Source organism: Felis catus, chromosome A2, assembly GCF_018350175.1.
Source record: "Felis catus isolate Fca126 chromosome A2, F.catus_Fca126_mat1.0, whole genome shotgun sequence".
Taxonomy (NCBI): Eukaryota; Metazoa; Chordata; class Mammalia; order Carnivora; family Felidae; genus Felis; species Felis catus.
In genome coordinates, this window is record NC_058369.1 from 22506682 (window position 1) to 23502170 (window position 995489).

General features: G+C 43.6%; 2 protein-coding genes and 1 long non-coding RNA gene across 5 annotated transcripts; 1 reads left to right on the forward strand and 2 right to left on the reverse strand.

Moving 5' to 3' along the window:
- Positions 1-44758: 44758 nt before the first annotated feature.
- CACNA2D3 (calcium voltage-gated channel auxiliary subunit alpha2delta 3) lies at positions 44759-942379 on the forward strand. Of its 3 annotated transcripts, XM_023249840.2 has the most exons (38): positions 44760-45011; positions 45676-45757; positions 223155-223271; positions 295626-295685; positions 374621-374783; positions 431694-431825; positions 440052-440112; positions 440205-440355; positions 452213-452287; positions 502044-502133; positions 510867-510980; positions 607565-607643; positions 618200-618333; positions 665422-665439; positions 684801-684872; positions 686115-686195; positions 695586-695660; positions 720255-720338; positions 728607-728678; positions 728936-728997; positions 730359-730426; positions 734673-734718; positions 734877-734974; positions 737067-737160; positions 740101-740196; positions 746217-746338; positions 748945-749025; positions 814453-814514; positions 815734-815778; positions 823320-823382; positions 826554-826624; positions 840034-840109; positions 842741-842793; positions 844333-844388; positions 853361-853472; positions 901389-901501; positions 901721-901803; positions 904041-904456. In XM_023249840.2, the coding sequence occupies exons 1-38, from the start codon at positions 44890-44892 to the stop codon at positions 904131-904133; spliced, it is 3276 nt and encodes a 1091-aa protein (XP_023105608.1). In that variant the 5' UTR covers positions 44760-44889; the 3' UTR covers positions 904134-904456. The 3 variants fall into 3 exon arrangements, with proteins under 3 accessions (XP_044907523.1, XP_023105608.1, XP_023105609.1); XM_045051588.1 differs by lacking the exons at positions 665422-665439; positions 904041-904456 and adding an exon at positions 940641-942379 and having other exon boundaries at positions 44759-45011; XM_023249841.2 differs by lacking the exon at positions 665422-665439 and having other exon boundaries at positions 44761-45011.
- Positions 684508-685199, reverse strand: LOC111559378. Its single transcript, XR_002740258.2, has 2 exons — positions 684999-685199; positions 684508-684846 (listed from the first exon to the last, which is right to left on the reverse strand). It is a non-coding gene; the product is annotated as an uncharacterized LOC111559378 (long non-coding RNA).
- LRTM1 (leucine rich repeats and transmembrane domains 1) lies at positions 765371-777731 on the reverse strand. The gene is made up of 3 exons (XM_019823025.2): positions 776846-777731; positions 773446-774042; positions 765371-767815 (listed from the first exon to the last, which is right to left on the reverse strand). The coding sequence occupies exons 1-3, from the start codon at positions 776850-776852 to the stop codon at positions 767382-767384; spliced, it is 1038 nt and encodes a 345-aa protein (XP_019678584.1). The 5' UTR covers positions 776853-777731; the 3' UTR covers positions 765371-767381.
- Positions 942380-995489: the final 53110 nt, after the last annotated feature.

The following is a 995489-nucleotide window of genomic DNA, read 5'->3' on the forward strand; positions in this document are numbered from 1 at the left end:
GAGAATTACCCAACTTCTCTGAACCTGTTTCCCATCAGTCAAATGAGAAAGATAATCATACACGTTGTATAGTTTAAATGAGAGAGTGTGTGAGAAGGGCCCAGCAGAGGACTTGGTAGACAGGAAGTTCTCAATCAATGCTTTTGTTGTCATTATTTAGCGCCCTCTACTTTCTCTCTACACTCGTAGCTGGTGAGATAGAAAATATTAAGATTAAAGGACCTGGATTATTACTTGGTTCTACACTTACTTGCTATGTGATTTGGGAAAGTCTCCAGATCGCTTTTGGCCTCAATTTTCTTATCTCTGGAAGAGCACAGATGAAAAAGTTGAAATGAATGAGGTCTGTCCTTGACAGGGTCTTGTAATTTATATTCCCACAGAAATACTCTCGGAAAGTCAGAGTTAGTTCTTCCCTTCTGCACAGGTGGAGGTGGTCTTCATCTTGGGCTCTGCACCGAGCTAGTGTGACTCTACAAATCATTCCACCAGGCCTTCTTTGTGCCAGACACGGGGTCAGATGCTGAGGGTAGGAGTGGGCAAGCCAAGTCACTGCCCTTGACGTACTCACATCTAGTGGAAGAAGTAGGAAGAAATACAAGGCTGATTCCAACCCACGGTGGCGTGGGCAATGATGGCCGATGCACAACATAGAGACTGCAGAAGATGGATAGATGTGCTTGTTGCAGGGGTGGGAGAGGGCTTCTCGGAGAACATGAGAAAGAGCCCTTTCACTGTTTGTAACACTAATAAATGTTCAGTAGGAAAAATATAGAACAAATAGAAAAGCAAACAGAGGGGGAAAAAATCCCGTTTGGGCACATGTATGTGCTTCCTGTTCGATGTATGGTGTGTGGGGGGACATATCCAAACCTGAGATTGAAGTTCACATAGTATGTTGTCACTTGCTCCTCAATTTTAGAAAAATGCCCTAAAAATGAATAGGAGTTGGTTTAAAGGCAAGCAGGAAAGGGAGGAAAGGGGGCGGTAGTCTTCCAAGCAGCAGGGACAGCATGGGAGGTAGTAGCAGCAGCTTTGTACTTGAAAGTTGGTGCATTTCTTTCCCACATACCGCACAGTAGTGATGGGAAAGGACACATTTATCTCCATGTGTCTGAGTTTCTGGGTATAGGGCATCGAGGACCAGGAACTGGTTCTCTATGTACTCAGCACTAGAGAAGAACTCAGTGCAGAAACCAAATAAGCCAGAACCTTCAAGTGGCTCCGTAGCCCTTTCCAAGCAGGATGAGATGAAAGAGTTCAGCGGAGCAAAGGATGCGTGGCACTCCAAGGCCTGCCATGGCCACATCATGTTGTGAGGAAAGAGGGCCCAAGAGGCTCCCTCTGCTTCAGGTCATTAGACTCAGGCTATGGGTGTCCCTGGGAACTCTGCAATTTCAGGCACAACCATTTGGACAGGGGGTATGGCCTGAGCTGTGGCCATCCAGATGTGGGCTGGGCCTAAGGGAGACCAGCTCAGCCCCGATGTGTCTTGATGCAAAACTCTCCAAAAGACGTGTTCCAAAATGTTAGGTGTTCAGCGTTGGGTCACAAGGGCTTGGGCTGTCTCCACAACCATGACAAGCTGATCATTCCAGTTCTCCAAAGGGCTGAATATCCATTCTGCTCCTAAAAACCCCAGTGAGCCTGTGGCTGATGAGCGAATGTCTGGGGCTACCTCACGTCCTATCGCATCATTACTCTGAATCCCTGCTCCTAGGATAATCCATGTCTGATTCTTCCTTGAAATCTGAACGACTCGATTACAGTTGCCTTTCCTGACCTGTTAGTGATGGGCTGGGCTGGCTCATGCCAGCTTGTAAGATCTGATTATTAGATTTTTGGAAACTCTATGAGGAAGTCACTAAGCACAGCCATTATTAAACATTAAATTATATATATTTGCAATTACATAATACGAAAAAGAAAGGTAATAAATATCAAACCTCGTTTCTACCCAGGTATTTTATACATTTTACTCTTATCTATGCCCTTGAGTCTGTTTATATCTATTTATATTTATATTTTACCTATATAATGGTGCGCTGTGGCACGCCTCTTTCCGATTTCACGTTCAGTGACCTCATGTTGGTAGCTTGAAATCAGGCATGGGCGGGAGTATTCACACCTCAGAAATCAGCAAATGTTACAAATCATGGCTTTCCCCCTTGAGAGCTGGTAGTTAAACATTTACCAGCACACCACTGCCCATGGGCACAGGAGGAAAGTGGGCTTCCTGAAGTTACATTATCAGAGAACACATAAGCCGTGCTCAGTTCCACTGGCAAGACAGCATGGCCTGCGGGCTGGAAGCTGTTCTGTATTTGTCCCCCATTTATTAATACAATTTGCTCACAGCAAAGGTTTCCCAGCCTCTTTCTAAGAGGCAGATATACTTGATTCACCCACAGGACTGTTATCATTACTGCATTCCTGTTTGGCTCTTTACAATTTAATTAGCACGGAGCAGCCAGGATACGTAAGTCTTCTCTATCTCCTCGCTCGCCTGAGGCACTATCTAAGCAGAAACTAGAGAAGTCCTCAGTGCTTGGGCCACTTGCTGCTACACACAGATGGCTTGTGGACCAAAGCGGGCTTCGTGGGGGAAACAATTCCACGCTCCTCTCCCCCCTACTGAGATGACAGTGCCCAGACCCCTCCTCTGTCTTGCCAGCTGTGAACTGGAGGGGTGCCAGCCATTCTGCCTGCTGGCCTCCTCTTCCCAGAGGGGTAGGATGCAATTACTTGGGATGTCATGGAGAATATTAACTAACTGGACTGTTGCAATCTCCCATATCCACATCTGGGCTGTCAGAGTGTGTAGAAATAGTAATGGGCAGCCTTAAAGTAAGACCCCCGGTTATCACTGCAGACCGGTATGTTCCCCTGAGCAACAAACGGGGAAGCCTCACAATGCTGCGGTGTGTCCAGTCACCCTGGAGCTGGTTGATGTTGGCCGAGGAAGGGCACAGACATGGCTTGGAGTAAGGCAACAGACACGTGGCAGATGTGCAGGGATTGTTCAGGTGCAGTGGGAAGCAATTTGCTTTTATTTCTGAAATAAACCCACAGAAGCCAAGTGACCTTGAGGCTTGGGAGCACTTTTTGCAAACAGAATCTGCAGTGAAAAAGTCCTGGCCCGAGGGGGAGGAGTCTCAGTATGCAGATGAGGTCCAGGGGATGGGTGTAGAGGCCAGCAGTTAGGGTTCCCCTCCCAGCTCTGTCCTCACCATCTCAATCAGGCTCAACTTCATCATCTCAACCAGGGATGAGTACTAATGTGTGCCCGCATAGGGCTGTTCTGTGGATTAAATGCAGAATGTAAAAAGCTTAGCAGGGGACCTGGTACCTTGGGGCCAGGGGCAGGGATGGGAGAAGGACATTTCACACTAAATTCTTTTGTATTGGCTGACGTTTTTAGATTCTTTGTTTATATCACCTATTTTTTTAAGGTGAAAAAAAATAATGCTACACAAGCAAAGTTGTAACGAATTGGAAACAGGATGAGAAAGGTCCACAAATCTCCCTCCTCTCAAAGGGTCATTTTACCTCATCTGTAAAATGAGTAATAATAGCACCAACATCACAGGGTGTTTGTGAAGAAGAGGGCTCAGCCCAGTGCCTGGCATGGGGTTGTTGCTCTGTAAATTTGCCTGCCCTCATTTGCGGAAAGCCCGTGAACCAAGACCCTACATATAGCCTGCTGTTCTAGCCTTAGGTCCTCTTTCCTCATAGCCAGTATTAGGGGGATCTGTAGGGAGGGGGGCCCAGTCTTCAGCAGGGGAATCTCTGCAACTGGTCTTGGCAGGAACCTCAGGGCTCAGTGAGCCTCAGCCTCCTTGGCAGGATGGCTGGTCCCCAGGTCACCAGTTTCTGGAAGGTGGTCACTGGCAGGGTCCAGAGGTGCTGCTGGCTTGACCTGACTCTGGTTACCTGCAGGCATGGATGCAGGATTTAGGAAGACAAAGGGATCTCTGGGATCCTTTTTGTTTGGCAAGGATGAGAAGTCTGGCAGGAAAGTTAGGAGACACAGACTAAATGTGGGAGGGAAGGCTTGGGTAGTTGAAAAGCTTTCCATTGCAAGTTAGATCAAACTCACTGCAGCCTCCTTGAGGTAACTGAGAAATCCAGGGGCATGTGGGTTTCAGGCTCAGTTGGATCCGGGTGTTCAAACAATGTTTCTGTTTCTCAGTTCTGTTCTCCTTGCTGGCTTCCTTCTCAGAAAAGATGACTGCCCAGGGCTCTCGGTCTGTACCCTGGAAGGTTCAAGCCCAGTGGGGAAGGAGAGACCACTTCTCTGTCAGCCACCATGGAAGTCCCACCACATCTCTTTGACTTGACCAGCACCCAAGCCCATTCCTGAACCAGTCATCCTTGCCAGGGAATTTGATCAGAAGTTAACTGAACTCTATGAAAAACAGGGGCTGTGGTGGGAGAGAGTTCACCAGAGGGAAATTGAAGCACCATGAGCAAGAGGATAAAGAAGGGGAAACACAGCAGCATCCACTGCACAGGGCACCCCAGGAAGTCAGGTGTTAGTGGTTCAGTATCAAGTCCCAGAGCCTCCTGATCTTTCCATCTGTGGGGCTCTTTGACCAGCAGTTTTGGACTGGCTTCTGGCTGCAGGGTCGTCTCCGGGTCGTATAAGCCCCACCCTCCTCCACCCTGCCAAGGCAGTTAGGAACATCACCCTCCTGCAGATTTCTCAGGAATAGCCTCACTATTCCCCTTCATGTGTCAGTGGGGGCTGTGCCAGTTTCCCTGAGGAACACATGGAGATGACAGAGCCTCAGAGGGGAATTGCTGCATGGTGGTCCTGGAAGACTGGACCCCTCCCAGGCACTGTGTCTCCCCTCCTCAGTTAAGATCCCTGTGCCCAGACTAGACAGAGGAACAGAGGAGCCTCTGCCTTCCATGGGCCATGCTGGCTTGGCCCTGAGTAGCAGTGGTGATGAGAGGTGGCTGAAGGCCAGAAGGCCCTCCCCGAATGTTCCAGACCAAATATGATCAGAACCTTCAAATGGTGTTGGTGGAGGGAGAGCGGTGCTGAGAGGAAGCCTCTGGGATGGCAAAGATTGAATTTACCACATTTCTCACCATCTTGGTGAGTGGGAACTTGGAGTTAGATTTAATTTGATTGAACAAAACAAAGGCATATGATATTTACTTCAGAGCATTTGAGGGGAATGAAAACCAAAACAACCTGAGCAGTATTTATGGAGCACCTCTGTGAGGCATGACACTGGGTCGGGTTGCTTTTAGATAACAGGTCCTAAAGGATCTTTAGAGATGGTGATGCCATTTCTTTTGTGAACATTTTCCCTTGTGTCTCAAACCTTGTGGAAAGGGGGTTGTCCTGACTTCTAGCTGAAATCTTCCCCTTTTCTCTTAGCCTGTCCCCAGTGGGGATGGAGATCAACTCTTCACTCTTGTTCATCCTGTCTGTATGCCTCTGTCCTTCTCTTCCAGGCTAATAGAAGCAGGGTCCTATTATGGGTTGGATGGTATTCCTTATATCACACCTTCCTACCAATAAAAAAAAGATACGTAGCAGTCCTAACCCCCAGTACTTCAGAATGTGGCCTTATTTGGAGATAGGGTCTTTCCAGAGGTAACAAGTTAAAATGAGGCCATTGGGGGGGCCCTAGTCCAATATGACTGATGTCTTTATAACAAGGGAAATTTGGGGGCGCCTGGGTGGCTCAGTCAGTTAAGCATCCGACTTCGGCTCAGGTCATGATCTTGTAGTTCGTGAGTTCGAGCCCCGCGTCGGGCTCTGTGCTGACAGCTCAGAGCCTGGAGCCTGCTTCAGATTCTGTGTCTCCCTTTCTCTGCCCCTTCCCTGCTCATGCTCTGTCTCTCTCTGTCTCTCAATGAATAAAGTTAAAAAAAATTTTTTTTAATTTTTTAATTAAAAAAGGAAATTTGGATACAGAGACAGACATGCCCTCAGGGAACACCTTGTGAAGAGACAGGGTGAAGATGGCCATTTACAAGCCAAGGAAAGAGGCCTGGAACAATCCCTTCCCCCACAGCCCTGTCAACCCTTTGATCTTGGACTTCTAGGCTCCAGAATCGTGAGACAATGTTTGTTGTTTAAAGTTTTTTTTTTTAATGTTTATTTATTTTTCAGACAGAGAGAAACAGAGCATGAACGGGGGGAGGGTCAGAGAGAGGGAGACACAGAATCTGAAACAGGCTCCAGGCGGTCAGCACAGAGCCTGATGTGGGGCTCGAACTCGCGACCACAAGATCATGACCTGAGCCGAAGTCGGACGCCCAACCAACTGAGCCACCCAGGCGCCCCGACAACGTTTGTTGTTTAACTTATAGGTACTTCGGTGTGCAGGGCTTTGTTAGATTCATAGTACTTTGTTGTGGCAGCACTAGCAGACTGATATAGATTCCCGTGTCCTTTCAAATCTTTACTCAAAGAGCACCTTTCTGACTCTGATCTCCGCTGGTTGTGAGAGATGAAAGCCTAAATCAAATTAACATAAGCAGAAAGGGAATCAAGCGATGCCTGTAATTGAAAAGCTCAATTACTCCCAGGGTTTCCAGCTTCAGGCATGGTTGGATCAAGTGATGCTACTCCAGCTGTCTCCCTTTACATCCCTTGGATAGGCTGTTTTCATGATGGCTGCTGGCAGCGCAAGTCTTCAACGTTTATTTATTTTTGGGACAGAGAGAGACAGAGCATGAACGGGGGAGGGGCAGAGAGAGAGGGAGACACAGAATCGGAAGCAGGCTCCAGGCTCTGAGCCATCAGCCCAGAGCCCGACGCGGGGCTCGAACTCACAGACTGCGAGATCGTGACCTGGCTGAAGTCGGACGCTTAACCGACTGCGCCACCCAGGCGCCCCTGGCAGCGCAAGTCTTGTATCCTATTAACTTAGTAATGACAGTGGAAAATGCTGGTAGGAGAATCCAGAGGAGAGAAGTTGATTGGCCCTGCTTGGGCCAGGTGCCCATATTGGGACATTCTGGTTAGCTCCATATGGAGCGGGTTCTCTCAGGAAGAGAAGTTCTATTACCTGATGAAGGGGGATGATTTACTGGCCAGGGAAAACCAGCACATGTCCCACTACAGTGCTCTGCGATGGTGTTCTAGCTAACCATGTGGGCCCTGGAACCAGGTGGTCTGGGCACAAACTTTGGTGCCACCACTTACCAGCTGGGCAAAGTTCCTTGGCCTTAAACAAAAATGAGAGCAGTAGCTGCCTTGGAGGGTACGGGGAACATTGGCTCTGCAGGTCCAAGTAGAGCCCTCAACAGCATGTGGCACACAGAAAGCTCTCCTCAAACCTGAGTTTTCTTCTCCAGTTTCTCTAGAACGTCTTGTGGGGCCCAGTGTTAGTCTGGGTTCTCCAAGAAACAGATGCCACGGTAGGATTAAGTGTGCAGGGATTCTATTAGGGGAAACGTCTGTGGCAGAAAACAGCAAGGGGGCTCCTGGGTGGCCCAGTCGGGTGAGCGTCGGACTTTGGCTCAGGTCATGATCTCATGGTTTGTGAGTTCGAGCCCCACGTTGGGCTCTGTGCTGATGGCTCGGAGCCTCGGAGCCTGCTTCGGATTCTGTGTCTCCCTCTCTCTCTGCCCCTCCCCCACTCACACTCTGTCTCTCTCCTTCAAAAATAAATAAACATTTTTTTTTAAATTAAAAACAAGAAAAGAAAATAGGAAGCGAGAGGGGGGAGCCTAGGGAGCCCTCAGACCATGAGCCAGTCTGACCCAGAGACCGAGAGGAAGAGGAGGGTGTAGTGGCCACCTTCTAAACCAGGAAGGTCTGGCCAGGCCACCTCCATGCTGTAGCCCAGTCCTCCAGATAAAGCAGGCCGTCAAGGGAGTCCCCAGTGTTTCCCTGGCGAGGTCTGCCTGCCAGGCTGAGTGAGGCTGGGAGCAGCCTGCGGGAGGCATGAGGCTTATGCTCACAACCCCATAGACCCCTCTGGGTCTTGAGTTCTCTCACCCCTGCCTCCTCGCCTGCTGTAACCCGGGGACCCACACAGACATTCATCGGTGTTTGTGACGAGCAAGCGGGTGCGGGTTGTAGCCCTGATGTGGTGGCCGTCAGAGCTTTTAAGCTGGTTTCCTTACAGGGAGGAGGGCTCCAAAGTATTCTTCTCAAAGTCCTTTCTTTGGAGAAATTAATGACATGGCTACAAGTAAGCATCTGCACTTCCTCTTTGAGCAGAAACTCCTTTCATGTGTAAACTGCCCCCCGTGCCTTTCCTACTTGGTCAGCCCCACCATCTGAGAATCAGTCCCCTGCCATTGCTCCCTTGCCAATAACACCACCAAAGCTACAAGTGAGAAATCAAAGAACATTTTTAATGAGGAAAGCCCTTTACATCCCTTTTTTCTGCAAATCCACTACAATAATTGTGAGACAGTTAGTGACATTTTAAGCCCTTCTAGATATTCTGATGTTAGAGGGAGGCTGTTCTTGCAACAGGTCTCAAATCGTAAAATCTCTTTACATTTCACCTGTGACCTTTCCTTTCATATAATGTCAACAATATATAAAACAAATGTTTGAAGTTTCCAAGACAGATTTTGGTGCTTGGGTAACCAGTGTTCTTGCCATTATTCACGTTCATTATTCAGTAAGTGTCTTTGGAGTACCTTTTTTATAAGGTTAATTTGCATATGCATGTCTCTTTTGTACTTCATGCTATCCCAGCATGGCACACTCACTTTAAAAACAAAATCCTTTCACATTATGATAATATTAAGAGGGATTTCGTGTTTTTTTTAATTTTTTTTAATGTTTATTTTTGATAGCGCGTGAATGCGCGCACGCGAGCAGGAGCGGGGGAGGGGCAGAGAGCGAGGGAGACACAGAATCCTAGGCGGTCTCCAGGCTCTGAGCTGTCAGCACAGAGCCCCATGCGGGTCTCTAACGCACAGAGGGTTAAAACTCACAGCCTGCAAGATCTTGACCTGAGCTGAAGCCAGACGCTTAAGCGACTGAGCCACCCAGGCGCCCCAAGAGGGATTTCTTAAATTAAGTATCCTGACTTCCTTGGGGGAGCATAGAAAGGGTGGCTGACATTTGAAAAACAAGTTAGTCCGGAACAAAGCAAGGTTTGCTTCTGCATGGATGAGTATTAGATGCCTCTTGGCAGTCTCCTTTGGAACCTACATCTAAGCATTTCTAAGCACCTACTAGTGCCAGAATTGTGTCTGCCTTATCTTGTTTAATCCTCACAGCATCCCTGCCAATTAGGGGTTGTCATTCCCATTTTACAGTTGAGGAAAGTAAGGCTCAGAGAGATGGGTTCCCTTGCCCACTGTCGTTGTTAGTAAGGGGGCAGGGCAGGGTACAGTCCTGCTCTCAGCAAGGTCCGAATGCTGAAAACAGAGGCTCTCTCTTCTTCACTGCTCTATGCTTCACAGCTGAGGTGGTGAGGGAGACGAGGAGTCCTGGCCAGACCACCTGAACCAGAATGGGAGAGGGCACGGGGAGGCATCTGTTTTTAAAAAGCCCTCCTCATCCCAGATGATCCCCATGTGCAGCTGGGGTTGCTGGAGAATGACTGCTTTGGGAGATGCAAACCCCACACCACGGGCAGCCCTTGGCTGGAGCGAGGAGGTTTAGTTTGAAACGGTTGTGTCTTCCCCACATGGACTTGGATACAGTTGTGCGCTCAGGCAGGGAGAGAAAACAGAGGCTTATGGTTGAAAAGGAGTAAGTTGAGTTTGGGCTCAAGAAACAAGCAAGATGTGCTTGCTGCCAGGAAGGGAGGGTTAGTAGACATTGTTTCATTCCCCAAATCCACCCACCCTTTTGGTAAGGGCACACAGATTGGGTTTGGGGGAGCCAGCCACCACCAGCCCCCATTACACCAAACACACAGTCACGTGACCCAGGCCCAGCCAGTCAGGACACCGTATCCCCCAGCTCAGTGATTGGTTCAGGATGGACACACGACCCAAACTAACCAGTCAGGTCCCCCTCAGCCAAGCTGGAGACTTTTGCCTGGACTTTGAAAGCAATGCGCTCTTTCTTTTTTTCCCCCGAGACTTGGATCTGTAAGAGCTTAGAGCCGTTGGGAAGCATCTTTGTTTCATATGGGAAGAGCTTATCTGAGAATGGAGTCAGCACATAGGAGACAGGGCTAAGAGATAGAGGGAGGCCAAATCCTGCATTGTTGGAGATTTGGACCCATTTGAAGCCATGCTTATACACTTCGTAGTTATGGGAAAAAAATAATCTCCCTTTGTGCTTAAGACGGTTCTGATTGCTTTTTTTTTTTTTTTTGTCACTTACATCTGAAGAGTTCCAACTCACCCGGGATATCAGACATGAGGCTCACATAAATCTAAATAAAGGAAATGTGCTTCTCTGGTAGCAATTACATCTAGTCCTTCATTCCATAAATATTTACTGACCTTCTGCCATGTGTCATTCACTGTCCTACATGCTGCAGGAGATTGAGGGGCGGCTTGCAAGGGACAGATGGCTTGATTGAAAGAGGATTTGAAGCAGAAGACAAGGGTAAAACAAGGTGGGAAGGGAAGGTGCCCCAGGAGATGCAGATCATACGCTAGAAGGATCCAGTGGGGGAACACTCACACCAAGGGAAGACTTCTCTCTTGTAATCGCAGGGCCATATCTTCCTGCCCTGTGAATCCCAGATGCTCAGCTCAGCACCTGACACAGTATGAGTGCTCAGTAAATCCCAAAAAGATGCATGGCTTTGTGGAGGGTGTAACGTTAAGAGATAGGATAGCTGAACCCTTGAGCGAGGCCTCAAGGCAGAAAGGCCAGAAATCACAGAACCCCCTCAGCACCCCCAATTCTTGTTGACTCAATGCTCTGGGGGCAGAGAGGATGCTTTACTGTTTAAAGGGTAGAGGAACAAGCTCTGTTCCAAATGTATCTTCAACAGTCAACTGATTTCTGTCTTCAGGCTGTATGGGGACCTCCTAGGATTAGTCTTTGTCCTTGAGTTTCATGACAAATAGTCCTTTTTAAAGAAACAGAAATGTCATTATTGATTCTTTTTTTGATTATAATTTCTCTGGGCTTACAAAATTTTCACGGAGTACATAAAAGTATAAAGAAGAAACAAAGTCATGATTCCGCCGGTAAGAAACAAGCACTGCTAACACACGCACACACACACAGAGATGGAAACGTACTGATTTAATCCACTTTCACATTATGTCACATCTTTTCTTGTCAACAAACAGAGCTGTATGTTACTGTTTTAATGGCCACTGAGTATGCCATTATAGGAATGAACCAAAATTAATTGAACCAATTTTCTGCTGTTGGACATTTAGGTTGATTCCAGTCATATGCTATTATAAAAACACTGAGTGAATGAACATCCTCATAGCTAAAATATTGTACATTTTAAATCATTTCCTTTGGATAAATTCCTAGAAGTGGAATTGCTAGGTCAAATGAAACGCACGCTTTTAAAGCTCTGTGACCCACACAGCTCTGTGCCAGTCTGACTTCTGGAATTTAATCTCAAAAAGGCCGACTCCTCTACACTCCCTCCAATACTGGGTGTTACCATTTTTCTTTCTCTTTTGCACACCCGAAGGACAGGAGGGTGTAGCCTTGCCAACAGTGTTGCGCAAGGGGGCGTGCCGGTCCCTCCTGTCCCATCCCATAAAGCTCCCTGACAAGGAAACCTTTCTACTAGACATGGGTCTGATGAGAAGAGCAGGTGTCCCGTATAGGAACCCAGACGCTAGGAGAGGCCAGGAACCTCATTTGCCTGGTATCAGGTTCCAAGAGAATTACCTCCTTCTTCCATTAGTACCAAGACAGTGTTCTCCTGAGAGCTTACGGTGCTAAGTTCCTGACACAGCATGGAAACAGAAGAGTAAGAGTGCAGGTCCTGGTAGCTGATGGGAGAGAACTGGGATTTCCACGTCACACGGTGACAGCAGGATCTTTCATCATGCCACAATCCGACCTGTTTTAAAGAGAGCCAAGCAAATCAGACATTATTATGGCATGAGTTTTGTTAGAAAAAAAAAAAAAGCCTAGTTTATTCTCTCCCCAATTACAGTGTTTCCCTCTTTCTCCCCATGAAAATTTAATGCTGCACTTTCAGCAAGGAGGCATCTTCTTAATTGATGGGTACTCCGTTAACTGAACCATCTCAGGGGATGACACTGATAGCCATGAAAAACCCCATTGTGAATAAGCCCCTTTAACCAAGAGATGTGCTCCTGGGAGTCCGCAGACTGAATCCAGAACCAGTATCCCTTAATCGTTTGACTAATTACTGAAGGCCTGCTTTGAGGCATGCCATGAGCTATCTCAGAGCTAGTTCGAGAAGATCATTGCCCATGTTCTTTTAAAAGAATGTTCTCTAAATTCCTGGAGCTCAGTCATACTGAAGCCTTATGGTGTAGGGAAAAATCCCAGTCCTTGGAGTTATGGGGACCTGGGCTCCATTCTTATTTGATTCTTGCTAACACCCATCATTTCTCTTCATTAAATCTCAGTCTCCTCATCTGTGAAATGGGGATGGTAATGATCCCAACTTTGTAGAGTTGTGAGGATTCAGCAAGGTGATTCATGCAAGTTGCTTAGCATAGACCTTCATGCATAGTAAGCAGTCAATAAATCTTAGCTCTATTATGATTATGATCTGTAAAATGGAGAGAATGGTGCTAATCATGTAGAGCCATTATAAAGATGAAATGAAATAAAACTTGTTAAGCACCTGGTATCTAGAAAGTTCTTATAAAATGCAGTTTTAAGGTTACTTCTCTGTGTTAGAAATATCATTGTCAAGGGGTGGAAGACATGGAGGGGCAGGAAGCTGTTGAAGTTTTGAAACAGAATTTGTAGATTTTAACGTTTAAAGGTAGGCTCCTCTTCTTCAAGAGTTTCCAGTAAATGTGAAACTGGGCGGAAATGATTTCTATTTGAGAACACAAAATGTCTCTAGTTGCTTTTTGAATGATAGGGTAAGAGTGGAATTCATCTGGAGAAAAAGAGAGGGAAAAGCTTTTGGAGATGAGAGAAAAAGGACCAGTGACCCAAGGGCCCAAAGAGATGACAACCGGTAAGAGAGTCTTGGTCAGGGCATTTTCTATTATGGATTTCAGTAACTGTCCATACCCAGTGTTCAGTTGATATCCCTCTCCCACCTCCATCCTGTGCTGTAATTACCTTCCATTGACTCCAGAATTGATACAGGTCTCTTATACACAGAACCTTGATTGGTGACATCTGGAAATTGAAAGCGAGGTGGCTTTGCTCATGCTTGAGAAGGAGGGGCTGGAGGCATGAGCTCTGAGCAGGAACTCAGAGCAAGACAGGACAAGAACCTGTGTCCTGGAACTTTTGGGGAAGCCTTTGGACCTGTCACCAACAGTGGAATGACAATGTAGGCCATCTTAGTTGGATGTTGAAGCAAAGGGTGACTGTCCCAGAAGGCTGAGGAATTCAAATAAACAAATTCAAATAAACCTTCAGGATGAGTTGCTTATTAGGTAGCTTTCTGGGAAGGTCTCCTGGAATCCAAAGGGCTTGAAAACAAAACAAAATAAAATGCAACATATGTATGAGTGTCTGGGGAGTCCCTGGTGCCAGTTTTTTTGAGAAGCCAAAGCTATTGGTGATTTCTGCCACAATAGAGAGATGAGCTTTGATGACTCAAAACTGTGTGTACATCAGCCTTGAAAATGGTTTCCAAAATGCTCTTCTAGTCCCAGAGGGATCAATTTGGCACTCAGGGCATACAACATTTCCTGTGTGCCACCTCAAGCTTTGGAATCGTAATCAATGAAGAGGAGCTTAATGATGAATTAGAGCATTCCCTTTGGGTATAAATGACCTGTCACTTAAAGCACAAACTAGAAAGTCCTCCTTATTTTGCCAGTTGGTTGTGTCAAATCCACCAGCCTTGCCCAGATTTGAGCCAGCCTGGAATGAATAGACTTTTGTTGAAGAGACAAGAGTGGCCGGGACTTTGTTCCCCTTAGTACTCTAGCTGGATGATTTCCCCCTTCTGCTTGGCACTGTAAGGAATGGTTAAATACATTAGATGGCAAAATGGGAAGGAAGAAGAGGGAAGAATATGGGAAGTAGAGAGAAACTTCGTGACTCTGTGACCTTCAAGTCAGGAAGAGAAAAACAGGAAAAACAGGAGCAACATTTCATTTCAAGCAGGGAAGGAAAGAAGAAAAAGGTTATTATGCATGAAGATTTGTGACAACGGTGTAGAAATGGCTGCCGTTTTGCTGGAACCTACTATCTAGCACTGGGCTAGCAAGTCTGCGAAGTACGGCCAGAGAAAGCAGGGTTGCTCTCTTTTCTCATGGAGCTTACTCCTCTTGGCTCTACACCATGGGGGAGGTTCCCGTGGCAAAGGTCAGGTCCACTGCTAGGCTGGGACCTCTCCAGCCTCACCTGGCACCACTCTCTTCCCTATCTTTCCCCTTGGGTCATTCTGGAATCTCCTCAGTTCTTCCATCCTGCCAGGCTCTCCTCCTGCTTTCTGGTCTTCATACAGACTCTCCATGGCATGGGGTGCTCTTTGCTTGGCTCTGTTCTTTTCAACTCACCTGAGACTTTCCCTTTTCTGGGGAAGCTTCCCTGACCCCAGACTGGGTTTGATCTTCCTGCTAGATGTTCTCATATTTCCCCGTATCATTTAATTCACAATTAGTAACTCTTGACCTGTGGTCTGTCTTCCTCACTACTCTGTGAGTCTCCATGAAGACTGGAACGGAGTCTGTTTTCTTCTTTAGTGCCTTGCCCTGGGTCTGGCTCATAATAGACTCGATAAACATGGGAAAGCAAAAGAGCCTAGAAGTTACAAGTCTTGATTGAATTTCATTTTTAACCTTAGATTATCCGTCCTTTTTTTTTTTCCTGCTTCCATGACATCTAGGTTTTCTTTATTAGTACATCTCACTTTTACCCACATCATTAAAACAAAACAAAGGAGAAAGGCAGCTAAAGAAAAGCAAATTTTCTTCTGACATAATGGAAAATTTTCTTCAAGGAGAAAACTGGAGAATTGGTAAAGATGTTGCTCTAAATCTCAGACTTGGACAGACACTCCATTTGAAACCCTGTAGTATTAATCTGATTATGGCTTTTCTCATTTCTCACATTTGAAAAGGAAATGCACATTGTCACTGTGACTTTAGATTACAATGCTTTATGAGGGCTTTAAGCCTAAGGACACTGAAAAAGAGAAATTCTGCAGCAGAAAATGCAAGCAAGGAGCTATGCTTTCATGATGTTAAACTTTCTGCGGTGCTGATTTCAGTGCGGACAGATGGTTTCTATGTAAAGTGCACATACTCGAGTGCCAGGCAGCACCTAGATTTACTAGCTCGTGGGAAAATTGACCAGTGCCAGTCTCTACCACAGGGAGTCAACAGAATGAAATACAGTCTTCTTTAACATGGCCTTCCAGAAACTACACCTGCCTGCAAATGGCCTACAGAGGGTGAATGGTTAACACAGCCACTGACCAGAAATGATAGTCCCTTTGTTTGTAGCCAATTTCATTAAATTAGGCAGTGCCCAAAATTTCTGATAACCCAGTGAGAATCTTATTGGGCACGGGAAGAAGTTCAAGAGCGTTTGAAGACCCACAGACCAGGATTCCAGACCTAACTGCATAGCTTACAAGGGAGGGGACCTTGGGTAAGTCACTCGTCCCCAGACTTCACTTTGCTCTCTACAAAATGGGTTTAATAATATCGCCACACACAGGGTTGCTCTGTAGAACACTCAGAGAGACCTGGCCCTAGTAAATGCTCAACAGGGGTGACTGGTATGCCCATTTGTTCCCTCAGCTCCCTGTTGTTGGGGTCCACAGGTCCCCAGCCTGGAGGCACGTAGCGACTCACCACAAAGTCTGAGTTGGGCTCTCCGGTGGAGTCTCAATTTTAAAGCTAGTGGGCAGAGTTAGACAACTGTTTTCTTCTATTTTCCAGGTTTGGTTTATTAGGAGCAAGGCCCTTAGGGGATTCCTAGGGCCATTAGGAAGTTCAAATACTGTCTTGAGTACAATGCAGAGACTTCTGTGGGTCAATTTTTCCTCCAACTAAATGCACCTAAGAGAGCATTGGGACAGGCCTAAAGGAGACTACTATGAGAAAAGCGTTGAAAAGTTAAGTGGGGGGAAAGCTGTGCACCAGACTGACCAGCTATTACTTCAAAAAACAATTTTTTTTTAAGCCATATTACCAGCCGCTTTGCCCGCAGATGCTGGGCAGCTCAGAGGGGAAAAGTGTTTCTGTGGCCTGGAGTCATGGTGGCCACACCCATGGCTGTGAGTCTCTCTGGGATGTGGGGGAGGGGCATGGTGGCCCCAGGGCCTGGGTGTATACTCAGGGGCTTTACGGGGAAACTTTGTATAAATGTGTTTTGTATAGAATTTATACATTTTTGGTGCTCAAAAGTAAAATGAGCAAAAAAGAGAATGTATGTTTGCATAAAGACCAATCATACTGGTGTTTTAGGTGAATGGACCCATAATTCTACCATGCTTATTTGGTGGATATGGGAAGAGAGAAAAGAGGGGGTACATAATCTTCCTAGGATCTCTCAGCCAGCTGACTATAGAGGGGACTTGGGGGGGTCTCAGTGTTAAGGGCCCTAGTCTGTTCCCCTGGCTGGGTCAGGGGAGGTGGAGGGAGGAGAGAGTCATGGATAGGGACATGTGTGACCTAGAACAGGTTATGTTTCTCGTAGGGTTTCTGTTCTTTCCTTCAAAGACAAGATGTTTGAAGGACAGTTTGTGTTTCTGAAATGCAGTTGGCCAAAGGGATCTGTGTACAGGCTAAGAACACACAGTCTTGAATCCTGCTGATTTCTCTGCCACTTGCTATGGCAAAAGGAATTAACCCCTGGGGGCTTCTGTTTCCTCTTGTTGTAGTACTTTCTCCCCGCAGCAGAGTTGTCTGCAGGACTCCGTGAGGTCATCCAAGGGAAGCAGGCAGCACAGTGCTTGGCGTGTGCTAAGGGCTCAGTAGACATTAGCTATTACCAGTGCCATTATTTCTAAATCCGTTTTCTCTTGAATAAAAGTAGACTTACGCATGATACTTTTGAGGCTGGAAGTATGGGTTCTTCAGGACATCTGCCTGATAGGTGCAAAAGGACACTGTAACCTGTAAAGCGCTGTACTGTACTCTGTACTCTGAGCAACTGGTTGCCGTTGAGTAAATCCTCCCTCGGGCTTTCCTTTTGGTCTTGGCCTTCTAATTGTGGATGGTGATCACACGGTGATTGTGTGGGATGAACTGAGCTCGGTCTAACCTGCTTTGCTGCAGCTAAGGACCACTGAGGTTTCACAGGGTTCCCTACACAAGCTGGTAGAGATCACCCTCGGTTGGTCTTTGAGATAAGAATTCTTACTGGCTCCCTGGGGAGCTTGACTGGATCGCTCCCACCCCTAGCTAGGTTAGCCAAGGCACAGCTGAAGAGTCCAGCCTGGCTTCCACCCTGCCTTCCCCCAGCGTATCAGAAGAGAGGGCTGGCTTTGGAGCACACAGCAGACTCCTTTGGCCTCCTGAGTAAAGGGCTGTGTGGGTGAGGAATAGGGGAGCACTCAGAACATGCACCTTGCTGTAAATGTAGCTTGGTTATAACTTTTAAATATAGAAAGAAACGTTTAGCATATGGGCTTGGTCCGTACCCATACATTTAGGAGCAGGCTTATTTACCATGACTCTCTAATGCTCCCCCCGACTGCCCTGGCAAAATCTAGGAAGCCTTTTGGACTGGTGGGGGTGGAGTGGGTACAATTTTAAAGTAGAAGAGACAAGAGGTGGCACTTTTGTCATGTATCTATCGTGACCTCTGCCATGGGCTCCCTCCCTACCAGCTCCTGGTACTGACTGCCTAGACTGTTGACTGGTTAGCATAGATTTTAGCATGGAGGCCATGTCATCTGAAATAATTCTGAGGTGTCTGCTAGGTAGAGCCCAGACATTAACATATGAATGTATCCCTGGGAGAGATACTCTGCCCTGAATGAATTGATTGGTTAGTGTATTAGTCATATATTGCTGTGTAACAAATTACCCCAAAATTAGTGGTTTGAAAAATGTTTATCATAGTTTCTGCAGAACAGAAATCTCGGCACAGCTCAGGATGCTCCCAGGCTGTAGTCAAGGGGTTGGCTGAGGCTGTGGCTGCGGTCATCACAGGGTGTGGCAGTGGAAGGACACACTTCCCAAACACACTCACCCAGTGGGTGGGAAGACTTAGTTTCTTGCGGGCTACGGTACTGAGTCTCAGTTGTTCACTGGGTGTTGGGTGTCGCTCCTTGCATGTAGACTTCTCCATAGGACAGCTCAAAACAGCTTGCTTTATCAGAGCAAGTGAGGGAGAAGAAGAGAGAAGTATCGAGATGGAAGTTACGGTCTTTTGTGAGTCTCAAAAGTGGCATTCCATCACTCTTGCCACACTCTGTGTCTTAGAAGCAAGTCCCTAGGTCCAGCCCATATCCAAGGGGAGGGGCTTATAGAAGAGTATGAATATCAGGAGGCAGAGATCACTGGAGGCAATAGAAGAAGGCTGCCTACCACATTTAGTTCATTCATTCATTCATTCATTCATTCAGTTGAGAGCTCTCTGCATACTGGGCATTGGCCTTTTTCAACTCATAATGCTAAACTAGTTTATCTCAGTGATTCAGATCAAAACTTTATGTTCGTGGGAAATTTTGTAGGATTAGAAATTCAGGTTAGTATTATTGCTACTTTCCTAATTCATAAATTCTCACCCTGAGGAAAATTGCATTAAGTTTTATTTGCATTTTATTTTATTTTTTATTGTATTTTATATTTTATTTTATTTTATTTTATTTTATTTTATTTTATTTTAATATAAAAAACACTTTTCCTGATTGAAAGCAAAAAATGTTCCTTTGATTTACTCTGTGTAGCCAAGACATTTACTGGAGGAATAAAAACACAACTACATATATGAAACCTGAATAAAGAGAGAAATCTGTTTAAATAAATAAGATGATGTAGGTTGATTCACCTAACTAAATTATGGTTATTTCATTAACTCTTCAATTGAATTCCAAGTCCTCATTCTATTTGCTGAGGTAAATTTGTTTAACATGAAGCCTTGACATCCTTTAAAATAATTATGCTTCTAAATGAAAGTTTAATTTTTAATCATTTGCTTTGCTAAAATAGGAGCAAATGAAAGGATAATATGGCAATTTAAAGGATTTGCAATAGATCCCCTAGAGCTGGAAGAGGCATGAATTTTTCCTGAATGCTGCTGACTAGTGGAGGAATTTTAAATATGGTTAATAGAACTACTTCTCCCAATGTTTGCTTCTTTGATGGAAATAAAACCAGAGGGAATAGAAACCAACAGGGGTGAGGCAGGTCAGTGCTCCCTGATCAATTGCTGACCCTAATGGGGACTGCCATGTCCCCTCCAGCAGGCCCTCTCCTTAGATTCAGGTACCACAGTGCCAGTCCTGGGATGAAAAAGAGACAATTCCCAGCAAAACAGAATGAAAACAAATTTCATCTTTGAAGGGAAGAGGTAGGCGTCACTGTGTCTTTGCAAGCAATGAAATCTACATAATAGGAGAGACAGGTTAGTTTGTTTCGACTTTCAGCTAAAAAGCAAGATTTTTGGTTTGTGTGCCTTTGAAATCACTTTGCAAATGTATCATTTGCCCAATTTAAGTTAGGAATGTGAATTTTTTTAATAGATGTTTTCAAGAATTACCAATGGTCAGTGGAAGATAAAGCCTCTCTTAATGACTCTCTAGATAGATGATGGGTCTCATTAAGGAGGCTTGACTCCCTCTTTATTATAATAAAATCTTGCAGATAACCAAATTTTTTTCTCTCTCCAACAATTGTGAATTGTATTGATTCTTTTCACCTCCTCACATTCCTCATTGCTTCATGTGGCAGAGGATACAATTTTCAGTACCATATGTGCTTATTTCCTTTAATGAAAAAAGGCATAGGTAAGTGTACTTGCAATTCTGTTTTATTGGGCTGCTTCAAGGCATTGAGCTCAGACATGAGGGCTTCTTTTGCAATGGCCCTGACTTGTACTCTATATTTTGTTTGTTTGATTAACTGTCTATGGTCCTTTTAAAACCAGTGAGGGTGCAGTGGCATTCATGGTAGTCAGAGTCTTTGGGAGTTCATATATTACTTTTTTTTTTAAAGCTTACCATCATTATTATTTATTGTACAAACAAGTTGATAGCACTGTTAATATAAATCAAAGTTCATTCACCATCCTACTCGATTTTTTTTTTCATTTTTCAAGTTCCCTCTTAAATCTTGGTAATGTACAGAAGCATTTTTCACATAGTTGCAATAGAAGGATAGATAAGGTTTTGCATTTTCCTTTAAAAAAATTTTTTTTAAGTTTATTTATTTTGAGAGAGAGACAGGGAGTGAGCAGGAGAGGGACAGAAAGAGGAGGAGAGAGAGAATTCCAAGCAGGCTCCCCACTGTCAGCACAGAACCCAACATGGGGCTTGAACTCACAAACCATGAGTTCATGACCTGAGCCGAAACCAGTAGTCTGATGCTTAACAGACTGAGCCACCCAGGTGCCCTGCATTTTACTTTTAAATGTAAAGTATCATACACATTTTTCAGTATTTCATTTTACTCTTCATAATTAAAATGCTAATATCTGAATTAAAATGCTAATAATAATATTCCTTTGAATGGTGAAACCATAATTGAACTAATCATTTTTCAATTATGAATATTTAGATGAAGTATATTGTAGTATATAAATATTGCTACAAAGTGTATTTTTATTGCATAATTTAGAAAAGTTCTTTTGGACTATTTTCTTGGTTTAAAGTCCCCAAAGTCAAAGGATCTGAATAGTTTTACCCTTTTTAGAAGAGTGCAAATTTATACCCTTAATGAGCTGTATTCATTTACATTGCAATTTTTGATGCTATCAGTTTTACCAGTTAGCATTGGGAATTCTCATTAAGAGTTTTTTCTTCTTGAATGGCTGGAAACTGGGTGCCTTTTGATGTCATTATATCATTCTTTGTCAATAGACAAGTGGATATTATTTCCAAGTCTTCACTCTTGCTCTCTGGGGAAATGATGTGATGACGGTTCCTTCAATTCTTAACTCATCATTTTTTTAAACTAATAATTGGAAAACAACCCAGGGAGATATTATTTAGCTATATTAGCATGACTTTAGCTTTTCAGGTTCCCTTACTTTCTTTTGTCTGTTTTTAGCTGGGACATTAGAAATAGAAGGAGGCCATAGCTGGGACTGAAGGGGGTGGCAATTTGTTGTTTCCTAAGGTGTTCACCTGGTGCTCTGTCATTTCCCTGTGTTTTCCTTGTGTTCTTCGTTTAGCCTGGAAAGTTCTTTCCTTCTGTCTCTGTTTTAATGACTGTGGCGGGTGGAATGCTAAAAATGGCTCTCAAGATTCCATAGCGCTAATCCCCAGAACCCCCTGATAAGATGAATTATCACTCCTGTGACTGTGCTTTGTCTCATGGCACAGTTAACTCTGGTAGGTTTATCTGGGTGGGCCTGACCTAATCACATGAGCCCGTTTTAAAAGCAGAGTTTTCTCTTCTGGTAGCAGAAGGGGAAGTCATGGATTTGAAGGAGGGGAATGTTATAAATCCTTGCTGGCTTGGAGATGGAGAAGGCCACATGCCAAGGAATGTGGACGGCCTTTGGGAGCTGAAAGTAATCCCAGGAGAGGAAATGGGGCCTCAGACCTACCACTGCAAGGCACTGCATTTGGCCAACAATGCAGTTCCTTGAAGAAGCATAGACGCAGTTTCTTCCCTAGAACTTCTGGATAAGAGCCCAGCTTGCTAACCTCGTGATTTTGGTGAGACCCTTTGTGAGACCCTAAGGGGAGAACCCAGTTGAGCCCACCTAAGACTTCTGATCTACTAATCTGTGAGATAAATGTGGATGTTGTTTTAAGCTGCTCAGTTGTGGTTCCAGTAACAATAGAGAATAAATACAATGACAAAGAAAGAGGGCTGTCAGACGTAGTAGAAATTACTTTTAACCAACCTGCTGAACTTGGTAGATTCCATGTGTAAGACTTGCTTACTGAAGCCCTTGCAGCCTGAACACCTTCACTGCTGGCGACTCGAAGATACTCCTGTCCTCTTCTAATGCTGCTGGGTGAGCCGTTTGCTCCCAAACCTGCTGACAGGTAGTTTTATTGGCTATCATAATTACACATTTATCTGTGTGTAAGTATTTTGTCAACTGGGGATGTAAGAGTGGACATGAAGAGGTTGTTTCTTTCTACAAGATGAAGTTGAATGCTTTGGGATGACTGGATAGGTAGGGAGTCCCTAGAAAATGTTCTGGAATTAGGTAGGGTGAAGTAACTGGAAGACCAGAAAAGCATGGTAAAGTTCTAGAAGGTTTCTCTAACTTGTTTGTTTCTGATAAAGAGTTTGAAACTAGGAATTACCCATGATGCATTAGGACGATGGCTTATGCAAGAATGCTGACGTAGCACTCTCACAGCAATGTCACGTGCAGAGGAAAGGCCTGGGCCTTACACCAGAAGAGTGGCAAGTGAAGGCACATGACTAAGTTAAAATAAGGATTTTAAGCATTGGTTTTTGTTATATTTGGTGATTCCTCCCTTTGACTGATTTTTTTTTTTTTTTTTTTTTTTTTTGCTGACTAGCTAATACTTCTGATTATATCAGGTAAGACAGCCTCTGCTGTAATAGCGGGTGTGTATATGCACACACACATGCATATACGGTGCAGTAAGCAGCCTATAAGTCAAATCAGGAAGTATGATCACTTCAGGTTTTTGTATGTTTTTTGGGGTGTGTGTGGAAAACACACACTCCTAGAAAAAAATGGTACCACCAGTGATAGTTATATTTGAGTTATAGAATTATAGGGATTTTGCTTGTGTATATTTTTGATAATACAAACATATAAAGGCAATAAAAGAAAATAATGATAATATAGTAAAAGCTCCTAGGGATCCTTCAAAGTCAGGATTCAAAAAAATCCGCTCCTTGAAGTTTTCCTGGATTCACAGGAAGGTCTTTTTTTTTTTTTTTTTTTTTTTTTTGTAACATTTAGTTTTGAGAGAGAGAGAGAGAGAGAGAGAGAGAGAGAGAGAACACACAAGCAGGGGAGGGGCAGAGAGAGAGGGAGACACAGAATCCAAAGCAGACTACAGGCTCTGAGCCTGTAGCACAGAGCCGGACATGGGGCTTGAACTCATAAACTGTGAGCTCATGACCTGAGCTGGAGTCGGATGCTTAACTGACTGAGCCAGCCAGGCGTCCTGGAAGCTCATTTTTTTTATGCTCCTGTAGACCCTTACTTGTACTTTTGGTTTCACACTTAATTAGTTCTGATATTTAGCATGGTCAATTGTATTTTTCCCTCTCATTTGAGAGCAGGAATCATGATGTATAAATATCCATATTCCATAACACCAAGCCCATTTCCCACCACGTAGGAGATAGTCATCAAATGAGCAAGTGAAGCGTGTTCTAGTATAGTCACAAAACATGAGAAAGTTAAAAACAAAAATGAAACAAAGTGCTCTCTTACTGTCCATTGGTAAGCAGCTTTAAAATCATACTTGGTTGGACCTGTATAATCCAGATTGTGTGTTTTAGCATCTTATATAATCAAAAAGCAAAGGCCACACACCCAGGCCTTGAGCAGAGCCTTTCTGGGCAAAATGAGAACAGCTTTATGAACAACAAAGGCACACTTAGTACCAGGTGTGCAGGCGCCACACCAGATGTTTGCCAGGCTCTGGAAGAATCTATGTGTGGGATGTTCCCTTGACATCCCCCTCCTGTTCTACATCTAGACTCCCTGTGCGCAAGCCCCCTGGGTGTAGAGGGCAGCATTTGTGAAGCGTTTTCTGGTTTGTGTCTCCTGAAAGCCGAGCGGGCTGTGTCCTGATTTTGTTAGTGTGATTGCTGAGAATGGAGTGGTCTATTAACAGGCAGTGGTCACTGCTGCCTGACGGATCTGCTTCTTGCCACATTAGTGTCATGGTGATGGATTAGCAGAATCTCCAAAGTGAAAAGGCATGTTTCCACAAACATCTTGTATAAACATAAATTCACATGCAAACATTACTCATTTTCCTTTTAATTTTTTATCTATCATCCTTTAGTTTCCCATGCATCTTTCAGCACACATGTGGCTCTCACTGGAGGGCTTTGATAAGTGAGTCGGGGACGGCCAGGGGAACCCTGGTGCTGTCTTTAGGCCCCTGTTTACAGACTTTTCCCTCTGCTTCTGTGTTGCTTGCAGGAGGGGAGGAAAAGGGCAAAAACCCCAAGGACAAACAACCTCATTGAACGGCTTGGAAAGCTCTGGGAGGGATTTCTTTTTACTAGAAAGGCAAGTCTGTGTAGTGATTTGAAAACTCCCTGCCATGGAGGGTTCAGGGAAGGGGAGATGATGGAGATGAACAGGCAGAGCACAGAGACTTTTTAGGGCAATGAAAATGCTGTCTATGATACAATTGTAGATTTATGTCACTACACTTCTGTCCAGACCCATGGAATGTACACCACCAAGAAGATGGGAACAGCACTTGTCATGGTAAGCATTGTGTAATGTATAGAATTGTTAAATCACTATGTTGCACATCTGAAACTAGCATAAACTGTGTTAACTATATACTTAAGTTTCTAAAAAAGTTGAAACAGAGGGGGACCTGGGTGGCTCATTCGGTTGAGTGTCCGACTCGGCCTAGGTCATGATCTCACGGTTTGTGAGTTCAAGCCCCACATTGGGCTCTCTGCTGTCAGCACAGAGCCCGCTTCAGATCCTCTGTCCCCGTCTCTCTGCCCTCCCCCCCTTCTCTCTTTCTCTCTTTAAAAAATAAATAAACTTAGAAACAAAGTTGAAATAGAAAAAAAAAAAGAGTGAACCTTAAGGTAAACTATGGACTTTGGGTGATTGTGGTGGGTCCATATAGGTTCATTCTTGGCAAAAAATATCCTATTTTGGTGGGGGTGTAGATAATGGAGGTGGCTATGTGTGTGGTGGGGCAGGGGGCATAGGAGAACTCTCTGTACCTTCCTCTCAATTTTGTTGTAAACCTAAAACTGCTCTTTAAAAAAAAAAAAAAGTCTCCTTTCTTGATAAAAACCCTCAAGAAAGTAGGGATAGAAGGATCATACCTTGAGATCATAAAAGCCATATATGGAAGACCCAACGCTAGTATCATCCTCAATGGGGAAAAACTGAAAGCTTTCCCCCTAAGGTCAGAACAAGACAGGGATGTCCACTCTTGCTGCTGTTAGTCAAGACAGTATTGGAAGTCTTAGCCTCAGCAATCAGACAACACAACGAAATCAAAGGCATCTAAATCAGCCAGGAGGAGGTCAAACTTGCACTCTTCGCAGATGACATAATACTCAATGTGGAAAACCCACAAGATTCCACCAAAAAACTGCTAGAACTGATTCATGAATTCAGCAAAGTTGCAGAATATAAAATCAATGCACGGAAATCGGTTGCATTCCTATACACCAGCAAAGAAACAACAGAAAGAGAAATCAAGGAATTGATCCAGTTTGCAATTGCGCCAAAACCCATAAAATACCTAGGAATAAATCTAACGAAAGCGGTGAAAAAGCTACACACTGAAAACTATAGAAAGCTTATGAAAGAAACTGCAGAGGACACAAAAAGATGTTGAAATATGTCATGCTCCTGGATAGGAAGAACAAATATTGTTAAAATGCCAATACTACCCAAAGCAATCTACATATTCACTTTAATCCCTATTAAAATAACACCAGTATTCTTCACAGAGTTAGAATAAACAATCCTAAATTTTTTTTTAATTTTTTTTTTCAATGTTTATTTATTTTTGGGACAGAGAGAGACAGAGCATGAATGGGGGAGGGGCAGAGAGAGAGAGGGAGACAAAGAATCGGAAACAGGCTCCAGGCTCTGAGCCATCAGCCCAGAGCCTGACGTGGGGCTCGAACTCACGCACCGTGAGATCGTGACCTGGCTGAAGTCGGACGCTTAACCGATTGCGCCACCCAGGCGCCCCTAAATTTTTTTTTTAATGTTTATTTATTTCTGAGACAGAGAGAGAGAGACAGAGCATGAGTGGGGGAGGGGCAGAGAGAGAGGGAGACACAGAATCCAAAGCAGGCTCCAGGCTCTGAGCTGTCAGCACAAAGCCCGACGCGGGGCTTGAACCCACAAATCATGAGGTCATGACCTGAGCTGAAGTCGGTCACTCAACCGACTGAGCCACCCAGGCGCCCCAACAATCCTAAAATTTATATGGAACCAGAAAAGACCCCGAATAACTAAAGCAATCTTGAAAAAGAAAACCAAAGCTGGAGGTATCACAATCCTGGACTTCAAGATGTGCTACAAAGCTGTAATCATCAAGACAGTATGGTACTGGCACAAGAACAGACACTCAGATCAATGGAACAGAATAGAGAATCCAGAAATGGACCCACAAACGTATAGCCAACTAATCTTTGACAAAGCAGGAAAGAACATCCAATGGAATAAAGACAGTCTCTTCAGCAAGGGGTGCTGGGAAAACTGGACAGTGACATGCAGAAAAATAAACCTGGACCACTTTCTTACACCACGAGAAAAATAAACTCCAAATGGATGAAAGACCTCAATGTAAGACAGGAAGCCATCAAAATCCTCGAGGAGAAAGCAGGAAAAAACCTCTTTGATCTTGGCCGCAGCAACTTCTTACTCAACACGAGGGAAGGCAAGGGAAACAATAGCAAAAATGAGCTACTGGGACCTCATCAAAATAAAAAGCTTTTGCACAGCGAAGGAAACAATCAGCAAAACAAAAAGGCAACCAACTGAATGGGAGAAGATATTTGCAAATGACATATCAGATAAAGGGGTAGTATCCAAAATCTATAAAGAACTTATCAAACTCAACACCCAAAAAACAATACAGTGAAGAAATGGGCAAACGACCTGAATAGAAGACATCCAGATGGCCAACCGATGCATGAAAAAATGCCCAACATCAGTCATCATCCGGGAAATACAAATCAAAACCACCATGAGATACCAGCTCACACCTGTCAGAATGGCTAACATTAACAACTCCGGCAACAACAGATGTTGGCGAGGATGCGGAGAAAGAGGATCTCTTTTGCACTGCTGGTGGGAATGCAAACTGGTGCAGCCACTCTGGAAAACAGTGTGGAGGTTCCTCAAAAAGTTAAAAATAGAACTACCCTATGGCCCAGCAATTGCACTACCAGGCATTTATCCAAGGGATACAGGTGTGCTGTTTTGAAGGGACACATGCACCCCAATGTTTACAGCAGCACTATCAACAATAGCCAAAGTATGGAAAGAGCCCAAATGTCCATCGCTGGATGAATGGATAAAGAAGATGTGGTATATATATACAACGGAGTATTACCCAGAAATCAAAAAGAATGAAATCTTGCCGTTTGCAACTACGTGGATGGAACTGGAGGGTATTATGCTAAGTGAAATTAGTCAGTCAGAGAAAGACAAAAATCATATGACTTCACTCTTATGAGGACTTTAAGAGACCAAAGAGATGAACATAAGGGAAGGGAAACAAAAATAATATAAAAACAGGGAGGGGGACAAAACAGAAGAGACTCATAAATATGGAGAACAAACTGAGGGTTGCTGGCGGGGTTGTGGGAGGGGGTATGGGCTAAATGGGTAAGGGGCATTAAGGAATTTACTCCTGAAATCATTGTTGCACCATATGCTAATTTGGATGTAAATTAAAAAAATAAAATTAAAAAAATTTTAATGAAGTCTTTTTTATTTTGAAAAAAATTTTTTAATGTTTATTTTTAAGAGAGAGAGAGAGAGAGAGAGTGAGCAAGCAGGGGAGGGGCAGAGAGAGAGGGAGACACAGAATCTGAAGCAGGCTCCAGGCTCTGAGCTGTCAGCACAGAGCCCATGCGGGGCTTGAACCCACAAGCTATGAGATCATGACCTGAGCCGAAGTCGGACACTTAACCGACTGAGCCACCCAGGCGCCCCAAAAATGAAGGTTTTTTTGAAAAATTTTTATTTTATTTTGGTATTGAGGTAGAATCGACATATTATATTAGTTTCTGGTATACAATATCATGATTCACTATCTGTATGTACTGCTAAATGATCACTACAGTAAATCCAGTTACTATCCATCACTGTACATAATGACAACATTTTTTCTTGTGATAAGAACTTTTAAAATTTAGTGTCTCAGCAACTTGCACATATGCAATATTGTATTATTAACTATAGTCACCATGCCGTACAGATACCCACATTTATTCTGTAACGGGGATTCTGTACCTTTTGACCTCCTTTACCATTTTGCACACTCCACTCCCCCCTCAAAATAAAGTCTTTGAAAACACTTCCCTGCTGTCTTTTCCTTTTTTGCTGAAAAATTAAATGGCTGCTCCTTATGTTGCCTCCCAACATCTAGAAAAACCAAATCAAGAATGAACGCTTTCTCCCACCGAAGCTAGACTCAACATCCTAGATAGCTGAACGATGATGTGTTGCCAGGGATTGGAACCAAAACATTCTTTCCATGACAACATTCCATTAAGAATTTTATAAAATGCACTTTGCTGGAGATAATTTTATAAGATGCACTTTGTCTCCCTGTGACCTGCCCAATAGGCCAACAAACCTGATAGACTCAGAGTCCTAAAGAATGGATGCTATTGGGAGAAGGGCCGAGGCTAGTCACTTACGAAATATTAGGGGCCTGGCCAGTTGACTGGAAAGAGGGGACACACACCAATGATGACCCCTTATCTATGTCTGTGGAGTCCTGTTTTCATTTACTACTTGGTCTATAGATGCCCATCTGTTGGTTTTGCCTGCCCCATATCCCTTCTTTCTGGCGGCTGCTCTCTGATTTTCCTTGGGAAGGCTCTGTTTACCACTCTTAGCTTTAGGTTTGGATGAAGTTGACTTCACCTCTGACCTCCGGGGTGGGCGTGTGAGCCAGGCCTGGCAAGGAGGACCACACTCTCTTCCAGGCTAGTATAGAGATGGGTGTCTGACTCCATCAGCGGATGTTCAATTATTATGCATTGGATGACTTAAGGTTTCTTCCTTCTATACAGGGAGGACTTTCTTGGTTGCATCATATAAAAATCTCCCTAGCAACCTTCCTTTCATTACACTTAATATTTGTCTCTTTTGTTGTGGTGGTTGTTCAATATTAGAGAATTTGTAATGCAGTTGAGTTAACACACACAATACTGTAGCAGCCTGCGGGGGGGTTAAAGATAGTTAACCAGCTGGGAGAAGAATTCATTGTCTAGCTTAATATTCAGAGAAATGTAAAGGCAGGGTATTTCTGGTAGTTGAGCATTCTAAGATAAATGGACCTTATAAGAAATGAGACTTGCAAACTCAAGTCCAGCGGATTTCTTCAACCAGATCTGGTTAGCTGTAAACATCATTAGCTTAAAATGTTTTCTCCTACCCCTGTTGCCTGTGATAAGATAGGCCTCTTAAAAGGAAAAGTGCTGTTCTTTCACATTTTAACTCCTTCTGGGGGTGTGAAAGCCAGCTGAAATCAGGCTTCCTGCAAGCTACATTAAGCTTATGTTCCTCTGGGCCAGAAGGGAAATTGTGATGTCTCTTCCAGGTTTAGAGGTTCTAAAGGCGAGGCAACTTTCTTCCCCATATCAGGTCTTCTAGAACAAAAGATGAGCAGATCTAAATCAGTCTATTTGTATGCCAGTTTGAAGACATTTTTTTGCTATCTCCCCGACTCTCTCTCCCCACCCACATTACCTTCTTGATGTCCAAGATCAAGATTTGCGAAATTTGGATGTTAAATACGAATCTGATGTTATGTTCAGAGATGATGATTATTGCAGTGAGTTCTTTGGTGGTTTTCTCAAACCATTGTTTAAATTGCCAGAAAACACTTTTGGAACAGCTGACCAAGTGTTTTTAAGTCAATACATTATGAAAAAAAAATGTTTTTAAAGGAAAATAGTGGTGGCGATGATGCAAACTCTTGTTGATTTTAAAAAGACTACAGTTTAGAAGTTTAATGGTCAGTTGGACCTTATGTGGATCTCGGTTTTAACAAATAACTGCAAAATACATTTTGGGGACACATGGGGAAATTCTGAATATGGTCTAAGTATTCCATGATATTAAGAAATTATATTTAATTTTGTTAAGTGTGAAAATAGTTTTGTGGTTATGTAAGAAGGTGTCCTCATTTTCTTAGAAATGCATGCTGAAGGAAAGGGGGCACCTGGGTGGCTCAATCAGTTGAGATCTGACTCTTGTTTTCAGCTCAGGTCATGATCCCAGGGTCCCTAGGATTGGGCCCCACATTGGGCTCCACACTGAGCACGGAGCCTGCTTGAGAGTCTCTCTCTCCCTCCCTCTGCTCCTCTCCCCTACTCACACTCCCTCTTACTAAAAAAAAAAAAAAAAAAAAATGCATGCTGAAGTATTTGGGGATAAAATCTCACAATGTTTAATTTCTTTTTTAAAAGATGAAGCAAATATGGCAAAATGTTTGTTAAATCTAGGTTATGGTTATACAAGGTTCACTAAAGAATTCTCTATTTTTATGTGTGTTTGAAATATAATACAAAGGCTTTTTTTAAAGGACAAATAAATTTTCTGTGGGTTCCTTTTCTACATGTATTTTAAGAAACCAATATGAGCACCATCTCTGATGGAAACTGTAGAATAAAACTCCAAATATAAGTTAGGTAAATTTAAATGACTTTAAAAGATATTCTCTGCTGTTGGAATATAAAATTATGCAGCATTTATAAGTAAAAGTTCATGAAGCTCTCTTAATTCATCCGTATTCTGTGGGTGGGTGGGGATAAATGAATAATAAAAGCATTGCCTGTTGAAGGAATAAAATTTCAACTCATAAATTGAACTTCATGAAAATTATTTAAAGTACTTGTAAGTATAATAGGTTCACCAGAAATAGTTCTCATTTGCATGATAACATTTCCTATAAATGAGCAGAAAGTAATATACCGTCATTGTAAAAAACACAGATAATCCATAAAAAGGAAAAAAATCTCCCATAATATCACACCCTGTTATAAATATGTTGACATATTTTTATCCAGCACTTTTTCAGAGCATAGATTTGTATCCATTTTTTTCTTTACTTTCTTCCCTCCCTTTCTTACTGATCTTTTTCCCTCTCCCTCCCTCCATTTGTCCAGACCACCATTAGACATGGAAACAACACCAGAAACAGGACAAGTGGCTACACCCAAGAGTGGAAAACCCACTGTGACAAGAGCACTCCACTCCTAGAGTAAAGTTGTCTTCACTTTGGTAACTTAGGGTATTTTAAAGATCAGTTTTTAAGAATTCTTACACCTAAGAGTGATTAGTCCTTTGTCTGAAAGATAGTTACAAATATTTCCCGCCCGCATCTTCTGGTTGTCATTTTTAAATGTTTCACAACTCTATTATTGCAGTGGATCACATTTATGAAGATTTCATAAGGTTACAAACAGTCATAGTACAAAAAGACAGTTACTACAATGCAAGGTAGTCCATCAGTGTCTCTTGAAAATTGGGCAACAATAGTATACAGAGAAATCTAATAATCATGATTTTTTTTCACTGAGGCATAATTTACACACAATAAAATGCACAGATTTTAAGTGTTTAGTTTTATGAGTTTTGGTAGTAGTATTGTGCAGACAACACCCAAAACAAAATGTGGCATATTTGCTTCACCCCTCAAAGTATCTTTGTGCCCTTTCCGGAAAATTATCCAATGCCTTCCAACTGGGCAAGTGTTTATGGGTTTGTCACCATTGACTGGTTTTTATTTGCTTTTGGACTTCACAGAGAGTATATACACTCTTTTGTACCCAGCTTTTTTCACTCAAGTATATTTTTGAGGTTCACTCATGTTGCTTGTAGCATGTATTAGTAATTTGCTTTCAGCGCTGAGTAGTATTTCAGTATTTTGAATATAGTACTACTTGTGTATCAAATAACCTATTAACACACTTGGGCTTTTTCAGTTCCAGGCTAGGAGCATTCGTGTATAACTTGTAGGCATGTGTTTCCATTTTTCGTGATTGAGTACCTAGGAATTTCTAGGTTTATAGGGAAGGCTTGTGTGAATAAGAAATTGTTCAGGCATTTTCCAAAATCATTGTACTCTTTTGCAGTCCCATCGGTAATATAGGAGAGCTCCAGCTGCACCATGTGCTCACCAACACTTGGTACTGTCTGGATTTTCAATTTTAACTATTCTAGTGGGTGTGTGGTGTTCTCATTGTGGGTTCAAATTTGCATTTCCCTTTGGATAATGATGATGAGCATTAGTTCATATGTTTTCTTTGCCATCCATAAGTCATCATTTGTAAAATGTCTGCTCAAATCTTTTGTCCATTTGTAAATAGTGTATCTTCTTAATAATGAGTGGTAGAAATTCTTTGCATATTCTAGATGTTTTTGTTAGATATTGTCTTCTCTTGTCTTGTCTTGCAAACAGTAGGTGTTTTTAATTTTGATGAAGTCTAGACCATCATCTTTTTCTTTTTTGGTTAGTGTTCATTGTGTGCATAATCTTTGCCTATACCAGTGTAATAAAGCTTTTTGTTATATTCTAGAAATTTTAGTTTTAGCCTTTAGGCTTGTATCTGTAAACCACTTGAGTTGGTCTTGTATACAATGGGATGCAAGGGCTGAGGCTCATTTTTTTACATATGGATTCCAGTTGTGCAAGGGACTCTTCTTTTCCCCGTTGAATTACCTTGGAATCTTTGTTGAAAGTCAATTGACCTTGTAACTATAGGTCTATTTCCAGACTCTCTATTTATTCTACTTATCTTTATGTCTACACCTATACCAATATAGCATTGTCTTGATACTGTACCTTTATAATAAATTTTAAAGTTGGATCATAAAAGTCCTCTATCTTTGTTCTTCTTTTTCACATTTTATCTAGTATAGGTTCTTTTTGTTTGCATTTTTAAAATCAGCTTTTCAACTTCTGTTAAAATGTCTTCTGGGATTTTGGTTGGGCCTAGAGATCAGTTTTGGGAAAATGGACATTTAGTTACATTTATTAAGCTTTCCTTAATTTCTTGCAAGAATTTTTTGTTGTTCTTAGTATAGAGACTTTACACATCTTAGATTTATTATTAGTTGTTTGTGTTATTTTTTTTTAATGTTTATTTATTTTTGAGGGAGAGAGAGAATAAGAGGTGGAGGGGCAGAGAGAGAAGGAGACACAGAATCCAAAGCAGGCTCCAGGCTCTGAGCTGTCAGCACAGAGCCTGACGTGGGGCTCTAACTCACAGAGTGAGAGATCATGACCTGAGCCGAAGTCAGACGCTTAACTGACTGAGCCACCCAGGCGCCCCTGTTGTTTGTGTTATTTTTAAAAATTTTATTCTTAATTGTTTGCTACTAATATACAGAAATGCAGTTTATTCTTATATATTGATTTTGTATTTGTGACCTTGCTAAGTTCACTTATTAGTTTTGGAATTTTTTATTATATACATATATATATTATCTATAATATATCTATATTATCTATAGATAGACATATCTGTAACATATCTATATTATCTATAGATACATATCTATAATAGATACATATCTATAATATATCTATATTATCTATATATTATATATATTAGATTCTATAGGGTTTTATATGTATATAACCAATTTATATGCAAATCATGAAAATTTTACTTCTTTATTTCCAATATTTTTCTTGCCTTATTGCATTGGTTAAGAATTCCAGTACAGTGTTAAATAGAAATGATGATAGTGAACATCCTTGCCTATTCCCATTTGGAAGGGGAAAGCATTCAATGTTTCACCATTAATATGTTATCTGTAGTTGGTGGTTTTTTAATTTTTTTTAATGTTTCAAGTTTTAATTTCAATTCTAGTTAGTCAACATATAGTATAATATTAGCTTTATGAATATAATTTAGTTATTCATCACATATAACACCCAATGTTCATCATAACAAGTGCCCTCTGTAATACCCATCACCCATTTAGCCCATCCCCCTGCCCACCTTACCTACCTATAGTTGTTTTTGGTGAATGACCTTTATCATGCCTATATATATGTCATATATAAATGCCATATACATATGCCCATATGATGCCCTATAAACATCTGCAGTGTTTCTGCTCCTTTGGCCTTTACTTGTATTTTATAGGCTCCAGACTACATCTGTCTTTAAATTTTGATGAAAATGAAGTTTGTGGATTTTAAAAAATCTTTGTTGCTTTTTATATGATTTCTCTGAGAAAGTAAAAAAGGCTGAATTGATATAGCCATGTTCCTACCCAAAGTCTGTTTTCTCTGTGGGTCCAAACACCCTGCATGGTTTCACAGAAACTGATTATAATAAAGTACATAACCATCTGTTATTGTAAATGTGACTTTTGGGTCTCAGTTTTTACAATGAGTCTGTAAATAAGCCCTGGAAGAATGACTTATAAGATAAGATGTAAACATAATAAACCTTGACAATGTAAAAATTGTTATATATATATATATATATATATATATATGTTTCTCAAATATTCGTATTTGAAGAGGAGAAAGTGTATAAGGGAGGGTGAATACGTGAACTTGAAAGTCGTCTCTCATTGTGGTGAGTCCAAGGATACTGGGTAAAGCAGCATTGGAGGGTCAAGTTAATAAACTCATCAGACAGTAAACTACGCCAGGACACAGACTGCTTCATACGCCCTCAAATCCTTGGCATTTAAAGTCTCAGCTGCATGTTAAGGGCGCTGTAAAAATGGCTAAGCTGATGACTAAACAGATAAAAAAGTTGAAATACAGATATACTATTTAAAGTTCCAATGATAGGGGCGCCTGGGTGGCTCGGTCTGTTAAGTGTCCGACTTCAGCTCGGGTCATGATTTCACAGCTCATGAGTTCGAGCCCGCATCGGGCTCTGTGCTGACAGCTTGGAGCCTGGAGCCAGCTTTGGATTCTGTGACTCCCTCTCTCTCTCTCTGCCCCTCCCCTGCTCATGCTCTGTCTCTCAAAAAATAAATGTTAAAAAATTAAAATAAAGTATATGTATATATATATATTTAAATGTTTCTGTACTGGTTGAAATATTTTAAAAACTATGTTTGCACATTGCTTCTATCATTTAAAAGAAACGATTAAAGAAAAAAGGGAGAGAAAAATGCCAAAGCAGTTTCACTGCTAATAAATACTTTCAAGAGCTTTTTTTTGTTGTTTATGTTTTCATTGGTAGTTAATATTCTAAGGCATTGGATTGTTACACAAATGTTTATGAGTTATTCTTTTTGATCATGGGATTTTTTTTTGGTAATTAAGATTGTCTTCAGCATCATTTTTTTAAATGTTTATTTTGAGAGGAAAGAAAGAGAGCGAGCGAGAGCGAGAGCGAGAGCACACACACAAGTGGGGGAGGGGCAGAGACTGAGGGAGCTAGAGAATCCCAAGCAGGCTCCACACAGAGTGTTGGGCTCAATCTCACCAACCCTGAGATGGCCTGAGCAGAAATAAGAGTAGGACGCTTAACTGACTGAGCCACCAGGTCCCCCCTTCAGCATCATTTTCAAAATCAGCATAATATTACAGGAATCAACCATGATTTATTTAATCAATACCCAATTTTTAGACATTCCAGTGATTTCCTATTTTTTCTATCAGATAATATTCTGACACATATTCTTATAGCTAAATATTTTTGTGTTCGTGAATTATTTCTCTAAGATAAATTCTTAAGATTAAAATGTGCAAAGGTTCACAAAATTTTGACTAATTGATATTGTTGCTTTAATTTATGTCAAAAATGCTTTAATTTATGCTTCAATTTATGACAAACAATTTTGTCAGATGAGTTTTAATTATACAAGTTAGTTTTAGATTAGGCCCCATGGTCCTTAACTTAAAACATTTCTCCTTAACTATGTGAGTACTGAGATCTACTATGGAAATGACTCTGTTTATTTGACAACTTAGAATATTTGAATTAATTGGGCTATTTTCATGGGATGATCAACCCCTCCCCAACTCATGTTATAGAAAATGTTTAGATGCAAAATCATGATTGAATGAAATTGTTATCCAATGAAGGGACCTTGAAACTGTCTAAATGGGCGGAGGATTTAGAGTTCTATGTTCACAACAGGAAGTTACTGCCAGCTCTAGTCCGTGAGAGAGACAGAACTATAGACACTGAGCACTCAAAAACAGTGGCTAATTTCATCCACACTTACATTTGCCTTCAGAATATGTGAGTGTGTTTTTTAATTTTTCTTAAGCTTATTTATTTTGAGAAAGAGAAAGAGAGAGGGCCTGCGTATGTGAGCAGTGGAGGGGCAGAGAGAGAGGGAGAGAATCTCAAGCAGGCTCTGTGCAGAGCCCTACATGGGGCTCTAACCTAAGAACCATAAGATCATGACCTGAGCCAAAACCAAGAGTTGGCTGCTCAACTGATTGAGCCACCCAGGTGCCCCTGTGTGTGTGTTTAAATAGATCACTTACCAACCTAAATGCATTTTATTTATCCTATTTAAAAACCATTTTATTTTCCAAAGTGTAGCCTTACTGAATAGTGGGAGGAGTTATGGGCAGTGGGGAGGCTCACCTGGGCTGAGAAGTTGAGGGTGGATCATCCCCAAATTGGCTTCATGCACAGGTTTTTACAACATATATTTGAAACCTATTTCATGCAAACTTTCAAATATTATATTTATCTTTACTATAAAAGTTATGTAGCAGAAAACAATGCCCTTTTCTGATTATTGATATTCCTGGAATTTAAATACCTTATGTCCCCAAAACATGATCAGTAAAATAAATGTTATCACATGTAATAGAGATTTGCATAATTGCAATTCAGCATTTCAAAACCAGTTGTTATCAGTGAAAACAACTCACTGAGGGGAAAGCACAAATGTACGTGCTGCCTTAGAGGTGGTGGGGTGGGGGTGGCACTGCCCATGCCACTCTACGGGCGGCACCTGCTGACGTGGTCATGTCCAGAGGACACGGATCACTTCCTCCACACAGGACTCAGCCCTGAGGATGGACCTTTCCTCCCCCTGATCGTTCATTAGCATTGATGGGTCTTCTTTTGCTGCCTTATCATGATGTTGAAAATAGGTGATCACGCACAAGGTGTCTTGGAATACCTGTGTTGTTCATATGCTTCCTGTATTAATACCTCCAGACATACTGGCTTCTACCCTCCATGCTTTTTGTAAAGATTCAAACAATACCGAATTGTTGAAATTAGAAAGTGAAATTTTCACAGCTTCCCCATCCTGTTTTCTAGAGGTAACCAGCATTAACAGTTCAGCGTGTGACTTCCCAGTGTGTTCCATGCTTACACACTCAGAAGGTTTATAATGCTATATTTATACCCATACTTATATCTATACCTATATTTATGTTTTTAAAAAAAAACAGAAATGGGTTTATACTACACACATTGTTCTATGACCTGGTTTTTTTCCCCTTTAATTTTTTTTAATGTTTATTTTGAGGGAGAGAGAGACAGAGTGCAAGAGGGGGAGGGGCAGAGAGAGAGAGGGAGATACAGAATCTGAAGCAGGCTCCTCCAGGCTCTCAGCTGTCAGCATAGAGCCCGACGTGGGGCTTGAACTTACAGACTGTGAGAGCATGAGGTGAGCCGAAGTTGGACACCTAACAAACAGCCACCCAGGTGCCGCTTTGTTCCCATTTAATACTGCCAATTATCATGGACAGCTTGCCATGTGGGCATGTCAGTTCACAGAAGTCACCTTGTCCTTTCTAACGGCGTTATGAAATTCCATTATATGATGATTAATTTAACCAGTTCCTATTTGATGGACACTTAGAAACCTTGTAATTTCTTAAGGTATTCTCAAAGAAATGGATCCAATCCTGGAAGGACATTTTCTTATATCCCTAACCTCAAAAAGTCAGTCTATGCCCTCTCTGAAAACAGGCAACTTTAGATTCAGATAATTAGAAGTGTGTCACGTGTGAACACTTCCCTTTTTTTCCTCCATTTTGCTCGAGGTTTGGGATGTAAAACAAAAGTAGAAGAGTAGCCACGGCATGTGTTGCAACTGTTCCTTTAAGCGCTCCTTTTTCCACAGTAACATTCTTCTTTTGCCCAGAGAATGGTTGCTGAAAATCTGTGTCACTGCGTGTGCAAGCGTGGCTGTGTGAGTGTGAGGCCACCATTCCTGGGGATGAAGGTAGAAGTTGGTTTAAAGGGATCTGCTCAGGGGTGCCTGGGTGGCTCAGTCAGCTGAGCGGCCGACTTTGGCTCAGGTCATGATCTTGCGGTCCGTGAGTTTGAGCCCTGCGTTGGGCTCTGTGCTGACAGCTCAGAGCCTGGAGCCTGTTTCAGATTCTGTGTCTCCCTCTCTCTGACCCTCCCCTGTTCATGCTCTGTCTCTCCCGGTCTCAAAAATAAATAAAACGTTAAAAAAAGGGATCCGCTCAATTGAATGCTAGAACTGCCTTACCTTAGACTGCTTTTTGCAAAGAAGACAACTGCAAGGTTAGGGTTATTGCATTCACACGCACACTTACACATGCAGTCACATACACGGACAAAAAAATCGCAATTATGAGCTCACACAGGGGCGCCTGGGTGGCCCAGTCGGGTAATTGTCTGACTCTGGCTCAGGTCATGACCTTGCGGTTTGGGAGTTTGAGCCCTGTGTCAGGCTCTGTGCTGACAGCTAGGAGCCTGGAACCCCGCTTCAGGTTCTGTGTCTCCCTCTCTCTGCCCCTCCCCAGCTCACACTCTGTCTCTCCCTCTCTCTCTCTTTCTCACAAAAATAAAACAAAAACAAACACAAAAACTCACACATACAATCACATACACATACAGGTACTGACACACAGTCACATAGATGACCCCCCCACATTCATATTTATACATTATATACTCATACCAAGACATATTCTGTATGAACAGGCACGTGTATATATACATTATTTACATACACATTCTGTGTGTATATACATTATATGTAAAAACTATGGTATATATTGTACATGTTATATATAATGCATATATAATATATGCTATATATCATATAGTATAAACACACAGAATGTATATTTAATGTGTGTGTGTGTGTGTGTGTGTGTGTGTGTATAGTATGTACATACATACACAGAATCACTTTAATCAATAAAAAGCTATGAGGGTTCGCAGTGTACTAGGGGGTGGGGTTGGGATGGGCAGGGAGGAGAGAGCTGGAGGAGCACCCAGCCTTGCAAGCTGAGTTCATGCCCCTGAGTTGGAGGAGTGGACTCGCTGCCTCTAACATCTGTGGGCTGACAGATCATGAGGTTCAGGGGAGCTGTTGCATGGCCCGCTGATCTTTCTGGGTCCTTCCCTTCTCAGAGTTGGGAATGGCTCTTAAATTGGGGGGGTTCCCACATCTTGATGCAAAGTCCCCCCCCGCCCATCCTTTGCCTTTTTCTTTGCTGTGGACTCGAGAGCCCTCCTTCTTTAGTGGGAGACTTAGAGATGTCTGAAAGGATCATCTAGTTTGGTTGAAGTCAGATGAAGTGGCCTTCACAGTCTACTCCATGGAAGGAACCTTGGCATAGTAAATGGACAGTATGTGAACAGACACTACCTTTCCCAAGGGCTGCATTTTAGACATATCCAAACTGCTCCTAAGAGCCGAGCACTCCTCTGTGCTCCCAGCGGTCCCCTTTGCACACATCCACACCCTGAGCAGCACTGTGGGGCTAGAAGTTAGGTCACTGTTGTATGGTAAATAGAATTTTGAAGGCAACAAATAAGTTTCTTTCCTGTGATTGTTTAAAATACAGCATTCTGTATGGTGTTTTCCCAGTGTCTTTAAACTTTTGAGAAATCTTCCTTATCTCCCCTCTTCTTTGTCCAACCAGCATCCTCCCACAGAGATGTGACTGAGGAATTCTAAGAAAACAGTTTCCTTGATTCTCTCTTTCGTAGCAAATCTAGTGTTTATTAAAAGACTCTGTGTCTTCGGTGAGGTGGATGCTAGAGCCTGAGGAAGAAGGAAACAGGTGGGACCCAAGGAGAAAGGAATTTCAAGCTGACATCCATTCTAGCCATTCAGCTGATGTTTATGGAGCCCTCATAATATCAAAGGCCTTGCTGAAGCCATTCCAGTCACAATGATGAAAAGTTGGACATGACCCACCCAATGGGCAGGCACAATGTAAACAAATAAATCACTCTATGGGTTAGTGATAACTGCTAGGAAGAAAAATGGAGAAAGGTAAAAGCACAGAGTCATACGGGTGTGTGTGCGAGTGTGCCTGTATATGTTTCTCTTTACCTGGAGGGTCAGGAAAGTTCTCCCCACAGAGGGGATGTTCGAACCGAAAGCTGAGTACAGTACAAAACAGCCCTGGGGCCATCTGGGGAAGAGTGGTCCAGGCAGAGGGCATAGCACATGCAGAGACTCAAAGTGGGATCAAGCTCAGCGTTTTCTAGGAATTCCAAGGAGATAGGCGGGAGCACAGTAAGCAGTGGGGAGAGGGAGGGAAAATGAGGCTTATGGAGACAGAAGTCAAGGGCCTTGGGGTCTTGGTTAAGAGTCTGCATGTTAATTTAAAACAGAAACCACTGGAGGATCTTGAGCAGGGAAATGCTTATGGTCTGATTTTTGTTTTTAAAAAGAGGGCTCTGGCTACTGTAGAAAGAAGGAATGTGTTTGAAGGGGGGCGAGAGGAGAAGGGATGTCTTATTAGGGGTCAGTCACAGGAGTTTAGGGAGGAGATGATAGAGGTCTGGGCCAGGCAGTGTGGTGGAATGGAGAGATGTGTTCTGTGTGTGCGTGTGTGTGTGTGTGTGTGTGTGTGTGTGTCGGGGGGGGGGGTGATGGTGAGCTGGAAGCTGGTCTTCAGCCAAGCGCTGAAGGAGTATAGTTGCATAATACTCCATTGTGTAGATGTATGTTTAACTAATTGTGTACTAATAGCCAGTTGGGTTGTTTCTAGTCTTCTGCTCTTGGAGATAATACAGTAATGAAGAACTGTATATGGATGCAACTGACTAACTGTAAGATAAATTCCTACAAAAGGAATTGCTAGGTCAAAGGCTAAAGCATTTGTCATTCTGCACCTTCAGGGTGAAGCATTTTGTGTCCCTACCAGCAACATTACAACCTTTCAGCAGGTGTCTGTTTCTGATCTAGAGCAATAGATCTTTACCCAGTTAGATCCAGCACCCTCTTTACCATCCTGATACGAAATTCTGAGACAATATCTCCTACTCAGTCGGAATTAAAAAAAATCAATATGATGATTTATCTGATAATATCGAAGAGAAATAAAAGTAATTTATAATAAAACAAGAGATGTTTCACTGTGTGAAACACGCATGATTACACTGCAAGATGTTATAAAGTCATTAGAAGCCTGCACCTATATGCAGACTAACTGTGAATGCCACACTCAAGTGTTGACTGGTACAGATGTGCTCTGTTGGTGATTCAGGACCTGTGAGCACAGTTACCATTGGAGAAATGATTTTCCAAAATGGTAAAGCAAATACACACACACACGCACACACCTCTGGCTAAGGTTCTAAACAAGACTGATGACAGTCTTCCCTTTATTTACACATCAGTTACATTTCTGGAAAATTTGGTGCTTGTTAAAACCACGCAAAAACTCCTTTGTATTTTTATATAAAATGAGTTTAGGTTCTAGATTCAGATAATGATGAGCAGGTTTTTTTCTTACCTGAATGTCCAGTGGGTCATTTCAAAGTCCTGTGGGACACAGGACAATTCTTCCTTGTGTGGGACTGTCTGCCCTCCATCTACTAAATGCCAACAGGATTCCAAGTCATTGTGACAAATGGAAAACTCCCAAATGTTCAGTATGCCCCTAGGGGCAATGTTCCTTCCCCCACCCAGAACTGCTGCTTTGGGGTCTCTTCTGGAGTCCATTCCATAGACCAGGACCAGGTGAACATTTCTAAAATTTTTCACCGTGTTTCATTTCTGTTCAAAGCCCTACAGCAGCTTGTTGTCATAGGACAAATACAGCATCCTCAGTCGAGGGGACAGAGTATGCAAGTCTGCCAGTGAAAAGTTTCATTTGGCTGGATTTAGTGCCTCAACTGAGAGCCGAGTGTTGAAATACAGGCTTTTGGGTGAAAATGGCAGGTGGGACCCAGTGCCTAATGCTGCACATGGTGCGTTGCAAGGTGCTCCTGGTTCCTTACTCTGATGTGGCACACAAACCCCAAATCTTTGTGACACTTCGAGCTCTGAATTTATTGGTAGCAGATAGTTTAAATATTTTTATTTTTGACAGAGTAAGAAATGTTTAGTGGGATTCATCTTAAACATATTGTGCATCATGCCGTTTAAGGTGGTCCATGTTATAATAAATAAAGTGATCCAAGGTTATAAATGTCAAGATGCCACCCTCCTGGGACTGTGATGCCCTGTGTGAGGGCTCCTCTCCTGGTTGCTCTCTAGTTGCCCAGAATGCGTGTGAAGTTTGCCCAGGTCAGGGTGACAGAGCATAAGGACTTAATAAAATGTCATTGTGACCTTGGTGCCCAAGTGGCCCTTAATATAGTCCAGCAGTCCAGGGGTTGCTTACATATGACTAAGTTGTATTATTTTGCTGTGCCTCAATTTTCCCATCAGTTAATAGGGATAACAATACTATAGATGCTGTGGGTACTTTTTCTTCATATGCGCTGTAGTTGACCTCTTGTTAAAGCTTATAGTTATGCATTTATGATTTAAATGCATAAGGAGGAAAGCCTGTCTCCCTCGCTAGGGCATCCACTCTGTGAGGCAGGTGTCATTTGTTCTCTACTGGATCTCCAGCACATATCCCACCACATAGATGCTTGACGGTTCACTAGTTGAGTGAGGGAATGCGTGAAGGGCTATTATCATATAGATACCATATACTTAACGGACTGGTGCTTTACTGTTGAGGGCTAATATGCTTCCCTCCTACCCTCATTCACTCATTCATTTAGAAAGAAGGCTTCTGGGGTCTGGCAGGGAAATGATTTTCTTCCAGGCCTCCATTTGAGCAGCAAAGCCATCCGGACCACTTGCCCCGGGGTCAGGCCACGCTTGGCTCAGTTTGGAACTGCTAGCACGCTTCCAATGACGGGAGGTGTGCACAGAAGCGGAGAATTCATTATAACCGGTTAGTCATCCATGGAGTTTGTAGACGCTGCCCGTGGGCGGGACGCACCTGCCGTTTCCCAGGTGGGGCCTGTTCCCGGCGCCAAGCCACGGTTGGGAGCGCAACCGGCCCACAGGAGCCCTGGGTCTTCCCTCCCCACGCAGCCAACTCAGATCAAGCCCAGCATCTGCTGGGGTAACTCTCTCCAGGGGCCGCTGGGCCGGAGCACCGGCCTGGGTCCTCGCAGGGCACCCCAGGGCGGCAGCCGCAGCCCACACTCACTCGCTCCCCCGCCGCCCGAGGGCGCGGAGGCTGGAGGCGACCGGCGCGCAGGAGCGCACGGCCCGGGTTGCGGAGGCACGCAAACTAGGCGCGCCCGGGCGGTGGACGCACCGGAGACCCCGCGGCGTCGGGAGCGCGCGGCTCGCCAGGGGCCACTCGAGGTGCGCTCGGCGGGTCGAGGATGACTCAGCCTCCCTCGGGTCGGTGTTCCCTGGTGGTCGGCGCGAGGGCCCCCCAAAGTTCCCAGTCACAGCCCAAATGTCGCGCGCGGGCCGGGGGCTCCGACAGCTGGGTCCCGGTGGGAGCGGCCAGAGAGGCCGCGGGGGAAGCGGGGGGGTCCTCCCGGCGCCCAGGGCTTCCCCGACTTCCTTTCGCCTCGCCCCTTCTTCGGCGCGCGGCCCGAAAGCACCTCCGGCCCAAGGGGTGGGGGTCGGCGTGGGGGAGCGGGTGGCCTCCCGGCCTCAGGAGAGTCTCGCCTTCCCGAAATCTAGGGGGTCCGCCGGTCACGAGGGACAGAGCGCCGCGGTGGCTTCCCCTCCCGGCCCTGAGAGTCCGGCCCCGCCGCCCGCCGCATTCGCGCGGACCCCGCGCTGCAGCGCGCTGGAGCGCCAGCGGCTCGGAAGCCCCGGCCCGGGCTCCGGGAGCCTCGGGGGCGGCCCCGCTGCGGCCGGAGCCCGAGCCCGCGCTCGCGCGCCAGCGCCGCCCTCCGCGCCCTCCCCTCTCAGGCTCCGCGGCCGGGGGAGCTGCCGCGGGCGGCCACGCAGCAGTGCCCTCGCCGGGACCCGCGGAGCCCCCAGTCCCATCCCCACTCCACTCCGCCGCGGGCGACCCCGGCCGCCGCCGCGAGCCCCGGCGCCTTCCTCACTTTTGCCTCTGCGCCCGCCCCTACCCTCCGGAGAATCCTCTGAGGCGTCGCGGCACGAGACCCCGCCGCCCGGGACCCGGCCGCCCTCGAGCGTCCCCGACCCCCACCCCTCCCCCCCGCTGCTCGGGCCGCCGGGGTCGGGGGACGGCCCCGGGGCCAGCCCGAGAGTCGCGCCCGCGGCGGCGGACTGCGGAGTTGTAAAGAACTCGGCGGCCGCAGTGGCCGGGCGGGGCAGGGCGCGCTCCGCCGCCGCCAAGGACACTGGAGTTTGCGAGTCCCCGCCCGCGCGGCGCCTCCCGCCCTCCCGCCGGGGCCCGCCGGACTCCCCGGGGCCGCCGAGGCGGGGCCGGGCGGCCGCCGAGCGAGAGGCGCGGCTCTCTCCCTCCTCCCCCCGCCTGCCTGCCTCTCCCCTCCCTTCCCTCCCTCCTCCCCGCCCTCCCCCACCCCCTGCTCCTTTTTCTGCTCCCCAAGTGAGCCCGGCGCGCGAGAGGCAGGCGGGGCGGCGCGGAGCAGGCAGCCCAGCGCGCTCGCCCACCGCCCGCTCGGCGCAGCTCCCCGCGGCCGCTCCTGTCGCCGCCGCCGGCGCGTCGGAGGGAGCCCAGCATGGCCGGGCCGGGCTCGCAGCGGCGCGCGTCCCGGGGGGCCTCGGCGCTCCTCGCCGCCGCGCTTCTCTACGCAGCGCTGGGGGCCGTGGTGCGCTCGGAGCAGCAGATCCCGCTCTCCGTGTAAGTGCCGGGTCGTGCGCCGCCCGGGGAGGGGACCCGGCCGCCCGCGACCCGCCGTGTCCAAGTTTGGGCGCCTGCAGGTGCGGCCGGGCAGGACCTGCCGCCGGCGTCGGCCTCGCCTTTCGCACCTGCCTTTCAGGACGGGCGTGGGGCGGCGAGGCTGGGGTGGGATGCTCTTGCCCCCTCGCTCGGGTCGGCGAGGGAGACCTGGAGAGGCTCACCTCAAGTGACACCTCCAACTTTGAAGCCTGTTTACCGAATCCAACTTCCACGGGCCGTTTATTTACTCCCTCTTTGCTATCTTGCCATCTCACTTCTTTTGGGGTGGGGGGATGGGTGGGTTTCTTCCGACTAGTACTTGCCAGGTGATCCCAGTTTGCGTGGTCCAGTTTTCGGGCAATTATTCACATAACCCCCAGTGATCTTTTGAGAGAGCTTGGGAGACTTTGCGCATTCTGAACTATGTGACCCCCCTCGGGCCCCCTCCTGCGTTGCGCTCTGCAGTTTGGTGCTGGCAGTTTCTACCCAGGCGCTTTTTCTATCTTTTTTTTTTTTTTTTCCTCCCCCTCCAATGTTATATCGCCCGGCTCCTTCAGCCACAGCTCCGTGTGTGCGTGCGTGTTGACTGTGACACGGGTGTTACATTTGCCCTTTCTCCCTGTAGGGTGAAGCTCTGGGCCTCGGCTTTTGGTGGGGAGATAAAATCCATTGCTGCTAAGTACTCTGGTTCCCAGCTTCTGCAAAAGGTAAGGTTTCTGTGGTGGCAGGAAGCGATGATTTTTCCAGCACAGAAAATGGAGGCAGATTTAGTTTTCCAAACAAACGTGAACCCCGAGGAGCAGCATCAGTTATCAGAGGTGTCTCTGATCCCCTCGTTTCTTGGCAATGAAGTGTGCAATGACTTCTCCCCACCAACTGGTTATTTTTAGATGACACTCGATTCTAAACACAAAGAAAAGCGGGATACTCACTGGCACTGTCCTGGCTAGGGCTCAGAAACTGAGTGTTTTTGCATGGCTCTCCTTCCAGTGCCGGTATTGCTGTTACAGTGTGAGGGCAGATGCTTCTCTGGCCAAAAAATGCTAACTTCATCCAAGGGGCAGCGTCAGCGCCTGTTTTACGATGTCTTTCACCTTGCCTGCGTTGGAGACTGGGGTTCGGCGTGTCTGAGAAAGACGCTGCACTATTGTTTGTCATCCCTGCGGTTGTACAATCCCATTATTCCCCAATCATCTAGACCCACGGCTGGGATGCATTACATCATTACAGATAAGGAGAATGAATGTGGTTATCTTTCCACTCAGCTGCACTGCCGGGTAATAACCTATGAGAGTAGTCCACAAACTTAAGAAATTGGTCTGCGTCCATATAATTCTGGAGAGTAATGAGAACGGAGAATTGATTATTAGGCTTTTATCAGAAGCTGCATCAATTTTAATTCAAACAGGCAGTCTTATGCTTAAAATTACCTTGTGAAATGTATGGTCCTTTGCCCTCCTCTCCAAGGAAGAAAAAGGAAAAATATAGGCTGGGAAGGAGAGATTACAGGGGTTAAAAGAATTTCAAGTTAACAAATCAACAGGATTAACCCAAGTATTCTCTCAAAGATAGAAAATAAAAATTGGCCTTTAGGGGATAATTCTCTGAAAATGGGTACAAACAGCTTAAATTGTCAAGTTAACTTTTAAGCATTTTTAAATGTGCTTTTTGGGCCAATGTAACATATGTGTTATGCATGCTGCCTGGTAACCAAGTACGTATTTTATTTATGGCATTCCGCTTCAGAGAGTAGCGTTTTTGGGGACATTATATGAAACAGTTTGTCACATGAAATCCGAATATCGTAATAAGGCATCAGCCCACAATGGAATGAGGGAAGTTATTCTTAAAAATTGCCAATAGTCATATTCTTTGAAACCGTGAAAAAATTGTTTGCTCAACTCCGCTATTTGGGGAAGGAATCCATTGAATTATAGGCAGTTGATAAAAACTTGAGGCTACGATGTGCCTTTCTGGAAGATGATCATTTACATTCCTGTGACCCACCTCTCCGTTTATAGGAATTGCGTCTTTGCTAGCATTCTTTTAACCTGGACCAGTCTGTATTCTGCTTTGGCATTTTGCCTGCGTGTCAGATGTTTTATGTGGAAAGTTTTGGACTGTTGCACTGCGTGTGTTGCATTGCTTGTGTATTTTCCTTATGCTTTTAAAGAAGAGAACGTTTTGTATAACTTTAAAGAAACATTTTTCATCTGCATGTTGTAGTGCGGTTGTACCAACTCTGAAAGTGTCCCTTCAGAGCGTGTGAATGTTTTGTGTGTGTGTGTGTGTGTGTGTGTGTGTGTGTGCTTACATATCTTTTATCTCACGTTTTGTAGAAGCCCATGAGATACGCTTTTTCCTTCTCTCTGAAGTTAGCACAGGCACGCGCACTCACATACGTGCTGCACAAAAGCCCATCAGCCATATTATTGGCCACTCTATAATAGCAAATTGGAAACAGCCAAAATGCTTCTCTTACCTTCTCATCAGCATCCTTTCTGATATTGAATTCACAAGCCTAGCTCTGCTTTTGTCATGTTTGCAGCTTGACAATTGTGTAATTATATCCAGCTGTTTATGGCTTTGTTGTCATTTCTTGCTGTTGCCTGGCTTTTTGTAATCTGATGCGAGGGGAAGGTGGGGTGTTGCTTGCCATTGGGTTCCAGGGTGCGTACCTGCTCTTGCATTTGGAATGCAGGCATCTGCTGAGGAGTCCTGAGATACCTATGGCTTTGGCTTGATAGGCAAGGACTTTCATGAACGATGGGCAGGCATGCCGGACAACTTGGGGGGCACTTTTGTAGGTACCTTTTGGTCATCTTGGCCCGTTACCTCCAAATATGACAGTGTTTTTTAAATTAGCAGAGAACATTGAATTTTGACAGTTCAGAGTATAGGAAGGTATAAGAAAGGTCTCAGGTGCTCAGAGTGTGGGAGGCATCAAATCGTTTGGAAAAGCAAGGAGACAGTTGCCTTTCTCTTGCTTATTTTCGAGTTTCTGCCCATGTGCGTGAAGAAACACTCTTCCAGTCAGAACTCTATGCATCCTCCCATCACGTCACTTCATCCTTAATAATGAAGATACTTTCAAAATGAGTTTAAAAAAAAAAACTTGGCTGAAAAATGTGCGAACACTGTATTAAGGGTCTTCAAAGGTGACAATACCATGTTGCATAATGGACACTTTTGCATAATTACACTTTTAAGGCATGGACATTTGAACTTGGTTTTCAGTTAAGTGGGTATACTGTATACCAGTGTATAATTTTACATGCTCTGTGTAGTTTCTCTAGTTGACGCTTCTTGTTGTGAATTAATGTAGTGTGTTCATTTTTAGAATGGGAGCTTAGTAATTTTTGCACTAGGGCAAAAACTTTACAAAACAGCTATTGTGAGTATAAGTTAAATAACAATTGGCCACTTATTTTAAGGTGTTTGGAGACTGGGAAAACTGCCATTTTGGTAAGGTTTTTATTAGATAATATAATTTGAGCTGGTAGTATTATCACTGACTTCATCAGCATAAATACAAGTATTTAACAATGTACTTCATTGTCACGGCTTCAAGAAAGAGAGTATGTCCTCAGTTGTTTCTATGTTTAATACCACGGCTTTTGCTACTTTAGCTTATGATAATATGGTAGGTATTCTCTGCCAGAATTTTCCTTTTTTTTCCCCCCCTGCTTTTTGTCTTTGCTGAGCACAGGAATAGCAGCCTATTAGTTTCTTAAGAAGAGGATATTTTTGAGTTTATAAGATGCAGTCATCGTGTTTTAGCAAAGTCGCGTGTTTTCAGTACGGAATGGAAGAACATGAGACTTGTATGTTGGGCCCAGAGTTAAGCTTGAGGGGTTTTACAGTTGTTACAGAACCATGGGCCCCTGCAAGGGAAGTCGTGTCGTGCTGCTGCAGGTCCGTATCCCGCTGTCCTAAGCTGGCAGGTGCTGTAGACGTTTCGATTCACTTCAACTTTTAATTAACTTTCCTATTTGACGTATTCATGCCGGTATTCAGCTGCCTCTATCTTGCTTCATTTTCCTCAAAGAATGCACATTGTTTGTGTTCTTTTGGAGAGGTATAGTTTTATTACCTCTCTATTTGGGGATTCAGTGCGCAGCATTCCGGTGGGTCTGGTAACCTAGGCTGTTAAACTCGTGGGCTCCACGCTCCGAACATCCACAATACAAGGTTTTAAAGTGGTGTGATTCTCATTTCAACCTCCTTAGGAAGAATGTGGTCGAGGCTGGGTTTTTCCTTCTATTTAGTACCGCATTCAGACAATGCTATGTTTATGGGAATGAAGGGTTCCAATTACACTTTCTAGAATTGTGATGATAAGTACACAGCGGAAATACAGGTACGGTATGTCTCTGTCTTTAATGCGAGGAAAATAATTGACATTTACCTTGGATGCCTCATGCAGCGCTTACCAAACCTGCACTTCTTGGAATGCGTGGCAAGGCTTTTGCGTCATCAACTATTTATTGAGAGGACGGCTTTAATACATAAACGTGATGTCTCTTTGCGCAAGATGGAGTCAGCAAAGTGAAAGGTTGGTTCTTTCACCCATTTTGATAATTATGACTTTTCATCAGCGTGGAGATCGATGGACTTTTAAATAATTGAAAAGGAGGATTCACTTGTCAGGAATTGGGTAGGAAGCCTGACGCGTGTACAGATTGCTTTTTAGGTTGGGGGGGGGTGCTACTTTGCTGAACATTTTTGTTGAGAAAACACAGTTGTTTGTCATTCTGCAAGATGAATGCATTCAGCCTCCACCGCCAGTGCTTTAATTCCCAACGCCACTTCAGCTACTGGACTTTTCTCTGGCAGATTATTTTTAAAAGCCTTGAAATCTCAGAAATGACAGATTTCAGTCTTTCAGGACACTTTACTGGTTTCATTATCCCAGTCACCAGAACATTAGTGGAACAGGGTGAACCAGTTGCAAGTCAGTGATATCTTACCCACGCATGTATCTAACTGCATTTGTGAACTCACACGCTGTCCTTTGCCCACCAGAGAAACTTCTTTTTGTATGGCTTTGCTAAATTTTTGTCTGAACTTCTTTTGTTCATGTCTTTTTCTTCTTTTACTTTCTCTCAAAATTTCTTTGCTGCCAGATAGATTTGTGCTTTGCCTTTTCTTTCATTAGGAGCCGCTGCAGCCCCTGTGGCTGGATTTGCAGATGCTGGTCAAAATTAAGGGAAACGAAAATATAGGCATTATTTTCTTGTCGGAGGCAAACTCAGATTTTTATTTCAGTGTGGTTATAATTTTGATCAATTACTATGGCGATCTCATGCTGGCTCTTTATTTCATTTTATGTTTTATCTTATTCTAATACCAGGGTGCTTTTAGGCAAGCACGCGAGTACCAAATCACCTAACAATTATGAAATCTGTGGGGCACGTGCAAGCACAGTTGGTGTGTCCATTTTGTGGTGAAGACCTAGCCATGTATGAGGACGAACAAAAGTAAAAGAGACGTGGAATCATTACCCCAAGCACCTGCGGGCCCACCAGGTGTTTAGCTGTCCTGCAGCCTGGAGCACATGGTCCCAGGAGTGCAAGTTTGAGATTTGAGCCCTTTTCAGTCTTTGATTGATCCTCAGTTGGTGGTAGTGCTCACACTTAGGTTGATCAATATGTGACTTGGTGCGTTGGGCTTACTTAAAGAAGCGTATATTCTCACCAAGATCTTTTGTGTCCTGTCTGCTATTCATCCAGATTTACCATCATAGATGGCAACAAATGGACTTCTTCTTTGTCCGTGTTCATGTCGGTCAGGGGTCCTCCATGTTTCGCAGTCACAGTGCTAATTGAAATGGTCCTCCTCGGCGGAGACCCACAGCATCTTCTAGACAGAGGCTTTGAACAGATTCTGTGCTCCCTGGGACGCTCTGCTCTGACTGGGATGTTTGCTGTGGCTGAGACAGAGAAAAGATGAAATAAATGCTGTAAATGCCAGCCTGTGAATTAGCATCTGAGATCCTTTTAATGCAACTTTTATACAAGAGACATAATGGCCTATGTTTTATCTCGAGTGATTGCAGTCATGCTATTGCGTATCATTCGGAAAGAGACAGAGTTCCCCACGTCAGGCTTCTGGAAACACTGGTGGAGTCTTTATCAGCCTTCTTTGGTCCATTAAACAAAAGTTAGCGTCTCCTTCGAGAGAAGGAAATGATATAGAGGAAGAGGAGGGCTGCTTGATTTCCTGTGATTTTCCTGAGTATTTAGTGACCAGCAGACTGAGGTGGTTGTTCCTGAAATGTAAAGCCAGTCTCAGAGACCCCTCTGTGACACAGTCCTCTGTCTGGACCACAACCCCCCGCCTTGACAGATTAGGCATCTGCATCGCTGATTTTTTTTAGGGGATTTCTGTGTGTGCAGCCAGCATGTCTGCTTTTCAGAAGAAAGTTATTTTACGGATACAAACTATGAGAAGAGTCCAGTGTGTTACCAATAAATGGTAAACATTTCAGTGTCCATTTGCTTTGGACATCCACCACTCATTAGGTGCTCATTCCAAGGCTGTTTAAATAAGGCATTAAATGTATAATGTGTATCAAATTTGTATGTTGCATACCTTCCTGGTTACCCTAAATCAAGATTATGGAAATAAACAGCTCAGAAGCCAGACTATTAATGGGCATTTCAAGGACGTATCGGAAAGGAGAGCATTATCGTTTGACAAGAAATAGACGGCCATTTCTTTGTGCACTTCAGAGTGTTTATCTTGGCACCTAATATTGGAGAACAGTAGCCTCCGAAGGTTAAAAGAGCTGTTATCCATGTAAATGATCTGGACAGGCAAGCTGGGCAGGGCCGTAAGTGACTGTGGGTTCACAGAGCAGACCTCTGGTTATCCGTTGTAGGTGAAGCCAGTTGATATTCAGGGCTCGCACATGTCATTACCATTACACTTATTAGCTTCGTGCATGCGTGCATATGCCCGTGAAAATGGATGCTGCTTATCACAGATTGTGCCAGATGCCGCCTGCTGATGGAGAAGACCACTCTCGGGCTGCCAGAGAGTGTGGCTTGAGGGACCCCACCAGGGTGCTGGGACAGAGCCAGTCCAGCTGGCACCTGAGATCTTGTAGGCAGCTGGAAGCTGAGGATCTTCTGAGACCAGGACCAGCTACATAATTTGCAGGGCTCAATGTGCAAGGGAAATATGGGGCTCCTCCTTCAAACACTAAGAAGAATTTAAAGATGATGACAGCAGAGCATTAAAGCACAGGGCCTGTTGGGTGCTGGGTGAAGTCCTCTACGGGGCAGGCCGTCCTCATTTCGGCTTTTTCTTTTCCCTGCTGGGTAGTTCGTCCTCTCAGCCTACTTGAACGTTCGCTCCCGCCACAGGCTAGAAGGTGTCCTTTGCCCGTCTTTGTTCATCCTCATAATAGGTGGAGAGCATGGAGCATTTTCAGAGATGCACTCCTTTGGAGATGCAGTGTTGGTAAAGGAAAGGTCACTAGCCTCGGAGCCCTGGCATTTGTCTTTTTATCTTTTCTGTAGGCGTTTCCTGAGTGGATTTGGGCAAATTGCTTAATCTCCTAGTAAAGACAGGTAGCGTCCACTCTGCAGGTCCCGCATTCCAGGTATTGTGATAAGTACTTCACACGTGCCATCCGCCATCCCTAAGTTCTCCCAGCGACCGAATGAGTCAGGGACTACCATTCACCCCATTTTACAGATCTGGAGCTTGAGGTTTGCTGAAGTTAAGCAGCCTTTCCAAGGTGATGGAGTGTGCTTACCTGGCTGCTGTGCTGGAGTTTCCCTTTGACCCTGTGTGACCTTTTTCAACCTCAGTTCTTGTTTGAAACAACTGTGGCTAATCCCTGCGCTTCTCCACCTCCTGGGTGTCTGGGAGGATTAAATGAGGTAACAGCTGAGAAGTTACTTCAGGAACTGAAAGCCTCGATAACAGCAGAGAAGACAGGTGTAGAGTCAGAGGGACTGGGATTGGAGTCCCAAATCTGCCGTTTCCTAGCTGGGTTGCCTCGTAGTTTAACATTTCTGAACCTGTACCCTCAAACGTGAAAGGAGACCAGCACCTTCTACGTTGTAGGCTGTAGTGAGGATTAAATGGAATAAAGTGCAAAAAACACTTAGCATGGTGCCTGGTATGCGAAAGCCTCCCGGCAGGGATTGGTTGAGGTCATGATTGGTTGCATGATATGAATAGAGGGTCTTCAGGTAACCTTCCCTGAGCATCCGTGGGGCCTGGCTCACAGATATGTGTGACTAAATGAGCAAGTGCACGAATGGGTGGGTGAGTGCTGGGTGCCAGCGTGTTGGCAGGTGATCCCACCTCCCACCTGACGGGGAGGAGCTTGTGGACCCCAGCGGGAGGAGGCGGGAGGAGGCGGGAGGAGGCTATGTGGAGGCAGCCTCCCCCCAGACATGCCCTCCTCTCCTTGAGGTCAGCTCTCTTCTCCCTGAGGGTCATGAGCGGAACCCCTCACACATCGGGCTTGAAGAACTGCCTCAGGGTCTCCCTGTTACCTTCTTCCTGGCTCACCCTGCTGTGGGGGCAGTGGGTCAGGCTGAGGAGTGGCTGCCTGTGCCCCAGTGTTCAGGGTGCGGCTAAAGCCATAGGAGAGCCCAGGAGAGCCATAGGAGAGCCGCCTCGCTGGGGCGCGGGGGGGGGGGGCACATCCAGGAGCCAGCCATGGACACTCATTGATCCGAATGCCCTCTCGGAGAGCATTCCAGGTATTTCCTCCCACCTGCTAGACTTCTCCCAACAGCTTCCTAGGTGGTGGCCCTGGAGACCAGCAGGGGACAGGGCACCTCACTGGGCAGGGGGTCTTTTCTCCTGTCGGGACAGGGAGGTGCAGTGATGCATGGGGACTGCCATCTGCCACCAAGTCGCAGGAGGCACTGAAAGGCATTCTGTGTCCCTTGGCCCTTCCCACTGGCCCTGCCTGTGTTTCAGAGCTTGCTTGGTACATCCTGTTGTTGTGTTTGGCCTGTGAGCCTCTGCAGTTCTCTGCTGGTCTCCTTGAAGATGTTGAAGGAGTGACGCGGGCCACCCCGGTTTGTACAGACATAGGCACCAACACTTGGAAGTCATGGTGGGGGGTGCTATTGTAGATGCATAACTTTAGAAAATTGTTTATGCACGCAGCCCTTGTAACCAGCAGTGAAAATCAGTAAGAAGTCGGGCATGAAGGTGAACATGCAGAAGCTGTGGTAGTTCCCCTTGGGCCAGGTAGTTCAGAAAAGTGCCCAAGCACCATTCGTGCCCAGAAATGTTACAGAGCATCAGAGTCTGACAGCACCAGCAGCTTCTTGAAATCCACCAAGGTCATAACCAGCTTAGGTAAACAGATGGTTGATGGGGGCTGGATAGGAAGGAGATGGACTTTTTTTTTTCTTCTGAGTGTTCACGAGCCAAGTGTTCTTTGTATGAAAGCAGATCATGTAAGGCATCTGATGTGGTCGTTAGTTCTCCTGGAGGCGGCCCACCTTACCGCCTCTCCCAGGTGAGGCTTGTAGCTCAGCTGGCCACGCGGTGAGGCTGGGACTCACATGAGTTCATGTTGACCCCCCCAAGCCTTTGACTTTCCTTTACAGCACATGCCGGCTGTGTGGTCTGATCCCACCTGAGCACACGCTTCGGCGGGGTCTGCAGGGCCACAGCAGGATGAGAAGGGCTGGGTAGGTGGGGATGCCAGAGGCCTTGTGTGTGCTTGGGTGGGGTTTCGAGATATTTGCTCTTTGGGCAGTGAGGCCAGGAAGGGCTCTCTGACCTCCAGCGTGGGCTGTGCCTTTCGTGGGACAGAAATGGTTCCTAGGGGAGCGTGGGCAGGGTTGGCTGGTCTGGCCCTGGCTGGCAGGGGGGAGGTGGCAGTGTCGGACACCTTAAGGCCTCTTCTCAGCCTGGAGGGCACAGCTGCCAAGGAAGAGAGTGACCTTGTGGGATCCCCAAGCAGGATGCAGTCTCAGCTAAGACAAGAGGACTGAGCAGTTCTGCCAAAACCGGGGAGCATTTACCTCCATGTTTTCCCTGAAAAGTCAAACCTGCTCTTCATCTCTTGGCTCAGGTCTCTAAATATGGCAAATGTGGTATCATACACTTACTGATTTGACATATTTTTCTGAGACTTTGGTGTTTTGCATTAAAATGGAGTGAAAGGTGTAATTGGCCTGTGGAATTGCCCTGAGTCTAGACCTTCCCCTGATGTAAACTTGACCCTGCATTTCCTTCTTGACAGCTGCTCACTCTTGGCTCCCAGGAGGGAGCCAAGTGTCTGGTTTTAGAAAAATCTAGATTTCTATTACGATGAGCTTGAGCAGCTGAAAAGAGATTTTTAAAAAGAGCACGGGCTTTGGAGCTGAATTCTGCTCTCCCAGTCACTAGTTTTACCTCCCTGGGCCTTTGGTTTGCTCACTGGCAATACAGAACTAATAATAAAAGCACCTGTGTCATAGGCGTTGGGGAGGATTGGATGCTATAACCCACACGAAGTGTTTGGAACAATATGTGGCACATGGGAAGCCTCACTGCCCTGGCTTCTCTTGTTTGTAGTGTCCCACCTCATTTTTAATGAAGAGCAGGAGAGACTTCAGGAATTTTAGTCACTTTGACCCCATGATGAGTTCATAAAATTAAGACAGCATATGGCGTACGCATTTAATGCAACAAAGGCACCATTGCAAACAAAAGCATTTATTATGTCCCCAGGGAGGTGGATTGCTTTTGCTTTCTTTCCCGAATTCTTCTAATCTAGTCCCTTGTACAGTAAAGGTGGGAAGTTTTGGGACACAAGTTTGTTCTTGCTATAACATTGTACTGTAATTTGCAAAGCAAGGGGAGACTCAGAAACACCGGGCAGGGCTTTGGCTCTTTGTACCTGCACCATCCGTAATGCCTTTTCTATTGTGTTGTTGAGGCAGAGGCAGAAAAACAGTGTAAAAAGAACAATAGGTGTGGGAGGCAATAAATCCATTGGAAGTAGGTAGTCTTTGGCCACGAGTCATAACATACAGCTTTACTCTTAGCCTCCTACCACTTTCCATTATCGGTGAAATTTCTATTAACACAATATGATTACATTATGTGCAAACAGCTCAGTGGGCATAGGTTTTTGCCCCACTGACAGTCATGTGGCTTCTTGGATGGTAATGCTAAAGTTGGAATATTCTTTTTTCTCAATTTTGGCCTGCGCCCCTGTCAGAATGCTGTGCTTTTGTACACCAGCACAGAGGACACTGTTTAAGGGACTCACTGTCAGGCAACCAGTCAAATGCACGCGTGTGTGTGTGTGTGTGTGTGTGTGTGTGTTTTAATATACACGGGCTATTTCCCTGTGTAGATTAAAACTGGTGTCTACTTTAAAATCTCAAGATCTGTGGCCAAGTGTGAGTATTTCTGAATATTAGGAGTCACTTGGTCACCCTGAAATAAGCTGTAATCCTCTCAGGAAAGGGCTCACAGCTCACTAATCTTTTGAAAAAAGCCAGCGATATACATTTGCCAGAACAGGAATTTCAAAATTATGGAGCCACAGCTGGATTTTCTACTTAAATTGCAAGATTTTCAGTTTTTGTGTGAAACAAATACCCTATGAATGTTAAAAATATATAGACTTGGAAAGAAATCAAGGGATTATTGATTGAAAACTTTTTTTTAAAAAATGTTTATTTATTTATTTTGAGAGAGCGAGTGAGAGAGAGAGCACGAGAGAGCACAAGTAGGGGAGAGGTAGAGAGAGAATCCCAAGCAGGCTCCACACGGTCAGTGCGGAGCTCCATGTGGGGCTTGAACTCAAGAACTGTAAGATCATGACCTGAGCTGAAGTTGGACGCTTAACCGACTTACAAGGGAGGCGGTTGGTCTTGGGAAGGCAGAAATGTGTTGGTGAAAGTCTGGATCTGAGTCAGGCTAATCCAGATTTGAATCCACTGCTACCACTGACTAATCGTATGACCCTGACGAGTCAGTCATCGAACCTCACTGTTCTTATCTGTCAAATGGGCACAATGATACTAACGTCTAGGGTGGAGTTGGGAAGTCCAAATGAGAAGATGTACATAAGATGCTTAGCAATAGTGGCTCACAGGAAGCGTTTGGAAAAGGTGGGCTGTTGTCACCATTCCCCAGGAGCTGCTCCCGCATACCTGGGCCTGCTGGCTGCTGGAGATAGTGGTTTGTCCACTTGGGGGAGTGCTGATATCGGGACACTGGAGGCCTTATTCGGAGACCTCCATTGAAGCTGCTCACCGCTGAGCTCCACAAGGGCGTCTTAGAAAGTGATCATAATACTGATACAGGTGATTTGTATGTTGTGCCATGTGCTTCATTTGCATTATTTAATGCCTCACAACCACTCCTGAGGTCGGTTCCGTCACCACCTCCATTTTAGAGATGCAGAAGCCAAAACAGAGAGTGTAACTTTGCCCCAGGTTCCCCAGCTCCAAGTGGCAAAAGCAGGCTTAGAACTTGGGTCTTGTGAGTCCTGTTCAGGTGCATGGGCTGGGGCATCTGGGTATTTCTAGGACCAGCATGTTTTGGTCCTAGCCTGGTATTGGCTCATTTGGACAGTTGGTGGAAGCTTCTTCCTCATCCTTAATGTTTCCCCTTTGGAATTTTTAGTGGATGCATTGTCGTTTGCTTTCATAATACAGAATTTAAAAAGGAGCAACAAGGGCGCCTGAGTGCCTCAGTCGGTTAAGCGTCCGACTTCGGCTCAGGTCATGATCTCACGGTCCGTGAGTTCGAGCCCCGTGTCGGGCTCTCTGCTGACAGCTCAGAGCCTGGAGCCCGTTTCAGATTCTGTGTCTCCCTCTCTCTCTGCCCCTCCCCTGTTCATGGTCTGTCTCTCTCTGTCTCAAAAATAAATAAACGTTAAAAAAAATAAAAAAAAAATAACATAAAAAGGAGCAACAATGAGGGAAGGGCCCAGTAAGCCTTCTAGCTTTCTACAGTTTCCTTTTTTATTATAATAACATGATGCTGCTTGTCTTTTGATTTCCTTTGAGGGTCAGCCAGCCCTCTCCACATCAGGTCTGACTCTTAAGAAGCCTTTCTGAGAATCTTCATTGAATTTGGCTCAGTTTCCCTTTTTGTGTTCCCCATTATGGAAACGGATGATCCTGTGGAAGAGCCTGCTTGGGCTCCAGGACCCTGGTACGAGATGCATCTGGCTTGGAGCCCCAGTGTAGCCCTTCTTTGCTTCACTTCTGGCCCTTGGGTTCCTTACCTATAAATTGGGGTCATGGTGAGAATCACCTGTGGTGGCATGTTCGCAGTTTTAGTGCCCAATAGATTTCACCTCCTAGGTTTTTGACGTGCTCATTCTCTGTCTATCTTTCCTGGGTGTTTGTTGGTGCTCCCCTCCCCCCACCCCGCCTCGGGGAAGGAACAGTTCTGTTTTTCTGCTTGATTGACGACCAGCTTGAAGGCCACAGCCCTTAGACCCACTAGGGTCAGTTTTATTTTGCATAGAATGAGTCCGGAAGATCTGTTCATGCCCCTGGCAGCCCTGGGGATATGCAATATCCTGAGGATCCCTTATCTCTTCCTGTGGGGAGTGTCAAGAAGGAGGCAGGTAACTAGACCTTAAATTCTCCAAGGGCAGACTTGCTCTTTTTGATGGGAGAGGCACTTAGCACAGAGCTATCTTTAGGGTGGGGTTCAGGGGTTGTTGGTGGAATGTACAGATTAAACAAAGGAAGAACCTTGCCGGGCCTTTTTTTCTGGTGCTCACATGCTGGTGATCAGAATAAGAACACTGTTGAGCACAGGCCAAGAACTAGGTCCTTCACATCTCTTTCCCCATTTACTCTCTCGTACTGGGTTTTATGAATCCTCAGCATCAGGCGTGGATGCCGCAAAAAGTCGGGGGCTGCCTCCTGGCTGCAGCAAGCCAGCTCGGAAGCCCTGCAAGCAGGTCCCTCGCCCACAGCCCTCTTGGTGCCAGCAGGCACTGCCAGACATCCGAGCCAGCTGGTCCTCACTTCTTCCAGCCTGCGACCCCCTCGCCCCTGGGGAGCATCCCTGCCGCATCCTGAACACACGGCCGTGTCTCGCCCAGAAGCCTCCTTACCAGGCTGAGGGGTCCCGGCCCCTCCGCAGCGCCAAGCCGAGCAGCTGCGGCGGGAGGACCGCAGTGCCGGGCGGGAGCACCGCAGTGCCGGGCGGGTGCACGAAGAGCACCAAGCGAGACTGATGGGGCCTCCGCCGCAGCCGCCACCGTCAACCTGGGGGAGGCAACTCGGCGAAGGCAATTAGGAAGCTGCTGCAGCTAATTCCATGAAGTGCTCAAATGCCACATTCCCAGTGACATTAGGGACAAATGTGAATTGTAATTTCTATCCCTTTCACCTTCTCCGAGGCCCTGCCGGTGTCAGGATGCTGCACAGTGTTTGCTGGGCTTGGTTTCTCCTTCTCTTTGCAGGTTTCTTTTATTTTGCATGTGTTTGTTTATTTGTTTGCCTATTCTTTACATCACCGGGACTGGGTTTCTGAGTGTGCGTCGTGGGCGATCGGGAGCTTATTGTCCGCTGCATGCAACCGCAGCGTCCACAGGGCAGCATTACCCGCTCTCGGACGGCGTCCTGGCTGCAGCCTGCATGGCTGGTCCCCCCACCTCCCTGTACGAAGGCAAGGCACGGTGGGAGAGGCCAGACAGCCAGGCGGGGTTATTTGCATTTGCTTTTGAGTCCTGAAGGTGCCGTTGTCTATTCTCGTCCCCAGGCCTGGCCCGCGGATATGCTGAAAGCTTGCACCAAGCACAGCCCCTCTGAGATTAGGGGAGCAGCTGGTTGGGAAGTGGGAATTAAATTACGTGGATTTAATGGAGGGGCAGTTTTGTCAGAAGATGTTAAGCTCCAGCCCACTTCCCCTAGTATCAGGTCCGACACTATTGCATTTCTCAGGCTTACGGAGGAGTTCCCGTCCAGCTCCTCGTGGGACATCACTCTGCGGGGAGGCTAGGAGGCTGCCTTGGGTGGTCTTTGCTCCTGTGTCACATCACACCTGGGATTTGCCGCGTGGCACGCATTGACCGTGATCTGACGCCTACCTCCTACCTTCATGCTGATTTGGACTACTCAGAAGGGCATGAGCTTCAAGCTGTGGGGGGGTGGGGGGGGTCGGTTCCAAGCTTGGGGCACATCTTGGGGACCAGTCCCTCCAGCCCTGGGTGCTTGAGCCTGGTGGCATGGCCCATGTCACAGTGAATCCAGAATGGGCCAGGCCTGGAGCACTGGCGTTTTTACTGCCAGTTCGTATATTGATCAGAGCGCCGAGACCACAGAGGGAAGGAAGGCTCCACGTCCCACAGTGGGCTCCTTGGAGGATGGAGAGAGACAGCCTCTAGCCTCAGCCTGGCCCATGCCTGTCCAAGCCCCACCGCTGGACCCCGCAGGAAGCCTGTTCTTTTGCGGCCTCTCCTCTGATCCAGCCACGTGTAGGCCTGAATTTCACGTAGAGGAAATGTTCCCTTAGTGTGTCTGTTTTTAACTGCCCAAATATTTTGTCCCAGTGTATCATGGGGAACATTCCCCTTATGAGTACAATCTACGTTAAATGAAGGGAGTAGGAGACAGACAGTCAACAAAAGCGTTTATTCAGCATTGATAAACCCATCTGGAAACCCGAGACGTCAGCCTTCTCCTTTTCCACAATAGAGGTTCAACTGACCAAGTGCTTCGTTTTGGGTAGAATATCTTGGTTTGGGAAAATCTTTAGCTGTCTTAACAGACTTACAAGAACACATTTGCTTTTGACCCAATGTTGGAAATATTTTCTTCCTTCCCTCACTCCCTTCCTGCTTCGATAAACACCCATTGAATACGCAGTGAGGCGTGTGGAGTTGTGTTTGGTGCCACAATCCCTTTGCCACTGTGGCCACCTTTGCATCCTTTGGCCATGCGTGCTTCGGTGACAGCACACTGCTTGCGGTCCCGAAACGCATCAGGCTGTGTCACGCCTCTGTGCCTCGGCCCATGCAACTCCCGCCATCCACACTGCTGACCCCGTTGCCCTTGTCTGACTGCTGAGCCCTGCCTCTCGAGGAGGTCAGACTTCACGCTGAAATATCACCTGGGGAACTTATTAAAATGCATTATTCCAGTGTCCTACCCCAGAGATTTGGACTCAGTAAGCTCGACCCAGGGCCTTGGAATCTGCATTCTAGCAAACATCTTCGGTAATTCTGTTGTTGGTGGTCCAGAGACCGTGCTTTGAGAAATGCCCTTTGAATCCCACCCCTGGGAAGTCTTCTGGATTCCCCTAAAGAGACTGAATCATTCCCTCTCTTTCCTGCTGAGGGGAAATGTGCACATCGTCCTACCGTGGTTTGCTTAAGTGTCCGTGTGTGTGAAGTCTGTGCTCGGTCCCTGAACCCAGGCTTCCTCAGCGGGCATGGCATGAATGGAGATTTTCTCTGCAGTGGAGAAGGGGGCTTTAGAACAAGTCAGGCATTTTATCTTTTAAGTCAGAAGGTACCCAGGAGCACATCTGATTGTTGAAGCAGTTTGTTTAGAAATCACTGAGCAGAGTTGAAATGGCCATTCTCCAATTTGTAAGATGGAGAGAAATTTGTTGACCTGTCACCGATGGCTTTTCTTCCTACCAAATAGGTTACCAGGACCTTTAACAGAAAATTGGTGAACATCAATATGAAAGATGCCGTCTGCTTTCCATAAAAGGCTGCTTCTCATCTCCCTGGTACGAGAATTGCTCTCCCAGGGTCCTCTTGGGCACAAAACTGCATTTTTCCTAAGTCTGCAGCTTTCAGAGTTTTTTGACCGTGACCCAAAGTAAGAGATACATGGTTCAGTGCAACCATTGCACATGACTTAACATGTGCAACGTAAGTTTCATGCAACATTACTTAGCCTTCCTTGCTGTGCAATCTGGTCTATTGGACTGGACTCTGATTCTATTTTTCTCTTTTCTTTTCTCTTTTCTTTTCTTTTCTTTTCTTTTCTTTTCTTTTCTTTTCTTTTCTTTTCTTTTCTTTTCTTTTCTTTCGTATTCATTTGTAACCTACTATGTTCTTTCTATTCTATTCATTTTGGAAGGCTGGCTGTGACCAATACATTGATTTTACAGCCTAATAAATATGTTAAGAGAATAACAGTGCCCTCAGTGTTACTAGGGTAAATTACAGGCGGGTTCGTTTTCATACTGGGAGGTGCAGCATTGAGTCTGGGACTAACGCTGCGTTTTCCAATAGTGGTAGATAAGGTTTATCAGCTATGCTAAGCTCTCTGTATAAATTTCATTTTACCTTCTCAACAATCCCACGAGACAGGTACTTTGATAGCCTCATTTTCTACATGAGGACACTTAGGTTCAGGGAGGTGAAGGGACTTGCCCAAGGTCACAGAGTTAGTAAGTGGTGGCATTGGTTCTTGAACTCAGGGCTGTCTGACTGTGACGCCTGTTCTTACCTGTTTGCATTTGCCTCTTCCTATTGCCAGCAGCCAGCTCAGTTGGTCACAGGTGTTACCATGTGGGCAGCCCAGCTAGAGGCGATATGTGGGTGGCATGATGGGGAGCGACGGGGAGGAAATGTGAGAGACAGGGAGGAGAGTGGAAGAGGCGGGTTTGGGAAGCATACGGTGAGCCAAGTGGCCTTCAGAACACCTGATATTTTACTTAGCACTCACAGAATTTACAAAGAGTTTGTCCATCTATGTTAGATGGGCCTCCTGCTCTTAGAGCATCCACTACATCTGGTATTTGTTATTGCACCTGCTGGCAGTTACTTGCTTTCTCATCTCCTTCTCTGACCAGGTGTTGTCTTTCTGAGGCTGGGGATGATGCCTTGTCCTTGGCAAGGCCAGGACCTGGTCCTGGCGGATGCTCCATGAGTGTTTGGTGAATGGACAAGTGCATAGGGAGCTCTTGTGATTTAATCTTCACAATAGCCCATGAGTAGTATCCCATCCTCATACTGTATTTGAGAAAACAGAGCCCAAGATCATGAAGCTAGTGACAGAGAAGCAGGTAGAGGACCACCCCGTCCCCCAGATGCAGATGTGACTATTGTACTCATATTTGTTTGTGGAAGGTTGGTTTGGTTATTCTACCTCCTTCCAAGAATTTATCTTCCTACCATTTGGATCTGAGTTTTCTGAGCTGGGTTTCCTGTTTGTTCTTTTTTTTTTTTTTTTTTTTTTTTTTTAAAGTTTTTCCCTTTTGGTTATTTGGGTGTGATGTGGCTGGACTAGAGGGTCCCAGGGCCCTGCCTGGAAGTCTGAGTTCCAGATTCTAGCCCTGGCTCTGACACTGCTGAACTTACAGACTTGGGGCAGCTTGTTGCTTTTCTCTGGGCCTGTATGCGACAGAGCTGGAGAGTCCCTCTGTGCTGAGACTCAGCCTGCTTCTAGGGGAGGGCAGACCTCACCTCGTCTCCCAGGATGCTCCACCATGAGCTGGGTGGCACTCAGTCCATGCTGTGCCAGGGTCTGTACATCCTACCGCCATCTGTCGCCCTCCCTCTGTCTGCAGCAGGTGCCTGTGGGAGGGGAGGGTGTGGAGGTACTCCTGGCCCCACCAGGGTACGCAGAGTCTAGCAGGGTCACCAGTTCACACCAGTGCAAAAATGATGTATTAGGTGTAGACGATGAGGCGGACTTGGCCCAGTGGCCGAGGGAAGACAGAGCAGCATCAATGTCAGAGGAGGCTAAGATGACATCCCATCCTGGTAAATTCTCCTGTCCACTTTTGCTAACGTATCTCCCAAGGGTTCTTGTACCACAGACTTGTTTTGAGAGTTGTATCAGGGAATGGAGTCATCTTTGAATATAAAAGGCAAAAATAAAAGGGACTAAAATATTTGACATATGATGAAATTCTGTGATATTTTAGACAGTGAGTAAATTGGCATTTATATAACCTGGTATACTCATTTCCCCTGATCCAGCCTCCCCTGAATGTTGACTTAATAACACGCCTGACTAGATGACGTTAATTGCTTTAAACTGACAAATTAAAGAAAAAAGAAAAAGCCAGCATTCATTCAACAAGTGTGCCGTGTTCTTTTCGGGCTGGAACCAGTAAAGAAGAGCTGAGGTCCCTTGGGGGAGGGAAGGCTGAGAAGTAACCTGAGTAGCACAGGAAGGTGAACTTGCACATCCCAGAAACGCCGGCTGTTTGGGCCAGACATAAGCAGTGGAGCTGAGTGTGAAGTTCATGGTGCCAGAAGCTACCTGTGGATAGTATATGGCCTTGAACAGCTTTACATTTTCCTCCTTCTGTAAGTGATCTCTATCTCACTGGACTGTTGTACGGATTTTTAAATTAGACCATGACTGTAAAATTTAGCTCAGTGTCTGGCAGCTGTAGGAATTCAGTGAAGGGCAGCCGCCATTGTTGTGATTCTTGCCTTCTTTGATTCGTACACCCACCTCCGAGGTTAGAGGTGCTGCTTCATTTAGAGGACGTTCATTCTCCAGAGCAAGACCTTTGGCTCCTTCATTGCTCTATTTTTGGTTCCTGTGATAGTCTGTATCAGTAAACATTTGTGGAATAAACGAATGAGTACAGGGGCTGAGAACTCTAAGGCTCAGAGAGATCAGCCAGATCATAAGAGACAGAACACAGATTCACACCTGGTCTGTTCTGTCCTCAGCCATGACCCTCAGCTAATGGGGGCTGTTGTTTCCTCATTTTAGTGTTACCTAAATTCCCAGGCAAAACACCATTTGTCCCCCGCTATCTGAAGGTGAGGTATGTGTGTGTGCGCACGTGTGTGTGTGCGCACATGAACTTTCCAGGGTGGCATCTCAAGAAGAGAGGTCATATTAGATGTAGCCTCATGGTTGTGTTGAAACTAATTATTTGGTTAGTTTTCATTCTAGGATAAAATGACAGGCTGGGTACCCTTTATCTCTTTTGGAAAAAAGCTCTTTAAAAGCTCTCGTGTTCTGAATTAGCTGCAAAGTCCCACTAGGATGTTGAAATAGCCTCTACCCATCAAGACCCCATTCAAAGTGCTTTTTCTAGGACTTGGGGAGAGAAAGCTTTCCCTGCTGATCTACCTGTGTGTGTGTCATCTTTTTCATGTGTATTGCAGTGGTGATTTAGACCTCTCAGCTCACCCGCCAAACCCTGCACACTCCTATTGCCATGGGCTATGAATCTTCACTGTGCACTGTCTTTCTTAGATCTGTTTTGTGGGCAAGATTGCTGGGTTGAGAGTGGAGGAGAAGGTGCAGCAGAAGGGCTGAAGAGTGAAGAGAGTCACTTTCTATTCTTTTTTGACAAGTCCTTGAATTCAGCCCTTGAATAGCGCAGTATAACTTTGAGAGATGACGGCTAGTAATACTTTGCTTCTTGTGTGCCAGCTTTTAGTCCCGGATGTCAGAATACATCAATTACACGTTTTTTTTTTTTCCATTTCTCCATTTCTCCATTTCACATGTAGGGAGGCGGTGGGGAGCATCTCCAGATAGCACACATGCCTGCTTCAGGCCGTGGCTGGTCCCTGGCAGGAGCACGAGGAAACAGTCATTCATTCATCAGTCATTTGTTCATTCATCATTCAACAGAACAGATATCTTGATACTCTGTTCTGAGTATGGTGCTGGCTTTGGGGATGTAGGGCAAGAAAAATCAGATAGGCTGCACCTTGGAGATTACAGTCTAGTGCAGAAATTGGGTATTTCTCAAAGAATTAGACTACCACATGCAAGTCTCCCTGCGGTGCCATGGAGGTGTGCTGACAGCATGTGACTTAAAGACCTGCTTTGGCTCAGGGTCCGAGGAGGCTTTGCAAAGGGAGGGGCTTCAGCTGAGACTTGAGGGCTGGCAGGAATTCATAATCGAGGGCTGGCTGGATCCTTTGTGATGCTTCCTCACCTGTCCTGGCCCAGCCATATCCTCACCACCCAAATACATGCACCCATGAGCTCCTTAAATGTGAGTTCTGGGTCTCAGAAACCCATCCCATGCTTTCTTCTTGGCCTTTGCTTTACTTGTTCCCACTGCCATAAACTCCTATTCTTGTCCCTCCAGCTGCTTGTTGAATTCTCAGTCTTCACAGCCTAGTTTCTTAATCCAGCAACCAACCTTTGAGCTTCTGCTATGCCAGGGGCTCTGTGCTGGACCCTCAGTTGCTACTGCCTTCGGGGCAGCCTTTCCCAATCTCTGTCCTCGTTTGCCGTTTGTATGTCACTTGTGGTTATCAGAGTTGAGTTGGTTTCTAATTACTGCTTTGCCATCACTATAAGCTCTTCTGCCCAGCTCCACGGGCTTTATGAGGGCCTCCTGTCTTTCTCATCCTTGTTTTCCTTGTGGCTTCCCAAGGCAAAGCCTTGTGATGGTGGTGGTGATGGTGACAACTCACTGATGCTCTTGAACATTCACCACAAGCCAGACAGCATTCAGAACACCTAATACATCCCGACGTTATCTAGTCCTCGCAATAACCCTGTATGCAAGCTACTCCATTATTATCTCTGTTTAACCAATGAAGAAAACTGAGACACAGAGACTATTAAGTAACCTTCCCAAAGTTACTTGGCTAGGAAGTGATAGGGCCCCACTGCTCTGCACCTCCTTCCTGGCATGGCCTGCACCTGGCAGGTTGCACAGTGAGCTGACTGTGCTAGTTAGTGACAGGTACAATGTGCCCTTCTCCTAGAGTGTTTGTACGAGGATAGCGACCCTGAGTGATAAAGAACCAGCTGGCTAATACTGGTATCCTGGGTACCATGGGAAGCCGGTCATGACTAGATTTCTGTGCTCCAGAATTTGTTCCCGTCATAGGAAGTAGGGAGCAAAGCTGATACATGTGCCTGTCATGCCTGCAGTCCTGCCGGGCTCTGGCCAGATTCTTTTCCCCCAGGTGCTTTTCTTCCCAGGATTGAAGAAGTCCCTAGACCAGACCCAGCTGTTGGGTGGGTGACTGCTCCTCAACAGAAGTGCCCTCAACAGTTCACTATTACAGGTGCAGATCCTTTGCACAACCACACAGGCTTCAAAAGGTGCCAGAGACAGGAGTTTCCTTCCACTGCAACGTTCAAGCCTTGATCCTGGATGACTACCTAGGAAGAAATAATATCTATGACAAGCTGTCACTTTTTAAATTACAAAGCGTTGTTGAGGTGCCCGGATGGCTCAGTCGGTTAGGCGTCCGACTTCGGCTCAGGTCATGATCTCGTGATTCATGAGTTCAAGCCCCACGTCAGGCTCTGTGCTGACAGCTTGGAGCTTGGAGCCTGCTTTGGAGTCTGTGTCTCACTCTTGCTGTGTCCCTCCCCTGCTTGTGCTCTGTCTCTCTCTCAAAAAATAAATAAATAAAACATTAACAAATTGTTTAAATTACAAAATGTTGTCTATTTACTGTGGACATTTTTTGAAATACAGATAAAGAACAATTATAAACAACTGCTATTCCAGTGTGATCAGTGTTAATATTTGGGTGCATTTATTCTAACCTGTCTTCCTTTGAATATGTGTGTATGTGCCTGTATGCATATATACTTTATGTAAATGGTATCATATTATATGAACTATTAAAAAAAATTTTTTTTTCAACGTTTTTTATTTATTTTTGGGACAGAGAGAGACAGAGCATGAACGGGGGAGGGGCAGAGAGAGAGGGAGACACAGAATTGGAAACAGGCTCCAGGCTCCGAGCCATCAGCCCAGAGCCTGATGCGGGGCTCGAACTCACGGACCGTGAGATCGTGACCTGGCTGAAGTCGGACGCTTAACCGACTGCGCCACCCAGGCGCCCCAATATATGAACTATTTTATAATGGCAAGACATTTCCAAGCGGATTCAGGCAGGGTAGGGCCACTTACAATGATTCTCTCCCTATGAAAAATCAAATCCATTCTCTTCTTTGAAAAATTGGAAAGTACCGAATGACATAATAGATACAAGAATAACCACATTAAAAATTTTTTAGCATTTCTTTTGGGCTGCTTGAAATTAGAATTAAACTGTAGCTATGAAGTTACTTATTTTTCTTCTAACTTTAAGGCAGGAACATGTCCTCTTATAATTTAGCATTCTTCAAAGTGATTTGTTTTCCCTCTACAAAACATTTTGTCATGTGAATGTGGGGTGACTTATGTTACCTTCCCCTTATTCCAACGTGGAGGCTTTCCAACACAGGTTTTACCCCAGCATAAACAGTGCTTTGATGAACATCCCTGTCTGTCCATCTGTCCCACTCCTAGTTATGCCCTTGGAGCCATCCTTTTGGGGCGGGGGGGGGGCAGTCACTGTACCAGAGAGCATGAGCTTTGTTAGCACCGTCTCTTGCTGATGCTGTGTGTGTGTGTGCGCGCGCGCGTGCTTGCTTGCTTGCTTGTGTGTATTCGCGTGTGTATGTGTGCCTGTGCTCATTTGCCCTCTTGTTTTCCCATAGCATCCAGCTCTGTCCTATGCTCAGGCTTGCCTGGGAGATCAGATGGCATCAGTTGGACTAAATGACCTTTGTTTTTCCCTCCATGTGCAGGACAGTCGACATGGGGCTCAAAGCAAGGCTCTGCGGTCAGGCATACTTGGGTTCAAATTGAGCTCTGCCACTTACTGGGTGTGTGAGCTTGAGCAAGTTACCCAGCCACCCTGAGTTTCAGTTTACTAAGAGAAAAATAATATCCACTTATTAGAGTTACCACGTGGATTAAGTAAAATAATATGTGTCAGGTGCTCAGCACATAGAAAGGACTCTGTAATGGCAAATGTCATTTTTATTTTTACTATTTATTCTAATCATCACACTTTGACTACAGGAATTTGATTCATTTTAGAAACTGTTATTCTTACAAGTAGAGCTTTAAAACGTCCCGGAGTCGTACGCGTGTTTTAGCTACTCTCTGTGTGGTGTAGGGGGAGGACTCAGGGTGTTGGGTGTCACTTTAAATAAGTGTTTGGGGTCCCCCAAATAATTTGAGATTTTGGATTGGCGTCTACCCTAAAAGACTGGCTTTAAAAAGATGGACCAGGATCTGAGTGTCGGCTGGGGGAGCTCAAGCTGCCTCCGTAATCTCCCAAATGCAATTGCTTTAGCAGTCAAATAAATTAAGGGTAACAGTAATAATAGGAATTAACAATGACTAATTATAAAATGAGTTATGTTGCCAATTACATAGTGGTATCTAAACCCCAGAGTAAATGGAGGTATTTACAGATGCGCGCTTGCACTGCACCCATGTCAGGAGGCCAGGGGTTTGTGTTTTGATAATGAAAGCGGCGGGTGTGCTTATGTATGGACTTTTGGTGTCTGGATGCTACTCGAGAAGCTGTGCACTGCTAGCTTGAAAACCGGGACTCTAGACACTTGTAAAGAGCTGCATTTTTTCTTTCAGGGAAGTGTGCTCTTTTTCATTTCCTATCACTAAGAAAGGAGAGAAACCATCCAGATGCCGTCTGAAGGCTAGTGGTCACAGATAGCGGAGCCTAGTTCTGCCACTGAATGTCCCTGTACCCTGGGGGCTCTCCAGAGAAGAGTTTGACCGAGCAGAGCAGCAGAACACTGGTGGGAAGAGGGACCCCTCGGTGCGGCAGGGAGGGTGAGGCTGGAGAATCTGGTGGTGGGTGCTCTTTCCTGATCTTTGGGCCGATGTGTGGCTGTGGGGAGAGGGAGAGTGGCCTGGTGTGGTCAGGTGACGCTAGTCCCTTTTCATGAGTGAGCTCCGTGAACCATAGCACCTCCACACATCTAGCAGGGCCCGAGGGGGCATTCTGTCCTCAGAGGAGTCACTGAGCCTCGTTTCCTTTATCTCAAGAAATAAGATGCAGGTTGCACCTGCCTGGAAGGTGGTTGTCATGAGGATGAAGCAACTCAGTGGTGCCTTGTGAGCTGTCCTTGGGGGCCAAGACCTCGGTGGTGGTCATCCACGTCTGCAGCCCTTCGGGACTTGTGTGGCCACTTGGCCCAGTGGGAAGGCTCGTGGGTGGTCACCAGACACCTCAGAACATGTCAGAGCCCTTGCTTTTGCCACCGTTCAGAGCGCTCGGCCACTTCGCAAACCATTGCCACGGATCAAACAGCAGAAATCCAGGGAGCAGGGGACGGATGGTATAAAGCCTCGCTTTTGATTTCCACCCTTTGGTCCCCTCCAGGTGCCTGATGCCTTTTGCTGCTTGGATCAGCCTTTGACTAGTCTCTGTTTCCGCTGTTCTGTTATGTAAATCTCTTCTCTCTTTTCAAAGGAGACTACCAGGGAGATAGTTTGTAGCCTGGCAGGAGATGGTTTTCTGTTCTCCTGCTGAGGACAAATCCAGGACCTCCGTGGTTAGCTTGGCATAAGCCCCTTTGGAGCAGACCTGAAGCCGGAACCCCACTTTCCCTGCAGAGGGATTCCTGTGAGGCACGTCTGAGGATGCCTGGCCTGAGGCTCTCTCCCAGCTGCAGCCCTCTCCCTGCACCCTGCATTTCTGAGAGGGCAGCATTCTCCATCAGAGTGAACGTTTATTGGTTAAGTTTTCTCTGAGCAGGACGGTGTGCTCTGCCCTGAACTTCCATTGTTTAATTTAATCTTCACCACATCCCCCTGAGAGAGCTGCCCTATTCCTATCCTGCCTGTCTTACAGATGGGGAAACTGAGCCACGAGCCTTCGAGTCACTTGCTCAATGTCCTGCAGTCAGTAAGTGACTCTGGAGAGGGGGAGGCAAGAGGGCAACTTAATCAGCCTGGAGTTGGAGCACGTGGGGGTGGTGGGAGACACGGCACTTAGGATAACAGCCAGTGATCTGGGTCACTGAGCCTGGTCTGTAGTCACTTACTGCTGTGCGAGGGGCACTCACACTCTTCTCACCGAATCCTCCTGATGACCCCTGGAGCAGGTGTGGTAATCCCCAGCATACAGGCCTGGAGCTCTGCTTAGGGAGGGCAGCTGGCTGGCCTGGGTCACCCAGGGAAGGATCCCCAGGGTGAGTTTATACTCGCATCTGTCCAGCTCCATGCTGTTCTGTGCTCTGTCTACATCCAAGATGTTTTCCTGATCTTGAGGGCTCTGGGTTTCCCCTCTGCCTCCAAAGTAAATAATGTCTAATTCCTCACACTGTGAAAAATAAGTCTGCATCACAGAGTGCATTTAGGAGAGTGTGGCAGGAGAAGGGAGGTGTGGGCCCAGTTATAGGTGCATCCTCTATGCCCACATCTTCTGTGAGGGTGATGGGGGCCTTCTCACTCCCCTGTAGGACAGGCGGGAACGGGGACATGGGGTCTCCAAGGTCCGGGTGATGGTGTCTGGCTTTGCAACCAGGAGCCTGCCTGGGAGCCTTGGGATGTTACCCTTCAGAGGGCTTGAGCTCAGGTGCCCCCGAAAGAGCCTAGGGCTTCCTTGGGGGCCTGGCCCCCTCTTGTCTTATTCTGTTCCCACAGCCGGCTTGGCCACGCGGTTTTCCCAACCACAGCTGGGCTCTGCAGGGGGGAGATGCTGAGGGCTTCTGCGGGGGAGTCAGTGCCAGGGTGCCCCCTCTGTCCCTGACCCATCTGGTCCGCCGTGCGCCCCGCCTGTGATTGCTGCTGTTGGTCACAGGGTGGCAGCAAGAGTCAGACACCAAGGCTGCAGCTGGGCTCTGGGTAGCCCTGGACCCAGCCGGCTCCTCCTGGCTCTGGGGACCCACCGTCCCAGGCACGGCCTCAGGCCAGGCTCAGCGTCACTCGTGGCCTTTTCTTACCTGCGTTGCAGGTTGAGGAAAGAATGAAAATTCACCCTTTTTAGTGAATAATACTAACAATAGACTTTGACTTCCATACTTTCCCGAGAGAACCAGGGTACAGCTACCAAAAAAGGTGGGAAGCAAAATGTATGAGTAAGAGGGAAGAGCTGCGAGTATCCCCTGCATCGTTTGCTGGCCCTGTCCCTTGGGCATGTGGCTTTCCTCTTCAGGGCCTCCATCTGTAAAATGGGGAAGTACCCTCAGCACCATGAGATCATTGTGAGGAGCAAAAAACGTGAGTTTAAGGCAATCACCGTAGTGCTTGGTGTGGAGGAACCATTAGCTCCTCTCATTCTTTAAGAACTAATGTGGAACTTGGTGGACATAACATTAGCAGGGGAACGACATCACGGGAGCCCTTGCTTGGAGAATTTCCCAATAAGCTCTGGTAAAAACAAGAACCACAACAGACCCTTCCTTCTCTCTTCTTCTCTGCTACTATCGGTGATATCCTGTAGAAGAAAACACAACAGAATTTGGAGCCAAACTACCTGGGTCCGATCCTGACTCTTCCATCCCTTGTGTGGTCATGTGCTCAGTGCCTCTGTTTCCTCATGTGTGAAATGGGAATAATGGTAAGACTTTTGTGAGGATTACAGAGTTGATATAGGTAATCTGGCAAATGGTGAGCATTGTATTACCGTATGCTTTTATTGTCCAGCTTGGCTGTCTGCTTGAGGGCCAAGGTGAGCTTTTTCAAAAGTTCCGGGAATAGTTATGATGGGAATGCTTTTATACCCCTAGCTTCCACAGTGTGCCAGGTATGATCCTTGAAGTGCCCAGCCTCAAATATCCCCTCCATTCTTGCTGTCCCTCCGTGTGCCCCACACAGAGCTGGGACGCAGAGCCCAAACTGGGGCTCACAGTGCAGAGGGATGCATAGACACAGAATCAGACTTCAGAATAGCCAGAAATGCCTCCCAGTACAGATGGATCCTCAGAGAGAAAAGCCACCTGGATATATTTTCCTGGGAGACCCTGGGGCGCAAGATACCCAAAAAGGAGGTGATGGTTGAACCAACAAGCATTTGGCAGCTGGAATGGGCCTGCCAAATGGAAGTTGGGGCCCAGGCTGAGGGGCACCTAGGCTCTGCCATGTTTGCAGGGCCGGGGGTGGGGCTGGTGATAAGGAGTCTGCTATGGTCTAAGCCCTACATGGGGGTGCAGAGAAAGGGGGATGGAGCTAGAGAGGTGGGCAGGAGCCAAGGAGTGGGTGGACTTGTTTCTATGCTAAGTGAGAGGCTTTAACCATGGGTCTGGTACAGGATGAGAGCAGGATGTGATCCATTTTACACTTTAAGAAACTCTCGCACCAACCAGTAGAGGTCGTAAGAAGACACGGGGAGGCCTGGGGAGAGGCAAGAAGTCTGGTGATGAATGCTTTGTACCAGGGCAATGAGGACTGGGAGAATGGGCACCAGGGGAGACATTTCAGAGGCAGAATCGAGACCCGTGTCTAGTATTTGTAGACTCAGGGAAGGAGCACAAACTGAGGCCCCCAGCCTGTGGTCTGACTCCTTGCTCTCTCCGCCCACTCCTGACTCTAATTGGCAGCGTGAGGGGCCTCACGCCAATGTGTGAACACCCTAGCTACCTCCACACCCCCTTTCTGCAACCAGCATCTCTTGGCAGCCTGGAGCTGTACACTAGGGTAGTGTTTGCCCGTAGGAGGACCACTTGGGGAAGAGGCCCACACAGATCCTGGAAGCAGGCCCAGGGAAGGCTTTTGGGCAGAGAATTTCAGGATCCCAGGTACCTGGAGCTGAGTGTAAAAGGGGAAGAATGTCGGTTTGGATCTGGGTGAGCATATTCCCTTGGACCTGTAGACCCCTCTCTGTTTTGGGGGGACATGGTTTTGGGAAGGCTAGAGGGAGACCCTCTGACGCTTGGGGCCCAGGGCAGGGCCTTCCCTGATTAGATGGTCTCATGAGCCAACCAAGGAGCACAGGAAGAGGAACAGGTTATAGGGGGAGGATGACAAGCTTGGTTCCAGACGTGATGAGTTTTGGTTGCTCAGAGGACATCCTTGTATGCTTGGTGGTCCTCTGGGGTTTGTCAGAAGTTTGGCTAAGAGGTAGATGAACTTGTGTCAGGCTCTTGAATGGGTGCTGTACTTCATATTATTTTATTAACATATCATTTAGTAAAAGTTCCTGAAAGAACTTCCCTCCATCCTCCTCCTCCCTTCTCCCCTTCTTCTCCCCCCACCCTCTCTGTGTGTATGTCATCTGGAGATACAGAAAAACATACACAAAGAAGAGAAGCAGATTTGACCTTCTCTGGGGAACTTCAGTTTTGAGGGTCTGCTTCCCTCCATAGGAATAAAAAAGATTTCAAAGGTTCTTGGAGAGAAAAAAACAAAAACAATCTGAAAAATCCCTAAAACTCCAGTGCGTTAAGATGTAGCCCGTCTGCTGACAACTGAATTTGTGATTGTCTAGTGTCTAGTTTCTCCCTTTCAGTTTTTACTGAAAGGCCTAAGCTTTCTGGGAAATCCTTTGAGAAATTTAAAGGAAAAATATAGTGGGAAAAAAAAGGCAGATGGGATAGCCTTATTCCAGGGGCCGAGGAGATGGGAATGAATGAGAGCCAGGCATAATTGCCTGGACCCCTTCCCTCTCCTGAGAATATGGGCAGAGGCTGGACAGGCCTGGGCACTCCATTCTGGCCTTGATTCTTCAACACAGCATGCCCATTGGGGTCTAAGCTGGGGATGAATCTGGTGTCTCTGGGAGCCATTGTGAGGGTTCACCAAATAATCTGGGACAAGGTAAATTCTCAGCAAATGGTAACATCATTATTATTTCTACTGTTGTAATTACTGTAACTTAGGTCCCTTATGTGGTAGAGTTTACTGTCACATTACCCTGGGAGAAGCATGAGTCATGTATTAAAACAAAAATATTTCAGAGGAATAAATAAAGTGATAATTATAATTCAGCCAGGATTGGGGAGTATTCTAAGATGAGATAGTTCTTGAAATAGCTGCATAATTGATGCTTAATATATGATGGATTAGTGGATGGAGGGAGGGAGAGATAGAAGGTTGAGTGAATAGATTGATGACTAGATGGGTTGGATGGATGGATGTGTGAGTGAGTGGATGGAAGGAGGGAGGGATGACAGAATGAAGTTTTCAACACAAATAGCCTCTTCAAACAACTTTGTGTTCTGGTATTCTCAGGGGCTTTGGAATTCTTGGCCCTTCTCCTGGGCAGTTGTTCTGTTCCCCTATCCAGGTTGATATATCCACTTACTTTGCCACTGCTGAGCAAAGTCATGAGGGGCAGTGTAACCCCATTAAGAGGCATGTTTTGCTGAGGCAATGCTAATAGAATGACCAGTCCATGGACCGGGAACATGCTTGGCCTCAGCACTTGGCATGTGTATTCTTCTGGGATCTTCCCTGTGTAGTCAAGGTGCCACACACAGTGCCACAGACAGCCTTCTTTTGTGGCCTCCACCTCCATCCCTCTGCCTTTACCTCCTTACCCCCAATTCTATCCCCAGGAAGAAATCATTTTCCCCTAAAAGGTTATATATGTTCCCCTCTGCTTGTTGTCACCTATCCTGTTTCCTGGCAAACTCTCTCAGAGTTATTATTCCTGGCATCTTTGCAGGCTCTGCTCGAATGTTACCTTTTCTATGAAACCTTCGCTAGATTCCTTGAAGGGGTTAGAATTAGAAATGTGCTTATATCACTGTGCTTCTGCAGGACTCCTGTAAACCGTTGTCACAGGCACTTTGGAGCATTGATTCAAGTTTGACTTATGTTTGGTTATTTCTGCCCTTGGTGTCTTAGGACACTGAGCTTCTAGGGGGCAGGGACCCTCTGGTTCGTCTCTGTCCCCCACATGGCCTGGCACCAACATGTTGTGGTTAGTATTCCGTCCTTGAATCAAATGACATTAAAAGAAACCTTCTCCTCTCAGGAGAAGGGATGCTGTTCTGAGTCTGAGTTTCTACTAAATGCCACACCTGGGATGTTTTGGCCATTGAGTTTGGGTCTGTTTCTTTAAAAGCATTTCTGTCGATGGATCCTCTTATTTGGTGGGACTTTTAAGTGATGCTCACTTAAAGAAAGTCCATTAGAGAGAGTTCGACTCCTTTTCAAAACCTTCATCAATTAAATGCATATGAACCTAAATGTCACACAATGTAGCACATACCGGTGCGCCTCAGATATTTTTCAAGGACTATATCGGTGTTTCTCAGAAGTTGGTTATTTGTCTATGCCTGGGCCAGGGAACCACGGGTTGGGAGATGGATAAACTGAGAGAGAAATGACTCCCTCAAGGCCCAAGAGAGGGGAGAGACAAGGGCAAAATGAAACCCCAGAATGTAACTGTCCTGTTTTCCCTTCTTAATTTTTAATCATGTTTATAGAACAGAAACACATGGGAAAATATTTTAAAGAGACGTTTATAGATACTTTTAACTGTAACCTATGATTGATTTTTTTAATCCTTGAAGAATTTTTATCTCAGTATGAGAACAAAATGTATGGTTGTGTGAGTTGGTGCTTGTTTATTGTGAGCAGATTGTTGAGGCAGCTCCTGTTTCCTGAGCTGCTGGTAAAGCAAAGATGTCCCACGGGGAGGAGATTTTCTCTAAGTTGGACTCATACAAGTGACACTGGGGAGGTAGCCAGGAATCCAGGGTTTTGGAAGAGATTCATCACACTCAGTTTCCTCATAAGTTCATTATGTTGTATAAACGAACCGCACTGAGACCCCAGTCTCTTTCTGGAGGAGAACACAGGGAGGGTCCTCTGTGTTGAATACCCATAACCGTGTGGGTATAGCATGTTGGGTTATAGAGACACGCGGTAGCTCTGTGACCTTGAGCAGGTTAAGTCACTACTCTGGGCCTCATCACGTGTAGAAAGAGGGCAGTGTTCTTTTGGGGGGAAGGTTAGGATCACATATGTAAATACTGATTCTGCACTTGATAGAGCAACAGATCAATGTCAGCAGCCTACCCGAATCCCTTAGTTGGAGACACTGAAAGGACACAACAAAGGAGAAATACACACATATTTACTTCGGAGTCCAAATAAATATGCTAACTGAGAAATGGATGGACTCTAGGGCTGTGGGGCTTGTGAAATAAGTTGAATCTCATTTATTTAATCAACATTATTGAGTATGTATCGTGTATCAGACACCATGCTTGTCCTGTTATTTATGAATGGTGAACGAGGCAGTTGTGACCTCAGGATATCTGGTTGGCGGAGGGTGGCTGGGTGGATAGATGCTAAATAAAGGAATACATATATAATGACTAATGAAGAGAAACCTTAAAAGGGCCATAGTACATCTTTAGAACTTTTAACGTGACCCACAGTAAGAAATATATTTACATCGTAAATGTGTGTGTGTGTGTGTGTGTGTGTGTATGTATGTAGCAATTACTTTTCATTATATGTGCATTACGTTGATATTTTTATTCTCCTTATTTAAAAACTGGTAGTTCCAGCCCACTAAATTAATTTTACTACCTGCTATTGGATTGCCACTTGCAGCCTGCAAAACTTCTGTGGAAAAATCCTTAACCTTTTTTTGCTGGGACTTGGCTGGTGCATGTCTAACCATAAAATGAAATGCAGTCTAAAATCCTTTCAGGGCCTCTATGGTGGGTAGCATGGACATCATACAGTGAAGAATGAGCAGCTAAGTAACGTGGTAGACTACAAATACTGAATTTTAGATCTAGTCCCAGCTTTTTAACTACAAAATACGGGGATTTGTGTCAGTGTCATATTGTTACGAGATATGTGTATATATGTGTATATATGTGCATACAAATATGATATATAATATATATTAATATTAATTGTATATATAGTATATATATATAAAGAGCTATTTTGTACATCCATTCTAGAAATTTTAGAGATTAAATATGTATGTGTGTATATATAAATATATGTAAATATATGTGTATATAAATATATATATAGCTATTCTTAATGCTACTTTCATTCAAATCATTTTTTCTTCATTCAGATTTTACTAAGGTCCTACTATGTACCAGGTTTTGTAAAAAAAGAAAAAATATATAGCTAGTACTTCCTAGCATCTGTTACGTGCCGTGCAAGGCACTAATGTAAGCACTTGTATGAAATCACTCATTTGATGCTCTGGGTAACCTGATTAGGGAGGTACTCTTATTCCTCCCATTTTTACAAGTGAGAACCAAGCTCAAGGAGGTAAAATAATGTGCCCACCATCAAATGATGGAGTTAGATTTGAATCCAGAGCTCCTGGGCTTAGGATTGTATTTTTAACCATTGTACTATTTGCTAGTGTATTTGTTAAAGCAGCACATGTACCCGCTATGCCTTGAATGCCTTGCACTATTTTTTTTTTTCCCTCGAAATGATTATCATTTCCTCTGCCATGGTGTCAAATGCCTGTTCAGTTTTTTTCTCTTCCAGGTTACCTGTCCCCAGGACAGCCATCAACCTCCAGTCACCTCTGCCTTAATGCTGCACCCTGGGCTTATTTACTTAGTTTGTCTTGTAATGCCCGGCCCACTGAGGTTTTGTCCAACCTGATTTTAGCTGTGGATGTGTAGTTCAGAGCTGTCCACAAAAGAGTGTGCTTCTGTGATTTGCTCTCCGACTCTGCGAGGTCGATGCCATGTTCCCTACATTTCAGTCACTTGGTTTTTTACCTTCTTGCCTTTTCCTTATATTTACTGTTTTTTCCATAAATTGACTTAGTATTTTTTTTTTTTAACTTCAGTAAAATTAGTTAAAGGGAAGCCTGGCATTGGTGCTATAAATAAATAACAAACTATTATCACCTACAGTAGTGGAAATAGCTGCTATGAAAACAAAATAATCGTATTCCATTCTAACTGGCTATTTTTTGCCTGCTGAGGGCTCTTTGCTTGAGGCCCGTTCTCTCCTTTAGAAAGGGACTTTGGAGAGTGGTTTTATTGGTCAGGCTAAGCTGTGTTGCAGTAATAAATACACTTTGGAATCCCATGGCTCACTCCAACAATGCTTTACCTGTGATGCACACGAAGCCTGCTGAGGGCAGCTGACCCTCCAGGACCACTGTCCGTTGTGAATGTTACTCAGGCCTGCGGGCCACTTCCATGCGGGTTCTACCAGCACCTGTCATGGCCTATCAGGATGCTAGGGAAGGGGGAGAGAGAGTGAGGATGCACCTTGGCTCTGCCTGCCTTGGTTTGCCTTGGGATACACATAACTTCTGTTCGTCTCCATTGCCCAGAACCAATTACATGGCCTCAGTCTAGTGCAGGGGACATGGATGTTTCGTTAAAGGTAACCTTGAATACAACGTTGAGGTTTCTGGTTTTTCTTAACATGAGCAAAAGAATGAAAAGCAAGTCATAAAGAGGAAAACTCCCTCCCTCATGGTGTGGATGAATGCTAGTCATTGTTGGGTCATCCCTCATGCCCAGCATGCAGGAAGACTGTGTTAGCAGGTCCCAGCACCAGAGCTCTGGCTATGGGGCAACGGAGGAAGGTCATTCAGGTATAGGGCTGTTTTCCAGAGCAAAGATTCAACCTGAACGGATTTTTATTCAAACGAATTGTTTGTTTTAGAAATGGGTACATTCCACGAGTTTTATTTATTGTAGTTTAAAACACATAGAATGTCATTTTTATTGTTACCCCACTGAAAATCCTCTGCTTTTCATGTTATCTTGCCCAACATAGTATTCACTTTCGGAACATAATTGGTAATATTAGTTTCTAGCTTGTCCTTTCAGGCTTTGCAGCCTGATTAATGGGTTTATGTTATGTCTCCCCAACTAAAAGAAAGCTCCACGAATACAGAAAACTTTCTAGTTCCCTCATTGCCTTAGGTTGGGTTCCAGTGGCAGACCCTGAGTTAGTGATAGGAGAGCAAATAGTTTATTTATAAGATGCACCCAGGAGACTCCATTAGGGGGCTGTGGAAGTGAGGAAGGGATGCGAAGGCAGACAGTAAAAGGTGCTTTATCAAGCCAGTCGCCATGTGGGCCATCGGAGCATAGTGTGCTGGGGGAACTCTGGGAGCCAGTGTGGTGCACTCACTATGGAATTATCCATCTCAGTGGGTGAGCGAGCTGAGGCATTTGGGTACCAGTGCCTGCCAGCCATTGGTGGAGGGCTGCTCCTGGAAGGTGGTCAGTCCTCAGAGCTTCCCATCCAGTTGAAATTTGGGGGGATTGTGGGTGGGACATCAATTATATCTGCTACACTCGTAGTGCCTAATGGTCAGTCTCTTTGACTCCCTGGGAACCAGACTCCAACATGGCCCCCCATTGCTTCCTGATCTTCATGTTCTTAAATGGTCCTCTCCCACACTGAATCTGGGCTGGTCTTTCCTGGCAGAGGTGATGACATGTGACTTCCAAGGCTTAGTCTCTACTGTGGTATCTTGGATCTCTTGCTCTGGAAGAGCCAGCCACCATGCCATGTGGGGCCCAAGTGGAAGGGAGCTAAAGCCCTTGGCCGACAGCCAGCACTGACTTGCAGGCCAGGTGAACAAGCTGCATTGAAAGTTACAGAGAGGGAGGGAGGCAAACCATAAGAGACTCTTGGATACTGAGAACAAACTGAGGGTTCATGGGGGGTGGGGGAGAGGGGAAAGTGGGTGTTGGGCATTGAGGAGGGCACTTGTCTGGGTGTTGTATGGAAACCAATTTGTCATAAATTATATTTTTTAAAAAAGTGGAGCCTTCCCAACGATCTTGGGTACCCTTCCAAGCGAGGGCGTCCCCAGCTGAGATCTGATGGCACCACTTGAGAGACCCCACATGAGAAGTGCTCAGCTGAGCCTTTCCTCTGTTCCTGACCCACAGAAACCATGAGAGATAAGAAATTATCATTTCTGTTTTAATCCACTAAGTTTTGGGCTGACTTGTTATGCAGCAATAGATAACTTACATGCTCACCAGTCTTTGAGTGCTTTTCAATGCCCCTGTGCTCAGGTGTTTTCTTCTTTTTCTTTTTTTAATTTTTTAAAATTTATTTTGAGAGAAGGGGGAGAGGGGCAGAGAGAGAGGGTGAGAGAGAAAATCCCAAGCAGGCTCCACGCTATCAGCACAGAGCCCGACTCGAGGCTTGATCTCCTGAACCTGAGCCGAAATCAAGAGTGACCTGAGCCAAAATCAAGAGTTAGACACTCAACTGACTGAGCCACTCACGTGCCCCTAGGGTGATTTCTTCTTTGAGTGAGGGTTGATGGACCTGTTGAACAAAGCTGGTGACTTGGGTGGCAAAGAAAGAAGAAAGAAGAAAGGAGAAAATCTCTGCGCAGAGGCCGTTTTCAGTTGCAACTTCTTAGTAACCATTACATTCAGAAGTTTTTTGGGGGGAGAAGGGAGGAGCAGCAAATAATTTCAAAAGGAGCTACACTGTTTCGGAAGGAAATCGCCACCCAGGGTGAGAAGTATAGCAGCTCTGGGTTGCTGGAAGCACCAAAGATTGTCCCTTCTGCTGTTCTGTCTGTAATCTCTGCTGTAATCTCTGGTTCCCGCAGTGGGCTACTTAGAGCTTTGTGATTCTCTGGCAGGGGCTGGGAGCGGATTAGGAGCCCCCTACCTCACTATTTCTGTGGACTTTTATTTGGCCTCTCTAGGGGGTGTATTTTCCGGTGGCAGCTCTGAGGTCACCCTGGTTGCAGCACGAAGATCCCATACTTGCTAATTTAGCTCCCTTTGTGAGCTGTTTTATTTCAGATGCCTTCTGTGGAAATTTTGTTCCAGACAAACTTGAAAATGTTTTCAGTATTGATTCTTTGAACAATATACCCAAGTCCACCACTTGCCAGGAAAAAAGGAGCTCATCTGAGCTTTCAGAACAGTGTGGAGGGGGAAGTGGGGAGAGAGGGAGGGAGGAGAGGACCGGAGGACCTCTGCATCCAGCCCTTCCTAGGCAGAATCATGTGATGTATCTTCTTTCCAGGATAAACCGACATTTCCTTTTTTGCATAAAATCTAATCTCTTGAATAACAGGAGTGTGGAAGCTCTGTTGGTTTCTTGGAATCAGACAGCTATGCTCAGTTTTCCATGGTTGGGGGTGGGTTTCCCCTTATTCCTTTCAAGGGCTTGACAGAGGTCCCACCTGCTGTGCCTGCTTCTGTGTTATTGGAGATAGTGGAGAGAGAGAGCGTCCTCTTGTGGGAATGGTTTTCCTGTGTTAACTTAGCAAAAACTTCGGGAATTTGTGCCCCTTGAAGCTTCGGCCAAGAAATTAGCTGTCTGGGTCCTTGCGCTGTGCTGGTCATTAGTGCTCTTCACAGATATTCCATTTGTCCTTCCTCAGGACACATGGCGAATCACTCTTCCCATCCCATTGAAGTTAAGTGTAGCCATATAACTTGCTGTTTGGCCAGTGGACTATGAGTAGAGGCGATGTGTGTTCCTTCCAGGGAGAAACCTGTAGGAATCACGCGTCTGATCAGCCAGTATAGCAACTGCAATGTTTCAGACAGTTTTAGAGTCTCTGTCAACCTGTCATCTTTCAAATTATCCCTCCGAACCAAATCCTCTTCAAACTATCCCATCTACCTGTGTCGTTTATTTCCTGTTAGGATCCCTGCTGGTTCAGTCATTATTAAACTAGTACATGATTGCTCATGAAAATTTGGAAAATGGAGAAATGGAGAACGAAGAGAAAAAATAATCCATAATTTTATACCCAAACATCACTACTATTAACATGACCTTCCTTTTTTTCCCCCCTGACTTTTTTCCTTGCCCAGTGCAGATTTTTTTTTTTTTTTTTGACTTGGGTATAGCCATTTGGTATGTATAGTCTTATCTCCTTTCTCACGAACATTTTATCATTCTGAGTGTTCTTATACACCCTCCCTTTTAATGGCTGTGGAATAAGGGATACAGTTTTTTTTTTAATTAATTAATTTTAGAGAGAGAGCATAAGTGGGAACGAGGGGCGGGGGTGGGGGGAGAGGGAGAGGGAGGGAGGGAGAGAGAAAGAGAGAAGCCCAGTCAGGCTCCATGCTCAGCACCAAGCCTGATGCAGGGCTCGATCCCGTGATCCTGGGATCATGACCTGAGCTGAACTCAAGAGTCAGATGCTCAACCAACTGAGCCACCCAGGCACCCCCAGGGATGCAATTTAAATAAAAAGATTTTTAAATTTCAAAATCATAAAAATTATATTCTGTATACTTGTAATATATCCAGTAGTAGAGGAGGGTGTATGAAAAAATAATTAAATAAAACAGAGTTAACACATTTCTCACCCATGCCTCTCGTGTACCAGGCTTGTGCTGGGTCTGGAGGCAAATACGACAGAATCCTCACATTCTCACGGGCCTGATGCTGATAAATGTTGATTCTATTTCTAATCCTTTTGGGACTAGTTTGGGTTTGTTGTCCACTTGAATTCTTTGTCTAACTTGGCTAATGGAATCTACCTATTTTGAAAAACAACACACACAAAAATTGCCCCTTTCCCCGGGGGAGGACTCAAGCTTATCCAATTTGGGGAGTACACTTTATGAAAGAGAACACCAAGTTGTGAATAGAAGTCACAGCATGGGGGCGCCTGGGTGGCGCAGTCGGTTAAGCATCCGACTTCAGCCGGGTTACGATCTCGCGGTCCGGGAGTTCGAGCCCCGCGTCGGGCTCTGGGCTGATGGCTCAGAGCCTGGAGCCTGTTTCCGATTCTGTGTCTCCCTCTCTTTCTGCCCCTCCCCCGTTCATGCTCTGTCTCTCTCTGTCCCAAAAATAAATAAACGTTGGAAAAAAAAATTTTTTAAAAAAAAGAAGTCACAGCATGGTATTTAATTTAAAAGTTAAAAGTGTAGAACAAACATACCGCAAACACAGTGAAATCCAGAAGATAATACAGAATTGTTCTGATTCTTCTTACTGTTTTAATTAACTGCCTGGCATACTCCGTAATCTCCTTACAGTTTTGGCTGAATGTTCGTTGCTCTGTCCTTCATGTGATGATGGCTTTGTAATATCGTTTTATTTGGAGAGAATAGAAAGATGATCCATTCTTTTTTTTTTTTTTTTTTTTTTTTTTGGCAGTGGTTCTTTACATGGGATGCCTGGTAGAATAATTTGGGAACTAGTAAGAATCCTGAAGCCCAGGGTGCTCCTTAGACCAATTAAATCAGAATCGCTGGGGCACAGGTATTGGTTTTCTGTAGAAGCATGGGTGAGAGCACCAGAATAGATGGTAGAAATTTGGTGGTTTTATTATTGATGGTTTAGAACACCATCTTTCAGCTTAACTACCTGCTACCGGTATTGTCACGTATATTTTTAGGCCTGTTGTCAAATTTGGGAAAACCCCTGTCAAATCTCTTTCATACAGGGGCTGTGAGGCTGTGGGGCATTTCAGATTTTGTGTGCAGCGGCTAATCTTAAATGTTCTTTGAATTCAAGACACTCATTAAACCGTTTGTCACTGGTGTCCTCGTTTCATCTAGGCATTTTATGAAATTTATGCTGTTTTTCAATGAGATCAGTAGTTTGTGTCAAAGGAATTAGAAATTAAATGGCCTGAAGAAATGTGATTGGATGAGACCATTGGAAGGAAGAATGTGTGCAAAGGACAGGCCGGTCCTGTGGGCAAGTGCAGTGTAGATAGATAGTGGGCAATAGGCGGGTGGGGTAGCTGGGGGCCATGTGGCTAGGCCAGGGAACCTGGGCATACAGGGAGCCTGGGCACCGGTGGGAAAGTGCCACATGCTGGTAAGTGCTGGAGGATGGACACTCTGCTTTTTGGTTTAAGGGATCAATAAGCATATGGAAGATAGTACCATGGAGTGTTAAGGTTATTCCTTTCAGGGGCGCCTGGGTGGCCCAGTCGGTTAAGTGTCCAACTTTGGCTCAGGTCATGATCTTGCAGTTCATGAGTTCAAAGCCCCACGTCGGGCTCTGTGCTGACAGCTCAGATCCTGGAGCCTGCTTCGGATCCTGTGTCTCCTTCTCTCTCTGCCCCGCTCCCACTTGTGCTCTGTCTGTCTCTGTCTCTGTCTCTGTCTCTCTCTCTCAAAAATCAAATAAATATTAAAAAAAAGATTATTCCTTTCAGAGGCACCACAAAGCTTTGGGTGAATTCCACATTACTAATGACTATCCACAGAAACTGGACATACATATAGCCCTCTACACCCAATCTGAACGGATCTCCAACCCCACTTGCCTTTTAGTGCATCCCTGCAAGCCCCTGGCCACACCAGTGCCCCCTGCCAGGAAGAGAAGCATTGCAGAGGGCAAGGTGGTGGAAAGGAGACAGTGGTCTTAACCAGTTCAGGTTAAAACATCTTTTTTGTTAACCCACCAAAAACACATGCATGTGAACACAGTGCTGGGTCTTCTGGGAGGGACCCCTGCCAGTGAAGGTCCCTGGAGGCTGAGTCTCTAGCTTCACAGTTCACCCACCTGTGTTCTGGCATGTGAATTAGTGACTGAATGTCACGTATGTGGGCTAGATTGAAGCTTGTGGGGCTGAAAGAGGTACTGATGACAAATTTTCAGCCCTAGGACCTTCAAAAACAGTTCAGACTTTGTGTCTTTCCTTCCGCTTTCATTGTATGAGAAATGATTGTTGCTTTTTGAGGCAGCAGCCTTACAGTCTGTGGAATATCATGATATGAAAATCATCACTCTTAGGCTGCCACCCTGTTTCCATTGTGTACCTTGACGAGACGCTCCTTGAGGAGATACAGCAAAGACTGAACAAAAAAGCCAACCTGGTTAAAGGTTCTGAGTCTTGTTATTCCCTGACATTAAGACAGTGAAGATCATTCCTTGGGGAGTAGCCAATGTGTATTTTTATACCTTACCAGCCACAGGTGCAGAGGTTCACTGGCTCATAATCTGGGTTCACATCCATGGTCCTGGTCATTTCTGAGGTGTGTGGAGCCCCAGGAATCCTGGAGGGGCCCAGATCACAGATAGCACTCTTTTCCACCACTTGTTGGAGACAGGCAGAGGATGGAATGTAGCCTTAATCTGAAGACAAGGACCCTGAGCCAGAGCTCACTCTTTCACTCAGGGATGTTTATTGTGTGCCTACTGTATGTTGGTTTTGGGTCACGTGCTGGGCATGGAGATGTTTCAGTTACTATTGCTGAGTGACAGCGTACTCCAAAACTTGGTGGTGAAAAACACCATTGGCGTACTCATGGATTCTGGGGTGAGGAATTTGAACACAGCAGAGTGGCTTATTTTTTGCTGGGACCTCATCTGGGAAGACTTAAAGACTGGGGATGACTTGGAAGCGGAGATTGGAGTTTTCTGGAGTCAGTTTCACTCATGTGTATATACTGGGATCTCCATTGGCCTATAAAAGCCCTACATGTGGCCTGTCCATATGGTCTCTCTGTGTGGGATGGTTTGGACTTCCTTATAATGTCAGTGGAGTTCCAAGAGAACTGAAGTGAATGGCACTTTAGGACCTTGTTTGAAAAGTCTTGGCATCACTTGGCTTCTCTTCTGCCACATTGGCTGACTCAGTAAAGGTTTACTTAGACATTCAAGGTGAAGGACTGGTAAGAATTTTTTTATTTTTTATTTTTTAGAGCAAGAGAGCGCATAGGTGCACATGAACAGGGGCTGGGGAGGGGCAGAGAGAGAGAGAGAGAGAGAGAGAGAGAGAGAGAGACAGACAGACATTGAGAATTCCAAGCAGTCTTCATGCTCAGTGCAGAACCCAGCATGGGGCTCGATCCCATGACCCTGGGATCATGACCTAAGCCACATTCAACAGTTCGATGCTTAACTGACTGAGCCACCCAGGTGCCCCAGGAGTCATAAGATTTTGAAAAGAACATGTGGGATGGAAAATGCTGTCATGGCCATCTTTGGAAAATACAGTCTGTCTTAAAGGGTGCTGAGACATGGAGGTCACCCTCACCTCTAGGTGCTGCCCTCATGGAGTTTACAACCTAGTGGGTAAAGCAGCCAGGCATTGAATTATTCAATAAATACCTATTGAGCACCTATAGTTTGCCAGGTTTTGTCCTAAGTGATGGGGATTTAGAGATAAATAAGATGGATGTTGGGGTGCCTGGATGGCTCAGTTGGTTAAGCATTGACTTTGTCTCAGGTCATGATCTTGCAGTTCATGAGTTTGAGCCCCTCGTCAGGCTCTGTGCTGACAGCTCGGAGCTTGGAGCCTGCTTTGGATGGTGTATCTCCCTCTCTCTCTGCCCCTCCCCTGCTCAGTCTCTCTTTCTCTCTCTCTCAAAAATAAATAAACATTAAAAAAAAAAAAGATGGATATACTCTCTGATGATGAAGCTTAACTGCTGATGGTAAAAACTGGTAAGAAATAAAGTTAACATATAAGGTATTGTCATATAGCAATAGGTGAAATAAAGCAAATTAAATAGCGTAAAGGGACAGGTTTTAGTTAGGGCTATTAGAGAAGGCCGTATTGATTAGGTATTTTCTAGGCTAAGGGAAGGATAAGTTCAAGGTCCAGAGGCAGAAATACTATTGACATGTTTGGAAAATGATCAGAAGGGTGGTACAGCTAGAGCGGAGTGAGCAAGGAAAAGAGTGCTTGAAAATGAAGTTGGAGAAACAGTCACAGGTCAGGTGTTGTGGGTCCGAGCTACAGTGATGACTTTGGATTTGTCACTGATTGCATTGGGAGTTTGTAAGAGTCAGCTTTATGCTGCAGTAACAACCAAATCTCAGTGACCTGTGACAACAACTAATGGTGATAAGTTCTGTGAAGGAAAATCGTAGGAAAGCCTTAGGGAGTGGCTTATAGTTCACCTTTCAAACATTTAACCAAGACCATTATGGTTACTTACCTTCATGGGTTGACTGTGGCTCTGCTCCACATCCCCTTCATCCCTGGATCCAAGCTGAGAGAGTCCTCTTTCTCTGGGAGAGTGCTGTCCTGGTGGAAGAAGGAAAGGGTAATGGCGGAATCTGTGATAGCTCATAAAGCTATTGCTTTAAGGTGAGCATGTCACTTCCATTCATGTTTCATTGGCCAAAGGAAGTCTTACAGTCAAGCCTGATGTCAGTGGGATGGGGGTGACAGTCCTCCCAGAGGGGTAGAAGACAGTTATGAAAAAGCAACGTGTTCTACGTTAGAGTCTTTGGAATTTTTGAGTGGATAGTGACATCTTGCTGTTTCACAAGATCCTCTGGAGAAACAAATGGAACACTGCTGTTGAAATGAGAGCTAAGTAGGAGAGAGTGTGGCACTGTAGCCCCTAGAGTGACAGGTGAGCAGAGGCCTGCAGCAGAGGAGGTGTCAATGCCCAGCATGTTGGGCACAATGTCAGATGCTGTAGGAGGTGCTTTCCACATGATATGGGGAAAAGACTAGTGAAAAGGCGATTTCAGTATAGTGGGGTTGGTTTCTGGATAGAGGTCAGCCCAGAGGGCTATGGCAGCATCCAGTGTTGTACCCAATCCCGTCAGGATGTCAGGACAGGAGAAGACCCCTCAACGGAGGCTCCACATTATGTAGGACTTAACCAAGTGAGGAGGAGATGCTGTGGAGACGGGAATAGGGGATAAGTAGAGGGACCAGCATCAGCAATGTTTCCTAGGTGAGAAGCGTGGCTTCGTGTTATCTTCTCTCTGTATTAGGGGAATTAGCCAAGGTCTGGGTGCCCTCTGCCTTTCCTGTGGGACCTTCTACCCTGTCTTTCCTCTTTCTTCCTCCCTCCAGGAGAGCTCCACATGTCTGTCTGGTAGACATCCTAGTTCCACTTGCAGCAAATGTGCAAGTCTCAACCTTAGGAATACCCCCACACTACTGAAGTGTGGAACAAACAGTTCCCCGCCACGGCAAAGGACTAACACACTGTGAAAGCCATCAGAGCTCATCCCGAGACTGGGCTTTCTACCACATTCTCCTCCTCCTGGAGATTCAATTGAAATTTTGTCATTTTGCTTTCTTGGATCTGAAGTTTCCTTTTAGATTCATCTATCTGATCTTTGTCCAGTCAGCTGCTGAGCATCAGAAGGAACTTTTTTCCTCTCCTGGATTCAGTTTTCAAATCATTTGAAAGTTCAGGAAGGGACGACATGGTAACCTTCTAGGCCATGCTGCATTTGCCGAAGGCCTTAGGAGGTGGGCGCTGTGTGACAAGGGGAGGGATGACCGGGTGTTTCCTCAGCTCCTACCCATCATTCCTCTGTGTGCCCAGCTCTTGAACAGGACAGTGTTCTCAGTGAGAGCCTCACCTGGGTTTGCCACTTCCAGGCCGTGTGGCCACTAACAAGTTAGTTACCCTCTCTGTGACTTAGATTCCCCTCTCAGGAACCTTGCACAGATTCAATGAAATACAATGAGATACAAAGCACTTAATCCACAGCCATGGCAAAAGCTCAGCAAATAATACCTATTGCCTCTATTACTGCTATTTCCACCTTTCCCAGTGGTGGAATAGGAAGAAGCAGCCAATAAACCTGGGTTTTAGTCCCAATGCTGCCTCTTAGCTGGCTGGCTGAGCTAGGACAAGGTGCTTCTCTGAATCTTTTTCTTCTGTGTCAAACAAGATGGATGAAGGAGATCAGCCTTTTTTAATGGAAACTTTAGTGGCATTTGAGGAGGGACAATTACTAGTTCTGTGTCTACACTAAATGCCACTTGCTTCCCTACACTGTTACACCCCAAAATAGCACCTGTCACCAAATATTTCTATATGTCCCCTGGGGTGGGTGATGGTACTTCTAAGGAACTGCTGAACAAGCTCATCCTGAACTTTGATTCTGTCTGACATCCTGTGTGGGTGGCAAAGTGGGGATCTAGCAGGGCAGTAAGACAAGGAATAGTTCACGGGGGCCCTCTACTCTTGAGATTCTGAGACAGCTTAATTTCCTCTGACTTAGAAGCTTCTTGGCCGCCACATATGGAGGAAGGAAGGAGTTTCCAACAAATGAAAACAGAAACGTGGTTCTGTTCTAAGGATGACTCTTTGTCCCCTAGTCACATTCTTGGAAGTTGATATATGATGTTCTCCTAGGACAATGGAGAGGTGACCATATGATCACTGGAAATACATTTGACCTCTATTCGTATAACCTGAAGTATGCGGCTCAAAACAGGGAACCACAGAGAGAGGTGTCTTGAGTGCTCTGTTAAGAGAGGAGCCCAGGCACACAGACTGTAGCCTAGTTCCTGAAATCCTTGTTGCCCTGTTTGCCAAGAGCCATCCAGATGGGGAGGGGCTTTGTGCAAAACCCTTGGAATTTGCAGTGTGGATCCCTGTGGAGTTGGCTTTGTTTCCTTTCAGACTGTCTCAACATTTCAAACAGGCAGTCCAAGGCTGGAAATTTGACCATGGTGGACTTTTCTTTTCCAACTGGTGCTTTGTGGTCGTGAGGATCACTGGCAGCTTGAGTCCGTCATGTCCCTTTGCCCATTTATTCTCCTGAGCTTGACAGCCCTAAATTATAATGCCCCTTGCTGAATACCATTAATCTTAAGCAAGCAACTTACTGCAAGTTATTAGCTGCTCACCTTGAAATCCTGTGAATAGAGAAGAAAATTACCCTACTGTCCAGAGCCCTTTATTAATTGAATATGTGGTGGAAGAATACAGAGAGTGTCGTTAATTTTGAGAGATGAGAGTTTGTTGCCCCTTTTTATTTTTATTTTATCCCTGCATGTTCATCTAATTAAATTATTTAAATTTGGTAATCTGGGGGAAGGTTTTCCTTTCTTCCCTGGCACCTTTCATTACAAGCATCCTCAGTGATGCCTCTGCCTCTGTGGTGCTTAATTTATAAAAGATGAATTTTGAAGAGTTTGTTGCATTTATCAGATAATTTTATGAACCTTTTGGAACATTTTTAATGAGTTTTTATGAGACTTTCTTTGACAATATTCTCAACATCTCTTTAGTGCAGAGAGATGAAGATTGCTAACTTAATGGTCTGAAAAATTCTGACATTTTTATTTACATTTGACTGATGATAGATTTTTGGTCCTTTCTCCTATCAAAGATATCCTGATGAAAGTTAACATTTGGCAGAAGATTTTATGAGTTATTGCCTGCATTACTACTTATCTAGTAAGTTAGGTTTGGGGAAAAAAGTTGTGATTCAGTCTTTGGTCGAGAGGGAACGTTCTCATTCCCTTTATAGAATGAGCATTTCTACTTACACAGTGTGTCCTGTCTTTATGCTTAATTCTCTTGTGTTCTCATTGAGTTACTTCATCCCTTTAGTTATTGAGACAACTATGTTCACACTAGGTGGTAAGTTCTCTGACGGTGTTTAGGTGTTCCCAGACCAGGCACATAGTTGGTCCGCAGCAGAATGTTTTCAGTGAAGGTTTGTCAAATGAAAAAATGTATGATTTCCTTAACCCTGCCAAGGCACTGGTGTGTACCAGCTATCTGATTTGACCTGATACCTTCCACTTCTGACTATTCATCCCCAACTTTCTGCCCTTGTCTCATTAAGAAATGGCATCTTCCAGTGGATTCCTTACAGCCATGTAGCATTTGTTGTTGTTGTACATAGTGGAGTCTACGGAGATGTTCAGTGACAGCTCACATTTGGAAGAGAGTGTGTTCAAGATAATGGTAGAGCCTTGGTGAAGTTAAAGGAGGACTTGGTTCACGTCTGTGGGTTTTGATTAAATGCAGAGCCAACCTTTAGAAGCAGAGAGTATGGGAGGCAAGGGATAGACCCTTGAGCTCATGTTGTTGTTCACTTTCCTTTGGTGGTGGGAATGGGTGCCCAGTGGAGTTAAAGTGGGACAGAGCTGCCCGGTGGTAGAGGGAAGGTCTCTCACTGGAGAGGCTCAGGCAGAAACTGGGATGGGAAGCCCATTTGGTTGTACCTGTTGTAAGAGGCTTCCGGTGTTGCCGTGAGGCAGTGTGGGGAGAGGGACTGGAGCAGAGGACCTTAAAGGATTCTCTTTTGCTTCTGAACAATTTGCTCAAGTTTTGCCTGATGAGAGGATGAGTACTGGGTTTGCTGATGCTTCTTGGCCTTCACTGTTTACCTCTGTAAGTGGCAGCCTCTTTTTTGTGTTCTTCAATTCACTCTCTTCTCATTTACCCCAACCCCTTTCGTTCACTTCTTCCTTCTTTTTTTTAATCTTCGTTTCTCTCTCTTTCTCTCCTTTACTGTATTTTGCTTGTTAGTGAGCCCTTTAACAGAGCAAATGTGAGACTGTTCTGTTTGACTCCTGGTGATTGAAGGAAGAGGTCTTGAGAAGGGGAAGGATTAAAGCAAGTGGGGAAAATGAGGTCAGTGGGAGCCTCCTGTACAGAATCTGGGACGCTGTAGGTTCTCTGTAAAGCCTTGTGCAATGAATGAATTTGTAGGTTTTATTCACTTGTAATGACATTATTTCACATTTGCATCATGGCAAGTACATTTTGTTTTGTTAATTCATGCGAACATACCCTATGAATCTTCTTCCGGATGGGGGGTGCTTTTCTTATAAAATGGGAAGATCAGTGAATACTCTAGAGGTGATGCTGAACAAGTTGGGATGATTTGGGGTGGAAGTTGTTTGTGGTTTTAAGTGGAGAGCCCAGATTTGGAATGCAGGGATGCTCACCTCCCACGATGCTGTGGGTGCTGAGAAGCCACTTTATGAAGGCTGGCTTAATTCCGTTTACAATCAAAATGAAATTCCAGGCCTGTTTGCCAAGGTCTGCGGCCTTCTCAGCATTCCTGCCCGCGTTGCTGTGGTTGGCCCGGGAGCACCTGGCCAAGGCCATACTTCTAGCGCATGATTGTTGACTCTCTGGAGTTTGCTTATGCAAATGAATTCACAAATTGATGCAAAGGAGAAATGAAGGAAAGACCCCATCTGGTGGCCTGGGCCAGCACTCTGTAGAGTCCAGGGGCTCAGCAGAGCAGACTTTGGGGGCCTTACCTACTTTAATGTTCAGCGTCAGGAAGTCTGATGTTACAAGCACTGCTTCCCTGCGGCTTGATTCTGAATAGTCACCGCCTTGCCGGCATGTTCTTCTGTGCATTGGCCTGAAATTCCCTCTTAATTTTGTATACATAGTGTCATGTCCAAGACTGAGATTGAAATAGACGTTTCAGGACCGTCAGGAACATGGTCAGCAATAAGCTTCAAAACCATCAGAGGGCAAGTTGCCTGTTATGGGAGATTGTAAGCTGGTGGTACACAATAGTTGTAAGCTGTTGGTGTGCTCTCACAACACACTAAGTGTTACTGGTCTTAAAAATACAAAACTGAAAGGCTAAAAGACAAAACAAACAAAAAGAGTTCTTCAGATTTCAGCAGAAGTATCAAGACTGAAAAATAGTCAGTGTCTGATCCTCAACCTGTAAAGACAGTAGCAGCCTATGTGAGAGGGTGGTGCTCTCTGGGTGGCAGGGCCAGAGACACGCCCAGCTCAAGTAAAGGGGGTTTATTTTTAGGATATAGAGCTGTTTCCTAGATGCTAAAAGCTGAAAATGATGCCTCATGGTCTGTGGAAATGGATTAGGACCCAAGTTACACTTTGCTCAGCAGGCCACGGTCTCTCGTTTCTGATTCTCTTTCGTGCGTTCATCTTATTTTATGGTTAATTATTACACTTTTGCTACATGCTGGACACTTGCCTACTAGGAGCGTCTAGTCTATTAAAAAAAAACAAAATAAATACATAAAATTTTGAAATTAAATTGTGACTGATGCAATAAAGGAAGTGGAACAGTGACAGAGAGTGAGCGTGTGTGTGCGTGTGCATGTGTGGTGGTGTATTGTGAGGAGATGTGTTTCTTATATAAGGTGGTGAAGGAAGACCTCTCTCTGAGGAGGGGACAGCTCAGCCAAGATTGGAATGATGAGAATGAGCTCTCCTAGTCAAAGCCAGGGAGAAGGTGGTCTGGGAATAGCCACAGGTTTTGCTTAGAGACCCGGTGAGAAGGGGATCTGGACAGTCTGCCCTTCACACAGAGGTTTTCATGTTGTATTCATTAGGAGCAGAAGCTTTCGGATTCCTAGTAAAAAATAGATTATGAATAAAATGCAAAGCACAATTAAAATTTAAACAACACGATGAACGACATGATAAAAAATAGTCCTTATACAGATAAATCTTAATGACCGGATTTGAGGGCACCCTGAGGCACCGTTTGGAACTTAAGAATATTGTTGCTGTGAACTTCCTCTGTACTGATACTTTTGCTCTAAGAGAGTCAAGAAGTGTTCCTCTCTCTTCCCTCTTCCTTGCTGTTCACCAATATTGCCCAAGGGCAGATCAGTGAGTAAACCTTTCTTGCATTGGAATCAATTTTGTTCAGTAAAAGCTTTTTATATGAAGTCTGGCAAGTGTACATTTTAAAGCTTCTATTCAACTTAAGAAACCAAATTTTTGTCAAACTTCAACTCAGCTGGAAAGAGGAGTAGATTTTATTTTTGCCGTCAATGGATTTCAGAATTTCTCTTGGCTTTGTCATATATTTTAAATTAAAAGAAAAAAGGATAGATGGAGTAATTTTATCAAAGCCTTAGACCAAATAATCAGAGACTTTATATATTGACGGAAAGACTTTGGACAGGTGATCTGACAGAGTGGTTGGAGTGAGAGCCAAAATTCCTAAAGGACCTTACAGTTGTGGAGCTTTGATGATTCTCTATTTTAGGCATGTTTGTGCAACTGTTTCAGAAGCCTTTTGTTTACTTTTTAAGGAATATAGCCATTTCTTAGTGATGTGGTTTCAAGTGTTGGGGCTTGGAACTGATGGCCAAGAAAGAATACTTGAGTCATCTTTGGTACAAAGAGGTGGTTTTATTAAAGCACAGGGACAGGACCCGTGGGCAGAAAGAGCTGCCCTGAGCTCGTGATGGCTGGCTGATTATATACCTTCAAGTTGGAAGGGAGTTAGGGATAGTGTAAGTCTCTAAGGTATTTTGGAAACAAGGTTTCCAGGACCTTGAGGAGCTAGCTACTGTTAGGAAAAGGTCATTTCTTACTGTTTAGTGAGTAAAAACTCAGTCATAAGACCCTTCAAATGTATATCAGGGGGCCATAAACTTGGAGTGTGATTGCCAGCATCTACCTTGGGGGAATTGAGATAAAGGAAGTTTCCAAGGGAATTTTTATATGTTAAAGTAGACTTACAGGATCCTGGAGGTTGGGATAATGTTAAGCTAAGATCACCTTTTGCCCTTAGCAAAGTGTCATCATTGAGGCAGCAGAGTTTCCAGAGGAAGGTCACTCTGCCTGTCTCAAGGACTTGTCAGTGGGCTGTAGGCAGTAAGGAAATTTAATTTTTTCTATTGCCTTTGTTTCCCACATCATTAGAAACAGCTAAATGTTGAATGAAGTTACTTTGGGAGACTTCTGTGAATTCTGTAATTGTAACATACACTTTGATGTTTGTCAGGAGATACCAATTAGTTTGCTGTGTGTGAGTGATGTTGAGTTACTGTGAAAGAAGTCCCAGAAAGATCTTTAGTCATTCTTAAACTGAGGCCTTACTCATTCTTACTCTGGGGCTCTAGGGTATATTCCGGAAGCCCTGTAGTCTTTGTGGTTGTAATTTCTTGGGGGCAAGGCTAATTCCTGGTAGTGGGACAGTTCATGCCAGGATGTATTTCCTCTGGCAGAGGTCATTCTGACATGTACGCACATTGTTATCAGAGAGGAAGGGCAGGTTGTTTACAAATTTATGTTGGGAAGGAACATTTTTCTATTGCTCTTCAATATTCTTTTTTTTAAATATAATTTATTGTCAAACTGGTTTCCATACGGCACCCAGTGCTCATCCTGACAAGGCCCTCCTCTCTACCCATCACCTACTTTCCCCTCTCCCCCACCCCCCGTCTACCCTTAGTTTGTTCTCAGTCCTTAAGAGTCTCTTATGGTTTGCCTCCCTCCGTCTCTGTAGCTTTGTATTGGAAGAATAAATATTGTTAAAATGTCAATACTACCCAAAGCAATCTACCGATTCAACGCGACGCCAATCAAAATTGCACCAGCATTCTTCTCAAAGCTAGACCAAACAATCCTAAAACTTGTATGGAACCATAAAAGACACTGAATAGCCAAATTAATATTGAAGAAGAAAACCAGAATGAGAGGCATCACAATCCCAGACTTTAGCCTCTACTACAAGGCTGTAATTATCAAGACAGTATGGTATTGACACAAAAACAGACACATATACCAATGGAATAGAATAGAGACCCCAGAATTGGACCCACGAATGTATAGCCAGCTAATCTTTGACAAAGCAGGAAAGAGTATCCAGTGGAAAAAGAACAGTCTCTTTAACAAATGGTGCTGGGAGAACTGGACAGCAACAGACAGAAGAATGAAACTAGACCACTTTCTTACATCTTCAATATTCTTTTAGCTGGTTTAAGAATCAAACTGACATGAGACATATTAACAGGAGAGAATCAAACGAAAGTTTAATAACATACATGGGAGAGACCCAGGAAAACTGAGGAACTCCCAAATAGCTGAGGCCATCACCTTAAATACCATCCTCAGCTAAAGACAAAAAAAGATGTTGTGAGTACAGAGTCAGAAACAGGAGGTTACCAGGAAAAGCACAGTAAACAAGGATAAGGTTGTTACTCAGATTTAAGTCCTTGCCTATTCCACTGATAAGAGTTTCTCGAGATTTAGAATCATCCCCCTCTTCCTAGTGCAAGAGAGAGATATCCTTACAAATGGAGATTTCCTTTATACATGTAAATGTGTCTTACAAAAGGTAACTTCTATACCCAGTTTTCTGAGTTTCTCTTGTATTGATAGTTTCTTAAAAATAACCAGCTTAACATAACCAATATGCCAAGTAGGCCTATTTTGGGGTGGCAACATTTGCTCCCCAACACCACATTCTAGATGTGAGGTGTTTTATGTCCAAAACTATTGAAGAAATGGTCAGCTAAATTGAAGGTTAATTAAAGACACTCAGAAGTCTCTTGGCACTTAGAAGCACAAATGGTTAGGTAGGATGGACTCACAAACAGCTCGAAGGCTTAAAACATGCAGGCTGCCAGCCAGAGTTTGAGGAGAGAGCTCTTTCTCTGCACTTCTGAATGTTTAGCCAGTGTGGTCAACGACTGTTGGTTGTTGAAGAAATGGCATGTTACTTCCACGAGTCTTTGCATTGAAATTTGAATTATTCTAGAGGTGCCCAGCTGGCTTAGTTGGAAGAGCATGTGACTCTTGATCTTGAGATTGTTTGAGCCCTTTGTTGGGTATAGAGATTACATAAAAATAAAATCTTTAAAAAATTTTGAATTATTCTAGGCTGAAATCCTGGCTTGTATCTCTCCCTATGCATCTGTCTGTCTATTCCTCCTTCTCTCTTTCTGTCCATCTGCCTCTCTCTTCTGTTCTCATCTGTTTGCCTCTCTAACACTCATTTCTGTCTGTTGTTGGCTGTCCTTCCTCAACCAGAGTCCAGAGAGGATCCTTCCTCCTCTCCCATATCCTTTGTGTGGTCAATGAGAAAGCTCCCTCTTGCTTCCACTAACGACTTACTTTTTTGAGAAAGCATCATTGGTCCATCAGACATTCCCACTGCTCCCATGCCTTTGCACAGCAAAGCGATCCTGCAGTTCTGCCCCCCAGTGCCTCTCTTCAGGCATTCTCTGCCTCCACTCTTCCTTTCCAAATGCAGTCGATGCCTTTACACTCCTTGGGCTGCCAATGTAAATCCACGTTGAAAGGTGTTTATTTACTTTGGCAGAAAACCTGTTATTTATGTCAGGCCCCTGTGCTTGTTTTCCATTGAGCCTTTGACACGTAGTCTTTGGCAAACCCTGGTCCTACACATAGTACAGCTTGTGTGTTGAAATATTATGGGGTTTTCCTCTTTGGACCCTAGATGTTGACCTCCTCTCCATACTTTGTACAATAAAGGGTGGTCTCATTGTTAGTATGGTCCTTCATAAATATCGGTGAAGGTGATGTAAACCCAGCCGGGCAAAGCTTTTGGTACCTAATTGTGGGCTTAATACCTAATGGTATTAGGTACATGGAGAAAGTGGCTACGAATTCTATATTTTTTGCACATGAAAACCTCATTTCTAGAATGAAATGAGAATAAAAACCTTTATTTCTAGAATACAAGTTTGTACATTAGGTTGAAACTTGCAATTGCCAATATTTTTGACCCATAAAAATGGTAATTTCATACAGATCAACCTAGTAGTATTGAATGAATAGGGAGAATGAGCCTCGTTTAAAAGGATTCCCTATTTTCTATTTTCATGAATTCGTTTATTCGGGACACACCCATGGAGCGCATTTCTTATTCTAAACATTTTGGTAGGTGTTGTGGTTACAAAAAGAGATGGAGTCTGTCCCCTGCCCTCTACCCAGGAGGACCACGTTCAACTCACTCTGGTCCAGCTGTCAGGGGTGCTGAGGAAAGTCTCTGTGTGCTGAGGGCACGGTGGGGTGACTGTCTCCATTTGCCACAGACTGTCCCAGTTTTAATTGAAAGTCCTGGGGAAATGGATCATATTCCTGTAGGGCGTGAGGGCGGGGTTGTGGAGTGGCAGTTATATTTCTGTGCAAAAAAAGGACAACTCTGTGATTAAAGAAGTTTAGGAGTAGAAACGAAGCCCACCCCCTCCAACCAGGGAGAGTTCAAAAGCATATTAGGAAAATAAAGGCTCTGTGAAGTCTCAGTGGGGAAAGCTGTTTAATTTGTTTAACCGAGATTTCTAACTTATTTGACTTGGGAACTCTTTTTATATTTAACATCCTGTGAACATCTTTGTGTTCTCCCCTCTTTGTCCTTTGGGGGAAAATGGCATCATTCTCTGTCCTAAAGTGCACATTATTGCCTTATATTATTAGTCTTATCCATGATTCGGGCAACAATTAGTATTTAAATAGCCCATCACAAGAAAATGTAATAATAATGCAGTCTTGGGATTAAAAGGTTTTTCAGAAGGGTTGCTAATGTGCTGTGGAGGGTCGTGAGTTACCGCAAGGCTATTTTTTCTGGCTGACACACACAGAGTCTGGCTGGCTGCTCACCTCTTTCTGCAAGTGGGTTTTTTGCACTGAAGGCTGAACCAAGTTGTTATGGAAACAGAAATGGTCTCCCCTGCCTGAGAACAGCGCCTTGCTAATAATTAGAGAGCATGGCTGAGCAAACTTTAGTGGAAATGATTAATCTTTGCAAAGAGCAGGTAAGCCTCAAAGATTGAACAGGTGTTTTTTGGCCTTTGCACTTGACAGCCCTAGAAAATTTTAATTTGGAAATACCCGATCAAGTTCAGGCTTTGAGTCTTTCCTTACTTCAAAAAGGAAAGTCATTCTTTAATATTATGGTAATTGGCTTTTAAAATTAAACATTTTAAAGGCATCTCTTAAGCCTATAGAGTTTCTCAGAAGGTTTGCAACCTTCTTCCAGCTTGTGAAAATGCAGATTCCAGCTCCTCTCCAGACCCGCCGAGTCAGACGTCTTGGGGAAGTCTCAGAATTCAATTCTGTAACAAGCCCTCTAGCCAAGTTCAGCGCTTGCTCACTAGAGTTAGCTTTGTTCCAGGCTAGGGCAGACTTTCTCTAGAAAGGGCCGGGTAGTAAATGGTTTAGGCTTTGCAACTCTATCATTGTAGCATGACAGCAGCCCTTAACAGTCCATAGAGTAATGGGCGTGGCTGTGTTTCGGTTCACTCTACGTCAGGCGCTGGCGGATTTGGCCCTTAGCTGTCATTTGTTTTTTTTTTTTTTTTTTTTTTTTTTTTTTTTTTTTTTTAAATTTTTTTTTTTCAACGTTTATTTATTTTTGGGACAGAGAGAGACAGAGCATGAACGGGCGAGGGGCAGAGAGAGAGAGAGGGAGACACAGAATCGGAAACAGGCTCCAGGCTCTGAGCCATCAGCCCAGAGCCTGACGCGGGGCTCGAACTCACGGACCGTGAGATCGTGACCTGGCTGAAGTCGGACGCTTAACCGACTGCGCCACCCAGGCGCCCCCCTTAGCTGTCATTTGTACCGACCCTTGCTCCAGGATCTGTGGAGTGCTGCACCCGTAAGGGGACTCCTGCTTTCGACGGTGTCTGTGCTGAGAGTTAACCACTCGTCCCGATACCCACTTCAGTCCGGCCTGGAGATGGGCAAAAGGAGAATGTGCCTTTGGTGGGGTTTGTGGGGAGGGAATGATAAATGATTTGCTGGTTGGGTTCTGATGACCACATTTGCCGAGATGAGTTTTGAAGTGGGTCAGGAGTCTCCTTGCCACTCATCCTAACTGTGGATAAGGTGATTTCCTGGTTGCGGGGCTAGAATGGAAGTGAACAGATGAACTTGAATCTGTTTTGAAGAAAAGCCTCAGGTTTTTCTTAAAGGAGCAGACAGATGTTTGGCGTTGGCAGGGGGGCTAGTTTGAGAGGTACCGTTTCCCTTCTTGTTCTCTGCCCCACTGGCTGCTTCTGTCCCTTCTGAGGGATTTCCTGCTCTGTCTCTTGGACCTGGCCTTCGGAGCCAGGCAGACCCTCTCCACCCTCAGAACTGGATTTGTGTCTGTGCCCCTATTTCAGAGAACATTGAACTCTTCTTCGGGGGTGCACATAAGTCCAGCAGTGTGAGTTTTCCTTGCTGTTTTCACATACTGCCATGGTACGCTCTGTGTTATGTCTGTCGCAGCTAAGTTTTCATTGTGTTTAGAAGGCTTTTGATGTGACGGGGTCCTGTTCTCTTGGTGTTAGTCCTGAGCACTAGAGAATGTACTGTTGCGTGCTTCCTTGTGTTATGCTGGGTGTGGGGTTTGACTGTCCCAGCCGCATACATCCAACCAGACTCTGAGCTTTCCTGCTTCCAGGAAACAGTATTCTGTTTTTCCAAATAGTTTGCTTCAAGTTTTCTTTTTATGCCTTTAAGGAAGAAATTGCTCCTTTGGACCACAGCCATGAATGCATGGGCTAATGCGGCTTTCAGAGTGTGTTTCTGTTCACATCCCTGAAGCCCCGCTCCTTTGTGTTGTAGCAATCCCTTGCTATTATCTTATTTTCTGATTTCCTTTGAAGGGGTAATGATGGTGGCCAATTTGTGCATTTTATGAGGTTTTAATTCCGTTACGCTCCCACGGCAGCTGGAAACATAATGGCACACACACCTGAGTTATTCTGTTTGATTCAGCCTTAAAATCTGTTTCCCACATGATTTCAGTCTGTATATTATGGTGTCATTAGCTTGTGTAGCTTTGCGATGTCATTGTCATCTCGTGTTATCAAATACAAGAACATTTTCTTTTGATATATTTATACCCACTTCCAAAACTAGTTTGCATTCATGTATCACAAAGCGATTTAAAGACTTCTCTAGTTCATTGTTTATTTTTTCAAAAACTTTGCCTTTTATATATTTTTAAAATAGGAACGTTTATGCTATGCATCTGTTATATGTCATTTTCTCTCTTGATGAAAAATTTTTTTCTTTCCACTATATTTTTACGTTTCATCCAGAAAATATTTACACATTTCTTTGGGCAACAAATGTCCCTCCGCTCATTTACATAGACTTTTGTTTAACCTGTTCTGTAGAGGTAGTGTTTTCTCCTGTGGTTGGAAGCCTTTGGGGTGAGCATTGCCACAACCTGGTGAGGGCTTAGGAGGCTGGTAGTCAGGAGTCAGAAGGGTCTGGGTTCTCAGGGTAGCCCGGACTCCCTGCCTGAGTTACCTGTAGCCCAAGGCCCCATCTCTGCAACAGCACAGGTGATAGTACCTTTCTGGGAGGGGGTTGTATCGCATGCATGTAAAACGTTAGCATGTGCCTGCCAGAGAGCCAGTGTCCTAGAAGCAGGAGCTGTTACCATGATAACGAGGAGATGTGGATGAATCTGTTCTCTCTGCTCCACAACCGAATCCCTTCCCATCTACTGAAGAAGAAACGCCATCTCTCTTGACTATGCCAGTTCCTGTGAGCCCTGCCTATTTCCGACCTGGAATGCTGTGATTCGTTATGTTTTCAGCTTGCAAATTGAGGTTCTTTCTCTGTGGCTCGCTATTTTGGGTATTGGACCCACAGTTATTTCACAGGGAGGATTTGGCAGGATGTCTTGTCTCCTCAGTCTCAGTCCCTGTAACAAAAATGGTAGGTGCAATAGTCACATTTCATGGCCAGGTTGCTGCCCGTCCGAGGGGTGCTTTCCCAATCCTGTTGATAATGGCGGCTCCTTGGGCTCTTCTACGAGATGGTTAGCTTTGGGGAGTGCCTGCTATCGGAAGATGGTCCTGCCCTTGCACTTGATCCTTCCTGTTGTAAAGCTTCCATGAGAGCATAGTTTTTAGGAAGCACCTTTACTTTCTTTAGTGCAAACCATACAGCATGGTGGTGACACCATGGTAAAGTCGATGAAGGGCCAAGACCACGCTGTGTGGCAGGCATAGAATAATATCCTACCTACTTTGGGCTCTTGTGATCGCCGCCAGGGTGGCCTTTTCTTAATTTCATGGGTCTCCTGAGGGGCTGGATTCTTGTTTCTTTGTCCCAACGTTTGTCTTTAACCTCAAGAGCACGTTGCTGCTTCTGTGGCTTATGAGCAACATATACTCTCAAATTTCAACTCAGTGGAAGTGGTGGAGAATTAGATGAGAAGATGTTTTTTTTTAAAGGATTACCTTATTTAAAAATATTACCTTAGTTCTACTGATCTGTCATCTGTTTCCATGGAAATAGAATTAGGAGATAGTTTCTGACGATCGTTTTCAGGGCTGGCTCCTGATTCCCACTTCAGTTTCCATAGAGATGGAAGCAAACGGGTGAAGACAAGGTAGAAAAGATTCCATCAAGTGACGAGCTGCCCTGGGACTGTGGCCCAGACCCTTCTATGCGGGTTGCTGTGTGCACAGTTTGGTCATGAACTCTCTGTGATGCTGGTATCTGTTGGGAGCTCAGGAAATGCCCAGAAAATGGCCTTCACCCTGACATGAGAGGCTCTGATGTTTTCCATACTTCCCATTATCTTCTAGAAGCTTTAGAGGCAGCTTTGCCTCTCCTGGGTACTTACAACTGCCTTCTTTTTAGAATTGTCTCTAAAGCGGTTGAGACAATCAGGTCTTGATTGCCCGGCAATTTTGGTATCTCTGGTCTGTCAAGGTGATCAGGAGGAAAAAAAACCAGTTTTTGTCTGCCAGGAGTGTGGCCTCCCTGAGTCCACAGACTGGCAGAAGCTTTCAGATTGTCTGACTGCTTTTGTAAGCAGATACAGGAACAAAAAGGCAAAGTTGAGTGGCACTGTCACGGACTGCATTTTGCAATTTCTGAGGGCTGTTTTGGTTGTCTACCTGGAAATTATGGAATTACCTTTATGCTTTTACTTAAGTCCAGTTGGTCCGCACTTTTAGCAGAACAGTTGGTCAGGAGCCCCTAACTGATACCATTGACAGAAATTATCTGTCAAAAAAAAAATGATGTCCTTTGAAGAAAACAATTTTAAAATAAATAAGGACAAAATGGGATGTCTGAATGGACTTCTCCTCTATTGGATCTGGGGCATTTGGGTCTGGGCTACAAAAGGTCAGAGTGTGGGACCTTAACCCATGAGGCTACCTGGTGAGGGGTTGGTTTCCAGAATCTCTTGATTCCTCTGTTTGGATGGCAGTTCAGGTGCTGGTCTTGAAGAATTGTTTGCACAGCAAGCTTGTTTCCTAAACGTTAGCATGCAGATTGGTTTGACTTGGTGGCTGATGGTACTTGTACTGTGTCCACCTGCACGGTCAGCCCTTTTTGGGAGAGGAGGGGAGAGTAATGGCTTGAAGCTCTCCCCTGAGAGGCTGTGCGTAGCTCATCCTGGGAGGGGAGTGAGAAACAGTCATGAATCCACTGAGGATTAAATGGGCCCAAAGTGGGAATGCTAACACTTGCATCTTCTGTCAGCACCTAGTAGTTGTGTGCGCGTTACTGGTGTGTAGAAAAACTGAGGAAGCAGGCCTTCCGGCAGCCTTGTTCTCTTCTTGCTCCCCAAGGAAGCCCCTTCTGTGGGAACCGTGCTGCTCTTGGGGCGTGTGTTCCCCATTCTTCAACTCGGGCCCAAGTGGATGTTGACTCTCCAGGATGCTTGGTCGAGCGGTCTGCACTTCCACTGTCCTGCCTGATGGTGCAGGAACCTCACCTTGGTGGAGTTTTGCTGAGATCCTTTATGGTTCTTCAGCTGGGTCTGCAGGTTGGGCCTCTTTCTGACCAGGGCCGTCTTTACGTGTGCCTTGGATTTTCTTAGCTTTAGTTTCTCAGAGGTTCTTTTTCTTTTCTTTATTTTCCCATTCTATGTTTCAACTACTTTCTCTTTTTTGCCTTTTTGTTAAATTTTGATTGGGAAAGGAAAGGAAAATCATCTAGAAATGTGAGTATAACATCAAGAACAGCCTTACCTTGGCATAGTGACTACCTTTCTGAGACCCTTGGTTGACAGTGTTGGGAGCTGGGTGGGGAGTGTGGAGACTCTTAGGTTCTCGGGTGGGGCCATGCATAGCTCTATGTGCTGGACACCTGCTCCGTGCCAGGTGGGATACTGAGCGTGATCTTGCTCAGTGCTCACAGCCCTGAGTGGACATGCGACAAAGACCTGTCCCGTGACTGAATGAATGTTACCATTTACATTTCACAGATAGAGAAACTTAAGCCTCTGACTGGCATCAGCCCAGATGTATAAACCCCAGAGCCCCATAGTCCCTGAGATATGTGACCTCACTGCTGAAGTCCCACCTAGGCCTCCCTCAGTCCAGGGAGGTCCTGGCTCCAGAGCTGAGACTGGGACCCAGGCCTTCTGTCTACCAGCTGCTGCTGCCACCCCCAGTCATCATTAGCAGCTCTCTCTGAAGCTATAGTCCTTTGAGGCCCAGGTCATGTGTTGCTTCCTCTTTGGAGTCTTCCAGGAACCATGTCTGACTCCTGCCTCGGCAGGCCTGTCTGCTCTCTTGCTGATGTCCTGGAGTGTGTGTGGTCAGTGACTATGGGGGTGGGGGGTATGGTGTGCACTAAGTCTGTATTTGTCTGTCCAACCTCCCAGCCTGAGGGGCCCTTGAGGGCTAGGGCTGTGTCTTCTACCCTCACATCCAGCAGGTGCTCAGTAAATGTTTGTGGCCCCCTTAGATGTTAACTCTGAGTAGATTCTGTGAAGTAGCAAACCATCCAGTTGACCCCATAGTGATGAATAACATAGGCTTCCTAGTGTCCCTGCCCCTATGTTTTATAGCTGGAATTGTCCCTCTTCTCTGTGACCAGTGGATGGTTCTAGCCTGAGTGGAAACAGCAGAACAGCTGACACTTACAATATTCACCCTCCACTTACTGTGTAAAAGGGTTTGATTGTAGGGTCGTTAATCAAGCTGTCAGGTAGAACATGAAGGTCTTATTTATTGTATAAGGAGGTACTTCATAAAGAAATTGAGCTGTAGTGATGAATAGATATTGGACACCAATTATGTTGTTGCTATTAATCAAGATATTCATATTTAGCAGTAACAGCTACTGTGAGGGATTGTAAAAGTAAATAAACTTCCCCAAGGATGAATTATACCATTTAATGATTAGCATCCCATTAAGAACACTGGCTGTTTACAGTTAGACTTTTAAAAAAGTAATAGCTCTGCATTTAAACAATAGTTTATGGTTAGGCACACCAACAGACATTGCTAATTATTTTCAGTTAATTATAAATAAATTATTGGCTTTAAATGTATGCTCCTTTAAAATCTGTCCTAATCTAGAAAGTCATGTGACTTGCTCTGGTGTCACAGCTGATGGGTTAGGATATGAACCCATCACCTCTAATTCAGAATGTTTTTTGAGTGCTTTGCCATAAACTATCTTATTTACTCTTAAAACAATCCTTGAGAGTTGGCCCAGGTTTCACATGCATTTTATTTATGTCACGTGTCCCTGTGTTCTTGTGATAGGGGCCCTTCGTGGCAGGATTGTGAGGGAAAATGAAACTCTGGATGTCCTGGGCACAGAGCCTGGCACATAGTAAACTGTCAGAACACGCGAGCTACTTTTAACATGATATTTTTGGTGGTTTGATGCACATATCTGAATTTGGAAGCTGGTTTTGATACCTTGAATAATCTGGAGGGCTTGAAATGGTCGATAAATAAACCCTTCTGGAAATGTGTTTACAGGCAACAAAATTTATCAAAGTTAGGCTTTTTTTTGCCCAAAAACTGAAGTTATAAAGTAATTTTAATGCAAATACTTGTGTTTTCTATGCCAGGGACTGATGAAAAATGAGGGTGTTTTGGGTAAGCCACTTAGCGGGTACAACCTTTTCCAGCGCTCACCGAGAAGAGCTCATCAGCATTCAATAACCCCGTCAGAGTGGAAAAGTCTATTTGCTTTAAATGAGATTTTGCTTGATTGCTATTTTTATTTTGAAAATCCAATTTTAACTTTTTGTCTCACATAATAATGAGTTTTTTTGATACATATTGTCACCTTTATTATAAGTGTAAAGGAGAGGTAACACACAGCTTTCTGCAGTGAGATCGTGTAATAAATAAAAATCTGATGCTGGCATAAATAAATGCAATCCTTCTTAATGGGCAGAGGGGAAGAACATGTTGGTGTAACTCTGGAGGAATTTGATGCTGCCTTTGAAAATCCAGAGGCTGGAGTCTGAAATGAATGCCACCACTTTATTTGAGTTAGAGTGGCTACAATTAGATAACTTTCACAATTAATTCTGGTTGGGTTTCTTGTTGCTATAGCTGAATGCTCTTTGCATGCTGGGGATGATTACTGGGAAGTGGGCCCTTGGCGATCTCTTCCCCACTGCAGATTTCCTTTGGGATGACAGAAACTGCTTATCGTGGCACAGGACAGAAAATAAATCCTGGAAGCGCCATAGAGCTCAAGTGACAATTTGAAAATAACAATCAGAGCAGCGAATAGAAGCCGAGACACAAATTCAGTTAACAAACAGAGGAACTAATCTGTCAGGCATTGGTTGGAAAGCCTATTTCTGACTTTATTTCACAGCACATTATGACAACATTTCTTTAAATCACCATTCATCTCCATTTCAAAGATATAATCTACATGTTCTCATGGGAAATAATCAGAGACAAAGCTTTCCTATTTTTTTCCCCCCTGAAGTTGACCTCCTCCTCCCAAAGAACGTTTTTCACACTGTGAAATGTAATTTATTTATACCCAGCAAAATTGGAATAAAAACCACCACAGTTACCAGTGAGCGAGAAAGTGAAATTGGGTTTGGGAGAATTGGGGATTAAAAAATGAATAAATTTTTTGCTGTTGGAAAATTATTTTTTTGCTGAAGGAGATGCAGAGAGACCCCATTTTTCCATAGTAGTTTGTACCCATTTCTGGTTTATAGTTTGTACCCATTTCTGGTATATGTGAAAGGTGGTGGGTAGTTGTGGAGTTTATGGTGGTCTCTCTCTCTCTCTCTCTCTTGGTTCAGCTGAGGGGAGCCAGGAACCGGGAGAGGCAGCCTGCTGAGAGTCACATGGGTGGTCGAGGGCAGGACTGGGTCTGCATCGTGGTCCGTGTACTCGGAAGGCTATTTGCCAAGGTGCCCTTTGCCTCTCTAAAACTTTTCTTTTTCAGAAGCCTGTAGACTTCTTTTAATACCTCAGTGCACGGTATTCTCTCACTTTCTAGGTTCACATTTGCCTGAGTTTAGCAGGAGCCACAAAATAACTAACTCTTCAGCAGAGACTTTGGCAGTGACTGATGGGAACACTTCTCTTGTCTTGGACTTACTTCCTTTCAATTTAGGCAACATGGGATTGCCTCAACTGTAGAATCACCTGCGTTTTCCAGGGCATCTGTCCCTGTGCATTTGTGGTGGTCATCTTAGAGGACACTCAGCTGTCCAAGGTCAAGTTCAAAGGTGGCGTAGCTGTCCTGAGCACAAGAATAGGTACTTGGCAATCTCTTTGAGTGTAGGAAACAAGTGTTCTCACGGAGTTGGGGAAATAGAGTGACCAGAGGTTCTGGCTAGTTGAGGAAAGACAGAACCCTAAAAAGGTCCTTCTGAACATTTGTCGTATGCATCAAACCCTTGAGGACAAATGCTGGGGCTTTGGTGTTTACCCCATCCCTAGGATATGCTAGGCATTCATTCCCTATTCGAGTGCATACTGTCCACTCCTGTGGTTGTTCACTGTGTGCCAGGCTCTGTACTAAAGCCTTATGATCCCTCCCCTCTCCTCTTCTCCAATTTTATTTTATTAAAAATTTATTTATTTATTTATTTTGAGAGAGAAACAGAGCGAGAGAGAGGGTGGAGGAGGGGCAGAGAGATAGGGAGAGAGAGAATCCCAAGCAGGCTCCACACTGTCAGTGCGGAGCCCGAAGTGGGGCTTGAACTCACAAACTGTGAGATCATGAGCCCAAACCAAGAGTCAGATGCTTAACCGACTAAGCCACCCAGGCGCCTGTCTTCTTTCTCCAGTTTTAGAGGCATGAAGACACATCTAAGAGTCTGTGTCACCAGCCCCAAGTCTATATGTCTGGATTAGAACCAAGGCTGTGCCCAGTGCCAGCAATAGGAGAATAGGACATTCGTGCCCCCTAGAGCAATCCCTTCCTCTCCCTGCCTCATTTTTCCCTTGCCTTCATGGTCGATTCCTATGTGAAATGAACTATCACATGTGGAAGCTCTTGATGGTTTATATGGGTTATTATTACACCAGATGGAATCGAATCCATTTTGGGAGATGAATGCCTCTCCTAACCATGTTTCATGTTCTCATCCCTTCTTGGCTTGCATTTCTATTTTTCCTTTGATGAGAGTAGTGAATGCGGGCGAAAATGGGGAGAGGTTTTCTCTGGAACTGGGATTCCGGAGTTTTCTAGAGCTAATAGCAGCATGCTGTGGTGTTTGTTTCTCAGCAACATTCTGTGTGAGGCAAGAATCCTAGCCATTACCAGTTCTAGTGAGGAGAATGACTCCTAAGTTGTAGATGACTTAACCAGAGAAATTCTAAATAGAGACCATTCATCTGGCATTGCATTATTAATACCCCAAGGGCCTGAGCCAGAGGAAGGAGGAGGGGGTTTTGTATATTTCCAGTAGATTCTATTCATGGATGTTGGACTTCTTCTGTCCACAAGGCTGTAATGAACCCATTGGTTTGGAAGGTGAAGTAATGGAAAAACCTGTCTCAGTACCACAAAGTTGTGATTCTTGTGCTTTTAGGGTTATAGTTCTTCCAAATGGCTCACTGAATCCAGAGGTTTCCAAGCTATGCTGTGTCCTGACACTAAGGCTGTTTTGGATACAAAAAGAAACACTTACATTAGAATTAAAGGATTCTCTTGCAGAAGAGAGGATCTTCACAAAAGGAGTCTTTCGAACAAATAACTTTGGGAAATTCTACTTTCTCAATTTTTTTTTCTTGGCAGTTGCACATTTGCATATTAAAGGCTCTGAAAAGTCCTGCAAAAGTAATCTATTTAATTTTACCACCTGGCTTTTCTCAACCTTATTTACTACCCCAAATTTTAATTTGCCTGAAGCACACTTCTAGAAATGGAATTTTAAATACTTAGAAGTCAGTCACACAACATCTAAAGGTTAAATTAGATTTATTCACGAGCACATTAATCTACGGGTTCAAAGTCAAATCTTTTAGACTAAGGATCCACAGACTTTTTCTTTAAAGGGCCAGATAGTAAATATCTTAGACTTTATGGCTGTAGGGTCTCTGTTGCCGCTCTGCCATTATAGTGTGAAAGCAGACAGAGAGAGTACATAAATGAACTGACATGGTTGTGTTCCAATAAAAATTTATTTACAAAAACACAGCTGCCAGCCTGGATTTGGCCTGTGGGTCATAGTTTGCCCATCTGTGGTAGATCCCTGCTCTCCAGAATACTCTGGCATATTCCATGCTGACTCTCTGGCTGTAATGCATATCTTGATTCAACACAGCAACTCCTACTCACTCTTCCCCTAGAGGCCTTCTTGGACACCCAGAACAGCTTAAGACCCATCCTCCTGAAGCTCTTTGTGGCCTTCTCTATCATAGCCCTAAGCAATGTGCTGTCATCACTTGTTTCCTTCCCGGCCTCTGGCCCAACTGTGAGCTCTTGGGTAAAGACCTTATTACTAGTGTGTATCTGGCCCAACTGTGAGCTCTTGGGGCAAAGACCTTATTACTAGTGTGTATCCTCAGCTTGGACCATGAGGACAGTGTACCAGACACACTGTAGGCACTGACTGGGAGCTTGTTGGATGAATATGATCTTATAATAACTTGATACAGTGTTTTGTTTCATTTGGGGGAACTCTTAGAGTTAATAGCAAGTATAACAGGAGGAAATGCTCTTTCCAAACAAAAATTTCAAGTATCCCCAAGGACATGGATCATTTGGACGAAGCTGGGATGAATTCCACATCCTCCTGGGATATATGCTTCTTGAGCAAAGAAAGGAAGAAATGAGGCTGCTGTGCACTATGGTAAATTATGCATGTGGAACAGAAAAGCCAAGTGAAAATGATAATTTAGGGGGCAACGGGGAAGTATTTGAAAGATCTGAAGGCGTATTTTTCTCCTTCTTTCTCCATGTATTAGAGATTAAATGATATAGACCTTTTTCTCTTTTCACCCAGGCCCTTAAAATATTTTTTTGTGGTAATTTCTCTTCATATTACATGACTGCTCTAATTACATCTCTAGTTTTAAGATAATAGAACTGCATTTTTAATGTGCTCTCTGCCGTATCTGGATTTATGATACCTCTCCTTCCTTACGCCTTCTGGAAAAAAATTTAACTGAGTTAATATTAAAATAAAGTAGGTGAATTAAAAGGGAATGAGCCTTTAAAATCTCAGATCCAGCCCAAGTGCTCATTCAGTGACTGGCTTCTCCATCTCTGAAGTCAAGATAACCCTGCTCTCATCTGCCTCCTTGATGGAAAGCTCTACTGACCTCTCGGCATGTCTGTGACCCTGAGCTGGCCTGAAGAGAAGTGGAAAGGAAGGCTGGCCTGACATCCCCTAGAGTCTGAATTGCATTCATCCAGAAGAGACATTATGACTGTCTCAGAGTCCACTGCTGGGAGTCCAGTAATCTTTCAGCAGTTTGGCCCCCTTCTGCTGCTGTCCCTAGGAACACTGCAGGGTGTAGTGACTTTCAGAGTCCTGGCAAGCAGGGCAGGTCCTATCTGGATGCCAGTGCTGATGAATGGGGTGACCTTGGGAGAGTCACTTGACATCTTGGCCTTCAGCCTCTGGATCACTCCATCTGTGTCTGCAGTGATTGATTGTCCTCCTGGGTTGTTTTCGATGTTAGCAAATAAAACTCTGTGTACCCAGTTGAATATTAAATACCACCATGTCCGTGTCTCACTTTGATCTTACAGGAAGTGGGTAGAATGCAACTACAGAGATTTTACCCTTGACAGTTGAAATATTTGGATACCACATTTGTGTTCTTATAGGTCCTTTCTTCAAGGAGCTCATATTTGAATAAAGGAAGTGGACACACAAACTAAGAACTGCAGGGCTAGGGGATAATAGAATGTATAAAGCACTGTGGGGGTGTGGGCAGACTGGTTGTCTGTTTGGAATGGCAACTAGGCAGTCAGGAAGAGCTTTGCAGGTGAGGTCACAATTGACTTGAGTGTTTAAGGATGACCTGATGTTCACAATATAGAGGGGCCAGGTGTCATACTTTCCTCACAAAGAAAGTTGAATTCCCAAATAACTGTAAGGTCCCCAGATACAGCATTGGGGTTATAACAGGTGGTCCTGCTTCCCCAACCAGCCACTCAAGAAGAACATTTATAGCTGTGGAGCATATGTACTGGGAACTCATTATACAGATTTCTAAACACAGGTCATGGTTGTGCTTTTTACACCTTTTTCATTGTTACACTTACTTTTATCAAGTGTGAAAGATGAACTGAGAAAAACCGGAGTAGCCGTAGAAGCTGCGCAGGGATTACCCCTAAGGGACAAGACTGTTGGGGAGAAGAGTGATGATTCAGCACCGAGGACAGCGACACACAGCCTGGCCAGCTCCAGGAAGTGGTAAATCGTGTTGTTGATACCATGGGTGTTGAATGTAGTAAGGAATGGCATTCTTTGCAGAGTCTATGTTCACCATGCCCTCAGGCCTGTACTCAAGCCACATTTGACTGTCTGTCATCGGTAAGGCTGTGATACCCCTCTTTTGGAGGCCAAGTGCCTGAGTCTGCATTCCCTTGGTAAGACCACGTAGAGTTGGAATGTGACCATAAGGGTTCTCCTGCTCCTGAAACAAATGAAGTTCATGCTTGCTGTTTTCTACCAGACAGTTGGCCCAATGTAGTAGTTACAGTCTCAATTCCTTAACGTATGAGGAATTTCCATGCCTTTTCCAGGTCATGGATAATAGACACAAGGGCCTCTTTTATAAGACACACAGATCCCAAATTTCCAAAATGGCTAGTTTTTCTATTTATCAGTTAAGTGACATTAGTAGTGATATTAGCTGCCAGATTGTGTAGACTGTAGAGCGTCACTCATTTAGCACTTGGCAGGCTATTCCAACGTCATTTGTGGTGTTTGTCCCCTCAGCAACTCAAGATAATGGATTTGGCCTTTGACTGACTTTGATAAGTCAATAGAATTTTCTCTACCCCTCCTCCAATATATTTAGCCTCAGCCAGAAGTGAAACCGAAGTGTCTGTGCCTCCAGCACCACTCTGCACATTTTGTTGGAAACTTTAGCTAAAGTAACCCCTTTACATTGCTTTGGAAATGAAGGCTCAAACTTGTTGAAAGGATTCTTAGATCTTGGGATCATAAATTTTGATTTTTCCTTTCCTGTCAGGCCAGGTCGTTGACTAGGAAGCCTTTGTGTATGTACTTGGTTCCCTAAAGAGATCCAGTGGAGGGGCCCCTGGGTGGCTCAGTCAGTTGAGTGTCCGACTCCTTCTCAGGCCATGATCTCATAGTTCGTGAGTTTGAGCCCCATGTCGGGCTCTGTGCTGACAGCTCAGAGCCTGGAGTCTGCGTCGGAATCTGTGACTCCCTCTCCCTCTGCATCTCCCCTGCTCATGCTCTGTCTCTCTCTGTTTCTAAAAAATAGTGAAATATTAAAAAAAAAAGACCCAGTGGATATTTATATTTGGATAGTCATAGCTAGAAGGATTAAAAAGAGGCTTTCCTTGAAACCAGCCCACTGATCCTATGTGTGGTATCTGTGGTCTGAAAGGGTTTGTCTTTAAAATAAAATTTCATATGAATATTTCAAAATGAACTCACAAGAGTTCATTGTGCTTATGGACGTTATGACTAGTGGTGTGGCAAAATCAGGGAGAGCTTCATGAGCATGTGTCCTGTGCAGTCACACAGAACCCCTACACTGAGAAGGACCCACCTTTGCTTTCATGCTGTGCGGTCGCCTTCTTGAAATTCTTAATAATTTTTGAATATGGGGCCCTACATTTTTATTTCTCATGCAGTTCCACAAGTTTGTCATCAGTCCTGGGCATAACAGAATAACAGCAAGAGAATAACAACTAGAGTACCAGGGCCTTGTAGAGACTTGATGAGTTCTGAGTCCATAGAGGTACAAGGGGTTTTAATAGGTGTTCTGTCCATAATAAAGATTGCATAACTGTCCTCTGTGGTAGATAGCTTTAGCATAAGGCCAGTGGAGGGCAGAACCAGATTGGAAGACAAAGGCAGTTAGTGGCCTTATTCCTCACTCCCCCACACATCTATTCATCCTTTGAGATCTAGAGCCCAGGAGGCAAGAAGGAGGGGTCATGGCCCTGCCAGGTGGCACTCACTAGATGAATGTGCTGTGTGAGGTAGAATGCAGGCTGACCATTACCCAGCTTTAGGAGGAAGTTGTATGGAGCTGTGAGAGTTTGAGGGGACCTGCTGGAAGCCCTTCCCATCCCATTGGGCATGAAGGAAAGGCAGGAAAGTCAGAGGCCCGACCCAGCAGCTGGATTCCACGGGCAGGCTTTCTTCCCTATTAAGCTGAATTCAGGACCTCTGTGCCTTCTTCCCCTTAGATGGTTTACAAAGAGAGTTTTTTATTCTTGTGTCGTGAAGGTTAATGTACACACATAATTTTCTACTTTTTAGTCTTCACGTGTAACAATCCATCCTCATAAATGCTCTTTCCCCAGTATTCCTCACTGGAGGTGGGTTATTACACGAAGTGTTAGTGGCAGGTAGGGTGAAGTACCCAGAAAGAAAGGGCAAGTGTGTCTGAAAAACCTCTTCCCTGTATAGAAGGCAGAGAGGTAATGGGCGGACACAAGGCTTAAGACCTACTGTCAGTGGTTAAAAGGCTATGTTCTCGGTGAGTGTTGTCTCTCCTAGCCCTGCCACTGATGCACATGCCACTTTCCTCCTTCCTGAAATCCAGGGATCTAAAACCCCGAATCCTTGTAACTTTGATGTTAGGTCCAGCTTAAATCTCCAAGCATGTCACTATCAGAGTTCCTGTCTATAGAAAGCTTTGAATGTGAACCTCAAAGTGGTCCTCCTGGTGTGTTTTCTCATCTTCTTTTTCCCAATGACACCATTGGCGGTAAGCCATTTTGCTTCCAGGGAAAGCAAATTCTTTCTTCTTATCCTCCTTGTAAGATCGTATGGGATTGTAAGTAAAATATTCTAGAGACATTTTATCAGCGTCTGTTGTAACCTCAGTATTACGGTCCAGTAGACAGAACACAGGGTTGGAATCTGTAGAACTTGGATTCGCATTCTGACCCTGGCATTTGGTAGACATGTGATCTTGGGCAAAGCATTTAACCCCCCTGGGCCTCAGTTTTCCCATCTGTTAAATGGGGACCACTGTCGAAAAAAGAAAAGAAAAGCCCTTCAAGGACTGTCCGTGGGACCAAGGCAGAGAATATCAGAGTCTGGTGTGGTGTTTGGTGTTTGGTATGGATTGCTGCTTGACCAAGGTTGGTGGAAGCTGAAGAAAATGTTCCTTTATTGAGTTGGATTTGTCTTAGTTACAGTGAACCAACTCAGAGATAGTTGTGAAGGACTCACAGGGAGCCCAAACACATCCTACTCTGGGGAAACTGAGCAGAACTCCAAAGCTTTAGACACAGCAGCCATTTCCATTCCTTGAATGAGAAGCAGAACTCAGGCAGCTTCAACAAGCAGGGGCTGGGTTAGGGGACAAACATGTAATCTTCAATGTCTTTTTGTAATGAGAGATCCCATCAGATTAATGATTTTAAAATGAGTATTGTTCTGCCTTCTGGCCATATTTAATGTTCTAACGCCTTTTTTTTAAAAAACATCATCAACAGCGATATTATCATAATACTACCTCATTTAGTATTTTTGGTTTTATAATCATGCTGAGCCATCCAAACCGTTCAATGGACTTCGCAATCTGGTATCCAGGGAGCTCCTTGGAAAGACATGTACTGTTTTTTGTCTGTTTTCACATTGAACTGACCGAGTACACAGAACTAGGTGACACGTTCCCTGATTGTGGGGTGTCCGTGTGTCTGTGTGTGTCTGTGTGTGTCTGTGTATTTAGCCTGACTCTGGCCAGTTTGGCTTTGAAGAGCTAGGTTTGGGTGGCAGGGCTTTGCGGTTGGGACAAGTTTTGTAATTTCTCTGGGCCTCTGTTTCCTGATACTTGGGGATGGTGATAGATTATGGCGCTGACCTCCATAGGGCTGTGGTGAAGACGAGGAGGGAATGTATGTAGAACACAGAGCTGGTGGGCAGGCGATGAAGGGCCCCACAGACATTAGCTGCTGCAGTTGCCGATATTATTATGCAGCTATACCTCATCTGCTGTCTCTTCCCTGAATGTGGAAGTGTAGGGTTCCAGGATGCATTGGCATTGAGGGGGTTTGTTTGGAGAAGATTTGGATTTATTTGGGACCTGTCAGCTGTCTTCAAGTGCATTCATGTTCTCCCTGCAAGTTGTCTTTAGAATGTTGAATGCCATCGATAATGACAAAACCTGGTATGCAGTGTTTTTTTCCCCCCCTTGTCAGTCAGCAGTGCCAAGTGATTCAAGAGTGGGTGGCCCTTCATCCTCCCACTTCCAGAAAGTTCTTTTAAAGCCTGCTTGGGGGTGGAGGGGAAGGCTTTTCTTTTTAACATACATGATGTGTTTTGACAAAAATATATTACTGTGGTGAGTTTATGCTTAAACGGGAAATGCTTGCTGTTACAAACAGTGTTTATTTTTTCTTCTGCAAACAGGGCTTGACACTTGAGTTTTCCCCATGCAACATGTGGGTGAGGAGTTCTGACTGAGGTAGGGCTAGTGTGATCTGCACATTAATCTTTGATAAAAACATGGAAACCACAGCAATGCCCAAACAGACTCCTGGGGTATTTAAAAACAAGAGACGTAAAGACATGTGCAGGAGTCAGTCCACAGTGGACACGTGCTTTTGAGTGTTGGAGTCCCAGGTCCCAGCACCGCTGCCACTGTGGGCTCTCTGGCTATGTGGCCATGGGGAAGATATTACTTTACTGTGCCCTGGTTTCTTCTTATCTAAGATGGGAGAAGGGTATCTACTTCACTGGGATGCTGACAGCTCAGGGTCTGACCTATAGCTCACGATATACAGGAACTATCACTAAATTCACAACTGAGAAGCAAAGGCCTGATGGTGGGAATATCTCCCAGTGGCCAAAGCGAGAAACGCACACCAGTTTTCTTTCCTGCCTCTCTTCCACTTCATCTTTCCAACATTTGTCTGGAATATTCCTCCTGGCTTTTTACCACATGGATGGGGCCTTTACCAGTGAAGTCTCGTGTGGAAGGTCTGCCTCCTGCTCAGCCTCCCTGTCTCAGGTTGTGTCTCCTTTGATCCATTTCCCGCATGATCACCAGGTTGCTCTGCCAGCAAAGCACATCTGACCTGGTCACTTACAGCCAGTTGTTGTTGAACCTCACAGGACTTCAGAATCATTTAGGAAGTCAACTAATATGCGCATCCTATGGCCCCACACCCCAGACTTCTAGTTCAGCAAGTCTGAGTTGGGCTGTCCAGCTGTTATCCCAGGTGGTTCTGATGTGCGAGATCTGGGCTGGAACACTGACCCGTGAAGATCAAGTCCAAGCTCCTTAACGCACTTCCTCAGCCTGGCTTATTTCTGCACATGTGTCTTTGCTCAGCCATCCACTCTGTTCCCTGCCTCTGCTTCCCCTCCCATCTGGCTTCTGTGTTTTAGGATTTAACTTTGAGAGAGACTGATACAAGGATGTAATGACAGAGATAATCATTATATTATCTAGTATTCATGGAAGGTTTATCCTATGCCTATGGAAGTTTGTATCAGTAGTAAGCCTTTTGGTCCTCATAGCCCTCAGAGCTCAATGCTGTTGAGCTGTCCGCACTTACGTAGATGTAGAAAGGTGAAGTGTCAGAAGGATGAGTAACTTATTCCAGGGCCTGCCTGTGGCCAGTGAGCGAGGGAGGAGCCCAGGCGGTCCAGGCCTCAGCTGGGTGGGTGGGCGGAGGCACCTTCTCTTGGGCTTCTGTGGCGCTGGCTCAGATCGTCACAGTGTCACATTGATTGGAGGACACTGGTGGCCTTCAGCGTGTACAGCTTAGGGATGCCAGACATCTTGCAGGGAGCATGGCAACCCCGTTTATGAAGACATTGTCCCACGCCCTTCATGAATAGCAGACATTCTGCTTGATGTTCGTGCAGATGATAAACCTGCTCATAATGATCTGAGCCTAATCTAAACACACTTTTTAAGCATTTCACAGTTTTAATAAGCACTGAATTTTCCTGGAGCATGACCACTGTAAACCATCAGCAATTATTCAGTGTTTTGGAGGCGTCCCATCACTGAGGGCAATATGAATAGCCATTAAGACATACCTGTGTCCACCTGCATCTGTAGCTGTGGAATTTTCCGTGATTCTGTGTAGAGGTCCAAGTATCTGACTGTTTTATGTTTTTTAAAAAAACTTTTTTTTTTTCAACGTTTATTTATTTTTGGGACAGTGAGAGACAGAGCATGAATGGGGGAGGGGCAGAGAGAGAGGGAGACACAGAATCGGAAACAGGCTCCAGGCTCCGAGCCATCAGCCCAGAGCCTGACGCGGGGCTCGAACTCACGGACCGCAAGATCGTGACCTGGCTGAAGTCGGACGCTTAACCGACTGCGCCACCCAGGCGCCCCTGTTTTATGTTTTTTAGTGTAGTTGTGCCTAAGTGTTTACCTACTGAAATACATAGTACTTTATTATGAACCACTTGCCTTTGATTCTCTTTTATGTGATAGGTCAGGAATATTAGTGATTTTAAAAAATGTTATATGTTGGTATTATCTGAATTTCATTTCATGGTAGTAGAGGAGGCATCACAAAATGATTGTTTGAAAAGGAGGTCTTTCAGAGTGCCTGGGTGGCTCAGTCGGTTAAGCGTCTGACTCTTGGTTTCGGCTCAGGTCATGATCTCACGGTTCTTGAGTTCCAGCCCCATATCCGCATCTGTGCTGACAGCCTGGAGCCTGCTTGGGATTCTTCCTCTCTCTCTGCCCCTCCCCTACTTGTGCTCTCTCTGTCTCTCAAAATAAAAAAATAAAAACTTTAATAAATAATCAGGAGGTCTTTTGTCTCATCAGATTAAGAATATATAATGTGGCCTCTTAAGGGTAGGGAGGCAGTGAGTTCCCAGGACAGACACAAGGACACTAAATGGGTGGATCCTTGTAGGAAAGTTGTTAAAATAAAACTCAAGCCTGGAATGCCTTCACTAGACCTCAGCTTGCCTCCTGCCTACACATCATTGCCCTCCCAGTTCTCTTTGAGATGTTAATTTGTTGCTATGAAAATTATCTTGTCACTGACAAACGGAATCTGGAAGAATCAGCCCTTCTTATAAAGTGGTTCCTATGGTATCTGCAGGGCTTTGTCAGTTTGCGAGTTATGAATATTTATGTCTCAGAAAAAAACTCCTCATTTAAATTGCATTTTCAGTAATTTCCCACTTAATTTCACATAGAAAATAATGACATTTCCAGCCTGTGCCTAGGTGAATGTCCTCAGAGATGGCAAGTTTTGCACATGGGCTCCAGGGACATCGGAATTTACCAAATTCCAAACACAGATGAGGTGCTGTTGCCTTGCAATAGAGAATAACACAAGTGCCCGATACATTATCGACGAAAGATAAATGCCAGACGTGGATTATGGTAAATTAGACCTTTTGCATTATTTATGAGATCCAATGTAAAATGTGTTTCACTTTTCCCCACTAATGTTTATATAAAACCCATTGTGGGACATATTAGTAAACAGGTTTAAAATTTATTATACAAAGGACCAAGTTTGAAAAACAATTCTAGCTCAGGTTGTCCTAGTCTCCATTCATGAGCTCATAAGGCAGAAGAGGGGATCTGTTAACGGTGTTAGTGAAGTCCTGGAGAGACTGAATGTGGGCCTGGTGGGAAACATGCTCACTGTGGCCCAAGTCCCCTGGCCCCGGTGGTGGTTCCTTGAGCATCTACAGGATGCTGATGCCATCTGCCGCATGTCCTCATCCTTCCTCAATTCCCAGAAAATACGGTATGCCAGACTCCAGTGTGGATCTACCTTTGGCATTTTTTCCAGTTCAAAACTTATCAGAAGTTCTTTTCGTTCATTCATTCAGGTACCATCTTCCACCCCCTGGTTGTACATTGATGTCTTGGGGGAAGTGAGGAGGATGAGCTTGAGGATAAAATTCCTTCCTTGAGCTCTGTGTCAGTTTTTTGTGGGAAGTGGTCATGATACCGTCTTACACTTGTTGAGGATCTCGCAGTTTCAGCATTGCTTCTATGTGTGAGGGTCTTTGATCCACAGACTGTTGGAAGGAACTGTCACATGAGTGTGTGTGGGCCATCGAGGGAATGGGGCTGAACAGGAGCATCACTGAGCCCATCCTTTCCGTATTCGTTCCTCCATTCCTTGGTTTCTTTGATGGGCCATGTCTGGAACACCTCCTTTCCCATTTCCTCACTGTCTCCAACCTGAAGTTAAAAGTGTCTAGCCTTTGGGGTGTTAGACACTCTCTTGAGAACCACTTTCTTTATGAGATGAGAATCTTGGGTTTGGGCTTTGATTAGTGAAGTGATATTGTGTGTATCTTTGGACACATTCAGGATGAAAGTCAGAGCAGCATGTGTGAAGTTCCAAGGAAAGAGAGACAGGAGAAACTAAATTGGGGCCTCTTTCTTATCAGACTTTTCTTTTTTTAACCTAAAAGATCTGAAAGGCTGGTTCTGTTCTTTACCTGTGCATAACAAAGAGGGTGAATCACTGTCTTTGTGCTTCTTTGTGTGTCTTTGTCTTTGTAATAGCTGAAAGAGCCCCCATCCTAATAGGCTCCTTGTGGCTCTAGCAGTCGGACCACATGAGGTCTGATGCCCTGAACCCACTGTTGTCGGAAAGGCAAGACTCTCTTTGCCGGCGGTGTAGCCTTTCCAAGAGCATATTAATGTGTGTTGAACCCTCTTCATGTGAACCAAGTAGGGCCTGCTGGCCTGGTGTGAGGCCAGAGCCTCTAGCTTCCTGTGGCCCCGGGTATTTCTGTAAACCAGCTGGAGGCTGCTGGCCAGGCTTCCTCAATAGAGTATTGATGGGCCAGCCGCTCTGTGGGGCTCTTCTTGCTAATTTATACCATTTGCTCACTTTTTATGCTTCAGTTCCAGTACGTTTGGACAATGAAATTAAACTGGCCCATTTCTAGCGCATTAAATGGCTTTGTTCTCCTGCTGTGGCACTGAGCCTCATGTGGCATTGTTTAAAAGGAAGGCTCTCTGCTTGGGAGCACAGTGGAATTCAGCGTTTCATATCTGTCAGTTCAAGGCTGTGGTTTTGCCTTTCGGGCCCAGGTGCTGCCTGGCTCTGGGTTTGCCTGGTGGCCTCAGGTGCAGCCCAGACTTAGAGAGGCCTCCCTGCAGGTAGACCCTGAGTGCATAGGTCTGGTTGATGCCATTCACCAAAGCCTTTGTTCTTCCACTGATTTTCCTGTACTAAGTGATAGCTAGGGGCTCCTCAGTGCTTGGTTCCATACATTTGTTGTGGAATAGAAGGCCGTTGGCTTTAATGAAATTTATTGCTTTTCTCTCATTCCTATCTCCCTACCTTTTGTTTTCCCCTCTCTTCTCTCTTTTAAGCCTTTCTGTTCCTTCTTTACCTTATCCTTGACCTCCTCCTCAGGCTAATGATTATATTCCCTATTTTGGTCTACTCTTGAATTTTTCTTGTTTTTTTTTTGTTTTTGTTTTTTTTTTAGATTATAGACATCTTTAAATACACACAGAATCATCCAGGTATAACAGTTATCAACTCTTGGCCAAGTCTGGTTTCATCTGTACCCTAGTGTTCCCCTTCTCTGCCCCCTGTAATATTTTGAAGCAATTTTCATGTAGAACATCATTTTATGTCTCAGTATTTCAGTGCACATCTCTAAAAGAGGAAGACTTTCTTACTTTCTCTCAAAAACGTCTATCTTATTTATTTTGAGAGAGAGAGAGAGAGAGAGAGAGAGAGAGAGAGAGAGAGAGAAAGAAACAGAGGAGGGGAGAGAGAGAGTGGGGAGGACAGAATCCCAAGCAGGGTCCATGCTGTCAGCATGGAGCCCGATGTAGGGCTTGATCTCATTAACCGTGAGATCATGACCTGAGCCAAAATCAATACTCGATCACTTAACCAACTGAGCCACTCAGGTGCCCCTACTTTCTTTCTTTTTTTGGATGAAAGAATCTTAAAGGAGAACATCAAAGAAGCTTGGCTCTTAAGAGGCTCTTAACTGTCATTAAAAGCAGCATTTCTCAAAGTGCAGTATCTCAAAGTGCAGTGATTGAGGTGGCATGTAATAGTTAAAAAAATTTAACTATTTAGTTGTTTTCCTGAATATGCTCTATTTTATGGTACATGATACTGCTATTCCACTTGTGATATTGACATCAATAAAGTGAATCAATCTTAAAATAAAAATATTAGGTAAATACTAGTAGAGGACAGAGGGTCAGAAAACTATGACCTGAGGACAGAATCTAGCCTGCTGCCTGTTTTTTATAAAGTTTTATCGGAACACAGTCTCTCTTACTGTTTATATTTTGTTTATGGCTGCTTTCATTCAGTGAAGACAGAGTTGAGTTGTAACAGAAATTGTCCTACAAAGTTGAAAACATTTACTATGTAGCTCTTCACAGGAAAATGCTGACCCATGGTATAGGAAGTCCGTGGATGGAGCATATATCATGACCTTGGCACATAAATAGCTGAAGTGTGGGAAATGCCAGTCAGATCAGATAGCTTGCTTTGTAGCTGATGTAGTTGAGACTCAGGCAGGGGATTTGTTGTGAGTCACAGGATTGGGGATGGGGTGGGAAGTTCATCCTGCACCCCTACTCTCTCAGCTCCCATGCCTGGGCTTTTCCCACCATAACATCCTGCCACAGGCTTTGTGCTAACATCTCTAAGCATTTCACATTGGTCTCATGTTGGGCAGTTCATTATGGAGCAGACATAATTTCTAGTTTTGAGTAATTTAGGACAAAATGCTTTGTATTAAGTCTGTGTTGCTGTAGCCCCTCAAATTATTATACTGACTAGGAGAAAACTAATTGCAAAGACATAAGGAGAGTATTTGTGAAGTTGAATAATTTACCACCAAATAGAATACACTGAGGGTTTCTGAACATAGAATACTGAGCTGATTTTACTCTGTGATATCAATTTCATCTCTTAGCTTTTGTGGCAGATATCCAGCTGGGAGGAAAGCACCAGGTAAAATAAAATGTAAAAGATCTCTAGCATGTACTTGTGATTTTCTCATTCCTGCCATAATTGTTAGAGCAGGCATAATGCTGTAGGGAGAACAGTTCCCGGGTGTTACATTTCACATCATTGTGTTACTTAGGGTCCAGTAGCCATGAGATTATATTGCCCCGTAGACATTGCTGATTTTTTCCCATTTTAGGCAAGTGCTTAGGAAAATAGGAATATTTTCTGGTTGAGATTCCAAGATTTTGAAAATCTTTTTCTTCATTGATAGTTCAAAATTATTATTGTATTGTGGGAGACACAACTTGCTAAAATGATTCTGTGGTTTACTTAGAACAGCACAGTCTGATATGATAGCCACTGGGCCACCTTTAGCTACAGAGAACTTGAAATATGGCTGGTGTCCATTGAGAAACTGTATAAATGTGAAATAAATCTTGGATTTTGAAAAGGTAACGCAACAAAAAGAATGTGATATACCTCATAATTTAAAAGTATTGATTATATATTGATAATATTTGGGATGTGTTGGGTTAAACCAGGTATGTTATTGAAAATTAATCACACTTAAAAATTTTTTTTAATATGGCTAATAGAAAATTTAAAATCACACATGTAATTATCATATATTTATTTTGGGAAGTGCTGAGTATTAAGGTGAGAATGCATAAATTTTGAACAATTCAGGCAATGATGAGGAAGCTTGACTTATTTGATGCTGAAGAATATTGCTGAAGTATTTGAAACTAACCAAAGGGGTGTATTATTGGCTCAAGAATCATAGATTGATAGCACGAAGCATTTGGCTTAGAAACCAACGCTCATATTTGTGTTCAGTAAATGTAAAGGTGGCCTGTGATCACTAGGAAAATGTAAGATTATTTAATAAATAGTCTATAGCTGGTTAACTATTTGGTAAAAGATTTGAGTTTGAACCTCATGTTATAATTGAACTCCAGATAAGCTCTAGATAGATTAAGGAAGTAAATGTAAGAAATGAAACTATTGAGAGAAGCCAGAACATCATCTAGTGAAATGTATATTTGATTTCAGAATAAACGCAGTAGAAGAAATCGTAAAAGGAAAAATGGAGTCGACAACAGAGAAACTGGGTTCCATTCTTTAAAAGAAATCAGATAGAATTAAAAAGGTGACCGAGTCAGGTATAAAAACACAGAACTTGTCTCAGCTTCTCCTGACCCCCTGAAGATACAAGGTTCAGAAGACCACACTGAATGGACATCAGAACGCTGTGAATTCCAGGCCTTGTTCCTGCCAGTCATCTGGTCATTAGTATGGTTGTCAGATTTAACAAATAAAAATATGGTACTCTCAGTTAAATTTGAATTTCGATAAAAAACAATTTTTTGGTATACGCATGTCTCACACAGAATTTGGGACATCGTTTCACTAAAACCTTTTTGTTGTTTATCTGAAATTCAAATTTAACTAGACATCCTGTGTCTTTTTTGGCAACCCTAGGCCTGAGACTTTCAACCCCTAGGATGCAGAAGGAGAAAGGAGGGTCACATGGTTGGGCATGGGGGAGAAAGGACCTGGGGTCCAACTGCCCTGCAGCTAGGCTTTCAACCAATTGTCCTTTTGCACTCTGCACTTTATCTCTGGCTCCTAGAAAACAGGGCACCCCTGTGTCTTAAATCTGCCCGAGGTTCTGCAGGATCAGCTGGCCCCATCATGCTGCAGCCAGTTAACAGAGTGGAGGAATCCAGCCCTAATCCCAAGTTACCATGCCATCTTCTAAAATACATGAATGTTGTTTGCTCTAGTCCCCTCCCCATTCCTTATGCTGTGAGTTTATATACCCACTTTATTCCTTTAGTGTCTTTTAATGTGGTTTCAGGAAGAGGAGAAAAGTGCAGGTGGTCTGTTAATCAGAACACTTAATCTGAACACATATTTTAATTATCCAGCGAGCACATGGATTCACTTCTGTTGAAAAAAATATGTACAAGGTGAGAGTTCTGTTGATTCCTCAGTTCCTAGCAGGCAACTGGAAATGGGAAGAGAGATACAGATAAGAAGACCAGGTGTCCCAGGACAGTCCCAGTCTATGCCTGATGTCACAGTAGTTATGAATAGTTATCAATTGTAGTTATTAATAGTATCCCTTCTCTTGCCCCAAAGTTTATTCTCTGAGGAGTCTCTGTTTGGATAGGAAATTATGCCATTAAGCCAGGCCTAGGAGAGAGTATATGTTAAGTGCAGAGAATGAGCTCACCAGGTAGAAGGTGGGAAAATTGTTTTCTGGTGAAAAGACTGACCCTAAAGAAATCCAGCAGCTGACACACACACAGAGCTTCTAGTCAACTTTGGGGGCCCAGTTCTTTATGGATAGACATCCAAGGATAACCAGAGTTAAAGAAAGCCACTGACATGAAAGAGAGAGGACACACAACCAGAAAAAAAGAAATACTGGAGAAATGCAGAGATGGAAGACAAGAAAACATTTAAAAAAATTATCAAGGATAGAAGAATATATTGAGGATAACAAAGAGTGGGAAGCTATAAAAGAATATGAAGAAAAAGGAAAAAATACTTGGAAATGAAAAGTGATAGCCAAAATAAAAAATTCAATAGATGGTTTGGAAGATAAAATTAGGAACATTGCCTTTAAGTAGACAAAAATGGCAAAGATATAGAAACAGGTAAGAAAAGAAAAGAAAGTCAAGAGACTGATCTAGGTGATATAACATCTGACTAACCATAGCCCCACAGTGAAGAGAGGGGAGGGGGCTGCCTGGGTGGCTGTTGGTTGAGCATCTGACTTAGGCTTGGGTCATGATCTCATGGTTCATGGGCCGTTCAAACCCCACATTGGGCTTGCTGCTGTCAGCACAGAGCACCCCCCCCCCCCACCTCTGCCCCTCCCTGGCTCACACTCTCTCTCGCACAAAAAAAAAAAAAAAAAAAAAAGAAGGGAAGAAATTATCACAGATATAAAAGAGTTTTCCAGAACTGAAGACAGGAATCTCAAGATGGGAAAAAATCTCACCTAGCATAATAGGGGAAAATAATAGTTAGGGAGCTATACGAAGGCATGTTGGAGTGAGGGTTGAAACACCAGGGATAGAAAGACAGTTCTAAAGTTTCCGGGGAAAGAATCCAGAATCTGATTGGCATCCAAACTTCTCAACAGTAACAGTGGCAGCTAGTAGATAATCTACCAGAAATATAACTTCCAATCTAGGTTTCTGTGCTCTAATAAACTCTTATCAAGAACAAGGGTAGAGTAATAATACTCAGAAATGACTGGAGCATAAGCTTATCCTTTTTCTTCTTTATCAACTGGAAGATGGCAATCTAGTGGACATTCAATCCATTGTAGGGCCCAGGAAGCTTCAGCATGATGAGCTGGAGACTCCATTTTGGCTGGAGTAGAAAGAATGAGGGAACCAGAGTGGAGTCTCCAAAAGAAAAAGGAGGTGAGGCTGGTAGATCATGTGATGTGATAGGAGCAAAAGAATCAGCAAATGAAAATATAAGACAGCTATTAACACTAGGAGAAACAAAGGTCCACGAGAGAGGAAATGTGATAATGGCATATTCCTTGGTTTAGCAGTGAATAGTTGTTCATGGTCAGTGTTTGCAAGGAGTGACTTGGGGACCTAGGCTCCTCTCATCTGGTGGCTCCACTGCTTCCTACTGGAACCCTCAGCAGGACTCACTCTATAGGCCAGCTGTGGACAAACAGGGCTAGACACAGGGTAGAAGAGTATGTTTTCGGGGCCAGGCCAGAACATGATGTATATCACTTGTGCTTCCATTCAGTGGCCCAGAATCTGGTCACACGGCACTGACTTCGCCGCAGAAGAGGCTGGGAAATGTAGTTCTCTTGATTTTGTAGGAAGAACAGGTTTAACTAAGCCTCTAGGCGCTGTCTGCCATTGAGAGCTGTTATGTGCTGAGCTCTCACTATAACACTTTAACGATGTATTAAACCATGTACATGCACTATCTCACTAATCCTGGGAGATGTGTTCTAAGATCTCTCTTCCTCACCAGGAAAGTGAAGTTCAGAAGCATTGCCATTTGCCAAAGTCACATACCCAGCAAGTGAGAGAGCAGGGCTTGCTCATCATCTGGCAGTCCTCTGATCAGTCCTCTCCTTGCATTTTAATCATTTATTTAAAAAGAAACAGCACCGTGAACAAATTTAGGCCGTGTTTAAAAATTTCTTTTGGATGAATTCTTACATTCGTTTCCATACTGTGTCTGAAGCTTGGAACAATGCATTTCTCTCCCGTGCACAAACCCACTGCCAGCCTTTCTGGATGAATGGAAGTTGGTATAAGATTCCTGGTGGCAGTCTTCCAGGCCAGCAGAGAGGAGAAACTTGCATTTGTCTGAGTTACCTCAGGAATGTCAGGGACGAGGCTCTGCACGTTGCACCGTATGGGGAGTGGGCCATGGAGCGTGGTCACTAGAGAGCGAGGGAAAGTGCTGATGGCATGAAGGGAAAGTGACAGATCTCCCCTCTGTAGCCTCGTCATGAGAGCTGTGAGATGGAGCCCCCTGACAGAAAGCATTTCCACAAGATTACTTTGGATTAACTTTCCTGGGTTACAGCTGTACCCGTGACACTTACCTAGTATCCAGAAAAGTGATCTATAGTCCAGCTGGCTGAGTGACTGCCTTAGTATGAATCCTGCTTCTCGTGTCCCCTGTCCCTCCAGCCCAGTGATTCACAGCCCCTTTTGAAGTTGGGGTAGCTCAGTGTTATTGACTTGATTTGGTGATGCATTTCCTCTACTTTTTTTCTAAAAAAGTCTGAGTGCTGACTGTGTTCTGGAACTTCTTTAGTTGGTTGGTCTTGTTGACCAACTGCCTTTCAAGGTGTTGGTCTGCCTCAAGGGTCCTCCGGGGAACTCTTGCTCCCCGACAAGCTTACTTAAATGGCTCAGGAAGGAAGGGTCAGCTTTGTTGGTCCCTGAATGGCCCCCACCTGGCCCTGTTAGCCTGCAGTGCCGACCGGGAACTTGGGTGGCCCCTCCCCCTCCCCCCATGCCCACTGTCACCAGGGAGGGAGTATCTGGTCCTGGTCCTAGAGTGGGCTTGCTGGTGTTCCTCCCCTGTCACTCCACCAGCATCTCTGCTTTTGATAGCGAGTAGCATTTGGGGCTCCTCCAGTGGGCTCCTCCCTTCTTTCATTTTGGAGAGGCATATCCAATTATGGTCTATACAGATTTCCCTTCCTTGTTTAAGAGCATCACTGCGTGGGTGGTAATTACTATAAGCCCCCCCCCCCCAAATATCCCAGTATATTTGGTGTAGAGAATGAAGTGGGGAGGGAAGTTTCCATGTATATTGGGCTTACCATCTTGGACTGAGGGCTCACACACTTTTTAGAGAATTTCAAGATATGCATTGAAATAATTGGCAACCCCTGAGGCTGCAGCAAGAGAAGACTGGAGATAATTTTGGCCCTTTACAAGCCCTTTAATAAGGTCAGTTGTCCATCACGCCTCACCCGCCCGTCCCTTTGTTTGTACCTGGTGATCTCACTGCAGACTAAAGCTCAGACTGGGGCTGCATCTCAGGGGATGTGAGAGAACTTTCCACAGAACTTTTAACTAATGAAAATAGAGGTCAGAAGTAATTATTCCTGTATCCATTCTGTACCGAGTGAGGCTGAAGGGAGTTCACCCATTAAATTACATTTCCAGCGTTCAGTTCCAATGTATGCTCCTTTACAACTTTATTTAAAGAAAGCGTAATGTGAAAGGCTTTTAACTCTGATGGAAGGAAGACAGGAGCTTTAGTTAGTAATGGTAGACTCTCTCATCGGATCGTCTGTTCTGAGAACAAAGATCTTTTTAAAACCTGGACTCAGGCAGTCCCATGGATTATATTAATGGAATGTACCTTAATAGACCCCTCCAGAGGATAATCTAAAGTATGAGTTCACTTTCTCTAAGCACTTCTGATCTTAAACTTTTTATTATTTTGTTGTGTAAGTTTTCCGTGGTCTTCTTGCCTCCATTACGCTATCAGATATCTACGTCTGTTTGAAAAATCAGGGACCCTTTCGAGGTAAATGATGCACGTGTGTATCTTTTACCCAGTGGGGACTTTTGATCATTGATTTTGTGATATAGTTAGCAAGTATTTATTGAGCACCTACTATACACCATGTACTATTCTAGGCCCTTAGGATCCATCAGTGAATAGGAAAGAATATCCATGCCCTGGTAGGGCTTATACCCTAGTGAGGGGAAGATGGACAATAAATAAGAAAAACATAAAGTTTGTTAACAGGTGATAAGTGATCTGGAAAAAGTAGAGAGGTAAGGAAGATTAGGGGTCCCTTATACAGGGAAGGCTGGAGGTGACACTTGTGACCCAGCTTCTCAGCCCCTGACTTTTCCATCATGTAAGATTAGGATGTTGAGAAATAACTTCTAGTTTTTTTTTTCTTAACAATGAGGTAACTTTAAAAAAAAATAGTCTGTAAGGTTAACTAAACACCTGTTGTTTCCTAGGTAATAAAAGGACCTAGTGTATTTCTTTATAGGAAAACTCACAAATATAGTTTAAAAATCTGTTTATCTACCATGCAAAAATATGTAGCTCATGATGTAAGATAGCTTAAATTTGCCTAAGAAAAAAGATCTGTGTTTTTTATATGGGTTTGTCAACTTGATAAGGACAGGACTTCTGTAGACCCTGTTTCCTCATCATTCAGATATGAATTGGGTTTTGGGAGAGTAGATGAGATAATGGACATGAAAAGACGGTGAAATGTACCTCATCATGTCCTGGAATGATACCATGTGGGACTCACAGCCAATTCATGAAAGCCTCTGGGGGAGGATATAGTAAACCCACCAGGTTTCTGTTGTCAAGGCCTTCTGTTGTCCATTGTTTCCTTATGTACCCTTCTCCCAAGTTGGCCTGCTCCCTGAAGCTTTCCCTTCCAAGTTTACCCTCATATCTTCTAACCTTTGCTGAGGCTATAAGTCAGGCATAAGAGAGAGGTAGTGAATTCCAGTAGTTCTTGATAGTGTGTAAATGACTGATAGGCTGTATCCTGAGAAGGGGGACTGATGATTTAAAGAAGGGATATGTTAATAGAAATGGATATATAATGATGGGAAGGGATTATTGAGTATCACTCAATATATTTTTTAAAAAAGTTTATTTATCTCAAGAGAGATAGAGTGAGCATGAGCAGGGGAGAGGCAGAGAGAGAGCGAAAATCCCAAGCAGGCTCCACACCAGCGCAGAGCCTGATGTGGGGCTCGAACCCCTGGGCTGTGAGATCATGACCAGAGCTGAAGCCAGACGTGTAACCAACTGAGCCACCCAGGCACCCCTCATTCAGGGTTTAAAATAGGCAATACATTTGATTAAAGCATCAACAAAGAACACAGAAAAAGAACACAGAAAAAGTTTATTTCTCACCTGTTTTCCATGTGCCCTGTTCTTACTCCCTAGCCAAACAGGTAATAACTAATATTAATTTATTCTTCTAGATCTATGTTTATGCATATACAAGCCACTGCAAGTATCTATCTATTCTTGTTTCCCTCTCCTTTACATAAATTATGGCACATTATATATATTGCTCTCAGCTCTGTTTTTTTTTCCATTTAAGAATGCATTTTGAAGGTCTTCCCATATTAGAGCACAAATACTTCCTCGGTTCTTTTTACAGCTGCACAGTAGGACATTGCACGAGTGGGTCATTATAGTTTTAACCAGGTGTCTTTGAGAGACCTGCCTTCTGCTGTCACCCACACATGCTACTGTGAATACCTTGCACAAGCATAATTTCACGTGTGGCACCTTTATTTTAGGTTAGAAGTGGTTGTGTAGGGAAGAAGGCTCTATGCATTGGTAATGTTGATAAAGTCTTGCAAATTTAACCCTGAGAGAGGTGGTGTCAGTTTGTGCCCCAGCAACCACGAATGATACCATGTTTCCCTATAGTCTTGCCAGGATTGTGTGCTAGCAAGCTTCTGCCCACCTAATGTGCAAAACAGGATGCCGTTTTTAGAAGGAGAGGTTTTCTGAATGCCCTTGTGCCCTCTGGACGGCCAGTTCCTCTCTGTTCTGCATCCTCCCAGAAGAGCAGGTGACCAGCACTTCAGAACCATACCCCTGAACCCCATAACCTGCTCTATGCTACACATATTCCTACAATTTCTATGCAAAACTCAGACCCCTTTGTTTTTCACAAATGGAGTACTTTCCTCCTATTGTCTAGGTGTTCTTAATTGCTGTCTTAGTTGACAGTGACTCAATTCTTTAGTTTTAACTTTCCCTGCCATTAGCTTCTCTACTGCAGCAGATAAGTCATCTATGAATTAAAGCCTAATTAACGGAAGGGAACCTGTTATTTAAAAAAAGATACTCACAAATCGTTTAATGAAAATGTATTTATAAGATGTAAATTACTTCACTTTTTTCTATTTTTTTTTTTTTTTACATTGTAGGTTTTTAGGCATTGTATTTGTTAAAAAATGGAGGTGAGGTGCACAATGAAGCAAAGGCACATTGAAGCCAGATGAACTTATTTAGCTAGGAGGACCGCAGTGAACACTACAGAAATCTTGGGGTCACTCACCTCTGTCTTGCCAAGGTGTCCCTCAGACTCTTTGAGGAGTCTTTCATTAAAGAAATTTTTTAAAGCTTATTTATTTATTATTTTGGGGAGAGACAGAGTGAGTGGGGGAGGGGCAGAGAGAGAGGAGAGAGAGAGACTCCCAAGCAGGCCCACACTGTCAGCACAGAGCCCTACGCGGGGCTCAAACTGACAAACTGTGAGATCATGACTTGAGCCAAAACCAAGAGTTGGACGCTTAACTGACTGAGCCACCCAGGTGCCCCATGGAGGAGTCTTACATTTTTAAGGCTCAGGGAGTGGGAAAACCCCCTTACAAATAGTGCCCAGACAGGCCAGTTTATAGCTCCGAGTCTGTTCTGTGCTCAGGTAGGTGTGGGTGGTGGGAGGGGTCAGTATCTGGCCCCAGGCTCAGTGTCCTCATCTGTGAAGTGAGGATGATGACAGTGCCCTCCTCAGGGGAGGTTCTACTTGGGTTAATGAGATGATGTGCGATGCCATTAGAGCAGGTGCTGGGATCGGGAAGCCCTCCAGGGTTTGTCCTTACCCCTTCTTGCAGCTTCACCACTCATGTCTCCACGCTTCCTCACAAACAGCCTGTAACCTGTGCATGTACTGGGGATGTTGTTGATCTAAGGTGAGACTATCCACTTGTCAGTCGTTCCTTGTGGAGCTTCCAGATGACCTGCTTTCTTGGCCGGGAAGAGGGCCGAGGACTAACACATTCATCTACGTGTGGCCCTTGGTCTCTGAAACCGGGTCACATTTCCTTCCTTTAGGAAAATGCTCAAGCCATTTGCTTCCTAAAAACCTTATTTTTCACCCTTTTGAAAGGTTGTTAATGGGATTGTTTCAATAGAAATGATAAAACCTCTTGGGGCGCCTGGGTGGCGCAGTCCGTTAAGCGTCCGACTTCAGCCAGGTCACGATCTCGCGGTCTGTGAGTTCGAGCCCTGCGTCGGGCTCTGGGCTGATGGCTCAGAGCCTGAAGCCTGTTTCTGATTCTGTGTCTCCCTCTCTCTCTGCCCTTCCGCCGTTCATGCTCTGTCTCTCTCTGTCCCAAAAATAAATAAACGTTGAAAAAAAAAAATTAAAAAAAAAAAGAAATAAAACCTCTTGTCTTCAGGCCCTCTCTGACTGTATTAATTAGTGTATTTCTATAATGTTAGTGTGGCTATTTACGTGGATTTGGGCCATTAAAGCCCCACCCCCAGCCCAAGCCCCAGGGAACATCAATAATACAGGAACAATTGCTCCCTTGGTCTTTTTCCTGGGTCACAGTTTATTGTTCCATAAATGGATGTCTCCATCAGAGTCTGCTTGTGGAAGATAACAGCGTTCCTCTCTCCTCTGTGGCCCTTGCCTTAAGGATAGTTCCTGTCCTCCTTGCACTGCTCAGGCGATGTAGGCTGAATTAAGGAATTCCTAGAGATATGATGCTAATTCTAGGGGGTGGCTGCTTCTATCATGTGGCCAAGTGCAGGGATTGGATACGGAATCACCAGTCTTGATTTACACCACTAGCTACAGAGTCAAATGGCATACAGTTGTCAGGTTTTCCTCTAATGATGGGGAAAGATAGAAATGAGGACTGTATATTAATGGCAGAAGACATTAGGATAGAAGTAAAAATGAAATCACGTGTGGGGATATTTATTTATCTTGGTGTCTGAGAGGGAGAGGGGTGGGGGGAACCTTAAGCCTTTGATGCCTCTGACTTTGGGTCCCTCTGTGGCACCTGCTGTTGACAGAGTCCATTCAGTAGCAAAATGCCAGAAGAAGTGGGGCCCCAAGAATCAGATGAGTGGCTGGACTGCCCACTGGGTCAACCCTTCCTTGCTGGGAATGCTCTGAGCCTTGGGATTTTAAATGGAAATGCTGAGATAAAGGTATTTACTGAGATCCCTTGGACCCTGGAGTTCAAGCTTATTGGAATGGTGCCTTGGAGCATCTTGTAATGCCTCATAAAAACGTGAGGTGCCTCTGGCAGGAAGGAAACTGGAATTTAACAATTCTTGTGGGGAAATTCTCATATTCCAGAAGACTCTGGCTGATTTAATCAATTCGTTAGACCCATCATTTACCATGCCTCAAGCATCCAACATTAACATTTTGTCTTTTGCAAGTATTTCCAAGTGCCACTCTGTTAATATTTTCTATACCTTTGTTTTGATTAGTAAACACGCAGAAGAGCTCTAAACTTCTTTAGGTCACAACATCGAGAGACAATTGGGTGGCACATCCTCTCTGGTCTCTAATTGGCACAGTCTGTAGCCAAAGGGCAGGACCTGGTTTGTACCTAGTGGGCTGTCACTAAAGGTGAATTGGAGAAGTGAATGGGTTTTTTTCTGCTGTGTGCCTTGTCATTGATGAGCCAGTGCTTTCTGCTGGTCTTTTTTTTTTTTTTAAGTTTATTTTTTTTTTTAATACACTTTTTTTTTTTCACCGTTTATTTATTTTTGGGACAGAGAGAGACAGGGCATGAACGGGGGAGGGGCAGAGAGAGGGAGACACAGAATCGGAAACAGGCTCCAGGCTCTGAGCCATCAGCCCAGAGCCCGACGCGGGGCTCGAACTCATGGACTGCGAGATCGTGACCTGGCTGAAGTCAGACACTTAACCGACTGCGCCACCCAGGCGCCTCATAAGTTTATTTCTTTATTTTGAGAGAGAGAGAGAGAGAGAGAGAGAGAGAGCGAGCACAAGCAGGGGAGGGGCAGAGAGAGGGAGAGACAGAATCCCAAGCAAGCTCTGCACTATGAGTGCAGAGCCCCATCCGGGGCTTGAACCCATGAACCGTGAGATCATGACCTGGGCTGAGATCAGGAGTTGGATGCTTAACCAGCTGTGCCACCCAGGTACCCCTCTACTGTAGGTCTTATGTGGAACCTCACAAGGTGCCTGTGTTAGAGCTTTAAGGAGGTGTGGTTGGCGCTTCTGTTCTAAACAGCTCACAGTTAGGTAGCCATGTAACGTCCCAGGGCGTGCAAAGGCCACCCCACCATAGTTAGGAAGAAGCAGCTCTCATCTGTGTCCCCATGCCAGTGTCTAGAGTTGACAGTAGCAGACCAAAATGGCAACACTAGTGTTTTTATGTCTTGTAATACCTAAATACTCATATTGATGACTGAGTGAGATTGGTCACCATGGTTTTTATCATTTGGTGCTCAGATGCTGACACCAACAGGGGCTGGAGGGCAGGACCCAGGCTGTCTGTTCTTTGGCTGGAGTCTTTCCAACAAGCCCAATGAGAGCAGATAGTCCTACATGAAGCACGGTGTCCTGGAAGAGGGATCCACAGATGTGACATCTGCCAAGCGTCCATCACCTGAAATGTGACCGGGACCTCATTCTGTCCCCTTCGGCCCCCTCCCACGCATGCTGTACCCTCCCTGTCCTCTCTCTTAGCTGATGTCAACCCCCAGTAGCTACAGGGATTCAATCCCGCTGGATTGAAGTGGGAGCCAAAGTTTCCGCCCCGCTTCATCTCCCTTCAGATACTCTTGTGTATGTGTAGACTTGACCTTTTTGATTTTAGAAGGCAAGATTGATCTTGTATTCATTTGCTGGGTGTTGCCATGCCTTCCTGGGTGTGTGTGTGGGGTGGGGGGGGGACTTACCTCTTTTCCAAATGAGTAAAGCTAGTGAGGGTGGGAGGTGGAATAACGCGTTCTTTACTTTTTCCTCTGCCACTCGGCCTGTCACAAGTAATTTCCAAACTCAACATAGCCCAGCGCCAGTGGGTGTAAATTTGCTTCCTCCATTCTCAATTAACCAAAAAGAACTAAGAAGAATGCAGGGGGCATTCATGCATGCAAACATATCCCATTCAGGGGCTAAGCTTATTTATCCTCAGCTTACTCTTCTTTTTGTGTTTAAAGTATCCTTAAAGAGGGATGCCTGGGTGGCTCAGTTGGTTAAACGTCCAGCTTCGGTTCAGGTCATGATCTCACGGTCTGTGAGTTCGAGCCCTGCATCGGGCTCTGTGCTGACAGCTCAGGGCCTGGATCCTGCTTCTGATTCTGTCTCTCCCTCTCTCTCTGCCCCTCCCCCACTCACGCTCTGTCTCTCACTCCCTCAAAAATAAATAAACATCAAAAAAATTTAAAATATCCTTAAAGAAGTGATTGTAATAATAAGTGGTAGGGGTGTGTGTGTGTGTTCATGTGTGTGTTCATTCCCTCTTTAATTTCCTTACTTTGTTAAATATAATCTCAATAGGCCTGTTGCTGGTCCCTCAAATTAGGTTTTCCTCACCTTTTTGGGTTGTGGATGCCATTTGAGAGCTGTGCTTCTGTTTCTCTCTGTTTTATATTCATTTTCCCGTTTTCAGTTTTTGGGAGATGGGAGAGGGGCTGCACAATTTAAGAAGCCTGACATCCACCCTTTGCAGAAGATGCTTTACAACTGAGGAAGCAGCGGCTTTGAAAGATGGGATCTTTGTATTCCCAACTTTTAGGCTTTTTAGTATTGATCGTGCAATAAAACATTTCTTCACATTTAGTGATTTTTAAAAATTTATGTTTTTACGATGTTTAAATGTTCCAAATATATATGTATTTCATATAATAATAAACAAAAGCTAATATTTGTTTAATTGTTGAAATGCCCTGCTTTCCTTTGAAGTTGGCACTGATAGGTTTTTACCCAGTTGTCCCCCCACTCGCCCAAGTTGTATGGGGTCAGTTGTGAGTACCAAAGGGCCACACCTACTAATGAACTTCTGGATTAATATCAACATGTGAAACTAATTAGGTAGGTAAAATGCATTTCAAAGAAAACATAATGGCTTCTTGTACTCCAGCTGGAAGGCAGCACCATTAATTGTCTGGTTAGAAAAGCTTTTTAACATGAGTGATTTAACTGAGCACATTTGAAGGAAACCCAGGAATAACGTATTAACTATTTTATTTTTGTCAAAAATAAGCCCAGGTGGAAGACAGCAGTACCCAGGCAGGACTTGAAATCATCATAGTGGTGTGAACTGCGGAAGCCATTTATTTAGCTTTGATTATTTGGAGCACCTGCTCTGTGGGCTTGGAGGATGCTGCAAGATCTAGCTGGGCAAGGTTCCCTGGTTTCCTGGAGCTTCTGTTTGGTGGAGGGAGACAAACAAGAACAAAGTAGAACAAGACGAGCAATTCCAGGTAGTGACAAGTGCCATAAAGAAGGGCAGATCAGACAGCCATGATGCTGAGGAGGGGGTTGGGGACGGCCTTTCTAGGGAGGTCCTGGCTGGGTTTGAGAGGAGGGGGAGCCCACCCTGCTGGGGAGTAAGAGGAGACAGACTGGCTGGAGTGGGTGGGTGAGGCAAGGGGAGGGGGGCAGCCCTGGGGTCTGAGAGGGAGGCAGGGTTTTATTTCTGGTGCCATGGGAAAGCAGCCAGAGGATTTTCCAGCAGGGCGGTGACTAAGAGGGAGGCGGGGTCTCCTAGCTCCTGAGTCTCCCCCACTCCTCATATTGGCAGCCTCTGTCAGTGGCAGACTTCCTTCCCCTGGCTCTGTCTTTGCTGCCCCCTACCCTGCCCTGGGCTCCTGGGCTAGGGAGCTGATGGACACTGAAGCAGGTTGAATAATGGCCACCGAAGACACCAAGTCTTAACTGCTGGAATGTGTATGCTTTTTATTTAGAAAAAAGGGTCTTGGCAGGTGTAGTTAAGGATTTTGACATGAGGAGATTACCCTGGATTATTCGAGTGGGCTCTAAATGCCATTTTACAAAAGAGAGACAAAGGAAGGTATAGACTCCCCAAGGAGGGGAGGAGGTGAAGACAGAGCCAAGAAATACCAGCAGCCACCAGAAGCTGGAGGAGGCAAGGAATGGATTCTCCTCGAGAGCCTTTGGAGGGAATGTGGCCCTACTGACATTTTGATTTCAGGCTTCTGGCCTCCAGAACTCTGAGAGAATCGATGTCTTGTTTTGAGCCACTGGTTTGTGGTAATTTGTCACAGCAGTCCCAGGAAACCAACCTAGGCTCCAGGGAGAAATGGGGGGATGGAGATGTGAGTCATCTCCTCTCTTCTTTGGAATTCCAACCCACGCAGGGTGGGCGGGCATGGAAAGAGTCGAAAGGTTGAGGGCGATGAGAGACCACCCTCCCGTTGTGTGGGGCTGTCGCCTCATATCTGCCCTCTTTACGCTCCAGCCAAGCTCAGTTTAGAGCAGGGGCTTCCCACTTTCATACACCAGGGATCAGACCAGCCATGCCTTGTTGAGGAGGGCAGTGTGCAGGGAGCTTGGCACATGCCCCGGGCAGCTGCACCTCCCCTCGGCTGATGTGTGGGGCCAGTGGGGTCAGATGCCCTGGTTTTCTCAGACAAGCCTGAAAAAAAAATCAGATTTTTTTAAAACATGAAATTTCCTGCTATTGAAAGCTGGTTTTTAGTTGCACGTCTGATTTGACCCGGGGTGAGGTGAAAGGCTCTATTTTGTGACTTCTGTCTTATAGTTTTTATTTGTCCCTAATGTTAGCGTATTATTTTCCACCTCCATTTTTATGAGCCTGGGGTTTAATCAGTGTATTAGTTTCTTAATGCTGCTGTAACAAGGAATCACAAACCTAGTTGCTTTAAACAATACACATTTTGTATTTTACAGTTCTAGAGCTCAGAAATCAATGAGAGATGTTATAGGGTACCTGGGTGGCTGAGTCCGTTAAGCATCTGACTCTTGATTTTGGCTCACGCCATGGTCTCATGATTCGGGGGATCGAGCCCCATGTTGGGCTCTGTGCTGACAGTGTGGAGCCTGCTTGGGATTCTCTGTCTCTCTCTGTCTCTGCCCCTCCCCTGCATGCACGTGCTCTCTCTCTAAAAATAAATAAATGTTAAAGAAATGGATGTTATAGGGCTCAAATCAAGGTGTTTGCAGAGCTATGTTCCTGTTGAAGGATCTGGGGAGTATCTGTTCCTTGCCTTTTTTAGCTCCCAGAGGTTATCCTTGGCTCATGGCTCCCTTCCACGGCACAATCCAACCTCTGTCATATCTCCTTCTCTATCATTTCTCTTTCTCCCCTTAAGGACCCTGTGACTACATAATTTTCCCACCTCAGGATCATTAATTTAATCATGTCTGCAGAATCTCTTTTGCCATGTAAGGTAATTACATGGTTCTGGAATTAGAATATGGATATTTCTTCGGGCCATTATAATGCCTTCCATAGTCAGTCAGTAACCAGTACTTACCTGTAGATCTCTATGCCCTGCATATGAAAGACCCCTGTGACTGCCTTGTCTCCCTCTTACCCATTCTAATTTGTGCTGATACCAGTTCTCAAGGGCCCATTGTATGCATCAGTTCCCAATTTTATGTTCAGTGACTTCATGTTGGTAGCTTGAAGTTGGCCAGGGTAGAATATTTACACCATAGATATTGGCCAATGTTATAATTCAGGGCTTTCCACCCCACCTCTTTCCATTCTTTGTCCCAGAGAGCTGGATATCAAACATTTATCAGCATGCCGTTGACTTCCACCTACTCCGTTTGGTCTAAGATTCCTGTTTTCTGGGACACCTTGCCCACTTTTCTATGGATTATTGTCTCACGTTTGGGGAGGTGGATATGGATGCCTCAGAAGCATTATGGAGATCTTGGTGTGGAGACCGTTATTTATACCTGTTTGAACTCTATAGGTTTGAAAAGTAAACCATGTGCCCTTTGGGTTTTCCTTTCTTCAAAGGAATCTGGAGGATATATGCTCATTCCTAGCTGGCATTACAGTCCCCTTTTTTTTATGTAAAGGAAACATTCAATATTTGCTGTCTTTAAATAAATGACTTCCTCCCTTCATATTGGACCTATTTCTTGTAGTGTCCCAATGTTAAGGGACTGTCAGTGTCCCTCCCAGTGTTTTGATTTCCATAGATGTGTACAGTCCTGCTAAAAACTTGGTGATTATAAGATCCTTAGTAATCACCAGAACCTGATAGAATAGGGCACATCTTGAAGCATCCTGATAAGGTGGGGTAATTAATTAATGATTCTTTTTCAATAAAACTCTCTCTCCTTACTGAAAGATTCTTGTAAACATTCTAACAAAACCTGAAGCTTGTTTTTGTACTTGGCATTTTATCATGCTAACTGTGCCTTTTGAATCTCTAAAATTGTACTTGTTATTCTCTTTTCTAATGGGATTTCAAGCAACTTTTTGATCAAGGAGTTTCATACAATGGTCTTTCTAAAATACTATAGAATTACAGTTTTCCCCTTTTATGTCAACATTTGGTTACTTGTTTCTTGGTGACTGCTCTGAATATTTCTTCCATCTTTGTTTTCAGTCAGTGCTCTGATAGAGCCAGTATTTTTGTTGCACAGATTGCTACCATGTTTGGGGCACAATTACTGTTATCAGTTAGGTTCTCAGGAAAGCCTCATTAATTAGGTGTGTGATTATTTTCTAATATTCCCTTTATAGATAAGTTTCTTAAGAATGTCTTTAAAAATGAAGGTTGCCCAAAATATTACAAATTTACAAAAGGTCTGATACTCAGGCAGCCTTAAAAAATGGCAGATGATTAGCTTAGAAAATCAAGCCACTCTAAGATGGGACAACTGAGTCCAAAAGGGCTCTTTCGTTGGAGGACAAGGCTGAGGGCCCAGGTGTGTGGGCGTCCACTTCTTGTCTTTCCTGTCGTACCCTGACCCCTTCCTGGCTGAGAGGCCCAGCTAGCCCACACATGCTGGCCCTGTGGACGAGAGGCTTTAGGTACGAGTGGAGACAGGAGAAGATGGAGGTGAGGAAGAGTTTGCCTTTCAGCCAGCCAACATTATCCACCCACTCTATGCTAGGCACCAGGTGGAGTGCTTTAAGTACACTTATGCGTTTCATTCTGCACCCTTCCAAAAAGTGTTCTTCAATTCATCCTGCCAATATTAGTAGTGCGATCAAGACAACGAGGCTGTAAAGCAACTAAAGATTTTATGTGAGGTCTTGGGGATTGTAGTTGGGGAGACACAGAGCTGACCTGCTCCAAGTGAGGGTGGGGGGTGCAGATTTATAAAGGCAAAAACGGCACAGATACAGAAGTTGTTCTGAAAGGATTATGGTTGGTGCTGGCAGAGTTTAAAGTGATTAAGACACAGTTGGTTCTTTAGCTACCAAGTGTTCCTTCATCCCTATGCTAGTGCGAAGTGGAAGGATGTCTTCCAGGTGGTGGTTGAGTTGCAACCAATAGGCTGCAGTTGACCGAAGTCACAAGTTTACTGTCCTGAGAAATTACTTCCTCAGTGTCCTTTGGACTCTATTTTGATTGATTCTTAGCAATGTTTACTTCATTCTGAATGCTCTTTTGCAGTACCTACCACGTGGCAGGCATTTTGCTGGGTGCTGGGGATATACAGACAGAAATCAGTGAATCCCTGCCTTCCTGGGGCACACAGTCTAGAATATTAAAATGTTAGGATGTTAGATTAAATATTAAAATATTAAATATTAAATATTAAAATGTTAGAATATTAAGATGTTAGGATCTTGAGAATGGTACAGTGGTGAATAAAAATTCCATTAATGATTTAGTTTCCAGTTTGGGTAAGGAGAACTTTTTATGACTGTAGTTTATTCTCCTGTATGTGTTTAAAGTTGATAGTTTCAACCTCTCTCACAATTGAGTATTTTTGTATGGTACCGTTGTACTTTTGAGCTTCTAACTTGGTAGTCTAGTTTCATTGAGAGTTATATTTGGGGTTGTTTGAAACATATACACCTGTATGAGAGTTAATCTAAATTGAAATCCACTAGAATATGGTTAATTGTTAAATGGACATATTATAGGCTAGTTTTTATGAGTTTTTTCCCAGCAACGTATTTTGTAAAGCTATGCTACTGGCATATGAAACAGTTTATAATTCTAGAAGAAAACTTTTTCTTATTAATTGATTCATTTATTCTCTCCTTCTTGCATTTTCTAATTCCCAAAGCAACCACGTCACCTTTCATAGTCCACTTAGTGTGACTGTTGTATCATTTCATGTAAAATGTAGAAAGCTTGCAATTGTATCAGCCTCTTTCTTCCTGATCTTTGTAGTTGTCATGTGTAGTACACTTACATGCATTGAAAACCCCAACAGGCAATGTTACCATTTTTGCTTCAGTCAAATGTATTTTAGAGTATTTAAAACTAGGAAAGGCAATCTGTTGCATTTGATCAGTTTTTTTTTTTTAACCATTTCTCTTGCTCTTCCCTTTTGCCTGAAGACACAGGTTTTTCTCTATTAACATTTAACCTTTGGCTTGAAGAACTTTCTTTGGCTCTTCCTGTAGAGAAGATCTACTGGTGACAAATTCATTTCTCCTTCATTTGCCAATGTCTTATTTTTGCCTTTATCCTTGAAGGTGTTTCAGTGGATATAAAATTCTGGGGTGACCGTTCTTTTCTTTTTTTATTTTAGAGGGAGAGAGAGCGAGAGCGAGTGAGAGCATGACCTGCGGAGAGGGGCAGAGGGAGAGAGAGAGAATCTCAAACAGGCTCCACACTCAGCACAGAGCTTGACATGAGGCTTGATCCCACGACCCTGGGATCATGACCTGAGCCAAAATGAGGAGCTGGACTCTCAACCGACTGAGCCACCCGGGCACCTTGGCAGTTCTTATCTTTCAGCATTTAAAAGATGTTGTTCTGCTGTTTTCTGGTCGCCATAATTTCTAATGAGAGTCATTGGATATGATGAGAAATTTGTGGTGATTCACATCATTTCTTTCTTTATGTAATGTGTCATTTTTCTTCTGTTGCTTTTGAGAGTGTTTTCTTTTTGTTTTCTGCCATCTGATTATGCTGTGTCCAGGTGTGGTCTTCTTTGAGTTTATCCTGTTTCTAAATCTCTGGACTTCTTGAATCTGTAAACTTATGTCTCTGAACAAATTTGACAGTTATTTTTTTCGCCATATTTTCCTGTCCAGATCTCTTTCTCCTACCTTTTTGGCACTCCAGTGACCTTTGGATATCGTCCTCATGGTTCCTGAAGCTTTGTTTATTTTTTCCCAATCTTTCTATTTCATAGTAGGTAATTTTTCTCTTTTCACGTTTACTTATTCTTTCCTCTGTCGTCTCCATTCTGTCATGAAGCCCATCCAGTGAGTTTTCATTTAAGATGTTGTTTTTGTAAGTGTCTAAATTTTCATTTGGTTTTTTATTGTTCTCTTGAGTGTTCTCTGAATGTTCTCATTCTATTTATTTCAACTGTCTTTTCCTTCACTTCATGAACGGTAGTTCTTTAAAAAAATTTTTTTTTTCCAACGTTTATTTATTTTTGGGACAGAGAGAGGCAGAGCGTGAACGGGGGAGGGGCAGAGAGAGAGGGAGACACAGAATCGGAAACAGGCTCCAGGCTCTGAGCCATCAGCCCAGAGCCTGACGCGGGGCTCGAACTCCTGGACCGCGAGATCGTGACCTGGCTGAAGTCGGACGCTTAACCGACTGCACCACCCAGGCGCCCCTAAAAAAATTTTTTTTGAGAGAGAGAGAGTGTGCGTGCGTGTGCTCACAAGTGGGGGAGGGGCAGAGAGAGAGGCAGACAAAGGATCCAAAGCAGGCTCTGCATGGTCAGCCTGATGCAAAGCTTGAATCCATGAATTGTGATATCATGACCTGAGCCAAAGTCAGATGCTTAACTGACTGAGTCACCCAGGTGCTCATGAACTGTAGTTTTGTTTTGTTTTGTTTTGTTTTGTTTTAAGCTTATTTATTTTTTTGAAAGAGAACACAAGCAGGGAAGGGGCAGAGACAGAGAGGGAGACACAGAATCCAAAATAGGCTCCAGGCTCTGAGCTGTCCGAGCAGAGCCTGATGCGGGGCTCGAACCCATGAGCCATGAGATCCATGAACTGTGAATCCATGAACTGTGAGATCATGACCTGAGCCAAAGTCAGACACTTAACCGACTGAGCCATCCAAGTGCCCCCGAACTGTAGTTTTAATGGCTCTTTTAAAGTCTCTGCTTGATAGTTCTCATGTCTGAAGCATCTTGGGGTTGGCATCTGTTGATTATACTTTTCCTCAAGGAATTTCAGATTGTATCTTGGATGTTCAGAATGTTATGTTGTATAAGCACTGGGTCTAGTTAGAATCCTATGGAAATGTTGACTTTTTTAGTTGTTTCATCAGGCAGTCAATCTAATTAGGTTCAGACTGTCAGTTCTGCCTCAGCTCTGGCAGATGGTGGTCCAGATCTCAGTCCAGCCTTCTGAGCTATGGTATGCTGATTTTGATCTGTCCTTTACACGCAAATCTCTGTTAAGTTCTCTCAGCCTTTGCTACACAGAGTTTTTCAAGAGGAAGAAACAAAAAGCCAAACAGTTCCACTACTGCCCTTCTACTTACATTCTCTGATCTTTTTTTTTTTTTTAATGTTTGTTTGTTTGTTTTTTTGAGGGAGCAAGCTTGCATGAGCTGGGGTGGAGCAGTGAGAGAGGGAGAGAGAGAATCCCAAGCAGGTTCCGTGCTGTCAGTGCAGAGCTGGATGTGGGGCTCAATCGCATGAACCATGAGATCATGACCTGAGCCAAAATCAAGAGTCAGGTGCCCTGCCGTCACCAGTCTTAAAAGAAGTTGTTTTTCATGCGATTTGGAGGATATCATGCGACGTTTGTTGAGACTGTGTTTCTACCTTGTAGCTCAGACACCAGGGACAGTAGAATAGTGCACTTTCAGAACTTCCAGGGCACAAAGAGTTTAGGTCCGTTCTCCTGATTTTATAGATTAAAAAATGGAGACCTGTTCAAAGTTCTACATTTTGAGCTTTAACGGATCTCCCGTTTGGTTTCCTTGGCAGGATGGGGCTACAGAAGCCTTGGGTTTAAAACCTAGCCCTGCCATTTAACTGGGTGTGATGTTATGGAGAGATCTGATTTCTGTGGGTTTTTATGTCATCATCTGTACCGTGGGATAATACTTGCCTTGAGAATTAGGCATCATGTACGTCGATCACCTAGCCCAGGGCACCACTAGATGGTGTTAAAGAGATTGAACTAATATTTATTGACTCTGACCAGATGCCTTGGTGAGAACCCGGGCCCTGTCTTGAGGAGGTGGCCACAGTGTAGCAGTGATCTCTTTAGCAAGTTCATAAGGATTTGAGACTTAGTTCAAGTCCTTTTATTTCACACATGGAATTCAGACCTTGAAGTTGGAACCCTGAGGACCTGTGATCTATTTGACCTGCAATTTTATCCTGCCCCCACTGTTGCTCTCAGCAGGTCCCTACCAATTTTTACTAAGGTGTTCACTGTGGTGACCAGACGGTATCCTCATCATCTGGATTGAGAGATGGCAGAATCACTGTTTCGCAGCCGGGGAGCAGAGGTGTGGCATTGCGCGTATGCTGTCGTGAGCGGAATCTGGGTTTTCAGTTTGAGTTTTCACATATGGGTTTCGGATATGCCAGGAGTGTATTGATACAGCAATATGGGGCTTAGCTGCTCTTCTTTCTACAAGGAGCTCACTTTATTTTATTTTTTTGAATACCTTGAGATCTTTTTAGAGGCCACGTGCACCTGAAGATTTGTGTGTCTCAGGCACCCCCAGGGCTGTGTGCTGCTCCCAACACGCCAGACCTTTCTTCGTGCTGTGTTGAAACATCAGGAGTGAATCAGACATTTCTTGGGCTAACACTGCTGCCAGAGGCCGGTCTGGGGAGACTTGATCCTCTTTCTCTCTCTTTTTTTGTGGGCCTTTTGCTCCATAACATGATTCTGTTTTACCGGGTGTTTGTAAGGCCTGAAGGGCTAGTGATTTTCAGAATTTGAAAGTTATCGATAAGTTAAGGAAATCTGCAGGCTATGGAGTTGGCTGGATTCGTTTCTGTTTTTTTCTTCTTCTTCTTCTTATGCTTTGTTGTGTTCATATGGCAGGAACCCAGTTATAAAAAAGCCAGTTTTCCTCCTGAGTACCAGCTGCCTTGGCAAGCTTTTCCTATAATGCACCAAATTTACTGTTCTGGGATTCATTTTGTTCTACCTTGTTCAAAGTGCTTGTTTCGGTGGAGAGGGAAATTTTAATCATTTGGATGGCCGAAGATTACAGGTACCTCCCTTCCCTTTTTATCCTGATGTAACTTCTTGTCATCCATTCTTTGCCACTTCAACATATGACGCTTCTATAAGTGCCTTGTAGAAGGCACTCCAATCATGGTGAAATATTACGCAAGCTGGAAGCTTTGTCAAAGGTAAGTTTAATTTTAAGCAAAAAAACATTTTTTTATGTTTATTTTCTTTTTCTTTTTTTTTTTAATCTATTTTTGAGACAGAGAGAGACAAAGCATGAGTAGGGGAGGGGCAGAGAGAAAGGGAGACAAGAATGTGAAGCAGGCTCCAGGCTCTGAGCTGTCAGCACAGAGCCCAATGCAGGGCTTGAACCCACAAACCATGAGATCATGACCTGAGCTGAAGTCGGATTCTTTTTTTAAATTTTTTTTTTCCAACGTTTATTTATTTTGGGACAGAGAGAGACAGAGCATGAACGGGGGAGGGGCAGAGAGAGAGGGAGACAAGAATGTGAAGCAAGCTCCAGGCTCTGAGCTGTCAGCACAGAGCCCAACGCGGGGCTTAAACTCACAGACTGTGGACCTGAGCTGAAGTCATACGCTCAACCAACTGAGCCAAACAGGTGCCCCATTTCATTTTTCTTTTTGAGAGAGAGAGACAGAGTATGAGTGGGGGAGGCACAGAGAGACAGAGGGAGATACAGAATCTGAAGCAGGCTCCAGGCTCTGAGCTGTCAGCACAGAGCCCAACGCAGGGCTTGAACCCACAAACCATGAGATCATGACCTCAGCTGAAGTCGGATTCTTTTTTAAAATTTTTTTTTCAACGTTTATTTATTTTGGGACAGAGAGAGACAGAGCATGAACGGGGGAGGGGCAGAGAGAGAGGGAGACACAGAATCGGAAACAGGCTCCAGGCTCCGAGCCATCAGCCCAGAGCCTGACGCGGGGCTCGAACTCACGGACCGCGAGATCGTGACCTGGCTGAAGTCGGACGCTTAACCGACTGCGCCACCCAGGCGCCCCTGACGTCGGATTCTTAACCGACTGAGCCACTCAGGTGCCCCATAAAAAAAAATTATTTTAAATGTGATCAAATAAAGAAGAAAAAATCAGGCCTACTCACAGGGCTGACTGTAAGATGGTTTAATTGTTTCCTTTGCCTTGTGGTTTAAAGTATTTTTAACCTATTAGTGTTCCCAGTTTCTGCTCCTAAAAACAAACATGAGTTTAAAAGATAGTATAGTTATATTGTAAGGAAATTATGCCAGATTTAATTTTTTTTCCTCCGTTCTTGCCAGTGTAGTATTTATTGGTCCCTTCTTTGGGCTCCCCAAAAGATGAAGATCCAAGAGTCTGTGAAATCCTCCTTTCTGACTGCTGTGGATTTAATTTGTTTTAAATGCTTGTTTTTTGAGAGAGAGACAGACAGAGCATGAATGGGGAAGGGGCAGACAAAGAGGGAGACACAGAACCCGAAGCAGACTCTAGGCTCTGAGCTGTCAGCACAGAGCCTGACATGGGACTTGAACTCATGAACTGCAAGATCATGACCTGAGCCGAAGTTGGACACTTAACCGACTGAGCCACCCAGGTGCCCCTGGACTTAATTTTGTGTCCTCTTTTCCAAATTCATGTGTTGAAGCCCTAACTCCCAGTGTGATAGTATTTGGGGCCTCTGGGAGGTGATTAGGTTTAGTTGAGGGTCGTGAGGGTGGAATCCTTGTAGAAAGGAACCAGGAAGCCAGCTCATCCTCTCTCTGCAGTGTGAGGATATGACAGGATGGTAGCCTTTGCAAATTAGGATGAAGGCTCTTGCCAGACACTGAACATGCTGGCACCTTGATGTTGGCCAAACTGTGAGAAAAAATAAGCAGTCTATGGTTTCTGCCACCCAATTTATAGTGGATTTCTGACTGAGACACTGATGTACCTTACTTATATTCAAGAAGATGTTTCTCAGTTCTCGTAAGAATTAACTAAGCTGATACATGTTTCAATTGGTAAATTGTGAGGGTCGTTAATTTCTGAAAAGGCATAATAATTTTTGCAGGTAATTTTTGAAGAGTATATCCTATGATCTATGAATGAAAAACTCATCTTAGCATGTAAACAGTTTCTGAGCCACAGCTAGACACAGGAGATTCTAAAGGCAAAGTCTGCCGGACTCTGTGGGAGACAGGTTGAAAATGTGGGGCTTCATTAAGCATGTTACACTTACAGCTCAAGAAAGGCAATAAATTTGTATGAGAGATTATTCAGGCCACATGTCACCTCCACAGTCTTATAAAATTCCTTCTATCTTGCCAGAGAATCCAGATTTGACATTTTTATTTCAACAATATTTTATACAGATAGATGTAGATACATCTCTTGGCAAGAGGAGGAATTATAAATGCTAATTCATTCCATTGAGCGGTAAACATTTTCTCTACTGCTTAATAGGACAAAATACATAAAGATTAATTAAATGATCTAAAATTTCCAAGCTTCTTTTTAATTGCATAAATTGAATCTCTTGCCAAAAGATACCCAGCGCTGGTAAACATGATAGATGGTGATGGGGACACATGGTGACTTGGATAGACTCCACTTCTGGATTCTGCCTGAGTGTGTTGGCCACAGGTTGCGGTCTACAAACAATATCCACTCCACCAATGCATAAACCAGGGCTCGGTGGTCAGTGGTTTCATGTGATGTCTTTAGGGTGCTACCACACTGACGTGACAAGGGGGAATGTTCGCTGGTCAGGGGCGTAGGTCTCTAATGTGGCTGGAATGTCATAGCTGCCCAAATATCTGCGTGTTTGTAAGGGTGTTAACCATTTGTTGAAATGCAGCATCTTGGTTGAGCGGAAGAAGTTCTTACATCAGGTTAAAAAGCCTGCCTCTGGTCCTCCCTCTGATAGCTAACCACGTGGAACCATAGATCCACCATTTGTGAGACAGGGGCTGTGTTACTTGTTTCAACCCTTTTCAGGGTAAAGATAGGGAGCCCTCTGAAGTGGGGACTGTCAGCGCTCCTTGAGAAATCTAAAGCAGTTTGTTAGTGTGTTGGTAAGCATCTGCGAGAGAAGCAGGCCTTGTACTGGGCTAGCCTTTTTGCGCATATATGTAACTAGTATGTAGCTGTGTTGTAAGAATTCTTTTAGATGCTACTAGAATGCTGTCTTGGAGCTGAAAGGGATTTCTGTCCAGTTTGTTCACCCATATATTTCCAGTGTGTAATGAAGTGCCTGGCATGTACTAATGGTTCCATAACATTTGTTGAATGAATGAATGAATGAATGAATGAAAAAATGTTTTTCACAGGTATTACAGTGAATAGTAGTACATGATTTTGTCAAGCACAAGGTTATAGGTTTCATAGTTATGGAGATATATTTGTTACATTTCTTTCCATGGAGACAGACAGCTGCCTCATGTCAAGAAGCTGTATGATGAATGGAAAGAGTGGTCCTAGGGTGGGGTGGGAGGGGACTTCACATGAAGTCAGGTAGCAGTGCCAAAGCTGTTGCCCTGGATGTGACCCCTTGGCACACCTGGGGTTCCTTGTTCCTACATGGCATGACAGCGCCCGTCTCTTGGGTCCACTGCCTTGGTACTCGAGCATAGCATCGGATGTTATAGACTCATGTGAAGCATAGACGTGTTTCACAGGAGTGACCTCCTCTGTGCTGTGGTGGGGGTGGCCTCAGCTTTGTAAATATGTGTATGTGTGTGTATATATAACACATAACGTCTATATCAATATTGATATTGATATTAATATAGATATGTATATGTATTGACACACACACACACACACACACACACACACAGACACGATGCATGTGTTTGTTCTGACATGAAGAGCTCAGCTACAGAGTCAGTTAGAAGGTTCCAATTCTGGGTCAGCCATTTGCTTATTTCATGCTCTTGGAAAAGTTACCAAATCACTTGGAGCTTGGGGTTTTCAGCTATAGGGAGATGGTGATAGCACCTGGTTCATAGGGTTACTTTGAGCTTTAAATGCATTAGTGCGTAAGAGGGTTTAGCAAATTGAGTGGTAGTACATGTGAGAGTGTGCTGGTTATAACTGTTCTTGTATCAGTACCACTTAGTGCAGGATTACTAGGAGCTGCGTCCTGGGCTTAGAGTCATACACACATAATCTTTCTTAATTTTTCTAGCAATACTATGAGGTGAATTTTTAAGCCCAGGAGGAAACATGTCACAAGTGATGAATTGCATGAGGATTTTTATTCTTTGTTTTGGCCAAAAGAGCTTCCTTTCTAGAAATATCATATTCAGGCAATCTCTGACCGCCACTCCCGCACCGAACATATTCCCCACCCTGCCTTGCGCTCAAGGTCTGTTCTTTTCACATCAGTTTTTTTTTTTTTTTATTTTTCCCTGTGTGGCTCTACATAAATCTTTTCTTAATACTGAATAGCTTATTTTTTGGAATGCAGATGTAGAACACATGGGCATTTTGATTTACGATAGCACAAGATGCAGACTTCAAGTTATGTAATTAGGGTACAGAGCCGTGTTGCAGTCCATGCCCTCGTTGTTTGCAGTCTCATGCCAATCAGTTTGCCTTGGAGTCAGTCTGATCCTCTCTGGATGCTGGCTCTCCGCACAATGCTGGACTGATGAGATAAAACTAACCACCATCTCTGCTCCCCAGGAGCTGTCAGTCAAACAGTTCCACTCAACATCATGACACTCAACCTAGTGAATGATTGGATAGTGCTAGAAAGACAAAAGCAGTAGGTTAAGGCGAGGGAGAGTGGTGGGGGTGTGTTCAGGAAGGTTCTCTGATGAGGCATTGGAATGGAGATTGCTCCTTTCATTTGCTCCAGTTTTCTCCTTAACACTTAAGACCACCTGCCATTTTTCTGTTGCCCCACACATCCCCATGGAATGTCAACTCTGAGAACAGGGCCTTAGTCTGTGAACATTTTACTCTTTGTTTTAAATATATTCAAAATTTATCTATCTATCTATCTATCTATCTATCTATCTATCTATCTATCTATCTATTTAGATAGCACAAATCAGGGAAGGGCAGAGGGAGAGAGAGAGAGAGGGAGAGAGAATCCATGTCAATGTGGAGCCAGATGTGGGGCTCAAACTCATGAACCGTGAGATCATGACCTGAGCTGGTCAGAGGCTTAACCAACTGAGCCACCCAGGTGCCCTGTTAGCATTTGCTCTTACATATCCCAGGTCCCAGGTCCTAGACCAGCCCAATCCAGTGTGGAATGGGTGATTGATAAAGGGAGCCAGTAACTAGGAGGCACAGAACGATCATTTAAAGGCTGTGGACAGTATATAAGAGGTTACCCATTAGACAAGGGTGAGCTCTACACAGAGGGTAGGGAAAGGCATTGTTGGCCACAGGATCAGCTTATCCAAAGGCACAGAGCCTGGAGACACCATAGGTGGATGTGTCCCGGGTGCATATTTTTCAAGAGGCTGCCTTGCCATTTTGGCCTCCGTGGCCTTCTGCATCTTTGGAAACATGAAATGATACAGCACTGATTAAGGGCAGTAGCTCTTTGTGCTCTGTTTCTGAAAGAGTGTGGGAATGTTTATTCTTTGGGACAAAATTCTCATAGCATTGAGAAAATGAGCAATTTGGACCTGGCGGGCTACTTGACAATCTAATCTAAGGAGGAGATCTGGATCCCTTCTCAGCTCAAAGAAAAGTTGGTAATCATTAGGTGTGGAGGATTTAAATTCTCTGATTATCATACAGTTTGTTTTCCGTTGTCTTGTATAGCTGTGTAGACAGGGATTGGTTCTATTTAGAAGATTAAGGATGGGTTGACCATTGGGAAAAATAAAACTGAGCAGGTTTCTTTGAACATAAAAAAAAAAAAATCTATTCTACCAGGTCTTGGCTTCTAATACTGTTTCCCAATAAAAGGAACCGGGGCTTCTCGGAGAAATAGAAGATTCTTGGACTGTGGCAGGGAATTCATAAGATGAGCCTGGAGAATTTGTACCGTCAGAAAGTAATAAGCAAGTGCTCAAAACACAAACATAAAAACACAGTGGTGAGTATATGCCAAAGACACACAGGAGTCAACTGAAAGAGCTCCCAGTGGCCACACTGGAATAGTTTGAGTAACAAAATAAAGCAGTACTGGATTGCAATCTAAAAGATAAGATAAAGTAAAAGTAAAGTAAATAAATGGTATGTATGAATGGCGGGAGAGACCAGTCTCCCATGTAGAAGAATTCAGAGTAATGTATGTAGCTGCTCTGCCCTCAGGGAGGTGGAGCATAACTTCATTCCTCACATGTGAGCTATACATAGTGACTTCCTTCCAAGAGTACAGTGTAGACAGGGAGGAAAGAAAGAATAACTTTTCAGTGGAGAAACTTGGTCACCACCACCTCAGCCAGATAATCAAGGTGGGCATCAACAGTGATAAGTCATGTGAAACGATAGCAACGACTCTTCCTCTTCAAAAACCCGTAACACCAGCCTGACCATGAGGTAGACATCAGAAAAATCCCATCAGAATAACATCTACAAAATAGCTGACCAGTACTCTATAAAACTGCCACGGTCATCAAAACAACGAAAGTCTAAGAGAGACTGCCACAGCCAAGAGGAACCCAAGGAGACATGATGAGTACATGTGATGTGATATCCTAGATGAGATCCTGGACCAGAAAAAGGACATTAGGTAAAAACTAAGGAAATCCGAATCAAGTGTGGATTTTAGTTAATAATAATATATGTATATTGGTTCATGAGTTGTGACACATATGTCATGGTTGTATAAGTGAATAGCAATAGGAGAAACTGGGCAGGGAACATATAGGAACTCTACTATCTTAGCATTCTATAATCCAAAACTATTCTAAGATAAAAAGTTTATTGAAAAATACCCATTGAGCTAAACCCTGGTTTATTGTCACTTCTGATTGAAGATCAGATGCCAAGTCAACAGGCCACTATATGTTCTTTAGATGAAGGTTGAGGGATGGCTTAAAAAACCTAGCTCGACTCTGCATGGAAATTGTCAGGGATGTAGAAACTTCTTGCCGGGACCAACTGGGTGACACTTAAAATAATTCAAACCTCATGTGAAAGACCATTGTTCCAAGTGGGCCAAACCAAGCAGGCTATGCAACATAGTGGCTGAGCCACACTGTTGCTGGATTCAAATCCAGCCCTGAAGTATACTAGCCAAGGGATTTTTACACAAGCGGTTCTGAACCTTGGTTTCCTCCTCAATGGAATGAATATCATGGTAACACCATAGCATTGACGTTCAAGGATGAAATGAAGGGGGGATGGTGTCTGTAAGGCACTTAGCACAGTTCTCAGTACTCATTAGCTGTCCTATAAATGGCAGCTACTCTTGTTGCTGATAACTTTCTCTCTCTTTTTTTTAATGTGCAAAAAATATTCCATTAACACAGTCTGAGTGATTCTGCTTAATGGCAGTAGATGCTGCCAGTGGCTACTTTGATCTGATTTCAAGGGTAAGAGGAACTTCTTTCCTTGCAAAAATCTGTTATCAACGCCTCTGTTTCCCCCTGGAAGAATTAATTATGTTAAATAACTTGTATTAAACATCACCGTACCTCTTTCAAGCTGCTCATGTCCCTTGAAGGGATAACACATCTGGCATGAAAGGGCTTACAAGATTTGCTGTGTGAGAGAAACCGAGCTCACCGGGACGTTGGAACATCTGGAGAGGAGAAAAGGTTCAGAGAAGAGAGTGAAGGTGCCCCATTGACTTCCTAAATCCACCTACATCTGCCCAGGGATGGCCCCGTTGCTGTTTATCTACAATATTTTATATTTCCTGCTAATCAAGGTATACAAGAAGTTTGGATTTATCCAAGTTATACAAATGAAATGTAGGTCAAAAGCATTTTTATAGATTTTCATGGTAAAGATTAATCTTTACCCAAGCAGCTGGATCTCTGGAACTTGACTCTTAAAGAGGAAAACCAGCTGACCCACCAAGACTTCATTTAATGGATTCAACTTTCTAATTGCCTTTTTTTTTTTTTTTTTTTTTTGCCTCTCAGGAATTATTACATTAACATCTTTTACTCTGATTGAAAACCCGGGTGTTTCTGCTGTTGGCTGCAGCAAAGCATGCTGCAGCAAAGCATGCTGGCTTTGGTTCACTCCCCCCTTGGCTGCATTTCCCAGCGTTTTTCCCTTTCTACTGCAGGATTTCTGCAAAGCCATAAGAGTTCAACACATTTAAAATTTTTTTTTTTCAACGTTTATTTATTTTTGGGACAGAGAGAGACAGAGCATGAACGGGGGAGGGGCAGAGAGAGAGGGAGACACAGAATCGGAAACAGGCTCCAGGCTCTGAGCTGGCAGCACAGAGCCCGACGCGGGGCTCGAACCCATGGACCGCGAGATCATGACCTGAGCCGAAGTCGGCCGCCCAACCGACTGAGCCACCCAGGCGCCCCATCAACACATTTTAATATATACTCTGTAGAAAAATAAAAATGGCTTCATGTGTAAATAGGGTTAGGAAATACAGAGTTAAGCCACATTAAGCAGGTTTCTTTACTTGCACACCTTTTCAGAGCCTTGACTTTCCTGATATACACCTTGGGAGTCTTTCAGAATGTGTGTGGTATGGCTCATCTCCAAACTCTCATGAAACCTACCTTCTTGCAGTGTCTGTTGAGCCTGATGCTGAGAGATCAGTGCTTTTAGGTGTATACTCAAAAAACACCATTCCACACTCTTTTTCAATTTATTTGCACTCATCAGAGTTGTCTCTTTTTTTTTGAAGGACAACTAGTCACATGTAGCAAAATTTACATGCTATTAAATTTTCCTCATCATTTTCTCCATATATATATACATATATATATATGTGTATATATATATATATATAATTTTTAAAATAGCATACTTGAACTTCTGTAGAACTTTGGGGGGTTTATTTTAGTCACATAATCGCCTGTATTGGCATTAGTGAGTTGTCAGTCATCCGTGCATATTAAGGAGGTGGAAGCAAATTGCTGCTGAACCCGGAGGTGGAGCAAATCACCTCGAATGATTATGCAAAAAATCCAAATTGTTTTCTTATGGCAGCCCCACATTGTGGACTTACTTTAGTAGAAAAAAAGCTGAAAGCATTGATGCATTTGCTAAGGTATTTTCATTTGTCTTCATAGACCTTCTTATTATTGGGGAGAAAACAGTAAATATCAAGACATCTAGTTTTTGTGGTGTCAGTTTTTATATGTGGCAGTACCTGGTGGAGAAGTGGATACAATTAAGCAAACATATCCTGCTTTTCTTTCTCATTCTTAAGTCTAAATGAATAAAAAAAAAAAACAAAAAAACCCCAACTATTTCAAGAGCTGTTGGGAAGACTGACACCCAAACATGAGGCTGTTACCTCCTTGTTGCAATCTGAACTGCCCACGATGGGTCCGACTGGGACCTGGTACAGTGATTCACATCAACTATCTTTCTTCCTGTGGCCCAAGGAAATTAATTTTCTTGTGCCTCCATAGTGTTGTTTACCAAAAATGTAAGCGACAGCACTCATAAGCCCATTTAAGGTCTTTAGATCATTTTGAATATTTTATTTCTCAGCAACTTCTAAACCAAAAGATGTGTTTATTGTTGTGAACCATAAACATATTGGGGCTGTGACGCTTATAAATTCATTATCAGTCCTTATTCCTAATGCTTGTCAAAATATTATTATTTGATATGTAAAAAGGAGTGGGTGTCTGGCTCCGAGACCAAAATATAGGACCCAAGGCAGTATTGGACAGTAATCATTGAGTCAGCTGAGTCCTAGCTCTGGGGCAGGGCGTGGCTTGGAGAGTGGTCAACACCTTTCAAAGGTTCTTGAAAAACAGGAAGGGGTTGAATTTTTTTTAGATGCTTTGCTTTCAACTCTATAAGAAAGAATGCAGTTACTGCATGAGTTAAGTGGGGAAATAAGTCAGTTAGTAGGTATTTATGGAGTAACCACTGTGCAAAAGGAAGGGTGTGCAGCAAGAAACCTAATGTCTCTAGCCTTTAGATATTTTGTAATTCAGACAGACAGATGAGATATAAACTCACTGACAAAGTCCATTGACAATATAAGATTCTCGAAGGATGCTGAAGCAGCCCCGGGTTTTCAGTAGCTGCACTAGAAAAGCATTTGTAGCAACGTGGATGGAACTGGAAGGTATTATGCTGAGTGAAATAAGTCAGTCAGAGAAGGACAGATACCGTGTGTTTTCACTCATGTGGATCTTGAGAAACTTAACAGAAGACCATGGGGGAAGGGAAGGGGAAAAAATAGTCACAAGCAGAAAGGGAGGGGAGGCAAACCCTAAGAGACTCTTAGATACAGAGAACAGACTGAGGGTGGATGAGGGGTGGGGGAGAGGGAAAATGGTGATAGGTATTGAGGGCACTTGTTGGGATGAGCACTGGGTGTTGTATGGAAGCGATGAACCATGGGAATCTACCCCCCCAAACCAAGAGCACTCTGTACACACTAGCCAATTTGACAATAAATTATTTTAAAAATAACAACCAAAAAACCCCAAAACCAAAACCAAAAAGCTTTAGGATATGTGTGTTGTGGTTCTCGTTGCTGAACGTGGAGTCCAAGTCCAAAGGGCTGGGTCGGGAGAAGGAAAATCACTGTATGCTGAAGAGGTGTGGGAAGGACAGGCGTGGCTCCACTGCCTGCCGTGGTTCAGAATGTAGAACATCTGCCTGGAAAGCAGAAAATCTGAGCCTTGCTCAGAATAATGGCAAGGAGGTAATAGAGTATAGTGAGTAAAAACGAGGGCTTCAAGAAGGCAAACTTTTGTGGCATTTGGGGCAGGTTATCTGAATCTCCAGTCCTCCCTTCATTCAGTATTAAAGTAGGGATAGGGAAAATTCAATACCAGGGTAATAACTACCGACATAGTTTCTATGAAATAGAATCAGATAATGCTTGTAGAAGAAAACAGTTTTACATTATGCTAGGCCTTGGGAAGGTCCCGCTAAACATCAGCTGCTATAAGAATCACTGTAAATGACACCTGTGGACTAGTATTTGGGGCCAGGAATAACGTTTATAGGATAGGGAATAGAACACATAGTTAAGGAACTTAATTTCTAATTTTTAAATCTAAAATATCCTTTTGGCATTTATGCCAGAGCTATCTGGAGCAGTCCAAGATGTTAAAGGGGCTCTTTATGTAAGAGGGAATCTGGGATGTTCAGTCCACCAAGATATGAGAAAAGAATTGACTAGTGATGATCGTATTGGGTGGATTTTTTTTTCTTTTGCGTGAAAAAAAAATCTAGACACGGGCCAGAAAGGGTGTTAGCAGATCCTGTAGGTTGGTTGTTGCAGGTCAGAACCTCAGCAGCTTAGGTTAAAAGATCAGCCACGATAAGCTAGTCTGTTTTGTTCCAGCCTACCCAAGAGAACAGTAATTACCAGATATAATAATGCTTGTCAAAGGCGGTTACTGAAAACCCTCTGCTGCTTCAGCATAATCAGAACGACAGAAGTTGCAGGATGATTTTCCTTGCGAGAAGCATCCACTCAGAATGCTAATTAGGTGAAGTACAAGGACTATGGATCAGCAGCTGAGCAATGCATTTCCCTCCAGTCAGTAAAGATGAGATAGGAAGTAGCAGAGGAAGAATTTGACTTACCTGATTTATGGTTCGTGATGGGATTCTATACATTGATTTCAGCCTCTTAATTCTTCTCATCTGTTGGCTCTGTAAAGAGATGCTTGGAGGAAGCACAGCACAGAGTAGACTGGCTTTTCCCTTGGAAACTTCGGAGGTGCTGTTCTGCTTGGAAATACCTTGGTACAAAGAGAAAAAATACATAAGGACCTGGTGCCAGTTGTTATCATCCAAGTCCCTGGAGAAAAGCTTTCTAAAAATAACGTTGGGAGTCTTTATTCTTTTATCCAGGTCTGCTTCCTGTAGGTGGCCTCATAAAGGCACTTGAATCTAGTGCCAAATGGGTCCAATAGCTGAGAGACAGCCCCTTGGGTCACTCTGTATCTTTGCTTTTATTTGCTGCCCAACATTCAGTTTCTAAGAAGAAGCTAAACATTTATCCAGAAACCTCAGTGCTGACTTGCACACGGCTATTGTCCAGGTGACCATGGCTGAGGGCCTCCTCCTTGCTAGGCACTAGCATAAGCACTTGAGAAGTAGAACTTCAGATAAAACTCCTAGTATACTGAGCGGTGGGTCCTATGCTGGCATGAGTACCTGTGTTAGAGATGAGAAGAAGAAGCACAGTGCAGCCAAATGTGCTGCCCAAGCCCACATAGCTCCTGAGTTGTGGAACAGAGATTCAAACCCCGGCCACCTGGCTCCAGAGTCCACAGTCTGAGAAAGGCTGTTGATCACCAAGGAGCTTTTGGGAAACTTCAAGATGAAGACATGGCCTGCAGAGCAGAGCCTGACCAAATTGGGCCTCACAGAGACCAAGCTGGGCACACCTGACTCAAACTTCACACAGGGCCGTGGGCTGGTGTGTGACCTGTATGCTGGTCCCATGGCTGTTTTGGAAGTGGGAGGTGGACAAAGTGGATGGCAGGCTGGCAATTTCTAGCAAGTTCCTGTGGCAGAAGGTGCCAGTGTGGGGCAGTGATTAAGGGTTTGGCTTCTGGGGACACATGCACCCAGCTCCAAATATGGAGGGTACTGGTACCTGGTTAGCAGTTCCAAGACTTGCTTCCTGTGTGATCTTGGGCAAGTTATGTTAACTTCCTAGGCCTCAGTTTCTCCATCCAAAATATGATAAGAGTACCTATGAAATAGAGTTGCTTTGAGGATTAAGTGAGAGAAAACATGGGAAAGCTGTTATGCAGGACCTGGAACATGGTAAGTGTGTGGTCAGTGGTGGCTGGCTTTGGTTGCTTTGAGGGCAAGGAGGAAGTTTTGAAGACAATGGACAGTGAAGCAACTTCTACCTGTTGTCAAAATGCATAAGTGCTCTGTAGAAAATATGCTTGCTGGGCCATCTGGGCGGCTCAGTCAGGCGTCCAACTCTTGATCTCAGCTCAGGCCTCTGTGTCAGGGACATGAATTCAAGCCCAGTGTTGGGACTCATGTTGGGTTCCTCGCTGGGGGTAAAGTCTACTTAAAAAACAAACCAAACAAAACTCTTCCTACCAACAGAGAGGCCGGAAGAGATTGGGGTACAGGAGAATCGCCATCAGCTTCAACAGTTAGCCTGAGTCCCAATTTCTCATCATAAACCAGGTGCCCTCTGATTCCAGACATCCTTCAAGACTGTGCCTTCTGCCTCCGGTTCATTGATTCTCTAGCTCAGCAGTGCTTGCCCCTCTATCCCACATTCTTGTGGAGTTCTGGAAACCCAAGCCTGCAGAGACCTTGGGTTCACTACCTAGGGAGACGGGATGGTGTGGGAAGACTCAAGACCAAGGGAGCCATTAGATGCTTGAAAAACGCCGGTTGATGCCAGACAAATCTGGCCAAAAATGGAATGGGTGCTCTTGATCATATTCAGTATTTAGTCTGTTGTACGTTCACATGGGTTCATTATTTTCAGCGCTCACAAACTTTAGGGTTGGTGACTGTTCATATTGCATGAGGAACTGCGTGTCTTTTACGTTTCTGCATAAATGATAGCATTTTTTTTTTCATTACACTTATTCTTCAGGTCAGTGAAGCATTTGATACTTTTAACAAAAAAAGATTACTTAGAATCAAAAGGGAGAACCAGTCAAACAGAAACAAAACATCCCCTCCTGCACACACATAAAACAATCCTGGGGGGGGGTTGGGGCCCAAAGTCGGCCACCTATTATCTGGCTCCAGACTCCAGACTTAAAACATCCAAGCAGAGGGGCACCTAGGTGGCTCAGTCACTTAAACGTCTGACCCTTAATTTCAGCTCAGGTCATGATCTCATGGTTCATGAGATCGAGCCCCACGTCAGGCTCTGTGCTGACACTGTGGGGCCTGCTTGGGATTCTCTCTCTCCTTTGCTCTCTGCCCCTCCTCCACTTGCTTGTGCTCTTTCTCACTCTCAAAATAAACAAAACTTAAAAAAAAAAAAAACAAACCAAAAAAACAGCCAAACAGAAAGTTCTTGAGTTCTGACTCAGCTTGGCCACTTTTTACCAGCATGAGTTTGGACAAGCCACAGATCCTTCCAAACCTCATTTTCCTTAGCTGTTGAGTTTGGATAACAATACCTGCCTTGCCTTCCTTACTGGATTTGTAGATACTGAAATTAGAATGTTTCTGGAGGTCCTTTCCAAATTGTGCAATACTAGTTTTGGTTTCTTCTGTTCTTTTCCCCCAAGGTCACAGAGGTTAGCACATCCATGATGTATACCTGTGTGGCACGTATAACGTATAGTCAGCCCACAATAGTGTGTGGAAAAGATACTGGTAATGTTTGACATTTGTGTCTTAGATATACCACATGAGTAAATCTGCTTCCTTTGTGTAGGGGGTACAGATTCAGGTGACAGTGCTTCCCCATCTTCTGCTGGAGAACAACCTAATTCTATAGCACATGCTGCCCAGAGCCCAATAATGCCTCCTCAGTCCTTTTCAACCTAGGCGGCACTGGGGAGGAACTGAGAAATCATGGCATCCGAGCACCACTACTGGGTGTCCTTTGCGTAAGCTTAGCTCAGCTGTTGAGTCAAGTGGCCCCACCTGCTATAGATGAGCAAGACTAATTTAGTCAGGGAGTAGGGAAAAGCACTGAATCTTGACCTGGGGAGAGCAGCTGGTGAACCAGAAGCAGCCGAGACATTGGAGGTGATCGTGAAAAAAGAACATTTCCTCTTGGGCTTTAAACTAAACTGACTGGTAAATATTAGTTGAATAAAACTATGTTAAAATTGTTAACTGTAAAACAGAGTCAATCAAACTATCAAATGCCTCATTAGCTTTAAACATAACATCAATTGTTGCAAAGACTCAGTGGCTGATAAGTTCCCTGAGGAGAGACCAGAGTCACCACTGTGGCCCCAGGATCTGGGATAATGCCCTACTCATAGTAAGGGTTCAGCAAAGACTTGTTGACTGATTGGCTGAAGGAAGAAAAAAAGCATGCAGAGGCATTTACTAGTCATTCTTAATTTAAATCAGTGGACATTTTGAAAGACTTTAGTTTCATTGTAAGCAATAAAATATTTGAAATCATGTGTTTAAGATGCTATCTATACATTATTCAATTCACATTGAAATATTTGACTAATAAGATAAACAGTATATATTTGTCCAAGTACCTCTTAAAATGATCTTCCTACCTTTGGGGATCCATTGATAGTCTGGTAATTACATACTTTTACCTTTTGTATGAAGGCTGAAACTAGAATTCTGGAAGGATTTAGGTGACATATGAGCACTTTAAAATTTGTTGGGTGGGTCATACCTAAGGTAATCTTTTTGTCCTGATTTGTCCAGGACAATGCCAGTTTATACCAGTTGTCTGGCATAATTATTAATGTCACTCCCTATCAAGCTTAATGGTATCCTCATTTGAACAATAAATTCTATGGTCATAGCCTGCAGGTAGCTGGATTGTCAAAGAACACAGGATTTTTGTTTGTATGTTTGTTTGTTTTAATGATTGAGAATGAGTGTGTGTGTGTGCATGCGCACGTGCGTGTGTGTGTGTGAGTGAGTGAGTGAATGATCCTTCCTTTGGGGACTTAAAAGGTAGCTTGTGCTGAACCAGAGAGAAAATAGATTTTTGGTTCTAAGGTTGGCTTCTGTTTGAAGGCTAGGGCCTTTGACCTTAGGCCAGGCCTTCCCTCCCATCCTTCATCTAGAGCCTGGCGTGTTGGATTGCTTCCCACTCTGGTGATGTGGCAATTGGCCTGGGGCATGGATTTCATCGGCCAACTTTTGATACTCTATATAATGGAATTGTTACTCAGCATAATACAGAGTTTAAGAAACAGCATCTATTCAGAAAGCCTTCTTCTGTGGGTTTACACTGTTTTCTCTCATTCCCTCACCACTGTTAACCAGGAGTGAATGCTGATTTTGGAAAATGGAAGCCGTCACAAATGCTCCCACCTGTTGTCAGTGCTCCAAATGGAAATGGAACACAAGAATGGATACTTTTTAAAGAGTATAGTGGTCATGATGAGTTTAGGGTTTGCTTCTCTATTGTCATTGTCACCTGGTAGGGAATTTTTTTATAAATAAACCTGATTGCTTTGGGAATTTATGTATTTTTTAATTTATTTTTGTCTTCCTCTCCATACCTTAAGGGCAGAGATATTCTCTCATTTTGTTGCCTTCTTGTGTTTCTTTGCAGTTTGGCCACTCAAGTGTGCATCTCAGACACACTAGAGTTTCACTCGTTTCCTCTCTGTTTGCTATCTCCTCCTCCATCCCTTTTTTTTTTTTCCTCCCTTACAATTTATTAGTTAAAAATCAGGCCATTTAACTGTATTTTGCTGATTGCTCAGTCATAATGGAGTTCATCCTGTTCTTCTGTCCTTGGAATTTCCTGTAAATTAATTGGCAGCTGCTGTTGACAGGTTTGACCAGACTCAGGTCTAATTCCTTGGCAGGACTCTGGGCAGTGGCAGAGTGTTGTTTCGCTGGGAGGCACATGGCACCTACCGCTCTCTCTGTGTCATTCACTGCTATTGGTGTCTGATGCCTAGATCCGTCACTTCCTAGGATTGCAAAGCAGTGATATTCTGGGTGTATCATTTATTTTTCATTTGTTAGCTGGAATATTTCTATAAAGAAGTGTTTCCTTGCCTCTGTTGACTTCTGGTTCAGTATAATTTGTAAAGATAGGCAGGAGGAATCCTTGATTGTTTGCTTTTGTTCACCAGGTTCAAGGTAGGGAATCTCTCCCCTATTGTATTTGGAAGGGAACCAATGGGTTGTGTGCTTTTTTGTTAGTATTATTATGAACAGATGGATCTAAACATATTTTCTGAGTTTCACTTAGTTACAGTTATCATCTTTTTGAAGCTCAGATCTTTGCCTTGGGAGAGCCTCTTCACGAGGGCATCATTTGACATGGCCCTAACAGTCTTTGCTTCCCTGCTACAAAAGATTTTCTAGGCTTTTCATGTATATTTCCTACTCCACACCTGGAATCGGCCATTTCTGCAAGATATTCTGATTTCTGTTAGTGAGAAATAAGTATATCAAGGCCACGTCTGAGCGCTAGAAGTGCTCAGTGTTACTTGGTTAGTCTTTGTTTCTAGCTCCACTTAGGGGACAAAGCTCAAAGCTGGCAAGGATAAAGATGTATAAATATAACTCTGTGTGTGTGTGTGTGTGTGTGTGTGTGTGTGTGTGTGTGTGTATGTGTAAAATACTTTAGGGGCGTCTGGGTGGCTCAGTCAGTTGAGTATCTGACTCTTGATTTCAGCTCAGGTCATGATCTCACAGTTGGTGAGTTTGAGCCCCACATCAATCCCTATGCTGACAGGATGGAGCCTGCTTGGGATTCTCTCTCTCCCTCTCTCTCCAAATAAATAAAAATAAATAAAAAAATTAAAAAAATTATAATTTCATATTGATACTTCCAATTCAAAGATAGGGCCATAGAGTTTTTGACCTTATATATACTATGTCTGTATCTTCTGTCTTTCCATCAAGAAACTAGGTTCTAAGGACAAAGGGATGATAGAATGTCTCATAACTCTTAATAATTCACTTGTTTGGCTTTATTTATAAAACATTTCAGAATAAGATCGCATGAATATGACTTCTCAATACTTAAAACATTTTAAAATTTGTTTTTCTCTTCTCTTTATTAAAAAATTATTGTACTGTGTCTACATTTTGAGGGCATGTAGCCATTTCATACTATACCTTCCCTTGTAGCACTCACTTAGTTTTAATTTTTCATTTATGTATCTTTCATTTATATATTTATTCCACATATATATTTTATGTGAATTTATACATTTCATCTTTACCACCAGTCCTCATCTCCTCTCTTTAGCCATTTCAATTTTCTGAATCTTATTTTCTAGTGTATTCCTCAGAAATGGCTCAAGGGGACTGTATTCCCTCAGGCTTTACATGTAACCTATGCCCCTTATACTTGAAAATAATTTTGCTGAATATAAAATCCTTGGCACATATTTTCTTTCCTTGAGTGTTTTAAATGTTACTTTCAAAGTCTGATTATAACAATTTTCCCTTGTAAGTCGCTTGTTCTTTTACCCAGATGCTTGCAGAAATTTTTTTCTCTCTTTCTAAAAGTAATAAAAATGAACGTGAAGGTAGAAATAGAGCTAGGGTATCTCAGAAAGCAACCAGCATACATTTTTTTAACACTCTATGAAAACAACAGGAGAGGGAACTCTGAAGTTAGAAAAGCCACTCTGAGCCATGCTCCTTCCTGAAAGTTCAGGAAAATTAATTTCACATAAATACAGGCCATAGAAAACTATGGAGGTAAAATCTTATATAAAGACAAAGCGAGATAAAAAGAATAAAGAGCAGAGTAACATCTCCACCTATAAGACGCTACATAGATGAACCCATAAAACAGGTTAACACTATAATTTACTGTTGTCAGAATGAAAATTCATTAACACAGTGATAAAAGATATCAGAGCAACATAAATCGAAATAGGAAAAAATCTAAGAAATGAAGTAACAAGTGAGGAAGGCCACTGGAAACGGAAGAAAAAATCCTGTAGAAATAAAGATTAAACTAGAAGCAACACAAGAGCAAATAAACACAACAGAAAATGCCTTCAAAGAGAAGGTGAAAATTAGGAACATTTTAAGTAGAAAAAATATAATTCAAGAGACAGGGACAAATATTGAAGACAGACAAAGGAGATCTAACATGTAACTAATAGGAGCCCCTGAAAAAGAAAAGTAAAGCAAGAAACAGAACTGACACTGAATCTATAATTCAAGAAAAATTATCTGCAATGAAAGGATTTAATTCCATACTGGGACCTCATATCTGAGAGGAGCGGGCCACAATGACCAACAGCCAAGACACCAAGACGTACTCTGGTGCCTCATTTGATTACTGCCTGTAGCTGCTGTGCCTAGAACAGTGTACATAGTACATAGTTTCTGCCCATTTGCACTCACTACAATGCCACGGTCTACAGATTCTAAATAAACAGTGGCAGATGGCAGTAACGATGCTTCCATGAAGAATCCCGCATTTGTCACCTTATTCCATCCTAAATAATCTATGGTTTCAAATTAAGTTGGTTATGCAGATATACTTGTCATCTCTTAGCTTCAAAAAAAGTGTTCAAACTGTTGGCCAAACGTATTAAATTTGGGTGAATAAATAGAATATTCTCTAAAATGTCTAGAAAATGTAATAGTTTTATTTCCCGTAACTATTACTTGTTGCATGACCCTGGGTGAGACTGGGAATATTATTGCAAGCTGTCAGGCACTAAATTATGTTTTTTCCCTCATCCAAATTCATGTGTTGAAGCCCTAACCTCCAACGTGATTATATTTGGAGATTTGGCCTTAATGGAGGGGTAATCAAGGTTAAATGGAAGCATTAGGACTGGTGTCTTTATAAGAAGAGGAAGAGATGCCAGGAGTGTGCACACACAAAGAAGAGGCCATGTGAGGACACAGCACGAAGGTGGCCCCTGCAAATGAAGAAGAAAGTCCTCACTAGAAACCAGCCCTGCCTGTACCTTCATCTGGGTCTTCTAGCCTCCAGAACTGTTGGCAAGCAAAGTCCTATTGTTTAAGCTACTCAGTCTATGGCATTTTGTTATGGCTGCCTTAGTTTTAAGACCGTAAGCTTTGGTCATTCCATCAGGTAAAGAGCCACAGTATGAGGTGCTTGCTAAAGGCAAAGGGAATACAGAATGGATGGTGGAAAGAGGGTGGATATAAAGAGGGAAGGTATAATTTACTCCGCAATGAAGATAACATTCAATCTGAGACCTGATGACAAGAGGGAATGGAGATTGGAGCAAAGAGCATTCTAGGTAAAAGCAGAAGCAGGTGCAAATGCCCCAAGGCAGCACAACTATGACCACTTAACTGGTCACAGAAATGAGGACTGTAACTGTCATGAGTATTTCCTCCTTATTTTGTTATGAATGTGTGTATGTGTGTAGCAAATATCTTTGTTTTCTTCCCTGTGTTACCCTTCTAATATAAGATGTGTTGACTTTATATCATAGTATTTAAGTATTACTAACTTTACATTGTGGAATTTAAATTACTGGATATTAAAGAGAAGAGTAAGCATCATCCAGGGATTTCACACCCTCTTCTGGGGAAAGGGTTAGTGCATTTTGGTTGTACACAGAGTAGTTCTATCATATTAGGTGGAATATGACCTTGTCATTGCCTTTATTCAGAGGTTAGGTACGGTTTAAGGAAATGCATGTGGATGCCAAGTTGGCAAGGGGTGGACTTGTGATGGTTAATTTTCTGTATCAACTTGGAGAGGTTTTTTTTTGGATGAGAGTAACATTTAAATCGGTGACCTTTGAGTAAGCAGATTGTTTTCCATGATGTGGTGGGCCTCATCTAATCAGTTGATGGCCTAAATAGAACAAAAAGACTGGCCTCCTTTATCAAGAGGGAATTTTCCAGCAGACTACCTTTACACTTCATCTGTACCATTGGCTCTCCTGGGTCTCCACCTGCTGGCCTTGGGACTGGAACTGCACCACTGGCTTTCCTAGGTCTATAGGCTGCCAGTCCACACTGCAGATTTGGACTTGCTGTTCTCAATACTTGCGTGAGCCAATTTCTTATAATAGATCTTCTACTTTCTATATATATGCATCCTTTTGGTTCTGTGCCTCTGGACAACCCTGATGAATATATAAGCATTCAACATTGTATACCAAAACTGTGGATTTTTTTGGGTGGGTGAGTAGGACCATTCTTTTTCTTGTCTCTTAATAATATAAAGGTGGTCCACAGCAACTCCAAATAGCTACTGATGACTCTTTAATTGCCTTTTTGGTGTTTGAAAAGATCATCAGATGCTTTTCATATCACAGCGTCAGTGCCCTGTGTTACCAGTTAGTGGTGAACTGGTCAGGACTTCTCTGAAATGCATTGGGCATGTACATCTTGTGAAGGTCCTCAGAGAACCCTGCTTTTCTACAAATCATTATGTGCTCTTGGAATACAATATTTGTGAAGTCTGAAGTTTGATAGAAAGCAGCCATGATCAGCAAGAGTCTTACTAGCCCAGTGAATATTACTTACCACTTTTCTTATTTGATTTTCATGACTGGTTATTTTGTTCTGATATATGTACTAGGATCATGCAGAGTCCTGTTTTGTGGTCAGTGGTGAACATGTGGTTACATGGAACTATACATCCATTTTATTTACAAAGGTTATCAAGGTGCTGCTTCTAGGAAGCTTACTGTCTTGTGGGGGAAGGAAATAAGAAACAAATGAGCAAGAAAGTGTCCTCAGATGTAAGTAAGAACTAGGCAGAGCAACAGGCCATCTGCTAGTGTGCTGCTAGGTAGTGGTTCCATCTCTGTGTCCGGGGAAGGGATCATTTATTCTGCAATGAAGATAACGTTCAATCTGAGACCTGATGACAAGGAGGAATGGAGATAGGAACAGAGAGCATTCTAGGTAGAAGCAGAAGCAGGCGCACGTGCTCCAGGGCAGCACGGCTTGCAGATTGTGAGGTATGGACAGTCTCAGCCGAAGAATGTAGAGGGGAGAATGGTGAGGGGGATGAGTAGACGCAGTCAGGGCCAGATCAAGTGGAGAGGTTGGGAAATGGATACCCAGTGGGAAATCAATCCAGGTTTGGCTCCTGCATGGCATAGATCCTGCTACAGGGTTTTGAAAAGGGGGGGGGGGGCACGGATAGGCTTGGGGCACAGGAGGGAAGAGGATTCCTCAAAAGATGAGAGTGATAGACTCAAGTCACTGCAAGAGGTGGGGAAGTAGAGTCAGCCTCTGAAGCATAATTGCTGAGCATCTCCAACTCTGCTGTGAGAATCAGTGTCTTTTTGTTTTGAAGCTAAGAGATGACAAGTATATCTGCATAACCAACTTAATTTGAAACCATAGATTATTTAGAATGGAATAAGGTGACAAATGCGGGATTCTTCATGGAAACATCGTTACTGCCATCTGCCACTGTTTATTTAGAATCTGTAGACCGTGGCATTGTAGTGAGTGCAAATGGGTGGAAATTTCAACTGTCAACCTATTTTGGTCAAAAAAGGGCTCTTGCAGCCTTCCCCTCCACACTGATCCCACACCATCTAGTTTTTAGGGCAATTTCAGAAATGGAGTAGCTTTATTGCCTCCCTAAACAATGTTTGCCTTGTGTCTGCTCTGGCTCTTGAAATCTGTATCCTTTCTCTTGAATCTAAACACATATTGTTCCTTTGGAGCTTAAGTGTGGCACTGATAAGGAGCAGAAGTACTATTAGGTGACCTGGCTCCAAGGGGCTAGTTAGATAAATATCAAAATGATATTGTCATAAAATGATTCCGTTGATAAGACAGAACAGTAGTGTGAAATTTGAGGACGTGCTGGGTTATAGCGAGGCCCTGGTGTTTTACTGTTCAAGCTCTCCTGTTGAACTCTGCTTGGTTCCAGTGTTTATGTACTGTCTATTAGCAGCTTTTGAAAGATTTTATTCCTGTAGTAATGTCTCTAGAAATACTCCTTAATTGGGACCTCAAGATACATGTATGTAAAGTGCCTGGATCCCAGTGGGTCCAATTTCTGTTTTTGCAGAGCTGCCTTGTTAGTACGATAATATTGTTCAAAAAAATAAAAATTCCCTTTATACAATTTTGCTCAAGGACAAGCAGATCCTTACAGGAAAAACCTCTGCTTTCTCCAAGGATGGTCTGATAATGTGATTGTCAGGAAAATAGCGCTAGATTTAGGTTGAGCTCCGTGTACTGGATTGCACACCAAACTTTATTTGAGAATACCTCAATTATACTATGTGTATATATAGATTTACTAGTAGATAACATCAGCCCTACCTATTAAGGGAAATGTTTGTCTCAGGGTCAAGCATGAACAGGGAGCTGTCTCATTTCTGTGGTCAAGGGCAGTGGGCCGGTGTCTTGGCTCTCTCCTGTCTTCTAGGATTTATTTTTACTTTTTCTTTGTTTTAGAAGTCTTTGAGGGGGTGGATTCTGTAAAGACTTACCTGGCCAGGGATTTTGTAATTAGGACTTGGCTTCAGGTCTTTAAAAGCAGACTTTTTTGTCTCCAGGAGTTCCTGCACATTCCACACCAAGGCTTCCATGGTCTTGCTCTTCACTCTGGTATCTTCGTGCAGGCTGCCCACCCAGGGACGCCGAACTGAATTTCTCTGCTCTCTATTCTGTTGTCTATTCTATTCTGTGTTTGCCATCTGTGCCCTGCTGTCTGGCTGTGGTCGCCCAGCTCGTTTGTGCCAGGGATCTGAGTGACACTTCCCGTGTTCCTACTATTCCAGAGCCTGCTGTTGACCGAGGGTTCCGCGAGAGGGTGGAGAGGTCTTGGGGTGGCCAGAAGAGTGTGGCCAGTAGGAGGAATAGGCCCCAAGGAAGCACAGTGGATCTCAGCTTCCACACAGCATGGTTCTCACCTGAAATCATTCCCTGGCCTCAGCAACTGTCCGTACTCTCTGAGACTTTGCTGGCCATCCTAGAGTCACCTAACTTTTGCCTTTTGAATGATCCTGTGGTTTTGGCTGGTCTTTAAAGATTAGGATTTGATTCATTTTCTCACTGAATCATCCTGTGGCCTTCTTTTTTACTGGTGGGTCTGAAATTAGACCTTTACTATAATAGCAAAGATTCAAAACTGCCCTGGGTTTGACCCAACTGCTTCAGGCAATGTTGCCTAGAGCATCTTCTTGTTGGTGTGACATATTTCAAAATACTATAGCAAGCGTGTGTTTTTAAGGTGTTTCTTTGTTCAGCATAAGGAGCTTTGCGGCATTAATTCCTTTGCGAATAAGAGGTTGTGGTCGGGTCTCTTTATTCCTGTTACACATGTTTGATAGGGAGGAAGGTATTTGCATATTCGTGTATGTGTGCTTGCAATTTGGAGGAGTCCACGGTAGCAAGATCGGGATGACTTCAGTTTCTAATCCAGGACTCTCCATAAAATCACGCAGGGATCTTGTTTAAGATGCAGTTCCTTGTGTTTCCTCACAGTGAGTCACGGGGCTGGGGCTGGGCTCCGACATACGGATTTTTTCCATTTTCCTAGGCGATGTTGATGCAGTTGGAGACCACTTGAGAAGCACTTCTCTGAGGAGCGATGCTCTCCCATCAAATGACAGGTTTGGGTTTGTCAGGGATGTGTCCGATCTCTCGAGGGTCATTTTCCATTTCCAGATAGGAGCTGGGTTAAGTGGTGGTTCTTTATCTCCCAATCGGCTTCCATCCCACACTTCCGTTTCCCCTTTGTCGGGTGGCTTAGGAGCCAGTTAAAACCTTTAAGTAGCTTAGAATAATCCACTGTTGTTTTGGGGAACAACACAATGTATTCACTCTGAAGGAGTGTGACGAGGTATCCACCAAATGCAACCTTCTGGTAGCTTCCAGGTGGTTACGTATGTATGCCTGGGTGTTAATGGGAGAAGACAAGGATTTGGGCAAATTCCTGAACTTCGCTGAGCTTCAGTTCCCCTGCATGAAAATGGAGGTAATAATAGTACCTAATGCACGGGGTTGTTGTAAAGATTACATGTTCAATGTTGAGAATACAGCCTGGCATGTAATAAGTGCTGCATCAGTGTCAGTTGCTATTACTATTATTGTTGTTACTGTTGTTACTAACTTATTTGAATTGTTGTGAAACTCTTCCCTATCAGAAATTCATAGGAAGCAACAAGAAAGATATGGGAGAACCCTATACCCAGTGGCTTGCATGCTCTAAGGGAGTCCGTGGATTTCTAGGACGAGCACAGTCCTTATCTGCAATGTGGAGGCTTTATCAACCTATCTGCTGTGCAGAGCATTAATAGGACATTTTCCCATCCTCCAGCCCCAGCTTCAGGGTGCTGCCAATTGCAGATAAAAGCACTGGCGTAATCTCAGTTGAGTATTGTCTGCCTCCTTAATCTCGCCATCAGTGAAATTAATATTTGGTTGCTGAGGGAAAGACAAACATCTGTAACTTTTCCCTGGTGGAGTGGCTGCCTGGTTTCTATTGCACACATTTTTCTCTCAGGTTAAAACCTGCCTTAACCTGATTTCCCCCTTTTAAGATGGAATCATGTTTGACTTAATGGTAATGTTTGCAGTGCTAAGCAGAGTTAAGAGTCATTCTGGCGTTAAAACCGTCTAAGCCTCTGAATAAATATATTGTTATCTTGAAACTTTCCAAACTAAACTCAGAATCCACTCAGGCGTCTTATAGGGCTTTGATAAATAGGAGGGCGGCTAATGATCCTGTAAATTCCTAATAATGTTGTGGCCACTCTCGCAGCCACATGCAGGGTGATGAAATGCAGGGTGACGCTGTGCACTGGGAAATGTCCACGTGAGTATTAATCCGCTTGCTATTTGAAATAGTATCCCAATTACAGATTTATTTTGTAAGAATTTGGTGTTTTAGCATCATCTCTCCTCCTGACTGGTCTTCCCACTCCTTTTCCTTTTCTCAGTTCATCTTGCACAACGATTCTGGGTTCCCTTTTGTACAATAATATTTCCATCAGCTGGCTCCCTGATACCTCTAAGGAAGTATAATGCTTGGAGCTCTGTATGGCAGGCCCTTCCCTGTGTGCGTCCCACCCTACGTGGGTTGTCTCTGCCACAATACTGTTGTGCTGTAGACGACACTAGCTGACGCCCCGTTCTCCTCTCTGGCCTCTGCTGATGTTATTTTTATTTATTCTGCCTGAAAACCTCTCCCCTATCTCCACTGCTAGGTACTTTGGTACTTGGGGAATCCCTCAAGTCACATCCGATGTCTTTAAGCCTTTTCTAAACACTGTACCCTCAGAATTAATCATTTCCTCCCCCTTTACAGGAGTAGACATAGATGTCTGGAAGCACAGAGAGGTTAAGGGTCAGAGCTGGACAAGCAATGAAATAATGAGAAAATGAAAACGCAAAAGCCGTAGCTGGAAAGGGAATGTCAATGTCAAATTTAGGGGCAAGAAGTAAGGCTTTGCGAGGATGAATCACTGGCCTGCACCCTGAAAGAAGGTTGGGTATGCTGAGAACCTGAAAGGGAAGCCTCTAAACCTGAGACAGCAACACCTTTTCTGTTAGATCTGTAATCTTGTTAGTAGAGATGTGCAGTCTGTGCTGGGTACCAGGTCTTGCTAGGACCAGAGAAGGAAGTCCTCAAGATTGAACAGCTACCCTCTCTCCAGCTGTGCGGGTCAAGAGACCACCTGGTGAGGAGCGTAGCAGCTTCAGGCCTCTTCCTGTTCCATGTAGGGGCTGCCCTGGGTACAGCAGAACCTGATTGTAAATCAAAAAGGCTTTTGAGTGAGAGAAAAAGAAAGGAGGTTTATTAGGCTTATGTGCTAATATGGGTTTCCCCAAGTTCATGCTGCTTCCCAGATTTTCCCACATGATCTAGGAAATGGTGAATGGCACCTGCAGGCCAATTTCACATTAATGATAATGTGTTACTCTGTTACTGATGCCATCACCATTGAAATGCAGAATTTTCTTCTTCTGCCCGGGACCTCTCTAAGAGCAGCATCTATGAGATACAGTTTTCTTCCCAGTATACTTTCTCACCCAGAAACTCTGTAAAAAAACAAAAACAAAAAAACTTCTCTGATTAACAGGAAGGTAGTTTTCCACGTTATTTGTTCTACATTTTTTTCTTTTTTTTTTTTTTTTTTTTTGGTCAATGCCAGCACTTTATACATCTGCATTTGGCCCTTCCTTCCCCCACTTGGACCGACTTTCAGGCTACAGTAAGCAGGGTCTAGTTAGGAGCACTGAAGCAGAAATGCAGATTCAATGAGTAATTATTAAGAACTTTCCAGAATATTAGCTGTTTCAGTTGCTGCAGTGACTAGTGATGGAATAGTCCATTAGACATTTCTGTTCCCAGCAACTCCTGAGAATTGATTCCAATCTGAGGCAGGCAACCGCTTTGATCAATACCATAATTACTCTTATTGATGGATTGTTTTACAATGGTAGCCATCAAGGCAGTCCGTCAGCTCAGGAGGCACCAGAACTGTCCCCTGCAAGCCGTAATGTACCGCAAATATTTGATTCAAATCAACTTACTATTGAGGCCAGGATGACAAGCGTGAAATTAATTGTTCCACTTCATGTAAGACCTGCATTCTTCTTTTGAGAGAGTAATTGGTTGCCGCATGTAGCACAAGAGCTGAGGAGCCTCGCCTCTCTGCAATGTTTATGGACTTGGTGTTTTCCCCCACCAGCTATTTTTCCCCTGACTCTTTTAGGTGTCAGCGGTATCATGCAGCTGCTGTTCCCGCCGTGGTTGTTTTGTAGTGGCTCTTGTCATGTCAGAGAGACTGTTGCCTTCTAGAAAGGTTGATTGCCGCCAGAGTAAATTTCTTCTCTGAAAAGCTTGTTTATAAAAAGAGGGGGTTTTGTTGGCCAACACAAAAGCAAGAAGACCTCAAAGCGTTTCTGGAAGGTATAGAACTAACTAGGCAAATGGCAGTGAGTCTAATGTTCTTTCATGGTTGCAGTAGGCGAATTCAAGATGTGTGATCAATTTGCTGAGAATCTTCTGAATACAGTTGGCATCAGACGCCCACAGCTGGAGAAATGATGAGGCCACTAGAGATGACAAGTCAAGGACAACTGAGGAAGTTGGAAAGTGGGGATAGTCCCCACGGTGGCTTGTCATTCAGTCCTCATCAGCCGACCAACTTGTGTTGGATAATTCAAGACCCCAGTACAATTTAAGGAAAGTATTATAAAATATTTTTATAAGAAAATCAAGTATGCAAGTTCATAGTGGTGCCAGGAAGGGTGAAAGGGCTATAGAAACAGAGGGGCATCAAAGCACAGTAACCTTCATGGCTTAAGGGCTTTCTGGAACCCTGGTTACCTGGATATCCTACTGAAGATGAGGATGGCTTAGATTCTAGGGATAAGTCAGAAGTTAGTTCTGCTGGGTTGGCAATGCCTTTTAATTTAATCATTGTTTATTGTAGCATTTCCAAATTGGTTACTATGGGAATTTATGGAAGAAAAAGGGATTCTGTGACAACTTATCCTAAAGCCAAACGGTAATTCCTGAGTGCTGGCCATGTGTAAGTACTGTTCAGGCCCTGGGGCTACCCTAGTACATGAGGCCCTGGACCCCTGAAGCTTACATTCTTGTGGGATAGACAATAACTGTACACTCAAATATGGCAGGTCATGTCAGATAGCGTCTGGGATGGCAGATGATGGAAGGTGGCCACTCTGCCTGATGTTGGAGAACGAAGGCCAAGAAAGAATAAGTAACGTAGGTTTGATTCCACTGTAGCTCATGAGCTTGAAACCACCTTTACCATTAAACTTGATTTGTCTTTGAGACATTCTAGTGTCAGAGCTTTCCTTTTACACCTTGGAAGGAAGAGATTTTATGCTATCGGTGGTCAGGGGAAAGAGCCGATATAAAATACCCAATTGAGAATGTTGGGGATGGCTCTAGAGGTAAGTAGTTCTATTTCTGCTCAGTCATGTAAGTGTTTGAAAGTATTGATTGAACGCTTTCACAACACCTGAAGGGATCAGGACTGATTAATAATAAATAGCCTAGAAAAGCAGAACTCAGAGAATTATAAAACTCCAGATGATGCTGGCTAGGAAGGAGGATTCCACATTATTCAGTTGCATATGGTGAGATGCAACACGTAACCTCATTAACTCACACCTCTGCTGGAGTGGACTGATGTGGCTGAAGTACCAACCTGGTCACCACGCTTTCCCATTGCCCAGTTTGGGGTGTCTTTGAGGATCATCTCCTCCTTCGTGTTGTTGCTGGAACCCTATAAGCTCCAGCCACAAGGTGGAATGAATGCCCAGTGTTGGCCCGCCAAGGTCCTAGGACACATGAGTTGCTCCAGTAAAGGGCTTGTGACTTAACACTAGGCCAATGAGAGCTTTCTCCAGGAACCAGTGAGAAAGACATTCTTTCTACCAGGGTGGCTAAACTGAGGGAATGAGTCTGGCATGGTGATGTGAACCTGACAGAACACTTAGGAAGTAGTTATCTGGAAGCAAGTCAGTTGGGCCGAGAGCCGTAATGCAGGGAGAAACAAACATAGCCGATGTAGATATAATCCACACTTGTGAGTTCTTGATTCTTCAGGTTGCCTAGCTTAAACCAACATGCATATTTAATGGGGGAAAAAAAGTCCTCCAAAACCTAACAAAAAATTGAAATATGCCTCCACTTAGTTAAGCTGCACTGGTGAGATTTCATTTCTGTTACATGGAGAGCCAGGCAGTAGGATTGAAAGACCTTCTCCAGGAGGGAATGGCCAAGCTGACACCTGGCGGCTGTTTTTCAGGACTCACAAGGCCATGTGGTCACCTCTGGAAGCATTTACTATGATGCCAAGAGTCCTCCTAAGTAACTTTTATGAGGACAGCATCATAAATATATATCATCGGGGCTTTCTGTGAAGGAAACATACACAATTAAAAGTCAGTTTGGTTAAAACAGAAGCCTGCCAATACATTTATGTAGCTGCACAATAGGGGCTTCTGAGAAGAGACAGAATTTTCGGTTGCTTACGCAAAGTGCTGGGTTCTAGCTGCTCAGCTTTTGCGGTGCTAAGGGATTTTCAGTTGTGTTTACGGACCAGCTGTTCTGTGGAGATTCAGTAATATATGGGTGGAAGGAAGATGTTTCCTCCTCCTCCTCCTTGGGAATCCAGGGTCTTTAATCCTAACATCTTCCAACAAGTGAACCCAGTAATGTTTGATGCTTGTAAACGATGTCAGCTGTTTGCTTAGTTACGTGAGCCATTCCTTCTATGGACCTGGCCACAGGACAAATTTGTCTGCTTTCTAATGGAATTGTACTTATTGTATACATGCTGAGCTGTCACTCCCTGGAGCCATACATTGTGCTTTTTCTCTGGGGAGCAGACTCCTAGAATTGAGTGCCTCAAATTCCCACCTTGGCTTACAAAGCCACCAAGATGTGTCTCCTTCCCCACTGGGTCCCCCACCTTTTCTCCCCAGCGTTTAACAAGGCTTCGACCATACTGGCTTTCTTTATCCTCTTTAACCATGCCAACCTCTTTCTGCTCAGGACTTTTCCTCTCGTGTTCCCTCTGACTTGAATACTCCTCCCTCCCTTTTCTTTATGTACCTGGCTTGTCACTCAGGTCTCAGCTCATATGTCATCTTTGTAGAGGAGCTTGCACTTGACTGGGTGATCTAAGACCTTTGCCCAGTTACTAACTCTGTCATGCATAACCCTGCCTCCTTTTCTCCTTAATAGCTTTCTCTGAGATCCGAACTCATTTCCTCCTTGTTTTGTCTTCCCGCTAGAATATAAGCACCATGGCAGTGAGGGGATAGTCTGACCTATTCCCTGCCGTATTTTTGGCACCTGTGTCCTGGCACACAGTAATGGTCACTTATATTTCCAGAAAGAATAAATGGCCGAGTAGTTTACTCATTCCTCTGAGCAGTGAGCTCATTCAAGTAAGTTAAGCAATTTGTTTTAGCATCTCTCTCCAGCTTCTCTGATACAGAGAGGGAGGTAGAATGGGATACTCAAGTTTGCGACTCCACATTAAGCTGGATGCTGTAATTAAATGATCTCATTGAATCCTTACAAAGATCTTCAGAACCAGAAGTACTACTCAAGCCCATTTTCTTTCCATGTCTGCAGTCTGGTTTCAGTTTTTGGCACCTAGATTTTTTTTCTGACACTTGCTACTGTGTGGATTAACTGAATTTGTGATCATATATGTCCCTCTTCTTTCTGCTGGACCCTTAAGTGTGGTCCTAGGATTGCCGTGTCCACTGTTGGACCCTCTGATCCTTATGGTGGACTTGGCACAGAGTGGGTGTTCTAGGCCTTGGTGCTAATAATCAGGGTGGAGGGCAGTTCCTGGTTGAAATTCTTACTCTGCCTGGTCTGGACACGGGATTTTGTGACCACAGAACTCCTTCTGAACATTTTGTGATTTCTCATGGCTAGAAGAAAAAAATTCCTCATTCACCCATTCTTCTGCAGAGGGTGAAAGAAGTATAAACTCCGTCTCCCCAGCACAGACAGTTCAAGTTCAGAAACGTGCACGGTCTTGTGTGTTTAGTGATACCGGATCGTAGGTTTACAGAGGGGAATGTTTGAAGTGTCCCGTACTCCCCCTAGGAATTCATAACTGCCTCCACGGTGCTTTAATATGACCCACCAATAAGCCACTTAAAGTAGGTGGCTCTTTGCAGCTCTCATGGTTTTTCTTCTGAGGGGAGGGAGGGTGGTGACATCAGTCTAGAAAGAGAGGGGGTTGGAGTGGAGGAGCAGCAGTTTCGATTTTTTTGCTGCTACTCTCTAAGGAGTTCTTCTATATTTCACTTTAGCGTGTTCCCAGAACCCGTGACAGCCTGTATAATTGCTGGACCGACATAAATCTATAGCAACGATGGGTAGATTTTGCTGACGTGTTTGTTTCGGCCCACAAGACTTGGTAGACCATGTCTGCATAGTGTATCGCAACATCAGGCCGTGTGGGACCCACCTACGAAATCTCTTTGTTGTGCCTCCAAGGTCGTGACATGAGATGGGGGTGGGGGGACAATAAAAACAGCACCATTTTGGCAAGGAGAGTTCCCCAAATATCTGTGATTTAAACATGCTTCTTAAACCCTTGGCTGACCAGAAGTCTTTTCTCCTAGTTTGAAAGTTAAATAATTAAATGTGCTTCGAATTTCAAGGAAGATACTGAAAAATGAAAGACCTTATCCAGTTGCTTAAAGGCTTTTGGAATTCTTTTTTTTCCTAAAGGCTTCCATTTGGTCTACAGATACAGGCTGAACACCCACCGTGTGCCTAGTGCTGTGATCAGTGCTGGGGACACAAGTGGAATGATAAGGCAAGTGGGTTTCTTGCCAGGCAGAGCCTGCGATCTAGCCAAGAAGCCATTATTTAAGTAATTACAGTTCCCTCCTCCAGCAACCACATGGAGAGCTCCCTCCTGGTGCTGCCAGAGGAGATGAGTTTTTGTGTGTGTGCACGCGCGCGTGTGTGTGTTTCATTTTTGTTTTTATTTTTGGTGTACATTTTAAACGTGTGTTTTAAAATTTTAATGATAACTTAAGAAAATGATTCCGGAATCCACTTGCTTTATAATTAGAACATTACAAAGAAAACTTAAGCTCCTTTAGACTCCCCACCCCCCCTCCAGGTGAGCACTATGGTAGACTTGGCCTTGTTGAGAACTTTTGTTGTATTTCCACACGTGTGTGTGTTCACTCACCTTGAAAGCTACTGCCATTGTTCTAACACAAATGCAGCACTTGCTGTGCGCTTCTATGTGCAGTTTGCTTCTTTTATTCTGTTGTATGATTTTTACATTAATTTATGTTGATTCCTGGAAATACAGTCTGTTAATTTTAATGACGGTTACTTTGAATTTAAGAGTTCTGTTTGTGAGAAGCTTGTACGTTGGTGACTGTTTACTGACCCACAATACTGAAAGTAAAGAACTAGTTGGCATGTATTGAGTGCTTCATGTTTCCTAGACTAAGTCTCTCACGTGGATTATCTCATTTAATCACGAGAGCATCTCAGTGGGCAAAGTGTTGTTTCTCTTGTCAGTTTACAGGAGAGGGAATTTGAGGCAAGGAGAGATGAGGTAATTTGCACACAGCTAAAAAGGGATGCCAAGATTTGCAGTCAGGTACTGCAACGGCAGAGCCTGGGGTTTCTCAGTTCTCTTGAGCACCCGTGGTCTCCGGGAAGTTAGATACTAAATGCCACCAAGGAAGCAGTGTGTGGCGGGATGGTGCGCTATTCACCAGGGACTCACTGAGGGGCCTACTGGCTGGTTTGTGCCTTTGTCAACGTGCAGACAAATTGATTCGGCAAATACCTGTTGCGCACCTTTGGCATGCCAGGTGCTTTGTGAGTACCCTGCAGAGAGCACAGAGAAAACGCACAGCCCTGCCTCACAAGGCTCACAGAGATCTAGGATAATGTTGAGGCCACCTACGGAAAGCCAGGCATGACGTCTGTCCATTGTAGAGTGGGGATCTCGGCCCCTTTGGGGTTTTATGGTCTGGATGCTGGGTTTTGTTTTGTTTCACTTTCTTGCATGTTAAAATGGCATTTGTTAAACTGCATCATGAATGTGGGTCGGTTGACATATTTGGAAGGAGACTAGCCTTTCTGTAGTGACATGGTTGCCTTCTATGCTATGCAGCAGCACATCCTGGATGCTGGTGTTTTATTCCCACTTGCTGCCCAGCCACAATATGACAGATTTGCTATTCATCCAGCTCAATCATAGTTAGCATAATAGGCTCTGGTGCCCACCCAGATGTGGTGGGTGGTGTCCTCGGCTGATTACAAAGATTGTAGCCCAGGCATTTCAGGAAACGGCTCTTACTTCCTGTCCTCATATCACTTCTGGGGGTTGATTTTGCTGCTCTAGTGTTGAAAAATGAAGGGAAAGGTTCTCTTATATTTAATGTGTCTTGTATAATGATGAAAGATAATCACAGGGCCTAGGATTTTTTTCTTTGAAAATCAGAACAACGAAGGACAGAAGGAAGTGTAAGCCACTTGGCTTTGAACTCTGAGATGCATTAATTGTCCCGAAGGCTCAGATGAAGGGGGCGTGTTCATCTTTTTCTCTTCATTTGGACCTACAGTCATCTTTCAGTTTAGGAGTGGAAAAAGTTTAAAGTCTTCACTCTTTTCCTTTTCTTGATTTTTTTTTTTCTACCAACAATGAAGTGGAAAGGCAGCCCATAGGTGATGGTGACCAGACTTTTTATCTAGCACTTTAGTTTATAATGGGCTCGATGCACTAGTGAATTTATACCAGCTGCTGTCAGAGGTACGTGACTCTTATTTGGTTACACTTTCTTATTTATTTGGGTACACTTGGCTACATTAAATTATAGTCTTCTACTTTTTAGTCCATTGAACCAAAAACTGTCAAGCTGTCAAACTGCTTCAAGACCACATTTTTTTGAGAGATACAGCCTCCTCCTGAGTAACACCTTTCTCATTTTGGTAGACATGTGAAGGGGAAAATGGGAAAAAATATATATATTTAAGATAAGAAAGCATAATTTTTATTTTGGGTTACAACCCACTTGTACTTTGAGGAGGTTTAAATCTCAGACTGACCTAAAACCTTTTGAGGTTCAAATTTAGTTTGCTCTTAGCAAAAAAAATGCATCTTCCCAAGTTCAAAGAGGGGAGGAATTTTAAAGACTTATAAGATATTCAAAAGCCTTCTTGGATACCAAATAGCTTTCAGAGAAAACATTTGATGAGTGAAGGACACAGCAATTAGAAAAGTATGGGCCAATTTTTCTTTACATATAATCATATTTAAAAGCAGTGGAAAAAGTTCTTAGCTCTTAGAGGACAGGGACTTAACTCAGTGACTCTTGGAAAATTCTGGTTGTTGCCAAACCCAGAAAATGGTTCAGTTTGGTTTGAGCCTTTTGGAAGTGAAAAGTCCTTTAGCCGTCTCTATGATGTATGAGATTAACACAAGAGATGTTGGAATATGAGGTCGAGGTAATGCTGCTTACCCTGGAATTGGATCTCCTGCTAGCTGCTGTCCGTAACAAATGCGCCCATGTCTCTCTGGCTGTCATTCTAGATAAATGAAAGGGAAAATAAGGTTGAGAGAGACGCAGTGAGGGATCAAGGAGTCCTCCAGACTTTCCTAAGAGTGCATTTCCTGAATTCACTTATTTTGGATTTGGGAGTTTCACGTTGCCTGATGCTCCTCTGCCTTCTGGCTAAAGGTGGTGGATTATGGCTGCGGAGAACAGAGGGCCCTGTTGTTGCACGGCCGGCCCAGAGTGCGCTGTCTCTTCAGGAACATAAGCGTGGGTGTGCCCGGTGAAACAGCTTATTCTTGCACATCGCAGGGCATTATGGCCGGTTTGTTGGCCGCCTAGGTGTCCGTTCTCACACAAAGGCTTTTCGTGGGGTAATGGTACCTGCTGAATGAGTGAGTGCATGATGGAGGGTGGCAGCAGCTGACGGAACAGAATTCAAGGCTGCAGGGAGTGACGATGGCAGAACCAGACCATGTCCTTTAGGTTCCAATTTGGCAAGGCACAATGGATAATAGGGCAAGGTGATGACATGGGATGACACCCAGCCTGACCAGACCTCCTGCTCACCTTCAGTTAACCATGAGTCTGTGACTGCCTTACTCCACTGTCATTTCAGTGGCCCTTGGAACCAAGTGACCCCATCAGCAGAAACTTGGGCACATGAAGATGGTTTACGAGAGCAGGCAGGGCAGGTCCTTGTAAAAAGAGCATGGAGACAGTCCAGAGGCTTCTTTTTAAGCAACACTGCTTGATCCTTTACACACTTCATCTTAACTTTGCTCTGAGCTTGGACCACAGATGGTTTACATTTCAGTAGTTTGTATTTATTTATTTTTTTTTTAAGTTTATTTTGAGAGGGGGAGAGAGAGAGAGAGAGAGAGAGAGAGAGAGCACTAGTGAGCAGGGGAAGGGCAGCGAGAGAGGGAGAAGAGAATCCTAAATCCCAAGCAGGCTCCACACTGTCAGCACAGAGCCAGATGTAGGGCTTGAACTCATGAGCTATGAGATCGTGACCTGAGCCACCAGGCCAAACCAAGAGTTGGATGCTTAACTGACTGAGCCACCCGGTCACCCGTAGTTTGTATTTATCTTAATGTGAAATCGGGGAAGCATAACCAGCACAACCATGAGGTCATTGTCATTTTGGCTTAAGGATGAGGCTAAAGTGAGCGGTAAGAAGAAAATGTGAGTTTATTGAAAAACAAATATTGCAGGTGGTGTTCAGACATTACAGTTGTGACCATACAACTCTAATAGTTTGGAAACAGTATCTTTGCATACTGGCTCATACTCAATGGTGTGTGTTTACCTTCCATGGCTAGGGTCTTGTGATGTGATGTTTTCAGCGAGGAGTATATATATTCAGCCTCCTTGAATAACCCTCCATGAATACTCTTTAATGACAGTGGCTTGTTGGAGTTGCAAAGGAGGCTCAGACAAACTGGAACCCCCTGTTCTGGGTTGCTCAGTCCAGAAGTAGATGGTTTTAGGGACTTTGTGAGTGTCCATTGGAGGTGCGTGGTGGCCCCTCTCCTCCAGTCACTGGGACGAGCACTTGTCAAGTTTCAGGTAGCACTCCATACTTTACTTTTTAAAAAAAGAATTAAGGGTATCCCTTCTGAACCAGAAAGGAGTTAGCCACTGTTCCTCAGTTGTCAAAAGTTGGATGTGCGTTTGAGATCAGTTGATGCTTTTTATACTCAGGGCACATGTTGGAGGTGAAGAACACCTCATCCCAGACTGCCTTAAGCTTTTCGTAGGCCTTCAAAAGTATATCCTAAATGACATTTGGAAGACGGGTACCTATAATATTTTGGTAGCAATGGGGCAGGGTATTCTCAGTGATTATTCCAGAGTCCACTGCTCTTGAATTATTTTTTCTATTCTAAACATATGTGGTTTTCAGGGGGCTGCAAATTCCTTCATATACCAATTTTGGGGCTAAAGCTAATGGCACAAAAAGGTTTCAGCTTGGGAGCAAGGGAACTTTTTTTTTTAAATGAGGTTTAAAATATGAATCTCTTTGGCTGCTCTAAGTTAGGAATGATAAAATGAAAGAAAGAAAAGGAAAGAAGTTAATGATCTGAAACCCGGGGTTGGTATGTGTTTATATTCAGAATTGGAACAGTGAGCTGACTTTGGCAATTGGGGAATATTAATATTCTGTGTTGTGGCATGGGAATTTGGAAAAGAGGTTTAAAGAAAAAGCTCATATGACAGATTTTTAATAGGAAGGAAGTTGCTGCTCATGTATAAGAAATACTGCTTGTCTGTTGCAGATGGGACAGTCTTCATGGAGCGGCCATACAGGGCGTTGTTCCATCTCTGCTGATACGGTGGCCAGCGGCTGCCATTACTGACCTGTGACCACTTGCTTGCCACTAAGCGGAGATGTGTGCCTGATTTCACTTTGCCCTCACAGTGGCCCTGTGAATTAGGGACAATTATTGTCAGCCTTTTGGAGATGAGAAAACTGAGGTTTGGAGAAGGGAAAAAGAACTTGTCCAAGGTCTCTGAGCTTGGCAAAACTGGGACTTGAAGCTGGGCTAGTCTTTGTATTCTAACAATTATGAAATAGGTAAAGGAAGTAGAGTATTTGGGAACTGTAACCTTGGAGGCAGTGGCTCTGGAAACATTTATTTTTTCTTTCATGAATTTGATTGATGAAGGAAATTTAAAACTATGTCAGATACTTTGGAAAGTGCCTGGCACATGAGGAAAGACGTCAGTATATGGTATCTGTTGGGTTGCCATTGTTTAGTAGTAATAATATTAGCATCGGTCAAATATTGGCTCAGAGAACAGACAAATAAAAGCTTTTCTTGGCTTGGCACACCAGAAGTGGAAGCAGCTAGTCTGAGTTTGAGGTTGGGCAAGGTCATATGTGGATACCGTTTAATTCAGACCTTGTGATCTTAAGCTTGAAAGTGTTCTTGAAATTGCCTTATTCTCTCTGCATTTAGCATTCCCCTCAAGTGTACTGCAGATTTAATTGTTAGAGCAGCCTTTAGCAAACGTTCTTATGTGCTGAATTTGCAAATGTGAGTGAAAAAAAGAGTTCCTTCTTTCCTTCCTTCCTTCCTTCCTTCCTTCCTTCCTTCCTTCCTTCCTTCCTTCCTTCCTTCCGTCTGTCCATCTTGTTTACCCTCCTCTTCGGAGATTTTTTAGAATTGGTTGTTGTTGTTACCATACAAATCTTGCTTTATTTAAATATAAAATATAGAAATACTGTATGTTGAGTGTCATAGGAATTAATTGACCTGGTCAAGCCATTACCTCAATGCTTCTCTTGAGTTTACCACATGAGTTGCTCAACAAGATGTTGACAATCTTCATTTCTCAAATGTGGCTTTGCCAGCCATCCACAGGAGGCCCATTTCAGCTGCCAACTGTATTGGCTTTCTCTTCTTGCACAATTTAGCAGAAACCTAGCGGCCTAAGAGAGCTGCCATTTCTTATCTCATAGTCCTGCAGGTCAGCCGTCCAGGTGAGCTCTGGGGAGGTCTATGTTCAGTGTATCATAGGTGCTGAAATCAAGGTGCCACCTAGGTTGGGTTATGATCTGGAGACTCTGAGGAAGAATGCGCTTCCAAGCTCATTTAGATTGTTGACTGGACACAGTTCCTTGCAGTAGTAACACTGAGGTCTCTATTTCTTGGCTGGCTCTCAGTTGAGGACATTTCTCAGCTCCCTACGGCCACCCCCAGTACTTCTCCTGTGGTCCCTGCGTCTTCAGAGACAGCAGTAATGCATAGAAGCCTTCCCAAGCTTCAAGTCTCTCTGGCTTTCCCCTTTGTTGCCAGTCAGAGGAAGCTCTCTGCTTTTAAGAGATTATTTAGTTTAATGCATGGTTTTCATATAAAATCAGGAACAGTGTTGCTACCAAGAGACACTGGAGAAAAGCAAAAGAGCTGTATCTCATTTGCATTTTTAGAAGTAATTATTTTTAAGCCACAGCTGGTGGTAATAGAACTACAATAAACGGGAACTGAGAGATGAGAGTTCAAGTCTTGGTTCTGGGACCATGAGTCTAGAGAGCTTGGGGCACAGTTTCTGAGACTTGATCTCATCATATGTAAAATGAGATAGCTGGGCTCTTAGGGTCAGTTTTTTTCTTCTTCCTTTTTTCTCTTCACTCTCATTTTGCCTTCCCCTGGCAGACCTCATTAATCAACCATCTCAGTCTTCCCTGCTGAGCTTGGACGCTGTCCTAGAATCCTTTTGACATGGCCCTCTGGGGAGAAACCAGCAAGCTACTGGAGTTGGCACTGGAGATGAAACCTGTGTGTCATCCTAGCACTTGGAGGTCCCATTTCATCTGAAATTCGATGATTCTCTGAAATGAGAAATTATCAATTTCCTTGGCCAAATTGCAGACAGCCAGAGAAGAGCCAGTTGGCCTTGGCTTTGCTTGTCATACGGACATCTGGGGAGTGGGTTTAGTTTTCTAGCCACAAATTGAGGTGTGCATAAAAAGTCACTTTCTTTCCTTCTAATTGAACTTCATTTCTAGTTTGAGCCCCTCTTCTGCCAAGTCGTAGAAATGAAATTGCAGTTAATTCACCATAGTCCCTTTGGCTCTCTTTGGGGTTGTTCTAAGTCCTGTGGACTCACATAGAGCCCAGCCATAGAGGTAGAGGGGCAGCTGGTGCTTTGCTGTCACCTGCCTGTAGAGACATTCTTGCTCCCAGTTGTCTTTGATTTTATTCAGGAGAGTCTAATTAACCCCCCAAACCCAGTAATACATAAGTTGTTTTCTTATTCAGGAAGAATCCTCCATGTTTTGGACAATTATCCAAGGCATTGTTCATCTACCTAGTGATCAAGGACTAAGCTATTTCTGTCTTGTTTCAGCATGAAGCCTCTAGTCCCTCAGGCAGATAGGACAGAGCTGGAAGGTCATTGGGTAGCTCTTAACTATGTTGGTTTGGATGTGACCCATGCCTTCCCATATCCATTGGCTGTGGCTGGACACATGGCCCCGCCCATCCCTGGATGGGGCTGGAAAATGTGTGTGTGGGGGACGGGGTGTGACACATGGATCTCAAGCAATCGTTGCGGCCATGTACCACAGTTGTTGACTCATTTTGAGTTGCTTTACATTTTCTGGTCCTGCCTGCGAGTCTTGAGCAGGTGGCCAGCTCCCTGTGCTCAAGCCGCTTTCCCCCAGTGAGGGAAGCTGTCTATTCTTCTATGCCTCCAGGCTTGGGGAAGTGCTGGGGTCGTTTGTGCTCTTCAGCCCACCTGTACCACACATGTATGTCTTTTGCCCACTTTCTTGACAGTGGGGTTACTTAGTACTTTATGTCAAACTGATTTTGAGGCCCATAACATTGTCTGGGAGTTTGGATATGATAGAAAAGCCAGTCAGATGCTGGTGATTTTGACACCACTACATTTTGATAGAGACCCACCTCAGGAGCAGCCTTCATACCACAGATCAGTGGTATTCCAGCCTTTGTTATGGGGGCTTCCTGACTGGTTTTCCTGTACTACCTGGCAATAAAACCACTGTAGAGGTGGTGTTAACGATGGCCACTGAGATTAAGAAGATTTCTGCTGCTTCTTGAATTATGTATGATGACATCAAGGCCCCTAGGAACTACTGAGCTGGAATAGTAAACATCTTGTTCTATTATAAAAAGTGATAGTTGTGAAATCACTGTGGGACCAGAAGACGCAGGTGTTTCCAGGTTCCCTAAAACTTTCTTGGGCTTCTTCCTGTCCTCTGACTCGGCCAACGTGGGGTGGTGGGGACTCAGGGCTCCTTCCCACAGACCCTTCCCAGGGACACCCCTTGGTTTCCTCTGAGAACTCACCAGCATTTCCAGCCTGCATAGACTGGCTCTCGCCATGGGCACTTCGGAGCACAGGTGAGCAGGGGGAGTGGGCAGAAGTGGCTCCTGCTGCCTCCGACCCCATTCTTCCCAGGCTTAGTTTACCCCTGAGGTCTTTGTTGGAGGAAGTTCAAGCCCAAGCCTTAAACTCCGTTGTTCTGGGTCCTGCTGTGGGCTGCGAGGAGAACCAGTCTCTCCTGCTGGTTAATCCGTTAAAAGATTACTCTGCTTCTTCATATTCTTACTCTGTCTCGCTCGCTGTAAACATGTCACTTGAGAAGGGAGGGCAGATTTTTGTGGTTCCACATGCCCAACACAAGGATATCTTTTGGTGAGGAAACTTGCTGTGGGATTTGTGAAGGTCTCAGGTTTGTTCTTTCCTCTTGTCCAGCTGTGCTTATTGGCTGGAGGAGGGTTTGGGTTTGTCTCATTACTCTTGGCTGCTGTTCCTTTCCTAACTGTTCATAAGTTCAAAGAGATTTTTCTCTCCATTTCTCTGTTTTCCCCTCTCTGTTTATCTCCATTTCCTTCTCTTTCTGTCTCTATCTGTATTTCTCCCACACACTTCCCCCTCTCCAACCCCCACACCCACCACCAATCCCATTCTAGCTTCCCTGATTTATTTGCCACAGCTTTCTTTAACCTGCCAATCATCTGGATAAATTAAATCACTGTCTGTCCCTTCATTCCTCTTCGGGTTATCCAGTCTATTGGAAATGACCTTCTCATGGCATTTAAGTATAAATTTGCCCCCATTAAAAATATTTATATTTGAAAAAATATTTTTATGTTTTATTTTATATTTTGAGAAACAGACAGAACATGAACAGGGGAGGGTCAAAGAGATGGAGACAGATTCTGAAGCAGGCTCCAGGCTCTGAGCTGTCTGCACAGAGCCCAGCATGGGGCTTGAACTCATGAACAGCGAGGTCATGACCTGAGCTGAAGTTGGATACTTAACTGACTGAGCCACCCAGGCACCCATTATTTATTTTTGAGAGAGAGAGAGAGAGAGAGAGGCAGAGAGGCAGAGAGAACGCACATGAATGGGAGAGGGGCAGAGAGAGAGATGTGAGAGAATCCTAAGCAGAGCCCGATGTGGGGTTTAATCTCATGAACTGTAAGATCATGACCTGAGCTGAAATCAAGAGTTGGATGCTCAACCGACTGAGCCACCCAGCTGCCCCAATCTTGCCCATTAAAAATAAAAAAAAAATCTTGTATGAAGCAGTATGTGTAAAGTGTAGAAAATCTGGGAAATGTACAAATATATATTTCTATATTTATAGAATTATTTCTATCTATGCAGAGATATTTAGGAAATATAGAGAATTGTAAGGTAGAAAGCAAAACCCCATAACTTTATCACTTAGTTATAAGCATTTTGATTTCTTCTTTTCTTTTCTTTTTTTTTCTTTTCCTTTCTTTTCTTTTTTTTTTGGAAAGTCTGATAAATTTGTCTGAGGGATACCTTTGATTTTGAAGTCCACCTCAAGTGCAGGACTCTTCAGATTCCTTTGTGTACAGTCACTCCCAGCTAAGAGGGATGGCATCTTCCTCAGCATCCCTAAAATGATGGTGTTCCTGCTCATCACTGTGTGCTCTGGGTCGTTGTGTAATAGATGACCCTAAAATACAATAGCTTAAAACAACAGCAACAGCAAAATTTGTTATTCTGCGGTATTCTCTGTAGGTCAGGAATCAGAGCAGAGCCTGAGTCCTCTGCATCTGTTACAAGCTACAATCAAAGCATCAGTCAGCTGTTGTCTGCTCTGAAGGCTCGCCTGGGGGCGGGTCTGCTTCCAGGCTCACCTTCATGCATGGTTGTCGGACTGAAGGCCTCAGTTCCTTGCTGGCTGTTGGCTGGAAGCTTCCCTCAGGTGTTTGACCTGTGAGCCTCTCTGTAGAGCAGCTCGTAACATGGTGGCAGGCTTGTATCAGATGGAATGTGTGAGAGAGCAAGAAGAGGCAAGAAGAGAGGAGCCAGAGTCCTTTTATGGTCTAATTCTGGAAGTGGCGTCACATTACTTTTGTCATACCTTGTTCAGTAGAAGGAAGTCACCAAGTCCAACCACGTTCTTTGGAGGGGGGTTCTGCAAAGGCACCAACACCAGAAAGCAGGATGGGACCGTGGGGGCCACCCTGGGAGCTGCCTGCTGCAGACAGGGTTAGTTATGAGCAGCTGTCTCTCCCACACTGGACTTTCTGGCATCTTGGGCAGAGCCCTGCCTGATCTCGTTCGTATCTCTACCCATCACAGTTGAGTCAGATAATGCATCTTGCCCCTGAGGTAGGCTCTCAGAATCCTGCCCCTTTGGGCTCTCAGAGCATGTGCTTGCCTCTTAGTGGCCTCTGCCCCATCTACCGCTGTGCCTTGCAGGGAAATGCTTCTAAGGTTTGCAGGTCTCAGCTCATGTACCCCTCTCCCAGGTGGGTGGTTCTAACTTCTGTCATGCCATCAACCACTTGGACAGTCTGACACTCTTTCTTGGAAAAATACATTTTCAAGTTCATGAAGTAAACTGAACAGGATATATGAAAGCCCAATTATAATGAAATACAGTTACCAAAATAGAATCCCCTGGATATATGGTATAGTGATTTATGGGCTTATTTATGAACATCTCAAATAGCAAGATCCAGTAGTGGGTTTAATTTCAAAATAGTGATGACAGTAAGTGCAGTTTTGAGATACCAGCGGCAACTAAGATTTGGTAGGAAACTGTCTGATTTCTGTTGGTGAGAAAGTCTCAGGTTCTTCTCATGTGACTTGTTTACATTCAAAATTCAAGGGGATGGTAAATTTCACTGAGACATTAGTTAAAATCATGATACGATTGTTTTTTGGACATCCTGAACCCCTGATTAAGAACCCCCACCTGGAGGAATGGGTTTGCTGCCTCCATGGACGTCCCACTCTTCCCCATGGCTCCACCCCTGTCGCCCCCCAGATTAAGGGGAACTCGTTTGACCTGTTGCCACAGAGTGGCGTGGCCAGCCAGGTTTCCACTGGGAACATGAGGCTGGCGTGAAGAGAAGGGGAAGGGCAGTTTGATCAGAAAATGCAAGCTCTGCTGCAGGGAAAGCGGAGACTGGGTGAGCTGGAGCAGAGCTGCCTGCTGGGCTCCTGTGTGACACAGTGTGGGGGCGGGGGAATGGGATGGGGAAAGTATGGCCCTACCTATTTCTGTGAGATTGAGGTAAAGATTCAAATTGTGTTTTCTGGTTGCCCGACCATTGCACCTGCAAGCTTGTCTCCAGGCTAGAGCTAGACCGTGAGGTGGCATTCTTGGATTGGGTTGCTCATGCACGACCCTGTCCTGCGATTATTTATGGAGACCAGGGTTGCCGCACCACGTCCCGAGGGCCAAAGCTGGCCTGCCGCCTGTTCCTGTACAGCTCCAGTTTTCAAAGGTGGGGCATAATTCTTTCCCAAATACCATATTGCCTGGGCGCTGCTCCCTGGCTTGCAGGTGGCGCTTGCAGAGAGAGACCCAGTGGGGAACTCCCTGTGTCGCCCTGGCCTTCTGATCGTGCCCCTGCACTAAGCCATCCTAGGGACTGGGCCACCGCTGTTTAAAAAAAGTTCTGCACTTTTGTTACCTCTTTAAAACACGCTAGTATCGACAGCCCAGCGACAAAGCTGACAGAATCAAATTAGCATTCTTTAATGTACACGGATTCTGTGAAGATATCTAATTCACTGCTATAAATGGACTTGTTTCCTCATTCCCCAAAGCTTCGCCCCTCCCCTGTGAGGCTCCAGCGATGAAGAGATTGGCTGTGTCACTTTGATGACTCATTTAATTTCTAGTTACACGAGTGGAATGCACAAGTCCAAGGCAAGGGTGAGGTGCGAATTCTGACTAAGGAATTGAAACATCGCAAGTGATTTCGGTGGCACCTCTCCGCCCTGGCTGCAGGCAGGTAGTCGTGACTTCCGCTGTGTGCGCACGAGGGTGAACCGAACAGGATGACCCTGCTATTCTGCATACCCAAGTAGAGCTAAGTAATTTCCCCAGGGACAGCGGATTTATGAAATATTGGAATCCTGACAAGCTCTGTTGCTCTCTGGCTCTCTGGTAATGTGCCCTGCCCAGAGACGACCTTGACTATGTTGAGACTGCACTTGGCTTGCACCTTGCAGGTGCGGCTTTTACAGAGAGGCCTTGTCTGCTTATTGCAGGAGGAGGTTTGATTTTCTAGAACTTTTCTGCTCCATCCTGCTATCTGCACTATGTCATGTGAGCACCACTACACCCGGAGGTGTGAGCAGAACTCTGGGCTACTCCTAACGATTGAAACTCTTTTTTGAGCCATAGAGTCTTGGGCATGGAGCTCTCTCTGCCTTCTGACTGAGGACTGGGGACCCCGGCGGGGGAGCTTGTGTTTTGTGTAACACAAGTACTCAAGGTGGTAGGAGGTGTGATCAGGGTATGACCCAAGTGTTCTGTTTTGGTGAAGCCTGAAGTGGAGTCTCCCTAAGTTACATTGTATGCCCTGAGTTTTCAGTAGTAGAGGCAATCCGAGGTTGGCTCCACTTAAAGAGCGTTTTGACGGTGGTTTGTTTAATACGACAAGTAGGCCTAAAGGGAAACCAGCAAGGATGATTTGTTTGTTCATTTAACACGTATTTCTTGCACACCAGTGCCTCTTGGAACTCAGGCGTGGTGCTGGTGTGCAGTGGGGAGAAACACACAAATAATTCTTGTTTGCGAAAGTTCTAATCTAGTGGAGGGGACAAAAGTAAATGGGTAAATATGAAGTGTGAGGTCCTTTGAAGTCCATGAACAGCTGTACTGAGAGAAAGAAGAGGGGGTAATCAGGGCAGGCCTCTGAGAGGAGGTGACATGGAGGGCGAGAGGTGACTGACATGTGGACCAGGCCTGCCTCAGTGCTTCTCACTGACAGTTTCCCCCTGAGCTCAGCGAGAATGGCCTCCCAGCCTGCTTTCCCTCGGGTGCCCCTCAGTCTCTTGCCTTTTTTGTTTGCCTTTGCACTGCTGAGCCCTCTGCATGATCCTCTGACGCCTTCTCTTTCTTGCCCGAGTGTGGCTCATCCTTTGGGCCAAAGCATAGGCAACGCTTCCTCTGGACAGTCCTTTGTGATTCTCGAGTGTGGAAGGGGTACCACTCCTGGAAATGGCATGCGTATTTCAAGCTTCTCTTTTCATGGTGTTGAGCATGCTGCTGTCTTGCTTTCCTCCGTTGTGAGGCTATAACCTCCCAGAGGGCACGGACCATGACCGTCTCCTTCATCCCTCCCTCTCTGGCCTCCACGCTCGTCACCAGCACACTCAGGCACGTGTGAGAGGGTGCTGGCTGAGGCTGGGCCGGTCTTGGAGCTGAGGGCAGGAAGGCAGCACACAGGGCATAGTGGGAGGTCTGAAAGCACATGCAGATAGTTCACCAGGTCTCAATCAGGTATGGGAAGAACAGTGTAGACTCAAACAGAGTTAAGAGCCGTGCCCCCTCTTCCTGGCTTTGAGCTAACGGGAATGTTTCGTGATTTCTGAAACAGGAAGGCATCACTATTTTTGCATAGATTCTTAATATATTTTGTGACCCCTAATCTCTTCCATGGTTCATCCAAGTAGCCAAAAAGCATGTGGCTACTTAACTGTGTTTGAAAGACCAGGTGGCTGAAGTGTGGGGAGTTCTGGTAAACCTACTCCTGTTCCTCCCTGCGTCATGATGGACCATGAGGCGAGGGAATGGCTAGGCTCTGAGAAGAGGAGGTGGACCCCAGACCCCAGAGCTCACTCAAACATCGCAGCTCTATAATGAGGTAATTCTTCACTCCTTAAACTACTGAGCACACATTGTCACGTGCAGCCTCACACTCCTCCGAGAACCCATGGAACGTCCAGATGGTGTGGTTATATTTTATTGGTGTCTTCCGTTCTCTGCAGATTCTGCTGGGAAGAGATGAGTTTGTTGTATAGAATTAAGCCTCAAATAAGGAGCTTAAACACTGTGTTAGTGCAACATGTTAGGAGGTGAGGCCTGTCTGGATCAATAGAATTTCCTGGCAGTTAGGAATAGATATTTGCCTCTGGAGGCTGTGCATTCCCAGTGGGTCTTATGTGGCCATAAGATGGGGGGTTTCTACCGTGTTGTCCAGACCCAACACTGCTCACTGAATTGCACAGGGTGGAGGCCTGCTTCCATGTGTTAAGGAAAACCATTCATTGCTCTCTCTGTCTCTCTCTCAACATTTATGATATTAAACAGAAAGTGTTTATTCCTTAGGTGGTCTCAGCAAATCGAAGTTTGACTAACAGTGGTGACAACAAACGTATTCATTGACATAGAAAACTCTTCATCACATGATATGTAGAAATACTTCATAAAGTGGCATAGATGGTATAGTTCCAGTCAGTTAAAATATATGTTCAACATAGAGGAAAAAAATGGAAGACACACAACCAAAATATTAGTTTTTATTTTTTTGGTGGTGGAAGGGGGTAGGGTTGGTGGCATTATCACATGATTTCCTATTTTGGTTATCTGTGATTTTTTTTCAATGAACATTTACTAAAGTTTTTAATTAACAAAGATATGGAGAATTAAACTTTGAAACCGAGCAAACATAAGCCCTTTATGCCGCCTTGTGAGACTGGGTTGACATGCTAATAGCCCTTCTGGATAGTAGCCATTAGTTAAGTAACAGATCATTAGGTATGAAGAATAGATATGTCACTGTAGAGACAGAGGGGTGCTGTGTGTATGGTTCTGGGGCATGCACACCCTTGTGGAAAGTGGTCATATGTGCTTGTGGAGCTGAAGAATGGGAGCGTGGGAGATCTCGTGTCAATATCATGTGCCTTTCTAGACCTCTAAAGGGATCTAGGAAAAGAAGTGACCGTGCCAAGGGGTATACTCTCCTCTCAGTTCTGAAGTCACCAACCTGTGTGCTGGTGTCTGAGGATGCAGCGATCATTTATACCTTCATGAGCTACAGTGTAATGAGGGAGAATACACTAGACAGGTAAATATGTAAACATAGCACAAACTGTGATAGGTATTATGAAACAAAACAGGTTGCAAAATGAGAGATTAAGAGCCATCCCTTTCCCTGGGAATCAGCCCACTAAGATGAGCACAGACTTTCAGTTTTGGCTTCTTTGCAACTGAATGCAGTCATTATTAACTGAATCACAAACCATATCATGGTAGTTAGCATTGTTTGTGCTTGTAGATTAAAGTCTGTTATCAAATAGGGAGCCATGTATGTGAGAAATAGGTCTTTATTTCTGAAGGCAAGTTTACTTTGCGTTGAAGCAGTTGTGTGCTGAAGGATGTGACTTTACGTGACACTGATGTAATTTTTACCTTAAAAAAAAAAAAAAGAAAAGGATTGATTTATGCTTTGAGCAAGCAGGACTTAGAAATGTGATTATAATTGTAGGATGCAAATTGCAGACTTTCAGCGAGAAGAAATCTTGTCCAAAGAGAGTTAATAGGAAAGGTGGAGTCAAGTAGTGGAAAAGATGCCAGTCCAGCTGTCCCAGGTTCTTGGTTTTCATCCAGTTAGGAATACCATCTGTCAACTGTTCTGGAGTAAATCCTTCCTGTCTCTGGGGTCAGAATCCTTCCTCTGAATAGTTAGAGGTAGGCTTTAAGGTAGCCCATGGTGTTAGGTGGTATTTATGGTCACAGAATATAATGTGAAGATTGGATTTCTGGGTTATTTTATCCGAAACATTAAACATGAGAACGAGATTCTTAATGGGTAAGTGTCTTGAGTTTAGATACTTATTAACTGTAAGGGCAGGTAAATTCTTTAAGGGAGTGTTCCTGGCAAGGGAAGGAAATTGCTTTAGTGGCTTATTATATGGACCCGGCTTTCATTGTCCAGAGTGATGTTTTGAAGATAGGATTTAATCAGTGTTCTCAGAAAGCAAGTGTTGTGTGTGTGCATAGTTCCATGAGTTGGGATAATCACTGGTGAATCATGTTTCCTTCGTATCTTGTGGTAGTTGATAATGGCAGTGTTCTTGATCTTCCAACCAGAGGGGTTTCTGTGTATAGATATATCTGCAGGGAGAGAGACTACTGATTTCCTCACTCCAGCTCTGAGATGTGAATGTACATAGATAGCTGCTATATGAAAACTTGTCTTCTTGTTTCCTTTTAAATTCTTAAAAGCTTAATTAAATTTTGTACCAATGTTAATTTTTTCGCTTTGACAAATAACACAGTTTTGTATAATGTTATATTAGAGGAAGTTGGGTGAGGCTATATGGTGACTCTACTTCCTTTACAACTTTTCTGTAAATCTAGAATTATTTCAAAATAAATCTATTTAAGGAATAGATTTTATTAAAATATCTTTTAATCGTAAGGATGATATCTAATATATTCTGAGCAGCACCCATCTCTGTCTTAATGAGCAACTTAAGTGTGAGCATAAGGCGTAAAAAATAAATTTGGTGGGAAGAAAGCTCCTTTGACGTTAGAGCATCTTAATGAAAACAGTCATCAGATTGCCTGCCTCAGTAATTTTTCTAAAATAGGAATCAGAAGAGGATGTTCATTGTTGTATTGTTTATAAGAGTAAAAGATGTTCCCAGATAAGGGATTAGTTAAATAAATAATGGGCTTTCAATATGCTTTGAATGCTATGCAGCAACAACAATGATGGTATTGAATATGTTTGACATTAATAACGTTATTGCTATGTGGAAAAAGTAGGTCACGAAGGAGTATGTGAATACAATATGTAACTACATATAAATGACGATAGAAAACATTCTGGCAGGCTGTGTACCAAAATATAAATTGTTGTTTATAACTAGCATGTGGGTTATGAATGATTCTTATTTATATGTTGCTTATGTCCATTTCCTACTTTACCTGCCATGAACATGTATTAGTTGTTTAATAAAGAAAAAAATTAATTGTCCCACCATCAGTACATGAATTTAAAAAGCAGTTGTAGGTATGATTAATATCCTTTACCTTAGGCAATAAAACTGACATGCCCATACATAAACACTGTCCAAATTTTGTCCCTTAAATATTACCCTTAAGGTTCCTTTTTCCTGAAACATCATCTTTTTTCCTTTGGCTTGTATTCTTATTCCTGAAAGCTCAAACCACTGTTCATCAAAACCTCCTGTCATTTTAGCCAGTGATGTTTTATGTCACTAAATGATCTGAATCTGTAATCTTTTTTTTTAATGTATAGACTTGTCAAATCACTATGTTGTACCCTTGAAACTAATATAACATTGTATGCCAAGAATGCTTCAATGAATCTGTAATCTTAAAAAAAAAAGAGGTAAACATTGTACATAACAGAATCTGGCTGAAGCAGTTGGTTTTCTGTAACTTTTATTGATAGTGCACCCTATTTACCTGATACAGCTTGTTGGTGGGTGTCTAACATTTCCTAAAACCTAAATTATGATCTGTCCTTGGAGCAGGGGCTGTTTGGTGGACATGGTTAATCCCAAGGGGTATGTTGGACAGATTCATCATAATGTCTGGGGGAAAGAGCATTCATTCATTCATTCATTCACTCACTCAACTATTGAGTGAGTTCATGTTACGTGCAGGATACTGTGCTAGAAATTGTGGAATGTAACACATTCCAGGAAGGGAAATAAGCATGCAGATAACTAATAGAGTGATTATTGACCAGAAAATATTTAAAAAATTAATACAGAGGCCAGAGAAGCAACCCTCATGTATATGGTCAGTTTACTTTTAATAAGGGTGCCACATCTTTCAATGGGGAAGGAATAGTCTTTTCAAGAAACTGTGCTGGGATAACTGGATACCCCCATTCGGAAGGATGGAGTTGGAACCTTGCCTCACACCAAATTCAAAAACTGACTCAAAATGGATCAAAGACCTAAATGTAAGAGCTAAAACTTTGACAGTCTTAGAAGAAAGCAGAGAGCTAAATACTCATAACCTCAGGTTTGGCAATGGGCTCTTAGAAATGACACCAAAAGTATGAGCAACAAAATAAAAAATAGGTAGATTGGACTTCATTGAAATTAAAACCTTTTGTGCTTCCAAGAACATCATCAAGAAAGTGAAAAGACAACCCATAGAATGAGAGTATGTATTTGCAAATCATGTATCATATAAAGGATTGTATCTAGAATACATAACTCTTACAACTCAGGGTATCTGGGTGGCTCAGTCAGTTAAGCATCTGACTTTGGCTCAGGTCATGATCTCATTGTTCATGGGTTCGAGCCCCGCATCAGGCTCTGTGCTGATAGTTCAGAGCCTAGAGCCTGCTTCAGATGCTATGTCTCCCTCTCTCTCTCCTCCTCTCCTGCTCATGCTCTGTCTGTCTCTCAAAAATAAATGTTAAAAAAACAAACCTAAAGAACTCTTATAACGCAATAACATAAAGACAAATAACCCAATTAAAAATGGACAAAGGATCTGAATAGACATCTATCCAAAGAAGATATACAAAATTGCCAATAAACACATGAAAATGTTACATTAAAAGATGCTTGAAATCATTAGTCATCAGGGAAATGAAAATCAAAGACCCAGCGAGACACAGCTTCACACCCATGAGGATGACTGTGACCAAAATATCGGGTAATAAGTGATAGCAAGTTTGTGGAGATATCAGAACCCTCTCACATTGCTGGTAGGAATGGAAAATGGTGCAAATGCTGTGGGAAACAGCTTGGTGGTTCTTTAAAAAGGTGAGCGTAGAGTTACCACATGACCCATTGACTCCACTCCCTTGGTATGGACCCAAAAGAATTGAAATAAGGGACTTAAACAGATATTTGTACACCAATGTTTGTAAAAGGATTGTTCACAACAGCCAAAAGGTGGCAATAACACAAATGTTCATCAATGGATGAATGGATAAAATCTGGTAAATGCACACAATGGAATATTACTTAGCCATAAAAAGGAATGAAGTTCTGGTACCCACTACAACATGGGTGAACCTTGAAAACATCATACTGAGTCAAATAAGCCAGACCTAGAAGGACAAATACTGCATGATTTCACTTGCATGAAGTACCTGGAATAAGCAAAGTCATAGAGACGGAAAATAGAAAAGAGGTTTGCGGGGGTTGGGGATGGGAGGTGGGAGTGGGGTTTATTGTTTAATGGGTACAGAGTTTCAGTTTGGGATGATAAAAAAGTTCTGGAAATGAATAGTGATGATGGTTGCACAGCATTGTGAATGTTCTTAATGCCACTGAATGGTACACTCAAAAATGGCTACAGTGATAAATTTTATGTTGTGTATATTTTACTGCATACACAAAAAATAACCTATAAAATGAGAAGAATCTTGAGTTTTCCAAGACAGATTTTTGTCCCAAAGTCTCTCACTTAATATGGTTAACTTATTGGTAATTACAAGAACTTTTGTTAATTCTATTTTCTAACAAAAAGTGAGCTCCTGATATTATTAATGTGCTAACATTAAATTTTGTAATGCACTAAATGCATTAGTTTATAACAAATGAGGCTTGGAATAATCCGAATCCATATATAAAATAAATGAATCTCAACCATCACATCTTTTACAAAAATTAAATAAAAATGGATCATAGATCTAAGTGTAAAATGTCAAAGTATAAAACTTTTAGAAGAAAATAGAGGAGGAAAACTATGTAGCTGTGGATTAGGCACAAAAGTGTTAGGACACCAAAGCGTGATCCATTAAAAAAAAAAAAAAAAAGATGGGCTACCTGGGTGGCTCAGTTGGTTAAGCATCCGACTCTTGGTTTTGACTCAGGTCATGATCTCATAGTTCATGGGCTCGAGGCCTGTGTTGGGCTCTGCACTGAGAGTGTGGAGGCTGATCGAGATTCTCTCTCTCCCTGTCTCTCTGCTTCTCTCCTGCTCACCTATGCGTGCTCTCTCTCTCTCTCTCAAAAATAAATAAGCAAACAAACAGGTCATGATCAGGTCATGATCTTGTGGTTCGTGAGTTTGAGCCCCACATCAGACTCAGTGCTGACAGCTCGGAGCCTGTAGCCTTCTTTGGATTCTGTGTCTCCCTCTCTCTGCCCCTCCCCTGCTCACACTGTGTCTCTCCCTCAAAATAAATAAGCATTAAAAAAATTTTTTTTAAATAAACATTAAAAAAAAGAAATTGGAATTCATCACAATTTAAAACTTTTTCTCTGTGAAAGATACCATTAAAAAGGTGAAAAGAAAACCATGCATTGGGAGAAAATATTTGCAATTCATGTGTATGACAAAAACTTGTATCTATAATATATAAAGAACTCTCAAAACTCAAGAATGAGAACAACAACCCCTGTAAAATTGGGCAAGATTTGAACAGACATTACACCAGAGAATTATATAGGTGACAAATAAGCATATGACAAGGTGCTTGACATCATTAGTCATTGGAGAAATGCAAGTTAATAACACAGATATTACCACACACCTATGGGAAGGACTGATATTCTGTCCCCGCTCCCCTGCCCCCCCCCCCCTCGCCAAAGCCAAAACAACAAACCCTGACAATACAAACGTTGGAGAGGATGCAGAGTAAATGGGACTAACAAACATTTCTGATGGGACTGTGAAATGGTGCGGTCACTTTAGAAATAGTGTGACAGTTTCTTATAAGTCAGGCATACACCCACCCGATGACCTAGCCATTCTACTCCTAAGCATTTACTCAAGAGAAATGAAAACTTATGCTCACATAAATACCTGTACCTGAGTGGTCATAGCAGCTTTATTATTATTTATTATTCACAATAGTCCAAACCCTGGATGGGTGGCAAGGGCTGTGATGAGTTGAAAGAGTTGGGGTCCACAAAGGTGCATGGTCACGGTGCGGGATTTATCTAGTTGGGGGCAAGGAATTTTGTGTGGAGGGAGTGGTGCCCCAAGATAGACTTGACAAGTAGGTGTTGGGGAGTGTGGAGCATGGAGAACATTCCAGTAGTAGTGAACTCTGGGGTTGCCCTCCCCACGTTTGAGGAATTCCTAGGCTTTGACAGAAGAGGAAGGTGTTGAGTGTGGCTGGAGTACAAGTGCAAGATGGTGGGATGATGGATGGAGGAGAGGTTGGCAGAGTTCAGGTGGAGGACACCCCTTGGGCTGTCTCTGTCTCTGCCCAGCCCTGGAGGAGCATGTGTTCTCAGGTGTGCATTCCAAGGGCCCGAAGGAGGGAGGACTGGGCACGGCGAGGCTGGGGGGATGTTGGGAAGGTGCCTGAGGCATTGAGGTAGAGAGGTAGGTGGGTATGAATTGGACTTGGCTTGGTTGGCATGGTTAAAAGTGAACATTTTTCAGCAGAATCATGGGGGAAGATCAATCAAGCCTTTTCCAGAAGATTGCTTTGTTGTTTTCCCTTCCCTCCCTTTCTTTCTTGGTGTTTCTCAGGAAAGTTGCTTTTCTCTTTTCTTGCCCTCAACCCCCATCTCACAGACTCAGGTCTGTTAGAGAGGGAGCCTTACTAACATAAGATGGATGGGTTTGGCCATGGGGCATTCTGCATTTCCCAGGATAACATTTGTCTTTATTTTAAATCATCAAAACAGCGTTTAAGGGAGAACAGGGATCTGTGCATGCTTTTATTCACCGTGTTTTCCAATTGCTGGCATTATTCTCTAATAACAGGATGTGTACATGATATGATGTAGAGGCCACTGGGCTGCAGAGGAGCCATTAGCTTTCCCTCAAAAATAAAAAGAGAGGCTGCCGTTTGAATAATGATCCCTGGCTGTTTTCTTTGTACATGGGCCATTTCCTTAATTAGGTTTCAAGCTTCATCTCTCTTGTTTTTAACTAAAAAGCCAAGTGAGAGAGAGACAAATTGCGTTGTGGGGGAAAGGGACAGGAATGCGTTTCATGCAAAGTAAGGGGAGAAGGAGTAAAACGGGAGATCAGCGGACACCCCAGTGGTCAGGCTGACTTGGGCAGAGCTGGGCTTGGTTCTGGACCGAATTTAGCATTTTTCGAGGTCGGGGGACGTTTGTGCACATGCCAGGGAATACGTCCCCTGCTTCCTATCCAGAGTTGTGATCCAGGTCTCAGAATTTGTTTTTAGGGTCACCTTTTCCTTCACTCTGCCTTGAAAAGATCTGACAGCCTGTCTCAAAGATGCACACCTTAAGAGTCAGACAGCCTGGATTCAAATCCTGCCTTGCTGGGAACCAGGTCTGTGACCTTGAACAAGCCATAGCATTTTGTAGCTCCAGGTAAAATGGGGTGGTAATAGCAGTCACTTCACAGAGTTGTCCTGGGATTAAACTATTGACTTTTTATGTGAAGCATTTAGAAGGTGCATGGACAGTCTCAGTGAAGCTCAGGGCTGCTGCCACTGCCTAGTTATTACTGCTCTTCATATCAGCCTCCGAGAGAGTCCTCGTGGAGGCTTTAGGACAGATGCAGTGTTGCTATTTCATAACCCCGTCTGCATTCAGGGGAAGGGAGTCGGCATGTTGGAGCCACAAATTACAGAGAACGTTGACAACCTCATTTATTTTCCCCCAGAGTGTTGTGTTTTCTCACCTGTTGTTTTTAACTTCTGAGCTCCCCGAACTGCCCAAGATGCTGTCATATTTTGAGTCTGTTGAATGTGGTAGGAAATAACTTCGAAGTTAGTCTGGGGCCTTGATTCAGAAGTTCTATCTTCTCAAATCAGAGTACTTTGTGTGTTAATGTAGAATTTTTCCTTTTTAAAGCCAGACAAATGGTGGCACCGCTGAACAGCTTTCCTGATCTACATGGGCAGGAATTCCTTATTCCCTCAAAGAACTTCCCCTTCTCACCCTCTCTCCTGCTGCTCCACTGCATGGAGAATATGGGGATGAAATCCAGTCTCTTTCTTTAGAACTCAGATTGTGGTCCATGGACCCACAGCATAGCATCAGCTGGGGACTTGTTAGGAATGCAGAATCTTCAGCCTCACCCTAGATCTGAATCAGAACCTCCGTTTTAACAAAACCCCTGGTGAGATTCATGTGCATATCTTGCTCTCAGTGGGAAGATGTCCCAGTAAGTCAAAGTATAAATACCAGCAGGGGGGACCAAAGTCTGGCCCTGGGCGACGAGGGGACTTCCTACAGGTAGGTTGACTGAGGAGCAGGAGTTGGCTGGGAGAGGGTGGGGTGACGGCAAGTAAAGGAGGGAGGGGCCTCTAAAAAAAATGGATGTACAAAGCCAGTGACGTCAAGATCATTTGACCTGACAGTACTTTTCTCGATTTGGTATTTATCATTTCTTGGATCCTTTTTAGCACTCATACAGGGGCATGTGGTTGGGTCATGGGAAATAATTTTTGAATGATGCAGAAGTACTTACATTCCCTGGGAATAAGAAGGGGAGGTTATGGGTGGGCTTTGGAGTCCTCCATCTGGGTCTGGATCCAGACTCTGCCATTTGTGGGAAGAAACTTGGGTCAGTTAGTACCTCTGCAAATCTTGGAGTCTTTATTTGTGACGTGTAGCTTCGGATACTTTACTGGCCTGTTGGGAAAACTTAGTTTGTAATGAGAGTCATGAAATTCATGCTTCTTGACCTTCAGATATGTGGTTTCCTATTTTTTTTTTAAGTCAGTGCTTTATAGCCTATCTGAAACATAATAAAGGTGGTGAGGGGGGGAATAGAGTCATGTACTGCACTCCTGGATCTGGGGCCACGGAGAGTTACCCTCCATTTCATTCGTAAGAAGAGTGTTTGCCCAAGTAAGTGCCTTACATTGGGTGCTTCTTCAACAAATGTGTACATCACGTTTTCAGAGCTACTTTTCCCTTTGCGTTTTCGGTTGATGTGCCAGTTTTTCCCTTTTGCTTTCCTTTTTCTGGTTAACCTTATGTAGCCCACCACTGTATTTAATGAAAGATGAATGGGTTAAAGAGAACTTTTTCAGTAAAGGGTAAGTGACAAGATTTGAAGAGTCCCCCAGGGAAAGAGGATTAACAAAAGGAGACATTATCCAATGAAATACAAGTGAATTAACAAATTGATTTTTTGTAAGGGTTAGAAGACACAAGATTTAGTTGGAAGATAAATATTTGGTAACTGAAACCTGTAAGTGTTTTGTTGCTGGTTTTTACCCAGGGAAGCTTTGCCCACAGTGAAAATCCTATGGTTAAAATCCTACAGCACGGAGTGATGTAGACCCTATAAAAAGAATGCCAGCCTCTTTCTCTCTTGGTATTTGTCTCTGTGCATTTCAGATAATTTCTTTTTCAGTTTTAGTAATTCAGAGGATTTCCCCTCTGATCAGAGAAGCTAGTTTAAAACTTACTGAGAATAATGTGGAACCAGAAACTTAAATCGTATCTTTAACAGAGGAAATTCTTTTAATAAGAGCTTTCTATTACCTTTTTGTTCATTTCTCCCTGCACGTCACCTGAATTCCATGAAAGCATTTCCATGGGTTTCAGAGGAGTGTCCTGAGACCCATCTTGCCTGTTGACGGCAGAACATGGCAGTTTACCTGATGGAGGTTTTATAAGATGTGATGCCCTGTCGTCAGGTGATGAACTGAATGTAGGAAATGCCGCGGGCAATCTCTGCCATATGGCCCATTCTCTGAAATGGCCCTCGCGTGCCTTCCTGTCTCTGACCCTTCCAGAGAATGTTGGGTTGGATTGTTTGACTCATTAATTCACAAAGGATTATTGATTTTCTGATGATCTATAGCTTCTTCGCCTTCAGGATATAGGCTGTGCTGCAGACAGAGAGGGGGTGGAGGTTGTTTGGAGGTTGTTAGAAGAAAAAAGTGACTGTGTGCATCAGCCCCTGACTTAATTCCAATCCCCTACCATTATTCTTTATTCATGCCTCTTTCCCCCTCTGTCTGTTAGTGGAAGAAATGGATATCTGATTGCATATTTGGCTTTTGATTATGCTGCTTTTTGGGTACCAGTGTTACCAACAATGTCATTTGTTACCAGTTCTTTTAAATTTTTTTTTTTTAACGTTTATTTATTTTTGAGACAGAGAGAGACAGAGCATGAACAGGGGAGGGTCAGAGAGAGAGGGAGACACAGAATCTGAAACGGGCTCCAGGCTCTGAGCTGTCAGCACAGAGCCCGACGTGGGGCTCGAACTCACGGACCGTGAGATCATGACCTGAGCCGAAGTCAGACGTTTAACCGACTGAGCCACCCAGGCGCCCCCCAGTTCTTATTTTTGATGGCCCATTGGGTGAATTGGTATCTTAAAGTATGTTGTAATTATTAATGTTCAGAGATAGGAAAAAAGGAAAAGAAAACATATTTTAAAAATATACAGATCATATTTACAGATCTAATAATTGATACAGATCTTGTACAGATATAATAATTTTCATGTGAAATTATTATATGTTACAGTAGCCCCCCTGATATCAGTTTTACTTTCTGTGGTTTCAGTTACCTGTGGTCAGCCACAGTCTAGAAGCACATGCTTCTCCTTCTGACATTTTGTCAGAAGGTCAGCCGTAGCCCAAGGCTATGTCACAGTGCCTACATCCTTCACCTCACTGCACGTCATCATGTAGGTGTTTTATCATCTCACAGCATCATGAGAAGGGTGAATACAGTACAGTAAGAGACTTTGAGAGAGACCATACTCATATAACTTTTATTTCAGTATGTTATTGTAATTGTTCTACTTTGTTATTATTTTGTCAATTGCTTAAGGTGCCTAACTTATAAATTAGAGTTTATCGTAAGTATGTATGTGTAGGGAGAAACATAGTGTATGGTGTATATGTAGTGTTTGGTACCCTCTGTGGTTTCAGGCATCTCCTGTGGATATTGGGAGACTGACTGCTATGTTAAAATTGCCAATGTACTGCATTCATTAGTTAGGGTTTTTTCAAACAAAGCTTGGTCATCCTGCCAATTGAAAGAGTCCTTAATTTCCTTTCCTTGTTCTAGTTTTCTTTGTTCCCCACATTTATCTCTGTATAGCCAACAAAACACAGCACACACACATCCACAGATGGACACACGCAGACATACGTTCCACGAAACACGGCATGCACACCTACACAGGGGGACCCATATACATCTCATGAAACACAGCGTGCACATGTATACACACACACACACACACACACACACACACACACACACACACACTCTAGGTTTTGGGGAGAAGGGGAGAGAAGGATGATTCCCTTGCAGCCATACCCTTGGATGAGCCCGTGTTTGGAAAAGATGAGTCCTATGACTCAAGCGGACATATGTTTCCCACCCGACCATTGTTTAAGATTCCTTATGCAGATTTAATATACATTAAAGAATATGTAATTTAAGGGAAGAAAAGAAAATACCTTCCTGAAATTGAATACGAAAGCCTGTGGAACAGATAATGCACGCAACTTTAACAGTTCCTGTCTCACTTTGTCATTGTTTTGATTTCTGATTGATCACATACAGGTTGGCATTGACGTCTGACTGCACCAAGCTCAGATTCACTGAGAGCTCTTAATATTGTATTCGGTTTTATACCAAACCTGTGGACTTGAACAGCACATTCTCCTTTCACTGGTAAAAATCTTTCAGCCAAGGCTTCTAGTCTTATAATTTCTCTGCTGAGAACAGTTCCAGCATCTCCCAGCTACAGTAAAATTGATGAGCGGCCCCCAGAAAGTTGAATCTCTATGTGAGGGCTCAGGGATGGAGATATGGGAGTGGTTGGCATGGTTCTAGGAGCCTGTTTGCAAAGCAACTTTTGCTTGTGGAGAGGATTCTCTACCATGACTTTCCGATATTGACAAGATGGCCTTTTCAGTGGAATGTGTTTCTCAGAACATGACTAAACTTCCATGGAAAAATTCTGAAGGGGCTCAAGTACAGAATGGAAACAGCACTCATTGGATCTTCTAATTCTCCATCTTGGGTTTAGTGTTTCCAGGCTGTTCGCCAAGAACTCCAGCTGAGTATGCATTCTTCATCCACATACGTATTCTCCCACCCACCAGGACCCCCTAATAATTGCAAAAGCTCAAAATGGAACTGGCTTTCACAAAGTCTAATGAGCTATGAGGAGACAATGTCCATGTACCAATGGGTATCAGGGTGGATGGCCTTTTATGATTGATCTCCATGACCTCACCCTATCCTGTTTGTCCACTCTTCCTTCATCTGTTTCCTTCCTCCTCCTCCTCATCCAGTTGTATGTAGAAGCATGTGCTTAGGCTTGGTCCTGGGATCCCTCTCCTGCTCTTCTCTCCTTTGCCTTCTGCCTTCTGTTACTGTGAGTGAGGTCATTCGTTCCCAGTGCTGTCTTTGTTCCTTGGCTCCCTCGCTTAGGGTGTGGGCTCATGCCATTCTCTTCACCTGCTAGTTTCTCCCTTTCAGTAGCACTCCGCCCCCCCCCCCGCGCGCCCCAACTCATTCTTTACCTCTCTGTTGTAACAGTAGTAGTTCCTTGGAGAGGTCTTTTCTCTATCTCATTTGGGTCTCCCTTGTTGGGTGCACTTGGTGCTAGTTGTCGCAGTAGATAATGACATGTGTGTTCTGTGCTTTTATTTGACCAATATCTCCCCAGTAAACTCTTAGCTCTGTGAGGGGGGAGAGTTTATTGTTTCCACTCTTTAGAATAGTCCCACCATTTAGCACAGTATCTGGCACATAGTATTTCGTAAATATTTAAGACAGTCAGTCGTTGACTTGATTCGATAGTCTTTCCTGACACTCTCTTGATCTTGTTGAAAGCATTGGTTTTCTTCTAATTATACTTGATTTCCTAATGGACGCTGCTTTGTTTCCTAAGAATAAATTAATTCAGAGTCCCATATTCTCCTAAAGAATTACCTGTAGGGCCGTCTTCAAAACTCTAATTGTCATGGCAGAGTGTGTTCACATGTATGTACTGTGCTATGAAATGTGTTGCTGAGTCTGCCGTTTGGTGGCCCTTCTGAAGGTTCACATTATGACGCCCACACCTGGGGTCTTGGCTCCTGGACCCTCAGTTTTCTTACCCACCCAGTGTAGCAGCTCTTTCAAGAGTTGTTCTGAGAAGGCAATGGGGCATGAAAACACTTGGCAGGAGGCCTAGCTCAGAGGCCGAGCTCAGCCATTGTTAGCTGCTAGCATGATTGAGTAGGTGGTTGACTTGGGGCAAAAAGTCAGCTCATCTGCTGTCAGCCTCGTCAGTGACTTCAGGTTCTCTGCTCCAGGAATCCAGGTGCTCTCCGTCTTTTTTCTGCCATTCACGGTCCTTATCATAAGAGCCTATCTGAAGGCCAGTCGCTTCCAAGAAGCCTTGACTTAGTAGCTTACAGGTCTCTGAAGATTCCTTGCAGCTCACCTGTTTTGTGGTGTGCCTGCTCTGTGCCCACATGGGGCTATAAAATGTGGTGAGGCCAGCGGCTGCCCCAGAACTAGTGCTGTCCAAGGTGCCCTGATGGTGCTAAAATGGGGTAGAGCAGAGAAGACAGCATTGCACTGGGCCCTGACCAGACCCAAGACGTGCAGTCAGAAGATGCAGGCTCCAGGTTTGAAGAGGGACAGGGACAAACAGGATGGCAAGAGGAGTCTAGAGTCCACTGTCCCCTGACAGATCATGGGGACTGTATTTACCGTGAAAAAACAGGTGACCCAGGCAGCAGATGGTGCCAAGTAATGTTATGAACACTGTATATAGGGAAACTCATGTCATGTCCATAACAACCCCATGAGATCATTGTTATTATTACCCCCATTTTTCAGATGAGGAAACTGAGGCAGAGGATAGCCATGACATCTTTTCCGAGGGCCCATGGAGAGTGAGTGGAGAGTAAGTGGTAGAGTTGGGATTCTCCTCCAGTTAGTCTGTGCTCTTACCCTTATGCCATACGACCTCCTCATCTCTCTTCTAGAATATTTCAAGGCAGGATGAGACTTGGTTTGTGTAACCAGTTAGCATAACTGGGTTCTAAAGGCAGCTATTACAGCAGGGGCAGAGAGAGTTCAAGTTGAGAACATTTTCTGTTGCTTGTGCTCAGCGCTGTCCAGAAGTGGGCTGCAAGAGGCTCCTTGGAAGAGTCCAGGGGTCACTTGTCCAGGATGCATTGGATGGAAATTCAGCATTTGGAGGGAGATTGGGCTTGGTGATGGTCATTAGGATTTGCATTACATGCATTCATATTGAAAACAATTCTCTAATCCAGGCTTTTACAACCTCTTCGTGTGGACGTATTTGTCTGGATAATTCTTTGTTGTGGGGATTACCCTGTGTTTTGTAGGATGTTTAGCAGCATTTTAGGCTATACCCACTGGATACCAGTAGCAGCATCTTCCTACAACCCTCTTTCAGTTGTGAAAACACACAGTGTTTCCGGATACTGCTAGGTGTTCCTGGGGGACAAAATGGCCTCTAGTTTAGAGCCACTGCTCTAAATGTAACCCTCCTCTTTTGTGAGAGGCCCATATTTCACTATCTTGACCCCAAGGGCCCGAGGGTCCCAATGTATTCCAGTGAGAGCTGGGGTTGTCGGACCCCTGAACACTCCCCTTCTTTATTTTGGTGGTTCAAAGGATGAACTACTTTATACTTAAGATTTCTGGGGGAATAATTAGAAAATATATCCTGTTGTCATCTACAGGATGCTCTCACTTTGATTGTAAAGAAACAATTATACTTCTGCATTAAAAGAGTCTGTAAGGGGGCATCTGGGTGGCCCAGTCAGTTAAGCATCAAGCTCTTGATTTCTGCTTAGGTCATGAGCTCACTGTTGTGAGATGGAGTCCTGCATCAGGCTCTGCTTTGAGTGTGGAGCCTGCTTAAGATTCTCTATCTCCCTCTCCCTCTGCCTCTCCCCTTCTTGTGCATGCTCATGCTCTTTTTCTCTCTCTCTCTCTCCCTCAAACAAAAGAAAGAAAAAAAAAAAAGAAAGAATCTGTAAGGATATAAACCACAGGATACACTGTGGAACCGTGGTATTTTGGGATAGTGGGATTAAGGGTTTGTTTTGTCTGTTTATTTGTTTCCTATTTGCTTATATCTACCTTCTGATAGTTCTTCCTACAGTGAGAACATTTTGCTTTTATAATAAGAAAAAGTCTCATTTTACCTTCAACTATGTTAGGAGAGTGATTTGGGGAGGTCAGAACATGAGTTCTGGAGCCAGCCTGCCTGGACTGGAATCCACCCTTACCTGTCTATTTTTTCACCATCTTAGACTTTGCTTCTTCCCATTTGAAAAGGAGTATCATGTAACAAATTTAGAAAACTGGAAAAATTGAACCAAAACTCTGCCACTTACCCCAGCCATGGTTAAAATTTCGTTGTGGCCTCTCTGACTGTCTTTTGCTTTGGGTTTTTACATGGCTGTAGTTATAAACATCATTCACCTCACTTAGCATTAGTTCATGAGCAGATTTCTATGATAGTACACATTGGGTGAAATTAGTTTTTGACATAGGCATCTTGTAGCTGTGGACAAAGGCCAGCTTTTCCAGTGGGTTGTTTAATTCATGTCTTGCATGCAGCCTTCTGAGTTAGTCCTATTCCCTTGTGCATGTTATGAGGCATTTATTATACTTTTATGTCAGTGATTACTAAATTTCTTTGAACTTGACACTTTATATATTTTTAATCACACAAATAATACATGAATATATGGTCTTTGTGAAGAATTCTAATAACCCAGTAGTATATAGGGAAGAAAATTATCATTCTCATCAATTCTGCTCTAACACCATGGCCTGAGATAAATATTGCTTCCAGTTTAGTGTTTACCCTTCCCTGATCCATTTGAGAAATCATCATTTATTGACAGAGCACCCAGAGAAACTCATAAACCATGATCTTCACTTACAGAGACAGCAGAGCCATCTGCTAGAATTAATCATTACAGGAAATGCCCGCAATTTGATGTATATGTTTAATATAGAGAAATCTTAAATCGGATTGTAAATATATGCTAATGACCAGGCGGTACATGCACGTGACAGAGACTAGCAGTCAACAGGGATTGTACGTTCTGATGCTGCATGTGAATTGGGGCAGATGCCCTGTCACCAGTTGCACATCAGCTGACCTTGCCTGGGACCTCTTGCTACTCTTGGGTAGTGTGTACAGGTGCTAACCTGTGTTCACGCCTTAGAGAGAGTGCAGGGGGCTCTGAACTTAGGTGGGAAAAGGAGACGTCTTTTATTTTCACTAGCCTCCAACTGAAATGTACTGCTTTATCTTACAAGTGTAGGTAGCAAGCCACAGTGGTGCCTGTGACTTAGTCATTGACAGAAATCATAGATATTTTCATTTTATATCATAGTCCATGCAGATATCTCTTTGCTGTTGGCACTCATTCTTGACACTGATGATATGACAGCTACAGACTCACCACTAGATCTTGTTATTTAAGGCAGCGATGAGGAAACACGGGCATTACTGCCTCACAAATTTATGTTGTAAACATTTCGAAAACTGAAAATCCATATAATTGGCTTCCTCCCTGTGTGTTTTCTTTTTCTCATCTAAATGCATCATTCTGAGAAGGGGGTCAGTGGGATTCACCAAATGCTAGCGCAGCACTCCCTGCCCCCCCCCCAACAAACCACTACAAGTCTCCATCTTAAAGGCACATCATATGATGGTAATAAGGTGGGTGAGGTGGATGTATTGATTGATTTCCTTATATTTTCCTAAATACATCTTAGGAGAGAAAATACTGGTAGCATAGTGGTTGTGTGTGTGTGTGTGTGTGTGTGTGAGAGAGAGAGAGAGAGAGAGAGAGAGAGAGAGAGAGAGAGAGAGAGAGAGGGAAAGGGAGAGGAGAGGAAACATTAGTTAACATTCTCTAGGACTCTTCAAACCACCACAGGAAAAAAACCCTATTTCGGGAGGAAACGTGTGGGCTTCCTTCATCCTGTCTAGATTCCTCAGTTTCAGGGCCTCATTTCCGTGCCTAGCAACCCTGAGGAATCCAGTGCTTTCGGTCATAAATGGGGATCTCTAAGGTAAGCCAGCCTCAGGTTCTGAGCCCCAGGGGACCCAAATGGTGAGGAGGAGGACCCCTAGCTCTGTCCCCCCTGGCTGGGATGCTGGTAAGACAGGAGGTGGACATCTGTCCCTTATGAGCCTGGGCTGGCTGCTGCCATGTCCGTGCGTCACACTCATATTACAGTAGAGATCATATCAGCGCCTGCTTCAAGGGTTAATGATAGATGCCAGGAAATAGTCTGCACACTCTAGCACATCACTGCCTGTAGGAGATGCACGCCCTTGTTATTCTGTCTCGGTCTCCTCACGTGAAGATGTCTGGGGAGGAAGATAGAGACGTTTTCTCTGGGTCTCAGAGTGTTCAAAGAAACAGAGTCAGGGGCAGATTTCACATAAAAACATAGATTTCTGGGGCGCCTGGGTGGCGCAGTCGATTAAGCGTCCGACTTCAGCCAGGTCACGATCTCGCGGTCCGTGAGTTTGAGCCCCGCGTTGGGCTCTGGGCTGATGGCTCAGAGCCTGGAGCCTGTTTCCGATTCTGTGTCTCCCTCTCTCTCTGCCCCTCCCCCGTTCATGCTCTGTCTCTCTCTGTCCCAAAAATAAATAAATGTTGAAAAAAAAATTAAAAAAAAACAAAATAAACAAAAAAAACACATAGATTTCTGGCATCTCTTAACAAATACAGGATCGGGTAACCACAGGGTGCCCCTCTCCCCACAAAGATCAGCAGAAGCTAAAACGTAACCACGGGTGGGACAGAAACTCTGCCCTTTGCCGCAGACCCCAGCCTACCTTCCTTCCCTCACCTGATACGACCCGTTCCTCTGGGAACGTTTGAGTTAGTGGCTTCTGAAACGGATTATTTCTCAGTTTCTGTCAGATTCTAACACTGTGAGTTTAAAAATATTGGGGAGATGTTTATAGCAGCACTATCAACAATAGCCAAAGTATGGAAGGAGCCCAAATGTCCATCGATGGATGAATGGATAAAGAAGATGTGGTATATATATACAATGGAGTATTACTCAGCAATCAAAAAGAAAGAAATCTTGCCATTTGCAACTACGTGGATGGAACTGGAGGGCATTAGGATAAGCGAAATTAGAGAAAGACAAGTATCATATGACTTCACTCATATGAGGACTTTAAGAGAGAAAACAGATGAACATAAGGGAAAGGAAACAAAAATAATATAAAAACAGGGAGGGGGCAAAACATAAGAGACTCATAAATATGGAGAACAAACTGAGGGTTGCTGGAGGGGTTGTGGGAGGGGGTATGGGCTAAATGGGTAAGGGGCACTAAGGAATCTACTCCTGAAATCATTGTTGCACTGTATGCTAATTTGGATGTAAATTTTAAAAAATAAAAAATAAGAATTTTGGAGAGAAGTGCTATGTGCCGGGCTTGGTGAAGTATGTAAAAAAAAAAAAAATCACTGGTGGTGAAGTTAGGGACAGCTAAACTCCTCAAAGGCTCTGATTATGTCTTGCATTTCAGCATAGGGGTGGTTCTGCTGTGACGCCTTCAATTTTTGAAACTGTTTATGGTGGATAAAATGGGGTGTCACCTGCTGCAAACTCGTAGAGCATCTGTGGGCAAATGTGAGGCAAAGAGATGTTTCCACGGAGAATGCTGATGCTCTGGACCGTTTTCTCTTAGCGTCTGACCTCAGCAGTAGGGAACAGAATCTCCCCAACCTTTCTACAGGGGAAGCTTTCCACCAAGAAGAGGGAGACTGAGTTCTTAGCTCTTCCTTTCAGCAGGACAGAGGGCTGGTTCAAACTGTTAAGCACGATCCCACCATGGTTCTCTAAATTCCCCAATGAAGAGCTAGGGTCTAGCTGTGCCATAAACCAGAGCCTGTGTTCAGTTTGGAGTTGATGGAGTTAAAGGTTCATTCAGATGCAGCGTCCTAACCCTCATTCCAGCTTCTGGCTCTGTTAAGTACAGAAACCACTTGAGCAGCTGCAAATAGTATTAGCTCTAAGCTTGTTACAGATCTTGCAGACTCATTCATTGATTGCCTTCGATTTCCAGGACATCTTGGATATAGAATTAAAGAGACTTTAGTTAAGCCAATTAACTTTTGTGGTGCCTGGACAACTAATATCATATGCTAGAGAAGGTCACTGGTGTTATTCAAATAGCAGTTTTATTTGAGCTGGGATTAAGGAAATCGGACAGAAGGTCTAAGAATTGTTTATAGTGTGTTCCTTTCTGTGTTGCAATATCTTGGCCTTTAACATCTGAGCCTGACCGTAATTACACATACAAGTGGTTGGGTCATATTATCCTTTCTGTAGATTGTGACTTGATTGTGCCAGCTCCAAATTATCCATCTTGTAGATGGTTCCCAGCCAAGTTTTAATCGGAGGTTTCATCTATTTCTAGTTTATCAAGCTCTTAAACTGAAGTGTGGTGGTTGAGAGTATAGACTCTGGGGCTATGCTGCCTGGGTTCGAATCCTGGTTCCGTGACAGCAGCACAGAGAGCTCACAGATCCTGGAAGATTTAAGCGTCCATTTCCACAGTTCGACTTAAAAGCCTGAATATGGCTCCGAAGCCACCAGTTCCGTTTCCCGGGCTCTGGTACATCGGGGTGGGCCGTATGGCCTGTTAAGTGCCAGTGGAAGGTGAGCAGGGCTGATGCATGTCGCTTCCAGGCTTCGGAGTGAGGAAGCAGGCGTGTCCTTCTCCACACCCTCTCTTCCCATCTGCTGGCTGAATGCAGGAGACTCCAAGGTCTGAGGGGAGAGCTGAGACGCACAATGGGAGGGTCCTGGGTCCTTAAATCACTACGTGGAAAACTGAAGACAAGGAACGGTTGGTTACATGAACAAGAAATAAATGTCTATTGCGTTAAGCCCCTGAGATTTTGAGATATTTTTGTTATAGTAACTCCTGTCCCTCTAATTCATCCAACCACTTACCGGTAGTATAACCTTGGTAACTTGGCTAATGTCTCTGTAGAATGGGAGAGAACAATACCAATCTGACTGAAAGGTAAGTGCTCAATAAATGCTGGTTGTTATTATTAAAAATAAATTATTATTATTGTCACTGTTGTTGCTATTCCCTCTGATCCTTGGGGAGCAGGAAGGATGAATTCTTTTAACTTGGAACATTAGAACACTGTGTTTGAAAAGAGTAGGCTGGAGAAAATAATCTATCTCAAGTAGTCCGGCTTTGTAAAGTAATGTATTCTTTGTGGCTTGGCTGTATTTAAATTCGTTGGCATGAATGGATACAATGAGATTTTTCTCTCTAACACACATGGACCTGTAGTCATCATTTTGGCATTTAGTGTTGTGAGGATGTAGGCGCAGCATAATGTTTGCATTTCGGAGCCTCAGATCCCCATGCAATAATCCAGAAAATACCCAGGAACTGGATTTTTTAAAAATAAGCACTGAGTCCATTTGATTTTGTTCAGTAGACAGGTGAATTTCCCATTTTTCAAGCCGTATGTTATGCCACCATGCTAGGGCAAGGACAGTCATAGCAACAGCTGGTTTAGTAGCTTGCCTCTGACTTAATTTCCCTCATATAAAACAGGAATCTAATGCAGCATTTCACACTCAGTTTTATCACCACAGAGCTAAAATTTATCAGTGGCATTTGTCCAGTTGACTGTGTTGAACAGTAAAAGCTTATGAGACTTATCAAGGTTAAAAAAAAAAGGAGCATAGACGGTAAAACAGGGAGAGGAGAGATATCCATCTTTTAATTCGGGAGCTGACAGTCTGGAAGTACGAGAAATCTGTCAGAGACCACCCACTGCAGAGCCGCTGTTCTAAGGAGCAGTGTCCCCAGAACTCTGTGATTTAATGGAGGGCGCTCCAAACAGCTAGCTGGGAACAGGGACTCCAGTGACACTCAGGTGGGGGGCCCTGGTAGTTCTTGTGGCAGTGCTTCTTTGAGGTGAGTACCAGAAGGCACCTTGAGAAGTAATTTAGACCAGACCACAACCTCCATCCCCCAGCTGGAGGTTCTTAATAACATATTGAGAAAACTCTGCTGCCTTCAGTGGCAGTCCGTAGCCATGCTTTTCTCCCCAGAGAGCAAGAACTACGTGCAGGTGATCGTTCGATCCCACAGGTGGTCTCCGTTTTCTGCAGCCCTGCAGACGTTGGAGGCCAGCTGCTCCCTGCCTGCTCTCTATTTTGTTCTTTGGGTAGTAATTTAGTGCCCTGTCTTCCCCTCCTTCTGTCAGTTCCTAAACAGGATCTCTTCTTATGCAAGTTGTCTCTTGTTCTGATGGCTTCGACAGCAAAAAATTGTATCCTGTAAGCATTTTCCTCACTTACCTAGGTCTGGAAGAGCACTGCATTTATCGTGGGTATTTTTTGGACCTTGGAGACACTGATTGGAATACCTGTGTGAAACAGAGTTATTTGTACAAAACGGCACTTTTCACTTTCAAATAGAAAAATATCCTTTTGCGACCTAGAGCTCCATGAATTCAGTTGGGTTCGTTGTTACGGTGAAGAAGAAGCGTTCCTAACATCAGCTTAAAGGCTTTGGAGATATATTTACTTGGAAGCATAATTACTTTGGAGTGTTGTATTTTGAAGTGACACTTCTGTATGCAATAATTGAGTCGAGAGAAATAGTAAGTACATTTATGTCATAATAAGAAAATGACACTGCCTATAAGGAGAGAATCCAAAAATTGTAGATAATTAGTTTTTATTGCAACACCTTTAGTAACATATCTGAAACTGTCATTTCCACTATGCAAATAGACTTCAAGCATCTAGTTCCTGCCAGCAGGGAGCCATTCCCCAAAGAGTTACTGTTGAAGACCCCTCAGTGCCTTGGGAAGGTGTTTGAAAAATGCCACTGCCCGGATCAGCCTTCAGGGCTAGTTCATCGGTTAGACTGTGAGTGTCAGTCCAGAGTTTCTTCTTGTTGTTGACGCAAGAGAATGATCATTTGCAGAAGTTATAGAGCAAATGTCAGAATTTACTCCCACCTCTGCCAACACCATCACCATTTTTTGAGTACATTCCTCTGTGGCCAGCATCCTGCTGGGTGCTTTACACACTTGACCCAACTTGATCACCCTAAGCACACTATGAGGTCTGGTATCATCCCCTTTACCGATGAAGGAATGGAGCTGATGGAGACTCAGCAGCTCGTCACATAGCCAGTGAGTGGTAACATTAGCACAGAGCCTAGTGCACCTGGCTGGAAAATCCCCGATCCTAGCCCCGTGTCAAACTATCTAGCAAGTGGTGTTCGTGTTGTTGATCTTCCTGAGTCTTAAACCCCAGCCAGCGATTCTAAGCCAAGCAGGATGCTGCTACCAGGTTCCAAAAATCAAGAGTAGTCCAGCAAAATCCACGTAGATTTTTCTTACCCATCCCATCGTGGTTCTCCATCTTTGCTGCGAGTAAGACTGAGGAGACAGCGGGAGCTGAATCAGTTTCTCCCGTTGGAGGGATATCTGATGAGTTTGCATACAGTCTACAGAGACTTTTCCTTCCCTTCCCCCCCGCCCCAACCTACCATTGTTTCCACTATGCATCATAGGGTCACAGATGTCCTGCCTCTGTTTATCAGCCATCTTGTGACAGCTCATGACTGTCTCAGTACATTAATAGCATACTTCATAGACTTCTTTTCTCAAGAGGCAAGGAATTATACATGCTGGACAGTCATCCCTTGCCTGTGACCCTGGGCGAATGCATTGTTTTATATCCTTCCCTGGGACCTCTTTCCTCCCTGATGACTGTGATGTCCTTCCTATTCCTGGCCAAGCTTTCATTGTTTGTAGGACTTGTGGTTTGTGCATACTTCCTGGTACTCACCCTCCCTCCTCAAGGAGAAATATATGTTTGTGCTTTATAGACTGTTATGGGCTCAGTAGGAGACACACAACACCCTCCCACATACAGCAGACATGATGTAGCTGCAGTGCAGACAGTGTGACCTCGGATGGAGACCTGCACAGAATGACCAGGTGGGCTATCGGGGCTCTAGTTTAGATTGAAATGACCCATGCAGTTCAGTTCCAACTTGTTTTTTCTGTATTTTTAGGAAAATGAACCAAAAGTTGGCTTCTTTATACCCCAAGGGAACACATGCATTTGTCAATAGTCCCCCACTCTCTCCACCCGCCTGGCACATGGTAGGCTATTTCCAAATATTTGTTGAATGAATGAAAATAGCAGTGAGTTCAGTTGAGGTTCTTTTTTTGTGTTGGTGTGATCCTTATTTAAATGATTGGTTTAATGAGTTTAGCTCCTGTACTGTGGCTGTTTCAGAGCTGGAAGGAATGAGAATAAGATTGAGAATTGAACCTTACGGTAGGAACACAGAGTATCTTCTGCTCTTATGTTAACAAGTCACCTTGAAGGGTTCTGGGCTTAGCCTCTCTCCAGGGTGCTTTCCCAGTAACAGGGTTTACCGGGGGATCTGGGTCAGGGGATTTCAAGGGAAGTGCTGGAGGCTGAGGGGAGGGTTGGAGAAGCAGGCCAGTTTCTCAGAATTTCTCTCAAGTCATGAGCTTGAGTAAGCTCCCCAGATTTTCTTGCCATCCCCTCCCCTGGACATTCTGCCCGTCTTCATCCAGTGGTTGAATTATGTTGAACTAGAGATGGAATCTCAGTGTCTGGTGAGAAAATTTGGCCGAGAGACCATGTTCGGATGCACCAGCTCTTTGGCCCAGGGCAATCCCTTACATCCGTCTTCTGTGTGAGCCATTTTGTTGCTGGTGTTACAGAGGTACTCAGAGCCCCTCTTCATGTTTGGCTCTTATCCCAATTAACGTGACTGGCCAGAGGTCTCCTAACCGGAGCCCCCTCTTTGGGTGCTGTTCCAGGTGACTCACTTCTAGATATGCAGTTGTCACGTAGGAAAAAAATGACCCAAATGTATGAGCAACATTAAGCGCTCTGACAGTGAAGCAGTGCTTTTCTCTTCCTGGTGTTTGTGTGAAATGATCTGGCAAAATAGATGCTGCAGAAATAATGCATTTCTGTGTCTCCCTTCTCAAATGATGAATGTTCTTGGCTCATCACAAGATTTCTTGCCAAATGCTGATTCTGCTAACAGAAGGAATGGAAGCTTCAGATGTTCTCTTGTGACAGAGGGAATAAAAAGTCTCAGGCTTGCTCTCCTTCTGTGACATTAATGCAGAGAGGTGTTCTTGGGGGAGGGCTGTGTTCTGCCTCCACCCTGGTCTTGGCTAAAGCTACAGGCTGTGTTGTTCAGGCATCTCTGGCTACCGCCTCAAGCCAGGAGGAGACCCAGAGGCTGGAGGTGGCCCAGCAAAGAGTCGTGATACCATCAACTAACCTGTTGAAATTTGTTTCTTACGTTAAGAACTTCAGTTCCAGAAAGCGCTCGTGTGAAAGTACAACACACGCTACTATGTTCCGTAGCAGAAATGCCAAGAGGGAAAACCAGGGGAGCATTAGGATTTGGAGGGGGTATTATGTGCAGTCACTGTGCCGGGGGCTTTCACAGACTTCCTCCCAGTAGCCCCCTCCAGCGGCCCTGGAAGAAGGGCATGAGGATCCCGGGCTCTCTGACTGAGGAGACTCGGAGGAGACTCGAAGCCCAGGAGGTTCGGCAATTTCCTGGAAGTGACGTGGCCAGCCAGCCTAGGCTGCTGCTGCATCCGGCCGTCAGCCCTCTTGATACCTTCCAGGAAGCACGTCTCTCCATCCCTCAGATTCTTGTGGCCTCTTTGCAGCCCCGTCTCCCATATCCCAACCATTCAAGCCCCTCAACTCCCTTTCTGCATCCAGTTTTACCTCCTTCCTCCCCTTTTTGCACACTAAAGTTTTTCAAAAGCACACATCCAGTTGCTGAGTCCCTCCCACCCTTGAATCCTTCCAGGGCGTGGGCTCTAGCCTGTCTCCATACCCTACCTACCTTCATGTCCCTTCCACCTCCCCAAATGAGAATAAGGTCCAAACTCTTAATCCTAGCACACTCCCTTAATGGCCCGGCCGTGCTTACTTCTTTGGCCTCATCTCTCAGCAGAGCCCTTTCTTTGTCCACCCATGCGCCAGTGAAGTGGAAATAGGGGGCAGGGGGTGGGTGGTTCCTTGAGCTCCAGGCAGCCTCTTGTCCCTGGACCTCCATCCCTGCTACTCCCTCTTCCTGGCATGCCCATCGCCTGTTTTGTCTCTGACCTTCCCAGCCTTGCTATCCATTAAAGGCCCAGCAAGAAGGGAGTCACTGCCTTGACCTCCCCATCCGGGTACTTACCATGATGTGTCTTATTAACCTTTTTACTCAGCAGAACACTCCTGACCAAAGCTGCCAGCTTTCTGCAACTTGGCTTTACTCATCATTGTGCTTGGTGTCTAGTACCCTGCCTGACATACCAGAGACACAAAAGAGAAGCTTGCAGAACAAATGAAATGTGCTGGAGACAAGATTCAAATCCAGCCTGGCCTGAGTTTTTAATGAGGTGGCATGGTATCTCTTCTGTGTCCTGTGTTTTCCTCTGCCTTCCTTTGGGTGTTTACAGGGAACTGCTGACCCTTCCCTGACTCCTTTTCCCAGCTGAAGGGCTGCTGCTTTCATATGAAACAGATATAATTGCTGGTGCAGTCCTTGAAGCTATAGGAAATAAAGTGCCACTGCCTACACAGCTGTGGGGGGAGGCAGACCCTGGAGGAAAAGGAGTTTGGGGGTGATTTGCCTCCAGGTCTTTCTTGGTACCTTGGAGGACAAAAGACGTTTTGTAACCCAAACACAGCCAAGGAGTAATTCATAATTAAGGCTCCAGGGCTCATTTCAGAGTGGGCGTGCTTCTCTCTCTCCAGATATTTTCATTATCAAGAGCTGTGTCTGCTCCTTTGAGGCCGGGCTCCAAGCTCACCCCCTGAGGGGCCCTGGGAGGGACAGAGCCCCCTGCTGTGGTGTCCAGGGTACCCTGGCTGCATGGCTTTTGCTCCCCTGGGGGAGCCTGGGAAGAGCTGCAGCCGTCATTGGACAGGGCAGGTCGTCGGGGTTTGGTATTTGACTCTCTTGGTGAGTCCAAGCCACCTTTGGCTACAATAGCACTGAGACAGGGGGTTAGCACAACAGTCAAATGGGCCCTCTGAAATGAGTTTGCGAATATTTAGACTGCCTGTCCTTTACCCCTATCCCCAAGTTCAAAAGACCAAGTGATTAGAAGTCAGACCTCAATAGGTTTAAAATTCACTCTGACCATTTGGCTTCCAACTCCTGACTAAACCTCTCCGTGCCTCAGTTCTCCATCTGCAATCTGGGGATAATACCTACCTCTCAGGGTGGCTGTGAGGATTAGACAAATTAATATGTGAAAAGCTTCCGGCACCGTGCTGAGCCTGTGGTACACAGAGGACTCATTTTACCGACTTCCTTAGGCTCTGCTAATGAAGACACGCCGCTTAATTACACAGATTCTAATTGGGACCACATTTCCCTAAAGAAATCTGTTTATTAGGTGCCCATATGCTGTTCGCACATAACTACAACTTTTATATTTTCTAATTTCCAAAATAGTATGTTCATTGTAAAAATTAGAAAATACAGGTAAGCAAGAAAAGGAAGAAAAAAAATCCTGGGTAATCATATAGCCAGCTGTGAATACATGGCATATGTCTGTATCCTTGTAGCAGGGTGTTCCTGTGTATGGGTGTATACAGGAGATTAGTAGTTTAAAACAAAAAGGTACTGGTTATCGTCTGGAACATATTGTAATATACTGGGTGCACGGTTCCTACGTTGCTTTACACAATTTGGGATGGCTCTGTGGAATTCTCTTGTACTGTTGTAGCTTCCTCTTTCTAGTTGCTGGAGGTCAAATTGCTTGGTTTTATACAGTAGGCACATTCTTTTTTTTTTTTTTTTATTGTTTTTAATATTAATTTGTTTTGGACAGAGAGACAGAGCATGAGCAGGGGAGGGGCAGAGAGACAGGGAGACACAGAATTCGAAGCAGGCTCCAGGCTCTGAGCTGTCAGCACAGAGCCTGACACAGTTCTCGAACTCACAGACCGCGAGATCATGACCTGAGCCGAAGTCGGATGCTCAACTGACTGAGCCACCCAGGCGCCCTACACTAGGCACATTCTTAAAGGTTCTGATACATATGACCATCCCAAGCTACTAAGTGCTTATTACAACTGGTTAATGGCTGTCACTGTGTTACTCTCTCTGTTCTTCAGAATCCTTTGATTCCAGCAAAGTGTAACGTTTCCTGGTAAGAGTAAGGCATTACGTTGTTTGACCCAATTCCAACAGGCATTAACACATCTTGAAAAGTAGGATTTTTCTTTCTTTCTTTTTTTTTTTTTTTTTTTGCTTATGGGAGAACTTCCCCAGGGTGGGGAGAAAGTAGTACAGGCTTGGCTCATTGGCAGGGAGGACCCATCGTCACATGTCCTGAAGGGAGAGGACTTGGGCTGGCAGAGGGATGGAACCAGTGAGTGGTTGCGTTTGTCCCAGATCTGGCGTCCTGAGCTCGGCAGAGAGTTTTGTGTTGAGATTGTTTAGCTAGGTCACCAGGCACAAGTGGCCCTGGGAGACTGACAGCCCTCCGTAATGCGACTGGCTCCTTTTCACAGAGCAGACTCAGAGGGAGAGAGGATGTAGGAGGATCTCATGAAAACTTGGGGGCTGGTGGAGTTAAATCCATTCCCTTCTAGAGGACTCTTGAGAGAAAACACATGCAAGGAACAGATATGGCCAGAATAATGAAGCCCTATGTAAAAAAAGATTCAGGTAAAGGCTCCTTGTGAAATCTGTGTTATTTTTCTTTAGCCTCTAGATCACCTTCGGTTACAGAGTTACAGGAGACAGAGATTTATTTCACTGACTCTGTAAATAATAGATTGACAATTTTGTTTCATTTTACTCGCTTCTTGAACTTTGCACTTTTGGTAGTGAATCAGCCTTGGGTATAGGCTGGCCTCAGCTGTTGGCTTTTGGAACACATCTGGCAGGCAGCAGAGAACCCCCAGGACTTTTGGCTCCAAAAGCATTGGCTTACATTTGAACTTAGGGAATGTTTCCAGTGATTGTCATTGAAGTTTTATTCATACACCAGAGGACGCTGTTAGCTTGAGCTGGAGTTGGGCTGCTGGCTGGAGCCCCACATCTCACGCCAATCCAGTTAGACTCTCAAGGGGTGGAGAGGTCACATTTATGGGACTAGAGCACAATGCAGCTGTACCCTTGCGTGTATCTTCCTCGTACTGTAACTTTGAAATTGTTTCGCATTAAGCTTCCTTCGGAGAAGTCCTGTGAGTGTCTGCTGTGGGTGATCACAAGGGCCTGTCCTTGCCCCGCAGGCTACATGAGCTATATAGTGCCAGGAGACATGAGCACAGAGTGCTCTGGAGCTCAAAGGAAGGGTACAGCCCCCTCATCTTGGATAACCAATACAGCCTTGTCGAAGAGGAAGGGAAAGCTAGAAGGAGGAGTTGTTTTCCAGGTGAGCTGCAAGAGAGACTCTCAAGACAAACATGTAAGATGCTTATGGATATCTTCAGGCAGCAAGGAGAAGTGTGTTACTTACAACCCATGGTCCATTATAGGACAGTGCGGAGCAGCAGTGAGCATCTTACAAATAACGTAGCAGATGTCTGTCTTGGTCCAGACTCAGGCGGTCTAAATAGCATTTTGTATATTTCCTTAGGCTCACCTTAATTCTCAGAAATACCAGGCCCTTAGGCCTGACATTTAGGTTAGAGTTCCCAATGCCCAGTCTGGGGGTCCCTTCCTGCCCTCCTCACCTCTGCTCTGTCAGTGTTCAGTGCTGGGCTCTGGGGACACTAGCCAGATGCCCTCAGACTCCAGGGACTTCATTTTAGTCTGAGGGATCAGAAGAATTCTCTTTTATGTTCGTTCCCATAGGGTCATTCCCTCTGTCCTCAAACTCTGCTCTTGTCGTTTCACGGCACCCAGTATTCTTGCCTCAGTCGACTTGGAAATCTAAGCTAGGAAGGGAAGTGCTTTGTGTCACACACACACACACACACACACACACACACACACACACACACACTCCCTTTCTCTGGGCAAGGAACAACAGCCTCCTCTCAGTGTACATTTTTTAAAGTAAAAGAGAGGAAATGGGGAGGAAATCTTAACTTTTATTTAAAAAATTATCCTTCTGTTAAAAATGTCAGTCTATCTTCCTCTTCAGAAATGACTCTCAAGGTCTTTAAAGCTGAGCTAAGATGTGGAGCCCCTTGTTTTTTCTAAGTAGGAGTTTGGCGCGAGGGGCTAGTAAGTGGTTCAGGTTCTCCTAACAAATACAAGTGAATGTAGGGCTCCCAGTATTTTTAGTTTCCCAGTCTTTTGTAAGCTGTGTAAATGTGAGAAATTCCTGCTGACACGGAAGTTATTTCAAACCCCATTTGGGAGGTATTTATTAATAAACAATATTTCTTTCCAGTGGGAATGAAATTAAATCTTTAGTTAAACCAAACTTTCTGGTCCCAGGACCCCTTTACATTCTTACAAAATACTAAGGACCCCTAAGAGCTTCTGCTAATGTGGGTTGTATCTATGGATATTTGGTGTATTAGAAATTAAAACTGAGACATTTAAAAATTAATGAATTCAAGCATAAAAACTCATTACATATTAACATAAGTAACATATTTTATGAAAAACAATTGTGTTTTCCCCAAAAAAAAGAAAGAGGAGTGGCACTTCTTTTTTTTTTTTTTTTTTTTTTTTCATTTTTGCAGATCTTTTTAATGGTTTACGAGAAGACAGGTAGATCCTCATGTCAGTTTCTGTGTTCAGTCTGTTGTGATTTTTTTAAATCTATGAAGAAAATCTGGCTTCACATAGATATGCTGTTGGGAAAAAGGAAAATTTGAGGGACCCCTGAAAGGGTCTCAGAGAATCCTCAGGGGTCATGGATCACTTTGAGAACTGCTGCTTTCAACAGATAAATCACTAGAGTATGTGATAGGCTTTAAGTGAAAAATTGTCTTTGAGAGTTTCAGTAAATTATGGGTTAAATCAGTCTTTTATGAACAGATGAACACATTATGAAATCTTATATAAAGTATTTTTATGGTTTTTGTACTTATTATGCATTCTCCTTTCTGTGAGCTCATTGAGGATAACATAAGAAGTCCACGATGGACATTTAGTAGAGGGAATTGAAATGCTAAAATCCATGGCAAGGACTCTCTCATTATAAAATGTTTATAAGATGCTCTGCCATGTGACCTTCTTCAGTTCCCATTCCAGTTTAGGAGTTGGCATACTTTTTCTATAAAAAAGAGTAAATATTTTAGTCTTTGTGGGTCATCTGGTCTCTGTTGTTAGTATTAAACTTGATTGAATACATAAACATATGGGTGTGGTTTTGTCCCAATAAAGCTTTATTTATAAAAATAGGTGATGGATTAGATTTGGCCCAAGGATTATATTTTGCCGACTCCTGCAGGAGTTATACATTACAGTCATAGCCTTGAAACTCTCTTTCCCTAAATCCCTGGTCTTTGGCCATGAAAAAATTAAGTTTGTGATTTTCAAAGGAAAAAGCACACACACACACACACACACACACACAAACACACACGAGTTGAATTTCTTCATTTTTATTTTATGGCACATTTGGAACAGTCAGTTTCTAGTGGCGTTGGCTGTGTGATAGCTAGCAAATCTGGGCAGTCCTCCAGGACGACTGAGTGCGGTCAAGTCCGAAGTGTAGAGTGTTGATTTCAGGAACTGAAGAGGACGGATGATAAAGAGTTTGATTGCTTTAGGGTTTTATTTCATTTCTTTCCTGGGTGCTAGTTAAGTTTCTAAGACAGCCAGAGCCAATTTTCACATTTTTCCTTAGTTGATTTAATAATTTCGAAATACAGTCCAATCTCCCCAAACCCAAGAGAGATGGTCCTATTTATGCCTTGTAAGTAGGTATGCTCCAGAATCATAGGTGTGCTGTTTTATGCCTTTCTTGTTGCCTTCCCTCCTTACAGAAATACAAAGAGTATGAGAAAGACGTAGCCATAGAAGAAATCGATGGCCTCCAACTGGTGAAAAAGCTGGCAAAGAACATGGAAGAGATGTTTCACAAAAAGTCTGAAGCAGTGCGGGTAAGTGCCTCTGGTATCTTCTCTGTATTGCCCAAAGACACGGAGGCACCTTCAGGGGACTGGCATTGATGACTCCAGCTCTCAAAGATCAAAGTTGACTCAGCTATTACGTAAACATTTTACTTTCTTTAGTTAACCAGCAAAAGCAGTTAGTAGGGGCACGATAGGGTTCAGGTGACAGTTTTCATCTTAGAATTTTATGTCTTCAGTGTAAGTGCCACTGATTGTACAGTCTCAGAGGATGGCTTATGACTGTGCAATACATTCACTAATTACCAAAAATCATTGAAAGGCACATTGTAGTTCAACTAAGCAACTATAAAAAATTTAAGCCATGCTTGCCGAAATGTGGAGTTGAAAATCTCAATGGAGTAATGGAGTCTAGATGAACTTGGAGGCTTCCCTTACCTCTACTGGAATATTACTATAATTATAATGTTTCTCTCCACCAGTTAGAGCTCCCTGAGGTTTCATACTGTCATCAGGATGAATGGAAAAGTATCATTTTGGATTTCCAAGGTGGCTTCCAACTTTATTCCTTGTTGCCAGCTCAGCAGTGAATCGTACCTTCTTGCTTTAGAACACATCCCACATCTGTGCTCTGTTGGCACGGAGGTATGGAAAGGAATGGCAGTCTGAAGAGTTCTTTATCTCTAACCTATAGTTTGCTTACCTTTTGGTTTCGATAATTATCTCCAGAATCACTTTGCTCTAAAAGGCCTCTTCCTACTTTCACTTCTCCCGCAATTCATTGGCCCAACAAAATTTCCACACATTATTCCTGCTTTAGACCTGACAGTGCCACTCCAGTGCTTGTCTCTAAAACATTGTTGTGCTACTTGGATTGCGGGGAGGAGGGTTGTAGCCAAGTAGGGAAGAACGTGAGTTTGGCCTGGCTTCTGCGCCTGCCTTGGTCACTTACTGAGCTTTTACCTTTAGTAAAACTGCCCTTGGGAGCCTCAATGTTCTCATCTGTAGATGGCAAAAACACACAGGCTGAACGAGGATTATACAAAGTCATGATTTTGAGCGACTGAGCACACACCCTGGCTTGTGTAAGCCATGCTCATTGAATGGCCGCTTTATACCGCCACTATGGTCGTTCATGACATAAGTAGAGACTTTTAGGGAGGAAGTCTGAAGTATCTTAGAAGAAAAAACCTTACTTTTAGTTGCTACAGAAGTATTGCCCTGACAGCCAGCCCTGGGAGCTTCGTGGTGATCCCTGCGTGTCCTTATGTCTCTACCTCGAAGCAAGTGCTGTTCTTTACAGACATGGTAGCCATCCGCATCTCACACTCAGAACCTGAAATACAAATGCAAAACAAAACAAAAGCCCGCAGTAATTACTGTTTTCTGCTTATAAAATGAACACCCCTTTGGTGGCACTTGAAGAATATATTGAAAAGTATCAAACAGAGAACAAAAATCACCTGAAAGTCAGGCTTGTGTTCTTGGTGGCACTTGAAGAATATATTGAAAAGTATCAAACAGAGAACAAAAATCACCTGAAAGTCAGGCTTGTGTTCTTGGGTTTCCTTCCTTCTAGTCTTTTAAATTTGCATTTCTGTGCATGTACTTGTGTGTTTTTCTTCTTCAGTTGGCAGGTGTACTGCCTGTTTGCTTTGGTGTCCAACTTCTCTACGCTTGTTTGCACCAGTGCTCTGTGTGCTTTTCCTGGCATCAGTACCTTACGTGATTTTCTTAAATGGCTGCATCACATTTGAGTTTAACGACGTGTCTACATGATTTGACTATTCCTCCAAATCTGGATATTTAAGTTGTTTGCAAGTTTTGGTATACATAATGCTGCAGTGAACCTTCTTGTATATTAATAACAGATCAGACGACTCGGCACCTACTATATGTTTGGTGTTCCTCTTAGGGTTTTACAGGTACTCGCTTGTCCTTAGAGCAGCCCCCAGAGGAAGGTATTATTACTATCCCACTTTTACAGAATAGAAGACAGAGGCAGAGGTTAAGTCACTTCTCCAGGGTCACATAGGGGGTGGGGGATGGGCCTACGGACCCAAGTCCACGTTCTTCATCACATCCGTGCCCTCAGCATCAGTCCTTTACTTTGATTTCCTTCAGATGAATACCTGAACACAGAAGACAGTGCAGAGACGCTAACCCCATCTTCAAAGGTTTCTGCTTGCGGCGACATTCGTGTTCAGATAAGGTTGTGCCAGTTCACGGTTCCTCCAGCAGGAGTGGCACGTGAATGCTCATTTGCCTGAATCCTCACAGAAAAATGACGATGTTTTATTTTGTTTTAAATACTAATAACAACGGTTGTCAGTTTGAGAGAAGGAAATGCTATTTTTAGAGAATTTTTTTTAATGTTTATTTATTTTTGAGAGAGAGAGCGAGCGAGCATGAGTTGGGGAGGGGCAGAGAGAGAGAGGAGACACAGAATCTGAATTAGGCTCCAGGCTCTGAGCTGTCAGCCCGATGGCCGATGTGGGGATTGAACTCATGAACTCTGAGATCATGACCTGAGCTGAAGTCGGACACTGAACCGACTGAGCCACCCAGGCCCCAGGAAGTGCTATTTTTGTTTCAATTTGGGTTTCTTTGTGAATCACAGAATTTTAGAGCAGAAGAGGACTTACATCTCTTTAGCTTCTACCTCTGCGATCGACAGACAAGGAAGCCCGGAATGGGAACCTGATCCTTGGGGGGCTTGTGCAACATAGCAGGGTGATGCAGAGGTCCAGCCAGCTCCAGAACCTGGACTCATCGCTCAGAGGCAGGGGCCCACGTGGCAAATGAGAGGTTGGTGAGAAAAACTAAAGAACCAAAGGACCTCTTTTCCTCACTCACCTCTGTGAAGATGCCAGGAGGAGTAGGTGACTTACTAATCTGTGCTCATGTTTATCGAGTCTCTATGCACCAAGCCCCATGTGAAGCACTTTATATAGGTCATCTAATTTCAACCTGCCATCAGCCCTGGGAGTGAGACACCGTTCCTACATCACTGGCTCAGAGGATGAGCACACAGACTTGGCAGGGTGGAGTCACAGGCCCAGGTCACATGGACGGGCTCAGTGGGGTTCCTTTTGCACCAGAAGGTAGGATTGCAGTGCCTCTGGGTGTAGCTGACCAAGTGCAAAGTGTTTTGCACAGTGACTGGCGAACAGGAAGCATTCAGTAAATGTTTGCTGTAATTGCTGGCAAGGGGACCTTTCAGTGTGTAAGTATTTAATAACTGAGAGAGTCGTGAAGCTTTAAAAAGCTTCAAGGATATTGACAGCAGGGAACTTAATTTTGAAACCTTTTGTTTTAAATTAATGACTTAAAAAAAAAGAACTGATATGGTTGGTGTGGTTCCTTTGAGAAGGAAAAAAAAGGGTGCTTTATTTAAATTGAAATGTACCCAGACTAAAGGCATCCAGTATTCTCTGAACTGTGTATTTTAAAATAGATGTAGGAGACCCTTTGTAAACACACTTGATACCATAAAATCTAGGTTAGCTGGTCCAGTGATACGTGGCAGCCCCTGCTTCCCATCTTTAAACAGAAAAGAGGGCTTGTATGTCAAGTTGGGGTTTGGTTTGGAGGCAGTTTTGCTATTGAAATGGGCCTGGTCCTGTTGTGAGCCAGGCAGCACTACTGACAACAGTCATGAGCCATGTGGCATTTGGGATGAGAGCAGGTGGCCACTGAGAGGGCCCCTGGATGTTGCCTTATGTGGAGGCCAAGGAGCAGTGGGTGTGACTGTTTTTCATATTATAATGACACCTCACTTCTCAACTAGGAAAGGTTGCTGTTTGTCCCTGGGATTGGTAAGCTTTTGAAGTGCAGACACCTCAAATGCAAATTTGCCTGTCGGTTTGCAGGTAGAGTCCTTATTTGCCAGGTGGCCCTAGAATGAACCACCGTGCAACAGGGCCCTTCTCGTCCCATTCCGCGTCACCCACTGAGCAGCGACCCCTTTCTCTAATGGCCCAAGAAAAGTGGATTTTAGAATCTGCTCCATCCTTCTGAGGTACCATGCCTGGAAATCCTGTTTCCAAGCTTCCATCCCCACCCCCAGCAACCTGAGTCGGGTCAGAGGTCCTAGTGCCTTCCTGCCAGTAACTGATCCAGTACCGAGTGCTCATGGATGGTCGGATGGTGGATGGCCGGGAGGATTCAGGAACATACATAAGAAATAACTGACTCACAAACGACACAGATTGTTAAAATTTCCATTGATGTCTATAAAATCTTTGTGAGATGGGTGCTGGCAATTTCGAAAGGGGCATAACCCCTCCGGTCTGTGAAAGTAGGTGCAGTGAGTCAGTCTGGGCCAGGAAACAAAGGAGCACTTACAATCCCGCCCCACCCGCCTGTCATGTCTTGGCTGTTAAACAATGTTGATCTTTTCTCTGTCTCTTCTGGCTTGATTTCATCATTCCCCCATCACTTTTCCCAGTGATTAGTTGAATCAGAGTGATTTTATCATACTTGTCCCCTATTTGAATTACTCTCCACTATGCAATTATCCTATCACAGAAAGTCCTATTTTCTCCCCGTCAGATGTCTGGAGTAAATGTGAAACCCAGAGTGGCCTGCCCATTACATAACCTCTGTCCTCTGCTTGGTAATGGATTATACGTAACTTTCCCCCCCGGCCTAGCAAATTACAAATAACCTTAGCTTCGGTAATTGCCATTAACATAATGGTGCCATCATTATGGTAGCATTTCTTAACTAATATTTTCTAGCACCTTTCTAATGCCGTCGGTGGTTTAAATAATTTTTTTTAATTCACTCAGTGGGTTGATGTGTAGGTTATTTTAACTTAAGAGCCAGATTGGGTTTGATGCAGTGATGCTGCTACTCGCTCGTGTACAAGATCATTGTGCCCAAAGCATTATCTCCCACCTTCTTTGTTCAAACGTATTCAAGCTACCAAGCTCTCAATTGATGTTACTGAGCAATTTATCAAGTTTTAAGTCCCTATAAATGGACAAGAAATGGAAACAATTTGTTTTTAGTTCATTAACATTTCAAGGAAGATATTCCACATGCTGGACGCGGGGGAAGTGATATACATCAATCCTCTGCCAGTAGTGGACCCCTGTTGGGCCATGCCTAAGTGACACCTGGAAATGCTCAACTGTGTCACAAGAGAGAGCTCATCCGAAGCACTTTTGACCTAGCTCCCCTTTATCCTGAGTTGCTGATGACTTCAGGGAAGAAGGCAAAAGAATTGTGTTCAGTGGCTTTGTTATACAGATGGGCTGCCCCAGCATTTCCTTTGTCTTCAAAATCCAAGCCTCCACTGGGAGTAATACAAGCTATTACACAGCGGGGAGGATCATCTGAGGCCCCGGGGAGCTCTGAGCAGGCACAGACAAACCTACAGTTGGAGGGGAATCGGTAGGAAGTAAATCTGAGTAACTGTGGGCATCTCTGATTATAGGCATATGCTTTTAGGACAGATTCCAACACAGCCAGGAGATGTAATGATGCTGTGATTTTGGAATGGTCCATATAATTGAGATGAGCAGCACAACCTGGAAAAAGTACATACACCAGGAAATAATAAACAGAAGGACTTTGGAGAGTTTGCACATATATACTAGTATTCTCTAGAATGGCTTTCTAAGGGGGAGTTCTCCAGAATAAGTATTGCCTTTGATCTTGTGGAACAGCTCTGGGGCAGCCAATGCCTTCATCACACTGATCTTGGCTAAAATTGTAACCTCCAAAGGACCCGGAAGGCTTTGAGGTTGTACCTGCTTCCAGGGCCAGGTACTGATCCATCCATTGCAACTTTCACTGCTCTACCGGACAGACTTCAGGTCTCCAATAGCTTAAACACGTTTCTTTCTCTCTCTCTCACTTACATACACACACACACACACACACACACACAGGATTATAGGATGTTATCTAGTTTGGTAGCATATCAGGCAGAACATTAAGTATTTTATCTGCTGTTCAAATTCATCTTCTCCCCCAAGCAATTAATTAGAAATGTCTAAAAGAACCAACTTCCTTGGGGACTATGAAAAGGCACAGGAAGCAAGTTGTACCTAAACTTTCTAAGTGAAGAGTCTCTTGTTTTCCAACCTTGGATAAGATAGTTAATAATTTTGATAGCACTCTGAAGCTCAGACCTGTAAATAAACTTAATCTTGTTTTACTTAGTTTCTGATTTACATTGATAAAATGATAAATCGGGCACTTGAAAAAGAGTGTATTGCTTAAAAATAAACATCCTTGCTTCTTGGGAAAAGCTAAAAGAGACTAGATTATATATTAAGTTTCTCTCCCCTCCTATAGCTACCTGCTGTTCGCTGCAGAACTGATTCCCATTATAGCTGTACTGTGGGAAGTAATTGCTGTTGTACAGTAATTCAATTTCAGTGCATTCACGCATCAGTTCACCGATAGGGGTTTATCTGGAGAAACCTGGGACTTGAAAGCTTTTTATCGAGAAATTCCACATGCAGCAAGACGTTTTTCCTAGGTAACGAATATCAGTATTTGCATTTAATAAACATTTACCTTCTCAGAAAAATGGATTTTTTCCCTCTGCAGAAGAGATTTACGCCAATCTTCCAAAAAGCTAGAGGGTACTATTAAAGCAACTTCCTCTAGCTGTTTTTTGACTGGTGTCTACATATGTATGACTATAAAACGCATCTATGTCTTTATGTAAATATATATATATACACATATATATGTGTGTGTGTGTGTGTGTGTATATATGTGTATATATACATATATATATATATATATACACACACACACACACATACATACATACACACACACGCTGAGGCATGGAGAGTAGGAGGCACTTAAGGAAAGCATGATCTGTACCACACATATACATGATATAAGGGATTAATATCTACAGAAACTATATGAATACTTCTGGTTTAAAGACTCATCTATATCTGTAGGCATTGTGAAAATTGTTGGTGAGGAATATTTTCAAAAGAATACCCATTAAGTTGGAAAGGAAGTCAACCACTTGATTTATGAATTTTTTTTTTTTAATTTTTTTTTCAACGTTTATTTATTTTTGGGACAGAGAGAGACAGAGCATGAACGGGGGAGGGGCAGAGAGAGAGGGAGACACAGAATCGGAAACAGGCTCCAGGCTCCGAGCCATCAGCCCAGAGCCTGACGCGGGGCTCGAACTCACGGACCGCGAGATCGTGACCTGGCTGAAGTCGGACGCTCAACCGACTGCGCCACCCAGGCGCCCCAAATTTATGAATTTCTAAATGAAGGGCAGGTTCATAGGACAGACTGTTTCTTCCTATATACAAAAGCTCTTAGATCGTAAGGACTCTTTACATATTAAGTGCAAAATGAGCTGTAGAAGTCTTAGGAGCTGAATATACCTAACATTGCTAAAAGGCCCTTTAGTTCTTGCCCAAAAGAAGAAGAAACTGGACACATTCAAAAGATTTTTCTGCCTTTGTTCATTTCTCATCTGATCTCAAGAGTTTCAAAATGTGTTTCTTAGAAGAGGAGTAAATTTATTTCAGGCAAAAATATCGTGTTTTGAGTCACAAATGAAAAGACTACTGTTTGTTACATTATTGTATCTTGTAGCCTATTTGCTTCTTTGCTCACTCCTCCCTCCCTCCCTCTCTCCCTTCCTTCCTCCCTCCCTCCCTCCCTCCCTTTTTCCCTCCCTCCCTCCCTCCCTCCCTCCCTTTTTCCCTTCCTTCTGCAAACTGGGTTGTAAAACCCCATGCTATGTGTAAGAAAATTTACAGCAGAAACCTCACACCAGAAAAAGCTTAAAAAGTAACAATGGGGTGCCTGGGTGGCTCAGTCGGTTAAGCATCCAGCTCTTGATTTCAGTTTAGGTCATGATCTCACAGTTTGTGGGATCAAGCCCCACGTTAGGCTCTGCGCTGACCATGTAGAGCCTGCTTGGGATTCTCTTTCTCATTCTCTGTCTGCCCCTCCCCCTGCTCACTCACGATCTCTCCTTCTCTCAAAATAAATAAGTAAACATTAAAAAAAATAGCAACAAACTGGATTCACCAGTTTTGATGAGGTCAGTGAACCATTCTTGGTTGATGGTTGAGGTGAAAACCACAAGTCTTCTTGGGTTTATTCCAAAAGGGGTTGGGTCTCCTCTACCATACTTCAGATTGTATCCACCTGAGCCTCACAGAGAGGCCCGGAAGGCTGTTCTCCAACCTACGTTGAGCAGCTCACCTGCCTCCTGGGGGAGATAAGTTTCCTGCTAAGAGAAGAAATGTAGGTGACATTTCATCTCCGGTCTCCATCACCCTCCTCATGCGGGAAGGTGGGTTGGCTTAGTGAACTGTATCCTGACTCTCCTGCTTATTCTGGAGCTGTTGGCCCTTAGGCGTTCTTCTTTGTGCGTAGAATCACCGCTTGAAGCTCTTGCCAACTTCAAAGTTATTAGGTACATTCCTAAACGTTTCTCTAAAATCTCTCCATTTTTAAAGCTTTATGGAAGACTTAGTTTTGGAATTTCTCTGTAACTCACCTCACCCATATTTGCTCTATTTCTATTTTTGTTTTGTTTTCATTGATTATACACATTCGTGGTAAAAAAATAACACAAGGTGCAGAAAAGGATAAAGGAGAAAGTAAAGATCACAACACCAGGGGATTAAGAGGCACTTGGTGTCTTTCAATACCTTTTGTTTTTAAACATCTTAATTTCTTTTCTTCCTGATGTTTTTCTATTTGTGCATTTGTATATGCGTTTACACGCATTGAATCATTCTTTCCTGTAACCAGGTTTTTTACAAAATTAATTTTACATGTTGTGGACATCAATCCATGTCAACGAATATATATATTCCTGTTATTTGTTCTAATCAAGAAATTCTCTTTTGGTGAATAATTGATGTTATTGGTGAAATACTACTTGTGAAATAGCGTGTCCCTATGATAAGCCATGATATGAAAAACTTTCTTGCAGAGAAATTGTGTCCATTCATTTGATGCATTTATTAGGACCTATTCTTGGAAACAAAATGAAGGCTTTTGGTCTCCCTTGCCAGCTTGTCTTCCAGACAGCATCCGCCTGCTCGTGTTCCCACCTGTGAGGCTGGAGAGGCTCTCCTTCTCCGTTGTCCTCTCTCACATTTGGCTGCTGTTACTTTTGATCTTTGTTAGTCTTACAGGCACAAAGTAGTATCTCATTTTACTTTGTTTTATTTAATTGCTCAGCATTTAGCATGGGGGAATCTTCTCTGGCTCCTCACTTGCCCTGCACCAAGGTTTGTGGCAAATTACACAATGTCTCAGAGCATGGGCATCAGTGTTACAGCATAGAGAACGTCCGTGCTGGTCCTTTATCATCTCTCAAAGAAGTGTGTAGGCCCAGGAACTTTCTTGGACACACTTGGAGGGCCCTCCCTACCCCTTTCCTCTTCCTTCCTGGACTGTATCATAATAACAGCCTGGTTGTAGGGGTGGGGATGTGGGGCACTGACTGCCAGTTTGGAGTGCCAGTTTGGAAGAGTTTTCTGGGAATCCCAGTGGTTCAACACCTGAGGACCATGGTGCTGGGTGTTTTAGACCCTCTTACTGCAGGAAAAAGTCACTACTCCCAAGAGAAGTTGAGCCTGGTATAGCCCTTCTCACTGAGAAAGGACTCCATTTCCAGCTGGCTTGTTGCTGGGTGCCAGTGGTCACTTTGGGTCATTTTTCCTTAGGGTACCATCTTTCTATATGTTCATTGGTCAGTTGTTTTTCCTTTTTTTCTTATAAACTGCCTGTTAATGTCCTTTTCCATTGTGTGTATTATACTTGCTTCCTTTCCTTGTCCCCACTTGTCCCTACTCAAGCCCTGGTATCTGTCACAGTATCTTGAGTCTGCAGTTAAGTGTTCATTAAACATTTGTTGACTGACTTACAGACCTTCCCTCTTGGCATCAGGTAACTTAAAGTCAGAGTGATCATAGTTACAACTCTTCCCTTTGACCAAAGATGTCCTGAATGATGAAGGGGAAAGAAGAATATCAGGGTTTAATTGCAGAGAAACCACAGGGCTCATGTGCCTTCCAGAAATTCACTGTGTGTTCTGAGTGAATGAGTCCTATGTATGCTGTCCCAAATCAGACTGTGGCCTGCTTAGACTCTAATCCTCAGCTTTGGCCCAGTCCCTCCCCACGTGGCCCTTCTCCCAGAAGTAGGTGAATAGGGGACTTGAAATGGACAGAAACCAGGCCAGCTGCTCAGAGTGGAAATAAAAGTTAACAATTTCTATCGAGGGAATCAAAGAACTGCCCCCCTGCCTTCCTTCCATCTTCCTTCCTTTTTCCCCTCCCTCCCTCACTCCCTGCCTTCCTTCTTCCTTCCTTTTTCCCCTCTCTCCCTTCATCCCTTCCTTCCTCCCTCCCTCCCATTTGGTTGGAACCAATGAAGGAAGACGCTTCCTGGACAGGGGAGGAGAATGTCAGTGTTCTGAGGCTATGACTTAGCAGAATAACTATAATTTCCCTGATGTTCTCTGAGCCTGGCTGGGTGATCTTCTGGTCATAATGCAAAGCTGGGTGCTAGAGCTAGGGTGTGTGCCCCCGGGCGTGGCAGATGTTTCTCTTCATGTGGCAGGTGGTAAAATGGGCAGCTCACTACCCACAAGAAATGGAACACACTGATGTATGAGCAGATTCAAGGGGCTTTTCGTAAATTTGAGTATGATGTCATGAAGGAGAGTTTTGGAGTGATGCTGAGAGTAGTTGCCAGGCTCCCCACTTCTGGGCTTATTGCTCTCTCAACTGTAGCATGGCTGGGTCAGGGTACCTGTCTAGAGCCCCGCCCCATCCCGCCAGCATGGGCCATCTTGGCATCCTCTTTACTCCTTTTATTCAACTTTTGAAAGCTGTACTGAACTCTGTTTTGCTTAGTGTTGACTTGAGAATTGCTGTCTGTCCTCTAGAACCCCAGTGTCATGAGGGTGGGGACCGCGATGGTCACGCCTCCCCTTGTAGCCCCGGGACCCAGACTGGGCACTCGGCAAGTATCTGTGAATGAATGAACTTGCTACCCCGGTGATGATGCTGTCATGGGGGTAAGCCCCCCATGCCTGGAAGACCATCTGGTCATCAGGGCATGGTGCCAGGTAAGGTTTCCTGGGTGTTTCCTGTGTGTTTGTGCCTGCCCTGGCCCCTGCTCCCCACCAGAGGATCCATTTCTCCTCTGTCTCAGAAGCTTGGATTTGCTTTATGTTGTACGATGATAAAGAAAAAGAAAGAGAAAAATTTCTTTCCCATCCAAAGTGAAACATCATTTAAAATCATATTTCCCATTTTCATTGCCTATTTTTATTCTCCATTTATGAAATCCGGTTTTGAAAGATTTCCTGTCGCTTTGGTCAAGACCAAGTAGACCAAACAGCCTGGGGAAGAGAGGCTCGTGGCCATGGAGACCTGCGTGAAATTACAGTGCTGATCCCTGCCTTTAGCCTAAGTAGCAATTATGCCCCATCAGGGCGCCCACATGGAGGCTTTGAGCTCGCCTCACTGCGCTCTCTGACTGCCTCTCCACTAGAACTAAAAGAGGGAGGCGTCGTCCGCAGGTGGAAGTTGTGCAAGACACTATCTGAGCCCGAGTGGCTGGGTGGGGACAGCTCAACACAGCAGTGTTATACCAAGGTGCCGGTTCCTCTGCTGATTTTTCAAAGATTGGTATCGTTTCTACACCAGACCAGGTAGCAAATAATGCCACTTAATTTATACTCAGGCGAGGCAAAAGAAATCTTAAGAGGTTCGTGGGTGGGAGGAAATTATGGTGAATCACTGAAGTGTCACCATCAAGAGATCAAAATGACAGAATAAAGCCGTAATAATAATAATAAAAGACCATTGGCTTTAATTGTATAAATTACTGGCAACAAATTAAGGGTTTTCAGTAATATTTTGAATGCATAGTTAGTATGTTTAACCAGGGATGAGTTGGTGACATCAGTTGTCTGTTTCTGGTCTCTGCTCAGTTTCCCATATGGAGGTAAGGAGCAGCTGGTCCTACAAACACAGCGAGATTATTTACGTTTTGTAAATTAGGTTAGGAGGGGAAAATGAAAAGGTAGTTGGGGATTCATTGGCATTTCATTTACACTGCATTCAGCGGAGGTTTGACAGCCCTTTTGAGTAATCAGAGTCTTTGTTGAAAATCAGCTGGGATATCATTGACTGCGCATCTCGAGCCATACTGGCTGCTTGAACAGACAACATATAATGCTTTTGCACGATCAGGGGCAAATGGGATTTTTTCTCTTTTTTTTTCTGGTGTGCCTTTTAGCTGATTCTGTGTGTCAGTTGGGGAGGAAAATCATATCCTCGGGAATATACTTAGCTTCTCTCACTGTGTGCGTTCAGTGATTCTGGAGCATCTCATCAGGTTGTTTGATGGGCTTCGTAGAGCGGTCCTTCCCGGGGTCTCTAGAAGGCTGCGGTGGCCGTCGGAAAGCAGACCCTCATCCCAGTCACAGGGGGAGTTGCTTGTAAACACTCCAATACCAACCAGTGAGGAGGAGTCTCCTCCCCTCAAGCAGGTATCTCTGGAAGAACTTCAGGCCAGGCAAAGGTGCTGGCCCTCAGCACTTTTACCAAGAGGTGAGCTGGTGGGTACCAGCTGCAGAGGGGCAGTGGAAGGAGCTCAAGGCAAGAGCAGGGCCAGACTTGAGGGGGGGGCAAGGCCCATGGGCAGCTGTTTGGACCGTTAAATGGTGGCCTCTCTTAGAGGAGTGTTGGCCTCTCTTAGACAGCCTATCTCCAAGAGGACTTCCCCCAAAAGCTCGGTGGACCTCTTCCTTTGCCGTGCTGGGAGTCTGTCCTTGTAGTCTGTGTATCATCTGGGGACAGTGTAGTCCACAACAGGAAATCAGAGGTAGCCTCTGAAGGCAGACATGGTGGAGATGAGTTTACTCCAAGGAAGTGTGTTCTGCCTTCTTTTAATTTTTTTCTAATGTTTTTATTTATTTTTAAGACAGAGGAGAGAGAGCATGAGTGGGGAGGGGCAGAGAGAGAGGGAGACACACAGAATCCGAAGCAGGCTCCAGGCTCTGAGCTGTCAGCACAGAGCCCAAAGTGGGGCTTGAACTCATGAGCTGTGAGATCATGACCGGAGCCAAAGTTGGATGCTCAACCAACTGAGCCACCCAGGCGCCCCTGTTCTGCCTTGTTTATTTGGCAAAAATGAACACAGGGTGGACCGAGTGGGTGTTCTTCTAAAGCTGAGTGTGTGTGTGTGTGTGTGTGTGTGGGCGCGCACATATGTACACACCTAAGTGCATCTAACGGTGTCAGGAATGGGAGCTGGGGAGTGGAGGGTGACGCATGAATGTTTGCTCTCACAGGAATTGCTTCAGTGGAGAGACGGAGGTCAAAAACAAGCAGCGGTGTCACAGTTATAAAGCAGTGGTCCCCGGCCAGTCCTGGCCGCAGACAGGTTTTGCTTGATCTGTGTGGGCTTTGAGAAAGAAAGTGAAATCACGTATAAAAATAGGAAGTGATATAAAAATATCCAGATTTAAAATAAATAAATGTTAAAAAAAATTAAAAAAAAAAAGAACTCTTTCTCTGACCCTCCCCTGCTCATGCTGTGTCTCTCTCTGTCTCAAAAATAAATAAATGTTAAAAAAAATGTAAAAAAAAAATCCAGATTTAAAGCTTTACAAATTGAGAGGTGTACTCCCCTCTCCCTTGTCCCCCATCCCCACATGGCAACAGTCTGCATGAATGTTCATTTTGTTGATTTCCATGCTGCTCCCTGCTCATGTATGTGGCTGCTCTGGCTCCAAAGAGGGCTGAGTTTGCAGCCTCTGGAGTAGTCCGATGAGGGCCACAACCTCTTTAGGGGACACGGAGGAGTGTTTGAGTGTGTGAAGCTTGAAAGCTCCTAGGCAAGTACTCGGAGCTTTCACAAATCATGCTGGACATTGTCCCTGTTATGGTCACCAGCATCAGCACATTATGGAGTGCTTCTCCTCCGCCACACTGCTCTGCTGTGCTCTCTGTGTTTGGTCTCATTTAAATGTTCCATCCCTGTGAAGTCGGATTGAACAATTCTTGGCTGGGGAGAGGGGATGTTCACAGGATAAGAAAGCTTTGTACGGGGACATGGGATTTCTGTGTGTGTGTGTGTGTGTGTGTGTGTGTGTGTGTCTTTAAGTTTGTGAACCACTGGATGGGACTCTTTCTGAGATTTTCTTCACCTTTAACATTTTAGAATTGCAGCCCTTGTTTTAGGCTTTTATGCATAAGAAGTCCTATTACTTTTGTTGTGTATTTTCTCCCATCTCAAAGAAGACTTAGATCTATGTAAATAACTCTCAATCTGGTCTCATTCATAGAATCAGGCAACAAAAAAGAGAAGTTACCCCCTCCCTCCAACACCCCTCCCTACAGCGCACACTTTCCTACTAGAATGATGGCGGAGACAATATCTCTCACGGGGAGAAGGGAATGAAAAATGCTCAAAGTGGTTACATTTGAATATGTGGCACTTATCTCTCTGTGCAGGCACCTTATAGAAAAATAATTTATCAAGCTTCGTTCAAGAAAAAAGAACATTACATCTTCGTCAACAACAACATCAAGGGCTCACCATGGTAGGAACGGGACAATAAAGGAGTTATTTTAGCAGAATTAACAGGAAGAAATTAGCCCCCTGTATCCTTCCTTTTTATCATGGTGTGGTGCATTTGCATATTTTCAAATTTCACATTTGCATAGTCAATGATTTTAAATTAGATTCTCACATCTCCTCTCTGATGTTTGTCATGTGTGTAACTCGTCTTAATAACTGAGTTGTTAGCATTTAAAAAAACAGTTATCTAATCATTGGCCCAACCTGGAACCACACCAGCACTGAGTTACTTTGCAGTCTTTTAACAGCTTAGTAAGATACTATTCATGCACAATACTATTCACTCGTTTAAAGTGTACAAGTCAGGGGCACCTGGGTGGCTCAGTGGGTTAAGCGTCCGACTTCGGCCCAGGTCATGAGCTCATGGTTTGTGGGTTTGAGCCCCATATCGTGTTCCGTGCTGGCAGCTCAGAGCCTGGAGCCTGCTTTGGATTCTGTGTCTCCCTCTCTCTCTGCCCCTCCCCTGCTTGTGCTCGGTCTCTGTCCCTCAAAAATAAAGAAATGTTAAAAAAAAATTAAAAATAAAAGTATATGGGATGCCTGAGTGGCTTAGTTGGTTAAACGTCCGACTTTGGCTCAGGTCACGATCTCATGGTTCGTGAGTTCGAGCCCCACGTCAGGTTCCGTGCTGACAGCTCAGAGCCTGGAGCCTGCTTCAGATTCTATGTCTCCCTTTCTCTCTGCCCCTCCCCTGCTCATGCTCTGTCTCACTCTGTCTCTCAAAAATAAATAAATGTTAAAGAAATAAAAAAATAAAGTATATGGGGTGCCTGAGTGGCTCAGTCGGTTAAGCGTCCCACTTCTGCTCAGGTCATGATCTCATGGTTTGTGAGTTTGAGCCCCATGATAGGCTTTGTGCTGACAGCTCAGAGCCTGGAGCCTGCTTTGGATTCTGTGTCTCCTTCTCTCTCTCCCCCTCCCCTGCTCATGTTCTCTTTCTCTCTCAAAAAGACAAACATTAAAAAAAATAACAAAGTATACAAGTCAGTGTTTTTTAGTATACCCATAGGACTGTAGAATCATCACCCCAGTCAACTGCAGAGGCTTTTCATCAACCCAAAGAGAAGATCCTATACCTGCCAGTCACTCTCCATTTACCCCAAAACCTCCTTCCTCCAAGGAGAATAGGCAAACACTATTCTACTTTCTGTTTTAAAGATTTACCTCTTCCGGATATTTCATATAAATGGAAGCATACAGTGTATGGTCTTTTGTGATTACCTTCACTGAGCATAATGTTTTCAGAGTTTATCTGTATTATAACATGTATCAATACTTCATTCTTTGTTATGGTCAAATCGTGTTCTCTTGCATGGATTACCACATTTTTGTTTATCTGTTCATCAGTTGGTGGTTACTTGTGTTGTTTCTACTTTTTGCCTGTATTGACTAATGCTGCTGTGAGTATTTGCAGACATATTTTTGCATGGACATATATTTGTATTTCTCTTGGGTATATATAGGAGTGGAATTGCTAATCATGTGTTAATTCTAGGATTGACCTTTTGAGGGACTGCCAGACTGTTTCTAACATGGTTGTGCATTTTACATTCCCATCAGCAATGTTTGAGCGCTCCGATTTCTCCGTATCCTTGTCAACACTTGTTATTATCTGTTACACACATTACTGAGTGCAAAGTCATATCTCATTGTGGTTTGACTTGCATTTCCCTAACAAGCAATAATGTTGAGCATCTTTTTATGTGCTTATTGGCCATTTGTATATCTTCCTTGGAGAAATGCCTATTCAGATCCTTTGCCCATTAAATTTTGTTTTATGTTTATTTTTGAGAGACAGTGAGACAGAGCAGAGGAGGGGCAGAGAGAGGAGGAGACACATAATCTGAAGCAGGCTCCAGGCTCTGAGCAAGTGTTCAGCACAGATCCCAATGTGGGTCTCGAACCCACGAACCGTGAGACCATGGCCTGAGCACAAGTCAGACACTTAACTGACTGAGCCATCCAGGCGCCGCTCCTTTGCCCATTTAAAAATGTTGTTATTTGTCTTCTTATTATTGAGCTGGATGTATTCTTTATATGTTCTAGCTACTAGTTCCTTATCAAATATATGATTTGGAAATATTCTCCCCCATCCTGTGGGTTGTCGTTTTGCTATCTTGATGATGTTCTTTGTAGCCAAAAGTTTTAATTTTGACAAAATCCAATGTATCTATTTGTCCCTTTTTTGTGCCTGTGCTTTTGGCATCATATCTAGGAAGTCATTGCCTAATCCAAGGTCACAGAGATTTGTGCCTGTTTTCTAAGAGAGTTAGAGTGTTACCTCTTAAATTTAGGTCTTTGATCCATTTTGAGTTAGTTTTTGTATATGGTGTGAGGTGGGGGTCCAACTTTGTTCTTTGCATGTGCAGATCACTTGTCTCAGCACCACCTGTTGAAAAGGACCCTTGCCACTCAAGGTGAGTTCCTTTCAACTTTGACATGTAATCAACTAAATGCTGCCATCGGAATATCTGATCACTACTATAGCTGTGATCACAATGGCACTCTTATACTGATTCTGATAAGCATATATCAAGCACTCTTCATATGTTATCTGGTTTAGTGCTTACGACCCTCCTCTGAGTTGGGTAGCGTTACTACCAGTTATGAACCCATGTTACAGGTAAAGCAGCTGAGGCCGTTTCTCACTGTAGATAGCTGAGATTTCAACCCAGGCCATCTTCCCTCTCAACCTGTGTGTTGTACTATCTCTTCTCGGGTTTACATTAACATCTCAAAAACAGTGGCTGTGAGTGATCAGGAACCTAGCTAAGCACTTCAGGTGAAACATGTTAGCGCTTTTCAGAGTACAGGGTTCACCAGAATAGCCCAGGAATATTGTTAGAATGAAGACTCCATTTCCGGAGGCTGAGAGTCTGCGTTTCCAGCGAGCTGAGAGAAGCGAATGCTGCTGGTCAGGGGATCACATTCCAAGTAGAAGGAGATTAATTAGTTCACTGGTTCTCAGACTCAGGGGCACGTTGGAATTGCCTGGAAGCTTAGAAAATAGGGATGCCCAGCTTCTCCCCCAGGGATTCTAGTTGACTTGGTCTGGGGTGTGGACTGGGCACAGGGATTTCCAGAAACTCCTCAGCATGTTCTAATGTGCAACCAGGTCTGAGCAGCACTGATTTATCTCGTTCCACCCCTCAGGGAGCCCCACAGGTAGGCACTTGAGTCTGCTTTGAGAGGCGAGGCTCCCAGCTTGCGGAGGCTACCTGACTGGCCTAAGGTCACACAGCTGCTAGGCTGTGGACTCCCAGGGGAGCTGGGAGTCCAGTCCAGGCATGATTGCAAGGGCCGCTCCCAGCTCTCTCATCATGGTCTATGATTGCCTCCCCATCACAGTCAATTTGAAAAGGAGTGAGTGAAATGGGTGACTGACCCTGGCCTGAGCCAGCTCTTACACAGGGTTGTCTGACTCCTTCCCCCACTTTCCCACACAGGGATCTCCCATCTCTCCTAGGGATATGCATGCGTTTTCACTCCCTGCTGCTCTGAACTGACCCAGATGTGAGGTCCCAGTCCCTATGAATCAAGTTCAGGTTCTCTCATTTATCTGGTTACTTCCTCACAGAATTGGACAGGATGAGCAGTGCTTCAAACTGATGCTTGTTGGGAGTGGGCAAAGTGCTCCTTTCTTTGAGAATTCCTGCCATTTTAAGGAGAAGATAAAAGTTGAGAGTAGCCGTGCACTTGATTGGTTGGCTGTTCCTGCCCTAAGGTGCCTTTATCCCTACAAGGCTGAGTGGCCTTGAGGGCTCACTGCACCTGCCCTGACTGCGCTTGGCCACAGGGGCTTTTACCATCCTATCCACGTTGTGGACTGTGAGCCGTGTCTTCTAAATTGGACAGCCTGGGTCTCTGAGTTGGCTGCTCTGGGGACTAGATTGCAGCCATGAGGAAGAAGTCGGTTCCCAATCCACATGGAGTTTACCGGTCACTGGGGGAGATGGATGCTGAGTCCAAAGTTAGAAGAGTGGGCAGGCCTGGAGGCAGGAAGTCCCGGAGGCAGGGGGCCACGAGGGCAGCCGAGGACTGATGAGGAGCATAGCCTGGGACCCAGAGATGGCAGAGGATGGGCTCCAGGCATGAGGAGATTCACGGCTGAAGCTGGAGAGGGAGCTGGGAACGGGGCAAGTTCACAGAGCTGAAAGGAGAACAGAGCAGGGGTCGGCTTGGAGTGGGGAGAGCAAGATGAGGGGCCCTGAGGTCCACGAGGTGAGCTGGCGCTGGGGGTGGGGCAGAGGCTGGTGCGGTGGGGTAGAAGCGGTGGATTTGTGCGGTTATTTGAATGCCTCTCTTGCCACCCACCAGGGCGGCGGTTGGGTCCATTGTGCCCCTGTGTTACCCTCAGCACCTTGCACACTTGGCTCCGTGGGCAGAAGGTGCTTACTGAAGAATTTGGGTGTCAGCTAAAGATGCAGGAGGCAATGGGAGGGTTTGCATTTCTGTCTCTGCACTGCTCTCAGGCTGTCTCCCTCTCTCATTGTCCCTAGGGCAATGCTGCCAGGTTCCCCACTTTTCTCTGTGCATCTGACTTATATCCACCCACCCCTTTCCTCAAAAATGTCTTTTCTCCTCTCAGTAATGGGAAGCAGCTCCTCCAGATCACAGCGGGAGGCTCAGTTCCTTGGTCGCCCGCCCCTCTCTTCTAGCTGAGTGTACTTTGAGGAGTGGAGAGAACAGATCCTTTGTACAGCCCCAGGAGCCAGAAGCCCCCAGGAAACGCTCAGGAGGAAGGGGCTGAAAAGTCCCTGCAGCCTCTCTTGTGCTGGGAGAAACCCTGAGGTCTGTTCTCAGTGGAACAGAGCTTTAGAAAAATTTCAGCTACATTTAGCAGATGGATCCGTTCTGGATTGTTCTATTTTCATGAGTCTGACCCACCACTCAGGCAGTAAGTGGGTGCGGGCACCTTCTATGGGTCAGCCCAGGAGGGGAACTCACCCATTAATTCTTCAAGCTTGTCTCCTCTGGGGGGCTCACCTCTTTGAAGGCAGTTTTGTGGAGACAGTATGTAATTGCGTGCCTTCATCAGTGGCTTCTGGAAGCATGCCCCCTTTGTCTCAGTGACCGTAGCAATTGAAGAAGGCCTGCTTTGGGAATGGTCGCCTCTTGTAGAAGTAGGAGCACGGGGCCTTTGCCAACACCGTTTGTTTTGCCTGCGGAGTTTTGATGCACTAGCTACTCAGTTGACCCTGGTTCATTTCTTCTTTGGGAGGTAGCACGTCTGCCTGGGCTTTGGAGCCTTGGAGACCTGGGGTTAGCCATCATTTACTGAGTGTGACACCTTTACCTCTCTAAGCCTCTGTTTTCTCATCTGTGAAATGGACATGATAGCATGTCGGGCATTGTGACTCTCAGGGTAGGGGCAGGGCTAGCTAGGTTTGTAGCTGGTTCCATCAAACTCTGAGCCCAGATCGCTCCCTTCTTGAAACGGAGACACTGATGCAGAAGTCACCACCGGAAGTTACATGAAGGTCCAAGGGGAAGCATGAGTGCAGCATTAGCCTGGTGTCTGCGAGGAGGAAGCGCTGCAGATTGAACAGAACAGTTTAAACAAGAAAACTAGATTGATAACCTGAGCTCATCAGTCCCTGCCTTTCAGCCAAGGGTAGGATGGTTGTCCGGTGTGGGCAGCATTAGGCCAGCCTTTAATGGGGTGATGCACGTAGGGGAGCCCAGGGGTCACAGACAATTTTAACAGTTATGTGTGTATTTTATTCTATATTAGAGGAAATATAGCCACATTTTAAAGCAAAATTACATAAGGTATGTGAGTTGTTTTAAAGAAATGTAATAAGGAAAGGTGAGTTGAGGCCAGGCGTAACATGTTTTTTTGGGGGGAGGCATTTGGACACTCCCTGGGGCCTCACCATTAGAGAAGAGGACAGGCCAGATGTGCTCGTTGTGGCCATGGCAAGTGATGAAATAGTTGTATGCAAAACAACTGGGGTTGATCTTGAGTGAAGCAATGTATTAGAGATAGAATCAGATTTCTAACATCAAGGCATCTATATAAATTAAAAGCACATAAGACAGCACAGTTAACGCTGTTTATCAAACCGGATTAGAGCGGGTGCCAGTGGGGGCGGGGGCTAAGAGTGTAGGTCAGGGTGGGAAGGGAACATGTAGGTGAAGAGGGCGGGCTTGCACGGACAAGTGCCGATCATACGCTGAGTGTGAACAACTCAGTCTTGTGTGTGCTTGGTAGCTGTACACTCACGCGTCGGGTGAGCCGCAGATGGACGTGTCGGTCCCCGTCGGCATGCGGGACGGTGGGCTGAACTGGCAGGTAGCCCTGGCAGCAAGCAAATGTAGGAAGCGGGAGCCATGGCGCAAAGGTAGAATGATAACACTTAGAGTGGACTTCTCTTAAACTTTCTTTGTATGTGGCCCACCAGTTGTACTTCACACACACGACGGCACTCCTTTTTCTCAACAACCTTGTGAGGTAGGTAATATTATTTACCCTTTCTTTGTGGAGTACACTGAGGCAGGTCCAAGGTCATGGAGGGAAAGCATGGGAGAGCGGGTGCTGACCCAGTGCATCTGACCCCAAAGTCCAGGCCCCCCATTCACGTTACGCACAAACTCCTTCAGCCAAAGATGCTTTTAAAATGGGTGCACCTTGGGGCACCTGGGTGGCTCAGTCGGTTGAGCAACTGCGGCTCAGGTCATGATCTCACGGTTTGTGAGTTCGAGCCCCGCGTTGGGCTCTGTGCTGACAGCTCAGAGCCTGGAGCCTGCTTCAGATTTCAGATTCTGTGTCTCCCTCTCTCTCTGCCCCTCCCCTGCTCATGCTCTGTCTCTCTCTCTCTCTCTGTCAAAAATAAATAAACATTAAAAAAAATAAAATGGGTGCACCTTTACACCCCCACCCTGGTTAATACTTGCATGGCTTGAGTTCTTTTGTCTGTACATTATTTAAAACAGTCCTTCTAACAGTAGTTAAAGGCCCCGTGAGCGGTATTAGGTTGGACCCTTTCAGGTGGAGGAAGATTCGTTGTTGCAGCCCTTTTGCTCCTCCTGATTCTTGATTTTGTGCCTCTGAAGTCCAGGGTCTTACCACCTTATTTCTTCCTTTCTTGTTCATTTGCATTATTGCAACAATAATGCTGTCTCCTCCTCCATCCACGAGCCAGCCAGGCAAATGGCTTCATTCCAAATAGCATCTTCATGCTTGCTGTCTATAGCAGGTGAGTGTATAACATGGGCTTCCATGTGTGTATCTTCAAAATGATTTACCAGGAAGATGCATGACTTCTACGGTCGACAGCTGAATCACCCAGAACGCTTTATGGTTTACTTCACCATCCACACAAGTACATGAAGCCGTGGAGCCCTTCCTGGTCATTAAGATGTAGTCTGGCTCTTGCATGCAAAGCATTTGGGTACCTTAAGTGAGCGCCTGGTCTGGCCTGATGGCTGCTGGGAGGGCTCTGTGAGTGCTCCCAGGGGCAGACAACGCCCATAAATCGTAATCACAATGGAGCACAATGGAAGAGGTAAACAGTTCTGAAACTGTGCTATAAATTGTCATCCGGGGATGATTCTGTTTTATTATGGAGGTTAAATTACAGCAATCATCGGCGCACAAAGGCGCTGCAGTAAGAAAACATTTGGGAACAATGTTTTTCTCCTATGGCTTGGGTGATGGGTGCACAGGAATAAAACACCATTACTTGTTTACCACAGGCCAGAAAAGAAAATATGAGCTGTAGCCACTGCAAGGTGGGCGCTCTCTTTTTTTTCTTTTATGAACCAAGGGGGTTGTGAGCGCATTCCTGTTGCCACAGGAAAAGAAGTTAAACTTGACTGGAAGACAACTTCCAGCTATGTTTGACTTCTTTCCTTATCCTCTATTCCCCTCCACTATTGTGTGTATGTGTGTGTGCGTGTGTGTGTGTGTGTATGTGTATATGTATGTATGAGTGTAAGTGTGTGTGTAAGCATGTTATGTATGCGTGTGTGTATGTGTGTGTGTATGTGTGTATGTATGTATATGGATATGTGTGTATATGTATGTATGTATGACTCTGTGTGTGTGTGTGTGTGTGTGTGTGTGTGTGTGTGTGTCTACTCAGGCTCTGGTAGGCTAAGAGAAAGTGAACCAGAGAACAATGCCTGTCCCAGTGATCACCAGCATACAGATGCTATCTTTCTGAAGTTACCCAGCATGCCATCCTGAAGGGCCTGTATATTTTGGGCCACTTGGTTCAGTGGTGAAGAAGATGGGCTTTAGAAAAGCTCCCTGAATCCAAGCTCAAATCCTGGGTCGGCCTCTTGAACGCTGTGTGACACAGGGCAGATCATTTCTCTCTCTGAGCCTCAGAATGAGCAGATATAAAACGAGAGCAGTGACTTACCTCACTCGAGGTGGGGTCGGGGGCTGTAAAAGATGTGTTGCAATTCTGGACACACAGTAGGTGCCCAATAACTGCTCCCTCACATTATTATGGTCACGCAGCAGTAGCGATGAGCACATCACTGCATGTATTCCCGTAGCCCTGTTATTTTCACTAATCTTGGGATTATATTGCAGTCTTTAGAATTTATATGTAAAAGCAACCCAGTTAACTCCTGAGAGTTCATCTTGTTGTTGCAGAGAGATTATCACCCTCCATCCCGTTTATGTGAAATGGAAGCTCATTGGCAAGGCCATGGCATGATCCTGGCCCTGCCTGCCTCTGCCAGGTCCTCTCCCCCTGTTCCTTCACAATGCCCATCCTGTTCTCTCTTCACTGCCCCTGTGTGAGGTGTTCTCTTCTGAGTGGGATCCTCTTTGCCAAGATCTGGTTCCTCCTCGTTGCTCAGGGTTAAGCCCCGATTCCCCTTCTTAAGGCAGCCTTTCTTGGCTACCTCACCCAAGACAGAACCCTCCCTCCCACTCCAAATGCCACCCTCATTCCTGTGACACAGATGAGCAAAAGGTATTCGTCAAATTAGGGAATGAACAGATGTTTTCCTGGTGTGCAGGAGATCAGATTGGAATATTTTGCCTATGAAAATATTGGAAACTCAGAACATTTAAATAAATCGCTATTAATGAATAGCCTTTTAGTGTATTAGGCAGCAACACTGTTCTTCGGGAGAGGGTTGTTAAGATGCACTCTAGTGGGTGGAACTAAAACTGTAATGACACCTCCAGCTCCTGGTAATTACAGGGTGGAGAGGAATATGAGATTTAATCGTCAAACCCTAATCTTCTCATGGCTTTAAATAGTATAATTTGTGACGACCTGTAAATATTTATTGAATAATTCATTATGAATTTTATATGCACTTATTTGATGATACCACAAGGTTATTTTTTGAAAGAAAGATTTCTCCCAAGGTGTGGAGTCACATGGTTATCTTACTCTCAAGGGTGACAGAGGACAAAGGAAAGTGATGATATCGAGAGAGAAATTATTTTAGAAAACTTAGGTGATGGGCAAGTTAATGCTCCCGATATTTTATTTTATTTTCCCTCTATCTGTCCACTAATACATGTTATTTTTTATGCATCTCAAAGGACATTGCAGACTTGTTGATAGTATTTTCAGTGCTCCATTTGTCATTGAAAAAGAAACAGATGTGTTGTAGAAGTTGGGCTGATACATATGTCTAATATAGTTAATGCAAAAACTTGAAGTAGAGTTAGTAAAATATTTAGCTTCATTAGACAGAACCCAAGTCTTTCCTGGGCTTTAACCTTAGGTTTGACATGACCAGTTATTATCACATGCACTATTTTAGACAAATACACTATTGACAAATTTTGAAGTTTTTGTAGTATGAGGAAGGGCTTTCAAACAGGTATTTAAAATGAGAAGAGCTTTAACACGGAGAATTCAAGGCTTGCAGTGGAAGGGCTGAGGGAACAGACATCAGGAAAAGCTTACTGAAGCTTTTAGGAAACCAGGAAGTGCGGGGAGGGGGGATCCCAGGGGACACTCCACCCATGATTTCAACTGTCTGCAACACTAAAGTTGGCAGTTTGCTGGAGTATCCCAGAAGCTGCTGGCAAAGCCTCCTGTGACCCTGAGCTGAAGCCCGTGTGCCTGCTCCTGACTGCCCTGGAGGCAATACACGCGCTCCATTTCTCTAGCTCTTCCTTATCTCCCCAGAAGACCTCTCACTGGCTGAATCTAACCTGGACCTGCCTGGAGGATTCTGGGAAATGTAGTTCCTGGGCTTCCAGCCTCTGCAATACAGAGGCAAGCACATGACCAACAATCTACACAAGCATGTTTACCAAATCTTTTATCAGAAACCAAGAAATTTTATACCTAGAACTCTATACCCAGAATATTTATGTATAGGATTTTATGCATTATGTTTATATATTATGTTTTTAGGTACTATGTACAGTATCCTAGTGTCATTTGGAGATACAAGTAATAGTATTTTGCTTTTATAAACGTTTGGGATTAAAATTCATGTCTTGTATTCTGTCATATGGAACTTTAATAAATTCACCCTGACCAAAGCAAATGTGTTTGGACAGATGGATGAGTGACTAGTGAAAGAAGAACTTATATAATGATGGCTCTCCAAAGTATATGTGTTTTCAAATGGTCTGCTAAGGGCCCAGGGGTGGGGATCCTTCCAAAATGCAAAGGAATGAAGTGGAAATGATGTACTGACAACATGGAGTTATGCTTACTGGGCAGGAGTGTCTGGCCTGGAGCCCCGTGAAATCATTTACGTGGCTTTGGATTTAAGTCCCCTAGCACTACCCCCAAGAGTTCTTCAGGATTCTGTGTTAGAGCTGCACAATCAAGTTAATACATGTTTTGAGTGGATTTTAGCTCAAAGGACACCTGGCCCTTCTGGCGTGGATGTCTGCTGTATTCTGCCTTCCACGAGGCCATTCCCCTTACTCAGGTGGCCACACCTTGACTTTCTCTCCTTCTAGACTGTAGGTAGGAGCAGGAATGGGGACGATGTGTGACACATGACCCAGGCCTGGACAGTCTTCCTCTGTCATTTGTCTCAGGATGGGTGCTTAACCTGGGTCAGCCCAAAGAAAACTCCCACCAGGTACTTGTTTTGGAAAGATGAAGACAAAGGCACTCTCTTTTCACCGAGAGGCTGAGCTGCTAGGATATAATTTGGACTTACCACTGTTCTGTTCCCTTGCGGGGGGTTGGGGGTGGGGGGTGTTCTGCCCCAGAACATACCGCAGCACTGATACAGGCCATGTGTGCTGTCTCACACGTGCTGATGTGGGGGTACACCATGACACGGTCTGATGCTCTGAATCCCGCTGTGGCTGAAGCTACCATTAGCCTGGACATTTTACTTTTGTCAGCCAATTACTCTTCTCTCCCCCTTTTTTTAGGTGAGCCAGTTTTCTGTATCTGTCACTTGCACCTAAATATGTCCTATGCACCACTCATAAAACAAAACAAAAAGCAAAACAAGACAAGACAAAACTAAAGCCTGAGACTATCCTGTGATGTTACATTAGGGCACCTCTTACTGACTTGGATAGATGTTTCGGCGTTGACACTCTGCTTCCTCCCTCTTTGGTGTCCACTTGGGTTATAATCCCCTGAGAACAGGCCTGGTACCTTTCTCTTCCATACCTGATAAAACAGTAAGCTCCACATGGCAGGAATTGAATCTGCTCTGAATGAATGAATAGCCCTCTGCCTCTTTTCTACTCCCCCAGCTTTCAGGATTTATCGTTGAGATGTGACTGCGTGAAGGCCAGTAAAGGTTAGGGGCCCCATCGACTGACCCTTGCCTGCCTGGGGGTCTGCTACCCAGGCCACCTCAGCCTTAGAACTTGTTTAAGGTTCGTATACCTCCTGGTTACATCGTGAACACCAAGCTAACAGGACTCTTGGCCAACCTTTTGCTGTTTGATATCTCTGGCTTAGATCACACACGCACAAAATCACTTTATTTCTAATCTCTAGTGTTAAACCTTGCCATGATCATATCATGTACTAAACAGTGCCCAAATTGAAACAGACATAAATATATGTTGCTTCTAGGCCTTTATAACAGGGTTGCAGAGTAATTACAAGCATGCAAGAATCACTGTGTACTTCTATTAGTCTCTTTCACCAATTTATTTTTGTCAGACTGTGTGTGTGTGTGTGTGTGTGTGTGTGTGCGCGCGCGTGCCCGTGCTATTTGGGGCAATGGAGTTGGTTCATTCAGATTTGTGTTACATAGAAGGAGATCTCTGTTTGTGCTATGATTCCAAGTCCCTCAAATCATCGCCAGGCTGTGCAGTTACTGTAAAATGTAATGTCATTGGGAAAGTGGGGCTTGTATTAACTGAAGTTGGCTTTTGGATTTCAGTGTATTTCTGGTAATGGATTCCATGGTTTTTTTTTCCCCTAATGTTTTTTTTTATATATATAACATCCATTATTCTATTTCCTGGTACCTTATTTCTGGTTTTCTGCTGGAATCTGCCCTTTCCTGACCCCCATCCCACAGGGTTTGAGGGGCAGGTGTGGGCACGAGGCTAAGGCTTGTGCAGTCGATAGGTTGCCACAGTCCTTACCGTGGTGCGTGGGGTCCAAGCTGCTCTGGCCTCGTCACCTTCCTGATCTTACTTCTTGCCGTTTTCTCCTTTCCTCACTGTGGGTCATCTCCTCCCTCTGAGCCTTTGTGCCTGCAGCCCCCTTGCCCAGAGCCTTCTTCCCCCGGAGAGCCAGCCAGCTTGCCCTGCACTTCATTTCGGTCTCTGTTCAAATGTCAATTCCTAGAGGCACTTTTCCTGTTCATTCTCACTAAAAGCACCTCTGGCTAATACTGTGTTGTGTAAGCACCTTTGAGTCAGGCTCTGTTCCTTCCTACTGAAGAGGTCCAGGTGATGATGCCGCCTTCTTTCAGGCTCCTTCAGTGTGTGTTCTCACTGTCCTCCAAGATTCCCAGCGCTTGGACCCCGGCAGCGTGTGCTCTCACTGTTCTCCAGGACTCCCAGAGCTCGGACTCTGGCAATGGTAGATCCCACATCCCCACGGTGGAGCCCCGGGTAGATCCCTGACCTTCTGGTGCCTGAGTCAGAGCAGCGGTGTCTGTTCACCCCCAGTGAGGTAAGTCAGTGGAGATTAGTTGGAGGTTGTGTGGAGAGAGGAGGAGACTCAGAGGTGTGGTATAGACACAAAATCAGTCCCGGTGCCCAGCGTCTCCTCTGACCTGAAGGGACCATGAAGGTTGGTTCATCCTGTCATCTGGTACACATGCATGGGATGACAGCACATAGCGGAAGCTGGGAAAGGAGCTCACCGTTATTGCCACTAGCACCCCCTTCTCCAAGAGCTCAAAGCCCTGAGGGGCTGAAGGTGCTGGGGCATCTCCAGCAATATGTAACCACTAGGTACTGAGAACGTCTTTTCATTTATCCACCTGCTGATTCTTACAACAGATTCAAAATCTCTTTGTTGTCTTAGTTCCTGGTGTGGCACTTGTAGAGTGTACATAATTAACTGCACTTCCCCTGCCTTCCAAGCTACAGTGAGGTCTTTTTTGTTCTGTTCTTTTTTTCTGTGTGTGTGTTTTGTTTTGTTTTTTCTTTTTGTAGTCTAAGTACATAGCATAGTGCCTAAGTCAATAATAGTACTCAATAATTGTCAAATTAATAGAATAAGAAATAACATTTATTGAGTGTTTACAGTGCCCTTTGTTCTAGTCCCATTACATGTATAAACTTATTTAATGTTTGCAGCAGTATTAAGGGGTCAGGGAGTACTATTTCCCTGTCTTATAGATGAGGAAACTGCTCACTGAGGCGTTGTTAAGTTACTTGACAAAGATCACACAGCCGGCACGTGGATGAGCTCAGACGTGAGCCCATCAATATCTAAATAATGTTTATTTTAATAATGTGCAGAAATAATATATAATAATAATATGGTAGTCATATAATGTTACTTTGTCATCTAAACATACATGAGAATGCTTATGACAGAGTATCATAGGCTGCTTATCCACTGAACATTTATGGAACCGTGCTTATGTGTAAATAGTAGGCTTTAGAGAGATTTAAAATGAGTAAGTCAGTTTTAGGATCTTTGGAAGCTTGCAGTCTCGAGTTAGTGATAGGAAGGTATGCACAAAGCTATCTTGTGAGGTGATGGGACTGTTATGATAAAGACGGAACACTGTGTTGAAATACACAGGAGATGGTGATTGGTGCTGGTGTGTGCACCAGGAGAGGGCTCTGAGAAGAGGTGTGGGTGGGCTGGCTGGGAGCATCCTGGGTGGTGGAAATGGCGGGAGTGGGGCGGAGGCAGGGAGGAGGAACCATGGTCAGTGATTTAGAAGCAGGATGTCTTCCTGTGTGAAGCTGAGGCTTCAGAACTTGGAGCCTTGTGTTTTCTGCAGGACCAGAGATTAGATGACAAATCAGTGCTAAGAGCTGCATTGAACAAATGACTGACCAGTTTATACTTTAAAAACACTCTTGGGTCCCAGGAGGTGAAACTGACATCAGTAGAGTGTCTGGGGTGGCCCAGCCGGACTGGTTTGAAGTTGACAGGGTGGCTGATTGGCTGCTGGTGAAGGTGGAGAGGTGCCCACAGAAGCCTGATCTGGCTGGAGCTGCCTGGAAGGGGAGGCACCACACCCAGGCTCTCTGGTTGTCTGGGGCTTGGCAGAGAGCCTGCTCCAGCCAGAGGAGAATGGGGGGTCGGGGGTGGCGCTTCCCGTGTGGCTGCCCGTGGACAGACACTGCCACACATCAGAACAACTTATTATCCCTGATGTTTGGGTGGTGGTTCTTGCGTAGTGAGTCCTTGAAACAGATTTATTGCATTAAAGAAGTTTTTAAACATTTGTTTTCTTCTTGGGAAAATGTAGTTAAGTGAATTTAAGACTCACCTGAGAAGCTCGTTGACTACAGATCCATGGGCCCCACGCACAGGATTGGCTCTGTAAGCTGGGAGGAGTACTGGGAGGGTGGGCTTTGAATACCATCCTCACTGCCAGCCCCGATGCCAACCCCCTGGCACGTTCCAGCCTGGAGGTCTTGGGCTCTCATTTCAGGAAGACTTGAGCCAAATCAGTAATTTCTGAAGGAAGATTTACAAAATGCTCCTCTGTGGTGCAGGAAGAAAATGTTAGAATGTCTCTTCTAAAATACGTATTTTTGTATATCTTTTATAATGCACTTAGTAGACTAATAGTACATTAAGATGATGTACACAATAGTAATATTTATATAATGTGTATATTTTTTTTCTTTTTTTAAAAAATACAATTTATTGGGGCACCTGGGTGGCTCAGTCGGTTGGGCGACCGACTTCGGCTCAGGTCATGATCTCACAGTCCGGGAGTTCGAGCCCCGCATCGGGCTCTGTGCTGACAGCTCAGAGCCTGGAGCCTGTTTCAGATTCTGTGTCTCCCTCTCTCTCTGACCCTCCCCCATTCATGCTCTGTCTCTCTCTGTCTCAAAAATAAATAAATGTTTTAAAAAAATAAAAAATATATAATTTATTGTCAAATTGGTTTCCATACAACACCCAGTGCTCATCCCAACAGGTGCCCTCCTCAATGCCCATCACCCCCTTCCCCTCCCTCCCACCCCACATCAGCCCTCCGTTTGTTCTCAGTATTTAAGAGACTCTTATGGTTTGCCTCCTTCCCTATCTGTAACTTTTTTAATGTGTATAATATAAATGTACCTGTTAGCAGGCATATGCTCACTTTTTTTTTTAGCTGAGACGAAATGCATTTTTAAAAATTCAGACAGTTTGAAGGAAGGTTTTAGGATTTGTTTTGCTGAAACAGACCAGGCATACTGTGTCAGAGATAATTAGAAGAAGTAGTAATAAAGTATTACATTTCACTTACAATCAGTGAATAATAACAAGTAAGGCGTGCTGCTACCTTATGCTGGCCAGGCCTCTCTCTTGCCTGTGTGTTTCCAGGAGTTCGCAGTTACAGCGGGGAGTGCTTTCTTACCTGATAGCCAGACCCCTTCTTAGCTTATGAATTCCTCCAGGGCAGAGCTGGTGTGTCTTTTTTTCTAGTCTGTGTCTTTGCCCCTACCACAGTGCCTGGCTTCCTGAATGGTGGTGACTGAATGTGGGAGGGAAGGAGGGAGGGATGGAGGGGGGAAGTGGGGAAGGAGTGGGGGAAGGTTAGGAAGGCCCCTATTCATTGTACTCAGCATGCTGGGAACCATAACAAAAGCAAATTGGTAATAATAAATCATTTATCCCTCTTTTCTGCCCAGTATGCCATCTGACCAGAAGGCATCTATTCCTTAGAGAATGTCTCTTTGACTGGATACATAGGCTCATAGGACCTGGTTTGGGTCCCACTTGGCTGCTTATTATCTCTATGGCCTTTATATAAGTTCCCCCTCCTTTGGTGGCGGGGGGGGGGGGGGGTTGGGTCTCAGTTTCCCCAAATAAGTGAAAAATGGGAGCTGTATTGACCCAAACTTCAGCTCTTCCAATTTTGCCTTCATGATGTTTTGCCTTATTTGAGTCACACCTGTAGAAATGTTTAACAGGATGTTTTCCTTCGCCTTGATTTCCTTTTTCCTTAAATTTATTTAAAAAGTAGCTTTTAAATCACTACTGTTGAAAGAAAACCAGCTGGCCATACAAAAAGGTAGTTGAAGAGGTAGAGTGAAACCCAAACAGCCTTGCTCGGCTCTTCACCGGGGCCTGCAGGGCTTTGAGCCCGAGGCCTGTGGTGAGAGGAGACACAAGTGTGGATCAGAAAGGCATTTGGGGCCCAGAACACCCTGCAGAGACTTTCCTTCTCCTTGTCTCAGTCATGAGGCTTGCAGGAGAACTAGAAAAGAAATACCTTTCTTCCTGGGAAGTTCAGTGTGCTTAGTAGGGTGACCAGTGACTACCCACTGTCACTCCCCATAGTGTCTTTTTTTTTTTTAATTTTTTTTATTTGACGTTTATTTATTTTTGAGACAGAGAGAGACAGAGCATGAACGGGGGAGGGTCAGAGAGAGAGGGAGACACAGAATCTGAAACAGGCTCCAGGCTCCAAGCTGTCAGCACAGAGCCCGATGCAGGGCTCGAACTCCCGGACTGTGAGATCATGACCTGAGCCGAAGTCGGTCGCCCAACCGACTGAGCCACCCAGACGCCCCTTTTTTTTTTTAAATTTTTTTTTTTATTTGACGTTTATTTATTTTTGAGACATAGAGCATGAATGGGGGAGGGTCAGAGAGAGAGGGAGACACAGAATCTGAAACAGATAGTGTCTTAAACCTTATGCATCCCCACTGGCCTCTACCTTTGGCCGTGGAGGATTCCAGGTTAGTTACTGGGTCTCTCTTGTTACCATGATTAATCTATTTATCTGGCAAAACTGCAAGTGCCGTGTTTGAATCATAGTTTCCTGGGAAACCAGGTGTCTCTTATAGCTGTTTTCACTTTAAATAAACATAGGGGCTGGGAAGACCCCACTTGCATCGTGAATCTGTCCACCCATGCCAGTAGTTACAGAGCGCTGGCCCATATCTATGGGCTGGGCTTACTTCCTGCCTTCAACCCCTGCTAGGTGCTGGGAGTAAGCAAGAGGGTTTAAAAAAAAAAGGTTCCTGTCCTTGAGGAGGGGGAAGCCAAATCCTGGCTCCAGAGGTTTGATGACCCTGCTTTGAAGCTGGGGTATTGGTTGTTCAGGCCCGATTTATAGTGACCTCTTTGTAAGTGTCACTTCCTGAGATGACCGTGCAATGCGTGGCAGTGTAGAGAGATGGTGAAGACCCAGAAGGCTCCTCCTGGGTGACACGTACCTCCACTGTCTGGTCCAGCTCAACAGCAGGGGCGGCAGCTGTCTGAAGAGATCCTTTAGGGCTGTCACACTGACCTGCATCAGGGAACCTGGCGTGGGATCTGTTTCTCCTTTAGAATACTCAATAGCCCTTGCCAGAGTTTTCTGTTTTCTGTTCATAATCTTTAATGTTAATTGTACTGGGGATCTCTGTGAATTTGTTGACATAGCATAATTGTTACCTGTTATTCTTCTCATGCATCTTTTTAAAATTGACGAACAAACAATAATAATAAATAGAAAAGCCGTTTTAGGTTTACAGAAAAGTTGAGCAGAAAGCACAGAGTGTTCCCATATACCTCTTTTCTCCCCCTGCCCCATACCATTTCGCACTGTTTCTCCTATTATTAACATCTTGTGTTATTGTGGTACATTTATTAAAATTGGCAAATGAATATGGTTACATTGTTATTAACTAAAGTCAGTCGTTTATGTTAGGGTTCACCTTGAGTTATAAAGTATCATAGTCAGTTCAGGGTGCTATAACAAAGTAGCGTAGAGTAGGAGGCTTATGAACAGCAGAAATTTATTCTTCGTAGCTCTGAAGGCAGGATGTCCCAAATGAGGGTGCGAGCATGGTCGGGTTCTAGTGAGGACTCTCTTCTGGGTTGTATACTGCAGACTTTTTGCTGAATCTTCATGTGGTGGACGGAGAGCAAGCTGGCTCTCTGGCCTCTTCTTATAAAGGCACTAAATCCCATTAGTTGTTACACCCACTCACACTTAGGAATAAGGAAGAAGAGGCTGGGAGGCCAGTAGCTGATCCCATAAATGGCAGAGTTGGGATTAAATCTCTGTTTGCCCAATTCCAAAGCTCCCACTTTCATGAGTGCACTTTCCTGCTGGCGTGGGAACTTGAGGAAGAGGCCATTTAGATGCTGTATTAGGATTGTGATACCTACTCCTTCATTGGAGACCAACTGAGATGGAGATCTTTGTTTTGCTTTAGTAATAGGTCCTTTAGATGATGATGTAAGATGATCCTTGTCTTTCTCCTGCTTGTTTTTCTATCAGATTTGATATATGCCTTATAATAAACATTCTTAATACAGAACCTGCTCATTTCTATATTAAACATCAGAAGGTTGTGGGCACACAGAGGAAAGAATGAGATTATGCTAGGTCAGGATCTGAAATAACTTGTTTTGGCTGAATTTTGTTTTTTTAAATCTCTGCTCCTTCTTCATAAAAGCTCTTTTTGGGGTCTGTTTGTCAGGTGATCCTATGGATCTGGTAAAATGACTCCAGGCTCCCCTCTGCCCATCCCAGGTAGAACTGGGAGGTGCTCCTTGCCTGGGGTCCACTACGCATGCACAGATAGCCTCAGGGCCCTTGCGTGTGCTGACTGGTCTGTGGGCCCACCTTCCTATCCCAGACTGCGGCCCCTAGAAGACAGGAGCCTCTCATGACAACTGGTACCCTGTCGGGACTTGTAAATGTTTATTTAATGAATGTAATTAATTATGTAACGTCTTATGCATTTCAAAGCAGGCCCACGTACAGAAAATCACAGCTTACATGTATTTGACTGAATGTAAAGAAGTTAGTGTCTCTTGAAAGAAAATTCCTGGGCTGTTCTGCTCTTGGGTTTGTTGGAGTGTTGAGCTGATTGCAGCACATGGCTTGACCAAGAACACCCAGTGTGTCAGCCACAGGGATTAAGCTGCATCTTGACTATAATCCAGCTCTATGGTCTATAAACCATAGACCCCTTTGCTGCCTTGTGAATGGGTTCAGCATAACCAGCTATTGTTCCTTTTGAAGCGCGGCCCTCGTTCTCAGCCTGAGCAAATATTGATGCATTTTGATGGGGTTCTTTTTTATTTCATTGGCTGGCACTGCTGCTGAAAGCACTGTGACCCATCATTCACTGAAACGTTTTCACTGCAAGATAAAATATGTTTTAATTGAGAAAATCTCCACGTGCAAGTCAAAATGGATAATTTTCTGGTAATTTTATTGCTAATCCTCTGATATCTGCAATATTATGTCTCCGTTAGAAAATGTTCCATACAGTGAACTCACAGAGACATCTACTTCCGTTAGAATGGAAATTCAGAGCACATTCTCAGGAGTCTCTTGTTCTCTGAAGAAACACTGCTGTTTCTTTACCCATTACTCAACTTTTTCCTCATCCTGTGGATTATTGCGCATGGCATGAAAATTACTTGCTCATCTTTCTTTTCTGTTAAGATAGAGAGGTTCTCCCCTCAGAAACACACCTAATTGTGACTGCGGTTTTCTCGATTAGCGTCCTGCAGCCCGAATACGAGGCTCCAGGCTCTGTCCCAGGGAGGGAGGGGCAGAGTGGGTCTCGGGGTGTTTGTGGTGGGGGCCGGGAAAGGAAGGCATTTCAGAGAGTGGGGTGCTGAGTTTCCGAGCTGTTCTCACCGTCAAAGCTCTCACCTCCACAACCACACTGCAGGACTCAAGGAGAGAGACTCAGGAGGATGGCATGACGTGAAGTGGGGCGTGCCCACACACCCTGAGCACACCGAGCCTGTGCATGGAGTCTGTCCCGGCCTGGCTTTCTGCAGCCATTCGTTCTGAACATTGCACTTTCTCATTAGGAATCTCTCATTAGGAGACATTCCTAAGAGGCAGCTCCTTTGAGGAATTTTGAAGCAAAGACTTCACGGAGCCCATCAGCAGTACCAGCCCCATCTGCCACTCCTCCTCGCCACAGCCCTTAATGGCTCCCCTGACTCCATGCCAAGCTGTTTCCTCCTTATCTTTCCAGAGCATTGCTGTGTTTATCTTTATTTCACTATGCTCCTGTAATTTTTGTCTGTCTAACTTTTCATTATTCGCTTCCTTATCTTTAAAATCACCAATAAGCTTCCTTTTTTCTTTTTAATTAGCTTTAAGCCTCTTTTGTCCACAAAGCTGCTTGAAACATCACACGACCCCAGGCAGGGCATCCACCCACCAAGTACAGCCCATAGCGTGGCTTTGTTAGGGGACGGTCCGCCCTGTTTCAGCATCTCTTCTTTGTTAGGACGAATGTCCTGGTCTGTCCAATCATGACTTCTTTAAATCCTAACCTCAGTTTCCAACCTCCTTTCTGTGTCTGAGCATCATCCAGAACCTTCTGTTCTTTACCCCATTGTTCAGAGCAGTTGCTTGCCTTCTGTGATGTGTCTGTAAATGCGGGCTGCCAGGATGTAAATTCTTTTTAACGCATTCCTTGGACAGAGAGCCCTTTGGTTCATACGTTGCCTGTGCAGCTGTCTTACGTTTTGTCTATTGGTGCATCTTTTGACATTTAACAACCAGAGTAGCTGAATTCAGTTATGCCTCCAGCTCTGGCTTCTTGGTAGGGTAGACTGGGCTTCTCACTGGGCAGTGCTTCCTTCCCCCTTCCCTTTAGAATCTGTCTCTGCACGGCTTGTATTGGGAGGGGTAGAGAGAATGACCTTTCAAGGGGAAATGGACTGCCTTCCTCCCGTTGTCGTTGTCGTCGTTGTTGTTGTTGTTTTAAGATGTTCAATACCCGCACTCTTGCTAGAAACTTCAAATGGGTTTCTAGACGCACAGTTTAACTCCAGTTGTCATTTTATGTATTTAAATGGACATTTCAGGTAGGTGTAGTATTTTCCTGATTGAGGTAACCCCTTTTTTATTTATTTTTAATTAATGCGCTCTTTATTAAGCATCTGTTACACTCCAGGTGTTGTGCCAGACAGGCCCTGAGGTGGAGAAGTGAGCAAGATGGACATGGCCTTTCTCTCACTGAGTTTAAGGTCTGGGTGTTGGCAGGGTCAGTGACTTCATTAGGGTCAGTGCACGGAGGCTCTGTCCCAAAGGTGTGGAGTATATAGTAGATTCTTCTAAAATAATTCACAGTTTCGCATTTTCTGCATGCTTTACTGGAGCGCGGTCAGAAGCATCTAGAAGTTTCCGGATGATCGGCTCAACACTTCAGTTATCAAGCGAGCCACATTGTGCCCTCTTGCTCACGTCCCAGCTGAACACTGTGCAGGAGAGAGCTCTCCAGATACGTGAAGCATCAAGCCTTGTAAAATACTGGGAGTTTTGTGGGACCTGTGTTTTGAATGTGTTCCCTACCTGTCTGCCTACCTGAATGGTATCATCATTTAATGCTTCCTTTGCGGTCTCATCAGTCACGTTTAATGTTTGTTAATTGTGACACAGTTCCAGGGCTTGTTTACGTGTTTGCTTTTGGGTCAAATGTTCCCAGGCTGCTATGGGTTTTGGGTTTTTGAGTTTAATTTTTAAACGTCTTCTGTCTCCTTTTCTTCTTGTCTGATAGCCAATGATGGCTTATTGCTGATTTTCTATTTTGCTCAGTGCCATTTTCTATTTTGCTGGAATGGTGTTTAAGCTAAGAGTCCAAAAACCTTCATATGTTCATGTCCCCTGCTTTGGACAGCTCTTTAGTCCTGAGCTTCGTCTCCGTGTTTGAGCATTCTAGGTATTCAAGGGTTGTTGGGATGTAATATCTTTAAAGAGTGATTCATTTCAACAGTTCATGTGATTCCACCTTATGGGGAGAAGCTCTTTCAACACGCCAATTGGCAGCCTCCTTTTTAGACTCACTGTCCTCACCAAGCACATTGCTTTTAGTGGAGACTGTTCTTGGGAAGGGAGCACTGGTCTCCCTGCCTACTGCCCCGTATTCAAGGCTCTTTTCCCGCTACCAGGTGACTTTTCTAAAGTGCCTCCCAGTTATATCAAGCCTGCCTCAGCTCCCTCTTGGCGTCCCACAGAGTGTTCCCAAGCTACTCATCTGATTCACCTTAACTCATATTGAACCCCTCCTTTTCTAGAGTCTGACTCTGCCTTTGCTGAACTTTCAGAGCCTGCAGCTAAGTCTCCTTCCTCGAAGTTCTTGTGGCTTTTGGTGCTTTGGGGTTGATGACCTGTACTGCACTGATACATGGGTACATATGCTGGTCTTATGTCCCCAGTGGATGATGGGCCCTATATGAGCCAGGCCATTCTTCTAATCCCCTTGCAGTTGGCATAATGGAAGGTCATACAGCACGGGCGTCAGAACACAGCAGGTGTACCCGACTTATAGTTTTGGCTCTGCCTCTTTGCCCCCGCACGCAGGCTACTTAAAATTTCCATGAACCGCTGTTGAGCCATTTACAAAATGGAAGTGACAGTAGCACCTACCTCATAGAACCACTGTAAAGATGGAGTCCCAGGGTTCCATACAATTAAAGATAGCGGTGTGGTGTTGGTGGTTGTGTTATTGTTACTACTCCTAGTAGTACTGTTACTCCTATTCATACAAGATATTCAATAAATACTTGTTCAGGTGACTTGAAATTGAACAAATGGATCTGTACCAATCAGAGACATAAACCTGGGGAAAGTTGATTATAACTCATGGGGGCACCAACACACAATCCATGTGTAGAAAGGTCACAAACAAAAATCAGCAATTACTAAGGTTTTTAAAGGTCATTCCTAACCCAAATCAGGCATCTCCTGGTCCCTGGGGCAACAGGGGAGCCCATCCCAGATGGCACACAGCTCCAGCAATTTGAGGTTATTCTGAATATGTCAATTTCAAATATGAGTGTGTAGAAAGGCAGTGGTACTCTATTCTGAGGACATATTCATAAATGTTAGAAATAGTCACTTCCAGAACTTTGGGGCATACAGCTGTGGTTGTAAATCCTGAAAAATTCTGGCCAATAAATCTGGCAGTTTTCTGGTCTCATTTAAGTCATGTGGCTAACTTACTGATATAGCTGCTTCCTCAGAGTCAGAGACAGCAGGACAATTAGGGCAGCAGAATTTCTGGGTAGCTCTTGAAAGAAACGCAGATATTGGAATTTGAAATTATTGGGAAACACAGCCATCCCCTCATGATCCACGACCAGTAGCTAAGTGCAGAGTGTCAGAGCCGGACTGATGCTGACGTGAATCGCACTTCTGCCCCATACCCGCCCTGTAGCCCTGGTTCAGCAGGTATGGGTGTGGGGAGGTCTAGGAATGGTATTTTTGTAAAGCCAACACGCTACTCCTGCTTCCCAGGTGGTTTTGATTATCAGCTGAGACTGGGAACCACAGCTCTAAACAAAGGTGGCATCAATGGCCGGACATTTTGATGAGTAATCCAACGTGACCTCGCCCTCAGCAATGCAGCAGACAGTGTAATGTACAAAGATGCCAGCCTCAACTCTGGGACCTGAAGTGACCCCTTGGAAACACATTCCTCTTTCCTGGCGCACTTCAGGGAGGGCAGTGGAGTGGGGTGACAAGAGCTGCTGGAGCAACTAGCCAAGCCAGCGTCCCCACGGACTTGGGCTCCTTGCCACCCCGTCCTGATTTGAAAGTCAGGCCAACCAGCCTTGCTGCAGGCGGGGTCGGGGAGCCGCAGGACAGGCCCTTCTGGGGAATGCTCCGTCCTGGACTAAACAGAACTATTTTTCCACTTAGAAGGTCTCTCACCAGGACATTTTTTAATCCAGTTTGCCCAAGATTCCTGTTACCCCTAATTACCTCCTTTGTCTAGCTTTGGCCGTTATTTTCTTTCCCGTTTGGTGTTTACTCTGTCAGACACTTAAGGGCAGTTATCATGTCTCTTTAGCCAAGCTACACACATTCAGAGCCTTCTCATTTTTGCACATAAATCTCCGCCTTCCAGCCCCTCAACACCTACCCATACGTGCTGTGCAGTGTTTGCTTTGGATTAGATCTTGGAAGTGGAAGAATTTTTCTCCTTAGAATTATTGGCACTGGTGTGCACTTTCTAAGTCTGCCGCAAACACACTCACACAGGGAATTGAGGAGACACGATCCAGTATACTGTTGTTTTAAGCGCGGCACAGGGCCTTTTAGCCCCCCCGATGGTATCTCTTTAAATTGAATTTCAGGCATGGGCAAAAGTCAACAATGACTAGTGTTTCCATTACTTTAAAGCTGATAAAGTATGAAGGATTTTTTTTAAAAGGCCTAAAACCAAAAAAGAAAAAAAAAAAAGCAAGTGTAATAAAAAATGACGAACGGTGCTGTGGTGAGCTGCAAGTTTAATGGGGTTCCAGTGGTTTCCATCCGTGGGCCCCTCCTGAGTGTCTTTGAGTCCCTTTACTGTGCATTCAGGGTTTTCTGTCAGTGCTTTTGCTTCTCAACAAAGCCGATTTAAATCATGCAAAATCAGCCAAAAGGAACAACAACAAAAAAGGGGGAAACTATTTAAATATTAAATTTAATTCTACTTGTCATTCTACTCAGTGGCTGGAATGTGAGATCTAAGACCTGTGTCTGCTGGACCCCTCAGGCTACTTGGTTCTCACGTGTCTCTCCTCGGGCTGGGGTGGGATTCCAGCATTTAATGATACGTATCTTTCGTGCAACACGGTCCGTAAGTGTAAGCCAATTACTTCATCTTTTACTCAGCAGCAGTAACAAAAACTAAACTCATTTACAATAGCTGAGAGGAAAATGACTATGTTGGACTTAGTGAATGATGGCTTATCAGTTTCCATTCCTTCAAGAAAATATTTATGGAGGACATTCTCCGTTTTGGGCAGTGGAGATACTGTTGTAAACAGACTTTATAGTTGTGTGTGCGTGTGTGTGTGTGTATGAAAAATGGTGAGTATGCTCCAGAGAATGGAAATAAGAGGCTATGAGAGAGTGAGTGGTGTTCTTTTTAGAGTGGGGATTAGGGACAGTCTCTGCAGAAGTTATAGTGTGACTCTGGGATCTGTATGAAGGATGAGGTTGAGGAGAGGGCTAGGGTTCAGGTTATATACAGGTTGGCAGGCTAGGGATGGGAGTAGGGATTTTATTTGAAGTACAGCTCAAGGCCATTGAGGGATTTCAAGCAGTAAGAGATAGAATCTGATTTATGCTCTGCTTCCTCCAGCTGCTGCAGGGAGACTAGCCTGTAGCCAGTGAGAGTAGAGACGAGGTTAGCGAGGGGGCTCTTAACGTTTGTCAGTTTCCAGTGAGTTGACAACTAAGGTCTACACTCATTAGAGAAAGAGATCAGGAAATGGGGTTGTATCACAAAAATGGAGAGAGGTAGAGTCAGGGTACATTTGAAGTTAGAGTCATCAGGAATTGCACACAGATTGGCCACAGGGGAGTGAGCGTTTGTGGGAAGGTTGAGGGAAGAAGAGAAACAAATGATAACTTCTAGATTTTGCTTTATAGCCTTTAGTTCCACTGTGGCCACCTTGAGTTTGAGATGTCTGTTAGACATGTGAGTGGAGATATAAAAGATGTCATTGGCTCCATGAGACTAAAGCCCAGGGCAGGAGTCCAAGCTGGAGATGGAAGCTTTGGGGGACCGGCCTATAGATGGTATGTTATAGTAGCATAGTCATGTCAATAGGAAGAGTCTACAAATGGTGAGGGAGCCCGCTTGGGCTGCATTCACTTTTTACTTTGCTGTCTCTCGTTAGACTGGAAAGTCCGTGTGCAAGTGCACACATTGCCACATTGTTTACTGCTCTGTTGTTGTTGACTGCTCTGAAACCTGGGGCCAGTGACCGTGGAACTGCTCAGTTATTTGTCAACAGGATATTTGGAGATCTGCAAGGGCTGGCTGGGTCATTCTGGTCTGGTTTCCTTACAGACTGATGTGTTCTGTGATGACTATCCCCCAACGTCCAGACCTGGAGGGGGGCTCTCAGAATGAAATCTGGACAACTCTTTACAAGACGGGTCAGTGTAGGTTAGTTGCCATTCCTCAGAGAGAGAGAGAGAGAGAGAGACAGAGAGAGAGAGCTCATGGACAGAACCGGAGCTGAATTAATGGGGTGATGTTTCATAAATCATTTTAATCTTTTTTGGTCATCCATGTTTGTGTGGCCTACTGCTCCCCATCTTTGTCGTGTGGTACACACATTAAAAGCTGTCTTTTCAGCTTACTTTTTCTTTGTGCTGAAAACTTCCAGAGCTGTGTGCCAACCTGAACGTTCAGGTCACTGCAAAGACACTGCTGATTCAGTTTTTTGAACCTAATGAATCTTTATTGGCACCGAGGTCTAACCTTGACACAGTGTGGTGAGTTATGCCTTGGCAGCTGCCGTCAGGCACTGTGTTCCCGTCTCTGTGAAACCCTTTGTAAATAATGTGGCTGGCTCAGAGATGCCACCAGCACAGCAGAGTCTACAAGTAGCCCTAAAGAAAAGAGGATAGATAGAAAGGCAGCCTGGAAATATAAGAGGCACTCAGTATTAAATGTTAATGAGTATCCCCCCAAAAATACTGAATAATTTTTGTTCGTGCAGTTTATTGAAAAAGGGACCGTATGGATCTAAAACATCTATTAACAGTGGTGTTAGTTAAAAAAACAACAACGTTCCTTAAAGCATTAGTGTTTGTGCAAACACTTTCAGGGATGATATGCACTCTCAATTCGGAAACCTCCAGCAGCTCTTCCTTAATTTTAGCTTTTGTGTCACCTTTGTCCCTGGGTTTTCTGGCAGAGCAAATTCTTCCTGGCAGCTTTGCAAAAACGCAGTTGCGGGAGGTTTAGGCCCTTTGTTCTGTGATCCTAGAGATGAATGTAGGACCCCTTCCTTGTGGGCTGTCGTGACTGAGGGCTCACCACGAGTGAAGGCCACATTCAGCTCCTCCCTTACCTTCTGTTTGTCTTGATGTGACATGACCGTGAGTGTCAACTCCCTGGTCTGTGCCACACCATGAGCTCTGTGAGCGTAGGAGCCATATGTCTCGTTAGTCACTCTGTCCTTAGTGCCACCACATCGCCCGGTATGGAGGAGGGCCTTAATGAATATTTATCAACGTGAGTGCAGTGTGGTCAAGGAATACGATTAGCCCTGCAGAAACCTGGAATAGACAAAGGGGCTTAGGTATTCCAAATATCAAAATCATGTCCCTTGGAGCGCAACGGATATATTCCATAAAAGCTGTTGTAAGTTGAGGCTGTCCCATTTACATCTTTTATAAAAATGTAACCTGCTCAACACCAAGCGATAAAGATGACATGGAACAATGGCATCTCTCATTCATTGCCGGTGGGGATGGACAATAGTATAGTCACTTCGGGAGACAGTTTGGCTGTTTCTTACAAAATGAAACATACTCTTACTATATGATCCAGAAATCGTGCTGCTTAGTATTGAGTCAGATGAGTTAAAAACTTATGTGTATGTGAAAATCTGCACATGAATATTTATAACAGCTTTATTCATAATTGCCCAAACTTGGAAGCAACCAAGATGTTGCTCAATAGTGAGTGGATAAACTGGGGTATATTCAGACGATGGGATATTATTTCATGACTTAAAAATGAGCTGTCCAGCCATGTGAAGGCACGGAGGAACTTTACCTGTGTAATGTAAAGTAGAAGAAGCCAATATGAAAGAACTCCATGCTGCATGATTCCAGCCATGTGACATTTTAGAAAAATCAAAACTGTAGAGACAGTAAAATGATCATTGGTTGCTAGGGGTTTGGAGAAGTGAGGATGAACAGGTGGAGTACAGGACATTTTTGGAGCAGTGAAACTACTCTGTATGATGCTATAATAGTGGATGGATGTCATTATATATTTGCCCAAACCCATCAAATGTACAGCACAAAGCATAAACCCTAATGTAAACTATGAACATTAGTTAATGATGTACTGCCTCATCAATTGTAACATACGCAGCACACTAATGCAAGATGTTAATAAGAGGGGAAGTTGGGTGTGTGTCTGTATGGTGGGGGTTGAGGTGCCAGGTGGAAGTTCTTGGTGCTTTCCCCTCAGTTTTTCTATAAACCTAAAACTGCTCTCAGAAATAAAATCTATTTTTAGAAAAGTAATGTGCTGTAGAAACATAAGGGGTTGCAAGGAGAGGGTTGATCACGTCTTTTTGTCATTGGTGTCATCAAAGAAAAGTATTACTTGTATCTGAATACAGAATTCATTAATGTGTCTCTTTGTGAAAAGGAACACGTGGTTTCATGTCAGTGAAGGAAACGTCCTCTCTCTGAGGCCATGATGGCAAGAAGCCCCGATGGTGGCATCTTGGCATTAACATTCAGTGTTCAAGTGGTTCGCTTGGGCAGGCCGTTCAATTTCTCCTGGCTCTGGTTTCGTCATCTGTAAAATTAGGACAGTGATGCCTGACGATACTTAAAATCAGAGGCCTGTGGAAGGACAGGAGGGGTGCCTCATGGCCCTTGAAGAATCTCCTGAAACGTGAGGCATCCCCAGGAGAGCTGCTGGGGCAAGGCGCCTCCCTGCTGGCTCATGGCTCTCTTATCTGAAAAACGATCGTGTTGTTCTCTCCAGTCCTGGCTGTTCAGCCATTCCTATCTGCTACTTAGCGTGTGAAATTGCCTATGAATCAACAACACGGTGAATTGGATATCAACCAGAAGCAAGCTAGAGGACCAATATTCAGTTATTGAAAGTCAAAAGGTAGAGGGAAAGGTTGGAGAATCAAATAAGAGAATTAATTTCAATAGTTTACACTTGGTGTTTGTTGGGTGTGTTTTAGGATAGTTTCCTTCTCTCCTGCCCTCCTTTGCTTCCTCCCATAAACATTCCATCTCCTCCCACTCCGTCATCTCTTTGTGCTGTCTGAGGAGTCCCAAGTACATAACATGGGATGGAGAGAGAGATGAGGGAGTGTATTTAATATATTCATGACATATGCATTAGGGGAGAAATCACCTCTTTTAAAACTGAATGCACTGTACCCGATTACAGAAACCAGTAGACAAGGATTTGAGGTCTTTCCTCAAGTTAGTCATCCACTGTCATAAGTTCAAACGGGACGTATCTCTTCCTCCAGGGTTATGTTGCTCCCCATCAGGTTAGGAGTACATCGCACCATACGGCATAATTGAGTTACTACTTCCAGTATTCTGTGGGCATTAAGACCTGGGAGATAAACGTAATGGGAGAGGCTATAAACATTGTACTGGTCCCTGGAATACAGAATTTGGTAGGCAAGGATTGTGGTGTGTGCTACAGCATAGGGATGTAAAAACTCTGGCATGTTGGGGACGTGGTGCACAGCTCCCGGGAGAGGGGTAGAAGAGTTTGTTGAGAGGGTCCTGGCAGGTGCAGTTGGGAGGGTCCTGGCAGGTGCCGAATGGAGACTCTGTGTAGCTTCGGGCCAGATTATGAATTTCTTTTTTAACATTTATTTATTTTTGAGAGACAGAGACAGAGCAGGAGTGGGGAAGGAGCAGCAAGAGAGGGAGACACAGAATCTGAAGCAGGCTCCAGACTCTGAGCTGTCAGCACAGAGCCCACCGTGGGGCTTGAACTCACAAACTGCGAGATCATGACCTGAGCCGGAGCTGGCACTTAATTGACAGAGCCATCCAGGCGCCCCTTCTTAAAAAAAAAAAAAATTAACGTTTATTTATTTTTGAGAGACAGAGACAGAGCAGGAGTGGGCTTCAGGCCAGATTATAAAGGGTAATTTATGCCACACTAAGGAATGTATCATGTGGGAATGTTTCCCAGGGTGTATCCCCTGGAATGCAAGTTCCTAGTGATACTTCAGGAATGAAGGGTTCCATAGTTACACACGTTTGAGAAAAGATTGTAGCTCCAGTATACCTGTATGATGCCGTTAGTGCAGAGTCCTCAGATGTTCTGTAGTAAAGGAATCTTTAACTTTGCTAAAGTTGAAACTGGCATTTTTCAAACACATGGTATTGAAGATAGTATCCTTTTGTGTGTAACTTACCCATGATTATTTGGGTAATCACAGTATCCCTGGCATAGATTTGGGGTGCTGCTCTAGGCCATGGGGAGCACGTAAGGATTGAGAGAAGAGGGACATGCTCCTATCTGTGCTATAGAAATTTGGTGGCAGGTAGAGGATGGAGTGGAAGGAATGACATGTATCAGAATACCATTACGTGAGCTGAAGGGTGTACCAGTGCAGAAATTAGGAGGGCCCTGGACATGTTTTTAGAGACCTAGGTCAGGAGTCGGCAAATGATGGCCCATGGGCCAAATCTGGTTGATCCACCATTTACAACAATGGTTGCTCCATATTTGTAAGTAAAGATTTATTGGAACGCAGATCCAACTACACTTGTTCCTTTACATGTTGTCTTTGCATTATAACAACAGCATTGAGCAGTTGCGACAGAGATCACCACATGGCTTATAAAGCCAAAAATATTGACCATCTGGCCCTTTATAGAAACATTTGTTGAGTCCTGGTATGGGTGGTTGGTTGGATTGGTTTCGTTTTTGCAAGGGTAAGAGACTTATTTTGATTTTTCAGTTCCATTTTCTTCAAACAGATGAATGGAAAAAAAAATAGATACAAACAGAATCCCAAAAATCAAATTCTAGAAGCCCTAACTTGAATGTTGAATGGAAGCCTTTTCAGCTCTGAAGATCCAAGAGAACTGAAGACCTGCCTTCCTCTCTGGTGGAGTTTCGTTATCGCTTGTCTGGTGGGGCCGAAGCTGTTGTAAGAGGCCACTTGTATCCTCGAAGGTCGAGCCCTGTAAGCTATCAGTCATTACCTTTGGCACTATCTCAGGCTATGTTACGACCCTGAAGGAATCTAACTGCTGTTTCTGGTTCCTCTGAGCCCGGTTGCCTCTATATAATGTTGATACTGGCAGATGTTGTCTGCTCTCCCTTGGAGAGCAACTTTCTACACATATTTCTTGGGGCACATATATTTATACTCATTCCATTTATAATGTAAAGTCTTGTGATGATAAAGTATGTGTTGTTCCATAAAGGTAGACTGGTGCCATTCAACTCCATCACTCCCGCAAGACAGATTTATGCGCTCCATTCAAGGCCTGGGATGCCCAACACCCAGTATATATTTTATTTTATCTTGTCTCATTCCTACAGCTATCCAGAAGTTTGAAAATGTATTTTTTTCAGTGGCACTTGAGAGTCTACGAAAGTTAGTGAAAGAAGAAGAAGGAGGACGAGAAGAAGATCTGCAAGAATTGCTAATATTTGTCACTTTATTTGTGGTAGCAAGTACTTTAAAAAAAATCCCATATTTTCAGATAGCTGCACACAAAACATAAAATACATGTTTCTCAGCTGTGAAACATGCCAGTAAAAATGTTCACCATCTAATCATGATTTGAATATTTGTTTTTACAGCAAGTTAAGTACCAACAAAGAATTCCACAGCTTATAAAATGGGTGGTCATAAATGAAATGCAAAAGTTGATGCAGAACCTGTGAAGTGAATTGAAAACGTCGCGTACCTGGCCAGAAGCTCTGAAATCACACGCAGGTCAGACAGAGCAGCTTTGGTCTGTGCACCCTGTGTCTTCACATGCCCAACATGATTGGGCTGGTTTTTAATTCTCATTGCAAAAGGCAGTATTCTAAGAATAATGAATTTTCAGCCCCGTTCAACTTGTGGGATTTTGCTTATGGGAATATCCACTTTAGTTTTTTTGCATTTGAGAACCAGAAAATATAGTTTACTCTGTGATTTCAGGATGGACAGAGACCTATAGTATAATTGATGGCATCCATGACGTTTGCAAAATTTGTTTTGAAAAGCTGTATGAGGCCCCTTATTGTATCTAAGGAAATCTTTTCATTTAACGCTAAGGTTGTCATAGATTCTTTTGAAAAGACTAGGCTTGTGGTCCGATTCTGCCGTAAGCCAGCTGGCTATGTGAGGTTGGGTGGAGCTGAGTCTCAGAGTTTTCTCTGGTATAATGGAAATGGTAGTATTTGTCTTACCAACCTCCCAGGCTTATGACAACTATCAGAAGACAGAGACTCAAGAGGGAGACAAGCTAGTTTTTGAAAATGCGAGGCAGATTGTTCTCTGTGGGAAGGCTTATGAAGCATGTTAGAATTTTATGTATGCGAACGTGTGTGTTTGTACATACATATACTTCAGTCACGGTATAAGTAGGCTTACTTATGGCTGATGAAAACCAAACATCAATATGGCATAACTGCTGCTGTGGCCTGAACAATTAGGACGCGCTCAACACCATCGTCCATAGGGGATTTCTAACCCATGAGATAACCCTATGGTTAGTAGATCTGGCACTCTGTATTAGTTTTCTATTGCTGCATAACAAAGCAGCACCCATTTATTATTATTATTATCTGTAGGTCAGAGATCTGGGCACAGCATGGCCGGGCTCTCTGCTCAGGGTCTCAACAGGCTGCAACCAAAGTGTTGGCAGGGGCTGCAGTGTCATCGGAGACTCATGGTTCTCTTCCAGGCTCATTCAGGTTGTGGACGGAACTCAGTCCCTTGAGGTAACAGGACTGAAGTCCTCATTTCTTGCTGGCTGTTAGCCAGGGTCGCACTCAGCTTCTGGAGACCACCCTCAGGTCCTAGCCCCCTGACCTTGTCACGGTATGACAGCTTACTTCTTCAAAGCCGGCAGGGAATCAATCTCTTCCATTTCTGCTTACAAAACATCTTTAACCTCATGAAGAGAGTGGTGATCACATCACACTCACCAGCGTTGCTCATGCTCAAGGGAAGGGGATAAGATGTATTGACCGGAGAAGGGGCATCTTGGGGGACCATCTTAGAATTCTGCCTCCTGTACACCCCCATTTTGGGGATGGAGAGAAATTCTCAGAGAGGTTACATTCCTCGCCCAGAGTCACAAAGCCAGCAGTTACCAAGCAGGGACTTGATTACTAATAGCCTTCCAGGCAGGATGCACCTTCATGTTATATAATGTGGGCTGGCACGGTGCCTTCAAGAAAGCACTGGGTGAGGACACTTGAACAGCTATGCATATTGAGCCTTGAGACAACTGCATTGTAGACCACAGCTCCTCAAAGTGTGGACCATGGGCTGGTGTTGGTTCAGGAACTGTTTGTTACTGCAGCGAGTTAAGAAATTGACAGCAAGTGTTTAGAAACATTTATAACAATAGGATATTGCTGGCACATTGAGCACGTTATGCTTTTGTGCTTTACAGAAGTGCTGGACGCCAACAGATTGGCAAATGCATACACACCAGAATAAAAACAAAACAACCCCCCTCCCCAATAAACCCCCATTGATAGTGTGAGGAATCTTGGTGTCAAGAACACAGCTTGTTGGTCCGGTTGTCATCAAATGGGGCCCCGATGCCCCTCGTTCTAGAGCTGAAAATTGAATGCACCTGGGAATAAGACCACCTCGATCTCCTGGGTTAAAATAGTAGCTAAGCTCTTTGAAGCTTTTCTGGCCCGTGCTCTTGCACATTGTTTCTTGCTAAGCCGAGCCTAAAAATAACTCCAACCAAATTTCCAACATTTTTGGGTGCCTTCTGAATTGGAATATTCAGAAGCCCCTGATGGTCATTGCTGTGTCATTGTTTTTGGAGTTTATAGAAAAGCTGCCCTGCCAAATGCTCAAGCTTGGTTGACAAGATTGTCTCAAGCTTGTTTTCGTGACAGGTCACCGGAGCCCACAGGAAACAGTGCGGGTGAAAATGAGGATTTGACGGAGCCTGCAGAGTGAGGTTGCGGCCAGGCGGTGACCAGGAGCTGAGGCAGCTGCTCTTGGTCTCTGACTTCTGCCGCTCTGCCTCCCGCTTTGCTGTCCTTTCCGAACCCTGGCTTTCTTTGGGTCTCTGTGCATTGTTGACGATGACAGCTATGACCCCTTTCCCAAGTTCACATGCTTACTTCTAATGTGCCATAGAGGCTGATGAGTATCACCAACCGTTAAGTCCCAGTTCGCAGGGAGAAGCATCTGAGGAGCCCAGTTTGGTCAGATGTCCACTCTTGAGACAGATTGATTAGTACGGTATGGCATCTGTGTCCCCTCAGTGTGAGGGTTTTTGACCAGCTCTCGGAGGGGAAGCATGGGCAGAGCAGACACTGCAGAATGCCTTTTACACCGGCCCGTGTGTTGACTTCAAGAGGACATATTAACATTCTCTCCATGGAGGGTATGTTGATTAACTTCCTAAAAAAAATAATTAGTGAAGACCTTTTTGACCCTTTGTAGCTCAATCATTGTCTGAAACATGGTCCTGTTTTCATTAAGACCAAATACCAAAACAACAGGGACACACAATTTTATCTTCCTGAAAAATCTCTCCCTTCAGAATAGAAAGACCTTGGGCAACATCTAATTATTCCTGTGCCTGTTAATTTGATAGCTTGAAAAATGTTTGTAGTCTTTAAGAATGTCTATGGAAATTTCCTGCCCCTGCCACAGATCAAATTGTTTAAATGATGGACGGCAATTTTATATTGAACTGTGATAATAGTATCTCATTTGCTCCTACTTAAGTGATTTCTTTTCCTCTTAACACATGTAGGTCAAGTTACTCCTTCAGTCTAAAAAAATTGTGAATAAAAAAGGATGACAAATGGAAGAAAGCCAATTATATAACAATTTTAGATGTTTGAAGTAAGACCATTGCATTTCTCAATATTGATTATTTTTTCGCTTGATTACAGTGACTCTTCTCAGCTATTTATTACAATATAGATCATAATTCACAGACTGCATTTGTTCTAAACTAAAAATAAGTGCAAGGAAGTGGAATGAGGAAGGTGCTGAATGAAAAGTAGCATTTTTGACATCAATGAATAACCATTGAGTAAATAATCATATTTAGCTTCTCCAAGCATTGTATCTGACTAATAACATATTGAACTCCCTTGTCAGAGAAACCTGAGTTTAATGTGTCCCATCTCATGCATTACCCTTTATTTTATATAGTAGATTGAAGACAAATTTTATGTTATTTCTGTCTGATAAAGAATTGGAGAAAGCAGAGAGCTGGCAGCAGTCACCGAGTTTTGTGATCTGTAATTAGATAGTGAAACTTGTGTTTCACAAACCCGAGCTCAACTTACCAACTCATGTTGTTGGACCTTCTTTGAGTGAAGGGGGCTACCCCAAGTATCCTACAGTGTTATGTACTCTTTGCTAAATAGTCAACAGTCGCTTGAGTGGTTTCTGGGTTCAGTATGCTTCACTAAGTGCACTGATCAATCAAGCAAGTTCTAGACCCTAGGGGGCCCCTATTCCAGGAGATAAGATACAAGGTATAAAATGTGGAGTGACAGGAGGTCTAGGCAGATAAAGAAGTCCAGAGTAGGGAGCCATTAATTCAATACCTGTGTTAAATGCCTGGTGGCGCCTGGGCACTGTATGCTTTTATATTTTTTCATTCATTCATTTGCTCATATAGTCAGCCCATACTTACTGAGTGATCACTGTGTGCCAGAGGTTAGCAAAAACCTGAGTAACAAGATAGTCTACCATCCCAGAGATCAGCCTGCTAGGAGGGGGGGTGGGCTAGAGAAAGATGGGAAGAATCGTTCATTGATGGACGGACACTGATGGAGCATCACCATGCGGGGGGTACTCACCTAAACCCTGAGCATACTATTGTGGACAAGCCCAAGGTATCCAGGGATAGAAGGAGGGGTGGGTCAGTTCTGTGGCTAATGCTTACAGCACAATACAGATGAAGCATACTTCTCCGCTCAGTATAGATTTGTGAAATATTCTATTGAAAGGGGTCTGGGGCCTTAGAGTGAGGAGCTCTTCATTCTGCTTTGGAGGGTTTAACAAAAGTTTCACGGAGCAGAGGGTATTCAATGAGGGTGTTGAAGGAGGAATAGGAGCCTTGCTGTGCGGGGTGAGATGAGTGTAGCCAGAGACACCACCTGTGGAGAAGACACCTGCTTGTTACTGGTTTGGATAGCACGTGGTGTTCAATGATTATGACATGGGACTTACTTTTTCCACTACTCTGTACTTTGTTTAGAAAATCTACCAAAATGAAAGAGGAGTTAGGCTTTCCTTTTGAAAATTTGTAACCCTAGGACTCGAAAATAGTTTGCTCTGAAACTTGGAAAGCAAATGTAAACACATTTTTCCCCTTGTCAGAAAATGTTTAAACCCATTAGGATGCAAAGATTAGGGGCTTAGATTGGATTCACAGGAGCTACGCCAGCCCCACATATGTATTAGATTATTATTTTTTTTTCTGAAATGATACAGGCTTTTTGCCCATAGAGTAAGTCTTCTTGATACAACTGAAAAACCAGGAGAAGAAACTCAGAAGGGCCTGTGCATTTCACCCTGGAAACCACGAGCTTAAACATTTAGTAGACACGGATCTTGGATTTTGGGCTCAGTTTTCCTTAACCTTCCTTCCTTTTCCTTCTTTTCCCAGATGCCTCTTGATGAGAAAAAGGCAGCTGTTTAACCTCATGTATATTTGCATTATTCCAAATGATCTCGCAATTATGGTTAAGGTTCTTGGAAGAGGCTACCAGGCTTATAAAGAGGAAAGTGGCCTCCAAATGGAAGGGTGCTGCACATTCAAAACAGACAGCAGAGAAAATGGGGAGACAAGGCAAATGCATTTTGCCAGTAAATGTTGTGGCGGGAATCCAGGCACCTGCCAGGTGGAAGTCCTCGGGAATGATGAAGCGGTTATTGACGTAGAATTCATGCATCCTCCCCCGTTTGCACTTGATAAATTGCCAGGTCCAGTTCTCCTGGTAGCAGCTCACCTTTTCCAATAATTTGTCCTCCAACAGCTGTCCAGTAATGTTGCTTACAGTCGTTTGTTGTTGTTTTTAACTACCAGACTAACCAATATTTCTGTGCCCTAAATTTTATTCAGTGAACTCACTTCCTTGATCCTTCATCAAGGAAGAGATTTCTTTAAAATCAATGAAATTACCAAAGAGCAGGCCACTCCTGTGAGCGTCAGCTCTGCCCCAGCCTGCTGTGAGTACTGGGGGTTCTCTGCTCGTCGGCACTCACGTGCCCCTAACCTTGTACAAGGTGCCTCCCACCTTATTGTCTCCAGAGACGTTTCCAGCCCTGAGTGGCCTCCCTGAGGGTCAGCATCCAGAGAGAGGGAAGCCCCAGAGTCTAGTTCTGACCCCCCCAACCACCATCTAATCACAAGAAGTAGCTGTCAAAGTCCCTGGTACAGAGGGAGCGGAGGCATCATGGGAAACACTGCCCCTCTGAGTGCTTTAAAACATCATCCCAGGGGATTAAGGCAAGAGAGACATGCAGGCTTACAGGGTCTGGAAACAGCCCTGATGGCAAACCCTGCCCCCTAACTTGGTACCTAGAAGAGCTCATTCTAGTCTCTTAGTCCCTTTTTAAACCTTTAAAGCTTGCCTTTCTGTATAAATCTACCTTAATCATTAATCAGGCCAGGATCTTGCCTCAGCATCATGTCTTCCCAGGATGTCCTGGGTTATGTTCCCACCAGCCCTTTTGGACTTTGTAACACTGTTTTTGCCCTTTCCTTGCCCCTGACCTTGTAAAGTGTTACCTGCCATCTGCATGCTTTAGATGCCTGCCCACCTTGACCTCTGGTACTGGTCTGTCCCATGACTCCCCATCCATTGCTGTATGTTGGTTATGTATTAGGTTACTAGCAAAGTGAGATGTACCATTGATGGTATGCGTTGAGTTAGCATGTTAAAAGCTATGATTTACTAAACAGGATAAATTAAGTGGTTTGCCTTCATGAAGTATTGGCAAATATGGGAAATTATATGAGGAACAAGATTTTATTAGAATACATACGCACATGTTAGTATTCTTGTTTTGACTTGTTTTATTAATAGTTATGATTGTTTTAGTGTTTATTTAAAATTACCATGTCTGAGTTATCTTTAACATTCATCATATCCAATAGTAGTTGTTTGATTAGATATTTGTCTCCTTTATAATTTTGTTCAATGGGGGATCTTCAAGAAGAGGGACTGTGTCTTACTAGTTTTTGCTTAATAAATAATAGTTGAACTTCTTTTGAGAGTCAGAGAGAGAGAAGAAAGAAAGAAAGAAAGAAAGAAAGAAAGAAAGAAAGAAAGAAAGAAAGAAAGAAAGAAAGAAAGAAAAGGAAAGAAAAGAAAGGGACAGAACCCAGCAAAGTCACTGGTCTCTTCTGGTTTGTATAAATAATTTTCAGCATATAACCAGCTTGTATGATGTCATCAGTTTAATCAGTGTATGTGTCCAGAAGCAAGCTAATATTTGGGGGTGTGGTTTTCTTATAACCTTTCTTGCTATGTTTTTTCAGCCTGCTTACACTTCCCCAAGTAAGGACAGTTTAATTAACAGCATAGAAATAATCACAGATATGTATACCTATAACATCAATATCTCCGGGCTATGATAGGTCACTGAAAGTGTTGTCTCTCCTCCCCCAATGCCCCCAGGCCTGAAACTTTATGAAAAAACATTGTTCTTTTATTAAAAAAAAATCTGTAAAATACTGTAATGACACAAACTTTGTTGTTTTTTTTTAAATTTTTTTTTTAACATTTATTTTTGAGACAGAGAGAGACAGAGCATGAAAGGGGCAGGGGCAGAGAGAGAGGGAGACACAGAATCGGAAGTAGGCTCCAGGCTCTGAGCCATCAGCCCAGAGCCCGATGCGGGGCTCGAACTCACGGACCGTGAGATCGTGACCTGAGCCAAAGCCGAAGCCGACTGAGCCACCCAGGCGCCCCCAAACTTTGTTTTAAATAGCGGTTTAGAGTAAGACTAAGTTCATTTTGTTGGTGGAATGCAGTTAGACTTGGCTGTGCTGGAGAGCCGCGGCTGCACTGGGGAGCTGTCTGCATGGTTGTGGGACAAGCCAAGGCCTTGTGCTTTTTCCTCTTAATCTCCTTCCCTGTGTCCATCCGCCATGGGCCTCTCACCACCCTGAGTCACTGCTCCTCTGGCACCTCCTTGGACTCAGGTAGTATGAAGTTCAGCCTTGCACTGATGGTCCAGGTGTTGCCCCAAGCTGGCTCCTGATCTGCTGTCTGGCCATACTTAGCTCTGTGCCCAGATTGTTCTGTCCTTTGTTCCTGAAGCTTATCTTTTCTCTGAATCTGTGTACGTCCTAAACACCTTCTAACGTTAGAAGAAAACCTGTCTGCTCTGTCTTCCTGGCTTCAGTAGTGGAAGTCATCGTTTCTTCCTTCAACTCCTCCACCTCGTGAGTTGGAAATCTGGCAAATAGCATCAGGGGTAATTATTAAATATTGCCAGATATGGCTATAAATTCCTAGGGGACAGAAACAGGGTTATTTTAGCTCCCTTCAGTGCCTGGCACTGCCTGGTTCTTTATATACAGTAGATGCTTAATAAATATTTGTTGACTAATAGGTTTCGTGTCCCTTAAGATGAGCTGCTCTTAATTAGTTTAATAATAGAGCCCCCCCCCCCCCCCTTTTTTGTAGCATACAAACAGTGGGAAAATCTTTTGGGGATGAGGTGGGATATAAATAAACACTAATAAATTATTATAAGCATTCCAAAATGTTATTGTTAACCGATGATCTTTTCCTCCATTTGGTGTTCACTTTCCCCAAAAGTGAGAAAATCTTTAATTAGTGCTGTTTGTATATGAGCTGTGAGTCGACCTTAGAATTCTGCTAGATGCCATTGAAGCCTAATTCTTAGACTCCAGTGGTTGAATGTTCACAATAGAACACACTTCTAAGGATCATTTTAATGTATTTAACTTACTATTATCTGAATAATATTTATTTAGTGTTTCTTGTCACAGTTATTGCAAATGATAGTAATTTAGCTAGTTTATCTAAAATGGGTTGTTGTGCTAAAGATGCATAAAAGATCCCAATTAAGAACCAAGTAAATAAGTAAGTCTTTAAAGGAGATTTAAATCTCTCCACAGACTTGCTCGGGATGAGAACTTTCCCTGTGTTGATGGTGATTGGCAGGTTGTATTCACTAACATGGCAGGTGCCGAGGAGTCATTGTATGCTTTGAAGGAAATCAGACAACAAAACGTATTGAATTTCACCCTAGTATACTAAAAACACCTCTTTGTTATTTTGGTGACAGTGTTATTGAAATATAATTCACATATCATATAATTTTCCCCCTTATAAGGTGTACAATTGAGTAGATTTTAGTCTATTTATAGCTGTACAACCATCACCACTATCAATTTTAGAACATTTTCATTACCCCATAAAGAAGCCACAATACCTTTAGCCATACACTGCATGGTCTTTTGTGACTGACTCCCTTTATTTAGTTTAATGTTTACAGGGTTCATCCGTGTAGTGGTGTGAATCAGTTCTTCGTTCTTTTATATGGCCAAATAATATTCCATTATATGGATGTACCACATTTTATCCAATTCATTGCTTGGTGGACATTTGGGTGTGTCCACTTTTTGGCTGTTAACAAATAGCACAGCTATGAACATTTGTGTGTAAGTTTTTGTGTACACAGCACTTTTTGTTTTCCTTGAGTATATACATAGGAATGGAATTAACTGGTCCTATAGTAAGTCTGTGTTTAACCTTTCAGGGTACTTCCAGATTGTTTTCCAAAGTGACTGTATTGTTTTACCTTACTAGGAATACTTTTACTGTGAGAAACTAGGATCATGCAATATATAAGAGGGTTTCTACATTTGCAAACTAGTACATTAGTTCACACTTCAGAGTTTTTCCCATTGATGGTTTTTTTCTAACAACTTTATTGAGGTATAATGGACATCCAGTACAATTCACCCAATTTAAGTGTACAATTCAGTGATTTTAATAGATTTGCCAAGTTGTGTGCATATCACTATAATGTGGTAATTGATGCACATCACATTGTCTGGACATCTTCATCACTGCAATATGACCTCTCTTCCCATTCCCATTTATTTGATCTGTCCTTACTCATTTAATGTTGTCATTTGCTGGCCCAGGTGGTAGCTGGGTCAAAGGGCTGAGAAAACTTCATGGCTAACAACATAAAACTGAGATACTTATATCAACTTAATTTTTTATTTCTTTTCTTTTCCTTTGAGGCGGGGGAGAGAGAGAGAGAGAGAGCAAGCAAGTGAGAGCACAAGTTGGGGAGAGGGGCAGAGGAAGAGAGAGAAAGAATCCCAAGCGGGCTCTGTGCTCAGCACGGAGCCTGATACGGGGGTCGATCCCATGACCCTGGGATCATGACCTGAGCCAAAATCAAGAGTCAGACACTTAATCAACTGAGCCACCCAGGTGCCCCTCAACTTAATTTTTTTCAAGTTCACAATTTCATACTGCAATTTTGAAATCCAGAACTCTCTGAAAATTGAGAATTTTTCATAACTCATTTGGTGGAAAAGCTTGATCTGAAATGACATGTGGGTATGTATAATATTTATTTGTTCTATTTAATGTGAATAATCATGTCTTACTACACAAATATTAATATTTGATTATGGGGTGCTGCCCTAGCTCTCGCTGGGGATATGTAATAAATACAGATACGTGTATTCTTTCATCTTTTAAAATCCAGATGAACTAGCATAGCATACTGGCCCCAATGATTTTTTTTTTATGTTTATCATTTTTGAGAGAGAGAGGGACACACAGAGTGTGAGCGGGGATGGGGCAGAGAGAGAGGGAGACACAGAAACCAAGGCTGGCTCCAGGCTCTGAGCTGTCAGCAAAGAGCCCAACGTAGGTCTTGAACCCACGAACTGTGAGATCATGACCTGAGCCGAAGTCTGATGCTTAACCGACTGAGCCATGCAGGCGCACCCCGCCCCACCACAGTGTTTTGGTTTGTTTTTTTAAGTTTATTTGTTGAGAGAGAGAGGAGAGAGAGAACACGAATGGGGAAGGGGCAGAGAGAGAGAGAGAGGGAGAAAGAGAATCTCAAGCAGTTTCTGTGCTGTCAATGTGGAACTCAGCACAGGGCTCAATCTCAGGAACTGTGAGATCACGACTTGAGCCAAAATCAAGAGTCGGATGCTTAACCAACTGAGCCACCCAGGTGTTTCCTGGCCCCAATGGTTTTATTTTTTAAAAAAAAATTTTTTTTTCAACGTTTATTTATTTTTGGGACAGAGAGAGACAGAGCATGAACGGCGGAGGGGCAGAGAGAGAGGGAGGCACAGAATCAGAAACAGGCTCCAGGCTCTGAGCCATCAGCCCAGAGCCTGACGCAGGGCTCGAACTCACGGACCGCGAGATCGTGACCTGGCTGAAGTCGGACGCTTAACCGACTGCGCCACCCAGGCGCCCCGGCCCCAACGGTTTTAGATGGTCTTATGGACCTATTTTTGCTTTCAGCAACCAGCACCTCAGGGCCTTTGCACTTGCTGTTTGGCTGTTCTTCCTGGAAGGTTATTCCTCCAGATATCCTCTGGGGTCCTTTTTGTTATTCAGGTATCAACTTTGCAGGGATCCCCTTGCTGACCACCCCAAATATTTGTGCTGCTGTCATTCTCTACTGTGTTGCCTTGTTTTATAATTTTCAGGACACTTATCCTCACCTACTGTGATCTAACATATTTGTCCCCTTGCTTCCTATCTATGTCTCATCCAACATAAGTCCCCTAAAATCAGAGGTCCTAGCTGTTGATTTGCGGGGACGCTGCTGAAAGGCACTGAGCGGTACAGCGTGAAACCCCCCCCCCCCCCTCCCCGCCGGCTGTTGCAGCCTGTCCCTGCTGGAGTGTCTGCTGCTACTGAGCCAATTCTGCTTGGCTCACCCACGGGGAGGGAGCTGGACTTGACCTAACAGTCAGTGCTTTGGAGCTGCTCTCAGACTACCTAAGGCTGCTGCCTCTCCCAGAGCATCAAAAACTAAACGTCTGGTCTTCACTCTTGTGCCAGCCTGTCACCATGGAGATGGAAACAGCAAGTTCTCAGAGTGGTCTCCAGGCCCCAAAGGGAGGACCCCTCAGCAGTGAGAGATATTAGACAATCACCGGCCTTCAGATTATCTTCTTTTTTCTTCAAATCTAGATTTTCATCCATGTTTTTGGGACAGGAAGAAAGTTGTAACCAAAATCGGTCTGCTCATTCACTTGTCTCTCGTCAGATAACTAGGTGATGGGCATGCTTTCTGATACAACACACAAGGTAACAGAATGTGTAACTTCTTCTGTTCTAGCTCTTTCGCCCCTCAATTTACACCTGGTTTTACAGCAAAATACTCGTGAAAGTCAAGGTCTAGGCAAGAATCCTGGCCTCAGTTTATTTGCTTGTTAGATTTAAGTGTCTTTGCTGAAGGACCACTTGAGACAGCTGCTTGTGGCCATGGTTCCGAGGGCCCTTGTCACTCCAGAGTGCCTCCATGTTGGCATCGACGGTTTGAGTCTTCCTAAAGTTTAACCAAGTGAGAGTGTTGTGAGTTCCACTCCTAATCTCATACCTCACCTGCTGCGTCACTTTGGGGTGGTCTCTCCATCCCTGTGAGACTGTTTCTGGTTGGTGCAGTGGGGATGTGATAGCCCCCTGAGGGTTTATGGTAAGGCTTAAATGGACAACCATTTGTAAAGTTGGGCACAGAGGAGGGCCTTGATCATGTCCGTTCCCTTCTTTAGCATCTGCCTAGGATTGCTTGATTTGCTCAAAACGATTTCACTCCTTTGGAACACTTGTGGGAATTTGAAAACCACGGAAGTTCAAATATGTTTTATGAATTTGCCTAAACTACGTAGAATGGCTGATACTCAACTCCTTTTGATTCACAAAATGGAAATTTGGCATGGTTGAACTTACTACTTCTGTGTGCGTCTATTTCACAGTAAACGCAGGCGGGGAGGGCAGCAGAGGGGTAAACACAGGGGGGTCAGTGCCTTCAGTGCTTTGTGCTGAACCTAAGGCTCCATTCTGTTTGGTCCTTAAGAGCACTGGAGAGCTACAAGAGCCCGAACTGCAAGGCGTGCGGGGCTGTGGAGGGGCTTGTGTGTGAGCAAGGCATGATGAATGTCAGGAGCAAGCACGGTCTATAAATGAGGCATTGCATAGACGTCGAGAGAATGTAAGGCTTTGGTCCTAGTTTACTTTTATGGAAAATGGATTGAGTCCTTCATGGGCTCCGTCTTTTCTTCATTAAAAAGGAAATCCTCAAATCTTGTACCACTATCATGTGTTTCTCTATCTGCGTATTTCCTTGCCATTTTGAAATAAAGTTATAATTAAGGGTTGACAGAGGAGAGAGTTGAAACCGAGAGAATAAAACATAAAAATAACTTCCCATAAAAATTCAAACTTTAGATGCAATTTCAGTTCATTACCTGGGCATTAAAAAGGGGAGAGTCAGCTTATCTTTTAAGCTAGCATCTCATCCTCGGAAATGTAAAAATGTGAAGTTTGGTTCTGGAGGGTGAAAATGTCATTTCTTGAACACAGAGGAACATACGAGAATTAGAAGGGACAAATAACAGAAAATGAGCTGAAAGACACACTTCGTTCAGAGCCTATCCCCCTTGGTTTACTCAGCTCCCCACGGGCACCCCAGGATTGGTTCCCTCGCCACCCTGTGTTTTGAGTTGGAGCCATCATCTTCTTGAAAGTATCGGACAAGGTTCAGAGTTTTGGCGTCAGGATTTTATTTCTACATTGTGGGAGGAGGGCCTTTCCTGAGGACATTGAAGCAGGGGGCTTGTGTAAAACATTTGGGGACCAGGGTCATGGGAATAGTCTTATTTTTCATTATTCATTCTTGATTTCATTTGGAATAAGCTTCACACATAAGTACATGTGTTTTACTTTACCTTAGAGGAGTAAAAAGCAGCTTGGGCCTATTTACCCAAGGTCCTTCAAAAGTCAAGGGTGACCCAGGCCATTTGGACGTTTTTTCCTCTAAAGCTCCCAGTATGTTATGATGTGAAGAAATGACAAAGCATATTTCAAGTTGTGACATATTTTAAATATTTACGTTGAACAAATTACTGCTTTTTAACAAACGTATACAATATAGTTGAGCTCTTCCCAAGAAAATAAAAGATAGTAAAAAGAAGTAGTAATGTATCATAGACTATGTGGTCCAGGCACTGAATGAAACAGCTTCTCCCTCCAGTGCAGTGGCTTCTCTTTGACTGCATCTGGAATCTCCTTAGGAGATAAAGTGGAAAGTCTAAGTTTAAGGGCCTTGGAATTGGAGGCCTGGGTCCAATGGCTGGGCCTGGAAAGGATTGTAGAGCTTCCCTGAGCTGGGTCATCAGGGAGCTTCCCAGGACAGTTTTTATTACTGCCTTTGTTACTGTAAGCATGTTTTCATCCTCAAACCTTCCTTCTCTCTGAATTCCCTTCCTGCCAGGGCCTAAATCTCTCCTCCCTCCCTCCTTCCTTTTTTTCTTTCCTTCCTTCCTCCCCCCGCCCCCACCAACCAACCTCCCTCCCTCCCTCCCTCCCTCCCTCCCTCCCTCCCTCCCTCCCTCCCTCCCTCCCTTCCTTCCTTCCTTCCTTCCTTCCTTCCTTCCTTCCTTCCTTCCTTCCTAATATTTTCATACAGGAATCTGGATTACTCTCCCAAACTTCAGTTCCTCCCAGTTTTCTGTTCCCTGCACATTGGACCCTGCTCCTACCTCTGCTCTAAAATGGTTCTTGCGTACTTAACCCTCCAGTTCACTCAGGTTTGGCCAGAAAAGCCAAAAAGCCTTTAGGTATTCTAAGTAGGTAGGGATTAACATAAGGAGCTTAAAGCTCACTTGATAGTTGGCAGAACCAGGGGCACGAGGTTCAGGGAAGCTGCTGCCCAAGTGCATAGATTTGGGAAGTGCCATGGTCACGGGGAACCACCACCAGCGGCCTGAGCCTCTGTACACTCAGTGGGTAATTCTCAGGAGGGCATCTGGATGACACCAGCAAAAGACCTGTGCCATCTTCAGATGCCCACACACTTGCCCATAGCTTCAGTTGGAGAACATTGGCATCTGCCATTTTTGCCTTTGTCTCTCCAAATCTAATCTGAATCCCTGCTGGTAAGGGATTCTAGAACAGGTAGTTTTCAGGCTTCTAGCCCTTGCCATAGAAGGGGTTGCTTCAGTGATGCTGAGAATCCACAGGCAGCATCCAGCATATGCCCTTCTTCAGCAGATCTTCCATCATTACGTTACTTGGTGTCACTCTGAGCTTTCGCAACATCTGCCAACCTTCTTTTCTCAAGTGTTCCTTCTGAGCTCCATCTGCCTCTCTGACCATTCCTTGGTGTCTCCTGGGGGTGGTACTGGCTAGTGGTTAACAGCACCAAGCCAGTTACCATTACTCTGTCCCCTCATTCTCTCTGGCCTGTTGGCCTCCGAGTCTTGCAGATTCACTCTTCTGAATAGCTTTAACGTGCTTTTTCTGTAGTCTTTCTCTTTATTGCCTCGGATCACCTTCTGAAAAATTTTTAAAAATCTATATAACTTCAATAATACTTAGCTGCTTAAAACTCTCCAGCGTCCTTTTGTGCTACCTCACTCCATGCAACCCCACCTCTACATGTGTCCATATACTGAACTTTTTGTGATTGCCTGAGTGTGTCTGTCATGTTGTCTTTTGCCTTGGGGTCTTTGCACATGCAGTTTCCTGATCCTGAAAGGACCTTCCTGTTTCCTGGGCTATCGCTTGTCCTTCTGGTGTCAACATAGATGAGAAGCCTCCTTGCACCTGTAAGCCTGGTCTAGTTGATCGCTCAGTGGGCTTCCTCCTCTTGGAACCTCTATCACATTGGGTTCTGGTTGTCTGGTTTTCTTTTTCCCTCCCTAGACTACAGTGTCCTCAAGGGAAGGAGGTATATCTTATAAACTTTATAGTCCCAGCCAAACACAGTACCTGGTGCATAGTAGGGTAAATAACGGATCTTCGTTAAGTTGTGCAACAGCTGCATTTTGAGCGTTGGCCATGCGCTCAGTGCTGTTTTAAGAACACAGCATGTCACTGTTTTGTGCGAGGTGGGATGGCGATGGTATCTCTGAGGAGGGGTCATGGGAGCTACAGCATGGATGACGAGGAGGGGGCAAACATCTGAGGATCCTTAGCCACGAGAACAGGAAGGGTGACAGAGACAAGTCTGTGGTGATCTGGAGCCAGTGCAGAAGGAGGCCGCTGAGGGTGCAGGGCATATCATAAAGAGCCTGTGAGTCATGGTCATGAGTAATGGGAAGTCATCAGAGGGTTTCAACGGGGGAGGGATGCCATCAGAATTACTCTTAAAAGGTCCTTCTGGCAGTGTAGATGGCTTGGAGCAGAAGCTGGGGTCTTGTTAGGCTGGTGTCTAGGAACAGATGGTTCTGGCTTTGACTAGGTTCTAATGGGGAGATGATAACAATGGTGGTAAACATAAGGTGTATTTTAGAGGGATAGTCCAGAGGACTCGCTGATGGGTTGAAATATTTGTGTAATCAGTGGCATTAAATTGAGCAGTTTCCCTGCATCAGTATCTTCTTGTTTCAGGTTTATCTGCTTATAATTTGTTTTTTCAGCAGTGCTCCCGGATTAGTATAAAGATGACTTAATGTCCAGAGGTCGTCATGTCACTCTTCTGCCCAGTTGGACCTCTTCAGTGCCCTGTCCCCGCCGTGCACGGGACACAGGATCCCTTCACCTAGCTCATTGTCCTTGCTCACCTGAGCCATACCTGCCTGCCTTTTGGCACCCTCCTCCCCTTTTCCTCCCCCATTCCAGACCACCTGCAGCTCTGCAGACACACGGGTCTCCTACTGTGGAGCCTTTGCTGTTCCCTCCCCGTCATTTCTCTTGGCCATGTGGCTGACTTTCACTCATCCTTTAAGCCAGGCTCACAGTCACATCACTGATGAAACCTTCCCCACAGTGTCCCATGCCCTGGCAGGGTTATCTGTTTCCTGCTTTTGAGTTTTCTTTGCACGTTACTCTCTCTGCCCTTTGTTTTCCCCACGTGTAGACTTGGGATACTCTCTGTGCTTTCTTTTATGGGATGGTTGTGAGGATTAACTGGATTGATTGACTCGAACGCTTAGAGCAGCTTCACATGGGGACAGGAGGTGTGAAACCCAACAGCTATTTGCTGTTGTCACCCATGTGGTCCTCCCATTGTGGCCCACACCACACTGTCTAATGATTTGCTTCTCCTCCCAACTAGACAACAAAGGTGCCAGTTGTCTTCATGGCCCAAGCCCTGGCATAATTCTTCTGATACGTGTCATCATCCTCATCACGGCCATTGGTGTCATCATCAACAATGAGAAGACCTAACACCAATGGGTGTTTACTGTGTTCCAGGACTTTGGCCCAGAGTACTCTCTCTCATGAAGTAGCTGGAGCCAGGATTCAAAGTCAGGTTGTCTGACCCCAGAGCCTGCTCTCTGGACCAAAATATGTTGCCCCCTGACCCCCAGCTGAAGTTGCCTGGTAAATACTTGCATGGACAGATAGAAGGAAAGAATAAAAAGAGAACTGGGATAGGTTTTCTATGCATCAAATTTATGTAAAACTCCATCTTGAGTAGGTAAAGTCTGAATGGACGTGAAGGTTGCTCTGTGTTTTTCCACTTTCAAGTTGAAAGAACCTTTTCTTTCCCTGGCCATTGTTTGGGGCCAGGGGCTAGGAACTGCCTGCCACACTTATTGGCCTGCTCCACGTCTCAAGTGCCATCCGTCAAAGGAGCTTGCTTTGGCAAACAGCTTAATTTCTGTGTTTGTGCCATTCTGAGGACATCAGTCAAACCTTTCAATAAAGGCCCTGGCCTCATTCCATTTTCAGCCTCACCGATCACGGATTTTGCTGCAGAAGCTGGAAAAGACTGGTGGGTTCTGAAAACCAGTCCTTAATGAGCAGGTGCACAGCCCTGTGTTTGTGAACACAAGGTTTGGAGTCCTCTCCTTGGCAGCAGAATCGACGTTCTCATAACCTCCATGTAACTGTGAACTTGAGGCGTTGTTCCAAGTTCTCCCCATATGAGAGCCAACCGTGGGAGGCATAGACTCTGTGAGCTTTCCTTGCTACAGTCAAGCTGTGTTATGCCTGAACATCTTGTCTCTTCTCCTGCCCCATCATAATAATTTCTTGCACTTGCGCGGAATCCTTAGGAAATGTTTTGTGTCTACATTCTCACCAAGTTCACACACCGAAGTAAGAGGAAAGATGGTATTATTTCAGGGCCTCAGATAAGAAAATCAGGGCTCAGACAAGTTAAGGTTTTTCCCGGAAGAAGCAGCTGATGAGTAGGGTGATCTGGATTTAAACCCTTGTCCTTGGGCTCTGAGACCTGTTCTCATTCTGCTGGACCAAAAGCTTCTTGTGGGTCAGGACTAAGTTATTTATTGCTTGATGTCCCACTCAGTTCTTGGTACCATTCTGGTTACTTGATAGGTTCTCATCAAACACTTGTTAAAGTAAGTTGAACAGAAGGGAACTACAACTCAGAATAGAAACTCCGTAGGGCAGATTTTCCCACTGGCAATAACACCTTGTTAACTTAGCTGTACCTTGTCTTATGTAGATGTTCCCATCATCCTTAGCTATCTGGATGGTACCTTCCATACTCTGCCATTGTGGGTTTCACACCTCCGAGTAAGTCCTGGAAAAGATGTAATTAAGGGCTGGAACAGGATTTTTTTTACTGTTAAGAGTCCTCTGGGATAGGTGATTTCCTTTCGTTGTGGAAAACAAATGTTTATCCTCAAACTTCTATAATCCCGTTCATCTTGGTCTTTCCCTTCCATCCTGGACTGCCCCCTTAGGAAGTGAATGATAATTTCATTGCCCACAAAGGAAATAGCCCAGTTATCCCACAACTGAAGAGTTCTGAGGGAACTTTTCAAGGTTTGTGGTTAAGTTGACTTGATTTTGGTAATAAAGTAAGCCATTCCCAAGAAGGCTATGTAAACGGAGGGCCATTCCATAAGATCCCGGATCATCTGAAAACATTGCTTGTCTTTTCTTCCTAACTCCTCCCAGCTGCCATGGTCCTTGGGCAGCCCCTTGAGCAAAGTTTGGCTGTTTCTATCTGTAGAGGCTTCGCACTTGTTGCACTTGGGCAAACGCAGCCTTATCTGTAGAATGAGGTGGCTTTGGTTTGGAAATTGGCTATACTTGTTGATAACAGGCATTAATTTAATCAGCCTCAAATTGATGACAGCTATCTCCTGTGGATACAAAGGTAGTTTGCTTTGATTGTGATCCTGTCTTCTGATGAAAGGTCTAGGCTTATTTTGTCTTGTAAAAGTCTGATGTAGGCTTATGTAATCTGATGGAGCTGGGAAGGGGGAGGAGTGGAGGAAGGGAGGCGAGAGCCCCAGGTACATGCTCGATGTGTTTGCTCTTTTGTTCCGTTACCTGCTTTCTCTGGAAACTTTATAGATTAGCTTTTATAATCTACTTTGAAATGTTTGCTGTTTTTAAAGCAGAAGCAATCTTTGCAGTTTTCAGGCAGAAGGTCATTTTATACAAAATGTTCATTCGTGTGCAACAAAGCTTATTTCTTCTACAGGAACAAAGAAATAATGAAGGCTCCTTAAAAGCTGTTTTTCTCTAAAGAAATGATCATCTTGATAGTTGGTGATTTATATGTGTCATTTCTATTAGAATTGAAAAGTAAAAACATTTGTATCAATAAGGATTACTGAATATTGTGAAGCTCTCAGATATGACTCTAACTGTGGATTTCAGCATTTCTCACTGGGAGGGAAAGCAGTCTTCTTTAATTGTGTCCATCTTTCCAGGTAATTTCCTTTGGCCCTGGTTTATTGCCTGAAGATCTTTCGTAGATGTGGCCTCTGTGTAGGTCTCTGAGATCTGACTGCTACCAGCACATTTTCTTGCCTCCAGAACTTTGTGCGCAATGTTCCCATGGGCTGGAACACTGGTTCAGCACCTTCCCTTCTTCTGTTTTCCTTTAGAGCACAGCTTGATGTCACTTCTTCTGGGAAGCTTCCTAGCCTACTGGCAGTATTCTTTGTCACTTGTCCCTTTATGTGCACTTGCTGTTTTCCTCATGTGTGGCCCTCACCCTTCTGTAAAGCACCTCATGTTTCATGGCTCACTGGTGGTACAACCCCACACTTTGGGAAGTAGTGATCTGACTATTCTAGTGCAAAAGCAGCAAAGATGAATCAACACTGTGACAGAGTAGTAAAAACTCCATCCCAAGAACAAAGGGGAAGGGATTTCCATTCCAGAAGGAATGAAAATGTAAGTTTGAACATCTTACACCCCCCCCAACTTAATAGGTCTTAAACTATTGATTTCTGACCCCCCCTTTTTTTTTTAAGTTTACTATTTACTTTGAGAGAGCAAGAGCATGAGCTGGGGAGGGGCAGAGAGAGAAGGAGGGAGAGAGAGAGGGAGAGGGAGAGAGAGAGAGAGAGAGAGAGAGAGAGAGAGAGAGAGAGAGAATATCTCAATAAGGCTCCATGCTGTCAGTGTAGAGCTCAGTGCAGGGCTCGAACTCATGAACCATGAGATCATGACCTGAACTGAAACCAAGAGTCACACACTTAACTGACTGAGCCATCCAGGCACCCTGATTTCTGACCCTTCATACAAGAAAGGAGTGTTTGAAATTAGCCCTGGGAACAAATCAATCCCATTTTGTCCAGATTCTCAGAGACACATTTTCATGTGCTGACAGCATTTTAATGAGGGTAGAGATTTTTCATTTTATTTCTGGGATCAATTGAATTTGAAATCTGGGATGCAGATAGGACCAGGGTCTCCTCTGTCTTCGCTGCTGTAGACCGTCAACATGCTGAGTTCAAGCCCTGCCCTAAATGGTGCCAGGGTAGCATTACCCCTAGGTGCACACTGATGGGCAAAAGGTATAACTCTTCCTGCATCAAACTAGCTCTTCAAGCAAAAGCCGCTGAATCTAGTATAAGGAAAACACGAACCATGCGACACTGGGTATGGTCGTGATGGCAGTGATACTTTCTTCTGGTCATTCTGTATGGTTATTCTTCTACACCAAGTTTAGTGCTTGTTGGATTTGAAGGAAGTCTCATGTGATCTCTAACCCTGGTATTCTTGACAATTCAATCATTAGCTTCAAGTGAGTCATCAGTATAGCCCAAAGCCATGTTAGGGATTACAGGTTTTCCTTAGAATCCCCTCAGTCGAATGTAACCTCCCCCCTTTTTTTTTTGGAAAAATAATTATGTATTCATTCCAGAAAAAAAGGCAATAAAAATGTAGGTACGATTATTAAATGTACTGTTGCAAAATGAAGCACATTAAGTGCTTTGAAATCTTTGTTAAATTCCAATATCCCATTATAACAGCATTTACAAGCCAAAGCTTTTTAGTTTTAACATGAGAAATAAAAATATCATTTTTCTTTGCTTCTCCATATGGTTTTTATATTTCTGTTTTGCTTTAAGGATTTCTGTCTGTAATGGTTCCCTCCTCCGCCTTTCCCCCTTCTTATTAAAATTTTTTTCTTTTCATTTGTACATAATTTGTTCATTCTGATAGACTCAGTAGGAGTCCAGTAGTAAGTTACTATCACATTTTTCTCTTACCTTTCCCACCTCTCACTGTACTGTCTTTTCCCCTATTAAGCCAAAATGATCAGGAACAACAAAAACAAGAAATAAAAGATAAAATACAAGTAGAACAACAAAAAAATCATTTTCTTCTTCTGATCCAGTTTTTACGGTGACTTGGTGTCCTGTTCTCCCCCCTCCTCAACCATGACAGGAAGTTTGACCTCCATAGCTGTCATCTTGATTTAAGTGTTTTGGAGGAGGAGACTGGAGACTGTGTGTCCTGTAGCATCGTACTGATTATACGTGGGGTCACTGTAAGAAGAAATAAGATGTGATTTAAAATGAAACGCTTTAATATCCCACTGTTTCCCTTGGCAGTTTTGCCTTCACCGTAGCTGTAAATAGTGTCCATGGTCCATGGCTTCTAGCATTTCTTATTTATAAAGATGGCTTTTGTTTGTATTTATTTCACTAAAAGGGAAGCGTTCTTTGGAAATATAAAGTCGCTGAAACATACATCACATCCTGAATGGCAACTTTTTGGCTTGTAGATGCTTTGTTCCAAGGCCAGCATGTATATTCTAGTACATTGTTATCATTTTTGTTGAGCGAGGGAATGCTTTGGCGTTAAAGTGGGGAGGATCCGCGGGCGGACAACACTGCTGTTTCCTTGCCTCAGAGCCCGGTTTTGAATACGAGTCTTCAAAGCCATTTTTATTTCCAGTGTTCAGTTTTAATTAAAAACCACATTCACAATTCTGTAATCCCATCTGCAGATCCAAAAGGGGAATTCATACAAGAGAAAATTAACTCATTATTATTAAAAGCACACTGCCTTTCCAATAGGTATAATAGAGTAACAGTTTCCCTCGGGCTCAGTGGTTCCTTATATAATAACTAAAATATTAGCAAATTTTAATTGATTTTTCTTACCTGCAAGCAGTGATCAAACTTATTTTTAAAACATACTTAATTTGATTTAGGTGATAAAGGGATTTGCTTAGGAAAGAGACACTAGAAGCTGCTCTTTTCTACTGGCAAGCATGAGTTGGAAGTTGAATGGTCTTGACTTTTTTGAAATGGTGATTCAATTTATTTTTATAATAGGAACTTTTGTCCCCAGGACTCTGTTTTAGGTAAATTTATGGCACATGATATCCTTCTTTTAAAATTTTTTTCCAGTGTTTATTTTTGAGAGACAGAGACAGAGCATGAGCAGGGAAGGGCAGAGAGTGAGGGAGACACAGAATCCGAAGCAGGCTCTGGGCTCCGAGCTGTTAGCACAGAGCCCGATGTGGGGCTTGAATCCATGAACTATGAGATCATGACCTGAGCTGAAGTCAGACGCTTAACTGACTGAGCCACCCAGGCACCCCGGCACATGATATCCTTCTTAAATAACATTTCTTTTAATTTGTGTGTCTTTATAAGAGTATTGCAGAAGGAAGATCAACTACCCTTTATTCTTTCCAAAAGCTACAAGTTCTTGGTGTGCTGTTTGTCATTACCATTGTGCATAACCGATGAGCTTGTTCTTGAGGATCTTCCCCTGAATTCTCCCATAAAATGTAGGCCTCTCTTCCAGTAGCCCCATACTGCATGAAGTATGTATCCTTTGAAAAAGAGCCCTGTTCGAAAGTACTTAACTTGCTTTCCATGGGATAACTATTATGTGTAGCTGCCAGTGGACCATCTGTTTTTGAATCTTATTTCTTAAGGTCTTGTAGTGAGCTTGATGGTAAAATATCTTCATGGAAACAAAAAATATGTGAGATAAATTAAGTTAAAAAAAAAAAAAGCACGTGGCAAATTTAACTTGAGAATGAACGTAAAAACTGGCCAGCAGGGTACTCGCTGCACCACAGAGAACAGTGCTTTGCCTTATCTTAGTAGTCAGTACAATAGTATTGAATTGTTTCCAGTTTGTTACCTCCTCGTGCCCTATGACTTGTATTGCAGTGTTTGTGGTTGAACTGTATTACATTTCATGTTATGTTATATATGAATATGTTAAATGGTATTATGATATACATATATACACAAAGGTAAATGAAATGCTTTTTACTAAATATGTGAAATACATATCATGCTGTGTTCTTTCGTGATAATTTCAACTACCTATTATTTCCATCTTGTTCTCTTATTTGTTGGTATTATGCTGCTTTATTGTTTTTTTCATTTCCAGTTGTTCACTTCTTTCAATATTTTGTCTTGGTCATCATGAAATTTTATTTGTTCTTTTTGTCATTTGTACATGTCATTAGCATTTCTTCTCTGGATTCTCGGAGTATTTAGATATCATGAAACAACCACTTCTGTGTGTTTAAGTAAATACATAATCAAAATGCATGAGTTTGTTTTTTTTTTATAATGTAAGTGCTCAGACATGTATATTTATGTGTAAATATATATTCATACATGTTCTATAAACCTCAATATGAAACTGATTTCATGACACATACACAGAAAATCTAAATCTGTTACAAAGATTAAAAAAAATTTTTTTAAGGTTTATTTATTTTTGAAGGAGAGAGAGACAGAGCGTGAGCAGGGGATGGGCAGAGGGAGAGGGAGACAGAGAATCCGAGGCAGGCTCCAGGCTCTGAGCTGTCAGCATAGAGTGCAACACGGGGCTCAAACTCAAAGGCATGAGATCATGACCTGAGCAGAAGTCAGAAGCTTAACCGACTGAACCACCAGGTGCCCCAATCTGTTACAGAGATTAAGAGAATAAGCTCTCTAGGGGTGCCTGGGTGGCTCAGTCGGTTAAGCCTCCGACTTCAGCTCAGGTCATGATCTTGCGGTCTGTGAGTTCGAGCCCTGAGTCGGGCTCTGTGCTGACCGCTCAGAGCCTGGAGCCTGTTTCAGATTCTGTGTCTCACTCTCGCTCTGACCCTCCCCCATTCATGCTCTGTCTCTCTCTGTCTCAAAAATAAATAAACGTTAAAAAAAAAGAATAAGCTCTCACAAATACATCAATTTCTTGTATCACTGTCTGTCACTCATCTGTCGAAGTGCCTTTGCAGACTGGGTCATGTGATTCCCGGTGGCTGACATACTTCATTGTCTAGGATGATTGTAGGAAGACTGTGATGCAGTGAAAGGTTGGGGCCAATGGATCCAATCTACGTAAATAGTGTCTCTTCTTAATTTTTCTTTTCTTCTGTTTCTCATCCTCTCAACTGTATGCTTCTCCTCTAGAAAGCATATACTGTCTTATAGTGAAAATACATATGTACACAGATTTTAAAAAGACGAATGAAAGTTGAGAAAACTTGGAGAGCTGGTGCATATCATTAATCAAGGCAGCAGGGATGTATGCAGCTCTAAGATGAATGCTGGTTTTTTGCCAGTGGTTCTCAAACTTTAGCGGCTTCCAAATCCCCTGGAGGGCTTGTTAAAACGGATTTCTAGGCCCACCCTCAGGGCCTCTGATTCTGTAAGATGGGATGGGGCATGAGAACGTGCATTTTTAACACGTTCTGGTAAAACTGATGCTCGGGTGGGGGACTGCCCTTGGAGTAGCCCTGTTCTAGGGTCACCGTTTCAGGTGTTTCCAATGAGGAAACCAAGGCCTGACAGGGGAAGGGGCTTGAGTAAGATGTAGTGGGTTGTACCTAGGCTAGGGTGAGAACTGGGTCTTCTGGCTGTGGCTCTGTAGTGTTCTCCTGGGATCTGTTCTTTGATTCTCCAGAGAAGGTGAAGCCCCTTCCTGACTAAAGAAAGTGTGGGAAGCCAGATTTGCTGCCCTCCCAGATGCCTGTCTGTGGGCAGCACTGTCTCTGGCTGACCTATCTCTTTGCATGTTCTATGGAGAGAGCTTAGTGGTCTGTATTGGCACCTAATGTTACCCACATATATTTCAACCTCTTCATTTCCATATCCAATTGAATAATTATTCATGGAACATTTGTCTGTTGATTTGTAATCATTTAGAGATTAATACCCGTGTCACCATGTTTCAAACGTGGCCTATTAAACTCAGGTCTGTGTTATGCCAAGAAAAAACAAGTTAAAGACAGCACAGGTTACAAGAGTAACCAGAAGGAAAACAGAAATGGCTGGATTTTTACTTGGATCTAAAGGTTTTGCTTTTAGTTCGATGAAATTTTAGTGAAATATTATCTCACTAAGTGAGTTTTCTGCAACATCCTCTAACCTATGTTTTCAACTTAATGTTGGCAAATTCAAATTAAAGTAAACATGATTTTGATAGTTGACTAATTGCCTTCGAATGGAATTTCATGAAATTGTTTTCATAAGAATATGGATTGGTTGAATTTAATTGGCTAAGAAGAGTAACAAGAGTTGTATATTTAAAGGTTCTGGTTATTGATCTAATTTCAGCGATTTTCTTACTGGGATGCAGATGGTCACAGTGGCATTGATGTCCCATAAATCCAAATAATTGTCACCTGATAATTACATACTAGAACTGGGTGCAGAAATAATTGCTTTGAATGAGTGAGGGAATTAAAATCAGTAGTATTTCCCAAACTGAAGGGGCAGAAAGTTAGCCCACGTAGTGTTGGACTCAATTCAGTTCAATAAATCTTGTGATGAAGAGACATCTATATCTAAGGAATCACTCTTTTAGGTAGGTTTTGTCATTCTTATTGGGCCTCAAGGACCAGTGTCTTTGAGTTGTTACAAATTGCTATGAAAATGGATGCAGAGCACGTGTGCATTTATGCACACATAACAGTAAATGTTTGCTGGAAAAATTTGATTTAATGATGAAGGCAAAACCCAGATTTTGACACTGATGTTACTGTCTCCAGTTTCATGGGAGCAAAGGGACCAAGTCACAGTGTACATGCCATGATGCAGTCTGTCATCTGGGGGCAATGGAGAAGCATTTGCCTTTTTACATTGTTGGAATGGGGTCTGGGCCACATTTCTGATCCTTCACGTTGCCTTCTCTCTTTTCAGCGTCTTGTGGAGGCTGCAGAAGAGGCACATCTGAAACATGAATTTGATGCAGACTTGCAGGTAACTGATTACAGTTGAGTTAAATTTTTTGTGTGTTGGCTGCAGAACGAGAAACACTAGGTATAGCAAAACACCAGCTTTCAGTGAGAGAGACTTTCAGGAGGATGCTATGCAGTTAAAAATATGCCTGTCCATTTCTTGACAGGGCAGGGTGGTGGTCCTTGACAGTTTTCTACCCTGACAGTTACAGTGAATGATAACACACACTCACATACATGCACGTAACCAGATTTTGACAAACCCCTCCCCAGTTCTGGAGGACTTAACCAGTCAACTAACAATAATAAGCAGAACTCCTAATGGTTTATTGATAAGATGGACAGCTTTGGACAGCAGAATATTAGCAAATCCCACTTCCCCGGCTGACTGAACGCAAAATTGTGACGGATGTAATCTTGAATTGGCTGTTATATTATATCTAAAAATTAAATCATTCATTGACATGGCATTTGAACATCTAATTAATAAATTTCTTTCAGCGGCTTTTATATCCAACTATGACACACTTGCATTTGGCAGAGAAGGATTTTGATGTTGCCATATATATATAAAGCATATTAAAAGGCATCAAGGGAATTGAATAATACCTGGAGGTTCCTTTTGGTCCCTCTTGAAGGAAATTTTATCTGTATTGTCAAAATGAGTTCAGTGGTGTTTACCCCCTGCTAAGCAGACAGAAGGAATGAATCTTAATCCTTAAATCTGTACTTTGCTAGAGTGCATCACCTTTAGTGGCATGTGGTCACAATTAGAAAGTAGTGTTTATTTTGGTATGTTTTCATTTGTTGGAAATGACAAAGGCAGATCTAAGTATTCAAGCACAAAAGAGGTGGTGATACCAAAGGTAGCCTTTAGCTGTATCTCTGTTCCATGGATGTCCCTCTTCATCACTCCCCATCTATGGGTAAAAAAATGCACACTCAAATGGGGGTAATGGAGGAAAGCTTAATAAAGGAAGTATTTACAAAGGTATGGTTCTATTTCTATGGGATTATTTACAAAGGTATGGTTACAGAGAAACCAACAAGCAGTGATGTTCTACCCCAGGGTAAGCCACCCTCCTAGCCTGAGGAACATGAGTGGGGAGTGGTTTCCAAAACCCAGGAAGAGTAGCTGTATGGAAAGGTTATTTGATAGAGGGGTGCGGCCAGTCGTGGTGAGCTAGAAGGGTGGAATTTGGGGGGATAATACCCCAATAACAGTATCTAGCCTTCTGATATCTTTCTGGTACCCACCATTGACTGAATCCAGCTATTGAAGTGGTTGATGTTGTTCTGTCTTCTGAAGCATTTGAGCTAGGTGCATAAGGGTGAAGAATTGGTCTGCAGGGGAAAGAGAAACTATCAACCCCCACCACTTGGTAGTCATTTTCAGGCATAATACCAACATATGAAGCAAATAGAGCCAGGACGGTAGCCAAACAAAAGAGATTCCAGGGAGAGGTGGAGAAGTGCTGGGGACGATCAGTAACAGTAGGATAGAGGTGGAGAGGCCAGCCCAGCTCTTTGGGCTAAGTTGCAGGAGAAGGGGCAGAGGAGTCAGCTGAATGGGGCAAGAAGCACCTTGTTTCCTACAGTCACACCTCCATGGCAGCCGTAGGAAAGTCCAGAGGCTATTTACTGGCCACATTTATCTTCAGCGTGCCTCCTCTTCACACAGTTTGGAGTTCCTAGAGTGGGCCAGAGGGACTGAATGGAAGCATCAGGAAACAACTTTGCAACTGTGAGGATTGTAAGGACCTCTTGAATGTGTTGTCAAGAGAAACTGTCTCCTTCTCCTGGGGAATGTTCTGGTTGTAAATTACAGAAACTCATATCAACTCAAAAGAGATTACCGTGTTGAATAAGAGTCCCTGAATCCACTCTAATAAGATGTAAATAAACAAGAAGATATAAATAGATAGGTAGATACATAAATAAATGATAAGGGAAAGCTTTTACAGTAGAATACCAACTAATAAATATAGAAGAAATAGTGGAGATAGAAGATTATTCAGGCAGGAATCTTTAATGGATGCTAAACCTAGTATGGAAGAGTTTGATGAAGAACAGAATATTGACAATTTCAAAGTATCTGCCCACAAATTACTTACTAATTACAAAGAGGAATATAGCAACTTTACATGGAGAAACCTGGCAGACACTTCCTTAAACAGGTAATCAAAATTAATATCACTGATGACAAGACAAAGGGACATCAAGTGCCTCCAGATGTGTGTTGAGCCTTAGGACAGCATCCCTATGTAGAATTCTTGCCCAGAATGTATAACCTGAATCTAATTATAATAAAACATAAGACAAATCTAGATTGGGGAATATTCTACAAAGCAACTGGCTAGACTATTCAAAAATTCCAAGGTCAAGAAAGACAAAGAGGGGCGCCTGGGTGGCTCAGTAGTTTTAAGTGTCTGACTCTTGATTTTGGCTCGGGTCATGATCTCATGGTTCATGGGTTCGAGCCCTGCATTGGGCTCTGCACTGATGGTATGGAGACTGCTTGGGATTCTCTCTCTCCCTCTTGCTCTGCCCCACCCCTGCTCGCTCTCTCTCTTGCTCTCTCTCTCTCTCTCTCAAAATAAATAAACATGAGAAAAAAAAAGACAAACATTGAGGACTTGTTCCAGACTAAAGGACACGAAAGACACATGACAATGAAATGCAATGCTTGATCCTAAATTAGATTCAGAACCCAGAAGCAAAGATTTGAAAATGGACCCTGCATTAGGTGATAATAATGTATCAATTTTCTGTTGAATTTTCTGATTTCTGTGTATTGTGCTTATGTAAGAGAATGTCCTTTTCTTGAGTTTTTCTGGAGCAAACATTTGCACCCACTGGTCCAAGAAATGAGTTTGTAGGAGAGTGAAAAAGATTATTGGAAGTCAGGACTAGTTTGGAAAATCTGGTGTTGATGGCTCATACAGTCAATTTTATTCTGAGATCAGTTGTCTACAAGACACGAGTGGGCAAGAGAGGGAATAATTTAATGACTTGAGAGGGTTATTTATCCTTCAGCAGAGAACAAATGTTGTGTGGTTTAGGTCAACTAACCTAGAGACACTCTTTTTTGTCCCTTGAAAGCTAGTGTTCCCTTCAAGAGTGCTCTGACTTCCTATTAGGAAGCTTTATAGTGGAATTCTGGTGTAGCAAACAGATTCCCTTGTCAAATGTGGTGCTGTAAGGATAAATGCAGCATTGGCATCTCTTTTCAAAAAAAAAAAAAAAAAAAAAAAAAAAGAGCGACCGAGAAAAGAGCCTTTAGAGTGTTACAGTTTTTGTTCTCTTGGGAACAAAGAAGGGGAGCCCAGTTTTTCCTCCCTTGGTCATATGTTTTGTATAAGGTACAACAGAAATATTAGGGGCTACATTTGTGGTCTGAACTAGAGTAGAGGTTAAAAAAAATCTGTCAGTATTACAGAGTATCATTTACTACCTGGACCTCAGACCTTGGTGAAATCTCTGGCTCAGAGTAAACCATGTGTGCTTTTGCGAGAACCTATAAGAGAGAGGCCTTTGAGAAAATGGATGTGCATGGAAGAATGTGTGTCTTCTGAGATGAAGGTTTTGAAGCCGGGAAGCTTCAGTGCTACTAAGTGCAGGTCTTAACAGCTTGGATGTCAGCCTTGTTGCTATCACCGAGGTAGCAGGTCCGTGTACGGGCTCTGGGTTTATAGCTACGACAGTCCATTAGAGCTGATCAATTGTTAATCTGGGTTCCACTGACCTCTTGGCAACCCCTGCCAGTGGATTGTTTTTATCAAAAAAATTTCAGACTATTATCTGCTCACAGTGAGATAATGCTAAGGACGTCCCTGTGCTATTAGCTCAGGAAGAGCAGAGGGAGCTGGGGGGTCTGTTTTCCTACGGAAAAAATAAAAGTGCTTTTGTGAAATTTCCTCAACTTTGTAGCTTCAAGTTGTAGCTCCCTCCTCTTTGTTCCCTACATAGAAAAGAAGTGATAAGGTCTGCCTCTTATTTCAGGTTAAATTGGAGCCTTTGCCTCGTTGCACCATTCAGGAGCTTTGGAAGTGAAGAGTTTGTTTTCCATTGGTAGAATCATCAAAAATTACCACAAGAAAGTCATGTGTCTTTTATTGTCAGGATTTTATTTTTCATTTAAATTTTGTCTTACAGTTTCTCTAGAAGTTTAACATTTTTCTCATGGGCTTATGGCCTTCACATCATCAGTGTTCTTTGTAAGGTCTGTAAACATAGAGTTAACCGTTCTTGACAAAAACTGTACTGGGGCAACAGGTAAAATACAATGTTGGAAGGGTAGCATGTGTGAACAGCCCACAATGCAGTGCCCTCCATGGAAACCAGACCTGCCTGGTCGTCTTAAGTGGCTGGAAAACTTGACTGTTGACACTGGGGTCAGTTCAGCCCTCTGGCTTGTCCCTCTCTATGGGAGGCCTGTGGGTTCTAGATGGGTCTTATCTTGGTTTTGTCCTTTATTCTCTGGTATCTCTCCCTTTGGGCAACTTATAATTGATATGAACAGAGGCTGTGTTAAAATGGCATCTTTGCTTTTTTATTTTGTGCTTTGAATTAACATAGGTTTTTTTTTTTAAATATAAAGCTTACATGAGGTTGATAATTATAATGTGAAGAGTTGAAGAAAAGAACCTGTGTCTTAATTATCACATGTGATTATTGTAGTGTTTCATTATTTTGATGCCAAACCCAACTGGAGTTGGGGAGAGAGTGGTGGGAGCAGACCCTAGGCCGGGTTATCCTAGCTACTAATGAATTTCCAGAAAACTAGGTCTACATATATAGTAGAACTTGGAGAGAATGCTTCTCCCCAACCTTGCTTACTCTTTCTTTTTGGGTTTTTCCATTGGCAGCGAAGAAGATGGAAAAAAAAAGTCCTTTTGACAGTTTACTAAAAACCTGCTTATCTTTGAACCGCAAACATATTTTCTTTGAAAGCTGTCTCCAATAAGTGCCAATTGCACAGAGCTGGTGCACAGCAGAAAAAAAAAAATGTGGTTTTGAATTGTGTATCCTGCAGAAGCCTTTTCCATTGCAAAGTTTTCTATAATAATTTTTCTTTGTTATTTTGTAAGTAATAGGAAAATAAAAAGCCTGGTGATATGCAGAAGGATAACAAAAGTGTAAGTGGGAAGGAACTGGGGAACGGAGTGTCTTGAACGTCCCTCCTTATCATCCTCAAGCCTCAGACACCTACCTTGCAAACACCGTGGACTGACTTCAACGTTGGGGTGAGGGATTTGGAGTGGGAAGGATGCAAAGACCATGAGGGGAAATCTCCCAGCGGTTGGGCTGGTGGGACGCCAGCCTCCATACTTGTGGGGCCGCTTCCCACGGCCACCTCCTGGCCACCCCTGGTGCAGCATGCGGTCCCTGCTGAGGGAGACCCAGGTGAAGGACGGGGGCCCCTTTGGGAGCCCCAACATCCTCTGCTGTAGGCCACCTGTGTCACCATTCACTGGGAGGAGGAAGCCGTTCCTGGAAAGGATTAGGAAGGGCAGTGGAGCAGCAGGGCAGACCTGTCCTTTTCCCTGACAGTCTTTCCCTGCTGGCCAGTGAGGCATTGCCCTGGGGAAACCTGCACGTTGTGGACGCAAGCCAAGGATGGCTTTAGTGGAAGTTCTTCCCGAGCGGAGGAAATCACAGTCCTCACGGGCTTTTACAGTTATTCCTGACAAGCCCCAGTCTATCCTCATCCTTTTTGCCTGAGCAAGGGGTTGGCTCCTTGCAGAGGGAGGAGGTGGAGCACAGAAGCCCAGGCCCTGGAATTAGAAAATGGTGCTTTTCATAGAGGTAGCGAATTGACTTTCTGTGCATAAGCAAGAAGGAGAGGGGTCACATCTATAGGAAAATAAATGAAAACAGAAGGAGATTTTCACACTTCCTATTAAAATAAGTGTTCCCCCCCACCTCCGCCACTTTTTTCTGATCTAACTTCTGAGAACATGCCTATTGTTTTTTTTTTCTTTCTTTTTATCAGCTTGGCAGGGGGTCACAGTCTGCATTTTAAGATATTACATTGGGATGTTTCTTAGGGGCCACATGTCATTTATGCACAAGACTGATGTGTAAATAGTTTCCCAAGAATCCTTAAATGTGAACATTCTAAAATCAAAGTCACTCTGTGTACACAATTGTATTTGTTCATTTGGTTAGAACGTTATGACTTTACATAAGGTCAGGGCATGATTGAGCTTTGTGTTAATCAGTTGTCTGGTAGTCACATGTTATGCACAGGACCCCGCCTGTTGGTCATGTGGAAGTGGAAGAAGAGGTGGCAGGTGGAGCCTCAGCTTGACCCAACACAGAGATCCTTGGCTTAGAGATCTTGAAACGTAGGTTCTAGTAGTTCTTGTCTACCCAGACCATTTACATGCTCAAAGATCTGCTACTGTGGTCTCTTTGCTCATCCATGAAATGATGTACTTGTAAGGTCTAGATGATTTCTAAGATTTCATCCATCTCTCGTGGGCTGTGATAATTCAATAAGTAATTGTCCATAACCTCCTCTGTGTCAGGCACTGTGCTATGCATATGGCCACAAGTGCTAAGCCGATGCTGTCCCTGTTCTCACATAACTCACCATCTAACAGCAGTGACTGATATTAAAACTGTGGTGACATAAATAATTATTACATTTGAATCTGATAAATGACATGAAAGAGAAGTACAGGGCATTATCGCAGTGTACAGCTAGCAGACCTCCCCAAATCTGTGCACCTAGTTCAAGGGACCTTGGAGCAAAGACTCATCCAAGAGTGGGCCTTGATTGAGTGGAGATTCAAGGTTTGCCTCCATCACAGCTAGAAGAAATGTCTCCAGACACAGAGAACCCATAATATCTTTATTTTCCATAAGTGCAAAATTAAAATTATTTGATCTGTTTTCCATATAATAATTTTTCTCACTTCTGAACTCTGATGATACTTTATTTTTGCCTCTTTTTTGATGCTTACCATTTTCTGTTCTGTTAATTTTATTCACATATGTCTATTTTTTGCTTAATTTAACATTTAGGACTGAGTACAGGACTGGGTACATGTTAGACCCTGTTCTAGGTTGCGGGACTTCCACAAACTGAGATGTGACCCTTAGAACCCAGGAAAATTCTAATTTATCTTTTTAAATGTATGCATGTGTATGTATGCATAGTGCGTGTGTGTGTGTGTGTGTGTGTGTGTGTGTATGTATGGTTGCTATAAGGATTACAGTGAACATCCTTAAGTGTACAGTGTATCTAGACTTAGTGTATGAAGTACCACTTTACCTGGAAAAAGAACTTTTCACCAGTGTAATTCTACTTAACTACCATTCTTTATGGTATTATCATGTATTGTACTTCTATGTGTTATAAATACCATAATAAATGTTATTTTTGTTTTGCTTTATTTTTGGTTTAATCAGCTATTTCCAAAAAAAAATTAAATAAGAAGAAAGATAGCAATATATTTACCCACACATTTTCCATTTCTGGCACTCTTCATTCCTTCCAATGGATTTGAGTTTCCATCTGTTATCATCTTCAGGCTGAAGAACCTCTTTTAGCTTTTTTTAATTAAAAAAAATTTCTTTTTTTGCATTGCAGGTCTGGGAGCCACAACTTCTCTCAGCTTTTGTTCATCTGAAAATATCTTTATTTCACCTTCAGTTTTGAAGGGCAATTTTGCTGGTTATAGAATTTTTATTTACATTTTTTTTAGCACTTTGAAGATATAATCCCATTTTATTCTGATCTTTAATGTTTTAATGATATGTCAGCCATCATTTTTATCTTTATTTTTTATCTTTTTTATCTATTTTTATCTTTATTCCTCTATACAGTAAGTCATTTTTCTTTGCTACTTTCATGACTTTTCTCCTTATCTTTGATTTTCAGTATACTGTATAGTATGATAAGTTAATGATGTTTCTAGATGTGATTTTCTTTGTATTTATTCTCCTTGGAGTTTCCTGAGACTGTTAAATATTGTCACCATGTTTGAAAAATTTTTAACAATGTTTTCTTCAAAATTTTACTTACCCCATTCTCTTTACATTTCCTCCTAGAACTTAAGTCACATCTATATTGGATTGCTTAATATTGTCCACAGGTCATGATAGCTTTTTTTATCATTTGTTTCCAACCCATGTTCTATTAATTAGTCTCCAGGTTCACTAACCCTTTCTTCTGTATTCTCTAATCTGCTGTCAAACTCTTTCATCGATTTTATATGTTGTATGTTTAGTTCAAGAATTATCTTTTTTTTTAATTTTTAAGTTTATTTTGAGAGAGAAAGAGAGAGCATACAAGTGGAGGATGAACAGAGAGAGAGGGAGAGAGAATCCCAAGCAGCTCCACACTTTCAGTGCTAAAATCAAGAGTTGGATGCTTAACCAACTGAGCCACCCAGGTGCCCCAGTTTGAGGATTTTCACGAAATCTTTTTTATAATTTCTCTTTCCTGCTGAAATTCCTAATCTATGCATTGATTATAGTCATGTTGTTGTTTTATTTAAGTCCTTAAACATACCTAAGAGCTGTTTTAAATTTCTTTGGTAATTCCAGCACCTGAGTCATTTCTGTTGACTCCTTTTTTCTTTTGAAGTGAGGGTTTTTTCCTCCCTTATTCATGTGTCTGGTGATTTTTCATTGTATGCTGGACATCATAATTATATCTTTGATTTTTATAAATTTTCTCATCATAACTTAATTCGATCCATGTGGTAGGTGTTCTAAAAATAGCAAATTTATTGATTTTGATTAAATTAGTAGGAAACACTTATTGAAGAGATGAAGAGACAAAATTATATATCATTATATAGCAGGAAAGCCTCCAGTGATTTGATATTCTGTATTCTAACATCACCTAAACAGTGAGTACAACGACTTCTTTGTTCCAAAAGTACCACACAAGATCATTTTCTAGCTGAAAGAATAAGTGCATTTTTGTTGATAAAATTAAACTGTAAATTTTGTTTCTCAAAACCTTATCATTTTTATAGCTTAATTATCTTAGTACAATTATGTGTTGTAAATCCAAATAAAGGTGTTAATATTAATAAATTTAAAGACAAAAAAATGCAACTCAGTAGCAAAAATAATTGGTTTTGTTTGACCAGTCATCTTACTTTATAGATCAGAGGGGGAAAATTGCATTATTTGCTCCTTTCAAAGTTATTTTTTATTTGCATGTACATTTCCATATTAGTGACCTTCTTTTTTCTTTGCTAGTTATGTGTTTAGAAACTCTGGGTCTTTAATTTAATTTCATTAACAATCTAGTAAAATGCCTGTGTGTTTTCCTCATTGTCCTAGTTTTCCTTGTTACAACATTCTTTTTTTCTATCATGACCATCTATATCTCAAATTGTAGGTAATAATGGTTATAGAAATGTGAATTATTGCTTTTGAGAGCACTTTCTTTCATACCGAAGTCATTGGTTCTTTTGTGATTCTTTCAACTTTTGGATTTTCTCAACTGGCATTTCTCAAAGCTGGGAATATTTACTTAAGATAAATATTTGTTTAAGACACATTTGTTTTAAATAATATATTTTAAACACATGAAACACCACCAGTTTAAATTTTATTGACCATTCCAATTTACGAATACTTTTAAAATTTAGTTAATTATTTTCACATGCACAATCTGATTGTGGTGTTTCAGACATCAGCCAGTTTGGCTAAAGGGGACATTTTGGGACACTAGGGCCACCTTGGTATATCCACAATAATGTTAGGTAGACACTTGGTGGTTCTGTTAATCATAATATTCAGAGTCCCACAGAACATTTACAGAAACCTTAGTGTCTTTCATTAAGATAGCTAACTGCAGAGGTCATTGGCAGAACCCAGAAATTATTTTGGATCTTTCTCCAGAAAATTCTTTGGCAGCAGTGGCAGTGTCCTTAGGTTGCTGATTTTTCACCAAGGATCTTTGTGGTCTAGGCATTTGGCAACTGCTATCGATTTTTTAAAGTAAAACTTGAACTTGGTGGCAATCCAGAAAGTAGGCAACTCAACAGAAATTTTCTAATCTCACTTAAGCCTGTTGATTAAGCACCTAATGTATACACAGGTGAATTAATTCTCACCTTTTATACTTTCAGGTTAGTTTGTGATGTGGTTTTCATAATGCATACAACATGGATGGATTTCCCTTATGTATATGTTTCTAACAATATCAGTAAAGTTATGTTTAATGGTTTCTATTAAATCCTTATATCTTATTAAGAGATTTTTTTTTTCATTTCATAAGTTTCTGGGTCAGAATTTACCAGAATTTATCAAAGGATATGGTAATCCAAATTCTTCAAATTGAAATTTCTTACATGACTGACAACTTTAGGACATTTCTCCTTGCTGGTTAATAAACATGAGTAGAATATATTAACTATGATAAGAATAATAGACACAAGTATGTATTAAGTGCAGGCACTGGCTTAAGTGCTTAACAGGCATTATTTCATTTATTTTCCTTTCCATGATTCTGTGAGTTAGATACTGTTATGATCTCTGTTTAATATATGGAGAACCAAGATTGAGAGATGACGTGATGTGTCCATGGTTTTACAACAGTGAGTGAGTGAGCCAGAATTCATACCCAAGTCTGATGGCTCTAAAGACCAGTAAGTTATGTGGGGTTATGGAGCCACAGGTTTTAATATTGACCTTAATTTTCACTGGACAAAATCTTGTAAGACAACAAATTTAAGATGAAAGTTATCATGGGTTATTGAAAAGGTCTGTCAAATTCTTCAAAAAGAAATACTTTAGAGTGGTAAATTCTGACCCAGAAACTTATGAAATGAAAAAAAATCTCTTAATAAGATATAAGGATTTAATAAAAATGATCAAACATAACTTTACTGATATTGTTAGAAACATATACATAAGGGAAATCCTTCCTCACCTGGAAATTAGATCTATCCTCTGCACAGTAACCACTGTGACCTTTTAAGATGTAAATAGGGTCAATACATATTAGCTTAGTACGCTTACACTGTTCTCATACTTAGAATACAAAATGAGCTCTCCATGTACCTACAGAGTACTACACACTCTACTCGAGATGTGCATTAACAGGCACCTCCAGAAAAACATGAGCTCCATGAGGGCAGGCACCTGACTTGTGGTTGATGTCCACAAGTACTGATTAGAATTAATTGAAATTTCTAATGGTAATATAATTACTAAAATCCACAGCTGACTGGTGATCACTAGGCTTGTGCATTCTTAGTAATTCTTGAAGCTGTCATCTGTTTATTTTCATTGGAAAGAAATTTGGTCCTTTCTTCAAATAAATACTAATGGCTTGACCAGAAGTGATTTAATTATTGCTGTAATATTCAAAGATGTTTTCATATATTAATGGCAGCCATTTATTGAAAGAGTTGGCTTTTGATATCACTTGTAATAAATTCATGAATTTGCTAATTTTCCTCATGCAAATAATAGTTTTCTGCCATTCAATATGTGGTTACAAATATATGAATATGCTAATGAAGTATAAACTAGACAATTCTATTTATTGAATATTGTATTAAATGAATACTTACCAAGTTATTTTATTAAACAGGTATGTACTTGTAGAAAAACATGTTTAAAATTGGAAACGAGAAAATTTAGAAGGGAAACATGCTCTTAAAACTTGGGTTTCCTCTTTGAAAAGGAAATCATCTGAATCTTTGTGTCTACCAGAAAGTGAACTTCTAACATTATCATCTCCTTGGAATACCTGTAATAGCTGTAACAGTCAGCCAGCCCCTCATGAAAAATCCTAGATCTCGTTGCACTTGTCCATAGCAAATAAAATAGCAATGAAATAAATAAATAAAATTGAAAACAAAACAACCTTTCTCATGCTGGGGTAGTCATTAATGGTGGGAAAAAAATATTCTTCCTTTAAGTATTTCATTAGGTAGCCAGCAGCCTGGAAGTTTTGCTCATCAGCTGTGTGACCTTGGGAAAGTCATGTGTCCTGCCAGACCTCATGTTACTCCGTGTCACTGGGGACAGGGGTATTGCTGGCTTGATTTTCCTTCCTGATCTAGAACTACCTAGGTCAATAAGGTTGTGACATTTGACATGAGAAGGATAGCAATCATTTGTCCTTAGGTTGCATGCTCATTCTTTTAGGGAATCCAGCAACTTCTAAGCATAACCATTGTTGTAAGGGAAACATCTCTGAGATTAAAATTCTTTTTCTTGTTTTTCCTCCTTCTAAATAGATACAAACTTTGTACTTTAAACTTGAAAAAGGGAGAAATTTCAAGAAAAGATAGCTTGATTGGATTATTTCCAGATGCCCCCATAAATAATTTAATTATGTTAGATTTAAAGAGGTTCTTATGAGTGATATCCTTTGTGTGTGTGTATATGTGTGTGTATGTATGAGCACGTGTGTGCAAGTGTATGTGTGTATGCATGTATGTATGCATGTGCGATTGCATGTATGTATGTGTGGTATGCGTGTGCATTTGTGTGTGTGTATTTGTATATATGTTTGTATACTGGGTATGCATGTGTGTATGTATATGTGCACATGTGCATGTATGCATGTGTATGTGTGTGTGTGTGGGGGGGGGGATTTTAGGAACCTAACTGTGGAACCGAAATGACTTGCTTCACTCCACCTTAGTTTTCTGTAGAGTTAAAGAAATTCAGAACCAAATCAAACTCTGACATATTTGGAAGTGATTATGTTGTGCATATGAATGTGTTCATAATTTATGCTTCTTCCGAAAAGGTTTCAGGTGGCTGAGAACATACAACCACCACGAAGAAAACTTTTTTCTAGGTTTTAGAAGCTTTTGTCATCATTCTACATCATGAGATTGGCTGACATGTAGTGGTAGTTCTGATTCAAGGAAGCAAGAATGGAGAGGAGGAGAAGGATTTACATTTTCATAGTAATATTCTCTGAAACTCAGGTCAAGAGCACAATGAGCCACAGCCTACTTTCATCTGGTCAAAATGCTTTTTTGATTATGAGGAAATAAAAGAAGGTTCATATTATCTGACGATTAAGAATCTGGATGAGCTGTCCAGAGAATGTCTTCTAAAGGCTGAAAGACACTGGTTTGAGTCTTGGCTTTTTTCCCTTACTAGTGATGAGACCAAGGGCAAATTCCTTAGCCTGTTGGACTCTTAGTTTCTTCTTCTGCATAATTCGGTTGGTGATACTCTCCTTAAGGGCGTCAAACTTCCATAGGGGTTTAGACCACACGAGGTATTTAGCACCTGTCTAGTACAGAAGATGATCCCAGTTTGGGGTAACTGTTGGCATCGTTGTGATTATTATTTTGACCAATACTCTTGAAATGCAGAGAAATTAATCCCACTTGTAATTGCATATGTAGCCTCTGCCTCCTTTGAGGACCATGAGCTCTGTGAGGCAGATACCACATCTGTTTTCCAGCATTATGATTGGGCTAAGGCACACAGCTGGCACTCAGTAAATATCTGAAGAGTGACTGACTGGGGGAGAAAAATGAAGGATCATCTCAAGAGTTAGATACCCATTAGGAAGGAGGTTAAAAGCATCACTTGGCAAAGAGAAAAAATGCAGTGCTGCTGGAATTGGTAGTAACTTTGCAGCAGGAAGGCTGCCCAGGCTTAGAATCTGAGCCATTTCCAGCCTCTTTGGGAGGCTGGTGAGTCACAGGATTGGGTGTTTTGTGTCCACCCAGGGGCTGAACTCAGATCACCTTTGGCCATACCTGTGCCCTCCTGGGTATGCATGGCGGATAGTCAGAAGCAGGGAGAGCAAAAGACGTGGAACAATATCCCTTTGTAATCATCAGCCGGTTTTGGAGCACGAGGCTAACTAATTGCGCAGTTTGGTTTCATTGTTGTCTAAACAAGTTTCTTTACATGTCAGATGAGAAACAAACAGGAGACTGCTGCTAGGACATATTTTATATTCCTGTTCTAGTTTCATTAATAGCTCTAAAGGAAATCTCTCTTGTAATTACCTTGAGTATTCTGTCTTCATTATTAAATACCAGCCATTTTTTATATCCTACACCTCTTTTTGACTCTCTGTGCCAAATTTTTCTGTGACCTTCTAAATAAAAAAACGACATTGAACTATAGAGCAGGTGGTTTTCTGGGAGCATGCCTTTCTCATTTAAATTTCCAGAAGCACCACCATGCTCTTAAAAATGTCTCTAGCAGGGACAGATGTCTGGAATCTATGGCTTTATTTATTTCACTTCAGAGACAACATTAACTATCAGGTTAATAAACTCAGCAAAATTCTCTTTAGTTGGGAGCCACCTAAATGGACTTTGTGTGTCTCTTATGTCATAACCTCAACTGCAGGTTTTAACCTTGAATCTCAATCACACCCCCTGCCAGGTCCACATCCTGCCTCAGGATATCATTCCAGAGGAGTCACAGGATCTTGACTCAGAGTAAGAGGTGTGCCTTAAACTTTAGCCTGTTGGGTGAGGTAACGTTTGGGGGAGGTTGGTGTTATTATTGCTTCCACTTCATGAATGATAGAACTGACGGTTAGAAAAGTTAAATAAATTACCCGGTTACATGGGACGATGTGGTGGACCTAGGGTCGGAAATTAACTGGTTTTGATTCCATGAACAGAGCTTAAATATTAACACTTTCTAGAAAGCATCCTTTGTTTATGGATATTTATTTCCCTGGTCTTTCTTAGAGCTGGTGTTGAGTGATTGGAAGTTGTAATGACTTTGGAAAGCAGACTATCAAAGGCATAGGTTGAATTCAGTTGCGTCAGGTAGGTGTTGTTTTTATTTCCTTGCTCCACTGGGCTATGTACAACATCTTCTGCAGTGTTTGATGCTATTGTTGCTATTGTTCCTACATTTTCTGAGGTCACCCTTTACAATCCACGGGATGCTCTCCCCAGGGGGTACGGAGCTCTGCTCTCAGATGAAGCCAGAGGCACCTCTGGAGAGATGTTGCTGCAGTGAGCTTGTCGATGGTGTGTGGGGACATCTGTAATCGACAGCATTTCTGTACCAAGGGCCCTGAGTATTTACTCACTCATTCATTCATTCATTCATTCATTCTTTTCTTGGATCCACCTGCCAAGGAAAAGATTTCAGAATATTTCCTCTGAGCTTTGTGAGAGCAGACAGGAAGCCGGCAGCAATCGGAGGTGCCTGGTGCAGTCTGTCAGACACGCTGTGCTCTCTTTGTTTCTTTCCCTTGCCTTTTTTCTCTCATCTTTAAGTCTAATAGACTAAAGATGGGGAAGAGGCGGAGCAGGTGACTCCTGCTCTTGAGCAAGGAAGTCCTTCGGCGTCCCTTGGGAGTGTCTGCTGCTAGGATTCAGGTTACTGATGTACGTTCTTCCAACGTGGCAGCATCTAGCTCCAATTTGAAAAGTTCACCTGGACTCCATGAGGGGAGAGCTGTTGTTGTCGTATTTGCTTTTCTGAGAGAGGGAACCATTTTCTGCTGCATGGTTATCATGTTGAGGGTTGAGAACCCAGGCACGTTGGCGATAAGGATTTAATGAATACATATGAGAAGAGGAGATTCAGGCCACTGAGCAGCACATTGCCCTAGGCCACTTCCCATTTCAGGCTGGTGAGATATTTAGGGGAGTAAATTTCAGATGATCATGGAAGGAAAAATATTCAGGGGGCATTGGGGTGAGAGATACATTCTCATCTGTGTTTTCAACAGCAGGTAGGTGGTGCATGTCACTGACAACCTTGTGCATCACCTCTCAGTTTTGTCCGTTGTCTTTGTTTTTATAATTCACTTATAGCTTTAAAAAATGTCATTAGGCCTGCCCTTGTGTTCATTATTCCACATGGCAGAGAAGATGTGCTTTTAATTTATTCTTTGCTTCTAATTGTAGTGTGTGCATGTCAGGGTTCACTGGCTAGAGAGAGAATGAGCCCTGCTTTTGTCAAGCAGATAATTGAACCTGGTAACGATTACTGTCAGAAATCCCCTGGGGTTGCGTTCATCCCTGTCCATCGTCCCTCATGGTGGTTTCCAGCATCTCATGTGCTGGGACCCTGAGGACTTTCCCATGGGAAACAGCAAATCGGAGTCTGTGTGCTGCAGACCCCGAGTGCACTAATGTCGGTACCTTTTTTTTCTGGGTTTGTACCGGGCTCTGGTGCTAGGGACTTCTGAAGACAACGTTTTTCAGTTTTGAAATGTTTAAAGAAATGTTTGCAGTACAGGCAACAAAGGACTAGTATCAAGGATAGAGACAGAGCTTCTCATACCGATAACAAAGATATAGTAAAAACTCTGTCATAATAAAAACTCCTTCATATCAATTCATTGTAAAGAAGGAGCAGAAAAATGGGCAAAAGACGTGAACAGTCAGTTGACAGGAGTGGAATCACATGGACCAAGAAAAGGTGCTCAGTTTCACTGATAATCAAGCAAAAGTAAATTAAAGCAGTGAAATACCATTTTGACTGATCAGTTGGCAAAGTAATGGAGATGAGGATGATGATGATGGTGGTGGTGATGGTGATGATATCAGAGTGGGTAAGGCCGGGAACAGCGGGGCTGTGCTGGTACAGCCACCCAACAGGTCGGGTTTGCAGAAGTTTATAAAACTGAAAACGCACAGACCCTATGAGCCATCGACCCCACATCTTGCGTCTGCTTATAGAAACACTGCCGTGTCTACTTGTGTGGGAAAGGCTGAGACAGTGGCATATCCGTGCAATGGGATTCTAGGGGGTAGCTAAAAGAAATCAAGCAGATATATACAGGTAATTGCAAGGACGATGTCCAGAACATAGGTTAACTTTAAAAATCAAAGGCAGGGGCGCCTGGGTGGCTCAGTCGGTTAAGCGGCCGACTTCGGCTCAGGTCATGATCTCGCGGCCCGTGAGTTCGAGCCCCACGTCAGGCTCTGTGCTGACCGCTCAGAGCCTGGAGCCTGTTTCGGATTCTGTGTCTCCCTCTCTCTCTGACCCTCCCCTGTTCATGCTCGCTCTCTCTCTGTCTCAAGAATAAATAAACGTTAAAAAAAATTTTAAAAAAATAAAAAATAAATAAATAAAAATCAAAGGCAGGGTTAAGAGCTATGTGTACAATATGATATAATTTAGGTTAAAAAGAAAACGATCATACAGATAGTGAGTATTAATATATGTCTGTCATTATAGAGGAAAGGTCTGTTGGTAGCACCTGGGGAGGGGCCTGGTATTAGCACCGGAGTCAAAGGGGATGTGATTGTTATCTGGGATGCTTCTTATTTTATTACAAAAAAAAATTGGGATAATCAAAATTGAATTGTAAAGTTTTCTTTCAAGAGAGAAAGAAGAGATGGGTTGGTGGGCAAAGACCCATTAGTTGTGCTGCGTGCCTTGCAGTAGCTCCCATTGAAACCACTCCTTTTCATTCTCTTTATAAGGCCTCAGGATCCCACCGCCCTGGAGGGTTCTGGCAAAGATCAAACGGGATCTGTGTGCATCTTGCCCTCCCCTGCATCCTGGGCCCTGAGCATGGTGCCTGGCACAAGGCTGGCCCTGAATCATTATGTATCGGGTTGGCAGCGAATGTGGAGATCTGCTGTGGAGGGCTTTGTTGACCACGGCTGCAGGCATGTAACCGGTGATAGATTATTGTCATCTGCCTTGCTGTCAGAGGTGTCCTGGCTTTTGATTCTGGAGAGCCCACTCTGTATGTAGGTCTGGGTTTACCTAAGCCTCCATTCGCTTCCTGAGCAGGGTGTCTCTTAGTCTGTGTAATAGAGGGGCCTCCTGTCCCTTTGTTTGAGGCCTCTCTGTGACCTGCCGGGGAGTGTTAGAGCCAGAGCTGAATTCTTGGGCACATAGGGCCCCAAGCTTGGTTTAATGCTCTGCTGTTGCCATATTGCAATTATTTTTTAGAATTAATTTGTTTATTTGTTTTTGAGCCCACAGCACATTCTTTCTGTTAACTGTACATTTGGGCCTGACTTACTGTGTATAAATTATACATCAACCTACATAAAAGACAAAAGGAAATAGGATATGGTGACTTAAATAGAAATATACTGAAAATATTAAATTATGTACTTTGGCAAAATGTTACAATTTTCATTCTTCTTCCATTTCATTGAGAAATAATTTACATACTTGACTGTATAAGTTTGAGGCGTATAGCATGATGGTTTGACCTACGTGTATTGTAAAATGGTTAGCACAATAGGTTCAGCTAACATCCATCTGATTTTTTGTCATCCTTGCATCCTTACACTGGTATCTGCAATCTGCTTGTTTGAGTAATGGGCCTCCTCTTCCAGGTTTGCCTTGGCAGACTCAGTTCTTCAGCAGTCAGCCCAATGGGGGTTTCTGGGTGTGACTGCTGGGAACGTGTTTGGGCAGGTGGGACCTGCTATTATGGTCTCTTTTCAGGAAAGGCAACTGCGAGAGCCCTGAGGACAGGGGTGGGGGTGTGCCTGGGTGGCATTGTTGGCCCGGTCCCCCACCCGAGTGACTCTGTAGGAAGGGCGCTGTGCCGGCCTGGATTCTCTGGTCAGGCTTCCGAGACGGGTGGGCCTGGGCGCTATGTTCAATGTTAGGTGGGGCTATGAATTAGCTTCCCTGCCCTGGCAGGGTCTCAGGCCACGGCCCAGGGTTTGGACAGCTCATTGTTTGGGGGCCCGAGTCAGGCCCGAGTGTGCACCGATTTCCCTGGTCAGGGGAGGCCACCGGTTTTGCTCTGCAGACGGGGGAAGCCGTGGCCTATGCTCTGTGTTCAGAGTGCCACTGTCTGTAGGGCCGCTGAATGGGCTCTGCAGCAACCCCTGTGCTCTGTTAGGTTCCCGGGTCAGACAGGCTGAAGGCTCATTTCAGGGAAGGTCACGGCCACAGAGTAGACTCCCTGCCTGCCAGAGGCCGGGGGAGGAGCAGCTCTTAACCCAGCAAAGGGCTTGTTGTCCTAGCTCGGGTCAGCTCGCAGCCCAGTTCCCTGGCTGAACGGGGCCACGGGCCTTGCTCCGTCTGCTCTTCCCTCAGCCTGAGTGCCCCTGGGCCACACAGCTTCCAGGCGTGGTGCCAGCCCTCTAGTCAGGAGGGGCCTCCACGGTGGGCGCGGCTATGTCTCAGCCCCCTTGCCTGGGTGGGAGGTGGGGCACAATCCAGCCTCCTCTCAACTTCCCAACAGGCTCTCAAGATAGGAGGGGCCAGGAGCTCAACCTCAGCCTTGGCTATGCATCAGCCTTCTTGCCTGTGCACAGCACGGAAGCCCGCATGCCCAGTGCTGGCTGTGCCCTGGGGGCGAGGGGGGTCAGCTCTGCCATCCTGCCTCTTGCACACGGCTGCCAGGAGTTGTGGCCAGCCCTTCTGGTCACATGGGACCGCAGCAGCTGGGGCTGTGACTCAGCACCTTGCACGAGTGGGAGCAAACTGGTCTCTGGACCACCCCAGAGCCCACCCCACCAAGATCTCTGGTCAGAGTCCGCCCCTGACTTGATTGTGCAGAGGAGGAGAGCCGCCGGCTGGGGTCACCGCTTGGGCACTGCGGGCGGGAACTGGGTCCACCGAGACCCGCGTGCTGGTTGTTGCCAGCCCCTCCCCCTTCTTCATCACAGTCTGATCCCCAGCGTCTGGGCCCCGAAGATTCCCCTGCAGTCCCCGTAGTGTGAGATCAGGGTAGGGGCTCCCCCAAAGTGACCCACGATGCTGGGGAAGGTTGGTTGTCACCCCTGGGCTTTCCTTTCCAACCGGTAGGAACGGAGGCTCTGGGGGATCTTCCTTGGGGTGGTCCTGCACTGGCCCGGGGGAGGGGAACGGGGTGCACGTGGAACTGCTCCTCTTACCCCCTAACGCTGTCTGTCTTGGTCTCTGTGGTGCGGGGGTGCTTCCGCTTCACCCCCGCGTTCTGGGTTTCTCTCAGTGGTGTCTTGTTGGTGAGTAGATGTTGGCCGTTCTCACGAGGGGAGCAAAGTCAGGAACAAGCCATGTCACCATCTTAGTGATGTCACTACCCTTGAAAGTCTTAATAAATTTTGAATGAGAGGCCTGTGTTTTCCTTTTGCATTGTGCCCTCCCGATGATGTAGCCAGTTGTGGTTAGAGCTACTTCTGGTGCCTGCCCCTGGCCAGGCAGGGAGTACACCTGATGAGAACCCTGGACCCTGGTTGGAAGAGAAGCTTTTGGCTCATGGCCCCAGAAAAAGCAGACAGCTCTGATGTTGAAGCAACAAAAGGAGCTCTTTATGACAGCCCAGACTTTCATGTTTCTCAAAGGAGACCATGGAATCTGTTTGTGTTTTCACCCGGAGGGCAACAACCACTTTCTCCTTTTGTGCCTGAACGCATGTTAAATGAGGACAGTTCCTGATGGGCCTGCCCCTCTCTGAAGGCAGGCTCTACTCCATGGCTGATGACGATGATGAGGCTTTCATCCAGCCAGTGGAGGTCTCTGGTTTGCATTTCAGTCAGGTCCTGAGCTGCAGACGGAGCCAGGACCTCCGGCGGGCTCTGCACGCTGTGCGACGGGGCCAGCGGCCAGGAGGCAGCCTCTGCCGCATGCCCAGCAGCTTCTGGACTGCCATGGTCCACGCACTTGGATTTCTCCGCACGGCCACTGTTTACCATTTCCATCATCTCCCCACATTCCTGCATCTCTACATCCCTGCGTCTCCCATATCTTTGCACCTCTGCATCCTGGCATCCCTGCCTCCCTCACATCCTTTGCATCCCTGGACCCCCACCCCACATCTCTGCATCTCCATACTTCTGTGTGTCTCCATCCCCTCATCCCTGCATCTCTGCACCCCACACCCCTGCATTTCCTGCATCTCTGTATCCCACCTATCTTATTCATGCAGCTGGACAAGGGGACGCAGGAGGAGGAGATGGGACGTACCCATGGTTGTTCCTCCTGCTTGAGGAGGCAAGCCCCAGTGTTCTGTAGTTTTAGTGAACAAATCCCGAGCTGCAAGCGACACTGAGATCCCAAGCCCCAGGTCATCCCATAGCTCTGCTTTGTTACCCAGCATAGAGTCCAGCCTTTGGGAGATGTGATTCATTGAGTGATCCTCACTGCTCTTCCATGGACCTAGATTGGAGATGGACACATGGTCTCTTTGGGAACCCAGGTTTCAATGGAGAAGTTAAAATCAGCATATTCTTAACCTTGGAGACATTAGCCACCCCAGGGCACATTGGAGGTTGGTTGGTTGAAGTGAGAGTTAAGTTGGTCCTCTTGGTCAGACAGTTGAATTTAGTAACTATAACCCGAGTATATATATCCTGGACGACTCTCCAGGCACATGTTGATCTCTGGCGTATAGTGGGCAAGAGGTATGTCTCTGTCATCGATTTGCTAGTTGGAGAGAGCTGGTAGACACATTTTTATTTGTATTCTAAAGATGGAGGATGTTTGCAAACTTTACTTCAGACACCAAAGTCTCATTTAAAATACACTTATTTTTCAAGAATGCCATAAAATAGCAATAATTTTATAGCTCCAAATTATTTTGATCTTTTTCAGCCTTCCGTCTTTGTTATAAACTGTACTTTACGTGTCTGTCATAATGTTTGCCTTTCCATTCCTTTTAACGGGTTGCGGTATTTTGGAATCAATTATGCAATGCTTTTGTTTCTCACATTAAATAACCACCAATTCTTTCCTTAAATATTTTGAATATTGAAAATAATTTCTTAGGTGACATTAATTATGATGCACATCCCTGCTGAGTTATTCTTCCCTGGTGATATTAACGATAGTGTTTTGGCATTCCTGACTGGCTCTGTCATTAACCCATCATAAATACCAGCCCCAATTAATGTGCAGAAGTGAAATCAGTTGAGGAGTGAAATGTATGTGCAGCAAATAGAGAGTAGATGGTGTGTCTTTCCCTGGGGAACAACTGAATTTGTCAAGTGTCACATCTGAATTCTTAATGGTTTTTATTGTGAAAAAATGCATTCTTTGATTTTTTTTTTCATTTTACAAAATAATCTGTAACCACAGTTGGCAGTGATGTCTGTTTGCAAAATCTTACCCTTTGATTTCTTTCCATTCCGTTAAGTCAGAAAATCCTTTTTTGATTCAAAGATATGCCGTGTAGCTCCTTATTTATGTGTCTGCTCGTATTCTCTCTACCTCTGTGTCTTCTTTTTACTCTTGATTTTTTTTTTTTGCCTTTTCTGTCCTCTCTCTCATCCCTCCTCAATCTTTATCATTCACTCCCTCTTTTCCCTCCATCCTTCTTCCCTCCCTTTCTCCCTCCCTCCCTCCTCCCTATCTCTCCTCTTGTTCTCTTACCCTCTTTATTTGTTTCAGAGCGTTGTCAGTCCCCAAATAGTTGGGGACTCTTTGTTTATTTGTATACTGTACTCAGCTCAGGATGAACTTGAGATGTTTACTGCCTTGTCACTTGGCATTGTAGAATGTCCCCAAGTCCTGTGCTTGTGGGTCATCAGTACATATCTGTTGATGAGTAAAATTTCTTGTAAAACAGATGTTCCAAAGTGTATAACAGAGGGCGGTTTTTAAATTAGCAACCATCTCAGACACGTGTGCTTCCCTTGGGTCTCACATCCAACAATCAGCCGTTCGTTTGGTTGTGTAAGATGCACAGTGGAGGGCCTCTTCCATTATTGCCATGTGCTTGTGTGGGCTTGGATTTCGGGATCCAAAAGTAGTTACTATATCTCCAAGTCAAGATACTTTTGAAAGTGAAAGAGGAGCTTTTGATAATTACTGTTGGACTACCCTGGGCAAAAATGGTAGGATTGCCAGGTAAAATATAGGGCACCTGGTCAAATTTGAAATTTAAATTCAACTGGGCATGCTTTGTTTTTATTTGTTCTCCTGGCAGCCCTATTTGTACTCATAAATACATGAGACATGCTCCCTGCCAGCACAGAGTTTACAGTCTAGTGATCCTAACTCCAGACTTGACCTTGGGCACTGTACTGATGACTCCACCTGTCAGGACAATGCTGGTAGGTCGACGGTGCTTTCCAAATTAGCAGTGGGGATTTGGTAGGTTAATACCACCCCCCCCCCCAAGGTCAGACATTAGGACCTGGGCAGGCAAGGTGGGAATTGGGGACCAGGACATCAGATCCAGCTACCTGCCAAGGCTTTGTCCTTCCCCCACCACACCCTCCTGCCTTCTGACCAGCATGTGACAGCAGTGAGCTCCTTTTGCAGGGTTTTAAGAGGTCTTGCAGAGAAGTGAAGAGCCTTCAACATTACTTCCCCACTGTTGGATTTTTTAGGCAGCAGGAGGCAACCAGCTGTTTTCACTGTATCAAACCCAAAACATGTCACACAGAAAAAATGTCAAGTCATTTTGAAAAATGTCTGAAGCATAATATGCTTGACAGGGGTGAAATAGCATTGGCCATAGTCACGTAATTACTACCTCAGTGTTTGTTTATGGTGCAGTCCTTTCTTCTTCCACTTGAATTATTTAAATCAATCTGAGCAACAGTACAGCTTTCTAAAACCCAGGTCTCGGCATGAACATCAGTTAGATAGTCTCAGGTTCTTCCCACCCTTGTTCCTTGCCAGGTTGACTAAGCAACTTAACAGTTTATTCCGTGTTCATATCTTCAGACTAAATCCAGACAGACTTATTGAATTAAAGTAAATCAAGGTCACCTATTTTTTTCTTTTTTTTCTTTTCTTCCTGCAAACAGAAAATGTTAAGATAGGGTGAGGCACTCTGGTCCAAGATCTGATTTGAATTGAAGTTGCAGGAGACACCATAACATTACGATCCACTAGATGTCGCTGCTGACTCACACCAGCGCCCCTGCAAGCCCATTTATGGATGTTTTAAAAAGTCCTTAAAACTGGCAAGCCAGAGTTAAAAATTTGGAATTTCCAAGTATTTCTTTTCTTTCTTTCTTTCTTTTTTACCTTTGACTTTTTAATATCTTCTTTGTGTTCATCCAAATGAGCTGCCTTTCTCTTTTCAGTGATCTCTACCTTTCTAAATTTAGCAAAAAGCAAGTTGAGGAGGATAAGAAAGGCTGTCTTATTGAAACCATCTTACTGTTTGTGTATGTTGTTTTCCAGGATTTTGTGAAGCTCTTCAGTTTGGTTAGTGTGTATTCACTTAATGTATGTAGTTAATGCAGATTTCTTAAATCCAGTGAAGGTGATTTTCCTTTCATGGATCTTTGCTTGATTTACTTTGAGAAAGGAAAAATATGTCTTTGCCATTGGGCAAATGCCCCTGATAACAGGTCAAATACCTCTTGCAGTCCAGAGAGGCTGAATCTTTGGTCAGCCATTCTGGCTTGAAGACTCAGGATGGAGGGGTGCATGCTCCCGGAGGAAGACGAGATGATTGGCCATAGGGGTTATGAAGCCAGTCCCTCTAGTACACAGAGCAAGTTCTAGACTGTGCAACAACAACAAAAACAGAAAGACTAGCAGATGCTATAGATTTCCACTCCTAATGAATGACATTTTTCCCCCAGAGCATGGCTAATATGGAATGGAATCCTCAGATTTAAAAAAGGAATGTTGAAAGTGAGTAAGGTTAGCTTTAATCAACCAAAAAAAAAAAAAATCATAAAACTAATTTTCGGAAAAGCTGGAGACCCATGGAAAGTTCTTTTGTAACTATTATAATGACAAGCAGTTTTTTCCTTTTTATTCTTTTTGTTGTTAAAGAGTAGTCTCCTCTCTTTTAAATAGCAAACCGCCTGCTTGGAGGGGGATGTTAGAACCCTATATTCGACTGGGAATTTGGTCTAGATCCTGTCTTTACGGGAGAGCCCTGTTATTGTAATACCTTCTATAAGAGAGTCTTATGCTTTTCAGCTGTTGCTGGGATTTAATAAAGGGACTAGGAGATCTTCTGGGGATTATACCCGTGATGCTTCATGGACAACTGTGTAGTGAATGGTACTTTGCTAACCTCTACTGTCCATCTCCCCTGTCTACCTTGGTACTCAGCAATACAGAGTCCTCTAAAACGTGAAGTAGTTGTCTTTTTCCATGGAGGTTATTGGAATGGTGGAATGGAGTATTTGCTTGAGTTAATTTTTACATAGTCTTCTATGCATTTCATTATATTGCAGAAAATTTAACATCCATGAAATAAGAATAATGTAATCATAAGAGGGTTTGATCTCCCAGTCATTGGAAGAGAAAGGCCCATGTTCCCTGATTATAATCTGACATTCTGTTTAGAATTTCAGGGAACGAATGCCCTATAAATGTCTACTTTACTGTGGATGGAGATTGGGGAAAAAGAAGCCGCAATGCAGTATCAAAACACAAAATACTTCCTGAGTTTCCCCACAGTATGAATTAATCATATTTAATACTAATTATGTCCTTGCTACACAACAACTTCCTGTGTAAATTGTGGGAAAATGTGAAAACATTTCCAAGCCCCAAGCAAGTTTTAAAATGAGCTTGTACATGTGAATTTGTTCTTTGCTACATGTCCCTTTCGCTACAAATTGTTCTCTGCAGAATTACCAAGATGCGGTGTCGCTATTTTTCACTTTCAGAAAAATGACTGATATTTTCCCTCCCCTTCAATCAAAGTGCTAAAAGTAGTGGGGTTGGGTCAATAATACAGCTTTGATCGAGTTGTTGGGCTCACTTAGAATTATTTGTGCATATATTACAAAGATCCCTAGTGAATCGTTTGACTTTTGTAATTTATAACTCTTTGTCCCCAGAGGCAACATTTGGAATTTAAACTACCAAGTAACCATTTTTTATGTCTTTGATTAAAGCTCCTCTTCCTATTCAACATACTCGGAAGTTGACCTAGTCCTAAATATGGTTTGGTTTCTTGATGGGTCTTAGGTATTCTGGGTCCCTCAGATGTTTGCAAGGTCCATGCTGCAGGAAGTTCCCAAACCAGCCTGACCCTTGGGTGTGTTCCAGATCTGTGATAACCTTGGTAAGACCAGCACTTTCAAACTAGAGTGAATACCTTAAATCTACGAAGACTCGGTCAATGGAGGATTTCTCTACACTTTTTGAGTGTAGAGAAATTTGTTTGAGAACTCATTCTTTCATACAATAATATATATTTATTATATACATATGTATAAATGCAGATGCATTTCTGTCGCAAAGTAAATTCTAGAATACCGTGTCATTGTGTAAAATATTATAAATTAAATTTATGTCCTTGAAATAAACCTAACCTTGTAGCTTTATCAAAATATGTGCTTATAAAATGGATTGATAAATTTGGTTGTTCAAACCTCATGTCCATCCATAAGGGACTCAGATAAATTACAGCCATAAAAAGTATGATGAAGGCCAGTGTTTATTAATGTGGAAAGTTGGCCATGCACATTCTCGGGCAAAACAAAATGAAATAGAAAGTGCAATGCCTTGTGCTTTTATAGTCCCGTTTTTGTAAATGTGTGTATTTATTGATGCATGTGTAAAAATCTCTATATACCACTAGACTAGTAGAAATACACCTATTTAAATATTTTTAATTCTCTTGTGCCTTCTAATTTTTCAGATGAAATTATATTCTATTGTCAGAAAATAAATAAGGAAAAACTCTATAGGGGATAAACGAAGGTCGTATTTATTTTAGATCTTTCAGTTCACTGGGTGTTTTCAGTTGCCGATATCAAAACATAACTAGAGCAGAAAATGCAGATGCATTTCAGTAACAAAGTGAATTCTAGACTACGGTGTCATTCTCCAAGATATTGTAATTCATTTCAAAGAAGGAGGAACATGCTCTTTTCCTTACTATCTGTGAGTTTTCCCCTGGAAACAAAAGCACTGAAATCGTTTTCCTGAAGTGTCCCGTGCCAGTAGACCCATTTCATGTGTTTCTTTCCATCCAGTCTTGGTTAGGATTCTGCTAAGGCTTTATCGAAACATTACACATTTATTAGGAATGTGAGGCTTTTGGCATACGGAATTCTGTTGCTGTTTATTACTTTTTTTTTTCCTAAATCACTTCAGGCATTAATTTTAAGAAAGCCTTCCTGGATTCAATTTATTTTAATTAAAATATAAAATGAGAAAGAAGTAAAGGTTGACACTTTGGGAGGTTCTCCTAACAGGCTGTCTGCATTGTATCTTCTGCGCTCCAATTACAAATGAAGAACCAAGGATTACTGGGTCTTGCTTGATGATGTAGCCTTTTGCTTGGGCTAAAATAATTAAGTGGAGGAATTCTTAAAAAAAAAAAACTCAAAAGGTTTTAATTAGGGTAGACTAACACATTCTAATCAGAGTATCGTGGAGCTGACATTTTGATTCAAAGCAAAAAAAATGCACACAAATCCACTTATGAAATGGATAATAAAATAACTCTGTGTTGAGCTTAATTTGGCATTGGGGGTTGGGGAAAGCAGGAAGGAATATAGATTAGTGGGCTAGTTATCAGGGTTGTAAGTAGCCAGGGATTCATGTACTTGTTCAATGTCTATCTCTCTTTCCAGTTACATAAGCTCTGTGAGAATGGAGACATTGTCTGTTATGTTCTCTGTTGTTGTAACTCCAGGAACTAGCCAGTGCCTGCAACTTAGAAGATGTTCAGTAAATAAATACTAGATGAACATATTCTGGAAATGGCGAAGTTGTCCTCTTCAAGTATTTTTGCCAGGAGTTGATTTTCCTTTGATAAAATGTTCCTCAGCCTTTGACAAATTAAAATTTGAATTCTGCAGAGTAATCCCTCCTCCTTGAGAAATTTTAGAATGTTAATGACCCATCGATTTGCAGCAAAGATGGAAGAGCCTCGTTACACCCAGGTCCTCCCTCTTACAAATAAAAGACTCTAGAAATCACATAAAAAACGAACATAGGAAGACTTTGAAGGGTAGAAAGAAGAAGACAGATGGCTTAAGGACCTTCACACATGAGGAACCACATGGTTGTAGGTCCCCTGGGTTTCCTTATTTCTTGTCATACGTCATGTACAGAGCACTCCAGAATCTTCCCGCCTGGACCTCCAACAAGCACAGACTGTAAGGAAAGTCACTTTCCCTTAGACGGAGGACCAATAAAAGGACGGCCTAATAGCAGAAAGCCACTTTGGCAATATTCACCCTACACCAGCCAAATACCAATGGCAAAAATCATCCTTCACCTCCCTATAGTTTTAACAGGGCCAAAGAGAGCGGATCTCCCACATACCTGCCTCTCCCCACCGCCCCTCCTCCCCGTCCCGTGCTCCCCGCCAGCAGCATCACGCAGCAGTGCTTGAAGTGCTTCAGCCCCCCTACCCAGTGGTGTCAGCAGACCTGAGCAAGGAGCTAATCGCCCATTCCCTGCCTAACCGAAGGAGGCAGTGTAGGCTTGTCTCAATGGTCAGAATTGAGCAGGGACCTGGTCTCCCATCTCCTGCTTGGCGCAGTTCAGAGTGAGCTGAGCCTCCACCCCTGCCTGGCATCAACAAGACTAAGTGAGGCAATACAAATTGAGGGTTGTTTGCATTCTCCTTTCTGCCACCCCAGGGTGGCACTAGCCTCCCCCCTCCACGCCCACACAACAGCAACGAGGCTGAATGAGATGGTGTGAAGCAGAGCTACTTGGCACTCTGGTTCGGCCCACCTCCGTCGGTGCTGGTTGGGTCCCCTCTGACTTCAGTGAGACCGGCCAAGATGGCGTGAGGTGGGGCTGTCAGTTCCCCAGTGCCTCCAGTCTCAGTGTGAGTGGGTCCCAGTGGGGAGCTGAGTGTCCATGTCTGTTCTGCAGCAAAAGAGCGGTGTTCCACTCCTCTCTCCAATCCTTCCCTCCTCCAGTGGCGGTAGAGTCCAACAGGGAGTCAGGCTGACGTGCCTACTCAGAGGCAACGGCATGACGTGACCTGAGTCCCACTTTCACCAGAAAGATGTCAGCAGGGCTGAGAGGACAGCTGAACTGCCACCCTACTTGAAGGCAATAAAATCATATGGCTCGGTGTGTCACTTTTGCTGAGGTAGTGTGGATGGGGTCCAATGGGAAGCCAACATGCACCCACTCAGTCCCCTGCTATACCTCAGTAGGGGACGGCTGCTAAAAGGGAAGATTTAAGAAGAGCCAGAGTCTCATAATATAAAATCCAGAACGTCCAGTACATAGTGGAAATCACGCATTATACCAAGAACAATGAAAAATTACAACTTGATTGAGAAAAGACAGTTAACATCAATCAAGAATGAATTGAATGTTGGAATGATCTAACAAGGGTTTTAAAGAAGCCATCATAAAAATACTAAAAAAGCGATTACAAATTCTCTTAAAACAAATGAAAATTAGAAAATCCCACCCAACAAATAGAAGTTATAAGAACCAAATGAAAATCGTAGAACTGAAAAATAGTCTGTCTCCCTCTCTCTTTCTCTCTGTCACACGCGTGCGCGTGCGCACACACACACACACACACACACACACACACACGCTTGCTAGATAGGCTCAATAGTTGAGTAGAAATGACAGAGGATAGAGTCAGGGAGCTTGAGAACAGATCAGTAGAACTCATCCAGGAATTTACCCAGTTTGAAAAGCAGAAAGAAATAGATTGGGGAAAAGAGAAAGAATAGAGCCTGGGGGATGGGGGGTGTCTGGGAACAACAACAGAAGAACATAATATAATACAGAATATTGTGAATATAGTAGCATCTGTATTAGCAGAGACAGTGAAGGAGAGGGGAGAGTGACACTGAAAAAGTATTCAGAGAAATAATGGCTGAAAACTTCTTAAGTTTGGTAAAAGACATAACCTATAGATCCAATGAGCTAAAGTTGAGTAAACTCCAGATAGGATAAACAAAAAGAAATTCACATGAAGACTCATCAAAATTAAATTTCTAAACACTAAAGTCAAAGAAAAAAATGAATTCATTACTTATAGGGGAAATTACCTGTTTGACTTACTGTGGTCTCTCCGGAAGCCAAGGAGGCCAGAAATGGTATGATATATTTTTTTTATACCGAGACAAAGAGACTATCAAGTTTAGCAAGAATATCTTTCAGGAATGAGGCAAAGTAGAGGAATTCTTAGAGTAGGGAATACTGAAAGATTTTGTTGTCATCAGGTCTACCTGAAAAGATTGGCTGAAGGAAATTCTCTAAATGAAAGGGCTTGAATTCAGAAAGGAAAGAACAGAACATTGGGATGGGTAAAAACAGGTGTGAATGTAATAGACTATCCTTTCTTAAATCGTGTTTTATGGTTGAAGTGAAAGTTATAAACCCTAATGTGCTGCTTAGTCTATATGGAAGTACATAGAAGACAATTAAATGGAAAAGGTGGGGAGGGTAGAGGGCCCTCAAGTTTTCCACATGTCACCAGAAGCTTCTCTACCAGTAGACTCTCATAAGTCATGTGTCCATATTGTAATACCTGCAACGACCGCTATTCCAAATTGGTCATTCTCCTTCCTGAGGTTTTTCAAAACATGATTACACACCTGTGTATGTACCTTACAAAATGCACAGTGTTGGCTTAGGAGCATTTTACAGAATTGGTTCCATAGTCTACATGGTATTCTGCAATTTGCTTTTTTATTTTTTATTCAGTATACTTTTTACAATGATTCCTCGTAACTACTGTGCTAGCTATGAATGCACCACTTTATTTTTCTGTTCTTTTATTGAGAGATGATTTTCAAGACATTTTTTCAGGTTAGCCATTACAGGCAATGCATAATGGACATGCTTGTTGAAGCTCTTTGCTGTGTGTGTGTTTGTTTTTGAATTTTTCTAATTGAAATAAACCCCCTTGGGTATTTTCTCATGTATTGTTTCCTTGGCTCACTCTGGCCCATATGCTGAGTTAGATTCTTGCAGATCCCATTGCTTTCCTGGAAATGCAAGCCCTAAGGAAATCAGACAATGTATGCCTGCATCACAGTAGGCCTTGAGCCTAGGGGTTCAGACATTGCTTGTTGCTCCTCCCAAATCACAAGGATGTTCAAGAAATCTTTTCATTATGTCCACAGACCCCGGATTGCTCATAGATCCATTTCCTTGAGGATTCCTAGGGGAACTAGGAAACTTGTTCTCTTCTTGATTCCTTAAGGTATGGAGGGACATGACCCCTTGTACCTCTCTGGTCAGCCAAGATGGCTAAACTAGTCAGTAAGCCAAGTAAATGGCAGCCAGAGAGGCCAGTGCTGCACTCAGGTGGCAAGGGAAACAGACACTCTGTGGCTAAGAGTGTTTTCAGGTTGGTACTCTAGCACTCACTGGCCGGAAGTGGACAGACAGTACGGATGGCCCACAGATCATTGGTGGAGTGGGGACAGGATACATTGGTGTCAATTGTACACAGTGTTTACATCAGTTGCAGAGTGTGTATGTCAGTTTTGTAGTGGTTGTGTTCAGGAAAATATTAGAGACAAAAAGAATTATAATAAATTAGTGATGATTGAATGACTAAAGATTTTCTGAGGACAAGAAGGGCTTTGTTAACTCCATGAGAAGGGGATAGGAAGCTGGATGGAGCCACTGCTTTGTTATCATGATGCCCTTTGCATGAGGAAAAATCTGTTGGTTTCTAAGTGATTTTTTCTTTTTCAATTTCTTGTGGGTTACTTCTTAAATATGACTGTAAAATAATTCGAAAGCTGACATGTAGAGAATTTTAGTTCCTAATTTATGTTTCATGATATGCCTTAGGATGGGTGATGTACCTTTATCAGCTCCCACATAAGGGCATGAAGACTTTTACAAATAATTTTAAGTTCTGAAAATTCTCCTAAGAAAACATTGCCTTGGGAAGTGAGGATGACCTCTTATTCCAGATTTTCAGAGCAACTCTCTGGGGGGAGGGAAAACTCTTTGAGAAATCTGTGTGTAATTAATGCATATTTCTTTGTTTAAAGGAAAAACTGAATTGGATTATTATTAAAAGCATTTAAGATGACCTGTCTTCTGTAGTAAGGGCATGTAGATGGCTAAATTATGATAAAGGGGATATTGTATTTGTCAGCTATTATTAGTCAAATTTGCATAAAAGTAATCATTATAGTGAGACATTAAATGCATTAATTATCTATTAAAGGGGTAATTTAACAGTCATTAAGGGAGGCACTAGTAGATTGGTGATCATTTTTGCAAATGATGTACTTGATCTAAGCTTTATATAACACCAAAAAGATTAATCTGCCATTTTTACTTTGGTCAAATATACAGTTTGTTTCTGTTTTCTGGTAGCTTCTTTCAAGAATTGAATATTGGAATTAATGAGGAAACAAATTTTGTGCCTGTGCCGTAACTTTGTACAAGATTCATGGGAATACCAGTACCAAATTTTTGACCAGGTATGGGTTGGTGACATTGATTGGCTCCATATTTCCACCTTCCATGGGTGAGAAACCTTGCCATCGTCTCAAGATCAACAGCTACAAAAGTAGGTTCATCACTCTCCCCAGTGCCTCCATCACGTTGGTCTAATGGCAGTTGGAGGTGCCCACTTCCCATCTTCTGGACACCACAGCTAGCAGCCTGGAGTCACCTTTGTCCAGCCCTTCTCATGTCTTATTTTGAAATGTCTTTGTCTCCATTGGGGTTACTGTGCTTGCAAATGAAATAAACCCACTCACGCTAACCTCCACAGATGAGATTAATTTTTAAAAAACATCAGGATAGAGAGTCAGCTTTTGAAACCTTGGGCAGCAGAATAACAAGGTCTCCTGAGGGCCTGGGGCAGGACAAGGGAAGTTCTTAGAAACCAAGGTACTCTCTTTCCCACCCACTAGCATCTGCCACTCTCCTTTCAGCCTCTTTCAGCACCGGTTTCTTGGCTTTGCCAGGAGCATGGACCCCAGCCCTGAACTTACGTGCCTTTCTGAGGCCAGTGCTGGCAGCGAAGGTTTGAGTACCAACCCCACATTCCCAGTAGGGAGAAACTGTGGCTCTGTTGTCAGCATGCTGTGGTTCAGTAAGCCCCGGTTCAGTAAGCTGTGGCCAGAGGACAGGTTCTGTCACAAAACACGCCTCAAGGGAGGTAGTTGCAGAGAAGGCTGGTGGCTGGCAAACCACCCAAGGTAAGTCTGCGCTTGACCCCTGAGATGTACACTTTCCTTGCCACAGGAGACCAAATTCTCACCCTCTTGCATTAGGAAGGGTGGAGCTAGCCCTCACTGTTTTCCTCCCCTCCCATCTGTCCCTCCTCTCTCCCCTCCTCACAGCTGCGTGATATGCTTTTCCAAGGTAACAATGATGTCACACCACTGTCACACTTGGGTCTTTCTGATACTGTGATACTCACAAGTCCAGACCTCCTCTTGCATTCAGATGGCTCTCTGACCTTGTGTGGCCAGGTTCATCTTCACTGCCCTGTAGATCATTCCAGCACCTAGCAGGCTTGTGACCCACTGTCCTCTTACTCACACTGCAGACCCATGTTCCTGCTTTGCTTCTTCTCTGGGGTGTTCCCCAACCTGTCTTCTCTCCATTTCCGGAGATCCAGCTCAGCCCAGGCAGACTTGGGTTTAAGCATCTGGAGTTTGTGTGTGTGGAGGGGTCATACTAACTTGAGGGATTGGTATGCAAAGCAGCCAGCATTGAGCCTTTGTCCCTGGGGGCTGACGGTGGTGTTAGGAGTGATGCCAGCAGTGGTAGGTGTTTCTCTGTCAGGTCCAGGTCAAACCCCACTCTGAGCATGCTTCTCTTTCCTACCTTACCATGGTTTAGCAAGTGACTGTTCTGTAGTACATGCTTGTGTTCCTGAACACTCTTGCTGGATTATAAAGTCTTTAAGGTAGTTCTGTGCCTTCTCTTTGTTTTAAATCATTGCACTCAGCACTCAGGAAATGCTTTCTTCTTCATTGTTAGACAAATGTGATGTAGTTCAACTCAATAAATGTTTTTAAGTGCCTTTTAATGTACCAGATATCATTCACTGAAAAAAAAAATTATCCTTGACCCAACAAGGGCTTATGGGGTGAGTAAATTACGAAGGATGGTATATTTGATTGGCATGGTAATGGCACAAAAACTTTTACTTTCAAGTCTCTAATTATGCATTGTTTTATATTGACTCTTGAACAAAGAAAACCACAAAGAACTATTCCCTTTGCTTGAATTTGCTTGAATTATCGATACAGACTTAAGTAATGAACCCATCGTGGTAGACTCTACAGGATGTCTCACAGAGCCTGTTTCAGCCCCCTTCTCCCTTGCCTTCTCTGTGACCTCTCAGCCTGTTGTACAACTACGGATGTCCAGTGACCTGGCTCTGACTGATGGGGTATTGACAAGTGCTCCTGTAGCAGGGGTCTCCCGTCATTTAACAACATAAAGGTTTGTAAAGAGAAGGCGTTTCCTCTTTCCTCTCCCTGCTACCTGGAACACATGTGCTATCTATGCCTGGAGGTGCAGCAGCCATTCTACTACCATGAAGATGAAAGCCATCGGCTAAGGATGGCAGGCTAGGAAGATGGCAGAAGCTGGTACCTCGATGCTATTCTTGAACTGCACCTGCCCTTAGCTGCCCACTCTGGACATTGTTACTCATGAAAAGAAAGCAAAGCTCGTGCTTATTCAAGCTGTTGTTGGGTGGCTTTTCCATTCCTTGTGGTTAAATATACTGTCAACGAATTAAAATCCACACAGCTTCATCAAATCTTTAGCTGAAGAGTTAGAAGAACCATTTTGCTTGGTTGATCTAGCTCAATTCAGTTGCTGTTTAATCATCATGTATTCATCCATTAATCCAATCATCTGCATGTCCATTCAATATATATGAACAGAACAAGGGGCTACTTACTGTATGTGCAGCATTGGGCCAGGTTCTCTGAGAAACAGGGTTCACATCTTACTTGTGGCCAGCCACAGATGAAGGAAGGTCAGAGACCTAGTGGAGAAAGACCTTGGGCTTTGGATGCATTGTGGAACTAGCTGCTTGGGAACGTGAACATGATCTACATCTCCCTGAGCCTGCCTTCCTGTAGAAATGGCCATCCGTAGCTGCTTATAGAGAAGGGCCGTGTGCAACATTTAATGATATAATGTATGTCCTGGCACACCACACAGGTACTGAATGAAAGTCTGTGGGGAAGAAGGCAAAGGGGAGCTGTCGATGAAGAAAAGCACCGTGAATCAACTTACTTTATTGGTGAAAGAGACTACGTGCAGGCAGAGGTTTTAGGGACAGCTTTATATGCCAGAACCAGCCTCCAGGGAATTCAGGCTAGACCAGGAATTCTTCCATACCACCAGCTGTCTGCCTTTTCCTGGGTTGTTTAGTTTTGTTGTCTAAGTATATGCGTGTCTGTGTGTGGTGGGGAGGCGGGCAGGCGGGCAGTCATGATAATGAGGCACAGTTCATGTTAGGCAGTGTCTTAGGTTGTGGTAAATTTGTTGCAAAACTCATGACTGGCAGGCTCCGGTTTCTGTATACTGGATCACCATATAAGGTATCCCCGTCTGTGATTGTTAATTCTTTAAGGCTTCTTTGCTAGGAGGAATTAGGAAGATGGGCGGGGGGGAAGGACCTCTTGCACTGGGATGCTCTCCTGCCCTCACCTGACAGGTCTGCTCAGTGTTTACTGGGAAGAGAGAGACAGAGCTTCCACGGACCCCCTGGCACAGGGCTCTGTTCTCCATCTGCGGCCGGCCGGCAGGGGTTTGGCCTCCTTTCCTCACAGGGTTGGTCGTGTCGTGTTCAGCCTTCGTGTTTGTCTCTTGCCGTGTCTTGTTTTTAATCCAGGCAGATAGAAGAGATTGGGAAGGAAAACAACTTTCACGGTTTCTTCTTTTGATCTGCATCATGGGTCACAGATCAAAGTGGCCACAAAGTCATCTTTGCTTTATAGAGTTCTCAAACATGCTGCTGTTTTATTTTGTTGGGGAGAGCAGACTGAGGATTTCGGTTTTATGTACTCTAGTTCTCTTTGCTTCCGGACTTCACTGTGCTGTTCAATGTTGATGGTGGATGCAAAACCACCAGGTGATGCCCCGTTTCTTCCACCAAAGCAAGGAAAGAGTGGAGACCTGTCCACGTGTGGCGTAACAGACAGTGAGTGTGACGCCCTGTTTCCCCCTTATCATCTGTTTCCGTCTTCTTTTGGATGCTTCCTTAGTGAATGCCCTTGGTTGAAGATAGTAACCAGCTTCCCAGCTTTCCCTTAGCCAGAGGGAAGCTAGACCCAGACCTGGCCTGTCAGACTGTTTCAGGACTTCAGTTTGAACAGAATGTCCCCCTCTTTCTCTGTCATTTTCCTGACTATAAGGTGAATACTTCTTGCCACTTGGAAATCCATGGAGGCCCTCATGCCTTCTTTCTCAAGTTTGATTCTCCAGTCTTCCTGTTGATTCTGTGACCCGTATGCTTTCAAAACATTCTCTCTTGGTTTGAATTGCTACAGTGAGTATCTTTTGCTTGCAACTAAAGAACGCTGCCTGATGCAGTGGGCCTTTTCATAAACTAGCCTATTCCTTTTTTTCTTGTTAATGTTTATTTTTGAGAGAGAGAGAGAGAGAGAGAGAGAGAGAGAGCAAGCGGTGTGGGGGGGGGGCAGAGAAAGGGAGACAGAGGATCTGGAACAGGCTCTGTGCTCACAGCACAGAGCCTGATGGGGCTCAGATCCATGAACTGTGAGATCATGACGGGCGCTGAAGTCAGACGTATAACTGACTGAGCCACCCAGGTGCCCCTAGCCTATTCCTTTTCTTGCACATTCCCACTTCCTATTGTCCACAGACGACTGCCTCCTGAGATGGTAAACAAATCAAGGGGACCAAGTAACATGAGTTGGAGCCCCATAATGCTGAACCTCTCCTCCCCAGGGGGCGCTTAGAGCTGCCAGCAGCATGTAGCTGTCACTTTGGTTGGCTTTAAGTTAGTGGTTGGCCTGAATTTTGAGACCCTCAGAGCTATATGTTTCTGAATAACATGGCTGTAGGGGCTAACGATTCCTTACTCAGAACTTGGCTCATTGCTCAGGACTGCTTTTAGGGTTTTGTCTCTTATTAAAAATAGCAATCCTGTTTGCTATTACTTTAAAGATAGATATCCTCTTTTTTGGAGAAGAGTCTACCTCTCCAACTGCAGCTAAGATCCTACATCCTCCATGATATCCTCCTCTCTTCACTCCTACCCCTGTCCCTGCGCAGCGGGCCTCCGCCTGCCGTAAATAAGTCAGAACTTCATGTGCCATAGGATACAAACCCCAGAATCCACCTGAGCCAGACAGGTGTTGGATGGTAAACAGTGGTGATTCTCAGCCTCACATGAGGAATATGATGGCAGGGGAAGGGGCTGGGACTAGCACAACCCGTGTCCTCTCTGAGGGGAGGGTCACCACTGGTCAGCTCCTACCACTGCTGCCGTGTGCAAAGGTAGGTCCACTGTTGTCAGAGCTGGAAATCCATAGTTTGAAGTGAACCACCTCACTGAAAAAAGTGTTGGCAATGAATTGAAATTTGAAACACTGTGCAGACCTTACTACTTTGGCCCAACAGAACAGACCTGCAGACTGATCCTAGCCTCTGGTCTCTAGAACTCTTGACCTGCATACTATTAGGTAACAAGGCCTGAACTATATTAATTCATAGAAAAAAAAAGCAACTTCCTAAGCAAAACACAGAAGAATATGTATAGGCTGTATGTATATGCATTTGTATATTTATATAGATATGTGTGTATGGAATGTATAGATAAAGGGACAGATACCTATATATATATATATATATATATATATATATATATATATATGTGTTACATGTATATAAATACACATGCACACACACGTTTGTATATGAATGGGGAGAAAATAGAGAATGTACATCAGTGATTATTATTGTCAGTAACGATCATCTCTTGGAGGAAAGGGGTGGTGGTGAGCGTTGGGATGCTTACAGCTTCTGGGTCTCATTTCTGTTATGTGTAAGCTTTTAGTTTCAAACCTGTCTTACTTTGGTAGTCAGAAAAGCCAAAAAGGATGCATCTGGCATGGTAGGAGGGGATGGGAGCCTGATGGTGCTGTATTTGTGTGGTGACTGCAGCCACTCCCTTGTTCCAAAGGCTGAGTGTTCCCAGGGCCTCTGCCTGCTTGTCCAGAGCTGGCTGAGAGCAGGAGCTGCCTCATTTTTGTTGACCTGCAGTGCCCATCATAGAAGCTGTCCCAGCATGTGGGTGACCACTGGTGTTCTCTGAGCGGACTGAGTGAGTGGATGCAGTGGAGTCATAGAAACAGCTCTAGTAATGAAGAAGGTCGAGGGCAAGTTTGGGCTGCCAGCATTCACTGTATAGTTGCCTCAATGCTAGGTTTCATCCACCTGTGTTCATAGAAGAGGAGACATTTTCACGTCTTGCTCCACATGTCTTTGCCAGTCTGTAGTTTTACAAGATGCTTTGAGTTTGACACCCTCTGTGTCTCCTGATTGACCTGATGTCTTCCTCTCGTACCTGCACACGATCAGAATCAATGCCCTTACCTGTTCAGGTTCTCCGTTCCCAAACTTTGGCGAATTTGGTCAAGAATTGTCATGGAGGAAAATCTGTGCAGCATAGAGAGAAGAAAGACTCCCTGCACAGAAGGGAACAAGGAAGTCTCCAGAGAGACCTGAATCAGGGGAGGCCCCACAGGTGGTAAGGAGGAGGGAAGAGGCCAGAGGCCAGGTGTTTAGGCCTACAAGTCAGGCCTCTTCCACACTGCACTGTTGTTTTTCTTTAAACACGTTTAAGGGTGCCTGGGTGGCTCAGTGGGTTAGGCATCTGACTTTGGCTCAGGTCATGATCTCACTGTTTGTGAGTTCGAGCCCCACATCGGGCTGTATGCTGACAGCTCAGAGCCTGGAGCCTGCTTAGGATTCTGTGTCTCCCTCTCTCTCTCTGCCCCTCCCCTACTCATGCTCTGTTTTTTTCTGTCTCAAAAATAAATAAACATTAAAAAAAGATTAAAAACGTTCAGAAAAGGACAATAAGCAATATAACAAATATCCAGATTACCACCCAGAATTAATGGGTATTTTCCCTCTGTTCGTTGTTCTTTTGTTTCCTTTCCTTGAGGAGTATGGCGCCTTCTTGATCCAATCCCATTTGTGGTATAGTCAAAACGACTGGATTCCTAAATGGTGATATTTAAGGAGGCATCAGACGGTGGGTCTAAGCCATCCTGGAATCCAGGCTGAGGATGACGTTCTCATCCCTCCCGCAGTGCTGGGCCGCCTGCCATGAGTGGTCTGGTGTGACTGCCCGTGCCAGCCCCGCACAGTATTCTCCGCACCTCTGACTCCCCCGGAACGGAATGTGTCTGAACCGTGTGCTCCAGAGATGAGGCTGTTTCTACATTCCAGATTCTTTAAGGTGGGATCTGGGACAAGGACACCTCGGGAGGAGCATTTTTTTAAGCTGAGCACTGACATCTCAGTTAGTTACACAATAGGCGCTTTTTCCAGCCAACAGGACCATCCTTGTTTGCAAATGTTGTGAACCAGGCGTTCCAAGCTCATTTTTCCTTTGATCCGCATTACACAACTTTTCTGAATGCTCATCTGTTCCAATTCAAAATAGATTAAAACCGCCACATGAATGGCAGCTGCAGGTTTTTGTTTTTCTTAAAAGTCCTCTATCTGAGGGGGGAAAAATCTGAGAGATTGTATTATGCCGGGTGAGAGTATTAATGCTGAATTCCTTGCCAAGATGATGAGCATGGGGAAAGTATGGAAGGAAAATAAAAGGGGAATCCTGGAAAAGCAACTTGTCTGAGGAGAACATTGGGGGCTTCAAAGGCTGTTTCAGGAGGGGTACTGAGACTGGTTCAAATCTCAGAACCTCAAGTGGCTGTCAGAGGAAGTTTCCAGAAAGTGAACTATTTCCGGTGTTTTGTTTTCATGTCTGTCAAATGTAGAATACACAAGGCTGGTAAACCAGACCACAGAAGTGAAGACTCTATATCTCATGTGATGTGGTGGGGCCTCTGTGGCCTGGGAGCCATACAGTGCTTTTGTTTGTTTAGAGTCTTCTTGGCCTTGAATGATGACAGGAGGGCACCCATCTGTTGCTTCTGCTGACACTCAGGCAAGACATCGCTTGATTCTTACTAAGTCACAGTTATATATCAGAGCAAATATGGGCCTGAGAGTCCAGTTTCCCTATTCTCTTGACAATGATGCTTTGGCAGTGGTGGAAGAAAGCCATGAGGATTAGTCTGTCTGTCTGTCTATCTGTCTATCTATCTATTTATATTTGTATTGTATTTTTTTAAATTTACATCCAAATTAGTTAGCATATAGTGCAACAGCAATCTCAGGAGTAGATTCCTTAGTGCCCCTTACCCATTTAGCCCAGTCCCCCTCCCACACACCCTCCAGTAACCCTCTGTTTGTTCTCCATATTTATGAGTCTCTTCTGTTTTGTCCCTTCCCTGTTTTTATATTATTTTTGTTTCCCTTCCCTGTTCTGTCTCTTAAAATCCTCATATGAGTGAAATCATGTGATAATTGTCTTTCTCCGACTGACAAATTTCACTTAGCATAATACCCTCTAGTTCCATCCACGTAATTGAAACTGGCAAGATTTCATTCTTTTTGATTGCAGAGTAATACTCCATTGTATATATATACCACATCTTCTTTATCCATTCATCCATTGATGGACATTTGGGCTCTTTCCATACTTTGGCTATTGTTGATAGTGCTGCTATAAACATGGGGGTGCATGTGTCCCTTCGAAACAGCACACCTGTATCCCTTGGATGAATACCTAGTAATGCAATTTCTGGGTATAGAGTAGTTCTGTTTTTAATTTTCTGAGGAACCTCCACACTGTTTTCCAGAGTGGCTGCACCAGTTTGCATTCCCACCAACAATGCAAAAGAGATCTTCTCTCTCCACATCCTTGCCAGCATCTGTTGTTGCCTGAGTTGTTAGTGTTAGCCATTCTGACAGGTGTGAGGTGGTATCTCATTGTGGTTTTGATTTGTATTTCCCTGATGAGTGATATGGAGCATTTTTTCATGTGTCGGTTGGCCATCTGGATGTCTTCTTTGGAGAAGTGTCTATTCATGTCTTTTGCCCATTTCTTCACTGGATTATTTGTTTTTTGGGTGTTGAGTTTGACAAGTTGTTTATAGATTTTGGAGACTAACCCTTTATCTGATATGTTGTTTGCAAATATCTTCTCCCATTCTGTCGGTTGCCTTTTAGTTTTGCTGATTGTTTCCTTCGCTGTGCAGAAGCTTTTATTTTGATGAGGTCCTAGTAGTTCATTTTTGCTTTTGTTTCCCTTGCCTCTGGAGATGTGTTGAGTAAGAAGTTGCTGTGGCCAGGATCAAAGAGGTTTTTGCCTGCTTTCTCCTCGAGGATTTTGATGGCTTTCTGTCTTACATTTAGGTCTTTCAACCATTTTGAGTTTATTTTTGTGTATGGTGTAAGAAAGTGGTCCAGGTTCATTTTTCTTCATGTTGCTGTCCAGTTTTCCCAGCACCACTTGCTGAAGAGACTGTCTTTATTCCATTGCATATTCCTTCCTGCTTTGTCAAAGATTAGTTGGTCATACGTTTGTGGGTCCATTTCTGGGTTCTCTATTCTGATCCATTGATTTCAGTGTCTGTTTTTGTACCAGGATTAGTCTTTCTTATAGTGACATATTACTGAGAACTAATCTTTGAGCTATTTCAAATGACACTTCTGATTATTCCAAGAAGGAGCGTTCTACTATTGGCCTTGGAGCCCTTGGTAATGGATTCAGGTCATTCAATAAGACCTTTGGGAGAAGGTTCCAGAAACAAGCAGCTCACACTGAGTTTAACAATAGAAAATGCCTTTTAGTGGATTAGATAGAACAGAAAAATAAACTCAAAATAGCATAGAAGTTTATGAATGAGACCATGAATACAGGGTCTCTGATGAGGTTATAAGAACACCTGAATCCTGTGTTCATGATTCAGCCCCATATTCCTGGGCTAGTCCATTCTCAGGCAGGCTGAGGTACCACAGCACTAGCTTTATTTTCCAGGCCCAAAGCTGAGTGGAAAAGAAGAATCTTCTTCCCTGGGAGTTCAACCTAAGCATCTCAGAACTGAGGCTCATTACCTCTGATTGGCCTGATAAATTTAGCCTAAGTCACATGTCCAGCTCTAAGATGGCCACTGAGCACTGGTTGCTAAGGCCTGGGTCAGAAGCCTCTCTCCTGGAACAGGAGGAGCCATCTCCTCTAGACTCAGAGTCTAGACCATGTTCCATCCAGGGATTCAAACAATTGCCATCAGGACATGGACACATTTGAACAGTGCCATCAGGAACTTCTCTCAGTTTCTTTTCCCCGTGGGTTGTTTTCACTCTCAGATAAGTTATGTCCTCCCTAGGTCAAAAGGAGAGAAGAGGTCTGGTTCTATGAAAAAAAAACTGGAGGGTTGAAACAAGAGGTAAAATAGGGCTGCTGAAAGGCCCACACCTTGCAGAAAGTGCCAGTGAGCTAACAAGAGGGAAGATGAATGAGCAGACCTCATGTTCTTACCAGTGTGGCCTGTCTGCACCTCGTTGGTCACCACCGAACCGTGTGTCAAACCACCCCAGACTTCCAGGGTGTTTGCGAACCAGATGGATTCAGCTGTCTCTGTTGTCCAGAACTCAGGTCTTAGTGACAGGTGCTTCACTTCTGCATTATTTCATAATTAGAGCATCTTAGTTTTCCAGCTGCAAGGTGAGCTATGTTCTTCTATTTGTCTGGGGGGGGGGTCATATGTCATCTCTGAAGAGATTTGTTCATCTTTAGGTATTTTGTGCCTCTTCATGTCTCAGTTTGACTGAGGATGAATTTAATAATGGAGCCATATGAGACTTTGTCTTATATATTTTAGAGTGGTCAGTATCACTCAATCAGCCTTTCAGTGAAAAACAAGAAAAAGCAAACTACTTTTAATGTGATAGTTGAACCGTAGTTTTGAATTCTTCAGTTATGCATGCTACCTTGGAATAACATGGAACAGAGGAGTTGGATCCAAGAATCAGTACATGTTCTGTTATTAATCACACTCAGCTAATACTTGTTAGGGAGTGGATAGTACAAAACACAGGAGAGAGAGTGCTCTGGCTTCTGATATAAGCAGTATGAAGGAAAAGAATTGCTCTCATTGGCTACTATTGAAGAATTGGTTAAATACAGGAGTTTGTCTCTACATGTAGCTGAATATATAGGGCAAGTGAACTTTATTCCACTCAATGAACATAGTATGTTCATGTTTTCAATGAAAAAGATTTGCTAATTTGGCATTTTAATTTTGTTTCAAGTTTGCTTTTCCGTATATCAAGGAAAGAAATAAACTCAGTGCCAATTTTATGTCACTCTGTATCTAAATAAATATACATCCACAAGCTCTTGTACTATTTGTTTCCTTTTTGGGCATTCTATCTGTAAATGCAATAATTGTAACAACTAGTTGTTTATGGAAGAAACTGTTCTGAAGGTATTTACTTATGTAATTCTGGGGTTTTTTTTTCTTTGTAAGCTAAATCAATCTACAAATCAGGTTCACAGTTCACAGGTTTGCCATTGATTGGCTCTGGGGAGCTGAGTGAGTCTTTGTATTAGTTTCTTTGGGCTGTCATAACAAAGTACCACACACTGGCTTAATATAGCGGAGATTTATTATCTCATGATTCTGGAGGACAGAAGCCCATTCACAAGTACCTGTTGTTAGGACTTCAACATATCTTTTCAGAGGGCACAATTCAACCCGTAACAGTCTGCCCAAAATTCACATCCTCCCTACATACAAAATATTTTCAACTCCATCCCAACATCCCCCAAATCTTAACCCATTCCAGCATTGACTGTAAATCAAAAATCTCCCCTAAACATATAATGAATCCAAAAGGCCCCAACTCTCATCTTCTGAATCATCTAAACCAGGTATGGGTGAGACTCTAGATACAACTCATCCTGGAACGAAATTCCCTTTCCATCTATGGACCTGTGGAACAAGGTATCTACCTCCAAAAATATAATGGTGGGACCAGCATGGGATAGATATCCCCATTCCAAATGGGAGAAATTGGAAGGAGTAAAGGAATCAGGAATCCTAAGCAAGTTTTTAACCCAGCAGGGCAAGTTTCATTAGGTTTGAAGCCCTGAGAATAATCTGTAGCTCCAGGCTTCACCCTGGGACCAGGTGGCAACCCCACTCTTTGAGTCCCACTTTCTTTGGCCTCTGAATCTGTGGCTCTTCCCTTTGAGTCACTCTTCCTTCCCTTTGTCTCATCTCTCGTCTCTTCCGATCCAGACTGACAGTATTTCTACTGATGTAACAGTCTTCCATGAATGTCAGGGGGGGTCCGTGACAGTAAACCAGAGGGCTCTGCACAGATTCTCCCTGGATGATCCCATCTCTATTCCTTGCTCCTGTTGAGGTGGTTGATTGGATACATGACTCACACCCATAATCTCTGTAGCCAAAAGTTGGCTCACCCACACTCTTGGTATTCTTTCCAGAATTCGCATTCTCATTTTTTTGTTATTTGGATAGGTGAAAATTTTTCTGAATCACCAAGTGCTGGTTCTCTTTGGTTTCACAATTCCTTTCTCAATGTATCTCTTTCCTCTCAAATTTGACTCTAAGAAGCAAGGAGAAATCAGGCCACAACTTCCATGCTTTCCTTTGAAGTCTCTTCAGTGAAATATCCAAGTTCATCATTTACAAATTCTGCTGTCCAGTCCACAGAAGAACATAACTCAGCCAAGTTTTCTGCCACTTTCTAAACAAGGATCGCCTTTCCTCCACTGTCCATCACACGTTCGTAATTTCCTTTTAAGGCCTCACCAGAAGAACCTTACAACGTTCCTATTTCTAGCAACATTCTGTTCCTACTGGCATATTTATTGTCTAAGATGCAAGGAGCTTTCCTGTAGCTCTCTCTTCCTTCTGAGCCCTTCCCAGAATTGCTTGCGATGTCCTTACTTCTACTGACGGTCTCCTCAAGGCAATCCGGGCTTTTTCTACCCTGCGCCTCAAAATCCTTCCAGCCTCAACCCATGACCCATTCCAAAACCGCTTCTACATTTTTAGGTGTTTGTCACAGCAACCTGCTATTTCCCGGTACCAGAACCAGTGTCCATGTCCAAGGGCTCTGCCATAACAAAGTACCGCACACAGGTAGCTTAAAACATAGGAATTTATTATCTCATGGTTCTGGGGGCTACAGGTCTGAAATCAAGTTGTTGGCAGAGCTGACCTCCCTCTGAAGGCTCTAGGGAACGCTCCTTCCTTGCCCCTTCTAGCGTCTGGTGGTTCACTAGCAATCCTTGTCATGTTTTCGGTTTGCAGCTGTGGCATTCCCATCCCTGCCTCTGTCTTCACGTAGCCATTTTCCCTCTGTGTGGGTCCACATCTCTGTGTCTCTTCTTACATGGACACAAGTCATATCGGATTTAGGGCCACCCTAATCCAGTATGATCTCATCATAATTTACTACATCTGCAGAGATCCTCTTTCCAAATAAGGCCATCTTCACAGTTTCCTGGGGTTAGACCTTCAACATATCTTTTAGAGGAACATAATTCAACTCACAACGCTATCCTTCTGAGGGTTTTCACTTTCCACATTTACACAAACAGGACGTTTTCGGGTGCACGTGACAGAGCGCACCAATCAAACTGGCTTAGTCTGAAAGAGCCTGTTTGGCTCTCATAACTGCTATATTCACGGGTAGTTCAGATGTCATCAGGGCTTGGGCACTCTTTCTCTTTCTCCGTTCCCTGTTCCTCTGTGCTATCTTCATTCTCAGGTAATTCGTGCTGGGTTTTTCTCCTTTCTGCTTCTTTTTCAGAGAAAAGGCTGCTCTTATCACAGAATTTTCCACAAAAGTCCTAGGCCTTCCTGTCATTAGCTTCACTCTGCAAAGTGCCTGCCGTGCATGTTGGGGACATGCGCTTTGCTGCATCGTTTGTGCACTGGTTCTCTCCTGCATCCGGAGGTGTGGTCAGCCACATGGGCTGAGATCACAGAAATTAAGCTGCCATTACCAAAGGGAGAGGGAGAGCCCGCCAGGTAGGCCGGCACAGATGGATGACCATCTCAGTCAGTATGGGAAGGGGCTGAACCAACAGGTCTCTGAGGGCCCTTCAGCTCTCACCGCCCCCACTCCCCCCCCCTCCCACCGCCGATTCTTGACCAGATCGTTATATATGGTAGCTTTAGTTTCTTTGCCAATAGAACACTACTGCATAAGGTGGGTTTTTTAAATTTAATTTTTTGGAGGGTCAGCTTTGATAAAGTATAATTTACATATAATAAAATCTACCAATTATAAGTGTTCAGTTTGGGGGCACCTGGGTGGCTCATTCGGTTGAGCGTCCAGCTCTTGATTTCAGTTCAGGTCATGATCTCATGGTTCGTGAGTTCGAGCCCTGCATCAGGCTCTGTGCTGACAGTGCAGAGCCTGCTTGGGATTCTCTCTCTCCCCTCTCTGTCTGCCCCTCTCCTGCTCACGTTCTCCCTCTCTCTAAAAATAAATAAATAAACTTAAAAAAATTGTTTGATGAGTGTAGACAAATGCATTCAGTTGTGTAACCACCACTTATAGTAATTGTATTCACTGCATAAAATATTTCCTTTACCCCCAAAAGTTCTCCTGTACCCCTTGATAGTCTCCTTAACTCATCCTTCATCCCTGATAATTTATGATCTGCTTTCTAATATTACAGCTTTGCATAGTTACTTTTTTTTTTTTTTAAGATAGTCCACTGAAGTACTTGGTTTTTAACTTTTATGGCTAGAGTTAAAGCCCTGGTACAGTTTTACATGAATAGTAGCTTATTTATTAATGAGCTTGGAGAAATTAAAGAGAATCCATTCATCATTTGAGGATGAACCAGATGCCACTGATGATATTGAATAATTTTAACCTATGAAAAATGGCAGTTTTGTGGGGTTCAGTCTGATAAGAGTAGGATAAAGAAGCCACTCAAACTACTTCTAATGGTTGCTGCATAGGGAATATGGTGTCAGCCATCTTTGTCCCTTGTCTTTGACTCATTTGATAAGTGTGGCTTTGTGCTTGGTGATGGAATTTGGGTTGTCATCTAGGCTGGTGTAATATGATAAAGAATGTGTTATCATTTTTTTTTTAATTTTTTTAATGTTTGTTTATTTTTGAGAGAGAGAGACAGAGTGTGAGTGGGGGAGGGACAGAGAGAGAGAGGGAGACAGAATCCCAAGCAGGCTCCAGGCTCTGAGCTGTCAGCACAGAGCCTGATGTGGGGCTCAAACTCACAAACCGTGAGATCGTGACCTGAGCCGAAGTCAGACGCTTAACCGACTGAGCCACCCAGGCGCCCCCAAGAATGTGTTATGATTGTAAGAAGGGAGCTTTATTATTGAAAGTGATTTGCCTGCTGAGTGACCATTCTTCCTCTTTTAGTAATATCCCCTGATTTTCCTTGGGGATCCATCAGCCCACAGGGTTTATGCCTTGCCCCATGTCTGGCCAAAGAGTGATATTTTACTGGTCACAGTGATTGGTTCACAGATGAACACATGACCCTGCTAGAGCCAATCAGAACCCAACACTAGGACTTTGTTGGAGCTACTGAGGAAGACATACTCTTTTCTACTACAAAGATTTCAGCCCAGGGCTATGAAAGCCATCCTGCCACTCTGTGGAGAAAGCCTGATTGAGAGCAAAACTTATATAGAAGAAAGTAGAGCTGAGAGTCAAAGAGTGAGACAGAATCTAGATGACATTATTTGAGGCTTTGTCATATCCAGCTGTGCCTTAGAGTCATATTCCCAGATATCTCAGTTACATAAGCCAGTGCTGTTCTTTGCTTATATCAGTTGGACTTGTATTTTTTTCTGTCACTTGCAACTGCAGAGTCCTGTCTGTTATAGCATGCCATCCCAAAGAGATAAGTGCATAATCCTGTCCCTGGAAATTATTTAAAATAAGTACTTAATGGACATCAAAACCAAAATCATTTTAAGAATGCATCCCTTTTAATACCAACAAAAAAAGGAAGTCTTCTATCTTGGTTGAACCTGACAACAAAGGGAAAATCTAACACTTTCTGTCCTTTTCTCTCTTTCTCTCTAAGATGAGACACAAACATTTTAGAGAGAAAAAAATATCATTTTGCTTCAATCTATAGTTTAAGCTATAATATGCTTTGGAGAAACATTGGAACATCAGTGGTAGAAGAAAAATATTTGGTAGTATGGATCATCACATCTCCTATTTTTCCAGGGCAAGATAGGATCAAGGAAGCAGTCTAAGAAAGCCCCCAGGGTTCCACTTGGGAGTGACTTAGGCTAATAAAAATTGTATTTTCCCTTTTCAGTTTCTTCCAGTGTTCTCTTCTCTTGATGAGCCTGGGTGTGTGGCATTGGTTCTCACCAGTGACCTGTCCCCACTTCCTAGTCCTAATTCTCAACCAGATTTGTGTCAGTCACCCAGCCTGGTTGAAAGAGGCTAGAAAAATCTACACTAGACTCTTCAGGCTATAGTTTTCCAGCAGAAACAATTTCTGGATCAATTAGTATCAACCGGATCCTGGTCTGAATTCTTGTTCTGCTCCGTATTAGGGCGGTTTCCTTGAAGATGGATAATTGCATCTCATTGAAAGTTGGTTTATTTAACTATAATAAATGAAAATAACAACAGCAACAATTCTCCTTTAGGATCACTATGAGGATTAAATGATAGAAGGCACAAATAATGAACATTACAGCCAACATTTGAGTGTGTATTTTGTGCCAGCCCTGTGCTCAGAACTTCTACACTAGATTCTATTGGTTGCCCACCCAGCATCTTTACCCCTCTTTTCCATCCTACTAGAACCCTGATTTGGTTTAGGAATCTACTTCTCTGGAAATCCTGTATGTTTTTCCAGGGGTCTCTTCCCTTTGGGGAAAGCTTATCCTTCCTTTATTTCCTTTGCACATGATTGGTTTAGGTTTGGGCATGAGACCAAACTCTGGACAATGAAACTTGAGGGGAAATCTGTTCGTGGCGCCTCTGGGAAAATGTTCCCTTGATCCTAACCTTCTGCTTCTGGACAGCATCGTTTCTGAATGCAAAGACCAAAGCAGCTATACCCATCTTCCACGCACAAGGAAACAAAATAATCACAGATTGGCAAAGGATAGAAGTGGAAAGAACTTGGGTGTTCCAAGTCATTGTCGACTGAACCAGCCATGCTCTGCCCTAACATGGGACTTCCTGTTATGTCCCATAATACAATTCTCCATTGTTTATGTCAGGTAGAATCTAATTACTGACGCAGATTTATTTTATTTTATTTTATTTTATTTTATTTTATTTTATTTTATTTTATTTTATCCTCAAATGGCTCTCTAAGGAACCTGGTTGGTTGTTCAGTGCACAGTTACTCTTCCAGGATGCTCTGCCATCCTCCAATCTGCTGAGTGCTAGGCTGTTTTCAGCCTGCTATTTGTTATTTGATTGCACCCCTTCCTGTTGTTCATTTGCTTCTGACTTTTCACAAAAGAACTTGATGCCACACAACTCTGTGGATTTGTAGAAGGAAGAGATACTCTTTGCTCATGTTTTGGGAGGAAGACTGCTCAGTAATTGACCGTATAAAAGTGAGTATATTTCCTCTTGGAATCCCCTAGGACAGAGCTACGCACATAGTAGGTGTGTTGCTGTTTTATTGCTGCATAACAAGTTGCTGCAAATCTAGCTGCTCAAAAGAATACCGATTTAATTTTTTTCCCATGTTTATTTTTGAGAGACAGAGAGAGGCAGGGTGTGATCAGAGGAGAGGCAGAGAGAGAGGGAGACACAGGATCTGAAGCAGGCTCCAGGCTTTGAGCTGTCAGCACAGAGACCAATGCGGGGCTCGAATCCACGAACCATGAGATCATGACTTGAGCATAAGTTGAATGCTTAACTGACTGAACCACCCAGGCGCCCCAAAATAATACCAATTTATTATCCCATAGTTCCTGTAGGTCACATATTTGGGTAGGCTTGCCTTGGTTTCTGGGTCTCACAGTTCTGAAATCAAGATGTTAGCTGGGCTGGGTTCTCATCTAGAGGCTCTGGAAAAAATCCACCATCCAGTTCACTCAAATTATTGGTAGAATTCAGTTCCATGTGGTTGTAAGACTATAGTCCCTACCCGCTAGCTGTTGGCTGGGGGCTGCTTTCAGCCCCTAGAAGCTGCCTTCTGGCCCTAACATGTGGCCCTTTCATCTTCAAAGCCATCAAGGGCAGGTTGAAACCTTCTTGTGCTTCAGATATGGCTGACTTGCCCTTTGGCCAACAGCAGGGGGAAAAAGAAAACTGTCTGCTTTTAAAGAGCTTATCTGACTGGATCAGCCCCAAATCTCCTATTTTTAGGTCAACTGACTTGAGACTTCAATTCCATCAGCAGAATAGCCCCAGATTAATGTTTAATTGAATAATTAGAGGGCAGGAATTTTGGATAGGGCCATCTTTAGAACTCTGATTACCATAGCAGTGTCATGTAAAATTATTATTATTATTATCATTATTGTCATCATTTTGGTATTGAATTAAGTAGAGAACAGACAGAAATTTTAAGTAAAGTATCAAATTAATTGAGTTTTACCTCTGCTAATTTCAGGACTCCTTTAATAATGATATTAGTGTTACTCTGGTTATATTGCCCATTGTTGTAACCAAGAAAACCACAACCTAACAGAAAAAAAACCCAAACAAACCAGTAATTATGCTGATGTTGTTGCCTTTTTTATTTTTGGAAGGAAGAGAATTGCTGATCTGGGCCAACATTTTCCCCTCAATGGCTGGCACCGCTTAGTAACATTACAAGTGTTATTCATATATAGTGTTTATTTATTTTGGGGTCTTGGGAAAAAACAAAAGTTACTTATTTTTTTTTAAATAAAAATGGATTTAAACATGTGGAAAAGTTTAAAAGAAGAAGGTTAGTACAATCAATATAAAATAGTTGTAAAAAGGGACCCACTTCATTATAATGTTGTGATTTCTGAGCCGTGTTGAGTTTCGATAGTTGCTCAACGCTATAATTATGAGTAGAGCTAGGAAAGTGGGTGCCCTTCAAAAGTTTGGGACAGTTGGTTGGGATTTTGCAGACAATCCAGTGTCGAAAGGTTTGCTTCATCATTTTGTGGTGTTATCTTTGGGTTGAGAAACAAGGATCATATAAAAAGAAAAGTTCAGAGATTCCTGGTGGATTTTGCCACACTGTGGCTTATAGCCTATTTGCTAGAAACCCCATAAAGTCCTCCATACTAAAAATCAACTTTAATTAACTTTTTAAAAGAAAAACAGCTATTTTCTTTCTTTCTTTCTTTCTTTCTTTCTTTCTTTCTTTCTTTCTTTCTTTCTTTCTTTCTTTCTTTCTTTCTTTCTTTCTTTCTTTCTTTCTTTCTTTCTTTCTTTCTTTCTTTCTTTCTTTCTTTCTTTCTTTCTTTCTTTCTTTCTTTCTGTTGTCTTCAAGTGAGCAGTCGGGGCAGCATTTTCCTCCCCATACAAATAAACAACAATAGGAGTCCTCGCTGACAAAAGGTTATAGACCACTGCCTCAGTTGATCTGTCTCCAGGAAAATAAGTTCAAAGCAAAGCACCAAATGGCATCTGAATGGGGGTGTAACTCTGTGGGCTGCCCTTGACAACCAATGTGGGCTCCCTTCTGTGCTGTGAACTATAAACCTGGGAAGAGTCTTGGAAATACATCAGTGCTGCCTGAACCCACTTGGGATCGTGGAAAAGGAGGAGGAGGTGATGGAGAGAGAAGCTCAGTGGTTGAGGAGTAATTGTTATGGAATTAGCCAGACTGGGCTTCAAGTCTTAGCTTGAAGGAGAGTTGGGCAAGTTGTAAGATTCTGGGCAAGTTGCCTAATTTTTCAAACTCTAGGGTCCTCATTTGTGAAATAGAGATTAATAATAATGTAATACCTGATATGGACTGAATATTTGTGTCCTTCCTTTCAAATCCATATTTTGAAATCCTAACCCCAATGTGATCGTGTTTGGAGGTGAGGCCTTTGGGAGGTGATCAGGTCATGAGGGGGAAGGCTTATGACTGTGATTAGTTCCCTTATAAAAGAGACCCTAGAGAGCTCCCTCAACTCTTCTGCCATATGAGGTTACAGCAGAAAGAGGTTTAGTCACATAGGAAGCAGGTTCTCACCAGACACTGAATATGCTGGCACCTTGACCTTGGAATTCTGTCTCTAGAACTGTAAGAAATAAATTTCTATTGTTCATAAGCCTTCTAGTCTCGTAAAAGATACTTTGCTATAGCAGTCCAAATGAACTAAGGCAATACCTCTTATTTTTGGGTGATTATTACAAGCGATGCATAAAAGCATTTAGCAGGGGACCTGGCATGCAATACTTAGCAAATGTTGGCTGTAATTGAAGGAGATTCATGAAAGAAGGAAGCAGAAAAGATTGAGAGAAAGAGAGAAATAAGAGAAGGAAGAAAGGGAATATGCTAAAATGAAACTATTCAGGGCAAACAGAAGAGGGAAGGTAGTCTAGGTCACCAGAATTCAATGCATGCAGAAGAATACGTTTAAATTGAATATTTCATTGCCCAAGTGAGATTGAGTTCCAGGGATGAACACTGTTTACTGTGTGCATCCCTTTGAGATGCTGAGTTTCTCTATTCTTTGATTGAAACTTTAAGGGACTGGCCAACATAGCCCACAGGATGCCTCTGTAATCCAGTGGTAATATTAGTGGAGCTCCGGAAATATTTTATAACCATAAGCCTTTATTTGTAAACTTATTCTACACTGAAAATGTTGGCATCAAAACTTTTCACTGTGACTTCGAGCACAGAATCTCAGGAGAACTGTAATCTAAGTAAAATGTTACCTTGAATAGTGGAGCCAGTTGGGAATGAATGAAGGAGCTCAGGGGAGAGATTGTCCCCATGGAGCTTTAGGCTGAAGGGTTGAACTATGTTCCTCTCCCAGTGCTTAGCTTTGTTCTGGGTTCACTGCCACTGTAGCTGTCTGTTTGTGAGTTGCAAAGGAAGGAATGCACTTTTCATGACCACCAGAGTCCTCATTTAATCTGGGGCAGAATATCTCGAAGGCCTGCCAGTGATTCTGCTCTTTGGAGAATAAGATAATTGAATCACTTCCTTCAGCAAAGTTGCAAATGATGTGGAAAGTCTCAGTTGCAGCAAGGGGAGAGACAGGAATAAAGGGCTTTTTGCTTTGGTTTGCTTTGAGATTTTGGTACTGAAATCCATTCACTTAGAATAAGTGAAGAAATCTCCTTTGAAAAAAGTTAGCCAGCATACTTGGGAGGTACCATCAGTTTCCTTGGGCTCTTCTTGGGGTCACCGGGGAGCCACCAAGATCAACTATTATTCTCTACGGCTAACTTTGTCTCTCTTTCAACCCTGTTTTGAGAATCAAACCAAATATAAAGTGGGCCTCTTCGTTTATAACTAATGCCTTTGCCTAGATTTTAAGGCAGTTTCACAGCTTGTAAAGGTTTCAATCAATAATTCCTTTCTCTTTATTGATAAAGATGTAGGCGGGTGGTAACATGAGCATCTCTAACTCTGGCTGTCAAGAAGCAGTAGATAGGATGGCAGTTTAGTGGCTGGATGTCCCCATCAGGGACAACATGGGGGTGGCTTGGGCCTGTCAGGGAAGGTCAGCAGAGACTAGCTCAGGGCCATGGCTCATATTGGTCACTCTGAGGATGTTCATTGGTCAGCAAATATATCTGGCTAAATTGGTCTTCTAGGAATGATACTGATAGCTAATACTCAGAGCATACTGATTCATATGTAAAGGGATTAGATAGGTACCTGACATGGAGTACTTCACTCTGTGGGGAAACAACTGTCCTCAATTTTTTGAGTTGGGGAAACTGAGGCACAGTTATGTAGGTTAGCAGCTTGACCAAGGTCATCACAGTAATACCTAGTAAGTGTAAGTGGCAGAACAGGATTTGACACCATGCAGCTCAACTCCAGGGTCTGTGGGATTATCCACCCTGCCAGGCTCTCTGTCTCTCATGATTACTTATTTAAAACTGTACGGCCGTCTTCCCCCGACCTACTTCTCTTGTTGCAATTCCTCTCTCTAAGAATAGTTCCACCATTCATTCATTTGCACCAGCCAGCCATCTGAGGAATACCCTTGACTTGCTACCTCCTGTGTGCCCACCTCAATCAATCACCACGTTTTGTCAAACTCTACATCTCCACTATCTCACCTGATCCTTTGGCCCTATGCACCCATAGCCCTATCCTGCTCTAAGGTGCCCTGGTCTCTTGCATGGGTGTCTGGCTTAGTCTGCTAGCTTGTCTTCTGGTCGTCTCTCCTCTGGTCTGATCCCTATGGTTCCTAGAGATTTCTGGACTTCAAATTGGACCCTCTTCTGAGGTTGAAAGTCCTTGGTTGGACCCTCCATCCCATGACATGGAGCCATCTTCCCCACACGTGCCCTCTTCTGCATGATCACTTGATGGATGCTACTCAAGAAGAGTTTGAGGGCACTTTCACAGGGAGGGACCTTGGATCAGCATTGATAGACTTACTCCTTTTCAGTTAATGCCTCTGACAACCTTAGGAAGAAAGTCTCAATTTAGTATTAATACATCTTCAAGATCTTTTAAATTCTTGATTATTTTCATTTTTTAACCGAGAGAGAAAGCAGCTGTAGTTAGTTAGAATTTAATACCACTGCTTTTTTTTAATTGTAATTTTATGGTTACTTTCTACTTTATGGCTCACAATACAACTTTTTCCAGTTATAGTAGTGATACAAACTTATCTTTTATTTTTTTTAAGTTTGTTTATTTATTTTGAGAGAGAGAGAGAGCATGAGTATGTACCTGGTAGTGGGGCAGAGAGAGAGGGAAAGAGAGAATCCCAAGCAGGCTCCATGCTGTCTGCGCACAGAGCCTGATGTGGGGCCCAAACTCAGGAACTGTGAGATCATGACCTGAGCTGAAATCAAGAGTCAGAGGGGCGCCTGGGTGGCACAGTCGGTTAAGCGTCCGACTTCAGCCAGGTCACGATCTCGCGGTCCGTGAGTTCGAGCCCCGCGTCAGGCTCTGGGCTGATGGCTCAGAGCCTGGAGCCTGTTTCCGATTCTGTGCCTCCCTCTCTCTCTGCCCCTCCCCTGTTCATGCTCTGTCTCTCTCTGTCCCAAAAATAAATAAACATTTAAAAAAAAATTAAAAAAACAAAAAGAGTCAGATGCCCAACCGACAGAGCCACCCAGGTGCCCCCAAACTTACCTTTTAAAGAGTATATTTAAATTTTAAAATAACAGCATGATATAAAAACTATTAATTAAGGAACAGAAAAGGTGATACAGTACAGCAAAAATTGATCATGGCTTAAGAAAGCCTGGAGTTCAGGGAACCTTAGTTATAGCACTTTCTGGAAACTGCTCCCCGCCTGTATTCCTTGGACTCAGCTCTCCCATATTTCCATCATTTGGTTTGTTTCTTGAAAGTGGGGTCCTGTGCATCAGCTGTCACCTTTCTGCCCTTGCCTACTCAGAGACGTGAGAGCTCAGTAGGCTAGACGGCCCCACATTAATCCTTGTGCCCTGCAGCCACAGGACTGTCATTGACACACATTATTTTACTAAAATTTTTCATTAAAGGAAGATGTTGTATGAGCCATGTTTTTAAACATGGTCAAATATTTGAAAGCACAGGATTGAATAATGTATTTTCAGATCTTGGAGGAATAAATGCTCTAGGATGCTCAGTGGGCAGCTATTATTCAAGCTTTTTATAGGTACTTACTCAGTCCGACATCGTATCATCTTCAGAAGCTGGGAAATCCAGCTCTGCCTCAGCAGGCTGTCTTCTCTCTTTTAGGGTTAATTCTGTAACAATCCAGGAGAATTTCTTCTCCCCTTAATTGTTCATCAGAATGTAAGACTCGCAGGAAGCTGCTCATCCCTAAATCTCACGTGTCTGCACAGGCTCACAGAAGTCAAGTCTATGATAGGACTTAACACTTCCTCCTCACCTCTCAGCTGATACTACATGCACTCCTGAAGCAATTGCACTCAGTTTGCTGACCCTGAGAATGCATTTCTTTGATTTCTCATCATGCCTTCTCTTGGGGTTTTGAAGATAAAGTGCTTTTGCTGAGATTGTCACTTGGTACAGAACCATGGGGATTTGCAGCCACTGAGCCCGCATCCCATAATCAAAAAAGTTTTTCTGCATCTCAGATCACTTCATTATGCTCTCTTATCCTCGTTTACTGCCTTTTCCCGTCGCCAGTGTTGTTTCAGTTCCTGGGTAGTAGAAAATACAGGTTTCAGTTGGTGAAATGGAGGTCTTATAATAAGAAAAATCATAAAAGCAGGGATGCAAACAAATAAGTCATAGAATAAAATGTGTGTGAAAATTGTAAGCTTAAACATGGAACTTTCAGGAATTGCATGCTTGTGGCTAGTCACCTTGGGCTGCCTCCTGATTTCCAAGGACACTTTAATTCTTTCTCCTGTTGGGGCACTTTTGATGGAAAATGTGGACTTTTGCTTCCACATACCCGTGTGATGGCTGGTGTTAAAAGCCTCAAAATCCTGGGAACAAACTCCAGAATCTGAAGTGTATGGAAGCAGGGAGGTAAACTCTCAGGTCACCCGATGGAAATGCCTGGTTGACAGATGCAGAGACAGAGGCTCCAAAAGTTGAAGACTCACCCAGGTGCAGAAACAACCCTGAGCAGAACATCTAAGCCCTCTGACTCAGGCCTGAGATTGTTCCTGTCTGTGATGACCACAGGAATCCCTGGGCCCTGGGACGCTTTCGGATCATGGGTGTGGCTTTGCCTCTGTCGGGGAGAACCAGTGAGGTCTGGAGATGCTTGCTTCTTGATGGCTTCCTGGAATTTGAGATCCCTGGAGATGGCTAGCACTTCTGCTGTTGCTTCTGAGAAGGGGAATGTAGAGGTCAAACATGAAAGAATGGCCTCTGGCTAGGCCACCCTTGGGTAATGAAACAGGAAAGACATTTGATGAGAAGTCACACATGTATTTTGTCTTCCAAGGCTTTGGGACAATCCCTGGCTTCTTCCAAAACTTCTCTTCCCTTTGGTGTCTCACTTGCACAGCCAAAGTAGAGTTGTGTTTTCAGTGTGTTCCTGGGTTGCCTGCAGGATTTCTCGGAAACCTCAAGCAGTTGGATACGTTGTGTGATCTCCATTACCACCTTCTGGAGAACCGGTGGCTAACACTCCACAATGGCCCTGGAATCTAGGGTAGCTTCTCAGTGACCTGGCTTCTGTGGCGTCTCTGGGGCAGATCAAAGACTTCAGAACAGCTCAAGCATGTGAAATGATTGTTAACTGTTCTCAGTTCTTCCACAGCTATTTGTTCTCGAAAGCCCAGCTTTTACATCTTTTTCCAAAAATCGTACGTGGCATTCATCCTCCAGAGCAGTTGAAAGCTAATAGACATTCTCATTTTATCCCACCCCCGACTACAGGCAACTCTGTTGCTAGATGAGTGTATCTGAATTCCATTTGCTTAGACCTTATGAAGTGAATAAATTTGAATTAATGTGTCGCTTTCTGAGGAGAAGGAAGTGATGCTTGGAGGGGTTAAGCAATGTCTGTGTTAGTTTATATAAATGGATCTTTATGAGTGCAAACGTCCTCATACCACGTTACCATATCAGGTCTATTGGTTTATACAAAATTTTCATTAAGTGATGCTAAAATATACACATGGGGATTTCGAAAATGAGTTTTTCCTTTTGAACAGCCGTATATTTACGTCTTTTTGGGTTGCGTTGGCGGATTAAATATATTCTCCTTTTTAGAGCGAACACTTGGGAGAAATATGCATCAATAAGTATGTAAGTTAAACTCCAATTCCCAACAAACTGCATTTGCTGTATTTGGTAACTCTCCAATGCTGTTTCTTTCCATAATAATTAGAGCAGAATTGAGATGCCATAAAAGAAACTCCAGACTTCGTTGTCATTTGTTGGAGGGGGTGGGGGAATAAGAAGCATTTGGCTTCTTTGTAAGTAGAAATTTTTATTATTGTATTTGTATTTCTAAATGACTATGAATAGGACAGTGGTGGGTAAACTCATGAATGTTAATCTGGCTATAGCTTCTGCTTTGATAACATTTAGTTATTCCATCCTTTATTACACTCTTATAGATGTTGATAGTTCAACAATTGGAGCTTTTAAACTAATAGAAGGCTTTCAACCAAATAGAATGCCTTCATTACTAGTGAGCGGGGAGATCTGAATGTGAATTGAGGTGGTTTAAACCAATCTCATATTTTTATAAAAGACTGATACCCATAGAAATTATGGGTTTATTTTCAGTTTTCTTTGATTTGAATAAACGAGGGCAGGAATTTATGTTATTTCTCATCATTTCACATGCCTAGCCCGAGGCCCAACTGCATTTGTCAGTATAACAAACCTGAAATACTGGGGTTAGTTTATTTTTTTGCTTATGTAAATGCCACTGTGTGTCCATGAGCTTCCAGGGCATTTCTCTTCCTGAGGGAGACTCAGGGACCCAGGCACCTTCCATTATGTTATCTGGAATATGAAGCTACTGGAATTGCTATAGGGGGAAAAGACAGTGTGTGATACTGAGCTCTCTCTCAAGTACTTTAGATATTGAGTGACACTTGGTCACATCTATTCACCACCCATTGGCCAAACTACTTACATGGCCTACACAGACTATAAAGGATGCTAGAGAATGTAGGAGATTACATGGGGGTACTCAGCACTACTGTTTCAAACAGGTGCCTAGCAAAGGTTAACTGAGAGAGCAAATGAATGAATCATGAGTCCCGTTAAACTGCCTGGCAGTTGGAGAATGCTGTTGCTATTTTAAATTGATAGAGAAGGGGAAAAACACTGGGCAAATGTTAACCTTAAGGGGAGTTTTGTGTATATTTGCATCATCACAACCGCTGTAAGATTTGGTTGCCAATTTGAAGTCTAGATAGCTCGACTATGCCCCACCATGATTTTTTTTTCAAGGTACCCACAGAGGCAGCCTGAAAAAACTCCCATTTTTTGATCCTAGAGGCCTCTAAAGCAAATAGCATCTTGTAGTGTATTAGGTAGAAGTGTTTTAGAGCCTTGGTAGCGTGCCTGGTAGGAATGGACCTTGTTAAGGTTACAGAGAAGGTTAACCTCCATTGACAAGATGAAATTGAAGTCACTTTCTCCTGCCACAGAGCCGTTCCCGATCTGTATTGTCAGCACGGAAGAGTTTATCCATTTTCTCTAAAACATTATCTCAAATGAAGTGTCAGAGCACTAAATTGATTTACCGCCTTCCCTTATTTGTTATTTTGATGTTCAGTTTTTTTATTCCATTTATTTATTGTCATATGAAGTTAAAACAATAACAGAAATAAACAGGGAAGGCTGGGTGAGGAAAAGATCACAACCTCACAATCATCCATCTTATTCCTGAGTAATTGTTGCAGAATCCTTAAGGAATGTCCTTTTATTTAATTTCTTGTTTTCCCTTTTTTGACTCAAGACCTCTCATTTCCTCAACTACTATAATTCAAATAGGTCAGTTCACTCAAACATATTCAGAGCACTCATTAAATACAAGAAAACGTGTGATATAGGTATGTTGTGAGAACTGCATCCTCTTCCATGATACCTTGTTAAGCTGGAATTCTGGGAAGTAGCCCAGAGCAACCAAAAATGGCGTAGGTGTTGGACTTGGTCACATCAGGTTTCCTAAGTAGCTTTTGCCGCCTCTTCGCTGTGGGTAGCTGTGGGACCTTCAAGCAATTACTTAATTGTGCTGAGTTGCAGTTTCCTCATGGGGTAAGATGGTACAGGAGAGTGTGAGAAAGACCTTAAGAGACCCAAAGCAAGTATCGTACCTGGGCACATCACCCTCCAGGTAGCTTCACTTAACACTGGTATTTTATGAAATGACACAGAACTTACTGTGTGTTGAAAATATAACATTGTTTTCTAGATTTTGCAAAATTCTATATACCCTCGATGTGCCTAGAAAAGCTCATGGTTTCTCTTCATTCCATTCTTTACCCTGGTCCTCCAAATATCCCCACCCCAAGCATACACTAAGTCAGCCTTTGGGAACCCAGCACTACATGTTAGGCACACCAGTGCTAACTACACTTGTTGAGTTATAACTTATTTTTTTCTTTCTCTGAGAAGCAGTTTGTAAATGGCTAGGTAGTAATGGGAAAGCCATTGTTATAATTCGTTACCTTGGAAACTGGCAGTGGATGTCACCTCCTTTTGCAGTGTGTATGCTGTGGCCTTGGATATCTCATCCCCTAATTAACATCCTGTGAGAAATGCAGAAGTAAATCATCGGAGCAACTGGACCACTGTGATATTAAGTGCTGGAACATTCTAAATTGCAGTACTAATCTTCATAATGAGGCCACATATTCTGTGTTTCTCTTTTCATTACTTCTTAACTCTTCTGAGTAAGAAGAGCAAAGTTATCATGATATGTAGAGATTAGGGAGTGATCATTCCGTACTTAAATTGAACTATATGATGAAACTTTTTTTAGTTTATTGGGAATTGTGAGAGTTCCTTTGAAGAAGAACAACTTAGGTAGAGAATTTTAAATATAGTTTAATACTACAAATAGGCAGCCCCCCAAATATGGATTTGTCTTAGAGGCAGGACATATTGTCGTGCATAAAGCACATGATCTAAGACCCAAGTACCCTGGTTGAGTCTTGTTATTCCATATTTTACTACTCAGTTATGTATTCAAATTCGTAGGTGATTTTTTTTTTTTTTTTACTTTAACCAAGAAGTCTGCTTATTGGACACTGAAGGAGCTCATTATAGGATGATTAGTCTTGTAAGCTGTTTTGCTCATTTGGACCTAGAGGTCACATGTTCTTATTGAACCATCAGTTCTTGAGTGTGAGCTATAAAATGATCAATTTTTTTAATATTTATTTTTGAGAGAGAGAGAGACAGAAACACAAGCAGGGGAGGGTCAGAGAGAAAGGGAAACACAGAATCTGAAGCAGGCTCCAGGCTCTGAGCTGTCAGCACAGAGCCCAATGCAGGGCTCGAACCCACGAACCGTGAGATCATGACTGACCGGAGCCAAAGTCGGGTGTTTAACTGACTGAGCCACCCACATGTCCCCAGTCAACGATATCTTACGGATGATTTCATGTACAGTATGTTAGCTCAGTAAGTCCTTGTAAAGCCTCTATAGCGTAGTATAGTATACAAGTTTTGAGGTCTCTGCCAGACCAACAATGACCACTCCCCCTAATAGCCCCTTCATTCATGCGGGTGAGCCCCAAGAACCATGTCTGTATAGCTTGACCTCATCACCCTTTCACCCATCCCAGGACCACCGTACACATGGTGACCCAATTACATTCCCTCACCTTGGATTTGGGAATTCAATCAAAAATTTCAGTTTATCCTGAGCTCATGTCTGAGTAGAAAGATGGAAACATGAAGAATCTATGGGTCTTACTCTGCTCTGTGAGCCAGTGGCCAAGAAAGCCAGTCTGTAGAAAGAAGACTGGAAAGGAACAGAGAGGAGAAATGAAAGACCTTGGCCCAGGAGTCTGGAGGCTTTCTTGATTCTGGTTCTAGACTTTTCCTGAGGCCTGGCTGCTTTCAGTCCCTTGAATTCCATCAAGCACTTTTATATCATAGGATAAATTTTGTTACTTCTTAAAAAAAAAATAAACTAACACGAGTAGATGTTTTTTGTTCCTCACTGAGACTCAGGGAAGTCAATCTTATGGAGAGTTAATATCAGTGTTTCTGAACTCTTGGTCAGGGCTCCAGCAATCCAAGTCAAATTAGAATCAAAAACCAAAAGGGGATCTTTGATTCACTTATTTGGAAATCCCAAGATGTGACGCTGCCTCTAGGCATGACTAGAGTCAAGGATTTGACCAGAATCATTTGATCAAACTTCACTCTTCCTTTGCTCTATTTCTCTGTGGCTTTATTCCCAGAAGACTGATCTCTATATGGGGCTGTGGATGGCCACTGGCAGCCTGAAGCAGCAACACTGTGACCTGTGGCCCTTGCTAAAGGGTGTGGGGATGTCAGTCTCCCAGTGACCATTGCACTGCCTGAGAAAGGACTCTGATGGGTCAGCCTGGGTCATATGCTGGAGTGTGACAACCCCCTTGATTGACATCTCCCTCTATGTCCGAGATCTGGGGTTCCATTACTGAAATAAGGGAGAAGAGATGCTGAACAGACCAAAGCATTCTTGTTCATCACATTTGCTGTTTTTTTTCCTACCTGAAAGATGATGTTCATCTGTGTGACAGACTCCCATATGCAGTTTTTCTCCTCCAGCTGTTGGTCACCTCCCCTCCCTCCCACTCAAGAAAATCAATCTAGATACAGATAATTGCAGCTTATTATTCAGATAACCTTAAATCTACTCTAACTAATTAGAAAAGTCAGTACTTTGCAAATGTGAGTTCTCCCATCATTAGTAGTAACAAATGTGACACATCTCACAATTGCTGGGGGCACACATCCTGGGGTGGAAACCCCTGCTTTCAGATGGATGTTATCTGGACCCATCTGAGATTGATGGTGAAGATAACACCATCAGTACCTTTTTTGTATCAGTTGATACCTTTGTATCAATACCTTATTTGACACAAGCCTATGTATTCAAAACACTTTTGAGTGCCTGCCAACAGCCAGACATTTTTGCAGGCATGGGGCTTCCAGCTATGAACAAGATAGAAAAAGTCACTATATTCATCTGGTGCTCAAGTTTTTAATGGGGGAAGATGTACATAAACTTAGGAACAAATAAAAAGAACCTCAGATATTGAGTGCAATAAAGAAAATAAAACGGGGGTATTGGGCCTGTTGTTGTCCAATATGGTAGCTACTACCCATGTATGGCAATTTAAAATTTAGTGAAGTGAAATGAAATTTTAAAAATCAGTTCTGTGGTCACACCAGTGACATTTCATGTGCTCAGTAACCACAAGTAGCTGGTGGCTATTATATAGACAGTGCAGATATAGAATATGTCCATCATTGCACAGGGTTCTGTTTCACTGGGCTTGATGGTGACTGGAAAGCTATAGCTGGGGGGTTGCTTAGGAAGGCTTGCTTCAAAGCTGGCATTTATGCTTGGAACTAAAGCCACCCAAGCAAAGGTCTTAGGGAATAACATTCCAGCCATAGAGGACAGTAAATGCAAAGGCCCTGAGATGGAAGTGGTCTTGATCTTGGCTATTTCAAGATCCAGTGATGGCCAGTGTGTCTGATTGAGTTAGGGAGGCAGGGAAGAGTTAGATCAAGTAGCATCTTGGGTTTTATCCTGCACCAATGGAAGCCATTGCTTAAGCATTGACAGATTTGTTTAATTTCTGAAGGATCATTCTGGCTGCTGATGGGAGAGGGGAATGGCAAGGTTGGAGGCAACACATAGAAGGCCTCCAGAAATCATTTGATGAATGAAAAGAATGATGGAAGGGCCCAGCCACACTGAGGTGTCCATTAGTCTGACATCTTGCAAGGGCTTAGGCCCTGATGGAGCTCATGGAGGTGTTTCCAGCATGGTGTCAGACCGAGTGGTCAGCCAGATAAGCCCTAGAGGGTCCTGGGTCCTTAGAGCATTGAGTTCCTCCAACAGTACCCCCTGTCTCTCAAGGCCAGTGCTTGGCTCACTGGTGGCTGCTCTCAGCTCTTCAAAGCTCCTGTCCTGTCTTGGGGACCAGTGTAGGGCATTGCTTCCATGGGCCATTCATCCCTTCTTGTTCCTTCATTTATCTTTACTGAGTACCTGTTGTGGGCCAGGCCTTGTATTTGGTGCTGGGATTAAAATGGCACAGGATAAAAACACAATGGTCCCTGCAGACACAATTCTCACACTGTAGATGGAGGCTGTCTCAACCAGATAATTATGTGGGTAATTGTGTGATGACCCTGGGATAAGTGCTATACCTAAGTGGTTCAAGAACACCCATCAGGGGGTCCCCAGTCAGAGAGGTCGGAAAAGGCTGCACTGAGGATGAGATAATTGGGCTGGATTTCAGGAGGAATGAGGATTCTCTAAGTGGCAGCTGGATGGAGGGAACAGCATGGGCAGAGGCCACATGGACCATGGAGCAGCGGATTGACTAACAAACCCGTGAGGCTGGGTGGAGGGATCAGAGGTGAGGGGGTGCTAAGTTGGGGGGCTGGGCAGAGTGGGTAAGGGAGGACCAGCTGGGAAGCCCACCACTGGGGGGTGAGAGATGATGGTGTTCTCTCCTTGCCTTTTCAAATGCTTCCCTCTGCCCTCTGTCTGCCAGTCAGCTCCACCTGGTAGTGGCTTCTACCATCTGTCAAAATCCTGTTAGCTGGAACTATGAAATTACCAATAAACAGCGGTGTTTGACCTACAAAAGAAGGCAGCTTTATACAGCACAGTCCTTTACTGTGAGTCAAGCTCTGAACTGAGTGCTGTTTCTTTTTTGCCCCTCTATTTATTTATTTCTCACAACGACTCCACTGTAATGTGGGTGGTTGTGATCCCGTTTTACGGATGAAGTAACTGAGAGATTGTGACTAAGCAGCAGAGCTGGGACTCGAACCCAGCATGCTGGAGTGAAATGCTCCACTCCAAGTCTCTTGAAACTAAATGCCAAGTGGCCAACGAGCTTGCAGGAAGAAGCCGCAGTCCAAGGCCTGCATAAGTAGCTTGTGAAGCAGGCTGTTAATGCTCGTTCGTATTGGAGTATTCTCAAGAGGCCAGAGATTCCAGATGGCTGGGAGACGCATATTCATTATCTGTTTTTTTTCAAACAACTGTGACACTTGGGGAATTATAAATGAGTTAACGTAACATTAATACCTAGAAATATTCTGGAACAGATCATTAAAAAATCAATTTTCACACATGAGGAGAAGATGAGATTATTGAGTAGTAACCAGACAGCACTAGACCTTTGGAGAGGGGCACGCATGAGTAGCGATAGATGTCACTTCCCCACAGGATACACATGCACTGGGAGTTTGGTATTTGCTTGGCTCATTTGGAACTAATATTCCTAGTAATTTTTATTTTTTAATCTAAGTTGTAAAAATCTGGCCATCATCCCAGATCAGAGAAGGGGGAAAAAAATGAGGAAAAGATGAGAGAACCAAAACATATTAAGAGCCTGCTCTGGGCACTGTGCCCATTGCTTTTGTACATTTTATCCCATTCAATCTGCAGAAAGTCCTAAAGAGGTAGGTATCACCATTGCCTTTTCACAGACAAGGAAACTGAGTGGTAGAGACGTTAGAGTGCCCCTAGGAAGCAAACATGGTTTCAACCCGGGCATCAGGCTCCAAAGCCCCTCCTCTCCTTGCTGTACCCGGCTGGTTTCCTGATTCTAGAACAGAGCACAGGGTGAAATCCAGACAAGAGGGATCCCTGGGACAGGAATCAGGAGGCCCACCCAGATTGCTTCCCTAGCTGGGAACTAAATTCCAGGCAGGAAGTGGGAAGGCTCTTCCCAGGGGCTGGTGAAACGTGAAAATGTTTCCCTAATTAGTACAGACGAGGAGTGTTGTAGCCATTCACTCATCCTACCACCTGACCTAGGACCTCCAGGCAGTGTGTTTGTCGGGGATGTGGGGGGTGATAAAAGTGCTGTGTCTCTGAGAAGGACAGAAGCTTCTGAAATCCTGGGATGCATGGGTGTTGCCTGCCTTAGGGGGGTTACCACCCCAAACAGACCCTCTAAGGCCTTCCAGAGGAGCAAATACGATGAAGAGCCAAAACTGCCACTGATTTCCTGACTGGGGAGAGGAGATTAGAGGACGCAGGGTGACTGGGGAGGAGAAAGGTGTCACGGGAATGGGAGAGCCCTGGATCTTGCCGGTGAGGTTCAGTCCTTAACAATAGCTGCCCTTGACTGAGCTCTCTTGCCTGTGAGAGGAGCTTGACATGTAGCTGGTAGGAATTCACGGTCGCCTCACTTTACAGGTGAGGAAGTTGAAGCACATAAAGATCAGGTAGGGAGAGACGGTGATGATTGGGTGGATGGGACTGGGGCTGGGTAGAGACTGAAACCAGTGACCGGGCCAAGTGGGGAATGTGCACAGAACAGGAACCCAACCGGGCTGGAGGCGCACATCCATGTGGAGCCTGGGTACTGAGGCAAGTCTTCCTCGTAGATTCTTAGAGGTAGGTCCTTGATCATCAGGATGTGATGAGTGTACCATTTAGGACGCAGTGCTTGCAAGTAACAGAAGCCCACTCAAGTGAGCTTAGGCCAGCCTCAGAGTTTATTATAATGACTGAGGAGAGAGTGCCTTAGGGAATCCCAGGGCACTGCTGCTACCTGCCCGGAAGAGTTGGGGACTGGGGCTAAAGCCCAGAGGGCTGTGTGGCAGGAGTGGGATGACAGGCCATTCGGTGCAGGAGACCAGGTGCACCAGGCGGGCGGCTGCCTTTCAAAGAACAGAGTCTTTCAAAGCCCAGGGAAGGGCTTATTCTGAGGGTGGCAGGAAACCACTGGAGAGTGACACAGTCTGATTCACATTTCTAAACGATCACTGGCTGCTGCCTGGATGGATGGTAGGGGATAAGAAGCTGGCTGGGAGCCCAGCTGATAGGCAATTGCCGCAGTCCATTGTGAGGGGACAGACACTGTGACGGTTAATTTTATATGTCCATGTGACTAGGCCATGGTGCCCAGTTGTTGTTTGGTCAAACGTCAGTTCCGATGTTGCCGTGAAGGTATTTTTCAGATGCAGTTACCATTTACAGTCAGTAGACTTTGAGAAAAACAGCTCACCCTCCATAATGAGGGGCACCTCACCCAACCAACTGAAAACCTCAGGAGCAAAGACAGATTCCCTGAGAAAGAAGCAATTGTGCCTCAAGATTGCAACATGAAAACCCTGCCTGAGTTTCCAGCCTGCCCAGCCTGCCCTGCGGAACCTAGACTCAAGACTGTAGTAGCTTAACCTACAGATTTTGGATTTGCTAGTCAAGTGAGCCAATTTCTTTAATAAATCCATATCTCCCTCTTTCTCCCAAGTTCTTCTTTCGAATGGTTCTGTTTCTCTGGGGAACCCAGACGAATCCATTCACTTACTCATTGGGTACTTACTTTTGCTTGACCATGTGGTCTGGGCCTAGGGCTGGATCGTACCAGTTGGAATTGTCCTCAGGATCATTGGCAAGTAGGTGAGAGGGACACAGGCCCAGCTTCCAGGGCGTTCACAGTCGGTTGGCTTGACAGGACACACGCATAGGAGACAACTGGAGAACTTTATAGGCAGGATTTAATTTAAGCCAAAATGTGTGGAGCAGATACTTCCCGCCCATGAAGCAAGCCCTCTGTGGTGGGGCCTTGTAGTTCTGTTATGCAACTTACCCCTCAGGAAGGGGAAACGGAAGTCACCCTTGGAAAGAGTGTGTCTCAGCCTGGGCTGCACATTGCGATCGCTCGGGACAGGCTGAAAAAATACCGCCTTGGGACTCAAATGTAATTTCCCTGAGGTGTGGCTTGGACATCTGGATGTCAAAAAGCTCCCCAGCTGGAGTTGAGAAGCACTGCCTTAGGACATCTTGACTAGAAGATTAGGTCCCTCTCACCTGGAAGGAGTAAAGAGCGAACCAGGGCAGGGTTCAGGAAACTACATGTCCTACCAGCTGCCTGTTTTTGTAAATAAAGTTTTATTGGAACCCAGCCACACCCATTTGTTTATGGATCGCCGTTGGCTACTTTTGCTAAAACAGCAGAATTGAATGTTGTGACAGAGACTGTCTGGCCTGCAAAGCCTGAAATATTTACTATCTGGCTCTTTACAGAAACAGTTTGCCAACCCCTAAACTAGGAAGGGATGCATTTTCAAGGATGTGGGTGGTGTGGGAGAGGCTGGGCCACCCTTACCAGAAAAGCATACGGTCTTTGCGTTGAGATACAGCCTCAGAAGCCTTCGCAATGTATACAGGCAGTCACCACCAACCAGTTGGAGCGCTCACACCAACCGAAACCTTTTTGTCTTCTAGTGATATTTCCTGTTGAATCTGAAACTTGACTCTGCATGGTGACAGGAATCTAGTTGAAATCAATGAGAAGGCCTGAGCTGTTGGATGCTATAGCTGACAGAGCGGTAGAGCAATGAATTCTTTTCCCTGGCAGGGGTGATGTCAGAACTGAAGTGGACATGTTCTGTAACAGTGTATTGAAGGAGAGGGACTCTGCCAGAAGGGGGATGCCCAGACCGCCCCCTGGGAAGCTGCAGGCATGGTTGTGGAGGTATCACAGAGCTCCTGCCTTGTCCTCCTCATCTTACGGTGATCAGCACAGACCAGCAATTCCAGCCCCTTCTGGAATCACCTTTACCCCATTACTCTGGATACCCTTTCCTGTTTGAATCTGTGACACGGGTTGTGCAACGATACGACGTGCGGCTCCTATAGCTCCCTGCTGAGAACATTCCATAGATCCACAGGGCCTGGAAGAGCCAACTGCAAAGATGTGTCTTAGGAAGGTAGCTCCAGGGAGAGGCCTGGTGACCACATGGATTCTGACGTTGGTCATTCGATCAGTTATTCTGCCAACAGGTGCTAGGCTCTGGGGATACAACAGTGAGTAAACACAGGTTCCTGCCGATGCAGAACAAGTCCCATGGGGGAACCGCGTTAGTGAAACATCGCACAGGTACTTGTAAAGGGGTAAATCACCCTGGTAAATGCTGAGGAGGACACTTACATGATCGGCTGTGTTTGAGGAGTGCTGTAAAGGACAGCTCTCAGCCCAGATATTCAAAGTGCACATAGTATACTTTCAGAATGAGTTAAAGGCCCTGAGAAGTCCTGAAATGAAGAAACCCCAGTTCTTCCTGTGTTTCCCAAACTTTGCTCACCATGGCGCACATTAAAATAACATTCCTTATGAATAATCCACGGAGTGGCTTTCTGTGGCACAGGTCATCATTTGGAAATGCTGCTTTGGAGCACTGCTGAGAAATTCTACACCCAGGGGTGCACAAAGTGAGCCACTGAGATGCCCGAGAAGAATATGTCACTTTTTTTCCTATTCATTCACTTTTATTTTTATTTGTGCAGTTTGTCTTATAACATTCATATGTTAGTATAATAGGTGGTAGGTAGTACCCATGAATTATGAATGAATATAGAGGCAGATCGTACTCAAAACTTTTTTGAAAAAGACTGCATTTTTAGAGCAGTTGGAGGTTTACAACAAAATTGATAGGAAGGTGCAGAGATTTCCCCTACACATCTGTTGGTGCATAGCATCCCCCGTTATCAACATCACTCACCAGGATGGTACATTTTACCAAGGATGAACCTGCGTGGACACCTAATCACCCAAAGTCCATGGTTTACTTTGGGATTCACTCTTGGTGTCTTACATTTTCTGCATTTTGACAAATGTTTAATGGCATGCATCTTTCATTAAAATATCATGCAGACTATTTTCAATGTCCTGAAAAACCTCGATGCTCTGTTTATTTATCCCTTTCCACCCCCTTTCTTGGCAACCACTTATCTTTTTACCACCTCCAGAATTTTGCCTTTTCCAGAATGTCATATGGTTGGAATTACATAGTACTTCTCAGATTGGCTTCTTTCAATTTGTAATGTGCATTTAGGTTCCTCCTTGTCTTTTCATGGCTTGACAGCTCCTTTCTCTTTAGTGCTGAATAATATTCCATTGTCTGGATGTATCACGGTTTATTCTTCTCCTGAAGGACATCTTGGTTGCTTCAAAGTTGTGGCAATTATGAATAAAGCTGCTATACACATCCGTGTGTAGGTTTTTGTGTGGACGTAAATTTGCATTTCTATTGGATCCATGCCAAGGAGCATGATTGCTGGATCATATTGTATGAGTATGTTTAGTTTAAAAACAAAACAAAACAAAACACAACGCCAAACTGTCTTCCAAAGTGGCTGTAGCATTTTGCATTCCCACCAGTAATGTAAGAGAGCGCCTGCTGCACCACATCCTTGCCAGCATTTGGTGTTGTCAGCGTTCTGGATTTTGGCCATTCCAATAGGCAAGTAGTGGTGTCTCGTTGTTTTAATTTGCATTTCCCTGATGACATATGACGTGGAGCATCTTTCTACATGCTTTCTTGCCATCTGCTTATATCCTGTGTGGAGCTCTTTGTTAAGGTCTTTAGTCCATCTTTTAATCCAGTTGTTAGTTTCGTTATTATTGACTTTTAAAAATGTTTGGTATATGTTGGGTGACAGTCCAAATCACATGTGTCTTTTGCAATTGTTTCTTCCCAGTCCGTGGCTAGTCTTCTCATACTGTTGACAGTGTCATTCACAGAACAGAAGGGAGTTTTTCATTTTAATGAAGTACAGTTTATCGATTACTTTTTTCATGGATCACGTCTTTGGCGTTTTACCTAGAAAAGCATCACCATAGGCAAGGTCATCTAGGTTTTCCCCTGTGTTCTCATCTAGGAGTTTTATAGTTTTGCATTTTATATTTAGGTCTCTGATCCATTTTGAGTTAATTTTTACGAAGGGTCTGTGTTTATTTTTATGTTATTATTTTTTAATGTTTTATTTATTTTTGAAAGAGAGAGAGAGACAGAGTATGAGCAGGGGAGGGGCAGAGAGAGAGGGAGACACAGAATCCGAAGCAGGCTCCAGGCTCTGAGCTGTCAGCACAGAGCCCAAAGCAGGGTTTGAACTAATGAACCAGATCATGACCTGAGCCTAACTGGGACACTTAACCGACTAAGCCACCCAGGCACCCCTGAAGGATGTGTTTAGATTCATTTGTTTGCATGTGGATGTCCCGTTGTTGCTGCACCATTTGTTGAAGGGACTGTCTTTCCTTTTTTGTCAAAGATCGGTTGACTTCATCTGTGTGGATCTATTTCTGGGCTCTCTTCTGTTCTGTTGATCTTTGGCCAATACTGATGTCTTGAGTACTGTCGTATTGTAGAAAGTCTTGAAGTTGGGTAAGTGTCAGTCCTCCAACTTTGTTCTTGTTCAGCATGGTGCTCAAAATTTTTATTGAAAGAAATACTTGATTTAGTCAAGCTGGAAATTTTTTATTTCAATAATTTTATTTTTTCCTTTGAAGAGTTGGCAAACTACAGCCTGCAGGCCAAACCTTTTTTTTTTTTTAATTTTGTAAATTTCTGGTAAATAAAGTGTGAATGGAACACAGACAGGCCCATTCTTTTATATATTGTCTGTGGCTGCTGTCACGTTACAATAGCACAGTTGAGGAGTTGCAGTAAAGACTCCATAGCTGACAAAGCCTAAAATAATTACTATCTGACCTTTTACAGAAAAAAGTATGCTTACCCCTGCCTTATTGAATCACTTTTAGACACCACTGCTTTCTGAGCTGGTGCTGTGCTGGGTTCTGGGGAACAGCACACCCACCGTTTTGCCCCTGGTATATTTTACTACATTTTGTCCCCTGAGTTAGTGTCCTTTTTGCCCCCTCACACTTAGTAGGCTATCAGATTTACTCACAAAAGAACTAATTTACTTTGACCCCATGGGTGACAGGGATTCAGAAATACTGAAATGGATTAAACATTATCTTTTCCTTGATCAATATGGACAAAGCCACTGAGCCCCATAATTATAGCGATGAATTCGTAGGGCCAAGAAATGATTCTTGTTTGCACTGAGTCAGGCTTTTCAAAATCAATATGGAAGGACAAATGGATTTGGGGAGGAGGCACGGAACCCCCAGTCATCGGTGGTGAATGATGAGCAACATTGAGTGAAATCCTGCCTGTGCATCCATTCTTTCTTCGTTTGCATTCTGGGCTGTGTGAATTATTCATTTAAATGGCAGTTTAGAAGCTGCCTGCAGAGAGCCTTGTGCAGGAACCATGATTGCACTGGCCTTCACCAAGCAGCCTGAGACTTTGTGTGTTAATTTAGCATTCAGTTATAATGAAACAATGGCATTGAAAGCTTGAGTTTTTAAAACCATTGTAATATTATGTGAAGAACTTGGGTCTGCGGAAGGTTAAGATCTCAATTAACATGGAGCTGTGGGAGGAATCTCCACTGAAAAGTTTCCTACAAAGCAGAGCCTTTCAGAAGAAGGGGCCTCCCCTTGGTGCAGGCAATTCATGGGCTAGACAAGGTGTTTCTGCTTGGTAAGGCATTCCCTGGATTTATGTTTAGCAGAAAGGTATGATTTCTTTTGTTTCTGGGTGTTATATCATAGTAAATTATGTTTCAAAAAAATCGTCGTGGGTGGAACTTATTAAACTGAGTTTTGTTTCTGTAAAGCTTTTTTCTTTTTAATGTTTCATTCATTTTTTGAGAAAGAGAGAGACAGAACGTGAGCGGGGGAGAGACAGAGAGATAGAGACAGAATCTGGAGCAGGCTCCAGGCTCTGAGCTGTTAGCACAGAGCCTGATGGAGGGCTCAGACTCTTGAACCACAAGATCGTGACCTGAGTTGAAGTTGGACACTTAACTGACTGAGCTACCACCCCCCCGCCTTAATGTTAATGTTTTTGTAAGTTTTGTATTTAATAATTTAAAAAATTGAAGTCTTTGTGACTTAATTTTTTTATTGAAACATAAATTCTATACAGTAAAATACATAGTTCTTTGGCATACAATTCAATGAGTACTGACAGATGAATGAATACACCTGAGTTACCCATACCTCATCAAGATATAGAACATTTCCAGCAATCCACAATGTTTTCTTATGTCTCTTTGAAGTGGTTCCCCACCTTCCTGCCCAGAAGCAACCCATGATTGCTCTTACTATTGAGTAATAATTTTACCTGTTTAGAACTTCATATAAATGGGATTGTACATATGTTCACTTTTGTTTCTGGCTTCTTTCACTCAAAACGTTTATGAAATGCACCCATATTTTGAGTATATCAGTAGTTGGTTCCTGAGTAACAATCCACTATATGAATGTATCACAGATTTGTTTATCTTTTCATCTGTTGATGGGCACTTGACTTCTAGTTTTGGGCTATTGTGAATGGCGCTTCCATGAACATTCACACAATATTTTCGTGGCTGTGTTTCCATTGGATAGATACCTAGGGGTGGAATTATTGGATCATAGGGTAGATACATGTTTAACTTTACAAGCAATGGCAAAATGTTTTTCCAAAGTTTTTGATATATCCGTGAGCAATGTATAGGATTTCAGCTTACTCCACATTCTTGTGAACATGTAGTATTTTCAGAAAACTTAATGTTAGCTCTTCTAGTGGATGCAAAATTGCATCTGGTTGGTGTTTTATTTTGCATTTCCCTGTTGACTAATCACGTTGAACACACTTAGGCTTGCATATTGGCCATTCAAATACCTTCCTTTGGAAGGTGTTCACCTCTTTGGCCTTCTATTTTCACTGATGTTTAAATTATAGGAGTTCTTTACATATTCTGGGTATAAGTCATTTGTCAGATGTGTATTATGAATTGTTTTTCCTCAATAATGGTTTTTCTATTTGTTTTATATTGATAGTGGATTTAATGATCAAAAGTTTTGAAATTTTTAAAATCTAAATTCTCAATTTTTTAAAATGTTTATTTATTTTTGAAGGAAAGAGAGACAGAGCATGAGCAGGGGAGGGACAGAGACACACACACACACACACACAGAATCCAAAACGGGCTCCAGGCTCTGCACTGTCAGCACAGAGCCCGACACGGGGCCCGAACCCCGAACCGTGAGATCATGACTCAAGCCGAAGTTGGTCGTCCAGTCAACTGAGCCACCCAGGCGCCCCTAAATTCTCAATTTTTAAAATTATAAGTGCTTTGTATGTCCTAAGAAACCATTGCCTACCCGAAGGCTACAAAGATATTTATCATTTTTTTGTTTTTAAGAAATATTATAGGTTTAGCTTTTCCATCAAAGTCTATCATCCATCTTGAATTAATAATGTGTGTGTTGTGAATTAGGGGTGAGGATGTTTTCCTATGGTTAAGTCACTTGTTCCAGCACAATTTGTTGAAAATATTTTCCCCATTTAATAATGTAGGTACCGTTATTGAAACTCAGTTGACTGTATGTGTACAGCTTTATTTCTGGACTGTGTTCCATTGATCTGTTTGTCTATTCTAATGCCAATACCACACTGTTTTGATTAATTAGGTTTATAGTAAGACTTAACATCAGGAAATGTGACTCTTTGGATTTTTTCTTCTTTTTCAAAATTGTTTTTGATATTCTAGATCCCTTTCATTTCTCTATAAAATTTAGAATTAACCTGGAAACTCCTAGAAAAAGACCACTGAGATTTTGATTGTGATTTCATTGAATTTTTAGATCAATTTGGAAAGAATTAACATCTTAATACCAAGTTTTCTAATCCTTAAGTAAGGCATCTCTTTTCATCTATTTAAACCTTTTAAAATTTCTCACAGCAATATTTTGTAACTTTTAGTATACAGGTATTGCACATAATTTAAAAGATTTATATTTAATTTTTAAATCCTTTTTATGCTATTGTAAATGTTATTGTTCTTTGAATTTCAATTTCCATTTGTTCTTTGTTAGTATATTGAAATACAATTGATTTTGGTCTGTTAATTTCCTATCCTGGCCTTGCTAAAACTCACTAGTTGTAGTAGATTATGTGGATTCCTTAGGGTTTTCTACATAGACAGTCATGTCCACAAATAAAGACAGTTTTTTCCTTTCCAATTCCTATGGCATTCATTCATTCAAACATTCATTCATTCATTCATTCATTCATTCATTCATTCATTCATTCATCTTACTGCAATTGCCAGGACCACCAGTACACTGTTACATAGATGTAGTAACCCATCCTTGCCTTGTTCCTGATCTTGGGGGGAAAATATTCAGTGTTTCATCATAAACATAATGTTAGCTGTAGGTTTTTTTTTAAGATGCTCTTTATTAGGTTGAGGACATTTTATGCTATTTCAAATTTCCTAAGAGTTTTTAGGATGAGCAAAAGTTGAATTCTTTCAAATGCTTTTTCTGCATTTATGTGGTCATGCAATTTTTTCTTCTTTATTCTGTTCATGTGGTGAACTGTGTTGATTGATTTTTCAAATAAACCAACCATAAATTCCTGGGATAAATATAATTTAGTCATGATGTATTATCCTTTTAATTGTAGTTGGATTTGATTCAATATTGTGTTAGAATTTTTACATCTAGGTTAATAAGAAATATTGGTGTGTAATACAGTTTTTCAAATATTCATGTCTGATTTGGTATCAGGGTTATGCTGCCCTCATTAAATAAGTTGGGAAGTATTCCCTCCTCTAATTTTCTGAGTGTATATCAGATAGTTTCTATTTTTTCCCTACATATTTGGTAGAATTCATCATTTAAGACATCTGAACCTGGAGCTGTTTATATTAGCTTGGCTAGTAATTGTGAATTTACATTTTTGTGTATATATAGAGCCAGTTATATTTTATATTTCTTCTTGTGTCAGTTTTGGTAGTTTCTGTTTTTCAAGGAATTGACATTTAACTCAAGTTACCAAATATTTGCATACATTGGTTTGTAATATTTCCTTATTTCATTATCTGTAGGATCTATTATAGTGTTTCCTCTTTTATTCCTGCTACTGGTATTTTGTACTTTCTTACATTTTTCTTCATCAATATAGCTAGGGTTTAAAATTTTCATTAATCATTTTAAAAAACCAACTGTTGATATCATTGGTGTTTTTTCGTTATTTTTTTTTCCATTTTATGGTTTCTCCTTTTATCTCTTATTTTATTCCTTCTTTCAACATTGAGTTTCATTTCTTCTTCTTTTTCTTTTTACAGGAGTATCTTAGACTATGCATCTTAAAGTTTTCTTCTATTCTACTATAATCTTTCAAATCTGTAAATTTTTCTCTAAACTGTGTTTTAGCTATATCTCACAAATATTGATATTTTTCATTGTTTGTTTTAAACTATTTTCCAGTTTCCCATGTCATTTTCTTACTCAACACCTGTATTATGAAGTAGTGTGCTGTTTAATTCCCAAATCTTTGGGGTTTCTCTAGACACCATCTTTTCTTAGATATCATTGATATTTTTCATATCACTATCATATATCGTCTTCTAAAATTAGCCCATTATTACCAGAGAACATAATATGTGGATTTCATTCATTTTAAATTTACTGGGACTTGTTTGGTAGCCCAGTGTGTGATCTGGTAAAAAAATATGTGCTCTGCAGTTATTAGGTGTAGAGTTCTATAAATTCAGTGAAGTTATGTTGGTAAATAGTGTTGCTACATGACCACCCCGCAATAAATGTCCTTAGCACTGAGTCTTACCAAGCCTCCCCGGTGAGCAGCATTTCAGATGTTTGTCACAGCTCAGCACTGGGAGAATTAGTGCATCTTATGTGATTGCACCAGGAGAGAACTCTTGAAAACCTGAATGTGGATTCCTCTGGACTTTGCCCCCTGTAGTTAGTCTCTTCTGTTGGCTGATTTTGCTTTATATCTTTTCACTGTAAGGAATCTTTTCAAAGAAGCAACCTTTGATTTTATTCATTTTCTCTATTGATTTCCTGTTTTCAATTTCATTGACTTCTGTTCTGCAAATAAAACAAAATTATTTCTTTTCTTTTGGTTGTTTTGGATTTAATTTGCTCGCCTTTTTCTAGTTTCCTGAAGTAAAAGGTTAGATGACTATTTTTCTTTTCTAACACGTGTTCAATGCTGTGAATATTCTTTTAAGCTCTTACTGCATTTCACAAATTTAGTGAGTTGTATTTTAATTTTTATTCAGTTTAAAATTTCTTGAAACTCTTTTTTTTGACCTGTGTATTACTTAGAATTATGTTCCATAATCTCCAAATATTTTGGGATTTGTCCAGCTATCCTTCTGTTATTGATGTCTGGTTTAATTCCAGTATAATATAGAAGCAGACATTGTGTGATTCCAGTACTTTTAAATTTGTTAAAGTGTGTTTTATGGCCCAGATTGGGATCTATCTTGGTGGTTGTTCCCTGTGAGCTTGAGAAGAATGTGTAATCTATTGTTGCTGGATGAAGTATTCTATACATGTCAATTAGATCTCCTTGATGGGTCTGTTCAGTTTAACTATATCCTTACCAATTTCCTGCTTGATGTGTTTGTCAGTTACTGATAAGAGGGGTGTTGAAGTATTCAATATCATTGTGAATTCATTTATTTCTTTTTGTGGTTCTGTCAGTTTTTACCTCACATATTTTAACACACTGTTGTTAGGCCTATACTATTGAGAATTGTTATGTTTTCTTGGAGAATTGATCCCTTTATCATTATGTAGTGCCCATCTTTTTCCCTGGTAATATCCTTGCTTTGAAGTCTGCTTTGTCTGAAATTAATATGTCTACTCTGGCTTTCTTTTGATTAGTGTTAGCATGGTGTATCTTTCTCTGTCTCTTTACTTCTACTCGGTCTGTTCTTTATGTATAGGGTGGGTTTTTTGTAGATAGCATATAGTTGGGTCTTGTGTTTTCATCTACTCTTAGCAGTCTCTGCATCTTAATTAGTGCATTTAGACCATTCATATTTAAAGTGATAATCAATATAGTTGGATTAATATGTACCATATTTGTAACTGTTTTCTATTTGTTCGTCTGCTTCTCTCTTATTTTCTGTCTTCTACTTTTTTTTTTGCCTCCTTTGATTGTTTGCCTATTGATTTCCTGTTTTCAATTTAATTGAGCATCTTATATGAATTAGTATTTCTTCTCTCTTAACATACAAATTATACTTCCTTTGAATATTATTTTAGTGGTTGCCTGATATTTTGCAATATACATTTACAGCTAATTCAAGTCCACTTTTAAATAATCTTATATTACTTCATGGGTACTATAGGTAGCTTTTAACTACCAGTATTCCCAGCTTCTTGCTCCTGTTCCTATAACACTGCTGTCATTCATTTCACTTATCCATAAATCCTATTCACTTATCTTAGAATATCCATCTCTGTACTTAGATTATCCATCTGTTCTTACCTATTTTCTATGTTTTCCATTAGTGCCTTTAGCATATTAATCATAGTTGTTTTTTTTAAATGTTTATTTATTTTTGAGAGAGAGAGAGAGAGAGAGAGAGAGAGAGAGAGAACAAGTGGGGGAGGGGCAGAGAGAGAGGGAGACACACAATTCGAAGCAGGCTCCAGGCTCTGAGCTGTCAGCACAGTGCCCAACACGGGGCTCGAACCCACGAACTATGAGATCATGACCTGAGCCGAAGTCAGACACTTAACTGACTGAGCCACTCAGGTGCCCCATTAATCATAGTTGTTTCAAATTCTCTGTCATAATTCCAGCCATACCTACCATCTTGGAATACTGCTCAGTAGATAAGAGCACAGACTCTGGAAGTAGAGTGCCTGTGTTTGAATTCTGGCTCTGCTCATCAGGTGTGTAATCTTTGACAGGATATGTCAGTTCTTTCTACTTTAGTTTCTTCATTGGTGAAGTGGAAATACTCACAAAACCTACTTCATAGAGTTGTTAGGAGAATTGAATGAGTTAGCATGTGAAAAGCACTTAGAATAATGTCTGACACAAAGTAAGCGTTCTGTATACGTTAGATGATGCTGATAGTGACGGTGACTATGTTGATGATGAGACAGCCGTGTATACGACATACTAGCACACTCCCATCCAAGGGCCATTCATTGCCTGGGATCTCTCCTCTGCCTGGGGTGCTTCCCTCCAGGTGCCCACACAACCTGTTCCTCCTGTCTGTCAGTCTTTGCGTGAGTGTCACCACAGCACTGAGACCTTTCCTGAACACCGTATATAAACACACAGCCCTTCTGCTACTGCTCTCCCCCTTGCCCAGTTTTGCTATTTTCTGTAGCAAGTCTGGTTACCTGACAAACTATAGGTTTACTTACTTTTTGTTGACTTCACGTCTCCTTCAACTTAAATGTAGGCTGCGTAAGGGCAGGGTCTATCTTCGAACTTTAAATAATTAAAATATTTTTAGGGCAGTTTTCTCTATAGTCATATAAAAAAGTCCTGTGCAGCTCCTTGCAGTAAGGTTTTCTAAGAATATTTTATGACATCGGGAATATTTATATGGCGCTATCATATCTGTGCAAAAGCAGCCACAGACAGTAGAGAAGACTAAGAGAGATAGTGTGACCAGAACAGGATCCATGCATGTAGGGACCGCCCGCAACCTGTGCCCACATCTGTCTGAGTTCACAGCCTTATGCCCTAAGCCACAAGTAATGCCTTTTGACTTTCTCTTTCAGTATGAATACTTCAATGCTGTGCTGATAAACGAAAGGGACAAAGATGGGAATTTTTTGGAGCTGGGGAAGGAATTCATCTTAGCCCCAAATGACCATTTTAATAATTTGCCTGTGAACATCAGTCTGAGTGACGTCCAGGTGCCAACGAACATGTACAACAAAGGTAAGGCTCACCGCTGCGGCTCCTTTTAGAGGGTGAAGGGCAGGGCTTGTGAGGGACAACCCCGGCTGGTTTGGGTATTGGGTTTTATGAAAAACACAACTACAAGCTGGCCGTGTCAGCAGGAGCTGGATAGGTGAGGTGTGCATGCCTGTTGTGCCTGGAGATGGCTCACTGTTTCCCCAGCTGGTGTGTGCATCGAGCAGTCTAACGTGGAATCCAGGGGCTGGCAAACCTTTCCTGTAAAGGGCCAGATAGTAACTAACTTAGGCTTTGTGAGCCATAGAGTCTCTGTTGCAACTACCCAGCTCTGCAGTTCTGGCACCAAAGCGGCTGTAGACACGACATAAATCGGCGGATATGGCCGTGTTCCAGTCAGACTTTTTATCTACAAAAACAGATGGCTGGGTTTGACCTGCAGGCTGTAGTTCACTGACCCCAGGTGGAGTCTTTCTCTCTTCTCTTCCATTTCTTATAATGCTTTAGTGGATCAGAAGCCCCTGGGGTTGCGACAGGATCAGCTGTGGTCTTTGCCTAGAATACAAAGTAGAATGGACTTTGTTTTCAAGTTTGAATATAGAATCTGCTCAAATCCAGCCTTCACATAGACTCTAGAGTTCTTTCCCCCAAATTCCCATCTGCCTGTGGAACCTGAGATTATAATGTCCAAAGACAGGGTTCTGGCCTCAGACTGCCTCTGGTTGGTCCTGCATCCATCGCTTACTGACTGTGACCTTGGGTGCACCATCTTGTCTTTTTATTTGTTTTTTTTTTTTTTAATTTTTTTTTTTCAACGTTTATTTATTTTTGGGACAGAGAGAGACAGAGCATGAACGGGGGAGGGGCAGAGAGAGAGGGAGACACAGAATCGGAAACAGGCTCCAGGCTCTGAGCCATCAGCCCAGAGCCTGACGCGGGGCTCGAACTCACGGACCGTGAGATCGTGACCTGGCTGAAGTCGGACGCTTAACCGACTGCGCCACCCAGGCGCCCCATTGTCTTTTTAGATCTTAGTTTCCACATATCTAGGATGTGGATAATAATTGTGTCCATCTCATAATAATACGGTTAAGTTCAGGATGTTGCCTTCCTCATCCTCACCTTTAGTGAGTAGGATTTTGCTCTGCGTTCTCAGGCCTGGGAGGCTCCTACAAAAAGAGCCATCCTCCTGGAAAAGTAAGTCAGAGAGCCATGGCATCTTCAAAGTAAAAATCTGCCCCATTGTCTGCCGCCGAGCTTTCTAAAACATTGGGGGCCGGATTCCACCACCCACCCAGTTTCAGTGTCATATCCAGAGGGCAGCGGTCAAGAGAAGGGCTCTGGGTTTGAGTCCCACTCTTCCTCTTGTCAGCTCTGTGATCCTAAGCAGGTAATTGTGCCTTCCCAAGCCTTGGTTTCCCTTTCTGTAAAATAGGGACAAGGATACCACCTCCCTTCCGGGGGTTGTTGTGAGGATATGGAATGATGTGTCTACAGCCTTCGCGATGAGACGCTCATGGAAAGTGCTCAGTGCATCTGAGCTGCTCTTGTTGTTGTCGGGAAGTACCGTGAATATAAATCGCATTTCTAAATTATTCTAGATCATTATTTGAAAAGCTTGGTCAATGATTAAAGAATTTCTAACTCAATGCCTGAAACATTCTTCTCGTGCTTGTCTTTTGTGGCCGTGCTACTAATGGCTCCCTTCCCGGTTTACCTACTGCCCATCCTTAAAATTCAGAGGAGGCGGTATCCCATCTATTAACTGCTCTGACACTTATTGGGGACCCCATGGTGAACCAGACAGAGCCCCTCCCTCTAGGGGGTCACAGTTTATTTGGGGGAAATGGATAGGTAATGAGATCATTAGAACGCTGTGTGTGTCACCTGCTGGCTACAGTTACAGACATCTGGGGGCAGTGGGAGCTCCAAGACGGAACCTGACCACGTGCTCGTGTGGGCAGCCACATGTTTGTCTTTCTCTGTCTCTCTTAGAGACAGTGATGCTGGGCTGAACTGTCCCTAGTGGGCTCTGGGCTGGACTATATCCTGTGACCTAATCTTTACTTTGGACTCTTCCCTAGGACAGATCCCTTAGAGTCTAAGCCTCCTTAGAGGGCTGAGCTCAACCTTGTCCAGTGGTTGAGGACCTCGTCCTAGTCCTCCAGGGTGATCCCATTAGCTGAGGAAGGAAACCCCCTTCTGTGCAGTGTGGCTGGAAGAAAGCCATCCTCTCAGCATTAAATACATTCTCAACTGAAGATGAAAAATTAACAAGATTTTACAGAGCAATTTCAGGCATAAAACAATTCAGAATGATCTTTTAAAATATGGCAGCTGCTTCAAGGTTGCTCGAGCCATTAGCACCATTATAGAGGTTTAATTGCACCTTGAGCTTTAAAGGCATAATTGTACCTTTCGATGGCAGCAACACATAAGGGACCAGCACTGCCATTGATCACACAGGCTGCAGAATCAGGGCTACGAGACTTGCTAGGCAGAATCTTAATAGATCACTTGAACCATGGAAGTAGGTAATAATATTTAAAGTCAACCTCAGCAGCCCTTGTAGGGCCTGCCTACCACCCCTACCCAGACTCACTGGTCCCCCAGCTAGGTCGTGGGGTCACGGGCTGAGGTCAGCCAGGCACTGGATCTTGTCTCTGCCAAGCAGTGAGTAGCTAGTGGCCCAAGGGGGAGAGGAAGGGACTTTAGGAAAATTCCTGTCTCCATTCCACCTAATTCAAACCAGCCTCAAACAGTCTTTTTTTCTTTTCAAGCTGCAGAAATGTATTTCATGTTAAGAGGGCTTGCCAGCTCAGATCTAGTTATTGATGACATGTACGTGGGACACGTGCTCAGAGCTTGGTCGCTGACTGCTGTGACATTCCTAGGTTAGAAATCTTGCCCTGACAGAGGAAACCGGTACAGGGTCCGCTTTCTAGGCAGCTTGGACATAACCGAGTGGGCTCGTAGCAGGGTGGTTTGATACTTGCCTACGAGCTGCTGTGTGCTGTGCTCTTGCCATAACTTCTTGTCACAGCTGAACACAGCTGGTAAACACTACCTGCTTGTCGCAGTCTGCTCTTCGCCTCCTTGGCTGGGCCTTGCAACCAGGCCGTTCACCCAGGTCAGCATATGCCCCTGCTCCAGGTGCCTTTCTTACAGGCACTGCGAGAGACTGGGGCATCAGAGTGCATGGCACGTGGGCAAGCCATGAGAATTCAAAGAGCCACATTCCACGTCTTTAGAAATGTGTCTTAGGATCCTTGTGGCGCCCTATGCAGCAGCTTCTTCACGAACCTTCTTCAGTAGAGGTTTGCTCAGTGGCTACTCTGGCACCCCCAGCCTGTGCATCTTGCTGCCCGTGACACTTCTTTGAAGAATGGCTGCCCATGCCTCTGGAGCCGTGGAAACTCCACTGCCTGGACGAGTAAAGCATGGGGCAGGATGCTTGTTTGAGGACCACTGATGGTCTGACAGTAGATTCAGATAAAACTGAATTCTTTTTTAAGTCCTCTTTGGGCTGAAATGGTGTAAAATTCACATGCACACACATGCACACATGTGCATGTACGCATGCCTACATATGTGCATGTGGGCATGTGTATAGTTTGTGTATGTGTGTTTATATATGTGTGTATGAAAGAAAAACTCTGCTCTCAACCTGCCCTTTTATTCCCACTTGCACCTCTGTGCACCCAGGTGAGAGTTCATGGAGTATACCTTTGTCTTTCTTCCATGATGCCCTGTTTCACTCCATTTGTCATCCCTGCCTCCTCTTTCCTCCTTACGCGAGTGTTCTTCTCAAAACCAGTTCAGTAAACCTTTCCTTTGCTCTTTTATTACGTGACTTGGGTTTATTCCTTGGTTTTAGCATTGTTTTGTCCCAGGAGTGCATTGCATACTTTTTTTCCTTTTCCACTTGGAGTTCTCTGAGGGCGGGGCACCCTGCTGGCTCAGCCTGGTGCCCCACTTTGCCCTAAACAGCATGCTTCTTGCTTATTGGGTTTTCTAGAGATGTGGGATCAGCTGGGAGATACCAGTGCCCATGCCTCCTGGGCTGTGAGAAGTCAACCCTGGTTGTAGTGTTCCCATGGTGTTCACAAGCAGCAGAAACATATCCTGGCTGATTTAAATGGAAAAGAAACCTTTTGAAAGGACATTGGGTCACTCACAGATTCTCCAAGAGAGATAGAGAATAAGACTTGGAAAATGGTGGGGAAGGAGGGTGGCCAGGGGTCAGTCACACCCAGAGCCAGCCTGGTGAGGCTCCTGCACTGATTTGCCCCACCAGTGCCCCTGTGACTGCATAAAGTGTCTGTGCGTCATTTTCCTCAAACTTAAATTGGAGATGATAATCCCAGTGACCTGCTTCAGGGGGTTGCGGTGCGAGTTAAACATTTAGAAGGATGCTTGGTGCATGGTGACTGCCTGGTACACAAGCTTGGGCTAGTTTCTCTTCTCCTCGATCCTCAGCATCCTTAGCTATACAGCAAGTGGAATAACAATCCTAACCTTATGGAAGTACTGGGAGCATGGCAGCAGCGATGCCCATGTGGGTTGGGAAGGAGTGGCTCACCCACTGATGTTGGCTCCTGTCACCTGCTGGCTGGAAAGTACAACCCATGTCATGGGGCTGCAGTCAGATAGCACAGACAGGTAAAGCATGTGGCCTGTCAGGGAGCCTGGTACTTGACGAAGGCCAATGCACTCCGCTATTATTGTGACCATATGAGTTTGTTCAATTCTCACCACAATTATGGTTAAGAGAGGAGGACCTTCAGGCGGAGGCAGGGTTAGAACCAGGCATTTTCATTGTGTCCTGTCTGGACCCCCCACCACCTCGGTGCCTGGGTTGGTAGACTGGGAGTCATTTTTCTCAAGGGCTTGGAACCCAAGACCTGGATATAGACCAGAATTTGGACTGTAAGCCTCTGCTTACATCTTGTCATGGCTGCGGAAGAACACAAATGGGCAGTTCCATGATGCTGGGTTGTTTTGGGGTTTTGGCTGCCAGTCTGAGAGTTTTCACCTTCCTTGTCCCATTCTGCTCCCACACTTCCCTCCTTCCTTCCATCACTGTGAAACAGTGGCGCTGCCTCTGAGACGGAGGAAAGCCAGAAGATAACCGTGGAATAGAAAAGGTGACGGGTTCAATATGTGCCCCTAGATAACATTAAACACACATGACTCTATGATTCGGCTGGGGGGTCAGCAGGGAGGGAACGAAGCCTATAGCTTCTGAGTATTTTTAGACCAAGCAACAGAGAGGCAGAGGTCACAGCTTCTTTCTTGGCAGTTTTAGCCTGGATAAAAAATGCAAATCTTAGAAGTTAATGTGTTTAAACTTTTGCATCATTTTAGCACCTTGGCCTTGTTTTCTTCCCTCTTCAGCCCCATGAGGGCACTGAGGCGGTGTTCTCGTGTCTGTGTTTCAGATGAAGAAACGAAGGGTCAGAGAAGCCCCATGACTTGCTCCAGGTCACACAGGTAGGAAGGCTCATGCCAGGGTGGACCTCGACATCCTGATGAGGGGTCTAGCTTCCTCTGATGCCTCTCTGGGCATGAGCTCTGAGAAAGTAAGGACCTGGTCCCCCAGGGTCCCCTGTCTGGGGCTCAGTCACTTCCTGTCCACTTTAGGATATAGGAATTTTTGCTCAGGCTGAGAACCTCAGCCCTAGGCCTATCACCAGCCTTCCTCTGAAGCTCTAACTCTCCCTGGGCACTGCCAGGGCACAAGTCCCCACGGTAGTGATACCCCAGACGCTTCTCCTGAGTCTTGTCTCTGGCCACTCTCTGGCCAGCCCTCCTCCCCCTTCCATGACACACAGCCTAATGATTTCAATGACTTGAGTTCCCACTTGAGCTGGGGTGAGCTGCTGACCCAGGTAGCTTTTGCATATCAGCCCTGCACACATTTTTGGCCTAAGAAGTACAAAGGCTCCAACTGTTGGCTTAGGATACAAAGGGGGAGATAGCAGAGAGAGGTGGTCTGCCTGGCAGAGGTGGGAGAGGGGCATGACCTAGGCTACCTTTTCTTCTTCTTGTTTTCCCCGGCAGGGTGTCTGGTCAAGTGGACTGGGTTGCACAGCTCTCCTCTGTGTGTGTGTGTGTGTGTGTGTGTGTGTGTGTGTGTGTGTACGCGTGCGCGCGCGTATTGGGTCGGGGGAGAGTGTCCAACCCCTGAAAATGAAACAGGCCTAAGGAAAGTGAGACCCGTAGCCAACGTGGCAGAACCCAAGGATTCAGTCTGTCTGCTACAACCCAGTAGGTTCTTCTAAAAAGCCCAGGGAAGGACAGAGGTCTGGTGAGGGGGACTTGGGTCCCTGGCTTGGAAGCAGAGTATGCTTGCTGCTGTACGGATGAGCAGGACTGCTGGGTTTGGATTTGTCAGATGTCACAACCTGTCTTTCACATGTTGGGTTTGATAAATCGCAAAACACGCTTTGCCAAGCACTTCTCCCCTTAATTACATGTGTATATTTTAAGGGAGATTTAATCCATATGTTTCTGATTTGTTTACACGGAAATCATTTAAATGTTTTCTAAGAGCCATTTGATGTGCAGGAAGGCTCATGAACCTTTTAAAGAGCTGTGTTAAAAGTGACATCACCAAGACAGCGATATAGGTTGTTCCTGACTTTGCTCCCCTCGTGAGAACGGCCAACATCTACTCACCAACAAGACACCACTGAGAGAAACCCAGAACGCGGGGGTGAAGCGGAAGCACCCCCGCACCACAGAGACCAAGACAGACAGTGTTAGGGGGTAAGAGGAGCAGTTCCACGTGCACCCCGTTCCCCTCCCCCGGGCCAGTGCAGGACCACCCCAAGGAAGATCCCCCAGAGCCTCCGTTCCTACCGGTTGGAAAGGAAAGCCCAGGGGTGACAACCAACCTTCCCCAGCATCGTGGGTCACTTTGGGGGAGCCCCTACCCTGATCTCACACTATGGGGACTGCAGGGGAATCTTCGGGGCCCAGACGCTGGCGATCAGACTGTGATGAAGAAGGGGGAGGGGCTGGCAACAACCAGCACGCGGGTCTCGGTGGACCCAGTTCCCGCCCGCAGTGCCCAAGCGGTGACCCCAGCCGGCGGCTCTCCTCCTCTGCACAACCGAGTCAGGGGCGGACTCTGACCAGAGATCTTGGTGGGGTGGGCTCTGGGGTGGTCCAGAGACCAGTTTGCCCCCACTCGTGCAAGGTGCTGAGTCACAGCCCCAGCTGCTGCGGTCCCATGTGACCAGAAGGGCTGGCCACAACTCCTGGCAGCCGTGTGCAAGAGGCAGGATGGCAGAGCTGACCCCCCTCGCCCCCAGGGCACAGCCAGCACTGGGCATGCGGGCTTCCGTGCTGTGCACAGGCAAGAAGGCTGATGCATAGCCAAGGCTGAGGTTGAGCTCCTGGCCCCTCCTATCTTGAGAGCCTGTTGGGAAGTTGAGAGGAGGCTGGATTGTGCCCCACCTCCCACCCAGGCAAGGGGGCTGAGACATAGCCGCGCCCACCGTGGAGGCCCCTCCTGACTAGAGGGCTGGCACCACGCCTGGAAGCTGTGTGGCCCAGGGGCACTCAGGCTGAGGGAAGAGCAGACGGAGCAAGGCCCGTGGCCCCGTTCAGCCAGGGAACTGGGCTGCGAGCTGACCCGAGCTAGGACAACAAGCCCTTTGCTGGGTTAAGAGCTGCTCCTCCCCCGGCCTCTGGCAGGCAGGGAGTCTACTCTGTGGCCGTGACCTTCCCTGAAATGAGCCTTCAGCCTGTCTGACCCGGGAACCTAACAGAGCACAGGGGTTGCTGCAGAGCCCATTCAGCGGCCCTACAGACAGTGGCACTCTGAACACAGAGCATAGGCCACGGCTTGCCCTGTCTGCAGAACAAAACCGGTGGCCTCCCCTGACCAGGGAAATCGGTGCACACTCGGGCCTGACTCGGGCCCCCAAACAATGAGCTGTCCAAGCCCTGGGCCGTGGCCTGAGACCCTGCCAGGGCAGGGAAGCTAATTCATAGCCCCACCTAACATTGAACATAGCGCCCAGGCCCACCCGTCTCGGAAGCCTGACCAGAGAATCCAGGCCGGCACAGCGCCCTTCCTACAGAGTCGCTCGGGTGGGGGACCGGGCCAACAATGCCACCCAGGCACACCCCCACCCCCTGTCCTCAGGGCTCTCGCAGTTGCCTTTCCTGAAAAGAGACCATAATAGCAGGTCCCACCTGCCCAAACACGTTCCCAGCAGTCACACCCAGAAACCCCCATTGGGCTGACTGCTGAAGAACTGAGTCTGCCAAGGCAAACCTGGAAGAGGAGGCCCATTACTCAAATGTGCAAATACTAGTGTAAGGAATCAAGGCTCACGAAAAGTCAGATGTTAGCTAAACTTACTGTGGTAATCATCTCACAGTATGTGTAAACCATCTTGCTCTATGCCTTAAACGTATATAATGGAGTATGTGAATTATTTCTCAATAAAACTGGGGAAAGAAGAAAAAAAGAGAGCGCCAAACAAGAAAAAAAGATGGATTTAAAATTTTTTACTTTTGTTTTTGCATGTGTATGTGTGTGTGAGAGACAGAGATAGACAGATTCCAGGATATCAGAAACAAATTTAGACTCTACGCGGTTTGTTTTCTCCTAGGAATTCTGAACTGAAGCTTCTGGAATAGGCTTGAATCTTGCTTTCATGTTGTCTCCCTACACTAAGTGAATGTGCTGGTGCTGTGGCCAGAAATTTGAATCAGGCGTCAAGATCAGAGGTCAGGCCTGAACACATTGTTTTGGTCCTAGGGAGGGAACCTCCCCGCCACATGGCCCTCTGGCACCTGCATCCTCACCAAGACCAGGTGAACTTTCCCGACCCCTGTTTCGTCAGTTCGAGAGCAGCAGGACCCAAGTGTTTGGCAAGATGCACGCAAGATAATGGTGCTGGAGTGACTCCACAGTTGTCACCCTGAAGTACTCACATTTCTTCTCTCCTAGTTTAGGTGTCATATTTTCATGTCACAGAATAACTCTGTCTTGACATTCATGGTTTGAGTGGCTGAGTACAAGTTCTTTTAGAAGTTCCTTCACACTTGTGTGTGTGTGCGTGCATTACACCAACATAGGTCTGCATAGATGTGTGCATGTGTGTGTGACGGGTTTGTGTCTCAGAAGTGGTGTTAATGGAAGGAGGGTGTCCTGTGCCCACAATGCCCTTTAATGCTTAGGCTTAGGCTCAGGTTTAGGCTTAACCCAGAAGTTGTGCTTGTTGAATACGTGGCTGAGTGAATGGATGAACAAACAGATGAGTTGATTACCCTGTACTGAGCACCTTAGCTGTATCATCTCGTCTGCCACCAGCCCTGTGTGGTAGGCAGCACACCTACACCATCCTTCACCACCTACTATGACAGCATTCCAGGGCGTGCCTTCCATGGCCTCTGTGCTACAGTTGGGTCTGGCACACAAAAACGGGGTAAAACTCAACACACGACTTTGGGTGCTAGTGGGCCATATCCTAAAAAGCAAGTGGGAAGGGCCCCTGCCTGAGGCTCTCTGAAACATTTTGATATTCCTTCGGTCTCCTTCGCCCTGGGGACTGACCCAGGCAGAGGCCGCTGTCTCCATTCTGGTCCACTTCCAGGCTCTTCCCAGAGCCATCAGGGCGTCTTTGGAGCACGGCAGGCCCAGGCTTGCATCACAGTCTAGAGGTGCCAGTTTGGTGGACTAGGGAAAGGCAGTGACTTCCCTGAGCCTCAGTTTCCCCATCTGTGAGGTGTGGAGTGTCATTTGAAGATTACAGGAGATAAGCGTGCAACGCCCAGCATAGCATCTGCATGTGCAGACACTTGACTGATACACTTTGGCTTCTCACACCGAAGCAGTTTCTAGCCCCGTGTTCCCTAGGGGAGTTCCTAAAGTGGCCCTGCCCCCAAACCCGGGCACAGCCTTGTGCTTCCCTTCGGCTTAGTTTGTAGGGTGAAGTGCAAATAGGCTGATAAGCATGCCCATTTATTGTCTCCCTCCTCTTCCTGGTCATGGACTTAGGACTCCATTCTCCTAACAGCCTCCCCTTAGGCTCTGTCCTCCCCCACCCCCCGCCAGCATGCTTTCACCCTGCGCCCCCTCTCCCCGCCCCCCCCCCGCCCCCACCCCCTGCCCCTGCCCAAGCCAGGCTTGTCCTTTCCTGTGAGCTTCACTAGTGACTTGTCTTTTCTTCTGGCCTCAACCCTGCTCTCCAGAATAGCCCCCTGTCCTTATATCCCCAGTGTAGTGGTTCCTTTTTCATTTGACTCTCTCCCCTTGAACTTGAAGGCAGAGGCTGGTTTGTTTTCTTCCATCCCCTTAGGAACCTAGCAGAAGGAATGGAATAGGAAAGATTGTCCACTGAACTGAACTGAGTCCTATATTATTACATAACTACCTGAATCCTGCATTACTACAGTACTACCTGGTTCCCACATCACCACATTCCCACATTACTACCTGATTCCCACATTCCCACAGGTCGTCATAAATGGATTGGTATTTTTTGTTTTCTGTTTTTTGTTTTATTTCCTGCTTGTTGATCTGTACATTCTACTTCTATTTGAATTTGATTTCTGAGGGGAATGTTGCTTTTGAAGACAATAGTTTTAGATGTATGTCTAATGAGGTAATACTTTCAGGGTCTTTTACTTTGGTTGTATTTTGTAATCTCTCTCTTTTTTTCTGAATAATAGAAATTGAGATGCAGGCTTGAAATGGGATAGGAGCTGAATCTGGGCTAAGAGGAAGTCTACAAGCCGGTGCCCAGGCAGTAAAGGACATTGTAAGAACAGGAGTGATTGCTAATTGTGTGTTTTTTGTTTTTGTTTTTTTTTTTCACCTGGTGTCTCCACATTTATGAAATGTCACAGTAATCATAGAGTTGGAAGCTGACTTTTTTTAAAAAATTTTAATGACTTGGAATTCAAAGTCATTCCTATGATAACACCACTCATAGGAGCTTGCTTTCTGATCTGTCTTTGGTTGGGACGGGGAGCCACCTTCCACACTCCGAAAGTGATAGCAGTGAGTGTTGGAGCCTTGCTGACAGTCAGGTGTGTTCCAGGAAGGAAAACGGTAGGACCACTGTCCCCGGACTGACGCAGCCAACCACGATATGCCGCAGGTCCCCAAGAGCGAGAAGGGGACCGCTCTACTGGAAATGCATGCAGAGCCTCCAGGATTTGGGGAAGAGCAGGGGAAACATGTGGGTAGGCCTCCTCAACAGTCCTCCCTGCAAGGCGCTGGCTCAGGGTGGGGCTTGTTCAGGGGCGTGCTGTTGGTCTTAGTGTGAAGGTGACACATGTTTGTTGCCGCAGTGAAGACCTGGCCCCCCCCACGAAGGCTCAGGCTGTACTGCTTGCTCACCCGTAAAGTGGGCATTCTGGCAGCACCTATCTCCCAGGGCGTGGGGAGGGTTAAACCAAGCCCTGTGAAACCGGCACTGTGGCTGGTACCTTGTAAAAGCTTAAGAGTCACTTTTGTTAGTATTGCTATAAGAAAGGTATTGAAAAGCCCACGATGGTGAGGCTTATTCCTGGGAATATCTCTGACACCCAACAAGGTAATATTCTCTTTTCTCCTGCACTTTGCAAGGCCTTTTATTACTGGAGTTTACATCAAGAAAATTCAGTGAACAGCAGACTGTGTGGACCCAGAGTTGCTTGTGGGTATCAGAAGCCCAGGAGCACCTTCCGTATGCGGTGGGGTCCCTCGGGTCCCCGGCCCTCACCCCTGCCCTCCTCTGCCTCATCGTGTTCAGATTTGGACACGGGCAGCCTCTGTGAGTCCAGGCCCTACTGCTCAGGCCACGTGGCTGTCGGGAACCTTGATGTCAATGTCAATTAGATATCAATTATAAGGCTTCAAATAATGCTCTTTGCTTTCCTTTTGGGGACCCTCAGCTGTTTGGTGGCACTACCCTTAGAAAGGACATGAAGCAAGATTTCTTCCTTTTCACATCTCGCACTCGTTCCCCTCTTTGTAGCTCCCAGTTAATGGAATCTTCTGTCCAGGATGCCCTACCCATTGTCCTTGGAGACACTCACCTGCCCGTGAGTCCACTGATGTCTCCCTCTGTCAGTATGTCCCCTCTGGATAACATGCTACGTGCAGGCACATGCATGACCGGATACAATACAGTCCTACCCACAACCCAGTGAGGTAGGAGCCCTTATTGTTTCCATTTTACAGGTGAGAATACTGAAGCTTTGAGACCTGCTGAGGATGAGTCAGTGAGGGAAATGGGCAAGTCAGCATGTAACCCTGGCCCTGTCTTCAGAACCACTGGGACACCTGCCTCTCCATACTGTGTCCTGTGTACTGCCAGTGCACCCACTGGCTGTGCCCCAGTGTTCAGTTAGCCGTGTCATGCCTGCTTACAGGCACACTTCACATGTGCAGCACATGCAAGGCCCTGTTTTGTCAAAGTGTGCGATTTTCTTCTCAGCGTGCAAAAACGCTCCATAAATGAAAACCAGTCTTATTTTACATAAACACTCCCCATCTCTTCCCCTGATCAAAATAAATGTTGCGGCAGAGAGCCTTTTTAAAAATGTAAAGCAAATTCTGCACCGGAATGTCAGTGGGTACCAACTGCTCACACGTTAGGGATATTTCTGTCGGGGGATGAGACAGTTCCACATTTAATCCTGCAAACCTGCCATGCCAGAATGCATACAAGTGGGTGAGGAGATAATGATTCGCAATGCAGAAAGGCTCTTCACCTCACCAGAAAGATCCCCACAGCATGTTCAGGAGAAGCAAATTCCTCCAGTGTAATGGCTGGAGTGACATTTGCAGAGCTGGGACCCAGGGACCCTGCCACCATATATTGATTTAATGGATACTCACAGAGAACCTCTTGGGTGCAGATCTCAGGCGTGAGAGGTGAGGTGAGGTCTGGTGAAGAATGGGGAGACGCTGCCCGTGCTCTCGTGAAGCTCAGAGGCCGGCCGGGAGGCAGGTGGGAAGTAAGCCCTCCACTCAACATTTGGTGAGACCAGAGGGCTGCTGTGAGAAGGGGGCTGTGGCCCAGGGACGCTGTGGCCCAGGGACAGTGTGGCCTAAGGTGAGGGACACACTGGGCCCATGGTGATATAGTGGTGAGGGATGACCACGATCAGAAGGCATTTTCCTGGGGAAGGGTGAGGGGGATGGTTTGATGGTGGGCTGGGGTGGGAGGGGTAGAACAGGGGGTGTTGCAGGAAGAGGGATCAGGTTGCACAATATATCGCTAAGGGGCCCTTGAGAAAATGTTTTGGGGTGAAACAAGGAAGGAGATGCTGTGTAACATTAGTCACACTTGGTGGTCCGCTGTGTACATGAGGTATTCAAGGAGCATGTGTTTCTACCACAGAGAAGGCCGTTCGGTTGTATGAGTCTGCTTTCTCCAAATTTAGTTGATTTGAGTATCACGTTACCATGGAATAGCCACCAGTTTCTCAGAAGGCATGGGATTCTCTGGGATCAGGAGACGCTGGTGAGCTGGAGCTCTGTGTGCCCAGGTAGAAGGCCCAGTGGTGCAGCAGAGGAAAAGATGTAGAAGAAAATGCATTGTACAGTGTGTGTGTGTGTGTGTGTGTGTGTGTGTGTGTGTGTGTGTGTGTGTGAAGGATATACATAAATGGTTGCGTATAGAGAACATTACTGGAGGGATGTACAGGAAATTAAAGTACTTACTTTCCACTTTTCACCCTTTTGTTCATATTGAATGTTTTATCATGAACATGTGTTTTTGGGGGCCAATTAAAAGCGAAAGAACAAAAGAACTTGATTTACAAAAGCTACTCATCTACAAGTAGTTTTCAGGTATGTGGGAAAACACCTGCATGTCGCTTGTTACCGGCTTTCCAGCTGATAGTTCTTTTGGCTTCGTGGTGGCCATGGTTGACAATGGTTTTGTTTGAGGCAGGACAACCATTGAGTAAGTTGTTTGTGCGTGGACGCTGCCTTCGTTGAAGGTTGTATTTAGTGTCATATTGTGTCCTTATGGTGGAAGTGGTTATTTTCATACAAACGATGTTGGCCTCGGAAAAGAGAAATGTGCTCCCTCTAAAGTGATTCCATAATACCCCAGTCACCCGCTGGCGAGTGTTGCAGACATGGGGATGCCCTGCCTCAAATATGAAGAACATTCTGCACTTGGGGAAAAAATGTATCAGTGCTTCCAAGGGTCAGATGGAAAACCAGGATTAGAAGTGAGGGTTTTTGGTTTCCAGGCAGAGGCAGGCAGCGTGCAGTCTGGTTTTGTGCTCCCTCGTGGGCATTATCTCGGATAACTCGCAGAAGGGCCATGAGGTCCGCTGTCCCTGGGCTTCAGTGTACCTTTCAGAGGTGAGAAAGTCCCTGGTGGAGGCCCAGGGCTAAGGGGGCCAATGGTGTGTCCCAGCCAGCCCCTGCTGTGTCAGGTCCCCTCATCAAGCCTGGCCAGCATTGGTGACATGTGTCATGGGGATTGGGATCAGAGATGGCATCTTCACTACCTGAAGGATGCCTGATGGCACAGGTAGGCATTGGGGACAGGACACCCACTCGCAGGTGTGTTCTCTGCTCTGTGCCACCAGGTCCTCAAAATGCCTGCTAGTGAAATTGTGATGTCCAAAAATGTGCCTCAGATATTTGAGGCGGGCCTCTAGTAAAAATGGCTTTGGTTGCTTTACTTATTTTTCAACACATGATTCTCTGTGTGATGGGGAAAGCTCCCTTTCATAATCTCCAAAGGCCACTGTCTCATATTCTTCTTGCACTTTGAAGTGGGAGAGCCTCTCTGCTGATCTTACTCTCTTCTTTCCCCTCTTGCTTCACCACAGTACAATTCCTGAGTGTCCTCTGCCTCATCAGCTGCCACTGCCCTGTTTCGCGTCCACATGTAGATGTTTGTCTATCTCCATATGCAGACCGGCACAACACACTGTGACTTTACCTTTTGGCAGGTGGGTTAATCCACATCCCAGAGAGATTGAAGCCATGAGACGCTTACGTGGCAAAACTTGGACTGGAGTTAAAAAGTCTTCCAGCTCTCAATCTGCGCTTTCCTCCCTAGAGCTTGAAGCAGAGCCTCTACAGTTGAATCTGTGTGGACACATCTTCCCTCAGGTCTACTTTATTCAAGGCACGGTGCTGGGTCCAAGGAAGCTGGATCATTCTCATTCTTCAGAGACTCTTCTGGGGTGGGTTTTCATATCCTCCATTCACTGCCATCGAAGGCAGCAGAGAGGATGGTAAATAGCAGGACACAGGGCCTCGGGAACCCAGATGAGGTGATGAGGGCCTGGCTGTTGGGGCACAGGCTCAGGACCAGTCAGGTGCCCATGACAGGCCAGCATTAGGGAGGTGGCGGGCAGCTTTCCTTGGCGGGAGCAGGAGCCCTGAGGAAAGGGAGAATTTGGTTGAGCCCTCCTGTGGTACGCATAGAATGGGGTGGTGGTCGTTTGTTTTTCCACAAACCAGACTTTAGAGAATGCTTAGAAGCTGTTTGCTCAGTGAGGCCTGACAGTGTTCCTGGAATGATCTCTCGGATTTCAAGAACAGGGTGTCACAGGATGTCGCACTCTCTGTTCTCGTCTCTCTACTTTCCCCCGCATCCCTTGGCAGCACCTGCCTCGGGATCCTTCCCCATCCTTCACTCATTAGCCATGTCTCCCTTCACAGGATGTCTGCCTGGCTCAAATAGATGAGCTTATATAAGGGTTTATCCTTTTTTTTTTTTTCTTTTTTTTTTTATTGCCAGTTTACTCTCCTCCCAAAGATTTTCAGTAAAAAAAAAAAAAGAAAAAAAAAGTGGCCAAATCACCTTTTCGCCCTGAGCCCAAATGGTCTTTCTCCTTTGCTCTTCTTGCTCTGCCCTTTCCTTTGTGAACAGAGTCTCGCAAATGGCTGAGTGAGCCTCACAGGCTGCCAAAGGCACTAGTTTTTAAAGTATTGTTTGGGGCCGTGGTGATGAATGAAAAGAAGGGCACTAAAGAACAGAACTGTCAGCTTTGCATGCAAGAAACACAGAACTCACAGAGAAGTGTCATTCTTTTTACTCCTTTTGAGGGAAACAAGTTGATACCGAGAAAGTGTCAACACAAGCTCCATCAAGGTGCTCGTGTTTCCTGAGGGGGTAACGATGGGTAAGGAGGACAGCAGTCGCCATGTCTGTGTGCTGACTGTGGGCACCTGCTGCCTGGAGTGCTCTGTCTACACTGTCTCCCCAGACACGCACAGCCACCCCCATGAGGAGGAGATAATCAAGTCTGGTGGCTCAGTGGATGGGCTGTGAGGCCAAACAGCGTTGGATCAAGGCTCCATCACTCAGCTGCTGTGTGATTTGAGGCAACATCTTTGAGCACTTTGTGCCTCAGGGGAGAATAACTATGCGCAACTCAACACGTGGAGTTTTTGTGGGGACGAGATGAGAGAAAGACAGATACTCTAGCATATCAGAAGGCTCAGAGAGGATTAGCCACCGTTACGGCCACTCTTCACCCATGTTACAGATGAGAAGACCGAGGCTCAGGGAGGTGCAGTTACTTGTCCAGGTCTGAATTCAGATCCAGTTCTGCTAGACTCCAAAGCCTGTCATCTTATCTGCCATGGTTTAATGAGTACTGGGAGTCTCCCAAGGGAGGGGTCAGGGGGAAGCCCAGCACGCAGGCTGTTCCTCACTGACATTCAGCCTGGTCACAGCCCGATCATGATGGCTCCATGGCTTTTGTTCTCAGTGACAGTTTGTTCTCAGTGATGGCTCCATGGCTTTTGTTCTCAGTGACAGGCCAACCTGTAGCCGAGAAGCATCAGTGTGGCTGAGTTGGTGGTTTGAATGTTGAAACAGCGTGTGGAGTTGGTGACTAGCCTTCAGGGCTGAGGCTTATGCCCATCGTTCCTGGTCAGCACCTGCCAGGTAGACACCGAGTATTACCCAGGTGTGGTGGCTCTGCATTCTTTTGGCTGCAGTTTAACATGGCTCATTGGCAGTGACCTCAGCAATGGGTAGATGTATGTCTTCTCTTGGATGCCTAGGGGCTCTAACTCTCCTCTGAGAGATCTACGCCTTTGCCTCATCTCTCCTGATGTACCCCTTGGCTACCTGGCTTTGGTCCCAGATTCTAGCTGCTCTGACTCCCTACTTGGTTCACACACCTAGAGGTGGCTAAGGACCTCTGGGGCTTTCCCATAGCCCGGGGACCAGAACCCCGCTCAGCTAAGGAGTGAGCCTAGGGTTTCCCTGGGTATCCCAGCAGAGACGATGAGGGTGGCAGCCTACACCCCAGCTCATAGCCCTCAGAATCCCTGGGGTTCTTATTCTCGGGTGAATCTTCCTTCTAATGAAACATAGTGGCTTCCATAATTATTCTTGATGGAATCTTTTCAGGGTCTGCAGAGATTTTTTTTTTTTTTTTTGGTTTTAAACTGGGGTGAGTTGGATGGGGTAGAATCTTTCACTGGCAGGTGTAGTGCCAGCACCATAGCTGCTGTGTGTCTGGGTGGTTATGAGTGCAGGCTTGGGGTCCAATCCTTGCTCTGCCAGACTGGACCAGCTGGTAACCTCTGTGAGAGTTAGTCAATTACACAGGGCCCAGGATCCCCATAGTCTGATGGTCAGAAGCCACATGAGAGACTGGAAAAGAGCAGTCGAGAGAGGGTTGAGGGAAGAAAGCAGCGGAGGGATGGCGGAGGAGAGGAAAGGGGAGGGATGGGGAGGGGGAAGGAAGAAGGAGTGAGAAGGAGAAGGATGAAAGGAGGGGAGAGGGAGAGAGGAGGGGAGGAGCGGGGGGAGGGGGAAGGAAGGAAGAGAGAGAGAGAGTCCATGCCAGGGTCCCCTTGGCCTCAGCCACCTGGCTGGTTATTTTAGTGGCTGGTATTATTGAGACTCTGACTCCAGAAATGTTCTGTGCTTATGCTGACACATTTCATTCTAGAATTGAGATTTCTTTGCCCCTGTAGCTCATTCTAAAGAGTTTGAAGAAGAAGATACGACCAGAAGTTGTTTCAACTGTCAAGATATGAAATACCTTTTGACACTTTTCACCCGTTTTTCCCCTCCCAAGTCTCACTCAAGTTAATAAAAAAGGAGACAGGACTGGGGGTTTGATGGTTATTTTTTACTTATACAGGAAAAGCCACCTTCATCCTTCAAATTCAGAGTTGCATAAAGTATTTGGAAATGACATTTATTAGCTAATATTAGGAATTGACAAGTACATTATCACTTGAGCAAACACAGGACTCAGAGGAGGAGGGTGGAAAACTAATAGATCGTCCTGGATGCAGGAGCCCAATGTGCTGTCTGCACAAGCAAGGCACACTCACACAGCTCCGAGCCAGCCTGTCTGCGGGGATGGGCTTCCACCTGCTGGCTTCCATCGGGTGACAGGTGAGAAATGAAATGGCACCACACATGTGCGGTGTGGGTGTTATGAAGGTCCATTGTTCCCCACTTGCCAAGAAGTTATCCCTAAGGAAGGGCACTCCTCACGGGCCATTTATAAATTAGAGGTTCATCCCTAGGTGTTAACAGAGGTGACTCTGCTAAGCAAGGGGGCTTCACAGATGGGGACTGAGCCTGGACCGCAGTCAGCCCAGAGGCCACGGGGTGGACACTCCCATCCATCCTCCAGAGTCTTAATGTGCTCTTGGTCATACATACTAGTATGTGACAGGCAGGGATGGCTCTTTTCATGGAATCAGAATCTGGAGACCAGCAGACCCACACCAGCGTGAATCTGAGATGAAGTCAGACCTCCAAACAGTGGTGTGGAGCCTCTGCTGAGCTCTGTCCCCTTTTCAGAGAACGCGTTAACAAAGGTAATATGTTTTTCCCATTTTAAGAAGTCTCTCTTCTTAATAAATAGCTTAGTCATAGGAGACACGTAATACACTTTCAGGTTGTGCCAAAAAGAGCTTTATCTTCCATTTCCGGGCCTGTGGCATATATTTCTGGATAATGGATGGCCAACTTAGGAAGAACGGTTTCAGAGATACTCTGCGTCTGGAGAGATGTGGTTTACGTTAGCTCAACTGACAGAAATCTAAGTCAGACGTTCTGTTGACAAAGGATGGAGATCAAAGTCTGATTTTAAATGGGTAGTGATGATTAACTTATTTGCTGAGAAGTACAACTGTGTGCTGGTGCTGAGTAGCTTAAGCAGAGGCCACTGGGGGGCTTGTCCAGTGTCAGATGGTAGAGGGGAGATTGCTGGGGCCAAGGCAGTCCTGGCCAGGAAGAGAAGCAAGGAGTCTGAACACATCCCTTAGGGGTTGGTGTGTCTGAGTTAAAAATACCAAGATGAGAGATCTCAATACCGTGGAAGTGGCAATGGCTGGCAGTGAGGAGGCTGGTCCACAAAAGGACAAGTGAAATTCCTAATGGCTAATGTTTACAGTGTAAACACTGTATAGGTGTTTACATGTGCAACAGCTGATAATTCAAAAATGGCTCATGCAGTCTCCCCCCCCCCCCCACAGCCTTTCTCACATGGTAACACGCTGGGCTACCAAGAAGAGGCCACTTACATCCATCAGAGGTGCTGGGCTGGCACTTCTCCCAGCCTGAGAGCTGAGGGGTCCGTGTCTTGGCCCAGCAGCCGGAGGACTGGCCTTAGTGTTTGATCTTAGAGGCAGATGAACCTGGGGCTTCACGTAGCTGTTTTGTCAGTGTACTTGGCTCTAATGCATGAGCAGTTTACAAAGCCCAGAAGTGACTGAGTCCAGAGCCAGCATCATGAAGGTGTCAAAGAGCCAGAAGTAATTTTCAGTACTAAACAGAGACCCTGGGGACACCGGGCAGCAGAGGGTGGGGCAGTGGTTCTCACCTCACGCCATTTACTCCTTAAAAATCAGTCAGAGAGCTCCTTTTAAAACAACAACAGGGGTACCTGGGTGGCTCAGTCAGTTGAGCGTTCGGCTTTGGCTCGGGTCATGATCTCATGGTTCATGAGGTCGAGCCCGTGTTGGAATCTGTGCTGACAGCTCAGAGCTGGGATCCTGCTTTGGATCCCGTCTCTCTCTCTCTCTCTCTCTCTCTCTCTCTCTCTCTCTCTCTCTCTCTCTGCCCCACCCCCCTCTCAAAAATAAATAAACATTAAAAAAGATTTTTAAATAAAAACAACAACAAACAACAGCTTTATCGAGATCTAGTTTGCTTATTCAGAGTGTACGCCTCTGTGTTTTTAGTGTATTCACAGAGCTGTACGATCATCACCTCAGTCAATTTGAGAACGTTTTCATCATCTCAGATGTATCCTTTAGGGATCAACCACCTAACCCCCTCCCCATGCCTCCCAGCCGTAAGCAACCACTAGCTTATTTCCCATCTCTGTGGGTTTGCCTTTTCTGGACATTTCATATAAATGTAATTGTATATATGTAATCTTTTGTGACTGGCTTATGCCACTTAGCATGTTTTCAGGACCCATCCATGTTGTAACATCATTCAATATTCACTCCTTTTTTGTGGCTGAATAATATTCATCTGTAGCATATACTACAGTTTGTTGTATATCATCTATCCATTCATCGGTTGATAGGATTTAGGTTCTTGCCTTTTGACTCTTACGAGTAATACTGCTATAAATATTCAACTACAAGGTGTTGTGTGGACATGTTTTGATTTCCCTTGGGTATATACTCAGCAGTGGAGTTGCTAGATCTTATGGTTACTCTGTGTTCAGCCATTTGAGGAAGTGCCAGACTGTTTTCCACAGTGGCTGCACCATTTTCCATTCCCACCAGCATTGTTCTTATTTCTCTGCATTCTTGCTAACATTTCCTATTGTCAGGGTTTTTGTTTGTTTGTTTGTTTATAACCATAGATGTGTGAGAAATCTCATTGTGGTTTTGTTTTTAATTTTGTTTTTATTTTAGAGAGTGTTCAAGGGGGGAGAGGGGTAGAAGGAGAGAGAGAATCTCAAGCAGGCCCCATGCTCAGTGAAGAGCCCAACACAGGGCTTGATCCCACAACCCTGGGAACATGACCTGAGCTGAAATCAAGAGTCAGAAACTCAACCAACTGAGCCATCCAGGCTCCCCCTCATTGTAGTTTTGATCTGTAGTTCCCTGATGACTAATGATTTTAAACATCTTTTCATATGCTTGTTGGCCATTTGTGTATCTTCTTTAGAGAGATGTTTATTTAGATCCTTTGTTTTTAATTGAGTGTCTTTTTATTATTGAGTTGTAAGAGTTGTTAATTTGTTCTGGATATAAGATATGATTTGTGTATAATATATCAGTTATAATTTGTAATATTTTCTCCTATGGGTTGGCTTTTCACTTTTTTGATGGTGTTCTTTGAAACACAAAAGTTTTTAATTGTGATCAAGTATAATTTGTGTATTTTTAAAATTGTGTTGCCATGCTTTTGGTATCATAGCTAAGAATTCATTGCTCAACTAAGGTTATGAAACTTTAGTCCTATGTTTTCTCCTAAGAGCTGTATAGTTTTAGCCCTCAAATTTAGGTCTTTGATCTATTTTTAGTTCATTTTTTGTGGCATAAGATAAGGGTCCAACTTCATTCTTTTGCTTGTGCTATCCAGTTGTCGTAGCACTATTTGTTGAAAAGACTATTCTTTCTTACATTGAATGGTCATGCCTCTCTGTGGAAAATCAATTCACCATAGACAAACAGGTTTATTTCTGGATCTTCAATTTTGTTCAATTTATCTGTATGCCTATCCTTATGTCAGTCTTGATTACTATTGCTTTGTAATAAGTTTTGAAATAAGCAAGTGTGAATCTACCAACTTTTTTCTTCTTTCTCAAGATTGTTTTGGTTATTCTGGATTTCTTGCAACTCTATCTGAAAGTCAGCCAGGATGCTGATAGAGATTGTACTGAATTTGTAGGTTGCTTTGGAGTGTATTACCATCTTAACAATATTAAATCTTCCAGTCCATGAACATGAGATATTTTCCATTTATTTGGATTTTTAATTTCTTCCAACATAGTTTTGTAGTTTTAAGAATATAGGTTTTGCATTTATTTGTTAAATAAATTTCAAAGTATTTTGTTTTTGATGCTATTGTGAATGAAGTTATTTTAATTCATTTTTGGGTTGTTTATTGCACATTTATAGAAATGTAATTTATTTTAATATATTTGATCTTGTATTCTTCAACTTGCTCAACTTGTTTATTCTAATAGTTTTTTTAACTGATTTTTTAGGATTTTCTGTGTGAAGAGATGATTTGCCATCAGTGAAGAGATGATTTTACTTTGTGCTTTCCAATCTGGATTCCTTCCTTCCTTCCTTTCTTCCTTCCTTCCTTCCTTTCTTTCTTTCTTTCTTTCTTTCTTTCTTTCTTTCTTTCTTTCTTTCTTTCTTTCTTTCTTTCTTTCTTTCTTTCTAATGGATTTACTTATTTATCTTCCTAATCACCCTGATTAGAACTTTCAATACAACATTGGATAAAAATGGTGAGAGCAGACATGTTTGTCTTGTCCCTGATCTTAAGAGAAAGCATCCAGTGTTTCACCATTAAGTGTGATGTTAGCTGTAGGTTTTATGTCGATGCAGTTTATCAGGTTGAGGAAGTTCTTTTTTTATTCCTAGTTTATTTAGTGTTTTTTAATCACAAAAGGATGTTGGATTTTTTTCAATTTTTTTTCCTGCATCAGTTGAGATGATCATGTGACTTTTGTTTTTTGTAATGGTGCATTACATTGTTTTTCAGATATTAAACTGACCTTGCATTCCTGGGATAAATTTCCCTTGATCATGGTGTATGATTCTTTTTAAGAGTTGCTGGATTTGTTTTGCTAGTATTTTTTTTAAATCCATAGTCATAAGAGATAATGGTCTGTAGTGTTCTTGTGATGTCTTTGACAGGTTATTATTGGTCTCAAAGGATGTGTGGGGAATAGTTCCCTCCTCTTCTATTATTTTAAAAGAGTTTTTGAAAAATTGGTATTCTTCTTTAAATGTTTCACCAATGAGACCATCTTGGCCATGGCTTTTCCTTCTGAAGTATACTTTTGATTAATAATTCAATCTCTTTACTTGCTACAGATCTGTTCAGATTGTTTCCTTTTGAGTAGTTTTAGGTGTATATGTCCTTTTAAGAGTTTGTCCGTTTCATCTAAGTTATCCATTTTATTGGTATATAATTATTCATAGTATTTTTTCTTATTCTTCTTATTTCTATAAGAATGGTAGTACTGTCCCCTCTTTCATTTATATTTCTAATACTTTGACTTTCCCTCTCTCTTTTTCTTATTCAATCTAGCTAAAGATTTGTCAGCTTTATTGATCTCTTCAAAGAATATTCTTTTGGTTTTATTGATTTTGTCAATTGTTTTTCTGTTCACCATTTTATTTTATTTTTTAAATTTTTAAACGTTTATTCATTTTTGAGAGAGAGAGAGACAGAGCATGAGTTCAGGAGGAGCAGACAGAGAGAGAGAGAGAGAGAGAGAGGGAGACACAGAATTCAAACCAGGCTCAAGGATGTGAGCTTTCAGCACAGAGCTTGGTGCAGGGCTTGAATTCACTAACTGCGAGATCATGACCTAAGCCCAAGTCAGATGCTCAACCAACTGAGCCACCCAGGCGCCCTTCTATTCTCCATTTTATTAATTCCCGTTCTTTTTTCCCTCCTACTGCTTGCTTTAGGTTTAGTTTGCTTTTCTTTTTGCATTGTGTTAGGGTAGGGATTTAGATTTACGATTGATCTTTCTTTCATAAGCATTTACAGCTATAAATTTCCCTCTGGTGCTTATTTAGCTGCATCCCATGAGTTTTGGTCCATTGTATATTTACTTTCCTTCATCTCAAAGTATTCTTGTTTAATTTCTTTTTTGATCCATTGGTTATTTAGGAATGTATTATTTAGTTTCCACCTATCTGTGAATTTCCTGAGTTTCTTCCTGTAACTGTTTGTAATTTCATTTCATTATGGTAATAAAATATATTCTTGATTATTTATACTTCTTTAAATTTATTATTTGTTTTATTGTCTAGCCTATGATATATTCTGGATAATGTTCCATGTGTACTTGAGAAGAATATGCGTGCAACTAGTGTTGGTTGGAGTGTTCTGTAGGTGTCTGTTGGGTTTAATTATTTTATAGTGGTGTTTAAATCTTTTATTTACCTTTTGATCTTTTGCCTACTTGTCCTATGCTTTATTCAAAGTAGATATTGAAGTTCCCAACTATTATTGTTGAGGTATCTATTTTTCCCTTCATTTCTATCAGTTTTTGCTTCATAAAATTTGGTGCTCTATTGTTCAGTGTGTATACGTGTACATTGTTATATCTTCCTAATGGATTTACTCTTTTATCATCATGAATTGTTCCTCTTTATCTCTAATAACATTTTTTACTCTAAAGTCTATTTTGTCTGATAATACTATAACCACTCCAGCTTTTTGTGGTTGCTGTTTGCGTGAAATAGCTTTTCTCATCATTTTACTTTTAATCTGTTTGCACCTTTAAAGTGTGCCTCCTGTGAACAGCAGGTCAGTGTTTGAGATTGTTCTCTCCCAGTTGTTTCTTCCTCAGATTCTCTCCAGCAAACTTACCAGCCTACAGTTTAGTTTCTATCTCCAATGTGTCTGTCAGTCTCCTACCAACTGTCTCCACTATAAGCTCTGCTGTTGGTGAGAATTCCTTAGGCTTGGACTTCCCCACACTTTGTTGTAAATGAAGTCAATTCCTTTGGGAGGAGATTTCAAAAATTTTTTGTGACCTGCTTTTCGTCACTTTTCAACCCTGAGTCATGGCTTTGGGGCTGGTGGTGGGACAATGGTGTGATTCTTTCTAAGTGACACCTATGCTTTAGGAGCTAAATGCTCACTGGAAAGGGAAGCAGTACCCTCAAGTGTTTTCAGCTGGCCTCTCTTGGCATAGAACCTTCACCTTAGAAGTCCAGTAAAGGAGGGGCGCCTGGGTGGCGCAGTCAGTTAAGTGTCCGACTTCAGCCAGGTCACGATCTCGCGGTCCGTGAGTTCGAGCCCTGCGTCAGGCTCTGGGCTGATGGCTCGGAGCCTGGAGCCTGTTTCCGATTCTGTGTCTCCCTCTCTCTCTGTCCCTCCCCCGTTCATGCTCTGTCTCTCTGTCCCAAAATAAATAAACGTTGAAAAAAAAAATTAAAAAAAAAAAAAAAAGAAGTCCAGTAAAGGAAAGTGAGAGCCCCAGTTTTTTCTGTGTGCTGAGCCCAAGGTAAGCCTTTATCCTATGGGTACAGGCAGTGTGGAAGAAGGGCCCCCTTACCTATCATCTGTGCATGCTCAGAACTTAGCCTTAGCAACAAGTACGCTGATACTGTGCCCCTTTAAGGATTAATGCCTTACAACTGCCAGTTTGGGAGAGAGAGAGAACCCTGTATCTTGGCTGTACCAGTCTGCAGTGGAATTTGTGTTTTGCTGAGCTGGGAAGAGAGAGAGAGAAAGTGTATCTTGGTTCAAACAGAGTAGACTTTAGGGTTTCTGACTTTTAGTGGATTTTCTTTAACAAATTGTTTCTTAATGCACTGTATGCCATTAGTACAATTTCTAGAAACTTTAAATTATTATTAAAAATAATTTATACCAGTTTTACTGGGGAGCATGTCTGAGAAGCTCCACATGGTTTTGTGCCAAAAGTGGAACCTCTCAGGGTCCTTTTTTTTTTTTAATATTTGTTTATTTTTGAGAGAGTGAGAGAGCGTGAGTGGGGAAGGGTCAGGGAGAGAGGGGGACAGGGGATCTGAAGCAGGCTCTGCACTGACAGCAAAGAGCCTGATGCAGGGCTCAAACTCACCAATGGTGAGATGGTGACCTGAGCCGAAGTGAGATGTTTAACTGACTGCGCCACCCAGGCACCCATCAGGGTACTTCTTAAATAACCAGGTGCCTATTCTCCCTCTGGAAAATTAGAAAGTCTGAGATGTGGATAGGGCTTGGGAAACCCCAGGAAATTTGGGTGAATCCAGGGTTAGGGTTACTAGTATAGTATGAATGAATGGGAGCATGGGCTTTTGATCTGAGTTATAGCCCTGGCATTTAATGGTTTGTGATCTTAGGTACCATGTCATTTAAAGATCAGTTTCTTGATCTATAAAATAGGGGTGAGAATGGTTCCCACCCCAGAAGGTTGTTGTAGTAAATGAGTAACATGGTAAAACATGTAAATAAAAAAAAAATAAAAATACAATATAATAATGTATTATATAATAATAACCAAACTATTATTTCTTTGAATTAGTAAGCTTTGAGCTTAAAGAAAGGTTTGTATCCTTCTAGTTGATTATCTTACTTTATTTGTAACTCTGATTTTTGTTTTTTCTTTTTTTTCAAGTTTCTTTATTGTGTGTGTGTGTGTGTGTGTGTGAGAGAGAGAGAGAGAGAGAGAGAGAGAGAGAGAGAGAGAGAGAGAGAGCGTGTGAGCAGAGGAGGGGCAGAGAGAGAGAGAGGGAGAGAGAGAATCCCAAGTGGGCTCTGCACTGTAAACACAGAGCCCGATGTGGGGCTCGATGCCACAAACCATGAGATCATGACCTGAGCCAAAATCAAGGGTGGATGCTCAATGGACTGAGCCACCCAGGCACCCCTGATTTTTGTTTTTTTCTTATCTGGTTTGGGATGTTTACTAATAATTTTTTAAATTGCTTTACTTTGGATATTTTAGATTTCACAGGTGGTCATCAGGAATACAGGTCTGTGCATTTGGGTATGTGGGGTAGACTGGTGGGCAGGGCACAGCTCCTGTGCCTGTAAGAATTTCAGGGTTGGAAACAGAGTTAGCTGACTGCCAGGCCTCCTCAATGCTGGGTATAGACACTTGCCCTTGGCCTTGGGCAGGGTCCTGAATTCTTACCATGCTTTCAGGGAAGGCATGACAGTGCCCAGGACAAAGACTTGAGAATGATAGGACCTTAGGCTGAGGTTCCTTTAGGAAGGCTTCATTTCTGAGAGGGCCTCAGCATCACTCAGTTCCTTGGTCACTTGCTTCAGAAAGACCCTTCTGATTGCACAGATGAGACCAGGTGTCCCTCCTGCGCTACCCCCAGTGCTCTGGTCTTGCAGGCACCGTGCATTGTGTTATCACCTCGGGGCTACTCTGCCACCCTGTCGGCGGTGAGGTCTCCAGCCCAGCACTTGGTGGGCGCTCTACAGCTGTGGGCTGAAGGATACAGATAGACTTGATGAGCCCCTAGAAGCAGGAAATGGCACATATTCCATGCATGTGATTAAGTTGGAAGGGAGTAAGAAAGGAGTATTTTTCTCTATTCTGAAAGGCTCTAGACACACCTGTGGATAGTGTAAAACAGAAGCAACCCCGGGGAAATTCTTCCTTCCCTTCTTTAGCACCTCGTAAGAATAGCCCAGACCAAGCCTGTGTGTCTTCAGAGTAAGATAGGAAATCTGGACTCAACTGATAATACCATTAACATTTTTGAAGTATGTACTCTGTACCAGGAATGGGGGTTTTGAACATAATTCCTTCAGTCTTCACAGCACGTCTCTGAAGATCAGCTGTGGTTTTATCTGCATTTTATAGATAAAGAATGGAGCTCAGAGATAGCCAGCAACTCTCCTGGGGTCGCACAGCTTATGAATATACTCAACCATATACAATATTGCCTGCCTATGAAATCTTTTGTAGGACATGGACACCTGGCAAATTGTGTTGCGTTGTCCCAGCTGAATAAAAGAATAGATATGCCTTGTTGTGGCCCCTGCCCCAGACACACACTCCACTATCACCCAGATTGGCCAAATGGGCCAAGCAGGCCAGAGAATACTTTCCTTCTGTGCTATAGTCCTAAGAAGATGGGTCCTCTTTGGTTTAAACAACAGAGTTCAGGACACCAGAACCAAAGCCCATGAAGAGCCTGTAGAGACATAGTCTGGCAGCTGCCATGGCCTTCAAGATGTTCTTACTCTGCCTTGTGTTCTGGTCAAGGATAGATTATCAGAAGCTGTGGGAGTGGAGGACATGCTCTAACAGTTGGTCTGATTCATATTTTTGCATTCTGTACTTTTCAGAGGAGGATTTTTACATATCTGCTGTTTATAGATTATCATCACTCCACACCGGTTGGGGATAAACTTGGGTTGGGAGTTCTCGTGCTTCAGGAACACAGGTATTCTTGGCCCAGTTGCCTTTTGGATGAAGTTGATAGGGGTGTATGATGGAAGCATATTCATAGCTCCCTTTGAGTGGCAAATTGAAAAACCCTGCTTAATGGAAAAAAAATGGCAGTGGTTCATCACATTTCCATCTCATTTGAGCTGCCTCTATACCCTCAGAAGATTTTCCCCCTGTACAAGCAGAACTTTTGATTACTACCTGCATTTATCAAGTTGGAATGAATACGCTCGTCTTTGAGCATGGCAGTGAGAGCCAGGCTCAGGAAATGTCACTGGGGGGAGGACCCCATTGCTTGCTGAGCTGCAGAGTTTGAGTGGCCAAGTTCAGTGTGTTTCTGTGGGAATGTCAGATGTCACTGTTCAAAGGCAGAAGGATTGGCTGGCCACTGAGAAACCTGAATTGCTTGGGTGGGACACTGACCAATAGGAGTCCATAGGAGATAATATTAGGAATTTGCAAGGGTGCCTGGGTGGCTCAGTGGTGAAGCATCTGACTTCTCAGGACTCAGGGTCTGGAGCCTGCTTCAGATTCTGTGTCTCCTTTCTCTATGCCCCTCCCCTGCTTGCACTCTGTCTCTGTCTCTGAAAAATGAATACACGTTAAAAACAAATTAAAAAAAAAAAAGAAATTTGGAACATGGGAAAATGTAGGGAAGGGAATTGTGGTCAGCTTGTTTGCCCTATTGCCACTGTCCTTGTCATGCTAATTTTCCTCTTGGAAATGTAAATGTAAAATCCTTCCACCAGTGATTGGAGTTCCTGGAACTAGCAGACCCAGAGCTATTGTCTGTTTTGGTTCATCCTTGGGCTGCCTGTCAGTGTCTTTTCTCTCTGATGCGCCCATCCTGCGTCTCTGACCCCATTTCCTACCTCAGTCGTCAAGTTCCTGCCAGCACACGGTGGCCTTCTGTCTATCACTTGTGTGTGCAATGCCTATTTTCTCCTCACGGTCTGTGCAGACTGCCCTCCCCGCTGCTGGGCATTTCTTCCCTTCTTTCTCCTGTGTGTCTAAAATCCTGTGCATGGACCCTCATTTCGAGCTCTGCTGTGTTTCTGAAATCCTCCTGCATCCTGTTGACCTTCTTCTCAGAGCTCTGGCACAACGTGTTGGTGGAATCGTGCTATCTGGGGCTTACCGACTTTCTCATGTTGTCCCAGCTGTGCTGGTTCCTAGCTGGGTTGTATCATGGGCTGATACTGTGTTTTCTGTTGAGCCCAGTGTCATGACCACCCCAACCAGCCACATGTGTAAAACTGGACATAACACGCTGGGAACATTGTGGTTCTGAGGTATTTAGGGAGGAAAGGCCACAATGTGTGTGGCTTGTTCTTCAGTGGTTTGGAAAGGAAAGGGGTGTGTGTGTGTGTGTGTGTGTGTGTGTGTGTGTGTGTGTGTGTCTGTCTGTCTGTCTATGGGGAGAGTGTGCAAATGTTGAAGCAAATGGAATAAAGTGTTAAGGGTGGGAGCATCTAGAAGGGTTTACAGGTGTTCTTCATGCTATTTTTTTTAAGTTTTTATTTATTTTTGAGAGAGTGCAAGCGGGGGATGGGCAGAGGGAGTTACAGAGGATCCAAAGCAGCCTCTGCACCAACAGCAATGAGCCTGATGTGGGGTTTGAACTCACAAACCCCGAGTTCATGACCTGAGCCGAAGTCAGACACTCTACCGACTGAGCCTCCCAGGCACCCCTCTCTATGCTATTTTTATTCTTGCAATTTTTCTGTAGGCTTGAGAATGTTTCCAAATAAATGTTTTCTTTCCATCTGCCATCCCCCAGCCCCAGTAAAAACAAGACAAGACACTGTGGTCATCCTTAAGCCTTCTCTTCCTCTCACCTCACGTCCCACAGGAAGTCTCTCAGCGCCCCCTGCAGGATATCTTCCTTTCCAACCAGAACTGCGAGTAACCACCTGGTCCAAGCAACAGCATCTCTAAGTGCCTCCCAGCTGGTCTTCTCCAGACAGCCTTCTTTCCACATCTCAGAATAGCCAAGGGTTTTCTGGTTGTTTTGTTTTGTTTTGATTTGTTTTGTTTTAATCAGCAATCATGTCACATCATTTTTCCACCCATCCCCTCCAGTAAATCTTGCCTATCTACTCTGCCCTTCTGCCTGCATGTAACTCCTCTCCTGCATGTCTCTGCTCAGACTGGTCTTGCTGTTCTGGACGTTTGAAGCTTGCTACCACACAGGGCTCCTCCCACGAGATGCTTCCTTTGCCTGTAGTGCTTTCCCCTCCGATTTTGCAAGGCCTCTGTCTTCATTCACTTCATTTGTTTGAAGGTTACCCCCTCCGAGATGCCTTCTCTAACCATCTTCTTTTAAAACTGCTTGATCATCCTCGGTTCTTTTCTGGCTTTACTGTTCACGGTGGAGATAAGTTTGTCACTAATGAAATTACATTATGCTTCATTGTTATCATACTAATAGAATGTAGGCTTCTTGGGAGAAGGGCTTTGATTTGTTTTCTGCTGTATTTTTATAGCCTGGAACGGTGGTTCTCATACTGTGGTCCCAGAACAGCAGCATCAAGACCATCTGGGGACTTGTTAGAAGTGCCAGTTCCTGGGTCCTTCCCAGATCTATTGAATCAGGTACTCTGGTGCAGAGGGGGAAGCAGCAGTCTGTGTTCTACAAGCCCCTCAATTGATTCTGATGCATTTTAAAATATGAGAATCACTACTTTCAAATAATGCCTCACATCCATTAAATTCTAAGAAATATTTACTGTAATGTTTTTTAGTATTTATTTATTTTTGAGACAGAGTGTGAGCAGGGAAGAGGCATAGAGAGAAAGGGAGACACAGAATCTGAGCTGTTAGCACATAGCCCGAGGTGGGGCTTGAACCCACGAACCGCAAGGTGGTGACCTGAGCCGAAGTCAGACGCTCAGCCGACTGAGCCACATTGGTGCCTCAAATTCTAAGAAATATTTAAATGAATAAACAAACATCTGGTGCCTGTCTGTGTTATAATGTCCACTTTCTGTTACCTTCTTGATTCAGAACCTTAAAATTCTAGTCTATAAAGACATAAGTTTTTCATTATAACAGTGTTTCAACCTTGGACTTTATAAGGACCCACGGCTAAAATATGACTTCTGTTTTTATTCTCTCTGTCCTTACTTCTTCCTTGGTTTTATGCTGATGCTAAGCTCTTATTCCTTGATTTACATTTTTGATAATGGCTGCTATTGGGGAAACAATATCAAATTATGAATGATCATAGAGATATCACTTTATGCTGCCGAGTGTTTGTTGAAAGAATATGTGATGGCAAGCTGTGTCCTGAGCTGGTGAGCTGGCCCAAGTTGGGATTCATATCAGGCCTCGCTGCTCAGTTAAAAGTAGAAGTTTCGAGGTGGACAGGTCACCTGTCAGGATGCTGACTAATGTCTGGCATGACCAGAACTTCTGCTGGTCAATTTGTCAGTGTCAGTTCTGAATTCATTCTTGTCTGGAGAACAGATGAAGTGGCCACCAGGTAGAATGGCCAAAATAAAAGGTACCAAAAGGTTATTTGTTAGAAAATTAGAAGTTTCAACCTGGAGAGAATCTTTTGGAGGTTTTTAGTGCTAAGAGCTATTTATATATGAGTATTTGTGGTTATACTTAAGTAATCCATCTAAAAATGTGGGCTTTCCATTTGAATTACCCTAGAGCAGAAATAAAATTATTAAAAACATCCAGTTTTCAGCCTCTACCTCTAACCCTATGGTATAGAGCTAATAAAAAATTGCCAAGCTGATGTTGGCATGTTTCATGCGCTAATTGCCCTGTTCTACGTAGCGGGGCTGGGCAGGTGGTAATATAGATAGGCGTTTCCCAGTGTTACAGGTGATAATCTTGTGGGTAACTCAGATTGTGGGTTGCTGGTTTTTTTTTTATTCTCTCTTTCTGTGCTTTCTGGATTTTCTACAGTGAACATAAAAAAAATTAATTCCAGTTAGTTAACATACAGTGTTGTATTAGTTTCAGGTATACAATATAGTGATTCAACACTTCCATATAACACCCAGTGCTCATCACAGCAAGTGTACCCCTTAATCCCCATCACCTATTTCACCCATCTCCCCACCCACCTCCCCTCTAGTAGCCATCAGTTTGTTCTCTATAGTTAAGGGTCTGTTTCTTGGTTTCTCTCTCTCTCTCTCTCTCTCTCTCTCTCTCTCTCTTCTCCTATGCTTGTTTCTTAAATTCCACATATGAGTGAAATCATACAGTGAACGTTTTTAAAAGATCTTGTGTGTTTGGAAAATTATTTGGGTAGGCTGGGCCACTTTCCGTTTGTGTGTAAACTAAGGTATTCAGAGAGGGAGCCGGGCAATCTCAAAGACAGTTTGGACCCACCCCACCAGGGATCATCCAAGATCCCCTGACGAAACCACTCCAGAAACCATCCATGCCTGCCGGCCAGTAGTAATGTGTTTTCTGCAGGGTGACCATGTGTCCCGATATCACTCTTGTTTCCCTGGCTCACGTTGCCTGCTGCTCTGTGACCCAGTTTAGGGTAGGTGGTCAGGGCACAGGCTGTCCCTCGGCAGCACAGAGCACCATGTGCTGGGGAGAGATCCTGGCCGAGAACAGGACAAGATGAGGACGCTGGGAGTTTCTGAGAAGGATCTTTCCTAACTCTTTTTGTCTCATTCTCTTTTCTCTTACTTGATAGAATAGCTAAAAGCTATTCCATTATTATCATTATTATTTTTGCTATCATTAATATTATAAGCAGCTGCCACGCACTGAGTGTTCACAGCTGCACAGCACCACGCTAACTCTGGAGAAGCACGTAAGCGCTCTCATCTGTGAAATGGGGCTGTCGCGGCCACGCCTCAGTGAGAGAGAGGTAGTGCTGGCTCCCGAAAGACTGGCATGTGTTAATAAATGCTCAACAAATGGGTATGACTCCTATTAATAATAATCTCCCTCCAATCCTATCAGCTGAGTATTATCCTTATTTACAGATGAGGAAAGTGAGGCAGAGAGAAAGAGAGACAGATGGAAGGAGGAAGAGATAGATGGGCACAGAGAGGTGGACAGGCAGGGATGCTAGCATGTGGATGAGCACGTGTGAAGAGTTCCTGGAGTGGCCGTGTGAGTGGCGAGGGTCACCCTGCCCTGGCACGCCCATGCTCTCAAGCCCTGGCTCTGAGAGACGTACCGTGTCGTCGGGAAGGAAGTGGGCGCTGGTACTTCACCGGGGCGTGGGTCAGCTTTTATTCTCCGTTCTCCTGCTGCGTGACCTTGGGAGAGTACTTCCCTGGCACTCTGACCTGCCCCTCTGAAAAACGGGGGTGTTAATAGTACCACCTCGTAGGAATCACTTAGTTAACAAATGTTTCTTGAACATTTACACTTTTAGGGGACTAGCCCTACCAGGGTGCCCTGGCGTCTTTGCTTGTTACTTAAATAGACCACAATAGCAAAGGCTTGAACCACAGTGAATCTGAGTCTTGGCTGGATGCCTTGGGATCCTCCTGGAACAGGAGAGAATGGGAGGGGTGCGCATGTGAGGAGCTGCTGTCTCCCTGGGAGGCTGTCATGAGACACTTGCCATCTTGCCATCTCCCCTGGGTTCTGATGAGGAGTGGGGCTTTCTGTCCCCTCCCCCAATAGAGCTGCAGAATATAAAGCCACCGGGCTGTAGCCTACATCGGGCCCCTCAGCAACGACTTGCGCTGCAGTCATCTGGCCCTTTTATCTCATGTCATTCCTGTTGTTGCGTGGGGACGAGAACCACAGGGACCTGGCTGGTGCTGTGGCTTCCTTTTTCTGTCTAGGTAAGCGACACACTGCCCAGATCTAAAAGTGGCTCTTTGTATCTCCCCCTGTTGGATCAGACAGGCCCTGGCTTTGACTTGCTTTGTCTGTTTGTGCAGTTTGACAGCACTGAGCGAGCCACAGTCTCTGTGCACGCTGGAAAAGATAATGACCTTGGTTCTCTGCTCTCATGGAATTTCCAGCCTCACAGGGGGATGAAAAACAAACACACGCACACATAAATGAATAAATCCAAATGAGGCAGATGCTGGCAAGGTAATGTGTTAAAGCACATACCATTGTCCACTGTGTGCAAGCACTTAGCAAAGGGATCCTTTGACACCCCTCCCCTGCTCCCCCGACCCTGCTGCCAGCCTTGGTTCTGGAATTTCAAAACGCCATCTAGAGCGCACACACCATCATGTGAAGTGACTTTCCAAAGAGGCTTCTTGAGGATTTGCACTGGCCCCTGAGCGCGTGGACTGGGAGAGCCTGACACCACGCTGGCCTGGCTCCTGGGCTCACTTTCTAAGAGTGTGTGCAAACAGCACATCCTGGCGATGATGGTTACAACTCCCAGGTGGCCAGATCCCTGCAGGTGGGCCGGCCCGCCCGAAGGCCAGGGTCAGGCCTTCCCCACAGCCTGAACAAGAGCTCCTCGCATCAGGCCTTTATTGATTTGTCATGGGGACGAGTATAGCCCAGGCCATGCAGCAAAACTTACTCCGTCACTTTTAGCTTCAAGTCTCCTCCACAAGCCTGGCCCTGAGCAGTCAGCTCAGCCCTCAGATTGCACTGCCCCCTTGGAACACCAGCGCATGGCAGTTATTCCCACATGGAGTGTAGACTGCTCCTTAAGGGCACCTCAGAAGCTAGACGTTAATCGCAGCAATAACGTTTTGAGCGCCTGCCATAGACCAGGCGCTGTGCTAGTGCTTTTCCCCGAGGCGTCCCTAACTTCACGATCACAGCGAGAACAAGACACGGTGTGCTCTGTTTTGCAGAGATCCAGGGGCTTCGTACCTGAATCGAGTGGGGACTTGATTTTGGTACGTGAGGTCCCTGCTTCTTGGGGGCAGGCAGCACCTATAGACAGGCAGTGACAGAGCATGTGGGGAGGGTGCCACCGCAGTGGCGGCAGACCTGAGCTGGCGCCCAGGGCCCTGGGAGAGCGGCGCCTCTGCCTTGGCTTCTGGCCTGGATCAATAGCTGCTGTGGCATCGCTTTGGTGAGAAGCAGCGTGGCGCCCCGCCCCCCCCCGCCCCGGTTCTGGTCCCGCCACACAGGGGGGTAGAGCGGTGCAGTGGGCAGCACTGGTTCCTCTCTGTGACCCGCGCCCCCGATCGTGGTCATGCTCTCCTTGCTCACCATCATCCACACCCACACGTGTCCCATCCAGTCTGTGTCCACTTGCGGAGTAGAATCCAGGAGGCAGTCTGGGCTCTGGTCTCCGAGTTGCTGAGAATTGGCTCTGCACAGGTCACATCACCTCCCTGGGCCTTTCAGGTAATTAAGGACCTGCCTGTGCTGCTGCCTCTGTCCTCAGCGTGGGCTGCCCTCCAGCATTCCGAGGGGCTTGACATAGAGCAACATTGGGCAAGTTAGGTGATGTGAACACTAATCTCAACTCATCCCTTGATGAATCGAGCACCACCGTGCTGCATATACATTCCCAGGATACACAACGATCTTCCTTTTCCTTTTTCCCCTCAGCCCTTCTTCCCTCCCCTTCCTCTCTGCTCCCCTGGAGGACTCCTCTGTCATCAGGACACCCTGTCAGGGCCATAATCCCCCTCTGACCATGCGGAGGGGATTTGAGGATTCGGGGGAGCAGGGAGAGAGGTTGCCAAGTTTCTGGGCATTCATCACTGCTTCCTCCAGGGAAGACCGGCTTTACCCTGACACACTTAGCCAGTGTTCTGAGGAATTTGCTGTCATCCTGCGCTGCTTTGTTCTCATTCCCCTTGGCCGTGGTACAGAGATGCACAGAGCTCGCAGGGTCCTCTATCTGCTTCTTCTCAAGGCTCGCCCATATGCGAGTGAGACCCCAGGCCCACCTCTCTTGAGGCTGCCACTTTATTTGTGCAGCAGGAGCAGAGGGGTCCACGTTCTGTATGCATGGATTGTTTTGAGCTTTTGGAAATGTGACCCCTGTAATTATTCTCTTTGCATTGGTTTCTGCCAATAAAATGTGGTCCAGAAGACCTACCTAAGGGGCTCTGCTCCTAACTCTGTGACCTTAGGCGTGTTACTCAGCCACTTGAGCTCAGTTTCCACATCTGTAAAATGGGGAGTACATGAGTGCCCACCCGGCCATTGTTTTGAGAATCAAATGTTAGATGTCTTAGAACAAACTAAGGTGTTCAGTCCTTGCTGATGGCATTCATGTTCCACAGCTTTTTAAAGGTACTGCCTTGGGTAAATGACTAAAGTTGTCTATTGCCCCAGGCTCCTCCTTTCTAAATGTGCGTGGGGGACCTATAATAGGAAAAAGTGGACCAAAGGATGAAAAGAGCTTAAGCAAATGCCAAGTACGCATACAAGGCTGTTGTCATTATTTTTAGTGTGATACATTTTTGAAATTGAACCCATTCTCCCTTTTCCTGTGTTAATTCTTACTCAGATAATGCCTGGTGAACAGTTCATGGTACCCTTTCCAGGACCACCAAGATCGCGTATATTCTGTTGTTTTTTGAGTGTGTGTATGTGTGACGTAAGTGCATATTAAGTGGTTTTTTCCCACATGGGCATGTGTGTGGCGCGCATCCAGTTGCCATGGGAAGACTTGCATCTCTTTGTCTTCCCTGATCAAAGACATCTCAGCCAGAATAAACCTCCATGTGGACACATGCATGACGGTGCTTGTGTGAGTTAAGTGTGTGTGTGTGTGTGTGTGTGTGTGTGTGTGCATGTGCGCTGTGACTATTCATTTTTCTTTTTCTTTTTTTGTAAGTTTATTTTTGAGAAAGAGACAGAGAGAGAGTGGGCAGGGGAGGAGCAGAGAGAGAGAATGTCAAGCAGGCTCTGCGCTGTCAGCACAGAGCCTGATGCAGGGCTCAAACTCACAAACCATGAGATCATGACCTGAGCCGAAACCAAGAGTCTGATGCTTAATCGACTGAGCCACCCAGGTGCTCCTCATCTCTCTTTACAAAGCTTTATCTTTTTGAAATTGGTAAACTCGGCGCTGGGACAGTGGCTCACAGACTGAGAGCCTGAGGGGTCTCCTCTGCTTGAATACTGAAATTGCCAAGAAATGTGTCAGACTCTTCGTCTGTTGAGATGTGCTGGAGAGTATTCTTTGGGTCAGCCAGCTTGTGACCGGGCATCTCGGCCATGGAGCGGGCTCTGCTGCTGTGCTGGAAAAGAAGACCATGGTCTGTTTTACTCAGAAGGAGAAAAAGAAGTGAGCCTGGAAACCCTACGAGTCGTAGCAAAATTACCGTCAACTCAATTTGCAGACATCTTGAAAAAGACAAGCTGCTGTCTCTCCCCTAGTGAGTCTCTGCCGGGAATAAATCCTGCCAAGCCAACCTCATCTCCTTCCCTAATCAAGTGGCGGCCGGGCTATTGAACATGGTGATTGTCCCAATTGTCCTTTTCACGGGGCCTGTGAGGCCGAGAACTAGAGTCTTGGCAGTTCTTGGAAATAATGACCTCTTACAAGAACATCCAATTCAGAAGCAGCTTCAAACTCTGGCTTCCTTCTAGACAAAAGTGTTTACATTTCTCCTCTCATCAACGGACTGATTGCGGGTATGTTTTCAGCTAGAGTAAGAGACAGTAGTGAGCTGTGAAGCCGCTGCTGAGTTGTATCTATAATTGAAATGCCAAATGTAAAACTAAATATAATTTGCCATTATTTTCCCCAAGATCCTATGGGTGTTTTGAGCTTGTTTGAAACTAGTCTAAGAAATAGAATAATCCTTTCACCTGCTCCTGCTGTCTTATAATAAGGTGATGTGAGAAATTGTTGAACAGGGCTCAACCTAGTCATTGTCCCGAATATATATTTTGAAACAACCAAATTGAAGGACATTGCAGTGGATTGAATAATATTCCCTTCAAAAATTTGTATCCACGTGGAACCTCAAACTGTGACCTTATGTGGAAATAGGGTCTTTGCAGATGCAACTTTTTAAGGATCTGGAGATGAGATCGTACTGGATTTTAGGGTGGGCTCTAAATCCAATGGCAGGTGTCCCTGTAAGAAGAGAGGAGGACACACAGAGGCACACAGAGAGGAAGGCCATGTGAAGAGAGATGTGGAGATTTGGAGTATGTGTAGAAATACCAGGGATTGCCAGGAACCACCAGAAGGTAAAGAGGGGCATGGGACAGTTTCTCCCCCAGAGTCTTCCCAAGGAACCAGCCCTCCGATGCTTGACTTCAGACTTCTGACTTCCGGAAGTGTGAGAGGCAGCACTGGGAAAGTAACATACCTGCCAGGGTCCTTCTGAGTCCTTTTCTACAGTCTCTCAAGTCACCTCCACATGGGGCTGCGTGGGCGGGTGGAAGGCATCAAGGTCAGGAGACGAAGAAAGGCTGAGGACCTTTGCTGAGAGGTGGAAGAGACAGGACAGCTAACGTCGTGTGTGATCCTGGGTCGGTTTCAGGCCCAGACAGAGGACAGCGGCAGGGCTGTTGATGCAATTTAAATCGGATCTGTAAAGAGTGTTGGTATTGTGTCTGTGTGAGTGTTGTGGTTTTGATTATTGGACTGTGGTTAAGTAAGAGGTTAACATTTGGGGAAGCTGGATATAGGGTATTTTGGATTCCCCCCCCCCCCTTTTTGCAACTGTTTTAGAGTCTGAAAGTATTTCATAATGAAAATTTAAAACAGTGATACCATGTATAGGTGTATAGGAGCAAGAGGGTGAGCAAGAGGTGTGGGGGATGATTTGGGATATGGTGAGGACTGTGAACTGGCTCCTGTCCACATTACTGCAGTGAAGACACAGGCATTGCTTCTCAGCACACCAGCAATTTTCTTCCCATACTTGTGAGGAAGGTTTGTTTGTTTTTGTTCATTCATTCATTCATTCCTATATAGAGAGACAGTGTGAGTGTGGGAGAGGGGCAGAGGGGTAGAGAGGGAGGTGGGGGGGGAGAATCTTAAGCAGGCTCCACACTCAGCGTGGAGCCTGATGCGGGCCTGGATCTCATGACTCTGAGATCATGACCTGGCCCAAAATCAAGAGTTGGATGCTCAACCGATTGACTCACCCAGGTGCCCAGTATATTTATTTTAAAAAAAAAAATTTTTTTTTTCAACGTTTATTTATTTTTGGGACAGAGAAAGACAGAGCATGAACGGGGGAGGGGCAGAGAGAGAGGGAGACACAGAATCGGAAACAGGCTCCAGGCTCTGAGCCATCAGCCCAGAGCCTGACACGGGGCTCGAAACCACGGACCGCGAGATCGTGACCTGGCTGAAGTCAGACGCTTAACCGACTGCGCCACCCAGGCGCCCCTATTTATTTTAAATCAAATCCCTGCAAATTCTCTGGGTGCTAAGAACGTCACTCATGAAAACAGCCTCCTTTCCTTCTCCCCACTTGAAATGGAATGCTATACTGCTATTACTGAGGACAGCAATGTGTGTGGTCTGGGAAGCTAATAAATGGAACAGAGAGGGAGGGTTTAGTTGGAAAGGAGTGCATATAGCCCACTCCCATTTTATACAAATAAAACATACAGAGAAGGGAGTAGATGGCCTTAAGTCAGGATGCTAACAGTGATTATTTACAGGATGGGGGTGAATTTCTTTTTTTTTTTTTCTTTTTCTTTCTTTTTCTTTTTTTTTTTCTTTTTGGTCATTTGGTTTTTGGTTAATTGAGAAGTTATTTTTTAAGGGAAAGAATAAAATTATTTTTAGAGGGTGATTCCCACTCTCTTCCCCCTACAAAAGAGCTCTATGTTTGGTCTAAGATAAAAAGCCCCGAGTGGAAACTTCTTGCAGAATTCATTTATCATTCCACTCTCTCCTCAGGTAAGACTGAGGCTGGAGCTCTATCGCTATTCTCAAAGTGGCCAACGTGACAGCAAAGTCTGTTTTGGTGGTCTAGTTAGAGTCTGAAATATCCAGCTGAGGAATAGTCTTGGCTCAAGACCTCAAGATTTTTTTTTGAAACACTGTCTGCATTTTGTTTATCGAAAGGTCTTTCTTTTTTGGCACAATTAAATAGATTTTAGAATTTGCAGTTGTGGGTCCTTAATATATTCATCCCAAGATGCCTTTGTGCATCTGGTATATATTTCCATATTGTTTTTGCTAATAGTTTTGGAGAGATTTTAAACATTTGAACCTTTCTTTTTTCTTGCTTTAAAGACAATGTCTGGAGAAAGTTAAGTACCCAGAAAGTTATTAATTTTTTTGTACCCTTCAGTGCGCTGTAGTCAGCTACTTCAAGACGAAAGGGCCCATTTGTTCTTGCCCTTCTTCCCTTTTCTCCTTAAATAGACTTCAGGATTGGATTGACCTTCTGGTATGAATTTTTACTGATTCCATATGCTAATTAACTATGTCTTATCCCTAATTCAATTGTAAGAGATAAGATCTCCATATATGTATATGTGGTAAATACATAATATGTCTTAGAGAACGAATTTTGAACAACTTAAAATTAAATTAAATATCTGTTTTAAGTAACATGTTTTCTTTTAAATATTTCTACCTTTTATGATGGGCTATTATTTTGAAACAAGCTTTATCATCCTCTCTTCACATCTTTTGTTGTTCTTGTTGTTGCTGATTCCACCCATCCCCTGACCATGCAGCAACCAAGCTAGACTTTATTTTGACCTTGTAAACGTTGACTGGGTATCACAGATACCCTTGCTTTGGGATATTCCATGAGTAACACAGCTTTCAGTTCTTACACTTTGTTGTATTCTAATAATGTAAATGGTATTGGAATAGCAACACCTTTAATTTTACATGTCCTTTAACTCACATACAAAAGAGAAACAAGCCATTTAAAGATAATCAAACAGACCAAAGGGTGAAATCAGGGTGGATTAAATGAGAACGTGGAATTGGATACTAGCAGCAGAGATGGCCTGTCTTATTTCTAGTGAACTGCTGTAATAAAATTAGTCATCAAATGTGTTAGGACTCCAAAATGTTATTGGAGTTTTGATTTACTCTGTACTTCTGGCAGTTTAAAATATGTTCCAAGCTATTTAATCAAATTGGTTACATAGATCAGCATCAGTATATTAAAAGTTTTAGCATCCTTTTTTTTTTTTTTTAAGTTTTAGCATCTTTATTACTAGGAGATCTTTCCAAACAAGTATTTCTACAAATATGAAAATAACAAAGTTTGGGCTACTAAAATTTTTAAGAAAAGATTTTTCAAACCTTGACTTATAAGCACACTTTTATGAAAACACTTTCAGCTGAAAATCTGTAAGTAGTCCTGTCCTTGAAGGTTTTGGAGGTCAATCTCCATTTCTGCAGGCTTGCCCCGTCATACATCATTTTCTTACATATAATTTATTGTCAGATTGGTTTCCATACAACACCCAGTGCTCATCCCAACGGGTGCCCTCCTCCATGCCCATCACCCACTTTCCCCTCTCCCCCACTCCCCATCAACCCTCAGTTTGCTCTCAGTCCTTAAGAGTCTCTTGTGGTTTGCCTCCCTCCCTTTCTGTAACTTTTTTCCCCCTTCCACTCCCCCATGGTCTTCTGTTAAGTTTCTCAAGATCCACATGAGTGAAAACATGGTATCTGTCTTTCTCTGCCTGACTTATTTCACTTAGCCTAATACCCAATGGCCAAAGGCCAGATTTCATTCTTTCTCACTGCCAAGTAGTATTCCATTGTATATATAAACCACATCATTTTTTTTTAATCCATTAGTCAGTTGATGGACATTTAGGCTCTTTCCATAATTTGGCTGTTGTTGAAAGTGCTGCTGTAAACATTGGGGTACATGTGCCCCTATGCATCAGCACTCCTGTACCCCTTGGGTAAATTCCTAGCAGTGCTATTGCTGGGTCATAGGGTAGGTCTATTTTTAATTTTTTGAGGAGCCTCCACACTGTTTTCCAGAGTGGCTGTACCAGTTTGCATTCCCACCGGCAGTACAAGAGGGTTCCCGTTTCTCCACATCCTCTCCAGCATCTATAGTCTCCTGATTTGTTCATTTTAGCCACTCTGACTGGCGTGAGGTGGTATCTCAGTGTGATTTTTATTTGTATTTCCCTGATGAGGAGTGACGTTGAGCATCTATCTTTTCATGTGCCTGTTGGCCATCTGGATGTCTTCTTTAGAAAAGTGTCTATTCATGTCTTCTGCCCATTTCTTCACTGGATTATTTGTTTTTTGGGTGTGGAGTTTGGTGAGTTCTTTATAGATTTTGGATACTAGCCCTTTGTCTGATATGTCATTTGCAAATATCTTTTCCCATTCCGTTGGTTGCCTTTTAGTTTTGTTGATGTTTCCTTTGCAGTGCAGAAGCTTTTTTTCTTGATGAGGTCCCAATAGTTCATTTTTGCTTTTAATTCCCTTGCCTTTGGAGAAGTGTTGAGTAAGAAATTGCTGCAGCTGAGGTCAAAGAGATTTTTTCCTGCTTTCTCCTGTAGGGTTCTGATGGTTTCCTGTCTCATGCTCAGGTCCTTCATCCATTTTGAGTTTATTATTGTGAGTGATGTAAGAAAGTGGTCTAATTTCATTCTTCTGCATGTTGCTGTCCAGTTCTCCCAGTACCACTCGTTAAAGAGACTGTCTTTTTTCCATTGGATACTCTTTCCTGCTTTGCCAAACATTAGTTGGCCATACATCTGTGGGTCCAATTCTGGGGTCTCTGTTCTATTCCGTTGATCTATGTGTCTGTTTTTGTGCCAATACCATGATGTCTTGATGATTACAGCTTTGTAGTAGAGGCTAACGTCTGGGATTGTGATGCTTCCCACTTTGGTTTTCTTCTTCAATATTACTTTGGCTATTCAGGGTCTTTTGTGTTGTGGTTCCATACAGATTTTAGGATTGTTTGTTCTAGCTTCGAGAAGAATGCTGGTGCAATTTTGATTGGTATTGCATTGAATGGGTAGATTGCATTGCATAGTATTGACATTTTAACAATATTTATTCTTCCAATCCATGAGCATGGAATGTTTTTCCATTTCTTTGTAGCTTCTTCAATTTCCTTCATAAGCTTTCTGTAGGTTTCAGCATACAGATCTTTTACATCAAGAACCATAAAATACCTAGGAATAAACCTAACCAAAGATCATACATCATTTTTGTAGCAACTGACTTCTTCCTCTTTGGGTGCAGTTCCTGTTAAATATGTCTAGTCTTGTTGGTTTTATGTTAGTAGGAATATATTCTTCTTTTTCATTGTTTTTTGTAGCATGTAATCTGCTGGACTTGTAGCATTATTTCCCATGAAATACTTCTTTTTCTCTTCTTTGATTTTTTTTCTTTGCATCCCAAGAGATCTATCTTTTTGCATTAAACTTCCCTTGATAAAGTTCCTTCTGTCTGCCATGTAGTTTTAGAATGCTCAACATACCTCTTGTATACTATTATGGTATAGAAATGCTTCACTTGGGAAATGGTCCCTCCAAATTTAAATTCTTTACGTGAATTAGTAGTTGGGGAAATACTGAGTCACATGGGTTTTGTGGCCTCTGAGTTGATTTTTTGGGTGTTTGTGACCATATCAGAACCTTAGAGGAGATGTTTATGGCTTGGCACTTTTACCTTCCTCTTGTTGCCAGTGGCACCCTGATTTTCTTTTCGGGACCCATCCTTTATGGATGTTGGACTTGAAATCAGACCCAGGACTTAACAGGTTCAAGCAGGTGGATCAGCATGCCCCATCCCCATCCCGTGCTGACTTGTTCAGGGATGGATTTACAGTATTCAAAGTCAATAAATGTAAGGAGACATTTGGAGATTTCACGTTCTACCCCTGAGTAGAGTGGGGAAAAGATTGATGGCTCTAAGTGCTGCAGCAGTTTTGTGACCCTATGAAAGGAACGGCCAGAGATGCTGGGGCAAAGGCTGTAGGGAGAAGGGCCAGTTGTGTGAGAGGAAGGGTCTGAGGATGCAGCCAACTTAGTGGGATTCAGGACAGAAAGAAAGTAACTGGGTCCTTGGTGAAATAATTGGCCATCTTGGGATAAGTCTACCCCTTAACCATTCCTACCCGTCATCTTCTTAGTTCTAGAAGCCAATATCTTTTAAGGTATTTTGAGTAGGATGTTTGGTTCTTTAAATTGAAAAGATTCCCAACTTGAAGAAGTAGAGGGTGCATTGATTTAATTACAGTAGAACACTCTTGAGTAACCTCCAGTTAAGCAATGTAGTGGGTTAATGAATGTTCTTCAGCTCTTCTGCCATCAGTTAAACAGTTTGGCTGTGTCTAAAGCATGCTGAATGCCCACCGCTAGCAAACTGCCTCAGTGCTCAAAAGGCCATGATCCTACATGCAATGATTGGCCAAGTATTAAAAGTAAGCGTTTGATGTATTATTTCAGGAATGATTTCTTGCTTCTATCCCTTTTTGCTTAAGCAATCATGATCACATCAGAGATCAAAGTGCACGCACGCACGCACACACACACACACACACAGTCACTCAGTTCCATTCTCTGTGGAATGGGGTGAGTTCTCAATGGGGTGCTTGTCTGTTTTGGCTTGCCAAGGATAGACCTACTTGATGCTGCTTATCTCTCTATATTAATAAAAAGGGGCCCCCTTATCAAAAGGGATTTGGTTTGGATGATAAACAGTATGGTTGTTCTAGTGATAAATCACGTAACAGAATTAAACCTATTCCCTGCGATGTTTCATGACAAGAGGAGGGGCCACTTGGGAGTCAGTGAGCACTGCTACTAAGGTCCATAAAGTCAATCATTTGGTCTCAATTAATTGAGCCCAAATGCTATTGTTCAGCAAGACAAGAAATAACCAATGAAAGTGTTCGCAGGACGACCGGGTGGAAAGACAGCTGGAACCTTATTGTTAATAGTACTTGGTCAACATTATTGGCAGCTGGCATTTTTCTCAGTGTGTATCATGCTCTTGGGGAGTAGTCTGAACTTCCAGTGGTAGAGTCCAGGGGAGTTTACGACCTGCGATCTTCACATGAAATTGGGCATCAAAAGCAAACTCCTATAATGTTCTAGCCATGTGAACCCAGCCCCCTGGTGCCATATCCATCAAAACCACCTTGGCATGAAATTGGCTTCCTCCCAGGAGCTCGGGGGGTGGGGTGTGGGGGGGCGGGGGGCGGATCTTCCCTGCAGTTTACGAGCAGAGAACACGATCTGCTTCTTGGGGCTTCTTTCTGCACTTTCTCAGATGATTTCTGACTTCTGCTTACACGCTCTCAGGGTGTAGAACTTGGAATGCCCTTCATGATGCGACCACATCTACATTTTTATATTCTTGGGTCTGAATGCCTTCAGGAGTTTGTCAGGTTGAGAGAAGGGATACATAAAGAATGTATTTATATTTTATTGAAGAAAAAAACACAACTTTTTAAAATGAGGAATGGGGGCCTATGTCCCCTGTCATCCCACACACTGTTAAGGCTTTGAGGTGAGTTTCCTACATGGGGAGATGTGGGAGGAGATGGTGGGCATTGCTCTTCGGAGCCACTGGAGCTGCATTTTCCCAGCCCCGGTCATTCCCAGGCCACGCTCATGATTTCACCTGTTTCTACCCAGCACCTGTATGATTCCTTAATGCTTTCCTTTAAATCAACTCTTTGTTTCTAACTAAGTAAAAATAACCCCATTCTGAGTAATGATCTGAGTATCTGTGGTTCCATGTGTTGGTTAAAACTTCTCTAACATTGTGAAATATGTTTTTTTTTCATTTCTAATGTTTATTTATTTTTGAGAGAGAGAGAGAGACAGAGCACAAGTGGGAGAGGGGTAGAAAGAGAGGGAGACACAGAATCTGATGCAGGCTCCAGACTCTGAGCTGTCAGCACAGAGCCCGATGCAGGGCTCAAACTCACAAACTGCAAGACCATGACTTGAGCCGAAGTCAGGTGTTTAACTGGCTGAGCCACTCAGGCACCCCAAGAAATATGTTAACTACTAAAGTCTTTACAAGTTCCTTAGTGTTCGACTCAAAAGCGCTTGTCTAGGGCGGGTTGTAGGGTGTGTGTGTGCGTGCACGTGTTGCTCATATGTGTGCGTGTATGTTGGGAAGGGGTAAGGGCAGGGCATAAACCCCTCTCCATCCATGGTTAAAGAAGGAGGAGATTAAGATTCCTTTATTCTACTACCCCATTGGCTATTTGCAGCCCAGATCTCTGGCAGCAGCATTCCATTTGAAAAGGTGCTCCTCTCCTAGGAATTCAAGAGCAAATTATGACAAATGGTTCTGTTACTAAACCTGGTTCTTCTGATCCCCGAACCCAAGCCATTCATTAAGTACCACTCCCTTTCTCACCCCATGTTTTTCAGTCACGAAAGCCAAAGCTCCAGGGCCCCTCAAAGGATGACTAGAGATCCTGGCACGGGGTGGAGATCGTGTCTGCACCTCCATCCCCGTGACCGTCCCCATCCCCATCCCCACCACCGCTGGGTTCCCTGTGAAGTCAGTACTAGCCACAGGTGTGGGCAGGGCTTTTGCAACCAGAACTGGCAAAAAGCACTCCTTGGTCCTCCTCAAGGCTGTGCTCAGATTCCTCTTCTGTTAGCCCTGGCCCTCCAACTGGCCTGTCTTTCCTTCTTCCTCACTCAGAACTCCCCTTTCATCTCCATGCACCCCATCTTTCTTAGCCACAGCCAGTTTTTCAGCCTTCTGCCACTATGACAACTCTTAAAAGCCGTGCAGAAAACAAATTCCTTCCTATGCCCTGTCCTGGGATCCCCCACCCAAGCCAGACTCAAGACTGGCTGCATGTTGTCTCTGCAGTATAAAACTCAGAGCAGAGGCAGGAGAGCTGGCTCTTGGTCTTTGTGTGTTGAAAACAAACACCAAGTGAAACCCAGCTTCATTTCCCTTTTTGAATGTCCATAATCCCCTTATCTCCCTGTGTGGGATTTCTGGGCCTGCTGCAGGACAGATGTGCGAGTCTCCCACCCATTTCCTTCCCACAGCCCTCTGCTCTGTCTGCCTCCCTGCTTGCATACATCCCTCCTTCATCCAGCCCGCAGCTCTGTGTCCACACCAGCAATATCCCTGACAGTTCTTTAATTGCTACACGCATTTGTATGGTTCCTTGGCAATTATATTTCAGACCCTGTCAGGGTACCTGCTAGCCTCGGGGTTCTGTTTATATTAAATATCAATAAAAAGCTGATAGCATCAGTACAGATGGCAGGCTCCACAAAATCATATTTTACTGGGAGCCAGGCCTGTCCAGAAGATGGAAAGAAGGAACGTTTAAATTTCTTTCTCTCTTCCCAAAGGTTGAAATTAGAGGAGACTTTCTGTGTGAATATCAGGAATGGGTTCTTACTAAAGGATGACAGCTATATATTCTCCCACTGGGGTTGTCTTTTATTGCGTGTGACTTGTCATAACATCAGTTTTCTCCAGAATTGTTTCTTTATGTCCCCCTACCCAGCCCCAGAACATAGGACAAGGTTTCAAATACCCTAGATTTTTTTAAGTGTTTATTGACTGATGGGTAAGATTTTATTTGGCTTTACTTTGAAGGGGAGTGATTTTGGGGCAGAGGCCCAGGGCTGAGCGTCATAAATCCCACTGCCAAGGAACACTTTAGGGGAAGGGACAGCCTAGTTCCTCCCTGGCTGCGTGGCCTCCCCTCACCGGACTCAGTTGCCTCATCTTTCAGAAACAGTACGGGCCTTCCCAGGAGCCATGAGCATGATGGAGAAAGAGGGTGAGGGCAGCTGGGGCTGTGTGGATGCATAGCTGCACCCAGAAGGAGAGCCTCACTGAAGGTTTGCAATACCCGGATGTGGGTGGTCGAGGATTTCCCACTCTTATTGGTTCCCATTCTTTCATGCTGCTTATGAATAACGTCTGTCAGTGAGAGGCGTGCTGCAAGAATGGCAGGCAGGGACGTACATTCCGAGGACTGTGACAACAGAGCAGTCGGTGGTAGCAAATCTGGGACAGTCTAGCTGTCTGGGGACATAGTTTTCCCGGTTGCCGTCAATAGATTTTCCCATTTGTGTGCGATGTGAGGAGCATGCCAGCTCCCCTTGGGCTAACTCCCCCTCGGTGCGGTGCTCAGGAGGGTGTTGTCCAGGCTCCCTGCTGCTGGGGACTCCCCGTTTAGATACTGGGACTGTGATGAAGAGGGCTTCTACCTTGGCTTTCAGAGTGCAAAACCTGGACCCTCACATGTTTGCTGAGCTCCTTCTTTCTACATACCACTGACTTTCTCACACTCTGTCATTCTAGTGCAGGCACCGTTATGTCCCCCTTGAACGACAGCAGGAGCCTCTATACACACTCCCTCCACCCTCGACCACCTGCCTCTCCAAATGGCAGGGGTGTTACTGCCCTGTCTTTGGGCCCTCCAGGGCCTCCATGGCTCTTGAGATGGACAGCAGACTGCAGACCAGGGTCTTCAAGGCCCTGCCTGGTCCCCTGGCCCTGACTCCTCCCACCTACCCCAGCCTCCTTTCTGTCCTCTGCACTGTGGGTATTTAAACTTAGAGTTGGCAACGCCAGCAGTGCCTTGCCCCTCCCCTCTGAATGACTATTCATTCTGAAGATTCCAGCTCCATCAAATCTGGGCTAGCAGGACCTCCCCTAAGAGCATGTTTCCTAACATTGTGTTTTGCCCTTCTTATACTAATCATGACTGTAAATTTATACACAATTAGGTAATTACTGGGTTGTCTGCCTCCCCTACTGGTCTGTACGCTTCGTTGGGTTAAAGGCCATGTCTGGTTTTGCCCACTATTTTATCCCCAAATCCTAGCATGGTTCCTGGCATTCAGCAAATGTTTTCTGAATGAATGAATAAACAATCCATACTATAATAAGTACATGATGTACACCTTTTAACCAGGTTGTCCAGTGGTAGTAGAACTAGTTGCTGTAAATGGAATAATTAAACTACAAGAACGGAGAAGCCTTAGTGAGCTTGGCCAGGGGCAGATGTGGGTGGATGCTGGAAGCTGGAAGGGAAGTGGATTTGAAAAGCGATCCTGGGCCAGACCAGAGCATCTTGGGGCACCACCCAGTGGGGTACAATCTCCGTGTGATGGGTTAGCAGGAACGACTGATGCTTCTGGAGCAAGCTGAGTGGTCTAGCTGTGTTACGTAGCACAGATTTTCAAGCAGGATGCTGAGCTCCAGGGAACCGCTAGGAGGGATTTGCAAGGCTGTTGTTCTGGTACTGTGGTAGGAAAATGGTGCCTCCGTGCTCACCCCATCTCCGAACCTGTGCAAGATGAGGTTTGTTCCCTTTCCAACCAGAGTAAATCCCCGAGAAGGAATGAGGCTCTGGTTCTTCAGCTTTTCATTACAGACCTGAAGGGAGACTTGGTTAGTAAGAAAATGATCTCTGAAGACAGAGGTGTTTTAAATTAGCTAGTGAATACTGGCTTAATTACAATTTATCATAAATGCCATTTTAGAATCAGAAGCCTCTTGAGATGTGCTTATCTTCACTCTAGAGTGTGTTATTCAAGATTTTATGCCTTGTAAATGTCCCCTCTGTAAGCAGACCCCAAATCCAAATGCAGGTGGTGACAGAAGACCTTCCCTGGTGGCTCTGGCTCGGCAGCAGAGAACCCAAGGTGGATGCATAAGGGGACTCTCGCAGAGAGCTCTGAATTGGTTCCCAGCACTACCCTCTCTTCGTTCACCGTGCCCTCCTGAGCTCATGCACACATCCTGAGCATTATTAGGTACAAAGATGCCGTGTCCAGCCCTGCCCGAAGACATCCTGATCCCAGCCCCTTTCTCCAGGGACCACCCACTCCATTCATTTGCTGACAGCTGGGGACAGGCAGCCTGCTGTGAGCCACCTGTTACCTGGTGTCTAGACTACACGTCCTGTGCCTTCCCTTTTTCCCTCCCTCTACTTACTGTCTTGTAGGCAGTAAATAGAGTTCAAGGCCTCCACGCAAGTCATCTTTCATCTAATAGTTTAGATGAGGAACGTATCTAATCTCTCCCGTGGGTAAGGTGATGATGTCCTGGGGAAATGAACTTCAGTGCTCCAAGGGTCAATTTCCTCATGTGGAAAATGGGGTAGGAAGAGGAGTTGGTAGCCATCTTGCATAGGACGTGGCCCGTTGGCAAGTGTTCCAGAAATGGCAGCCTCTGCTGCTGTCATCATCATCGTTATACTTTGATTTCTGTCATATCATTCTCTTCTTCTTAATATCTCCAACAAAGACTTGAAAATGATTTATTCCAGGGTAATAAGAATGATGAGGAGGGAGAAATGGGAATTTCTCCACAAAATTTAAAATATGTTAAGGGAGGAGGGCCATTTAAAGTTGATATATTTAAGGCAAAACAAACAAACAAAAAATCACACAAACAAGTGGAGTCATTGATGTGAAATCTCACTGGGCAATTAATCCTGACATCTATCGTGCTGAGGCAGTAGTCTGAGACGGTGTCCAGCACCTTCTGGGATTTGCCAAACTGGTAAGTGTGTTTCCCGTTCATTTTGCGTTCCAGATCCATGCAGAGTGGTTCAGCATTGGACCATGAATCCTCCTCATCCCTTTGGTTTCAGGACTGCCAGAAATTGACTCCAGCTTTGTGGAAAGCAACCTGCATTTAATATGTAGCGCGTCACTAAGTTTAGAGGAAGGGGAAATGTTTGGCAAATAAGTCTATTTTATAATTCAACACACATTAGTGGCTATTTTCCAATATATATAAGTGCTTGATAATTAGCATCAACACTACTCATTATTTAATCTATGACCTATTTAGAATGAATTAGAGATAGCGTTTACTTGCTGAAATGGGAGACACAAAGACTCTCCAGCCATTCTCCCTCTGCGTGTGGTTCAATGTGCGACACTGTAGAAGAGCTCTTGTGTGGACTCAGTCCCCTGTGCCTGCTGTGATTTCACATCCAGGAGTCACACCTCTTCAAAGACCTTTAGGCAAACCTAAGACCCTTCCTCTAGCTTGTTCAGGCAGGAAATAACCTTCTTTACAAGGGCCACGCTTCAGAAACCCAGTTGAACGTGAATTCAGACCGTTCCCTTCAATGGTTTTTGGGTTAACAGTGGTTTGTAATTCTAGATTAGCCTGTAATTCTTCATGGACACTCAGATTCGCTAGAAATGGACCCATATTTTGTGGTAGAAAATGTCAAGTTTAAATTAACACAGTGATGCTGCTAATTCACTGGAGAATAAATGATATTGAGAAAAAAGATGGTGAGCGTATCAGGTGACTTTGAGGTCTGGAGAGGAAACCCAAGTGCTAAGGCATCCGTAAAGATCCTGATTGCTTGAAGGAAGTAGGCTATGCCGGCTATAGATTTCATAAGACAAGAAATTTGATTTTGGAACCATGAATAAAAGCGTAGTGAGCCTTGGCACTGGTGGAGCACAGATTATGTCTGTGAGAAAATGTATGCTTGGCAGGAAACTTTGTCCATCTGCTAAGACCTTCACCGTGGCCTGCCCATCTTGCCAGCCCAATTTCAAACCTCTTCCCCTTTGCTTACGGGGCCTCAACGACACTCGTTGTTTTGCTGTTTCCCAGGACACAGGTTTCTTCCTGGCTCAGGGCCTTTGCCCTTGCTACTCGCTCTGCCTCAAAGCTTTTGCTGGCCAAGGTGTTTTTAAACTGACACCTTCTCAGCATTCAGCTCTCTCCTCAAAGAGGTCATCTTGGACCACCCAGCTAGAGTAACTCCCCTTTCCCCTTTCCACACCTGGTAACTCTCAAGCCTACCATCCCTTTTTATTTTCTTTGTCACACCCACTTCTGTTTGAAACCTTCTTTTATGTGCCCATTGTCACCCCTCCTCAGACCGAAATGTCCACTTCATGGTCTGCCTGGGTCACTGCTGAATGCCCAATGTAGTTGGTACTCAGTGAATATTCATTGGATGAACAAATGAATGTAAGAGTTGTCAAGAGTACCTTGCCCTGATAATTGGAGGAAGGGAGGAAGAGACTTAGGTGAAGTTTCATTTGGATAGCTATGGGAGAGCGGAACTGCCCGGGATGGGGAGCAGGGGACCCACCCCAGAGCTGTGACTAGTGATGTACCCCCTGATGGTAACAGAGCCCTCCCTCTGCTGAGCACCCTACGTGCCTTTTCTCAGAAACCTTTGAGTGAAAACCACTCTGGTCAAAGAAGACAATGGGGCTCAGGGAAGCTAAGTCACAAGCCCAAGGCCACTAACTGACAAGGGCCAAGTGAGGTCTCATATCGAAGACTCCCAACTCCAAAGCCTACATTTCACACTGACATGCTGTAGTATTAAGATGCTGTGCAGGGACTCTTGCTGCAGAGAACAGGGATAGAAGAAGTGGGGTGATCTTCTTGGGACCTTATTTATTTCCTCACACCTGGCATAAATAATGGCCAATGTGTATGGACCATTTTGTGTGTGCCAGTTGCTGTGCTGAGTGCTTTATGTGCATTAATTTGCTTGAACCCAAAGGGCTGATTGACTGAGGATGACAAGAGGGGCTACCCACTCAAAGATACAGAACAGAAATGGAAAAGTGTGTGAGTGTGTAGGGGAGCATGCAGAGAGAACATTGGCCATCCGTAACATCAGAAAACCCCCATGTAGCGAAGTGCAAACTTGTTGAGGGATAGGGAAGCACAGGTGAGAGCAGTTATTTGGGTGGAAATAAAAGAAGGAAACTACAAATTCTTTATGGGTTATATGGTACATTATAAAGACAGAGCAGGGACGTGTGAGCTGCTTTTCAGGTACAAATTACAAATAGATCACAAAGGTGGTGTGGGACTCTTACTCTCCAAACATCTGCTTGTAGTCTGTTCTACTAAAAAGCTGAACATCTGATAAATTTCTGACTGGCATTGGAGGTGATTTAATCTCTCAGAAGGTAGAGGAAGCAGGAAGCAGAACTGCTATTGCTGGACTTCACGTTGACCACTGTGAATAATAAGTTGACACTGAATGGACAGGGACATTGGAGAAAATGACCATGTGACATGGAGCTCACTGTATTGAGCAGAAAACTGGGCATTGACACATACATGAGGCATTAAGGGAAATGAGTTTAGTCCGAGTGAGAGCCTCGTAGGTAGGACCTATCAACAGAGATTGAGAAGAATGGTAAGCTCGTAAAATTATAATGCAGACGTGAAAATCTGAACTGTTTCCATTAAAAGGATCCTTCACTAGGAAAAAGGCCTACCCATATGAAACTCAGATTTTAAAAAGAACATATACAAACCATGAAATATGGGTATATTGTGTAGCATAATTAAGGGAGTCTGAATACATGCAGGGGGTTGAGTGGTGGCCTCCGGAAGATATGCCCCAGTCCTGACCTCTAGTACATCCTGCAAATGTGACTTTATATGAAAACAGGGTCTTTGCAAATGTAACTAAGTGAAAGATTTGAGATGAGCTCATCTGGAGTTTAGGGTGGACCCTAAATCCAGTGACTGGTTTCCTTAAAGAAAGAGATGACACAGAGGTACACAAAGGGAAGGCCGCGGGTAGATGGAGGAAGACATTGGAGCGATTGTGTCTATAAAGCAGGAAGCACTAAGGGTTGCTGGTGACCACCAGAGGCCAGGAGAGCAGTGTGGAACAGAGTCTCCCTGAGAGCCCCTGGTAGGAACCCAATCTGCCAATTCTTTGATTTTGGACTTCTGGCCTCCTGAATACTTTTCTTCTGTTTTAAGTCACTCGGTTTGTGGTAATTTGTTATAGCAGCCACAGGAAACTAATACAATACATTAACCTCCTAAGAAGACTAGGGGTGGAAGTGAAACCCACGCTCAGATTAGTCTGAGACTCCTGAAGAATGCTAAATGAGGCAGAGGGGGAGGGCTTTTCAACAAAGTTAGAAACAAAGCACACACAAGTAGAAGGGAAACCTACTGCTTAGGAAAATGCTGTTATTTTTGCAAGTGACCTTAAAAAAGCACACCTGCTCAGCACCCATAGAGGGAACATCTGGCTGGGATGTGGCCCACAGTGTCATGTTCACCTCCTCCTCAGTAGACAGTGGAAGGATCTGAGGACCTGGGTAAGCAGGATGTGATGGGTGGCACTGACCCTTTGGGCTCTTTCATTTCTGCTCTCTGCCAGTGATGTTGGGAAAACCATTTTTAACTTAAGTTTTAGTGTCTGTTTTAACCCAGATATTTAGATGCAGGCCCCATTTTATAACGTTAGCATTTTCCTGTTTCTTTTCATCTCTTAGATGATGAATAATGGACAGCAGTTCGAGATTTTCCCTTCTATTAAAATTGCTTGCTAAGCAAGATTGTGAAATCAATATACTGTGATTGTTTTACAAGCCAGAGGACATGTTATCTCAAATATTTGATCAAATAGGTGTGTGTAACACAGCCCTCATTTTAACTAGACCATATTCTTTAGTGATTCTCCTGCCCTTGTTCACCGTGCCCTGGGAAAATCAAAGCCCCCTTTTCTTAAAGAGGCATAATTTCAGAGCGACATTTAGTGTCAAAATGATTGTTGAAATAACCTCTGACCATCACAATTCTTTTTGCATTTCTGAAGGTGCTCACAGGTCCCCAAGGGGCAACCCTAAGTTTCTAGGACCACCTTGGGGTATGAGTGGCCTTTTACTACCCCCAAAGAAACCACAGTCAAGAAAAAAGAATCTCTAACTGGAAACTGTTTGACTGCTTAACATGTTGAGACAGTGAGTGAGGGAAATGGAATTTTTGCTTCTAATTGTGGAAAGTTTTTATATGATGGCAACATAATTGAGGCCATTGATGGGGGAGGCAAGAACCATGGAGTTTTCAGTGTCATTATTGTATTTACATCTTTGTGGATTAATTTCAGTGGCTTTTGTAACAAGGAGTGAGTCACAGTAATTATTGTCAAGCTTGTACAGGAGCAAAAAAGGGTTCCATTTTCCAGGATTGTGAGGATAAAGTCTTTCTCAAAATTACTTTGTGGTAAAAGGTTGAATTGGTCATTTTCACTCTCCGAGCCTATGATGTGGTTTACTATAGTTTATAAGAGTTTGAGCACTTACGTTGAGGTGAGATTCAGAATCCCACTTGTCTATGGAATCTGGGTAAGCAATCTCAAAGAATAAGACAGGCTGGAGGTAAGACAATACAAGACACCATGTCTGCCTGCTGGGTTAGGCGCCATTTTGTGGGCTCTTTCTCAGACCTCTTCAGATGGGCATCTTGGGGGCAGCAGTCTGGCAATGGGCAGGCCACTGTGGAGGAGGGATGGGGTGCACTGTGCCAACAGTGAGTTTCCTTGTCACTGTACCTAATTCACATGACCATTTCTAGCATTATTTTGCTAATTGGCTTACTACGCAACTTGAGGACTAGAGTGACCAAATCTGTCTTTATCCCCCTGGTGTAGAATGCAGGAATCTTTGGAATAAAGATGCCATGGTGGGATTTCTGTGACTTGGGGTCCCACAGGAAGTTCTGTTGAGGGTGTTGGAATCCAGGTGAATGGAATTGCTCCATTGATGACTTTCTGAAGGCCTTTTGCTGTTTGTTGTCTTCTGTAGATTTGTTTAGCCTTTCAAATAGCCCTTTAAGATGTGTATTATTATCCCATTTATAAATCACAGATCAGAAGCTTTGTCACTGATGAGTTGGATGCTTTTAGGAAAGAACCTAACTTCTTGGTACTCTGTTTCTACTTGTGGAGCATGGAGGTTACTAATGGCGCCTGTCTTGGAGGGCTGTGGTAGAGGCAATGGGAGATGAGCTAAGTACGTGCTTGCACCACGGGAGAGACTCAGTAAAGATTTCTGCTCCTTCCCCTCCTCTTCCTCATCATTAACATGCTCACCCTGTTGTCATTCTTACGCTCATCATGCTGGGACTGGATGGTGATCTCCCCTCTTAACGGAATTATGCTTTATGTGGCATCATTTTGAAACAGGATCTTAAGAAGTTTAAGAAAAAGTGGATGGTCACCAAGCATCCTTAGTGATCCATCTTTCTTCAACCACTATGCCAAAAAAAAAAAATACTTATTGTCCTTCTTTGCCTTTGCCCTTAATTTTTATCTGTGGACAGAAGGCAAAGAGTTAGCTTTGGGCTGCCAAGGGTGAAGAAAAGAGATTTATTCATGGGATCACAAGGGAAGAAGAGTAGACGGTTGTGATGAGCAACCTTTGTTTTATTCATCTATCCATCCATTCATCTCTTTAAAGAATTTTTTTTAATGTTTATTTATTTTGGAGAGAGAGAACAGGACAGAGCACAAGCAGGGGAGGGGCAGAAAGAGAAGGAGACACAGAATCTGAAGCAGGCTTCAGGCCCTGAGCTGTCAGCACAGAGCCTGACGCGGGGTTCGAACTCACGAACCGTTGAGATCATGACCTGAGCCGAAGTCCAATGCTTAACCAACTGAGCCATCCAGACACCCCCATCCATTCATCTCTTCATGTGTCCATAAATGTCTGGAATTTCTGCCATGTGCTGGTCAAAGGGGCACAGCAGAAGACCACATGAAATGGTTCCTGCCCTCCTGGAGTTCACCATTTGCTGAACAAAAGAGGTAGAGAGATGTAGTTATGTAATTGCAATTTATTTATTTATTTTTTAAAAAAGCAAACTTCTAAGTCAGAGGTGAAGAGAATTGGAACAGGACCGTGTTGGCTGAGGTCATTTCAGTGAGAGAAAACACATTTTTCCTGTTTTTATTGCTGGGTTCTGACCCAGGAGAGGCAAAAGGTGGAAAATAATGCTGAGAAGGTCTCTCTCTGCTTTCTCAAGAACTCTGTGCTGTACAAGGTTGAAAGTTACAAATAAAGGGATATATTTTTCAAGTAAGGAGTCATCAATAAAGGCTCCTGGGTGGCTCTGGGGGCTTGGGCAGGATGAGGAATCCCTGATGTATGGAGTTCCCAGGAGCTAAATGTTTGGGAAGCTATAACTTTCTTCACAGCTTCCTGTAAGATGAGTCTCATGCTGCTGCTATCTACCGGCTCCAAGGGACGCCAGCCGGGGTTCTCTCTCACTTTGGTTTGTAACTTTCTCTTCTCTCTGTTTCTTTTCAGACCCAGCAATCGTCAATGGGGTTTATTGGTCCGAATCCCTAAACAAAGTTTTCGTAGATAACTTTGATCGTGACCCGTCTCTCATATGGCAGTACTTTGGAAGTGCAAAGGGCTTTTTTAGGCAGTATCCAGGTGAGTATCCCTGCCTTGAGAATTATGATTGAGATTAATGACCCTGTGATATTTTTCTTTCATGTTCAGGGTTAAATTTTTCCCCCTCCCATTAGGAGAAAATGAAAGATTAAATTCAAATCTGTTATATCTATTGTCATGGTCCAGATAGGCGTGGTAGCATGGCGTCCGTACACACACACAGGCATTTAGATCTGCACGTGGTTTCCATGTCTTTCTCAATAGAGCAGTTCATCGAGCTGCACCAAAAGTGACGAGTTGGGGTGTGAGACACAGCATATTTGATCTTTCTGGACAAGAGTTTGCTTTATTACTATTACTACTACTATAGTTACTATCATCATTGTTATTACCGTGGAAAGGAACAAGTCATAATTGGGCTGAATTTTAAATTCTGACCAAAGGGGTAAGAAATGGAACATGTGAGGGGTGCCTGGGTGGCTCAGTCGGTTCAGCGTCCGACTTCGGCTTAGGTCATGATCTCGCGGTTTGCGGGTTTGAGCCCCGCTTCGGGCTCTGTGTGGACAGCTCAGAGCCTGGAGCCTGCTTCGGATTCTGTGTCTCCCTCTCTCTCCACCCCTCCCCTGCTTGCACCCTGTCTCTCAAAAATGAATAAATGCTAAAAAAAAGTTAGAAAAAAAGAGAGAGAAATGGAAACTATGAACTGAGGTTTCCCCACTCCAGAGCTGACCGCCTCGGAGGAAGAGCTCGGACTGGCCCGAGCACCGCTGATGGCACCAGCTCATCTTCAGGGCCGCCAAAAGCACCCTCAGATGGTGTGTTCATCAGAGTTTGTCCATCATACCTTTGGAACAGGTGTTCCTGAGGCCTCCCCAGACCTCCACTTTGCAATAAGAATTTAATTCTGGCTTGGTTTGAATTTTAATTAAGAAGGGAAGTTTTAATTTTGCTCACAAGTTGTGAAAACAGGACTCGAGGCTGCAATTGTGCCAACATCACAGCTGCAGAAATTAACAAGCTCAACCTAAAAGAAGGAAAAAACTCCCGGCATAATCTTGGAGCAATTAAGTGGAGACTTTTATGTTTTCATTAAGTAAGACTAGGCACCTGATGTCTTCCCACTTTGAGGCACAGAGACCGCCAGCCTCCGCCTCGAGGAGCCGTTTGCCCTGCACACAGCATCTGTCCCCTGAGACTTGCCTGCCAAGTGTCTGCTTTGCCAGATTATTCGACATTTCCCAAGAGTTGTGTTCAGCGGGGCACACGTGGTTCCTCCTGGAGCTCACAGAAATTTAAACAATAAGCATCCTAGTAAAGATAATGTTATAATAAACAGTGGTCTATTAAAGTTCCAGTGTCACCAAATTGCAATCTGTTTTGATACACTCAACAGAGAGCAAATTTAACGCAGATGTTGCTGAAAATAAAGCGTGGGTGAGGGCTGATCCATAGACGAAGCTACATGGACCTCTTACCATCTTACCACGTGGTGTTTGGATGAGGGTGGAGCCGATAAGAAGAAACCATAGATCATCTTTTGTCTCCGCCAGCAGGAAGTCCTTAAACTATGGTCGTGAGGAAATTTGAAAAAAAAAATGGGGGGGGGGTGCAGTAGACATCTCAGGCTGCCATAACAAAATACCACACACTGGGTGGTTTAAGCAGCAGTGTTCATTTCTCATAGTTCTGGAGTCTGGGGAGTCTAAGATCAAGGTGCTGGCAGACTTAGTTCTTGGTAAGAGCCCTCTTTCTGGCTTGCAGATGGCTACCTTCTCCTTGTAGCTGCACATGGTAGGGAGCCAAAGCTCAGGTATTTCTTACTCTTCCTAGAAGGGCACTAATCCCACTGTGGGAGCTCCATCCTTCTGACCTCATCTAAACCTAAGTACCTCCGGAAGGCCTCACCTCTGCATACTGTCACACAGGGTCATGTTAGTTTTCAGCCTATGAATTTGGTGGCAGGGACAAACATCCAGTTCATAACAAAAGGACATCCTCGTGAAGGGTGTATCTAACAGGGGAGATGAATTTATGTACAAGGTTTTTAATCAGTCAGAGCCATCGACTCAGAAATACTTACATTTTTGTGACATTTGTGGCAGAATTTTAACTTTGTAAAATTCCTGCATCTCTTCTGTGCTGGTAAAGACATGAGTCATGGTCCTGTGGTGTTTCACTGCCCTATTAATGTCTTGTGGTCACTCAGTGCTTGGTTCTGAACAGAAAACACACCTCTTGTCTCTTGGACACAAAATGATTGTTAGAAGAATGACTCATGGACATTTTTTTGCTAGGATTTTTTATCTTCAGGAAACTTTGTTCCATGTTTAGAGTGGTATAATAGTATGAATCAGTGGTAAGTCTGTGTGTTCTTAAAGAGAAGGGATATTTCTTCATTCTTTATTCAGTGTGTGCTGAGTTCTTGTTTTGTTCCAAGCACTATGAGAGGCTGAAATGGTGAACTTAATAGAAAAGGTCTCTGCCCTCATGAAGTTCCCTCTTGTGGGAAAATGCATTCCTCAGGATTTTGGTTGCAAGTGACAGAAACTGCATTCTAGCTAGCTCCAGCAAGGAATACATTTATTGGCTCAGGTAACTTGAATTCTAGGGAATGTGCTGTTTTGAGACATGGCTGGATCCAGTATTCAGCATTGTCATTTGGATTTTGAATCTTTCCTTCCCTCTTTCCTCTCCACCTTCCTCTATTCTGACCATGTTTCACTGGCAGGTGATCTCCTAGTGATGGAGAATATGGCTGTGTGCTTCCAGGATTATTTCTCACTATGGTCCCAGAGGAAGAGAGAGCATCTGTCCTAGTGGCTTAGATGTAAGTCCAAAGATTATTCTGGTCTGGGTCACATGTCCACAGCCTCAAGTGAGGGAGACTGGACAGTGGTAGGGCTAGCCATCTGAAACCATGGGGATTGATCAGGATTACATTACTGTGGCCTCACTTGGTGGGGATCCCCAAAGGAAGGAACAGGGAACATGAGGGAGGGAGACAGGTGAACAGGTCATGATGGTACAGTGTGTTTAATGCTAACATGGGGGAAATAGAAGGTGCTAGAGGATCACTAAGAAGGAGGGCAATCTCAACTTCTGTAGGTGGGAGCATGGAGTTCTCAGAAGGGGGATTTTAGTCAACATCACCCTAATAAAGTACCTGGGATGATGTTGTCTCTTTCTGAATAGATTTACACAGGCCTTTACAAGTTCAGTGTAGGGCCTTTAACCATGTGGCAACACTTCCATGCGCTGTCTTTTGGATGATGTAAGTGTTCTATATCTATAGCACCTGTTATGGTAACCAACGGCCACATGTGGCTATTGAGCATGTGAGATGTGCCTAGCGAAGACAGGGGAACTAAAATATGAGTTTTATTTAACTTCAATTAACTTAAATCTAAAATTAAACAGCCACATGTGGCTAGTAGCTGGCACGTTCAGCTGTGTAACTCTATGGGTAAAGACTTTTGTAGTCTGATACCCAGTTTCCAAGGTACCGGCCTACCTTTTAGTTCCTGTATTATAAAAAGGTCTCACTGAGCAGAGAGAGAACTCTGGTTAGGCTCTTCTGAACAGCAACAGCCACAACAGCAACAAAATATAGATGACGGGTCTTTGAGCTCTGCAGGATTTGTTACTCAGGCCAAAGCTCTGCTTATTTCATTGTCATCCTTGGGCGTCTTTGGGAGTATGGTTAATATTAATATAATATTAATATTAATGCTGATCATAGTGATAGTGACCATCATTTATTGAGCACTGTCCTAGGCGTCTATACAAGCATTGTCTGGTTTAATCCTCAATAATTCTATGGGCTGGAGCTACTATAAAACGCATTTTACCAATGAGAAAGCAGACCAAGGAGTTAACTGACCAAACCACACCAGCAGGATAGGAGGGAGTTGGTAATGGTGTTAATATTTTCACCACCTCTTTCATGCTTTGTTCTTATGGCAGTTCTTAGTCTATAAAATATGAATTCTGGCCTGTAATCCTGAGCCATCGGGCTTTCAATCCCCATCTCCTTTGCTAAGATATCTGCCCCAGGAGGACAGAGACATTTGGCTATCACTGTGGTACCATCATCAACAATAACATATTGTATAGGTGTTCAGTACATATTTTTGAATGAATGAATCACTCAGTGGACCAAAATCTACCAGACATATTGGTCTCATCACACGGTTAGTAGCAGCCCTGCCTCCTCAGATACAGTAGAGTTACTGCCTCTCTGAGAAGCTGGTCACTGGCTATAGTCAGTGGGACACAGTGACTAAGTAGGGAACTGGCATAAATACATTACAAAGCCATGCTCCCTTTCTTTTCTCTATTGCTTCCCTCCTCAAAGTCTTCCTGAGCCAATGACTACATAATTCCTTTTATCTTGAGGTTCATTCCCCAACCAACCTGGGTGGGATCCCAAAAGGCATAGTGGCAATTCCAGAAATTATATAGCTCATGGGGTGCTTCTTGGCTACGTATCAATTTCCTGGTTCTCAAAGATTTAAGATGAGCCAACTGTTATTTCTCGGTGATTTAAAGTTCTTTGAACAGTTTCAAAATATCTGTGTGTACAAAAAATTATATACTGAAAAGTTGATTTATCCTAGGGGAGATAGTACCAGCTGAGACAGGGTTGCCTGGTGTTTGCCTCCAAAAACACATTTTGTTTTGAGATTGGGAAAGGAAGGGCTCAGTGGTCCAATTAGTTTGGTAAATGCTGCCTCTGCTGAGCCGGTTATGGAGATTCAAGATGCTATAAACAGATTAAAGGCCCACGGTATCCATCCCATGGCATAGTTTTACTTTTATTCATTCAACTCATGCTGACATCCCGGAGGACTTCTCATAGGACATCTTCATGTAACGCCTGTGTAAGGAAGAGCATGGTGACGTGGCATTTGGGAAATAAGTCCTATGGTCATAACTGGCAATCTCAGGAAAATCTTTTGAACTCTGAGAGACTGGAGTCCCTGCTATGAGTTGAAAATTTTGACCCAAGTGCCAGGTTTGGGCAAGATGTCTCCTCGGTGCTCATCCAGTCCTGACTTGAGTCAAGTTATGACCTTTATTGTTCTACCTTAGGCCACTATGCCTAGAACTGTCTCAAGGTACTGTCTTAATCCCCACTCAATGTATGCCTCACATCCTGACCGGGAAAGGCCTGGGTCCCATGGTTCCTGCTGCCACCCAGGCTCCTTTCCTTTGTCAGAGACATTCTCTATGCACAGCCATACCAGAATTCCTCCGGTTCCTTGAACTTGACGTGCTCTTTTCAATCTCAGGACCTTTGCACATTTCATTCTTTATGCCTGGGATATTCTTGTTCACCCTGTGGCCACCACTTTTGTTTTATGAGTCCTACCCATATGTAGTGGGTTAAATAATATCTCCCTCCAAATTTATGTCCTCCTGGAGCCTCAGAATGTGACCTTACTTGGAATTAAGGTCTTTGCAGATGTAAATAAGTAAGTTGGGATGAGATCACACTAAATTAGAGTAGACCCTAAATCCAGTATGACTGATACCTTTATAAGAGGAGAGGACTGACACAGAGGGAAGACAGGGGCAGAGATTGGGGTGATGAAGCAACAAGTCAAGGATCACCAAAGATTGCTGGGAGCCAGCAGAAACTGAGAAGACACAAGGGAGGGGTCTTCCCTAGGCCCTGTCGACACCTTGATTTTAGACCTCTATCCTCCAGAACTGAGAGTTCTTTTCTGTTGAGCCACCCAATCTGTAGGACTTTTGTTATATCAGCTCTAGAAAACTAATATACCATCATTCTGCTCTCAATTTGAAGAAGATCCTTCTTCCCATTAGAGATCGGAATCCCCTTTTGTACACTAATGTAGCCTCAGGCACTTCTCCTTTGTGACATCTCGGTTCCTGGGATTTCTTATCCTTTGCCAGCTTCCCTGCCCAGCATGAGGCTTCCTGAGGGCAGGCAGGGGCCAGGCCTGTCCTTCCCAGTCAAGGCTCTGGGGTTGTCCCATCTGTTCCACTTTCCTTGGAATTATATCCTTTATAAGGTTTTCCCAACAGACTCATTTCATGTCAACTTTTTCAAAAAGCACCTAGTAGGGCAGTGCTTGGAATTGGAAGCAGTTACAAGCCCACGTGCAGGTGCAGGGGAATGATCTCAGTCCAAAAGGAGAGCACTGAGTGTCATTAATCCCTTCCCCCCAGGTCCTAGCCTAAATGCTGGAACTGTAAAAAGAATTGCACATTTTCTTGTCCCAGTGGGGCACACAGAGATGGGGCTGAGATGGGGAGGAAGGACAGCAAAGTGGGGAGGAGTGAAGCAGGATCAGACACAGTCCTTGTCTAAGAACAGTCACCACAATTTAATTTGAGAAATGAACATCCGCTGAAGGTCTACCATGGGTCAACACGTTATAAAATAATTATCTTTATTTGGGCTAAAACCAACTCTTTGTGAAATTATTAAATTGGAACATTACCTGGCCTCATCATGGGTAGAATTTCAGTGTGTGTTAAGACCATTCTATCCTAACTATACTTGGCTTTACACAAAGCAGTGCATCCGTTTTATTTTATTTTATTTTATTTTATTTTATTTTATTTTATTTTATTTTATTTTATTTTATTTTATTTTATTTTATTTTAAACGTTTATTTATTTATTTTGAGAGAGAGAGAGAGAGAGAGAGAGAGCATGTGCAAGCAGGAGAAAGGCACAGAGAGAGGGAGAGAGAACCCCAAGCAGGTTCTGCTCTGTCAGTGCAGAGCCCAATTCGGGGCTTGATCTCAGGAACCGTGAGATCATGACCTGTGCCAAAATCAAGAATCAAACACCCAACTTACTGAGCCACCCAGGTGCCCTTCCATTATATTTTAAATAAATTGTGTTCTGTCTCTTGGTGTGCAATATCATGTCAGTTTTACTTTACCTTCATTGCCTAATGACCTTCAATTGGCAGGGGCTTCTCATACTTCTGTTTTCTGATTTGGTACAGGAAACTCTTTACATTAGGTCCATTTGTAGGTGGGACATGTAGGTACAGGAGAACAGAATAAAATGATTTTTGGGTAACAAACCATCTCATGGTTTTCTGAGTAATAATTTGGGAGTGTTATCTCAGACACATATTATTATTTCAGTGTGGTCCAGAAAGTTGGCCATCAGTAACTGGAAAGGAGACTCCCACTGCTACCATTTGAGTCAGGATTTCCTCCTGTGAAAATCAGTTTTCTCTTTTTATTTTCGTAACTCTAATGTCTGTATTTCAAATCCATTCCTGAGCAGCATTAATGGTTGAAAACAATGATTTGCTATCTTATTTTTAGGGAGCACTTTTCTTTTTAAATGAAATTTTATTCTTAAAAACCAAGTTGTAAATAGAGAATGTTAACCTTGGATGTGTCCCGACCAGTCTGCAAACCACAAGATGAAGGATATGGGATCCTATCTTACACATGGGGAAAACTCCCCAGGCTTCAAAGCCTGAAATTCAAACTTTGTAATGCAGCATAATTAGGACCATTTTTTTCCCATTTCAGTTGTAGAAAACCAGGCCAGTATTCCTGATGGTAAATACAAGAGTGAGGGGAAGACAGGCCTGTGTATATTCTTTTTTTTTTTTTTAATGTTTATTTATTATTTTTGAGAGACAGAGCTTGAGCAGGGGAGGGGAGGGGTAGAGAGAGAGAGGGAAACACAGAATCTGAAGAGCTGTCAGCACAGAGCCCGACTGGGGGCTTGAACTCACAAACCATGAGATCATGACCTGAGCCAAAGTTGAATGCTTAACCAACTGAGCAACCCAAGCGCCCCAGGCCTGTGTAAATTCTAAGATGGAAATGTATCGAGCTCCTACCTGCCATGCTACACACATTGCGTTACCTGGACCCAGAGACATGGCCTGACTCTGCCCCGAAGTCTATGAGTGATGCTGCCAGGTTCAACAACTTGCTGGACAGTGAGAAATGACCTTGGCTAATTTCATCATTAGCCACGGGAAGGGGCTGGAGTCCTGTCCTTCCCTGAGAGACAAACGTTACTGAAGATGTCCCCACTCTCCAGCAGGCCTTAAAGCAACTGAGCTAAGGCCATGTTTGCTATAGTGTTCTAGCCCTGAAGCACCTTCCCTGAGCCGGTGATGGAGCATGTGATGAGCTGGTCATTGCATGTGATTTTTCACCCTGTCTGTTCAATCAGCAAAGCAGAGCAGCCTTGAAATGCTATGAATAAATATTTGGAGTTCCTGGGTTTCTCATAACTCTATTTTTCTTCTAGGGATTAAATGGGAACCAGATGAGAATGGAGTCATTGCCTTTGACTGCAGGAACCGAAAATGGTAGGAAATGGTCAAACCTCTTAGTTACTTTTTAAAGAGAACTTGTGGAGAGGTTCATAATTCATTTTTTGCTTAATTTTCCCCTGACCTAGGTACATCCAAGCAGCGACTTCTCCGAAAGACGTGGTCATTTTAGTGGACGTCAGTGGCAGCATGAAAGGGCTCCGTCTGACTATTGCAAAGCAAACCGTCTCATCTATTCTGGATACGCTGGGGGATGATGACTTTTTCAACATAATTGCTGTGAGTGCAGCTGTTTTGTGCTTTCTCTGCGCTTTGGGTTCATTTGATCTTTTAGCAGCAACCGGTTCACATTCTCATTGCTTTTGTACACACAACATTAGAAGTCCTTCCCGAGATGAGGACCAGTTAGCCCCATGTGAGCTCCCTGAATCACAATGTTGGAATGGCTTTCAGAGTCTGGGAAAGCAGTCGAGCACATTTCCTCTCCTCACCTCGCACTCAGGCACTGCCATCTGGAAGAGTAGCACCAGATTTGGTTTTCCTGGGGAGCCAACCTTTTCAGAACCTTGGGGAATTAAGTCTTGCAAGATATTCCTCAGACGGCTAGTGGAGATTAACTTTAAGCTGGTTTGGTCTGAAGACCATGATAGGAATACTAATCATGATGACAAAACAACTATGCTGTAGAGAGCTGTTTAAGGCTCACAGAACCCTTTGACTCAGCTTCATAAACAAAAGTGCGTTTATTAAGTGCATACTGAATGCCGTTCGCTTACCCTTCATATTTGCATGGTCTTTTGTTCCTCACGGCAATTTTAGCACGGTTTTTGCGTTTTCTCCGATGAGGCTGCTGGGGTTGCGAAGGTCAGTGACTTGCCCAAGGTTATAGAATGGGGAGGTGGGAGACCCGGGACCCAAACAGGATAGTAATAACATGCTTCCTGGAAAGGGGCAATGGCTTCTGAATTCCATCTCCAGCTCTTTTTCCTCTTCTCCCCAGTTCTCTGGTGTGAGTCTCATCACGCACCTTATGTCCCTCCTACTCTTTTTCCAAAAACTATAGCCACAACAAGCCTGCTTCTTTTCCCTGAGTACTTTACCAGGAGCTCCTGCCTGGTAGTCACCTGTGCTTTGCCGCACCACCTCTGCCTAGGACACTGAGTGGCTGCAAAAGGCAGTCAAGGCAGCGTGGTGTGGTGAACAGAGTGTGTGCTTTGGGGTTGGGGCTTAGTTTTGAATAGTTCTGTCCCATACAGCAAGCTGCACATCTTGAGGCAAACTGTCAGCTGAAGCTTGAGTAATCATATTACCTGCAGAGTTGCTGCCAGGACTACCTGAGCTGGGGCACAGGAGCCCCCCCCCCAATGGCAGGACATGAAAGAAGGGGTGTTGTTTGAAGAGTAGTGCAGACAGGCTCCAAGCATGCCCTTGCTGTGGTCTGTGTGGCTTCCCCAGGCTCCTGAGCAGATGTGTCATCATGGGATCCTGTATCTAGGCAGCCTTCTGCATGGGCACAGAGCCTACTTTTATTGGCGAGGCAGAGGGCACGGGTGTTTAAATGGCACTTAAATGGCTCGAATTAGTGTCCTGCCCGCATGCTTCTGATGAGACTGAGCAGGAAGGCACAACTGTGGGCCACCATGATTTGTAGCTTCAGATTTTTAAAAGCCCTAAAGAAGAAAAGGAAGAGAAGGAGAACAATAGATTCCATGGGAGCAGGGGTTAGGCTTGTTTATTTATTCAACTATACCCAGTGCCCGAGACAGTGCCTGGCAAATAGTGAGAGTGTAAATACTGCTGAAAGGATAATCCCTGCAGCTGCCTCGCCCACCTTATGCCAGCCCTCATGAGTGTCTCATGTGGGGGATCTCATGGGATCTTCGCCCCAGCTCTGGGCACAGAGGAACCGACAGGTAGAAGCTACCATCTAGGGGTGCCTGGGCAGCTCGGTCGGTTAATGTTCAACTCTTGATTTTGGCTCAGGTCATGATCTCATGGTTCATGAGTTTGAGCCCCATGTTGGGCTCTGTGCTGTCAGCATGGAGCCCGCTTAGGATTCTCTGTTTCCCTCTCTCTCTGCCCCTCGCCCCCCCCCCCTCTCTCTCTCTCTCTCTTTCTCTCTCTCTGCCCATCCCCCACTGCCCGCAGGCTCTCTCTTTCTTAAAATAAGTTAATAATAAGAATAATAAAAAGAAGATACCAGCTAGAGGTCACACAGCCAGAAAAAGTGGCCCAGTAAAAACTCAGAAACTGTCTGGCTTTACCTCATCCTGCTTCCTGAGCAGAAGTGAAGAGATCATAGTTGAGTGACTCAAACATCTTGCTGTGAAATTCTATGGCCCCAGGGCACAGTTCTTTAAGGAAACTTTCAGACAGAACTTCGGGTTTCTAAATTCAGAAAAGCTACTCTAGTTACCAGTCTCATTGTGAATATGCAAATGTAGCCTGATCCCCACACATCCTGAAGCATTTACAGATAAGAAGCAGCTAATTTGGGACTATCTTTCTTATTAATCTTTAATTACTCATTACAGAAGTATCAGAAATTAGCATAATAAGAAGTGCTAACTAATTACATTGTGGATCCTTTATCAGTCAGGATTTATTGTTCTGTTAACAAAACCAATCGATTGAAATAATCTCTGTAAGTTCATTAAGATATACAAACAGTGTCAACCCAATAATGAAGACGGAGTGATTAAGATAATTAAAAGCAGACATGCTAGTTATTATAGAATAGTTAAGGAAGAAAATTAATTAATTTTTTTTTACCCCAAATTGTCCCCTTATATAAAGAAACCCGTTAGAGGTCCCATTAACCCTCACTGTACATCTGCTTGTAAGTTTTCAACATAAATGATCAACTTCAAGACCATTTACATAATTATTTGGACGATTAGGAAGATACTCTGAACTTTTTTATTTGAAGCCTCGATAGTAAAATTGTGAAGGCTGTCCCCCTAAGGGGTAAGAGAATGGATCAAATTCTTTAGTGAATTTATGTTAAAAGCCCCAGGGTGAGAAAAGGAACCACTAATTAACAGTGACTTTTACATGTTGATTGTTTTATTACAGGCAACTTATGTAAAAATTTTAAACAATCAGAAAAGTTGCTATTCTCTTGCTGTTTGCCACATATTTCAAGTTTTTCCAAGTATATGAACATATGTAATTTTTCCCCAGCAGTAGAATCCTGTTTTCCAGAGTACTCAGCAACTTGCTTCTATGCTTTTATTGCAAGCAAGTGTATTTGAAGAGCAGAGCATTTCATCACCCTGTAGTTGACATTAATTATTTAACCAGTCCCCCTTTGCTGGACATCATGCTGTTCTGGGTCTCTTTTCTGCTCGAGAGTGCTGCAGAGAACGGACTTGGGCATGTATTCTTGCAGGGTTGGGTGTGCTTCTATCGAATAATATCTGGAGGTGGAATTGCTGCACCAAGATGCATGCATATACTTAGGTATTACGAGAATGTCCACTAAGTAGGGTCTTATAATGGTTACACACTTAGAAACTGCACAGGCATACCTTGGAGATATGACGGGTTTGGGTCCAGACCACTGTGGTAAAGTGAATATCGCGATAAAACGAGGCAAATTTTTGGTTCCCCAGTGCATATAAAAGTTATGTTTACATGACAGTGTAGTCTGTAAGTATGCAATAGCATTGGGTCTAAAAAACAATGTATGTGCCTTAATTTAAAAATACTTCATTGCTAAAAAAATGCTAACCATCATCTGAGCTTTCATTGATGATCCCAGATCACCATAACAAATATAATAATAATAAAGTTTGAAATAGTGCGAGAATTACCAAAATGTGACAGACAGATACAAAGTTAGCAAATGCTATTGGAAAAATGGTGCCCACAGATTTGCCCTGCAGAAAGTTGCTACAAACCTTCAGAAAGTAACCTTGTGAAAAAAACGCAGACTCTGGGAAGCACAATAAAACAAGGTATGCCTTTAGTACTCAGCTCCATCCGCTGTAACAAAATACCATAATGTGGGTAGCTTACACAACAGAAATTTATTTTCTCACGGTTGTACAGGCTGGAAAGTCAAATATCAAGGTCCAGTAGGGTTTGGTTTCTGTGAGGCTTCCCTTCCTGGCTCGTTGACAGCCATTCACCTTCTCACGGTGTATGTTCCCGGAGAGAGAGAGAAAGAGGGAGCCAGCTCTATCCTGTCTCCTCTCACGCAGGTGCCAGTTACGAAGCCCCATCCTCATGACCTCACCTAGCCCTAATCCCCTCCCAAGGCCCCATCTCCACATTGTGGGTTAAGGCTTCAACATGAAACTGTGGGGAGGGCGCACAAACATTCAGTCCATGACGCCAACATTTTGAGAGTTCTAAATAGTGGATTTGTAATTGGCAAACGTCCATGTTCATTCCCTTGAATTGTCTCTCTCAATCCTAAATATGTTTCACCAATGTTGCCTTGCCACATCATGGTGGTGTTCTTTTCCTCCATTACCTTCGGTTTCTACGCTGGTAAAATTGCTCGAGTAAGATGGTGTATGTAGGTTTTTCAGTCCGTTGAGAATGGTTACTTGCCTCCGCCTAGAGGGAGACCCTACTGCAGATTCTTGTACGTGCAGGACGATGGGAGGTTTGAAACTCCATCCAGAATGCCCCGCAAATCTGTTTGAGTGCCCTGTTCTTGTCGGCTGGAGTCCATTTATGGGAGAGGACATGATCATTTCACCTTTCATTACACTGTCCACTTTCTCCTGCTCGTTGGGTAGATGTTTGAGGAGACATTTCAGAGTTTCAGAGAGAAGTAAAGAATACACTCTTGTTTTACAGTGTTGGAAGCCCATGTGCACCCTAGGTATTTGTTTATACAGATCTACTTCATCGTTGCCCCTTGGTTTTCAGTGCCTTAATAAGGGAAGGGGGGAGAAGATGTAAATAGTAAGAGTCTTTCCTTGGCTGTTTCAGTCCTGTGTGCACGTGTGCATGTTTGTATTAAGCTCATTGGCTAAATGCATCTTATATATTATACTGAAAAGCTTCCAATTCAGGTCTTTCCAGAGAGTAAATGTGAAACGATAATGTTAGAAACTGTTTTAGCTTTCACGGACAGGGTATTGCAAAATCTAAGACTGATGAACTAAATGGGTAAATTATAAAAGAATAGAAGAAATAAGAGAGTGATTTTGTGCAGCCAAAGTTAAAATTTAAGGTCAAACCACTGGTGCATGAAGAGAGATGTCACTGACAAGAGAAAAGGCATATTTTTCTGATTTGCTTTGAAGTCTAACTACAAGCCATGCATTAAATTAACAATATTATCATAAAAATGAGGGTGCTAATTCTGTCCGATGCTGAAATTTGAAAAATGGTTTTACAGAAGCCTAAGCCATGCATTAAACGAACACAGTATTAACTGGACTGATATTGTTAAATCAATTTAAATGCTTCCTGCAGCCTGTGTTTGTGCCGAGTTGAATAGAGAAGAGCACCATTTGTTAGTTCAACCCAGAACTTTCTGGTGCCCTGGTTTTAATTTGCAGAATTTTCTTTAGAACCGTTCCTCCAGCGCTTTGTCTGCTACGGATTTACTCTTTAAAGTAATCGATTCCGTATTAAAAGTATGAGGCTGGTATTTTCTTTCAGTGCTCATTTGTTCTGTACTACTAATTACGTCCAGTTGTGTTTCAAATTACACAGGAAGCTCCTCTAATGCAGAAGATCCCTGGGATGGCTGTACTGCTGAAAATACTGTGGGCTCATCTGCTTCATCACATAAACCCTACACATTTTCATTCGAAAGGTTATTTAATCAAAAGCGCGCCCAATAAAACCGTATAAATATTTAATGGAGTTCCAGCAATTCTGCATCAGTTTCTTGCCCTGCATGAGCATGCCAGCCTTGTAATTCTGTGGTTTGGTGTGTGTGTGTGTGTGTGTGTGTGTGTGTGTGTGTGTAACTTAGGATTCTCTAAAATGTACCCACTTACTTCATTTAATTTTTATCTGTTTTTTGAAAGGGATAGAGATTCTCTTTTTTTGTTGTTTTTTGTTGTTTCTTCTGTGTCAGTTCCGCCCCCCCCCCCCCCCAGGTTTGTGCCTCTCCTTTTCCCTCCGTAATCTTCTCTATATCTTTGCCTTTCATCTCTTTGTTCTGATTATTTATTCTTTCAACAAATACTATTGAGTGCTAAGAGTGAAGTGTTAAGTACTAAGGCTGCCTTTGCAACTAAAGAAGACAGGCTGTGGACCTTGAGGTTTTGTGTGTGTGAGTGTTGGGTATGGAGAGAGACATCCAGGAAGCAGGTGCTCAGGGCAGAGTCGGGGCAGTGTGATCTTTGAGGGTGCAGTGAGGGGCTCTAGGAGCGCACAGAGCTGGGCAGGCTGGGGACTCAGTGATGGTGTCTTAGAAAAAGTGATGACTAAGGGAACAATAAGGTAAGGGGCTTCTGCAGGAGATGGGATAGGCGGGGAGAATGCACAGGTGAGGAGGAAGTTGCTCTTTGCAGGAGGTAGGTAGTCACTCCTCTCCAACCCCCAGGAAGTACGGGCCTGAAGGGCTGGGCCTGGTGGGAACACCTGAAAGGAGCTTATTTTCTGGACGCATTGGAAGGGGGGTGGGGAATGTGGGAGGTGGAGTTGGTGGCTGGGGTGAGGGCTGGGGGGCGGTTGATGATAAAAAGAACGGGGCTGGATTGAGAGAGGCAGGCCAGACCAACCCACACAAAGAACTGGAACTCTACCTGGAGGCAGCGGAGGACGTGGAGGGTCAGCTGCAGAGTGATGTATAGGGACATCCCCCTAAAGTTTCCCCCTTCTTGATTAGGTCTCCCCTCATCCTCTTTTTTAGGCAGTTAATGGTCTTCTTCTGTTAGGCCTGGAAGCTCCATTGCTTTCATCCTCCAGCCCAGCTTCCGGCACGAAGTAGGGTTGAGCTCTCAATATCATCCAGAGCCCAGAGTCAGCTGGTTTTCACTCCTGGGCTCTAGGCTTCGATTTCCGTGAGCCAACATGTGGCACGATCCTACACCAGTGCCAAAACTTGTGTGAGCCTTGGTGGGCGAGCCCGGCCCACTTAACTCTTTATTTTTAGATCCTTCTCCAGCACATTCCGGCCATTCATTTAATGAAACCTAAACCTCGCCTTTCCTATTTCAGATCATTAAACTTCCCATTGAGGATTTTGCTGTGTCTTTAAAATGACAGAGGTGACGAATGCCTACAGGGATTGTGCAGAAGGAAGGAAAAGGCAGGTGGTGACGTGTCCTCACTGTCAGAGCCCAGAGTTGTGTGGTTGGCCTGGGAGGAAGGGAGGAACAGTTCCCGAGAGGAGAGAAGAGTGGGTGGTAGTCTAATCCCTGAAGAAGACCACGGGTTTACATCAAGCCTGGTTTTGTTTTTTGGATGGACCATGGCAGCATCATAGATATGCACTTTTTATCATGAAAGGAGAAACAGTATCTTCCAAAGCAATATCTTTGGATGTAATGAGCATATTCTTTAATGGATACAAGTAGGAAAAAGTGGCTCATGAGAACTCTGCAATGATGTTCACGTGCAAGTTTAGTCAGTGTTTTATGTTTTATGGCACCTAGCAGGTTAGTTACTATTCAGTGAACAAACAAAGGAACAAAGGGCCCGGTGGCAGATGCCTTCCTGGGAGGGGATTTGGCAGTAAGCCGGCTGCACTGTCTTGACTCCATGTCTGCCACAGACCCCCGTCACTGAGAGGGTTCAGAGTGTGGCATGGAGTGGGACAGTGTGCAGCCGTGCACCGTGGTGGTTTCCATCTTGAGTATTTAGACAGTCACGTGGGCCTATGGCCGCAGCACTTCTGTCCAACGAACGCAGCGCCTCACTCTCCAGGGGAGGTCGGGGCCTGTGACCCCTGTCCTCAACACCCCCTTCCTACTCAGCAAATGTCAGCTCCAGTTGGAGGCCACATCTATTGGTCTTTCTCTCTCGTAGCACACATGACACTCACGTATATATTTTCTTGGTTCCTTGTGCTTGTGCATCCAGATGCTGTCTTCCTCTTTCTTATATGCTGAGTTCTGTGTTGACTCTTCACCCACTTACCTCTTTTCATCCTCACAGTGAGTTCACGGAGGGAAATCCAGTTACAATTCCCATTTCCCCAACACAAATACTGAGACTCAGAGAGCTGAGAAGCCTTGGCCAAGGTCACCCGGCTGGTGTGTGGCAGAGCCAGGATTTGAACTCGGGGCTGTCTGCCTCTGTTGCTTTGGCTCTCCTGCTCTACCCGTGTGTGAATCAGACGAGGAGAGCCAACAAGGAAGGAGAAGGGGAGAAAGAAACAGATGTGACCATGTGTCGGTCCTAGCTCTGTAAGGGGTGAAAATTCTTTGTCTACCTTCTTAGTACGTAGTTGGTGGAATGGCTTGACCATCTCCGGGGCTGCCTCAGCTCTCTCCCACCGTGCTAAGAGACTCTTCCCATTTCCCCAAGATTTACAGGAAGGACTACCCACTTTGGGGGGAGAGAAAGAGATGGCTGAGCGCCTCTCTAGGGTTCATTCCTAGCAGTGGGAGGGTGCAAAAGCAAATGGCAGAAGAGAATTCTACCTGGCCAGTGACGACGGTGCACACTGCATCCGTCTCTTTTTTAGACTAATGATGTCTGATTGTTTAAGTAGAGACGAAGGAGAGCTGTTTATCAGGCCGTTGGATCTTAGGGCTGGAGTTGACCAGATCTTCAGTTGTGAATTGATCTGGCCATCCCACGTCATCGTTTCACAAAGTAGAAATCCAGAGAACATCCATTAAACTGTAGGAACTGGAAGGTTTCCAAACGGCGAGCTGCTGGGAGCGTGGAAGCAGTTTCACATACAGGGTGCCCTTGGCGTTCCCCTAGGGAGGAGCAGTGGGTAGTGCGGCGAGCATGGTGAGCACGCACGGCCCATGGGCCTCCTCGGCACAGCTGCCTGGTGTGCACCGTTCCCTCACACAGACGGCTGAGCCCAGCTCCCTTTGGTGATACACACCAGATTGCTCAGCATAGCTTTATCCTGATGCAGTCAAGGGAAATTAGTCAACTGCAAGCTTGGATGATGCCACTAACAAGCTGGCGGGGGTTCAGAAGAGCAGATTCCTCCACTGTGGCCACGGCTCACACAGCGATGGCGAGCATGGTTTTGATTACTGCACATGTTCCTCCCTGATGAGGGCAAGAACATCTTGGTCTTCTTTACTTTCCAGCCCCCTCTGCAGCCCCCCACATGTACGGACCTTTACACTAGCCAAGCTGTTTCAGGTCTGTTGCCTCACTGGATCCTCACAGGAACCCCTGGAGGGTAAACAGAAGATGAATTAGCACCTTCTTATGCATACGAATCTGGGACCCAAGGTTCAGTGACTTTCCCAAGGCCACACAGGGAGTATATGGCAGGGCAGGATGTGGACCCAAGTGTCCTGACTCCTGCCTCAGAGTACACAACCCCAGGAATCAATATTGATGATATATATTAGGCAGAATGTAGATGAAGTTTAAAATTTACGTGGAAAATGGAACTGGGAAGTTTGGGACTGCAAGGTATAGGACACCTGAATAAAGGCTGCTTTAGCCTATAGGCATCTCATAATCTCACGGAAGAGATGTGGAGCAGGGCGGCTGCAGGTTTGGTATGATGCTTCAACAGTGTCCTCAAGGACCCACATTGGCTCCATCTTCCTGACCTTTGCTCTCCATTCTTAATCTTGTCACCCCCATTGTTGCACAATGACTGCTACAACCCCACAATGGCATCCCAAGTGGGAAGGAAGGAGAGAAGGAAGGCATTGGGTAGAGGAGAGTTTTCCCATAATGGCAAGAAAAAAACTCATTAAACTTTCCAGAAAATGAACCCTTACGTTTAGTTGGCTGGGAATGAATCAAGGGACCATCTCTAGCTTCAAGACAAGCTAGGAAAGCATGCTTTCAGCAGAGGAGGATGGGATAGATGTGATGGGCTAAGTCTGGTTTTGCTTCAGGCTTTAGGAATGGGCATCTTGTCACTCTCAACCAATTCAGTCAGCAAAGGAGACAGAGGACAGGGAAATAGCTGCTTTTTTTCAACAACTGCCCACCTCAGTCCAATATGGACTGAGAACGTTGGAGAGACTCTTCTTCAGGTTGGACTATGAATTGCTTCCTGGATCCTCAGATGATGTTTCCATTTGTGGACTGAAAGTCATGGTCCATTTGTCAAGGGCTAATTTCAGAATTGTGTAAATGTGTTTTTGTTTTGTTTTTTTTTTTTTTTTAGTCCATGCCTCCTCAGAGGAGATCTAAGCTCTATGACCATTGAGCGACAATTTTTCAAGTGCTTTTCTGTGACTAAGAACCAAGATTAAAGAGGAAGCAAAAGTCAGACTGATGGAAAGCATAGAATCTTGGGGGCCAGAGAAGAGAAATTGGGGGCTTTGAGGTCCTCAGATCAGTAGCTATAAAGTCAAACTACCTGGGTTTGAATTCGGACTGCACCCCTTGTATACTCCCCAGGGACTTTGGGCAAGTTGGCTATCCTTGGTTTGCCCCAGTTTCTCCATCTGTGAAGGGGGAGTAATTGGAAGGGCTTACCGCATGAGGTTGAGGTGTCCCGTGAATGAAGTCTAGTCTGTGCCCAGGTGGAGTCAGGGCTCAGTAACAGTGAGTTGCATATATCAGTATTCTCACTGCTCCTACTTGCTTATTAGCAAGCACCTCGGCACTGAAACAGGATAATCTCTGTCACTGTTGTAGGAGCTGTAGTTCTGGCCCTCTTCAGTCTGTCCCTGTAGTGTGTCCAAAAGCGGTGGGCCCAAGCTCATCTCTTTATTTCCCCCACTTCCCTGTGCATAGCCCTCCATGGTCCTCACTCCACACACTTAAAGTCCAAACCCCTTAGCCAGACTTTGCTTGAGAGCTGGGCCTGTGAGAGGTGGTTCTGGTTCCCTTCCTCTGGAGCTCTGGGCTGGGTTTTTGGTTGCTGCAGTGGAAACATGATGACACTCATTTGAACACGTTGTACTTGGGCACCTACTGTGGGCCCACCCCTGTCGTTGTCACTAGGGGACATACTGAGGAACCAGATATGGACCCTTACAGTGTGGCCCCACCTGTGGTGAGGGATCCAGGCACCAGGCTGTTAGGATTTGGGAGTTTACAGGAGAGGAGCCTCACCTACACCACAGGCTGCTTCCCAGAGGAGGCAGGAATGAGCTGATCCAGAGGATGAATGGGAATCAGCTGGGAGATGCCAGAGCAAGGCTCCAGGCAGAGGGCCCTGTGTGGGAGGACAAGATGGGATATATCAGAGGACAGGAAGGGAGTTAGGGCTGCCAGTGCCAAGTCTCTAGGGAGGGATAATGAATGAGTGAAGTTGGGAAGGTCAACAGGGCCAAGTGTCCAGAGCCCTACCGTACCTTGGGAAGGCTGATTTGCAGAGCAGTGGAAAGTGTGAATGGGATTGGCGGGATGCGGCATGATCCAATTTGTGTTTTAGAAGGACCCAGCCTCGCCATAGTGCAGAGAATCATGCTTGATGAGAGAAGTGAAGATAAGAGCACTCAAATTTCCACTCCCTAGTTGTGAGTTTGGACAAAAACAAATGGTCATATTTTGGGTATTCTGGGATAAGAAATAATGGGAAGGTCGGCCTTGGCCTGTGTGGAAGGTGGTGTCACTGCTCATGAGTAGTGCTCTGACCCATACCCGCAGAGCCTCCCAGAGTGACCGGGGAATATCAAGGTCCTCTCCTTTCCTCGATTCTGTTGTCACTCACGTGTGACCCATACACGGGTCCTTTGGCTCCGTAAAACCAAAGACAGGAGCTGGAACTATATCTGCCCGAGTGTGGGATGCTCTTTAGATCCCACCTGGATCATGCACTGTCAGCCATGGCCACGGAGCCACTCCTGAAGGACTGTCAGTTAACTGTATACACCCTAAACACTGCCATATATCAGCACATGCTCTAGAACTTCCTTCCTCAAACAAGGAAAGAATATTGGGCACTTAAGCACAATTTTATATGGGGCACCAATTGAGAAAGTCACCTATGTGAACAAATCGAACCCCTAGTTATGTTGCTTTTCTGTTTGTTGGCATGTATCCTTAAGTTATTTAGTACCACTAAAATGGTTAATTGTGTTCTCTTGGCTATTTCATCTCTTTGCAGTATAATGAGGAGCTTCACTATGTGGAACCTTGCCTGAACGGGACATTGGTGCAAGCTGACAGGACAAACAAGGAGGTAGGGTCTGTGGCCGGGCAGGTGCATCAGGGGTCATGGCATGGCCTACTCTCCCTCACGGTAGTGGCTGATGCTAATTCTATTCTACTTTTTAGGAACTCATCAAATGTATTGCCTTTAATCATGGCAGTAAAATAATTACATTGAGTTCAGAAGCTCAGTAGTTCTGAAATAATTGCATTGATTTACTTTTTCTTGCTTTATGTACGTCCTGTGTCATGCTTGATACCTATGTTGAAACCATTGAAAGAAAATAGCTTTTGCTGAGATTTCAAAGAAAATTGAACCCACTTGTTAAATCTGTTGTTGCTCTTCCTACAGTTGATTAAATAATCATTGGGGTATCTATGGGGGTAACTTGTCTCCCAGGTTAGAAGGTAAGCTTTATGAGCACAGGGATGATGTCTGCTCACTGCTGTGTGTTCAGTGCTCTGAGCATTGGAACAAATGAAGGATGTGTTAAAGGAGGACCTTGGGAAATGAGGTAAAAGTTTCTCTTCCTATTGGAGCATTCTGGGAAAATGCCCAGAATAGGTTTCTATAAAATGAATCCTTTTTCCCCCCTTACCCATCTTTAAACTTATGAGTACAGACCACTATAGCTACCACCATAGCACCCCCTACAGGGCCGGGTGACAATTTAGGTCGAATTAGCTGTGTAGCAACAATATCACACCTCCTAGGACACACAGCTGCCATTACTCGTGTTGTTTCGTTGTATTTGCCATGAAGGGCTGCTCCTCTCCTGGAGAGCAGATTCCCACGAGGTAGCTCAGGGCACTGCCAGGGTAGGTTTCTGTGAGGCACTGTGCCTGTGCTGGGGAGACCCCTCGTGGCTCAAGTGGGCAGGGAGTGGCATTGGTGCCATCTTAGGTGCAGGTGGCATTTCTGAGGGAGTGAACAACAGAGGATTAGGAGAAATTCATTCCAGCTAGAACACAGAGTGAGAAGGAAAAATTATACCAGAGTTAATATCCAAGCTTCAATTTGAGGGGCAGGAAACACTGTAGTAGGCTTTATGTTAGGAGGGTAGAAGAAGTGCATTGTAGCTCAAAGAGCAGGTGTATCTAGGGAATGTTTGTTCATGGTCACTTCGTAGGGAATGAATGACTTAAACCTATAGCCAAACTTTCCTAGGGACCTTCCCCTTGTTTGACCATTGCCTGGGTCTGGATTCTGCCCCATTCCCAATATTATAGCTTTGGAATATCCTCCAGAGCCTCAGATAGGTGTCCAGTGATGGTGCCTGCAACATTAAATAGAAAAGATGCTTGGGGTGCGTGGGTGGCTCCGTCGGTTGTGTGTCCGACTTCTGATTTCAGCTCGGGTCATAATCCCAGAGTTGTGGGATCAAGCCTGCACGGGGCTCCGTGCTGAGTGTGGAGCCTGCTTAAGATTCTTTCTCTCTCACTCTGCCCCCCGCCCTGTCTAAAATAAATAGATAAAAATTTAGAAAAGATGCTTAAAATGGTCAAGGCCTCCCTTCAGATTGCTTCCCAAATAAACAAGGAGCAGTGTGATATTTGGATGTATGAAGTCTTATGAAAGGCAAAGAAGATGGTTAGATAAAGCAGGCTAAGCATTTATTTAAAACTGTCTTTGGAAATGTGTGAATATTTCCACACATTGGACTGGAGCAGTTTTGAATATAAAAATGTATCTAGACATCTAATTCTGCCAATGAGGAACAGCCACATTCCAATCAGATTCTTCCCCTTACAACTAAAAAACCCTGGAGGTAACCCAGTAAACAAGAATAGGAAGACTCTGGAAGGTGAAAAAGGAAGATGAGCTTCCTGGACTTAAATGCATGAGCTGAGTTCCCTGGGTTTTCTTGTTGATTCCCACCATCTGTCTGAATGGAGCACTCCAGGACCCTCCCTCTCATACCTACAATAGGCAGAGACCAAAAATAATAATTAAAAAAAAATAATTCAAGAAAAGCCTGTTCCTTCTAGCCTAACAGCCAGGAAGGGGGTAGCCTCAAACAGAAAACCTTCTTGACAATACCTTTACTACTGCACACAAACACCAGTGGGATGACCGTAGTGGGCAGCCCTCCACCCCTTCAGGGCCCAACGAGGAATCGACCTTCCACCTCACCCGCATCCACTGGGCCCTTGTGCTATACCTCAACACAGAGACTGGCTGCTAGGAAAAAGATTATATAGGATCCAGAGTCTTGTAACATAAAACCTAACGTGCCCAGAAAGCAGTCGAAAACCCCTAGTCATTCCCCAAACCAGGCAAATCACAACATGAATGAGAAAAGACCATCAACAGAAGCCAATGTTGACATGAATCAGATGTTGAAATTATAAAATTGCTTCAACAAGCAATTAGGAATTCTCTTGAAACAAGCGAAAAAAAAACTCAGCAAAGAAATAGAAGTTATTAAACAGAACCAAATGGAAATTATAGAACTGAAAAATACAGTCACCAAAATAGAAAGCTCACTGGACCAGCTCAGTAGTAGAGTGGAGATGACAGAAGACAAAATCAGTAAACTTCAGGACAAATCGATAGAAATTACCCAATTTGAACAGCCGAGAGAAAATAAACTGGAAGAAAATGAACAGAGTCTCAGGGACACGTGGAGTGATAACAGAAGAGCTAACATTCATAGCACAAAAGTCCTAGCAGAGGAGAGGCAGAGCAAGACTAGATATGTTGGCTGCAAACTTCCTAAAATTAGTGAAAGGCATAAACAGACATATTCAAGAGGCTGAGTAGACTCCATATAGCATAAACCCAAGTCACTCCATGGAAGGGCACATCATAAATATAATTAGAAAAGGGGAAAAGAAATAACTTGATAGCCACAGAGAGAAGGGGCACATTGCTTAGATTACCTATTTGTATGACAGCAGACTTCTCATATGAAATCTTGGAGGCCAGAAGGAAGTGGCATAGCATCTTTTAAGTATTCAGGGAAAACAGCCATCAATCCGGGACTCTGTATTCAGTGAAAATGTGTTTAATGAATGAAGAGGAAATAAAGACATATGCAGATGAAAGAAAACTATGAAAATTTTTTACCAGCAAACCTACCCAGAAAAAAAATGGCTAGAGAAGTTACCTAAATAGAAGGGAAATAACAGAAAGAGGCTTGAATCTTCAAAAAGGACAGATATTGGAATGGGTAAAAATAGGAATAAGTGTACTAGAGTATCCTAATTATCAAGAGATTATTAGGTCATACTTGATAATTGAAGCAGAAATTATAGCATCATCTGATGTAGAGGCCACTGTTGCTGAGGAAACACTTAAGCCGATTATATTTTTAAAGTATGGAGGGTAAAAGGACCTAATTAGAAATAAGATTTCTACATCGTTCTGAAAGTGGTAAGTGCTGATATCAGTCGACAGTGATACATTACATATTCATATTACAACACCCAGAGCAATTAAGAAAACAATGAAAAGAGGTATACAGGTATCCTCCACTTTTGAAGTTCACTTTACACTGTTTTGCTTTTATAAAAGACCTACATTAACACCTGTTTTTGCTAACCGAAAGATATCTGAAGAGGATTTTCACTTTTTTTTTTTTTAATTTTTTTTTCAACGTTTATTTATTTTTGGGACAGAGAGAGACAGAGCATGAACGGGGGAGGGGCAGAGAGAGAGAGAAGGAGACACAGAATCGGAAACAGGCTCCAGGCTCTGAGCCATCAGCCCAGAGCCTGACGCGGGGCTCGAACTCACAGACCGCGAGATCGTGACCTGGCTGAAGTCGGACGCTTAACCGACTGCGCCACCCAGACGCCCCATGGATTTTCACTTTTATAAAGAAAGACAAAAAGCAAAAATAGCATCCAGCGTTTGTTTTGCTGTGAGTTATTATAGAGGCAGGGTGCACCCTGAGCAGTGAGAGCAGTCCTGCCAAGCTCTTTCCCCAGGAATCACACTTCGCAACTTTGCATGAAGCCTCCAGAGCTTTGAACCTTGTCTGTGAGCATCTGTGCTTTATCTCCGTTTATTTTGTGTGTCCCTTAGCAAGATGTGTCCTAAGGTGTCCGAAAAGCCTAGGAGATTATTTTTGGGTCTGGGAACACTCAAAAAAGTTTCCATATAAATTATTGGTAATTGCTTCTTTTCTTTACACCATTTTAGCTTATGACAAGTTTCATACGAATGTTCTACTTGCGGATAGAGGGGGGAATGTACTTAAAAAGTAACTGATAGGAATGTAAAAAATAAGACACAACAGGAAAAAGGATAAATTGACAGACTTAAGCCCTGCCGTATCACTAATGATCTTAAATGTAAATGGTCTGAGCACACAGATTAAAAGACAGAGGTTGGCAAGTGGATTTAAAAAAAAGTCTAATCATATGCCAACTACTAGAGTTTCACTTGAAATGCAATGACATAGATATGTTGAAAGTAAAAGGATGGAAAAGATATACCATGCAAATATTAATTTAAAAAAAAGCAGGAGTGGTTCTGTCAATATCAGATAAAGCCACCTTCAAAGCAAAGAAAATTACTATTACTAGAGACAAAGAAGGACAATACATAATAATAAAAGAATCAATCCACCAGGAAGACATGACAATGCTAGATGTGTTTGGACCAGAGTTTCAAATATGGAGTTTCAAAATACATGAAGCAAAAACTAATAGAACTGAGAGTAGAAATAGATAAACCTACAATTATAGCTGGGGACTTGTACACTTCACAGTCAATAACTAATAGACTACTGAAAAGAAAGTCGGCAAGGATATAGAAGAACTGACCGACCGATAAGATCTAAATAACATCTATAGAACACTCTACCCAACAGCAGCAGAATACACATTCTTTTCAGGCACTCATGGAACATTCACCAAGATAAAACATACTCAGGGTCGAAATACAAACCTTAATAACTTTAGCAGAGTTGAAATCATATAGAGCATGCTTTCTGTTGATAATGGAATCAAACTAGAAATCAATAACAGAAAGACGACAGAAAAATCTCCAAACACTTAGAAATTAAGTATACCACTAAGTAATCCATGGGCCAAATGGAAGTCTTGAAGGAAATTTTAAAAATATAAAACCAAATGAAAATGAAAAGACAATATATCAAAAGATGTGGCACAAAGCAATCAAGTGATGAGATGGAAAGTTATAGCACTATTTCCTTATATTAAAAAGAGGAAAGCCTCAAATTAATAATCTAACTGGGGTGCCTGGGTGGCTTGGTCGGTTAAGCGTCCGACTTCGGCTCAGGTCATGATCTCACGGTCCGTGAGTTCGAGCCCCACGTTGGGCTCTGTGCTGACTGCTCAGAACCTGCAGCCTATTTCAGATTCTGTGTTTCCCTCTCTCTCTGCCCCTCCCCTGTTCATGCTCTGTCTCTCTCTGTCTCAAAAATAAATAAACGTTAAAAAAAATTAAAAAAAATTAATAATCTAACTTCACACCACAAGAAATTAGAAGAAGGAGACCAAACTAAACCCAGAGCAAACAGAAGGAAGGAAATAATAAAGAGCAAAAATCAGTTAAATTGAAACAGGAAAACCACAGAGAAAAATCAATGACACCAAAATCCGGTTCTTCAAAAAAAATTTTTTTAAACTAATAAATCTCTAGAAAGACTGACATAAATGAAAGGAGAGACATCACAAATCACCAACATGAGGCATGAAATGGGGAATATCACTACAGAACTGCAGTGATTAAAAATTATTAATAAGGGAATATTACAAACAACTTTACACTCATGAATTTGACAACTTAGGAGAAATGAACCAAATCCTTAAAACTACAAGCTACTAAGATCCAACCAAGGTGTAATAGATAACCTGAATAATCCTATAAACAATTAAAGAAATTTAATTCATAATTTAAAACTTCCAAAGAGAAATCTCAAGTCCCAGATGGTTTCACTGGACAATTCTAAATATTTTAAAGAATTACTATGAATTTTACCGAATCTCTTCCAGAAAATAGAAGAGGAGGTAAATCCCTCCAACTGATTTTATGAGTCTAGTGGTTCCCTGAGAATCCAGACAAAAATGGTGCAGAAAAAGAAACCTATAGTTACCTTCCAGGGGAGACTCCATGATGAGAAAAAGAAACCTACCAACCATAACCCTCATGAACTTACAGCGAGAGTCCTCAGCAACATTTTAGCACATCAAATCTAACTATGTATGTATCTATATCTATAGAATAATATATCACCACCAAGTAGGATTTATTCCAGATATGCAAGGCTGGCTTGATATCAGTGTCAATCAATGTAATTCACCATATAAACAGGCCAGAGATGGAAAATCATATGATCATAGCAATTAACTCAGAGAAAGCATTTGATAAAATCCAACACACATTCATGATTAAAAAACAAAACAAAACAAAAACCTCTCATCAAAATAGGAACAGAGGTAACTTCCTCAAATTGGTATCGACTATCTACAAAAACCTACAGCTCATATCAAACTTAACAGTAAAGGTTTGAAAGCCTTTTCTCTTACAATTGGGAACATGTAAACATGTCCACACTTACCACTCTTATTCAACATAGGGTTGTAGGTTCTAGCAAGTACAATAAAACTAGGAAAACAACTAAACAGCATACAGTTCTGAAAAGAAAAAATTAAACTCTCCCTATTTTCAGGTGACATGATTATATATGTAGAAAATTCCCTAGACTTTTCCAAAAAGGCAAAACCTGAACTAATAAATGAGTTAGACAAAGTTACATATACAAGATCAACACCCCAAAACCAATCCTATTTCTATATACTAACAATAAACATATGGAAACTGAAATTTAAAAACCAATACCATTTACAATTGTTCCAAAGAAATAAAGTTTAAAAAAAACATGTGCAGGTTCTGTGTGATGAAAATTACAAAATGATCCTGAAAGAAATCAAAGGCCTAATTAAATAATGGAAAGACTTACCATGTTCATAGATAGAAAGACTCAATGTAGTAAAGATGTTAGTTCTTTTCTAATTGATCTGTAAGTTGAATGCAATTGCTATCAATTCCAGCAAGGTTTTTGTAGACATAGACAAGGGTATTTTAAATTTTACATATGCACAGGACCTAGAATAGTAAAACCATCATGGAAAGAATAAAAGTAGGAAGAATCAATTTACCCTACACTGAAGCCTATTATATGGTTACAGTAATCATGACAGTGTTGTGTTGATGAAGGAGTAAGCATATAAATCAGTGGAATAGAAGAAAGAACACAGAAATACACCCACACAAATATGCCCAACTGATTTTTGACAATGGTGCAAAAACAATCCAATGGAGAAAAACTACCCTTTTCAATAAGTGATGCTGGAGCAATTGAACATCCATAAACAAAAAATGTACAAATAAAAAAAAAACAGTTAAAAACACTTAACCTCGATCCAAACCTCCCCACTTAAACAAAATTTAATTTTAATGGATCAAAGACTTCACTGTAAAGTGGACAACTTTAACACTTTAAAAAAACATAGGAGAACATCTTCAGATCTATTGATAGCAAAAGCACAATCCATAAAAGGAAAATTTGATACAATAGATCTCTCTCATTAAAATTAGAAAAAAAACCTTTTGCTGTGTGAAAGACCCTGATGAAAGGCTGAATGTGGCTTGCAAATATCCTCTCCAGTTATATTTGCAGGCCACATATCTGATAAAGAATGAGTATATAGAGAATACATAAATAACCCAAAGTCAACAGTAAGAACAAACAATCTGATTAGAAAATGGTCAAAAGACATGAAGAGACATTTTACTGAAGAGGGTAGATAGATGGCAAGTAAGTACATGCAAAGATATTCAACATGATTAGCTGGGGAAATGCAGATTAAAACCCCAATGAGATATCACTACACTCTTATCAGAATGGCTAGAACAAAATTTTTTTTTTAAATTAAAAAAAATAAAGCCCCAAAATGCTAGTCAGGATGTGGAGAAACGGGGTTGTTAGAAATGTAAAATAGTATAGCCATTCTCAGGGCACCTGGGTGGCCCAGTTGGGTGAGCATCCAACTCTTGATTATGGCTCAGGTTATTATCTGATGGTTTCTGAGTTCGAGCCCTGTGTCAGGCTCTGCACTGATAGCAGGGAGCCTGCTTGGGATTCTCTGTCTCCCTCTCCCTCTCTCTCTGTCTCTGTCTCTCTCTCAAAATAAATAAATAAACATTTAAAAAGTAAAATGGTATAGCCATTCTGGAAAACATTTGGCAGATTCTCATAAAAACGGTACATGCAGTTATTTTGTGTTCCAGCAATCACACCCTTGGGCATTTATCTCAGACAAATGAAAACTTACATTCACTCAAAAATCTGTGTGCAGATATTCATAGCAGCCTTTATTCATAATAGCTTCAAACTTGAAACAACCCAGATATCCTTCAGGAGGTGAATGGTTAAACAAACTAATATATCCATGCCACAGAACAGTATTTAGCAATTAAAAAAAAAAAAAAAAAAAGAACCAGTAATGCACGCAGTAGCTTGGATGAGTCTTTGAATCTTTGGGAATTACCTTGAGTTATAAAAAAAAAAAAAAGCCAATCCCCAAATAATATATCTTGCATGACTCCATTCATATGCCATTCTTGAAATAACAAAAGTATAGAAATGGAGAGTAGATTAGTGGTGGCCTGGGGTTAGGGGTGGAAGCAGGGGCGAGGTGAGGGATTATAAAAGGGCAGCTGGAGGGATCTTTGTCGTAGCATAAGAGTTCTATAGCCAGACTGCATCAGTGTCGATATCCTGGTCGTGATATTGTTCTGTAGTTTTGCAGCATGTAATTGGAGAACACTGGGTGAAGGGTGTATGGTGTCTCTCTGTGTTATTTCTGACAACATTTGGATCTATAATTACCTTAAAATGAAAGTGTAATTAAAAATAATCTACAGTATATGAGGAGATATTAAAAGGGGCTTTATCAAATCAGTGTGAATCCAATGTGTTAGGTTGCTTTATTTATCTTTTAAAAAGTACTAGTCGTAATTCAGTTTCTCATAGCAAGAGGTTATAATGTTTTTACCTTACAGGCTTTTTTATTTGGAGAAAATCTCAGAAGACAAATCGTTTATTTCATTGAAATATTGGGATATTTCAAAATAAAGGTGTGTTCCTTTGGTGAATTTGAACCAATTTCCATTTTTACCATCAAATTGATGTTAGGCCATTGTGCGTTCAGGACTCAGTGTCATGTGACAAAGACTGACAAATTCATGTAAAGCAAAATGAGAATTTATGTCAGTTCACCTAACCGCAGAGTCCTGGGGTGGAAAGAGTATATACCCATTGCACCTTAAACGTGATGTCAGGAGTCACCCCCCTCTCCCCGGCTGCCTCCCCTGTGTCTTCTGTGGACTCTGATGGATTCTGTTAGGCCAGATGCCCATCCTGGATGCATAATGCCATCTGCAGTGTGTGGGGCAGCCCAGTCAGCAGCATGATCCAGGCCTGTGTAACTGTGGCTAGAAGGCAGGCCTTTGTTGGACAGACCTGCTTAGTGTTCCAGAACGAAAAGACTGTGGGTGACCAGGCCAGTACCTATGAGGTACATGCTCTGTAGAAGCATACATGCATACATGAATGAATGAATGAATGAATGAATGAATGATGAGCCACTGGGAGAGGATTCTCACTGAAAATCAGATTTTCTTTTTGTTTCAATAGAAGATCCATGAAACATTAAAAACAAAAGCGTGAAGCTCATTCCCTTTTAAGATAACTAGAACAATCTGAATTAGATTGCGGTTGAAATTACCGGATACCAGGTCGACAGTGCTCATTTGTTTAGACGAAATCCCCTGAATGGCAGCTTGGAAGACATTCTCTCAGGTTGTGTGTGAAATGGGGGTGGGGGATTGTGACCTTCTGTCTAAACCTGTGTGGAATTTGCAGTGCGCACAGTGATGCTAGCCTTCCATCCTCTGAGCTCAGTAATTCTGACTGCAGCGTGCCAGGTCCTTTGCGATGCTTCATCTTTCACTCAAAATGTCCATGTGCCTCCTGACGAGTTCTCATGACAGCAAATAATTGAGATCCTTTCCTACCCGTACCTTTTCATCTCATGGCTGTTTCCCTGGTGGCCACTGTAGTGTGACTTCCAGCTAATGAAAGGGCTTCTGGACGGTGACATCTGGGATTATTATGTCATGTACCTTTAGTTCAGTGATATCAAGCTCTGGTCTTACCATATAATATGCTGGTGACATCCTGAGAAGCCAGAGCTAGATGATTTTAAGTAAAACAGTATTTGATGAAATTCATTTAACATTTTTGAAAGAGGAGAGCATCTTAGTGAGTCTTGAAATGGAAGAGAGGTTAGGGTAAAAATGCCGGCCTTGGTCAAACTAAATTCACAGACTTCCTGTGATTTTGCTTGAAGTAGCCTATGGCACATCTTTCCTGAACAAGTGATCTCCAGGTTCTAAGTTTTTGGTTTTGTCTTTTAAAGGTATTGTTTGCTGTGTGGAGAGAATTTTGCTTTGCTGCTTTATGTACCGATTACTGACTTTTTTTTTCTTTAAGGAGAAAGGAACCATGACAAATTGGATGAGCCTGGAGCTCAAATATAGAATTCAAATGAGTAAACTCTCATCCTAATCTACTTCAGACCTTCTGAACCATTCATCAGACCCAAAAATGAACCTCCTGTGGTCTCTCTGCAGGGGGAGGGAGGAAGGAGAGTGGTATGGTCTTTCTCTGGTTTTACAATGAAGATGTTCTGAAATCCACTGAATTTCATGGCTCTGTTTAAGATCCTCGTGTGAATATTTGTTGCAAAATCAACCCATCGTAGAATCCCATGTCACTCTCATCTTTGGCAGTTTTGACCTTTTCCTGTGGGATCAACAGACATTGAACTTCTGTGCATTGATGAAAGTACACATCAGAATCACTGAATTTTACCCAGTACCATTGTTTTCTAGCCTGTGGTCTGTCAAAAGAGGCACCCGAGATTTTAAAACTTGCCCCCATGGCTTTATGGGCCTCCAGTGCACTTGCCAGTGATATGGGAGTGAGAGGTATGTCATGAGCTGTAAGCAGAAAGTAGCCCTCTGCATGTCACTGAGTGGTGGCTGCCCCCACACCAAGAGAGAGCAAGTTTGCAGAGGGAACAAATACCAACCCACTTTCATTCAACGCAGAACTAATAAAAGGTAGTGTGAATTGTGTCATGAGTACGTTAAAAATAACTTACACAGAGAAAGATTGGGAACAACTGAAATGTAAAGAAATTCTTCTAGACCCAATATAACTTAACACAATGCAGCTTTAAACAAGAATAAGGTATGTTTATGCATATTAGCATGAAAGAGTAATGGGGTGTGTGATTAGATTAACTGTAGGTATGAAGTTCTGAGCAGATTTATAGAACGTACTCATCTGGCATAACTAAGACTTCATACCCACTCAATAGCAAATGTCCACACTGAGCCCCTTTTGCAATCAGAAATAAAATATTTTTTAATAATTAATTCCCTATCCTTGAAATTAATGCAAATGTTTTACCAAAAAAAGTATTTCTGTAGGTCTATAAATACGAGTCCAATTATCTTCCTATGGTTGTGAGAATGTCCTTTTTGCTAATTTCTTGGTAGATCTTTCCGTTTGAAAATGGACTGATTTCTGCTTATCAAGGTCAAGAGATAATAGCCATATTTTAAATCCGTATCTCCCTATGAGTTTACATGAATTAGAATATTGCTACTAGTTGTCCAAATTCCTTGTGTAGTAGCTCTGTAGAGTTAAACATATGAAAATGGTGATCCAAGGCCTGTTTCTATAGGAGATGCATCCTAGAAATAATGCTCGGTTATTTATTTCCACCTTTATACTTTGTTATATATTTATATTTATTCGATAAAATTCACTTGTTTGAAAATAGCCAAACTACTGCTACATAGTTTGAGTTAAAACCATTAATTTAGCACAATTTTTTTTTTTTGCTAATCTCCACTGCAGTATAGCATGCTGATTATGAGTTCCGTAAGAGTCTAGATCAGGGGTCAGCAAATGTTTTTGTTAAGGGCCAGATAATAAATACTTTAGGCTTTGTGGGCCATGTGGGCTCTGCTGTAATGACTCAACATTGACATTGTGGCATGAAAGCAGCTATAGGCAATACATAAACAGATGGACAAGGCTGTGTTCCAATAAAACTTTATTTACAAAAATTGGCACAGGTTCATATGGTCCATGGGCCGTAGTTTGCTGATCGCTGGTCTAGATTGTAGACAACACTGGAAGAGGTCTGTTATTGAATAAAGAACATACATTACATCAGGTTAAAATCTTTCAGAAAGGGCCACATGGAAATTGGTGGTTGAGAGCTTGAATAGACTGTGTCATATTCATTTGCTCTTCTCATTTAACTGTTGTGGTAAACGAGGGGTTGAGTCAACCTGAACCTTTGACTGAATTTTTACTTTGAATAGACTGGACAGCCCACTGATTTCTATTGCTTGGTTCTGTGTGAGCTGAGAACTGTTTGACTTAAGGGCAAGAAAACATGGATATATGTTGTGAGTAGTGGTGAATATAAAAAATAATACCACCAATAATACAGTATTTTACAATTCAGAAATACTTCTCTTTTGATTCTCGTGGTTATTACCTTTCTTATTCCCAACATATACATCTGGAGCCCTGGGCTGAGATGCATATGGTCAGCGGAGCTGGCAGAGGAATGGTAGAGGGGGATGCAGAGAGTGTGTGAATGTCTCTCACAGGTACATGCAATCAGTACATACAGAATCCCATCACCAGTACCAATCTTATGTTCCAGATCCTTCCACCACCCTCACTACCTGAGCAGGTAGGGTTATCTTTCTCACATGGTTCAACGGTACTTCATTCTACTACAGTCTTGCTGTGTGGAGAAAGCCCAATTTAGATTTAGGTTTTAAAAGAATGCCATTGAATACGATGTGTTGAGGGTGTCTGTGTGATAAGCTGTCTTTATGCAGCTGTGGTGTCCGCCCTACTAGAAAGGGCTGAACCACATGTCTGCATGAAGTGTAAAGCAAGTGATAATCCAGAAGTTTGTTCATCATTTTTCTCTCCCCATGTGGGAGTTCATTGAGTTCTTTATCTTGACCTTCTGTGTGGCTGCACATGGCAGGTCTGCTGCAAGCTGTGTGTGTGCCTGTGCGTGTGCGTGTGCATGTGTGTGTGTGTGTGTGTGTGTGCTGCTCCCATCTCTTGGTTCTACCACTCAGCTAAGGAGTTGACTATTGAAGTAAAATGGTGTCCTGTGGTTGCTTGGGGGTGGCCTGGTGGTTGTGCTCCTGCCATTTTCCCCAGTCCCCAGCCAGAAAACACTATGGAGACCACCTTTTATAAACTCCGTCCTCTACTCCCCATGCTTTCACTGGCCGTGCCTTGATTTGCCCGGTGACAGCTGTTTGGGCCCCAGTGGCCTTGTCTGTGTTTCATTTCAGCATCCCATTAAACACATAGATGGCCCTCTTCCCGAGGCTTCTTCTCTGGTGCCCTGTCTTGATGTCTCAAGTTGTGTGGGGCTTTGGGGTGGCATAAATAAAAACTATCAAACCCTGAGACCCCAGGGGTAGTTTCCCAGATACACTCAGATATCTTATCATAAACGTGCACACCTCATTTACTCAAAGAACACAGATCTGTTCACTACTTAGACTACAGTGGGGGACCAAAGCTACTTACCCTATATGGGACCCCTTCAACCCTCAGAGACCGTTGACTCTCACTTGACACACAGTTTTAACCAATTTGAGTGTTAGCTGACATTGAAGGGAAAGCAGTTGGGTGGGCAGGGCAGGGCCAGCAGAACTATCTGGAGACACTGTTCTCTTTCAGCATTCCCCATCCCAGGCATGGTTCCTGCTTTTATCCAGATGCCCAAAATGTAAACGTACAAGGTCCCCACTGGGTCCCTTCCTCAGTCTCCAAACCCCATACTGACATTTCTTCCTCAAGTCTCTGCTCTCTCCCACACCTCTGCTCCAGATGCCTGTCTCCTGGTCCTGGCCCCCATGATCGCTGTCTTCCTCTGCATCCCAGAAGTGGCCTCCATACAGAGTTCCTTGCCTGAGGTCCTCCCTACAGCACACCTGCTTCTGCACCAGAGGCAGAGGGGCCTGGTGATGCAGCAAAACTGCTCTGTGCCTTCTCTGCTTACCTCCCTTCATGGCCCCCCTGTTATTTTGGGATAAGGGCAAACTCCCTGCTCATAACCACGGGGGATACATCCCCTAGTATTAAGGGCCAGATAGTAAGTATCTGTATGGCCCTCCTGTCAAGGTCTAAGTGGTAAGAAGCATCCCAACTTGGATGATTGCATTATTAGGCCCCTCCTTATCCAGTCTTCCATTATAAGCCTACTGTTTAATCCCTGTGTTTTTATCTCTTGCTTTTATGGCATTTTCCCACCCCCTGTTCTCCATTAGCTCTCTGTCTCTCTCTTCTCCTCCCTTCTTCCCTCTTTCTTTCCTGACCCAGCCATGTTGAAGTCCCTTTATTCTCAAGGTCATCGTGCACCTTCTTAAAACCAGGCCTTTATATAACATTCTGTTTCCCCTCCCTGGGACATACTATCTCTCTCCTCCCCTGCACCCCCTGTGCCTGGTGAACTGTTTTTCATCCTCTGATCTCAGATAAAATACCATTCTCTTTAGGATACCTTCCTTCCCACCCACGACAGGGCTCTGCACCCCTGTAGTTTCCTCATGAGGCTGTGTGCTGACCTGGCTTCTCTCTGCCCTCCCCACCGGTTGGGGCCTCCTGGATGATGTCATGCTCTTCCTATTTCCAGCCCATCCAGTGTTGGAACAGGCTGCCCCTAAAGAGCACTGAAGGAAGAAAGGAGCAAACCAGATCCAGTCTTTGGGCCAAAACCCTGTCAAGGTCTCCTACAGCACTAGAATGAAATCTAGCTTCCTTTCTAGGTGAGTGCAGCCTCGGGGGATGCCACCCTGCTGGCCTGTCTGCACTCTCCCCGTGCTCTGGGTGCACAAGGCCTCCTGCCCCTTTCTTTGCCTCCAGCTTTCTCCTGGAAGAAAGAGACACGCCCCTTCATTTTGTTACATCTTAGACCAAAGGTCACCTTCCCTGACCCCCTCCTCCTTGCCACTCTGCTCCCATTCTTGAAGCTCTTGTGACAGAGATTTCTTTCTTTTTTACTTATTTGTCCACTTGCCTGCCTCTTACCCGCCTTTACCCCAACCTGAAGTCTACTCTGCAAACTCTCACGCTCTGCATTTTATTACTGCTGCATCTCTTAGAAGGATCGTGGGCCCAAGAGAGCTGCTCTGTAGGTGAGTGAAGGGATGAAGGGATATTAGTTTCCTCATCCTGCTCTAGCTAAAAATGGAGCGTCAAGTCTTTAGTAGAAGGAGAAGTTAGAAGTGGGCAAAGCGACGGTTGAAAAATGGGAGATGACAGTCTGATGTTTGCGAGCGGGGGTTGGAGAGGGGTAACAAAAGCTGTTCAGGTACAACAGGCAGGAAGACGCAGGCAGCCACTTGGCGTGTCTGGTATTTGGGGGAAAGTTACAGTAATATACGTATATCCATCAGCATTAATGTTCAGCCTGGCAGTTTGAGCCACTGGGGTGAATTTAAACTATCCTCAGTTGTCTGTATTTTATTTTATTTTATTAAAAAAATTTTTTTTTACATTTATTTATTTTTGAGACAGAGAGAGACAGAGCATGAGCCGGGGAGGGTCAGAGAGAGAGGGAGACACAGAATCTGAAACAGGCTCCAGGCTCTGAGCTGTCAGCACAGAGCCCGACGCGGGGCTTACTCACGGACCGCGAGATCACGACCTGAGCCGAAGTCGGCCGCTTAACCGACTGAGCCACCCAGGCGCCCCCAGTTGTCTGTATTTTAGAGAGAGGAGGTGACTTTAGAGGTGGAAATGCCTGGTGGTTGAGAACAAGGTGAACGTAGCTGCACGTCTTGGCCACAGGACTGGCTGTGGGGCAGTGGGCCACCTTACCTCTGAAGGCTGCCCTTTCCATCCACAGAATCAGTGGTACCCTTCCTTCCTATACCTCTCACCCCAAAAGGTTGACATACAGAAAGACAGTGTATGAAAGATAAACTGCACTCTCCAGGATGAGCCACTTTCCAGATTATTCTCCCAGAGGAACGAGCCTTCTGCATCAGGTTCTCAAGTGCATAAATGACCTCCCAGCCACCCACCCTTTGACATTTTTTTAAACTTTTTTTTTTAATGTTTATTTTTTTGAGAGAGAGAGACAGAGCTTCAGCAGGGGAAGGGCAGAGAGAGAGGAGACACAGAATCTGAAGCAAACTCTAGGCTACGAGCTGTCAGCACAGAGCCCAGCGTGGGGCTCAAATTCATGGACCGCAAGGTCATGACCTGAGCCAAAGTCGGACGCTTAACCGACTGAGCCACCCAGGCTCCCCTTTGCCTTTTTTAGTGGCAACACCCACTAAGCTAGAATGTGCCATCCATGATTTCACAAATGTTAAGTTGATGACGATGGGAATTTTACCTTAGAACGTGCCACAGAAATAGGCCAACGCTTGGATGCACACATGTTTTTGGCCATCAGTAAACAGAACGGTCTTTGAGTCAAATGTGACTAAGCAACCCACAGCATGTAGCCCACTTTACAGGCCATGCCAGAGATGTGTTTGAATAACACTGTTTGTGACTGTAGTCGAGAGGCTGGAGTTTTGGCCAGCATCACATGTCTGAGAAACCCTCGCTTTGTGCTGAAATCCATGTGATTCTTATGGCAGGTGCCATGGGTAGGAAGATACACAAGAAAGTGCAGCTGGCAAGAGGTCCCACCGCGCATTTTAAAATCCTGTCCTGTTGAGTGGCTCGCAGGGGTAGGCAGCTTGGCTCCTCTCTTTGTAACTGGCTAGAACGTCACAAGTCTGATCAAGATAATGGGGACACAAGTCATGCCTCCCTCAAGCTTGCGTGTCGACTCCTTACTTTCTAAGCCCTCGTCTTATCTCTCCTTTCATTTGGTCATCACTGACTCCATGGCAGAGGAAATCACACCGTGCAGTCTCATCCGGGGACTTGTTCAGAATAAAAAGCTATTAGGAGGGACCGTCTTACACTGCTCTTTTTGTAGATCAAAAAATGCGCGAATGTTAGCCATTTCCTGTGAGTGCACCCTGATACTTCAGAGTTTCTCTTAGACCTTGCTCTGGCCAGTCCTTGTTAATTGGAGGTGACCTCAGATATAACCTATTAGCTCATGTGCTCCCAATTTTGTTGTATTGCAGATTCAATTGATATCGCTATTAATTGCATTAATTAAGTGTGCAGGAGCCTGCAAGCAAGTAAAGTAATAATTTAAAAAAACCAACATGGCAGGGAACACGATGGGCTTTCCTGTGAAGGTTACCCTGCCAGTGTGGGAAAGGAGCCTTGTAGTCTGCCCTCTATCTTCAGTCATTTCTGGGGGGATCAAGCCTGTTGCTTTTGCCCAAGCTGGTTAAAATGAGCTATGAGAGATCACCCAGGGTTTTGATGCCGCGTGACTTCACCTTGCGCTTGTTTCTCTGCTCTGGGTCTGGATGCAATCTGAGCATTAACTGGCCCCCTGGCCGCACAGGCAGAGCCTGGGGAGGGGCTGGCTGCCAGGCTCCCTGGCTCAGCCTCGAGCATGACCTCTGAGCCTGGGGAGGAACCGTCCAGACGCCAGGCCGGGACCCTCCGCTCTGCCCGTCAAGGGCTCTGGAGGTGTGGGCCAGCTGGCAGGAGCCCTGCGCAGTCCCCCAACTTTGAAGTCCAGGACCAGAGGGAGCTGAGTGCAGTTCCCAGGCAGAAGCTGCCGTCTCACCTGAACCTGGCCAGCTCTGCATCCTTGAGCTTTTGTGGATGCGGCCTGTCGCCTCCCAGGAGAGCAGGGGTGATGAGATAAAATGGCCCGTTTGGGTAGAAGGCCCAACAATAATGGAAGGAACCTCCTGCAGCCTTCTCCCTCCTCCCTAAGCCCACTGAGCTTCTGTCCTCGGGTCCCGTTGCCGTCTCCTCTTCAGGAGCCGTCTCTTCTCCCATGAAACACACCCACTGCACAAAGCAGAAACTGTTTCCACTTGTGTCTCTGCCTCTTCCTTGTCTTTACAGAGAGATGTCCTTCTATTGATAATACTTAAAATAGTCACCTTAAATCCAGCAGCTTTCTTGTGTATTTGCCGCAAGCTCTTTCCGAGTTGAGCTGGACTGAGCTCAGTTAACAGCTAGCTGGGTCTTCAACGAGAGCATCCAGCGCAGATCGGCGTGCCCTGGTTGGAACTGATTTTTCATGATCATTCCACGGGGCCGGGGGTGGGAGGGAGGGGCTCAGAAGCCACGTGCCTGGCTTTTCCTCAAGGACAGGTTTGTGGAAGTGCAGACTGCGGGGTAACCAAGATAATGTAGTGTGCTGCGAGGCACAGAGGGAGCCGCCTCGTAAATGGAGCCCTCGAGGGAGCCGCCTCGTAAATGGAGCCCTCCCGCTGCACTTGTTGTTGGCTTGCTTTTCACCAGCTATGTGAGCCTCCCACATGATGGCTTCATTGTGTGTACGTCTAATGAGCCGTGCTTGGAAGCTGCAGGTCTTAGAAGGAGCAGCTCATCAAATACAGCCCACCCCCCACATCTGGAGTCTTCCCTTCATTACATTCTGGGATGCTGCCCTTCATCTTCCTGCCCATAGGTTTTATTACTTCTGATTCATTTTCACTGAGGATCCAATGGATGTTTGTTTGTTTGTTTGTTTTGGTGACACCCAGGTCACATGCACTTGGAATTGTGTGATCGGAGTAGCTAACCAAGACCACACGCTCACCAGATTTGCATCATAGATGCATCATACTGCATGAGATTGGTTACATTTGGCTAAGAGCATTTTGACTTAAATATTTTCTAATTTCCGTCCTGGTCTTTGAGATAGGGGATAATCATAACTTGGCAGCTGGGCCTAAGAATCTCATGCATCACATTAAAAAAAAAATGTATAGATTCCCAAGCCACCCATGCAAAATCTAGGTCAGAACCTTTCAGCCTAGAGCCTCAGGATGTTTTTAAAACAAGTTTTCAGAGAATTCTGTTATAGTCAGCCCATGAACCTACCATTAGACATCACTGGGATATAGTATGACCCCCAAAACATTTGCTCTGGCCACTCTATAGAAACTAGCAACTCTGCTTGGATTTGTCTGAATATAGGAGCTTTCTGAGCACACACCTTCTGATCTCTCATTGCCATCGCCGGTCCAAGTTTTGGAGCCTGATTTAAATGTATGACTCCTTCTTGGAGTTAAAATATTAAATATTTTCATGATCAGGAGCTGCCTTCTAAATCTCTTTTTTCTGATGTTCGACATCCGTTAATCTTAGTGGCTAGCACATCAAACTTACAGTTGTGAAGGACTCTGTGAGCAATTACTGGTTAAGGAAAAAATTCTGTGTTCTTATTTTAGCCTTTCAGGACACTGGGAAGTAAAACCAGGCATTGGTGAACACGGGTTGACTTTACATAGGGCAGAAATGCCATGAATGGATACAGTCTTCTAACACAGTGTCAGATTTTTGTCCTTATGTCTGCCCTAAGCCATGGCTGTCATCAGGACTGGCTACATAATTTGCAGCCTTGGTAAAAAGAAAATGTGGGGCCTCTTGTTCAAACATTAAAAATTTCAAGATGGTGACAACAGAGTATTAAGCTGAGAGCCAGGCTCTTCTACAGATGAGTTCTGCTGTAAGACCAACCCAGGGATTGATCTCAAATGTATTAGTCCTGAGAATAAATATTTCCTTTTTTCTACCTGTTCATAAGATGCCTTCAAAAGAGCGTTATTTGTGGGGCTCCTGGGTGGCTCAGCCAGTTAAACATCTGACTTCAGTTCGGGTCACGATCTCCTGGTTTGCAAGTTCAAGCCCCATGTTAGGCTCCCTGCTGTCGTTAGCATGGAGCCCACTTGGGCTCCGTTCCCCTCTCTCTGCCACTTCCCTGCTTGTGTGCATGTGCGCTCTCTCAAAAAATAAATAAATAAATAATACACATTTAAAAAGAGCATTTACATAGTAAATAAGAGAGTCTTGAGTTTTTGTAGAAATTTCTGAGGTAGGTACACTGAGTTTTAGGGCTCTGTCAGTATTATTTTAGCCAATACGATATTCGTTTCCACTTCACTTGTGGTGGTAGGAAAGCTTATCTGACCACTAGAGGAGGCAAGTCTACTACCCACACCCAGGAAAGGGCCCCGTATCGGGACCCTTTCAAACACACCAGCCACATAGTCTCGGATTTGAAGTAGTGCAGTGTCTGTGGCTGTTTAGACATTGTTGTTGTCTGAAGTTGAAGGTTTTTGTGGGTGGTCTCCCTCTGTTCGGTGTCACTATCAACAAACGTGTGTAAGGAAGAAATAACCGGAGATGCGGGCAGGCTTCAATCAGCCCTGCCTTAATTGGCGCGTCGGCTGCATTGCAGTGCAGGCAGAATGAATTAGGGAGCAGGCCCCCAGAGCGCCTGTGGGTGGCTTCTCCCAGGAGGAGGCTCTGTCCCCGCCCCCTCCTACATAGGGCCCCAGGGCTCAGCTGGGTTCAAGACTGTCTTCAGTTCTTTTATCTTCCGAGAATTCCTTCTACCTGCCAGCCTTTCTCCACCCCTCCATCCTCTCTTCCTCTCAAGGGCCTGCCCCTCCAATGATCACAGGAGGTCTTTCTGGCTCCCTCGGAGGCAGGTGCCATCTTCCCTTCCACCGTCCCCACTGCCCAGGCCCAGGGTCAGGCACCCCATGGGCGCTTGATAACATGTCCGTCATCCCGCGGAGCAGGCGGGTGTTGCTGGCAACTTGGAAGGTGGCTTTGAGGCCAAGATTCCAAAATATAGAATTGTTCCACAAATACAGACAGGCTGAGAGGCTCCTTCGCATCGGTGAGGCTTTGTCTGTATAATGATGCTTTCATATTATTTAAAAATTTTTTTTCTTATTTATTAGTGCACAGAGTAATCAAGAACATGGATAAACAGAACAAAGGAGAATTTTAACAGCTGCACTGTAGTCCTATTATCAAAACAAAAACAAAACAACTGTTATATTTTTGTGTTTATCCTGAAGGCCATCATATCAAGTATATGTGCTTCAGGTAAAAAGGTAGATTGTAAGTTCTTTAAGTGCTTTTTAAAATTAACAATAAATTATGATAACCCTTCAGACCTTGAAGTATTCTACAGTATTTAGGTGGCTACATAGCATTCTAACCTCCTCATTGTTGAAAACTATAACTTGCTTTCCATTTTTATCTATTTTTTAAAATATTTATTTTTGAGAGAGAGGAGAGAGAATGGGTGGGGGAGGGGCAGAGAGAGAGGGAGACACAGAATCCAAAGCAGGCTTCAGGCTCCAAACTGTCAGCACAGAGCCCCACGCAGGGCTCAAACCCACGAACCATGAGATCATGACCTGAGCCAAAGTTGGACGCTTAACCGACTGAGCCACCCAGGTGCCCCCCTTGTTTTTTTCTATTTTAAACAATGCTGTGCTGTAAATATTTGGTATTTAAATCTATGTATAAGCATTTGAGTACTAATTCCTTAGAATAAATTAATAGAATTGAAATTGGGTCAAATAATATTTAACTTTTACATAACACGTAAAGGCTTTTTATATGTATTAGCTTGCTCACTAATTCAACAAATATTTGAGTGTCTGCCTTGGGCTAGGCACCATTAGGGCATTGAGGCATAATGTGAGTGAGACTCATGAAGTCCCTTCTCCTGTGGAGATGGTAACTTCTGGTGTGAGGAGAAAGAAGGATAATAACCAAAGTGATTATTAGACCAGAACTGTTGACACCGGTAATACCAACACTCACACCTCCAGCCGTGATCTCAGCCCTGCCTTTGGAATATCCACCAGGAGTCTCAGGTTTCTTGCATCCAAACCCCACCCCCATCATCTTCCTCATCTCAGCAAATGGCGGTCCAGACTCTCAAGATTCAGTCCCCCAAACCTGCCATCGTCCTTGTTTTTCTGGTTCCTCCCACCCCCAGCAAGTTCTGTCACCTCTGTCTTCCTCAGAACCGGAATCTGCCCTCACTTCGTGTCTTCCTCCACTGAACCCCGGGCTGAGCCACCACCCTTTTCCCTGAAATTGTGGCAACAGGTCTCCTGACTGGTCTCCCTGCCTTCGTGCTTCCCCACCTGCAGCTTCTCCTTGAGTATAGTCCATTCTTCACTCAGTGGGCAGAGTGGTGCTTTATCTTTTTAAAACAAAGGTCAGATCACGCCCCCTGTGTGTGTAACATTCCACAGTGGCTCAGGGTCTTAGACTCCTGCCAACGAGGATCTCATTACTGGTCACCCCTCCTCTCTCAGACTTCATCTCTCCGTCACCTCCCGCTCACCCAGCTCCAGCCACGCTGGCCTCCGTGCTGTTCCTGGGACCCACAGAACTGGCTGCCACCCTAGGGTCTTGGCACTTGTGTTCCTTGCTTGCAGAGACCTGCCCAGACAGCCGTGTGAAAGATCCCTGGCTGCCTCAGGTCTCTGCTCAAGATCTGCCTCCTCAGAGACACCTTCCCAGCCTCTCTGAAACTGTAGCCTTGTTATCCTCTTCCCCTACATCACAGTCATGCAGAGAACTTACCCCATGAATTCTGTCTTGTATTTGGTCGTTGATTGTCTCCCTCACACATCCGAGTACAAACTCCGTGAGGGCCTGGCTCATAACAGGTGCTGATACATGTCTGTTGAAGCGATCAAACACACACAGAAATAAAGAGCTAAGTGTTGTAAAAGAATACAGCAGAATAAGGTGGCAGAGAGCAAGCAGGTGGGGACAGGGCCACAGTCAGGGAGGGCGTCTGGGAGGAGCTGCCGACTGAAAGGGGACCAGCATGAGAGAAGGCTGCCTCTAGCTGCCCTGTCAGAGGCCGGCCACAGCCATGTTGGGGTTCTGAGGAGGTCACATTCCACATATAAAGCTTCTGGGATGCATCATGTGGGGGAGTGGCCTGGTGCAATGTACATTTTAAAAAATCTCTGAGTGCTATGAGGAGAATGGTCCTATCAGGTCAGAATAGAAGCAAATGACCTTAAAGAAGCGTTTTTCTCAGTGCAGAAGAGGGGTGCCTTGGGCCTTGGAGGGGGCAGATTCAGCTCCATGCTGAAAATGGAGTTGGCAGGATTTGCTAGTGCTTTGAAAATGGACAACGATAGAACGAAATTACGAAACTGTGTACTCTTCGGGGGAACTCTGTTAATTTCAGCGGCCATATATGGGGGTGCCCATGACCAGTGAGGTTGACTGTTCATGTATATACTGTATCAATATATACCATGCAGTACCCATGTACTCTATGAACGTACTGTACCTACAGTGCTCTATCTGAAGACATACAAAGGAACGTCAAAGTAGATTAGCGTGCTTATAAAATTTGATGGACTGTGTGGGGTCCTCCTGTTTCTTCCCCACAAGGATTTAAATTGTTCTGAAGTGTCCGTGTTGGCACAGTTCCAAGGAGAAGAGAAGCAATCCAGATAGATCGTAACACCCCCAAAATTCTCTGGGAAGGGGAAAGACGAGAGCTGGCTTTCGTAAGTAACATGACTCTCTCTCTGTGTAAATAGAACATGAAAGAAGGAGGATAGTGTTGAAGGAGAAGAATACAGCAATGAGTTAGTAAACATGAGGGTCTGGTTCTTGGAGGGCCAGAAAAGGTCACAGAGGCATCCTGAAGGCACCAGATATGTGAAAGGGTGCTCTAAATTGTGAAGAACGACACCAATGCAGATCACTGCTTCTGCAGTTTTTGTGGGGGGCACATCTTGTTATAAATAAATAAACAATGGTGGTGATTTCACTATTTCCTGGGTCTCTGTGAGAGACAGCTTCCCACAGGAAAATGTCTGGTGCCACGATTATAACTAAATTTGGGTTTCAGAAGGGATTTCGGAAATAGGTATGACACATTTAGCACTTACATTTTACCCTGCTAAGTCAGAAGAAGGTTCATTTTTATCTACTAAAACAGCCTTTAAAAAGATCTCTCAATTTGTTAAATGTGTGAACACTGTAGTACTATTAATTAGACCAACTGTGTTCATTTGCAAAGAGCTAGTGATGACTTCCGAAAATCTCTGTAAGTTTATAGAAAAGCGATCACCAGTGTTGTGGAAGAAAGGTCCCCGGCTCGAAGATCTGAAAAATGGTTCTGGCCGCTTATTAAAGATCCATATATGGGAAGAGATGAGAGGCTCACTAGCCAGAGGCTGGGGCCACCCCACCTCAGCTCTTGACATACCAATGTACAGGTTCTCCCGTATACGCGGAGATGACCCCAGATGCCCACTGCTCCTTACAATGTGCAGGGAAGTGCTTACAATATGCAGGGAAGCAAGGGTCTTATAGTCACAGGGAAACGGGGTTCAAGGAGTTACCGTGCTTGAAAAGAAATTCAGGGAACCATTAAAAACAAACAAACAAGGGGAGGTCCTGCAAAGGAGGACCCATAATATTTTTACAGAAGAACAGAAGAGACGATGTTGCCAGTTTGTCATGGAGTCGTGGTGTTCGTTCAAGAGAGGAAAATATTAAGGATTCCTTTTACTTAGTTGAGTTTTTAACTTGATGAGTAAGTGTCATCAAGGTCTGTTGGGTATAGAGCCACCAGCTGCGGGACACTGTGTCCCATGGCCTGTGCTCCTTTACAAGTCGGATGCGGGGTTATCTGTGGGGTTGGGCTGCCCTGCATGCAGCCTCCTCTTTTAGAGTGCCTTGGCAGGAGAAATTGTTACGTCAAGGTCTGCGCCGCCGCCTCCCCCCCCCCCCCCCCCCCATAGAGGTTGATGAGACTTTCTGTTCAGGAGTCTGGGAAGTGAAGACAGGAAAGAACTGTTGGAGGCAGCTGACTGCAGCCAGCACCTGACTCTTCCCATGGATTCTGAAAGCTATCTGACAGCCGGCTGGACCAAGTTAGTTTCCGTTGCTTGCAACCAAAGCATGCTGGTGCCTCAGCACGTGAGCATTTTAGTGAGTTTGAGCGTGTGCACGGTTATCACTTGAAGGGTGTCACGGCCATAGCATCTCTGGAGGGAGAGGGATGGGCTCCGACTCCTTGCATCTATGCCTCAGTGTGTGCACCAGAGTGTGGCTTCTGAGCACGTGTGACATGGGCCTCTCGTATGTAAAACCTCTAAGACTACGGCTGAAGAAGGCAGAATACAACCAGATGCCTCAAGCTGTATGCTTTTCAAGCCCTCAGAGAATTGTAAGCCAGTGGATTTGTTGGTAGAGTTCACTGATCTTGGAGACCTTGAAAATCATACAGCTTGCTGTATGCAGTGGTTTGCTAGGGCTGCTAAGAAAGCAGCACACGCTGGGTGGCTTGGGAGAGCAGGACTGATGGTCTCGCAGTGATGGAGGCCAGAAGTCTGAAAATCAGAGTGTCGGCAGGGCCATGCTCCCCCTGAAGCCTGTAGGGGGTTCTGTCCTAGTGTCTGGTGGCTTTGCCAGCAATAATTACAGCTACATCACTTCCTTCCTGTCCTTACATGGTACTCTCCCTGTGTTTCTGTCTTCTTGTGGCCCTCTTCTTGTAAGGCGTCTTCCTCTGGGCTGCTGTGACAAAAATACCATAGACTGGATGGCTTATGCAGCAAACGTTCATTTCTCACAGTTCTGGAGGCTCGGAAGTCCTAGATCAGGGTGCCACAGATTCAGTGTCTGGTCGAGATCCCATTTCCTGTTTCACAGATGGTGGAAGGACTAAGGGATCTCTCTGGACCCTCTTTTTTAAATGTTTATTTATTTTTGAGAGAGAGAGAGAGAGAGAGAGAGCAAGCAGGGGAGGGGCAGAGAGAGAGGGAGACACAGAATCCGAAGCAGGCTCCAGGCTCTGAGCTGTCAGCACAGAGCCCTATACGAGGCTCAAACTCAGGAGCCATGAGATCATGACCAGAGCCGAAGTCAGATGCTCAAATGACTGAGCCACCCAGGTGCCCCTGGGGCTGCATTTATAAGGCTCCTAAACAACTTCCAAAGGCCCCACCTCCAGATGTCACCACACTGGGGATTGTTTCAACATGTCAATTTTGGGGAGATGCATTCAGTCTATAGCATAAGGATGTCAGTTATATCAGATTCGGGGGCCACCCTACTCCACTATGACCTTATCTTACTAATTACCCCTGCGGTGACCTTTGTACATAAGACTCTGAGGTATTGGGGGTATCTCTCTCTTTTGAGGGACACAGTGCAACCCATAACCCTGGTTGAAACCCATGATGGTTACAAGAAGTTTCAAGCTCTTTGCCATGTATTTGTCCCAGTGTGGACTCACCTTCTAAGCTCATTTGGTCCCAGTCTCTGTCGTTCATACTAGAAGGACACGGCTGCCTGCCCTGGTGGTGGTGTGGCCCTGTAGACACAGTCCCACACGGCACAAACAGGGGAGCTGGACCCCTGGGCGTGGGACCTGAAGGAGACATGGCTTGATCCCTTCTTTGTACCTTGTCTCCGGTCCTTCTTTACATCAACTCAGAGCACGAAAGGCGAAAACGAAAATGCTTACATGGTGTCTGCATCCTTTAAAACAAAAAGCACCTGCCTGCAGTTCCTTGCTATGGATGCCTACTTCATGCCTGGCTTAGTGTCGCTCGAATACCTTCAGACCTTCTTCACTCCCTTGCATGAGTTCTTGGAAAGTGTAGTTTGAGTTTGCCTTAGAAATGAACTTAACAGTCTTTCCCACGTGTGGTCCTTGGAGCCGGAAGAGAAAAACAGACAAAGACCCCAATCTTAAGGTTTTTACTAAAATGGTATTTTCTTGCTGCCACTGAGATTAAGCCACACTGGAGAAATTCCTGGGCAGGGTTATCGGGGCTGTGCAGCCTGAGGGCACACCTTCTGTACCTTCGGTGGCATGTGTGTTTCCCCAGAGATCTGTTTCTCCCTGACTCCTGCTGAGCACCCCTAAATCTGTCAGTGTGCAAAGCAGCCATTTCTGAGTGTTTAGCACAGCAGGTCTTTATTGCAGAGGGGCTCCTGGCTCGAGGCTGTTTTTATTCACACTCTGCATCACGGTGGTCCCCTTGTGAGTCTCCCAGCACCACACCCCGAGGGCTTAATACTCCCACAATAGCACAGCATATCTATCAGCGTGGCCCAAATTAGAAGAAGGAGGAGGAGGAGGAGGAGGAGGAGGAGGAGGAGGAGGAGGAGGAGAAGAATACAGCTAATATCAAATGTTCATCAGGATGCCAAGCAACTAGGTCATTGGTGGTGATATAAAATGGAACAGCCACTCTAAAAAACAGTGGCAATTTTTCCTAAGTTGAAACACACACTTTACCTTATGACCCAGAAATTCCACTCATGGATATGAACCCCAGCAAAATGAAAACTCATTTCCAGAAAAACCTGTTCGTAACAGCTTTCATGGTAATTGCCCAAACTGGGAACAACCCAAATACCCTTCAGCAGGTGAGCCAGTAAACAAGTGCTAATCCCTCCATATAGTGGAATAAAAAGAAAGACCTGTGGATGCTGTGACAACTCAGAAAGATGGATGGTATGGGTAACTATGTTGGTGAAAAGAAACAATCTTAAAAGGTTACATACTGTAAGATTGCATTTGTGTGACATTCTCAAAGTAAAATTACAGTGATCGAGAACCATCGATCTCTGAGAGATCGGTGATCTCAGTGATCTCTGAGGGTTCGGAGAGCGGGAAGGGTATCAAGATAAAGGGCCAGTACCAGGGACTTTGTTCCTCGTGCTGGGGCAGCTGTGTCCTCACTGTGGTGGTAGTTACAAGAGTGTATTCATGTGATCAAGTTCCATAAAAGTATACACTCAATAAAAATAAGGCACTTTGTAAAAATGGATGAATTCCACATAAAGCCTGTAGTTTTAGTTGAATAGTATTATCTCTCTCTTGTCCATTTCTTAGTTTCAGTGATTGTGCGGTGGGACCGATGTTATCAGTGGAGGAAGCTGGGTGAAGGCTTCCATAGCTGAGTTTCCATAACTCTGTTACTATTTTCGCAACTTCCTTGCAAGTCTGCAATCATTTAAGAGTAAAAAGGTTTTAAAATTTTCCTTACTAGCAGCTAACAATTTCTGAATATTTACTAGTTTCAGGCCTTTTGCTCAGGACCCGATGTCTATTATCTCGTTTGACTTTCCCAAACAGCCCTGGCTGGTATGTTCTGTTTTCCCCGTTTATTGGTGAAAAGACTTTACCAACATCATATGCAAACACGGTTTCGAACACCTGTGGCCTGGCTCCAGAGTCTGTGCATTTAACTCGGTTCTTCCTCCCTTACCAAGCTTTGAGATACAAACACCAGTGTAGACCACACTGTGAATAGACCACGTTGCTGAGAATCCCGATGGTATTGCTGAAAGATGTGGGTTTTGATTTGCTGGGATGAACTGGCTCTTGCAGATTTAAAAGTGTCTTTTTCAAATTTCTTTTCACAAGAAAGCAATAAGAATGCATAAAAGAGAATGCTTAATCTATCACACGTTATTAGAGTCTCCCTTACCACAGAAGCAGCTTGCTGGGAGTAGGGGGCAGAGCAGTGTGGGGAAAGAAAAGGAACCCTTGGCTTTGAGGCTGTTGAGTTGTGATCTAGGCTCTGATATTTACTGGTGACCATGAGCAACTTACTTAACCTCTCTGGTCTGTTTTTTTGGTTTTTGGTTTTTTTTGTTTTTGTTTTTGTTTTTGTTTTTACCTGCAAAACAGAGACCTATGCCCCCTGACTGAACAGCTGGAAGAGTGTAACAGACTGAATTGTGTTTCCCTAAAATCCTTATGTTGAAGCCCTAACTCCCAGTGTAACTATATTTTCAGTTGGGGCTTTTAAAGGGGTAATTAAAGTAATGAAATGAAGTCATGAGAGTGGGGCCATAATCTGATATGAGGGCTGTCCTTCTAAGAAGAGGAGGAGACACCAGGGATGCACGCACAGAGAAAAGGCCATGTGAGGACACAGCAAGAAGGTGCCGGCAGCAAGCCAAGGAGAGTGGCCCCAGGAGAAACCAGCCCTGCTCACACCTTGATCTAGGACTCGCGACCTCCACAACTGTGTGAAAATACACTTTTGTTACTGAAGCTGCCCAGTCTGTGGCGCTTTGTCATGGCGGCCCCTCCACCACCAAGCAGTTCTCCGGTTCTCACTGGGCACTGACCGGGTGTCCCACAGATGCAGCTCCGTTCTCACACTGTCTACCCAGGGATAGCATCAGAACCTCCCATTGAAGGCTCATTCCCATGAGACTGCCCCCACCCAGCCCCGTTCAGACACCAGTTTGCAAGTTCAGGTTGCCACTTGTGCTTCTGACCCGATGGCTGTAAATCAGAGGTTCCCATCACACCCTCCTTGGGTTCAGTTAATTTGATGGCAGGTCACAGAACTCCCGAGAAACAGTTTACTCACTAGATTACTGGTTATTACAAAGGACCCAACTCAGGAACAGCCAGGTAGAAGAGATCTACAGGGCAGGGTATGTGGGAAGGGGCCATGCTCTCCCTGCCCCCCCACTTTCTCAGAACCTCTCCCTCTTTCTCTCTCTCTCCCCCTCCCTCCCTCCCTTCCGGCACTTCCACATGTTCACCAACTCAGAAGCTCTCCAAATTCCAAATCTTGTCCTTTTGTGCTTTTATGGAGGATTCATTATATACATATATGACTGATTATGTCATTTTCCCTTGGTGACTGAACTGGAGGTCTTGGGTGTGGGAGGGCTCCAGTTCCAACCCTCTAATTCCGGTTGGTTTCCCTGACAACCAGCCCCCATCTTTTGGGGCTTTCCAAAAGTCACCTCATTAACATAAAGTTGGGTGTAGCTTAAAGGGGCTTACAATGAATAACAAAAGAAACTCTTTTTACCTTGTAGCTCTTATCACATAGGAAATGCCAATGGCTTTAGGAGACCTGTGCCAACAATAGTGATGAATGAATATCTATTTCTTACTTGAAGTCACAATATCACACAGCCCTAGCACACACATACAGAGAATAACTCCTATAGGATCTGAAGGTGTTAGAAAAGTCTTCAGTGCTGATTGCATATCAGGTGAGGAGGTTGGCATGGAAATCTAGCACCCAATCTTGTTTGTCACAAGTCTGCACCATACTTCCCGTGTTTTTAATTGTCCAAGCCAATGTGTCTTAAAAATATATTTGAGGAAAGAGTAGTTCCGTGACAAGATGTGAATAGAGGTGCTTATGGGGAACAGGGAGGTGGAGGTTTTGTGATCAAATAAAACTTAGAAAAGACAGATTAAACAAATTTAAATAAGCTTCTTTGCTGCAAGACTGCCCAGAGCCTTTTGAAATACGTGGGTTGTGACTCTTTAGAAGCGTTAGATAATTCATTTTATAGCATTTCCAAATTTTTTCTAGGAACACCATTTAATCAAGTAAGGTTTGTGGGTGACAGCTTGGGAAAAGGTGCTGTGTTCCTTCCCCGAGGGCTGCTGTAACAAAGTATCACAGACTGGGTGCCTTGACACAACAGAACTTTATTGCCTCACCTGTCTAGAGGTTGAAGTCCAAAATCAAGGCATCAGCAGGGCCATGGGCCTTTTAAAGCCAGTTAGGGAGACTCCTTCCTTGTCTCTTCTAGCTTGTGATGGTGGCCAGCCAGCCTTGGCACCCTTGGCTTGTAGATGTGTGAGTCACTCCAGTCCCTGCCCCGCTCGTCACAAGGCTGTCTTTTTTTCTCCCTGTGTGTGTCTGTGTCTCTTATAAGGACACTGGCCAGGCTGTATTAGGGGCCCATCCTAATGACTTCATCTTCACTATTATGTCTGCAGTAGATCTCTTTCCATATAAGGTCACATTCTAAGGAACTAGAGGTTAGGACTTAAACGTATCTTTTTGGGAACACAATTTAACCCCTGGTAGCTCTTAGAAGTATTTTACAACTATGGTAATAAATATCCTAAATTTTACTTTGTTGATTTTGTCTGTCTGTTTTTCGGTATAAGCTGCTCATTTAAATTTTACGTTCTTTAAAGCAACAGATTTTAATCAAAAGTGCATAGAACAACCACATGTAATACTTTTTAAAAAATCTGTTTCCATCCCCTGCCCAACTCAAGATTCTGATCCAGTGGGGGCTTGTGTGATAGACTTTAATGCAGGCTTGTTTGAAAACTGCTGCATTTGAGACACTAGATGTGACTGTCTGTCTTCTATGTTCCAGAGTTTTTCAGGGCCTACATGTGGGTCTTCTTTTCAAACACTTCTGATACCTACTTTTCACGGTTTCTCCTTCCCCTGAAAGTGCGTTGCTATACTTTGCAAGTATGTGGTCATGATGCGTGGGATGGCCCAGTCTCATCCCAGAGCACAGGGAAGAATGTGTAGGTGAGGGATGCATCTGGGAGTCTGATCCCGTGGCTCGGCCAAGCCTCCTGCGGCAATAACTTTGAAAGCTTTCTCTCCAAGGCACTATGGGCCAGGGCAAAGTATGGACACGGCCAGACTGGATTAAATACATTAAAATTGTGCTCTGGGCATGGCATTTCATGTGTGGGAGTTACGTGGAGCTGAGCTGGGATTTTGAGTCACATGACATTTCTTTCTTTTTTTTTTTTTTTAAGTTTATTTATTTTGAGAGGGAGAGAAAGAGAGTACACGAGCAGGGGAGGAGCAGAGAGAGAGGGAGAGAGAGAATCCCAGGCAGGCTCTGCGTTGTCATTGCAGAGACCCAACTTGGGACTTGATCTCATGAACCCTTGAGATCGCAACCTGAGCCAAAACCGAGAGTCAGTCACTTATCCCACTGAGCCACCCAGGCACCCTAGAGTCACATGAATTTTTTTAAAAATTTTAAATCCAAGTTAGTAAACACATAGTATAATAATGATTTCAGGAATAGAATTTAGTGATTCATCACTTATATGTAACACCCAGTGCTCATTCCAGCAAGTGTCCCTTAATGCCCATCACCCATTTAGCCCTTCCCCCCACCCAACACCCTGCCAGTAACCCTCCATTTGTTTGTTCTCTGTATTTAAGTCTCTTATGGTTTGTCTTCCTCTCTGTTTTTATATTATTTTTGCTTCCCTTCCCTTATGTTCATCTGTTTTGTATCTTAAATTCCACCTGAGGGAAATGATATGGTACTTGACTTTCTCTGACTAATTTCTGTTAGCATAATACCCTCTAGTTCTATCCCTGTTGTTGCAAATGGCAAGATTTCATTCTCTGATCTCCGAGTAATACTTCATTGTATATATAAACCACATCTTCTTTATCCTTTCATCAGTCGATGCACATTTGGGCTCTTTCCATACTTTGGCTATTGTTGATAGTGCTGCTATAAACATGGGGGTGAATGTATCCCTTCATAACAGCATGCCTGTATCTCTTAGACAGATACCTAGTAGTGCAATTGCTGGGTCATAAGGGAGTTCTATTTTTAATTTTTTGAGGAACCTCCATACTGTTTTCCAGAGTGATTGAACCAGTTTGCATTCCCAACAGCAGTGTAAAAGGGTTCCTGTTTCTCTGCATCCTTGCCAACACCCGTTGTTGGCCTGAGTTGTTAATTTTAACCATTCTGACAGGTGTGAGGTGGTATCTCATTGTGGTTTTGATTTGTATTTCCCTGATGATGAGTGATGTTGAGCATTTTTTCATGTGTCTATTAGCCATCTGGGTTTCTTCTTTGGAAAAGTGTCTATTCATGTCTTTTGTCCATTTCTTCATTTGATTGTCTGTTTTTTGGGTGTTGAGTTTGTTAAGTTCTTACAGAGTTTGGACACTAACCCTTTATGTAGTATGTTATTTGCAGATACCTTCTCCCATTCCATAGCTTGCCCTTTAGTTTTGCTGATTGTTTCTTTTGCTGTGCAGAAGCTTTTTATCTTGAGGAGGTCCCAGTAGTTCATTTTTGGTTTTGTTTCCCTTGCCTCTGGAGACATGTCAGGTAAGAAGTTGCTGCGGCCAAGGTCAAAGAGGTTGTTGCCTGTTTTCTCCTCTAGGATTAAAAATCTTTTTTTTTTTTTTTAATGTTTATTTATTCTTGAGGGAGAGAGAGACAGAGTGTGAGTGGGGGAGGGGCAGAGAGAGAGGGAGACACAGAATTGGAAGCAGGCTCCAGGCTTTGAGCCATCAGCACAGAGCTGACGTCATGATGAACGTCAGGGCTGAACTCAAGAGCCGCGAGATCATGACCTGAGTTGAAGTGGAACGGAGCCACCCAGGCGCCCCTCTCCTCTAGGATTTTGATGGCTTTCTGTTACATTTAGGTCTTTCATCCATTTTGAGTTTATTTTTGTGTGTGGTGTAAGAAAGTGGCCCAGGTTCATTCTTCTGCATGTCGCTGTCCAGTTTTCCCAAGACCATTGGCTGAAGAGACTGTCTTTTTTCCAATGGATATTCTTTCCTGCTTTGTCAAAGATTAATTGGTCATATGTTTGTGGGTCAATTTCTGGGTTCTCTATTCTGTTTCATTGATCTATGTGTCCGTTTCTATGCCAGCACCTTACTGTCTTGATGCTTACAGCTTTGCAATATAGCTTGAAGTCTGGGATTGTGATGCCTCCTGCTTTGGTTTTCTTTTTCAAGATTGCTTTCGCTATTCAGTGTCTTTTCTGGTTCCATACAAATTTTAGGATTGTTTGTTCTAGCTCTGTGAAGAATGCTCATGTTATTTTGATAGGGATTGCGTTGAATATGTAGATTGCTTTGGGTAGTATTGACATTTTAACAATATTTGTTCTTCCTATCCAGGAGCATGGAATGTTTTTCCATTTTTTTGTGTGTGTCTTCGTCAATTTCTTTCATAAGCTTTCTATAGTTTTCAGTGTATAGATTTTTCACCTCTTTGGTTAGGTTTACTTCTAGGTATTTTATGGTTTTTGGTACAATTGTAAATGGGATCGATTCCTTGATTTCTCTTTCTGCTGCTTCATTATTGGTGTATAGCAATGCAACTGATTTCTGTGCGTTGATTTTATATCCTGAGACTCTTCTGAATTCATGTATCAGTTCTAAAAGTTTTTATGTGAAGCCTTTTGGGTTTTCCACATAAAGTATCATGTCACCTGTGAAGATTAATTGTTGACCACTTCTCAGACTGTATTTCTGTTTCAGGAAGTTATTTGAAAGATCATTGCTAAGCAGCTCTTAAATGACTCTCTCTAAATTCTTGGCACCACCTTAGCTGGGTGGTCTTTTGTCTCTGTCCTCAAGATCCTTAGGATGCCCCTTTGAGTCAAATCATTCAGCAATGAAGTCATATTTCATCTACCGTGCTGACCAGAGAGGCCAGCTTGTTAATTTAGTATGCCTGCTCTTGTGCTCAAAGAAGTTTCCATAAATCTACAAACATGGAAGGATGAGGCCCGAGGCATGTGGCCATCCATTCTTTTCTCTAAAAGGGTTGGAATACTCAGAAGAATCTTTGTAGACTTGGACCAGAATTACCGTCTCAGGGAAGGTTGTATGTAATAAATGGTGCTACCCTGAAGAGGACATTCGGATTTTGACAGGGTGCAGAGGGAGAAGAGTCAAAAATCAAATCAAATCAAATCAGTCAGTGCCTATTGCAGAATTCCTTATTTGAGTCATGTGGCATTTTCTTTTTGAAATAAACGAATTCAGCACACATAATGTTAGAGGGGTGCTTGTGTTTTATCTTGTTTAGAAGATTAGGCATCGTATTAACTTGCTCTTAGTGTGTAGCACGTTCTCTGAAGGCCCACATTAAAAGGACAGGTTTAAAGAAAGCATGCTGGTATCCCCATCGTCTTGTCCTGTTGTCGAGATCGTGCCAGCCTGATCCCTCTCCCAGCGGGCCTCCTTCCCCTTCCTCTGCTCTCCTCGGGGAGTGAAGCAGGGCTCACACCCTGACAACCTGCAGAGCTGATAAGGTGGCTTGTGTTAAAGAGCTCCCAATTGGAAGAGAATTTCTTCTTTTCTTTAATGGCCAAACCTTTCTTGGCCAGGACACCTTTGACCTTGGTGGACTACAGGGGCCCTCTCTAGATTGATCCAGGAGACCCTCTCCTACATTGCCATCACATTAATCACTAGTGCTGGAGACTTGTAATTATAGCTCACCTGGAATCAGAGGCGGCCGAAGAACCCGATGCAACAGAGGAAAGTGGCAAATAGACTTTGTGCAGGTAAAGTCAGGGGTGGTCCAGAGAGGGCCTGAACCCCAAATAATGGACCTCCTCTCCTGCCTTGATTATATTTGTGAAGCGCAGTATCCAGATGTCAGGTGATTAGCATACTTTGCTTTTCTCACTACCTGATGGGAATAATGATTTTCTTCGTAGAGTCCCTTTAATTTCAATTAGAGGTGAGTAGAGATTAAATTAAACTCATCAAACCTACTGCCTACCAGGAGGAGAAGCACGTAACCTCCAGGGCACCAAGAAAATGCTCTGACAACCAGGGAGGACAACCAGCTGCAGGAAGGGGTGAGGCCAGCTAATTAGGTTGAGGCCACCCAGTTGGCTGATTACCATGAGAGAACCTTTTCGTTTTTCTTAATTTTTAATTAATTACTTTTTAAAAATTTAAATCCAAGTTAGTTGACATATAGTATAATAATAATTTCAGGGATAGAATTTAGTGATTCATCACTGACATATAACACCCGGTGCTCATCCCAACAAGTGCCCTCCTTAGTACCCATTACCCATTTAGCCCATACCTACCCCCCTAACCCCCCTCCAGCAACCCTCAGTTTGGGGAACCCGTTTTTTTTTTAATTATTAATTTTTTTTAACATTTATTTATTTTTGAGAGACAGAGAGAGACAGAGCACAAGTGAGGGAGGGTCAGAGAGAGAGGGAGACACAGAATCCAAAGCAGGCTCCAGGCTCTGAGCTGTCAGCACAGAGCCCGATGCGGGGATCTCACAGACCGTGAGATCATGACCTGAACTGAAGTCGGACGCCCAACTGACTGAGCCACCCAGGCGCCCCCAGAGAAACTTGTTTTTGAGCCAGCTGAAGTGACTGGCATGCCAGCAGCAGATAGGACATGATTCAACCCTGCCTTCTTCAGACCAGCCGTCTGTGTGCTGAGGATGGGCCCCCGCATCCTCGGTGGCTGGTGGACATGGGCAGTGGCCTCAGTGCCTCCGTGGCTGGACGTGAAGATGAGCAGCATGGGTGACCTGCACAGGTGGATACAGATAAGGAACCTTATGAGACTGTCCCCAGGAAAGAGACCAAAGTAGTAGAATTTAGCACAGTTGATAATTCTGTTGATCTGTCACTTTGAGCCACAAGGTTTCTTATAATATACGTGTTTATTAATTTGCATTTTTACCTGTCAGGTAGACTGCACATTTGTAAAAGAGGCATTTTCTTTGGGAAAAAGAACTTGGATATTTAAACAACAACTTGGATATTTAATCTTACAATGACAGTGAATCTAAAAAGTTCCTTTATTCACATGTCTTAAAATTCTTTGCTGGAGAGATTTCTTCTGCTATTTTGTTCACCTGGCCAGTGACTGAATCTTAAATTTCCTGGAATATGAAGATGCATGTTATCTATAAAGCTCTGTGTTGACCTCACGTCCTGTGATGAGGATCCGTGTGTCCATTTCCTGTGGATTACTGCAGTTTGTTTTTCAGTGTGTGAATGACCCTGGGCCTCTGTCACCTCTTCTTTGAGGTCTGTGTTTTGGTTTACTCTCATGGCCCCCCTGCCGCTGATCTCGGAGTCCTTGGGAAAGGCTTCTTGTTCCATATTATGTCATTCTATCTTAGCTCTGAGTTCTGATCCTTAACAGCCTCTAATTAATAATTCATTGAAAACAGTCCTGGATGTTGCCTACAAGTTCCTACCATGTCTGGCTCCTTCCTGGCTCTCCAGGCCCAAGCTTCTTTTCCCTCTCTGTGCTCAGTGAGTTTATTACAATCATTTAAGTGTGCGCTGTTTCGTCCTGCCACAGGATCTTGGCACATGCTGTTTCTCTACCTGTGACTCTCATGTCCTAGTCAACTTGTCTCTGGGCTCTCCCTCAGTGCTCCTGCTGTGTAGCATCAAACTACTGTAAGCCTTTCCTTGATGGCTTTTGTTACTCTTGCATATACTGGTGTTACTTACTGATTGCTGTCTATACACCAGATCTGCTCTTGCTTATTAATTGATCTAGTATGTGACATTTCAAGAGTTCTTAATCATGGGCTGTCCATGTTATTGGAGTGAGATTCATCCCACATTTTATGCCCTTCATGAGCTTCTCACATGACTGCTCCTTCTCTGACTCTTCAGTCAGCCCATTTTTGCTTTTTCTTCTGTCCCTCCATCCCTCTCATTACCCGGATGTTACCCAAGGAAAACACAGATGCTGTGGAGTGTGAGTGGTTACAAAGGGGGTTTTATTGGGCTCCTTGAAGAAATGGCCGATTCTAGCTCAGGGCAGAAAATGAACAAGACTAACCTGGCACATATTGCCCGTTGTGAGAGCAGGAAGCTGTCGACTCTTGTGAAAGGACTTGGTTGCAACCCTAAAGGGAAGAGGCTTCCACTGACCAGAGATGGATTTACTGGGAGTCTCTCCTTAAAAAATTAGCAACAGATCAAAACACATGATGTATGTTACAATCCATGCTGATAATAAAAATAAGAGGCAGCAAAACCACAAGTTCAAAATAGTACCCAAAAAAAGAGGGTCACCATTGGTCCAATATTTATTTTGGAAACCAATAAAAAATGAAGAGTAGCAAGCATTTATCCAACATTCCTCTACAAATGGTTCCTCTGTCAGCTAAATGGTACAAGAAGTGGGGCGCCTGGTGGCTCCTTCAGTTGAGTGTCCAAATCTTGATTTGGGCTCAGGTCATGATCCCAGGGTCGTGGGATCGAGCTCCACATCAAGCTCTGCACTGAGCATGGAGCCTGCTTGAGATTCTCTCTCTGTCCCTATGCCCCTCTCCCTCTCCCTCTCCCCAGCTTGCTCTCTCTCTCTCTCTCTCTCTGTCTCTCTCTGTCTCTCTCTGTCTCTCAAAATAAAAATAAAGTGCAGGAAGGGAACCTTTTCTTTCTAGAAATTTCTGGAAATTTTTAATAAACGATGAGGGTTGATAGAATTGAAATGTGACCCCTAGTGAACTAATCTAGGCATTGAGCATCAATGACTGTCAACATCACAAGAAGACTACCAGACATTTGTCTGAGGGAAGTAACAGTAGCATAAATGAAGTAAATATATCCATCCATCCATAAGTAGTCAGCCCTGAATCTGATCAAGCCTCTAAATGTAACCACCAGTTCACATATAGGGGACAGAAGAACATGTCAAATGATACCTGAGAATTGTTATCAGTGAAATGTGGATTCTGAGACACTCTTCATGACAAACAACTTGGTTCCTTTAACGAAAAACTGTGAGAGAAATAAGGAAGGGAGTTAGCATGAGAGACTTAAGAAATCCCTCAACAAGGCACAATGTGGGGGCTTTATTTGGATCCTAATTCAAACAGTGGCTGTGATTGGCACAATGTGGGATGACTATTAAGCTTTTGTCTTTAAAAGTCCTTTTCTTTCAGAGACCTATATTGACATGTTCACAGATGAGATAATGTGATGTCTGGGATGTTTCACAATAATCTGGATGATCTGTTGTTGTAGAACAAATCACCCCAAAATTTAGCGGCTTAAAACAAGAAGCATTTATTGTCTCACACAGTTTCTGAGGGTCAGGGATGCAGGAGGATGGATGGTTGTGGCTCAGGGTCTCTCACAAGGTTGCGTGCAGGGTGTCGGCTGAGGGCTGTGATCATCTGAAGGCTTGACTAGGATGGAAGATCTACTTCTAAACTCATTTATGTGGCTGTTGGGAAGAGATCTCAGTTCTTTTATAGCTGTTGGTTGGAAGCTTCAGTTTCAGTGGGCAATCTATAGGCCTCTTTCCATCAAAGCAGTTGGCCTCCCTAGAGTGAATTATCCAACAGAGATTGGGAAAGCAACCATGACAGAAGCCATGGTGTCATTTACAGCCTAATCTTGCAGGTGGCATATCATCACTGCTGTATTCTCTTGATCACAGAGCCCAACTCTGGATCCCAGAGCAGCAACCCTGGAGGCCCCCCCCCCCCCCCCGTGAGGCTGTGAATATCAGGAGGGGAGGATCATTGGAGGCCATCTTGGAGACCATACGGGAGTTAGAGGAAAGTGGTGGTGGGATGCTGATAAAATAATATTCACCATGAGTTGACAATTAAAAATTTCTGTAATAAAAAGTTTTGGGGGGGATGGGAGGAAATATATTTTAAAGACAGAATGCTTAGATTTCAATTTCAGCCCTTGTATTAGCTGTGAGATCTTGTCAAGTGATGTGAACCATCTGAATCTGTTTCTCCATTTATAAAAAGGGAGTGATGAGAATGCAGTATCTCGTGGGGGTTGCCATGAGGCTTGAAGGACACACTACTCGTGTGTGCTCAAGCCAAGGCTGGTGTGTGGAAAGCATGCAATAAATACTAGTTATCAGCAGTAATATCTTTTCTTCTATCTCAGACATTCTTTCTGCTGAGATATTCGCAGGACCATTCGCAGGACCACCTTTTTTCTAGAAACCCTTTAACATTTTAGAGGCATATTGTGATTTTCTCTGGAAAAGCTACCATTTGTTTCTTATCTCCTCTTTACATGTGTTTCCTGTCAATATGCTGCAGAGTAAAGACCTTGCTCACCGTGGAAACTGTGTGTGTGTGTGCGCACGCGTGCACGCGTGTGCGTGTGTGGACACGTCTTTGCTTTCCTGGCTGTGTCAGTACGTTGAGAATGTGGCCTAAGCCAGTGAAGGGCTGCACCTCTCCCACAGCTGATTATACATTCACTGTGCTGCAGTTCTTATCTGTCCAGCACCCCCTCCTCCCTCCTATCAGTGAAATCCCTCCGTCTTTACCAAACCCATTTGGTGAAGTTTAAGTAGGACTTTCCCCAGCTCTTGCTACTACAACCTCAAGTTCAGAAATGGGAGCATGATCCAGACCTGGGTAAGTCAATGGTCCCATTCTCTGGCCACCTGATTGGCTCAGCCCCAGACACATTACCTAAGCTGGGCTAATCAGTGTGTTTCCGGGGACTTTTCTGCTAAAAAATATTGTGGAAATCGGTCTGGTGTCATGGTACCAGATTTAGCAAAACAGGTAAACAGGGAACCCACTTAACTTTGAATTGCAGATAAACATTAGGTACATTTCTAGCATATTATTTGTTGCTTCTCTGAAATTCCAAGTTGATTGGGCATTCTGTTTTTATCTGGCACCCTTAGCTCTGGCCACTGGGCAGACTGAGCCAGGAAAGTGTGACACCAGTGATGTAGACAGCTGTGTGGTTGAGAGCCACCTGGCAGAACGAAGCCCAGTGGTTCCGGGAGATAGACACAGAGGAACCCAGCCTGGAGTGCATCATTGAGTCCTTACTCCTGGTCCTCCCCTGATAGGAGCCAATGACTTTCCTTTTGCACACTTGTAGGCACACTTGTAGGGGGGCTTTGTTTTTGTTTTTAGAATTTGATTTAAATACTTTCATAGCCTCAAAATACAATGCCATCGGTGCCCTACTAGGAAAACCTAACCTTTACTGACTGCTGAGTATATATGCTGGACTGGATTAAGCACTCTGTCTGATTATCTCATTAAATTCTCGTTGTAACCCTGCATGGTATAAATGAAGAAATTATTGACCTAATAACTTCCTTTCTGTGAGTTGTTACACTGCTATTACTGTATACGTACGCATTGTGTCACTATGGTATGTGTACTGGATATTTACTATAGTAACATCTGAAACAGTAAGACCCTGAAAAACTAAATTTTCATCAGCAGGGGACTGACTGGTCAAATGTTGATACATCCCTAAAAAATATGTCACAATGCTATACAGGGTATTTGCTTATTCACAGATTTCCATCAGACAAGTTTGATATCCATATGTAATTAATTTGGCAGAGATCATTGAAACAAATACACTTTAATTGAGTATAAGTTTTACAAAACTATGGAAATCTTCCAAGTGATTCTACAGAAAAAGTTCTCATGTAGTTGTCTCATGGGGTCACACTGTCGTTGCCAGGCTCTTCCAGAAATGAATGTTGCTATCGCTGAACGGGCGAGCTTGGGGTGGGTCAGGGCACATCCATCACCACCCCCTGCACGGTGACCCCAGATGTGTGTTCTCGGCATCTACCGGCTTCCACTCTGGGCTGTGACTTTGCATCCGTGTGCACGGGACTGTCAGCCTGACAGGGAGGGGACGGTTTGGTGAAGATGAGCCCTCGGCATCCCCGGGGCCACATCTGCATTCCATTCTCCCTAAATGCTGACTATAAATACACATCTCTTCAGAGTCAAAGCTTCCACGGAGCTTGGCACCATGTTTGGAATTAACTGGCACTGTGACTTCTGTCTGCTCTCGCACACTGAAACTGATGCAAGCATTCTTCCCCCAAGAAGCAAAGCTGAATCAAATCAAAGTTTTCATAAAGTTTATAGAGGATGAACTTGGACCTTCAGAAATGTCAGAAAGATGCGAAGAGTGAGGCCTGCTGTTTATACACACACCATGGTACTGCATGGAGACACAAAGCAGATATTTCTGTCCAAGTAGCATTTGGGCTGTGGCTCTCTTCAGTCTCTCAGGGATGCCCTGAGCAGGTTCCCTCGAACCCTAACAAAGAGGACAGTGAACTGACACAGTACAGCAGTGAGTGGTCCTGGACACAGCCTTGCCTCCGATGGCTTTGCTCCAGGCCCCTGTTCCATCTCAGGTGTTTTCTGATTGTAGAGAGTCACCAATTCTGGGCTCGTCACCACCATCTCACCTGGCACACATACTGCTGTTGCCCTCAAAATGATGTTGAAATGCTGTTCATTGTTCACGTCCAGGAGATCTCTCGTCTCCAATTCGGCATTAGCATCGAACAGCTGCTATCTTCAGACACTTCAATTTGTTATAGACAGCGTTAAGGAGAAACCGGGACCAGCTCAGACAAGGTTCTCTCGGTATCTGTACTTTCTCCCCCAAATTGCAAACATCTGGGCCTGCTCTTTAATACCACGAGCCTCTTGGGCCATTCTGTTTTCATGTTTGAGAAACACCATGTCACTGTCTACTTTCCCTGCTGGAATCAAATGACAGTCTGATTCACTGGAGCCTGGGCTTTGGGGTAGCAGTGCCACGGGACGTGTGCCTTTCCTGTAAACTGTATTGTGTGGGCACTGCCCTAGGTCCCTGATGTGTGGGTGCCCAAAAGATGCAGTCGTAATTCAGCCACGGGATTTCTCAGCCTCAGCTGGAGCCTGGGAAGATCATCTCAGGGATGGAGTTGAAAGGGTGTGTCAGGAGGAATTATATTAGGATGAAGAGTCCATATTTATACTAAATCATCATGTGGTCTAGTATCCTAGTCAGGTCAGAAGTCAGGTGTCTCTGGGTCTCTGACCAACAGGCTTCTGTGGTTTGCGCTCAGAGCTCAGTGGCAGTGGACCACAGAGATGTCAATGAGGAGTCTGACATCAGAATGCAACAGTCTTGGGGTGCCTGGGTGGCTCAGTCGGTTGGGCATCCGACTTCGGCTCAGGTCATGATCTTGCGGTCTGTGATTTCGAGCCCCGCATCGGGCTCTGGGCTGACAGCTCAGAGCCTGGAGCCTGTTTCGGATTCTGTGTCTCCCTCTCTCTCTGACCCTCCCCTGCTCATGCTCTGTCTCTCTCTCTGTCTCAAAAATAAATAAATGTTAAAAAAAAAAAAAAAGAATGTAACAGTCTTTGCTTGTCTGTTCAGGCTGACTTGACTGACGTGAGCTACGCCCCTATTTTAGAAGGCAAGGGGTACCGTGTCTATTACTGCTAAAACGGACAGTGGAAGACCCTGTACAGGGTACCTTCACTTTTAGCTTCTTAATTTTAGTTTGTCAATAAACATGTACCCTAAGCTACCTGACAGCACTGTGCTAAGTGACCTAATAAAGTCAAGCATGTTTGATAAAGGCCTGCACTATAGCTGTCCCCCAGGATTCTGGACCCCCGGTCATTATGGATGCTAGATGTGAATGGTCAGCGAGGAACAGCGGACACGCACATGCTTCCTATACCTGCTCTGTTCACATGCATGCTCTTAGTCCACGGGATTTCATTTACAAGTCGCAAATTCAAAAGTAAAATTATTAAGAATTTCAAGACAGTGATGGCAAAGCATTAAACCAAGCAGGGGGCCCTGTGTGGCTGCCTAGGTCACATGCCCATGAAGCCAGCCCTGAATGGGATCGTGGCTTTGCACATGACCCTATAGACTCTGTCCACCCCTGAGGACTGTACTTTGTCAGGGATGTAGGGAGCTGAGCTCTCAGTGTTGGGAGGGGTTGTGTTGCACAGGGTTTCGGGTATGGGGCTTCACATTTTGAGGCTCCCTTTCCTCATACTTGCTCTGCTATCCTGGGCAAACATTTCACTTTTTGGGACTCCATTTGCTGATATGTACAACAGGAACCTGATAGTACCGTTTAGAGTCATTAGGGGGATCAGGCGAAATAATGCATGCAAAACACCTGGTGCCCAGCATACGGTTGTTATTGGGCCAATGTTGGCTGCCATTGGAGGACTTGGGTGAGGCAATTTCAAAGCCATGGCGGGGGTGCTGCAGTGACCTCCTCCACACCTAGTGGGTGTATAATTCAGGTCTGCTGAATGCCAGTGACTTTGATGGGCATCGTGGATTGGTGGCTGTTAGCCTTCCCCCTAAGTCCCCCTAGCCCGGACCCCCAGCTCTGTGGATGGGAGATGGTTTTGTCTCCTCATGTCCATTTGTCATATCAGTCCCCTGCTTTTAATTGGGAGGACTCAAGCATTCGTTATAATTATGTAGACAGGAAAAACGTGATTGCTGTATCACAGAGAGCACTATAGTATTGATTCAACTAAATCAAATGCTGGTGGAGGGAGAGGATTATTGCTCCAGGACCCTCCGCTGGCCTGGATGTTGTGACTGTTTCACGGAGATAAGCAGCCCTGCTGGGCCTGCTGGCACTCAGGCGCGGGAGGCTGTGGGGCTCTTGGTTATCTCCCCAGGCATAAAGCTGTACTAATTGCTTTGGAAGCGAGGCCTTTTCCCGGGCAGCAGCAGCATATGCTGCCTGAGCGCGTGGAGCAAAGATAAAGAGCCACCCTCCTCCTCCTTCACTGAAGTTTAATAATAAAGTGGAACTGTCACCATTTCCAATAAATTGTTTATTTTAATTTAGAAAAATAACGAAAACTGGCCACCTTCTGGCACGCCGTTGTGGCATGTCTTCCTGGCTCGGGCACTCTTGAACCTTCTGTTCTCCGTAGCTGGCTCTGGAAGGCGTTCGGATCTCGGTGTTGGTGAAATCAACCACATGTCTTTCTCCATGTAATCAAACCTGGCCCTCACAGGGAAAAAGAAGTCGTTTTCCAAGGCCCATTAGATGGTAGCGCTGCAAACCAGGAAGTTGGCATCGAAGGCATTTGGAGTATAAAGCTTTGTAGGATTTTTTTTTCCATGTATTTATTTTAGTGAATGTGAAATTGAGATAGTCTCACATTTTTCTGTCATCACTGTTCTTTCAGATGACTTTTTTCCTGTATTATCAGGGGGAGGTCAGCCCAATACCCCTTGCGTGAGAGGTGAGCTGAAGGGGGCGCCGGGGTGGCTCAGTGGGTTAAGTGTCTGACTTCGGCTCAGGTCATGATCTCATGGTTCATGAGTTCGAGCCCCACACTGGCCTCTCTTCTGTCAAGATAGAGACCACTTCAGAGCCTCTGTATCACACCCCCCCCCCTTCTCTGCCCCTCCCCCACTCACACACTCCCTCTCTCTCAAAAATAAGTAAACATTAAAAAGAAAAAAAAAGAGTGAGTCGAAGGCCCAGATAAAGGTGATGTCTTCCTCAGGTGTTCAGGGAGGGTGAGTGGCAGTGTAGGACTTGGAATTCAGGCCACCTGCTTCTGCCTGCCACTCGGAGGCACCAATGCGAGCTCACTCTTCCACCCACCATGGAGCAGCTTTTCTCATCCCCATTTCACAGGGAGCAAAACTGAGACCTGAGAGCCAAAGCTACTTGCCTCAGGGCCTTGTAGCTGGTAAATAGTACAACCAGAACTAGGACTCAGTCTCCTGAATTTCAGTTCAGTTTTTTTTTCTTCCGGAGTCCATGGGTTCTATATACCAATTGCTTATATACAGTGATTATAATGTGATTGCATTAAATATGACACATTTTGAATCTTAGAGCAACCACAGCTGAGGACAGAGAAAAGAAAATCTGAATTGATGAAGACGCTTCAGAGCAGTCGGCCAGGCCCCTTCCTTCCCTTCCAGACACTGCCCTTGGAGTGCACGTGGGTAGGATTCCTCCTTAGCAAATTCCTCCAGGTTTTGAGTAGTGAAAGCAGTGGCCATTAAATCCACGTGCACCAGGAGAGCTCTGTGAAGTGCCTGACTCTGTCTGGCAGGAGTACTCACAGGACATAGGTAAATCGTGTAGTGTAATGCCAGTGATTAAAAACGGGAGGCCGGGGACAGGAAATGAAGGGGATCATTGTAATCCAAGGGCAGGGCTTTGGAAGCATTGTCCCAGCCAGAGTCATTGTGATGGTTGTGGTCATTAAGGTCCTTTCCTTTCAGTTAAGCGGCCCAAATCCAGCTAGATCTGGTCAGGCAAAGAACCAAATTTATTGGCTCACTTACCTGAAAAAGCTAGGCGTGCCTGGTTCTAGGAACCCAAGCCACATGATTCTGCCTTGTTTCCTCCATTATGGGCTCTTTTCTCATTGGCTTTACCTTTATTCAGGTGAGCTCTTCCTCCCCAGAGGCTTGATGGCTGCTGGCAACCCAGCCTTCTTCCCAGTAGTCTCAGTGGAGAGAGTTTTCTTCCCCACATTTCAGTAGAGGCCCAGGGATTGGGTCATATGCCCATGCCTGATGGTGCCTCATGGAATTCAGGATGGAATTCACAAATTGGTCAGGCCTGATAAATGGGTTTACCCTTTGATCTGGAAAGGAGGAAGAGAGATGTTAACCTCACCCAAATGATACGAGGCACTAGTGGAGAAGGAAAATCGGAAGAAGGGGAATGGATGTTGAACAGGCAAAAACCACCCATATCCAGTGGGTATAAGCCTTAGTTTCCTCTGACTCACTCTTCATCAGTCGCTTGGTGAGGAGAAAGGACCAGTCTTGCCCAAATGTCTCCAGATGAGTGCTGTCCAGTAGAACTTTATGCAGTGATGGAAATGTTCTTTGATCATCACTATCCAATGCAGTAGCCACTAGCCACATGGGGCTGTTGAGCACTTGAAATGAGACTGGTGGGACTGAGCAATGGAGTTTTGTTTGTTTTTTTGTTTGTTTTTATGGGGGGGAGAGAGAGAGAGCAGGGGAGGGGCAGAAGGAGAGAAAGAATCTTAAGCAGGCTCCATGCTCAGTGAGGAGCCCCACCACAGGACTTGATCTTACAATGGTGAGATCATGACGTGAGCTAAAATCAAGAGTCAGACGCTTAACCGTCTGAGCCACCTAGGTACCCCAAGCAACTGAGTTTTTATTTTTAGGTAATTTGATTTAAATTTAATGTAGATGGCTACCTATAGCTCTTGACTGCCATAGTAGCTCTTAGTGGAGCCATATCACTGGAGATAGTTCCCTGGAAGGCAAGGCCTCAGTTTTGTGTAGAATGACAGGTGGGCCAAGGATTAAATGAAGATTGGAAGACCAGGATGATGAAGCAGATTTGGTCCAGGTATACAACAGGAGAAAACAGAGTCCAGACATGAGGGACATGAGAGGGAAAGACACAAGAGAGAGTCCTTCATCTGTGATGTCGTTTGGAAACCCTTAACCTGGGGAAATATTTTTTCCATGTAATACAAGGACCAGATTTGTACCAAAAAGAAAGAAAATCAGAATGGACCTTGTTATAAAGTTGGGTTGAGGGGAATTCCGTGACACGTTATTGCATTTTACTCCTAAGTGTCCGACAATAAAAGCAACCATTGTCTGAAGCAATCTTCCTGCACATGACATTCAGTTGCACATGGATTAAAGAAAAATTAAACGGGGTTGCTATGTTATTAAAAAATAACAACAATGCTGCGTAAACTTGTGTGGCCGAGCACAATGAAATGCAGTTGACAGAAATGACATCAGATGAATAGAATGAACTTGTGAAGGCAAGGTCTAGCCACAGCAATGTGAACCCAGGGCAGGTTAAAGCCCAGCCTCTCTACAAGCTGCGTGATGGGCATGTGTCATGATCTCTGCGTCCTGTAGGGTGTGTGGGGACCACCCTGAGGTGATGCCTGCTGAGCCTAAGTCGTTCCTGGTGGACATTAGTCGCCTATGAGTCAGGTTTCCATAGGCGGCCATTCTTGGAGAAGGCAGACTGATCTGTTTTGATCCCTTCCTGCTCACCTATAGCCAGGGACACCTGGGCTTCCTCAGATTCAGTTAACTGTCTGGATTTGTACAGTCAGTGCTTGTGAAGGACATGCCATGTGCTTGGCATCCTGCTGGGCGTTGGGCATCCAGCAGGAAGAACAGAGAAGCACAAGTCTTGGTTCCTGGCCCTGTGGTTTGTCTGGGTCCATGGCCCTCAGCATTCCTCTCCCCCAACACCCAAGCCACTTGATGGTTACCTGTAGACTCACCTGTAGTGCAGGTGTAGAGATTAAGAGCTCATGGCCAGTACCTGGCATATATACATATGTATATGTGTATATATATAAAAGTAGCAAATGTATAGCAGAGAGAAGGAGGCATTAGAATGGGTGAAGCAGACCTGGGTAGAACCTGAGCCAGGCAGCTAGGAGGTGTGTGAATTTGGGTACAGTGCTGACCCTCACTCTTCCCATCTGCAAAGTGGGTTGATGGAAACTTACAGGGTTGTTGTGAGGATGCAGTTACATGTTATTTGCTAAGGACCTATTATGAAGCAGGTTTCCATGACTCCATGCTCTGGTGAGCATGAGAGTATGATTGCTGTGAGGAAAGGATGGACCTGGGAAGGGGTCTTATGGGTTATGTGAATATATCTAGGGTGAGCAGCCAACTTCAAATCCAGCCTTGATTTGTGTTAGGTCTGGGTGCCATTAAAGCTGAACCACCGTGAGGATCCCACCAAAACTTCCCAGTCCAGTTTTCCAGCAAATCTGCAGCCACGCCCATGACCAGTGGCCCCTGATGCTTCCTGTGGGGGCCTAGGGAGAATAGCATCTTAGACCATCAGCATGTCCTAAGATCTGTCTCTATGATCTATTCTTATTCTGTGATCAGTTTTTGGGTTCTCGGGCAGACACATCATGAGCTGGTGTCACTATCTGAATGCTGATGGAATTCTTGGGGCATTGAAGGGTCCCAGGGCATGGAAGAGAAAGAAAGCCATTCCTCAGCCAGGAAATCACCAGCAAACATTTTCCGTGAGCACACCCTTCCTGCCCCTCTCCCTCCCGGGTGACTCTTCCATCCAGTTTCTTTAGCAGACGAGGGTGTGGATGCCTTTGGGGAGAGCCCAATTCATTTCGGTAGAACAGAAGTGGTTTTGGAATAGGCCAACTGGAAAATAATGCCAGGCAGCTATGGCACTGTGGACATGGGCTTTGGGTCAGCGGACATGCCACAAGCTCACGTGGCCCTGAGCACGTGCCTGGACCTGCTCTTGCCTCTTTGTTGAGAAGCAGAAACATAATGGGCTCCAGGCTTGCTTCCTTCTGCCCCCTTTCCTCTCCAGCTGATGCTGGGTTTCTGTCGATCCAACATAGCCAGATAGGCCTTAGGGATGTTTCTGAAGAGGCTTGGTCCCTTTTTGTGAATTCCTTGAATCTCTTCTGATTTCTAGCCTGTGTCTCTCTTGCCGTAATCACAATTCTTACCCCATGACCCAGTCTTTATCCTTGCTCTTTAAAGATGGTTTGAGCACCTTTTGTGTATCAGATATGTGGTCGTCATGGGAGATAGAGTAGGCCACAAGACATGCCTGGTCTCAGAACATCATTGTCTCGAGTGGGGGCAGAATCTAACTAGGCAGTTACATACCTGGAGTGCTAAGTGAAAGGTATATCTGAGCATGGGGTGCAGCATGGGGTCCTAAGGAAGCATTCTCTTTTTACATTTTTTTGATGTTTATTTATTTTTTGAGAAAGAGTACAAGCGGGGGAGGTACAGAGAGAGAGGGAGACACAGAATCTGAAGCAGGCTCCAGGCTCTGTGTTGTTAGCGCAGAGCCTGGTGTGGGGCTCAAACCCACGAGCCATGAGATCATGACCTGAGCCGAAGTCAGACGCTTAACCAACTGAGCCACCCAGCCCCCCCCCCACTAAGGAAGCATTATAAGTCACTGTCAGAGATGGGGGGTCTAGGAAATTTTCCAAGGCAGGAAGGCGATGAGGTCTCCAAAGTCGATGGGACCAGGTGTGGCAGGGGAGCCAGGAAATGGATGGAGAGTGGATTCCCAGTGAGGAGAGCATGTACACAGTCTCAGCAGTGATCAGAAGTGGAAAAATTGAGGGTAGAAGAGGATAAAGTAAGTTTTGAGAGATGAAACTGGAAAGAAAGAAGGAATTTTAGATAAATTAAGTACTTTTCACCAGAATTAAATGAATTCTCTCCCTAGAATGTGCTCACAGCTAAAAATGCATATGGCAGGTAAATTTTATATTGAATAAGTTCTTATGTTTTGAATTCTGAAGGGAAGAAGAACACACTATGGTCATTTGGGCCTGCGATGCACTGGTCCTGGTGTACACCCAAGGTTGGCATCACATAACCATATGGACGCTAATGAATTTTCTACTTTGTCGTTTCAGCACTTCAGGGAGCATCTGGACAAGCTGTTTGCCAAAGGAATTGGAATGCTGGATATAGCTCTGAATGAGGCCTTCAACATTCTCAGTGATGTAAGCTCCTCTTTGACTTGCCTTTCTTCTGTCCAGGAGAATAGATGGATTTTTTTTAAATTGTTCCATCGTGGACCAGCAAATAATGCTAACAGTAGTTAGCTCCTGCTGTCATTGAGTGGCATCCATAGGTATCAGATGGGAGGGTGAGGCTGGCTATTCGGGTCCTCTGGGGACCCAGGTCCAGCCAGTGAGGCTGAGCGGAGTGTAAAATGCCCTCTGATCAGGGCACTCACCCGCCATGCTTGTTGGCTCTGGGACCACCAACACTTAAGTACCTTCCAGTGCGGATTTTGCCTCAGAAACTTCCAGTTTCTTCATAGAGTAGACTCATCCCTCATTGTGTTTCATACTGAATCCCTGCTTGTGGTGATGGTTAGCAGAAGAAAAACTTTCTCTGTGCAGTATGCTTAGGGAGTGCCGTACCCATCCCTGACTTTCTTCCAGCCCCTTGGAGATTCCTAATACACAGTCACATAATCAAAGTTCCAGTAGGTACTACAGGAAAGAATGCCACTGAACCAACTGTTTCCCACACTTCTTGGAACAAGAATCAGTTTTCCAGGTAGCACCTGTTAACATTCCATGAAAAACTTTGGGGAGTGCTGGGCTGGGGGTTCTGCCCCTCCAATCCAATTGTGTTAAGCTAGAAGAACATGTGACTTTTGTGTTCTTATTACTCTGGGAGAGTAGTAGGAAAATAATGGCAATCTTTATCAATGCAGGTTCTGTATCATTTATGTAACTAGTATGTGTTGTGTATTTTTTAATATCAGACACTGGGAATGCACCAGAGAACAGACTACACAAAGGGTTTGCCTTAATGGACTAGTGTAAAGGTTGGGTAATTATGGCCCGTGAGCCAAATCCAGCCTGCATCTTCTTTTGGTAAATATTGTTTCATTGGAATGCATTCATGCTCACCTGACTACGTACCTTCTATGGCTATTTTTGCATTACAGTGGCAGAGTTGATTAGCCATAGAGACCATATGGTCTGTAAAACCTAAAATATTTACTGTGTGGACTTTGCAGAAGAAGTTTGCTGACCTCAGGTCTAATGGGAAAAGACAGATGAAGTGCCTATGGAGAGCCCCATTGTGCCAGCGTAGTAAGGACTTGCTGCTTTATACAGTGAGGTCAGGAAAGATCTCTCTGATTAGGTGACCTTGGTTGGAGTAGAGACCTTAAGGAAGTGAGGGAACAGTCACTTCAGAAGTTGCCAGCAAGAGGACAGAGTACAAAAGACCTGAGGCAGTGATGCTTGGCATAGTTACCATGAGAGACCAGTGTGAGGAGCAGAGCGGGGGAGAAAGAGAGTGCAAGGGAATGAGATCATGGAGGTAGCAGGGGCCAGACCCCATGGAGCCCTCCAGACTCTGGCGGGGGGAGGTGGACTTTTGGCTCTTGCTCTGTGTGGGATGGAAAGTCACTGGAGTCTGAGCAGAGAATGACATGACCTGCTTGAGTTTTAGCAGTATTTCTCTGGCTGCTGTATTGAAAAACAAAGACAATAGCTGGGAGCCATTAAGTTATCTGGGTGATGCATAACTGGTGGCTTGGACCAGGGAGGTAGGTTAAGATGTTAAGAAGCAGAAAAAGAGCAATCACTCTAGGTGTTTCAAACAGCAGGGATTTACTTCAGGGAATTGGTTGCATAGGGGATGGAAAAGCTCAGAAACCAGAGAGTGAAACCATCCTCAGATGGGCAGCAGCAGGAAGCAGCTCCTCTCTAGGGTAGGGGGGAAAACAGGAGCAAGGGATGCCATTGGAGCCTCCTCCTAGTGGCCATCTAGATGGGAATGGGGCCACGGAGGGCTGCCTGGGAAAAGCTGGAGTCACAGGGGGAGGCCTGTCCTGTGGCAGCTGGTACCTTGGAAGAGGTGCAGCTGTTGCCGGAAAGCACCCAGGCCCCCAGATCAGAAGAAAGGGAGAGATGGCTTAGAAAAGCGTTAGCTTATCTTCTAGTGTTCTCCTTTGGATGAGCTTTGTCCAAACTCTTGGGGAGCTGGGAAAGAGTGGAATACAGGGAAAGTCACGGGGCGGAACTGAGGGCAAACAAGCCCTAAACGGAGCAGCAGTTACGTTAAGCTGTTGCAGGAGCTGGGAGACCAGCCAGGGGCCCAGAAGCCCCTCTGCACCTAGTCTTCAGGCTGCTCAGTGGGGCCCCGGGTGTGGGTTTGCACAGGATCACCCACCCAACATCACACGGCTCATCCTGGTGCTCAGTTGTGCCCAGCTCAAAAACTGGAATCTATCTCACTCAGCTACACTAGCCTTTCAAGCCCTAATTCTAGACTTTCTTTTACCAGTAATATCCACTGGCACACAGAAGGCCATTGAGATTTTGGTCCTGAGCTATGCTGGGACTGCAGAGGAGGGAGAGATAAGGAGGGAAGGTGCCACATAATCGCCCTCGGCTCTTCCCTCCCACCTGGCTGCACGAGACTGCTGACTGCAGATAATTCACATTTGTGTAAGGCTCAGTGTTTGGGACAGCACAGCCCTCTTCACAGCTTACTATTAATTTGCGAACGTAGCTGGTCAGAGCAGGGGGCCAAGCTACATCTTTAAATTCTGATTTGAACCCTGGATAGGCACCGTCTCAGGGCTTGGAGATGCCAAGCTCTGCATATTTGGCAGGCTCTTTCTAGAAAGTCATATTGAAAGGATTTGTCACAATTATAAAATTTGTTCTCTTTTTATCTCAAAAGCCTAGTGTCTAGAGCAGGGGGAGGCACTCCGAACTCGTGAATCCCTTGTTTGGAAATGTGTCCTGCCGTGAATTTCTGTTTTCTGGCTCTTTGGCAGAAGTGGTGAAGGAGCAAGAGTTAGGGAATGCTTGTCATGTGAAGTTTGTGGCCTCTGGAGTCAGGCAGGTTGGGCTGAGAAGCCTGACTTGGTCAGAGCTTGCTGTGAAGCCTTGAGAAAACTCTGCTTTGCCTCACCTTTATTATCCTCATCTGTAAAATGGGGGTAGGAATAGACCCATAACTTGTGAAGCCCAGTGCAAAATGAAAATACTCAGAAAAGGGGCATCTGGGTGGCTCAGTCAGTTAAGCATTGGACTTCGACTCAGGTCATGATCTCACAGTTCGTGGGTTCAAGGCCCGCGTCTGGCTCTGTGCTGACAGCTCAGAGCCTGGAGCCTGCTTCAGGTTCTGTGTGTATCTCTCTCTCTGCCCCTCCCCCACTCACTCTCTGTCTTTCTCTCAAAAATAAATAAACATTTTTAAGAAATTAAAAATACTCAGAAAAAATGAAAATGAAAATGTTCAGAAGCATTAAGAATCTTAAGAGAGTGACAGCAGAGGGTTGCCCCGAGTGCGGGCCCTGTGCACATGATATACCCATGAAGCTGGCCCTGGTGGACCAGGGTTGAGGATTCAGCACAATGAAGCAGTACCTGCCTCCCTTCCAGCAGGGCTGGGGTGGCTGGGAAGTGTCATGTCTATGACCATGGAGTCACTGGGCAGCCTCAACTCTTGCCAGGCTGCCTGTGGCTTCTAGAGGCAGCCGGAGCTCTTGATGCTTTGGTCTTACTTCCTGCCCACGTCCTTGGGAATGTCCACTTCCCTTTATCTTCCCTTCTTTCCTTTCTCTTGCCCTGGTAACTTCTCTCTCCCCACCCTGTCCACTTACCAGTTTTGTTCCCAAACACTTCCAAGCCAGTGTTTCCCACTGCATGCCCAGCCGATGCTGGCCTGCCAGGATACTCTACCCCAGGTGTTGTCGAGGTGGGGAGATGCCATCCTCCTGTCCCAGAGACCCACAACACACCTGTGCATATTCAAGGTCTTCAAAGTCCTCCAGGGAACAGACCTTTTAAAAATGTATTTATACCAGTTCTCAAACTTATTGACTCAAGAACTCTTTATATCATATCAGAACCTCAGGGTTAGAATCTTAGAGAAGTCACAGCTCACCAAGCACACCTTCAGGCATAATGTGTCTTATACTCCAGCAGGGTCTATTAACCTCCCAGCACCTCTCAGGTCCAGAAAAATCACCAACACACGGTGGATTTCTTTCCTTCATTCACATAAGTATTTGTGAACCAGGGAAATCTTCCGCACATCTCTGTTCTGCCTTCACCTGTAAAAACCCTCTGGGGTCTGGCCAGTTAGAAAACCTAATGGGTCCAGGGTAAATTCTGGATAGCAAGAAATGGAAGGACCAGAAATGTTACAAAATGTCCCTGATAAGAGATTGGTTGACGGTTGGCACCATATTTTGAGTGCACATTTATCTCAGAGAGAGAAACATTTCCATCCTGTCTCTAGCTGCTAGGCTTTTAAAGAGCCAAACATTTTGAAAAACACAGAGCTGGTTAATCTCCCATGAAAGTGAAGCTTTCCTTCTCTGTTTTCCACTTCATCAGTATGACCTTTAAGTGATGTAATTCTCTCCTGTGCATGATGCCTGCCCTTGCAAGCCAATAGGAACAAAGAGTTATTTCTCAGTTACACAGACACACATTCTGTGTGTGTTTGTCTTTGTGTCCGTTTCTCTCCCTCACACATGCACGCACGCGCGCGCACACACACACACACACACACACACACACACACACACACACACACTTGAAATTGTGATTGTGACCGGGGCTCAGAGTGGTTCAGGGGTTACTAGATGAAGTTAATTCTGTTTTGCAATTACCTGCATTTCAGTGTCAGTATTTGCTCGGGTGACTTATAAAGGCTTGCAGTTGTTGCACAAAGGACTTTGAAAGGAGCATTCAAATAAACTTCTAAGACTCTTCCAGCTATTGATCTCTGCTGCATTCATTAGTTTCTGTAAGAACACAGAGCCAGTTTGCTACAGTAGTTAGCATCTACCTTGTCATGTGACACCCGCAATTATCGTTTTTGGCGATGAATATGATCTTTGCAGTGATTACCTTTTAAAAATTTTTCTTAGCCAATTAAATAAAATTCGGTGACATTTCAAAGGCTGTTAATCACAACCAAATGCTCTAAATGTCAGGATGCATTGAAATTTTCGCTGCTAACTGATGAATCACTGAGCTAATTGTAGTTCCTCATCAGGCCCTTGTCATTGTTATTATTATGGAAAACACTTTCATCACTCCCGCTATTCAAAAAAAAAGTTCTAGACAAATATGCAGAGAAGAGATATTACTCATCAAAGCGTTTGAAGTTAATTGCATTCTTCAAAATTCTCCAACTGCAGATTGCTGCAGAGAATACCAGGGGCTCAGCCAGAGAGGAAAGTGATGTTTTTAAATAAACAGCTCAGGGCAGCCCTGTCTTCCAGTCTGCATCATTCAGATATCTTCATTTCCCACTCTTTTTTGCCTTTTGTTTGGGAGAGTTTTTTTCCAGGATGTTTTCGAATGAGTTGCATGAACAACAGGCCCAGGGTGAACTCCAGCCCTCTTTGAACTGAAGCATAGATCATCTTTATTCAGTGGTCTGCTGCCGGCTTTATTCAGTGATTTGAAGACAATGTTGAATGCAGGCTCCCCAAAACATTTCCAGAACAACTTGTTGATAGGGCAAGACTGCAGAGATGTTTCTTCTTACTGCAGTAAGGAAGAAAATGCACTATGACCATAGAATGTTAGTAATGTGCCAAAGTGGAAGGGACAAAGTCATGTACTGGAGACTATGAAGTCTGGTTGAATGTGGGTCTTTCAGAGTAGAGGGGAAGGAAGAGGCTTGGTTAAGACTGGGTGAGAATCCTAATATTCTAGTTTAGACTTGGTGGATGCAGCAGAGAGAAGATTTTGAGGTTCGTGTTTTCCCCAAGAGTCTTAGGGTACAAATTGTCCTGTGACAGTTTCTACTGAGGAGTTGATGGGCCTTTCAAGACGTTCCTGGAATAAGCAAATAAGTTATTTGCAATTTTTATCTTCCTGAGCAAGAGAGCTCTGGAATAGTTAGTTATATTGATAAAGACAGTAGAACCATAGCTATGTGTGATGGCTTTAGTTCCCAAGTATTAGTACCTACCTGAGAATTTCTATGATATTCTATCATGGGCCATGTATGCTCATTAATTCAAGGGCATTCGTCTGGTCTGAGTTGCAGGAGTGGCTGCCAGGGCCAGGACTAAAGTGAACCTAAGGCACAAAATTTGAGGAGCACTCATTCACTCTCAGAGTGGAGGACCTGATGATTGTCATGTGGCCCTAGAATTCTGGAAGGAATGGAGGGAGGAAGAAGCAGGTGAAGGAGATGAGTGCTTATGGAGCCTTGCCATGTATCTCCATCTCCTCAAGGACCTTCATCTCTTTACTGGGAGGCCATAGAGTACGCTGAATCTGGGAGTAGCTTCTGGAGCTGGAGTGCCTGGATTTATATCCTGGCCACTACAGAGGGTAGCTGTGTGACCTTGGGAAAGTTAACTCATCTCTCTGTGCCTCAATTTCCCTACCTGTAAAGTGGTGATAATGATAGTACCTACCTCAGAGGCTAGTCAAGATTAAGTAAGTTAATACTTGTTGCCTGCCATATAATGAACATTTAACCTGCGTTGTAACAACGCATGGTAGTCTCATTTTATAAATGAAGAAAAGGATACTCTGACATGAGCACTTACTGCAGGCACATGGCTTGTGGTGCTGGGATGGAATTAAGTGCTTTTCACTATACTATGGCAGTCCATGTATGTTTTAGGTGGCTTTGCTCTATCCCAATATGGCCCCAAGAAATTCTTTCTGTCCATCTTTCCTTCCTTCCTTCCTTTCTTCCTTCCTTCCTTCTCTTCCCTCCTTCCTTCCCTCCTTCCTCCCCTCCTTCCTCCCCTCCCATTTCCCTCGCTCCTTTCCTTCCTTTGATCCTTCCATCCATCCCTCTCCATCCATCCATCCTTCCCTCCATCCTTCTATCCATCCATCTATCCATCTCAAACCCTCCCTCCATCTCTCCATCCATCCATCCATCCATCCATCCCTTCCTCCCTCCATCCATCCATCTATCCATCTATCCATTCATTCATCCCTCCCTACATCCATTCTTCTATCCATCCATCATCCTTCTATCCATCCCTCCTTTCATTCATCTTTCTATCCATTTATTCATCCAGCTAGTTATAGTTTTCTCTAGTCACAACTTCAGTCTCCACATGAGAATTCTAAGTGCACAGAGACTAGACATTAAACATTCAACTTGAGTGTTTTATTAGCTCTCTGGCTCACCAGGAACCAGCAGCAAATCTAAGACCAGTCTCCATCCTTCCCCAGTGCCATGGTCAACAGATCAAACATGCCCACTCAGTGCCTTTGCACATGCTCTTTGCCCTCTTTGAGACGCCCCCCCCACAGGTACTCCCCCCTCCAGGTGCTACTCATACATCACCTTCTTGGTGAGGTCTTCCCTATTTTTTCTAAAGCTGCCCCCTCCCCATTTACTGTCCCCCCACTTAGCTTTCTTTTCTCTTTTTTTGTTTCTTAGCATTGCTGTTATCACACAACATACAACAAAATTTACTTTTTACTTTGTTTTTATATGTCTCCCCACATAGAATACAAACTACACAAGGGAGGGGATTTTTATATGTTTCAGCCCCAGCTTTGTGTGGGCACTAGTAAATAATTTAGAATTAATGAATACATTTCACCAACTATAATGGTGGGAGTTTTCACTACTGAAAATTGAAGACTTTTTGTATATTTTCATGCCTCGGCATTGTCATGGAATTATAGGGTATTTAACGGACATGGTGTTGCTTTGAATTGTAGCATTGATAGCAATCATGAAGGGAGTTCTTCAACCCTGATTCAAGGAAAGGACACTAAGCTCTGGTAACCAGTCTGGTCACCCTGTCTACCACTCACAAAGACTGGGAGCTTTTATAATGCCATGTAAAACTGAAAGTTGAAGAAATTTAGGGTCTTACACACCAGTGGGCATAATCTTGGAATTTCAGCCTGCTATACATAATATGTTAATAAACTAATATGTGACAAAATAAATATGTAATAAACTAACATGTAATGTTACCTGCTAACAAATACATATTTAAAGTTTTTTTAAGTTTATTTATTTATTTTTGAGAAAGTGAGAGAGAAAGTGTGAGCAGGGGAGGGGCAGAGAGAGAGGGAGATACAGAATCTGAAGCAGGCTCCAGGCTCCGAGCTGTAAGCACACAGCCTGACGTGGGGCTTGAACCCATAAACCGTGAGATCATGGCCTGAGCTGAAGTCGGATGCTCAACCAACTGAGCCACCCAGGCACCCCTAACAAATATGTATTTAAAACGAACCCTAACAAAAGGATGCCTAGGCTTCTAGTTTGAATTGGCCTGTTTCTGACTTTATGTGTCCAAAACCTCCTTGATTTTACTATATAGTGCAGTCTGTACCCATCAAGCCACACTCATTCAGGTTTTAAAAGAGATGTTGCCGGCCACGTATGCTCTGCCCATGTCAAGTGTTGCTAAAGAGTGACTGTGCCAGTGCCTTTGGGGCTTGTATCATGAGGCAGTATCTGTGCTTGAAGGTAAGAGAGGTTATGTGTCTTCGAACCTCACTTCCCACCCTGCGTGTGTTTTTCAGAAATCCTCTCTGCCGTCTGGATTTAGTTCCAGTTTGTCAAAGCAAATATGGTGAATGCGTGGGGAGAAGCTTATGGTGTAGGTTGTGTTTTGGTGAAGTAGAACGAGCTCTTGTTTTGAGAGGCTTCCCAAGCCCAAGCCCTCATGCCTCTGAAGTCTCACGGATGTACAGAACTCTGGTGTGTTTTTTAGTCTGAACTTCTTTCTTCCGCAGTTCAACCATACTGGGCAAGGCAGCGTCTGCAGCCAGGCCATCATGCTCATCACCGATGGGGCAGTGGACACCTATGACACTATCTTTGCGAAGTACAACTGGCCAGATCGGAAGGTGAGTTGGTGCCGATGCCATGCAGCGTGGTCCATGGAGAATCTGTGTTGTGCTGTAACCCTCAGGTTGTCCAGGGGTAGGTGCCCCATCTGGACTGAATCTCATAAAAACTACTGTTTCTCCGGCTTGTAGTTTTTGGTTGACCAAGCCAAATACTATAGCTTTCCTTGTTTTCAAAATGACACTTTTTTGGAGGAGAGAAGAAACCTGTAAAGACACATTCAGCGTGTTCAGTGAAAAGACTCACTGTGAAGCGTGCTTTGTCCATAGTGGGCAGCACCATTGTTTTCCGTGGACCCAGAGCTGCTTGGTGAGTCCTGCATCTATAGATGGTGAAGTTGGCCATGGCGGCCACCCAGTCCTCTCTTGTGTGTTTCTGTATTTCTCTAGCTCCTCGTTCACCACCCTCATTACCCTCATTACCGCCCAGAAGCTTCTCTCCATCTCCCAGGGCTGTTCCCCATCCTTGTCAAAGCTTGTACACTGTTCTAATTCCTTCTTTGCTTTCCAAGTTGACGTTTATTTATCTGCTGAACCCATATGTTAGGGTGTCCATGATGGATGTTAATGTTTTTGGTGTGTCTGAGTGCCAAAACCCAGAGATTCCTCAAGCTGTTAGCCAGTTTGAATTCCCTGGGGAGATCTTTTAAATTCTGGATACTTGTACTCTATCCCATGCCTACAGAATCAAGATTTCTAAGGATGTGGTGTGGTAATCCATGTTTTTAATAAGTTCCTCTAGTGGGCACCAATCAGCAGATTAGCACTTGGTGATCTCTATCTCACCTGAATGGTGGGATTTTCACAGGAAAAAGGCCAGTCAGAGAAGGTGCTATCCCAGGGGTATCACAGAGGCACTGTCCTGTCCCATGAGCCAGTGGCATTACTCTGACTGTCTCTATAAGTGCGTAAGACCATTCAGACCAAGTCTGTCCTACTTTACCTATTTTGTGTATTTAATTTCCTGGAACCGAACTAACCACACACACTTGGCAAAAAGAAAGAGAAGACAAATGACCGCTGTGTCTTCAGCTGTATCCAGAGAGTGTGTGCCATTGAGGGAGCGTGACATGTCAAGGTGTCATCCCATGTTCCCTTAGTCATTCTTGGTCCCCACATTGCTCTGATAACACTGACATCTCACCTCACTGAGTGTGCATCTGCATTTTAAAGATACATACGTTTTGAACAACATGGTCCCTAAATGGATGCCAACTGCTTCTCCTGGTGCTCAAACTTAGAAAGAGCCATCACTTCTGAAGCTGGAGGAAACGTTTGCTGTGCTGGGCTTTCTCAGGGGATGTGGGACTGTGATACGGCTTAAGGGACGCCCAGGGAGAGATGTGGCTGATTGCAGCTCCCGCAACAAGCACTACCTTAGAACCTAGCCCTCGTATAAGATGGCAGTTCAGTGTTGGACAAGGAGATTTTAGATGTAGGATTTCAGGTGAGGGTTTTCAGGGATAGGTGGAGGCCACAGGGTAATTCCTTGATAGATGTAGTCATGTGAAGGGAAGAACGTGCTGGATACATGTGCACCCCTGGAGCATACAGCACGATGCTGGGCATGTGGCCGGTACCTAATGCACAGTCCTAAGGTGTGGCTGAGTGACCGAGGGGCCCGGCGGGGTGGGAGGCCACAGTGCTAGTAAACATGGGTAGGGCCACAGACATTTTGCAGGCATGTGGAATGTTTGCTGGTGCCATGACGTTTCATAACATGTTGAAGGGTATTTTGACTTATTTGGGACCATCGTACATAAGAAAGTGAGAGGGTCTTTTCATAAGCAGCTTCATTAAGACCAAATGTGTTATCAGACAAGTCTCACATACTGAATTCTCTGAATCTGTCCCATTTGGTGATACTTGGTGGATAGCAGTTGCTCAATAATATTGGTATTTGAATATCCTTACTTGTAAGGAGAGGCATAGAATGAGGGCTTCAAAGTCACAGTTCTTCAGACAAAACACAAATGTCAACATATCTTGCCAAAGATACAATACTGACTTTCAATCAGGTGCTTTTTTGGATATATTGGAACCAGGATTCTGGAAGTTTCAACATTACATAAAGGAGCTTCATTGACTTATAAAGTATTATCAAGCAGAAGCAGATTTGACTTTTGTAACAAGAGAGTCTTCTTTTTATTTATTTTTTTTATTTTTATTTTTTTAATTTTTTTAATGTTTATTTTTGAGACAGAGAGAGACAGAGCATGAACCGGGGAGGGTCAGAGAGAGAGGGAGACACAGAATCTGAAACAGGCTCCAGGCTCCGAGCCATCAGCCCAGAGCCTGACGCGGGGCTCGAACTCATGGACCGCGAGATCATGACCTGAGCCGAAGTCGGACGCTTAACCGACTGAGCCACCCAGGCGCCCTGAGAGTCTTCTTTTTAAAAAAAATATTTTATTTATGCATTAGAGTGGACATATGAGCACATGTGAGTGGAGGAGGGGCAGAGAGAGAGAGAGGGAGAGAGAGACTCCCAAGCAGGCTCAGCACTGTTAGCGCAGAGCCTGACTCGGGGCTCAGTCTCACAAACCGTGAGATCATGACCTGAGCCCAAATCGAGAGTTAGATTCTTAACCAACTGACCCACTCAGGTACCTCCAAACAGTCTTTTTCTGTGATTAGAAGTTCATAGCAGGGTTCCATCCCTCCTGCTGCATTTTGGAGAGTTTTATGGTGTTCACATATATACACGTACACATTCTCTTCTTGATGATTTGTCTGTGAAGTTGAGCGCAGTAAGTTTGCATGGATCCCAGTGTGATTTAGCATTGTGTTAAAGTGAGGAGATGTGCAGTGTCTAAGCAGTCCTCTTTCTCTGTTATTCTGAACATTAGATATTTAGCAGAGGACTCTGTCATGCCATAGTGGGCAGTCTTCAAGATCGTAGATACAGGAAATGGGTTCAGGAGAGAGGAAAATGATCTTTTTTTTTTCAACATATGAAATTTATTGTCAGATTGGTTTCCGTACAACACCCAGTGCTCATCCCAAAAGGTGCCCTTCTCAATACCCATCACCCACCCTCCCCTCCCTCTCACCCCCCATCAACCCTGTTTGTTCTCAGTTTTTAAGAGTCTCTTATGCTTTGGCTCTCTCCCACTCTAACCTCTTTTTTTTCTTCCCCTCCCCCATGGTCTTCTGTTAAGTTTCTCAGGATCCACATAAAAGTGAAAACATATGGTATCTGTCTTTCTCTGTATGGCTTATTTCACTTAGCATAACACTCTCTAGCTCCATCCACGTTGCTACAAAGGGCCAGATTTCATTCTTTCTCATTGCCATGTAGTACTCCATTGTGTATATAAACCACAATTTCTTTATCCATTCATCAATTGAAGGACATTTAGGCTCTTTCCATAATTTGGCTATTGTTGAGAGTGCTGCTATAAACATTGGGGTACAAGTGCCCCTATGCATCAGCACTCCTGTATCCCCTGGGTAAATTCCTAGCAGTGCTATTGCTGGGTCATAGGGTAGGTCTATTTTTAATTTTTTGAGGAACCTCCACATTGTTTTCCAGAGTGGCTGCACTAGTTTGCATTCCCACCAACAGTGCAAGAGGGTTCCCGTTTCTCCACATCCTCTCCGGCATCTATAGTCTCCTGATTTGTTCATTTTGGCCACTCTGACTGGCATGAGGTGATATCTGAGTGTGGTTTTGATTTGTATTTCCCTGATGAGGAGCGACGTTGAGCATCTTTTCATGTGCCTGTTGGCCATATGGATGTCTTCTTTAGAAAAGTGTCTATTCATGGGGCGCCTGGGTGGCGCAGTCGGTTAAGCGTCCGACTTCAGCCAGGTCACGATCTCATGGTCCGTGAGTTCGAGCCCCATGTCAGGCTCTGGGCTGATGGCTCAGAGCCTGGAGCCTGTTTCTGATTCTGTGTCTCCCTCTCTCTCTGCCCCTCCCCTGTTCATGCTCTGTCTCTCTCTGTCCCAAAAATAAATAAATGTTGAAAAAAAATTAAAAAAAAAGTGTCTATTCATGTTTTCTGCCCATTTCTTCACTGGATTATTTGTTTTTCGGGTGTGGAGTTTGGTGAGCTCTTTATAGATTTTGGATACTAGCCCTTTGTCTGATATGTCATTTGCAAATATCTTTTCCCATTCCGTTGGTTGCCTTTTAGTTTTGTTGGTTGTTTCCCTTGCCGTGAAGAAGCTTTTTATCTTCATGAGGTCCCAGTAGTTCATTTTTGCTTTTAATTCCCTTGCCTTTGGGGATGTGTCAAGTAAGAAATTGCTACGACTGAGGTCAGAGAGGTTTTTTCCTGCTTTTTCCTCTAGGGTTTTGATGGTTTCCTGTCTCACATTCAGGTCCTTAATCCATTTTGAGTTTATTTTTGTGAGTGGTGTAAGAAAGTGGTCTAGTTTCAACCTTCTGCATGTTGCTGTCCAGTTCTCCCAGCACCATTTGTTAAAGAGACTGTCTTTTTTCCATTGGATGTTCTTTCCTGCTTTGTCAAAGATGAGTTGGCCATACGTTTGTGGGTCTAGTTCTGGGGTTTCTATTCTATTCCATTGGTCTCTGTGTCTGTTTTTGTGCCAATACCATGCTGTCGATGATTACAGCTTTGTAGTTGAGGATAAAGTCTGGGATTGTGATGCCTCCTGCTTTGGTCTTCTTCAAAATTACTTTGGCTATTCGGGGCCTTTTGTGGTTCCATATGAATTTTAGGATTGCTTGTTCTAGCTTCGAGAAGAATGCTGGTGCAATTTTGATTGGGATTGCATTGAATGTGTAGATAGCTTTGGGTAAGTATTGACATTTTGACAATATTTATTCTTCCAATACATGAGCACGGCATGTTTTTCCATTTCTTTATATCTTCTTCAATTTCCTTCATAAGCTTTCTATAGTTTTTAGCATACAAATCTTTTACATCTTTGGTTAGATTTATCCCTAGGTATTTTATGCTTCTTGGTGCAGTTGTGAATGGGATCAGTTTCTTTGTCTTTCTGTTGCTTCAATATTAGTGTGTAAGAATGCAACTGATTTCTGTACATTGATTTTGTATCCTGCAACTTTGCTGAATTCCTGTATCAGTTCTAGCAGACTTTTGGTGGAGTCTATCAGATTTTCCATGTATAATATCATGTCATCTGCAAAAAGTGAAAGCTTAACTTCATTTTTGCCAATTTTGATGCCTTTGATTTCCTTTTGTTGTCTGATTGTTGATGCTAGAACTTCCAACACTATGTTAAACAACAGCGGTGAGAGTGGACATCCCTGTCATGTTCCTGATCTCAGGGAAAAAGCTCTCAGTTTTTCCCCATTGAGGATGATGTTAGCTGTGGGCTTTTCATAAATGGCTTTTATGATGTTTAAGTATGTTCCTTCTATCCCAACTTTCTCGAGGGTTTCTATTAAGAAGCGTTGCTGAATTTTGTCAAATGCCTTTTCTGCATTGATTGACAGGATCATATGGTTCTTTTCTTTTATTAATGTGATGTATCACGTTGATTGATTTGCGAATGTTGAGCCAGCCCTGCATCCCAGGAATGAATCCCACTTGATCATGGTGAATAATTCTTTTTATATGCTGTTGAATTTGATTTGCTAGTATCTTATTGAGAATTTTTGCATCCATATTCATCAGGGATATTGGCCTGTAGTTCTCTTTTTTTACTGGGTCTCTCTCTGGTTTAGGAACCAAAGTAATTCTGGCTTGATAGAATGAGTCTGGAAGTTTTCCTTCCCTTTCTATTTTTTGGAATAGCTTGAGAAGGATAGGTATTATTTCTGCTTTAAATGTCCGGTAGAATTCCCCTGGGAAGCCATCTGGTCCTGGACTCTTATTTGTTGGGAGATTTTTGATAACCGATTCAATTTCTTCACTGGTTATGGGTCTGTTCAAGCTGTCTATTTCCTCCTGATTGAGTTTTGGGAGTGTGTGGGTGTTTAGGAATTTGTCCATTTCTTCCAGGTTGTCCAGTTTGTTGGCATATAATTTCTCATAGTATTCCCTGATAATTGCTTGTATCTCTGAGGGATTGGTGGTAATAATTCCATTTTCATTCATGATTTTATCTATTTGGGTCATCTCCCTTTTCTTTTTGAGAAGCCTGGCTAGAGGTTTATCAATTTTGTTTATTTTTTCAAAAAACCGACTCTTGATTTTGTTGATCTGCTCTACAGTTTTTTTAGATTCTGTATTGTTTATTTCTGCTCTGATCTTTATTATTTCTCTTCTTCTGCTGGGTTTAGGCTGTCTTTGCTGTTCGGCTTCTATTTCCTTTAGGTGTGCTGTTAGATTTTGTATTTGGGATTTTTCTTGTTTCTTGAGATAGGCCTGAATTGCAATGTATTTTCCTCTTAGGACTGCCTTCGCTGCATCCCAAAGCGTTTGGATTGTTGTATTTTCATTTTCGTTTGTTTCCATATATTTTTTAATTTCTTCTCTAATTGCCTGGTTGACCCATTCATTCTTTAGTAGGGTGTTCTTTAACCTCCATGCTTTTGGAGGTTTTCCAGACTTTTTCTTGTGGTTGATTTGAAGCTTCATAGCATTGTGGTCTGAAAGTATGCATGGTATGATCTCAATTCTTGTATACTTATGAAGGGCTGTTTTGTGACCCAATATGTGATCTATCTTGGAGAATGTTCCATGTGTACTCGAGAAGAAAGTATATTCTGTTGCTTTGGGATGCAGAGTTCTAAATATATCTGTCAAGTCCATCTGATCCAATGTATCATTCAGGGTCCTTGTTTCTTTATTGACCGTGTATCTAGATGATCTATCCATTTCTGTAAGTGGAGTGTTAAAGTCCCCTGCAATTACCACATTGTTATCAATAAGGTTGCTTATGTTTGTGAGTAATTGCTTTATATATTTGGGGGCTCCCGTATTCGGTGCATAGACATTTATAATTGTTAGCTCTTCCTGATGAATAGACCCTGTAATTATTATATAATGCCCTTCTTCATCTCTTGTTACAGCCTTTAATTTAAAGTCTAGTTTGTCTGATATAAGTATGGCTACTCCAGCTTTCTTTTGACTTCCAGTAGCATGATAAATAGGTCTCCATCCCCTCACTTTCAACCTGAAGGTGTCCTCAGGTCTAAAATGAGTCTCTTGTAGACAGCAAACAGATGGGTCTTATTTTTTTTATCCATTCTGATACCCAATGTCTTTTGCTTGGCACATTTAGTCCATTTACACTCAGTGTTATTATAGAAAGATACGGGTTTAGAGTCATTGTGATGTCCGTAGGTTTCATGCTTGTAGCGATGTCTCTGGTACTTTGTCTCACAGGATCCCCCTTGTAGGATCTCTTGTAGGGCTGGTTTAGTGGTGACGAATTCCTTCAGTTTTTGTTTGTTTGGGAAGACCTTTATCTCTCCTTCTATTCTAAATGACAGACTTGCTGGATAAAGGATTCTCGGCTGCATATTTTTTCTGTTCATCACATTGAAGATCTCCTGCCATTCCTTTCTGGCCTGCCAAGTTTCAGTAGAGAGATCGGTCACGAGTCTTATAGGCCTCCCTTTATATGTTAGAGCATGTTTATCTCTAGCTGCTTTCAGAATTTTCTCTTTATCCTTGTATTTTGCCAGTTTCACTATGATATGTCGTGCAGAAGATCGATTCAAGTTACGTCTGAAGGGAGTTCTCTGTGCCTGTTGGATTTCAGTGCCTTTTTCCTTCCCCAGATCAGGGAAGTTCTCAGCTATTATTTCTTCAAGTACACCTTCAGCACCTTTCCCTCTCTCTTCCTCCTCTGGAATACCAATTATGCGTATATTATTTCTCTTTAGTGCATCACTTATTTCTCTAATTTTCCCCTCATACTCCTGGATTTTTTTTATCTCTCTTTTTCTCAGCTTCCTCTTTTTCCATAATTTTATCTTCTAGTTCACCTATTCTCTCCTCTGCCTCTTCAATCTGAGCTGTGGTCATCTCCATTTTATTTTGCAGCTCATTAATAGCTCCTCCTGGCTGTTCCTTAGTCCCTTGATCTCTATAGCAATAGATTCTCTGCTATCCTTTATACTGTTTTCAAGCCCAGTGATTAATTTTATGACTATTATCCTAAATTCATTTTCTATTATATTGTTTAAATCATTTTTGATCAGTTTGTTAGCTGTCGTTATTTCCTGGAGGTTTTTTTGAGGGGAATTCTTCCATTTCATCATTTTGGATAGTCCCTGGAGTGGTGCAGAACTGCAGGGCACTTCCCCTGTGCTGTCTTGAATAACTTGCATTGGTGGGCGGGTCCGCAGTCAGACCTGATGTCTGCCCCTAGCCCACCGCTGGGGCCACAGTCAGACTGGTGTGTGCCTTCTCTTCACCTCTCCTAGGGGCAGGATTCACTGTGGGGTGGTGTGGCCCGTCTGGGCTACTTGCACACTGCCAGGCTTGTGGTGCTGGGGATCTGGCATATTAGCTGGGATGGATCGGCAAGGTCCACAGGGGCGGGAGGGGCAGGCTCAGCTCGCTTATCCTTAGGTGATCGGCTTCGGGAGGGGCCCCTCTTCCGTGGGCCTCTCGTCTGCACTTGGCTCCGGAGAATCCATTCTGCTAGTCTTCTGGTGGTTTTCTGGGTTATTTAGGCAGGTGTAGGTGGAGTCTAAGTGACCAGCTAGACGCGGTGAGCCCAGCATCCTCCTACGCCGCCATCTTCTGATCCAGTCTAGGGGAAAATGATCTTAAGGCTGGAAGGTGTTTCCCATAAGACAGTGGTTCTCAAACTTGAGCAAACATCAGAATTATCTGGACTTATTCCAATATGCATTGCTTACCTCCTTCCAGGAGTTTCTGATCCAGTAGGGCTGGCTGGGGCCTGGGAATGAGCATTCCTCACACATTGCCAGGTGACGTGGATGCTGCACACTTGGGGAGCAGCTACCATAGGAGACAGCCTGAGGAACAGTGTTTGCTTCTGCTGTGGGCTGGGATACTTTTGTTCTCTCTGCTTATTTTATGAGCACCTGCTCCTTTGGGCAAATCCAGTGCACAGGTATGTGTTTCTTGACTCATACTTTGTTTAAAAAATTGCCAACTCCTGATCATCATTTAAAAATCTGAAGGGGGCTCTGGGTGGCTCATTTGGCTAAGCATCCAACTTCAGCTCAGGTCATGATCTCACAGTTTATGAGTTCAAGTCCTGCGTTGGGCTCTGTGCTGAACAGCTCAGAGCCTGGAGTCTTTGGGGTTCTGTGTCTCCCTCTCTCTCTGTCCCTCCTCTGCTCATGCTCTGTCTCTCTCTCTCTCTCTCAAAAACAAGTAAATAAAAATAAAAATCAATCAATCAGTCAATCAGTGTGGAGAGAGTTGGGGCGGCTGGTTGGCTCATTTAAGCACCAGACTCTTGATTTCGGCTCAGGTCATGATCTCGCAGTTTGTGAGTTTGAGCCCCATGTCAATAGTGTGGAGCCTGCTTGGAGTTTTCTCTTCCTCTCTCTCTGCCCCTCCTCTACTCATTCTCTCTGTCTCTGTCTCTCTCTCTCTCTCAATAAATAAATAAACAAACAAACTTTAAAATGTTTACTCCTTTAGAGAGTATGTAAAATTTTAAAGTTTTAGTTTCTCTCATAAAGGGGTATACCTGGCACTTTGGATCCAACATTCTCATATAGCAAAAAAAAAAAAAATGGCTGGAGCTGAGAAATGGCTGCCCCCTCAGATGCGTGCTGCTTTTGACTATGACCTCTCCATTCTGTCATCTCCACTCAGCCCACTTCACTCCTGTGTGTTACATGCCCACAGGTGTGGAGTTCTGGATTAACAGGTAGTTGCTGTTTCCCAGCCTTGGTTTGTATTCCCCAGCTTCTGGGGCTTTGTTCTTTTGTCTTGGGTTTGCCCCGAGCTTTCCCTCTTCTCTTCTCCTCAGAGGTCATCTTGTCTTTGCTTGAGTCCTAAACTTCAGACTCCCTCAGGATTGTTGTTAGGGAAGCGTAGACTCATGTCCAGCATGATAATTACCTCTAGGCCTACCTTTCATCTTCATTGGTTTGGTGAGTCCTTGGGGACACATTCTGTATCTCCTAACAGTGCCACCACCATGTGCCATGTCCCAGCCCTGATGAGAAGTGTGACATAGAGACCCTAGGGTGGTCTCATGATTCCTGCCTCCAGGTGTTTACCCCCTGTATAATCTCCTCACCTTGAATATGAGTGAGCCTTGTGACTGCATTCGAACCAATAGAATATAAGGTGAGGGAATTTTGTAGATGTAATTAAGGTCTCAAGTCAGTTGGTTTGAGTTAATCAAAAAGGATATCCTGGGTAAGCCTTACTTAACAGAAAATCTTTAAAGAGTGACTGGATACTTCCTGAAGGCAGAGACTCTTCGTGGCAGTTTGATAAAGCAAGTAGCTTTTGGAGAAGCCCATTGGCAAGGAGCTGAGGACACCCTCTAGGACCTGAGAACATCTTCCAACCAACAGCCGGCAAAAAACCGTGCCTTCAGTCTTATGGCCACAAGGAAATAATTCCTGCTAACAGTTTGAATGAGCTTAGAGCCAGATTCTTCCCCAGGTGAGCCTCCAGATGAAAACACTGCCCAATCAGTACCTTAATTGAAGCCTTGTGAAACCATGAACGGAAGACCCAGATAAGCTGTGCTTAGCTGACCCAAAGAAACTGTGGGGTTGCAAATGTGGAGTTAAGCAACTAAGTTTGTGGTAATATGTTATGTAGCAATAGAGAATTAACAGAAGAGGTGAGGAGAAGGGGAAAAGGAAAGGAAATAATTTATCATAGCAATACTGTAAAATATCCCCAAACCTAATGGCTTAAAATAACAATTTATTATTTCTTGCAATTCTCTGGGTTAACCGGATGGTGATTCTGCTCTCCATGGTGTCAGGTAGAGTCACTGCTGAAGCTGCATGAAGCTGGGAGCTTGGCGGGGCTGTCTCGGTTCTTCTCCAGAAGGCTTCTCTCTCCATGTGGGGCTAGTCCTCCAGGGCCACACTGTGAGGCCACTCCCCTCAGTGCAGTAGCCTGGACTTGACTACAATATGGCAGTTGGGTTCCCAGAAGGGGAAAGCAGAAGGAAGTGGGGAGCAGTCTAGGAGGGCACTTGTGGGTGTCATTTTTTAAAAAAAATTTTAAACGTTTATTTATTACTGAGAGACAGAGAGACACAGAGTGTGAGCAGGGGAGGGGTAGAGAGAGGGGGAGACACAGAATCTGAAGTAGGTTCCAGGCTCTGTCAGCACAGAGCCCGACGTGGGGCTTGAACTCATAAACTGCGAGATCATGACCTGAGCCGAAGCTGGTTGCTTAACCAACTGAGCCACCCAGGCACCGTAATGGGTGTCATTTTTTAAAACTACTGCCTAACCAGGGCCTTGCTCAAGGCAACTGCTTAATAAAACATTTTAGAATGAGTTGGAAGAAGGAATGTGTTATTGGTGATTTAACTATGAGTCTGAAGACAGCATCATGATTGTCCATGCAATGTGTCCCTTGCCAGCATTTTATTTCTGAGAGCGGAAATGAGGAGCTATTTATTCATTTATTGAGTGCCATTTACTTTTGCCTAATATCCATTGGTTAGCAGCTTAACAGCAGCTCTTACATACTTGGAATAAAATATGAACTCTTCAACGTGGAAGGGACTCATTGCAGGACCTGCTCAAGAAATAAAGCTGCCTACATTTAAATTAGAAAAATGGTCATACTTGCCACCTATATAGTTCCAAGTGAACCAAAAACAAAAACAAAAAAAAGGTCATCGAATGATTTATCATTACCTTCCCTGATGCATAAGACAGAGTGAATGGGTAAGAAAATGGCAGGTAAGTGATTTAAAGAATCTAATCTTATCAGAAGACCTGTCGAGCCCTTTAAGAGTATAGTATGTTTGCCAACCCCTGATCTAAGGAAATTATTAAGTGTGTTGTTCAGTCATTGAGATGCCTCTGGAAATCCGTGCATTGGCTAGCCAACAGAAGATGGTCGTGGTGGCTTTCCCCTTCCTTTCCACTGCTTTTTTCCACTTGAATAACTGCACTAATCAATGGCAGAGGGGTGGAAACCTTGATTGCAAATACCGCTGTCTGTGCTGTGGGGTGTCTCCTCTGCTCGGAGCCATGCTTTCTACTTTTCTGTCCTGAACAGTTTCTGGTTTTCCCCTTTTATATCAGTGCTGCACCAGGGCTGGAGTATAGGACGCAATGATGGGCCCATTCAGAAGGGGGCTGAGCTGCAGGCACGCAGCCTGGGGCCGGACTCAGTGCCCAGCATGTGGGATCTCCATACATGTCAGACTTAACCTCCCCTTGAACCCTGTTTTGCTGGTGACAGGGGCACATGGCAGTGTCACAGCTTTCATGTCACTTGAGTAACAATGGCAACACCCTGGAGAGAATCACGTTCCCTCTTTGCTGAGACCCAGCAAGCCAGAGACTCCCAGAATCCAAATAAAATGGGATCCTTGGAATCCCTGTCAAAATCAACCTGCTTAGAGGCTAATCGCTCTATTTGCTTGGTGTTATACCCCCGGAAGGATGTTTGGCTGCAGCTGCCACATAACAGACCACGTTTCAACTCACTTCTTCTGTAGGTGAAGTGGTCGTGCACGGAACTCCTGGGGGTGCACGGAGGGCCAGTGACCCTTCTGTGCCTGTTAGACATCCCTGCACGACCTGTCCTTCACTTGGGTCTGTGATGAGAAGCGCAGGCAGCATTAGGATGCTCCATCTGCTTCCCTGGGCCTGAATCGCCCTCAATAAGAGCGTGCCCTCAGCTGGTTTCCTGTGCCGAAATGTGTAAACAAAGCTAATGAGAGCGAATTCTCACCGAATGCGAAGCATCAGACACCATTCTAAATGCTGTACATGTATTTAATTCACACAGAAACCCAAGAGGCGAGTACTGTTGTATCCCCTTTATACAAAGGAGGAAACTGAGGCTACCCAATGATTCAGGGTTCCATGACTAGCATTTGGTGGAATGTCAACCCAGCATCGAGCGCTGAGGCTGTACCCTGAACCAGGATGCAGACATTTTGAGGGGGAAAGCAAAACAAAGTAACCATAGGTCCCAGAAGTAGCTGTCCATACCACACACATTGTCACCCAGAAAATAAGTCCATTTCCTTGGCCTTCCCACCCCCAAGTATAGGGGGCGTGGTCTGCAGAATGTTAGAGATTTAGGGATCACAGAACCACCCATTGAGGTTACAGGCAGAGGAGAAGCGGATGGCAAATGTGTGGCCTCAGGACAAAGCTCTCTGGGTGAAACTAAATGATTTTCCTCTTTATAAAAAATTTCAAAGGTGAACGCTATTTCAGTTATGTGTGCTATGTGTTCTATTATCGGTTACGTCCAGAACAAAAGCGAGGACAGTGGCACTGAGGCCCTTAGAGAGACGACCAGGGCTCAGGGTCCGTGGAGAATCCTTGGTGGCCTGGTGGGGATGGCATGGAGGAGTGGGGCAAACGTGGCTCCTGGTTTGGGGTCCAAGGGAAGCTCTTGATCACAGAACAGTTTGGGGGTCTGGCTTTGGAACTCTTTTGGAAACACTGTTAGAAGTCACTGTCCTTTGATTTGGGGTCACAAAGATCCCCAAGAAGGAGATCTTTTGGGGGTTTTGCCCCAGGCCTCCCTCCCTTGGCATAATTTGGAAGCTGAAGCCTCAACCCAGCCATATCCTAGTGGCCTCGAGGAGATGCTGGAAGGCTTAGCTCTGTCTTAGTGGCTCTGAGGGGGTTTTGGAAAACTCCAGCACCCCTCTCTCCTCATCTTTCCACGGGGCATGTGCCACTCTGGGGAGCAGAGTTTCTGAGCTGAGTCAGGCCTTATCCTTTTAAGAACCCAGCCCTTAAATAGTCTCAAGCAACTTGGAAGGAATTTTTTGTTCTTTCTTTTTTTTCCCTAAACTACATTGTTTCCGTTTCTGACTTTCCAGTGATTTTACAAAGCTCTTTCTTTGTCTTCCTTTGAGCTGGTCAGGAGGAGAAGGGGTTTACCCAAAACATAGCAACTGGGGAAGGAGTTTGGGCCATCCTGCTGGTAGAGGAGGTCTCAAGGTGCTCCTCCTGTCCCCGCCCCACCTGCACTCCAGCTCTGTTCCTCATACCACAGAACCAGATTACTGTGGGAGCTTAAGGGTGGCAAGGGCAGTAAAGGGAAAGGAGTAGCCATGTGGTGGGGGTGGGGTGGAGATTCATTCATTCCACAGATGTGTACTGAGAGCCCCCCATGTCCCAGGCCATTGTACCAGAGCCCAGGAGCAAGGGGCTGACGTGACAGCTCCAGGCAGATCCTAGAGAGTAGATAACAGATCACAGATAACAAACAAGTAAAAAGACCAGTTGTTAGAATCCATGATGCATTTTCTGAAGGAGACAAACAATAGCCTGCAACAGAGAATGTGGTGACCAAGGGAGGTCTCCCTACAGAGAGCACCTGTGAGTAAAAGGAGCTGGGCAGGGAAGGGTGGAGGGAACAGTATTTCCAACGGCCCTGCAAAGGAAAAGCTGGGCGTGCATGAGGAACTGGATAAGGAGCAGGTGGCTGAAGCCTGGTGGGCATGGGGGCAGTGCCATGGGGGAGGCAGGCGGGACAGCAGCAGGTGTTAGCGCCTCCAGGCTTCGATGGGCACAGTACAGAGTTTTGATTGTGATCCAAGGGTAGTGGGGAGCCACGGAAGGCTCTTGAACAGGGACAGACGTGAGCTGTTTTCCAAAGTGCTGACTACCATATGGGGAACTGGTGCACGAGGTACGGACCTGGCTAGGTATACAGTTTTGGGATTGACTGCTCATCATAACTGATGTCATTGTGGGGGGGAGGCAGTAGGTAATAGGCAGGTAGTAGACTTTTTTTTTTAACTTCTTTCGAATGTTCCAAGATTCCCCTGTGTCCCTCAGCTGTTCTATTTCAAGGCTCAGTTGGGGGGGTTACATTTCTCTGTCTCCTCCCTTCCTCCTTCCATCTCTCGCTCCTTCCCTGTCTGAAGTCGCATTTTGGTCTGAAAGTTTTGGGTCAGTGTGTGTCATTGCTGTATTTTTTCAAGGGTGATAAATCCTAAAGCTGTCTTGGGAAAATAGCAGGAACATTCATTTCTCGTGGGCAGTCAACGGTATGACAGGAAAAGGCATTTTCAGTCTCTGCGGGAAGAGCTCACGCGGGCCCTCCTTGCCGCTGAACGAAGGGTTGAAATGGTTCGCTGTCTCCCGGTTTATTTTTAATTACTTCTGCTGGTATTAGACATCGTGTGACTCCAGCAAGAAGAACATGACGAGACAAGTTGGGAACGAGGCCCACTGATGCATGGCTGGTGCCAGCCATTGAAAAATCACTTCATGTCAGGGACTCAGACAGCCTCATGGGCACCGTCCCTGCAGCTACGAGTGCTGTTCCTTTTCCTGGGCTTGGCACTGGGGTCTTGGCCTCCACCCGGACACCGCTGTCTTCACGAGGCAGGTAGGGGACGGTGTGCATTCCTTCCTGTCCCTCCCCCCCGTCCCCACCCATCCCCACGCAAGGCCCAGAGTCAAATACTTTTCTGCTCATTTCATTCTTATCTCTGCCCTATGGGTGGATACTCCTAGTGCCACTCATATCTTATGTGTGAGGGAGCTCAGGCTCAGAGAGATTGAGTCACTTGCTCAGAGTGCACAGCTATGAACCCGGGAGTCTCTGATCCTGACTCATGTCAGACTATCTCCACACCTGTGTGTCCAAACGGAGGGGTTGGCAGTTGGAAGCACTTGCAAAAAAAAAAGTTTCCTGGTCCCACTCTCTGTAGGGCAGCCCTGGAATTGACATTTTGATAGGCAGCTCACAGACCACACTCGGTGAGTTAGGAGGGTCTTAGAACCCCTCTGTGGCTCAACGGGTGAAGACTGTCCAGACTGGAGCATAGTGAGAAATGCCACTCAACACGGTTGTGTTCCCAGTGGACCAGGCAGGGTCCAGTCAGGGACAGAAGCCTGCCAGTCATTTTAACAGAGGGAACTTCATGTTAAGAATTGTTGACCACAAAGGGCAAAAAGAGAAGTGTAGGATGTCGTGGAAGTAGCAATGTCAGGCAACAGATGCTATCCCACAGCTGGTGGTGGCAAGCAGGAGAGGGGAAGGGAAGAGGAGAGGTTTTTAGGTAAGACTTAGAAGTCGAGAGGAGAGGACCTGGGGGGCTCGCACAGAGACCCCTGGGAAGGGCACCCTGCTTGGAGGGGGGTAAGGGTTTTGAGGAGCGGGTGCTGGGGTCTCTGACGTGAATGGACCTGATTTAGTGAGTGTTAGGAAAACTGTAAACTAGCTTTGTTCACTGCTACTGGAATGAGCTGTCCCTGCCCAGGGCAAGGAGCCTTGCTGGAGCCATGGCGCTGGGAACCAGAAGCCAACAGGAACCAAACAGGAGGGAACGAGTCCCACATCCTTCCTGCGTCCTTACAGCCTCCCCCTGCTGGCCCTTCTGGCAGAGCCTGGCCAGAAACAGCTGGCAAAGCAGAAGCGTGGTTTGCGGAGCCCCAGCCCCAGCCCCAGCCCCAGCCTCACTAAGCCCGGCGGATTTGGTGCTGAGGCACACCCAGCAATAACTGGAAACTTGCTGAATGAGTTCAGTATTGTTTGCAGCCTAATGACACATCAAATTCTTATTTCCTGGGTGTCATTCCTCTTGCTCTGTTGAGTAGGGCTCTTGGGGAGTGGGCAAGCGTAGGGAAGCCGTGCTACCTGATGGAAAGAGGATGGCGTCTGGGTGCCGGCAGATCTGTCCCTCTCATCTGTATATCGGGGTTAATTATGCACACCTTGCCGTGTTGTTCAGAACGTAACGAGATGATGTGCCAGCAAGATCAGGGCTGGGCACAGAGTCGGCGGGGGACACGATGCTATATCCTCATCCCTGTTACCATGACTGACAACTACTCGTACGGTGAAAATCCTCTGCTGTAGTTAAAATGTAGTTGTACTGGGTGAATTCAAGACGGTGTAGCAATAGGTTTTCACATGTGGAAAATAGAAAGTACTTTTTCATCCCTGAATATGAATTAATCTTATGTAGTGTCTTGGTTGACTTATAAGAAGATTAAAGTATTCAGATGCATTAAAAAAAAGTTTTTAAGCCTTTCCTTTTACCTGTTTCATGAATAAACATATACACAGAAGTAAACTTCTGGCACGCAGCAAAATACACTGAGATTTATTTGGTCATTCACAATCATTAATGAACTAGTCTATGTTAATAGCTAATGTTCCTCAATTCAGATGAGCAGCCTGTCTGTATTGGCAAAACGTAAAAAGGAGATTTGAAAAGTAGTGTTGCTTTTGTATTAGTTCTCTCTTTTCTAGAGTGGTGGCTAAGGCTTTACTGTTTCTGAGTGGGGCGACTTTGGGCAAGTGACTGAATCTCATGCTTAGCATCCTCATCTAGGAAAGGGAAGGGGGTGGTGCAGAAATCACGCTGCCCGGGCAGGGTTGTCCAGCAGGCGGGAGGTGCTTGGCGAATGCCAGTGATGGAGAAGAGACTGGGGTCTGCAGGAGTCTGGGCCAGGCTCTGCAGGTGTGTCCTCGGAACAAACGTCCTCAGGCAGCCGGCCCTGCTGTGAGGGAGTAGGATCCGAACCTGGCACGGCAGGTTCTGGAATATGTGTGGAGTGGGTTTGGAAGTACTTAGTTCTCTTAAGCAGCCTTGTATCCGCTTCCCAACCTCATTGGCCAAAACACTCCCCCGTGGACTGTTTGGCGGGAAGCCTCACAACAACCTGCTTGTGGGAGTCCTTGGATTGTGAGCTGATCTGTCTGAGTCCACAGAGGGGTCCTCTGGCAGAGGCTCTGTGCCTCTGCTAGCGGGAGCTGCCCGGCGGCCGTCTGGGAGAGCCTTGCTCACACCGAGCCCATCTTGTATGTTCGCCATCTCACCAGTGTTGCCCACTTTCCTGGGTTTCCTTCCTAGGATGGGCTGGGGCGGGGGTGCTTTGCAGGACTGAGCGGAGGGCAGAGCAGCCCTCCCCCCACTATCTAGAAAGGTGCCCCGGTGTGCTGGGGGTCAGGAGCCTGCAGGTCTAGAAGACAACTGTGCTTTTGCAGCTCCTGTTGCTCTGATACCTGCACTTAAATTTTGATCAAATCACATTTCATCCCAAGCTTCAGATAGATTGGCTTCATAGAAGGCACTCCACCGCCTGTTCTCTACACAGCAGCCAGAACTTCGAAAACGGAGGCTGGTTTTGCCAAAAATCGGGGCAAAATTTACCCCCCAAACCTGACTGGCTCCCCAGGCTGCGCTGAGTTTCAGCTGATGTCCCAAGAGAGAGACCGGTGCCCATTCATCTCAGCCTCCTCCCGACTGCTGTCCCCTTATGCCCTCTGCACAATCCACTGCTCTCAGTGGCTCTGGGCATACGGTCACTTTAGGACATCAGCACTTGCTGCCCTCTCTGCCCGGGACACTTTGCCCTTTGATTTCCAGTTGGCTCCCTCCTCACTTTCTTCATGTCCTTGCCCAGACACCACCTTTTCAATGAGACCTACCCTGACTCTCTGATCTAATGTTATCCCCAGCCCTGACCACCAGTAATCTTGGTTGGTTATTGCTTTCCTTTTAATGGCAGCACTTTGGGTCCGTAGCGTACCACATAAATATCCCAAGGAGGCAAATTGTGCCTGGTGCCCCATCCATTAGAAACATGACTCTACGAGAACAGGGTGCTGTGTCTGTTTTGTCCCTCTGTGTGCCGCAAGTGGCCAGACCAGTGCCCAGCACACACGTGTGCTCAGGAAGCCTTCCCAGAAGGAGGGAGCCGGTGCTGGAGCAGCACTTGGCTGAGTGCTTTGCAAGTATCATCTCCTTTGATCCTGGCAGCACCTTTACGGTGTAGATGCTTATAGTATGTCCCTTTTATTGGTGACAAAACTGACTCAGAGCAGGTTAAGCAACTCTGCTCCAAAGCCCTACCTTTAGCCTGCTTGCCAGCAACCCCCTTCTGGTCTGAGGCCCTGGGGTGGACCGAGAGAGCACGGAAGCCACCTGAGGACTTCCAGCTGAGCTTCTCTGGGAAGGCAGAGGGTGCCCAGGGACCTGTTGAAAGGCTTCCAGGTAAGGGAATTTCCAGCACCTCAAACGTTTTGGTGGCACTAAATGCAGTGCTAATTGACAGTTGGTGTCATTATTTCTGCAATAAGTATCTTTCCAGTAGACACAAGATTGGCTCCTGTTTCCTTCCCCATCCCTGAAAGCTTAGTACTAGACATGGTGCTGGATGCGTAGTAGGAACTCCATAACCATTTGTGGAAGGGAGGGAAGAGCAAGAAGATTTAGGTCAAGATGAGGTTTCTGGGGGGCACCTGGGTGGCTCTGTTGGTTCAGCATCTGACTTCGGCTCAGGGCATGATCTCGCGGTTCCTGGGTTCGAGTCCCGTGTCAGGCTCTGTGCTGACAGTTTGGAGCCTGAAGCCTGCTTCAGATTCTTGTCTCCTCTGCCTCTGTTCCTCCCCCGCTCACACTCTGTCTTGTTCTTTCTCAAAATAAATAAAACAAAAGAAAAAAGACAAGGTTTCTGCATCCCCCTTGTGAATCCTCAACTGCTTTGAGTTTTAAATGCCATGTGCACAGAGGTCTGACTCAACCTTCAAACTCGATCCCAACAGCCCAACAGGAAGGGTCCCCAACTCCAGCCTGACTCTGAGCCCTGCACCCCTTGGTAGCTCATACTTGTTTTCATTTTGCTGGGTCTTTATCATAGAGAAGCCCTTTGCTTTTCAGCTAACTTTGTTGGTAGAGAAATCACCCTCATTCCTCATAAATGAAATTCCTTTTTCCAGTAGATTTTGGGAAATCCACTATCTTCCATAGGGTGATCTCTTCAATCAACTGGGGACAAAACTTGAGGCTCCCAATGCCATATGGTTTTGGCCATCGACCTGGTATCTCCCTGGCTACCCTTGGCTTAATCCTGTCCGTAAAAAAACACTAAGGGAGGAGATTTATAGGGCTTACTGAATATGTTCCATCACTGCGGCCTGCACCGTGGGCCCTGCTCTCAGCTCCGAGCCGCCCAAAGGGCCCTTCCCCTCCCTCTCCACATCATAGCAAAGTTGACTTTTGTCCATTGTTCACTGTTTCATAATCTCATCGTAGATTCTGTGCTATACCCTTCACTCCTCTGGGATTCCTACCTAGATTAAAACAGCTGATGGTGCTGACCGGTGGGGCCTCTTCGGGGGAGGCTGGTCTGAGCTGCATGCTAACTGCCTGGTGGGAAGACTGCTGCCTTGCACACTTTATTATAAAGCAAGAGGCCCATGTGGAGATCATGCTGGAATAACCAAATGAAGGTGAGGTGTAGAGGGAGGATTAGCCAACTAGCCATGCAGCCTCTGGGGCCACATCAGGCCCTGGAACAGATTTCCACAGGGCCCTCTGATTTGGAGAGGGTTAACCTACCTGGGGGCAAGAGTCTGGCACCTTTTGGGTCAGAAGCCTGAATTTTTGGCACTCCCTGATCCTTGGTTCCATGAATCTGATCCTTAGAATGCATAGAAACTTTAAGGCTTTTAATATTTGGATCATTTTAATTTTGCTCTCACCTGATTTGTGTCTGTGCCTCAGTGGGCCAGAGGCAAAAATGATGGTTTCAGAATTTTTAAGAAGCGTGTTCCAGTTCAGAGTCCAAACGAAAGGATCTCTGTGTGAGCCAAAGAGATACTTACTGAAATGTGTTTTCTCTCCGTAGAATAATTATCTCAACCCTCCTAAAAATATGGATCCTTTCTCTTCCTCTGGACTTTAGAAATTGCCTATTATGAGCTCTTCTCATTAAAAACAGTACAGTCCCCCTTTCAAAGACAATATCCAGTGAGAGTTGTCTAAAGCTAGGGATGGAGAGTGGGCCCCCCGACATCAGGGGAAAGGGGTGAAACCCTCCAAGCTTCTGATTTGTAAAATGGCCTTGCTAATAGGAGCTTCTTTCCAGTTTTCTTGCAAAAACCATGAGAAAGGGCACCTAGCAGGTGCTTCCGGTCCACAGATCCAGCGAGGGAAGTGGGACAAAACTCTTGATGAAAAGGAACAAAGTAAATGAGCCAGGAGCCTTGAAGAGACCTAGATGGAACTTGAGATATTGAGAATGCAAAAACACTTAGGAGGAGTCCTTTAGACCTTTCTGGAAGAATCCCTCTCTACTGTTGCTATGGCCAGTTTTCATTGACTGAATTCTACACTTTGCAGCTGTGACTGACCACCGGCTGTTAGGTTACCTCTATGACCTTGCCTAGCTAATTGAGAGCAGGTTGGGGGCGGGGGGAGCTCTCTGCAGGCCTCAGTGTCCATGAGCTCGAGACAGGTTGGCTTGCATTTAGGGACAGTGCAGGAGCCATGTTGTCCTTAGCTCCATCTGGGCCCGAGGGGCGAGTGTGAACTAAGGGTCCGCCCCTCACATCATCGGGCCTCATGGAGTTATCTGTGCGGTGACTTGGTCTTTAGGGCCCACAGACTTTGATCAACCTGTGGCAGAAGGATTGTGTGAAACCCTTCCTGGCTTTCTTTTTCTTTTTCTTTTCTTTCTTTTTTTTTTTTTTTAAACACAAATGGGATCTGGAATTGATCCCAGATAATACATCTGCCTCTTAATTTCACTTCAGAGGGGCAGGATAACAAGAAAGGCGATGAAGACAAGTAAATGCATTTATGATTTATGCCCCTGTGATAAATCAATGGATGATTTCTCCCCAAAATGTGGTCACTGCCCTGCTAACTCATACCAGCTGACACATCTGTGAGGTGCACAAGGGAATGGGGGCTGAGCCCTCTCCACACCATGTGCACGCCAGGCCTGGAACCCGCACCCCACGGGTGGGATTTGGACATATGAGCGAGCTGGCTATACACAGTTAGGAAGATGGCTGCTTCATCGCCACCTTTTTCTCCCCCTCTAGTCTGTATTTTCCTTCCTTGCGTCCTGCTGGTGCAGTTACATGCAGCCTGTTCTTGGTTCATCTCCAGCATTCCTGCGCTTGCCTTCATGTGTGGGGAGTTAGATTTTTCCATTCCCTAAAGGTGATTCGATCAGGCCAGTTCCCACCAGAGTCCCCAAAGCAAGCAGGGAGAGTGGAAAATCACATTAACTCTTTCATTAACTCCAGCTGTTTCGCGCCGAGTCTGAGATGGCAAAGGGATTTCTTCTGGAGGGCCGGCTCCTGGCCTGGGGAGGGGCTCACCAGAGTGCTCACTTGGGAAGGGGTGGAGGCTGGCGTCTGGCTGGGCGGAGACAGGGCTATGGCCAGGAAGCAGTGTCCCCGTGCACGAGAAGGCCAGCAGTGGCCCTGGTGCCACACGTCTGCCATCCCTCTCCTCGTGGTCTCTCCACATCCTGAAGGCCCAGCCGCCTTGCCTTTCTGAACCTGGGAAGTTAAATGTACATGTTCCAAAAAATTGTCATTAGAAATTTTCAAAAATCTCTTGAACCATTTCTTTGGCTGCTTGCTTACTTCCCCAACGTTGTTTTTTTTTTTTTTTTTTTTTTTTTTTTTTCCCCAAGCATCATCTGAAGTTAATTTATCCAGGAGTAACTTGGGCTTTGGGGGAAAAAAAAGTCACCTTCTTTTTATAAGTTACCTGTAAATGAAACTGCCTAGTTTTGCCTCTCATTTTCTTCTTGTTGAAAAATGTCTTAGTTACTCCGTTTTTGCCTTTTATTACACAAACTTGAGAAACGCTCAGGAATGCAGTTTAAAGGGATGCAACATTATTTCCTTCACCTTTATTTCCTGGAGGAAAAAAAAAAAAGTGCCAAAGCCATTTCCTGGGCCTAGACTGGGAGGCGAGACCCCCGGAGATGGGCAGAGGTGGAGTAGGAGGGTCCAGAGACTGGTCCTTTCTCCCCGAGGCCAGCGAGATGGCTGGCGTTCCTCATCACAGTGGACAGCTGGAGACGGAGACGCTGGCTATGGGGTAGGGCATCAGGCTTCAGTTGGACCCCTGAAGCTGGGGGCCGGATCGCCCTGCTCCATACAGGCTAAGTATAGAAAGGAAAAACGAGCCAGCTAGTAAGGGTTGTTCATTTGATGTCTCTGCTGATACTTCACATTACCATTTTCCCAGCCAGAAATAATATACCTGCAGCTGTGTTTCTGTAGGACAACGGGGACATCTAATAATATATCGGGCTGATCTAAGCTGCCTTTTCTCCAGCGATGACCCAAGGGGAAGATACATACTCTACCTTTATGTTATCCGATGGTACTAATCAGAAACCATTGCTGTGGAAACACCTTGCCCTGTTTGGTCCCCTTCTAATAGGAAATCATAAATTAAAACAGATTTTGATAGATTCTGCTTAATGCCAAAATGAAATCCTCACATATTTTGTTGGATATTACATAATTAGTTGACTTCTCAAAGGAGTTCTAATTATGCCTATGGAATCAGCTCACGATAATGAAATACATTCATCTCTCTGGCAAGCTGTCTGTTGCTTAGCACTGAGCTCCGAGTCAGTCCTCTGGGGTTCGCCTTCTAGCTCCGGGAGCAAAGCTTTATTTACAGCCACAGAAATGAAACACAAAGTTATTTTATTACGTACTTCTTTTTTATTCCTTCTAAGAACATCAGTTTTTCTTAGCTTTCTGTACTGTGTGAATGGCCATGTGTAAAGTAGCTGTACTAATCCCCAAACATAAAGATCTCCCCCACCACCCCCAAATGCATCACTAAGTCTCATAATACCAGAAAAACTGCCAGAGATAGGAAGAGAATAATGACAAGGCCAAAGGGAATGAGTTCTTTGACTCCGAATTGCATTATCTGTAACATAAGTATTTGGGAAAAGAGTTAAATAGATGGGTGGATGGGTGGGTGGTTAAGTGAGTGGATGGTGAGATGAGAGGGCAGATGTGTATTTGAACAGATGGATGAATATTTAATCAGGAAGGGATATAGATGGAACAGAGCTAATGCACGAAACTCTACCTTTGCATATATTATCCTGCACTTGACTGTCGGAGAAAATTATGAAGAAAAAGAGGGACTTTTTTTCTAATAATTTCTTATTTGTAAAAGGGAAGCTCAAAATTCTTTTAATTGCTCAATAGATAGCTTTGAAAGGTAACAGCAAAGATGCAGGGAAAGTTGACTCGGGAGGAAAATTAGAAGAAATGTCTCTGAGACAAACCAGGTAAGAGAAAGTATTATGTTCCAATAGCATAAAATATAAGATAAAAATGTATTCTCTATAAATAAGTCACTCGTAACCAAAATTAGAACAAAGCTCTGCTTAAATTTCACTGAAAAGTAGACTGTTCCAAATCACATTAGTGAATGAAACCCAAGCCAAGAAGGAGCCATTCAGAGTGACATTTATGGAGTGTTTCTGCCTCGATTTTTACATTTAATAATGAAGATGCCCTGTCCAACCCTATGTTGGCACAGGCATAGAGAAGATGCAGGGATGTCTACTGGTTTTCCTCTCCCAATTTAAGCAGTCATGAATCTCTTCTGATGGGCGCAGACACCAAAGGCGTTTTTGCTGTTTGTTATGAAGTCACCTCCTTTCCAGATGCCCCTTGAAATACATGTAGAAAGAAAAGCCCTGGAAAGATAGTAAACCAAGTTTTCCTAAGACAGAAGATGTCTTGTTTTATGACACGTGATGCAGGGAGACTGGGAACTACCTGTGAGGGCAGCCTAGGCTTGCATTATCCCCAGCACACTAGGAAATACTTTGCCCCATCAAACACCTTCCGTCTGGCCTAACACCCGGGGCGGAAGAATCCTTACAAGAATCCGCCCGTGTGGTTAGTGGTTGAACTGCAGTGGAGCACCTGTGAGCACTTCTTTGGCTGTAGGGTTGGATTCTCCTCCCATCAAAAAAGCCATTCGTGAACTGTGTTGACCAAAGGGTTTGTTATGCCGTGTCTTTAGCAGAAGCAGCTCAGTCCGGCTTAAATTCCCAAAGATCAAGTTCCCTTGTGTTACTCATCTCCGTTCTGGCAGGCACTGTGTAATTGCTGTGTGAACACTGTTTTAAAAACCCCTGAGCTGGGTCCGTTCATGAGACGCTCACATGATAGGACCTTTCCTTGAACTATTCTTTCCAATAGAATGTTGGAATCCCTGAACTTCACGTAATAGAGTGAAAGACATGAATTGGTCTTGAAGACTAAGTTATGACATCTGCAGGGCAGTTTTGCTTTGTGCTAATTGGATATACATTCAGTAAGCATGATCAATCATCATAACTAAGGCAGAGGCTGAAAGGAAGCAATAGTAGTAAAGTCAGATGGCATTTGTAGTAGATGCGTGTGCTTGTGATGATTACATGAACATGTTTCCATTTTATTTCTGTTCCTTCAGAGACAACAAGCTCACTTTCGCTCAAGCCAGGGTGTTGAACCCTGATAATGGACACACTGCTGGTGTACTTTCTGCTGAGTTACAAGAACAGAAACAGTCTAGCTTTCTTGAAAAATTGTGATAAATATTTGGACCATATATTAAGAGTCAAAATAGGCATTTTAATTTTGACTTTTGGAATCAATTGAGATGGCAAAAACAAGTAGATTTGGCATGAAGAAAGAATTTTTTATTCAAAAATGCAAAAGGCTATGATTTATTATAACTATCTTATTATGTGGTGTTTAAGGATAACTTCTAGTTTTTAATTTTTTTATTGTTTTGTTTTTAAGAGAGAGAGAGAGAGAGACAGAGTATGAGTGGGGGAGGGGCAGAGAAAGAGGGAGACACAGAAACCCAAGCAGGGTCCAGGCTCTGAGCTGTCAGCACAGAGCCCGACGTGGGACTCAAACCCACAAGCCGTGAGATCATGACCTGAGCCGAAGTCGGACGCTTAACTGACTGAGCCACACAGGCGCCCCAAGGATAACTCTGTTTTAAATTTTTTTTTTCAACATTTATTTATTTTTGGGACAGAGAGAGACAGAGCATGAACGGGGGAGGGGCAGAGAGAGAGGGAGACACAGAATCGGAAACAGGCTCCAGGCTCTGAGCCATCAGCCCAGAGCCCGACGCGGGGCTCGAACTCACGGATCGCGAGATCGTGACCTGGCTGAAGTCGGACGCTTAACCGACTGCGCCACCCAGGCGCCCCGATAACTCTGTTTTAAGAACAGATGTCAGTAGGCCTCCAAAAAGCAAATCTTCTGAGTGTGGGAGAGAATGCTTTACATATTAGCAATAAATTAGGTCTAACAAAAAAATAGTGGATCAATCAAACGTACGGTGCCTGGAATCCCTACTCTTTTTCCATGCTGAGTCAGTCATTAGTATGTGTCTGGGAGGCAGAAGACCCTAGCCTTTGTTCTTCCTTCTCATAATAATGGGAGTGTGAACAGCCTGGCAGAGGCCAGGAGGCCAGGATCTGCCAACGGGTGCTACTGCGACAACCGGCCCATCACTCTGGGGACGGAAAATGATGAAGTTAATGTGTGGGCAGGACACCGCCATTGTTCAGGGAGGCATCCTTGGCCTTTTGCTGTGTTCAATAACAGTGACAAAATCTCGGTCGCTGTTGACACAGGCTTATTCCTCAGGTGTAGAAATGCACTCTGAGCTTACTCTTGGCATTTGCTCTACAACAAAGGGAGCTCTTCATCTTTTAAATTAAAACCAAAATCATTCTCTTCCTTCCGGGGTTATGAAAGTAAATATCTTTGCCAAGCCTGCCCAGATTGCTCCAGTGGTGAGTGGTTTGTTACTCCATTCACTGGGTATAGGGAACAGGACCCTGGAAGAGGACCCATACGAATGACAGAGAACCACTCGACTGTGTGCTGGCAATCAATGTTCCTTAGAGACCACACTCCTCATGTGGCCTGTAAGGCCCTGCAGAGGTCTGGCATCTAGTCGGCCTCAGGCTTCACCTCAAACCCAGGCCTTTTCCTGTACCAGGGCACCACGTTCTCCCCCAGAGGGCATTTGCATTTGCTGCTCCGGTCCCCTTGCCATGCTCCTGTTTGTTGCTCAACAACACACACAACTTTCAAATGTCAACTCAGACCTGCCTCTCCTGTCTCCTGTGTCCCAGCCTGGGCCGTATTCTGTTGTCCCGCTTTCACATGGGAAGTATTCCCTTCCCTCTGAGCGTTAGTGTCTACTTCCATCCTCCCAGTGGTCTTGTCTCACCGGTTAGCTCCTTCATTAAACTGTATTGTCTCCACGGGAGTCAGGGCCACCCTCCTGGGCGTGCTACCGCATGGTTGCTCCGGGCTCCACATTCAGAAGGACCCTTTGCTTGTCTCGATGCTCTGCTGTTGCTCTCCTGAAATCCTTCATACTTTTTGAACAAGGGCCCCCACAGTTTCATTTTGCATGAGGCCCCGCAAATCGTGTCCCGGGTTGGGGCCATGTGTGTCTCTGTCAGATCTCCAGCACGTGGTGTCCGTTCAAGAAGCATTTTGAAAATGACTGTTTCGGTGACAAGGGTTGCCCTCGTTTCATCAGTGCACAAGGTATAAAATGCCTAATACCTAATTTCAAGTCAGGATGGTCTCTATTTTCCTGGCAGCTCACTACCTAATCTTACTCTTTTCGTAAAGTTTGGCAAATGCAACCAAAATTGAATTAAAGAGACATGTGTGTTATGATCTAAGAACAAAAATTGGTTGCAAACCCTAGGAAGTATAAAAATGGGCCGGTCTGTTGTTCATTTTTGTTCTAAATTTAGAACCGAAAGGGTGACGTTTAGAAAGCAAAAATGCTAATTGTCTTGCAAAGGGTGCCGTGATAAGCCGGGGCCAATACCACGTGGGAGACAGTATATCCTTGACATGATAGAGGAAGTTGAGACAGTGGCTGGGCTCCTCTGAAGCAGGTATAAACACGTTCCCCTGTGTCCATTCAGGACCACGGAAACGCTGAAATAACCAAATGTCCAGTGTGATCTTCCCATCATACAGTCGGGGAAACGTTGCTCTCTTGCCAGGTAAGCTTGGCCAAATGTCTGCTGAGGAGTCGTGGAGAAAATGCAAAGCCTTCACCATTTTCTGCAGAGTGCCCACACGTTCCCTGTCAGCTATCTGCCCTGGACACCTTTTCCTCTCCACCCCCCTTGCCCACCCCAAAGGTGACTCCCACAGACTGTGGGGTTGGCAGGATTTTCCAGGCTGTGCCAGCACACGCTGTTAATAAATTAGGTGCACAGAAGTGTGATGGCAAGGCGTTTCCTCCTGGAGTTCATAGGCCTTCCAGAACATTTATGTCTCATTACAGCCCGTACAGCAGTTTATGCCCTAATAAATCAGAGACGCTTTGCAGAGATGGACTGGACCGTAATGAATCTTTCTGTTGGCATTTTCCCTTTACAGGCACAAATAATGGAGCAAAACTGCCCCATCTGGCCACTCTGTAAGAGAGAACTCACAGTGGGAGCTGTTTTCTCGAGCATGACAAAGGTCACTGCCGGTAGCAGGAGTGGGGGGTGTGCAGTGAGGGCTGGGAGTGGAATGTAGCCATTTACAAGCCTTTATCACTGTGATTATAGGCATTAGCTGGACTGTCAGGGTCCTGTTCTCCCTTCCCGTGATGGGCCTCAGGTCTCCGCTGATTTTTCACGTTTAATTTCCAGACCTGGTTGCTGTCTTGCAAGCCACATGAGAGGACACACACCCTCAGCATGGCGTGCAGACCTATTCGCGTTGATTTACTTTGCATTATCTTAACAAGGTGTGCTCCCAGCTAACTGGAAATGGTTGCCAAGCAGAGAGAGGGGGGATCACCTTCCCCCTCCGCCTTCCCTCACCAGTGCAAAGAGATGTGCGTTGGGAGCCAAGTAAATATGGAAATTATTATTAATTACGTGGCGATGGATAGAAATGCGTTATTCTGGCTAGGAAACCAACTCGTCTCTGGTGGAGGTTTACCAGGTGTAAAATAATAATAATAATAATAATAATAATAATAATAATAAGGGTATGAATCATGTTAAAAACAGTGCCTAGAAATAAGTGAGGAATTTATTTTTGATGCTTATGTATTGTCACAATGGAACCCATCATCCATTTTGGAAGTAAACAAATATTGATCATTCCCTTTGTACCCAGTAACTGTGGTCTCATGTCCTTGGAGAAAAATTTGCATCTAGTTAAGTGAAAGAAGCTCTTCTGTTTTTCCTGCCTTTTCACCCTACCTGGTCTGTGCTCCTGCCCTTCGCGGGGCTGTAGAAGAGCTTTGGAGGTGCCTGGGCCGCTTGTTTGTGTTTATAGAGCGGCTTCTGGGGGCCCTCAGAGAGGGGAATGTATCCGCCTCACCGATTTCTATTCCATAAAGGCTTGCCTGGTGCCTCTGGGAAGGCAGAGGAGAAGCAAGCAAGGGAGTGCGCGATTTATCAAAAGTGACAAGGAGAACAGAGCTCCTCCATCAGCCTCGGCTACCCTCATATTTACATAACACCTTCCTTCCAGTGTTTTCCCCAGCAGATGGCCAGGTAAGGTTCATGGACTCTGCACGGAAATACAGCTGGTCCGGAGCAGGCACAGGGGATACTTTGAGCTCTCTCTGAGCAGAATTATGCAATGGTCCACACGGAGGGAGGGAGGAGACAAAGTCACTCTCTAGCTGAAGAAGCCCTGGAAATATAGACTCAAAGCCAAGTGCTGCTTGCAAATTGGGAGGTTGCCAAAGCCCAACCCCCAAGACTGGGGGAAAGAGTCAAATCCTGGAGGAGTTAGCAATTGCCCACAAGTGGGTCTGCCTGTCTGCCCTGCTGTAATGGGAAAGTTGGTAAGACTTGATGGGGTCACAGAGGGACATTAATATATAGACCGAGAGGATCACGCTGTGTCAAGGGGGAAAACAGTCTACCCTTCAAAGGGATTCTCCAGGTGAAATAAAAGCGTCCTCATCATCCTGCTTCATCAAGATTCCAGCACCCAGTGAGGCACCGGCTTTGGCCGGGGCTTTGCTCTGAGACTGAGTGTGTGTCAGGAGACCGCATGGGCTACAGGATGCTGAACACACACAGCTGCTTTGATTTAAGGTTTGCATTTGAAACTGGCTGAGCCGTAGCAGGTAATTAGCACCTTTGCTGTTGGAGCAGGCGGTACCAATACTAGTTGACTGCTTTGCAGTTCTTGGTAAGAGAGTCGAGGTGGGGTTTGGGGTGGGGGAGAGCTCCAGAATGAGCAGGGCATGCTGTGTGTCCCAGGGGATGAGGCCAAGCTGAGAAAGCAGCCAAAGGGTCTTGATTCAGTGCCCTACCCCTCAGTGCCATGTTCTAACCGCACTTAGGCCATTCCTTCCTCTGAGATCTGGGCAGACCCCAGAACTTGTTCATATGTCACATTTCTCTTCGCTAAAATCCGCTGTTGGAGACTCTGGCCTCATTTTAGGTACTTGTTTCCAGAATAAAAGTGAAAGGTAAAAAGTGTTTGTTGGGAATAGTTTGCTGACCCAGGCCCGAACATGGTGGTTGTTTAACTCAGTATCACACTTATGGCTTGGTCAGGACCGAGGATGTATCCTGGGGGTGACACGCTTGGCATAGCTACAATGCCAGCAAAGACACTTCCAAACTGGGTGACCTTGGGCAAGATGTATAAGGCATCTGTGCCTCGACTCTCCCGTGTGTGATTTGAGATTGTTGTGTTAACTCTCTCAAGGCTGTTGTGAGGGTTGAAACAGATAGGCATGTCAACCCATATCACGGTGGCTAGTGCAAAGTAAATACTCCATAAGGAAGAGCTGTGATGACAGTGACGGGAGAGTGACGCAGATGATGACATCATTACCCTGGGAACCCAGAGCCCAAAGACCTGGAAGCTAGTTTACGGATGAGCAATAGATTTATTTTCACGTGCCAGCTTCTACTGATGGGATGGCTGTGTTGAGCAAGATTCTGAGCCTGCATATGGGCTCAGTGAGAAATCAGTTAGGGATATTTGCCTTTAGAGGTAGAACCAGGGTGATGCCACACACAGTGAATTTGCTATCTCATTAACGCTTCGCTACTGCCCTGAATATGTAATCTGGGGTAGATCCACTTCTCTTGGAATCTGCTTGTCTTTTAACCCATACGTAGAATGGGGGTGGTTGGGCCAGATCAGGTTTCTTCAAAGTGTTCAGCTGAGTATCAGAAGATGTTGGGGGCAGGGGTAGGGAATGTTCTTTGGGTAGGTTTTGGAAATGTGATGTATAATTTATCAAGTTAAGGTGGGTCTTTTATTGCAGGACTTCTCAGAACCTTGATGTGCCAAAAATTCCAAGAGAAGACATTCTTTCCAACCTTACCTGATCATGAACACGTTTGTTTTCACAACAGTAGCAACTGGAGAGGCTTGTGTTGCACACCAGTGAAATGAGATAATCCCTGAGGTCCATTCTTTCTCTCCAAAGTCTGGAAAGCTGTTAAGTCTCAAAAACTCAGATAATTTAATGACTGCCTCTCCCCACCATGAGCTTTTCCTATCTTATCAAAAGTGCAGCTCTTTCTTAAAAGCCACATTTGAATGATGGTTCTCCACTGACTTAGAACACCTTTGAAAAATACCAAAGGTGATATTTAGTAAAACACTAATCTTTGACGTTTAGAAACACTTCATCCTGGATCTCAGCTTCAGTTGCAAAGTCATCCTGAAGGGTTGGCCCACTCTTTGCCTTCTTTCTCAATAGTTGACCTTCCTTTCTGGGCTGGTGTGCACTGAGGACCTGTGGGGTCAGAAACGCTGCACTCTCTCTCTCCACCTTAGACTCCTGTCACTTCGTCCGCCGGTCTAAGCTGCTGACAGGCAAAGGGAAGCCTCAGTCTGCCTTTTACACTTGTTCCGGTTAGTGTGTTTTCCATGGTGGGTGAGGAATAACAAGGAAACACCCTTATGGCACTGACAGTTTCTCACTTGTAATCAATAAATAGCTTCCTCTTGTATTGTCTCTGAAGGTTGTTGCAATCATTTTTTGGTATCAGTAATGCCGTACAGCAACTTTGGGTAATTGGTCTCTGTTAGCAAGCAAAATCCGAGAATGTGCTTGGAATGTAGATATGGTCCCCAGCGTTCCTTTCTTCTGCTGGGCGACACAGAGCATTACTTCCCCCCAAGCGGTCCCACCGAGCACAAGCCCCTTCCGCTCGTTCACTCATTCATTCCTGAGTGAGTGAGAGGGGGAGGGGAGTGTTGGAGATCAAGAGTGAGAAGGGGAAGGAGGATGGAGGTTGGGGGAAGGGACAGGTGCAATAGCTGTCTCAAGAGGCTTGGGCAGAGAAGGGACCAGGATAACACAGAAGGATGCCCTGCTATGGGAGGACCCACTTGGGATTTTTAATTATCAGTTTAAAGTCAACACAGTGATGTGTTCTTCTCCCAATGTATTTAGCTGCTTCAGTACAGGCCAGAGGAGGTGGAAAGTTGGATCTAATCAGGGGTGGGGTGCAAGCTAGATGGAAGGAGAGTTGATGGCATTGAGAGCACAAAGAGAATGAAACGTGCCTCAGAATCTGAGGTGCATAAGGAGGGAGGCGAGGATAAAAGGCAAATGACAGGCAATGATCTACTCCGGATCTACTACGTTGAGATCCTAGTGGAGGGAAGTGAGCTGGTGGTCTGATAATTGAGTACATAAAATTGAGATTTTGGAGGTAACACAGTATTGACAGTAATAAAGTGTCGACAGTGATAACAACCTTCCATCAGCCCGGACCATCCAGGTGCCCTCTTGTTGCTCCCGTGATCCCCTGATCACTTACGAATACCTCAGCAGTGGGCTCACTGCCTTTGTCCCCACCATCTACCTGTTGTCACTCTTAGTGACATTAACATCCACACAGATGGGTCATCAGACATCCTGGCTTCTGAATTTCTTAACACACCATCCCTTCCAAAGATGGTGGCCTCTACCCACTTCAACCACCTGCTTCATGGTTATGTCCTGGACTTTGGATCGTTTTTCCTTTCTTCCATAGAGCCCCTGTTGGTATTCTGCGGAGGTGGCCTTCTCTGGACCATGCTTCTGGAAGTGCTGGCTTTGAATCTCTTACTTTCCTAAGTTTCCACTGTCTCACCTTTGGCAACATGGACCACACGCAGGGTATAGGAATTATGAGTAAACACATGTAAAAGCCCTGACCCTAGGGGTCTGGGAGAATCCTAGGACAGCATGGCTTGGCTTATAGCCACTCCTCAGGAAATGAGAGTCCCCTTCCTCACTGCTCCCCAGCAGCTTCTGTGGTATCTTGATAGCAGAACTTAGATCACAGATTCTATCTGCTGAAGGAGTCATGCTCTTCACACATAACAGAGCTGATTGAGGGAATGGTAAATGGAGGTTTGGAATGGGTGCACTGGTTTCATCGGCAGCTTGTACCTGAGTCTCGCTAGGACCTTGATAGATGCTGACTCCGTCCTGGGCACTGTGGGGCTGCTCCGTCCCTCCTGCGATAGGGTATATGTCGTGGGGTGGTGAACGAGAGTGTACGCTGGGTCCTACATGCTGGGCCATTCGCAGGCTAGAAGGGTGCAGATAAATGAGCTAGGTGGACGGAATCTGGGGAAATGACCTTCTGCTTTATCTTGATATCTGGGTCATTAGGACTGTCCTTCCCACGGCTGGCAAGAATTCCCAGGAGCGGAGACCCAACCCACCTTCTCCAAGGAGTCCCCCTGACGCTCTGTTAGTTGGAGGAGGTCAGAGGGGTGCTGCCAGCCATGTGCCACAGTGAGGACCGAGTGGATTAATTAAAACTAAAAATAAACCTTGACTGGAATTGCTGTTGCAGGTGGAGGGAAGATAGATTAGCCAGACCTAAGAATTTTGAAGCCATCTCCCTTGCATTTAAATTTGACCCCTTAAAAGGACTGAGGAAGAGGAATTGTGTTTGGCACCAGGTAGGTAATGTGACGTCCACACCGTGTTAGTTCTGCTTCAGCACATTTAGGGAGCTCCTAGTTACAATATTTTTTTTTTCGTTTTAAACTCAAATGTGTGGTATTTGAGAATCAGAAAGGAGCTGATATATTTGGGCCCTTGAGCACAGCCCCCTCAGTTACAAAAATAGATGTCCCTGGGAGAAAACTTATCCAGTCTACTTTAGAAGCCTTGTGTTTTCTTCTTAGCACCCCACAATATATAACTTTACGTACCAAACTTTAAACTGTTGTAATATTGCTTAATCTTGAATGTAAAATAGTAAAAGTATTTGGTACCATGAGCCTTATAGCCAGTTTGTTAGAAGGCAAACTCACCTGGCTTATTTGATACAAAGAAGCCTAGTTTTGGTAGTTCTCCAGGAGGGTGAAAAATAAAAAGGGAAGGCGGACCTCAGCATATGCGCTATCTTTCAGGTTTTCCTTATTTTGTGGCCAAGAGCTGTAAATGGCAAGATTGATAGGATATTTGAACTCAGGAAAAAAAAATTAACTCTCATCACCTGAGCTAACAAATGATAATCTTTTAGTAAGAAGAATTGGCCTCACTGGCTTATTTCAAGACAAATAGATCTGAATTCACTTCACATACACATCAAGGTTTAACATACCTTCCGAAGCAAGGCATTGATTATGAACCATACAGAATGACTAGATGAAAATTCAATGAACAGTTTGAGACAACTTAGTGGTATTTAAAGAATCGCCTTTTGTAGCCAAAGTACTTTCTCTTTTACTACTCTGTCCCGGGGATCTGTTATAAACCATGTTTTAGGATTATGAAATACTATCATTTCCATCCCAGTTGATTCATTACTTGGGTGGGAAAAACGTCAAATCTCTGAACCAAAGAGAATGTTGGATTCATATCACGGTGGCCATAGGAGCAGAGTTTACTTGTTAAGCTAGAGGGATGCGGGGCGGGGGAAGGAACTTTGGTCTTAAGAAACAGATCTTCATCAGAGATAGGCCCACGATATTTAGAAGGGAAAGTTAGGTTATCTTTAGAATCTTGAGTGATGCATTTGTGACAAGACAGAGAAATGAAGCAAGAGGAGGGAAATTCGTAGAACAGAAATACACAGAATTCTGAAAAGATGCAAGGGGTAGATGGAGGTAGCTGTAGGTGAACCTTGTTTTTGAAGACTTCTGCATATAATGATCTGAATCTGAGGAATCTGAGACATGTGTGAGGGTCTTAGATCAGTGGGGATGGTGGGGTCTGAGAGAATCCTAGGACAGTAGTCCTGCCTTCCATTTTAGACAGGTCTTTGTAAGTTGGCTACATGTCTCCAAGAGTGACATGGTCTGGCCGTGGCAGGAGTTGAAGTCTTTCTGCTCTAAGATTCAGTGTCTGTAAGTTTTAAGTTTGCTGCCCATGCAGAATAAGGTGGCAAGAAGGGAGACTTCCAGTTGAGGAATTCAAGAGAGAGAGAGAGAGAATTTAGTAGGAAAGGAGGGACATATAGGAAATCCCAGAAACCAAATCACACATGAGGGAAAAGAGCAAAATAAAAAGTAAATGAACAAGCCCATTAACTGCATAAACATTTCTGTGTTCAGGAAACTGCTTCTTTCTTAAGTTTAAAAATGTAAATGATGGTGTTTCCTGCAGTTGGCAGAGAATTACAGGCAAAAACGCTGGCTTTAAGATCAGATGGGAAAAATAGGCAGTGGCAGCTCACATGAGGGGCTGTATTAGGATCTCAGGGAAACTGGTTCTTTGAAACACAAGTATGTAAAATCCATTGCATGGTGGTATAGGTAATGATCGAAGACCCTTACCTTTGGCTAGCCAAATACACAGAGTCCAGAAGATGGATAAAAAGGGCTCAAGACTTAGCTGTTGGCCATGCTCTGTAGAGAATATCTTCCTGCTCACACATGAACCAATCCCTCTCTCTCTGGGGTCTCTTTCCCCTAGAGTACCTTAAGTCCTTTTCCTGAGCTTGCCTAAGCCTCTTGGGCTCCACACTGGAAGGGAAGGGGCTCTGGGGCTCCAATCCTGAGGTTGTAGCAACTACAAATGAATCAGATTTCCAAGGCTCCCGCTCTCAGTGTATTCCTGGGTATTATTATATCCAAAGGCTCTCCACTCTTCTTAGGTCTTCTCAAAATACACTTTTAATACCCTGCCTTAGATAGTAGGCCAGGGAGAGAGGTTTAAGGAGTAGGAAGAAGTTCAGGGACTGTTGAGGCAGAGACCAAGAACTCCAAATCCAGACTTGGGAGCTTCTCTCTATGCATTAACCCCCTAGGGAGCTGGAACAGCCAGGGGTCCGAGCCTTGCTCAGGTGCCTTGTGGTTTCCCCACATGTGGTGTACCTCTGTGTGTTTGCTCAGTGGTGTTCCCTCTGCCTAGGCCGGCCCCTTATCGCTCTGTCAAATTCCTACTCATCCTTCAAGTCTCCACTCAGAAATGCCCTCGTTGTTGGCAATTGCTGATTTAAATGGATTCAGGAGTCCAGGCAGACCATTCCGTCAAAATGTGCTTCACAGTGGATTCACGGTCAACAAAATGAGACCCAGCCAGCATTAAGAGGGTGAATTAGAGTCAAAGGAAAGGCCATTTCTTATTTTGAAATAAAATGGCAAATCACAGCTAAATATTTCCTATAGTGAATAAAATTACCTTTTTGCCAATTGCCAATTCTTTTAATTAATTCAAATGTTGAAACTTCTGAAATGCAGAATCATTTTATTGCCTCTCTGACCCTGAACCAGTGTGATAGATCTTCTGTTGCTATCAATTTAAATTCTAAAACCTGTACTCTATGAACACTGATAGCAGTAGAAAGAGATACTTTAGTTCATCTTTCATGTAAAAAGAAAAGATAATTTTCTCATGCAAATCACTTTTGCAAGGGTGGGTGTAGGGCACGACTGAGAAGGCTGGGATTGTAAAATAGCCTCCAAATTCATTCAAGGCTAAAAGCATCGCTTACCAGGGGGAAAAAAAATCACCAGCTACGCCCCACGATCAAATGCGTAGTGTGTAGATACTTCTAAAGATATGCCCTCACATAATTGTGGAAAAGGAGAAGCTGATAATCTTACCCAAGCTCAACAACGTTTCCTTTTTATTTGAAGGTTTTGTTCTGTTGGCTGCACACATGTTTTTAATTTTTCTGGGTGTGTTTATATGTTTGCAAGTTTCTGAGGCCGTGCTGATGAATGGAGTTTTTATTGAATTTATATGTAGCTTTCAGATAGTAAAAATGTGCTCAAGCTTCTTCAGAATTTGAATCCATGTTGGCATGATTGCCACGTGTTATGTTGCTATTGTGTTGTGCTGCCTCCTTGTTGTGTCTCATTTGTACAAAGCAAAGCAAAGCAAAGACACCACACACACACATACACACACACACACACACACACACACACACCTGAAAACCCAAGTAATGTAATAATAACAAAGGTAAGTATTTCAGTATAAAGATGAGAAGAAAATGGAGAAGTGGAATTAAGTGTCTGGACCAAAATTTCCTCTGTTTTATATTGTTAGCACATGGAGAATGAAATCAATCAGGAGTAGAATTAAAGAATTTTAAGTTCAGAAGGCAAATGTTAATGCTCGTAGAATGTTCTTTAAATATATCTTTTTTCATAAACATGTCTGGAAACCTGAAAATGCAGATGTATCTTCTCACAAGGTCATCAATACTGATGCCAAAGCAGCAGGCGTGGGGAGCAGCCAGAGGTATCGGGCTGGGTCATGCACTGCTTGGGGAGACCACCTGGAGACTTACGACCCCAGGATGCACTGTCTGCCTCACTGCTGGGTCGGCCCTGATGACATCTCTGAGGCTGAGTTATTAATTTTAACTTCTGGGTTGATTAAATTGTATGACAACACAGTGCAGTGAAAATATGAAAAACGAAAATTGAATCCTGGTTATCTCGCAAAGGCAACTAGATAAAGGTCCCCATAAACAAACCCATATAGATCATATCCTCTTCATTTGCACTCTCTACGAAGTTTCTCGCTGACAGGAATAAAGAGGAAAGAGAGAACTGGACGTTCATTTCTGAGATGAAACACTCAGCATGGGATTTCTCCATGAGTTTCAGGGGGCCACCTGCCTTCACCAGCTTCATTCCTGGGAATTAATGCATGAGGTGGAAGACTTTGGGAGCCAGCTTCTCTGTGTGTAGCGGCCTGCTAGGTCCCAAAATAAAATCACAGAAACAGACGCACGGACAAAAACCTTCCGTGTGGTTATGGGCAACACTATGAAGTAGTTGCTCCAGGCATGGATTTGGAGTCCAGCGACCAGCATTCAAATCCAGACCTTGTTATTCACTAGCCCTGAGACCGTGGATCAACTTTCTGGGAGTTTCTTCAGCTGTAACATGGGGATAACCAATACTTATCTCAAAAATGGTAAAGATTAAATGTACACAACACACCTAGCATGGTACTTGGGGCATGGAAATCTCTCCCTCTGTGTTCACTGCCGTTCTCCCTCTTCCATTTTTTGACCGCCACCATCAACATGTATAGTTTCTTAGGCTACTGTCACAGAATACCACCGAATACCATGCTCTGAGACAACAAAAATGTATGCTCTCACAGTTCTGGAGGCTGAGAGTCTGCAATCAAAATGTCGGCAGGACTATGCTATCTCTGGAAGTTCTAGAGAAGAATCTGTTCCATGCCTCCCTACTAGCTTCTGGTGGTTGCCAGTCGTCTTTGGTGTTATTTGGCCTCCAATCTCCACCTCTGTCTTTACTGCATTGTCTTTCCTCAGTGCCCAAATTTCTGTCTTCTTACAAGGACACCAGTCATTGAATTAGGTGTATGACTTTATCTTAACTTGATTACAACTGCAAAGACCCTGTTTCCAGCAAAGGCCGCAACCACAGGTACCAGGGGTTAGGACTTTGACATACTTTTGGGGGATAGAATTCAGCCTGCAACAAACGCCATTTTTATTTTAGGCCTGAGGAAGCATTGACTCCATCCTAGGTCAGGCACATCCTCTAAAGTCACCTGCTTTGCCAACTGCTGTATCTTCTCTTCGCCCACAAGTGGACCTTGCTGACGGCATTGTTATTTGTTTAGCGATTTCTTCGTGGGACTTGTTGTGTCTTGTTTTCCCTTGATGCATTTTGTGGTTTGAGTATGTATTGTAGATGTTAGATAAAATGGCAGGAGATACTCTTACCTTCCTCATTTCCTGTGAGGCCCAGGAGACAGCATACAAAATTGAAAACCATTATTAAATGTTTGTCATGTTCAAAAAAAAAAATCTCGCAATTGAGAAGCTCTTAGCTGATCACAGAACGGTGAGAGCAGCCCAGTGGGTGCTGTCTGATAAGGGTGAGTATTGGCTGAACAGTATGAAACTCAGCCAGATAAGGGAAGGGTCTGCAAAGTCACCTCAGCCTTCAATCCCTTCTGTTTGCTTGATGCATGCATCCCACCTGCCTGGAGCATAGGAATCAGCAGAGACATCTGTTTACCTTCAAATATAGCAAGATTGGAAAGCCCTGACTTTGTTTAAATGTCACCTTATGATCTATCAACTCCTGCATGTGCATCTTGGAAGCTGGGCCAGATGTGGAAGATGACAGTGTTCCAGAGGACAGAGGCCTGTGAGGTGTATCTCAGAGGCCCGCTCAGCAGCAGAAAGTACAGAGGGACAGACGCCACGAGGCCGAGAGCTTATGTGCTGGCTCTGAAAAATGAGAAAGAACAAAAACAACTAAAGCAAACGAGCAAACAAAAACCCTGAGTTGTGTGAATGAATCAGGAGTCCTCAAAGTTTTTATGCAAAGTACCAGATAGTAAATGTTCTAGACAGTTTCTGTTGTAGCTACTTAACTCTACTACTATACATGAGAGCAGCCACAGACAATATATAAATAAATGGACATGGCAGTTTTCCAATAAAACTTTATTTGCAAAAACAGCTAGGGGGGGGGGGCAGATTTGGCTCATAGGCCATAGTTTGCCAAACCCTGGGATGAATCAGCCCATCTTATTATTTTCCTTCTGATTTCCAGAAATTATTTCCTAAATTCTATGTTGTAGAAGCTCATTTCCTTCCTTTTTTTAGAAGCTGTACACAGCAGTGGTTAAGAGCCAGATTCTAGAGAAACAACACCCGAGTTCAAATCCTGCAATTGCCATTCACTTACAGTGTAAGCTTTACCTATGTTTATTCTTCTGGGAAAATAATACATATAAAGTGCTTAGTATGGTAGCTGATTCATAATAACTCCTTAATAATTGTTGGTGTTTAGCTATTTACTACAAACAAGTGTAGAAAGACTTCTTGTTCATAAAGACCACCCCTAGATGAGTCATTTTGTGTTTTGTGAGGTTTTTTTTTTCTTCAGTTGCTTCCTCTATGTCATCAGGTCTTGGGTGCTTTTATGCTGTAATTATTAACTTGTACATTCTTGTAGTCTGTGGAAAGCTAGAGGGGAAGGAAGGCCCTCATGTCCCTCGATCCTACTCTGGGGCCTGCCCCAAATAGTGATCATCAAATGCTTGCTGAATTACCTGGCTATTACAGAAATGCTTTTTTATATGACGTTTTCAATTGTCCTGTTTTTCATACAGCACCACGGCGTTAATTCAAATCAGGAGATAGAGCAATCTCCCTATCTAGCTAGACCAGGGTTTGCAAATACAAATACAACCCATGGGCCAAATCTGGCCTGCCACTTTTACTTTATAAGTAGAGTTTTATTGGAACACAGCGATACTCATTCATTTACATATTGTCCTATGGCTGCTTTTTCACTGAGTGGCAGAGTTGAGCAGTTGCAACAGAGACCATATGGCTCACAAAGCCTAATATATTTACAGACGTTTGTTGACCCCGGGCTAACTCTTCATTAGTATCCTAACCCTTGTCATTAAACTGCAGGTGGTTCAGACCTAGTACTTCAGACTACACAGAGATACAAAGTTGTTTGCCTTTCTCAAGACTCATGGTCAAGTGTTAAAGTATTAAGATTGAATCTACAGGGGCTCCTGTGGCTGGGTTGGTTAAGCATCTGACTCTTGATCTTGGCTCAGGTCATGATCTCACCTTTCAGGAGTCTGAGCCTCACGTCAAGCTTTGAGCTAACAGAGCAGAGGCTGCTTGGGATTCTCTCTCTCTGCCTCTCCCCCACTAGCACTTTCTCTCTCTGTCTCTCTCTCTCTCTCTCTCTCAATAATTTTTAAAAAAGATTGAATCTACAAACTAACAGAAGAAAGTTTCAATTACCAGATTTAAGTTTATGTCTTCCCAATTTACATTGTGTTGGATTTCAGACATACTAAAATTTGTATAGTACATGGCTGCAGTTCCCAAGTTGTGTGCCAAGGCACCCCAGGGCGTGGCAGCAAAATCCTAAGAGGTCTGCAGGATATTTTAAATTTCCAAGGGAAGTGTGGTAAGCCTCAGCACTGATGTAGTGCGTGGACTAATAGCTTCAGTGGGTCATGCAACCTCCTCTCAGTAGTGTCACATGTTTGTGAGGATGGGTTTGGGCAGTTGCTGTGATTGAAAAAGCAAGTACCACGTGAAAATCAGTGCAGACCAGGAAACGAGAGTGTTTCTATCCAGCCTGATGGCTTCAAGGCTTGAGATGTGTGCCTGGTCCATCAGGTATAAATATCCTTGCTTAAGAATGATATAAAACATTCTTTTTCCAAATTCCCATTAAGTTGTTAGGACACAGCTACTTAATAAACAGGAAGGACTCTTAGATATTTTGGCCCGGAGTTGCTGGAAATCACGGAAGTTTCAACACTCTTACTGTGGCCTTTACAAATGCATATCTGAGTGTCGAGGAGAAACACTCAATATATTCTGATATTCAATTGGGACTTTTCTTTTTCTTGGGAAAACAGTGTCCAAGTTTTTTTTTAAAGGATATAAAAAGTGCTGGTGGAAGGGAAAACAGGAAATCGATCATCTCAAAACTCGCTGGTTAATATATCCGAAAGTGTAATATGTCCAAAAATATCTAAACCAAAAGGAATCACTTGGATTCAGCTTCTTCAATAAGTAATAATCTAATGCTTATTATATGTTGGAGACATGACGTTGAACAGAAAGGCTTGTGCTTGCAGGAGTCATTGTAGGAATCATTTTGACAAAGCAGTCTGGCTTTCTAAACATTGTGAGTCTCTTCCACACCCAGCTGAGTTTGATTTTCAAAGGGGATATTGGGTACAGTGCTTTTGAACACTGCTCCTCCAGAGAAATCACACTGGTGTTAGATATATGCAATCATGAGAAAAACTTTATTACTGAGAGTGATTCTTCTATATACAGACCCCCACAGGCACCCTTTGTCTCAACACCTTGCCCAACAGATTATTTTTTTTTTGACCCATGAGATACACTGTGAATCTTTTGTTTTGCACTGCCATTAACCAGAATGTTCTCCCTCAGTGACATGCATTGATTTCCCTCTTAATTTTATTTATCTTTTGTATTGTATAGGCAACTTATGTTTCATATTTTCTTGTTGTTTGTAAGAATCACACTGGCCTTTAACAAAAGAAGAAAAGGATTAACAGATAAATCTTTAATTAATGGCAAACATGGCTCTTTGTCCCCAAGAGCACGAAGCTCTCATTCCTTATTTCCCATTAACTGGACAGATATTCATTATAAATATCCTGCATCTTGCAAATTACCTGCTGATGTTAGCCCAAATAGAAGCCATTTGTATCCATAAAGAGCCCTTGATTTATTTTCTTCTTTCCTCCCTCTTCTCCATACTCAGTTTTTATTTGTTACCTGTTTTTCTTTCTCCTTTCCTTCCTCCCTTCTGTCTCCTTTCATCTGAATGTCGAGGAAGAACAGGGAGGAGGGAAGCAGGAGGGAGGAAGGAGAAAGGCAGGTCGCACAGCTGCTAAGAGCACCAATGTTGGATTGGTTGGGGTTTGCATTTATATCTATTTTCTCCCCCCTTGGCTGCTCACACTTTACTTCTCCGGACCTCAGTCTTCAGCCTGTGTCATGGTGACAGTAAAGTGGGCTCTGTGGATGGCTGTAAGGATTGAAGGAGGTGATATGCATAAAGCACTTGACCTACATTCTGATGTAGAGAACAGTCAGTCAGTCGGACAGTCAGAGCTGCTCTTATGAATTCTACTAATTCTAGTGATAGTTGCTAAATCTTGCAGTTTGTAGCCTTCCCTTGCTTCTTTAGCAGCAGCATTTGACACAGTTGGTCTGTCTCCTCCTTGGCCATTTTCTTTGCTTGGCTTCCAAGGAGCTCAAGTGTCTTGCTTTCCCCCCTCTCACCAGCCTCTCCGTCTCCATGTCCTTTCTGGTTCATCTCACTCCTCTGACCTTGAATGCCCCAGGTGCATGTTTGGTGTTGCTCCTTCCTCTATCCACACTTGGTCCTTGGGTGGTGATCTCATGTTCGGTTCCACGTACATGTTGACAGCTCCCAAATGTGTATCTCCAGGTTCTGCACCTCTTCTGATGTCCAGACCTATTCTTCCAACTGCTGACCCACCTCCACATCTGGATGTCTCCTGGGCATGGGAGATCTTTCCTGCCAGAAGCTTAGCTCCTCACCTGCCTCCCAGCCTGCTGCCCCCTCAGTCACTATCCTCATGTTAGATGGCAACCCTGTCCGTCTGGTTGCACAGACCAGAATCTTGGAGTCACCATTGATGCCTTTCTTTCTCTCCCACCTCTCATCCAGTCAGCCTGGTAATCCTGTTGGCTCTGCTTCAGTTAAACCCAGGCTCCAACACACACACACACACACACACACACACACACACACACACACCACCCCCACGACTGCCTCCCCAGTCCAGCCAGCTGGACTACAACAGCAGCCACCTAACCAGTCTCCTTGCCTCCTTGGCACCCCTTCCCCTGTAATCTGTTCTTAACACAGCAGCCAGAGTGATTCTTGAAAATGTATGTCAGCTCATGTTTCTTCTCCACTCAAATCCTCTGGTGGTTCCCATTCTCAAGGACAGGAAGCCAACTCCTTATAAATAATCCTATCTCTACTTGCCCTGCTCTACCTGCCCACCTGGTAGCTTTCTGACTTCTTCCATTTTCCTTTTCATTCCTGTGCCTCCAGCCCAGCTGGCCTTCTGTCTCTGCTGCCTCAGGACCTTTGCATTGGCTGTTCCCTCTGCCTGGGACACTTTTCCTCCAGATCTGTGCACAGCTGACTTTCTTACCTCCTTTAAGTCTTTGCCCAGACATTCCTGTCTCCATATAGCCTATTTAAAGTTATATCTCCCCACTGACTCTGCTTCAGTAACTCCTAATACTTTGTAATTTGCTGTAGGTTTTTTTTCTCCATAGCATCTCACATATTACCTTCTCACATACTAAACTTTTGATAAAATTTATTGTTTATTCCTCTCCAGTGGAATATTGGCTCACCTGGCTGGGAAGAAGGTCTTTGTAGCTTAGTCACTGATGATTCCAAGCGCTCCAAACAGGGCCCAACACATAATAAACATTCAATACATCCTTGTTGAATAAATCATCACCATCATCGCCACCATAACTTTTATCATTGCATTCATGTTACCCAGCTCATTTTTGGGCACACACTCCATGGAGTAGGTCACCTGGCCAGTGGTATTAGAATTGAATAGGCATTGTTTTATGGACAGGTAGTTAGACCAAGTATACTTTTCCCCAGGCAGCTTGTGATTGGAAAGCAGATTTAGACCTGATTGAGGAACAAATATGAATGATGAGAAATCATATGGAAAATTAGGAAAATGTGACTTCACCGATATAATTTGTTAGGGCACGAATAGATTTGGTGTTGATTTCTTTGTCTTCCTTTTGCATTTCTGTTGGGTCTAGAATAACAAGGGAAACCCTTAAGCTGGTTCTGGAGGGATGCAGTCTAGTCTCCTGGAGAAAGTTACCTTTTAGGGGTAATGCAGCAAAGCCCCACTTGATTGAGGAGCTGCTCTTCCTGTTCACCCGGCCACTGATTATATTTTATGGTGTGTGGCCCACGAATGGCGAGAAAGGAGAGTTTGTCGGTTAAGCTTTTTTCTATTGCGTTTGTTTGTTTAGTGTGTTTAAGGATGACTTTATAAATATTGTAGCCCTCGACCCTAATGGGCTGGGCTCTGTCACTTCTTGGAAAAGAGAGACCTCGGTCCCAACCATCCAGCGCCCTCTCCAGTCCTGTATGGCTGGCCCCTGAATGAAAGAAAATGAAGCTGCACCCTGACAGAGCTAATTGTACATGTCTTTGAAATATCCATTGCAGGCCACAGAAATAGCCTCCCTGGCAGCCAAAATGTGATCCCACCCTGGACTGACTCTCCTACCCCCTCCCCAGGGTATCCTGTCCAGATTTTGGTAGCAGCTGGTCACTTTGCTACCAGGTGACTCCCACTGGCTCCAGGACACCATATAAATAGCCTGATGTGTATAATCAGCAAAGGAACATATTGTGGGGAGTTCACTTGGTTAGCTTCTAGTCAAACGGGGCGGCAGCATTCAGTTCGGCGAGAAAGGGGCCGGGGGGCCGTGGGATTGAAGCCTGGCCATATTAGCTCGCCTGGCTGAGAAGAGGTTATCAGAATGCCAAGGGAAGGTGCTGAAAGTGTATTCCCAGCAGACAGCTTAGAAAGAAAAGTAATTATAGTAATCTCTAGCTCAAAGTCCTTAGTTTATTAACATGAAAATGAGCAAATGCTGAATTCCTTCAGACTTCAGCAGCGTGGCGAAGGGCCAGCTCTAGGGTCTATGGGGCTGCCGGTGCGGTGCCTTTGCCTGAAGGATGTAGTTTCAATTTGTTTACAATGTGCTTAGCAAGGTGTTCATGTTGGCAGTTTCTTGTCTTTTGTTGTTTTTTGGCTTCAAGATCTGCTTTTTAAAAAAAATTAATGTTTATTTACTTTTGAGAGAGAGAGAGAGAGAGAGAGAGCGAACAGGGTAGAGGCCAAGAGAGAGGGAGACACAGAATCTGAAGCAGGGTCCAGGCTCCAAGCTGTCAGCACAGAGCCCGACGTGGGGCTCAGACTCATGAACTCTGAGATCATGACCTGAGCCGAAGTCAGATGCTTAACCGACTGAGCCACCCAGGCACCCCAAGAGCTGCTTTTTAAATAAGAATGCAGTGGAGGCCTCCAGCAGTCTCTCTGTATCTTTTAATTTTGACTCTGTGAACATCCCACATGGTACCATGATGCCGTCCATCACAAACAGCTGATAGCTGGTTAAGTTAGTAGTATTAATTGCTATTGATACTGTTTACAGATTTGTTTTTCCCTCCCCCGCCCTCCATAAGAATCCCTTTTAGGCCAAAGCAGTGAGGACCATTTTTCAGGAGAATGCCAGCTCCCACATCCCTTTTCCCTCCCGCCCCTGCCCCCCCGCACTGCCGCACTGAACCCATGATGCGAGCAGGTGAGCTGGGTGCAGGTGTGGGTGCCCGGACTCACAGGCTCCCTGCCTTGTTTCTCCCCTGGTCAGTCAGGCAACCAGTCAGTGGTTAGAAGTAAGCTTCCGTCACCACACTGGAACCTCTCAGAATTTCTTAGAAAATACTAGGCCTCAGCTCTGTAAACACAGCCCATCAATTAAGCAGACCCCAGCCCAGTTACCCGCCTCAACTCACCAACAGCCAGGACAGGCTGCGGCCGAGTTACCACTTTCGATCATTCTGCAGGCAGATTTGTGGGTCTGTAGCAGCCTTTTTAGAAAGAGTTACTCTTATTTCACAGATGTCTCTGCCCGGCCAAACCGTTCAACTCTAATGTGGTTATCTATCATCCTCTGCTGAGGATTTACCCAGCAAGGGCCTGAAGAAAAAAGCCATTTAGGTTTTGTTCCCACAAATGAAATTGCTGGTTCTTTTTAATTAGGGCTTATAGGTTGGGGAGTTGGCTGCCAGATATCTGGATTTCATGGACCAATAAAATGTCAGAAGGGAAAAATATACAGGAGCATGGGGTTGGCCCATTTTTATTGTGCTTGGTCAGGATGTGAAGAAAAACAAAACAGAATGACCATTATCTGTTATCTGTCATCTCATAGAAGAATGCACATCTTAACACTCAAGTATAGGCAAGACGTTATCTCAGAGTGAAAGACAGTCCTCTGAATAGAACACATTTAACTTCATGGGAAACTGGACACTCTTGTTATTTCCCCCATTTCCCTGGGACTGGCGATGATGGGTTCTCAGAGACTGCTGCACCTGCCAGCATTTGATGACGACAGGACCCGTTAACCAAGGGAGTCAGTCGGTCCCCTACTCAGATCCTGTGACAAGACAGCTAGGGGATGCTTTGTAGTCCGCACACTCAAAATGCCAAAATTCACAGATTCAAGGAGCTACTTTGAGAAAGAATCCGAGATTCTGCTAGCCGAGTCCCTTCCCTTTGAGAGGATCGATTCTGCCCACCCTGTACTCGGCTGCTGTGTGCTGATTCCACTTCCTTCCTTTCTGGGTGTATACCTTTGCCATATTATTTTTGTTCTAAGAGATGGCAGAAAAATATTAAAGAAAAATAAACTTTTTCTAGTAATGTATCTCCTAGGGAACCCATGGCTAACATTCCTCTTGTAGTTTTCCTAGCCTTTTTCCTCTACATGTTTCCCCACAAAATGAGGATCCTACCATCTTTGCAATAATTTTGCATTTTGATCGCTCTTTCCTTTCTATTACATTGTTACCGCTTTGTCATATCATGCAGTAGTTTATAGGAGCATAATTTCAATGATAGAGTAGTATTCAAGTTCAGATTTTTCCTTTTTCTCTCTGCCTTTTTAAAAAGGATAATCTAGGGGCGCCTGGGTGGCTCAGTCGGTTGAGCGTCCGACTTCAGCTCGGGTCATGATCTCACAGTCTGTGGGTTCGAGCCCCGCGTCCGGCTCTGTGCTGACAGCTCAGAGCCTGGGGCCTGTTTCGGATTCTGTGTCTCCCTCTCTCTCTGACCCTCCCCCGTTCATGCTCTGTCTCTCTCTGTCTCAAAAATAAATAAAACGTTAAAAAAAATTTTTTTAAAGGATAATCTTGGTGCATATCACAAGCTGTTTTTAGGATATGTCAAAGTGCAGGACTGGATCCAAAGTTAAGAACATTTTACTTTTTTATTATTATTTTTAAATATGGGGGCGGGAGGGGCGGAGGGAGAGGAGAGACAGAATCCCAACCACACTCTGAACTCAGTGCAGAGCCCGATGTGGGGCTGAAACTCACGAACCGTGAGATTGTGACCTGAGCCAAAGTCGGATGTTTAACCAACTGGGCCACCCAGGTGCCCCACATTAAGAGCATATTAAAGCTGTAGCTACCTGCTTCCAGATGGCTCTCAAGGAAAGCCGACCAATGCACATGTCCGTCTGCACACTTACCGTGACATCTTCCCACCACCCACCAGCTGTGACTAAGATGAGACTTGAAAAAAACCTCAGCTATTGGATTTGTCTATTACCTTGATTATGATGATCGCATCACAGGTGTTTGTAAATGTCCAAACTCATCAAATATAGGCTTTTATCAAATATAGCGCTTTGAATATCAGCTATACGTCAGTAAAGCTGTTAAAAATAAAATACCTTAACCAATTGCAGAATAAGTGAGACTTCCACTTATTTTCTTTCCTTACTAATAAGATTTTGTATAGTCATTTGTGTTTTCTTCTCTGGATTTACCAGGGCCTTTGCTTCCTTCTGTTTTAAATCAAGGAATTCATCTTTTTCCTTACTGGTTTATAAGACGTCTTTTTATATAACGTTATTAACTTTAGTCCTCATCCGCACATACTTTTCTCACTTCTTTATTTGCCCTCTGATCTTCATGGTGGCTTTTGCCATGTCAACATTTAAAGCTTTCGTTAAGTTCCTTTATGGCTTCTTCTTTGGCTAATGTTCCTGAAAAGGACAACTTTGCCTTCCTGTTTCCTTTTATTTCTGCCTCTCTTTCTCTTGTCTCTCTTCACTTCTGTCCCTGCATGGCCCAAGGGGCTGGGGACAGAAGTGGGAGGCACGGCCAAGGTTGAGGAGTGGATGTGTTCCTGCTTGTTATTTTTCCCTCTGGTTTGACTCCTCTACCACTCCGGGATTTGCTTCTTCTCAAATCTCTGTGCTTCTGGCTTCTAGTAACTCCATCATTATACTCAGATAAAATCTTCTTAGTAGCTTCAATTACAGCTGCTGACAGCTGCAGCTTTATAAATAATTACCAGTGGTATCCCTGCTTTGAGCCCGTCCCTCCCCAAGTCAACAGACGGGGGGGGGGGGGGGGGCTACTGCCGCCTTCACATTTCATCCCGAGATGGTTGGTGAGAAGGTCCCCATTCCTGGAGAAGTGACTTTCTGCTTTTGGAGAAGAGGAGTCTGCTTTTGCTGTACTGACATTAAGGAACTCTTTTCAAATGCCTATGAGGCTCGATGCTATCTGCAAAGCATAGAAATGCATTTGTCTTCCTTCATCAGCGGATTTTATAACTCACATTGTTTGCTTTCCTTTGTCGTAGGTTGTTTCCTTGGGAGAGTGTTTTGTTTCTCTGCTAGGATTCATCCAACTGATGGCAGGACATGCACTAACCATCACCCCATCGTTGGGCAGACCTGGTCTTCCTAGTCCTGCACTTCACAGAGGATCCCAGTTCTCTGCCCATGACTAATCTCTCCAGATAACATTTTAAAGGATGCTAAAATGAGTGTGGTCTCTTAAATAAGTGGGCAATATTATGTTAAAAACCATCCTTTCTGACTTTGAGTGTCTCTCGGCCTGTGTGTCTGCAGAGTTCTGCTTGTGGGACCTGCTGATGAGAAGCAGTGTCCCTGAACCTGTGACTTGAGGGCTCCCAGCTTGGGAGGATCCTGGAGTCTCTTTTCAAAAGTCAGATTCCAGGGCCGCATCCCCTAAGTTTGTAACTCTGAGTCTGGGGTCAGTCCCAGGTTATCTGCATTTTAATGGGCGCCAGTGATGATAATTATCCACAAGGAAGTGTGAGACCCCCTGCTTTAGAGAAGCCCCTTCATCTGCATATAGAGCCCAGTGGCCACCCCCTCCCCAGGCTTCTACTGTGCAGTCAGCTAAGCCTGGAGAGGGTGGTTTTCTTCACTGTCATTTCACACGTAAGGTGCATGTGGGCAAGAACAGGACCACACGGCCCAGTCACCCTGCTGGCCCCTTCAGACTCAGGTCCTTGTCCCTGTGAAGCTTGCGTGTGATGTAACTGCCTTCCCAACAGAGTCCTCTCTGGAAGGCGGGCGGGCAGGCGATGAGGACTTGGGGAGGGTAGGAGTGCACTCTGGGAGGGCAGTTGGGCATCTTGGCGCTTCTCAGGACACGTGGCTCTTCTCATGCTTCCTTTCTGCATTTCACAAGTATGTGGAACCATAGATGGACATCAGGGGACCACTTCTTAGCATGGTGACTCAGCAATTAAGTTTCACTGGCCCGTGCAGCCCCTTTCTCACACCCTCCAACAGGACAGGGCTTAGGCCATGGACTTGGGGCAAGAGACAGCCTCATGGGAGAGAGAGACTCCAATTTGGAAGGGGGGGGTGGAGGTGCCTCCTGAGAGAGCCTGATCCCATGGCATCCTCCATGAATCCCCCCTGAGACTCAGAAGAGAAGTAGGAATCTCTGGGCTCCCAGGAGGTTCTTAGCAACCTCCCCCGAAATTTCCTCAAAGCAGGCCTGAGAACAGCTTGCAGTCCAGGGTGGGCTCTTGATGGCAGTAGCAGCTACTGTCTCCAGTTTCGGGGGACAAGTAAAGGTTCTGAGTTTGTGGACTCAAGTCTCTCTCCATCGATTGCATGGAAACACTGCTCAAGGTCCTGCACGTGTGTTACGCTTTCTCAGCCTCTTCTCTTTCCTGCTCCTCCCGTCCGGGCTGCAAGGTGCCCCCTCTCCTATGGCCTGGGAAGGAGTGGAGCAGTGCGCACACTTAACTTATTTTTCATGCATTCCAGAGAGAGGGAGTCAGAGCAAGAGTGCTGTAGGCAAGATACTTCTGGTCCTTTCGTAACTACCTTCTGTGAATTCAAATCACCCATTTTAACAAATGCCAAAGCCACTGCTGAGAAGGGAATGGGGGAGGAGACGAGGGAAGGGTATTTGCTAAATATCGTTAAGATGGAGAGCAGCTAATTCCTTTTTTCCTTAGCCACACTGAGTCTTGTTTGTTTGTTTGTTTGTTTGTTTTTTCCTTCCAGAGTCTCATTTCTCTGATGGGCACGGTGATCTGCATCGTTGGCCTGTTGTTCATTCTTATTTTCTAAATTACGCCCAATATGTTATCTTAGCAACACTTTCCACAAACAGAAAATCATGTTTATTGCCCCTTTTGAACTCTGCTGTCGCTGTTTCTGCTCCCTCCTTACCTTTGTTTAAAACGACCAACTGCAGACAATCCAAATAACAATGTTTTCAAGCTATTGTCAGATCATAGTGACAATTGATTCCTTGTGGTGCTTCCCAGGAGACTACCCGTGGATGTAGAATTAAATGCCAACAATAGCGGATTTGTAACCAAGGAGCAGTCTCAGGAATGCTGGTGGCAAATCGCGGCGGAGGGGGGTTGCAGGGGGGATAGGTTTGGACATCAGGAGCCAGGAGCCAGAGGAAAGGTTAACTTATTGACATCCAGGGATGATGTTATTTGTTTAGAAGATGAGTCACGATCCTGTTTTCCTTTGAACTCCTTTAGAAGAACCGGCTTCCAGACAATGGGAGATAGAATACAGCAGGCGTTGTCTGTTTTCATAAACTTTCAGCTTGCTCTGTTGCCCGTCCTGTGCTTAAAAGTTGATGTAGAAAAACATTAAGAAACATGTAATATTCCACTCTGCACGATCTGATATTCATTTTGATATGTTTTTGGCCGCTGTTGGTTTTGAAAATGCTGAACACAAATGCTTCACATTGGGGAGGGCAAGTAAAGGATTAAAACAGAGTCTCTGCCTCTTGCTCGCTGTTGTCTTTGAAGAGATGAAAACGTTCAAGTGAGCAGAATTCTGACAGAATGAAACACGATTAGAACGTTTGGGGAAGGAGATGTGATGTGACTGGGGAAAATGTTAACAGCATAGAGATAATAAATACATTTGCCTAAGACTTTCATCTCTTATGATGCATTTTGTAAAGTGATACACGGGCAGTGTTCTGCACATATTCTTATCCCGCCCTGAGGGTCCCCTCCCCCAAGTATAACCGTTTATGCAAGTGCAAAGAAGTATGGGGGACAGAGTGAGAGCTTGTACAGATCACTAACAACCATGTAAATGCAGGCAGCTCACCAGGGGTTTCAGACTGATAATGAAGATCATTGAAACCATAGGAAGCATTTGGGTAAGAGGAGTGTACTTACTGTTATTATTTAACAGTTACTGAATACTGACAGTGTGCTTCATTGGAAACAACAGAAGACCCTGAACTTGCCCAAAAGACTCAAGGTAAAAATTAAACAAAGGCACCAAGGAATGACAAAACCCAAGGGTGTAAAAAGGTAACTGGAACAACACATAAGTAGTTGGTGGTACCTCGTTTGCAATTGTTAAATTTTTGTTCCTTCCTTTTGACCCCACACCAGCCGATCTCTGATAGAGCCAGACAGCGATGGGGTGACGGGGAGAAGCTAGAAAACGACTTGTTTGCTCCCTTAGCTATTTGCTCCACATCCACATTGCCCAGAAGCCAGCATTTCCTTGTGGCCTCTTCTCCTCTCCCCTGTGACAGTATATGTACCACTTTTTACCTGGTCTTATATCTGCCTTACCTTCCCTACTAGGCTAGTAGCATTCTTTTTTTTTTTAATGTTTTATTTATTCCTGAGAGAGAGAGAGAGAGAGAGAGAGAGAGTGCACACGGACAGAGGAGGGGCAGAGAGAGAGAGGGAGACACAGAATCCGGAGCAGGCTCCAGGCTCTGAGCTGTCAACACAGAGCCCAACACAGGGCCCGAACTCATGGACCACAAGATCATGACCTGAGCTGAAGTCTGACGCTTAACTGACTGAGCCACCCAGGCACCCTGTAGCATTCTAAGTGGTACTCCATGTGTGGATGTGGTTCTTAGCAGCACTTCTTTTGAATGGAGACTTTATCAAGCTGGATATGAGCCCCTTTCATGCCATGTGCCTTTTGGGTGAGCTGTTTAACCAACCACTGGTGCTTTGGTTTATAGTCTACATAAAATGCAGATTACAATACTGACTTCATCCTGGGCTGCCAGTAGATTGAATGAGATGTATGCAAAGCACTCTAGCATGCGCTAAGTCATGTTAATTTGGCTATTTCTCTTGCCCACCACACACTCTCACCACACAGCAAGGGTGCTTTATAAAGACACTTGAAGCCCTCCTTGAATGAATGACCAAAAAGGTGCCAACTCAAAGTATCGTATCAACCATGATGTTAAATTGTGTGTTTATGAGGATGCTTGTGTATTTGTCACCTGTGCGTGGTGATGCAGGCACACTCTTTAATGGACAGAACCCTTTCCTAGTCTTTATGATCTCCCTGTAGCAGCTAACCACAGCCAGGGGCCACCCAGGCTCAGGGAAGCTCACAGATTTGCCCAGACTCACACAACTTGTAAGTGGGGGATTTAGTATTTGAACTCCCCCCTCAGCTGCCTAACCCCGTGTGATCCCCAGATGTTTGCTGAGCGAGTGTTAAGTAATCATTCTCATCCCAAAGTGACTGTTCCCACTGAAGCTTCTTTGTTTGTTGATTTGTGCTCTTTAGCCTGTTTTCCCTTACTCCCGGGCTGACTGTGCCCTCCAGTTTGGCGGCTGTGAGCCAGATAGGGCTACTTAAATTCACATTCAAGTTAATTAAAATTAAATAAAATTCAAAATTTAGTTCCTCGATCACACTGGCCACATTGCAAGTGTTCAACAGTTCCATTTCATTCGTGGCAATCACAGATATATAATATTTTCATCATTGCAGAAAGTTCTACTCCTGAGAATTGCCTCAAATAAATAACAGGCAAGATGCTGGGCTTTATTTATTTATTTTTTCTGATGCACAGGGTTTTATACCCTTAGTGTTTTATACTTTATGAGACACCGGCTAACCAGCTGGTAGAGAATGGCAAATAGTTATAAGAAGATTACATTTTGATTTAATGGTCTTTACACTATGTGTTGGGTTTTATGAAAAGTGCTTTCTGTGAGCTGTCTCATGTAATTGTTGTAGCAGCCCATTGAGGTAGGCGCTATCACCAGTCCCTTTGTACAGGGTTGGGAAGTCACTGGTCTGAAGTCTCAGAACTGGTCGGTGGAAGAACATGAAGCTGACCGCAGAGCTCTGGCCCTTAGCCACTGCATCGCCTCCTGCCAGTCACGGCAAATTCTCATAAGTACGAGCTGTCGATTTTAAAGACAGTGGCAGCAGGATTCTCTGTTCTGAATTTAAATGGAACTGGGCCATGGTGGGTGAAAGAAGTCGGAATCTTTTCATCATTCCTACGGACCTCTGATTCCTTAAAGAAACCAGCTTGGCAACTGAATTGAAAATTTTTTTTCTAGACCTTGAAAATCATCTCTACTCCTATATATTGTCTTCATTTCTACCAATGAAAACATGTGCAGCCCATCAAAATAGATCATCTGATATTCAAAAGTGGATCAGAGATAAAGGGGATTAGGAGGTACAAACTTCCAGTTACAAATAACTCACGAGGATGAAAAGGACAGCATAGGGAATATAGTCAATAGTATTGTAATAATGTTGTATGGTGATTACACTTACCACGTCGATCACTGAGCCAGGTACAGAATTGTCAAATCAAGATGTTGTACACCTGAAACTAATATAACAGTGTATGTTAATTCTACTTCAGTGGTAATTTTTTTCAAATCAAAAATCACAAAAGCAATGTAGCAATGTTAAAAGCTAAAAAAAAAAAAATTAAGCATTCAACGTATAGATGAACAGAGACAAATTGATTAAGAACATATTTTGAGAGTCAAACAGTCTTTAAATACTGTCTCCACCACTTTGCTAGCTCTGTAACCTTGGGCAAATTAACCTCTCTAGCCTTCATGTTCTTCATCTGTAAAATGGGATTAGCTATAACATAGACCCTATAGATCATTTTGAGTATTGAGTAAAATAATTCATGCCAATCACCCATAAAAATATTCAATAAATGTTAGCTACGGCTTAAAAAAAAGGGTCAGAAACAAATTATATGGGAAACTGATTATGTCATCAAGGTTTTGAAAACTAGTGATTTCTTTTAATGTTTATTTATTCTTGAGAGAGAGAGACAGAGTATGAGCAGGGAGGGACAGAGAGAGAGGGAGACACAGAATCGGAAGTAGACTGAAGCAGAATCTGAGCTGTTAGCTCAGAGCCCGACTTGGGGCTCAAACTCATAAATCGTGAGATCATGACCTGAGCTGAAGTTGGACGCTCAACCGACGGAGCCATCCGTGCGCCCCTGAAAACTAGCAATCGTAATGAAAATAAAATGAGCGCTACTGACTGCAAGAAGCCAAGAGCTGTTTGCAAGAAATTGTAAGAATTCTACTGGACTTCCTTGCCCATTCTCTCTCTACCCAGCATACCTAGCTCCTATTCAGAGGATGTGCTTGAAAGATGTGAATGGTGTGAAAGTTTATTCCCTGTACAAGGTCATTTAAAAGTTTTAGGTTGGACCAGGCACCATGAAGTTTGCCTTGTTCCAGGTAACCTACATAAGATTCATTTTAGCCATTTGGGACCAGAATTTACCTTGAAGAATCTTCCAGGACTAATTCTCTTCCAACAAAAAAAAAAATACAAGAGTAGTTTCCAGATTCTCAGATAGTATTAAATTTTCTTGAAGATAACTAGTGTTCCCACAGTTGGAATGGTGGTGGCCTGTTACTCAGATTTAAAAAAAGAAATTTGGACAAAACGACTCCTGGGCTGGGCATGTAGCAGAGATCTCATCAATACTTGTTATTCTTCTACCAAGTTTTGCTTAGAATTGCCCAGAATCCCTGCACAGTGTTCCCATCTCTGCAAGGGTACCCTTTTCCTGTCAATATTTCAGAAGAAGATGTCAACAAAAGGTGGTAGGCTTCACACAGTGTACATATCTCTGCCCTGAAGTTTCGTCAAGGGTGTCACTCATGTCCCAGGTTGGAAGACGTTCCAGTTGGTGGCTCAAAATAGAGCCCAAAGGGAAGTGATGGTTAGAGATAAAGAAACATGGGCTTTGGGGGTGTAGACAGAGTTATTAACAGAGAGCCATGTTTGCTTACAGCACTTTTAACTACTCCAGGAATCTTGAAGTGACTTAATTCGTTGTCCAAATCCCTACCTCAGCCCCCAGGTAATCACTGGAGTGATGAAAAATACTACATTCTCTCTTTCTTTTCCTAAGCTCAATTTAATCTTGATCTTTGAAAAGTAAATGGTTTTTCTTGTGCAAACAGCTTCATAGAAATGTCAAATCTGGCCTCCACAGTCTATGCTGAGGGGGGAGACCTGGTACAAAAGGCTCAGTGCTCAGGGCCTGGGCTTTGAAATGACTCCAGCTGTATTGCCAATGCAAATGCAGGAGGGGAAAAAATTACTGGAACAAATTGAAAGGTTATTCAGACTGGAATTTAGAATCTCAATAAAAAAGGCTTTTATAAGCCAAAGCCCTCGGAGTAACCGGATCATTTAAAAATACATCTTTTCTGCATTAAATGTAGTGTGACAGCCGCATTAGAAATGCTGCAGTCCAAGTACGTTCCTTAAACATTTTTAACTGACTTGTAAGGACAGCTAAAATCTTCTCTTGGAAGGGGTGGAGGTGGATGCTGGATCTCCTGTCTGTAAATCGTTTCCATGCCTTTATTTTTGCCTAATTTTTGATACCTGGCAAATGGATTTTCACCTTTCCCCCTGTTGCTTCCTGCAGGCTCAGTGATCTCCGTGGGCTCTGTGTCTTGATGAAAATTTGTTGAGCTAGTCTTTTCCCTTTTTGACTTAGTAGAAACAGTCTTTCTGATCACCCAGATGTTGGTGAAATAGCACATAGTTGTACTGGGGAGGAATTCTTTTAACAAGGGGTATTTAGGCCAAGAGACACAGACATAACTCACCTAATGCAAGGCAGTGACCCAAGTGAGGGACTCCCTTCTCATTGTTTAAGATCTGGAAATAAACGATCCAGATCTACTCATTGAAGTGCATGGCAGTCCTCTCCATCAACCCCACCCCAGCAACTTCTATTTCTTTGAACCAAGTGGAAGATAATTTCAAGGGAAAAGATCCCTGTTGAGTGAGTTGAAGTCAAAGCAACGGACATTCCCAGTGGGCTTCCGCTGCACTCCCCACCCATCTGGGCACAGGGCTACCGTGGACCCTCTGTGTGTTGCTGACACAGCTCCTGAACTGTCACCCTCACAGGTACTTCTTCCTATTTATTTCTAAAAATGGCTCAGTCACCAAAAGATTGTGCTCACTGTTTTTAGTTGGTGATGTATTTCAAATGTACTGAATGCTCACTGTCTGGAAGCAGCAAATATTCACATTTTACCATTTTTTATTTCAACCCTTTGGCCTTATTTTAAGTCCTTCCTTTTCTCCTTCTCCAGGGGTCAAGTCATTTCCTTTCCTGAGGGAGAGGTAGCTCTTAGTGCGGCCAAATTTTATCGTTTGTATCAGTGTCCTGGGAATTCTGCTACGAATGAGAGTTACAAGGTAGCTTCTCTGTATCCCCACTAGATTGCGTGTTCCCTGAGTACAATAACTTAGCCTTTTTCAACGGCTTGTTGTCCCTCAGCCCCTGGTGACATACTTAGCCCTGCAGTGAGTTCTCACAAGAGTTTTGTTGTCAGAGTGTGTGTGTGTGTGTGTGTGTGTGTGTGTGTGTGTGTGTTGAGGGAGTGGATGACTCTAGCTAAAATCAGTGAACTCAAGAGTTGCAGAGAACATGCTAACACTATCCCTTCTCACTGATGACCAGTATCTATAATGGGTGTTTTAGAGCAGTATTGTTATTTCATTCAACAGTCTGAGCCTCCCCTCAAAATGTTTCTATAACTAAAACCTTTGCATTAACCTTGTTGGGGTTATCTGATATAATTATAAAATAATAAGGTATCTTCCTGGTTAGAGGACTGTAAGTTGCTTCATATAAAGTGCTGCTCCTAACTTTATGAGTTTACAATTTGGTGTGAGGATTTGTGCCTGAAGACCACTGCTTCCGTTCATACCTGAAAATGGATGTCGTCCTGAACAATCACTTCAGTGATACTGAAGTTCCTCCTCAACGATGAACCACGGTCTCTTTTCTCATCAGGCAGCCCTCATGCAAGAATACGTTGATCTGCTCTGGTTTCTCTGCCTTTTTCAAGATCGCAACAGTAGCTCTTCCATATGTTTTAGGCATCTTCCCGTTCGCATACTGTACAGCCAGATAAACTGGATCCTCATTCCTACATTTGCGCCCTATTCCTTCACGTTCCAGCATTTCTTTGACAAGTAGCATGCCCATGAAGACCCAGCCATGCCTTATTTCCTTGTATCCAATAAAGCCAACTTTTGACACAGGGAGAGAGCATTCTCCATTTTTTCCCCAGTTGAAATGGAGTTTGGGTAAAGCCAAGCACTGGTCCTCTTCCTGAGACTGACAATTCAGTAGATGGTTGGCATAGGATGCCTCGCTCCCTAAAATGACATTTTCTTCTCAAAGTAGTGGCAGACCTCAACAGTGTTCATCATGGAGTAAGTGACACATGACGTTGCCATGTTTGACACACATACATACCAATACTTGCCTGGCATTACGCATCTACCTCTTTCCCTCCCGTTCAGGAACATGCCTTAGAATGTAAGTGGGTGCAGTGACATTATTAGTAGCATGATTGGAATCTGTATTTATTTAAAATATTATGTATTCTCAGACTTAGGTTCTTGGACTGTCATTAGTTACTAACCACCCATGACCCACAGCACGTTGCCATTGAGACCCAACTGCCCTTGAGCGGCGATGCCTCTGGAGACTGTACTTTTACCTGAAGCACTGTGTGACTGCCTGCCTTTAAAAATGATCTTGTAACTGATTGTCAGGGGCACTGTGAGAACTGAAGCTCTCCAGCTTTAGACCCTCATTCTCAAGGTGAAGAGCAGCGGGAGGCTTTGATAACTTTTACAGTGCACAGAGGGAAACGTTTTTCGCTGACTGTGCCAGAATCCCATGCTCTGTGGGCAACATAATGGATTTCATTCAGAACCCTGCACAGGCCAACTGTCATGATATGGTTGGGAAGCTTTCCATCAGCTACTGTGAGCTCCATCACTCTGTTCCCTACCTCCGTTTTTGGCTTCTCCATTCTTGGTCACATTTTACGAAGCAGCCAACCATCCAGATTGGGATTTCATGCTCTGCTGCACTGTTGCCTGAGTTATTTCTCTTACAAAGGCCTCCTTTACAAAGTCCTTAATCTGAGTAATGCATAGAAGGTGTATTAAGGGGTAACAAGTGAAAGAAGGCAAGAACCAGCAACTTCCTGAAAATTGTTGTCGTTAGAGCATTTCCATGAAGGCCCAACGATTCATTAGAGTGAGTCCAGACAAAAACCCTATCCCCCGAAACATATGTAGTGCATTCAGACCTAATTGGCCATGGTCCAGTCCAGTTCTAAGGGGGATATTCTTGGCATTTTGGAGGTCAGAGGAGAGATCTGATTTGAAGCTTGTCATGTGTGTTTCCCACATGTTATATTTAAGTTTGTTTGTTATATTCATTGGATGTGCCCCTTGCCTTTAAATTTCTGGACAAAGTTCATATACATTGGTCAATTCTGGCTTTTTATGCTATCAATCTAATGCCTCATTGCAAAAGATATCTACACCTTTGTACCAGCACATGAAAAGCCTTCATAGAGCAACCTAGAGTTTGAGTAGGAAAGAGACTCTAAGTTACGGTTTAAGATTGACATTGGTTGTGTTGGCTGGAAAAGAATCCTGACTCTGTCTTTCATCTGCAGAATTTTCTTTGCAGTCCCAGTACTAGGAATGGCTAATGTTTCCAAAGCTTAGGAAACCGTACTATGAAAAAGCCTGTGAGTGAGGGCAACTTTCCATAGGATTCTTGCTTACCTCTTGAATTTCCTTGGTCTGCTTATCTAAGAATTTCACTGTGTGGGGCAGATAGAATGAGGCGGGAAATTCTGAGGCATACCACTGCATGAGTTTTTGTTTGCTTGTTTGACTTCAGCAGGGAGGTGAGGTGAGAACAGTAAGTAGTATGTTCTGTTTGTCTATCCAAGGAAACAATTATCTGATGGAAAGGCACCTTCAAATCCTATTTTCACTACCTTTTTCTGATTAGAATCATATTCCGGCTATAATAATCAAAGCTTGAGTGTGTGACTTCAGGTCTACCTGTATCCACACAAAAGCTTTATTGTTTAAAGCTTTGAAGTACTACCCGTGTTGAGCAATGGATAAGGGTTAAGGCCTGAAAAGGTAATTACTTATATGAAGCCAAAAGTCAGGGATGTGCGAGACAATTTAAAGAGCCCAAGGGATCTTATATTGCTTGCCTTGATTTGATTGAAGGGCATGTGAAACCATCGAGTGAAACTTTTCTAAGTAATTAATTTCAATTCACTGATTACTATCTCTGAGCATGAGAAGTTGCTGGATAGTATCATCTCATATATACAAAGGGGTTATCTAATTTGATAGCAGGCTACCACTGTTCAGCCTGCAGATTCTAATAAAAAATAGAAATTTCGATTCAATGAGACAAGTTTTAAGGTTTAGATTATTAGCTATTTGGCCTACTCTGTAGAGCTACCGAAGACAAAGTGACAGAAAAACAACCCAAATAAATAAATACTTTTTCGAAAGGATGGAATTGAATAAGATCCTTTGATTAGAGGCCTTGGGATAACTGCCAAACTGGACTTTGAGTTGTTTATAATGGTACATGTTGACTGAGCAGAGATGTATGAAATCTGGGATCCTAGCACTGAATACCGTAGCCTTGGCCCAAGTATGCGGGAGGCAGAGGGCAGGGACTATTTGGAAAAGAGACAGATAGCCTACTCTTTTAAAGAAGAATGCTTTTAAATGCAAATGTGTAAGTTAAGCTGTAATTTAAGTGCCCACATCCCAAGAGACTCCACAATTTCCTCCAACACCTCAGTTCCTGGTGGAGGAGTGAGATCCTAACAAGCTTACCTTGGCTTTTAGTTACACATTGACTTCCCACCAGCCCAATTTGGTTTTGACTTAAATATTGGATCTTAAGTTTTCCTCTTTTTCTGCAACTTCATCAATTGAAGAAACATGGTTTTATTTTCCTAATAATTCTGTTATGATGAAATGAGACCAGTCTTCACTATTGTTTACATTTATTCATCAACCCTAAAGTCTCATTCCACCCTGTCCTCATTTTTAAACTCTAGTTGCAGACTGCTTAAACTTGTATCCTTAAAAAAAAAGTCCAATACTTAACACCTGGTAGAGGTGCTGTCTTCCATAAAGAATATATGCCTTTTGTTTTCACAAACAAAACCAGGTAGAGATGTGAGAGACAAAAATAATAGAATAGATTGATTCATTAGCTAAACATCCATTTATTCATGCATTGAACGAGTATTTGTTGAGCATCTATTGTGTACCAGACACTGAACTAGCATCTGGTCAATTATAACACAGATGAACAGTGGTTACTGAGGAGTCAGGAAATAAACAAGCGAACTCCAAGTGATATATTTCATAACAAATATGGTAAGCATGATAAAGGAAAAGCAAATCTCTTCATAAGAGATTTGTGTTAATCAAGTTAGGCTGGACTATGTTACAGTAACTATGCATAATATAATTAAATGGCTTCACAAAAACAAAGTTGTGGGTTTTGTTTTTTGTTCTTTTTTTTTTTTTTTTGTATCCCCATATGGTGAGATTGGTTAGTTCTTTTGGGAGGTATCTATCCAGCCTCCTTCCATCATTGGTACCACTGACTTCAACATGTGGTTTCCACCGTTGTGCTGAGAGAAAGAAAGATTGAAGCGTATTAAATAGGTATGGTTTGGGCCAGCTAGGAAATGGGTATATCATTTCTGCTTGTATTACATTGGCCAGAATCTAGCCTAATAGTGAGTGAGACTAGGAAACAGTCTCCCGGAGTGCCCAGAAGGAGGAAATGGGAATGGTGATCATCTTTATTCTAATGGAAGACTTCATTTAAACTAGAGGTTTCAGACGATCTCCATACATATGACTTTTCACCAGTAATTAGAATATTAAATATAGCCACATTAGCAGAACATACATTTTTCTCAAGTGCATGTGGAACATTATCCAGGATAGATCACATGGCAGGTCACAGAAAAAGTCTTAACAAATTTGAGAAGATGGAAATCATAAGTATCTTTTCCAACCACAATGGAATAAAAGTAGAAATCAATAGCTGAAGGACAAACTGGAAAATTCACAAATGTGTGGAAACTAAACACACTTTGAACAACCAGTGGAGCAAAAAAGAAATCAAAAAGGAAATTGGAAAATATCTTGAGACAAATGAAAATGAAAATACAGCATACCGAAACTTACGAGATGCAGCAAGAGCAGTACTAAGAGGGAATTTTATAGTGATAGATACTTATATTAGAAAAGAAGAAAGATCTCACCCTAAGTTAACACCTCAAGGAACTAGAAAAAAAGAACAAACTAAGCCCAAATTAGCAAAAGGGAAGAAATAATAAAGATTGAAGCAGAAATGAAGGAAACAGATAAAGGAAAAAAAATCAATGAGAGTAAGAGTTGATTTTTGGAAAAGATAAATGCAATTAAATTTTGGGTAGACTAAGGAAAAAGAGAGAAGACTTAAGATTGGAATGAAAGAGGAGACATGTGGTGTGATGTCACAAGGAGGAAAAGGGTCCTAAGACATTACTCTGAACAGTTATCCTCTATCAAAGTGGATAACCTAGAAGAAATGAATGAATTCTGAGAAACATACAACCTATCAAGACTGAATCATGACTAAAAAGTCTGAACACACCAATAACTGGTAAGGGGACTGAATCAATCATCCAAAATTTCCCAACAAAGAAACATCCAAGGTCTCATGGCTTCACTAGCCAATTCTGCCAAACATTTAAAGAAGAATTACTGTCAATTTTTCAGTAATAAGGAACAAAGAAAGGATGCACATTCTCGCCAGTTCTATTCAGCATAGTACTAGAAGTCCTAGCCAGAGCAATTAGGTGAGAAAAAGAAATAAAAGTCATTCAAATCAGAAAGGAAGAAGTAAAATTATCTGTGTGTAGATGACATGACCTCACATGTAGAAAACCCTAAAGACAAAAAAAAAAAAAAATCCTGTTAGAACTAATAAGTGAGGGATACCTGGGTAGCTCAGTTGGTTAAGCGACCAACTTCAGCTCAGGTCAAGATCTCGTGGTTTGTGAGTTCGAGCCCCGCATCGGGTTCTGTGCTGACAGCTCAGAGCCTGGAGTCTGCTGTGGAGTCTGTGTCTCCCTCTTTTTCTCTGCCCCTCCCCGCTTGCTCTCTGTTTCTCTCTCTCTCAAAAATAAATAAACAGTAAAAAAAATGGAATAAGTGAGTTCAACAAGGTTGCAGGATACAGAATCAATTTACAAAAATGAGTTGTGTTTTTATACATTGAAACAAGTTATATGAAAAGGAAATAAAGAAAAACAATCCCATTTATAATGGCATAGAAAAGAATAACGTACTTAGGAGTAAACTTAACTAAGGCGATGAAAGACTTGCATGCTGAAAACTGTAAAGATTGTTTCCTTCTCCCTCCTTTCCTTTCAGTTTAACACAATAAATATTAACCTTGTTGAACAAAACCTCTGTTCTAATGAAACAAATGATAGGAATGATTTTGATAGTAGGAGGAATGGCCTTGGGAAGAAGATAAAATGTAGTAAGAGTGTGGGCTCGCGACAGCCTGGTTCAGATTCTTACTCTGTTACTTACCAGTTGGGTTACCATAGGCAAGCCTCTAAAATGCTCAGTGGCTCAGTTTCTTCATCTGTAAAATCGAGATCATCATCATAATAAAACCTACCTGTATTTGTTTTATATTTCTGTGGTAACAGATGACCACATATGTAGTGGCCCAGACATCTCAAATTTCTGTAGGTCAGAAATCTGACATGGGTCTCAGTGGGCTAAATTCAAAGGGTCAGCAAGCTTGTATTCCTTTTTGGAGACCCTAAAAGATAATTTATTCTCTTGCCTTTTTCAATATCTAGAGGTTGTCCCCATTTCTTGACTCATGGCCTCCTTCCATCTGCAAAGCCGGAGTGGCCAGTTGAGTCTTCCTTTCCTCACATTATAGTACTGACTCTGATGCCTTCTTCCACTTTAAAGGACCATTGGGGTGGTATTGGTCCAGCAGGATAATTCATAATGATTTTACTATTTTAAGGTCATCAGATTAACAATCTCAATTCCGTATGCAACTTTAATTCCCCTTTGTCATGTAACATAACATCATCACAAAGTCTGGGGAATAGGATATAGATACCAAATTTGGGATGGGGGGAGGGGGCAACATTACTTTGCCTATCCCACTACCAGATAGGAATGTTGTAACAATTAAATGGTTCTTACAATATAATTATTATATGTAATGGCTCCTATATAATGATTTAAAGAGATGGCTCCTGTAATGGCTTTGAACAGTGCCAGTCACATAAGCACATGCTCAGTAAATGTCAGACATGACCCCATTATGTCGTACCATTTCATGAAGTTGTTTTGAAGAGGGGCAGGCTGCCAGCAGTTTGGTTTCCAGGAGGAATCCATGCTTCCTCCCTCACTGGTAGAAGTGATGATAAAAGTGTGTAGATAAGACAGCCAGTTCCTCCTCGAGACCTACACTTTGCTTTCCAAGGCCAAAGCTCAAGGCCTGAGATCCCTTTGGAATTGTGTGATTCTCCAAAGAAAACGTGTGGTTTGGACAAAGCCAATTTTATGAGTAGCAAGAATGAAACAAATTGGGTGAGATCCAAGCAGATAACATTATCCTCACAGAAAAATAGCCAATAGGAAGGTAAGGAGCCACCCACCCCAGGATGTTATTAAGTCCGTGTAGGAGCTGGAGTCCAAGGTGTACTTAAGACAATAGACTCTGGAATTGAAATCTCTTCTTGTCTCGCAAGCCTTAGTTTCCCCCACTTGTTTTATGTGAATAAAAATAATACCTACCTTAGCATGAGATGAGGGCTGGATGAGCTAATATAGCCAAAGTGCTTGGCACAGGGAAGGCCTGGCACTAAGTGCTAGATCAGGGATAGGTCTGGGATGTTTTGTATGTACTCAGAATCCTGTTGAAAATAATTAGAGTTGAAAGAGCCATTCTCCTGCTAGTCTGGGGCAAAGCTAGCAGGATTCTGAGCATTATTTCCAAAATCCTATTCTCATGTAGTTAAATCTCAGAGTGAATGTTTATTCCATTAAACATTCTTCCCCAGATTGCATCATATGTAATTATGAGATGAAAATGTTGTCTGGAGAATGAAAGTAGCCATTGTTCAAGTTTTATATAGGTGATGATAGTTTTTGAATCTTCTTTGTGGGAGGAGGAAGGATTTGTTGGTTGAGATGGATTATGACAATTGGGCCAGGGACAGAGAGCAGAAAGCCCCAATTTCTTGGTTGGAAAGAAATGTGTTGTAGGACCTGGACTCGGCAGGAGTAGTATCTTGGGCGGTTTTCATCCCACAACAAGGATAACTGAAGATAAAGACAAAGATGATGAAAGACAAGATGATATTTTAATGTCAACAGGCTAAGAAACAACAGTGCTGTTGTTTGCAGACAGCCTTTGTTCATCCGTGTGAGATTAGCCGTGGCATTAATTTATTCAGGATTATAGTTCAGAAGGAAAGTCAAAGCTGGAGTGCTTTCATTTAAGGAGCACATTATACTAACTCCAGGGTGGAGAGGCATTGGTGCCCTGCTCTGTGGCCAAAGATCCTTCTGAGTGATTTGTCTTTACAGGATGGCTTACCCAGAGCACAAACCTTAGAGGCCACCTTTGCCTGCCTCGTAGCCACTGTCAGGATTCCTTATAGCCTTGTCGTACCCCGAGATTCTTTCGATTTCAAATGGTAAGAGCAATGGCCATACTTGGAAAGTGGAAACTGGTCAGGTCAGTGAGTCTCACCTAGAGCTACTGTGGTTCAGCCCCACTTGTCCAGGTTCCAGATATGTCTACACTTTGGGTAAAAATATTGCAACCATAGATTCTTTCCTCACCAGGCCAGCTTCTTAGCTCTGGAACATTTATACTTATTGTCATGAGGATGATGGGAGCACGGTATTATCACCAATATTGTTAATATAAAACAAAGCAAAACAAAAACAACTTAATTTTGTTTTTATTATTTTATTATTTATTTATTTATTTATTTATTTATTTTTATTTTTTTAATATGAAATTTATTGTCAAATTGGTTTCCATACAATACCCAGTGCTCATCCCAACAGGTGCCCTCCTCAATGCCCATCACCCACTTTCCCCTCCCACCCACCCCCATCAACCCTCAGTTTATTCTCAGTATTTAAGAGTCTCTTATGGTTTGCCTCCTTCCCTCTCTATAACTTTTTTTTTCCCCTTCTGCTCCCCCCTGGTCTTCTGTTGAGTTTCTCAGGATCCACATATGAGTGAAAACATATGGTATCTGTCTTTCTCTGACTGACTTATTTCACTTAGCATAGTACCCTCCAGTTCCATCCATGTTGCTACAAATGGCAAAATTTCATTCTTTCTCATTGCCAAATAGTATTCCATTGTGTATATAAACCACAATTTCTTTATCCATTCATCAGTTGATGGGCATTTAGGCTGTTTCCATAATTTGACTATTGTTAGAAGTGCTGCTATAAACATTGGGGTACAAGTGCCCCTATGCATCAGCACTTCTGTATTCCCCGGGTAAATTCCTAGCAGTGCTATTGCTGGGTCATAGGGTAGATCTATTTTTAATTTTTTGAGGAATCTCCACACTGTTTTCCAGGGCGGCTGCACCAGTTTACATTCCCACCAGCAGTGCAAGAGGGTTTCCATTTCTCCACATCCTCGCCAGCATCTATAGTCTCCTGATTTGTTCATTTTGGCCACTCTGACTGGTGTGAGGTGATATCTGAGTGTGGTTTTGATTTGTACTTCCCTGATGAGGAGAGACGTTGAGCATCTTTTCACGTGCCTGTTGGCCATCTGGATGTCTTCTTTAGAGAAGTGTCTATTCACGTCTTCTGCCCGTTTCTTCACTGGGTTATTTGTTTTTCGGGTGTGGAGTTAAAAACAACTTAATTCTGAAAAAAAAATTAGACTCATAATGAGTGCAGAATAGCTCAGTGTGAACCCATGCACTCTTCCCCTAACTTCCTCTGGTAATAGAATCTTATATAAACAGAGTTGATTAACTTTTTAATGACTTTATATATTGAAAATTTCAAAAATACATGGGATAAGGTACAAAAAGCTTAAGTGTACAACTCTATGATTTTTTATATTTTTACCTAGTGACCACTCTCACATAAACATCACAGACATCAAGATAACCTTCCAGCGCCTCCCGAGCCTTTCTCATCACACACTCTTCCAATCATTATGTCCCCCAAACATCATTACTTTAATGGATTCTATCACCATGGATTAGTTTTACCTATTATTGATGTCTACTGCTGTATACCCTTTTGTATTTGGCTGATATATACTCTTCTGTATTTGACCTCTTTTGGTCAATATTTTGTCTGTGAGATTCATCCAGGTTGTTGTGGTTGCCAGTGGTTTGTTCTTATCATTGTCATATCGTACTCTGTGATATGGATATATCATCATTTATTTATCTCTTCTACTATAGACGGATATGTAGATTATTTCCAGTTTGGGCTCTTTCAAATTATGCTGCTATAAAAATTATTCCACATGTCTTTTATGGCACACTTAGGTGTACATTTATGTTGGGGATATATGTGACAGTAGAATTGCTGGATCATCAGGTATGCGTATGTTAGGCATTAGTAGATACTGCCAAAGAGTTTTCCAAAGTGACTACAACCATGCGAGTCCTAGCTCCTCTCTGCCAACACCTAATATCTTCAGTGTTTTTAATTTTAGCCATTCTGATGTGTGTGTGTGTGTGTGTGTGTGTGTGTGTGTGTGGGTGTGTGTGTGTGTGTGTGTATTAGTATCTAAGTGTCATTTAATTTTGCATTTCTGTGATGACGCCTATGTATCAGCTTTTCATATGTTCATTAGCTACTTGGAAGCCTTTGTGAAGCTTTTTTCTCATTTAAAAATTTACTATCTTTTTATTGATTTATGATAGTTTATATATTCTAGGTGTTGGCTATTTATTGGATATGCATAATGCAAATATCTTCTCCCACTCTGTGGCTTCTTCTGTCTCTCTTATAATGCTATATTTTGATAAATGAATTTTTTAATTTTGATAAAGTTCAATGCACCAGTCTTTTCTTTTGTAGATACTTTTGTGCATATACTTTTTGTGAGCAATTTAAGACCTATGTCCCTACTCCAATGGTAGATGATATTCCCCATATTATCTTTTAGAAGCTTTATTATTAAGCTTCATTATTAAACTTTGTTATTAAGATCCATCTGGAATTAATTAAGGTTTATTTTTCTCCACATGGATAGGATCCATTTCCATACAAATTTTGTAATCGGCCTATTAAGTTCCACAAAATATCCTGCTGGGACTTTGACTGAGATTGAGATGACTATGAAAATAAATTGAAGAACAGACACATCTTTAGAATAGTGAGTCTTCCAGTCTGTGAACTGGGTCCATCCCTTTATTTTCTTTCTGTAACATTTTGTAGTTTGTGTGTGTGTGTGTGTTGAAAGTCTTATGCTTCTTTTCCTTTTTTTAAAAAATTTATTACCAGGTATTTGATGGATTTTTCCATCAAATGGGGTAGCCTTTGATTTTGTGTGCTAATATATGAAGACACAATATTTTATGTTGACCTTTTGTCCCATGACTTTATTAAATTCATTTACTAACTATAATTGTTATCATCTATGTATCCTTTCTGATTTTCAGCATACATAGCCGTTTTGTGTTTGAATAATGGCTGTTTAATTTCCTTCTTTTCAGTCAGTATTCCTTTGTTTCTTTTCTTACCTCCTTGCCTGACTAGAACCACCAGTACAATGTTGCAAAGGTAGGGATTAGGGTGGTCTTCTCTCATCCATGATCTCAGGGTGAACATTAATGGTAATGTTTTCATCATTAAATATTATATTGCTATTTATTTTTGTATATATTCTTTTTGAGGTTGGGACGTGCTATCCTATTCCTAGCTTGGTAAGAATTTAGTTGAATGGATGTTGAATTTTATCTAGTACTTTAGCATCTTTTGAAATTCTCATATTATTTTTTTCTTCTTAATTTTTTAATGCCATGGATTACATTGTTTGATTTTCAAATGTTAAACTAACTTTTCATTTAAAAATGAAATGTCGCAGTTAAAACCAACTTTGTCACAATATATTAAGCTTTTATTTTTCACTGAATTTGATTTGCTATGATTTTAAGATTTTTGTGTCTGTGTTCAGGAAAGATACGGGTCTGAAAATTTTCTTTTTTGAAAAGCTTTTTTCAGATTTTTGAATATCCTGGCCTCAAATTGAGTTTGAGTTGGGCAGTGTTTCTTCTTTTTTCTATTCTCTGGAAGGATTTGTGTAAGATTGTTCTTTCTTCCTTAATTGTATGGAAGAATTCAATGTTGAGACCACAAGGAACTGTAGTTTACTTTGAGGGAAGATTTTTCATTATAAATTCAATCACTTTAATAGATGTAAGGCTAGTCCAATTTTTTAAATTTCTTCTTTAATCGGTTTTGGTAAGTTGTACTCTTCAAGGAATGTGTCCATTTTTCTCAAATTCTCATTATTTATTGGCCTACAGCTGTTTATACAGTCCCCTCATTTAAAAAAAATATATAAAAGATCTATAGGACTTTCCCTTTTCCATTCTTAATGTGGTTAACTTGTGTTTTCATTTATTTTTTCTTAATCTGTCTTTTTAAGGATTCATCAATTGTATTGAATTTTCAAAAAGCAACTTGTGTATTGTACGTCTGTTTTCTATGTCATTGACTTGATTCTTATTTTTTGTTTCCTTCCTTCTACTTTCTTTGGGTTAAATTTGACATTTTTGATAGCTTGTTAAAATGGAATCTTAAATCATTGATTTTCAGCTTTCTGTCTTTTTTATTATATGTATGTAGAGCTGTTTTTTTCCTAGTAGTTTAGAAATATCCTGCATGTTTTTATTTTTATTATCTTTTGTTTTTGTTTTTGTTTTAGAGAGAGAGCATGCACATGAGAGGGGAGAGGCGCAGGGGGAGAGAGAGAGAGAGAGAGAGAGAGAGAGAGAGAGAGAGAGAGAGAGAAATCTTAAGCAGGCTCCATATTCAGTGTAGAACCTGATGTGGGGCTCAATCCCAGGATCCCAAAATCAAAATCAAGAGCCTGACCAACCCAGGCACCCCTCCTGCATGTTGTTAAATATTATATTTTCATTATCATTGAATTAAAACTATTTTCTAATTTTCATTGTGGACTCTTTTTTTTTTTTTTTGTCCCATGGGTCAAAGTGTATTATTTAATTTTGAAGCAATTTGGATTCCAGATTTTCTAGTTAATATTTTATGATTTATAGCTTATTCCACTGAAATATTAAATAGCTTCTGTATGATTTTAGTCCTTTCAGATACATTTAGAATTGCTTTATAGGCATGTGTTTTGGTTAACGATCTTGAGAACTTGTAAAATAATGCATTCTGTAGTTTATGGATATACTGTTCTATAAATGTCAGTTAGGTCAGATTGGCTAACTATGATATTCAGAAGTATTTCTCTTCTGATTCCTTTGGTTGTCTGTTCTGTCAGTTATAAATAGGTGTTTTTAAAGTCCCCCACTGTGATATATTTCTCTATTTCTCACTTTTGTTCAGTCAGTTTTTGTTTAACACATTGCTATGTCTTCATTATTCTCAGTATGTAAATATAGGATCGTCACATTTTCCTGTTGAATCAACCTTTTTATTACATCTATTAAAAAATTACATCTATTAAAAGATAGTGTTATTTATAATTACACTGGATTACAAGATGTGAAAGTAAAAACGTGACACATGATAAACTAAAAATAGTCAATATTCAGTGTAACTATTGACAGATTTGAGCTAACCACCCTCCTGCTTATGTGTCCCATCTATGCTTCTTTGTTTCTTTTTTCCTCTTTAGTTGGTTAATCTGAAAGAAGGCAAAAACGTTTTATTTTCAGTTTTTTTCTCTACTAGCTTGCTAGTAATGCATTACCGTGTATTTATTTTGGTGGCTATCCTAGACATTATAACACTTACTCTTCAATTATTACTCCTACCATTTTCCAGATATTGTACCTAAGGGCAGTTTAACTCTATTTTACCCCTTTTGCCCTTAATGCTATTTAACACCCAACCATGATTATTATCATTTTTAAACAGATGATAATTACTTAGATTTACTCATATAGCTTTCCCCCCCTTTCTATGTTATTAATTGCCTCCTACTTTGCCATGCTAGCTACTGGGGTCATGTTTCTTTCTGCCTGAAGTATTTGAATTCTGCTGATAACAAAGCTGTCTGAAAATGTTAAAAGTTTGCTTTCATTAAAAAAATTTTTTGTAATGTTTCTTCATTTTTGAAAGACAGAACATGAGTGGGGGAGGGGCAGAGACAGAGACACACACACACACACACACAGAATCCGAAGCAGACTCCAGTCTCTGAGCTGTCAGCCCAGAGCCCAATGTGGAGCTCGAACCCACGAACCTGAAATCATGACCTGAGTCGAAGTTGGATGCCTGACTGACTGAGCCACCCAGGCGCCCCAAATTTTTGCTTTCATTTTAAAGGATTCTTTTCCTGACTATAAAATTCTAGTTGGAGACTTAGGCTCATTTAGTCCTTAAAATATGTGTTCTGTTGTCTCTGCCCTTCATGGTTTCCATTGGGAAGACAGTTCTCAGTCTTACTATTGATCTCTAGAGAGTTCTGTCTTCTTTTCTTTAGCTGGCTTGCAGATTTTCTTCTTCAGTTTCTAGAATTTTTTTTATGTATAAATGTGTTTTTATTTTGTATTTATTCTATTTGGAGTATGTATATCTTCTTGAATCTGTAACTGGATGTTTATCATCAGTTCTGTAAAGTTTTTGGCTCATTTTCTTCAAATATTTCCTTTGTCTCATTCTTTCCCTTACTTCCTTTGGAATCTCAGTTACATTTATCAGAACTTTTGACCAGATCACATACTTGTTTTTTTTTTCCTTTTTTTTCTTCTCTGCCATTTAATCTGGATATTTTTTACTGATTTATTCTTCAGTTCATTTACCTTCTTTTGTACAGTGTCTAATCTTCTATTAAACCCCTATGTGGAATTCCTAATTTCAGTCACTTTCAGTTCTAGAAATTCCATTTTTTTCTTTCTTATACTTCATCTTTTCATCTGTTTTCTTTAATATTTTAATTGTAGGTATTTTAGAGCCCGTGCCTGATAACTAATATCTGTATCACTTTTAAGTCTATTTTTTTCTTTCTTTTAATTTTCAATTATTTGTTTCTTGGCATGCCTGGCAGTTGTTGAGGCTTTCAACATCTTTATATTCCTCTTGAAAGGAATAAATGCTATGGTAGGCAGATAGAATACAGGCAAAGTACCTTGAACCAATTATGGCTGGCTTATTTATGATTTGTCCTTACTTCCAAGGTGTAGCCCTTTTAGGGGTTCCACAGGAAAGCCTGTTGTTTCTACCTGTGCCCACTCCTTGGTGAGCACTTAACTTCAGGTTTTGATTTCCCATGCTTAATGTTTCAGTCTCTTATCAGCTGCTCTTTGCTTGGTTTCATGGAGTCTTGCCCAATTTAGGGGTTAGCAAATGACTTAAGGAGAAATTGCCTACAAAATATAGAATTACCTCTCCAGCGTTCCATTTTATTTGGGATCTTTTCCCTCATGTTATGGCTTCCTCTGTAGCACGGAACCCAGTTTTGTCTCCCTATCCTAGTGAGACTGCCACTAACCCCAGGTTACTGTTTTCTGTTTGGCTTCTGTGTCCTTCTCCATGAATTGGCAAATTCCACAGTCAGGGAAGGGACAGTAAATGTAGGGCTTCACTCCATGCAGTTCTCCTCCCTCTAGGATCTAGTACCTTCAAGTTCTGGTTATCATGTTCTCTGATGCCTCCATGCAGCTGTTTGTGTTTATACCTTATCCAGTCTCATTGGATGTTCTCAGTGTTAGGGTGCGTTCATCTGACAGCATCTAGTCTATCATAGCCACAAGTAGAATTTCTCCAGTTAACGCTTTTTAATTTGGCTATAAAGGTTGCTTCATTCAAGAAGCTGGACTCCATGTGTTGTTGCTATTTGATTGTGTACAGAGTCACCAGGTACTGGTGGGCGTCCAGACACAGCTTTGTGGAGGAAATGCTGAGCCCAGAAATACCAGCTTTTTCCACTCAGGGGTTGTTGAGAGGAGTATTGCCTTTATCTCAGTATGGTTATGAAGTAGTTCTTTCTAGCATATAAAATTCTATGAACTCCAATTTTTAAAGGTGCTCTACACTTTAGAAATTGATCTTTATAGAAGCTTTTTTTTTTTTTTTTTTTTACTATGTGCGGGCCGCTTAGAAAAGCTTAAAAAGTCTTAGTTCTCACTTGAAAAAATATACATCCTATAGTATTAGCATATTAAAGACATAGACCAGCATTTTTCACACTAATGCATATAATTTTGCTACTCTAGATGTTGAGACTATAGTAATGAACAAGGCAGAAAAGAATCCTTAGAGGGGACTGAAATTTCCTGTGCAATCCACATTGGGGGCACCAGGACCATGTACAGAAGACATGTTTATGAAACACTGAATTGGATTAATCTCTATGGACAACTGCTGTGCCTTATTTCTGCTTCCAGTGGTCACTGACTCTATTTTTAAAAGGCTAGCTAGAGCATGTCAATATGAAAGAATGTCTAATGGAAGTGGTCATTTTGGAGTGTTTTGCTTCCTCTAGGGACTGTATCAGATTGAAACAGAATTTTTAATTTACCACAGTGAGTCTGACTCTTGGCTATGCATTGTCACACTTTTCAACAACCATTGCTGCATTACTGAAACAAAATTAATTTAAATTCTCTTTAAACCCATCTTTCGGTTTGATTTTCTAAATTAAAACTGTCAAGAGATCAAATAATAGTGTCATTACATTGAAAGATAGGGAACTGTGCTTTAAAAACTACCAGCCCATTTGATCTACCATACAGAACTAGGTTGGCAATTATCCTAAAAGAGTCAACTTGGCAAGAAATCAGAGAATCTGAAGAGTCAGTCAATGATCACATGTAAACCTGTCTTGTGATTTTATGTAGTTATGTATTTAAATGACTGCATATACAGACATATACATACACCTGTATATACATACTTTTTTCAGATTCCTAGGCTGATATTCCTCTTAGATAATTAGGAAAGGCATATCTTCATGCAAAGTTGTGCCGCCTTATGAAAGGAACACTTAGAACCTATGATGGTTTATATTACCCATGGCACTGTTTCTGTTACCAGCGAGAATAGCTGACGCTTGATTCTGTCTTTCGTTTACCTGACGTCATTCATCAGAAGGATTTTGGAGAATTCTGTATTATTTAGGAGGAGTTTCCCATACTAGGAAAATAACTGCAAAGCCTGTATCTCCAAAATTTTTGGTTTTCAGCAGGACCCAGGACTCTGTGACTATGAGTTAAAATATTTGTGCCTTCAGATTCCAAATGAGGCAGGGCTGTTTAATGGCAGATTATGTCTCCTTTGGAGACACTCAGGTATTTAGGCAAACATTTCAGTACCAGAAAAAGTATATATGGCAATGGCATAGATCAAAAGCATCACCATGTAATTGAAACTGACTTTGTATTGGGTTCCTTCAGTGTCAAGACTCTCTTTATTTCTCTCTGAGAGCAACATTTTCCTTTTTATCTTTATTTATGTCAGTTTTTCCTTAATCGTCTTCGAATGTTTGTGAGTTGGTGCTCACATGTCCCCATTCTGTTTTTTAAATCCATTTGTTGCCGTTTTCCTTTTACAGAGAGAGGAAGCGTTCTGTTTAGGCTACATGTTTAAGGGCGAAAAGTGTTTATAGAATCTTCATCTGCTTCCCCTGAGCCTGATCTATTTGATGACATCACTCTATAATTTTACATGATTTGGACAATACAAAGTGTACAGGGTAGAATATTTGGGACAGCAAACAGGACATGTTTTTATAATTACCCAGAAAACCCAGGCTATAGCTTGTGGTTCTTTTTTTTTTTAATATGAAATTTATTGTCAAATTGGTTTCCATATAACACCCAGTGCTCATCCCAACAGGTGCCCTCCTCAGTACCCCTCATCTACCTTCCCTTCCCTCCCACCCCCCCATCAACCCTCAGTTTGTTCTCAATTTTTATGAGTCTCTTATGTTTTGGCTCCCTCCCTCTCTAACCTTTCTTTTTTTCCTTCCCCTCCCCCATGGTCTTCTGTTAAGTTTCTCAGGATCCACATAAGAGTGAAAACATATGGTGTCTGTCTTTCTCTGTATGACTTATTTCGCTTAGCATAACACTCTCCAGTTCCATCCACGTTGCTACAAAAGGCCATATTTCATTCTTTCTCATTGCCATGTAGTATTCCATTGTGTGTATGAACCACAGTTTCATTATCCATTCATCAGTTGATGGACATTTAGGCTCTTTCCAAATTTGGCTATTGTTGAAAGTGCTGCTATAAACATTGGGGTACAAGTGCCCCTATGCATCAGCACTTCTGTATTCCCCGGGTAAATTCCTAGCAGTGCTATTGCTGGGTCATAGGGTAGATCTATTTTTAATTTTTTGAGGAACCTCCACACTGTTTTCCAGAGCGGCTGCACCAGTTTGCATTCCCACCAGCAGTGCAAGAGGGTTCTCGTTTCTCCGCATCCTTGCCAGCATTTGTAGTCTCCTGATTTGTTCATTTTAGCCACTCTGACTGGCGTGAGGTGGTATCTCAGTGCGGTTTTGATTTGTACTTCCCTGATGAGGAGAGACGTTGAGCATCTTTTCATGTGCCTGTTGGCCATCTGGATGTCTTCTTTAGAGAAGTGTCTATTCATGTCTTCTGCCCGTTTCTTCACTGGATTATTTGTTTTTTGGGTGTGGAGTTTGGTGAGCTCTTTATAGATTTTGGATACTAGCCCTTTGTCCGATATGTCATTTGCAAATATCTTTTCCCATTCCGTTGGTTGCCTTTTAGTTTTGTTGATTGTTTCCTTTGCAGTGCAGAAGCTTTTTATCTTCATGAGGTCCCAATAGTTCATTTTTGCTTTTAATTCCCTTGCCTTTGGGGATGTGTCAAGTAAGAAATTGCTGCAGCTGAGGTCAGAGAGGTTTTTTTTCCTGCTTTCTCCTCTAGGGTTTTGATGGTTTCCTGTCTCATATTTAAGTCCTTTATCCATTTTGAGTTTATTTTTGTGAATGGTGTGAGAAAGTGGTCTAGTTTCAACCTTCTGCATGTTGCTGTCCAGTTCTCCCAGCACCATTTGTTAAAGAGACTGTCTTTTTTCCATTGGATATTCTTTCCTGCTTTGTCAAAGATTAGTTGGCCATACTTTGTGGGTCCAATTCTGGAGTCTCTATTCTATTCCATTGGTCTCTGTGTCTGTTTTTGTGCCAATACCATGCTGTCTTGATGATTACAGCTTTGTAGTAGAGGCTAAAGTCTGGGATTGTGATGCCTCCCGCTTTGGTCTTCTTCTTCAGTATTATTTTGGCTATTCGGAGTCTTTTGTGGTTTCATACAAGTTTTAGGATTGCTTGTTCTAGCTTTAAGAAGAATGCTGGTGCAATGCTGATTGGGATTGCATTGAATGTGTAGATAGCTTTGGGTAGTATTGACATTTTAACAATATTTATTCTTCCAATCCATGAGCACGGAATGTTTTTCCATTTCTTTATATCTTCTTCAATTTCCTTCATAAGCTTTCTATAGTTTTCAGCATACAGATCTCTTACGCTTGTGATTCTTTAAAAAAAAATCCACTTACAAATCCTATGAGAAAATATGGTCCTCACTGATACATCCTTTGGTGGCCCAAGACTGACTTTGAAGGGTTGCCTAAATGCTGTGTGTGGTTGGGATGTGGATCTGGATGGAGGTTGAGCCTTTGAACTGTGGGGTAAAATTTTTTATCTGGACTAGGTCACTGATGATATCAGCGATCAAAGATTTTGGAGACAATCAAATCCCTTAACATCTGTGATTTTGAGACAGAAATGGAAGAAGTCGCACACTGTCTCATTCTTTTTGTCTGAATTGGTTATTCAGGGGTCTCTTTAGGAACTCTCACCAAATGGCTGAGAAGTTCCATTTGAGATGCAGTTCATTGACTGCTGACTATTGGAACGTCATTTCTGAAGACCTCCATGTCTTGGTCATCTGAAATTGGACCCTTTAAATAATTCAGAGGTCAGAGCACAGAAGAGACAATCTTGTTGAAGATTTATGAAATGTCAAAATTTAACAAATGTAAGGTCTATACTTAATTTTGACTGGCTCGTATGAAGACACCAAAAGAAGTAAAACTCTTTAGAACTTTCCAAAGTGGGGATGCACTAAGGATCACCCTCCCTTGTCCTCCCTCTGTAATGCTTAGGGATGTGTCCTGGGGAGGGGAGAGTCATTTGGTAAAAACTTTGTGTTTCTGTCCCACTATGTGGGACGCTTTCACCTTGGAACAATAAAAGGGTTAACCCAAGTATTGAACACTGTTTAGCTGTCTTGGGACATTTGTTCTGTGTTCATGGATTTAGTAAATTTAATGTAAATAGGCACCCCAGCAGCTGTGTCCCCTTAAGCACATTTTATTTAGCAGCTGAGTTATCCACATCACTTGGCAGCCTTAGATTTTCAATTTTTTCTTGTGCCAAGAGGGCAGCTGGAATAATTTGAGTACTCATTAATTTGGGAGAAATATGAGCTGTGTATGGCAGACAACACGAGTCTTCTGTATGGTGTTGTACCAGGATAAGCAGATCAGAATAGAAGCAATTTGCCCTATCCCAAAGGGGCCCTAGGATTTTAATAAGCTGGTTATGAAAATTCTATTTCTTTGCAATTTGAAGCATCTAATTAGAGCCTGTAATTTCTCTCCTATAACGAGAGTGGATGAAGGTTAACGTTAGGCCTCACGGGCCCTTTCACATTCATTTACAGAGAGAAATCAGGTAACAGTTGTAGTTAATTAGTACAGGGTATTAAATATTTAGTCCATCTTGATTTAACTTGGAGAACACATGCATGTTGTTGGAGTATGGAAAATGATAAAGGGAAGTTAAATTTAATTTTTAATCAAAGATAAACTTAAAGGCAGTATAATAATTTTAGCCCTGACTCTCCTTTCCCGACAGCCAGTGCAGCAATTGCCTCCAGTCGCCTGAGCTGTCAAGATAAAGGAAGATGATGTCGATTTAATTTCATCACCGAACACATTTCCCAAGTTCAAACAGCTGGGATTTATGCAATCTGCGTAGAGTACAAAGAACCCGATGATTTTTATCATAGCAGTGACATAAAAAACCACCTTCTTGATGTTTCAGAGTTGGGATTTTGAGTTTGGATATGAGTGCGTTTGGGGGAACTGCCTTAAGGAGATGTATCATTCACAGGCATTTCTTTCAAGAGAGGACTCGTGTCTAACAAAATTACTCTCTGAAAGAAAATCTTCCTCCAAGAGGCAGGGCCTACTCGGTAACAAGCAGCCTTGTGTTGAATCAAGTCTGACTTTGCCGTAGACTGATACCCAAACTCCTGTGTGCTGAAGACAATAAGTCATTCTCATGACTTGTCATGACCCAACCCAAATTACCTTCCTAAAGTGAGATTCAGTTAAGTTAGGACATGCATATCAGGAAGAAACCCCTCAGGACTGATGGGGCCCATGATTGGACTTCCCTCCGGGGCCCAGCACAGAGTAAAACATCTTCGGAGTGAAATCAGTTCCTGGGAAAGCTCTCAGGACTTCTGTAACTTACCCGGAAGCAGGCTTCTGGGGCACGAGAATATTATAAAAGGGCAAAGATAGGGGGAAAGATAGAAAGTCTTATAAGAATAGAAAGGTTTAAAAGAGTAACTTTAGGGCCTGTGTCCCTCTAGGTGTTCTGGTGAGGGGGTTTATCTTGGCCTATGAAACCTATCACTACTCCAGTGGTTTCATTTGGGGAATGCTTGAAGCATCTTTGTAGATTTGTACAAAAAAAAAAAAAAAGGTGACTCCCAAAAACCATCTTACTTTGCTACATTGGCTTCCAGTTGCCAGTTGTCATAAAATGGTTTCTGACGGCAATAATCCTTTGAAAATCGCCTGTTATTGGGGATAATAGCTGGTTGTCAGAGCATTAACCACCCTCGACTTCACTTTGGGCTATTACATAACAAAAGAATGAACTGATGGTGAGTCTGCCAGGTGTATTAAATTATATCATGCATTATAGAAGTTCCATGATGGGGATTAGCATCCAGAAAAGACTATCAGAGATTGCCAAACTCATTATCTGCTGAGACAGGAGGCTGGCCTCAGGCCTGAGGATGCAAGGCTGTAGTTGTCTGTAACTATTAAGCCACTAGCTCAGGTCCATCCTTGCCCTAGCATGGAGACAGAGAAGTATCACACCAGTGTTTTCTCTGTTCTTCCGCCTCTAAAGAGAATCGAATTACGGTGTATTGATTATAGTTAGGTATAAAGCTGCCTTGAAATGGATTTATTCATTTTCTGATTTCTTGATGACAGACCTACGTCTTTGGGATCCTCCCAGCACTTTTGGGGAGTCTACATTTTGTTCTCTAGCTTACCTTAGACAATAAATGTGGATGGTGGACTTCAGAGGGTACGGCCTCCGAGAGGATCTGCCACAATGTTGCAGGCACCCACATTCACACTTAGTGTTGATATGTCACATTGAGCTGAAGACATCTTTCAGGTCAGATGTTTTCCAAAGGGGAGAAGCATGAAATGAAACGACGATTTAATACCCATGGAAATCAGATTTCTGCTGCAAACACACAGACAAAGCATGACTTCTTGTGTGTTCTCGACAGGTCTGAGTGATCCTTCACACAGGTCTTGGCCTAGTCCATTTTTGATGACCTGGCAAATGGTGCTGCTTCTAATTTTCAGTAGAACATCCTTGTAAGACCTGTTTAATCATGTCCATAATCCTTAAACAATAATCTGAATTTTCCTACCTGGATCTTTTCTTCATGGAGTTGGGTATTGGATCAATATTGCACCTCTCCTACCGTGCCCAGACCCTGACACTCAGTAGGTGCTCTGGAAATATCAGCTGAATGGAATTGAGTGGAAATTTCTTACCGCCTCTTTCTAAAAAATATTTTCTTATTACAAAAGTGTTTCATGTTCACTGTAGAAAATTAAAAAACAACAGATAGCAAGCAAGAAAGAAGTATCATCTGCTCTCCAACCACCAGAGATTATAGCATTAGGCACCCTTTGCATATATCTTTCCATTATTTTTCTGTGAAAATATATTTTTATTTTTTTTATAGATTGGCTAAGACTGTACATGGCGTTTTGGAGCCTATTTTGTTCTTTTAGTGATGTCTTTCCAAGTCATTACGCGATCAACCTGACCATTATTTGTAATGGCTTTATGAAAGTTCATTGAATGAATGTACTATAATTTAATCCCCTTTCTGTGGGTACATTTAGGTGGTTGTAATTTTTCTCTAATATGAACAGCGCTTCAACATATATCCTTTATGTTAAATCGTTTCGCTGCATGATGGTTTCCTTGGGCAATGTGGAGAGTCAAACAAAGAAAATATCCATCAAGACTTTTGAAAAGACAGATTGCTTTGGTGGGTAGAAAGAAAGGCAAAATATCAGACATCTGAACTTGGTCTGAGCAATGAAGGGCAACAGCATCTTATGGACATCATCAATGGATAAATGTTTAGAAACTGTAGAATGTGGACTGTTACATTCTATTTGTACATTTTAACAAAATGAAAAATTTCAACTTGGTGGGAAAAAAAAAATTGGAGGTGATTTCCTATAAGTGGATTGCTGTGTTGGATATTACGTACATTTTAAATATTTGAAAGATATGGTCAAGTTATTGTCAGAAAGCTTATGCCCATTTATATTCCCACCAGCAGGAAGGCTATTTCCCAATACTCTCATTGTCATTAACAAAACATTTTCAATTCCATAGCAAAAAAAAAAAAAAAAAAAAAAGAAAGGAAAGGAAAAAAAAACCAAAAACACCTCCCAAAAAACAGAAATACCCCCAAACTCTTAATTTGTATTTGTATTTTTCCTTTAAAGTGAGTTTAGTCATGTCCTGTGACCCATTATTTTGCTCTCATGTCAAAGTGTTGCAATTAAAGAAATGAACTTTGGAGTCCCGTATGCCTTAAAAGGGTTTGATAGCTGCCACTTACCTACTGTGTGACAACACCCAGTACTCATCCCAACAGGTGCCCTCCTCAATGACCATCACCCACTTTCCCCTCTCCCCCAGCCCCCATCAACCCTCAGATTGTTCTCAGTATTTAAGAATCTCTTATGGTTTGGCTCCCTCCCTCTCTGTAACTTTTTTTTCTCCCTTCTCCTCCCCCATGGTCTTTTGCTAAGTTTCTCAGGATCCACATATGAGTGAAAACATATGGTATCTGTCTTTCTCTGCCTGACTTATTTCACTCAGCATAATACCCTCCAGTTCCATCCATGTTGCTGCAGATGGCAAGATTTCATTCTTTCTCATTGCCACATAGTATTCCATTGTATATATAAACCAAAACTTCTTTATCCATTCGTCAGCTGATGGACATTTAGGCTGTTTCCATAATTTGGCTATTGTTGAAAGTGCTGCTATAAACATTGGGGTACAAGTGCCCCTATGCATCAGCACTCCTGTATCCCTTGGGTAAACTCCTAGAAGTGCTATTGCTGGGTCATAGGGTAGATCTGTTTTTAATTTTTTGAGGAACCTCCACACTGTTTTCCAGGGCGGCTGCACCAGTTTGCATTCCCACCAGCAGGGGCAAGAGGGTTCCTGTTTCTACACATCCTCGCCAGCGTCTATAGTATCCTGATTTGTTCATTTTAGCCACCCTGACTGGCGTGAGGTTGTATCTCGGTGTGGTTTTGATTTGTATTTCCTTGATGAGGAGTGACATTGAGCATCAGGGATGTCCACTCTCACCACTGTTGTTTAACATAATATTGGAAGTCCTAGCATCAGCAATCAGACAACAAAATGAAATCAAAGGCATCAGAATTGGCAAAGATGAAGTCAAACTTTCACTTTTTGGAGATGACATGATATTCTATATGGAAAACCCAACAGACTCCACCAAAAGTCTTCTAGAACTGATACATGAATTCAGCAAAGTTGCAGGGTACAAAATTAATGTACAGGAATCGGTTGCACTTTTATACACCAATAATGAAGCAACAGAAAGAGAAATAAAGAAACTGATCCCATTCACAGTTGCACCAAGAAACATAAAATACCTAGGAATAAACCTAACCAAAGGTGTAAAAGATCTGTATACTGAAAACTATAGAAAGCTTATGAAGGAAATTGAAGAATATACAAAGAAATGGAAAAACATTCCATGCTCATGGATTGGAAGAATAAATATTGTTAAAATGCCAATACTACCCAAAGCAATCTACACATTCAATGCAATCCCAATCAAAATTGCACCAGTATTCTTCTCAAAGCTAGAATAAGGAATCCTACAATTTGTATGGAACCACAAAAGACCCCAAATTTGCTCATCTGTTAAATGAGAATAATGATAGTGCCCACCTCATTGCAATCCTGCCATGTATGATATGTGACAATGGGCGGGTGCTCAACATGATTTTAATGCTGTAGTCGTACTCTATTTCTCTTACCATGTTCCTACTGCAGACATTATGATGGATTATCCCTACTTAGCCTGTGCTTATACCTTATAATTTCTTGCAATAACCGCATTAATTCATTTATTTGAAAGTTATTTGGGGGCATCTGCTGTAGGTCAGGTTCTAGATTAGGAGTTAAACAATAGTGAACAAAACTGACATTGTATCTCCATCATGAAGCTTACACTTGTGTGTGTGTGTGTGTGTGTGTGTGAAGTAGAACATAGCCAAGTGGCAAATAAAATAACTGTAAATAGCACTGAATGCTGTGCAGAAAAGCAATAGGGGCTGAGGCCAAGCATAAAATGGAGACTTATTTTAGATGACAAGAGGAGGGAGGGACTTTGGGACATGGGGAGTTTTATGATAAGACCAAAAGGATAGAAAGGAAACAGCAATGCTAAAATGTTTTAGTGTTGAGAGGGGAGCATGTGCAAAGGGTCTATGGCATGAAAAAGACTTGAGGTGTTGGGGGAATTGGAAAAAAGTTAATGTGGGAGGAAGGGCGTGGCTGGGAATTTGGCAATAGTGAGGGGCAACCTGAGGTGGGATTGTGGAACAAGGCAGAGGCCAGAGCATGGGTCAGGGGTGGCTTTTGATTCTTATTATATATGAAAGCAATGCCCCTGCAGAACTTCTAGCAAAGGAGGCACATTTTCTGATTTTTACTGCAGGAAGCTTTCTCTGGGACTGGATAGCAATGGAAAAGCTCAGGTAAGAGGCCTGGCTGTTTATCCAAATGAGAGGTGTTGGTAGCCTGGACTAAGTATTGGCAGAGGAGATGAAAATCACAAGAATTGTATTTAGCAAGAAACTTCCAAAGAAATTATTTATTTCCCTATTCCATGTCATTAATTAGGATCATTTTTAACACTGAAGTCATTAGAAGTCACCCAGTGCTCTGAAAGAGAGGGTTTCCAGGCTGCAGCAGATGCTGTGGACCCTTCCTCCCATGCAGCCTCATATCCTCAAGCTTACTCCTCCAGGAAAAGCCCTCATCTCCTGAAGGTGGTGTTTAAGATGGAAAACTGGAGAACTTTGTTGCTCATATTAGAGCCAGCAGCTTTGACCAATCTTGAGGCTCTCCAGTTGGAGAAACATATTTTGGAAAAACAAACAGCTCAGTTCCAGGACACAGTATCTATCTTTCTCTTCCCTCAATCCTCATGAAAAATCCTGACCCCAGAAAAACACAAACCAACAAATAAATAAAGCCATAATGGTGAGGAAAGAAAATAGGTTCTAGCTCTCAGGAATACCAACTTTGCGTTTATGTATTTTTTCTTTTTAAAAAAAATTTTTTTTAATGTTTATTTATTTTTGAGAGAGACAGACTATGAGCAGGGGAGGGGCAGAAAGAGAGGGAGACACAGAATCTGAAGCAGGCTCCAGGTACCAAGCTGCCGGCACAGAGCCCGACACGGGGCTCAAACTCACAGACCGTGAGATCATGACCTGAGCCGAAGTTGGCTGCTTAACCAGCTGAGCCACCCAGGTGCCCCATAGTTTATGTATTTTCTTCTATTAAAACCCATTGCTCTTCATGGCCTGCATTTCACTGATCTGTGTGCTGCCTCCCAGGCTATCTTTCCCCACCATCCCGTGCATTCCATGTGGGTTCTACTGGGTTTGTAGCTTCTCTCCACTGCAAGAATGCTCCTGCAGGACAGAGATGATCTGTTGCCCTGCATGACCTCCCCTTCCTCAGTGTTTTTTGGTCACCACGCCTTTTTTACCAACTTACTGGCATGACTGATACTACTTAATTTCCTGTTGTTTTCTCTTACATGTAAAATGTGGTGGGGAAAATGTGAGAAATGCTGGAGGGTTCATTTCCAGGAGCAAAGAGCCGAGGGGAAGATCAGGAAGGATTCTTTTGACCTAAGCTATCCCTCCAAAGGGACACAAAGCTAAGAGAAGAAATACAGGGACTTTACAGTTAAAAGTTTTTAACAAAATTTAACCCTCTTTCATGATAAGAGCATTGAACAAATATATGACCAGAACATAATAAAAGTAGGGCCAAACAAAACACTTAATCTCTGTTAGAGATGAGGACAGCCAACACCAGTGAGGAAACCTGGATAACTTTAAGGCTTACAGTCTGTAAGATAACAATTCTTAGGATAAATACAACTCTAACTGATTGAAGGCAAGAAATACATTTTCTTCTGGGGTTTCTCAGAAAGAAGATATGTTTCCCCCCAGATGCCCCCTGGAACTTTCTCTCACTTTCCTGCCTCATCCACCTATGCTACTCGTTGATGTCAAAACAGTGGCTCTTGATAGTACGGTCTTCAGCTGGGTGCATGCTCCCATAGTGGATGTTCAGGGTCATGGGAGCACTGGAATCCCTGGAGGGGGCAGAGGTCGGGGTACTGATAATGAGCATGTATCGATTGCCGAAACCCCAGAGGTGATTCTGATAAGTCCTTCCCTCCCAACCCTGAGCCATGTTCCTACCTGTCTGCCTCTTGGAGAGTCACAGGTAAAATGAAATGAACGCTGTCCTCAACAATATCCTTGCAGTTGTCTGATGAGTCCTTGACTTTTCTTTCTGACAGTAAGCCCCAGAAGGTGGCAGGTGATTTGACAGCAGAAACTGCTATTTTAGACTAATTCTTAGTGACAGGGAGGATTGGTGGGGAAGATAGAAGTGACAAGAACCGTGCTAGCTTAGAGTTCACAACAGCTGTTGGTTTTAATAAGTTTGAGAATGATTTGGGCAGAATTCCAAACCCCTAAATCCTCGACCTATAACCTGCAGTGTGCTGATTCACTCGGGTGGTCTGTGGAGGGACTGCTTTATCCAAACGCATGCTGCTTCTTACTGAGTGGCGAGGGGGTGGGGACGGGCTTTGGCCCACATCCCACACAAGGGCTGCATTTGTGCCCAAGGTCGTGTGAGTCTTGGTCCTGTACCCTCATCTGGTTAGTGAACACAAACTCGGCGGGGGGTGGGGGGGGTACCATTAAGGGAAAAGGAGCTTTTCACTAAGGTCCAGACTGACAGGCCAACTCACGCCTTCAGGCTTCACACCTTTGGGCCTTTTCCTACATGTTTTCTCTTTAGGGTCCAGGCAAGATGCCCCATTGGAGACCTCCTCTTAGGACCCCCCCACGCACTCTTTAGTAGCACAAACCCTGCCCTCACCCTACCATTTAACAGCAATCCTGCCATATGGGTATTCTGTTAACCATGGTGCCTTGCAGGTAAGGAAAATGAGACTCAGAAAGATCACATAACTCCCCCCAGGTTGCCTGGCTCACTTGGGGAAGACCCAGCTGCTAAAACTGGGTGTGTCCAGTTCTCAACCCTGTCTTGTATCCACTGTATTCTGCTCACCTGTCCACCCAGTCATTCCTGTTTTCCATGAAATCTTGCTGCCTGTTCAAACTGTGCCAAGGGGCGGGAGGAAGAAGGGACTTGCACTGAAAGTTGCTTGGAAGAACAAGTGTCCCATCATCGCTGTAAAGTGTTGTCTTTTCCCTGCTAGGTTATCCTTGAAGCAGGCCGTTATTTAAAATACAATTGACTTCAGTCTACAGCTTGTATGCCTTCCATCTAGAATCAAGGGGCAGCACCTAGGAAGAAATATGCTATAAAACTGATGATCCACCCATGTGAGGCCTCAACTAAGACACCATTTTCTGGCTCCTGAAGATGAGATGGCAGTAACAAAGACGGGAACTTTTCCGTCCTCCATTTCTTGCTATTTATCACCGAACTGCAGTGTGAAAAGAAATCAAGGGAACTTATTGTAGGGGAAAGTGAAATTTCCAGCTGATTGATAGCATATCAATTTGGAAAAATAGGAAAGCATTTAAAATGAAGTTGGTAGTGAAGGAAAGAGCTCTAACTCTGACAAATTCATGAGCATCCCATGCCAACTTATTTTGACTTACAAAATTTGTGAAAAGAAATGGAGAGAAAGTGAATGACTGATATTCATTGAGAATCTACCACATCCTGGGCACTGAGCTGGGTGTAGTGGCCTCATTCTGCTCCCACATCTGCATTTCTGTTTGGAGGACGAAATCGATGTAATTCAAGGAAATAAGTCATTAAGATACCTACAAAACGTACCAGGTATCATGAAGGAGACACATGGGATGAGAGGGAGTTAGCCATAGAAAGTGAGGGAATAAAGAACATTCTAGGCAGTGGGACAGGACCCTAAAGACAGGGTCTTTAGACAAAGACCCTAAAGCCAAAAAAGAGTTTTTCATGTCTCTGGGTCTTCCAGGACATCGTAGCTGTGATCAGGAGTTGGGAATATATTCCAAGTGCAATGGGAAGACATCGGAAGGCTCTAAGCTAGGGAGGGACATGATTCCAAGATGTTTCACAAGTGTAAGTATGAGCATCCCCATTTGTAGAACAATTAATTTCCCTTTTACGTAAGTAGACCTTCTGACCTGTTCCGCTGAATTTAACAGCTTTACACACATGAGTTTGTGTTTTTGTTCATGGTGTTGAATCTGTGAGCCTTCTTGGAAGAAAGGGCATACCTGTTACCACTTGATCTCCACTTGATCCACTTGATCTCTGTAGGCCCTGTGGTGGCCAGCAATCTCAATCTCGGTGATGAATTTGTTTCAAGAGCCCTCATATCAGCAGAAAAGGATTTTTATGTATTACCAGTCAACACGTTTGGGTGCTAGCTTCATGTCAACCATGACACTGGATTCTCTGGATTTAAAAATGAATGATGGGGGTCCTATCTGTCTGTCCATTCCATCCCTGTTCCTTTAGGTGTGGTCATTCAAAGGCTCCATGTTGTAATGTGCAAATTCAAGGTCTGTAGTTGTCCCTATTCTGTCTCAGGGCTCCTGGTGTGTCCACCTTGCTCCTACATATTGAGGACTCATTCCCAATGTGAAGTCTGGATCTGGTCATGGATGGCTGATATCTGGGACTCACCAAATCATTGGATAATGGACATATAAATGAACAAATGAACTTCTCTCTCAATTTGGCAAGCATTTAAGAACCCACTATTATTGTCCAAAGAATACAATTTGTTTTTGAGGAATTTAGAGTACAGAATACAAGAAGTCTATAAAACAGAGGTTCTTTACCTGGGATCCAGAGATTCCTAGGGAATCTGGGTCTTTGGTGAGGAGGTGCACCAAATCTCATAAATCTTATCTGAAATTGTGAACGTACAGCTTTGGGTTTTTGTTTTTGTTTTTTTTTTGTTTTTGTTTTTTTTTTTTTTTGGTAGGGGGAAGGTCCATAGCCTTTGCCAATGTCTTAAATGATCTTATGACTCTGCAGAGATTAACAGAAGTTGTCATTGCTGTACCTCTAGTGTTAGGGACTTCAATCCCATCATCCTTGGTAATGACACATATCAGTGATGGCTGCTCAAAACCCTCCCCTAGGAAGAATCTCTTATTCACCCACAACCATCAATTTCCTCTTTAACCAGACCTCTGGGCAGGGTTGGGGGGGGGTGTGTCTATGGATAAGAGAGTTGGCTTTCCTCAACTCACTTTGTTTAGTTTTACTGCAGCAAATTGTATGAAACACACATGGCTGCAACTCTGACAGATTCACTGCCTCTGACCTGTCCTTGCATCCATTATCCCATTCCCCATTGATCACAGGGAGTGGGGCAGGTGATCCACATGTTGCCCACACATAAGGAAAGTACAGTCTGAGGGTTTAATTTGCTCAATGCCACCAAGCCAGTAAGTGTGGAGCTGGGCGCACCTGGAGCCCAGGTCTCCTGATTCCCAGATTTTTTGAGGGTACTTAGTATTTATTTGAATCAGATATGGTAAGGTGCACAGGCATAGAAGTGGCTGGTGTGAAGGAAGTTTATTATACTTGTTGTCCTCTAGAAGCAAGAGGCACACCATACCACATGGAGCTTCACCAAGGGAAACACCGAGGCAAGGCGAGTGTGAAGAAAGAGAGAGAGAGAGAGAGAGAGAGAGAGAGAGAGAGAGAGAGAGAGAGAGGAGCTAGAGGGCTGAAGCCTTTTTGTGGTTTCATGTAAGAAAGAGGCAAAGTAGGGTAAGCAGGGTTGGGATTGGATAATTTCAGTGGACTTTGGGGCATAAGAACTGTCCCTAGTTGTCTGGTAGCAGCCATGGAGTGGTTAGGACAGGTGGAGAATGGTCCAGAGTGTGAACATCTGATAAAAAGAGGAGGTCGGATTGGTTTATTTGCATTCAGAGGTGCACCTGCAGGCAAGTTATTTGCTACCTCCAGGAATTAGCTAACCCGGGGAGGGGTAGTTCCTCCAAGGCAGCAACGCCCCAGAGCATCAAAAGTACAGAACATAAAAAGACAGTTTATACACTGGCTTTGCCTCCTGAATGAAGTCCATGGGGCTGGATAGTCTAATGAATTGTGTCACCCACCTTTGAGGATGTTTGTAGCTTGACTACTTGTTGTTCTGTGATTAGTGTGTCGTCGCACCTGTGCTCTGCTGTGCTAACTCAGTTCAGCCTCTGGGCGACTCAGACACACCTTCTCCACCTTGAAAAAACACATGCCCATAAAACCAGACTTGCATCCTCCTTCTCAGAAGATTCCCAAACTGCACTTTTTCTGAATTGTGGTATTTCAGTACCACACATGAGGTATCAGGCACTGTGCTTGAGAGGAAAGAGATTATACAGACTCTTACAGCTCAGGACAGTGTTACCTTATGTGCCTCTCTCAGCCTTTGGATAAGGATGTTTCTCCTTTTATTATGAGCATGATGGCTTCTCAATTAAAGCGACCTGCTCAGTATAACTGTGTCCATTGGCATCAGCCTTCTCCAGGGCTGCCTCTACTCTTGCAGTGCTTCCGTGAAGACAGTATTGGCAGTCATTTATGAAGCATTTGGGGAATAATCAAGCTCCAGCCCTCATCTTCTGCTTACAGGTTAAAGATTTTATTCAGAGGTGCTTCTCTGCACCATAATTCATAGGAATGAGCAAATAAGAGAAGCTGGTTAGGAATATATCTTGTGAAGATACAGAGCAAGAACATACTCAGTAATAGTAAGTTGACTTTAAGACATAAAGACATCAGGAGTCTTCTTTCTAAAGTTGAAGTCATATACTATTTTTGAGAAATCCTGAAGATATTTTAGGGAATAAGTGAGTGGGGCAGTGAGTCTGAAGGGGCATGAGCAGGTGCAAAGACATAAAAGTAAGTGCACATATTCATTTGCAGAGGCTGCCACTTAGTTGAATTAAAATTTGGAACCCATGGATGTGGGCCCCTAGAGGTACTTGATGATTCTTTTAGCAAATGCCATTTATACATATAATCCATGTAGATTGCATGTTTTTTTTTAATGTGAAATTTATTGTCACATTGGTTTCTATACAACACCCAGTGCTCATCCCAACAGGTGCCCTCTTCAGTGCCCATCACCCACCCTCCCACCCCCCATCAACCTTCAGTTTATTCTCAATTTTTAAGAGTCTCTTATGGTTTGGCTCCCTCCCTCTCTTTTTTTTTTTTTTCCTTCCCCACCCCCATGGTCTTCTGTTAAGTTTCTCAGGATCCATGTTTTACAAGTTTCTTATAAGTACTAGATTTGTAGTTAAATGTTATTTTAAAATAAAACATAGTCTTTTTAAAAAATAAATGTGAAGACTATGTATTTGGAGGTTTCTAAATGTGCTGCCCTCAGCTCTTTCCTCTGTACATGGGAGCAAGAATGGGGTTATTGTAATTCTGAGGAGCAATGCTTTGGGTAGAAAGACTCAGCTCTCGCTACAGACATGTGGGCACAGATCTGCCCTTTCTGGGGAAAAAAGGAACTGCATATGGCTGGTCCTGTTTGCCCAGTCTGGTTGGTGTCTGGTGTTCCTGCCTTGTTGGATTGACACAAACTTAAAAAAAAGTCTTCTTGATCCATCTCCTCTATCTTTTTTAAACCACATACAGATTATAAACTAGAAGTTTAGCCTCAATCCTTAGCAATGTATGGAAATACCTTTGTTGGAAATGGCTCCACTGATTTATTAATTCCTGCTTCCACTTCCCTTTGCTCAAGGCTCATCTTCTCTGTGTTATTTTAAAACATTGGCAATAAATAAATAAATAAATAAATAAATAAATAAATAAATAAATAAATAAATAAAGTTGGCATTGGTCTACCTATGTCAGACCTACCACGGGTGCTGTTTTAAAAATGTAGATCTGTGGCTTACTTAATTTGAATCTCTGGAGGGTGGGTGTTGGGGTAAGATGTGATCCAAGGCCCCTGGTGATCCTGATGTTCGGTGAAGTCTAAGAACTCTCCCCACCCTGGCCAGAGCCACTGTCATCTCTCACCTGGACCACTTTGGTGGCCTCCTACTTTTGTGTCTCGGCTCTACCCTGTCTCCCTGTGGCTGTGGTTCTCAAACTTGGTTGCACATTGGAACCAAGAGAGATTAAAAGACTCTCTGCTCCAGAGGGTTTTATTTAATTGTGCTTGGATGGTACCTGGGTCTTCAGACTTGTAAGAACATCACAGGAAAATCAAATGAGCAGCCAAGTTGAGCATGACTTCTCATGGCTTATTCTCCATTCTCTACACTATAAACACACTTACCCTTTTACAAGATTATATGTGGCTCATATCAGGCTCCGAGTCAGTCCCTTCTGTGGTTCTGTTCTCTAACAGTGGTTGCAAGGGCCCTGTTGTCTGTCCAAGTTCATTCTCTACAACCTCTGCTAATTGACTCCACTCCATTTCCACTGGTGCCTTCAAAGTCCCAGTGGCTGGGACTTTCTGTTCCCTTCTGTTCCCTTCACCTGGAGCATTCTTCCTCAATAGCCATGTTTCTTGTTCTGCCTCTCCCACCCCATTTTGTCCAGATCCCTGATGACATGTCACATTATCGGGGGGGGGCTTCCCTTCCTCTCTTGCAGCTTTCATCACTCTCCATTGCCTTACTGTGCTTTATTTTCTTCATAAGCATTTAATCCAACAAATAAATGTTAGATATGAATTTGCCATTAATTATCTGTTTTACTTTCATGAAAATGTAAACTCCCTAAAGACAGAGTTTGTTTTAACTGTTTATCCATTTTATCCCCAACACCAGGAAAGGTCCCTGGTACACAGTAGGTGCTCAGAAGTTACTTATGACAGATGGAGGATGACCTGTTACGTTCAGACTGTTTCAAAAGCATGGTCATTGACAATGTCCCATTCATTACCAAAGGGACTTGTGGGGGAGTTGGCGGCCACCTGTTTTCTGGCTGTAAAACGTGTCCACGATAGGTGTACTGGCAGACACTCTTCGTCCCCTATTTTGATGGCTATAGAAAGAAGAGATTTGGTTCATTATTATTAAACTCAAACTACCTATATTCGCCATGAGAGGAATGGTGCCTCTCACATTTTCTGGTGGGAATTGCATCTACATGAGTAAGCATGATTTGTTTTTTGGAAAAACTGGATTGAGATTTTTGTTTGTTTCACTTGGGAAATTTTATACTAAGCAGATTAAATTAAGTGACTTTGAACTTAGAAATGTCCACATTCTAAATTTTATTAAGCTTAATTGGGTTTATAGAATACTTAAAGACCATACAAACTTAAATGGGAGATCAAAATGAACTAATAGGTTGATGCAGACTTTCCCCCGCTGCCTTTGTGCTGCATTAATGAGAGTGGTGCCTTCATGCCTGCAAATGATGAACACAAAGGCCTGGCTTTCTGGGGAGCCTCAGTGTGTCCTTCCTGCTGTGGTCTGAACTGTGTGGTGCCTCTGTCCCTCGATATTCTGTGCTGTGAACCTGGCTTTCAAGACCACCTCTGATCTGAAAAGTAGTTGGCCTCAAGGCAGACTTGTGAACATTTCTTTAAAGGTGCTTCTTGGGGGAAGAAATCTCTAATTGTTGGAAATAATATCTATCAGATTACAGAATCTGCTAATGATGGAAATGAGCGATTTGATTGTGTTATTTCTCCAGCTTTTGCACTCAGTTAATTGAGCGGTGGACTATGGCAGCCCCCCATGGAAAATGCGGGGCTGGGTCTTAATGGCCACATTTCATCTCTTGTGTTGAATTTTCAGTGCTACATTGATTCTTCCTAGGTCCTTGTAGAATGGTTCAAGAAGTTGCCGTCTGATTACTTTCTGCTCATTTAGAATGATCTTCAATTATTAAAGCAATACTTGTTCATTTGTAAAAACGTTCAAATGATAGAGACATTTGTGAAATAAAAAGTATAAGTCCCCTTTAAGAAAAATAGGATTCTGTGCTATACCATATCCTACAACTTGCCGTTGCTCCCCTCACCAGTTTATACCGGATGTCTTTCTACATGAGTACATATCTACAGGGTATTCGGCTCTGTGAATGGACTGTAATTTTTTTTTTTTTTTTTTTTTAGCCATTCAGCTATCAAGAGACACTTAAGCTCTAACAGTTATTGACTATTACAAATAATGAAGGTGAACATTCTTGTAGCTTTACCATTTTTGTGTATTGGTGAAAATGTATAAAATGAAATTACAAGGCTTTATGAAGACGTTCAACTCTATAGTTTTTCCATATGCCTATCACTTCCTGTCATCTTTGATACCTGCTCAGCTCCTACGGGTATTTTTTTGTTGTTGTTATCTTGGCTATAAGATAAATGCCTACAGATAGAATTACTGGGCCTGAAAAAATTACAAATAAAAAATGCTGTGGATATTGTTAAATTGCTCTCCAAAATGTTTATTTTGGAGTAAAAATCCCTTCTCTTTTGTTGCCAGTTGAAAGGCATCATTGTGAGAAATCCAGGGTGTGGACCTAGTATTGTTTGATGATGTTTATTTTATAGGCAGAGATGTGACAAGTCCTTTCCATGCCGTTTCTACTCAGATAAGGAGGCCAGTCCCCCAGGGAGCCAAGGGCGCCACATAAATGGAAATATTGAACATGATTCTGATCCTCTTTCATAAACAGTAAAATAAAATACAAACTAACAAAATAAATATGATGCCTCTAAATCCTTTAGCATGTACCTGACCCAGGGCCAGGTAGGGGTCACAGCAGTGGTATAGGAGCCATGGTGGGGGTGTGGGGGCTGCAATGCTGGATTCCATTATTGTGGTTATTGTTAGCACAGTTCTTTGAGCAGTCATGTCTGGCCTGAAGTTTGGCACGATCCTGCTGGTTTTCCAAATGGGTTGCCATCTTTTTAAGTGAGGGATTATAGAAGTCTTGCTAGTGGTTCACAGCCTTGTGCTGGAGCTTTAACCATGCCGCTGAGAGAGAACTCAGTTTATCCTGAGGTTCTTAATCTGCATGGCAGAGGAGGTTTGGTGCATGCGAACATACGGGCTGCTCTGTGCCACATCTTTTCCTATTTGCCTGCAAAGATAGACCCCTGGCTTCATTTACTAAGAGCTATCTTTTAAGCTTTCTGATTCATTAAAAGCCAGTGGGTATGCAAGTTTTTATCAATCTAGGGTTTTCCCTTAAAACAGCTTAAATTTGAAATGAAAGGTGAGGACTTATTAAAAAAAAAAAAAAGCATGGGTCTGGGTCTCAAAACACTGTATTCCAGTGTTGACTCCTCTGGGTGCTGGCTCTGGGCCATGGGGCTAGTTGGGGTTTTCTATGTGGACAGACCCAGCATCTTGAAGAGATTGAGAGGAGGCCCCAGTGTTATCCCAAGGCAGGACTAGATGAATTTTTTTAAGTTTATTTGTTTATTTTTGAGAGAGAGAGAGAGAGAGTGCAAGCAGAGGAGGGACAGAAAGAGAGAGAGAGAGAGAGAGGGAGAGAGACTCTCAAGCAGACTCCACACGGTCAGCGCAGAGCCTGACATGGGGCTTGAACTCAGATGACCCAGGACTAGATGAAATTAAGCAAATCATTTTAATTAACTGGACCTCAGCTACCGCCTACATCAGACATCTTCAGCTAAATGCCCACAGTGGCCAGGCAGGAAAAGTGAACAAGAAAGTGACTTTGTGTAGGGCTTGGTCAGTGATAATCACTTTTGGCCACGTGAAACTGACTCTTTTTTCCTCCAAGAGAAGCCAGAATCTCCCAATTTAAGTAATAATAATAATAATAAAAATAAGTGACATATCCTTTCTCTCTCAATGTGACTCCATTGGGAATAGTGTGGGAGAGAGTGAGGGGAATGAAGAGAGGCAAATCTCTCTCTGCCTGCTCACGCACTCAGGAAGCACCCTTGGAGGAGTTGTGATGGATGAAATGACTGCCTTCGTGCACACAAGTGAGGACAGGCTGAGGTTATGTAATGATAACGTGTGTTTAAACATTTCTTTAGGAGCATCTGGGTGGCTCAGTCCATTAAGCATCTGACTCTTGATTTCGGCTCAGGTCATGATCTTGCAGTTTGAGCTTGAGCCCCACATTGGGCTCTGCACTGACAGCACAGAGCCTGCTTGGGATTTTCTTTCTTCCTCTCTCTCTCTCTCTCTCTCTCTCTCTGCCCCTCCCCTTCCCTCTCTTTCCAAATAAATACATAAAAACTTAAATACACACACACACACACACACACACACACACACACACACAGTCTCTTTAAACTAGCTTTCAAGCTATAGTGCCCAGAGAAGAGGATATTTATAATTAAAACAAAATCTAGAGCGCCTGACTGGCTCAGTTGGTAGAGTACATGATTCTTGGTCTTGGGGTTGTGAGTTCAAACCTCATGTTGGTCATGGAGCCTACTTAAAAAGATAATAATTAAATAAATAAAAGAAAGCACAATCTGCATTTTTTTTCACTCAGCTGGGAGCATTCGTGTATTTTTACCCATTCATATATTGAGCTATGCTCCATCAGGACATAGCCAGGGGAAAGAGGCACACCTCTTCCTTCCCTGCATCAGGTGGACAGGCTAGCGGGAATCAACCTCACAGACATAACCACACAAGATACTAGTTATCTACACTATCATAAAGGCACTGAAGGGGCAGTAGGGGTGCCTGAGCCAGTTTCAGCGGGCTGGGGGGACACCAGCTGGTAAAGCCTCTCGTACCACATATCCAGTGTCTTCATCCGATAGTATGTCTTCATTAACTGAGCCACAAAGAGGTAGCCACAGCACCATCCTTGGCCCGCCAGAAGACTTTTATTTGGACTGTGTAGTCTTCAGCCATGTACCATTTTAAATTTGAATTCAAGAGTTGTATCCCTTTTAGTTCCTCTTCTTCCATCTTACCCTCAAGTACTACTTTGGGGGATGGATTGCACTCTATTTCAGAGAATTCTAGCCTCATGGGAGAGAGTTGAGAAAGCAGTAGAAAATGAGAGAGACAGGGTTTTACATGTGTTTTCTACTCTTTGGGAACCAAATGCTTAAGAAGGCAAGAAAGAGTCCCCATTGGTCTCCTGGCTACAGGCCGTGCCTCTGGTCCCACTTAATTACCTCCTAAAATCACGCCAGACACCACAGATGGTAAGACTCTCTGCAGCCTGTCCTCACCATTGGGGGAGAGGGATGTTGAGGGTCTTTTGGTGGCGTTTGTATTCTCAGGAAGAGCATACCCTGCATTTCCTGTGTGGATGAGGAAAATGGTTGCGGATTTGGTCCAGACCTGGACGATCCTTGTCCATATGTTTGTAGCAAGCCCAGACCCGTGATGTTGCCATTTCCCATTTCAAGTTGCTCTCCTCTGTCGTGTGTTGCACACCGAAAAACAACCACCACCAGTGCCATATGGTTTAAAAGATCAAAGGCCTGAGTTTTGAATATATTTCTAGCTGACTGTACTTCAAATGTCTTAAATATGTTCCTACAGATGGGAAGCCTGGGGCATTAAAGAGGTAAAGCACATGTGTGTGTGTGTGCCACGCATGTGATCTGGGGCAGCAGAGTGAAAGGTGAACACCACTGATGCCTGTGTTCCTCTTCCTCTCAGGTCCGCATCTTCACCTACCTCATTGGACGGGAGGCTGCTTTTGCAGACAATCTCAAGTGGATGGCTTGTGCCAACAAAGGTAGGTTCCCCCCGTGTGCTTGGCTCTGAGTAACTTCCCCTCGGATGTGCCAAAATTGGGGTAGTCCTGAGCAAGTAGAAAGTTCTAAGAGAAGGCTATGAGTTCTAAGACAACATTTGGGTGTTTCTAGATGTTTTGATAACTTATAATAGCATCTCCGGAAATACATTTACAAATTTTGAGGACATTGTCATGTGGAATGGTTAACCCTCTACACTCTGCCGCTTAGTTGCTGGGTGACCTTGGGATGATTACGATGGCATAGCACTTTACTGATCACCAGATACCCGTGTGTTCACTCCACCTTCCTAGTCCCCTTGCAGTTAGCTGGGGCCTCAAGACAGGTTCAGTAGGCCGTGAGCAAAACCAACCTGCATCATTCCTAGGCTAAAGCGCGTTAGAGCTAGTATGATAGTGTCCATACAATGTTCTCCTGCTCTTGTGAACTCTGAAACTCCATGCTCTGGATGGAATAGTCATGAGATGACTTCATCAGCCCGGTTTCCTGAGTGACCACTAGGGACGGAGGCCTTTCTACTCCCCCTGCCCCCGGCTGTGTGCCGGCCCATGCTGCCAGTATAATCAATAACCCCTTGTGTTAAGCTACTGAGATTTCCAGTTTGATATGTTCCCATAGCATAACTTAGCCTACTTAACTAATTGAATTAGTTTTTAACCTGCCTCAATGTTCTAATCTCCAAAATCAGGATGTGGATAATAGTTCTTCCTTTGATTCCTATTAAATGTAAGGATTAATGAAATGGTGTATATTAGGTACCTGGTTCAATGCTGAGGCATGGTACATGCTCAGTAATTGTTGCCTTTTCGATATTCCGAGGTTTATTATTTAATAATCTCCTGTTGTGTGTCAGAAACAATGCTTTGGGGAAGACAGAAGGAGGGAGGTAACTGGCCCACTAGTCAGTAAAGGGCTTCTTTTCATGCTACACACAACCAAAAAGGCAAAACAGAGGAGGCAAATAGCTGGTCAAGTCCAACCCCTGGAGTCTTAACCCAGACTCCTTGAGTTCAAATCTAGCCTCCACCATCCACCACCCATGGACAAGTTACCAGACCTATCTGGGTCTGAGTTGTGTCACCTACAGAGCAGGGGTAATGATGACACGTGCCCGACACTGTTGTGAGCCTGAAATGGGGTTCTGCAGGTAAAACTGGTAGTGCAGTGCCTCACAAATACGTGTCCTGTATTATTTCCTGGTGCCATTTTGATCTGTAGGCGTGTCTTATTTCCCCTCGGAGGCTACATGTTCTATGAGAACAGGCTTTTACTCTGATTTCATCATGAGCACTTGGAGAGAGCCCAGACTCCTATCTCACTCAAAGTGAGTGCCCCTTTAACGTTTGAAAAATGAGTAAATTGGCTATTACACACACTTACAAAGGAAGGCATGTCCTATCACATAGTAAACTAGTCTTGATAGATTTAGGTGGTCTTTTTTAATATTGTCTCTTAAGCCATGCTTTATTAAAAAAAAAAGTTCCAATGTTTGTACGTTAGTGGAGGAAGGAGGACTCCATGCAGAGTTTGCACACCCCAGCTCTTAAGACAAAGTTATTTTAGTTGCAAGCAGCTGAAGTTGCTCTCTGAAATTAAAAAGAGGAGTGTTTTGGAGAGGAAAAGGAGTGACTCAGAGCCCAGAGCGGGAAGAGAAGCTCATGTTTCATGAGGGACCAGGAGGCTGGTTTCAGTTCCTTTCTTCCTTGGTTTCTTTCTGCACCCCATGACATTCTTCCTCTTTGTAGACAGACCACCCCCCTCTGCCCGCTGTGGTGTGTGCACATCTAGAAATGACCACACCATGCTGTTCACACTCCTCTGTCCACACAACACATTGTGGGCAAGACATGATATTCAAAAGAAGAGTTTGTATCTTCTCCACTTGAGACTGGTCAGCATTCTAAATTCTGATTTCAAGTCCCTTCATTCCTCCAGAAAAGATTATGACCCCAAGCTTGGATCAGGTCTCCCCAAGGTGAATTGGGCATGGGTGGAGGTAATCCCATAGAGAAAAATATATGTGTTCTGCGGGGGCTTAGCACTGTGAATGGGCGGGTGTGGGACATGAGTGGTGAAAAGGTGCATGGACAACCAAATAAAGCTTTCTCGCCTTTCCCTTTGCTTGACATTGTCTTGAATTCTCTGCTTCTACTTGGAACAGTCTTTTAAGCCCGTGTCAATCCCCTCATCTTAAAAGGAGAGAACAGCGTGGAAGGTTTTTAACATTTCCTTGAAGCACTAACATAACACATTTTACAATTAGTTTAGTTTAGTGGCTGGCTGGCCTCACTAAAAGGTATCAACAATTCTGATTGTCTCAGGATAATGCATCTGGCTTCACTTGGGGGCAAGGTATAGGAGAAACATAGGCAATGAAGATATGGGGGTTCAGTGGATCCCAGATTTCCTCTGAGTGAAGAGGCCATTCTTGAAATAAGTTTTGGAACTTTGTTGACATTTGAAAACCTTGAGCGAACTACACTTTTCCCATTTTTTCCTTTATTTTGTGGTCTTGAAAAGAAAGGGTTCCTTTCCATTTTCAAGTTTTTAAAAAATGTTGCTGTTATTCCTGCCACATTGGATTGTAGTTGTTCCCATCAGCTAGGATGCATTTAGTCATGGGTTCTTGTTTGTATCTGTCTGTGTCCAGCTGATGAAAATTACTCAAATTGAAGTCTTGTCTTAATCAACTAATATTACACCATAATTCAGTTTTAGCCATTGTTTATAAGAATCTTTGAGGCATCCTTTTGAAGACAATTTAGTCAACTCAGAGTATTCCAGGGCCTGGCTATAGAATATAGGCCTTTAGATTTATAAGTTCTGAGTACAGCAACTTGGAAAACCCAAGGAGGTAACAGTAGCTGCCTTGCTGGCCGGGCCATCGGATTCCACAGTGATTCTCCTTCTCTTCCTGAACAAATCCAGTCATTTCCTTCCCTGCCAAAGCAAGTCTGTCTCAAGACGTCTGCCTTCCTCACTCTGCTTCTTTTCTAAAGGGCCTTGGGAATAAAATGTCATCGTTTGCCACCCTTCAAAGTAACAGTCACCACCAAAATGTTAGCTTCCAGTCATCTGTGCCCATATAAACATTGGCTTCACGTTGCGTCAGTTATGGGGTTTCAGACCATGTAACATCGGTGAGCAAGTATTCTTCTCTGGTCATTAATTAAATCATTGTTTATAGTCTCAGATTGTTATAGTATGGAGACAGCATAACATTTTTCATCTCAAGTGACATGAGGTCCAGAGGGGGCCCCCCTTACATATTTTCTCCCTGAGTCAGCCAAGTTCTTCAGTGAAATGGAGCATTAGCATTCGGGGACCAAAACAGACACAGGGGGAGCCCAGGGGAGCCCAAGGAGAAGTCTGCTGGCTGACTGGCCAGAGTGACTCAGGAGTCCTAGGGCCAGCACCTCTTCCCCGGGTCAGTAGTCAGGGACCCACTATCTGCACCAACAGAGTCTGGTAACCATGGAGACAGTTCTCAGTCAGTGCACCTCAGACACTGTCCCCTGGAAACGGATTCCTGGGGACATTCATGCCCCTTGCAGGGGTTCTCTGTCTTGTCCAATCTACTAGCAAAATCCAGAGAGGCCTGGATCTCATTGGTTTGTTTCATTTTATGCATAACTAGGTCCTATCTTGAGGGAACCAGCCCTAATGAGGCAAAGAGGCAAATCATTTTAAATGCATGAAAATAATCATTGCCACTGTAGGGTGGCTTGTGGAACTTAAAGCTCTGTATTCACACTATTGGAGGAACAAGTGAGCTGGGAAAACTGGAAAGAGGGGCCGACTAGCCCAGATACTCCATAAAGCCGTGATGACCTTCTCTAATGTTCAGTGTGCCAAGATTTTAAATAAGCAATGCCTGATTCTCCTTCAGAAATCGTGGTGGAGGGAGTGTTTTCCAGCTGTGCAAATAAAGAAGGGGCTCTGTGTTTGGGTTCTCAACCCATCAGTCATCGTTAGGTCGAATGGAAATGCCCCATGAGTCTCTCTTGGTTGTCCCTCTGGTCAGCTTGTCCCTTTTTGATGGGTTAATGGCCATTTTCTCCTGATTTGAGAGAGAACTGGTGGCCTAAGACCTCCTCGAGCACTCAGACCCACAGTCTTTTTCCATCCCCAAATCCTTAACTTTGCCATACCTTTCCAAGTGTCTTGTCCCCTAAAAGATAGTTAAATTTATGAGCCCAGAATGGTTGTAGGTGGGATTGAGGGGAAAATGAAAATTATAACTTTTTGCCATTTTGGAGCAGGTGGGAGAAGGCAAAAATGTCATTCAGATACATTTATGTAATTTTTTAAAATTTTATACCTGTTGACCAATATCTCCCAATTCCTCCAACCCCTTCCAACCCCTGGTAACCACTATTCTACTCTGCTTCTACAAGTTTGGCTTTTTTTAGACTCCACATAGATTTCACGCATAAGTGGTATCATATAGTATTAGTCCTTCTTTGTCTGACTTACTCACTTAGCATGGTGCCCTCAAGGGCCATCCATGTTGTCTCAGTGGTAGGATTTCCTTCTTTCTCATGGCTGAATAATATTCCATTGTGCACGTTCTATAAACATGAGGAATGGAGGGGAGAGGGTAATGGTGATGAAGAGGAAGACAGGGCTACTGTTGTTAAACCACAGCTAAGCACACCAAACTGCTTACTCAATGCCAGGTAGAATGCAGAGCACTTTGGTGTGTTATCTCTGACCTCGTAAAGCTTTGGGAGGTGCGTGAGCAGGAAGCAGATTTGGAGAGACTGGCACCTTGCTCTGGGTTAGCAACCAGCAGGTGGCCGAGCCAGGATCCAGGCCCAGCTGATCCAAAGCCCAAGCTTGACTCTTCACCAGGCTGTAGGGTTGCCTCTCTTTGGGGGGATGATAGTCCTGTTTCACAGAAGACTTGTGCTTGTTTCCCATCATATGGGAGAATCTAGAAAACAGAATTTAGAGTTTGAAGAAGGACTTTAACATGCCACGGCGCATAAAGGCTAGACCAGGATTTATACTCAGCCTCTGCGTCCCAGAAGTGATCCTGCCTCAGCCTGTGCAGGCGTGTGGTCCAGTTCCTGACATTTTACAAATGGGGACATTAAGGCTCTGAGAGGAGATGAGGTGGGAAGAGTTGGCTCAGCAGTAGAGCTGCAGACAAGCCAGCATTCCTAGCTCTACCGCATCATCCTTCAAATTAGTTTTTTCTAACATGAGATTTGAAATTAAAAATGTAATTTTATTCACAAAGGAAAAGGCTTGCTCCTAAATCTGAGGTTTGGGGCTCATTCCGATAGCTTCACGCTTGACAACGATGCCCACCAGGGCCACTGGGCTCCCTGTCCAGGGGGGCATTCTCTCCCAATGGGTTCTTCCCAACTCCTTGAAGAGCCCTCATCTCTCAGGGCTCATTAGACCTCTTGCTTGGTCTTTGTGAAAGTCCAAAGAACTGTGGAGACAGAAAGCACTTTGTAAACTACATTTTTCTGCAGAAATAAGTGGGTTTTTTTCAGCAGTGTGTGCTGTTGACAGGGAGGAGGGAGATAGAACACTGCGAGGGTCTTCTGAGAACACTGCTGTTTCCTTAGGAGATGTACACAAGGTCACACCATCGACCTTGCTGCCCACCTTATTGCTCTGACAAGAGTGGAATCTTGGCTTTCTAGTTTTCAGCTTGTCTTATTTAAGAGGCGGGCCGAGGGGAAGCCTCTGAAAAGACTCACTAGGAGCAGTGTCCATCACACCAAAGATGGAACAGGGACCCCGGCATGCGAGGTGCACAGAAAGAGTCTCCCACTGAGGACTGACTTACAGGGCCCTCGCCTCTGGCATCACCACAAAGCTGAGTATCGAGTGATGTGCCGATGGAGCATCTCACACAGAGGCATCTTTTCGACAAGGACCCTTAAGAAATCTCAAAGTAAGGGTGGTAAAATCTCAGAAACACAAAGCACCAGGCTGCCTGTGGTTTATCGCACTGAGCAGTTGTAACCCAGAGTTCACAGAAGGCTCTGCAAGGGAATAAGGTAAATAAATTGATGTTATGTAGAAAAATGAGCAGACCACTTGTAATAGATGGCTAATTTCAGCATTAATTAGTCCTTGGTAATTACCAAATGATTGCTGATTCTGTTTTCTTACATGATCTATGAAGTCCAAAAAGGCACATTAAAGAAGAGAATAAACATTCACGAGCTAGAATTTAAAAGAAATGAAAGTGAGGGGAGGGAGGAGGGCAGGTGGCCAGTCCAGAGAATGAGGAGGGAAAACAAGGGAAGCACCTATAGTTACAGCCAAAGCGGCCAGCCCTCAGTGACTTCCTGTTATCCATCAAAAGGTACATTTGTTAACTAAAACTTATATGAAAACATTTTAAAACAAAAAAGAGCCTTTCAGAAAGTTTTTAGGTTTTAATGAATTGGGGCTAGATGATAAATTTGGATTAAGCTTTGCCATATACATTATTAATAGTATTTTTATAATTTCAGCTTTTCTTACATTTTATACATCTGCATCCCTGGTCTATGTTTTCAGATAGAACTGTGACATGTGACCTTTTCAGTAGATCTTCGGTGCTAATCATTGAGCAGTTCCCAGGAACTTCAGGGGAGAGCTATACATTTCCCATCCCCATCCTCAAATTCTCAGCCACTGAGACACAAACAGCCCATGAGGGTCACCCTCTTGGGGCAGGACCTCTGAGCAGCTGTGCCTGACCCTTCCCAATATGGGGAGAGGCAGTGTCTTCTGTGGTGAAGAGCAAAGGTTTTGGAATCTGATGAACCTAGATTCAAATTGATCCAGGACAAGTTACTGAGCTCAAGTTCCTCTGTATACAATGAGCACACGAGTTAGGCTGTTGTGTGGCCCAGGTGCAGGGAGACACTCGGGCCTCATGAATGTCCCTACATTACTCTTGGTTCCCCCAGACCCCTGTGCCTGGTTTGGGGAATGCTGCTCTGGACAAGATAGGCACCAGCTTTTTGTCACATGTCATGGAGTTTATATTCCAGTGAAAGAGAACAGAGTAAAACAAATAAAGGGAAGGTGGAGTGAATCGAAAGAAATAAGTTCAGGCAGCTCACCTCCAAATGATAACAGAAGCCAGTCATGGCAAAAGAGGATAAAAGGTATGTTGGGCAGAAGGGGCAGCAAGTGAAAGGCCCCGGAGGTGGGGGTGGTGATGAACATGCTCTGTGAGAGGAAGCAAAAGGCCAGTGAGGTGAAACAGTGGGCAAGGATGGGAGTACAGAAGGGGATTCCATCACCCAGGTGGGAAGGGGCCAGTTGATGGGGAGTCTTGGTGGTCAGAGTAAGAATTTGAATTTTATTGTAACTCTAAACAGAATCTATTTTAGGACCTTAAGAAGGGAGATGGTGATCTGCTTTATACCTACAGACATTCCACACAACTGCCATGAGGAGTATAGATAACAAGGAGGGAGAGGCGTGAGAGGCTCTGGGGGAGAGATGATGGAGTCTTGGGAGCAATGGAGATGGGAAACAGAATTTTAAATATATTTTAGAGGCAGGGCCAGAGGAACATGCCATAGATTAGCTATGGGGTGTGGTGAGGAAATGATGGCTATCAAAGATAATTCTTACGTTTTTGGCCTAATTGGGCAGTGGCGCCATTTGCTAAGATGGGGAAGACCCACCAGGGGAGGAATGGGTTTGGACAGGGAAATTGGGAGTTGGCTTTGGACAAGTTGAGCTTGAGAATCCTGTTACTCATCCCCATGGAGGTGTCAGGTATACAGTTGGCTATGGGTCTGTAGCTCTGGGGAGAAGCCAGCTTTTCAGAACTCTGAGTATGATAAGCAAGGCCAAGTGAGTATGGTGTCCCAGCTCAATATCCTTCCAAATGTGTGATTGTGTTTCCTTCCTACTCCCTCCTATGCTAATGATCTCTCTCCCATCCTCCTCCTTACATTCATTCGCTTTCTTCTCTTGGCCCTATTTCGGAAAACCCAAATCAGGGTTTTTTACTGTTGGCTTTGAGCATTCGAATGAAAATACAGACAACTAAAAAAAATTCCTCCTAAGAGATGCTGTCTTCAGTGCACATTTGGCACAGGATCCCCAATTGGAATTGCTCTACACTGTGAATTGTTTGCCCATGTGCCCTGATGGTCCAGAACTTTCAGCTCTCTCCTTCTCCTCTCAACGTGGCAACACTTCTCTTAGCTTGTCCCCTGTGCCTTGTTTTTGGACCTAACACCCTTCCTTCAGAGCCCAAATTTTGCCTGCTAGAGGAGAGATGAAATGCTTTCTGCTCAGTCACACTGTGATTGCAGTTGCCGTGCATAAAGGGATGATAGCATGAATGCTCTGTCACCCAGCAGCCCTCTTTAATCTTGCCTTTCCCACCTTGCCTCCGAGAAAGGGCCACCTGGAAGCCTTGTGGGAGCACCATCCCAGATAGATGTCCCTAACTGTAGTGCCTGACCTCAGAGGGAGCGCCAAGGTGCACATGGGCCCCCTCCCAGGCCACAAGCTGGAACAGGCACTCACGGTCTGTGCCTTTGGGGCCCTGTTTCCCCTGGGGTGGGAGAGGCCCCAGCCCTGGACAGGAGTGACAATGCATGTTAATTAGCACTGTGCAGAGCTGTCATCAGGAAGCCAGAAGCCACATGGTCCCAACCTGGTTTGGGGTTGGCACAGCAAATTCAAACCAGCTGGCTGTTGTTTGGAAATGCCCTGGGAGTGTTCTAGCCCATTCTGGACAACAGAGGGGCAGGCATTTCCTTACCCGGGGCACTGTTTTAGACGAGAGGTTCCATAAACACTGTAGCAAGTGCTGTGATGGATCTGGTTCAGGGGCGTACATACCCTTCTCTGATTTGCTAGCAAGTAGGACATGGCGTGAGCTTAGTTGTAAGGGTCCTTATTGAAAGGCATGGGGAGGAAACATAAATTTTGTCCGTCAGTGTCCCCTTTATTAAAATTCTCTCGTGACTACCTGCCTGGAAGATAAAGTCTAAACTCCTTTCCAAGGTCCTATGTAACTGTCCCCCCCACTCATCTCTGATCTTACAGCATCTGACTTCCAGCCCCCCTCCCCTAGCTCCTTACTCCACCCATTCGGAGTGATTTTCAGTTCCTAGAAGGGGCCTGACTCTCCACTTAGGTCTTCACTCACACCCCTTGCTGTGCTGGATACAGTCTCCCTCTAGCTAACTGGGCCCTCACCCTCCAGGGGCCAGCTGCACTGACCATTCCTTGGGGTAGCTGGGTTTGGTGGACTGTCCCTGGTGTGGGTTTCAGCATAATATTGACCGTGCTACTTTGCAGCTGTCTGTTTACTCAGACCTGCCAGGCCCCAGGAGGTCATGCTGATCTTGTTAATCCCTGCTTCTCCAGTGCCGGGCACCACAAAAGCCTTTCAGAAATGTTTGAATGAAAGCCCCCCACTCCGGCGACCCAGACCTTGCTCAGCTCATGCCTCCTCTGCTAACATCTCCTAGCCCATGGCGAAGCCAACAGGACTCCTCACCGCAGAGGAGCTCAAAATCAAAACAGTGTCCCCATCACGAGATGATAGCACATTGAAGACTCTTTTTGGTACTTAGAAACCATGTCAAGCCAGCCTATTCAAAACGCAGGTCTGGTGACCACATGAGGCATGTGAGCTGGAGTTTCCGCCTCAAATACACAAAGGGCCAAATTCTGTTGGAACAGAAGGAGCGGATGAAGAGACTCCTAACCCTGGGTGCACCTTCGGTGGTTGCCTGATACCTGTGAGAACTTGGGCGAAGCACATCTCTTTCGTCTGCCTCAGTCATCTTGTCTTGAAAGTGGGCACAGTTATACCCACTTCCTCATGTTGCGAGAACAAACAAGACAGAGTTTGTTTACCGAGTGCTCAGTAGATTTTATGCCCCTTCACATTCGGCATAGCTATTGTTACAGTTATAAAAATGAGATGGCCTTTAAATTTTGTGGTTCATAGTTTTCCCATTGGAAATAAAGTCACTAAAGTTAAAAAAAAAAAAAAAAAAACTCCAGAATGGCATGTAGAGAGGACTCCCATTTCTTACGGAGAAGGTATATGTGGATGTGTTGGGAAAAAGTCCAGGTGAACTTTCTTTATTGGGTTAGCAGGGGCTTCCTCTGAGACGTGGGTTTATGGTTGATCTTCATTTTACTCCTTTTGCTTGATTATATTTTCAATATCACATGAACATATTACTCATGAAGTGGGTGATGGTAGAGATGAGATACGATGTTTAAAAAGGAAAGGGAAAAGGGGTGCCTGGGTGGCTCAGTCGGTTGAGCATCTGACTCTGGGTTTTGGCTCAGGTCACGTTCTGTTGCTGATAATGTGGAACCTGCTCGGGATTCTCTCTCTCCCTCTCTCTCTCCCCCTGCCCCACTTATGCTTTCTCTCTCAAAGTAAACAAATACACATTTAAAAAATAAAAAGATAAAAAGGAAAGGAAAAGAAATGAAAGAAGTTAACTAGAGGCCAAGAAGGAATGGCCTATGCTTGCTCTGCAGTGTACTTCTTCCTGCTATTAAGCTTGTTTCTCTCTCTCGGCAGGATTTTTCACCCAGATCTCCACCTTGGCTGATGTGCAGGAAAATGTCATGGAATACCTGCATGTACTCAGCCGGCCCAAAGTCATCGATCAGGAGCACGACGTGGTATGGACTGAAGCTTACATCGACAGCACTGTGAGTCCCTGGGGCCCTTGGGGGAGAGCCTGAGGGTTTTCCTCTGTGAATTCCAGAAGATGGTGTTAACCTTAAAAATAAAACTGTCAGTTATTTGACCAGCAAAAATGCGTTTATTCAGGAATAGTAGACAATTGCAATCCAGGACAAGCAAGCTACAGCAAAACCATAGGCAAGTCCAACGTTATTTTATGGAGAAAAAGGAGAAAGTTGGGAGGGGTTGTTTTGAACTAAAATCCACTGGAGAGAAGCAAGAGTTCAAGGTGATGATGGTTTCCCATTGGCTGGGTTGCAAAGGTGCTTGATTTCTTGTAGAAGATGCAATGTACATCTTTTCCTGTTGGGGCCTGTAACTGGTGATCCTTTCCTGTTGAGCAGTCTTCTGTTGGGTCTGTGATTGACAGTTCTTCTGACCGGTCTCCCTTTCTAGCAACCAAGTCCACTTGAGTGAGGTTTTCTTTCATTAATTTTTACAATGGCTGTTCTATCACTGTTCCTCAATAATGGAGTTTGATGACATTTTCCTTTGTGGTACAGTTGTGTTGGTCCTCTGGGCAAGCAAGGTTGGTGAAAAATCATAATATCAGAATGTAACCAGCACTTTTGGCAGGTGTCTGCTCAGCACTTTGTTTTCCTTCCCATATGTGTACAGATTCTATCAGTAGCAGTTATTATGGGCTTGTTAGATTCAGTGCTAACCATCTGAGAGGCCCGGTCCTGATGATGAATCTTGAGGTCTCAGCTTGGGAAGGTGACCAACGTTTAGCTCCAACAGTGAATTGGAGCCGCCGTAGAGGCCACAGCTGCATTCTCTTCCCAGAGACAAGTGAGAATATGCTTCAATGGTGGTTACACAGGCACTGGATTGATGTTGGAACTCTGGCCATGAGCTCGTTCTAAAGCAAATTCCAAGCAAAAAAAAAAAAAAATCTGATGCAGAATTAGTGTAAAAGGAGGAGCTTTGCCAATCATCTAGTAATGGCTCAATGGCCAGGTTTCTTGTGTAATTTCAGGGTGATTTTTCAGAGTGATAATGAGTCTGATGGGAGTGGCATTTTTCATTTATTGATTGTAAATGTTCTCACAGGGCCTCTCTCCCATCGTTTTTGTTGGGATTAACATCACATTAATCACTGTAACCCAGGCACAGCTGTCCTCCGGAGTGATCTCAATGGCTGCGGTGGGCCGGCTTTTCTCTCCATGAGCTCTCTCATTCTTGCTGCATTTCTGGCAGCTGTAGGTGAATGCAGGGCAGAAACAGCATATGGGGACCCAACTTGGGGGACACCGTGGTGGCCTACCCCTTCCCCGGGAGAAATCACCCTGCATAGAGATGGACGCTAAGGTGAAAAACCCTCTCTGGTTGCCAGGGAGACCTGGGGCATTCATTATTTCCGTAGTCTGACCCCAGTTTGGTTTAGAATCATGGCAATGAAATAACTAAGCTGCCCCATCTATGTGGGCACCATACTAACAACAATAGCCACAGCAACAGCACTGATGGTTTCATCTCTTATGTGTGGTTGAGTATGGCAGGAAAAAGCCTTAAAGAAAAGGAGCCATGTGACTATTGCCAAGAATGAAGTGAGCCAGTCACCCAGTGGTTTGAACAGGGTTTGATCAGCCAGTTTGATCAGGCATTTTATTTGTTTCATCAATTTAAGACCTATAAAACAGAGCCTCTATGATTACAACATAGTGGTACCAGCAACCAAGAGATAGGTCAGTAGAATAGGAGGTCCAAAAAAAAAAAAAAACACAAGGGATCCAACTACATATGGAAATTCAGTATAGATAAAGGTGTCATCTCAGATCACTGGGGTCAGGATGGTCTTCATAATAAACGCTTTTGAGAAAACTAGATGCCATTTAGAAAAAGATGAAACTAGTTCTATTTGTCACATCCTACCCAAGAAAGAAATCCAAGTGGATCAGTGGTCCAAACTGTAAAAAATGAAATGATGCAAGCACTTGAACGAAACCTGGGTGAATCCCTCTATAACCTGGATTCAGAGAAAATCTTTCTGGCAATGACTCTAAAATCCAGATGCAATGAAAAGAAACATGAATAAGTTTAACTCTTAAAGACAAAACCAAACGAAAACCAACTTTAATAAGTCAAAAACCACGATAAGCAAAGTCAAAGGCACAAGGTAACATGAGAGAAAATATTTGCAACATAGAGCACACTTAAGTCATTAATAACCTAATATATAAAGAACTTTTCAAAATTGAGGGTAATACCTTAATATTCCTATTTTTAAAAGGTGAACAAAAGACAGTAGACAATTTACAAAAATAGTAACAATGCTTTTCCACATATGAAAGATGTACAGTTTCACTCGTAGAAAGACAAGAAAAATGAAAAGCACACCCTAGTGAAATACAATTTGGCATCTATCAGAGTGGCAAAAATTAAAAGCCTAACCGTACCCTCTGTTGATGAGGCTGTGGGAAAAGGAACACTCCTAGATTGTGTGTGGGAAGGGAATGGGGACATCTCTATGAAGGGACATTTGCATTTATCGTTGGACCCAGCAATTCCACGTCTAGGAATGCACTCTGAAGACGAACCTGCAGCAATATGAAAATACATGTCACAGGTTTGCCCATTACAGAAATGCATGTCATTTCAAAATACTGAAAGTTACCTAAATACACAAGCATAAGAGAGAGATTATGATAAACCATCGTACATACACATCATGGGTCTTAATATGAAAAACAGGAATGAGGATGATTTGGTTTTCCTGGTAGATATAGAAGGATTTCCAGGATATATTGCCAAGTAAGAAGAATAAAATGTAAGAGTATAAATAGAGTGCCACCTTTTGTATCAGAAAGAAGAGGAAGTAGAAGGTATAGGTATATATGCTTAATTTTACGAAAAGAAACACAGAAAGGATATCGCATAGAATCAGTTACCTACGACAAGCGGAAGTGCAGAGGAGGAGATAGTGAACGGAGTGAGACTCCTCTGGGTACACCGTTTTGCATAGCTTGGATTTTTGAAAGCAGGTTGATGTCCTTTGCATTCAAAAATTACCGTCAACAAGAATGGGGGGAAAACTAATAGTGAATGCAAACAGAACCAAATGAATCCAACTGCATTTCGTATGAACTAAAAATATTACCAAAAAAGGGGAGAAAAAGCAGTACACTTTTGAATATAGAACTTAGGCACCATGTTAAATCTTGAACAGACTACCCTCAGTCTAGGCGGGAGAGAGAACTGACACCAAACTCCTTTGGTGTCATGTGGTGTCATGTGGGCCTAGCAAATCTGAATCTGGTTTGTGAGTATGGTAGGAGTGAGCAAACGTGTAGATGAGGAACATAAAACAGATGCCTGCAGGATAAGACGGGATGGGAGGTCTCAGAATGAAACCCCAACTCTGTCCCTTGAAAGGGCCTAGACTAAGCAGTGGCACCCCAGTAGCAGTGAGCACATCTAGAACCCGGATCCCAGCTTCCTAAAACCATTCCCCACTAAAACAAACCAGCGTTCTTAGAGAAATTGCTAATTTCAGGGCTTGGGCGGGGAAGGTACCCCTTGCCCCCCTCCCTCCCCCCCCCCCACCAAAGAGCCTAGAATATTTTATGCCAGAAACTAAGAAGTGCTCAAAACAACAGTAAGGTCATCTCACAAGGACACAGGAGTCAGTATGAAGGGGCCCTCACTGGTCAGCTCTGGGACAGTTTGAGCCTCAAAATAAAAGGGACAGTAGTGGAGTATAACCTGTGGAGTAAAACGGAAATCCATGTGTTCTTACCAATAGTGAACAGATGAACAAATGTCAATGAGATGAACTGAACAGATGAAGTAGGTGGGCAGGGGCGTGGTGCACAGTGCCCCGCTGACTGATAAATGTCACGGCAGCCATGGAGACAGAAGATCACCACTTTCCTGCCATTGTATTGAAGACTGGGTGAGGGAAAAGGTCCTCAGTGCAAGTTAAACCAAGGGGGAGATTTGGAGCAGGATATTTTCATCATCTCAAAGATCTTCCCCAGAGATTTTTGACTAGGTGTGAGGGGAAAAAATAGTCTCTACACAGTGGGAGAATCCAAATAAAATCTGGCGTAGGTCATCAAAATTAGTGTCACTAGGGGCACCTGGGGGGCTCAGTCAGTTAAGCGTCTGACTCTTGGTTTCGTCTCAGGTCATGATCTCACGATTTGTGGGTTCCAGCCCCATGCTGGGCTGTGAGCTGACAGCATGGAGCCTGCTTGCGATTCTCTCTCCGCCCCCCTCTCTCCCCCTCCCTTGCTCTCTTACTCTATTCATTTTTTATTGCTTTCTCACTCACTTTATTTCTCAAAATAAATAAACTTTAAAAATACTGGTGTCACTAATGAGAAGCAAATAGGCACGGCGTGCCTTTGGAAAAGACACACCACACTCATAGAGTATGCCGGCTGAGGATACATAACCTGAAGGTCATGGTGGTGGAAGGTCAGGGAAGAGGGCAAAGATTTTTATTAATATGATGTCTTGCTTTAGATAATGTTAATCACTTAAATCAATTGTTCTAGAGTTACTAAATTACATACACATATGTATATGCACATACATATATACGTTTACATATGAAAGGCAATGAAAAGATCAGGAGAACCCATCGCTACTCCAACTTTTCCACGAAAGAATTCTGGATAGCAGAAGCAAAAATAAATGGTCTGGGAGCAGCTCTGGACATGCAGTTTTCAGAGGAAATGTCTTTGAAGTCTTGTGCTTTATCTCCAACATTCTATGAAATTTGCATTTCTGCTCCATAATCATCTTTACTTACTTTAAAAATAAAATAATGCTTTAAGTCGCTCATAATTGAGTAAAATGGTATGCCAAGATAACAGAGCTCATTTATTCTACCTCCTCAAGAATCCTTTGATAGACATAAAACTAGCGCCCCCCCACCCCCGCCGTAATGAATGATAGCTCAGCACCACCTCTGTGCTTTCCAAGCTTCTGTTGTGTCTTTGCAAATAGCCCTGAGAAATAATTCCCCCAGTAGAACATTCTGAGAGTCTCTTCTCGTCTTGGTGGGGCTGAGAAACCGGCTGGGTCAGGGGGGACACTGGGGTTTCCATCTTCCTTCTTTCTACCGCTGTTCAGTGAGGACAAGCGGCTGTTGCTCCCATGGCTGCATCTTTGGCCAGGAAGCAACAATCTCTTCAAACTCTGTCTGGGCCTGGATTCTGCCAGGACAAGAACAAAAACCCCCTGTTGTTTGTGTGTGGGCTCAAAAGAGGATTTGCATGCTGAACTTATCTGTAGAGTGGAAATTCTGAGATGAGTCCAACTTGGGAACCACCCACAAGATAAATGGCAGGGAGGCAGCATAAGCAAGACAAGTTTGTGACCATCCTGACACATTCAGGACAGTCTCAAGCCAGCAGTGCCCTAATATGTCCCACCATGGAATAATGAAAGACATCAAATTCAGAAGCACTTGACATTGGAACTGGTGACCCCATTTTCATAATGTTCTGGTAGCATTGGCAGCTCTGGACTATATATATATACATATATGTATATGTATATATGTATATATATGTATATGTATATACATATATGTATATATGTACATATATGTATATATATATGTGTGTGTGTATATATATATATATGTTTAAGCATTTACAATCTACCTTAGTTTATTAACTGATAGCATTGAATTTATCATTAAAAGAGACCCAGTCTGAATTCCATGTCTATACCATACTAGCTATGTGACCATAAGTCAGTCCCTTAGCTTCTTCAAGTATTGTTTTCTTCCTTTACCATATAGGGATAAAACCTGACTTCCAGGGTTGACATTAAGGATTAAACATCTGTGCATGGTGAGAATGCAGTAAATGATACCTATCATCCTTTCCCAAACTCAGGAAGCCCAGTGGGAATTTTTCTCCTTGGCTATAGGAAGTTTTGGAAATGTTCTCCTTTTTTGGGCTGGTAACTGCAATACGGCTTATTCCCTTCTGATAATAGAATCTGGCATTTAGGTATAATGAGTCCCTTGGAAGCACTGTTCGTCTAGAGATGCACTTTAATCCCTTGGAAGTCATTTCACTGTAATTACCTACTGTGGGTGGGGCATTAATATCTGGGGTTGATGTCTAGGGTCACTGTCCCCAAGAAGGACTAGCAGCCGTGCTGCACCATCCAGACCAGTCCCCACAGCCTCATGGAAGTAAGTACTGGCCGATTTCCCAAGGCAAGGGAAACACGGTAGGAGCTCTCTCAATTGGCTACCAAATAATGGGCTCAGTGAAACAGTTCGTGCCTCTTGCCCAGAGTACACTGGACACTGGATCTGGAGGCCATACTGGTACAAGAAGTTTATACACAACTGTTCCAAGTTGAGTTGCGAGCTTACTCAAAGTTAGTTGTCTTCATATTCAGACTTCCCAAACCTGTTGATGCTAGTTGTTATTTTATCGTAATTGTATACATTAATTATTATTGAAACCCATAACTTAATGAGTGTTAAAAGAAAAATGTTACTTCTGTGGATATGTAAATGAATGCATTGGGAAGACTCTACAGATTATTGCTGAAAATAACAATGTGTCAACTGTGGGCCATGTATCTGTAAGACTGGGGAGAAATAGCCTTCCATATATTCAGAGGAAATTGGTACTTAGCTATTTTCCCTCCCTCCCTCCCTCCCTCCCTCCCTTCTTTTCTTTTCTTTTCTTTTCTTTTCTTTTCTTTTCTTTTCTTTTCTTTTTTTCTTTCTTTTCTTTTCTTTTCTTTCTTTCTTTCTTTCTTTCTTTCTTTCTTTCTTTCTTTCTTTCTTCTTTCTTTCTTTTTCTTTCTATTTCTCCCTTCCTCCCTTCCTCCCCTTCTTCTCCTTCCTCCCTTGCTTCCTCCCTTCCTTCTTTTCTTCCTTCCCTCCTTCCTTTTCATTAAGGGTAAGTTTACCTTGATTTGTTTGTTCTCTCTCAGGTTGATGTGGTAGGTTTGGTGGCCAGGTTAGTATCTGCTTCCTATCTTATTGCCTCTTGGTAGCCTCTGGGAACTGTGAGCTCTGTGGACAGTGACCTTACCAAATACAGAGAGGAGGGTCAGCAGTTGGTATGTGCAGAGTTTTGATTTCCAGCTAGAATGACCCACATGCTCTTGTGACATGGATCAGCATCATGGGGATAGCTGTGTTCGTTTTTATTGCTATGTAACAAATGAGCACAAACAGCAGCTTAATGTAACACAAATGTATTATCTCAGGGTTCCCATTGGTCAGGAGTCTGGGCACAAGGTAGCTAAGTCCCTTGGCTCAGGGTCTCCCAAGGCTGTAGTTCTCATCTGCAGCTCAGGGCCTCTTCCAGGCTCATTCGGATTGTTGGTAGAATTGGTCCCTTGCAGTTATAGGACTGAGGTCCCTGTTTTCTTGCTTGCTGTCATCTGGGAATTGCTCTCAGCTCCTAGAACCCAAAGTTCCTGCCACATGGTCAATGAGAGGCAGTTCTCACGATGCTGTTTGCTCTTTTCCAGACCAGCAAGAGTGCATCCCTCTAAATAGAAGCTTCTTTGATTATGTCAGTCCCACCCACGATAATCTTTTAATTAACTTCAAGTCCATTGATAGCAACCTAATCATGCTAATGATATCCCATCATACTTATACTCAAGGAGAGGGAATTGTAAGGGTCATGTACCTACCATGGCAGAAATCCTGGGAGCTGTCTTAGAATCCTGCCTATTGCAACAGACTGCTCACATGCTGTGGTCTGAGAGGGAAAGATCATGCTGGAAGGAAATACAACCAACACCTCCTCCTTCCTGCAAACTCTCTATTAAGAGCAAGTCTCAAGGCAGCCATGTCTGCTCTTCATCATAAGACTGCTGCTTACCACTAATGCCTCTAAGAGCCTTGAGTCTCTTTGTGACATTGTAGTCTGAAAGTGGCTTTGATTTGTTTCGGACTCAGATAAGATTAACCAGACCTGCTGATTAATATCATTTCTACCAAATACTGAAGGAGTAGGTATTTGTTGATTATCTAGTAAACATAGACACTTGATTCCACCAGTTGGCTTAACATGGTCTTAAAAGTCTTCTTTCTCTTTAATTATCTGGAAGTTAAGGCAAAAGGAGTTCCTGTTGGTTGACTCATCAGTCATTATGGCTGAAGACCCAGCAGCAACAAATATAATCATGTAATTGACTTAATACTTAAATGAATAGCTTAAAATGACCCATGAGTGTGGTACTTTCCCTTTTTATTAATTATGTATTGATTCATACATTTCGGGGTCTGGACAAGCTAAAGATAAAAGTCTATATAGCCTAAATATAGATTCTTGCACATGAGTCAAGGATTGTATTTAACTAAGCCTGATCTAGAATCGGGACTGACAGAATTTTCCTTTCAGGGCCTGTCTTCTCTGCTGATTACTACCCGTCTGATTAAATATTCTGTTTCCTGCCTGGCTGTTCTATTCAATTTGCTTTCCCGGTGAAGCCCAAATAAATGAATTAATGTTAACAACATTAATTATGTTTAATCTAATAAGATCTCATGTATTAATTGACAAAACAGCAAACACCAGAATTCTGAAATTCATGGGCTTCTTATCAGAATACAAGTCATGCACAGTCATTATCTCTTAGGTGCAGAGCAAAAAATCATTAACAATGGAATTTGTTCCATTTTGTAAGCAAATGACTTGTGCTTTCCAGTTGGGACTTAATCATCTTGGGAATGCTACCCAACTTGCTGTGCAGGGTAGACGCTGCATTAAACTGAGGAAGCATCAGCATCCCTGATCAACCCCTCCAGGGGAGTTTCCACAGACCATGGTGACAAGCAGAAGGGAAGCAAAGAAGTCTTTTAGAAACAGTGGGAATGTGACTATTTAAAATAATGAGAATTCATTACCAAGCCCTCCTGCCCCTCCCTGTTGCTGGTAATGCAATTCAGTATGCAATTTGTAGGAACTTTCAAACCAATTTAGTTGCATTTGCAAATTGGACGTGTATCTTTCCTCCTCACCCCCTACTAAGTCCAACTTGGGAGAAAATGCTTCGCATTTGATAGATTGCACATTTGTTTCAGTTTCTCATCTAGGAATGGTACCTAGGCCATTTAGGAGTCGTTTGGGTGATTGCCTTAAGCTACATCGCACTGCCTAGAAGCAATTACTCAGGGGGTCGAAGCCATCATAAAGAAGTTGTTGGGGCTTGGAAACTGAATTTACAGTATTTTCCCAAGACACCGCTGCATATCAAAGGAGTTCAAATCGTCAAAACAAAAAGACACACGTATAGAGAAACATAAACCATCCTGCTGGGTCGTGGAACAGAGAATGCCATCTGCATTACATGGCATGGAGAAAACTGATTACGTTGGGACCTCTATTTCATAGCAGATGGGTTCATTAAATTTAATAGCCTCCAGAGCCTTTAGAAACCGTGTTAAAAACATGTGGAGCATGCTGTGACACTTCACTTCTGCCCCTGCAGTCATTATAACTCTGGCACAGACTATAAATATTATAGTACTTTATTTCCATTGAAACAGATTACTATTATAATTATTTTTTTTGCCAGGAGATGGTGATGTTAAAAAGAGTGCATTCTGATTTCTAGTGCCATTTATATTTATCCAAATATTTTTCTTTTCCATTTGATTCTAGATTTCTCTATTAAATAGTGGGTTGTTGTTGTTTTTTTGTTTGTTTTTTTAGCTCAACCTTGTTTTTTCTTTGAGTTCATGTTGTGAAACTATGAATTCAAAGTATAAAAGTACTATCTTCAGGAAAGATATTCTGATACATTATGGATGACTGTCAACTAATAGAAATGCTTAGAGCTGAAAATGAAAAAAATTAGCTTTTAAGAGGTTTTTTTTTTATTTTTAGATTTATGGTTGTTTCTGCTATTATGGTATAATAATTTGTAACTGTCCCTAAAGAAAGGACAGTGTCTAGAAATAAATAAGATCTTATAGAAATGGATAAGACCATTAAGCCCGAATAATCATTTAGCATAATAGATTATTCAGTATTCTTTGTTTACAAGTGAGAGCACTCAACTCAAAGTAGCAAAGGTCAAAAAGGGAATTCGTGAGCTCCTGGAACCAAGATACCTGTGTACTTCTGTCCTGAGGCATGACTAGCTTCAGGAATCACTCCTGTGTTTTCAACTTCCAATGAATCTCATGAATTGCTTGATTTCTTGGCTTAGTTCTTGGGAAGGCAGTTTCTCACTCTTTAGGATGACAAACACGACCTTTCCCATCCACTAGCTTTCATTGTTTGATACCCTTGATTTCTCCCTTTCTCTTCCAGCATCTATATCAAATCCATAATAGGTCTGTTTGGGTCACAACCCCATTCTGAGGGGTGAGGTGGAGCTAACTGATGGCTGGAATCTCACAGAGTGGGGAAGAAACCAGTCCCAAAGGTAGTTGATACTGGGAGGGCTGCAAGGTACAGAGTCCTGCATGGACTTTGTCTGTAGACTCCCAAACTAATCTATGCCTGAGATCATGTATTCCATCAGTATGATATTCATTATGGTACCATGTTTTCATTTCTAAGTTTATTTACTTATGTATTTTGAGAGTGGGTGGTGGGGGAGAGAGGGAGAGAGAATCCCAAGCAGGCTCCATGCTGTTAGCTCAGAGCCTGATGCAGGGCTCAGTCTCATGAACCACGAGTTCGTGACCTGAGCCAAAATCAAGAGTCAGACACTTAACCAACTGAGCCACCCAGGTGCCCTATGGTGCCATGTTTTTAAGCAGTAGAGCTCTTTGTCTAGTGAAATGTTTCCATGGACACTTGGTGCATAATACATATAGAAGCTAAGCTGCTCTGGTGGATGTGGGGAGTAGGGCCATGGAGCCCTGGTTGCTTGGCCACCTCCTGAATGCTTAGGGAAGCTCCAAAGCACTGTTTTGCTTCTCTTTGGCACTGAAGAACCTAAGTAGTATTCTGAGTAATAAGTGAATCAGTCTCTGAAAATGGCAAAATGGAATTCGCTGCTGTGGATTATCTGCTGTGACGCTAAGCTTATATCAAGGCACCGGGTTGGGTCCAGTTAGGAGAGATGGTTATGGGGATTGGAAGGTTGTGCCCATGGTTGTATTAGAAAACCAAATTGCCTGTGCTTTTTCCCTCAAATATCTGTATTTTTTATATTCTCTGGAGACCAGTTCCTTGGCCACCCTTATTCACAGGTGAAACATGGTCTTCTCTAAGTCCTGCTTAACATGATATCCCAATTCAAAGCTGACACAGATGGGCTCAGTGTTTGTGATATGAGTTCATTTCTGAGCAAATTGCATAACTTACTCTAACCCACCATCCCACCATCCCATTGAGGTCAGATGTCTACCACTTATCCAATCAGCTGTGGCTAGGGAAAGGTCATATGATGGAAACAGATCAGCCAGAGCTGTGGATCACAGATTCTGTAGGAAAGATTTTTAAGCAAGAGGAAATGACCAGAGTCTGGAGGAGGTAACATTTCTAGACCTCTGTCTTTCTATCCACAGTTTCCATAAGCTGCATCCCCAACTAGGTTCTAATACTAACTCTCAGTACCATATCTTCATTCCTCTTCTCTGAGCCCCAGGCTTATGGCTTCCTTTTAGTTCCAGCTGCTCCAACAAATATCTCCCAGTCCTTTCCCTGCCTCCCACATCTTGACATCGCCCTTCCTCCATCCACCTGTCTGCTACATGGGGGATAGGAATCCCTCTCCCTTTGTGTCTTTTGAGAGCTGAGGGAGGTATTTTGGCCACCACAACTAAACCTGTACTGCTTTTTTCCCCCTTAATGGCCCAAATACTTGGGCAACTTCGATTCTCAGAGCTGATTCTCACGCACCGACCTGGTTTAAACTAAAATGAATGCATTCCTCTTATTACCAGCATGAAGAATAATTAAAATAATCCCAGAGAATCAACCTGTGGTTTGATATCAGCTGCCAGTTTCTCTTCTCTTGCTGCACACAGGGTTTTCTCCATGTAAAAGATATAATTCTTTTGCTTTCATTCCGTAAGCATTGCTGTGCCAAATGCAGATGTACTGTCTGTGACCGTGGCTCACAGATACCATAGATGAGAGTATTTAACCTAGCTGGGCTCTTCAGCTACTTTTATTGAAACATGGCAGAGGACCATTCTTTGCCGCTTGACTTTAAAAGATTATTCCTTCCTGGCTGTTCACAACTGCCTGTGGGTGATATAGCAACTGGGGGCTCCTTCGGCATTATTCTGCCGATGATACACACTACTGTTAAATGTCCGGACCAAGCAGGAAGCTCAGTGCCTCGGGGGAAATTCTCTCTAGTTCTGAACAAAGAAAGGAAAAACAAAGACATGGTTTATTCAGGCAAAAGGAACGTGTTTTCAAATCAATTTCCATTATGTTTACTCAAAAAATCTGGAACATCAACATCTTTGCTGGTTGATGGAAACAACCGTTCAACACTCTTGTAATTGATTTCTCTTCCAAAGCAATCACACTGACGGTGACCCGAGATGAAGCAAAAGCAAGTATTCATCCCAGTCTCTTTCTCTCTCACTTAGCACCGTGTAATGAGCATTTGTTTCCATGTCAAGGATCCTCCTTTGAGGACAGATTCAAATGCACTGCTTGTTCATCAGTTCACCTCCCATGGTTTTCCAAGAAGGGACCCTTGGGAAGGACTGTCCTCACACATTCGAGGACCATCCTGAGGCTAAATTAGATGACTTTTCCTGTCTGCCTCAGAAAAGTATTTCAAGGCCCAGCTGCAAAGTGCTTCACAAATGGTTGAGCTATGTTAGCTATCAACCAGTAAGTTAGAGGATATAAAGTGTGGATTGACTCACCACTGGCTCAGAACCCTCAAGGGGGACCTAAATTTGAATCATTTGATAACCTGACCCCTGTTCACCCGTCATTCTTCTGTTTCAACCTGGCTTTTCTCCATTCTGTGCAGCCTCACCCTACCCACAGATTCATAGTCTTAAGATTTTCTTCTACCTAACTGCAAGAAGCAGCCTCTTCCTCCCACCCCAGCTGGGAGCCTTTTGGGCTTATCCCTCACTTTCAGTTCCATCACTCTCTCCTCTGGGAAGCATGTCCTGATCTCCTTGGATCCACCCCTAGTCTCAAATGGGGCTTTTGTGATATGCTCTTTTTTTTTAAAAACAAATGTTTATTTATTTATTTTGAGAGAGAGAGATAAAGAGAGCAGGGGAGGGGCAGAGAGAGGGAGAGAGAATCCCAAGCAAGCCCCGTGCTGTCAGCACAGAGCCGGACACAGGGCTTGATCCCCGTGAACCGTGAGATCATGACCTGAACTGAAATCAAGAGTCCTATGCTTAACTGACTGAGCCACCCAGGTGCTCTGGTCTTGTGATGTGCTCTTAAATCATCTGGCACCATCCCAGAATCTTGTACTATATCAGAAATTCCACATATGTACATTTTTTATCTCATCGAACTGTAAACTCTTTGAGGAAGTGGATGAAAGTGAAATAAAGTAGCATGTTGTTTGTCATATACCACCAGCCTCTTTTTACTACTCACTAGAGCTTGTTTCTCTCACTCTACACTATATTTCTCCTAAAAACATCCAATGAGACACCAAGAAGTAGCAAAGAAATAGTATAGAATATTGGCTACAAAGAGGATGGCTGTACCAAGTAGAGTTTAAAATACTGTCCCCAAAATATGGCTGTCATATTTGTCAAGTTCAGGTCTCAAACAGCTGGTTTAAATGAATGCCAGCCTCATCTACTCAGTGGAAATCACTGATTTTAGATGGAAGAACAGGGAACTTTCAGGAGTGAACCAGATTTCTGCAATGTTCCCTTTCTATGCATATTGTTAAGAGCAATATGTTGGGGAAAGGGTTGATTGCTTAAGGCACATTGTTTATACTACATTACTTAGGTCTGATGGAAAAGTTCCTAACAGTGGTTTTTTTGCTAAAGATACGGTCTATGGATGAAGAGTGGAATGTGATTTTTCTTGGTAGGGCATCATCATAATTTAGGTGGACTCCAAAGACATTTGATATTGGGAGAGGCTGGGAAAAATATTCAGGTCCATGGAGCTTCTTTAGTATTAGCATTCAATTCTCCATCAAAATATAAATGCTGTCTGCTTTTAATTACCATCTTTATTCAGGCCAAGTTAATTACTCTGGGCCGGACTGGAAAGGAAAATTCCCAGAAAGTCTGATATGATAGAATCACAGTGTGTTTTCTGAAGAAGATGCTGAGAAATCCTTAATGAATTACGGTTTCAATATAACTTTTGCAACAGAATACTAACGGAATGAGGGGGAAAAAAACAGAGATTTTTGGCAGCTGTTCACCATCATAGCACTTGACAATCTGCTTCTTATTTAGTTTTCTGTTATGTGAAAGCATGGAATTCTCAAGAAATATCGATCACTGCATGACAATACGTTTGTAGCAAACCGTATTGTGTTGCAAAAGCTCTCCTTTTAAAGTGAGATTTCTGACTCTGTTTTGTTATTAAAATGTGTGGGTCTTTTTACTTAGAAAATAGTGTGGTTTTGTTAAACATAAGTTATTTAGAGGTTAAAATAATCTTAATTTTAACTATTAATATTATTAAGAACAGATTTTCGACCAAGTTGAACTGAATGCAAACAAGGATAAACTTGGAAAAGAAAACTGGTGGCTGGGAATGCAGGGATGCCTTGAGAGCTGTGTCTTGGCCGCAGCCAATAGGTTCACAGCAGCCCTTTGCCGTGTTGGCAGAACCACACATTTTTGTAAGGTCTGTTGATTTCCCCAGACTTCATGGAATCTAGATCAAGTTTGTCAGTTTCCCATTTCTCTTGTGATGATAATCCAACCTAGGGCTGAATTAGGAGCACTGAGGGTGTCTGGACTTCATGGCCCTTGTATCCAGCTGAACTGCTCCTTTTCTGTAGTGTCAGTAGATAGGAGAGTCTACTCTTTGGCCATCGTTTGGGGAAGCCTATGAAACCAGATGTAGGTTACCTAGTTTATTAGGCAAACGCCTACGTAGCTGAGGGTCAGGCCCTATGCTAGACAGCAGGGTGTCATTTCTAGGAAATACAGTTTAAGTCTCTGAAGTGAATAATACAAGCCAATCAGGTAATTTAAAATTATTAGATGTTTTTTTAAAGCTATCGGTAGCTTCCAACATGTAGTGGCAAGGCCGTACTTTGTCTTTCTCGCAATCCTGTTACCACGTTGTGGTGAAAACAAGTCTCAGGCAAATTCTGCCATCCCTGCAAACATTTATTAACATCCTGAACAAGTCAACTAAATGTTCTGAAAGCTCCAGGAAGTCCCAGATCTCTATCCTTTCAGATGTTCTGATGGCATCTTGCATCAGAACAAACGTGTTATTTGCAGGTGTCAGTTAACCTTCTGTTTGGAGTCAGGTGACTGAGAAGAGAAGCCTGAGTCAGCAGCTGAAGTCTGTCTGTTTAGCAAGAAGACCTGACATGCTGTTTCTCAAGATGGAATCTGCTGAGCTCCCAAAACCCTTTGTGGGCTCCTGCAGAGGAAGGCAGGGTTTCTGCAATCTGTTAACCAATCCATATAGAGTGGAAATCTCCAATTTACCAATGAAAAATCCTTTCTAATGTCCATTGTTATGGTAATTGACAAAACCTCTGCTGCTGATCAGAGATAAATGGTAGGGCATGTTGCCTTTTGCTTAACTACTAGCCAGAATATGTATTTCTGGTTAAGGCAGTTGACTTTCTCTAAGACATAGATTAAAATCCAGGGCACCTGGGTGACTCAGTAAGCTAAGTGTCCAACTCTTGGTTTCAGCTCAGGTCATCGTCTCAGGGTCATGAGTTCAAGCCCCACCTCAGGCTCTGCACTGACAGCATGGAGTCTGCTTGAGATTCTCTCTCTCCATCTGTCTCTGCCCTTCCCCTGCTCTCTCTCAATAAACATTTTTTAGAAATCAGCATATGCACTCACATCATCTATGCTAAAGTATTTCACAGTAAGTTACCTACCACATAATAGTGTTGTACACAGTTGACCCTTAAACAATGCAGGGTTAGAGGCACCAACCCCTTCCTTTGTAGTCAAAAATCCATGTATAAATTGTGACTCCTTAAAACCTTTACTATTAGCCTACTGTTGATCAGAAGCCTTACTGATAACTTACATAGTCAAGTAACATGTATTTTGTATGTTATATGTATTATATACCATATTCTTACCTTAAAGTAAGCTAGAGAAAAGAAAATGTTATTAAGAAAATCATAAAGAAGAGAAGATACATTTACAGTACTCTAATATTTATCAAAAGTTTCCATGTTGAAGTGGCCCGTGTAGCTCAAACCCATGTAGTTCAAGGGTCAACTGTACAATCAAGGTTTCTTCTTTGTGAAATGAGAATAGTAATGGTGCCGATCTCCTAGATTGTGAAGATTAAAAAAGATAACGTTGCTTAGCACCATGCCAGGTGCATAGCAAGTGCTCCATATAAATGCTAATCATTTTTATCTAGAAACTCAGAGTAGCATTATTTATTGTTCTGTACACAGAGTCTTATGGAATGAATTCTACCTTCTTTTCATTTTAGACTTCCCAAATTTTGACATTCTAAAAAAAGGGGGGTAAAGAGGGTCATGTATATGTGTCCCTTCCCAACAGAGAGGAATCCCTGGATGCTCCCATTCTTTGAAGCCACTCTCTCTACTCTAAGGGGTATATCCATGTGTCTTGCCTGGAAGCTCCATTCCATTCTTGGGAATGAGAAAGGAAACGAAAAAATTCTACTGATGCCCTTGGCCGTCACTGTCTCAGAAATTTCTATGGCAGCGTCCTAGAGCAACAACCAGCGTTGGCATAATTATAGTAACGGAATCTGCCATGGTCCTGTTCTTGTGCTGTGGCCAGCAGGAGTGAACCAGAAAGCCCGGGAGGAATGGTTGAACTGTAAAAGCTAGTGGTGATCTTCAGAAGCATCCTTTTTGATGCTTCTACAGTGCAGTAGGCCAGGCCTCCCATGCAGCACGGTAAGAATAAATGGGTGCAAGAGCCACCGGTATGGGGGCAGTTAACATGCACCCCAGATCCTGCTAAGTGTGCTTTGGCATCCTTGGTCAGTGGGTCCTACTGTCTCCATTCTCCAGATGAGGAAGCCAAGACTTAGGGAGATTGAGGAATTTGCCCAAAGAGTTGGGATAATTAATGGAACAAATGGGCTTCATTCAGCCCTCTTTCGCCTGCATGGATGTGAGGCCTCTGCTCTCCCATGGGATGTTGGCAGATATCTCATATATATGTGCTGTGAGGAGGCACAAGCCCAACGGACTGCATTACAGAGTGCCAGAGTCTTTAAAATGCTTGATGTGAGATTAGAAATGGCCTTTCCATTCCCACCAGCCTGAGTTACATTGCTTCTCGTGAATTTTGAAAAGCTCACAGTGCCTGCTTTTAAGATATGAAGACACCAGAGCCTGATTTGTCCTGAATCATGTTTCATAGTGTTGGCAGCACAAGATAGGAAACTTGAAATTTGCAGCATGTATGTCTCACATGGAGAGTTCTCTGTGCTGTATTAAGTGACAGAAAGAAAACTCAGCTCATCCTCCTTGTAAAAGAAACCCAGCATTCCCGGGTTTAAAAGGAGTCGTAACAATTCTATTTGATGGGCTTATAAATATCCTGGAATTTGCATTTTGAATGTTATGCATCACAAAAGGATTTCGATGGTGTTATCACAGCAATGCTGTAATCACATCCTATAATTTATATAACTCCAACTGCCTGCCATCACTATGTCAAAAATCATGATATGCTGTTGCTGATACGCACACAGCTTCTCCCCTGAAGGAAATTAAGGGTCCTGAATCAAACTCCTTGGGGGCAATTTTAATGACTTTGTCTGGAAGGTCTGGCCACCTTGATAGGTAGTCAGGTGAGTCAGGCAGTGGGTTAATAAGTAGATCTAAACTTCAAGTATGAAATTGAACAAGCCAAGGTGTCCCAAAGGCAAGCCATAACAGAGCGTTTTATGCTTGGAACTCTAGGAAGTTGAGCAGTCTGGGAGCCCCCTGCATTGCATGAGCAACAGGACGTGAGGCTCGTGCTGGAGACCTTCCAAGAGGGGGTCCGATTAACCTTGGGGCTGAGTCTTTAGCTGTGTCTGAACCTTTGCTCACATGCAACTTTGGATGGGGCCAGGAGGGGAAGCAGTGACGTGGTCAGGCATTTCATTCCTGAACTGTGCTTTTTCTTCCCCCCAAATAATAAACAAACTTAAGTTGTTTTTACTTTTTAAGAATAGACAGTCAGATTTAACCTCTTCCCTTGACCTTCAATCACTGTCAGATGTGCACCTCCAAATCAGAATTCCTCAGGAAAGGTTTGAAGCCTAGAGGATGTGGAAGAGCAGCCCCAGGTCGGTGCCTGGAATGAAGGAGGGGCAGAACAAAATTGCTCTGTATAGGAAAATAAGACAAATGCAAAAACAGCAGTGTTGCCTCCTACAAGAAGACAGGGACCAGCAAGCTTATTAGCAAGAGGGCATGGGCCTGACCCCAGAGACACAAAACAACTTAAGACCTTTTCAATGGCAAGGATAGCTCTTATTTAATTTAAGTTATTTTCTATGCTGCAGCCCATCACATTTTCTCAAAGGCCTCAGGGGAGTAGTTTTGGAGGGGAAACCGTGGGAAAGTTCTAGTTTTTTACATGTGTACACTCTTGGGAAGGGGTGGAGGGGGTGTAGGATGGTGAGGTCGTCTGTAATGGAATGAATCCAACAGGAGCAGATCAGAATCAGTGGTGGCTGGAGACCTGGAAGCCCCCTCCTTCCCCAAGATTCCAGCAGCCACCAGCAGAACCATGGTGCTTCCCCATGGATCATGTAAATCTAAACCCCGCTGTTAGAATACCTTGGCTGAAATGTATGTTTCTGCCAGAAGCTCCATAGGTTACACAATTCAGCGAAAGAGTCAGGAGGTAACACTTCTGGTCTTCCCTCTTTGTCTATGTTATAGAACATTTACTCCTCAGTTTCTCCACCTGAACAATGGGAAGATTGGTCTAGAACAGGGGACCTCAAAATCTGCATCTAGCCATGTATGAATTTCAGGCAGTCTGTGATCCCTCCCATCAAAATGTGTACATGAACAGGTATAATTTTCCATCATTCCCCACAAATGTTAAGAACCGCTGGACTAGATGTCTGAGGTCTAGTCTAGCCTTACGAGCCTTTTCTAGTTTTCTCTTGTTGTGCATTGCCTCTCTCTACCTAAATGGCAAACAAAATACTTAATCATTGTTGTGGGGACATTCAGAAGCCAATAAACCCAAACACAGATCCTGCTTTGCATGTCATATTATACAAAGATGCCATTGACTTAGGAGAGGGATGGGCCTACTGGAGACAGTCATGATTGATACAAAGAATAGTGGCCCGAATACCCAGTGAATGCCACTGGGTTTGAGATACAAGTCTTATTGATTCTACTCCCCAAATACATCTCAGATTTCCCCTCATCATTTGCAATGTGAATTCCACCCTCTCTCCTGTTTAGACCATGCCTGTAGACTCCCAGTTGGTCCCCTGGCTCCACTTGTACACCGCGAGGCTCTCTCCCTGACTTTGTCTCAGTTCCTTGGAGGTGATCACCCACTACCACTCGCCATCAGGGCCCTTGCTTGTTTCCTGGCTGGCTCTCACTTAATCTTTGGGTCTCAGGGGCATCTGGGTGGCTCAGTCAGTTGAGCATCCGACTTCGGCTCAGGTCATGATCTCACAGTTCGTGGGTTCAAGCCCCACGTGGGCTCTGTGCTGACAGTGCGGGCCTGCTTAGGATTCTCTCCTCCCCACCCACCCACCCCCGCTCCACCCCCTCTCTTACTGTCTCTGTCTCACTCAAAATAAATAAATAAACTTGAAAAAAAATCTTTGGGTCTTAAATTACAGATTCCTTCCCTGACCTAACTGCCAAATTATTACTCTCTCATTGAATCAGTTCTTGTTCCTCTATAGTATTTCACACAACTTATTATTACACATTGCTTGGGCTATTTTTAAAATTATGTCTCTCTGGCTTACACTGAATTATGCATGGTAGTGACTGACATTTTCTGAGTTGGGGGGGACATTTTATTCCCGCTATCCATCACAATATCATACAAATAGTAGGAGGAATACACTAATGGTATATAGGGGAGGAAAAATACTTTTTACTCTACCCTCTTAGGTTTAATGATATGGACCCTGCAAATTAAACTGACTAAAGGTAAGTCAGTAGGAAGAAAGGTTTACTATGTGTGCACGTGGAGGCTTTCAGAGAAAAGAGGTAAAGACTCAAACAGGCAGTTAGGCCTGGGGGTAGGAAGATGGAAATGGGGCTTACACACCATTTTAACAATGAGTGATATGTTTGTGGAGAAGTGACAAGACAAAGGAAAATGACTTTGGGCTTCTATGGGCGATAAATGGTGGGAAGGTGAAATATACCGGAAGGAATGGAAGTTTGGGTTATTTTGGTAAAGTTTGTTTTGCAGTCGCAATCTGATGTGGCCTCTGGGGTGATGAGAGTGTCTCCCATGATTAAGAGCCATTTCCCTGCTCCTGGTATGGGAGAGGAGAAGGGGGACACCTTCACAGAGGGAAATTTGTACCCCCTACCTTTAGGCAGAAAGGGGGGAAGGTGGAGAGCTTTTCCCGCACCTGCTGTTTCTCAGTTGCCTTTGGCCCAAAATAATCCTGATGCCAAAGGAGCGTATTTGGGGATGGTGTACTCTGATGCCCTTTAAGTAAAATAATCTCCACTTCGGACAACATGATTTGATTCTCGTTATAGTTGAATCTGTTTGCCTAACACTTACTCATTTGATAAGTCTCTTTTTAAGTAGCTCATCTTCCAGGGACCCATCCATCCCTGCTCTGGCTTCATGGCCCGCTTACACAGTATGGCTATCTTCAGTTTACCACCATGTCTTCCCAATTTGTACCATCCAAGCCCAGAGTAATAACCAAGTCACCATGCCTAGTACTCTTCCCTGGCTCAGGGGCTGATGCTTAGTAGATATTTAGTAAGTAAATAAAAAGCAAAGGACTGCATTATTAGTTCTGATAGGCTTAAAACTGCAAAAAAAAAAAAAGATGTGAATGTGATGAGTTTATCAGTAAGTTACAACACTGTGGATAAACCATTTGCAGTTTTGCATTCATATGATCCATGCGTGATTAAACATTCACACCCGCAACTGATTTTACATATGAATATTAAAACTAGGGACCCATACGGTGGGTGATCTCTCAGAGAGCTTGTATCGTACTTATTTTTGCACGTGGCCTGCATGTCCAATACTCATATAAATGTTCATATGAATATATGACTTCAACTTGTGATCTTTTAGTATACATGATTTGTTTTTCAGATTTCCATATATTGAGATGCAGAAGGCATTGTTATTTGAAAGAACCATAGTTTTTATTCATTAATTTCAGTTAATAGAAAGAAAGATAAAAACAACCAAATCTCACTATTCCCACATGTTTCAGAGCTCTTTTGGGTGTTTCCTGCACACACGTGTTTGAGGAAGTATACAAAACTCACAACACATGTCATGACGATTGCCTTGAATTTCAGAGTAATTGACTTCTGAAATAGCTCATCTGAGTTAGTTATGGGTAACACAGTATCAAGGTAACAATACGACCTGAATCTCTGGGTTAATCTAATTTAATAGCTCAAATTCATTGCTTCATAAAATCTTTCAAACCCCTACCATTAATTAGGGCACCTTTAGGATTTTTTTTAAGAAATCTAAATCACCCACCAATCTTTTGTTCTCTCTTAAAAATTTGCGCCAAAAGCACAATTGATTTCTATCTCTGAAACCAGAAGGGAGCTATTTACCATCTTCTTTTTCTTTAGCAACTCTCTGCTCTCTACCGTAGAACTTCAGATCACGACCACTTTAGACTGGTCTGTCCCCAGCGCCGTTACTGCAGTTGCCGTGAACTTCCTTATTAATGGGCATTCTGCTGGATTCTCTGGCTCCATATTTTCTTTAATCCTTTAACCATCTGATCTGATGTGTCAATCATGACATAGCTGTGGGTCATAAGAGCTTTGAGGATCCTACCAGCATTGGGCTTTTATGATCTTAAAGAAGGCTGCTACTCAACAATGAGTCATCATGAACCACTTCTCAATCTGCTGAGGTGACTACGGTTGGCTGAATCTCCATATGGGCTTTAAACCCAGATACTCCTTCCCTGATTGCTTAGGAAGGTCCCACGTCCTCAAGTACTCAGTGTCTACATGTGGGGGAACATCTGTCACAGTGCCCAGACACTGTAGTGCCCTCAAGACTCCTAATGTCTCTGTAGTGACTGCCTTATTCTTAGTATCCATCAGGGGAACCAGTCAGTGGTGTCTCAAAAAATCACTTTTGAAATTCCCCAAGTCAGAAGGAATGGGAAGTGTAGGGATACTGAGGAACTGACCTTTGTCCTTCTCAACACTGTGTCACCCCCCCCCCCCCCAGAATTTCTGAAGCTCTCGACAACTGAAAGGCTATTGGGAAAGAGATCACTGAATTAGAGTTTAAAGACTAACATTTAGGGGCACCTGGGTGGCGCAGTCGGTTAAGCGTCCGACTTCAGCCAGGTCACGATCTCGCGATCTCGCGGTCCGTGAGTTTGAGCCCCGCGTTGGGCTCTGGGCTGATGGCTCAGAGCCTGGAGCCTGTTTCCGATTCTGTGTCTCCCTCTCTCTCTGCCCCTCCCCCGTTCATGCTCTGTCTCTCTCTGTCCCAAAAATAAACGTTGAAAAAAAAAATTTTTAAAGACTAACATCTAATCTTCGCTCTGCCCTTCGTTGGCCATGTGCCCAATGTGAATCACTTCCTTCTCCTAGACCTCAGTTTCCCTATATTGTAGGCCCAGATGCTATATAAACTATAATATGTAATACAAAATTAAGGCAGTGATACTATGGATATTAAAAATATTTACGTTACAATAGCCATTGCACTACTGACTCAGTACAGTGAATTTACCCCCAGCAAGTATTTCCAGATATTTAGTGCTAAAAGACTTCTCAATCAGTTCTTAGTATCTGGTATGTAGAAGACATTTAATAAGCTTTGTTGTTGTTGTTGTTTTAATGTTTATTTATTCTTGAGAGAGAGGGAGACAGAGCACGAGCAGAGGAGGTTCAGAGAGAGAGGCAGACACAGAATCCAAAGTAGGCTCCAGGCTCTGAGCTGTCAGCACAGAGCCCAACGTGGGGCTCGAACTCATGAACTGTGAGATCATGACCTGAGTCGAAGTCAGATGCCTAACTGACTGAGCCACCCAGGCACCCCAGTAAACTTTGTTAAATGAAGAAAAACATGCCTAGGTGCATGCAGTACTGATTGAGCAACCCAAAATAATGATAATAAATACATCCACATTTATTGAATGCTCACCATTGGCCAGGCACACTTCAAAAAGCTTGACACATAACTCTATGTCACATTATCTCTAAATAATGTAACATTAATAATGTATTTAAATATAAAATTAAATCTATCATTACATAGGATCATATAACCGTCTTACAAGATAGGTGTTATTGTTATCTCCATTTGCAGATGATGAGACAGAGGCATTGAAACCATGAATAATTTTCCAAATATCCCTTAGCAGTATTTATTTAAAAAACAAAAACAAAACCAACAAAGCAAAAAACAACTGTCCTTTCTGTGGTAGAATGTGAATGTTTTAAGGTAAAACCAGTGAGTTCTGTGAGCATGAAGACACTTACCTTGTGCCTAAAGACCCTTGGGTTGCTCTCTATGTACAATTAATAGTGGTGAGATATTGAGGCGCCTGGGTGGCTCAGTCAGTTAAGCGTCCGACTTTGGCTCAAGTCATGATCTCACAGTTTGTGAGTTCAAGCCCTGCATTGGGATCCGGGCTGACAGCTTGGAGCCCGGAGCCTGCTTAAGATTTTGTGTGTCTGTCTGTCTGTCTCTCTCTCTCTCTGTCTCTCTGTCTCTCTAACTTTCTCTGTCTCTCTCTCTCTCTCTGCCCCTCCCCAGCTTGCTCTCTGTCTCTGTCTCAAAAAAGAAATACAAAACAATTAAAAAAAAAAAAGAGTGGTGTGATATTGGAATTCCTTTCTGATAACCATGTGGTGATTCCTGACACTGTAAAGTTATCCTATGCTTGGTTTTGAAGGAGGTTTGTGAGCACATCCGAGGTCCATGTTCTCCCACATCTGTATGCACTACCATATTCAGCAAGCAGACTGTGAAAATCCACATGGCCATGGCCAAAGTCAAACTGTTTTGCCAAGCATGCTTTCTCCCCTTAACTGAGAAACCTATGGTTATTTGGATGGAAATTTAATCTGTGCCTCTGATTCATTTACTCATTACTCATTAAATTGCTATTTAGTTCTAGCTATACGAGCTGTTAGAGCTTTCTCTAAAGCTCCTCTAAACCAAAAGTGGATTATGGCCACATTCACTGAAGCCAATTTGAGTCCCATCTAAAGTGAATGGAGCTAGGGCTCAAGAGTTCTGTCCGGCTGAGAAGTGAAGGCATGCAGACCATGTGTCTATCCCTCTGCATTTTGACATCGACCCACTATGTTCTCCCCCCAAAATTGCAATATGGAGTTTTTGGGGAAGGAGTCCAACTTCTTTGAGAGTGAGGAATGTTTTCACTTCCCTTCCTAATAAGGTATTTGTACCACTTACAGAGGCCGGAGGGGTGTCTCATGCCGGTTAAGAACAGAGCGCTGGAGCTAGCGGGTCTGGGTTCGAATGCCCTCTGTCGCTTAGATGTGTCATCTGGGGCCGTTTGCTTAACCCTTCCTTCTGTGTTTCCAGTTTCATCACATACAAAAGGGATAAAGATAGGTTCTGCCCTGCTGGGGTATTGTAGGGATGACTGATGTAGCATCCTTCCTTGGGAAACGGCCTCCTCCCACCACCCCCCACCGGCTGGTTTTGTGGCAGCCGAAGCAGGATTGCCTTCTGCTACTGTGGGCTGACAATGGAACATCCACATGTTGTTTATCATCCAGGGGCACAGTGTAAATATTTAGAGGGACCTGGCTGGTGAAATACGCATGGAGAACTCTGGGTATAAAAAAGGAGTGGTTGGGGTGGGGGTGGGGGGACTACAGTGGCCCATAGCGTGCACATACCACCTAGAGGTTTGCATTTCAATACTGTAAACGTAGCTGATGGCCAAATGAAATTAAGGGAATATTCTGCTAGAGGCTGGAAATGCCTTTTACCTAACTGTGCCATTCACAATTTTGCTTTGCCCCCTTCACCTCCTGCCCTCCAGGATCCACTTCCATCTTCTTCAAATTATGGAAACCTCTGGCACCTTCTTTCCTGTGCACAAGAACTCCTGCAGCTAGAATAGCAGAACCCATCTCAGTCTCTCTGCACTTAGGTAGGGCTCACCCTTCATGTCCCCCAGGCTTGCACCTATAGAGCCTGCCACTGTGTGCTCATTGCCACAGAGAGCTGGCAGTGCTCTCTGTGTCCTGCAGTCCTGTGGCCACAGCCCATCATCTGGACAGGGCTTCTCTTTCTTGGCTGTGCTCAGAGGTGTCTGTTGCTGTCACAAGGTGAAAGGGATTATGGAATCTCAGACTGTCTGATCTGAAAACCTTCACCTGAAGCCCAAGGTCCTAGTTTCTGTGGTATTTCTCTCTGTGCACTGTTAACTGGTCACTGCCCCTGGGCATTTGAAGATTTTACTGTCTGGTCTTTATCCTTTATTTAGCCTTTATTTCACTTTCTGTTACGGATAGTCTATGGAGTTCCTCAAAGAGGAGTTTACTCCTCTGTGCTCTACTCAGCAGAATTCCTGCACACGATAGATGCTCAGGAAACACGTCCAGATCACTTGATACAGTTTTCCCTCCATCACCACGAATTTACTAATGTTCATGTGCATGTGGCATTATCTGGGCCATGACACAAAGCTATTCTCACCCATTTCTTGATCTCACTCAGTGTTTAAAAGGAATATGAAGAACTGGCAGAAGGTATGAGAACCACCCTGGACCATGGTGAGTGAGGACAGACATTGTTTCTATTTAGAGCAGGTGGGAAGACAGAATCATAGTGACGAAGTGGCAAAGAAGAGAAATACAAGTGCAATTCACATGTGATTAGACACTTTCCATTTATAGCCTCATGGCTTAAATTTACATAATTCTTTTAAAAAGAAAAATTAATTATTTATGACTGTAGCTTTTAACCAAACTGTGCATTTAAAGTAATCACTCTGGGTAATTTAAATAAAATCTTTTCTGTAAGCAGTTTATGCTCATTAGAATGAGAAAAGTGTTGGTTTATTCAATTAAAAGGACATTATTGCCAGTTTGGATCCTCTCTCTTTCTTTCCACTTCAAAATAGAGGGCAGCCACATTGTGACAGATGGGACTTAATTAATTTGTCTCAAAAGTGACCAGATTTTGCTTTTTTTTTTTTAATTTTAAAGATGATAGATTCCAAAAGCCTTTTCAAAAACCAAACCACTATTTTAGAACACTGAAAAGAAGTTCTGCCCTTTACTCTGACAGGCAGTGGGTACAAAAATAAGTTTGTTCCCTGGCAAACGGGCAGGACTTCCTCACGAGCTCAGCAGAAGTCAAAGAAGATGGTTCTGATCAAAGCTGTCCCATACTGTGATCTTTAAAACTACAAAAACACTGCACCTGCTTGGTGCTTTTGGAGGTGACACCATTCACTGTACTTAAAGAGGCTCTTCCACCATAGTGACAGAAGCCTACCAAGATTTCAGGATGGGACTCTCTTTCCTTTACTGGTTAGTTCCCTGAGAATCTGTGATCCATGATACACTCTGACAAGCGTGGCACCTGGGTATGGCCAGTATGGAGCGCTGCATTCAGGGTTGTGCAGGTAACCCGATGCCAGAAGTCCGTGTGAGGCCCTCCTACATGCCCGGGTGAAGTACCTGAAAGCCACAGATAGGCTTCCACCCCAGAAGCAAGACCCAAAGCTGATACAAGTGGTGTCTTGTATTAGGGGATAATGCGAGGTGAGCTGAGTGGATCAATAGAGACCAGGCATGCTTCTGTCACGAACTGCTTTGTCAAAGCCACTCAGGTCTTTCAGACTGCTAAAATAAGGTGGTTGAACTTGAATAGCTGTCTTTTTTTTTTTTTAACTCTTAATTAGCAAAACTCTTTTGTTTAAATGAAATCAGCACATCCATCACATGTAAAAAAACAGCAGCTCTCACAAAACTGGGGTCAAAAGCCCCTGTTGATCACTCTCTGGTTCACAGAATTTGGGGGCTCCACAGAGCTGACTTCATGAAACGCTGGTGTAGATAATTGATAATATGCTGTCATAGCGAAACAGGTCTCTTTGGCTGTGACAGAAATCCAGCTCAGCCAGACTTGTATGATTAAGGAGGGTCTACTCTGTCATAAAACTGAAGAGTCAGTGTGTAATCTCTTCAGACATCACTGGCTCTTAGGTGCCCAAATGTTCTTAGAAATCTGCCTCTTGCCGTCTCTTGGCTGTTTTCCTCTGTGTGGCTTTATTCTCAGGTGAGATCCCTTCACCTTGTGATATCAAGACGGTCACCAGTAGCTCCTTCACATCCTACTAGTGGAGCCCCTTGTCCCCAGAAGAAAATCATCTCTTTCTTCTGAGTTCTAGCTAAGGCTCAGGTGCTGACTCTTTGCGGCTTCAACCACATGCCTGAACCAGTCACAGTGGGCATCAGGATGGAGCATTCTGATTAGACAGGCGTGAGTCACATGTCTACCCTTGGATTGCAAGAAGCAGGGAGTCAGCCCCAGTCTCACCACCAGGCCTGAGAATAGGGGATGGTCTGTCTCATAGGCCAATCAAAGTGCTATTACCAAAGAAGGGATGGATTTTGTTCAGGCAAAAGGCAGCGATTTGGTCCAGCTCCCTTCTAGATCTAACAGCCTTATGAATCTAAGCAGATCCTGATACTTTTCTGCAATGTGGAGATTTTGTTCAGATCTGGGCTAGAGGACTTGTATCTCTGTGGATAATAGACTGATGTTTGTATAAAGGGGAAAAAGACTCCCCGGGTGGGGGAGGAACAGAGGAGAGGGCAACAGAAAATAGAAAATGCCAACCCATCTCAACCGTCCTGAGTTCAGTCATCTTTCTAGGAAGGAAATGAATCAATTATATTTGCCCTGTTATCATGAATATTTGCTGGTTCACCCCCTGATATCTCCTGTGCTGCTCTGCAGTGCGAGCCAAGACTGTAACAGGTTTTATTCCTCTACTTCCTGTACTCTTTGCAGCTGTTTGGCAAGAGTTCCTTAAGCTCGTGTTTCAACCAACTCTTGTATAAATGCCCAGAATTCATGGCTGATTGAGCTACTTGAGCTTTGAAAATGTAGACACTGGGGATATATCTTTGCTAAAGGTTTAATAGTGAGTTGGTTTTCGCTGCATGACCCATGCATGCCAAACCCTGACCTCAGATGTCTTCCTGAGAGAAGAGGAGTTACTGGGGACAGATCGTGGTTTTGTGAAGATGGCACCAAAGCCTCTTCTAGCCCTGTTCTACAACCCTGGTAAATGAGGTGGTACCACACTCAGACCTCCTTTTGTCTAGATCAGTTGCATGCAGTGTCTTTGGGTTGCTTTGCCACTTACCACCCACATTAGCTTGTTCAGGTCACTCTCATGAGGTGAAGTTTCGTCTTTTGTAAAACAGGGATTGTGGTACTTACTTTCTATTACTCCTGTTGCTTAGTTAACACCCTGGAACATAATGGTGTGGCAGGAATCTGGCCAGGGAACATCAAGGCTGACTCACCACGACTCCACAATATCTGGGGTCCTCACACTACGAAGACTCAACCACAAGGGTAACTCAGTGGCTGGGAACTAGATCACATGGAAGCATCTTTATTTACATGTCAGGTGGCTAATACTGGCTATTAACTAGGACCTTAGATGAGCTGTCTGCCAGATACTTCTACTAGCCACATCTACATTGTCTTTCCATGTGATCGCTTTGTGTGGGCTACTTTGAGCTTCCACACAACATGGTGCCTGGATTTCCAGAGCACAGCAGAAGTGCATATTTATAATCTAACCATGGAAGTCACATGGTACCATTTCCCCCGTACTCTCTATTGAGGCAATCACAAAGGGGTGGGGACATAGACTTTATAGGAGTGCCAACATTATACTGTTTGGAAAACAGTATGGATGTTCCTCAAAAAATTAAAAATAGAACTACCCTATGACCCAGCTATGACCTAGCAACCACCACTAGGTATTTATCCAAAGGATACAAAAAAAAAATGCTTATTCAATGGGCCCCATGCACTCCAATATTTATAGGAACACTATTGACAATAGCCAAAGTATGGAAAGAGCCCAAATGTGCATTGACTGATGAATGAATAAAGAAGATGTGTTATATACACAACAATGGAGTATTACTCAGCAGTGAAAAAATTGAAATCATACCATTTACAACAACATGGATGGAACTAGAGTGAATTATGCTAAGTGAAATAAGTCAGTTGGGGAAAGACAAATATATGATTTCACTCGTATGTGGAATTTTAGAAACAAAACCGATGAACATGGGGGAAGGGAAACAAAAATAAGATAAAAATAGAGACGGAGACAAACCATAAGAGACTTTTAAACACAGAGAACAAACTGAGGGTTAGTGGTGCGGTGTTGGGTGGGAGATGGGCTGGATGGGCGATGGGCATTAAGGAGGATACTTGGGATGAGCCTGGGTGTTATATGTAAGTGATGAATCACTAAATTCTGTTCCTGAAATCATTATTATACTATATGTTAACTAACTTGGATTTAAATTTTTAAAAATTTACCGTAAGTAGAGTATGGCTTGGGAGATATTTATTATGGTCTGCTTTGGCAAATGCAATCTTCTATATGTGGCAAATTATACCGATTGATATCGTTGTAAGAATATCATAATAACTTTGCCTTCCTGAGAGAAGCACTTTCAGTCATGATTTTTTTCTTCTTTTTATATATTGCTAGATTTTTGCTTTTATGTTCACAAAGGATATCAGTTTGTAGTGTGGTGGTGGTGGTGGTGGTGATTTTTATTTTTGTAATTTGTCAAGTTTTGACAATGACCACCTAAAAAATGATTTGAGAAGTATTTCTTTATCGTACAAAAAAGCTTGTGTAAGATTGCTCTGTTTTTCCTTGAATATTGTTACAGGCACTAATGAAACCATTTGGGCCTGGAGCTCTCTTTGTGGGGAATGTCTTAATTCCGAATTCATTTTCTTTTATAGATTTAGCGATTTTTAGATTTCTTATATCAGTTTTGCTCATTTGTTTTCATGTAAGTTGTTGAATTTATTACCATAAGGATGTTCGTAATACTCTCTTGTACCTTTAATGTATTTAGGATCTATGGTGACAGCACCTCTTTCATTCCTGATATTGGAAATTTGTGCAGTCTAGTTATATATTTTTCAATTTTGGGGGTTATTTTCAAAGAACCAGCCTTTGGTTTCACCAATTTTACTCTTTTTGTTTACCCATTTTCTGTTGCATTGTTTTTTGTTCTTATTGTTTATTTCTTTATTTTCCTCTGATTGTGTGGTGTTCAATTTGGTTTTTGTCTAGTTTCTTAAGGTAAAGCTTTGACTATTGATATTAAACTTTTCTCCTTTTCTATTGTAAGCATTTGAAGCCATTTATTTCTTTCTAAGAGTTACTTTAGCCACATCTCACAGCTTTTGATAGTTGCATTTCTGTTTTTATTCAGTTCAAAATATTTTCTAATATTTCTTGTGATGAAAGGATTTTGTGACTCATGGGTTATTTAGAAGTGTATTATTTTCCAAATACCTCCAGATTTTACGGGATGCATTATTGTTACTGATTTCTATTTTGATTCTCTTGTGTTCAGGGAATGTATCCTATTATTTCAATAATTTTGTTTCCTGACACTTGTTTTATAGCCCAGCATATGGACTTTCTCAGTGGATATTTCATATTTGTACCTGAAAAGAACATGTATGTTACAATTGTTGTGCATCTTGTTCTAGAAATAATAATTGGGTGAAATTGGTTGATAATGTTGTTCATGTCTTTTATATCTTCACGGACTTTCTGACTGTTTTATGAATTGCTGAGAGGATTGTTGAAATCACTAGTGAAAATTCTAAATTCATATGTTTCAGTTTTTGATTCTGTCAATTGTTGCATCATGTATTTTGAAGCTCTGTTATGAGGAGAACACATTATGTCTTCTTGATGAATTGACCAATTTATTATTATGAATATTTTTATTATCTCTTATAGTATTCCTCATCTTAAAGACTATTTTGTTTGATATTAATATAGCCATTCAACTTTCTGTGATTATTGCTTTATATTGTTTTATTTATATATTGTGGTATATATATTTCCATTTATTTTTTACCTTTAATCTACATTTTTTTTACTTACAAGGCATATTTTTGTAGGCAAAATATAGTTCGATCTCTTTTTCTTTCTATCCAGTCTAACAATCTTTACTTTTTAAATGGTGTATTTGATCCATTTACATTTAAAGTAATTATTTCTATTGTTTAGTTTCAAGTCTACCTATATTGTTACAAATAGGTATCTAATCTGTTCTCTTATTTTTATTTTCATTTAAATCTACCATATTGTCATAAATAAGTGTATGTATTATATGTATTTATAGGTGTACATATGTGTACACATAAATATAGATAATATGTATATACTTAACCCTTGAACAACATGGGTTTGAACTGTATAGGTCTACTTATATGCAGATTTTTTCCAATAAATACAGTATAGTACAGTACTATAAATGTATTTTCTCTTCCTGATGATTTTCTTAATAACATTTTCTTTTTTCTAGCTTGCTTTATTATAAGAATAAAGAACATTATATATATATGTATATATATATAATACATATTATAGGTATATATATGTATATATATATATATAATACAAAATATGTGTCAATCAACTGTTTATGTTATTGGTAAGGCTTTCAGCCAACAGTAGCCTATTTATATTTAAGATTCTGGGTAGTCAAAAGTTATATGTGGACTTCTGATTATATGGGAGGTTGGTTGCCCCTGACTACTTTATCTCCATTATCTGCCTGTTAGCTAAGCTGTACCTCTTAGTTGTGTCTTTTGAGTGGTTGCTCTAATGTAACAATTTGCATCTTCAACTTTTCACAGTCTCCCTTTCTCATAATGGAAGCAACTTACAACAGTATATTCCCATGCCCTTCCATTCTATGTGCTTTTATTATCATACTTTTTACTCCCACATATATTATAAACCCCACACAATACATTGTTTTTATTTTGCTTAAAATAGTTAATTTAAAAGTGAGGAAAAGAATCTCATGTTTATCCACATATTTTCCATTTCTGGTCCTATTTATTCTTTTGCATAGAATCAAGCTTCCATCTGGAATCATTTTCCTTCAGCCTGAAGAACTTTTTAAAAAATCTTTTCTAAAGTGCAAGTCTGCTGACAGTGAATTTTCTCCTTTTTTTTTTTTTTTTGTCTGAAATGTTTTACTTCACCTTATTTTGGAGGGATATTTTCACTGGATATAGAATTTTAAATGTACTTTTTTTTTATTACAGTAGTTTAAACCAGTGGATCTATTATTATCTGACTTTTGTTGTTTCTGGTGAGAAGCCAGTGATAATTCTTATCTTTGTACTATACATATGTAAATTTATTTTTGGGTTAATTTTAAGATTTTGTTGTTCTGATTGGTTTCAACAAATTTATTATACTGTGCCTTGGTATCGGTTTTTTGTGTGTGTTTCTCTTGCTTGAGGTTTTTTATTTATGTTTATTTATTTTTTTTAGAGAGAGAAAGAGAACAGAGGAGAGGCAGAGAGAGAGAGGGACACAGAAAATCTGAGGCAGGCTCCAACTGTCAGTGCAGAGCCTGACATGGGGTTCAAACCCATGAACTGTGAAATCATGACCTGACCAACTGAGCCACCCAGGCACCCCTTGCTTGATTACTAAGCTTCTTGCAGTGGCATGTTTATACATTTTACTCAATTTGAGATATTTAGCCACTTTTTTTAAATTTGTTTTTGGTCTGTCCTCCACTGTACATGATTCTGAATTTCAATGGCACATATATTCATCTGCTTGATATTTTCCTACTGGTTACTAAAATTCTCTTTTAAACTGCCCCCCCCCCTTTATCTCTCTGTTTCAATTTCAGTTACTTCTGTTGCTGTGTCTTTAGATTCACTGATATTTCCTTCTGAAATATCTAAATAGCACTTAAGCCTATCCAGTGGACTTTTTTTTTTTAAGTACTATGTTTCTCCAGTCTAGGGGTTTTATTTCATTTTGATTTTTACTGAGTTTTAGAATTTGTTTTTACTATTTAGTTCTCTCTTCATAATGTTCAAGTTTTCCTTTAAATCCTTGATTATATCCTTAATAACTTATTTAAAGTGATGTTCCCAATTGCATCATTTCTGGGTATATTTCTATTGGTTGATTATTTTCCTTGATAAGAGTCACATTTTCCTGTTTCTGTATTTAGTAGGGTTTTTTTTTTTTCTTTTTATTAACTGTTGGGCATAATGACATCATGATTGTGGGCATGTGGTATTAAGGGTCTGGATTTTGTTGCCTTCCTTTAAAGAGTGTTGAGTTCTGTTCTAATGGCCAGTTAATTTACTTATGTCTGAGCTTGGCCTTTTAAATGCTTTCTTTTAAGCTTTGATTAGGCAGGTATGATGTATCTTTCAGTCTAAAGCTAGTTTATATGTAATCCTAGGAACAACTTCCCTGGAGTTCCTACCAAATGTTCCAGGTATTTAACAGAGAATTCTCTTCTGACTAGCTGGAACTTGTAAATTTCTAACCATGGTTGAAGACCAACAGATTTATTTTTAACTTCAAATTTATTGAAGTTCCCCTCCTTACCCTACCCTTACCCAATAATTGTGTTTTGCCCAGTCCTGTGGAGTTTCACACTATACATACTTATTTTAGCATTAAATCAAAGACTCAAGAAGACCTCCCTGTCAGTTTTTGGAGCTCTTTCTCTGTATAGCTTTCTCTCTCCAGTTCTCTACCTTGAAAAATTCCGCCACCTCAGCCTTAATAAACTCTGATTAATTCTTCCTCAATTCAGCACAACTACTAGGCTTTACATGGGCTCAATCACCCTACCCTAGGGTCTTATAACTGCCACCAGGAAGAATATTGGAGTGATCATGAGTCTCACCTCACCTTTTTGCCTTCTTGGAAGCAAAGTGACCAATTGCTGATCAATACCGAAGGACTTTTTTGTGTATGTATTCTTTCCACCTATTTGTTTGTGTCAAGAGGGCTAATCCAATACTAGTTATTCTATTGTGACCACAGTAGAAGTTTAGAAATAAAAGATGATAATGATTAGTTGATTAGTTTTTTTTTATCTTCAAGATCCCTTAATTAAATTGTTTCACTTGTTTATTTGTATTCACAGTTAACAAACATATTGGGTTTAGATTACTGTTACCAGAGAATAATGCTCATATCTTTTCTGAACTTCTTAAGACAGTAACAATTTACTGGATATGACATTGAGATCATTTTTATTTAAATGTAATACTGTACTAAGTTTAATTGTGATGGTCCCTTTTATTTTAATTTTTTTAATGTTTATTTTTTGAGAGAGAGAGAGACTATGAGTGGGGAAGGGGCAGAGAGAGAGGGAGACACAGAACCCAAAGCAGGCTCCAGGCTCTGAGCTGTCAGTGCAGAGTCTGACACGGGGCTGAGCTCATGGACCATAAGATCATGACCAGAGCTGAAGTCAGGTGCTGAACTGACTGAGCCACCCAGGCACCCTGATAGTCCTCTTGATTTTATTTATGCTGCTTTTTTTGTTCCTTAATCACGTTACCTAACTTATGAGTTCAATATAAATGACAGCATCGTAGCTCAGCTTTTAACATTTGGATTCCTCTTGCTTTTAAATACTAACTTCAGGGGCACCTGGGTGGCTCAGTTGATTAAGTGTCTCTGGCTCAGGTCACCACCTCACAATTCATGTGTTCGAGCCCTGCACTGGGCTCTGCACTGACAGTGCGGAGCCTGCTTGGGATTCTCTGTCTCCCTCTCTTTCTGCCCCTTTCCCACTCTCTCTCTTTCTCTCTCTCTCAAAATAAATAAATAAACTTAAAAAAATGTGAAATTTAGAAGTACATTATTAGCCTCTTTGAGATTTGGGCCCAAGTGTCAGTGGTAAGACCTGACTTTCTTAACTAAGAGAAAGAAAATCCTATAATAACAAAAAAGGCACTAGGAAGTAAAGATATTTGATAAGAGTTACTCTGTTTTATGATTTAATTATAAGCTAATAAAGACCATGAGAAAAATTCCACTGTAAATACACACGGACTTCAAAATTGTAGGAACATGTGTTTGGCAAAAAGTACTTAAAGATCGCCAAACACCAGATTTGGGGGGTGAGGAGCAAAATGTATTTTGAGAGGTCAGCAGTTGCAGCATATTAATAGGTCTCCTTCTTCCTAGACATAACCAATATCAGCCTGAAGTACTATGGGAGTCAGTGTGTCAGCAGGCGTGAGTGGAAGACAAAGCTCCCTTCTGTTCTACTGCCAAGCAGACCACTTAATTTTTATTTTTATATTGTATTCCTTTCATTATCCATCAATAGATTATTCTAAGCTTTTAGAAGAAGACTAATTGGATTATGTGACTTGTTTATCCTATTGGGTCAAAAAACAAGGTTTGGAGTCAGTCTTCCTGTCTTTGGAATGTAAATGGCTATATCTAGCCCCTAGAGTTGTGGGAGAATTTCTCATGAGGATGCATTCAGAGACCTTAACTCCTGGCCTGGCTTAGAGTAAGCACCCACTCAGCATGTGCAAGTTCTCATTGTTAGTAAATCGTATCCAGTCTTGACTTGCAAAGTGCCCAGATGCACAAAGAGAACTAGTATCATTCAACACATGGCTTTGGCAGTTCTTCCTCTTTCCAGGTGAACATAAATACATTCACTAATGGGCCAAGGTGAAAACAATATGTAAGAGAAGGAAATGCTTGTAGATGTTTTCACAGAAAAGAACTCATAAACTAGAATCACAGACTTTTCACAGGCTGGAATCACCGAGTGGGGAGTTTCCTGAAGGATCCCCTAACTGAGAACACCAACAGAGGATTATCTGTCACCCACAGCTCACACCTTTACTCTTTCTTAAATGTTTATTTAATGTGTTCACATCTGTGAGATGCAAACTTGATAGAGAAACTATATAGTCTCTTGCTTTTGCTTGATAGGTAATAATGTTTTTCATAGGCAGCAGGAAATGGAAGGACCTTTGAGTTATAGCTAGAGTTAGAGATCATCTATCAGTGAAATGTATTGCTTATCACGTTGGCCACTAAAGACTATAGTACTGACACGGTGGCCCATTCTTTGTAAGTGTGCAGAATACATGTGTACTTTCATTTCTGTCCCCTTTGATTTTTTCTGTGTTAAATTCTGTATATGTATATATATTTTTTTCCACAGTAGACATGGAGAGTGACTGGAGAGTCATTCACTTTATAATTAACAAAGGATGTGTATTGAGGGGAGGGTCTTTCTGGTCATCTTTCTTGGAGGCCTAATATATCTAGTTAAGTTGCTCTACAGATTTCTTTGTGGTTCAACAGTTTGGCAGATCCCTGCAAATTCTCTCTTGGAAGACATCTGTTGAGTGAAGTAATGGCTTCACTGCAGACTCTTGAGTTTTCGTTACTTTTCCTCTGTGGGTTTTCAGTGTCTCCTTTTGTGGAGAGGGTGGAAACCCATTCGTCTCTTTTGGAGGGTTTCAAGTTCTTTGGCTCATCATCTCCCCTGGTAAGACCTTCCTTGGAGGACCGTTCTGGCCACTGCTGACCCTTCAGATTCTCTAAGTCTATGACCTGCCAAATGGGCTCTCTGCTTCCAGACGTCAAGACCCATGTCTCTCCCAGGTGGCTGCAGATCCAGGTGATGGGAAGCTGAAAGAAAGTATCAGTACCTTCCTCTGTTGCACCCCTGTTGGTACTTCTCCTCCTACATCCCTTTCCTCCCACAACCTTCTCAGTACAACGTCTCCTTATATGGCCCTGAGTTGGCTCCAAGTTCATAGTCTCAGAGGAGTTATATGACATGCATAAATTATGAAACATTTTTGCAAATTAAGTTTTAATTAAAACCAGCAGCTTAGAGCATCCAACTGGAAGCAGTCACAATGTTGAAAAGTGACACTGGTAGGGTGGGAGTTCAGGAGAAGGTCTGAGTTGGTTTGCATCCTGTTCAGATATTTCCAAAGTGAATGCTGCAGAAACGAGCTTCCTTCCCTATCAGATCCTCCTTAATCTACATGGATCCCTGGACTGCCATGTGAACCAATGTGGTTTTCAAACAGGAAATACAAATGCATCATGGTGGTGGTTTTATCTGTACTTTGCCAAATTTCCTTTTGATTCTACCAACCCATGTTCTCACAGGAAACCAGCAGGACCTTGGGCTCCCCCACACTGCCAGAACTCCAGATAATTTTTCAGCAAGATGACCACACAAAATAAGGCTGAGGAATGACAATTTTAATTGGAAACTTATTTTTCCGATACAATGCAGAGTTCAAGTCTGATGAGAAATGACTTCTTATTGTGAGAATTTTTAGAACATTATAACAAGCAAAATGTCTGGGGCTTTCCCCCAGCTGATAGTCCTTAGCTATATGTAATGTGAGAATTGTTCTGGTCTGCCCATTAATAATCCACATTTTCCAGCGTCCCCCAAAAATGTCTGCCATCAAGTGAATAATTTATGCAGTCTTGCCTTTCATGTAGGCAAGGGTCTACTGCTGCAACAAAAACACCAGATTTTTTTGATCCAAAATTAAGTTTGAAAAATCTGACCTTTAGTTATCAATCCACTTCTTTTCTACTAAATAACCTGAAGGTGCTAGTCTGCAGTAAGCAGTGCCGTGTTCTCTGGAGACCCGCAACCGAGCTAGCCCTTTGGCCATTCAGGAATTTTAAAGTTGAATATCCTCTCTGTCTTTAACTCATTTGGGCTATGGAAAAAGTTCATCCCTATAATCTAACCTTTAAAAACTACTGGAAGATTTTTTTAAGATGATAACACCTAGAATTGGCTTAGGGGTGGTGAAGTGGATATTGGAAAGAGAGAATCCTGCTCCGAGTGTAAATTAGAACAACATTCTTGAAAGTACATGGACTGAAATACGCAATGCCCTTTAACTAATAATTCAACTCCTTTAAAAGTTGATAGTGTGTGTAACAGTTTTACTACAAGGATGTTTATTGCAGTCATTTGCATTAGTGACAAAGAGAATACAGCCTAGGTAGCCAATATTAAGGAAACCAATCAGTAATTTATCATCTGTTCAAATAATGGAATACCGTGTAGTCATTTAAAATAATGTTGACTAAGAATAACAACGGATGCAAGGGAAATAATGGATGTTAGCGTCATAAGCGGCCTTAAATGTCTCCTTTTACCTCTCTTTTGATATCTGATTTTCTACAAGGAACATGCATTGCTTATATGACTTTTGTTCTAACGAAACACTTTAAAAAAGCAAATGTGTTGTATAGAAAGGTCTTTCTGTCCATGTTTGTCTTGCTTTTAAACACACTGTTTGAAAAATAAGTTCAAGTTCCATCTATACCCCAAACTAGATCTTAAGAAATCATTAAGTTGTAGATGGTCAGATAACACTCAAACTGATAAAAGCAAGAAAATTTGGAATACACAGAGAACCATTCTTCCAAATGAGTCTTTCTAACAGGTCTTAAAGGACTTGTAGAATATGAAGCAAAAATTCCAATAGGGACTTAAATGATTTTAAGGTGGAAAAAGCAGTTATATTTATTTTCTTTTATTAGCCCTCTTTTTAGTCTTGCCCTCCACTCTGCAGGGTTGTCTACTTCCATCACTGCTCTCCTTCTTCTCTCCTCCTCCTCCCCTATCATCACCACCTTGAGGAGGGATTAGTCAAAGCCATGAGGCTGGAGGGGTGGCCTCAATAAGGGATTGTAGACGAGTAACGGGGTGCCAAGCGGGGAGGAGATTCTGTGGAGCAGGACGAGGACACAAAAAGCCACCTTTTGTCTTCTGACTTAATTGATATTTTCATAAGACCAAAATATGATGCCCTGTAATTTTGAAAGGAAATTTCACATATGTCATTGGAAATCTTTTGAGGAAATTGCTCCCGAGTATTTTTGAAGTTGAACAAACAATCCAGAAATATTTTGATGACTCCCTTGATTTGTATAAGTAAAATCTAGTTGTGGGCAGCTATGGTGTATACTAGAAGTGACCAGCTGCAAGTATCTATGGGAATAATGAGAACTCAGTTCACTCAGGATGTCCCCATACCTCCTACTAAGCTGGGAGCCACTAGAAAACTAACTCCCATGGATGGGCATGGGCTCAAGTGACACCGGTGGCACTAAGTTCTGTCCCTATAACTTCACACCTTCCATAGACTACTCTTCAGCCCCATTTGGTGCACTGGTCCCAGAGGTGTGTCCTCTCACACTCTAGTGAAGAGAGGAAAGGAAAGACGAGAGAAATAGGGAGCAGGATGTAATTATTGATTACTTCTATAAAAGTCCTCACTAGATTAGTTTAGATCACATGTCCACTCCGAGCCAGTTGCTATGGCCAGCGTAGAGTGATTAATTGGTTGGTACTGTCCACATGACAGGGCTTCGTGCAAAGCCTTACCCAGAGAATGGGGACTACTACAAAAGGAAGGTGCTCCTACTGAGAACAAAGAGACATACGTCCATTGTTAAGAGTCACACACCTAAGACACCTTATCCAGGCCTTATCACTTCTTCATATAACTTCATATAACCCTTCATATAAAGCACTGAGGGAGATTGTGATTTCAGGTCTGTGGGCTCATTTGTGGACCATGAGGTACTTGGTTATTGGTATAATCTCTCACACATTGTAAGGTTGGGCCAACTCTGAAAACTCCAGAGGTTACAAGGTCAAGGGGTAAAAATGACAACTATTGTGGGCCAGTGGCTGTTGTAGGTTCTCAGCATTTTTCTTACCTAATCCTCACGTTAATCCCTTGCAATGATGTTATTATTACAGTATTATAGGTGAGAAATCTGGAACTCAGAGATAATATATTTCTGTCCATGTCCTTGTGGCTACTAAGTAGTAGAGGTAGGATTTGAAACCTGGCCTATCAGACTCTAATGCTCTCCCTCCTTCTTCCTTCATTCCTGCTTCCTTTATTCAGCTCTCTTTTCTTCCTGTCCCCCTACCCTTTCTTTCCTTCTTTCCTTTCTTTCCTTCCTCCTTCCCTCTCTTCCTCCTTCCTTTCCTTTCCTTTCCTTTCCTTTCCTTTCCTTTCCTTTCCTTTCCTTTCATCACCTTCCCTTCTCTGCCCTTCCCTTCCCTTCCATTCCCTTCCATTAAATTTCCTTTCCTTGTCTTCCTTCCTTCCTTCCTTCCTTCCTTCCTTCCTTTTCTCCTTCTTCTACCCCTCCAACAAACATGTACTGAATTAGTAGCAAGGGCCACATACAGTACAGGTGTAGTCCCTGGTGACAAAACAATGAATATGGCCCCTGAATGGATCTTAAATTCTCATGTGGAGAGGTAATTAAAAAGTAAACAAGAAGATTACAGAAGGTGATACATGCTAAGACAGGAATCAACAATATGATGTCATAGTAAGACACTTGGTTAAGATAGGGACTTCAGTCAGAGGAGGTGCCACCAGAGCTGAAATCTGACAGATGGGGAGGAACTGGTGAGGCCAGGTTTGTTGGGGGGTGGTCAGGGAACTGACATGGACAGGGGACAAGAGCATCAGCCATTCAGAGAAAATAGCTACACAAAGGCTTTGAGGCAAGTGAGGTGTGGACAACAGGGCTGGCAAAGTACCAGGTTTATATTTTTAGACTATTTTCGATGCAGTATAGACACGGGGCTGGGGAGGAGTCAAAGTGAAGAGATGGATGAGAACAGTGGTGACTCGGTGTGGGGTGGCAGAGTGGATGGATGTGGGACAGGAACTACACCACCAGATCTTACTTAGCTCATCAGAGACCTTCCCTCCTTGGTATGTGGGTTTTGGAGTTTGAGCCAATTAGCGGAGCTTCCTCTGATATATAAGAGGAATAGGGATCTTTATCCACATTGCTTAATGAAGAAGAATGGAAGATTTTAAATGCAAACACGCACAAGAGAAATAAACGAACACAAGGAACCTTTGCAGCTAGCAGGGATTTATCGTTCATTCATAAGCCTGAGGCAAAAGGCCAGTTTTACAAATGGAAGAAACATATGTAAGCCAGGCTTTTTTTGTTTTACACAGTTGGCAGGAAAATACTTTGTTTCTCATTTGGTCTTTACATATTTCATAGTGAAATGTGTTGTTTTGATCAATAGATCTTTAATTGGAGTTTTATTTTTAAAAGGGAGTCCATTCAACGCTGGAACTTCGTTGAGTGGGAGTGATGGATGCACATCCCCTCCGTTGCCCCATGACTCTGTGCAGACTCTGAGATAGAAATGAAGGGAATGAGGAAAGTTAAAACAAAAACACTCCATTGCCATGGTGGAGGAACTGTCTCGCTTTGAAGCACCTTTATGTAGCTTCAGGGACTCCCAGTCCTCTCCAATCTCCTGCCTGCCCCCTGGCTCCTTACCCCTCACTCTTTTCACTGGCTCCCTTTGGCTCCCAGACCTCTACCTGGTGGGATGCTCCTGATTCTGTCTCCAACACAAGCTCTCTTTTATCTGCAGCCACTCTGTCAGTGACCTCATCAGCATACTGTCAATGACCATGCTGCCCAGCCTCTACCTCTGCCTGCAAATCTAGGAGACACCCTAAAATTGTTAATCTGGAAAGCTTCCCTCATATATGCTCCTCCTTTTGTCTTTTTCCTTTCAGTAAATGGATCTTCCATTTTTGCATTTCCCTGAACCAAAAACCCTTGGATGCACCCTTGATGTCCCTCCTTTTTTAAAAAAAAATTAAGTTTATTTATTTTGAGAGAGAGAGAGCGAGCAGGGGATGGGAGAGAGAGAGAAAGAGAGAGAGAATCCCAAGCAGGCTCTGCACTGTCAGCACAGAGTCCAGTGTGGGGCTCGATCCCACAAACCTCAAGATATGACCTGAACTGAGATCAAGAGTCAGACGCTTAACTGACTGAGCCACCCAGGTGCCCCTCTTCTTTTATATTCTCATTTCTGTCTCCATCATTTCTACTTTCAGATAGATCTAGGGTCAGACAACTGCCACCTCCACCACTAGCACTCTGATTCAGTTCTCCATTATTTTTTTTTTTACCTGGATTGTCCGCTGTCCTTTGAACTGGTCTCCCTTCTCAAATCCTGTCTTTGCTGCTCTCTGGCCATGTGACCTTGTAGTTTCATCATCTACAAAACTGGGGAAATAATAGAACCCACCCAAAAAGGTTCCTGTGAGTTTTCAATAAATTAATATAGCTGAAGCACTTAGAATGGTGGATAGCTTGCTATAGCTGTTATAATTGCCTGTCATTACTGCTGTCCGCACCATCCTAATGGGTGGTTTCCATCCTCAAGATAACCTCATAGTCCAGAATAACTGCTAGAGTACCAGCCATCACATCTGTCTTACTGGCAGCAGGATGGAAGGAGTCGTTTTAAGGACACTATCTGGAAAAGTCATATCCATGGATATCTCATTGACCATGACTGAATCACTTAGCCACACCAAGCTCTTACAGGGTCATTTAGCTGACTCTGGCTAAATGTTTGGTTGCTGTTACCAAAACAGAAGGGCAGAGCGGCAGTTATTGTAAGTAACTGTACTGCAAATGGGAGGCATGTGGTATTATGTGTGACGAGGACATATGATGCAAGAGGTCAGACGGAGCTTCTTTGAGGTAATGACAACTGACCAGAGAAGTAGGCAAGCAGGTAGGGGTATGAGGGAGAGTCCCAGGATGAAGCAAGAACAAGCATAAATGTCTGCGACAGGAGAGGGTATGGTAAGTATCTATGCTCATGGTATATCATGCACCACATGCTGAGAAATATGGTAAGCTGGATTCTCTGTCTCCATCCAGGCTCTCCCATAAGGGTGGTGCTGGAATTTCTCATCCCGCTTTCCAGTATGGGAGATGCCCAGAAGGAATGGCCTGAGAAGTCCCTAAATCCTTCAAGAGCTTGGGTTAGTGCTGATACCCTTTGTCTACATGAGAAGAAGCACTTTGAGCCTGATGGCTAAAGCAGAGGCAGGGCTGCAGAGAAACTTGACTTTGACCACCAGCTCAAGGCATTTCCTGGTTGGGTGACCTTGGCAAGGTACTTAGCCCTTCTAAATATTATCTGTTTTCTCATCTCTAAACCGAAGATGATACTACTATCTAACCCGGAGGTCCGCTGTGAGGACCAACATTGCTCAAGATAAAAAGCACTTAAGCAAGTACCTGGTCCACTGAGAGTATCCACTAAAGAGTGGCTTATTCTATTATTACTGCCACCTTCATCGTCATCACCTTCCCTCTCCTTCATTCTCTTTTGAATGACACTTTCTCAGTTTTTCCACATTCAAATGCCAAGTGTCCCATGGATGCATCCTGCACCAAGCTTTTCTCTAGGAATGTGTGAGCCCAGAGCATACTTCTTTCTCTGCCCTTCTTTTTAAAAAGTGGCTTGAGGGTGTGTGTGGTTAGATACAGAATCGTACAACTTGGGGTTGTTTAGCCTGGAGGGAACCTGAAGCTGCCCATGCAAACCCTTATGTACTAAGTGAAGAAACAGATCCAGAGACACAGAGCCTGGTTGACAATGCCTAACAAGGTGGCTTTTGCAAAAGAGAGATTGCCTCACCTCAGGCCACATGATGATGAGAAATTCCCAGCCTGGTTTTACGTGTATCGTGGACCAGGAAGACAGCCCGCACGTATACAGACATCCATGTCAGGCATATGGGAATCCGAGTGTTCACGTCTACCCTTCTGGCAGAGATATCTCTTTTTCTATTGAAAGCTGTCAACTTTGATTATCAACTTGGTGTGTTTGTGGGGCTCGTGTGGATCCAAGGCAGTTACCCCAATTCTCTCTCCCTAGCATCTGCCTTCGGTATACCCTAGTAACACGTTACCTTCTTTAACAAGGCGAACACCGGTTACAGGCACAGCATAGAAAACATAATAAGGACTTACATATAGGATCAATACCCTCATGCCTTCATGGTGTTTGTGACCCAGCGGGGAGAGACATTAAACAAATAGATTCTGTACAAATAAATCATAGATGTGTTCAGAATTACAAAGAAAAAAGTGCTGTGGGACCTTGAGAGATCATCGTGTCCGGGGATATGGTTTGCCATTCCTTAATTTTTAGCCCACAAAGGACATTGCCATTTGGCTCTTACATTCTTTCCAACAAAACTCAGACATAACTTCAGAATCCTTCTCAACACGGCTCTCCAGACAGCCATTACTAATCAGTCAGTCTTGGCTCTCAAGACAGAACCTATTGGCCATCCAAGATTTGGCCCACTTCCCAGCCCTCCTTCCACCATCCCTTTTAACAGACAAGCATCTGGCCAAAGGCTGGAAGGCACGTGCTTCAAGACTCCAGCCAGAGGCCCCAGTGTCCAGCTGGTCAGGCTCCCAGCTCAGGGTTGTGTATACCGTTTGTGACTGTTGGGTGCATGATGTGCCGTCAGGAGAGCCGGCTCCCAAGTAGTAGCATCTGTGACTGTTGCTAATCTGATCTGAATTTGTTGTGTTCTGTTCTGAAGCTCCTTCTCAGAGGTGCAACCTGTTGAGGGCACTGCAAGCTGTAATTTCTGTTCCTTTAAGGCTCCGATAGGAAAGTGGCTCTTTGTTTTCATGAGTTATTTCTTGAGGAAAATATATGTTTTGTGGAGAGTTTGAGGACAGTCTTAAACTGAGGACATCACCACAAAGGCCTAGTCTCTCATTTTCCTTCCCATGTGCTTAAATGGGTGAGTCAAAAAGAGGTGTTTCCTGCTTGACTGGGACAAAGCTTCCCGAAAGAGAGAGAGAAAGGGTAGCTCTGCTTTCAGAGGCCTGTCAAGTCCGGCAGTTTGTGCAGGACTGAACCTTGGTATTTATTTTTCAGTTCATCAAACATTTGTAATCCTCAGGGCCCCCCGTGCATTTCATATGACAAGCTGTGATTCAACACAAATGCTTTCCTAAGGAAACATGCATTTATCATTCCCTTAATGTTCACGTCTCCAAGGTTTCTTTTCCGTCATATGAAAAAATGTTTAATATTTCAGAGACTTTACTTGAAGTGATTCCTCATTTTCAGCTTAATTTCTCACCACTTGATACCTATTTTCTGAACCCCTAAGAAACACTGGAGGAACTCACGAGCTTCCTTTCTCAATAGCGGTCACCATAACCAGGAGGAAAGAATCAAAAAAGCATGCTTATGCTATTCCTGTTTTCTTAAATTGGGAGACCTTTGGGGATAAAATTACTGGAAAAATGAGTGTTGGAGAGTTATGGACATTTTCCAAGTCACTCTGGAGATGTCTCTGAGACACAAGGCATCTTGTTGGCATGGGTCTATCCCTCTGTCCTTTGCTGGGTTCCATCCGCTGGCACAGGGCCGTAGGAAGCCCTCGTCTTAGTGCATATGAAGAGAAAGCATTCTTTCCAGGGCAGAATGAATGGGAAGGACAAAAGGTTCAAATGGGACCCTAGGATGTGTGGTTTAGTTATCTTGAATCTTCTAGCACTTCCAATGTTATAAACTCTGTAGAGACAGAGAGAAAAGTTGGCCATCTCATTTCCTAGCGAGTGTGGCCTTTACTGTGTGCGTTGGGTTACACATTCTAAAGTTAGCACAGCTCTACAATTTATTATCTGTGGGACAGTGTATTATGACTTACCCTCTATTTTCCATTTTGTTTTTATCTGTAAAATGGGGATAATAAGGGTACCTAGTATTGGGACACTTTGATTCGTGGGATAATGCAAATAAAATGTTTAACACAGTGCCTGGTGACAAGTTCACACACAATAAATGTTAGGCTCTATGATGAGAAGGAAGTCTTGAAAACAATGTAACTCCTAGATTCAATATTTAATACATGGATAATGTTATTTCCATTTCAGATTAGAAAAATGCTTTTCAAAACACTCATACTCTAATGGCAGTCACAAATCTGGTGGCATTAAACCACAGCCTAATGGTCTCAATGTTGAAAAGTAGACAAGTATGTCTTGTAAATGTTCATCTTTTTCCACATATCTATAATTTCAGTTTCTTGCCTGTACCATTGGGAAAGCTATTATGTCTTATTTTATGGGTTGACTGACTGCCTTTTCGTTGTTCTTAGAATATTAGCTTTACTTCAAATGCACAAATCCTTGTGCCTGCTTCCTTAACCACCAATAAAGGGAACAGTTAATGTGTTACAAAGCAAGAAAAATTGACTTTAAAAACAGAACATGCTTCTAGCTGTCTTACCTTTACATGGGGAAGGGTTTCTCAACTTTGGCACAATTGACATGCGGGCTGGATAATTCTTTGTTGTGGGGACTGCCCTGTGCATTGTAAGATGTTTAACAGCATCCCTGGTCTCTACCCACTAGAGGCCAATAGCTCTGGCTCCCTCCCCTCTCCCTGGCTTTGACAATCACAAATGTCTCCAAACAGTCCTTCACCACTAAGGAACCACTGGTGCACAGGAAGAAGGAGCTGGGTCTTAGAAATGTGTGTTTGGGGCCACTGAACAGAAGAACCTCAGTTCTAGCGTTGCAGGAAGTTGCCAAACTCACTTCCTGAGTATGACGACTCCCAAAGCTTGTGCTCACCGATTATCTGTTGATACTACAGATTCAGATAGCAGGTCAAATAATCAGCACCGTAGCTTAATTTGGGAAAATGACTTGGTTTTAGTTTTATTTCCCTAGTTTTCTCCCAATATTCGTTTTTCCATTTTCCAATGGCAACCAAATGAAGTTTTACAGTTAATCTTGACTTTGTATGTAATGATTGCTTTTTTCTTGTTTTTCTTTTTGTTTTGTTCTCCCGTTATTTTTCAGCTCCCTCAGGCACAAAAGGTAAACTCTTTTCCATCACATTGCAATCATCCCCAGAACTCGCGAACTGTGCATGTCTTCATGATTTTGTGCATTCGGTTCTGTTCATGACCAGTGAAATGGTTTTCCTCTTCCAACTTCAAAAGCCTGAAGCTGGGCAGGAGCAGAAAGGCCGACAGACTCATCGGTCCACTGTCTCCCTGCCAAGTTAGTCCCATCAGAGAACCCTCTCGTGGCCAGTGGTTTGGGGGCAACTCTATGCCCAACCATTTTGCTAAGAATTCTCAAACAATAGGTCAAGAGTAAGTTTAGCACACTCCTCCAAACATAGTATTCCAGTTCTTCCCTGAGATACTTTCCTAGGGATACAGCTAATGTGAAAATTTGTAAGGCCCAGTAACTAAGTTTAGATTCTGGGCTCTTAAGGCAAATCTCTGAAAACTCCTCTTGGGTTTCATTAATTGCAAAATCAGTAGCTCCTTTGCTTGTGTCATTGCCTGTACCACATGTAGAGCATTAGAACAAAGTTCTTGCCAATGTCAGACCCTTTCACTGGTCCTCATTGTCTGTCTGAGATGATCTGGTTCCACCATCTAGAATATTCTCCGTCTACTAAGATTCCATGTGATTGCCATGCTGGCTTGGCTATGTTGTCCCCATGGTATGTCATCATATCCTAAGGACAGTTGTGGAAGAGAACATGACACATGATGCCTGCTGCATTGTTTTGGGACATTTCACAAACACAAGCAGGATTTCCAGAAGACACAGTGATTTCTGGGGGCCAGATGTGGGTTGGTTTTGTTTCAAGAGTTGAGGTAAGACGCCTCCCTGAACTGTAAGCAGTACCTCCCAAGCTTTCCAGTTTGGAGCAAAGATGATCTGATTCCTTCCTGTTGAGAGAGATAGCACAACTGCTCTACAAAAGGCAGTCTGTTCAGACCATATGGACAACCAGAGGCCTAGAAATCATTACACAATTACTCAAATATATTTGAGATATTTAAACAAGGCGAGACATGCTAGTGTGTGACTTGGCTTGTGGTAATGTTTGATTACACTTCAGTGCCATCACAAAAAGACTGAACACTTCATTAAAAGTTAAAGTATTTGAGTAGAACAACAGCTTCCAGGGTAAATATATGGTCAGAATTCCACATTATCTGGACGGATTGGCATCTTTAATAGGTCATGCTTTCTTAATTGCCCACATTTGAAATTTCTTTGTAAAGAGACTTACCAAATTCAGTGCCTAAAGCTGGACTGGCCTCAATTTACTGGCATTTATTCATCAAATTTAATCTGATCTATGTACAGAAGCATTTTGTTGTAGAAGATTCCTCATGAATATGAGGTGCCATCAGCCATGGAATTTTAAAACAAGGTTCAAAACAAACCAACACAGAATATGGTAAGAATAAAGGTTGTTGGGACATATGGTTCTTCAATAGCACTTAGCTCCCTGACCTCTTTCCTTCTGTCACTCACGTCACATGCCCTGCAAATAGAAACTTCGAATTGAGGAGGATGCCCCAGTGCCTTTCCAAAAGATGCTGGACTTGCCCAAGAACTTGCTCTGCAGCCCTGTGTCACAAGGAATAGCTCTTCCTCCCCCTGTTCCTCACCATTGCTACAAATTGCCTTTTTATTAAAGTTAAGAAAGGTACTTACCTTAAAATTTATTAAGAGCCCTGTGTGAAATGGTTTCAGAACTCCTTGGAGTCATTTTGGGCAATTCAGCTCTTTGGAGAAGGAGTTTCAATGTAAACCTCTGGTATCTGGGCTGGAAGGTGAGGGCAGTTGAGGAAACTGCAGATGGAAGGCATCCTCCCTCAGGGCTTCTAGTCTCAGTTGCTGATATAGAAGTATCCGTGCCCCTCATGTTCTTCCTCTCCCTTCCCCAGTGTTACTTCAGTGACATGTACAGAGGACTTTGCGAGAAGGATGGGGTTCTTTTGAGCACCAGCAACCCCCCCTTCAAAATATTGTCTTGCTGCTTGAGCAGCAAAGGAATATGGTGGGTTCCATTCCAGCCTTCATCCATTTGTGACCATGGGCAAGTTAATTAACTTATCTAAGCTTAGGTTTCTTTTATTTAGCAAGAATGATAGACTGGCTTTCCAGTTTTGTTATGAGAGTTATTTCTCTTACTTGTGCCTAGTATAGAACTTGACATATGCTAGACACTCACAAACTTAGAATTTCTATTACCATTTGCATGTCTTGGCCTTCAACAACTTAGAATTTCTATTACCATTTTGTATGATTTGGAGCAGCAGATCATGTGTGATGTGGTGGTCTTGGGCCTCTGCAGTGATTTGTGGTTCTGATTCAAGCCTGATGAATAATCAGGAGGTGACAAAAGAGCCCGGGAGATATGTGACATTCTTCTTATTTCATTAAAATCTCTGCATTACCTGACTTCACCTTTTACATGGAGTCAGCAGGAAATGCGGATAGGGCTTGAAACCTCAACAAAGCAAAGGCTTCCAGGGACAATTGTTTTGAGAGATTCCTTCCCAAAGTCTTTGACATTATCCATAGATTTCACCCATCCATGGCCATGATTATAATGAGCCTCTTCCAAACCCAAGAGTTTGTTGTTCTGGGGGTAAAGGGGAGACATCTCCAGCTGTTACGTCTTTGGTCTGCTTTTCACATGAGGTCATGGGTGCATACGTTGGACCATATGGTGTCTGCATTTGTGCTGTGTTTTTGTTGGAATCTCTCGGTATCATCTGCAACTGTTTTCTCCATAAATATTTTAAATGATTATGTCTCTGTAAACATGCTTACTTTAATCTCTTAGCTGATCTATCACTAAAAATGTCCTGTTTGGGTGTCCCTCATATGTGTAGTAGTCATTAATGATTGTTGTCTGTATGTTAGGGTTTTCATAATTCTGATATTTGGAGGACCTTTCAAGACTTATCTTCTAGTTTATGACTATTTTCTAGAAGAGTGGCTTGCAAAAAAGAATTTTTTTTGTTTTTCCTGTGATTCTTAAGCACCTCTGAGATGATTTCTAGACTCTATCCATAAATTTCAATCCCTGATACCACATTGGGATAGTAGTAACTGGTGAAATGCCTGATCAATATTAAATATTTTCACCAAATGCAGTGAAGTGTCCTGAAGTCTTGGTTAAAAACGATGTAGCAATACAGACCTGACACCCTCAAGCCATCACAAATCTGTTCTTTTTAGTGGAAGTTGAACCACTTTCTAAACCAGTTGATTGATTGTTCTTGAACAATGAAGAAAGGTCCATATGTAAGAAAGCTTTGCCTTTTTTTTTTTCTTTACGTGGTACTTCTTGACTTCTACCGAAATACCTGGGATTTCCTATTTTATAATAATAGCATAGCAGAATTACCCAAAACCATTTGCAAGTGTACATTCAATAGTCATTCATAGCAAAAATAGTCCATTTTTCAAGCTGCATATTCATTCAGGTAGGTTCTATCTATAGGAACGAAACATCGGTTGTTCACTGCATGATTCATCACTGTAGACTGAGACCTTCAATACTTAAAGGCAAAAATACTCTTTGGGCAATTCCAAATGTGGCTGTTTACGTGTGTTAACTTTTCCATACATCGGTACCTGCTTCCCTTCATTTTGTGCTACTTTCACACCACTTTGGAGTTTGCCAGAGACAGTTTCTTGAAGGTTTCCAAAGTGCTCTGTCTTGCCCGGCACTATATTAGTTAATATCCGTCTGAGAATTCTGAGCAGGCATAAGCATTTTTCTCAAAACCATAGTTAAAGAAAACCACATCTCTAATCCTGTTTGGAACAGCAATTGATGCATTCAGGGCTGCACAGTATGGCAAAACGATCCCTGTTTAATAGCCCGACTGCATATTTTGTTTCCTGTTAGGAATAGCTTAACTTGCCTTCTTGAACAAACACAGCAGGGTTCAAGATCTGTTGTTCTAGGCCTGCTGTGATATTCTGTGCTGCTTAACTTGTATGAGGACTCAGGAGTGCATAAATTAGCTTCTTAAATGGAGGTCGATTTTTGGGTTTTCTTTCAGGATGGAACTGGTTTATTAATATCCCCCTCTGAGTGTCAATGGGATCCTGAATCCATTTGCATTTTCTTTGTGTCCTTGTTTATATTCTATTTAGGAGGGATAAATGGAAGCATTCATTTCTGCCAAGTTTTTCTTCCCCTTTTACTTCTTTCCCTTCTTCCTCTCATTTGTCTCGTTCTTTAGGTACAAACTTGTGCAAGTAGAATCTGGCCTGTTCTTATCTCTGTGTAATCAGATTTCAGCAATCGGGGGCATCATTTATCATTCTTCGCCTCATTTAACTTCTGTACTTTGAAATGTTGAATTAACTGTCATTGAAAATAGAAAATTGAAAGTTTGCAAGGCTGCTGTTTTCATAGATCTGTAGGTCTAGTGATTTTAGTGTTTCATTATAGTTATATAACCGGCAAAATCCATGCAAATGAAGTGCAAAACTGAGAGGTGGTAACAGTTTACGGTTGGTTCTGGTTTATGACTCATTTGCTTTTACCTTTACTTGCTTTGTGTGTAAATTATTATATCTTGTTTTGATAACCCTATTTTCCCCCCTTATCATTTACTGTTTTAGAGGAACATGTACAGGCATCTTTTATATGTATTCCCAAGCTGGGGCTGGCAAGATTGACAACGCTGAGTCTGAAAGATGTAGCACGGTGGGCTACCACTCACATTGGTAGATCCATTCTGTGACTAAGGAAAGGGAAGGAGAAACCACAGTAAGTCTTGCCACTTCCCGTATCCAGTGTGATGGAACTCTGTGGAGATCAGAGTCACAGCATATTGCTGAACCAGAAGGGTGATCACAGAACCCAGTAGTTTGTTCCCCACTGTAGTTCTGTGTGGGTTTATCTGTGGCAGTCCAGACCAGCTGAGGAAGGAGATGTACTCTGCCAGTTTCATACCCATGGGAGTCTTGGCCAACCACTCTCCCGTGGTCCTCTCCAACTCTGTGTTTGCGACTATAAATACAGGAATCCAAGATGCTCAGATTCAAAGTGCATGGCTTCCCAATGGTTGGGATGGCCAGCAGAGCAGCATACAAGAGCTCCTCCAATTGAAGTCCCATGTGGGCCAATGGGGGACCATGGGGTCCCCCATTCAGAAGCAAGGGGCTTATTTGCATTTCTTGTTTTAAAAAGCTAATTGGCTCATTTTAAACAACCTCATAATGTGTTTAGTTATGTATCTGGAAAAAATATTCAGGTTTCATCCCATGTTCATGTATATTAGAACTTTCATGGGAAAGTTATAGTTTATAATGAGGATAAAAGCAAGGTAAGAACCAGAATTCAGTATGAAAAAATAGTTTTTTTAGTTTTTAACTTTTACACTGTTAGGCATAAAAATTGGTTAGAAACAAAAAAGCAAAACAGAACAAAAAACCTCCAAGAATACATTGCTAGTACATATAAAGAACTTTCACACTTGCAGGCTTGGACCCAGTAATCCTCTTCTGTAGAAAGAATCTAACCTAAATTAGTCAGTGACTTGCAATTTTATCTATATTGAGGCAAAGAAGAGCCAAAATACCCAGCAATAGGAAAGTGGTGACAAAAGTTACCAAGGTTCCAAAGGATAGGTAGCCATTATAAAATTGTGCTCAAAGTGAAATTTAACAATGTAAGAAACAAATTAATTTTAAAATCAGAATATAACATTTTATGTACATTATGCTGTGTGTGTGTGTGTGTGTGTGTGTGTGTATATGTGTGTGTGTGTGTGTAAACATACAGATGTACAAAACATCCTTGGAAGGGTGCCTGGGTGGTTCAGTCAGTTAAGTGTCTGACTTCAGCTCAGGTCATGATCTCATGGTTTGTGAGTTTGAGTCCCGTGTCGGGCTCTGTGCTGACAGCTCAGAACCTGGAGCCTGCTTCAGATTCTGTGTCTCCATCTCTCTCTCTGCCCCTCCCCTGCTCTCTCTCTCTCTCTCTCTCTCTCTCTCTCTCTGTGTCAAAAATAAATAAACATTAACAAAATAAAAAAAAACATAATTGGAAAGTAATGCATAGGCATGTCTAATAGGGGATATTCTCTCTTGGGAGAAGAACAAGTATTTATTTTGCCTTATTCTTGATACATTTCTGAACTTTTCAAACTCTGTGCAGTGAGCATGTATTTTTATAAGTAATTAGCTATATTTATAATAACAGTGAACTAAATGCATTACTCATAAATACATTAAATGGACGAATAAGGCTTAGCCTAATAATTGTTTGGTAAACCTAACTCACTCCAGAAACATATAAAAAACTGGGAAATCCAAACTCGGTTTTAAAAACACACATACAATTACATTGATTCTTGGTACAAACAGCTCTAAACAGAAGACGGACAGTTTATCAATGATGTGTTGTCTTACATGGGACAATCTAAAAAGTGCCTTTGTTTATCAAAAACCTTCATTTTCTAACAGAAAGAAGTCATTTTTGATCTTTAGTCAAAGGCCCAGTCCATATCAGATACTTAGAGCAACACTGATCTGAGTCTGGGCAATCCAAGGAAATGCAGGTGCATGGTTGAACCCTGGGGGTTACCTACCCTCTACAAACCTCATTTGGAGGTGTTGCCTGTTCTACTCATGCTTCAGTCAGGGCTGATTCAAAGGAAAGACTCCCTTGGCTTTCAAAAGCGAAAAATGGAGCAGGTAAAGGTAACTTCTGCCCCGGTTGCTATTTGGAGAGTGCTGTTACTGCACAGTGCAGGCCTTAGTGGTGTGTGTGCATGACAGAATGGGGCCATTGCACGCTTATGGCAGAGGGAAGAGAGCCCAATTGTCCAAAGACCAGCTTCAGTGTCAGCTGAAGATGGAGGGGAGGCCCAGCCCTGTCAGTTCTGCCTGGGAACCTTGGGACCAGGACACCATCATCCTGAGCCTTGGTTTTCTCCTTGTCATGATGGGGTGAAAACATCCCCTTTGCAGGACTCTCCTGAGAAGCACATGAACGGTGCTTGCCAGGGGTATCCACGCTGACTACCCAACCAGAGGGCGGGCTGGCCATGGCAGAAGCAATACTATCCATTATGCTAGTAGTATACGTTGTTTAAGAGAGACAAATTTGACAAATAAAGCAGAAATGGCTTTGAAACCCCGATGTAATCTGATGTTCTAAAAACGAGCAAAAAAGTAGATATTTTTGTAAAGCCAAGAACCAAGAGATGATTCAAAAATCCCTACTATCTCAATGTTTTCTAGCCCCAGACTTCATGTTTAGTGTCTTAGGAATTCAAATTCTTCTTTAAAAAAATTATCATGTATTTAAGGTATGTGAATGTTTTCTACTATTTATTTAAATCAAGCACAACTATAAAATAGGGCTGTCTTGAGATGCGGGTGGAAAAATACAAACTCTACTGACAGCATTGCTAAGATGAAACAGCCTTTTCTTTTGAAAATTGAAGAAACATCTGAGTAAAAACAATGTAATTTAAAAAATTGTTTTCATTAGAGTTGTTCTCACCTCCTCAAGTATAGACACTCTTTTTCCTTCTACATAGAAAGGAAGGCAGATGATTGAGAAGAGCTATTTAAAAAAGCCAATGAAGTGGGCTATGGTGGCATTAATGTCACCATAACTGACATTATGCTTCCTCTTCAAGAGAGGATATCACAGGACACCTGATGTTCTGATTTCCTTGCTTCTAGATGCCATTCCACAGGGCATACTTATTGACCCAAAGGTGATAATGAGCTCAAAGAATTGCTGTTGTGAGGTCTCCTCTGTACTTACTGGTAGATTTAGGACAACTGTATCTATCACTTGACACACTAGATGTGTTTCTTGAAAGCAGCATATGAATGTACACTTTATAGGTCAAGGCCCTGGAAGAGAGAGTATCATTTAGGGGGCAGCTTCATGGAATACCTGAATGAAGGAAAGAATCAGCAGCCCAGAGAGTATGGACTAGATCAGAAAATCATTTATTTTCTGGTTGTGTTACTATGTTTCCATTAGTTCTGTAGGAAAGAGGAAGTGAGAGAGAAGGCCCAGTAAAGAACACCATTGCAACACAGGGTTAATGAAAGTCAATACAATTCAATTATTCATCTGGAAACCAAATCTATGTCAAAATGTAAATCTAAGCCAAGTCTATATGAAATCAATGCCAAGCCACTGATGCTAACTTTCCTTGGTGGGTCCTCACAGGTAAGGATTTCCTGTGTGGCAGGTGTGGTACAAAAATGCCCTGTATCACTCAAGAGAAAAGACACACACACACATACACACTATACACTCATAGGCATAGCCTTCACTTTCTTTACTTTTTAGGGGCATAATGTTTTGATACCAACCATTACAATTTTTGCCTGCGGAATTTATCTACCTGTATTGTTTCTGCCCATAAAAATTGATTTTAATTTTAATTTTAATTTTAATGAAACAACTGTCTTTTCAGTTTGTCTTTCTAAACTGAGTCACTTAGTTGGTCTGGTCATAGTTCAACTGCCTGATCCCTTTTCCACATTATTGGCCGGTCAGACCCCAGATTAGTGGATGTATATTCATTACAAACCCAAATGTAGCCCGGTTCCCTGAGAACTGCAGGGATGGCTCTATGCGAGCTTTCAGACAACTCATGCCAAAGGAGTCGACTGAAATGCCCTCTGGGGTAAACTGGAGCAGTTGTGCAATCCTGCACAGCAACACGACTAGCAAGTTCACAAACAGAAAGTTAGATGTTTATCCCTTCAAATTAACTGGAAGGATTTTGGAAAACCCAACCTAGTTTCATAAAGTAGAAAAATGTCAGGCAAAGGACTAATGCCATGGTATGGATTTTCTTTTTCCAGAAATGACTCACAGAATTGAACCACTTGCTGAATCATGAACCCTTGTGCTTGGATTGGCCCCATCCATGTTTGCCCAGGCCTGGGACGCAATAGATCATTTGGAGGCTGGGTGCTTCTGAAGCATCTGTCTCCTTCTTCCCCAGCCCCTTCCTCCTGACAGTTTCCTTCCCAGTATGCTTCCTTCCTAACCTCCTTCAATGTTTACAATTACAATAACCGCCATCCCCAACAGCGTTCTGAGGCATTTTGTTTAGCTCTGAAAGTCGTGATGTTCTGTCATGGGACAAAGGAGTAATGTTTTTCTATTGTGCTTATGCAATTGAAATGGAGAGATGGATGGAGTTCTAATTTAGTAGAGCAGTGGCTGAATTCTGAAGAAGCTAATGAACTTCTCTCTCCCCTAGCCAAGAATGGTCCTTAGGAGAGCATTTGTTGGATGTGCCAGGCACTGTACTGGGTGCTTTAAATCTATAATTGCACTTATTCCTCCCAAGAACTATGGAGGGTATTCCTGCTTTAGTGATGATTAGTGTGGTTGCCTCTTTTATCGCACTCCAGTCTCCTTACGGCAAAACACAACCTTTGTCCTTTACAGAAAGGAAGTGGAGGGCACAGTGATTGGGACAGGGCCTCTAGCATCACCTGGGCCACAGCCTGAATCCCCATCCTGTTGCTCTCTGTGAACTGGTGCAAGGTACTTTGTGCCTTTATTTCTTCAGCTACAAAATGGGCATGGACACTTTGCAAGGTCTATGTCAGGGTTAAATTTAAGGCTATGTAAATATAAAAACATTTAAAGCAATGTTTGGTAATAGCAATCTGTGCTTGGCTATAGATATTGATGGATGGATGGATGAATGGATGGATGGATGGATGGTTGGATGGAAGGATGTATAAATAAAAATGACTCCATAAGTTTAGGTAACCTGCTCTGGGATTTAATTCCAGGTGCATCTATAGCTCATTACTCCTCTCTGTGCTGCTTTCCAAGGAAGTCATAGTGTTCAACTAAGCTGTTACCAAAAAAAAAAGAAAACAAAAAAATATTTTCTTTTATCTCTGTGGCATTGGCTGGACATCACGAACATTCCGTCCCTACCAGTAGCAGCAGCAGCATGTAAGCAGCAGCTTCTCAGAACCTTCTCATAGTCTGTCACCACACTAGCACAGGCACAGTGCACAAGGATACTGAGCGAAGGAGCCATGAGCGAGCAGTGGCCACAGAATATAAAAGGACTGTCTTGTCCACATTCTGGTACCAATTCTCTGTGACTTCTTTTCCCCCTTGGACCTCGCTTATAAAATAAATAAAAGGGCAGGGTTGAAATAAATTCATTCTGGGATCATGTATGGAGCGCTTCTTATATACCATATCTGTGCTGAATGCTGTGGATAAAAAGAGGAATCATTCCCAACTTCTGCCCTTGGAGTTTACAAGCTCTACCGAATTTTCAGTTTTTCTTCTAGCTACAGTGTTCAGTAACTGCTGTATTAACAGTTTGCACAAATTTGGTCCTAGATGGTATCTTAGGTTGTAGAATAAATATGATTATCTTTGTAGTGAAGTTTGAGAACATCTGGTTCCCATTTCCACTTCGTTAGGGAGGGTTTTATGGAGGAAGCGACGTTTCAGGGGGTCTTTAAACAAGAGGAAGGTTTTATCCCAGGGGCCCAAAGCTCCAAGAGTTGACTGTATTTTCAGGCATCTATTTGGGAGGTGTCTAAACCACGTTTGTGAAAATATAAATGCTCAGCTATGGGGGGGCGGGGTCAGATATGTGTCAAAGCTTATCATGAATATTAGCCAAAACCCAGTGCCCTATGGTAATATTTATTGTCATTATTCTGGAGCATTCTTGAAATAAACGTGTTGTACCCTAATAAACAAAGCGGTTTCATAAAATAGCTTTCAGATACGTTGATGTGTAATATTCTCTTGCCCATGGGTTTACTTATATATGTGTCCCTGGCCAAAGACCACATCTTCCCTCTGTTTAGATATTTACTCATAAAACATATTCCTTGCTTAATTCCATATCTCAGAAATGTTGGGAAAAGAAGAAACAACATAAAAATTTTCCCAAATAATAACAACTTTATTAGAAGACCATTATTTTGAGATTATCATACAGATGTTCCATCATTATCCAGCACTATCTCTCACAAAGTTGTCTTCAGGTTGTTAAAACAAGAAAGAGAGGACAAACAAATTCAACAATTGAGTTCATACAAGATGCAAAGTTTAAAGAGGGAAATCTGTTGACTTTTGTATTGAGACAACTTAAAGTGCAATAAATCTCATAAGAACTCAGGGTCTCCAAATCTCAGATGCAAGGAATAATGATTCAGTAAGAAGCAGAAATGTCTCGGCTAAAAGGAAAATGTCATTGGTGGAGCATTCTTGAGGACTGAGTGACTGCACTTTACCAAGACAATCGAATGCAAAGCGAGGGGAAATGTGACTTGGAAGATTGACTTATTTCTTTTTATTTTCCACTGCTACTTTTTTAATGCCTTATGTTATTTAGGATTCAGGCATCTTACAAAAATGTTGAAAGATGCCAGTGCAAAATGAGAATCTAAACAATGATTGGTGTTCTTAAAATTGTCTAGATTTTGGGGCGCCTGGGTGGCGCAGTCAGTTAAGCGTCCGACTTCAGCCAGGTCACGATCTCGCGGTCCGGGAGTTCGAGCCCCGCGTCGGGCTCTGGGCTGATGATGGCTCAGAGCCTGGAGCCTGTTTCCGATTCTGTGTCTCCCTCTCTCTCTCTGCCCCTCCCCCATTCATGCTCTGTCTCTCTCTGTCCCAAAAATAAATAAACGTTGAAAAAAAAATTGTCTAGATTTTAAAAAGGAAGCAGTTCATAAGCATAGTATCATAAAAGGCAGACAGTTCATATCACTTACATTGAAAGAACCATTCCTTCAATTAAAAATAGTAATGCCTGCTTTTTGTAAACCTTTTACTATATATAAAGAACATCTAAAATACTTATAATCAAGCATAATATGTTTAACCCAGAATATAAAAACTTTATTCTCATAGGATTTTCATGTCAGAGTGTTACCATGGTTTGTTTAATGGAGTATTTTGATCTTTATAAAAAAGATTTGTTTGAATATGATTATTACTATTGTTACTATTATTTTAAGGCACTAATGTTCATTGCAAACATGCTGTTGAGTGATTTTATTTATAAAATGCTTTATGTATATGAAAATTCATGGGAATGTTCCTTTTATTAAAATTTTCAACCATACAAAGAAGATATTTACAGAAAAAAAGATCAAAGATACATAGGTACAGCAAGGTGATTTAGAAATCTTGGCTTTATCACAGAAACAAGCTATTCTTTCTCTCTCTTCTCATTTCAAAATGGCATTTTAGATTATTGAGCAATTGTAGTTTTAAATATGTATACATGTGTAAAGCCTCTCATTTAAAACTGGTCACTATTGAAACAGCCAGTAAATTTAATGACTATCACTAACAGCTGTGGAAATCTAAATAAGAGTAACATTCACGGAGTCAGATGATGTTAACATCAGCCAAACAGGTAATGCTGATACTGTGCACCCTTTTCAGGCATAATATGCACCAATAGGGTTTAGTTTTCATGTTTCAGTGGGTTTCACTCATTCTTCCTCTGTAAAGTGTCTGCATCTCCAGCAGGAGGTGTGTATCCAGGACAGTAGTTAAGACCCATCATTGAGTGTGGCTCATACTAGATTTTTTCCCCCAATCTTAGTTCAATATTAGAGATAAGGGATGCTGGGATGAGGGAAGGAATGGGAGAATTGGGGGAGGGGCCATAGGCAGGCATTGAAAGGGTAGGTATAGAGGACTTTTTGGTCTTGGAATAAAAAGGAAGGCCCAAGGATTTGTTTCTGTGGAGGGTCTCTACATGGCCACATATTCTGCTCACACATCCTTTTCTGGATCTGCGTTTCCCCGATTTCCTCCCTGGTGCTCTCACTAATTTGTACAAAGTGTTTTTCTGGTGGTTTTCTACTATCTACCCTCCCCTTGCTATGGAGTGTAAAAACTGAGGACATAGCTGCCGTCTGTTCCCATCTTGTTCCCATTGCCACCCATCATGTGCTACTGAAAGAGTGGCCCTTGGGGATTCCTAGGTCATTGGTAAACTTAAGCTCATGGAGAGAGGAGAGAGAAGACCTCCCCCTTCCTTCACTCCCTTGGCACATTATCAGATCCTATACACCTTAAAGAATCAATAGTTTGTCTTTTAAAATGTTTCATCTTCTATTTAAAGATGTACAAAGCTTTGTTTTTCCACCTTGGTACTATTTTTTTCCCTGTCAAGGTGGAGGTTATTAACAGAACCATGAGTTGAGACAGGCTATCTTTGCTTCCACTGGGTGGGGAACTAAGTGACATTGCCTGCCTTTTAAATACATTTTTATTGAAAGACTACACTCTGGAAATGGCTCATCTCCCAGGACGTTGTGCCTGTAATTCACCCTGACTGCCACTAGATGGTGGCAGTGTCCCTTCATGGAGTGCAAGTTGGTGTTCATCCCAGGTGTTGGAAGGAAGACACAGCAGAAATGCAGCTGTGTACTCACAAATTATGTACACATATATAAAATGTCTATTATTAGGGTATACGTTTATATCAGGTACTCCATTAACATAGTCAATATGTTGATTGGCTTTAATGAAAAAGAAAAACACAAACATAAGAAGGGCAAAGTATAGAAGAAATATAGTCTTTGAGAAGAGTTGGTGAGTTGGCCTTTGTTCTTGGCTTAGAGCCATTCTTTTCCTGAGCTGAGCTCCCCATTTCTGCATCACCTTCTGTTTGAGCCCAAGCCTCCAGGGCTGAGCAGCTATGTTAGGAGGCTGTGCTTGAAAACCACCTGGCAGCCCATTTGAGGACTGCCCTTCACTTGTTCAAATGCCTTATATGGCCCAATGTCCAGGTCTCCTCCTTCCTCTAGGGCTTGGCACTCACCCTCAGGGATCTCTAGCTGCAGGGGACTCAGAGTCCTGCCACTGATCCTGGCAAGCTTCCTGTGAGTGGAGACATAAAGAAGACAGCATAACAGGTGTCTTTCAAATGGATGCCCAGACATTCCTGGAGCCACAACTTGTCCCAATGGAAAGGGCCCTGCCAGGGCCCGGCAGTGCCTGCAACCTGCCTCCCTTCCTGTCCACTTTCTCAGTGGGTTCTTGCAACTCTGTCAAAGCAGACTCTGGTTCTGCAACTTCTCACGCAGGCTCTTTTCTCAAAGCAGGCAAACGTCTATTTGTTATGAAAGTTTTACACAAAATCCCAATGACAATAGTTTTTATACCATCATAAAGAGTCATCATTTCCCCAGATGGCTACCCATTACTGCCTATTGCCATTCAGTATTTGGGTACTTTAGGGATACCTACATTTCCTCCCTTGTGGAAAGGACACACAGCCACTCATCATATTGGGACTATCGTTCCTTTGGCCATTTCGGCCTCTGCAGTGTCTCCCTGTATGGGTTGTACAAGGTGCTTGGGACCACTTCACTGAGTATCTGTAGCTACCTAGGTTTTTCTCTAGTCAATATTGGCACTTGTGCAAGTCAGGATTCTTCTGTTATTAGAGTTACAAATCCAATCCATACTCACTTGGGCAAAAACAAAACATTGCCCCAGGGACCCCAGTAATGGAAAATAGCATGAATGGGGTTGAGCTTAGGGATGAAGGCATCCAGGGACTGGTTCCCTCTCTCCTTGTCCCTCTTCCTTGCTCCCTCTCCCTCTCTGCCTCTCCTTCTCCCCCATCACACACACACACACACACACACACACACACACACACACCTCTCCTCCTGTCTCTAGGTTGACTTTATTTCTTTATTTTCTCAGTCCCTTCTCTATGGGGAAAGGACATGGTTGTCAGTCTTACATTCCTATAACTATCCACGAAGGGAAGTAGAGAGTTTCTCCTATTAGCTCCATGTTGGAGGAAAAAAAAAAAACCAGGTGGCCTGGGCGGTGTGTGTGTGTGTGTGTGTGTGTGTGTGTGTGTGTGTGTGTGTTGTGTGTGTGTAGTATCGTGGTTGGCTCAGCCTCGGTTCCATGCCCAGTGGCATGTAGGATGGGAGACATTAGTTGCCAAGAGAACCTTGTTGATGAAAGGGATGTAGAGGACTTCTCTAAAGAAAGGGAGTAGTATTTGAGGGGAGAAAAAGAAAAAAAAAAGTACTGGGCAGTTTTGAAAAATGTCTCCCCCTTCATTTTTCCACTGATACATATTCTTACAAAGCATCTGGATGAAACTGCTATGTAGCAGAGATTTGTGCCTGGTTTTGTTAAACTGAATTTCAGGAAGCATTCTGAATCTGTCACATAAACCCTGACAGACATCAGTAAATGCTGGACATTTTTACTTCAGTCCAGGCTAGTCCTGAAGAAGATAGCTTCTCTGCTCACGCAATGAGACCCAGTGTGGCCACCTCAGCCAGCTCTTCTCCCACTGTCCCATTGCTTTTCTGTCTCTTCTGGAAGACTTAGGGTCCCTGGAGAGTAAGACCTCTATCTCATGCCTAGGTATCTTCCAGCACATGGCATGGAACTTGGCCCATAAGCCAATGCTCAAGGAATGTTTATCAAGGGAATCAATGAGTAGACCAGCAGCGACAGCAATAGACCAGAACTCTGGTGGTTATTCTATCTGGGGCCACACCCAAGACTTGTCTGCACTGCCAGCTAGTGCCACTGGTAGGAAACTAATCAAGCATTAGTCGTAGAAGACTGGCATCACTACATGTACCTCACACATGAATCCAAATGCATATTCATACGAGCCCACATGTATGATTAACTTGGGAAGCTGACAGGAAGCAGTCAATCTGTTGAGCAAGTTTGTGTTTTATAAACCAGATGTTCGGTATTATTATTCATCATTTCCTTTGATACCAGAACGGTCCCCATTATGTAGCATAGGAAATGAAGGATATGGAATAATATACACTTATTATACAACAGAGCACCAAAACCAAGCATTTCAGAGGCCTGTTCAAAGCCTGGGCAAATGTAATTGAATGGGAGTTCATTTTAGGATTCCCACTTGGACTTGAGTTAATGGGATTTTTCCCAGATGGACCATGGTGACCTCTCTCTCCCGTTCCTACCCTTTGGAAAATGAATGTTGACTCTACATCTGCATTTTTCTTGGAAGCCATGTGTATGAATCATAAGCAGCTCTTGCCTCAGCAGCCACTACAGGTTACGGGGCCACAGAAAAGCAAGGACCCCCTAGTGTGTGGGGACAGAGGGTGTCTGGCTGTGGCTGGCTGCATAACTCCTGCTTGGTGGTCTGGACAAAAAGCGTTTGCCAATGGCTGCTATTTCCTATGGCAGGACTATAGAATACCTTTCAATCATAAAGTGCTCACAGCACAAATTAACTTTCTTCTCCATGACAGTTTAAGATTCGCAGACCCCAGATCTGTGGAGACTGGAGAGATGGAGCTGGTGGGTGCAGAGGAACATCTTAGTGTCATGCATGTGATATTTTCAGGCCCCGCCAGCCTTTGTGGCCACACTGGTGACCTATATACATCAAGTAGACTACAGTTTAGGGTTCTGGCTAAGCCAGTCCAAATCTGGGCCATAACTACACCGGGGAGAGAGTACATATGCTCACAGATAGTGGCTAGACTGAGATCACTGCATTTCCTTTGTTTGCCAGGGTTTGGTTAAAAAATGAATGGTTTTTCACATGCAACATTATGGGGATTTTTTTTAAGGTAATGACAGGCCGTCATTACTTTTAGAATTAGCCTCTGAGTGACGCTGATACTGTATTCTGACTTAATATTTTGAAGTTAGTTTCCCACGATCTTGTATTTGTGCCAGAACAATTACCAGTGATTTATAACTGATTTTTACTGGTTGCAGGAAAAAGCTTCATTTCTCATTATTGTCAGTGGTGTGTTTTGATTTCATCCATGATACATGTTGGCATCATTTGAAATTTTGATTTGAATTGCAAAGTGGAAGTGGCCCAGGGTTATGGATCAGCTCAAATCAGTTTTCTGTATAGCATTAAGGATTAATCAAGGAGGAGGAATATGGGAGATCTCTGATTCTAAGAGAGATGTTTATAGTGTGTTGGTTCTGCCTTTGAAAATGGCCTTCCATACCCCCAGTGGTGGCCATAGATACTTTAAGTATTTTTAGCAAGATGTTGGAACCATGTTTTCACAAACTGTCATTACCATCTCATGGTCAATATTATTTAGTTAATAATATTATGATATAGTAGTAAGTTTGTTTTCTTATTCTCACACCCAAATTAGGCTGCCCCAAATAATAGATTACATGATTACCATGTGTATCAGTCAGGGGTTTCCAGAGAAATAGAACCATAGGAGATAGATAGATAGATAGATAGATAGATAGATAGATAGATAGATAGTTATTTTTTCTATATGTAGGATATATATCATCTGTATGGGGGGGGGAGAGATTTATTGTAAGGAATTTCCTTGCACAATAGTGGGGGCTGGCATATCTGAAATCTGTAGGATGGTTGGCAGGCTGGAGATTCTGGCAGGAGGGGCTGGGGCAGTCTTGCATCCGAAGGTAGTAGGCAAGCAGAATTCTTCCTTACATGAGGGACTTGTTTTTTCTCCTAAGATCTTGACCTGATGGATGAGACATACCCACAGGATGAAGGGTAATCTGCTTTATCAGAGTTTGCTTAATCGCATCTAAAAAATGTATTCATGGCAACATTTAGACTGGTGTTTGACCAAAATAATGGGCACTGTGGACTAGCCAAGTTGACACATAAAATTAACCATCACACCAGGAATTCCTAGTCCTTGAGCGAACATGAGATTCTTGCCTCATCTCGCAATGGAGGAATACAGGTCCCACCTTGGAGATGTAAACCCAGAACATGGCCCCATATGTCTCTGTTAGGAGCTCTTCTCTACTCCTACAGGCTTCTCTTTGGCTATCATGAGTATTGATGGTAAAAAGGATTGCCCTATAATAATGCTCCTTGAATTTTCATGTGGATACCAATTATCAAAATAAGGATTCAGATTCAGAGGGTCTGGAGTGGGGCTCAGGATTATTCATTTCTAAGACACTAATTCTGCTGATATTCTGTGAACCACACTGCAAATACTGAGACCCTATAGCTCAAGGAATCTATTGGAAGAACAAGACTGGTGGAAGATGGACTGAGTTTAATGACCTTTTCTCCAAAGGCCAGCCAGTCCATGGAGACCTCAGTCCATGGGAACCCCTAGATTTTAGAATCTTCTCCATAAATGCCTCTTCCCAAGAAGATTGAGGGAATAATACCTGATTTTTCTATGGAACTAAGCTGTGGAGAAGTACACATCAGAAAGCACCGTAAACTGAAGATAGTGGATTCTCGTTCACAGATTGCTTCATTTGAGGCTAGAATGGACTGCGAAACCAGAAGGGATCTTTCTCCCACCAGACTTTTCCATCCTAATTTTGGTCCCTGTCAGAAGTGTCACATGCCTTGATCTCACTTTGGACTCTGCTACTTACTAGCCATGTGACCTTCAGACAGGGAAAAGAAACCAGCATCCTTCGAGCATGTCCTTATGCCAGGTACAATGCTGGGAAGTTTCATATTTTATCATCATGGCAACAATGCTGGGGAATAATTGGCATTATTTCATATGAGGACATGGAGGCTTAACAAATACAGTTAATAAAGGTTCAAAGCTGAGAATTAAAACCAGGGTTGTTTTGGACCAATGCCTACTGTGTTCCAGGACTCTGTTTCCCCATCTGTTATTAAGGCAGGGTAAGGGTTTCTGCCTGCCTCCCAACATGATGTGAAAAGCAGATGTGACGGTGGGTCTCAATCATTTGTATGCACTTCAGATGGTCACAGAAGTGTATTGTTTGCCGTATTTCAAGGGTTGTTATTTCAGGAGAAATGTTAGCCTCTTAGCAGTGATTTGAGAGATCAGATGATCAAGTTATGTTTGTGTTTTGGTTTTGTTTTGTTTTCTGTCTGGGACTGGCACACAGAGATGTGTAGAGCTACCAAAAGGCCTTGACTTGGCTACCTTGGGGGGAATAAATGATTCCAGATTCCATTGTTTCCAGCAGGGGCAACTCATAAAACCCTTATGCTCGTGTTTTCTGATCCTCAATTTTCAGATTAAGGAGAAGCATTCATATTGCACATATTGCACATAAACGTCTGCAGTATAAAAGAATAAAATCAATCTGTGGTAATAAAATGAAATGAATCACTATGATCCAAACAAGGCTTTATTTGAACCCAAATGGCTGAATACGGTAATAGATATCTGGACTGATCGATGGCAACTGACTTTGTTTCTGCAGCCATGGACTGGGATCCTTATCTCTGAGTCAGAGTAGAGAGATGTTACATTCTCTTCTAGGCTACTGGCTTGAGTGGGCACTGGTCCATTCCCAGTGGCCCCTGGTCAGGAAAGGATGAGACGGTCGAGGGCCATGGCCTCCAGCCATCTGTGGTTTCCAGATCATTCCCAGGTAACTGGCTTTTCTCTCCACCTAGCTTGCCGATGATCAGGGCCTCGTCCTGATGACCACGGTCGCCATGCCTGTGTTTAGTAAGCAGAACGAAACTGTGAGTACAGCGGCTGTGCTCCTGCTTGATGCTAAGAGGGTTGCTATCTCAGATACCCTCTGACTCAAGCCCTGGTGACCTTTCTTTATTTGTGTTAAGGATAGGGGATATATCATTTGTCCTCACTTTTAATCAAGAATAGATGAGAGGAATTCCAGCAGGTGTCATGTTACAGGATGCAACACTTTTCCCAAAGTTAAGTGAACAATGACCAGAGGAAGGAAAAACCCGGAGAGAATCGAATGACCCCTCCCCGATTTATAGTGACCAGCCTTGTGTTGGTTTCCTTGGGCTGTGGTAACAGAGGGCCACAAACCGGTGGCTTATAACAATAGAAATTTATTCTCATCATTCTGGATTCTAGAAGCCCCAAATCAAGGCGTCGCTAGGACAACGTTTCCTTGGAAGGCTCTAAAGGAAGATCCTTCCAGCGCCTGGATATTCCTTTGTTTGTGGAAGCTCTGCCTACATCTCCATGTGACCTCCTCCTCTCGTGGGTCTCTCCGTCCTCTTATAAGGACACCAGTCACTGGATACAGGGCTCATCCTAAATCCAGGATGATTTCACCTCAGAGCAATGACACCCTATTTCTAAAAGGGTCAAATTCTGAGGTTCCAGGTGGACTTGAACTGGGGAGAAAGAATAGACAGTAGCAATGTGTCTCTTCTTCCAGAAGGTCTTTCTGACCTGGACAGTTTCAATGCATCACACTGACTTTGGAAACGAGGACCCGTCCTGGGGGCCTGTTCCTTCATCTTGGTCCTTGGTGCCAATACACAGCTACAAATGTGAGGGTTATTATCTCTTTCCTCTGGGCACCAGATGGCAGTGTAAATTGAGAAAGCGGTTAACATGCTAAGTCTTTCCTGTAGGAAGCTCCCCTAAAATAAACTGGTTAATGGTCACAGTCCTTAGTTGCTGAAACTTTTGTGCTACTTCACATTAATTTTGAATTTTCAGGAGCGAGAAGAGATGGCTATTAGGGCATCCTGGTATAGGCGTGTATTGAGAAGTATGGTAATGAGTGTTTGGCCTGAGAAGCTACCATTCTTGTCTAGCAATATGGGGGGGGGGCGGGTAGAAGAGGGGCCTTGTAGAGATCTGGGTTAATCCTTGATTTCTAGAAGCTTACAGAAGGTACTAGACAGTGATCTATGGTGTGTGGCTTGTCACTAGGTTCTTTTCCTTCTACCAAAGTAACTTACTATTGTTGTTATTGCTTAATGTTTGCTTTCCAACAGAGATCAAAGGGCATTCTTCTGGGTGTGGTTGGCACAGATGTCCCAGTGAAAGAGCTTCTGAAGACCATCCCCAAATACAAGGTAATGCATCACCTAATTCATAGTCAAGGGCCAAGTGTCCAAGATAATTTCACAACCTGCCATAGTGGTAATGAAACATCAAATAAGAGGCCCCTCTACTCTCTTTCTGGTAGGCTTTTTTTTTTTTTTTTTTTTTTTGGTAAGAACATTAACAGCTCACGCAGATCTGATTAGGCCTACACATGCTACCCAGGTTTGTGTGGGTCCATGGAAGTCTATATGTTTATATGGGTCTACACGGGTCCTACATCTCTGATGGTCCTCTAAACCAGTTCTAACTCACCCTAATCTGAGACCCCTCTAAAATATGTTACTTCTTAGCAGGAACCCAATGGGGCACAAAGGAAAATGGTCTCTGATGCTTTTGCGTACGCATACCCTCTATCCTGGAAGGCGATGGTGTACGTGCAAATTAATGCTCTTAATGCTAAATTAAAATCCATGGCACTAAGAAAATTATAAGTTTCTTTTTCTTGACTCTGGGGGTAACTAAGGGAGTGGAGTAGGTAATTTTGGAGCAAAGAGGACACAGCAAACCTTGGTGAGCCACTGCTTTGGGAGTGCAGACCAGCATAAGAGCATTGTAAGGCATGGGCAGTGGAGAAGGAGCTCAGATGGAAGGGACTCAGGATTGGGGTGGAAATGCCAGAACTCCACTCCACATGAGAGGCCAGCCCTGCATTGGGATGAGGGTACGGGCCATGCTTGCCCCTTTGTCCGGCCCACACTGCACTTCCCAGCACTCTATTACAGGCACTATTTCTTCAGTTTACTTAGTGCTTCTACATTTGGGAACAGAGGGCCTCTCATGGACCGTCACAGTGCCACCCTCAGCTAGACCTACCCCTGTCTCCATGACAGGCCTCCCAGCTCCGTCCAGAGTGACCTCCCAGCCATCTGCAAACCAGAGTCTGCTGTGTCTGGGGCAGGCCAGCACGGCACAAGCACCCATCCAAAGCTGGTGGACGGCGCTGCCACCTGGCTGATTGCAGAGGACGGGCAGTCACCAAGAAGGTGACTAGTGGCAGTAGCCATCTCGGGGTCCCTGAGGATGACGCCAACTGTTGCTTATGTTCCCTGGCTGCTCCAGGTATATTGCTGTGGTTAAATCAGCACGTTAGTGAAATCAGAGCAATAGACCTACCAGGGGCCTGGTTTCCAATACAGCCAGGCTCCACACCCCACTTCCTGTACAACAGTGTTTTCCTAATTCAGCCTTTGCTTGCCACTATCAAGTGGCATTGCCCTGTCCTTAAACCTCCTGCACGGGTACTGAGCAACACGGGTACTTTTTCATTAAGTGGACTTGCTGATTTTCTTAATGAGTTCCTCTGACCCCAGCCTGAACAATCACGTGTGAAGTCGTAAGTTGAGATGTGATCATTATATTTTTCTGATACACAAGTGAGCCAGGGACTGACATGACCTTTGAAAAACATGGCCGAGACAGTCCTTGAACCCCATATAGAAAATTCTCACTTGTTCTCTGGCAGCAGTTCTACAGAGAAGCAAATGCAAAGGTGCTGAGACGAAAGTCCCCTCAAGCCCCACCACAGCCATGCGTTTGGAACTGCCCAAGAGCTATCTCAGTGTGTGCACAGGCGTGGGAGTGCAGGAGGGAACAGAGAACGGCCCCACTCCCAGTCCTGAGAAACGTCCCTTGGACCGACACAGTTCCCCTAACTGCACGAGGATGAAAACCACACCCGTCCCCTCTTCCCCAGCACCAAGCAGACTGGCTTGCCTGTCTCTACTTTGGCCCACTCGTAGATTGACAAGAGTTCCCTTTGCCCCAGTATGGAGGGAGGCAAGCTCCTTTGGGCCAGGAGTCTGAGATTGCTAACTGGCTAACAGTCCCCCTTCCTTACCACCTTCATCTGACATGCTGAGCTTCTCACTAGGGTCCATTCCTAGCCTAGCCACACTTGTGAGGGGCCCAGAGATCTTCTTGGACCTCAGTAGGAGGAATGCAATGGTTAGTGCTCTGGAGGCAGATACACTGGGGTCCCAGCACCATCCCTGAGGAGTTCTGGGTGGACATGTCTCTCAAATCCTTAGTTCTTCTGTCCAGTGATAACAATACAACCTGTTCATAGACTTGCGTGAAGCATTGACCATTATTGTTAACTAGGAACAATGGTAACACAGTGGTCAAGGTGATGGGAATGACTCCTGGCCTCCTGGCCCTGTTTCATGTGGGATGCTGCCAGCATAGTGCTGTTCATATCTTTCCCATGCCAGGTTCAGGCAACTATGGGCCTCACATCCATTGGACCTTTGCTAAAATGGAATGCCAACAAAACGATGGTTTAACTGAATGACGAGCTGAGCATACTCTGGGATCCTCTGCCACTTTTAACAGTGGGGTTTTCCAAGAATTTTAAAAGACCTGAGGAAAAGTTTATGATACAAGGTCATGTGCTGTAGGCAGTTGACAACAAGGACAGCCTTACCTTTTGACAGAGGGTCAGGATAAGAGCAAGCCAATGGTTCAGCCAGTCACCAGGCATCGCAGTAAACTCTTGTCCCAAAAAATCAGCTGAGCAGATGACTGCAGCCGAAATGATCATGTCATCTCTCAGAGGGTTGGATGCAAAGTGAGATATGCATAAAATGGCCGTTTAAAACACCATTTGTGGTACCAGGCAGGGAGTCTCATGGTATAATATTAGCAGATAACATTTGCCAAGTACTCAGCACTGTCCAAAGTGCATTGCCCACATCGTGACACCAAATGCCCCTCAGATGAGTGCAGTGCTGTTGTATCCATTCTTCTCATAAGGAAACTCGGGTTCATAGGGCTTCTGTTCACAGAGCTCGGGCCACCTGAGCAGGAAGTGGTGAATGTGATTTGAACCAGGTCTGTGTCACTCCTAGACCCATGTGCTTCGGGCAGATCTAAGCCATTCATGTAATACTTCATGATTTGTTGCCTTGTTCATATACCATCTACACCATTATTTACATAACAGTCCATTTGTACATCAACTCAAAACTTTCCTCACTTAAGTAAATTGTAAAGGGAAATACCATTTGCAAAGAACAAAGTGTCATTGGCCAATATTAAAGAATTGGAAAAAAAAAAAAAAGAAAATAGGAGCGCCTGGGTGGTCTCGTTGAGTGTCTGACTTTGGCTCAGGTCATGATCTCATGGTTCTTGGGCTCGAGCCCCACACTGGGCTCTGTGCTGACAGCTCAGAGCCTGGAACCTCCTTCGGATTCTGTGTCTCCTCTCTCTACCCCTCCTCTGCCTGTGCTCTGTCTCTCTCTGTCCCTCAAAAATGAATAAATGTTACAAAAAAATTTTTAATTAAAAAATAGTATTAAATTATTGCTTGATAATATAGGGTTCTGAACTTGAGATCTGTTCTTTCTCTTTTAAGGTAGTATGAAAGGCAAGTGTTAAAGATATACTAAGTGGCAACTCTCTTTGATAAATTGGAATGATGGAAGAAATTTTGAAAGGGCTGGCTCTCACTAGTGATCCTGGCCTAGTAAGTTCCATACCAGCTCTGCATGCCACATAAAATAAATAACCCACACTCTGGGTTTGGTTTTGTTTTTAAGAAAGCAAAGTCATGCATGGGAAGATGACAGGCAGCTGAGGAGTGAGGACCATGGGTATTGTTCAGCCTGGGACGATGGATGCCCCTGCCTCACTCCTGCCTTCTGGGTTCCTCTCAGCATGGACACCAGCACCATGGCCACCATGCATAAGCCCATGTCCCGTGCTCCCCCAGACTGGAGGGTCTGACTCTTTCCAGCACTTTCTGTCTTGTCCTTGGCACCTGCTCCATTCCTAGAAGAGGAAACTTCTTTGAACAAGGAAGTCATGTCTGTTCCCATATGCTGATGCCATTTAGCTCATAAAATTAGAAAGTCACCTTCATAACAAGAGGAAATGAACTCTGAGCTAAAATCAGGTGTTCAGGCTCACAAAAGGGGGCCTCCTTAGCAAAAGAACACTCCTGCTTGGCTTTACTGAGATGACAAAGGCCCTTTGTCCTCCTGCCACCCTGGGCCACTGACGACCAGCTTCATCCACCACCAAAGTTTTTATGGTTGGAGTTAGGTTTCCAGAGGCATGATAGGACAGCTGGTTGATCGAAACCCACATAATCAAGTGTTGAAAACTGTGTAGCTCCCCCAGAGACAGAAAGCCACAGGAATGAGGGAGGGATTTGAGGCGCTGAAAGATAGTGGACCTTACTTTTATTGAAACCCCAAAACCCAGATGCCCAGAATTTATGGCTCAGTGTTTAAGGAAGGGCATCCCACCTTTACAGAATGTTTGCAAACATTTCTTACACCTCTTTTTTTTTTATTTTTTAAGGTTTATGTATTTACTTTGAGACAGACAGAAAAAGCACGAGTGGGAGAGGGGCAGAGAAAGGGACAGAGAGAGGATCCCAAGCAGGCTTCATGCTGCCAGTGCAGAGCCTAACACAGCACTCAAACTCACAAAACCGCGAGATCGTGACCTGAGCCGAAGTCAGATGCTTAACTGACTAAGCCACCCAGGTGCCCCCTGACATCTCTTATTTCATATGAGAAGATGTAGAAACTCAAGTACAGGGCCACTGCTTGATAGATGCCCAACAATCAAGACAGTATGAACATAATAGGTAATAATGATGACCCTGTGCCTCAATTTCTCCTCACAGTTTCCTCTACCAGGCAATGTGCTGAGCTCTTTATAGCATCATCTCCCTTCTAATAGGTAGACCTTGCCATTACCCCCCTTTTATAGCTAAAGAAACTGAGGCACATAAAGCTTAAGTAGCTTGCCAAGTCTCACAGCTAGCAAGCCATGATTTTAGCCACATTGCCCTAAAACCATTAGGAACAATAAAGGGCAGTAATAATAGCAGTAGTTGAAATGATAGTTAAAATACTAAAAATAATATAATAGTTGGAATAAAATAAGACAATAAAACATTCATTGAGCCTTTTACTGTGTGTTTGGTATGGTAAAAGGGCTTTATGTGCACTATTCCCATTGAATCCTTACTATCGTTCCCTGAAGTGGGTACCACTTGGCCCCATTATTAGTTGAGGATACTTACAATAACTTTCTCAACATAACTCAGCTAATTAAAGATAAATGAAATGAAATAGAACAATAGATTAGAGGAAGATGAGCTACGGAACATTAACCACAGGGCCTGAAATACAGGTACTTCTATTTCACTCCTATTTCCCAGCCTGACCCCTGGGAACGGGAGACACAGGTACGACATGCCTTAACCTAGGTTGTCCCTTCTCTGGTTCCCACAGAGAGCCTTGGGAAAAGGAGGTACGTCAGCCAGGGACAGCCACAGCCGAACAGGCTTCTCTCATCCAAGAGAGGAGAGCTCCAGGGAGCAGAGTGTGGCTCACACCTTTTCCTCCTGATTAACACCTTGTAAAGATGAGTCAGCTCTTGGCTCTTGGGGTTTTCCCAGAAGATAGAATTCTTTCTTTTCCCTTAGCTTCATAGATTTTCCCACAAGCAATCAGACTTCCTGTAATTTTTATTAAGAATTCCAGACACCCCAGCAATAACTTCCAGACACCACAGCCTCTGTTAACATAATGAGCCATTTTATAATTGGGTTCACTTCATTAGCCCAAAGTCTGTGCACTTGGAAGGGAAGCACCTCGCTCCCTGGGGTGCTGAACCACGAGGCTCCTGGCCTCCAGGAGAGCATGTTTCAGGACGAGGGCCCTTTGGCAGCCCCACGTACTGGAAGGCCTTGTGTCTGATTTGTTCCTACCACTCTCTGGGACTGCACATGAGAACGGACAGGAAGACTAGTTCTATTTCAGAGGAGACAAAAACTAGAGATTTCATCGGGATACTGATGCGTGGCCAGCAACAAAGCTTGGACATTGTCTTAACTATAAGCTTTTGGTTTTTTGAGAAGTTTATCCACAGAATGTGTTTTGAGGCTTACCTAGGATTTCTTTTCTTACATCTCCATTAGGTTATAGCTACATGCCACCCACCTGAGAAGGATTTTCACCAGATAGTTTCTGAATGTCAGGAAGACTTTCTCAGGTACAGCCTTGCAAAGGACTGAACTGCACCTGCCATGGCACATCAGCTTCCCCTTTTCGGCTCATCTTTATTATCTACTTTAGTTCAAACTTTAAAGATGAACTAGACGTTTCGGTAAAGCGCTAAATGTCTTAAATACATGTGAACCTCAACTCGAGCACCTGCCATGTGCCAGATGTTATGCTAGGGGCTGTAGAAGTCCAGGATGAGTGAGATGGTCCATCCCCACAAAGGGCCCATCATAATGGGGGTCGGGGGACTGCCTTTAGAACAAGGCAGAGGAGAGAAAGAACCAGCTAGGGGCTGAGAGGCAGAAAAAGCGGGTGTCCCATATTCATGCATTAGGATGAAGGGAATAATGGGAAGATTCTCAGGATTTATGGAAACATGGTATGGAAAGGAGGGTACAATGGGGAGAGTCAGGAGAGACTTCTTATAGGACATGATCCTGATGCTGGGCTTGCAGCGTGGGTGAGCATTAGCTGGGGGAGATGGGAAGGACAGGTGCTCTGGACAGCTGGCATGTACGAGCAAAGGTGTGGGTGAAAGAGAAAACTGTCAGTGCCATGCGCCCTAAGAGGCAATGAGTAGAAGGAGGTAGAGATGGGTACTTAGGTAGGGGCCCGGCCCCAAGAGGTCCTTAGTGGGTTTTACACAGGGGAGCTACAGGGTCGGCGTTACTTTTGACTTTGAGCAGTCTGGAGCATGGCTTTGTTGGGGCCTCTGTTTGAGGCAGGAAGAACAGTTAGGACCATTGTGGAAGTCTGTCACATTAAACCTACATGGATGGTGGGGTAGGGAAGCATCCCTGAATATGAGTAATTTCTACAAGAAAAATTAGTGATTACTTGGATCAAGAAGTTGGGGATGAAAGAAATAAAGAAGTCTAAGGCTGATGCTCCAGTTTCTAACTTAGGAGTCCAGGTGGATGGGTGGTGCCCCCACAGAGAGGAGCAGAAAAGAACACCGTGTTGGGCTGGGTGACTCTGAGGTACTTGGGGGCTGTCCAGGTAGAGATGCCCAACACACAGTTGGACACTTGGATCTGCCAGTGGGGAGAGAGCTAAAGCAGACAAGGGGCCCTGGGGTTGGAAACTTGTGGGGAAAAGAGTGCTTGAGGGTGGACAGAGGATGAGGATCCTATGAAAAGGAGGATAGCTGGGTATATGGGGCGAGGAATACGGAGTGTCGGGAGGGAGTGTGGTCAGGTCCTACAACTGGGAAGATTCAAGAGAGCTTTCTCTACGGCATGGCCAGCAGTCGGGAGGCCACCGGCTACGGTAGAGTAGGGAGTTCTGTTCTGGTGGCATCTCGGTGGGAGGCATGGGCACCGCAAAGGCAGATTCCGGTAAGTGGGCACCCACGGGCAAGGAGGAGGCAGAGGGAGCAGCTGGTTGATGGGGGAGGGCCCTGGGTAAGAAGGTCAGCTCTGTGTGATCTGTGCTCCAGTCAGTTCCCTTCATTGTTTCCTGCTTTCTCCTTTTCCTCTTTCTCCTTTCCCTGCTCCTCATCCCTCCATCCCAACCACCAGTTTGGCCACATGGTTTGACCTTGGCCGTCATGGAACCTGTATTCAGGTAGGGAGGCAGGCGTTAAATAATCAAAGGTCTTGCTTGACGGATGTCTTGATTCCTTACGATCAGCCTCACAAATAATTATTGTAATTTTGATTAATACTATCCAAGAAAAGTAAAGAGCGTTAAGAGAGCACATACAAGGAGTCCTACCTTCTTCTGAGTATCACCTCTTACAAGCAAACCGAGAACTAAAGTAATGTACGTTAGAAGGCACTGAATGTATTAGTGGACTATAAAATACCACTTGTTTGGTCGAATTTTGAATTTGAATTTCCCATCAAATACCACTCTTGACTTTAAATGGAAAAAGCCAAACTCTGAGTCCTTTTTGACCCCTTCAGTCTGTATTACACTGAGACATAATAATGGTAATTAATGCAGTGTTGACTGTGTCTGACATTTTTCCAAGAGACAAGATGAAAGGGACAATATACATCTCAAAGGGTAGGAAATCTCTGGTTTATCTTTCACAGCATAATGAAATATACTTTATCATTAAAGTCTTGTAGAATCTTATTAAGACTTGCTGTGCAAGGTAACTCCAGGAGAAAATGTCTGTTGCCCTTGACTACCACGTGCATATTTGCTTTATGTAATGCAAGGGAAACTTTTAATTGTCGGTGTTAAATTCTCTGAAGTTAATTCCACATCACCTTGACGTTAAGCTAACAAGCAGACAGGGTCATTCCTGGTTTGTAAACTGTGTTGTCTGGATCGTTTAATAGTATCATATTCAAGAATGTGAGCGGCAGAGAATTTGAAAGAAAGGTAACAATGAGTGCTCAGAACTATGAAATAACTTGTCGGAAAAAAAATAGAGGGTATTTTTTCCTCTCTCCTTTCACTGCTCTGGCAAAAGTGGGCTACGTTTTCTTTCTTCAGAGAGAGAGATCAGTATGGGTTTTATGCCAGGGGCCATTTTAATACATGAATGATTTGTAGGTAAATTTATTGTAGCCAATGGGTGCAGTCAACTGTGTAATAGAAATATTGTCAAAAAGCCGGGATTATTATTTAAATAAGTGCAGTGTTAAATTTGATTACATACTTTTTAAAGCTAATAAAACATTTCATTGCTCTCAAACTATTTCTCATAGTCCCATTTGGTCAGAAAACATAAATTAAGTGAGGCTCTGCATAGAAAATTACCCAGGCTTTGTGTCGATGGAAGCATGCATGGAAAAGCTTGGCAGCCTCGAAACTTAAAGACGAAAGGATGTAAAAGGAGTTGGCAGGCTCCTGGACAGGCTGGTGGGGACACTTTCTCCCTGAAGATTTATGGAAGAGGACTCCCTCGGGGCATGCTTGAGGTGGCCCCATGGGTGTTGACTTGTAGCAAGTCGAGATGTGCATCAGATGGGGCCTCCTCTTTCCTTTCCTTATCAAGAGGTGGAAGACACCCAGGCTGATAAAACTCTGTTTGCTTCGACAGAGGGTCCTACCAGAAACGTCAGCTACTTTCTGTACAAAAAAAAAAAAAAAAAAAAAAAGGAGTTATTTTTGTTTTAAATAAATCAAAGTAAGGCCTTTGGATGCCAACATGAGGATATGACATTTTAAATTGTGCTATTTGCTGAGCTTATCCTGTGACAGGTCTTCATTTCTACCAAATGTCAAGGATCAGCGCCTTGCATTCATTTTAATGAAATATTGTGCTGATAAGGGTTATGAATGCCAAGTTTAAGCTGTAAATTACTAAATGCCGGGCTGCTTTATGCTTTGTGAATTCACCAGGGAGCCAGCTAATGAAGGTTTCTTTCTCACTTCTTACAGTTAGGGATTCACGGTTATGCCTTTGCGATCACAAATAATGGATATATCCTGACGCATCCAGAACTCAGACCACTGGTAAGAGAAGTACCTATTTCTGTGTTTCTCCTCTTATGATTTTAAAAGATTTTCTTCAGTTCTACAGTGATGACACTTTGCAGTGGTGTTTACCTTAAAAGTTCAATTTATAGCACGGTCTCCTAAAGGTTGTTTTAATAGGTTATAACTAGGTTTTTTTTGACGCATAATACATTAGTAATGTAGGATAAATATATTTATGATCATTCTTTTATAAATAAATAAATAAATAAATAAATAAATGCATTTATTTATTTATTTATTTCACGCCTGCCAACACATGGAAAAAGTTTTAACTCTGGACAGCCCAAACCCCATCATAATGGATCCCTTTATATAACAAACGTTCCCTCTCACTCCAACCAGATGCCCTTACTGCATGTTACATTGGACACAACAAATTAGACCCAGGATCCCTAGAAATTCATTACGGTGGGATTTGCCCCCAAATCACGTGGCCTAAGCTCAGTGCCTCCTGTGTTGAAGGTATTCAACAATACCTTTTTTGTTTAATTGGAGCAGTTGAGATTTTCTCCCATTCCCCGCCTAAGCCATATCCAGTAGCATTGTTTGGTGACCTGATGTGTGAACCGTTTTCTTTCTGAAGTGAGTGAGGTCCGACCTCATCCAGCACAGCCCATGGTGTCGTTGTCCACCCTAATCCCCGGGGAGAGGCTGCCTGGAGCGTTGTGTTGAGGAGGAGTCCGAAGGGCAGCCAGGCTTATCTGGTGGGAGGCCCCAGTCCATTGGCAGTAGCCCCTGTGGACTCTGGAGGGGCAGTGGCAAAGAGTGTGTTCGTTGTCCCTGGACCAGATGCAACGTGATGAAAGGGCAACCCTTTGGGTTTGAGTGTATTTAGCTAATTTTACGAAAGATGTAAAATCATAAAAGGCAATATTGTAAACTCTGCTTTTGAAAGATAAGAAGGTGTAGGTGGTTTTCTCCAGCAACATACACATGCATTTGCTCGCACCCAGCCACTGCACACGTCCTTTTTTTCTTTCATCGTGCTCAGCAGATAGCGGCACTGCCTGCCATGCAAATGTTTGTCAGTGCAGCATCACGGGGATCGGTTTGTTTCTCGCGTGGATCATTGTCTGGAAAGAACTCATATTTGAACGGCATCATCATCCAACTTTGCTCTAATCTCCCTGGTATTAATGGAGTTCTGGCCATATCATGTGGATCCCATATGCATGCTTTAAGATGGGATTTATGGTAATAAGTTCAGTAATTAAATATGATTTCAACAAACTTTTTATCAGGAAAGGATTAACTGGTCAGCTAATTCCAAATGGAACTCAGAATTACTGAAAAGTCTGATTGGGAAACTTACTAATTTAAGGATATTTAAAATATAGCTAAGTCTAAAATGCTTTGCCTGTTACCCATTTCCAAGCCACTCGGGGCTGTCTGTTGGGGTGGTAGGAGTTACGTGTTTGTGGTTGAGTATGGGCTCCTCGTGCTTATTTATTCCAATTGGAGTGGGGCAGAGTCAATAAAACAATCAAACCTGGATCCTCTGCCAGTGAATGAATTGGCTTCCTATTTATCAGCTTTCTAAAAAGGGATGAAATGGAACCAGACGTCAGAAGTCACCAAGGTAACTTCTCTCTCTCTGCAGCAATGGCAATGAGCAGCTCCCATAAGCACAGTTGACTCACAATGCCTTCCTGGTCTTTTATATCCCCTGGTCATGCAGCAAACAGTTTGCCTGCAAATAGTACATCTGATGCACTTTCCAGAGCTGTGGCCACTGAGAAGGCAGCCAAAACGCTCTTAGAAACGCAGGGCAACCAGTCAGCACTGATCAGCCCGTGACAGTGCAAATGCTCACAGATACAAATCATTTCTGTTCTTGTCACTGCTGAGACACTGTATTGAATGGTTTCACCAGAAGTGATAGCCAAGGTCAAGTTCCCATAAGCAGGATGGCCCAAGCACATGCCCCAGCATCTCACTTGTGAAAATCCAAACCAGATGAATGGTTTTGCAACTGATCCATGATGAGAACATAAGGAATGGCCAAGCCATTTATCTATCTCTGACCCTGAGGCCCTGGGATACTTAGAAGAGGTTTGGAGTAATGCCAGCCGTTGAGGATTATCTGAACTCATCCATCTGAATGTGATCGATCAGTGGATGTTGACTCTGCCTCGAGTTTTGCATTTTCTTCCTGGGCAAAAGACGGCAGTGAAGTGGGAGGAACTCAAATTTAGCAACTCTCAGGTTCCCCTTGACTCTTGTCCTGCTACATCCTAGCTGTGTGGTTTGGACTAAGTCACACAGCCTCTCTGAGCTTCATCTTCTCTTGTAATCCTGCCATAACCATAATGTATGTGTCGCAGCTTTGTTGTCAGAGTAAATGGGATAATGCATGCAAAAGCCTTGGGTGACAAAGCTGGCCCTGGGACATGGTGGGGACAGTGATGGTTATACCCACATCCTATTTACATTATATGGGCTCTATCGATCTGTGCTCAGCTCCTAGAAAGATTGGGAGAATGTGGTGGTGGTGGATGCTTAGGAGGATCTAAAGGACCCTTTTTGTTTATTCAGTTGCTTCAGACTGTCATGAGAAACATTGGCGAGGGATTGCGTGCGCGCACACACACACACACACACACTCACACACACACACACACACTCTGTTTTCAAGGCCAGCTCCAGAAGGCAGGTAGACAACAATCTTACTATGAGGTTCTCTGTGAGCCCTACCAGGTGAGGAGACTAAAGTTCGTGGTTGTTGTTTGTTTTTAAAGTAGCAGTAAAAATAATACCAGGAGCTGTGGTAAGTGCAGAATGAGAGCTAAGCTAGCTGGGCATCCGTCTGCATGGATGGGATGCCACTGGCTCTGGCATGAACAAGTGACCTGTCCGTCTCAGTTTTGTTTACCCCAACAAAGGAAGCAGAAAGCTTTCTCCCACCTTCTCTCTAAGCACCAGCCCACTCAGCACAGAGTAGGGACTCTGGACAGAGCCACTGTTCGTTGCCACTTATTTTGGGTCCTTCTGAAAAACGTAACTTGTGAGCTTGCCTTGGAAGCCTGCTCTCTGCACCAGGCCATACATCTGCCCTGCTCAGACTGCTCCCGCATGGCCAAGGACAGCCAGCTGCCAGCAGCCACCCTGGCTAGCTGGGGCAGGGAACAGACTCGTCTCTCCCCAGCCCAGCCACATAATCGAATCCTTATTCATTCTCCGTGATTCTGGCCAAGGCTGCCAGATTAGCACGGTGGGTGTGAGCGTGGGGTTGTGGCCAGCACAGGAGGATGGCGCAAGCTCACTTAAAATAACTCCGATTCCCTCTCCATCTGCCACGGGGGCTGTTTCTGCCCCTGTAGCCAGAGGAAAGAAGTGGGTTTCTCTGAAGCACAATACCAATATTTTTCTAATTTGTCCAATAAAATCTTCCCCTTGAACTTAATGCTCGGCTTGATTTTATCCAGTATTTTCTTTAATCTTGTGTGAGTTGGGTGTGAATCATGAAGCGTCTCCAAAAACAGCTCAGATATAGGAGCCTTCACTCAGCAGACTTGCTTTGGTTTAATTGGCAAAACTGCTAAAATAATACTTTCCTGTTGATAACTGGGCTCTCCCTGGTCTTTCTCCAAGTGTTTCTCAGCCGCTCTATCCTTGCTACCACCTTGTGATTTCTGATAGCCTGGCATTCACGCAACAGACGTTACCTGCTGCTAGGTGTGCTGGGTCCCGTGTGGGAGTGGGGGCTGCTGTGTCTGTCTTCAGGTCCCTCTGGGTGGGGAGTGGGCCAACACCACAGCAAGACGGACTCAAGTTAGACCTTGGGGAATGCTGTTTGAGTAGTTCTTAGACATCTGGAAGTTTTTTTCTGGATCTTTACCACTCTTTAACATTCAGGTTAAAAATATTTTCAAAGCAGAGTTGCTGTTAGATTTAGTTTTCGTGGGGCACCTGGGTGGGCTCAAATCGGTTGAGCATCGGACTTCGGCGCAGGTCATGATCTCATGGTTTGTGGGTTTATGCCCCTTGTTGGGCTCTGTGCTAACAGCTCAGAGCCTGGAGCCTGCTTCATATTCTGTGTCTCCCTCTCTCTCTGCCCCTCTCCTGCTCTCTCTCTCTCTCCGTCTCTCTCTTTCAAAAATAAATAAACATTAGATTTAGTTTTCTTGTGCTTTATTTTCCAAATATTTGTGGATTTTTTTTAATGTGGAACCCTGACTATATCTCTTTTTCTCTTGCCCAACAGGGCATTGAGGGGAATAAAACTGAGAAGGTGCCGCCTTTGACATGACCTGATTTTTGTTGAGATTTTAGCGATCCATCTGCCCCTACATTTTAGACGAAAGGGTCAACTGAGTTGATTTCCTGCCCCAAGGAGGCCTGGAATGTGGACCTGGTCAAACCACCAAAAGAACACAAATAAGGCTCCTTTCCAGCACCCACAGCACAGGAAGGGCTCCACAGAGAAGCATGGGGCACGCAAAATTTAGGACTCCTTTCCACGGAGACCATGTTGACATCTGCCAAAAGCTGTTTGCTCTGGATCTGTGAGCCCAGGAGAAGGGGAAGGATGCTAGAGCGTTTCTATTCTGTAAGAAAATTTGCCAATCGCATCAGCCACTAGGTGTTGTGGTGGGTGGGACGGGAGGTAGGAATGACAGAGAGAAACCCTCAGCCGTTCCTTCGGTGTTTGCAGGCATCCACTAAGTTCTAGGCCCGAGCAAGCTGCTTGGGGTGGTTACAAAGACATGTCCCGCCTCCAGGAACTCAAAAATCTAAAAGGATGGATAAGATTGTATACTCTGGGTGGGTGAGTAACTATAGACACTCCTAGGAAAAAGTGCATTCTTGTGTGTTTGTTACCGTTGTTGTTGGGTTTTAGTGGGTTTTTCTAACATTCGTTGATGTCTATTATTGTTCTAGTAAGTGTTCTATATGTGTTAAAGCTTTCAATCATTAATTAATTTGATAGGAAACTGAGGAGTAGGTGCTGTGGAAAGGCCCAGAGGCTCACAGGGAGGGTGTCTGTGGGGACGATCCTGGGCAGGTGTATAGAGAAGGTAGCCTGGAGTCAGACTGCAGATAACTGTACGTGCCAGGCTGAGGAGCTCCAGTTCTCTGTGGGGAAGGCAGATATCCCCATGTGACAGACAGGAAGCTGAGGCCCCAATGATAAAGTGGTAAGGTGACTAGAAAGTTCCAGAACCAGGAGCCCTAGCCCAGATCAAGTCACATGTGCCGAATTCTCCATTGGTTGGATCTTTAGAAAATGGGAGACAGAGCGGTTGGAAGCTGGCAGTGACCAGGAGGCCACATGGATGAATAACATGTTCATCTTCGGACGATTATAGTTAGAATCTGTCTAGACTAGAACTGTCTAGCAAAAATATAACGCAAGCCACAAACAGAAGCTTCTTATGGAATTTGAAATTTTCCAGTGGCCACATCTAAAAAAAGCAAAAGAGAAACAGGTGAAATTAAGTTTAAGAACATGTTTTAGTCAACCCGGTATATCTGAAATCTTATAGTTTCCATAGATAATCCATAAAAAATTATTAAGGCATTATTGTCCATTGTTTTTCATGCTAGTGTTTGAAATCTGATGTGTATTGTACACTCTCAGAGCGTCTCATGTAGACGAGCCACATTTCAGGTGCTCCAGAGCCACGTGTGACTCGAAGCTACCGTATGGGACAGCACAGGTCTGGAGTATGACCAGACATTTTGGTCCCTTCTACACATAATGGATGGTAGATCCTCCCCTTTCCTGCAGGTGGGTTGGAACAAACTCACTACCACCACCATCTCCTATGGCTCTTCCATCCTGGGGGTCTGTGCAAACGGTGGACGGCCAGTTAGCCCCCTCCCCTGTGGCCTCAGCCCCTCCCTCGCAAGCTGCAGAGTGGAAGCAGGGAGCTGTTCAGAACTCAGGAGCGTGAGGTTGGTGGCCAGGGCAGATGGGCTCCTGGCTTTGGCCATGCCGCTCTGGCAGTTGCAGCCGCGTGAGTTCACTCCTAAGCCACGCAGACTTCCTAAACCGAACTGTGAAGCACAGGCCAGTGGGCGGGGGGGTGCGAGCCGCATTGGCTGAGCCTGAGCTGCCAGATTTTCTAAATCAGAATACTCAGATGCCCCAACCATTTCTGTTGTTCTGTCACCTTGAAGGAGCCCAAATTGTGCAGATAGCCCTGTCATCTTCCCAACCGATGACAGAAGCTTTCCATGCTCTCTGGGATTCAGTGCTGCTGTCCTAGGCACCGGCTGTCCACAGCCCGAGGTCTGTCTGATCTCACCAGCCTTTCCCTTGGGTCACCCCTTGACTGTCCCACTCTCGATGTCGATCCTGCTGCTTTGTTCTTGTGGCCACCTGGGCAGTTCGTTTTTCGTTGTCCTTTTGCCATTGCACAAATAGATGGGCCCTTGCAGAAGGTCATTGAATCCGTGGATCAACATGTGGATGTGCTAATAAATAGAAACATTCTTGTACTGCAGCCCTTTCCTAAAGAATCAAGGGGACATTCCTACAGGCACATGTAAATATATGTGGAATGCTAAGGAGACGGTGCATATTAAACACCAGTTTAAATAGGAGCTTAAAAGTTAGGGGTAATATTAGAACCCCTGTCCAGATCCACCTGATCTAGCGTGAGCAGTGGACCATGTGAAGAGATTCTGTATCATTCCAAAAAACGTTCATGCGGAGTTCAAATGTGATCTCTCTATCTTTGTGTAGATCTTCGGTTATGCAAGGGCTGACTCCCATCCCACACATCTCCTGGTTTTATTCTTGTGGATAATCCTTATACCAGAACACCTCAGTGCATTTTCCTTCATTTCTTCTGCCCAGCCACACCTACTCAGTGCAAATACTCAGGGTTCTTTTTAGTTCAACGGGTGTGGGTGTGGCCTCCCCACACCATCCCCGCCTCGCATGCTGTCGGATCTGGCTCCAAAATGTGCTCCAAGCCCTCCCCCTTCTCTCTGTCTGTACCCCCTGGTCAGGCCACCGTTCGTTCTGTCTCTCCCAGAGGGCTTCTGTCCCCTTTCTGCTCCACTCTGGGCACCTGGTTTTGCCCGTCCCTACTGCCTGCTCACTGTGGCATTGTTCACTCTGCACGTCAGGGGCTGCTTTCAGAGACATCAGTCATGGGAGGGCTTCAGATTGGCATGCGGTGTAAAACCCTAACTCCTGGCTGTGACCGCGGCACCCTGCCAGATCTCACTCCACCTCCCCATCCTGCCTGAGCTTGTGTGGCTTCCCACGGTGCTCACCTGTGTTCTGGCCACACTCTGGCCCTTTTGTCCGTTCCTCCAGCAACCCAAGCTCCTTCCTGCTCTGAACCCTTCTTGTTCCCGCTCTTCTCTCTACCTGGAATCTCATCCCAAATACACTCGTGGCTGTTCGGGCTTGTTCTCACCTTCCAGGCCTCATCTAGATGTCACCCCTGCTCCTGGACCAGAGGAGCCACACCCTTCCTTCATCACCTTTCCATCGTGTCTCTTGCTATAGTTTCTTTAGATCGCTAATCACTTGTGGGAAAGGTTGATGTGTTCAGCTTTTCCCCTACTGTCCCTGTGGGTTCCTGGGATTTTTCTGCTGCATGGAAAAGATGGTCAGTAACTATTTGTTGAGTCACTTTGATGGTGTTTGAACGATGTTGGTGATTACATGTGTGGGTACCAGTTTCCCACGGTCAACGAAAAGTGCAGATACCACCTACTCACCCATCAGACATTTCTCGAGTCCTTCCTGCATCAGGCACAGAAATTGAATTACACGTGATTGGTCAGGCCCTCTGCTCTTTCTGTCCGTCCTTCTGCCCTCCTGCTTGCCCGCAAGCTTTCATCAGATGTTCCTAGAGTCAAGCACCGTGCTAGCTAGTAGGGGCCTAGAAATAGGTAAAAGGGTGTCTCTGCCCACAGAAGCTCACTGCACAAAGCAAGAGTTCCCCGACAGTGAGGAAGCCAAGAAGAGCTATGAGCTCACAGTGGGAGTGTCTGCTTTTCTCAAGGAAAGGTGCCCTGAAATGCAGGAGGGCTTCCCGGAGGAGGTGGCATGCACATCAACTGTATCCACAGTCCACCCGAGGGGACATTTTTACCCCACTCAGCCGGGGACCCCACACCCTCCCCAGGACCGCTGTCCTCAGGCCTGGCCAGACACACGACTTCTCTGGTCTCAGAACCATGCAGTCGCCCGTGAGGGTGTTTGAAGTGGGGGCCTAGCCTAACAAACCTTTCTCCCAAGTGCCGGAATTCCTTCTCAGCCTCCTCGCCCTCCGCTCAGGCAGCAGATGAACTGAAGGAGACTCCCCAGTAGGTGGCGCCCGGGCACCGCCTTGTGCCGGGTCCCCTCGTGGATGGCGTCCCTGCCAGCGGCACATTCTCAGAGCGCAGCCCAGGGACTCCGGCTTCCTGGTCTGAATCTATCCCGTTTAGTTTAAAAGAAAGAATTAGGGTTGCCTAGTGAGTGTATCTGCTCAGAGGAGTGTGTTCTCTGAGAAAAAACGAACAAGGCTGTGTGACCCCCGTGTAGCAAGCCTGTTCGTTTTGAGATACATCATTTGGCCAAAGAGAAAACAGAGCCCTGCATGGCTTTCCTCTTGATGAAATTGTTGAGGGCACTGTTTGAACCGCCCTGGTCTGGACACTTGAGTGGAAGAAGTGCCGCGAGTGGGGGATGCTTCTACCTGGAGAGAACCTGGGGGTTATCCCAGGTCGTGGGGTGTCAGAATTTCTGTGGGCTGGGAGCTGCCCTCTGCTGTGCAGACCTCAAGGACTCGGGCTCTGGGGCCCCAAGTTCTGTGCTGGGTGTGTGTTTGGACACTCAGGGCGTAGATGGGGTTGAGCAGACAGGGACCTGGTGGTAACAATGCAGCTGTTACTTAGTGGGTCAGGACCCAGGCTCTGGGCCGAGCACCTCCGTGTGTTTTGCCTTCTTAAGTCCTCGTACTGCCCCGCATGACGGTGGTACCCATCTCAAAGGGAATAACTGATGCCTAGGTCAAGGACCGTCGGTCAGACAGCAAATTTGGGTCAGTCTTCAGGGGAAAACCAAAGGATGACTATGGACAATGACATGTGCCTGGTCATTTTTCGTAAACTTAATTGTGAAGCAGCGTTATAAGGTTCCCTCACAGAATGCAAGTTGGGCTGGAGAGCCTCCCGGCACTCCTGCAGATGCTTTCCCCCTTTGCCTCTGCCCTCCGGCCGGCCCCGTACACTGCCCTGAACTGAACTCAGCGGGGCTCTTTTGCGCTGGGCAGCGGCTGGGGTTTGGCTCCTGGGGGGCACCCACTAGAGGTAGAGACAGGCGGGTGGGGTCGGAGTGCACATTCAGCCCTGTGGCCCCGGGACTGGCCGCACCCAATCTAAAGTCACATTTGCCTCCCTGTCTCTGTGGCTTTCTCTCTCAGGACGTGAACAGTGCCCTTTCCTCTGTCCCTTCAGGAAGAGTGGGAGAAGGGTCCCCGCTACTGCTGGCTTCGGGGGACTGCATCATTTCTTCTAGTTTCCCACACCCTGCCCACACCGTTACAATAGCCTCTTTATTAAACCTTCCTTAATTAGCCAGCGTGACTATGCCATGTGCTTCCTGCTGGGGCCCCACTGATACAAAGGTAAGGGTAGACTGAAGGTTTGTTTTTCTTAAGTCTTTACTCTGCCAAAGAAGGAAGAGAGAAGGAAGAAGGAAGGTTGGAAGGAGAAGGAAAAAGAAGAACAAGAGACTCTGTCAGTTCCTTGTTTATTCATTCATTCATATTCATTTATGTATTTATCTCTCAATGCAGTGGGAACAAAGAGCTTCCCTATACCTTCTGGTAAATTTCCCTTTTACCCAAGTGATTAAGAATTGGTATCTGGTGGGGCTCCTGGGTGCCTCAGTCGGTGAAGCATCTGACTTTGGCTCAGGTCATGATCTCACGATCCGTGAGTTCGAGCCCCGCATTGGGCTCTGTGCTGACAGCTCAGAGCCTGGAGCCTGCTTTAGAATCTGTGTCTCTCTCCCTCTCTGCCCCTCCCCCACTCTCTCTCTGTCTCTCTCTCTCTCTCAAAAATAAATGTTAAAAAAAAATCAGAAAAAAGAAAAAGAATGGATATCTGTTGCTTACAGCAACAGCAGCCTAGCTGCTACAGCAGTGAAATCCCCAAGTCTGGGAGCCTCTGCTGGGTGTGGCCTGGCCTCAGCTCTCAGGGAACCCACAGTGTGCACCCCTGCCCCCCGCCCCCCTCCCCAAAGAGGTCTCTCCCTGTCCAACCAGGCTTCTTGCATAGGCCTTTGAGTTTGGTCTCAGCACTACATTATAGAAATATCTGGACACATCTGCCCCTCGCTGCATCTGCACGGCCAGCAACCTGAATGCTGGTCACATTGTGTTTTGTTCATCCTTGTATATGCACGGCCCCGTGAGGTACCTCACAGAAGAGATGCAATGGTAAATAAGTGGGGAGAGAAGACTCACATCTAGGAAACTGATGACACACTATATTATTAGGCACCAGGGTGAAAATACTGATAAGAAGTGGAATTTATAAAAGGACTTGGTGTCTAGCTGTGGAAGGGAAGGGGTGGCTGGAAAAGGCTGCGGGGAGCCGGTTTGCAGCCTATAAGCCCGAGGTCACAGTCTGTGATCCAGGCCAGCACAGCTGGGAGCAGCAAAGGGCCCTTAGACACCAGATGCATAACAAGCCCATTCTTGCACTGCTGGAGTGGTGAATCTTTCCTCCCGCCCTCCCCCGCTCTCCCCACCCTCCTCCTCCCTCCTCCTTTCCTCTCTCTCTGGGTCCTTCCCTTCCTTCCTTTCTTCTCTCTTTTCTTTTCCTCCCTCCCTCCCTGCCCTCTCTTCTTCCCTCACCTCCTTTCCCTCTCTCCCCCCTCCCTCCCATTCCTCCCTCATCTGGCCTGTATTCATTGGACGCACTCTATTAGAGGCTGGGGATCTAGTGATAAAATGAGACGGACGTAATTCCCCTTCGCTACCCATTTACAATCTCATGGGCATTTTTTAAAGTTCATAAGTAAACAAATAAATAAAAAGTACTATGCATTTCGGATAAACTCTCCGAAAGAAACAAGGCTCTGAGAAAACAGAAAGTAGGGAGAGGCACCTCCCTTGGTTGGATGGTCGGGGAGAGCCCTTCCTGGGAATGGCTTGTTACACTGAGCCCCTGAGGGAGGAAAGAGAATCACTGTGCAGAGATGTTGGAGGCTCTTTCAGGCTGAGGGAAGAGGGTCAGCAAAGACGCTGAGGTGTGGCGTGTTGAGTGTGTCGGAGTCTGGAATCTTTGGGTGGATTTAGGACAGACTTCCAAAGCACAAGGAGGAGTGACTGGGTCACTGGGGAGTGATAGGGTCCTACTTGGGAAGAAGCTCAGTGAAGCACTTGCCTTTAATACTCTGCTCGTGTCCCCTCAGTTACTGCCATGTCCACACATGCCAGCCTGGCTTCCTGCTGCCAGCACCTGGCTGAAGACTTCCTCTGGCTTTCAGAGTGCACTCCTCTGAGGCAGCAAGCCAGATGTGCCAGGGAGTTAGCATACCCCCCACCAGAGACTGGTTAGCACCCCCCTCCCCCCGCCCCTCACAGGTGGGCTCTCTCGAGAAGGCTCCTCAACAGCAGCTCCCAGAGCCTGGCCATGGGATTCGGCTCTGGGTGCCCACAGTGCTCATGTGCTCGATGATGTGCCTTGTGTTGGCCACCTGCCCGTCTCTGTCTCTGGGTCACTTTGCCGCATCCCTACAGGTATTTCCTGAGAACCCCTCCCAAGTGAAAAACCTTGCCCTTGAATCCAGGGCTCTGGGACCGCTTCAGAGAGAACTCAAGCCAGGATACCAGTGGACTGCTATTTCTTGGGAAAAATTGATTTGCTGTAGACTAGAGCTTCGAATGCAGTTTTGCGTGTGCCCCCATGGCCTTTTGCATTAACACGATGCCATCAGACACATTTTCCATTATATTTCGGGCTCCTGCACATGAATTCACATCACACCAGCTTACTTGGAGAATCCACGTTTGTGCTTAGAAGTACCAGGGAGCCTTGGCTTTGTGCTATTACTAATCAAGGGTAGGCGGAAGGAATTTGGTTTAGAGATAACATTCTCAGCTGCTTTATTGTTTGGCAAAAGGATTTGATGAGGACAAAGCCTTTCTTTACACTGGACACACTCTGACCTTTGTTTTACTAGATTAATTTCATATCTAGAGTGCCCCATCTTGGATGATGAATTAGCAATAAAAAGCTCATCAAAATGTAATTACATGCAATGTGTTGAATAATGATCTCTTAAAAATTCCTATAGATTTGTCTGCACCTCCTTCCCCTCGTGGGGGAAATGAGCCTCAGCTGCTAGCTACTAGCCCTCTGCTCAGGAATGCAAACCCTAGCCATATTGTGAGTCTGAGATGGGAGAGCTGGCTTCTATCATTACCCAGTGTCATCAATTGATCAATTGCTTTTCTGCATGTGATGCACATCTTTATATAATTTAAAGGACCATCTCAACGGGGGTAGGAATACACAGGAAGTGGAAGCTCAAGGCAGAGTGAAGCCCTCACCTCCTCCGTCTGCAGCAGCCTGTTGCCGGGAGGGAGTTATTAATTAAAATGTTAACTGCCCAGACAATAGCAGGCAGACCAGCATGGAGAGCGCCTGCGAAGCAAGCATTAAAGCTTTCATAACTGTAAATTCCCGGAAAGTTTGCTCCTCCTTAAAATAGGAAAACAGAACCATCTGTATCTCAGAGGAGCCTTAACTGAGCTGTTTGAGTATTGTTAGGCTTTTCCCAAGGAGCCCGGCTGGTTTCTCTCCAGAGGGCTGGACTTGGACGGGGAGAAAGCCTAGCCTTATTCCCTGCTCTTCGAGGAGTCCCTTAAACCCTACAGCTGGGCCGACAGCAGAATATTCAAATGATTCCAACAGTGAAAATACCCACACTCATTTGAATAACTGAAGAATTCAATCATTTGAATGCCAATGATTATTCCTCCCGAAGTTTACATTTTAGAAAGACAGTGCATCTGAATCCCCATGAGAGCATTAAATTGCTATCTAATTAGCAGTCCCAAATTATATATATTTAAAAGATAATTAAAGGTTTGAAGGCTGTTGGAATAACTGGTTATACATTTAAATGAATCACAAGAAATTTGTTAGTAATGTGCGGAGTTTTCTTTTATTTCTTACTTCCCTCTTTGAAGTTCAGTAGACCCAACCTCTCGGGGTTAAGTTTGGTAGCGGTAAGATAAAGGCAGATGGTTTTAATTATTGCAGCTCCAACCCCCAAATAATTATAAGCAGCTGTCATTTTTACATGATCTTAAATGATAAGACCCAAAGAATGCAAATAAAACAGTTGACACCATGGGCTTTTGGACACCATAATTTAATAATGCCCACCACCGCTGGACTGACCATCTCACATCATTGTATCTCTGAACACACTTCCGGGGTGCCACTTCCACATCCTTTGTGGGTGTTTGCAGGATGAGGGGGAACACTAATACAGTTGGGCAAGAAAGTAGTTTGGCCAAGCCAGGTGGGGCTCTTGCTTCAAACCCTTCTCAACCTCACTGCCCCTTTCTCCTTGGGATGGGATCTACCCCTGTTGTTGCCCCAGTGAGCCCCCCAGTAGATGATGGCATAATAGAATGGCACCCAATAGTTGGAATTTCTTTAGCCCATAGCTGGGACTTTGACAAGGTTGGGTACTCACGCAACTTGCCATAGCCAGAAATCCCAAATGAGTGGCTAGCCTGCCAGCCTCAACCCAGGAAGCTCTGGGTTCAAGTTTGAAATGTGAGGCTTTCTGTGCCTGTCTCTCCTCTCAGAAGGGCAGAGACCCCCTGAGGAGCAAGTCAAGGAGACACTGGCCATTTCCACTTACCGTAGCCACAGAGGCTTCTCCCATTTGGACCCCGTGACTAGAAAACCAAAGTCTGAGTGACAGAGGCACACAGTTCACCCTAGGCAGACCTGCGGATGTACTTTGCCAGAGTCAAGTCTAGAACATCATCTAGAGGGAAGACACACACACTGAGTACTCCAAATCAAATCAAAAACCCAAGGAGCCAAATGCTTGATTCTCACCAAAAGTCTCACCTGGAGTTTCTAAGTTTCTATCTGCATTCCAAGAGGAGGGTTTGGGAGTAAGTGGGGCAGGTGCAAGCATTTACCTGACTCCCTAGTACTGGGGCAGGCTTGAGAGTCATACGGCTGGGATGCTCCTTCCATGGAGCCCATTGCATCCAGGTTCAAATACAAATATGAACAGTACATTCATATATATTTAATGGAAAGATTCCTTTGAGTGTTAATAATTTGTTTGAAGCTCAGCTCTGCTCCGTGTAGAATGGCAGGGAGCTGGTTGATTGTGATCCCAGGTCACCTTGCCATCATCGTCCTTCTGTTGTGCCATCACAGGACACATCTCAGGCAGGCACCAGACAGCAGCCTCAGGTACATGTTTGTCCGTGGGGCAGAGCCGTCTCTGAGGCGAGGGTCAGCCTCAGCCTCATCTGCCAGCTGTGTGGCCTTGGACAAGTTGCTCAACCTCCCTGGCCTCCGTTTTCCTGTGCCACAAAATGAGTACAAAAATAGTGCCTACTATCTGAGAGTGTTTTGAGGATTAAATGAGTTCATGTTCACAAAAGGTCTAGAACTGGCCAGACACGTACTGTGGGTTCTACATGTGTTCATTAAGTATATTCGCTTATATTCACATCCTAATTTGTTCATTGACTCTCTTCACTCATTCAAATATTCAAATATTCATGGTGAATCTCTTCTGCCAGGCACTCTCCTGGGCATTGCAGGTTCAATCTTGAATGAGAAATAGCCTCTTTCCTGGAGATCTTGGGACCTAGTTGGGGAGATGTGATGGGTGTGGACAGAGAGACCACAGGAGGCTCAGGAGAACACAGGAAGGACCTGAACCAACTCTGCACTAGACTTCCCAGATGAGCTGATGTCTCTGTCAAGTCCTGAGGAGCCACTGGATGTTGAGCTGGGGTGAAGGCTGTTGGAAACAGAGTGGTTGATACAGAGCCTGGAGGCAAGGATGATAATGACACAGTTAGCAGCCAGCTCAGTCTAGCTGGGGAGTCATAGAGAGACAGGCAGGAAGTACAGAGAGAGAGAGGTCAGAGCAGCAAACAGAGACAGAGTGATGGGGACTGTGGCATTCCCAAACATTGAGCATCATCCTAGAGGGCATGGGGAGCCATGAGGTTTCTGGGCCAAGTGGTGATTTGGGTTGCAGAAGAATCTTCCCTTCTGGCATCTGGACCCTGGAGCATGGACTAGAAAGGTAAATTCCATGCAGAAAGGCTTAGAAGACACTCACCTTCATCAAGGTGGGTGGGTATCATGGTGGTTGAAACTAAGTTGATGGCAAGAGGGATGGAGAGACATGACTGTATTTCAAAAGACAAGGAAAAGATAGAAGCAATGCATATGGCAGTTTGATGAGCCCTGGTTGCTTTGCCTGGCCCACTGGCCTCTTTCTCTGATTCTACTTGCCTTTTTAGCTTCTGCCCACATCTCCATGATCACAGACAAGTGTAAGACTCAGAGGACTGAGTCAGCCTTGCGGGGGACCTTTGGTTTTCCTATGAGTCACGAGTGACATCAGAAGTCCCTTGGGCTTATTCAGACCAGCATGCATCCAGAATTAAAAGAAAAAAAAAAAAAGACTGTATATCAGAATCGTCTGCAAAGAAAAAATCAAGCCTAAACATTTTGCTGGGTCACCAATCTAGTGGGATATGGATGGATCCGTGATGGATGAGAACCTGTTCAGTCTGGTGATGAGAATGTGGCTAGGGGCAGAGAGCAGATGGGTTGAAAAGACGGCCATGTGCATGTTTATACCACAAAAACTCTTGTGTCCTCAGGGAGGCGCAAACAAGGGCCACCCCAGGGGAAAAGGGAGACAGACTCTAGCTGAAGGATCAGAGAAACTTCCATGGAAGATGTGGGCACAGAGGTGGATCCCTTTATGTCTTCTCCTCCTTCACAAGTATCTTTAAAACTTTTAGCAGAAAAAGAGAAAACTATGACGCCACTCAGCCCTCTAATAAAATCATACACACACACACGTTTGGTGAAGGCTCAGCTATCTGATGTAGGTTGATATCATCACAGGCATAAACCAGAGTCAAGGGTAATGGTAGCTGGCTTGCAAGAAAGGACTCCTTTCCCTAGTTTCTTCCTCCCTCCATTTCCTTCACTTGCAAATCATTGCCAGCTTCCTGCACTTCATGCCAGTTAGCACAGAAACCTTAACATTGAGAGAGGCCTCTCTGTTCCAAACATCATCCCTCCAAGTGGAGCCAATGGGACTGGAATATTTCTGCCAGGGACTGAGCCAGGAGAGGTGATGGGAACAGGGGTGACAGGCAAGGAAGGCCCATGTCCCTGACCACAGGCAGAAACCCCGCAGCAGAGAGCTCTCTCTGTGTGAATGGGCAGCTGCAGCACCTCTGGAAGGCAAATGTGCCACAGTTTTGTGGCACTGTTGGTTGAGGCTGGTTTTTTATTTCACTTGGGTGAATAAGAAAATGCATCGTCTCTGCAGTTTTTGGTGCCCAGTTTTGGTACATGTTCAAAACAGTCTGACACATTTCAATACCCAAGGGTATTTTGATGCAGTTAAGTGCTCAGGGGAATAATGCCAAATAAAGTTCTGTAAATGCATAAAAAATTGTTTGCTTGTCAACTGTCACAGACATACTTTCAAATTATAGAGGTCCTCTTGTCATCCTAGATAGTATTTCCTAACGACCCAGCTATTTGAAAGCTTTGTATGAAATCAGCTTTGGAATATGGCGCTGTCTGTGCCCGAGAACTCAGAGCAACTCTGTTTGGAACTTGGGCATTCGTTCTGAAGGTTGTCCTGCATCTAACCTTTGCCCAGAAGACTGTAGTGTCGGTTTTTGTCCAGAGTGTTCTAACCAATCGGTGGGGCGGTCTTCCAGGTACCCACACTCACCTTTCCTCTGCAGGTAGCATCGTGGTCTCTCTTCTGTGCTCAAGGCTGGTATTTTCTTAGCAAGAGCCCTTCACCTGACTGAGACGCCTGCAGACAGCTCCCCTCTCTCTGGGTCAGAGTCCCCGCTTCCTTGCTATTACAAGGCAGACTGGCTTTCTGAGAATGGGAATTTAGATCCAGCCGCCATGTATCAGCCACACCGAAGCCTACAAAACCGCTGGTGGAGTGAGGCCACTTCCTCCCCACACACCATGGGGGTGACTCACCACGACTCAGAGGACACTGATTAAGATAAAGGTCATTGGGGTTTTCAAAGCAGCCTGTTAATTGTTGTTTTTTAAAAAAATACCAAGGCTGTTTTAGTTTTACAGCGATCAAAAGGATTTTGTAATCACACTAGGAGAGCACGTAGAACTTTTCATCTTTGAGACACTTAAAAACATTAATTAATAAGAGCAGGGTACCTGGTAGAAAAAGGAAAAGGCTTGTTGTCTCGACATGCCCTGCTGCCTCTCTCCCACCTTCCGGCTGCTTTTGGACACGCCCTCCCTGCTTCCCTCCAGCGTATCTGGGCTTCTCATCTACCCATGAACACGGAGGATTTCATCCCTACGTACAAACTCCTTGGTATTTGTCCCCTGGCATGTCTATGTCATCCGGTCATCAAACTTATCTAGAAAAGTCTGAGCCACATGGGGTGGTGCAACCAAAGGGCCAGCACCATTTTGAGGGAAATCCTAGATACCATGGTACCATCAGATGCTACAAGGCTTCTCTGAGGCTCTGAGTCAGTGTTGGCTATTGGGCCTTGTATTGTGTGCACCGGGCATGTGCCATGATCCTGATTCCATGCAGTCAGTATATCGTAGTTGTTCTCAATCTAAAACTGAATCGGTGTACCCCTGGCCGCGAAGGCCAGTTTCAGGGTAGCCTGAATGAGTTGGCGTCCAGTGATGGCACAAGGGACTTGTGGAATTTGGCTTCCGGCATGGTTCTGCACCCATTAATATGCCTACTGCGTCCTGTGGGTGGTCGCCATCTGAGCTGAGACACCCTCAAGGGAGGCCTAGTGCAAAATGTGGTGAAGACCCGAGGCTGGGCAACCAGGCAAAGATGGGGTGGAATCCCAGTTCCACTGCCAGTTAGCCATGCCACCACGTGGCCTGCATCCCTGGGCTCTGCGTTTGCGCGTCTGTGAAGTGGTTATCCTTCCATGGAGATAGGCACACCATTTAGCATGGCTCCTGGAAGAAAGGCATTCACTCTTCCTGAGGAATGCTAGGAGGTGAGGGGGAAGGTAGCCATCAGAAAACATTTGCTTTTTTTTTTTTCTTTTTTGCTAAAGGCAGTCACTTGGAAAGCAGAACAGATTGGTTGCTGCATTTTATGAATTCCTTGTTGGAGAAACAATGAACTTAGAAGACTGAAAGCTGTAACTACTTCAAAGTACTTTCCCTTTGGAACAGATAGCAGAATGGTGGGTGGGGATCCCTGCATGGCCTGTATCGTGATAGTGAACACAATATTTTTTTTTTTCAATTCCTTCACTTTTCAGTATTTTCCAAATTTTCTACAGTGAGCAGTTGTTACATGGATAATCAAGGGAGAGAGAGAAAAAAACAAAACAAAACACCTTAAAAAACAGCCAAAGCTTAAACCATTTGGATTGTAGACAGGAGTCACTGATACTCTGTTTCCACTGAGACTCCCATTCCCTTGGGCCACCTCCTCTAAGGCTATGTGCCATGGCAACCGGAGACCTTGTGTTTGAGACCCTTGCTTTGACCTTGAGAAGAATGGACCACGATGTCATTGAACTGCCTCTTTTTGAAAGGACCATACTATTAAGAAACCTTTGATCCCATGAGCATACTTTCCAGGGCTGAGGCAGGTGCTGCCACATCTCAGGTGTCAGTAATGACCTTGGCAGTTATTGGTGTTTGCCGAGTAGGCATTTCTTGAGACTGTTTGTCAAGACATACCCCTACTCAACCATGTGTGTACCCATTTGCTTCTCATCCCAGCCCTGTGAGCTGAATGCTATTACCTGCATCCTACAGATGAGCAACGTGGGCTCAGAGAAATGCACACCAGCCCTGGAGCACACAGTGTGTGTGTGACTAGAACCGGAGTCTGACTCTAGGGCCCTGCTCTCTACTGCTCTTCTGACCACCCTGATTGATGAGCAGTGAACCACCGTCTACAACCTGAGTGCAGGAAATGACCGTTCTCAGACAGCTTCTCCATGCTTTCCCCAGGCTCACCTGGGCCTGGCTCAGGACCTGATAAATGTTCAGTATCCAACAGTATTTTGGGGTATGTGGGTGTGTAAATGAGCAAATAAGGGAACGAATGGCTGAGGGAGTGAAGGAATGACATGCCTGGTGGCCATCAGGCCCTGCTGTCTTGTGCATGGAGGAGAGAAGATGTGTCTCCTTTCCTTCTCCTTGAAAGGACCACTTCGGCCTCTCAGACAAGAGGAGACGCGGGCCTCGGAGGAGATGGCGAAGGTGTTCACCAGCTGAGGACCGTGCTTTCCTTGGGAGAGAACATCTGCCCAGACAATGGCTGGCTCCCTGCCCTTGGCCACACCCCTGCACCAGATGGCATTAGCTTTGGGCAAGGTTTCTTCCTCTCCAGTTGTGGGCCTCCCACCCCATCTCCTTCCTTCCTGTTGGCAGTGTGGAGCAGCACGTACAATTTATCAATTATTAGCATACACAATATTTGTTTCGCAGAGGCTGTGTGGATGTGTGTAGCTGATCTCCTCTGGCCCTTCCCACCCCCCCCCCCCCAACACACACACACAGAAAAAAAAGCAAAGGCATTTTTTTTTCAAACTCACATGAACATGGCCATCACCTCAGCCCGTCCCATTATGCTTCCAAAGTCCATCTCTAGATAACCCATGAGAACACTCAGGAGCACCCAGTTAACCCCCACCTGGCAGGTTCAGGCACATAAGGCAGCTCCTGTATGGCTCCAGCTTGCCCCTCAGATGGGTGCCCATCTTGTCCCATCCTCCTAGGCCACGGGCTGGTTTGTGTGTTCACCACATCTGGCCTTTATTTGAAACTCCACCTCAAAGTATTTCATAGCACAGAATATCTTTCCTTATTAAATTCTCCCCCACATATTTTTTTCATAAAACAGGCACCAAAAACTACAAACCTACCCGTGGCTCTCAAAGTATCTGTTTATAAACCTTTGGAAACCGTTCGCAATTCGTTAATCACATTTTCAAAGGAAGTTACAGTTTATAGATACACTAACAAATGCCATATCCGATGCCTCAGCCCCAGTAACAAGATCCTCACGCAGGGAAGCAGGGAGTGGGGCTGGTGGATCCGGGATGTGTCACAGGCTGAATCCCACGGGATAGGGGAGATCTGGCCTGGGAGTCAGATTTACTTCTCGTTCTGTCACTCTTACACTGTGGCCTCCCGTGTGTCCTCTCGGGGAGAAAGTAGGGGATCAGCTGTGCTCAAACATAGTAGTCTATCTTGATTAACAGTGAGGTATTTTGCAAATCACATGTTCCTAAAGAACCGTTAGGAACACTTCACTTAAAATGTACTTTAAAAGTGGTTCATTTACAAGGAAAATAATAAAGGCATTAAATATATACAAATCACAACTCCAGTGACTACTTACGTTTGAAACCCAAACCAGCTTTAAAACAACATCTTTAGAAAGGGAAGGGGGTAATGTGGAGAGAATGTGTTGGTACCTGAAACATCTAAGGGCATAAAGATTTCAGTCACAGCTTGATCCAGGCACACACGCCATGTTTTCAGGACTCTCTTCCTGTCTCTTCTCTGCTTTCTCTGCGCTGGCTTCATTCTCAGGAAGGCTCTCTCCAAGCAGAAGCAGAGATGTTTATGAGGAGCTCAAGTTCACGTCCTGCCACCTTAATGATGCTAGTGGATGCACAGCTCTTTTATCCGGATAAATCCAAGAAAGCATCCCAGATTGGGTCTAATCTGGGTTGGCATGAGTTATATACCCAGCTCTGAACCAATCTCTGTGTCCTGGAGAGATGTGGGTCTCCTTACATGCTCAGGTCACTTGCCCACCTCTGAACCAGGATGGTCTTGCTTTCCCAAGAACTATATTTATGGAGCATAGGGCCCAAGGTCTTCCCCTGGAAGAAAGCAAGGTGATTGCCCTGGAAAACGTGAGGGATGGGTGGGGGCAGTGCACAGCACAGATGTCTTCCTCTTGGAAGTCTAATCTCTAGCCTTCCAATGTGCTTTCTAAATGGGAGAAAAAATAAAGGTGGATCTAGGGTCATTATGCTTGAGTTTACTTACCACCCTCAATCTGTTTTGTCTTATGCAACAGCCACTGACTTTTCCTTCTCTCGCTCAGAGTAATCACTCTGCTACATTACTGCTTGATCTCTAATGGGAGACCATTAACAAAGACCCAAATGGGAAGTCTTTCAGACTGGTTTCACATACCTGGTTAAGCAGACATTGTGGTGGGGCATTCCTTTTTTTTTTTTTTTTTTTTTTTTCCTTCTTTTTTTTTCTTTTATTTTTTCCTTCTTTTTTCCTTTTTTAGTGTTTATTGATTTTTGAGAGACGAGAGAGAGAGTCATTCCTAAAATGGAGTTCCAGAGCAAGTATCCCCAGTCCTGCCTGTTTCCTTCAATGAAACTAACTTATTTAGGCTCACTGGCTTGTGGACCAATACACTGGGAGTGCTTCTTCACCTCACGCTCTAAACTCTCCAGGTTCTCTGAGTATCAAAAGTGCAATGTACTGAATTTCTTGAGTGTTTGACAGCTGGGAGTGGTCAGAAGGCCAGGCTTCTCTAAGCATTAGAAAATTGCCAAATACCATCTAAAAGGACTTGGGTGCTTTAGCACAGGTATGGATTTTTCTGCTGCGAGAGTCTCAAGTCCCAGATGAGGTATATAGTATGCAAGTCTTGGTGCTTAAGATACACACCAGGAGGAGGTGCATGACTGTGACTCTCTGACACAACCATCTTCAACAAACACCTCCTTCCTGCCTATGGTTTGCAGAGCAGAATCACTGACTGCGTCTCCTTCATTTTAAGGAAATGACGTAGAAGCCAACTGTATACAAGACCCATGATCTTGTTGGCCAAGATGATGGGTCTCAGGAATCATGCTAGCATATTAAGGATTTATTCTGTGCCAGAAATGTGTTTGTCAATTTATACACACTATCTAGTTCATTCTCTCAATCTACCATTGCCACAGAGGCACTATTGTTTCTCTTATTTTGCAAGTGAGAAAAGGGGAACATGAAGCCACTGGGCCCCTTGTGTAAGATCATGTGCCCAGTAAGTGGCAGAAACACTTTGTCTAACAAAAGACAAGTGGATACTTTTGGTGCTCAGGACCTCGGCAGTCTTCCTGAGTTTCTTTAGGAGTGGCTGAAATAGCATGATGCTCAGACACGAAAATTTGGTCGGGGGCTGGTGGTGAGTGGGGATGTCCTGCACACTCTGGTTATATCATGTTATCTAATGTGTCATGGAATTTGTTATTGAACTTATGATGGGCTCTTTTCCAATACGCATGGTGGGCAATACATTGACCTTCGGGGGGGTGGAGCAGAATTAAGAGTGATGAACTGCAAGCGAGTCCTTGGAAAAGAAAGAAAGGCTATTTAGCTGGCTTTATTTATATCCTTAGTACCTGGTCCTTACTAGGGGTCCAATAAATGTATTTGAGTAAATAAATAAAGGAGAATTTTGTAATGACCAAAGGAAGTGCTTCTCACAAAAATGTGGTGTAGACCTAGTGTTACATGGCCCAAGAAACTGTAAAGGCTTTGCCCTTAGTGGCCAGAGGCTGGGCTGCATGAGCTTCTGGCGTTCCTCCTGGCTCTTAGGAGTAGGGTTCTTACTGAAATGGAACATGGGGGCCGTTAGACAGTTAACAGAGGCCCAAGAGTGTCTGACTCTTGCTGCTCGAAGGGACGTGTGGAGTCTTACTTAGCATCATGTGCCCCCTTCCCCATCACACCTCCTCACTGAAAGCTGTGGGTGACAACCCCATGGACCTCGTTCCTGTTCCTCCCACTTGGCCCCAGCCTGGCACTTGCCAGGGCCAGAGCTTCTGTGAGCACACGAACTTTCCGTAACAGGATCCAGCCATGAATCTGCTGTCATTTACAGCAGCTTTGCAGGGAACCACTTCCCTCCCTCTTCAACTGCAGTGGATCCGATGTCCTAAAACTGGCCATGAACAGCTGCTCATTGGAAAGCCTGAGAGCCGGGAGAGGAAGGGTGGTTGACCTGGGTGATCTGAGCCCACTGCCCCTTGGAGCCAATGCAGCCTTCCTGAGTGGTGCAGTGGGCACTTTCCAGAGAGGTCTCAGCACTCCTGAAATACACTTGACAGGGAAAACAAGAGAGGAGGAGAGCCACTGGGCCCTGTTTGGCTCTACAGTGACTACCCTGTCTGGCCTCTGTTCCCTGGGTTCCACTGGGGGCCCATTTAGACCTGTTTGGTTCAGCACACTGGCAGTGAGTCTCTCCTTCACACCCATGTGCCTTCAGCACCTTCTCTCAGCAGTAGCCAAGCAGTGTCCAAAATGGTAACCTGTGGTTTTATGGTCTTAACACACTTACAGTGACACTGCATCTCATTTAAAATCTTACCAATTCAATCCAAAGATGACCAGTTTAGAGATAAAATCAAAAAAGAAAAAGGCTATACATACATACATACTTTTTTCTAGTATGCCATCAGCCACATCTTATGAACTTGTAAAGGGGCTGCTTATCTTTAGCCTGCAGTAGAGGGCAGACTTTCCTACATTATAAACATCCCCACAACCAGCATTAAAGGCCCTGAGGCACAGGACCATCCAGACACAGGAACATCCAGTTGGTAAAATGGTAGGCTTGCAGGGTGACTAACACCAGTGATCTAGGGAGAAAAAATGAAAACCACTTCCCCAGTTATTAATGCACTCATCAGCTTTTCCAGAGAAATGCCCGAATGGCCGTTAAATCTGACAGGGACTCCCAGTACCCACATCTACTCCAGGTGAAGGAGCTGCGCTTAGCTCAGTACTGCTATAGACAGCATGATAGCAAGTAGAAGGTTCTGTGTGTCTACAAAATGGTACCAGGATGTTGAGCCCAACTGTGGAGATCAGTACTTTTGTTTCCTAGCCAAGGAATTAGGGGGTAGCTTTGGGACAGGAGGTAGGGGTGGGAGAACTATAAAACAAAGGGTTATGACTAGATGTTTGGTAAACTGTCTACAAAGCCCTTTCCTATGTCATGAAGGGGTGGTCTTTGAAACTTAGGAGTAGAGAAGGATCTCCCCCATTCCACACACATACCATCCAGGCAGAGGGGAAATTTTGCTTGGTTTCTGGCGTGTTTGGAGCCAATGAGTCCAGTAGGTAAATTCATATCAAGTAGAGTTGGCTTGTTATTCCCCAGCTCAGAGCGACTGGCCTCGGCTTCCCTGCTATTAAAACCCCTAGGACTGTGCCCTGCCGGGCTTCTCACCAATATCTCTCTACTCATGGTTCCTGTCAGAGAAACGGGGCTTGGGGAGATAAAGGCTGCCCTGGCTGCTGATCTCATGGAAATATTTTGTTTTCTTTTCCTTTTCTCCCTGCCAGTACGAGGAAGGAAAAAAGCGAAGGAAACCTAACTACAGTAGCGTTGACCTCTCGGAGGTAGAGTGGGAAGACCGGGATGATGTGGTAAGTGACTGATGAGGAGGGAGCTCCACTGTACCCACTTCTGTACCGGGAGGCCATCCTAGGAGGTGGCCACCGCAGGGACATGGAGACAATGGGCCCTTTTGATGGCATTTGGGGTTTATAACTCTCCTGCTGGTTGGAAAAACTGCAGATAGGCCTGCTTTGTGCATTTGGCCAAAACCAGCTCCTGTCTGGTCCCTTCTGCTGTGGATTAATCCAGACCCTTCCTCAGTGCCGTTTATGGGGCGTTGCTGCCCTCAGGGGAGCCTGGCCAGACAGCAGAAGGCTCTGCCCACCACAAAGTCAGGGCCACAGTGCACTTGTAGGGACACCATGGGCCAGCCCTTATTTTTAAAGAGCGGCTTAGCAGGCCCTTATTTTAAAGAGCTTAGCAGGCCCACCTCCCATTTGCACGGCTGGCAGTGTATTTCCTGGGCCGTCTCAGCCTTCCCCATCCTGGCCACACTGCCAGCAGCACACACGCTTCTTTCCCGCGCGGATTCAGCCTTCGGCACTGTATCAAAAGCTTTCCTTATGCCCAAGACTTAACCCCGTCTGTCTTCTTGTTACTTCCTCAATAAATCAGATTTGTTCGACATGGCTGCCTTTGCATGAATGTAGGCAGACTGTCCTTAATTAAATTGTCACTTCCCATGAGTTCCTGCCTTGATCCTTGTTCTTTCCTTTCTCTGTGGTATCTCTGTGCAGGGCCATGGTTCTCTGCCCTCACCCTCCCTGATTTGTCCAGGGTTCTTTCTGCAGTTTCACCATTGAGACACAAATGTTTCTGTCCCTCAGTCTGTCCTATTTCCCAAAGGGTTGTTGAGGGGAACCACCTGGACTCCCCAGCTGGGTTACCGGGCCTTTCAGAAACATGGCCAGCATCACTGTTCTCTGGCTGTCATTTTTCTTCTCATCAAGTCCTCTACTCCCTGGACATCTCAGCTAGCATAAATCTTGGATTCTCTTCCTTGCCTATAAATTGCAAGAGGTGTATCTGTTTTAGAAATTTAGCCGATTTCCTTCTTCATCTGTACTAAGACTCTTTAAACTCAAGTTAAAACAAAATAATGGCTGGTTGGTTAAAAGCTACTTCCTAACCTGCCCTCTTTTCCCAGGGGCTGGTGGCCTGATGTCAAGTCAGCTCAACGACCTGATACGGTTTACATCTCCTTGTTCTTTTAAACGTGGTCATTGGGGTCTTTACATTGTACTGTGCCTGATGCCCATGCCCTCCCTTTTCAACCTGCTCTTCCCAAGAAGCAGGCTAGCGCAGTTGTGAGGGGCACCCCTCCAGGCATTAGCCTACCTGGGTTCAGATCCCACGTTAGTTATTTGCTGGCTATTGATCCCAAGCATGCAATTATCCTCTCCGTGCCTCAATTTTGTTGTTTTGTTCTTTTTTCCCAATAAAATGAGTATGATGATAATACTCATCATATGACATCAGTTGTGAATCTTAAATGTGTAAATATGCCAAGGGATGAAAAGGTATTTATACCACTGTGCAGACATGGTGAGGCCCGTGAGTGGTGGCTGTTCTTCATACCATTCTCATCATCATTAATCCTCAGGGAACCTTCTCGTTAATGAAGGTCCCGTGGACTTACAGCTGCTAAATTGTCTCGTGAGTGTCTGAAGGGTGCATTCCATTGTTTTCCTTCCTCTTCCATCTTTACTTTATCGGTTGCTTTATTTTGACCTCCCTGGACCTTTTTGTTTCCTTTCCCAGAAGGCTGGAACCTTGTTGTCAACATGCTTCTCCATCAATTTCCTCTCATCCATTTTGATTAACGTGGGAGGCAAACTGGAGTATGCTTGCTCTTACTTCAGAGTCCTGCCATCCAGGGAGCAGGTCCTCTGCTCCTAAGCACAGAGCTGATGATGCTCTCACTTCTCCTTTGTGTGGAAGCGATTTATTACTTGGCTCACTTTATCTATCACCTATGCTCCAGTTAATTTTCAATGAGCTAATATCTCCTCTTATTAATAGTGGTTTCCCTGCCCTATCATCTTTTTCCCAGATTCCCAGACTCCTGAGCATGTTCTTCACCTCCATCTGACTCATAGGACTGGGCAAGGGGGGGGGGGGGGTCCACCTTCAGAATTCCCACATCTCCTACACGTTCAGTGTTCTTACTCTGCTTACAGTGGTCTCTCGTCTCTCTGACTCGGGTCCCTTGCCTCGTCTCTTTGAGGAACATGGCATACTCAAAGTGTCAATTCCTTCATCACCAGCATGTCTGGGGAAACCCAGGTCACCGTTTGTCTCCTAGAGATTTGCACTTCATTGATTGGAGAATGCTGGAACCCATACAAAGCATCTTTGTGAAGTCTACACAGGATCCACCCTGCCCATATGTCCACCTCTGGGGTTTGCGTGTGAGTAGCAGAGGGCAGGCTTTTGGTCAAGATCTGGGAAAGCACCTTGCAAGCAGGGCCAACTGAGGAAGAAGCAGCTTGAGTCTGCCCAGCTGCAGAGAACGTCTTGGAAGGTGCATCCTACTTCTCTTGGCAGCTCGGCTCTAGTTGAATAAAATAACGGTATTTATAACATAGACCCTGTATCCTTCCAAAAAAAGATGTGAGGTCACATAAACTATTAAAACACGTGCAAAATAGATTGGCTAAATTTAAAATTTTTTAAAGAGAAAGAAATTAGAAACCATTTAGAGGAGGATGAGCAGAACCGCTGGCCCAGGCTCCAGGTGACTTAGGCATCACATCAACAACACAGTGAGTAGAACAGATCTTCAGGGACCCATGAGCCAAGAAGCGAGGCTGAGCCACCCATAGCCCAGCCTGAATCCCTGGTGTTGATCACCTCTGGGAAGGAAAAAATAGCTTTTAAAATGGTATTTATTCTTTGGTTATGAATTCCCAGAGAAGGTTGAAGGAAGTGAGGATATTTTTCTTACTTCTGTTGCCTGTTAGTCATTCCCAAACTCTCCACAGGGAACATGATTATTCCTATAAAGAGGAAAAAAAACTAATATAAATAATAGTAACTGACATATATTTGAACTCTTCCTACAAGCCAGCTCTCCTATAAGTGCTCTATGTGGATGACCTGGTTTATTCTACACAATCGTCCTTTGAAGTAGGTGTTATTGCCATCCTCATTTTGCAGGTGAGGAAACTGAGACAGAGAACTGATTGGTCCACGGGCTCACAGTATGGATTCCAGCCCAGGCAGTCTGGCCCCAAAGCTCTTGACCACATCGGTATGCCTTAGAGAGAGCCTTTGCGTCCAAGAGTCCTTGAAGACTGTATCAGTGCCTCAGTATTCTCATAGTATCCTCCCCGGAGTGGTGCAGCAAAGATGGGGGTCCTTGCACCCAGATGCTAAACAAAAGCTTGCCATGGGGTGTTGTTGCAATTACCAGCCTGTCAGATCCTGCCTCTGGTCCAACTGACATCCCTTTGTTGCCGTGTGAGCCTTGTCTACAGCCCTGCAATTAACTCATGTTTCTCCTTACCTAGGATGATTCTGGAGGAAATGTCCTTTGTGTCTTCTTTCTAAAGCCCCATGAACCTCTTCTCCCGGGGTAAATTTCTGAGAACTGTGCCCATTTAGGTTGTTCTTTTTTATACCTACTCCAGTGTCTCTGCAGTTCATGCTTGAGCCCAGGACCCCAAACCAAGCACAGCCCACCTGAAAGAGAGAGAGAGAGAGAGAGAGAGAGAGAGAGAGAGAGAGAGAGAGAGGATTTTGATTTTGTTGTACAGATGCTCTGTGCCCGAGTCTGTTTTCATATTCTGGGTAAATGCTTACTGGAAATGATAGACCTGTTTATCTCCTGCTTCTCCTTTCCCCTTTAATCTGTTGGAGTGGCCCAGATTGCATGTCTTTGGGGGCCTGGATGTGCGTGCCACTTGTGCACCAGGAAAGGTGAGGCTCGTGTTCTGATGTGGATAACAAACCACCATTAGCAGGATAAGGTATCATTATATACTTACGCATAAAACCTAAGGTGATCAACAAATATCTGAGGGAAACTTCCTTGTTTTTAAATATAATTTATTGTCAAACTGACTTCCATATACTACCCAGTGCTCATCCCAACAAGTGCCCTCCTCAGTGCCCATTACCTACTTTCCCCTCTCCCCCACACCCCGACAACCCTTAGTTTGTGTTCTGTATTTAAGAGTCTCTTATGGTTTGCCTCCCTCCCTTTCCATTTGTAATTTTTGTCCCCCTCCCCCATAGTCTTCTGTTAAGTTTCTCAAGATCCACATAGGAGTGAAAACATACAATATCTGTCCTTCTCTGACTGATTTACTTCACTGGACATTACTCCAGTTCCGTCCACGTTGCTGCAAATGGCCCGATTTCATTCTTTCTCGTTACCAAGTAGTATTCCATTGTATATATAAACCACATCTTCTTTATCCATCCATCAATCGTTGGACATTTAGGCTCTTCCCATAATTTGGCTCTTGAAAGTGCTGCTGTAAACATTGGGGTACAAATGCCCCTATGCATCAGCACTCCTGTATCCCTTGGGTAAATTCCTAGTAGCGCTATTGCTGGGTCATAGGGTAGATCTATTTTTAATTTTTTGAGGAAACTCCACACTGTTTTCCAGAGCGTCTACGTGAGGGAAACTTCTTTAGTAAGCTTTAACACAGGAGGAAGAGCTGTAGGCTCCCAATGGGACCAGAAGCATGACCACTAGCTTGAGCATGGGTGCTTTGAATGGTCAGCAAAGCTGCCTCAGCTTCAGGGTGCAGGCGAGAGACAGACTCACTGGGGGCTCTGGGAAGCACGTGTGACCTGGATAACGCAGGGGCCAGGGGAAGGAGGATGGCTTTTATCGACCGGGGAGCCTGATCACCATCACCAGAAAACTATTTTCAGCTCGGAGAGGTTTGACCTTTATTTTATCAGCTACACTATGATGAAAGCTGCTTTCATGTGCACCGCATTATCACACTTGCATCAGATAGGAAAAAAGAGAGGTATATCATTGATGCTTTAATTTGCTCTTCTTTGACACCATTAAGTGGAACATCTGCACGGGTGATTTTTTTAATGACTACATAATATGCTAACATATGGGCACACCCAGACTTGTTGGGGAACTTTCCTCCACCAGGCCATGTTCATTTCTCCAGTTGCTCATCGCTGTCGTCCAGGTAGTGGCAAATTCAAGGGCTATTTGGACAGCTCTGAGCAGCACCGTCGATCACGCCCTTCCTGGCCTGGTTGGGGTGTATAGCTTCCTTACCGCCCCACCGCTCTGGTCTCTGCTCCGCGTATGCCTCTGCCATCCTGTCTTGTGCGCTAGCTGTACTTACTGTAAGATGTGTGGGGTCAAACCTCCGTCTCCTCAGATGGAAAAGTGACATTTCTAGACCGTTTCAGTCTTCCAGTGCTGTTTCCATCACTCAGTCCATTGAAAAAGTACAAAACCCCCTTTCCTCTTGTGGCAACAAGGACAGAAACCACCTTCCTGTCAGCCCTAGTTCACAGTACCAGACGGGAGAGCCTACTGGAAAATTAAAACCTCAGACTGGTGGGGCACCTGAATGGCTTGTTTAGTTAAGCATCTGACTCTTGATTTCAGCTCAGGTCATGATCATGATCTCACTATTTGTGGGATCAAGCCCCACTGTCATCGGAGAGCCCATTTGGGATTCTCTCTCTCCTTCTCTCTGCCCTTCCCTGACTCACGTGCGCTCTCTCTGTCTCTCTCTAAATAATAATCTTTTAAAAAGCCACCTCAGACATTTCATGGTCAAGTTTAAATTAAAACTTTTCTTTGATTTAAAAAAAAAATCCAGAAATAACATACATTATTTTTATATTCATGCTCTACAGTTGTATATGAATGCTTTACATTTGTCCAAATGCTTTCTCTCCTGATTTGAGAAACAAAAATAATGACGTGGGTTTAAGGGGCAGAGAGCCTGTGTGACCGTAGACAAGTTTTTTTTCATTTTGTGCCTCAGTTTCCCCACCTGTAAAACAGGGATAATAATTGTGCCTTATTTTGAGGGTTTTAAAACCTGAACCTGACACATAGTAAGAGCTTAGCAGACAGTGTCTGTAAGTATTGTCTGGGCTTTATACGACTGATCAACACCGTTATGCAGCACCTGATGGGATCCTGGGGTCTGGGAGGCCTCACTTAGAACACTTTTGATGGGATGAATGAAAGAGGAGTAAAGGTAGCCACAGAGAGGTCACAGAACAGTGGTCTGTGTCACCAGTAAGACTTGAGTCTTGATATCCTGGGTTATTTCTCTTTACCATGGGCTGACCCTTTTTCATTCTGGGCTGACCTGCAGGTTGTAAAGAGCCACGATTTTAACACAGGAACTGGGGAGGGGGGCGCGGTGCAGGGGGGTTCCCATAATCCGTTATTTGTTCATGAGCAGCACTTCCAAGCAATGAAACCTATTAAGAGACATCAGAGTGCATCACAGAGTAAGGTGTATTTCTTATGTGGCTCACAGTCAAAGTTGGAAAGACATCGGTTTGGAGCATGGGCATCTGTGGTCAAGCAAACTCAAGCTTGAATTCTGATTCCTTAAGCTCTTGACCGGGGTCTGACATCAAAGGGAAGGGGGAGGATGGTAATGACAGTGATTGGAGGTGATGACGGTGGACAACAAACATGTGCTCGGTGCTTAGGGTGGACGAGGCTGTCTTCTAAATATCAGTGCATCTGCTTCCCATGACAACTCCGTGAGTTGGGTGCTGTCTTTAGTTCCATTTTGTAGGAAAGGAAACTGAGACACAGAGAGGGTAAGCGAGTTGTCCAAGATCGTAAGCTCTGGCTCTGGAGTCCACTTCCTAACTATAGTGCTATTCTGCATACAAGTAGGTGTTCAATAAGTGTAATCTGTTTTTGTTAAAATTGAAGAAAAGAGAAAGACCAGACTAATCATCCAACCATTTGCCTCCAGAGAGTATCAGTGACCTTGGCCTTGGAGCCGCCTGGGGATGATGCTGATTGTTCAGTGCTACTGGGGGTTGGGGGCGGGGTGGTAGGGACTCATGGAGAAGCTTACCTAATCTCCGACTTGCCTGGGGAATGTGAGAGGGGAGGGTCCCAAATGGCTTTAGGCAGGCACCAGAAAGAGGAAAAATGAAAACCATGTTAAAGATAAATCGAGCCGTTCTTAAAAGTTAGAAAGTAGACTTAATTAGGACCAGCTCTCCCCATCCAAAACCACAAAAGTTAAAATGGGAAAATATTTCCAGAAATGCCCATTATGTGTTGTTAAAAAATATCTAGAGTAAAATATATGTTTTATTTTATACATGCCTCCAGCTAAAAATTATGCTTTTGACTCTCTCTCACAGAAGACGGGAATGTGAACCCAAATCTAGACAGCCCCGAATCAAATTTAGGTTGCTTGCAAACATTACAGTTTTCTATCGGCCAGATCTTAGTCAAGCTCCTCAGAGGAGAGAAGAGGGGAGAGAATTAAAAAAAAAAAAAAAAAAAAAAAAAAAAAAACAAGCACAAGGCCAGGAAAGAGTCTCTCCTGACAGGCTGTGGCATGTTAGCATCTGCTCCTGTTCCATTAAATGGCATACCCTTCGTCTCCCATTGGTGCCCATGTCTTTCATCACTGCGTCTGCTGTCCTTCTGTGAACCCACAGAAGGGCCACACATAATTAGAAGAGGTCAGCCAGGGGCGGGAGGAGAGCATGAGGCTCACTGTCCCTAGATGGGACCTCCAGAACTCAGATACCGGGTTGCCCTGTCACTGCCCGTGAACCATAAGCGAGACCATTAACTGGCTCAGATTTCTCCGAGAGCATTTGAAGATGCTTCGTGCCATAGAAAGCGAATCCCTGTCTTCCAAATGGTTGGCTTAAAAAAATACCATGTAGGAAAATATCTTTAACTTGATTATGTTTTGAAAAACGATTTCTTCATGACAAACTAGTACCCTTTTTGAAAACGCAACTTGTCCCCAGAGACATTCTTGCCCTCATGAGTGTTTTCGCGGTCGTTGGGGCTTCGTTCTCTGACTCTCAGGCGTCGTCCACATAGCCCAGGCTTTTTCATCGGGGCTGCCCCGAGGTTTACACGAGCACCCCAAACTGAAGTCGAAAGTCATTTGTCGCTGTTAGCCTCTCTCCCCGGGTATAGCGGCTGTTGGATGTGTACTCTGGAGAAGCCCTGTTCTAGAGCGCCGGTGCTTGGCATGCACCACCAAATGTGCTCCCTAGCTGCAGGACGCAAGCTGCCCAGAGGGCACGCAACCTAGGAAAGGACTAATACCAGCTTCCTTCTGTCGTTTCAGTTAAGAAACGCCATGGTGAACCGAAAGACTGGGAAGTTCTCTATGGAGGTGAAGAAGACAGTGGACAAAGGGGTACATTTTTCTCAAACATTCTAGCCGCTTTACTTTAAAACAAACCACTGTGAAAAATTAGCTTTGAAAGCTCTATCTGGAATAAATATCTTTCGCTGAGATCATTTTTCTCTTGTCTTTACTTATCTCAAACAAGATTCATGTAGTACTGTTAACGTGATCATAGCGTGTCCATTTATTTTTATTTATTTCTGAAAACGTCACCTAGCAGACTAACCATGTTTTCTTCTCTCTACGACTTTTTTTTTTCAATCTAGAAACGGGTTTTGGTGATGACAAATGACTACTATTATACAGACATCAAGGGTACCCCTTTCAGGTAGAGCTGACCATAATACATGGACATTCCATCAGATCCATCACTTGTGTTTGTACAAAACCTGCTGACGCTCTCAGAGCTCGTCATCTGAAGATAACCAAACACCCTGCCGAAAGGCTGGAAAGAGTGAGGAAGGGGCTTTTCCCAGGCTGCTTTTGTTTCTGTTTTCCAGAAGGGGGAAGATGGTTCAGGCTCACCTAGGAAGACTCACTCAATTTGTCATGGCTTTGCATCTCATTATCGAGCAAATAAGCTTTGGGGGTTCCAACTAAGGGTGGAGAGACCAGTTCAGAGGGTTACCAGGTTCCTTAACCATCTATCTAACTTGCTGCCCAGTGAGTTCCATTTCACCTTTTATTTCCATGATCAAAAAACAGGCCTTCAAACTAGGAAATAGCATATCCATCCTTACGTGTTGTGCTTCCATTTTAATTTCTCTGAAGTGTACTTCTGTGCTTGTCTACCTTTGAATCCTGTTATTTCTCTGTAAGAGTCCTGAAAAATGGCTTTGCCCCATTGCCTGCTCTCAGACATGCATGTGGCATTCTATAGTCTCCTGCTCCTGTGACCTTACTGCTGTAACACTTTTGTAGGAAGTGATTTCAGTGGGGCTGCTTCACATTCCCGAGCTGGTGCCTCACAGAGCTAAGGAGAGAAAGAATTTACTGACTATAGGTTAACCTGAAAAATAAATGATGGCATCGCTGTCATAGACTGCCAGGGATCCCGAGTTTAATTGCAGTTGGAAGCAGAGCAATCGAGGGAACATGGGACCGCTAAGTGGGTTTGCCAAATGAAGAGACTGTGTTTTCAAAATAGATTCTCTTATTTTAGAAAGGAGCTTAAATCAAGCTCGTGAGAGTGGGAAAAATCTACTAGACCAGGGATAGGGTTGGGCACAGATGCCCACAATGCAATAATGTGGCTACATGCTAGTGGTAGTGGAAATTTTTATGTTCACCCTTGGAAGGTTCCCTAGTCCTAAGCTCTAGGGTCTGGAAAGACCCATCTGTGGCTGAATGTAGGGCAGGAGTATGTAAGGTAGTGGTGAGGACCAGGGCGCATGGCTCTCGAGAGGGCATCCGAAAGAAGGGCTAGCAGTTTGCCACGCCTCTTTCAAGATGCACAAGAGCAGCCAATGGCTGCTGGCACTTCCAATCAGAAATTGCTTTGAAGCGGCTGATTGAACCTAAGAAAAATGAACACCAACTATAATCAGTGGGGTTTTGAAAGTAAACTGTTGGAAAAATTGTTTACAGAACATGAAGTGGAAATGTGAAAATGGAAAATAAAAAGTTAACCCACAAGTCTATTCCAGTCAATGCCATGGATTTCAAGGTCTGCTTTGTTTCTCTGCACAGCTTAGGTGTGGCGCTCTCCAGAGGCCATGGGAAATATTTCTTCCGAGGGAATGTAACCATTGAAGAAGGTAAGATGATGCTTTGACCCGTTTTATCTTTTAGGATGGGGGAAAGACCCCAGACCCAGCCATTGGGTTCATGAAAGATCTTGCTCATCTGTTCAACCCTCTCTCCAATCCCTGGGCATTTGACTCAACTGATTGCTCACTTGACAAGAGCTTGCTTTCTGAACGGTGGGAATCCCCCCACTAGGGGTGGCTTTCTTTATGGTTTTATTTGTTTATATTCTGCTTTAATCCAGAATTTAATTTGTTTAATTCTGCTTTAAACCTGTTGAGCCAACTCATAGGATCATCCACCAACTATCTTCTTCCCATGCAAAAAAAATCACGACCAAGAAAAATACAAAGTAGTGTAAAAATTCAAGCCCAGGAGGAATAAAATGAAAACAACGGTATGCAAGCCTTAGTCTTCTACAGTTGAGCCACAGATTTCATTTGTGCTTCAAGGCAGCCCAGGGGGAAAATATGATCATTTAAATGATATAGCTAGGTCAGAAAGAATAAGGAGCACCTTGAGATTCCCAGGTCCTCTTGTCTTCATAAAGCATAGGTGTACTCAAACTCCCAATGAACAGTAGCAGTTGTTACAGCCCTTGAAACTTTTAAACCACTGCCACACCCGTACTGCCCTTTACAACAACCCGGTAGCTCAGAGAAGTTGCCTTCCCCAGTATCACCAGTTCACAGGGAGGGGTGAGGCTGAGCTCTGAAAGTCTCCACTCCCCAAGTGGCCCTGAGTAAGTCACTCACCCAATCTGGGTGTTAGATTTTGCATCTCCACAGAGAAGGAGCAGGACCAGACCAGTGCTCTTTCTGGGTGTCCCCAGAAAGTATGGCGAAGAGCAGGAAGGTTGATTACAAGCCAGTTCTAATTGGTTCGAGCTGCTTACAAGTGCATGTAGTGAACTTCCAGAAGCTGGACCACTTTGGGGCTCTCTCCAATTTTGTAGTGGAGAGTGAAGAGATTGGTGGTCCCGAGATGCCAAGTTCCATAGCCAGCCTCTGGTCTACTGACAACTAGCGTGCATTGTTTTACAGGTGTGAGTCTTTGTCTCACAAGTCATTGTGAGAGCTTAAGGACTAGAAAGAAGATCGAAAGCTTCCGTTGTGCCCATTTCAGAGCTAATCAATCATATGGCCTCTTTTCCCAGAGACACATAAGACAGAGCAGGCAACTCTGTTACTTGGGCTAGATACTTAAAAGGATGTGTTCTCAGAAATTGCTTTTTTTTAACTTCTAGAATTTTCTGGTTGTATGAGCCCTGTGTGGCTCTGTGGATATCACTGTCCATGAAGCCAGAAAATACATGTCTAAACTATCTGAGGTGAAGCTGAGGGAACAGCTCATGGTCAGAACAATAGAGAGAGAGATTATTAATGGGTTATTTGCATCTCATGTGTCCATTTCCTTAGCCAATCCTCAGTACATGGGCTTACCTCTTTCTCTGTCTGTCTTTCTGTCTCTCTCTCTCTGTCTCTCTCTGTCTCCCTCTGTCTCTGTCTCTCTCTCTCTCTCTCTCTCTCTCTCTCTCTCACACACACACACACACACACACACAGTTGTTTTGCATTGTCTTTTGGGTCATTTCTTTAGCCATCACCTCTCCCTGTATGTTCCACAGCTGTGAGGCTGAGAAGTCATAGAATTTCAGAGCTAACTATAATCACCATGCAAGAAATTAGTTTGAACCCAAGCAAGGGGGAGACTATCTGGTTATCCACACAAATGAGGTCAGATCTTGCTTTCTCTGTTGGTTCTCTATAAATAAGAGGGCTTGCAATCCTGCCAACTTGGAGTACCTGAGCCTGAGAAAGCTACTTCCACTTGGGCCAAGTAGTAGAGGGTCCTGATCATAAGGGCCATGGCACAATTATTGTTCTGTTCTGTTCTTGGAGAAGGTAGGAGTTTCTTGGGGATGGCAACCACACTTCTGTGGGATCTTCCATAAGGAATGCTGCCCCACAGAATGTGGGAATTTTCAATATTGGGAATTTCCCATTGTCATATGTTACAAAGGTGGTCAACAGGTAGACATTGTTCAAAATGTAAGGAGTTGCTACTGAGGCTGAAGGTATGGGTTATAGTTCCACTTGCTGAAATTGTTTCTCTTCTGAATCTCCTTGGCATGCATATATATACATATATGCCATTATATACATACACAGAGAAAGAGAACATAGTAGTTGTTCAATAAATTAGAGCTTATGTCATTATTGTCCATGTTATCAGTCACCAGTAGATGTGGTTGTGTCAGAAGGACCCAAATCAGAGATGAGCAACTTAGAGAACAATTCAATTTCCTTGGTGGCCTGGGAACTCATAGAGGAAACCATCAGAACAATCTTCCCATCAGAGACTTATCTATAGGTCCTATGAAACAGAGGCAGAGTGGGCTTTGTGGATGAAGGTTGATGAGAACAGAAACTATAAAAATAGACTTGACATCATTAACCCAATATTCCAGGAAGGTGAGAGCCCATCCCAGGGCTGTTGTACTGGTTATTCCTTCTGCCAGAGCACACGCTCCATTATCTACAGGCTCGGTCCCTCACCTCCTTCAGGTCTTTGCTTAAAAGTCACTTTCTCAGTGAAGCCTTCCCTGCCTATCCTACTCAAAATTGGAAGTCTTTCTTTTTTACTTCTCATCTCTTGGTGCTGCCTATCCTATTCCAGTCTCTCTCATAGCCCTTATCACTAACTGATATGTTATGTCTTTTAATTTTATTCTCTTTCCACCACTAGAAAACAAATACTGTGAGGGCAGTGATTTTGTTTTGTTCACTGCTATAGTCTCAGGGCCTAGAATAGTATCTGGCACAGAGTTGATGCTCAGTACATATATGGAAAGAAGGAAGGAAGGGAGCAGGGGAGGGAGAAAGGGAAGACAGGATGGATAGATGCATGCATGGCTGCATGGATTGTCCTAGGGATTCATCCCTGCCCCACTTAACCCTCTCCTGGAGTCTATGAGGTAGACTCTGTCATATACATCTTCTGACTAATAGAACTCAAAGAGTTGAAGTGACATCCCCAAGGTCATTCAACCAGTTGGTGTTGGAGCCAGGAAATGACACTTTAGTTCTGTCTGATGATATTTTGTCCAATGTATTCCCTACTTCCTGTAAAATCAAGCAGGGTGGGCAATAGTTAGATCTAGTGTTTGGCTATTTACGTTCTACATTTGTATTTGAGGAAGAAGCTGGAATCCTGAGTGCAGTTAGATACTGCTGGCCATTTGGGAAACTCTAACATCCTCAAACAGACTATAAGCATCATCTGAGTTCCTGAGGTCATCACTCACAAGTGTGTGTCTGCTGATGAGCCTTCAAAATGAACTCACATGAAGATACAATGAAAGAGTTATTTCACAGAGCTAGAGTGATCTGGAGCATTCTGTAAAAACTCCCCAATTCCCTGCAAGCCCCGGTTGTCCCAGCTACCTTTCTGGACTGATGGCACATTTTTACTTAGGATCCTGTAACAACTAGCAACTTTTGCTGGTCAAAAACAGTTGCGTATTGGGGCACCTGGGTGGCTCAGTCAGTTGAATGTACGATGACTCAGGTCATGATCTCGTGGTTCGTGAGTTCGAGCCTTGCGTCAGGCTCTGTGCTAACAGCTCAGAGCCTGGAGCCTGCTTTGGATTCTGTGTCTCCCTCTCTCTCTGCCCCTCCCCCGCTCATTCTGTCTCTCTCTCTCTCAAAAATAAACATTAAAAAAATAATAAAAAAACAGTTGAGTATTGACAATTGCATATCATTCAACCTATCATCTCACCCTCACAACCAACCATCAGTTAGAGACTATTATTATTCCTGGTTTGCACAGGAAGAAACCGTCATTTGGAAAAGTAAAGTAACCTGCTAATGTCATGCACGAATTAAGTGGTCCAGCCCAGCTCCCTGCTCAGGCTGTGCAGGGCTCCAATGCCAGTGTTTCCACTGTAATACTAAACCTGTCCCCTGAAACTCACTGGTGTGTCATTTATCTTCATGGAGTTCAGGCTTTCCTGGGGCACTCAGCCTGGGAAGGCGGCAGTGGTGGCCTAGGGAGATGGAAGTGGGGAGAGAGTTCTGCCTGGTTTCCTTTGTCCAGTGTCCCTTTTTGTGGGCAGATATCTTTGGCATTGGTGCCTACCCATCACCACTCAATGGCCCTGTCCTCAAGCATTTAGAGCACGTGAAAGCTGAGGGGTGTCCGTGCCCCACGCAGGTGATCCTTACTCATTAACTCCTTCTCCTTGATCTCCAGGCCTGCATGACTTAGAGCACCCTGATGTATCCCTGGCAGATGAATGGTAAGAATTAAACCATCCTTCATCAGCATGGGTATTTGTTGCGATCTTTGATTTCAAATCCTCTATACTCCCTCCCTACCTCTCCTGGTTCAAAGGCAAAGGAAGGCGATGCCACAAATACTCACATGTTCCTGTTTTGGCCCATGTCATGTTCTTAGGTCCTACTGCAACACTGACCTACACCCGGAGCACCGTCATCTATCTCAGCTAGAAGCCATCAAGCTCTACCTCAAAGGCAAAGAACCTCTGCTCCAATGTGAGTGTGCTGTGTGTGCGTGTCACCAGAATACACAATGAACCGAAAACCGTACTTTCCCTCAGCTTTCAAGGGAAGTTTTGCTCCAGTAGAGATGATCAGTCAAATGTCTGCTTCCTAGAGGAGCAGGAGGAAGAATGTGGGCCACTGGAAACCCTGCAGAAACCCCAGTCTCATTCTAGCCTTTTGCACTGGATTTGCCCCCCTACCGGACCATTTAAGTCAAGCACCTGAGTAAGATGGAAACTACCACTAGGAGGGGACTGTGAATATCTGTTCCCTTATTTTACATGAGAAACAAGGGCAGGAAACAGAACTGGTGGCATCTCAGGGCCTACTCGAGGTCTGCTTCCCTCCAGAGTGGAATCATCATGGACACATGTTGCCTCATGAGGTATATGTGCTGTTGCCCCTCCTCTTACCACGGGGCCTCTGAGGGAGCTCAGTGAGTCAGAAATGGCCCGTGGCCAGTGCAGAGGGGACAGGGAGAGAGCAGCAGGCCTCATGCTCACCAAGTGCAAGAGCAGCCCCTGGACTGGCATCTAAGTTAGTTACAGCGACTAGTTTGGGCGAGGAGAGATATCAGCAGTGAGCACAGCACCTGCCCCTACCCCCAACAGGTAGCACTTGTTCATTGATGTGAACGGTTCTTTACCTATATTATTTCCTAGACTAACCACAGCAGCCCTGTGAGAGCTGGAAGGACGTTTATCTAGCTTCTAAAGTGCATCCTCATGGAATGGATTTACTTTTGGGGACATGCTCTAGTAGAGAAAAGATCAGATGGACATCATATAAGCCTATCTTGTTTCATTTTCTTTGATTTTCTGAAGGACATATTTAAAAAACAAAGGGATAGAGATATGTTTTAAAATTTACATCTACCATCCAGCTTAATCAAATCTTAATATTTTGCCCTATTTCCTTCAGGTGCTTCCTAAGGAATGAAACATTACAGATAATGTTGAAGCCCCTGAGTCCCCTGTGTGGTCCCATTTCCCTCCCAGAAAAAGCTACCCTCCTGTATTTGTCACTCCTAGGCAATTATACTATCATATTATCTATATTATTATTACATTATTATATTATACTATTACTATATATAGTAATATATACAGATGTATATACGTGTGCATATATATGTATATACGTATATATAGGTATCCATGAATAGTATGTGCCATTATTTTCATTATTCTGTATATTAAAATTTATATATGGTATATTATATTATCTACGATATAACATATGTATTGTTCTATAACTTGTGTTTCACTCGTTGCATTGTTGAGATTTACTTATGTTGATCATTTACCTGTGATGCATTTGTTTGAATTACTATATGGTATCCCAAGACGTAACTATATCTCACTGTGTCCATTGTCTTTTTGATGATGAGTTATTTTTAGTTTTTGCTTTTAGAGCAAAGTGCCATTGTCTTGTTGGCCAGCATCAGGGTGAGGACTGGCCGGCTGTAGGTGACAGTTAGCCCCTCTGCAGAGTGATTGGAGGGCTCTGGGTTGCCTCTGCTGCGCTCATGATATCCCCCTGACTCCTTAGCCTCTTCCACAGAGCCCCAGCAAGATTCCCTCTTTGGATAGGGGCAGGTTTCCTGCTTTAAATCGGAAAAAACAAACAGTCCTACCAGATGGAAGGTGTCACAAAATAGAGGAGTCCCAGGAGTGTTTAGTTATCACATCCCTCTCTCTTCTTACAAACGACTGGGAGCAGGGCCCTGAAGAACCACAGGTAGAGGACAGAAGTGCGGATGGACCGAGCAAACTTTCTAAGACATGCCGGTCCATGGCATCAACTCCTAGATGGGAAGAGAAAGCGGAAAACCGAACTGTGACACACCCGAGACTCTCTGTTTACTATCGTTTCATCCAGATGCTCTGGGGGGCCCTGTATTGCGGGCATATCAGTTGTCAGAACTGACCCATATTTTCAGCCGGTGGGAGGTTAATGCCTAACGCGACACATCACAGGAGAGAGTGGCCTGCAGACACTGCAAATGAGCGCGGCGAGACCTCTCGTGCCCCCGTTTGGGGCCCGGCCACAGCCATCTTCTCAAGTCTGTCCCTCCCAATAGGTGATAAAGAATTGATACAAGAAGTCCTTTTTGATGCCGTGGTGAGCGCTCCCATTGAAGCATATTGGACCAGTCTTGCCCTCAACAAATCTGAGTAAGTGGTTGCACGTGTCCCCCTTTCCTGGCCATTTCCCCACAAGCCGTCCGAAATATGGTTATGGTTTAAAGAACTAAAGTGTTTGGGGAGCTTGGTGTTAAAGTGCTTTAATTTTTCCCAAAGCTCCAAACCACAAGAGCTAGAGCAGATTAGCGGCTCGGGCTTGGGTGGCAAGCTCCCGGGTTTGACATATAATTTGAGCGTTAGCGTTACATGAAATTTGGTGTGCCGGGGTGGGGGGCACTGGCGAGGGAGAGGGAGGCAGAAGGAGCGCCTAGCTTCTTGCCCTGCATGGCCCCCTGTACTTCACAGTCTGGAGGGGACTTGGGATCTGGGCCAGGCCGGGTTATAAGTCGGACGGGGAAGTGAGAGCTCTGTTTCATGAGGGTGTCAGGATATAACCCTGTGGTTTTCTTTCTGTGGCAGAGGACGCAGGGAGAGGGGGCTGGGCAGTGGTAGCTGTGGTCAAAGTCTTCAGCAGCTTATCAATGTTATTATTATTTTACTAATTGAAGTGGGTTATTAAAGATTGAAAATAGGAAGAAAAAGCATTCCTTTTTCCTTATACCTTCAGGTCAGACATTATTTAGTTCTCTCTCCTTTTTTGTTCTTCGTTAGCTCCATTCATTCATTTACCTTGCCTTTTGTATATCCTCTTCTCTATCCTATCATTCATTCTGTTCTCATTGTCATTCCTTTATCATTCGTTCATCCATGCATCACCGATTGCATATCTGTTGTGTGCCAGGCGCTGGACTAGGTGTTGGTGAAATGGAGTAACTCAATCAAACACAGTCCTTGCCATCATGGTACCTGTGGTGTGTAGCATCCCAGATTATTACGAATTTGGTAACTGCTTTGAAAGAAGTGTAAGGACGTGCAGACTGTGACAAGACCTAGAGTGGAGATGAAAGACAGAAGGCCTTTCTGAGCAGAAACTAGTTCAAGGGTTAGGGAGCAGTCTAAGGAAAATGGAACAACGTGTGCAAACGTCCTGAGGTACAATAGTATTTGACACATTTGAGGAATTTAAAGAAGGCCAGTGGAACTGAAATATAGAAGGTAGGCTCGAAGATGTTGGCAGATGAGGGTGCAGAGGGGCTAGATGGCTCAGGACCTTGGGAGTCAGGTGAAGGATTTTGGCTACTATACTACAAGTGTTGGAAAGCCACTGAACGATTTTAAGAACATTTTAAGATGTTAAGAAGGACATGATCGTATTTGCATTTTTAAAGAATATCCTCCTCCTGCTATGTGAAGAATAGTTTAATGGGATAAGAGCAATAAGAAAGGCTTCTACAGCATCCCAAGGGATTTGCCACTCAGACCAAGGCAGTGGCTGTGGCACAGAGAGGAAAGATCCACTTGTGGCATGCTTCAGAACCACCACCACCGCCGCCGCCGAGGATTTGATGGTCCACTGAGTGAAGGGAGGGAGACTGAGCTCTCAAGGGTCATTCTCAGATTTACAACACGAATGCCTGTATAGATAGTGGTACCATTTCCTAGGACAGAAGACAATGAAAGAAGAATTGGTTTGGAACTGAACGTGTCCATAGTGCTTTTCTAGATGTTTTAAGCTTAAGTCTCCCAAGTAGACAGTTTAATACAGGAGTCTGGAGCCCCAAAGAGAGATCACCATTCTCATTATACTTGGAAGTGTCCTTAGACTGCTTACTAACATGGTTCCTATTCCCTGGGAGGTTGGGAAACAGTCAAAACCTTTCCAGCGATTGCTTTCTCTGGTGGATGTGGAAATGTTTCTTTTAAGCTCTCATGAAACTCAAAATCCCGTGCAAAGATTGCTGGTTCACTCCTAACACATGCTAAAGATTTCCAAAATGGTAGCTTTGCTTTGTAGTCCACATCTGTAACTGATTGGGCAGCCTGGCTTTCCAATTTGGGTAGGCTGCAAGCAGAAACAAATGCATAGTGTTGGTTTTTATTCACCCCTTAAATACTTAAAGGTAGTACCAGCCACTTTGACTACCATCAAAGATCAAGTAACCAAATTATCTTATATTGAAGATGACATGGATAGTGCTTCGCATCAAATGGCTACTAGCATTTAGGGAAGGGAAGCAAACTCAAGAAACAGTACTCTCTTCATACTTTTATCACAGAATTAAATTATGTATCTGTGGAGAAAGACCACTCGCTTTTTGTGAAGAGGTAGGCATTGCGAAAATCCTCAGCACGCTCAAACGTCTACAATATTTGCCTTGAAAGTTGAAAAAAAATTCCTTCAGTGGATTTTAAAATAAGTTTCCTTTGCCAAGGCCATTCTTAGGGGTCCTATGTGTGGTATCCTGCAGGGATTTGAAGAAGCCATTTCTTTACTCCTCTCTTTGGGGATGGTGGTAAGAAGAAGGCCTGTGCTCTGGAAGAAGTTACAAGTCAGTGACTTCAAACAGCATAGAATTCAGGTCCTAGACATTTCCAGGCTGCAGGTCGCTGCCGACTTGACCCAGTGGCCCAGCTGGTACTTTCACTGATGGCAGATTCCACTAATGGTTTCAGGACCAAGAATGGACTTGGTAGATCAATGCAAAGTTCCCTGTGATGATTTTCTTCCTCTCCATAAAGCCGTTCCCATTCCGGTCTGCTCTTCTGACTTTGCACTCAGAACCCTGAGATAAAGATGTACCTATTTAGTGTGGGGGTGCATTTGTTCATGGTGCTTTGGAGTTCTCAGAACTCAATGGAGTTCTTAGTTTTTCTTGCGAGAATTACCAAAAATGCTTTTGTAAGGGGTGAGTTTGCATTCCATGCTTGGTGCGGGTGTGCATACGTGTGTGTGTGTTTCTATAATTTCTTTTAAAATTTCAGGTTTCAAAACTGCTTTTTCATAAAGCGGTCTATGAGTCTTAAAATGCAAAAGCCATTCTCTCCTTACTGTCTGGACACAACCCCCTGTTGTCTGCTGCTGTGTTTCAGGAACTCTGACAAGGGCGTGGAGGTCGCCTTCCTCGGCACTCGTACGGGCCTCTCGAGGATCAACCTGTTTGTTGGGGCTGAGCAGCTCACCAATCAGTAAGTAGGAAGGCTCCCCTGCAGGGGCCCAGGGAGCTCCTGAAATGGGAAATTCAAGGGATGCTTAAGCTTCTCGGTTCCACCAGCAGTAGAAACAAAATTCAGGCCACCCCAGGCCTGCTGACATGGTTCCTCTCTGTTCTACCGCGGAGGCCCCGGCGTGTATGCTCGCCTGCCTGTTGGCCTTTCTGCAACCCTTACTTCTTCATGCTTGCTGGCTTCCGCCCACTGTCCTGGAGTCCTCTCCCGCGCTGGTGAGTCACCGCAGAATCTGGCGACCCAGGGGTTGCTGGGGGAGCGGCCAGAAGGAGGACTCCTGATGGATGGCTCCAGGGCATTCAGCTGCTCCGCAGCTCTGCGGAGGGATTCCTGCCTGTCCAAGAATCAGGGTTTCAAGTCTGTTGTTTATTTGTTTGTGTGCGCTTTAATAAACCTCGGTGCCTCTGCACTGTGCCTGAGGGCCTGCAGAGCCCCACACCCAGGAGTGGGCAGTCCAGTGGGACACGGGTTGGACAGTGTTTCCTTGTGTTGCCAAACAGACCCAGATGGACAATGGGGAGAGCTTCCAGTACCCAGATGTCCTTGAAATCACTGCGCAGCCTCTGTATCTTCAGAGAGCAACAGGGTCTTAACTCTTCAAACTGTGTTGGACCAGAGCTAGTGTGGGCCTGGGAAGTCCTTTCTGGCCCGATTACTGTTTCTCAGTTTGTTTGTTTGCTTGCTTGTTTTTTTCTCTGAAGTAAGAGGCATTATTAGGCGAGGGACAAATGGAGTCCGAGATTCAGACAGTTTGCCAAGTGCGTGTGAGGAGGGTTCAGACGTTACTGTGGGCCCTCAGACACCCTGATGTACGGATACCTGGGGGTGAATGACAAGGCCACAGGCTGGCCACCAGTCTGAAAGGGGGTGGCCCCACAGAGACCCGAGGAGGGGACACTCCTGTCCCAGCAAGCCCCAGTCAGCAGCGTTCTTGCCTCTTAGGTGAGGCCCTGACCCAACCATATGATCTTATAACACCAAGTCTGGTAAGTGGGAAATCAATAGATTTTTAGATGGTTCATGAACTGGCTTTTACGGCCCATTTGAGGACTCTTTCTCAGCATCTCAAATTTGTCATTTAGGAAGTTGACTACATTTGTTTGTATTTGTCATTTGTCATTTAGGAAGTTGACTACAGTTGTGACTTGATTGTTCCAAGCCCTCTTCAGCCCTTTAGCCCTGCTCAATTGTCTTTCCGGAGGGCAAGTTCCTAGAAGGACTAGAAATTACAAGATACACATCACCTTCTCCTTCTGGAACCTAGAGAGAGGCAGAAGGAGATGTGGGCACTGACTTTCTCCTGCTCAAGAGGAAGGCTGTTGTTTGTATTGAGATAAAACAGACAAACCAGAAGAACAATCACAACGACAAGACAATGCACCTTGCTAGTCTGTCCTGTAGGTCATGCTCAGGATTGCTGGGATGAGCGTCCGGCCCATCCCACTGGTTGCCTTTGCTCTGTGCCCCTGGAAAGTGGCAGTGATGATCTCCCTGGGTTCTTGTGAGGATCAAAAAAACTGTGGATGTAAAACCAGTTTGAGAAGCTAAAAATATCTGCAAGTAAGGGTTAGCTCTGCTCCCTGTGACACTACTGTGACCCAGAGTGAGTAGACACTGGCTATCCGGATGATTCTTCGGTTTTCAAGAAACTCATCCCATTGACTCATATAGAACTCAGAACCTTGAGTTCTATTTTTTTAACATTTTTAATTTATTTTTGAGAGAGAGAGCATGTGGGGGATGGGCAGAGAGAGAGAGAGAGAGAGAGAGAGAGAGAGAGGGAGAGGGAGACAGAGGATCCAAAGCAGGCTCTGTGCTGACAGCAGAGAGTCTGATGAACCTGTGAGATCATGACCTAAGCCAAAGTCAGACACTTGACTGATAAAGCCACCTAGGCACTCCAAAAGTTCCATTGTCTTAGGGTCTTGTACCTGCCTACCCTGTCCAAGAAGATGGCATTTGTTAAGGTCCAACTGTCCAGATATACTCTTGGATAGGGCTAGAAAGCTTTTCGAATTTCTGTTTTTAAATAAGGCATACAGAGAAAAGTGCCAAGCTGTGGGGAGAGTGCTAGAGAATATAAAGTCCCTGCCGCAGAACTAACTGGTACTAGCATCAGCCTGCTACACTGAGGTGCCACCTCCTGTCACCACCATCTGCTTTGGAAGCACGTGGATTCTAGTCCGAGGACTCTGTCCCTGCCTCTACACCCGTCAATGTCAGCAGTGAATCTTGTGCATTCCATGTGGCCTCTTGGAACACCCGTAGCACACAAAGGCAGTCTAAGCGATGACTGCTTCACAGCTTCCATGTGACCCACAGAGAACAAAAGAAGCTCCCGAGATTTAAAAATCCCATATACTTGATGGAGCCATTTTCAGTTTACATACTGTATACATAACTCTGATAGAATCGCGGTGAGTATAAGTTTATAGATGAGTAAATGGGGCTCAGAGATTCAGTGATTGACCCAAGTAATTCACCCAAGGTCATTCGTCTGCGCCTAAAACCTAAACTGGTCTCACACAACACCACAACAGCCCCTAGTATCTACAGGTAGGCTTTCATCTTACCTAGAAAGATCTATCTTCCTGAAGAACATTTTCAGAGATTCTGTAGAACCAACTCTCTCCTTCTACTTCCTTCTGAATCACTACTTGGTAGTTATTAGGGACCTACAGGGTTTCCTGGCAACCAGACCCTCTCATGTGAACACCAAAGCCAATGGAGATCATGCCCTGCAGGCTCCTGCTCGCTGCCCTGGTGCCAGCGTGGTCTGGTCCTGGGCAGCAGCCACTGGGCACTCAGTAATGCCGTGTTCCAAGCCTGTCGCCTGCCTTCCTCAAATGTCTCCATCAGTCTAAGTGAAACCACCTCACACCTCCTAACCAAGCTATTAGCCTCACCTTCCAGGACTGGAAAGGGGCCCCCGGTACCATTAACTGCTGCATGAGAAGGGCACCTTCCTCCCCGTAGTTATATGCATCCCACCACCAAATAGGACTGCCACAAGTGAAAATGCTTGGTTATGCCATGGCCCAGTGTGGAATACAGCTGTTCATCCCACCGAGGACTAGATAGCAGAATCTCCTTCACACACCTATCGCAGTCAGGTTTATGAAAAATCTCGTGTCTGATGGGGAAAAAAAAAAGCAAAAGGTCACATTTCAATGTTTGTGAGTCCTATTGATTTTAGGATCAGGAAGCATTACCACTGAATATATCGGTGCCAGGAGGAGCTTGTCTGTGACCTCAAGCCTGGAACTCCTTACGCCCAGCACTGAATAACTCAGAGGTCCATGCATCATCAGTTGGCCTTTTGAATGACAGCAGAGAGCCTTTACGTAGGAACGTGACCATACTGATGTGGCAATTTGAAAGAATTGAGAAATACTGTTTAGAAAAGTTTCAGCAAATTGCTTTTAATACTTGAGGAGCTCTTATCTGAATATGAGATTTGATTTATCATGTGATCATTAAGCACACGCTGAGTGCCTGATGAGTGCCAGGCCCTGGAAATGTCAAGAAAAATAATGTCTCTGCCCTTAGAGAGGAATTAGAACATACTAGTGTAAGTTAGAAGGAGGTGTATTTCTATGCTGAGAACTTCAAGGGTGGCCTCCAATGGCACGGGCTTCCTCTAGGAGGGAGCTTTGCATCTTAGAAAGAGATCAAGAGATCAGTGCCTGGCCATACCCTAAAACTACAGAATGCTTTCCTGAGTTAGAAGACAATTTAAGTAGTTTCTAATAACCCAACTTGTTACAACTTGGCATATAAATTCAACCCTGCTATAACAATGGAGAATATTTGAGTATTTCTCTCCATGGTCTGTGTGATCCAACTTCACACTGCAAACTGATGGATAGAACATGGTGCCATTTCTGGTTCAATCAGTGGCCTTTTCCCTGCATACACATTGTCCCCTGATTCCTGTCCTTTCCATCCCTTGATTGCTCTCCCTTCCTGCAAGATCTCTGAAGACTGTGGACTAGCCAGGCAGTCATTTCCTCCCCCGAGTTATACTGTCTCAGCCAAGATGAGGCACTTGGGAGAGTAAACATGAGTCTTTGGAGATAAGTGAAGCAAACAAACATTAGCTGGAACTTGGGGATGTGTAAGTCTCTGTGAAGGGAGCCAAAATGGGAACCAAAGCTTCTTTCCTCAGAGACTTCAGGAGGTTTGGGATGGGGACATGACAGAGCAGGTAAGACCAAGGAAGGAGAAGGCCATGTGAGAGACCAAGGCTGTGGAGCAGGAACTTGCTAATGTCTCTGTGGATTTGTGTGGTGGGTGGGATTTGAGGCACACTGTGAAGGGAATATGATTTTGAAAGGAAGAAACGGGGAAGAGAGTGCAGGTAGGCCTCAGGAGAGAGAGAAGCACTGTGGGCAGTGGGCGCAGGAGGCTGGGCAAGGTAAGGAATTTACAGACAGCTAGAGCAGTCCTGTTGGCTGGAGAGCAGGTGGTGGAGGGAGGGAGGGAGCAAGGATATCCACAGGGCCCACTTCTACCTCTGTTATACTTTTTCTCAGAAGAGTGAAATCTACTTAATTTGATCTTTCCAAGGATATGTGATCATGTATGGATTGTAAGGCAAGACAGCTTTCCGACTACCCTTTCTTTGGTCTTATGATACGATTTCTGGAGGCTTTGCTTGCTTGCGTTAGATGCTAAGATGATTCGTTCACTGGATATACTAGGAAAAATTATTTCACCCACGGACAGTCTGACTGCTGGAGTTCTACAGGGTAATTCTGAGCCATCTGGGGTGCTTGATGCTACACAGATTCTCTCTGCACTGAGAAAGCCAACACTGTTTTCACCTGACAAAGGTGGTTGGGACATACCCACATCCGGCTTTTCCTTGCTGAGTGGTGCCATGATCCTTCTCCTCCCCTTCTCCTCCCCCACGTCCTCCCTCCTCCTCCCCGTCCCCCTCTTTCTTCTTCCTTTCCAGTTTTATTGAGAAATAATTGGCGTATAACTGTATGCGTTTCAGACATCCAGCGTGATGATTTGGTTTACATATATTGTGAAATGATTACTGCAGTAGGTTTACTTCACATCTCTCATCTCATATAGACACAATAAAAAGAAAAGAATAAAAATTCTCCTGGTGATGAGAACCCTTAGGAAATATTCTCTTCACAGCTTGATTGTAGGTCATACGGCAGTGTTAGCTGTAGTCCCCAGGTTGTCTTATAACCTTCTTGTCATTCCCCATCCCCCAACCCCTGCCCCTTATAACCACAAATCTGATCTCTTTTTTTGAGTTTGGTGGTTTTTTGGTTTTTGCTTGTTTGTCTTTGTTTCTTTGTTTGTTTTTAGCTTCTACATGTGAGATCCTACAGTGTTTGTCTTTTTCTGACTTATTTCCCTTAGCTTAATGCTTTCAAGTTCCATCCATGTTGTGGCCATTGGTAGGATTTTCTCATTTTTGTGGCTGAATAATATTCCATTGTGTGGAATGTGTGGTATATATGCCACCACTTCTTTATCCGTTCATCCTTTGATAGACACTCAGGTTGTTTCCCTATCTCGGCTGTTGTAAATAATGTTGCAGTGAATGGAAAATATCTTTTTGAGTTAGGGTTTTTGTTTCCATTGTATATATTCCCAGTAGAATTGCTGGATCAGATGGTAGTCTTATTTTTAATTTTTTGAGGAACCGCCATATTGTTTTCCATGGTGGTTGGCTGTACCAATTTACGAAGTGCACCAGCGTTCTCTTTTTTCCATACCCTCACCAACATTTGTTATCTCTGGTCTTCTTGGTGATAGCCATCCTAACGTGTGAAGTGATATCTCATTTTGGTTTTGATTTGCATTTCCCTAATGACGAGTGATGCTGAGCATCTTTTCATGTTCCTGTTGGCCATTTGTATATCTTCTTTGGAAAAGTGAAAAGGTACGTTGCTCACTTTTTAATTGGATTATTTGTGGTTTTTTGACATGTTCTTATTCCTTTCCATTTCCAGGGATTTCCTGAAAGCTGGAGACAAGGAGAACATTTTTAACGCAGACCATTTCCCTCTCTGGTACCGAAGAGCTGCGGAGCAGATTCCAGGGAGCTTCGTCTACTCCATCCCGTTCAGCACAGGTGGGGGTCCTTGTTAGAGTTGGGACTCTGTCTGTCTGGTCCTGCTGGCCCGGGCATTGCATTCGGAGTGTAGTGGGGGCCATCTGAATGCTGGAGGGAGCCAAGTTCTGTCTTGAGGACCAATGCTGAATATTGGCCCAGCACTGAACCATTGACCTGTTTCATAAATACAATGGCCCCAAGTAAAATGAAGCTTTTGCTTAACTGAAGTGTGAAAAGAGCATTTCACAAAGCAGGACTGTTACTTTTTACTGTGTGGAATTTGAATACAAACATCTCAGTAGATTTTTTTTTTTAATGTTATCATGGCCCCGCTTGGAGAAAATTCATGCAGACATAACATCCTTTGCCAGAACTTTCAGTGAATCACATCACTTTGAAGGCCCACAGTCCCCCCATCAGAAACTAAATTGATTCAAATCAACATGCAGGAGTGAGCGCTGAGATTTTTGTGTAGACTTGTGATCTCCAGGAAAAGCGCATAACCTGTGATTTTTCTAGTCCTAAGATTTTATATTATAAAAAAAACTAAGGTTGCCTCCCTCCAAAAAAGAACTGAACACCATCTTATTTCAACCATGTTTAGAAGCAAAACACACTGAACATACTTTTCGATTGTCCTTGGCTTTTTCTTGTCTCACGCAGCTGATAGTTTTTGGTGCTCATTTTGTGAAAGGCTCTGGCTGTGCCTTGTAGCAACTTCAGAGATGAATAAGACCTAGTTTTATAAACTTGGATTGCTTTAGACAGTTCAGTCTATACTTATGTTTTATATTAGAGCCACCGTATTAGTCTTTTTCAAGCATTCCGAAATCAGCCCTAGTGGCGGTTTTCTGGTGCTTAGTGTCAAAGCCCCTTCCTTGGTTCTTAGCACTTGCTCATTTCCATGAATGAAAACGTCTTCAGAAAGAGTGCTTTCAAAATTTGCAGAAGACACGTTGGCAAGAGTTATCTAATAACTAGTTGCATGGACTCGTTAGGAAGAGAGTCTCTCATTCATGAAGATATTCAAGGAAAGGCCAAATGTTACTGTAGAAATTCCCTGAGCAGGTAGAATTTTACAGGAGATTATCAATTAGTTTCCTTCCAGGAAAAACTGAAATTCTTGGAGTCTGTACTCCTTTGTACCCATGGCCACACACACGTGTGTTCTCAGATACAAATGTCCGGGTGACTAAGACTCTTTCTTTATGTTTGTTTGGATGACACTTTATTGCCGAAAATACCAACCGAGAGAACAGTGAACTTTCTCATTCTGCTGCAAACCTGTCAACGTCTTCTCTTATCATGCAATCTCATGCTCCTTTCTTTGTCTTGGGATTCTAAGAAAAAAAAAGAAAATAAAGAACTTAGCTTGCTAGATTTGGACTGGAAGCAAGCATGAAGTTCTTCTTTTCCGGCAGGGTGGATTTTGCTCAAAACTGGACAAAGAAAAGGAGCAGTCAGAAAAAAGAGCAATCCCCGAAGTGTTCTGTGTGTGTGTGCTTATGAATGATGGCCCCTTGTATGGGTTTCTTCTTTTACTCTTCACCATTTTCCCTACAGAGACTTATGTCTGGGAAAAACAAATTCTGGCTAATTGAGGCTGTTGTAGAATTGGTTTTTGGCAAGTGGGGTTGTCAAAGGAATTTACCTTGTTCGTGATAAAGTTAAGGATGACTTCACATCTTAGGAGATTTCATTCTTCCTTTTGGTTGGGAGAATGTAACATCACCAAGTACAAGTGTTATGATGAAGCTGTCTTATTGTTTCTACCATGTGTTGATTACCTGCACACATTGGAAAACAAGCTGGTTTTTATTACTGCTTAGGCTTGAGCCAGGAGAAGGTTCTCAGTTGCTTCAGTCATAAGCATATTCAAATTCAGGTCTGCCCTCTCCATTTCCCAGTTCATATTGGATTCCATTCATGGAACACCTTTTATAAGGCAAGCATTGTGCTAACAATTATCAACCAAGGTGGGGGGGGGGGTTGAAACCTGTGCTCAGGGTCTTTTAATTTATGGATATGGGAGCCATTGTTAGTAATTGAAAATGTCTTCATACTAATGCCTTATTGTTACCACATTAATAAGAGTTTGGAGTAAGGATTGAATTCCAAGTCTATCCCTGATTGGAATGGTTTTGCTAAGAAAAGCTGGTCTTGAAATTAGAATTTTATAAATCAATAAAGTTGTAACGAACAAGCCAAAACTAAAGTTCCCAACTTGTAAAACAGTTTCAAAACTTTATCTCCTGTAGCTCTCCACAGCCATATTTAGAGAGGCAGTGTAAATACGATCACTAACACAAGTAAACACTGTAATTAGTAACCACAAATCACAAGAGAAATGTGGTCCCTCCAGCGGTGCTTAATAATTTTGATGTGAAGAGGCTGGACACCCCCCCGCCCCCAGTGTGGCAGTCATAACTCAGTGCACTGATTCCTTCAGCTGACAGGACTGTCTACACAGCACCTGTGGCCTAACAGAATTGTCCAACTCTGAGTCTGGGAACCACGCACTAACACAATCTGCAGAATTGGTGGCCATGGGCCAGTATGATTACTCTCTTAACCTGGGCACACAACCATCTCCATTTTTGTTGTGATGGCTTTTCTTCTTTCAGGAATAGTCAACAAAAGCAATGTGGTGACAGCGAGTACCTCCATCCAGCTCCTCGATGAACGGAAATCTCCTGTGGTAGCAGGTAAAGGATGGATTTCAGTCAATTAATAGAAATAAGCATGGCATCCATTTATCTGGCCAATGAACTGCTTCTATGCAGCGTGTTTATTCTTCATAAAATAAGTTTTGAAAGGAACCAAAAGCTAACACGTACTTCTTCCTTAGCTTGGTGTTATCTTCACCAATTCAGGATTCTGACTGGTTGTGTTTGTTGTGACAACAAAAATGTTTCCCAGTACTCTTATTCTCAAACCAGTAAGAAATTGTTGGTGCGTGCAGAGGAGAATTTCTTGAAAGTTGGCAGTGTGCTCATTGAAAGTAAGCTCCATATCTCCCACTGCTACATCATTAGGATAACAGTGGGCATACTAGGCAATTGTGGGTTTGTTTTAGGCACACACGAGCCGAAATGTGCCTTCTCTGAAGAGCCTGAGATTTTTACCTCTCTCATCCTGCTGAGGAATTGAAGTTAGATGTATCTGTAGGTGCCGGGCTTGGGACCAGGCGAACGCCAAACCATTTCATGATGGAGGGTCTTAAATTGTCAAAGAAACCCTGGCTCTGGCTTTTGCCATCTCTCTCACTCTCAAGAATGTCAGTAGACATCTGTGGCCGGCGATGGGCTTTCATTGGTGGTGTTTGGCCTAAAGGGCTGGAAACTGCCACAGGTGCTCCTTTGGGGACAGCTGCTGACAAAAATGGAGTCTACGGGCTTGTCTGGCATGTGGTCTATTTCTGACATTGTCGTATCCATTGGCGGAGGGTGGATGAGACCCTCCAAATTCCATCCTGATATTGGCTAGGTTTACCAAAGGGAGTTGTTCTGCTTCCAGACAACCTCTCTCAGTAAGTTGTACTGTAGGGGGCTTTGAACATCAACTGCTGTGTCTGCACACCATGAATATTTGTGGGAAGGATTGCAAATGGAGCAGATAGTTTTGAGTGTGGTTGTCTCTGGCTGGAAAACACCAGGCTTCTTTCCCCACTTTATTTCTGACTTAGTCTATGTGTCATCATTGTATTAGCAGGGATCGAAAGACCTGGGGGCAATTTCCCTGGTTATTCCTGGCTTTTTGGATACGGCAAGGAAGACTGTCTTATGTGTCTGACCTGTAGATCATCTTGAACTAGGCAGACCTGTAACTAATCAGCCAGGAGATCAGGGCTCTGAGGATTCACAGCTTCTGTCTTTAAATTTTGTCACTTAGCATCTCATGTTCCTTGAAGAAAGTAGGAGACAGGATCATGTAACTTAGCAGGGTTTATTTTTGCTCAAAGGAAGTCAGCCTTCCTTACCTCTAGGGTGACCCAGCCAGCTAGTTCTGGAGGCATGTTATCTCCCTGGAACAGGGCCACGTGCAGCAGCTGTCAAAGATGTGGCCTGACCAAAGCGACTGTCCAACTGTTTGGAAGTTTCTTAAAACCTTTTCATGGGGTGCCTGGGTGGCTCAGTTGGTTAAGCATCTGACTTTGGCTCGGGTCATGATCGTGGTCTGTGAGTTTGAGCCTCGCATCGGGCTCCGTGCTGTCAGCTCAGAGCCTGGAGCCTGCTTCGGATTCTGTGTCTCCCTCTCTCTCTGCCTTTCCCCCACTCATACTCTGTTTCTCTCTGTCTCTCAAAAATGAATAAATGTTAAAAAAAATTAAAAAAATAAAAAACCTTTTCCTTAGTTTTCTCATTCAGTCATCATGAAGGATGCTCTGTGTCAGCCCTAAGGTGGCGGTGCCCATCCCAGCCACTTTTGTCTAAGCTTGCAAACTAAGCTCAAATGTTTCCAAATGCCTATTGTTTTGTAAATGTCTGTTTGGCTCAGTATGGATGAAATGTGGACTCAGCCTGGGTACCGTGTATCGAGTCTGGAGAAGAACGTGAGTTTTCCAGAATGGTTCATTTGTCTATGCTGGTCTACTGTTGAGTTACACAGATGGCCAGAGAACACAGGCAGCTCACAAGACACGGTTTGTCCAGCTGTGAGTGGGTGGAAGAGACGTCCTCCTGTTTACTGCTACTCAGTGTGTGTCAACTGGTCCCTGTCTTCACAAGATAATTACAGAGCAAGACGAAGAAGCAAGGTTATCGAAGAAGCTGTATTTACTACTTACCTTTTAAAACTGGTAGTTATTAACCTTCTTTTTAAAAGTGTGTTTGGTAGGTGTAAGATAAAACAGATTTGCTCAGTTTGATCTTGAAGGCTGCCATGGAGGAGGCACCATGAAGGCAATGACCTCAAGAGGACCTTTCTGTCGCCAAAAGCAGAGTGGCCTCCTCAGCACTTCCCACAGATTGCATTGACTCTGACTCACCCATCCTGTCACTGTGTGATTAGTTTCGGTAACTTTCTTGTGTGTTTTCCTCAAATTAAGTAGACATGGTTTACTACTCTAAAGTAAAAAAGGTCATTTTAATTGGGGAAGAAGCCTTGTTTTGGCAAGTGAGGATGAATATGTGAGCAGGCCTGCTTCCCCACCAGTGTGCCTCCAACTGCAGATGGAATACGGCCAACTGGCAGTAATTTGGGGTCTCAATGAAATCCTTGTGTTCAATTGAAAAGTATGTGGAAGGAAAGGTGTACAACTTTGCAAATCATTATCAAGGATACCTTTGAAAGGCCAGCTCTCAAGCCTGTTCGGGTGTTCTCATGTTCACTGGCTCTCAGTGTCTGTTTGGGACAGAAAGAGTTTCTTGTTTTGTTTTGTTTTTGCTTTATCCTCTTTCTTTCTTTCTTTTGTCTTGTTTTCTTTTTTAAACAAAACATTTAGATACTCATCTGTCAATGACATCTTTGCAGAAAGGGCAGTCAAACTGGGAAGGATTCCATTTATGCGTCAGCCTGGTGCATAAATGGGCCCCATCCATCTTTTTGGCCCATGACATTGCTTACAGTCCTTCTCTGGAGGGACCTGCCAGCTTTCCAGCTGCCACTAGTGTGCTGAATTTTCTCACTTGCTTTCCCACTGCAAAGGAAGAAATGGTAGGACTTTCTCTTTGGCTTACCAAGTCTCTCCAGAGCCCTGGAGCCTCCCGTGTATGACAAACCTCTCCTCCAGTTTTCTGTTCTTATTAGCAATGCAGACCTTGGACTGTAAAGTCCACATAGGTTTGTCACTCACTCTGTAACTTACTAAATATGTGGTCTTGGCTCTCTGAAGGTCTATCTCAAATAACATTGGGATCATTACCTCTTTCACCTTACTCTGGCTTGATTTGGGGGTAAAATGAGAAAACAAAATACTGGACTATGAAGAAGTATAAAAATGCTAGAATTCAGGGGAACCTATTTTTACCTTCAAGCTTATTCATTCATTCACTCACTTATTCACTGAATATTTCCTGACCTCCTTCCTTTACCAAGCACTCTAGATATACATGAATAAGATCCAGGCTCCATAATGACATTCCCTTCTTCCCTCCAAACACATGTAAAATAGCAGTTATTTTTAAAGCCATGTCCACACAGGACAGGTGAAGAGAAAAGCTGAATAATTACCTAGAAGGTCCTGGAGGTAAAAAAAAAAACTTTGTTCTTTTCACCTCCTGTTCCTCAGAACAGAACCCCTGTTCTGAAGTATAGTAGATTAATCCTCAATAAGAATTCTATAAATTGAGTTGAACTTGTAGAAACCTGTTTTGCCCTCATTTTGTTATTACTGACTTGAGTTCCATAAATTTCTTAGATCATGGTGTTAATTCCCTACGCTGTTCTTCGTGGGACACTGGGCCATATCGGCCAACAGTCACAGGCACCGATTCTGCCATTAGAGGATGGAAATGACATAGAGAAAGAAACGCACAGAGGGAAGAATTGAGCCATCAGGGAAGGTGTAACTATGCAGGGAACTTCTTCCCTCCTTGGACAGTTTGTCTGAGCCCCCCCACCCCCCATTGTCCTTCTGGACTCTGACAATACACAGTACATAATCTCAGTTTTTCTAAATAAGTTCAGGATTGGGGATTTTTTAAATAACAGAAAATAAATTCTGATTTTTTTTTTGCATTTGCTTTAAAATGTAAATTTTAGCACATCAAAATCTAAAACCTCTTCTACAAATGTGCCAGTTTGATTTCTTACATGAAATGAAAAACCTCTCCAAAGGCAAGGACTGTCCCAATTACCTTTTTATCCCCAGCGCTGAGCACAAAGGAGGTTGACATGTGGTAAATGTGTCAAAACAGTAGATGAATCAAGGAAAATGGGCTTCATTTTCATCTGCTCTGCGTAGGTCCATAAGTTTACAAGTTTTACCATCCACATGATGGGAACACAGTATTTGACTCTAAGAGAGTCAAACTCTAAGAGAAGTAGGCAGCAGCTAAAACTCCAATCCATGCCCTGGTGATATGATGCAGACCATGATGGATATTTTAAGAAATAGAAAAACTGTGTAGTACTCCATCCTAATGGCAGCTGTGCTGGCCCAGTAGTTAATCTCTATGTCAGTAAATGTCTTTTCTGAGGTCCGAGCATTAAAGTGATATTTATAATAGCCAATCTGATCATCAACATAAAGAAAACTAGATTAGAGACCATAGAGGCATTGTTTTCCTACAGAAACAGTTTTTAAAAAGATTTTAAGTATAAAATTTGATTATTTTTAGTAAATAAATAATTGAGTGGGAGCAGGGCTCTGACCTCCTGGTCTGCTTCTCTGCAAGAAACACAGGTCATGTTAAATTCATTCATTGGGGGAAATTTGAAAATGTGGGTTATGTGATCTAATTTGCATAATTCTAGACAGTATAATAAGGGGAATGCTTGATATTAGGACAGATGATCTCATTTTAACCAGCTAATTAGGAAAGAGATGAAATTCCCATTGACCACTAGCTATTGTCAGGTATATGATATTTAAACTGCACGGACTATTTCATATGTACTCTTCATTAGAACTGGATGAATAATGTTGGCAAAATATTATAGGCAGATACTTAGTTTAACAACATTCCTTTGATGGGATTTCACATATTTGATATAAATGAGTTATCTAGTGTGGCAGGAATTGAGTCACGTCTGCGTAGATAAGCCTCTAGTTTGTCAGATCTGAGCAAAGGGAGTGTTTTATCTCCGCAGACATTTAGTACTTACTGATTAAACCAGTAGTTCTCAACCAGGGTCACTTCCCTCACACCCATGGGGCAGTTGATTGCATGCAGAGACGTTTTTGTCACAACTGGCTAAAGGGGGGTGCTACCAGCCTCTAGTGGGTCCAGGTCAGGAATGCTGCTATGTATCCTCTGAGGCTCATGACAGCCCCTCCAAACAACAAGGAATTATCTGGTCCAAAATGTCAGGAGGGGAGAGATTGAGAAATGACAGGCAAATGTCAACTTTTAGTGCTTTCAAATTCACTGCTTTCCCTTCTTGGGCTCCTTTATAAATGATTTTGTTTTATTTTTTTATTGTGTAATTAAATTATTCAGTAAATGTGTATCTAGCATCTACCGTGTATGTTGTGCTGGGGATACAGCTGTGAACAGCCACCCTAGACATCACTGTGGAGTGTATTGAGGGATTGTTGGTTGATACGATAGGAGGGCACCGTCAGCATGCCGTACCCGGAGGCCGGGGGACAGCTGCCCGAGGAAGAATCCTTCCACCCAGATGCCACGGCACTCCCTGAAGATACTGAGACAAACCAAGTTGCTGCCAATGGAGAGCTTCCATATGTGTAGGAGATATAGACCACAGACAAGTATTGCATGAATGGAGGGAGGGAGGGGGGAAGGAGCCAGGCAGACTGATAGTGGTAAATGCTCTATAGAGAATAGACCAGGATAAAGAGATGAGATGAGGCTGGCAGTGGCAAAGGCAGGGATGTGTGCCCATCTTCACACATGTACGTTTGGCTGTGTGGTAGGGGCAGTGCTTCTCCAGATCAGGGGATAGGGTGGGTCAGGGAAGGCCCGACGTGAGCAGAGTCCTAAATGGTGAGATGCAGCCATCTGCAAAGATCTGTGGGCAGGGCGTTCCAGGCAGACAGAATAAACTTGTCCAGGAATCTTGAATGAGATCCCTCACACGTGTTGTAGCCACGTTCCAGGTGGGTACTCTGAGACACGGACAAGCCTCTCGGGTTTCAGGGGTATTTTCTGGGATCTTAAAGCAGGACTGATGGGCAGGTGGGAAGATGACCCAGGGAGAGGTGGGGAACCCAAGGCAGGTCTTCATTCTAAATATTAGCTATAAGATAGGGCTTTTCTATGTGTTTGGCAGTTGGTTCTCTCTCTCTCTTTCTCTCTCTCTCTCTCTCTCTCTCTCTCTCTTTCCTTTTTTAAGCTGACAAACAGGAGTAATGCAGGGGCAAAAAGAGGTCTAAGCCAGTATGACTGACAACAGCAAACCTCATAGAAATGGATTAATGATGTAGCTACTAATTATGCCATAGATCAAGTCTGCCACAGAGAACAGCTGCCCCGCATGCCACGGTAGCCAGGGATGGGGGCGCGGTAAGGACTTCTGCTCCAGGAATAAAAATAGCCCAGAAATTTGAGAAACTGGATCCCATGTGCTAACTCTCCAGGACACTCACTGCCAAGAGTCACCGTCCTTTTATAAACCTTATCAAAAGCTCCAACATGTCCTCCACCCAAAAATCAGCAGCAGAACTTTCGGATAACAGGTCCTCACCCCTGCTTGTGTGTGTTCTGAATCAGCAAGCAAAGACCCTTCTTTTTGAGGTCATAGTGTGATTTGGGCATTAAAGCCAATGTGAACCGAGGGTTTGGCAGTGAGCCCAGGGCCGTTTCGCCCCTCTTGTAAAATGAGGTTGACTGGTGCTTCAGCCGGATTTCTAACAGCCTAGTTTTTAAAGATGGGGATTTGTTTCATCATCACAGAAAAGGAAAGAACTGACTGATAATGGAGAATTACTTACACCCAGATGCTGTCTTGGGGGACCTCTGGGGTTCTTGTTGAGAGAAATAAATTTGCTTATAAATAAATACACGTACAGTGTTTGGCAAATGCCTCCAGTGAGTGCTCAATCATGAGTAGCTGCTAAACTGTCATTACTATTGCTTCTGTTGTTAGAATGATGGTTGGCTACACCCGCCACTACTCACTAGCCAGTGCTTATTGTCATGTGCTGTTCTCTGTGAGAACTTGCACAGGAAATACCATTACAGTATCTTGACATGTTTCACAAAACTTTGAAACTCACACTTTCATGTCCCCATGTACCCAGAGGTTGGCCAGCTGCAGCCCATGGGACCAAATCTAGGCTGCAGTCTATTTTGTTTGGTTTTCTTATAGCTTCATTGAGATATATTTCACATACTGTAAAAACTCACCCACATAAAGTATACAGTCTATTGGATTTTAGTGTATTGACAGAGTTGTGCAACCATCGCCACAATCTAATTTTAGAACAATTTCAACATCCCACAAAGAACCCCTTGTACACACACAGTCTCATTCTTGATATCTTATTCCCTACCCCAGCCACAGGATACCACAAATCTACTTTATGTCTCTATGGATTTGCCTTTTCTGGACTTTGCAGATAAATGGAATCACAACAGTATGTGGCCTTGTGTGATCAGCTTCTTTTACTTAGCTTAATGTTTTCAAGGTCAATCCATATTGTAGCATGTGTCAATACTTTGGGGTTTTTTTTTTTGTATTGCCAAATGATATTCTATTGTTTGTACATACACCATTTTATTTATCCATTCATCAGTTTATGGACATTTGGGCTCCCACCTTTTAGCTATTCATAATGTTGATATGAACACTCATGGACAGTGGACATGGACAAGTTTTTGTGTTGACACATATTTCCGTTTGCCTTGTGTAGACACCTAAGAGTGGAATTTTGGCATCATATGGTAATTCTATGTTTGATATTTTGAAGAGCTATCAAGCTGTTTTCCAGAGTGGCTCCACCATTTTACGGTCTCACCAGCAACGTATGAGGGTTCCAATTTTTCCACATCTTGATCAACACTTGCTATTGTCTGTCTTCTTTATTTTAGCCATCCTGGTGGGTGTGAAACGATTTGCATTTCCGTAATAACTAATTATGCTGAGCATCTTTTCATGTGCTACTTGAATTTGCTCATAAGAGAACTTTATTTTCAGATCCTTTGCCCATATTTAAGTTACATTATGTGTCTTTTTATTATTGAGATATGAGTTCCTTACATATTCTGGATATAAGTACTTTGTCTGATGTCTACCAGCTGTTTTTGTAAATGACATTTTATTGAAATACAGCCATGCCCTTATTGTCTATGGGTGCCTTTCTGCTAAAATGGCAGACCTCAGTAGTTGGATAGAGACCATATGGACTATAAAGCCAAGAATATTTAAAAAATTTTTAATGTGTATTTACTCATTTTTTGAGAGACAGAGTGTGAGTGGGAAGGGGCAGAGAGAGGGAAACAGAGAATCCGAAACAGGCGCCAGGCTCTGAGCTGTCAGAACAGAGCCAGACGCGGGGCTCGAACTCACAAACCATGAGATCATGACCTGAGCCGAAGTCAGACGCTTAACCAACCGAGCCACCCTTTTTTTTTTTTTTAATGTGTATTTTAAAGCCAAGAATATTTAATACCTGGCTCTTTATAGACAAAAGTTGCCAACTCTTGCTTTGGAAAAAAATATGTCACAATCTATTTTTTTTAAAAAAAAACACAAAACACTGATTTGTTCCTTCATTTATTTAACATCTTTTTATTTTATAAAAATGAAGTGGATATTTAAATCAGAGGCTATGTAAGTAAATGTTGAAGACCGAGCTTCATGTATCAGAAGGTGCCCATCAGTTGTGCCTAATGTTTTTGTATATGTGGTTACACAGAAATCCCAATCAAAGATCCTAAGCGTTCTAAAAATATATGCTCTCATTGTCAGTCAAGACAGTGATTTACTTAATCTTCGCTCTAGTTTATAAACCTCCAACAGTGTAATCAGCATAATGCTTGGTAGAGCATTGGAAATGCCCTCACATGCTTTGGTGGAAAACAGTTTATGGGATTTTTCCCCCCCCAGCATGGATCATGAGAGATTTGGGGATTTATTTAGTTGCCTTTATCCAGGCAAATCTCCTAGTGACCTTGTTGGGATCTTGATCTTATTTAAGACTAGAATATGTGACTCATGCTAAGTCAAGTGCCCACAGAGGAAAAGTGAGCTGACCTCAATCTCCCCTCCTGGAGGAGAAGGATGGACATCAGCAGAGTCTGCAGTAGGAGCATAAATGCTCTGCCAGTCAGTCCAAGGACTCTCTTACTCATGGAAAATGCTTTGGCTGGTTGGTGGTGGGAAAGGGGGACAGTGCGGATCAGAGACTTGCACCCACCAAGAGTTCTTGGGTTCTATTCTGGATGAAAATTTCTACATGAGACCAGGATAAGTGTCTAATTGTCATTCCTACTTTAAGAACAAATTATATGTGAACAGGGTGAGGCCGATGGGAGTGTATGATTGTCTTTAAACAAAAAAAGAAAATTTTGGAATGAAACCATAGTTTATGGTCATTTTCCATGCTTTTGCTTCACTAGCCTACTCCTACCAACTTCCAGATTTGTGCTGGTATAGTCAGGTTTTTAAGCCAAAATTATTTTTGTTATTGAATTATTTTGTGTCATGCATTTCTCGGTCTCTTATGCCATAGGATTTTTCCACATGTCCCCTCCTTCATTCTCTCCAGAACCCACCCCAGACAAGTTTCATCCGCAGTGAAGCACTTCTCAAGGTCACCTATAACCTCCACATTATGGAATCCAGCTACAAACATTTATTATCTAATAGTTTCCACGAGTCAGGGATCTGGGTGAAGCTTAACTGGGTCATCAGGCTCAGGGTCTCTCACAAAGGCTGCAGTCAAGGTACTGGCCCAGGGTCTTTCATGAGGGTGCAGCGAAAATGTTGTTGGGGCTGTGGTCTTATCTGAAGGCTCAGCAAACAGAGGAAATGCTTCCGCAGTCACTCATGAGAAGCTTAGCAGCTGGTTGTTGGTCAGCCACCGTCCTGACATCCTCACCATGTGACTGTCTCCACAGGTGTTGACTTTCCTCAGAACAAGCAGGAGAGAATGAACACAATGGGAGCCAGAGTTTTTTTGTTACTTAGTCCTGGAAGTGATATTCTATGATGTGTACCTCATGTTCTTTTTGCTAGAACAAGTCACTGGTTCCAGCCCAGCCTCAAGGGGAGGCAGTTCAAAAAGGGCATGAGTACCTTCAAGAATCATCTGAAAAGCTGCCACAACCCACAGGGTCCTACATGATTGGACTCCTCGTTACCCTCTAACCTCAGCTCCTTCTGCCTCTACTTTTGTTCACTCGGCCACGTTACCTTTACATTGTTCTTCAAACACATTAAATGTGCTCGTATGTCAGGGCCTTTGGACCTGCTGTGCCTTCTCCCTGGGACAGTTTCCCTCCAGATATCTTCACCACTGGTTCTATCTTCTCCTTCCGGCTTCTGCTCAACTATTTTCTGAGGGGATTTCGTGATCACCAAGTATAAAACAGAAACTCTTCCTCTCCCATATCCCCAGTACTCTGTGCCCGTCATACCTACTTCTCCACCACTTGATGTACATAGATTTTATGTCATTATCTTCTCCTTCTGGGAGATGTTAAGTTCCATGGGGCATATGCTTTATATCTCTTATTCCCTCCTTCATCTCTGATACTTAGAAAATTGCCTGGCATGCAGAAGGTGCTTAGAAATTTATCAGATTATTTGACTTTGCATTGTTTTGTAACCATATTAACTAAACCAGACATACCCCTGACTTTAACTGATTTGGTGCTTATTGCTCGCACTTGAATGGCAGGACTCCACATTTTTCAGTTCTTCTCACATTTCTCCTCCCCCTTCCCCTTCCCCTTCCCCTTGTTTTTATAATTCATCCCTTGATCAGTTAAAGTAGGTCTTGAGTCATTTTTCTTCAAAAACAATGCATGGATGGCATGCTCCCTAAACAGTTGCGTATCTGAGAATTGCAAGCTCAGTCTGGTTCCTTGTTAAGTGTCATTTTTTTGTTTGGTTTCTAGACTTTGGAATATTTAATTTTTTCTTTAAAGTTTGAAAATTTTACCAGAATCCATTTGTTTCGTTTATGTGTTTTTTCTCTAATTTATACTGATTGAGACTTTCATGTACCAGGCAATAAGCTAGACTAACTTTTAATATTTTTTCCATTGATCTCTCTTATAGGAAGCCCTTCTCAATCTATATAATTGGAGTTTTTCTTTAGCTCAGGAAAGATGTCTTCTCAGATTTTCTTTCCTTCTGTTTGGCAGGTTCGAATCTGTTTATTGGGAAAACCAAGTATCCATATTTTAGTTCTTTACCATTTCTCCTTCATTTCTATCATCTTCTGGTGCTCTCATCTCTATTTTTTCTTTTGAATTCCAGGAGTGAATATGCCTGTAATAGTGTTCTATATCACTGATTCAGTATGTCCTAATGTTTCTTCTGTACCTCTGATGGTGACTATGGAAGATTTTATTCATTTATTATTTACTATTATTAGCCATTATTATTTTATTATTTGTCATTATTTTATGATTGTTTGCAATTATTTACTCCTTTTTTTTTAAAGCTTATTTATTTTGAGAGAGAGTACATATGCGCACACAGACAGGGGAGGGGCAGAGAGAGAGGGGGAGAGAAAGAATCCCAAGCAGGCTTCTGTCAGCAAGGAACCCGACATGGAGCTTGAACCCACAAACTGTGAAATCATGACCTGAGCTGAAATGAAGAGTCAGACGCTTAACCGACAGAGCCACCCAAGAGCCCCTCCTTCTTTTCTTATAAGGGGACTGAATATCCTTGCCTATTGCTAGGTCACTCCCTGTGCCATCCTACTGGACACTGTATGATTCTGTGCTCCTTAAGTCTGAACTTAGCCATATGACATCTTGTTGCCAATGGAATGTGAGTGGGTATAATGTACACCAAATCCAACCAGAAACTTTAAAAATTGTGCTAGGATATTTTTTGAAATAGATCTTTCGTGCTTCTTCTGCATCTTGTGGGCAATGCTGCCTTTGTTCCTTTTTAAAAATATCCTTCAGGAGGTTCTGTTTAGGTTTCTTTCTTAGTTTTAATCGCCATTAAAATATGGGATGTTTGCAGGATGCCTGGTTGGCTCAGTCAGTTGAGCATCCAACTTTGGCTCAGGTCATGATCTCACGGTTTGTGAGTTCAAGCCCTGCATCGGGCTCTATGCTGACAGCTTGGAGCCTGGAGTCTGCTTCAGATTCTGTGTCTCCCTCTCTCTCTTCCCCTTCTAGGCTCACACTCTGTCTCTCTCTCTCCCAAGAATGAATAAACATTTAAAAAAAATTTTTTTTAAATATGGGATGTTTGCTGATGGACAGAGTGAATGACTTCCCCTCAGGGGTCACTTATTGTTGACTTCAAATCACACCTTGGAGACTAAGATAGAAGGCTAGTTGATAGGCACAGCCCCTAAACAAATGTCCAGTGTCTAGGTGTCCTCCATCTAGAGTGGCATTGCAGGACCAGTGAGAGACGCCATGTCCTACTGCCTGGTGATCTGACTACTTAGGTAAACCAAAGTCATCTGTAGTTTTCATTCCTTGTAAGAAACAATAGATAAAAGCTATAGCCCCTACATTGTGCTTATCTTATTGTACTCTCTTCATTTTATCATCCTATTATATGCTACACTGTTGAGATTCTTCATCTCTAGTGGAGGAAGACAGCAAGGTCTTAATGGCAGGTGTTGTAGGACTTAAACGTTCTCAGACATCTTATATGGGAGGAAGTGGTTTCTGTCTGGTTTGTGAAGTCCATGTCTCAGAGGAAAGATACCAGAATAAGGATAGGTCGTACATAGACTGTCTTCCTTTGCATCCCACTCATCTATCTGATTGGCCATATCTCTGCTTTGGATGTTGGGCATCCCTCCTGGAGGCTTGGATCTCATTGACCTGTATTCTCAGTTTCTGGATCCTCATAACTTTTCTTCATCTTTGTATTCATGAGCATTTCAATGGGCAACACTTCTTATTAGGCAGCGTCTAATTTCATCATTTTCTCAAGTAGCTGCGAGAGAGTGTGGCTGAGTTTCTACATTCCCATTCTAAGAACATCTTTTCCAGCTCAGCAGAGTCATGGGTGATATAAGGACCTTCATTTTCCTCGGCCTTTTCATCTGATTTACTGGGTCTTGGTGAGACCAGAGTTCTGGCAGTGACACACTGGCTGGTGGATTGGTTTCTTTTCTCTGCCATATTTTAAGGTCAGTGCTAGCAGTGCCAGGAAAGCATCTCAACTGTGACTTCTTCAAACCAGTCACATCCCAGAAAGTGTCCAGATCCTGCATCCAACTTCCTGCTCCACTACTTACTAATGGTGTGAACTTGAACAAATAATCCAAATCCAGTGATTTTGTTTCTTTATCTGTAATGTGGCAGTAAAATGTCCACATTTTTTAAGTTTATTTATTTTTGAGAGAGAGAGAGAGAGAGAGAGAGAGAGAGAGAGAGAGAGAGAGAGAGAAGTTACAGAGAGAAGGGGAAACAGAGGCTCCAAAGTAGGCTCTGCACTGAGAGAGAGCAGAGATCTCAATGCAGGGCTCAAACTCACGAACCATGAGATCATGACCTGAACCTAAGTCAGGCTCAACTGACTGAGCCACCCAGGCGCCCCAAATGCCTACATGTTTTGGTCAATACGAGGCTTAGAGAAAATGAAGGCATTACACTTGGGAAACAACTGGCACAAATTGGGTGCTCAATAAAGGTTGAGTGCAGGACTATAATTAATATCATAATGCCATAGTCTGTTATTGTGGTTCACACTGATATTTGATATCAGTTCATATTGATATTGTGGTTCACACAGAATGCATGAAGAATAATGGGGGTTTGGTTGTATAATCCATGTTAATCCCATGCTCCTGCACCTGCATTTGTCAAGCCAATAATTAATTATCTGTGTGACTTTGGAAAAGTCCCATTCCTTTTCCATGCTTCTAGTTCCCATTTGTAAACTAAGGACACAGAACTATATCAGGGTAGAAAACAGGTTTAATCTTCATTGTTAACTCTAGGTAATCAGTACTGGGGACTGAAAATACAGATTTAAAAGGATTCTGAGGCAGTGGCTGGGCTCAGGAGATAAATTTTCCGTGATCTATTCTCAATGCCTAACATGGGTAGGGAGGCTGGTCACAGCTATCCCAAATTTGTCAGGTCTAAACTAAATGTTCTCTAGGGATTGTCTCAACTCCCAATCTTCTAGTTCCTTTTCTGGGTCTTCTTGATGGGCCTTTGTAATTCGTGACATCCTGATAATAAATGGATATTTACTACCAGTGGAGTGAGAAGTTAAGAATCTGAAAGGAGAGTGGTAGACAATGAAGCCGCTTCTCCAAATGGAAATAGAGTTTCTTTGAGACTTCATTGCAATTAGAGCAATAAGAAAGAAAGAAAGAAAGAAAGAAAGAAAGAAAGAAAGAAAGAAAGAAAGAAAGAAAGAAAGAAAGCAAGCAAGCAAGCAAGCAAGCTTGCCTGGGATTCTCACTCTCCCTCTTCCTCTGCCCCTTCCCTGCTCGTGAGCATGCACCCTCTCTTGATAGTTCCCTAAAGTTATGCATATAAACCACATCCCAGTGATGCCATGTAGGGTTTGGAACATCATTTGCTGGTAGGTTTCTGTCCATTAACATTTAGTAATGGATACACTAGTGGGTTTAACCAAACCAGAAAGAGTTATTTCCTGATTTCCAGTTAAAAGTTATAGGTTTCTAGCAGTCATATAGTTATATTAATGTGTACTACACATAGATTATTTTAGAAATTGATTTATCTACTTCCTTTGATATTTAGGATCTAAGACAAGAGTGTCTTATTTCTGGGGTAACTTGGTTAACTCGGGTAATGGGACTGGACTTTTATGAATCTTCAGGAGGAAATCATGTGAATCACTTTTCAGTCTTGGAATTTTGTGAGGAAGAATAAAACACCCAGTTGTCCACTGGGCAGTTTATCCATCGTAAGCACAACATTCTCCCTGCAAGTCAGGGGTATTTGCCTTAATTGTAAAAGCTTTTCAGGTATCAGTTTCCCGCGAGGTCTTCTCTCTCTACAGTTTCTATTTGCAGGCAGGGTCTATTCTTTATACTTCCTTTTTATATGCCTCACTTCAGACAGCTGTAGCATCCGTTGGGTCCTGCCATTATAAATTTGTGATCTCAGGCAAGACCAAACTCACCAGTCTGTAGTCATACGGTTCCACTCAGTATGATGAGAAACAATATTTTAGACGGTTTTCTCAGAATCCATCCATACCATGCATGAATTTTGTCCACAACGTGCCTTTATCAAGGCTCTATGATAGAAGGGCATTTGTATAGGGGGATTTATGAATATGACAGCAGCAATAAGCAGCTGAAAATAATCTATGAGGCGTTTTCAAATTACCCCTCATGAGCTGTAGTCATCGTGAAAGATAATTTGTGGTTCTCACAGAATACCCTGCAAATTGGGTCTTTCATCTGCGATGTTTTTTGTAGTTGAAACATTTCATTTCTCATATTAGCAAGTGATAACTCTGCATTTGTTAATCTAAACAATTTGATTTATATTTTTCTGTGCTGAGAGGCTGTTGACATTTCAGGGTAAGTAATTATTTTCATTGCCAACTGCTGTTTGTGGTGACTGTAGGCAAAAGATCGAAATCTGAATATACATAGGCATTGTTTTAATCATTTGCCTTAAAGACTATTCATAAAACAGGAATCTGTTTGCCTGAGTTATCGTCTGTACTTAGAAATCTAGTAGGACATGGGTGTTGATGAGTGAGGATTCTAGCCACATTCAGGGTTTTCTGCGGCGTATTGGAAGCTCTCTCATGTAACCACTGTGGGTGGGGGATCGGGGTTGACCTGCAGTGTCACCAAACCTCCGGCAGAACACTGTGCACTCGCGATCTTAAGTCACAGTGGTGAGAGGAAGCACGTGTTATTGGCCTGGGTACCACCCAGCTTTTGTAACACTTGTTCAAGTATCTCGGAGCTGGTTGCCAGGATTACATGACCGATGCTCACAAAAACACCTCTCACCGTGCCTGGTACCTAGTGCAAGCTCTGGAAAGGTTTGGTGAAATTGGGACGACATATGAAAAGATCTTCTAAATTTCCTTTCTTGTGTTGCCTTCTTGGCCAAGGACTTACAGCCCAGGACAAGGAAGGGCAAGAATGAGTTTTTTCACCTGGAAATAACCACTGTGTCCTTAGACTGGATGCTTAGCCTTGCCCACTGAAGTGCCTCCCAAGGCAGAGCAGAAAAGAGGCCCCAGGGCTTGGGATGGAGTTGTTGGAACAGCCAGCTTTCTCTGGGGTCTGTTTTTGATCTTAAAATCCATGATGAGTTTTCAATCTACTTTCAACATATCGAGGTTTATTTTAACATTCAGAAAAAAATTAACATCAAAGTTGATACGTGCCCCCACCCCGCTGCCCCCAGAAAATCATTTAGCAAAATTGCTGCTCTAAGAAGATGGTCCATCTTTAGCTTGTGGTATGTGGGGCCCACACTAGTTGTGAGTCTCTGTGGGCAGGTGTAGATGGCCTCTGTGATGATTAGGGGTGCATAGGTGTGTGTCCTGCAAGGTGGGCTGTGGTAGGTTCATCCGTATTTCCCTTGGCCTCTTTATACTATTGGCCAATGCTCTGGCTGCATCAGACAGGGAGAAAATAACTCCTGCCTGTGTGGACCTCCCATTCATTCCAGGTTAGGGAATGGACTACTAATTTAGGATCCAAACTGAGTTTTACATGGCCTGAAGGAGTGAATGTAGAGCCAGTGCCCTGAATGGCAAATGTGTTTTATCCTTTGAACCAATTCCAATTGATTAGTTCTGGTTGCCTACAGTGCTGTCTTAAGAAGGCATCTGTGTTGCATCAAGGCTCAGCTGGGAGGAGTGCTGGGATTGATTAGCGATGTCTGTCAAGGCCTCTGGAGGGACAGCTGACCCTATATTTGCCATTCTCTGCTTTTGACATGTCCTTAACTCCTCTCTGTAAAATGATTTTAATACTAACAGGTGACTCTAAGTGTGAGATACGGATTCATGAGAGAGAGCAGGTAGATGACATTTTAAGAAAACCTGACATGAGAAAATGCAAATTTACAAAATACATAAATCTGGAGCCAATTATTGCCATTACAGAAAGATTCCATGAAAGGTTCCTTTAAATAGCGAGCTCCCCTACTGCACTAAAATGATGATTTAATTTACAAAAATTCACTTTGCATGCAACTCTTCAGGACTGTGTCCATGGAGTAAAGCAGGCCACACCTGATTTTTTTAAACCTCGGCCCAAACAATATTCAGGATGGCTGCTGCCACCTAACTTGAGTCTCTTGATGATTTCCACTCTCCCCAGACTTCCTTCCTACTTCCTACCCCAGAGTGTTGAGTAGACAATCTGGGTGGTGGTCAACAGCTGCTGGCTTCCACCCTGCCACGGCTGCATTTCATTAGTGGGTAAACTGATTGCTCCGAGTATGTTTATGTGTGGGTGTGGTTGTACAAGTCTGTGCACTCGGTGCACTATGTATGTAGATACAGATACACACAAGCCATTATCTTGCTCTCAGCCCACCCTAAATTTGTTCCTGCTGTAAGAGTTATAAATGGAAGGTTCCAATCGCCTGGTGGATACAGCCTTCTGGTAACATGTGCCCTGGATTCCAGCTCCCCATCCTCTTAGTGTTTGTTTATATGTTATTTACCCTTGCATCAGAAAACTTCCCCAGACCCTGAGCCTGAGTCCCATTATCCAGACATGGAACCCTCCTCTTCCTCTGTGGCCTCGAAAGCCCCAAATGGTTTTCTGATTTAGAAAATTAAATATAATCTGACTCTTGTGGCAAGCTATGCAATTCCCAACCAACAGACTCTCCCATTAAATATATAACATGCAGAACATCTAAAAGTATCACTGATCTCACATGAATTTGAATTATAGAGGCATTCAGTGCCCCTCGGGTAAGATAGCCAGCTTCTTCCCAGGCACTCAAAATTGGGCAGTTTTCCAGTGGACCATAAAGCTCCCGGGAATGCTGACTAGTGCGTGTGTTTGAATTTCTGATGCTCTTTAAAGCCACGTAAGTCAGGGAAGAGTACCTAAGAGGTAGATCTTCCCTTTCGCGGGGTATGGCCTTCCCCCACACAGAGTAACTGCAGTAACTTCTCAGACGCAGAGCACAAGTATTGTCTCTGTTTCAACATGGTATTTTTAAAATCTCAACATAATTTTTCCCTGGGGATGTTTTTTGTTTTCCTTTTGAAAAAAGCAAAATGAGACAGTCACAGTGAACGCATCAGCCCGACTCCACACTTTCTTCTGGCCTAACGTGATTCTTCCTCTTTGAGGTGGAGGCTTTCAGGCTTGTGTGAGGTCATGTGGCCCTTTCCCTTCCATCTTCACAGGCTCGTCCGTCTGAGCCAAGCGCCCCCCATTGTACTGCGCTGTGACAGCCGCATAGGTACAGCCGTAGATGGCGGCCGCCAGCATCATGAGACACACGATCCCACACACAACCCCGGTGATGACGACGGTGGCCACCGCGTGACGCAGGTTAACCGGCCTCGGCTTGGGTTTGAGCTCACATTCCGAGTGGTCTCGCTGCCCCGTGCTGGGGCTCTCAGGAGACCCGGGGCCCGGCCGGTGGGCAGAACCCAGCTGCTGCACCCCCCATGTCCCCACACCCAGAGAAGGGAAAGGGCAGGGCTGGTACAGCTCATGAGGGATCTTCAGGAGGTCCTTCCCCTTCCAGGTGTCGGGTGACGCACAGGTGACACTGTCTGTTATTCCCCCTTTAAAAAACAAAAGCAAAGGCTGACAACAGAGCCTGGTAGGACTGAATTCCAAAATCCTCAGCCTGCAAAAGCTTAGGTAGATATGATTTATAAAGCACCTTTTTCCCCATCTTTGGAGTCAAAGGACTTTATAATTTTAGGATTTCTAAGTTGGCTAAATGCTAGAAACGTTACACACTAAATGGGCAATTATGTATGACCAAGAATTCGTTAGAATCCAAGTCACTGCTACCTGATAAATGATGAGGGAAAAGCCCTGTAGAAGCTGACAAGAAGGGGAACTGGAGGCCAACCTGAGGCACAACATGCCTGCCACTCATCACCACCACCCCCCAAAGAACCCCGCCCCACGAGACAGGTACTGTACCAAATTCCCACCAGAAACCTGAAACAACAGGTAAATGAAATAAATGTCCTTTGCTGTGATGTTATGTGTTAATTACAAAGACCCCATGTGTCTACCACCTGTCTTCAGTGATGCCAAAAGGGAAGGTCAATGGCCTTTTGAGTGTTTGTGTGTCTTTGACAGTAATATTAGTTTAATTCATGGGATTAAGTACAATTAATGTGTCTCCTCGGGCCTTGGAACATTCAGTAATTTGAGTACCGAACTTTCCAGCGTGTTATTAGAGCCAGTTTCCATTCTCTGTAAGGTGATTGATTTCCTCAGGTATATAGACTAGTGTTGTTCAGGGGTGGGGGGTGGATTTGGGTGCCCAGTAATTGTTTTCTAGAAAGAGCACTGAGCTAACAGATTTCATTCTGGCCACATATGACCACTGATTTACTGTTTGACCTCTGCAAATTGATTTCTCTGGTTAGATCTTTTGCCATTAAAACACCGTATTTGTATCTGATTTGACAGTTTACAAAGTGCTGCTAGAGAAGTCCTCACAACTGTGCTCTAATGGGTAATTCTTGTCCAAGGTCACCCAGGCCATAAGTGGGTGGATCAGCACTCAAACCCTGCCCTTCCTCTTGATCCCAGTTTTCCCACTGCACTCACAGCCTCTCTCCACCTCCTCCTCCCTTTTCTCCCTCTCCTCTGGAGCCTCTTGAGGTCAGTGGAGTAAACACAATGACCTTCAGTTAGGCCCTTTGACCAGTCAGAACTTGGCTTGCATGACCTCAGCTCCCCCAGCTTAGCTCCCCCAGCTGCTATGAACTCCTCCCCCAGGATGGCTGTGAAGCCTGGCACCACTCTTGGCCAAGTTAGGTTCTTTGTACACACCACAGGTGGATTATGGAATTATGCGAGAAAAATCACATGCAGGAGATGGTCACTTCAATGTAATTATAACCTGTTGCACAGCTTCCATCCATTGTCTGAGTCTCATAAGCAGAGTCCTACAAGGCCCTGTGAGTAGATGGGGCCATTTTGTAGTGCAAGCATTATCATGGCCCAGGTCACACTGGGATTAGTGGCTATGGCAAAATTCAACCCATACTTTTTGGTCACCTCTGCTTGAAACTGAATGGCCTATGACTAGTGTCTCTTAGGTCCCTCCTGGCTTCTTCAGTAATCCCCTGAGGCAAAAGCCCCAACTCTAAAGCAAAAAGGTATCAGAAGTATTTCTTCCTTTCCTGAGCTCATATGCAGGAGGCCAGAGGTACAGGGTGGTTGCTCCTGATGAGCCCTAGGTGCCCTTAGGCTATGCTGAGACTATAGATCCCTGCCTCATGGACCATTTCATGCCTCTGCCCAGCAACTTGTTATAAGACAGAAGGCCACAGAGACTGAAATGAAGTCTGAGAAGAAGTAATGACATTTAAACTGGCCAAAGAACACTGAGACACCCCCCAGGGAAAGAAAGGCTGCCAGCCATGGGACCAACAATTCTACCAGCTGACCCATTCTTAGACTGGGGTGGTCCACCCCATCACTCCAGGCTTACACAGTATCTTCTCCAGTTTAAAGCTTCCTTATGATCAGTATTAGGGTGGGACTCATGGCCTTGGGACCCAGAGTGCTGAGGAAATACACAGGCTGGAGCCAGGGACATCCTGGAAGTCAGAGGCTATGGCCACCAAGAGCTCCCTGGCCACCTGTGCAGCTGTGTCCTTGGGATTCACCTCCCAGCCTTCCACTACCATCTCCTCAGCCATGACCCCAAAAGGCAAATCTACTGATGACAGCTTGAGCGTCATCAAGGGAAAGGCCCCCTCCCTTCTAGATTCACAGCAGCTGACAATGCAAGAAGCTGCAGCTTGCCGAGCCCTCATTATCCCCTATCTGGCCACCGGTAGCTCTTAACCAGTGTCTTGGAAGAAATTGGATTCAGATTTTGAGTCTGTGACTTAGCTGTGCCACCGTAAGCAAGTACTTGGTCATTCTTTGCCTCTGCTTGCTCATCTGGAAAGTGGGAGGGGAGGGTAATGGTGAAATTCATCTCACAAGATCACTCTGAGGTTCAGTTGGGTGAAGTATGTCAAGTATTTAACACAATACCTAACTGTAAATGTTACAGTTAGCTATTGACAAGAAGATGATTTGAATACTCTTGAATGGAGAGAGAGGAATACAGATTACAAAATCTATGTGCCTCCTTTTGTGAAGGAGATGTTTAGTAGGTTTTCATGAAAGCACATTTTTTGGCTCTTGAGCCCACAGGAAGGCAAAATTTCCCCGCCCATTGTAGTCAGGTTGGGGACTTAGTTCTGGCCCATGGAAATAATGAATGCCACTTTCAGGCCACAAAACCACCTGCTTAATCCTCCATGTGATCTATTCCCACTTGATGGTGACCTTAGAGGCCACGTGGTAAAGTGGCACCATCAGAAGCTGGAAGGGGCTTATGTCCATGAACGACTGCATGGGACCCAGCCCCACCTCGCCCCTTGGTTCTAACGAGAGTAAGCAACAGACTTTAATTGTGCTCATCACTGACACGGGTGTCATATCCACCAGCCTGTCCTGACTAATACTGTTAGTGTTTGTATTTATTTATGTAGCCTTTAAAAAATAAGGTCTTGACCAATATCTGTTTTGCTTTATTCAGTATCTATTGTTCATGATGCAATCTGAGAATCAGAATGTGCTCCAGGAACTTTCTGGCTTAACTCTGTCAGCTTCCACCTGGTGATGCTGAGAGGTTGGGAGGGACATTAATGTGCCCAGAGGTCAAAGTTTGTGAGTTTGTGGCAGAGTAGGGGAGCTTTCTTCTAGCCCATGCTGCTTGTAGTATCCTGGACCTGGCAACTATCTTTTGTCAAGAAATGTTCTTTGATGAAAACTTTCTTTCTGTGATGGTTTAGTGTATGCTTAGAATTTAGTCAGAACACAATTGCTAAAGCCACTTTGCCTCTAGGTGTGAAGAGTTTTAATTGCAGCCTTTTATTAGAACGACTTTTGCCACATTGCATGCCCCCTGTTGTAGGTCAACTTGAAGATTATTTGGCTAGTGATAGGCTATTTGCTGTTATATTGTTGAGAGGGATTCTTAGTTCAGTATTGTATGTCTGAACTCACATTGTGTTCTATCCGCCTTCCCTCTATATGCCAGCTACAACCATCCAGACTTTTCTGATCCCCTAATTCATGTCTATAGCTCTGATAGCTTCCTGAGTTAGAGGCTCAAACATACAGCCACCAACTCAACAGCACCCATAATATATATGGGTATATATTGGATATATAATGGGCATCCTGAACTTGACTTGCCCCAAATTCAACTCTCGATTTATGGTCTCCCCCATATACTAGCCCACTTGCCAAAGAAGGCAGCATCAAGACCTGCACTGCAACCTGTTCTAACTCAATGCTAGCCTATAATCAATGGGAAGTGGAGGTCTGTCCCTTATCAGCCCCTGGCGTCACTGTTTATGTGGTTAATCTTACAGGACAATACAAATTGAATTTCCCATAATAAACTCTCTTTTCTTCATTTCCCATCCCCGTCCATTTGCAATTTCTATCTGTTCAGTATTCCAAGTATCTCCCAAAGTTGGTCATTTCTCGTAACACTGGTCTGAGCTACCATCTTCTTTTCCCTGGGTGACTGAAATCAGTTTCTCCCCTAATCCCCTTGCTGCTGCTTCTGCAGCCTGTTGTCTGTTCTCCCTAGAGTCACCAGAGTCACCTTTTGACATGTAATTAGATATTGTTCCCTTGACTAGAATTCTTTAAGGGATTTCCATTTCATCTAAAATAAAATCCAAATGACTCAGCCCGCTCTGCACATTCCTACCTGACCTGGCCCCTGAGTACTTGTGTTGCCTCATCTCTCTGCTCTCTCAGCCCCTTCCTCTGTTCTAGCCACTTTTCGTCCCTCTTTTGTCTCTCACTCAAGCCAAGCTTACTCCCCTGTCAGACCTTTTGCACTTTCTATCCTTTTTCCCAATTATCTCATGGCTCATTTCTCCTCCTTGTTCAGGTTCTGCTCACCCATGTCACCTCCTTGGAGAGGTCTTTCCTGTCCTTCTTGTCTGCAGTGGGACCCCCATCCTATCACTGTCTCTCCCCTCACCCTTCCTCATTGTTTTCCCGGTGCCAAGTGCTGTCTGAACTTAGATATTTATTGGCCATCTTATTTAACATCTGTTTCTGTTATCAGCTTATAACCTCCATGATAGTAGAGATTTTCTTGTTCACATTTTCTCATTGCCTGGAAAAGTGCCTGGCACATAAGTGGCACTCAAGTATAGGAATGAATGAATGAATGAATGAATGAATGATGCTTGAAAATTAAGAGGAAAGAAGCATTGTGCTATAGAGGAAAGAATGTACGGCCAAGACCCAACAGTCATTCATGCTATTCTTATCTGTGCTTCTACTCTGTCATTTTGGAGAAGTCACTGATCATCTCTGGGCTTCCATTTCCCATTGATTATAGGCTAGCATTGAGTTAGAAGGGATTGGAAAACTTTTCTATAAAGAGCCAAATAGTTAATATTTTAAGCTTTGCCAAATAGTCTCTGTCACAACTACTCAGCTTTGCCTTTATAGTGCAAAACAGCTAAGGACATGATAAATCAGCCTGGATGTCTCCCAATAAATATTTACAAAAACAGGAGTGGGGCTGGATTTTGCCCTTGGGCTGTAGTTTGGTGACCCTCTGGGTGATTTCCAGAGCCCCCATCTTTAATATTCTAGATTCTTTTTCTTTGATTTTATCATCTGGTGAAGAAATAGTAAACAACTTTAGAGAGGGGTCCCTGTTGCATCCAATTTCAATAACAGTGGTATTTGCTAAAGCAGAAGGGATAATCTTAGGGAAGATTTGTAGCTATCAAATTGGTAGATGCATACACAGGGGGAAACTCCCAAGGAGAGATACCGGGCTGGATCACACTTGAAAATTAGAGTTTGGTGCCACTTTGGAGCTGAGCAGTTATTGAGGGGGTGACTGAATTTCCCTCCTTCTTAGGGGCCTGCAGCTCTCAGATAAGTAATGTTGTTAGTCAAAAAGTGGAAAGTTGTCTCCGTGAATCATGTTTGTAGATGCATTTAAATCCTGAATTTAAACAGTCTCTAATGACTCACTGCCTCTCTTGCCATACCATGAAATGACATCAGTGTGAAAAAGCTTACACACACTCCTCGATGTTCCTTCTAATGCAGACAACAGATGAGGTTCATCCTAGGCCGGTAACACACAGATGAGAGGTTCCAGATAGACGTTACTGACCTTTATAGATAAATTTCTCCAGCCAGAGTTTAAGACTGAGCAGGTGGCAATTGCATTTCCAGAGGTTGTCCTTGAGAAATAAAAGCCTCACGTTGGGCATGGATTCTAGGAGCTCTCGATCAAGCTGCTGAAGCTGGTTTTGTTGAATTGCAAATACCGTCAGGTTCTCCCAAGGCTTACCCAGGGATATGGGAAGGTGGCTTATGTTGTTTGATGACAAATCAAGCTCCCGCAGCTGTGGGAGGGAATGGAAAAGTCTGCTTTCCAGAGAATGCAGGGAGTTCTGGGTGAGGTTTAAGACCTGCAAGTGCTGAAGTCCATGGAAGACTCCAGGGGCCAGATCTGAAAGGGAATTGTTGTACAAGTTCAGGGTCCTGAGGTGTGGCACCGACCTGAATGCAAAAGCAGGGAGCTGGTGTATCTGGTTATCTTGCAAGTGCAGCGTTAGGGTCTGAGGAGGCAAATCGGGAGGGATTTCAGCCAGACCCTGCCGGCTGCAGTCTACAGACCGTGAGGGTGAGTGACAGCGGCACCTCGTGGGGCAGCCACACACCACCCGGAGCAGGAAGATCACACTGGAAAGCAGAAGCAGTTCACCTGCAAGCAACGAAAAGAAATTGAGATCAGAACCAATCTGTAAGTGATGTCAGCGTTTGTCCCCCCTTTGAAATCACAAGTACGGTGACTCGGAGCCAGCTAACCTCTACATCTACCTGTACGAGACATTCTGTCACTCCCCATACTTAGGAAAGTCAGGCTGGGCTGGGTTCCTCCCCAGCGTGGTCAGCTGTTGCACACTCTGTGCTAACTATGGTCAGAGGCCTCAGGAAAAACACTTTCTTGATGGCTCAGTAATAGGGAGATGGAAGACTGTCAAATAGAAAGGTGAAAAAAATCGTGGGGGGCACATGCCTGTTGTAGGGTGCAGCAGAATTATATGAGGACAGAAGTTTAGAAAAATAGCAGGTCAGTCAGATATTCATATTTCCAAAAGGTATGCTCCAGATCGGTGCCGTCCAATGGAACTTTCTGTGGTGATGGAAATGCTCTGTATTTGCTGTCTAGTATGGTAGTTGTTAGCTGCATGTGGCTACTGAGCTCTTGAAACACGACTACTGCAACCAAGGAACTGAATTTTTATTTGTATTTGATTTTAACTAATTTAAATTTATTAAAAAAAATTTTTTTACATTTATTCATTTTTGAGAAAAAGAGACAGAGCATGAACAGGGGAGGGTCAGAGAGAGAGAGAGAGAGAGAGAGAGAGAGAGAGAGAGAGAGAATGAATCAATCCAAAGCAGGCTCCAGGCTCCAAGCTGTGAGCACAGAGCCCGGCACAGGGCTGGAACTTAGAAACCGTGAGATCATGACCTGAGCCAAAGTTGGACGCTTAACCAACTGAGCCACCCAGGCGCCCCATTAGTTAATTTAAATTTAAATAGCCACATGGTAGCAGTGGTTACCATATTGGATAGGGTATGTTTACAGTATTCCTATATATTGATGTCGTGTTTGCAGGTATAATTCCATGAATGATTATCATCTCTACTTTTTATTCAAGAGATTTTAAAAATGCAGAAAAGCATGTAACAAACACCCATATTCCTATAACAAAGTTCTGTCAATCATTCATAGTTTGTCATATTTTTCACCTCTTTTTTCCTTTAACTTAAAGAAACAAAGCATTACTGAAATCCCTTTGATTAGCACCCAAGTGATGTTTTCCAGCATGAACCCTCCTCACCCCTACCATCACCAATATATCACTCTAGGCCTTTAACAAACAATACTTCATAACAACAACAATAGCAAACAGTCATGTATCCCATGTTTTGAGCCAGGCACCATTATAAGTGCATTATGTATATAATCTTATACATTTAATCCTCATGACCTTGTAAATCTGGTTTCATTATTATCCCCATTATAAAGGTGAGGAAACTGAGGCACAGAGAAGCTAAATCATTTGTCCAAGGTCACATAGACAATGAGTAGCAGAATCGTGATTTGAACCCAGTCTGCTTCCAGAGTCTGCCAGGATCCTTATCTGCTATGTTTTACCGCCTGTAAAACTTTTATACCCCCCACCCACACGCTACATGATGTTTTATATAGTGTGTTTTAAGACTACATAAATATAGTCCTTGGCACATCTCATTCTGCAATTTACTCTGTTCACTCAAAGCTGACCTATCCATGCAGATATCTAGAGGGTTTGTTCATTCCTTTTAAGTGCTATAGGCAATTCCGCGGTGACACCATGCCAGATTTAATATTTAGCCATTCCCTTACTGGTGGGCATTTGAGTTGCTGCTGCTTGCCTTCACTACAGATGATGCTGCAGAGAGCGGCCTTGCACGGGACAACCTGACCATGCAGAAATTACGAAGAGGGTCTCTGGAATCAACAGGAGCTTCCTCACAAAGTTCAGAGAGGATGCTGGGTTGACATTTTTTTAGATACTGCTAGATCATTGTCCAGAGTAGCTATAATTCTTCCTGTTTTGTTCCAGAGATTTGAATTTCAAAATAGGGCAAGGACATTTTGTTAAATTGGCAGTGGAATTCACAAGGCCACACAATAATAATTAAAACTCAAGATGTTGTCTACGTATAGAGAGAGCTCTTAGAAGAGGTCGTTTGTTTGTTTGCTTTGGGCCTTGAGTAGGGAAATAGACAATGTGTCTGTCCAATGCACTGGGCCTCTGAATTCTCTACTGATATGAACAGTGCCTAGGGCAACAGGGAAGATATGTGGAGAGTCTTCTGAAAATTCTGCTTCATTTAGTTTAGCTCAAGGGATATAGAACATCAGAGTCCCCTTCCCTGTTCCAAAATATAAAAGAGCAAAATCCTTGTTTCCCTTTCTGTAATTTTGCAAATAATCTAAATGACTCTTTTCAAAGCCAACACATCTTCCTGGGAGAGAAGAGTCAATGCCTCCACTTTAACTATGGGGCTCAGGCATCAATTAGTTGCACAAAATCTAATCTGAAGCCAGAGAACAGGTTTTCCACAGAGTCTACTAATCTATTAATGAAAGCCTTGTCCTTCTGAACTTGTATCCAGCTTGTTCCTTCTTCCTTAGGTCCCACTCCCCCACCTGCCCAAGGGGACGATATATGAACTCCAACTTGAAGCGCTGTATTTTCTATGAAATGGCCTGCAGCAGGCCGACCGCATATCCAACGATAGCTGAGCACATTTGTCCCCACACCCTTCTTTGGACCCAACGTGGCACAAATATACATTCCCCACTAGAGACATTTTCTCAATCTGTTTGGTCTTTAGAGAGATACAACCTGGAAGTAGGCTTCCCACAGATACCTTGCAGAAGGGACCCCTTTCCTCTCACGGACAGAGAACTTTTCTAAAGCAGGAGGGGATTCATCATGGCTCACCTTTCATGACTGAATCTCCGCAAGCTTCCTTGCTGAACCCGTGGCCCACCTCTATTAATCTGCAGATCAACAAACCGAGGGCATGGCAAACCCAGAGCCCAGCTTGTCATTCACTTTTTCTGAATCCCGCTTGTGCTTTTTCTTCAATGCAGCAAAGGGTTGTGGCTTCCAGGAGACTGCTTATTGAAGCAATGCTTCCACCGTCTCCATCTGGCTGGGATTGTTTTCCATAAGAGGATCTTTTGATTGGGCCCCTCTTCTTTCTTAAAGTGTCGGCCTCCCCAAGATCACCCTTGCTTTTCCCATTCAGATGGCGAGCCCCAGAGAGAATGTTTGTCAAACCTCAGTGAACAGCTGTAGCATTCAAACATGACCTCGATGGCTCAGCCTTTTTGATTATTTAATCTGCTTGAAGTCCAGGGCACCGAAATAAAACTGCCTTCTTAATCCGGTGGTGGCTTCTGAGTTCTGTTGACTTATTAACCATGCTGTGTCAACCCCCGTCGGGTTGGGGGACGCTCGCCGTGGCTCCTCGATCTGGGGGTCTAGCAACAGAGCCAGCAGAGTGTGTAATATGAGGACAAATTGGCCTGCTGGAGGCTGACACGGTCTCCACAGTGCACTCGTTTCGTCTTATTCAGCCAACGTCCGTAGGGATTAGCTTGTGTTGACAGGGTCTTGATGCTCTGAAATTCATAGTCATGGCTTCCTTTAGTGGACATCACAGTCTCTTCTCACTGGTGCCACAAATACTTCTCAGCTGCTCCTTTGCTTTCTCCCCCCGAACTGACCTTTCGGTTCGCCTGACTTTGGAAATACTTCTCAGTCTTTCATCATTTCCCTGATGCTGAGGTTCTGGCCCTTCCCTCATTTTTCACGTCTGAAACAATAAAGCTGCCCCATGAGCACCAGGTGTCCATGAACTGTGGCTATTCCCTAGTTGAAGCTGCTGGGAGCTTTCCCACTGGGGACTGGAACATTCTTTGAATGTGCAAATCCCCCCGTCATTTGCTGAGGTGGGGTTTCAGTGTCTGAGGCTTCTCCTCAGCGAGGCCAAAATGCTCCCATGCCCAAGGCGACTGCAAGGAAGGTGAAAACCGTGCTTTTACTGATGTAGCATGAAGTGGCAGTGTAATAGAGCAGTTGAGTGTGGGACTTGGAATTAGATGGGTCTGGATTTGGATTCAGCTTCACCATTCACCAGCCCGATGTCTCTGGGCGAGTGAGTCTCCCTCTGGGATCCTAATAGCCTCATCTTTAACACAGGGATAGTGATATTTTTGGCTTCACAAGATTGCTCCAAGGATTCAATTAAAGCAAGCAATGCGTGTCATGGCCCTGAATGCTTTAGTAAATGTTCACGGTTACCCATGAGAATGCCTGGCAGGACCTCTATGCTGCTAGCGTCCAAAGCACAGCCTTGACTCGACAGGGAGGAGGAAGACGCTGGCCAAAGACCAGGATCCCTGGGCCCTCATGCCACTCTGGTGGGACCGAGGGAGGCGGACCCTTGTGAATGAAGTTGAAAAACCGGATTGTGACCATCCTTAAGAGCCTGCACTTTGGGATCCCTTGCCTCCTTTGGCCATGCCCCTTCCAGTTTCACAGAACCCAATATAACAATCCTGCCCCCTCCCTGAAAAGTCCACTTTACCCAGCCTGCTATCTTTTGTCCTTTTCTGCAACGTTCTTGGAACACCGGTGATACCATGGAGGAAAGTCAGGTGTAGGTAACAGAGAGCCATTTAAATCTTAATAAGGGCTAAATCCTTCCTTCCTCCCTCCTTCCCCTCCTTCCTATGTATTTTCAGGTGCACAGAATTTAGTAATAATCATTCCTAGATGATCTGTGACCAGTGTAGCATTCAGTCATTGATGCATCCTCATATAACACACACCTATGAACCTAACTCTCACTCTAAGAACTAGAAAGTTACCAGTAATTTGCATCAACCTGTGTGTCTCTGTCTTTCCCTGGAGTCAGCAAACATTTTTGTGTAAAGGGCCAGATAGTAAACATTTTAGACATTGAGGGCCATACAGTCTCCATACAGTCTCTGTCACAACTACTCAACCCTGATGTAGTGCAGAGCCAGCCATGGACAGTCTGTAAAAAAAAAAAAAAAAAAAAAAAAAAAAAAAAAAAGATGTGCCTGTGCTCCAATAAAACTTTATTTACAAAACCAGGTGGAGCACTGGATTGGCACACAGGTCATAGTTTGCAAGCCCTGCTCGAACCCATCCCCTAGCCACTGCCATCACTCTCCTCCACCACCAAGGTTACCCACTCAGCTGCACATACCCGCCAGCCTGTCTCCTCATCTACAAACTGAGAGGGCTGGAAAGGATGATCTTTAGGGCACTCTCATGTCTGAAACCTTGTCATTCTCATCAGAATGCTTGAGTGGACTTGAAAGAGTCTGTACTTAAAGACATTAGGGGTCCTGGACAGACAAAGAATTTGACTGACTCTTTGGGTTACAGCAGAGCTGTTTAGCTGTGTCTTACAGGGTCCAACTAGGGTCCCAGTCTCGTGGACTCCAGGGGCCTGGGAAAGATGAATCCACTGCCAGCACAGCTGAGCATAGGGGGCCAGGACATCTGCAGAGAAACTGGAGACAGTCCTGAAACCTGCAGGTAAAGCCAGGGTGTGTGGCTAAGTGAGGAAGCACAGTTTCATGCTGCTTCTACTCTGGAGCTGGGTGACCTTGGGCAAACCACAGGTTCTCTCTGAGCCTGAGCTTCCTCATCTGTAGAAGGCAGATAGTGGCTACCTCATATGACACAAGAAGGATCGAGTGATACATGTTAAGTGCACAGCACGGGTCTGGCAGAGCAAAATGAGCAAAAGTGGCATCTCCTACTAGCCCCACAGAGTCTGGACTGGCTGCTCTCACCTAAAATGTCAATACCCTGGGAACACACAGAGAACCCACACAGCTGATGGGTTCTTAGGAGCAGAGGCTGACCGCCCAAAGGGGCTCCTTGGTTCTTTTTTGCTCCTGCTGACTCTAACAGGCGGTTAAAAGATGGGCAGGGCACACTTCGAGGGGAAGCCTCTCGGACATTGAAGGACTTGGATGCGGAGTCTGATTGATTTATTCCGTCTGACCTCAGCCCAGAGAACAAAGGGAGGGAGGGTGACTGGCATGCTAATGCCTGCAGCGCCTTCTCTCCCTTGGGGAGCCAGATCTGAGAGGTGGCAAGACAACTGTGCGTGCAGAAGACTAACAGAGATGCCAGATGTCAGGTCAGGCCAGGCTGCTCTGCAGAGGGGAGGGCTCCCAGCAGGGTTCCTGGTACCAAGACCCAGTCGAGAGCCCAGTTTCCTACGCAGGAACTTGCTTCAGACACACCCTGGGAATAATATTCTCATTACTGCTGCACTGAGATGTCAAGAATTTCTTAGCTTTATATAAATAAAAATATATAAATATAAATGTAAATATAAATTTTTACATTTATTATACATTATATATAAGTTTATACATTTACATTTATATAAAGCTAAGATATACATATATTTATATTTATATGCTTAGCCCATTGTAAGTCAGAACATTTCCTAATATAGTTAGGAATTTAATGATTTAAAGACCATATGATACAAATTGGTCTTTTTAACATTTCACCTTCCTCCAAAAAAAAAAAACAACAACAATTATTAACATTTGGAATCAGTGATGTCTTGAAATCCAGCAAATGGGTAACAGCTCTTTCTCCCAGGTAATATACAACTATTTGTTAGAAATAAGTTAAAGCTTGGGGCGCCTGGGTGGCTCAGTCAGTTAAGCGGCTGACTTCAGCTCAGGTCATGATCTCACGGTCCGTGAGTTCGAGCCCCGCGTCAGGCTCTGTGCTGACAGCTCAGAGCCTGGAGCCTGTTTCGGATTCTGTGTCTCCCTCTCTCTCTGACCCTCCCCCGTTCATGCTCTGGCTCTCTCTGTCTCAAAAATAAATAAACGTTAAAAAAAAATAATAAAATAAAATAAAATAAGAAATAAGTTAAAGCTAAATATACTCACCCAGGAGGGTATTTGTAATAAATTGTTAGGTTAAATAAAGCAATTTGAATAGGAATATACATTATGTAATGCTATTTATGTTGCAAAAAAAAGAAAAAAAAAGTCAGAGGTGCAGAGGTGGAAAGATTAACCCTAAAGATGTGTATTGATTGTCTGAAGAAAGAGTAAGTGGGGAAGGACAGACACCAAACTAATAATATGAATTGCCCAGAAGGTGGGGATAATTAAGAGAGGAGAATTAACTTTTTCTGTTTCTACCTCTGCGTATTCAACTTGCTACAACAAACATGTGTTATATCTGTGATTTTAAAAATACAAAGGAGAAGAGCTGACTTTTGTTAAGCAGAAAGTACAGGGGCATCTTGTTTCCTGGAATATTTGAGATGGCTCTTCTCAGTGACCAGCTGAGTTCTGTGTGCTAGTGAGGTGTCCCTAGATCTCCCTTTGCCTCACTCCATGAGAATTAGCCCCAAAAGTGATACGTGTCTTTCTCTGCTAAGTGATTGCCACAAGTGAACAGACCTTATAACACAAGGAATATTTCTTGCAGTTTTAATGTCTGCTTTGGTAAAAGTTGTGGCAAATTACTCCCCCGTCCCCATCAGTGGGCCCCCATCCAAAGCAGGTGCTGCAGTGATCTGGCGCGGGGGAGGCCCCCGGGCCAGTGACAGCTGCTTCCCAGTATAGCTCAGAGAAAGACCTTGGCACCGTAAATTCACACAGAAATTTCATTTGGTTGTGGAAGAAATTTGGCACTTGGAAATATTTCCCTAGGGTTGTAGATGACCAAATGGCACCCATGTATAAAATTTATACAGACCTATATAAAAGACCTCAGTATTATTTCCTTCCTTCCTTGTTTCTTTCTTTTTTTTTTCTTTTTCTCTTTGGTCTTATAAAACACTTAGCAAGTGAACTAGGAATATATTTTTAAACGGCTATCATATTATTTATTTAGTGCTTACAATGGGCCAGATGTTGCTGAAGATTTGCACTGATTAAATACAAATCCTTAATGTAACGTAGCTACTATAATGAGTAAACTTCTAGATCTCAGTGGCTTAACACGACTCATTTATTGCTCTTATCACAGTCTAGTGCTGAGGTTACCAGGGGGCCAGGCTTTATGCAGTTATGCAGCCTCCTTCTGTCTTGGTCTTGTCACTGTGCTTTCCTTTTCGTTGTCAGTACCCTCTCCATCAGCTGGCTGACCATGGAAAAAGAAAAGAATCAGGCATGGGCCCTGCCTAGAAACGGTACTGCTCACCAGGCTTGCCCTCCATTGGCCAGAATGAAATCACATGACCATATCTAACAGCAAGGGAGACTGGGAAATGTAGTCTCACTGTGTGCCTTGGAAGAAGAGGCATCCTAGAGCATTAGCAATCTCTGCCTCTACACTTTATTTGCAATATCTCACTTAAAGGTGACAACAACTCCCTAGCCTGTAAGCTTAAGATGGTTTCTTTTATTTCTTCCCATAGTTTCTACAATACCATTCATTAAATATAATGAATTCATTAAATAAATGTTGAATGTTGAAGGAACAAATGATAAAACTAGGGCACAGAAAAGCAGGGGCACCTGAGTGGCTCAGTCAGTTAAGCGTCCAGCTTTGGTTCAGGTCATGATCTCATGGTTTGTGGGTTTGAACCCTACATCGGGCTCCGCACTAACATTGCAGAGCCTGCGTGGAATTCGCTCTCTCCCTCTCTCTGCCCTTCCCCGACTAGCACTTTCACTCTCAATCAAAGTAAATAAATAAAAGAAAAAAAACAACGAAGGCTCATAAAAGTAACTTGCTCAAGGTGTCCAACATATTTATTGCAAATATGCAGATTGTGAGTGGCTGTGTTAAGTAAAATAATCAGGGAACTTACACTTTTATGTATTTAGTGCCTTGAGTTAATTTTCATACAGTCCATTTTTTCTGACAGTAAGCTACAAATTTAATTATCTGGAAGCCCTACCTAACTCAGAAAATAAGAACAAAATCAAGGCTGTTACATGGTTTCTCTAGTGTAAAGGTGGGAAGGATACGTATACCTCTTCATTCTGTCTTGCCTTTTGATAAAGTAAAAATTCCTACATAGGGCTACCTAGGGTCATTCAGCACATATGAGTTTAAACTCTCTTTACCTGGCCTTGACATATTTGATAAAATTGGTGGAGTAGTAGACATGAAATGTGTACCTTCAACCTCTCTAAAACTAAGGAAGACAACGGCCAAGTGTACGAGACTGCTTTCCAGTGTCCACTTGTCCACAGAACCCAGGTCTGAGCTAAGGTGCCATGGGAACTAGAAAAGACATAGCACATTGACCCTTGGCCTTCAAAGAACTTACCTGTTTGTGGGGTGCTATTGAGCAATCTTTATTTATTATATCAGAGTCAACGCTAATCATCTCATCACCTTGAATCTGTTACCCTTGAGAAGACTGCACATGACTTTATTGGACCCTAACACCGTCCAGGTCTCCAGGAACCACATCTCAGAAGTCCTTTGGCTAGTAGCAGAGGCAGACCTAGATGGTGTTTTGGTTTAGTTTGGTTTGGCTTGATTTGGTTTTGGCCCATCAACTCTGCATTGCGAAGGTTAGAAGAAGATCAGACTTCACATTTCAGTGTCTTGCAAACCTCAGCCTTCCAGCACTCAGTTTGCCTGCATTTGGGACGTATGCGAAGATAAAGATGCATCTGAGATAAGTATGATTAAAGGTAATTAGTGAGCTCATGCGGCTGGTGGAATAAACACAGACAGATGCTGGTTGATAGAAAGCTAACAAAGAAACAAAAAGACCAAGAAACATGGCAGCTTAGGAAGCTTGGCCAAAGCCTCGCACTGACACACTGTTTTACTTAGATCTTTTGATGGGCCGCTTTTGTCTCTGCCCCAGGAATATAAATTGGAATCAAATTTATGTTCATGTTAGATTGTTTACTCACGTTATACACATAAAATGAGTGTTCTGTGCAGTTCTTCTTGGTGAATTTATATTTGCTTTTGTACTTCTATGATAACATGATAGTCCAGGTTCTGAAATAGATGGCAATGTGTTTTCATATTTTCAAGTTACAGTTTAGTGTGTGTACATTATGATACAATAATGAATCTGTGTTTTGCCTTTTTCTAAGATTCGCTCTATGTTAACTGTTGGATACCTGTTGCTTGGAAATGTTCTAGAAAACACAATTGTCTTAGGCAGGACTTACATCGTAACCTGCTAGTTCTAGATCTGGGACTGTTCAGAACTCCTTTTCCTTATTCCAGACTTCACCTGCCCCATTATTTCATTTTAGAACAGTGTCCCTATTAAAAGCATGGACTATGGAATGAAACCATCCAGGTTCAAAGGCTGCCTCCAACATTTACTGGCTCTGAAAACTTAAAGAAGTCATATAACCTCTCTGATCTTCAATTTCATCATCTGTACAAAGGAACCCAACTGGCAGGTTCGCAGGGAAGGTTAAATAATATTTTTATGTAAGAATGTGAGGAAAAAAAAGGCTTTCACATAGCAATAGACATTAACTATTATCTTCTCTATTATTCTGTCTGTATGGCATGTACCAACTAGACACTCAGGCTGCAAGCACTTAACACTAATCTATTTGGAAGAAAAATGAGGAAGTTAAGGCAAAGGAGCATTTTGTTTGTGTGACAGAGTTCACCATCTTCTTGGATTATGAAGCACACATATGTATGTATTATCTGACTAGAATCAGTTCAATCTAAATGAGTTTGTGCTGGACGTATCTCATTGTCCTCAATATAGCCCCACAGACAAAAGGAAGTTGGTTCTTGATGTCACGTGACCGCACCTTCAGGACGGACGTTCGTTTGCAAAATAAAGGTCCTGTGTTGACATCCCTGCAGCTTCCAACCACATTTATAATGGGCAGGGCAACTCCCCATTCTGGTGCAGGAGTGATGTTCTTCTCCTTTCACTTCATCCAAGAAGCCCACTTGGGCCACCTGCTATTTGCTTGTGCTGTTGCTTTTTCAGGGGTTTGTCCACTGATCTTTCCTCTAGCCAGCGCCCCTCCACCCCGCCCTGTAGGAGGCCCCTTACCCCATCCCTGCATAATTAGAGAAAGCATGCAGTCAGCTCCCCAGAGCCTCTTAGCTTTCATCAGGAAGCAGGACTATGGGAGTTTCGAGGTTGATAGGAGTGGAAACATTTGTGTTCAACAAGCAGGCTCCTTCATGTGTTGTCAACATTTCATTTGTGATTCTAATGAGGGCGGAGGAGAAAATAAACTCCGCATACCGCTCTCCACTGCTACAGCTGATGTTTGTAAGTTTCTAGCCATGGCCTTGAGTTGCGTCTATCAGGAAGGCATTTGGAAAAGCAGCTGTGTGCCACTGCTGAGTGTGAGTGAGAGCTAAGATGGTTAAATCGACTGAGGCAGTCCTGAGAATGGGAAGTGTACACGTTTACTTCTCAGAGACTGGAATTTCTATTCCTATTGGTGCTTTAAATGTCTCCAAAAGGTGAAAGCACTCTTACGTTAAAAGCAGGGTGTATTAGAGGTACTCTCATTCTTGACCCCTGGCTCCTCTCATCTCTGAAAGTCTGACACCGATTTCGTGTCCAGCGTATCTGCTGAGTGCTCCTTACCTATTAAATTCTGCATTGAGGGATTTTCTAGGCCTGAAAATAAGACACAAGAAAATAAGTGGACCTGCAACCCAATGCCCCTCTGGTCCAGCGAGGAGACAGACATCCGTGACACAGCCACACAAATATCCGAGAAACCACAGCCCTGCAAAGGGCCGGGAAGAGGAGATACATGGTGCTGTCATAGAGCAGAGTCAGGGGATCTGATTGGGGATCGGGGGGCACCACCCTTTGTATGTTATAACCCGGCTGCAATCTGTAGGGTGGAGAAGGGAGGGGACCAGGGCCGTTCTGGGTAAAGACGCGGCCTCAGGCCGACAGACCAGAGAGAAGGCCCAGAGCCTGAGGAGATCCTGGAAGCCAGTGTGGCCACAGCAGAGAGGGGGAGGGGAGGGCCTCCGGCGAACAAACGCTGGAGGAGGGGTGAAGAACTGGTGTTGAGCTCCTCGCCTCACCTTCCACTGGGTTTTTAATAAGACTGAAAAGCTGTGCCTCAGACACACGTGCCTCTGTGGGAACGCTGCTGCCCGGGGTCGGGGGCGAGATTAGGGCCCTGCACTACACACTGTGATGACTTGGGGAGGCGCTGTCCCCTCCCACGCAGGGGTCCTTTGACAGCTGTACCACTTTACCGAAACTCCAAACTCGACAGACGCATCCCGCCGTCCTCAGAACGCTTCTTGGAGGAGTCTGAGAGGGCCTGGGTTTTGTAAGCATTACGAAATCTCAGTACAAGTTCATCAAATCCTGAGCCGTTACTTACAGTTTGGGATCGTGGCAAGTCTGTTCCACATGTGCCAGAGAGGCGGCAGAATGGAACTGCCATCCCCCACCCAGGTGCGTGAGTCCAGGGTGATCGAGGACGAGCCAGCCCTGCTGACACTCACAGGCTACATTTGGTGCAACAGAACTTTCTCTCCTGAGCTTCGTGTGTATGTCACTGTGGATGTAATACCCAACAGACCAGGGGTGGCAAATAAGTGCCACAGTTACCTGCTTTGTAGGCCCCAGTGGCCCCACCAGCAGCCCCATGGGGCCCAGCATCGCCCCAGGGTCAAAGGCGGACAGCAGCAGGCAGTGGGTGGCATCATGCTAACATAATCCTAGCTGCCGTTCCTGAGGTAGAGCCTTGCCCTCTGCAAACTTGGCTAATAAGTCTGGCACACAATGCCAAGGGCCACTTTGCTGAGGAGAACACTTAAAGTGTGTCCTAGGAAGCTACGGACCCAGCCCACTACCCCCAGACTTCTACATCCTGTGTAAACTTGCTGCTTTCTCCTTGTCCTTGTGAACATGGTAATTTTTCTACAGTGATAAAAATAAGTGTTTTATTATTTTTTTTTTAATGGCCTTGCAAAAACAGAAACACAATTTTAGGAAGTATTGGGAAGGAGTTAAGTTGTGGCCTGTGCATTTGCACAGGAAAACGATGGTGTGCACTAGAAATGGGATTTCAGAAAAGTCGGGGGCCAGGGTGGCGGGGTGGCACAGGCCTTTTGTGTTCCTGCATTTGGACACGAGTAACCCCCGGGTAAAGCTCCCTGTGACTGCAGGGCGGGGGCGGGGGGTGGGTTGTGGGAGCGGCAGGCCAGCAGTGGTCTCATACAGGGTGTCTCATGAAACGCTCTAGCAGAGCATGCCCACAGGCTCAAGAAGACGATACCTGGTCCAGAGGAAGTCCATCAGAAAGAGTAACAAATGTGGACAGCAGTCTGGGATTAGCAGGAAGCTGACTCTGCCTCCCCATTTTGTCCTTCCGCTTCTGTCACGTGGGCGGTGACGGGCACTGTTACTTAGCAGCTTATTCTTTGGTTAGTTCTTTCTCTGTCTAGAAGTTGCTCGCTCTGACAGACATAGAAAGTCCCTAAAAAGAAAGAGTCTCCAACTCAGGGTGCTTACCTGGAGACGATCATGAGTTCCTCCACCAATCCAGGAGTGGAACTGTGATCTTCTACATCTGACTGTGGAAAAACTCAAGTCTTAGGAGGGGTGAGTCACTTGCCAGAGATGAGTTTATGTGTTGTAGAGCTGGGACTTGAACCCCCAACATGCCCACTTTCAAAGCCTTTCAACTCCTGTGCCCTTTGATCTGGACTTATTTTTCCCAGACCCCTCCCTTCACCAGGGGACAAGCCAAGGAAAAGCCCTAAAAGAGACAGCCCATGCAAAACAGACTGGGTAGAAAGAATGCATCCACCCTGCCAGGGAAGATGGCCTCCCTTGTAGTTCCCCACTGCCCCATGCTTCTCAAGGCCGCTGAAAGAAAGGGCGAGCCTGCCGCCTCTCTGCCGTGACCATGGGTTGGGGAAAGCATTCTGGGGCAGAGGTGAGGAAAGCAGGCTACTTTGTGCATGGAGTTAGCACTAATCTGGTCCATCCCCAGAACACTGCTATCAGTCAGATCTCGGGCATATTCGTCATGGCTGCTCCCCTGTTCAGAAGCCGCCCCCACAGGCCCACCCTCTGTTCATCCTGGGCAGGAAGGGGAGAGTTTCCTTTGATCTGTAGACCGGTAGCAGGAGAAGCATGGCAGTTCATGGACCCCCCTTGCCCCTCCACCCAGGCGAGTGTTTGGACAGCCATGCGAACAAAGCCCCTTGGCCATGCTTGCTTTAGAACAGCTAGACTGAAGACAGAGCATGGAACAAAGTGGAAGGTGGAATAGCAGCCCCCTTCATACTGAGGACTTGTAGGTCACAGTGCAGAGGAGAGGATGCTGGGACTCAGATAAACAGCTCAGAAAGAGGGCAGAAGACAGATGGGAGGGACCCAACCAACCCACTGGGCGGCTGGACTCCTGTGATCGGGAAGGAAACACACACTCACCATGCTGGTTTCTGGTCTGTCTGAAACCGCATGCCCTGAATAAAAGGCATCAGCCTGGAAACAGATCAGCTAGCTTTGGAGATATATCCATAGTTTAAAAAGTAAGACAGGTAGCTCTTGGGAGACCGTAACTGTTTTCTACTTATCCTCCTTTAGAAAGCAAAGTTTTTGAGTCAAGTAATTCTGAGTAGGGAATGTATGTCTTTTAAAAATATATTCAGCTTCCCTATAGTATGGTATACTTTGATGTATTGAAATAGAGCTTGCCCCACTCAAATTACTGCCTCGGTGCCTAATGCTGTAAAATTAAACTATTCCTTGCTGATATTTTATTAAGCTTCACCAGCATTTCAGACTCAGACATCTCATGGAGCTTCGGGCCATATGTTTTATATGCTGTCAGGGTGAACTCTGACTTCGGTCCACAAAGCTCCCTTCCCCCATGTCTTTATATAGTACAGGATTTCCAAAAACTTTCATACAGGCCATTTCCAAATTGTGGACTGTTGGAAGTAAATGTCTCTGGTCATATGGGTGTCAATGTCTAAAAAGACAAGAAAAAAGAAAGAAGGGAAGAAAAATAAGTTGTATTATGAAAAGTTCTTGCTTCCTGGACATTATTTTTGCATTTCTTCTGTGCGTGATACTCTTATTTTTCTCACCATTGTGGGTGTGGGGGGCGGGGTGGGGGAGGATTCGGGGAGTGTAGAATGTTTCTGAAATCCATATGCAGAAAAGGGTATGCGTTCATACACAATGAGTTCACCTCTCTAGCAGGGAGCCAAAGGTACCTGTATGTTTGCATTTGGGGAAATAAATGGATATCGCCATAAATGGCGATCCTCTTAACAAGACTAACTTTGTCACTTAATAAGGGAGATTATTTCATAGATTTAAAACCAGTTAACACATTTAAAACTTGATAAGACAAGGCAATCCTGGTATGTTTCCTGTTCTCCAGTGATTAAAGCAAATCGAACGCTGGACCAGAAGAGGTTTTCCATGGTACAAGTAATGCTGTGAATGTTTCTCCTGGTAATGCAATTAGGAAATATTGGCCCCAGTTAATGAAACTTAAACAAAACATGTTGCCCTCGTCAAACTTGTTCAAGTTGTTAAACAGGCAAAGCCTTGTCCAAAAAGTTAAAAAACAGGGGCATATAGTGTTTCCATGGAAACTCTGTTAAAATACTGATTTGTGGATATGATCATAATCAGCCCCATAATCTAATATGACTGAATTAAATGAAAAAGAATCTCAGTTATGAAGTAAGCCCCCTGTGTAAGAGTATTCTTACACATGCAGAAAACATATGGATCCTGACGGACACTATTTTCAAACTACTTATTGGCACAGAGATGGAGCTTTAAGACTTGGGTTCTGTCTGTCTGTTTTTTCCCCCCTCCATTCATTGTTCATCGGTTTTATAATGCTGGGATTATGTGGGTGAGCAGTAAATAAAGTCTCGATGACATTTGGATTTTTCAATATGTATCATTGCTCCCCACACAACACCCCATATTGTTCTCATTGTCTTTTGTGACAAGAGAAGGTAGCCCATAATATTTAATGGTTTGTGGGACGTTACAAGATTAAGTTTTATTAAGGTCATAATTTCTTCCTGCTAATGGGATCTTGGTAGAATTCTAACTATGAGGTTTCCCATGGATGCCTTTGACCTCTTGAGGGAAGGACACAAAGGCGAGGCTGGGTCGAGCGTTCCCGGGACCCTGGGCAGGAGCTTCAGGGCCACGCACCAGTCTCCCCACCCCACACTTCCACAGCTCAGCTTGCACCTGCCTGGGCGGTGGTAAAAATGGAAACTGCTCACCATGGTATACACTTCAGCCTGGTGGGACAGCAAGGACAGCTAGCTGTCTGTCAGCAAACTTCTTGATTCATTTGGAAACCATTCCACGCAAAAAAGAGCAGAGGTGCTCTTCATGGGCTCAGTTTCCTTCTCGCAAGAATATGTCCTCAGTCGTGTACGAACATCAGATGGGGGTTACCGCATAGTTCTTAGCAAGAGTCTGGCAATTACTCACACCTTAGTCATGGCATCCCAGAGCATCTGTAGAAAGACTTGTGTGACGGGACAATGATAGGTGAACGTGCCCCTGCCCAGATGCATCTATACATCTCCTGCCAGCATGGTCCCTGGATATGTGGTCCGTGGGTCCTAAGGTCACAGAGTGTCTGTGACTCACTTTCCAGACAGAGATATGCTACGTGGGGTCAGGCAAAGCTCAGAGATTGGACCCTGGCCCAAAGAGGGAGCAGGACTTGACTTCTCCCTGTCTTCTTCCATCCAGCTCCCAGAGCAGCTATGCCTTCCGGCTACACACGCCTTATTTGGGCACAGAGAGGAATACACTCAAGAGACAGAGGTTCAGGCCTGAGTCTGGCACCAGGAGCTTAAATCTGCTGGATTATTTACTCCCCTTAACACTTCACTTTCTAATCAACTTGGTTTTATATCCAAGTAATCTATGAACACAAATTTTAAAAATTAAATAGTATTATAAAAGTTTGCAAAGAATAAAAGGAGGCCCCGACCCTCCACCACCCCCTACTCCCAGCCCCTAGTCCCGCTACCTAGAAGCAAAAGCTTCTGCCTCTCTTAGCATCTCTATTTCTCATTAGCAAGTTGAGATTGCTGGGTTTTATTGAATTTCAGACATTACTTATTTACTTCCTTTCACACGTGGTACTTTGCACTTTTTACATCATCTCCTCTTGCCTTGTCCATAGTCCACAGCTGCATACCTATCTCATAGCTTTTTATCAATTAGATAGTGATTATATCATGAGGACTACCTGTGTGTATCCCCTACTGGGATAAATAGTGTGCTACTGTGTGTTTCCTTTTTTACAGTATTTTTTCCCTGGATCAAAAAATCCCCATGTCCTTTTGTTTGCTTTGTTTTCCTTTTACCCATGTATTTTTTTTTTCCTCTTTGTATTTCATCAACCGTCTTAGGTGCCTGTTACTACTATTTGCTAACTATCCACCAGTATTTGGGGAGAATTTGTTCCTGGCACCCTCCACCATCCTGTTCCAACCCAGAGGGTCCTGTTCCAATCCAGCGGCTGGGCTCCTGTGATTTGTCCTCTCCACGTTCCTCTATTGTAGTCCTCTTTCTTTCTCCTAGACCCATGCCTTCCTTTCCCTTGACTGAACGCCTCCTTTTGCTCACAAACATTCTCAGCTCATTTTCTAAGAAAGGGAGGTAAAATGTTTTCAGTCCTCGTAGCTCTGAAAATGCCTTAATTCTGCTCCTACACATAACAATCGTCTGGCTGGATGTAGAATTCCAGGGTGGGATCGTTTTCCCTCAGAATGGCCAAGGCATTGCTGTCTTTTCTTCTGCCTTCCAGTGTTAACCTGTTAAAAACTCCGATGCCATTCTAATTCCAGACCTTTTGCTATGATCAGGCTTGCCCAGCCTTCATCCCAGAAGCTTTTAGAACGTACGTTTTGTCTCTAGTGTCCTGAGACTCCTTGATTCAGTTTCTCCTCCTCCTCATTTATTGTGCAGGACATGTTACAAGCGCTTTTGTATTAGAAATGCATACCCTTCAGCTCTAGGAAATCTTCCCATGTTATTTTTCCAAGTCTTTTTGTTTTATTTCCTGAGAGATTTTCTCCTTCTAACTTGTTTCTACTCTTAAATTTATGTGTTTATTTTGATGCTTTTTTTTTTTTTTTTTCAAATTTCCAACAGTTCTTTTTTAGAGCAGCATGGTCTTTTTCCAAGGATACACTGTGGTCTTTGGTCTTTGATCTCTCTGAATATATTGGTTGTAGTTAAAGTTATTGTTTTTTTCTTGCTATCTGTGCTGCTAACTCTAAGTCATTTAATTTCTCTGACGGCTTTTTGTCTTTCTTTTTCATGGCGAAGGCCCTTCACACATAGGTGTGCCTTAGTTCTTATTTAAAAGTGAGGCTCTTAATATCTAAAGCTAAAATCCTATTGGAAAATTTCCCCACAAATGGGTTTTACTGTTGGGTGAATCAGTGGGATTCAGTGCAGGTTTTCATTTTTCCGGTTCAGCTCCTCACCCCTACATCATCTGGACACTAGCAGTTTTCAGGACCATATAAGACCATACTAGTGACGTGTGAAATAGAACATGTATGTTGGTATCTACTAGCATTGTGCCCTCCAGCCTATCCGTGGCAGCGCATGGATTAAAACTGCTAGTGCATCTGGCTCTCTAGGTGTTACTCCACAGTCTTGGCCTTAAAAGTGACCAAGTGGGACCAGTTACCCATGCTCAGATGCCATCCTTTCTCTGGGCCCCTCTCTTCTGCACCCAGTTCAGGAGTATATCTCTCCATCTACAGAACATGGACAATGACATGGGTATATAGTGATAGAGAACAGAGGCCACTCCATGCTCTTCCATTTATTAGCACCGTGACCTGGGGCAATTTATCTATCATTTCCAAACTTTGGTGCCATTAACTTGTAGCCCAGTCCAGTGGATCCCAAGCATGTCCAGCTTAGCCACTCCCTCCTCCTCAAGTATAGTTGTGAAAAGCTTCCTTGTCACTTCTCCATCAGACATCTGTCTAGAGCCTCTCTTCCCTTTTCTCAAGATTTTAGGTGCCCTAGTGTGTTGTGAGGATGTGAGGAAGCAGATGAGGACCAGGGGAGGTTTGCAGCATGGAGAGAAGTTGCCCCTTAGCAGTCAGTGGGCAGTGCAGCAAGCTGGGGTGTCCGTGGGAGGTGGTCCTCCTTATTGGAATGGAGGAGCGGCCAGGCCCCATGTTCCAGCTCTTCCTCCTCCCAGAGGTCCCGCCCCACTCCCTTTCACCGGCTCTTTCCAAATAACAGGAGAATTTGTACCCTGCCTCATTATCACATTCCCTTGATTCTAAGTTGCCATGAATAGAAGTGGGAGCCTCTACACGAATAAAAAGCGATACACATTGATGAGCGTGTACTGAGAGTCTCTCACTTCTTCAGACTTCCACCTCGGGATCTCAGCCTCAAATGTTCCTCCCTTTCACTTCCCTTTGCCTGTTATTGCCTACCCCCCACCCACTCCAGGCTGCAGACTGAAAGTCCTCTCTCCCATGACCCCCAGGACTTGGTGGGGCACCCCCTTTTATCCTCCTGTATCATTTCGCACGTGTCTTTCAAACCACCCACAGTGGTCACTGGTTGTGTGATAATCGTATAGCTTTGGAAGTTACTGTAAACCCTGAGAACACAAGGGCTGAACAAGTCATACCCTTCACTCTATTCCCCCAGCACAGGGGATGCTCAGTTGGTATTTATTGAAGGAAAAGAGGTACAGAAGGGGGAGAAGGTGTAAGGTAGAGGCGATGTGAGCTACCATTAACAGCAGGAAAGATGAAGCCTTTTACAAATAAGCTTTCCAGTGCATATGAAAAAGCTAAAGTCTGATCTAACAAAGAGGCAAAGCAGGTTCACCTGCCCTGATGCCTTTTCCAGAACACCAAGGACAGGGGCCACAAACTTTCATGGGAACCCGCTCCAAACCTAGGGGGAGTAAGGGTTCTTCCCAATACTGGAAAAGCATGTTACTTTTTGCCTCTGCTCCACTGAATGAAAAAGGTCCAATTCTTTCCTAAATGTGAAACAAAGAGATAAAAGGTAAGAAATGCGACTTTGGAAGCAGGCGCAGTTTATGAAAAAAAAAGAAAAAAAAAGTCCCTGGGATCAGTTAGTCCCCAGTTGAGATTACTGTTAAGGCACGGAGCTCTGGTGTGAGTGATCTTTAGGTGTAATTGTAATACTCTGTTGATAAAAATAGCCAAGCGTTGCGAGAAATCCATCTGCCTGTGGCCATGGGGCATTTAAGATTACCTGGAGAGCCTTAGGCAGAGAATCAGCGGCTCTCTGCTGCTACTGGCTCTAAGCAGCATCAGTTCGAGGAGGATTTCACTGTTTTATTCCGGAAGCAGTTGGTGAAAGAGAAGTGAGGTAGTGTGACGGTTCCGAGGGGACTTCGTGGGTCTGATAGCCTGTTGCTCGGGAGAAGACAGTAAATTGCCAACTCTGGCTGGGAGAAGGGTCATGATTAACCCTTTCTGGAACCCCATAAGGAAAATGGTCTTCTTTTTAGGGAAATAGTATAAGCTAGCAATTACTGAGCTCTCACTGTGTGCCGGATGCCATGCTAGATCGAACTCTACATCACAGCTTTTATGACTGAGCCGAGAGAAGTTAGGTGCTGGATTCTAATCCTGAGCCCACCATTGCTCTGTGTTGCCTCTCAACTTTTCCACTGGACTAAGGAACAGAAAATGGGTGGAGTAATCTTCCAAGCAGTGCTAAGAAACAGAAAAACAATGGACACCAGAGACTCTAGCTAGGACTGGCTAGACAGGGAGGAAGGAAGGAGTCCCAGAGTCAGGCTGGGGATACCAGTGCAGGATAGAGCTTTGCAGGAGTCGCTGGGGCATTTCCTCAAAGACCTGCAGGATGCCATTGTGTTTGTGGGAGAGCAGTATGGATCCAAGGCATCCTGAGTGCTGGCTGGCCCCCCAGGGCACTTGGAGCCTGCTGACAACGTAGAGGTGGCAGACATTTAGCAGTGTGCACAAGGAGTCTCTCTGCTGGCTATCCCCCTGAAAAAGGGACGTCTGACTCTATCAGCCAGGACGTGGTCCTGCGAACAAACACAAGCTAGTCGAGGTTTTGCAAGTATTAAGGGCTTGAATACAGGGAACCAGAAGCTTTCACAGTCACTGAAGGGTGAGGAGATGCGGGTCACGAAGCACTGATGCGGATGTTTCCCAAGAGCTCATGTTGTGAGCTGCCCACGGCACATCTTGTCTGTGGCTGCCTCCAGGTCATCGTGGCCTCCGTCTCATTGCTGCCTCCCGCATCTAGCTCTGGCCCTCTCTTGGCAAACTCTCACCTGGAACCGAGCGTGGGGGACGTTCTGGGAAATGCAGTTCTAGCGTCTCTTCCTGGATGCAGGACAGGCCTCCCAAGGAGGAAGTGGTGATGTCCGGTTGAAGATCACCCATCAGCTCCCTGGAACTTCCTGTGACATTGGTACACTGTCATCCAGTCTGCTGTCCCTGCTCCCACTTCTCCCTTGTCGTTTGGATGAGGGGGTGAGACAGGGAAACTTTTTACCTGGTAAAGTTTCAGAACGGTGTGAGGTGACGGGCCATTTCAGGCGACTCAGTGTCTCATTGTCCCACCCTGCCTCAGGAAAAACTGCAAGATTCTTGATAAATTGTCAGTGGGAAGAAATGAAAATACTCCCCCCAAATTGGCAATGAGGCCCTTCATGGAGACACATGTGTTTGCCTTCTTCATCGCCCACAGTGTGGTTACTAAGAGCCGTTAAGGGGCCCACGTGTGTCCACCCGGTCTGGGAAAAGGTACCACGTCTCCCGCAAGGAATCTGTCATGAGCACCATTGTGGTCATGCCGACCTGGCTGCGCTGAATGGTGGCCGTGGTTGCCTGGGGAGCTGCATGGGTTGCCTTGTGAGCATCCTTAGGAAGGAGTTAGCAGGATTCATTAGTGATGCCTGACATGAAATCAGGAAGGACAACAGGATGATACAGGTTTGCTCTCACACCAGTGCTGCTGTCAGCTGTGGTAGTTGACAGTCTGTGTGGAAGTGCTCATGGGATAGATCTCTGTACCTAAAGATTGGTTGCCCACCTCCTATCAGAAGGAGCCACCAACCTGGACTACAGCTGCATTCGTCAGGATGCCATCCATGGCAAGCAAAACAAAAAACAAAACTCAAGGCAGCTTAAGCAAAATCAGTTAGTTAAAGGAAGTTAATTATTTGGTTGGTTGGGATAGGTGGAAATTCATGGGCTCGTAACTAAAATGTCTAGAGCTATGTGTGGCTTCAGGTGCAGTTGGATCTAGGGCTCAGTTGAACTCACCAGGGTTCTCAGTCTCTCGTTTCCCTTGTCTTTGTGTCAGCCCTGTTCTCAAGCAGACCCTCCTCACATGGTGCCCCTAACACTCTCATTCGCCCCGCTTGGCAAACTCAATGGAAAGAAGCCTCCTTTTTCCTGAAAGTGTCCTTTCAAAGTCCTGGGGAGCTGGCTGTCATTGACAAAGCTTGGATCGGGGCCCACCTGACTATGGAAGAGGAGGGGAGGATGCGTTCCTGTGCTCGTGCACTAGGGGGCACACCCTACACAAATCCCATGGACTGACACTGGAGGCAGGACAGCTCCCTAAAGAAAATGGTGTGGGTGTGGGGGGAGGGGAGGGTTCTGCCAGCCATCAGAGGGGACGTGGATGCTCAGCTGACAAAAGCAACAGCTGTTATTCCAGCCCAGCTGGAGTCGGGATCAGTCTGGGCCATCTCTGAATCATCTCAGGCAAGTTGCTAACTTCTTTGGACCTCTAGTTACTCATTTGTGTAATGAGTAGGTTTGGTTCAATGGTTCACTCTGCCATTCCAGCTCTAAACTTGTACAAATCTACCCATAATCCACAACCAGATGGACCACACCGGGAGCAGGGTCCATTAGCAACAGTCCCAACAAGTGGATCAGTTACTTATTTCAGGGCTAATTGTGCTGTAAAGCACCGACAGGCAGCCTGAGAAATCTCCCAGCACTGTTAGGGTCTCAGTCAGAAAAAGGCAGAACTGGTTTTGAAGGGACATACTCCACAGAAGTGACTGTGGTCTCTGCCCCAGACAAAGACACCCTCTTGGATCCTCAATGGAAGATCCCTTCTGCCTGCAATTCTCTTGGAAACGGGGCCTCCGCCAAGCTCATCTGGTGCACTCTGCTCTGGGTAGAGGTAATTATTTTTACGAGGCATTATTCACGTCTAGTCTACCTGAGGGCCACCCCAAATAACGCTTCTCTAGCTATTAAAGGCTTTATCAGGCATGCAGAGTCTCTGGTAGTTTCCTTCAGGGGAAAAGAGAAAGATTCTTCTTGAAGTTTACCACCTCCCGCAGCAATTTGCTGCCCATTTCAGGGCCACGTGAAGTGGTTGGCACCTGAAAAAAGCACAGTCTTTCTCTTTTAAGTGCAGCCGGAAAATGGGAGTCATAAGTGAAAGTAGGGAACCGGGAGAAGCATTTCCATGCAGCCAAGGTAGCTTTCTTGTTTTGTTGTGAGCTGGCAGACTCCGACATGCTGAAGCAATGTTTTGTCAAATTTCTTAAATGCTGAATGTGGCACTGGCCCAAATGAATGTAGATGTTATTTTCGTGCTAGGAGAGATTTATTTTAATGTACAGTTGTAGCCACTACAAAGGCCCCTTTTCATCTACTGGGGGCTCGATTCCTTGCTCATTCACTCTGCAACCCCCTCCTCATTCTAGGGTACTGGTGTATGCCGCGAAATTGCCGAGTATTCCCTCCTTCCCTCTTCGTCTCCTAAGGCAGTGACATGAGTGCTGACAATAATTATAATTAAGATGCCTTGTGCACGAAAAAGCAGTGTGCAGGGCTCCGTTCCTTTGCACGGCCTGCCCGGAGTTCACAGACAGTGCTGCTTGATACAGAGGATGAACCAGCAGCAGAGCTGACCTGCCCAGCTCCAGACTCTGGCAAAGCAGCCCCCGGAGAAGCTTTGCCTTGTCTAGGACCTCGATTCTCTAAGCACGGAAGGAGCTAATCCTTCACGGCTCGCCTCAGAGGTGGGAAATCCATCTGAACTGAGCCTCAGGTACCAGTATCTTGCACCTTGATGGAGGCCAAAATAAAGGGAAGGGAAACAATAGAGGAAGCTCTGGCGACATGTGAGGTTTAGCCCAGCCAAGTCTGTGCTTTCAAGGCAAGATGAGGGGAGGGGAGCCACAGACAGAACGGTCGCGGGGGCCTGGGGTGAGGGGGAGGAAGGGGGAATCATCACCAGACCCAGTGGTAGAAGGGAAACTGAAGCCAGGACAGCTCTCAAATCTATCCCATCCATCCAAGGCCCCCTTTTACTAATAATCTGTAATATCCCTTTTACTCTCCCAAAATGAGATGCATAGAAAATAGAACCTGTTTCCCCACATGCTGCCGAATGAAACAAACAAAAATTAAAGCACGCTCCAACACTAGTATCAAGAAATGAAAGAACCGTAGTTTATAATATGATAGTATATACTTTAGTATGTAAATGTTTGGGCATAATTACAGGAAGAGACAGAACGAAGTAGTCAAGAGCTTGCATGGGATCTTTGTAGGTAAATGCAAGGGCTGCTGTAGGGACATCTCAGCCCAAACCCTGCCTCACTGGTGATGGGGAGGGGGGGTGGTCTCTGAAATAGTAAAGTCGGAGGCAAAACAAAATGCACTCATCTCTCTGTTTCACAGAACTGTAGTTAAACATTTCTAGAAAATTCCACATGGAAGACAGTCTTCGTATTTAGATGTAAAGCGGAATCCAGTTCAAGGCCCAGATATGGATTATGCTTTCCAAGCGCATCAATCACAGTACAGCACTTGCAAGCACTGGGGTGGGGGGTGGAGGTCTGTCCCGTGAATTGTGGGCCTTCCAGTTATCGACAAACTACAAACCTCCGAAACAGACCCCTCGGGGCAGGGAGGGTTGGGTGCAGCCCAATTGAGAACTAAGGGGAAAGGCTGAAGGCTTCAGGTCAGGTGTGTGGGCTTGAATCCTGGGTCCGCCCAGTCCTAGCAGTTGTGTAGCCCTGGTTAAGTCACTTAACTGCCTGCATCTTATCTTTAAAATGGACAGAACAGCCCGTCCCTTGAGAAATTGCTGGAAAAGTTAAGGCGGATAATGCTAGTGGGGTTTCAAGTCATTTCAGGCAATTCTCTCCGGTTCATTCATTTTAGGGATTTGTCTTCTACCTTGAAGTCAGGAAGATGGGAGTTCAAATCCAAGTTCCCCCACGGAGTCCCTCCCAGCTTCCAAAGTGGAACTGTCTATTATGAATCATTCCGTTTGGCTACTCAGAAACCTCTGTGCCCTCAGCTATAAAACAGAAGGTGACAAGGACAGTATCTGCCTGGGAGGATTTTATCAAATCTTCAGATGTTAGAAGCTCTCAGCAGAGTTGAAAATGTTCTAGGTAGTTGTGATTATACCAGGTCCACTTAACTTACTTTTAGCCGTAAAGGTATAACATCACATGGGGAGTTGAAGCTCTGTGTCCCTGTACGTAGCATGGGACCTGCAAGGGGTCCAGGCCAGCAAATGGGATGAACGGGGGCCTCTGCTAGAGCGGCCAGAACTCCTCGACGTATTGTCAAGTGACAGCAGTGTGTCAGTCCTGGAAGACCTATGGGGAGGCTGAGCTCCAGGGCAATAATGCAGGATATTTACTATATTAAATATCACGCATATTGAATCTACACAGCTCTTACTGTATGTCATGTAGTTACATGACACTTACTGAGTAGTCACTATGTGCCTGGCATTGTGCTAGGCTCATGACACGCATGAGCACATGTAAGTCTTACAACAATCCTGTGAAGGGTGTACGACTGCTGTCCCATTGTGCAGACTGGAGGAGGGAGCATCCCACCAGGCAGGACTCAGACCCAAGTTCATCTGACATTTTCCAACCCAGATATGAGTATAAGGAAACAGACACAGATGGCAACTAAGAAATCAGTTGGAACTACCAGAATGATGGGCCTAATCACATTGCTGAGGCTTCTCCCCTGCAGAGGTGGGACTCATGAGCTACCCCAGTGCTAATCTACACAGGAGGGGACCGGGGCCCTGGGGCAGCGCTGAGCCCCCAGCACACAGTGGGCACATGGCCCACACTGTGGAGAGAGAAGAGGTACTGGCCATTACCGTGGGGCCCTCAGAGGACCCTGTTCCCCCAAAGCCACTTCTTACAGAAGGAACATCCATAATCCCTTCAGTTAAAGACTGGGGTCCACGTTGAAAGGTCCAGTATCCACGGAGCAGGGGAGGAGGTAAGCAGGAAGCTGCTATGTCCGTTGCTCCCCTTGCCCGTGGGGGAAGCGGCTGGGAAGTTCGGGGTGGCTCGCACACCTGCCCAGGCCACCATTACAGGTGAGGGGCCCTGTGAGAGGGGGCACAGAGCCCAGCCCTGAGCAGGTATGGGGAGAGGCCTCAGACCTGCATCAGATCGCACTCCTGAGGTCCCCAGCTTTTGTTACGTTGCTTGTGCTTTTGAGTCATGAACAAGAAAGGACTGTGAATTCTAGCCCGTGTATTTCAGGTGAGCCATCAGTGCAGCTTTATCTGGACAGAAGCCTCAATTACCCCCATGGGAGAGATTCCAGTGGCTCCAGCTTCTCTCTCCACTTTCCCCCAGGGCTCATCTGAGATTGAAGGCTGGGGGAGGCTTAATCATGAATCACGCGGCCATTTCATTCTGGTCCTCTGTCATCGGCCTGTGCACAGGTCAGTGCCACGGCGGCCGCCTCATTCCACGCGAGGGTCATCCCGGAGTCAGGCAGCTCCCTGGGCCCTGTGGGGAGCCTTGGGCTTCGCCGTCTGTGGCCTCCGTGAGGCCCTCCTATTCCCAGCAGCAGCAAGGCTACAAGAGGCCAAGCTCCAGTGCCCTGCCTCTTCCCAGGCCTCCTCGAGAGAGGAGTGTGTGCTGGGGAGTACTTGTCTGTGCTCCAGGAGTCCCCTTGGCTTCAGAACTAGGGTAGAGGAGGGGAAGGCAGACACCTGCGGGACATCATAGCGTGAGTCTTTCCTTCAGGCCGCGGGCACCTTGGATTCTCTTCCCTTTTCTGGTCAGGTCATCTTTCCTGAGAGGTCTCTTTGGGGGGCTGGAGGCAGGGTGGAAGGGAGAGGCACCAGCCCAGGCAATTCCCAAGCCACCCCTCCCACCCTGAGATTCCCCGAGGCCTCCATTTTTGAGACTCAAAATCCAGAATTTACTCCTTTGTTCTCTGAGTTTCTCTGTGCCCTCCCTTCCCTGAGGCCCTAAGCATGGAATGCTTTAGCTGAGGGAATGAGAAGAGCCAGGGGGTGCCAGGAAACTGGGAAGAATGTTGGTAACAACTGTGTTTCAAACTGTTATCCCTCAAAGAAAGCATGAAAGGCAAATGATTAACTGCCTAGTGCCTGGAACACAGTGCATTTGCTTGTTCATTCATTCATTTATTCATTCACTCAGTTTTTACTAAAAGCGTAGCAGGCACCATGGAACCTTCGTGGAAAGGATAAGGTCTGTGTCGAGGGACCCGGCTCACCACCGAGACCCCCGTCTACACAGAGGGCTCTACAGAGAGGGCTCTGGGGTGTGGGTCTTGCTGAGAAGGATTTGCATTTTCCTACCAAAGCAGAAAAGGAGGTGCCTGCCCCCCACCCCCACTCCCTACAGCCCCCCTTTGACGCGTACAGGGATCTGACCAGTGCACCCTATTCTAAAAACCTGTCCAGGAACCCAGATGAGAGACTCAGGTGTAGCCAGCCACGTGTTTGGGAGCAATCACTTTATGACAGAAGATGGCCTTTCCATCCTCAACATCCACCTGATTAACTTACGGTACAAAACTGGTATCCTTCACTCCGAGGCTGATTTCCAAATATTCTAAGATCCTGAGATTCCAAGTGATTGAAGAAAAATAGTGCTTCATTACTCCAGAATGCCGTCTGCCTTCTCGTTCTCTTCTCCCTCCCTGCTCATAATCACCTTGTGTACAGCTGTTCTGGAAGCATATCTGCCTTGGGCCAGGTCTGATACAGCCAGACACATCTGCTACCCAGGTGTTTGACTTTGGAATTGGTACCTAGATGGCTGGAGGGAAGGAGGCCCAGTGGCATGCTGGCCTTGTTTCCCAGGCTGCCTTGCTGCAGGAGCTCACTCAATAAGTACATGGTTTTCCTTTGACTGTTTCCATTATTGTCCTTTTTATGTCAGATGAACTGGAGACACTGGGTACAGATGGAGAATAATGGTCTTGTTGATGCACAACTCTGAGGGCGTCATGAAGTGTGCAAGTCTGCTTATGATGAGATGTCCCCAGGATAATTACCAGGTTTTGTTTGAACATCATCGAGTCCTGGTCATTGCCCCTGTTAGAAAGACCAGGGGCGTTCAGCTTCTTCACCTGCATTGGCCTTGCAGGTGGTCTCTTGCAGCTCTCGGACGCCATAAACTCATCCCCAGCTGGGATTTTGCAGGTGGTCCAAAATGCTCCCTCCACACTCCCTCTTCACCCGGTCCCTGGGTCCTCATAAATTTCTACTCATCCTTGGGTCCTGCCTCTTTACTGAATACTTCCCCTAACTGTACCTGCAGAGAAGGCAGTGTGTTCTCAGAGGCTTTTAAGGTAATGGGCCAATCACCTAAACAAATCGGTCATCAATATCTGGAAAAGACAGAACCAATTTGAACATTCTGATAATTGTGCAAATATTCTGGATTGTTTAAATAGAGAATGATGGGTGACTTCTCTTGAAACCTCCAGTCTGCATTTTGTCTGAAAAACAAATAAACACCCACAAAAACACACAGAGAGAAGGTGCTAGAACTCACAGTTGTGGAAACCTCTTTGGCTTTGCTCCGTGAGGCGAAAACAAAGTTGACGATCACTTCCTGACAGGGATGCTTAGGCCTGTAACTTACCTCTCTGATTCTCGGTCTTCTTACACGTAAAGTGTGGCTGGGAGTACTGTTCACCTTGTACAGTGCCGTGAGGATTGGCTGTGCAGTATCTAAAGCTTCAGTTACTGGTATTATTTTTTTAAAGTTTATTTATTTACTTAGAAAGAGAGAGCATGAACAGGGGAAGGGCAGGGAGGTGGAGGGAGAGAGAAAGAATCCCAAATCCGCACTATCAGTGCAGAGCCCGACGCAGGGTTCGAACTCATGACCTATAAGATCATGACCTGAGCTGAAATCGGGAGTGAGTGGGACACTTAACCCACTGAGCCATCCAGGTGCCCCTACGGTTATTATGTGATATAATTCCTATGATTTGATTTATAAACTAATTTCCATCACGGAATATACTGTGTGTAATTCCAAGACATGTCTGGTGAGCAGGGGAACATGTTTCATGAAATAATTCACATGCAAGCAAAATCACAACATGCTGACACTTACTAAGGTAAAATGACAGAGCCTTCAGGTTGAGGGTATCTGGCAAGATGTAGATGAGATGGACGTGCCGATGGCAAAACTCGGGTTCTAGACTTCCCTGGGTCAGGAGCAGCCAGCAACGAGACCAAACCTCTCTGTCCCATCCCTGGTGCCTCTGGCTCCACGAAAGTCCATCATCCCTCACCTCCTCACAGAAACCAGGCGGTCCCCACCTTCACCTGCCGGCATTTGCAAGATCTGTTCACATCTCACACCTGTCCCTTGCTGAGAACCTTTCCGTGGCTCTCCGTTTCCCTCAGGACACTGTGCAAACCACCTGAATAGCAAAGGTGGGTCTCCTGAGAGAGTAAACTGTCTGAGAGTAGCTGACGTCACCATCAGCACTGCATCCAACTGTCCGATCATTCACTGATGCATATTCACAAGGCCTGCCTGGGCTGGGCACGTTTCCTAGATACAGGGAATACAGGTATAAACATCCTCTGCCCTCGAGGGGCTTACCCCTCATCAGGTAGGAACGAAACACAATAAATAGCACATAATATAACTTACTGCCAAGAATCGATAAATCCTTTGAAGAAAAATAAAGCAGGTTTGCCTGTGTAGACAAAAAAAAAAACCACTGGAATATCCTGTAGACCAAGAAAAGTCAGTGCTGTTCCCTCCTGCAGTGAAGGAGAACACCACCCTGCCAGGGTCTTAATATGCCCCCATAAGGGAAGGTCAGAAGGTATTTCTAGGGTTCTGGGGTCTGGAGGGTCTCTCAGTGTGGGATCGGATTGGGAATGGACTGCTTTAAGGATGGTGGACTTCTCAAGTCTTGGTTTGATAAGTGAGCACTTTCCCTGTGGTCAGGAGCGGTCTGTTGCTCAGATAAATTGCTTTGGGGGAAGTTTCTCAAGCAAATCATGAGGTATTTTTTACTTGTTTACGGCCTTACATTTCTGGGCAAGAATTTTCTGGAACAAAGAGCAGAGTCACGAAAGTCATGTTGATGGAGGCGGCCTTGGTTCCCAGACCTGACGTTTTGCTGCAGGACACAAGTACCTCAGTGCTCTCAGGGCTCAGCCTGCAACAGAGGTCACCCCAGGTCTTTGCCTGGGATGCACCGCGTGACCCTCAGTGTAGGGTTGCCAGATGTCGCAAATCAGAAGTATTTTATCTGGCGACCCTATGAGAGACTGTTGTGAATTTTTCAGTGAATTGTCTGCATATGAAATCTAGATTTTCAGCTTCTCCTTCAGCATCAGAATAGCCTATAGCATCCAGACTATATTCCCACAAGGCGTCAGCTGAGCTGAGCTGCTCCCTTCATACCAGCACAGGGCTGTTTCTCATTCACTGCCCTTCCCACCCAGTCCCGGAAAGATCTGAGGTGGGGAGCTCTGGGATGGACTCAGGCTCGCTCAAATGGGCTAGGTGTGCTTACCCAAGTCCCCTTCCTTCCCTGTGCCCTGGAACATGAGCCGAAGGCTCAGAGGAGCTGGATGTGTCCCTCCAGCCCTGTGAGCCACCCACGTGGATATTTTAGCACTGCTTTGCATTAAATACAGTCACAAACATCCAACTCAGAGGTGTTTGGCAAATAAATGTGACCATTCTATTATGGGTTTTGAAATGTTTGGAAATCTGACCCTTGATTTTGTTGTAATCTCTTTGGTAACTGTTATTAGGTGGTGACCTAATAAGAAATTATTAACTGGGGAGCTATAATTTGGAAGCTTATAATTTTCTTAATGGACATTGATTTGTGTAACCTGATTAAAATACAATGAAGCCTGAGGCTTAAATGTTCTATTCTGAAAGGCTGAAAAGATGGGAATTGACTCTAGAAATGTATTGGCTCCAAAACTTTATTGAAATAATATTATTTGAAGAGTTTTGTGAGCATAAAACAATGTGACAAAAAATAGTCGATGCCAGCTCCCGTGGCCTCAGAAAGCTGAGGGAATATAGGTTTCTTCAGATGGAGTCTGGAAAAATGCTTCCAGATTACCTCAGGAGTAAAAAGGAAGTTATGATTCCATCCCACGGCCCCGCTAATTCTTTTCAGCGTTGATTCTGTCAAGTAATTAGAATCAAAATGGAGGAAACATTCATAATTGTCACTTATTACACTTTCCCTGAGGTGACTGCTCCCGAGAAGCTTCGGCAGGACGAAAACAAAGCGATTACCAAAGAAATCTGCAGGCAACTGATGAGGCCTTCCTACACACATTCCCAGAAGCCAGTCACAGACTGGGTGGGGATGGTTCCAGATTAAAAGAGGCTTCCAGAGCTATGAGTCTTCAAAGAAAATCTTTTGCTATCACGTTGTCAATCGAGTGATAATGAATCTTGTTTCCACTCCCTCTCTCTTACCACAGGCGTACATCATGGGGCTCTTTGTTACTTAAAAGCATGTACAAGACAGTCCACCCCTCCCCCCTCCCGCACTGTACCACACAGAACACTTCAGAAGTGAAATATGCACTCGGTTTGGGGATGTATTTAAAACACCTCCTCCCCTTTTATCATTGTATTTCTTCAGTTGGCATAGGCTAAAATATGAGGTGTGTCTACTGCTCTGAGGATGTCGTTCCCCCCCCCCCCCAATTTCTGAAATAATACCATACCTTGGAGATTAATGTTCAGGCTTTACCAAGATTATAATAAACAAATATTGCTTTGATCTAAATATTTTTCAAACGGTTGTTGCTGATTGCTCTCTCTCCCCTATAATCTTTTAAGAAAGGCTTTGGACTTGGCTGTCTGACACCCAGGGGGACATGAAAACAGCTGCCTTTCCTTCCCCCTCATGGTGAGGATACTCTGTTCTCAGTTTCACCCAAATTAGTCCCAGGATTTCAGTTGTCTTTTTTGTCCAACATTCCATCATGCAATTCATTAAAATCTTCACATGAAATATTTAACAGATGAGTTATGTCATAATTCACATTACGGCTCTAAATTGTTATTCATGTGGTAAGTCATTTATCCTGGACATTAGCAGACCTCTGGAATGGGCTTGTATTTGATGTAAGGAAGGTTAGAATTCTTTTCCTCAACACCCCAGAACAGTGGCCTTATTCCAAACCCCCCGTTGATCGTGAAATATTCCCCCAAAAGTGACATGCAGATTCATTTGTTAGTTCGGCTTGCAATTAACTATGTTGAAAATAAACAGAAGAAAACATTTAAACAAATGTGGCCTGGCTAACAGCTATTACAGTTGACCGTTAATTAAGGCAAGTTGGAATCCAAATGTGCCAGCCCTTGTTACTGTCACCGCTAGCAATCATTGCCATTGTACACAAAGGAACGAAAAATCAGGGGCTCTGTCAAAGGGGGTTGAGGACAGGATGGGTGATATTAAGCCAGCTGAGTAAAAATAGCCACTACCTTGCTTGAGAAGTGTAACCAGCAGGAGCTCATTTTCTGGAAGAGATAACAAACATATGGCCAGCATTTATTTGTAGAATGTAGGTTTTGAGAAAACTTGTCCCACTCAGGGCGCCTGGGTGGCTCGGTCGGTTGAGTGTCTTTTCCACTCAGGTCATGATCTCACAGTTTGTGGGTTCAAGCCCCGTGTCAGACTTTGTGCTGACAGTGCAGAACCTGCTTCATATTCTCTCTTCCTCTCTCTCTCTGCCTCTCCCCTGCTCGTGCTCTGTCTCAAAAATAAACATTAAAAAAAAATTTTAGGAGCACCTAGGTGGCTCACTCCATTAAGCGTCTGACTTCAGCTCAGGTCATGATCTCACAGTTCACGGGTTCAAGCCCCACACTGGGCTCTGTGCTGACAGCTCAGAGCCTGGAGCCCATTCTGGATTCTGTGTCTCCCTCTCTCTCTCTCTCTCTCTTTGCCCCTCCCCCACTCACTCTCTGTCTCTCTCTCTCTCTCTCTCTCTCTCTCTCTCTCCCCTTCAAAAACAAATAAACATTTAAAAAAACTTTAATTTTTTTAAAAAGCAAAATAAAAGTCCCACTCTTAAGTAATGAAATACATGGGGTATTCTTAGCAGATATTTTATTTATTAACTTATTATAGTTTCAATTTTCTCTGATAAAGATGCAATTGTCTACATATCCCTATCAATGGATTGGATCTATTACAAAAGACTTCTCTTTATGGGCCACACTAACTCAGGGTCACTCTGGAACCTTTCTCTGCCTGAGCACTGGGATGAAATAGTTGTCACATGCTGCCATCAGTGACCAGTCGGTTGAGAAGCTTTGTTTGTTAGGTACCCTGTTGGATGAACACAAGAAGCTGGTACTGCCAGACTGGGGACAATAAACTTCTTGGATTCTATATGCAGACCTGTCTAGCCTTGTCCTGAGTGTGCATAAGTGATCACAGTTCCAGAAGGGGTGCGTGAAGGGCTTGAACGATAGAGCACAGCTTTCCTTAATATTGGGGGGGGGGGATCCATTCTAAAAGCTTGCTCAACTGAAAGAGAATCATCACCTTGTGTTCTCTGCTTCATCTTGCCAGGACTCATATGGTCTCTATCCCCCTTCTTTGGAATCATAATTTAGTACAGTATTTACCCACCAATATTATACCATAGACATTTCTAGCAGTGAACAGGATGGATTTATCCTGGGTGGATTTTTTTGTTCAGTCTCAATATATTGGCACGAAAAGTTGTATGTAGTGGTGAAATACAAGAATAACTGGTAAAAACTCTGGGAACAAATCATAGCAGGAATGCTGACAGCACTATCAAGCCTTTGGAGTGTTCGAATACACACGATTTTATTTTGTACCATTTACCCCCATCCCGCAAAAGTTCTGTGCAGAAGCTAAAGCTGGTATGACTGTCTTTTCAGGGACAGAGAGGTGAAGTAATACATCCTTTGCACACAGCAGTCTTAGAAACAGGGTTCACATCCAGTTCTTTCAGTAAAACTTTTCCTGGTTATAATTGGTTGCTGGCGGCTGGATTGTTCTTCTGTCTCCTGGATGAGCTCTCAATGTGTATCTGAATATACGGTATGGCTGGGAGAGTGGGCAAATGGAAGTAGGGGTGTCTGTGTGAGTTTGCGTGCCAGGCATGGTGAGCACTATTTTACAAACCGGATTTGTGCTCCTAGGGGTATGTTGCAAGTTGAGGCCAAGCCCACAGAAAATTATTTCTAAATGAATACAATATGAAAAAGTTATTTTATTTCTAATTTTACATGTAACATTGTTCTTTGGCGGGTCTCGGATTACACTTGAATGCATGTCTATTAACCTGATATGAGATGCATGCATGATTTCATCTTGAATGCATTTGAATATAATAGCACTGGAAATGTAATTTGTATTCTCAAATTTTATAAAGCAAAATAAATAAATCTTGGGGGTGGTAGCCACATTGAGCATATTGCATTGATTTCTTTGGGTTTCTCTCAAACTAATTACCAACTTCCCCTTGTAAATCCAGGTCTTCTCACACTGGCAGTTCTAAATGATCTAAATCCTCCATACCTAAGTCATCCTCGTTTCTTGCACCTCCAGGGAGTGGGTAGCGTGGACAGCTCTGTGGAGAACTTTACCGTTGATCCTTAAAGAGTGCTAATACCCAGTTCCTCTCTGATGCTCCTGCTATCAGTGATCACTGTCCAATAGAATTCTCTGTGATGATGGAAATGTTGTCGAGCCACTTGATCCACTATGGGAGCACTAGCCCCATGTGGCTATTGAGCACTGAAAATGTGACTAGCACAACTCTGGAAGTGAATTCTTAATTTTAATCTATTTTAATTAAAATAGCCACATGTAGCTGGTAGCGACCAATCTGGATAGCACAGAGCTGGAGCATTTGAGGTGTCTGTCCTGATTCAAGCACACTAGTCACTGACATCCCCACATGAAATGGCTACGTGTTTAGGTGCATGGATGATGCTCTGTGCTCATCTATATCCACTTGGGAATCCTGAAGTGCCATCCTCTTTTCAGTGATTTGACTGCCCTCTCCAGGTCCCCATCCCTGGCTGTTTTGTCTTCATATCAGTACACCCACCCCCTCGCACATACTGGGTTTCTGATAAATATGGAGGAGGAGAAGGAGGAGGAAGTAGGTAGTAAGGAAGTTACAAAGTTGAGGAAGGAGGAAGCCTGGAAGATACTTCACTGAAGGTATGTGGTCTGCATTGCTGGGATGAAAATCTGTACCGAGGCCCTCCTGGAGTACTGAGGAGAGTTACAGGAAAAGTCACCTGAGTAATTCAAACCAAAAGTGATGTCAGTACTCCAGATGCCTGAATTATCTCCTGTGAAAGGGCCTGGGGCTCTTTGGGATGGCAGTTCCCGCAAAAATGGTTTTGTCGTTTTGCTGATTTCCAAAGACCATCCCAGTATCTGGGCGTCACTGTCCTAGAGGCACACACAATCTTGGCACATTGGGAAGGGCCCCAAAGGATACCTTTTTCTGGGTCTAATCCACTCCTGAAGGTGAGTAAGGTACCACCCGATGCTGTCATGGAAAAAGGGGCTCTTGTTCTATGGTCATGGTGAAAGCCCCTGACAGGGGGTCTGGGAGCTTTTGTACTCAAATGGAAGTGAGGAGAACCATGAGCTCCAGGAGAAATATGTTGATGATTTTCTGGACTGTCTAAAAAATTTCAAACCCCAGGAATGGTGTTTTTATTTTCTGCATTCTCTTTGGGACTTGGGTTTCACTAAAGCATTTTCTGTCCTTGTTTTCCTTATTAAATTAGCAAGATTGACTTGAATCAGAGTATACTGTTATGGCTTAAAATGTTGTTGAAAGAGCAAAATAGACAGGCATGACAAATATCTTGGGTTCCATTTGGGATATGTGGGGGGTGGGGGAAGAGAGTGGGACTTGCTGAAGTAATAATGATTTTCTTCTGATAAGAGTTGAAAAAAAAACCCATGTGAAACAAAGATAAAGGAAAATAGTGAAAGGAATCTAAATTTCTGTTTGTGGAAGCTCCTATTTGTTTTCTTGAATAGAGTCGGGTAGAGGATGCTCCTTAAGCATTTTTGTCTGTTTGGCGGGGAAGTGGCCGTTGGTGAGGGGTGGTATTAGGTTTTTTTGGTTTTTTGTGGGTTTTCTTGGCGTGTGTTTTTTCTCTCCGCTTTAAATCATTTTCATGCTTAAGAGATCATTAGCCAAATGTACCAAGTGGCTGGAGGTGCCTAACACCTCTTGTTCTCGTCTCCCACTATCTGGACCGTTTCCCTAGTACTTCCTCTTCAAGGCCTCCATCATGGACTTTCTAAAATATCGATCTGTGGTCCTGCCATATCTCTGCTTAATCTTAAATGGCTCCTCAGACCCCATAGCAAGTGTCAACAAACTTTTTCTGTGGAGGGCCAAATAACGTGAATTTTAGGCTTTGTGGGCCATTCAGTCTCTGTTGCAACGACTCAGCACTGCCGTCACACCATAGACAGTGTGGAAACAGGTGCGTGTGGCTGTGTTCCAATAAAACTTTATTTATAAAAAGAGGCTGGATCTGGCCCAAGGCCTACAGGAGACTCTTTAGATGCGTGGGCCCAACATTCAAGACCTTCAGCCGTTTGACCTCAACCTGCACAAGCATGTCCCCCACTCCCATTCCTTCAGCCTCAGAAGAGACTGTGGTCTTTTAAAAGGCTGCATCCTTTCATCTGCGCTGTTTCCATGCTTGGATTACCATCTTGCCTCTGCTCTTACTTTTCCTGCCAGTCAGGTCTCCAGGTGTCACCTTACACAAAGCTCCTGCCAGCTCTCCCAGGCCAAACCCACTCCATCTATTGTGCTCTTCAGCCCTGTGTGAAGTCTCTGACGTTGCCTTTACCATGTGGCTACACCACAGCTAGACAACATGGGATTATGTGTTCTCCTTCCCCTTAGCACCCAACTGAGAGCTCAGCATAGGGAAGGCCACTGAACAAATGGTCATGGAGTTGACTTGCCAATGAGCTTGTGATTCTCTTAATCATAGAGAAGTATGTTAGCTTGTAGGCGAAAATGCTACGAAACCAGATGTGCTACCGGGAGCCAGGGGCCAGAGTTGCTGACAGGGGCAGGGGGGGTCAGCCAGCAAAAACACAGCCAGGGCAAAACCAAGCAGATGTGGCAGTCAGGACTTCAGACAGCCCTGTGGCATCGACCTCACGGCCCAGATGGGGGTGCGAGGAATGAGGAGCAAGGAAAGCGGTGTCTAGTTTAGGGCATCGGGAGCAGGGAAGGGACACAGCATGCTGGAGGGGGATCAGAGAGAAGCAGCCCACATGATTAATGGGATGGAGGGGCTGACTCAGGAGGAAAGATTAAAGCACTCTGAGGAACTGGGGTGCAGGCCGAAAGGGGCAGATGATAGCAGGCTTCAGGAATGTGAGATGGATAAACACCCAGGAGGGAATAGCAAGCTTCATTAGGGAGGTGAAAATTGGGAGGGGGGGGCATCCATCAAAGGATAGAAGGGGTTCTCAGAAAGGGCATGGGCTGCTGATGGGGAACCCAGGTGAGGATGGGTGGGCCAGGGGCAACTCTGGGCTCCCGGAACAAGAAACGCCATGGAAAGGCCACTGTGGGGTGATGCTTTCAGGAAGCCCTCTGCTTTATCCTTTAGCATCTAGAAGCCTGCCATGGTTGTTGGCCATGGTCTTCACAAGTGGCCTTAGAATTACTGACTGCCAGCCTGGGAAGAGCTGGCTGGGGACCAATGCCAAGGAGAAGCCACACAGAGAAGCACACGGAAGACGAGAGAGAAACTCACTTCCACTCACCTCCTAGACATCAGTGAGTGGATGTCACAACGTGAGGCCCTCTGTCCTGAAGTCAGCTCTCTGCCGCCCGCACCCTCCCTGTCGTTGGTAGAACCAGAGAAACTTCTCCACCAGAGAAACTCTTAAGGGCAGGCCCTCACCTCTGCCTGCTGTGGATCTGAGCAAAGCCCAGCCTGCTCTGCAGTGCCCTCGGTTGGCCCCTCCCCAACTAGGATACGGCCTGTCAGGCATTTGGGAAGGTCAGATTTATTGGAAATAGCAGCACACAGCCTCCAGCCTCCAAAATCACGTTCCTTGAGGTGTTCTCTGAAATGTTCTCCGGGGCCAGGAAGAGCAGCTTGTGTTGCAGTCTGACAAAGCGGTCCACGTGGTGGCAGGTCCCCCACAGCCAGTTTACTAAGGCCTGTGGAGCGGCCGTGCTCAACCCTGGCTGCACATTAGAATCACTAGAGGCTGTTCTTCAGTTACACTAGGGCACCTGGGTGGCTCAGTCAGGTAAGCGTCCAACTCTTGATTTTGGCTCGGGTCATGATCTCATGGTTCATGAGACTGAACCATGTCTGGCTCTACGCTGCCAGTGCAGAGCCTGCTTGGGATTCTCTCTCTCTCCAGTCTCTCTCTCCATCCCTCCCCTTGCTCATGCTCTCCCTCTCTCTCTCTTAAAATAAATAAACTTTAAAAGAAAAAATCTTCATTCAGCTACCCATACCCTTCATTCAGCTACTAGGAAATCTAGTTTAAATGGTCTAGGTGTGGAGGGAGAAGGCACCCCAGGGATCAGTCCTTTCTAAAAAAGTTCCCTGGGTTCTAAGGTGTGGAGAACTACCACCGCAAAGCCTCTATTTGGATGTGATTATAATTCATATTGATATTACTCTTTTTTCTCAATAACTACTGACTGTAATGTCACCTGAAAGGTTTTTTAAAAGGCAAGCATTTACTGATGGGTCATCTACATGCTCAGCACCTTGCTGGGGGGCAGGGATCCAGTGGGGAGCAAGATCAGGTACCTGTCCTTTGAGAGCTTATGGTCCAGAAGGTGGGGAATGCTTTGAGCAAAGCCACGTAAATCCAGAGTGCTGAGATGGTGCATTCCAGAGACTTCCCATTCTGCGTTTTGCAGCCATGTTCACTCTAGCCTTATCCTAGAGTCTGAGTTTCTAAGTCCAAAGGTAGAAGATGAGTCCCTCCAAATGTGCATACCTCAGTCAACCTTGACTCTCAGGCTTGCTTCAACAATTTTTCTAATAAGTAGGAATGCACTTGACGGTTATAAGAGTAACAGGCCAAGACTTTCATAAATCTTCAGGTTCCTGAAGTTAGTATGGCAACGATTACCTAACTGGGGGATTAAACATGGTGACATGTAAGAGTATTGAGTGAACTTCCCCCACACCCCAACCATGTCTTTCCTTTGATGGGTACTGTTATTTAGGTTGAAGTTACTTTAGGTATTTAAGTAAAAGAAAACGTGTGGAAAGATAAATAACAATACTGGTGGTGTGCAGATGTGGCAAAAATGGGGAAGTTGGTGTGCAAAAGACTGAAGTTTGCAGAACTGCACTGGGACCAATGGCGTCCCGCGTGGAATCCAGTGTTTCCAGCACAGAATCGCATTCTTTCTTTCCAAACTCCTCTAACATCTTCTTACCATCTGATGAGCCTTCTGCTCTGCCTTGAGCACTTTCCGAAATGGTTTCAAGAGTTACATCATTTTGGCTTCAGGAAGAGAAACAGTGTGAGCTTGTTCCTGTCCTGATTCTAAGGTTCCACCAAATGTTACTTCCCAAAGTTTCAAGTCACTTTCCTAACTTCTCTCTCTGTATGTTTCTCTCACTGGAACTGGCATGCACTATTGCTCAAGGGAGCTTTTCATGGCCAAACAGAATTGCGTAATTCCCTCAAAGTTCCTGGGGAGAGAAAATCATCGAGATGTGGATACTGGGGGCCAGTTTAACTAAGTCACATCATAGCAAAGTGACTCCCTTCCAAACACCAGCCTCGTGACAAGTGCTTTCCAAATGTTGTATCTCAAAAACACATGCATAGTATACATTTTACACATGCAAGTTCATACAGTAATAACTGAAACAAGAACCCAGAAGAAGCAATCGTTTTCGAAATAGACTTTATTGTTTTCATTCCTGTTTTTAGCCTGGGTTTGGGAGGGGAGTGACCACAAGTGTATGAATTTTAGAAACACACAGGTAATGTGTCTCCAAAGAGTCATCAACAGTTCTGTGCGTATCATTAGCCTTGAGAATTCCTTACCTGAAAGGTAAAATGTCTTAGTTGTAGGCTTCACTGTAAATTTAGTTTTTAAGTTCTTATCTGGTATGCTTGCATCAGCTTTTCCCCGTGACAGATAACTTTCAATGATAATCTTAAGTAATTGTGGGAAGGAATCTCTAATGCCTTGTTTTATTTATAATTTGTCCCAGCTGTAGGCATTCAGATGAAACTTGAATTTTTCCAGAGGAAGTTCTGGACTGCCAGCAGACAGGTAAGTTATAATCAGCGTATTGAAGCATTAGAGACACTGTTATTATACAGGTGTTCACATTTGGGGACCCGGAGCCTAAAGTGCCAGATTTCCGATGAATGTTTGTGGAATGAACTGCTGGCCGCTCAGATTACCTTTCATTTCACTGCAAAATAAAAGGCTGTCAGCACGTTAGACAGCACATGCTGGGAAAGAAGGCAGTTTGCTCCTACAAAATGTTTTAATTGTGAAATCAAGATAGTGATCTTCCAAAGGAGCAGTTTTTCTTTTAACTATTGGTGACTTTTATGAATTTCCACAGTGATTTTTTTCTAACCTTGCGGTGCCTGGTTATCTATTTGTGAATTTCCTTATTGCAGTTTTGAAGGCCTTTGCATAACTAGATCTGACTAAGCATGCATCTGACCTCTTTGACCAGAGAGGGCTTCTATGCCTTGGAAAATCTGGAAGGCTTCCTTCTTTGCACTGTGTTCTCTGTATTGAGCAATCTCAGTAGTATTTGTGTAGTGATTCAGTGGAAATGGCAATTTTTCCCCAATTCTAAATGTTGGGGTAATATATTATTTCTTACATAAATACTTAAATAAACACTTTAGGAAAGTATAGATTAAGACAGGAGTGTTTTTAAAGAGTCACTAGCCTTTATAAATTGTAAATTAAATACTCACATAGTGATATTTTTTGTTACTCAAAGATTTGAGATCTTAAAAAGATATCTATATTGAATGGGAACATAAGTTAAAATAGGCAACATAAATTAAAATGAAAAAGAGTCAGTTCCCCCCAAAATTGTTTTTTATATGACTATTTGGAGTTGGTATTGATCCTAGGGAAAGCAGACAATACTCATCTTGGAGCATTTCCTTTGTTTGTTTGTTTCTTTTTGAGAGAGAGAGAGAGAGAGAGAGAGAGTATGCAGGCGCATGTGGGAGGGGTAGAGTGGGGGTGGGGAGAGAGAGAATCTCAGCCTCAGCCTGGAGCCCAACATGGGGCTTGACCCCACGAACCATGAGATCATGACCTGAGCCGAAATCAAGAGGACGCCTAACCGACTGAGCCACCCAGGTGCCCCATTGGAGCATTCCCTTTGGATGAAATTTGGTTTTTGCATAAAAGGCAAGGAAATAGCTTGTTCTTGAATAATTAAGTGGCAGCCATAGCAAATTCTGGAATGTCCAAGTAACAATACGTTTCCCCTTGCTTTCCCCCCACCCCACAGTGTGCCTCTCTGGATGGCAAATGCTCCATCAGCTGTGATGACGAGGTAAGAGGGCCCCTGGCCCTGTTTCTGCCCTGGTCAAGGGGAGGTGACAGAGGGTGCCTTCTCGAAGAGGAAGTGCCTGTGTAAAAGGAGCCATGTCTGACAGGTTGCTCTGGACCAAGCTCCAAAAACTCAAGCACATTTGCTTTCTTTTCTTTCTTTTTTTTCCTTCTTCCCCTAATGAAATAGTTTATAAGACTTTGAAAAATGTGCTTAAGTGTCCCATGGATGGCACTTTTGGAATTTTGGCATTTTATAGGAAATAATACAAATTGCTGCCATTTGAAGCTCACATGACAAGTCTCACAGCTTTTGCCCCATATGTTATCTCTTCTCATCCCGGTAGTAACCCAATCAAATGGGTAGGAATGATCATCCCATTTGGCAGAGGGGGAAACTGAGGATCAGAGAAATGGCTTGCTTAATTTCATGTAATAAATGAGATGAAAATGTAAGGAGTTGAAAACTCAGGATTTTTTATTCTAGCATAGTGTTCTCTCCCACACTTCCTTCCCTCCCTTCCTTTCTTTTTATCTCTCTCTCTGTTGCTGTTTTGGGAAGAGGAATTTGAATCCCACCCGTGAGCAATAAGAGAAAAAAATGTACCACTGCCATAAATCTACCCCTCAGACTTATGTTTTCACAGCATTTAATCCTGTACACCCTCTGCCCCATGATTTGGAGCAAGCAGGTATGTAGAGGCCTTCCGTGGTGGCTCAGGTAGCCTTTCTTTCGCTACAGTAACTAAAACATTAGTCAATACATAAACCGGAACTTATAAATAATCATATTTATATTCCTTCTGGTTACCACAGGGATTCAACAAATCCTAACCAAATATAATGTCAACACAGAAAGCATAGATTAGGAATATATTTCAAAAAAGTAGGCAAAAACAAGGAGAGAAGTATAAAAGGGAAGCCGGGATGAAGTTAAACACAAAAGGCTCAGTCCCCAAAAATCATTGTTATATGAATCACTATCCAAAGACTAAAAGCCAATCAATTAGCTTTTGAGCAGAAGTCCAATTTTCTTTGATCATCAGATCGAAAATAATTTTCCTTTAGGAAAGAACATTTTGTGACACCTTATGATCTATGCCCTCTAGTAAGTTAGAGAATCCCATTCAGAAGACACTCAAGAAGCCTCAAACCTCTCCACTGCCTTTGAGACGTTTATTATCATATTGGGGTACTCAGCTCAAGACAACATAGCTCAATAATAATATTGATTAATCAGTGCCACGAGACCCTGTGTTAAGCCCTTCACTCATATAGTAGGTACAATTACTAATCCCAATTTATGGCAAGAGAACTAAGGATAGTGTGTTGGTTAGTTGGGTGACTGGATGGATGGTTGGTTGGCTGGTGGGATGGATGGTGTTTTGGAGAGTTGATTGGTTGATTGGTTCCTGGGTAGTTGGATGGATAGATGGATGAATAGTTAAACAATTTGATGAATAAAACCTGAGGCAGTCATTTTCCTATATCCTCACTGCCTCTGTGCATCCTCACATATAAAAGTAAGTGGGAATGGGTGCCACTAACCAGAGTTAGAAACATCTAGTATCTATTTGTTGTTCAGTGACTGAATTCACAGGTGATATAGCACGGTGGTTAAACGAGCAGGCTGCAGAGTTAGAACAGCCGGCTTGAAATTGTGGCTCTGACAGTAATGAGCTGTTGACCTTGAGCAAGTTTCTGAACCTCTCTGTGGGGATAGGAATATCCACCTCACAGGGTAATGGCGAGGAATGAATGAGATAATATATGGAAAATGCATGGTGCAGTTCCTGGCAAATGGTAAACACTCAATAAAGGTCAGCTATAAACCAAAAATGTCAACAGACTTTTTCTTCCCTTAGAGTTAGTGGCTCCCCTGAATCTAAAACCTCAGACAGCAATGGCATATGCCCTCTAGGAGTATTGGCAGCCTCCCCTGGGCCCAGTGAGCACAGCACACATGCCTTCCTCACCGCTAATGATCTTCTTCAGCGGTCACTGGGATAAGCCCTCCTATGAATGTCATGGAAAGGCCCACATACTTGGAAAATTACACATTGAGTTTGCCCTCATTTCTGAACTTGATCTGATGCTCAAATATCGTCATCCTGCACTGTGAAACTATCATCCCTTCCCCATTTTTGACTCTACGTTTGGCTTCAGGCAACCAGTTGACATAGTTTCACATGGAAATGCCAGTCCTGCTTTCCCACCAAAGTCCCTTCCCACCTTTCAGCACACTCTTTCCATGTGTCATTCTCCTTTCATGACTTTTAATTAAGCCTTTGAGACCATGTCCCTCCCTCTCCCCCAACTGCCCTCAAGTGATGAGGTCCCCATTAAAAACAGCTGTGGGGACTCATTAAGTTCACATGCTCTGGCTTCTCCTCTGCACTGAAGACCTGGCCCAACTCCCTCAGACTTATCAGACACGCTTTGCTTTGGACCCATTCCAGCCCCTCTGTCTCCCTCCATCAGTAGACTCCCTGAGCCCTGGCTGGAGTGCCCTGGGCTGCTGGGTGGAGTCAGTATGGCCAGATATCTTCCCATCTGGAAGAGTAGACATCCTTAGTTGGCCCAGGCGGTGCCTGAGCCATGTGACTTGGAGGGCCTGGCCGTGGGTCTGACTGAAGACTTTTGAGGAGCTCCATTCCATCCTGGGTGAATGTCAACTTTAGAGATCCAGAGGCAGTACTTCACACACTCATTCATTCCCTCCAGACATGTTTACTAAGCCCTTTTATGTCACCCCTGGGGATTCAATGGGAAGTAGAGTCAGAAATGGCCTCTTTCCTACTGGAACTGACTGATTAGCAGGGAAGACAAGTGTACGTGATTATCCACTGTGATAAGTGCTGTGAATTAAACGAAAGGGGTGATCTGGGAAGGTTTCTCTGAGGAGATAACATGTAGGTCAACCGAAGAGGGAGGAGATGACATTGAAGACAGTGCCTGAAGTCAGAGAAGAGCTTCACAGGCAGAGAATACCACGTGCAAGGCACTGGGGTGGCCGAGGTTACTGCACTCTATGCAAGCGTGGTTGGCATTCGGATGGAAATGGAGAAGGAAAGTCCTGCCCACCTCTAATCTCAGCCTGACCTGTGGCACCGTTGTCTCACACTCTCATTTTCTTCTCCCACTCATCTTTCCAACAGCCTCCCTCTCCTAATGAGAGCACCAGAATATTTGCAAGGAGAGTGGAAGATGAGAACGTTCTCCCCTACTGGGGCAATTTGGAGGAGATGTTGGGGGCAGTGAGTGGATCTAAAACTTCGTATTCCAGCGCAGCTGCTACCCTTGCTTGTCCAGAGGAGTCAAGATAATAATCAATGACTGGACTTTGTAAGGCCTTGTAGGCATTTCCTCTAGAATCTGAAGGGTCTCCTCGAAGTAGGACAGACTCGGGAAGGGCTAAATCCAAGCCACCTGGTGCCTCCATGTCTAGAAAGACTCCAGTCAGGAGAGGGTTTGACAGTCAGTGCAGTAGCTATTGAGGGCAAGGGCACAGGGGATCCTACCAAGCACTTCTTTCCAAAATAACCACTTTGCAACAAATTGTTTAAAAGACAGTATCTTGATAAAGATAGTTGGCCAGTGATGAATAGATACATCATGTGGTGTGAAGTAAGGGTCAGACTGCTCTACAGCTGAAATATTAGGGTTGAAATTGTGAGACGTGGAGCAAAGTAGTAAGGAGTGACCCCTTACAGTGCACACCTGGAATGCAGAGACCCAGGCCCTACCCTCAGATGGAAGAACCAGCCCTCCCCCTCTGTCTCTCTTCCTCTCTCTCTCCACAAATGAAAACAACAGGCAGTATGATACTGGGCTTCTAAGTGAGTTGTTTCAAATCATTGCTCAGCCTGCACCAACCAAAACAGGCAGAAGGCATCCCCCAAAAGAAAAAGGTTAAACAGAAAGCAACAAAGTTCAGCCAACCTGCCTGCACAGCCTCTTGCTATGAACAATGGAACAGCTTCCCTTTCTGAGGAACTCTAAATTCATAGCATTAGGATACTAATTAGGATAAAGATGGCACATAGTAGGTGATCAATAAACACTGTTTGCCGAGTGGATGCAAGCACAGGTTTTTGACGACTTACTGTGCCCCGTGCACCTTACACTGTGCTCAACACTTTGCACTCACCCTCTCATTTAATCTTCTCAACAACCTAACAAAGGGTTCTTGCTAGCTCCACCTTTTAGGTAAGAAACCTGAGACTCACAGTGGTAAAGACTTTGCTCAAGGTCAACTGATAGCAATTGCTCAGAGTCTCTGATTCTGAAGTGGCTGTGTTAGCCTGGGGGCTAAAACCACCTTCTGGTTAACACAGCCTTGGTGCTGTGTTTCCTACTCCCAAGTACCCTTCCTCACTGCCTTTCCTTACCACCTGTGACTGCCCAATTCCCATGGCCTCTAACCTCAGGTATCTACCTGATCTGCCTTTGGGACAGGAATCAGACCTCTCTGAGCAATCTTGACTTACCCAATCATCATCAAGAAAGTTTTTTGTTTTTTTTTTTTTTAAGGAAATCAAGTTCTCTCTGCCTCTCTTTCTCCCTGTCTCCATTTTTTTTCAAACAACCTCATCCCTACATGTTTTATCAAAGGTGGCTGTGGAATAGGCACTTACAATATCTGTCAAAATGTAGAGCTCTTTCCTCCAAGCCCTTCTGTCTGACTGTCCACCCTTAGGACAGGGTGATAAGTGGACACCTTCTAAGATGCTTGGCTTGGTTTGTGGGGAAAGTAGCATAGTGACAGGAAACTGAGAAAATATCTCCTCTGTTTTCTTTTATTGGAGGAAAGGGAGTATGGAGAAGACAACTGAATATTAATTATTGTAAAGAGACATAGAGAAAACAGTTGATCAGACTGGAATCTGGCAATTCTGTCCTTACTGCCCCATAACCTGGTACTCTGCTCACCTAAGTCCATGGCCCGACTCACCTACACCACACTTCCCAGTAATCATTTAATCTAAGCACTTGCTGGTAAGGCTGCCTCTTCAGGAAATCATCATAGTCACATTAATGACACAGCATCCTTGATTTTGACCTTGGTTTTTTTTTTCAGTGATTTGTATCACAACCTTGGCCATTCTGTTTCTTGCTTAAAAGGGTGACCAAGTATTTTTATAATCAGTGCAAACATGAAATTCAAAGCTACCCATCAATAAGCATGGTCTTCTCTGCCACCAAGTTCCTGTCATGGAATCCTAACTTAAGGGGGATCCGGGGGGGGGGGGGGGGGTAGAAATGAATGAAAAAAAAATGTTAAATGGAAACATAGCCCGAGAAGTAAATGCCAATTTGTACTTGGTGTAGAAGAAACAAGTGTCATACCTCAGTCCTTACCCAGGAGCCCACCCACTATGTTGGAGCAAAATCTGAGGCACCTGTGAGGAAAGTGGAAGCTGAAGCATATAATCCTCCAGGAGCCTTGGCTGGCCCTCTTGTTCCTCTTTCAATTATTTCTGGTAGGATGTAGACTAATGTGACCCACATGACTGGATCAGTAGTGCATGTGTAGACTATAGGCTAGCAGAGCTCTGGGAGATTGCTCTGGGAGAGTCTAACCTGCCAGTGTCTTCCCGTGTGATTGGAGCTATCGCCAGCATCACTTTCATGGACTTCATGGAAGCATCCTTCTTTCTCAAGATTTTCAGTTGACTTTTATATCTATTGGCCTTGTACCTGCTTTGTACTATCCATTATTTACAACATTAGACGGAGAGGTAGTCACCCTGTAATAGCAAGAGTACTCATTGGCTAGGCATGTTTGAGTGGAAACTAATTTTATAATTAGGGGTGGAGGTGGGTATGATGACTTTGATTCTCTATGCAACTGGGAGGATTTAGTCAATACCCACACGTGGAGGCCAATTCTGTTCTTGTATATTTATTAATGAAATGGAGGTTAGCCTCCCTTTGCTTCAGTAAAGGATCATGACATTCAAATAAACAAAGATATGGATTTGTCTAACATGACCCAGGGGAGCCTGGCTTAAAACTCATAGGAGTACTAGTGTAATCTACAGCATTGCTGTCCAAGAGAACTTTCTACAGTGATGGAAATGTCCACAGGTATAATCACCAGCCAAGGTAGTGCAAAGCACTTGAAATGTGACTAATGCACCCAAAGAACTAGATATTTAATTTTATTGAGTTTTAATTCACAAAAAAATTAAATTTAAATCTGCATATAGCTAATGGCTGCCATGTTGGATGGCACAGCTCTATGGGATTGCTTTCATAATGCTATCTTCAAAAAATGGAGAAGGTTTGTCAAGATTCCCACCCAGCAGGGCCCAAAGTAGTGTCCATACAGCTAAAGAGCTTCTTCAAATAGCAAGAGTGGAACCTGGTTACCCAAGTCATTCATTCAACCTTCTTTGGACAACCGAGAAAAACCCGATTACTCACCAAAGCAGCCAACTCTTTTATAAAAGGTGCCAAATACAGTTGTTTGGGCCTCTTTAAAAAAAAAAAAAAAAAAAAAAAAAAAAGGTGCCAGCATGGCTTTTAAGTTTCTGCTGATTCCCCACCACGACCTAGTAATAAAGGATGAAACTTTTGGACCAACTCATTGCTGGACTTTTGTGCCTGCCTGAAAACAGCTCCACAGATAGGCAAATGTCCCAGAAAACACCAGCCCTGTGGTGGCCCGGAGCTAGGGGGAGTTTAGCTCAGGGTAAAGATATGTTACAAATTAAATGTTGCAGTCGGTATGTAAAGCTGCAATAAATAGAAACTGAGTTACATCAAGGATGGAATTAAACCTTAAGTTTAAACCCCACAGCACTGTAATTAAAACTTAGCCTGTAGCAAATCATTCACTTGAGATTAAAGTACTGTGGGGGAAGCAGAGGTTTGGGTTTACCTTGCTGTCTACAATTCATAAGTCTGAGCTACCAAAAGCTAACAGCCCTGCCCCCAAATCCAGCTCCCAATTAAAAACACAGTTTGAAAACCTTTAGGAGGCCTGAGGGGCCCCTTTAACAGAAGTCTGCCCCTTCCCCCCTGCCTAAGTCTATGAACAAATTAAAAAATATTACCTGGTCCCCTGATGGTCTTCTGAGCCGACACAGTGTTTTCATTAATACATCATTAGGGTAATGACATTGTGCTGGCGTTTTGCTTTCAAAACAGCCTGCATTTCAGCCACGACGCATGCAGGCTCGGGGCCTGCGAACACTTTGTTCCTGGGAAATAGTCTTCAGGTCATAGAAAGGGGTGGGGGTGGGGGGTGGGGGGTGGGGGAAGGAAGATAAACTGTAATTAATTTTTTAACATGTATTCTTTTTATCCTAATCTGGGATGTGCAAGGCTTGCTTAGTGTTTTGTTTTTGTTTGTTAGTTTTGCAAAGTAAACACTGGCGTTAGCTTAACCATGGCCTCAACTCCTAGAGCCAACAGGCATTTCCAATTTCCCCCCCAAACAACCTACAGTAGGTTTCTCTCAGGTTGGAAGTACGTCATTTTGTGTAAAAGCAGTCGGAGGATCCAAAGTTGAAACTGTGGTATTTTTTTCTTTTCTAGACTGTGAACTGTTACCTCATAGACAATAATGGGTTTATTCTGGTGTCTGAAGACTACACCCAGGTGAGTGAGAAATTTCTACCAACTCAAAGTAAGGAGCTCAGGATGGGCGTAGGTGAGGGGAACAAAGGGTGGTGTTAAAACTTTGAGACAATGATCTGTATTTAAGAAGTAATAGCAGGAGATTATTAACCCTTATTTCTGTCCCTCTAAAAATATCACAGCCTACTTCTCAGCAGGCCCCAAAGAGCTTTTACCTCCCAGTTGGGGGGTGGGGGTGGGGCAGAGCCCAGGGTCTGCTTTCTCACTCATAAAATGTTCAATTTGTAGAACACTTGGCCTCAAAAGTGGAGGTGCGGTAAAGAGTTTGGACAATTTGAAGGAGGTTTCCTCCTTTTGATATTTAAATACTTTTTCCATATATATACACCACACACACACACACACACACACACACACACACACACATACACACACTCCAGCATAATTATTCCTTATGACTTTCTTTCTGGTTTTAGCTTTTTAAAAATCAGTTATCTGGGTTCAGGGATTAACTTGGGCTGTCAACACTCAACACTGAGGGAAAAGGATCCAGAAAGAGAGAAGAAATTTTCTTCATTTGACTGAGCTGTACACAGTGTGAGGCCAGGGAAAAGATATGGGAAGACACTCAGCAATGGGGCCAAGAACAGAAATCTCCAGAAATCTCCACTGTGTTTGGAAATCAAAATAAGAGTTCAAAACAATAGCATTGTAATGGAGAAAACAGGTTTCTCTGTCTTTTTTAAAGTTTATTTATTCGTTTTGAGGGGGTGGTGGGTGGGGGGAGAAAATCCCAAGCAGGCTGTATGTGGTCAGAGCACAGAGCCAGACTCGGGGCTCGAACTCACGAACCATGAGGTCATGCCCTGAGCCGAAATCAAGAGTCAGATGCGGAACCAGCTGAGCCGCCAGCGTGCCCCCGGTTTCTCCTTTAAAACTATGCGCAGAAAAACTTGTTCTGCAATTAGAAATTAAATTAGCCTATTCAGAGATGGTAAAACACAGATGTGTTTAGCAGTGTGGCATGATGAAGGAACACTAGAGAAGGAGGTGCGTGGTCTCTGGGACGCGCTCTCTTCCTTCACTAGTTTGGGGGTGGGGGCGCCTCACATTACCTGCCTGAGCCTCCTGGTGGGCTCTGTAAAAGGATGATTGACAGCCATTTTATAATGAAGTCCCATTTAAATCATTTGAAATTTTTTAGCAGTCAACACTACGATAGGGCTATTAATGCCTAAATAAATTAGTTAATTGTCCTTAAGTTGCTAAGGAGTCTGACCTCAGTGCCTTGTTAATTTATCAGAACTGGCTCTGGGTCACATGTGGAATCGTGCTTGAGTTTCCCTTCTTATCCACGAAAATGTTGTGGGAATCTTACATGCACCTGTGATGAGAGAAAAGCTACAATGTTAGAAATTAAACTGCCCACAGCCTGTCTCCTCGGATGCTCACCATCACTGGACATTGGACAGTTGGTAAAGATCAGATAGGAGTGAGCCCATGACGTAAAGCCAGTCTGAGAGAGTGCAAGAGCCCAGAGGCCTATGGTAATATGCCTGTTTGGCTGGGAGAAAAAACCCCCAAACTTTCAAGAGTCAGTGGAGCAGGAATCCAAATTAACCACCTCTGAGGAGGAACCCTGTCCTCCCACCAGGATGATGGAGGGCTGAGATAGGAGCCTGGTCCCTGGGGGTTCTCGACTGGCCCACAGTGTGACCCACTCCTACCCAGTCCCGGCCTGCACGTGCGCTCTGCTCCCTGCTGGATCTCTCCCTGGGACAGCCCTGCAGCGTTGCCCAGGGAGCCAGCTGGCCTGCTCTGCCTTTGTTTGATGTTGTCTGGTTTCCTGCACCCCAATTAGGGTGGTTCTTCATCTAACAACCAGTTCCATTGACACTGGCATATTTACACACACAAAATACAAATGTCCTAGCTCCTCGCTGCAGCACACACTCATAGACTTTGCAAAAGATCCCAATTGTCCCTGGAACGAAAGAGGCAATGCTCCATATTTAGTCAGTGAAACGTCATTTCCTTCTTCTTCCTCTTCTCTTTCGTGACTTTCTGACAAAGTCTTTCTATGCCTTTCTGCCTGAAAACTCCCAGGAGCGTGCTTGAGGTCACTCAGTTGTAATTTGAATCGGGATTTAGCTAATACAAAGCCTATGGAATTTATTAATTCAGGCTCTGACGGTAATGCCCTCCACTCACCCCACACAGAAGTTATAAATCCTTAGAGCACCCACCGTAGACATGGGGGTTCTCTACTGGTCTACACTGGCTCATTCCAGGGTGTTGGCAGAAGAAGGCTGTTGTCCCAAGCTCTTCTCAGCTGTACTGCCTACACCCTCTCCCACGAGACCGAGACCGGGAGGACTATGGCTCCAAGAGCCTGGAGGGATGGGCAAGGACGTTAATTTTTCATCCCACCATTCAGAGTATGCAAATCTCAGCCAACACCAAGAGCTGGTCTGAGGCAAAAACATCAATCAGGTGGTGGGGAAGGGCTGCTACGCCCTTCCCTAAATGCCCTAAATGCCCTGAGGACGTAGGGGTGAGCCATTAGAGGTCTGATTAAGCCTCTTCAAGGGGCTGGGCCCTGGGCTGCCTGATTTGTCCACGTGGTAACCGCCCAGGGACACAATTGCGAGTGCTCTTCAGAAAGTGATTTTGAGAATAGATGCATTCTCAACAGCAGGAGATTTATAGGGCCGATGAAGAGGACGGCTACATTTCCCTAAACAGGTCATCCAGGAATTATAAACAATTCTTTTTATTACTGCTTGGGAAGCCCTCTCATAGCCTGTTTCTTTCTACGAAGTAGGGTTTTAATCACAAGAGACTGAGCGCAGATGAAGGCTTACTGCCTCCGGGTGTGTGGGGGGGAGGGGTGTGTGCGCGCCTGTCTGTGCGCGTGTGCGCGCGCATGCGTGTGCATTTCAGTTCCAGTGCTCCGCGTGCGGTTTGCGAAGCCGGCGCTCTTTGCAAGTGCCGCGTATGGTGGAACCTTCCCGTCAGCTTTCTAGTCTGCTGCGTAATCCCACCACTTCTACTGATTGTGAGGACATACTCCACTTTAATGTGACAGCACCTTTTGCTCCAGAACACAGAGCTGCGCCCGTTTCTATTCTCTGGTGTTTGGGCACATTGTTTATCTATACTTCCTCCTGGGTCTTCTTTTCTTCCCCGCAGACTGGAGACTTTTTTGGCGAGGTCGAAGGGGCCGTGATGAACAAACTGTTAACAATGGGCTCCTTTAAAAGGTAAGGATTTTATGGTCCCCTGCGCCCCCTGGAAAAGTTTGCCTAAATAAAATAAAACGAACCAAGGTCAAATAAAGCAAGCCCAGACTTGACCCCTGCCTGGTTTGTACGGGTGTTCATACTTCAGAAGATCTTGCTGAAATTCGATGCCTCTTGCATGAGTGTTAAGAGTCACAGAAACTCAGCTCACAATGGGTTTCCTGTTCACCCAGAATAGGGTTTATTGGAGGCCAATACCGGAGTCAGAGCCTTCGCTGGGACGCAATGATAGCAGTCTCAAGCAAGTGGCTGCAAAGACATAGGGAATGTTTTCCGCTGGCTAAAAAGGAGGACTGTATTTTGTCTCACATTGGCAAACTGGGGAAGGCTGCTAGAAATCTGGAAATGGGGGATAAAAAGTGACAGACACCTGCCGATATAATTTTGGAAAATCAAGTGAAAGGTCTCAAAACCTGCCCCCAGATGGAGGGAAGTTAAAATCTGCTGCTAGAAGAAAACCCAGATGGTGCCCAGTTCTACTGGCACCTCGGTCGTGAGCGCTGTCACTGACCCTAAGCGAAGCTTGTGTATGACGGCTTCCGCTTGGCCCCACTCTCTCCTGGGCAGGATGGCCGTGCTTTGGGGGACACCAAAGCCTATGGGAAAAGCCATCTCCCCAAGGAGATCAGGATGTCAGTAATGTCCCCCACCCCACCCCAGAGTCGACAGGAAATGACAGTCTTTGAAGCGGTGCTTTCGTGGGCATATTTGATGCCGTTAAATACATAATAGCAGGCACTACAAGGATGGACCTCGGCTCGCCCGTGAGAACCACTGCTGCTGGCGGGAAAGGCAGGCCCCTAGCCATTACTCCGTGCGGCTGAATGGCCAGGAAGTGTTAGCTCAGGAAATCGGACTTTTGAGCCAGTCAACAAGACCAACTGAGCGCTGTGCTGAAAGCAGGGAATTCAAAAATGATGACCCAATTTTTGAGATTCCATAGCTTGTTTGTGCCAGAAGGAGGAGAAAAAAGAAATGATATAAAAAACTGGCATAACTCCAGCACTTCTGCGCTCTCTGACACACTCACTTGCCTGCCCCCAGCCTGCCTGCCGCGGGGTGTTCAATTCCCTTTCTTAAAATTCAAGTGCGGTGTTTTCCTCTTTTGCTACACGTGCTTGAAAACCCTGCTTGGAGCTGGGCTTGGGTTGCTGTGGAGTTTTCCAGCGCTTCTTAAAGCTTCCCAGGGCAGCGTCTGGATTGTCTGCCCTGCAGGGCACCACCGGTTGTTCCTATCTTGACGTGGATGTGTGTGCATTTGTGTCCTGTTAGTTTCCTTTCGACTCGGTGGTGGGGGAAGACAAAAGATGAGAATAATCACACACGTGTTTCTCATTCGAAAGCATATTTTTCAACTTCTTTAACAAAATCTTTTTTTTTTTTTCCTTTTCCCTCTTGGATATTCCTTTCAAAAAGCTTGGTGGGAGAAAGAAAGGTTGTAGTAGGATTGTAAATTCGCAGTCTTCTCCTTCATGTGATTGAAGCATGGTTGGCACGAATCTAGAACTTTCTTTTGCTGTGAGAGTAGCTAACATAGTTGAGAAAAGGGAAGGAGTAGGGACTTGACACAAGTGTAACAGTATCTGTTGTCCTCTGGGAGTTAGCTGACAATGATCATGGGCCTCTTTGAAGGGGCCCTCACAGGGGCCACCAGAGCAATGAGAGTTTATGTTTATGTTTTGGAGTCAGATGGATTGGATTCAAATCCAGACTCTGACATTTACTAGCTGCGTGCCTTAGAACTGAGTCAAGTTACCTCTCCAAGCTTTGGTTTCCTTATGTGGAAAATGAAGGTGATAATAATAATTACTTCCATGGGATGCTGTCAGAGTTAATGGGGTAATAATAAGCAGAAGGCCCGTACCCAGTGCCTGGCATATATTAAGGGCTCAGTGATGGCTAGCTGCTGCTGTGATTTGTATCGCTGCGGATCTTTGCTCAGTCTTGGCTTCGCTTTCTGCTTGGCACCAGGTGGTGCTCCTTCTGCATCCACACACCTCACAGCAGGCTTCCCACGCTGCCTGGCGAGGGGCCCTCCAGCGTTGGGGGTGCTGCGGTGCCCCTGCCTTTTACAGCAAGCAGTGTGTCCTCAGAACATAAGGGTGACAGTCGTTTTGTTCAGGGAAGGCCTGTATTTCAGCAGCACTGAAAAGAGGTAGCCCAAAGTACCTGATGGTGCTCTGGAACAGAAGTTGTGGTCCCCGTGAAAGTGAGCCCACCCCGGAACACAGGATGCCTGGAGGCTGAATTGCTTTGGGGACGTGATTGAACCCGGGGAAAAGCCCAGGACCCATTCCCTGAATTCACTGACTTCCCATCTTCTCTCCTCTCAGTGTCTTGGACAGTGCCAGGATGGCACAAGGCTTCTTGATTTGACCTGGTTGTATCCAGTCCTAAAACATGAGTTTCACAGACAAGAACCCTACAAACCACCTTCTCCAGAAAGAGCTCACAGGGGAGAACACCATCCCCCTCTGTCACCTTCCCTTTGTCTCTCTCCCCTGGTCCACATTTGCCGCCTCTCTGTCTAAAGCAAGATGATGCTTGTTTACATGACAGTGGACTCTTGGCTTGATTGTGTAGTCAGTTATCTGGTGACCGGATGGCCGTTCTACTTAGCAGCGTCATCAGAGGGAAAGAATATCCGCTTCTGTGTCTACAGCACCATGGGGATGGGAAGGAAGCCACAGATTTGTGCAAATTACCAACTCAAGGGAGCTTCAAGAAGGTTCCGTGGCAGTGTGTGCAGATAACCTAGGAGACAAAATGGTCATTCGTTGTCGCTTTAGCTCAGTCTTTGACTTGACTCTGTCTACCCTGGTTGCATGTGACATAGTATGATGGGCCAAATAACATACTAATCGCTTCAGCAGTGTGAAAGTAATGGTCACAGTGGCTACCTTCCCGGAGCACCTACCCCACACCAGACCTGAGCTGCACCTGACAGATCTTACCTCTTGCAGCACTTTCCAGTACTCTGTGGGACAGGTATAAACAGGACCAGCTGCATCATTTGTAGAGTCCAGTGCAAACTGAAAATCCGGGGTCCCTTGTTCAAAACCTATTAAGAATTTCAAGACCGCCAACAGCAGAATATTCAACGAAGCCTGGGGCCCTTCCAAGTACAGGGTTTTGTGCAATGACACAGGCTGTATGCCCATGACGCTGGCCCTGGGTATAAATATACCCATTTTACAGATGGAAATAATGAGGCTTAGAAAGGTTAAGAAGCTGCCCTAAGTCTCTGTGTAACAGAGCTGGATTCAAACAGCCTGCAGTTTGAGCTCAGAGAGAATTTTCTAGTGTCTGCCCTTAACCTGGTTCTGTGTAGAGTAGCACTGAGTTGTGCATGGAGCTTCTTCCTGTTCTGTTTGAGAAGTGAAGGGGAGCTTGAGGAAGATGTTGGCTCAGCAGTGTCTTATCAGGGCAAGCAGGACTTTGAGGATGGGAGGCCAGCTGAGTGATAGCATCACCCAGATTTCTTTTAGCTGAAGTTGATAAATCTTTAAACCAAACCATGTTTTCAGGCTTCATGTATTTTCTCATGAGATCTACCATGTGCCTGGTCAGCTTTTTGCGTTGAAATCCAGACAGAGATCTTCAAATACTTATTCATTCTTATCACAGAGAGTAAGTAGACTCCCCGGAATGGTGACTCGTGTAGGGTTTCCCAGCGTAGCTATTTTTCTCTTGCACTCACGTTCACAGCCAGTAAGAGCCTTGCATTCCTATTTCTCAAAATCCACACCCCATGGTTCTCTCTCTTGTCATTGGCAGTGGTGTCACCCCTCTTCGGATTACTAAGAGAACACCTAGTTTCAAAGGATTTTTCTTAGAATTCATGTATCTCCCCCACTTCTTGTCCCCAGTGATTCAAATTCAGTGTCAAATATCCAGGAGAATTGAATATGTATATATGTTTTATATATAAAATGATATTTTATATACGTATAGATAGATAGGAGAGTATCCATGGTTCCTGATGGGGCCTCTTTGACACACTGCCCTTGAGCTAAGAGGACTCTAGGTTGAGCACCAGAATTGCCGTGTGTGGCCTTGCACAGACTCCCCGTCTCCCAGCCTCAGTTTCTTCCTCACCCAAATGTGGACCTTAGGGGATTTTGTGAGAATTAGCTAAAACAAAGTATGTGAAATTGCTCGGCAGATTGCAGAGTATTGTGGGCAGGATGTGAGATTAGCTCTTAAATAATAGCTCCAAATGTCTGATCTTTTTCTTTTTTCATTTTCTTCTTTTTTTTTAACCATTAAAACTCCCCAGAGCTGGTTACTATGCAACAGTTAGCCTCCACAGCACAGCCTTGGGGGTGGGCCTGTGGGCCTGGACTCAATCAGCATCCCTGGAGAGCTTTTGCTGTTATTTATTTATTTTTAATGTTTGTTTATTTATTTTGAGAGAGAGAGAGTGCATTGCGTGTGTGTGTGTGTGTGTGTGTGTGTGTGTACCCATGTGCGTGCATGTGCAAATGAACAGGGGAGGGGCAGAGAGAGAGGAAGACAGAATCCCAAGCAGGCTCCACCCTGTCAGCGCAGAGCCCTGTGCAAGGCTCAGTCCCACAAACCCTGAGATCATGACCTGAGCCGAAATCAAGGGTCAGACATGTAACCAACTGAACCACCTGGGTGCCTGCCTGCCTGCCTGCCTGCCTGCCTTCCTTCCTTCCTTCCTTTCTTTCTAAAGAGAGAAAAAGCATTCAAGCAGGGAAGGGGGGCAGAAGAGGAGGGGGGGAGAGAGAGACAGAGACAGAGAGAGAGAGAGAGAGAGAGAGAGAGAGAGAGAGAATCCCAAGCAGGCTCCAAGCTCAGTGCAGAGCCCCATGTGGGGCTAGATTCCACAACCCTGGGATCATGACCTAAACTGAGATCAAGAGTCAGCTGCTCAACCCACCCAGGTACCCCTCACTGGAGAGCTGTTAAAACACGCCTGTGCTCAGGCTGCACCCCCAAAGATTCATATGAAATTCATCTGGGGAATGGAGCCCAGGCACGTATGCTCTTTGAAAGCATCCACGTGCTTCTTATGCATGGCTAGGGTCAAGACATACTAAGTTAAGAGCACCAGGGTACCATTCCAGGTGCTGTCCACTTTGGAGTTGTCTGACATTGGTCAGCATTCACTCACTAACTTTCAGTTTTCTCAGTAGCAAGATAGAACTGAAAGAAGGATGTGTATAACTGCAGGTGGGGGTTAAATGGAGTAATGCGTACTTTTACCAATCTTTATCTTTGTGGTTTCTGCCAAAAGGTCTTCCTTTGTTCTTTGTGTATCGAATTCAGCTTGAGGAAGCAAAGACCAATCAGTCCTGCCTGGCCTTTGGTTTGCAGAGAAACGGACCGCTTGCTAATAATCTGTTTTTGCTCTGGGAGCTACTGATAGGTCCTCTCCGTCTTGGCTGTGTGTGTTTTGCTTTATACGGTTTTGTTTGTGTTATGTGCTTGGTGCAACATGCCTGAGCTCTCACCCCTCCACCACCACATTTTCCCTATGGGGCCTGGTGAATGTCTTCCTCACCTCGCCCCACACATTCATTAACATAGTTGGCTTGTGCAGAATTCCCTGTGGTGGCTCCTTCTGCTCTCTAAATTGCCTTTCTAGAAAGGTGACACGTCAGGTAGACTTCAGGACTTGGGACGTGTCTTCTCCTGTCTCTACATGATGGAACCGTACAGGCTCCCTGGCCGGTGACTGCAGCTTTCCCCGTCCTTGGTGATCACGTTGCATTTCAGCCAATGTCCTGGCCTTTCAGTCCAGAGAGTGTGAAAGGAGAAGCCTGTTGTGTTTGGATGGCTGCTCTCTCATGCCGACTGCCCCCCCAATGTCTAATACTCAACACTCATGTAATGAATGTAATGGCTTCCCGGCTTCCTGTTGACCTGACCGTTTCCACAGAAGTATGCTTTGTCAGAGGTGGCATTGAAGGGAACAAGAAGACAGATTGGCTTGAACAAGTGTGTTTCTGAGCCAAACTTTCTGGAAGGCAGAGACATGAGACTTCCAGTGCATCACTCTTTAAAATCCTCAAGCTGCCTGCCTGAGCATCCCCAATGACAACAGAAAGAACGCTGTCCTCGTCCTCATCATAATAGCAGCAGGCCTCATTTACTGAATATTAAGTACAGGACGGGCATTATTCCAAGGAGTTTACATGTATTACCTTAATTAATCCCCATAACAACTCCACCAAGTTATTACTGTCATTATTTCCCTTTGACCATGAAGTCCTGCAAGTGGTGGCTGAGCATGTGAGTAACTTGTCCAAGTTCACCCACAGTAGTGAGTGGGGGACACGGAATGTGAACTGTTGTCTCTCAGATTCCAGATGGCAGACCACGTTTACCTAATCCCCACACGTCTTTTCCCCTAGTTGGAGCAGCCTGAAGTATTTCTTATGGAAATATTTGTTCACATTTATGCTTATTCTGCTCTAAGAGGTAGTAAAAGAAAGTTTCTCAAACTTAGAGTCCAATATATCAGGAGTTAGTTCTAGAAATAATAGGAAATTCTAGAATAACAAGGGGCTAGAGAACATGGGAGCCTTTTTCTCTTTTTCATGAAGGAAGTCTGAAAATACAAATTTGTTGTCATCACGGACCCATGACCATATCTTTTTTCTCTACCTTCCTCCATTGGCATTTAAACTCAAGGTTACTTCATGGTCCAATACAGCTGCTTAGCTCCAGCCATCACATCTGCAATCTCTGCTGGCAGAAAGAGGATCCAGGGAGGTCCAAAAGGCCAAGTAAAATTTCTTGATTAAAATTTATTTTAATAAGGAGTGCCTGGGTGGCTCAGTCAGTTGTAACCAACTCTTGGTTTTGGCTCAGGTCATGACCTCACAGTTTGTGAGTTTGAACCCCACATCAGCCTCTGTGCTGACAGTGCAGAGTCTGCTTAGGATCCTCTCTCTCTCCTTCTCTTTCTGTCCCTCCTGCTCCCTCTCTCTCCCTCAAAATAAATGAATAAACTTTAAGAAAAACTTACTTTAAGAAGTAAATCTTATTTATTAAAGTAAAATAAAGTTTATCTATTAAAGTATTTTATCCCAGGGGTACCTGGGTGGCTCTGTCGGTTCAGCATCCGACTTCGGCCGTGGTCATGATCTCACGGTCCGTGAGTTCGAGCTCCGTGTCGGGCTCTTTGCTGACAGCTCAGAGCCTGGAGCCCATTTCGGATTCTGTGTCTCCCTCTCTCTCTGCCCCTCTCCTGGTCACACTCTGTCTCTCTCAAAAATAAATAAACATTTAAAAAGTTTCAAAAAAATAAAGTATTTTGTCCCATGCAGTACTCCCACTCCACACAGCCTCACCTAGCTACAAAGGAACCTAGGAAATGTACATAGCAAAAACTCGGGGTTCTGCTTGGCAAAACAGGAGAATGGACACTGGGAGACTCTAATAGTCTCTGCCACATCCAGCGTGCCTGGTTCCTTCAGCCCACATAACATCCTCTAAATACTGAATCTGGTTTCCGGTGATATCCACTTGGGAAATCTTCCCAAGATGAGGCTTTGTTTACAACTCCCCAGTTTCTCCCCACACCTCACATGCCCAGTGCAGTCCTGAACACAAATGGTCGTAGCCACCAACTGATTCATCTGTCCATGATGCCTGACCCCAAGCGATACAAGCAGCAACACTCAATAACACCCGTGGGGTTTGACCAATGGCAATAATGGCACCAGGAACACCGACTCCCCGAGGTCCTGACATGCTGCATGCAGCACAGGAATTGTTGTGGTGCAGTGCTGTGAAATGTGGACGTGAATTCATGAACTTGGCAGAGGTCAAGGAAGCCCCCCCCAGCATCCAGGTTTCTTGCCGCAAATGGGTTTTGCTTCAACTCAGTCCCCAAGCAGAATTCAGCTGTTTCCTTCTATTTCTTAAACAAAGAGGCCAAAGAAATTTAATCTTTTCTATGTGGCATTCATCGAGATTCCGTTTTCCCCTTCAGTTGAGCTAATTCTCATGGAAGGAGCAGGTGAATGGACAAACCAGTTGCCAGTTATGTGCTCTTACCACCATGCCTACCCATTATCCTTTGCCTCAGGACCGAAGCGGTTCCTCCATTTAGTAGAGCTGTGATAACTTTGGAGCAGTGATTGCACCTTCTGAGCCTGTTCCCTCTCCTATAAAATGTAACCATGCCCCTGACACAAGAGGTAATGCTTCCATGCTGCAGAAAGTAATTGACTATTTCTTATTGTTACTGCTTTTATTACCTAGGTGAGATGCTGGCACGACCACTCTCTGAAACTTTGCTTCGTTTTATGTTATCAGCACCTGTTGATGAAAAGCCTTTGGTGCTGACAAATCGCCTGCTTAATCTATCGGATGAAGGAGGCTCGCTTCTCAGGGTTCTGCCCTGGACTCTGGTGGCCCCAGCGTCCTGTGGGCTGGGCTCCTGGCTGGTGTGGCCACATGGCGCTTATTCTCTGCTGATGACGGGTGCTCATTAACTCGATGTGTCAGTGATTTCCAGCCAGGGGCTCAAAAGCGGTAGGGCCAGGGTCATGTAGGTTCCGCGCCTCTGCTGTGTTCCGTGTGCTGGGCTGACTTTGGGGAGCAGTGCAGTCTCTGTAGGAAGTTGCTGTGGGAAGACACGGCCACCAGCGTGAAAAGGAGGGGAGGGACAGCACGTTTTGAACCTTCTGTTAACACTCAGATCGACAGATTGAGCTTTCCACTCTCTCGGTTTTCTGAGATGTAAGAACGAGTAAGGCTTCCCGTGGCGACAGTGGCCTTGTTCCGTGCCCTGTGTCTCTGCTCCGTGCCCTGTCACTTGCAAGTTGGAAGCTGCCCGAGACCACCCTTTATGGTTCAACAAAGAATACGTATTTTTACATGTTGCCCTAGCGAGTCACTCTGCTTCTTACACTTTTAGATTCAAAATTGCGTAAATACAGTGAGCGTCTATGTCGAATGCCTCCCTGTCCTGTTTTTAGGGCTGTATTTGCAAACATTCAGCTGTTTCAGGATTGGTGTTTAGGCAGATAGTGTAGCCAGAGCTAATGCTATGAGCCATCACAGGTAAAGAACCCGGCCTCATGGGCACACAGTAGGTGTTTAATAAATGCTGGTCCCTACAGTTACTAACAAGTCTAAATTAACTGTGCTCATGCCTTTGAAATGGAAACTTTTTTTTTTTTTAACGTTTACTCACTTTTTGAGAGAGAGTGTAAGCAGGGCAGGGGCAGAGAGAGAGGGAGACACAGAATCCGAAGCAGGCTCCAGGCTCTGAGCTCTCAGCACAGAGCCCGGTGCAGGGCTTGAACCCATGAACGGTGAGATCATGACCTGAGCTGAAGTCGGACGCTTAACTGACTGAGCCACCTAGGCGCCCCTGAAATGGAAACTTCTAATTCTAAGAAGAAATATTTTTCTTGGTTGTGATCTTTGTCTCCTTGGAAAGGAGTAGAATCAGCAAAATAGCTTTCAACAAGTCCCCATGTCACGGGCCTGTCATCCACGGCCCTACAGTGCACAGGGGCACACAGGCTGTCTAGGTTTTCTTTGTATCAGTTTGAGTTTCTTCTTCAGAGACTGCTTCTGCCTTCCATCAGAGTCTCAGAGAGACCCGTCAGGGGCGCAGAGATGCTAATGATAAGCTCCCAGGGCAGCCTGCGTGGGGGTGTTGTGGGGACCAAAGCATGCCATCTGTAATAAGAAGAAACTGCGAGCGCAGCCCTGCAGCACGGTCTCGGCTGGGCACGATGCTCGGGGCTTATTTTAGAGCCGAATGAAAGCAGGCAATTATCATGTTCTTTAGCTCTAATCAGCCAAACAGGATACAGGTAGCCACAAAATGGAGTTATTTAAAACCAACAAAATCACTTCAAAAAGGGTAATAATCTGGAAGTCTCTCTTTCTGCAACATCTAGTTAAAGCTGTCTAAGCGTGGAGAAGACAGGGAAGGCTTGTTTTGTAACCTCCTCGATGGCACTCGGATCAGGAAAGCTTCCTTGTGAAATGAAAGGCAGGATCTCTGGCCTGGAGGCCGCCCCACGGCAATTGAGTTTGGCCTCACGAGTAAACCAGAGCCTTTGAAAATGATCCCAGGAGAATCCCGAGCTTCCAGTGAGGGTGGTTACCAAGGGGGCTCTCGCTAACGCAGCCAGCTGGTCTGTCCTGGCCCGATGACCCCAGACAGCCCCTCAGCTCGACTTGAAAGTTGATTCTGGACTTTGGTCCTGAGACCTTATCTTGGGCAGCACTTTCTGTGACATTCCAGTGAGACTGGGAGAGGGCACCAGGCTGAATTCTAGTCACTGCTACCGAGCAGAAGGCAGAATGAAGGGGACTCAGCCTGACCCCCGTCTAATTCTGGCTCTGCCATTTGTTAGGTGTGTGAACTTGGGCACATAGGCTAGCAGAGGCTTGGTTTGGCCCTCTGTGAAATGGGGATGATTAGAATCTATCTGGTAGGAACGTGCTTCCAAGAGTACCTTGCTCATGGTTGCTAAGTAGAGTTCCGTAGACATCAGCTGTTGTTATGATGGTCCTCAGCTGTAAGGCCCACAGACAGAGGTTCCCACATCATCCCTCGATAACCCCAGTACGGCACCAGAAGGTGTCTTGTACTGCAGTATGAAGTGTGAGTTTTATGCTGCCTCGTGTGTGCCAATGAGCTAAGAAAATCCGGAGGCCTGCCCATCCTCTAACCCGCTGGGTAAAGCCTGAGTCAATTCCCATTGCTTTAAACACCACCCCCATTAATTAATCATGGCAATGAAAACCAGGCTAATAAATTATAACAGCAGCTGCAGCCCTGCCTTCTGTTGAATGCTTCTTCTGTACCAGACACTGGGCTGATCGCACTGTGTCTATCATCTCATTTAATTCCACAACCAACCCATAGGGTAGCCATTTTTCTCACCATTTTACAGATGAGACTGAGGCACCGAGAGAGCGAAACAAGATGAAACAACATTGTAATAAGTGACCGAGTTAGGATTTGAACTCAGATGTTGACTTCAAAGCTGATGTTTTAACCATTATGCCACACTGCCAATCGCTTGAGCCCTTGGGAATAACGTAGCTTTAAGATCCCAAACTCCAGGGGCCCCTGGGTAGCTCAGTTGGTTAAGTGTCCAGCTTCAGCTCAGGACATGATCTCATGGTTCATGGGTTCAAGCCCCGCATCAGGCTCTGTGCTGACAGCTTGGAGCCTGGAGCCTGCTTCAGATTCTGGGTCTCCCTCTCTGTCTGCGCCCACCCCGCTGACGCTCTTGTCTCTCTCTCAAAAATAAATAAACATTAAAAAAATTTTTTAAAGGTCCCAAACTCCAACAAAGAACAAAATAAGGCCTTTTGTCGTAAGGATCATAACAAATCTAGCATACTACATAGTATATTTCAGTATATTTCCACATGTCTGATTATTTAAATCTCAGAACATCTTTGTGGTCATTTTGTAAGTGAGAAAATGAGACCTCAGAAGAAGGTTAGCATCTTGCTCAGATTACACCCTGGATAATGGCACCTGGAAACTAACCTTGCAAACCAAGGCCATGCTGTGTGTCTGTCTACAAGACTCCACACACAGGCACGTTCCACTCAACCCATGCTGCCTCTCATCATGCTCTGGCCCAAGTTCTAGCTGTAGAGACGGAGTTGAGTGGTATGAAAAGGATGAAGCCAATGATAATTCTTGCCAAGTCCTAGAAAGCCCTTTCAGGGACACCTGCAGAAATCCTGCAGATGAGGTGTGGACTGTGGCATAGTGGGGCAGTCAGGGACTGAATGCAATCGTCCATTGTGGTCTGCAGGTGATTCTGTGGCTGGGGCAGCATCAGGGTTGTTTGGGGACTTCCCTGAGCCAGGTGCTTGGCTGGTTCTTGGGCTTCATTCCTGTCTCAATAAACACAGTTTTTTCTGGCATCTGCTGTAAGGAAAATAGCCAGAGGACAGTGAGCAAGACTGCAAGAAATGTTTTGATGAGGGAGAGGCTTTGGGGAGATTGCTGGGAGATTGTGTTGACCACTGGTGCCCTCTTGGACTCTGCTACCCAAGACACCTATGTGATGCTGGTCAGGAGCTGGTTTCCATATTGATTTGGTCGCACATGGCCGGTCTTCTACTTGGTGTCTGTAGATGGTTCTTTGTTAATCTGTCTGTGTGACGCTTCCAGCTTATTGCCTAGAGGAGGAAGCTTTTTCCTCTTAGTTTGAACTTGACCTCTTCTATCTAGTTGTGATGGCATCTCTTCAAGATTCGTGTAATCAGACAATCATTCATGCATTCGCCCTTTTGAAAGTGAATGCCTTCTCCATGCTGGGTGCTGGGCTAGTGCCCTGCGCCAGCAACAGTCCTGCTGCATGAAACTTCTATTCTAGGGCCCGTCCCCAGCCTAGCATTAAGTACGCTCCATGGTTAGCATTGTATTATTCTAGAAAGGAATTCCTGCAGGGAGCATCCCTTGCAGCCATTTAGAAGTTCCTGTATTGCAGTGTTAACATGTCACCTGGCAGCTGTTATGTAATTCAGGCTGGACCTTAAGTGTCTCTTTTTTGGGATACCAGAGTAGTGGGAAGGGGAGCTGGTAGGAGGAGAGAAGGCATGTCGCCTGTGGGATAAGGTGTTTGCTCCATCTAGAACCTTTAACTTGCTACCAGAAAGTGCCATTCTCCTTTCTTTGTAAAGTTATTGATGAGGAATTAAAATGTCTGGAACAATTATAGAGTGAAATATCTTGGCAGTTGAGTTAAGGTCATAACTGGGAATGAGAGCTGTCCTTTCATCACCAATTGAACAAAAAAAAATCCATTTTCTTGTTTCATAAATGGCACTGTTTCCAAAGCAAAAATACAGTCACTGGTATAGTGGTGGCAGTGGAGAGTGGTGGGGATTACAACCAAGGAGCGAACTAGTTTCCAACTAGCTGTCAAAGTGCTGTGCTCATCTTGGTCCAGGGATGTGTTCTAGTGCTTAAGAGAGACAGAGGATCCTGCCAATTCTGAACTCAAAGTGGTCCTTCCCAGCCTTCCTCAATCCTGGACACATGGCCCACGTGGGTTCCCTTCAGGGCCCAGAATCCAGTTCAGAACAGCATCGTCCCTCTGGAGTATCCTAGTCCAAGCAGATCAAGCTTGTTTAAACCAAAATGACTGTTTCATCTCATCCCTGTCTCCTCCCCTCAACCCCAGTACCTTTACTCCCTTCCTCTTCAAGTTCCAAGTGTGATGTGCCTGTGTCTCCAGTCCTAGACTTTGCATGTTCCTGATTTGTCATCTGTTTCAGGCCTGTATTTATTTGTGTTTGTCACTGCTGCACTTGATGGTGGTGTGGTGAGTTCACCGCGCTGGTTCACACACAGCTTCCCATTTAGTGACCCTCCTTTCTGTTCTCTCCTACAGAATTACCCTGTATGACTATCAAGCCATGTGCAGGGCCAACAAGGACAGCAGTGACAGTGCCAGTGGGCTACTGGATGTAAGTACAGTGTGGTCACCCACCAAACAGTGGCACGTTTGTATCTGTCTCTGTGTGCGAGCAGGTCTTTATCTTTGGGGTAATCAAGTTCATCTTTTTGCAAAACCATGAATGTTTTAAAGTGCTTCCTGATTTTACTGGTGAAGAAGAACCATTTCCATTCAAACCCAAACCCATTGATTATATGAATGACAAGCAGGTCTGAAGTCACTGATGAATGAATGCAGCAACCCCCTTTTGATGGCTAGAAAAGTGGAGAAGATTTGCGGATTCTCTCCCATATGAAAGAGAATTTAGTTTGGTTTAGCAGAAATCTTCCCTTTGGTCTGGAAGAGACCTAGGAGGAGCCTGTGGATAAATTCACATTCCGATCATAGATCCTCTACCCTAATCAGGATGCTGGTGTGCTTCCTTGTCACTTTTGCTGGAGCTGGTTCCATCAGTGGTGTCACAGTTGAGAACCAATCAATATAGCTGTTGTATCACTAGAAGCAGGCTTTCACACTGCCAGAAATTAACCATTATAATTTGCTCCCAGTTAAAAAATATAATTTACGATGTACCAGCAATGTAAGCTTGGCCACCCATCACCTGAAAACACAGGGGAAAAAAAAAAACAGTTGCAGGATACTTCAATATAACCCAACCTATGTGTATAAATAGAAGCTTCACATGTTATCATTTTGTAAATTCCAAAAATTAACCTAAAATCTGGTTTGAAACACAAAATTTATGAGCCATTTTGGTTTTTAGGATATAAACACACACCTTCTCATTTGCAGCTGTAAGATCTTGCAAGGGGATTATTTAAAAGCCCAGTATTTAACACAGTTCTCCTACACTGAGGGAGTAAGAAATGATTTGGAGCTGGAAAATTTCTGAGAGGCAACTAGGAACTGAAAGTTGAATGCTTTGAAAAAAATACCACTTTTTAGTGAGAATCAACATGTCTTTCCAAATCCAACTTCGCTCGCTTTAGCAGGACTATTTCTAGACCTAAAATGTTCCCAAGATATGTTTTCATCATTAGGCTTAAAAGCTCAATGGCTTTACCCTTCTGAATGATAATGTGCCATTTAAATTTTTAATCCTGTATTTACATAATCCCTTTGTGTGCCCATACATAGAGCCAGCGTCTGGCACAGAATGCTTGAGTGCTCTTCCCCCTGGCCCCTGGGGGAGCTGCCCCCCCCCCACCCCTCCCCACCTCCAGAGCCTCCCTAATCCCTCTATTCAGTCCCTCCTCCCAGGGACCCAAGGACTGCAGAATTGTCACTACCCATCCCAGCAGGTACAAAGGCACGGAACTATCCCAGGGCCTGACCACCAGGGTCTTTTTGAAAAAAGATGGTTGTTTTTCAAGCAGTAAGAAATATAACAAAGCCATAGGACAGCAAGTTGCATTTAGTTTTAGGAAATAGTTAATAGTTTACATCCTTATCTGACCCTAATCCTGAGAGCCCTGTGATTCACCGAATGATGTTGACATGCTCAATTAAATCAGAGCAAGAGATCCAGTCTGAAATCCCTGTGGGCTGAGAATAACCCAGTAGACTGTCATTACTGTTGTTTTGTTCATTTACTTACTGGCTTGAAATAGGGAAGTTTCAAAAAAATGGTTAGAGGTATGCAAGTCGGTTTTTGTTTCACTTAAAGCTGGATAATTCCCCCATTCCTAGTTGTAGTCTTTACCGTCCAAATGCTCAGAGGGTAGGATTAAACAGCCATAACTTCAGAAAGCAGGATTTGTCATTTCAATTCTCTGACACCTGAACGCAACCACGAAAGGTTCCGAGATTTCTCTGGACCTGCCCTCTGGGGCAAGGGCTTTGCCAGTGTCATTGCCTCTCAAAGTGCACCCACTAATCAAATATCTGGCACATGCAGATTCAGAGAACCAACTGAGACGGGGGCCTGGTATTTTCCGGAATTCAGGAAATTGAATTGTCCTCATAGAAAATATCACAGAGTAAACAATACAACTGCTTGTTTAAATTAAAATATTCTCAAATAAAGATTGGGCTGTCGTTGCTGTCCTTTAGAGAGTTGCAGGGGATTTTCGGCAAGGATAAAATCACGTGTTTATGTGGTTGTCATTTTTTTTCCAGTCCAAATATGTATGTGTGAGAAAAGGCAGCTTAAACCCTACATAACTCATGGGCAACATGAAAATGAAGTATATGCAACTTTTGCTGGTTTCAGTGAATGGCATCCAGTGATGGAGAACAGGGAATCACCTTTCTGAGAAGCAGACCTGTGAATTACCATTTGAAATTAGTTATATGACTTGAGCCCCTCAGCATCAGGCTGCAAAATATTAGCCCCTGGAGGGTAAAGGTTTAAACATCATTTGCTGAACTTCCTTTTTCCTCCCAGAGATAACCCCTATATTAGATCATGTTTATTTTACTTGTAAATCACATCTCACTACAGGGGAGTTCAAAGTTTTAAAATGTTAGTTTTAGGATACAGTATCCAACCATTTTCTTCTTTTAGCTAGAGCTTCACTGTTTTTTAACATGATATCAATCTCTCTAGAAGAATAACATTGTCTTTATGTAAAGCCTTAAGTTAAACTACACATTTCATATGTGATGCATTGTTTTCAATGTACTGAATTCTTCTCTTCAGCCTTATCATGCCTTCCTTGCTGCAGTAAAATGGATAATGACAGAACTTGTCTTGTAAGTATAATTTGCTGCATTTTTAAAAGTAATATTGCTTGTCTTTTGTATTATAAAGCGAAGTGGAAGGCTGTTCCGTGTTTTCAACTAGCATTGGATTCAGAATACTCTGAGATAACCTCATTGAATATCTCCAAGTATTGAAAGCTGAGACCAAAAAATTATCTTTAAGTTATTCATGGTCACTGCTTATGCCCTTATGTCATTGTTTAGCAGACTAACAGCTTGTAATATACAAACCAAATTTATTTATTGTGGTTAGTGTTAAATTTAACATAGATGTCTGGCTGTTTTTAATGCAGCCTGGGTGGGCTGTGGTCAGAAGAACAAATTGCTGGGGCTGTCCACTGTGCTCCTTTGGATGTCCTGGCATGTGCAGAAGAGGGGGGGGGCTTGTCCCGGACAGGGGTTTTGTGCAGTCATGATCCAGGGGGTGGGGCTTTGCTCAGGTGTGAATTAATTGTTTACCCTGCCAAACTGTGTTCCTGTTTGGAGGATGCTGGATGCATCTGTGACTTACTTAGGTCAGATTGAAATGGCTCAAAGATGAAAGCCTTGACTCCCAGAAGAGGTATTGGACACATGACAGAAGTACTGTGTTCCAGAAAAGGGAAGAATTCCATGGATGAGCATGGAAACCAGATTGTTCAAGCTGTATCCGACCCTCAGATTCTTATTTTCCCCATTAAGGCTCCACTTTCTGAGGATTGGAGGCAGATTTCTTACCATTTGATGAACAGCCATTGTCTTTATCGCTTTATTGTAGCCCATATTAATTTAACAACATTACAAATTCAAATTCACTTCTGTTATGTATCTAAGAGGCAGAGAACAACAGTAACAGAGAATAGTAAGATTTTGATGGAGTGTGAGTTGCTGTAGGTAGTAGCCATGAGCCTGAAAAAGAAATGATGGAATTTTGATCTATCTCTATTCACTTGGAGGATGGTTTATATTACTTTTGCATTTCCTTGTACTAGCAGTTGAGAGATTTTGATTTTTTTCTGAAGTTGTATTGTGGTGTAATTTCATAAAGAGAAGTTTGTTCCATTTATGCCTACACACACTCAAACACACACACACACACACACACACACACACACACACACACACACACACAGGGCTGAACAAGTTTGCATTGCAGTATAAATTTGAAAGCTTCCTTTATTATAGCAGATCATAGTATCGGTAGAGAATATGCTATTTGTATTTCTGCACCAAGTCAGAGGAAGCCCTTCGGAGTTGATTTTTTACTATAGACTCACACTATAACTGGAAAACTGTTTCTGCCTACAAGCGGGATATTTCTCAACGAGTTATCAAGTCTAGGTAAACCCGCTTTCAGTGTTGGGCCGGCATTGGTGATAAAATGGCCTTTCCCAGGGAAGAGAAAGCCCAGTGAAAACTCGGTAGTAACAGAACCAACCATACTGATAGCTTCGGGTAATGACGTTCCTCTTTCAAATGAGGGGAGCAATGCCACCGTTCTGTCTGGGGCAGATGACCGAGTAACACTGGGTTTTTGCATTACCTGTTCAGGTTTCTGGTGGAATTTAACCTCTGCAGCTGGTGGCACTCAGATATGGCAGCCACAGGTAAGTAGCAGCCCGTTCTTGTTTCACAGCTCAACGTGATAAGCCTTGGGGTCACTGGCCACTTGTCATCAAGGATGTGCTCACATAAACCACCCGGGACCCAGTGATGATTTTTTCAGCTCAGTCAGCGAGAGGCACCCTTTGTGCTGACCGCAGCACCATCTAGTCTGACAGAAATGCCACGGGTTTCATTCCTCCCGTGTTGAATGTGCTCTCTGACCTGTTTCCTTCACTAAGACTTTGCAGTCAAACGCTGCACGTGTGAATTCTTCAAAAAGCTTGCGAGCAGTGCTCAGAATCTAAGGGAGACACATTGCCTTTTTCAGTCTCAGCGAATGGATAACCGCTCTAGTTTTTTTATTTGTTGGTTTGCTACAATTCGCCTCGTAAAATACAAATCTAGTCATAGTCTCCCCACTCAAAAGCCTTCAGCGATTTGATAATTCATGGAAACTCTTGTAGAGGTGTGAGTTGTGGAATTAGAGCAAGGTGGATTTGAGTCGTGGTTCTGAGGTTAGCCTTTGTGGCAAGTAAGCTGATGTCTTCAAGACTCAGTTTCCCTACATTAAGCAAAATGGGAGACATAATAAATAACGTTTATCTCCTATCACGTGTGTGTGTATGTGTGTGTGCTCAATGATAAATCATGCTATCTGCTGAGCGTGGTGACTCAAAACAGGTAGCTGTAATTAACTATGAAGACAGTGCAGACAGTGTTGACCACAGGGATAAACAGTCAAGTCCCCGGGCCCTACAAAACCCGTGCTCTTTAATGAGGGCCGTCTCACAGCCACCCGCCCCACCTGCTCAGGCACTTGCTGTTTCCCAGATATGCTCTGCTCTTCCTTACCTGTGTGCGTGCATTCATGTCTGTTTTCCTCCCTGGGATGCAAGGAACCAGAATTAGGCTAGACTACTGCCATTATTATCACTATCATTATTATTATTTTAATGATCCGTCTTTTTCACAGAGGTAGATTAGTAATGCAGCAGCCTTCCCCAGGTGCTGACATCTCCTCCCCCATCCCCTGAGACGTCAGTCGGTGAGGATTCCCTCAGTTCTTCCAGGAAGAGTTAGTAGCATTTCCTTCGTGTTTTCGTCCCGGTCAGCTCACACACTTCCCCAGCGTTTCTGCACCATTCTTGTCCCAGTTTGTTTCACACTAAACCAGAGTTTCTGGATGGCATCGGTATCCCTTAGCACCTAACTGGTGCTCAGTACATAGTAGGTGCTCAATGCCACGGGTTACTTACTGAATACCCTGGCAAATCTTTCCTTTGCCGGGTATGACCGGTCTAGCCACTGTCATCGTAGCTTTGTGACTTACAAATAGGACCATGTGTCCTAAATCCAGGACCTCCCTAGTTTCTTGTTAGAGGATGACATGGGGCAACCTCTGCAGAGAGGTGCATGCGTCCAGCTGCACTCGATGGGCTCTGATTACAGTGCACCTGACCCAAACGTGTTTGGGGTTGACCCTGTTCTCAGAAGCTGACAGCCCAGTGGAACAACACCTTTGTGCCCTTTTTTCTCACACACACATGCACATGCTGTCCTGGTGACCCTCAGTGTGTGGGCTCCATACTTGCCCCTTCTTGTTGGGTTGGTACCTGCTTTGCATGTCCATAACCTCGCCTCTAGAGATCTAGCCTGAGGAAATAAACTGGGGTGGGAACAAAGGATGGTATGACAGGATGGGCATCACTAAGAAAGTGATGGTTGCAAATACAGGTAACTCTTTAAAGGTGAACAATAAGGACGTTTCAAAATAAATGACAGCCCATCCACAGAGAGGCAGAGAGAACCTTTACCAAGATTCCGCTTCTGAAAACTTTTTAAGAAGATCGAGACTGCTCATGAAATTAAGTAGCATACCAAGATAAACAATATGCTAAACAGTGTGTACCCCAGACAAGCATCCAATGATGGGGGGAACGGGGGCATAGGGAGTTAAATATTATTTTGTTTCAACGTTTATTTATTTTTGGGACAGAGAGAGACAGAGCATGAATGGGGGAGGGGCAGAGAGAGAGGGAGACACAGAATCGGAAACAGGCTCCAGGCTCTGAGCCATCAGCCCAGAGCCTGACGCGGGGCTCGAACTCCCGGACCGCGAGATCGTGACCTGGCTGAAGTCGGACGCTTAACCGACTGCGCCACCCAGGCGCCCCTATAGGGAGTTAAATAAATAGGATGAGCAGCCAGTGGGGACTCAGTAAGCACAGAACAAAATATGAATTAGGAAGAGAAGACTATTATGTCCCCCAAAGGAAATGTTACCTATAGCGTGAACCTGCTTTTGTTTAAAATTGCACCAGATTTGAGAATGAGGGCTGGGAAGGGACCTGCTAAATGGGCACTTGCTATCTTTTTTCTGTTTACTCTTCTTATTCCACTAGTTTTTCCACAATTTTACTATTAGGAGTGAAAAAAGTAAAATGAGATTAGAAGAGAGAAACGGAAGAAGGAAGATCAGTAGAGGCCAAGAGAATGGATCACAAGTGGGTCAAAGGGCTGCCCTCACGGCACCGCCAGTTCCCGGGGACAAGTCCCCTCTGCTTGGCTCCGGGAGGCCAGAGCGTGGCGGTTCTGCCCAGGTGAAGTGCTCTGGTCGGGGATCAGGCAGCCTTCCCCTGCTGCCCGCTAGCTGCTTAGTTCTGGGTAGGTTGCACAGTCTCTCTGGGTTCCGGTGTCCCGGCAGGTCAGCACAGACAATGATGGGTTGGTTGGTGCACACAAAGCCCACGGGCAGACCTGGCACACAGCAGAGTGCTCCACACATGGTGGGTGGTGCTCCTGTGTGGGGCGATGGCTGTTTTGGCTGAGACCGCGGCTCGCTCTCAGGGGTGCGTTCAGTGCTGAGGGCAGTGGCCAGTCGTCTTCGGGGTTTGCTTCCTGGCGCCCTCTTCACAAACGGGTGCCTGCCCACCTTCTCTAAGGAGCTTCCACGGTGAGCGTGAGGATGGCCCACTTCTTCATGCCAGCCTGTATCACCATGGCCCCCATTCTGACCGCAGCCTGCTCCCCTTCCCGGTGACCTGCTGCCACAGGCCCTGCCCACGCTCTTGTTCTGGTCCTTCAGATTTGACGGTCAGTTTTTGAATTTCTGTTGTGTGCTAGTCACCGTAATCCTTGCTTAGACCACTGGTTTTCAACCTGGGGAGGGGGAGTTTTTTCTCTCAGGAGTCACTGCAATGTTCGGAGGCATTTTTGGTTGTCACAAGTGGGGGTGAGCGAGGATACTGCTGACATGTAGTGGGTAGAAGCCAGGGATAGCGCTGAACATCCTACGATGCATAGTCCCTGGCAACAAAGAATCATCTTATTCAGAGTATCATCAGTGCCACTGCTGCAAAACCCCGGTGTAGACTGAAGGGTAGAGGGTAGGGGATGAAGAATAAGGAAGAGGATATGGTCTTTGCATTCGTGATGCTTACAGAAATGTATGCAGTTTCCCCTTCTGAAATTCCACACCCCGTCTCCCCTGCTCCCCCTGTACCAGGTCCAACAGTGGGCAAAATGTTAGCAAACAGGACTTAAGTGATGCCTCAGTTCTCCATTTTCTGTTTTAGAAGCTTTTCTACAAGTTCTTTCATAGGTATTTCCAAGTCATGTCACCCTGTGCTGCACCGTGAGACCTTCCCCCAGATATTGGAAAGACCTTGCCACGTGATTCTATCGTCACCACACAGTGGGCCCATGTACAGTGTAGTGCTTTTCCATCTCCAGAGTCCTGGCACTAGATGATCTTCAGACCCCTTCAGCATTCTTGAGCGGTGGGGACCTCTGGAATTTGTCACTAAACCTTCCTGAGCTCCCTCAGTCAGACAGCTACTGGGTCACAGAGGACTCAGACCTAAACCAAGGGCTCAGCTAGGTGGCAGCGAGCAAGGCAGCCCGCCTTCCTTGAACCCCCGTGTGAAGCACATGAACTGTCTCGTCCGGGCCTATAGCCCTCTGCTGGACGTGGCTGACGTTTTCCATTTTATAGATGAAGAAATGGAATCAAAGCGGGTGAATGAACTCGTCCTCGGGGCTGCTGGAGATCTTTGTCAAATATAAATGTAAATGTGAGACCCAGCGTAAGGAGAGAAAAGTTTCAAGCTTCACAGAAATACTGACTTGCAAGGTTTCTTCATTCTAAATTTACCACTCCCTCACTAGACAAAGACCCTGTGCTGAGACATACATCTTTGTTTAGCTAAAAATGGAATCCATAATTACACTGTTTATCTGCTTCATTTCCTTAATGAAGGGGACTGTGGAAGCCCATTTCTGCTTGATTATCACAAAGGTATCATTTTGGCGAAGTTGCACAGAGAGAATGGAGCTTGCTGGCACCGAGTGTGAATGGGGGTGCATTCACAGAGACAAAAGACGAGGAGAGCTTTTCAAATGGCAACTCTATTCATTCCCAGTTGTCTGTCCATAATTACTGTGAACCCAAGTCAGTTATTCTCATCAGGGACATTTGTTGCTAAGGGAAAATTAAAGAAATTCAATTGTGTGGATGCTCCATTGGGTGCTGCATTGTGAGTGAGTGGTAGGTCATGGCTCCAGCTGGAGCTAGCCGGTCCTGGCCGGATGGGACGTCGAGCGGTGTGACAGCACGGAAGGGACGCTCCGGGCTGTGACCATGCAGAAGCAGATCTGGGCTCCCTGACTCACGGCGGTGTGACTTTATTTCTCTGGACTACAGTTTCTTCATTTTGTAGAACAGGAGAGTCCCAGACCTTCCGCATTGGTGGTGAGGACCAATTCCACGCGAGGGGCCCAGCATGGTGTTTGGGGTGTAGCAAGTGCTTACTGAGTATTGGCTGTGAACGTGCTGGTGGTGATTTTTTTTTTAATTTTTTAACGTTTATTTGTTTTTGAGAGAGAGAGAGAGTACAAACGGGGGAGGAACAGAGAGAGAGGGAGACACAGAATCTGAAGCAAGCTCCAGGCTCCGAGCTGTCAGCACAGAGCCCGACGCGGGGCTCAAACTCATGAACCTTGAGATCATGACCTGAGCTGAAGTCGGACGCTTAACTGAGCCACCCAGGTGCCCCATTGCTGGCGGTGTTTAGTGTTTAAGTAAATGATGGTCATGGTGAGTCACTTTCTGTGGGGCTCAAGGCAAGCTATGTCTGCTCTCTGAACCCCGGTTTTCTGCAAAATAAGGAATCAGTCTAGCTGAGCTTCATGACTGCTTCTACCTTTGCCTTTGTAAGCTAATGAGTTTTAAATGCCTAATGGCTAAAACAGCGCCCGTTAGATTACTGGCAGCCTTAGCTATTGGTTCGAAATTCCATAGATAAATGGTAGTGACTGGCAAATATATGTGGTGTCCATAACACTCCAGACAAAGGAAGGTCTTCGTAGTAAACCATCTTATTTAGATTAAATATGGCCATGGTTTTATATGATCATTCGCACGTTTCCCAAAAGCACATCAAGCAACTTCCAGCCAGTCTGTAGTTGTGTTGCACATGGATTCAACAGTTTGTGGCCACATCAGTATGGGTGCCCTACAATTGTCAAGGGAACAAGAATTTCATCTCCAGGAAGGATCAGAGCCAAATGAGCCTCACCATTGAGAGCGCTGGACTCATTCCATTGTAACTGGGCCCAGACAATTACAATTAGAGATGGTGCAATTATTGGGCTTAGTTAAATCATGTGTGCTGCCCATCTCAGCCCGCCCCACAGACCTTCTTCCTTTCTTTCATTGGCCAAACTTCACAGAGCAGTTAAATATATGTGTGCTGGAGGCAGACAGCCCAAGTTCAAATTTTGGCTCACCCACTCACACACTCACTGGATGAATTGGGGCGATTTATGCAATTCTCTCCTCCTTTCACTAATCTGCAAAACAGAGAAAACAATTGTTCCTACCTTATAGTTTATTTTTTTTTGTCATGTTTTACTGTTAAATAGATTAAAACATGTAAAGCAGAACAGCATCTGGCATGGAGTACTTTCTTAATAAACGTGGCCGTTACTGTCATTCAGTGATCGTATGCCATCTGCATATGGGCGCTATCGCCTCTTATCATCTGTGCTGTTTTCTTTTTTTTACTTTCTTTCGCTTTAATGGCCTTACCTTTTGAAATTCAAACAATTTAAGCATTAAAAGGAAGTTTCCCCAAATCAAAAGTCACTATCCTTTGCTATACAAAGGAATCAATTGTAAACATAAGAATCGTGAAAATAAAAAGCGTCAGGAAAGTGTAGCCATATCTCTGTGCTTTATGTGTGGCCTTCCTAGGTTAAAAAAAAAAAGGGGGGGGGGAGAGCAAATGAAAGAAAATGAAAATGAGAGGAAGGTGGGGAAACCTCCCTACCGTCAAAGATGTTCCCCTGAGGAAATCAGAGGCACTGAGAGGGAACTTGGAAGTGAATGACGTTCCCACCAGGTGCCTCTCTGTGTTGTTGCTGTTGGGCACTGGCCACCTAAACTGACCTTGCCTTCCCACCTGAAGGCAGGCAGTTAGTCATGCGGGCCTGAGACGCTTACATCTCCTTTGTCTGATTGCCTGAAAAGCACCATTTAGGAGAATTACTCATTTATCCAGCAAGCACGTGATGACACTTGCTATCAGCTAGCACCGCAGGGCACAGGGGACGGACCTACGCCTTTGGGAGCATGACACTTGCCAGTGCTGTACTGGCAGTGGAGCCAGACATCGGGAAGGTAGCCATGGGCCCTTTCTAACCGAAAAGCAATGGTTCAAAAAGGCCATCAGTTTCGGAGGATTCCATCTAATAACATGCTGTCCTGTGGCAGTCAGCACGTTCACTTAAATAGGCCTCACCTTGTGCCAGCCACTTCCCATGTATTAATTCGTCTGATCCCCAAACAACCACACGAGGTTGGTGTTCTTATTCCCATTTTACAGATGAGAACGCTAAGGTATAGAGATTAAACTCACCTGATGTCACACAGCAGTGGCAAGATTCACTACCCCTGATTTGTGCCCTTAGTTACTGTGTAATTAGTCCAACTCCTGGTATGTAGATAGGAACACTCTCTAGCAGCCAGCATTTCATGAAGGCTGTGTGTGTGTGTATGCACATGCATATTTGTGGAAGTGTGTACGTGTATCCCTCGGTTGAGAGCTGTACCTGCTTTATAGTTGGATTATTACTCAGAACAACTCAGTGAGTTATATGGGCATTTTGTCTTCATATCAGTGATCAGTTTCTAGAAATTACATATTTTACATAAACAAGCTGATTTAATCTACTTCGTTTTGTTTTAGATGAGAAAAATTACGGGGTGCCTGGGTAGCTTAGTCGGTTAAACGTCCGACTTTGGCTCAGGTCATGATCTCACAGTCCATGAATTCGAGCCCCGTGTCAGGCTCTGTGCTGACAGCTCAGAGCCTGGAGCCTGGTTGAGATTCTGTGTCTCCCTCTCTCTCTGCCCCTCCCCTGCTCGCGCTCTGCCTCTCTGCCCGTCTCTCTCAAAAATAAATAAACATTTTAAAAAATTAAAGAAAAAAAAAGAAAAATTACAACGCATTATGCTTCAACCCCAAGCCCCCAGTCAATTTCCTCAAAATAATTAAAGCTCAGTGAAAAGCCTATATAAGAAAAAGAATCACGTTAGGATATACATGCCTGGAATGCGGCTTCCTGGTCACCCAACAAATAGCTAGTGGTTACCAAATGCTCATTTAGCATTTAGTAATCCTTTGATGCCTTGCTTAGTGCAGCTGCCTCCACATAGACACTCCACAAAACATGTACCCGTGCTTCTGACATCCAGCCGTCGTTGGAATACAACTTGAGACTTTGTCAACACATCATTTTGTTAAAATCTTACTGAGTTTTGGAGTTGAAAACATAAATTATATATTCTAGATATTTATAAATATGTGTTTATATTTCTGTATAGACATCAGCCAAAAACTGTGCACAAAGTTGGTTATTGGAAACTTTTGGTTTCCAAACTATTGGTTATTGGAGCATTCTACTGGTAAGATGTTAATGAGTGACAAGAACCTGTACTATCAGCATTTCCATTTTATAGATGAGGATACGGAGGATTAGCTGGGAGCATTGGAGCAGGCATTTGTACTCCAAACTCCTCTGACTTCAGAGTCTTCACCTTAACTGCTATGTTCTAGTATCTAGCATCCTTATCATTTTAATGTTACAATGGCTTCACTAGAATGCTAGTGTTATTCTTATTACTATTACTGTTGTTACTATTTATTATTATTCACTGATACTTACTCAGCACCCATTATGTTCCAGGTACTGTACTAAGTACTCAACATATATTGTTTCATGTACTTCTCACATCACTGATAGAGAAACTATATTATCCCCAATTTGCACATTGAAAAAAAAAAAAAGGAAACTTAAAGAGGTTTTGGAACGTGCCCACTGGACATAACTTGTTTATTATTTTACCAACCACGGAGACTTTACCAAGTGCCTACTGTGTGCTCATCTATGTACCAGGCTTATCTAGTGCTATATTACTGGACAAGGAACTTCATAATAGTAGGATTAGGTTCATGGCTGTGGTTCAAAGACATTACGTATTTTACTATTCCATGTTTCAATTTTGTTTCTGTAATAAAACCACACAATTGCATCATGACCTTTGTCTCACCCTGAATAATATGGTGTAACTTGTATTTTATACATTTATTCAGATATACATATGTGTTGCTGCTAAGTTCAAGTACGTCTGAAGGCAGAGACCCGTTGACTGATGTTGTCCCAGAAAGTATTCTAGTGATGCATAAATGATAGTGGATGAAGCCAACACACTGCTTGAGGAATTACAGCTTATAGAGTTGCTTGGCAGATGAAATCACTTGACTAATTAGAAAATAATGCATTATGCTGTGCCTAGAAAAATCACAGCGCAGCAGAAGCGGAACTGTGTTCTGAGTTACTGTAGGCTGCCAGTCACAATAAAGCCTGTGCCTGTGTTCTTCATCTTTTTCTTTTTCCCCCCCTATCCCTGCAGCCCAGAAATTGAAGCAGACCCTGGAACCTTGTGATACAGAGTATCCAGCGTTTGTCTCTGAGCGCACCATCAAGGAAACCTCAGGGAACATTGCTTGTGAAGACTGCTCTAAGTAAGCCTCCCGCCTCCTTTCTGCTCAGTGTAGAGCTCTCCCAGATGGGCCAGTGTGAATGGCGTGGTCAGGATCACAGCGAGAGATGGAAACATGGCTGCCCTCTTGTGTGAGGAAGCGTTTCCACCAGCTTGGAGGAAACATCATTTGGCTTTGTTAGAGAGATCATTTAGAATCTGGGAAGCATTCAGAGTGCTTGCGGATGCATCCTAGAATATATACGATTTTTAGTCAGGTTTGTCTTTGGTTGGAAAAAGTCCTGATGGTGTTTCCCCAGTTGACATTTGTCCATTTCAGCTATCTATTGGAAAAAGATCCTTAGATGTCTTTCCTGTAGGCACGAAATCTTCAGGATTCACCAGAATCTGATGTATGGGGAATGAAATTTGGTAGCTTACTAGGCGTTTCCCTGATTGCTACGGAGTTTGGGCCTTTTTTAATGGTTTTATTGATCATCTGAGTTTCTTACCCCTTCATTCCTGTCGGCAGTTGTCTATTGGGTGGTGAATCTTTTCTTACTGATTTGGGTGTCATATGTTTTGGATACAATTTCTTTGCAGTTGTATGCTTTATACATGTGTGTTTTCCTTTTCCTTCATCTGACTCTTCACTTTTTATAATGTCTTTAGATGCATAGACATTTTCTTTTACTTTTATTTTCATGTCTAATTTATTCTTCTGTTCTATGATCTGTGTGTTTTGTGCCTTAAGAAATTAGCCACTGCCCTCCTATCATAATGGTGTTCTCATGTATTTTGATTCTGAACACTTTAAGGTGTTGATTTTCACATTTAGGACTTTAATCCCTCTGGAATTTATTTGTGTGTGTGGCATAAGGCAGTGTCTAATTTCATCTTTTTCAATATAGTTGCCCCGTTGACCGGCACTACTTACTGAATGGTCTTTTTTTTTTTTTCCTAATTGATTTATTATGGCACCTGTGTCATAGGATTAGCTCTACACAGATCTGTTTCTAGGTTTTATGATTTGTTCAGTAATGATGCCAACACCATATCTCTTTAATTATTATAGCTTATAGTATGACTTGGTATTTAAGAGAACAAATACCTTTTCCGTATAGTCTTCTAAGTTGTCTTGGCTCTTCTTGTCTCTTTACTCTTTCATATTAATTTTGTAATCAGCTTGTTAATTTCTATGAATTATGCTATGATTTTGATTAAAATTGCTCTGAGTTATAGATTAATTTGAAGATAATTGCTATCTTTTATAATCTTGGAACTTTTCATTTATAAACTAAGTATGTCTCCTTAGTTACAGGTCTTCTAATACAGTTTTATAATTTTATGTTAGATTTATAATTTGAAAGCTTACAGTTTTCCCTTCCAGCAGAAATGGCATACATTTAAAACTACCTTTTCTAATTGGTAATTGCTAGAATATGAGAACATCACTGATTTCTGTATGTTGAATATCTTGTATCCATTTGCTAAATGCTCTTTTAGATTTAATAGTTTGTGTGTGGCTTCTCTTGGACTTTTTTTTCATACACACTAACATCATTTGTGAAAATGTTCCTTTCTAACCTCCATACTTACTGTTTTGTTGCCTAGAAGTAACTAGGATTGTTGACTAGAAGCAGTGAAAGTAGAAACTGTATCTTGTTCCTCAATTAAAGGAATTTCTTCTTGGGGCACCTGGGTGGCTCAGTCGGTTGAGCGTCCAACTTCAGCTCAGGTCATGATCTCGCAGTGTGAGTTCGAGCCCCACGTCGGGCTCTGTGCTGACAGCTCAGAGCCTGGAGCCTGCTTCGGATTCTGTGTCTCCCTCTCTCTCTGCCCCTGCCCCGCTCATGCTCTGTCTCTCTGTCAAAAATAAAAATAAACATTAAAAAAATTAAAAGGGGGGCGCCTGGGTGGCGCAGTCGGTTGGGCGTCCGACTTCAGCCAGGTCACGATCTCGCGGTCCGTGAGTTCGAGCCCCGCGTCAGGCTCTGGGCTGACGGCTCAGAGCCTGGAGCCTGTTTCCGATTCTGTGTCTCCCTCTTTCTCTGCCCCTCCCCCATTCATGCTCTGTCTCTCTCTGTCCCAAAAATAAATAAACGTTGAAAAAAAAAATTAAAAAAAAATTAAAAGGAATTTCTTCTAATAATTCCATGTTAACTATGATGTTTGCTATGTTTTTTTTTTTTTTATTGAGGTATAACTCACAATATCATATTAGTTTCAGGTGTACTACCTAGTGATTCAGCATGTGTAAACATTATGAAATAGTCACCACAATAAAGCTAGCCCCCATATGTCACCTTACAAAGTTAATACAATGTCATTGATTGTATTCCCCATGATGTACATTACATCCTCATGACTTACTTCTTTTAGTGCTGAAAGTTCATACTTCTCGATTCCCTGCACCCATTTCATCCCCCTCCACCCCCTTTCCCTCTGGCAACCACCAATCTGTTCTCTTCATCTATGAGTTTTGTTTTGTTTTGTTGATTTATTTTTTGGATTCCACATGTAAGTAATATCATATGGTATGCTATTGGGTTTTCTAGATTGTAGTAAAATATTGATACTATTAAACTTACCATTGTAACTGTTAAAGAGATTTTGATGGTGATTTTCTTTTTAAGTTTCTTTGTTTGTTAAGTGATGTCTGTAGCCATGTGGGGATTGAACTCACCAGCTTAAGATGAAGAGTCCCATGCTCCCCTGACTGAGGCAGCCAGGCACCCCCATTGTAACTGTTTTTAAGTGCACAGTCCAAGAGCATTAAATATGTTTGCAATGTTATGCAACCATAACGGTTATCCATTTCCTGAATTGCTTTAGATTTTTGGTAGTTAACCATTTATTAAGTTAAAGAAAACCTCTTCAGGGGTGTTTGTTGCTTTCATTGCTATTGTTTGGAACTTTAATGGAGGTTGGGGCACCTGGGTGGCTCAGTCGATTAAGCATCTGACTTCGGCTCAGGTCATGATCTCATGGTTTGTGGGTTTGAGCCCCGCCTCGGTCTCTGTGCTGACAGCTCAGAGCCTGGAGCCTGTTTCAGATTCTGTGTCTCCCTCTCTCTCTCCACATCCCCTGCTCATACTCTGTTTCTCTCTCTCTCAAAAATAAATAAATTAAAAAAAAAAGAATGGATGTTAATTTTATCAAAACATTTTTCTACATCCATTACTAAAATAATTTTAAGATGTTGAGTTACAATAATAAAAATGTTTTAAAAAATTAAACTGTGAAATATATCGTATATACTATAAATATCGTTTTTATGTTTATTTATTTATTTTGAGAAAGAGAGCATGAGTGAAGCAGGGAAAGAAAGAAAGGGAGAGAGAGAATTCCAGGTAGACTCCAACATGGGGCTCAATCTCACGATGGTGAAATCATGACCTGAGCAGAAGTCAAAAGTCTGATGCTTAACCAACTGAGCCACCCAGGCACCCCTATAGTATCTTCAATGGTAGATGGCTTATCTAGTGTGAAAACATGCTTTCTTTCCCAGGGTGGTCTTTCATGGTCATGATTACAAAAAACAAAAACAAAAACTATCTTGCTAGGTCCATTTGTTCATGTCATATGAATCTTTTGCATCTGTGCTCAAAAAGAAGATTGGGTTATACTTTTCCTTTCATATACTGTCACTAGGCTTTGCTATTAAGGTCATCTTATTGTCACAAAATTACTCGGATCTTAAACATTTTGTGTAAGATTAAATTATCTGCTTCTTTTAGGTTTGGTAAAATTTACCCATAAAACTATGAACGACTGATAGGTTTTTTGATTGCTTTTCTGTGTGAGTAAATTCTCAACTACTGAATTAGTTTCTTCAGTGCTTAGCTATCTCTTTGGAATTTCTGTTTCTTCTTGAAACAATTTTGGTAATTATATTTCTCAGAAAATTGCCTATTTCATACCACTCTTCACGTTTATTGCATGCATTTGCTAATAGTGTTCTTTTTTGATTAAAAATGCTGCCGTATTTGTGATTTTGCCCTCTTTTAAATCAATCTCTCTCCCTTCCCTTCTCTTCTCTCTTATACCCCCCGACAGCTCCTCTTCTCAACACCCCCTCCTTCCCCCCTCCTTTTCTCTTCCCCTCCTTTCCCCTCCATCCACCTCCCTCCCTCTCCCTCTTCCTCTCTCTTTCTTCCACCCTCTCCCTCTGTCTCCCTCCCTCCCTCCCTAACTCCCTCCTGCATCATTTCTTCCTTCCTTTGCTCCCTCCCTCTTCTTACTAATAGAGATGTTTGCTTTTTTTCTCTTTTCAAAGAACTATCATCTAGCTTGTTAGATTTTCTCTATTGTTTCTTTGACTTTCTATTTCATTTATTTGCTTCTTATCTGTATTATTATCCTTCTTCTGTGTTTTTGGGATTTATTCTGTTTTTTTTTTATTTTCTATCATATTGTGTTTGATGTATAGCTTTTGCAGCTCCATTCATATACATACAATAAATATATATATATGTATAATTTCTCTCTGCATTTCAATTTATATAGGGCTTTCATTATTCAGCTGGGATAATTTTCTAATATTTACCATATTTTTGATCTGTAAATTTTTAAATAGCATTTTAAGATTTCCTAATATATGGGTTTTGAAACTATCTTTTTTTTATCAATCTCTGATTAAATGACATTGCAGTCTGTATAACACATGGTTTTCAGTCTGTGCAGAGACTTGCTTTGATTTCTAGCACTTGTCCTCGTGTTTTTGAAAGCAAGTTTCATTCTCTGATAACTCAGTACAGGGATTAATATAGATCCATTGGGTCAAGTGTGTTAACTGTGCTTCAAAACTGTTGTTCTATTTTAGATATCAGGCTCTCCCCTTATGGATTTTTACTCTCCTTCATGTCATTCATTTTACTTTGCTTTTTATATTTGGAGGCTATATTTGGAGGCTATTATCATGGACATCCCTGTTCAAGACTGGTAAATCATTGCTATGATCACTATGTGATCACCCACTCTATGGGAAAGTAATGTCTATTTTGTTTGCTGATAGCCCAAGTACAGTGTTTCTTTGTTTGGTAATATTTCCTAGGCATGTTTTCTCCCTTCCCTCCATTTGCAACTTCCCTTCCTTCTTTCCCACCTCTTTCTTTCTTTCTTTCTTTCTTTCTTTCTTTCTTTCTTTCTTTCTTTCTTTTTTGTCATTTTGCATTAGGATGTTGTCCTATAAATAGAATAGAGCTGGATTTGGCTTTTTTATTATCTCTACTATTGGAAATTTAATATTATGATTTATTGTACTTCCTGCTAAGTTTGAATTTATTTCTACCATCATTTTATAGGCTTTCTATCCCCATGCATTTTCTTTCTTTCTTTCTTTCTTTCTTTCTTTCTTTCTTTCTTTCTTTCTTTCCTTTTCTTTTCTTTTCTTTTCTTTCTTCCTTCCTTTGTCTTTCTTTCTTTGTCTTTATTCCTTCCTTCCTTCCTTTCTTCCTCTTCCCTCCTTTCTTCCTCTTCCTTCCTTTCTTTATCTTTCTTTCTTTTTTCTTTCTCTCTCTCTCTTACTTCTTTCGCCTTTATTTGGATCTATTGAGTTTTCTCTATTCCATTTCTCCCTTACTGGCGTGTAAGTTACACACTCTTTTCTTGTGATATTTATCCATAACCTTGGTACATATTTCAGGATCTCTTCCCTCCTCCAAAACAAACTCTTAAATCTCTAACTTGGATTAACTCCCATCCCTTTCTTGTGATATTTCCTAACATTTTAACTATGTTGTGTTTTTAACCCACCAAATATGTTGTTATTATTGCCTGTAGTAAATAAGATGTTTACCAATTTGTTTACTCCCTATTTTTTAAAAACCATAGCTTCTTGTTTTATAGTACTTTAGAAATTCCTTTCAGGAATGATCTAGGAGTGGTAAATTATCTCATTCTTTGTCTGAAATGCTTTATGTGCTATATATTCTGCAGTGATCATTTAACTCCATGCTATCTAAATTGAAATATTTTAAAGATACTGTTCCATTGTGTCCTGAGTGTTAGCTTTGCACCTCTATAGGTGTTCTGGTGTTTCCCCACTCAGAGGGCTTTTAAAGGGCTTCTCTTTGATATTCCGAAGTTTCACCACCATGTGTCTAGATAGAAATTTACTTCTGTGTGCTTAAATACTTCATTCTGAGTAATTTCCTTAAACTTCAGTTCACTGATTTCCTTCTGATTGTGTCTAGTCCACTGCTCAGAGTCCATTGAGTTTTTGATGTGGATGTCTTTCTCTTTACTTCTCGATGTTTTATTTGTTTCTTTTAAAAATCTGTGCATTCTCACATGCTTTAAAGTCGCTAAGAAAGTGAACTTTAAAATATCTGTGTATTTTTAATAAGACTTAAGAGTCTTATTCTTGAATTTTCTGTACCTAATTATAAAGACTTTTTAAGTTTGTTTTTGCACTTTAAATTTGGTGTTGGGGGCGGGGCACCAATTTCCTTGTCGCTTGTGTCTTCTTTCTTTCCTGGTAGAAAATTTGCTCATGTGTTCTGTCATCTTTGACCATGGACTGATTTTTACTATTAATTATTTTTGTGGGAACAGAATAGAGCTCGAGTCTCCTTTCACAGATTTACAGTTGGACTTTAATCACGCATCCTGTTAGTATTGACTGCCTGTGAATTCTCGTTACGTAAGTTTTTGTGTTTAGGAGTTTCTGCATCATATAATTACTGTAAATATTTTTCCTAGGCAGCATGTAGTTTCGGCTTAAAGTTTGATTTCTCATGCTAATATTGTTTTTCCTGTTCAGACCTCAGAAGTACCAGATTATCAGCTTTTTTATACTTAGTTACAAATGTACAAGTTGGCCTTTGGTATCTTGTCTTGTAAATTCTTTTGTATTTAAACATGCTTGTATTGTTTAACTGTTGCACACAGCATGTCTCTGTGTTTAAAAGAGAATGGCTTCCATATTGGCTTAATCCACCATGTTCCAGTTCACTGTTCGGACTGAGGACTTTCTGGAGCCACCACAAGAAACCCTGGATGTGTAGCAGTTTAGCACAGGAGCTGTGGAATCAGGGAGCTCAGAGTGTGAGTCCTAACTCCCGTAATCACTAGCTGTGTGACCTTGGGCAAAAACCTAAACTCTCTGAGACTCAGCTTCTTCCTGGGTAATTTGGGGGATAGTAATAGTAAGCATATCATAGCCTTATAAGAATTAAGTGGGAAGAGGCACCTTGGTGGCTTAGTAATTTGAGCATCTGACTTCGGCTCAGGTCATGATCTCACAGTCAGTGAGTTTGAGCCCTGCGTCAGGCTCTATGCTGACAGCTCTGAGCCTGGACCCTGTTTCCGATTCTGTGTCTCCCTCTCTGTCTGCTCCTTCCCTACTCACGCTCTGTCTCTGTCTCTCAAGAAAGAATAAACATTACAAAAACATTTTTTTAAAGAATTAAGTGAGAAAATTTATGCTGTAAATTTAGCATGGTGTCTGGGACAGAGTAAGTTCTCAATAAACGGCCACATTTAATACTAGCATAATGCTATACTAACTGTATGCAAAGATTTTAACCCCCGTTAGCTATTCTGTTAAAATGTGGGGTTTCCTTTTTATAGTCTAGCATCACTTCACTACTGTAGAATTCCTGTAGAAAAAGGTACAACATATATATACCTCTGATGGCCAGAGTTCATGTATGACTTAAGTAAGGATTATTGACAAGTCATGGCACTGTGGCTCTGTGAAGTAGACTCCACTGGCTTTATAATGACTACAAACCTTTTTGACCAGAGGGTATTATATTCTTAGTAGTTGTTAACTCCAGATTCAGTTGGCGGCCAGCATCTCTTAGTGCGTGATAGGCAATCAGATTTAGTGCACTAACTTAGGTTTCTCATTTCCATTCTAAATGAGAAAACAAATAGAACCAAGATAGATGATTGCTAAGGCAAGCAATGTTTTTCCTTATTGACTTGTAATTAAAAGCCAAAAATACAAATGCAGTTTGATTAAGATTAAAGTAGGGGCTCCTGGGCGGCTCAGTCTGTTAAGCATCTGACTCTTGGTTTTGGCTCAGGTCTTGATCCAGGGTGGTGAGTTCAAGCGCTGTCTTGGGCTCTGTGCTGGGCATGAAGCCTGCTTAAGAAAGATCTCTCTCTCTCTCTCTCTCTCTCTCTCTCTCTGAGGGACCAGAATGGGGACTTGTGCTTTCCCTTTCTTTTTTAGTAAACTTTTTATTGATGTGCAGCACATACAGAAAAGTGTACAAACCAGATTAATTAACTTAAACAGCACTCAGGCTGAGAAGTGAATGAACATTGCAAGCCCCTTGGAGGACCTCTTCCTGCCCCTGCTGGGTGCAGCCTCCTTTTTTACCATATGACAACCACTGTCTTGAATTCTTATGTCAGTGATTGCTTTTACTTGTTTCTCACTTCTAACTTGGGAGATGGCAATCAGTTCATAAGATAGGAGGGCTGACGTATTAATGACCTTGAAGGGAGTTTCTAAGGAATCAGCTTAGAGAACAAAATAAGGCCTTAGGGGGGAAAAATATAGCCCAGGACTTCAGCGTACATTTCTTTATTGTCGGTTCTGTCCTAGATACTGGGCCACATTGTTGGGGACCAGAAGCAAATGAGGCACACACAATTCTTGCCCTCATGGAGTTTACAGATGGGTAACTAGGCAATGTCAACACTCCATGCTTAGGGCTAGGATTATTGAGTATATGTCGCATGGAAGCACAGAAGGGAGGCTTGGGGTGGTCAAGACAGGCTTCCTTAGAAGCAGACCACCGGGATACAAAGGAGTCAGTAGGTAAGAACATCCAGGCAGAGGGAAGAGCCATGTGTAGATAAGAGGAATTGTAGTCTGTTCACAGATTGTTAGAAGTTCAGGGAAGCTGGAACAGAGAGCTGAAGGTGAAGAGGGATGGGAAAAATGCCAGCAATAAGGGTGGCAGTGGTGATCTCTTTGGGCAGGAAGTCATGATTCAGAAGGACCATGCTGCCCACCATTCCCCTGCACAGCACACACACCCATACCGACTCTGGTCCTGATAGAGTGAAAAACCCATTTGTATCCCCTCCTCCATCTCCTCCTCTTTTTAAGGGCTAGAAATCGACAGATCAGCTGGGGTAACTAGATGAGTGAGAAACCAATCTGTGACTATTTTTTTTCTAATCCAAAAATCATCCTATAACTCTCATATCATACAAAACAGGCTCATGACAATAGTCTCAGATGCTCTTGAAGGACCAAGTCTTTTATTATCTTTTGCATATCTCTTTCCCTCTTTCCTTTCCCCATCTTATGAAAGGAAATTTGTTAGAAAATATATCTGAGTATTTCTCAAAGTATATATGAAGATAACAACTTACATTTTAAATTATCTTCATCTTCTTGGAATGAAATATGTTAAGGAGAAAAATAATGTTATTTTGTCATCTTTCCCTTGTTGACGGCTGGTAGATATTTCAGGACAATGGCCTACACGTTTGCTGTCAACCAGGAAGCTGAATTCACACGTCTGCTTTACATCTAATTCCTGTAGAAATTTGTCAACCTCTGCCTGGAAAGAGTGAGATTCTACAGGACTGGTTCTCTAAGACAATTACTAATCCTTGACCAACTTCGTAGGTAACTTCAGGTCAGGGGCAGTGACATTCAAAAATAACACAATTCTGCAGCCTTTGGCCAGGAGTGAGTTGGAAACGGAGTTTGGTGAAAATTATAGCATTTCAGAAATTACGCACTAAGATCTTTTTCAAAGAAAAACATCTCGCCTCCCGCAATGGAACATACAAAACTGTGTCCATTACAAACCCTTCTCAAGGCAGCGATTACTTTCCTCCACAAGCAATGGCAAACCATAGAGTAGCAATCCCAGGGAACTGTGCGCTTCCCACGGGAACATGCCTCATGCTGCATGTTGTTGTGGACTGTCACCAACAATCTGCCCATCTCTTAGAAGCAATCAGATGTCCTTGCTGCTTAAACATGTTGCTAGAACTCAGGAAACCGTGTCAGGTGGTTCTGGCCGTATCGTCCAAGTCTTTCTGGTCTCCGGTAATCTTTGAAGACCGACTGCTCCTAACTCTGTTTTTGTGCCTGTTTCCAGAGTCACTCGATGGTTTTATATGGAAAATACATCAAGAGGTGACTCAGTTGCTCTACATAGAAACCTTCAAATTGGCAACTCTAGAAGTGGACATCTAGCCGTCAATGCCATAGACAGCTATAGTATAACAGAAGGACAGTATGCAATGTTTAAAAAAGGATTTTCAAAAATATAGGGTTTATTAAGAATGCAGGAGCCTAAAAGAAAATAAGAATTTACATAAGAATGTCATTAGGGTTGGTGGTTTGGCTGCGTTAACCAATAATTTTCGTCATTCAATATCCCACTGATTATTAAATTAATCTGTTATTCAAACAGCAATCGAAAACAACTCAGCCCATATTTTCTGGGCATTTGTGACTGTCAACAAGTTGAACAAAATTGGGGATCTAAAGAGAATGTAATGTTTTACTATTTTCCAATACGTTTCTCTCCTTCTTGATACCCTCCCAGCCTTTGCTGAGATGGGGATCCACTTGGAATGAAAATCAACTGCTAAATTAACTACTTCTAGCCTGTTAAGAAAAATAATTAATCAAGAGTAAAGGGGAACATGTGTAACGCATACAACGCCTGAGCTTTAAAAACCTTGTCATGTTACAATGCTGGCAAGATATTCGTTTTTTAAGGCAAATTAGATTTTTTTTTTGTTGTGTGTGTGTGTGTGTGTGTGTGTGTGTGTATAAATGTGTGCGGATGTCCTTTTTTTTGGGGGGGGGGGTGGTATCACTCATCGCTTTTCATAAAAATTATGTTGCCATCAGTTTCACTTTGGGATCAGAACGCAAGCTTTGCTCATCTTCTTGGAAGCCCCGAAAGCTGTGGCTACACTTTTCCTTCTCTCATCACTTCTCCCCATGAGCCTTTCATTTGTCCGCTAAACTGAAAGAAAGTAATTGGTCTCGAAGCTGCGTTGACATGTTTCGTGGGCTCCAGTTCAGAGAACCATCGTTCAGGGATTCCATTTTCCTGCAAACTTCTCCAATTTCCTGTTGGGGTCTCACACTGGGTGGGCGTTTTACCGCAAGTCTTCAGACTGTTCCCAGCGAATGCCCTGCAGGTGTTCTTACCAGTGGGCCTTCTGGAAACGACCTGTAAAATGGATCCATTGCACAATGGGGACACGGTGCCTTCCTGAGTCAAGGCTAAGAGGCTGGGCTCTGGGGCTGGACTACAGTCTGGGCTATCACACTTAATCATGCAAGATTTTAATCAGTTATTTAAATGTTCTGGGCTCTGCTCATCTCCCCAAGGACCTGCCTCATAGGATCTCTGTGTGGATTAAAAAAAAAAAAAAGTATAACCCTCATAGTTAGCACAGTGCCCAGCGCAGAGTAAATGCTGCATAAATGGGAGATATTTTTATAGAGCACAATCCACAAACCCATCTGTGTTGACAGGGATGTAGGAAAACCACAGAACTCCAGTCAGGCTCTTCTTCCAGATTTCTTAGCCCGGAAGGTAAAACTAATAGTTTCAATCAGGAAAAGTAGTTGGTGAGGTTTTTGCTCCAATGAGACTGTCCTAGATAAAGTGGATCTTGGATTTTTGCCACTTCTTGGATCTACTTGAGCTCTTGGTTCGTAAAAAAAAAAAAAAAAAAAGATTTTTGGAAATCTGAATTAAGGACTACACATACTCAATAGTGATCAGATACTTCATTACACAAATTGGACACAGGCTTTGCCAGTGGGAGTACATTAGTGTCATGAATAATGTAATTTGTAGGCGTTAAAATGTAACAGTTTTAACCACTTAATTTGCAAGCATACACTAATTTGTTGAAATATTTTTGTATCTCCTGCTCTATAGATTCTTGCCAAACTACTGTACTCAATCTTGTTTAAAATGTGTAAATAAATGTGATTCAATTTCCCATGAAATAATCATTGGCCCTTTCCAACGGGCTTAGTTCACTTCTAAACAAGACAACTTTCCATTCTACAATGAGATTAACACCAAAGGTCAAATTCTTCCCTTTGGAGATTGAGAGTGGTGCATTTTTTTTTTCTCCAAATTTTCCCTTGGTGTCATTTACTCACTTACACCTTGCCATGTTGGCTGGTAATATACAGAGCTGTGTCCCTTTGAATTTTACAGTGTCACACCCCAGCTGTGGTGGAGGAAAGCCAGCCACCTCCTCCTTGCTAGGTTCTTGCTTCCTGTTCTACAGCTCAGAAAGGTGGTAGGAATAACTTCTGGATCCTAAAAGCAATTCCTTTCCAACACAAAAGATTTAAAACATGAATATGCAATCTGGAAGCTTCTCAACACTTGGTCATCTAATGTTGAGAATGTGCCACTCATCCCTTACCCTTAATAAAGGGCCGCCTTCTTTTCATATTATAGGTATGGTGCCAGGTTTGAATAATTCAATACTGGCTCTTACAGTCAACAACCTAGTTAGTGCTGTGTGTGTGTGGTTGCTAAAAACATGCTGGCTTTAAACTTTAAAAAAAGGGGAAAGGGAGGTAAATGCTTATCGTGGGAGCTGTATTTTGAGTTGTTGAAATAGTGCCGGAAGATGAAAATATGTCCCGGAGGCATTAGAATAATTGGGATTAAAACCTCTGGTTGAATTTCCTACCAGTTCTTCTGGATCTCAACTCAATGAGGTACTTTAGTGGAGACTGGACTTCACTGATTCTTTCTCAGATGCTCAAAGGAAGAAAGGTGCCCTATTGCAAACACAAGGACGATTACGACTTTGAGGTTCCAGATAGAATGGTGGTTGTGTAGATGTTGCTATCTTTACTTGCCCTTTGATAATCAGTATTTGGAGAGGTTTTAGTACAGGAAATGTTGTAAATTACTGTTTTCCCTCGCGAGTCCGTGATGCAAAATGAGAGGGGCGCATGTCTGTAATGAGTAGGCAGGTCTCTACCTGACATGAATGAGTCTCACAATTTCCCATTTGTGCATTTCTTAATGTGTGGGAAAGCGGGGTGGGAGCATATGTAAGTTTGGCTGGGCTCACAACACAGTGAGGCTTTCCTCTTCCATGCCGGAGGGTAGGAGACCAGCATAGCCAAGGAGTATTTTTAGAATGTTTATTTGCACGGGGAACGGAGGAGTGCAGAGCTGTGTCCACACCATTGACGTTGTCGAGCTGCATTTCTGCGGTGCATTGTCTCCATCCCAATGGCTGTTTGTGCTGTGACGCCCACCATCCCCACCTCAAAGAGCAGTCTGTGTTCCTCCCTTGGGCTGCCCGGTGCTGCACCTGAAGTGGCTTAGCAAGTTGCCAAAACCCTATAGATGTGTGTTTATTAACTCTCCAGCTTGCCCTCCATTTGTTTAGCTTGGAAAGAGTTTATATATTCCTATGGGTATTAAAAACCCATCTGATGTATTAAAGGAGCTCAAAGGATCAAAGCAGAAATGCTGCTTGAAATGCAGCATATTGAATATAGACATAAAATTTCTAGACACGAACCACTTTTTCACAGGACATTTTGTATACTCAAGAAGGGAATTCATTTTTTAATGATCAGCTTTTCTTCGAGACTTGGCATTTCTCTCTCTCTCTCTCTCTCTTTCAGGTGACCTCCACTTCCACCTTTTTAGGATTGCTTATGATTTTGACAGGAAAACCCCTTGGCAACCTAGGGTGGAGGCAAGCATTAACCTCAGTACCACCTTTCATGCCTAGGAAGATATAGCCCAAGATCCTTAACAAACACATCAGCCACTGGTTAATGACCAAGGTTCTTTGCGCATTGGGAAGAAAAATGGGTGGAGAGGTTATAAGATGAGGATCAGAATCACCCATGATCCACATAACTAGAGGTGTAAGTGATCAGTCAGAGTGATGTGGGAGAAATTCTCAGGCTAGAATCTTTATAGCAGATGCTTCTCAAACAAAACTCTCTGCTACTGACTTTTAGAAAACAAATTATGTATTTCAGGAATGATTCCATTTCTGTTGAAGTAGGTTGCCCCTGCAGTCCTGCATTATTTGAGTACCTCCCAGCCTGTATGAGAATTTATACATGATTTCTGGTTATTGAATGTCTACTTTTTGCTAAGCGCTTCATATCTATTTCCATGTATCTTGTTCTTCCCATTTGTTCGTTTCTTCTGCATTTTGCCAAGTAGGAACCTGAGGCTCAGAGGAGTTAAGCCCTTGACCAGTGTTACAGAGCTGCTAAATTCTAGATTTGGGTTAGATCAGCATCTTCCTGACACTGAAGCCTGATAGAGAATTCCTCTGGCATCCAGGAAAAAGCGTCTCCATCATAGCACCAAGTCACCTATGTCAGACCGAGTTCATCTCACCATGAAGGTTTATTTGGGAAACTGACAATTCTACCAATTCATTTGATCTATGGGAAGAAATTACAAACATCCAATTTGACAAGAGCCATATACTTCCTGAATACCAGTTTCATGCAATTCTCCATCTGACCTACTTGGAGGGTTTCTTGCAGTGCCTAGTGCATTGCTGTTTAAGCGTGTGTTTCTTTGTCTTCCTCACACACCAAATCAGGTGAAATAGGCTGGAACAGTGGTAAAAAGTAGTTCAGGCTTTGGTGTCGTCATGCAAACCAGGGTTTGAATTCTTAGTCCCATGGCTTCCTAACTGGGCGACCTTTGCCTGTGAGTGAATTACCCATCTTAGTTGCCATCTGGTCATCTGAAAGATGATGATGCTAATAGTGTCTACAGGGGGGCTGGGTTGATGTGACTATTACAAGGTACAATTATTTTTAAAAAGCTTCATCCAGCCCCTGGCATTTAGTTGGTATTCAATGGCTCAGTCTTCTACTGAATTCAATATAGATGGGGCATGTCATGTTAATTCCTGTATTCTTAGCACTTAAAATACAGCTTTGCATATAAAATAGTATTCAGAAAAGTGTTGATTGAGATAGAGTTTCCCAAGAGCCTTGTAAGTGAGCAACAGAGGACAGGGTGTGTTTGTAATTCCAGTAGCTGAGACACCTGTTATTTTTGTGTGATATTTGAAAACAAATATGTGTGTGTTTTGGAAACAACTAAAAGCTCATATTACCCAGAGCGAAAAGAGAACTTTGTGATTCTCCTTAGGAAAAGAGAAGATGGTCCAGAGAAGGGAAGATGCTTGCCTAATGTCCCACAGGGAAAAAGCAGGTGATTCCAGATGCAAAGCCCAGGCGACAGCCTATTAAGAATTTTTCTCTGTCACATTGCTTCTTCTCCATAGCTGATAATTTTTTATAATTTTTTTTTAACGTTTATTCATTTTTTGAGAGAGAGAGAGCATGAGCCGGGAAGGGGCAGAGAGAGGGAGACACAGAATCTGAAGCAGGCTCCAGGCTCTGAGCTGTCCACACAGAGCCCATTGCGGGGTTCGAACTCACAAACTGCGAGACCATGACCTGAGCTGAAGTTGGAAGCTCAACCGACTGACCAACCCAGGCACCCCAATAGCTGACAATTTTTTAAGTAACTATTAACTAACTGAATGCATAAATAAAATACAATATACAAATATAGTAAGTAATTCAAATAGTATATGAGGATATGCAGTGAGAATTGGATCTCCCCCATAGCTGGTAACTTTTAAAATAACTATTAACTAAACACATAAATGAGCAATTATACAAAGTATGATATACAGATATAGTCAATAATTCAAATAGTGTAAGGATATGCAGTGAGAATGAAATCTCCCACCACCCATTACCCCTGAATCCTGTCTAGAGGACAGCCATTGTTTCTAGGTCCTAGTGCACCCGTCCAAGGATGTCTTATGCAAATAAAAGCACACATTTTTTAATACCACTCATTTTTTTCTACAGGAATGAGAACATAGTATACATACTGTACTTCACTTTTTTTCCACCTGATATATCTGAAACTATCTTTACATCATTACCTAGATTTGTTTTTTTATTAAAAAAAAGGGGGGGGGGGTTACCTGAGATTCCATTGGGAGGGATATTTTCATTTAACCCAAATTAGACCCCAAACATTGGCTACTTGAAGCAGAGTAGAAAGGAATGTTTTCATGCACATAATTTATTTGTATGGTAAATGACGAGAAGAATTGATGGGTCAAAGTGTATGCATGTTTGTGATTTTGATATATCCTGCAGAAATGCACTGTGGTGATGTGAAGCCAATTTGCATTCCTAAATCCTCATAAAGGATTTACTTTAGTTATACTCTTACCGGCATAGCGCATTACCAAAATGTTGTGTCCTTTGCCAATCTGGGAGATGAAAAATGGAATATCATTGTTATCTTAACTCTGCTTTTAATGACTGAGGCCAAATATATTTTCTATGTTTTAAAGCCACTTACATTTCTCCCTCTGTGGGTTCTCTAATTATGCCCTTACTTCTCTTTTCCTCTTATTAGTCTGTTGGTATTCTCTTCTTTTAAGATATTCAACTTTTATATTGAACTTATAGAATAACAATATTAACTATTTCTTAGCCCATGTGTTATATGAAAAACAGAGCTCATCATAATGATTTTGTCATTACAAAGTCATACATGGCCACATGGAAATGGTAGAGAATTACCTGTAGTCTCATCCTCCAGAAGCAAAACCACTGATAGACGTTTGCTGTGTTTGCTTTCGTTCATGTTTTCTGTAAATTCTTTTTGTTTTATTTTGTTTTTCAAAAATGGCACAATATTATAAATATTATTTTATAATGTGCTTTTTTAAAATTTGAAACATCATGAGCATATGTTATTGCCCTGAAATAAATCTGCAACATAAATTCTTAAAATAACGACACGGTGTGTAGGTTTACTAGTTTCCTTAACCAGCCCCATTTAGGCTGTTCATAATATTTGCTGTATAAGTAATGACATCACAAATGAATGTCTTTACTCTTAAAACTCCATGTATCCATGTAATGATACTTTCAATGATACTTTTAGTATCAATTCCTAGAAGTAAAAGAGTAAAAAAACCATTCTTTGTGAAGATAAATCTTGATGACAGTTAGTTTTCATGCTACAGATATATAAATGTTTATTTTTCTTTTGATTCCTTTTTCTGTTGCTTATTTTCAGGGATATGATGTAACTTTTATAAAGAATAGATAATAGAGAGAAGTTACTTTCCAAAACACTGGCTCCAGGAAGATGTGGTGCCAGCTGAGGGTAGAAACTTAATTTGGTTTAAGCTTTTATTTCTTATAAGGTGATAGAGGAGAAGCCTGTTTGCAATTTAGCCTAAGACGTAAGAAAAACAGAAAGTACAGTAGTGATAGACAGGTTTACACAGTTAATACTTTTGTTAGTAATCATTTATAAACCTCCTTAGATGATTTTTTTAAGGCCACGTTTAACAAAAAGTATCGACTTCTAGTGGGGTGCCAAGTTAATTATTTCAACTTAATAAGCAACACTGAAATGACGTTACACAGGCTGGTGGAGGGGGTCACAGAAAAATGAGCTTCAGAAACACTTTCTGAATGTGTGAGCATGGCTGTAAGTACAACCAATCAGGAAAATTAAAGCAACATGAAAAATTGTTGAGATTAATGAGCCTTGATGAAAACAGGATAAAGTGCTCAGGTGTATAAATTCACACAGTTCTCTGAGCTGGCCTCTGTGGTCCAGAATGCTTATGTAGCCTACAGTCCATCTCTCAAATAAATTATGCTAATGCTATTGATTCCAACCGTTTCCTGACTAGGCCATTCATCACCTCTTGTGTCTCTGCACAGCCTTCAAATGCATGCCTATCAAGCTTGGAAAACTGAATTGGTTTTTAAGAAAGGAGGCAAAACAAATAATACACAACCTTGTTTTCTAGGCTTGCAAATTGCATGCCAGGAAAGAAAGATGGATGGTCAGGGTATCTAGGATCAATCTAAAAATGCTCTCCTGCCACGTCTCTACATATTAGGGGAAGCACTGAATGCAGGTAACCATCTTGTAATTCATGGGCTAGGATAGAGTTTGAACTATGTTAGCCCCAGTGATGGAGCTGACTGGGGAGAGAGATCTTCAATGCACATTAGCTAGACATCTCCACTTAACTTTGCTCTGGAGATGTAACATCGATTTTATCAAGTGTTTTCTGAACAGTGGTCTAAATTTTTTTTTTCATTTTTTTTAATGTTTTATTTATTTTTGACAGAGAGAGAGAGAGAGAGAGAGACCGAGCATGAGCGGGGGAGGGGCAGAGAGTGAAGGAGACACAGAATCCGAAGCAGGCTCCAGGCTCTGAGCTGTCAGCACAGAGCCCGACGCGGGGCTCGAACTCACAGACCACGAGATCATGACCTGAGCCGTAGTTGGATGCTCAACCGACTGAGCCACCCAGGCGCCCCTGAAATTTTTTTTAAAGTAAAATTCGACAGGCTGTTTTTCAGGGGGCCCGACCTGTGGGCACTTTGATTAAACCATTTGGCTTAGTCTATTAACCACATAACAAGCCAATTCTCCTTATTATGATTATCTCCATCTTATGTTCTTAGAACATCCCATATGATTTATTTTTAATAGTCACAGTGAGCAAAGGAATTTTATTTCCCACTTTCTAAAATGATGTCATTGTTCTATTTTTCTTTTCTTTTGAAATATTTCGCAGTAGTTTTTAAACATAGGACAAGGCTCATCAGAATCATCTAGGGTGCCTGTGGGAAAGGATGTTCTTGGGTCTCATCCTGACCTGCTGACTCCCAGTGTCCAGGAGGTGGGTCTGAGAATCTGTATTTTGGCTAGGTTCTCCAGGTGATGCTGATGCACAGCCAGGCTGGGAGGCTTCCAGAGCATCTTCGAGGATAAATACAATAGGATGTGACAGTATTTTCCTGACTCCATTGCCGAAAGTTTGACTCCTCTCTCTTTTTTCTTATTGGCAAACACAAAGAAGAAGCCTGAAATAACTAAGACAGAAAAAAGAAGTTGCAACCAAGCATGAAGTAGTAACAAAACTTTCATGTGCATTTCACCCTCCCCAAAGATTCAGAGATGGTTTGTAGTGATGTACACACAACTGTTGTGTGCTCAGGGCTACAACCCAGAGGTGTTGTTATCACACAACTGGACTCAGAGAAAGATGGCTAACGTAGTGTTTAAGTTGAATTTTTGGAAGATGACCGACAGTTGAAAAGGGATGAGGAATCATAAGTGAGCTGTGAGCCAAGGGCTTCAGGAAAATCTGCACAGAATCCACCCAGACATCATTGGCATCTTTGAGAGAAGGAATTTTAGAACTTGTATCCTAGGATCTTGGAGAAAGCAGGTAATACCTCCCTGCAAGAGGGTGTGCCCAACTGTAAACAGAAGCCAGGATGCAGGAAGTCAGTCATCGCCGTCAATTTAGAAAGGGAAAAAAGTAAACAGGAATGGATTTCTCCAGATTACCACCACGATGATTTTTAAAGGATGAGAAAATTAACAGCTTAGTGTATCATGGCAGACATTTCCCCTCTCATTTTAGTGTTAGGTTTTATTTCTTTTTCTAAATCATCTGTGATGTCACTTTCCTCCTCTGAAGTAATCTTTTTTCTCCCCTCCAGCATTAAACATATATATTTTTTAAAGCCAAAAACTGGAAAGTACAACTCTGCTGCTTCTAGATTAAATATATTTTATTAAATGCATTCCATTTGTGTAATAATTTGTTCCCTGTGCACCTGTGTGGTGACAGACATTGTGGTAAGCACCAGGGAATTAAAATCAGGTCAGTTAGGTTCTTGCCCTTGACCTTGTAACCTAGTTGAATGACCTTCCCAAGAAGTCATTGCATCCCTGTAACAATTTATTTTGCCTGATTTTGAAGACTTTCCCACTCACTACCACCTGTGGTAAAGTAGTTGCTTCTAAAAGTTGGGTTGTTTTGTACAAATAGACATAAAAACTTCAAGCAATCAAATTCTGTTAAGGTTGAACAATTTGGTCATGGTGCCTAGAAGAGTCAGAGTAAAATCCATACTAAGGTCTATGAATGTGTCCTATTTTCTTTTAAACCTTTTGTCCACCCCCCACCCACTTTAAGTTATTATGGTGATCATACCAGTTGCCATTTTTCAACCTACAATTTTTTTTTAATCCTCGGGCTTCTTCAGGCCATGTTTGTCCAATGGGTTTGAGAAATACTATATATCCATATATGAACATGTATTGACAAATATGACATGAAATGCTGTATGTACACATGTAAATATTCATCTATAGCATTCAGTAAAATGCTGTATGTGGACATAGGAATATTTATCTATAGGCATGAAGCTAAGTGATGTGTGTCCATATAAGAATATTTAGAGATATGGGGCGCCTGGGTGGCGCAGTCGGTTAAGCATCCGACTTCAGCCAGGTCACGATCTCGCAGTCCGGGAGTTCGAGCCCCGCGTCGGGCTCTGGGCTGATGGCTCAGAGCCTGGAGCCTGTTTCCGATTCTGTGTCTCCCTCTCTCTCTGCCCCTCCCCCGTTCATGCTCTGTCTCTCTCTATCCCAAAAATAAATAAACGTTGGGAAAAAAAAGAATATTTAGAGATATGGAATGTGGTATATACATATATTAATACGCATTGACAAGTATGAAATGCTATTATTCCTTATTCCTCATAGAAAGTTAGAATTCATGTTAGCCTGTTAAAAGCTCTGAGAAATCCTGTAGTGAATAAAGCTTTTGAGCTCTTTTTAACTGGGAATTCACCAAGCATTCATCAATATTTGGCAAGATAGTTTCATAAAACCCATCTGGAGAGCCACTCTTTTAGGCTAATAATTTCCATTACAGACTGAATGAGATAGAAGTCCATCATGACTTGGGATTTTGTAAGATGATGCCAAGGACATAATGCTGAGAAAAATGAAATAGCTAGGATGCTGAATATATATCCTGAGTTCATAAATATTAATATATTGATGCAGCTATTAAGCCAGGAAGTTTTGTAGGATATAGTAACCTAGAGCTTTGTGTCAAAGAGGAAGGAGTCATCAGGTGTCTGACTGGGTTTATAAAGTAGAAGTGCTGCTCTTGACTGTCTAGTTAAAAAAAAAAAAACAGGAAGGACACATTGGCTACACTGAAAGATCCTTCTAGCACCTTCCCAAACTACATTTCTTGAAAATAGGACCATAGGGAAACTTAAAAGAGGCATTAAAAGAAACTTAAAACGTAAAAAAAACTTAAGCATTCATCACTCTACCCTTAGAATCCAAAGAACAGTAAGTACCAGGACCTTCTCGACAATGTCCATCTTTAGAAAATGCCCCAGTGCATGGGACTGTGGTATTCTTTTTATCTGTCACAAATGATAGTTTGTAGATCAACTAAGGGTAAAACATGCAGAAAGTGCTAGAGTTCAGAAAAAACATGGACATATAAATCTTTTTGACATTTTAATGCTCACTGGAAAAGATTAATTTTTAAGCCTTTTCAATAGTAATATGATAATCATGCAAAATGAGGAATTATAGTATAAAGAGCCCATGCACCTAGGACGCAGCTTCAACAACTACCAATGTTTTACCCATCTTGTTCCAGGTAACCCCATCTACATTCTTCTTATGACTATTAAATCATTAGTAGTACTGCTATTATTATTTTGCTGGAGTATTTTAAAGCAAATCCATGACATCATATTTTTTCATCTGTAAATACTTCAGAGTATTTATAGTGTATCTCTTACATAAAAGGACTTAAAAAAACACTTCTTAACCACGATGCCATTATAACACCCTATAAAATTAATAGTAGCTCTTAAATATTATCTTACAACCTGTCTATATTCAAGATTCACCCGTTTTTTAAGTGGGATCTGTTGTTTTCATGTAAGTGTAAAAGTTTTAAAAAAGTGTAACAGTTATTTTTGTTGGAAGCAAAACCAAATGAATTGCATGCAGTGCCTTTGGCTGTGAGGTCATTTGTCCTGTAGGATGCTCTATATATTCTGGACTTGACCAGTTGCTTCCGGGGGTGTTGTTTAATGGGTCTCTTTTCCTGGTAGTTTCTGTAAATTGGTGGTTAGATATAGACACTGATTAGATTCTGATCAAGTTTCTTTCAGTGGGAATAAATACTCTATAGGAAGTGCCATTTACTTCCTATTACATGGTATCAGGAGGCACACATGGCCCACACCCTCATCACACTAGCGATGCTGAGGTTAATCCTTGGGTTCACATGTATCAGCCTGACCCTATCAAGTTGCTCTCAGTCGCTTTTAGATCCACTGATGATCCATTCCTGGATCCACTGTTTCTCCAGAAGATTGGAAAATAATTTGTAAACGGTGATTCTGCAGTCTTTTCTGAATGATGAATGATTTGCTTGCCTAAAAATGTAATTTGTACTGATAGCAGGATACATTCTTGATTGTGTCTATCAGTTTTCCGAATAATGACTTGGTGCCTTACCAACTTTAATGATGAACAAGTTAGCTTTTAAAATAACATGACAAACTTAAGGATTTAGATGTACTTATATGTATTTTAATTCTTTGCAGACTTAAAGTCATTTTGATTTATAACTTTCATCTTGGCCCACGGGAGCCCCTTCAGTTTGATCCCTGTGTCCTTTGTGACAAGACCTCATTAGTCTCTGATACTTTCCTTAGCTTCTGCATAAACAAGATATTCTAGACTTATTTTATACATTTTATGCTTCAGATCTGGAATCAGCTATTTTCCAGGGAGCCTTGGTTCTGTTTATTGGGTGATATTATTTAGAGACCACAGTCTAGGCCCAACTATTCATTACCATGGCTTTGCCAAAATCTTCTAAGTCTTTTCAGGAATAAGAGCCAGGAAACATATATTTGTTTAGAAAGAGAAAATAAATCCAGGGCTTCTACCCTGGATAATTCCGATTCCAATTCAAAACTGCATGATTTTTAATTAGCTACTTTGGTTTACTCTTACACTAAAAATCTCAGCCCATAGCCACATTAACATATTAATCATTTGCTCAAGCTACAATATACATAAAATTACTTTGAAATAGCAATACCAATATTATTGCTAACAATAGCATGACCATGTGTTGTTTAAGAATTCTTTGTGGTCTTTATTTTGTTTTTAGGCTAGATCCCAAGATGGAATTAGTCTGCAAATACTGTGTTTTAAAGTCAATTGAAATGCTTCTTTTCTTTGTGTGGTAATGCCAACAATTTCATATACAATAAAGGATTTTGTTTTAAATTTGAGGAAGATTTTTTTTTTTTATTTTTGGTTACATAAAATGTGCTCATGGTATCAAGGTCATAGCCATGAAATGATGCAATTCAGAGGCACATCACTTCCATCCCCAATTCTCCACCCATTTTCTCCCTCATTTTTGTTAGCTCTTGGTTTAGTTTTCCAGTTTTGTTTTGTTTTGTTTTCTTTTGTTTTAATATAAGAAAAAAAAGAAACGTAGTCAGGTTTTTCCCTTTATTTCACAAAAGGAAGCATAGCATATGCTGTTAGGCACCTAACTTTCTATATTATATGTGCTGTAGATCTTTCTTCATCAGTTTGGGGAGTGAGATCTCCCTTATTCTTTCCCACAGCTACTTAGTGGGACTCTGTTGTGTGGCTGTAGATGTTTATTCGCTCTCCTGTTGATTGGCATTTGGGTGGTTTCCAGTCTTTTCTTATTACCATTATCTTGCAATAAGTAGCTTAACACATATATAACAACTTTTTGGGCAGAATATTTGGGGATAGATTCATAGAAGTGGCATTGCTGGATGAAAGGAAAAGGCATGTATAATTTTTCTAGATATTGCCAAATTCTCATGGAAGTTGTACCATTTTGTATTTCTCCCGGCAAAGTATGAGAGTGAGAACCTGTTACTTTTTAGCCTTGCCAGTGTGAGTATTTTCAAACTCAGGGTTTTTCCCCCAATACACATGAAGAGTGTTTTTATTATAGTTTTAATAATAAATTTCAATTTCAATAATAAAATTCAATTTCTCTTATTAGAAGTGAGCTGGCAGATTTTTACACATATTAGAAATATTACTTGTAGTAAAATATGTTGCAAATAATTTTCCAAGGTTTGTCTTTTACCTTTTTCAGGGAACCATCTTTTTTTTAGTTTTTAGAGATTTTCTTTATTGTTCATTTTCTGTTTCATCGATTATTGTTTTCATCTTTATATTTACTTTTATTTTCTTTGGGTGTATTTGCGCTCTTTTGTGATTTCTTAAGGTAAAAGCCTACATCATTACCTTTAGATCATTTTTCTCCTCTAATATAAATATTTAAATCTATAAATTTCTCTCTAAGAATGATAACAGTATTCAGATTTTGACAGGTTGCTTTTTTACAGTCTTCTAGTTAAAAATATTTTCTGGTCTATAATTTCCTTTTTGCCATATGTGTTGTTTAGAAGTATACTGCTTAATTTTGTAAATGTTTGAAGAGTTTCTAGATTTCTTAATATTTTATGCCTACTTCAGTTCTATTGCATATTCTGTATGATTTCAGTCCTTTTAAATTTATTAAGACTTATTTTATGGCCTATTATATTGCCATCTTGGTGAATATTTTACATGCATTTGAAAAGAATGCATATTTGGCAATTTGGGGTTGGAGTAGTCTCCCTTCATTCTTTAAATTTTTGTTTCATTATTTTGAGATTCTGTTATCAGCTGCATACACTTAGATTTTTTTTAATATAACTTATTGTCAAATTGGTTTCCATACACTTAGATTTTTTACGTCTTTTTGATGAACTTTGTTATTTTCACTATTAATAAATGGCCATCTTTATTGCTGGTGATATTCCCTGTCTTTGATATTAATATAACCAAACTAGCTTTCTTCTGCTTAGTATTTGCATGTTGTATCTTTGACCATCTTTTTACTTCCAACTCCTCTGTGACTTTTTATTTAAATGCACCTCTTGGGGACGCCTAGGTGGCTCAGTCGGTTTAACATCCGACTTCAGCTCGGGTCATGATCTCTTGCCTTGTGGGTTCAAGTCCCACATCAGGCTCTGCACTTGGAGCCTGCTTGGGATTCTCTCTCTCTTCTTCTCTTTCTGCCCTTCCCCCACTCGTTCTCTCTCTCTCTCCCTCTCTCTCTCTCTCTCAAAATAAACAAACTTAGAAAAAAAATACACTTCTTGGAAACATATACATTTTGTTTTTGCTTTTTAGTTCTTTTGTTGTTGATGTTTAATGATATATTTATTGTATTTTTATTCATTTTTTAAATTTACATATGATAAATTCTTCCCTTTTTGGTGTAGAGTCCTGTGAGTTTTGACTAGTATTTATAGTTGTATATCTATCATCACAATGAAGATATAACAGTTCCATCACCCTAGAAAATTCTTCTGAGGTGCCCATGTGGTCAACCCATCCCCAAGCATAGCTCCTGGCTCACAGTGATCTGTTTTCTATCCCTATAATTTGGCCTTTTCCAGAATGTCATATAAGTGATATCATACACAATGTAACTTTTTCATTCTGGTTGCTTTTACTTAGCATAATGTAATTGACATGTATTCATGTTATTGCTTGTATCAGTAGTACCTGTTCATTATTGAACAATATTCCATGGTATGGGTGTGCCATATTTGTTTATCCATTCTCCAATCTAGATATATTTGGGCAGCTTGGAATTTTTAGTGATTATAAATAAATCACTATAAGCATTCACATTGAGGTGCTCTTATGAACAAAAGTTGTCATTTCACTTGAATAAATACCTAGCAGTCGAATTACTGGATTATATGGTAATTGTATGGAATGTATGTTTCATTTTGTAAAAAAATCACCAAACTGTTTTACAAGGTGGCTGTACCATTCTGCCTTCTCACCAACAATGTATGGGAGTTTGCATTCTCCCCATCTTTGCAAGCTCTTGGTTTTCTCATTCATATTTTTTTAGCTTTATTCGAGCCATTCTAAGAGTACCATAGTAGCATCTCATTGTGGTTTAGCGTTTTTTTTAATGAATAATGATTTTAGGCTTCTTTACACGTGCCTTCTTGCCATCCACATATTCAGTGAAATGTGTGTTCAAATGTTCTGCCCATTTAAAAAAAATGGGTTGTTTTCTTTTTTAACTGATTGTTTTGAATGTTGAGACGTTTTAAATATATTCTATATACAAGTCTTTTGTAGAAATACGTGACTTGAAAATATTTTCTTCTAGCCTGTGGCTTGTCTTTTCATTTTCTTAACAGTGTCTTTCACAGAACAGAAATCACTTGATTTTCTTGACATTCCATTAATTGGTTATTTAAAATGGAACATGCATTTTTTTTCATGTCTAAGAAATCTTTGCCTAACCCAAGACCACAAAGATTTTCTCTGATCCTTTCCTCTAAAATTGTTATGTTCATGGGGTGCATGGGTGTCTCAGTTGGTTGAGCAATCAACTTCAGCTCAGGTCATGATCTCATGGTTTGTGAGTTGAAGCCCCATGTCGGGCTCTGTGCTGACAGTGTGGAGCCTGCTTGGGATTCTCTCTCTCCCTGTCTCTCCCTCTCCTAGCTGCTCTCTCTCTCAAAATAAATAAATAAACTTTAAAAAAAGATGAAAAAAATAAAATTGTTATGCTCTTTAGCTTTACATTAAGGTCTGTAACACATTTTGAATTAATTTTTGTACATGATGAGAGGTACAGAGTGAGGTTCTTTTTTTTTTTTTTTTTTTTTTTTTTTTGTATATGGATATCCACTTATTCCATTACCACTTGTTGAAAAGAATCCTTTCTCCACTGAGTTGCCTTTGTACTTCTTTGAAAATCAAATTACTATATTTCTATGTCTGGACTCTATATTATTCAGTTGATGCATGTGTCTATCTCTTCTCCAGTATAAAGCTGTCTTGATTATTGTGGCATTATATTAAATCTTGAAATCAGGTAATAAGTATCCTTAACCTTTTTTTTTTTTTTTACTTTTTCAAAATACCTGTGTTTATTCTAGTACATTTGCCTTTCCATGTAAATTTTGAAGTAAACTTGTCAATTTCTATTCAAAAATCCTCCTGGGATTTTGTTTAAAATTAGGTTGACTATATAACTCAGTTTGGGAGGAGTTAACATCATAATGCCAGTAACTCTTTCAGTCCATAGGCATACATATGTAGATCTCTATTTGTTTAGGTCTTTGATTTCTTTCATCAGTGTTTTATAGTTTTTAGCTTACAGATTTAACAACTATTTCTTTTAAGTTTACTTATTTATTGTGTGTGTGAGAGAGAGAGAGAGAGAGAGAGAGAGAGAGAGGGAGAGAGCAAGAGCAGGGGAGGGGCAGAGAGGAAGGGAGAGAGAGAATCCCCAGCAGGTTCCATGATGGCAGCATGGAGCCCTGTGCAGGGCTTAAACCCACAAACCATGAGATCATGACTTGAGCCAAAATCAAGAGTCAGACAATTAACTGACTGAGCCACCCAGGTGACCCTCAAATATTTTGTTATAGTTATATCAAAATATTTCCTGTTCTTTAGCCGCCATGTTAGATGATACTTTTTTCATTTTGATTCCCAACTCTTCATTGCTAGTATATAGAAACATGATTGATTTTTCAGATTGAGCTTGTATCCTGCACGTTGCTAATTTGTTAACTTCTACTTACTTTTCCTGTGGATTCTTTAGGATTTTCTATGTAGAAAAATGATGTCATAAGTGTATAGAGACAATTGTATATGTATGCTTTTATTTCTTTTCTTTTCTTTCTTTTTTTTTTTTTTTTTTTGCCATACTATGCTGATTAGGTCCTCCAGAGTGATGTTGAGTGGGAGAATGTGAGCAGACAACCTTCTCATGTCATATCACAGAAAGAAAGTATGATTTTATTATTAGGGCTGGTATTAGCTTCATTAGATGCCCTTCTTTGGGGTAAAGAAGTTCCATTTTATTCCTAATTTGTTATCACAAAACGATACAAAGGTTTGTAAAAAAAAAAATTGTCATCCTTCTTGATAATCCATCATACAATTTGCCTAGTTTAGTCTTTTAATATAGTATATTACATTGATTTTTGAATCTTGAACCAGCCTTGTATTCCTGAGGTAAACCATACTTGGTCAAAATGTATTCTTTTCATATATTGCTGGATTCAAACTGCTACTATTGTGCTGAGGCATTTTTGCTCTATGTTATTACGGTCTATTGTTGTGTGATGTCCTTTTCTTGTTATTATTGTTGTCTGGTTTTTGTATCAGAATAATTCTGGCCTTATAAAAAGATTTGTGAAATGTTCTCCCTTCTCTTATATTCTAGAAAATTTTGGCAGAGTCTGTTTTATTTTTTCTTTAAATGTTTGGTAGAACTTCCCAGTGAAGACTTCTGGGCATGGCGATTTCTTTGTAGGAAAAAAAAAAAATTAATGTTTATTTATTTTTGAGAGAGAGAGAGAGAGAGAGAGAGAGAGAGAGAGAGAGAGATCGAGATCGAGTTGGGGAGGGCAGAGGGAGAGAGGGACAGAGGATCCAAAGCAGAGTTCATGTGACAGCAGTGATCCTGATGTGGGGCTCAAACTCATGAACCTCGAGATCATGACCTGAGCTGAAGTTGGATCCTTGACCAACTGAGCCACCCAGGTGCCCTGGAAAATTTAACTACAAATTCAGTTTCTTTAATCAATATAGGACTATTGAAGTTAACTACTTCTTTTTGAATGTACTTTGGTAGTTTGCATCTTTCAAGGAATTTGTCTAGTTTATCTATGTTGTCAGTTTTAAGGACAGGCTGTTGTTTTCTGTTTTCTCTTATTATCCTTATAATATCTGTATTATTACAGATCATAATATCTTCCTTTCTCATAACTGATAGTTTCTTTGCTTTCTTTCTCATAACTGATAGTTTTAGTTTGCGTCTTCTCTCTTTTTTTACTTGATAACAAAAAACAGACTAGAGATTTGCTAGTTTTGTAGATCATTTTTAAAAACTGGCTTTTAGTTTTATTGTTTCCCTATTGTTTTTTGTTCTCAATTTTATTCTTCTAGTTTTATTACTTACTTTGTCCTTCGTGTTTTGAATTTTCTCTTCCTTGTCTTATGATGGAAATTTAGATTATTGATGTAAGCACTTTCTTCTTTTATAAAATAAGCATCTACTACTAGAAATCTTCCTTGTAGCCCTTGTGTAACTTCATCCCACAGATATTTATTTGTGATAAACATTTATGTGTTATGTATTTTATTGTTCATTAAATTCGGAATATTTTCTCATTTTCCCTTTCTGACCTTAGGGTTATTTAGGAGTGTGTTATTCAATTTGAGAATATTTGGGAATTTTCCAGAAATGTTTCTGTCATTGATTTTTGATTTAATTTCATTATGGTTTGGGAACATTCTTTGTATAATTTTGGTTCTTTTAAATTTGCAGAGATTTGCTTTTTGACCCATAACATGATCTAATTTGGTGAATGTTCCATATGGACTTGAAAAAAGATATATATATGGTGTGTGTATATATATATATATATATACACACACATATATATATATACACACACACACATATATATGTGTATATATATATACATATATATATGTGTGTGTGTGTGTGTATATATATATATATATATATACACATACATACAGTGAGAGAGAGAGAGAGGTGTGTGTGTGTGCGGTGCTGTTGTTGACTGTTCTATATATGTCAATAGGTAAAGCTATTTTCTATACCCTTACTGAATTTCTGTCTGCTTGCTCTATTGCTATCAAGAAAAGGATGTTGCAGTCTCCAACTATCATTCTGGATTAGCATTTTGTTTTTAGTCCACATTAGATTTTGCTTCATTTACTTTGACATCTGGTTGTTAGGTACATATACATTTAGGATTGTTATGACTTCTGGTGAGTTGACTCCTATCATTTTGTGATGTTCCTCTTTAAGCTTGTACTATTCCTTGCACTGGAAGTATACTTTGTGTCCTTTGGTGGTTGTTAATATAACTACCCCTCTTCCTGTTCTTTAGCATTTTCATGGTATATCTTTTAAAATCTCTTCACTTTCAGCTTATCTATGTGTTTATAATTAAAGTGGGTTTCTTGTAGACAGGATATAGTTGGATCTGACATTTTTATCTAATATGTCAGTTTTTATCTTTTAATTGCTATGTTTAGGTTATTTATTTATTTTTAAGTCTTTATTTTAATTCCAATTAGTTAACATACAGTATTATATTAGTTTCAGGTGTCCAGTGTAGTAATTCAGCACTTCTATACATCACCCTGTGCTCATCAGGACAGGTGCCCTCCTTAATCCCCATTACCTGTTTCACCCATCCCCCACCCACCTCCTCTCTGGTAACCATCAGTTTGTTCTCTCTAGTTCAGAGTCTGTTTCTTGATTTGCCTCTCTCTTTCCCTTTTTTCGTTTGTTTTGTTTCTTACATTACACATAATGAGTGAAATCATATGGTATTTGTCTTTCTCTGACTTATTTCACTTAACATAATACTCTCTAAATCTATCCATGTCATTGTAAATGGCAAGGTTTCATTCTTATTTATGGCTAATATTCCATTGTATACATAAACCACATCTTCCTTATTCATTCATCAGTCAGGCATTTGGGCTCTTTCCATAACTTGGCTATTGTTGCTAATGCTACTATAAATATCAGGGTGCATGTATCCCTTTGAATTAGTGTTTTTTTGTTCTTTGGGTAAATAGTAGTGCAATTGCTGGATTATAAGGTAATTCTATTTTTAATTTTTGAGGAACCTCCATACTGTCTTCCAGAGCAGCTGCACCAGTTTGCATTCCCACCAACAGTTCATGAAGATTCCTTTTTCTCCCTATCTTTGCCAGCACTTGTTTCTTGTGTTTTTCATGTTAGCCATTCTGATAGGTGTGAGGTAATATATCCTTGTAGTTTTAATTTTCATTCCCCTGATTATGAGTGATGTTGAGCATCTTTTCATGTGTCTTTTGGCCAGCTGTATGTCTTCTTTGGAGAAATGTCTGTTCATGTCTTCTGCCTATTTTTAATTGGATTATTCATTTTGGGGGTGAGTTTTATAAGTTCTTTATATATTTTAGATACTAATGCTTTCCCAGGTCATTTGCAAATATCTTCTCACATTTTATAGGTTGCCTTTTAGTTTTGTTGATTGTTTCCTTCACTGTGCAGCTTTTTATTTAGGTATTTATTTTTGATGCAGCTATTGATATGTTTGGCTTAAAATCTGCCATCTTCCTGGTTGTTTTCTGTTTGTTCCTCTTATTTGTTTTTTTTCCTCTTTTTTATTCTACCTTGTTTTATATTGTCTTATGATTCCAGTTTTTCCTGCTACTGCCTTATTATTTATACCATTTTTGGATTTCCAGTGGTTGCAGTAAGGTTTACAATATACCCCTTTAACTTCTCATGGTCTGCCTTCACATAATATTAAATGATTTCATGTGTAGTGTCCATGCATTATGACAAGATACTCCCTATTCCTCTCTCCCATTTTAAGCCAGTCAATATTTCTTTTATGTATTTTCTGACCCATGTTCTCTTTATTTGACTCTGGGATTCCAAATACACATTTGTTAGACTGTTTGGTACTATGTCATTGCTTATTGGGGTTCTATTCATTTTTGTTTCAATATGTTTTATCTCTCTTCTACAGTTTGGATGGCTGCTATTGACCTCAAATTCACTGATCTTTTTTTCTAACATGTACAATCTGATTTTAATGCTACTCCAATTGGAATTTTAGATTTCAGATATTTTATTCTTTCTATTTTAGGAATTGTATCTGGTTCTTTCACATAGTTTCTGTGTCTGTACTGAAGTTTCCTCCATCTCTCTGCTCAATATGCCCATAGCTTTAGGCTCATTAACATATAAGAATATAACATATTACCTACACATCTGCAAAGTCTAATACCTGTCTCATATAGTAGTTTGTATTTAGTGAGTAATTTTTCTTTTGACTTTTTTGTCACGTTTTACTGCTTCTTCACATGTGTTGCAATTTTTGCACACTTGATAGTGTGGATTGTGTATTATAGATGCCCTGGGTTTTGTTATCTTCTTCTGGAAAATGGTAAGTTTTATTGCACTATGCATTTAAATTACCAGGGATCATTTTGCTCTTTTGGTGCCTTGGTTTTAGGCTTTTGTAGGTGAGTCTGTTTCGTTTTGCCCCTAGTTCTGGAATATAGTGTTTACCCTTTAAAACTTTTTACTTTGGTCTTGTGTAGAAGTTGACTGTGCTAGTTAAAAATGGTTTAGAGGTGTCACCCTAGGTTAACTGAACATTCAGAATTTTTTTTAATTAACTTTTTGAGTCTGAACTGCTTTTTCCTTTTATTTTTTTTTAATGTTTATTTATTATTGAGAGACAGAGAGAGACAGAGCATGAGCATAGGAGGGGCAGAGAGACAGGGAGACACAGAATCCAAAGCAGGCTCCAGGCTCTGAGCTGTCAGCACAGAGCCCGATGCGGGGCTCGAACTCACAGACCACGAGATTATGACCTGAGCTGAAGTCAGACGCTCAACCAACTGAGCCACCCAGGCGCCCCTGCTTTTTCCTTTTTAAAAGAAAGATCTACTTCCCTTTGGCAGAGTAGAAGCTTCCCAGAAAGATCTGCTTCCCTTTGGCAGAGTAGAAGCTAAAGGGAGAGAAAGATGGGGTTACCAATAACCCATGTCTGCTATCTCAGGCTGGAGAAATTAAAGAGTTTTGTGCAAGGTGGAAACAAGGATGTGATTTTAGAATGTGACATTCGGAAGGCAAATCACTTTTGAGGTAGGAAAACTAGGACTGAGAGAAGGAGGGAACAATAGGTGACAAGTAGGTGGTTTCACACGGGGAGCTTGATTTTTAACTCCACTGACTTTTGAACCAGTCAGCTTTCTAATCCTTCCTATTATCTCCCACCTCCTCCATTTTACTCCTACCCTGTATTTTGTATTGATATTCTCTGTGTGGATATGAGAGATTAGTTCTGATTTTTGTTCTGAGAGACTTTTTTCCCCTCTGTGTTGGAGTAGATCACCAATCATCACAAAAAATTCTGTGAACATCAATGTTTAAAATCGAGAGCATTGCCTTTCATACAGTGTTTCTGGGATATATCTGTTTCTCTTGAAATTTCCCTATGCCTGTAGGTCCCCACCTCAGTATTTGTACTCTTCAAAATGAAAATCTTGCTATTTTGTGATAAGGGGCTGTTGAATAGACGTGGGAATTATTAGAAGCATTGAATTCAGAAGTTAGATCAGAAAATATAGCACGCTACCTGGTTTGTCTCACTCTGTCCCTGGGACATTGATTCAAAGCCACATGATATAGAATTCAGAAGGCTTAGAATCAGAGTAGATAGACATGGATGCAGCCTTTATTTCAATCAGTAGAAATGAATTCATCTCCACCTATAGACCCAAGTAGTTTTAAAGCTGATATGATAGAGGGACTCAGAGAGGCTTCCTTGATGGGACTCACCCCAAGAATACACATTGGGTACATGGAGTAGAACAGCAAGATTATAAACTAAGGAGGTGCTTCCATGTTCTTTCAATGAATGCTTTTGGAGGAATACCACTCCGATTTTTATTATTTCTCGTGGTTCACTGTTGAGATTGTAAAGCAAAGTGCTGATCACAGAGACTTAGTTTTCCAAATATGTGTGTCTGTAGTCTAAAACATAGAAAGTTATTCACGGTTCTTAGTTCTTATTAAAATGCAATTCCTACTCATTGTAGAAAACTAAACAATAGAGAAATGCATAGAGAATAAAGTAAAATCACACGTAATCTCACCACTCAGAAATAAGCCAGGTGGCCTGGATTGGAATCCCAGCTCCAGATCTGATTAGCCTAATAATTTCAGGGAAGCTACCTAGTTTCCTCATCTGTAAACTGGGGGTAAGGAGATTTAAAGAGTGCTATATTTCCTTCCAGTCCTTCTTTTCCCCTGTGCAAAACTAGCCTCATAGTTAGCCTATTTATTTTCTTGCCCTCAACATAGTATGCTGGACAAAGTGCTTTTTTCATGTAGTGCAAGATGTCCAGTCTTTTAGAAAGCAAGTATTGTTGGTCCAGGTCTGACTTTGTCAGATTACTTAAAATTAGATATTTAATTCCCCAGTGAATGCTTTATTCTTTTGAGTCTGTTTGGGCCTCCTGATGGTTCATGAGGATGATGGTTCATACAGCTGCTGCTGTATTTTGCTAAATGAACATGGCAGTTCACAGGGGGATTGTGGAAGACAGTGTGGAGCTAGGGAATGGAAAATTATAAATGTTGAGTCCGAGGGAAAGTTCAGTTGGCCCCTGAAGGTTTAAGGACAAAGTCTCTGCTCTTAGTTTATCGGTGAATTGTGTCCAAACATTTTCCACAGGAAATTTTGATGTTCGGTGGGTGGATGGCAGTCTGTGGAGTCTGACAGCTTAAATCCTGGCCATGGCTCTGAAGCCTATTACCTGTGCTCTCTTAAACCACTATGGGTCCAAACTTCTGAAGGTCTGTAAGCCTCGGGTGCCTTTTTGATATTAGGAATAACATCACCTGGATGGCTCATGGAGTTGTTCTGTAGTTAGTTTTCAGTAAAAGACCTTCACACACTGCACACAGTAGGTATGCAGTAGATGGTGATGACTGGGATGGTAGGAAGGATGATGGTGTTGGTGAGTAGTCATACTGTAGGGTTTAAAACAGAGGTTCGATACTTTGATACTTGATTGGTTTTATACTTGGAAATGTGTAACGTCTCAAAGCTTGAATAAATGAAGATGGTAACTCTCTGGGTAGGTATCAAGATTAAAGGGGAACCGCTTGAGAAAGTGCTTGGCACAAGGCAAGCCCTCTATACATGTTAGCTCTTACTCTCATTATTTGGAACAAAAGACACTAATAGTTGCAGTGAAGATATTTAATAAATTCCTTACTCTTCTTAAGGGATTAGAAGAAAATGGTTCATGTCATAATTAAGAGGATTTATGGAAGACCTTAGTACAACAAAAAAAAAATAGCCAACGTTTGAAAATTTCTCTTGTTGTTAGCTCTTTTGAAATTCTCTTCTAGTATGAGAAAACTGGGGCCCCTCTTTCTTTTTATTCTATGGGGCTCTCTCACCCATTTTTCAGACACAAAATACCCTTCCTTGCCACCTGCCTTGGGCTGATAATGCCAAAGAATTTGCTGCTGAAGTTATTTACAGGCTCTGGGTTGGCACCAAAAATCTCAACGGATCCTTGGTGGTTCTGAGGATGAGTGGAAGTCATTGTCATGGCTCTCTTTGACTCATCTGTCTGCAATATAATAATTATCTCCACGGGACACTGTGCCTTGTAGACAAAGCACCCCTCAGGCTTTTTGTGTGCTGTCCTCATCAGCAAGTCACAAGTGGAATGCCATAATGTGTTCATTGTATACATTTTTGAATAAGTAAGTATAACAAAGACAGCATGCTTGCTCCATTTAATCTCAGCTCTTAACTATGAAAACGTAGCACGTTTCTTTTGCTAGTGAAATGGAGCAAGAGAAGCCTGACCAGTCTGGTTCCTAGAAGGCCATCCAAGGTACGTTTGGTGGGAACCAAACTGATGGCTTCTAGGGCTTGACTCCCAAAAGCCTGAATTTTCCAGTTACAGTTTGATCAGGCAGCATGTTGAGCATCGTAAGGAATTTAGGTGTGCATCACCTAGTATTCTTTTACTACAAATAAAAGAAGGCTCAACTCAAGCAAGCTGAAACCATAAAGTGAAAAGTTGAGATGCAGCCTCGGGTAAGGCTTACTGTAGTTTCCCAAAGGTTAGTCACCAAGACTTGGGTTTTCTCTTTAAATTTTCCAGCAGACACTTGGATCCATGGGCAAAGAAAAGCTATCAGTGGCTCCTTTGTGTATTGGGAATAGAGATAAGCATACTGGGTTTCAGTCTGATTAGAATAACAGGTCCAATGCCCATCTCTGAACCAGTCACTTTCTTCAGGGGAAGGAGTTGTACCAATCAGCTTAGGTTCAGGTAACATGCCTGGGCAGGGCTAGTTCTTCAGAAGCACCTGGGCTGCCTGAAGGAAGGGTGGATTCCTGAACAGAGTAGGATATTGGTATCAAAAGAAGGGAGATTAGATATCAAAGAAGACTGCTTTAGAGCACTTAGGCAGGGCCCTCTTTTCTGAAATCAATCAGAAGCAAGGAGGCTTGGCTCTTGCAGAATCCTTAGAATAAACCATTCTGGGCTGCTTAAACCTCATACTATATTCTGTACAAGTCATTTGCTAGGGAACCTGTGCTACTTTGGATTATATTTTTATCTTTGACTATTTTTCCATCATTATTCAGTGAACTTTAATACTGAGCTGATGCATGGAAAGCAAAAGTCTGTGTCTTGTCCTTGGAAGTCTAATAGACAAAATCCCCTGAATTAAAAAATAAGATAGCTCCTTGTCTGGCCATCTAGAGGGACAAAGGAAGGGGATGAGAGAGGGGAGGAGCTAGAGAGAGAGGGAGGAAAGAAGAAAGGAGAAGAGACACTAGTTGGCTTACTCACGGTATTGTATTGTTGAGTAAGTTCATCTCTACTGCCACCAGCCCTAGAATAAGCTGTATCAAGGGGCCCGAGGGGGAGTAACAGACAAGTGGCCAATCAACTCCTAACATTTGAAGCGTTTGTCTTTCTGACTTTTGATTTGAGCTCATACTAGAAAAAAGGTTTTTGTTTGTTCCTGGCTTCTTAATGTGTGTGTCCTGTGCCTCCTATCTGATACCCACACAGGCCTCTTGAACCTCATTTTTAGCTGCTCTAGAGGTTAACTTCCATGTATTTCCCTGGGTTACCAAAAAAGAATTTTCTACAAGTTCCATAGCTTACAGTTTTCAAACCATTCCAAATGTAGCCTAGAGGAAAGCGTCTATCCTTCTCTCCTTTTCCAGTTGGTGGCACCAGGGGGTTAAAATGGCTCTGAGCATCTCATTCCACATGTGTGTAGAAGTGTATGTGTCTTACACGGATGCTATAGGTATCTACAGTATGCTATAGGAGCATGGAGGGCGTGCTTCGCTAAGAGAGGGGGTTCTTCATGGAGGAGGCAACATTCAGTAAGCCTTTTAGAACTGAAATGGGGTTCTCCAAGGGTGGGGAAAAGGTGGCTGCAGCACTCAGAGCCTTGCTGGTTCCTGAGCCAGCAGCATCAGCACTACCTGGAAGCAGGTGAGAAAGGGCGAATCATTGACCTGGCTCTAGAGCCCCAGAATAGAATCTGCATTTCAACAAGATCCTCCGGTCATTTCTTAAGTACCTAAGGTTTGAGGAGCACTCCTTTTGATCAGTAGTTGGGTCTCAGCCTTGGCAACACACTGGAATCACTTAGGTAGCTTTAAAAATATATACATGCCTTGGCCCTACATCCAGGCTTCTAATAGAATATGTTTTAGGTGTGGCCCAGGCATCAGTTGAAAAAAACAAAACAGGAAGCTCCCTGGGTGATTCTTACGCTCTCCGTCTGGGTCTCAGCCCTGAGGGAGAAGCATGAAGCAGTCAAGGGCCCAGGGTAGGGAGCATGTTTGGATGTTGGGAAAGAAGGTTGGCTTAGACCTATCAGGCTGGAGGGAGGGCCAGCCTTGATCATACTGGGTCTTGTTTGCTTCCCTCCTGTGCAGACCATTGGGTAGATGCTAAGGGAGCCGTGGACGGTTAGTATAGACAGGGGGATGGTGTGGTCAGCCTTGCATTTGGGAAGCACTGTCACCTTAAGAATGGAAAGGGGCTGATGGCAGGGAAGCCGGTTAGGAGGTGTGCTACAAATGATGCAGATTGGGAGGGCCAGCTACAGAATTTGCAGGGCCCAGTACAAAATGAAAATGTGGGCTGCTTCTTCAAAAAGCAGGAAAAAAGTGTCATTAAAGGTACCTAAAAGGTAAGACATTTTCCTGCTTCCTGTGTTCTCTCTTGACCTGCCAGGATACTATTTATTTGCTGTCTGATCTTGTGCTCCCTTTAGACACATGGATTCTGACTGGTCAAGCGCAGACCCTCATAGGCACCCCCAGGTCCTGACCCTGTTACTCTGGGGTGCGCAGCCCAGTGGCTGGTGGGTTCTCTCTTACACTAATCACTGGACTGAGGTGCTATGTCCTACTTGGAGAAGTAAAGAACATAAATGTAAAGATGAAATAAATTTCAAGATAGTACTGCAGAGTAGTAAACCCTAAGTGACAAGCCCTTCTGAATATACGTCCTTGCATGACTACACATGCTCCCCCGGGAGGGCAGCGGGGGGGAGGGTGGGCTTGAGAGGGTCAAATGAGCCCATGGCGATGTTCAAAGAGGAATATGCTGAGAATTATGTCAAGATCTCTGGTTTGAGTGACTCGATAGATGGTGGTACTATTAAGAGATCTGGGGGGAAAGGGGCAAGAATTACTGGAATTGGGAGCAGAGGTGACATTTAGGTACCTGTGAATCCTCCCCTTGTTCCAACATTGAATCAGCCCTCTTCTGTCTGGCTTAATTGCATAGGCTGGCACTGTCAGAACAAGGATGAATAATGGAGGGACCGTGAGCTTCCATGCCTTCTTCCAACTCTAATTAGACAGCTCCGGGCAGTTTGTCCTGAACCTGATGCTAAATTTGGTTCTCAATCAAGTGCCTGTTCCTGTTTTCTTAAAGATTGTTTTCAGGGACAAGATTTTTGTTCAGTGTCTTTTGGGCACCTACAGAACATATCCCACAGCACTGGCTTTTTTCCATCTCCATGCAAGGTGTCTCCCAGGAATAGATTTATGGGGGATATGAACAGGATATCAAGTGGGGGTTTCCTTGTAGCCCCAGGTTGAGGTGAGGACGAAGTGACACTAGGCACCGCAGGTTCTAAAGAGAACAGCCTTTTCGCTGGCGCTAGAGTTGGAAATCCTGCCCCCACTCCCCACCTCCAAGCCCATTTGAGGGCAGACAGCTGGCCTGCCTTGGTCTGCCATGTGAGCACTGATGAGGGGCCTAATAAGAGATCAGGTTCATGGAAAGTGGGCTCTAGGGGGCGCTGTTTCCTGCTGGGAGTCAGATGGGCAGTGGGGGGTGGGGGGATGCTCCAAGAGACTCTTCTATATTTTGGGGGTGCCTGAAGAAGGGCGAGTCCAGCACTGGTCAAATGTCTTCTAGGTGATAGATGTACTAATATATCCTTGTGTCTGTCTGAACAGGGAGAGACCTGGAGGGAAAGGGTGAGGGTTGGCGAAGGGGCAGCTCTGAAGTGGCCTATGTCTGGGCCAGCAAAGATAGTGTTTCCCAAGGGTCAGGTGGGCAGTGTGGAAAGTAGCTGTCATCTTGCTTAAACCCAACAAGATGGTTGCTCTTCAGAGGAGGTCCTCACAAGGCAAGAAGTTTGGCAGTAATTGCTGGTGGTAGGAGCTGCATGGGTGGGCCCTTTGGGGCATGTTGAGGAGCTGTTGGTCCTCTGAAGAATCCATCATAACCTCACAAGAGAGCCAACATTTGGATGCTGGGATGCACAGAGGACACCAAAGGCTAGGCTGTGTTGTAAAAAAACAAGCCGTGGTGAGATGGTTGCCCGGCAGCCTGGTAAATAGAAGATGCTGCCTCTTTACTGCTCTGTTTTCCCACCCCAACTATTGAAGAGGCTAGAACCTAGAAGCTTGAAGGAAGAATAGTGTAGAGCTTCGAACTATGAGTGAAATTAGAGCAGTTAACTAGACTGGCCTAATTGTACTAACCTAAAATGGTCAGAGTGTTATGGAGTCTGTACAAGATATCATTTAGAGATGAGAAAGCAGGAATTCAACATAGCAGGGTGGAAAACCAAGCCAACGAAGGAAGGATGGAAGGAGGGAACTGTTTCACATTTCTATTAAGTCCTGACACTTTTGGGGGTGAGCAGGTGAGGCGCTGCTCTTCATTGTTTTACCTCCCTTGGGTTGAGCATGAGCAGGTGCTGGTGCTCCCCCGCCCCTCCCCATGCTGTTCCATAGCAGGGCTCTGGAGTTCTACTGGAACACATCCTCAATATTTAATCTCTGGTTTGAATTTAAACAGTCACCAAATGTTTGCTCTCCACAAGTTACGGGCCTAGGTCACTTAGGGCATTTTGGGGTACATTGGGGGAGGATAGGCATCGTCCTACCCCTAACGAGAGTAAGATCCCGTTGGAGAGCCACAATTGTGTACCCAGGCCATCTGGAGAATAGTACTGTGACTGAGAATCCCCTGTGACTTTTGTCTTTTATTTCATGTCAGGATAAAATCTGGGAATTGTATCAATGGTGAAAATCTATAAAGGGTGAAAGACTTCAAAATGTTTTTTTAGGCGTGCCTGGGTGGCTCAGTTAAGCGTCCCAAGTCAGCTCAGGTCATGGTCTTGCAGCCCATGAGTTCGAGCCCCGTGTCGGGTCCTGTGCTGACAGCTCAGAGCCTGGAGCCTGTTTCAGATTCTGTGTCTTCCTCTCTCTCTACCCCTCCCCCACTCACACTCTGTCTGTCTCTGTCTCTCAAAAATGAATAAATGTTAAAAAAACTTTTATTAAAAAAATAATTTTTTTTTAAAGAGTCTATCCTGGGGGCACCTGGGTGGCTCAGTCGGTTAAGCGACCAACTTCAGCTCAGGTCATGATCTCGCGGTTCATGAGTTTGAGCCCCACGTCAGGCTCTTTGCTGACAGCTTGGAGCCTGGAATCTGCTTTGGATTCCTCTCTGTCCTCTCTCTCTCTCACTCTCTCAAAAATAAATAAACATTAAAAAAATTAAAAAAAAATAGTCTATCCTGCCCCAACTATTTGTCAAGCTACAGTTTTGTACCCAATTAATAAAAGACAAGCCGACCAAGTTCTCCAAATGTGCATTGTGGGTCCTCTGGGTATTTTATCCCTGAGCCCTTCCCATTACGCGTGTTTGTCCGGGGAGAGCATTAGGGAAGCTGCAAGGTCGCTTTCCTCATGTGGTCAGCAGAGCCCCTCTTAGTGGACAGCATGCAGCTAATAGTCTCTCTTGCCAGGGGAAGCTGTCTTGAAATCACATCATTTTTCCCCGCTAGTCCTTCTCAGTGTATAGCCAGTGGAAAAGGGAGGACTGCGTTATTTCAGTTCCGGCAATGGACACATCAAAATTGCCTCCCTCTCCCCTCCTCTTTCCCTGGAGGACCTAATTTATTTCACGCAGTTTGACCTATCCCTGCTTAGAAACCGCCATTGTGATTCTCTGTTGAGGCATTTCCCTGCTGCCTTTTTTGGCCCCCAAGCAAACCCACCAGGCCACAGTTCCCCTGCACAATGATGTCAGTCTGGCTGCTGGGCCCAGCTGGATGGAGGTGTGTTTTATGAAGTTCAACCCTGCACCCTGGGCCATAAATACACGTTGTGCACATAAATGTACAGCTAACATTGCCCAGACCCCTCCGAAGCACCATGTTAATAAGCAGACAGTAAGTCTTTAAAATATGGAAAAGCAGTTAATCTTTCCGCTGGCAAATCCTTTGTAGGGGGTTGTTTCCCCCGCTTCAGGATAGCTGCATGCAGGGCTTTGAATCATCTAGCATTTGGGGGAAAAAGAGAAGTTTGCCATGGGACTTCATGGAGAATGCTTGGGGAGCCTTTTACTAAGAGGGGAAGTGTGCTAAAACCAGTATCTTACCCTTGTCATTAAGTGAGTCGTCACTCGGTCTGCCTTCAAGGAGTTTGAGCACTAAGAGTCCCTATACAAGACAAGAGGTGTGCCGCCTCCTGGGGCCCACCATGGGCCCGGCCCCGAGGCTTGCAGTCTGCCCCTGTTGATCCAGGAAGTTATCCAGCCTCCTGTTCCCCCATCTCCAAATGGGCACAAGCAGGTCTCATTCACACAGCTTCAGTAAGAGTTTGCTTACCCTCTCTGAGTCCCAGTCTTCTCCTTTGTAGAACAAAAGTGTCAATACTCTGCCCTTCACATAATGTCCTGTTTTATAAATGTTTTAAGACTACAGGAACACGGGCTCCTTCTAAAGAACTTTAACGTTAGAGATTAAGTTCATTTGCTTTGACGGTTACCCCTGTTAGTCTCTTCCCCTCCTCCCCTCCTCTCACCACTGCCCTCGCTCTCTCTCCCATAGATGACATGGTAGGAGGGCCAGACTGGAGGGTGAGGATAGGGGCTCAGCAGACAGAAGGTGACTCGGACCAGTACCTGCTCGCTTCATCGGAGAGAGAGCGGGTCTGCAGCTTGCTTCCAACCGCCGAGCCGCCATGACTCTTGTCTGCGTGGCTCAGGCAGAGAATGGGAGTTGCCAGTGGGTTGATCTAAGGATGCCATAAATGAGAACTGTCCATTCTGGAGGTGACATAGTTTATGTCTTACAAATATTTCATTTCATTTGGTACTTTCATTTCTTCATATTGCTAGGAGGACGCTTCATATGTACTGTTCTCTTTGCGTTCAACTCACAAGGGTCTACTTGTTTCGTCCATTTGTTCTTTCTGTGACTACCTGGAATCATGGATTGCTTACTGATCTGCTACCACTGGCACATTGGATACATCTGATCCACCCCACTTATTTTTTCTTGTTCTCTGTAGCAGAAGTAAATACTCTTAAATGAATATTTCTAAATATTCTTAAATATCCACACTTTGTTATAGTTTTGCAACATTGTTTCCCCACTTACTGTGTTTGGGGATATTCTTTCACAGCAATAAACAATCTCCTTTTCCCTTTCTTCTGGTGCCAAGTAGACCACAGATCGGACACACTGCTTCTTACTTAATCCTCCCTCTGTTGATGGACTTTGAGGTGGGTTTCACGGTTTTCTCTTCTCAATGAACAATGTTACCAAGAGCATCTTTACACATGACTTGTTGGTTCCAGCACAAGAGTGGCTGTTACTGAGAAGTAAAAGTACTGAAGAAGTGAGCTCTACTTCATGTCCACTGCAGTAATAACAAATTTTCTCCTCACGGCTGTAGAAGTTCACTTTCCCACCGGCAGTATAGAAGGATGTTCACTTCTTCAGACTCCGTCATGACGTGACCATAGATTCAATTTTTGCCAATCCACTAGTGGAAAGTGCATTCCGTTACTTTAGTCTCACTGTAACTTCTATGCTCTCTCATTTTGAGTGAGATCGAACCCCTTTTTATGTATCAGTTGTCCAGCTGTGTTGCCAACTGTGTTTCCTCTTCTGTAAATCCTCTCGTGGGTTTTGATACTGGTTAGGGCATGCACCTTGGCTTTGCTTCCCTTTTTCTAAAACTCAAGTTTATATGATTGTCCAGACTGTTCTTTATATTTACTCTTCTGAATGAATCTTAGGGTCATTACTTCAAACACCACCGACAGTCCCAGTAGGAATCCCTTTGAATTCCTTTGCTTGAATTAAAAGGTCCGTTGAAAGAGAAATGACATCTTTCATATATGTGTTCCTTTCCACAACCATTGTACTTCCTTCCAATTCTTAGTTTGTCTTTTTTTTTAATGTTTATATTTATATTTTTGAGAGAGTGAGTAGGGGAGGGGCAGAGAGAGGAAGAGAAAGAATCCCAAGCAGGCTCCGTGCTGTCAGCACGGAGCCCAACATGGGGCTCGATCGCACAAAGTGTGAGATCATGACCTGAGCCAAAATCAAGAGTTGGATGCTTAGTGGACTGAGCCACCCAGGTGCCCCTCAGTTTGTCTTCTTATGTTCAGTAAAAATGATCATTTTCTTAATAAAGAAGTCATTTACTAGATTTATTCTTAGGCATTTCATAGTCATTATTGATATACTCAATGGTTCTTTATTTCAGAAATGTTTTTTTCATTGGTTACTGCCTGTGTCAGGGATAGGCTGTGGTTTTATATGCTAATTATGTAACTGGTCAGCTTGCTGAGTTCTTTTCTTCTACTAGTTGGTCAGTGGGTTCACATGGGTTTTCTATGAACACACTGATATCCGTTCTGTGGGTGATTTGGTCGTATGCACTTGTGGGTAGATTCTCAATGAACATTTCAGGGTTTTTTTCATGGCAGTCGGTCTGCTTATGTTTTTACAGCTTAGCCAAATGTTGATAATTTATACTTTATCCCCAAAGGTGTGTTTGCTCTAAGTTTTCAAATTGTTTACAGTGGTATACATAATAGTCACTTAAAATGCTTAAATGCCTCTGGATCTTTTGGGTTTTAATGTGACTTTGTGACTTCTTTCTTTTGTGCCAAAGGCTGATTTATGTCAGTGTTCTTTTAAACCAGAATTTGGGTCTTTCAGTTATCTTCACAGTTTTATTTGCATTTATTCTTCTGCTTTTATCTTCACAAATTCCTTTTGTCACTGAGTCAACAAATCTTTGCTGAGAATCTGCTCAGTCCCAGTGCTGGGCGCTGGGGGAAGTCTCTAAGGGTGGGGGATGGGCAGATGCAGCCTCCCTACCAAGGAAACTGCAGTCCGTGGTGAGGGGCGGACAGTAAGCAAGGAAGGAGGAAGCAGAGGCACTGGAGCGGGAAAAGAAAGGTGGTGAGGTCATGGGTCCTTCACAAGACCCATTCAGTCGAATGGTAAGGACTACAGAAGAATTGCAGTGAATGGAGGAATTCAGGGGAGTGGCCAGATTCTGGAGAATTCTTTTCAGGACTGTGCTATAAAAGGGGAGGGAGAAATAGGGCACTGGTGAGGTCAAGGGAGAGTTTTGTTTTTCCTGAGGTGAGAGATGTGACAGCATGTTTGTGAACTGAAGGGAATGGCAGGTAGTCAAAGGTAACTATGCAATGACCACCTCTCTTCCCTTCCATCAGCCCCATCCTTGGAGAAGCCTGAGAGCTGGCTTAGGAGAGAGGCATCAGTATTCAACCCAGGGTACCAGAGGGAATACCAAGTGTAGGGGCACAGGTGCAGGCTTGTGTTCGTATTTTTTCCAGCTTCTCCATCCAAAACCTTAGTTCATTTGTTGGCAAACTTCCTCCCCCCTCCCAATAAACAAAATATCTAAGGTCATACTGCACAGATTTGAGTCTGGGCTGTTCTTAAATTCTCAAGGATTAATGGAATGTTGTTTTTAATTTTATTTTTAATTTCCACTGTTTATATATTTTTTGCTATTAATTTCTGATTGTATTTTTACCCTAAGAGAAGAATATGGGGGCTCCTGGGTGGCTCAGTCGGTTAAGCATCCAACTTCAGCTCAGGTCATGATCTCACGGCTTGTGAGTTCGAGCCCCACGTCGGGCTCTGTGCTGACAGCTCAGAGCCTGGAGCCTCTTCAGGTTCTGTGTCTCCCTCTCTCTCTCTGCCCGTCCCCCACTTGCGTGCACTCTCTCTCTCTCTTAAAAATAAGTAAACATTAGAAAAAATTTTTTTAAAAAGAGAAAAGAACATGTAATTGGTGCTTTCAGCTCTTTGGACTGTGTTGTAGTTCCCTGTATTTGAAATTAGCTTATATATTCTGTTGCTTAGATCTGAAGAGTCTTCACTCCATTTTTTTTTTAATTTTTTTTTCAATGTTTATTTATTTTTGGGACAGAGAGAGATAGAGCATGAATGGGGGGGGGCAGAGAGAGAGGGAGACACAGAATCGGAAGCAGGCTCCAGGCTCTGAGCCATCAGCCCAGAGCCTGACGTGGGGCTCGAACTCACGGACCGCAAGATTGTGACCTGGCTGAAGTCGGACACTTAACCGACTGTGCCACCCAGGCGCCCCTCTTCACTCCATTTTTTAATAGATCATATATTCATCAATCACTTGCGGCCTTTCTGTGAATCTGTACACTCTGATCGTAAACGTTCATGTCCTATCTTGTTATACTGTTATACTGTTTTTCAATATGAACTATTTCTTTATTACATCTTAAAGATTTTTCCCTCTGAATATTTGTAGGAGAATCTTACTAAACCTGTCCCTCTATTTTGTCATTAGTATTTTTCTGGTGTATCCTCACGTCTTCCTGTGTCATTCTGTTTCAGGAGTATCTGCTATAGACTACATAATGCTGATGTTCTGGCAAACTCAGCTTAAGAGTCTCTGCCTTTTTTTTAAATTAATGTTTTTGAGTCTCTGCTTTTTTGATAAGTGAATCTAACCGACAGACATTTATTGTGATTGGTAATAATCTTATACTGGCGGTGGTGTGTGTGTGTGTGTGTGTGTGTGTGTGTGTGTGTGTGTGTGTGTGTTATTTACCATGCTATCTTGGATTAATCAGATTTGCATTCTTTAGTTTCTTTTCAGTAATTATCCCTAAATTTTAAAACACAATTTTCTACCTGTATCTCAAGTTAGTTAGAATCTATTTTCCTCTGGACTCTGACATACCTTTTATTTTTCTTTTTTCCATTCCCTCAAAACTTTAAGTATGTTGCTCTGTTTTGTTCATCTAAAGTCCCCCATTGAGAAGTTGGTGTTATTCTCATTCTTTAAGTAATTTCTTCCTAGAGAAGCTTTTAGGATTGGTCTGTATCTTTGATGATCTAAAGTTTCACTCATGCTTGAATGGCCCCTTTTAATAAAAGAAAAGTCAATTTTTTCTTTAATGGGGAAATATTCTCTTCCTGTGGAGCTTTTTTTAAATCTCTTTTTCCTTTATTTGCCATCTGGTAGATTCATTTGGGTTAGTATTCTAGTCAATCATTTGTTCTTTAAAGAGTTGTATGATCTTGGTTTTGATTGGTCATTTAGACTCTATTAGCCTGCCCCCAACATGGAAATCTTTGGTTTTCTGATGAGCACCATCTGAGGTAGGTTATATTTATTCTTATAGGCATAATCCATTATAAAGAGGCCACCTGCTAGGGCAGTGTCATTGCAGTGGTGAGAAGGTACCCAGTGCTAAAAGGGGAAGGTAAAGCCAACAATTTTAAAGCCTTAATGAGACAGCAAAGTCAAACTTTTTTCTCAAGCCAGACAGAGTTGTGGAGAGTGTGGGAGGGCAGAGAGTTCATGTTCCAGAGTATGGTGTAGGCATGGAGGAAGCATCTTTGAGGAAAGTCATGTCTTGTTCCTTCCTATGGAGAAAGAAAAACAATAACCATAATTTCAGGATATTAGATAAACAGGTGAAGGCATTTGTAGACAAGAAACGGGTTGTGTTATAATCTCCAAGGCATTCTTGGATAATTCAACATATGAAGTGGTATTGGGTAAAATGAAAAGGTAGTCCTTTCTCCTCATTATAGTTTCCCACAAAACAGAGGATTCTTTTTCATTACATGATTTTAGTAAACCGTGATGAGAATAGAACAAATTTGTTGAGAGAAAGATGAATGGAGGTAAAAACTTATGGGGAAATTGACTATGTTGTTATGTTACAGTCTATTTCATCTGACTGAACTTAACTTAGTGAAATGTCATGAAAAATTATACGATGGGAGTTCTAGGCTTGTAGCTAAATATTTAGCTACTCTGTTTGCTCTGGAGGAATATGGGATTTTGTTTGCTAATTTGTTCCTCCACAGAGCCAGTAGCATTTGTTGTTCCAGGAGTGTTTTTACAGTGGCGTTACTTTGTCATTTCACTGTGTTGGATGATGAGAGAGGAGGTGCCATTGGGCTTACTTCCGTTGGAGTAGCTGTACTGATGGACCCAATGTCAAAGCTGCTCCACAGCCTGAGCACTGGCACACGTGGCCCCAGAACTGTGGAACTCTCCAACAACCAGCATCCATCTCATGCCAGTATCGTACCTCTATTTTGGGCAGACATTGTGCAAAGCAGTGCAGGAAGGGTCTAGGATATTCTCTTCATCCTTTTGGGAACTTCAGGTGCAAACTGGGAGAAGGAAGCAAGGCTTGGAAAAGCCCAAGCCTTTAGGCCTTGGAAATTGAGATGATTTAGCCAACTCTGACTCTCCTGTTGTGCACATACAACATTCCAGTCTTCCCAGGGTGAGTTTTATGACCTCTGTGTCACCATAGCCATAGGTTGTCTTCTTACACTTCCTGCACTGTTGTCTTCTTAATGAAGCTTGGTATTTAACCGTGAAGAACCTTGTGGAAGGAGGCAACCTTAGTAGTAAGGCAGTCTCTGAAAACTGTTTTCTAAAATATTATAGTAGTTAGCTCCCCAGGGGAGTTTTCCTCAGGATTCTTAATTTGATGGACGGTAAATGACCACCCACTGTCTGTGCTTCATGTTCCAACAGGTCCTTTGTCATCCAGCAAATCCCAAGCAGCAATCTGTTCATGGTGGTGGTGGACAGCAGCTGCCTGTGTGAGTCCGTGACCCCCATCACCATGGCCCCCATTGAAATCAGGTATATCCTTTTGTGTGTAGGTCCAGCTACTGCTGCTGAAGCCAGGGAGGGGAATCTACGGGAAGGAAACCTAGGGGAGAAATATTAGGGGGAAATGACAGCCATTCCACTGTTGGAAAGAGAGGAGTCATGAAGGGAGTGCAGTGCCAAGGTTTGACCTTCAAAATGCAGAGTAAGGGAAAGTGATGACATCTTAGCAATATGCCTTAACTACAGTCAACATAACGAATCCCTTAAGTGTGAACGTTTAAAGGCCCAGAAGATCAGAAGGCGTCCCGAGTCTTGTCATGGCTTCCATCCTGAGGTAAGTCTGAGAGACCTTCCTGTTCTCTTTTTCTACCACGTTCACCATGAGAATCTCACAATTGGCAAAGAGCTCTAGTTAAGAAGTTTACTTGTGAAGAAACAATCCTTTCAGGCAAATCAAAGGAAGGCTAATGGTACTTTACTTTCAGCCCTTCAGTGCCTTCTTATTTAGTCTGTGCTTAAGGGTCTTATTGTATCCGTATTCATATTTCAAAGCCTCTTTACTCTCTTCCCTATTACGAACGTACCGTAGTTCTCTCTCTTCACGCTGTTACACGCAACATGGCTCTGACCATCTTGGTTTACTTATTTCAAATTGCAGTTCAGATTATTTTCCCCTGCTTACTTTTAGACAGCCTTTTATTGATGAGAAATTCATATAAAGCAGAAATGGCAATACTGATACCAGATTAAGAGTCACGGTTTCTGTGGGGGGATGATAACCACCACATGGAGGCACAACTACAAAGGCCCTCCATTGACACCAGAAGTGACGATCACAAGAAAATTAAACTTAGCACCGAGAAAGGTGAACCTGAAAAAGGAATACCCTCCAAAGTGCCATAGGCAAAAAAAAAAAACCCTTTCTGGTCTAGCAGAAATAATAGAAATTTAAAAATTAACTCCACCCCACTTTGAGAAATGGAAAGCTAGCCTAGACCAATTATTATTATAGGGATACTGGGAAAATCTCTATTTTTAAAAATGCCACCAAAGCCAATGGACTGGCTTTAAGTCCACCTTTAAATAGCAAATAATTTTCATCTTTCCTAAACTCTCCAAGTCCTAGCAAATGATGTTAAAGTCAATATAGGACCAATAAAACTTGGAATTGACTGAGAATGTTTGCTTCTGTGTTCAAAGGAGAATTCACTAGCAACATATTATACAGATATATGCTGGAAAGGTCTTTGGTAAAACTCAGTGATAAAATTCAAATAAAAAAAATCTTTATATAAAATTCAAATAAAACTAATAGTCCCCAAACCCTAAAGTCACTTCAGTTAAAACCAGGACTGTCTATGTAGACAACCAAAATCACTAAAGTAGAAATCTTCTGTGGTTAATGAGATAATTTTCTCCGGTAAATAGATGTAAGTATTCAAAAATTAGTATTTTTTTCTCTAAGTTTCTAAACCTAATAAGATGAGGTCAGTACGACAGAATAGAAATTCTTAGATATAACCAAGGTTCAATTCAAAGCGGAAAATACACATTAGATTTAAATGGTAAAATAATAGTCTCACAAGAAATGTTAGGAATTGGAGAAATCTTCCTATCCAAGACCAGACAGCTGTGAAAGAAAAACAGAATTTATCTAATTATATAAAAATTACAATTTTTTATGGAAAAAGAGAATTTACAGTTAATAGCCAATTTATACAACTTAGAAAATCATTTATAAGCCAAATCATTAAAGAAATTTTTAAAATTGAAAAGTCAAACAAGTACATATAAAAGGAAGCCAAGGGCATGAAAGCTAAAAGTCACTGGGTGATCAGAACGGACAGGTGATGACGAAATATCCGGCTACAGTCATGAAAGGCAAGAATACCCCTCGCCCTGCACTCACACTCCTGGGCATCTTTACCATAGGCAGGGGCCCAGGCCTGGACCATGGACTGGTAGTGACCTGCACTCAGCACTGTTCATACCAACAGAGAACAGAGAAGATAATGAATGCCCATTGATAATAAAATAGAGCTAGAAAAATGGAGTTAGAAGAGTTGCCATCAACCCGTGGATAAAAAGCCTGCTGCAGAAAGGATTACGTAATGTGATTTCATCTTTATAAAACGAAGCCCTCCTTTCCCCACATATAAAGAAAGAAGGCCCACAAAACCTCTTACAGCTGGTGCTGAAATGATCAGGCCCCTTGGATGTCAAGCTTTACTTACATTCTGACAGGAAGACATTAGAAGGGCAACATTCGGCTGTTCTAATTCGATCACAACAGACAGCTCCACCACCAGCCCTTTGCCTCTTGAATGTTCTGTGTAATAATACGCACAGAGTAAGTTTGAACATTTAGGCAGTGACAACTGAAATCAGAGATTCTTATCACAAACTTGATGAAATTTAGACAAGTCCATTTCTTTGTGTTATCTACTTTCCAAAAGACTTGATTCCTACATTGGAGAGTGCGGGGAGAGGTCTGGGGACTCGATGTAGCTCAGAAAATTGAAGGCGTCTTGGAATCCATCTCGCTCTAACCGACCCTGCCTTTCCCTGTAGGAGAATGCAAGGGAGTGTGGGGGTGCACCGAGCCTGCAGGCCAAGATGGTCCTTGTCGTCTTCCCTCTGCTCTTGATGCTCTTTTCAAGGTGACACTGAGATGTTCTCTTGGCATGCTAAATTATGGATAAACTGTGAACCAAAATATGGTGCGACATAGGAGACATGAAATATAGTCCAACCATCAGCATCTCATGATTTTAAACTGTGCGTGATATAAACTCCTAAAGATCTGTTGACAAAAAAAAAAGTTATCTTTTTACTTTGCCAGTCATGCAAATGTGAGTTTGCTACATGATAATCACCTTTCTTCATCAGAAATGGGGCTGCAAGTGGGCAGTGTCCCTTCTGCTTGAAACCCATTGAAACCAATTTAAAACTGTGTACTTTTTAAATAAAGTATATTAAAATCATAATTTTCTGAGTTTTGCTTTCTTGCTGAGAATACAGACAGAACCTCATGGAAAAGTCACCCATTCCAGATACCGGGAAAGGGCGGTTATTGGCAGAGACTTTGCTCTGAAGCAGATTCTAGACAAATATTTAACAATTGTTTAGGTGCTTCACTCGCAGTTATAAAAATGTTTACAGAAGTAAACCAAACTATCATCTTCATGGGAAGCGTTTATTACAAAGAGCCCTGAATAATTTTTTTTTTGAACTAAACTTCAGTAGAAATCATAATTTGGATGGGAACACGAGCTCCCAAGATACTCGAGTGTTGAACTATGTGGGAAGAGGAATAAAGTCATAAATGCGAGGAATTCATTCTGAAAAGATTTGATGGAGGAAGAGAACAATGACTACAAATGACTCTCAAACTTCTGCTTGAGCATTTGGCTTCTGGCTTTTTCCCCATAAACAAGGGATGAAATTAGATCTCAAATATTACAAGATGTGAAACTACCCAGACGTGTAAGGCATTCCTAAAACACTGGATCCTGAACCAAAGAAAACAGATTCCACCGGATCGTGGTTACCAAATAAAGTGGAATAATTTCCATGCCTCACTAGAATCGAGAATGCCTTATTTTATGAGACAGACATCTAAAAGTCATGGGGAGAATGCCACTTGAGCTTTAAAAAAAAAAAGCCCACATTATTCTGTTGATATTGTAGAAAAACTGATGTGATTATCCTGCCTTCTCCTGAAATGATGCCAGTATTTATAGGAAAAATAATACTACGTTGCTCTATTTCCTGAAACTCTAATGCCTCCCATATTGTTGACAGTGTAACAATACTATAACATGTTGACTGTCAAAATGTCAACAACTATGGGGCTATCTAGTATTACAACCACCGTGGTCATTGATATTATTCACTTCTGTGCACTAAGTGTATGAATAAATTCATAGGTTGCCCTCACAAGTATCAAAATGCATTCTATGTACACTAAACAACCATAGTGTATTTTTTATAAACAAGAACATGACATGACCCACCATTCTCCTTTATATTTCTAAAGAACTGGCAACAGTAGATCGAATATATAATAATGCCCGTAGCTGAATGCTAATGATACAAAATAGTGTCCAATAAACATTTATAATTTCACTCCCTGTGTATTCACTATTCACTATCTATAAATTCACTCCTTGTTCTCAGCAATGGCGTGGCATCATTTTTAGTGACATGAAGATGGCATAGTTGGGTCACACTCTTGGCTTATGGCATCATCAGGCATCACCTTCATGTGAATGAACCACCCACCTTGTGCCTCAGATTGTCAGTTCCCTCAGTGACTCCAGGCGACTGGCCACTCCATTTATCTATTTGTATATCTGTTTTCTCCAACATAACATGTCCAGAGCAGAAATCTCAATCCTCCTCCACCAACCTCTTTCCTTCTGACTGACTCAGCTTCTCAAACCAAACTCCTTAGAGACTCTCTTATCTGCTTGTTCCTTCTCAGCCCGTCACTCAGAGTCTCATCTCAACAACAATAGAGTTATATAGTATTATGACCTTGGGAAAGTGACTTTCCTCCTCATGCCTTCCTTTCTTACAACTAGTTACTGAAATTATAGGCTGTGACATTCAGTATATGGCTGACCCTTGAACAACATGGGAGTTAGGGGCACCAACCCCTTTTTAACTCCCCCAAACCTTAACTACTAATAGCCTACTATTGACTGGGAGCCTTAATGATAACATAAACAGTTGATTGACACATATTTTGTATGTTATATGTATTATAAACTGCATTCTTATAATAAGCTAAAGAAAAAATGTTTTGGGGCACCTGGGTGGCTCAGTCGGTTAAGCATCCGACTTCAGCTCAGGTCATGATCTCGCGGTTTGTGAGTTCGAGCCCCACATCAGGCTCTGTGCGGACAGCTCAGAGCCTGGAGCCTGCTTCAGATTCTGTGTCTCCTCCTCTCTCTGCCCCTTCCATACTCATGCTCTGTCTCTCTGTCTCTTAATAACAAATAAATGTTAAAAAAATTTTTTAAAGAAAAAAAAGAAAAAATGTTATTAGAAAATCACAAGGAAGAGAAAATACATTCACAGTTATGTACAGTATTTATTTAAAAAAAATCAGTATATAAGCAGGCCTGCACAGTTCAAACCCATGTTGTTCAGGAGTCGCCTGTAATTGGTAACAGATTTAGAAGGCACCTATTACAAATTATAGTGTAACACGGTAGCAATATTCTTACAAAAAGGTAGAAAGTTTTCATATGTATATTCATGGATATACATATATAATTACATACAAAATATATTTATAGAATAGATAAAACTAATAAAAATATAGTAGAATGCTTACAATATACATTGAGGGTAGAATAGTAAAACACAGCACAGACAAGAACACAGGTTTAGGAACAACGTAGTACTCTAATAATGTAGCATTCTTACTTAAATTATAAACAGTACTGCACTACAGAGGATAATACCATTTGTCATGTTATAAGAGACTGTAGTAAAATATTATAGACAGAAGAGCACAGGTTTTTTTTTTAATTTTTAAAAATTGTTTAATGTTTATTTTTGAGAGAGGGAGAGAGACAGAGTGTGAGCAGGGGAGGAGCAGAGAGAGAGGGAGACACAGAATCCAAAGTAAGCTCCAGGCCGTGAGCTGTCAGCAGGGAGCCCGACGTGGGGCTCAAACCCATGAGCTGTGAGATCATGACCTGAGCCGAAGTCGGGCACCCAACCGACTGAGCCACCCAGGCGCCCCAGAAGAGCACAATTTTAGTGATTATCAATATTGGAGGCTGGAATAATCTGACAGACACTTGAGGGGTGTTTGTAGCATTTGCAGTCTGGGAGCTTTGTGAAGACGCTCCCAATTGGTGCACGTGTGCTGGGGAGAGACAAGGGCACGTTTCCAGTAAATGACAGCCACGTGTGTCCAGCTGCAGCAACCGTAATTCCTGCTGGGGGCTTCGCAGCCATCATTTCCCCTAAGCCAGTGATTACGAACCCTGGACGACTTTGTCCCCAGGGGATGTTTGGCAATGTCTGGAGACATTGTGTGCTCGTCAAAATTTAAGGCAAGGGAAGGTGCTGCTGGCATCGAGTGGGTAGAGCCAAGGATGCCGTTAAACGTGCTGCAAAGACCAAAAGAGCCTCCACAACGAAGAATTGCTCGGGTGTCTCAGTAGGGCTCAAGCGGAGAAACCCTGCTCTAATCTTTTAGCAGTCACGGGGTTTTGTCTTTACAAATTAATAGACTCCTTCTGGATCCCTGTGTGGCATCAGAATTGTGGATGTTGGCCCCACCAATGTCAGGAATCCCTTACATAGTGTGAGATGCTACACTGTAGACTCAATTCAGTAGCAAGCCTGCTATGTCACCTCTCACAAAGCTCAGATGCAGGATCCTCCTTGCCATCCAGACCCCAGCGGTCTTCCAGTGAACACCCGGCAACACCTACTCACCGTCCATTCGCCTCTCTTTCGTTTATGGCCTGACACTCACGAGAGCTGACACGGTCCTGTTTACTGTCAGATTCCCCTCCCACACCCTGTGAGGGAGGCCTGGCCTGTCCATGGCAGTATTTCCGATGCTTGGAATTACTCCTCAACTTCAGGGACGCCCAGGAAGTAGCTGCACCATGCGTAAATAAACCACCCACATCTGTCAAAGCCTCCTATTTACAAGGTACTATGCGGAGCGCTTGTCATCATCGTTTTGTGCACCTGCTACTGTTCCCATTTCCTGATGAGGAAACTGAGGCTCAACAAGCAAGTTACTTAAAGGTGCGAGAGCCAGTACGAGGCAGCGCCTTACTCCATGCCCTTTGCCCTTAACCATGGCCATACCACGCACCATATACATAGGTACCAATCCTGTGTACCATAGGTCTCCACGGCGGCAGACCCCAGCCCCCTCAGATAGGTAGTAAGTCAAGATGGCAATGCTTTCTACTTTGGGAGATTATAATTCAGCAGCATTTGGACACATAAAGGCAATTTGCACCGGTGGAGCGAAATTTTTGTTAACTATGATTACAAAGAGCATATGGTAACAAGACACCACGGCTGCCTTTTTTTTTCTGCATTCAAAACACAGTAGTCTGTACTCACGTACACATTCGGGTAATGCAGAATGGCTTAACCATGGGTCAGCAAGCTTTCCCTGCAGAGGGCCAGAGTAAATACCTCAGGCTTTGCGGGCCATATCGTCCCTGTGGCAACTCTTCAACTCTGCCACTGTAGCACCTCAGAGCCCGTGTTTCAACAGAACTTTCTTTAAGGACACTGAAATTTGAATTTCCTCTATTTCCACATGCCACAAAATATTCTTCTTCTTTTGAGTTTTTCCCAAACATTTGGGAAACGTAAACACCGCTGTTAGCCTGCAAACTGTGCAATACAGGTGGAAGGCTGGATCTGACACGTGGGCCATGGTTTGTCAGCCCCCTGACTTACGGTATCGCCGCTGACAGTTTCTGAAGCTATCGCAGTGCGGTGAGTTCGAAATATCCCTGCGGCCTGCAGGCATGTGTGTGGAGAAGCGTCAGGGCTATCCATGTCGGAGCTACTGTGGGGCACGTGTGACTGCATGATGTTTACTTTAACGTCACGCAGGCTGGCACTATTTCAAGCCCTGTGAGTAGCTTAGTATAATCTGATGTCTTTATATTCACGTAACTGCGAATACAAAGAGCACAGCTCACTGCAGTGTGCTGGCGATCCTGCTACCTGAGTGTAAGGTGAAGGGTATAGGCTGGCATAATGCAGGTCAGCACGGTGTACTGTCATTTCTATTCCCACAATTATATGCAATAAAGTGAAGCATAGAATCACGTAGCTGTGCCGGCAGGTGCCGTCTGCAGGACAGGCCCTCCTCTCAGCCTAGGATGCATTGTGCAGCCCTAAACTCTTACATCGTGCATGATCTGACTGCTGCATCCCAGGCGGTAGGCTGCCAAGAATCCTGTTGACAAAAAACCTACCACAAAATCCCACTCCCAACAACCCCGTTGTAATTACCCTAGCTCCAAATAGTTAACGATAAGTGAGTTATGAGACAGAAATATCGAGTGGTATCTTTTTTAGTAAGATATTGTCACCGTGGCATGATATGCCGCTAGTGACCTTAGCATCAAGACGAGTACTAAGTTACAGTCACACTGCCCTTTTATTTATGAATAATTGTACATTGTCCTTGAATGTGCCATTCAGTTATGCTGCCACACAACCTGCAAGCTCTAGCGATAGGCTCAGGGTAGGGATGGGGCAGTTTCACCATGGACGGCGCTGCCTGGTGACCACGGCCCATGCTGTCCCTTACACGATGAGAGAGCAGGTGCGAGCTGTGGAGAGATGCACCCTGAAGACGAAAGGTGTGAAGTTCGGGAATTATACTACTGGGCCACATCACACAGGTTCTAATGGACAAAGCCAGAGTTTGAAGGCAGCTCAATGGACCCTAGAGCCTGTGTTCCGTTCATTCTGGCACCAAGTCAACTTTCACCACGTGGCTTTTTTCACACCACGTGCCATCATCGAGACTCGGTACAGAGCAGTTCCAGAGGCACATTGCGTTATGTTGTCTGTAATGCTGGCACAGCTTTACGCCTGTGTCGTTTTGTTTTACTCTCTTAACAGAAAGATTGACACATCACGATTCTACAATACTTTCATCAGTGGCTGTAGTGACAGCACAATTACACTCTTTCCACTTTTTATAACAGTAACACTCGCCTCCCTTGTACAGAATCCTTCCTCATTTCTAGGTATGAAAACAACATAGCTGCTATGCTAATGCAGTCAATAGTTTTAGTAGCAACAACAAAAGTGCCCTTTGGAGCCCACTGGTCGACACTATCATATATCCTGTGTCTGGAAATCAACCATTGTCGCTTTGTGTTTACAGTGAAATCATTAACCAGACATCCCTGTGCCTCAAAGCAGGACAGTGGATTGTGACGTCCTGATTTTTCTATCGCTACTGCCTTGCAAAGTGCCTGACACTGTGAGCAGTCACTTAGGCTCTCTGCCATCTCTGATATTGAAAGCAATACCTTTGCTGGACCGTTGTATCCGATGGTCCTATAATTTCAGCATCTGTGATGATACTGCTCAACCATGTCCTACTTGCTTACGAGCTGGGAGCGATTCTGTCACTACAGTAACTAGTGTGTGATGGCCGTAATTTTAGCAAAAGATACTAACCCAACTTTTCTAACATTCAAATAGCAAGTATTCACTGACAAGATACAGTGTTCAAATATTTACAAAATTGATATGCCAGAATGCATTTTGGTTTAGTACAGCGATAAAACGGGATTTTGAGTGACCACACATAGTATGAGTGTCTCAATATTTGTAATGTATGGTTTTATACAAGTAGATGTGCTGTGCTGCCTATATTTACAATCAGCCATGTTATTGTTCTTTAATAGATATAATGCATGTAGTAGACACAGTGCAAGAAGATATAGTGCATATACGCACAGTGCAATAATACACGAATAGTGCGCCGTGATGACACCTAGACTTTTACATTATTAATCAGGGATGTCATAGTGTTCTACTATCATGTACATCCTCTACTGTCAGGGCACATGGTAATCTACACGTTTCCTTTCATTTCTGTAAATCCAGAAACAACACTGGTACTATAATATATCGCTACCTTCAAAATGGACAGCAGCACTTGTATTCGATGGGGCTATGTCACAATTGCTTAGCATCAGTTTGTTACTAGACAACGTGTACTAGAATATAACACGCACCGTTTCTTAACTTGTAACAACCAAGTACCAACCTCCCATAATTCAGAACTGCTTCAGTTTTTATTAGTATTATAGTGTCAGTGTTGCTATCCCTACAGTATACCATATTTTACATACTACTCTGACATTACCAAAGGGAATATCATGAATAGTATAGAACACAGGGTCTGTGAAGTCAGACACAGTCAGACTTAGGCTCGAGTGACAGCTTCACTGCTTACTTCTCATGTGATTTTGCTCAAGGAACCTGATAGCTTTAGCCTTGTTTTCTCATCTGTGTAGGGGGAGCTAACGTCAGGACCTATGTCACAGTGTTCTTCTGTGCTTCCAATGAGACCATCCATCTAAAGGAGGAATCCTTCTGATTGCATAGGATGTGGTGATTTTGATAGTGATAAGCTGATACTGTGTTAATTATCTTTACTATTAATACCTTATACTCATTCTGGCAATTATCATACTGCTAGGGTACTTCGAGATAATACTACTACCTAATATGCTATCAATTACTTGCACCAGTTTTGTTAAAGCAAATCTGCATATCATCCTATGCTGCATTGACCTTATCTACTTTCTTCTGCTTTAATGCTATTAATGCTACTTTTAACTCGTTTGCCCACCACTTCAAACTATTCCATCCTAAATTACACCATGCCTCTGTTGGTGGCAGTTACTGCTTATCCTGGGCTGTCTGGGATTTGGTTACTTTACGTTGACTGTTAGGCTGGCAAAAAGAAAAAAAAAAGTATACAGCATAACCTACAGATTGTCCTATTTTAATTTTAAAATTTAGTTCTGAACAGTAACACTGATATGGCTCTACTGTGCCATATTCTATACTAACCTACGCTGTGTCCTATATGAGCATGGTGACAGAAATAACAATCTTCCATTGTGCACATTGGTAGGCTATAACATTCATCACTTTTAACAGAATAGGTACGATAATTCTGTCTCCTACTACTGGTCGTACTAGTCTCAATGTCATTAGTCAGTGTCATACAATGTATACTTTTAATCATAACCACACCACACTGTGCTCTCCTCTATTCGATGGATTATACGTCAGTGACAATAATCGTTCCTTGCTCTTCTACCTGTAATTACGATAGCAGTGATAGCACAATATCACCATAGCTGACTGCCCTGATCTTAGCTGTGATAATAATAAAGTGGCTGTCCTGTGAGCTACTATATTGCCCAGTTGGTGACATAATCTCCAGTACTGCTAACAATAATGCCATGACATTCTACAGCCTTCTGCCTATAGCTTAAGTAGCTTAGAAGTAGAAAGTCATTGCCAGCCAATATTGAGTAACAGCACTGTTGTTGTGCTAGCATGCTGTTAACAATTATACTGATTGGGGATAGTTGTTGTTCTTCATATAATTTAGTAACAGTATTTCTTTGTATTGCTAATTTTGTAACAGAACAGTTCTGTGCTTAACTATGCCACTTAATGATGAGATGGCCTTAATATATCTTAAGATATTTTAGTTCTATCAAGTCCCAATATAATTCATTTATGTCAAACAGCAGTCATAGACATTTCATGGTTGTAAACATTTAAACATCTGATAACCCTGATGAATATCCAAAATTCCCCAGGTTAAGATATTGAAGTTTAGTTGCATACTCGGAGCAGGATCGTGTTAACGTGATACCAGTCTTTACCAAACTGACCTCTTTTTGGGAATTGTACACTCGGAATATATCTCAGTTCTGATCCCACATTCATATCGCCAAAGCCTGTGTACAGATCTGACTTTAGTTTTATGAAGGGAAACAGAATTTGCCAGAGCCTGGAGGCGGTATATGAGTGTGGAAAACAAATAAAGCTCAGGTTTTGACCAAATAGATCAATGGTCAATATTTTAGAACAGTTCTGGATGTGACTTTATTAGATACGAAGTTTATGGAAGTTCATTCTGGACACAGAGAAGAGAAGGGTTCAGAGGGGGCCAAGAATAAAAGGAAAATAAGTAGTTATTAGGTATTGCAGTAACCTAGCAGTGGGCACTGACAGAAGTGGACACATTTATAATGTAGTTATGGTCCAATTGTGGGGGTGAGGGAAAAAACGGAGTCAAGAATGACATCTGAGTTGTTGGATTGGCAGACAGGTTCATGGCGGTGCCATTCACTGAAATAAGGAATATGGAAGAAAGGGCAAATTTGGGAAGTAAAGGATGAAGTGGGTGGAAAGGGATGAGTTCCATAAAGGGCTTACCTGGCTTAAGATCACTGCCAAGTACCCAAATAAAGATGTACAACCAGTAAATAGAAAAATGAGTCCACAAGTTAAGGAGTTGTACCTGAAGATCAGATTTCAAAGGCATCCGTTTATAGTGGGAGCAGCGTGAGTCTGGGGAGACCTATGGCATGAGAAAAGGAGGGTCTAGGACCATGAGGCACTCCAGCATTGAATAGCTAAGGAAGGATGGGCAAAGGGGATGGGAAGTAGTGACCAGGACAATTGGAAAAAATAAGAGAGGGCCCTGTTACAGAAGCCATGAGATGTGTATGCTTCGAAAAGGAAGGGGACATTGAGAAGTGTCACTTGTGGAAGCTCCTGGATGGCTCTGTTGGTTAAGCATCTGACTCTTGATTTCAGCTCGGGTCATGATCTCACAGTTCATGGGATTGAGCCCCTTATCTGACAGAGCCTGTTTGGGATTCTCTCCCTCCCTCTCTCTCTCTCTGCCCATCCCCCACTCACTCTCTCAAAAGAAATAAATAAACTTAAAAAAATAAGTCAGAACTATAGGGAGTACGATTGGTAATAAAGATTATGGCAGAGGGACTTGAATTGACCTCTCTGAGAATATGACAGTTAAGTGGACAAAAAGTAAGAGTAGACAGGTTCTGATTAACCCAGTAACACAAATCTAGTTAACATATATTAAAGATTATACTCTTAAAATATTTTCATTCAGTGCCAGAGCATCAGGTACACAGCATAGCCACATGCCTCAGTTCCCTCATTTGGTTGCTCATCCCATGAAGGTAGGGCATTCCTGGGACAGGCACTGAAGGAATCCTCTGGGCTGGTCTGCTTGAGCTGTGATAACAAAATACCATAGATTAAGGGGCTGCCACAACAGAAACTCATATTCTCAGAGTTCTGGAGGCTGGAAATCCCAGATCAAGACCCATTTTCTGGTGAGAGCTCTCTTCCTGGCTTACAGATGGCCACCTTCCCACTTTGTCCTCACATGGTGGAGAAAAAGCAATCTCTGGTGTCTCTTCCTCTTTATAAGGACCCCAGACCTATCAGATGAGAGCCCACCATATGGTCTAATTTAACAATCCTCTCCTTAAAGGCCCTGTCTCCAGTGCAATGCTATGGAGGAGGGTAAGGCTTCAACATATGAATTCTGGGAGGGCACACACATTCAGTCCCTAAGACCTTCTATCTGCAAGAGTGCAAGAGCAATCTTACCCACATCCTATACCAACTTCACAGGTGGAACTCTGACCTACCCTTCCAGCTTTACCATCTCTGCCAGTCATGTGGGTTTACCATCCAGTGAACCCAGCCCTGATTTTGTCTGATGGTGTGGATCCCATCCCAGGACTAGAGAGGAAGTTGCTTGAGGAGAGGGGAGAATCTTGGTTCTGCATTCCTGTTGCTCACACAGTAGCTGAAACAAAGAAAGATCTCAAGGTCCCATCAGTCAATCACCTAGCCCCATTCATCCCTTTCCTGCCCTGTCTCCCACACCTGGCATCTCCCTTACCATCTGCCCTACCTCCATCTGCTTCAAGCCTTTATTACGTCTCACTGAAAGGACAGGCTCCTGGCCCTGCTGCCTCAGCACCATCCTCTGGGGCAGGAAGGATGTATAAATTGTTGAAGTAGCTAGATAAGAATTTGAATCCTGGCTTTGCGGGTCAATTTCTTAACCTGAGATGCATTCTCCTCACCTGTGAACAGGGATAATAAAAGGCCTCCTCACAGGACAATGATAGTGAGTAAGGTGGTCAGGTGTAAAGATGGTGCCTGGCATACAGGAAGCACTCACTACAATCATCCGTTATTCAAAACGGATGGCATAGATCAAAATAAATTTTTCTAACAACCATCTTGGTTTATTCCACTTCTCTATTTAAAAACCTCAAGGGGCTTGCTTATGTCCACCAAATAAAATTCAAAGGCCTTAGCTTGTAGTCATGATCTGACTCACTTTGCACTGCCAGGATTTGTATCAGAACCAGGTCTTGTGTTTCCCATCTGTACCTCTATCGACACAAGTATGAGCAGAGAGGTCCTCGTCTGGACCTCACATTACTCCCTTTCCAAATCTCAAATTAAAAATTCCCAACCACATGGTAGCCATCTTAAGTGAATGCAGACCATTGCCCCATTTCAGTGAAAGCACGCAGCACGAGGTCTGACAAATGCCATGGAACCTCTCCTAATGAATTGCAGTTTGGAACTAGGACTGTTTTTTTGGGTTTTAGAAAGAATGAAATTATTCTGAGATCTGACGATAAACAAGCTGGTGTGGGAAAGGTGAAAGGTGCTGCTATTCTTGAAAGAACAAGGCTTTTGGGAGAAAACTTCTAAACCCGCCAGAATTAAAGTGCAACCTTTGTTTGTAAACTCATAAGATTATGGGTTTAGAATTAATTTCAGTTGGATCCTTTCCAATTACCAGTAACTTAACACTTGGATTCATTATGCAATCATGATTCAGTAAGTCCTTCAGAACACCACTTTTAAACACGATGGACATTAAAGGACAGACTTTGTAAATATTTGAGATTGCCGGTTTAAAATTAATTTGATTCATTTGCTTGCTGGTTGCTAGCAATATATGAGAGTTGGGGCTTTGTCTGTAATCATATATATCATTCATGAGTCTTTCAAAGAACCCATTTGGAAGAAATAGAAGGCAGAACTTGGTGTATCCATTGCTGAAAGCAGTGATGGTAAGTAATAATAGAGGAAGGGGGCAGGGAAAGACAAAGTAGGATTTGCCCTTGATGTGTCAATTAAGGTTCAAAGTCTAAACACCATAATTCAGTTACAGGTGTACACTTTTGAACTGGTCCTATTGTCATACCCAATTGATTTCTTTTAAATGCTTTATTAAGATACAACTCACATACCGTAAATTTACCCATTTAAAATATACAGTTCAATAGTTTTTTTGTGTATTCACAGAGTTGTGCAACTGTCACTATGATCTAATTTTAGAATATTTCCATCAGCCCAAACAGAAACCCCCATACTCATTAGTGGTCACTCCCCCTGCCCCCACTTTCTTGCCCCTATCCCTAGGCACTCACTAATCTACTTTATGTCTCTATAGATTCACCTATTCTGAACATTTCATGTAAACGGAATCATATAACACATGTCATATCACATGGTCTTTTGTGACTGGCTTATTTCACTTAACATAATGCTTCCAAGGTTCATCCATGGTGTAGCATGTGTCAGTAGTTCTTTCCTTTTTGTTAATAAATAATATTTCATTATATGCATATACCACATTTTGTTTATTCATTCATGAGTTCGTGGACACTTGGGTTGCTTCTGCATTTTGGCTATCACGAACAATACTGCTGTGAGCATTCGTGTGCAGGTTTTTGTGTGGATATATGTTTTCATTTCTCTTAGGTAGATACTTAGGAGTGGAATTGCTGAGTCATGTGGTAACACCATATTTAATATTTTGAGGAACAGCCAAATTTTTCCAAAGTGGCTGTACTATTTCACATTCCCACCAGCATTGTATGAATATTCCATTTTCACCATATCCTTGCCAATACTCGTTATCATCTGTCCTTTTCATTATAGCCATCCTAGTGGATGTGAAGTAATATCTCACTGTGGTTTTGATTTGCATTTCCCTATCTGCCTTCTAAAGGGATTAGTATTGCAGTGCCCAGCTTCCTAGCTGTGATACATGAGAGGGTACATCTGCTTTCCAATTAGGAAGTAGAGAAACTGGATCCGATTCCAAATCTTTTGGACACCATGCCCTGAGCTCTTGGCCCTGCCTCAGAAACTTTCTGAAGAGGTGTCCACAGAAAGACATTCTCAAAGGCAGTGTGGGAAGGAGTTGCAAGTACTTATTTCATAATTGTAATTCCTGAAGAGAATACATCTTCCATCCGGGAAGCCTTTACATTGTTATCCAGACATCTGAAAATCCCTGGGACAGGGAAATTTTAAATGTAGTTTCTGAAAGCTCTTGCGAAGCAAAAATATGTCTCCCTCAGAGTAAGCGTCTTCCTTTGCTGGCTGGACTGTGGCCAGTGAGTCTTAGACCCAGGTTTCTTCCTTTCCCAGACAGCCCCTCACACACAGTGAAGGACCAGAGGAGAGTATGAATACTCAGAAGTGTCCTCTTCCTCTTCAACAAGTAACTCAAGGTACTCGGGCATGGGCAAGTGACTCATGGCTGCCATCTTAATCTGCAGAGGCAGCACATTCCTAACTGTGTGCACAGAAGGTCTTCATTATCCAAAGACAATTAGTGCTGGAAAAATGCTACTTAACATGAATCCATCAAAAATAAGGACTGAATTTTCAAAATAAACTATAAAAAATGTTACGTGGGGCTTTAACTTGAAAGACAAAGCCAGCAATTATGAAAACAAGCTTATTTTATTTACTATTTAACAAAATAGATCAAAACAGAGGGCTAGATGAAAACTCTGCCCTCTCAGAAAATATACAGTATGAGTCGAGTGGTTTCTATGCCAGTTGTTCTGACAAAATTGTATAATAGCAAAAGTCAACTTGGCCTTGAACTTTTGCAACATTGTTATAAAGTCTCTTTCTCTCTTTTTTCAAAATTACTCAAGGATTTCACAAATTTTCCTAAGGGTCCCTCTTAATCTTTGATATTCAAATCATTCTCTTTAAAGCTCCAGTTATAGCCTCAAAGTGGTTGATTTTCTCTTTTGGTTTATTTCCCAATCCTCCCTGGTCCATGGCTTTGGATACGGTTAACTGGATTCTTCAACTTTTAAGGAATGCAAGAAATTTTTCGACTTTTGCAAAGCTTGCAATTTCATGTAGCAGTCATTTAGCCTTGAATTTGCTCTGTGTTGTCTTGTTTACACTATAGCATCAACATGAGACAGACCGATAAGACATTGACTGGATGGGTTGGGACAGGTGCTGATGATACATACCCATGCTTCTTTCTACGATATAAAAGCTATGTGAGGGGACTACTGTAAATGGCATTTCTGTGCTATGCCTTCTCTCTGCAAACTCATCATTTTTGTACCTCTTATGGCACAGATTTTCTTTACTGGCATATGGCTTTCCAAGTCCCAGGCACAAAGATTCAGTCTTTCAGGTTACCTTGAAGGCTTTAATATTACCTAGATTTTGCTGAAGGCTAAACCCATTTCCATGGCCAACAAGGCCCAGTTGGGTCTCCTTAGCAGCTGCACCATTATGTGTCTTCACCCTCAGCTCATGCTTTCCCACCTTGCTCACAGCTTTCTAGCCACATCAGTAGTCTTTATTCCTTGCCAAACCCTTTCTGGCCTCTGGACTTCTGTCCTAATCTTGCTTTTTTTTTTTAAGTTTAATAATTTATTTTGAGAGAGAAAGAGAGGAAGAGGGTCAAACAGAGAGGGAGAGAGAGAATCCCAAGCAGCCTCCACACTCAGCGTGGAGCCTGATGTGGGGATCCAACTCAAGAACGGTGAGATCATGACCCGAGTCCAGATCAAGAGTCAGATGCTTAACCAGCTGAGCTACCCAGGTGCCCCTGTCCTGTCCTTTTTGTTCCTTCTATCTTGAATGCCCTTCCCATGGCTCACATCCTTCAGGTGTCAGTAAAATTATCAGCTTTTTGAAGAGTCCTCTGCTGACCACCCCACCTCAAAAGGAGACTTTCCTTTTATTCACCTTTTGCACACACTCTTGCGTATCTCCTTAACAGTGCTTAGTAAATGACATAGAGATCCCATCTGTTTATTCTCTTATTTCTGTCTCTGAGGCCAGGACATAAGTTTCAGGAGAACAAAGACTTTGCTGGATTCTCCTTTACATAGAAAAGAAAACTTTCTTAGTCTTTGTGAGGTGGAAAGCTGTGGTTTATAAGTTGCAAAGAGGTAAATAAAGAGAGCTTGGGGGCAGAGCACTCAATTTCCCTGATTTGAAGAATTTAATCAAAACTCTTCCTTGGGGCCATCAAAAGAATCTTTGCTTCTTTCTATGATATAAAAGCAACTTAAGACAGTTCAGATTGTGTGGAGGGCTTCAGAGGTGATTTTCCAGGATTGAGGATTAAATACAAATGAAGTTATTTATGGACATTCCTCCTACCTAAGGATTTTTGCCTCATTATCAAATTAATCACCTCATTTTCCCACTGAAGAGGAAGAAGGACACAGGAAGCCAGACAAACTGTTCATTTGGTCATGATTTTTATCAGTTTCTGCTCCAAGGGCTCTAAGGTTTACTTAAAGGGAAATTTTCCCTACTTCTTAAAGGCTAAATAAAATTGAGACTATCATGGGAAAATGCTTCATTGTAACTCATGACCCGTAATTGGATGATCCAGATCAGAGTCTGTTTGGTGCCAAGGGGAGATAGTCCCAAGTCCTTGGAACAAAGGAATGGTAAAACTAACCAAGATACAGAAAGATCAGGACTCCATGTTTTCCATTGTTAAGACCTCAGAAACCTATAAAAGCAGTCGTTTTATGGGAACACTTAGCAAAGTACTGCCAACGTCCATTTTAAAGGCTTGAAATTCTTTGACATATGGCAATCATTATGTGTGCTCAGCTGTCTATCTTGCACAATACTTTCTTCTTCCCTCCCCCAAGGAAAGCATTTCTGAGGCCCTACATTTACCATATTTTACAAGAAGCACTTAGCAGCAAGCAAGGCTCAGAAACAGTCTCAGGAAGACTAGTCCTGGCTAAGAGCTTCATGAGCACCCGTTTTGTCTCAAGAAGGAAGCCTTAAGGCAAAACTGTTTCAGATTAGAAGGAGGTATACATTCTTACCTGAGGTTTCATGTTAGGATAAGGTTTAGTGACTCAGATGTCCTAGGCCGTAAAATGGAATACGTGGTCTTGCTTGGCCTTTTCCAAAAATGGGAGAATATGTGGGTATCATTGGCCTGTTGGGATATGTTGGGGTTTACTAGAGATCAGGCAATAGAAGTGACAGAAAAACAGGTCAAGGTGAACTCTGTCAGTGTGCTTCTGTAGTTCCCTTTAGTTTCACAGAATGTGCCATATTCTTTAGCCCCAGCACACTCAGGTTGAGGTGCTCTTGAGGTCTTAGAAGAACAGGTGGACACTTTCCTCATAACCCTCCTCCTCCATCCTTACTGTGTGGACAGTTGGTAGAACATATCCATATCATATTCTTGGAACACCCTCCCCTCCCCACACTGCTTTGATGTGATTTTTTCTCAGGAAAATCATGCAAACTGTCCCTAGGAAATAAAAACATTGAACCCAAGTGTGTAAGGTGGTGCAGTCCAGTGCAGTGCAGTCAGCTCAACTGTGGAAGCCATAGTAAGTTCTCCACATTGCCTCTTGATCTTGGCCCAAACCAGGGTGGGCAAGACCTACGAGAAACATATGATGCCCTACTTTAGAATTTGCCATCTGTCAATAAAATCCATCCTCCACACCAAAATGCCTGGAAGGAAATTCACAAGGACATTTGCTTTTCCCAAATGTTAAGAGCTTCTATCAAAAGTGCACCTAGGGGTGCCTGGGTGGCTCTGTCAGTTAAGCATCCAACTTCTGCTCAGGTCATGATCTCACAGTTCGTGAGTTCAAGCCCCGCGTCGGGCTCTGTGCTGACAGCTCAGAGCCTGGAGCCTACTTCACATTCTGTGTCTCCCTCTCTCTCTGCCCCTTCCCTGCTCATGCTCTGTCTCTCTCTGTCTCAAAAATAAATAAACATTAAAAAAAAAATTAAAAAAAAAAAAGAGCACCCAGCACACTTGCCTTCTCTGCTAGTGGAAGTATACATTTCTACCCTCTTCCTGCTGTTTTTCCTATGAATATCTAATTGAAAAAGTGGGACTTCAGCTTTTCCTCATCTCCTGTCAAATTCAGGCTTCCAGTAGAAAAATAAGTCCAACTTAAAAAACACCCAACTATAGAATATGTTGCTTTTTTGGAGCCTCAGGGAGAGAAGGCGAAGGGGGAACCGCACTGTGCAATTCACCACAGGATTCTGACTGTGCTGTGCCACTCCTCTCTTAGAGAGTCACCCATCCAAAATCCAGTGTTTCTGTTTTCTGATCAGCAACACTCAACGTTCCCTCATTTTCTCTCTTGAGCACCTACTTGTCTTTTTTTTAAGTTAATTTTTGTGAAAGTGAAATTAAAAAATGATTTTAGCTCATTTCTCTTCTTCTAATTCTTGTCTTTAGTCCTTATCCTTGTCAGCAAAAACACAAGAACGCAAGGTGGGAGGAAATGCTCTTGTTTATGAAAAAGTATAACTATGAGCATTACTCACAATTCTTAAAGACACAAAGGTTTAGTAGACATACGTTCTTTGCAGCCTTATTTACAATAGTGAAAAATTAGAAACAAGCAACTATCTCTTAGACAAGAATTGTTTGAAAAATGCACACTAAATCCTTATGATTGAATGTTACACTGTTGTTAAAAATTGTGCTTTCAAGTTATTTTCATGACTTAGGATGTGTGTATAGTGTAATACTAAGTGGAAAAATAAAATTGAGGTAAAATCCCAGTGAACATTATATTGCTAAGTACAAGTAGCTGTGTGCATCCTTACATAGGAATAAAAAGAGGAAGGAATTATCCCAACATTTCAAGAGTCATTATTTTTAGACTGGAATTATGAACATTAACATGAACTGGGATTAATGTAACTTTTCATATGAAACGTTTTTGTACTTTTCTAGTTTTTCCATTTTTTTCCCATCATTTTCTATTGAAGTCTGTCCACGTGCCAGTACCACAGTAGGTGCTGGAGATACAGCCATTAACAAGCTGGGCACAGTCCATGTCCTTTTGCTTAAAAGGATTTTTTTTAATGCAAGAAATTCCTTAAGAATAGTGTCTCCATCTAACCCAATGTAACACACATCTGTGTTTATCTTTTTGTCCAAGGTTAATTCACCTTTATAAAAATAAAACAATATCTTGATTCCTCCTTGGGAAACCACTTGTTTCCCATTGTCAATTGGATAGTTTATGGGGAATTGACTCAACTCTAAGCTCTAGAACAAGCCTTGATTGACTTAAACCATCAATTTCCCCCACGTAGCACCAATGATTGACTTAAAAAGAAGCATGTGAGTCCATCTAAGAAAATCACATTCAGGATGTGTGGGAAGTATGAAAAGAGGTAGTTTCCATTGCCCTGGACTTAATGGCATAAGAACAGGATTTTCTGTAGCCACATGTGAACTCTCTGGAATGGTTAGGAGGGTTAATGACAATATAAAGCAAGTGAAATCCTGGATTAAGCCTTGCCTGAAATCATCCTTTGGATTTTTCCATTACCAGAGTCAACATATTTCCTTTATTATTGTTTAATCCAATTTAGGTTAGTGTTCTGTTGAGTGTAGCCTAGGGAAATCTAACCAATAGAACTATGTAAAGCCAACTGTTGGGCTTAGTGACAAGCACACTGGCTTAAGACTCAGGGGGCCTGGGTGCAAGATCTTGGTCTTCTCTTAAATGGCAGCCTCGCTTTAGGCAAGTCCCAGCCCCACTCTGAACCCAGCATCTGCAGAATCAGGTAGCTGATGCAAACTAGGAATCTCTAAACATTCATTGGGCCATCAAGGCTGGTAATGAAAATGAGTCTACCAGTTCCTGGTTTTGAAAGAAAACTAAGGAAACTCTCGTAAGTTTTCACAAAATTAAATGCATTCCATTTGGGGCGCCTGGGTGGCGCAGTCGGTTAAGCGTCCAACTTCAGCCAGGTCACGATCTCGCGGTCCGTGAGTTCGAGCCCCGCGTCGGGCTCTGGGCTGATGGCTCAGAGCCTGGAGCCTGTTTCCGATTCTGTGTCTCCCTCTCTCTCTGCCCCTCCCCCGTTCATGCTCTGTCTCTCTCTGTCCCAAAAATAAATAAACGTTGGAAAAAAAAATTTAAAAAAAAATGTATTCCATTTAAAGGACTACCTTTTATTCTGAGATTATAAAAGTGTAAAGGTAGTACTTTAATTTATTTGTATTTTATGCCCTCGGTTGGCAAAATTGAACATCATAAACTTTCTGCAGTTCTCTCCAATTTAAATTGTTGAATTATTCCTTACCCAGAAAAGTCCCAAATCTGGAGATCACTATACCAAATAATCTTTGAAAGAAACATTCAAATGTACACATCCAATAAGTCTCCTCTTTTATAGGAATATGCATTCAACAAATGTAAGTAATTTAACATGATGCAATATAATTTTAAAAGTATTTGAAGTGGTTAAAGTTAACAGTAGTTACCAGGATGCTTCAGATGAAAGTGTCAGAGAAACATCCACTTCTGAATGATTTCTTTTTTTTTACTTAAATTGTAAAGCAGTTAATTATGTTTGTTTTATTCTCAATTAGGTGTAGCCAATTCATAAATACTGTCTAAAGTTCTCTCTTTGTACTGTTCAAATTTCATAATTCTTTTTTTTTTTTTTTTTTTTTTTTTTTTGGAGCGAGAGAGAAAGCACAAGAGCTTGACTCAAGGAGGGGTAGAGAGAGAGGAAGAGAGAAAATCCTGAACAGGCTCCGTGCCCAGTGCAGAGCCCGACACGGGGCTCTGTCGTGACCTGAGCCAAAATCAATAGTCAGGCGCTTAACCGACCGAGCCACCTAGGCACCCCTAAATTTCATAATTCTTATCGAAAGACTGACAATTTAATTATTCCCACTTTATATAGCTTTCCCAAGACAACAACTGTTTTCCTTCACAGAGGTGAGCCTCTACATGTCCACAAAATCAGAGTCTATTCTCCAGGGGCTTCATTCTACAGTTCTGAAGTAAGCTGCAATTGGCTTAGAAAGTTGCAAATCTCTTTTTGTTTTCATGAGATAACTGTCTGAGTGTTAAGATTTAATAAAGTTAGGATTTAATAATGTGTTTCTTAGCCTTTATCCTTGACATGTAATCCTCATTCTGACTTGTTGTGGAATTTCTTTTTAAGTCATAGCTGAATGTGGGGGTCAAGTGGATTCCATTCTATGGGATAAAGCAAAAAATCAAAGGAAGAAAGCAGTTACTCCCAAAGTGACAATTCTTCCATCAAACGACAGCCTACAAATAAGAAAAAAGGCAACTGAAACTACAATCTGTCAGGGTTTAAGATTCAGCTTGATTTTGGATCTGAGGAGATGAGAAGTACATTTTTAAAATGTGTGTTTTTATTTTTTAAATATTTTATTATATTACATTTTATTTGTTTTTTTAGAGAGTGAGTATGTGAGTGGGGGAGAGGTGTAGGGAGGGGACGGAGAGAGAGAGACAGAGACAGAGACAGAGACAGAGACAGAGACAGAGACTGAGAGAGAATCCTAAGCAGATTCTATAGTCAGTGCAGAGCCCGACGTGGGGCTTGATCCCACAACCCTGGGATCACGACCTGAGCCGAAATCAAGAGTCGGACACTCAACCAACTGAGCTACCCAGGCGTCCCTGTTTTTCCTTACTTTAAAAAATTTTTGAAACAATCTCAAGTTACAGAAGAGCTGCAAGTAGGGTACAAAGAACTTTTTCCCTGAGCCATTTGAGAGTAAGTTGCCTACCTGAGGTTCCATCACCCTATGGTGCCTTTCCGCCCATTAAGCATGTTCTTTTCGTACCCACGATAAAACCCTCAAAATCAGGAAGTCAGGAAGCACACATCCCATCATCTAACCCTCAGATCCCTTTTTATTTTGCCAGGAGTCCCAGTTATATCAACACAGGGACGTCATCCCCACCCTGCCTGGCTCTGATGCCGACTATCCATAACCAGAGAGGATGTTCTCATTTTCCAATACACTATGTGTTCAATGAAGTAGTGGATATTGATTTCAAGCCCTATGCCAGGATAGAGAATATACAGCTGTATGTTTGGAGGAAAAGCAGTTCACAGATGTGAAATTAATTAAATGAGGTATAAAATCTTCAGCCACCGGTGTTTGCCAAATCCCTTCCTGGTCTTCCTATCCTCCTTTTGTCTGCCTAGAGCCATTATCCCTACAGAGATTAGGGCGATCTCTTTAGAACATGAGATAAGTCCCCTACCCAAAACCCTGAGATGGGGTCCCATCCCACTCAGAATAAAATGCAAACACTCGATCGCCAACCACAAGCCCATAATCGGGACCTCTGCTTGCCTTTCCAAACACATTTCTTCCCACTCAGCCCTGCTCTCTATGGCCTGGTGACCCTTGGGCCTTCTTTCCACCCCTGCTCCATCCTCAGAGCTCTGTACTTGCCGAGCATTTTCTCAAGGAGGTGGCATGGCTGACTTCTCACTTTTTGGTCTGGGGTCTGTGTTTTGTCTCGGAACAGCAGCTTTGACCACCCCAGCTGAAGGTGCTGCTCCAGCCATCCATTCTTTTCTGTCACTTGTTTGTAGGGGTTTCAAGTCCCTACCAGCCTTGCAAACCAACATCCTTGGTTTGTTCATTTCTGCAGGAACCCAGTCTCTTGTTCAGTGCTCTACCCCCAGGATGTACGCGTGTGCCTGGCATTCAGTGCTCAGTGGGTGTGAACTAAGTGAATAAGGGAACAAGCCAGAGACATTTGAGAACAGTGCAAAGAGCGTGGTCACTACCCATCTGGCTTTGACTTTCTTGCTGTGTGTCCTTAGGCAAGCTGCTTCATTTCTCTGGGCTTCAGGTTCCTCATCTCAAAAGTGGTCTGAGAGGACCCACCAGATAGGGTGATAGTGAAGTTTCCAGCACACATCAGTGTAGCTTGGCACACAATAGGAGGATAATAAATCTCCCGTCCAACTTGGGACCTGGAACGGTGAGATTAGCATGGAGCTTTTCAGGATCCCAGTATCATGAGCTTTCCTTTCTATTTGAGGCACATTTGGGTTTCTGAATACAGGGCCACCAGACGTTATATGGCTTCCATTCCTTTTGATCAAATCTTGTGTTTTTTGAGAGTCATGAACAGCCAGCCCATCATGAAAGAAAAGCTTTCTGCAAGCCACACCACATGAAAAACAAAATGAGCTATAAAGGAAAATGTGTTCCCCGGCCGGTCTGGGGAAGAACATTTCAGGGCCTAGAGAGGAGCCCCTGTTTGAGGCTTAAGGGTCTTATCAACCCAGCCTAGGCGGAGATCATATAGCCCAAGGGAACAGCATGGAGAAAAGGGAAGGAAACCCGAAGTTGGCCTGTCACTCCTGGATGAAAGGCTGTTTTCTCTGCTAACACGCAGTCTGTGGTGAGGGCCCTGGTTAGCTAGATGTCAAAGCTGCAGACAAGGAGGATGACCTCACTGGAAAAGAGAATGGCAACCCTCCCTTGGCCTCGGGAATGTGCGCACTAGACAAATGATCTTGATTCAGCTAAGCTAACTTATGGATGATATAAGCCCAATCGCTTCCCCATTTTTCATGCTAATAGATGCAGAGTCAGCCTGGGGAGGGGAGGCAGATGAAGGTGGCTGTGGGCCAAGTCCCCTTCAGAAGATCCCATTAGCCAACAGAATCTCTCTGGAAAGCTTTCCCCATCCCGGAAAGAGGAACAGCCAGCTTTTGTGCACTTGAGCAATAGTCATTGCTACAAAACTTCAGGTCATTAAACAGGCACTTAGTCCTGGGAGCTTGCTGCTTGGGAGAGTGACTGATGACTCCATCAGCAGGTGGAATTAGGCTTACAGTGTACCCAGAGACACTGCTTGCAGGACCCCAGGCTCAGCTCTGAGCATCTCTGTGGCTCACTGACCGTTGTTCTTCAGTCTCCAACGCTTCCTACTTGGCCGCCTAAGAAGTTGGCAAAACAGCACAACTTGGCATTATAGACGTGACATACAGCTTTTTTGCAGTTCACAAATGTTTCCACATTTATGAGCTCATCTCTTTCTACTCTGTGAGGGAGGGCGGGCAAATATTACCACCTCTTCCCTCAGAAATTGAGGCTGAGAGAGGTTGAACGACTCATCCCAGAACACAACAGTGAGGTAATGTGAGTCCTAGGATTTGAACACAGGCCTGTCACAGGAGCCCATGCCTGGTGCTTTCCCAGAGCCTATGCCACAAGTGACAAATGTACCTTTGGCGAGGTTTGTGCTCTCACATTTTTCTTTTAAAAAATCAGATCATGACTATCATCTGAGATCTCAGATGTGTCTGGAATACAAGATTATGAAAGTCACCCTGGTTTGAGAATCAAATGTCAGGTCCCCACGGCAAGCCGCTTGGGAATTTCGGGGCCCAGAGTTGCCATATACTCTTGGCTCGCCAAAAACGGCCTCAGGATGACCACTGCCTAGAAAATTAAAAGGAGGAAGTTGAGGTCTCCTACTAAAATGGAAATCCAGTGGGAGAAACCAGCTGGGTGTGCTCTCCACTCCCCCCTCCTTTGTTGCTGGAATTACCCACACCCTTCAATCTGTTGGCAAGACCCCCCAGGCAGTACATTCAACACATTCATTATCATATGGGAAAGATGCATGTTTGTTTAAAAAGTCAGGTTCTTTAACTTCTGTGACTCTTACAACTTCCTAAAGACCCCCGGGCTCTTTGCTGAGCTGAAGAACCAAATTAGGCTTAATATGATCTAATGTAAAGGTCTGAATTATGCCTTGAGTATACTTTCTGGGAGATGAAAGGACCAATATGCTTATAAAGTTCTATTACTCTTTAAAAAAGACTTTTAAAATGTTGGAAGTACCTCCTGGCTAGGGAAAGGATTAGATGCTCTGCTTTCAGTTCATTACTTCTAATATAAACACTCGGTATCCCTAGTGTTCAGCATCATTTGACTGTCTTTACACAAACTGAACAGATGGAAGGCCTTGGGCCTTTGTCTCTGAAGTCAGTTTAATGACTGGGGCAAAGTGAGATGTTTTGTCTGATTAAAGGCTCCGCTCTTCAAAGCCATACCTTCTTCCATTTGGGAAATGACAATGTTTATGGTGCCTGTACCCAGTTGGTGGATGGATGGAGTAGGTAGCAAATCTCTCTTTGTGCCCCCAAATACCAGTCCTGGTAAAAAGAGGAGGCCCAAGTGGTCCATATGCTGGCATGTGATGCAAGCCCGATGGCGTATAAATCCTTATTGGATGCGGTCTGTCAGACACAGGCATCAGATGCATTGGTGGAAATAAATGTGAAGACATGCAGCTTATATTTAAAAAGTATTTGTAATTATTTATTTATTTACTTACTTACTTACTTATTTAGAGAGTGGGGGGGGAGAGAGAGAGAGAGAGAGAGAGAGAGAGAGAGAGAGAGAGAGAGAGAATCTCAAGCAGGCTCCATACTCAGCACAGAGCCTGACATGGGGCTTGATCCCATGACCCTGGGATCATGACCTAAGCCAAAATCAGGAGTCCACCCAGGCACCTCCAAAATACTTGTAATTTTTAAAGTAACGTGTTTATTACAGAAATTTGAAAAATACAGGAAAGCAAAAGCAAAAATCACCCATGATGTTGCAATCTAGAGATCAATAATATTAGCACCTTCTTATATATGTTTCTGTGATTCTCCAAGTATTTAATAGAATCGCTTTTTTAAAAATTTGACATCCCATAGATTTTTGTGGCTTTCCTTTGTTCACTCATAAGTTCACTTGGAATAACTTCCTAAATCGATGAATACAGATCTATTTCATCACCCTTGTTAATCATATCTATCATGTGAATGGACCATTTATCATAATTTAACGAACCAATGTGCAACCGGTGAACTTTTAAGTCATTTTCAACTTTGCAGGATAATAAATGGCTGAGGTAAAAAAAAAAAATAAAATTTTTGTGCAGGAATCTTTTCTGATTGTTCTCTCAGGATAAATTCCTCCAGAATTACAGGATCACAGAGAATGCACGTCCATTTCTGATGTTGACATTTACTGTTCAATTACCCTTCACAGTCTGTACCAGGAACATATTTGGATGCTCATCCTTTGCATTCCGACCACACAAGATATCATTTTAACACATTTTTCTCAATTTTAGACACAAAGAAATGACTACAGATTTTTTTTCTAATTGGCTCGCCTGAGCCCACGTGAAGATGAATGTGTTTTAACTATGGGGATTGGCCATCAATAGTTCCCCCCACTTTAAATTTCCTTTTCAAGTCCTTTGTTCACTTTCAGTTGGTTAATGAACTTGTTGCTGGAAAAGTTATACCATTCATCTATCACGTACGTTTATCATGGTCATTTACTTCTGCTTATAGTGGTTTTATTTATATACCAAGTGTATATACATATCTCTTTATAACGTCACACTTCTTTGTGGTTTCTGCATTTGTCCCTATGCTGAGGAAAGCCCTCTCCATCCCAAAGTCAGAGGGTTACCTTTATTTCCTCCTATTGTTTTAGAGTTTCCTTTTATAGTTCAGTTTGCATTCATCTTATTTTTGTCATTAATATTTTTTAAAGTGCAGAAATGACAGGATACTTTGAAATTCCATAGAATTGCTCATCAAAAAAGGCAAGATGGAGTCCAGCTATCTCTTTCTCTGGCAATAGGAAGAGAAAATAGCATGAAGGTAATGGGGAAAAGGCCAGATTCAATACAAATTCCCTATTGTACTAACATTTTGTGTTTTTCATGAATTAACTTTTAATCAACTCTCTTTGCTAAAAAGCATTTTAACATTGGTGACCAATACATTTCAATCCATCAGCAGGAAAAGATGCCTAATTTGAACACCAGGAGCCAAGAATTATAGTGTTCCAATTCCTGTAATGTGTCAGAGCAACTTGGCCAAACTTCTTAAGGCACCCAGACTTCAAAAGAGAAACAGGTCAGAGAGAGAAAGCTCTGCATTGGTGGCTAACCTGCCTGAGACACATCACAAGGCAAGGTCCGCAAGGACATCTCCAGAGGAAAGAACTTGAGCTGTGCTTGGAAGATCAGGTGAATTGAATTAAAGTGGGACCAAGAGAGAAGGGAAGCAAAGCAGGGTGAGCAGAGTGCGGACAGGTGTAGAGAAGAGAAGAGGGCCCAGCAATGACAAAGGCCATTATTATACAGGAAGTTCACATTTCACCAAGTGCCCAGATACATGTTGCTACTTCTCATCTCTGAAGCTGGGTTTCCTCCTTTATGAAATGGGGTAAGGATATGAAGATCCACTTTTTCCCTTTGAAAAACTTCCACCAGCACTACTTAATTGAAAATGGATGTTGAGGGGCGCCTGGGTGGCGCAGTCGGTTAAGCGTCCGACTTAAGCCAGGTCATGATCTCGCGGTCCGTGGGTTCGAGCCCCGCGTCAGGCTCTGGGCTGATGGCTCGGAGCCTGGAGCCTGTTTCCGATTCTGTGTCTCCCTCTCTCTCTGCCCCTCCCCCGTTCATGCTCTGTCCCTCTCTGTCCCAAAAATAAATAAAAAACGTTGAAAAAAAATTAAAAAAAAAAAAAAAAGAAAATGGATGTTGAGGGGCGCCTGGGTGGCGCAGTCGGTTAAGCGTCTGACTTCAGCCAGGTCACGATCTCGCGCTCCGTGAGTTCGAACCCCGCGTCAGGCTCTGGGCTGATGGCTCAGAGCCTGGAGCCTGTTTCCGATTCTGTGTCTCCCTCTCTCTCTGCCCCTCCCCCGTTCATGCTCTGTCCCTCTCTGTCCCAAAAATAAATAAAAAACGTTGAAAAAAAAATTAAAAAAAAAAAAAAAGAAAATGGATGTTGAGGGGCGCCTGGGTGGCGCAGTCGGTTAAGCGTCTGACTTCAGCCAGGTCACGATCTCGCGCTCCGTGAGTTCGAACCCCGCGTCAGGCTCTGGGCTGATGGCTCAGAGCCTGGAGCCTGTTTCCGATTCTGTGTCTCCCTCTCTCTCTGCCCCTCCCCCGTTCATGCTCTGTCTCTCTCTGTCCCAAAAATAAATAAACATTGAAAAAAAAAATCTTTAAAAAAAAGAAAATGGATGTTGATTGGCTTAGCTAATAGAAAAGCCCAGGTATAGCCCTCAGGTGTGGCTGAATCCAGGACCGGAAATGATATCAACAGGATTTCTCTGGTCCGTCTTCACATTCTGTCTTCTCTGCTGGTTTCATGTCCAGGCTCCCTGTTGATGGCATGAGGTCAGACAGCAGCTCACCACCTGCATACTTCTGGGTTCCGTCTCATTGTATTTGGTCACTTGCCTGTCTATGAAGCAGTCACTTTGGAATGTGGTCAGGGTGATAGAATTTCCTGGCTGACCAGGACTGAATCATATGTCCTAACCCAGGAGCCATGCATACAGGCCAGTCCAAAACCCACAGCCCAAGTGTCAAGGAATAATGTTCCCCCAAAGTTGACATGGGGCACTGTTCCTGAAAAGAGGGAAGCGATGCTGATCAGGCTAAAACAACACTCATTTCAACCAAGAACCTTAATATTTTATGATTCTGTAATTAGCCCTCAGAGGTTGATGGTATCATCCATCACCATATTACAGATGATAAAATGGAGGTTCAGAGAGGTTCAGTAACTTTCTTCGAGTTCTCCCAGCTAGTAAAAGGCATGGTCACAACTCCTCCAAAGCCAAACCTCAGTGAAAGAATATTTCAGTCAAGGTTGCTTTCTACAACAGGGCTCTTGAGGATCAAGCCTGGGCCGGCCAGCTGTTCTGTAGACTTCTGACTGGCCGACCGGGCCACACTGTGACCATCTTCACTTTGTCCCCCACTGACTTTATACTGAGAACAGACTGAATGAGCTGAACAGACTGTGCTGCTGTGGTTTGGTAGGGATTAATGACCCTGAGAAACTGACCTGACAGGTGTGAAAGGGAAGTTTCTGAATGTAAACTGCCTTCTGCCACATGCAATCATTTGTGAGTCAAAAAAAAAAAAAAAAAGAGAGAGAGAAAGAGATGGCAAATTGGCCATTTTCTGCCCCCTGTGCTCAAAGGTAATACATTTGGTGTATTTCTCAGCTGGTAGTACCTACTGAAAACAAGACAGAGCATTTAAAGGACTTGGGTAATGGTTGGTGGTCCAGTAGTGGTCCAAATCTCTTATCTTTCATAAAGATCCAATTCCAATCCACAAAGAAGCCTAACATGAAAATGCCTGCTCTGGGCTGCTGGGTTTTCTTGTTACCAAATACCCCATGTTTGTGTTACCAAATAACCCATGAGGTCTGTCATGGCAGCAGGGTGTGCAGTAGCCAACAGCACTGATTTTATAATCAGACAGATTGCAGAACTATCACTTATGGGCTCTGTCACCTCCCTGGGCCTCAGTTTTGTCATCTGAAAAATGGGAATATGTGGTGGTAACTTTCTCCTGTGGTAGGCTATATACTCATTTTTATTTTTCACTCCATTGATATTTACTTTGCACCTCACACACGTCATGCGCTGACTGAGAAGGCGGTACACAGTGGGCAAGCTACCTACTTACACCTTGTGGCTTATTAAAAATGCTATTAATTTAAAAAGTGGTGCCTGGGGCGCCTGGGTGGCTCAGTTGGTTAAGCATCCGACTTCAGCTCAGGTCATGATCTCGTAGTCTGTGACTTTGAGCCCTGTGTTTGGCTCTGTGCTAACGGCTGGGAGCCTGGAGCCTGCTTCGGATTCTGTGGCTCCCTCTCTCTCTGCCCCTCCCCTGCTTGTGCTCTGTATCTCTTCATCTCTGAAAAATGAATAAAACTTAAAAAAAGTTTTTTTAAAGGTGGTGCTAAAGGTGCCTCTGAACCAGTGAAACTCCCACATAAATCTAAAATTTCTAAGAGTGATAAGTGTTACAAAGGAGGGATACTTGTTAATATGAGAGTGGATGATAGGGAAATGTTACTCAGTATTAAGACAAGTGGGAATTAAATATAAGATCAATTCCCAATTAGGAATCAATCCATCAAAATGTTGACAGATTACACCTTTGCTGATCTGATCCTTATCCTTTGTAATGTGGCTGCAGCCCCTCCCGTCAAGCAGTGGAGTCTATTTTTCCACATCATGAATCTGGGCTGGTCTTGTGACTTAGTCTGATTCTCCTTCCCAGGCAAGGAGACAGGACAATAGAATAAAAAACCAAGAGAAATAACAGATAATAGAAGTAAATCCAGAGAGGCTTAGATAATGGGATTCTTAAGGATGAGATTCTGTTCAAAAAATAATTTCAATGAGGCAACAGGAAGTTAAGAAATAAAATCAATGGAAACTAAGATGAACCACAGATGAGCTGAAATGAATAGTTCATTTCAGCATGTTGGACACAACTGAAAAGCGAAGTGGAAGAAAAGCCAGATCCAATAACCAGAATGACACCCAGAGAGATGGAAAAATGGGATGTGAACTTGCAGAGAACAGACAGGGTGTGCTTCCTAACTCATTTTATGAGACCAGAATAACTTGATATCAAAACCTAACAAGAGCATTCTAGAAAGGAAGATTGCAGCCCAGTCTCTGCAAAAGGCATAGAAGGTATAGTGTCATCAATGACACAATGTTCAAAGCTTTTCTTATGTGATGGGGAAAGAGACAGCAATACAGATGAGTACCACTCTGTTCTGTTTGTCCTATACACTGTGGTTGGTGCAAAGACACAAGATAAATAATTCAAATGTATAATGTGTGAAAGAAAGAAAATGCTAATAGAATTTCCAGATAACTAAATATACAGGTATAGAATGCAAAAGAATCCACAAACTTAGAATGAATTTCTCAAGATCGCTAGCTATTGGGGGAATGTTCAGGAAATGTTTTTCTATCTAATAATGGACATAATGAAAAAAATGTTTCAAAAGCATCATTACTAATGCCTTAAAATGGTCATTATTTTGATATGACCCATGCACTTTTCACCTGTAGAAACAATGGGAAAAGTGCAAATAGTGCACCAGGATGCGGATTACAAGTTCCACCCTGCCTCAGGCCCTTGACTTCAGTGGCCTCCTCTGGCCCTCCTCTAGCCAGCCTTGCCCTTTCTTTCATGGTGAAGAAGCCCAAACCAATGGGGTGGCTACCCTGCACCCCTCCCTCTAGACCACATGCCAGGTACCCAGATTCTAGGAAGGGTCCTGAGCTCCCAGGTCCATTGCCTGAGGGCAGTCTGGGCCAATGGTATGCCCACCCCTGAGCCTAGTGGTTGTCTCTTTGCAGGCAGTGTAGACATAGGACAGTGTAGACAGCAGGCAGTGACCACAGGAGTGTGAGAGTCCCCTTATTGTACAGGATGAGCTGGTGCTGGAAGTGGGGTACCAGGACCAAGGCCAGCTCACTCTGCATCGCCGTGTTCTAACATAGAACTCAAGGAACTGAGGAATCTAAACTGGGACATGGTGCTCTGGGTTCTCCTAGAGTCATGCTCACTAAGATCAGAGGACAAAAGAGTTCTCATTTAACAACTTTAAAATATTTAGACGCATGCTGTGTCAGCCTGCTATTGCTCTCTTGGATGAACCAGGCTACAGATCCACACATGTTAAGGGAAAGCTTGCTCATCCCAATTTCATTTTAACAGAAATCAGGAGCAAGTCATAACAGTTGAAATGGAAAGATGCTTTAAGCTCTACTAAGAGGAAAAGGGTCTAAAACATTTGATCCCATTGGTATGTGAAGAGGATTGTGGGAGTATATGTATCCCCTCCCTGCCCCCACCCACTTAAAAGCAAGAAGACGTGACAGGCAGTCAACAAAATGCTGAGAGAAGTTATCTAGGTGGAATGGGGAGGAGGGCAAGACATCAGGTAGTATCCATGTACTTAATTTTTGCTCATTTGAGTTTTCTAATACTTCAACAATGAATATGTATTATTTGTGAAATAAAGTCAATATTAAATAAAAAATAAACAAGCCTCTTGTAGTAGGGCTCAGACAGTTGTTTTAAGGGAGCTTCGGGATATCTGAGATTCTTACACAAGGGAGGATTATTTTGTCTTCCTACTCAGTAACGTCCTCAACTTTCAAAAGACATCATCAGGAAGGCTGTCTCTCTCTTCCAACACACATCCCCACAGCCACCCACTGGAAGTGCCCATGAGCCATAGGCTTCCAAACTTGCCCTTCACTTCTCATGCTCTTCTTTTCCTCACGCTGGGGCTTCAGTTCCTGCCCCAAGGACAAGAGAGGCACAGGGTGCACCTCAGGATCCCCAGGGGTGAAAGACATGCCTGGGCCAAGGTCCCCCATTCTGACCTGGAGCTGCTGGCTTACCATTTAATTTATGCCTGCTCATGCCTTGACCCATCATTGGGGCAGAACTTCTTTCAACAGAGTCAGGATGGAGGCGGCAAGTGTGAGAGTAACACGAGAGACTTTAATTAAGTTCCCCTGGAATGCAGGGTGGCTGGGGGCTGGGGACGGGGAATGGACCTTGCCAGGCTGTTTTCTTTCCTGGGTGCCTACAGCCTTCATAATATCCTTTAAAGTTAAAACAAAATACAGAAGCTTAGTTAATTTATGTATGTCCACTTCCTACACTCTGTTTAATACATTAACTGTTTCCTTAACTTACTGGGTGATTTTGAAGACTAGGCAGAGTTTATTGTCCGGATGACATTTCTGCTTTTTATTACCAGTTTTACTTTGAAAAAAGGAAGGAAAAAAATTATAATACAAAACTGATCACAGATGAAAATTTTTATTACTGGAAAAGGGTTAAAGGAACCCACACAAGCATCTTCTTGACTTTTTGGCACTCGTGGGCTGGTGCCCATTTCAAACGTTGATTGTATATGAATGACTGGATCTGAATGGGCCTTGAAGCTCATTACATTTTACGAAACCTGGAGTCCTGAGAAACAATTGTGCGTAAGTTCTCTGGCCAACGCAATGGGCAAAATTTCATGAGCAGATGGCTCAGAGTCAGTTGGCTTAGTATCTTTAGCTGAGAAGGGAGATAGCCATCAAGACTAAGGGAAGAATAAAGACCCATTTCTCTGAGTTTCAGAAAGAGAGAAAGACAGAAGGTCAGGAATGAGAACAATATGGCTGCCTTAATCACATCAGTTAATCTACAGAAGGTCCAGGGTCAGTTGCGAATGCCTTGTGAAATGCTGTTGTGTCAACAACAGCCAAACATAGCACTGCTAATTCTGTGATCCTGAGCAAATCACTCTACCTCTTCATTACTTTCACTTCCTCATCTGCAAAATGGTACAGTAGTAATATACACACCTCACAGTGTTGTGAAGCGTGAACAAAGAGGTGAATGTAACACGTATACATATAAAAGGGCAAGTCATAAGCCCTCCTTCAGTAGAAGCCCGTTTTATTCTTGTGACTGGAAATAATAGAATTGGTCTGAAAATTAAGAAGACCTAAGGCCAAAGCATAGATGACACACACCCAGATTCAAATCCAGATTAGATCAGCATGTGCCAGACACTACGGAGGGTGTCTCATCGATTCATTCCTAGAGCACGCTCTGTCTATATCAGGTAGCAAGGAAAAGTTCATATGAAATAAATCGTTGAGATTAGAGTCAGGCCCAGAGCAGATGGCGCCATGTGAGTCACGTCATTGGGGAAGAGTGAGTGTACTCACTAAGCAGTAATGATTGATCTGTCCCATGGAAATAGGTAGGTCGGGTCCAAGGATGCTACACAATGCAGAAACTCAGTTGATTAATGATCTACCAAAGAGCATGAAGGGACCAACGATTAATCTTTATTGTTTTCATTGACGATAAGAACACTGCCAATTCAGTTGGAAAAGATTACTGCAAAGGGGTGTGAGACCTTGAAACAGAGACAAATGGCACATGCCCAGAAGCCAGCTTCCTTCAGCAAAAGGAAGATATTCATCATAGGATTACCGTCACCCAAAGAGAAAGCCTCCAAAATAAAGGTTAAGAGAAAAGTAGCTTTCTCACAAGTTTATAAAGCCATGCCCAAAAAGACAATGGAGGCAACACTGTTCTCTGAAAAGAGAGGGTCCAGAATTAATGAGAGACTCAGCCAGGGCCAATGGGTCAAAAATGACAGAGGGGACCATGGCAGTTAATCGCCATTAACAATGCCTGAAGAAGCAGCCCTGGAATTATCAGGAAACAAGCCAAAAGGGAACCTGAAGTAGAAGTTATTACTCAGGTCCAGGTCTGGGGACATCAGAAAAAACTTGGGGAATGTGAGAAAACGATCCTCTTTACTGTGCAAAGGATGAGAGTCGGGTAATCTAGATTTCAAATCTGGAAAATAAACATTACATGAGAAGCAAGGGTTGAGACAGCTACCTAGGAGAAAAAACACAGATTTAGGGATGCTCATTCCTCCCCAGCTGGGGAAGACCAAGGCCTACTCACCACTTGTTCAAGATGTGACTAGAAAACAGTGCACATCTAGTGTTAGATCAGTTTTGTACTAGGACAGGATACCAGCTCTGAGGACGCTCAATCCATTGTTTATATTTATCCATGGAATAAATATTTATGAAGCTGTATCTTGCATTTATATAAAGAGCAAGGCAAGTGTAGAAATGAAGGACTAAAAATCAGAAGTCAGTTTTATTTGAGCTTTATATCACCCCAAACATTCATTCCAGTTGTATTTGTCTATAGCACATTGTCAACATCCCACTTGGTAAGCAACAGTGTTTGGGTTATAAAATATTTATTCACCATCTCTTTACCACCAAGACTTGGAGAACCCCCAAGTCCAATCCAACACCTGCTCATCTGATTTGAAATGTATTCTTTGAGTTATATCAATTATGTTAGGATCATTTTGGTTGTCTTAAAGACCTTTGCTGAAGATAAGGGTCGACACAAAATCTTAAACCCTTGAAAGAGTTATAGTCAAATGTTCTAGTTGCCCCAGATGAATGCTGGGGTACTTGAACACAATATCAATGTTACTCCAACATCACCAGTTGACAAAGATAACTTTGAAAATTACTCAAGGACTTTAGGTGAAATTCCAGCAGCAAATAAATCAACCAACACATCTGAAATCCAGGAAGGGCAAATGTCTGGATTGCATTTCTAAGCAAGCCATAGATTCTTAGGAAAAATAATTCCTACTCTTACCAGAGTATTCAGGTCAGCCTAGAGGCTATACAGGTACCTGTGGGTGAGGGACAAATACTTCTTCAAAATTAAGCATTTTCTTTCATGGAAGACCGAGGCATTAGATTTTCATTAACAAACAGCAATTTAAGCCAAAACAATATCTGCATGATGGGAAGAATTTATATATATTTATCCCCTCTCCCTGATTTTTTTTATTTGGCTTTGGGACTAGAAAAATTGCCACACATGTTTGAGATCTTGGAAACGGGATCTATTGCCAAATTTAACATGTGTACGTAGGCAAAGCATACCAGTCTTTACGTTTGCAATTTTATTTGAAAAATCTGGGTGCTTAAAATTATGCCCAATATTTCCTCACAAACTTACATTGTCGGTGTGTCTAAAATGAGTCGTAAAGAACAAACATCAAGGCAATAAACAGTCTTATTTGTTACACTTTGCTGGATTACATTTAAAATATATATAATGGACTGAAGGTAGAGAACCGAAAAGTCAAATCTCTGAAGTGGCTTCCCTGGCAGGTTGTTCAGTTGGGTGAAGAGTCTGGAAAGAATGATTTTTCCAGTTTCATCTATATCATCACTAGCTAACTTTTCCCAGCCAGTGTCCATCAGAGTTGTCTGGGAGTACTCTTGACACTTTCTTTATTAACTTCAAAGACATTTTCTTGGAAACAGGAAAAGAAATTGCAGTGAGTGTGATTCCCCTAAAGAAAAAACTTCTGGGGCGCCAGGGTGGTTCAGTCGGTTGAGTGTCTGATTCTCGATTTGGGCTGAGGTCACGATCCCAAAGTCATGGCATCCAGCCCTGCTTCAGGCTTGGTGCTGAGTGTGGAGCCTGCTTAAGATTCTCTTTGCCTCTCTCTCTCTGTCTCAAATTAAATTAAATTAAATTTTTAGAAAAGAAATAACTTTTGTTTTCATCCCTGAGAAAAAGTTTCTGAATATCCTCTGTGAATGCAAAAAGGTTTCGAGTTACTATTGACAAAATGTGGCACTTTTTCAAAAAAATTTTTTTACCGTCTGTTTATTTTTGAGAGAGAGACAGAGACAGAGACAGAGGTGAGCAGGGGAGGGGCAGAGAGAGAAGGAGACACAGAATCCAAAGCAGGCTCCAGGACCCTTGCTGTCATGTCAGCACAGAGCCCGATGCAGGGCTTGAACCCAAGAACTGTAAGATCATGACCTGAGCCGAAGTTGGACGCTCAACCAACTGAGCCACCCAGGTGCCTCAAAATGAGGCACTTTTATTTTCTTTACTTTGTCATTGCTGTATTACAAATGCTGCTTGTTTCCAAACAGCCTTATATTGGTTATCACTTCACCAGGGAGCTTTACAACAATCCCCTAAAGGACTCAGTTCAAATATTGTTATGTGTCCTTCATTGAGGAAGAAACCAGGAACACCAAGAATCAGTGGCTGGCCAAAGTCTCAAGCCAGAGGGATAAACAATTAGTAAAAGAGATCTCCTGGCTAGCAGTTTATGATACTGACCCAGTAATAACCTCTCAAGATTCCAAAACCATAGTCAGTCTACAGCAAAAGCCTTAACTTCCTCAGTCTCCTCTGGCTAGTCTCAGAAACATGCAGAAAACTACACAGAGTACCTGGAAGTCATTTGTTTTCTGGCCATGGTTTTGAGTCTCACCATGGATGCTCTGAGATGCCATGGAAGGGGTCTCAGACAAATGGTGATCTGATAGATGCAGTCCCAAGCAAACTCTAAAATAAACTTTTTAAAGCTTTTTAATGAACTGTTTTTAGTTAACAGCTTACATCCATTTGGATCCATATGGAAATTTCTACAAAGCTTTTTTGACATGGTTGTTGCTTCGTTCATTTCATCAGTTAGTGTTTTTGTTTTGGGCGTGGAGGGGCATTGAATGTGTATCAGATCCTAAGCTTCGAACTGGGGTATGGTGTGTGAGAACTGATGGCTAAGGGCTGGCGTGCATAAGACCTGGGCCTGGAACCCAAAGAACATGCTTTCTAACCCAGCAGGCCACAGATGCTAACCACATCTGCCGTTTAAAATTTTCCAATAGTAACATTAAGAAAGTAAAAAGAACTAGATGAAATTAATTTTAATAGTAACTTTAAAAGGTACTCCTAGAAAGGAGACTCATTGGTGAGGATGGAGAGCAGAACTTTGGAGAAGGTGGCCTTCCTGCAGATGTGACTATTAAGTTGAGATCTCGGTTTCCCCAAATATAAATGAGAAGAGTAATTACATCTCTGGCTTTTCACACTTCTTTGTGAAGATCAAGGCAGTTATCTAAATAGCTGTAATAATAAGGGATCAAATTTGAAATCACTTGGAGTCAATCATTTTATTTTTCCAACATTTTTGAAGGTGCATCATGTTCAGTCCAGCCAAAGCATGTTGGTAAAGAGAAGCACTCAAATGGACTACGTGCAAATGTGGGAAATGTTAAGTTTGAACTTTGACAAAATAACTCCAGAGCTTCCTTTGGAGTCACTGGGGACAGAAAAGAAACATGGGCCTCACTCTTGAAAGCATTTTGCCACCAAGTAACATTGGAGGGCTTTTCTCTGAAGGGTTATTCCCAGATGGTCTCAGCAGACAAAAAACTCAAGTTCATCCCACCCAAGGGCTAAACCTAACACTTTGAGTTCAAGTTCAGGGTTCTAGGGCAACTGCCACCCTCTCCTCACCCTATTCCTGCTCCATTCTTGATGGTTACTAGGAAGAGAGGAGCTAAGTTTTCATATTTTCTCATGAGAGACCACTTATCTCAAGCAATAAAACCAAACATGTTGCAGGTGTGGATTTGACAGCCTCTCTGTCCAACCCTCTTCTCTCTGCTTTGGGACTAACAGCACTGGTCCAGGGTCACACAGCTGTTCACTGGCAGATCCAAGGCCAGGACGTAGGTTTCTTCTCTCCTCCTCTGTACCTCTTCCTGAAAAATCAGGCAGCTTTCTCCAGAATTCAGATGAAAGGTACAGCTGTCATATCATACCGTAATAAGTGCAAGCATTCCTTCTTAAAAACAAACAAACAAACAAACAAACACCTATTCCCAGGGAAGTAGCAAAGCCTTGGAGTTAGATTTTATTTTTGTATTGAATTAATCCTTTGTTCCTCTTACATTCCCTTTGGAGGGTGGAGGACCAGTAAGGATGAAATTCAAATGCTTATAAATATCACTGAGAGGTACACCTAGCCACTCAAGTAGATGCTCTGAATTAATTTTACCTGTTTTATGACTTGGGAGGGGGAATTCCGACAGAGGAATACAGCAAAAACACATTCTCCCAAACCTTCACTTTTCTGTTTCTCATAGTTGAAATGCTGACATTCTAACAACTATGTTAAAATGTCTTAAAACTCAAAGAGGTTAAAGTTGGATTGATTTTCTAAACTGTTAGAACTTGCACTCAGCTTTCTGAAAGTCTTATTGGAGAAAGGCAGGATGTTTATAAATGAGTCACCACTTAAGCCATGTCCTCACTATTCATGCTAAGTCGGTATGTATGTTCAATTTCTCTGGCTCTACATCATTGAATGATGTTGCATTGCCCTTGCTGTGGGCATCCATGCATTCCGTCGGTGCCTCAGAGCTTGTTGTCTCCTCTTTGTCACATGAAGCACTGATCGGTGAGCATGCAACAGGGAGCCACCCAGGCTGGGTCCCTGGCCCTGCAGAGACTACATTCTGGGAGGAGAGATGATGTTACACAAAGTGTCACAAACAGATCCTGAGTACAAGCGGTGCCAAATGCCGAGGAGGAGAGTCACAGGCTGCAAAGAGAATCATAGGGACGTACTTTACCGAGATGCAAGGTTGTCCTTGCCAGGTGATATTTAGGCTGGGACCCAAACAGCGAACAGATCTGGCAAAGGGAGGATAGAAGGCACAGGAAACAGAGGGACCAGCGTGAGTGGAGGCCTGAGGCAGACTAGAATTCTGTGATTGAAGTAGCAACACACAAAGAACAGCCAGGGTAGTGGGATGGGGCAAGGTCAGGGGCTGGGCCATTTAGGGTCTCAAGGGTACAAGAGGCTTGCATGCCATGTGAATATAGTGGGAAGCTATGAAGGCTTAACCCACCTAATGTTTTAAAAAGATGGCTTCAGTGGGGGCCCTGGGTGGCTCAGTCGGTTAAGCATCTGACTCCTGATTTTGGCTCAGGTCATGATCTCACGGTCTGGAGTTTGAGCCCTGCGTCAGGCTCTGTGCTGACAGTGTGGAGCCTGCTTGGGATTCTGTGTGTCTCTCTCTTTTCTGCCCTCTCCTGCCTGCTCTCTCTCTTTCTGTCTCTCAAAATAAATAAATATTTAAAAAGTAAAAAAAAAAAAATTAAAAGATGGCTTCAGGGTCAAGATACATCAGACACTCTTAACACAGGGAGAGATTTAAAAAATACTGACACCTGGGCCCTACTCTAGACCAATTAAATTAAGCTCTCTGTGATAGGGTGTTTTTGGAGCGCCCTGCTGTGAAACCAGAGCTGGGATCCACTGAACAAAGTGGACGTCTCACAGCAAGGGGCAGGGCTAGGCTTTTTCCCTGCTGTCTGGGCTGCATTTAATACAAAGGAAAAAGACTAAAACCGCTCACACCGATGCAGGTGTTCAGTTTACCCACAGTAACTGAAGCACAAAAACATTCTAATCAATAGCCTAAAATGCCATCATCCTGAGTCTGAAAAAAGTCAAAAGGGGAAAAAAGGCTAGTAGAAGCAGCTTGTGATATTAATTACGTATCAGCCAAAAATTGATAATAATTACGTATCAGCCAAAAATAACACCGTTCAGCATACCATATCTTCACTGTGTGCTCTTGGTTGGAAATATGTCATTTGCTATGTACACATCAAAATATTCCCGCTAGGGCCTTATTAAGGAAATATTTGCGGCCATGTGGAATCAGTTAAATCCCACGATGCTGTGAACTACTGTGTTACCGAGATGCATGAGCTGTTCTCCAACTAATGAACCATATCATTAATTACAGACACCTCAAATAAAAACGCCTAAGAGGAAGCATGATATATACAATAAATAAAAGGGTCATGATTTGCAAAGGGGCCAGCTCATTCTGAACCAATTGTCTCCCGTTTTCCTGGGCTGTAATTACAGACATTAATTTGATTTATCACACTGGGCTGGGAAAGATCTTGCAGTTTGCAGAGATTAGAGAGTTGTGAAATCTGTGACCCCCCAAAGTACTTTGACCAAGTGCAGACAACACATTTCAGATCAGGTTTATTATTGAAGTGGCTATTTCCAAAGAGAAAGATGAATTGCTGAAAATAATACTCTCAAAAACCTTTCCCATCCATTTTTCAAAATGACACTCTGATTTTAAAGGTAGGCATTAATTAAGCAGCCCCAGTTACTACTAACAATAGCAAATGAAAATTCCTGAATTATTATATTTCATTAAAGTAATTGTCAAGTTCTTTAAGTAATTGGAACATTTTTCTAAAACAAGAAAAACAAAACAAAAATACAACAACAACAACAAAAAATCCAGAAGCTAGCCTCCATTGTTAATATTACTTATGAAAAAGATGTGTGGATATCTGTCTTTCCTTTTTTCCATTGTTTTATATGTGTGTGTGTGTGTAGTTGACTTTTTGGATATATCTATAAACTAATTAACGTATCTGTCTAAGCATTCATAGGATGGAAATTAGCTGTAAATGCATTATTGTAATGGCAGTAAAAACAATTCTTTGTAGTGATGATTCTCATTTTAAAAGTAGATATCAGCAATTAAATATCAATTATTTAATTATGTCTTATAAAAGAAATAACGTTAAACTATTTGCTATTTTTTCAAAGTAAAGAGCCAGCCTGTGCTAGTTCCAGAAATGGATAACATTAATAAAGACCATTAATTGATTGCCTACACTGTGCTGAGGGCTTGCCATTTGGTGTCACCTCTAAAACACCTCTATGTGCCCCACACAAGGACCAGCTGTGAGTTCTGGGAGGGCAGGAACCCACATATGCTTTGCTCACAATGTACTTCCAGTGCCTGGCACATCATAGGTACTCAATATTTCAATGGGTGAATGAATACATATCTTGGGTCTGAGGCTTTCCAGAGGTTGAGAGTGACCTAGGATGTTTTCTTTTTTTTTAATTCCTCAAATTCTTGTATATTAAAAACATTGAGAAAATATGTCTTGTACCCAAGAACTATTTTTATAGTCTCCTGCATCCCTCCTGCCCCCAAGATTGTATGGTATGATGGCAAAGCTCTAGATAGACTATCCTTTGTGAATAGGGGGCTTCATTTCTCTGCACTGTCCCCCTTCCCCTCACCTACCCCATGAAAGACCTGATTTGCACCCCACCCAAGGTGGTTTCTGGGCAGGATGACGATGTTAGAGAACAGTCTTCCCATAGCCCTGACTGTGCCCCACATCCTGGCATGACTCACCCTGCAGGATTTTATGATCTGATAATCTGGACCATTATCACCATTTCTAAGACAGTTGTAGCCAAAAAAGACATAATCTGTGTTTAGTAGGAAGTCTCATTAAGCAGAGGTACTGGGAAAAGGATGGTGTCGGTGGAGGGGAGTGGGGGTTTTACACCAATAGAGTGGTGAGAAGTAGGGAGGCCATGCAGAGGAGGACTCTTTAAGAGTGAAAGGGGGTGATGCTCATTTCACTCAGACAGCAGGCAACACCAGGGCTGTCATCTGAGGAGGTCACACGGTAAGGTTTGTTCTGTTCTTCAGTTCCTTTCTGTTTAGTGTGTTTTGCTCTGTCTTCTGGAGCACTGAAAATCACATTCGTCTGTTGGATCATGAACCCCTTAAGGAGCTGGAGAAAGTCATGCCCCTTCTTCCCAGGAAAATTCACAAGTCAAAGGCCCACAAAATAGCCTTTATCATGTCCAGGGGTTTGTGAACTGACCCCCATTCATCGGTTCTGAAATCACAGACCTCCCGAACCTTGAGGCATCTTTAATGATTTTCAAAGCAAGTCTTTTACACCATAGTGTGGCATTCCACTTCCCCTGTATTTTTTTTCCCTTTCCGTTGCTAAACCACAATGTTACCTTAGCAGACAGAATATTAGGCCAACATGCTGAGCCAATGGATGCCAAGCCAGTGGTTTTTCCAGAGAAAAGAGCCACATGAAAGCCCCCTGAGCTGCATCCCTGTATTTGTAATTGTTTAGTGGTTGAGGAACTGGAGAAAATAACAGCCAATAGGTATACAATTTAAAATTGCAGAGGGGATAGGAGCAGCTAAAATGATAAAATGTCTCCAGTTTTGGAAATGAACAAATACTTGAATCCATTGAGAAACCCAATTATTTTCATTTTGGTTTTATTAGAGGATCATATAATTTCCAAATGTACAAAGAAGGTTAAAAAAATAGTAAAAGAAAAAAAAAAGACTGGGGGAAGGTTACCATTTCAGGGAGGTCTCCCAAGAATGTGGGGGAACCTTTCCACAAGGTTGAATCAGAATCAATAATTGCCTAGAAAACATCTCCCGGAAGCACAGTGGTATTTAATTAACAGAATCCCCGTTCACAAGAAAGTTCTGGGCAGCCCTGCCAAGCGCGTGTGTCATGGAGAGAAGGCAGAGACGTTGACTGGGAGAGAACTCCATTAAGAGAAGAAGAACCATCTGTCAGTTTAACTTCCTCTGCATTTCACTGGAAATATTTCTCATTGTCATGAGAAGTCTCTGGGGTCTCTAGTGAGGACCTCCTTCCTTGCTGTGAACTTAGGCCTGAATGAATCTCTTATGCCCCATTCCTCCTCGGCTGGGTGATCCCCAGAAAACAAACAGGAGATGGGCAATTGACTACTCTCGTGATAGGGCCATGCATGCGAGAGGAGGCCCCTTGGGGGCTCCATGCTTCCTGCGGCCTCTTACACCTTCTACTCTTGGAAGTTGGCTGTCTGGCTGCAATTCTGTCAATGATTGAAAGGCAGCCTCAGTTGCTGGTTAGGTATGTGTGTGCATGTGCATGGGCTGCAGGGAGGGACATGAGGCCTGACAACCTTGAACGTGCCCCTTCCAGACAACACCCAGAGAAGCAAAACTATAAGAAAGGAAAATGGGGGACATGAGAGATTTTCCATATTAGCTGATCCTCTGGACAAAAGAATTTGATCACTCCCATGGTTTAGCCCACCTCTGGATCAAAAAGCATATGACCATTTTGCAACCCCCATAAAATAACCCTATTCAAATATAAATCAAGAATGGATACACATGGTGCTAACGTATTATTACAGACACTTGCAGCTCAGAAGTGGAAAAACTGTCTCTGGCATTGCCTTAAGTAGAGATTGATTTGACCATGTGTTGTGGTGGGGACACCAGACATAATGGGTTCCTAACTGAAGGCAGTGGGAAGTACCTAGCATCACTAAGGAAGTATTCATGGCAAAAGTGTTAAGGATCCTAAAGCCCAGTTACAGGAAATGAGGAGGAGGCAACGAGTTTATCAACACCGTGAAGAACCAATTAAACAAATCCAGAAGGTGGGACATTCTACAGGACAAGTGGCCTGATCTCTTTAACAAGTTGAAATGTCTTGGGAAAATGAACTAAGGGTGCTAATGAGGGCGTATGCTGATTCAAAGGGACTCAAGAGAAATAATATAATAAGATGCATGACTCTGATTGAATCTTAGACAAAGAACAGCTATAAGAGATTTTGGGGAACAATGAGGGAAATGGGAACATAGGCTGGGCTTAAATGATAATAGGGCCATTGTCAGTTATGTTAGGCAAGACGCTGACATGGGCTTATGTAGAACAAGGTCCTTCTTCAGGATTCATGTTGAACTTTTGTAGGACAAGATGTCTTCCTGTCTGTAATGGACTTCAGTGTCAGGAAAAGAAAATAGATTACTCAAAATGGCAAAATGGTAGCATTGCTAAATGTAGGAAATGGGTTTGTGGGTGTTCATTATCTCATGCCTTACTTTTCTGTTAGAAAATTTTAAAAATAAAACATCGTAAAAAGTGGGGGAAAATACAAGAGCATTTCCCAGAAGAGAGGCAAGATGTAGAGAAGGCAGGAGCAGCTAATGGCAACAGCCATTTACAACCAGGGAGTAATGCCAGAGAGGATACGAGTGTGTGGCTCCTGTTATGCCACCTTCCCTCCCCTCCCTACTTCTACCTTTCATGGCTCCCCACTACCCTTACCTTACCACTACCCTTACCTTAGCACGAAGCACAGCCGCTAAGGACCTACACCAACGGGCCCTGCCTGAGTCTCCAGCATCATCTGTACACACATGCCCTATCAGTACACCCAGAAACAGTGGTCTCCTCTCCGGTCCTGTGTGCCCATGACGTCTGTCTTCACCACTGACCTTCCTTCCTAGTGGAACACACCATCCTGCTTCCACCCAGCAGCTTTTTGCATGCTGCTGTTTGCCCAAGCACTTCAGCGTAGGTAGGAGGCAAACCTTCCCCCTATACACCAAGAAGTCAGGAGAGAAGCTCAGGTCACTTTCTTTGAGGATCTGCAATATATTAAAACATGAAGAAATGCTTTAAAAGGTAACAAAAACTGGGGTGCCTGGGTGGCTCAGTCGGTTAAGCGTCTGACTTTTGATTTCCACTTAGGTCATGACCTTACAGTTTGTGAGATCAAGCCCCGTGTTGGGCTCCTCACTGAGCGTACAGCCTGCTTGGGATTCTCTCTCCCCACCCCCCTCTGCCTCTCTCTCTCTCTCTCTCAAAATACATAAACCTTTTTTAAGAAGGCAATAAAATTGTATTATTTACTTGTATACACTTAAAAATCGGCTTATTTAAACCAGGCAGATGTACTCATAAAGCAATGACCATATATGCATATGTATTATCATTTAGCAACAAAGTCAAATTTAGATTTGAGGCTCTTTTCGAGTATGAAGCCAGGGCCAAATCACTTGCACCCCCTAAGATTCCCTGCTGTATTTTCACTGCCAATTTGCTTTCTTTTCCCCCTTCTGGACCATAAGCAACATAGAGTGATATATTAGATTTCTTTTGCTGTTTTAATAAGTAGCCTCACAAGTGTGTAGGTCAGAAGTTTGGGATGGGTCTCACCAGGCCCCCTGCCTCCATCCATTTCAATGCCGGCAACAGGAAGGCTGTTCCTCGCCTCAATTCTCTGCCTGAAGCTGGGAAAAGTTCCCTACTTATAAGGACTCGTGTGACTAGATTGAGTCCCATTGGAAAATCCAGGATAGTTTTCCTACGTCAAGGTCCATAACCTTAATCATGTCTGCAAAGTCCTTTTTGCCATGTAAGGTAACATAGTAACAGGTTCCAGGGATTAGGATGTGGACATTTTGCAGGGACCTCATTCTGCCTCCCATAAGCAGGGACCAAGATTTTCTTTTCATGATATTAAATGTTTTTGATATTAGTGATTATTATTGTTCTGCATTACTCATATTATCGCCCAGCCAATTGCAAATCAAGCTCAGTTTTTTGTTTGGCCGGATCTCATTTTATTATGATCAGATCTCACTCCATCTCATACTATGCAGTAAAATGGAAATCCAGGTGATATCCAAGAGAGGTTTATTGGAGCTCATCAGAGAAAGGGGTGAGTAGCTCTGTGGTATAAGGTTGGCGTTCAAAAGACAAGTAAGCGATTGAGTTCTCAGGAATTTAAGAGAAAACATCCAAGGTTGAAACATCAAGGGATAGTTATGTTATTATATAATTCAGAATTATGGAGAAGAAATTGGTATAAGGATTAAAATTATTTGATCTGAGAATTAGAATTCAGGGGGTATGGAGAAATAGAGAAACATGTTAATTTCCCTTATGTGTCCTTCTGTAATTCTGTGCACTTTAGCGATGTGCGTGCAATACTTTCAGAATGATTCATTTTTTAATAAATATTAATGAAAGTACGGTCACATTATAGAATGTCGTACAGTTTTTAAAAAGAACAATGAAGATATGTGTGTGCTCTTTTAAAAAGATCTTTAAGATATGTTATTAAATGGGAGGGTCTGGGTGACTCAGTCAGTTGAGCGTTAGGCTCTTGATTTCTGCTCTGGGCATAATCTCATGGTTGATACGATTGAACCCCATATCTGGCTCCATGCTGACAGTGCAGAGTCTGCTCAGGAGTCTCTCCCTCTCTCTCTGCCTGCCCCCACTCATACTCTCTGTCTAGCAAAATGAATAAGTAAATAATAGATAGATATGTTATTAAATTAATAAAGAAAAAAAGTAAAAAATATTGTGTTGAGTACATTCCTGTTAGTTGAAAATATATAACATTATCTCTATACAGTAAAGCAGATACATATAGGGTATTTTTATGCTTCTGGATGGAATCACAAGAAACTGAAAAACATACATGGTTGTATTTTGGGAGAAGCATTTGGTGAGGTATAGGAAAGAGGCTGTCACTTTTCTGGATGACATGACCAGATTGTGTATGTGACTTCTTGGGATCTTAGAGGGATCCCAGAGGGAGTCTTGGAGATTAATCTTCTGCCCCCTTAACTGGATTCTGCAAGGGACAAGATTGGATTAAAATACTTCTCAAAAGCTTCAAATTATGTGCTTTGCCCATGGGCTTCAAACTAAACAATGGAAACAAGTATCCACATAATTTGATGTGAAGGCGTTTTTACTCTTCACTGATTGTGTAGGTGTGGACATTACATTACTCCTAACCTATTGAGTCTGTAAGTCACAAGGGTTTTCCACTTCTACAGCTGCTCTGATTAAATTCAGAAGTGTGAGAATCCAAAACCTTTACCTCCTGCTGACTCATTATATTGTACACCTAAAACTAATATAAAGTGTATGTTAATTATACTTTAAATAGATAAATAAATAATAAAAACAAAAAACAATAAAACTTTATCTCCTGCCTGGATCAAAAGCCACCTTCCATAATCTGAATAGATCTCTTCCTAGATTTACTATCTCAGCATATTTCCGTTACTTTTGTAAGATGTGTACAAATCTGACCCACCATAGCATGAGATCTTGGAAGAAGCACTGTGGGTCAAATGACGTATCCAAGAGCCTTCCTAGGGCTCAATGTTCAAATGACAAGGAACACTAGAGGAAATTGGGGTTGGTCTTCTTGGGCGTGAGTCAACTTTGCGGTGATCTAATTGGTGTTTCTCGGGGTATGAGGCAGTCTGACCAGATTGCTCTAGACAGCCTTTTCCCACTGGCAACGGCACAAAAACTAGATGACATAATTCACAGTATAGGAAATTAGGAGCAGATAGGAAACGCACACAGACTACTGTATTTCTTCCAAAGGGAGTGCACATATTGAATAGATTACTAAGGAGGATCCTCAGAATTGGCAAAGTTAATTCACTCAAGAGATAGCAGCAGAGCCCTGGAGAAGAGGAAGGCCAGAACAGAGGGGTGAGGAGCTTAAAGAGTGGACTAGGACAGGGGCTCACTGGGTTCTGCAAGTTCGACAATCTTGGAATTCAGCATCGACACGTTAAGCTAATGGGTCCTTGCCGTCTCAACATCAACACTAAGGCTAATGTCTTAATTATTTTCCATTCCCTATGACAGGCATTTTTTCCATAGATTTGAATGAAAGAAATTAAGTTGAAGCAAATTACTTGTAACCACCCAGAAATTTGGGCTTATGGAAACACTTTAGAGCAAAGCGGCAAAAGTGGGTTTCCTCTTGGTCTGTCAAGTCCAGCACATCTCTCACGGAGTGGTGGAGCTGTTTCCTTCTCCCTTGGACCAGGAAAAAATATATTTTTGGAGCTTCATGACTATGCTAAACTGGCCAAAATTTACTCAGCAGTTCCACAGGCAGCCGTGTCTTTCAACACGTCCTCTTTTTCCTTCTTTGAGAAAACATTGGAAAACTATAGATAGCCTTGTAATAGAGACTTTTTTTCCCTTGAAAGTAAGGATGACAAGTGTATCATTTCCTCAGCTATCCCACACCAGCGGAGACAAAGTGAGAATGACGTCCGTTGCACAGCTGGAATCGTGAGCATTTGAATTTCCCACGAGGACCCAAGGGCTGCCTGCCCCTGGGAGGGTTGTGATACCAGGCAAGCATGGCCACAACCCTCCGGTTGTTCCCTTAGACTAGCTCAAGCAAGGATGTAATACAAGCTTACCTTGATGTATCTGGGTGAAAAATAGTGCCAGGGGCCACTTTTCCCTTATAGAGTCCTATCTGATCTCTGGTATTGTTCCCAAATTGCACGTAACTCTAGAAGAGTTCTACAAATACAGTATAATTTTCAGCTCCTTTAATTGTTCAACAAGCCGTGTTGGGTTGATTGGAATTGCTATGTGAATTCTCCCTTACTTTCCAAAATACTTCCCAATCATGGCACAGAGAAGTGGATCATGGCTCAGATCTGGGATGGTAAAATATGAAGATAATGGACTTGACCAATAAACTAATTCTGGTTCTACTGGAGTGAGTGCTCTCCCTCTCACCCTCTCTTTTTCAGATAAAACATAATTGACCTATAACATTGTATTATTTTTAGATATAGAACACAATGATCTGATGTATATGTATATTATGAAATGATTTCCAAAATAAGTTTGGTTAACATCCGTCACCACACATAGTTTTCCTGTGATGAGGACTTTAAAGTTCTCTCAGCAATTTTCAAATATATGATACAGTATTTTTAAACTAAAGTCACCATGCTGGGTATATTATATCCCAGGACTTAATTTATTTTATAACTGCAAGTTTGTATCTTTTGCCTTTACCCATTTTGCCCACCCCCAGCCCTGCCTCTGAGAACCACCAACCTGCTCTCTGTATCTATAGATTTAGTTGTTTTTTAACTTCTACATATAAGTGATATCATAGAGCATTTGTCTTTCTCTGTCTGCCTTATTTCACTTAGCATTACACTCTCTAGCTCCATCCATGTTGTCATAAAGAACAAGGTTTCCTTCTTTTTACAGCTGAGTAATATTCCTCTCTCTGTCTCACTGTATATGTATAATATATATGTGTGTATGGATAAGTGGATAAAGAAAATGTGAGATCTATAGATATATAGATATAGATATCTATAGATATATAGAACATTTTCTTTATCCACTTACCCATTAACACTTAGGTTGTTTCCGTGTCTACTTTATTGTAAATAATGCTGCAGTGAATATAGGGGTGCTGATCTTTCTGAGATAGTCACTTCCTTTCCTTCGGATAAATGCCCAGAAGTGGAATCACTGGATCATATGGTAATTCTAGTTTTAGTTTTTTGAGGAGCCTCCGTACTGTGTTTCACAGTGGCTGCACCAGTTTACATTCCCACTGACGATGCATGAGGATTTGCTTTTCTCCACATCCTCACTACTACTTGTTCTTTCTTGTCTTTTTGTTACTATCCATTCTGGCGGGTGTGAGGTGATATCTTGTTGTGCTTTTGATTTGCATTTCCCTAATGGTTAATGATGTTGAGCACCTTTCCATGTACCTGTTGGCCATATGTATATCTTCTTTGTAAAAATGCCTATTCCATATCTCTGTCCATTTTTTAGTCGGGTTTTTTTTTTTTTCTATTGAGTTGTATAAGTTCTTTACATATTTTGAATATTAACCCCTTAGAGATATAATTAGCAAATATTTTTCCCCATTCCATAGGTTGTCCTTTCATTTTGTGGATTGTTTCCTTTGCTTTACAGAAGCTTTTTAGTTTGATGTAGTCCCACTTGTTTATTTTGATTTTTGTTGCCTTTGCTTTTGGTGTCAAATCCAAAAAATCATCACCAAGACTTATGTCAAAGAGCTTACCTCTTATGGTTTTTTCTAGGAATTTTAAGACATCCGGCCTTGCATTCAAGTCTTACTCCATTTGGGGTTGATTTTTATGTATAGTGTAAGATAGTGGTCCACTTTCATTCTTTCGAATGTGGCTGTCCAGTTTTCCTGATATCATTTATTGAAGAAACTATTTTCCCCATTGTATATTCTTGGCTCCAATTTCACAAATTCATTGATCATATATGTATGGGTTTATTTCTGGGATTTCTATTCTGTTCCTTTGATCTATGTATCTGTTTCTATGCCAATACCATACTGTTTTGATTACTATAGCCTTGTAATATAGTTTGAAGTCAGGAAGAGTAATGCCTCCAGCTTTCTTCCTTTTCTTCAAGATTGCTATGGCTAATTAGGGTCTTTTGTGGTTTCATATTAATTTTAGAATCATTTGTTCTTTTTCTGTGAGAAAAATACTATTGGAGAGTGCTCTTTTTGGACTCACTGGAGCCAGAAGGCCACTGAAGAGAGAGTGGGTGATACAGCAGGGACTCTGCCATCCTATTCTCCTTGGGGCTAGTGCCCAACCTGGGAGGTAGTATCGTTTAGTAATTAAAAATGTGCTACTAGGATTCTTGTGTGCTTAGGAAAAATAGAACCCTTAATCACTCTAAGATTGTTTCCCTATTTATAAAATGAGGGCATTAACTATTTCAAAGGATTGGCTTGTGCATTAAAAGAGGTCATCTTTAAATGTCCAATCCACTGCCTGGCACATAGTAATCTCTCAAAAGTTCTCTTGGCCATCCCCAGACAAAAACAGTGGAAGAGCAATTGGGCTCTTGAACGAGAAACTCTTGGTGTTGCTCACGCGAAGGGAATCAGATATTTTTGAACCAAAGAAAGATGTCCGTGCTCTGACATTGGGAAGGTGTTTTGAAATCAGGATGAACTGCACATGATGGGTTCCATAAATACAGCCCAACATCTGGAGGTATGGTGTGCACGAGTTGGCTGGCGATATTTCTCAAAGGCAGCGGCGGGGCAGTTCAGGGCGTGATGTGTAGCCTGTCAACTGTAAGAAGCGACAGGCCTCCCGAGTGGAGTCCCTGATAAAGGAGAGTAGTTACAGGCTTATGAACATGATTAAGCACCTTCTACTTATTCTTAATAGAGACTTAATTAAATACAATGTATATTTCCTCGACTGCCTTTGCCAAAGCGGCAGAGATTCTGAATGGTTATTGCTGCAATTATTAACAAGAACAAATGATTCTAGGAATGATGTTAGGAATTATAATAATGGCACTTGCAGAGGCTAAGAGGAACCAATTACAATGCAGACAATATTAGTCTTTCTCCCTCCTTCTTAAATTGGTGGTGAAGGCTAGCTATTAATAGTCACAGCCTCAACTGTTGAAAAAAAAAACCTCATTCTCTTTTTTATTGAGTCCACGACTAAAAGGAGCCATCCTACAATGTTAGAGCAGTGTCATGAAGGTAACAGCATTATGGTAACAGTGAAGTGACAGCAAGGGTGATTGCGATTTCCTTCTTTGCTTATCTCTTATCGGATTTTCCACAATGAGCAGATCTAGAGGCTCATTTGTTGGGAGCAGAAGCCGTGAATCACAGAGATGTGGATTCAAATCCTGGTTGTGCTTTTTTGGTTACTTAACCCTTCGGTCTCACTTCTCATGTCTGTACAACAGAGGAAATGACATTCCCACCTTGTGAAGATGACATGAGACCAGAAAGTTATAGGAAGCGCTTGGCACAATGCCTGGGGCACCAGGAAGTCGTCAGCCACTGGCAATCATTATTGTGTTTTGGGCTTATCATTATTATTTGTACTTGAAGAAACAAACGTAAGTGAAGACAAATGTGAGAATGAATACACTTTAAAATTTTTTTATGTTTATTCATTTTTGAAAGACAGAGACAGAGCACAAGTGGGGTGGGGCGGAGAGGTGGGGGGCACACAGAATCTGAAGCAAGCTCCAGGCTCAGAGCTGTCAGCACAGAGCCTGTGCTGAGAGCTCAGAGCCTGACGCGGGGCTCGGACTCACGAACGGCAACATCATGACCTGAGCCGAAGTCGGATGCTCAACCGACTGAGCCACACAGGTGCTCCGAGAGTGAATACATTTTAAAATATGAAATAAGAATGCATTAGAAGGTAAAAAGGGGAAGCATTTTATTCCCTGAAAGGTAAATGGAACACGGCTTATTTAATGAAGTGCGTCTGCATATTCCCACGAATGGCATCCGTAAGCTCATCTGATTCCTGCCTAGGAGCAGGTCCCAGCGGGCGTTGCCCTCTCACTTTGCAGAAGAAACAGCTCAGAGAGGTGAGGTTTAGCCCAAAATCTAGAATGAGGACTCCAGCCATTTAATGCAAAATGCTGCTGGGCAAGCAGGGGCAGTTGTGAAATTCACTCTGGACTTCAAGGGGGCTGGGGGCTGAGGCACTCAGCACATGGTTGAGACTGCATCCCCTGGAGGCTGAAGTACCTTTTCTTAGCATAGAGTCTCTTCAGATGCCAAGTCATGTGTTCAAAGTGCCATATCCACCCAGAGGGGGCGCCTTTTGCTAATCCAAACAAAGGGACACTACAGGCCGGCTGGGCCCTCAGCCAGGCTGTACCCTGAGCTTCATTTCTATGGTTCCTCTTGGGGAAGGAAGGGGATTTGCTTTTTCTTTTTTAAAATTATTATAGCACTGCAACTTTCTTTCCCATTTTCCTTTTTCCTTCTTTTATCCGTCAATATACAGAACCCTGGTACAGGTTGTGTGTGTGTGTGTGTCTGTGTGTGTGTAATTTTTACATCCTGTCTTTAAATATTTTTATTAGGTTTTATCTAATATGAAATGCTTTTCCTATCAATTAGATAGGGGATTTAAAAGATTTGTTTTTTCATCCACATGGTTCTTCATTATTTACAATTCTCTGTGACTCGAGTTTGTTTGAAAACTTGAGTATCTCACTTCTCAGACCAACATCCAAGTTGCTTCTATAAATAAAAAGCCTGAAGTCACTTAACCTAATTTCAAAGACTCCCCTACATGAAATTAAATGGAATAGTCTGGAGTTTTCTGGTATTAATCTATGATTGTATTTTAAATAGTAGTATTATGTTGCCATCTTATTTTATTATAATTTTTTTTAAATGTTCTGGGATCACTTTTGAAATGAGCAAGGTTATAATAATAAATGATAACTCTTAATGTTAAGGCTTCTCTAATTTCTGCTTATTTTTATGAACACTCAGAACAATATTGTTTGGTTTTCTAACCTTATCATTTTGGACCAGCTGAAGCCACAATAAGCTATTTGCAATCCTGGGCGATGAGGCCATCCATCCCAGAGCCTGGCGGGTCTTGACTTGGCTACGAATGGGGTCATTCTGCACTGGGCTTTGCTATTGATGAAGGATGTGGATGTGAGTCAGACTTCTCTTAGAAAAGACATGAAGTGGAGTCCCAGCTCTGAAAATGTAGTTCCTTCTTCAAGGAGCTGAGAGTTCGGCAGGGGCACTCAAGTTGCATCTGAGCTCATTTCACAGAAAGTTTCTGCTATTTGTGGGATTGTGAACAGGGGCTAGGCCGAGTCTTACCCACCATTGTATTCTCCAGTCTTCTGGGCACTGAGTTTTGCAATAGGAAGAACTCAATCCATGTTTTCTGAATTGAGCTGAAATAGCTACTCACCTCCAGTAGAGAAGTATCACTGTGGAAATAAAGAAGGAATGAAGCATTGCTTTTATGGGAAGATATTCTGTGTCCACATACTCATTCATTCCTTTCTTGCATTGTATTTATAATATTTTAAGCCAATGATGTAGGAAGACCTGGAGGAGATAGTACATGAGCAAGGACTCCAAATAAATAAGAATTGGGTGCAGAAGGAAGAAAGGTAGGAGGAACAACATTCTCAAAAGAGCAGAGGTCAGCCTTTTAAGGTTAGGCCCGAGGAGCTGTGACAGGTGTCCTCTGGCTGAAGCTTAGGCATCATGGAAGGAAGCACTTTAACAAAGTCTGGAAAAGGAGCCTGAACACAGTCATGGTGTTCTTGTTCACAGTCCTGCCCCCAGGGAACTGGTGATGAATGAGTCAGGCAGTCTTGGGTGCCATTGGCAGCTCTAGGTGCATAACTTCACTCTTCTCTTTGTGGATTTGTAAAATACAGTGCTGATAACGGCATTGTGCAGATGAAAGGTGGCTGCCATAGACAGTGACCAGCATAGAATAGACACTCCATAAAGGTAGGTTTCCCTTTGTCTCTATTCCTAAGCAACTCTGATCAATACAGTTATCTTCTGACAAAGTATAAGTTAAAGGCCATATCTTAGGTATACATACAAGTAGCAAGGTATCGGATTTAATTTTTAAAAACCACACCATTCAGTTGGTCATTTCCAGAGCAATCTGCTTATTTGTTGACTGATACTATCCTTTTCCTAGCAAATTCCTGGCCTTCCTGGTGTTTGTCCTACACTTACGTCCACTGAAATCTGTCATTCTGATCCCCCTGTGCCCACCCATCCCAATGCCCTCCACGTGGCCTCCCTCAACATGTAGAAACTTTCACGTACGTCTGAGATACATCTTAAATTGGCCATTTGTGCCTTCAGATTGAAAAACTAAAGGTCAGTTGCAAGTACTACTTCTATGAAAATGTAAAGGGCAGTTGTTTTTCACATGCACTTGGAAGTAAGAGCAAAAGCCAAGGAGAAATGGTCATGTTATACAGATGCATTTAAAAATATATTTTAATATTCTCATTGTCTTTTTCAGAAAGCTCATACTTTCTCTAAGAAATGAAACTCAGGCCCAATACAAAGTTTTATCCACAGTGACTGGTGTCATATTCATATTTATGTTTCCCTATATTTGATTTATCATTCAGCGGAAGTCACTTATTGGTCACATGACGATGAGGCAAATGCAAAATATTTTATGAATATTTTAACCATTTATTTCATCTTAAACAACAGCTGTGATCATTGGTACTGTCACCAATATTTTGATTCTTCTCTTTCTAGACATATGGCAAGACTAAGCCTCCCTACCTCTTGGAGGTTAGGAGGGCCAAAGGACTGGCTTTGGCCAATGAAATAGGAGTGTGTCACTACCAGCTGGAAGCCTTTAAGAGCCGCAGAGTAACTTGCTATTTTCCCTTTCCTTGACGGGGTGACTGGTGATGCCCCAGATGGTGGAGGCTCTAATATCCCACACCACCCACATGGACTAGAATCACCAATCCTACTAAGTAGGACACACGGCACAAATGAGAAGTAGCCCGTTGTTGTTGCTTAACTTTTTACTGTGAGATAATTGCATATTCACCTGCAGTTATAAGAAATAATACAAAGAGATCCCCTACAGCTTCTGTCCAGTTTCCCCACTGGTAACATCTTACACAACTCAATACCTCAAGCAGGAAATTGATAAAATATACTGATGTGATTCAGATTTCACCAGTTTTACATGCACTCATTTAAATGTGTGAGCTTGTGTGTATTTAGTTCTATGGTACTTATCACATGTGTGTGGCCACCGCCACAGTCAAGATAGAGAACAGTTCCATTACCCTTTTATAGCCTTTTATAGCCACAGACAGCTCCCTCCCTTCTTCCCTCTCCCTGACTCCTACCAGAATTGCCTTATGGCCAATTAGTTATGCAGTGAAAATGGTTGTGGGAAAAATGCTTGCAGCAAAGATGCTTTCAGCTAAACTACCTAGAACCCCTCAGGCCATGTATAGTCTTGTGGGGGAGATGTGCAACTAAGTATGCTATGGGGAGTATAGCAAAGCACTTCCAGAATAAAAGGAAAGAAAGTTAAATTGTGAGTTCAGGGTTTACAATAAAATGTTTGGTGCATGTGGGTGGACATGGGTATTTATTCTCTATATGTATAAATCAGTATCTATGTTCATTGGGTTTTGGAACATGGAAGTACCTGAGGAATTCAAGCATCAGGTGACTCAACTAATGGGCAGCTGAATAGGGGTTGTAAAGACTAGAATGGAAGCAGAGGCAAGTTCAGTGATGTGTCAGACTGAAAAAGTCTGAGAAACAACGCAAAAGAGTCTTCAAAGAAAGGACTCAGGCCCCACCCAATCCTTCTTTGATGTTCTGCCAGCTTCCTTCAGAGTCCCACACTCATTCACCTTGACCTGGACCTCTGGCTTTCACCAGTATGAGGAGAATACTTTGATCTTCTTAAAAACAGGGTCTTGGAAAGGTGATGAGGTTCCAAGGGGTTCTTGGCAGGCAGTCCTTGCAGGCTGCCAACCTCAAAGGAAATTTGGGGTCCTGCTGCTATTGGCTCCAGCAATGGCACCTCAGTGAGGTCTGGAAGCCTGTGCATTATTCTTAAAATACTGAATCAAGGGGGGTATTGGATCTCAGGATGGAAAGTCGGGTTCCCATTGGAAACTCTGATGTCACAGTCAAATTTGCTACTGTTCACAGTTGGGTTCCCCATTTGACAGCTGAGGTTTGAAACAGAATCCTCTTTGAAATCAGAAAAAAAAGGAACACATTGGGTTGAATTTCAGGAAATGCCCTAATGGTGAAATCTGGGAAATGGCAAACGTGCATGACAAGGGAAGTGGTAAGAGTCCCAAAGCTTGAGTCATTCCAAACCATGTTGGAGACATCACTGGAAAAAGTCGGGAGAAAAGGGGCCTTCCTTAGTGGAAAGTCCATGAAGTCTCCCCAGTGTTATAGTGGCACATTTCTCAGAGCATGTGACAAGGACTGACTTCTAGATAGCCTCGCTTTCCTCTGTATCACACGCTATCTACCAATAGCACAAAGCACTGCACAAACTTTCCACGTTGCTCATGTCTCAGACATGGTTCTTCCTTCAAGTCATGAGCAAAATAATAAGTGCTAGGTAATTACAGATCAATTTTATAAGGCCAGAAACCTACATTATCTCATTTGAACCCCAGTGTGCTCTGCATTCTCCTTGTGTAGGTCAGATTACCGAGATTTAATGAGGTTGTGACTAGCCTAGTCTCCTGACTCCAGGTCAACTCTTGTGGTTATTTCTGTTCCCCAGCTCTGCCTTTCAAGAGAATTAAGTGGAGAAAATCACACTCCATGTTTGTGTGTGTGTGTGTGTGTGTGTGTGTGTGTGTGTATTTAACTTCTGGAAGTTCATTAAATTATTAAAGGTAAATCTCCAGTTTACTAGAAAATAAAGATACATCAAACCAAACTCTACCAACTACCCAACTAAAATTATCTTTGCCTTAAAACACAGCCTTCCTTCCTTGCTCTGGATTTCATGTAAGATGTGGTCCTGGTTTGCTCCAAAGCTAACATCCCTCCTGACACCATAATGCCTTTCCTGCTTCTCCTTAAATCATCAAGAGCCTGTTTCCTCTTACGCATCTTCCTCTTTTCTCCAGTGGACATTTCCTACAAACGGTTCCAATAATTGCCATTCAAAACTCACTCCTGCCTTGCTCTAGATTGGTTTTAACCTCTCTCAGGCTCTCACGTTCCTTTCACTTCTGAACTTCTTTGTAAATGAGGCACACAGCATGCCCCTCCTTTGTGGTTTCCATAATGCCTTACAAACTAGCTTCCTCCTTGCACTCGCCTGAGATGCTCAAGGAAGCCATCACAAGCTAACAGCCTCACCTCTCTCTGCAGAGCAGACCACCACAGCCCTTTTGAAAACCCACCTCATTCTATTTCTGGTACATGGTATCCGTCTAGTTCCTTCTCTAGTCCCCATGAACTTTCTTGCTCTTAAGACCCTTACACGGACATCTCAAGCTGGACTTTACATCTACATATAAGATCTTCTAATCTAAGTCACCTATCCTAAAAATTCTACTGAAATTTAGACCTTTGCATTTGAAATTCCCCTGGGAAAGACCAACCTAAAGGACTTACCAGCCAGTTTTGATTCACTATACCCCAAACTGAGATCCTTTTCCACGAATTTTCCATTACATTGGTAATGCCATCCTAAACTCATTTCCCAGGCTTGAATCCTTGAGGCAGTATTGAATCCTCCTTTCTCACTTCTCACACCCCCATAGGCTGTTACCTTCCCTATTGTGCCTCTGAAAGGCACATTCCTTTCTTTTGTTTTCCACTGTCCTTGTCCAGAGCCTCTCATTTCACCCTAAGCTCTTATAACAGCATCTTGATTGCTGGCAATGATAGCAAGAGCTGCCGGACTGAGATGCTGTGCTGAGCAGCCTGTGTACACCCACAACCCTCTGAAATCTTCACAATGAGGAGACTGAAGGCCACCCCATATACACCGGAAGAGCCATGATTCACATTCTCTTCAGTGTCAATGCCTGAGCCTATATTCCCAATGCATATTGATTCCCAAAACAAAGAACAGAGTCCCAAGTCTTTTTGCCTGATAGAAGTCTACAGAACATGGTCTTTCCCCACCTTTTCAACTTTGTTTTCCAGTGTATCCCTTCCTTCCACTATAGGCTACTGCTTGTACAAGAGATAATCTCTTTATCTAATCTGCTTTCTTCCCCCTCACATCAACTTCTGAAATCCATCTCAAAATACCTTCCTAAGAAGACTTCACAGGTATCAACCATGTAGTTTGTCTCAGCACTGGAATAATGATTTACCCACCTCATAATAGTCGAATGTACATGTGTCCATTTCTCCTACTAACATCTCAAAAAACAGGGGCTGTGCTTTACCCCTCTCTTTTATATTCCTTACCCTTTTCCTCCCCAACACCAGTGCCTAGTGAAGTGCCTGCCATGTGATAAGTCATCAATGTGTCTTGGCAGAATTGAATAGCAGGCTCATGTGTGATTGGAGTTTGGATCATTAATGATGGTGTCAAGTGGGGAGTCAGATGGTCATTGTGGTCATTCTGTTCCTGAAGTATACACAGATCCCAAAAGGTCTTTGGGCTTAATCACCCATAGAACACAGTCGGTGCTGGGGTGGAGGCTCTCGTCCAACTTCTAATTGGAGTCCAGCGTTCAACTTCCATAAAGCATTCTATTCAATAACAGGTATTAATTTCCTCAGAAATAATTCTGTTATTCAGCTCCAGCACCAACCAAACTTGATTAACCAGTGGCAATAATAACAATGATAAAAACTAACATTTACCAAACTTTACATTTATCATCTCCATTTGATCTTCAGAACTCTCTGGTGGAGTAGATACTACTATTCTTCCTTATTCTGCTGGATGGGAATATTGAGGTTCAGAGGATAAGTAACTTCCCAGGATCACTCAGCTAGTAAGTGGTGAAGCCAGATGCAATCTGACGCCCACACTCTTAACCAATGAACCGCACCATCTCTCTAGAGGCCTGAAGTTAATAAATGTTAGTTTCTTCTCCTCCCCACACAACCAGCAGAGTTAAGACATAGCAGCCTTGGCTCAGCACAGCTGATAGTTACCCCCCGCTTTGTCCTTCCGTGATTGTGCACGGCCAGTTTTACAACCAGGCTGCTCGTGTGAAGATGTCCACTCACATCCTGCTCATCGTTAACCCCCTCATTAAGCTCCTCAGGAGGAGGAAGCAGCGGGAAGGGCCGTGGCTCTGAGCAGGTTGGGCTGCATCAGAGATGGGATGTGAAATCTTGGCACACCACTGGCCATGAGTCATTGGAAGCCCAAGCTGTGTACCAGAGAGGACGGCAGGAAGCCACAGGCCATGGTTTTGCTCTTGCGGCAACAATCTTTCGAGAGGCTGCATGACTGTGGTGGTTCAGCTGTTCCCCAATGGCTGCCTCTCTGTCAGTGCTGGGCTGTGTTTGTCTTGGCCAGTCGGCACGTGGAACCCTTCCTGGCTCAGTCAGTGCTACCGAGGGAGACGCATCCATTTCCTGAGTCTCCACTGCCTCTTCTGGCTACTACAGCCATTTTGTACGGCTCCTTCCTGCTGTTTGAAGACATGTTTATGGGCAGTTGGGACATAGGGACTCTTCACCTTGGCAACAGCTTCTCACCGAGCCAACAAATGGTCTTTGAAGTGGTCTTGGTTCCCGAGCGAACAGAACATTTATCCTCCAGCAACAAATACCCTTTGTTTGGCTCCTAGGTTCAACATATCTTGGTATAAAATGGTACCTTCACATCGTCCCACCCGAGTCTTCCATAATTCCTTTCTTAATTCATTCGTGTTGGACTCGGTGCATAGGTCACATTAACCTTATGAAAAATGCTATACCTGTCCTTATTTAAAAAAAGAAAAAAGGTTTAATCAATTTATTTAGCTGTTTGTATGTACATTGCACTGCTTGGTCCCACAAGAGAGTGAAGCACAGTCCTGGCCATCAAGAACCTAGAGGAGACCTGAATAAATGTGTGAAAATGTGGCTAGTATTGCATTATGGTAGGAGCAAAAGAGAAGCTTGGTGTGAACACAAGCCCACGTGTAATTCCTGCCTCTACTATGGAAGGACTAGACAAGTCTCATTACCCTCATCCATGAAATGGCCAAACATGCACCTCTCTCACAGAGTTTCTTGTGAAGATTAAAGGAGGCAGTATCACATCAAGCCCTTGGCAGAGTCTCTCACACTCAATGAACACCTCCATAACTGGAAGCAATGGTTATTTCTCATATTTAGGATGTGGGAGCATGTACAGGGCATTTGCTGAACCTATAAACACTTCTTCCAAAATTTAGCTGGAGAAAATCAAGGTAGAAAACTCCTTCAGGCATCCACCCAAAGCACTGGCATATACTCAGAACTGAGGCACATTCTTTTCTGAGATATCCATAGGGGTTACAAAGCTTGAATCATTGACTTCTTTGTACAACATGGTCTCAACTTACTCCTTTGGGGTCAAAGACAAATGACAGAAAGCTTCTACCTAATCTAGCTTCCAAACCTCCCATCTGCCTCCAATCAGGCAAGTGGTCAGCCTCTCCACACTGAGAGCACATCAAGGCAGGGTCCCGGGCTTTCCCCTCACAGGCCAACCTGAAATTACATCATAGCTGGACATGGCCACCCCACGGAGGTTCCAAATGTGATGCTGCTTCAAAGCATTTAGTCCTTGCAGACCATGAGATTTGTATTTTAATATATCACTCAGAATTCTTATTTTCCCTCTACCCCTACCCAGAAACTCACATTTGCCTCTCATATTGCCTACACACTTTGAAAACACCAAATGAAAACCACACTGGCTCAGATGCTCTGAGAGGAGGCTTACACTCTGGCCAGGCCAAGTCGAACACTGAGCCACAGGTACTGACTTCTGAACTTGCCCTAATGTGTCTGTTTGGTGCCCTATATATTTTTTTCCTAAGGCTAAGATCTGTTCTCATTTTCCCTAGATCTTTTTATGCATCCTTAATAAAAGCAAGTCGAGGGGCGCCTGGGTGGCTCAGTCGGTTGAGCGTCCGACTTCAGCTCAGGTCACAATCTCGCGGTCCATGAGTTCGAGCCCCGTGTCAGGCTCTGGGCTGATAGCTCAGAGCCTGGAGCCTGCTTCCGATTCTGTGTCTCCCTCTCTCTCTGCCCCTCTCCCGTTCATGCTCTGTCTCTCTCTGTCTCGAAAATAAATAAATGTTAAAAAAAAAATTAAAAAAAAAAAAGCAAGTCAATGTGGTCTAAATACTTGAATTTGTAGCAGCGGTGAGCTTATCTATTTGAAATCTGTGGGTGAGATTTTTTCCTTAGAGAACATGGCAAAAGACAAGGCCCTCAAGTCATGAGAAATACATAAAGGCTTTTTTTTTAACTTCAAATGCTGATCTCAGAGAGCATGTATCTTCATTCTTCAAGGTCATAACCTGGTCTTGATGTTTTCTGCTTTGTCCAACATTTTTAGGCTCTTCTTCCATGGCCATCAGTGTACACAGTATGGATTTGACTTTCCTTTGAATACCGTGCCATTAATAAGGTCCAAGATCAATGTAAAATATACATTGAATATCTAGGTACATTTTTCAGGCAGTATTATCATTCTCGTTTATGGAACACAATGTTTGGTGTACTTGGAAGAGGTTAGCTTGTTCAGAATATGTACCTATTGAGGAAGCTGAATATCTCTTTCTTGATTCTTTCTTTCCCTCCATCCATTCGTTCCTTCAGCCATACATCCATTTCTCCATCCAATACATTAAACACATCTCTGTGAAGCATCTGGTGTGGGCCAAGAGTTAAGTATTAAAGACACAAAACACAATAACACACAACCAGAGTTTTAATGTATCAGGGGAGAAAAAGATGCAAAGTTAAACTGGGAAAATGATGTAACCCAAAATGTTAGTAAAGTTTACTGAGAGAGTCAGTATGGACAGATGGGGAAGAACTTTGTCATAGAGTCATACAGATATGGACTTGATGCTAGCTCTGCCACTAACTAGCTGTGACCTCTGGCAAGTTCTTTAACTCTGGTGAGACTTGGTTTCCTCATCTGAAGATGAGATAATAGTGGTCTCTACTTCATGGAATTAGAGTGAGAATTCATGAATGAAATGAGATAAACATGGAAAGCATGCAGCATGGTGCTCAACACTTAGTTGGTATTCCACTTTTCTATTATTAGAATTAGTGATAGTGCCTAGGAAAACCTTACAGAGGAGTTAAAAATTGGCCTTGGTCTTGAATCATAAGAAGGGCTTTGCTAGGTAGAAAAGGGGGGAAGAACATTGCAAGTGGAAGGAATAGCATAAAAAGCCCAGAGTTATGGATGTGTGTGACATGCTAGGAGACAGAAGATGGCCAGTGTGGTCAGATGTGAGTTAAGGGTTGAGACTGGATGAACAGGGTAGACTGGTTGGAAAATTTGTATTCCACCATAAACTTCAGGCTGTATACAGTAAACAGTGAAAGGCAGCATGGTAGTACTCCAGAAACAAGGAGTTTGCATTTTGAAAGGAGGGAGAGAGAATAAGAAGCCATTTCTTAGTTGCCAGTTAAACTTCTAAGCTCCTAAACTTTAAGCCTACTTTCTTGTCCACCCTCAAAACGTGAGTGATTCTCAGACACTTCCCAATGTAGAACAATGTATTTGGCAAGAGATACAGTAGACCCCCCTCCTCTCTTCTTCCTTCCTCTGCCACTGTGGACACAAGCATGGTCTTCTCTGGCAGAAATAGTGAGAAGGGCTTAGGATTGTCAGTTCTGGAGTTTATTGAACCATCATGGGTGAGGCTAATGGGATGATGGTTGATCAAGACGGTCAAGTTACTTCCAGTTCTCAGTCATTCCAAAATTTTAAGGATTTATCAACCACTTAAGTTCAAGTTGTGGGCCCAAGTCACACACAATTGGCAAGGAGCAGAGCCAGGATTTGAACCTCAGTATCTAGTTCTAGACTTTGTTCTTAGTCTTTTATGTTTTGTGGGTTTGGTTTTTTGTTTGTTTGTTTGTTTGTTTTGGGGGGGTGGGTTATACCTTATTCTGTTGCTATGCTATTATGCTCACTATCTTGCCCAGGACAATGATGACATTCCCTGCTTGTTGTCATCTGTATCATAAGGACCACAGTCGTTCTCAAGTTCAGACACAGAATTCAATTTGGGAGCAAGTGGCTTTTGTGGTCTGTTTAAAATTCTAGAACACAAAGTCCTCAGCTTCTCTTCAGGGCGACAGCTTGCTTTGGAAGGCATCATGGGTCTGAGCCCCATTCAGTGGATGCAGAGTGTTTATAACAACTTTTTCTCTGCACTGTGGGCTGGCCTCTAGGCAGGAGGCCCCTGGAGAGGAAATTCAGTAGCTTCATTGCTTCTCTTGCCACACTCAGGGTGGCCAGATTCCATTATTTTGCAGCACAGGTGAGGATGAGGGACAGAGAGAGAGAGAGAGAGAGAGAGAGAGAGATTATATGTCTCTAACTAAGTACATCAACTTCAAGCTAAGCTTCTTTTTCTCTTGGAAGTTTCAAGTGCAGAGGTGACATATCCTGTTTGAAACTGTGGATGGTATTTTTCAAATACTTTAAAACACCACTTATTATCAAAGGGCCAAAGCAATGTGTTTAAAGGTAATAGCACCTTATTGGCTTAGAGGCACCTCACTGGCTTTAAAATGCTCTCCTGGCATGGAGTGTAAATGCTATTGGCTCTGAACTCATTCCCGAATTATGCAAAGCTTTCGTCCCTTTTTTGAATGCCAAATGTTTGAGCCCCCACTTCTCAGTGTCTTGCTGAGAGGCCACGCTGCCGGGAGACCATCAGGTGGCTGTAAAATCTGACAGCCCGAGTGAGGGAATCCAAATCTGGTTCTTACTGAGTAGCCAAGACGGCTGGGTAACTCCACAGCCAGCTGTAGATCACTTTTATGGACAGCGAGGGACACATCATTCCGGTAGCATCTGCACAGAGTGTCTTCCCGGACCATTCTAGGCTGAGGAAGGTGCAGGTGTGGCTGTGCATTTTTGTAACCCCCCTCACGTGTGAGCAAAGCCCACTGCTCCACACATCCTAGGCTTTTCTCACACCTCTTCTGTCGTGAACTCAGTACCTTGATCTTTGGGTTTCAAGAGTTGACTTAAAAGGTAATTTTCTGGTACCAGGCCCGTTGCTCTCCTCCTAATGCTGAATTCACTTCATTATCCAAGTTCTTTAGTCTCTGACTTACAGTAAATAATTGTCCACAGCTGTTGTGAGTTGGTTTATCCTTCAATAAGGGTCAGGATGGCTGACTAGACATCAGAGGAAAAACTTCTATAATTTGGTGTTTAGACTAACTTACATCTATGTTTATCTCTTTTGTGTTTGTTGTAACTAAATAGGCAAGTGTGGGTTGTGGTTTAAGCATGACCAGGCAACCTGGATGTCATGGTTTTCTTTCTCATTCTTTAATTCTGATGCATGTGGAATTCTCTTCTTCCTCCCGTGCCTCAGTTTCCCCAGCAGTCACACAGAGGTGCTCAACAGTTCCTCTCATAGACTGCCTGGAGGAGTTCATGGGGGTCTGCTTGCCCATTACCTGTGAAACCAAATACCGGAAACCAGCTCTGTCTACAAGACTAGGGGGAGCCAACCCATCTCTATTGCTAGACGGGACTCACCTGAAGCTGAAACACTTAACAAACTCAGGTGTGCTATCGCTTGCAATGAAGAGAGAACCACTCCATGTGAAACCTTTACCTTCAATGCTAAAAGGCAAAAGGCAAAAAGACCCAGTGTCCCAGCAGGAAGTGGGATCCATTGGTGCATTTCCATTTATGGAAGGTGGGGGGGGGGTGTGGGAGAAGAAAGAAGGATTCTGCCACGTATATTTCCAGATGGGATTTCTGGGCTTGGCTCGTGGTGGGGCCCACACAAGCTCTCCAGCTGTGTCCTGGGATCTCTAGGGGGAGGCCTAACGGCAGGATGAGGCAGGAGGCGTCCTCCCAGGGATAAAAATTTATTAGGTTAAAACCTAATGCAAACACAATTTTCTCTGAAAACACCAACATAAGGAGCAAAAGGATAAGCAAAGATGATTCCAAAGAAAATGTAGCCCATTGAGATTAATGGCTAGGGAGGAAAGGAGGGAGACCATAGCAAACTGTAGGCCAGGAACAGAGAACAAGGAACATCTGAAGCTTTCTACAAAGGAAGCTCATGACCCCCCATTGAAGCCACTATCATCTGTTGCCTAGAATACGTCAGAGGCTGCCCTGCCCTCCCTCTCTGCCTTGTTGAATGAGCCACGCCCACGATCAGCCTAATCTGGGTACCAAGTAGGAGCCTCGTGCAAAGTAAAGCCTTTTGGGGTCGGACAGACCTGCAGCTGTAAGTTATTTAGCCTTATTGGGCCTCAATTTTCTCACCTATGCAATGAAGATAATAAATGCGCCTTGTAGGGCTCTCATGAAGCTGAAGTAACATCGTGCTTGTGAGGTCTTTATACTCTATGTGGCACATCAGAGTCTCTCTGTAAATGATAATTGTTACTATTCCCAGGGCCGTTACCTCAGTCAGACCACTTCGTTGCTCACAGCTCCTTGGTGACTCCCCATGGCCCATGGCATGAAGGCTGAGCTCCCTTTTATAAACCCTGGCTCCGGCTTGCTTTCTAGACCAGTGCCGTGCAGCCGAACTCTCTGCAATCATGGAAATGTTCCCTGTGTTGTGCTGTGTGGTAGCTGTTGGCTACATGTAGCCAACGAGCAGTTGAAAAGTGGGTAGAGAAACCGAATGCTAAATTTAATTTTAATTCATTTAAATTTACCTAGCCACATGTGGCTAGCAGCTCCTATATTAGATAGTGCAAGTCTTAGACATTTGCATTTCCCCCAAAAGGCATCCACTCTAGCCAAATGGATTTTTCACTCCTTGCTGTTATGCCTGTGTGATGCTGCAAACAGCTCTGTGGTTTGTGCCTTGCCCCAAAGCGCCCAGCCGAGGGGGGAAGTAGGACCCGACATCGAGCCAGTGCCTGGCTCATCATCCTGCGTGTCCTGGGATGGGGCTGCATCAGCAGGGAGGATGGGCTGTCATCTTCTAATTCACACAGTCAGCAGGAAAGCTCCATTCAAAGGCGTCTTTATGCCAGCAGTGTTGCTATGCACCTTTTCTCTCTGGCCAAAGCCATTTCGCCTTTTTTTTTTTTAAGTTTATTTATTTTGAGAGAGAGAGGGAGAGAGAATCCCAAGCAGGCTCCGTGCTATCAGTGCAGAGCCTGACGTGGGGCTTGATCTCATAAATCATGAGATCGTGACCTGAGCTGAAATCAAGAGTTGGATGCTCAACCGACTGAGCAACACGGGACTAGCCCAAACTCCTTGCACTCATTAAGCTTCAAGCCCTCCGAACTCTCTAAGCTTTCTTTCATCTGTGAGGCATGGTGGAGGTCATGGTTAAGAATTCAGTATCTGAAGCAAGCCATGTGCCTAGCTGGAATCCCAGCTCTGTCACCTACTTGGCATATGACTTTGAGCACATTATTTTCTCTCTAAGCCTCTGTATATTCAGCTATACAATGGGACAGCAATAGCACCTCTCTCATAGGGTGGTTTCAAGGAGTAAGTGATGATGTGGTTAGGTTTGTCGCATGGTGTCTGACTCAAAGTGAGTGTGAATTGTACTTTTATATACTCGCTCTTTTAATAAATATTTATTGAGCAACTATACATGCTCAACACTGTGTCAAACTCTGGAGATTCAATGGTGAGTAAATGCAGATAAAACCCCTGTCCACCTGGAGGCGTGCGTAGGATATAGGTGATGTTTCAAATGATAACACAAACAACCATAGCACTGCAACCGGGCGGATGTGAAGGAAAGATCCCTGGTGCAATGAGAGCCTGTGGCAGGTTTGTTTGTCCCACTCAGCCAAGTCAGAAAAGACTTTTCTAAGAACAAGATGCTTGAGCCAAGATTGGAACGAGGAGAGTAGATGTTGACTAGCTGAGAGGAGGGGGAAGTGTGTTCCAGGCTCAGGGAACAGCATACATGAAGGCCTTTGCTGGGTGGGACTGGGAAGTCCCCAGAGGGACAGAAACATAGGATAAAACATAGGATAAGGCACGGTTTGAGACTGGGCTGCAGAGGCTGGACAGGCATTTTTGTAGCCCGCACAGCAGGAAGAGCAGAGAAATGCCATGGTCTGTTTTGCTTCTCTACAAAGATCTCACCGATTTCAGTGTGGAGAACGGATCAGGTCACACATGGCGTAGAGGCAGGTAGACGTAAAAACCCTGCAGCCCTATAAGCAAAGGATGGCGGTGAGGAAAGAGACAAAAATGTGTTTGAATTCAAGCTACTTTGTTTTCCTTTCATCCAGGAATTCATGACATACGGTCTTTTGATGATTAACACAGTCTTGTATTTCTATTTACTCAGGTCTTCCAACACTGTCTATGCCCTGTCACTCCGATGGGAAGATAAACTCTTTGTAACCGAGAGTCATTTTATATTTGTGTGTGTGTAACTTGAATGGCACCCTGCTTATAGTAACTTCAAAAGGAATATTTGCTAAGGTGTTTTCTAAGTTTCATTGACTAGTAAGAGGGACAATTGTATGAATGGCTGATAACATGGGAGGGTTGTGGGGTATGTGAGGATAGAAATTTTTTTCTCCGTGTTGCCAGAAGAACCGAGCAAAACTAGCAAGGGAGAGAAAAATACTCAATTCTTCCAACTAGACAAGGAGGACTTCTTTTCCAGACGGGTAAGGCTTCCCTGAAGGACCTGAGTGAAATCAGCATAACAATACTTCTCTCTCCCCGTGGTACTTGCCATAAAGTTCTAAAAGTGATCTTCACATTTACATGTGCTGTACGCGCAAAGGGTGATATTACTTATTTAAAGCACACAAAATAACCAAGCTCATTCTTCTTTTCTTTCTTATTCTCTTCTCACGTTCAAGCTTTTACTTTAGTTTTTTTGTTTTATTTTGATTTTTGTTTTGTTTTGTTTTGTTTTCAGGGGAAAACAGCAGAAACCCCAACGCAAGTTGACTTAAATCAGAAAGAAATCACTCTTTCAAATAACAAGTGGTCCAGAATCTGGGTGTTCTCCAGGAAGGTTCAGGAGCTCAACTACTTATCAAGGAAGAGGCTCTGTCCCACTCTGTTTTGTACGGCACCAGCCTCAAACCAAAGCTAGTTCCCTTCAAAGTCAGAGGGTCAGTAGGGCGGCCCAGGCAGAGTCTTGTTTACATGGGAGAGAAAACTCTAGAGCAGCAAACACAGTAACCGGCTTCCTTACCCATCCCCTTCAGAAGGAACGGAAAACTTTTCCCCATGCCATAACTTGAACTCATCTCCTTCAGTCTGATTGGACTAAGAAGGTCACATGTCTATTCCCAGACCAATCACAAGCTCCATGAAAAAAAAATGCCATGCTCTGATTGGCTTAGAGTAAGTTAAGATTTACCCCTGGAGCTGGGGATAGAGAGGTTTTCTGAACCAAAATTGGGTGTGCATTGACAAATAGGAAAGGGAGAAAGGCGCTGGAAAGGCAACCAAGTATGCCTTCCTAGTATGAGCTGCTTCCTAGAAAAATGAGATGATTTTGTAAGTCAAGCTCCACTTCATCTATTCCTTCGTGCACTCACTCCACGAATATTTATTGGGTGCTTACTCTGCGCTGAACTCTAGGTAAGCTTATTTAGAGGCACCTCAAGAATTTTTCGAATACCTCTGAAGGTATTTTTCATTCACTTGCCACATATGGAGGCAAGTAGCCATATCAAGAGACAGACGTAGTCACGTGGCACATTTTTAAAAACCCATGCTCCTAACATTCTGTTCGCACATTCAGATCTTCATAAATCTGGATTCCAAGGGGACCAGGTCACGATATCATTTTGGGCCATTGTCAATGAGGATTTACGATGGTTGTTTGCATGACCCAACCATATGCTGTGGCTGGGGAAATATTCTGGTTAGCCTGTTTGACGTATGTATTGATGACAAAGAAAGTTACACCACACCACACCACACCACACGAAGAGAGCAACATGAAAACCTTCCCCAAGTTATCAGTGTATTGCCTGTAGAATAATGACCTTCTTGGTAAAATCAAGAGATGATTAAAAATAATTAATGGATATTTCTTGAAAAGGATATAACAATTGGAGGATCTGGAAGCCAGCTGTCCTAACATTTCTTATGAAGAAGGTTGCATATTACTGGTTCTGTGAAAACGTGTGCCTTTCGCCCTTCAGCAAAAGGCCAGGAGAGACAGAGCTGACCCAGGGATAATGCTGGTTTTTTTGTTCTTATATCCTTTCAGCACAGAGCCCAAGACTTGGGAAATGAATTTTTTCTGACCTGACTTGGTCTTTTCCTGTGTGTGACCTGAGAAATCTGAGTGTCTTAACTGGAGATCTGAGAGAATGGAACCCCTTATTCACACGCCAATCACCCAGTTTCCAGAATGAAACTAGAGAAAGAAGGAAGAAAACTCCATTGTGCCTTGCTTTCCTCGTGTGTCAAATAGAGAGAATACTATCTAGACCATGGAGGTGGATATGAAAATCAAACAAAATACTATGTATGTAAATACCAGCAAGGGCAAGGAAAGGGGTTGGCCACAAACAGCAGCACGAGGGGAATTTGTTGGAGGTGGAACTGTTCTGTGGTGGTAGTTACATAGCTGTATGCATCTGTGAAAAGTCATAGCTCTGGTCACTAAAAGGAATAGATTTTAACTTGTATAAAGAAAAAGTAAACAAAATGCCCAGACACAATTTTTAATTAATAAATCCCTAAGTGCCAAGCTAGACATTTATAATAATAATAAAAACACGCAGTCCCTAGTTTCAAGGAGGTAATGGTTTTGAGGGACAGACATGTAAAATGTGAGCCTCCTTATCTACTTCCATGGAAGGTCTCTTCACACACACGAGGCTCTCTGATTCTCAGATTTGCCATGCTCCTGTCCCCTCTGCACATGCCGTACCCCACTGTCCAGAACAACCTTCTCTCCTCACTCCTGCTGTTGGTTAGTTCCTCTGCACCTTGTGGATCTTGGTTTAGTCACCTCCTCCAGGAAGCATTCCTGGAAGACCTACTTCACGGGTTCAGGGGTGTGCTCCCTCACAGTACTCCTCAGCACCTCCCACCTGTCACTCTGCTTACCTGGTGCTTCTGTGGGCTGTGAGTTGGTGAGGGTGGGGATCCTGAGTCCAGTTTGCTCTTGTCACCCCAGAACCCTTCATGTTAAGTGTACCTGGCAGGTGGGCGGATGATGGACAGATGGTAAGTGAAGGATACTCTGGCCCACTGTGACATCTCAACTCAGTCACAGTTCTTTACCTTGATCAGTAACAGGAGCCAACATGAACAAGCCTCAGCAAAGAAGAAAACTTACTCACAGGGTATTGGAAGAGACCTGAAGCTCAAAAGTCACTGGGTTATATGGGAAACTAGAACAAGCCTCTGCATAGCTGTTGGAAACGCAGACAAAATTTTCTCTCCATCCCTACTGTTTTTTTCTGCAGTTCAACCTCATGCTCATTTCTGCTCAACTTCATTCTCTCTGTTCCTCCCATATGCACATGTTGGAAGAAGGTCACCCAACAACAGGTTGCCCTTTTCCTTAAAAGGAAACAGTTCAGACTAATGGGCTGTCTGTAAATCCCAATGCCAGAATCCTGGAAGGATCTGATTACTTCAGTTCGGGCCAGATCTCTACCTGTACGTACCTCAGTCAACTCTGACCACAGTGCAGACTCCCATCGCACAAATATGGCTGCCAAGGTCGACCCAGTTCTTAAAAAGAGTATTGTTTCCGGGTTGGGCAGACACTTCAATCAGTGATGACTACTATAGCAGAGTATAGTGATGACTCTCTATAGCAGAGAGACTCTAGGAGACCCCTGTGACCTTTATCTCCTGGTATTCATGACTTTGAGTGTGGGCAGGGCCTGTGACATGCTTTTAACCAATATAACATGACAAAGGTGATGGGAAGTATGTGATCATACGTATATGATTGCATGTGTATAAGATTGTAGCATTCATCTTGCTTCAGTCTTTCCATCCTTAATTGCTCTAAGGGAGCAGGTTGTTAATGTTGGGAGATCCTACATGTCAAGGACCCACGGGTGACTTCTGGCCAACAACTATCAAGAAATTTAAGTTCTCAGTCCTACAAAGACCACAAGAAACAATTTTGTCAATAATCCGAGTGAGCTAGGAGAAAGACTCTTCCCCAGTCAAGCCTCAGATGATATCATGGTCCCAACCAATATGTTGATTGCAACCTTTTGAGATCTTAAGCAGAGGACACAGCTAAGCCATGCCTAGAATTCTGATCCACAGAAATTGTGAGATAATAAATATGTGCTGTATTGAGCTTCTAAGTTTGTGCTGATACTGTTATACAGCAATAGAAAACTAATAAAACTGTACAATATTTTCCAATTAAAAATACACTCAAAGCTTCACAGGTTCTTAGTACAAACTTGTAAGGTAACCTCCAAATTAAGGCCACACTCTTTCAGGTGGCCCAAGAATGGTGCAGTAGCCACACCTGATAGTGGAAGGGATGCCGGGGCCTTACACAGGAGCCCCCACCATGATGCTGACGTGTGCTGTTGGGAAACTTCTCTCAGGAGATAGAGTGCTGAGCTCAGGTTGGGGTGGGAGGTTGAGCTATCACGTGAAAGATGCCAACCTCTGGAGTTAAAAATGGTAGGGCACCCAGAGGCAGCAGGAAGGTGGACCAGGGAGGAGCATGAGAATGGAGGGGAAGAGCAAGGCAGACTGAAGGCTTCTGGGTTGGAGCTGTGTCTGCAGTGTAGATTTCCTCTGCCCAGAGTAATCCAAGTAAGTGTCAAATTACTGATTTGTGATGTCGCTAAGCTGGTGGGGGAAGAGGGTTAGATGTTTCACACGCCTACTTCAGGGTAAGGACCCTTATGTCTTATCTCCAACTTTAGCCACCACAGGTGGCTAATGTGCCCGTCAGGGAAGACAGCAGGGAGCAGCTATAATGCTGGAAATATCCACATGATTGTCTCAGACTGTACAGATAAAAATTACCTGTGATGCTTGTTCAAAATCCATAGTCCCAGACCTCTCCCCCCTGTAATTCCTACTTGGGGAGATCTAGGCGGAACTCAGGAAGCAACACTTTCAACAGGCCGTCACGGGACTTGTATCATCAGGGTAGCTTGGGAAAACTCATGCACTCATGTTTGTGGAGTCTGTCCAGAATAATGTCAATACTTCTTACCATATATTGGAGATGACACTGTGGTCCAAGATTGGAAAATGATGCCCATCTGAGACCCTTCTCCTGAGTAGTGCATGGAAGGCTCGAATCCCCACAGCAAAGGATCCACTGATGAGCTTCCCAAATGGACTGAGTCAGGAGCCTGCTCCAGCCATCCTCACCATCCACCTGCACACCCAAGGAACCCTTGAGGAGCCATTCTCCCACAAAGACTCTGGAAAATCAAAACTGTGCAGCCAAACCAGTGCTCCAGACAGAATGTGCCTGAACCTCCATGGTGAAGCCCAAAGCGCTTCACCCCTCCTCCCCAATTTGTCCTTGTTCCCTCTGGACCAGGCAGCCCAGTCAGGCTGGCTCCTGTCTCTGCTTGAGTCTCTCCCTCTTCCTTGTCAGCCTTCTCTCCTCCCTGTTAAAATGCCATCCTTAACAAGCTCATCTGCACACAGGGAGCCAGCTTGCTTCCATTCCAAGTGACACTTCCATCAGAAAGGGCTGTCGGGGCGCCTGGGCGGCTCAGTTGGTAAAGTGTTTCACTACTGATTTCGGCTCAGGTCATGATCTCACAGTTCATGAGTTTGAGCCCGGCGTCGGGCTCCACGCTAACAGTGCAGAGCCTGCTTGGGATTCTCTGTCTCTCTCTCTCTCTCTGCCCCTCCCCTGCTCGCTCGCTCTTCCCCCCTCTCTCTCTCTCAAAATAAATAAATAAACATAAAAAAAAGAAAGGGCTGTCTGCTCAGTGCTAACAGAAGCAGCCTCACCGCTCCTTGGTGTACATATAGAATAACGATGAGCAAGGGAGTGAGCCTGCTGTCATTTTGTAGGGCAGTGGGGAAGAAGCCTGGGTTGTGGGGAAAACTCGTTTCGCTTCTGAACTCTTGCCTCCCTGGCTTTGCCCCCTCCTTCTCTGGCCGGTCTTGCCAGCTGCTGACTGTGGTCCCCTGAGACCAAGCCCTCCCTGAGATACCGTTTGCTACAGGGCCTGACCAAGGATGGGAGGAATTGACAGCCCCTGCTGAACCCAGCGGTCCTCGCACACTTCTCGGCCAATGGGAGGGGCTCCAGACCCTACTGAGTCACATGACTACTTGGGTCTCCAAGGAGCAAGGTTGCACAAACACAATTAATGAGCCAACAGTAATAAAAAGGATTGGAGCTCCTTTACTCCTGTATTTTGAAAACAAGAAAGAAGATGCTTGTTCTTGCAACACTGACTGCAATCCCATTTCCTGTATTCCACCTTCTCCCAGACCCTGCAGCTGTACTGCAACTGCCCCAGCCCCAACAGACACACGCACACACACACACACACACACACGCACGCACGTGCATGCACTCACAACACCCGCGTGCACATGGGCACACTGTATCCATCCAGATGCACACGTGCACACAGCCCTGCAATGTTCTGAGAATGGCAGCTGTCTTTCCTTCTCCTCTCCCTACACTGAGTATATTATGGAGACTGTCTCAGCCTCTCCCACCCTCTAAGCCACCCTGTCCTTTTACAGACAGTACTGAGGGGAAGAAACAGAGGTCTCCCCCACAGGATTCTCCCTCTGGGCTGGGGAAGAAGATGGGCTTCTAAACACTCCCCAGTTCATTTGTGTCATTACATGAGCCATTATTATAGGCAGATGAGAAGTCGTGTATGATCAGCTGCTTAAAGACAGAACTTTCCGATCGATACGTGAAGATAGGAAAACTGAAACTCTTCCTCTTTCCCCTAGCATGAATCCTGTGGTCCCCGCCTCTCCAGCATCTAAATCATGCAGCACAAAATCTCCCAGAAGAAAATAATGTATTGGGTAGTTATTATGTACAGGCAGGTAATTTACACATATTAATTAACCCTTGCTCCTATCCCCATCATTGAAGAGTATGAGCTCTAACGTGCTAATAATGGCATGTGTGCACACATCTAGTCCTCACCAAGCACTGTTGTGAGTTTTTAACATGCATTAACTCATTAAATCTTCCCAACAATGCCACGCAGCACCTCCCATTGTTGTTCCTAGTTTGCCCATGGGGAACGTGGGACACAGAGAAAGAGTTCTGTTCAGCACCGTAGCAAGGGAGCAGAGCCTGCGGGAAACCTGAAGCCGACCCAGTCCTGACCTATGTTCGCCTGTCTCCCCTGGTGTTCTAGGTCAGAGGACATTCTCCGGACCTGAGCGACTTCATCTTGGGGTTGACCGTGTATTTTCTAGCTCTAGGAGCCACTTGACCCATTCAGATTTTGGTAAATAGCAATTTTAAACTTAAAACTTTCTGTGAGGACTGAGATAATAAGTCTTTCTAGATCAATGCCTCGCCTATATTTAACTCTTCATGAATATAGCTGTCATTATTGATATTAGCACCATTTTGTAGGTGAGAAAACAGAGGACCGCAGAGGCTAGGTCACTCGCTCAAGGTCACACAGCTCATCATTGGTCAATACAAGGTGGAAATCTAGGTTGGCTTCTCATATTTGGATCCTTTTATCCAGAACACCTTGCCACTACATTTTCATCGAGATCCAGAGTGTGGAAGTCCAGCAAATTGTTTTGACAGTTCTTTTCTAAACGAGCATCAGTCCTGTATAAAGCCAGCTGTCAATGGCACTGGACACTGTAGCCTGCATGCTCCCAAATCTGCAGTTCATCAACAGAATGAAATCTAAATGTCAGATCACATCCTGTCTGATATGTGTCCTTCCCTAAACACACATAAAACTAAAATATTTGTAGACGGTTTTGCTATTTTCCAAAGCCTTTTCCGGACTCTTTATTCTATGCGCCTTTCAAAGTCCTGCACTCTTCGCTCCCTGTCAAGAGTGCCCTGGCTTGGGCTATGGTTCAACGTATAGGGTCTCCAGTCCACCTTTGCCAGACAGTGTCCCTCAGGATCCCTTCGGCCTCTACAAGGCTTGAAAATCAAGTTTGGAAAACTAAGGCTCAGAGGAGTACGGACAATTCATAAAGCGAGTGGTTGGTGTGAGCAAAGGTATATCCAGGTTGCTACTTGAGGGAGGTAAACTGAGCCCAAGTTAAGGCTCAGTTACTTACCCCTACAGTCACTTACCCTTGTAAGTGACAAATCTTAAATTCTCAGCTGCATCAAGAATATGTTGGGGCACCCTGGTGGCTCAGTTGGTTAAGCATCTGACGCCTGACTTCGGCTCAAGTTATGATCTCATGGTTCCGTTCGTGAATTCAAGCCTCACATCGGGCTCGCTGCTGTCAGTGCAGAGCCTGCTTTGGATCTTTTGTCCCCCTCTCTCTTTCCTCCTCCCCAGCTCATTCTCATTCTCTCTCTCTCTCTCTCTCTCTCTCTCTCTCTCTCTCAAAAATAAATAAGCATTAAAAAAAAAAATTCTCACTCCCCCACCCCTTTGCCCCTCCCCCACTCATGCTCTTTCTCTCTGTCTCTCAAAACAAATATGCTTTATAAATAATAAATTCAGAGTAACATAGTAAGAAAGATGCTAAGAATCAATCTGGCATCTGTATATCATTCACTTTTTTAATGTCGAAAGAATTGTCATATTTTGAAACAAATATATTAAACATGATTTTATGAAAGCTTTCTGGTTTGGAGAATTGTCTTCCCATTAAGTAAAATTTCAGTGTTATTCTATTTGTATGTAACTAATTTGCAAATACCATTTGCTCATCAATTAAAATGAAAATTACTAGTGTTAGTAAATCAGACTGATTGATTTTGGTAAGACATACTAGATATGAATAGTCTGAGAGCTGGGAAAATCTATATAACTTCTGCAGTCAGAAATAAGGACCTACTGGGGCACCTAGGTGGCTCAGTCAGTCAAGTGTCTGACTTCCACTGAGGTCATGATCTCACAACTCGTGGGTTCCAGGCCCCGCGTCGGGCTCTGTGCTGACAGCTCAGAGCCTGGAGCCTGCTTCGGACTCTGTGTCTCCCTCTCTGTCCGCCCCCCGCCCCCCACTTGTGCTCATTCTCTCTCAAAATTAAAACATTTTTTTTAATTTAAAAAAAACTGCCTTCATTTTCTCAGGGAGGAAATTTCCTCCTTAATTCCAAAGATCATTCTTTTGAAGCTCAGTGTTTGTTGGAGACCGGAGAAGGATTTGTGAAATCTCCACCCGGCTTGTTCCTGTGGTCCAAGCACCCGTCTGTCTGCCGGGATCCAGGGACACTGGAGTCATAACTGAACGTACTGCCTACTGCTCAAAGGCTGCCCACTGCTTTGTGGGGGTTTCGTCCTACTGTTACATTTATGCCTCACCTGGAGTCCGACACTCATCCTATTTCCAATTCCTAGCAAGCAAGCCAACGTAGCACGCTGAACACACCCACGAGTTTTCATTTTTGACAGTTCTTAGAAAGCCAAGCCCAGTATTCTGAGAAGTGTGAGCACCTGAATGAAGGGCAGCCTCAGATGGAGGGGTGGGAGCTCCCCTCAAGATCCCTAAAACCGTGGCAACTCCTCGCTGCCTCCCCCATGAGGCAGGTCTCAGAACCAAGCAAACATCCGCCCTGCCTCTCCTCTCAGGACATTCCGCCTCTTCACGGGTGTTTCCACAAACTCGCTGCCTACTTTCCTCTATGGGTGGGTAAACCAAGCAAGCCTTTATTCCGAAAACATAAGAAGACTCTTCCTTACTAGAGAAAACCCAAGATACGGAAAGCACGCGGAGGAAGCAACAGAATGACAGAGTCTGGGGCAACATAGACTTTTGGGGGGGGTTGTACAAGGTTTCAGTTGGGTGTTCCTTTTTTTCTGAGACTTAATTTTCCATCCTGGGTAATTGTTTACAGGTAGAGGATAAATCCAGATGACCTCCCGAGGTTCCTTTCAGCTTCTGTGTCTTTGAGCCTGGAGTTTATTTTGTTCTTAAGTAAAACTGCTTTTTTTCTCTACCATTAAATGTATGGTATGGCAGACGAGTTAATGGTCCTGGGTTTAGTACCTCTCTACCCCTTTTAAGAAATACCCTGCATTTCCCTCAAGGGCAGGGAGGATACCTTGTTTCTCTCCAGATTGCCACAAAGCAAGGGTTGGACATTGTCTGACCTGATTCGAAATGGCATATTTGGATCACTTGATAATTAACTTCCTTAAAAACTCGAGATTCCCAAAAAGGGCTAAGAATTTGGTCTTCAAGACAGAAGAATATTTTTAAATGATATAGATCTATGTGTCCTGACACAGATCTCTAAGATACAATCTTGAGGACAAGAAAGTGTGAAACAATATTTACAATATGATTCCACTTGTGTTGTTTAAAAGAGAAAACAACCCCAAACAATTGGTTTCCATAGGTACATATATTTCTGGATGCAAACGCATAGAAAAACCGCCACCACAGAAGGCCACATAATACGACAGCGGTGTCACCTCAGGGAGAAAAGAAAATAGAGGGAAGGGACCTACCATTATCTGACATGTTTGTAGTTTTAACAACCCAACTTTATTATTCAATACTTGTGTTCTTAAATATAAACAAATAAGTGGAAGATCAAACGTCAAGGGAATTCAGAAAGAGAAAACAAGTAGATAGATCAAAGTTGCACAGCTCACAAAAGCAAGGGGGAAGCTCTCAAAATGCCGCTCAAAACAAGATCTTAGGGGCACCTGGGTGGCTCAGTTGGTTGAGCAGCTGACTTCCGCTCAAGTCATGATCTTAAGGTTCGTGGGTTCGAGCCCTGAGTTGGGCTCTGCGCTGACAGCTAGGAGCCTGGAGCCTGCTTCAGATTCTGTGTCTCCCTCTCTCTCTGCTCCCCCCACCCCCCCACTCACACTCTGTCTCTCTCTCTCCAAAATAAATAAAAACACTAAAAAAAAAAAAAACGATTGAGCGATGGGGGAAGGGTAATGTTGGGGGCACTTTCAGATGCTGTGTGCTATTCAAATGTACTCTGGAAGGATGATGTAAGTTAGAAGTCACCCAATTTGTACCAAATTACGAAGCAGTGCTATTCAGAAGAGCTATCGATTTTAACTTATTGTTGTTGAGATACAGAGAGAGACAGCATGAGCGGGGGAGGGGCAGAGAGAGAGGGAGACACAGAATCCGAAGCAGGCTCCAGGTTCTGAGCTGTCAGCACAGAGCCTGATGCAAGGCTCGAACCCACGAAACCTAATCATGACCTAAGCTGAGGTTGGACATTTAACCGACTAAGCCACTCAGGTGCCCATCCCCCCCTTTTTAAACTTTTTTTAAATCGATTTTAAAAACAAATCTTAAAGGAACATGTTTTAACATGGAAGTCAATAAATAGATACATATTTACATTGAAAATGACGTATTATTTTTATAAATTTCCCTTTTGGGATGAATTGATAGGTGGGAGAGATTTTGTTTATAAAAGGAAAATTCAATTTTAGTCTTTAAAATATTTTGATATTAGTGGTTTTGTGGGTATTTATAAATTATCTAAGGGTTTTGATGAAAGTCTCCTCACATGAATGTTTAACGAAATATTTACAAGGAAAAATTTCATCTCGGTTGAAAATGGAATTTTTCCACTGAGGCTAGCAGTATCTCTTTTTCTTTATTATTAGTTTGCTTCATGTATACAATTTTATTTTATGGCAAAGCATTTCAGGGTCACTGCAGACAATCAGAAGTTACAGAAAGGAAAAAGGAAAAAAATTAAAATTCTCATAATTTAACCAGCAATATCATCCTTGGATTGTCTTTGCCAATCTTCTTATGCATATAGATATCTGTATTACAAAAATAAAGATGCTATTTTGCAAAAACATTTTTAACTTAATATATTGAAAGATTTTTCATGCTAATAAATCATTAGGTATTTTAAAACCTGGGGACAAAAATGCCATCTATCAAAGTACTCTGGTCAAGAATTCACTCAATAGGGGTCCCCGGGGGGCTCAGTCGGTTAAGTGTCCAACTTCGGCTCAGGTCATGATCTCACAGTTCATGGGTTTGAGCCCCACACTGAGCTCTCTGCTGTCAGCACAGAGCCTGCTCTGGATCCTCTGTCCCCTTCTCTTTGCCCCTCCCCTGCTCGTGCTCTCTCTCAAAAATAAATAAGCATTCAAAAGAAAAAAAACCCACTCAATAAAAACCATTGATTTTTTTGAGCAATCACATAACTTTTGAATGTCCCTGTATAAAGCATTCTCAAAATCTGGTGAGGGAGGAGAAGCCAGCATGGTTAAAATCCAACCTCATGGGTGGTTCAGGGAAGTCTCAATGCGTCCAGGGCTTCCCAAACTCACACTCAGCTGCTTGGGTCAGGGAGGCAGGGCCTGCCCCCAGGGATCCGATTATCACCCCTCACCCCCCCGCCACCTGCTGGACCCCAGCCTCCCACAGCCTCCTCCCTTGTACAAATGGGACCTCTTCTGAATCATTCGGCACCCAGTATCTCTCACCAGGACCCTCTCACCTTGTATCTTATTTTTTCTCGAACGACCTTTTCCCACTGCTCAGTATTTCATATTTGGAAAGGCTTATGTGCTTCTCTGTCTTTGTGACGATAGCCACACCATGTTGGTGTCCATCTGTAGCCCAGCACCAAGCACGGCACCCAGAATATCTAAGTGCTCAACAAAGGCTTGCCAGGTGAACATCACACCATGGTCTCCCTGTCTTGAGGAGGCAGTGTAGACGTTTGTGGAGACTAAAATGGGCTCGGGCGACCATGCACATCTCATTAGGTTCAACAGACTCCATTTCTTCCTCCCGACTGAATCAGTGCACTGGTTGGATTATATTAAATTCCTAACTTCAAACTCTGGGATAAATCAGCAAAAGAAGATTATAAAAAGCAGAAAAAACAACCATTGTTTGAGCTAAAAAAAAAATTAAGTAAAAGCCAATTGAATTCCAAAAAAAAAAAGTACAGTGAAGGGGAAGAATCAATCAATGGTTTCATATTACCTGAATAATCAGATGGTGGCATTTTGGTCACTTCTCAGCCAGCCATGTCTAAGGGTGTTGTAGAAAATATTGGGGTACATCTCTGCAGTCTGTTTTAATATTAATTTTTTTCCCTGTTTTATGAAGAGAACCGATAGGAAGGCCCCCTAGTGGCCAGTTGCACAATTTGGGATGTGAGTCAGCACATCCCAAATGCTTGGCTAAAAACAGTCCTACACATGGATGCTTTTCTATTTAAGCACTATTAGAAACACTTAAAAAAACTCAGCTCTTCTCACAAATGGCTAAATGCTCTACATGTAAAATATGTATTAAGAATTATTTGTCTTTTCCGTTTACAAGCATAAGAACTATACAAAGCTAAGGGAGAACAAAACCAAATTTCTGTCCATGTCATGACTATTAGTCTAGTCAAAGATTTTGCTTTTCCCTAACTTTCCCCCAGAAACATTCACCTAAAGAAACCGCACTTATATATTACGGAACAATACACACTGGAATACCTTTATTATCACTTTTTCTCCAACTTAAGTTTGCCTCAGTAGAATAGTAGCATACTTTCAAGTTGATGTACTTGGAAGTGATTTAATTTTGAAGTTTTAGTTTATTTAAAAGAAGGTTTGACTTCACTTTCAAAATTATTAATACACTACTTAAGTAGTGTCAGGGTGAATGTGGTATCACCAAGAATTATATTTGAGAAAAGTTCTATCTCAAATCTCAAAAACAAAGCAATAACTCAATTTATATTTTTTGGAAAATAGGACCTTTTCACTTTGAAAAAAAAAAGATGTCGAATTATACACATTTAACATATCTTTCACTAATATTTATCTTTCTAAAATCCAATCTCTTAATAAAATGTCATATCTGGAGCCCTTTGCATGATGGTAGAATAAAGTATTGCATTTCTGCATTAGATGGAAATGTTTAGATCATCCTTTTAAAGGAAGCAGTAAAAGGGGCGCCTGAGTGGCTCAGTCTGTTGAGCATCTGACTCATGACTCATCAAGTCATGATCTCAGGGTCGTGGGATCGAGCCCCATGTTGGGCTCTGTGCTGAGCGTGAAGCCTGCTTAAGATTTTCTCTCCCTCTTTCTCTCTCTCTTTCTCTTTCTCTTCCCCTCCCCGATGCCCCTCCCCCACTCTCTGGCACTCCAGCATGCAGGCATGTGCATGCATTCACTCTCTCTCTCTCAAAATAAAAAAATATACATCCATATAAAGGAAGCGGTAAAAACAAAACACCCAACCCTCAGTTGACTCTACCTTTGTATAAAGGAACTCTTCTGAGATTCACATTTCACCTACATCCCAATCCAAGTCCTCGGTGTTTTAGTAAAGGTAAGTGCAAATGAAAGTCAGTGATGACAAAAAAGTGGCTGATGGGGCGCCTGGGTGGTGCAGTCGGTTAAGCGTCCGACTTCAGCCAGGTCACGATCTCGCGGTCCGGGAGTTCGAGCCCCGCGTCAGGCTCTGGGCTGATGGCTCGGAGCCTGGAGCCTGTTTCCGATTCTGTGTCTCCCTCTCTCTCTGCCCCTCCCCCGTTCATGCTCGGTCTCTCTCTGTCCCAAAAATAAATAAAAAACGTTGAAAAAAAATTTTTAAAAAAATTAAAAATTAAAAATTAAAAAAAAAAGTGGCTGATGAATTTTATTTTGTGACTCCCGTACTCTCCCATCAGTTTATACAGCTTCTTTTCACTAATCATTATTATCTCATTTCATTACACTTCTCTCACCAGATGAGTGACTTTGATCATTTTCCAAAAAATGAAAACACACATAAGCCATGTATACTCCTCCTTTTCTGAACTCTTTTGTAGAGAACTATGTAAAATAAGACACATCGTTCTCTTTCCAAAACGTAGCTTGTGTTTCGTTGTTGTTACTCATCATGATTTCTAGGAGCTTCTTTGTATGGTATCATTAGTGAAATCACAGAATAGGAAGATCATTCTGGCCATGTACATTATTACTAACAAAATTATTCGTGTACACAGAAAGTAGGCAATTTCCCTTCAGGTATTTCAGTTATTGTCCAAGTTTATATGCTTCAAATGGGGACAATTTAGAGATCATTTGTGGCTCAATTAAGCCAAGAACTAAAAATATCTCTAAATATTCCTTGAACTCAATTAGGTGGTATCCTCCCACCTCCCTTTGCACTTTTGTGGGAGATAACATATTACTATGAATTATTACTGCTTTATTTTGACAACTTTATTTTGGGCTTTCGCCGTGGAGGAAGTGGAAAATTTTAAGCATGTTAAGCAAACGGATTCAAGAGGTGGCCTCTGTGCTTCCTTTGTGTGGGATGAACGGTCAGCTCTTGCACACTTCCAGTCCCCGGCCTTCCCCCAACCCACCACAGCCACCTTGCCATGCTGCATGTGCAGACAACAGCCTTGATGTCTTTGCTGTTAGAATATGTAATCACCCAGAGTTAGGAGTGGAAAATGGGAGCCTCCAATCATAAGCTCATAAAAGGCAATTTCAGTGTCAGAGTGGTAGACTGAATAAATATAGAAAGGATTTATTATGAAGTTCTGTAGTGATGTTGGCACGGGCAGCACGCTGCTGGGCAACATTCTATCGCCAAAATCCAGGCACTAGCACAAACATTGAACCACTGTGTTCTCAGTGACAATAACGAGAGCAGCTTGACGATTGGCTGGCATGGCCACAAAAGACACATGCTGGCATGTTTCGGAACATAAATGATAGATCTGCTGCTGGGAGTTTATAATTATTTAATCAAACCCAGACTGCAGGACCTGGAGGGACATCATGTGTCCTCCCAAGTGTGGAAAAAGGACAGAACTCGACCGTTGACAGACTCCAGGGGGACCACAAGGGGCAAGGGGCTGTGCGGGTGTGTGCTTTCCCAGGCCAGCCAGGGCCCGTCTCAGGCCTGGGGAGGGGATCATTTCCCCCGGACTGCATCATCCCCCAGCCGGCCCGGAGGAAGTGAGTTACCGGCCATCCTCTTGATGTGCTGATGGAAGTGGAATCAATTATATTTCCTTTCATGGAATGAAACTTATGTCCTGTTCTGAACAGGAAACGACTCGTTTGATCCAACTCTTTCTCCATAACACACACACACACACACACACACACACACACACACACACACACTTACAGAGGACTTGTGCCAGCTGCTTGCTGTATGTATACATAGTTTTAAATCCTGGAAGAATAAAAAGCTCCACCCCATTCATCCCCACGTCCCTTCTTTGGAGAATGAGATGACGGGCATGCCATGGTCATGAAACACCACATGATACTGGATGTTTGGAGACCAGGGTCTTGGATGCAAATGGACTTTGCTCTTCAAATCAGCTTTTAACCCGTCACATCCTGGTGAAAAGGGACATGGGCTGGGGTGGGGTGAAACTCCGACAAGAAAGGATAGTGTGTTTTGGTAGAAAGAGAACAGATTAGGTTACATGAACATTACATTGCACCCCTAGCCCCTAAGAAACTTGGGAGTTTAAACAAGGTACTCTCTTGAATGTAGCCGTTACGTGCAAAATTAAGTTTCTACTTTAAAGCCCGCCCCCCCCAAATGGACTGATAATGTGAAAGCATGGTTTTGTTTTTCCTAAGGATATTGAGTTAAAGCAAACTGGCATTAGGGAGAATGAATTCAATATGATCTTGATATGACTTATCAAAGTATTAATTCTAAAGTTTTCCCAAATAGAAACTTTCCATTCTGGATAACAGATTCTTCATTCTGCCTCCCACCCCTCCCGTTTCCGCCCCCAAATTCTTCTATTTAAACTTTCGGTACAGAAATGCTTTGGGGGGGGGGGTGTTACCAGCAGAGCAGATAGGAATGTGCCCCTACTTTCTGTGTTGGAACCCTATGTGCAATGTTGAAACCAGGGATACATAGAACTTCTACAGTTATCCAAATAGATATTTTTCCTCTAAATATGATGGGGTTTTTTTCTTTATCAAATGGCTGTAAAAATTATACAAGTGGCCCACTAGTACATTTTCATTGTAAGTAAAATGGAAAAAGAAGCAACAGTCCCCTTGAGCTGCCTCCAACCCCAGATCCTACTTTCTAACCCCAGAGGTAACCACTGGTAATAGATTGGGTGTGCAAATTTCTTTCCCCCATATGCTCTTTGTAAGGAACAAATTTCAGAAACAAAGTATGGAAAATATTTAACCTTCTGCCACGATTATTAGGTTTTGATGTTTAAGAGGGAAAAATGCCCAAACACATAAAAGCGGAAAATCCCCAAACAATTTGGTAAGATATGCGTTGTAGTTTTCTTCGTTCTGAAAAGTCCTCCAAAGGTTTGACAGACATACTTTCAAACACATGTAAAGACATCTCTACTTTTAGAAAATAAACTAAAAATGAGGTCAACTTCTTAAAAAAAAAACCCAAATCTTTTATCAGTTTCCAAAGTGGCGGGGAAGATTTAGGAGGAAAAAATTAAACCATATTTCAACCACTCACGTCTTATGTTCAACCAGTTTTGACTTTTTCTTTCTGCAGTGCACTGGCATCATTCTTAAAAAGTTTTGTGAGTTTGGGCGATTTAAACACAGATTCTTCCCAAGATATGGATGTACATTTACACACTTGTTCTTTATCTTTAATTGGCATTTTAACAGGATAATAATCTTTTTACTTCTTTCTTAGATACCTTCAGTAATGCTAAACTAGTTTATATAGAATCTGTAATTAAGCAAAGATGTGGGCTTATTTTAAAGGTTGCAGTCAACACTATTTTATAAATGAAGAGGAATTCAAGCTAGCTGAAGGGGCTGGAATGATGGCGATGGGCATTCTGCTTCCGTACAAAACCACCAACAAAGATAATAATGAAACTATCCAGAGAACCTTGCATCTTCCTTCTCTTGCCTTCTGAAGACACATGGGAATTTCCATGTTCATGTCGCAAGCATGTTCTCTGACTAATAACTTCTTGTTTATAGTTGCTTGCCTGTGCTGAATTTCTTTAAGGGCATTAATTATCAAGGGTGCCATTTTCTGTGGCCTGTCTGAATAAGCTCAGGAACAGGACAACATCTTAAGTACACCTTTAGGCTATGCTCTGCCTTCACATGATGCTAAATTCAGAGAACAAAAGACAAAACCAAACTAAAAACAAAACAAAACAAAAAACACTAAGCCCTTTGCCTGGCACCACGTAGTCAACGGATCCAGCCAAAGGATTGAATGCTCACATTTTATTTGCTTTTTAAACGAGATCCTTGTGTGGAGAGGGAAAGAGAATGGCAAGAACTCTGGAGCAAGAAGACACATGCTGTGGGTAAAATGAGGTATCTAGTCCCTGACTTTGACACAACCTGGCCCAGAAGACTGGATAAACTGAGTAAGATGAAAGGGTAATCCTGACTACTCGTGATAAAATCAAATTCATACTGTCAAGTTCCAGAGGGATTTCACATAAAGAAGAATTTCTGTGTTGTGCTCTTTGTGTTTCTTTTGCAAGGAGATGGTTCTTGCAGTGAGATAGGTCGGGGATCTGCAGCTCCGTTAATGTTTTCCCCCTAGACTTAAAGTTTTCTCCAAATAGCTCCATTCAAATAATTCACCCAACAAATAGTTCTTGAACAACTGCAATGCTCCAGCAGTGTATTGATGATGGAGTGACAACAGTCAATAGTAAACGTGCTGCTTTAAGGACAGCAGAGTATTGCAAGGGAGTTTGGAAATCAGGGGAAGGAATAGAGATGGTGAGAGCTCCCTCATCAGGTCTGGGAGGCAGGAGGTAGCAGGGGAGGTGACTAGGAGATGGTAAGAAGTGCAGTCATGGGGCTGCTGGGTGGCTCGGTAGGTTGAACATCCGACTTTGGTTCAGGTCATGGCCTCATAGTTCATGAGTTCGAGCCCCCCATCAGGTTCTCTGCTGTCAGCACAGAACCCGCTTCAGATTCTCTCCCTCTCTCTGCCCCTCCCCTGCATGTGTGCATGCACACACATGCTCTCTAAAACATTTTTTTAATGTTAATACACATTTTTTTAAAAAGTGCAGTGACTTTTCAAGATGAACAGGAGTTAGCAAGGGGAAGGAGAGGGGAGGAGCTAGGCAGCACACTGTGTGTAGGGGTAGTCTGATATTCGCCTCCATGGGAGCTAATACTGCAGCAGTGTTAGAATCCATATCTCTTTGTCCTTTTCTGGAAATTCTGAATGTGCACGTCACTTGCACATGTATTGATGGAGTGGTTGTAGGTTTCCTACCGACAGGGAATTTTCTGGGGCAAATCACTGCCATAACTCTAGATATACAACCTTGTCTGGCTCTGAGGGATCAATGAATGCTAGTTTTATCTACAGAGTTAATTTTATCTATAGTTTTATAGTTTTATCTATAGCTTTATCTATAGAGTACAGTTAGAATATGATTCATTTTTGTTAGGTTTGCCAAAACAAAGGGAAACGATTTTCTAGAATCTTCTATCCCCTGTACCACCACATGAAGTGATTTAAAAAAATCTCTGGAGGGGGGGTGCTTGGGTGACTCAGTCAGCTGGGCATCCAACTTCAGCTCAGGTCATGGTCTCACAGTTTGTGAGTTCAAGCCCCACGTAGGGCTCTGTGCTGATAGCTCAGAGCCTGGAGCCTGCTTGGAGTTCTGCCTCTCCCTCTCTCTCTGCCCCTACCCTGCTCACATTCTGTCTCACTTTCTCAAAAATAAATAAACATTTTTAAAATTTGTTTTTAAATCTCTATTTGGGGAAATACCTCTTTTTGGTCTTGATCATACCATGGTACCTAAAAGACCTTGGCTTCATGGGAGCTTACAGAGGCCACCAGCCAATGAGTATGTCCAACCCTCCTGACTTCTGAGATCACAAGTGGCTTTTTCCTAGCATTGGGTTTTTTCTACACATGGAGATAGAATTTTCAGAAATTTCAGAAAAGACAAAGAATATTTTGGAAATTTCATTTAAATGTGGCTCCCTTCTTTATTAGAAACCTGACAGTCCCATATCCAAGGAGAAAACTACTGCCTCATCTCCAGTATTTTAAGAGTTAAGGTGGTATTTATGAGCTCAAGTTAATCTCAGTTGAAAATGAGTCTGGATCATCTTCTTTTAGCCTCATTAATGCAGAAAATTGGCTGAGTTTTCTTTGAGTTAAAGGAGAGCCAGGTGAATCATCCCCAAAGAAGAATGTCAACCTTCTGTCTAAACTCCAAACTATCTAGTTCCTGACAGCTTCTAAGAGAACAGCAAAAACTTCAACTAGGACAATATGGACCTTCCCCAGAGGTTTCCAGAGAAATTCTGTGCAGTGTCAGCCATAAAGATGATAGAGAAGGAAACTAGAAAATAAAAGCTGAGGACTAGAGAGGATGGCAAATGGATGTCAGCTCTGACTGGTGGCTGTTGCTGAAGCACTGTGTTGGAAGGACAGGAAAGTCACACCTGGGGTCAGTGGCAAGGGCACCATGACTGACCATCAATGTCTGCCTTGGGGACAGAGAAGGATGTGGGTCCAGATGTAATTACTTGCCCTCCTATAAGTCTGTGTAGGCAAAACCTTTATTTGGAAAAAATTTGTAATTTTTCCAAGATGTAAAGATATAAAAGGCTACAGACTATCGATAACTAAGTGGCATAAGAGACTCTAAATAAATTGAGTGTCATGGTATTTAGCAAATGGCCTGTGTGGAAACATTTATGGATCATTTATTTGAACTCATTATAACTGAGTAGTATAGCTATCCATGCTAAGATAGTCGTATGTTCACAGAGCAGCGGTACAGAATGAGGGGGAAATAATCCATAATGGTGATGGTCATGATAAATAATCACAACAACAGCTAGCATTTACTGAACATCGGTTAAGTACCAAGCCCTCTACTGTGTTTTATATATACACTGTATCGTTTATTCCTCAGAAAAGCCCTGGAGGCAGGTACTATTATAGTCCTATTTTTAAAACAAGGAAATAGACCACGGAGGTAAAATAAATTGGCCAAGGTCACGCAGCTAGAAAGTGTAGGCAGAGTTGTGATACAAACCAAGGCACGGTATTAACCAGGCTTTCAGTATTCATCACTCTTACCCTGCCCTCATATCTCATGCACAAAGGTCACTATTTTGATAATAAATAATTACTCAGGCTGGCCACAAAGCCTTTCTTGTGCCAGGTAGAAGTTATCCAGAGGTACCCTCTACACAATAGAGAGATTTTCCTTTCATAATCTCAGAGATTCTGCCTAGTGATGGTTGAACACCTAGAAACAGCCATCAGGGACTATATTAATGATTTCAATATTCAACATGGCTAATGTCCAGAAGAACGTGGGAAGTAATTGAAATCTGTGCTGATAGAGAATGGACGGGCATATACAAATAATTTCTGTGGGGCAGGTAAAGGGCTTTGTGTCTCCATAGATTTACTGTGAGCATTTTATGTGGGAGATTCACTGAGAAATGATCCAGAAAGGGTTCTTTTCTTACCACTGCAGAGGCTACTGGAGAGGCCAGATAGGCACAAAAACAAACAGCATACAAATCAAATGTAAGTGCTCCAAATTGACTAATTCTAAATAGGGGGCATGGAGAAAATATTCTGGGGAGCATGGAATTTGAACCTGGCTTTGAAGTTTGAACAGTAGCCCAAAAGGCATGAAGGACCACATTCCTGGCAGCAGGAACCAAGATGAGCAAAGGACCAAAGATGGGGAATATCATTGTACATTTGGAGATCTCTTGATTTGCTAAAGCAGAAAAAGAAAATGCATGAGTCTTAGCGGGAAGGAGGGAGGAAGTGTAGGGGGGAGCTGGAAAAGCAGCCAGGGCCTTAAAAACCATAAAGATTTGGACTTTGTTCCATAGGCAATGGGGAGCCATGGAAAGCTTTAGAGTAGAGGAGTGTCTTATTCCCAACTATATTATTAATTGATTATCATGCAGCAGGGCAGAAGATGGATTGGAAGGAAAAACACTAGAGGCAAAGACACCCAATTTAAAGGCAACTTCGAAAGCCTGGGCAAGAGTTAATGAGGGCATGATCAAGATCAGAGTCGGGGGTTTGGAAGGAGGAGATGTACAGCAGTCTCTTTTGGAGACAGAGCTGATGGGAGGCAGGTATTTGAGTGGCAGCCATCTCTCACGTGCAAGGCCAGCATGGCCTCTCTCAAAGTCTCAGACTCCAGCGTATTTGGGGGTTGGGGGCAAGAGGACGGGGCCTTGCTGTGAGGAAAAGGGTCAGCAAGTTTCTGCTCTGGCAAAACCATATGACTTCCAGCATTTTTCTAGGACCTTGACATCGACATGACCCCAACCGACATTTTCCTTTTCAGTCATGCTTGTACTTTTCCACTTAAATGAGTCTCAAGCCCAGTTTCATGGGGATTCCAGGGAGCCCGGAAGGGTGAGGTCATCTCCTGTCTTGGGATACAGCAGGCACATTATAGCTCTGTTTTCAATCCTAGAATCTGGGAGTAGGGATAGTCCGTAGCCATCCCATCTGACTCCCCTTGGGCAAGAAATAAAGGTATGCAAACAGACCATCAACAATCCCAGGGAGCCTGGGTGGCGATGCAGACACAGATGTTTGATTGTGGGGACCAAGACTTGAGCCTCTGTTTGTCCAATAGCTGCCCTGAAACCATAGCTAGAATGAAAAAATCCCACATTTATTAGGGTGTATTTTGGGAGGGAAGTAAATTGGCACTGCATTGTCTCAGACCAATAAAATATTAAATTGCTATAGAAATAATACCATGTCATGAAAGGAATTCCCTGAGTTAATATTTCCACATTAAATTAGGCTAAAGCTATATTAGGCTAATATGATACTGTGCTAATCCGGAGAGTGAATGAACTCAGATATGCATATTAGTATTTAGTTGGATTAAGAACAACCCATAACCAAATGCTCCACTAACCAGGAGCCTGACATTCCTAACATCGTTGTAATTTGCTGCAAATGTCTCCTCCCCGGCACCGTCCTCCACACCAATTTTTATTGTCATGGTCTCTTGGTGGCAGGTCTTTGTGTTGTCACCTGAAATTAAGGACATTTTACCTAGATTCGAATTCAAAATAAAACTCATTTTGCAGCATGCTCAGATTCCTCTGATGTTCCAGAAGGGAGTATCTTTATTCCTTCCAGACAGTTGAAGAGGCCACAAGTACATGTGATCGATCCCTTTCTTGCCCCATCCAGATGTTCTGCCTTACAGGATGTTCCTGGGTCTACAACACACCGGCCTGATTCAGGAGCTCAGTGTGTGGAAGGGGTCAAAGGGCTCCTTTCATGGACCCACCGTCCCACCATTCCTTTTCACAATAAGCAGGCTGAGGATTGTGAGGGGGATAGAATGACTGAGGCTTTCTTTCTTGCTTGCTCACAGATGTGAATATCCATCCAGGCTTTCCTTTCTAAGCCCTCTACAGTCCGTCCTGGGGTGGGAGTATTTCTCGTAAAAGGACATTATTCTGAAATCTGTCCGTCTTCATGGTAAGTGGATTCTTGCATGTTCACAGTTGCGCTTATTTATAAGTAAATTTACATGTGGTCATAAGAGCATTCTGAGACAGGGCGATTGCTCAAGGAGCCATTGCACTCACTCAGATGAATGGGAAAGGGGGCAATTTGGGCCTGGCTATTTCTTGGATACAGGAGCGCCTTGGTGCATTAGCCAGCTGTCCAGGTAGACGAATGATCTGAGGCTGGCTAGAACGAACCATCCTGGTGGCTGTGACCATATACAGGATTCACTGGGACAGTCCTATCCCAATTACCATCTGTGGACCAGTAGTATCAGCATCTACCGGGACTGGGTTACAGAGACTTTTTCCAGCCCATCCCAGACCCACAGAATTAGTCCCTGGACACTGGGCCCAGGAATCTGTGTTTTAGCACTCGCTCCAGGTGTTTTTTTTGCTAAGACTTAGATGTGGGGGTCTTAGATGTGGGGTGTGCTGGACCCTCAAACTATAGTCAAAACCAAGCTTGCCTGTTGACCTGGTATTGTCATCCTGATGATAAGCTCTTTCACCTTCAGTCCACGTGTCCCGAAAACAACCATATCTGGATCCCAAGTTCACATCCTTTTTCAGCTCCTGATAGTCTCTCACAAGTTGTTGGGGTATTTTGAAATTACTAGTTTAAATATAGGGCTAGAAAGGTGATATGGGGTTTAACATAGGTATGCTTGATGTTCAAAGACTAATGGCACCCACAAATGTGCTGGAAATGACTAATATTCAACCAACAATCTTTTACATTTTGATAAGCTGTTTGAAAAACTCTTCCAACAGCCATCATCTCATTTTCTCTGCTTAAATACTTAGAGAAGAGTCAATCTCACATTATTATTCCCATTCGATAAATAAGGACTCTGAGGCTCAGTAGACTAAGTTCTGAGAATCATACCTTTAATTTGAAAGTCTATCTGTGCTTTATCAAGTTTCAAAATATTTCTGGCAGAATACTTTGCAAAGGCCCACAGTCAGAAAGAAGGTCAATCTGCTGAATCAATCTGTCCCCTGGCATTCTATCAACTGAAATTTTCAACACCAGATGAAAGGCGGGGGGCGGGGGCGCAAACTCTACCCAGGCAACGGTGACGGAGGGGTACAATTCCTCATGTGCCAGAACTCTGCCTCTCCGGGCACCAGGACCACCATTCAGTCGGCAGATCACCCAATACCCAACGGAGCGCCAACCGTGTTTTGATTTTAATGACTCCTAAGCTGAAGATGTCCTAGTTAAACTGAGACTGGGCAACCACTTAGCAGTTGGTTAATACTTAGACTATTTAGTCATTCGAAACAATGCAATTAAGGATGAATCATGGCTCAGTAACCTAAACAAAATCAAATTAACAAATGGGTGGCACTCCTTTTGGTCTGGGAGGCTAATTCATAGCCTCCCACCTCAAAGTTCCCTGAATCTTGTGCAGATTTCCGGGCATCCAGACTCTGAATTCCTTCTCATTTTAGCACAGACCCAATTGTTGTCCATGTGTGTACAGCTGACTAA

Bases quoted from the DNA above. Each gene is read 5' to 3' on its own strand.
- LRTM1 (XM_019823025.2), bottom strand. The intron at 767,816-773,445 runs GTCAGTAACGTC...TGTTTTTTAAAG, and splicing joins GGAGAAATTTATCTATAAAG to GGGGAATAACAGACAGTGTC.
- CACNA2D3 (XM_045051588.1), top strand. From the start codon at position 44,890: ATGGCCGGGCCGGGCTCGCAGCGGCGCGCGTCCCGGGGGGCCTCGGCG. The intron at 440,356-452,212 runs GTGAGTGCAGCT...ATCTCTTTGCAG, and splicing joins ACTTTTTCAACATAATTGCT to TATAATGAGGAGCTTCACTA. The intron at 734,975-737,066 runs GTGAGTGTGCTG...CCCTCCCAATAG, and splicing joins CAAAGAACCTCTGCTCCAAT to GTGATAAAGAATTGATACAA.